At 40.5% G+C, this 1,076,262-nt stretch overlaps 6 protein-coding genes, 2 long non-coding RNA genes, 4 other non-coding genes and 4 pseudogenes across 16 annotated transcripts; 6 read left to right on the top strand and 10 right to left on the bottom strand.

The window, feature by feature from the left end:
* The first annotated feature begins 13,584 nt into the window (after nucleotides 1-13,584).
* LOC128598231 (uncharacterized) lies at nucleotides 13,585-20,788 on the top strand. Its single transcript, XR_008383601.1, has 3 exons — nucleotides 13,585-13,722; nucleotides 15,285-15,378; nucleotides 20,612-20,788. It is a non-coding gene; the product is annotated as an uncharacterized LOC128598231 (long non-coding RNA).
* A 23,503-nt stretch (nucleotides 20,789-44,291) lies between these two features.
* EVX1 (even-skipped homeobox 1) lies at nucleotides 44,292-48,047 on the top strand. Its single transcript, XM_053553693.1, has 3 exons — nucleotides 44,292-44,950; nucleotides 46,547-46,797; nucleotides 47,391-48,047. The coding sequence occupies exons 1-3, from the start codon at nucleotides 44,524-44,526 to the stop codon at nucleotides 47,928-47,930; spliced, it is 1,218 nt and encodes a 405-aa protein (XP_053409668.1). The 5' UTR covers nucleotides 44,292-44,523; the 3' UTR covers nucleotides 47,931-48,047.
* Nucleotides 48,048-73,887: 25,840 nt separating this feature from the next.
* Nucleotides 73,888-74,420, bottom strand: LOC128560160 (proteasome maturation protein-like). Its single transcript, XM_053553713.1, has one exon. The coding sequence runs from the start codon at nucleotides 74,374-74,376 to the stop codon at nucleotides 73,888-73,890; it is 489 nt and encodes a 162-aa protein (XP_053409688.1). The 5' UTR covers nucleotides 74,377-74,420.
* An 11,796-nt stretch (nucleotides 74,421-86,216) lies between these two features.
* Nucleotides 86,217-86,324, bottom strand: LOC128560549 (U6 spliceosomal RNA). The gene has a single exon (XR_008373044.1). It is a non-coding gene; the product is annotated as a U6 spliceosomal RNA (small nuclear RNA).
* Nucleotides 86,325-102,160: 15,836 nt separating this feature from the next.
* Nucleotides 102,161-103,053, bottom strand: LOC128598289 (gap junction alpha-4 protein-like; annotated as a pseudogene).
* A 1,846-nt stretch (nucleotides 103,054-104,899) lies between these two features.
* Nucleotides 104,900-105,510, bottom strand: LOC128560203 (60S ribosomal protein L36-like). Its single transcript, XM_053553784.1, has 2 exons — nucleotides 105,278-105,510; nucleotides 104,900-104,990 (listed from the first exon to the last, which is right to left on the bottom strand). Exons 1-2 carry the CDS (start codon nucleotides 105,508-105,510, stop codon nucleotides 104,900-104,902), a joined length of 324 nt encoding a protein of 107 aa, XP_053409759.1.
* Nucleotides 105,511-267,191: 161,681 nt separating this feature from the next.
* Nucleotides 267,192-267,298, top strand: LOC128560478 (U6 spliceosomal RNA). The gene has a single exon (XR_008372976.1). It is a non-coding gene; the product is annotated as a U6 spliceosomal RNA (small nuclear RNA).
* A 92,872-nt stretch (nucleotides 267,299-360,170) lies between these two features.
* HIBADH (3-hydroxyisobutyrate dehydrogenase) lies at nucleotides 360,171-501,758 on the bottom strand. Of its 2 annotated transcripts, XM_053609268.1 has the most exons (8): nucleotides 501,446-501,758; nucleotides 486,765-486,925; nucleotides 471,203-471,312; nucleotides 468,404-468,525; nucleotides 378,390-378,523; nucleotides 373,428-373,504; nucleotides 365,852-366,008; nucleotides 360,171-361,099 (listed from the first exon to the last, which is right to left on the bottom strand). In XM_053609268.1, the coding sequence occupies exons 1-8, from the start codon at nucleotides 501,741-501,743 to the stop codon at nucleotides 360,941-360,943; spliced, it is 1,218 nt and encodes a 405-aa protein (XP_053465243.1). In that variant the 5' UTR covers nucleotides 501,744-501,758; the 3' UTR covers nucleotides 360,171-360,940. The 2 variants fall into 2 exon arrangements, with proteins under 2 accessions (XP_053465243.1, XP_053465244.1); XM_053609269.1 differs by lacking the exon at nucleotides 486,765-486,925 and having other exon boundaries at nucleotides 501,446-501,567.
* A 1,853-nt stretch (nucleotides 501,759-503,611) lies between these two features.
* LOC128598705 (tropomyosin alpha-3 chain-like) lies at nucleotides 503,612-504,460 on the top strand (annotated as a pseudogene).
* Nucleotides 504,461-573,625: 69,165 nt separating this feature from the next.
* On the bottom strand, nucleotides 573,626-574,846 carry LOC128598164 (protein LSM14 homolog A-like; annotated as a pseudogene).
* Nucleotides 574,847-576,971: 2,125 nt separating this feature from the next.
* Nucleotides 576,972-693,934, top strand: TAX1BP1 (Tax1 binding protein 1). Of its 2 annotated transcripts, none has more exons than XM_053608444.1 (18): nucleotides 576,972-577,138; nucleotides 588,116-588,284; nucleotides 608,043-608,145; nucleotides 623,088-623,275; nucleotides 627,223-627,381; nucleotides 638,017-638,165; nucleotides 638,246-638,336; nucleotides 640,174-640,359; nucleotides 647,040-647,264; nucleotides 648,097-648,243; nucleotides 649,335-649,458; nucleotides 651,275-651,378; nucleotides 654,723-654,848; nucleotides 657,634-657,705; nucleotides 674,524-674,707; nucleotides 675,052-675,200; nucleotides 692,880-692,962; nucleotides 693,542-693,934. In XM_053608444.1, exons 2-18 carry the CDS (start codon nucleotides 588,123-588,125, stop codon nucleotides 693,741-693,743), a joined length of 2,454 nt encoding a protein of 817 aa, XP_053464419.1. In that variant the 5' UTR covers nucleotides 576,972-577,138; nucleotides 588,116-588,122; the 3' UTR covers nucleotides 693,744-693,934. The 2 variants fall into 2 exon arrangements, with proteins under 2 accessions (XP_053464419.1, XP_053464420.1); XM_053608445.1 differs by having other exon boundaries at nucleotides 577,033-577,138; nucleotides 651,278-651,378.
* LOC128560593 (small nucleolar RNA SNORA70) lies at nucleotides 667,009-667,138 on the bottom strand. Its single transcript, XR_008373075.1, has one exon. It is a non-coding gene; the product is annotated as a small nucleolar RNA SNORA70 (small nucleolar RNA).
* A 2,209-nt stretch (nucleotides 693,935-696,143) lies between the features above and the next one.
* JAZF1 (JAZF zinc finger 1) lies at nucleotides 696,144-1,075,604 on the bottom strand. Of its 2 annotated transcripts, XM_053608443.1 has the most exons (6): nucleotides 1,075,542-1,075,604; nucleotides 1,075,103-1,075,250; nucleotides 875,078-875,150; nucleotides 767,099-767,295; nucleotides 716,811-716,980; nucleotides 696,144-698,536 (listed from the first exon to the last, which is right to left on the bottom strand). In XM_053608443.1, the coding sequence occupies exons 2-6, from the start codon at nucleotides 1,075,215-1,075,217 to the stop codon at nucleotides 698,360-698,362; spliced, it is 732 nt and encodes a 243-aa protein (XP_053464418.1). In that variant the 5' UTR covers nucleotides 1,075,218-1,075,250; nucleotides 1,075,542-1,075,604; the 3' UTR covers nucleotides 696,144-698,359. The 2 variants fall into 2 exon arrangements, with proteins under 2 accessions (XP_053464418.1, XP_053464417.1); XM_053608442.1 differs by lacking the exon at nucleotides 1,075,542-1,075,604 and having other exon boundaries at nucleotides 1,075,103-1,075,444.
* LOC128560584 (U7 small nuclear RNA) lies at nucleotides 864,945-865,004 on the bottom strand. The gene has a single exon (XR_008373069.1). It is a non-coding gene; the product is annotated as a U7 small nuclear RNA (small nuclear RNA).
* On the top strand, nucleotides 951,598-961,428 carry LOC128598162 (uncharacterized). 2 transcript variants are annotated; one of them, XR_008383592.1, is made up of 4 exons: nucleotides 951,598-951,803; nucleotides 953,601-953,708; nucleotides 957,706-957,777; nucleotides 958,267-961,428. It is a non-coding gene; the product is annotated as an uncharacterized LOC128598162 (long non-coding RNA). The 2 variants fall into 2 exon arrangements; XR_008383593.1 differs by lacking the exon at nucleotides 957,706-957,777.
* Nucleotides 1,011,205-1,011,304, bottom strand: LOC128560576 (uncharacterized; annotated as a pseudogene).
* Nucleotides 1,075,605-1,076,262: the final 658 nt, after the last annotated feature.

Genomic DNA, 1,076,262 nt, shown 5'->3' with positions numbered 1-1,076,262 from the left:
AGGGGCGTGGGGCGGAGGACAATGCGGGTGGGGCACGGAGAGAAGGGCATTCCCCTCGCGGTCCTCCTTCCCTTCCCGTATCCCAGTGGGGGCCAGACCCGCTCAAGGAGGCTGGGAAAGGGAGGTGGTGCGTGGTTGCATTGAGACCTAAGGCGGTAGGGTCAGGTCAGGGAAATCTGCTGGCGGCCAGAGATAGGAGGGTGGCGAGGACAGAGCCAGTCTAGCTGATGCTGGGTGTTTATTGGGATCTTTGGGGCTGTTTTCTTTCAAGGAATCCACGCGTCTTTCTGCAGCCAGACCCTAGGGCGGACATCGGTGCTTTCGGATTCAACAGCGTCGCGATTTGGCTCTCTTTCCTGGGGAACAGTGGCAGGGCGTTTGCTGCTGTGGGTTTTTGCGGATACGCCTAGCTTATGGGTTCCAGGATATTCCAATAGAAAGCCTGAACTGCATTTATGAGTCCCCTTCCTTTCCCTGTCCAAGGGTTAGTGGCCAATTTCATATACTTGCATTTAGGCCCACAGACTTAGAACAACTTATCGCACCCCACAATCACACACACCCACTGAATGTACACTGGTGCACTCAAATGCACACACTTATGTATACAGCCTGTTCCTCACTCTTCCTCAAGGCTCCAGAGACTTTGAGATGGAGACAGCGGTCTTTGTGCACCATTCACCCGCTCCCACATCGACAGTCTGGCTTAAGATGAACAGGCTCCAGCTGGGCTATTGACTGGTGGTACTGGAACCCCCCTTCTGGGGCCTAACAACCTCCGCTTTATAGAGCAAAAATGGGATCTGATTCCTACTATTTTACTTCATTTTGGCAGGAGAGAAGGAGCTCTTTGGGACTACTTCCTGCCTTTCCTTCAAGTAGGATCTCCAGCCTGAAGAGAGCGGCCAGTCCTCCTTTGCCCAAGAACCAGCCCAAGAAGCCTCTCCTTTGTGCCTGGGAAATGCGACACTTTTTTGGAGCATGGTGGAGTATTGGTGCTGAAAGAGCCAAGTAGTGCTCCCCTTTTGCAGTGCCATGTTTTGGGGAGGGATTTTCGGGGTTCTCCTGCCTTGGGGTGATATACTGATAGACTCCCACTTTCAATTTTGATGCCTGTGAGTTAGTCTGATGCCTGGAAGGAGAAGCAGCATTCAAAGTGAAAGTGGGTATGTTACAGGCACATCAGAGCTGAGAGAGTGCTGGACTTCCTTACACCCCAGGCAGACTGGACTGATGAGCAGCCAGGCTTGGACCTGCCCTCTGGTCCCAGCTTGCAGACTGAGGCCTAAGCTCAAGGCACTAAACATATCACTTCTCCCCTCCCATATACTCTCTAAGCCCCTGTAGGAAGCCTACAGGGGCTTAGAGAGTATATGTGGCTGGGCTAGGGCTTTTATCTGCCCTGATCCCAGGTTTGCCCTGACCAATGTAAGTGTCGCCCAATAAAGCCTTCTAGACACCCCCCCCCAGCCCTTCAACCAAGCCAGTGTGCCTTTCCTTCTTGACTTTTTAGCAGTTCTGAGTAAATATTGATTTGCCCCCAGTTTACCTTCTCTCTGGGCATTTGCAGACTAAGGAACAGGTCTCTTAGGGATTTGATTTTTGTGTTACTTACCGGCCCTTTTGCTGTCCTCCCCTCCTCCCTCCAAGTGGCATTGTAAAATTCACAGTGACAAAGAGACAGAGTAGGGTTTGAGGCCCCAGTTCCTGGGGACTCAAGGCAGTTTTACATACGGGTCAGACACGGCTGGAGGCCAAGGTCAAGTTGAAAGTTGCAGTCTAGCCAGTTATGAGAACAGCGAGGCAAGCTTGGAGACCCAGGCAGCTGTAAAGGCCCACTGCCCACCTCCTCTCACTCTTAATTCTCTTTTCCTTTTGTATTCTCCTTTCCGGGTCTGTTTGGCTACCCAGCATTTTTTCGTTGCCTTCGCTGCCTTTGTGGAGTTTTGGGGGCGGCGTTTACCGGCTCTTCTTCTCTGCCTCCGCCTTGCTCTTGGCTGGGGCTTTAAGGCTCTTCTGTTTTCCAGCCAGACCCAGAAAAAAACGAAAACACAGTTTGGGGAGCCCCCACTAGCTGGCGCCTGTGCCAGATCATCTCTGGCCATGGCGCAGCTGCGGGTGCACACAGGGGCCAAGGCCAGCTCCGCATTCTTCCCCCCCCCCCACTTCTCTGGAGCCCCGAGCCCTGCAGAAGAAGAGCCTCAGCTCCATAGGCTGCCAAAGTCGACTGGGTCCCTCCTCACCAAAAATGGTGAGATGAAACTTCGTCTTGTCCGCTGAGGAACCACACGCAGGTTTGTCTGGGAGGGATGATGTGGGGTAGGGGTTGGGGCTGGGTGAAGGTTTGGGATTGAATCTAGAATTCAGACTTGCTCCCTAAACATGGTGCCCCTGCTATGAATGGTCTTGGTACCTGAATTATTTCAGATAAATGGTGCGCCTTTAATGATAAATTATCTGGATATTTTCTTAGTTCTCCTTGTATCCACTGATTTTTTTTTTTTAACTTTCAGGACATAGTCGGTAAGAGGAAGGCACCCTGCGTGTTCTTTTCTTGTTTTGAATCTCAATGTATAGGATGTGATTTTTCTATCAGGCACCTCAATGGTGTCCTTCAATGCCTCTAATGTTTTTAAATGTCTACATGTCCTGTTAGATGTTGAAACATAGCTGTCAATCAGTGGAAGCAAACGAGCTTCGTGAATAATTTTGGGTCTGGGTTTCTAGAATTTCTACTCACTTTGAAGCAAAAATAACCCCCCTCCCCATTTTTCTGCTGAGGGAGCTGCGATATTTATTTATTTTTATTTATTTATTTATTTATTTATTTTTGTCCCTTGGTAGAGTGCCGTAGCATCACACAGCTCACAGCAACCTCCAGCTCCTGGGCTTAAGCGATTCTCTTGCCTCAGCCTCCCGAGTAGCTGGGACTACAGGCGCCTGCCACAGCACTCGGCTATTTTTTTGTTGCAGTTTGGCCGGGGCTCGGTTTGAACCCGCCACCCTCGGCATATGGGGCCAGCGCCCTACTCACTGAGCCACAGGCGCCGCCCGAGATGCGATATTTATTAATGGTTCCCAATAAGGTTTCTTTTCCCACCAGGCAGCCACCAGACTGGCTTGCTGTGGAAAAAGAAGGGCAACAAAGGTGGAGGGTACTCTCAGAAGCAAGCACAGATACTCCCAGCATTCTTTTTTTGGCCGGGGCTGGGTTTGCACCCACCACCTTCTTCTTTTCCCAATGGCAAGGTCAAGATTTGCTTGCCTCACCAGCTAGTGGGACCTGACCTTCCAAGTTGTCTGTCCCTCTGATGTTTTGTCCAGAATTCCTATAGGATTGTAGGGAGGCACCATCAACTTGTTAGTTTTATCCTCAGACTCCTTGTAGGTTAGGCTGGGGAGCCAGTAGGATCTGTGGGCAGCAGGGGCCCTTTGAGCAAGAGAGCCAAACAGAAAGCTTAAAGGTGGAAGACTCAGTGGTCACTTTCCAAACTCTGTCTTGTGTGCCCAGATTTCTTTGGAGGACCCCTGAGAGGGCAGTGCTGGCAGGACTAGAGGGCGGTAGTGGCTGTAGCACAATCTTTGTTCAAGGAGTTGCCAGAGCTTTTCTCTCATGCTCCAAAACATTTTGTCTAACAAGGCTTCTTACCTCCTGGAGTGGACCAGGGCATCCTGCAGGGCCTGGCTGCCCTGAAGCCTCCTACTGAAGAAAGCACTTGTCGAGGCTTTTCTAAGTAGGAGACCCAATGCCAGCCTGGTTCATAGGGCCTTGGCTTCCCCAGGTTGGAAGAGAAAAGGACAAAGGGAAAACAAGTTTTAATCAAGTTTGATTTTCATTAGCAAATGAAATTTACCTGCTCTCACTTTAACTGGAAGGAGGCTGTCAGCACTGTTCCCTGGCACTATTTCTTTGCATCCATCCAGCATTAAGATAAACATTCCTTGGTTGATTCTAAAGACACTTTGTATTTCAGGATATTCATGTGTTTCCAATGTATCCAAGCCGCTTTACAAGCCACATTTACAGAAATCTTAACCCTCTCCCTCCCATCCCAGGCCAGCCAGGGGGTGCAAAGATAATAGCATAAAAGACCCAAAGAGAAAAATAGGCTTAGAGGTTGAGGACAGAGAAAGAGAAAAGAAGAAATAGACAAACAGGATAGCAGTTCTGAATCCACACTTGAGCAGACCTTTTGGGAAAGGAGCAAGTGGGGGGTCTAATCTGTTCACAGTAGGCTTTTTGAATGCCCCGCGGGGTGGAGGATATACCCTCTTTCATCAGGAGAAAGAGTAGTTCACAGTCTCTGGGCTGAGGCAGGCCACTGAGCAGGGAAACGGTGCATCTTGAGTCACTCAATCTTTCATTCCAGATTTTTGTGAATTTGAAACAGTAATGAGACAGTGAAAGGCTCAAGGCTGTGGGAACAGTTTTGAAGCCTGGGGAATCACTTAGCAACGTGTTGACCAAATGCTAACATGGTGAAAATGTATGTGCAAGGTCCTGAAAGACCCACATAGATTCTCACCTTTGCCTTTTAGATCCCCTCATGGGGCGGACTTTGAGGACAGCAAGATTGTGGAGAACAGCTGTTCTGCTGCCTGCGCGGGGTTCTTCCTGTACTAAGTGTAGGATGCCTTAGAAAGGACCTCCAAAGCCCAGTTCCAGAGCGGCCCTGCCATGTTTCCCTCACACAGTCCCTGAGAAAGGACATGGCCCTCCTGTTTTAGAACCAGACCCAGGTCCCAGGCTCCCATCAGGAGCAGCACAGGGCAGCGGCTCTGGGCTGGCTCCCCAGGGTTGGTAGAAACTTGGACCGAAGAGCTCGCTCTGGCCTTCAAGGTCTGGCTGTGGGAAGCCCGAGTTATTCCGAAGCCCGCGGTGGTGGGAGAGACCCTACTCCTACAAGTGCCATAGTCCGCTCTTATCCCGACCTGGGAACGGCCTTCCCGGAAAGGACCTGAGCGATCGTTAAAAGCAGTGAGACTTTGGAGAAGGGCTCTGCCGGAAGAAGGAAACGCCTTCTCGCTGTACGTGGCCGACTGGAACACGGGCCTGGGGACTGCAGGACCCCACGCCAGTCAGAGGGTGAGCCGCCCGTCACTCCGCCAGGGCTCTGGGGGAGCGCGGGACGGCCTGGGGAATTCCGTGCGACAGCGACGTGAAAAGGACGAGGTCTCAGTGCCTGACGCTTTCTGTCCTTGCCACTCACTGCCCCAAAGGACTCCTACCCGCCGAAACCCACCCCCACCCTAGCTTGATGCTCACGCCCGCAACAAAACAGGAAACCAGCGCTGGGCTGCGAATTCTTTAAGTAAACAAATAAACTTGAAGACATTCGATCGAAGGAAATGGGGGCTTTGCACGAAAGCCTGGCCCCGCCGGGCTCCGGGCTTTTCGCGAAAAAACCCGGGCAGGCAGCCTAGCGGCCTGGGCCCGCGGGAGTCCGTCTCTCTCCAGCACCCCAAGAACTCCCATGCCCCAGCTCTGGGCTGCGAATTCTCATCGCTCAAAGTAACCGAGGAAAGGAGAGTCACCAGCACAGCTGAGAGGAGAGACCTCTGGAAATACACAGAGGTGTGACCAAACTTTTACCGGCACGTTATATGCTATAATCATAACGATGTGTGTGCCTTGATAGGCAAACACAGATTCAGACGTCAAGCATGCACATACATACACACAGAATGAATGTGCACATCCAGTGCCATGTGGGTGAAATGGAAGCGTCATACAAAGAAAGTCCTAAGGAAAAACAACTCACCCAGTTGGACTAGCCTGGTGACATACCTTTTCTGGAGTATCTCGCTACTCGTACCGATTTTCCCCAGCCACTCATCATTCCCCCGCCGCCCCCATAGACTTTGTAAATACACCTGTCCTCAGTAGAGGGTGAACCCCCGGCTGGCTGGCATTTACCTATTTCAGATGTCCTCCCCGGGACCTCTGGCTGGTTTTGGGGACTCTCGCTGAGCCGGTCTGGAGCGCCCAATGCTGCTCCAGAGAGCGGCCGCCGCTCTCTTTGTCCGGCGCTCCAGCTCGGCCCAACGCTCAGAGAAACGAAGCAGCTCAATAAAAACTTTTGATATTAGTTTTTATGGGTATTTACACTCTAGTGAGGGGAGCTGAGTACGGAAGCTCCATTAATCAGCCCCCAACTTGGGGTTTGCATACTGAGTTTATGGGATGGGAGAGAAATCTTGCCGGAAAGAAAGAGTCAGGGATGGTTGCGGAAAAATGCAAAGGGAGCAAGGTCATTTTCTGTTCTGGAAACAGAAGAGTGAATGGGCAACCACAGGTGCTAACCAATGGACCTTCTCTGTTTTTTCTTTTAGCCCTTTGACAAGGTAATTTCCCCCCCTTTGACCAACACAATTAAAAAATAAATTTTTTATCATGGAATTTAAACACACCTGAGCTTAAGAAACCCCTATGTACCTACCTCTTAGTTTCAAGCTTTATTATAATTTTATTCTTCACATATTATTATACATTTACTCTTTTCAGAGGGAGTATTTTAAAGTAAATCCCAAAAGATGCATCATTCTATTTCCAACGTAGGATTTGAAAATACATTATATTTCAAGATTGAGCAAAAGAACTTGAACTTGAGTTATTGGAATAACAATCTAGAAAGAACTCAAAGGTTGACCCAGGAGAAATACAGACCAAAAGGGGTCTTGGGAAGTGGTTGTGGTCCCATGTTGCCTAAAGTTTTTTGTCTCCTTTTTATAAAAAATACGTATGTATGAGGGAGATTTATGTTACCCTTTTCTATCAGTGAGTAACATTTCATTCAAAGATTTCTGGTGCTATATCAAGATTTGCGGGGGACACAATAAACATGCCTCAGTCCTTAGTATGTACTAAATTGACATATATTCACTTATTAGTGAGCAAATGACCATTTCCCATTTCAACATACCCCTCCCTGAGTAATAATCCAAAAGAGATTTCTGCTGATTTAGCTAGGAAAGTTTGCTATTGGATTTTTGTTGGTGTGTTTCACTACACCAACCACCGTTTTCAAGGAAAAAAATGAAATTGCAATTCCATGTATATAAAAAATTCTCCTAGCAGTAAGAGATTTTAAAAAAGAATTAGTGACAGCATTGAAGTTTCTTTTGTTTTAATTCAGTGGCCTAAATGAAAATGAGCATATTCCTCCACAGTGAACTCTGAATGTGATTTAACTGAAAGTCATGGTGACATTAGAAAGGAAAAAGGTAAAAACAGCAAACAATTTAATTTGACACTCAGCTGCTTAATAAATTCTAACCCCACTTGTCTGAGTGGATACTGGTTCTTCCTTTCTATGGCAGAATATTGAGTTATATACATTTCCTTAATTAATTTTGGAGGAGAATTGTTATATATCTGGGAATATAACACTAAACATATACCCATTCATGATATTAGAAAAAAAACTATCTGACCAAAGTCATAAGGTCTGTAAATTAAACAAGAGAAGAAATTATGCATTCATATTTTATATCAATCTGTAACAACTCCAACTGCTGCGGAAGTGTGGGAGGAAATGTTGGCCAGGAGTCTCTGACCATAATCTGTGAGGGTATCAGCAAAATCAGTCCCTACTGAACCTTGGGTACACTGGCTGGTTCAGGGGTCACAGGTCTCCTGATCCTAGAATGAGTTCATTATGGGGGTGAAGGCTCTGATGAAGGTCAAATGCGGGCTGCAGAAGCAAGAAGATTCAGAAGAAGAGGGAGACGGGAAGAGAGAAACCACAGGCACACAGGAAGGGAGATACGGGAGAGAGAAGAATATGAAGCAAGGAAACTATAGAAATTATAATTCCCAACAAAAAGTTAAGCCACAGTCGCCCAAAGAAGGCTTGTGTTTCTAATGTGCAGCAGAAGCCCATTCTCCGCAGAAGCCTGTTCTTTCCTAAGGGCTATCTGTCTTGCCTCCCCAATGAGTCTCACTTGCAGGCTAGGCTGCAAACCTCCCCGTGCTTTCTGTAACTACGCAGAAATAATCTGGGCTTTGAAAACCTGATTGTTTTGCAGAGTTAAACGTAGGCTGGAACTTGTGCCCATAGAGAGCCTAAACATGTGAATTTCTACCTACCGGGTATTGGCTTTAGAGACATGGGTCAGCTGGGAACCCAACTCAGGACAATCTCTCAAGCCCGCTAACAATTATGAGTGCCCAGACCCCAATTTAGCCACTTTTAAAAAGGCCATATTTCTTTACATTTCTAGGATCTAATTTGAGGTTATGTCAGGTCATGGAACTCTTGGTTGGTGCAAAGTAATTTGATGTCATCAAGAGCAAGCAGACTCATTTGTCACCCTGAGGAATAAAAGTCCTAGAGACTTGTGTTGGGAGCAGAACAGGGTGGGGTTGGCTAGGATTTGGGGAGCCAGTCAAGGGTCCAGTGTGAGCTGAGAGGGGGCTTTCCTGGTGTGTGTATGCGAGGGAGAGAAAGAGAGAGAGAAAGAGAGAGAGAGAGAGAGAGAGAGAGAGAGAGAGAGAGTGCTTGCTTAGTTCTACACCATCTGAGCTTAGTTGTGGGACCTAAACTACTTGTTCCCAAATGCTCCATGTTTATTTGTGACAGGCTCCAGGTCTCAGTTTTTCATTCTCTGAAGTCTGGTTAACTCACCTGCAATCCTTCCCCCATATCCCCACTGGTGCTTCAACAGCTTGCTTAAATATAGTTTAAGGGAGTCTTCCTACCTGAGGGGATAAGGGTCATTCAGCCATTAAGTGATTGAAGGTGGGTAGAAGGAGCCATAGCCCTTGTATCCCTTTGGTGATGCACTTTGGTGCCTGACAAGGTTGGCTAATGTCTCAGTGAAGGGCTTCAAGATATTTGGCTAGAATGTTCTCATTCACCATTTCCAGTCATTTTCCAAGGATTTTTTTGGGGGGGTGGTGGTGGTAACAATGCCAAAGAACAAGACCCCCCCCCCAGGCACTCATTTGAGAACCAGCAATGTCAAAGACCTGGAGAAGTATGGATAGGCAATTTCATGGGCAAAATGGGGAGAGAGGAGGCCACTTTCCACAGCCTTGGCCGGTGCTAACCCCTGTGGCTTAAGCACACCAGGGCAGGGAATCGTTTTGCAGAGCAGCAGGTCCCTGCTACAGGGGCTCCACCATGTCCTGGGATTCATACATGGAAACGTAGGACAGTGTCCCTTGCCATTCTGTATCATTTGGAAAAAGACAATCTGACTCCACTCTTCTGTCAGTTTTAAGATGATATACTGCTATGACAAGTAGACTGTGAGGGGAGAGGAGAACTTAGACTCAGCCAAAGTGGTCAGCCAGACCTCCCCCCACTTGAACAGGTGAAGCCAGTGGAAAGATGAGCTGCGTCAGCATCTCTGAGGCACATGGAGGCCCACCAGTGTCTTCATCTTTCAGTGGTGATGGGGCTGGGAGAGCTAAATGACCACTTTCCATATGTGGAGCTCATTTCCACAGGGTTGTGAGGAAGTCTAGTCCTCCACGGAAATTAGAATCTGAGTGTGAGGAGGCAGTCAGGATCAGGGGTGGCCCCAAGGCCACCCGATGGAGATGGGGAAAAAAGTACTGCCTGCCCATCCTGGGAAGCTAGGGTTTTGAACTCCTCTAAAGTGCTGGCAGACACTAGACCCAAGTTTGAGAGATTTACGTTTGGGCCTCTGGCCTCACCTCAATTCTGGGGTGATCTTTTGATTCCCAGAACCACTCAGGACCCCCCAGGGGAACCCACATATGGGTGCTCCAGGGCTCTACCACTTTATTTATTTGCAGTTTTTGGCCAGGGCCGGGTTTGAACCTTCCACCTCTGGTATATGGGGCCGCTGCCCTAGTCCTTGAGCCACAGGCACCACCCTCTACGCAATTTAAATCAGAAACGCCAGGAGAGATTGGATGAAAATCCAGGGGTCCTGGGTTTCCGTGCGTTTAGCCTTCTGCTGGGACCCCCAACCTGCAGAGAGGAACCTTTCCTTTCAAGGCTGAAATGGAGCTTCCTCCCTGAGTAGGAGCCCAGCCCCGGCTCTACAATCTTGGAGACAGTCGACTAGGCTCTCCACCAAAGGGGTGGCCAAGGAGATAGCGGCTTTCTTCTCTTCGCAGCCTGACCCCTCTCCCCCACAATCCAGCCATTGTTGCAGTCGCGGTGGGCTTTGGCGAGGATGCTTGCCGGACGCCGTTGCAGTTGCGACCTCTTCCCACTAGATGTCTTCCCAGTTAATCGAAATTGAAAGGTGCTGTCTACTCCTGGTGCCTGAGACTCGGTTTCCCCCGCCGCTTTTTGAAGTCTGGCATTCCGTTATGAAAGCAAAAACCTTTTTCTTTCTCTTTCTCCCCTCCTCTCCGTGAACTCCATATCCCGACTCTGGAAATCCACCATAATCAAATGCTGGCTCCCTGCGGTCCTGAGTCGGAGTGGCTCACGCCATTGGAATCTTTTTTATGACCTTTGATGTGTTTAAATAACATGGCAAGGCTGAGCACACACCTCGGATTAAACTTTAATCGGCTGCAGTCAAGGTCGTCCAGGTGGTAAATGCGTTTCCTCCGACATCTTCTGGCAGACACTGCTGGGTCCAAGGTCTGGGGGGCACAGTACTAAGCCCCCACTGTGCCCTTCCGACTATGCGCAGGCTTGGGTGGGGACCAGACTCAGGGCACCCCATTGAGCTCCAAAGAAAACTGAGGAAATGGGATTGGAGGTGGATACCCAGGGTGGGCTAATGACCCAAGCGCAGTTTTATAGCTACTAGACTGAATAGTTAAAAATTTCAAGAGGCATTTCCAATTTCCCCTGACTCCAGAAAATAGTTGAAAGCCCAAAGTCATGGTCAATGTCTTGATTACTTCCCTGCAATGTCACTGCTCCCCCAGGGAGAAAGATGGTGTTGGGAATGATGCCACAACCAAGTTAGTGGGTTGTTTTGAAAGTTGCCAAATCCAATAGCTGTAGGTCAGGATCTAGATCCCAGGCTAGCAGCCCTTCTGTGTGCCAGGCTGTAGGAGGTAAGGTTAGCTTTGATTTCATCCAGGCTGAGTCTCCAGGTCTGAACATCCTTTGCTTAACCAATACACCTGGCCATGGAAAATTGTCTTGGGCAGTACTTAGGAAAAGACAAAGGAAAGGGCAGCATGTATAGTGAGAGCTATCACTGTGCTTTTTTTTTTTTAAGGGGGTGTACATAAGGGCTGGGAAGACAGACAAGTCATCAGTAACAATGGCTTCCTCTGTTGATTAGAAGGTCTGAGTGATGAATCCCTTTTTTTTCTTTCCTGTAAATTATTTTGTGTTGTTTGTGAAGTACACATATTGCATGTATTGCTATCTGGGTTACACGTGTCAGAAAATGGGATATCCTGTATATCTCATAGCCAAATATCTCTGGGGAATTTCCTACGTACATCAAACCAGACTTGGATTGAGGGAAGAATGCTGAAATAAGTTACCCCAAGGTTTGGACCTCAGTCTTATGGGCATCAACTCAGATTCTCTCCTCTGGGAGACTTTCTCAGGCTTCTCTCTCTAGGCTTGCCCTGAACATATTACCCAAAGACATAAAGCCCCAGACACTTACAGCAACAGAACTAACTCCATTGTCTCAAAACAAATTAAAGACTGATTTTCAATTTCCCCCCAAATCCTGAGTGCTCAAGCAATTGAAGACAAGTGCCCCACATGTCTAGAGATTTCCACAGCTCCCAGCTATGGTGGGAGCAGTAAACATTGATTTGATAGATCAATTCTTGCATTCAAATGTCAAGAAAGTTCCACATTCTAGACTGGGTTGTTGACCTCTTAAGTTAGAGATAATATTATCACTGAATAAAGTTAGTTCTAAAAATGCTTCTTCACAGAGCTTTCTGAGGGCTCTGGTAATACTCTTTGATTTTTTTTAGTAGTTACACAAGTATATACATATATAAAAATTCAGCTACCTAGGTGCTTAAGATTTGTATGCTTTTCTATATGTAAGTTATATGGCAATAAAAGATTTTTTTAAGTGCTTCCTCATAACAACCTGTGAAGTAGGTCCCGAGGTTATTATAATCATCTCTATTTTGCAGACAAGGCAACTAAGACTCCAGGGAAGCTACAGAGTCCCAGGCCTACATGGGAGAAAATAACCAGCCATGCTTCCTCCTTCCAGCATAGCCACCTCTTTCTTTTCCAAAGATTTCTTAGCCAACAGATAAACAGCAGATTTCTCAGGTGGCAGGAACTAGCTGTCTAGAGATGGCTCTTTTCAGAGTGGTTGTGAGGTGGAAACATGTGGTCTGTACCTTCTTCAAATTGTTCAGTCTTAGGGTAGGGAGAAAGTTAGGGTGGGGCCAGTGCCTACAGGCTGTGAGGCCTGAAGGGCTCCCACTTGTTCCCCTCTCCCTGGCCCTCTGGAACATATTTTCTTCTTATCCCAGTCCTCCCAGCCCACGCTTATCCTGCCTAGAGCCTGAGGTCCGGGAGACCTCTCCAGGAGGCTGCAACCCTCCCCCATATGTCCCCCTTTCCTCAAAAGCAAGGACAAGGTGGGTGGGGGTGTTCTGAAATAATGGTGGCTGCAGTTAGATGGCTGAGGACATAGAAAGCTGTTGTCATTTATTCCAGGCACAGTCGCAAAAGGCTTCCAAAAATATCTATTGAGCTGAGATATTTTATTGTCCAGCCTGTCTGCAGCCTGTAATTATGCGTTCAAGATGTTTAATGTGTGCAAATGCATTAGACGCTTTCGCTGGTGAAAACCCTAGCTGGGGGCGGGGGAGAGGCAAGTCTGGAGATAATTATATCGTACAGTCCCAAACATTATTCTGCTCTTAACTGTAAATGGCCTGGCCACCTTTAAGAGAAGCCAGGAAAACTCTCAGCGTATACACGGACAAACTGGTTCGTTTTTTTGTTCTTTTCCCGGATTGTTCGAAGTGTCTTTCAGCGGCTTTTACGCCAAGTTCAAGGGCGCTCAACAAAGAGGGCGTCCCACAAAGGAGCGCAGCGGAGCCCTCAGGGCCCTGCGTCCTGGCTGGGCACTGGGTGGAAGCTGGGGATGGTTAGTGGTGTTGAGCCCTAGCGGCCGCCTGCAGGTTCCTTCTTAGGCAGCGTCGGGCACTCCTGTGGTTCAGGGCTGTTTAAACTTTTCCTGCAACCTTCCAATCAGGTTCCGCTCCAAGGCTGCTCCGGGTTGAAATGCGACTCTAGGCTGAGGCCCTGGGTCCGCGAACAGTTCTCAGTGAAATGAGCCCTCGCTGGGCGGGGGTGCAGCGCTGGAGCTTGCAAGGGTGCCCCAGACTGAACTTGCTATTTTGGGTCCCGGGTGTTGCGGGGCCAGTAGAACAGCTGGGATGGGGACACCCCCGCCTCCACCCCTAAGCCAGCACGGTCTGCGGCTTGGCAGGTCCATCTCTCCTCCCACCCCACCAGTGGCCAAGGCGTGCGTGCGCCAGGTCTATCCCGGGAACCTTGTAAGGACTTGGGCTGGCACTTCCCCCAAACCAGCAGGACACACAAACCTCAAGGCCTGTAGGCGTGCTGAAGCCCCACCCGACAAGGGAGTGTGACCTGTGCAGGGACAGAAGGCCAGTCACCTTAATAAAGGCTTGCCTTCCCAAGCCAACATCAACCCCTTTCTTCCTCCCCAAATTTCCATTTCAGCTAAGGCTTTTAGGACAAACGCATCAAGACTGTGGGGAGCAGCTCTCAGCCAGGGTGCTAGCCCAGGGTGCCTGTGATTCAGCGACCACTGGTGAGAAACTCATGCGCAACCCTAGGGAGGCAGATGGGAGGCTATAGCGGGTGCCCGCCCCAGGGCTTTGCGGGAGCCCAGCAGACTCCCTTCCGGAATCCTTAGACCTCCCCCCAACCCTTGGGTGCTGTTGCCTTAGCTCAGCTTCTGCCTCAGACCTGTGTCCTCTCAGCTTCTCCTTAGAAAAGAAAATGGGGTTTTGAAGCTCATTTTAGGACGCTGATTTAAAATAAAATAGCCATTGGGCGTCTGTTGCGCGGTGTGGGCACGTAAGAAAAGATCTCTGCATGATCCAGGGCGCATTTTCAGAGACCTGGCGGTGCTGTTGCAGCCGCAGGGCATGGAGAATAGGCGGGTGTGGAAGGATCTGGGAGGATGATGAAATCCCAGGGAGGGGAATGCTCACACAAAGAAAGAAAACAAAACCCACTAGACTTGATTTGTTCCTGCTTCAAATGAATCATCAGAAGAGATAGGGCTACAGTTCCTGGGGAATGGGGTCTGGGGCACTCAGAACCACCAGTGGTGGGGAGGGTCCCTGAGGTGTGGGCTCCCAATGGCTCACTTGAGGATGCAAGCTCTAACTACGAAGAGGAAAAGGCTAGTGGTGGTCCTGGGTGGCTGCAGATTTGAGCTCCTCTGCATAATGAGGTTTCCAAGGCTCCCCTAGCCCAGAGGGGGCAGTTATTTATGCCCCAGTTACACACACATTAGAAGGCAACAAGACCCTGGCAGGTGATTCAGTTTAACGTTCCACATTCTCTGCTCTTTCCTACCCTCTGTGTCTCTCTTTCTCTCTTCCACCTTTCAAGGGAGTCAGGCCTTCATGTAGAAGTGGCTTTGCTCCCAGGCCCCACGAGGATGGGATGGAGGGACTGGAAAGTTTGTGGAAGCATCTCAATAATGGTTTAGATTTCCGAGTCCCCCAGAGGTGGCCACCGCCTAAAACCTATAAAATAAACTGTAACCACATTTAGAGTCCCACAGCCTGTGGCTTGGAGAGACTAAAGTATGCCATCTTCTAACCCACAGGTTCCTGGTTGCCTGAGAAGCAAAACAGAATTTTCTAAGCAGAAGGGGGTAAGGGGGGAAAGCCAATGTTTTTGTAGATCTCTTGGCTTAGTTCAAAATAAGAGTTCTGTTACTGCTCTCCAGAGTAATTTTTCTGTCTCTCTCATATAAAATTTCAGGGTTTTTTTTTTTTTTGAGACAGAGTCTCACTATGTCACCCTCGGTATAGTGCCATGGTGTCACAGCTCACAGCAACCTCGAACTCTTAGACTTAAGTGATTCTCTTGCTCAAGTAGTTGGGACTACAGTCACCTGCCACAACGCCTGGCTACTTTTTGGTTGTAGTTGTTATTGTTGTTTTGGCAGGTCTGGGTTGGGTTCAAACCTGCCAGCTCCGGTGTATGTGGCTGGTGCCCTAGCTGCTGAGCTGCAGGCGTCGAGCCAAATTTCAGGTTCTTAAATACCCTCATGGCAATCCAATATTTGCTTCTCCCTATGGGAAGTAAATGTGATCAGAATCTTCCTTGCTTTCTTCCTCTTCTGTTCTCCAGCCCCCTCAAAAGAGTCCTCAGGAACACAGAAAGACCCATGGAACATCTCCTGCCACTGGAAATGAAGCTGCCTGGGACCCAGAAACCAGAAATGGTGAGTAGTTTTTCTTTAAAGGCTTCCTGGATCCTGGAGCTGGGTTGCCTGAGCAGCTGGAAGATCCCTCCCTTGCAGCTGCACCCATTCAAAGAAAGGAGTGGAAAGAGTTTTGAAAAGGAAAATGGGTGAATAGGGCGATCAGGGCCACCTGGAAGAACTAGATTTCTCAGCCCTCCAGATCTCCCAGAGGAGGGCTTCTTTGGGAGTGATCTTTGCCAATTCCAGTTTCCGGATTTGGTTTTTCTGCCCAGGAAAATTGGAGCCCTGTTTAAATCTTTTTCCTAGAAGTCATATGCTCATTCTTTGGCTTTCTGTTTTCTATTAGCCAGAGACTTCATGTAAGATAATCTGGGTTTCTCCTTCCGACCTCTGAAACATGTAATTTGGGGGAGATACAGTATTTAAAATGCCAGTCCCAGTAATGAGCCCAGCTTAGCTGTGTGAGCTCCCACCCTCCCCTTAATGAACAGAGCTGTTGAGAAATAATTTCACTTTGATCTAGTTTGTGACCTGAGTTTTTGGCTTAAAGAAGACTGGGCAGCTAATTGGATTCTTCAGTTGCCTTTAATCTCCACCTCAACACTTGGAACCTGACCAAGCTGAATTAAAACATGTCTGATAAACAAGATGTAGCTGGCTCTCAGGTTAACAGCAGAAGAAAATCCCCACCACCACTGTGGGTTTTAATGATCACAGCGTGGTTGGCACCTCACAAAAAACATGAGGCTGTAGGCCCACAGAATCTGCAGCACGGAAGTCTTCAGAATCCTTTCCCCCTCCCTCTCAACACCCTGGATGTAGCTTAATTAGAAAGAGAAGGAGGGGTAAAGGAAGATGGTGAAGAAAAACTTACAGTTGGTGAAGGAGGCAGGGTTGGGAATTCATCTCAAAAGGAGGCAGGACATTGAGGAGACTTTGTCCCTGGGAGAGGAAGCAGGCTGAGCCTTTGAGGGCTGGACAGTAAAGATTGCAATTCAAATTTCCAACTGTGCTCCAAAAGTGAGGGTATGCAAGAGGGAAATAGGATATGAGGGGCAGGGTTATGCAGCCTGAGGGGCTGGGAATCATGGATTTTATTTAATCTTTTCCGATGCCAGGATTTTGTGTTCTAGAGGCAAAGCAGAAGCAGGAAGGAATCTGCTAGGACCTCCCCATTCTTAGTTTGGGGCTTGAGAAAGCCTGTTTGGGGCTCTCTTCCTGGTGCTCTATACTGTTTCCTGCTTAACCACTTGGAGGAATTCTAAGGAAATGATTCCTCCAAGGGAGTAGTGGTTTCTTCTAGGCCAGGATTTCACAAACCTCCATTGTATTGACATTTAGGGCCAAATAATGGATTCTTTGCTGTGGAGGCTACCCTGTGCATTGTAAGACATTTACCAATATTTCTGACCTCTACTGACTAGATGCCAGTAGCACTTACTCCAGTAGTGACAAGCAAAAATGATTCCAGACATTGCCAAATGTCCCCTGGGGAGCAAAATTGCCCCTCCTTTGAGAATCACCACTTCAGGCCTCTATGAGGCAGGCATTTCTAGAAGAAAAAGTGGAGTGATTTGCTTGGTATCATTTTTGTAGGGTTTCAGAGAACTAGGGGAGCAGGATGGTACTTCTTCTCCTGTGGGCCTCTGCAGCCAGACAGATCATGAATGTCTTCTCAGGCTTGTCTTGAATATTCATTGCAACAACTTTATTAAGTTCTTGAGCAAGCACATAGCTTGCTCATATAATCTAAATCTTTAGACACATTATCTAGGATAATAAATGTGTGTGTGTGTGTTGGCTTAGGATAAATACTGGGGGAGGGAGGAAGATCCAGATCTCATCTTTTCTTGCAGCTTTGAAGATGCTTTCTTTGGCATGCTTGGCCTTGCAGTGGGAAATAGCAGGCCTTTATAAAACCCCTAGTGTTGGACGGTGCCTGTGGCTCAGTGAGTAGGGCGCCGGCCCCATATGCCGAGGGTGGCAGGTTCAAACCCAGCCCCGGCCAAATTGCAACAAAAAAATAGCCGGGCGTTGTGGCGGGCGCCTGTAGTCCCAGCTGCTCGGGAGGCTGAGGCAAGAGAATCGCGGAAGCCCAAGAGTTAGAGGTTGCTGTGAGCCGTGTGACACCACGGCACTCTACTCGACCGAGGGCGGTACAATGAGACTCTGTCTCTACAAAAAAAAAAAAAAAAAAACCCTGGTGTTAAGGTTATCTGGGAATGGGAAGCCTATGAGATGTATGAGGGCAGAGAGGTAGTCTCTAGGATGCTGTTAGACAAATTCTTGCCCAGGAAGTAGCCATATAGTTCTGCACTCATGACTTCACTCCAGCTCTGAGACCTAGCCAACCTGAGTCTGAGCCACCTCTTCTCACCTAGGCTTTCTGGAAAACTGTTAAGGTGTTAAGGTTCAGGAAGGTATGAGCTTGACATAATTTATTGAACACTTGGCATTAAATTATTTTATTTTTTTGAGACAGGGTCTCACTATGTCACCCTCAGTAGAGTGCTGTGGTGTCACAGATCACAGCAACTTCAAACTCTTGGGTTTAAGTGATTCTCTTGCCTCAGCCTCCCAAGTAGCTGGGGCTACAGATGCCTGCCAAAACACTTGGCTATTTTTTTGTTGTAATGGTCATTGTTGCTTAGCAGGCCCAGGCCAGGTTCAAACCCGCCAGTCCCAGTGTATGTGGCCAGCACCCTAACCACTAGGCTATAGGCACTGAGCCTGTTTTTGCTTTTTTTTTTCTTTCCAGAATGTATCCACCTATAACACAAATAAAGAATGGTAAAGATTAAGAGAAATTGATTAATCACAAGGACAATTCTATCAGACTTGACCATCAATAATACATGTAACAATAAGGTTAAGTTGTGGAATCTTTATATGTATTTTTCACCTTTAGAATGGGTTATAGCCATTTAAAGGGTAGGCATATTTGGGAGTAACAGCCTCCAGATGCATTAAGCTTTGAGTATTTGACAAAAATCACTGGTTGAATGTTACAGAGCCTTAGTCATTTTACAAATATCAACTCATTTAATCTACCCAACAATTGTAGTGGCTATTATATTCATCTGCATTTCACAGATGTAGAAACAGAGGACTAAACTGGTTAAGTAACTTGCCCAAGGACAACTGGCTAGTAACACTAGGATAGAACCCAGGCATAGGATCCAGGGTCTATATTTTCAGCCACTAATTTCTGCTGACTTTTGTTAATGTGCTGGGAGGGGACAGTGGCCCAGAAAACAGCTGTTGGGGAGGTGGGCATCTCTGTGCTAAGCATGCAGCTGCTGCTCTTGGAGCCTCACTCTGAGCCAGGTTCCCCACCAACAGTAGGTCTATTAATAGAAGCATTTCTGATCATTGAAAGTAAGTTATGGGAAAATGTAATGCATTTCCTGGGTGTTTACTACCTCAGGAACACAAGAAATGTAATGAAGGAGGGAGGGAAGGTTGTAATTGTAGAAAAACATCAGTTCTAGAAAACAGAAATCAGTGGCAGCCAGAGACTTTCTCTCCAGATTTCCGGCCCTGCTGGTGGTCCCTCCACCAGGCTCCTACAGGCAGGAACCCTCCAGAAGAGGAAAGGGCCCTGTTATAGGAGTCATCAACCTGTCACCACAGCTAGGGTGAATATGGCCTCTGAGTTGGGGAAGGGAGAGAGAGGCTTGCTCTTTAGCACCACCAGCTGCAGGAATGGGGGAGGGGGAAGGGGTGGAGCTGGCCTTCTCTGTCCACAGCCCACAGCTACAGGGCAGATATTTATTCAGTCAGCAAGGCCTGTGCTAGTCCTTACCCTCATGTAGCCTTAGCAGTCTGTACATGTGTGCATATTTGGTTTTATGTTTGAGAAAGGTAGGGTCACACAGTTACAAAAATGACAACACTGAGGACTGAAATAAGAGCCCAGGGATGGAGCAGGATGCTCCTTGCTAACTGAGGTGCTGACCTGGGCAGGCAGAAGGGGGTTGTCCCAGGTGGGATGCAAGGAGGATGTTGGGAATAAGCACTGGGAGTTTGGCTAGAGATGAAGGGAGGTTGTCTGGCATCTACTATGTGCCAGATGCTGTATTTTGTTGGGATGATGTCATCGAAACTTCACAATATCCTTGTCTATTGAGTACTGGTGTTTTCTCAGGTCCCAGGGCTGGGTGGGAGAGAGCCCCAGTCTCAGCTACTCAGAACCGGTTGAGAGGCGGACCCCAAGAAGCTGTAGTTTACTCCAAGTACAAGGGAGCCCTACTGGGAGGCTTTGGTTTGTGACTTTGCTGGGTTTGTAAGGTCTGAGTAAGAAAAAGCTGTACTGTTCTTACATTTCTGTATTTCCCCTCTGCTACCCTCAGTCCCGTCGTAGAGGATATCCAAAGTGTGGAGAAAAAAATCCCACCCCCCCACTCCCACCCCGCGAGTAAGAGGGCACAGTTGCTCAGGGCGCCAAGGCGGGGAAGGCGCCTAGTGGCCCGCTGGAGGCCAGGACGCAGCCAGGCGGTAGAGGCTCCGTAAGCCACCGCGAGAAACGGAAGCCCCAAGAAGCCACCGCCTCGGGTTTGGCTGGGACCACGCGGGCCCTGCCTAGGCACGGAGAGGCCTCCTGCCGACCTGGCGGCGTCCTGTAACCTCGCTCTGAATTGCGGGTTTGCAGAGCTTCCTGAGGCTGGCCGCCTCTCCGCCCTGTTCACCTGGGCATGCGACAAAGCTGCGGTGGCTGAAGCAGCAGCAGCGGAGTGGAAATTGTGACATTCCCCCTTCCTGCCTAGTGTACGCGAGGGCTTTTCCCCAGAGCTCCCTGGCTTCCCACCCAGCGATTTGGTGTGACCCGGGGCTTCTAATCTGAGAAGGAAGTTTATAATGACAACAGGGATAATAGTACATATACGTGCTATCCGCAGAGGACAAGATCAAATGGGGTCATCTATTCGATGCACACATATTTAATGTCCACCTACTGTATGACAGGCACTGTGCTAGACACTTTCTATTTTAAAATACAGTATTACTTTTTAACCGTCTTTTTGTATAATTTTACTGAAATACTATAAGCAAAAGTCATAAGACCATCTAACATCAGCAAATATTTATTTTCATTGAACAGATAAGTGATGCTGGGAAATTTATTGGCAGTGTATGAGGGCAGTGCATACTGCCCATAAACATTAATAAGAGGCCTTGTTCTCTGTATATTACCTGCTGTTGAGCTGGGATGGGATTTATCTGAGTACTTTCTTCTCCTGGTCTTTTTCAGGGACTAAAGTCTTGAATTCTCACCTCCACCCTGTCACTGAACACCTAGGCAACCTCTTGTGAGCCCTCTGGACTTCCTCCATGGAATAAGAGAAAAGGCCTTCACGATGACCACCCTTCCTCCTGTGATTAATGAGGGTGTCTTGGGTGTATTTCAGAAATAATAGAACACATTAGAATGTGGCTTGTTGTATTTATAATGACTAAAACTAATGAACATTATTCATACATTCATAATAATAGACATGCTTGAAGGTGAATGTCTCTGAAAGACCTGTTGAAATAAATGTGAAGCCTGTGACTTATTATAAAAAACCAAGAAGTTTTCCCTACTTTAAATAACTGGAGAGTTCTTATGGGTGGCATTAGAGAAGAGTGTTTCTTTCTGCCTGTGCAAACAAAATTTTTCCTAAAGTGCCATTGGGTGGTAGGTTGAAAGGATCCAGACTAATTGTTATAATGTGCTGTCATGAGATCTAACCTAAAAATTAATAGTAAGAGGCGTAGATCCCTAAGGAGTTTCCCTACACATTTATCTCTTTTTAGGGCAACTGGGTAAAGGTCCAGCCTCTCTTCCTAGACTTCACCAAGACAGTTCCCAGGGCAACCTCTTCAGAAATCAGAATCCTAATCCATCAGTTTACCAGGGTAATACAAAAACTTCCCTGGTTTTTGTTTTTGTGATGATGGAATGGTACTGAATTCAAGGAACCTTTGTTAACTTAGAAGTGTAAGTTGTCTCTAACTTTGGCTCTGGTGTCATATGGAGTTACATTTAAGTCCCTACTCTGCCACCTACTAGCTTTGTGATCTTAACCAAGCCTGTTTATATTTCTAAACTTTAGTTTTCTCAACTTGAAAATGGATGTAACAATATCAGTTAATTAGCCCATAAGGCTGTTGTGAAGTGTAAGTTCTATGATGCAAACAAAACCCTTAGTTCCACACCTAAAGTAATGTAGATACAATAAATTAGCTTTAATTATATGTTATCAATATTGTTGTATAACACGATTCTCCTAGACATGACAGAAAAAAATTATTCTCATTTTACATGTGAGAAAACATTATTGAACTACTGACACGTTATATCGTGGATGAACCTCAAAAAATATTATGCTAAGTAAAAAAGTCAGACAAAAGAGACCATCTGTTGTGTGATTCCATCTATCTAAAGGTCCTGAAAAAGTAAATTTATACAGACAGAAAGTACATTAGTGGTTGTCTCTAGTTGGGGGTGGGAGGGGAAATTAACTATAAAAGGGCCTGAGGATCTTATGGGGTGGGGGATGAACATGTTCTAAAATGAATTTATTGTGTACCACTTGGTAAAGCTAGTAAAAATTGTTTTCTACACCTGAAATGGGTAAAAGCTATGATACATGAAATATACATCAATAACGTTGTTTATAAAACTAGAAAGTATAACAAGATAAGGGAAAGAATAAAATCTAGGTTTCCCATTAGGTATTTTCAATTCCCAGTGGGTAGGAGAGAGAAGCAAAGTGCGGTGGCACCCTGCAGCAATGAATGGAAACAGATAAATGGGAAAGTGAGGAGCTACCACTAGAATCTCCATTAAATAAGGGAATGGAAGGAAGGCAATTTGGAAAAAGTAAGGGTAGTAGTTTCTTAAGGAGAGAAGAATGAGGAAGAAAAAATTTTTGGAGGTGGCGTAAAGGAGTAAGTAATAATTCTGGCTAATTTTTATTAAACTTTTAGTATATGCCAGGCACTATTATAAAAGCTTTCTCACAACACAATGTAAAATAAATAATGTTATTACCTTCATTTTTGAGATGATGAACTTGAAGCACAGATAGTTTAAATATACCTTGGCCACAGTCATAAGCTAATATATGGCAGAGTCAAGATTTGAACCCAAATAGTTTGTTCCAGATCACCTGCATTTTATCCCAATACTATTAATACATATGAAAAGGAGGAGAGAGATGTCTGGGTCTGGGGCAAATATCTGGAGGTATGTTTTCTGGGTGTGTGACCCTGCATCATTCTGAGTTGTTGCTCTAAAAAAAAATATGCTCTTGTTTTATGTGTAAATAAGAACCATACTAGATATCTTGATGGAGGGTAGATTGTTTCCATTTATTGCTGCTGGGTGCCGTTTTTATATATGAATATTTTAAAATGCCAGATCATTTCTGCCCCATCATTTCTGTACAGCTTTGTTCATTTCCCAGATTATGAACTGTGTTCAAATTTTGGGGACAAAATTTAGACTGATTTAAACAATCTCAGAATCACAGACCACATTCCAAGTCACATTCCCTCTCCTCCAACCTTATTCCCAGTGTCTCTTCAGCCAAGAGTGCCCTTCCCATCTCCTTTCCTGTGTCTCTTCACCTTTCCAATGCTATCTTTTATGAAGTATGAAATCTTCCTGCATTGAATGGAAAAATTATATTATAAAGACCCACTCTTTTGGTTTGCTGCATTGAGAGAGGATACAAGTGCAGCAAGAGGGAAGAACAGGCTGTATCCACATAGAACTTAAGAAGTAATATGTTTTAAATTGCAATGTTTCCAAGGGCCAAAAAAATATTGTACCAATCTTTTCATTTAAATTGTTGGAATAGTTTAAATGGAAATAATGTTTTCACTTCTTTCATCATTTTCATTTAAAGGATTTGAAGCTATTTGCGTGTATAAAACATAACTTTTGAGAAATGTAGATCTGTTGAATACTGTATGGGGTGGGTAGAGGTTTAAGGGAAAATTAACACACTAATGAAAGGATCAGAGGAAAGTGCACAAGTGATAACACCCTGATAACAATCTTGTGTACTTGGGACCAGGAAGCAGTATGATTTTCAAAACTCTTTATTGTTTTGTGTGGTCAAAAATAGAAAACTGGCTAGCCCTAGTGGTTTATGCACTTTGGGAGGCTAAGGGAAGAGGGCTGCTTGAGCCCAGTTTGAGGCTGCAGTGAGCTATGATGATGCCACTGCACTTTAGTCTGGCAGACAGTGAGACTCTGTCTCAAAGGAAAAAAAAAATTGCATGCTCATTTTAAAAAGATCAAGTTTTGAAAAAATACAGTGTGACAAGTTAACTCCCCATATCCTCCTATCATCCCAAAATAACAGCTAGATGTATATTCCTCCAGAAATATTCACATATTGTGTGTATATGTATATATATATTGCTTACACAATCACCCATGAAATGAAGTCACTAATCATATCTGATTAGCTGTGGTAAACATCCTTTCCTCCTGCAGCTTTACAAATGTGGAATCATTATACAAACTATTTCTTTTCTGCAACTTACTCTTTTTCACTTAATATAAACTTAGACTTGTTTTCCCATATACACACAAATCTTCTTTGTATATAGAGTATTATTTTATAAGTATGCACATAATTTTATTTAACCATTGTTTTATTTATAAATTGATGGACTGTCAGGCTATGTCCACATTTTCATTATCACTAAAATGATACACTTAATATTCTTGAATGCATTGTGTAGAAAAAATTTCCAGAGGTGACATTTCGAGGACAAATTGAACAATAACTATAAATTACTGAATGTCAAAATTGCCTCCATAAAAATGTTTTGTCTGTTTCTTAACGTTTCACCAACGGTTTGAGGGTGACCAAAGTTCTTTTACACAAAGTGGATTATGTTGAAAATGGGTTTCTTTAACTGAACTTAACGGAGCTTTGCCTCCGTGGAGGGCAGCCTGGGATAGGTGAAGGGCGCTGCAAAGGAACCCCAGGTCCGGGAGCACTGGGGTGTGTCCGAGCGGAGGGCTGGTTGTGGAGAGGATCCCTGCGGGTCGGGGTGTGTGCAGGGCTCCCCACGACTTAACGGGGCGCGACACCGGGAGCGAGAACCTTTCTCAACGGACATCTTTCTCAGCCGAAGGAGAATCCATTTTTAACCGCGGGTAAGCATGGATTCAGACACCAACCCACCGCTCCTACAGGGTCGGATTTCCTCTCCTGGCTACGTAAGAACCATTCGCTTTAGGGAGTCCCCCCTGCGACGCCAGCGGCCCGCCCGCTGCCTGGAAGCCGCCCTCCGCCGGTGTCCCCGGGCCAGGCGCAGCCCTAGTTGCCGGCACCGCGTCACCCGCATCTGCCGGCGGCCTTGAGTTTGCAACTGACAGACACTGTGGCTGTCGCCGCCAAGAGTGCGCCCTCAGAATCCCTCTGGGGCCTCAGATTTGCGTCCTATCTTAGCCGCGCTGCGTCCCTAGACTGAGGCCACGGCAGAAACTGCCGACCGCTAAGAGCGTCCGTTCGCGCTGCCCCAGCCCCGACCGCGAGCGACGGGCGCTGCTGTGCATCCTGGGTTCTGCGAGACCCAAGGAGGACCGGTCCCCATCTGCGCTTTTTTTTTTTTTTTTTTTTGTAGAGACAGAGTCTCACTTTATGGCCCTCGGTAGAGTGCCGTGGCCTCACACAGCTCACAGCAACCTCCAACTCCTGGGCCTAAGCGATTCTCCTGCCTCAGCCTCCCGAGCAGCTGGGACCACAGGCGCCTGCCACAACGCCCGGCTATTTTTTTGTTGCAGTTTGGCCGGGGCTGGGTTTGAACCCGCCACCCTCGGTATATGGCGCCGGCGCCCTACCAACTGAGCCACAGGCGCCGCCCCCAACCTGCCCTTTTAGAATAGGCCCAGTCTGACCCAAATCACCTCAGAAACAGCAAAGCAGAGGAAGCTGGAGAGAATGAGGTCAGATGATGGCAGTGGGGCTGAGGATCTCACATCATCATTGAGGCCTAGAGCCCTGGCCAGGAGCCTTGACCTCCCCTTGGGGAACGCTGCTCCTCAGGTTTCCACTTCAGTCCATCTCTTCCTTGCGTCTGAGACTACAGACGTCTCCTACTGAACCACTTCAGGCTTAGAGTGATGGTTTAGCCAGTACAGAATTTCATAACAATTGGAACGAGTTACAAACATGTAAAACACTTGAAAATGAAATACTTGCAACGCCATTAGCTGCAGCTGACATTCTGCTGTCCCAGTCTTTTCAATTGCCACATGTAACCAAAGCCATTTTTCTTGTTTCTATTACCAGCTACTCCTGTAGACATTGGTGTGTGTCCCCTGTTGGAGCCACAGAATGCCATGTGAATTGTCCAGGGTTACCTAGTGCGTGGCAGAGTTGAGGTTGGTACTCAATTCACTGATGAAAGAACAGAGGAGGGTAGTGACTTCTGCAGGGTCCCCCAGCCAGAGAGTGGCAGGGGAAGGCCTAGAGCCCACTTTTCTGACCATTGGCCCAGTCTCCTGACTGTGCTGGGGGCTCTATAAAACACATTCAGCAACCAAAGACATTGCACATGACCCCAACTTGAGTTCCTGGGCTTTGACCCAACACTTAGTCATTGGTTAGACTGACTAAGCTCCCCTTGCCTTTAGACCTATGGAAGGGAGAGAGTTCATGAGGGTTGCCGTGTGTCTTGCTTTCAGCTTTCAGACGCTGGGGTCTTGTCTAAGAAACAACTGCATCAAGCTGTGGTCAGCTATTCCTCAGCCTCATCCGTAGTCTAAAAAGAGACCTGGGCAGTATTATAGCAGTTGTATTTAAAAGTACTAATCTGATGCCATTGGGAATCAACTTCCACCTCCAGAGTACGTGAAGACCAAAAAAGTAATAGCCATATCACTTGGCCAGACTTGTTACAATTCTGAGCCTGGGACTCCCTTTCTCACTTAGGAGCCATGAAGAACTGGCTAGACTAGCAAAGGGCTCACAGAGGTATAGTCTCCCTGCCTTAAAAACAATACAGAGCTGGGTGTAATCCTAGCACTCAGGGAGGCCAAGGCAGGTGGATTCAGGAGTTTAAGACCAGCCTGAGCAAGAGTGAGACTTTGTCTCTAAAAAAAAAAAAAAGCCGGGTGTTGTGGCGGGCTCCTGTAGTCTCAGCTACTTGGGAGGCTGAGGCAAGAGAATCACTTGAATCTAAGAGTTTGAGGTTGCTGTGAGCTATGATGTCACTGCACTCTACCAAGAGTGACAAAGAGAGACTCTGTCTCAAAAAATATAGAGAACGACAGTGGATGGAAAATGAGTTGCTGGGGGCGGCGCCTGTGGCTCAAGGAGTAGGGTGTCAGTCCCATATGCCGGAGGTGGCGGGTTCAAACCCAGCCCCGGCCAAAAAAAAGAAAAATAATAAATAAATAAAAAATAAAAAAGCAGCTATTAAAAAAAAAAAAGAAAATGAGTTGCTGGACTAGACAACTGGTATGGGAAAGGAGAAGTACTTCTGAAATAACTTCTTATTTTCACTTAGGAGATTCCTCACCCAAGACTAAGTATGTAAGAGAGGCTTAGAGTCCTTGGTATTTCTCCAGGTAGGTCAGGAAATGAAGGTTTGAGGCATTTATGCTAAGTTAGCACGTGGAATATCTACCTGCAACTGCATGCTCTCCTTACCTCCCTAGCAGCAAGCAAACAGCTTACAAAGGCTACAGTTTCTGTGGGAGAGGCTCAGTTGGATTTGAGATCAAGAAAGCTTAACAATACCCACTCTATATGAAATTACCACCTCATTTAAATAAGGTTCAAGATGTTTAATAGCTCACTTAAGGTCTTACAGCAAATTGAGAGCAGAAATAGAAGAATTGGCTGTTTTTCTCAATTGGTTTCCTGAGAAAGGCTTGTTCATTCTCATTCTATCTCCAGAAAAACCTTTCATTTCTCTTCTTCACAATTCCTTCCCAATATCTTACTCAAGTGTTATCACTGTGCAGGTAAAATTCTTTCTTCTTTTAATGTATCATATACATGAAAATAATTGGGCTGCTGGATGTGCTTTGGCAACTCTCTTACTATAGCCTATGGCCTAAAGTTCTATGAAGATATATAATTTTTCAGGGAAAACTATTATATATAAACACACACATCTTTAGCACCACTCAGAAGGACTTAGGAAATTCACATTTTCATCTCTGTCTCCATTTGGAAAACATGGCTCCTTCATTTCCCATTTTCTTATAGGACTTGAGTCTTTCTGCTTTGTTCTCTTTACCTCTTTGTTTACAAGGCAAGTATAGCACAGACATACTATATTCTCATCACCCAAAGGCCAAGAATTTGGCCTTAGGTATTGTGCTAGTGAGGAATAGCTCTGGCTTCCGGCCTTAGAAAACCTAAAGTAACCAAGGCTTAAACATGATAAAAGTTTACCATTTCTCACCTAAAAGTCTGGGTAGGGGGTCCAGGGTTGGTATGGTGCTTACTGATGTCAGAGAGCCATGCTGCTTTGTTGTGCCTTATGTGGGTCCAGATTGTCAGGACAAGCTCCAGGCAGAAGGACAGACGAGTGGCAAAGAAAACCATGCAGGGACATTTTTGTCTTTTTTCTTTTTTGAGACAGAGTCTCACTGTGTCACCCTGGGTAGAGTGCCGTGGTGTCATAGCTCACAGCAACCTCAAACTCCTGGGTTCAAGAGGGCCTCTTGCCTTAGTCTTCTGAGTAGCTGGGACTATAGGTGCCTGCCACAATGCCCAGCTAGTTTTTCTATTTTCTGTAGAGAAGGAGTTTCCCTCTTGCTCAGACTCCTGACCTCAGATAATCTACCTGCTTGGCCTCCCAGAGTGCTAGGATCACAGGTGTGAGCCACCATGTCTGGTCCACAGATGAGGATTACAAGTTCTTTTATTGTAATAGAAAGGAGACACCTGTTTGTCACAGTTAACTCTGCAATTAAGTAACTAGCACAATGTGGAACACATAATAAGGCCTCAGTAAATTTAATTAATTTATGTATTTATTTTGAGACAGGGTCTAGCTCTGTCACCCAGACTAGACAGCAGTAGCAATCACAGTTTACTGCAACCTCCAAATCCTGGGCTTAAGCAATCCTCTGTCTCAGCCTACCAAGTATCTGGGACTACCGATGTGTGCCACCATGCACAGCTAACAGTTTTTATATTTTGTAGAGATACGAGTCTCGTGAAGTGCCCAGGCTAGTGTCAAACTCCTGGTCTTGAGTGATCATCCTGCCTTAGCCTCCCAAAGTATTGGGATTACAAGCATGAGCCATCATGCCTGGACTTACATGTTATTTACATTGAGTTGAAGTAAAGAGTTGTTTGATGATTTCACCGGGAAGATTAACATTCTGCTGGGCATAGGGACAAGAAGCTGAGAGTGGAATCTGGTGAGAGGAGATGAAAGAGAAATTTGCTTCCTAAATTTATTCAGAAAGGAGAAATCTTCATAATGTATTCATTCCCTCCATCTCCTAACATTCCACTGAAAACAATGCCCAACATGGCTTCCCTTTTTCATTTCTTACACATGCACCTCTCACAGATACTAAAGAAAGTCCCACACCACAAAATTTTATCTCCTGTATCAAAATGAAAACTAGACTGGCAGGAATAGAGAAGGAGAGCTGCAGAATGGCCTCTGGCAGCAAAGTGAAGGAGTGGTCTTGCAAGTCCACCCATTTCTTGCTTTCCTCATCTCTTCCACATCTGTACTCCAGGCTTCTTCTCACCCATTCCCATAGTACTGGTAAAGTGTTAATGAATCACTAAGTCCCAAGCAGATAACGACTTAAAATGGGCCTCCTCCCAGAAGGTGTACTCCTTCCTCAGAAGAAGAAAACCTTCACAAGTCCAAAGATTAAAAGCTGAAGTGGGCTCAGCGCCTGTAGCTCAAGTGGCTAAGGCACCAGCCACATACACCAGAGCTGGTGGGTTTGAATCCAGCCTGGGCCTGCCAAACAAAAATGAGAACTACAACCAAAAAATAGCAGGGCATTGTGGTGGGTACCAGGAATCCCAGCTACTTGGGAGGCTGAGGCAAGAGAATCAACTAAGCCCAGGAGTTGGAGTTTGCTGTGAGCTGTGATGCCACAGCACTCTACCCAGGGCGACAGCTTGAGTCTCTGTCTAAAAAAAAAATAGGGCAGTGCCTGTGGCTCAAGAAGTGGGGTGCTGGCTCCATATACCAGAGGTGGTGGGTTCAAACCCAGCCCTGGCCAAAAACTGCAAATAAATAAATAAATAAATAAGCTGAAATGACAAGCAGTAGTGCTCTATTCGGGCCAATAACTATGTGAAGAAGACAAGGCAGCTACTATTCACCTCCACTTTATAGGGGAGGAAATTGAAGTTCCTGAGGGCCAAACTACTTGTCTAAGCTCACTAGCGGTAAAGCCAGTATTGAAATTCAGGTCTGTTTTGCTCTAAATATAAGTGGCTGCCCACTGGTGTATTTGCTCGAGGCAAGAGGTTCTTGCTTCTCATCTTTCCTTCATTCCATGACATCAGTCTAAGGGAACTTACTTTCAGGGAAGTAACACACCACAGAGTAACATTTACTGAGGCTTATTGCATACTAGATATTCTCCTAAATGCTTTATTTTCTAACTTATTTTATCCTCCAATGGTCCATTTTACAGATGAGGAGATAGAGGCTTGAAGAATTTAAGTAACTTGCCAAACATCACACAGCTAGTATAGTGGGTAGCAGAGGTGAAATTAGAGCCAAAACAGTCTAATTTTGAGTCTGTGCACTTAATAGACCATTGTTCTAAATTGCCACCACAGTTAAGAGGGCAACAATTTTACCCTGTTTTTATTATTAGTATTTTGAGGCAGAGTCTCATTCTGTCACTCAGCCTAGAGTGAAGTGGTGTCATTATAGCTCACTATAACCTCAAACTCCTGGGCTCTAGTGATTTTCTTGCCTCAGGCCCCTGAGCAACTGGGATTACAGGTGTGTGCCACCACACCCAACTCTTGCTCAGGCTCATCTCAAACTCCTGGCCTCAAGCATTCCTCTGCCTTGGCTGCCCAAAGTGCTAGGATTACAGGAATGAGCCACGGGAACCCAGTTGTACCATATTATTATTTATGGATTATCTGCCTATACCTTTATTTTACCATAAAGGGAACATCCTTTTATCATACTAGGCACGTTTTGATTTTCTTCTCACTATTCCATATCTTAGTGAATGTCATTTGCAAAAAGGACACAGGATCCTGGATGCCAATGTGTTATAGTACTTCTAAGATGGCAGTCAGATAATTATTTCTTTCAATTTCACACTTATCATCTCCACTTTTTTTTTTTTTTTTTTTGTAGAGACAGAGTCTCACTGTACCACCCTCGGGTAGAGTGCCATGACTTCACACGGCTCACAGCAACCTCTAACTCTTGGGCTTATGCGATTCTCTTGCCTCAGCCTCCCAAGCAGCTGGGACTACAGGCGCCCGCCACAACACCCGGCTATTTTTTTGTTGCAGGTTGGCCAGGGCTGGGTTTGAACCTGCCACCCTTGGCATATGGGGCCGGTGCCCTACTCACTGAGCCACAGGCATCGCCCCTTTTTTTTTTTTTCTTTGAGACAGAGTCTTACTCTATTACCCTGGCTGAAGTGCTGTGGTGTCATCATAGCTCACGTCCACCTCAAACTCTTGAACAATCCTCTTACCTCAGCTTCCCCACTAGCTGGGACAACAGGGATGTGCCACTACACCTGGCTAGTTTTTCTATTTTTAGTAGAGAAGGGGTCTCAACAATAGGATAATTAGGAAAACATTTAAAGTTGACATACTTCCAATAAAAGAAGTTATAAGACAACTTTAAGTCCATTATTATAAAAACTTGCATCAACAGTACATTATATTATGTATAATTATACATTTTTGATAGCATTTCACAACTTTCTGCTCTCAAATGCCTGAGTTTAAGTAATCCACCTGTCTCAGCCTCCCAGAGTGCTAGGATTACAGGCCCAAGCAACTGCACCTGGCCTTCATCTCCACATTTGTTGGTGGTCAACAAATGCATGAATGTACCTTAGTAGTTGTCTCTTCTGGGCATATGTGAGCCACCATGTAGGGAGAAGGGGTGCAAACATATGATATGGTTCTCTAAGCATTATTCACCCTCACTTCACCTACACTGCTGCTTCTCACTCACTGAGTGCAATGTTCAGAAAGAGAATCACAGACGTAGTACAGTAAGTAGGGGCACTGCCAAGGTGGGAGAGGGAGACCAGCAGGAACTTGCATGAATGGAGTACACACTGCAGGCCTAATGCCATGCCTTTCCATTCAGCATCTCATTAAATCTTCAGAACAGCTACAAGTGTCAGGACTTGTATTATCCTCTGACAGCTGCATCTTAGAGCTTGACATCCTGCAGCTTTGGTGTGCCCAAGGTCACCGAGAGTAAGTACCAGAGCTGGGGTTCAAGCTGAGGTCCGTTTGTCTTCCAAGTGTATGCTCTTGCCATGTCATCAGCTCTCTTTGAAGTACCAGAAATTGTGGCTGGGCAAGTTTGAGACCACTGGTCCACCATCGACTTCGTTCTCATTACAGATCAGCTGCCATCATCCTAAAGGTTTCTGGGATCTGTCTCTCACCTTCCTGGACTCCATCAAAGCCTCACTCCATGTCACACCAGCTCCTTGCTACTCCTGTCCTGCAGGATCAGATCTCACAAACTATATCCATAGAGGAAGAGGATTCATGGCTATTGAAAGTAAAATCTCAATTTTCCCTTGGCTCTCCCATTTATTATCTGTCTGAACAAAGGCAAAATTTTTAACTTATTTATGTTTAAGTTTCTTCATTTGTAAAATGGAGAAACTCAGACCTCCTTCTGAGAGTTGTTGTGATGCTTACACGAGGGTGCGCAAATCATGCTCATAGCTTAGAGCCAGAGCACCTGGGCTTTTACTTTTTCCATTGCTTTCATTTATAAGAGCCATACCTAGGGTTAAATTCATGACCTGACTGTTGTCACTTGTAAAAGTGCTTGAACCTCTTTCTCCTCCTTAAGGCCTAAGACCAGAACAGAGTTAAATCCTGGATTTTGGTATCTATGGCCTTTTCCATGACTATTTTTGAAACAGTGACCTTTCTTTCCTCCTCTAATTCTTTCCAAAAACAGTAAGGCTGACTCCAGAATAATTAGGGAAACATTCAAAGTTGACATACTTCCAATAAAAGAAGTTATAAGACAATTTTAAGCCCATTATCATAAAAACTTGCATCAACAGTACATTAATATTATGTATAATTTTACGTTTTTGATAGCGTTTCATAACTTTCTGCCTTTTCTTTGTGCGTGTCAGTATTGCCAGGCTTTAAGGATGTGGCAGGGATAGAATAATTCATTCATTCTGTAGAATTCTCTACAAAATTAGGCATCTGGAGAGGAACAAACAAAATGCTGGAAAGGGAAGTCCTCCTGAACAATCTAAGCTAAAAGGTGATATTAAAGATTAATGTGATAATGGATTTATGCTATACTGAAGTGAGAATGAAAGAAAAATAAGAAACAAAGACAAGTCACAAGGAGTAGTAATGTTCCTTTTTTTTTTGAGACAGAGTCTCGCTCTGTTGCCCCAGGCTAGAGTGCCAAGTGGAGTCATAGCTCACAGCAACTTCAAACTCCTAGATTCAGGCAAATCTCCTGCCTCAGCCTCCCAATTAGCTGGTGTTATAGACACCTGCTATATATAAATCCCAGCTAATTTTTTTATTTTGAGTAGAAACATGGTATCACTCTTGCTCAGGCTGTTCTCATACTACTGAACTCAAGCAATCCAGACCTCATGAACCTCAGCCTCCCAGAGCGCTAGGATTACAGCCATGAGCCACGGATCCTGGCAATGATGTTCCTTAATTTCCCACTTATCAGAGTTATCTCAGGGGAGGCACTTAATCTCTCTGATCCTCAGTTTCCTCATCTGAAAAGTGAGAATTGGTAATAGTAGCTGCTCTGTTTCACAAGACCTTTGCATTTAAGGGAACAGTGAAAAGTTACCTGAACAAGAAAAGGCTACCTTCCTGTTAATTATTAATACTACTACCCTGTTTCCCCGAAAATAAGACATCCTCCAAAAATAAGATCTACTTACAGGAAAGATAAGACGTCCCCTGAAAATAAGACCTAGCACATCTTTGGGAGCACACCTTAAAATAAGACACTGTCTTATTTTTGGAGAAACAGTGTAGTAGTAATCCTGCTGACATTCTAGTATTCTTCCAGGCCTCCAACTAGTTTAGCCACCTGTGCAAATGACCTCTAGCCTTAGTTTCTCTTTTTGTGGAATGAGGAATGATAATTATAATTATTTACATCTTGGTGTTGTGAGAAATAAATGACATTATAATATATGCAAAGCATTTAGTATAGGACCCAGTATGCAGAAGATATTTATAGGTATCTTTATCCTTCGGTACTGGGTATTATTCTTGGGTATTTTTGGTGGCACCTTGGCCTCATCTGCTTAATTTATAACATATGCTATACTATTAATTTATTAAATAGGATCCCAGAATATGTCTGATACTAGAAAAAATCAACTGAATAAAAAAGCATCTATGTCTACAGGTACACAGCTCAGGCCTTTTTGGCTCCTACTAAAGCTATTTGCTTTTAACTGGCCATAGTGCATGCCTAAATCACTATCTTAAGATAGCTCCACAAAAAGTTCTTATAGAATTCCGACCTGACATGGTACAGGCAGGAGGTGCTGGTAGAACCCCTCTGGGTACTTGCTCATAGTCCTTGAGGGTCCCTAGAAAACCTATGTCTATGCCTCACCTTTCCTGTCCCAAGGCCCATTCTATTTGTTCTCTAATTTCTCTCTAATGTGAGAGAGAAATACCCACATGTGGCATCCAGACACACAAGCTCTGCTTTTCTTCTCCACTCTAAAGCCGGCAAGCCAATCACATCTCAAGGTCCCTAGTCTCCTTTCTGAGAGAGATCTCTGGGTAGGACAAGGTTTCCACAGCTGCTGCAGTTCTAATCTGCCATGAAGTGAGGAGGATTTCCAAGTCCTTAGGCAGTGGATAAATGAGAGGATGAGTGAGGAGGTAAATTAAATAATAGCATCACTAGGTAATAAGGTAGTGCACAAAGAGATATATGGAGGTGATAAAGTGAGAAGAATAGGAGTGAATATGGGTAACAGATGCATAAAATCTGCACTAGAGATTTTACAAAAAGGTGTACTTACAAAAAACTGTTCCAGGCAGAATAGAGAATCAGAGAAACTTAAAAATCTGTGGCATAGGGCGGCGCCTGTGGCTCAGTGAGTAGGGCGCCGGCCCCATATGCCGAGGGTGGCGGGTTCAAACCCGGCCCCGGCCAAACTGCAACCAAAAAGTAGCCGGGCGTTGTGGCGGGCGCCTGTAGTCCCAGCTGCTCGGGAGGCTGAGGCAAGAGAATCGCATAAGCCCAAGAGTTAGAGGTTGCTGTGAGCCGTGTGACGCCATGGCACTCTACCCGAGGGCGGTACAGTGAGACTCTGTCTCTACAAAAAAAAAAAAAAAAAAAAAAAAAAAAATCTGTGGCATATTAGTTCTTAAACTTGAGTGTGTGTCAGTATCACTTGAAGGGCTTGCTAAAACACATTTCTGGACCAGTCCCCTGAGATTCTGATTCAATGGATCCCAAAAAGTGTCCAGATCCTATGACAGTGGCTCTCGAAGTATGGTCCCCATAACACAAATTCAGGAGATGTGGGGACCGCATTTTAACTATCAGTGTCATACTGAATTTGAGAAAAGTTGCTTGGGAGGCTGTCTTATAACTGGACCTCAGAAGTAAGTAAATCCCAATAAAGCATCCCCCTACAGTTGCGGAGACTGGGGACTCCCCAATGCCTGGGATTCATGAGCCACAACAAATAGGGTAGTTGGTGTGCTGGTAACATGATTATACATACTGGCTTGCCTGGGGGATCTCTATAAGGGTCTCTCACCCACCTCATCCAGACCTTGAGTAGGGTCTGCGTGTATGGGTGTGCAGGTGTCCGCGTGGGGTGAAGGAGACAGAGGGTAGCATCGCTGTCAGGAAGCTGCTAATACCTCCTGCCTGCACCCGCGGTTAATTACCACCTCGGGAAGCTGTGGCTCAGAGGCTGCCACCTGGGGGTCCAGCTCTTAGGGCATGCACATAGAGTGGGGTGGAACTCCACACCGAGTCGAGGTCCGGTGGACTGGGAGATAAAAGATTTGGGCCTCTGTTCTGGCAGAGTTGCGGGATCGGAGTCAGCCAGGATGCAGGCACGCGCCGCGACTTCCGCCTCTGGCGACCGGCAGTGGGGGGCGCACCAAGACAGCAGTTCGGGAGCTGAGCTTTGTCACCACGGCGACGAGGGGCGGAGGGCGCAGAAAAAGACCGTGGGGACAGGACGGGCGGTCAACCGGCTCCCAGGCCAGAAAGAGACGCTTAGGGGGCTCTGGGCCGTACCTGGCGTGGCTCCGGAAGGCAGCATAAGGGACCTGCTGCGGCACCCAGCCTGGGCGCGCTCCCTTGTCCTGCTGGGGCCTGCGTCGCCCTGCGTTCTGGGCTGACACCCCTTTTGCACTCACTCCGGGCATGAAGCCGCTGACGGCTAGTACCCCGCTTAGGGCTGTAGGGCCCGGAGCTCACGCTCTCTCCACGTCGCGGCGCCCTGCAGCCCTTCCTTAGAAGAGAAGTTAGCCACTCTCTCCGTAAGGCTTAGCTCTTCAGGATACCAGCAACAACCAGCGAGGGCCGGCTTCTGCCGGTCATTCCCGCCAGCGGGGACCGCTCCAGCACTGGTGCAACCAACTGGGGAAGAGTGGCTCCTGTCAGGGTCTTTCAATAATAGCCAAGGCATGGCAGTTGTCTGGATGTTAGGGAACATGGTCTTTGGTCCCTGGGGCTCAACGCTAACCTCGGAGGGGGAATCTGCCCTTTGGGCTATATGCTAGACGACTTGGATTACAACCCAGTTCAGCCACTTCCCAGCTGTGTGACTCTGAGCAAGTTCCTTAATCTCTCTGAGGGTCAGTGTAACCGCTGCATAACGGGAGGGACTGTATCTCATCAGGCTCTCTGAAGTTCGATCCTGGGTGGTGGTGGTAGTATTAGTCTCGATCCGGATGGGGCTCTGAGTTCAGTACCCAAAACTCTTCACACCAGGGTTTTTCCATCCACAAGGGGGGGCGGATGGGCATGCCCAACAAGTTGGACTTTCTTGCTAGGGTCAGAGAAGGGGAGTTGGGGCCATTCTCCCTACCCCACACCCTCCTTGATGTCACCCCTCTTCTTGGCACCACCTCATCTCCTGGCTGGTGAGACTAGACAAGGAGAGGGGAAGATGCTGTGGCCTCCTCCTCTGGGGAACCAAGAGAGACAAGGTCAGAGAGCACCACAGAAATCCACACCCAGAAAGGAAAGTTTAAGACTGGTTGAGACTTAAGAAGACAGATCCCACCCGCTAATGACACCACTCAAACTGGGAGTCTCAGATTGCTGTGGCTGGGCCACCCAGGAAGCTGCAGTGAGTGTTAGGGTTCTCTCTTACAGTGTGGGGAAGAGGGTAACGCCCCATAGGAGGGTTGAGGGGTGGGAGGAGTGGGGAGTACAAAGTTTTCAGGCGACTCTGGACCTTGAATAGTCCTGCCCTTAGAAAGGATTTGTGTCCAGACAAAACCTATGAAAACAGCCCTAAAACAGATCCCTCCCTCTCTTCTCAGGCAGGAAAAGGAACCCATGGTGTAATGTAGTGACAATAACCAGGCAGTTAGTTCCTTGTACTTTGAAAGTCCCTTTTATCCCAAGGGAAGGTCACCCCAAACCAAGTCCTGACTTTTACCTAAGAAGCCACAGTGGGACCATTCTCTCCCTCAGACGGAAGGAGGACTAGAGGCTTTTCATTGTTGTCATTGTTGTTTAGCTGGCCTGGGCCGGTTGGAACCTGCCAGCCCTCGGTGCATGTAGCTGGCTCCTAACCACTGCGCTACAGGAGAGCTAGGACTGGAGGTTTTGAGTGGAAGCATATGCAGAGCACAGAGGATGTCCTCAGGCCAGATTGCAAATGATCAGACCCTCACCTTTTGTCCCTTGGGCCAATCAATTCTGGAAGGCAGTTTCAGGGAGGTACTGCCTTATGAGGGAAATATCCTAGTAAAGCTATACCCTCTAACAAATGGATCAGGTAATTGTGCCTGGAGTATGGTGGTTCTAGAGAGGATGCAGGGGGGAGGGGGATCTCAGGAACTAAAGGCCAACTCTGCATTTTTCTGGAGAGAAGGCTCCCTGATATGTGTAAAGGCCATAATCCCTAAGAGGTTAAAACTGACTGAGTGACCCTAGTGAGTCCTGGTCCTTTTTTCAGAAAGGATCTCAGGGCCTCTGTGGATGTAATGGTCAAAGAGGGACCAGATTTTGTCTTAGTCTCCGGGATTAGCTTCTGCACAGATGTTCCTGGTATTTTTAGACTCACACCTTGAAGACCCTTCCCATCTGTTTGGGCAGAGCAGTTAGTTTCTCCTACCCCATATCCCAGAGAGTGGCTTCAGCTTCCCTGTAGGCTCTCCTCCCTTCCATCCCTGCTGAGTCCCCACCCAGCCTTTGATCCCAATCCCAATAGATGGCAAGGCATGGAGGGCTATTTTTTTTTTCTTTACTCTCTTTCATGGGAAAGGGAGTGGTTAGCAGTTAGTTGTGGCCCCTTATCCCCCAGTGAGGATAGAGGATAGGGTGTGAGGTAGAGGCGAAAGAGCCTTAGTCAAAATGCCACAATTTGAAATTTTGGGGAGGGAAGTCTCAGGACCCAAACCTGGCACTTTTCTTTTTTTGGAGACAGAGTCTCACTTTATCACGCTCGCATGCCATCACAGCTCACAGCAACATCCAGCTCTTAGGCTTAGACAATTCTCTTGCCTCAGCCTCCCAAGTAGCTGGGACTACAGGCGCCTGCCACAAGGCCCAGCTATTTTTTGTTGCAGTTTGGCCAGGGCTGGGTTTAAACCTGACACCCTTAGTATATGGGGCCAGTGCCCTACTCACTGAGCCACAGGCGCCGCCTACCTGGCACTTTTCTTTCTTTTTTTTTTTTTGGCCGGGGCTGGGTTTGAACCCTCCACCTCCGGCATATGGGACCGGCACCCTACTCCTTGAGCCACAGGCGCCGCCCTACCTGGCACTTTTCTAACAGCTCAAATTATTTTGAATGTTTAGCAGGGGTCCTCAAACTTTTTAAACAGGGGACCAGTTCACTGTCCCTCAGACTGTTGGAGGGTCGGACTATAGTTTAAAAAAAAAAAAAAAACCTATGAACAAATTCCTATGCACACTGCACATACCTTATTTTGAAGTAAAAAACAAAATGGGAACAAATACAGTCACACCACCTGATGTGGGTGGCCTGGGCCATAGTTTGAGGACCCTGGTTTTGAGCTTTGAGCCAGAGGAAGGGTGCTGCCCTTAATACATGAGATTTCTCTCTGTGCATCAGATTTCCCAGCTGCAAAGTAGGGATGATTTGTATCTTCCTCAGAGCCTTTTTTAAGAATGGAGGGCGGCGCCTGTGGCTCAAAGGAGTAGGGCACCAGCCCCATATGCTGGAGGTGGCAGGTTCAAACCCAGCCCTGGCCAAAAACTGCAAAAAAGAAAGAAAGAAGGAAGGAAGGAAGGAAGGAAGGAAGGAAGGAAGGAAGGAAGGAAGGAAGGAAGAGAGAGAGAGAGAGAGAGAGAGAGAGAGAGAGAGAGAGAGAGAGAGAGAAAGAAAGAAAGAAAGAAAGAAAGAAAGAAAGAAAGAAAGAAAGAAAGAAAGAAAGAAAGAAAGAAAGAAAGAAAGAAAGAAGAAAGAAAGAAAGAGAAGGAAAGAAAGGAAGGAAGGAAGGAAAGAGCTGGCTTGCGCCTGTAGCTCAGTGGCCAGGGCCCCAGCAACATACACTGGAGTGAGTGGATTCAGACCTGGCCCAGGCCTGCCAAACAACAATGAAAACAGCAACAACAAAAAATAGCTGGGCACTGTGGCAGGTGCCTGTAGTCCCAGCTACTTGGGAGACTGAGGCAAGAGAATCGCTTAAACCCAAGAGTTTGAGGGGTTGCTGTGAGCTGTGATGCCATAGCACTCTACCAAGGGTGACATAATGAGACTCTGTCTCAAAAAAAAAAAAAAAAGCGAGAGAATGGAAAGAACTAATATATGTGAAATACTTAGAATAGTGATTGCTCTTATCAGGTGGGGTTCCCAGACTTCAGGTGCAGTTTTCCTTGCCCTCATGGGAAGCATGAGTGTGTGGGATGGGGGTGGCAGTATAAGCACCAGTACAGTTGTATGGACCCTGAGCCTTGCAGCCATGTAAATGCTTCTGAGAGCAGGTGGAACACTTTCTGAGAGGGCCTGAACCTGCTAGATCCCAGCAAAGGCTGAGGCTGTGTGAAGCAATAGCTTTACGGAGAGTTATAGTATTGTTGGGGTTGAGGCAACCCTGAAGGTTGAGGGGGCTGGGCCTTGAAAGGGAGCTGTGCCTGGCCTGACACTCAGCCATGACATGGCCATTTGAGTCAAGACCACTGGCCTTCATACACTGTGGGAGAAAAAGTGCTGTGCCCTGTTGAGGACTTTTCAAGGACTGGTAAATAGATTACTACATAGATTAAGTGAGAAATGGATATCAATGCACTTTGTAATGAAAGTAGACTTCAGAACAGTAATGGTGAAGGAAGAATTCCTACACTATTCTCTACTAGGATGGAGGAGGGAGATGTCTGGGTTTTGGGTTGCTTCAGTGTTGGAGAATTTGCTCTTGTATAGAAACAAACTGTATTGGACCCTTCCAGTCAGTGGCTTGAGGTGGGACAAGCCTCCAGCTTGGGAGGTCCTCATGGTGTGGGGTCCTGGCTGGGTCCTCCAGTTCCCAGATGGGGCAGTGGTGCCTGAGGTGCCAGGCGCAGGGCTTCAGCATGCAGCCAAGCTGCCACGCTCTGCCTTCAGGAACCCAGGCAGGCAGGTGCAGGGCAGCAGGCCTAGATGCCTCTGGGGACCTGAAGAGCAGCAGCCACTATGGAGAGTGGGGTGGGGTGGTGGTGGCAGAAACATTCAGCTTCCTTTCCAGGAACCTGGCCCTTCTTTCCAGGAGGCACGGAGAGGAGGCTATGCTTGTCCAAACCAGAGTTTCAGAAGCCACAAGTTCAGAAGATGCTGTCAGAAAGAGAAACTGTTCTGCGATGCCTGCTGCAGCTTCGCACTACCACCAACTCCGTGGGCAGACTCTGCAGCTCAATGCAGCGTGGATGAGGCTGTGGGTGAAGTGGTCCAGCCGTGATCTCCTTGCCCCATGGAAGCCCAACCTCCTGGCCTGTAGGGAGGGAGGCACCCGGTGGATTTCCAGAGGAACGTTGGCAGCTGTCACAGGACGAAGCAGTGACCGAGCACCAGAACCGCCATCTCCGGCTATTTTAGCGGAGAGGACGCACCAGCGCGGAAACTTCGAAGGCAACCGCTGAGCTACAGCCTAGAAGATTACCAAAAACCTAAGATCAATATCCACAATAGCCGGAAAACGCTTATTGCTGAAAAGGAATCTCCTTTGGTTTTTTTAACCAAAGAGAGAAGCAAAACCATTTTTTAAAATCTGATCATATTTTTGCAGAGATATCTAAGCAGCCAAACCAACTCGCCCCGCGGACTGGGGAAGTACCTCTGGGCTGCAGACCGCTGAGGCTGCCCCCACCCTGTCGTTGTCTCCTCCCCACCTGCTGCTGCTCTCCCAAGAGGGGTTTTGTAGGAAGCGAAGCTGTTCCAGCAGCGGCCTAGCTTCGGATTCTGTTTTTAAAAACCGGTGCATCTTATCTCTGCGTGGCCTCCCTGGGGTTTCCACTCATCCCTGGCCCAGCCTACCCCTGGCCCACCTCTGCCCTGGCGGAAGCAGAGCCCAGAGCTTTTGAAGTGCCCTGAATTTCAATCCCAGAGGAGCGGGCTGGATCTGAGCTGGTCGCCTCAGCGGGGGAAGGGACTGTGGACCTGCAGAGTGGGGGGATGGGTGTCTCCCCTCTGCAGGAAATGAGAAGCCATAGCGGCCCAGGCTGGACTCCACTTGGGCTGCTGTCATCCCTCTCCGCTTTATGGGGTTGTGCAGCGCTCCCTGAATTTACTTCCTTCATATATATATATATATATATATATATATATATATAGTGTATAACCTTCATGATACAGTGATAAGGACTTGACTAATATACCCCATATCCCCCTCCTCAAAAAAAAACTCAAAACAGTGTTCTCATCTGGTCTCTTTTTCTCTTCTTGCAGTTAAAAATCCCAACTTCTTTTAATGTGATATCTATGACAGGATGCTTTGGGAATAAGTGATACCAGAGAAACTGAGGCTGCTTTGAAAGGGTGGAGCAGAAGTCCAGAGGGAGGGGACAGGAGTTGAGCTGAGGGGATATATCTCGCAAGCTTCAGATCTGGAGCCCAACGGAGGCAGCCTCCCTCCAGAGAAGCTTGATTTCTGCCTTCTCTTGAGGGTGCAGGGGGGAAGGCTTGCTCAGTTGGGGAGGATCCAGGAAGGAGACTAAGTGGCATCCCTTGATCTCCCAGTCCCACTCTGCTTTCATCTCACAGGGAAAACCCAGAAGAAAAGAGGATCAAACGCAGAGCATTCTCATTGAATGCAAAGCTGGGGGCGGGGCAGGAGAGCCTGGGAGTCCCTCGGAGACTTGGCCACAAGGAGTTGGAGGTAGCAAGCTGTGAGAAGTATCATGGGGAAAGGGAGGGTGGGCGCCACCCAGGCTCATTGCTGGAAGGGCCCTACCAAGAGTGGGTAACCCTGACGGCTTTAAGACAGATGGAGGGAGAAGGCAAACCTGGTGGTCCCTCAGGCTCTGGCTGTTGGGGGGAAAGGCGGGGCAGGGCGTTCTAGAATCCTTGGCCAACTCTGAAGAGCAGCAAAAGGCTTTGGGATTTGATCTGCCCACTCTCAATTGCTCTTTTCTCAACTCTAAAAATTTCTCCCAGGTTTTAGGCTTAGTAGTGCTCAGTAGATGGTGGCTTTAGAGTCCCAGGCAGTGGAGTTATCTATGTGGGCCCTCTGGATTCCACTGTCCTCTGTCCCCCAGGTGAGGTTAATTAATTAGCATTTTCTTATTGAATTGGGAGAGGTGTGGAAAGCAAGAAAGGGGAGAGAACTTCATTCTTCCTTGGACTCCTTGTTTCCTCCACCATTTCCATAATCCCATGGATGGGAAGACTTGGGGGGAGAGTAGAGAAAACAAAAAAGGAGTGGAGAAAAGTGGGAGGTAGAAGACAAAAGGGTAGTGGTAGAGGGACTTTTCTTTAAAAGGTGAGACTTGGTGGAGGAACATGGATGAGAAGGGAGGTGCGGGAGCTGCCCTTTGCAGCTGGCTATGTAAGAGGCTATAAGCTCTAGGGCAGGAAGCACAGAAAGGGGAGTTGAGCATAAAAGGTGCTCACCTCCTGCCTTCAGCAAAGTGTGGAAAGACCCAGACCACCTGGCAGGTCTCAGAACACTTGCTGAATTTGAAAGGGTTCTATTCCACTTTCCCCCTGAAGACCTGAAAGAGGTCTGTGGCAGCCCTCCAAAAGTCAGGTCCACACCCCCTAGACCTGCAATAGGCGTTTGACTTCCATTCCTAATTTTTTTTCAGAGCCCCTGGTCACTTGTGCTTTTAGGGCATTTTCAGTGACTTTTCTATCGTCTACTCCTAGCACCATCCACTCTTGGAGCCAGGGACCACAGCCCCTGGACAGGGCCTGAGGGAGGACACTGTGAGTCAAACCGCTATGAGCCCCACCCTTCTAAGTGCTGGAGTGCTCCCAATCCCTGCCCTAAATCTTTGGGTGAAAGCTAGCACCTCTTCCTCATAGGGGCCTCCAGTGCTGCCATAGTAAGGACTAAATTTACCAGTATCTCTTCACTTCAAAAATCTCTTTTGGAGAGAATTCGTTGACTCTAAACAAATACCTTAAAATATGGGCAAGAAAAGAAAAAATATTACCATTCTTAGAACCTCTCCCCACCCAACATACCTGAAGTGCAGGCAAGGCCCAAGCAAATGGGATAGCGATCTCTTCTATGAACAGCCACCTTGAGGTCAAGCCAGGCTGTGGAAAGCTGAAGACCATCTAGATGGGGAAGGGGAATAAAAAAATCAGCGAACACTGACTCAGCAGCCCAGGCAGGTCGTTAGAGAAAAAAAAAAATAATAATAAGGTATTTATCTCTTGCCCTTTGGAGAAGAAAACCCGCAAAGTTTGGTTCCCTGAAGGAAGAAGGCAGATGGGGTGAGAGGAAGGAGGTGAAGAAAGGACAGCCCAGGCTCGAGCTCTCCAAAAACCTGGAGAGGTGGGATATGTGTTTTTGTTGGGTTTTTTTTTCCCCCCTTCGGTAGCTTGTAAAAAAGACTTTGGAGCGGTCTGAGGTCAGCTTCCAGGGGCAGTTATAATAATGCAGAGAGAATCGAGGCTTGCAAGCTGGCCTTCACACTTCTGAAATGCAGTTATGGATTCTTTCATCAGTGTTAGATCAACGCCAAGTTAAGAAAACAAAAATCAAAATCAAAATCAAATGAAAGAAAAAATAAAAAAACCGAATTTAATTACCGAGTCCCTGCTGTCCGTGCGGAACTCGCCGAGAGCGTTAAGCTCTCTTTTCTTTCTGCGGAATTCCATTTGCATCCCCTCTGCCTGGGTGTCTCCCTCTCTCAGTGTGTGTGTCTCTCTGTTTTCACACTCTCCTCCCCATTCGAGCGAGGCCCACACCTGGCGCATCACTGCCGAGCCATTAGCTGCGGGTCTCCTTTCATCTTCGCTGTGGCAGACGTTTCTATTTATCCACTTGCGCTGACCGAGTGGCGTCACCAGCGGTACTGTAATGACGATTGCAGCAGGAGGATGACAGCTTAGAAAGAAGAGGGCAATGGGGCTTCCTCCCAGAGGCGGTGCGGCACAGAGGAGCGCTCACATCACAAGGTGACCCTAGCTCCCCAACGCCACCGCCGCCGCCACCGTCGACAACGCACTCTGGCCACTCAGCACCCGCCCAGTCGCAGGGCCTCTTTTTTCCCCTCTCTCAGCCAAGATCTATCCGGCCGCTGGGGACTCGGGGATCAGGGGGTTAGGAGCTCATTTGGGGCTTTTCCCCGCCCCCACCGGAGAGCCCTGAGATGGAGAGCCGAAAGGACATGGTCATGTTTCTGGATGGGGGTCAGCTTAGCACTCTGATTGGCAAGAGGGTCTCCAATTTGTCCGAAGCCATCGGTAGCCCGTTGTCCGAACAGCCAGAGAAGATGGTACCCCGTGGTTGCCTGAGCCCGCGGGCCGGTCCTCCGGCCTCCCGGGAGCGCGGCGGGGGAGGCCCGGAGGAGGAGCCGGTCGATGGACTAGCGGGCAGCGCGGCAGGGCCGGGCACAGAGCCACGGGTAGCCGGAGCAGCCATGCTCTGCCCGGGACCCCCAGCCCCCTCCGCCGACAGCCTCTCTGGCCAGGGGCAACCCAGTAGCTCGGACACCGAGTCGGATTTCTATGAAGAAATCGAGGTGAGCTGCACCCCGGACTGCGCCACTGCGAACGCCGAGTACCAGCACAGCAAAGGTAGCCACCGCACCCCTCCGCTCCCGGGGCCTCCCACTGCGCCCAGCCTTCGTTTTGGCGCAGGCGGGGAGGAAGACATCCTTTTCCCCAGGGCAGGATGGCTGGGGGGACCCACCTGAACAACTCTCCCCTGCTATCAGCGCCCTGGGAAGGGTTTCCTACTGTGTGCTGGCATTGGCGGGACTGAGGGTGACAGCTGTGCCTTGGGGGTGTGAGATGCAAGTCTTGGGCTCCAGGGAGTCAACGCGTACCCCATTCCCCCAGTGTTTTGTGGGAATGCTTCAACTGCAGGGGGAAGACACCTTCCCCAGGCTAGGGCAAGATCAAACGCCAGTCACGGCAGTTTGTGGCTGGCCGGGTGTAAGACGCATCTAGGGGCGGAAGCCAGGAGTCCATAAAGGACCGTAAAATCTCGGCCCACTCGGAAAGCCCGAGTGCTGCAGCCCTCCGACCAGTTTGCACGTCGGTCAGAGGTCCAAATTACCTTGTCACTTCCCGGGCTTGGCGGCGCCAGGTCGGAAATGGTCCTAATGGTCTAATTGGCCTTTGGTCTCCGGTTGCATTTGAAAAGGCAGAGATGGGGTCCTCCCCCTTTCCCCTTCCCTTCCTAGTCCCACTTCTCCACCCAAAGGAAAAGGAGCTGCAGGGGGCTGGAGCTCCACCTTTCTCAGAGGTAGGCCCAAAGCAATGGAGCTTTAACTAGGGAACCCCTCCCAGACCAAAGGCAAATGAGAGAGGGGGATGGATGGCTCAGAAGGAGAGCCAACAATCCTACCACCAGAGAGGGGTGAAAAACTGTGAGGAAGATCGCACTAGTAGACACTCCTCCATAAAGCTGTGGAAGTGAGTGGAAAGAGCCTGGGAGGGAAGAAAGACCACCCGTTGTCCTTGGCAGCCAATGCCATATAGAGTACCTATACCCACCTCTTACCATCTTATCGCCCACTCCACCCATACTCCCTAACATAACATACCCTCAGAACAGCCTATGCTTCGCTCAAACACACAAAGGTAATAGGATATTCAAATACGAATTCCCATGCCACCCCTGCAATACATGCAACCTAGTACACCTTCCCACACCTGTGCTGGCAGCCTGGCATACAACAGCAAGGAAACTATCTAAAATGCTCAGCATCACAGTGCTCTAAGACCCGGAGATTACAGCTGCTCCAGAATGAGGATGCATCTTAAGTAACGTGTGGGTCAAAAGTGCATATCCTTGCCCACCCCTGCCAATGGTAAGCAGAAAGCTCAGAAAGGCGGCACTTCACCTGGGCCCCAGGGCATGTAGGGAGGGTAGCTGGGAGTCTTTGTGCCCATTTTGCCTTAGATGGACACCTCTCAAACAGCAGCCAGGCCAGACCTCCCCCAAAACACCCATGTACCCATCCCATGGGCAAGCCCTTATCTTCCTTCTTGGGTTCCTCGGAGGCTGCAGCGCCCCCGAGAGGCAGTTACTGAGGTGGCTAAGGGAGATGGGCGTCTCTTTCCAACCTTCCCTATCCTGGGCCTATAGCTCCAAGTCAGCTGTTGTGTGTGTATCTGTTGTGTGTCTGTGTATGTGCACGTGTTTGCTCTGGGCTCACTGAGCAGGGCTCGGCTCTGAGGCACTGGTCAGCAGCCCGAACGGCAGCAGCGAGGCCCCGAAGAGCAACGGTGGCGGCGGCGGCTCCCAAGGCACCCTGGCCTGTAGCGCCAGTGACCAGATGCGCCGTTACCGAACCGCCTTCACCCGGGAGCAGATTGCGCGGCTGGAGAAAGAATTCTACCGAGAGAACTACGTATCCAGGCCGCGGAGATGCGAGCTGGCGGCCGCTCTAAACCTCCCGGAAACTACCATCAAGGTATAGGCGGTTGGGACCGGGCAGTCAGGTGTGCACCCATTTAGCAGGAAGTAAATACCAACTGCCCTCCCCCCCACTCCCTAAATCAGTGCCAGGAATATGAACCTGGGCTTTTCCTGTTTAGTGCGTGCAGATTTACCCTCCCAATAGTACCCTAGGCGGGCACTGCGGCCATGTGGTTGACTACCTTCCTTGGATGGGAATAGGGTGCCTGTGTTTGTAACAAGGGGTGACCCAAAAGAGAAGAAGAAAAGGGGTTACCTTTTTCAGTAAACACTGCCTGCAGTCTCAAACCCATGCAGTCCTAGTCCTTCTATTACTTGTAAACCCACAGAGTGTTCTGGCAGCTCTCTGGGTCATAGCCACGTGGGAAGAGGGAAGGAAGGACCAAGACTGGAGTGATTCCCCAATCTCTCTCGGAGGGATTCCAGCTCCAGGTGGTGGTGGTGAGGCCTGCTTCCGCCCCAGTGGTGTCCGCTTTGGGTATTCTGTGCGCCACCAACATTGTCCCCTGCAGTGAGTGAGAGAGGACTCCTGGGCGCTGGAAACCTGGCTTAGAACAGCTACGGATCCTGCCCCGCTCCTTTCCCCAGGTGTGGTTCCAGAACCGGCGCATGAAGGACAAGCGGCAGCGGCTGGCCATGACGTGGCCTCACCCGGCGGACCCCGCCTTCTACACCTACATGCTGAGCCACGCGGCGGCCGCCGGCGGCCTGCCCTATCCCTTCCCATCGCATCTGCCCCTACCCTACTACTCGCCTGTGGGCCTGGGCGCCGCGTCCGCCGCATCCGCCACCGCCTCGCCCTTCAGCGGCTCCCTGCGCCCTCTCGACACATTCCGGGTGCTCTCGCAGCCCTACCCGCGCCCCGAACTGCTGTGCGCCTTCCGCCATCCGCCGCTGTACCCCGGCCCGGCGCACGGACTGGGCGCCTCAGCCGGCGGCCCCTGCTCCTGCCTCGCCTGCCACAGCGGCCCGGCCAACGGGCTGGCGCCCCGCGCCGCCGCCACCTCGGACTTCACCTGTGCCTCCACCTCCCGCTCGGACTCCTTCCTCACCTTCGCACCCTCTGTGCTTAGCAAGGCCTCCTCCGTCTCGCTGGACCAGAGGGAGGAGGTGCCCCTCACCAGATAAGTGGCTGCACGCGGGCTGTCGGCTCCAGGACGCCCGTGGTTCCCCCCAAGACTCAGCCAGAGCTCCTACTCAACCCCCAGGACACTGAGGAGAAAGGGGAGGGCCGAATAGGACCAGGGACTCGGCCTCAAGGATCGGACGCCGGGAAGCAGCCTTGGCTGGCGCGTTTGGGGGCCAAGAATAGGGTTGGGGGAACAGAGGGTGAACCACCTTCCTCTGGTGTAGCCTCTCTTCATTACAGGACCCACCGCCCCTCGACTGGGTTGAGGCTGTGGCTCCAAAGCTAAACAAAAATTAGCAACAGCAACCAATATCTACAGCCCCCCAGTCCTCTACCACCCCCACCTCACACTGCTTCCTGGACCTGCCCCCTCCCTTGCCAAGGCCAAGCCCAAGCACTGGAAAGGAAAACTGCTGTCTCTCTGAACAATATGCTGTGTATGCAGAGCAAGTAGAGATTAATCTTTGCCAGCTTTTACAAAGCATGGCAAGGGGGTGGCAGCACCAGCCATTTCGGGAGAGAGTGAGAGATGATTTACTACTAGGGAAAATCCTGCCCCTTGGTGTGGAAGCTGGGGGCTCTCTCGCCTTCCTGGAGCATCAAGTACACAGCATCTTCTGGTTCAGAGATCTCCTAGCACCTATCTCTTTCCTCATTCCCAGCTTTATGACACCTCACAACTTGTGGCTCCATCCTTATCCCCACCCTTCCACCCACACCCCCTTTTCTGTTAAGTTCTGGCTGCAGGGGCTTCAGGCACCTCAGGGCCCCTTGGCAGCTTCTCTGAGGCCAGGCTGCTTTTCTCTGTGCCCAGCACACACCCTGATTAGCAAGTGTGTGAGGAGGGTTTTTGAATGTTGAATGTATAATAACCGCCTTTGGAGCCCAGAGCTGAGCTGTTAACAAGGCACTCAGGGAAGAGCTTAGGGAGAGGGAGCTTCACCTTCCTCTCTCCCTTCCTCCCTCAGTATCTGGCAGCAAATTAGAAGCTGTTTTCATCCATTGCCTGTTCACCTTCACTTTGTCAGGAACTTTCTAGCCCTGCCCTTTGCTCTGGGCATTTTCCCTCTTTCGTTTTTTCTCCCAAGCTGCCCCTGGGGCTTGACTTTCACATGCCAGTGGGAGTCTTCTACCCCCTGAGAACACTGTCTTTGCCCTTCACCAGGGTTTGGGAGCCACTCCCACATTCTTGTAGACAGTTTTTGAGGAAGCGGAGAACTTGTAACTCCCAATGCAAGCTTCACAGAGAGAGACAGAGAGGGGGAGAGAGAGAGAGAGAGAGAGAGAGAGAGAGAGAGAGAGAGAGAGAGAGAGAGATATTCTTCCCAAAGGGAATAAATTTGGTTTGGTTTATGATTTTCCTTTAAAGCCCAAAGAATTTGCTGTTACAATTTGTTAACCATATTGCAATAAAAGCTGGACGTAATTCTCACTTTAGCATTTTAATTTTTTGAAAGCAGGTAGTACATTGACTCTATCTGAATTGCTAGTTCAGTCATCATGGGCTTGTTAGGGGAAGAACCAAAAGATGGACCCAAGACAGGCTCCCAAGCCCTGACTGCTATGTTGGGCATTGGTAGGCTCCAAACAGATACTGCCCAGAGATGGAGAAGACAGGCTCCCAGCTGCCCTGGGTGCATGTTTTCTTAATTCTGGGCATGCTGGGAGGCCTCCGTGAGTAAACTGTCCCTTCAGAGTGCTGACCCTACTTGGGCCCACCCTTGTAACGAATGGTTACTTCTCAGGCTGCTCTAGTCATTTGTAGAAGGGGACTGGACTATAGTCTCTGTGTGGCCTTCTTCCACCCCAACCTAAGGTGGAGGCAAACAGAGCAGACGTGGAGCTTGAGCTCTGCAGAGAGCTGGGTTTGCTCATCAAGCTGGTCTGCATCTGAGGGTAGAGGAAGAGAGTGAAGAATTCCTGGGTTAGGATCATCTTGGTCTGAGTTGTCCTCAGACTAGAAGTCATTTTGAGGATGGGACTCTGGGCATTCATGGCAAGGGGACAGGTGGGCAGTGCTCAGCAACAGGAGAATCAAGCACGGCTGGGAGTCCTGCGCAAGCAGGGGAGAGATGGATGCTTTCAGGGAGGCTAGGAGGCTCTGGATTGCATGGACACCCGGAGTCCTCTGCTGGTGCCAGCATGTGGGGACTCCTTAACCAGCCTCTCCATCCCCCCACTTCACAGCACACCCTCACACAATGGATGGTCTCCTCCCAAGCAAAGCCTGGAGGTGAGGTTTCCAGCATTCTCCTCGCTCCCTCCCCCCAGGCCAGCAGAGTTCTTTCAGCAACCAGGAGCTCCCGAGTGCCAAATCTGGGCAAATTTTGCCGTTGCTCCACATCGGGCAGAGATTGCTTGCGACAGGTAAATAGGCTGCGGGTTGCCTTAATGCCAGGCGTATTTTCAGTTAATAGGGAGGGAAAATGAGGTGTCTGCAGCAATATTGGAAAGTACAAGATCGATGATCTGGCCTTGTGTCCAATCAGCAGCCTTTAATTGACTGTATTTTCTGGGTAATTGAGCTTCTCTTCCTCAAAATTGAAGTGGAAGATATAACAATACATCTTGCCAGGGGGAATTACTCATTACTTCATAATGAAATTTCCCTTTTGCCAAGGTTTTTGGTTTGGCACTGGGGACCACGTCTCCCCCCACCCTCCTCACTTAGCCCACCTGCATCTCGCAACCCTACTGGCTAGACATGCCCCCTTTGGGTGGGTAGGAGAGAGCAGGAGGCCACTGTGATGAAACACTGCCACTCCACAGCCCCAACCACTATCTGTAAAACAAGAAAGCTAGTCCAGGCCATGGGCCTAATAGGGTGTTTCATTTTTCAGCTTTCTGAACACCTCCACTTAGCTTTGCCTCATCTCTCTTCCATTTTGGAGGTAGGAAAACAGAGGCTCCGAGTCTCACCCAGCTGCATAGTGTTAGTGGTCCAGGTAGCTATGAGTGACAGGCTCCTACTTCCTCCTCCTCAGCACAGTTTTGGGGCCCAGAGTCCATGGTCACTATCAGCAAAGTCTGACACCTCACTCCCAACTCACACTTTCTCACCCGTTGCCAGTCCAGTGCCGGTCTAGCACCCAGCCTGGGTTCAAGTTCGCCCAGCTAAGCAAGGTTGCCGCCCCACAGCCCAAGTGCAGGCCAGGCCCCCAGCCGTCCCCGGCTTGTTAGCATATGATTGATTGCCTTATTAAAGCATGTTCTTGTAAGTGTGACCAAACTGATTGCATTGCATATGTTTGGGATAATGCTCATTTTAAACAACAGGATAAAGAGGATGAGCTCAGCAGAGCCTCAAAGATGAAAATGATTCTGGCCAATAGCTTCTTAACTCTGGCATTAAATCGCCCAGTTACAAAGCAAATCATTTGGGTTCCTCCATCGTTGTTGCCATTTCTTCTCCATGGCCTACACAGTTTGATCCTGTCTTCCAACATGGTTTCTCTGGTGATGATATCTGCCCCCACCTTCGTAGTCTCTAACCCTGCACTCCCACACATACCCATATGATGTCCTCCCTCAGCCTAGGCTGAGGGGAAGGAGATTCAGAATGCACCCTCTCACACTTGGCCTGCTAGGGGGACATGGCCCTAGACAGTCACCTCAAATGGGTGCTTAGATCCTTGCTATAAGTCCTGTTTTCCCTCCACCCCACCTCTAGCCCTTTTGCTGAAGTTTAAAAGATTCTTTTGTTCCCACACTTCTCCTGCTCAGTTGCTTCCATTATTCCCCAGTGGAGGAAACATCAGCCACCATATGTCTGCTGGAGAGCATGAGTGTCACGGTGGACAGTTGTTGAAGGTGTCTGGATGTAAGACATTCTCAAAGTGGGAAGAGTTTTGCCTTCTTAGCATCCTCTCTGTATATGGTCATCCTGGACTGGGATAGGGAGGAGTAGGAGTCACTGGGGGAGGAGGGAAGGAAAGGAGGTTGGAGTAAAAATTGGCATTTCTTCTAATTATCTTCCCTTGCCCCCCTCCCCCCTTCATTCGTTGTGTCAGTTCTTTCTGTATCAGTTCCCTAACAAAGAAATCCTCATCCAACCTCCACCTACTTCTGTCAATATGCACAAGAGCCAAACTGCTCGCAGATTGAATTTCCTAAAGGACACCTTTGGGATATGCTGGAATTCTGATTTGTTCAACATGATGACAGTCATCAGGACAAATCAGAAACGATGCCACTCTTCAGGGTGTCATTTGTAAGTGCAGTCATACGGATTCGTTAGCAAGACCCAGCTAAAACTTGCAGGGCTAAGTGACTAGATTCAAACGACAAATTTCTTCCATCGCTCAGCTCCTCCCAAGCTCTGCAGGGGCAGACATGTCAGACTGCATTAAGGTGAAACTAAGGCCCAGTTCACCATTTGTGCAAACTTGAGGGATCCCCGAAATATTGGCCCTGAGGAAAAAACTCAATCACAAAACGCACCCTACTGTCTATTAATACGAAGCAAACAGAAACAAAGTCATTTGTAAAATCAGCTTCTCAGCAAATAAGTATGTAATATTTGGAGCAGGAGAGAAAGATTGCCACTTAAAAATAACATGAAAGCATTAAGTAATTATTTAAAACAAGGCTGTTTAGAAAAATATTTGTATTTATTGCAGCTGCTCAATTGGCCTCGTTAAAGTCAGCAAGCATTTAAATTGTGTTACAATCTCATTTAAATCCTGCTCCGTTCCAGCAGGCTGAAGAGCTTGAATAGACCAATCACTTCATAATGATGATGAATGAGAAATTAATTCAGATACAAGCAAGACAATTTAGGCCTTCATCTGTTTAAATAGCCTTCCAATATTATTCGCGATCGCGGGTCACAGATTGAATCAATTGTCCAATCTTGTGAAAGTCATATCCTTGCATCTTCATCGAGATTATTTATAGCGCAGTGAGGGCTGCTGAAAGGTATACGCTGTTAACAGGGACAATTACTTAAAGGGAAGCGTTTATAGAATGGAAAACAAATGCCGAGGTTGGTAACAAATGGGATCAAAAGCAGCCATTCCAATCTGGCTTCTTCGGGGAAAAGAGCGGCGCAGCCTCAGTACGAGGGGCTCTTCTGGCTTCCTCAGGGCCCAGGGGAAGCCGAGTCTCCAGGGCGCATGAAGTCTTGCTCAGTGGCTGTGACTGCAGCGGCAACCCGGCGGGCCTCGCCCTCGCGGGCTTCAGGTTCCCATCTACCCCGCTCAGGCATCAGCCTGGTGTGGCCGGGATGGACATCCAGAGGAGCAGTGGCCTGCAGACGCCAATCCCCAGGGGGTCCCAGTTTGTGCCCTGGTCTCCATCCCTCTCTGGGGCCCGACTTACACTCCCAGGTGACAACAGGGCTCTGGGGCACTGTTGGGGAGCTCTGTGGGCCTCGTTGTGCGCTCAGGGCAGAGGTTGTTGGAGGCTTCTGGACTCTGAAGTTTCCGCCTCTTCTTAAATTTGGCCTCCTAAGCAGATGACAGGGCAGGCGCCCATTTCCATAGGTCCCCTCGCCCGAGTCTTTTTAATGGCTGGCTTTTCTGGGTGCCCTCGGGCCTGTGAGCAGCGTCATTTTCTCGCAAAGAAGAATCCTTTCTTTCCCCCGTCGAAGTGTCCCTTTTGTATTCAGAAATAACTTCTCCCGGGTGAGGTCCTCTTCCCTTCCCAGGCCTCTCCAGGACCCAGTACAATTGAGTTAACCACTAGGACTTTAAGGCGACAGGTGCCTCTCTGAGGTGTTTATTTCCCTTCCCTCGGAGGGTTTAGGGAAAGACCAGAACCTGAGCGAAGGGAGATCGGGCAGTTTCTCCCGAAACGGGCGCGCTTGGGTTCAACTGTGTGCCGCGTCTACACGGACTCTGTACGCGCGGGTGCCCTGAGAGAGAGGTTTGAGGCGGCGATCTTCCGAGAAGTAAGGGAGGTGAACTCAGAACAGAGGAGTGGGAAAGATCGTTTCATAGCCGCGCCTGGAAAAAACAGTTGAGAGAGGCGGACACGGAGGTAGAGGAGTTTACGCGGTACAGCACATGGTCTACTCCTGTCCGCATTGAGGTGCTTTTTTCATTTTTCCTCTGTGTTTCTGTGTATGTAACAAAAGCCCAACCAACGGATTCCTGGTGCTCTGAGGACACACTCCCGGGAGCGACTTTGATGTATTGCTGTCCAATTAGTGCCTTTAATTGGTGTCCTCGGGGACGGGCAAGCCGGGAGCTGGGACACAGCCTCCTCTCGCCTCTCCTGCACACTGGAAAGGTAAAATTTATAACGCACTGTAGTAACCCCTTGGGAGAGCGAGCGAGAGAGGGAAGCAGGGAAGAAAGGGAGAGATGCAGCTCCGCCTCGCAGAGGACGAATCCTGCAGCCTCAGGGGTCGTGGGTGAGGGTCCAGACCACCCGGGTTATGCTCAGTGTCTGCGCAGGAGGGTTCTGGGCGGCTGAGTCGCTGAGGATTATGAATTTGCTCACAGAAAGGCCAAGGGAGCTCACATTGTCTGTACAAACCCACCCGATGTGGTCTACCACCTCGTTAATAATGGCTGTTTGTTAACATGGATGCGGAGGTTAAATAACCCGGGTGGAATATTAAATACGTCTTATCCAGGAGCTACTAGCCGCGCGGCGCTGAGACCTGCGCTAGAACCGCCTGGCTCCCTGGAGCCTGGAAGAAGGTGGGAATAAACAGCTTGCAAGGAGCCCTGGGGAAGAGGAGGGAAGGGCTAGGTCCTCTCTTCAGGGTGTTCTGCCCTTAAGTCAGCACCGGTCCAGCTCCTTGACATGTTAAACGGAAAATCCATACAGAAGGCAGCTCCAATGAGTTGTGGATGTCAAATCCTAGAAGCAGCATCCGGGGTCTGGATTAAAAGCCTCCTTTTGAGGAGGGGTTGCCCTCTGCTGCCTCCCATGCCTTACAAGTCACAGATTTGTAAGTAAGGGGCATTTTTGGAAAACAGAAGTTGTGGCTTCTACCTTAGGCTCTCTCCCTTTATTACATTATTACTTTATTTTCCCAGCTTCATTTTTCTTCATTGTGTAAGATAGGCAATGAGGCTTGATGTAGGTGATGTATAGTGTTTCTTTTTTCTTTCCTCCAGCTTCTCACCAGAGTTAGGGAACTGAGCACACGGTCAGGTCATTGTCAGATGCAGTGTCTCCATCCAACCTTGCAGAGGTCAGTCAGGGAGGGCCTTATTTAGCAAATATTTAAGGGTGCCTCTCTGTTGTGTTGTGTGGCCAATAACATGATTTGCCAGTCATTGGCCAGTGTGTTATTTTTTAACCATGAGAGGAGACTGTTTTGTCTTTCCCTGTCATTTCCACATGTAATGTTTTGTAAAGGAAGACAAGGGAGAAAGAACTCCAGGGAAAGAGTAGAATAGGATGTGTGTGTGTGTAAAAAAAGAAGGGTAAAGTAATCAGTAAAAGCAGCAAAGAATTTATTGAGATGGCAAGGAAGTCAGTGAGGATAAATAATGCAAAAGGAGCTTCTTAGTAGAGAGATTGTACCTGAGAGCAGAGAGAAGGTCCCCTCCTGAAGTCCTGGTGCTCTGACAGTGAACAAATGGGTAAGGGTCCCAGAATTCGACTAGGAGTTCCATGCTTCTTGTGTCTAAAATTGCCCATTTTATATCTGTATATTGATTCAGTGTTGGAATGTCCCTCTTTAGCTAATTTCAAAACACATCATTTTGTGAATCTACCAAACTGTAAACTTAGCTGCAAAGCTGGGTCTCTTCAAGCTTGGGCTGGTGGGCATCTGGCCTCAGGGAAGGGAGTAATAGGGAACTCCACTGAGCTTTCCTTCAGATTGGCAGTAGCTATGGCTCCTACATTTCTCTGCCTTGCAGACACCAGATTTGTAGTGCTGGGTAGTAAGATTGAACAGCTAACAGTTACTGAATGCTTGCCACATACCACTTACTGTTCTGTGTGCTTTCCATGCATTATTTCATTTAATTCTCACAATAACCCATTAACCTGAGTACTATTATAATTGTCACCTTACAGATGAGGAAACTGAAACACAGAGAGTTAGAACTTGGTCTGTGTCACACAGTAGAATAATAGAGATAGTTTGACTTCAGAGTTTACACTTATCATTCTGCTGAAGTTGAATTTATGGTGTAGTGTTGTGGCTAAAAGCAGACTGAGAATATGTTTCTCCATGAGTTGCTAGTATCAAAAGCGGGTTCTAGGGCCTGGACATGGTGGCTCACGCCTGTAATCCTAGCATTCTGAGAGGCCAAGATGGGTGGATTGCCTGAACTCACAGGTTCAAGACCATACTGAGCCAGAGTGAGACTTTGTCTCTAATTAGCCAGGTGTTATGGCAGGCACCTGTAGTCCCTCCCAGCTACTTGGGAGTCTGAGGCAAGAGAATCGCTTGAGCCCAAGAGTTTGAGGTTGCTGTGAACTATGACATCATAGCACTCTACAGAGGGTGACAAAGTGAGACACTGTCTCGAACAAAACAAAACAAAACAAAACTGGGGTTTAGGTAAAGGCTAGTGTAGGAGGCAGGATGTGTCTATTTTTTTTTTCTTTTTTTTTTTTTTTTGGCCGGGGCTGGGCTTGAACCCACCACCTCCGGCATATGGGACCGGCGCCCTACCCGTTGAGCCACAGGTGCCACCCATGGATGTGTCTATTTTTAAAGGACTCTATTCTGCTTTCCAAAAATACAGTAAACTTTCTTTGGTGGATGTTCAAAGATCAGTTTAGCCCAATGGATGAACCAACAAATATTTTTTTAGCAACTACTATATGGCTAATACCAGCCATAGGTTTACAAAATCTTTTTTCTCCTCCAATTTGGAGTTGGTGTGGCTTTGATTGTGTTTGGATCTTCTTACAACTAATGCTTTGGTTTAAAAGAACTCATTACTGGTAATAGCTGTGGTCAGGGCAATACTATGGTAGGAAATAAGCTTGCTTTGGCAGGGAACCTGCTAAAAGAGTATTTGAAGCCACATCTTCTGTTTTCAAAACATTCTATTTGGCCAGGAGTGGTGGCTCATGTCTGTAATCCTAGTACTTTAGGAGGCTGAGACAGGATGATCACTTGAGGCCAGGAGTTTGAGACTAGCCCGAGAAAGAGAGACACCATCTTTACAAAAAAATTTAAAAAATCAGCCAGATGTGGTGGCATGCACCTATAGTTTCAGCTACTTGGGAGGCTAACGCAGGAGGGCTGTTTGAGCTCAGGTGTTGGAGGTTGCAGTGATACTGTTATGTCACTATACTCCAGCCTGGGCAACAGAAGGGGAACCTGTCTCAGAGAAAAAAAGTTAAAAAGATCCAATTCACCTGTTATCTGATTTAAAGCTTGTATGTCTTTACTATCAGAAGCTTTATCTTTTACAAAATACAAAATGTAAATATATTACTTCCTTATTAAACCATAAGCCACCAGAGCAACATAAAAGCACAGATTGTGGAACCAGAGTTCTTACGTTTGAACCTCCACTATGACATTTATAAGCTGTGTAAACCAGAACATTTCTTAACTTTGCTGAGCCTCAGTTTCTTCATATGCAAATGGCGATGGTAACAATGGGTCTATCTAGTGATGTAATTCCAGAATTAAGCTACTTAAATCAATAAATACTGTCTCAGTTTCTGGAGGTCAGGAATCTGGGGAGCTTAGCTGGGTGTTTCTTTTTTTTTTTGTAGAGACAGAGTCTCACTTTATGGCCCCCAGTAGAGTGCCGTGGCCTCACACAGCTCACAGCAACCTCCAACTCCTGGGCTTAGGCGATTCTCCTGCCTCAGCCTCCTGAGCAGCTGGGACTACAGGCGCCCGCCACAACGCCCGGCTATTTTTTGGTTGCAGTTTGGCCAGGGCTGGGTTTGAACCCGCCACCCTTGGTATATGGGGCCGGCGCCTTACCGACTGAGCCACAGGCGCCGCCCTTGGGTGTTTCTGACTTAAGGCTTGTCCACTGGTTATCTAAAACCTCAGTTGGGTGGGATGTGGTTCTAGGCTCACTCACATGGCTGTTAGCAGGATTAAGTTCCTTGTTGGTGGGCTGTTTGGCTGAAGGCTGTTGGTTGGAGGCTTCTCTTAGTTCCTTGACATATGAGCCTGTCCATGTTGTAACTTATACCATGGCAGCTGTCTTCCTTCAGAATGAGTAAGAAGAGAGAAGAGTTGGGGGAGAGAGCACCTAAGACAGAGGTTATCTAATCTTGGAAGCAACATTCTATCACTTGTGCCATATTGTGTTTGTTAGAAGTGAGTCACTAGATCCAGCCCACACTCAAGGGAAGGGGGTTATACAGGGCGCCAAATTCTCAAGGCAGGGATCACTGGTAGCTATCTTAGAGGGTGACTCCCGCAAACCTTGTCATGTATGGTTGTTGGGAAGGCTACATGGCTTTATAGTTATAAACTGCTTAGAAGAGCACCTGTTTGCTCTCATTGTCATAGTCATTCCTCTGATCCAATAGAGTACCCATTTCTTCATCTACATCCTCCTATTTCAACTATTCTCTTTTCTTGTGAAGCTCTATAAAAGACTGTAGGAAGGGCAGGACAGAGTGACTGTTGTGAGGAAAAGGGAAGAGGAAGCAGAGTAGGAAGAGAATAGGATGGAATATTCTGGAAAACTCTGGGGAAGGTGCCACACATAAGAGGTAAAATAGGAGATTATTATCTCTACAGTGGGCTTTATACTTTTTGAAGCATTTGTACATATATTATCTGGGGCTGTGGTCTTATCTAAAACCTCAATTAGGTGGGATGTGGCCATGTGAAACAAAAATTATTATTATTTCTATTTTAGAGATAAGAGAAAATCTTAGAAAATCACATAGCTAGTAAATGGGAGGGAGTCTGAGGACTCAAACCCAAGTTGTCTCATTCCATATCCGTGGCTCTTTCTGCTACAGGATACCCTATCTGCCCAACTTCTTTTTTTCTTTTTTTTTTTTTTTGTCTGAGACAGAGCCTCAAGCTGTGGACCTGAGTAGAGAGCTATGGCATCACAGTTCACAGCAACCTCCAAATCCTGGGCTCAAGCGATTCTCCTGCCTCTGCTTCCCAAGCTGTTGGGACTACAGGCGCCCGCCACACCGCCCGGCTATTTTTTGGTTGCAGCCGTCATTGTTGTTTGGCAGGCCCGGGCTGGATTCGAACCCGCCAGCTCAGGTGTATGTGGCTGGTGCCTTAGTCACTTGAGCCACAGGCACCGAGCCTATCTGCCCAACTTTTAACCATGAAGTTATAGATGATATGGCAGGAATGTAGTGCTGGGGAGGTCAGTATGTCAGATACCAGGTTAGGGCTCCCAGCCCTACTAACAAAGTCAACTTGGCTAAAAGTTGACTTGAAAATAGGTAGCCAGGAGATCAAAGCACCACATCCAAAGGGACTCAGTCCAGATTCCATAAGCTTTTGGTACCAGGTTTCTCAATTAGGAAGGTAGAACCCAGTAGCAAAAGGTGCAGAAGTTGATGATGCATTGTTACCTAGAAGTCGGAGGTAAAAGGTGTGGGACTGGCAAGAGAAATTGGTACAAAGAGAGCAGGGGAAAGAAGGCTCCTAGACTTTTAAGACTGATGATGTCTGCATTAAGACTGCAGTCCTAAAGGGGAAATCTGGAGTGCCAGGCAGGAAAACATACTGAGACTTAACTGACCATGTTCTGCCCTGTCCTTTAGTAAAAGAACCTCCTCTGCTTTAGCTGAGCAAATGGCTGCCTGCAATAAAAACTACATTTCCCACCCAGCTAGATGTGATTAATTTCTGGCCAATGGATGTAAACAGAACTGGTGAGTGTGGCTTATGGAAATGGACACAGTGTTTTCAACCTTTTAAAATCTCATGGCACATTTGAACCTATAATTAAACTTCCATGGCACACTTAAATTATGATGATCAAGGCTGGGCACCTATAGTTCAGTGGTTAGGGCGCTGGCCACATGCTCTGGGGCTGGTGGGTTCTAACCCAGCCCGGATCTGCTTAACAACAACAACAACAAAAATAGCTGGGCAGCTCAGCACCTGTAGCACAGTGGTTACAGTGACAGCCACATACACCCAGGCTGGTGAGTTTGAACCCAACCCAAGCCGGCTAAACAATAATGACAACTACAACAAAAAATAGCCGGGCATTGTGGTGGGTTCCTGTAGTCCCAGCTACTCGGGAGGCTGAGGCAAGAGAATCTCTTAAGCCCAAGAGTTTGAGGTTGCTGTCAGCTGTGACGTCATAGCACTCTATGTAGGGTGACATAGTGAGACTCTGTCTCAGAAAAAAAAAAAAAAGAAGTTCAAAGCACAGTAAGTATATTCTCTTTTCTTTTTAACTCTTTTTTTATCATCATAATTTTTGTTTTATTGAGACAGAGTCTCACCTTGTTGCCCCCAGTAGAGTGCTGTGGCACAATAGCTCACAGCAACTTCAAACTCTTGAGCACAAGTGATCCTCTTGCCTCAGCCTCCTGACTAGCTGGGACTATAGGCGCCTGCCACAAGGCCAAGCTATTTTTAGAGACAGGGTCTCGCTCTGATTCAGGCTGGACTCAAACCTGTGAACTCAGGCAATCCACCTGAGTGGTGGATTCACCTGCCAGGTGAGTCACCTGCCTCAGGCCCCCAAAGTGTTAGGATTACGGGTGTGAGCCACTGTGCCTGGCCTATGTTTGAACTTCTTTAGAAAATAATTTAATTAATGATCTTTAAAAATTTCCATGTCACAGGGCGGCACCTGTGGCTCAGTGAGTAGGGCGCTGGCCCCACATACCAAGAGTGGTGGGTTCAAACCTGGCCCCTGCCAAACTACAACGAAAGAAAAAAATAGGCAGGCGCTGTGGTGGGCGCTTGTAGTCCCAGCTACATGGGAGGCTTCAGCAGGTGACTCACCTAAGCCCAAGAGTTGGAAGTTGCTGTGAGCTGTGTAATGCTATGGCCCTCTACCAAGGGTGACAAAGTAAGACTGTCTTTACAATAAAAAAAAAAATCGTGTCACACCTAAGATCCTCTCATAGCACACCCGTGTGCTGCAGCGCACTAATTAAAAATCACTGCCTTGGGCGGCACCTGTGGCTCAAAGGAGTAGGGCGCTGGCCCCATATGCCGCAGGTGGCAGGTTCAAATCCAGCCCCAGCCAGAAACTGCAAAAAAAAAAAAAATCACTGCCTTAAAAGAACAGGATGTTCTCTGCTTTCTTTCAGCAGAAATTTGACAGAATGGATAGAGTCAAGAAGCTGCTGGCTCACTCCTGTAATCCTAGCACTCTGGGAAGCAGAAGGATCCTAAAGCTCATGAGTTTGAGAACAGTGAAAGCCCTCACTACAATAAAATAGAAAAGTTAGTAAGTGAGATTGACATTAATAGAGAAAGGTTCTGGGTCTCTTTTTAATCTTTCTTTATTTACTTTCAAGACAAGGTTTCCCTCTGTTGCCTGGGCTAGAGTGCAGTGGCATCATCATAGCTCACTGCAACCTCAAACACCTTGGCTCAAGTGATCTTCCTGTTTGAGCCTCCTAAGTAGCTGGGACTACAGGTGCATACCACCACACATGGCTAGATTATCTATTTTTTGTAGAGTCAGAGTCTTGCTATGTTGCTCAGTCTCGTCTTGAACTCCTGGCTTCACATGATCCTCCTGCCTTGGCCTTCCAAAGTGCAGGAATTATAGGCATGACCCATCATGTTTGGCTTTGTTATCTTTAAATACACATAGTTCACTCAGATTATCTGCTGAGTAACCCAAGTTTTAGTGGTTTGGAAATGCTACATAACTGGAGGCATGCTAACATTTTAGAGCCAGGAGCACCCTTCAAGATGGTTCGGCCCAAATACTTCATTTTATTGGTTTTTCAGTTTTCTGTGGGTAAAATGGACCTTCTATGGCTACCATGGATTTAGAGAAGACGCAAAATGTTATGCAGGAAATATGCCACTTCTGTTGTCTTACTTTGAAGGCAAGGCCAGATAACCTTACATGCCTTTCATAGTTCACTTGGTCCACACTGACATATCCAGATCTAAGGGCCAAAGCTGCATTTCTTAATGGACATTCTAGGAACTTCCGTATAAGTGGACATTCCAGTTGTACATCTCTGGAGTCAGCAATTGCAGTTAGTGGAATGCAAATGTTAAAAAAAAAAAAGGGCAATAGGGTATACTTCCACCTAGATGTAACCCCACTAAACTACCAGGAAGTGCAAAGGAAGAATTACAAGCTCAGGTTGCAGACTCCAGAAAATAAACTTGAATGTTGACTTAAGTGTGCTTAGGGGGAAAAGCATTTGGAAAGCCCCACCAGTTTCTGTTATCTAGATGATTAGAACTGGCCAGGTGCCTTTGGTAATTAGGATCAAGATTAGAGATAGGCTTTGGGTGTGGAGGTGATTCTGAAAGGAATATGTGTAAAAATAGTCCTGCACCTCCAAAGAGTAGTTCTTAAATTCCAGTAAAGTATTGTTAGTTAGCTCTGCCTAAATAGATCTGCTTCTAAGCTCTCATGATATTCCTGCAAAAGGGCCAACAATTCTACTTTCCGAAAGGGGAAAAAAAAAGGTTATTTTTGTTACTACTTTTTAAAGAAATAGGCTTAGTTCCATGCATACATAGGGACATCTTGTTGAGGATGTCTCCTCCCTGACTCCATAGGCATAGGCTGGCATTTGCTTGGAGGTCTGTATCAAATAAAGGAGATAAAGAGGAAAGAAAAGAAGGAGAGACTTGACTATAGCCACAAATCTTGGCCAACTCCTCGAGTCATAAGCCAGCTAGTGGAAACAGCAAACATCACTTGGGTCATGAAGACCCACACTTAGATTTGAGGTCATGCTACAATGTATACAAACTCCCAGTCACTTGGAGGTGACCTACCTGAATGTCAATAATCATACCCCTAGACTAAACAAAGATTCTACTCCAGATCGGCTAGACTTGTAAGAAACCAGTAAATTAGAATTACCATTTTGATCTGGTGAAAATTTCACTCTTATTTTATCTTACTTTAAGTCACATTTCAGCAAGATGTGACAAGGCATGTGACATAAGAGGGAACACCACAGAAGCTTAAATGACTTCAGATGACTATTTACTTCAGGATAGACATTAAATGGAACATTCCATGTTGTATGTTACAAGGTGGTCTCTCTTTGGTCTGAAAGGATAAAGTAAGAGGTTAATGTAGACTCTAGGAAAATACAGAGGGGATTTTTGGGTTTTGTTTGTTGGATGGTTTCTCATACTATTTGTGGGAAAGTATGTGTCACCCACACCCTAGAACTTTTACTGTCTAAAATTTTGCATTCTGTTTAACCTTCCTTCCATGAGATTCAGGTTCCTTTTCCACAAACCCTCTCTCCAAAATACTACCCAGGAACATTCTTCAAATCAGATTCTCCATCTTATTAGGATGAGTTTCATGATTTTTTAAAAATGTCATTAGAAGCCTTTTTTTCCTTCCTTTTTTCTTCTTTCTTTCTTTTTCTTTCCCTTTTCCCTTCCTTCCTCCTTCCCTCCTTCCTTCCTTTCTTTTTTTGTGACAGAGTCTAATTCTATTTTTTTTTTTGGTAGAGACAGAGTTTCCATCTAATGCCTTTGGTAGAGTGCTGTGGCATCACACAGCTCACGGCAACCTCCAACTCCTGGGCTTAGGCGATTAACCTCCAACTCTCTTGCCTCGACCCGGTGAGTAGCTGGGACTACAGACGCCTGCCACAAAACCCGGCTATTTTTTGGTTGCAGTTCAACCGGGGCCAAGTTTGAACCCACACCTTTGGTATATGTGGCTGGTGCCCTGCTCACTGAGTCACAGACACTGCCCTACTCTGCTGTCTTTATTAAAGCCTTTCAAAGGCAGTTTCAGCAGATAGATAGTTGAGACTTTGGTTAGGAAGTGATTTTTGTGAATTTAACTGAATGCTATTTTAACATAGTATTTTTTTTTTTTTTTTTTTGAGACAGAGTTGTTGTGCCCAGATCTTGAAATGCCCCACAAAGACCACCAGGGAGCCAAGTCCGATGCAAACGCAAAAGGGCCATTTATTGAACTTGGGCTCCCGGGGTCTCTGCTACAAGGGATCCAAGCCAGGAGCCCCGAGCTTTGGAGCAGGGGGGTTTTATGGTCCCGCGCAGCGGGTGGGTGTGCACAGCTTGAAACAAAGGGGGCGCTTCTGGATTGGTCAGGTGGAGGGGGTCCCTGATTGTTGGGCATTTGTCTCATGATTTTGGGGAATTGCCTGGGCTTGCCTGGAAAGTTAAACTTACTGAGTGAAATGGTGGGGGGGGAGCAAAACTTAACTCCTAAGATGGTGCTGGTCTGGTTCTTTCAGTGTCTCAAGCTGTCACCCTGGGTAGAATACCATGGCATCATAACTCACAGCAACCTCAAACTCTTGGGCTCAAGCAATTTTCTTGCCTCAGCCTCCCAAGTAGCTGGGACTACAGGTACCTACCACCACGCCTGGCTATTTTGTTGTTGTTTTTGTTGTTGTTGTTGTTGCAGTTGTCCTTGTTGTTTTAGCTGGCCGGGCCAACATAGTATATTTTTGAATGTGTGCTATAAGTTTGCCTAGTTGTGGAACGGCATTTTATATCAGTGTTTATTTTGAGAAGATTCCTTTTTCCAGTGACCAACTGTCGACCTCTTAATTTTATTCCTTACCTGTGGAGTTAAGTCCCAGTGACATAAACAGTTAGTTTGGCACTTTTCTACAATGTAATTTTTAGACAAAGTAACAGTGTTTGAATGTTTTCTGGAATGCTGCTGTTGATGGACAACCTCATTGGTTAAAGAGAGTTGCCATGGTTATAAGCTAATGTATATGGCTTGGGAATAAGTTCTGTGCCTTGTTCCTTCCTTCCTTCAAAGTCAATTATCCCAATTTCAGGACAAAGCAATAAATTCTTAGCAGAAGGGCCATGTGAAATACACTCATTCAGGCTGTGTCTCTTTTCCCACCACAGTGAGTCATGACACACACAGTGAATGGCATAGACACCTGACCAGGCTGTCATGGACAGGATGAGGATAACTAATTTCCAAAATTTTAGTCATCAGTTACTCAGCACCGTAGTTCAGTATATACATATAGATTTTGTGAAAGGTGAAACATTGAGTTTTTTGAGTCTAGCTTATCTCAGAGGAAAAAATGTGCTTTCAACAGCCAAACATAAGCGAAATTAAAATGAATATTCATGTAAGAGTACTAATGGCTTTCAGAGAGTAGGATCGTAAAAGAATATCTTTTCATTTCCAACATTTTATAAATACTCATTATAAATATATGAAGGGTTGATATAAGTTAATTTAATTTTCTGTCCTTAATGGACAAATGAAAGAGCTTTATTAAACCAATTGTGTATTTTGAATCATACTCTGCTAATGATTTTTGTTATAACTTTGGAAACATATATGAGATATATATATATATTTTGGAGATAGAGTCTCTCTTTGTTGCCCTTGGTAGAGTGCTATGGAGCAATAGCTCACAGCAACCTCAAACTCTTGGGCTCAAGCAATTCTCTTGCTTCAGCCTCCCAAGTAGCTGGGACTACAAGTGCCCGCCATAACGCCTGGCTACTTTTAGAGATGCAGGTCCTGCTCTGGTTCAGGCTAATCTCAAACCTGTGAGCTCACAGAATCCACCCACCTTGGCCTCCCAGAATGCTAGGATTACCGGTGTGAGCCACCACGCCCAGCCTGGAAATATGCTCTTATACAGGCTATTTTTATCTAACATGTATTCAGCTGCACATGGTGGCTCAAGCCTGCCTGTAATCCTAGTACTCTGGGAGGCTGAGGCAGGAGAATTGCTTGAGTTGGAGTTCAAGACTAGCCTGAGCAAGATTGAGACCCTGTCTCTACTAAAAATAGAAAAATTAGCTGGGTTTGTGGCAGGCACCTGTAGTCCTAGCTACTTAGGAGGAAGATCGCTTGAACCCAGGAGTCTGAGGTTGCTGAGAATGAGGCTGACCATCAGGGCACTCTACCCTGGTGCAACAAAGAGAAACTCTGTCTTAAAAAAAAAAAAAAGATTTTCAGTATTGATGTGAAGCAAAAATCTTTATGTTCAGTCTCTGTGCATTTAATTCTCCTACTGTTTCATCAAAGAAGCTACTCAAACAATCATCCTATAGTATTCTTAGACCCCATTTAAAACAACACTCACCAATAATTACAGGAAATTCTGTGACATCTGAAACACTGGTTTTTGCTACTGTTCCAGAGAGTAATTTGAATTCTTCAGCCAGGAGAGCATTTTAAAAAACAAGTAAAAAGGAAATAGATCCAACTTCACAGTAACTGGGGTTGCTTACTTAGTAATAAAAGAGGCAACCTGATGTAGTAGAAAAGGTTTAGACTTTGAAACCAAGCAAGTCAGAGTTCAAATCCCCTTTCACTATTTATTGGCTTTGTGTGAAAATTAACCTTCTAAACCCAAACTTCCTCTTCTTTGAGCAAGAATACTCACCTAGTTCCTGTGCAGTAATAAATGTAAAGCTGATAGTAATGCTGCAGACCTCTTCCTGCCTTCCCAAAGACTGAGTAATTACTAACACACAATCCTTCTAACAATTCCTTTACCTGAAGATAAGGTAGGAAGCTTTAAAGTGCAGACTGTCTCAGGGATTATCCCCCCTGTGGCGATGTATACTTAAAATCTACTTGGAATGGGAATTGCAAATTCTGTCACTGAAACTTTTCGATCCCCTGGAATCTTGGAAATATCAAGGCTATGTGAGGCACATTGGCTGGCACCAAGACTTTAGAAGCCCTTGTTGGTTCTATAAGGTGAGATGAGTTGTTTAGTTAAAAACAGAGAAAAGCCAAACCACTGGCTTGGCCAGGGTCCAGAGTGCTCAGGGAGCAAGTCAGGGCCATTTTCTGGATATAAGAGGCCTTCTAAAGAACTTTATTATTTTTCAAAAATTCTGAGATCATTTTCAGAGGGTCAGGTTGGGGATCTGGGGCCTGAGATCACTTCCAATCCAGCTCTGTTCCTCACTTTCTCTCGGGGCTGTTTTTGGCTCCTCTTTCCACATCCTCCTAGATCAGTGTTTTTCCAACTCGTATTCTCACAAGAAAGATATTTTACATCACAACATATAGAGCTCTGAAACAAAAGTTTATTAAATATTTACACTTACTCACTCTGATGGTTTCTTTCACATTCCATTTAATTCCACTCATTCCAAAATGAGCTAGTTGTAATCCATTAAGCACTATCTTTAGATGACTTCTCAGGGACACGAGAACTTTAGAGAAGATTTGAACTCTAGAAAGTGGCCCTAGACACCCTTCCTACCCTCACACCTTATCCACACTGTACCTTGCAACAGGAAGTCTGGTTTGAACTTGACTAGGCATTTGAGGGTCGTTCATAAACTTTCTCCAGTTTTGGGAGACCCAGAAGATTCCAGACTGGACTTCCAGCTACCTTCTCTTTTTATTTATCATTATTATTATTATTATTTTCTGAGACAGAGCTGTGGACCTGGGTAGAGAGCTATGGACCTGGGTAGAGAGCTATGGCATCACAGCTCACAGCAACCTCCAATTCCTGGGCTCAAGCGATTCTCCTGCCTCCGCCTCCCAAGTAGCTGGGACTATAGGCGCCTGCCACAATGCCCGGCTATTTTTTGGTTGCAGCCATCATTGTTGTTTGGTGGGCCCAGGCTGGATTCAAACCCGCCAGCTCAGGTGTATGTGGCTGGCACCTTAGCCGCTTGAGCCACAGGCACCGAGCCCCAGCTCCCTTCTCCTGGCACAGCTCATTTGAATCATAAGTCTGTGGACCTAATGACCAGAAGGGGCCTCCTTGAGGTCTGCATTTTTATAGAGGAGGTAACTGAGACCAGGAAAGGGCAAGTTAATGACTTTGAAGCACAGAAAGGAAAGTAAGCATCACGCATATTCACATTAAAGTTAAATGCGGTTTCCTTATGCCTGTCTTAATCCTAAAGCAAGTCCTACAACTGACATAAGTGGGCTTTCTCAGCTTCTGTGGGCTAGTAAATAATTGGCCTAGTGAGGTCCAAAAATTTAGGCTTGAAGGGAGTGCATTTTCCATTTAAAACTCAAGACAATAGTTCTCTTTGAAAATTGGACAGATGCCTGCATCTAGCTTGTGACGAACGATTCCCACCAGGTCCCCTCCACCTGGTGAAGAGTAGGATAAGGCAGAGACGACGAAGAATTTAGTGATTTGCAAGGGTGCTTGGAAATACATCTCAGAGCAGGGCTTCTCAAATTCAAATGTGTTTTAAAACCACCTGGGGAGCTTGTTACAATGCAGATTCCAGGCTTATCTCCAAAGATTCTCATTCAGATCAGGGGTGGAGCCTAGAAGTTTGCTTTTTGGTTTTGTATTTTTTAAAATTGTGGTAAAAAGCACAATAGACAAAATTTACCGCCTTAACCACTTTAAAAAGTTAGGTCAGGAGTGTTTAAGTAGTTCAATAGGGCTAATTACATTTGCGTTGTTGTGTAACAAAGTTCCAAAACATTTTCATTTTGTAAAACCATTGAAGCTGCAAGACTGAAATTGTGACCCAAAAGAACTGTGAATGCACAAAATAAAGCTTATGCAAAGCCTGCTGGGACAGATAGGGTTTGTGATGGTGGGTTATTCCGTACTGTTGACACACTAACTTGTGTGCTGGGAGACAAGCCCCCACGTGGAATGCCTGACATGTACTTGCTCCAGAGGAGTCTGACTTAGAAGCACCAGAGTAAGGGATTTAATGAAAAGAAGCAGTTGTTCCAGGAGAATCAGGTGTAGCAGGATCAGGTCATTTTTTTTTTTTTTTTTTGACCCATCAATATTTAACATGGATACAGGACAGAGCCAGTCTTTCTAAGATGTATTCTTCTGTCATCATTAGCTAAACCTATTGGCCTCTTGGGCCACTGAGATTCAGAATGATCCCATTCAGTGGCTTGAGGTAGGACCTAGTGCTGCAGATTATTCTGGGAAGTTGGCATAGATGATGATTTGCAAGATGAAATCTCTAATAAACTGCTGCTGAAGTCCAGTCTCTGCCCTTCTTTTTGAGCTCTGTGCTCCAGAAACATTTCTTTAAAAGCCAGAGCATCATACATGTGAGCAGCACGTCAAATACATTCCCAGCCGCTTCATTCTTATGGTGCTGTGACATTGTTGTGAAAGCTGCCATGTTAAATCCAGGAATTTGTTCTAGCTCCTATTCTTCAATATACTTTTCCACCAAAGAGATATATTCTTTAAATAGGTGTGTATGTAAGTTTATTGTCTTTGATATCTTCAAATTCCTGGTAGTATTCGTCCATGAAATTTCTCTGTAACTTGACATCTATGATGGTGTCCTCTAAACATCCAATCACAGCAGCAAATTCTGCATCAGAGTCAAAGGGGAAGAGTACAGAGCTGTCTTCTGCTAAAGGTGTCCATCGTCACTGCTGCCACACCCAATGCACCCATGCCCCAACAATGCCCCGACCCACAAGGAAGCTTGCTCACTGCCCAGCCTGGTTGGAGCCTGAGTGAGAAGCCTGACCTCAGTCTCCCCATTTTTCTTCTTTAGACTATGAATATGGTAGATTACATGTTCTTTTTTTTTATAGTATCAGCCGTGCATTACTGAGACAAACTCCACTTGTTCATGACATATTATTCTTTTTGTATATTGCTGAATTTGATTTGCTGATATTTTGTTGAGGATTTTTGCATTTATGTTGGTGAGAAACATTGGTCTATAATTTTCTTGTACAGTAATCTTTGTATGATTTTGTTAACAAAATCACAAAGTGCATTGGGAAGTGTTCCTCCTCTTCTGTTTTCTGGAAAAGATTGTTTATAATTTGTATAATTTTTTCTTTAAGTATTTGGCAGTGAATACATACTGACATGGGAATTTCTTTTTTCTTTAGTAATTATAAGTCTAGTCAGGTTACCTGTTTTATCTTGGACGAATTTCATTATTTTTGGTTTGAGGAACTGGGCATGGGCAGGGGGCATGTGGCACATTTGGTGTGACCGGGGTGACGATGGGTGCCTTTAGCAGAAGACAGTTTTGTATTCTTCTCTGCCTCTGATGCAGAATTTGCTGCTGTATTCTATTTCATCTAAGTTGTAGAATTTATGTGTATTGAGTCATTCATAACATTCTCTTATTGTCTATTTTATCCTGCAGACTCTGTAGTGACAGCTCCTCTTTCATTTTTTTTACTTCTTTTGGGGTTTGTTTTGTTTGTTTGTTTGTTTGTTTTTATTGTTGGGGATTCATTGAGGGTACAATAAGCCAGGTTACACTGATGTTTTGTTTGTTTGTTTTGAAACAGAGTCTCTGTCTGTTGCCCTGGGTTGAGTGCCATGATGTCATCAAAGCTCACGGAAACCTCAAACTCTTGGGCTCAAGCAATCCTCATGCCTTAGCTTCCCAAGTAGCTGGGACTATAGGTGCTCACCTCTATTTTTAGTAGATAGGGGTCTTGAACTTCTGAGCTCAAGTGATTATCCTGCCTCAGCTTCTCAGAGTGCTAGGATTACAGGTGTGAGCCACTGGCCCCTCTTTCATTCTTGTTATTAGTAATCTGCATCTTCTTCTCCCCCCCCCCTTTTTTTGTCAGTCTTGCTAGAGGCTTATCATTTTTATTGATCTTTTCAAAGAAATGGCTTTTGGACTAATGATTTTCTCTATTTTTCTGATTTGAATTTTATTTATGTGTGCTCTTATTTGTATTATTTTATTTATTTTTGTATTGGGTTTATTTTACTTTTATTTTTCTAGTATCTTTGGATAGAAGAATTGGAGTCTTTTTTCTTTTTCTAATGTAAGCATTTAAAATATATAGTTTTTTTTTAAAGCACTACTTTACCTGCATCCCACAAATGTTGGTTTGTTATATTTTTATTATTATTGTTATTGTTATTATTACTTTCTTGGGACAGAGTCTCACTTTGTCGCCCTCAGTAGAGTGCTGTGGCACCATAGCTCACAGCAATCTCAAACTCTTGGGCTTAAGCAATTCTCTTGCCTCAGCCTCCCAAGTAGCTGGGACTATAGGCACCTGCCACAATGCCTGACTATTTTTAGAGATGGGTCACTCTTGCTCAGGCTGGTCTCAAATCTGCGAGCTCACACAATCCATCCACCTCACCCTTCCAAAGTGCTAGGGTTACAGGCATGAGCCACCATGCCAGACCTATATTTTTCTTTTTGTTTATTTCAAACTATTTTCTAATGTATCTCGAAACTTCTTTTTTTTTTAATTATTAAATCATAGCTGTGTACATTAATGTGATCATGGGGCACCATACACTGGTTTTATAGACCGTTGGACACATTTTCATCACATTGGTTAACATAGCCTTCCTGGCATTTTCTTAGTTATTGTGTTAAGACATTTATATTCTACATTTACTAAGTTTCACATATACCCTTGTAAGATGCACTGCAGGTGTAATCCCACCAATCACCCTCCCTCTGCCCATCCTCACCCCTTCCTCCTCTCCCTCTCCCCCTTCCCCATATTCTTAGGTTATAACTGGGTTATAGCTTTCATGTGAAAGCCATAAATTAGTTTCATAGTAGGGCTGAGTACATTGGATACTTTTTCTTCCATTCTTGAGATACTTTACTAAGAAGAAAACTTCTTTGCTTCATGGATGATGTAGAAGTGTTTTGCTTAACTTTCTAATATTTGGTGATTTTTCCGTTATCTTTGTACTTTTGATTTCCAGTTAAATTCCAGTTTCATTAGAAATCATACTTTGTATGGTTTTAGTTCTTTTAAATATGTTAAGGTTTGCTTTATGACCCAAGATATGGGTCCAAAGACTATTCCATGTGCATTTGAAAACAACATTAATTCTGCAGTTGTTGGTGGAAATTTCTGTAAGTGTCGAAAGTATTCAATTGGTTAATGGTGTTATTTATGTCCTTTTTATCTTTGCTGACTTTCTGTCTACTTATTTGATCAATTCTTGAGAGCAGTACTAAAGCCTCCAACTATAATTGTGAATTCGACTATTTCTTCTGTTCTGTTAGTTTTTGGTTCATGTATTTTGCTTCCATGCTTCCTGTAAAGAAATCTACAATCATTTGAATTATTATTTCTCTATAAATAGTGTGCTATTTTTCTTCTACTGCTTTCAAGGTATTTTCTTAGTCTTTCACTTTTTTGCAGTTTGATTATGATAGATGTGGTTGTGGATTTTCTTGGTTTTATCCCATATGAAGTTAGTTGTATTGCACCTTTTTTTATTTTTTTTTGTGGGTACAGAGTCTTCCCCTTTACGTAGAGGAGAGAGTCTGACCCAGTTCAGATTTGCATTTGTAAATATTCTGAATATTACATGGAGAAACAGTCAGAATAGAATAGTAGTGGATGTGAAAGGATCAATTAGGAGATTAATTTGGTGGGCCAGACAAGAGGGGAAATGTTTGAGGTTTGGGAAAGCTTCTCAGAAAGTTGGCATTTCAGCTGGGTTTTGAAGGATGAGTAGGCATTTCCCAGTATATTGAGAGGAAGAAGAATCTAAGCTTTAGGGGAAATCTTAAAATGGTCTGTGAGTCTTGGCTTTAGTGTGTTATCCTGTGTGTGTGTGTATGTAGAAGTCAAGAAGCTGGGAATATACATTGGGACCAGACTGTGAGAAGAATATATGACCTTTTACAGAATATACAATAACTTGTAATTTTCTACATTTTTAATCAGGTAACGAGATCATCTGATCTGTATTTTAGAACAATTTGCGGTCTAAGGGAATAGAGAGAAATCAGTTGGGGAGTTATTGTAGTTATTCGGGAGAGATGAGAAAGGCAGAAACAAAGGGACCAAGAGGAGGGAATCGATTCAAGGTATATTTAGCAGGTAGAATATTCATCATTTACTAGCATAAGAAATGGGTGGGTAAGAAAAAGGGAGAATCGGGGATGACTTTGAAGGTCTAACTTGGATGACTGAGCTGTTAACCATGACTAAGACTACACAGGAAGGAGAACAGGTTAGAAGGGAGAGAAGGGGGAAGGAAGAGAACAGTAAGTTTGGCAGGGGGAATATTCAATTTAAGGTGCTCAAAAGATGTACTGGTAGGATGTCCACTGACCAAGGATAACTAAGGCCATGATTTGTTTAAGAAATACCTACCATGGGTCAGGTAGTGGCCTGAGGAGTTTCCATAGATGACCTCATTTAACAGCCCTATGAGGTAGAAGCTATTGGCTCCATTTTTTTTTTTTCTTTTTTTTTTTGCAGAGACAGAGTCTCACCTTATGGTCCTCGGTAGAGTGCCATGGCATCACATAGCTCACAGCAACCTCCAACTCCTGGGCCCAAGCGATTCTCTTGTCTCAGCCTCCTGAGCAGCTGGGACTACAGGCGCCTGCCACAACGCCCGGCTATTTCTTGGTTGCAGTTCAGCTGGGCCGGGCCTGAACCCGCCACCCTCGGCACATGGGGCCAGCACCCCACCGACTGAGCCACAGGCGCCGCCCTTGGCTCCATTTTTGTATAAGAAAACCAAAGTCTTGGCTCGGTGCCCATTACGTCACCAGCCACATACACCAAGGCTGGCGGGTTCAAACCCAGCCTGGGCCAGCTAAACAACAATGACAATTGTAACAAAAAATAGCCGAGCATTGTGGCGAGTGCCTGTAGTCCCAGCTACTTGGGAGGCTGAGGCAAGAGAATCGCTTAAGCCCAAGAGTTTAAGGTTGCTGTGAGCTGTGACACCATGGTTCTCTACCGAGGGCGACATAATGAGACTCTGTCTCAAAAAAAAAAAAAAAAGAAAGAAAGAAAACCGAAGTGCTGAGAGTTTTGAAACTCTAATGTACTTAGTTGATTACTACATTATTTAGTCCTTCAACAAATCCCTTATCTACCATATCACTTTCTGACTGTAAACTTTCCACCTAGAGGTCCTTTACCCTTTCCCATTCCCCTTCCTTCTCCTGATTTGCCTAATGTTGTCGTAGAAAAAATTCTGCCAATTTTTTTTCACATCAGCACTTTTAATGTCATAGACAGCAAATCACAGTAAAAAGACAGCCATAAAGAAGATGCAGCCCCTCTGTTTCACAAACAGCCCAATGTATTCCAGTAAACCAAGTTTATACTCCACCATTAGGTGTGGTTCTCCCATTACTTCACTTTGTGATGGATCCCTAAGAGTATCTTCAAATCCAATAGTCTCATTGTTACCTCTCAAAATATCCAGTGAAAGGTTTGAGCTCGAAAGAAATGGAAGATGCTGAACCTGCTGCACTACCTTGAATTCCATCTGTAGTTTTAGTGGAGCAAATAGACCTTGGATGTTTCTCAGTATGGAAAAATTCATTTTATCTTGGTTGAGCTGAAAATTTTTTTCTGATAATTCAAGAGGATGACTAGACAAAAATTCATTTTTCACACAAGAAAAACCTTTCTGAAGAAGATCATGACTTTCAAAGGGTCCACTTGCTGAAAGTTCAGTAACTGGAATACTATCCTCTAGCTGTGATCCAAGTCCTCTGGCATTCATCTTCACAGACTCTGCGAACAGTCTCTCAGCCCCGTTACCTACAGTCAACCTCACCGCTTACCTCGATGCTGCCAATTTTGAATGAGATGTGTGTTAGAACTCAGCTCTTCTACTCAATAGCTGTGCAGCCCTCACTTATAAAATGGTTCCTCATTTGTACAACAAAGAACATATAATGCCTAACTCTTTTTTTTTTAAAGACAGAGTCTGACTTTATCACCCTTGTTAGAGTGAAATGACATCACAGCTCACAGCAACCTCCAACTCCTGGGTTTAGGCGATTCTCTTGCCTCAGCCTCCTGAGTAGCTGGGACTACAGGTGCCTGCCGTAATGCCTAACCCTTTACTTCTCTTTACTAACCAGAAATGTTCTAACATTTATTTTGTTACAAAATTTAGGAATAATAACTTTGAATCAATAAGCAGTCTAGTCTATCCTATTGTCTAGATTGTGAAATTTGCATGATTTTAAAAGTGAACTGTAAGAATACAAGCACTTCAAAGAAATTTCATGGCTTTGTTGAACTATTTTGAGCTACTTCCTCAGACTTTCATGGATCAAAGTTCAGCCTCCACCAGCAGGAATGGGGAAGGCTGAAAATTGCCATGTGTTCTATTCATATCTAGAAGGATTATAGTTAGGACCAAACGATCCATGAGATACCCTAAATATCATTAGGAAAAAAACTTTGTAATAAAACTCGAGACAAATAGTACTTATGTTCATTCTGGTTGTTGTTTTACTAGAACTTTCCCTGCCTGTCCTTCATTCCAGCAGCTGATTTACAGATCGACCTTTTACCTGGGCTAGTCCCCAATCATTGGTGCTGTCACAAGGTGGTGAATACTATGAGTAAATGCATGTTCTGATTTGCTTTGCTCTCAAAGGCCAACCTGACCTTCTCATTGTCTTTCTGGCTGGTTATGACTCACAGCCCTGCTGAACTTCTTGGGATCCCAGGCTGGGCAGAGTGCTTTCTGTTCCCTGCCCATACAGACTTTCCCAGTGCCAACTGGTTCAGACCTGGGATGGTGCTGGGAAGATCAGGCTCCATTGCCATGGTTACACTTACCATGGATACAAATTAGCAGGGACCCTCCATCCTCACGGACCCAAGTCCTACCTCTTCCAGAAGTTCTCTTCTACCATATAAAAATAAATGTTGAACTCTTCACCCACTTCTTAGAAATGTCTCTTAAGGGTGGCACCTGTGGCTTAGTGGGTAGGGTGCCGGCCCCATACACCAAGGGTGGTGGGTTCAAACCCAGCCCCGGCCAAACTGCAACAAAAAAATAGCCGGGCATTGTGGTGGCCTCCTGTAGTCCCAGCTACTAAGGAGGCTGAAACAAGAGAATCACCTAAGCCCAGGAGTTGGAGGTTGCTGTCAGCTGTGTGACACTATGGCACTCTACCAAGGGTGATAAAGTGAGACTCTGTCTCTACAAAAAAATAAAAAATAAAAAAATAACTAAATGAACACATAAAATATCTCTTAAATTTCATCCTATCTGTATCAACAAACTCACCTACATATTTCCAAATATTAAATAGGATTTTTTTTTTTTTTTGAGAGAGAGTCTTACTCTGTCACCCTGGATAGAGTGCTGTGGCGTCATCATAGATCACAGCAACTTCAGCCTCTTGGGCTCAGGTGGCTCTCTGAACTTGTTCGGTGTTGTACTATGTGAATATTAATGTAAATCAATTTAAAAAAAATCATAAAAGTAATATAAACTCATCAGAGGAAACCATGAAAACAGACAAAAAGAAGTAAATTCCCAGAATTAATTTTTGGCATCCTCCTTCTCGGATATAAACTTTTTTTGTATCTATTGATCTTTAAAAATTTTGTCCTTTATTACATGCATAATTATATTTTAGGCTGAGGTTAATTATGAATGGGCTTCAGGGAGCAACTGAACTTCCTGAAATTTTATGTACAATACAATGGGCAATACATATGGGCATATGAATTTTTTTCTGGGAGGAGGGGCATAATTTCTCAGATATCTTAAAGAATTTGTGATTTTACACATTAAAAAATTGCAGTAAATTTGTACTACTACACATATATATATATATATTTTTTTTTTTTTTTTTGAAACAGAGTCTCACTTTGTCACCCCTGGTAGAGTGCCATGGCACAGAGCTCACAGCAACCTCAGATTCCTGGGCTTAAGTGATTCTCTTGCCTCAGCCTCCCTAGAAGCTGGGATTTACAGGTGCCCACTACGCACCCAGCTATTTTTAGAGGCAGGGTCTCACTCTAGCTCAGGCTGTTCTCGAACTCATGAACTCAGGTGATCCACTCACCTCAGTCTCCCAGTTGTTAGGATTACAAGCATGAGACACCATGCCAGACCCATACATATTTTTTAATTGAGACAGAGTCTTGCTCAGTTGCCCCAAGCAGAGGTATCATCATAGACCACAGCAACCTCAAATTTCTGGGCTCAAGTGATCCTCCTGCTCAGCCTCCCAAGTAGCTGGGACTACAGGCACATGCTACCACGTCCAGCTAATTTTCTTCTCTTTTCTTTCTTTCTTTCTTTTCTTTTCTTTTTTTTTTTTTTTTGAGATAGAGTCTCACTATGTCGCCTTCAGTAGAGTGCCATGGCGTCATAGCTCACAGCAACCTCAAACTCTTGGGCAACTCTCCTGCCTCAGCCTCCCAAGTAGCTGGGACTATAGGCGCCCGCCACAACACCCGGCTATTTTTTGTTGCAGTTGTCATTGTTGGTTAGCTGGCCCAGGCCAGGTTTGAACCTACCAGCTTTGGTGTATGTGGCTGGCGCCATAACCACTGTGCTACGAGCACTGAGCCCCAGCTAATTTTTTCTATGTTTTGTAAAAATGGTATCTCACTCTTGTTCAGGCTGGTTTTGAACTCCCGAGCTTACGCAATCCACCCGAGTCACCCTCCCAACATTCTAGGGTTCTAGGCATGAGCCACTAGGCCTGGTTTGCACTATATATTTTTTCCCACTGCTCCAGAAAAACACTTTACCTGGAGGTGTAGGAGATACTGGTATGTAACACGAACAATGCCAGGCCTCAGCATTTTGATTTCTCTGCAATTATTTGGCTGTCCTCATAAAGGGTTATGTCATAATGTCTCCTAGGGTATGTAGCTTTTGGAAAAGCATGTTGCATTTTAATTTCCATATTTCCATGATTCTGTTAGAGGTACATAGAAGGAGGAGGCATGGAATTGTTGCTCAAGGAGACAAACTGTGGGGCATATGGACCATCAGCAATTCTGTATCCTACAAGGGAAGGTCTGATCTGTGCTGGGATTAGAGTTCATCCTCAATATCACACCTACTGCAAGTATATAATTTCATCTATTTCTCCATCTAATCTTGCTGTTATAGAACGAATAGTTACTGCATGCTTCTGATGGGAGATAGGCACAATCATCATTTCTCTTTGGCAAACTGAGAAAATCAGAAAAATCCCTGTGGTTTTCTTAATTTCCCAGTGGCAGAAAATGAGAAAACTGAAATTGGAGCCCAGGTTTGGTGACTCCAATGCAGCAAGCTTGCCCCCAAATTATGGCTTACCGTAGCCACCTGGGTTTTTATTTTGAGGAGCAGTTTCTGTGTGGAAAGACTTTGATGGCTAATTGATTTCTGTAGGCACTTGGCGGTGTCCAATGATAGCAAATAAAACTAGATACTAGATTTGGTTTGATCATTAACTCCTCACTTATGAGAGCAAGAAACAGGTACGTAAGTGAAAAGAAAGAAAGCAGTTTCTTTACTTGCTCTGTATGTGTGATATCATAAAAATACTCCTAGAGGGCAGCGCCTGTGGCTCAGTCGGTAAGGCGCCAGCCCCATATACCGAGGGTGGCAGGTTCAAACCCGGCCCCGGTTTAACTGCAACCAAAAAATAGCCGGGCGTTGTGGCGGGCGCCTGTAGTCCCAGCTACTTGGGAGGCTGAGGCAGGAGAATCACTGAAGCCCAGGAGTTGGAGGTTGCTGTGAGCTGTGTGAGGCCACGGCACTCTACCGAGGGCTATAAAGTGAGACTCTGTCTCTATAAAAAAAAGAAAAAATACTCCTAGAAAACTAATTAGATGAGAGGGCTTAATTTTCTAAAGATTTATTTCTTTTCTGAATGTTATGCTTAATATAGCATTATAGGACTCTTCCATTTCTGCATTCAGAACATTTTCCTTTAATATATTTCTTTTTGTTTAATATTTATGACATTTGCCCCTTATCTGAAGAAATGTGTCCTGTTGGACAGAGAATGGGCAGATTTGTGGACCCTAACAAACTTGCAAAAGAGAATTGAAGCAAATATATATATATATATTTTTTGCAGTTTTTGGCCAGGGCTGGGTTTGAACCTGCCACCTCCGGTATATGGGGCTGGCACCCTACTCCTTTGAGCCACAGGTGCCACCCAATGAGGCATATATTTTATAATAGAATGACACTAAGGAATTAAATTCTTTAATATGCCGGCAATATTGCTAGAATAGCAGGTGTTTGTCCACCTTTTAAATAAAAATGTGCTTCTAACAGACCCAATGAGATTTTATAATTATCCTTATCATTCAAAGATTTGATTTACATCAATACAGTTGATGAAATGGTTTAACAATAGATTCTCAAAATACTGTACTTTACAAATAGCATATTAAATTGATTTTATCATTTTTATTTATTACAATTTATTATTATTAATTTTTTTTTGTAGAGACAGAGTTTCACTTTATTGCCCTCGGTAGAATGCTGTGGCGTCACACAGCTCACAGCAACCTCCAACTCCCGGGCTTAGGCGATTCTCCTGCCTCAGCCTCCCGAGTAGCTGGGACTACAGGCGCCCGCCACAACACCCGGCTTTTTTTTTGTTGCAGTTTGGCCAGGGCTGGGTTTGAACCCGCCACCCTCGGTATATGGGGCAGGCACCCTGCTCACTGAGCCACAGGCACCGCCCTATTTATTACAATTTAAATGTTTCTCAAATGCTTTGTAGAATATTGAATATCAGAAAACAGAGATTTTACCCAGTGCAATGCACGTGCCCTGCAGTCAGGCTTCCTCATAGGGCCATACATTTTCTGGGAGAAAAAATTGGTGTTAAGTAATTAGTTATAGAAGGCACAAAAAGGTATTCAAAAATACCAGGTAAAAATGCTTGAAAATTAAATCCAAATTATTTAATGAAAATGCCATGTAGTAATATATTTTTGTGATCAGCATTAGAACTGTGTTTTTCTTTTGTTTTTTTTTTTTTTTTTTGAGACAAGAGTCTCACTTTGTCACCCTCGATAGAGTGCCTTGGCATCATAGCTCACAGCAACCTCCAACTCTTGGGCTCAAGGGACTCTCTTGCCTCAACCTCCTAAGTAGCTAGGACTACAGGTGCCCACCACAACACCTGGATATTTTTCTCTTAGAAATGGGGGGGGTCTCACTCTTCCTTAGGCTGGTCTCAAACCTGTGAGCTCAGGGCAACCCACCTGCCTTGGCTTCCCAGGGTGCTAGGATTATAGCAGTGAGCCACCATGCTCGGCCTAGCATTAGAAGTTTTATACCAGGTGTGGTGGCTCATGCCTGCAATTCTAGCACTTCAGATTGCCTGAGCTCACAGATTGGAGACCAGCCTGTGCCAGAGCAAGACCTCATCTCTAAAAATAGCCAAGGGTTATGGCAGGTGCCTGTAGTCCCAGCTACTTGGGAGGCTGAGGCAAGAGAATCGCTTGAGCCCAAGAGTTTGAGGTTTCTGTGCACTATGATGCCACAGCACTTTACCGAGGGCAACAAAGTGAGACTCTGTCTCAAAAAAAAAAAAAATTTTTTTTTTAAAGTTTTATACCATTTGCTATTTTTAATGTACCAGTGTACCAGGTACAATTGCATATACACATGTACACAAATACGCACATAGACACAGACCCATATTATTATAATTAAAAATTTAATTGATATTTTAGGGTGGCGCCTGTGGCTCAAAGGAGTAGGGTGCCAGCCCCATATGCTGGAGGTGGCAGGTTCAAACCCAGCCTCAGCCAAAAACTGCAAAATAAATAAATAAATAATAAAAATTTAACTCATATTTTAAATTATAAAGTTTTATATGTTTGTGGGAAAAAATTAAAACTATACAAAAGATAGACATATATAGAGGACAGAAAAAGTTCACCCCCTTATTTCTGAACCCTCAATTCTACTACCGAGAGGTAAAGATGGTTAAAATTTCCCACCTGCAAGGTTCACTGTCATGGTACATCTGTCTTTTAAAAAGCTCCGCAAATGTGATTATAATGCTGTTCAGCACCTTGCTTTTTCAGCAAACAATGTTTTGAACGTCAACCTTCTATATCTGTATGCTTTCCTTCTTTTTAGTGGCTGCATTATACGCCACTGTAGAAATGTATCAATATTTACTTTACCAGTTCCCTATCAATGGCTATTTTGGTGGTTTCTACTTTTTTTCCCTGTTGTAAACATATGTACAAGGACACTCATTGCACCAATATCTTTCCACACGTGAGTGGGTATAGTGTTAGATGCTGGGTAACTTCCTAGAAATGGAATCTCTAAGTGGGCGGAGCTGTGGCTCAAAGGAGTAGGGGACCAGCCCCATATGCCGGAGGTGGCGGGTTCAAACCCAGCCCTGGCCAAAAACTGCAAAAAAAAAAAAAAGAAAAAGAAATGGAATTTCTAAGTGGACATGTGCATTTTAAATTATCTAGTTTTTATTTTTTATTTTTTGTTTATTTATTTATTTTTTTTGAGACAGTCTCAGTGTATTGTCCTCAGTCGAGTGCCATGGAGTCATACTTCACAAAATCCTCAAACTCTTGGGCTCAAGCAATTCCCTTGCCTCAGCCTCCTAAGTAGCTGGGACTACAGGTGCCCACCACAATGCTTGGCTATGATTATCTAATTTTTATCTAATTTTTTACCTTTAAGAAAATATGTGCTGAGGGACTTTTTTTTTTTTTTCAGTTTTTGGCCGCGGCTGGGTTTGAACCCAGCACCTCCAGTATATGGGGCCGGCACTGAGGGACTTTATCTAACAAATACAATCAGTGAAACCTAATTCTTTGTACCCTCAATGAATCCCAAAGAATAAAAACATTAAAATTAAAAAAAAAATGCTTGTAGTAAAGAGATTAATCAACACAGAAAATGAAAAGCAAAAGTTTCTTTCTCAAGCTCTGAGCTTCCCCTGTAACCATATTTAAGAGTTTCTTTGAGGGCGGCGCCTGTGGCTCAAAGGAGTAGGGTGCCGGCCCCATATGCCAGAGGTTGCAGGTTCAAACCCAGCCCTGGCCAATAACTGCAAAAAAAAAAAAAAAGTTTCTTCGACCTAGGCATGGTGGCTCATACCTGTAATCCTAGGACTCTGGGAAGCTGAGGCAGGTAGATTGCTTGAGCTCAGGAGTTTTTAAGACCAGCCTGACCAAGAGCAAGACCCCTATCTCTACTAAAGAAAAAGAAAAAAAAAAAACTAGCCCGGCATCTTGGTTGGTGCCTGTAGTCCTCCCTACTCAGGAGGCTGAGGCATAAGGATTGCTTGAGCCCAAGAGTTTAAGATTCTGTACTCAGGGCAACAGAGTAAGACTATCTCAAAAAAAAAAAAAAATCTTCATATCCTATTCTAACATGAATATAATACATATTTTATATGTCTATATGCATTTAAAAAATACAAGTGGGATGATTCAATATGGGATATGTTCACCTTACATGTGACAAGTACTGCTTTTCAAAAAGATTGGAACAGTTATTATATTCTCATCAAAATTGTAGGTGAGTACCATGCACCCACCATCCTTGATGGCACCTCTGGATATGATCAAACCTTTTACACTTTGCCAATCTGTTGGATGAAAATGGCATCTTTTAAAGACTTTAGATTGGCATTTCTTTATTTGACTGAATTCCTTACTGGTTTCTACCTCTCTTGGTATGCTTCAATCATACATAAATATTTCTACTGTTACTCGAAACAAGAAGCCTCCTCTGTCCCTTGATAAAATGTTGTATTTCCTCCCCCTCCACCAATTTCCTTTAACTCCAAACATTTGACCTTTAGAGTACTTTCATATCCCCCTTTCTCGGTCTCCTCCCTCTTCCAGGTGAGACCTTTGAAATCTTTTCCTTCCCTTCTCTTCCCATTCATCCTCTGCTTTCATTTTCTAGGTTAGGCTGAGATATTAACTTTAATAGTAATCTAGATTATTATTTTCTCAGATGGAATCCATGGTGAGAGATTCTTTGAATCCGTTGATATCTGTGTACGCTATCCTTTCACCTCTATATGTAAATAATACCTTGAAAGCCTCTGGCCTTCTTGATTTGCAGCTTCCTTTTTCTCAAAAAACTGGGATGTTATTTCAGCTTCTGGTGTTGAGGATAAGTCCAGGGTCAGTCTGCCTCCTTTGTGTTATGCCTGAAAACTTTTCTTTTCATCCTTGGAGTTCAGGAGTTTTATAATGGTATTCCCAAGAGTGTGTCTTCTGTCATTGAACTTGCCAGTAACTTGGTGTGCCCTTTCAAGCTCCAGACTAAGGAACATTTCTTCCATTTGTTTAACTATTTCCTCTCCCTAATCTGTTCTTCCCCCCCTCCCTTTAGAATTCCTAATAGAAATCCTTTAATCTCTCATCTCTTTTCCTCATAATTTCTATCTCTTTGTATTTTTGGTCTTGAGACATTTCTTCCTTTTGGCCTCTAATTGACGCCTCCACAGTGACCAGCCATTCTCTTCTTTAATTCATGTACTAAATTTTTTTTTTTTTTTTTTGGCCGGGGCTGGGTTTGAACCTGCCACCTTCGGCATATGGGACTGGCACTCTACCCCTTTGAGCCACAGGCGCCGCCCATGTACTAAATTTTTTAATGAAAAAAATCATGCTTTTAATTCCATGAAGTCATTTTGTAGCATAATTAAATTTTCTTTTCTTTTCTTTTTTTTTTTTTTGTAGAGACAGAGTCTCACTTTATGGCCCTCGGTAGAGTGCCATGGCATCACACAGCTCACAGCAACCTCCAACTCCTGGGCTTAAGCGATTCTCTTGCCTCAGCTTCCCGAGTAGCTGGGACTACAGGCGCCCGCCACAACGCCCAGCTATTTTTTGGTTGCAGTTCAGCCAGGGCTGGGTTTGAACCCACCACCCTCAGTATATGGGGCCCGCGCCTTACCGACTGAGCCACAGGCGCCACCCGCATAATTAAATGTTCTTAAGTGCTCTTATTAATTTTTAGATAGAGGGGTGGTGCCCATGGTTCAGTGGGTAGGGCACCAACCCCATATACTGAGGGTGGCAGGTTCAAACTCAGTCCCAGCCAAACTGCAACAAAAAAACAGCCAGGTGTTGTGGCAGGCACCTGTAGTCCCAGCTACTCGGGAGGCTGAGGCAAGAGAATCACCTAAGCCCAGGAGTTGGAGGTTGCTGTGAGCTGTGTGACTCCATGGCACTCTATCAAGAGCGATAGAGTGAGACTCTGTCTCTACAAAAAAAACATTTTTTTTTTTTTTTGTAGAATTAAATAAGGGACCATCTACATAGATCTTTAGTTTCTATTGAGACGCAGTGGAGTTCTTAGATTTTCTCACAGTTAGCAACATAGACAAAATCTTGGCTGCCTAAACTCTGATACATTTTTTTCCCTTCTTTACTGGGCTATTCATAAGAGTCAATTTTGATGATGTCCAAATGAATCCTACTCTGAAGATCTGAAGTCAAGGCTTTCATTTTTTTTTCTTGTCTTTTTTTTTTTTTCAGAGACAAAGTCTTATTTTGTCGCCCTCGGCAGAGTGCTGTGTGGCATCACAGCTCACAGCAACCTCCAGCTCTTGGGCTTAGGTGATTCTCTTGCCTCAGCCTTCCGAGTAGTTGGGACTACAGGTGCCCACCACAACAGGCGAACCCATCTCTCTTGGTATATGGGGTTGGCGCCCTACTCACTGTGCCACAGGCGCCGCCCAAGGCTTTAATTTCTATTGACATTTCTTAAAGCAAGGAGAGTAAAATTTTAAAGTTTCATGGATATGTAACAGAAATAGTCACATGAATTTGTGCTGTGAGAATAACTCTGGAAAGACTCTGATCAGGAAGTTTCTTTCCTATATTTCACCAAGGTCTATTCTAACATGATTCATAGACTGTGTTTCAGAATTGTCTCTGCTCTCTCTAGTAATGGCTCGAATCATATCACGTGATAGTTAAATGAAAAAGATAAAAGTTTATGGGGAGATTATTCTCAAAGTCTCCTCACTCAAAACTAGTTTGTGTGTCTTTTTTACCAGCCTACTACTAATAATTATGTGTGATAGTTATATTAGGCACAGTAGATTTAGGATGTGGTAAAAATTATTGAACAATAAAGATAAACTGGGCAGCGCCTGTAGGGCACCAGGCACATAGGCTGGAGGGTTTGAACCCGGACCAGGCCAGCTAAACAACAATGAGAACGAACAAAAATATAGCCGGGCGTTGTGGCCGGTGCCTGTAGTCCCAGCTACTGAGAGGCTGAGGCAAGAGGATAGCTTAAGCCCAAGAGTTTGAGGTTTATATGAGCTGCTGACACCACGGCACTCTACCAAAGGTGACATAGTGAGACTCTGTCTCAAAAAACAAAACAAAAAATAAATAAATAAAGAGAAACTAGATAATTCAATGGAGAAGAGTGAACATGCTTATTTTGGTTCCTTTTCCACTTACGCATCTTTCTCTGGATTACTACTAAATCCAGTAATCTGGATTACTATTAAAATATTGTTTTTTTAGCACTGTGAGTGCTTAAGTTATTTTGTATCTATTATTTGACATTCAAACTATCCTACCAAAGTAGGGAGGAAGATTTAAGATTTATCACTTGATTGTTTATGATTGGAAAATTGAAATGTAAAAAAGGTAGAATATAATGTCTCTTGGAACAAGAAGGAAAGCAAACCACTTGTTTTCAGGGATTTTACATCCTCTGTTTGATTTCGAAGCTCTTTTGTCAAGAAATAGAACATGCATTCTTTTTATTGTTTGTTTTTGAAACAGTGTCTTGCTCTTTTGCTCTATTGCCTTGTCTAGAGTACAGTGGCATCATCATGGCTCATTGATGCAGCCTCTAACTCCTGGCTCAAGCCTCCCAAGTAGCTGGGACTACAAGCATACACCACTCTGCCTGGATAAGTTAAAAATTTTTTTTAGAGATTGGGTCTCACTATTGTCCAGGCTGGTCTCAAACTCCAGGCCTCAAGCAGCCCTCCCAGGTTGAGATTTCAGGCATGAGCTACTGTACTTGGCCCATACACTTCTTATGTAACTTTTAGACCTAAGTCACAACTGGTCCCCTCCTATGTAAATCCACTGATATATATATATATATATAATATATATATTATTTCAGATTAATGATTAGGTTATATTGTTTGCATTTGTTACATAAAGTACAAGTTATAGTTGAGTCCATCACCCTGCCAGGGTGCCATATACCCCTTACATTATGCCCATTAGGTGAGAGTTTACCAATCCTCCTTTCTTTTCCCCTCCCCCAACCTTTTCCCCCCCTTGAGTTCAAGTTAGTTTTTCTCTCATGTGGGCATGTAGTTGTTCATCTACTAGTTTCATGTAAGTATTGAGTACATCAGAATTTCCATTCTTGTGATATTTTACTAAGGAGAATATTCTTTAATCCATCCAGTTAAAGATTTGTGGTTTTTTCTTTTTTTTTGTGAGATGTATGGTCTTCATCTTTTTTTTATAGCTGAATAGTATTTCATGGTATACATATAATAATAATAATCCATTTATGGGTTGATGGGCACTTGGGTTGGTTCCACATCTTTGTGATTGTGATTTGAGCTGTGATAAACAAATATGGAATGCTTTAAGAATTTACATGTCATCCTTGTGCAAGGAACATGTTAATCTTCTCTGTTATCATTCCAATTTTAGTATATGTGCTGCCAAAGTGAGGCCTCAAATCCACAGGTATTTTCAGTTCTTTTATTCTTGATTATTTTTATGTCATCTAATGTTGGGAATCCTACCCTCACCTTCCTAAAGCCCTTTCTTCCCTGGCCTTCATGATATTACACACCTTTGAGTTTTCTCTTATCCCCCTGATTGCTCTTTTTCTGTCTCTTTCACTGTTTCTTCTTCCTCCTCTCATTGTCTAAGACCCAGTTCTTGATGATATGTGTATTTATTCATTCAGCAAATACTTATTGAGCACTTATGATGTACCAGACACTGTACTAAGGAGTGGTCATAAAAGGATGAACAGGAACTTATATTCTCAGTTTGGCATCCATAGCACAGTGCTTACAGCATCAGCCACATACACCCAGGCTGGTGGGTTCGAACCTGGCCCGGGCCAGCTAAACTATGATGACAACCTCAGAAACAACAACAAAAAATAGCTGGGCATTGTGGTGGCTGAAGCCCTAGCTACTTGAGAGGCTGAGGCAAGAGAATTGCTTAAGCCCAAGAGTTTGAGGTTTCCGTGAGCTGTGGCGCTACAGCACTCTATGGAGGGTGACGTAGTGAGACTCTGTCTCAAAAAAAAAAAAGAACTTATATTCTAGCAGGGAGACAGACAATAAGAATACAAACAAATAAACTAATGATATGTAATAAGTGAAATTAAAGATTGTGATAAGTGCAACAAAGGAAATAAACAAGGTTTTGTGAAAGAGAATAATAATGTTTGAGTCCATGAGCTCTGCTTTAAATCGTGTAGTCTGAGAAGACTTCTCTGGGGAGATGAGACCTGCAGTAGAGAGCTGAGAGCTGCTGGGTGAGATATGGGAGGGGGAGTCATCCCCAGAGAGAGAACAGGTGCAGCGCCCCTGCAGAGGAGCTGACAGAATGTCATCATGGCTGTGAAATAGGGAGTTAGCAGTAAGTGGACATGAGAAGTAGTCACAGGAATAGATAGAACTGAGATCATGAAGGGCATGGTAGGCTAAGTAAGGAGTTTAGACATAACCTAAATAAATAGGAAACCTTTGAATAATGTTAAGTAGGGGCACAGTAAGGTTAGAGTCCATTTTTATTTTATTTTATTTTTTATTAAATCATAAACACGTAGATCATGTATACATTAATGCATTTATGGGGTACAATGTGCTGATTTCATATAGAATTAGGAGCATTTACATCACACTGGTTAATATATACCTCATCTCGTTTATTTAATTATTGTGTTAAGACATTTATACTCTATACTTCATAGATCTGACATGTACCCTTGCATTATGCACCATAAGTGTGATCCCACCATTCACCCTCCCTCGATCTCCCCTCTTCCCTCCCATCCCCTGCTCCTCCCTCCTTCATTCTAGGCCATAGTTACAGTCCATTTTTAAAAGAATGTTTCGGTTGCTGTGTAGAGAAGAAACTACTATAAGGGTGTCAATCTGGACTCAAAGAACTATAGTCAGGAAACTATGAAGGTTCTGCTTAGCTACCTCTCTTTGCTCTTATTCCCATACTGTCTGGAAGCCTAAGTGTTACTTTTCCAACCTTCTTGGGAGCTGGAGTTCACTATGTGACCCAGATCTGACCTCTGAATTATAAAACAAGCTTGGTAGAAGGCTTCTAGAAAAGATAATTGTGTTTCTTTCTTTTCTTTTCTTTCCTTTTTTTTTGGAGATAGAGCCTCACTCTATTGCTCCAGGCTAGAATGCCGTAGCATCAGCCTAGCTTGCAGCAACCTTACCTCCTATCTCAGCCTGCAGAGTAGCAGGAACTACAGGTGCCAAGTCATTTTGGGACAATAATGAAATGGCTGCAAAAGTGACAGCGAAACAGATATGGAACCACTAAGAAAACCCTGGAGTCATCCTGTCCAGATTTCTCGATCTAGGAACAATTTAATGCCTTTATTATTTAGACTACTAATAATCAGTTAAATTGCTACCTGTAGCATTTCTAACTAACTTGGAGGCTCTTGAGGAGTCAAGGTAAGGGGCTGGTGGCTTGGACTAGGGTGATAGTGCTGAGTACTAACTTTATGCAGAATACTACCATGCTCCATCTTCAGTCTTCTCTCTCTTTTTTTTATTAGTAACAATATTTGCTTGAAATTGATCTCATATCTCAACACTCTAAGAGTGTTTCAGGTTCCCAGTGCCTGGTCGATCCTTTCTCCATCTAATTTTCTCCTCACTGTGAAGACAATGTCAGGGCAACCTTCCTATATTCCTCTTCAAGAACCCACGATGGATCCTGGCCAAACCTGTGATTCAGCCTTGTATTCAAGGCATTCTATCAGATGAACTAACTCTGTTTGTACAACCTCATGGACTTGTCTTCAAAACACACTCTCTACTTCAACTTTTGGTAACCAACTTTGTTCTTATTTATCCAAAACGCATCTAGATGCTTTCTTTGTCGAACAGTTTATTAAACACAATGCTGTCACCTGTGTTCACTAATCTTTACAACCAACCCATGAGATAGGTTTTGTTATCCTCATTTCATTCATGTGAAGACTAAGTTAGAGGGGCTGCCATGTTCAAGGTCAAAAAACCTGTAAGAGAGAGAGCCAGGATTTGAACTCAAGTTCTCTGATTCTAAGCCCAGTTGTCTGTCTGTTTTTGAGATTTTGTGTGACAGACACTTAGTTGTCTGGCTCAGTGCTGCTCTCTCTCTCTGGCTTTCTGTCAATGCCCATTTACCTCTACCCTCAACGCCTTTCAAGAATTGTCTGGAACTTTGCCTTGTCTGAGAGCCTTTGTCATTTCCTCAGTGCTCTGAATATAGTTGGTCATTAGAGACTGTTTTTTATGATGGCCATATTTGTCGCAATTGTTTCATTAGCTGTTGGTAATTCCCTATCTCTATGGTCTAGCTCGTCAACCAGATTTTAGGCTTCCCAAAGGCAGAAGAGAGTCACATCTGCTTTCCTAATTTTTTGGTATTAGCTTTTAGTAATTAGAAAGATTAAGTAGGCGATTAATTGATGCTTGCCTAATAAATGGGTAAATGGATAAATAAAACAATAAGAACCTTGCCTTAAATCTATGTACTGGCTCCAGATAATTCTCTACATCCTTTGATTTAATTCTCCCTGATCTTCACAGAATCTAAGTCCTAATAAGCACCATTTCCTTGTTTTTTTACAAGAAAAATTCCAACATGTTCACTGTTGTGGTATCTTACTTCATAACCTTTCTAATTAGCATTACATTTTAAATGCTTTTAAAATGTCCCATTACATATTTGTCTAATAGTCCATGACAGTTCAGACATGTAATTGCTATTATGGATTACCTGGTGACCATCATTAAGTAATTAGAGAGACTTAAACATGTGTAATGCTAATTAGGGAAGTTATCAACTATGGGCAGTTAAGATAATAGGGAACATGATGATGATTTTGTTTTGGAACCTTGGTAAAAACATGGCTACAGGGAAATGGATGAATCTTTTGTGAATTTAGTGCTCCAGGAAGTAAGGAATTATTTTAACAATGGAGAATTTGACACAGCACAAAGTGAAGATGTGAAGCAAACCCTCTTTTTGTCACTCCATTACTAACTGACGATGACCGCCAGAATATTTTCCAGGCTGTACTAGGGAAGGAAAAAGGGTCAGGCCCAGAGCAAAATACATCCAGAGAGGGCCCCTTATCGGTTCCCTTGAGGCATACCCCAAATCAATATCACTGTATTTTCAGCCTTGCTTTCATGGCCCTGTGATCTATTAAGTCTTTACTCACCATGTTCTAAGTGGTTTGGTTTTTTCTCCCCTAAAAAAATGATGACTGCTTTATTAAGAATCATTCAAGATTGCCTAAAATTCTTACAAAGGCCGCTTTTTTTTGTAACTCCCAAAGTTACAATTTTTTGTTTTTTTGTTTTTTTTTTTTTTATATAGACAGAGTCTCACTGTACCGCCCTCGGGTAGAGTGCTGTGGCATCACACGGCTCACAGCAACCTCTAACTCTTGGGCTTACGCGATTCTCTTGCCTCAGTCTCCCGAGCAGCTGGGACTACAGGCACCCGCCACAACGCCCGGCTATTTTTTTGTTGTTGCAGTTTGGCCGGGGCTGGGTTTGAACCCACCACCCTCAGCATATGGGGCCGGTGCCCTACCCACTGAGCCACAGGCGCCGCCCCAAGTTACAATTTTTTGTAACTCCCAAAGCAGTTCTTGGGATGTTGGAGAATGGTTAGAGCATAAAAGCAAGGTCCAGGATGCGTTCTCTAAAGGAACATTATGGATTTTGGAACATTTCATTTTTTAAAGAAATACTGTTTCTAAATGGTAAGAAATGTAGGGGGATATTGCATGCCTTTTGTGTGTGGGACACAACTACAAAAGGGACTTTACCTAACAAACTCAAATATTGTGACCTGGTTGTTTGGTCCCTCACATTAATCTGACATAAAAATAAACAAATAGATGGTAAGACTTAGGTTTGGTAAGAGTGTGAGGGAGTCGTTGAGATGTCATTCTGGAAACATATATGAAATGATAAGTGAAATTTTGCAAGAGCATGTGCATTTTTCTTAGGAGAAGGACTACACATTCATCAGATTCTGCCCTTAAGCCATTTGGTAAGCTGAGAGATAGATGCACGCTATATGCCACTCTCAGAAGAACAGTACCATGTAAGAGACTTGGAGTGTTCTGTTGTTAACATTAGTAAGAACTAATGGTGCCTAAAGTCCAAATGATGAGGCAAGCATTCTAGTATCTCAGAGTTCTCCCTCATAATTATATGGCCAAGAGCTATGGAGACTTCAGGGTTAACTTAAGGTCATCATGGTCCATCCAGGTGCTGTTAGCTGCCTGGAGATCTCTCTGGGATCTCAAGAGAAAAGAGAAGAGGGTGACTCAGACAGTGACCTTGTGACTCAGACAGTTATGACTCCTTTCATAGAGCCAACTTTTAGGTAGGTTTGAGGCTCTTCTTCCTGGAACAGGAGTAGCTGTTCTCTGAAATGATTATGGGGCCAAAGTCGTATCTGTGGTTCATGTGGATGATTTATCTTTAGCATATGCTTTGGTATATGTGCTACTGTATACAGTATATATCCATCCCCTTTATAGTATATATCCCCTTTTCCCTCTCTAACCAGAGCTGGTGAACACAAATTGTGTGTTCAGACAGTTGAGCTTATCACTTGATTTTATTCGATCTTGTCCATGAACACAGGGCCTGGGACATTTCTGACTTCTTCATTCAGGAAATTTAGAATGAGATTGGTAAAGTCAAGATGACTATTTTGGCAGATATTTTCTCTTCCAGGTGAAATAAAAGCATCTTCATTATTCCTTTTCCCCAAATTGAGAGTCTCTTTAGGTTCTGCCCTCCTCAATTTGAGTTAGAAGCTATATTTTCTGGTTCATTCTTGCATTCTCTTAAGTTGGCAAACACTGGTGGTGTGCTGCTGTGCTCCTGGTGCAGACTCTGCTGTGAGAGATGCAGGGAGGGCTGGGCCCTGCCATGGCTGTTGGAGAAGTAACTCGTGGGAAGTTTAATAATGTAAGCACCGAACAGCAACTCAAAGCAGTGATAAGGGAGGCATGACAAGGCTGTTTACAGCAATATTTCCTTGTAAGAAATGAGAGCTGAACTGAGTTTTGAAGGATGGCAGAGAAAAGGCAAGGAGGACATCCAAGTGGGGAAATTAATGTAAGCCAAGAAATGTTGTTAAGGGATGCAGTTTGCATGTGCAAAGCCGAGGAAGGAGATAAGACCAGAAAGAAAGGAAGACTAGGAATAGGTCATGGGAGACCTAGAATTTTATGTGTACTTAAAACTTGATCCACTAGATAATGGAAATTATTAGAGAGGTTACTGATGAATGGTGGGAAGAAATCTGACATTTGCAAAGCACTTACAAAGTGCCAAGTTCTGTAGCTGGTCCTTTACTTATGAAATTACTGGGAGAGGTAATGTCATATTTACCTTTTCAGGAAGCATCCCCATTTTTCAGTTGAGAAAACTAACTAACTTTTAAAAACCTTTCTATTATGTGCTATTATGACTATTATGTGCTACCTGATGAAAGTATAAAATCACCTACAAACTATTTTTGCCAAAAATAGAACTTCTATGGCACCAAGTCTCTAGACAGTACTAACAGTTTCCAGGACATCAGAGAACAGGGGAACATGTTAAATAATAAATGAAATGCAAACAGGATTCAGAATGTGGGAAGTTATGGGATTAAAAATAAAAAAAGTTTATTTTGAGAACATTGGATACTTTCAAACATATAAAAAAGAGGAGAAAACAGTGTAATGAAGCCTCTATCTATCTGCCCCTCAGCTTTAGCAATTGTCAACTTACGACCTATCTTGTTTCACCAGTACCCCCCACTTGTGACCACTCCACTTTACCTTCAAGGAAGTCCCAGTTGTCACTTTTCTCCAACTGAAAATATTTCAATGTGTAACTTTAAAAGGTAAGGACCCTTTAAAAAATGGCCTTATTATAAACATAGTATTACTACATCACATCTAAATTAATAATAATTCTTTAACATCAGTATCATCAAATATCCAGTCATTGTTTATACTCTCTTGATGGTCACTGATTGTCACATACATTTAAAATAATTTCTTTTGCTTCGATCACAATCCAAATAAAGTGTATAGATTGAAATGGGTTGCTATGTCTCTTATTTCTTTTTGAATTTTGAATAGCTCCTCCTTCCTTCCCTTTTCTCCTTAGAAATTACTTGTTGAAGAAGCTAGGTTTTGTCTTTAGCGTTCTCCACTTTCTAAACTTTGCTTCTCTTATTTGGTGAAAGTGTGCATTCTCCTTAGCCTTCCTGTGAACTGGGAGTGACAGTTGGCTCCATCAGATTCCACTTTTTTGGAGAGGATGCTGTGGGTAAAGGTCATGGTGGGTACTTTCACAAGGAGGCACAGAAGGTCTGGTTGTCACTTGTTTTACTGCTTTTCTAATGTAAGAGACTCTGCAGCCAGAAGTGGAGAGGCACTTGAGCTGATACAGGGTGTCTCTGGTCCCAAACCCATGCTCTGGCCATCTCTTCCCATTGCCCTCTAAGATGCATCTGGCAGGGAAGTAGGAAAAGAATTGACTGGGATGGAGGTTAGGAACAATGATGTGCTGGATGCTTACTGGGCAGCAGGACAGCAGGCAGTTGTGATGATCTAGGAAGGCAGAGATGAGGGTCGGGGGAAGGGCAACAGCAGGGACTGTCACCTCTCTGAGGAGCAAGGTGCAAACCACAGGGTCTGGCAATAGTTTGATTCCTGAAATTATGTTCAAAGGAGTCTGAGACACTGACTATGTAGAAACTGTAGGTTTCTGTGATTTTTTTTAATACCCAGCTGAACTCTTGAGAATAATAAATAATATTGATGACTTAAAATGCTTTCATTACTTTCTACTGTCCCTTTTTCCAAAAAGGATTTGAGATGAAAATGTTTTCTTTCTAAATTGCGTACTTTACCTTCCAGATAACAGCATCACGTATTTATTAAAATACATACACATACACACACACACACATTCTATCTCAGAAATGCTTAACAATCAAATCCCACGTGACAGATAAAATCTGGAAGAAAATCTGCTAAACTGTTAACTCTAGTTATCTCTATTAGTGGTAAGAGAGGGGATTATAAAAGCTGACATTTAGTGCTAACCCCTATGTTTGAATTTTTTCAAGCACATATTCTATTTGTGATTGGGGGGAAAAATAACCCATACAGATGTGATTTAAAATAATTATGATAAAATGGCACCATATTAGACATTGTTTTACAAATTGCTTTTTCATTTAACAGTGTATCTAGGGAGATAGAATAGCTATTATACAGGCAGTTATAATAGTTCTTACAACTATAGTTATTGTATAGGCATTGCTTAGAAATTACAATCATGGAGGTAAAAAATTGAAATCATACTTATTCATTTATCAGTGGTAGACCTGTATAATCTAGTAGTACAAATAATTGATATGCTAATTAGTTTGGGGAACCCAAAAGATCTAATTCTGCTATAAATTTGTCCTCCCTGTAGTCACTACCTGGATTTAGCTTACTAGGCCAAAGTCCTGGAGGCCCTGTGGCAAGTGGACTTTTTCAGGAAATTTATTTGTCTCTTGGGCAGAATGTTTGGCAGTCATTTCCTTCCCTCCCTCCTTTCTTCCCTTCCTTCTTTCTTTTCTCCCTCATCTTTTGCTTCCATAGACTAGTAGATAGAATCTTCTTTCCAAATACCTAAAAACACACAAAACAACAACTATTAAAAAACCCGCTCCCCCACAGAATGTCAAGGAGAGCTGTTATGACAAATGTATTTTCTTATTAATTGTGTGCTCAGGACTTGAAGCAGGCACTGTGGTTCAAGCAAACGTAAAAAGCAGAGCCCTTGGTTTGAAGTTCCTAAATATTAATTTTCCTAAGTAACCTAGGGCTGAGAAGAAGCTGTCTTAATTTTGATGGTATTTCTGGGGACTGTGAATCTGTCTCCCCTCTCGGTATTGCCGCATTGCCAAGTTGTGGGATGGGTTTGGAAGTGAAGCTGCAGCCAGGGATTGATCATAGGGTTTCTGCATGCATCTGCATATTTCCTTAAAGGCGGTGCATAGGTCACAATGCAATTAAACACCCAAACTGCCAAGTTTCCTTGCTGAATCCAGTACATCTCCCTAGGCCTGACTTGCATATTAAAGACATCCGCTAAACACATTATATTGATGTATACCCTGTTTACTTGTTATATGCACCCCTCCCAAGTATATCTTATTTTCAAATAATTATTTTAAAGACTGGACATAATAGATATGAAACTTAGAATATAATCATCAAAAATCTTACTAATAATTAGCAAAACAAAAGCCACCCCGGAAACTGAGTGCAAGCATATTTCTGCCAGCTTGGATTTTACACGAACACATTATCTGGTATAGTTTTCTCAAATGGAGTGCCATTTGCAGATATCTGCCAAGCCTCATCAAGACAAGCCGCCAGAATCAGAGTTAGCATATAAAGTGAGGGTGGACAGAGCAACAATGTTTTCCCCAGGGCTCTCTTTTATCAACTGGCCCTGCCCAAAGAATACAGCCCAGTGTTTTATGTTTCAAGTGTACCATATGGCATGATATGAGGGCCCTTTAATGACTTATTAGCATATTCTTCCAACTAGGCTTTCCTAGTTAAACCAGCCTGACAAAATCTGAATTTTAAAATATTTGCATTAAACCGCCTGGAATAAACAAGGCTTGGTCATTTGTTTGCTTTTGCTAGTAGATGGAAGAGACGCCATTGATCCTTCATGACAAAGCTCATGGAAAACATTGGGGTGGCCACCTCCTCCCTAGCTCTTAGGAGCTAAAGATTTTTGGAATGTCTGCAGCATTATGTTTTATCTCCCCACCGATTCCCTATTCTGCCTCAAGTCTATGCTTTACATAATGCTGACTCTGCCTTCTGTGACCTTGATCCTTCCATAATGAGGGATGAGATTCTCTGGCTAAAATCTAGTCACCTGCTTGCCTCATTAAAAAGCCTTTTAGCCTTTGGGAGAGGATCAGCCACCAGATCAGGGCTTGGGGCTTGGGAGTTCTGATTGAGGCTTGGCTAGAGAATGATAAGAACCTGAGGGTGAGTCATGTTTCTGTTGTGACTGCTCAGATTGTCCCTGTGAAAAGGGGGTTACAAGGAGGTAGGCAGGCAGAATGGAGATGTCTGTGCTACCCAGTCAGGGGACGCTAGCCTCTCTGTGTGCTGTTGCACATGTTAGAGTGTTTGTGTTTCTTTTCAAATCTGTGTGCATAGAAGTGTCTCTTTTTCTCTTTCACAAGTCAATTCTTGGTACTTTTACAGATCAGGATGGAGGTTGCCTGTGGTCACGTATGATGAAAATGGCTGTCTTTGGTGACCCCACAGTAAGTCTTCCTTGTCACATCTAGTACACAAATAACACGGGTATGTAAATATTGGTTTTATTTTATTTTATTTATTTTTTGGAGATAGGGGTCTTGCTCTGTTGTCCACACAGGGATATAGTGGCATGATCATAGCTCACTGCAGCCTCGAACTGCAGCCTCGAACTGCTGGGCTCAAGGGATCCTCCTGCCTCAGCCTCCCAAGTAGTTGGAACTGCAAGTATATGCCACCACACCTGGCAATTAAAAAAAATTTTTTTAGAGATGGGGTTTTGCTATGTTGCCCAGGCTGATATTGAACTCCTGGCCTCAAGCGATCCTCCTGCCTTGGCCTTCCAAAGTGCTGGGATTAGGTATGAGTCACCACACTTGGCCCCTTGATTTTACTTCAGAAAATCTCTTTACTTTATGGAAGGCATTGCCACAACCCCCTTCTCCCTGGTTATTTTCCACTTAAAGGTAGCTTTGTGGTATTATTATGGCTAAGGAGATATAGTTGGAAGTCTGTTTAACACAATTTCTAGTAAAGCTTTTATTTTCCTGGTAAAAAAGACCAAACTCTTCTGGCCTGTACTTTGCTTGTACTTTCATCTTCTTGTGTGGAATACAGATGAAATGGCTGGAGGTGCTGCAGCTATCTTGCAATCATGAGACAACACCTAGTAGGATAGAAACCAACACACAGAATGAAATAAATAAACCCCATATGTTAAGGGCATTGCTAGTTAGGTTTTTCACCATTTCATTTCTTGGATTAGGAAACTAATCTGTGGCTGAATGATTTACTCAAGATCAAATAAATTTTCTGACTTCCAAGGACTATGTTCTTTCTATATATTTTGTAAACAAGTCAAAAGCAATACTTCTTACTTTGTTGTGCTCTTACTAAATGCTAGACCCTAAGCTCATCTTTTTTACTTGTATTACTTTATTTAATCCTTACAAAAACCGTGTGAAGTAGTGTTATAGACTGAATTGTATCCCCCCAAGATTCATATATTGAACCTTAAGCTCCAGTGTGACTGTATTTGGAGATAGGGCCTTTAGGAGGTATTAAGGTTAAATGACAAAAAAGGGTGTGGCCATAATTCAATAGGATTAGTGTCTTTATAAGAACAGAAACTAGAGAGCAACCTCCCCACATCCCAATGCCTACCACATAAGGTGGCCATCTCTAAGCCAGGAAGAGAGCGAGCCCTCACCAGGACCTGAATTGGCTGGTTACCTTGATTAGGATTTCTCAGCGTCCAGAACTGTGAGAAGTAAAGCTCTGTTGTTTCTAAGCCATCCAGTCTGTGTTACTTTGTTATGGCAGCTCAAGTAGACTGAGGCGAGTAGGTAGTATATTCTGCCCCTTTTGCAGATGAAGGAACTGAAGCACAGAAAAATTAAGTATTTTCAAGGTCACCTAGCAAGTAAATGGCATTGTTCCTTTTTTTAAGAAATGATATCCCTGTGGCCAGTATGTGGTCAGTCTTGTTAGTGAGTTTGTACCAGAGTGTTTCAATTTCTAAACATAAAACAATGATATTTCAGAACAGAGGCTAGCACACTTCTTTTTTTTTTTTTTCTCCTCACAGCAGACTAACTCTTGAGCTTAAGTGATTCTCTTGCCTCAGCCTCCCAGTAGCTAGGACTACAGGTGCCTGCCACAAAGCCTGGCTATTTTTTTGTTATTATTGTCATTGTTGTTTAGCAGATCCAGTCCGGGTTCAAACCCACCAGCCCCAGTGTATGTGTCCAGTGCCCTAATCACTGAGCCAGCGCACTTTTTCTGTAGAGCTCTAGATAGGAAATAGTTTAGGCTTTATGGACCATATGGTCTCTGTTGGAACTTCTAGACACTGAGCTATCAAAGCAGCTGTGGCCAATATCTGAATCAGTAGGTCTGGCTGTGTTCAGATAAAGTTTTATTTACAAAAACAGGTAGTGGGCTGGATTTGGCCCATGGCTCAAGATACAGTTGCTTTAAAATAATACTAAAATGACAATGCTTTCTAATGGGATGTGCTGGGTTTGAATTCTGTGTAACTTTGGGCAGATCCTATAATCTGTGCCTCATTTTCCAAGTTATAATGGTAATACCACTTTGCCATCCTCCAGGGTCATTGTCAGGATCCTGAAAGACAATAGATGTGTAAGAGCTCTGAAGAAGAGAAAATGCTTATGCAGATACAATTTGATTCCCATATAATTTGATGCTGATGTAGTTCAGAGTGCACCCCACAGCCTACGCAGATCGTCTTTGGTTTGAAGACTGGAGTCAGCCAAGGCTATCTGGCTTGTTCCAGGGGAGGAAGCTCTTCCTTTCACCAGGGGCCTTTGGGTGCCCATCAGATTATAATCTGCAGGGAGATCTGGAGTGGAGGCAGCCCTTGGGTAGAGTCCAGGCTCCCTGACATGAACAGCTTTCCTTGGCTTTGAGCCTGTGTCTTCAGAGACTGGGTAGTTTATCTTAGCCAGAGAGGGGTACCATGGGCAGTGATACTCCAGGTAAGGAAGAAATGAGTCAGCCTGCGTCTTTGCCAAGCACAAGTCTAAAAATGAAAAAGGATTCTGCCTCCTTGCCTGTGCCTTAAGAAACCAGGCTGAGAGCCAGGTGCAGTGGCTCACACCTGTAATTCTAGTACTCTAGGAGGCCAAGGCCAGTGGAGCTGCGTGAGCTCCAGTGTTCAAGACCAGCCTGAGCAAGAGCAAGACCCCATTTCTACTAAACGTAAAAAAACTAGCCGGCTGTTGTTACGGGCACCTGTAGTCCCAGCTACTTGGAAGGCTGAGGCGGAAGGATCACTTGAGCCCAAGAGTTTGAGGTTGCTGTGAGCTATGATGATACCATGGCACTCTCACCAGGGCAACAGAGTGAGAATCTGTCTGAAAAAAAAAAATCCCCAAACACATCTTATTTGCAAAAACATGGATATATCTAGAGTCTAATAAGCTAAGTGAAATAAACCAGGCACAGAAAAACAAACACCATATGATCTCTCACTTATATGTCGACTCTATGGAGTTCTCTCTCTCTTTTCTTCTTCTTTTTTTTTTTTCAAATGAGACCGAGTTTCACTATGTCGCCCAGGCTAGAGTTCTGTAGTGTCATCATAGCTCACAGCAACCTCAAACTCCTGAGCTCAAGTGATCCTCCTGCCTCAGTCTCCTGAGTAGCTGGGACTACCAGGTGTGTGCCACAACACCAGCTAGTTTTTTCTATTTTAGTAGATATGGGTCTCACTCTTGCTCAGGCTGGTTTTGAATTTCTGAGCTCAAGCAATCCACCCACCTGAGCCTCCCAAAGTGCTGGGATTACAGGCATGAACTACCAAGCCCAGCCCCATATGTGGAATTTACAGAAGTCAAACTCAGAAGAAGCAAGTAGAATGGTGGTTACCAGAGGCTGGGAATTCAGCCAGTACTTAGGAAAGGGAAGAGTTTAGTCAAAGGGTACAAAGTTTCAGTTGGGGTAGTAAGTGCTGGTGACCCATTTTAAGTGTTCTCATCACAAAGAAAGGATAAGTATGTGAGGTGATAGGTCTGTTAATCAGCCTGACTTAATCAGTCTACAATGTATATATGTTTCATAAGACCACAGGTACCTCATAAATATAAACAATTATTCTTTGTTGACTGAAAATCAACTTAAAAAACAAAAAATCCCCACAAACATATCTTAGGGGGGCAGAAAGGACTTCTCATAGTTGTTTTTCTTCTAAGCTGTTGAATTTGTCATTCTAAACTTGTTAGAATGGCACACTAACTACTCTTTTATGCTTCCCCCCCTCCCACATTCCCCATCTGCCCCACATCCAGTCACACTGGGTTTCTCCATCCCAGCGGTATCATGCGGTCTGAGTGTGTGCCTTTGCTTACGGTTCCACTTCCTGGAATGTTCTCCTATTTTCACCTCCCCTGCTTGCAACGTACCCTTCCCTCCTGCCAGCTCTGCTGGGGCAGCTCTTCCCTGAGGAAGGGCTCCAAATAGAGGGCCATTCCTTCCCTCTACTTTCTCCCTCCCAGGCTTCCTGTACATCTCTAGTTTAACCTTGAAGTTGTACTGTCTTCCTCATCTCTGTATTCTTCAGAGTTTCTGATACACAGTAGGTACTTAATAAATACTCACTGAATACAGAATGAAAGCAGCCATGAGTAGTGGACATCAGTAACTTTGGAGTGGGGAAACTCTGATTCTCATCTCTTCATTGAGAGTGAAACAAGGTATTATGTGTGTGAGAAAAGTGCTTTTAAACGGTCACACGCCACACGTCTCCGAAGGTCGTTTGTTTTTAGGTCAGTTGTGCTGATAGGATTCATTCTGCTTATCTTTAATTCCTCCTGTATGTTTCCTAAAGACATAGATCTCATGAAATAATGTAATGATCTGAGAACAAATTAGTTCCAGTTCTGCTCTTCTATCTCCCAAGAGAACTGAACCTTCTCTGAGATTCAGGGGATTTTATTTCTGGCTGTGTCTTCATGTATCTCTATTTTCATGTTCTAGCCTAAGACAAAGGCTCAGTTGGCATGTCAGATTGAGGAGGGTCCGATCTCTGAAATCTGATCCTGACCAGCCACGTCTCTTGCTCTGGAGCACCCACACTGAATTTTCTGGAGCCCTCCTCCCCAGTGGTTACCCGGTCGGAACCTCAGTCTGCTACATACCATCATCTTCTTAGCCTTTTCTATGGCCACAAAGTCAAGGGACAGCAATGCTGGCAAATCCTGAAGTTTAATGTGCCTAATTAACTCCCATAGCCACAGACAGAAGCCTGCACTATTTATGGTATTGAGAAGTGAGAAAATGTCCCCTACCATGGGTATCAGGTAACTAACACAGTTCGGCCAAAGTTTGGTTGTGAAACACGAAGCCTCTGAAACCCATTGGTGTTAAGTGCACACCAAATATTCAATCCAGACATGTTGTGCTTAAACTATTCCGGGGCTCATAAACCTTTCATCAGAATCAGAGGTGAAATATTTGGCTTTATTTGTAAGTCCCTTATTTCTAAAGACCTTGGGGGCTCATTTAGTATTCCCAGCAGAAGGTCACAGGGTTGGTTTTCAGGAGTCTTGCTTTAGTGGAACTGATGATTGTAAGCAGGAGATACTTTCATGATTTTCCAGAAACCAGTACTTCACTTCTCTTGCATGCTGTCCACTCTGTCCCCTTCCCTCTCCCTAACTGCACCCCCCACCCCTGCCAAAGGTGGGGGGGAACAAACGCTAAATGTAAGCACTGTTATATAGCTGGCCATATAGAGCCCTTACATTTTCTGACCAAAACACTCAACTTCTTATTTAACAGTAATATTAGGGAAGGAGCCTACTCCTTTTTAGGCACACTGTCTTACAGAGAGCTTTTTTTTTTTTTGAAAGCTGTGGTTTTATTATTGGTGGAGAGAGGTAACTTAATTTCACAGAAACATAAAATCTAAGTGATAGCAGAGTCTGTTGACATCATCTAGTCCACCCTTCATTTTATAGATGAAGCCACAGAGATCCAGAGAGGTGAGGTGACCAGCTTAAGACCACACAGCTGGGTTGTGGCAGGTGAGTGCTATGTTATGTATTAGCTCTCAGATCCCAGGCAATTTACCTAATTGTTCATTGCCTCAGTTTCCTCATGGAGATTCTGAGGATTGAATGTGATAATTCGTCCAAAAGTAATTAGCACAGTTTCTGGAGCAGAGTGAATATTAGCTGCTGATATTGCTGACACCGCTATTATTTCCCAAGTCGCTTGTTCCTGAGTTTCACTTCTCATTGGGCCCAGCTTTGTCTTCACGTCACCAACAGCACACCCAAATTTGGCCTCAGTGGCTGCCTTATGATGGGATGCTATGATGAAAGTTTAGAGGACGTGATTATCTGACTATCCCAAATATTGAAAGTGTCCAGAGGATCAGAAACTCATGATCAAAATATCATAACAGGTTGCTCTAGATTCCTGTTATCAGGTAAGTTAAGAGCTGAATTTTTTTTTTTTTAAGGTTCAGCACCAGGGAGACGAGTCCAACCACGATGGAAGATGGTCTTCTCCGTGGGGTGAGAGACAAAGCAGTCCACGAGGTAGGGACAGGGTGCTCGCTGGCACACAAACACAGGCTCCACGATCCAGCCGTAGAGGCGCCACTGGCGGTAGAGGAAGCCCGCCTCTAGCACACTCTTGCAGAGCACACTGGCCACCTAAGTGCCCATCAGTGCTCCACGGATCCGCAGGCGACCACCCTCTGCCACTGAGATCTTAACCATCTGACGCTCAATGGGCACCAGCGCGCGCTCCACCCGTGGGTCCCGGTAGCTCTCCCTCCTTCTGCCGCAGCTGGTCCTCCCGCCGAGACAGGTACACGATGAGGCGCAGGTAGACCGGGGTAGGTGTGCTGATGAAGAGGTATGGCAGCACCCGGGAGCAGATGTGGGCGATGGGGAAGGCCTGGTCATTGCAGACGTTGGAGCAGCCTGGCTGGGCCGTGTTACACTCGGAATCCGACTGCTGGTCACCCCACACAGACTCGCTGGCCAGGCCGAGGATGAGGATGCGGAAGATGAAGAGCACTGTCAGCACAGTGGAGTGCTCCTGGACCCGGTCCAGCAGCTTCTCGAGGAAGCCCCAGTCACCCCTGGCTCCCGGCGCCTGCCTGCCTGGCGGCCCAGGTACCAGTGGGGACCATGCCGGAGCGGGGCCCGCCCGAACGTGGCTGAACCTCAAGAGTTGAGTTTTTAAAACAGAGGTAAGACTCCCCACGGAGAAGCTATTTGATGGTCTGTTTCTGATGATGTATTGGAGGCTGGGACAACGTGGAGCCGTTATCCACACGTGTGGTCTTCTCATTTGCTGACTTCCCTGCCTGGAATGGCCTTTCCTAAGACAGCCTTCCTTGAACGTGGCACTACATCAGGCCCCTTGAGGGTATCTGTGCTTTCTCTCAGGGGAGGTCACTGTCCAACACACAGTCCTTTAGGGCCCTTTCTTAGGAAATGTGGTGTGGCTCTCTCTACCAGGAAGGAGGTGGGCAGGAAGGAACCTGAGTTCTAGGTTTGGCCTAGAACTGACTAACAATAATAGCTAATGTTTCCTGAGCACATTTTATGGGCCAGGCTTTGCTTTGAGCACTTTACATTTATTTTCTCCTTGAATCTTCAGAACAACCCCGTGAGTTAGGTACTTTTACCAGTTTCATTTTGCAGATGGAGGGATCGCGGCACCCAGAGGTTAGATAACAGAGAGCTCTCCCAAGTGTCCAAGCCGGGTTCTGATACCTAGAACTGTGTCCTGCAGTGTACTACGCTGTCTCATCCCCAAATCACTCATCTGCTGCTGGGCACATCAGCCAGGTGTTCACTCAAAACAGGGTTCAAAGGTATGAATGATCTTTCCTGCCCAATCTCACAGATTCTGGTTGAAGAAGGATTACAGACAACTTTACAGACAAAGTTAACCCCCACTGGTACCTCCCCACAATCTATTCCCTCCCTGTCCCACCCCCTTAGGTAGCTGCTGCCACTGTGGGGATGAAGATGTATTTTTCCCTTGAATGTTTCCAGATTTTAGCTATAAGTGTGTGTACCAGCATATGATACATAGAGTTGTTTGGAATGTTTCTGTGTTATATGATATATAAATAGCATTATACTCAATGGGTTATTTTACAACTTAGAAAAATTCAACATTATGTTTCTGAGTATAACTCACATTGATATATTAAAATCTAGTTCATTTTAACTGCTATATAGTATTTCAATACGTAATCATACTATAGGCTATTTTTTTCATTTTTCCTATTGATGAACAATACTATTATTTGTTCACATATCCAAAATTTCTTTAGATAAATGTCAAAGAGTGAAATTATAAACTGGTGGGGTGACTCACGCCTGTAATCCAGCACTTTGGCAGGTTTAGGCAGGAGGCTTGATTGATGCCAGCCGTTCAAGAACAGCCTCAGCAACATACCAAGACCCCATCTCTAAAAAATTACAAAAATAACCTGAGTGTCATGGCACAGGCCTGTAGTCACTGCTACTTAGAAGAATGAGGCAGGAATATCACTTGAGCTCAGGAGTCCAAGACCAGCCTGAACAAGAGTGAGATCCCATTTCTACTAAAAATAGAAAAATTAGCTGGGTATCATAGCTTCTGTAGTCCTACCTACTCAGGAGGCTGAGGCAAGAGGATCACTTGAGGCCAGGAATTTGAAGTTGCTGTGAGCTATGAGGATGGCACTGTACTCTAACCCTGTCTTGGAAAGAGATAGAGAGAAAGAAAGAAAGAAGGAGGGAGGAGAAAAATTGTAAGGTGTGCACATTATTAACTTTACTAAATACTGCCCCTAAATTCTCTTTAAAAGGGGCATGCCAGTTTGTACTTGCAGAAGAAAAGGGTAAGAGCTTGTATTTCTCCAATGCTTGCCAACCCTGGCATTCTCACGTTCAATGCCTGAACATTTTGCATTTAGAGACTGAGATTATTTTGTCCATGAAATTTAGTCATTTTTTGGTTTATAATTTAAAAAATTATTTTTGATAAAAGTAGTAAAGTACATAATTGAAAAATTGAGAGCAGAAAAGCACATACAATGAAAAGCGAGTCCATTCCCCATTTCTGACCTTATCCCTCAGTTTTTCTTTTCTTTTTTTTAATCTATAAAGGTTTTATTGTGCACAGAGGGAAGGGGGTTTCAGTCCTTCTTGGCAACTGCTTTCCTCATGGCGGCCAGGACGTTGCTCAGCTCCTCCCGCTTCCTTTTAGCACAGATGTGTTTCCCCACTCTTTTCTTTTTTCTTTTTTTTTTTTTTTTTTTTTTTTTTTGTAGAGACAGAGTCTCACCTTGTCGCCCTTGGTAGAGTACTGTGGCTTCACACAGCTCACAGCAACCTCCAAATCCTTGGGCTTAGGCGATTCTCTTGACTCAGCCTCCCAAGTAGCTGGGACTACAGGCGCCTGCCACAACGCCCGGCTATTTTTTTGTTGCAGTTTGGCCGGGGCTGGGTTTGAACCCGCCACCCTCGGCATATGGGGCTGGCGCCCTACCCGCTGAGCCACAGGCGCCGCCCACCCCACTCTTTTCTTGATGAACTTGAGGGCCCATTTGTCCTTGAAGACCTTGTGCAGCTCCATGGCACGCCGCTCATACTGGGCAAAGCCACACACTTCTCGGATCATGTCCCGCAAGAACTTTGTGTGTTTGGTTAGGCGCCCGCAGCGGAGGCTGTGCCTCGGTTTGCTCACGTTCTTGGTCACCTTGTGGCCCTTGTTGAGACCCACGGCCATGGGGTAGCGCAGAGCCATGGTTGCAACAACAGCGGGAAACTCCAATGGCTGCTGCCCATCCCTCGGTTTTTCTTTCCAGAGGGTAAGGAAACTATTTTCTATGTGTCCTTCCAGAGTTATTCCATGCATTTACAAACATATAGTCATGGTGTGTATATATTGTATATGTTATAACTGTATATGTTATATATATGCTAACCTATATACTGTATTTATTGTAACATACATATAAATATCATATCTGCATGGTACCATGCCTTGCTTTTTTCATTTAACACAAGATCTTAGAGACTTTTTTTTTTTTTTTGTAGAGACAGAGTCTCACTTTATGGCCCTTGGTAGAGTGCCGTGCTCACAGCAACTTCCAACTCCTGGGCTTAAGCGATTCTCTTGCCTCAGCCTCTGGAGTAGCTGGGACTACAGGCGCCTGCCACAATGCCCGGCTATTTTTTGGTTGCAGTTTGGCCGGGGCTGGGTTTGGACCCGCCACCCTCGGCATATGGGGCCGGCGCCCTACTGACTGAGCCACAGGCGCCGCCCGATCTTAGAGACTTTTGATTTGGTATTCTTAATATTTACTTCATTTTAAAATCACCAATTAAAAATCTATTTCCCATTTACTTAAGTCTTTGGGAAAAGAAAACTTCCATTTTCTAGCATTATGCCTAATCTGGATGCTCACTTTTGTTTTTTGTTTTTGTGTTTTTGAGACAAGGTCTTGTTCTGCTGCCTGGGCTAGAGTATAGTGGTGTCATCATAGTTCACTGCAACCTGAAAGTCTTATGCTCAAGTGATCCTCCAGCCTCAGCCTCCCAAGTAGCTGGGACTACAGGCCTGTACTACTGTGCTTGGGTAATTTTTAAATTTTTTTGTAGAGGGGAGGTCTCATACTTTGTTGCCTGGACTAATCTTGAACTCTTGACCTCAAGTGATCCTCCCGCCTCCTAAAGTACAGGGATTGTAGGTGTGAACCACCTTGAGCGACCAGGATGCTCTTGTTTATTAATCCTGTCTTGAGGTGACCCATAGTGAGGTCACCTAACCTTTCTTTTTGGCCAGACCTTTCTAGCTAAAGCCAAACAGTTATCCAGATGATTCAGACAGGAAGTCCTTACTTGGATAATCATTGTAAAAATTAATGTTGGTGATAATGATGGCATTGACAAAATTATGGGAAATAACTGAGATGTCTATTATCTTGTTGGTATAAAAGAATGCAAAATAATTATTTTGATGTGTATAATATTGCAACTATTGAGTTCCCACTCCTGCCAGGCCTTTTACATAAATTATACTTTTAATCCACTCAGCATTTCTATGAGGTTGATATTGTTGAGGTGATATTATTGTTATCACCCCTATATTATAGCTGTAGAAATTGGGGTTTGGCGCACTTAAACAACTGGCCCAAGGCCTCAAAACTGGTAAGACTTAGTGCAGCCAGAAAATGCTCGTTGTTTCTGATTATCAAAGAAATGCAAATCAAAACCACCCTGAGATATCACCTAACCCCAGTGAAAATGGCCCACATCACAAAGTCTCAAAGCAGTAGATGCTGACAGGGATGTGGAGAGAAGAGAACACTTTTACAGTGCTGGTGGGACTGCAAACTAACACATCCTTTTTGGCCAGGGCTGGGTTTGAACCCGCCACCTCCGGCATATGGGGCCGGCACCCTACTCCTTTGAGCCACAGGTGCTGCCCTTAACACATCCTTTTTGGAAGGAAGTATGGAGAATCCTCAAAGAACTCAAATTAGACCTTCCATTTAATCCTGTAATCCCATTACTGGGCATCAACCCAGAAGAAAAAAAATGCTTTTATCATAAGGACATTTGCATAGGACTGTTTATTGCTGCTCAATTTACAATTGCCAAATTGTGGAAACAACCTTATTAACCCAGGAATGGATTAATAAGCTGTGGTATATGTATACCATGGAATTCAGCCACAAAAAAGATGGTGACTTTACATCTTTTGTATTAACCTAGATGGAGGTGAAACACATTCTTCTAAGTAAAGCATCACAATAATGGAGAAGCAAGAATCCAATGTACTCAATTCTGATATGAGGACAATTGATGCTGGTATATGGTGGGGGGAAGAGGGATGGAGGAGCAGACAGAGGGAAGGAAGGGTCACGGTGTGTGACACACCTCTTGGGGGCAGGACACAATTATAAGAGGGACTTTATCTAACAAATGCAAGCAGTGTAACTTGGTTCTTTGTACCCTCAATGAGTCCCCAATTAAAAAAAAAAAAAAAAACAGAAAATAAGAGCTAATAGCCTTTCATTCTTTTCATCAATAATGCTATGTATTATTTTAACTAATTATTGAGTTTTTAGATGAATTTCTTTGAAAAATAATTTAAAAGCTGTATTATCAGAACATAGTCAATAGTCGGCAGAAATTTAATAAATTATATACTAATTTTTTTTTTTTCTCTTTGAGCACTTTTAATTTTTTTTTTCTTTTTTTTTTTTATTGTTGGGGATTCATTGAGGGTACAATAAGCCAGGTTACACTGATTGCAATTGTTAGGTAAAGTCCCTCTTGCAATCATGTCTTGCCCCCATAAAGTGTGACACACACCAAGGCCCCACCCCCCTCCCTCCTTCCCTCTTTCTGTTCCACCCCCATAACCATAATTGTCATTAATTGTCCTCATATCAAAATTGAGTACATAGGATTCATGCTTCTCCATTCTTGTGATGCTTTACTAAGAATAATGTCTTCCACGTCCATCCAGGTTAATACGAAGGATGTAAAGTCTCCATTTTTTTTAATAGCTGAATAGTATTCCATGGTATACATATACCACAGCTTGTTAATCCATTCCTGGGTTGGTGGGCATTTAGGCTGTTTCCACATTTTGGCGATTGTAAATTGAGCTGCAATAAACAGTCTAGTACAAGTGTCCTTATGATAAAAGGATTTCTTTCCTTCTGGGTAGATGCCCAGTAATGGGATTGCAGAATCAAATGGGAGGTCTAGGTTGAGTGCTTTGAGGTTTCTCCATACTTCCTTCCAGAAAGGTTGTACTAGTTTGCAGTCCCACCAGCAGTGTAAAAGTGTTCCCTTCTCTCCACATCCACGCCAGCATCTGCAGTTTTGAGATTTTGTGATGTGGGCCATTCTCACTGGGGTTAGATGATATCTCAGGGTTGTTTTGATTTGCATTTCTCTAATATATAGAGATGATGAACATTTTTTCATGTGTTTGTTAGCCATTCGTCTGTCGTCTTTAGAGAAAGTTCTATTCATGTCTCTTGCCCATTGATATAAGGGATTGTTGGCTTTTTTCATGTGGATTAATTTGAGTTCTCTATAGATCCTAGTTATCAAGCTTTTGTCTGATTGAAAATATGCAAATATCCTTTCCCATTGTGTAGGTTGTCTCTTTGCTTTGGTTATTCTCTCCTTAGCTGTACAGAAGCTTTTCAGTTTAATGAAGTCCCATTTGTTTATTTTTGTTGTTGTTGCAATTGCCATGGCAGTCTTCTTCATGAAGTCTTTCCCCAGGCCAATATCTTCCAGTGTTTTTCCTATGCTTTCTTGGAGGATTTTTATTGTTTCATGCCTTAAATTTAAGTCCTTTATCCATCTTGAATCAATTTTTGTGAGTGGGGAAAGATGTGGGTCCAGTTTCAGTCTTTTACATGTAGACAACCAGTTCTCCCAACACCATTTGTTGAATAGGGAGTCTTTCCCCCAAGGTATGTTCTTGTTTGGTTTATCGAAGATTAGGTGGTTGTAAAATGTTAGTTTCATTTCTTGGTTTTCAATTCGATTCCAAGTGTCTATGTCTCTGTTTTTGTGCCAGTACCATGCTGTCTTGAGCACTATGGCTTTGTAGTACAGACTAACTTCTGGTATGCTGATGCCCCCAGCTTTATTTTTGTTACAGAGAACTGCCTTAGCTATACGGGTTTTTTTCCGGTTCCATACAAAACGCAGAATCATTTTTTCCAAATCTTGAAAGTACGATGTTGGTATTTTGATAGGAATGGCATTGAATAGGTAGATTGCTTTGGGAAGTATAGACATTTTAACAATGTTGATTCTTCCCATCCATGAGCATGGTATGTTCTTCCATTTGTTAATATCCTCTGCTATTTCCTTTCTGAGGAGTTCATAGTTTTCTTTATAGAGGTCCTTCACCTCCTTCGTTAGGTATATTCCTAGGTATTTCATTTTCTTTGAGACTATGGTGAAGGGAGTTGTGTCCTTAATTAGCTTCTCATCTTGACTGTTATTGGTGTACACAAAGGCTACTGACTTGTGGACATTGATTTTATATCCTGAAACCTTACTATATTTTTTGATGACTTCTAGGAGTCTTGTGGTTGAGTCTTTGGGGTTCTCTAAGTATAAGATCATGTCGTCAGCAAAGAGGGAGAGTTTGACCTCCTCTGTTCCCATTTGGATTCCCTTTATTTCCTTGTCTTGCCTAATTCTATTGGCTAGAACTTCCAGCACTACGTTGAATAGTAAAGGTGACAGAGGACAACCTTGTCTGGTTCCAGTTCTCAGAGGAAAAGCTTTGAGTTTTACTCCATTCAGTAAAATATTGGCTGTGGGTTTGTCATAGACAGCTTCAATCAGTTTTAAAAATGTGCCACCTATGCCTATACTCTTCAGTGTTCTAATTAGAAAAGGATGCTGGATTTTATCAAATGCTTTTTCTGCATCTATTGAGAGGATCATGTGATCTTTATTTTTTCCTCTGTTAATATGGTGGATAACGTTTATAGACTTGCGTATGTTAAACCAGCCTTGCATCCCTGGGATGAAGCCTACTTGATCATGATGAATGACTTTTTTAATGATAAGCTGTAATCTATTGGCTAGGATTTTGTTGAGAATTTTCGCATCTATATTCATGAGTGAGATTGGTCTGAAATTCTCCTTTTTGGTTGGGTCTTTTCCTGGTTTTGGTATCAGGGTGATGTTTGCTTCATAGAATGTGTTGGGGAAGATTCCTTCTTCCTCAATTTTTTGGAATAATTTCTGCAGTACAGGAATAAGCTCTTCCTTGAAGGTTTGATAGAATTCTGGAGTGAAGCCATCTGGACCAGGGCATTTTTTGGTTGGAAGCTTTTTTATTGTTTCTTTGATCTCAGTGCTTGAAATTGGGCTGTTCAGGAGCTCTATTTCTTCCTGGCTGAGTCTAGGGAGAGGGTGTGATTCCAAATATTGATCCATTTCTTTCACATTGTCAAATTTCTGGGCATAGAGTTTCTGGTAGTATTCAGAGATGATCTCTTGTATCTCTGTGGGATCAGTTGTTATTTCCCCTTTATCATTTCTGATTGAAGTTACTAGAGATTTTACTTTTCTATTCCTCGTTAGTCTGGCCAATGGTTTATCTATTTTATTTATTTTTTCAAAAAACCAACTCCTTGTTTCATTAATTTTCTGAATGATTCTTTTGTTTTCAATTTCATTGATCTCTGATTTGATTTTGGATATTTCTTTTCTTCTACTGAGTTTAGGCTTAGATTGTTCTTCTTTTTCCAATTCCATAAGATCTCTTGTGAGATTGTTGATGCGCTCTCTTTCTGTTTTTCGAATGTAGGCATCTAAAGCGATGAATTTTCCTCTCAAAACTGCTTTTGCAGTATCCCACAGGTTTTGGTAGCTTGTGTCTTCATTGTTGTTATGTTCAAGGAAGTTAATGATTTCCTGTTTTATTTCTTCCTGCACCCATCTGTTATTTAACAGAAGATTGTTTAATTTCCATGCCTTTGGGTGGGGTCGAGCGTTTTTGTTAGAGTTGAGTTCCACCTTTAGTTCCTTATGGTCTGAGAAGATACAAGGTAAAATTTCAATTCTTTTGATTCTATTGATATTTGTTTTGTGTCCCAGGATATGATCAATTTTGGCGAATGTTCCATGGGGTGATGAGAAGAATGTATATTCTTTATCTTTGGGATGGAGTGTTCTATATGCGTCTATCAAGCACAGTTGTTCTAGGGTCTCATTTAAATCTCTTATATCCTTGTTTAATTTCTTTTTAGAGGATCTGTCCAGCTCTGTAAGAGGAGTGTTAAGGTCCCCTGTTATTATGGTATTATCAGATATCATATTGCTCAGACTGAGTAAGGTCTGTTTCAAGAACCTGGGAGCATTTAAATTGGGTGCATAAATATTTAGAATTGAAATGTCTTCTTGTTGTATTTTTCTCTTGACCAATATAAAGTGACCATCTTTGTCTTTTTTGACTTTAGTTGCTTTAAATCCACATGTATCTGAAAATAAGATTGCAACTCCTCTTTTCTTCTGAATTCCATTTGCCCGAAAAATTGTCTTCCAACCCTTGACTCGGAGCTTTAATTTGTCTTTTGAAACCAGGTGTGTTTCTTGCAGACAGCAAATGGATGGCTTGTGTTTTTTAATCCAGTCAACCAATCTATGTCTCTTCAGTGGGGAATTCAAGCCATCAACATTTATTGAGATAATTGATAAGTGTGGTAGTATTCTATTCGTCTTATTTGGTGAGAGTCCATTGCTTAGTTTTATCTTTTGCATCAGTGTGGAGGTTAGGTTCTGTCCTTTAATTTCTGAGTTCTTACTTTGCTGCTGATCCATTGTGGTGGTCAGTGTGCAGAAGAGGTTGAAGTATTTCCTGTAGAGCTGGTCTTGTTGTGGCGAATTTCCTCAATGTTTGTATATCCGTAAATGATTTGATTTCTCCGTCAATTTTGAAGCTTAGCTTAGCAGGGTACAGAATTCTGGGCTGGAAATTGTTCTGTTTAAGTAGATTAAAGGTAGATGACCATGGTCTTCTTGCTTGGAAAGTTTCATTAGAGAAGTCTGCGGTCACTCTGATGGATTTGCCCCTGTAGGTCAACTGGCGCTTACTCCTGGCAGCTTGCAGAATCTTTTCTTTTGTCTTGACTTTGGACAGGTTCATCACAATGTGTCTTGGAGAAGCTCGGTTAGAGTTGAGGTGACCTGGGGTCTGATAGCCCTCTGAAAGCAGTGTGTCAGAATCTTTGGTGATATTTGGGAAGTTTTCTTTTATAATATTCTCTAGTATGGCTTCCATTCCTCTGGGGCATTCTTCTTCCCCTTCTGGAATTCCTATAACTCATATGTTGGAACGCTTCATAAAGTCCCATAATTCTGACAGTGAACGTTCTGCTTTCTCTCTCTTCTTTTCTGCCTCTTTTACTATCTGAATTATCTCAAAAACTTTGTCTTCTACCTCTGAAATTCTTTCTTCTGCATGGTCTAACCTGTTGCTGATACTTTCCATTGCATCTTTAAGTTCCCTAATTGACTGTTCCAGTTTCTTCAGCTCTGCTATATCCTTTTTATATTCTTCATATCGTTCATCTCTTATTTGATTCTGTTTTTGAATTTCCTTTTGGTTAGTTTCCACTTTATTAGCAGTTTCCTTCATTGTTTCCATCATTTCTTTCATTGTTTTCAACATGTGTATTCTAAATTCCCTTTCTGTCATTCCTAACATGTCTTTATAGGTGGAATCCTCTGCAGTAGCTACCTCATGGTCCCTTGGCGGGGTTGTTCTGTACTGGTTCTTCATGTTGCCTGGAGTTTTCTGCTGATTCTTCCTCATGAGTGATTTCTTTTATCTGTTTCCTTGCCCTAATTTTCCTTTCACTTCCTCTTGCTCTCGTGCCTGTGGAAGTTGCGGGCGGGTTTAGACGGATTGAACACACGCAACCACTTGCCGGTTTTCCACTGTTTTAGTCCTCCTCTTGGGGTTCAGAAGTCTCTCGCTGACTCCCTGTATCCTCTCAGGGGTGATGATGGGCAGATCCCACCAGCCAGAGATGCCTGGAGTCCTATCTCCCCAGATTCCTATCTCCCCAGTCCTATCTCCCCAGACTCTTCCTTGCCAAGATGCAAGGAAGCTGTTACTCGGCTGCCATCTTGCTCCGCCCCCTATATACTAATTTTTAATAATACGTTGGATAAGAATTTTGACTTTTGAATCTCTTAATATAAAAAGTTTACTATTTTAAGAAGCATTTAGTGTTCTCCAACTTGAAGTGGAAAAATCATTTTAAAAATAAACTATTTTGACTGAGAAAAAAAAAAAAGAGTGCAACCAGGATTCAAATACAGGTTCATATGACATCAAAGTTTATACTCTTAACAAACACACAGATCTAATTTAGTTAGTGATTATAAGGGGGTATAGTTTTAGTGTCTGAAATATGTTGATTTTTATATTCTTTTTTGTAACCACACTGGTTATTAAATATTTTAATATCACTCCAGCTTACTCCCAATTTTATTGTTCACAGCTCCCTCAAACCTGACTGATATTCTAGTTAAATCTAGTCCCTCTTAGCCATATATGCCTTGTGTTCTCCTGCCTACTAGTATATATACTGTGATTCTAGAAATGCTGAGAAAGGTCCCAGTGTCATTCAGCTCTATTTGCAGAGGTTCACTCCAACACACATTCACAGAGCACTTACTAATAAGCAACTAGCAAGATGGGGAATTTCAGGATTTGTCTAGAGTCTCTGTTCACTGGCTGGGTCAACAGAGATAGACAACATGAGGTCTCCTTTCCACTTTGTACCCTCTTCACCTTAATGCCTCCTTCTCTTTGGAGAGGAAAGAAAACCATCTCCTCCTCCATTATTTTGACTTGCTTCCATCTTTCCCGTTTCTTTGTTTGTTTGTTTTCTTGTTGTTGTTTGTTTGTTTTGAGACAGAGTTTCACTTTGTCACCCTTGGTAGAGTGCCATGGTGTCATATCTCACAGCAATCTCAAACTCTTGGGCTCAAGTGATTCTCTTGCCTCAACCCAGTAGCTGGGACTACAGGCATCTGGTTGGTTTTTTGTTGTTGTTGTTTTGTTTTGTTTTTTTAGATGTGGGGTTTCACTCTTGCTCAGCCTGATCTGGAACTTGTGAGCTCAAGCGATCTACCTGCCTTAGCCTCCCAGAGTGCTGGGATTATAGGCATGAGCCACCTCACCCGGCCTTTCCCATTTCTTTGACTTCTTCCCCAGCCCCAAAGTATGTTATTGACGGGGTAATATTCTCTTCTTGAATTTTTCTCCATCCTTAACTAAGAATAGAATAGAGTCCTGAGCACTTAGTTGCTTCAGTCTTCCTCATGAAACTGTGCTTTGCAATGGGGCTAATGATGGTGGAATAGAGGAATGAAGGAAAGAACAGATATTGCTGTGCACCATAACAGGAAGCATGAATACTATTGCAAAGAGGCAGCCTTGTGACCTGTCAGTCTAGGTAACAAACAGAGAAAGAATCTCTGAAAGAAAAAGACATTTATTCGAGAGTAGGGCATTGCAAAAGGAATGCATGGCCATTGTAAACTATGTGTGTATTCAAGGAGGTAAAAGAAGACAGAGATTTTTAAAGAAAGAATGAAGAGGATTGCATAATTTCTTTGAAATCATTACCCTTGGCTAACAAAGGTAATGCCAGCCCAAGGCTGGACAGGCATTTCCTGGGCAGATATCCTGAAACACCTATTTTTTGTGTAAGGTCGTGATGGCCTTGTGGGAGGTTGTGGTTTTTGCCGTCTTTGTCAGTTTATGGCTTTGTTATCAGCCATGTGAGAATGAGAACTCCATCCTCACAGCCTTCCCTGGCTCTAGTCATCGGATTGTTTTGTTGTTGTTTATGTGTGTGTATGTGTGTTTTTGTTTGTTTTAAGAGAAAGTTTTTTCCCCAAATACCATGTGCACGGGGAAAGCATAAGAATGATTACCCAATGTCTCATTGATGGTCACAGACCTTTATAGATGTCTTTTATTTTTTATTATTTTATTTTATTTTATTTTTTTGAGACAAAGTCTCATTTGTTGCCCTTTTTTACAGTACCATGGTGGCACAGCTCATAGCAACCTCAAACTCTTGGGGTCAAGTGATTCTCTTGTCTCAACCTCCTGAGTAGCTAGGACTACAGGCACCAGCCACAACACCCAGCTGTTTTTACAGATGGGGTCTCGCTCTTGCTCAGGCTGGTCTTGAACCTGTGAGCTCAGGCAATCCCCCCACCTGGGCCTCCCTGTGTGTTTGTTTTTAAACACAAATGACTCTATTTTTTGATTTTGACAATTTTCGCACATTTATGGGACTGTTAGGAAAATGTTGCTCCTTATTCATATGCATTTGGAGGGCACTACTATTGAGAATTAATGTTTGCTCAGCAAGGCCGTGTGAGTGTGTGATCAACTGTAGCTTGCTGAACAATCTTAACAGCTTCCTTCTCTGAAAACCTCCTTATTACTTGAGCCTTATAGACTCCCGTCTCAGGCCTTTGTTCTAGTTCAAGGTTTCTTCACATGGCACTTACTGACCTTTTGCGCTGGATAATCCTTTGTCATGGAAACAATACTGAGGGTTGTAGGATACCAAGCAGCCTCTTGGCCTCTACCCTGTATGCCAGTATCATCCACTGCAGTCCTGGCAATCAAACAGTGTCCAGATATTGTGGATATCCCTTGGGGGACATAACCATCCTCTGCTGAGACCTCCGCTGTAGCTATTCCCTCTGCTCCAAAGATCCATATTTCTGCCCCCTCACCTTCTATAATCTCAGATCTAACCCTGGTGAGCTTCCTCTGACCATCTTATTTAATACGCAAACCATTTGTTTCTTAACTCTCTTCGGTCCCTTACTCTTCTCTACTTTTTGATTTTCATGACAACTTAATGTATCATCGAATATACTTCTTTTCATGGGTTTATATTTTGCCTTTTCTCTCTAGAATGTAAGCCCTCGAGGAACCGATTTTCTTTCATGGTATTTTTAAGCACCTAAAGAATCCTCATACATGGTTAAAAATAATAAAAAGCAAATATGCAAAAGCTATAAAGTGCAAAGTCCAGTTCTCGCTTTTGTCCTTCTAATTCTCCACTCCCAAACCAAGTAACCATTTATTATTATTATTTTTTGAGACAGAGTCTCACTATGTCATCCTCGGTAAAGAGCTATGGCGTCACAGCTCACAGCAACTTGAAACTCTTGGGCTTAAGAGATTCTCTTGTCTTAGCCTCCCAAGTACCTGGGACTACAGGAGCCCACCACAACACCCAGATATTGTTGTTGTTGTTGTTGTTGTTGTTGTTGTTGTTGTTGTCATTGTTGTTTGGCAGGCTTGGGCTGGGTTTGAATCCGCCAGCCCCAGTGTACGTGGCTGGTGCCCTAACTGCTGAGCTACAGGCACCGAGCCCAAGTAACCATTTTTATCAGCTACTCGTATAACTTTCCAGAGTTTCTTTACACAAAATCAAGCAAGTAGGAACCTATATTTCTTTTTTTTTTTTAATTGTTAAATCATAGCTGTGTACGTTAGTGCAATCAAGGGGTACAGTGTGCTGGTTTCATATACAATCTGAAATATTCTCATCAAACTGTTCAACGTAACCTTCATGGCATTTTCTAAGTTATTGTATGTAGACATTTGTATTCCGCATTTAGTAAGTTTCGCCCATACCCATTCTAAGATGCACCGTAGGTGTGGCCCCATCCTTTTCCCTCCCTCTACCCTAACCTCACCCCTCCCTTCCCCTTCCTTGGCCCTTTCCCCATAGTCTTGTGCTATAGTTGGATTATAGCCTTCATGTGAAAGCTATAAATTAGCTTTATAGTAGGGCTGAGTACATTGGATACGTTTTCTTCCATTCCTGAGATACTTTGCCAAGAAGAGTATGTTCCAGCTCCATCCATGTAAACATGAAAGAGGTAAAGTCTCCATCTTTCTTTAAGGCTGCATAATATTCCATGGTATACATATACCACAATTTGCTAGTCCATTCGAGGGTCGATGGGCACTTAGGCTTCTTCCATGACTTAGCAATTATGAATTGGGCTGCAATAAACATTCTGCTATAGATGTCTTTGTTATGTTGTGATTTTTGGTCTTCTTGGGTATAAACCTAGTAAAGGAATTATAGGATTGAATGGAAGATCTATTTTTAGGTCTCTAAGTATTCTCCAAACATCCTTCCAGAAGGAACATATTAGTGTGATTCCCACCAGCAGTGTAGAAGTGTGCCCTTTTCTCCACATCCACGCCAACATCTCTGGTTTGGGGATTTTGTTATGTGGGCTACTCTTTCTGGGGTTAGGTGATATCTCAAAGTAGTTTTGATTTGCATTTCTCTGATGATTAAGGATGATGAGCTTTTTTTCATGTGTTTGTAGATCTGTCTTCTTTAAAGGAGTGTCTCTTCAAGTCCCTTGCCCACCCTGAGATGGGATCACTTGTTCTTTTCTTGCTAATACATTTGAGTTCTCTGTGGATTCTGGTTATTAGACCTTTATCGGAGGTATAACGTGCAAATATTTTCTCCCATTCTGAGCGCTGTCTGCTTGCTTTACTTACTATGTTCTTGGCTGTGCAGAAGCTTTTTAGTTTGATCAGGTCCCAGTAGTGTATTTTTGATACTGCTTCAATTGCCTGTGGAATCCTTCTCATAAAATATTCACCCAGGCCGATTCCTTCAAGAGTTTTCCCTGCACTTTCTTCAAGTATTTTTATAGTTTCATGTCTTAAGTTTGAGTCTTTTATCCAGTGAGAGTCTATCTTAGTTAATGGTGAAAGGTGTGGGTCCAGTTTCAATCTTCTACAGGTTGCCAGTTTATCCAGCACCATTTGTTAAATAGGGAATCTTTTCCCCACTGAATGCTTTTAATTGGCTGTCAAAGATCAAATAATGGTAAGTAGCTGAATTCATCTCTTGGTTCTCTATTCTGTTCTAGACATCTACTTCTCTGCTTTTGTGCCAGTACCATGCTGTTTTGATCACTATCGATTTATAGTACAGTCTCAGGTCTGGTAGTGTGATTCCTCCTGCTTTGTTTTTATTGCTGAGTAATGTTTTGGCTATTCGAGGTTTTTTTCTGATTCCATATAAAACGAAGTATTATTTTTTCAAGATCTTTAAAGTATGGCAATGGAGTTTTAATCGGAATTGCATTAAAATTATATATTGCTTTGGGTAGTATAGACATTTTAACAATGTTGATTCTTCCCAGCCATGAGCATGGTATGTTTTTCCATTTGTTGACATCTTCAGCTATTTCTTTTCTTAAAGTTTCATAGTTCTCTTTGTAGAGGTCTTTCACGTCCTTTGTTAGGTATACTCCCAAATATTTCATCTTCTTTGGCACTACTGTGAAAGGACTAGAGTCCTTGACTGTTTGTTCAGCTTGGTTATTTATTGTTGGTATATATAAAGGCTACAGATTTATGGGTGTTGATTTTGTAGCCTGAGACTTTGCTGTATTCCTTGATCACTTCTAAAAGTTTTGGAGTAGAATCCCTAGTGTTTTCCAGATATACGATCATATCGTCTGTGAAGAGTGAAAGTTTGATCTCTTCTGACCCTATGTGGATACCCTTGATCGCCTTTTCTTCCCTTATTGCAATGGCTAAAACTTCCATTACAATGTTAAAGAGCAATGGAGACAAATTGGCAACCTTGCCTGGTTCCTGATCTAAATGGAAATGATTTCAATTTAACTCCATTCAATATTCATACAATTTTGGCTGTGGGTTTGCTGTAGATGGCCTCTATCAGTTTAAAAAATGTCCCTTCTATACCAATTTTCTTAAGTGTTCTGATCATGAAGGGATGCTGGATATTATCAAAAGCTTTTTCTGCATCAATTGAAAGAATCATATAGTCCTTATTTTTTAGTTTGTTTATGTGCTGAATTACATTTATAGATTTACGTATATTGAACCAGCCTTGAGACCCTGGGATAAATCCCACTTGGTCGTGGTGTATAATTTTTTTGATGTGTTGTTGGATTCTGTTTTTTAGGATCTTATTGAGTATTTTAGCATCAATATTCATTAGTGAGATTGGTCTATAATTTTCTTTTCTTGTTGGGTCTTTCCCTGATTTGGCAATCAAGGTGATGTTTGCTTTGTAGAATGTGTTGGGTAATATTCCTTCTTTTTCTATTTTTTGGAAGAGGTTTAGTAATATAGGTACTAGTTCTTCTTTAAATGTTTGGTAGAATTCTGACATAAAGCCATCAGGTACTGGGCTTTTCTTTTTAGGGAGATTTTGTATAGTTGATGTTATTTCTGAACTTGATATAGGCCTGTTCAACATTTCCACTTTGTTCTGGCTAAGTCTTGGTAGGTGGTGTACTTACAGGTATTGATCAATTTCTTTCAGATTTTCATATTTCTGAGAGTAGAGTTTCTTGTAGTATTCGTTAAGGGTTTTTTGAATTTCTAAGGGGTCTGTTGTTATTTCATCGTTACCATTTCTGATTGATGAAATTAGAGATTTTACTCTTTTCTTCCTGGTTAGGTTGGCCAAAGGTTTATCTATTTTATTGATTTTTTCAAAAAACTAACTTTTGGATTTATTTATCTGTTGTATAATTCTTTTGTTTTCAATTTCGTTTAATTCTGCTCTAATTTTGGTTATTTCTTTTCTTCTGCTGGGTTTGGGGTTTGAGTGGTCCTCTTTCTCCAGTTGCTTGAGATGTCCCATTAAGTTATTAACTTCCTCTCTTTCCGTTTTCTTGAGGAAGGCTTGCAGTGCTATAAATTTCCCTCTTAGGACTGCCTTTGCGATATCCCAGAAGTTCTGATAATTCGTGTCTTCATTGTCGTTTTATTCCAAAAATTGGGTGATATCCTTCTTAATCTCATCTATAACCCATCTATCCTTCAGCATAAGGTTGTTTAGCTTCCTTGTTTTTGTATGGGTATGCAGGTTCCTGTTGTTATTAAGTTCAACTTTTATTCCATGATGGTCTGAGAAGATGCAAGGAATAATTTCTATTTTTTTAAATTTGCTGAGGTTAGATTTGTGGCCTAGGATGTGGTCGATTTTGGAGTATGTTCCGTGGTCTGATGAGAAGAATGTGTAGTCAGTTTTGTTGGGATGAAATGTTCTGTAGATTTCTGTTAAGTCCAGATGTTGAATGGTTAAGTTTAAATCTTAAATCTCTTTGCTTAGCTTCTTTTTGGAGGATCTATCCAGCCCTGCTAAAAGGGTGTTAAAATCTCCAACTACTATGCAACTGGAGGAAATCAAGTTGCTCATGTCTGTTAGAGTTTCTCTTATAAATTGAGGTGTGTTCTGGTTGGGTGCATAGATATTAATAATTGAGATCTCATCATATTGAGTATTACCTTTAACAAATATGAAGTGTCTATCCTTATCCTTCCTTATTTCGGTTGGTTTAAAGCCTTTGGCGTCCGCAAATAGGATAGCAACACCTGCTGTTTTCTGCTTTCCATTTGCCTGGAGTATAGATGACCATTCCTTCACCTTGAGTCTATATTTGTCTTTTAATGTACGATGCGATTCTTGTATGTGCAGATATGTGGCTTGAGTTTTTGTATCCAGTCAGCCAACCTATGCATCTTTAGAGGACAATTTAAACCATTCACATTAATTGAGAATATTGATAAGCCATTCGAGAGTCCAGTGGACATTTTTAATCCTTTTGCGACTGTGGAAGTTGGAATTTGATCAAAATTTTCTGGGTGGGTTTACTTTTGTGGTGGAGGATTACGCTGGTCTTTATGGAGGATAGGTCTGCGCATATCCTGGAGAGCTGGTTTAGTTACGGCAAATTTCTTCAACATGTGAATGTCACTGAAGTATTTAATTTCTCCATCATAAATGAAACTCAGTTTAGCTGGGTACAGGATCCTGGGTTGAAAGTTATTTTGTTTTAGGAGATTAAAAGTCAATGACCATCCTTTTCTAGCTTGAAAGTTTTCAGCCGAGAGATCTGCAGTTATTCTAATATTCTTGCCCTTGTAGGTGATGGTTTTCTTTTGTCTGGCTGCTTTCAGAATTCTCTCCTTCATATTAACTTCAGTGAAATTGATTATGATGTGTCTGGGGGATGTCTTATTTGGGTTGAGTTGTGCTGGAGTTCTGAAACTGTCTGCTATCTGAATTTCAGAATCTCTTGGCATGTCTGGAAAGTTCTCCTTCATAATCTCATGGAGAAGAGACTCTGTGCCTCGTGAAGTCACTTCGTCACTTATGGGGATCCCAATAAGACGAATATTGGTTTTGTTTGAATTGTCTCAGATCTCTCTGAGAGAGTGATCTGTTTTTGTTCTCCATTTCTCTTCCTCTTTGAGAGTTTGGGAATGTTCGAAAGCTTTGTCTTCAATGTCAGAAATCCTTTCTTCTGCTTGCTCCATTCTGTTGCTGCGTGATTCTACTATGTTTCTCAGATCTTTGAGGGCTGCAACTTCTTGTCTCAATGTGTCAATATCTTTGGTCATTTGGTCTTTGAATTCGTTGAATTCTTGAGATATCTTTTGGGTTACTGCTTGGAATTCTAATTCGATTTTATTTGCTATTCAGATTCTGAATTCAATTTCTGACATGTCAGCTATTTGTTTGTGCATGGGATCTTGTGCTGTGTCTGCCCCATTGATCCTTGGGGGAGTTGATCTACTCTGATTATTCATATTCCCAGAGTTTTTCTGTTGATTTTGCCTTATGATTATTTTTCACTGTTGCCTCTGGCCGTCCTCAGAGTTGGGGAGGTGTCTCTCCAAGTTTAGACCCCAGCGGGATCACTCTATTGTTGCTGGATCTTTGTAGGGAGTGACCCTGTGTAGTTCCTCTGTGGTTGCCCCAGCTAGGGAGTTCTGGTTGTGGAAGCAGCTCCGGAGTATGACACACCCAGATCCAGCAACAGGGCAGGAGATGGTGCACATGGTTCTGGGAGTGCCTGGCACCCAGTGAATTTGGCACAGAGACCCCAAGGCTCCAGCAGTCTCTGGCCAGGAGAAGGGCTCTGCGCAGAGGCAGGGAGGGCTCTGGAGGGCACGCGGCTACCAGTGTCCCTAGCCATATGAGTGGGCTGTTGTGGAGACAGGGAAGGTACTGGAGGGAGGGGGGATGCAGCGTTGTGCAGTTCCTGCAGTTCCTGGTCAGGGCATGTGGAGGCCCAGCGGGAGCAGATCTTATGGAGGTCCGGGCGGTCCCAAGCCCAGGAGTTTGAGGTTGCTATGAGCTGTGATGCCACGGCACTCTACCCAGGGCAACAGCCCAAGGCTCCAGTGTGCCAAAAATGGTCTCACTCTGCCCCTGAGGGTAAAGGCTGTAAGGCAGCTCAGTCCCCGCTTTTAGGCTGTTCAGTCACTAGGTTACTAGCTCCCGCTGATCCTTGCTCTGCGACCCTGAGGGCAGAGCTTGCCAGGGCAGTTCTCTCACAAAGGGTCCCTGGGGCCCACAGCTGAATACTATTAGCTCCATCCAGCTCAGCGGCTCAGTCTGGGGCTCTAGACAATGCCCAGAGTTCTCCGCACTCCTGCTCAAGCTCTCCCCAAGGCAGTTCAACTGAGTGCCAAGTCCAGAAACACCGAAACAGTTCACAGGTAAGGCCTTTCCTGCTTGCAGTCTCACTGCTACTTGTACTTACGGTTGCCGGCGGGATTAGGTCGATCAAACACACACAACCACTTGCCAGTTTTCCACTGTTTTTGTCCTCTTGGAGTCCAGAAGACCCTTGCTCACTCCCTGTGTCCTCAAAGGGATGATTATAGGCAGATCTCACCAGCCAGAGATGCCTGGAGTCTTATCTCCACAGACTCACCATGCCCAGTTGTGGGGAAGCTGTTATTCGGCCCCCATCTTGCTACACCAGCCCGGAACCTATATTTCTTATCCGAACTTCTTTTTAAATAAAAAATTGGCATACTTAGGTCCCCACTGAGCACCTTCCTCTTTTCTTTTGTGTTTACATGCATTATACCAAGTTTTTTTGTTTGTTTGTTTTGTTTTGTTTTGTTTTGTTGTCTAGGAAGATTTTTGCTTTCCTGTTTGAACTTCTCCTCTTTATGGTTGAAACTTGGAGATCAGCAGTTTAGTAAATACTGACCTGACTTCACTGTCCTTTAACCAACAGAAAACTTGATTTTCCTGTTAAACTTTCATTCAGATTTCAGCCAGACCCCAGACAGCTCTCAGCCAGTCAGCAGGTCTGGCTACCTTGTTTCCTGCAGGACCACTATTCATTGACTCAAATCTATATGTCATTTAATTATTTTGGATTATGTGGCAAGCTTCTTTTCTTTCCTTTTTGATACAAGTTAAGTTAGTTCCCTCTAAGACAGGGCTGAGCATTGGTACTTCTTGGAAACTGGCCAGCCTATGAGTGTGGGGGGATCCTAGGGATGCAGATGTTGTTGACCTGGACCTTTGGATAAGAGTCTCCTGGAGTTTTCCTTGGTGATGGTGGGAGCTGCAGGAAGAACCTGGCCAGGAGAAGTACCTCACACAGCCTCAACTTCCCTGGAGGTGACCTAGACATTCACTGAAAATGGCTCTTCTGGAATTCTCTGCAGAGGGAGGAAGCCATCCTCTCTGCCCCATTTTTACATATGGTGGGGGACTCCAAGCAACCCTGAAAGACAGAAACTGGGAGGCCCAAGGAGACAGCCAGTTGCCTTAGGAGTCCATATGTACGGAGGACCCAACATAAAAAAAATCTGGCCCAGTTCCAGCGATGAGACTCTGTGATGGGCACTTCATCCTGTGGATGCAAATGATGGTGTATGTTTTAAAATTAAGCACTTAGTGATTATTGCTTTAGAGGTCTTAAAATGTTTAGCTCTCAACTTATCAGACCTCAGTGTATGACATTTCATTTTACCCAAAATGGCTGGATTTTTAAAAGACCTAAAAGATAAAAGATAAACACCAACGCTTGAAACTGTAAACAGAGGATTCATATGACAGATCACTACTCGTTAAAAGAAGCTATTATCTTGGGTGTACGTACAAAAGACCCTCTTCTCATTTGGGAGGGACACATAAGGGTCACTATAATTAAACATCATTTTTCTCTTCTTAGTTCCAGAAAGTTTACCAAGAAGTTGTGACAGACAAAAAGAACAGCTAGATCATCCATCTTTCTTTTTTTTTTGTAGAGACAGGGTCTCACTTTATGGCCCTCGGTAGAGTGCCGCGGCCTCACACAGCTCACAGCAACCTCCAACTCCTGGGCTTAAGCGATTCTCTTGCCTCAGCCTCCCGAGTAGCTGGGACTACAGGCGCCTGCCACAGCGCCCGGCTAGATCATCCATCTTTCAAATGGGAAAAACTTGTACCTTTAATCATGGATGAACCCACGAAGAAATACTTTAGAAAAGACTGAACTCATCCTGTCATTAGAATGTGTAATCTAATCAGAACTCTGAGAAAAGCAAAGGGGAAGGATTCGAAATAATAGTGTATGGTTATTTTTGTCTGGGGTCTATGGAAATGAAGGTTTATGACTTGACTTGAGGTCTCACAGTTAAAATATGGCAGATAGGATAGCACTTTCTGTGAGGCCCAGTCCTGGCCTCATTGCATTTCACTGGTAAAGCCATAGGCCATGGGTCCACTAGAGTTAGTTATGGTTTGCTGGGAAGAGAGATGTCTTTTAGTTTAGGTCTTTTTAGATTTTTTATTTTTCATATACATTACACACATTTTAATATACATTTCAAAAATACACATGAAATAAGCTAATAATGTTTATTTCAAACTTGAAAACAATATTCTAGTTCTTTTTTGCAATTTGATCTCAGTTCTTTGATCTGTAATTTTTTGGGGGGGGACCTAAGTACTTTTTTAAAAAACAGGTTCTTGAGATATATGAATCACATACTGTATAGTTCATCTATTTAAAGATCAGACATACTAAAAAGCCAGCACCCAAATCTAACTTTAGGACATGTTGATCACCCCAAAAGAAAACTCCACATCTATTTAGCTGTTGGTCCCTATTTCTTCCACACCTCCCCTGCTATCAGTCCTTGGCAACCACTGATTTACTTTCTATCTTTATAGATTTGCCTACTCTGGAAATTTCATATACTATGTGAATGGAATCATGCAATTTATGGTCTTTTGTGTCTGTCTTCTTTTGCTAAACATAGTGTTTTCAAGCTTCATTCATGTTGTAATATGCATCAGTATTTCATTCCTTTTTCTTTTCTTTTCTTTTTTTGCAGTTTTTGGCTGGGGCTGGGCTTGAACCCACCACCTCCAGTATATGGGGCTGGCGCCCTACTCCTTTGAGCCACAGGGACTGCCCTCATTCCTTTTTCTGGTTGTATAATATTTCATTATGTTATAATAAACCACATTTTGTTCATTTGTTCATCAATGGATGAACATCTGGGTTGTTTACACTTTTTGGCTATTGGAAAAAATACTGCTGTGAACATTTGTGTCCAAGTTTTTGTGTGGATGTACGTTGTCACATGTTTGGGCATATCTCTTAGGAGCAAAATTACTTGGTTATATGGCAACTTTATGCAAATTTAACATTTTGAGAAATTGCCAAATTTCACTTCTTTACAGTTATCACTCCATTACTTTAACCAGGGGTCTCTGTCAGAATTTTGGTAAAGAGTACATACTTGAAGCAGTTGGGTTACAGTTGTATTTTTTTCCTCTCCACTCCTGTTCCTAATTATTTCATTTTCTCATCAATGTTTGTGGAGGATCACAGAAAGAGGAAAACCAGATAAACAGTTATGAAGGCTCTCTGGGACATAGAAACTCACTCTGGGACATATTGGGCTATGTTTCACCTTGTTTTCTCCTGGTGATAAATATCAAACATGCATTCGTAACTTTCTTTTGCTAGCAAAGTCTAAGGACAATCAATATTTTTAGTCATCTCCTAAATAAGAAACTAGACATACTTAAACTTCCTTCTGCACTCCCCTCTTCAATTTTCTACATTTTAATTGTTTTATTTCTCCTTTGTTATTATGAGTCAATATTTCTTTAGCTTTAGTAACACAACTGATATCTTTGCTCACTATTGCTACTGGCTTCCTATACCTTTGATCTGGATTCAATTTCTTTTTCCTGAGATATATGCACTAGTAATTCTTTCAGAAAGGATCTGGCTATGTTTTACTTTTATTCTCGAATAATTGTTTACCTGGCATATTAAGATAAATGGCACTCTCTAGCTTCTGTCTCAAGTTCAGATCAGCCTGCATAGTGATCAAAACCTGTGCCCAATTCCTGCTTTTTCTTCTCCTTCATTGTTAAATCTTTGTGGTTTAATGTAATGAAATGAAATTCTCATTTGTGTCTCAGTCTAATATGTGTTGGGTGACTCTACTGAGTGGTTTCCAACCTGCAACTCCAGGATTCATTTTATGATTCTGACCTTCTGAATCCTTTACAGGGAGATCATTGCTATTTAGCATGTTTGTGGTTTTTGTTTGTGTTTTTCTTTTTCCAGACAAATGTAAAAGTGGCTCGCATCACTTCATATTGGTCAGAAATACAATTGCACATTGCAATGGGTCCAAGGTAAGTTGGGAAATATAATGATCTCTTATGCCCAGCAAGAATGTTTAGAGAAGCCACAACACTGTCTCTGCCACATCAGGGCATAAAATTCTTCTTTTCTTAGATAGTGTTTCATTCTGTTGGCCTGGCTAGAGTGCCATGGTGTCAGCCTAGCTTATAACAACCTCAGACTGCTGGGTTCAAGTGATCCTCCTACTTTAGCCTCCCAGGTAGTGAAGACTACTGGTGCCTGCCTGGCTAATTTTCCTATTTTGGGTGGAGATAAGGTCTTTCTCTCACTCAGGCTGGTCTCAAACTCTTCAGCTCAAGTGATCCTCCTGCCTTGGCCTCCCAGAGTGCTGGGATTACAAGGTATAGCATTCTTGATTGGCAGTTATTTTTTCTTAGTACTTTAAAGACTTTTATTCCATTTTCTTCTGGCACCTATTGGTGTTCATGAGAAAATCCTGGTCAGTCTGAATTGTTCTTCTGTTGATAATTGTTTTTTTCTCTTTGGCATAATTTAAGATTCTTCTATTTGTCTTTGATGGTCTATAGTGTTGCTCACATGGGTTCCTTTGTAGGTTGTTTATATTTATCCTTATGAGAAATCAACATACTTTTTCAATAGCAAAAAACTTTTTTTAATAATCTCAAAATTCTGAGTCAGCATATCTTTGAATATTGATTTTCTGTCATTCTCTCCAAGAACTTTTCTTTTTTTTAATTTTCCTTTTTTATATTGTTTGGGATTCATTGAGGGTATAAAGAATTAGTTTACACTGATTGCATTTGTTAGTAAAGTCCCTCTTATAATTGTGTCCTGCCCCCAAGAGGTGTGCCATACATCATGACCCTCCCATGCTCCTCCCTTCTCATTCCCTCATTCCCCTACCCCCCACCATGTTTTAGGTCATCTATTGCCTTCATATTAAAATTGAGTACATTAGATTCTTGCTTCTCCATTCTTGTGATGCTTTATTAAGAAGAATGTGTTCCACCTCAATCCAAGTTAATACAAAAGATGTAAAGTCTCCATCTATTTTAATGGCTGAATAGTATTTCATGGTATACATATACCACAGCTTATTAATCCATTCCTGGGTTGGTAGGCATTTAGATTGTTTCCATATTTTGGTAATTGTAAATTGAACTGTGATAAACAGTCTAGTGCAAATGTCCTTATGATAAAAGGATTTTTTTTTCTTCTGGGTAGATGCCCAGTAATGGGATTACAGGATCAAATGGGAGGTCTAATTTGAGTTCTTTGAGGATTCTCCATACTTCCTTGCAAGAAGGTTGTTTTAGTTTGTAGTTCCACCAGCAGTGTGAAAGTGTCCCCTTCTCTCCACAACCACACCAGCATCTGCAGCTTGATTATTTTTGTTGTCATTGCAATTGCCACAGAAGTCTTCTTCATAAAACCTTTCCCCGGGCCAATATCTTCAAGTGTTTTTCCCACACTTTATTCAAGGATTTTTGTTGTTTCATTCCTTAGATTTAAATCTTTTATCCATCTTGAATCAATTTTCATAAGTGGTAAAAGGTATGGGTCCACTTTCAGTCTTTTATGTGTGGTTATCCAGTTCTCCCAGCACCATTTATTGAATAGGGGTTCTTTTCCCCAGTGTGTGTTCTTCTTTGGTTTATCAAATATCAGGTGGCTGTAAGATGTTAGTTTAATCTCATGGTTTTCTATTCAGGTCCAAATGTCTATGTCTCTATTTCTGTGCCAATACCATGCTGTTTTGATCACTATGGCCTTGTAGTATAGCCTAAAGTCTAGTAGGGTGATGCCCTCAGCTTTGTTTTTATTACTAAGAATTGCTTTGGCTATTCTGTTTTTTTTTTTTCTGGTTCCATACAAAATGAAGAATTATTTTTTCCAAATCTTGAAAGTATGATGTTGGTATTTTAATGGAGATTGCACTGAATCTGCTTTGGGTTGTATAGGCATTTTGACAATGTTGATTCTTCCCAGCCATGAGCATGGTATGTTTTTCCATTTGTTAATATCTTCTGTTATTTCTTTTCTTAGGGTTTCATAATTTTTTTTATAGAGGTCCTTCACCTCTTTTGTTAGGTATATTCCTAGGCATTTTATTATTTACTTATTTATTTATTTTTTTGAAGCTACTATGAAGGGAATTTTGTCCTTGATTAGCTTCTCAACTTGGCTGTTATCTTCAGGAACTTTTCAATCTATTTTCTATGTTTCTTAAATTCTCATTCATGTTTTCCATGTTTAACCTACTGTTTAACCTGTCAATTGAGTTTTTTACTTTAGTGAAAACATTTATTTTGGGGATATCTACTTTGTTTTTTCTTTTCCAGATCACCCTGTTCTTTTGTTCTTGTTTTATGAACTATATTTCTTCAAGTCTTTGAACATTTTAAACTTTTTTTTAAGGCCCTCAGATTCATTTTCAAGTAGTATCTGTAGTTTAGTGGGTGTGAATTATCTTATTTGTTAAGTGTGTGGACTAGCTTCTTTGAATCTCTTTTTCCATGGGAGCCACATGGATGATTTAGAGTTATTTCATCACTTTCTTTGCTGAGACCTATGTTTTTAATTTTTCTTTTTTTAATGTTGCCCAGCCTGGACTTTGAATTCCTGGGGTCAAGAGATCTCCTGCCTCAGCGTCCTGTACTTGTGCCACTGCACTCAGCCTGAACCAGTTTTTATGTTACCTTTTGGCTTGGGGTTCCTTTTTTGTCCCTCTGCTTAATTTATTTATTTATTTATATTTTGGATTAACATAAGGGTAAATATAATTAGGTTACATTGTTGTGTCCATTAGGTAAAGTTCAAGTTGTAGTTTAGCTCTTCACCCCAGAGTTGTGCTACATACCCTTATACTATACCCGTTAGATGAGCACTTACCAAGCTCTCATCCTTTTTGGCCTCTCCCTTTCTCACTTCTTAAATTTAATTGTGTTTTTTCTCCTGTGGGCCTATAGTTGTTCATCTACTAGTTTCATATTAATATTGAGTACTTTGGATAGTTACTTTTCCATTCCTGTGAAATTTTACTTAGGAGGATGTTCTCCAAATCCATCCAGGTAAATACAAAATATGTAGAAGTCTCCATCTTTCTTTGTGCTGCATAGTATTCCATGGTATACATATGCCACAGCTTGGGGTTTCTTTTTTTTCTTTCTTTCTTTTCTTTTGCTGTTTTTGGCGGGGCCAGGTTTGAACCTGCCACCTCCGTATATGGGGTCAGCACCCTACTCCTTTGAGCCACAGGCACTGCCCCAGCTTGGAGTTTCTTTTCTTTTTTTTCTTTTTTTTTATTTTTTGAGACAGAGCCTCAAGCTGTCACCCTGGGTAGAGTGCTGTTGCATCACAGCTCACAGCAACCTCCAACTCCTGGGCTCAAGCGATTTTCCTGCCTCTGCCTCCCAAGTAGCTGGGACTACAGGCACCCGCCACAGTGCCCGGCTATTTTTTTTGGTTGCAGCCATCATTGTTGTTTGGCGGGCCCAGGCTGGATTCGAACCTGCCAGCTCAAGTATATGTGGCTGGTGCCTTAGCCACTTGAGCCACAGGTGATGAGCCTCCAGCTTGGGGTTTCTTAATGGCAAAGACAGTATACAATTTAAAGCTCATTCTCAGAAAGGCTTGGAGCGTTAGTTTCTTGAGAACGACTTACCTATAATTAGGGAGAATTTAGCTAGAGGAATAGAGCATAAAAGTTAAGAACAGATTCTCAGGCTCAGCGCCCATAGCACAGTGATTAGGACGCCAGCCACATAAACTGAGGGTGGCGGGTTTGAACCCAGGCCAGGCTAGCTAAACAACTGCAACAAAAAAATAGCTGGGCATTGTGGCGGGCACCTGTAGTCCCACCTACTTGGGAGGCTGAGGCAAGAGAATCACTTAAGTTCAAGACGCTACACTCTACCAAGGGCAATACCATGAGACTCTGTCTCCAAAAAAAAAAAAGAACAGATTCTCAAGTCAGACTGACTTGAGTTCAAGTTTTGACTTCATCAGTCATAGCTGTATGACTTCATTAAAGCTATCTAACTCCTCTGAACTTGTATTTCCTCATTGTAAAGTGGAATAATATTTACTTCTTAGCTTATGGATGTTAACTATTATTAGCTTTAATGTCTAGCTGCAGATCAGGAATAAAAAAATTTTTTCTTTGTTCCAAGCACTCTAGGTGAAGGAGGCCACAGAGTCCTTCAGGGAGACCTACTGAATGAGTTGGTCAAGAGAAGTATCTGCAAAAGTTGGAGAAATGCCTTCATTGGTCAGCCTCTAGGGACACTTCATACAAGGCTGCCTCCCCAGCTGTGCCACTGCTACTTCTCACCATCTTCCCCTGGCTAAGCAGTCAATAGGAACCCTGTGGTCCATGGCGTCAGCTTCTGAGGAGTCCAGCTTCATGATGACTAGTGTAATCTGCCTGAGGGCAGAGAAAAGTCTTATTTCCAGACTTTAAAAAGGTTCTAAATAAGTACTATAATCATTTAAGTATGACTTTTGAAGATTATTGAGTTAAAAATATGAAGTGGAAATAAAGTTCATCATGTTTATTATTTGAACCTTAAAGTTTTTTATTTAATTAAAGTTTATCTCATCATTAAAGTGACTTCATTGGGAATCTATAATTAGCCTTATTTTTTATTTCTATTTTATTTTTCTCCTGTATTTCCATCTCTATAGCAATGCAGCTTTTCCCTAAGCATCTCTGTGCCATGTTTGACAGTATAGAGGAAGAGTTAGTCAATTTACTAAAGAAGGAAGAAGGAAGGAAGGAAAGAAGGCAGGCAGGTGGGAAGGAAGGAAAGAAAGGCACAGAGGGTTGTTTTTTTTTTTTTTTTTGAGACAAAGTCTCACTATGTCACCCGTGGTAGAGTGCTGTGGCATCACAGCTCACGGCAACCTCAAACTCTTGGGCTTAAGTATTCTCTTGCCTCAGCCTCCCAAGTAGCTGGAAGTACAGACACCTGCTACAAAGCCCAGGTATTTTTTGTTATAGTTGTCATTGTTGTTTAGCAGGCCCAGGCCGAGTTTGAACCCGCCAGCCCCAGTGTATGTGGCTGGTGCCCTAACCTCTGAGATAGGGGTGACAAGCAGACACAGTGATTTTACATAAGCATTAATGCATGTTTTACATGCTAATAAAGTACAGCATTTCACTAATCTATTCTTAGTTATCTGCCACTTGGAATTATCCTTCAACTCCAGGTGACTGACTCATCTAACTTTCCTGTAAGGTGAAAATCCTCACTCCTATTCAACTTTTTAAGGTGGAATCTAGGCACTAACCAAGCAACTCTGGCATTCTGTGATCAGGAGACGACTCAGCCCTCAACCAGCTTTGTCCCAATAGTCCTTGCCACCCCCTGGCATAAAGAAAAGCACAAGTCTGACAAATTAAGCTCTAACTTCTAAGTATTTGAAAAGATCTATAGAAATAATTTCCTTTCCTATTTTTAATGCTTCATAGCTCTACTTGATGTCTAATGGGGCTAACATCACATACGATGGCACTTCACATGAAAAGGCATAAAAAAAGAGCAAGAAATCATTACCAAGAATGCAAAGCAAATTTGAAAAATCAGCAAAGTTTAAAATGAGATATTCCTAGTTGGTTGCACTTGCTACTTGCCTAACACTACTGTAACATATGATTATAACTACCAGCAGACAGAGCCCTTCTTTCAACTCCTCTTATGGTCCAGCGAGTCTCAGGATAACATCTCAGCATCTACCTCAGCACATCTACTGCTCAGGAAACTCTTACTTCCCATAAGGTCGTGGGCACCTGCTGTTTTTGTCTGCCTAGCATCCATTCCCCTCTCTTTGGTCACAGAACTAGATTCTCTTTGGAGAATTCCCTCTCAGTGGGCCTGGGACTGCCATGTCCTAGTTAAGCGACCACCATATGCCTTAAGCCTGGACAATCAGGCGTTCTATCTTGGGAATTTGAATCTTGAGAAGTCTGTAAAACAAAGATGGCTGTTTTCAATTCCTCTGGGCAGCCCTGAAGAGGCTGTCTTTAGAGCATGGAGCTACTCCAGTGTGGTCTTTTAGCCTTTCTAGACCTTTTTTCCATTAAATTCCTTTACCCCAATTGTTTATTTTGCCAATTCACTTCTGTTGCTTGCAACAAAAATCCAGATTGGCACACTGATACCCACTAGTGCACGCTATCTTTGGCCCCTGGTGTGGCAGGATGGCACTCACTCACCAACCCCTCCATCCCCTCCTACACCACCTCAGCAAAACTTCTGAAAGGAAACTCTGACTTGGAACAACCAATCGTAGAAAAGATAGAGTTGCTTCTCTGACAACTTGACGTTTGCTTTTAACAGATGGGGGAGGCATGCCCCTCACAGAGCACCCGAGCACCATGCTTCAGATTTCAGTGGTGGTGCATGTTCTTCTTCAGGAGGTGGCACAGAGCTGGGGAGGACAGCCCATGCTCTGGAGTCACACTGCTTGTGCTCAAACCCTGGCTTTGTTACTTAATTCAACCTCGGTTTCTTTATCTGTTAAAAGAGAATAGTAGTATCTTCTATTTAGGGTAGTTGAGAAAAATAAGATATTCACATAAAATGCTTAACACAGTACCTGGCACATAACAGATCCTCAACGATGATGCTTATTGTGACAATATACTTAAAATACACATTTCTCGGGCAGCGCCTATGGCTCAGTCGGTAAGGCGCCGGCCCCATATACCGAGGGTGGCGGGTTCAAACCCAGCCCTGGCCAAACTGCAACCAAAAAATAGCCGGGCGTTGTGGCAGGCGCCTGTAGTCCCAGCTACTTGGGAGGCTGAGGCAAGAGAATCGCTTAAGCCCAGGAGTTGGAGGTTGCTGTGAGCTGTGTGAGGTCACGGCACTCTACCGAGGGCCATAAAGTGAGACTCTGTCTCTTATAAAAAAAAAAAAAATACACATTTCTCTGGATTTCCTTTCATTTGGTCTATGTGGCATCATTTTTGGATAATAGAATCAAGTAAATATGATGTTCTTCAGATACAAAAATAAAGTGTGACCCACCACCAATTGCACATGCATTTAGAGTTATTTAGCAAGTAGTGATTGTAAGAACCTTGGGTCAGAAACTGTTGAAATAAGTTTTGAGGTAGAGTTTTCCATATTTAATGACTAGCTGTTACAGTCGCCCCTCCCTACCTGTGCACCCAAGGATTCAATCATCCACAGCTCAAAAATTCAGGGAGGCTGGGCTCAGTGGCTCACGCCTGTAGTCCTAACACCCTGGGAGGCCGAGGCAGGTGGATTGACTGAGCTCCATGAGCTCACCAGCCTGAGCCAGAGTGAGACCTCGTCTCTAAAAATAGCTGAGCATTGTGGTGGGCGCGTGTAGTCCCAGCTACTTGGGAGGCTGAGGCAAGAGAATCACTTAAATCTAAGAGTTTGAGGTTGCTATGAGCTGTGATGCCACGGCACTCTACCAAGGATGTCAAAGTGAGATCCTGTCTCAAAAAAAAAAGTAAAAAAATTTTTTTTCAGGGAAAAAAAATACAACATTAAAAAAATAAGACAAATAAAAAACCAATACAGTGCAACAATGTAGCATTTACATTGCATTAGGAATTATAAGTAATCTAGAGATAATTTAAATAATTTGGGATGTATGCAGATAATACGCAAATACTATGCCATTTTATATCAGAGGCTTGAACATCTGCAGATTTTGGTATTGGGGGCTGGTGGGTTTTGGAACAAATTCCTTATGGATACTGAGGATCCATATTCTCTCTCTCTCTAGCTTTTTTACATTGTCTCTTTGATTCTCCTTCCTTCCTTATTTCTTTATGATCAAATCTTATAGCTGAACAGCCACTCTGATGAAGAAAATAGTTGAGAGCCTGGCCCTGTCCATATAGATGGATTAGGAGGCTTCCTGTCCTCAGGGCCTCGGGCTGGTCCTCATCTTCATTTCTGTTACTTTCCCTGACATTTAGCCTCTCAGAAACTTTCATCTAAATGGCTAAAAGCACTTCCTAACTGATCTTTCACCTTTCATCCCCACTCTTCCCTCCACCCCCAAATCTCTCTGCTAGATTAATCTCCCTAAAATCCAGCTCTGACTACATCCTTCTGCAAAACCCTCCTTTGCTCCCCACTATCCATCAAATAAAGCCAACAGTCTTCTCTCAGGTGTGTGGGGCCCTCCCCAATATGGTGTCACCTTTCTACTCTCCTCCCCACTGTTCACCATTGCTCTGGCCCTCATTCTGTTCTTCCCCAGAAGTCTCCACACTCCTCTTACCAGCCTTTGACCCATTGCAATCCCCTCCTCAGGTGGGGCAAAACCCCACCTGTTCTTTGAGGCCAGGAATAGAGGCCACTTGTCTAAGAAGTTTTTCCTGGTTTCCCAAAGCATGGAACAGCTCTTCCTCTTTGTTTCAGCTCTGAGAACTCTGCCTTGTTTCATAGATATTTAGGTAAGATTAGGAGAGATTCCCTTACTGTAAAAACATGACTCTAAATGTAAAACATGACTCTAAATGTACTTCCAAGGAGGGAGGGTGGAATTTAGCCTACTCTGGAAATTTTGAGGAAAGATGTGTCTTTCAGGGAAATTTTACATGCAGTCTTATCTGGAGGTCAATGAACTGATGACTGCCAAAGGGTCTGGGTGATTAAAATCCTAGTAAATTTCTTGAGACAGATTTAATTCCTTGAGTTAACACATGTAAGTAGATGAGAAAGGAAACCACTAGAACAGACTCTAATGAAGGAAATTAAGGATTTACATGGAGCAGTTTTCACTTAGTTAAAGGAAACTATAGCCAGGAGAAGCCCCTCCCTGAGAGGCTAGATTGTTTTGAGGTTCTCTGTACCTTCTTACTAGGTCAGTTATTTTTCCTTCTCCCACAATGATTTGGGTCCTAGGATCCCTGTCCATTTCATTTCCTGTCTTTTTGCAGAAACCTTTAATAAATGGGTCACTATCAGGAAAGAGTGTGAAAGGGGGAGATAGTGTATTTGCCAGCACTTTCCAGGCTTTTTGTTTGTTTGTTTGTTTTATTTTTTTCTGAGACAGCGTCTCACTCTGTTGCCCTGGATAGAGTGTCAGGGCATCATAGCTCGCAGGAATCTCAAACTCTTGGGCTAAAGCTATCCTCTTGCCTCAGTGTCCTGAGTACTTGGTACAATAGTGTGTGCCATGATGTCTGGCTTTTAGTAGAGATGGGGTCTCACTCTTGCTCAAATTCCTGAGCTAAAGCAATCCACCTACCTGGCCTCCCAAAGTGCTACTTCACAGTGCTTAACTTCCATATCATCTTATAAGGCAAATGTAATTTTCTCAAAATTTTTTTCTTTTTTTTGAGACACAGTCTCACTATGTCACCCTTGGTAGAGTGCCGTGGCGTCACAGCTCACAGCAACCTCCAACTCTTGAGCTTAAGCAATTCTCTTGCCTCAGCCTCCCAAGTAGCTGGGACTACAGGCGCCCGCCACAACGCCTGGCTATTTTTGTTGTTGTTGTTGTTATTATTGTTGTTGCAGTTGTCATTGCTGTTTAGCTGGCCCAGGCTGGGTTTGAACCTACCAGTCTGGGTGTATGTAGCCAGCACCCTACCCACTGAGCTACTGGTACCACCCTCTCAATTTTTTTTTAACATGTCAGAATATTAGAGATGTTTAGCGACTTGTCGAGGATTATTCAATAAGTGTTGAAATGAGTATTCCAACTGAGGTCATATTCTTTCTTATTCTGCTTGAATCTTCCCACCACCCTCTTCTTGTTATCAGTTCTCCTTTTTCATTTTCTCTCCCATGTGGTCCCAGAACTACCCTGTCGCCCCAACTCCCACCAGCCTTCCCCACTGCCATATTGATCTAAACCCTGTCATTTGCCTTCTCCCAAAATATGAAAGGACTTTCCTTGTGTCCTATTCCTTTAGGGATAGGTTATAAGCCATCCCAGAAATGATTATGAGCTAAACGATCAGTGATATATCATGACTCAAAGACTGTTGTCCACCATCACTGTAATTTATTTATTTCTCCTGTAGTTCTATCAGTTTTGCTTAATGTATTTTGAAGTTTATAGTAATTGGTATATACAAATTTAGAATTGTAATGTCTTTCTTTTTTTTTTTTTTCTTGGTAGAGTGCCATGGCATCATAGCTCACAGCAACCTCAAACTCTTGGGCTCAAGTCTCCCAAGTAGGTGGGACTACGGACACTCGCCCAGCTATTTTTAGAGATGGGGGTCTCACTTTTGCCCCGGCTGGTATTGAACTCCTATTCTCAAGCAGTCCACCAGCCTCAGCATCTCAGAGTGCTAGGATTATAGTCATGAGCCTGGCCTCTTTTCTTTTTTAAATTTATAATGTCTTCCTGATGAAATAACTCCTTTATCATTATGTCTAATAACATAGACATACCAACTTTATTATGATTAGAATTTGCGTAACATCCTTTTTCCATACTTTTACTTTCATCTCTTCTGAGTCCTTATATTTAAGCATGTAAATAGGGTACAATTGACTTGAATCTTTTAAAAATATATATAATCTCAAATGTTCTAATGTGGTATCTATGTATACAGCAAATTATGTATTTTTTAATAATCACATATAGTTTAAACATAAAAATAAAATAAATTAATAAAGTAAAAATTTCAAGTTATATGGAAAAAGCAAAGAATGTGTGTGATAGCCTATGACAATGTCTAACTCATGCTTTTTGAGTTGTGTTTGGGTATGATTATTTTTACTAAGAGAAATACAATATATTTATCTTATATATTGAGAAATCATAACACTAGTAGTTATCAAATAAAAAATAAAATCTAATAGCCTCTGTCTATTAAATGGAGTGTTTAGTTCATTAACATTTTTACTGTATAAATTCAATGTGTACAACATAATGTTTTGTTGTACATGCCACTCATTAACATTTAATGGAATTACTGACATAGATGGAGTATGTCTTTCCTTTTGCTATTTTAGGGTTTTTCTTTTTTCAAAAAAATGCATTTGATTAGGAAATGCCTAGTTACAATGCATTTAATCTTACTTGGTAATATTTTAGACTCTCATAGCAGATAAAGTAGGGGGGTTTTCTAACATCTCTCAAGGGTTGTCAGGGAAGCACTAAATTTCATTTCCAGTTTTTACTTCCATAAATACTACCTTAAAGAATAATACAGAAGATTTTCCCCTGTTTGGGGGTTGATATAATAGGATAGAGTTTCACAAAGAAGATCATTGGGTCAAAGAATATTAAACATTTGTATAGTTAATGATAGACATTACTGTACTGTTTTTCCAAGTGGGTAGTACCAATTTGCCCTGCAACCAGCAGTGCATGAGGGTACAGATTCTGCTACTCTTCTACCAGCATTGGATACTCTCAGTTAATTAAAATGTATTTTATTTATAAATTTAATTAAACCATAACTTCAAGGATTACATTTAGTATCTCTTAAATTTTTGATGGGCTATGATAACCTGGGAGCAGTAGAGAAAAATACCAAATATCTTGTTTACTATGCTGAGAATTCTAAAGAATATTTTTATGGAGGCAGAATGAAAAATTGTGGAGTGGATCTGGTGAGACTAAAGAACTCCCTAGTTGGTTCCTGTAGAACACAATTGCCACTTAACAGATCTGTCTATCCTTTCCCCTTCAAACCCTCATGCCAAATATCTATTCTGTTTCATTCTAAGCCATCGTCTCAAAATGGATTTGCACAATGCAAATTTTGATGTACCGAAGGGGTAGCTATATGCTTAGAATAGTGATTGACCCCTCCTGACATCAAAGAAAATGAAAATCTTTGCTAATTAGGCACCTTTATAATAAGGAAACATAACGATTTCTATTTTGCAATCAAGTATGAGCATTTCTTTCTTTGTTATGTGAGAGCAAGAAGTAATTTTATTTTCATATCAATAGTTGGTGTGCTGAGTTAATAGATGTGAAATGTTAATATAGTATAAAATAGCAAATCAGCTGCTTGTATTTGTATCTTTTTAATCAGACCACACAGCTATGGCCAAGTTGCATGAATCACAGCAACTTGCTAATCTGGAGTGATCTGGAGTTTTCTGGATTATAGAGGTCTTTCTGATTGAAGCAGCCCTCCAGAAAAATCACATTGGGACTTTGAATAAATAATTTCATCTCTTATGATCATGTCATAAAATAGATATGGTTATGAAATATGTTTTTTCAAGGAGCATAATATGTATTTGCTTTTGGAGGGCAAGCTACAAAGATTAGGGAAGACCCAAACTCATTTCTACCTTGCCAACACCTGAGAGAATGCGTGCCCACACAGGCAGCTCCCAACACCTGCACCTCAGCTATCACAGGGACTGGGTGACACAGATTTTTAATCCCAGCTTTATTCTTTTTCTTTACCTGTCTTTTCTCTCTAAAACCTACACTCCCATACAGCTGCCACCTATAAATAGGAGATAATTAGTTTTGATAGTATCTTAAGCTCTAGCCTTCTTTATGAAGCTTTATCATCAAACATTTCTAAACGATTTTTGAGTTGTATTAATGCTTTGGATCTATTATTTCACTTAAGTTTTACCAGGTTATTTTTAGGTGATTGTTATTTATTTATTTATTTTATAGAGAATGAAATTGAAACTCAGCAAAGTTAAAAAAAAAAACTTCCCATACTTGCACAACTAGTATGTGGCAGGTGGGGGGATATTGAACCCAGGTCTTGACTTTAAACTCCATAATTTTTCCAGATACCACTTTGGCTTCCAGGTAGAACTAAGTAATTCAACACTTAACTTTACCCTTGGCTGGCCCTGTGTATAGGTAAATGGTTCATACCCTACTTGTTCAAATGAAGAGTTGAGGATAGACACACTTTATAAATGTAAAATGCACAAAAGAACAATGTAAGTAGATACTTACACTAATACAAGATATGATTATTTGTCATTTGTTTGAATGTTAACAAAAACTTCTGAAAAGCCCTAATATCTTCCAGAAGCCTCTAGAATTTTTTTTTGAGACAGAGTCTCACTTTATCACCCTTGGAAGAGTGCCATGGCATCACAGCTCACAGCAACCTCAAACTCTTGGGCTCAAATGATCCTCTCGCCTCAGCCTCCTGAGTAGCTGGGATTATAGGCACCTGCCACAAGGCCGGGCTACTTTTAGAGACTAAGCTCTGGCTCAGGCTAGTCTTGAATTCCTGAGATTAGGCGATCTACCCACCTCAGCCTCCCAGAGTGCGAGGATTACAAGTGTGAGCCACTGCACCCAGTCTAGAAATTTCTTTATACTCACTCTTTTGGGTTGGTGGGTCAGGTCCACCTTGTACTCTATTTTCACCTTCCTGACTCAGGACTGATTTGTGTATCTATCAGGTGTAGTAAGCACAGTCCCTAGGGCCCAGGGTACTTCTTGAGGTCCAGAAAAATGTTTTATTACTTTTAAAATCAGAAGAAAAAAGTGAACATGTATGAACTCAGTTATAAAATATAATTAAACTTTTTTTAAATGGAGGAAGACAGAAGTGCCTGGTGTCTACAAAAGTCATCATGGGCTCTGACCACAGTTCCTCCCGGCTGGGCCATCCTGCGCTCACCTGGAGGGCTTCGTGCTAGGTCAGCTCTCTGCGACTCAAAGTTGGGTGGCTAGTCTGTCATAGCTCATTTGTGAGCTCTTGTGTTTTCAGGTCCTGAGACTTCATTCTGAAGCTGCTTTCTCTGTCTGGAACACTTTCCGCCTCAATCTTTACCTACCTAATCCCTATTCAGGCTTTGGGTCTTAGCTGATACTTCCTTAGAAAAGTCTCCCTTGATTACCCATTCCCAACTAGACTTTGTATTCTTGGTGTACTCTAGGGCAGCGGTGCCAACCTTTTGGACACCAGGGAGCAGTTTTGTGGAAGACAATTTTCCATGGACGGGTCGTGGGGGTAGGAGTGGGAGATGGGATAGGAGTCACAGCTCGGGCTGTGATGTGACAGTAAGGGGAGTGGCTGTAAGTACAACCGAATCTTCCCTTGCTCAGCCATAGCTCACCTCCTATTGTCTTTCTGTGCTTCCTGGTTCCCAACAGTCTGTTGTTATATGTTTATTTGTGTAATGCTTGTTAGTAGCTTGATAAATGCTTGTTAGTTGAATGAGTGATTGAATAAATGTTTTCATAGCCAGCTAAGTTCAGTGTCCAATGGTCCAGGGCAAGCTCTGGGTACCACCACATTCCACACATCCTTCCCTTTTTTCCCTGCCCACATGATGGGCTTCTATAGGTGAAAAGCCTATAAGTAAACCTTTAAATGGTTCCATTTTGTGAAGGCAAGTTTAAAGTCTTTTGTGAGTTAGAAAGGAAAAAATCCTGGATAGAACTCCATATGTGGCTTAGAACCTAATCATGTAAAAGTGATTTAGGGTGGAGCTTCGTGGAGGCAGGGCTGCAGAGAGTCACCTGTATATCTCGGGATTTTCCAGACTACTCCCTAAAGATAATTAACAGCCTCCAGATGGTCAAGCATTCAAACAGCTTATTTCCCCAGAATCCTGTTTTGTGGTTTTGTTTTTGATTACTTAGTGTAAGAATAACTTTAGTGAAGTAGTTATCAGTTAAACCTGTTAAACCTTAGCCCATAAGGATAGCTCTAGATAATGTTAGTAAAATGGTTATCAGTTAATCTGGTTTATCTGTAGGCCCATAAGTACCAGGCAGTAAAAGGCCTAGGGCCAAGGTTTAAGTCATGGGTTTATTGATTAAGTTATGTGCCTAAATAAGCTTTGGTGGAAGAAATAAAGATTGCCACTTGCCATGAGAGTGTAAGTGACCCTCCTTATTACTCAGACTACTTCACTGCAGGACTCATTTCTCGGCATCACCGATCAATTGGGAGACTCATTGTGCTCCGACTTGCTTGGGTACCTTGTACAGCACCCCAGATATGCTAGGCAAACTTGCCACTGTGCACTTACGTTGGCAGCACTGTACAAACAACTCAGTAAGGTTTCATAACCTTGTTATATCCACAGTGTTTTCCAGCTGTGTTTGGGTCAATATGTGACAGTGTCTTACTGAGTGGTGTTGACTATTGTTGCATGTTTTGTGGGCTGTCTCAAGAATGTTGGGACTTGAAATAGAGTAACAAATATTCAGTTTCTTGTTAAACTTGGCAAGAGTCAAAGTGAAATAAGGGACATGTTAATCCAAGTTTATGGGGATAATTCCATTAAGAAAATGGCAGGCTCGGCACCCATAGTGCAGTGGTTACGGAGCCAGCCACATGCACCAAGGCTGGCAAGTTCAAACCCAGCCAGGGCCAGCCAGACAACAATAATAGCTACAACAAAAAATAGCCAGGTGTTGTGGTGGGCTCCTGTAGTCCCAGCTACTTGGGAGGCTGAGGTAAGAGTATCGCTTAAGCCCAAGAGTTTGAGGTTGCTGTGAGCTGTGACACTATGGCACTGTACCAAAGGTGACATAGTGAGACTCTGTCTCAAAAAAAAAAAAAAAGAAGAAAAGGAAAATGGCAGTGTACAAATGGATTAAATATTTTTCTGACCGGAGAGAAAGTGTCACTGATGAATATAGGACAGGCAGCCAGTAACAAGCAGAACTGATGAAAACATTGCAAAAATTCATCAAATTGTACACCAAATTGTTGGCTGACTGTGAAAAGCATAGCATACTAAGTAAATATCAATAGAGAAACAGGAAAATCTTAACTGAAAATCTTGGCCAACAACTTACGTCTCTTGCATCATAATAATGCACCAGCTCACTGTTGATGAGGGAATTTTTAGCCAGTAAACAAATAACTGTATTGGAACACCCTCCCTGTTCACCTGATCTGACCTCCAATGACTTTTTTTCTTTACCCAAAGACAAAGAAAACATTGAAAGGAAGACATTTTGATGATATTCAGCTTTGATGGCTATTCCAGAAAAAGAGTTTCAAAATTGCTTTGAAGTGTGGACTAGGCACTGGCATCAGTGCATAGCTGATGCAACATGAGTTGGTGAACTTAGTTGTCAGATCTCTTTTTTTTTTTTTTGAGCTGGCCTGGGCCGGGATGGAACTCCTAGGCCTTGGTGTATATGGTCAGCGCCCTACCCATTTAGCTACGGGCGCCACCTAGACCTCATATTTTTATTTTTATTTATTTTTAACTTTTAAAAATTTCAGAAAAACATGCTCCAAAATATTAATAGTTTTTTTCCCCTAATTAAGATCATAATTAATTTAAAATTTCTTTTTTGGACTTCTTTCCCCAACCCCTCATTTTTATTTATTTTTTTATTTTTTTATTTTTTTTTGTAGAGACAGAGTCTCACTTTATGGCCCTTGGTAGAGTGCCATGGCATCACACAGCTCACAGCAACCTCCAACTCCTGGGCTTAAGCGATTCTCCTGCCTCAGCCTCCCTAGTAGCTGGGACTACAGGCGCCCACCACAACGCCCGGCTATTTTTTTGTTGCAGTTTGGCAGGGGCCGGGTATGAACCCGCCACTCTCGGCATTTGGGGCCGGCGCCTTACTGACTGAGCCACAGGTGCCACCCTCAAACCCCTCATTTTTATATAATAATAACTATTTCACTTTTGCAAGAAGAAAAAAATGTCATAATAAATGTTATTAAAAATTAATTATACCACTCAGAAAGAAGTATTGCTAATATTTTGGTGCATATTGTTCAAGTCTTCTTTCCTATGAGCTAGGGAGAATTTTTAAAAATGTTTATAGTCCTACTGTTTAATAACCTTATTTTAAAATTTACCCTAACATCTTAAGCATCTTTCTACATCATTAAGATTTTGTCCATGTAACAATTTTATTTACTTTTAATTTTTAATTAAAAAAATTTTTTTGAGGGAAGGAGGGAGGGGGGTGGGGCCTTGGTGCATGCCACACCTTCTGGGGGCAAGACATGATTGCAAGAGGGACTTTACCTAACAAATGCAATCAGTGTAACCTGGCTTATTGTACCCTCAATGAATCCCCAACAATAAAAAAAAAAAAAAGAAAAAAAATTTTTTTTTTGAGACAGAGTCTCACTTTGTCACACTTGGTAGAGTGTGGCATCATAGCTCACAGCATCCTTAAAATCTTGGGTTCAAGCAATTCTCTTGCCTCAGCCTCCCAAGTAGCTGGGACTACAGGCGACCTCCACAACACCCGGTTATTTTTGGAGACAAAGTTCTCTCTCTGGCTCAGGCTGGTCTCAAATCTGTGAGCTCAGGCAATTCACCCGCCTCAGCCTCCCACGTGCTGGGATTACAGGCGTGAGCCACCACACCAGGACAGTTATTTTAAATAACTGTCTAGTCCTCTGTTATACAACTATAGCATAGTTCATATAAATAATTTGCTATTTTCAGATGTTTATTTTGGTTCATGTTACATTGTTATTAATAATACTAATGATTATTTCCTTTGAGAAAATTCTTAGAAGCAGAATTGTGTGGTTTTTTATTCGCTTTTACACATATCAAGGATATTTTTATTTTAGTAAGAATCAAACTGTTAAGCCAAAGGGTGGAATATTTCAGAAATCCACTAGTAAGCAGGGCAGCTGTAAAAGGTAAACAGGATTCTTCTTTGCATGCCTGAAATCTCTCCATTTGTCACATTTTTCTCTGGACATGTTGTCTGATATTAGGCATAACACACTCAAGTGCCTAAATATTAATGCTGAGAGATAGTGTAAATAAGAAGACACTGAATATAAGAACGTGCAAGAAGCGCCAAAGCGATCTACAATGGAGTGCCCATTTCCAGCTCACCTTCCAAGTAGGAACAACCTTTCCCATAAAATAGATTTCCAGTGTTCTCCTTATTACTACAGCCCAGGCAACAGGAATCCTGAAGAGAAAATCCACTAATAGACAGACTTTTAGAATGTAATGAAACTGTTGCCTAACAGGAAGAAGTAGAACATGGTGGAAAAAGCACAGGTCACACACACACACAAGACTTGAGTCCCTGAATGGTCACATAACATGTTTAAACTTCAGTTTTCTCATCTGACATTGGGGCTACTCAGCTTTGCCTCCTTACCTCACAAGCACGTTGCGAGAATGATGTTAATTAAAGGATGAGAATGTAAACATATTATCTGTATATGTAAGTTATCATAAACAGAATGTATTTGTCTTATTTTCTGAAAACAAACTTTTTTTTGAGACAGAGGCTGGCTCTATTGCCCAGGCTAGAGTGCCGTGGCTTCAGCTTAACTCACAGCAACCTCAAACTCCTGGGCTCAAGCAATCTTCTTACCTCACTTTGCCAAGTAGCTGGGTCTTTAGTAGAGGCATGGTATCACTTTGCTTTGGCTGGTATCAAACTCCTAGCCTTAAGTGATCCTCCCACCTCGGCTTCCCAGAGTACTAGGATTACAGTGGTGAGCCACCACACCAGACCTGAAAACAAGCTAGTAGGAGTTTGTCTTGGCAAAAAAATAATTAATATCCCTTGGAAGTGCTGATTGGTAAAGATGCAAAATTCTGGAGTAGATATGCAACAGGATAATTCCATTATTTGTTAATACAAAAGTAATTAAGTCATATAAACAAATGTTACACATCTCTTTATAACATCTCTTCTTTAGTATTGCTGTAAATTTGATTAGTACTTACTTAATTAAAAAAAAATAACTTCTCAGTCAATTAGGAAACTCATTTTCCTAAGGCTGCACCTTTAATTAATTAATTAATTTTTAAACATTTTAAAAATTATTATGGGTACATAATAGTTGCATATATTTATAGGATACATGTGATTTTTTTAAAAAAATTTCGAAATATTAAGGAGGTACGAATGTTTTTGTTACAAGGATGTACTGTATAACATTGAAGTCAGGGCTTTCAGTGTCCCTGTCACCAGGACAGCGTTCATTGCCCATGATAGGTAAGTTTTCATTCCCTCCCCCTCTTTGGTTTTCAATATCTTTTCCGTTTCATTGTGCTTATGTTTAGCACTCACTGATTAGTGAGAACATGTGATATTTGTTTTTCCATTCCTGAGCTACTTCACTTAAGATAATGGACATCACTTCCATCCAAGTTGCTGTGAAAGACATTATTTCTTTCCTTTTTCTGGCTGAGTATATGTGTATACACATATGTGTGTGTGCGTGCACGCCCATTATAAATTGATGGGCACTGAGTTTGATTCTATATCTTTGCAATTGTGAATTGTGCTGCAATAAACATTCAAGTGCAAATTTCTTTTCTTTTTTTTTTTTTAATTAAATCATAGCTGTGTACATTAATGCAATCATGGGGCACCATACACTGGTTTTATAGACCGTTTGACACATTTTCATCACACTGGTTAACATAGCCTTCCTGGCATTTTCTTAGTTATTGTGTTAAGACATTCACATTGTACATTTACTAAGTTTCACATATACCCTTGTAAGATGCACTGCAGGTGTAATCCCACCAATCACCCTTCCTCCGCCCACCTCCCCCCTCCCTCCCCGTCCTTTCCCCCTTCACCGTATTCTTGGGTTATAACTGGGTTATAGCTTTCATGTGAAAGCCGTAAATTAGTTTCATAGTAGGTCTGAGTACATTGGATACTTTTTCTTCCATTCTTGAGATACTTTACTAAGAAGAATATGTTCCAGCTCCATCCATGTAAACATGAAAGAGGTAAAGTCTCCATCTTTCTTTAAGGCTGCATAATATTCCATGGTGTACATATACCACAATTTATTAAGCCATTCGTGGATCGATGGGCACTTGGGCTTTTTCCATGACTTAGCAATTATGAATTGGGCTGCAATAAACATTCTGGTACAAATATCGTTGTTATGATGTGATTTTTGGTCTTCTGGATATATGCCTAGTAGAGGAATTATAGGATTGAATGGCAGATCTGTTTTTAGATCTCTAAGTGTTCTCCAAACATCTTTCCAAAAGGAATATATTAATTTGCATTCCCACCAGCAGTGTAGAAGTGTTCCCTTTTCTCCACATCCACGCCAACATCTCTGGTCTTGGGATTTTGGGATATAGGCTAATCTTACTGGAGTCAGATGATATCTCAAAGTAGTTTTGATTTGCGTTTCTCTGATGATTAAAGATGATGAGCATTTTTTCATATGCATATGTCTGTAGGCCGTGTGCCTGTCTTCTTCAGAGAAGTTTCTCTTCAAGTCCCTTGCCCAACCTGTGATGGGATCACTTGTTCTTTTCCTGCTTATACATTTGAGTTCTCTGTGGATTCTGGTTATTAAACCTTTGTTGGAGACATAACCTGCAAATACCTTCTCCCATTCGGATGGCTGTTTGCTTGCTTTACTTACTGTGTTCTTGGCTGTGCAGAAGCTTTTTAGTTTGATCAGGTCCCAGTAGTGTATTTTTGAAGCTGCTTCAATTGCCCAGGGTGTCCTCCTCATAAAATACTGGCCCAGACCGATTTCTTCAAGGGTTTTCCCTGCACTCTCTTCTAGTATTTTTATAGTTTCATGCCTTAAGTCTAAATCTTTAATCCTGTGAGACTCTATCTTAGTTAATGGTGAAAGGTGTGGGTCCAGTTTCAGTCTTCTGCAGGTTGCCAGCCAGTTCATCCAGCACCATTTCTTTTTTTTTTTTTTTTTTTGTGGTTTTTGGCCGGGGCTGGGTTTGAACCCAGCACCTCCGGCATATGGGACCGGCGCCCTACTCCTTGAGCTACAGGCGCTGCCCTTCCAGCACCATTTCTTAAACAGGGAATCTTTTCCCCACTGAATGTTTTCTTTTTCTTTCTTTCTTTCTTTCTTTCTTTTTTTTTTTTTTTTTTTTTTTTGTGGTTGTTGTTGGGGATTCATTCAGGGTACAATAAGCCAGGTTACACTGATTGCATTTGTTAGGTAGAGTCCCTCTTGCAATCATGTCTTGCCCCCAGAAGTTGTGGCACGCACCAAGGCCCCACCCCCTCCCTCCTTCCCTCTCTCTGCTTTTCCTTCCCCCCAACCTTAATTGTCATTAATTGTCCTCATATCAATCAAAATTGAGTACATAGGATTCATGCTTCTCCATTCTTGTGATGTTTTACTAAGAATAATGTCTTCCACTTCCATCCAGGTTAATACGAAGGATGTAAAGACTCCATTTTTTTAAATAGCTGAATAGAATTCCATGGTATACATATACCACAGCTTGTTAATCCATTCCTGGGTTGGTGGGCATTTAGGTTGTTTCCACATTTTGGCGATTGTAAATTGAGCTGCAATAAACAGTCTAGTACAAGTGTCTTTATAATAAAAAGGATTTTTTTCATTCTGTGTAGATGCCCAGTAATGGGATTGCAGGATCAAATGGGAGGTCTAGCTTGAGTGCTTTGAGGTTTCTCCATACTTCCTTCCAGAAAGGTTGTATTAGTTTGCAGTCCCACCAGCAGTGTAAAAGTGTTCCCTTCTCTCCACATCCATGCCAGCATCTGCAGTTTTGAAATTTTGTGATGTGGGCCATTCTCACTGGGGTTAAATGGTATCTCAGGGTGGTTTTGTTTTGCATTTCTCTAATATATAGGGATGATGAGCATTTTTTCATGTTTGTTAGCCATTCATCTGTCTTCTTTAGAGAAGGTTCTATTCATGTCTCTTGCCCATTGATATATGGGATTGTTGGCTTTTTTCATGTGGATTAATTTGAGTTCTCTATAGATCCTAGTTATCAAGCTTTTGTCTGATTGAAAATATGCAAATATCCTTTCCCGTTGTGTAGGTTGTCTCTTTGCTTTGGTTGTTGTCTCCTTGACTGTACAGAAGCTTTTCACTTTAATGAAGTCCCATTTGTTTATTTTTGTTGTTGTTGCAATTGCCATGGCAGTCCTCTTCATGAAGTCTTTCCCCATGCCAATATCTTCCAGTGTTTTTCCTATGCTTTCTTTGAGGATTTTTATTGTTTCATGCCTTAAATTTAAGTCCTTTATCCATCTTGAATCAATTTTTGTGAGTGGGGAAAGGTGTGGGTCGAGTTTCAGTCTTTTACATATAGATATCCAGTTCTCCCAACACCATTTATTGAATAGAAAGTCTTTCCCCCAAGGTATGTTCTTGTTTGGTTTATCGAAGATTAGGTGGTTGTAAGATGTTAGTTTCATTTCTTTGTTTTCAATTCAATTCCCAGTGTCTATGTCTCTATTTTTGTGCCAGTACCATGCTGTCTTGACCACTATGTCTTTGTAGTACAGACAAAAATCTGGTATGCTGATGCCCCCAGCTTTATTTTTATTACTAAGAACTGCCTTAGCTATATGGGGTTTTTTCTGGTTCCATACAAAACACCGAATCATTTTTTCCAAATCTTGAAAGTACGATGTTGGTATTTTGATAGGAATGGCATTGTATAGGTAGATTGCTTTGGGAAGTATAGACATTTTAACAATGTTGATTATTCCCATCCATGAGCCTGGTGTGTTCTTCCATTTGTTAACATCCTCTGCTATTTCCTTTGTGAGGATTTCATAATTTTCTTTACAGAGGTCCTTCACCTCCTTCATTAGGTATATTCCTAGGTATTTCATTTTCTTTGAAACTATGGTGAAGGGAGTTGTGTCCTTAATTAGCTTCTCATCTTCACTGTTATTGGCGTATACTAAAGCTACTGACTTGTGTACATTGATTTTATATCCTGAAACATTACTGCATTTTTGATGACTTCTAGGAGTCTTGTGGTTGAATTTTTGGGATTCTCTAAGTATAGGATCATGTCATCAGCAAAGAGGGGGAGTTGAACCTCCTCTGCTCCCATTTGGATTCCCTTTATTTTCTTTGTCTTGCCTAATTGTATTGGCTAGAACTTCCAGCACTATGTTGAATAGTAAAGGTGACAGAGGACAACCTTCTCTCATTCCAGTTCTAAGAGGAAAAGCTTTCAGTTTTACTTCATTTAGTAAAATATTAGCTGTGGGTTTGTGATAGATAGCTTCAATCAGTTTTAGAAATGTGCCACCTATGCCTATACTCTTCAGTGTTCTAATTAGAAAAGGATGCTGGAATTTATCAAACGCTTTTTCTGCATCTATTGAGAGGATCATATGATCTTTATTTTTGCCTCTGTTAATATGGTGGATAACGTTCATGGACTTGTGTATGTTAAACCAGCCTTGCATCCCTGGGATGAAACCTACTTGATCATGATGTATGACTTTTTTGATGATAAACTGTAATCTATTGGCTAGGATTTTTTGAGAATTTTTGCATCTATGTTCATGAGTGAGATTGGTTTGAAATTCTCTTTTTTTGGTTGGGTCTTTTCCTGGTTTTGGTATCAGGGTGATGTTTGCTTCATAGAATGTGTTGGGGAAGATTCCTTCTTCCTCGATTTTTTGAAATCATTTCTACAGTACAGGAATAAGCTCTTCCTTGAAGGTTTGATAGAATACTGGTGTGAAGCCATCTGGACCAGGGCATTTTTTGGTTGGAAGATTTTTTATTGTTTCTTTAATCTCAGTGTTTGAAATCGGTCTGTTCAGGAGCTCTATTTCTTCCTGGCTAAGTCTAGGGAGAGGGTGTGATTCCAAATATTTATCCATTTCCTTCCTATTGTCAAATTTCTGGGCATACAGTTTCTGGTAGTATTCAGAGATGATCTCTTGTATCTCTGTGGGATAAGTTGTTTTTTCCCCTTTATCATTTCTGATTGAGGTTACTAGAGATTTTACTTTTCTATTTCTCATTAGTCTGGCCAATGGCTTATCTATTTTATTTATTTTTTCAAAAAACCAACTCCTTGTTTCATTAATTTTCTGAATGATTCTTTTGTTTTCAATTTCATTGATCTCTGATTTGATTTTGGATATTTCTTTTATTCTACTGAGTTTATGCTTAGATTGTTCTTCTTTTTCCAATTGCATAAGATGGCTTGTGAGACTGTTGATGCGCTCCCTTTCTGTTTTTCGAATGTAGGCATCTAAAGCGATAAATTTTCCTCTCAAAACTGCTTTTGCATTATCCCACAGGTGTTGGTAGGGATACTGTCTTCATTGTTGTTATGCTCAAGGAAGTTAATGATTTCCTGTTTTATTTCTTCCTGCACCCATCTGTTATTCAACAGAAGATTGTTTAATTTCCATGCCTATGTGTGGGATTGAATGTTTTTGTTAGAGTTGAGTTCCACCTTTAGTTCCTTATGGTCTGAGAAGATACGAGGTAAAATTTCAATTCTTTGGATTCTGTTGATATTTGTTTTGTGTCCCAGGATATGATCAATTTTGGAGAATGTTCCATGGGGTGATGAGAAGAATGTATATTGTTTATCTTTGGGATGGAGTGTTCTATATGCGACTATGAAGCACAGTTGTTCTAGGGTCTCATTTAAATCTCTTATATCTTTGTATAATTTCTGTTTAGAGGATCTGTCCAGCTCTGTAAGAGGAGTGTTAAAGTCCCCTGTTATTATGGTATTATCAGATATCATATTGCTCAGACTGAGTAAGGTCTGTTTCAAGAACCTGGGAGCATTTAAATTGGGTGCATAAATATTTAGAATTGAAACGTCTTCTTGTATTTTTCCCTTGACCAATATAAAGTGACCATCTTTGTCTTTTTTGACTTTAGTTGCTTTAAATCCACATGTATCTGAAGAAAAGAAAGCAATTCCTCTTTTCGTCTGTATTTCAGTTGCCTGAAAATTTGTCTTCCAACCCTTGACTCGGAGTTTTAATTTGTCTTTTGAAGCCAGGCGTGTTTCTTGCAGACAGCAAATGGATGGCTTGTGTTTTTTAATCCAGTCAGCCAATCTATGTCTCTTCAGTGGGGAATTGAAGCCATTAGCATTTATTGAGATAATTAATAAGTGTGGTAGTGTTCTATTCATCTTATTTTGTGAGAGTCCATCGCTTAGTTTTATCTTTTTCATCCGTGTGGAGGTTAGGTTCTGTCCTTTAATTTCTGAGTTCTTACTTTGCTGCTTATCTATTGTGGTGGTCAGTGTGCAGAACAGGTTGAAGTATTTCCTGTAGAGCTGGCCTTGTTGTGACAAATTTCCTCAATGTTTGTATATCCATAAATGATTTGATTTCTCCATCAATTTTAAAGCTTAGCATAGCAGGATACAGAATTCTGGGCTGAAAATTGTTCTGTTTAAGTAGATTAAAGGTAGATGACCATTGTCTTCTTGCTTGGAAAGTTTCATTAGAGAAGTCTGCGGTCACTCTTATGGATTTGCCCCTGTAGGTCAACTGGCGCTTACTCCTGGCAGCTTGCAGAATCTTTTCTTTTGTCTTGACTTTGGACAGGTTCATCACAATGTGTCTTGGAGAAGCTTGGTTAGAATTGAAGTGACTGGGGTCCGATATCCCTCTGAAGGCAGTGTGTTAGAATCTTTGGTGATATTTGGGAAATTTTCTTTTATAATATTCTCTAGTATGGCTTCCATTCCTCTGGGGCATTCTTCTTCCCCTTCTGGGATTCCTATAACTCATATGTTGGAACACTTCATAAGGTCCCATATTTCTGACAGTGAATGTTCTGCTTTCTCTCTCTTCTTTTCTGCCTCTTTTATTATCTGAGTTATCTCAAGAACTTTGGCTTCTACCTCTGAAATTCTTTCTTCTGCATGTTCTAACCTATTGCTGATACTTTCCATTGCATCTTTAAATTCCCTAATTGACTGCTTCAGTTCCTTCAGCTCTGCTATATCCTTTCTATATTCTTCATATCGTTCATCTCTTTTTTGATTCTCTTTTTGGATTTCCTTTTGGTTATTTTCCACCTTATTAGCAGTTTCCTTTACTGTTTCCATCATTTCCTCTATTATTTTCATCATGAGTATTCTAAATTACCTTTCTGTCATTGCTAACATGTCTTTATAGGTGGAATCCTCTGCAGTAGCTACCTCATGGTCCCTTGGAGGAATTGTTCTGGACTGGTTCTTCATGTTGCCTGGAGTTTTCTGCTGATACTTCCTCAAGAGTGATTTATTTTATCTGTTTCCTTGCCCTAATTTTTTTTTCACTTCCTCTTGCTCTTTAAGTTCCCGTGCCCATTCACTAAGGTTTTGATGAGTCCTTTTGGTACAGGATCAGAAGGTTAAGAAATTTGAAGAGCAAGAAGGGATGAAAAAAAGAAGGAAATAACAAAAAGAAAATAGAGAAAGGAGAGGGGTTGGGTAAAAGGAATATTGACAAAAAGAAGAGAGGCACAGAAAGAGGGAGACAGAGCAATATAGGTGTGCAGTAGGGTACTTTGACAGAAGCTTTAAAAAACCCCAACCTCTGGGGGTGCCTGGTTGGCTGGTTCCCTTGAAGTTATCAGCTCTTTGCTAACCTGATCAGACACAGTACCCGACCTCCACTAAGTAGAAAGGAAAGACAAAAATGCTATAAATCAAACCAAAACAAGTAAACAGAAAACTTTACAGGATAAAATTGGGTGAAAAAGCAAATAATAGGAGTAGAAACACTAGCAAAAATGAAGTTCTAGGTATTGAAAAAGGCAGCAATGGGAAATCGTATTTAAACTAGAAAAATTGAGAAAGAAAAAATCTGTACAGAAAAGGTTGAAATTAAAAAAAGAAACAACAACATCAAAACAAACAAAAACAAACAAACAGAAAAAAAACAACCGAAAACAGAGCAATATATATATCTTGTTGAATATTGTCTGGGCAACAGGTTGTCTTCTGGGGTATGAGTTGTTAATCACAATGCTGATACGACTGGAGGCCTCCGCTGATTTCTCAAACCCCACAGGGTAGACACCGTAAATCTCTCTTCAGCCCTCTTAAAAGGCACTTTAATCTTCTAAACTTGCTAAGCAGAAGCTTTCCCAGGAAAGTGCTTGTCACTGGAATCACTGCTGAAGTGGCTATCCACTTACCCAGTGTGCTAAAACCGGTCTCAGTCTGCCCCTGAGGGTTAGGGCTGTAAGGCGGCTCAGACCCCACCTTTAGGCTGCTCAGTAAATAGGTTACTAGCTCCTGCCCCATCCTTGCTCTGCAACCCTGAGGGCGGACCTTGCTGGGGCAGTTCTCTCCCAGTGGCTCCCTGCGACCCACAGCTAAACACTATTAGCTCCATCCGGCTCAGCGGCTCAGTCTGGGGCCCTAGAAAATGCTCAAAGTTCTCCGCACTCCTGCTCAAGCTCTCCCCAAGGCAGTTCAACTGAGTGCCAAGTCCAAAAAACCAAAACAGTTCATAGGTTAGGACTTTCCGGTTTGCAGTCTTGCTGCTACTATATTTACAGCTGTCAGCAGGATTAGGCCTATTGAACACACACAACCACTTGCCAGTTTTCCACTGTTTTTGTCCTCCTCTTGGGGTCCAGAAGTCTCTTGCTGACTCCCTGTATCCTCAAAGGGATGATTATAGGCAGATCCCACCAGCCAGAGATGCGTGGAGTCTTATCTCCCAAGACTCATGGTGCCCAGATGCAAGGAAGCTGTTACTTGGCCGCCATCTTGCTCTCTCTCCCCCACTGAATGTTTTTAATTGGCTTGTCAAAGATCAAATAATGGTAAGTAGCTGGCTTCATCACTTGGTTCTCTATTCTGTTCCAGACATCTGCTTCTCTGTTTTTGTGCCAATACCATGCTGTTTTGATCGCTATCAATTTGTAGTATAGTCTGAGGTTTGGTAGCATGATTCCTCCTGCTTTGTTTTTATTTCTGAGTAATGTCTTGGCTATTCGAGTTTTTTTCTGATTCCATATAAAATGAAGTATTGTTTTTTCAAGATCTTTAAAGTATGACAGTGGAGCTTTAATAGGGATTGCATTAAAATTGTATATTGCTTTGGGTAGTATGGACACTTTAACAATGTTGATTCTTCGCAGCCATGAGCATGGTATGTTTTTCCATTTGTTAACATTTTCAGCTATTTCTTTTCTTAGAGTTTCATAGTTCTCCTTATAGAGATCTTTCACGTCCTTTGTTAGATAAATTCCCAAATATTTCATCTTCTTTGGCAGTACTGTGAATGGAATAGAGTCCTTAACTGTTTTTTCAGTTTGACTATTGTTGGTATATATAAAGGCTACCGATTTATGAATGTTGATTTTGTAACCTGAGATGCTGCTGTATTCCTTGATCACTTCTAAGAGTTTTTTAGTAGAATCCCTGGTGTTTTCCAGCTATACAATCCTATCATCTGTGAAGAACAAAGTTTGATCTCTTCTGACCCTGTATGGATACCCTTGATCACCTTTTCTTCCCTAATTGAGGTGGCTAAAACTTCCATTATAATGTTAAAGAGAAGTGGAGACAATGGGCAGTCTTGTCCGTTTCCTGATCTAAGTGGAAATGACTTCAATTTAGCTCCATTCAATACGATATTGGCTGTGGGTTTGCTGTAGATGGCCTCTATCAGTTTAAGAAATGTCCCTTCTGTAGCAATTTCCTTAAGTGTTCTGATCATGAAGAGATGCTGTATATTATCAAAAGCTTTTTCTGCATCAATTGAGAGAATCATATGGTCTTTGTTTTTCAATTTGTTTATATGCTGAATTATACTTATGGATTTATGGATATTGAACCAGCCTTGAGACCCTGGGATAAAACCAACTTGGTTATGATGTATAATTTGTTTGATGTGTTGCTGGATTCCTTTTGTTAGGCTCTTGTTGAATATTTTTGCATCTATATTCATTAGTGATATTGGTCTATAATTTTCTTTTCTTGTTGTGTCTTTTCCTGGTTTGGGGATCAGGGTGATGTTTGCTTCATAGAACGTGTTGGGTAGTCTTCCTTCTTTTTCTACCATTTGGAACAGGTTGAGTAATATAGGTACTAATTCCACTTTAAAGGTTTGGTAGAAATCTGATGTGAAGCCATCTGGTCTCGGGCTTTTCTTTTTAGGGTGATTTTGTATGGTTGATGCTATTTCAGAACTTGATATGGGCCTGTTCAACATTTCCGCTTGATTCTGGCTAAATCTTGGAAGGTGACGTGCTTCCAAGTATCCGTCAATTTCCTTCAGATTTTCATATTTCTGAGAATGAAGTTTCTTGTAATATTAATTAAGGATTTTTTGAATTTCTGAGGAGTCTGTTGTTATTTTGTCTTTGTTGTTTCTGATTGATGAGATTAGAGATTTTACTCTTTTTTTCCTGGTTAGATTAGCCACAGGTTTATCTATTTTATTGACCTTTCCAAGAAACCAACTTCTTGACTTATTGGTCTGTTGTGTAATTCTTTTGTTTTCAATTTCATTTAATTCTGCTCTAATTTTGGTTATTTCTTTTCTTCTACTTCGTTTGGGGTTGGAATGTTCTTCCTTTTTCAGTTTCTTGAGATGTCCCATTAAGTTGTTAACTTCCTCTCTTTCTGTTCTCTTGAGGAAGGCTTGAAGTGCTATAAATTTCCCTCCCAGGACTGCCTTTGCGCTGTCCCAGATTTTCTGATAATTCATGTCTTCATTATCATTTTCTTCCAAAAATTTGGCAATTCTTTCTTAATCTCATCTCTGACCCAGCTATCATTCAGATATTGTTACTGAGCTCAACTTTTATTCCATGGTGGTACAAGAAGATGCAAGGAATAATTTCTATTCCTTTAAATTTACTGAGGTTAGTAAACTCAGTTACATCTCTTGTGACCTGAGATGTGATTGCTGTTGGAGTATGTTCCGTGGGCTGATGAGAAGTATGTGTATTTAGTTTTGTTGGGATGAAATGTACTGTAGATGTCTGCTATATCCAAATGTTGGATGGTTAGGTTTACGTCTAAAATTTCTTTGCTAAGCTTCTTATTGGAGGGTTGATCCAACACTGCCAAAGGAGTGTTGAAATCTCAAACTATTATGGAGCTAGAGGAAATCAAGTTGCTCATGTCTGTTAGAGTTTCTCTTATAAATTGAGGTGCATTCTGGTTGGGTGCATAGATATTAATAATTGAAATTTCATCATATTGAGTATTACCCTTAACAAATATGAAGTGACCATTCTTATCCTTCCTTACTTTTGTTGGTTTAAAGACTATTGTATCTGCAAAATAAATTGCAACAATGCTTTTTTTCTGATTACCATTTGCCTGAAATATGGATGACCATCCTTTCACCCTGAGTCTATATTTATCTTTTAAGGTAAGGTGTGACTCTTGTAGGCACCAAATATGTGGCCTGAGTTTTTGTATCCACTCAGGTAACCTGTGCCTCTTTAGAGGACAGTTTAAGCCATTTACATTAATGGAGAATATGTATAAGTCTGGTAAAATTTGGGGTATCGAGTTTTTCGAAAGTCCAGGGGACATTTTTAATCCTTTCACCACTGTGGAAGTTGGAGTTTGATCTAAAGCTTTTGATTGCGTTTACTTTTGTGGTAGAGGATTGGGCTGGTCATTATGGAGGATAGGTCTGAGAATATCCTGAAGAGCTGGTTTGGTTATGGCAAATTTCTTCAACATATAAATGTCATTAAAATATTTAATTTCTCCATCATAAACGAAACTCAGTTTAGCTGGATACAAGATCTGGGGTTGAAAGTTATTTTGCTTTAGGAGATTAAAAGTCGATGATCACCCTCTTCTGGCTTGAAAAGTTTCAGCAGAGAGATCTGCAGTCATTCTAATATCTTCCCTTTGTGGGTAATGGATTTCTTACGTCTGGCTGCTTTCAGAATTTTCTCCTTCATATTAACTTTAGTGAAGTTAATTATGATATGGGGGATGTCTTATTGGGATTGAGTCATGCTGGGGTTCTGAAACTGTCTGCTATCTGAATTTCAGAGTCTCTTGGCATGTCTGGAAAATTCCCTTTCATAATTTCATGGAGAAGGGCCTCTGTGCCTAGCAAGGCCACTTCATCAGTTTCAGGGATTCCAATGAGTCGGATATTAGCCTTCTTTGAATTATCCCAGAGCTCTCTGAGAGAATGATCCATTTTTTTTCTCTCCATTTATCTTCCTCTTTGAGAGTTTGGGAACGCTCAAAGTCTTTGTCTTCAATGTCAGAAATCCTTTCTTCTGCTTGCTCCACTCTGTTACTGAGGGATTCTACTGTATTTTTCGATCTTTGAGGGCTGTAAATTCTTGCTTCAGTGCATCAAAATCTTTGGTGGTTTTGTCTTTAAATTCGTTCAATTCTTGAGACAACTTTTGAATTTCTCCTCGAATTTCTAATTCTGAGTTTTGAATTGCTGCTCAAATTTCTAATTCCAAATTTTCCTCCATTTTATTAATCTTGTTTGCAATCCAAATTCTGAATTTGATTTCTGACATCTTGGCCAGCTGTTTATGAATGGGATCTTCAGTTACATTTGCCACGTCTTTCCTTGGGGGGGGTTGATCTATTCTGGTTATTCATATTACCAGAGTTTTTTTGCTGATTCTGTCCCATGATTGTTTTACACCGTTTGATTTTTTGCCCTAGAGCTTTGTTGAGCACCCGTACAGTGCTATGGCCTGAGACACTGGGGCCCTGTTTGGTGTGGTGGGGCTAAGTGGTTCCGTCTTGTTTTCAAGATTAAAAGTTGTTTAATGCTAGTGAAACAGTTACTCTGGGTTGAAGTCTCAGCTATGGAGAAATACCAGCAATTAAGTCACCCTGCCCCCCACAGGCAACAATTGGAAAAGGAAAATCAAACCTTCCTACAACCACACACCCAGGCACCACCTGAATTGTCCTCCGGTGATTAGCTCAGTTCAAAAGGTCCAAATCAATTGTCTCAGTCAGCACCTATCTCAGGTGGGGGAGTTTAAAAGGTCTCTGGCAACTGGATCGCAGGAGTCTGTTGACTACTCTGATATGGCTTGCTCCAGTGCTCTGTGGAGTCATGAGGAGCCACCCAGCAAATAGATCAGCCTGGGAAGGTTGATGCCTCCTTCCCCACCTTGCACCTCTGTCACACCCAGTCACTGATAGCCCCACAGTTGGCTGACTCAGTTGCCTGTAGTGAACAGATACTCCAGGGGTTTGCACCTGCCTGAATCACAAGGAAATCTATTTCTGCTCAGCCAGGCTGCTGCACTCTGCCTCTATCTAGCAGGGGGAGGTGAGGCCTGACAACCTCAGGCGCTTGATGGAGGCTGGGGGGTGTTCACTCAGTTCCAGCCCCAACCCTGATTGATGTTACTGACAGAACAGAACAGAACAACTTTGCGGGAATTTGTTTCTGTCCCTGCTAAATTCCCCTGCAGAAGAGAAGCTGTTTTGAGTTTCCAGAGCCTTCGCCTCAGACCCTGTCTTCACTCCTGCAGGTTTGTATTCAGTTATAGGCAGTTCTACCCTTCTGTCTAGATGATCCCCTGAGGGCCAGGTGTGTCTTAGGCTCAGTAAAGCGGTCCTCTGGGTCAGCCCTGCCCTGGGAACTTCCTGGGTCTCCGAGTGCGTTTCTAGTCCCTGCACTCCACCCAGGTCTGTACTGCCTCAGGCAAACCCTTTACTCATGGGGCCTGCATTTCCATCCCAGATTTGTTCCATGGTGGTTGCCACCTGAGTAGATGCCCTGTCTCCTCTGGTTGCCCAGGGAGACCGGAGGTGTGGCTTCAGAATATCCGGGAGTGAGCCCTATTGTTGCTAAAAGATGGCTGCCCTTCTGCACCTCAGGGCACTGCTGCTCTGGTATGGTTCCCTCTCAGCCGACTGTCCTCTCCTCACTCCCATTCCCCAGAGTCAGCACTGACCAGCTGCAGTTTAGGCACTGTCCACACCCCTTGAGAAATCACCCAAGAATCTGGACTCCTGTGGGACAGGCCTCCAGACCTCAGAGTGAGAGTGGAGGGGAGTGTTGGGAGCTCAGAGTTGCAGATAGAGAATATATACAGTTTTATACAGTTTTATGCCTGGCAGGAGAATGCCGTGGCACCCTAGTAGGGGACGTAGGTCCAGTTTTTAGAGGATCTCTCCCGTGGAGTGTAGTGGGAGGGCTTAGAACTCTGCTCGTTTGTTTGTGGGGCATGCTGAGCCATTCTCATGGGGGAGGGAACTCCTGTCCACTTGGTGATGGATTTTGTACCTTTTTTTTGTATCCTTGGGGTCACAGCTCACCTTTGCGGTGTTGATGTGCATTCTTCAACCTTCTCCCTTGATGCAGCCAAAATCCACCAGGTTACTTGCTAAATTTCTGTCCTTTAACTCTCCTTCTGGACGGGAGCCTCTGTGGAAAGCTGGCTTCAGTCAGCCATGTTGTCTCTGCCCCCCATGCAAAAGATTTTTAATTTAATGATGTCTCATTTATTTAGTTTTGTTGTTGCTATATTTGCTTTGGGGCCTTATTCATATATTCTTTGCCTAGGCCTATGTCTATAAGAGTTTTGCACATGTGATGTTTTGTTACATGCATACAATGTGTATTAATCAAATTTGGGGTTTGGGGGACATCCATCACCTCAAGGACTTATCATTTCTTTGTGTCAGGAGAATTCCAATTCCACTCTTTTAGTTATTTTAAAGTATACCCTAACTTATTGTTGATTCTTTCTTTCTTTCTTTTCATACCCACACTATGCCTTGAAAGTTTGCATAGCTTCCAAAATTCATGCTGAAATTTAATCTGCAAGGTAACAGTATTAAGAGGTGGAGTCTGTAGGAGGTGATTAAATCATGAAGGTAGAGCCTTCATAAATAAGATCAGAGATCTTATAAAAGGGCTAGAGGAAACTAGCTAGACCCTTTTTGCCCTTCTATCCCTTCCATGATCTGAGAACACTACATTTCTCCTCTCTAGGGGAAACAATATTCATGGTCCCATCTTGAAAGTAGAGACTGGACCCTCACCAGACACTGAACCTACCAGTGTCTTGATCTTGGACTTCTCAGCCTCCAGAACTGTGAGAAATAAATTTCTATTATTAACAAATCACCTAGTTTCGGGTACTTTGTTATAGGAACACAAACTGACTAAGACATGTACTTTTAAGGCTTTATATTTATACTTGAGGCCTAAAGTATGGGATGCTGTTGGCAGAGTCATTCTAGTGGGGTCCTGAAAGGGAACAGGAGGAAAATAATATGGTTATCATTTTCAGGCATTACAGGTCTGAGTTGGGTAATAAGGATGATGGAAATGATACCAAAGTAAACACATGACAGGCTAGGATGAGGCAGTTATCTTATGGATGCCAGTCTCCATCAACCAAAATCCAAAATTTATTCTTGGCTTTGACTCTTTTGCCCAGGTTCTTTGCTTGAGTTCCTGATTCTATGCTCAATGACATCATTGTGTTTTTATTTTAATTTTTTTTGAGACAGAGTTTCACCTTGTCACCCTTGGTAGAGTACCATGGCATTACATATCTCATAGCAACCTCGACCTCTTGGGCTTAAGTGATCCTGTCACCTCAGATTCCCAAGTAGCTAGGACTAGAGGTACCCACCACAATGCCTGGCTATTTACTTTTAGAGACGGTGTCTCACTCTAGTTAAGGCTGGTCTCAAACTCATGAGCTCAAGCAATCCACCTGCCTCAGCCTCCTAAAGTGCTAGGATTATAGGTGTGAGCCACTGCACCTGGCCTACATTGCTGTTTTTAATTTCTGTTTTACTTTAGCTTAGGGATGCCATAATTTGTGCAGGCTGTGTACAGTGTGTTCTAGGGATGCCATTCACGGTAGTTTGTGATGTGCATGCACAGCCTACACAACTCTTTGCAGTGGCCTTGTTCCTACCAATGTCTTTGTTGTGATCCAGCTCTTCTGTCATTTAGGAGAGCCCTTAGTTTTCAATCTTTTGTTTAAATCCTAAATTAGCCTTTCACACAAATCCCAAATACTATTCTCATACATTTGAGAAGGTTGGCACTAAAAATACAATAGAGGAGATTTATATTGTGAATGGCAGTTGGATAAAATAGGTTTGTGAAACTCAAACTATCTAGGCTTCCTGCAAGTCTCTCCCCAACCCCAACCTGGAATCAGAATCAGTAAATATAACTGATCTTAGAATATTTTAAAGATTAAAAAAAAAAATCCAACTACCTGGTGAGCAATCCAACCATTCAAAATACTAAAACTTTATGTTCAGTCATAATATTTTCCTCTGTGAATAAAAACATCTGAGTACAATAGTAAAGCAGCAGGGACTCACCAAAGAGGGAAGTTATCACCTGCCTGCAAAAGAGTAGACATGTAAAAGCACTCTATTCCTTGTGGCCCTCTCTATTATAAAAGTTTCATGAAAAATCTGTCCCCAGCTAATGCCTAGGGTAATTTTAATATATGGCAGCCGAGTCTCCAGTGGTCAATTGAGGGATAATGAGTTGTAGAATAACCAAAATGAACAGAAAATCATCTCCATTCAAGTTTTTTTTTTTTTTCTTTTTGAAGTGATGCACACATCAGTTGCAATGGAGAATATATGAAGAGGAATGGGTAGCTGAGAGGGTAAGGAAAAGACAGTCTGGGCTTTGGTGCTTACATAATCCAAATGTATACCAAGTAGCACGCTGAAAATTCCCTCTCAACGGGGAGCACACTTCATGCTGGACATCCAGGTGGAGCATTTCTAACGTCTTTGCAGTGTTGTTCATAAAGAGGTATATTTGGTATAAACAAATCTCTGGATATGGTTTGTGAAGTGGCTGATGATAGAAGAGTTGATTCTAAAATCTCTTCCACCTGAGATTGGATTAAAGATGGCGACCGAGTAACAGCTTCCCTGCAACTGGGCACGGTGAGTCTGGGAAGATAAGACTCCAGACATCTCTGGCTGGTGATATCTGCCTATAATCATCCCTTTGAGGATACAGGGAGTCAGCAAGGGACTTCTGGACCCCAAGAGGAGGACAAAAGCAGTGGGAAACCGGCAAGTGGTTGCGTGTGTTTGATCGACCTAAACATGCCGGCAACGGTGAGTACAAGCAGCAGTGAGACTGCAAACCGGAAAAGCCTTACCTGTGAACTGTTTTGGTGTTTTTGGACTTGGCACTCAGTTGAAATGCCTTGGGGAGAGCTTAGGCAGGAGTGTGGAGAACTTTGGGCATTGCCTGGGGCCCCAGACAGAGCCACTGAGCTGGTCTGCAGGGATCCATTCTGTGAGAGAACTGCCCTGGCAAGCTCCGCCCTCTGGGTCCCAGAGCAAAGAGCAGGCGGGACCTGGTAACCTAGCAACTGAGCAGCCTAAGGCGGGGACTGAGCTGCCTTATAGCTTTAATCTTTAGGGGCAGAGTGAGATGGTTTTGGCACACTGGAGGCTCGGGCTGTTGCCCTGGGTAGAGTGGCATGGTGTCACAGCCCATAGCAACTTCAAATTCCTGGGCTTGGTGCTGCCTGGACCTCCATAATATCTGTGCCATGACCCCGCACCAACCGGGCCACTGCATGCCCTGACCAGGAACTGCGGGAGCCGTGCAACCCTGCGTCCTCCCTCCTGTGTCCTCCCAGCCTCCATACTGGCCTGCTTGTCTGGCCAGGGATACTGGTAGCTGCGTGCCCTCTGGAGCCCTCCCTGCCTCTATGCAGAGCCCTTCTCCTGGCCAGAGACTGCTGGAGCCTTGAGCTCTCTGTGCCAAAGTCACTGGGTACCAGGCACTCCCAGAACCATGCAAACCACCTTCCGCCCTGTTGCTGGATCCGGGTGTGTCACATGCCGGAGCTGCTTCCACAACCAGAACTCCCTAGCTGGAGCAGCCCCAGAGGAACTACACAGGGTCACTCCGTACAAAGATCCAGCAACAACAGAGTGATCCTGCTGGGATCTAATCTTGGAGAGACACCTCCCCAACTCTGAGGACCGCCAGAGGCAACGGTGAAAAACAATCATGAGGTGAAATCAACAGAAAAATTCTGGCAATGTGAATAATCAGAGTAGATCAACTCCCCCAAGGATCAATGGGGCAGACACAGCACAAGATCCCATGCACAAACAAATAGCTGACATGTCAGAAATCGAATTCGGAATCTGGATAGCAAATAAGATTGAATTAGAACTCCAAGCACTAACCCAAAAGATATCTCAAGAATTCAACAAATTCAAAGACCAAATGACCAAAGATTTTGACACATTGAGACCAGAAGTTGCATCCCTCAAAGATCTGAGAAACACAGTAGAATCCCTCAGTAACAGAATGGAGAAAGCAGAAGAAAGGATTTCTGACCTTGAAGACAAAGTTTTCAAATGCTCCCAAACTCTCAAAGAGGATGAGAAATGGAGGGCAAAAACAGATCACTCTCTCAGAGAGCTCTGGCATAATTCAAAGAAAACCAATATTCCTCTTATAGGGATCCCCAAAAGTGATGAAGTGACTTCACAAGGCACAGAGTCTCTTCTCCATGAGATTATGAAGGAGAACTTTCCAGACATGCCAAGAGATTCTGAAATTCAGATAGCAGACAGTTTCAGAACTCCAGCACAACTCAACCCAAATAAGACATCCCCCAGACACATCATAATCAATTTCACTAAAGTTAATAGGAAGGAGAAAATTCTGAAAGCTGCCAGATGAAAGAAAACCATTACCTACCAGGGCAAGAATTTTAGAATAACTGCAGATCTCTCTGCTGAAACCCTTCAAGCTAGAAGAGGATGGTCATCGACTTTTAATCTCCTAAAACAAAATAACTTTCAACCCAGGATCCTATACCCAGCTAAACTGAGTTTCATTTATGATGGAGAAATTAAATACTTCAATGACATTCACATGTTGAAGAAATTTGCAATAACTAAACCAGCTTTCCAGGATATTCTCAGACCTATCCTCCATAAAGACCAGCGTAATCCTCCACCACAAAAGTAAACCCACCCAGAAAATTTTGATCAAATTCCAACTTCCACAGTCGCAAAAGGATTAAAAATGTCCACTGGACTCTTGAAAGGCTTATCAATATTCTCAATTAATGTGAATGGTTTAACCCTTCTAAAGAGGCATAGGTTGGCTGACTGGATACAAAAACTCAAGCCAGATATCTGCTGCATACAAGAATCGCATCTTACACTAAAAGACAAATATAGACTCAAGGTGAAGGGATGGTCATCTATATTCCAGGCAAATGGAAAGCAGAAAAAAGCAGGCATTGCAATACTGTTCACAGACACAATAGGCTTTAAACCAAAAAAAATAATTCAGGATAAAGATGGACACTTCATATTTGTTAAAGGTAATACTCAATATGATGAGATTATTAATATTTATGCACCCAACCACAACACACCTCAATTTATAAGAGAAACTCTAACAGACATGAGCAAGTCAATTTCCTCCATTTCCATAGTAGTTGGAGATTTTAACACTCCTTTAGCAGTGCTGGATAGATCCTCCAAAAAGAAGCTAAGCAAAGAAATTTTAGATTTAAACTCAACCATTCAACATCTGGACTTAACAGAAATCTACAGAACATTTCATCCCAACAAAACTGAATACACATTGTTCTCATCAGCCCACGGAACATACTCCAAAATCGACCACATCCTAGGCCACAAATCTAACCTCAGCAAATTTTAAAAAATAGAAATTATTCCTTGTATCTTCACAGACCATCATGGAATAAAAGTTGAACTCAGTAACAACAGGAACCTGAATACCCATACAAGAACATGGAAGCTAAACAACCTCATGCTGAAGGATAGATGGGTTATAGACAAGATTAAGAAGGCAATCACCAAATTTATGGAACTAAACAACAATCAAGACACAAATTACTAGAACCTCTGGGATACTGCAAAGTTAGTCCTAAGAGAGAAATTTATAGCACTGCAAGCCTTCCTCAAGAAAACAGAAAGAGAGGAAGTTAATAACTTAATGGGAAATCTCAAGCAACTGGAGAAGGAAGAACATTCCAACCCCAAACCCAGCAGAAGAAAAGACATAACCAAAATCAAAGCAGAGCTAAATGAATTTGAAAACAAAAGAATTATACAACAGATAAATAAATCCAAAAGTTGGTTTTCTGAAAACATCAATAAAATAGATAAACCTTTGGCCAACCTAACCAGGAAAAAAAGAGTAAAATCTCTAATTTCATCAATCAGAAATGGTAATGATGAAATAACAACAGACCCCTCAGAAATTCAAAAAATTCTTAACAAATACTACAAGAAACTCTACTCTCAGAAATATGAAAATCTGAAAGAAATCAACCAATATCTGGAAGTATGCCATCTCCCAAGACTTAGCCAGAATGAAGTGGAAATGTTGAACATGCCTATATCAAGTTCAGAAATAGCATCAACTATACAAAATCTCCCTAAAAGGAAAAGCCCAGGACCAGATGGCTTTATGTCAGAATTCTACCAAACCTTTAAAGAAGAACTAGAACCTATACTACTAAACCTCTTCCAAAATATAGAAAAAGAAGGGATATTACCCAACACATTCTACAAAGCAAACATCACCTTGATCCCCAAACCAGGGAAAGACCCAACAAGAAAAGAAAATTATAGACCAATATCACTAATGAATATAGATGCAAAAATACTCAATAAGATCCTAACAAACAGAATCCAACAGCACATAAAAAAAATTATACACCATGACCAAGTGGGATTTATCCCAGGGTCTCAAGGCTGGTTCAATATACGTAAATCTATAAATGTAATTCAACACATAAACAAACTAAAAAATAAGGACCATATGATTCTTTCAATTGATGCAGAAAAAGCTTTGATAATATCCAGCATCCCTTCATGATCAGAACACTTAAGGAAATTGCTACAGAAGGGACATTTCTTAAACTAATAGAGGCCATCTACAGCAAACCCACAGCCAATATCGTATTGAATGGAGTTAAATTGAAGTCATTTCCACTTAGAACAGGAACCAGGCAAGGTTGCCCATTGTCTCCATTGCTCTTTAACATTGTAATGGAAGTTTTAGCCATTGCAATAAGGGAAGAAAAGGCAATCAAGGGTATCCACATAGGGTCAGAAGAGATCAAACTTTCACTCTTCGCAGGAAAACACTAGGGATTCTACTACAAAACTCTTAGAAGTGATCAAGGAATACAGCAATGTCTGTACAAAATCAACACCCATAAATCTGTAGCCTTTATATATACCAACAATAACCAAGCCGAACAAACAGTCAAGGACTCTATTCCTTTCACAGTAGTGCCAAAGAATATGAAATATTTGGGAGTATACCTAACAAAGGATGTGAAAGATCTATACAAAGAGAACTATGAAACCTTAAGAAAAGAAATAGCTGAAGATGTTAACAGATGGAAAAACATACCATGCTCATGGCTGGGAAGAATCAACATTGTTAAAATGTCCATACTACCCAAAGCAATATACAATTTTAATGCAATTCCTAATAAAGCTCCATTGTCATATTTTAAAGATCTTGAAAAACTAATACTTTGTTATATGGAATCAGAAAAAACCTCGAATAGCCAAAACATTACTCAGCAATAAAAACAAAGCAGGAGGAATCACACTACCAGACCTGAGACTGTACTATAAATCAATAGTGATCAAAACAGCATGGTACTGGCACAAAAGCAGAGAAGTAGATGTCTGGAATAGAATAGAGAATCAAGAGATGAATCCAGCTACTTACTGTTATTTGATCTTTGACAAGGCAATTAAAAACATTCAGTGGGGAAAATATTCCCTATTTAACAAATGGTGCTAGGTAAACTGGCTGGTAACCTGTAGAAGATTGAAACTGGACCCACACCTTTCACCATTAACTAAGATAGACTCTCACTGGATAAAAGATTTAAACTTAAGACATGAAACTATAAAAATACTTGAAGAAAGTGCAAGGAAAACTCTTGAAGGAATCGGCCTGGGTGAATATTTTATGAGTAAGACTCCCCAGGCAATTGAAGCAGGGTCAAAAATACACTACTGGGACCTGATCAAACTAAAAAGCTTCTGCACAGCTAAGAACATAGTAAGTAAAGCAAGCAGACAGCCCTCAGAATGGGAGAAAATATTTGCAGGTTATACCTCTGATAAAGGTCTAATAACCAGAATCCATAGAGAACTCAAATGTATTAGCAAGAAAAGAACACTTGATCCCATCTCAGGGTGGGAAAGTGACTTGAAGAGAAACTTCTCTAAAGAAGACAGATGCACAATCTACAAACATATGAAAAAAAGCTCATCATCCTTAATCATCAGAGAAATGCAAATCAAAAGTACTTTGAGATACCACCTAACCCCAGTAAGAGTAGCCCACATAACAAAATCCCAAAACCAGAGATGTTGGCATGGATGTGGAGAAAAGGGCACACTTCTACACTGCTGGTGGGAAGGCCCACTAATACGTTCCTTCTGAAAGGATGTTTGGAGAATACTTAGAGACCTAAAAATAGACCTGCGATTCGATCCTATAATTCCTTTACTAGGTTTATACCCAGAAGACCAAAAATCACAATATAACAAAGATATTTGTACCACAATGTTTATTGCAGCCCAATTCATAATTGCTAAGTCATGGAAGAAGCCCAAGTGTCCATCGACCCACGAATGGACTAGCAAATTGTGGTACATGTATACCATGGAATATTATGCAGCCTTAAAGAAAGATGGAGACTTTACCGCTTTCATGTTTACATGGATGGAGCTGGAACATATTCTTCTTAGCAAAGTGTCTCAGGCATGGAAGAAAAAGTATCCTTTGTACTCAGCTCTGCTATGAAGCTAAATTATAGCTTTCACATGAAGGCTATAACCCAACTATAGCACAAGACTATGGGGAAAGGGCCAAGGAAGGGGAAGGGAGGCGGGAGGTGAGCAAAATAGTGAGACTCTGTCTCAAAAAAAAAAATTTGTTTCAAATTGTTGAAACCAAAATATTGTTCAGTGTAGTTAGTGTTCTCTTTCTATACTTAAAAGCACTCACAAATAATCATGGTAGAAGGATAAGTAACAACAGGATTTGCACTCTCAAAAATAACTTTTTTCTGAATGTAAGGACCTGTCAGTATCATTGACCAGATATGAACTTCATTGGCTTTCTTGGGGAATCAAACGTTGCACTGTTACCTGGGTAAGTGGGTAAGTAAACCCAAATAGAATAAATGAACAGATCAATAGAAAAGTCTTTTATGTTTATGTGTTTTAAAATCTAATAGTGATTCTAAAAAGAGAATGGTAAACGATGTGCATTTTGCTCTAAAATTTCAAAAGGTTTCTGTCTTTATGAGTGATGCTTAAGAGTACAGTCTGTTATGAAGCACATTATTTGTGTGTTAACTTCTGTAATTCCTGTGAGATCTGATCTAAGAACAACAATGAAGTTTCATAGCTCTTTTAAGAGTTGTGGTGTGAATAAATGTACTTTGGATATAGGATTTTACTACTTTGAATGAAAAGTAACCTTAACAAAAAGATGAAGTTCCCTCCCCCCAGCATACCTTCACAGATGGGGAAGTTGAGATACAGAACTAGGAAAGACTTTTCATGTCCCCCAGCTGATAATCTGGGGCTTTTCACTCTGGTCCCACATTTCGGACCCTAGCTATGCTGGGCCATTGCTCTCCAGAGGTTGTCAGTGTATTGACTTCTTTTTTATTTATTTATTTATTTTTTTTTTATTAAATCATAGCTGTGTACATTAATGTGATTATGGGGCACCATACACTGATTTTATAGACCATTGACACGTTTTTATCACATTGGTTAATATAGCCTTCCTGGCATTTTCTTAGTTATTGTATTAAGACATTTATATTCTACATTTACTAAGTTTCACATGTACCCTTATAAGATGCACCGCAGGTGTAATCCCACCAATAACCTTCCCTCCACCCATCGTCCCCGCTCCCTAGTGTATTAACTTCTAATTTACACATCCTTAGTAAAGAAACCACTGACATTAAAGCATCATCTCATTCACCTCAATAGTTGAGGTTATTCTAATTGATTTCAGTGAGTTTCTGCTTCGGTATCCATTTATTTTTATTTTTTATTTCAATATATTAAGGAGGTGCAAATGCTTTGTATTACATGGATCATTTTTGTAATGCTCAAATCCTGATGATAGGTGTGCCCATCACCCAAATAGTGTTCATAGTACCTGTTAGGTTGGTGCATTCCCCTTCCTTCTCCCTCCCCCCAGTTACTTTCCATTGAGTTTTATTTCCCTCTGTGCATTTGTGTGCTCAAGGGTTAGTTCCCATTTAATAGTGAATATAAATGGTGTTTATTTTTCTATTCTTTCAATACTTTTAGGAGAATGGTCTCCAGCTCCAATTCAGATTGTTGCAAAGGTATTAATTCATCCTTCTTTATGACTGAGGAGTACCATTGTGTACACATGTCATATTTTAGTTACCCACCAATGAATCTGTAGCCACTGGGGTTGATTCCACATCTTTGGGTTATAACATATATTTAAAATTCATCAATCCAGGCTCACACCCATAGCACAATGGTTACGGCGCCAGCTGCATACACCAAGGGTGGTGGGTTTGAACCTGGCCCCGGGCCAGCTAAAACAACTGCAACCAAAAAACAGCCAGGCATTGTGGTGGGCACCAGTAGTCCCAGCTACTTGGGAGGCTGAGGCAAGAGAATCACTTAAGCCCAAGAGTTTGAGGTTGCTGTGAGCTGTGATGCCATAGCACTCTACTGAGGGTGACATAATGAGACTCTGTCTCAAAAAAAAAAATTCATTGATCCAACCAACATGTCTGGGAGGAACCAGATCAAGGGCCTGCCTTCAGGGAGTGCAGTCGAGAAGAGAAGACAATAGTGGGGGAAAGTGTGATAATTGAGGCAAGTTAAGGAGGGACCCTTACCCCTAACCTGAGAAGGGGATGGTGAAGGTTGGGGAGGAGAAAAGTACCTCCAGGACTGAGGAGAGCCTGACATGACCAACAGCCACACCCATGAATCTATGCATGAGATAATGCAGACTTCCCACTGACTTCCTTTCCTTATTTAAAAAGGAATAAACATTTAACCTTGATTGCATTCAAGCATTTAATTTAGCTGTATAATAACACTATAAAGTAATTATTGCTCTTCTCATTTACAAAGGAGGGAACAGGGGGCCTACAGATTTAAGTAATTTGTCCTCCTGGCACACATTGAAAGTAGTGGTGCTTGTATTTGAACCTGAGTCTATAGTGGGCCAAAACTTGACTTCTTTCCACTATGGCACCTCAAAGCAAATTTCTGTTAGAATCCCCAGCATGCAGGAAGACATACTGTGAAGTTGACTTCCACTTAGGCAAAGGCCCTCACAGGTCAGCTTTCACATCCACCACCAAGCCCACCTCATTGTATGTGGGGTTACTCCCAGTTTAGTACCCTAAACCACTCCATTTTCCACTGCAGGAGTCTAAGCTCAGGTTGTTGGGTGAAAAGAGGAAAATCAGAGAGGAGGGCTAGAAGCGTGGGTAGTTTAGATAAGAGTCTAGTCTGTCAACCAGAATGTCTTCACTTTTATCCAGAACTAGGGTGGAAACTTCCCACTACTCAGACTAGAAGCAGAAATTCTACCCTGTTTAATGAGATTTTAACAGGAACCCCCACTCAGTATGACTTTCTCATGTCTATTTTTTCTTCCTGATGTGTCGAAGCCCTTCTCTTGGTCACAGACATTGCTTGACAGTTTGACCTGTTAGCAGGCCCTAATTTAAATCCCCAATTTATTAAACTTGTCCAGTTGCAAGCAACACTGATCTATTCAAGTTCAAGAAAGAGTTTATGTAAGGATTAACCAAGAACATAGCTGAAACAGCGCAGAACCTCACCAAGTCCAGAGCTGGAGGGCATGCCTGGATCTAAGGTGGTCCTAATGGAGCAAGGACTGGGGGTTTTGGATCTTCAGCAAGACCAGGGGTCCAACCAGTGATATGAATATGACTTAGCCATCTGGGTATCTGTTGTTTGTCCCTGACTGCAACTAGCTCAAATGTACTTAGTCTTTAAAAAAAAAAAAAAATAGTTCTTATTCTTTTTTTGAAAAAATTCATAGTTTTTGCTTTCTTGTAGTTTTTGTTTTATCATAATTTCAGCTTGCCAAGATCCTTCGCAGCCCATACAGTGCCTCCTTCTCATAACCCCAACACCACCTTGTGGCTTCTCTTTATATATAATTTAAGTTTCCATTCCTCCTGTAATTCCCTATATTTCTCCATGTTTCCCCATGGAACTGTCAGTTCCCAAAACATTCCCATTTGTCAATTCCCAAAGAACTGTCCCAGCTCATCTTTCGTGTGAACATTGTTAATCTCCCCCAAATCTCCAAGTACACCCAAGGGTGGACACCTGACTCAGAGTGGATGATTCTTTGGCTAACCAGTGACTAATGACATAACCCGCAATGAAAATATGAGCTGGGGTATGAGCAGAGGAAGACGTGGTTCCACTTAGAAAAGTATAGGCATCACAATCAACCTACTTTGAATGACTTCTATTGATCCATCTGGAGCAGCTCTGCCCAAAGTAAAACATGCTGATCCAGAGTTCTACTCGATGAAAATCTGAAGTCCTATTTGGCATTGATCCAACCTGTACAAGTTTCTTAGGTATTCTTGGATCCTTCAGTATGATAAAATATATTCTAAATTACTAAGGGGGGATAAGGAATGTAGTGTGTTTTACTCAGTGTAGCAGATGCTGCCTGCACCATACACACACGTTCTCAGTACTTATACTTCTACACCTTGAAGGCTGCTTTCTAAGAACAACTACAGTTTTTTGTCTGAAGGTTTTTTTTTGCTTTTTGGTGGTGGTGGTGGTGTGGGCCTCTGGGAACACACTTATGCTGTTAGTAGGCAAGCTGAAAGAACAAGGGAGTTAATGCCCCACAAGGCAATGCTCAATCAAAGATGGATGGGGAGCTGGCAGGTATGTTTCTCTGTTGCCCCTCAGGAAATGGAGGCATGTTCCACGATGCTTCCCAGAGTTCCCCAGTAGGACTGACCTCCAGCAGCTGAGATTGATAACTGACTTCTTTTACTGGATCCCTTTCTTTCCCTACCTCACTTCCTCATTCCTCTACTAGTGCTACCAGGGTCACCTCCTAAGTAAACAATTTCAAATTCTTGACTCAGCCCCTATTTCAGGGAACGCAAACCTAGACTGTCCTTTTATTGTGGGGGTAAGGAGGAATCATATCTATTAATATCTAACAGGTTTTGAGAAATATTGAAATACATAGCAGCTAGGCAAAATGACCTTTATCTCAAACTAATTAAATTCCCTGAGACTCGTTGATAGCAATATGAATAGCACGAGCATTTCTGATTCAAGGTGTTCATGAAGAACAGCAATGGAGATGGCTGACTGGTTGCAACCCTCATCAGAGACTCCTGAGCAGCAGAAGAAAACTGGATGGAATCAGAGTCTACAAAGCTAAAGATGGGGAGCTGAGCCAAGAAAAAAGTTAGGCAAGTTGTAACTCCAAGGAAGAGCATTCAAGAAAACAAATTACAGGTACAAAGGCTATTGACTAGAGGATGGGAGACCCCTCCCCCAAGCAGGAGGCCTGCTGCAGGCTATCTGCAAACAAGCAGGTAACAAAAGACCTCTCATTTTACCTCACTGGAGAGAGCTGCTAAACTCCAGGTCTCTTTCTCCAGGGAGGTCCCTCTTCTGAACCTAGACACCACCCCACCAGGCATATAATTGAACAGATGTTTTTCCCCACAAGTCCAAACTCCCAGTTCACCCCTTCTCCCTTGCATGGTGGTCTGAAGTTCTGCCCCCTGCAGAGTATAGAGTGTTTGGTCTTGTGCTGAGAGACCTGGGCATGGTGTGGACCACCAACCATCAGGACGGAATCTGACAGGAAGAAAGAGGCTGTGGGAAGAAAGGGACACTTGGCGGGAGGAGGAGCAGTCCTCTGGTTATGACTATGCCTGGCCAGTGGTAGTGTTGACCCTCCATTTGGGCTGTGTCTGGTGGGATAGGGTACAGAACTCCAGGCTCTGATGGCACCCATAGCAGGAGAGTGGTTGCCCCAGGTGGACTGAGTTTGGCAGACAGGGCTGGTCCCTGCTGGGCCTACAAGCAGAGGCTTGATAGGTGTGGACTGTGACCTGAGAGCAAGGGCATGGTCCCCTCATTCCAACAGAATCCTCAAGCAGTGGCTTAATGGGTATGAACCAAGCCCTGAGGGTTAGGGCATGCTTCACTGCCTCCAGTGGGGCTGATAAGCAGAGGCTTACCAGGTGAGGACTGAGACCTGTGGGCGGAGTGTGGTGCCCTGACTCTAATGGAGCCTGTGAACAGAGGCTTTCTAGGCAGTGGACTGAGACTGGCAGGTGGGGCATGGTCCCCTGACTCCAAATGGTCTGGCAAGCAGAGGCTAGCTGTGTGTAGACTGAGACCAGAGGGCAGGCCCGGTGCCCTGACTCTAAAAGAGCCTGCAAACAGAGGCTTGCTTGGCAGTGGACTGAGACTGGCAAGGGGCAGGGTGTGGTCCTCTGACTCCAACTGGTCTGGTAAGCACTACTCAAGACCCTACTCCAGAGGCTAGGTGTGTGTGGACTGAGACCAGTGGGCAGGGGCATTGCCCCTGGCTCCAGCTGTGCCTCTGAGCAGAGAAGCAGACAATAGTGTGGACTGAGTCTGGCGGGTGGGAGTGTGGATCCCTGGCTCCAATTGTGCTTTGAATCCCTTTGCTTTGAATTGTCCTTGAATCCCTCTCTGTTGGGCAGGGTTTGCACTGCCAGAGACAATGTGGTTGGAACCCATGTTTGGGGCTGTCCACTCTGGGACATTCTGAGGTTGACCTTTGAAGTTCTGTAGTGGAAAAGAACTGAAGTGTGGGGGCTGGGATCACAGCTATTTGTATCTCTTCACAGTCAAGATTTAAATCTAAGAGTTTGGTCTCTTAGGACAGGGTAGAGGATGGCTGATATCAAAACAGAGCAAGCCTGCACTATCTCACCAAGTAGGTCCTCAGAGTCTCTGGCCAAAACTCTGAAAGGGGCCTTTGTAAAGTTATAGGCGATAAGCCACAATTACAAAGCATAGCACTTTGGCAAGGGGCTGTCTCTACTACCTGGGAACCCCAATTCAATCTCACCCTACCAGTTCTAATAACCAAACAGTGGAAAATAAACATGATGTGGACCCAACAGAAGAACTCTGACAACATGAATAAACAGAGTAGATCAACGCCTCCCCCTCCAAGAAATGACAAAGGAGATACAACTGAATATACCATGCATAGACAAATGGCAGCAATGTCAGAAACTGAATTCAGAATATGGATTGCAAATAAGATAAATAGAATGGAAGAACAGATGGAAATTGAATTCCAAAGAGTAGTTCTAAAGTTGTCTCAAGAAATTAATGAATTCAAAGCCCAAGTCACCAAAGATATGGACATAATGAGAAAAGAGATAGCAGAGCTCAAGGAAACAAAAAAGGTAGTTGAGGAGCTCCAAAATACAGTAGAATCCCTCAGTAACAGAGTTGACCAGGCAGAAGAAAGGATCTGTGAAACTGAGGACAAAGCTTCTGAATGTTCCCAAACACTCAAAGAGGCAGACAAATGGAAAGTAAAAACTGATCATTCCCTGAGAGAGTTGTGGGATAACTCCAAAAGATCAAACATTCATTTTACAGGAATTTCCAAAGGAGAAGAGGATGGTCCTAAAGGTACAGATGCTCTACTCCAAGAGATTTTGGAGGAGAATTTCCCAAATATTGCAACAGATACAGAACTTCAGATAGCAGACAGTTTCAGAACCCCAGCAAGACTCAATCCAAATGAACCATCTCCTAGACACATTGTGATTACCTTTGCCAAAGTTAAGTTGAAGGACAACATTCTGCAAGCAGCCAGACATAAGAAAAGCATCACCTACAAAGGGATAAATATCAGAATAATTGCAGATCTCCCAGCCAAAACATTTCAAGCCAGAAGAAGATGGTCATCAACCTTTAATCTCTTAAAACAAAACAACTTCCAGCCAGAATCCTCTATCCAGCTAAAGTGAGTTTCATTTGTGATGGAGAAATCAAATACTTTAATGACATAGACAAGTTGAAGAAATTTGCCATAACTAAACCAGCTCTCCTGGATATTCTTAGACCCATTCTCCACAAGGATCAGTGCAATGCTTTATCTCCAAAGTAAACTCACCCAGAATTTGTTGAACAAAACCCAACTTCCACAGTGGTGCAAGGATTAAAATTGTCCACCGGACATCCGAAAATCATGACACCCAAAACACAACCAGGCTTATCAATTCTCTCAATTAATGTGAATGGTTTAAATTGTCCTCTAAAGAGGCACAGGCCGGCTGACTGGATACATAAACTCAGACCGGACATCTGCTATAGACAAGAATATCACCTTAGGTTAAAGGATAAAAATTACACTTGGGGTGAAGGGATGGACTTGTATAATACAGGCAAATGGAAAACAGAAAAAAGCAGGGATTGCAATTTTAGCAGCAGATACAATTGGCTTTAAAACAACAAAGATAAAGAAAGATAAGGAAGGTCACTACATATTTGTCAAGGGAAACACCCAACATGAAGAGATTTCAATAATTAACATTTGTGCACCCTACCAGAATGCTCCTCAATTCATAAAGCAGACCCTAATGGATATGAGGGATATGAACAACTTGATACCTTCCTGCACTATAATAGTTGGAGATTTTAACACCCCTTTGACTGTTTGAATAGATCCTCCAAGAAGAAACTAAACAAAGAAATATTAGACTTAAATCTGACCCTAGAACAAACGGACTTTACAGACCTCTACAGAACATTTCACCCTAATAAAACTGAATATACATTCTTCTCATCAGCCCATGGGTCATTCTCCAAAATAGATCATATCCTAGGACACAAGTCTAACCTCGGAAAATTTAAAAGTATAGAAATTATTCCTGTATCTTCTCGGACCACCATGGAATAAAAATTGAACTCAACAACAATGGGAATCTCCATACTCAAACAAAGTCATGGAAGCTAAATAATCTTAGACTGACTGATAGCTGGGTCAAAGATGAGATTAAGAAGGAAATCACCAAATTTTTGGAACAAAATGATAGTGAAGACACAAATTATCAAAACCTGTGGGATACTGTAAAGGCAGTCCTAAGAGGGAAATTTATAGCATTGGAAGCCTTCATCAAGAAAATAGAAAGAGAGGAAGCCAACAACTTAATGGATCATCTCAAGCAACTGGAAAAGGAAGAATATTCCAACCCTAAACCCAGCAGAAGAAAAGGAATAACCAAAATTAGGGCAGAATTAAATGAAATTGAAAACAAAAGGATCGTTCAGAAGATCAACAAAACAAAAAGTTGGTTTTTTGAAAAAATTAACAAAATTGATGATTGGCCAACCTAACCAGAAATAGAAAAGTAAAATCTCTAATATTGCCCATCAGAAATGATAAAGGAGAAATAACAACAGACCCTTCAGAAATTCAAAAAAATCCTCAATTATTACTACAAAAACTCTATTCCCATAAATATGAAAATCTGAAAGAAATGGACCAATACCTGGACCAATACCAGACGCCACCTTCCTAGACTCAATCAGAAAGAATTAGAAATCTTGAATAGACCTATATCAACCACTGAAATAGCATCATCAATACAAAATCTCCCTAAAAAGAAAAGTCCAGGACCAGATGCTTCAATCCGAATTCTATCAAACATTTCAAGAGGAACTAGTACCCTTATTATATAACCTTTTCCAAAGCATAGAAAAAGAAGGAATACTTCCCAGCACATTCTATGAAGCAAATATCACCCTGATACCCAAACCAGGAAAGGATCCAACAAAGAAAGAAAATTACAGACCAATATCATTAATGAATATCGATGCAAAAATATTTAATAATATCTTAGCAAACAGGATTCAACAATACATCAAAAAAATTATACACCATGATCAAGTTGGTTTTATTCCAGGGTTACAGGGTTGGTTCAACATATGCAAATCTATAAATATAATACATCACATCAATAAAATAAAAAACAAAGACCATATGATTCTCTCAATTGATGCAGAAAAAGCCTTTGATAATATCCAGCATCCTTTCATGATCAGAAAACTTAAGAAAAAAGGCATAGAAGGGACATTTCTTAAACTGATATAGGCCATCTATAGCAAACCCACAGGCAATATCATATTGAATGGTGTAAAATTGAAAACATTTCCACTCAGATCAGGAATGAGGCAAGGATGCCCACAGTCTCCACTGCTATTTAACATAGTAATGGGAGTCTTAGCTATCGCAATCAGGCAAGAGAAGTGATCAAGGGTATCCAAATAGGGTCAGAGGAGATTAAGCTCTCACTCTTTGCTGATGACATGATCCTATACCTGGAAAATCCCAGGGACTCAACTTTAAAACTCTTAGAGGTATCAAGGAATATAGCAGTGTCTCAGGATGCAAAATCAATACTTATAAGTCAGTACCTTTTATATACACCAACAATAGTCAAGCTGAAAAAACAATCAAGGACTCTATTCCTTTTACAATAGTGCCAACAAAGATGAAATACCTAGGAATTTACCTAACAAAGGATGTGAAAGATCTATATAAAGAGAACTACGAAACTCTGAGAAAAGAAATAGCTGAAGACGTTAACAAATGGAAAAACATACCATGCTCATGGCTGGGTAGAATCAACATTGTTAAAATGTCCATACTACCCAAAGCAATCTACAGATTTAATGCAATATCTATTAAAGCACCATTATCATACTTTAAAGAACTTGAAAAAATAGTACTTTGTTTTATATGGAATCAGAATACATTACTCAGAAATAAGAACATATCAGGAGGTATCACATTACCAGACTTCAGGCTATACTATAAATTGATAGTGATCAAAACAGCATGGTACTGGCACAAAAGCAGAGAAGTAGATTTATGCAACAGAACAGAGAACCAAGAGATGAACCCAGCTGCTTATCGTCATTTGATCTTCGACAAGCCTATCAAAAATATTCAGAGAGGGAAAGACTCCCTATTTAACAAATGGTGCTGGGTGAACTGGCTGGTGACCTGTAGAAGACTGAAACTGGACCCCCACCTTTCACAATTAACAAAAATTGATTCTCACTGGATGAAAGATTTTAACTTAAGACATGAAACTATGAAAATACTAGAAGAAAGTGCAGGGAAAACACTTGAAGAAATTGGCCTGGGAAAATATTTTATGAGGAGGATCCCCCGGGCAATTGAAGCAACACCAAAAATCCATTACTGGGATCTGATCAAACTAAAAAGCTTTTGCACAGCCAATAGCACAGTAAGTAAAGCAAACAGACAACCTTCAGAATGGGAGAATATTTTTGTAAGTTATGCTTCTGACAAAGGTCTGATAACTAGAATCTACAGAGAACTCAAACTAATCAATAAGAAAAGAATAAATAACCCCATTTCTATGTGGGCAAGAAACTTGAACAGAAACTTCTCTGATGAAGACATGTGCAAGGTCTACAAACACATGAATAAATGCTCATCATCCTTAATCATCAGAGAAATGCAAATCAAAACCACTTTGAGATATCATCTAACTCCAGTAAGATTAGCCCACATCACAAAATCCCAAAACTACAGATGTTGGCCTGCAGAGAGAAGGGAATGCTTCTACACTGCTGGTGGGAATGCAAGCTAATACAACCTTTTTGGAAAGAAGTTTGGAGAACATCAAGGAACTAAAAGTAGACCTACTGTTAGATCTTGCAATTCCTCTACTAGGTATATATTCAGATGATCAAAAATTATTTCACAACAAAGACATTCACACCAGAATGTTTATTGCAGTCCAATTCGTAATAGCCAAGACATGGAAACAGCCCAAGTGCCCATTGACCCATGAATGGATTAACAAATTGTGGTATATGTACACCAGGGAATACTATGCAGCCATAAAAGATGGAGACTTCACATCTTTTATGTTTAACTGGATGGAGCTGGAACATATTCTTCTTGTAAAGTATCTCAAGAATGGAAAAAAAAAGTATCCAATGTACTCAATACTACTATGAAATCATTATATAACCACCTACACACTCATATAAATGGCAAAACATAACTATAGTCCAGAAAGTAGAAGGGAAAAGGGGAGAGAGGGAAGGGGAGAGGGGATATGGGAGGAAGGAGGGTATTTGGGGGGACCTCACCTAATGTGTATGATGCAATGGTACATTTTAAAACTATTAAGAAATGAGTATAATTGTGATGGATGTGTTACTTAGTTCAATGTAAGCATTTCACATTGTACATTGAAGCAGTACCCTGAACCCCATAAATGCATCAATGTACAAAGTTATGATTTAATAAAAAATAATTAATTAAAAAAATATATAGCCAGGCATTGTGGCAGGTGCCTGTAGTCCCAGCTACTTGGGAGGCTGAGGCAAGAGAATTGCTTAAGCCCAAGAGTTGGAGGTTGCTGTGATCTGTGATGCTATGGCACTGTACGGGGGGCTACATCATGAAACTCTGCCTCAAAAAAGAAAAGAGAGTTCTAGAGATGGACGGTGATGATGGTTGCACAACAATGTGAACGTACTTAATACCACTGATCCAAATAGGGTCAGAGGAGATCAAACTCTCACTCTTTGCTGATGACATGATCCTATACCTGGAAAATCCCAGGGACTCAACTTCAAAACTACTTGATCTGTACACTTGAAAATCTGTACACTCAAGTGATCTGTACACTTGAAAATTGTTAAGACCTCAAAATAGCTGGAAGAATGGACTTGAAATGTTCCCAACACATAGAAATGATGAATGCTCATGGTGATGGACATCCCAAGTGCTCTGATTTGATCATTACTCATTCTGTGCACACAACAAAAAATCATGTGTACTCCATAAATATGTCCAAACACTATGTTTCAATAAAAAGTGGCAAAGATGGTTAAAAAAAAAAAGAACAGCAGTGAATGATAATATCATAACAAATGTAAGGATTCATGGATCTTAGATGTGTAACCACTCCATTTTTGCTTGTCTCTCCTCCAAATGTGGTTTATGTTGCATTCTTTTGTATTAGTTTCTCTCACAAGGAAGACACAGCAGAGCATTTTTCTCAGCATGCTTGTCAATCTTGATTGTGTTTTTGAGCCTGGCTCGTCTGACAGGTGTCATTGTGGGGATGACCACAACTATCTTTGTGATGTTAACAGATGATATGGGTTGATTTGTCAATATAATAATAAGAATCATAATTGTTTTCCAAGACTACATATATTATCCAAAGCTTTCAACCAATACATTTCTAATCATTGATTATGCTGATCTCCAGATTTAAAGTCACATGCTGTTATTAACATATTGAGGTGATTTTATAATGGATACTTCAGGTACTTTCAGAAAGCACAGAATCTTAGACAATAGTGTGGAACATTCCTTTAGGGACTCTCAGATCTAGATAGAAGAGGATTCTTATTTGTGAAAATATAGTATATTTTTAAGGAAGCTGGACACCTCGTAAATATAATAGTACCCTATAGTTGTTAGGCAATTTAAGATACATTCAACTGGTTGTAGCATAACTTGAATTGAGATATACATCCAACCTGTTCACATGGATAAAATCTTCTGTTAGATATTTGGCTGCAAGTAGCAAGAAATCCAACTCAACTGTCCTGAACAATAAAGAGAATTTTATCTTCTTATGTAACAAGAAGCCCTAAGACATGACAGCTCTAGGATGGATGAATCTCTCAACTCAGTTATCCACGACCCAGCTTCTTACCATCTTTCTGTCATTCTCAGTGTGTTGGCTTCTTCCCAAGGCTGCTTATCTCATGGTCATGAGATAATGCTATCCATTAAAGAAAAAAAGAGGGAATGTCTTCTTTTTAATGTGCTTCTCTTTAAAACCAAGAAAACCTCCCTGAGAAGGTCCCTGGTAGACTTTTCCTTGAGTTTCATTAGCCAGAATTGTGTTACATGCCCCTTCCTACACCAGTCACTGGCAGAAAATGGCATTACCTTGATTGGTTTTGTCTAATCAGGCTTCACTCATGTATTGCACAGAGGAAGGAAGGTCTCTAAACAAAATCAGGGTTCTTTTAACAAGGAAACGTACAGGAGATAACTATTGGGCAGACAATAAGCCAGGGCTGCCTTCATACCCTACACTGTTTGTCTTGGGATGACCAGAGCAAATAAGCAGCAGCTTTTAAAGCACTTTCTTCTGCAATGTCTAAAAGACATAGCTCATAAAAGGATTAGCAATGATGAAGGATTATGTTGTGACTTGAAGAGGGCTACTGGACATCAATGTGACTTGAAGAGGGCTACTGGACATCACGTGGTGTTCAATATTCCTGATGTGAAGTTTGGCATGATAAGGAGAGGAGTGGGTTTGAAGATAGAAGTCCTAATTTGTTCCTTGACTTCAACAATTATCAGTTTGACCTTAGGTCAGTGCTTCTGAGTAGCTTTATGATCTGTAAAACAGAGCTTTGTCTCCCTCAAAGTTTGCTGGGAGGAGCAAATAAAACTTGATGCAGGGGAAAGTCCTTTGGAAAATACTAAGTGGTTCATACATTAGGAAAGGATAAATTTAATTGATTAATTAAATTGACAAATAAAAATTATGCTTATTTATGGTGTGTGACCTGGATGTTTCACTACATGTATACATTGAGGAATGGATGAATGAAACCAAGTAACATATCCATTACCTCACATACTTATTATTTTTGTGGTGATAATACTTAAAATCTTCTATCAATTTTCAATTACATAATACATTGTTAACCTTATTTATTTATTTATTTTTTTTTTTTGGCCAGAGCCAAGTTTGAACCCACCACCTCCAGTATATGGGGCCGGTGCCCTACTCCTTTGAGCCACAGGCACCACCCCTGTTAACTTTAGTCTTACTAAATTGTAGAGATATATTTTAAAGGAGGAACAATAATTTGTCATTCACATAAGCAAAAATATCCACATCAATCTTGGCACTAGATTGTCAGAGGCTCAGTCTAAGGGAACACAGCTCAAAAGAGTACAGCTAATGAACAGGTTTTTCGATGAAACCATGCTGATTTAGTAACTCAAACCAAGTTAGTCTCTTCAACCTTTTTTTTTTTTTTTAAGTTATTAAGTTCGGGAGGGCAAAAGACATGAAAAGAAACTTTTCAAAGGAAGATAGTCTAATGGCCAACAAACACATAAAAGAAATGCTTAATATCTCTAATTATTATGAAAATGCAAGTCAAAACAGCAATGAGATGTCATCTAACTCCAGGGAGAATGGCTGTCATCAAAAAGTCCCCAAACAACAAGTGCTGGCACAGATGCAGAGAGAAAGGAACTATTTATACACTGTTGGTGGGGCTGCATGCTAGTACCACTTCTATGGAAAGGAGTATGGAGATACCTCAAAGAACTAAAAATAGACCTAACATTCCATTCAGCAATCCCACTACACTAGGTATTTGCCCAAAAGAAAAGAGGGTATTCTATCATAAAGACACTTCAATGTTTATAGCAGCACAATTCACAATTGCAAGGATGTGGAAACAACCCAAATGATTGTCAACAGGTGAGCAGATTAATAGAATGTGGTATTTGTATACCATGGAGTACTACTTAGCCACAAAAAATGGTATCCTAGTATCTTTTGTAAGAACTCAGATGGACCTGGAAACTATTCTTCCATGTGAAGTATCACAAGAATGGAAAAATGAACACCACATGTACTCAATACTAAATTGGAACTAGTCAACCAACACTTATGTGCACATATGGAAGTAAAACTTAACAGTAACCAAGTAGGTTGGAGAGGGGAGGAAGGGTTGGGTTAGTTCACACCTAATGGGTAAAATGCACACAGTCTGGGTGAAGGGCACACTTAAATCTTTGGCCCGATATGCACAAAACAAACTATGTAATCAAAATGTGTTCACCTCTATAATATTCCGAAATTTTAAAAAAAGTTCAGGAGGGAGTTTGCATGTATAAGTGTGTGCCCTGTCCCTCAACTTCTGGGCTTAAAGGTGATTAGGTGAACAGGAACACATTGGTTCTAATTAAGGAGCACGTTGTCTTCTATCTAACATTGTTAAAGCTGAAAACCAAAGCTCTTCACCTCCACAGCAGGTTTGCACCCTTCATTACGGCAAAGTTCTTGCTCAGCCTCATTAGAAAGCTTAGTCACTTGTACAAAGTTCTAATTCACTCACACCTGCACATTTCCTATATTTCCAAATGGCCCACCAGAAAAATCTTTTTTCCTAATTAATAAGTTACTGTGATCTCAGTTTCTCTCCTGTGCCCTAAGCACTTCAGAGCCTGAATTATTCATGTCCAGTCTCAGTGCTAGACACCAGCTGCTCATATGGAAGCAAGCTCTGTTGACCTTGAGCTCAAGAATTTGTATGTATTATAATACGGATATCATTAAAATATAACATTTACTTGCTGAGAACAACATTATACTATTTATGAAACCATATAATTTCAGTAACTAAACTCAGCAAGATTTTATTGCTCTTTCCACCTGTAATCACAGAAGTGCTGACTCATCACTTGAGAACCACTGTGGCCAATGTGCGGCTTCACTAAAAATCTGCAATGAGTCTTATTTTGTCCCATCATTTTTATGTAGTCTTTTTTCTATTTTCCTTCTTTTTTTTTCTTTTGTCAGTTAAACAGCCCCCCTTTAAAAGGTTATAATTGATTAAAGGCTCAAGTTAACATCAGAAAAACTTTTTTTTTTGAGACAGAGTCTCACTACGTCACCTTCAGTAGAGTGCTGTGGCATGTCACAGCTCACAGCAACCTCAAACCCCTGGGCTTAAGTAATTTTTTTGCCTCAGCTTCCCAAGTAGCTGGGACTATAGATGTCCACCACAATGCCTGGCTATTTTTTTTGTTGCAGTTGTCATTGTTGTTTAGCAGGCCCAGGCCAGGCTCAAACCCACTAGCTTCTGTGTATGGGGCCAGCACCCTAACCACTGAGCTACGGGCATCAACCCCCCAAAAACTTTCATGTTGCAAAATCCTCAATGCTGGGCGGCGCCTGTGGCTCAGTCAGTAAGGCACCGGCCCCATATACCGAGGGTGGCGGGTTCAAATCCGGCCCCGGCTGAACTGCAACCAAAAAATAGCTGGGCGTTGTGGCGGGCGCCTGTAGTCCCAGCTGCTCAGGAGGCTGAGGCAAGAGAATCACTTAAGCCCAGGAGTTGGAGGTTGCTGTGAGTTGTGTGATGCCATAGCACTCTACCAAGGGCCATAAAGTGAGACTCTGTCTCTACAAAAAAAAAAAAAAAAAGCCTCAATGCTTCCATGCTTAGGAAAGGCTATATTTTTATTTTTATTTATTTTTTCTTTTTTTTTAAATTTATTTATTTTCATTGTTAAATCATAGCTGTGTACATTAGTGCAATCAAGGGGTACAATGTGTGGGTTTCATATACAATCTGAAATATTCTCATCAAACTGTTCGACGTAGCCTTCATGGCATTTTCTTAGTTACTGTATGTAGGCATTTGTATTCTGCATTTAGTAAGTTTTGCCTGTACTCATTCTAAGATTCACCGTAGATGAGGCCCCACCCATTACCCTCCCTCCACCAATACCTCCCCACTCCCTTCCCCTTCCTTGGCCCTTTCCCCATAGTCTTGTGCTATAGTTGGGTTATAGCCTTCATGTGAAAGCTATAATTTAGCTTCATAGTAGAGCTGAGTACATTGGATACTTTTTCTTCCATTCCTGAGATACTTTGCTAAGAAGAATATGTTCCAGCTCCATCCATGAAAACATGAAAGAGGTAAAGTCTCCATCTTTCTTTAAGGCTGCATAATATTCCATGGTATACATGTACCACAATTTGCTAGTCCATTTGTGGGTCGATGGACACTTGGGCTTCTTCCATGACTTAGCAATTATGAATTGGGCTGCAATAAACATTGTGGTACAAATATCTTTTTTATATTGTGATTTTTGGTCTTCTGGGTATAAACCTAGTAAAGGAATTACAGGATCGAATCGCAGGTCTATTTTTAGGTCTCTAAGTATTCTCCAAACATCCTTCCAGAAGGAATGTATTAGTGGGCATTCCCACCAGCAGTGTAGAAATGTGCCCTTTTCTCCACATCCATGCCAACATCTCTGGTTTTGGGATTTTGTTATGTGGGCTACTCTTACTGGGGTTAGGTGATATCTCAAAGTAGTTTTGATTTGCATTTCTATGATGATTAAGGATGATGAGCTTTTTCTCATGTGTTTGTAGATTGTGCGTCTGTCTTCTTTAGAGAAGTTTCTCTTCAAGTCACATGTTCTTTTCTTGCTAATACATTTGAGTTCTCTATGGATTCTGGTTATTAGACCTTTATCGGAGGTATAACCTGCAAATATCTTCTCCCATTCTGAGGGCTGTCTGCTTGTTTTACTTACAATGTTCTTGGCTGTGCAGAAGCTTTTTAGTTTGATCAGGTCCCAGTAGTGTATTTTTGATACTGCTTCAATTGCCTGGGGAGTCCTCCTCATAAAATATTCACCCAGCCTTGGTGTGTGTCACACTTTATGGGGGCAAGACATGATTGCAAGAGGGACTTTACTTAACAATTGCAATCAGTGTAACCTGGCTTATTGTACCCTCAATGAATCCCCAACAATAAAAAAATATATATATATATATATTCACCCAGGCCGATTCCTTCAAGAGTTTTCCCTGTACTTTCTTCAAGTATTTTTATAGTTTCATGTCTTAAGTTTAAATCTTTTATCCAGTGAGAGTCTATCTTAGTTAATAGTGAAAGATGTTGGTCCAGTTTCAATCTTCTACAGGTTGCCAGTCAGTTTACCCAGCACCATTTGTTAAATAGGGAATCTTTTCCCCACTGGATGTTTTTAATTGGCTTGTCAAAGATCAAATAACAGTAAGTAGTTGGATTCATCTCTTGGTTCTCTATTCTGTTCCAGACATCTACTTCTCTGCTTTTGTACCAGTACCATGCTGTTTTGATCACTATGGATTTATAGTACAGTCTCAGGTCTGGTAGCGTGATTCCTCCTGCTTTGTTTTTATTGCTGAGTAATGTTTTGGCTATTCGAGGTTAAGGCTATATTTTTAGCACCATGATGATAAATTAAAATTGATGAATGTCTTTAAAATATTTTATAGGTATTTTAACAGTCGATTTCAGTTTCTGTGAAGATTTACTAAAAGAAGCCTTCTTTAATGTACTAAAGTGATTTCTTCCTCATTTCCTTATCCCCTACTCTGGCTTATTTATTCACTTTATATTTTATAAATATACACACACACAACTGTCTTCTAAATATTAGTCCTCTTTTGAATGCTCAAGTAATTTCATAATTTTCTTAGGATCTTTTAGACATAGCTGAATGGCCATTTATACCACATTACATCTTGGCACCACCACCATCAGCCCCCCCCCCCAAAAAAGGAGGGAAAATCGAGACTTGCCGCATGGAAATGGACAGTTGAATTCCATATAGTTAAAGTGAGATGAGGGTACGAGAACAGCAGAAAAGGGTTCGGACACCACTCTGTTTAATTCTCACCAACTGAATGTAAGTGTGGTGAGGACATGGGAAATGTCCTCCTGATTTCAGCAGTGATATAAGTGTATGAACAGAAATGTAAGGATATTGATAGAGGTCACTGTTGCTAATGCCATTCTTAGCTGTAGAAGTATTGCATCACTTAAAAATTTTTACTAAGATGTTAGCCTCAATCATACCTTGAAGCAGTTATTTCTACAGGTTAATGGTGTGTTATATAAAGAACAATTTCCTTTTCATTCTTAGTGAATTTGCCTTTTAATTTCATTTAGCAACTGTTTTTTTCTTACATGATAGAATGTTGTAGATGTGAATTAACTCTCCAAAGGCTGATAGAAATCGATGTCTGTTAACTGCATTTTGAACTATACTTCAACCTTACAAATGGAATCTGCTGTTTCCTTTGAAAAGGGAGGATCACAAAGAATATTTGATTATTTTGGTAAAGACGAGCTTTACTTAATAAAAGAGACGGTTATGTTATGAATGACATTTATAACCTAATGTTATTTAAAGTGAAAAACAACAACCTAAAACCCAGCAAGACCTCAATGAGAGAAGCAAATCTGGAAAATCTGGAAATCTGATAAAACACAAGGCAACTATTTTCACCTTGTGTGAGGCCTTGTCCTTACCTGCGGGAGAATGCTGGCAGGTTCAGTTAGAGGCAGCTGAAGAAGACTGGCAAATGGGTTTATTAATCATTTCAGGAAAAATGAAGAACGCCTTCAAAGACAACACCCTTTCCTTGGCTTCACAGAATCTTTTTAGGTTTTACTGTTAATAAGATTAAATAGGAGATGAACAGTAAAGATACTGGAGCAGAGTTTATTGTAAGAAAAAGTACACATTAAGAGTAGGGCTCTCCTACCACTTAGCTAAGCACTCTGTGTACACATTCTTTCATTCAGACTTTTTTATTGCTGTTTGCTTAGGGGGAAAAAGTCCCTGTTGAAAGAATGTGGACAGGAATACATTAGTCACCTTTCCAGTGCTCTTTCTACGGGACCGGGCCATGTACCCCTCCCAAACTTACAGTTCTTTGCTAGTCAGGACTGGAGCTAGTCAGGGCTGGAGGCGGCTGCTGGCCCAAACCCAATCTTCTCCTTGCAAATAAAGGGGTCATCTGACAACATTGTTATTTTTTAGGACGACTTCTGAGCCAATCAGAGATGGCCCTTGACCGGAGGGAGGAGGAGAAGTTTATAATAGGATCAGTTTTGTTTGCGATTTGTTTCTAATAGATGCCAATAAGCCAGTTAACTAGGCTCCAGTTAATGGACATTTTATTACCCCCTGCCTCCTGCCATGCACATGACCTTTCCTTAGAAGCATTTGTGATGCCTGAAAATGTGTTATCTGCCTGGTAACTGGAGGACTCTCTTCTGCTCTAGAAAACTTGTTCCCCAGCCCAGAGCTGCAGACCAAACCCAGATGCTTTGATCATCCTGTCAGTGAGAAATTTACAGCAACATTCGGGCTTTTGTTCCATGTGTATTTCTCCAAATATAATATCTCCCTCAAGAAATCAATGATAAGCTGTTAAACTAAAGAGCATGGTAACATCCACAGAGCAGTAAATTAATGGTATTTTGTGGATAGATGGTTACAGATTTCATCATAAAAAATGGATAAAAGATTACATATCACACAGAGCGAAACTTTTAATAACTCAACATGACTTGTCTTAATGGGTTTTATTCTTTTTAATCATTATAGTGTCAATGATGATTATAGCCTTATTAGATTGTAGTGATTGAGGGGCCTGTTTATGAGATATTGAAAATCTCAGGCTGCTCAGAACAGCCTGGCGGCCTGTGTGGGTTTGATATGCAACTTTATCTGAAGGAGTAGGGCTTGTCAGGAGAGTTACAATTAATACTTTTACTAAATTGCTGCTGTCTTTGGTGACCTAGGTCACAGATGACTTAAGGATTCCACAACATCAGGTTTTCAAAACAGTTGAAGCGCAGCATTGTAAATCAAAGGACACTGTGAGTCCATGTGTGTAGGCACATCTTTGTGTGTATGTGTGTGTGTTTAAATTAAGATAGTGCCAGGAAAGACCTCGGGCAAACTGGCACAAGTCCTTCCACCTCACTGTGCAGCTGGTACAGTCTCTTTCTGTCTTCATGGTTCCTCCCCAGAAATAAGTTATTTTCATTAATGGTGTAAAAATTTGGCTATGAGAATCTGGCAGAATCTGCTCCCATGTCTGAGCACAGGATTAAAATAAAAGGCACAACTCCATTAGTAATTAATAAAGTGCTATTCCAGAGAAATGCCCTAAGACACAGACATCCTAAAGAATTATTATAATAAAAGTGTCAACAATGTTCCTAATTTGAAAATAATAATAATAAACAAGCCTGCAAAAGGATACCTTCAGTGGTACCAAGATTATAATACTATTCAGCTGCTATTCTTGATTTAGTATTGATTCTTCAGAATTTCTATTTCCTTTATAAATAATTCTGCCACCTGAAAATTATTCCAAATGTTTCACTATAATGAAAGTCATTTATAACAGGCCTATGGGAGGCAGTATGTCATGGTGTCACAGGAGACCTGGGTTTGAATTTGGGCTTCTTCCTTTACTAGTGGTGTGTTTTGAACTGGTGACTTGAATTGTCCCAGCCTCCATTTCTTCATCAGTAGAAATCTGAATAATAATAATACCTGTTTTGTCTGTCTCCTTCATAGGATTACTAGCAGAATAAAATGAGCCCACCCTTGTGCTGAAGAAACTCTGTTTTCAAGTTAATCTTTAGATATTCACTAAGCTCAAGGGGCCAGGTGACATGACTTTTATGTAGGATTCAATATTATATCAAGAAATTTGATGATGATCTGGAAAAGTCGATTTGATCTGAGTATAAGTGATTCAGCTCAAACATTTGAGAAAAGAACAATAAAAGTCAAAAGGAATCTAGGAGAGCTTCCCTTTCCTTTTTGGAGGGAAGGAAAAGTGGATACCAGAATTTAAAAGGATAGTGCAAGCCAATAACAATGGCTTAGGAAATTCAAGCTGACTTTTCAGTGGATTGTTTCTACCTTTCAGAGGGGCTCAGCTGACCATCAGTCTCAGTTTAGAGGTTAGCACAGGAGAGAGGACATGCATACATACATGGAGGTAGCAAATCCCAGGAATTTAAAATAAAGAAAAAGAGAGGAAAAAAGGATGATGTATGCCAGAGCTGGAGAAAACCCACAAAATTAAAGAAACCAAGGGTTGGAGACGTGGGCAGGTGACAAGTGGCAACTGTGTGCAGATTGTTGAATGTATTTATGAAAAGGCAAAGATACACAGCAAAGAGAGAGTATTGCAGGGGAAATATCATGGGCCTTGGGATGAGACATCCCTGGTCCAATCCTTCTCCACCACCATTATGATGGGCCCAGTCACCAGCCCAACTCAACGTCTGCTCACCTACCAAGGATATGCCCTTTGGAGTCAGTCCCATTTACATCCTCCTGGAGATAGATACAATTCTGAAGTGGTTGGGGACCCTCAAATGACCTCAAAATTTCATTCCCTCTGTCCGTAGATTTCTATTCTTGATCTACGCATTCTCCTTGGGAAGTCTCATTCAAGCCTAAGCTTATTGTACACCAGTGACTCTCAGATTTCTGTCTAGTCCTGACTTTCTCCTGGGGTCCAGACATAACTTTCAATCTGCCTTACTGGCCATCATTGACATATCCTAAATTCCCCTTGTTCTCACCAAATTTCTCCTGAATTCTGTTCCTTGGTCAATAATACTTCCACTGACCAAGCAACAATTTTTGAGTCATCTTCTACTCCATAGCCCTATTTCCCACACTCTTCTATTGATAAGTGGGTCTGTGCCTCTTCCCCTGGAAACTACACTTCTGTGACTGTTTTAACTAATAGAATTTGGTTAAATGACACCATGTGACTTCTGAAGATAACCCATAAAATGTGATTTGGCTCCACGGAGCAGTTGTTCTCAGGTCTCTGAGCCATGTGAAGTAAGTCCTGAGGCTGCCATGTTGTGGGGAAGCCCAAACTAGCACATGTCCACCCCACCACAAAGAGAGGGCCTGAGACTACAGGAAGTGAGAGAGAAGCTCTATTAGCTCCCAGCAGTATAATTCCAATGCTGTTCTGGCTCTAATTGTCATCTAACTACAACCATGATAGACCTTGCCTACCCAACCCCTACTCAAATTCCTGACCCACAGAAACCATGACATACAATAAAATAATTTTTTTGTCTTAACTCACCAAGTTCTGGGCCAAATGTAACACTCCTCCCTTTCTACAACTCCACCTCATCACCTTGCCTGGCCCCCCTAGGAGGCCTAATCAACAACATTTTGGCTGAATGAAATCAACTCTATGATGACAAGCTTTGCAGGTGAAATTAGAATTTTATATCTAGTTAGAAATTGGGGGCAATAGCTTTCTCTCTCCTGTTGTAAAACTGCTGATGTATGAGCCAGAGAAATCCAAGAACTAGCACAAGACACATGCCTCCTTCAGAGATGAAGCAATGAAAGGGAAGAAAGAGAAAAGGTTAAAAAATAAGCATTACCAAGCCCTATATGGGTGAATGGCTTAAAGTTGGTTCAGATCTTTTTTTTTTTTTTTGACCCACATTTATTTATTTATTTATTTTGTCCTACTAGTTAAAATCTGCCTAGCCACTTGAGGATTGTCTTATGTTTTTCTTTTCATGCCAGCTGGTGCTACCCAGTGGCAGTTTGAGCAGATTGAAACGTTTAGATTTTAACTTCTATTAATCCTTGGACAACACTAAAAGGATCCAAAGAGCTTCTGATTTATATATTCAGTGAGAAACAGCCTCCAATTCTTATGGCCTTTTACACATTCCATTTTTCAATTTTATCTATTGGAATGTAAAATTTCAGCCCTTTTATAAATTGCCTATTAATATTTAATTTCTTACATCATTGTATTGTTACCAGATGACCACCAATGCTACATGGAACAATAACAGAAGGTGCATTCAATACCAATAGAGGAGGGCAAAAACAGATAGCAAAGGTAACATACATGAAAAATAGTCTGCCAAGCTATGGCAGCCTCAATGAGTATGAATTTACAGTCACGGACAGTAGCCACAATGGTTCTCATTGTTGATTTGTCCTCTGATGACTCTGTCTGCACTGCAGACAAAATAGTCTAAATGAACACTAGGATAATAAGTGAACTACCTATCATCTCTTTTATTTTTATTCTAAGCTAGGAGAATTGGCAGGGAGAGAACAGTAAATGGAGATTCCTGCTGGTTCTGTGTCATAAGATCCTTTTAAAACACTGAAGGTGCAGTAAATTATTTAAGACAGAAAATAGAAAGTGGGACTTTGCAATTTTACTGAAGCTTTATGTCATGTTCCTTACCTGCACTTCAGCCACAGTAACCTCAGACTATAGGGTGGTGGTGGTGGTTGTTCAGAACTATCCATATAAAAGCCATTCAGTTAAACACAGAATGGCTGAGTCAGGATTAGCAAAAGAGGCAAGAATTGATGCAAATTGAGAACTCCGAAGAATGGTTTTCATATCGGAGAATCACACACCGACCCCTTTAAGTAATTTTGCCAGTTTGACATCTCTGTTGAAAGTCCCACAGGCATCTTAAACTCCCTATAGAAGAATAGACTTCCTATTTATTCTTTCCTAACCATAATATAGCAAAGCAAAATTAACCCTGTTTCTTTGCATCTTGATTTTCTTTGTCACATAAATGGCACCATAATTTTCTCCCTTACTGGGGCTCAAAACCTGACTTAACTGTTTCTCTGCCCACTTACCACACCCAATCATTGCAAAAAAGAGACAAATATACCAAGAAGCAGATGAAGCTTAAGTTTTGGGTTCCCTCTTGTGCATAGGTCTTTTCCAGAGTTCTGGCAGCAGGATAGGGTGGGGAGGTTGCACAGGGGAGGCTGCAATGTATCACAGGCCATAGGTTTTGTAAAATCCAGAAAAGTAAGATATGTTAGCTGATGTCTCTTTCTACTCCAACGCTTCCTCACTCACACTCTACTTCTTGTCAAATGCCAGTTTGGAGGTTGAGCTAAGGGAATGTCGAATTCTGGGATGTATTCATTTGGATTGAATGTGACACACATTTTTGTGTTTGGGAGGCTCTTCTCTGTATATTTAATTATTGCTAATTGCCCCAGCATTGGGGGCAGTTTCCAGTGTCCTCCCACTGTACTGACTTGCCTGGCACCACACCTCAAAGAAACAAGGCTAAAAGAGTGTCATTTTGTGCAGGTATCAAAGAAGAACAAGACAGGAACGGGTGGAGCAGTGGTTTGTGGAAAGTTCTTTCACTCGGCAGGCATGTAAATTTGTAAACCAAAGATTCACTTCTCATTGACACCTGGTCAACATACCAGTTCTGTCATATCAGAAAAACGTATATACTCTGAAATTCATTTTATACAATTTTAAATATACTATACTTTTTTGATGAGAATAATGAAAAAGATTTATTGGTGTCTGTAGGGTACAAACCAGTAGCAGGATGATAATTAATAAGTATTTCTGTAACAACTCGCACATAAAAGAAACAACACTAAAACAATCCTAAAAATGTGCATGACTTCCTCAATAGTGAGTTGTGAGCCAAAATGCTATGGCACTCTACCAAGGGCAACATAGTGAGACTCTGTCCCCCCAAAAGAGAAACTTTTCTAAACTACCAATAATAGAAAACAAATTTTGATCAACTATGCCAGAGGAAAGACTGAATTACCTTTCTATTCTCCCTACAGAAAATAGAAGTATAAAATATTTGTCATGTGAAGAAGCAAACAAAAAGCATATGGCCAAAAGTGAGCAAAAATGAGAATATAGCAGTTTGTTAAAAAATATGGGCTTGTTTGTGATGCTAGTGGTATTTCTCAGGTTTCTCAAACTTGGAAATTCCTACGATTTCCTTTCTCTTTCTAAATAAATATTCGCTTTTAACAGTTTATTCTTTTTCTTTAAAGAGAGGCCCCCAATTATATAAGCTTCTGACCTCAGCAAACCTGGGCCCACCCTGGGTTAGCCCTGTGGATTCTTCCTACATGGGGATTCTCCGAGGCAACTTTCTGATTGCTGCTGTCACTTTTCTTCAGACTCCATTCATTTTCATGTGCTCCAGCAGAGCAAATACTCAAGTGGGTTTCACTGCACCATCCTCTCCTCTTTGCCCTAATCCATCCTATTCCTAGATAGCAGATTACTCTCAGTCATAACAAAAATAAGATCAACTGATGTGGTACCCGTTAGGTGCCATGTACTGTATTATACATATTATCTTTAATTCCCACAACCACTCTGGGATGTGTTATTACTACCACTGTATAGATGAGGAAACCAGGACTCAGTGCTTAAGTAACTTATTCAAGGTCAAACACCACCAAATGACAGAAGCAAGTTTCAAACTTAGGTCCTCTGGCTCTCATTCTGCTTCCAGTGTGTGGCCCCTTTCTATTCTAAAACAGGTTCTCTCATTGATTCTGGAAAGGCAGTTTAAAAGCTTTAAACCCTTCTCTAGTAAGATGCTGGCCTTTTTTTCCCGGGTGACCTCATGACCTTTCCTGTGTATATGCCCTACAATCCAGCCATGCCCAACCTCTTTTTTTTGAGACTCACTTTGTGGTCCTCTATAGAATGTGGTGGCATCATGGCTCACAGCAACCTCTAACTCTTGGTCTCAAGTGATCCTCTTGCCTCAGCTTCTTCACTACAGGTGCCTGCCACAATGACCGGCTATTTTTTTTTTTTTTAGAGATGGGGTCTTCCTCTTGCTCAGGCTGGTCTCAAACTCCTGAACTCAAGCAATCCACCTGCCTCAGCCTCCCAGAGTGCCATGCCCAACCTCTTGATGGTTGCCTGCACATGGCATGTTTTTTCCTTGGTGCAGACCCTTACCCCCCTCTATTAGTAATCTCCTCTCTGCTTTCTGGAACCCTTCAATGCCAATTTCATAAGCTACCTCCACAGTTCCCCAAATGGATGTGATATCTCCCCTCTAGCTCCCAAAGCATGTCAATTTTGCTATAAGAGATTATAGCACTTACTGAACTTCCCTTTACTGAAGAACATGGGACTCACCTTTACATTGTTGTGATCGTATCATTATATATGTGGTTTATTATGGTAAACATCATGGACTTTTTCCATATTTCTGCAGAGTCAATCATTTCCATGATATTTTGTGTTACGGACAAAGCTTATTTATTTCTCTATTAGAAATGTTTCTAGTTAGACATTTTTTGTTTAGTTTGTGTTTTTATTGCTGTTCATTGCTATTAAATTCGGTATTTGAAAGGACATCTTTGGAATATAGATTTCTTTCCTCCATGGAATTATTTCCTAAAGACAAAATTCTAGTAGATCAAAGTACATGGACCTTTTGTGACTTACATGGCTCTGCTGCTTTCCAAAGGGCTTGCATAATTTACATTGTAATTAGTGCTACATGATTGTACAAGTTTCACTGGATGGTATTATTTAATTTTTCTGTTTTTGTCGTCCAGTGACTTGTCCCCTTGGATTTCTTTTTCTTTTTCTTTTTTCTTTGAATTTATGGTTGGGGATTCATTGAGGGTACAATAAGCCAGGTTACACTGATTGCAATTGTTAGGCAAAGTCCCTCTTGCAATCATGTCTTGCTCCCATAAAGTGTGACACACACCAAGGCCCCACCCCCCTCCCTCTTTCTGTTTTTTCTCCCCCCCCATAAACTTAATTGTCATTAGTTGTCCTCATATCAAAATTGAGTACATAGAATTCATACTTCTCCATTCTTGTGATGCTTTACTAAGAATAATGTCTTCCACTTCCATCCAGGTTAATACAAAGGATATAAAGACTCCATTTTTTTTTAATAGCTGAATAGTATTCCATGGTGTACATATACCACAGCTTGTTAATCCATTCCTGGGTTGGTGGGCATTTAGGCTGTTTCCACATTTTGGTGATTGTAAATTGAGCTGCAATAAACAGTCTAGTACAAGTGTCCTTATGATAAAAGGATTTTTTTCCTTCTGGGTAGATGCCCAGTAATGGGATTGCAGGATCAAATGGGAGTTCTAGCTTGAGTGCTTTGAGGTTTCTCCATACTTCCTTCCAGAAAGGTTGTACTAGTTTGCAGTCCCACCAGCAGTGTAAAAGTGTTCCCTTCTCTCCACATCCATGCCAGCATCTGCAGTTTTGAGATTTTGTGATGTGGGCCATTCTCACTGGGATTAGATGATATCTCAGGGTTGTTTTGATTTGCATTTCTCTAATATATAGGGATGATGAACATTTTTTCGTATGTTTGTTAGCCATTCGTCTGTCTTCTCTAGAGAAGGTTCTATTCATGTCTCTTGCCCATTGATATATGGGACTGTTGGCTTTTTTCATGTGGATTAATTGAGTTCTCTATAGATCCTAGTTATCAAGCTTTTGTCTGATTGAAAATATGTAAATATCCTTTCCCGTTGTGTAGGTTGTCTCTTTGCTTTGGTTGTTGTCTCCTTGGCTGTACAGAAGCTTTTCAGTTTAATGAAGTCCCATTTGTTTATTTTTGTTGTTGTTGCAATTGCCATGGCAGTCTTCTTCATGAAGTCTTTCCCCAGGCCAATATCTTCCAGTGTTTTTCCTATGCTTTCTTGGAGGATTTTTATTATTTCATGCCTTAAATTTAAGTCCTTTATCCATCTTGAATCAATTTTTGTGAGTGGGGAAAGGTGTGGGTCCAGTTTCAGTCTTTTACATGTAGACATCCAGTTCTCCCAACACCATTTATTGAATAGAAAGTCGTTCCCCCAAGATATGTTCTTGTTTGGTTTATCGAAGATTAGGTGTTTGTTAGATGCTAGTTTCATTTCTTGGTTTTCAATTCGATTCCAAGTGTCTATGTCTCTGTTTTTGTGTCAGTACCATGCTGTCTTGACCACTATGGCTTGTAGTACAGACTAAAATCTGGTATGCTGATTCCCCCAGCTTTATTTTTATTACTAAGAACTGCCTTAGCTATACGGTTTTTTTTCTGGTTCCATACAAAACGCAGAATCATTTTTTCCAAATCTTGAAAGTACGATGTTGGTATTTTGATAGGAATGGCATTGAATAGGTAGATTGCTTTGGGAAGTATAGACTTTTTTTTTTTTTAGTTTTTTGTTTTTGTTTTTTTTTTTGTAGAGACAGAGTCTCACTGTCGGTAGAGTGCCGTGGCGTCACACAGCTCACAGCAACCTCCAACTCCTGGGCTTAAGCGATTCTCTTGCCTCAGCCTCCCGAGTAGCTGGGACTACAGGCGCCCGCCACAATGCCTGGCTATTTTTTGTTGCAGTTTGGCCGGGGCTGGGTTTGAACCTGCCACCCTCGGCATATGGGGCCGGCGCCCTACTCACTGAGCCACAGGCGCCGCCCGGAAGTATAGACATTTTAACAGTGTTGATTCTTCCCATCCATGAGCATGGTATGTTCTTCCATTTGTTAATATCCTCTGCTATTTCCTTTCTGAGGATTTCATAGTTTTCTTTATAGAGGTCCTTCACCTCCTCCATTAGGTATATTCCTAGGTATTTCATTTTCTTTGAAACTACGGTGAAGGGAGTTGTGTCCTTAATTAGCTTCTCATCTTGACTGTTATTGGTGTATACAAAGGCTACTGACTTGTGGACATTGATTTTATATCCTGAAACATTACTGTATTTTTCGATGACTTCTAGGAGTCTTGTGGTTGAGTCTTTGGGGTTCTCTAAGTATAAGATCATGTCGTCAGCAAAGAGGGACAGTTTGACCTCCTCTGCTCCCATTTGGATTCCCTTTATTTCCTTGTCTTGCCTAATTGTATTGGCTAGAACTTCCAGCACTATGTTGAATAGTAAAGGTGACAGAGGACAACCTTGTCTGGTTCCAGTTCTCAGAGGAAAAGCTTTGAGTTTTACTCCATTCAGTAAAATATTGGCTGTGGGTTTGTCATAGATAGCTTCAATCAGTTTTAGAAATGTTCCACCTATGCCTATACTCTTCAGTGTTCTAATTAGAAAAGGATGCTGGATTTTATCAAATGCTTTTTCTGCATCTATTGAGAGGATCATATGATCTTTATTTTTGCCTCTGTTAATATGGTGGATAACGTTTATGGACTTGCATATGTTTAACCAGCCTTGCATCCCTGGGATGAAGCCTACTTGATCATGATGAATGACTTTTTTGATCTCAAGCTGTAATCTAATGACCAGGATTTTGTTGAGAATTTTTGCATCTGTATTCATGAGTGAGATTGTTCTGAAATTCTCCTTTTTGGTTGGGTCTTTTCCTGGTTTTGGTATCAGGGTGATGTTTGCTTCATAGAATGTGTTGGGGAAGATTCCTTCTTCCTCAATTTTTTGGAATAATTTCTACAGTACAGGAATAAGCTCTTCCTTGAAGATTTGATAGAATTCTGGTGTGAAGCCCTCTGGACCAGGGCATTTTTTGGTTGGAAGATTTTTTATTGTTTCTTTAATCTCAGTGCTTGAAATCGGTCTGTTCAGGAGCTCTATTTCTTCCTGGCTAAGTCTAGGGAGAGGGTGTGATTCTAAATATTGATCCATTTCCTTCCTATTGTCAAATTTCTGGGCATTGAGTTTCTGGTAGTATTCAGAGATGATCTCTTGTATCTGTGTGGGATCAGTTGTTATTTCCCCTTTATCATTTCTGATTGAGGTTACTAGAGATTTTACTTTTCTATTTCTCGTTAGTCTGGCCAATGGCTTATCTATTTTATTTATTTTTTCAAAAAACCAACTCCTTGTTTCATTAATTTTGTGAATGATTCTTTTGTTTTCAATTTCATTGATCTCTGATTTGATTTTGGATATTTCTTTTCTTCTACTGAGTTTAGGCTTAGATTGTTCTTCTTTTTCCAATTCCATAAGATCTCTTGTGAGATTGTTGATGTGCTCTCGTTCTGTTTTTCGAATGTAGGCATCTAAAGCGATGAATTTTCCTCTCAAAACTGCTTTTGCAGTATCCCAGAGGTTTTGGTAGCTTGTGTCTTCATTGTTGTTATGCTCAAGGAAGTTAATGATTTCCTGTTTTATTTCTTCCTGCACCCATCTGTTTTTCAACAGAAGATTGTTTAATTTCCATGCCTTTGGGTGGGGTCGAGCATTTTTGTTAGAGTTGAGTTCTACCTTTAGTGCCTTATGGTCTGAGAAGATACAAGGTAAAATTTCAATTCTTTGGATTCTGTTGATATTTGTTTTGTGTCCCAGGATATGATCAATTTTGGAGAATGTTCCATGGGGTGATGAGAAGAATGTACATTCTTTATCTTTGGGATGGAGTGTTCTATATGCGTCTATGAAGCACAGTTGTTCTAGGGTCTCATTTAAATCTCTTATATCTTTGTTTAGTTTCTGTTTAGAGGATCTGCCCAGCTCTGTAAGAGGAGTGTTAAGGTCCCCTGTTATTGTGGTATTATCAGATATCATATTGCTCAGCCTGAGTAAGGTCTGTTTCAAGAATCTGGGAGCATTTAAATTGGGTGCATAAATATTTAGAATTGAAACATCTTCTTGTTGTATTTTGTCTTTTTTGACTTTAGTTGCTTTAAATCCACATGTATCTGAAAATAAGATTGCAACTCCTTTTTTCTTCTGAATTCTATTTGCCTGAAAAATTGTCTTCCAACCCTTGACTCGGAGTTTTAATTTGTCTTTTGACGCGAGGTGTGTTTCTTGCACACAGCAAATGGATGGCTGTTTTTTAATCCAGTCGGCCAATCTATGTCTCTTCAGTGGGGAATTCAAGACATTAACATTTATTGAGATAATTGATAAGTGTGGTAATTCTATTCATCTTATTTTGTGAGAGTCCATTGCTTAGTTTTGACTTTTGCATCAGTGTGGAAGTTGGGTTTTGTCCTTTAATTTCTGAGTTCTCACTTTGCTGCTGATCCATTGTGATGGTCAGTGTGTAGAACAGGTTGAAGTATTTCCTGTAGAGCTGGTCTTGTTGTGGTGAATTTCCTCAATGTTTGTATATCCATAAATGATTTGATTTCTCCGTCAATTCTAAAGCTTAGCTTAGCAAGGTACAAAATTCTGGGCTGGAAATTGTTCTGTTTAAGTAGATTAAAGGTAGATGACCATTGTCTTCTTGCTTGGAAAATTTCATTAGAGAAGTCTGCGGTCACTCTGATGGATTTGCCCCTGTAGGTCAACTGGCGCTTACTCCTGGCAGCTTGCAGAATCTTTTCTTTTGTCTTATCTTTGGACAGGTTCATCACAATGTGTCTTGGAGCAGCTTGGTTAGAGTTGAAGCGACTGGGGTCCGATATCCCTCTGAAGGTAGTGTGTCAGAATCTTTGGTGATATTTGGGAAATTTTCTTTTATAATATTCTCTAGTATGGCTTCCATTCTTCTGGGGCATTCTTCTTCCCCTTCTGGGATTCCTATAACTCGTATGTTGGAACGCTTCATAAAGTCCCATAATTCTGACAGTGAATGTTCTGCTTTCTCGCTCTTCTTTTCTGCCTCTTTTACTATCTGAGTTATCTCAAGAATATTGTCCTCTACCTCTGAAATTCTTTCTTCTGCATGGTCTAACCTGTTGCTGATACTTTCCATTGCATCTTTAAGTTCCCTAATTGACTGTTTCAGTTCCTTCAGCTCTGCTATATCCTTTCTATATTCTTCATGTCATTCATCTCTTATTTGATTCTGTTTTTGGATTTCCTTTTGGTTATTTTCCACTTTATTAGCAGTTTCCTTCATTGTTTCCATCATTTCTTTCATTGTTTTCATCATGTGTATTCTAAATTCCCTTTCTGTCATTCCTAACATTTCTTTATAGGTGGAATCCTCTGCAGTAGCTACCTCATCGTCCCTTGGCGGGGGTTATTCTGGACTAGTTCTTCATGTTGCCTGGAGTTTTCTGCTGATTCTTCGTCATGAGTGATTTCTTTTATCTGTTTCCTTGCCCTAATTTTCCTTTCACTTCCTCTTGTTCTTTAAGTTCTTGTGCCTGTGGACTAAGGTTTCGAAGAGTCCTTTTGGTACAGGATCAGAAGGATGAGAAGGTTGGAGAGCAAGAAAGGGATGAAAGAAAGGAGGAGTGAACAAAAAGAAGAAAAAAAATAGAGAAGGAGAGGGAGTGGGTAAAAGGAATATTGACAAAAAGAAGAGAGGCACAGAAAGAGGGAGACAGAGCAATATAGGTGTACAGTAGGGTACTTTGACACAACCTTAAAAAAACCCAACTGCCGCACCCACGGCATATAGCCGTAGTGAGGCAGTGCTGTCCGCGTTATAGAACGACGGGAAGGTGGTTTGTGCTCCCCGGAGCTTTGCCCCCAGCGCCCCCAGTATGCACAGCATCAGAAATGTTGCCTAGCATACTCAGTTACCCGCTTAAGTTTAAAGATTGTGGCGTCTACTCATGTGTTTGTCATCCTGTACCAGAAGTCTGTTTGTTCTGATAAATTGTCAATATGTACTTTCCTAAGAATGAGCACAATGCACTACTAATCCAGATAGAGCACAGCCTTGTGAGCTACTAGACTCAGTAGCACCAACAATGAGCACATAAAGATGTTTTCCCACCAGTGAGCTAAGACGATAAGCCCAAGGACATGAAATACAAATTATCTACATAAGTTACAAAGTCACTGAAACACATCCACCCACCATAAAGTCCTGTTCAGAACATCTTGTTTCACCAATTGTCACGCATAATAAAAATCAATAGGAAAAATAATACTTGTCAAGGAATTTACTCTAAATCAAAATTATAATTATCAATAACAATAAAATCAAATAGTAAATGTAAAATTAGTCAAGCATTAACATAAAGAAGATGTCAAGCTGTTCTAAAAAGATAATAAGAAACTGAGATAGGAGAAAGCGGGCAGAGTTGACTAATAACCGACACCCTCCGGAAGCGGAACGTTAAAACATAACAATGCATGATAAATCACACTTGTAAACGCAAAGATAACCCACACACGTAAGCAAAAAGATTGCATTATGTAAGCTCTGTAAAAATGTATAAATACCAACATGTGTACCCAATAAATTCACAGCTGCTTCCTTCATCACATACTGTGTGGCAGTCTGTCATTTTTCCTGCGCCGACCTCTCAACTTTCCTCGTTCCTTCTCCCTGCACTCCCTCGGACTGAAGGCCACCGACAGGGCGGTCCGTAGCACCCAACCTCTGGAGGTGCCCAGTTGGGGGGTTCCCTTGAGGTCAGCAGCTCTTTGCTAACCTGATCAGACACAGTACCCCACCTCCACCAAGTAGAGAGCAAAGACGAAAATGCTATAAATCAAACCAAAACAAGCAAACAGAAAACTTTACGGGATAAAATTGGGTGAAAAACCAAATAATAGCGGTAGAAACACTAGCAAAAATGAAGTTCTAGTTATTGAAAAAGGCAGCAATGGGAAATTATTATTAAACTAGGAAAATTGAGAAAGAAGAAAAGTATGTATGGAAAAGGTTGAAATTAAAAAACAAAACAACATCAACAACACCAAAATAAACAATAAAACAACCAAACCAAAACACACACACACACACACACACAACCAAAACAAAGCAGTATGTATGTTGTTGAATAGTGTCTGGGCAACACGTGGTCTTCTGGGGTATGAGATGTTAATCAGAGTGCTGATACAACTGGAGGCTGCTGATTTCTCAAACCCCAGCAGGTAGACACCCTAAATCTCTCTTCAGCCCTCTTAAAAGGCACTTTGAACTTGTAAACTTGCTGAGCAGAAGCTTTCCCAGGAAAGTGCTTGTCGCTGGAATCACTGCTGAAGTGGCTATCCACTTACCCAGTGTGCCAAAACCGGTCTCACTCTGCCCCTGAGGTTTAGGGCTGTAAGGCGGCTCAGACCCTGCCCTTAGGCTACTCAGTCGCTAGGTTACCAGCTCCCGCCCGATTCTTGCTCTGCGACCCTGAGGGTGGAGCTTGCTGGGGCAGATCACTCACAATGGCTCCTTGTGGCCCACAGCCAAACACTATTAGCTCCGTCTGGTTCAGCAGCTCAGAATGGGGCCCTAGACAATGGCCACAGTTCTCCACACTCCCGCTCAGGCTCTCCCCAAGGCAGTTTAACTGAGTGCCAAGTCCAAAAAACCAAAATAGTTCACAGGTAAGGCCTTTCCAGTTTGCAGTCTCACTGCTACTGTACTTACAGTTGCGGGCAGGTTTAGACGGATTGAACACACGCGACCACTTGCGGGTTTTCCACTGTTTTAGTCCTCCTCTTGGGGTCCAGAAGTCTCTCGCTGACTCCCTGTATCCTCACAGGGATGATTATAGGCAGATCCCACCAGCCAGAGATGCCTGGAGTCCTATCTCCCCAGACTCACAGTGCCCAGATGCAAGGAAGCTGTTACTCGGCCGCCATCTTGCTCTCTCCCCCCGGATTTCCTTTTCTTTTTGAGACTGAGTGTCTTTTGAAATTGGGGCCAAGGGAAAGGATGGGATCAGATGAATGATGTGAATAAAATTGCTTCTAGACATTTTAATTTTAAGATGAATGATAGAGGAAGAATACATGAGAAAAGTCTGTGAATAATTTGATGCAAATGGTGAAAATAATTTGGTACCTAAATGTATCCAAGTCTTGAAACCCACATAACAGTTACCTGACAACAAGGTTCGGTTGGCTGATTGGCTGAAGATTTGCAGATACAAATATGCCAGATGTGTAATTGGACAGTCACTGCCAATTAATAGAGGCAGGAAATTAAAATGGTCTGGGAGATAATTGATTCTCCAAATTAGTAACTCAATTGGTCAAAATTACAATACCTGTTGAAGTTACTTTAAATTATGCCCACATAGTAATTAGAGTCTTTGCCTCACGTTCTATGAAATATTTCCCTTTGCCAATGAAGTACTAAGGGACTGGTAATTTAGTCAAATAAATGATGATTGCCTGATCAAAGTCATTAAATTAATATAAAATGTAATGGTAGTAAATTCTCTGATAAAAGAAAATGGTTTAAAATCTCTATAGGGAAGTAGCCAAAAAATACATTCTGCAAATATTTTGGATACATTTTCATAAGGTCCAGCAGCCCATTCCATTTTGCAGATTGGCTTGATAGGTTCATAGACCCATCTTTTTTCTTTTATCTTAGCAATAAGTAATGGTGTCTATTCCATGCCTTTGTCATACCTAATTGCCACTTTATTGTTCCCAAAGGGCAACTGGGGGAAGACTTTTAAAAAGCTAAATTTAAAATGACTAATAAGGATTAAAAGATGGAACCAGAGGTTGCAGAGCCTGTTGAAGCCCAATGCTATTTTCTACAGTTGTATTTTAAGATAATTAAAAGTAGGTCTCATAATGACACACATTGTGCTTTCTCCAGATCTAAACTTTAAGAACCATGTATTCACGCTTATTGTGATATAGACAGCATGTTCAGAGTCTCAGATATCTTCAACCAAACTTTCATACTCAACACTGTCACTCATTAGAAAAAAATTATCCAATGCAGGGCAGGATTCACAAAGGAAAATGAGTCTGAAATAGGAACAGTTCCTTCTGACACTGGGAATTCCACTTAATATGCAGCACTTAGAATATGATAGAATTTCTGGCATCTTCTTAATAGTGACTCCTGGTTGCTTTATAGGAAAGAAGATTATGTCTCAGTCTATGCTCCCTGGAACAGAGGTGTCTGGAGAGCACTCATATTTTCATTAAAAAAAAAATTTAAGTACTTACTAATTGCAAGATCTAGTTCTGTGCCAATGATGCTTTGGCACAGATGAATAATTCAGCTGCCTTGAACAAAAGTTATAATCAGAATTGGTCCTGGAACTCTGGAACATGTAAACATTGCCTAAAATGTATTGCTAAAAAAGCAATGTAAAAGTGAGACATGAATTTTGGAATTTTATTTTAACAAAACAAAGTTTCTCCAGGATTCTAAGTTAGAGCACCTAGGAAGGAGGCTGCACATTTCTGGGTTTAGAACTTGTGAAAAGTTAGTGAATCTGTACCTTAACTCATTGCAATTCCAGTTGGTGTGCCCCAAGTCAAACACAAAAATCATATTTTAAAGAGGTGAGTAGATGCTTTAGAAATGTTTTCAAAATAAACTTCTGAATGTCAGTTTGGTTTCTGAGTTAAATTGCTTCTAAATGACCCAGTTCTAAACTCACATTTCAAAGCTTTGGGAAACACTGTCTGGGATCTGTCTAGACCTCAGAATTGGCCTGGTTTGTTTTAAGGTTTCAGCAAGTGCTGGGTGAGTGGATTGACAGGGAGGGCAGAGGCATGTGTGAGACATGATGCAGATTTCTAAGCCACTGTTTTGTTTTGCTTTGTTTTTTCATTATACTCTGGGTGGAAAAATAATGTAAAAAATGATATCATGGTATATTTCTGAGATTGCATCATTCCGTGGCTTTGGTGTTTTCAAAGTGGTGAATCTCCACCAATGGTCCAGTGGCATCAGAGACCTGAATTCTAGTGTGACGCCATAATTAACCTACTGTGGATCTTTGAGGAAGTCACTCAGCCTCTCTGGGCTTCATTTCTAAAATGAGGTATTTGGAATACAAAATCTCTACAGTCTCTTTGGTCTATGTTTCTCTGATACTATAGAAAGTGCTAATAGGTTTTCTAAATTTTATTGTATTAGCTGGAAAATAGACCAACAATTCAGCAGTAGTTACATACTGGGCGAAGCTGAAACTTAGAATGGACTTATTAGCTGTCCAGGCACAAGTTGGCAAATAAGGGTTTATGGAGACTCATAAGCGCATGCAACTAGGCAGTCAGTTGGGGTTACACATCTGTCACAGCTATTGTGTTGAAAGATTCAAATTAAATATACACTTTGAAAACACAGACATGCTTTTTTTTTTAATAAAGTTTTGGAAAGTACAAGAGACATTGATCAAATCAATTAGCTCATACCTTAGCAGTTCTGTAGTGCATGCATTTGACAGGGTGGCGCATTCATAAATGGGTATATTAAGCCCTCATCAGGACTGGATTGTGTAATGGTCTGGCAAGTGTGACTTCCATGTTTCCTTAATGACTTTTTCATGCAGCACCTGCAGCACAAGTGGGGCACTGTGGGCCTAGTGAGTCTACCCCACATGAAAAGGATGGAGGGTATCGCTCATGTCTGTTGCCTGATCTTTTCAAGTTGAACAAAGCAAGGGGGTCAGTCATTGGAAGGTTGTAGCACTGGACATCATACTGGCATGACCATACCATGTCATTCCAGCCAACAAAGGTGTCCCCTCAAGAGCAAAAGCCATTCACCCAGCAGCTGAGAGCAAGAGGCTCACAGCATACCGCGCTGCTGCTGCTTCTGGCATCTCCGTGCTAACATAAGAGGTTCTCGCTCTGTGTAGATGCAAGCTCACCGAGGCAGATATACTTACAATCTTTACTTAGGGAAGATGAGAAGAAGTTTATTCAGGTAACTGAGAAAGCCACTCTTTCATCTTGAATATTGAACTGACTCATTGGCTAATTGTTAAAAATGTATCCCTGAAATTCTGTCTTATAAAAGAATCAACTACAAAATGAAAAGTGAATGAAATATGTGAGAATGGTGTTTTATTTATTTATTGACAGAGTTTCACTCTGCTGCCAGGCTACAGTGTTGTGGTCTCAGCCTAGCTCACGGCAACCTCAAATTCCTGAGTTCAAGTGATCCTCTCATCTCAGCCTCCTGAGTAGCTTGGGACTACATTGGTGCACCACCACACCTGGCTAATTTTTCTATTTTTAGTAGAGACCAGGTATCGCTCTTGCTGAGGCTTGTCTGGAACTTCTGAGCTCATGTGATCCTCCTGCCTCAGCCTCCGGGAGTGTCAGGATTACAGGGGTGAGCCACCTCGCCCAGCCATGTTTCACTTTTTTAAAAAATTGAGGTGAAAGGCATGTAACATAGCAATTAATCATTTTAAAGTGTACAATTCAGTAGCATTTAGTGAGTTCCCAATATTGTGCATCACCACCTCTCCCTAGTTTCAAAACTTTGCCATTACCCCAGAAGAACACCCCATACCCATTGATTAGTCACACCCCATTGGCCCTGTGCCCCATTTCCTGCCAGCTGCTAGCCTACTTTCTGTCTTTGTGGATATATTTTATGCTTTGAGAAGTGACTTTTACTCCAAAGTAGTGAAAGGGGTAGGTGGTGTACTCAGAGATGAGACCAGGAGAGGCTCAGGCCAAGTTTAATGAAAGGGAACTGAAACCCACCTGGGCAAAGATGGGGGCTGCACTGAGAGTGGTTTTGGGCTTTCTTTTATACTGGGTGTAGTGGGTGGGTGGGTGGGGAGGTTCCACAGGTTGTTGGAAGGCTTTGGCAGGCTAGGCTCTTTTGAAACTCCTGAGGTGGAGCCAGATAGGCCTTTTGTTCTGAGACGGGAGGTGGGGGAAAGGTTTGGGCATCTAACAGGTACCCAGCTCCCAAAGGATGGGAAGGAAAAGAGCATGTATCTGTGGGCCCAGGACTGCGGAATGTTTACCTATCAGGACCTCTGCTTCCTTCCCCCAAGTAGGACACAACCGCCTTCAGACTGCCGCAGGCTCCGGGAAGTCTGCTTAGCAGCCCAGTCCAGGAGGGAAGAATGATGTCCGTTTAGAGTTCCAGGAAAGGTGTAAGGAGGGCTGAATAAAATAATTTTAGGTGGAATTTGGCCACATTTGAGGGCTAATTAATGGACACTCTGAACAAAGTGAGAAATGTGCTCTTGGCTGCTGAGTTATCAGTGCAGTAAAGTAGGGCCCTCGAGTTTTCTAACCTCTGTAGAAGATGCCCTTGTGCTCCATCCAACATATTGAATCTGTTAAGTGCTGAAGAAAACTGGTCTTGGAAAAGTATGTGGAGTCTTTTATTCACTCGCTGAGAGGCTGGTGCTTAAACCTGCTGGAAATTAGACAAGACTCTTTTGATCTTAAATCTTGGAGGGAAGTGGCTCTGTTAGCAGGCTCTATTAGGATGCCATCCTGAGGCTTCGAAAAGCAAAAGAGGATTGTTACCTGTTCCTCATCCTCTTAACTTGGACAGTTACCAGTTCTCAGAACTGAATTGAAAATATTTCTTGACATGAGCAAAATGAGAAAGAAAATATTCACAGTACAGCGGGAGCAGCTCTGCAGGCTTCTTTCCTCTTTAGGTATTTGACGAACATGAGAGTTCTAACGAGCTACTTAGGAAAATGAGGAAAATAACCCCAAAGGTCTATTTTCCTTTGGGCATCATTTTTCAGTGAGTTTTAGAAAAAAGTTTCTAAATATCTGTCTGTGTTTCAGGATCACTTAAGCAATCTTAATAAACTCACCTCTGTTTCCTTATTATTCCAGAGCCTAGTCATTTTTTCCCACCCAGAGTTAAGCAGCAAGTTGCATTGCATATGAAAGAGCCTGGATTTTATCCAAAGCCTGTGGTTTTTCTTAGGTATGCTCTTCTTTTACTCACATGGAGTAGCATTTTACATACAAATTTAAAAATTGACAACTCATACGTTTTTAAAAAGTAACTTGTCTTCTCCCCTAAAGCTATGCTCAGGTAATACAATAAATAAAAACTCTATTCTTTGCTATCAAGCTTTAAAAACCGGGCAATGGTAAGCATTTACTGAACTTTGCTGTGTTGCATGGGGCATAAATACTGTTTTGAGAGGAAAAGGGAAAAGTCAAAATGGGAATATAATCTGTTTTCCTACTCTTGTGTTGGAGGAGGAGCTATTTTGCATTTCCTCAAAGTCTAGAAATAACTGGGACAGGGTAGGATGGGTATGTGTGGGACAAGAAGCTGAGGAGGAGGAGAAAGGAAAAAGCAATGAAAGAGAAGAAAAGGGATGAGGATGGAGTTGGCTGTCTGCAGGGATTCCCCTAAGCAAAGCTTAGGCAGTAGAAGCAATAAGTGCCTGAGAAAAACTTACTAGAGGTTTGTGACCGTTTCCCACATTGGGCATCCTCCAGGTAAGGATCTGGTGGAAGGAAGAGTTTCATGGATGTATGACCAGTACAGTGCCCTGGGGCCTGTGCTCAGAAGACCCACACGTGGTTTAGGACTCTGTTACATCATTTCGGGAAAAAAAAAATTTTTTTGAGAGGGTCTTGCTCACTTTTTTCTCAGGCAAGAATACAGTGGCATTGTCACTGCTCACTGCAAGTTCAAACTCCGGAGCTTAAGTGATCTTCCTGCTTCAGCCTGTAACAGAGACTACAGGCATGTGCCTGGCTAATTTTTGTATTTTTTTGTAGAGATGGGGGTCTCACTATGTTGCTCAGGTTGATCTCAAATGCCTGGCCTCAAGTGATCCTTCTGCCTTGATCTCTCAAAGGGGCAGGATTACAGCTGTGATTATATCTGGCATGGAAATTCTTTTTTTTTTTTGGCCGGGGACAGGTTTGAACCCGCCACCTCCGGCATATGGGACCAGCGCCCTACTCCTTGAGCCACAGGCGCCGCCCTGGCATGGAAATTCTTGATGATCTCATTGTTGAACTTGTGCTTTGTGCATAAAGTCTCATGGGATACAGAACATGTGCATGAGCAGAGGAGACAGGTGCAAGGTTAGTGTCTGTTGTTACTTATCACCTCATTTGTGTATAGAACTCATGATAACTCAAAAGCACAAAATTCCAGTGGACCAGTGAATGCATGGGAATTCAACAAGACTCAAAATGAGTACAAGGTAAACACGTTGTGCCTACAACTGAGTGAGCAGAGGAGCTGAAAGCCCTAAGAGGCCATGTTTTGCATTCAAAAACTTGCTTTCCAGAATTTGCAGAAAGATGTACAGGAGTTCTAAAAAACACAAAGGACCAAGGGTCCCTGCCACATCCTTAGTCATTCATGTTATGTCCCTGTAATAGTCACCACTTATATTGAAAACGATGACATGAAAGGAAAGGAAAAGATAGAGCAAACCACATTTCCTTTTCTTTCTCATCTGTAAGCCAAGGTAGTGTGTTGGTAGAACATGAATTATCAAGAAGTAAAGGAAAACCAGCTGAGTTCATTTTATGCAACATTTTCACTATTCTGGTGAAAACGAAATACATATGCATGTGTAAGGTGGAAAATATAAATTATATAATTTTGTGATTCCATGTATGAATTAAATGCTCCTATATTTGCATTTGAAACTGACCTTGCACAATATAAACATGAATCATTAAATTTATCCTGAAATTTCAATTTTCTTTATTCAGTACAACATCATATAGCAAATAAGAACACACCACAGCCAGGTACTGTGGCTCTCACCTGTAATCCTAGCACTCTGGGAGGCTGAGGTGGGTGGATTGCTTAAGCTCAGGAGTTTGAGACCAGCCTGAGCAAGAGAGAGACCCCATCTCTAAAACTAGCCAGGTATTGTGGTAGGCACCTGTAGTCCTAGGTACTTGGGAGGCTGAGGCCAGAGAATCATGTGAACCCAGGAATTTGAGGTTTTTGTAAGCTATGACGCCGTGGCACTCTACCAGGGGTGACAAAGTGAAGACTCTTGGTCAAAAAAAAAAAAAAAAAAATACCATGACAAATCACAAAACAAGGAATAATTTACCTTTAATGGCATTTCCCTCCACTTTTTCAATAAGGGCTCCACATTTTCATTTTGTACTGGGCACTGCAAATTATGTAGCTAGATTAGGAGAAGATGAGCTGGTGTGGTACTAAGGCCCAAGGGAGTGTAGCTAGAACTGTAAAGCTGATCTAATTATATTTTTAAAAACAATTCTAGCTTCCTTGATAAGATACTTCTTTATTTTTTTTTTCTAAATAATTTACCTTAATACCAAATACCATGCTTTTTCTTCAAAGCACTTTGCCTCTGGCATATTTCCATGAGATGGGCCTATTTCTTTCTTTTTTTTTTAACCTTTGGAGTCACTGGTAAGCTTTCTAGTACCCACAGTAGTTACATTTTGCTTTGTTTTCTTTTGATTTTTTTGAGGGTTTATGTTGAGAGGACATTTCTTTTTCTGAATAGATAACCTTATTTTACTTTGCAAAGCATATATATATATATTTTTTTTTTTTTGGTTTGTATTTCTGTTTTTATTTCAAAGATAGTACATACTAATTAAAGAAGATTCAAACAAAACCCCCCTTAGGGCCTATTTCTTGTACAAGAACAGTGAGCTCCAAGGATTGGCTTGTCCTTGGCTTCTGCTCCCAGGGCCAGTGCAAGGGCTGAGTTCTTATGTCCCTTAGTTATTTCCATAGAGTTTGGCTGGTTCCTATGAACCTTAGATTGAAGTTTGTTATTTTATGGTACATTAAATAATCTTTCATAAAAATCTTTAAAAACTATAATGTAAATGTAAACAAAAAGGTAATGTAAATAGGTAAAAATAAAATTATTTTAGTGACTTTTTTTCCAAAAGCCTAAAACCACTATCAGATATTAGAATTTTGAGAGTCCTTAGTCATATCTTACATCTGTTTTCATATTTATAACTCTGTAGGATTTACTAATCTCAGAGCTATAACACTTTTTATGATGTGAATGGAAACTGTTTCCTAGGTTTGATTTATTAGTCTTCTCCTTCACCATTAATTTATTGGTTTGCTCTACGTGTTTTGCAAAATCCAAATCTTGAAAAACAAGGCTTGACAATTTAGCTCCATACACACTTTAAGACTTAAGAAATGGTTAGATGTCTTTCATTTATATTCTTTATTATTCATTTGACTTACAAAGTATATAGGCATGGAAATTGCCTGTCAGTTTTACTATTGAAAGCTCCAGCTACTCTTACTTAAGAATAAGGTCATTCTTTTTATAATCACTCACTTTCTTCCAAGAAAATTCTCCATGTAGGGGGAAATCTTTGGTGGAGAAGGATTCTGTATGGATTTCCAACCCTTTAACCTAGATTACAGTAGGATGTTAAGTCAGGAAATGACATATCGGGGCAGGAATCAGTTGCGCTCCCTCCCAAGTCTATTTTAAAGCACTTTCCATTTTAAATATAGCAATAAAATATCAGCCTCAAAATGTCTGATAAGGATAAAGCAATAGATTCAAATCCAATCTAAATCTGACAGTACCAGGAACAAGAATTCACATTGGTAAGTCAAGATTCATTTATGGGGCCATAAATGGGTGGGCCAGCTATAATTTGGGTATTAAACTTGTAAAATATATTGATGATATGGAAGAGCTAAATAAATAATTTACTACAAGAAAATTGGAAATCTTTACATGGTACTTAATTGACTACTTGTTCTCCCGGATTCTCGGTGCTTTTGGCTTTTTTGCATTTATGTGTTTTTCACGGGCAGGCTGGATTTCCTTTTGCTCACTTGAGTTTAATTTCCCTCTGCAATGAATGATCACAAGTTAGTGCATTTCTGAAAACACACACAGTTTCCATTTAAAATTTTGTCAATTCATTACATGCCTTTAACAATTTCATTTACCTGTTAGGAGGATAAATTTACCTCCACATTTTATCTGTTCCAGGATTAGACACATTTCTTCCTGGTCCAAAAAACTTTCAGTACCACCTCTCACTACCACATTCTGTTATGAACACAGAATGGGAAGGGCTTCAAGGAGATGCATTAAAAATTTACTGAATCTTTTTGTTTGGTATTTTGGGAATCTACTGAATTGGAAGAAAAATGATTTTAGAAAGCTTTGTCGCTGTCTGCCACATATCTGTGAGGTGCTAAGTATAATTGGGCAAGGAAAATGGTGAAAATTAATCTAAGGCAGTGTTATTTATGTACATGTATCCAAGAAAACAAGTAGATTTCTTGGATAAGTTTTAAATTTATTTAATCTAATAGTAACAGCATCTCATATGTGAGTACCAAATACATTTTCAAAGGGCTTTCATACCTTTTATTTTTTCAACCCTGTGATATTCCCCCAAAGTAAACAGGCCAGGTACTATAATGGCTAGTTTGGGTAGATGAGAAAACGGAGGTTTGGGGAAGTTAAGACTTGCACAAAGTAATTCATACAGTTTATCATAAGCCTGGAGCCCAATTCTTTTTTTTTTTTTGGCCGGGGCTAGGTTTGAACCCGCCACCTCCGGCATATGGGACCGGCACCCTACTACTTGAGCCACAGGCGCCGCCCATGGAGCCCAATTCTTTATAATCTCATACTGACCTGAGTATTTTGTGCTTTCAGTTGCGGGTAATAGAAGGGCCCAATGTACTACATACTGGGCCCAATGTACTACATACTAATATGAAACCAACATATAAACAATTACATGCTCATATGAACAATCAAACATAAATATAGTCTAGTATAGAGGTAGAGAGAGGTGGGGGTCAAGAGCGGGGAGGACAATTGGCAGAAGGAGGGAGGGCTTGAGACAGGATCTCACATAATGTACACATAGTGAGGGTGTATAACATGACCTGGGTGGGGGGCTCTTTTACAACTGTAATTTTATCCTGAAGTGAGAATAATGTAACCTAAAAATTTGTACCCTCATATTAATTTGAAATAAATTTTTTTTTAAATACCAAAAAAAGACAAAAGAAAAGAAGAAAAAGCCCACTTAAGCTTAAACTCTAAAGAGTTGCATTGTCTTTTTCATGAGAAGACCAGAGGCAGTGGGCTTCAAGCTTAGTTCCATCAAGGTTTTGACTCTGTTTCTCTGCGGTTCTTTCTGCTCTGTGCTCTTCTGGGAGCTGACTTTGGCTTCAGTCTGGCTTTCCTCATGGCCGTAAAATGGCAGTCAGTAACAAAATGGCAACCAGTACATTTCCTAGTTCACCCCAGAAGATTTTGAGGATCTGATTTCCCCATTGTTATTTTTTAAAAGCAAGGTAGAGCTTTTCTAGAAACTTCTAGCAACCTTTTTCTTTCTCCAGAGTTGAAACAAGTGACATCCTCAGTCAGTGACTAGCAAGGACGATAGGTTTACTTTGATTAGCTTAGTCACCATCATTCAAAAGAGGGAAACTACAAAATCAAGGTTCTTGTAGGACTGAAGAAGTGAGATTGGGTGATGGGTACACAATCAGCAGAATCCTCCACAGTTACTTGTGTAATTTTTGCAGACATGAACCTGAGGAAATCCAGAGGAAATCCATGTTTATCATGGAACAAGATCAAAAAAGAAACTTTTTGGTTTGGTCAAAAGGACTGAATAAACAATTATACATTTTTGTTGTTTCACTGTGTCTTCTGGCCCTCCTTTCTTTATTTCCCCAGCAACATCTCTGCTTTTCCACATGACTGGGCTGTGTCTCTACCCTGGACTTCTTACAAGCACATTGGCTGTGGAAACTCAGGGATTTTTCCAGAAGCATGTGGGTATTTCCTGGAGTTCCTGACTTCATTTTATGCTAGACCCCATTTCTAAAGTGAAAGTACATAAAGGAGCCAGTCGTTTAGGTGCTGTGCAGTTCCAAGAGGGAAGGTAAGGGTTCCTTGTTTTCCCTGAAGCAAGGCTCAGCAGTCCAAAGTAGTCTCAGATATGTTGAAGGTTAATTTACCAACAATGTGTTTTTTGCCTACTAAACTACTGTCCCAGCCACTCCCTTACTGGTAGCTAGTGCAGTTCTCTCTTGACTACTTGACAATGGCTTTATTGAACAGCATGCACATACTAGTGAGCTTTTATTTTTTTGTCTCAAGAACCCGTTATGTTCTAAATATGTAAAGCCTTAATCCAAGCAGGCACCTGCCTCTCACCCCGCGGGCCAGCAACACTCTGGCCATTAAGCCAGGCCTGGCCATACACAGCGGGGGCCTGATGAACAGACCCCACAGTACAGAGAACGCCAGCTCAGAGGGCAGCATTGAAAAGGGCACTCACTGGAAATGCTGAGGAGGAGAGTACTCATCTTCCTTTAATATCATTGTATATTTTTCATATGCAATGAAATGTGGAGGATTCATTTAATCAAAGGAAGATACTTTCTCTATAGGCATTGGACTCAGAGAAGTAAGAAAAAGCAAAAAACACACCTCCATATCCCAAACACTGTGTCCTTTTAAGTGAGGTTTGAGGCTTAGTGTTACTCACGTGTGATGCACAGGACTGGGGTCATAATTTTCAGGGTTCTCTGCAAAATGAAAATGTAGACTCCTTGTTGAAAAAATATTAAAAATTATAAGCCAGTAACAGCAAAGCATTAAATCAATCATGCTGCCCTTTTAAGCCTGGAGCCCTATGCGACTGTACCCATTTCATGCCCGTGAAGCTGAATTTGGTGATCATGCTCTTTAAAGAGACAGAACAAATTTTTCATCACTAATCACTGAATCTATTTCTTAGCTCTAGTGATTTCCTTCCAAAGAGCTCCAAATTTGGAACACTAAATTGTTTAGATATTAAGACTTGTTTTAATTGAAGGGGCAGAGCCTGAGAGGTAGATTTAAGAGAAGCTGAGATCGCATAAATAATACTGTGCATTAGTTTTTGCTCTGCAGTGAGGCTTGGTTTATGAAATCAAAGCTGGTTTGATTGTGCTTTCATCTCTGAATGGCCTTATGTAAATAACTAAAGTTTGAAAGTCAGAGTCTCATTTTCTCTAAAGTGGGGATAAATTTAGTTTCTACCTTATTGAGCTTCTGTAGAGATTAAATACAATATTGAATGTAAAGTGCATAGTATAATACCTGGTTCATAGTCATTGCTTAATAAATATTAGCAATTGCCATGATAATTATCAACAGTTTCCAGGGAAAAGGGATGGTTGAGGACTGGGATTCCTCCCAGGATGCCTCATGGTTAGCAAGCTCAAGCTGTGTTATCTTTTCCTGAGCCTAGCTGCCAGTAGAAATTTTTTTAATGTTTTTTTTTTTTTTCCCTGATAGCATGTTCTTTATTTGTAGAAAATTTTAGGAAAAAAAATTTAAGTGAAATACACTTTATGGGGGCAAGACATGATTGCAAGAGGGACTTTACCTAACAATTGCAATCAGTGTAACCTGGCTTATTGTACCCTCAATGAATCCCCAACAATAAAAAAAAAAAAAAATTTAAGTGAAATATACACATGGATTAATCATTCAGAGATAATAACTCCTGGTATTTTATTTTCTTTTTTAAGAACGATGACTTTATTTTTTTAACAAATTTTCAAGATTTATTAATCTTTTTCAAGATTATAAGTTTTTTTATTGTTTGGGATTCATTGATGGTACAAAGAATTAGGTTATACTGATAATGATTGGTTATACTGATTAGGTTTTAAGAGGGTAAAGTCCCTCTTATAATTGTGTTCTGCCCCCAAGAGAGACCGTGATCCCTCCTCCCCCTCCCTCCTCCACTCTTCTGGCTTCCTCATCCTCTACCCCCCACCTTGAATTAAGTAACTCTGAGTATTTTTTTTTTTTTTTTTTTTTCAGTTTTTGGCCAGGGCTCGGTTTGAACCCACCACCTTCGGTATATGGGGCCAGCGCCCTACTCCTTTGAGCCATAGGTGTTGCCCGCCAGTATTTTAATGTATTTCCCTCAAAATTTGTTTTTGCACATATGTGTGGCAATTGTATGCTAGTGTGTCTGCAGTTCTCTATCCTGCTTCCTCCCCTTCCTAAGAATATCATCTGATGTCAATAAATGGCCTTCCAAAATTTTTTAGATGACTTAAGTCCATTTTGGCAGATGTTCCGTAATTTCTTTGCTTCCTTATCTCTTGGGCTTTTAAGTTGTTTCCAGTTTTTCAGCATATTATAAATTATGCTGCTATGAAATGACCATGTGCGTGTATTTCTGAACACCTCTGACTATTTTTTCCTTACAGAAGAACTCTCTCTTTAAAGAAGGGTAAGGAGCAGGAACTCTTGACATGTCCTTCCAAAAAGATTGCACCGGTTTCTCTCTCATGGAGGGTGGATAGGAAAATCCTTTTTCCTGAAATTCTCTCTAACATCAAGTTGGTTGCAGAGCTTTGATTATGTGATTGGCACAAAATCGTCATGTCTATAATACTTTGGTCAGTAGTGAAATTGGACATGTTTCAATGTTTACTGAGTATGTTTATTGCTTACTGAGTGTTTGCATGACTCCATGAATCCTAAGTTCATGGCTTTTGTCAGTGTTTCTATTCAGAAATTGGATTTCTGCCTTACATTATTGTTAATGATGTACCCTAAATTCTGCATCTCCTAATAATATATATCATATACATCAAATAGTTTTCTGCAATAATGTATTTTTACTTCTAAAACATATAGGACCAGAGTATGAAGTGGGAAGATGATATTTGATGAATATAAACAGCTTCTTTCACCATCATAGTCACGTTAGGTAAAACTTGTCTTTTAACAAAAATTATGGCAGCCAGGTGCGGTGGCTCATACCTGTAATTCCAGCACTCTGGGAGGCTGAGACAGGTGGGTTGCCTGAGCTCACATATTTGAGACCAGCCTGAGCTACAGCAAGAACTTGCCTCTAAAAATAGCCAGGTGTTGTGGCAGGTGCCTGCAGTCCCAGCTTGTTGGGAGGCTGAAGCAAAAGAATCACTTAAGCCCAAGAGTTTGAGGTTGCTGTGAGATGACGCCATGGCACTCTACCAGGGAGCGATACAGTGAGACCCTATCTCCAAAAAAAAAGAAGAAGAAGAAGAAAGAAAGAAGAAAAAAAGAAAAAGGAAAATTATGGCAATATTAATAGAGAGCCATTCTTCCATATTTCACATGCTTTTGAAAAGCCAGGGGATTATTTTCAAATGTTCATAGTAATTTTTTTTCTGTGTGATTTTGTTTATTCCTTATACTTTCCAAAATTTTTATCCTGAACACATATTACCTTATATTATCTCTTTTATAGTTAAACAAGGAAAACAAATCCGAAGACTACTGATCATTAGAATAATCCTGTAATATTTTTGTTCCACATTATTTACCAAAACTGAAGTTACATGTCAGATTAATTATTTGACAAATTATAAATGAGCTTCTCGGGCCTATTACCTTTTAAGTCTTTCTACGATTAGGTTTTGTAGTTGCCTGAATACCCCTGGACAGGTATGATGTTGTGGGTACAACTATAGGATTTTGTGTCAACTAGACCTGAGGTCAAATTCACATGGCCTCATATTTGTTGCATTAGCTTGGACTTTAATTGGCCTCAATTTCGTGTCTTTAAAATAGGGACAATAATATCTTCCTAATAAGGTTGTTGCGAGAAATGGATGAAAGAGAGTATTTAACACAGCCATAACCACACAATAAGTACTTACCACAAGGACATTATTATTATTATGCTGAGCCGTGTCAATGAATAAATCAGGTTGAGTGATAGCGCTGAAAGTCAAGTCTATAGAAGTCTTATTTTACACCTCTTGTGCCTTCACCCTGAACGAATAATGTAAAGGGACAAAGTTCAGTGTGGTCACACTTTCCTGCTTAGTCAGGTCTCTTGGAGGCTGGGGATGGGACAGATCCCTGTCCTCAGAGGACAGGCTCGTGCAGCTGTGGGCATATACGCCTCTCTCTCTGTCCCGAGTCTCTCCCCGGCCCACCTTCTTGCTGTCTCTGTCTCTCTCACACATCACACACTCACACACTCTCCAATCTCATCAAGTTGTTGTATGTCAGAGAAGAAAAATATCTTTTCCTTCTGCTCATCTTAAGTTAATTGGCCAGGGGATGCTGTAATGAAAGACAGAAAAAAGCATCCACAATTTATTTAATGTAAGTTTTATATCATGTGGGAACCTTAATTAGGAAAGAAGGACCTAAAGAAGTTGTTAAACTTGGGTGTTTCTATGCAAGGTGTGATGAGAGCAGGTAGTTGTGGAGAAATACAACAGGACAAAGGGATCATGAAGTAAATGTAACAAAGTGGGGGAAATTTAGCAAGGGCTATTCATTCCGACTCCTCTCCACACGCCTGTGTCTTTGGCAATGAGTCTGCTCCTTTTCTCTGAGTGTAAGGAGGGTACTTCTCACACAGAGGTCTTGTGAACTGCTTCTGGGGAAAGTTAGAAGGTCCTTCCTGTATGTACATTTTCTCAGATCCCTTCAGCTTAAAATATTCAATATGCCCAGGTGCCATATTTGGTGATGGCATCAAACCTGAACCCTATCACATGTGGGATGCAAGTTATACATTGGTTGATTGCTTTCAACTGATTTTTTTTTTTTTTTACTCATGGTTGTATCCACAAATGTGGTATCAGTCAGTGAGAAGTTTAAATGAAAGAATGTGTTCCCTTTAAATGCAAACAGGCATCATGACTGGAATTAAGCATTAGAAAGCGGATGTCCTATCAGGCCTGCTTGAACCAATAGACAGACCAACTGTGGTTGTACCCAGGAGGTGATGTCCTGCAATCAGCTCTCTTGCCGAAGTAGATGGGCAGGCCCTAGTAATCTTAAACTAAGTGTTGTCTAGAAAATTGGCAAAGAATTATAATGATGTCAATACTGGTAGGGGAAACAAGCATTCTAACATCCTCCCAGTGCAGAATAACTGGAGACTATCATCTGGAGGCCAATACAAATTTGATCATCAAACCCACTGTATAGCATCAGTGAGGATGTTTGTAGATGCAAGTAATGGAAAACCTAGACAAAAACAACTCAGACAAAGAAGAAATTCATTATTTTACATAACAAGAAGTCCAGAGGTAAGGGAGATCCAGGGCTTGTTAACTCAGGGGCTCTGTGGTCATCCCATGTCCTTTCTGCCTTTTGACTCTGCCATCCCCAACATGTTGGGATTGGCCTCATGATTAATTCTTCATGGTAATAGTGTAGCTGCAGCAGTTCCAAACATCACAGACTCATTTGACAATGTCCAAAGGCTGGCATGAAGAATGTCTCTTTCTTGTGTCCCTATTTAAAAGGAAGAAAACTTTCTCTCTGTCTGCCCCACTCTAAAATTTTCCATCACATGGCTTATTGACTAGAATCATCTCACATACCTATTTTAAACCTCATTATTGGCAAGGAGAATGAAATCACACAATTGGCTTGGGGCTGGGGAGAGACTTAGCTTCTGTTAAAGCATAGATCTGTATATCTGAGCAAGACGTGAGTTCAATTCAGAAGCTGGTGAATTCTTATTATCTAGGCAGTATTTCAGAGAGTTTTCCTCAACATGGCACACGTAGAAAATTCTAATATAGTATTGGCATGTTACTCTGGAGTAAATTAGAGGGGAGTAGGGAGCTTCAATATGGGGTTTGGTGAAAATAATCACCATATTTTCCTTTATGTTATATAATTATGATAAGAAAATATAAAGTACTAAGGAAAATATTAAATATGGAGTTGGTATAAAACTCTCAAAACTTTTCCAAGTTTTAAGATGAGAAACTTGAGCTTGCTTCTATAGGCATGAATTTTTCTATTTCAGGTTTTGTGTTAAAATGGCTATACTCAACTCCTGATCAAGACTTCTCCTGAAGGATGATCTCTTCAAACTCCTTATTGTCACCAGAGAAAAACTTGGTTCTCAAAATATGTGATAAAAAAGAAATTGTAAACCATTTTTTTGCAACTATTCCAACATTTTTTACAGTTGCAAATGTACTAAAAAATTTAGTAGGTCTTCCTTTTCTTTCACTGAAAAATATAACATTGAAATTGGGTTTCAAACTCATTTGAACTTTTTTATAGCAGGATTTTAAAAATAATGACCATGCTCTAACATATTTTGAAATGTTAGATATGTATCATTACCTTGCCTAGAAGCTGCTAGCACTCAGGTCACGTGGTATAGGGGGAATATGAAGGAAACAGCTCCCAGGTTCACCCTTTTGGAGCCCTGTTCGGTCTCCATGTTGCCTCTCTGCCCAAGAACTGCACTTGAGGCAAGATCCCCTCCCACAGCAACTTGGGTCCTTGTCTACCAAGGGCATGGAATGAATGATTTGCAGCTGCTTGCTTGGGGAGACAGAGCAGTAATTCTGACTGTCGTCACCAGACTACCAGCAAGAGCATCACTTGGAACTAGTTAGAGGTGCAACTTCTGGAGCCACACTGCAAACTTCCCGAATCAGAAATTCTGGGGATATGCCCAGTTTTCTGTGCTTTCAAGCCCTCCACGTAATCCTAACACATGCTCATGTTTGAGGACACAGTTCCCAGCACTGAAGACCAATCAATATTGCTCGTCTCCCCTGTCTGTGGAGACTGTGGGTGCCCTGTTAGTCCCTGTGAAGAATGGGCTCTGACAAGATTGGTATCCTGCGGTCACTGTGAACCATCCAAGGCACACAGAGCCTCTGCTCCAGAGCAGTGGAATGTCTGCAGATCCACTTGCCTCTGGCTAACATGCATGTTAGCCACAGACAGGGGAGAAGGCCTAGGCAATCCCCAAATGGGTTGGTCAGGGACCCTGGTTTGTTTGAGTGGCTTTGTAAGTCACATTACCCTTCACTTCACTTGAAGTTTTGCAGGATCAACAATGGTGACAAGCCTGCCACTGTCCCATCACAACTCCAGAGAGCAGAAATAGCCCATCAGCTACTGGTGTTGCCCACACTGAGAAGGACAGTGTTTCCCGTTTCACACACATACGCTTTATCAGCAGTTGGCATTCCTGGTTGTCACTGGGCACTGTTCCACAAGGGTCTGTCTCACAAGGGTCTCACCTCTTATGGGCTTGTCCCTTTGTTCACGAGGAGAGACAGGGGACTAATATGTTGTGTGATTCAAACTCACTTCATTTGATGACAGGGTGCCTGGAAAGTAAGGTTAGATTTTCAACCTTAAGGAGAAGGCCTAGAAGACACTTAACCACTTCCTCCATCCCTGAGTCTTCTGCTCAAATTCAGGACATTCCTTCAAGGGCAACACTTCCCAGTATTCAGAAAAGTGCATGAGACCAGAGGGTGGTCACGCCCTAAGGACGAGTTTTACACTGGGCTCTCCTCCAGTGTGTTTTTTGGAGGACAACTTCCTCAGGATCAAAAGCTGAGGGGTACCCAATGCACCAAGTGGCTTTGTTCTTGGCTCCAGCCATGACTGGCTGAAGAAAACAGCACTATACAGACACTGTAGTTCTCAGTAAACCAGCCCTGGATGCTTAAGAAGGCGTCTTCATGCACTGGCTCTTTGGATTCTTTATAGGAGAGTGATTTGAAGGAGAATGTGAATCTCTGAGAGCAGAATTTGAATCTGCTCAGGGGTTTATTTGATTTGTGGTGAAGTGGGGACTTGAACACAAAGCATCTGTCCAAGGCTGCCCTCTTCTTGCCTCAACATGAGATTTCCTTGTCACTTCACCTTACTCATCCTCCGCAGGGTCAGGGTCAATTTCCTTCCTACAGACTTCAATGGTAGAACTTTCTGAGACTTGCTTTTTCTAAGAAAATTACTCCCATGTTGTTAAACATACTCACGCTTGGGAAAGTCTTTCTTATATCAGGCTAATATGCTTTTTTGTAAGGCAATCCATTTTTTTCTTATGCTTTTCTGGTAGAAAGTGGAAGGGAGAATAATAACCATAAATTTACTGAGACTTCATTACGTTCTAGGCATGGTTTTACATGCCTGTTATCATCTAATCCTCACCTCAATTTCATTAGTACTGTTATAAGCCCATTTTGCAGATAAGGAAAATTGAGGCACAAAGTGTTAAGTAACTGGCCCAAGATGAAGAAAATGGAAGCATAGGGCCCAAAATAGAATGGCTAACAAGTAGGGATTTGAGCCCTGTGATTTGACTCCAGAATCTATGTGACTACCTCTAGGGCCATGTTAACTTTAGGGACAAAGATCCCTGACAACTTTGTTTTTGTATCTTGTATAATTTCCTTATTTTATCTCCAAATAAATCTTTCTCCTACCACTTAGTTAATCCCTTTGTTTCCTCCTGTTAGCTGAACTTAAGCAGTAAACACATTTGTGAGCCTGTTCTAACATTCTTTTTACTTCTGGGTTATTACTTCCACTGTGACAAAACTGTTAAACTGAATTTATGTAGACCTCCCTCTGGAAGATTTTCCAGGTCCTACCCTTACACACCCAGCACGAATATCTACTCCTATTCCCTCTAGGCCAGTGATCCCCAACTTTTTGGCTCCAGGGACCGGTTTCACAGAAGACAATTTTTCCATGGATAGGGAGCAGGTGGTGGTGGTGGTTTTGATTTGAGTCTGCAAGCAATTTGTTTATTATGGTCTCTGTGTAGTCAAACCTTTCTGCTGATATAATCTGTATTTGTAGCCACTCCCTGGTGCTAGCATCACCCCCTCAGTTCCACCTCAGATCATCAGGCATTAGATGGTCATAGGAGAGAGTAACCTAGATCCCTCACAGGCATAGTTTTACAGTAAGGTTCACACCCCTATGAGAATTGAAAGCTGCTGCTGGTCTAACAGGAGGTGGAGCTCAGGTGGTGATGTGAGCTATGGGGAGAGGCTGTAAATACAGATGAAGCTTCCCTCCCTGGCTGCTCACCTCCTACTATATGGGTGGGTTCCTAAAAGGCCACAGTCTGCAACCTGGGGACTGGGGACTATAGCTTTGGGCAACACACATCTACTCACAAGTTCACATTAGATAAAAACTCAGCCAACCAACCATTAATCTTGATTTGAGGTTGCTATAAAATTTCCCAATGTAATCAGCACAAGAGATTTTCTATTAGTTTAAATAATTTTCAGTTTAATTTGCATGAACTATTTAAACTAAAGTCAAACTAAAGTCAAACTGAATGTGTTTTAAAAGCTTGTAATTCAGAAACGTTGAAACAAATAGGATTAAGCATAGGCTATAAAGCAAAGAAGAAGTGCTTTTATTGTTACTTCTAAAAATTGGGAGCTTCTCTGGGCATCAGATTGGGGAGTAGAGACAGCGATCCCCATCAAACTGGCCACCAGCTGTTCCCTTGATTGGAAACATTGTCTTTCTTTGTCCTGGACCACCCCTGACTATCCTTACAGGCAGATGTCCACCTAGAAATCTCCTCTCTGGGGAGCCTTCTCTGACTCTCTCAAACCCTTCACCGAGTGAGGTGTCCCCCTCCTGAGCTCTCTCAGCATCTTGGACAAACCCATTCTGCTGAATGGCCTGGCCTCATCCTGCCCAGGTGGCAGGGCCTTGTTGGAGATGACCTTGCCTTGCCCTTCAGTGCCTCCTACTTGTACCTAATAAAGTGACTGCTTCATAGATACTCAAAATAAATACTTAGTAAGTGAATGAAGGCGATCCTGTTGGTGCACTTTGTTTGTTTACTTTTTCATTGCTATAAAAGAGGCAACCTGACTTTTCTAACTCTGTTGGTGAACATAATTAGTCTTTCCCCCTGACTTCTCTCCTTTAATTAGGTGGATAGTGAAAAATCACAAAGTCCTTTAAAAAATGAACATCCCTCCCAATTACTAGCAGCTCCCAAGGATTCTACAGGCGCTTTTTATGGTGCCCTCTTTTCCTCACTGATGTTTCCAGAGCCCACTAGCTCAGAAAGAATGTCTAAGAAGGGAAAAAGAGGTGTGCTTTAGAGGCTGGCTTTTCAACCCCAGTTCCCAGCCAGGTCTTTTTCTTCTACAGTTTCTCAGAGATCAAGCCAGTGGCTGCTTCCTGCCCCCTGCTGAGCTGGACCTGGGGGCTGAGGGTTTTACTGTTCTTCAGAAAACATGCAGATTCCGAGCTGCAAGTTCAGTAGCTGGAGGCCTCCCTTAAAGCGACAGATTGGAGCCACACATTCCTCAAGCAGTTGGAAACCTCTCGGCCTTCCGTGCCTTATTATGAGAAGGTTCCTGTGACTCTGAGCTACACAATGAATGTAGCAATGGTTTTGATGTCTTTTGTTTCAAGCAGCCCATAAAAAAGCAGCCTGGCACTCCTACCCCACCCCCACCGGTGCACTTAGTTTGGGCAGATGGACCCTCTACCTTGACAGCCTTTAACTTTCACTCTCACCTGCCCTCATTAAGTTACATACACTGGGCCTATAGCATTTCATTTTATAGCTGCCTGTAGCACCCTCAGGATGCCCATCCCACCTACTCGCTTTGAGATCCTGACTCAGGAAGCTAACTCAGACATGGTTCACTGTAGTTCACTGGCCTGCTACTGTCTCCCCCATTAAGTATCTGCAACTGAATTTTGTGATAGCTTTTTCTTTTTTGCCTCTGAGGTGATTTTAGGGTATACGTGGAAAACTAAATCTCCTGCTGGTTGAAAGGCAAGAGCTGGGTACCAGAGGCGGAGGAGTTGATGGCCTATTTGATTCTTTTTCATTCTGATTAAGCCTCTGGGGACGCATAGTCTAAACATGAAGGACAAATGGATTTTAAATTAGTTCTTAGGATCTCAAAACTCTGGCTGCAAGTACAAAGAGTTTAATGGTCCTGCAGGCATTTTTACTTGCGTCTCAGGATCCTTATGTGGGCCAGGGATGTTAAAGAAAAAAAACCCAGGAATAATAGAAATAGTGTCAGGAAAGATAGATAACCTGTAGAAAGACAATAAGGGCTGTTTCGACTTCTCTCAACCAGTGTAAGGTTGCCATCAGGAGGGCGGGGGTAGACAGGCAAACGTCCCACCTCTGCCCACGACAGCGCGGGTAGTGTACAGGGCGGATGCCAAGCTCCCCTTCACATGTACCACCCACAAGGCATGGCCCTGTTGCTTGTTGTAGTTTATGTTTTTCTGAACAGTGGACATTTGTTAAATGAGGAAAAAGTTCTTTTGCAGATCTTGCGCAGTATGTAATTTATTCATTTATTATCCAAAATATTGGTGTACAGTCAGATACTAATAGGTAAGCATGAGCTACATATGATTTCCTCAACTGGTACCAAAGAAAGTGATGAAATATCAGATATTTGATTCAGACAAGAGAAGTAACTGCAGCAGAAGTTGTAATAGTCTTTGACCATGTAGCTTATCATCTGTCTTTCAGCCCAAAAGAAGGTTTGAACACACCACTACCAGAAGTATTTCCCTATTCAAAATTTGAAAGCAAAATTTGAAGTTCCAGAATGACATCTACTGCAACAATATAAAATGTAATAGCTCCATTTATTGCGACAGAGATGATCCAAGAACTGTTTGCTGTTTTCAACTCAGGGTGCTTTAAGGGCAATGTGTTTCATTTCTCTAGTGGAATAAAAATTTGTGCTCCACTAAGCACATTTCACACCTCTGCACGAGGTACTTGGGATTTTCAGGGGAAGAGTCGATTTGCTTGGGTTTGAAGGAGGCTTGATTTGGAAAGGGGGAAGGTTGCTGAAGCAGAAGGTGCTTCCATCTAACTAAAGACACAAATGGCTGGTGTCCCTCTGCCACTTCCTTGGGCCTGGAGGTGTCAGTGGGTGTGAGGGTGCTACTGAGTCTGTGAAGGTAAGGAAAACATAAAGTACATGAAGCCAAAGATTGGCCGGGGTGGGCGGGGTGGGAGTCTTACTGCCAATCAGGGAACTTGTATCTAGGCACCAGGGGATGAGATGCCTACACATGGCAAGGGATGAAGGGAGAAATGGGGCGGATGCTTCAGAGCCCAACACTGCAAACTGTGTCTGTGCTGTATTAGAAACACAAAGTCTCTGAGTGCTACCAGCGGGCTGGTGATGGATGTGTGAGGTGGGACACATGTGTGTCTGGGGATATGGTTACATGGGGTCTGCTGCCCACCTGCCCCTGCTAGTCACATGATTTTCAGAGTTGTGCAGGTTATTTGGCCTGGTCCACTCTGCCCCATATCCACAGGTGTGTAGCCAGGTCGGAGTTTTATCAGTGGTCAAAGTGGTGGGAGAAGAAGACAGGGTCCTTCCCATCTATTCCTTTTGGTTATTGTTCTCCTCTGGCCATTTCTATGCTCAGTCGCCACCAATAGTCTGCTATTTGATCCTGGGCAATTTACTCAGCCTCTCTGTGTCTCATCCTGCTCCCCTCTGAGGAGAGGAGATGAATGCCTAGCCCAGACTGAGCCTGACCTCAGGGGTCCTGAGCCTGCAGCCTCCCAATGTGAGTTCTTACTCTGTGTCCTTTCCCAGGTACTATCAACTCATGCTGAATTGCTCATTAAACGGACATGTGTGTCTAATTGAAAAGGTGATCAACTGAAAAGCAGTGGTGTGGATTATGGAGCCAGGCCCACCTATGGCCCACTACCATTGTTGGTGTCTTCACATTGGAAAGCAAGCCATTTGATCCCTTTCAGCAGAAGAATAAAAATGCTTTAAACTTTGTGACCAAGAATATTTATGAGCCATCTGATCCCAAATCTCAATACCCGTTGAAAATGACATCTAAATTTCACAGCACCCTGAGATTCTGCCAACACCAGTGAGGAATAGAGCTAAGAGATTGTGTTATGTCTTTGACCCGGGCCTTTTATTTTTTTTTCTTTTAAATATGCTCTTGATAAATGATTTCCCCATTTACCTATTTCCTTTCTCTATTGCCTGTAATCTTGAAACTTGATTTGCTATTCACCAAGCAACACTGATTTTCAACTTGACTAGATGGGATGGAGGAAAGGGGACTTGTAGCCTCAAAACAACACTTCTTTTCCTACCACAGGGGCCATAGGGAGTGGAGCTCACTGTGGGGCCTTGCGGGATGCTGTTCAAGGTAAGAGTGTCACAGATGACACCCCCAGTTCCCATAAATTATCCCAGTGTACTTTAGGCTGCAAAATTCTGATGCAAAAAGGTGGTATTTGCTCTGCAGAGCTATGATCTTACTCTCACAAAGTTTGGTCACAAAGTTGCCAAATCTCTCTGTGCCTCATTTTCCCTGTACATGTAAAGATGATAATCCTTGCTGTATCGATAGGGTGTTTCAGCAATAAATAACAGAATACCCAAGTCAAATTGGCTTTACCAATAAGAGTATTTACTGATTCCCAGAACAGGAAGAGCAGCAGTGGGGTAGAATTAGCCCTGTAGCTCGGGCTTCCTCTCCCAGCATCTCCTGGCCTCTTTCTCACATCATCCACATCCTTGGGTTGATAGGGAAGTGAAGGCAGCAATTTGCCAACTGACATGGGGCTAAGCTTTCAAAGATTTTGTTTAAGGTCACACTCATCTTAATAGATTTTTGACCCATAAAGGGTTCCATTCTTTACTGGTGAGATTTAGTGTCCTGTGGTCACTAGGTTATACTTGGGAGACTAGGTATACTTCCAATATGTGGTCAGCGTGGCTGGCAAAAGAACCCAGGGCCAACCTTGCTTCCCTTGACATTCTGGAATGTGTTCTCACCAGACAGAGAAGTGGGAATGGCTGTGCCTTTTGAGGGGTAACCAACATCATCAGGTAATCCTTCTTTGGGGGGGAAGCAGGTATTCAGTTAACAGACAGAGCTGAATATACACTTTGAAGCTGAAACTTAAAGACTTGTCCAGAGACAAGCCTTTGATTGCCTTGGAGGGAAGGATACACAGGCCAGCCAGTGTTCACTCCTGTTGGTGGTCTTCTTCTAAGAAGCCAAAAGCACTGGTTCTCAAACCTGAGCATATGTGAATCCCCTTGAGAACTTGCCACAGTGCAGATTGCCAGGCCACACCTCAGGAGCATCTGATTCAGCAGTTCTGGGTAGGGCTTGATTGCATTACTAGCAAGTTTCCAGGGTCCAGAATATGAGAACCACTGACATAGAGGATGAATGATGAACTGTGCTCTGCAGCAGAGAGAAAGCAGCTGTGACCCAAACTCGGTTGACTTCCTCCCTACTCTGGCCTAGTTTATTTATTCTCAATATACTCCCTCTCATTCATTTCTGGAGGGAACCCTATTTTTTCTCTGTGGGCTGGAGCTCCCTGTGGAGAGTAATGGGAGTTTAGAGTTTGTTAACTGCTGAAGGTTTTGTCCCTGCGGCTGTTTAGCATGTAAAGGAGAAAATTCAAGCCCCCAGGGGTGCTGTCTCTTTGCTCTGGATGTCCAACACTGGAAGCATAAGGAAACCCAAACAGAAACCCTCCACATGCCCAGTCCACTGTGGCTCTAACTAATAGGCACTTGTCAATCTAGAAGGATTTCTCCCTGGCATAAATACCTCAAGTAAAATGCTCATCTGCTATTTTCTCTTGTTGGAGAATATCACTTCTATAAAAATTGAGACTGGCCAGCCACTGTCCATGGTAGAATAGTTCTTTTTATATACTTAAAGTTCCTTATGAAATTGCTTCTGAGTCTTTGGTTTTTTTTCCCCCTCTAATTTCAACATTAAAAAATTAATATTTAGTAATACTAAATATTTACAAATAACATTTACACACAGTAAGAAAAATTGCATAGCACATAAAGGTATATAATGAAAAACAAGTCTCCTTCCCATCTCAGGCCCCCGGGCTGCTATCCTAGAATTAACCTCCAACAATAGTTTTATGTGTACCTTTCAGAAATTTTCCAAATATATTTGTATATGCATGCACACCTTTTTTTTTTTAACTTAATGACCCATTTGGGGGGAGGGGTCTCTTCATATCGTACTTATACTTCTTTATAGGAATATTGTATAAATTACTTAATCAGTTCTCTATGGTTTTGAAATTTTGGACAGTGTTACAGAAACATCTTTGCTTATTTTGGCAAATATAAGATTTCCTAGAAATGAAGTTTCTGAGCCAAAGTTTTCTGTATTTTTAATTTTGGTAGATTGCATTCTAGAGGTTGCATCAGATTTCATTCCCTTCAACAATGTCCAATAGTGCCAATATGCTCAACTGAAAAATGCTGTTTCAGACCTATAATTCACATCTCTCTTCTTATGAGTGTTACTAAGCACCTTTTCATATGTGTAAATACCATTTGTATTTCTTTCAAGTCTTCTTATATTGGTTGTTGAATTTTTTCCTATAATTTTGAGGGCTATTTTTACATACCAGGCATTAACTTTTGTTTGTCACACATGTTGTATATTCTGTTGTAGGAATTTTAAGTATGTTTCTCCATTTTGCCATTTGATTTGGTTTAAAGTGTTTTACAGCTGAAACATGATGGCTCATCCCTGTAATACTGGCAAGCACTCTAGGGGAAGGATCACGGTGGAGGATGGCTTAGCCCAGGAGTTTGAGGTTGCAGTGAGCTACGATGACACCATTGCACTCTAGCCCAGGTGACAAAGCAAGACCTGAATCAAAAATAAAGTAAAAAATATGTTACATGCCATCGAGCAGTTTATAACTTTTATGTAGTTAATCATGCTTTTCTTAGTGACTTCTGGGCTTTATGTCAAAGGGCTTCCCCAATCCAAGACTATTAAAAATAAAATAAGCTTTTCGTTGCTTTCTCCTACAACTTTTGCAGCTTATAGTTTTGTGGTTATGGGGTAGAACCTCCATAGCTGACCATCTCCTTACATTGACCACCTCCTTAAGTTAATTTAATTGTCACAGACTGGACATGCACCACATGTACGTGTTAATACCGCAGGCCTAGTTCCCTATGTTGAACACCTCCGTATGGTGACTGGTTTGTTAACAGTCTCTTGAGTGGTCAACTCACAGAGGTTCTGCTGGATTTACTTTGGTGTAAGGAGAGAGAAAATGATACAACTTTACTCTGACAGTGGCTCCCCACTTGTCCCAATGCTACTTACTAAATAAGCCATTTTTTTCTTTCTACAAATTGTGTTTTTTATTGAATAAGTATAGTTTTTTTTTGTTTGTTTGGTTTTTTTTTGCAGTTTCTGGCCAGGGCTGGGTTTGAACCCGCCACCTCCAACATATGGGGCCAGTGCCCTACTCCTTTGAGCCACAGGCACCACCCACTACAGATATTTTTCGATACTATTTCCTAAACGGTGCAATCTATTATTTACAGAGAATTTATATTGCATTTGGTATTAAACACAACAGAGAGATGATTTAAAGTATACTGTAGGATGTGCACAGGTGATATGCAAATTTTATATCAGGGATTTGAGCATCATTGGAGTTTGGGATACATGGGATGTCCCGGAACAAACCCCCCATAGATAACAGGGGACGACTTTATTATACATTTTCAGAACAACTCGAGAGTAAATTTCAAATGTCTCACCATAAAAAAATGATAGGCAGGTGAGGAATGCTGAGATATGCTAGTTAGCATTATTTAATCATGCATATTGTGTGCGTATATCAAAACATTGCACCTCATAAATCTAAACAACACCAATTTATCAATCAAAGTTTTAAAAATTTATCAAAATTTTTAAAAACATATTAGAAGTATAGTGTTTCACTGCCAAAAATATACATAGAATTAAAGAAAAAAGACAGGATGAAATCATTTTAGAAATACGTATACAATAATGCTTTTGTGGTTATTGAACAGGATTTATTGTTGGAATAGAATAGAGATGCCTCAACTCCTGATACAGTAGATGCCAACAGTGAAGAAAACCAAGGGGATTCAAGGGAAGGCAACGGAATATGAGGTTTGTAAACCATTTTTTTCTTTATGGATATGCAATGTCATTGTTATAATAAACAAAATTCTCATTTGAACTTGAGCATATTATTTGTGGAATCCGTATCCATTCCAAGGATCAGTTTATTGCCAGGATCTCATTATAATAAGTAGCATAACTTTAATGCATATCTGGGAGGACTAGTAGTGTCCATTACTATTATCTTCCAGAATTTTCTAGACATACTTGTATGGTTACTCTTTCATAGAAACTTGAAAATCAGACTGTCTGGAATTGAAAGTTGCCATGTTGATATTTCTATTGAGACTGCATTAAATTTTTTTTAGCCAAACATTATCAACTAAGAAACTGCATTACATTAATAAATTAATTCAGGGAAAGTGTATATTTTTATGATTATTAAGTCTTCCTATCCAATAGCAAAGTTGACATTTCCATTTCTTCAAGCTTTCTTTTGTGTCTTTTAGTAGTATTTTAAAGTTTTCTTCATATGTAACTTGAACATCTCTTGTTAAATTCATTACTAGTTTTCAGTTTATTATATGTGCAGAAGTGAGTATTTTCATTTTGTTTTCTGATGTCTTTTGAATTTTATTTTTATATTCACCAATTTTCTGAATTCTTTTACCATCCATTTATCATACCATTTCAGATTATTATTGTTATTATTATTATTTGAGATAAAGTCTCACTCTGTTGCCCAGGTTAGAGTGCAGTGGGGTCAGCCTAACTCACAGCTACCTCAAACTCCTGCCTTAGCCTCTTGAGTAGATGGAGCTATAGGCATCTGTGCCACCACGCCCAGCTAATTTTTTCTTTTTAGTGGAAGTGAACTCTTGAGCTCAAAGGATCCTCCCTCCTGGACGTCCCAGGATTATAGGCGTGAGCCACCATGCCCCTGCCAATTTATTATCTTTTGTATAATCTGCAAATAATTTTTCCCATCCTCTCCCCATGTTTTCGTTTTTCATTTATTTCTTTTACCTGTTCTATTATAATGATTAGTACATCCAGAATATTGTCAAATAATAGAGTTAATATTCTGGTCTTGCTCCTGATTTGAACAGGAAGGCTTCTAAGTTTTCCCTGTTCCATATGATTCAGGATTTGACTAATGATTGTATTATTTTATTGAGCTAATATAATATTGAAAGCATCCACCAATAACATTTTGTTAAAAGTTGTATAAAATTTTTAAAATTAATATCAAATAATTAAATGACCTTTCAGCATCTATAGAATGACAATGATTTTTCTCTTTTTATCTGTTAATATGGTAAACTATAGTAATAGCTTTTTTCCAATATTGAAAAATAAATAGCTAGTATTGATTTTCTGTTTACTTTGTGCCAAGCACTGTTCTAAACACTTTACATGTGTTGATTCATTGAATACTCTCAATACGTTGTAATTAACCCTATTTTACAAGTGAGAAAAATGGAGCACAGAGAAGTTAAATAATTTTGTGTCCAAGGTCCTATACCTGGTAAGTACCAGAGCTGGGATTTGAACACAGGCAGTTTGGCTCTGGGATCTGTGCTCTCGCCAGTTACACTCAGCAGCTGTCTTTGATTTCCATCAGGAGGTAGCATTCTCTTAATGCACTGCTGGGTTCTATCTGCTAACATTTAATTGTTTGCCTTTTGTATGTGTGTATTATCAATTTTAGAAATGATATCTTGCTTAGCTTCAAAAACTAATTTGAAAGTTTTTCTTCTTTTGCTATAGGCTGGAACAGTTTAAGTAATCCTCAAATTATCTTTTCTGTAAAGATTTGGTAGAATAGTCTTTGCACGGATGAAAGCATCTGATTCTGGTGCTTTTGAAGGGGTTGGATTTTTGATAATATATGCTGAGTTTTTCTGATAATTCATCATTTAGATTTTCTGTAACTTCCATGGGTAGATTTAGTAACTTATGTTTTTCTAGAAAACCTTCCATTTTATCCAGGTTTTCAGTTTTATTTCAATAGAGCTGAGCAAAGAAGTACCTCAAAACTCTTAAAATCCCTAGGTACTATTTTCATTTTGTATTAATGTATATTCATATTTTTTCTTAATTATGTTAGCCAGTGGTTTTATTGTTTTGTTCTGTTCTCAGAGAACTAATTTATGGATTTATTTGTTGGTTCTCAGTTCTATTATAACATTTTCCTCTTTATCTGTGGTTACTGCCTCTATCTATTTCTAATTTTGTTTTGTTTTTTTTTTACAGCTTTGTCAGGGCCTGGGTTTGAACCCACCACCTCTGGCATATGGGGCCAGCGCCCTACTCCTTTGAGCCACAGGCGCTGCCCAATATAATTTTTTTTTTTTGGTTTTTGGCTGGGGCTAGGTTTGAACCCGCCACCTCCGGCATATGGGACCGGCGCACTACTCCTTGAGCCATAGGCGCCACCCCTAATTTTGTATATTTTGTTTCATCTTTTCCCTTTTGTGCCATCTTTTCCCTTGATTAGGTTGGCTGATGGTTTCTTATCTATTTCATTGTTTTCTTTGTTTATTTCTCCCAAAGACCATCTTTTGGATCTTGTTATTAGTTTCACTTTTCAAAAATTAATTCCTTTTTTCCTCTTTAGGTATATTTTATTTTTTTTATAACTTGCCCAATTGCTCATATTAATTAGTTTCATTCTTTTCAATTAGCAATGCTAGTTAGTAGAATTATGCTATAAGAAGTAATATCCCAATGATTGTGATACATAGTTTTTGTTATGTTTTCTAGGTACTGTATTTTCAATTTTGTTTTAATTTCCTATGTGGACCAAGAATTAAGAGAGAGCTTCTCAATTTCCAGGTGGTTGAAATCTTTTGTCTTTGATTAAAAAATTAATTTCTATTCATTGAGACACAGAGATATTAAATTTTAAATGCATTGAGACAAGAGATTGTGATATATATTTCTACTTTTTTGAAATATATTGAGATTTCTCTTTCTGATCTAACTTTTTTGTTTTTGTAGAGACAGAGTCTCACTTTATGGCCCTCGGTAGAGTGCTGTGGCCTCACACAGCTCACAGCAACCTCCAACTCCTGGGCTTAAGCGATTCTCTTGCCTCAGCCTCCCGAGTAGCTGGGACTACAGGCGCCCACCACAACGCCCGGCTTTTTTTTGTTTGCAGTTTGGCCGGGGCCGGGTTTGAACCCGCCACCCTCGGTATATGGGGCCGGCGCCTTACTGACTGAGCACAGGCGCCGCCCTCTGATCTAACTTTTATAGATATGGTTATTTTACTAGCATTTCTAGGAAAACTAAATAATGGAAATATTCTTTGTATTTGGGGCTTAGAGGTATAAATAGCTATTATATGTACATACACACATATAGAACATATTTGAGTGTGTATGCACATATGCTCTGCCATATTAACGGCAGGATTTAGATTTTTTTTTTTGAGACAGAGTCTCAAGCTGTTGCCCTGGATAGAGAGCCATGGTGTATAGCTCACAGCACCTCCAACTCCTTCGGTCAAGCAATCCTCTTGCCTCAGTATTTCTTTTTTTTTTTTTTTTCTATTTTCAGTAGAGACAGTGGTCTCGCTTTTGCTCAGGCTGGTCTTGAACTCATGAGTTCAAGCTATCCACTCTTCTTGGCCTCCCAGAGTGCTAAGATTACAAGCATGAGCCACCACACCAGGCCCAGATTTAGATTTTTAATAATGTTATTTTTTGTATACTTGATTTGTCATGAGTTGACAAAAGTGATTTAAAATTTCTCACCACTACTGCCTTTTTGTATATTTCTCTTTATAATTATTGCAGTTTTTCTCATATGCTTTTTTTTTTTTTTTTTTTTTTTGAGACAGACTTTCACTCTGTTGCCCTGGGTAGAATGCGGTGGAGTCCTAGTTCACAGTAACCTCAAACTCTTGGGTTCAAGTGATTCTGTTGTCTATGCCTCCCTAAGTAGCTGGGACTTCAGGGGACTGCCACAATGCACAGCTAGCTTTTCTATTTTTAGTAGAGATGAGGTCTCACTCTTGCTCAGGCTGGTCTTGAACTTCTAAAGTCCTGCTTTGGCCTCCCAGAGTGCTAGGATTATAGGTGTGAGCCACCGTGCCTGGCCCTTTTATGCATTTTGAAGTAAGTTATCTATTGCATTAAAACTGACTAAATTGTGTGTCCATCATTACAAAGTGTTTGTCTTTGTTTTCATAGCATTTTTTTATTTTGGATTTAACTTTGGCTGATATTAATATAAGGCTCCTGCCTGTTTTTTTGCTTGCATTTAATTTCCACATCTTTGCTCATCCTTTTACTTGCAACCTTTCCAAGTAATTTTATTGTAGATGTATTTCTCTAATGTGTTATATGGTTAAATTTTAATTTTAAAAATAAATTTAAGAGTATTCGTCTTTTAAATAGGAGGGTTTTCTCATTTACATGTACTGATAAACTATTATCTTATTTTTTGATTTATTATTTATTCTTCCTTTTTATCTTTCACTGTAAAGATATGGCTTAGGTTTTCTTGCTTTATGTTCTGTGCTGAGTGAATATACTTACCTTCTACTAATTTTTAAGGTTGACATTCTGGTTTTTGTTATTCTAATGATACTCCAGTAGCTTTTAATAATGCATTGAACTCCTCTTTGTCAGTTTCAAGCACTGTATGTTACACCCCTCCATGGAAGATGAGGCAAATTAGCAGGACTTCTTACTCTCTGCACCTTGCTGCTCCTTTATACTCTATCCCTACCATCGCTTCAGTTCTTCATGGCACTGATCACAATATGTAATGATGGTATTTATTTGTATACTTGTTTGCTCTTTAACTCCTCCACTGGACTAGAAAATACCTGAGGCCTAGGGCTTTGTATGCTTTTGTATGATCAGAAAGAGGTGACATAATTACAGAGTAAGAGCTAGCTTATAAGAGACTTTGGAGATCATTTCACCTAAAGTCTCACTTTACATGTGAAGAAACCAACCTTCAAGCGGTAGAGACAATGGCCCTATTTCACAGAACTAGTGAGTAACATCACAGAGCTAATGAATTATATCAATTCACCCAAGTTTGTTCCAAAACTCCAGGCTCCCTCAAAATGCTTACATCTCAGTACCAAGGGAGGCTTCACACTTAACCAAGAACCAATGTGGACAATATTTTCTTGGTAATTTCGATTGCTATCACTCAGCACCTTTTAAATGACACAATATTTCAAAGTAGCTCCACTATAATGTACAATATAAAAGAATCATCATTTCATATGTCCACAGTCATCTTTTTACTCTTTACAGATATATTATGAATCTCTTGATGTTTCTTAGTGGAGGAAGGCTGAGAGGAAGAATATTCCATTGTAAGTTGAGAACCAAGAGTCTAACAAGTGACATACTCAAAGTCACTTAGAATGGCAAGAATTGATTCCAGAAAAGAATCTCTGTTTCCTGGCAACCAGCTCAGTACTCCCTGAAGGGCACTTTGAAGGAAAGTTCAATCAATGGAAGGGTCAAATGTTTTCTTTTCCAAACATCCATTTCACATGTAATGGTTGCTATGCACAGACATTGTGAGGTGTTCTCTTCTTCTGTGCAAATCCAGGTGCTATAGATAAGAAATTACTTCAACAGAGTTTATTGGTATTTCTTAGAGTAGTTGAGTTCAAAGAAAATTATTATGTGTTAGAGTTCTGTTCATTAAAACACCACAGTAGAGGTTACATAGTGATATATATAGTCAGAGAGAAATCCAAGAAAAGTTCAGGACAGATCTTGCCAATTCCAAAGATCAAACTTTACAGTGGATCGGTAAATCTTCCTTCTGCCCCAAAAGCCACCTGCTTGATTCAGACATCTTTCCAATTCTCACCAGTGGAGATGTATGGGGTAGAGAAAGGCTGCCAGATTCAGAACTCTTGGTTTTATCTTACATGGCCTTGAAAAAGTTTCTTAACATGACCAAGCCTTGATTCTTTTAGATGTAGACAGAGGGTAATAATATTGTGAAGGTTGCTGTGATCCTTCGATAGGACTGTATGCAGAATCTGCTGCTTGGTAAATATGTAAGTCTCTGCCTGACCACATCACTTACTAGTTATTAAAGATTGGCATGGAGGTCTGGACCAAACCGAAAACAGTACTAACCCATGGTATCATCATCTGTGCTCGGTTAGAAATGTAAGGCAGTTTCTCTATCAGCTCTCAAAACTCTATATTAATTACATATAATAATTCCTTAGAACATAGATACATGGATTTCTAGGTAACGGAGGAAATCCGGAGTTGTTGAGAAGACAATAAATCTCAAGCTACATGTGCCACTGGTCAACTCTGGGGATGAGCAACTGTCAGGAGGGGCACTGTGGTACCTGGTGGGCCACCTGTGGAGGGCAGCAGGGGTGACACAGATCTCTGGTGCTCTGTTCCTGACTGATACGAGATTGATGAGTTCCTTGAATTTCCAGTTGTCACATTGCAGATACTCATTCCTCTATTCATAATCATTATTAATATTACTTTTTGTGCTAGAAATAATGAGTCAGAAGGAAAAGGGCAGTCTTTTGTGAGGAGTGAGGAGTAACCCCAAATAGAAACAGTAAGTTGCCATTTCATACTTACTCAACACATATATTATTGAGCACTTCCAGCCCTCTGGACTGCATGAGCGCTAGATAGTAAGGATGCCCTTAGTGAGACAGACCCACCCTGTCCAGTGAGAGAGCGGCAAATCACTGGAAAAGACTTTGTGGCATTAACCTTGGACAAGTTAACCTGGGCCTCAGTTTCCTAATGTGTAAAACAAGGAGTCCTGGGCTAGGTGATTTCCCAAAGTCTATTTTAACTCTCTGGTTCATATTCCTATGAAACTTTACCCTGAGTTTCTAAAAAAAAAAAAAAAAACCTAAAGGATAGAGGGATATAATAAGAAACATTTAAAATGATTTTTATAACATCTTAATTTCCTCTGTAAAAAGGTTTAGACTGAGCTATGGCTTCATCCAAGAAGTCAATTTTAGCTCAACATATAGGAGTCATTGTGGTAGAGTCCCAAGAGCCTCAGCTGTTCTCTCTGCCTCTGCCCTCTTTGCTCCTTCTGGCCTGCTGCTGCTCAAAGAGTTTTCCACGTCACTGCTTTTCCTTCTCTTACTGCCTGCTGCTTCCTCCATACTGTTTACTGCCTGTGTTAATTCATTTTTATTTGATCCTTAGTGTCATCCATCGAATTCTTACGTGTCCATTGGCATATCATTGTTTTAGCAGGGGGTCAGCAGCTTCCATCCATCTCTGCCCAAAATTCCTGTAATTCTGCTGTTTCTCTCTACTCCTTATCTGGCTCTAGCCAAAAATGGGTAATATTAGCATTTAGAAGTCTTCTCCATTTTTCTCCCCCAAATCTTATCTTTCAAGACTGAACAAAGTGATAATCCAGTAGATACTGTTGTGTAAACAAAGTTGGGACCTTGCTTGTTAAAGACGTGGAGTTTTAAATCATAATGAATTGGAATTTTTCTTTTGAAAGCTTATTACATTCAATTAAGTCATATGTAAGCGAGGCTTGCAGTCTATAGTTTGTGTTGCTATGATTAGCAGATGAAATAAAGATTATAAAACATACTGAAGAGGGAAATGCAACATGAGACTATGTGACAAGTGCCCCTTCTCAGCATTTCAATGTTTATTTCCCCATCAGCTTCTTCGTAATTAAAATCACAAGTTAAGTGAATCTAAAGAATAGGGTAAAAGTTGAGGATATTTTAAAACACCCAATTTGAGGTAATTGTTAGACATTCCCAGGTTTTCCCAAAGCTATACGATACATTTGTTCATCTATCCATTCAACAGCTGGGTACTGGAGGGAAATAAAAATATGAGAACAAAACTATAAAACAAGTAAATATGTAAATGAACACAATAATTTCAAAGTGTGGGCTCGGCACCTGTAGGTCAGTGGTTATGGCACTGGCCATGTACACCAGGGCTGGCAGGTTTAAACCCAGCCCGGGCCAGCTAAACAACAATGACAACTACAACAAAAAAATAGCCAGGCATTATAGTCCCAGCTACTTGGGAGACTGATGCAAGAGAATCGCTTAAGCCCAAGAGTTTGAGGTTGCTGTGAGCTGTGACATCACAGCACTCTACCGAGGGCGACATAGTGAGCCTCTATTTCAAATAATAATAATAATAATTTCAAAGTGTGCTAAGTGCTATGAAGAATGGTGCCTTGGGAATAATGGTGGCATGTCAAGGCCCTGATATTAATGTCAGAGGAGGTGAACTTGGGGAGGAAATCTAGTGAGGAGGAGAGCCTGGTCATTCAGATACTGAACAAAGAGTGTTCTAAGGTGGACATATTAATGTTCCTTAAAGGGAAAAGAATCTTACTCCAGAAGCATGTTTTCTAAGAGGGCTTTAAGAGGATGAGGAGAGAAATGACCGGTCAGAAGACAATTCCGCAAACCAAACTCTACCTGAGGGAATATCAGTCCTTATAGCAATGGCCTCTAAAGCCAGAGATGACTCTGATCTCTCCTCCTTGCTTGCTCTACTCAGCTGCACTGACCTCCTTGCTCTTTCTGGAACTTTCCAGGCATTCACGCACCACAGGGCCATCATATGTACCTCTGTCTGGAATGCGCTCTCACTTTTTTTGGTTCTTGGTTAAACACCACCTTTTCACTGAGGCCTCCCATTCCAATGTGAACACCCTGCTCCCGTCTGGTTTTATCTGTTCCCCACTAAAACTCATCATCACCTTACATGATACATGTTTTAGTCATCCTGTTTAGTGTCCATCCCTCCCTCCCTCCTTTAGAATGTAAGCTCCATGAGGGTAGGGAATTCTCATATTTTTAGAGCTGTATCTCTAGGGTATAGAAAAATGACTAGCATACAATGCTAGTGCTCTCTCTCTAAACTGATGGATAAACAAATAGTCATATTTGCAGGACTATGTCACTGGTGTTATAAAAGGAAATTATTATACTTCAGGCTAAATATGGGAAATGGAACATATGTGTTTAATCTCTGTTCCTTTCAGAAACCCCTATAAAAGGATGAAAAAGGCAAAAACTCACAAGGACTATGAGAACAAGGGAAGAGATAGCAGCAAACAAGAGATTTTAACAAAATTTTGATAGCTGGTAGTCTTAACTATTTGTCAAGCTGGGAAAAGCTGAAACAGGTCCACAGGGGAGAAGCCCATTAGAAACAAGCTGTCTGTGCTGCAGATTCCTAGAAATACTTAGGAGACATCTAGTACCTTCCACACACCTTTCTCAGGAAGCTACTAGAGGATGTACTCCACCACAACAGAGGCGGTATGAAAAAGAAAAAGACCTAAGATTGTGGAAACAGGGACCCAACACAGGAGAGGGGCAAAGGAAATTTCCAGGATGAGAGTGAAGGGAAGTCCCAGCCTGACGAATGGTTAGCAGGCCTAGGGAGCAACCAGTCCAGATGGTAGCAGGGGAACAAAAGACTCTAAAGTTGACATTTTTCAAGAAGTAGAAGCAGCAGCAACAAGTGGAACACAGCTGGTATATTTGAGCACACTGAGAGGACATTTCGTAGTTCTGTCAGAGGATTTAGGGTTCAATTATTTATACAAATGAGAAAACAAAGCAATTAGTACCTCCGGAGGTGGGGAAAGGCTATACACATAAAGGGAAATAGAATTATAGTCTACCCTCTAGCTTCGCTATGAATATTTACTTACTCCTCCTAATACCATATTGGGAGGTTGAGGGGGAGGGCAAGTGTTTTCTCTGTGTGAGGAGGTGATAGTACAAGAAAATTAAACCAGTGTCTTGCACTGCTGGGAGTCAATAGACACTATCTAAAACTGCAACATTAAAAAAAAAGTAGTAGAAACATATTATTCAGAACTATGAAGGTGAAAAAAAAAGAAATGGCTAAAAATGGAAAGTGGGGGCCTTTGGAAAGCTGAATTAAGGTAGGGAAGAGTATGGCAGGGGCTGTAGTCTGTCGCTGTAAGCTCTACAAGCTGCAACTTTCTAAAATATATGCATGTGCTATTTTGATAAAAATATAATTAACAAGACGAATTTATGCTTTTGTTACTTCCCTGACAGAAGGATCTGAAAGATGTGTTCATTTTAATCCTCATACACAGGAGATATTTGATAGATGATGAATGAATGTATCAATGAATCAGAGCTGTCGTGGACTTATTTCAAGTTCATAACCTATCCCAGGTACCTGGTGGAATGATGAGAAATCCTGCAACAGAAAACGATTTAAGGAAGCCTGGAAAAGACATGCAATTGTGTACCCCTCTACAATGGAGCCCAGGGGTTTCTGCTCAGTTTAACCTATTATATAGTGTAAGGCTGGCAAAATTTGCTTATTTCCATAGAGCCGACTCTGCAGATTTAAAAAGTCCTGAATGGGAAATAAATATGCTGCTCTTAATAAATGTCTAGTTAAGGTATAGTTAATATAGTTAAATGTGAAAGTGTATAAATGATATATTTTAATAGCATTCAGAGCACATTTCAGGTTTGAGATAAATGCAAACTTTAAAAAAATTCTAACACCCTCTAAACACCTTGCTTTATCATAGTAAATGATAAATTACCAAAGAAAAATGTTATTCTGCAATGTTTTGAAGATTAAGTACAGTACGAGTGAAATTAACATTGTGTGTAAGTGAAGCTGTGACTATATCATGTCAGGGTGGTAATAAAATTGCAAAGGGGAAAGAATTAGAGTTTTATGCCACAGAATGGAAGTAGTTTTCATTTTAATTGTTTTTCTTTAAATGGATTGTTTCTGTAATATACTATATTCTTTCCAGTTCGCAGATGTTCAGGAGGGATAAAAGAGTTATAAAATATTCTAATGTGAGCTTTTAAAATAGCCTTTTTGGAACAGAAAAAGAACAGTCTAAAGAATTCAGAATTTTTAGAGTGCAATAAAGCATTCATATTGCAAATTTAGTGATTCTCATTTTGTGATATGGAAAAACAAATGACCTTTAAACATTTATGCCACTCCCTGCCTGTTAGTCAAGTTAATCAGTTTCACTTATGATTTTCATTTTTTTTTTTTTTTAAGTCAGGTATCTCCAATTTGCTTTGTCCTTTCCAGCTAGTAGTTCTTTATTCCCGGCAATAGAAAAGTCCTCCTATCATCCAAACCTGGCTCTGGGCTTCATCTGAGCTGGCCTGGGTGGCTGAATTGTGCCAGCATCAGAGGCTCCCAGCTTGTCCCTCTGCCACTGGTCAGAGTCCCCCCACCCCACCCCACTCTCCAGCAGCAGCTACCCAGGGGCTACTCAGAAGCTCAGCTCCCACAAGAGCTGAGGGCACTGGGTTCCTTGTACCTTCTGCATTTGCTATTTCTTTGTCTCCTCCCCTTCTTCATAGTTTTCTTTAGGAGGCCATGCTTTTCCCACAATTCTTTCTGTAGTTACTTTTGTCCTTTGTGCTGTGTTCATCCCCACAGCTCTGCTCTCTGATCACTGGGGCTTTTTTCCTCCTGTGCCTGTGGTGGGAGCTCAGTAGACAGCCCTGAGAAATGCAAACCACTGCCCGCGTAGGTCAGCATTCTGCCGGATACTAGCATGGGGACTAAAATGCTACTGGATTCATTCACTACTCAAATACAGCAACAGCAAGAAATATTTACTGAGTGCCTACTATATGATGGGAGCTCTGCTGAGTTTGCCATGTTGAGCAAGATAAATACGGGCTCTGCCCTTAGGATGTTTATAATCTGTTGAGCAAAGCATCCATTAAACAAACCATTGAAATGAATTTGTCAATGAATCTTTTAAGTTCGAGTGTTCTAAGTGCTGGGAAAAAGACGTCCAGGGTGACATATGAGTAGAGAACTGGGGTATCCACCCTAATTTGATGAGTTAGGAAAAGCTTCCTTGAGGATGTTACTCTTAACTAAAGAGCTGAAGAAGTAGGTGTCATCCAGGGGAAGAGTAGAGTATTGTCCACAGTGGGAGCCCCAGGTGCCAAGGAGCCTAAGGCTGGAGAGAGTGCTGAGTGTTTGAGAGACTGAGAGAAGGCTGAAGAGGCAGGAGTGTCAACCAGCAGACATTCAAGGCTGAGGCAGGAGCCAGCAGAAGGAGACCGATTATGGAGGTTGGTACATGAGGGGCGTTGGGGCCTTACACATGGCAGGATGGCGTCAGGTTTGCATTCTGACAAGGCTGATGCTGTACATGAGTGTGCGTGGAGGAACCCACTCCAGTTCTCTCCCACATCTGAAGTAAACCTATACTCCCAGATTCCCTGAGTTACCCTATGGTTTCACATGATCCTGCCACAGTGTCACACGGTCGGGCTGGGGGAGTTGGAGGGAGAGGAGTGGCACATACACCCCTTGAGAGCACAGAGGTGACAGATGCATGCTGCCTTGATTAGAAGATTTTCTGGATTTTTCTTTGGGTGTTTCTCTCATTTTTCGATGTCCAATCAATGCTCGTTTAACCTTGCCTCTGCTTCCCCGAAGAGCCGGACCCTCCTGGAAGTGGAGCAGGAAACAGTGGCGTTTAACAGAGCAAGACATGTGGGAGCTCACTCTTGTTTGGTGTGAAGGTCACGTCATTGACTGAGAAAGAAAGGAACACTGGAAGTAGCGAATTTGCATGGAAAACCCAGTCACTCACTACACTTTAAAATTATCAGCAAGAAAAAGCAAATGAACAAATGAGACACTGAGGGAAAACACAGAGTTTCCCTTTCCCACACTGGAAAGCTGTATTTTCTTTGGTTTTCAAATTCCTAAGTCAAGCCAGAAGGTTAGGATGACCCTGCCCTCCTAGGGTTCTCCCCACAAACTAATAAAAGGGTGTGTGTGTGTGTGTGTGTGTGTGCGTGCGTGTGTGTGTGTGTAGCAATACCATTTGGTGATATTTTATTTTGTATTAGCTATTCAGATTAATAAGTTATTCTACTTATCATTCTACATCTAGTTTTCAGCCTCAGGATATTTTCTAATTCTTCCCTTGTAATTTAGCACTGGATTTCATTAAACAAAAATGCTTTCTGAGTGTAAGAGCAAACTTTTTCCTCCCTGCCCCTCTCCCACCCTGATTTTCTTCCTTCCTTCCTTCCTTCCTCCTTTTACTCCTTCCCTCCCTTTTTCTTCCTTCCCTCTTTCCCTCCATCCACCAATCAGTATTGTTTATGACACTCAAAGCATTAACTTCAAAGTCAAATTTGTGTGAAAGAAACAATTTTGATAATAAACTTAGTGTTGCTCCAAATGTCCTCCTATTTCCTGGTGACCCAATTCTGCCTGATCAAGTCAGATGAAATCTTGGTTACATAGATTTTGAGGCCACAAATCCTGTATAGTATATTTACTTTGATTCACCGGGGTCTTCCCTACTTGAGTGCCTTCTTTGCAGAGGCATGAGGAAAGACTGAACATTCATGGAATGGAGAGTATCTAATATTTTCTTCAAAAAAGGTGACAACATAACTGTATGCATAGAACTCGAAGAAAACCTAGTTGCTTGAGTCAGAGCTGACAAGCACTACAGAGAGTGGGGGTGCACACCCCCAAGTCAGTGAGGGGGAGTCAACAAGAAGAAAAGGAAGGGACCCACAGGAGCCTGGGAGATTGGCTTACCTGGCCCTCAAGGGTGCTTGATTGAGCAGTGTGACCTCCCTGACCCAGCGGCAGAAGTGCTGAGGACATCACACATCTCTCTCGGGCCCCATTCATAACACCTGGCCATCCATTCCACACTTAGCAAACATTTATTGAACACATCATGTGGACACAAAATTGAGATGATTGTACATTGTTTCACTCCTCAAGGAGCATAAAGTCTAGTGGGAGGGAAATAGAGCACTAGACACAATCCATGGCAAAGTGAATAAAAAAGGTACTCAAACTGGGGACACTTACAAACTCATGGAGAGAAAGGAAAAATTAATTCTGGTTGAGTTTGACATTCAAATACTCGACTTCAAGAACTTGATAAATAGTCATATGACAAGTCATGTAATGTACATGTGTGGTGTTTGATAACCTTTCACATCAAAGAAGCCTAATATATGAAAATTTAATCTCAGAAAAATTAGGTAGGATTATTACATTAGAGTCAGGCGCCTTACTTTATAAAAAAAAGATTCTTATATTAACAAGTGTGTCTTATGTTAATATATCATAACAATATTAATTAACAAGGCACAGACTTAGATGAAGGACTTTCAAAATATTAACGTGAAAATATGGCTCAAGCTATAAACAAGCCTTTGCACACTACTTTTCATAAATACTTCTGTTGAATAAGACAAAATACACCTGTAATTGTGATTGTAAAGGCAAACATATTAATTCAAATATGTTCAATACACTGAAAATAGGTAGAGAGGTGGGTAGCTGAGTGTGCATGCATTGGCCAAGAGGAATCCACTGCAGGATATTTGGCAAAAAAGCCACTGGCACTTTGTCTGAAATTGGAGGATGTTTGAGGGTAGGTGCTGGAGACCAACCTGGGTAACATAGCAAGACCCCAACTCTACAAAAATAAATAAATAAGAGTAGCTGAGCATGGTGGCATACATCTGTAGCTCCAGCTACTTGGAAGGTTGAAGTGGAAGGATTGCTTGAGCCCAGCACTTCAAGGCTGTAGTGAACTCTGACCATGTCACTTCATTCCAGCCTGGGCAACAGAACAAGACCCCATCTCTTTAGAAAGGTCATTGGAGTAGTTCTTTCTCTGGTTCTCTTTCCTGACTGCACATTTAAAATCATATGGAAAGCATAAATCCTGAAGCCCAGGCCATACCATCAGAACCTCTAGGAATAGGGCCCAAGCATGAGTAGTTTTTAAGGCTTCATAAATTATTCTACTGTGTGGCTGAGAGTGAGAACCCCCACTATGGAAGGAGGCTTCTTGGACTTGAATGTAGGTGAGAATCCCAGGGTATCTTAAGTGCAGGTTCTGATTCAGCAGGTTGGGGCAGGGGGCCTCATGAAAGCTTGAGTCATGGTGGTGACACTGCCAACCCATGCATCTGGTTGTACAGTTGGAACTTGCCTTCTCCAGGGCGCCTTGTCCTGGAGTACAAATAGAGCTATGAAACAATAATAATGCGAATGCCACTATCTCTCACACATGCCAGTTCTCACAGGTGCACCCCACTTAGACACCTGCAATTAACTAGCACATGATTATTCCCCCCTCTTCTTGTGATGAGGTTTGTTAGTTTTTATTGAGACCCCATTGCCTGTCCCCAACTACCAGGCCCACAAGGATTCCAGTGGGGGATCTAGTCAGAACACAATTCTAGCTAAAGGATGCTGCCCTGTCCTCAGAATCACTGGTCCCAAACAACTCGGTATAGCTCAAGGTGTTAGGTTTCATTTTCTCTTATAATGAGTCCTCTCTCCAGCGGATCCCTACTGCCCACAGCAGAAAGGAATTCAGGGAGCCCACCCCAACAGAGTGACAGGTGAGTCCCTGCTCATTTTCAGACAGGAACCACAACTACACCAACCTTCATGTTGTTGTTAGAAAGAATAAAACAAGCTTGAAAAAGAATGCATGGAGACAAGAGGGAAAAAGTTCTTAGAAGCAGTTAATGCCACTATTTCCACAGTAGCAGGGAAACCGATGATCCCTGACCAATGGGCTATGCCTATACATGGAGGGATAGACACCTTGCAGTGTGTTGGTGCACGGACTTAAGACCATCTCAGATGGCTTCCAAGACTGACTGTCTCATCCTATCCTACAGTGGACCTTATGTGGGGTGAGGATGGAGTTTTGCATCTGTAAAGATTTCTGTGGTTAGGGAAGCATCCCCACTCCTTCTATTGAACCAATCTCTCTCTGATCCATTCTCATCATTTTCCAAAGTTCTGTTTTTTCCTTTTTCCATTTGCTCTGTTCCCATCATAGGTGTGTATACGTATACCTAGATATGACATGTGTCTACACCCTATGCTACAGTTAAACTCACAATCATCTTTTCCTCTGGCAAAATGCACTTTTTGTTATTGTTATTTCAGAAGCTACACAACAGTCACAGTGGCCCTCATAATGATTTAAAATGTCCATAGGCAATGCGAATATACAGCCTTTAGGAAACACCAGCACAGGGTCTACTAACGTATGACACCATACAAATAAATTCTAGGAAAATTTAAATGAGGCCAGATTTCCAAACCATTCTGCTGACATTTATAATAAATAGGCCTGTAACATATATTTTACACTTTTATGTGTATTTCTATTGTTTCATAAATATAACTCCCTGGACTAAGCATCATGCACGTTCTAAGCAGAAAGGAGATATCACGTTGCTCACATCCACTGAAGTTCTGCCTCAGAGACCAGAGGCTTGTGCAACTGTGTTTGATTATCCTAGCACAATTCAGAGGTGAGAAGGCAGAGACACGCCTCTCTGCTGCAGATCACCACCTCCATGCTGCTAACGTGCAAAAACCCAAACTCTCCAAATATGCAAATTAAATTAATACTGGCACTTTCATTTTACCAAATTTTCATTACATAATGGGTTCCTAGAATGCATTCACACTTGAAGGCAGCTCTTTGGATGTTAATCTCCTGCACGGTATGAGGCATGCAAACCCCTCCTTCTGAATAACATTCCAACTATTTTTGAATCATGAGGTCTGGATTAAACTGCTTTCTGGGAAGAAAAAACCCCCCACATTTTTACATTTGTAATCAGAGGATAGAGCAAGGCCAAAACTCATCTTTGAAAAGCCAAGAAAATTTAGTCCTAGAGATCAAAGTGAACAATGATTCCCAACATTAAAGCAGCCATGGACAAAGAAAAGCCAAGAAGTCTGAGTTTAGGTTATAGCCTGGGGCTGTCTCACAGGGCTCACTATGCCTGCTGCTTCCTGCAGAAGCCTGAGGGAGTCACTGGCTCCTGTCCACAGTGTGAATGAACATCATTAGGCAATGGCCCCTCATCTACCAGGGTTTGCCCTAGACCTGGTGGATTTGTCCAAAGCCTAACCAGGTTATTGACAAAGCATTTCTGGACCAGAGGGGTCTTAGAAAACCACATATGTCAACCCCTTGTTTATCATGGATGGAAAGGCAAAAACTTGCCCAGAATCAGAACACAAATGGAGGTTAGCTTAGCATTGATACTATAGTTGAGTGCTCTTGTCTTCCAGTTCAGGACTATTTCTATACCTGTTACCATCACTCTTCATCCTCCAACCTCCTAAGCAGAGCAATGCATATGGTAGGTTATGGTTAACCTACCAGTCAACTTGTTCACTACTGAATCAACCTGTTCACCTGTGCCCACTGTGAAACTCTGGGCACTGGGCTTGCAGCAGCTTGACATAACAAACCCTGGACTTCTATATACTCACCAGCTCCCAAGCCTAGCTCTGTCTTTTCAACAACCTCCTGGCAGAGGCCTCAGCCCTTTCTGATTCTCTCCTGGTGGAAACCTTAGGACCTAATATCTTCAGCTCCTGCACACAGCTATGCCGGGGCATTAATGATGGCTTGATTTTCTCCAGAAATGAGCAATAGGTCATTGAGCATTTTCTATCAGCTCCACAAGGCTCCAAATCACAGCCCATGGCCATGAGAACTGCCAGCTCCCTCAACAAAAATGGGAACTTTGTGGACCCCACGAGAGGCCTTATTTATTACCTCTCTCAGAGAAAGCAGACTGGGGCAATAATCATCAAAGTAATATTTACCCCTTAATAACTGCCTATTTTTATACCAGTGTTAGAGGTTAATAGCAGTGTTATTTACTCCTCTGCCAAAAAGAACTGAAGGATGTGAAATGTAGCAGTCAATAAAGCTGAACAGTCAGATAAATAACATTCATATTATTTCCTGACAAATCCTTCTGCAATCCAGGGAGATAAATAACCCTAAGAAAGTAGTTCCTGCATTACAAGTTTACTGATGTGTAAAATGTAATTTTAAAAAGAGCTCTGGAGCCTGGAAGCAGTGGATTCTGTGGCTGTGTGCGTGGACAGTGTGTCCCATGATGGCACACACACCGTGTGGAGGCCGTCTGTTCTCAGACACGCTGGTTGTCATGTGCACGCATGAACATAAAGCCTGTGCGTGTAGTTAGTACTTTCCATTTCCTCTTGACTTTTGGGATGTGCACTTCTTTGCTTTTCTTCCTACCTCATTGATGGCTCTTTCTTACACTGCTTCTCTCACTCTCTTAAGCTGGAGCACATGAGGGCTGTCCCCAGACCCAGACTTTCTGTTCTGACACCTTCCTTGGTGGTCCTCCCATCCCCACAGCTGACTCACAAATAGGTAGCCCCACCCTCCACCTCCCTGAACTCTAAGTCCTGTATTGACAGCCTCCTAGACATTCCGCGTCTATGGACAAGAGCATCTCAGACTCAGTCTGGCCACAATGCACCTCCAATTCCACCCCAGACCAACCCCCCACACACACACCTCATCCCCTACTGTCTTTCCCAAATCAGCAAGTGGCATTACCTTCCGTACAGTTATTACAAGAAAACACTTAGCACTTTAGCACATTTTTAATCCCTCTCTGATATTCTCCTGCCCTCTCCTTGTGTCTAAGTCACAAGCAAGTCCAGCAAACTTCTCCCTTAGACTGTGTCGGGCATCCATCCATCTCCTTACCACCTCACCCTCTCTCCCAGTATGAGTTCACCTTCTTACTGACCGTGTTCTCAGCTGCCACTCCAGCCCCTCATGCATCATAGTGGGCTTCTCATACATGAAGCCAATGTCTTTCCTTGACCTACAAACCCTGTTCCTCCCTGGTTTCCCTCCAGCCACAAGGGCCACCTCTTTGCTCCTCAAACAGATGAAGCACTAGTAAGCACTCCATCTGCCTAGAGTGCCCTGGGTCCAGGGCTCTAGTGCTAGATTCTTCATGTCACTTTTGAGGAGGCCTTCCTGGTCATCCCACCATTCAGTCTAAGGACATGCTATCCCAGTCACATCACTGTTACTCTGTCACTGTTTTCTTTCCTTCCTTCCTTCCTTTCTTTCTTTTTCTTTCTTGACAGCATCTCAGTCACCCTGGGTAGAGTGCTGTGGCATCATCATAAGCCCTGAGTAGCTGGGACTACAGGCATTTACCATAACAGCCAGCTTGGTTTCTATTTTCAGTCTCACTCTTGCTCAGATCGGTCTCAAACTCCTAAGCTCAAGCAATCCACCTGCCTTAGCCTCCCAGAGTGCTAGGATTCCAGGCATGAGCCATTGCACCCGGCCTATTACGGTTTTCTTCATAGCACCTCTCTGTTCTTGAAATTACATTGTTCATAGATATGTTTATACATTAATTATTTATCTCTGCCAGACTATAACCTCCATATAAGCAGGGCCCTTGTCTGCCATCTTCACCACTGTCCATCCCATGTCTGGGACATAGTCAGGCACATAGAAGGCATCTGTGTTAGTTTGCTATGTGGCTTGAACAACAGAAATGTATTTTCTTTAGAGTCTTATGAACAAGGTGTTGTCAGGGTTGTTTTCGAGGCCTCTCTTCTTGGCTTGTAGATGGCTGTCTTCTCTCTGTGTCCTTTTTTTTTTTGAGACCGAGTATCATTTTGTTGCCCTCAGTAGAGTGCTGTTGTGTCATAGTTCACAGCAATCTCAAACTCTTGGGCTCAAGTGATTCTCTTGCCTCAGCCTCCCCAGTAGCTGGAACTAAAGGTGCCTGCCACAATGCCCGGCTATTTTCTAAAAGACGGGGTCTTGCTCTTGCTCAGGCTGGACTAGAATCCATGAGCTCAGGCAAGCCACCCACCTCCGCCTCCCAGAGTGCTGGGATTACAGCAGTGAGCCACCGCGCCCAGCCATTCTCCATGTGTCTTCACATGTTCTTCCCTCTTTGTGTGTCTGTCTCCTAATCTCCTCTCCTTATAAGGACACCAGTCATATTGGATGAGAGCCCACTCTAGTGACCTCATTTTAACTGAATCACTTCTTTAAAGACTCTTATCTACAATTACAGACATATTCTGAGGTCCTTGGGGTTAGGGCTTCAACATAGGAATTTTGAAGGGACACAATTCAGTCCATACCAGCATCTAAAAATAGTGATGATAACAAAAGCTAACATCATACAATCTTATTATGTGCTAGATGTTGTTTCAAGTACTTTTCCTGTGTTTTACTTAATCCCCACAAATACCCTACAAGAATGTGACTATTATCAGTTGCATTCTCCAGAAAATTGAGGCACAGAGAAATTAGGTGACCTGTCTGAGGTCCTATAAGCAGTGGATCCTATTTGATTCTAGGGTCTGTGTCCTTTACCACCAACCCAGCCTGTGTCCCTGTATTTACAAATCTCTGTTGAATACTGGGTGAAGGGGAAGAACACCCAGGATCCAGCATGCTGTATGTTCACAGGCCGCAAAGGCCACATGCATCTAATGCTATACGCATCATCCAAGGATACCTCACTTATATCTTACGCTCCCTTTAAAAGATGATTTGAAGCAAAATATATCTATACATCATTGGAAAAATGGAAATTAAAATAGAAAATCAGGAGGAAGAAAGGGGAAAAAAAAGAAACTTGCAAATCTTAAATGTGAATAAAGGTGCTGAGATTTAACACCAGCTTTAGCTCCAAGTTTCTCTAGTTCTGTTATTGAGAAAGAAAGTATATCAATTTCTTAGAAAGACAGAAATGATCCTGCTGATAAATTCTGCATACATGTCTCACATGGGCTCCTACATAATAGCAATCGTTAAGTGACACAATGGAGAGTGTCCTGGAGAATCATTCAGCAAACTTAGGGAAATTGAATCAATTATCCCAAAAGGATCCACATCCTTCCTTCCTTTCCTTCCTTCCCTCTTGCCTTCCTTCCTTCCTTCTTTCTTTTTCTTTTCTGGCTATCAGTGAAATTTATTCTCAGTTCAGTGATCTATTCCAGGTTATGCCCAGCAATTCCACAAAGTCCTTGCTGACTTTTTAACCTTCCTACCAATTAGGTGGGAAAACTTGGCTGGTCTTCCCAAGACTACTCCATCACTCACCAGAAAGCCCCAGAGGGAGTTTACCACGGTGCTAAAATGTCAACCACTGGGAAAGAAGCCCAATTTCTAAAGAGGAGGGCTGGACATATGCAAAGTAGTGAACTCATCTTTTTTTTTTTTTTTTTTTAGGTAGAGCTTGTTATGTCACCCTCGGTAGAGTGCTATGGCGTCACAGCTCACAGCAGCCTCAAACTCTTGGGCCTAAGCGATTCCCTTGCCTCAGCCTCCCAGGCAGCTGGGACTACAGGTGCCCGTCACAATGCTTGACTATTTTCTGGTTGTAGTTGTCATTGCTTGACAGGCCCGGGCTAGATTCGATCCCGCCAGCTCCGGTGTATGTGGCTGGTGCCCCTAGCTGCTAAGCTACAGGCGCCCAGCCATTAAGTTCTTTTTAAAACTTGGTGCTGTAATGGAGAATTCAGAGATCAAGGAAATTAGCTTCTCTTTTAAAATCAGTTTCTCGGGCAGCGCCTGTGGCTCAAAGGAGTAGGGTGCCGGCCCCATATGCCGGAGGTGGCAAGTTCAAACCCAGCCCCGGCCAAAAACTGCAAAAATAAAATAAAATAAAAAGTTGAAAATAAGTTTCTCAAAGAAATAACTCAGATTAACTCACAACCTCCAGTAGTAGGTCAGAACTTGGCAATACAGTGTGGCCTGTAGAAGACCCAGAACAGGGCCTGACAGATCGCAGCTCTCAATAAGGATTAGTTATTATACAAGGTGTCCATAAAGTTCCATTAAGTTGCACACAAACTTTATGCATAGCCTATATTAGTGGCTTCAGAATTCCTGGTAGGGAATTCTGCTAAAGTGCTCTCCCCTAGTATTTTTAATAGTATGGACATAGAACAGATGCTTATTAAATTGTGGAATATAATAAATTGTGGAATTTCTGGTAAAAGACATGTTAGAAGAACATTTTTAGAAAGTAACATTTTATGTATGAGTAGTCCTAACATCATCATAAGCCCCAATTCTAAGCATCTATGATTTTGCTCTGAAATAATAGTGAGAGACATGCAAATGTCTGTGAACAAAGGTGCGAGTTACAGAATGATTTATAACAATGAAAATAAGGAAGTAGAGGGTTGAATTTAAGGAAGGCCATGATGAATGATAGATCAAAGATCAGAAAACTTTGAATAATACTGTATACGTGCTTCTGTGACTTTCCCCCCAATTAATCTATCATGGTCAGTTTCCACAACAGCATTTATAAGTCTACTATCTTATTATATTAAATACAGGGTGTCCATAAATTTCCCCAGTTCTAAGCATCTATGCCCAACATTTTAATTTTTAAAAGTCCCCCTATTGCCCAACTTTTTAATCATGAAAAATTTTCAACAAACAGAAAAATGTAAAGAATCATACAATGAACATCTATATTTTTATCTTTTCAGTGCAACAATTACCACATTTTTAAAAAGGCTATGGAGTAGCCTATTTAAAGACAAACTATATACTAGCTCCTTACTGGAGTACATTTATGTTTCTTCCAGTTTCTGGGGTTGTTACACAGCACATCACTAATCATCCTTGTACATACTTTAATGTACAAGATGTACAAGAACAGCATAAATTCTTGGAGTTAGAAACTGCCAACTCAAAGATGTGTGCATTCTAGAAGTTGATGCATATGGCCGTGTGGTTTACCAAAATGGTCACAACAGAAGAGTAGGAAAACTCCTATTTCACCTCACATTTGTCAACACTGGGTATATTAAACATTGTAAATAGTTTAGAATCTAACAGATGAAATTGTTATCTGTCTTATTCTGTTTGAGCTGCCATAACAAAATACCACAGACTAGGGGACTTCAACAACAGAAATTTATTTTCTTACAGATCTGGAGCCTAAAAGTCATAGATTGGGGCGGTCAAGTTCTGGTGTGGGCTCTCTTTATGGCTTGCAGATAATGCCTTCTCTGTGTGTCCTTACATTTTACAGAGAAAGGGAAAGGGGGGAGAGAGAGGAAAAAGTGTAGAGACGAGAGAAAAGAAGCACACTCTCTGGTTTCCAGTATCTCTTCTTACAAATGCACTAATCCCATTGTGGGGGCCCCACCCTCATGACCTCATCTAACCCTAATTACCTCCCAAAGGCCCCATGTCCAAATATCATCACATTGGGGATTAGCACTTCAACATATGAATTTTGGGTAATACATTCAGTCCATAACAAGATCTCACTGTTGTTTTTGTTTGTGTTAATTCATGAATCTTTATGTGTTTATTTGCCATTATGTTTATTTTTTTCATTACCTGCCTGATTAACTGCTTTATTCATTTTCCTACCCTATTGATTAGTATGAAGTTTTTAAATTTTAAAGAAATGATCCCTTCTCATATATCTTGCAAACATTTTTCTGAATCGGTCATTTGTCTTCTGATTTAGTTTATATGGCTTTTAGCAGAGAAATTTAAAATTTTTATATAATTAAATTTATCAATCATTTTCATTACTGCTTCCTTTATAGCTGTTACTATAGGCCTTACTTAGGTCTTTCTTTCTCTAAGACTTACGAATTCGTAGCCAGGCATGGTGCTCACGCCTGTAATCCTAACACTTTGGGAGGCTGAGGAGAAGATTGCTTGAAGCCAGGAGTTTGAGATCAGCCTGCGGAGAGAACCCCATCTCTACCAAATAAATTTTAAAAAGAATTAGCCAGACATGGTGGTGGGCACCTATAGTCCCAACTACTCAGCAACTGAGGCAGGAGGATCACTCAAGTCTGGGAGTTCAAGGTTCCAGTGAGCTATAATCCCATGACTGTACTCCATCCTAGGATGACAGCTCTGATCCTGTCTCGGAAAAAAAAAAAAATTACATACTTGGGAATAGGTTTCTCCCCGTAACCTTGAGACATTGAATTGGTACTTAAGTCAGTTATGAGAGTAATTCTTTTTAGGATGACTTAACCAATGTTTTCCTTAATCTATAAAACCAGAACTTTTGGTCTTCAATATAACTGTGATGGAGACTTGAACATTTATTCTTTCTAAACCTTCATCAGAACATCTCCCCCACAAATCTCTATTCTCCTGTCCTGTTAGACATGTGATAAGTGACACCTACATTTTTCTAAGTCAGAAGCCCCCAAACCTTTTCTTGATGATAGCTACTTTCGATTTCTCTGAAGTCCTCAGAAAAAGCAGGGTAGGGGTGTGTGTGTGTGTGTGTGTGTGTGAAGGTGTTTGAGAGAGCAATGTGTGTGCATGTTTGAGAGAGAGAGCAAGCACGCACACATGGGCAAGAGAGACCAGACAGGAGTCGAGGTGGTACTTACGGACATATGACTACACCCCTCTCCCCAGAGTCCCTAAACACCATGGCAGATAGAATGGAAGGAGAGGCCTTGCAGGAATGAGGTTAGAGAAAGAGAGGGAGGAAAGTACAAGATGCTACAAGAAAATACTGTGACTGCACTGACATGGAGCTTGACCCAATAAAACTTGGAACTCTATTAGCTGTAAATATCTTAGTCTTTAAAAAACAAATATTGCCTCAATAATCTTAGTATGGTGTGTTCCATTCTGAAAACTTCAGGCTGTTGAAATCTAGTATCCTGTGGTACATTAACACTATCTCTTCTGCAGATTTCTGAGAATAAAAAGAATTAGTTGAAAAACCACCTACCATCTCCATCCGTTTGTAATCAGTGACTACAGTAAGCACAGGGAGTCAAAGACTGCTTGCAGAGTGCATTATTTTATATATCTTGTGGGAGAGGGTGAGAGGATTCTGTTTAAAAAGACTGCCCTAATAAATGATTTACCAGGGCAGCCAGAGATCAAAGAAATTGCTTAGAAATTGCATCTCAGGGCACCTAAAATCCAAAGTTTATGGAAGTCCTCAGAACCCCAAACCTTTTATGACTTTTATATTAGCTAACCACTAAATTTTCAAAGCAGTATGACTGCCATGGATTTTAATAAGAGCTGCACAGCTCGATCCCGCCTCTCTTTAATAAATGTAAGGGTGGTGCCAACAGAGAGTCGTTTTGAAAATACTGGACATGTCATGGAAGATTGAACATGGAACAAGGCTCAGGCTGGATGGTGGAAATTTTAAATTCTGATGAGAAAAAAATAATTGACTCAAAAGAATTTCCACATACTTTGTAACAAAATGACAGGACTTTTGCCTTGGACCTCGTGTTTTTGCTGGAGTCTGCATGTAGGAGTGCTGTGAAGAGGCTAAATAGCTCCAGAGATTGGATATTGAATTTTGTGCTCACCATGGCAAGCCGGGCACTGACTTACTCTTGATCACTGTTTGGCAATAATAAAAGTTCCCCAGCACCCTCAGGACTTTATAGAGTCTCCCTAGGACTAGCTGGTGTCTATCCTCCTGAACAAGCCACAGTCCAACCTCAAAATGGGGAAACAAAAATAGGCAGGACAGTGGTTCTTTTTTTTTTTTTTTTGTAGAGACAGAGTTTTACTTTATCGCCCTCGGTAGAGTGCCATGGCGTCACACAGCTCACAGCAACCTCCAACTCCTGAACCTAAGCGATTCTCCTGCCTCAGCCTCCTGAGTAGCTGGGACTACAGGCGCCTGCCACAACGCCCAGCTTTTTTTTTGTTGCAGTTTGGCCGGGGCCGGGTTTGAACCCGCCACCCTCGGTATATGGGGCCGGCACCCTGCTCACTGAGCCACAGGGGCCACCCAGGACAGTGGTTCTTAAACTGTGTTCCAGAGGCCCCTGCAGGGCTAGTCACCAAGGCCCTTTTAGGTGATTTGTAAGGTCAAGACTTTTCATAGTAACACCAAAATACTCTGTCTTTCTCATTCTTATTCTCACACGAGTGACCACCAATAGGACTGAGAGGAGAACTACCCAACTGAACTCTGCTCAGATTGCAGAACCATGAGCAAATAAAATGGTTGTCCACTGATCTTTGGGGTGGTTTGTTTCCCAGCCATACATAATTGGAACATGGTTGTCAGGGACGTACACTGAGGGTGGCAGTGTCAGGGGTCTTGACGGGGGACTACTTTAATTTTTTTCTACCATCTCAGGACTGAGTCTGGGCATCACCAGGGAGAAGAGGTAAAGGAGTCTTCACAGAGACGGAGATCAGAATGACTGATTTCTTGACATGTTGACAGTTTGAATCAGAAAGTGAGGACATGCCAGTCATCGTTTCCCCTCATGGACAGAGCTGAAGGTGGTCACCAACAGTTGAAGGAGACTTCCAGAGAGGAATAACTCTGAGGACATTCACAGAGATGGTGATGACAGTCATGACAATGATGATGGTGGTTGTACAGTGAGGATGGAACTTGCTCCAGAGAGCCCAGAGCAACAGGGAGAGTATAGGCCTTGATGTTGGAAGACCCGGTCCAAGTCCTGACTTCATAATCTGCAACAGTTCATGCCTCCCATCTCAAGTTCAGTTTCCTAACTGCTGAATGGGGACCATGTGCTCCCTGCCTCTCCCCCTCACAGACTTCTGAAGGTCAGGGGAGAGGATGTGAAAGTGCTCTACAAAGTGCTGTGCAAAGGGGAAGAGTAGTGAGATAAGACACATAAGTTGTTGGCAGAAGGAACCTTTCCCAATACTTAAGCAGTTATGAGGAAAAAAAGAAAAACCACAGGGCAGGTAATTAAAGACCATTTTGTAAGAAGTTTTTGAGTTTCTTGGAGTTACTGGGCTTGTTGCTTCCTACAGCTTCTAGCCAGGGAAAAGTGATGTGGCTTAGAAATAAATGCAGGCTCTCTGATGTCTGGACAGAGTCGCGTTTTCTGTTCTGCTTACCACAATCAGACATAAACCAGTCAACACGGTTCTGAACACCGGGGATGGGGCTGAAGAAGGAAAAACAGCTCTTTCTAGTCTGCCTGTGGTGGGCAGAATAATCCTTCCCTACAGCAGCTGCATTTTAATCCCTGCAACCTGTGACTATGTTGTGCACATGACAAAGTGTAATTAAGTTGCAAATTAGAATTATGGTTGCCATCAGATGACCTTAAAAAGGGGCGAGTGGTCTGAGTTATCCAGCTGGGCCCAGTATAATCACTAGGGTCCTTAAAAGTGGAAGAGGGGAGCAGAGGGGTGCAAAACAGAGAGGAAGCAATGTGAGGAGGGTGCAGGTGGATGCTGCTGGTGTTCAAGATGGAGGAAGGGCCCAGGAGGTAAGGAATGTGGCAACCTCCAGAAGCTGGAAAGGAAAGGCATTCTCCAAAAGGAACAAGTCTGGCCAATCCCTTGATTTTGGCCCCACGAGATTTAATTTATACTTCTGACCTCCAGAACGATAAGATAATAAAGTTAAGCCACCAATTTTGTAGTTAATTGTTAGCGATGGAAAATGAATATGTTGCCTGATATCTTAGGCAAGCATCTTTTGTGGGAGTCTGGGCAATAGAAAAGGAAGGTGTGACCCATGCTACACATGATGTTGTGGAATTTTAGTTCCATTTGCCATGAGTTCAAAGACAGAAACCAGCAGGCAACAAGCAAGGTCTGCATGTCTTCCCATTTGTGCAGCTATAGCAGGAAGTGGGATCAGCACTGGTGACCAAGCTGTGGACAGTTTACCACCTGAGGTTTACTTGGCTTATGTCCATCTTCCTTTTGCTAGAATGAAACTTTGTCAGGTTCTCCGCTAGCGCCTCAATGCTTGAAAGAATTCCTGGGTCACACTAAGTGCTCAATAATTGCTTGTTGACAAATTCATTTATTCAACAAATTTTTGATAAGAGTAACTTAGAAAATAAGTTGGGAAGAAATTTTGATCTGTTTTGTGAGCTGCTGTGCTTCTGTGCATGGAGCCATCCATACCTGGCACTCTGTACACACTTACCGGAGGAATGATTTAAAGAATAAAACACAAAAGGCCCTGCTCTTGAGTTCAAAATCTAGTGGATTTTAGTTTTTAGATGTATCAATATAGACACTTGTGCTAAAATTAAATTTTCTTTCTTCCCCTCAAATTTTCAGTAACTGAGAATGACTTGGCAAGTCAGTACATTGCAGGGTGGAAAGGGGTAGGCGTGAAGAAGGGCTGGGGGAATGAGATGGAGTTCCTAAGTGCATTGTATTTTTTACAGATAATATGAGCATTTCACCTAGTCAAACAGTATTTCTGAACCAATTTTTATTTTTTATTTTATACATAAGTATATATTGTAGTATACGTGCAGTAATTTGACTACACTGCATGCTCATTGTAAGTGTTCAGAAGCAACAGATCTCTCATCTCCCTAGTTACACTCCAACCACTGCTAACAGTTGGGTCTCTATTTCCCTCTTATCAAATATCCTAGGAGATGCCTCGTTTTCAGAACTGCTTACAATAAGTATAGGCCTAGACCTTGATATGATTCAAAATCATTGAGAAAACAGCTTACAAACACATACTAAAAATAACATGGAAGACAACTGTGTAACAGAAATCCCGAGATGGGAAAGATTGTTTTGTAAATTGCTACAATTTGCACAATAGCTAGTTTTCCCAGGCTCTATGTTTTTGTCCCTTTACATTTTTTTTTTTTTTTTTTTTTTTGTAGAGACAGAGTCTCACTTTATGGCCCTCGGTAGAGTGCCGTGGCCTCACACAGCTCACAGCAATCTCCAACTCCTGGGCTTAAGCGATTCTCTTGCCTCAGCCTCCCGAGTAGCTGGGACTGCAGGCGCCCGCCACAACGCCCGGCTATTTTTTGGTTGCAGTTTGGCCGGGGCCGGGCTTGAACCCGCCACCCTCGGCATATGGGGCCGGCGCCCAGGAGCCTCGAGTCCATTTGCTTGGGAATTAACAAGCTTCTATTACTGTCAACAATCAAAAAACATAAACCTTTTCTGACATTTGTGGAAATGATATTTTTGTGAAAAGTTGAATAGAGTACTTCAGAAAACTCTGGGTTTGTAGCAATATAGGGCATTGAGGTTATCAGTTATTACCAATCATCTTAATAACTCTCACTCATGATTGACATCAGACCCTTCCAGAAGGAAGACATGTCCACACATCAGGGCTGAAGCCCCGTCAATGATCTGATGGCTGTCCTGGGACTTCTCTCTCACTCTTACATTCCCTTCTAATTTTTTCTTGGCCTGACATTTAAAGGTAGGTTTATACTATAATAATATTTCATATTTATATATCTCTTTACAGTTTACAAAGCAATTTCCCACCAATTTTCTTATTGATCTATGAACTTTTTTCAAGAGATGTGCTACTGCTGTTGTACTGTCTATTGGCTCCCATTTCTTAGATGAGGAAACTGAGGCTCAGTTATGCTCAAGATCATATGGTCAGTTAATAGCAGGACTTCTGCCTTGACATCTCTTGCCTTTACCTCAAAGCAATATTGACTCCAAGATAAGAAACATCAGCTGGTAACTTCCTATCATTGTCATCAAAACCTTCATCAACTTACTGGGAAAAAAAAGATGCTTTTTTTCATTGCATTTTGTTCATGCAACAAATACGAAGTGTAAAATGTGCCTGTGAAGCATCCCCTAAGATGGAAAATGGAACTTCTGGGGGAGGGGGAGTCACTAAGATGCACTAAGATGCTCATGGGGAATCTCTGACTTTTCAACTGCACTGGTGGGGGTCCTGGCTCGCAACTCCCACGTGAATCCAGGGCAAGGAATTCCAATTTTTCTCAACAAAGCACAGAGGCCTCCACGGCATGTTCACCAACACCCCTCGCCTCAGTTTCACTCCTCCCCTAGCCTGCTGTCTCATTTCCATACCTCCCTTGCAGCAGGCAAGGACAGCAGACGGTAGGATTGACGGTATTGGAGCCTTCCAAGACTTTATGGAGTCTGCCCATAAAAATTCCACAGTAAAGGGACATTAACAAAGTTAACAGCAGGTATAGGAAGTTGGGAAATCCAAGGGTAGGACTCTCAGGACTTCCTGCCAGATGGGCCAGGCTACCAGTGGTCTGGCCCATTAGCTCCCTTCTTGCACCTGATCGGAAGCAGAGCATTATGGGAAAGCCCTTCATTGAACAAACATAAGATGCATGTTGGGGATGGGGGCTGAGTTTGAATCCTGCCTCTGCCACCTAATAGCTACAAGTCTCCTAACCTCTGAGAGTCTTTCTTATCATGGAAGTGAAATGGAATACAAGTATCTGCCATTCCTGGTATACACACATATAAGGTTGTTATAACAACTCATTGAGAAAAAGATCATGAAAACATTATAAAAACTACAAAACGTGAAAAAATCCACATACATCTGTTGGTTTTTCTTCTTGTTGTTGGTTTGCCTTCCAGAAGGAATTCTCTGCCTGTAAAAATTCCACAGTAAAGGGACACATTGCTTGACCTTATCGTCCATGTGTCACTTTCATTCGCTTTCCAGTGAATTTCTTTCACCTCTCTTTCCTCTGTGCTTACTTGATTCCTCTCTTGGATGACTTATCTTAGTACCAAGCTTTTGTCCTCTTTCCCAAGTAGTCCAGTTTAAAGAGAACTTGAGAGAGACCCATGTAGTGGATGGGAAAGTACCTACAGGATGAAAATGAAGTTTTCCTTCTGTTCCTACCAACCGTAGCAGCTCTGCTCAGACAAATACTCTGAGAGTTAACAAAGTTGGGGTTCTATGTCAGCAACTGGGAGGTTATGCTCTAATATATACCTTCTCTTCTATGGTAACAAAAAGATAAACAACCCAATTAAAAAGCAGGCAAAAAGAATTTGAATAGACATTTATTTCTTCAAAGAAGTTATGCGAATGGCCAACAAACACACAAAAAGATGGTCAACATCATTAGTCTTTAGGTAAATGCAGATCAAAACCACAGTGAGATGCCATTTCACACCCACTAGGATGGCTATAATTATGAAAAGCAAGGACAGTAGCAGCTCTTAGCTACAGGATATAGAGAAATCAGAATCCTTTTATAGTTATGATAGGAATATAAATGACTCAGCTGCTGTGGAAAACATTTGATACTTTCTCAAAAAGTTAAACATGCAATCACCACGTGATCCAGCAATTCCACTCCTGGGGATATATCCAGAAGAATTGAAAACAAGTACTCAAACAAATGCATTCATTCACCACAGCATTATTCACAATTGCCAAAAGCTGGAAACAATTCAAATGACCATCAATGGATGAATGGATAAAGACATGGTGATATCTACATGTGATAGAATATTACTCAGCAATAAAAAGGATCGAAATACTGATTCTGCTTTCACATGGCCAAGCCTCAAGAGCATTATGCTGGCTGGGCACCAGGCTCACATCTGTAATTCCAGCACTTTGGGAGGCTGAGGTGGGAGGATTTCTTGAGACAAGCCTTAGCAAGATAGTGAGACCTCCTTCTCTTAAAAAAATTATCCGGACATAGTACCAGGCACCTGTAGTCTCAGCTACTTAGGAGGCTGAGGCAGGAGGATCACCTGAGCTCAGGAGTTTGAGGCTGCAATGAGCCTCCGGCTGGGTGACAATATGAGACATCTCAAGAAAAGAAAAGAAAAAAACAGAAAAAGGAAAAGAAAAAAAAAAAGAAATATCCAAAATAAGTAAATCCATAGGGGCAGAAAGTAGGTCAGTGGTTGCCAGGAACTAGGGGGAGATAGAGATGGGGAGTAACTGCTTAATGAGTATCACATTTCCTTTTGAGTTGATTAAAATGTTTGGAACTAGGTAAGTTGTGGCTGCACAACATTTCAAATGTACTAAATGCCACTGAATGGTTCACCTTAAAATTAAAATGGTTAGGCTCAGCTCCCGTAGCATAGTGGTTATGGCACCAGTCACATACACCAAGGCTGATGGGTTCAAAACCAGCCCGGACCACCGAAAACAGCAATGACAACTGCAACAAAAAATAGCCAGGCATCGTGGCAGCTGAGGCAAGAGAAATACTTAAGCCCAAGAGTTTGAGGTTACTGTGAGCTGTGACACCATGGCACTCTACTGAGGGTGACATAGTGAGAAAAATTAATTTAAAAAATATATCAAAAAATAAAATAAATAAATATATATAATTAAAATGGTTAATTTTATGTTATATGAATTTCACCTCAGTTTAAAAAAACAAAAACAAAAATCCATGGATCCCCAAAACAACAGTGGTGTTATTTGTTTCCAGAAAAATGCCCAGCAGTGCAGGGGTTTGCTAGAAACAAACCTGAGCCACCTGAGCAGCTAGGCCACTAATGAGTTCCTCTCCTCCCCTGGAAGCAAATGTTCTCCTCCTCCTCCTCCTCCTCCTCCTCCTCCTCCCAGCCATTCATTAGGCTTCACCTGCTACGAGTCCGGTACCATTTGTTGTACCAGTATCCAGGGGACTGGAGCACCCTTGCTCTTCCTGATTCCTTATTTACTATGTTAATGAGAACATAACCAAGGTTGTGAGGCAGGGACTCTGGGGTGGATATTTGGGCTGTCTGTATTCCTTGGCAGGTGGTCTCCACCAGGTGTGGTGGAGGGGCCCCCACCAAGAGGTCTAATTTCAAACCAAACTTTGTTCCACACTCCTGCTTTATATTCTTGAGAAAGTCAGTTATCCAGAGGCTGAGTTTTCTCACCTTAAAATGGGACTAAATAATATTTTCTCTAATTAGTTTCAATATCCAGAAACTGCTTTGTAACATCTCTCTCACTTGCAACCACTGAGCCGCTTGTCATCTTTCCTTGATAAATGTAATCAGTGGCTTCTGGACTGGCGCCCTCCTCCCAGCCTACTGTGACACTGCCATAACACTGACCCTTCAAATGTAAGTCAGATTATATAATTCCTCTGTTTAAAACCCTCCAGAGATCTCATCTCATTCAGGGTAAAAGCCCAGGCCTTACAGAGGTCTTCAAGTTTCTATGTAACAGGCTGTTCGCCACTGTTCTGATCTCTCCTCCTACCACCAGCCCCCTCACTCATGCCACTCTCGGCCCCCGGCTCTCCTTTCTGTTCAGGGTCTTTGCACTTGCTGCTCCTCCAACACGAGCTACTTTCCCTGCCCTTACTTCCTCCAGGTCTCTACTCAAATATCATCTTACCGCGAGGTCTTCTTCCCCTGGCATTCTTTGTTGCCATTCCTTGCTTAGTTTCTGTCGTCCATTGCATTGTGGTTAATACTATTCAACATTCGACACCAAGCAAACAGAGTTTTATTTATTTATGCGTTTATTATCTATCTCCCCCTAAAATGTAAGTTCCACAGATTTTTTTTTCAATGCTATCTTCTTCCTGGTACACAGTAAGTGGTCTACAAATAATAACCAAATGAATAAATTAGTTGCTTTGAAGATCCAAGACGATGGATGTGAAAGTGCTGTACAAACTTACAGTGCTTTATTCTTCATACCAAAACTAAGTTTACCTCAATACACTAAGGCCTACTCTGGTAGAATTGACGATATTTGGGGAAAATAAATATCAAAAATTTAAAATTTTCCCTCTTTGGAAAATTGCCCTAAGCCCCCAAAGGACATTTTAGGATCTGACAGAGCCTCTGTTTTCAAACTCTCATCCCCAAAGGCTGCTGTTTAGCAATCTTCCCAGGACTCATTTCAACAACCTTAGCAGAAGGGACTTCAGATGAACAGGTTCCTGATGTGTGTGAGTCCAAAGTGCTTGAGTATTTCATAGCTGGTGTGGGATTTTATGGACATATCAAATTGGCTTTTTATTTGCTCCCACTAAATTAAATTAGGAATGAAAGTAATTTGGTTCAATGAAAATAATAAAAACTAAACTCAAAGTTGGGGGTGGGGAAAGGCCAAATCACATAGAGGTCAGGACTGCCAGGAAGGTTCCTTCTTAAAGCTTATAAATAGAAGGTAATTTCTAAATGCCAAGGGTTTCTCGGCTCAATTAAAATTATTTGTAGCATAAATGGTTGAGACCAGGGAGTGCTTTAAGCCATGGAAATGCAGTAACAAGAATAATAAGCAAGTAGGTTATTGTTGTTCAGGAGAAGCCTTATTTAAATTTGAAGAATTTCACTCACGTCAGATGCCAGAAAGAGCAGGTTACAGAGGAAGTAAAGCTATTGTCCTTCTGACTTATTTTCTCCTGCTTCCACTTAGAAATAGGAAACAGCCAAGAACCGTTTTGCAATCGAAACAACTTCATTTCCCATGTCCATTTGGAAGAAAGAGCCATAACTCAACTAATGCACGTTTAGGACAGATTGGGGAATGGCTTTGATGCTGCAGCCCTGAGCTAAGAACATATAACTTCTTTCTAAATGTGTTTTGGATTCTGTGGCTGTCATCTACTAAAGGATGAATTCTGCAAATATTATGAACTTATCCATTTGGGAAGCAAAAACAAATATCCGATAGACTCGGCTTTTGTCATAGACAAATAGTCCTTTACATAGCAAGCCCAGAAGTTTTTGGTACAAGCTCATGATGTCCGATGAAGTGTCAATTCAAGCCAGAGGCATTATCATTTACTGTCAACATAGACTGTCATCATTTAGGGCCATAATCAGAAAAATCACTGATGATTGATACTGACAGCAATGATGATTACTCTTGCAATAAGCTTAATTAAAATAATTAAGTGCTACCAAGTGTGACTTAGTTGTGGCACGGGCAGGGCAGGGTAGCGTGTCCACACTGCAAGGAAGTCACCAGGCAGCATGGGGTTCATATTTCACTCCTGACACACCTGGGGAGCCCCAGAGGTACTGTGTGTGATTCTCACAGTCCCCTCCCTTCTCTCTAAGGTCCACAGTTCCTCATTCCTCCTGCACACATAATTGCTATGGTCAGTGCAATGACCGGAGTTCAGCTGTTAACTGGTTTCAGCTGTAAATCCTGCCTAGCACATGGTTGGGACCATCTCCTGGTCAGCCTTCCTGTGGAGCTTCTTACTAAACTCCTAGCCATGGCCATTTAAGCTAGGTGCTTCCCCTCTACTAGTACCCTACCCGGTCAAAGGGGAGGGAAACCCCAGAGGGGGAAACACATCTGACCTCCTGGAGTACCAGCTTAGAAATCTGACCCTCAGTTGGCCTGTATAACATGGGTTCATTTTCCTTCCCAGACCTTTTCCTCTGTTCCCTCAGCACCTGGGGTGTAGGGCAGAGCAGAGGAGAAAAAATAAAAAGCTTTGAGGGATTTTTAAACCACCCAGAAAGCCAGCCCTAAACTCAGCCCTGCGACCACTTCACATAATTGGTGAGAGCCTTAAAAACACAAACAGCCCTCATCCACCACAGGAAGATCAAAGGAAGATTTGCCCACTTACTTAACTTAGAAAAAATAAAACACCCAGCACAAATTGTGGGCTTTTAACTATCTTGTGGGACCAAGAACCTAATCAGAGTGCAGAGGACTATAAACATCTAGGAAGGGAAGCAGACAGTCATTAAAATTTGATTATGAGACTAGCAGCTCTGATAGGGCTTTGTGGGCTCATAGAAGAAAAATCTTGGACTGACAGACCACCTCCCCTGCAGAGGGTCCTAGGTGAGAGAGTGAAGAGAGTGAGCAAAAGCAGCCTGGAACATCTTTCCTTCACATATGCAATAACATGGAACTACACAGGCCACTGCAACTTGCCTCCAGTCAAAAGAAAAGTTGGCCTCAGCAGTTCATGCATATCCTCCCTCCTGCTTGCTCACAGAGCTCTCATTGTGTGCTCCTCTTAGAAAAATGCACTTAGCTTTTCATAGCAACATCTCTGGCTACAAAGAACAGGGGTTTGTTTCACCTGTTTTATTCATTCATTCACTCATTCACTCACCAAATAGTTATTGAGCATCTGCTAGCCCAGACTCTGTTCAGCGTGTGACAAAAAGCACAACAAAGCTCCTTGACCTGACAGACCCAAGGAAGTGCTTCTTGGGAAAAACTAGGATTGGAATCATGAAGAAATATCAGGACAGGTTATAACAAGGAGAGAGGGGCAGGACAAGCATTTTTGGAATGCCACCATGTGACAGGCACAGGGTGGGCTACTTCCCCAGTGTCCTCTCTTTAAATAGCCCCTTCTATTGACATTCATCTGATTGTACCAAGTTATGAAATCAAAGTCACATTTTCCGAGGCCACTACCTCTGATGTTTCTCAGACACCTGTTTAAAGATAGAAATCTAAGGTAGAGTGCTCGCTTCGGCAGCACATATACTAAAATTGGAACGATACAGAGAAGATTAGCATGGCCCCTGCTCAAGGATGACACGCAAATTTGTGAAGCGTTCCATATTTAAAAAAAAAAAAAAGAAAGCTAAGGTAGAAATCTGAAGTCCTCTCCAGAACCTAACTGACTCAAAGGACTTTCTCTTAGATTAAGGTCTTGTCTAAAGCAAAACAAAAACACATTTCATAGGCCTCCACCTCTAGTTTATTAATTATTATATTAACTTTATTATCCTTGACACTATTAACATTTTGGGTTGCCCAATTCTCTGTTGTGGGGTCTGTCCTATGTGGTGTAGGCTGTTTGGTGGCAGCACCCCTGGCCTCTACTCACTAGATGCCAGTATCCTCCCCAGTTGAGATAACCAAAAGTCTCCAGATTTTGCCCTATGGACTGCTGAGAACCAGTGACCTAATGTGAACTGAATTAATTTGGAAAATACATGTATTTAAGAGAAACTGAGCAAAGCCTCAGCACTGACCCAGTACTGCTTATTCAGCCACTCTGTGGGAGGCCCTCCCATGTGCCAGGAGCTGAAAGATGAGACCCAGGCTGAGATCTGTGACAAGACCTCCTCTTTGGCCTCCCTACCACCAGCCTGCCCCTGCTTCAGCCTGTCCAACCCCTGTACAGCTTCCATAGAGAGCTGATGCTGCTATCACTGCTCTCTTTAAAAGCCCTCAATAAAATCCGAATGCCCGTGATGACAGCCCAGACCTTTCACAGTTTGGCCTCAGCTACCTGGTTGGCCCCGTCTCCCACAGTGCCACTAACCTGATAGTCTAGCCCCCTCCCCCTTTGGTTTGTGTCCCAAACAGGATTATGGCCCCCTCTTGCCCTGATCACCAACCCTGCTCTGGCTCTAGTTCCTCACTTTTAAGTAGAAAAGTCTCACTTAGCCTTTAGAACCTGTCCAACACCATCTCTTCAGTTGTCTTTCCCAACATTCCGCTCAACACTTTCAAAACAAATGGCTTCTGGAACCGTCTCATAGCCCTGTATCACTCGTTTATTACTGCACTGTGTCTCAGCTCATTTGAACTTCCATCCAACAGTGTTTGTTGAGCAACTTCTATATGCATGGCATTCTACTAGACCTGGGGAGGGAGATGTGAACAAACCTGACAAAAAGATTTGCCTTCCCTGAGCCTACAATCTAGACAGGGAGCTGGAAAATAATGAAATGTATTCCTGGTGGTCATGGTCCCAGGGGTTACACTAGATAGGGGACTAGAAATGAGCTAGGTCCAGTCCTTGCTTTCAAGAAACTTATGGCTATGGGGACATGGTGAAGTGAGGGGTATGAAAGGAGAGGATAGAAGTGGGGCTGCAGGAAAATGAGCATTGAAATACCACACCTAAGTGTTAGGAGCCCAAGTGTTGGGAGCAGCATGAAACCCTGCTACTTCCTGAAATCCTATGCTCCTCAGGTGGACTTCCTCTTGGAGAGAGAGCTAAAGAAACTAAAAAACACCCTCATCCTTACTAGGATAGATCTCATTTGCACATAAGGTCAGACAAATTTGCATAATGCAACCTGCTATGAACCAAATGTTTGTGTCCACCTCTCACAAGTTTATCTGTTGAAATACTAACCCCTAATGTGATGGTAATAGGAGGCAGGGCTTTTGAGAGGTAATTAGGTCATGAGAGTGGAGTCTTCATGGATGACATTGGCATTCTTACAAGAGTTCTCCCCTTGCACCATGTGAGCACACATCAAGAACATGCCACCCAAGAACCAGTGATCAGGCCCTCACCCAGACCCTGACTCTGCCTTGATCTTGGACTTCCCAGTCTCCAGAACTGTGAGAAATAAATTTCTGTTGTTTATAAGCTCAGTTTATAGAATTTTATTCCACCCTCAAGGGAATACCCAGGAGTAATAAGGCTGTCTCTCATGCCCTGCTCCAAAACAAGAGATAACACGTAAAAAGCCAGAAATCATCCCAAGAAGTCAACATCAAATTGACACAAAGACCACGTGGATCTTTACTTGCCCTATTTTCTATGGTTTGTCTGCATTTTCTCCCACCTCTCGACCCCGCCAGGACTGTAGGGATGGTAGTCTTTCATTTCCTTGAAATAGTTAAATCTTTGCAACCAAGGTTCAAAACAGGAGGTTTAAACTGGGGATCAGCTCACTCTGCATGTAGGTCATTTAAAAGTTCAATCTCATCTTTGAAATATAGATTAACCAGGAGAGTATGAGTTCAGCATTTCTATATAATGTTGTTTCATTGATCCTGCAGACCAACTGGACATGGCTTCAGACAGATACCTAAAAATTAGTTTTAAAACTTTTCCATCTTTTAATATTTTATAACCTGTCAGAAAATCAATTATGGACTCTGCCCCCTTTCAAGGCTTGGTTTCACAGGAGCTGATGTTTAACCAAAGCAAGGTTCCTCCTCTCCTTTACAAAAAGCAATGGACAAGTTCAGAGTAAATAATGACTTCCGGGAAATTCTTGGATTTGTAAAGATTTAGGGATGAATTGAATAGTTTTGACCTGCCAAGCTCATAGCTTGGGTTTCTCTCTTTTCTGTGCAACAGCTCCCCTAAACCTTTGGAAAGATCAGGAGTCCAGAGTTTACCCCTGTGGGAACCCAACCATAATTTGAACTTGTCAAATATCTTGATATATTTCTTTGAGCCCAGTGAATCACAAAGAGCTTTCTCTAAACCCTACCCTTCCTTTTATGCACACACATACACATGGAGCATAATCTTTCAGGTTAAAAAAATATTTCTTTACTTTTTGGGAGGCAGTAGAGGAGTATTTAAAGGGAAAAAAAGATTAGAAGATGTGCCAGAGTGATTATTTTCTTTGTTTTTTCCGTATTTTCTAAAATTTCTAATATGAACTTACATTAATTTTGTAAGAAAAAATAAAGTTGTTTTTTTTTTAAATAAGAACTTAGATAAAGTCACACTTCTATAACACTAAGAATCTATGGTGGAGGTGGAGTTAATTTCAACATCAAGTTAACAGTAGTAATTGCAACTTCCATAGCATGCATGCACCAATCCCTTCTGAATGGCCATGTTCATCAAAATGAACTATATAGTTTGTCCCACAAAAATAGGTAGATGAAACATTCCTGCAATGTTGTAAGGAAAAATGAAGGGGAGAAGAGGAAAGGAGGAGAAGGAGGAGAAAGAGATAAATCCTGGGCCAGGATAAAAGGGGAAACGCAGAGTCAAGAAAAGAAAGTGGATCAAGTTAGTTGGCTGTTGAACTGATGAAGTGCCCAGTTCAGTGTGGGAAGATTCCGGCTGCCTCGCCCCATGTTTATTGCAGTCAGTAGCAGCAGTAGCATACCTCTCACCCCTAGTCATATCCACTCCAGGATTGCCCTTTAAATGGAAGTAAAACACTTGCTATCTTTATTATGCTGACATTTGATAACCAGAAGAGGCTCAGGAGAAAGACATCCACAAGTAGCTGCCTTTGGTATTTAGGCCGCAGCTTCTAGACTAGAGACACCAATTACCTGCCTCTCTTTATGCTTTTGAATAAATTGGTAGCCTGAAAACCAGCAGTCTAGCCTCCAGCTGGCTTCCCAGGCTTCTCAGGGGCTAGAGAGCTGGGGGATGTCTTGGGAAGAAGGTGATGTGTTTTGCCTGGGGCACCGGGAAAGTCAAGCCACTGTCACAGGCACAGTGGTACAGGATGCCCTGCACAAATCAAATGAACTCAGAAACTCAGTACGATTAAGTTTACCAAACAGATTTACAAAGAATATGCCTAATTTCTGCTTTCTGCCTACTTGCCTGGTTGTTTCTGAGGACTCAAGTTATTTCTTCCTTATTGCATTTGCCAAATTTGCCAAGCCCCTGAAATGCATCACTAGACAAATTAACCCAGTCTGTGTTTTCCACCAAATGGAAGGACCAAATTATTATACTTTGGATAGTGGGAAATGTCTAAACATCCTTCTACTTACTATTTACAAAGGTGTCGATCTCAAATCCACCTCTCACTAGCAGTGGTACCTTGGACAAGTTCATTTCCTTCTTAGTATCTCAGTTTCCTAACTCTAAAATGCAGAAGGTAGTCTAGTACCTCTCTCCTGGAGTTGCCTGGAGGATCGTCCATGTTAATAAACACAAAGCATTTAAAACAGTACCAGCGGGAGTTCAGCACTCTTTGTTCACTATTGTTATTTCAATCATGCACATGTATTTGAGTCCTTGTTATATGCCGAGTACTGTGAACACCAGGAAGAGAAAAGTGAGGATGTCTTTGGAGCTTATATTCCCGTGAAATAAAAAAGTCATTACGGAAATAACAACAGCTAATATTTATTGGGGTTATAATATGCATAGCCTTATTTGATCTTCATACTAATTAATCCTAAGATGTAGGTAAGAGTATTATTTCCTAGGAGAGGAATCCACAGACTTAAAGGGGTTAGATAACTTAATCATGCAACACATCGTGAGTCGCTAGGGCTGGAATGAGCCAACATGGCCCCTGCGTTCTTAGTTTCAACTGTGTCTTTCACTTTAGTAGGATATGAGCTATATTTAAATAACCACTCTGGTTCTAGAGAACAACACATCCACCTTCTCCCTCCACAACATTCTCAAAGAATCATTAGCCTGCCTCCCATTTCTTTTATGCCAGGCACTGAGATTTTTGATAGCTATTCATTGACCATGATAAACTCAACCACCCAGTGTAAAACATTTTACCCGCTAGTGGGAGGAACAACTCAACATTTGGAAAAGCATTTAACATTGTGCGGTGTTGGCCTTCATGCTGGGAAACAAGCGCATATCTCGGGGCTCATCCTGAGCCAATCACTGGAGAATGGTTTAATTGGTTAATAATATAAATTACAATCACTTAATCATTTTAAGCACCATCAGCCAATTAGCTCAGAGTTATGGGCTCTGAGGTAACAGTTATGCAAATGTTTGTTCCACTGCAGGCTATTAACAGCCATATTTTCTCTATCAAGATGACAGAGACTGATAGGGGAAAGAAAAGGAAAGAGGGCATTTGTTTAATTTAAACTTCTTTCCTATTGAGTTATAAAGAAGCATTCAATGGGGAGAAGCATCACTACGTGATTTCTTTATCTTGCTCAATGTGAGTCTGTGAGTGGATTAGAGAGACGGCCCTAGGGAGTGCAGGAAGGACCAGCGAAGAAACTGCAGAGGTGGGACCACACCTATGGAGCATATTGCAAGGGTACATGTCAAATCGACTAAGTATAGAGTATAAATGTCTTAACACAATGATTAAGCAAATGAGGTGAAACCCTTTATTAACTAATTTGATCTAAGCATTCCAAATTATATATAAAATCAGCACATGGTACCCCATAAATGCATTAATGTAGACATGGATCTCTGTATATAAGACTTAATAAAAAAAGAAAGAAAAGGAAACTGCAGAGGGGACCTACCGTGTGGGGACTCAGCCTGCTCCTGCTGAAAGTGCCGGCTCTGCTGACCACCCGGTGTGCTCAGTCACGTTGCAGATAAGGAAACTGAGGACATGACTTTACTGCCTTTTCTCCACTAAGCAACAGAATGTCCACTAACAATTCAGGAGGATTAGATCAAGTTCAGACAGAGTATCTCCATGAACAATAATAATTGTTCCTACATAATAACAATGAAGAATGTACAACAACTCTGGAAAGCAAGAAAGGCCAGGATGAGTGTCCCAGAAACCATTGGTAACGCGAGAGTGGATGTGATCCAGGAGCTGTCAGTGGTGTATGGCCAGGCACGTGATAGCTGTTCAACAAACACTTAGGAATGAATGAGTGATTAGTAGCCAAATATGAACCCAGGAACCAGGAAAATGGAAGAAATCCAGTCTGTTTAACATAACTGTCTCTGCAAACACACGTGTGCTCATACACACGAGGTAGTTGGCCCTTGCAGGGCAACCTTCCATGGGCTCCGATTGCCCATAGCATCTAGTACCATAGAACTTTCTGTCAGGCTGTCTGCTGAGTAGATGGGCTCATTTGCTAGCTGTCAGCTGTAATGTTTGCCAGGGCTCTGATGGTAAAGAACAGCCAGAATTTCAAAAATAGAATTAATTTTGTCAGGCATTTGGTCTTATGGTCCCCCGATGCTTTCTGACTATTGAGGTCTTTCTCTGAGGAATACCTTAACTTTCCTTGAGACCTCACCTGCCTTGTCTGCTTAGTTAAACCTAATGGATGCTCCCTCCCATTTCCTGAACACAGAACATGAGCATGTACAGAAACACGTGAAATTTGTTCCCACATTTTATTCATCTATTCAGTAACACACATTGGACTTTTCTCATGTGCCAGAAGTCACACAAGGGACTAGGAGAACAGCACAGAATCCAGCATGATACTTGTCATCAGATGACAAAGTATTGTTGAAGGCACAGAGGAAAGAGAGATTCTTGAAGGCTGACATAACCATGAAGAACTTCCTGAAAGAGGAGGGGTTTGATCTAGGGCTGTGGTTCTCAACCTTTCTAATGCCGCGGCCCTTTAATACAGTTCCTCATGTTGTGGTGACCCTCAAGCATAAAATTATTTTCGTTGCTACTTCATAACTGTAATTTTGCTACGGTTATGAATCGTAATGTAAATATCTGATATGCAGGATATATTTTCATTGTCACAAAGGGGTTGCAACCCACAGGTTGAGAACTGCTGATCTAGGGAGAAATCAGATAAACAAAGAGAGGAAGGTAGGGAACGTCAAGGAGAAAAATTGATTTGGCATCACAATTTGTGCTCTAAATACATCTAGAATAATCCACATTAGTAGTGGAGTGACAGCTATTTTTTTAAGGCTTTCTATTTCCCAATTTAGGAGTTTTAATTGTCTTGAAGAAGTAACAAGCCTTATTTTATCTTGTTTACATATGGCCCAGAGGGGCCACACCCACAGGCTGTGGGAAGAGTCCAGGGGAGCTTCCTTTGACCTGCGCCAAGGCTAGTTCCCCTCTCCCTGGCCTTGTACTTTCTTCCTCAAACAGGGAAAATGATATTGACTTAACCCCACCACTGTGGTGAGGAAAAACTGATTAAAAAAAAAATACGGTAACACACTTCAGAGAGTGAGGAGCTGCCGGGGGAAAGCCTAACAGTTAAGTATGCTGAGACACAGAAGACAATGGGTGGAAATAGAAAATTGGACCAAAGTCATAGAAAGAGGTTTTAATGATTTCTTCCTTCAGCATTTACAACACTCTCTTATTGACTTTAGACTTTTTCCCCTTGCACTTAATTAGTCAAAAACCAGGCTAACACTCTTTAAAATCCTTTTACAGGTCAGACACTAGCCAGAGTCCACAGTCCTGAAGACAGAGCTGCTGGACCACTCCCGTGTTTGATTTTTTTTCTCTTTTAGTTTTCACACATACTCAGTCTTCCACTGTACTTATTTTCCCTGGTAAATAAAAGGTCATTTTGTTTGTGGATTTTTCCCCCACCTTCCACGACATCTCTTATCCTCAGAAGAATAGCAAGTTCAAAACTGCATTTGACTCCGGCACCTACCAGATGTGGTCAGTCTCTATGCCCAGTTGGTTCAAATTCCTCTCATCTTTCATGGTTCAAAACAGACTTGAACCTTTCCCTGGGCATTCCCTATACTCTGAGTCTGGCGTGATTTATATAACATACAACAGTTTGTGTCTTTCAGTTTCCCCAGAAGTAGACACAGAGGCATGGATTCAAATGCAAATAATTTATTTGAGAGAGGAAGAGAAACTGGGAAGGCAGCCAGTGCAGGGTGCATAGTAAGCCAGCTGTCATGGCGGTTGACTAGAGCTGAGTCTAGGAAGTGGAGAAGGGCATAACTTGTAATTAGCCCACCAGAGGGGCAAGCTTGTGAACTGGAGTATTTGGACACCAACTCCTGTCTGTCATTGGTTGAAGGCCTTTGGAGGAGGGAGTGTTAATTCTGTGCTGAGAACTTTCTACAGGTCCTGGCTGTTGGAAGTCGTCTGTGTTCCTGGGAACATACTGAAATGGCAGGGTCTGAGGGATATGGATGGGACAGGCAGAGTATCTGCTACAGTTAGCATCATAATGTTTGCTTACTCTTGTCCCACGGTGCAAGTTAAAAGGTACTTCTGGAACATAGTGGCAGGTGTGGGCTGAGATCAGGAGATTTCCTCCTTCCTCTAGCAGGTCAAGGTCATTTGGACTCACGATTGGCAATGTGCTTTGAGTAATGCTGTAACCATAGCTCAAACATCTGAAAGGGCCTGGGAGTGCAGACTTATAGCATGATTACAAACTGTTATAACATGATCACATCTATTATTCATAATTTAAAAATGAATGTTTCACTAACATTTTGTTTTAGAAACTAGTAATTATAAAAATAAATTATTTATGTTGATATGACATAGGCTTAATATTGCTATTTTAAAATGATTCAGCATCATTTCAGTAAAATGGGTTCCATGCCTTCTTACAGAGTTCTCTTCCAAAACAGCCTCGTGAAGGGACTGACTCCCAACCAGGAAGGGCACATGCTCAGAGCTCATGACTCTAGCTGCAAGTGAGATTGGAAAAAGTGAGTTTCAATTGTTACCTGGGGGAGATGGGACTTAATGCGTCACATTCTCCAAACACAGGAAGGTTATGGTACTAAACATCTGCAAATGTCCACCAAAGTAATTATTAGTATTCTCATTTTTTTTAGGGTCAAAACTGGTTGAGGCCAGAGCTATCAGTGAGAAGCCATAACTCAAACTCAATGACTCTGACACAAGACTTCACTTCTGAACCAACATGTGGAGCCCAGAAATTCTTTACACTCCATGACATTTTCACTGTAGTTTGGCTCACAGAGGTCTCAGAGATCCCAGGACTCAGAGGGAGAGGAAGTGTACTTTTTAAAAATATATTTTTTATTTTCCTTACATAACAAAAGTGAATGTGCTCATTAGAGAAAATTTGAAAGCTATGGAAAACCACAAAAATAAAAATAGCTCTCTATGCCCCATTATGCACAAATAAACATTATTAACATTTTAATATATTTCCCTCCAGACATTTTAAATCAGTTTTTCAAAACAAAAAATGGGTTTATGCTATACATGCTATTTTTTTTTTCTTAATTGAGACAGAGTCTCACTATGCCTCCCTTGGCAAAGTGCCATGGCGTCACAGCTCACAACAACCTCAAACTCTTGGGCTTAAGCAATTCTTTTGCCTCAGCCTCCCAAGTAGCTGGGACTACAGGCGTCCCACCACAACACCTGGCTATTTTTTTGTTGTAAGTTGTCATTGTTGTTTTAGCAGGCCCAGGCTGAGTTTGAACCCACCAGCCCTGGTGTATGTGGCTGGCACCCTAACCCCTGAGCTAAGGGCGCTGAGCCTGTCCATGCTATTTTTAACCTTTGAAGCTTATATTTCAGGATTGTCTTTGCATGTTATTAAATACTTTCATTTTATTTTTAATTATAATAGGTACATAATAGTTGTATATATTTTAATGTTTAATATTTTTAATTTAGTGGCTACATAGTATTTCACTGAATGGAGGAAAATCATTTATTAAATGATGATACAATGCTTTAAAAATACATCCCATAAGACTTCCACTTCGATGGCCCTCTGCCCCCAAACTAAAGACATCAAAGTCAATTTCTGCTACATTTCTATAGAATATTCCTTCTTGATATCCACAGTGTAGACACATAGTAGACAATCCCAAAGTACTTGATTTGTGATGAAAAAAGTGAAATATTGTCAACATTAAAAATATATTAGTCCAACTCAAGTGTCCCAAGATTTGGAAGGTAATGTGAAAAAAAGAAAAGGACATTTTGAAGTAAATTTCTGGGGGTTTGTGTTTGTCAGCCATTCAGCTGATTCCACCCCATGATTATTTTTCACTGTTTGGCTAAATGTGCAGGTAAGGTGAAATTGGACTGGGGGCTCCTGGAGTAGTGATTAACCAGTCCTTTGCCCAAGAGCTGGTGACTGCAGCTTTTCCCGTATAGCTTTGGAAAGGACCTGTACAGTACTACAGCCTGAGACACTGGGGACCTGCTAGGTGTGGTGGGACTAGGTGGCTCTGTCTTGTTTTCAGCTGGTCTCTGTCCAATCCTAGTGAATCAGTAACTCTGGGTTGAAGTCTCAGCCATGAAGAAATGCAACTAAGATACCCTGTCCCCCACAGGCAACAACTGGAAAAGGAAAATGAAACATTCCCACAACAACACAACCAGGGTACCACCTTGAATTGTACTCGGGTGATTGGCCCAGGTCAAGTGTCCCAAATCAATCATCCCAGTCAGCACCAAGGCTCAAGTTGGAGAATTCAAAAGGTCTCCAGCAATTATATAGCAGGGGTCTGCTGGCAGCTAGAGAGTAGCTTGCTCCTGTGCTCCATGAAGTCAGAAGGGCCCACTCAGCAAATGAGTTAGTCCGGGGAGGTTGATGCGCACCCTTCCCCACCTTGTCACACCCAGTCACTGGTAACCCTGCAGGGCTGTGGCCCAGTTCCCTTCAATAAGCAGATACACCAGGGATTTGCACCTGCCTGAGTCACAGAGAGATCTATGTTTTCTCAGCCAGGACACTGCACTCTGTCCCAGCTGGCAGGGGGACCTGAAGCCTGACTAACTCAGGTGCTTAATGGAAGCTGAGGAGTGGCTCACTCAGCTCACTCAGTTCCAGCCCCACCCCAGATTGATGTTGCTGCCACTTATATTCTAGTGGAATTTGCATTTCTGTCCCAGCAATATTCCACTGTGGGCCAGGAACTATTTGAGTTCACAGAAACTGCGACTCAGCCCGGCCCTGTGCTGCTGCCACTGCGCCAATTCTCACAGAGCTGGCATCTCTGTCTCTGCTGCACTCTGTATTAGGGCCAGTGTGGTTAGAGCTCACAAAGGGCTCTCAGTTCCTGCCCCTCCCTGGGCTGATGCTGTTGCCATGCCTGCTTTTGTCCCAGCTATGCTCTGCTGGGGGCTGGGTGCATCTTGGGCTCACAAAAGCAGCAATTCTGACTCATCTGCACCCTGGGAGTACGCCACATCTGTGCGTGCATATACTAGTCTCTGCCCCCACTGTGCTCCACCCGAGCTGGTACTGCCTCAGGCATACTCTTTGCCCATGGGGCCTAAGTTTCTGTCCCAAATCTGTTCCATCTGTGGCTGCCACTGGACTAGAGGCCCGGCTCCCTCTGCTTGCTAAGGGAGACAGGGAAGTGTTTCTCCAGAATCTCACCAGGGGTGTGAGCCCTATTGTTCCCGCTGCCACCACCTGCTATGCTGTGCCCTGGGGCACCATTTCTCCCTCTCATATGGCTCCCTCTCACCACAGTCCCCTCTTTACATCCCTGCTACTGATTCAGCACAGACTTGTAACAGCCCATGCCTTTTCTACACCTCTTCGGAAAATGCCCAAGAATCTGAACTCCATGGGGGACAGGCTTCCAGACCTCAGGGTAGGAGTGGAGGAGAGTGCTGGCAGTTCAGAATTGTGGGTAGAGTATATGTTCAGTTTTATGCCTGGCAGGAGAGTGCCATGGCACACTAGGGTGTCCTCTTTGGGGAAGGAGATCTGGTTTTTAGTGGCTCTCTCCCATGGGATAGAATGAGAAGAGATATGAACTCTGCTCACTTGTTTGTAGAAAGTACACTGCGAGCTGTTCTCATGGGGGAGGAGACTCCCATCCACTTGGCGATGGGTTTTGTATCTATTGTTCGTTTCCTTGGGGTCATAGCTCACCTCAGCAGGGGTGATGTGTGCTCTTCAGTCTTCTCCCTTGGCTCAGCTCCAAACCATCAGCTTACTTGATAAACTTCTGTCCATTACCTCTCCTTCTGGGTGGGAGCCTCTGTGGAAAGGTGGCTCCAGTCAGCCATCTTGTCTCCTCCCCTGAGATTACAGTCTTATGAACACCAAAAGACCAAATAAGAAAACAGAATTCACCAGTGGTGTTTCAGGGGAGCCATCAGATAATGATGTGATGATAACAGGTTGGCCATTTCATGGAGTCACGTTGAATACAACTTTTCGTGTCCACCTTCTTAACACATAACCCAACAACATGGGTTTCCATCCCTTAAACTACTCTCCTTCCAAGACTCGGAATTTGGATGCAGTTCCCCATTGTATCCTTGTTACACTCCACTTTTTTTGTAACCACTCCCGTAAGCATCACCAGCACTCTGTGATGAGCCACATAGGGACACAAACTCTGGAACCCAACTGTCTGGATTTATGTGCCCTTGGGCAAATCATCAAATTACTCAGATTCCTCATCTTAAAAACAGGGATGACAATAGCACTGGTTCATAAGGTCATTTTATGGATCGAGTTTAGTAATGCACACAAAGCACTTAGAACACAGCTGACTCTCAGGCACTGTGTTTGCTGTACTTCCAATCACTGCTCCTGTGCTCAAAGTCATCTTCAGCCATGTGCCCTCCCTTGACTCCTGACTAATGACAGTTGGTCAGCCATGCCGGTCTTCAGAAGGTACAGCCAAGGAGACCCCAGGAGTCAGTCTTTTCCACTCCCCCTGCTGGGATGGCCAGTGTTACTAGAGAAAGGTGAGCCCTTCTTGGTGTGTTGGTCAGGCTCACTCTGACCCTTGTTCTTGGAAACTGTACCCATGCACAAAGAAGCACTAGCCCTCATGAGCCCTTGTTCCCTGGCTGTAGCTGATTGTCTAGGAGCAAACACCTAGCCCCAGCTGGGCCCATCATGTTCTGTCCCAGGAATTTGACATTTGGAATGGAGCCCTTGACTTGAGCCCTGTCAATGATGGAACTTTAGAGAGCGAGTCCTTGACCTCTGGAAGCTGAGGCCCCTGGCACTGCCAAGACCCTTCAGTTGTCTTGACTTCGAGACACCCCCATGTCTTTCCAATAAATTCCTCCTTCCTCATATGCTGGTCAGAGTGCTTTTCTACCTTTCATGAACCAAAAGGACCTCATCTGAGGCTGCCAAGAAACTATTACAATGAGGTCTTCCATACAGCCATGCTGCTGACTCAGATGTGCTGTGGCTACAGCTTGACACTTATCTATTCATCTCTGTTTTGACTCCCCGGGTTCCTCACCATAGCAGCAGTTGGAAATATTCTCCACTAAGGACTCACCCACTCTCCTCCAGCTCTCTTTCACTCTTAGTGCCGTGGTTCTCAATCCTGGAATAACCCCTGGGGAACCCCAAAATTCCTAATGCTGGGTCTCAGTGGGCCCCCATGGGATGGAGAATGGCCTAGTTATGCCAACGTGCATCTAGGGAGCCTGGTCAGACCAAGACCCTCCCACACACAAGCTCCTTCCTCTTCCTCCAACAGTTTTTACTTTCTCAAATCCTTTTTTACTTCCATCCAGGAAGGAAAATTTTCCTTCCATCCTTGACAATGATATGCACCTGCCCTTTGCTAAGACTGAGGCCTAAACTGGTGAAGGTGGCCAATCCCACCTATCTTCAGTTACACTCCTCTTCCTTGCCACATGTCCCTGCCCTCCCCTCCCTCGTGTCCCTCTAGCCACATTCCTCAGAGAGGCTGTCTGTAGCCTGAAGGTTCTGCTATGAGCCAAACCAGATTAGGAAGAACTAAAGAATGTATTTATCCTCCTGGGAAGCACATGACTTAATTATTGTGATTAAGAGTTTTTAATGAGTGGAAATGTACAATAATAACAAATGTATAGTAAAGCACTTACTACCTGCCAGGTTCCATACTATGCACTTTTCATATATATTTTCTCTAATTCTTACAACCAACCTTTGAGATAAGAGCTGATATTGCCACCTGAGAGATTTTTACAAGGACATAGACATCCGGAGTGCCATGGAGCTGGATCCAAGAAGATTAATCATAAACATTCAGTAACTGGTGTTGGAGTCTATTTAAGAAACATATACATATATGTTTCGTTTCAACTTAAATAGTTCTTTACATATGGTTAACTCTGAGTTTGTTTTTTTAAGTGACAGTGTGACCAGAATTTTTAAATAAAAACAAAAATTAAACAGCTGCTCCCCCTTAGCCTATAATCACTTATTCTCTACTAATAGCCTTTTTCTAACTGAGAGAGAATGTAAGAGGGTAATTAACAGCATTTTATAGTCTGCATGAAGGCTACCAATTGTCTAATCTAGCCATGTCATATGCTAATGCACACCCTTAGCATTCAAGTTAATGCTGAGATTTTGCAGCGAATGAAAAAAAAAAATTCAATCTATTCGTATCAGCCTAAGAGGGAACCTTTATGGAATTCTCACTGTTTGTAATTTACTGCTGTTAGAGCAGGTACTATATAACGCAGTTACCCTCCATGATTATTTTCTGCTTTCCCTGATAAATTACAAGTTACAGTGGCGCTCACTAAGAGCTGTCTGCTGCCACACTCTAGACAGGCAGTTAAAGGAACCACGAGATGACCGCCACTGATGATGGCCAGAGGAGGCCACTGCGTTCCCACCATCATAACTTGTTCATCCAAGTGACAAACAAGTCAGTGAGCGCTACCACCTTGGTTACAAAAAGGAATTGACTGCTGCTCAATTAAGCAGAAATGAGACTGTCACTCACTGCAGTGGACACTGAGAGTAGTGCTCAATAGCAATTTGGGGTTTTGGAAGTTATTTTACAGTTGTAATTACAAAGGGAAATGAAGTCTGCTTTTGCAGTGTTACCGGGTGCTCCTCCTTCCATTGCAACCTTGATGAATAGCCCCCCAGAGCAAACACACTGGCTGCTCTGCTAACTGGTTTTATTATGGAAATGCAGGAATGAAATAAACACCATTCAATTGAGGTAGCATCTTAAGAACTGTCCCCATGTAAACCTTTTGGAAAATAATATAAACTTTATTAAGTCAACAAAGTACTTTTAAGCCAAGAAGAACCATATTCTAATTTAGACTTTTTATTTAAAACTTAGGTTTCATGAAATAGGATAAGCATATTTTCATTAGCTGCTTTGATGGACTGTTTCAAGTCCCATGGAATCAAGTGAGGTGCTCCTGGTCCTCAGCTGGTATTAGGAGGGCAGAGCTTCTCCAGGCTCTGCTTCTAACTTTATATGGTCAGACCTCACCTTACATCCCTTCACTTTTCTAGGGTCCACTTTTCCTTTCTGTTAAACAGAGTTTTCTTCATCTTCTTCTTCTTCTTCTTTTTGAGTCTCACTTTGTGACCCTGGGTTGAGCACTGTGATGTCATCAGAGCTCACAGCAACCTCAAACTCTTGAGATCGTCTTGCCTCAGCATCCTGGGTAGCTGGGACTATAGGCACCCACTATCATGCCCAGCTACTTTTTCTATTTTTAATAGAAATGGAGTCTCACTCTTGCTCAGGCTGGTCTTGAACTCCTGTTCCAGCCTCTCAGAGTGCTAGGATTACAGGCATGAACCACTGCACTGGCCTTAAGTGGAGTTTTCTAAATGGAATTATTTTTGAGAGAGATGCTATAGAAACAGACCAGAGCAGAGTCATGGCTCTGAGGATGTTGGCAGGGCCTTGAGTGACCATCCTGTCAAGTACCTTCTTTGACAGTGTCAAGAACTGAGAGCCAGGGAGGCAAAGTGACTGCCTGAAGCTACACACCTACCTTGTTTCAGGACCAGAGAGAGCAGCAAATCTAAGTCACAGGCCAATCCTCAAAAAACAAAAACAAAAACCCTTAACACTGAATGGAATACAAAGCAAAAATCATAGCTTCCATCTTAAGTTTGATGAGCACTGGATTGCATAGCATTCCCCACCTCTATCTCAGGAAAAGTATTACCTGTTGGTCAAACGATCAGGCTATTCTCTCTTGAAATGGTCATCATTGCTGTATCAATCATTGCCCTATGTTAAAGAGGACACCATGGTAGGGCAGTTATTAAGCATGTACCGTCTGTCAGGTGTTGCCCTGATTAGTAACCTTGCAGATGGGATGTTCGTCTTCCCAAATAAATGAGGAGAATGGGATCCTCTTATACCCTTCTGCCTAAAGTTTCCTCTAAAGCTCAGACACAACAGTGGAACTAACCAATGAATCTATGTCTTCCAAGTATTTCAGAAACTCTACACCTCTGGTGGCCTGAGCAGGGAAATCACTTCCAAGAGTTGGGTTGGTGAGCTAAGAGCTAACCTTCTGACCCTTGCAATAAACAAATAGTAAAGTTGTCTTTCGCTAGTCAGTACAAAACTCCCTCTCACTACTCTAAAAACCATTTGGAATTGGTCCAACTTTACATATCTGTTGGATGTTTAAGAAATAGATTAAGAGGTCAACAGAGAAAACGAGACATTGCCAGATGGTTGTCTGAATGGACAATGGGAAGAAGAGAGGAGTGAGGTGGGGGAAGTGAGTTGCGGTGAGACAAAAAGGGGCCAATCGAGACTACCAAACCAGGGGAGCCTGGAGTCACCAGTGGAGGGAGTCTATGATGTTTAGGATCTGTTAAATTGAGAGTTGCAGAGAACCCAAGTCAATGAGATTAAACTATATTTGGCAGTGCTTCTTAAACTTTAAAGTGCATGTTAATTACATGGGGATCTTATTTAAATACAGATTCTGATTCAGTAAGTCTGGGGTGGGTCCTTAGCTCTGGAAGGAAGTAAAAAATTAAGAGTGGAGGAAGGAGATAGTTTCAGTTTTCTTTCTTCAAAATGGACAGTACTGTATTGGAAAAAAGATTGATCCCATGATTTCTTAGAACCCCAGTGTGAGTGTCAGTTCTGGGTCTTCAGCTTCTGACCTGGGGGACAGAGGACCTGGAGCAGTGGGCTAAGGGAAGCCCACTGGAGGGCTATCTTCAAAGGAAGCAGTGAGGATGGGGACTTGATCTTCATGGAGTGCTTAGAACTTTCTGGCTGTAATTACAATTGTACACAAGAGAAAAGCATCACATATAACTTCCTATGAAAACTTAAAAAGAAGAGAAAGAAAAAATATTTAAACTTAAGAGCTAGGAAATGAACCCCATATTGTTCCTGGATGCACACTTTAAACACTTGCTTTCAGAAAACCACATTCTAAAATGGCATTTAATAAGGGAAGAGAGCCACTTTAGAGAGCCAGAAACTTGAGCTTTAGTGCCATTTCTGCTATTTACTGCTGTGGAAAAGCCACTTGACCCAGTATGGTGACCAAGTAATCCTGATTTTAGTGCTGAAAATCTCATGTGCTTGGAAACTCTTCAGACCCAGGCAAATCGGGGTGGTTGCTCACCCTTCACACCCATGCTGGGTTTCCCTTTACTCATTGGTAAGATAATGGAGTTGGGTTAGATTATTGCTTAAGCCCAATTTAACTCTAGAAAAAAAAAAAAAAATTGGTTGCCTCAGGTTGTTCTGTTACTTTGTTTATTTACAAATACTGAACTATTTTTACCAAAGGATTTGAGGTAGCTTATAAAGAACGAACAATATAAAGTAGAATATATAGACATAGGTTTAAAAACCAGCATAAAAAAACCCCACCTAGAATAGAAGAACAAGGCCAATGTAAAGTTGAAACAGAACTATGCTGGCAATTTGATATAATAACTACTAGATTGAGTGGCAAATCTGACTGTGAGCTTCCTAACTATTAAAGCAAAAAAAGAAAACCTAATCTATGATGTGATTCATTGTCCATAAGGGAAGGTATTAATTTCTCAGTGGAATAAAAGATTTTCCTGAGATTTGGTCTGAAAGAAATTTCACATATGCATCTTTACATAGGGAACACTGAAATGTATTAGAAACACTGCACTTAACAATATCCTAATGGTAAATGCAATAATTACTCTCAGGCGGCTGTTTAGTGACTGTCCTTCGACGTAAGCAGAGGGCATCACACCAGAACAAACTCAGTGGGAATAATCCTAGCATCTGACGAAATAATACAGTCGGAGATGATAGATTTGGCTTGAAGAAGAGAAGATCTGCATAATCTAGAACACTTGCTACGTTGCCATCAAACAATCCTCTACAAATTAGTATCTTTCCACCAGTATTCTTGATTGTACAAGGCTTACAAGGCAGAGCTTAAAATTGCATCTCAGACAGAAACACTATGAGCCCATTGGCAATTACCCTTCACCGGAGGCCCCCATGGATCTCTCTCCCGATACCTCCAGCCCCACCCAACCCCACCAACTGGTCCTCTTACTTCTCGTAGATGGAGCTTCCAGGACTAGCGTCCTTCCTCTTTTTAACAGATAGAATAAATTTCAACCTGTTATATATGCATACTTCTTCATATTACTGTCCAAAGCTATTTATTATGAAACTTAAAATTCATGATTTGATTTGAGTTTGTCTTCATATAACAAATATTTATTGAAATGTTTCATTTTTACTGAGATCTCAAACTTCCAAGACTCAATTCAGATCTTTACCTTGAACTGCAGAAAGAATTTTAAGGCCTTGTGCAATGCTCCGGAGTCTAGACCAAAGTCTTTGAAGTGGAAATATTTTCCCTCAAGTGCTTATGGGACCCACCATTCTTTGGGGAATATGGCTGAGGTTTCTGGAAGAGAATTTCTTTTCTTTTCCATAGCAAAAGCCAAAGACTCTGAACTTTTCTTTATTATACCATACCACAGATGTAAAGACAGAAGGAAATAAAGAAATTAGATCAAGGCAAAAGTAAATCAACATCTTGCAGAAGTGGGCGGTGCCTGCGGCTCAAAGGGGTAGGGCGCCAGCCCCATATGCCAGAGGTGGCAGGTTCAAACCCAGCCCTGGCCAAAAACTGAAGAAAAAAAAAAACATCTTGCAGAAGTAAGATCCTTTTTAAAAATTAACTCTTTTTGCTTTTTTTTTTTTTTTTTGCAGTTTTTGGCCAGGGCTGGGTTTGAACCCATCACCTCTAGCATATGGGGCCAGCGCCCTACTCCTTTGAGCCACAGGCACCACCCTCTTTTTGCTTCTATTACTGTTGTTATCAAAGCAATAAAGCTTACAATAAAAATCCAAACAAAAAGAGAGATACAAAGGAATATTTATTTTTCCTCTAGACCTACTCACCAAAGGAGATATACAAGATATGGTTCTTGCATATTTTTCTAGATCTGTTCTATTGAGCCATATTTCTGATCAATATAGTCTGTCAAGGATCTGAAAACTGACTTAACAAATATTATTCTTTTTTCAAAAAATAAATATAAGGTACTGATTGAGTATAAAACTCATGGTTCTTAATTGAACCTCAAATCAAAGCAAGCACTTTATCATCTGGTCAGTGTTTTCATGACCAAGACCCTTATTTACCTAAGATAGGCTACCTAATAAGCATGACAGCAGGAAAAATATCCCAGAGAAAAGAAACGTGTCTTCTGCAGTTAGCTAGCAAACACTAAGGTCTAGTAGGGATCCTATGAAACCCAGAAGCCTATATTATCTTTTATTTTTTCTTCTCTTTTATTCTTTTTTATTCTTTACAGAGTCTTGCTCTGTCACCTAGGCTTGATCATAAGCTCACTGCAACCTCAAACTCTTGGGCTCAAGCAATCCTCCTGCCCCATCCTCCCCAGTATCTTGGCGGTGCAAGCCACCATGCCAAGCTAATTCTTTTATTTTTTGTTGAAACAGGGTCTCACTATGCTGCCCAGGCTGCTCTCAATGATCCTGCTGTCTTGACCTCCCAAAGTGCTAGGATTACAGGTATGAGCCACTATATCTGGCCAGAAGCCTGTATTAGCTCAAGCTATATAAATTTAGATATTCTAAGATACAATTTGAGTTGTCTCTACTTGAGATGGTAGATTTATTAGATTCAGATTCTTTAAGATGGTGGGATTCTGCAGATGGCTATCTAGTAGTTCTAAAACTGATTCACCATGAAGGTTGTTAAGTATTAGAAACTACAGCATAAATGGCACCAAATTTAGAAAGAAGAAAGAGAATAATTTGTCTGACCTCCTTGACCCTTGCCTCATTTTTTATCTTTATGAGTTCTGAGTTCTTTTCAGAGAATCAAACTTTCCCTTTCTAATGAAACCTGATTATGATGGGTAATCCCAGGTTAACAGCAATGAGGGAAAACTAAATAATGGAGCTTGAAATCTTTGGCATATGTACATACACAATCAAAAACTCAGTCGACCTACTGGGAACATGTCCCTGCCTTTCAATTTCTTTTTCTATAAAATGGAAAGAACTTTGTTCATGAGGTTTTCATGAACTAAGGAATTGTGGGAAAAGTTTGAACACACCATTGTATTAGTTATCTATTGCTGCATAACAAAGTAACATCCACAATGTAGTGACTCACAACAACCATCCTTATCTGTGCAGTTTCTATGGGTCAGACCCTGCAGGGAGTCTTTTCTATGCACCTCATTGCTGATGGCTTCAGCTGGAAAACTCAAAGCCTGAGGCTGGAAGCTTCTTGCAAGGCTCTTCACTCACGTGTCTGTCAGTTGATGCTGACTGTTGGCTGAAGGTCTGGCTGGGGCTGTGGGTGAGAACACCCATGTATGGCTTCTCCATGTGGCCTGGGCTTCTCATTGGTAGCTGGATTCTAAAGGCAAGTATCCTGAGAGAGAACCAAATGGAAGCTTTAATGACCTAGCCTCAGATGTCACATAGCATCACCTCTACACATGATGTTGGTTGAGGTAGTCATAGCAAGATTCAAAGGGAAGTGACATAGGTACTCATCTCTTGGTGAACAAGTGCCAGGCACATTGTAAAAAGAGTATGTGGGTTAGAATAACTGTATAGATGTTGCCATTCTGGAAAATACAATCTGCCACACTGTCCAAGGGCGTAGAGGGTAGGGTTAAAAATAACATTAATGGGCTCGGTGCCTGAAGCACAGTGGTTATAGTGCCAGCCATATACACAGAGGATGGCAGGTTCAAACCTGGCCTGAGCCAGCTAAACAACAATGACAACTGCAACAAAAAATATCCAGGTGTTTTGGCAGGCACTTGTAGTCCTGGCTACTTGGAAAGCTGAGGCAAGAGAATTGCTTAAGCCCAAGAGTTTGAGGTTGCTGTGAGCTGTGACACAAGGGCACTCTACCAAGGGTGACATAGTGACTCAAAAAAAAAAAAAAAGAAAGAAAGAAAAGAAATAACATTAATGATAAGAAGGTCTACTAGACATGATTATTGACATGTGTCTTTTGTCAGATCCAGGATTAGCCCTGTGCAAAACCAGTCATATAGGTAAGGCTTGTCTTTAAAGATGGGCCCCTACCCAAGCCTTCTATTCTAGTCTTCTATTTTTTTTTTTTTTCTTCCTTTCTCCTAAGGGCTCATCTTTCCACACTGTCATCCAGATGCCCCTGGCTCCAAACTTTCCTAATCCTCTTCCTCCTGTGCAAACTCATGTTTGGCTGTTCCAGTCTACCAGAGTCCCCAAGAGATCTCATGTTCAGTCTCACTTGCTGAAGTGAAAATGGCTTATTAGGCATCTCAGAGAAAGAGCTTATTTCCACAGTATTGGGGCTTTGTAAAAAGCAATGTCATATGGCAACACATGTTTGGGGGGACAGGTAAAGCCAATGAAGTTCTTGAGAGTTTATACTGTAAAGGAATCTACTCCTTTCTTCAGGAGAGCAGAAGTGTGTCTTTGATAGACACTAGACGCTCTTGTTATCTGTGGAATTATGGGTGACTTATTTTATCCTTTTGTATAATATTTTCAATCTTTATGATTTTTCCACAAAGAGTGTGTATTGATTTTGTAATTTGGCAACAATACTATTTTTAACAGTTTTATGGAGATATAATTCACATATCATACAATTCACCCAAAGTGTGCAATTCAACAGTTTTGAGTGTATTTACAGAGTTGTACATCCACCACCACAATCAACTTTAGAACAATTTTATTATCCCCAAAAGGATAATAAAAAAACTCACACCCCTTTAGCTGTCACCACCAACTCCTCATCCCCCATTTTCTATCTCTATGAATTTGTCTATTCTGGACCTTTCATATAAATGGAATCATCTAACCCATAGTCTTTTGAGACTGACTTCTTTGGCATAGCATGTTTTTCAAGGTTCATACAGGTTATAGCATATATCAGTACTTCTTTTCTTTTCATTGGTGAGTAGTATTTTATTTATAGATATATCACATTGTATTTCCTTGCTCATCAGTTGAGGGACATTGGGGCTAAGGACATGATACTGGACAGTATGGTACTTTGGCATGCTGAGTACTTTGAACTGAAGGAAATTGGAAAGACCTCAGAAACAAAGTTGTTGTTTTTTTTTTTAAAGAAAAGAAACAAAGTTTTTCTGACTTTCTCCAGTCCTCCTGTCTCACGCTCCCCCTTCAGCCCCTGAAATAAGCCATAAAAACCAGAATTCCTCTTCCTCAAGCTGAGTCATAGAACCTAGAACTCCTCTTACCCAAAGCAAGACATAATACCTACAAAGGTCCCTGTTTCCCTTCTCCCTTCTTCCTTGAAGACCCTCATTCTACAAGGGACCAGTCCCAACCCAAAAGTAAGAATGCTCCACAAAGAGGCCAAGAAGAATCTGAACAGAGAAGCCTTGCTGGGTTCCCCCTCAGCCTATAACCATTAGATCAGTGGTTCTCAACTTTCTAATGCCTCCTAATGCTGTGACCCTTTAATACAGTTCTTCGTGTTGTGGTGACCCCCAACCATAAAATTATTTTCGTTGCTACTTCATAACTGTAATTTTTCTACCGTTATGAATGGTAATGTAATATCTGATATGCAGAATGTATTTTCATAGTTACAACGGGGTCGCGACCCACAGGTTGAGAACCGCTGCATTAGATCATCCCTTTTCTATCCAATTACATTTCTACATGGCTGTCCATTCTTCAGTCAGCATAAAAATAGACAATTTTCCCTGATCTTTGAGTCTTCATTTTTCAAGGCTATGATGTTGTATAAAACTTTGATTAAATAAGCTTGTTTTGCTTTTCTCTTGTTAATCTGTCTCTTATTATAAGAATATCAGTCTTATCATGGGGGAGGAAAGGTACCATACCTTTCCAGTCCTACAGGAACATTTAAGTTGTTTCTCTTTTTTGGCTATTATACAACATGGTCCTATGGACATTTCATTTACAATTCTGTGAATGGACACATATTTTCATTTCTCTCAGGAGTGGCATTATGAGATCACATGGTAACTCTGTTTAACAACTTGAGGAACTGCCAGACTGTTTTCCAAAGTGGATGTGCCATTCTGCATCCCCACCAGGAATGTTTAGTGTTCGTTTCTCTACACCCTTGCCAACGCCAATTGTTGTCAGTCTTTGATTCTAGCCATCCTACTGGTTAGAATTTGGTTTTGATTTGTAATTCCCTAAAGGATAGTGATATTGAGCATCTTTTCATGTGTTTGCTGGCCACTTGTATATCCTTTTAGAAGTAATGTCTATTCAAATCCATTGCCAGTTTTTCAATTGGCTTTACTGTCCTTTTATTATACTAGTCTCCCCTTATCCACAGGGGATGCTTTCAAGACCCCCCAGTGGAACCCTGAAAACTCAGACAATACTGAATCCTAACTATCCTGTTTTTTTCCTATATATACATACCTACAATAAAGTTCAATTTATAAATAGGCACAGTAAGAGATTGACAAAAACTAAAAATAAAACAAACAATTATGATAATATGCTAGCATCACTACTCTTGGACTTTAGGGTCACTGTTCAAGGGTTACTTGAACACAGGCACTGCAATAAGGCGACAAGCTGATCTGATAACGGAGATGGCTAAGTGACTAACAGGCAGGTAGTGGATACAGTGTGGAGACATGGGATGCAGGGACGATTTCCCTCCCAAGCAGGATGAAGCAGGATGGTGCAGGATTTCATCATGCTACTCAGAATGGCATGCAATTAAAAATTTATGAATTGTTTATTTCTGGGATTTTCCACTTACTATTTTCAGCCCATGGTTGACCACAGGAAAACCAAAACCACGAAAAGTGAAACTATGGACAAGGAAGGACGACTGTATAGAATAGTAATAGATCATTATATATTCTTGATATGAATCTCTTATCAGATATATGGTTTGCCCAATTTTTCTCCCATTTTCTTAGTTGTCTCTTAACTTTCTTGATGAAGTCTTTTGAAGCATAAAATTTTTAAATGTTGATGAATCTAGTTCACCTATTGTTTTCTTCTGTCACTTGTGCTTCTATGTCATATAGAAGAAACCATTGCCTAATCCAAGGTCAAAGAGGTTTCCTCCTATGTTTTCTACTAAGTGTTTTATAGTTTTGGTTCTTATATTTAGGTCATTGATCCATTTTGAGTCAAGTTTTGTATATGCTGTAAGGTAGGGGTCCAACTTTATTCTTTTGCATCTGGATATCTAAATCTCCCAGCATTATTTGTTGAAGAGATGATTCTTTACCCCCACAGAATTGTTTTGGCACCCTAGTGAAACTATCAATTAACCAGAAATACAGGGTATTATGTCTGGTTTCTCAATTTTATTTACTGTTCTATATATCTTTCCTTATGAGAATAACTCACTTACTTGATTTCTGGAGCTCTATAGTAAGTTTTGAAATTAAAATATGTGAGTCCTACAACTTTTTCATTACTTTCAAGATTGTTTTGACTGAAGACATACAAATGGTCAGCAGATACATGAATAAAATGTTCAACATCACTAATCTTCAGAAAAAATGCAAATCAAAACTACAGTGAGATATCACCCCGGGTAGAATGACTACTATCAAAAAGACAAAAAGTTACAAATTTGCTGGTGAGGATGTGAAGGAAAAAGAAAGAAACTATTATAGCCTTTTGGAGGAACTATAAATTAGTTTTTCATAACTTCCATTATGAAAAACAGTATAGAAGTTTCTCAAAAAATTAAAAATAGAGCTACCATGTGATCTTCCAACCCCATTATTAGGTATCTACCCAAAGAAAAGAACATCAGTATGTCAAAGAGACATATTGTCTGCACTCCTGTGTGTATTGCAGGCTATTCTCAATAGCCAAGATATGGACTCAGCCTAAAGGTCCATCTACAGATGAATGAATAAAGGGAAAAAAGAAAAAAAATGTATATATATATATACACACACACAGTGAAATTCTATTCAGCCATAAAATAGAATGAAATGCTATGGAATAGAATATCGCCTTCCAGACAATATTATATCTTGGGATCCATGAACATGTGATGTCTTTCCATCTATTTGGGTCTTACTTAATTTCTTTCAGCAATGTTTTGTAGTTTTCAGAGTATCTGTTTTGCTGTCATTTGCAGTGACATGAATAAACCTAGAAGATATTATGTTAAGTGAAATAGGCCAGCTATAGAAAGACAAACACTGCATGCTCTCACTCATTTGTATAAACTAAAAAGTTCATCTTATAGAATTAGACATCTTATATAAAAGACATCTTATAGAAGGCTGGGGGCAGGGGGAGTGGGTAGAGGTTGCTCAACAAGTGAAAGTTACAGTTAGACAGTTAGATGGGAAGAAAAAGTTCTGGTGTTCTATTACACAGGAGAGCAACTATAGCCAATAACCATGTATTGACAATTTCAAGGTATCTAGACTAGAAGTTTGTTTGTTTGTGTTTGTTTGTTTGTTTTTGTAGTTTTTGGCTGGGGCTGGATTTGAATCCACCACCTTCAGCATATGGGGCCAGCGCCCTACTCCTTTGAGCCACAGGCACTGCCCCTAGCATAGAAGATTTTTTCTATTACCACCATAAAACAATTATAAGTATTTAAAGTGATAGACATGATAATTACCCTGATTTGATCATTATATAATACATGTGTTGAAAATCACATTGTACCCCATAAATATGCATGCACAATTATTATGCGTCAATTATAAACTTGAAAAAAAATTTTAAAAGAAATTGTTTTGACTATTAAAATGTGTCTTTTGTATTTTCTACAAATTTTAGGATCAGCTTATCAATTTCTGCAAAGAAGTCAACTGGGATCTTAAAATAAATTGTGTTGAATCAGTAGGTCACTTTGGGGGACAACACCTTCCTGACAACATTATGTCTTCCAATCCAGGGACATGTGACATCTTTCCATCTATTTAGATATTTCATTTCTTTCAACAATGTTTTGGACTTTTCAGAGTATGAGTTTTGTTCCTTTTTAATTTTGTATATCTCACTTACTGTGTTAAGGTGCTTATCTTCCTTCATCTTAAACGCTTTCCTTGTGCTTACTTTCTTTATATTGTAAGACAAAAATTTTCTTTAATAATAGGTCAATAACAGAGTTTAACTTTTTCTTTGCTCTGGACTGCAGACACCTTGGCAAATAACACAATTAGAGTTCCCAAGTGCTGTAAGACTTTAAAATCTGCTGTTCCTGCCCCATCAATCCCATAATGCTGAACACAATGCTCATACAATGAAAAGCCGCAGCTAACACCGCTGTAGCTGCCCCCTAGGAATTCATTGTAAAAGGGTTTCACTGTACTTTGTAAAGCAATTTGGAATCCTTCATGATGAAAGGTTCCATATAAAGAAGGTAATATAATGGACTTGGCTTTCAACTTATTTCATTTAAGCCTTAACAGAAACATGAATCTACTGTATTAGCATCATAAACCAATAGGTACTACATAAATGCTGAATAGAAATATTCTAGGTGACTTAAATTGCAAATATAGCTATGGATTAGCTAAGTGCTTAACCAAGTAGTATGCAAATGTTGATTAATAAGGCAATTATACTCAATTAAAATAACAATAATGCTACATTTTTCTACATTTTTCCCAATTCTCCAGGCACCCATTGACTTTGTTATTTGGTGTGAGTCAACCACCTAATCTCAAGCCTAAATGCAAACGCACATGAGATGTCTCTTTAGAAAGAAACAACCTTCCCTCTGGGTTGGTATCAAACCAAGACTCCAGCAAGAGTGAGGGAGATGGTTGGGAGGATAAAGGAAGTCTCTCTAATACGTGTGATTAACTTGATGCTTTTAAAAAGTCCATGATACTAGCTCAGCACCTGTGGCTCAAGCGACTAAGATGCCAGCCACATACACCTGAGCTAGCGGGTTCAAATCCAACCTGGGCTCGCCAAACAACAATGACGGCTGCAACCAAAAAATAGCCAGGCATTGTGGTGGGCGCCTATAGTCCCAGTTACTTGGGAGGCGGAGGCAGGAGAATCGCTTGAGCGCAGGAGTTGGAGGTTGCTGTTGAGTTGTGATGCCACAGCACTCTACCCAGGGCAACAGCTTGAGGCTCTGTCTCAAAAAAAAAAAAAAAAAAGTAAAAAATACTCACATGTCCTAGAGTTACTTTCACGCTTTTTAGAGTTTCTTTGGAGACCAGATTTGCAATGCTTCCCAAGGTCACGATCCCTAGGCATTATCCATGTCACTAGACAGTAGCTGTACTTCACCCCCAGACAGTGATAACCAGAAACACTTAGATAGTTATTAGAATGCTTTTGATGAAAGGTGTGTTAACATGAATCATTGTCAACATCATTTTTAAAATATCATTTTGGGGGAACAAGAGGTGATTCCCACTTCTATAGAAGCTGCATTCCAAAAAATATGTATTTTTGGTATCTGTGAGTCCTTATTTACAGATAAAATGCATTTACAGGGAAATACATTAAATCTAAACTATTAGGTTTACACGTATGTTAGATGAAGTACTCAACTTGATGGGTGAAAAATGGCATTTCTATTTCAACTTCTCATTTCCTGTGCCTTCCACAGCCTTAGTGTGATGGGACAGAGCATGGTAAGGCTCTTACTAGAAATCAATTTTCATGCAGCCCTAGCCCTCTGTACAAAATAATATAAATCACCAATCCCATTGCAGAAAGTTTCAAACTTCACTTTGGATGGGCACACATTTGAAAATGTGAGGAGGAGGGAACTCCAGACTAGTGAGGCTGCTGAAGAGAGGGAGGTGACCAGCAGCTCACAGTCACACTGAAGATGGGCCCTGGCTTAACTGAAACAGAAAGGGTGGGGGTTGACATCCCTGCAAGAAGCTGCAGTGAAATGTGCAAGGACTTCCCCCCTGCCCCCAGGATAGCATGGTGTGCACCTTACCCTTGTCTCTATTTTTCATTGCAACATCACAGCTATTCTATGCAAGAAGATTCTTATCTTAAGAGTAGGGCAGAGAGTTTCAAAGCTTTCTTAACTATGGAACAGTTTGTTCAAGAAAACCTTAATATGAAACCTCAAATAGAAAACAAATGAAAGCCCCAGGATTCTTTCCAGGTCTCCTCTCCTCCTCCAGCCCTCCAAGAAGGGACCTCTTAGTCTGTTATAACTATTTCACTCTAGTGAAACAAAAATCCACAAGGTAAGGTCACTGTTAGACCCCAAAATCTTCATGAAGCTTCATGAAGAAGATGGGACTTAAACAGGCTTTGCATGGTCATGGATTTTGCATGGGGGATGTAGCTCTCAGAGTTCCGTGCAGTGGAATGGGGTGGGAGGGGTAAGCACTCCAGGCACAACAGACAGAAAGGAATGAAACACGGGGAATGAGCTACCTGCTGAGCCATTGGAAGAGCTAGAGGAATAAGCCAGGGGGTTGCCAGGCTGATTGGGTTCAAGGTCACATCACAGCAGCTGTGATGCAGAGGTCAGGAGACTGCCAGAAACTAAATTGCCTCCATTCTGGCTATTGCCACCATCACCCAACACTGGAGCAGCTGGTGGGGCCCAGTTGCTTACTTTATAGGCAGCACCCTCTGCAGGAGGATGCCTCTGATCCTCATGCAAGGGCATCTCACGGCACAACCTAAATCGCACCCAGAACCATGGCCTCAGAGGAGTCTGATGATACAGTGGTTAGCCCTGCAGCTCCCTGACATGAGAAGGAACTAGAAGGATCTCACTGAACAGAAAAATTGGGGGAAAGGCTGAGCAAAGGTGGGGCCAATGCAAACTGGAAGATGAACTCTGGAGGTGGACAGCTGTGGTCCTGCTGTGAAGCCAACCAACGACAAGCTCCGGTAGCCTCGAATGGATAAATGGAGGGCATGGAATTTCCTTCCACAGAAATGTTAAAGAATATCTCAGGAAATCTCTTTTAGGATGACTTGAGATCAGTCTTTTATTTCTTTGCTATTTTTGTTAACACAAGAAATGTATGTTTGTTGTAAAAATTTAACAAAATGCATTCATACAAAAAAATAATAATAAAAGCTGCCTATAATACCACCATCCAGAGATAATCTATATTGGTGAATCTACTTCCAGACATTCCAGGGTCATTTTACTATGATATCATGGTTTTTAACTTTTTCTTTACTTATGGACAACTTTCCTAATTATTACATGGCTTTACAGGGACATCAGCAATAATAGCCATGTTGTTGATAGTATTCTATATACTAGCATCTCACACTGTATTTAATAAATACTTAAAATCTCCCTCTTTGTTTGACATATAATTTTAGATTAATAATGATGGGCTAGGATGGGATAAATAGAAAAGCCAATATTGCAGAGAAGGTTGGAATTGGGAAGTGCTTAAAGCAAAAGTATCAAAGAGTGAATCTTTTGAATGATGAGTTTGTCGGAGCTGGAAGGAGCTTAGAATCATCCTGGTCCAACTTCCTCGTATAACATGGTGGTGATGGAGGCCATTTTGCACTCTCTTTATCCCCAACTTTCCAGCCCTCATTCTCTGTTTCTTTACCCTGTCCTAAGTCATGCAATCTAAACAGCAACCCCCAGAAAATATGATTTAAATAAGTAGGACAACAAAAATCCAAGTTATAATAACTCCATTCCATTCACCTAGCATTCACTAAGAGTACTCCATGGTGAAATCAGTGCTATGAGGGAGTGGTTAAAAAACCAGTAAAGACTCTCCCCTCAATACAGTTACTGTCTTACGAAGAAAATAAGAAGGAACCTCTCAGTCATGTTGAGGCACCTGCTCGTCCTGTACGTGGGAACGGCTCTGGGTCCCAGACAATTCTTTCTTCCACACTTTCTCACCTCTTGGATTTGGTTGTAGAAAAAAATCAGGAAAGTGAGGAAAAAAATGTACATGGTTTTATACCACGCAGAACAAGAACATTTAAGATCTGATCACTCGTATTTTTCTTTTTTAGACATCTCCATCTTTTTTTATTTTTTAATAAAACAAAAGGCAGTTATCCCTAGTGGTTTGCAGTGAGAGTTCATTATCACAGAAACGCTTGGCTTTTAAATGCCGTTAACGCTGAAATCCTCTTGTCTTTTTCTAGTTAAGATTTCCTCATCTTGATCCTCTCTCCTCACCTATCCATCACACTCTGCATGCTTCCAGGTGTTCAGTTAATCATTCCACTCTGGGTTTCCTATTACACTTCCCTTGCCTTTAAAATATCTTAAAAGAGGAAATCTGCCAATAAAGAAACCACCCAGACCAAAAAGCCTTTGCAGAAATTCTCCCCAGTGGAGCTGGACTGTAAGTGAAGAAGAAGTAGCCATAATATCTTGGAACAGAGGTGACATTTCCGCCCACCACGCCCTCTCACATGACTCACAGGTTCTGAGGTCTCCAGCCACATGCATCTGAAGCTGTTTGGGGATTGTGAATTCCGAGCATGGTTTAAGATCTGATCATGTTGCTTTGTTGTTCTTGTATTTCCTCTGTTTGACAATTTGAGGCTTTTAATTTGGGGGTTGGGGGGACAGAGTACTAGCTCTTAAGCAGATGGTCATAATTGGTCCCCAGAGGTGAAATTTGGGAGGGAGTTTGGATGAGTCTCTCGCAGAGACTCTCTAGGAGTCTCTGACTCACTCAGCTTGACTCAAGGCCAGGAGGGAGGTTGCTGATTGCTTCCAACCTGTTCTTCAGCAAGTAATAAATGTCAGTTGGTCTTTCTTCATATTGTAGAAACCATATCCATATAAGAGAACATGGAAAACCGTATGTACTAAAAATGCATTCACAGGAGCCAAACTCATGCGTGCTTAGAATTAAGTTGTTCATCTAGCCCATTTGTCATTCTTTTTATGTCCAAGTTTTAGTAACAGGATGTTTTCAAATAGTTTACATTTCTCTTGGGACATTTTCCCAAACCAAATGTCATATGAGTGTTAGCCAGGCGTGATTTGGATTTGCTCAATTCTTGTTGTTTCCAACAAGATTTAGGCCATTTCTGCAAGCAGAATTTTGCGTTGAAGATAATGGGATTTTCTTGCCTGTCCATAAGGAGAAAAATTATTAGATCAGTGGGAATATTACAGAGTACTTTATTAAATTCTTGGACATTAAAAACTTCAGTTACTTGGAATGCCCACAAGATAGAAGCAAATTGCAACTGACATTTAAAAGCATATTTAATGAAAATGTTAAAGTTGATTTTATTTTTATTAATATTATTTTATGTGATGTTTAGTGTTCTCTAAGAAAATTATGCTTAGTAGACTTTTCTCTTTTTTTTCTAAAATATTGTACTCAAAAATATTCTTTTTTTAAATTGGTTACAGGGTAGTAGATCTTTGTGTTAGAAAATTTGGAAAAATACAGAAAAGTGTAAACAAAATTTAAAAGTACGTATGACTCTTCAATCTTGGGGGTCTTCCTTTTTCAAAGATAGTCAACAGTGAACATCATTTGAAATCTTATCAAATTTTATTTTTTTCTGAATTCATTATTTCCTGATTTAAACCTTTATTCATTCTTTTGACAGGAATTTTGCTTTAGCTCTGAGGCTCCCAACATCACACTTCAAATGACTCCTTGTCAGATGAGTGGATGTGAAGAAAAGTCTGGCTCATCTCATGGGTCTTAGTCAAACTACCATTTCCTTATTAATGTAATATTCTGTGAATAAAATAAAGATTAGAACCATGCATGGAGTTGCAGGAATTCTTAGTAGTAATAAGAGAATATATTCAACAAATTAGAAAATGAAATATCAGCCCTGGCTGGGAGAGTCTGGGGGAAACAACAAGAATTGAGCAAGAATACATTGGTGCTCTGGGTCAAATGATGTTTCTGAAATAAGGCACAAGAAGGAAGTGAGTGACCAGTAGGTAGCTACCTGTCTTTCCTGGAGATACAGAGCCACTCGGGGCAAACCTGGGACACTAAGCGAGGGCCTATAACCACACATCCCATGAGCTTTGAGCTGCAGAAGAGTTATTATACCCACTTTTCCATATTAAGCCTGAAATCGTGTAAGATAAAGTCATCTTCTAACAGGATATGTGGAGGTTTTACTAAATCAAATCATGTAGATGTATTTATGGCCAAATTCACCTTCTATCTCCAGCGGAATCTCACTCTTAATCTTAGCCAAAAGGCCAAGAAATGATCCCAGTAGAATCTTAAAAGCCAAGTCTCTAGAAGCAAATTCTTTCCCAATACAACTATCCTAAGACCCATGTCAAGCAATGTTTGTTCTAGAACCAGTAGTTTTTTCATACAAGCAATTGCCAAGCTGAAACATATATCTAGGCTAACATCAGGTAGAAAGAAAAACCTATTTGTTTAATTCAACAGGTGTTTGTTTTGGTGTAACTTAGTGCCGTAGGATTGTGTGTGTAGATATGACTTTAATCTTCTAGAACATACTTCAAATATATCTTAATTTTAAAAGTCTCTTTAAAGCCAAATTTCTATGATGACATTTTCTTAGGCATAAGACTTCCCATCCAGGTTTGAAAGCAAAGGCATTTTCCAGCTAATACCCACAACCTTGAACCAACTCTAAGCTGAGAACATATTAATTCTTCATCATCTTTCCATTCTTCACCTTCTTTCCCCAATTTATCATCTCTATTCACTCACTCTAGCCTATAGATTGGTGGAGTTTGGAAACATAAAGGAGGTATTATTTGAAACAACATTGTCACAATGAGGTTCTGTTTTACTGCAGCCTTGCCCTGCCTTGTTATTTTCTGTAAGCGGCTAATTCCCCAGAACTTCTAAGATCTATGTTTAAAACTCCACTGTCTGGAGGCTGTGCCTATTATTGAATGAGATAACTGCCCTTGGCAGAGGTGCATACAGCTGTTTTGATGGCAGAGCACTGCTGCACAGAATGAAGGAAATGTAACTGCTGTCCTCCTGGGAGCAGCCACTTAGGCAGGAAAATAAATAAGAGATTTTGATTATATTTGGAACTCTTAGGCTTGTGCCCAGGGAAGCTCCATCTTTAAACTCTTGTCATTTCATGTTTACACAGAAATTATAATGGAAAAGAAAGGCTCATAGTTCTCTGTACAAGCATTTCATGTGTTATAAAATGTATCCATGTTCTTTGTGGGGTAATTTGAGCCACAATTTGCATTTGTTCATTATTTCACCTCATTATATGAGATAACGAATGTGAAGGGCCCGGCATGGTCTCTGGCACACATAGTAGGCCACCTAGAATGTCTTTTTCTTGTGTTCTCCCTTTTTCACCTGTTATCTTGTTGCTCCTGCTTCTTATTAGAAGTCATTCTGAAGAGAACCTGTGATTCCAATGTGACTGTACCCCAGTCCGTCAGAGCCAGAGGACGTAACGCCCTGCCATTTGATGAGTTCTCCTAGCTCCTGGTGTTTTTGTGCACATCGTGTCTCTTCATTAGTCAGTGCAAAGAATCCATATTCAGGCTGTTTGCTCTTCCTCCACCTGCCACAATTAATTCAAAAAACCAAGTGTTGGTCTAGGTGGGGAAGATACGCATATAACAATAACATTATCAAATAATAACTTATATTATTTAATGATAATAGTATGTGCAGAACACTAGAGCAGTAACTTTTATTGCTGTAGATAATATTTATTGAGCACTTATTATATGCCAAATGCTGTGCTAAATTCTTTTTGTACTAAATGTTTTTACATCCTATATATAATTACTTACTGAATGAGCCCAAGGAAGTAGACTTTCATCTAAAAACATCTTAATTTATCTCCTTCAGTCATAGTCTGTTGGAGATTGGACAATATCAGACACCGATCTCTCCAGGTCATTTTCAATTTTTAAAACAAGGCTGGGTGCAGTGTCTCACACCTGTAATCCCAGCACTCTGAGAGGCCAAGCTGGGTGGATTGTTTGAGCTCAGGAGTTCAAGACCAGCCTGAGCAAGACTGAGACCCCATCTCTACTAAAATGGAAAAAAAATAGCCAGGCATGGTGGTGCACACCTGTAGTCCCAACTACTTGGAGGCTGAGGCAAGAGGATCACTTGAGCCCAAGAGTTTGAGGTGGTTGTGAGCTATGATGCCACGGTACTCTACACAGGGTGAATGAGTGAGATTCTGTCTCAAAAAAAAAAAAAAATTATCAAAACAGTCCTAATTTCAACATGATGAAGTCTAATCAAGACTAAAACAAAACTTCAGACTTATATCTAGTTTAAATCTGCCTGCCCTGATGACTTCCCACTTGCCATCTGCAATCCCCATGAAGATCGGCTACACCTGACTTCCACGAGCTGCCCCTGTCATTTTTCAGTAGCTTCCTCTCTGTATTTGAGCGAGCTGGCAACCCTACAACTAACCTTCCATGACTAAAAGAAGGTGGGCAATAAATTCTCAGTGGAGGTTCTGAGAAAGACAACTTGGCTGTGGCACCCTTCTCCACATTGGCCCCTGAGAGCTCACAACTTGGGCTAACCTCCTTATTTGATGAAAGGACGTTGAGCCTGAAGTTTTGATTAGGTGCTGAGAGAGGTGGAGTGGGGATTTTTGCAGGAGGGGATTTTGGGGGAAGGCTTCACCCTCAATTGTGAGGGAGGGTCCTGCCTTCTCACCTCCAATGAGGCGCGGCCACCTACTGTAACACTACTTGGCAAACTGAATACGTAAGCCCCATGAAATGCGGTGAATCTCTAACCTTCTCCTGCATAGTCAATTGGGGCAGTGATTGTAGGACCTCTTAGGCCCCTCTTTGTAAATCTTGAGGGGGTGTGTCCTGTTCCACTCTTTTTTTTTATTTTTTATTTATTTTTTTATTTATTTATTTATTTTTATTAAATCATAGCTGTGTACATTAGTATGATCATGGGGCACCACTCTTTTGAATGTGGAATCCACTCACTGAATGCAGAATTACTTTTTTCCTAATGTGCAGGTGCAGTCAAAAACCGAGGCAATGGGGTAAGTTCTCCACTCCATTCTGTTACACAGACAAAAATAGAATTTAATTCTCACAACTGTCTAATGAGGGAGATAGTAAGATTCCTGCTTTACAAATGACAAATTGTAAATATCTTGTCCTAGATCACATATTTAGTGATGTTAATACCAGGTTAAAACCCAGGTAGGTCTGATTTCATAGCCCAATCTTTCCAACACACCCTGGAGAAGAAGGCAGGAGGGGTGAGCTGGTGATGTCTCTACTCTGCTAGCAGGTGCTTCTGGCCAGCTGGATGCAAGAAGCACATGGGGGATGGTGGGAGACGGGTCCACAGAGGTAAGGTCGGACCAGACCATGGAGGACCACGGTTGTAAGAGGTGCGTGTAAAAATGATGGGAGAGTTTGGAGTCTGCCAGAGGCAATTGGGAGTGTCATTCACGTTTTGAGCAGGTAAGGGGTTCCCTCATATCTCTGCTTCTGGGATTGTCCAGGTAGTTGGGTGAAAGCAGGTAGGAGGGGTGTGAGGTTGCAGGTAGAGGCATATGGCAAGTCTGAGTGCAGGCAGCAAGAACCCAAGTCCCCAGCAAGGCAGTGCTGTTGGAATGAAGAAGGGCTGGGCCAGGAGAAAAAACAGCGCAACCTGCAGTGCCCGCTAGCTCTTGACAAAAAAAATGGAGGTGGGAACAGGAATCAACTGTGGATGCTAAGAGTGTGTGTGCTACTCGGGGTGGTGCCCCAGGAGAAGAGCCTTAAGGGCTTCCCCAGAGAGCCCGGCCCAGCAGACCCACACCATGACATAGAGGTGCTGAGCTCTGCAAAGGCAGTGCACACACTCAGCCAAATGCATTCCTGCAGCTTTAGATGTCAGAGGCACTGGACATGTGTTTTTAATGGATTCCCAGGCTGCTAAAGTTAACGTTGTTAATGACCTACGAGAGTTCAGATCCCTGGGATAAGGGCTACCTACAAATCTTCCTTAAAGTATGGTAAGTGAGCTTGGACTGCTTCTTTTCTTTTCTTCTTCTTTTTATAAAATGTAGATTCTCTCTCTGAGCCGGGTCACCTTGCTAAGGCTGGGAAACTTCATGTCAAGCATGAAGTTTTTCACTCTAAATCAGTTTTGACTTTTAAATTAGCTCCATAAAAAAATCATCCATTAGTCAATACCCTGTTTAACCATGAATCTTTTCAGCTGGGGTAGACTGAGAGCAAGTGTCTGACCAGCTCTGAGCCCTTGAGGCCCATCTTGACCTGCACCTTCTCCTCTTCCAGCCTCACCTCTTCCCCTCAAGGGCTCCCTGTTTCTCAGCCTTTTGAACTTGCAGTTCATCCAACACACTTCTTCCCACACCAGGGCCACAGCACATTTCATTCCTTGGGCTTGTGCCTTTCAAGTACAGCACCATGCGCACTTCCTGGCCTACCCCCAGCAAGCCTTTAATTCCTGGTGGAGGAGACACCTCTTCCAGGAAGCTCTGTCACCATTGCTCTGAGTTTTTATCTTCTGTGTTCGCACAGCTTCGTCACACACTTTCACACTGCATTTCAAAAGTAGGTATTTTTCCCCTGATTATAAAAATCATTCTCACTTGGGCAGTGACTGTGGCTCAAAGGGGTAGGGTGCTGGCCCCATATGCTGGAGGTGGCGGGTTCAAACCCAGCCCCGGCCAAAAACCACAAAAAAAAAAACACAAACAAACAAACATTCACACTTAATGTAGAAAAGTTGGGAAACGCACATAAAATAACTTGAAGGAGGAAAAAATTGCACATACACTAACAGCATAACCACAGGTAACTTTTTCTTTTGCTTTCCTCCCTTCCATCCTTCCTCCCTCCCTTCCTCCCTTCCTTCCTTTTCAGAGTCTCACTTTGACCCCACTGGTAGAGTGCCATGGCATCATAGCTTATAGCAACCTCAAATTCTTGGGCTCAAGCGATCCTCCTGTCTCAGCCTCCTCAACAGCTGGAACTACAGGCACCATCCCTATGCCTGGCTAGTTTTATGGATGGCATTTTGATGAATTTCTTTCTAGTACTTTTTCCATGTGTTTGTTTATAAAACTCTCATATTCAGAAAAGGAAAAAAATTAAATGCTGCCAGAAGACAAGAAGAATATTGACTGAAAAATCTTCAGTGCATTTAGTGAGTTTAGGTGCCTGGTAACTTTAAAAAATAGTTTAGAAATTTTTAAAATCAAATTGCAAGGGAATTTTTTTCTTTAGTACCAGTTTAACAAAAATATGTACTAGAAAATTAAAGCTTGAACAAACCTATTTAAGTCCCATGTATTCTCTTTTTTTTCATTTAGCATTTTGTCATGTCCTAAAACTTCTTTTAAAATGCATTTGTACTCCATAATACTGCGTTTCATGTTTTTCATTGTGTTGTAGGGTTTGCTTACTTTGGGGGGAGCCTCTAGCAGGCTACAAGCTTCTTTCAGGCAGGGCCTATGATTTTACCATTTTTTATACAATCCTGGGCCTGACCATGTCACAAACGGAATGAATGAAGTTCAATTACCTCAGTTTTCCTCAATTTTTCATTCAGCCTCTTTGTTATACTGCTCAGGTGTCCAAGACTATGCTATAGCCCACAGGGATGAAAGACCAACTCACTAGCTGCGGGGACTGCTGCTGGCACAAAATCCTTGAGTATTGCCTCACCTGCTGCACACTGCTTCATCCAAGGTCACTCCCTTTCCCCAGGTAGCCCCCACCCAGTGACTGGCCCATGGAGGTATAAAGGCCTGGCTTCTGTGTCCCAGTTGGGGATAACTCCGAAAAGTCCTGCTTTAGAACTCTCCTATTATCTGGGGAGGTTGCTATTAAGACCACATCACAGCAGAACTCCTCCCCTTGCCCAGTCCTACTTCCAAGCATTATCCCAATCACATTCCTCCAATAAACCTCCTCAAAGTTTATCTCTGCCTCAGGTCCTGCTTCCTGGGGAAAGCAGCCTGCAGCACTAGGGATCCAGACAGTGCATAGCTACAGATACTCCACAGGTTCTTTCTATTTACACATATATGTGTGAAGGTTGAGAACTATTTGTCATTCTTATCTCATATATCTATGGAGACACAGAGAGATAGATGTACATGTATGCTGGAAGTTATTTACAAAGACATATAAGGAATAGTTGTCTATATAAATTATATAGATAAGTAACTTGTCTGTATAAATTGTATAAATAATTCACCTCTATATTTATCTCCATATAGATAAAGGGATATATGTATATATTATATCATCTATATATTAAACAAGGTATCCATAAAGTTTGTGTGCAATTTAAAATAGCTATTTCTTTGACGATTCCTTTGTCCATTTTGTCTGTCCTGTCTTTCAAAACTTCATGTGAAATTTAAATTTAAACTATTTCAAATTGCACACGAACATTATGGACACCCTGTCGTACACATGCATACACATAAAACCAATAGGATATGGCTATAACCTTGACTAATACAGATTTTGATTAAAATTTGATTAATATAGACACTTGTTTGGGAAAAAGAAGAGACACTGAAGTCAAATGTATTATGAGGAGATTCAAGATGGCGCAGTGTCTATAGAGGCAAGAAGAAGAAAGTTTTAGTCGAGAGTTCCTTGTGTTCATTTGGCTCCAGGTGCACGCATCCTCTGTCCCCATAGTGCACTTATTGCGGAGAACGCAGAACGAAAGCAAGGAGCAGGGCAAAACTTCAGGGAATAGAGAATGGTATCTTCAGAGAGTAAGAAAATATACTAGAAGAAGAAATATCCAGCACACAAGACAAAGCTTTTGGAAATTAAGTACAAGAAATTTTAAATATAATAAATTATTTAGAAGGTAAATGACTAATTCTCCCAGGAAATTAGTAAAGAGGCAAAGACATGGAGGAAAAAAATGGAGAATCAATTCAGGAGGTTGAATTTTTAAAAGACAGGATAGACAAGATGGACAAAAGAATTATCAAAGAAATGACACACAAAAAAAATTCCCCAAAGTATGTGAATTTTCAGATTGAATGCATAATGAATGAAAATGATCCACAGCAAAACATGTCTTCATATTTCAGAGTTCTGGGAATAAAGAAAAGATACCAAAGACTCTGAGAGGGAGAGAAAGAACAGGTCACACGCAGAATCAATACCATTCCAGACTTCTCAGTAGTGATACCAAACAGTAGAAGACAGTGGAATAATGCCTTTGAGGTCTTAGGGGAAAATAATTTCCAAACTATAATCTCATACCCAGCTGAACTTTCAATCTAGTATGATGGGGAAAGGAAAACAAGGTCTCAAAATGTATCTTCTATGTAGCACCTTTCAGGAAGTTACTAGAGGATATGCACCACATAAACAAGACTGTTAATCAAAAAAGAGGAAGACAGGAGATGAACAACAACAACTACAAGCAAACAAAAGCCAGAGATTTTACACAGAAGAGAGGGAAACAAAGTCAAGATGGGGCCAAGGAGTGCAAGAGAGCTGAACTGTGATAGAGGGAAGTTAGAGGGAGATATTTAAAACTGAAAAATAAAGAAATAGCAATATAAAATTGTTATTTAGAAATATGAAGGTATATAACAGAAGTAATGGCTAGAGAGATTAAAGGAATTTCCATTGGGAAGCAAGAATTGGAGGAAGGGATTGAGTGGGAAAAGGATTACTGTTTTTCTTTATAAGTCTTGTGGTAGTATTTGACTTTTAAACTACACAGATTTATTGCCTTTATATAAATTAGATTTAAATAGGTGGAAAGTCTATTAATATGCCAAAAATAATTTGTAAATTGAGGGTGAAAAATAACTCCCTTCCCCCATACTATTAGAAGTAGTCTTCCAGGAGAGAAAGCATGCCCTTCTGATTTGTTGTCTGTCTTCCTCTGCAAATGGTTTTTAAGCAAAGTCTTAGGAACTCATCAATCTGCCAATTAGAAGAAAATGCAAGAGTAACAGCAGGAATCGTGAGTACAAGGAAACAGTTACCATGCCATAAAATTATTGCCTCTACCAAATTAGAATAAACCTGTCAAGACAATGTTTAACTATCTTTATGTAAAAATCAAAATGGTTTGCCTTCAACTGTCAGACTCCTCCAACTTGTCCGTAACAAAGTGCTCCTGTCCTAAGTCATATACTTCCAGTTGCCTTCACAGTCTGGGAAATGTAGCTGCTTGGCCAGTGAACCCAGGGAGCTGGGCTACTCCATGGGGGCCTCCAGTGCACTGAGTGGCTGCTCATTCAGTCAGCCTGGCTTCTGCAGTAGGCTGGGTGGATGTTGATCCTGCAGGAAAACTATGAGGTATCACTGCACCCACCTCACTGATGAATAACGTAAAATATAAAATCTACCTCCTCTATTTGGATGAGAGGCAATTTTCTGTGGCTTCTCACATTTGCTAGTACTTTACAAATATGTATCCCCCACCACCACCAGATGAGACTGTAGGATAATATTTAGAAATAAACATATCCTACATCAAGCACACAAAGTGAATTCAGCGTGAGTTTAAAATGACTTGCTTTTCTTCCAGAGGCTTAAGGGACTTTGACCCCCCTGGGTTACACACAGAGTTAGGCTTTTTTGGAGTTGTAAAATTCCTTAGGCCTTTTCTCTGAAGCTGTACACCCCGTGAAGCCTGAGATCCAAGGGCATGCCGCCCTTCCTCAGAGATACGGGCCAGAGGGTTGACATATGCTAACAACATATTGTCAGAGGTCTATAGGTGCTCTGCCCTGAGGGAAGGACACAGTCATTACTTCATACTGAGTAAACTGAGTGAATGCTTGAAGATATTCTTCTATTAACTCTGTTCCCCTGTGGCTACTTTCTTCTTTGTGATCTTCCTTTAGATACCTGCTCAGAAATTAGTCAATGTTTAGAAGAAGAGGTTTACTACAAAGTTGATTGTATTGATATGATAACAAAATATTTCCTTTCAAGTTAAATTTCAGATAGGTAAAATAAGATAATGAGGAAACTAATAGATAATAGATTAAGTGTGTACATGACTGGAAAAGTATAAAACCAAAACTTGGAATAAAGATTTTCGCTACATGCCATTTCATCTCATCTAAGTGCGTGTAGTCCATTTCTTGACTTAATAATTACAGGAGCGAGTTTGCACCCACAGCAAAGCTGCTGTTCGTTCACGTCTCCAGTCACACAACATGAGACAGATTGGTACAATACTAGTTATTTTTATGTTCTGCCTCATCCTTTATACAAAGTATCTCAGATCACTTTAAAGTGAGAGGGCAGAATGGAAAGCATGATTTATAGAGCCCACAGGACCAGGGCTAATTCTGCGGCCGCAGGGAATAGCCCACTAAGAATTCTGGGAAAGGAAGGCCAGCTAGAACTCGGATGCAAACCGCACTTCGCAGCCCCTTGCAGGGATAGGGGAGAAGTGTGCAGGTGCACAGACCCCAACTTCAGTTTGCAGTTGAGGAGCTCATTATGAAGGGATGCTCAAACTGGAAGATAAATGAACAACAGTAACCAAAGTTGAAATGCTTCTAAGTTTCTCACTTGATGGTTTCTCTTCTTAAAACAGCTTTACTGAGTTCTAATTTATATACCATAAAACTCACACGCTTAAAGTGTAAAATTCAGTGTTTTTAGTATATTTACAGAGTTATGCAATCACCACGATCAATTGTAGAACATTTTTATCACCCCTCCCCAAGCCCACACCCCTTAACAATCACACTCCATTCTCCCTCTACACTCTCCTCTTCCCTACACACACACACAGTCCCAGGGAACCCACTATTGTACCTTCTATCTTTGAACTTTTCATATAAACAAAATCATGCAAGATGTGGTCTTCCATGACTGGCTTCTTTTATATGTTTCCAAGGTCCATCAAATTGTAAGATTATCAGTACTTCATCCCTTTTCATGGCAGAACAACATTTCATTGTATGTGTATACTACATTTTGTTTACCTAATTATCAGTTGATAGACAACTTGGGTTGTTCCTGCTTTTGAGCTATTATCAACAAGGCTGCCATAAATATTTGTGTACAAGTTTTTGTGCAGATATGTTTTCAATTCCCCTGGATATAGACCTAGGAGAGGAATTGCTGGGTCATAGGATAAATCTGTTCTCAACATTTTGAGAAACTGCCATGTATCTACAAGTGATTGCACCATTTTACATTTCCATCATTGGCGTACAACAGTTCTGATTATTCTATATCCTTATCAATGTGTTATTATCCAACTTTTCAATTATAGTCATCCTGGCTGGTGTTAGTTGTTATCTCATTGTCTCAATCATTTTTCATCTTTAATTTGGTTCCCATACCATCATAATATGTGAGATTTAATGTCCAACAACTGTTTTATTAAGATCCAAAAATGGAAAGAAAAGATCAACAAAGAACTCTTGAACTTTGGCGCACCCTCTAAAGTTGTCCACAGACCCCAATGCTTGGAAGAAAAATCATTTGAAGGAGTCACCACTGAATTAACTGTACATTATTACTATGCCGTGGCAGCTACTGAGGACATAAAGCCACCAAATAGCTATTCCAAGTGCCTTAGAGGAAATTGGAAACACACAGGCTCCTTACCACCAAGCACTTGCAGAATTCTGGTGCTCATAATGATGGCAATAATACTGTTTACACACAGATTTACAGATTTTAAAGGGTTTTGAGATTTTAATTTTGATTTTTTCACCCAGGGGGGCTGATAGTTCCAGCAGCATGTCATTCAGCTCAGAGAACTGCTGTGTTCTTTGTGTTCTCTGTGGTTGGGATAGTGTGGCAGGCTGAAAAAAGGTGATCCCATCCAGGACCACTGACTGCCCTGACCTGTTCACAGAATCCAGTCCTCAGCTTTATTTTCAAAGAGGTGCTAGGACTCAGAGGCCTCCATCCTTGTTAAACTCCCCAGACACCAACCCCAGTAAACCAGGCTGGTGATGTACTAGCACACTCTACCAGGAAAATCAGGAGAGTCTGGCAGCGTTCTGTGCTTTCTATTCCCAGAGAAACCCTGATGGACACATGTCCATTCTAAGGCTGAAACCTCCAACCTGAGGTGGGGGACATTGGCACTCCTCTCTCCACATAACAGTGCTAAAATTCTTTGACAAATCCTTCTTGTCACCCTTTCAAAATTCTGAATTGGTCACCACAGCCTCTACTACTGCTTCCCCTAATGATCAGCTCAGAGCCCAATACCTGGTAAGTACTCAACCAAAAAATGAATGAGAGGGTGAATTAGGTTCTGAAAACTCATCTTCATTTGCTTCACACTTAGATGAGATTCTGCAGCCATTCTCATCTCAGGAGTCAGTCTCACATTGTTTCTTGGGATGAATTATCTCCTGGGAAGATTAGTGAAAAGTCATCCATTCACTCACCTTCTTGTAATAAACATTTCCTTAGGGCCTACTACATACAAGGCTGGTAGGGCTTTAAAAAAATTACATGGATAGGAGCAAGATGGCAGCCGGGTAACAGCTTCCTTGCATCTGGGCACCGTGAGTCTGGGGAGATAGGACTCCAGGCATCTCTGGCTGGTGGGATCTGCCTATCATCACCCCTGAGAGGATACAGGGAGTCAGCGAGAGACTTCTGGACCCCAAGAGGAGGACTAAAACAGTGGAAAAGCTGCAAGTGGTCGCGTGTGTTCAATCCGTCGAAACCCGCCCGCAACTGTAAGTTCAGTAGCAGCGAGACTGCAAACCAGAAAGGCCTTACCTCTGAACTGTTTTGGTGTCTTTGGACTTGGCACTCAGCTGAACTGCCTTGGGGAGAGCCTGAGCGGGAGTGCGGAGAACTTTGGCCTTTGTCTGGGGCCCCAGTCTGAGCCGCTGAGCCAGACAGAGCTAATAGTGTTTGGCTCTGGGTCACAGGCAGCCATTGTGAGCGATCTGCCCCGGCAAGCTCCGCCCTCAGGGTCACAGAGCTGGAATTGGGTGGGAGCTGGTAACCCAGTGACCAAGTAGCCTAAGGGTGGGGTCTGAGCCACCTTGCAGCCCTAAACCTCGGGGGCAGAGGGAGACCAGTTTTGGCACACAGGGTAAGTGGATAGCCACTTCAGCAGTGATTCCAGCGACAAGCGCTTCCCTGGGAAAGCTTCTGCTCGGCAAGTGAACAAGCGCAAAGTGCCTTTTAAATGGGCTGAAGAGAGATTTAGGGTGTCTACCTGCTGGGGTTTGAAAAACTAGCAGCCTCCAGTCATATCAGAACTGTGATTAACATCTCATACCCCAGAAGATCACGTGTTGCCCAGACAATATTCAATAACATATACATACTGCTTTGTTTTTGGTTGTGTTTTTTTTTTTTTTTTTTGGTTTGGTTGTGTTTTTTTTGTTTATTTTGATGTTGTTGATTGTTGTTTTGTTTTTTAAGTTCAACCTTTTCCATACAGATCCTTTTTCTTTCTCAATTTTTCTAGTTTAATTATAATTTCCCATTGCTGCCTATTTCAATAATTAGAACTTCATTTTTGTTAGTGTTTCTACCGCTATTATTTGGTTTTTCCAGCCAATTTTATCCCGTAAAGTTTTCTGTTTGCTTGTTTTGGATTGCTTTATAGCATTTTTGTCTTTCCTCTCTACTTGGTGGAGGTGGGGTACTGTGTCTGAGCAGGTTAGCAAAGAGCTGCTGACCTCAAGGGAACCACCCAACCGGGCACCCCCAGAAGGTGGTTTTTTTTTAAGGTTGTATCAAAGTACCCTACTGTACACCTATATTGCTCTGTCTCCCTCTTTCTGTGCCTCTCTTCTTTTTGTCAATATTCCTTTTACCCACCCCCTCTCCTTTCTCTATTTTTCTTTTTTTATTTTCTTATCACTCGGTCCTCCTTTCTTTCATCCCTTTTTTGCTCTTCAACCTTCTCACCCTTTTGGTCCTGTAATGCTTAGTCCACAGGCACGAGAACTTAAAGAGCAAGAGGAAGTGAAAGGAAAATTAGGGCAAGGAAACAGATAAAAGAAATCACTCATGAGGAAGAATCAGCAGAAAACTCCAGGCAACATGAAGAACCAGTCCAGAACAACCCCGCCAAGGGACCGTGAGGTAGCTACTGCGGAGGATTCCACCTATACAGAAATGTTAGGAATGACAGAAAAGGAATTTAGAATATACATGTTGAAAACAATGAAAGAAATGATGGAAACAATGAAGGAAACTGCTAATAAAGTGGAAAATAACCAAAAGGAAATTCAAAAACAGAATCAAATAAGAGATGAACGATATGAAGAATATAAAAAGGATATAGCAGAGCTGAAGGAACTGAAATAGTCAATTACGGAACTTAAAGATGCAATGGAAAGTATCAGCAACAGGTTAGACCATGCAGAAGAAAGAATTTCAGAGGTAGAAGACAAAGTTTTTGAGATAACTCAGATAGTAAAAGAGGCAGAAAAGAAGAGAGAGAAAGCAGAACGTTCACTGTCAAAATTATGGGACTTTATGAAGCATTCCAACATACAAGTTATAGGAATTCCAGAAGGGGAAGAAGAATGCCCCAGAGGAATGGAAGCCATACTAGAGAATATTATAAAAGAAAATTTCCCAAATATCACCAAAGATTCTGACACAATGCTTTCAGAGGGCTATCGGTCCCCAGGTCGCCTCAACTCTAACTGAGCTTCTCCAAGACACATTGTGATGAACCTGTCCAAAGTCAAGACCAAAGAAAAGATTCTGCAAGCTGCAGGAGTAAGCGCCAGTTGACCTACAGGGGCAAATCCATCAGAGTGACCGCAGACTTCTCTAATGAAACTTTCCAAGCAAGAAGACAATGGTCATCTACCTTTAATCTACTTAAACAGAACAATTTCCAGCCCAGAATTCTGTACCCTGCTAAGCTAAGCTTCAAAATTGACGGAGAAATCAAATCATTTACGGATATACAAACATTGAGGAAATTCGCCACAACAAGACCAGCTCTACAGGAAATACTTCAACCTGTTCTGCACACTGACCACCACAATGGATCAGCAGCAAAGTAAGAACTCAGAAATTAAAGGCCAGAACCTAACCTCCACACTGATGCAAAAGATAAAACTAAGCAATGGACTCTCACCTAATAAGACAAATAGAATACTACCACACTTATCAATTATCTCAATAAATGTTAATGTCTTGAATTCCCCACTGAAGAGACATAGATTGGTTGACTGGATTAAAAAACACAAGCCATCCATTTGCTGTCTGCAAGAAACACACCTGGCTTCAAAAGACAAATTAAAGCTCCGAGTCAAGGGTTGGAAGACAATTTTTCAGGCAAATGGAATTCAGAAGAAAAGAGGAGTTGCAATCTTATTTTCAGATACATGTGGATTTAAAGCAACTAAAGTCAAAAAAGACAAAGATGGTCACTTTATATTGGTCAAGGGAAAAATACAACAAGAAGACATTTCAATTCTAAATATCTATGCACCCAATTTAAATGCTCCCCGATTCTTGAAACAGACCTTACTCAGGCTGAGCAATATGATATTTGATAATACCATAATAACAGGGGACCTTAACACTCCTCTTACAGAGCTGGACAGATCCTCTAAACAGAAGTTAAACAAGGATATAAGAGATTTAAATGAGACCCTAGAACAACTGTGCTTGATAGATGCATATAGAACACTCCATCCCAAAGATAAAGAATATACATTCTTCTCATCACCCCATGGAACATTCTCCAAAATTGATCATATCCTGGGACACAAAACAAATATCAACAGAATCAAAAGAATTGAAATTTTACCTTGTATCTTCTCAGACCATAAGGCACTAAAGGTGGAACTCAATTCTAACAAAAATGCTTGACCCCACCCAAAGGCATGGAAATTAAACAATCTTCTGTTGAATAACAGATGGGTGCAGGAAGAAATAAAACAGGAAATCATTAACTTCCTTGAGCATAACAACAATGAAGATACAAGCTACCAAAACCTCTGGGATACTGCAAAAGCAGTTTTGAGAGGAAAATTCATCGCTTTAGATGCCTACATTCGAAAAACAGAAAGAGAGCACATCAACAATCTCACAAGAGATCTTACAGAATTGGAAAAAGAAGAACAATCTAAGCCTAAACTCAGTAGAAGAAAAGAAATATCCAAAATCAAATCAGAGATCAATGAAATTGAAAACAAAAGAATCATTCAGAAAATTAATGAAACAAGGAGTTGGTTTTTTGAAAAAATGAATAAAATAGAGAAACCATTGGCCAGACTAACGAGGAATAGAAAAGTAAAATCTCTAGTAACCTCAATCAGAAATGATAAAGGGGAAATAACAACTGATCCCACAGAGATACAAGAGATCATCTCTGAATACTACTAGAAACTCTATGCCCAGAAATTTGACAATGTGAAAGAAATGGATCAATATTTGGAATCACACCCTCTCCCTAGACTCAGCCAGGAAGAAATAGAGCTCCTGAACAGACCAATTTCAAGCACTGAGATCAAAGAAACAATAAAAAAGCTTCCAACTAAAAAATGCCCTGGTCCAGATGGCTTCACTCCAGAATTCTATCAAACCTTCAAGGAAGACCTTACTCCTGTACTGCAGAAATTATTCCAAAAAATTGAGGAAGAAGGAATCTTCCCCAACACATTCTATGAAGCAAACATCAACCTGATACCAAAACCAGGAAAAGACCCAAACAAAAAGGAGAATTTCAGACCAATCTCACTCATGAATATAGACGCAAAAATTCTCAACAAAATCCTAGCCAATAGATTACAGCTTATCATCAAAAAAGTCATTCATCATGATCAAGTAGGCTTCATCCCAAGGATGCAAGGCTGGTTTAACATACGCAAGTCTATAAACGTTATCCACCATATTAACAGAGGCAAAAATAAAGATCACATGATCCTCTCAATAGATGCAGAAAAAGCATTTGATAAAATCCAGCATCCTTTTCTAATTAGAACACTGAAGAGTATAGGCATAGGTGGCACATTTCTAAAACTGATTGAAGCTATCTATGACAAACCCACAGCCAATATTTTACTGAATGGAGTAAAACTCAAAGCTTTTCCTCTGAGAACTGGAACCAGACAAGGTTGTCCTCTGTCACCTTTACTATTCAACGTAGTGCTGGAAGTTCTAGCCAATACAATTAGGCAAGACAAGGAAATAAAGGGAATCCAAATGGGAGCAGAGGAGGTCAAACTCTCCCTCTTTGCTGACGACATGATCTTATACTTAGAGAACCCCGAAGACTCAACCACAAGACTCCTAGAAGTCATCAAAAAATACAGTAATGTTTCAGGATATAAAATCAATGTCCACAAGTCAGTAGCCTTTGTGTACACCAATAACAGTCAAGATGAGAAGCTAATTAAGGACACAACTCCCTTCACCATAGTTTCAAAGAAAATGAAATACCTAGGAGTATACCTAACGAAGGAGGTGAAGGACCTCTACAAAGAAAACTATGAAATCCTCAGAAAGGAAATAGCAGAGGATATTAACAAATGGAAGAACATACCATGCTCATGGCTTGGAAGAATCAACATTGTTAAAATGTCTATACTTCCCAAAGCAATCTACCTATTCAATGCCATCCCTATCAAAATACCAACATCGTACTTTCAAGATTTGCAAAAAATGATTCTGCATTTTGTATGGAACCAGAAAAAACCCCATATAGCTAAGGCAGTTCTCTGTAACAAACATAAAGCTGGGGGCATCAGCATACCAGATTTTAGTCTGTACTACAAAGCCATAGTGCTCAAGACAGCATGGTACTGACACAAAAACAGAGACATAGACACTTGGAATCGAATTGAAAACCAAGAAATGAAACTAACATCTTACAACCACCTAATCTTTGATAAACCAAACAAGAACATACCTTGGGGGAAAGACTCCCTATTCAATAAATGGTGTTGGGAGAACTGGATGTCTACATGTAAAAGACTGAAACTGGACCCACACCTTTCCACACTCACAAAAATTGATTCAAGATGGATAAAGGACTTAAATTTAAGGCATGAAACAATAAAAATCCTCCAAGGAAGCATAGGAAAAACACTGGAAGATATTGGCCTGGGGAAAGACTTCATGAAGAAGACTGCCATGGCAATTGCAACAACAACAAAAATAAATAAATGGGACTTCATTCAACTGAAAAGCTTCTGTACAGCTAAGGAGACAATAACCAAAGCAAAGAGACAACCTACACAATGGGAAAGGATATTTGCATATTTTCAATCAGACAAAAGCTTGATAACTAGGATCTATAGAGAACTCAAGTTAATCCACATGAAAAAAGCCAACAATCCCTTATATCAATGGGCAAGAGACATGAATAGAACCTTCTCTAAAGACGACAGACGAATGGCTAACAAACACATGAAAAAATGTTCATCATCTCTATATATTAGAGAAATGCAAATCAAAACAACCCTGAGATATCATCTAACCCCAGTGAGAATGGCCCATATCACAAAATCTCAAAACTGCAGATGCTGGCATGGATGTGGAGAGAAGGGAACACTTTTACACTGCTGGTGGGACTGCAAACTAGTACAACCTTTCTGGAAGGAAGTATGGAGAAACCTCAAAGCACTCAAGCTAGACCTCCCATTTGATCCTGTAATCCCATTACTGGGCATCTACCCAAAAGGAAAGAAATCCTTTTATCATAAGGAGACTTGTACTAGACTGTTTATTGCAGCTCAATTTACAATCGCCAAAATGTGGAAACAGCCTAAATGCCCACCGACCCAGGAATGGATTAAGAAGCTGTGGTATATGTATACCATGGAATACTATTGGAATAGTATTGGAATACTAGCCATTAAAAAAAATGGAGACTTTACATCCTTCGTATTAACCTGGATGGAAGTGGAAGACATTATTCTTAGTAAAGCATCACAAGAATGGAGAAGCATGAATCCTATGTACTCAATTTTGATATGAGGACAATTAATGACAATTATGGTTATGGGGGGGGAAACAGAAAGAGGGAAGGAGGGAGGTGGGTGGGGCCTTGGTGTGTGTTACACTTTATGGGGGCAAGACATGATTGCAAGAGGGACTTTACCTAACAATTGCAATCAGTGTAACCTGGCTTATTGTACCCTCAATGAATCCCCCAACAATAAAAAAAACAAACAAAAAAAAACACCACTCTTTAGGAGTGTTTTATATTGTAAAAAATACTGAGACAGTAGTATAGAGTTCTCATATATCCTTAATTTATTTATTCTATTATTAATATTTTATTACACTAGATTTGTTTAAATTAATGAACCACTGTTGATAAATTATTATTAAAGTCCATAGTGCAATCTGAAAAAAAAAATTACATGGATAAATATACAAAGAAAAAAGATCAAAATAAAGAACAAAACACACATCAAATGCTAACAGTGGTGGGTTTATCATTTTCATTTTTGTTTATTTGCATTTTCCATAGTGTCCTGGTCTTGTGTCTATTGGAAGTGTTTTAAAAAGCATTCATGATAAATGCTGCTCCCAGGGAAGGAGTAGAGTGGGAAGGAAATGGGATAAGGTGAACTAAAACATGAGAACGCTAACATAAGTGCAGACCATGATCATTTCCTTAAAAGGCTTAAACGCCGTCAGGGTTGAGAGGAGATTATGATGATCCCAGCAGATCAAAGACGGTGTCACAGAAACACCATACTTGAAAGACAAGGAGGGTTTCTCCAGGCAGCAGGGCCTCAGAGATGGGGTGCATGAAGGTGGGAAAACAGCAAAGAAGCCACACATTCTCTATTTTCTCTACATAGAGACCATTCCAGTGACCTTACTTGTGTGAGGTCAAGTAAGCTCTCTGACCCCTACCTCTGCCTCAACAAGCAAGGGCTCAGAGTTCACAAGGAGGTGGTGAAGGTGGCCTGGGGAACATCTCTGAGGGACACCCCGGGGGAGCCCTCCAATGCAGGAGCACAGAGATGAGAGCCTAGAAGCCCAAGACGGAAGTGCAACGCAATCATGTCCCATAGGTCGGAGAAGAGGCTGGATACAGTGACATGAACCAGAGGGCACAGTGCCCAGACAGACTGTGGAAGACTGGAACCAGGTGGGAGGCCACCATCATGTGTCTCTAGCAGTTTCGAACCATTGTCAGTTTCTGAAATGTGCTGCCCATTGTTACATCCGTGTGCTTTCTCTATAAGTTCTTTTCTGAAATGCTCTCCTCCAATTCACACATCACACTGCCAAAAATGTGATGAGACAGTGTCACTTGCTTATTAAAAATATTTGCCCTTTCACCACTGCTTAAAGGAAGGCAGGCAAAGCGCACCATTCTCTACTGATCATGGCCCAGCCTTGGGCCTCTGTGCCCAGCCCCGCTGCTGCCTTCCTCCCGGCATTTGACCTGACCCTGCTGGGTAGAACGGACTCATCCTTTTGCCTATGTTTCCTCACTCCTTGCTTTTTACTATTATTGCCATCATTATTGTTGAGTGTGCTATATGTAAAATTATGCACATTTTAGTTCCTACAGTTGTGAGGTCATCCAAGGCAGGGTCTTTGCCCATCTGTGTGTCAACAGCGCAAAAGTGGGGTGATCCAAGTCAAAACATCTGAAAGGCCATGAATGAATGAATTTGTGAGTAAATGAATTTAAAGGAAATCCCCAAACAAATTCAGTGTTTAGAAAGATTTTTTTTAGAAAAATATTTCTTTAGGGCTAGCCATGGAGGCTCACACCTGTAATCCTAGCATTCTGAGAGGTGGGTGGATTGCTTGAGCTCAGAAGTTTAAGACCAGCTTGAGCAAGAGCAAGACCCTGTCTCCACTGAAAAAAAAAAAAGAAAGAAAAGAAAAGGAAAAAAATTAGTTGGGCATTTTGGCAGGCACCTGTAAACCCAGCTACTTGTGAGACTAAGGCAAAAAGATTGCTTGAGCCCAAGAGTTTGCGGTTGCTGTGAGCTATGATAATGCCACAACACTCTACTCAGGGTGACAGAGTGAGACTCTGTCTCCAAAATAAATAAATAAATAAACAAAAATAAATAATGTGTGTGTATGCGTGTGTATATACACACATATATACATACACATATATATTCAATTATATATACACATATATACACACACACATATATATATATACAATTTCTTTGGCTAAATGTCACGGCTAAGAATTAATGTCAACATCAGGTCAGCATAATTAGCAAATTGTGCTTAAGTTTAACTTCTTTGTTCTCAAGAGAAGCTATTTAAATAGGCACTTCCGCTTTGATTGAAGTTCTTTTTTGATAAAGGCTATATGTGCATAGAAGTATTATTCAACAATAAATGCAATAATGGCAAAATAGAAATGAAATGCTTTTATTTATCAATGATCATCAGCAATAGTGAGCTAAAGGTGTAAACAGAAGCATAGTTCCTGAATCTAACTACTCTCCAGAGTAGTAAGACATATTAAAAGGAGGATGGAGGCTCAGCACCCATACTCAGTGGTTAGGGCGCCAGCCACATACACTGGGGCTGGCAGGTTTGAACCCAGCCCAGGCCTGCCAAACAACAATGACAACTACAACAACAACAAAATAACCGTCCACTGTGGTGGGAGCCTATAGTTCCAGCTACTTGGGAGGCTGAGGCACTCTCGCTTAAGCCCAAGAGTTTGAGGTTGTGAGCTGTGATGCCATGGCACTCTGCCAAGGGTGACATAGTGAGAAAAAAAAAAAAAAAAGGAGGATGGAGAGGACTAGGGCATTAGCTGATTTTCTTTTTTGTTTTTTAGAGGCAGTGGCTTTGGCCCTGCACAGAGGCTGCTTCCTGGTGCCACACCCCTACCCCTACCACTCCATTAGCTGATTTTCTAAGACACACAGGGCACTAGCACATTTGTGACATAGTGGGCAATGCCAGAGATACAGTTTGTGGTACATTATGTTCCCAGAAGGAAATTGATCTCTAGTGAATGCCCAGTGAATTAAAGATGTCTGCAAATTCTCTGAGAGGCAGAGACTGTATTTTTTCACTTCTATTCTGGGCTGACCTGTCACTTGTTTCACCCAATAAAAGTAGCAGAAGTGGCACTGTGTGACTTCAGAGGCTAAGTCTTGAAAGATCTGCAGTCTCTGCTTTCATGTGCTGGAAATGCTCTCTCGGAATCCAGACACCATGCTATGAGAGGCTGGATGGAAGAGAACTAAATTGCTCTGGTCAACAGCTTCAGCTAAGCTTTCAGTCAATAGCCAGCACCACCCATGTCAATTAGCCAACTTAGAAGTTCCAGCCCATCAAAACCTACAAATAACTGTAGCTGCAGCCAATACCATTGGAGCAGAAGAACATCTGGTTGAGCCCAGTCAACCCCCGGATTTGTAAGGTTCAACAAATGAATGTCGTTATTTTAAGTCACTATGTTTTGGGGTGGTTTGTTATGCAACAACAGATAACTGAAACTGCCCCTGATTTATATTTACTGGAAGTTGAGACCAATTCAAAATTCTGCTCATCTCTAGGAATAGCAAAGTAGGACAGAAATAAGGCTTTCCACCTCCCAGGCAGTTCCCAGGAGAAACAGCTTAGTTGGCTATAGAAAAATTAATAAGAACAATGCAGTAAAGTAAGTGAGACGAACCGTGCTAAGTCAGCAGCATCACTGGCAAAGTGTGCAAAACTTATTGTGCCATTAAGGCACGCAATCCAATTACTACATGTACAGACTGAAATAATAAACTTGTCATTTGATGAGAAGGGTATATAAAATCAGTGGCTATAAAAAACACAGTGGAATCAATAAAGTTTATGAAAATGAAATTAGTTGTGCATGAATGTGGGTAGAAAATGGACAACATGTTTCATGTTTAGGAAATAGGAATAGAGCTCTCTGTGGTCTGAGGCAACATTCAGAATAAAGGGTTAACAAATCCTCATCCACTTCCTTATTTATTTTGATTATAAAGGACTGTTAGGTTTATTCTAATTTTTAGGCTCCACTTTAGCCCACACATTTGTCGCCTGCCCTTTTGCCTCTAACCCAGTGGACTCCTACTTATCAAGGTCTAGTTAGCACCACCTCTGTGAAGCCTTCTTTGATTTCTCCTGCCAATAATTGGTCATTTCCCTCAGTGTGGTTCAAGTACCCTTTACAAGATGTTATAATGGCACTTATCACCCCTTTTCAGTGTCTGGGTACATGAGTACATTAAGGACAAGACTGGCCTTATTCACTCTGGTGTCCCTTCTCATGGGTAAAATATGATTCTAGGCATATGGAAAAGGCTGCAGAGTAGGTGTCCAGCATTCAAATGGATAGACAAATGGATAAATGGGCAGAAGACTAAATGATCAGTGAGTGAATTCCCAATAAAACTGTGACTTATGGAATATTCTAAGGGTTGGCGAGATAGGGAAGGAAGAGTTAGGTGGTGTCTTGACTATTCCTCTTTAGGATTAGCAACCATTCATTGCTCTAAAAGCTTTCATTCTCATCCAGACACAAAGGCAAGGACCACAGTGTGTATAGGACACTCTGGCAGCAGAATAAAAACATTGTCAGCAGATGAAGAGAGCCACCTTGTCTATACATTAACTCAGTTGACATTTATTGAGTGCCTATGATGTGCTAGGCTCGATGCCAGGGGCTGGGATACAGTGATGTGCAGCTCTCTTACAGTTTATGTAAGCTTAATTAGGGTATTAGGCATTAAATAATAAACACATCTATAATTACAAATTACGGCAAGATGCTATGATACAGTTAGGTGGTGTGGGGGCAGAAAAGGAAGGCAAAGAGCAAGTAGCATTTAGGTTAGGAGTTAAGAGTATAATTCAATGGTACATGTATTTGAGGAATTGGAGTCTACTATTAGATTGAAGCACAAGAAATTGTTGGTATTTATGCATTTATGACCCACAAAATGGCAATAGGTGTAAACTTGTATTCCAGGCAGGAGCAGGGACACAGAGGTCATAGGCTTTCCACTTTCATCAGAGCAGGGACAGATGGCTGTGACATTGAGGGAACTGTAGCAACTGGAAAAAAATTTGCAACCCCACATTATAAAAGTAGCTCCAGAATTTTAGTAGTAATTTCATGTTTACAGCATCCTTTTGATTTCAGATAGCTCTGCATATCCTCAAATCACTGAATAGATGACTAGAGAAAAATCTGAACTTCTGGGGCGGCGCCTGTGGCTCAGTTGGTGGGGTGCAGGCCCCATATACCGAGGGTGGTGGGTTCAAACCCGACCCCGGCTGAACTGCAACCAAAAAAAAAATAGCCGGGCCTTGTGGTGGGCGCCTGTAGTCCCAGCTACTCGGGAGGCTGAGGCAAGAGAATCGCTTAAGCCCAGGAGTTGGAGGTTGCTGTGAGCTGTGTGATGCCATGACACTCTACCAAGGGCCATAAAGTGAGACTCTGTCTCTACAAAAAAAAAAAAAAAAAAAAAATCTGAACTTCTATTATTGCCCCTCCTTCTAAAGCAAAGGTGGAGAAGGATGTTGTTTGAGTCTTGGGGGTTGTGTGTTTCTAAATGAATCGGCCAGCACATTCACTACATAATTGCACAGCATTGGCTGTAAAATGTGCTTGTGTTCAAGCTACTGGCCTGCATAACAGGCCACCCCAAACTTAGGAGTGTAAAACAACCATTTAGCATGTTTATGGATTTCAGGGGTATTGGAAAGGACATGGTGGGGATGGCTCTTCTGGACTGTAAAGGGCTGGAATACAGATGCTCTTCAATTTACATCCTGATAAACCCACTGTAAGAAGAGAATATCATTAAAAGGAAAATTCGTTTAATACATATAACCCACTGAGAATCGTACTTTAACCTTGCCTACCTTAAACGTGCTCAGCACACTTACATTGGCCTAGACACAGATGGGTGTTTTGTATACATGAGATGCATACAAAATGCAAAACCCAATATCTAAAAATCAAGCTGGCAACATAGTCCACTGTCAAGGTTACTTACTCTCCTCCTGGTGTAGCTGACTAGGAGCTGTGGCTCATTGCTGATGCCCACCTTCAACAGAATTTAGGGCATATTGCTAGCCCCCCAAAAGATCAACATTCAAAATGCAAAGTATGATTTCAACTGTATATAGTTTTGCACTATCTCAAAGTTGAAAATCATGAAGTCAAGCCATTGTAAGTCGGGGCATCTAAGGAGGGAACTGGAGGACCCACTTCCCGGGTGGGTTCTTCACTCACTGTCCTGTACCTGAGCTGGGAGGTGCAGAAGCTGGTTCAGCTGGGACTGCGGTGCTCAGCACGCCCCATGGCTTGGGCATGGCACCGCCTGGAGGCTCAGTTCTGAGACGGAAGGTCTCCAGGGAGGGGCCTTTAGACACTGAGCATTCCAAGACCAGGCCAAAGCTCTACATCCTTTTCTGACCTAGTTTCAGAAGTCACATCACATTCCTTCTGCTGTACTTTATGGTGGAAGCAGTCACAAGCTCACAAAAAAAGTCAAGATCATATTGTAGAAGAGCATGGGGGATAGGAGAGATTACTGCATCCATCTTTGAAAATACAATCTGCTATGAAGTGATTAGAGAGGTGGAGAAGGACGGAGGGTGATTCTGGTGCATAAGCCCTAAAAACATCCCCAGACACTATAGATACCTGAATCAGGTAGGATCAAACCAATTACATCTAAGAGTCTGTGGCACTCTTTTTCCGGCTGGAACCATGGCGGCCATTGAAGAGAAGAAGAAGAAGGTTCCTGCTGTGCCAGAAACCCTTAAGAAAAAGCGAAAGAATTTCGCAGAGCTGAAGATCAAGCATCTGAGAAAGAAGTGTGCCCAAAAGATGCTTTGAAAGGCAAGGAGGAAGCTTATCTATGAAAAAGCTAAGCAGTATCATAAAGAATATAGGCAGATGTACAGAACTGAGATTCGGATGGCTAGGATGGCAAGAAAAGCTGGCAACTTCTATGTACCTGCAGAACCAAAATTGGCATTTGTCATCAGGATCAGAGGTATCAATGGTGTGAGTCCAAAGGTCTAAAAAGTGTTGCAGCTTCTTCGCCTTCAGCAGATCTTCGATGGAACTTTTGTTAAGCTCAACAAGGCTTCCATTAATATGCTGAACCGCGATTGTAGAACATGATTATAGAACGTATATTGCATGGGGGTACCCAAATCTGAAGTCAGTAAATGAGCTAATCTACAAGCGTGGTTATGGCAAAATCAATAAGAAACGAATTGCGTTGACTGATAACAGTTTGATTGCATGATCTCTTGGTAAATATGGCATCATCTGCATGGAGGATCTGATTCATGAGATCTATACTGTTGGAAAACGCTTCAAAGAAGCAAATAACTTCTTTTGGCCCTTTAAGTTATCATCTCCATGGGGAGGGATGAAGAAAAAAACAACCCACTTTGTAGAAGGTGGAGATGCTGGTAACAGGGAAGATCAAATCAATAGGCTTATTAGAAGAATGAACTAAGGTATCTGCCCTGATTGTTTTTGTAATCTGGTCAGTTAATAAACAGTGACTGCTTTCAAATTGAAAAAAAAAAAAAGAAAAAGTCTGTGGCCTAGAATGAGCAATATTGTCTCTGTTCTGTGTTATTGAGGCCTGTTTCTGTCTGTGTATGCTAATGTTCTGAATACCTCAAGACATTAGTATTTCTGTGTCCTATATTAATTAAATCCTGGCTATGCTACATATTCTTTGTGTGGCCTTAGGTGAGTTACTTAACTTCTCTGTGCTTTCACTTCCCTCACTCAGAAATTAGAGATGAATATTATACCTGTGTGGTGTGCTAAAGACAAAATGAGATTGTGTGTATAAAGCACAATGCCTGACGTGTAATAAGGGTTGGGTAAATGCTATTATTGTTTTTGTGCAACAGAAGCTTTCAAAGGATGGTTCATATGTGGAAAGCATTATACTTTCAGTATAGTGTAAAGTTGCTTAAAACATATTTTTTAATGCTTTTTTTTCTTTAGAGATAGAGTTTCCCTCTGTCACCCAGGTTGGAATGCGACAGCACATTATAGCTTACTATAGCATCTGACTCCTGGCCTCAAGCAATCCTCTCACCTTGGCCTCCCAGAGTGCTGAGACTACAGGAGTGAGCCCCTGCATCCAGCTATAATGCTATTTTGATAACATACTTCTTTACCCCTTGAATACTTTTCAGACAAAAACATTATCAGTCAAATCTAAAATGTGTATGCACGTATATGCCCTTTGACCTAGCAATTCTAAGAACAGAATTTTTTTTAAAAATAGACTTTCTTTTTTAGAGCTATTATAGATTCAGAGCAAAATTGAGAAGACACGGAGAGTAGTCCTTGCCCCCACACATGCATAGCTGCTCCCCATGATTCACATCCCCACCACAGTGGTACACTTACCACTTGGACACATCACCAAGGCCACAGTTTACATTAGGGATCACTCTTGGTGTGGTACATCCTATACAGGTGGGCAGATGTAGAATGACATGTACTCTCCCTTATAGCACCATACAGAATCATTTCCCTGCTCTAAAAATCCTCTGTGCTACGATGTTTCATCCTCCTCCCCACCTTTAATCCTGGGAACTGCTGATCTTTTACTGTCTCTACAGTTTGCCTTTTCCAGAATGTTAGGTCCAGTCATACAGTACAAGCTACACACTGGAAGAAAATATTTGTAAAAGACATATCTGATACAGGACTGTTGTCTAAAACATACGAAGAACTCTAAAAATTCAGCAATAAGAAAACAACCAAATCTAAAAATGAACAAAAAACCTTAATAGACATTTTACAAAAGAAGATACAGAAATTAAAAATTAGCCTATAAAAAACACTCTACATCATATGGTATCAGGGAAATACAAATTAAGATAACAGTGGGATACTATGTAGCCCTAGGTACCTATTAGAATGACCCAAATCCAGGACATGGACAACATCAAATGCTGGTGAGGATGTGGAACAAGAGAAACCCTCATTCATTATTGGTGGGAATGCAAAATGATACGGCTACTTTGGAAGACAAGTTCATCAGCTTCTTACAAAAACTAAACATCTTTTTACCATGCAATTTAGCAATTGTGCTCCTTGGTGTTTACCCAAATAGATTAAAAACTCATTTCCACACTAATACCTGCACATAAATGTCTAGAGGGACTTAATTCATAATTGCCTGAACTTGGATGTAACTAAGGTGTCCTTCAGTAGGCAAACAGTTAAATAAACTATGGGACATCCAGACAATGAAATATTATTCGGCATTAAAAAGAAATGCACGGGGAGGAGACAAGATGGCTGACTGAAGCCAGCTTTCCCCAGAGGCTCCTGTCCAGTAGGAGAGTTAAAGGACAAAAATTCAGCAAGTAACCTGGTGGATTTGAGCTGCACTAAGAGAGGAGGTTGAAGAACACACGTCAACCCCACTGAGGCGAGCTGTGACCACAAGGATACAAACAAAAGAGACAAAATCCATCACCAAGAGGACGGGAGTCCCCTCTCCCATGAGAACGGCTCAGAGTGCCCCACAAACAACCGGGCAGAGTTCAAAGGTCCTCCCACTACACTCCATGGGAGAGACCCTCTAAAAACTGGACCTACCTCCCCTACTAGGGTGCCACAGCGTCCTCCCACCAGGCATAAAACTGTATAAACTGTATATAGTCTCTACCTGGAATTTTGAGTTCCCAGCGCTCCCCTTCACTCACACTGAGGTCTGGAGGTCAGTCCCAGTCAGCGGAGAGGGGACCGCACTGGAGTGGCAGTTCCCTGAAGCACAGTGCGACAGCCATCTTTTGGTGACAATACGGCCAGGCATAAAACTGTGTAAAGCTGTGTGTGTTCTCTGCCTGCAACCCCAGGCTCCCAGTGCTCCCTGCGCTCCCCTCTGCTCTCGCTCCAAGGTCTGGAGGCCTGTCCCCCAGGGGTCCAGACTCTTGGGCGATTGCTCGAGGGGTGTAGACAGTGCTGGGCTGCAGCCGGTCAGTGCAGACTCTGGGGTACGGGAGCAGAGAGAGAACGGTTGACCAGAAGGGAGCTACACTGGAGCAGCGGTTGCCTGAGCCATAAAACAGCAGCCCTCTTTTGCTAGCAATACGGCTCACTACCAAATATTCTGAAGCCACACCCCCGTCTCCCTGGGCAACCAAAGACTCTGAGTATAGGATTTGCCTGAGGCAACTCCAACTTGCAAACCGGGGAAACTCCCAGGGCGGGGCTGACCCAGAGGTCCACTTTACTAAACCTAAGATGCACCTGGCCCTCAGGGGATCGTCAGCCTATAGACAATACAAGAGCAAAGACAAGCTGATTTGGAACTCAATTCAGCTTCTCTTCTGCAGGGGAACTGCAGAGTTGTTCTGTTCTGTTCTGTCAGTAACATTAATCAGGGGTGAGACTGGACCTAAGTGAAAACCCCCCAACCTTCATGAAGCACCCGAGGTTGTCAGGCCTCACCTCCTCCTGCTAGAGAGAGGCAGAGCGCAGCGGCCTGGCAGACTTCCTTGTGATTCAGGCAGGTGCAAACTCCTGGAGTACCGATTCACTACAGGCAACTGGGTCAGCCAACTGCAGGGCTATCAGTGACTGGGTGTGACAGTGGTGCAAGGTAGGGAAGGAGGCAGCAACCTTCCCAGACTGATCTATTGGCTGGGTGTCTCCTCCTGACTCTATGCAGCACTGGAGCAAGCCACACCAGAGTAGTCACCAGACCCCTGTGATCCAGTTCCCAGAGACCTCTTAAACTCTCTCACCCGAGACAGGTGCAGACTGAGACAATTGATTTGGACCTTTTGAACTGAACCAATCACCTGAGGACAAATCAGGTGGTGCCCTGGGTGCACAGTGGTAGGAAGGTTTGATTTTTCTTTTCCAATTGTTTGCCAGTGGGGGGTGGGGTGACTTAATTGCTGATATTTCTCCACAGCTGAGACTTCAATCCAGAGTATCTGTTTCACTAGGGTGGAACAGAAACCAGCTGAAAACAAGACAGAACCACTTAGCCCCACCACACCAGACAGGGCCCCAGTTTCTCAGGTCACAACACTGTACAGGCGCTTGACAAAGCCCCAGGGGAAAAAATCAAAGGGAGTAAAACAACCATGGGGCGGAATCAGCGGAAAAACTCTGGAAACATGAATAACCAGAATAGATCAACACCCCCCCCAAGGAAAGATACGGCAGATGTAATTGAAGATCCTATTCATAAACAACTGGCTGAGATGTCAGAAATCGAATTCAGAATTTGGATTGCAGACAAGATTAACAAAGTGGAATTACGAATTCGAGGAGAAATTCAAAAGTTGTCTCAAGAATTTAACGAATTTAAAGACAAAACCACCAAAGACTTAGACACACTGAAGCAAGAATTTGCAGTCCTCAAAGATATGAAAAATACAGTAGAATCCCTCAGCAACAGAATGGAGCAAGCAGAAGAAAGGATTTCTGACATTGAAGATAAAGCCTTTGAACGCTCCCAAACTCTCAAAGAGGAAGAGAAATGGAGAGCAAAAACGGATCATTCTCTCCGAGAGCTCTGGGATAATTCGAAGAAGGCGAATATCCAAATAATTGGAGTTCCAGAAACAGATGAAGTGGCTTCGCTGGGCACAGAGGCCTTCTGCATGAAATTATGAAAGAGAATTTTCCAGACATGCCTAGAGATTCTGAAATTCAGATAGCGAACAGCTTCAGAACCCCAGCATGACTCAACCCCAATAAGACATGCCCCAGGCATATCATAATTAACTTCACTAAAATTAATATGAAGGAGAAAATCCTCAAAGCTGCCAGGAGAAAGAAAACCATTACCTTCAAAGGGAAGAATATTAGAATGACTGCAGATCTCTCTGCTGAAACTTTTCAAGCCAGAAGAGGTTGGTCACCAACTTTTAATCTCCTAAAGCAAAATAACTTTAGGGTGGTGCCTGTGGCTCAGTGAGTAGGGCGCCGGCCCCATATGCCGAGGGTGGCGGGTTCAAACCCAGCCTCGGCCAAACTGCAACAAAAAATAGCCGGGCGTTGTGGCGGGCGCCTGTAGTCCCAGCTGCTCGGGAGGCTGAGGCAAGAGAATCACGTAAGCCCAAGAGTTAGAGGTTGCTGTGAGCCTGTGATACCACGGCACTCTACCCAAGGGTGGTACAGTGAGACTCTGTCTCTACAAAAAAAAATAATAATAAAATAACTTTCAACCCCGGATCTTGTATCCAGCTAAACTGAGTTTCATTTATGATGGAGAAATTAAATACTTCAATGACATTCATATGTTGAAAAAAATTGCCATAACCAAACCAGCTCTTCAGGATATTCTCAGACCTATCCTCCATAATGACCCAAACCCAATCCTATACCACAAAAGTAAACTCACTCAGAAACTTTGGATCAAACTCCAATTTCCACACTGGCGAAAGGATTAAAAATGCCCACTGGACTTTTGAAAAACTCGATACTCAAAACTTCACCAGACTTATCAATATTCTCCATTAATGTGAACGGCTTAAACTGTCCTCTAAAGAGGCATAGGTTAGCTGACTGGATACAAAAACTCAGGCCAGATATTTGTTGCATACAAGAGTCACATCTTAACTTAAAAGACAAACACAGATTCAGGGTGAAAGGATGGTCATCCATATTTCAGGCAAATGGTAATCAGAAAAAAGCAGGTGTTGCAATTTTATTTGCAGATACAATAGGCTTTAAACCAACAAAAGTAAGGAAGGACAAGAATGGTCACTTCATATTTGTTAAGGGTAATACTCAATATGATGAGATCTCAATTATTAATGTCTATGCACCCAACCAGAATGCACCTCAATTAATAAGAGAAACTCTAACAGACATAAGCAACTTGATTTCCTCCAGCTCCACAATAGCCGGAGATTTCAACACTCCTTTGGCAGTATTGGATTGATCCTCCAACAAGAAGCTGAGCAAAGAAATCTTAGATTTAAACCTAACCATCCAACATTTGGATTTAGCAGACATCTACAGAACATTTCATCCCAACAAAACTGAATACACGTACTTCTCATCAGCCCATGGAACTTACTCCAAAATCGATCACATCTTAGGTCACAAGTCTAACCTCAATAAATTTAAAGGAATAGAAATTATTCCTTGCATCTTCTCGGACCACCATGGAATAAAACTTGAGCTGAGTAACAATAGGAATCTGCACACTCATACAAAAACATGGAAGTTAAATAACCTTATGCTGAATGATAGCTGGGTCAGAGATGAGATTAAGAAAGAAATCGCCAATTTTTTGGAACAAAACAACAATGAAGACACAAACTATCAGAACCTCTGGGACACTGCAAAGGCAGTTCTAAGAGGGAAATTTATAGCACTGCAAGCCTTCCTCAAGAGAACGGAAAGAGAGGAAGTTAACAACTTAATGGGACATCTTAAGCAACTGGAAAAGGAAGAACATTCCAACCCCAAACCCAGTAGAAGAAAAGAAATAACCAAAATTAGAGCAGAATTAAATGAAATTGAAAACAAAAGAATAATACAACAGATAAATAAATCAAAAAGCTGGTTTTTTGAAAAGGTCAATAAAATAGATAAACCTTTAGCCAACCTAATCAGGAAAAAAAGAGTAAAATCTCTAATATCATCAATCAGAAACAACAAAGACGAAATAACAGACTCCTCAGAAATCCAAAAAATCCTTAATGAATATTACAAGAAACTGTATGCCCAGAAATATGAAAATCTGAAGGAAATTGACGGATACTTGGAAGCATGTCACCTTCCAAGACTTAGTCAGAATCAAGTGGAAATGTTGAACAGGCCCATATCAAAACAGCATCAACCATACAAAACCTCCCTAAAAAGAAAAGCCCGGGACCAGATGGTTTCACGTAAGAATTCTACCAAACTTTTAAAGAGGAATTAGCACCTATATTACTCAACCTGTTCCAAAAGGTAGAAAAAGAAGGAAGACTACCTAACACGTTCTATGAAGCAAACATTACCCTGATCCCAACCAGGAAAAGACCCAACAAGAAAAGAAAATTGTAGACCAATATCACTAATGAATATAGATGCAAAAATATTCAACAAGATCCTAACAAACAGAATCCAGAAACACATCAAACAAATTATACATCATGACCAAGTTGGTTTTATCCCAGGGTCTCAAGGCTGGTTCAATATACGTAAATCTATAAATGTAATCCAGCACATAAACAAATTAAAAAACAAAGACCATATGATTCAATTGATGCAGAAAAAGCTTTTGATAATATCCAGCATCCCTTCATGATCAGAACACTTAAGAAAAATCGGTATAGAAGGGACATTTCTTAAACTGATAGAGAACATCTACAGCAAACCCACAGCCAATATCATATTGAATGGAGTTAAATTGGAATCATTTCCACTCAGATCAGGAACCAGACAAGGCTGCCCATTGTCTCCATTGCTTTTTAACATTGTAATGGAAGTTTTAGGCACCGCAATTAGGGAAGAAAAGGTGATCAAGGGTATCCACATAGGGTCAGAAGAGATCAAACTTTCGCTCTTCACAGATGATATGATTGTATATCTGGAAAACACTAGGGACTCTACTACAAAACTCTTAGAAGTGATCAAGGAATACAGCAGTGTCTCAGGTTACAAAATCAACATTCATAAATCGGTAGCCTTTATATATACCAACAACAGTCAAGTTGAAAAAACAGTTAAGGACTCTATCCCATTCACAGTAGTGCCAAAGAAGATGAAATATTTGGGAATTTATCTGACAAAGGACGTGAAAGATCTCTATAAAGAGAACTATGAAACTCTAAGAAAAGAAATAGCTGAAAATATTAACAAATGGAAAAACATACCTTGCTCATGGCTGGGAAGAACCAACATTGTTAAAATGTCCATACTACCCAAAGCAATATATAATTTCAATGCAATCCCTATTAAAGCTCCACTGTCATACTTCAAAGATCTTGAAAAAACAATACTTCATTTTATACGGAATCAGAAAAAAACCTCGAATAGCCAAGACATTACTCAGAAATAAAAACAAAGCAGGAGGAATTACGCTACCAGACCTCAGACTATACTACAAATCGATAGTGATCAAAACAGCATGGAATTGGCACAAAAACAGAGAAGTAGATGTCTGGAACAGAATAGAGAACAGAACAAACTTACTACTTACTGTTATTTAATCTTTGACAAGCCAGTTAAAAACGTTCAGTGGGGTAAACGGTCTATAAAGCTAGTGAATGATGCCCCATGATCATATCAATGTACACAGCTATGATTTAATAAAAAATAAAAAAACGTTCAGTGGGGAAAAGATTCCCTATTTAACAAATGGTGCTGGGTGAACTGGCTCTCAACCTGTAGAAGACTGAAACTGGACCCACACCTTTCACCATTAACTAAGATAGACTCTCACTGGATCAAAGATTTAAACTTAAGACATGAAACTATAAAAATACTAGAGGAGAGTGCAGGGAAAACCCTTGAAGAAATCTGGTCTGGGCAAGTATTTTATGAGGAGGACCCCCCAGGCAATTGAAGCAGCTTCAAAAATACACTACTGGGACTTGATCAAACTAAAAAGCTTCTGCACAGCCAAGAACACAGTAAGTAAAGCAAGCAAACAGCCCTCAGAATGGGAGAAGATATTTGCAGGTTATGTCTCCGACAAAGGTTTAACAACCAGAATCCACAGAGAACTCAAACGCATTAGCAAGAATAGAACAAGGGATCCCATCGCAGGCTGGGCAAGGGCGTTGAAGAGAACCTTCTCTGAAGAAGACAGGCGCGCAGCCTTCAGACATATGAAAAAATGCTCATCATCTTTAATCATCAGAGAAATGCAAATCAAAACTACTTTGAGTTACCATCTAAGTCCAGTGAGACAAGCCTATATCAAAAAATCCCAAGACCAGAGATGTTGGCGCAGATGTGGAGAAAAGGGAACACTTTTGCACTGCTGGTGGGAATGCAAATTAATACATTCCTTTTGGAAAGAGATACGGAGAACACTTAGAGATCTAAAAATAGATCTGCCATTCAATCCTGTAATCCCTCTACTGGGCATATACCCAGAAGACCAAAAATCTCATCATAACAAAGATATTTGTACCAGAATGTTTATTGCAGCCCAGTTCATAATTGCTAAGTCATGGAAGAAGCCCAAGTGCCCATCGATCCACGAATGGATTAATAAATTGTGGTATATGTACACCATGGAATATTATGCAGCCTTAAAGAAAGATGGAGACTTTACCTCTTTCATGTTTACATGGATGGAGCTGGAACATATTCTTCTTAGTAAAGTATCTCAAGAATGGAAGAAAAAGTACCCAATGTAGTCAGCTCTACTATGAAACTAATTTAGGGTTTTCACACGAAAGCTATAACCCAGTTACAACCTAAGAATAGGAGGAAGGCGGAAAGGGAGGGGAGGGAGGGAGGGAGGAGGTGGGTAGAGGGAAGGGGATTGGTATTACACCAGTGGTGCATCTTACAAGGGTATATGTGAAACTTGGTAAACGGTCTGTGAAGCTAGTGAATGATGCCCCATGATTATATCAATGTACACAGCTATGATTTAATAAAAAAAAAAAAAAAAGAAATGCGCTGTCAAGCCATAAAAAGATATGAGGGAAACTTAAATGCAAATTACTACCCCTTGTTATACCTTATGGGCTTTTAGTGGTTTAATCAACAACATGCTCAAAAATTAAAAATCCAAGATTCCATTTCTTGACACCTGCCCCTCCGATCCTACATTTGAATTCAGTGACGTCGTCCCACAGTCCATTTGGGATGGAGGAAACGGGGTCCAAGTCTGCCAGCAGTGCCTGGGACCTTGGCCCAAGCAGGAGAGGAGACTCCTGCCCACTGCTGGCCCATGGATGGCCCTTCTCCTTACCTTTCCTGTAGAGAAGATATGCAGTTACAGGTGACAACAGGCAGACTGTGACTGTGGAACCTTGGGTTAATTAGACCTACTTGCCCCTAGAGGTGGAAGTCTGCCCCACCAACCATCCCCTAGTGTCCACTCCTGGCTCAGGACTCCTGCTCCTCCCAGTTCCTGGCATCTCCTCCCTTGGCAGGACCTCCAGGGGGATCATCCTTGCAGGAAGCCCACCACAGCTCAGGCTTCTCCCAGCTGGGAGATTGTCTGCTTTCATCAAGATGACTTAACAAAATGCCAGTGCAATCTTTAGTATTCCTGAGTCTTTGCAAATCTTTGCTTTGAAATCTCTGGAGAAAAAGAAAGATTCTGTCAACTTCTTTCTTCCTCACCTTTAAAGGGGTTGCCACCCAACATCTTCTCTGCTCCTTCTTTCCTAAACAAAAGACATTCTTTATGATCCGTCCCCCTAATTAACAATTTGTTTTTATTTTTCAATATTTGGTGGTTGATTTAGTTTAAGGTCCTTGAGGGATTTAGACTACATGGATTAAATAAGAGCAGCTGGAAGGTGGAGAATGTTTTAGCACAGTGTCTTTTCTCTCTCTTTTTAATTGGTAGCAGCACAATCTGTAACAAGGAGAGTCTAATTCCATTCTGCTTGAGAGAGGAAGAGTTTTATTTTTGTTATCCTTCCAAGACTACCTAGCAAGTTGTCAAAATTTTTTCCTAACATAATAAAAAGCAGAAAAGCCCCAATCTCTTCCCATTTCTGTCATCCTGCCTTTGCCTTGCTCCAGAGTCCATCCTGCTGCCAGGCCCCATTTGATCCAGTCCAGTTGGGGTTGGGTGCCCTGTCCCCAGCCAGCCAGAAGCCAGCCTGGTTCAGTTTACTTCTGGTTCATCTTTACTTCCAGGATATAGATATTCAGGAGCACCACCCAAATTATGGAAGATTTACCAGGCTTCTTCACATTAAGAAGCCCCAGACTCCAGTTTTTATTCCCCATGGCCTGTAAGGTTATCAAAGCCCAGTGTAGGTTCTTCTCAGTCATCTGGAATTAGCAAAATTGATCCTACATGCCACTGCGTTCCCATTGCTCTTGGTTTATCTTCTCCCAAATCTCAACCTGGTAATTCTTTTCTGACTTATTAGCTCTCTAATGCCTTCAAGAAGATTTTTACTACCTACCTACCTCAGCATGTAGGTAGGTTGATTCAAAGTTCCTAAGTCTCCCACTACTGAAAGTAGGAGTTTGTCATCTATTATGAAATTCCATTTTGAAAGTCTCCTATAACTATTTTTTGCCTTCATTATTGAATAATTTACCATTATTTGCCTTTTTTTCCCTCTGAATATCAGAAGGAACTCAAAACTACAGAAAATTCCTTCTGCCTGCGACTGTCCAAGAATTCTTTCACTTATGGTTCATCTACTTATCAGAAACCGATCCATGATATTACCTGGCCAATGGGAGCCCAAGATGAGAGTGCCTCGATGTCTGCCTGAGGGCAGACTAACCTGCCTTCTCCTCCCCAGAGTCTAATTCTGACCAAAGTCTATAGTGGCCCCAGTTTACGGTCCTAATTCCAATGCACTGGGGCTGTGGAGAAGAAGGAAAATCCAGTTTACAATTTCATGCACCAAAGCCCTAGAAAGCACAGCTGAAGTATACGCAACATCTCAACATTGTATTTTAATCTGCTTTTTGCCAGCCTCTCATCTGTATTGGTGAGAGTTAAGGCTCCTAGCCCTTTTCCTGTCAGTGACTCACAATTTTGTTGCTAGTGCTGAATTTCCCAGCTACCAGAAAAAAGAGCTAATGTTTCTTTTTCAAAGGTCAAGTCTATCACAGTTAACTATTTTCCTGTTTGAGCTGATTTTAAGAATAGTCTTTGGATGGGGATGGGGAGTGTGAGGGTGAGGGGCAGCTTCCCTCTCCAGGGCTCCTGACTAAAAGGAAGTGTGTCCCAGCAGAAGGTGGACAAAGTGGTATCAGTGACTTCAATGTCCTGCTCCTTGGTGGGTGAGCCTTCAGAGGCTCTGAAGTCTTGGGAAAACATCAGAGGCAATGGGCTTTCTGTGCCCCATAAAGCCCATTTGAGTTAGTGACATTTGGACATCCAATTGACTAGTAAAACCCATAGAACCAGGGATTTCCCTGTCTGACGGGTAGGGCTCCATCTTTCCGTGAGAGGAGGATCTGCCAGACTCCACGCGCTCATGGATACACATTCTGAGCCCTCTCTTCCCTCCATGGCTTGTGCTGCCCTCTCTCCCTCAGGCAAGAAGCTCTTAATAGCTCTAGGCCCCATCTTCACTCCCAGACACCCTCACCCCAAGCCAGTTTCCAACCCCAGGGATCTAAAGTAAAGGCTCTAGGGAAGAAAACTTCAGCAATTTATTTCAATCCAAATCACCTTTTCTGAATTCTTGGGACTGAGGTTATAGGATATGACTAGGACATTTTCTAAATGAAAAATAGTCTCTAATAGACTAAGCCCCAAGATGTGTATCATATACTTTGTAAGGGAAAAAATCTATATATGATAATACCATTTTAGGTAAATAACTAAACATTTACATACAGATAAATGATGGCATATAGATTTTTTTAAATCTAAAAGGACATAGAACATGCTGTTAATGTAATTAGAAAGAGAAGACAGTCAACCTTATACACTCTGTTTCTAAATATTATTATGAGCAAGAATTATTTTCGAGTAAAGATTTTTAAGTGCTGGGCATGGTGACTTATGCTTTTAATCCTAGCACTTCAGAAGGCTGGGGTAGGAGGATTGCTGGAAGTCAGAAGTTTGAGACCAGCCTGGGCAACATAGCAAGCACCCATCTCTACAAAAACTAAAAAAAAAATTAAAACTTAGCTATTAGCTGGGTGTGGTGGTACATGACTGTAGTCCCAGCTACTCAGAAGGCTGAGACAGGAGGATGCCTTGAGCCCAGGGCTTGAGGTTGCAGTGAGGTATGATTGAGCCATTGCACTCCAGCCTAGGCAACAGAGTAAGACCCTGTCTCTTAAAACAAATAAAATAAAAATGTTTTATAGAGATACTTTGAAAGAGTTCATGAAAAATATTATAATAAGATATACTAGACTATTCATAAATTTAAGTTATTCATTCCAAATATATTTTTGAACATCTCTGTTCTTAGCATGTTATTACTAGGTGATTTTTATGCTTAAAATGGATTGATATGGGAGGATATAGGGGGAGTAGAAAGAACCATGGATGGAAGACCAATGAGCTAGAAAACCAGGTCCTAATACTTAAATTTTCATAACTCATCCATTCATCCACCCAGTCACTGTCTCATTTCTGGGCACTATAACAAAGTATACTAGATTAGGTGGCTTATAAACAACAGGAATTTATTTCTCACAATCTGGAGTCTCAGAGTCTGAGATCGGAGTGCCAGCCTGGTCAGGTTCTGGTGAGGGTCTTCTTCTGGGTTGCAGACTGTCCTCACATGGATAAAAGAGGGCAAGAAAGCTTTCCAGGATTTATTTCACAAGCGCACTAATCCCATTCATGAGGGTTCCATCCTCATGGACTAATTATCCCCCCCCCCACCAGGGCCTTATCTCCTAATACCATCACACTGGAAATTAGATAATTTAGAGAGAAAACACAAACGTTTAGCCCTTAAAATTCATTCATCCCTTATTGAAAATATACTCCTTAGACACTTTTTACTTCTAGGACCTTATTTAAGTATAATACTTCAGGGAATAAAAAGATTAGAAAAAATCATTTCTACATATAAAGAGTTCATAATTTAGTGGAGTCCACTGTCACAGCCCTAAATGTTTGCACTATGTGGTGAACATTGCAATGCACCTCTCAAATCCCCTCTTTAATAAAAGACCAGTTGTCACTGCTCCTGGGAATGTGGGCAGAGAGCCTTCAGCTCTCTGACCCTTCAGGGATTGCTTGTGCTCCAGAGAGCCACCTAAGCCAATGTCTGGGCCTTTCCCAGCTGGCTTACATCCAACTGAGGCAGGAGGATCAAGACCTGGGCATCTCAGCCCAGCTTGGTATCACTGAGAGGATATTCCAAGTTCAGGGCTCCCTGTCGACTGGCTGAGTCTGTTGCTACATGGCTTGGCTTCTCCCTCTATCTTCCACAGGTATCAATAACAAAGGAACTCCTTAATAAATATCTGCACATTAAACACCATCTCAGAGTCTGCTTCCTGGAAACTTGACCTGCAGTATGCTAGTCCTAGAATATCTAACGGTTATAGAAACAGCTAGGATAAGTCAGGTTCGTCTACTTCTTGGCATTAGTCTATCCAGGGCACAGAAGTGGTATTATACAGTGCAGGAGTTGGAAAAACTTTTTTTGTAAAGGGCCAGACAGTAAATATGTTGTTAGGCTTTGCGGCCACAGGAGTTTCTTATTGTATATTCTTCTTCTCTGTGTGTGTGTGTGTGTGTGTGTGTGTGTTTTATAGCCCAGTACAAATGTAAGCAATTCTTAGCTAACTGGAAAACCAGGTTGCAGGCCAATAGGCTATAGGTGACTGACCCCTGGTAGGGTATTAAGAGTATAAATTTCTTGAGAGACAATTCTCCTTGGGTTGCTCGTGTTTTTGTACATCTACCAAAGAAGAGATACCAAATGACATTGTTCCAAATTATCTTTTTAAGAATTGTGTAGAGCATTCAGCCTCGGAAGAGAAAGTGTTTCCCACCACAGAAGAAGCCACTCACGCCCTCATTGTAAAAGATTCAGATTCCCCAACCTTAGAGTTCCTTTCTTAGGCTTAAAATGGATTGGTATGGGGGATATGGGAAGAGTATAAGGTATCAACTAGCTCTCTTCAGGTTGCCTTCTGGAAATTGAGGCTAATGAAACTGGCCCAAGAAAATGCTGATACTCTAGTACTGCTATTACCGTGAGCAATAAACTGTTCTTTGTCTTTGATCCAGGAATATTTTGTCTACAGCCAGCATCCATGAAATTTTAGCAGACTAATTTCTTAGATTACAAGTAGAGTAAAACCTCAGACTCTTCACAATTATTGATTTGCTGGGTTCACATTCTGGTTCTACCAATGATAGTTGGTTAAGTGGCCTAATTCCCAGAAGACCCAGAGATAGAGATAGTTAGGAACAATACCCAGGGGCTACCCACGAACTTCACCAGCTGCTTACATGCTGGGATTGCCAAACAGAACTCAGACTGGGCCCAACTGAACTTGTTTGGGCTACTTGCTGCCCTCTTCATGTTAGAGCAGTGGTTCTCAAAATGTGGCCACTTGAGAATAAAGTAGAAACACAAATTCTCTCAACCTAGATCTACTTAACTGGAAATTCTAGGGGGCTTGAATTCGACAATCTGGCGTAACAAGCCCTCCAGGTGACTCTGATATACTCCCAAACTTAAGCGTCATTGCCTTAGAGCAGTTTTTTTCATCCTTTTTTAGCTCACGGCACACTTGAACCTATAAACTTGCGCGGCACACTTACTTTAATCAAAACAAAAAGAGTAAAAAAAATGAATATACTTACTGTACTTTGAACTTCTTTCAAAAATAATTGCACTAATGATCTTTAAAACTGTTTGCAGCATGCCTAAGATCCTCAGAGGGCACACCGATGTGTCATGGCACACTGGTTGAAAATCACTGCCTTGGAGTATCCTGCTTTGGCTTTTCATCCTGAGAAGTATCTTCTGTTTCACAGCCTCAGCTTATTCTCACCTATCAGAACCCAAAGATGCCAGGGTTTCCAACGAGCTACTAGACTGTTCTGGTGAACTAAATTCTTTCTCTGTAACTTTGGCCCCCATCCAATGACATGTCCTAAGCACAAAATTAAAGAATCAAGAAACTTCCTTGCAGTCGTGGGCTCCCATGAGAAGACAACAAAGTCAAGCCTGACTGTGCAAACCTCTCTAGATGCACATTTCTTCCCACCTGAAAACTCACTACCAAACTTTTCCTACTTGTCATATTTGTTTTCTTACATCTCTTTGATAAATATTAAAACCTCAATATTTTCTTTAAAATTTTGAATTTTAAATATCCTGACTTTAAAAAAAATCAATGTGTGGCCAGGGGCGGTGGCTCATGCCTATAATCTTGCACTCTGGGGGAGGCTGAGGCAGAACTTTCCTGCCTGTTCGCACCTCTTACTAAAGTTGTAACAGACAATAATGTAGTAGGCTAACCCCAAAACTGCCAGCATCCCCCTCCGGCGGTTGCACAGTGGCTGGGGCGTTTACCAAGCACCTACTCGAATCACTAGGGCAGCAACTGATGTTTCCAAACATATGGCTCCAGATGACCTGCACAAGCTTTTGGGATCAGCATACTCCTTACTTTACAGATGTGGAAGCTGAGGCTGGGGAAGGCAAGTGACTTGTTCAGAATCACACAAACCACAGCAACTACCCCCACCAAGAATATGAATTCTGATAGAGATCCAAGCCCAGATTCATTGGCTCTATTTTTCTTGTGTGAGGTTTCCAAGATCCTGTTTTGAAGGGACTTCTAACCTCATCGGGAGGAATAGCATCTACGAGCAGAAGAAAAAAAACTAACTCCCAAAACCCAACAACCAAAAGGAGAATGGTATGAGAGCCACAGATGCTGTGAGGAAGATGGAACCCCAACCAACCAGGCAGAATAAGGAGGGGGAGCTTGAAGGCGGTACAAGAGACACACTTGGAAAGGGGCAACCAACTATCATTGGGGCAGTTGGAGACCAGTGGAGTTTCTATTATCAGGATGGGAAAGCTGGGGAAGTGAGTGGAGGAGGGGACAGGGCGAGCACTCCTGGGGTAGCAAGCCCTGCAGAATGACAGGAGGGAACGGGGCAGCGAGGGTGTGGTGGGAGACACAGCCAGCCGTGATGCAGAGTGCTGACTCAGGTTTCCATTGCAATCTCTGAAGGCCTTTGAGCAGGTCAGATTTGTGGTTGGAACTGTGCTCTAGGAAGGCCAAAGTGGCAACTGCTGCAAGATAGGCCAGCAGGAGAGAGTAGAGGCTGTGGGGAGGAAAGGGCCTGAGCAGTAGAGAGACATTGTGCAAATCATCCCTATTTATAGCAGTGTAACAAGCCCCGGCAGTGCCTTGAAAGCCAGGCTATGGGGCCTCCATAATCCTGTTATAGCATCAGAGTTTAGTTTTTGGTCCCCAGGTGACTGATATATCTGCTCCAGGATTTATAATTTTTCTAGAAATATTCAAATTTCTGGAATTCTTGATTGAAGATTCAAATCCATCAGTAATAATTTTTAAGTACTAAAATATTCTCTAATAATTTTTTCCAGGCTTCATAAACTCAGCCATGCTATTAGGCTCTTTGAAGAGATGTAAGGAAGTGTTCCATCTTTTAAATAATACCGCAGAGAATTTCAGCCAGTTAGGCCTTCTCTCACCAGGCTCCCACATATATAGTTTTGTGTCACACTGCAAGTCCTAAAATTAGCCAGACAAAATGTCTTTAAAATCAGTGTTCAGTTCCCCATACACACCATTTTCACTTTCATGCCCTAGAGTAGGGCTGGCAACAAACCAACATAGAAACTTTATTTCCTTGGCTCAAACTGACATTTGGGGGAGCAGGTGAGAGTTTTTCCCAAGTTGCTTTCAGAATCTCATGCTGTGGCTCCTACAATGTGTGATTAAATTATGGGTGCTCAGGGCCTCCTCCCCTGTTGAGGGGTAGACTTCCAGATCATTTGCCTCTGGCTCCCAGCTGCTCCAACATTGTCCAGTTCTAAGCTTGCTGAGGACCTGTGGGTGGCTGGAAGCAAAACATCAAATTAGGCCAGTCAGATTCTAGCTCTTGAGAATTTAATTGGGCAAACATGGAGGAAATCAGGCATCAATATAAGCTGAGGCTGAAAGGAGAGGATGACAGGAAAAGGGGGTTGTAGTGCCAGTGCTTGAGGCCCAGGTTCATACTGAATTGGGTCAGACCAAAGAAAAACCAAGGAGTCAAAGGTAGCTGTGACATGCCCTTTATTCAGCTTGCGGTGGCCAGTGAGCAAGAATGGTGACATCCCCTTCATCCAGCTATGGGAGTAGGTGAGCTAACTCAAGAAGCCTCCCTGAGCCCACAGGAAGTCCACTCAGGCGGAAGCCTGGGAGCCTTATACAGCAGCCAGAGCAACAGTGGCTCTGAATTAATCAATAAGAAGGGTGCCATGTTGCTTAATCACGATTATTGAAGGTAACATGGCACCTGCCGGCTTAATTGTGGTTTCTCAAAATAATCTGGCACCTTCTGGCCTTCAGGTGAGAAAGCCTAATTAATTCATCTTCCCCCCAGGGATGGAGGGGCCTTGATGGAGCACATGGAAGCCAAAGTTATGGGGCAGCAAAAGCCATGAGGAAGCACGGAGATGTGGTCCATGGATGGAGGAGAACAGAGCAGACACCTGGAACAGAGCCAGGAACAGAGGGCAGCTTGCCTTCCATATCTTGCTTCCAGACTCCAGTTCAGGTCTACATAAATCCCATCAGTAAACCTTCTGCTTCTTGGTGTGCTCTAGGTGTCTCTTCCTGTGCTCCCAGAGGACAGCCCTTCAAATGAAAAAGCTGCCAACACCTCTAAATACGTGTGCCACCATCTCTAAGCATGAGCCCAGCAATCCTAAGATAATCAGCTCTTCTGAGAGCTGAGGTGAAAAGGAATCACCTGGGGATGGTCTCACACATTGAGTCAGCAGGACTGGCTGGCGGCTGAGGCTCTGCCTTTCTCCCATTCTCCCAGGTAATGCCATCCTGCTATTCCCTAGCCCAAGAACAAGAGGATGGGTGACTCACATAAGCAACCCTATCGCTCACTGAGAGAGAGAGAGAGAAAATCAAAACCAGGCAAAACTAGGTTTCTAAATTGTCCAAAATATAGAATGAAAAGAGGCAGAATAGGTGAGAATTTCCTAGCTTTTCCCCTTTCTATAGCATTTAGAAAGAGAGAAGACATAGTTGCTCAAAACTGATGTGACTATGGGCCTCTGATGTTTCAGGGTCTTGTAGTGTCTTCAGGTGGCAAACTTTTTGTCTTTGTTTAAGAACAGAACTCTTGGGTTTTCAAAAAATCTGTTCTGTCAATAAATTCACCCAAAGAGAATTTTTTGGCTAACCAGGTTGGTTTTGAATAATTTCTATGATTCTAAAGAGAAACTATTAGATTTTCCCTAGAAAGGGTGATCTGACAATTACTCTAAATTCAGCAGTATGCTTCCTACAGTTTGGTGAAGCCTATTGAAGCTCTTGATGCATATCTTGCATTAAAATGAGAAGGCTGACTCTTGACCAAGTGAGGGCAAATGTTAATATCATTGTCCTTGCACTTATTTTCCTGTTCTAACTGTGGGATAATGCAAAGTGCATACCGTCTTCAAACACTGGAACAGTCCTGCTGGGGCCAGGCATGGTAGCTCACATCTGTAATCCTAGCCCTCTGGGAGGCCGGTGGATTGCCTGAGCTTAGGAGTTCGAGACCAGCCTGAGCAAGAGCGAGGCCTCATCTCTACTAAAACTAGAAAAACTAGCTGGGTGTTGTGGCGGGTGCCTTAAGTCCCAGCTACTTGGGAGGCTGAGGCAAGAGCATTGCTTGAGCCCAAGAGTTGAATGGTGTGAGCTACGATTTTATTGCACTCTACCCAGGGTGACAGAGTGAGACTCTATCTCAAAAAAAAAAAAAAAAAAGAAAGAAAGAAAGAAAAAGGAAAACCCCACTGGGACAGAGGTAAGTAACAGTGAGGTGGGAAATAGGGAAATAAAGAGAAGACCAAAGGTTCATTACCACAAATACCAAAGAAATCGAAAGGTATAAAAATGTAAGCTCTAAAAATATCCAATAGATGAAATACTCACTCCTTTTGAAAACAAAGCATTTTCCTTAGTACTACTGTCTTAGTGGTATCTTCTGAGTTAAACTCCTAGGGAATGGCTTTCAGTACAGTATAATTTGAGAACATTTATTGCCAGTGATAAATTAGGAGTACCTACCATGAGCTTTTTACTGCTTCAGGTGGGGTGATCACAGCTTCCAAATTATAAATTACTTTAGCAACCCCTTGGGACAGAAGGAAGTAAAACAGAAGACTCAAGCTTAGAGGACTCTACCCTGGTGTCATATTTATGGGGCACTTAGGTAAAAGCAGGCTTTATAACAAACCTCCATCCCTTACTTGACCAGCCTTTCTAGTTACTTGTTTGTTCATTTGTTTTGATATAGGGTCTTGCTCTGTCACCCATGCCAGAGTGCAGTGGTGCAATCTTAGCTCAGGGCAGATTATCCAAGTAATCTTTCTACTTTAGCCTCCTGAGCAGGTGGGACTCAGGCACACACATGGCTAAATTTTGTAGAGATGATGCCCAAGCTGGTCTTGAACTCCTGATATCAAGTGATCCTCCCACAGTACCAGGTTTACAGGTGAGGCGTGAGCCACCGTGCACTCAGCCTTTAGTTGTCTTTTCAGGGAACTTCAAAGCCATCTGTTAGTTATTCAAAAGATGTAAAAACAACTTCATGGATGTTAAACACAAGTGCTTATTGTAGGGCAAAACACCACATTTTAGATAATCGTATCTTAAGAATGCTTCTATTGGACTTACTAATCCATTTCTTCATTATTTAACCAACAACAGTGTTTCTTAGCCAACAACAGTGTTTAATCAAAAGGTCAATACTTGGGTAAAAACCTTAAAATCCCACTAAGATAGTGAAAATGATACAAATTATATAAATCAGACCATTCATATCTGGGATATAAAATAGTTTTAGAGATGTCACATTGATCATATTTTCTAAATCTGAAGTCAACACATATTATACAACACACAGGTTTCTTACAGAGACAATAGAACAAAATATTTGAAAATCAAACTCACTTTTATGGAGTACCTTCCATAGATCAGATACTTCATATATACTCTTTCATCTCATTTAATTCTCCCAATAGCTTTATTAATTGCTTCTCCATTTTATAAATAAGAAAACTAAGCTTCAGACATGTTAAGTGGTTTTATTGGTATTTAGTATTTATTGGCAATGCTGGTATCCAGCTGTAAGTCTGCTTTATTCCAATGACCTTATTCCCTTCCCTGTCTCTTAAGATACCCTCCCAGATAATGGCAGTTCTCTTTTTAATCATCTCTCTTTTCCCATTCCCACCTCCTGTCTTCTCCTGGCTGATCAAAGTAGCTGTATTTTACTTTCTGTGACTCTATTATGCTAGGACCATGTTTGGCTACCTGTTCACCATCATTTACATTCCCTGTCTAGTAACTAGGAGAGCTGTAGGTGGCTAGAAGTGAGGATGGATAGATAATTTTCACCAGCCATGCCATGCCCCATTGACAAAGTGACAGATGTTCCAAGGTTCCTATAGTTCTGTGATGGCTCTTCCCACCTCACTGCCATATCCAAAACTAAATATCTTCACCAACTGCTGCTGGACCTGGCACATGACCCTAATAAGGAGACCAAGGCAGGAAAAGGATCTGAATCACTTATCAATACTATAAAACAAGCTAAGATGAATGAATATACTTGTAAATATATCTGTGTTTAATTACAAAATGAGTATTTCTTTAATGTATTGGCAAATTGCCCTCCAGCAAGGTTTTATTAATCTACACTCCCATCAGCATTGTACCAGCTGAGTTCTGGGGTTTGCAAGTAATCCCCAGCCTGGTGTAGGGTGATGTCTGCTTGGGCAGCTCCAGAATTTCTAATGGGAAACAATCTCATTGAGAGGAGGTGGGAGTCTGCTTTGAAACCACATTTGCATAGCACTTTAATAAGATTGAGGAAATCTCCCTCTTCTACATCAAAGAATGGGGACGGGGAGGACTGTGCAGGAGAGAAGGACTTAGAGCCACCATTTGCCCCGCTGCACTGACCTCTCACAGCCGGGGTCTAGGCCAAAGCCCCAGCTCTGAGGTTGGACTTCATTCAGCAAGATCTCTCTACCAGGGCATGACCTTGCAGACCTCTGCTTTTGTCTTAGCAGATGTAGCCAGTGCATCCCGCACACCCCTGACTTCTCTTCTGCCACGTTTGAGAGGGCCAGGCTCCTCATATTTACTCTCTCCACAAGCAGATTTGAATGCCTTCTTGCTAGCTGACCAGAAATCATTTGAGGCAGAAGATGGCTTATTGAAGTCTTGTGTTTATCAAATTTGTTTTTTACCAACTTGCTTCTTGGTTAACAGTAGCTCATAAGAGCTCGTATGTTTTACTGAGCATTTACTATGTGGCAGATATTGCCTGGCACTGAACACATCGGTTTTATTTAAGACTTTCAACTGTCCCCATGAGGTTGGTACTGTTATCTTCTCTATATTAAGATGAGAAAACTGACACCAAGGGAGGCTAAGCCACTTGCTCCAGGACCACACTAAGAAATGGTGTAGCTGGGATTACAATTCAGGCCCAACCTCTCCACGGCCTGACTTTTAAAACTGTCTCAATGTTTCCATGTTGAAAGATGTAGGAGGCGAGTGGGGGCAGTAAAGGATGGCTCTCACTGTTATTTTCAAAAGTGTGACTACAAGTTTGTAAAATAAAGGAGAGTTTCAAAACATATCTCATATATATTAAGCCAGGAACACAAGATTAAGCCAAGCTTCTGGCCTTCTGCCACAGCCAGCGTCTATGTTCTCTAAGTTTGGTCAGCAGAGCAGCATCTCAGTATGACAGGTTTGTGCTGCTGATCAAAGGTCCTATTGCGAGGACTCAGATGCAAACACTCTCAGAGTAGAGACATTTACTGAGCCTCTGCTACAGGTCAGAGGCTGTGCTGGTGGCTTTACATGCATGAGTAAATGTTTAGAGGGACTTTTCCTGATGCCCTGAAATTGGCCTTGGGGTCCATAAAAAGAGAGGGTAGATGTTCATGTTTCTAACTCAAGGAGAGGTTTGAAATGTTGGGCAGTGACTGTGGCTCAAAGGGGTAGGGCACCGGCCCCATATGCCAGAGGTGGTGGGTTCAAACTCAGCCCAACCCAGAAACTGCAAAAAAAAAAAAAAAAAAAGACTTGGCAAACCTGCCTCACCAGAATCAGTCCCCTTTTGCTCTAGTCCTTCTGCTCTGGAGCCCCCAGACGCAGGGGCCATGAGAGCTTTGGCTCTGCCTCTCTTTTTGGTGAGTCAAAGAAAGGGGAGTGTCAAGAGAATTACTAATAACAATTGGGATGCTTATCAGAGAAAACTGGTATCTCCTTCACATGTATATTTCTTCATTCATCCACCCAACCATGCAATAGTTGATGAATCCATTTACCTGTCACAGGCACCATACTGGGTGTTCGTGATACCTCAGTGACAAAACCATGATCCCTGCCCTTCCAGAACTCACATTTGGACATCTCTTTAGGCAGTGGACTTGCTAATCTGCCTCAGGCCAGCCTGTGGCAAAAACGCAGGCACTGCCATGTGTCAAGGGGACTCCTGATGAGGCAGGTGGACTGGAGCCTTCTTGCTGGTGCTCATCTAGAGAGCTCCTTTCTGGCAAGGAGAACCTGCTTGCAAGAGGCAATTCTTGTGCCTACATGGAAGTAGAGGGAGATGTGGAAAGAGGCAAGCTGGGGCAGGGTGTGGTGACGCATGTGCAATTTTCGCACTTTGGGAGGCTGAGATAGGAGGATTGCTTAGAGGTCAGGAGTTTGAGACCAGCCTGGGCAATAGTAAGATCCCAGCTCTACCAGAATAGAAAACAAATTATCCAGGTGTGATCTCATGTGCCTATAGTCCCAGCTACTTGGGAAACTGGAGCAAGAGGATCACTTGAGTTCAGAAATTTGAGGTTGCTATGGTGATGCCACTGCACTCTCCCTGGTCAACAGAGCAAGACCCTAACTCAAAAAGGTGAGCCAGAGGAGATCTCCCCATTAGGAAATAGCCTGGCTAGGGAAGGAGCTAGAAAGAGGAACTACAAGGCCCTTAGAAGCCTCACACATGTTCCCTTGGGAGATACAGAAATCCCATGACCCAGTTTGCCTAAGAGGGGTACAGGTGTCTTACTCGGTCTCCAGTGGATTTTCCTAGAATGCTCTCCCTAGCCATCTTCACACACAGGCAACCTGAATAGGCCTTCTTTTCCTCCTTAGCCTAATCAAATACATCTGGAGAAGCAGAGGGCATGGCCTCCCTTTACACCCCCTATCCATCTGAATTACCTGGACAGGACCTGGAGTCCTGCTTCAGTCATTGTGAAATTGTCCCCAGCCTCTCTTTTAACACTTCCCAGAGCTGCACCGTTTTTTTTTTTTGTTTGTTTGTTTTTTGAGTGGAATGTATCCAGGATGACATTTATAGCAGAGTGCTGATTTGATTTGATTCTAGGAAGCAGGTAAAGCCAAGGTCCTTGGCCTTGACAAGCAGCCCACAAAAGCCAAAGGTTGCTATTTAAACCCAGGTTCCCAACTGAGCATGTTAGTGTCACCAACGTTTGCAATATTTAATAACATGTCTCAAAAGCAGGACAATGTAGCTGCAAATGGAACCATTATCCACTGTCAGCTGACTGCACTTTGGGCAGGTCAGGGTTAAAAACTTCAGATATCATTTCATTTTACTTAGAAACTGTTTGTTTTCCGAAGTTACCTTTTGTTTCTATTTGCTATCTATGAAGTGATCAGAATAGGCAAAGTTTACTTTTGACAATTTTTTCACTCCAAAATTTAAAGAGGAAATACTCTTAATTACTGACAGGTGATTACTAATTATACTGAACATCAAAACTAAAAGTACAATAAGCTGATCAGAGAATCTGTTCTCTCTGGAAATAGTGCTCCTGCTCTGTCTCAGGCAAATGGCTGCTGTCTGGTAGAAATGTCAGAACCTGTGCTTAGCCTGCTAAATTCCTTTCCTCTACTGTTCCCATTTTTCTGTAATAGAAGATGCTGGAAGGAAGGCTCCATGTGAACGGAGGCTTGAGCACCAAAGAATGCCTGGCCCTTAGACACAGCCTGGCCTCAAGGAGGTCCTGGATAAATGTTTGTGGGCAAATATTTGCGGTCTGTATCTGTAGTCCATTTATATTGTCTATTATAATTCCCATTGATCCTCTTTTATTTCTCAAACAACAGAGAAAGTGAGGAAAACCTTTTTTGTAACCTACTTTTAAATCCATCCCCTGTTTCCTTTTCATCATGTCCTTCCCCATTTAGAATAAGCACAAGTCTTAGGTCATCATTTTCCCATTAGCTGAGGACAGCAAGGATTCATATGAATATTCTTTCCCTTTCCCACAAAGTAATTATCTACGACTTCTAGCTAGGGAGGAAAAAAAAAAAATAGCTGTTCTTCCCAACCTGGAAATGGCATTGCTCATTAAGCTGAATCCTATGCAAATCAGTCCTGATGAGCCCCTAACTAATCTGTTTACAAACCAGACCTGCTAGACAGGCCTCAGTGGTTTTCTATCAAAGCAAAGCTCTGCTCTTTATGGGCATCTGGCTGGCCCTGAATGGGTAGTTTAAACTAGATGCTTTCCTTCAAAGTAAGATCAAAGGCTTTATTACTCCTAAATGAGCGCATTATTTCCACTTACTACCTTCTTGTTTGCAATTTGTGTTTATTAACAGCACTGTCTCAGGTTTACTTTGTGAATTACTAGTTTCTGAAAACAGTATGGCAGTTTTATGGACCACACTATACATTTGTGGAGATTATGTAGCATATAATACATAGAATGGCCCATCAGCTAGGACATTAGGCAAAGAAAATTCTCTGCAAACATGACAATACCTTACCATGCAGAATTCATTTATGATTTTTCTTTCTTTCTTTTTTTTTTTTTTTTAAGGAAACCATCTGGTATAACAGGGCTAACACAAGAAAAGATTCCCTAGCCCTGAAGAGCTGGAGATGCCTTGGAAGAATTTTCTTTGAAGTTTTAATTTTATTTCTTCGAAAGAGCGTTAAGTATGTAAAGCTGTACCAGAGATGGGGGAAGCCATCAGTACTTTTCAAGGACAATCATAACCAGGTACTTTCAGACAGACAATAAGTAGATTATTTAAAGTAAAAACCAGACTCCAGAGTGTGACTAATACTACTTACTGAGTCCTTTCACAGTCCTCCAGCCAGCACCTTCCTTGTGTGAAGACACCAGCCCCCGCCCTCCTGGTCCTAACACCAGATTAGAACCCTGTCCTTCACTCCCACCCTCCAATTCATCTTAGGAGGATGAAGCTGCCAAGAAAATTGCATATTTTAAGATTTGTGGTGACTCAGGTATACAAGCTTCAGGGTGTCACTGACCTATAACAGGAGTTAGACGGAACTGCGATGAGTACCACGCAACGCAGGGAAAATCCAGCCTCGAAGGGGCAGCTTTTACTGTCGCTAGATGGTCCAGCCAGAAAGTAAACGGGATGGCCAAGAAAGACTATAATCAGGGATCAAGCCACTGTTCAAAGTCATATCAGTTTTTAATAGATTTTTCTTTTTTGGACACTGAAGCAAGCATAAATTCATAAGGATAAAAACGCATTTGTCAGAACCCGTGGACAGACCCCTACCAATCCAAAATGAATTGGGCTGAAAGTGGCAAGCTGGACAACAAGAAAGCTAAACTTCTCGTAAATTTTCTCTTTTAAATGTCTCTTCCTGGTTATTACCTTCTAAGAGTCCTTGATGGCTCAGTTCTGCCATTTGCAACTTTTTTTATTTTATTTTATTTTATTTTTATTGTTGGGGATTCATTGAGGGTACAATAAGCCAGGTTACACTGATTGCAATTGTTAGGTAAAGTCCCTCTTGCAATCATGTCTTGCCCCCATAAAGTGTGACACACACCAAGGCCCCACCCCCCTCCCTCCGTCCCTCGCCATTTGCAACTTTAAAAAAAAAAAAAAATCAGATACTACAGATTAAACCCAAGTCACAAAAGCATTATTGTACTCACAAACAGGCTCGGAAGTTACTGTATGAAGGCTGGAAAAATAAGACATTTAGACCACAAAGTGATTAACACAAAAACTTTTAACTTGGCAGTATAATGACTCCTAGAACTCACAGGAGGAAATGGTTGGAGCAGGAGCGCATTAGGCTGTAATTGCAAAATAAAACACGTTGTTAATGAACATTTCTTTATTCTGTATCTACAATATGGCAGCAGAGGTCCAGAATATATGGATACTCCCCCCTTCCCGAGCAGTTTATCTTCCATTCCAGTGTAGAAGTCTGTCTCTTGACTCTCTCCTTTATATTAAACTGTTTGCATCTCTTTGTCTGAAACACGCCTTTTCTTCCATTCTTGAGATACTTTACTAAGAAGAATATGTTCCAGCTCCATCCATGTAAACATGAAAGAGGTAAAGTCTCCATCTTTCTTTAAGGCTGCATAATATTCCATGGTGTACATATACCACAATTTATTAATCCATTTGTGGATCGATGGGCACTTGGGCTTTTTCCATGACCCAGTTACAACCTAAGAATAGGGGGAAGGGGGAAAGGGAGGGGAGGGAGGAGGGATGTGGGCAGAGGGAGGGGGACCAGTGGGATTACACCTGCGGTGCATCTTACAAGGATATATGTGAAACTTAGTAAATGTAGAATGTAAGTGTCTTAGCCCAATAACTGAAAAACGACAGGAAGGCTATGTCAACCAGTGTAATGAAAATGTGTCAAACAGTTTATGAAGCTAGTGTGTGATGCCCCATGATCATATCAATGTACACAGCTATGATTTAATAAAGAAGAAAAAAAAAAGAAAAGAAGAACTTAAGGAAGGATTTAAAAAAAAAAAAAAGAAACACATCTTTTCATCTCTGAGACAAAGGGGTCAATTCCAGGCAAAAGTAAAAGCCAAATACATGAGTTAAGAGTTAACTAGTAGAGCATACTTACATCACTGCAAATAAGCTATCAGGACTCCATGGTCATCTTGGCTCATTAAAGGGACAAAACTAAACCAAGCAAGGAGAATGAATCATGTTTGGCACTTATAGAGAGCAGGACTCGGGTCAGGGTTAAGGTCATTAAGAGGAAAGAGAGAGACACGAGATTAAAGCTACATTTGCTCTTAGAGTCTCAGAGATTGAAACTCTAAGGTAAAATTCCTGGAAAAGGTCTCAAATAGTCTAATATGACTATAGGATATCTCAAATCCTGTCCATAAATGGAATAAAAATGAAGTTCAAGAGGCATAAACAAATGCAAAAGAATTGTGAACTTGATATCTATCATGTGCAGTCTGCACAGAAGGGCTGAAAAGCTCCATGCGGAAGTGAATTAACTCATTCAGGGCACAAGGCTATCTCCTAATGGTGTTAGGAGGAGTAAATTCATTTCAAAAAGGCCCAGACCATCATTTTTATAAGGAGAACTGCAAAAATTATGCCCAATTTCATATGATTAAAGGACAAATAGAGAAAAGATTTAAATTTTTCTGATTTAACAATGTCAGTGAGAAGTTTTCCACTCTGAAATACTGTTTAGTATTGAAACAATATTTATTCTAACCTACAATAATCCAAACTTTCGAGTCTTTTAGGCATTTATCATTTTTAATGACTATGGCAAATGCCAAATTTTGTCCTTTTGAAGATAAAATGCTATACTCAAAAAGTCATGGGATTTGCATATCCAGCCAAGATTGAGAAACACACCACAAACCTGCCTTTAGGTTTTCTGAGTCTGGCTGTGAAGAGGTTTCCATCGTCTTTCCCTCTGCCAACGTCATTATTTTACAGAGAGACCTGCCAAAATGCAGCTCGTAGCTAAGCTCATGTGTCGGGTTTATTCAAGTGGCTCATTCTAGATGAGCTTTCTTGCCATCTCTTTACCAGGCACAACAGACTATCATTAATAAAAATGTATTGATCTCTGAATCTATTCCTGGCTATTAAAAAACCCTAATAAATGAGATGGCTATATGAGCAATAAATAATACCTAACCAGAGAGAGTCCAAAACTGTCAGGAGCACATGCCTCATGTTTTCTTAAAACCCTAACTAAGAGAAATCAGAATTTTAGAGCTAAAACAAACCTTGAAGATCAATGTAATGCTGTCTTTTTAAAGAGGGGGAAACAGATCCACAGTACTGTATACCTCCTTATGACCTAGGGCTAGAATTCAGGTCTCCTGTCCCCCAGCCCAAGGATGGTTCTTATAACCAAGACAACTGAAATCACTCTCTGCAGATTGGTTGCAAAGGGCTTTGGCTTTACTGTTTTTTCTCTTTTTTTTTAAAAAATTATTATAATATTCTAAAAGAGTCTAAATATAGTCTGAATAAAGTAGTCTTCATCCCTTTCAGGTATTCTTGAATTATTAAGTGATGAATACAATTAAATAGCAAAAGGTCATTTTCAATCTGTCTGCCACCAATAAGAGATGATGCCACGAGAGCATCAGAGTGATGGACATGCTAGTTTATGGGTCTGACACCTTGCATGGAATGTTACAAATCCCTATGATGTTCTTAAGCTCTTTCTCCATTTGAACTGAAAGATGGCTAAAAACCCCAGTCGGGCAGATGACTCCCCATTGGCTGGCCATTTGAGAAAGCTCCAGGGAGTAGTTACTGCAGCTGAGGCTGGTAGCAGCGGTCACTGTTTCCCTGAGCAGCAGCAGGCCTCTGACAATAGCCTGGGCAGGATTTATGCCCATGGATGATGTTGCTCCATTCTCTACTCAGATTTGCCTTTCTCCCCCATATGATGTGGAGAGATTACACACGTTTCTGAATGCTTAGAAAACAAGTCAAGATCAAAATTTGTGCAATGACAAGAATGGCCAAAGAGTAGGCCCAGTCTGTTTGGTGTTCACTTAAATTCAGACCCAGCTGTGGCTGGGCATATGCTTCATTAGAATGGTGTCAGGTTAGTCTCAAATACCTGTTTACAGACTCCCTTGAATAAATACAACCTGTGTTACAAGGAGATTCATTTTATGCCTCAAGGTCTATGTAGCATGTTATAAAAGGTTATACTAGGTACTACTGTGCTCCATAAAGGGAGATAGGTATACACGCTTTATCTGCATGCAGGTTGATTTGTAAAGTACATACAAGGTTGGACTACGCATGCCTGTGACCAAAAATGCATACTTTCCTTATTCCGGAAGTTTCTCTAGTCAGTTTTAACAGCGTAAGATAAACTTTTGAGAAAGAAAACTTTATAAAAGATCCACATTCTGCAAGACTTCCTAGGCAATTGTGGGTAACGAACTGCGTCCACTTACAACCCAAAGTAAAACTCAGCCTGCTAAGCAAGAATCTTTTAACAAAAAGTTCACGTAGTTAGTAGTTCACCTAAATAAATGTAATGCCACAGCTTCCACTCACTCACTCACACATTTAAACATTTATTGTGCTCTTACTTAATGCCAGGTGCTGAACTCAACACAACCTCAGAGCCCCTATGAATGTGTTCTGGACCTCAAAGAGCTGACAGTCTGATGTGAAAGACCAATGAGCAAAGCAGCAAGTAACAGGGTAAGTCCTGTGATAAGAAAGATACCAGTCTACAGCCATTCCAGCCTGCACATGCCCAATCTCATCTGATCACAGAAGCTAAGCAGGGTCAGGCCTGGTTAGTACTTGGATGGGAAAGCTACCAACCTCCAGGTGTGGTGGCACACAGGTCCAGTCCCAGCTACTTTGGAGGATGAAGAGAGAGGGTCAGCCTATTTACAGATTCCTTAGAGCCCAAGAGTTGTAGACTAGCCTAAACAGTGAGACCCTGTCTCCAAAAAAAGAAAAAAGCATTATCAACAAGGAGCTCTGCAAACAGAGGGAAATTAATTGGTGTGAAGTAGTTAAGGAAGGCCATTTAGAAGATAATGAATGGTATCTGAGCTGGCCACCCAGAGGGGGAGGTGAAGGACATTTTGTATGAAGAAAGGGTGTGCAAAGGTTCTGAGGCATGAGAAGTGTGGCATGTTTGGAAAGTAGCAAGCACTGTGGGCAATGGAGCTGGTGAAGTGAACCAGCACCCACAGCAAGAAGGGCCTTGAACGCCGTGCTTAGGGAGTTCAGACTGCATCCTCGGCTAAAGGATTCTAAGCAAGGGAATGATGACTCCATTGAATTTCAGTCTTAGAAAGACCTCTTTTGCACTGTGATGGGTGAACTGGGAAAGACCTAGGCTGGTGGCCAAGCAGCAGCTTTGAATCTAGAGAGAGGAAGATTAGTGCTTGCCTACAGATGGGGCCGGGGGCTGGTTGGGGGAGGGGAGGAGAGCAGGAAGGGAGAGTGACTAAAAAGCCATCCAAGGGATTCTGCAGGGGTGATGGAAAGTTCTAAAAGAGGATTGTTATGATGGTTGTACAACTCTAAATATATGAAAAGCCATTGAATTGTATAAAAGGAGCAAAGTTCATTGTATATAAACTACACCTCAATAAAGCTGTTGGGGGCAAAAAAGCAACAATTGCAAAGATGCTGCAGAGCCTGAGAGAAGAACAGGGGAGGGCTGTAACCAGCACTAGAGATTTAGGATTAGCTCTGGAGAAAGGAAAGTGGGAGTAAGGGGTGGCTTCTGGAAGCCTGCATGGGGCAGGACCTGGAGGAGATGCAGGTCTGCTGGGGAGAACAGGGAGCTCAGGTCTGATAGGCTGAGTTTAGGTCCCTGAGGAACACACACCCCAAGCTGAGCCTCTTGTGCTCCACATTATTGGCATTTTGGGCAGGATAATTCCTGTAGTGGGAGCTGTCCTAAGGGCATTGTGAGATGTTAAGGAGCACCTCTGGCCTTACCTGCTAAATATCAGGAGAGTGTGACAACCAAAAATGTCTTCTGGGCTGGGCGCAGTGGCTCACATCTATAATCCTAGCACTATGGGAGGCCGAGGTGGGTGGATTGCCTGAGCTCACGGTTCGAGACCAGCCTGAGCCAGAGGGAGGCATTGTGGTGGGCGCCTGTAGTTCCAGCTACTCGGGAGGCTGTGGCAAGAGAATTGCTTGAGCCCAAGAGTTTGAGGTTGCTGTGAACTGTGATGCCACAGCACTATACCAAGGGCGACTAAGTGAGAGTCTGTCTCAAAAAACAAAACAGTCTCCAGCACAATGTCCCCTGCAAAACTGCCCCAGGTGAACCACTTATCAAAAGGAAAGATCTTAATTCATGATTTTTTTCCTGTTTTTTTTTTGTTGTTGTTGTTGTTGTCTAAATAGAGATAGAATTCACCATTTAAGAGTGTACAACTCAGTGTTTTTTAATATATTCACAAAGGTGTGCTGCCATCACCACTAATTCCAGAATATTTTCATCCCCTCAAAAGAAACTCCCTTCCCATTAACAGAAACTGTCCATTTCCACTCTCCCCTGTTCCTGGAAACCACAAATCAACTTTGTCTCTCTGGATTTGCCTATCCCTGACATTTCATTTGAGCAAAATCATACAACATACAACCTTCTGTTTGTACCTGGTTTCTTTCACATGGCACATTTCAAGGTCCTCCATGTTGTAACATGTCTCAGTACCTCATTCCTTTTGATGGTCAAATCACCTTCCACTGTGTGGATAAACCACCACTTGGTTATTGATCAGCAGTTGGTGGATATTTGGGTTGTTTCCACTTTTTAGCTGTCATCAATAATGCTGCTACGAACATTGTGTACAAGTTTTTGTGTGGACATATTTTTTCTTGAGTATATATACACTTAGGAGTGGAAGTGCTGGATCATCTTAAGTTTAACCTTTTGAAGAATTGCCAGACTATTTTCCAAAGTGGCTGCACCAGTTTATATTCCAAGAAGCAATGCATGAGGGTTCCGATTTCACTACTTGCTGTACATCACTTGTGATTGTCCTTAATGAATGTTTTCTGTTTTAAAGTTTCCAGAAAAACATTTAATATTAGACTACATTGTGTATGACAACTTTGTGGATGACAAAACTAATGGTCAGAGGAGAGTGACTGGCATGAGGTCACACTTAGAAGTTAGTAAAGATGGCCCATAGCACAGTGGTTACGGCACTGGCCATATGCACCGAGGATAGCGGGTTCGAACCTGGCCCAGGCCAGCTAAATAATGACAACTACAACAAAAAAACTGCTGGGCATTGTGGCAGGCATCTGTAGTCCCAGTTACTTGGGAAGCTGAGGCAAGAGAATCTCTTAATCCTAAGAGTTGGAGGTTGCTGTGAGCTGTGACGCCACATCATTCTACTGAGGGCAACGTAATGAGACTCTGTCTCAAAAAAAAAAAAAGAAGTTAGTAAAGACCTTTTGAGCACTAATATTTATCATTCTATGTTAAAAAAATAATATAATTATTGCACATAATAATTAAGGCCTTACAAGCACTAATATTTATTATTCTATGTTAAAAACCATGTAATAATAATTCTATCGTATCCTTCATGTAAGATGCTGCAGTCTGATCTGATTTTGCTGGGTTTTTTTTTTTGAGACAGAGGCTCACTATGTTGCCCTCCATAGAGTGCCGTGGAGTCATAGCTAATAGTAACCTCAAACTCTAGGGCTCAAGCAAGCAATTCTCTTGCCTCAGCCTCCCAAGTAGCTGGGACTACGGGTAACCACCACAATACCCGGCTGTTGTTTTTTTTTTTTTTGGTTGGAGTTTTCATTGTTGTTTGGCAGGCCTGGGCTGGGTTCAAAGCCTCCAGCTGCGGTGTATGTGGCTGGCGCCCTAGCCGCTTGAGCTACAGGTGCCGAGTCATTTTGCTTGTTTTTTAATTTGTAGGGATCCATCCACACTTATATCCCTCCCTCCTCAACTCCGCAAAGATACCACTCAGTGTCCTCTCTCTTATCATTACTTTCCCCCTCTTTATTATTCCACTTCCATCAGTATGATCCCATGTTTCCCATCTTGAAAATATGATAAAACCTCTCAACCCTATATTCCCTGCCAATGTCTATCCCGTTCGTCATTTTTCTTTTGCAGCAAAGGTCCTCAAAAGTTGTCTCCTCTCATTCTCTCATTCTCAATTGGGCTCTCACTTCCAACACTCCACCCAGACTCTTGAAAAAGTCACCAATTACCTCTATTTTGCCAAATTTAGATGATGAATTCTCAGCCCTATTACTCATCTGATAATCATTTCCTCCTTAAATACTGTTTTCATTTGGTGTCCAGGACACTGCCCTGTCCCCCCACTTTACTGGTCATTCCTCCTCACTCTTATTCTCAAGAGTGACACAGGTGTGGTCCTTGGACCTTGTTCTCCTTTACTCAGGTGTCTACTAGGCATCTGAAGTAAACTGGGATTTTTCTCTTAAAATATCCTACAATCCTCCCCAAATATTCTTCCCTCAATCTTCCCCACATAGTAAACAGGAGTTTCTTTCTGCTACTTGCAGGCCACCACCCTGTGTGTCATCCTTGCATCCTTGACTGACTCTGTCCTCTTTCACCCCATCCATTAACAGCTCTTTCATGTTCAGAATCTGACCACTTTTTGCCTCCTCCATCATTTTAACATTTTGGTCCCAGCCACCACCATCTCTCAACTGAATTATTACTATCACCTCCAAACTGGTCCCCTGGCTTCCAAGCCTTGCCCCTACAGTCTATTCTCCATACAGCATCTGAAGTGAGCCCTTTAAAAGGTCAGATCCTATCATTCCTCTAAACCAAATCCTTCACAGGTCCTCATAGGAGGCTGTTTGCAAAAAGGCCACGATAATGCCCCCTTTGTCTCTACTCTTACGCAGTCCCCCCTGGACTGTTTCCTGCGGACAAAGTGACACTACAAACACAAATTGAGCAGAGGCTGGAGATGTACTTGTTCACTGTGGACTGTCTCACACTGCTGCTAGGAACACTTCCACCACTGCATGAATAAGACTTGGTGCCTGCTGTGGTCCCAGCTGCTTGGGAGGCTGAGGCAGGAGAATCGCGTAAGCCCAAGAGTTAGAGGTTGCTGTGAGCCGTGTGACGCCACGGCACTCTACCCGAGGGCGGTACAGTGAGACTCTGTCTCTACAAAAAAAGAAAAAAAAAAAAAGACTTGGTGCCTGGAGGGCAGTGACCAGGTGAAAGACGCCTCCATTCCCATTGTTGCAGCTGAGCAAGGCCAAACTAGACCCTTTAGCTCCAAACGAGCTGACCCACCAGTCCAGAAGAATAATATGACTAATCTACAGAATCATGAAAAATATTTGATCATGTAAGCCACTAAAATTTAGAGTGGATTTTTACCCAGGAAAAACCCATTTTACCCAGAATAAACCCCAATGTCCTAACACAGCCTATGGGACCCTGCACAACCGAGCCACCCTCTGATTATCTGTCATATCCAGTACTGTCCTACCTCAGAGCCTTTGTATTTTCGGTTCCCTGGACCTGGAATGCTCTTTCCTTAGATACCCTCATGGCTTGCCCCTTTTCTTCCTTCTTATCTGTGCTTACATGCCACTTTATCAGAGCGACCCTGCCTTACCATCCTAGTAAAATACCCCCTGGTACTCTGAATCCATCCTCTTTATCCTGCTTTATCTTTCTCTTTAGTTCTTATTATCTGGCAAATACTGTGTATATTAAATATTTATTTCTTGTCTATCACACACAAAAGACACCAGAATTTATGCTCTACAAGGGCAGGAACTTTGTCTGTCTTGTCTGTCCATCACCATATCCCAAACATTTATATTAGTGCCTACAATTTTTTATCTCCAGGAAAATGACGAAGTATTATTATTTCTGCCAAATTTGATGTTGTCTATCCCTTGGAATATTTCTGGAGGTCAAGGTGGAAAAAGTGGTGACTGTCTCCATTATGAGACATGTTACAGTTAATTCAGGCTGAATTCCTATAGCACTGATGACCTAGAAAATATTCACACATGGCCAGGCACAGTGGCTCACGCCTGTAAACCTAACACCCTGGGAGGCCGAGGCTGGTGGACTGCTTGAGTTCCTGAGCTCGAGACCAGGCTGAGCAAAAGTGAGAACCCATCTCTACTAAATACAGAAAAACTGAGGCAAGAGGATCGCTTGAGCGTAAGTTGGAGGTTGCTGTGGGCTATTATGCCACAGCTTTCTACTCAGGGTGACAGCTTGAGACTCTGTCTCAAAAAAAAAAAAGAAAGAACAAAAGAAAATTTTCACACAAATGCCCATTAAGGATTCAGGTATAGCAGCAGAATGCTGGCCTGCCACCGGCTAGCTCAGAGCTCTGTTCCTTTGGACTTCCCCTCCTTTCCCTTTTGTCCCATCCTTTCCCCATTAGTCCAAACACCAGCTTGTCACAGCATTAGTTTGTTCACCAAATGAATAGAAGGAGATAAAAAAAAAAAACACCAAGAAAGTATTATCAGCATAGAAATTTATTTGAATTGAAAATAATATGGTTATATTTAGAATAATGTAATAATTTTCTACAGCATATATCACCATTGGCTCTGGAACAGGTCTAAAGATGTCATTTATTTAAAGTCAAAAAAATATGTAGTAAGAATGTACAAGGAAGCAAAAAATATATATAAAAACGACTCTGCTGAGTCCTGGGAGTTGCAGAGGAACATACTAAGATACTGTAAAGTCCAAATTATGAAACATGCAGCAACAGGTTCTCTGGCCTTATCACCTCCCTAGAGAGTAAGGCAGTAAGCTCCGTAACACAGTAACCACACAGCACAAACTTCCTGAGGGACACAGGTGGTAATTCACTATACTTCTCTTCTCCTCATACTGAGTTCTTTTCTTCCCTTTAAGATGGGTTTCATCCTATTGACAAAATATTTAGTTTTGTTTGTAAGGTAGAGTAAATAATATCCTGATTGAAGTATCCAACAATTTATCTCAAGGATCAAACTTTTTAAAAAGGCCCCATTCAGCTACTTAGCAGAGACCATCAGTGTCTTGTAGGAAATTTTTTTTCAGATAATGTACGTTTGCTAAAAAGACAAAAAAAATAAGCAGTTAAAAATAAGTGAAAAGTCCTAGGAACTAGTGTGACCTAAATAATCAAAAGTAGACAGGTGACCTTTGATTAAATCCATTTACTTGTGAAGTGAGCTAGAAGGAGGTGCCAAGATAGAGTTTGGTTCTCAACAGTGTCCATGGCCAAACGGCACACTCAGAAGGTCTCCTCCTCCCGTAGAAACTGGAACACAGACGAGAAGTCTTTCTTTGAGTAACCCTTTGCACACATCATCCTGTAGATCTGATGGGCCAAACTGCCAAGAAGGATTGGGCTCTTTGTGCTGGTAGCAGAGTCTTGTGCCAACCCCAGATCCTGTATCAAACAAAGGCAGGAGGGAACACGCTGAGAGCAGCGGTAAAGCCTCCCTTTGGAACTGTGGTTCTTAATGTTTTGATTTCAAAGGAGAAATGAAATCTGAAAAAGGTAAGATGCTTATAAACACACTGGTAAATTATGTCCTTTTAAATAAATGCCTTCGTATAGCTGCAAAATGGCTCTAAACAGAAACTCTAGTTTCTGAGTGTCTCCTTCACTCTCTCACTCTCCACAAGACCTATTTGTTTTGTTTTTGAATAGGGGTTAATTTACAGGTGGGATTACAGGAAAATGTTTTTTTAAATCTGTAGAAGTCTGCAAGACTGACATAAAATGCAAAATTTTTTCTTAAATGAAACAAGAGGGGAAATAAAACTGCAAAATTGAAAACAGTTTCAAATATTACTTCATCTAATAATTAAAGTTGTGCTGACCAAGTGCCAGAAACTGGGATACAATGCAAACAAGATAGCTGCAGCCCACACGAACTCATAGCCCACTGAGGACGAAAGATGATTAAACAAGCATTTATATAATTGGATGAGTACTGTCATGAGAGTGAGGGAAGGACAGTCTGGGGACTTGGGAGGCTTCCACAACAGGAGACAGATAGGCACAGATCTGGGAGGTCAGTGGGCATTAGCTGGGCAAAAGCATGAGGGTGGCGGGGGGGTGGAGAGCAAGGAAGACTGACGCTGGCAAAGGGGACAGCAAACATGGAAAGACTGCGAGAGAGAGAGAGAACAAGAGACAAAAGTTCAGCGCGACGAAAGCAAAGAGATGAGAATAGGGATTGTCTGGTAAGGCAAGCAAAGGCCATCTAAGGGCCTTGTAAAACAAAATACAAAGATAGACTTTAATCTCCAAGTAACTGGAATGATTAAAGAAACTTAACAGAAGAAGTGACATGATCAGGTTTTTACATTTTAGAAACCCCGTTCTCACCATGGGGTAGAAAATAAATTGGAAGGAATCAGGATGAAAGGCAAGGAGACCAGGTAAGGGCTGCTGTGATAATAATACAAACAGCCATGGTACTGGTAGTGGGGAAAAGAGGACTAGAGGAATTCAGGGAGATGAAGAAGCAGAAGGGATGACTGTCAGAGGAATAGGGACAGTGAGCTTATTATGCTTCATGCAGCAGTTTAGTGTTTGTCTGTTTTGGTTTTTTTTCCTTTACAAATTAAAGGTTTGTGACAACACTGCGTTGAACCTATCAGCACCATTTTTCCAACAGCACGTGCTCAGTTCATGGATATGTATTGGTAAAGTCTCACAATATTTCAAACTTTTTATTACTATTATATCTATTATGGTGAACTGTGATCAGTGATCTTTGATTGATCACAATTATTACTGGAATTGTTCTGGGTGCCATAAATTGCACCCATACAAGGTGGTGAACTTGATAAATGCTATGTGTGTTCTGACTGCTCCACTGACAGGCCAATCTCTCTCTCTCCCTCTCTTCTGGCCTCTCTACTCCCTGAGACAGGACAACACTGAGATTGGAATAATGAATAGGGCGGCACCTGTAGCTCAGTGAGTAAAGCACCGGCCCCATATACCGAGGGTGGAGGGTTCAAACCCAGCCCCGGCCAAACTGCAACAAAAAATAGCCAGGTGTTGTGACGGGTGCCTGTAGTCCCAGCTACTCAAGAGGCTGAGGCAAGAGAATCACCTAAGCCCAGGAGGTGGAGGTTGCTGTGAACTGTGATGCTATGGCACTCTACCAAGGGCAACAAAGTGAGACTGTCTCTAAAAAAAAAAGAAAGAAATAAGAAAAAGAAATAATGAATAACCCTACAATGTCCTCTAAGTGTTTAAGTGAAAGGAAGAGGCGCATGTCTCTCACTTTAAATCAAAAGGGAGAAATGATTAAGCTTAATGGGAAGACATGTTGAAAGCTGAGATGGGCTGAAAGCTAGGCCTCTATGCCAAACAGTAACCAAGTTGTAAATGCAAAGGAAAAGTTCTTATAGGAAATGACAAGTGCTACTTCAGTGAACACAAGAATAGAAGAACTAAAAAAGCCTTATTGCTGATATGGAGACAGTTTTGGTGGTCTGGATGAAAGATCAAACTTGTCACAACATTCCCTTTATGGTGAAACCTAGTGGAGCAAGGCCCCACTCTCTTCTCTGGTGGCTGACAGAGTAAGGAAGCAGAAAGAGAAAAGATGGAAGCTAGCAGAAGCTGGCTCAAGAGATCTAACCTAAAAGTGCAAAGTGAAACAAAAAGTGCTGATGGAGAAGCTTCAGCAAGTAATCCAGAAGATCTAGTTAGCTAAGATCACTGGTGAAGGTGGCTACACTAAACAACAGATTTTCAATGTAGATGAAACAGCCTTACCGTAGAAGAAGATGCCATTGAGGACTTCCATAGGTAGAGAAGAGAAGTCAAGGCCTGGCTTCAAAGGACAGCTGACTCTCCTATCATGGACTAACGGAGCTGGTGATTTTAAGTTGAAGCCAATACTCATTTGTCCTTCCAAAAATCCTAGGCCAGCGGTTCTCAACCCATGGGTCACGACCCCTTTGTAACAATGAAAATACATCCTGCGTATCAGATATTTACATTATGGTTCATAACGGTAGCAAAATTACAGTTATTACGTAGCAACAAAAATAATTTTATGGTTGGGGGTCACCACAACATGAAGAACTGTATTAAAGAGTTGCAGCATTAGGAAGGTTGAGAACCACTGTCCTACCCTTAAGAATTATGCTAAATCTACTTTCTGCCAAGCAGAACAACAAAAGCCTGCATGGCAGCACATCTGTTTATAGCATGGTTTACTAAATATTTTAAGCCCATCGTTGAGACTTACTGCTCTGAAAAAGTTTCCTTTCAAAATATTACTACTTGTTGACAACATATAATATCTGGTCACCCAAGAGCTCTGATGAAGACGTATAAGGAGCTTAATGTGGTTTTCATGTCTGCTAACACAACATCCATTTTACGGCCCGTGGATTAAGAAGTGATTTTTAACTTTACATCTTATAATAATATATACATTTCATAAGGCTGTAGCTGCAATAGAAATGACTCATCTGCTGGATCTGGACAAAATCAACCAACCTTCTGGAAAGAATTCACCATTCTGGATGCCATTAAAACATTGTGATTCATGGGAGGAGATTAAAATACCAAGATTAACAGGAGTGTGGAAGAAGTTGACTCTAACCCTCATTGATGACTTTGAGGGGTTCAAGACTTCAGTGTAGGAAATAACTGCAGAATTAGAAGAGGAGCCTGAAAATGCGACTTGAATGGGTGACGAGTTGAGCAAAGAAAGGGATGAGCAAAGAAAGTGGTTTCTTGAGATGGAATCTACTCCTAGTAAAGATGCCGTGATCACTGGGGAAGTAACAACAAAGGATTTAGAATAATAAAGTTAGTTGATAAAGCAGCAGTGGCAGGGCTTGAAAAGAAAATTGACTTCAGTTTTGAAAGAAGTTCTAAGGGTAAAACACTATCCAACAGCATTGCATGCTACAGAGAAATCTTTCGTGAAACAAAGAATCAATTGATGTGGTAAATTTCATGTTGTAACAAAGAAAATACATCCTGCATATCAGAGATGTTGTCTTTTAAGAAATTGCCAGAGCCACTATGACCTTGAGCAACCATCACCCTAATTGGTCAGCAGCCATCAACATGAAGCCAAGACTTTCCATGAGCTAAAAAGATTATACAACTTGCTAAAGGCTCAGATGGTTCCTACCATTTTTTAGTAATTAAGTATTTTTTAGTTAAAGTATGTACCTTTTTTATTCCTTTTTTTTTTTTTTTGGCAGTTTTGGCCTGGGCAGGGTTTTAACCCGCCACCTCCAGCATATGGGTCCAGCACCCTACTCCTTTGAGCCACAGGTGCCACCCTTGTACTTTTTTTTAGATATTAATGCTATTGTACACTTAGTAACAGTGTAATTTAAATATAATTTTTTTTTAATATAATTTTATATATACGGGAAACCAAAACATTTTTGTGACTTGCTTTATTGTAGGGGTCTGGAACCAAGCCCACAATATCTCTGAGGTATGCCTGTATAGTCTCCAGGTGTATATATTCTTACCTTGTAAGGAGGAAAAAACCTCAACTGGGGGGAAATAAGCACTATGCAGAAATCCAAAAGTCTATTGGTCAAAAAAGTATTTTCTATATTTGAGATCACAGATTTTCTAAAATTGAGATCACAAATGAGAAGAGGCCAACAATTTGCTTTTCAAATGACTTAAATAACTTACCCATAAATCCACATTAACATATTCTTGTTAAAGCAAGAATATACATTTCAAAATCGAATATCATGGGAAAGAACCTCTTTTCCATTATGAGGTATATATGCAATGTTAATAGATGACTTACAATCAGAAAAGATTCTTACTGTTCCCATTCTAAGAAGTTGGTAAATTAATAAAAATTTTTATGAACAAAATTTTACCAGCTCACATAAACAAACCCAAGGGCATGCGCGCGCGCGCGCACACACACACACACACAGACACACATCCTGGCTCATTTTTCTCATTCAAAAGGCCAGGAGAAAAAATGAACAAGGATTTTCATCTAAGATTTTACTCATTTCCAGCATCAGAGTGAATCACTATCTAGTAATTTTGCCTTCTAGGATAGACAAATGCTTTGTTAAAAGGAGAGAGGGAAGGATTAGGGAGAGAAGAGGGGGGTGGGAAAGAGAGAAGAAAAGAGAGAGAGTGCTATTAGACCACTATTTACTGTACCTTAGCCATGAGTGTTGTTCCAAATCCACCCTGATAATTATTAGCTGAGGGAACTCCATCCATCACTCCAGGTACAGGATTGTAAGTGTCACTTGACCAACACCGTCCCGAGCTCATATTTAGGATTTTAGCCAGTAGTTTTGGGTCAAGCCCTAACCTGTCAAAGGTCAAAAGAAAGAAATGTCAAATGTCAAAATGTTCAAGTTGTGAGTGACTTATTTATGTATGAAGACACTCCATCTTCTCTCTCCATTTATTTTATGTCTTCTAAAATCAAAGCAGATAGATATGAGAGAGAAGAATCCAGTCTTGAATTATATGGCCAAAAGCTATAGATTAAACAAGAACATTTCTAGGCTAAAAATTCAGAGAAGAAATTCTGTCCTATCCTTTAGAAGAAATAATACATAATTGCACAACAGCATCATTGGTGTATCACTCCCATGGGTTTTCTAGTCTTTTGGACATTGCTGGATTTATGTGACACATAAGAACCTTAAACCAGTATGATAATCTAAATTCTACATTCTTTATTCACAAATGATATATTTCAGACCGACATATTGACAGGTAAATGATGCATCATGGGAGTCTGTGTGGATGCATTTATATGTATGTTTATTCCTTGAGCTTTTATGAGAATAAATGCAAGAGATGAGCTATAAGCAATAAAGGCGCTTAAGAGAAGTTATCATTATAAAGGAAAACATAGCTTGCTGCAAAATTTTCCTTATTTATTCAATCTCCATTAGACAATCTTGCTTATGAAGCAAGTCTGCACAGAGTTGTGACATATGCTATCTATTCAGAGACATGCATTATAGTTCTGGGTCAACTGCTGATAAGGTTACTGATCCTGATAAAACAAAGCTTGCCCAAGCGGAAACATCATTTGTTCTACCACTGGGCTGATGGCATAAATGGCTGTTCTGTGTGGACCCCAGAAAAAAATAGAATCCATTACTTTGATTCTAAAGATGTAATGCAGTTTGGGGATGCACAGTTTCGCTAAGTATCAGTGAATAAAGTTTCGAGTGAAAGCTTATACCTAGGAATTTATTTGGTTTCTTTCACACAAAGAGTCATGATAAAACAACTGTCATAAGGCTTTCTGCTTTTTCTTAAAAATAACCTCTTCCAGAAAATAGAAAAAAATTGAAAAGACACATTCATCTGATAAATGTTAAACAAATTGTGTTTTTTGGCATGGTTAAATTTTTTTTACTTTGCATGTTCAAAATATATGTCTTTTTACTTCAAGATCTGAGTATCATGACCAATAAAATATTTTTCCAATGCTATAGCAAGGGCCTAGGGCAAATAGCCAAGGATATGTATGAAATCACCACATAATACTACTGTTATGTAATCAGACTTTCAAGGGGTAGCTGTGGTCCACAAAATGCTATGTGCCATGTATCTGAATTCATATGGTGGCCCAATTATAACAATGGGTGTTTACTAAGGATTGTAACAGATACCAAAAATTTGATCTAAATCAGCTATTATACACTCTGTTTATGTGTGTATTACCAGAGAGAAATCTAACAGTCTCATTCATTCTCTCCTAAAGATCCAAGTCTGTTGCATGTGTAATTTGCTACCAAGGCTTTCTTTCTCCTTTTAAATAAAATTAGGCTATCAATATGGTGGTGTGGCATATGACTTGGTAAAATATAAAATCACTGGGCTTAGGGAATAATTGTGAAAAGTAAAATTGCAAATTAACAATTAGTTAATTTGCTGTATCTGCAAATATATTCTCCAAACACACATGTTCAAAAATATATACGTGAATATGCTCCATAAGGAGAAAATATTTTTAGAGACTCCAAAACATCACTTTCCCCCTCAATATGCAATATAATTTAAGGGCTTTCTAATTCAGATTTTCCTTTAAGATGGCTTCATCCCATTTAAAGCAGCAGAGTTCCTCTCCATAATCTACCAGGTTATGCTCAGTATGAGCTTACAAGTCTTTATTGCGAAGAAAATTCACACTCTGATCTATAATACTCACCAAAATGGTGGGCAAAGCTTATTATCTTAACTTTGTAAAACCCTACATTTTTCTTGAACGTTCAAGGAAAAATACTGGCACTGATTGATGGAAACCCTTTCTGGTGAACATATTACTATTTAGAAGCATCCTGAGGGACACACACACAAAAATCAGGTGGCACTTGTTCTGTGCTCACTTTTCAAATCTGACGCTTCCCCACTGCGCCAGCTCCCTTCCTGAGACGGCTACTCCCTCTCTGCTTTGCTCCCTCCACCCCCACCTGCAGCAAAGTGTATCATTAAAAAGAGCAAGTTAGAAGTGTTTTGCATTTCATCTTTCTGAAGATTCTTTCCCTGGCACATATATAACTGACAGTTAAAATTAGACATGATATTAAAATCAGTTACTGAAGTCCTCTGTCTTCGCTGTGCTCAAGGTTTGTAATGGTCTGAAACCAGCTAGAATACACAGTAATTGTCATTCAGAGAGTCTATCCTAGAACGTCATGCTTCACTGGAGAAGACTGAGTTTCCATTCGAAATCAACAAATTAATCCAAGACAGGTATCTGAAAGGGCAAGTTTAATAGGAAGCAGCTACTGGGCTCTCAACCATGATAAAATGTTATTGCTGTTTCCCTGTAAATTGGCTGGGAACATATGATACTTTCTGCATAAGAGCCCCATTGCTGTTCAGGAAATATACAGCTCAAGCTATCAAAAGGATGACAGTCTGTCAGTCCCCATAATAACTTGCCACTGTATGTGGTTCGCAAGTGCAAGCGTGCATGCATGTGGCTTTACAATTGCTGGAATGTTCTCTGATATAAACAGAGAATGAATTCATTGCTCTGTCTGCATATATAATATATCTCAAATAGACGTCACTGTGTCAAATCTACTCATCTCTAAAACACAGAATTTTAAATGAAGTTTTGAGAGAAGTAAAAATGACATATAAACTGTAAAAAAATAAAAAAAGAGAGAGAAGCCAAACATTTGCCTTCACTATAACCAAGACCATAACAGCCAAAAAAGTTTGTTCACAAGTATCTATACTGTCTGGTTTTACGTAAGAACAAAACAAAGTATGTCATAAAACTAGGATGTTTATATCACAAGGACAGACCTGGAAATGAAACATCTGAAACTATGTCAATCTTAAATCATTCACTCCTCCCTCAGTGTTTACTCAGATCAGCTACCTTCAGTTGCTAAGTGTGGAGTGAAAGAGACAATGATAAGGAAGCTAAGAGGAGGCTGTGCCCGCCCACCAGGAGGACTGAGTTAAGACCTGAGGCAAGAAAACTGCCACATCCTACTCATTCCCTGGCTCACACCCTCCCTCTCTCCTCATTCGTTTGACAAATCTTCACTGTCTACTATCTGTCAGATATGTTTTTAGGATACAGCAATGAGTAGACAAAGCCTTTCTCCTTCAAAGAGTTTACATTTCAGATGGGAAGACATGTAATAAACAAATAAATGCATAATTCCATCTAGTGAGACATGGTATAAGAATAAACATTAAAGTGCAATTCAATTCAAATACAAATCACCTCACCACAATCACAAATATTAATAATTACCAAGTATTGAGTCCCTTTTATGTGCCTGGAACTGCTTTAAAAGATTTACATAATTTAGCAAATAAATACTATTATTTTTATTATTTCATAAATGAGAAAAGCTTCAGTCTTAGCATAGCTGGGATGTTGACCTGTTAAGAGTTAGGTAGACAACAAACTCTAACAGTCTTCAGTCTCACGTGGTCATGTGCGTGGTGAACTTAATAGTCAACTAGCCAATTTGATGGCACTTTATAAATTTATTAAGACATTTGGTCAAACTTTTATCACAAACCTTTTGCAATTTGTTATATGTATTAGGGTACATAAATCAGAAGCTTCAGTCATTATGTGAATGAAAAGATAACATGATCAATGTACACAGCTATGATTTAATAAAAAAAAAAAAAAAGAAAAGATAACATGTAAGGGGAGTAATCAAGAAACTAAAACTGTGTCTGTGGGAAAGTCCTCATCTTGAAAAGCTTTCTGGAAGTTCAAATGTTTTAAGCTTCTTTTGGTGGAAGACAATATGGTGGTTACTGGAGGGCCCTTGAGCCTTGGCTGGTAATGCAGGTAACTTGTTATTCCAGTAATATTAAAGAAAAAAATCAATTACCAATAGAGTAAAAATAAAAACAGAATAACAAATCTCACATTTTCAACGTTGTTTCTACGTGATACATAGGAACAAATCCTCTCCAGTGTGAGTAGGGTAGTTTCAGAGCCATAAAACTGTGTTTCTAGGACCTAAGTAGAAACCCAATTAGACAGCAGAAAGGTCTAATAAAAAAGAATCTCAAAATATATTGTATACCAGTATTTTTTACTCTTTACTTTTTTACATTTAAAAATTTCACTAACTTCCATAAAGACTCACTGTAAAAGAGCATGGTGTCAATAAGAATCTTAAACCGTAAGATTTTATTCTTCTATTTGAAGAAAAGGGGAAACTCAGAAAAACCACTGACCTATGAGAATAAAATTTATCTGATCATAAATGATCACTTCATAGGAATAGGTGACTCAATCTGTAAATGTTGATATTAATACTCTGAAAAACTTTCACTTCAGAGTGAACAGAATATAAATGTGCTAAACCACTTTGATGCTAGACTACTTTGTGGGAATTTACTACTTGGGAATTTACGCTTGCTGATGCCAATTTTCTCTTGTACCTTGCAAAGTTCAATAAATCGTGGCCGCTCTCTATATTCCATTAGAGAACAATCCTGTCATTTTAAACTGCGCCTGTAAACCATAGAAAAGGCAATAACAGAAGCCTTCATTTTTAGGGCTTTCAAATCACTGAGAATCTTGGTAAGATAAAGTGATAAAATCCTAATGTTATGAAAATAAGCAATTCTTTACTACAATCTGGAAACTTACAAATTATTTTAATGATTAAGTAAATCTAGTGAGTTTCTGCCTTGTGTTCAGACCTTTAAAACATATTTTATATCATATACATATACATATATCAGTACACATGTAGAGTTTGGGAAAATTAAACATTTAAAAGTTTCACATTTCCAAATATCATTTGGTAGTAGTGGATCAAGGCCAAAATAAGGGAAATTTTATTTATTGCTTCTACTCTTAACACCCTTGTTTGGAATTTCATCACTTTTTATTTTCTCCTTGAAAACAAATCCAATAGAATAGCCAGTGGAGAGGGCGGCACCTGTGGCTCAGTCAGTAAGGCGCCGGCCCCATATACCGAGGGTGGCGGGTTCAAACCTGGCCCTGGCCAAACTGCAACCAAAAAATAGCCGGGCGTTGTGGCAGGCGCCTGTAGTCCCAGCTGCTCGGGAGGCTGAGGCAAGAGAATCGCTTAAGCCCAGGAGTTGGAGGTTGCTGTGAGCTGTGTGATGCCACGGCACTCTACCCAGGGCCATAAAGTGAGACTCTGTCTCCACAAAAAAAAAAAAAGAATAGCCAGTGGTTTTCAGTTTGTTTATACACAGTTTTTTCACTTGATTCACCTACTACCCTGTTTCCCCGAAAATAAGACAGTGTCTTATTTTAAGGTGTGCTCCCAAAGATGCTCTAGGTCTTATTTTCAGGGGACGTCTTATCTTTCCTATAAGTAGGTCTTATTTTCGGGGAAACAGGGTATTCTTCATTAGCTGTGGTTTAGAGTAGAACTTTCACAAGAACTTATCCTATATAAAACTTCATTTTAGAAGGGCAAATGATCACCTAATAAGAATTTCAACAGGAAAATTATTCAAGAAATGCAGAGGATGCATCGCTACACCTAAGGAACATGCTGATACAGACAGGTTCAAGGTGAGAAGTTGAGTACATAATAAACTGGCAGAGATAAGGGGGTAAATTTTAGTATACTATGACCTATGTTCATCGATGCTTTTATTTTTATGATATATTCATTTACATCCAAAAAATGAAGAGAAAACTTTAAAGATGCATAGCCATACTAATTCTGTTGTCAACACCAATTAATTTTGTATGTAATTTGTTTTCCAGAAGTTTACATTTTCCTTTTCCATGAAATTAGTCGAAAAGATGAACATGAAAACAAGTTATTAGTAACCAGTTTTTCAGTTAGGATTAAGTGACCCATAGCCAAAAATTGGCCACAATATGAACATAACACTCTAAAAAACTCCCTATCTCTACCCATTTTAGTAAGGCTTTGTACAGACATGCCTTACCATCTTATAGACATTCAATTTTAAAATGTAAATGGTACAGGATATTGATAAACCAATTAGCACTGATGCAAAGCAAATTCTTCTTTTATCTCAATTACAACATGACAACTTAATAGGTCAAGATAGTTTAACATCTGAGACAGGGCAATTCAATAAAACAACAGCATCTTGATATGGTAATTAAAAGGAAATGTGAATCCATTACCATGTTTTTAAAAATATCTCAAGCACTTTAGTTCTTTTTATTACTTTTAACAAAAGCTGTGATATGAAACACTATTCTGTTTTGTGATATATCTGGTAAGTAGTTTTAGGGAATATGAAGAAAGCATCTGAATAATGCTTCTTGCTCATTCACTATTTTCTAAAGTGAGAAATATATACCACATACATATTTATTATTTTCATGAAATATAAAACATTCAAAAAATTAATTAGGTTATTAATCATATGTAGCATTCCTAACCCAAAAGATTAAATGCTAAAAAAAATTTTTTATTAAGTCAAATACACATAGATCATGAATACATTTATGCATATGTGGGGTATAAAGGCTAAAATTAAGACATTAAGCATTCTTAAGGATGATCATCTATAGGAAAAATACAATTCCTGGATCATCTATAGGAAAAATACACATAGATCATGAATACACTTATGCATATGTGGGGTATAAAGGCTAAAATTAAGACTTAAGCATTCTTAAAGATGATCATCTATCGGAAAAATATAATTCCTGAATCACTTTAAGCAAAGTACAAATAACCATCTTATCCTATTGCAATATATCCTATTGCAAACCACAGGCAGATTAAAAGCAAAGAGTTATACATGTGAACTGCAGCTTTACAAATACTATCCAGTTTTTATACTGAGAATGAACCACTAAGAACAATTTTAGTGTAGATTTGAGGGACTATATTAAAAATAGATACTTAAAACTAGTCACATGGTAGCATAACACTTGAATTCAGTAAACATTAAAATTATGTTTTATACAAATTTATACCAATACTGCCAAAGTATGTTTTAATTTTATAGTAAAAGTGTTTCGCGCATTTCAACATAATGGAAGAAACAGGGCTTCCATATCAAAAGGATACTATAACTTCAAGAGCACAGGCAATACATTTTATGATTATGGCAAAGAGTATTTGTGCTCTCCAGGGTCTTATTGCTCATCCAACAAACAAAGTCTATTAAAGTTCAGTAATAAAGTACTTTAAAAATGTTCCTGGATCAACTCATTTATCACTCTTGAACTTCATTTTTTTAACGTAGGAAAATCCATAAAAATTGTTAGTATATGAAAATATACTATTTAACAAACCTGATTCCAAGATTCATAGCTTCAGCGGTTCCAATCATACTAATTGCTAACAGCATATTGTTGCAAATCTTTGCAGCCTGAAAATAAATTAAGTACATATTAAATATTTATTTTCAAGCTATAATTCACAGGAAGTTTTTCCTTGCCCAATTCCATAGGCTTCCTTCTAAAAGAGCGAGCATTCAACTGTTTATTATCTCAGGTGGGAAAGGGAACAAGTGTAGCATTCCTCCCTTTGAGCCTTGTGCACTACCCCAGAGCAGTTCTGAGGTCTCTTTTGCTATGTAATAAACCCATAGTGGTGACCAAGCTCCCACAGTGGACTTGGCACCGTAAGACATGACTGTTCTTCAAGAGATTGGAAAATGGGAGTAATATGTTGCATGAAAGACAACAAACAAAAACAATTAAGTGGTAAGCTGTATGGTGCAGGCTAAAAGATAGAGACAGTATAAGTTCAGAGAAATAAGATCACTGAAGGCAGTAGCAGAGAAGAGGTAGAATCTGAAACCATCTCTGGGAGGCCCGGACAGAATTTAAGTACACAAGAAAGAGATGAGGTTGGGGAAAAGGTAAAAATCTAAGAAGGATTAAAAACATAAATAAGGGCACAGCATATTCCCAAGGACAAAATGGTAACTGACTCAGGATACTCAGTCCCCTTGTCGTGTAATACCCCCCTGGACTCTACAGAGAGTACCACAAGCAAGAGGACCCTGACCAGATGTGACCTCTCAACCTTGGACTTCTCAGCCTCCATAACTGTAAGAAATAATTTCCTTTTCTTTACAAATTAAAAAAAAGGACTCATATGCATATATTTTAAAGAATGGTGAAAAATTTGATAGTTAAAGAGCTAGTTAAGAGTTACAAAAGTTAAGGATAGAGAGTTAAAATTTGATATGTTAGGAAACAGGGTTTCCAAGTTGCAGAATAGGGGAAGTATCATGATGGTGCAAGGATCTTGACGGAGTTGGTTTGGATTACAGTGTGGAACAAAGTGGTAAATTCGGCTTCAGAGACCCATTAGGCTCTCTGAACAGTAAAGCAGGTGTGAAATAATGAAAGAAAGGATCGGACCAATTAATGTGTGGAATGGACACAATGGTCAACAATGAGAGTCACTGAAGCAAAAGTCAACAGAACGTGGAGATCAACAGGCCTAGAGTAGGGAGACAATAAATACCCCTAATGCAACACCAAGTCTTGAGAGAGACAAAGAGGGTCCGAGGGACTAGGATAAAAGCATTAAGAGGAGGAATGAGGGAGTGTGTGTGTTGAAAAGTGGGAGGGAGACCACTAGTTTGACTTCAGAGTTCAGAATTGTTGATTACCATTATCTGCCACAATCATCTCCTATTTTTTTTTCTTTTTCTTTCTTTTTTTTTTTTTTTTGCAGTCTCTGGCCGAGGCTGGGTTTGAATGCCACCTCCAGCATATGGGGCCTGTGCCCTACTCCTCTGAGCCACAGGTGCCACCCATCTCATATTTCTTCTTTTTTTGAGACAGAGTCTCACTATGTCGCCCTCTATAGAGTGCCATAGAGTCACAGCTCACAGCAACCTCAAACTCTTGGGTTTAGCAATTTTTTTGCCTCAGCTTCCTGAGTAGCTAGGACTACAGGCACTCGCCACAATGCCCGGCTATTTTTTTGGTTGCAGTTGTCATTGTTGTTTAGTAGGCCTGGGCCGGGCTTGAACCTGCCAGCCTCAGTGCATATGGCTGGCGCCCTACTCACTAAGCTCCGGGCGCCAAGCCCATCTCATATTTCTAAATGCAAATTATTTGCTTTTCAAGAAAAAGATTAAAGTCCATAGTTTTCTTCTACCTTACTGCACTACAAATAAAGCTATAGCAAATACAGTTGACCCCTGAACAACAAGGGGTATAGGGGACCAACCCCCTGCAATAAAAAATCCACATATAACTTTTGACTCTCCTAAACTAATAGCCCACTATTAACTGGAAGCCTCACCAAGAACATAAACAGGCAATTAACACATATTTTTGTACACTTTATATATTATATACTGTATTTTTATAATAAAGTAAGCAAAGAAAACAAAATGTTGGGCGGTGCCTGTGGCTCAAGGAGTAGAGCGCCGGTCCCATATGCCGGAGGTGGTGGGTTCAAACCCAGACCCGGCCAAAAACCACAAAAAAAAAAAAAAAAAAAAAAGAACAAAATGTTATTAATAAACTCCTTACTATTGGTTAAGTGGAAGTAGACCATCATAACGATCTTTATTCTTAATGTCCTCATGTTGTGTAATCTGAGGAAGATGAAAGAAAGGATCACTTGGTCTTGCTGTTGCGGGGGTGGCAGAAGAGGAAGAGGTGGAAGCGGTAAAGTGAGGCAGGGGAAGCAGGCACACTTGTCCTAACTTTATGGAAATATATCGTAATTTCTGCCTAACATTTTTGCTTTTTCATTTCTCTAAAATGAAGCTTCTGTATGGTACCAATCCTTCTTCCACCACTTGCTGTAATTTCAGTGCCCATATTATACACGGCTCCATGTCATGAAAGAAGTTCAAAGAAGTCCCAAATAATCAAAACCCTTCTGCCAGATTATCTAAAGTCAATATGTTTTCTGGCACTGCTTCTTCAACATCCTCTTCCTCATCATCTGGTGCTGGTTTGGAGCACTTATCCCCATCAAACCATCTTCTGTTAATTCCTCTGCTGTGGTGTCTATTAGCTCTTGAATTTCTCCAAGATCCCTATCTTGTGACCCTTCACCCCCACCTTTTTTGTTATACCCACAGAATCTTTTGTGATTTTCTTGATTGGCTCTGTCACAAATCCTGTGGAGTCATGCACAACATCTGGACATAGTTTTCTCCAGCAGGAATTTATTGTTTAGGCTTGATGACTTTCATGGCTTTTCTATAACAATCTTGGCATCTTCAATGGTATGATCCTTTCAGACTTTCAAGATGTTCTATCAGGGTTCTCTTCCCCAAGGTTCACTATCCTTTCCATACAGTACAGTCCATATAGTATCCTTTCCATACAGTACAGTATCCTTTCCATACCAGTTAATGTGCGGAATGGACACAATGGACACATAAGGAGATTTACAGGTCCTAAGACCCCCTGATCTAGAGGCTGAATTAGAGAAGGAGGGTTTGGGGGCAAGAATACTTTGACTCCTTCAGTGTTGAATTTATGAGGCTCTGGGTGATTAGGTGCATTGTCCAAGAGCAAAAGAACTTTAAAAGGCTGTCTCTTACTGCTGGCAAGATGCTTCCCAACTTTAGGGACAATGCATTGATGGACCTAATGCAGAAAAAAACGTTCTCATTGTCCAGGCCTTCTTGTTGTACAACCAAAAGACTGACAGATGGTGTTTATCCTTTTAAAGCTCAAGGGCCAGCTGCTTTATAGTTAAGGGCGGTCTTGATCATCATCTTGACTGCATTTGTGTAATACAAAACAGCAGTTAGCCGAAGCCTTTCTACCTTAAGCCCTCGTACTCACTACTCTATTTTTAAAAAATGTCCTTTAGGCATTTTTTCCAGAATAGGGCACATTCATCTGCAGAGATCCTTTCTCATCAGCGATTTTCTTAATACCAACAGGAAACTCACTGCTGCCTCTTGGTCATCAGAGGCTGCTTCTCCTATTATCCTGACTTGTTTTTATAAGTCAAACCTCTTTCTAAAATTATCAAACCATCCTTTGCTGACATTATATTCTCCAGCTTTAGAACCTTTACCTTCTTTTGCTTTAAGCTGTCATATAATGACTTCTCTTTTTCTTGAATCATACCAGATACAGGTATGCCTTTCTTATAGCACCCACATAAAAGCCACCTTTTCAATATGAGATAACAAAGGTATTTTGCAAAAAGGTCACACTTGCTGTAGCAATGGCTTCACTATTATTATTATTTTTTACAATGGTCCCTACACTGCATTCATTTATCTTGAAATGGTGGGGCAGACCCCAATCTGCAGTACATATCAAGTGATTCAACTTTTTCTTATAATGTCATGACTTTTCTCTACTTCTTGGGAGCACTTCCAGTACCACTAGTGGTGTTTGTATGGGTTCTGCAGTGTTATTCAAGGTTATGGTATTACACTAAACATGATGAAAAATAAGAACAAGAGATCAATTTTTACTGAGCTATGTAATTTACTGGAGAGATGCACCACTCACACAGAGATAATCAGCATCATGGTACACTATGTTTTAAGTGGATACTGGCAACACTTGAGCTCACTGCAACAGCAACAAGAGGTGGCTACAAAATTATTACAGTAGTACAGAATGTACTAGATTTCATTTTATGCAGTTATGATTTAATACTGCATCTTTATATTCTTACATTTCTCTTGACTGCAAATGAGGCGTGTATTACCTGTGTTTGTAGGTTTTGATAAACTAATACATTTGTGTATATTTTAAGGTAGTGATAAAGCAGACTAATATCTATACATACTTTATGCATTCATAAATAACTTTTTAATACATAACCTTTTCTTAATTTTCAAAATGTTTCTAGGCCTTAAAAATTTTTTCTAATTGTTGCAAGTATTCAAAAAATTTTCCAGCAAATTTATTGAAAATAATCTGCATATAAGTAGACCCACATAGTTCAAACCAGTGTTGTTCAAAGGTCAACCATAATTACAAATTAGATGGAGAAGAGCAACTCAGACAACATGTGTCCTTCAAACAGAAGCAGTTTTAAGCATGATTTCAGTGGTCCCACGATGACAAGTCAAGACCTTAATAATCAAACTTCTAATATCTTTTTTTAATAAGTAAATTGGCTGATACCTGCTTAAGTCCACCAGGAATAATGAAAAACCACCCTATTTCAAATTGAAGAAAATCTGAGCAAAGAAAGTCCATAGGTTAAAGACAGTAAAGAAGAATAAAGTATAGTCAAGAAAGAGAAACTCAAGACAATTTTACGCTGAGTCAAGGTCATTAACGTGAAAATGTTACCTGCCCAGTCCCAACAGCTCCACAATACACCACATTGGAGCCCATGCACCCCAGCAACTCTTGAGCAGCAGCAAATTCATCTTCAACTCCTCCCACCATAAAAGTGAGGTTCCCCGACTGAGCTGCTCCTACACCTGAATCATTGGGGGATAAAGAGATAGAAACAAAAGGATACATTTCTTAAAATATTTAAGTAGATAATAAAAATTAGAGACAATTCCCAAACCAAATGAAATCATCCAAATTGTATCTATGCTAGGCATGTGTGAGACACTAAATCTTTACAGAAATATTTCAGTAATCAAGTTATCATTCATGTTAATCACAAACCAAAAGAGATACACAGATTCAGTTGTACTCACATTCTCAATTCATCTTAATCATCGTGGCACAATCGTGGCAAACAAATACGAGAATTTGAAATGTATATTTTATTATTCCCATGCATCTATTATTCTAAGAAACCTATTCAGTAATACAAAACACATTATTTCGTATAATAGAAAACATACAAACAAGTTTACCTGGGCCTGCCCAGCACAGGAGCAGCCAGAGGGATCCACCGCCCACACTGGGATTTGGGAGTCTCTGGCTCACTTGCTAACTCTCCAAATACTGTCTACAGATGTGATTTACAAAGAGAGACCCGGCTCTTTGTCACATAAACAAGTAGGCATTTCAGATGGTAAGATTCTGATTTCTAAGGTAAAGAAAACTGTGGTTTATTTAGTCTGATTATTCTCACGTGCACTTTCCTACATTATTTGATTTTTCTTTTCCTTCCTGCTGTATACATTTTGGGCAATATCTAGTAATATGAGCAGGAAGAAGAAATAGAACAATGGTTTGGCTACTCCTTAGTAGCTTTTATCAAAGGCCTAATATATGTTCATTGAATCAAATGTTTAGGAAACAACTTCTAGATGAGCACAGAAAACATGGCCTGGACTTGTCCTAAAAAAGGGAAAGAGAAGTTTCATTCATCTAAATTTTTATTAACTATAACGTAAAATCAAAAGTATTGTTACCATTTTTATTAATCACAGAAATCTTAATTCATAATTTTCAAGTTAAGTTTTGTTGTTTAAAACTTCCCAGGAAAGTATGTGAGAGACTTGTATTAGTATAATATTTGACTTTATAGCTTATTTTACAGTATAGCTGGAGATAAAGAAACTGTAATATTCTATACTAAGGTTCTATAAAGTTTCTGAATCAAACCTAGCCATTAGCATTGACAGCTGCAGGCCTGGTCGGGTGGTTCATGCCTGTAATCCCAGCACTTCAGGAGGCCAAGAAAGGAAGACTATTTGAAGATAGGAGTTCAACTCCAGTCTGAGGAAGAATGAGACCCAGTCTATAAAACGTGGTGGCATGTCCCTGTAGTCCCAGCTACTCAGGAGTTTGAGGCAGGAGGACTGCTTGAGCCAGGTGTTCAAGGCTGCAGTGAACTACAATGAGGCCACTACACTCCAGCCTTCTCTTAAAAAAGAAAAAAGGATAGTTCCAAGTAATGAGCTGCTTTTGAATTTAATTTATTCAATGAAATATAGTTTTTATACACTGGAAAAAGCCCAAGTGAAGAGATCTCTCTTTCATTCAAATTATGAATATTTTGCTATTGCCAAGTAAAGCAGCTTTCTATTTTATGATTTATATGATTTTTAACCAATTATTAAGAGCAAGAGAAGTCAGCATTATGTTAACCAAACAATCTTGGAAAACTGAGTGCCCACATGTTCAGATTGTTAAATTATGTTATTTCACAGTATCTTCAGACATACTTTGGAATGGATTCTGTACAAAAACCCAATTCTAAAAAACGCTTTTCAATAAGCCAATTTTTGTCATTTGAACATTTTGGTAATGCTAGCATTTAAATGACTGTCATTTTGTTAAACTGTTATTTCTAATTTACTTCACTAAGACCTGTGATGTGAACCATTAATGTTTTATAATTATTTTGCTCAGTTCCAAAGGCCATATTTTATTCAAACCATGTAACAACCCTTATTCCTAATCTTGTTTATCTTACCTAGAGAAATTAAGTCAAAGCTTACAAACAAATCTAACACTATCCATCACACAGTTTCAGAGAGTCTTTTATTAAAGAAAAATTAATGCTGACAATGGTTTTCAAGCTGGTTAGTCTTTTGACAAGTGTACTTTTTCACTTGTTCAAACACGTATTTTAAAAATAAAAAAAAGTTACTTAAGCAAGTGAAGACCGCAAAAGAAAAAATAATTTCTCTTTTAATTAAGAGGTTCCTAGTAGTTCTACTCTTTTCTCCTGTCAATGTGATATAATTATTTATGATTTTATCAGAACCTTTATCCCAATATAAAGATCTGACTAAAATGGGTAATTCTGAAGTTTTGGTATTCCTTGGAACCAAATCCTAACTTTCTACACATATTCTTTAAGCAAAAACACTATCAAGCCTACTCCCATTGCAAAGGTACATCTAAGTTGTACTCAAGTAAATGTAAGTATTCTGAACTGAAGAAGGAACATCAAGAAGGCTGGAACTCTGAAGTTATGTAAGACATTTTATGGATTTCAGAAGACATTGTATAGATTTAATTGCTACCAATACTCAACAAATTTATTAAATTGCCATGCCATTTTAATTCTAATCCATTTGCTAAAATAGGAAAACACAGAATGCACTCAGGTAGCTGCTAGAATACTAGGGAAAATACTCTATTTTATCTCATATTATAGTAATTATTTACACAAAACCAGAATATATCCTGCGTTAAATTCTATTATGCATTTATCACATCTTATTAAAATAGTTGATTTTCTTACCTAATTCCTTCATTAGACTGTAAGCTCCTACAAGGTCAGTATTCCTATTATCTACACAGTAAATACATGATATATTTAACAGAGTTGTTTAGTAACCAAATTGATAAGAATGGTAGAAAGAATAAAAGATCTGGAGATGTACCAGGTTTGGAAGATGTGTTACTTGTTGGTTGTGTTTTATATATATATATATATTTTTTTTTTTTAATCTTTTTTTATTGTTAAATCGTAGCTGTGTACATTAGTGCAATCAAGGGGTACAATGTGCTGGTTTCATATACAATCTGAAATATTCTCATCAAACTATTCAACATAGCCTTTGTGGCATTTTCTTACTTATTGTATGTAGACATTTGTATTCTGCCTTTAGTAAGTTTTGCCTGTACCCATTCTAAGATGTGCCGTAGGTGTGGCCCCACCCATTGCCCTCCGTCCACCCTAACCTCCCCCCTCCCTTCCCCTTCCTTGGCCCTTTCCTCATAGTCTTGTGCTAAAATTGGGTTATAGCCTTCATGTGAAAGCTATAATTTAGCTTCATAGTAGGCCTGAGTACATTGGATACTTTTTCTTCAATTCCTGAGATACTTTGCTAAGAAGAATTATGTTCCAGCTCCATCCATGTAAACATGAAAGAGGTAAAGTCTCCATCTTTCTTTAAGGCTGCATAATATTCCATGGGATACATGTACCACAATTTGCTAGTCCATTTGTGGGTCGATGGGCACTTGGGCTTCTTCCATGACTTAGCGATTATGAATTGGGCTGCAATAAACATTCTGGTACAGATGTCTTTGTTATATTGTGATTTTTGGTCTTCTGGGTATAAACCTAGTGAAGAAATTATAGGATTGAATGGCAGGTCTATTTTTAGGTCTCTAAGTATTCTCCAAACATCCTTCCAGAAGGAACGTATTAGTGTGCATTCCCACCAGCAGTGTAGAAGTGTGCCCTTTTCTCCACATCCATGCCAACATCTCTGGTTTTGGGATTTTGTTACGTAGGCTACTCTTACTGGGGTTAGGTGATATCTCAAAGCAGTTTTGATCTGCATTTCTCTGGTGATTAAGGATGATGAGCTTTTTTTCATGTGTTTGTAGATCGTGCATCTGTCTTCCTTAGAGAATTTTCTCTTCAAGTCCCTTGTCCACCCTGAGATGGGATCACGTGTTTCTCTTCTTCCTAATATGTTTGAGTTAATATGTTTGGATTCCTAATATGTTTGAGTTAATATGTTTGGATTCTGGTTATTAGACCTTTATCGGAGGAATAACCTGCAAATATTTTCTCCCATTCTGAGGGCTGTCAGCATGCTTTACTTACTATGTTCTTGGCTGTGCAGAAGTTTTTTAGTTTGATCAGGTCCCAGTAGTGTATTTTTGATACTGTTTCAATTGCCTGGGGAGTCCTCCTCATAAAATATTCACCCAGGCCGATTCCTTCAAGAGTTTTCCCTGTACTTTCTTCAAGTATTTTTATAGTTTTATGTCTTAAGTTTAAATCTTTGATCCAGTGAGAGTCTATCTTAGTTAATGGTGAAAAGTGTGGGTCCAGTTTCAATCTTCTACAGGTTGCCAGCCAGTTCACCCAGCACCATTTGTTAAATAGGGAATCTTTTCCCCACTGAATGTTTTTAATTGGCTTGTCAAAGATCAAGTAATGGTAAGTAGCTGGATTCATCTCTTGGTTCTCTATTCTGTTCCAGACATCTACTTCTCTGTTTTTGTGCCAGTACCATGCTGTTTTCATCACTATTTCTTGTACTATCGATTTATAGTACAGTCTCAGGGCTGGTAGTGTGATTCCTCCTGCTGTGTTTTCATTGCTGAGTAATGCTTTGGCTATTTGAGATTTTTCTGATTCCACATAAAATGAAGTATTATCTTTTCAAGATCTTTAAAATATGACAATGGAGCTTTAATAGGAATTGTATTAAAATTATATATTGCTATGGGTAGTATAGACATTTTAACAATGTTGATTCTTCCCAGCCATGAGCATGGCATGTTTTTCCATTTGTTGACATCTTCAGCTATTTCTTTTCTTCAAGTTTCATAGTTCTCTTTGTAGAGATCTATCACGTCCTTTGTTAGGTACACTCCCAAATATTTCATCATCTTTGGTGCTACTGTGAAAGGAATAGAGTCCTTGATTGTTCTTTTGGCTTGGTTATTGTTGGTATATATAAAGGCTACAGATTTATGGGTGTTGATTTGGTAGCCTGAGACATTGCTGTATTCCTTGATCACTTCTAAAAGTTTTGTAGTCGAATCCCTAGTGTTTTCCAGATATACGATCATATCATCTGAGAAGAGTGAAAGTTTGATCTCTTCTGACCCTATGTGGATACCCTTGATTGCCTTTTCTTCCCTAATTGCAATGGCTAAAAATTCCATTATAATGTCAAAGAGCAATGGAGACAATGGGCAACCTTGCCTGATTCCTGATCTAAGTGGAAATTATTTCAATTTAACTCCATTCAATATGATATTGGCTGTGGGTTTGCTGTAGATGGCCTCTATCAGTTTAAGAAATGTCCCTTCTATATTAATTTTCTTAAGTGTTCTGATCATGAAGGAATGCTGGATATTATCAAAAACTTTTTCTGCATCAATTGAAAGAATCATATGGTCCTTATTTTTTAGTTTGTTAAAATGCTGAATTACATTTATAGATTTACCTATATTGACCCAGCCTTGAGACCCTGGGATAAATCCCACTTGGTCATGGTGTATAATTTTTTTGATGTGTTGTTGGATTCTGTTTGTTAGGATCTTATTGAGTATTTTTGCATCAATATTCATTATTGATATTGGTCTATAATTTTCTTTTCTTGTTGGGTCTTTCCCTGGTTTGGGGATCAAGGTGAGGTTTGCTTCGTAGAATGTGTTCGGTAATATTCCTTCTTTTTCTATATTTTGGAAAAGGTTTAGTAGTATAGGTACTAGTTCTTCTTTAAAGGTTTGGTACAATTCTGATGAAAAGCCGTCTGGTCCTGGGCTTTTCTTTTTAGGGAGATTTTGTATAGTTAATGCTATTTCAGAACTTGATATAGGCCTGTTCAACATTTCCACCTCATTCTGGCTAAGTCTTGGTAGGTGGCATACTTCCAGGTATTGGTCGATTTCTTTCAGATTTTCATATTTCTGAGAGTAGAGTTTCTTGTAGTATTCGTTAAGGATTTTTTGAATTTCTGAGGGGTCTGTTGTTATTTCATGGTTACCATTTCTGATTGATGAAATTAGAGATTTTACTCTTTTTTTCCTGGTTAGGTTGGCCAAAGGTTTATCTATTTTATTGATCTTTTCAAAAAACCAACTTTTGGATTTATTGATCTGTTGTATAATTCTTTTGTTTTCAATTTCATTTAATTCTGCTCTGATTTTAGTTACTTCTTTTCTTCTGCTGGGTTTGGGTTTGGAATGTTATTCCTTCTCCAGTTCCTTGAGATGTCCCATTAAGTTATTAACTTCCTCTCTTTCCGTTTTCTTAAGGAAGGCTCACAGTGCTATATATTTCCCTCTTAGGACTGCCTTTGCAGTATCCCAGAGGTTCTGGTAATTTGTGTCTTGATTGTTGTTTTGTTCCAAAAATTTGGTGATTTCCTTCTTAATCTCATCTATAACCCATTATCCTTCAGCATGAGGTTGTTTAGCTTCCATGTTTTTGTATGGGTATGCAGGTTCCTGTTGTTATTGAGTTCAACTTTTATTCCATGATGGTCTGAGACGATGCGAGGAATAATTTCTATTTTTTGAAAATTGCTGCGGTTAGATTTGTGGCCTAGGATGTGGTCGATTTTGGAGTTATGTTCCGTGGGCTGATGAGAAGAATGTGTATTCAGTTTTGTTTGGATGAAATGTTCTGTAGATGTGTGTTAGGTCCAGATGTTAAATGGTTAATTTTAAATCTAAAATTTCTTTGCTTAGCTTCTTTTTGGAGGATCTATCCAGCACTGCTAAAGGGGTGTTAAAATCTCCAACTACTATGGAACTGGAGCAATCAAGTGGCTCATGTCTGTTAGAGTTTCTCTTATAAATTGAGGTGCGTTCTGGTTGGGTGCATAAATATTAATAATTGGGATCTCATCATATTGAGTATTACCTTTAACAAATATGAAGTTTCCATCCTTATCCTTATTTTGGTTAGTTTAAAGCCTATTGCGTCTGCGAATAGGAATGCAACGCCTGCTTTTTTCTGCTTTCCATTTGCCTAGAATATAGATGTCCATCCCTTCACCTTGAGTCTAAATTTGTCTTTTAATGTACAATGTGATTCTTGGATGCAGCAGATATCTGGCTTGAGTTTTTGTATCCAGTCAGCCAACCTGTTCCTCTTTAGAGGACAATTTAAACCATTCACATTAATTGAGAATATTGATAAGCCCTTCAAGAGTCCAGTGGACATTTTTAATCCTTTGGCGACTGTGGAAGTTGCAACTTGATCAAAATTTTCTCGGTGGGTTTACTTTTGTGATGGAGGATTACTCTGGTCTTTATGGAGGATAGGTCTGAGAATATCCTGGAGAGCTGGTTTAGTTATGGCAAATTTCTTCAAAATGTGAATGTCATTGAAGTATTTAATTTCTCTGTCATAAATGAAACTCAGTTTAACTGGGTACAGGATCCTGGGTTGGAAGTTATTTTGTTTTAGGCAATTAAAAGTAGATGACCATCCTCTTCTAGCTTGAAAGGTTTCAGCTGAGAGATCTGCAGTTATTCTAATATTCTCCCCCTTGTAGGTGATGGTTTTCTTTTGTCTGGCTACTTTCAGAATCTTCTCCTTCATATTAACTTTAGTGAAGTTGATTATGATGTGTCTGTGGGATGTCTTATTTGGGTTGAGTCGTGCTGGAGTTCTGAAAGTGTCTGCTATCTGAATTTCAGAATCTCTTGGCATGTCTGGAAAGTTCTCCTTCATAATCTCATGGAGAAGAGACTCCGTGCCTTGTGAAGCCACTTCATCGCTTTCGGGGATCCCTATAAGACGAATATTGGTTTTCTTTAATTGTCCCAGAGCTCTCTGAGAGAGTGATCTATTTTTTGCTCTCCATTTCTCTTCCTCTTTGAGAGTTTGGGAGCGTTTGAAAACTTTGTCTTCAATGTCAGAAATCCTTTCTTCTGCTTGCTCCATTCTGTTACTGAGGGATTCTACTGTGTTTCTCAGATCTTTGAGGGCTACAACTTCTTGTCTCAATGTGTCAAAATCTTTGGTCATTTGGTCTTTGAATTCGTTGAATTCTTGAGATATCTTTTGGGTTACTGCTTGGAATTCTAATTCGATCTTATTTGCTATTCAGATTCTGAATTCGATTTCTGACATCTCAGGTATTTGTTTGTGCATGGGATCTTGTGCTGTGTCTGCCCCATTGATACTTTGGGGAGTTGATCTACTCTGACTATTCATATTGCCAGTTTTTCTGTTGATTTTGCCTCAAGATTGTTTTTCACCATTGCCTCTGGCCATCCTCAGAGTTGGGGAGGTTTTTCTCCAAGATTAGATCCCAGCGGGATCACTCTATTGTTGCTGGATCTTTGTAGGGAGTGGCTCTGTTTAGTTCTTCTGGGGCTGCTCCAGCCAGGGACTTCTGGTTGTGGATGCAGCTCCAGAGTGTGCTACACCCAGATCCAGCAACAGGGCGGGAGGTGGTGCGCACGGTTCTGGGAGTGCTTGGCACCCAGTGACTTTGGCACAGAGAGCTCACGGCTCCAGCAGTCTCTGGCCAGGAGAAGGGCTCTGTGCAGAGGCAGGGAGGTCTCCAGAGGGCACACGGCTACTAGAGTCCCTGGTCAGACGAGCGGGCCGGTGTGGAGGCAGGGAGGGTACAGGAGGGAGGACGCAGGGTTGCACGGCTCCCACAGTTCCTGGTCAGAATATGCGGAGGCCTGGCAGGCGTGGGGCACAGGTCGGGGGTCGTGGCACAGCTCTTACTGGGGTCTGAGCAGCACCAAGCCCAGGAGTTTGAGGTTGCTATGAGCTGTGACGCCATGGCACTCTACCCAGGGCAACAGCCCAAGGCTCCAGTGTGCCAAAACCAGTCTCACTCTGCCCCTGAGGGTTAAGGTTGTAAGGCAGCTCAGTCCCCGCCTTTAGGCTGTTCAGTCACTAAGTTACTAGCTCCTGCCCGATCCTTGCTCTGCAACCTTGAGGATGGAGCTTGCCAGGGCAGTTCTCTCACAATGGCTCCTTGCAGCCCACAGCCTAACACTATTCACTCCTTCCGGCTCAGCAGCTCAGTCTGGGGCCCTAGACAATGCCCAAAGTTCTCCGCACTCCTGCTCAAGCTTTCCCCAAAGGCAGTTCAACTGAGTGCCAAGTCCAAAAACACCGAAACAGTTCACAGGTAAGGCCTTTCCGGTTTGCAGTCTTACTGCTGCTTGTACTTACAGCTGCCGGGGGGATTAGGTCAATCAGACACACGCAACCACTTGCCAGTTTTCCACTGTTTTTGTCCTCCTCTTGGGGTCCAGAAGTCCCTTTCTGACTCCCTGTGTCCTCAAAGGGATGATTATAGGCAGATCCCACGAGCCAGAGATGCCTGGAGTCTTATCTCCACAGACTCACCCTGCCCTGTTGCAGGGAGGCTGTTACTTGGCCGCCATCTTGGATTCAATCCCCTCTCCCTTTTTTTTTGAGATACAGTCTCATTCTGTCACCCTGGTTAAAGTGTCGTGACATCATCAGCTCACAGCAGCCTCAAACTCTTAGGCTCAAAAGATCTTCTTTCAACCTCAGCCCCGCCAAGTAGCTGGTACAACAGGCACCCATCACAGTGCCCAGATAGTTACTTTTTTTCTATTTTTAGTAGAGATGGGCTCTTGCTCTTGCTCAGGCTGGTCTTGACTCCTGAGCTCAATCACTCCACCAGCCTCAGCCTCCCAGAGTGCTAGGCTACAGGTGTGAGCCACCACACCTAGCAGGCTATGTGATTATAAATAAATTACTTAACTTCTGAGTCTCGACATATGAAATCAGAAAAGCATTAATAACTTCTTCACAGATTTGCTGTGAACACATGAATGTATCCTGAAAAATAAAAATGCTACTTAAGTGTAATGGCTTACTACATTACAACTTGAGTTTGTAAAGTGGATGATACTTTGTCATTGTCTTCCCTAAAATAATTTTAACCTCTCTTGCTAAGTATTAGGTGGTTTGGGCTGAAAGCAAAAAAGCAGATTGGCCCAGGTTGAAAAATACTATGGTGGTCCATGGCTAGTGATGTTTGAAGACCTCTTGCAAAATCTTTTAATGACACCCTAGTATACGAGAAAGAAAGAAGAAATCTGTGTTTATCTTATCAACACAATTAAATGGGTACCCACTAAGTATCAGACCTTGTAGCAAGCCTTGGTATAAAGAATGAATCACATGTGTCCCTGATCCTAAGAAGCCATACACTTGTAATCCAGCCATTTCTCTCCTTGTCTGTCACTACCACCACTTCTTACTTGCATTGCTGTAATAGCCTGTGACTTCATCTCCCTTTAGCTCTTGCCTCCATAGTCTACTATCCATAAAACAGCCATAAGAATTCTCTTAAAACACTAATCTATTTCACTTAGTCCACATTTCTTCTCTAGTCCTAACCCTCCAAAGGCTTCCCATCACTCTAAAGTCCAAAGTCTTGCAAATCCCTATATAATGGCTACCTCTCCTATTTCATTTCATACTATTCTGTCCGTCCCTCGCTGCTTTCCAGCCACCTTGGCCTCTCTGCTATTCCTGAACAGGTAAAGTACATTCCTATCTCAAATGCATCTGCTATTCCTTTTGCCTTCCTATGTTCTTCCCCCAGATACTTATATCCTTCACTTCATTCGGGTCTTTGCTCAAAATTCACGTCTTCAGAGAGGACTTCCCTGACCACTCAATCTAACAATCTAAAATAGCACCTCCTACTATCTCTTTTCGTGGTTTAATTTTATTCACAGCATTTATTACCACTTGTTTATTGGAAAACTTCTCGATAGTCTGCTTTGATTTCAAACACCCTTCCAGTGGTGGAGGGGGGTAAACCACACTTTTAAATATAATCACAAAGTCTCTAAGTCAGCCTCACTTAAAAATATATTAACTAAACTATGTTCTTTCTTTCTTTCCTTCCACTCATACTTGTAGTTGACACCAAAAATTTGATTACTGGAGAACCATTCTCCAGTGGTTCTCAACCCTGAGAATGAGAAACAGTCCTTGTCTTCAAGGAGTCTGAAATCCCATGCTTTTGATTTTTAGAGGAGTGAGGATTGGAGGTGGGAGAAGGGATAAGGAATATACATATAGATAATAAAAGACATAGTTAGATGCATGCAACTGAAAAGGTATAAATAAATATAGTTCATATAGAGATTCAAAAAGAAAAATATCATCACCAACTACTCATTCGGTGCATTTAACAACCTGGCAGACCTTTGTGCTAGGTGCAAAGTTGATGAGTAAGCATATTTTCCAAATCAAAAATCAGGACCTATTTTGTGTTATATTTGGAGAAAATCTGACATATGACTACTTCAGAAAGTCTAAAATGTAAGGTCATGGAAGATATAAAACATAGTCTTTGGCCTCAAAAAGTCTAAAACATAATTAGGGAAAAGAGATGTACAACCAGAAGAAAATCCCAAAAGGTAACATCATATGCCAAATTTCAGATGAATGAGAACAATGACCACCAAATCCTGATTACCTCTTTCCTTCCATTTTTAGACCTCCATGTTGAAAGAATAATGAATTCTCAGAAAGAGAAAGAGTGAAAATGGAAACAAGAAACTGTTCTCAAAGAGTAATGATCTTGTTAACTGTGAGTAGGCTTTTAAGACCTCTGAATTCTCTAAGACCCCTGTATTCTGAATCTGTTTGCACATCTGTTTCAGAGCAGTTTAAACCATCGTGAACTGAAAAGTAGTTTGGTATGTCTTGCATATAGATACTGAGTTCTGCCTGTTATCTACTAAATGTACATAATACTCTACGTCCCTTCACAATCAATTTGAGTTTGCTTATCAGAATAAAATAGAAAACAGAAAATCAGAAATAAGGAGGAATAAGTTCAAGAGATCTATTGTACAACATAGTGACTACAGTTAATGACTATTTACTGTACTCTTGAAAATTTCTAAGTGAGTAGATTTCTCTCACCACAAAAAAAATGTGAAGTATGTCAGGTAATGCATACGTTAATTAGCTCGTTTTATAATGTATTATAAATATTTCAAAATACCATGTTGTATATAATACATATATTTTTTGTTAATTAAAATATAAATTTAAAAAAGGAAAGAAAAAAAGAAAAAAATCAGAATTAAGAACAAATGAAAAAATGAAAGGATCAGGTCTCACCATGAATTTCAAATACAAAGCTGAGCATCTTAGGAGTCTCGGCAAACCCTATTTGGGAGAACAATAAAGCAGCCTCAAAAAAGTATATCTTTGCCTTGAACTGAGTTACATATTTTAAAAAATTCTAATTGGAATTTATGCAGGGGACAGTAAATGAAGTAATGTGCAACGTTTTTCATATTTTTACATCTAAACCAGTAACACTTTTTTCAAGGTGAACTGAATTAAAACTCAATTCTTGCTATAGCCTTTTCTGACTAATCATGGCTCTAAAGATTCAGGGCTATGATTTATTTTTAATAAAATTTAAAAATTAACATAAGTCACCTCATTGTAATATTTGTGCTTGTCTGTCTCCCAATATTTAGGAAGGTTTAATTGATTTAATAACTAGAACTAGACTTAAGTCTCAAATTATGAATTAATATGCGTAAACAGGAGGTGAAAACATTAGTCACTGTTAGTTCCTCCTCTTTCCTAGTTCTCCTTAAAAAAAGGAGAACTACATAACTCACTGTATTTCCTTTTGTCTACAGTTGTAGCAAGCAATGAATTTTCTCTTCTCCTTCTGATTTTCTGAATTTTTAATCTGTATTTTTGGATTTTTTTAATCTTTATTTTCATCAGTACCCCAATTATTTCTCCGGTTTCCTCTACACCCTGCAACAAAAACTGCCGTTCTATGCATACTGAAAATCATGCAAAGATTTTGCATGCTAGAATATGCAAAGATTTTTTATGCATCTCTTTCTATCCTGGTCTGTTCCCTCACAGGAAATCTCCCTCCCAACTTTCTTTGCCTGGCTCCTGCTGGTATTTCAAGACTCAACTTGCTGGCACCATGGCTCCCACCTGTAATCCTAGCACTCTGGGAGGCTGAGGCAGGTGGACTGCCTGAGCTCAGGAGTTCCAGACCAGCCTGAGCAAGAGTGAGACCCCATCTCTACAAAATATAGAAAAACCACCCCGTGTTATGGTGGGCGCCTGTAGTCCTAGATACATGGGAGGCTGAGGTAGGGGGCTCATTTGAGCCCAGGAGTTTGAGGTTGCTATGAGCTTTGATGCCAAAGCACTGTGTCTCAAAAAAAAATTCAACCTTTGTCAACTCTGAGGAGTAGTTCATGACCATCTTCCCCTATCTTTACTCTTCGACTATTCCTGGGATACCTTTAATAAAGCAAACTTAACACCATGCTAATGAATGGTATGTTTGGTATGTCTTGTTAAGATTCTTATATGCATGCGCTGTTGGAATCTTACCACCCAGTACACAGCATGTGTCTGATAAATGGTAATTTTCTTCTAAGAAGGTAGGCAGAGAAGAAATAAATTACTAATAAAATAACCAAGGATACTAATTAAGACAATATTTTCTATGTTATCAAAAAAAGCTCAACTTTTTAATAACAATGTTGAAAATTGCTAAGAGTAGATTTTAAGTGCCCTCACCACCAAAATAGTAAGTCTGTGAGGCTCAGCGCCCGTAGCACAGTGGTTACGGTGCTGGCCACATGCACTAAGGCTGGAGGGTTCAAACCCAGCCCGGGCCAGCTAAACAACGACAACTGCAACAACAAAAAAAATAGTTGGGTGTTGTGGCAGGCACCTGTAGTCTCAGCTACTTGGGAGGCTGAGGCAAGAGACCTTCTTTAGCCCAAGAGCTTGAGGTTGCTGTGGGCTGTGATGCCACAGCACTCTACCAACGGTGATATAGTAAGACTCTGTCTCAAAAAAAAAAAAAAAACAACAAAAAACAGCTCTGTGAGGTAATGCACATGTTAACTAACTTCATTTGGCCAATCCACAATGTGCACATATTTCAAAACAGCATGTTATATGTCTATAATAAATGTATATAATTGGGCGGCACTTGTGGCTCCAAGGAATAGGGCACTGGTCCCATAAACCAGAGGTGGCAGGTTCAAACCTGGCCCTGGCCCCCCCCCCCCAAAAAAAAGTATGTAATATTTATTTATCAGTTATAAAAGAAAAAAGGCTCGACTTTGGAGTAGCATGTTTCTCTACATGTGGTAATGGGATTTTTACCTACTGCTGCATGAACACACATGAACATAAATGTACACATATGGAGAGATTAAGAGTTAAAAAATGCAAAGTATGAACAGAATAAGAGATTTGAGTTACAATTCAGTTCAAAGTCACACCCCTCGGACAAGCTATAATACCTCTCAATCTTGGTATCTCCATTTGAAAATGGTAATTAAAACACTCGCCATATTTACTTACTCTGAAGCTCAAATGAAGAATTTATTGGAAGGATATTTCATACAGTTATTACACAAATGTTGTAAGAAATTAAAATATGACAAGTAAATCTACTCAGCTTACACTATTTGACTGAACAGTAGCAAAGAGGTGAAACTGGAAATCAGCCTTACTGAAAAGCTGAACCACAAAATTATGGTAGATAAACCATGACTCAAGTACTGATAACTTAGAATAACCACTTACAAATCAAAAATAAATTATTTTCAACTCTATGACTATTGGAAAGAAGGCTTCAAATCCAAAGAGGGAAGAGAGAGAAAGCTAAAAAGTACAATCCAATTATATTTGTCTTTAATACTGTAAAAATCCTGCCACCGAAGCACTTCCACTGATATACAGCAAAACTCAGTAAATCACTTAATTTACTCAAAAGAACTTAAATGTTTTAACCAGTCTGCCATCAAAAGAGATCAAGAAGAGGACCAATGGGACTTGGGCTGCAATGTGAGCTGTCTTTAAAATGCAATTGTTCTAATCATTTTCTACAGATGCAGCCTCACAAGGGGCTGCTGTCACAGGGACCATTTACGACTTGTTATGGTGTCTCTATTGTTTACCAGCGACATTCGCTGAAAGGCGACAGCTGGGACAGAAAGCTGCTACTCAATGAACAATATAATCCTGTGAAAGTAATCAACAAATTTAAGGGTGTTAATTAACTTTACACTTTATCATGTTCAATTAGTTGTCCTTTCTAGAAAAGATTGCCGTGCACAATCAGTTTAGAGCGTGCCATGTTTGATTTGTAAGTGATCACTGTTTCTGTTTCAGAGTCCACGTCAGATGTTCTCTTGGGTTTTGGTGACACAGATGAATGGCTCTGCACATGTTAGGGGTGATCTGGTTTAACATAAGCCAGCATAACATAACCCCTTGTTAACACTATTTCTGGCATTATCCAAGCTGGAATCAGAAAAGCGAAAACAGTCACAGCACTATTCTGGAATCAGATAAACAAAGTTTAGGTAGCTTTCCTTGAAATAAACACAGACACAAATGCATGCAGAAATAAGCAATTTTTCATCATTATTTTTCAAAGTAAGACTCGTCTTTCAGGGGCATGTTTGGGATCATTTCCTCCCAGCAAGATCTCGAAGCTCTGCTGCATTATGCACAAAGCACCACTGTGTCCTCAGACTTTACATAATGCAGACAGTCTTTTCCATGGCAGTTAAATAAATGCGAGGGATGTGTTGTTAAGTACTGGCTGTGTTAAATTCTAGAATATGACTTTTAAATCCAGACACTGTATTTTATTAGTGTGGGAAATCTGTAGGGAAGTATATTATTCTACGAATGCAATTTGCCTTCTTTCTTACCTTAATGCACCTGTTCCTACTTGCTAATAGGACAAGGAAAAGCTTGTGATGGAGCGACAATACATTCAGTATTGCATTTTAATGAAAGTCACTGCAGTTCCTCTGAATTGATAAATAAGAGTTTTGCATCAAAATATTTCATAAGCCATTGACTAAGTGAACAAAACCCAAAACTGAGATTTGGTAGGAGGTGTCTATCTTTAAGGAAACAAAAGCAAGGGACAGGCATCTATCACTTTTTTTAAAAAGGCCTCCACATAGGAATGTGAAACATCTTCTTAAAGCTATACCTTACTCTTACAGACTAGCTGTTTTCTGCATAATACAAAAATTAAATGCATATAAATAAACTATAGCTAGTTACAGCATATATAAGGACAAAGCTGAACTTCCTCAAAATAAAAAAGTTGTTAACTTTGAAAGCTAATAATGTCCAAAGTTAAATATTAAAGAAGGAAATTATAGGCTATATCTGAAACAGCTGAAACCACAATACACAGCAGCAGAAAACATTAGTTTTCTGCAGAAGATCTGCAGGGAGAAGAAAAGCGGTCGATAGATCCTTAAATTGGAAGCAATAGCCATTCCTCTATCCCAAGTTGGCAGCTGCTACATCTGCAGACCTGGTTCATTATTTACCCATAATGATCGTCAAGCTGCAGTCAAAGTCAGATCACAACAACTGTCAGCAGCTCTTTTAATTAGCCTTGTTTGAATTCAGATAAATATCACAATAGACCTGCTTAGGCTGAAAGAGCAACAGAATGATCCGCATGGAGCTGGGCTGGCTTGAGAAGGACCAGCCTGGTACAGAAGGCTTCAGAAAAAAATGCAGAGTAGGGTGTTTTGAGGGAGGGGTAAATCAGAGAACGAAAAGGTTTGCTTTCACAGTGGCAATCACTTTAAAAAGCAATTTCTTAACATTCACCCCAGAGTAAGATGGTGCACAATGTTGATTTGCAATAAAACTCTGGGTTCCTGAAAGCCAAACATCTGGAGCCCAAGAAGAGTCAACTTTATGTCTTTGATTGTTAAAATTCCACCTTGTAAATAATGTATCTTTCAGCTTTAAAAATCTTAAAAAAAAAAAAAAAAAGCCAAATAAGCTTACAATCTTATGTCCTTCTATCTTATTTTCTTTAGGAGTTGTATACTTTGCAATACTTTCTGTGACAGGACTCGGATATTTCCTAGAAATGTCATAAACATTCCTTTCCTTCAGCATCAACAATTACAAAGTAAAAAAAGCTAATAACCAAGTTCTCAGTGATCCTATTACCACCATATTCCATACCCTTCTGGGTTTCCCACACGTGTTTGCTTCAGAAGAAAAACAGACACAAAATCATCTGCCTTCTCTTTTACAGAGAATTGACTGTTCACAGGAGTTTGAAGCTTGGTGATAGCTGGACAAAAGAAAGGGTGGAGAGTAAGAAGGAGCAAAAGGCAAGATGATCACCTGGCAGCAAATAGGAGTAAACGGGGGAGAGCAAGAAACTACACATTAAGGGAAGCTATGCATGGCTAATCAGGAAACTCCATCTCTGAAACCCACTCAGATATCCCTTGAGAATGTGAACTCTCATCCTTTGGGGTGGAGGCATAGTTGAAGAGGTGGCCACTTCAACATATGAGTTCAAAGTGGCCCACTCTGCTATTCTTGCTAGCCCCTCAGCCAACACATAACTTCTGCAACCATTTCTGATGGTGCACAGCACTAAGGAAGAGTAGCCAGTCAGGTTAGCATGAGGACAAAAGACACATTACTGTTTAGCTAGGATTTGGATTCCACTTGACTGTTTTCCTTATTGAGTAGAAAAACACTCCTATGAGGAGTAATTTTAAAATATTTTATTTTTACAGAATGCTCTGAGATCATATTTGTAATAAAGACAACCAATGCTGAATGGTAATGATATAAATGAACTCTTCATCTGGTTTCATGAAAATTAATCACAGCAGAAAGGAACACTTCTTGCCCTATTTAAAGTAAAGAATAAAACATACACACTAACCTATCATGCATGATGACCTTCTCCTGCCTCACCCCTTAACACAACATGACTGTCTTATGACTACATGCACAGCAAATAATTGCAACTTGTATACTCAGTTACAAAAAGTCAACTTGTTAGTTTCAAGTCTAGCATCAAGTCAAAATTCTAACTATCTATTAACTATTCTTAGTGTTGGCCCTCAGAAGCACAATAAATTCAACATGCTCAACAACTTTTATCTTTCTACCCTCCCTTCAAACAGACTTTCTATATGGTTGTCCTCCTATATGTCCACAATCCCCAACAATAAATATTAAAAAAAAATATTACCATTACCCGTGTATGATAGAAACCCTAGGGCAGTGTTTCCCAAGGTTTCTTAGAATACTAGTTCTGTAGAATATTATTGAGTATTTACAGTGATATAAATTTATAGCTATGCTTGCTGTGTTTCTGGCAAGGTCCCCATCCTCTTCCTGCTAACAAATCCTGCCCCCTCGGGCCAAAAGGCTGTTCTCATGGACAATAAAGGCACCCCATTCACATGGCATGAGTCCACACCAAGCAAATAGAACAAAGTCATGTTCTGCCATGGGGCTGCTAAGCTAAGGTTGCTGAAGACTTACGTGAAGAGTGTCAACAGTAAAAAGTAATGCAATTGGCACTGTAAGCACAGCACAAAGAAAAGTGGAAAGCAGTCACTGAAACCCTGGTTTCTTTTCAATTTGAGAGTTACTAATTTCCTAGCTATGTAAGTCACCCCACACACTAAAAAATCCCTCAAATTGATTAAACGTTTTGTGATCAAACACCACAAAATTTGTGGTCTAATAAAGTTCAGATGTCTAAACACTTAACGGCATATTTTAATATGCAAATATGCACTGTGAGTATTTCCAAGGGGAGACAGAGAATGCACCATTTCTCTTTTTTCACTAAATTCTTTTTTTCAAGGAACCCCTTCAGAATTAGTTTTCTCAGGGGTTATACTTGGGGAAATGATAGTTCAGAGTCATCTGACTTCCTCTTTATCTTTCTATATCTAGCTACTAATATCAGTTAATTCTGATGTAAAACTTTCTTCTTTTAGTATTTTCTCAGTGAATCATTTTTCTCCTTTATGTTTAATTTTTTGGTTCTTTTTTTTTGTAAGATGTCTCTTAGTATGTCTCTCATAATAAGTAGACAGCTGGGTTTTCAAAATACAATCTGATGAAAAGTGAATTTAATCTATTTAAATTTGTTATGATTAGATTTATTTCAAATATATTATTTTTGTCTTTCCTATTCACTTTCATTTTTTCCCTGAATTTTTTTTCCCTTCCCTCCTGCCTTCTGTCAGACTGATAAAAATTTTTTAAGTTCCTTCCTCTCCCACCCCAAGGGGGCTTTGGAAGCTATGGATTACTTTTCTATTCTTCTAACGGTAATCCTTAAAACTCTAGAACATAATAATGTTTTATTAGTAACATCTGAAGTTTATCAGTATTTCTATCCTCTTCTCAAACATGGTGTGAACTTCTGCATGTTCAAAACCAGGCGATGCCATTTTATTACCCCATAAACAACTCAAATCTTCTTGTCCACGGTTTTACCTTTTTATTTATTTATTTATTTATTTTTTGAGACAAGAGTCTCACTATTTTGCCCTCCGTAGAGCACGATAACATCACGGCTCACAGCAACTTCAAACTCTTGGGCTTAAGCAATTCTCTTGCCTCAGCCTCCCAAGCAGCTGTGACTACAGGTGCCCGCCACAACGTCCAGCTATTTTTTGGTTGCAGTTGTCATTGTTGTTTATCTGGCTCCGGGCCGGGTTCGAATCCACCAGCCTCAGTGCATGTGGCCAACAGCCTACCCACTGAGCTACGGAGGCCAAGCCACCTTTTTATTTTTTAAATACATATTAAAATCAGATTTTTATAACTCAATCCTTAATGTTTATGATTGATTTTTAAAATCATCTTGTGTTCATGGCTATTTCTTATATTCTATGCCTTTCTTCCCAGATTTACTTTTCTTCTTACTGAAATATATCACTTACTCATTCTTTAGGAAAGGTTATTTAGTTGAGTATCTTTTTTTCTTTTTTATGTGTTTAAAATTCTGATCTTCAGGCTCTTGAACAGGAAACCTTTTGTTTCTCACCCCTCGCCTCCCATCCTGGCTATCTGTGCACACCTCTCCCTGTATACGATTTTATAGTTGTCCCTTTGGCCTTCCCAAAGCTCCCACTTTAGGACCAATTCTTACACTAGTGGACTGGAGCTCTTGCTTTATGGGGATATTATAGATTATCGTGAAGCCAGCAAGTGGGGGGCTCAGTTCCTGCTCTTACCACTGTAATTGTGAGTTCTCATGTTCAAGATGCAAAGTTGCCTGAAAAATGTAACCCAAGGCACTGGTCAACAGTAGGTTTTAGCATACTGTCTTCAGGTTATGGGGCTGGAACCCACCCACAACTGCTCATGTGAAGTACTTTTAGTTCTTTTTTCCCAGCCACTACTGCCCAGTTCTGGAGCCAGAGCTCAGTTGTCAGATGGCATCAGTGCCACACAATGTGCTATATTTCTACTCTATTTCAGGTTCATGAAGACATGTTATCTTTGAGTACAACTGTCCTGCTGATTTTCTCTTATATTCTATTATTTTCATGTGCTTAGAACAGAGGAGGTATATAAAAACATAAATTTTTATTTATGACAAAAACTAATTTTTGACAAAAATCCACATTTTATTTTTATGATAAATTTTTATTTATGACAAAAAGTATTTTATTTATTTTTTTTTTTTTTTTGAGACAGAGTCTCACTTATTAACCCTAGGTAGAGTGCCATGGTGTCACAGCTTACAGCAACTTCCAAATCCTTGGGCTTAGGTGATTCTCTTGCCTCAGCCTTCCGAGTAGATGGGATCACAGGCGCCCGCCAAGACGCCTGGCTATTTTTTTGTTGCAGTTTGGCTGGCGCTGGGTTTGAACCCACCACCCTTGGTACATGGGGCCGGCACCACACCCACCAAACCACAGGTACCGCCCTATTTTTATTTTTATGATCAATTTTTATTTATGACAAAAATAATTTTTTTGACAAAAATCCACATTTTATTTTTCTCCAAATGTTCTTTTCTCTATATTCCCATAGTTACTTCCCTGTTTTGGCTCTGTTCATCACTCACCTAAAACAATTTAGCTGGTTTTCCTCTGCTTACACACTCTTTGAATCCAATTTTCATCAACGCCATGACAATGTTCATCTTATTTCTCTGCTTGAAAATATCCACATTGCAAATTTACTTAAAAGAGATTCCTTAGCAGAGCACATAAGGTCCGGCAAAGAACAGTCTTAGCTCACCTTTCTAGACTAACTTTTTGGTTCCTGATATCCAATAATTTACACTCTTGCCAAATAAGATTACTACTTCCTTTTCTCATATAGAAAAGATGAATTTCCATCTGTCTTGCCTTCCTATACCCTGCTGTCTCCCCTTCCTGGTATGTTGTATACACATTCCCTTTCTACTCCAATTATCCACCTTTGGCTCTGCTTCACTGGCAGAAATCCACATATTCTTCAAGTTTCAGCTCAAGTGTTATTTTCAGCCCCACCCCCTTAAAGAACTCAATGAGCTCATCTGTGCACCCTTAAGTACTTGATTCATACTCCTATTATCAATCACATAACATTCTATTACAGTTGTTTACCTGTTTGCTTTCCCTGGACCATGAACTATTTGCATAATAGCTCTTTAACAAATTGATAGTGAAATTGCAAGAAAAAAAAGAGGTGGAGTGATCCTATGTAGAAAATAATGACTCTGAAATAATAAATGGCATTTTATTAAAAAACTTTTTCTTGATTGGTTAAAGTTGAAGAAAGTCATGGAAATTTGTATGATGTGACTTCTTACATATGACTGAGTTCTGGTCACTTAATATCAGCACAAAAGCCATTACAGTACTTAAAAAGATAAAACAAAAGAAGGTCAAAAGGATTAAAAAGTATAGATCTTGCAGAGTGAGAGCAAGATGGCGGCCGAGTAACAGCTTCCCTGCAACTGGGCACCATGAGTCTGGGGAGATAAGACTCCAGGCATCTCTAGCTGGTGGGATCTGCCTATAATCATCCCTTTGAGGACACAGGGAGTCAGTGAAAGACTTCTGGACCCCAAGAGGAGGATAAAAACAGTGGAAAACTGGCAAGTCGTTGCATGTGTTCGATTGGTCTAAACAGTGAGACTATAAGTTATTAGTTAACACCAATAAGTTATTAGTTCTAAGACTTAATCTTCTTGTTAAATGAACTCACTTCGTGCACTGAAAAATTAAGTAAGCAATGTTTGACACACAGTAATTATTCTCTGTCCTCTAGCAAAGTACAGTATCTCTTCACATAAGTCACTGGGTTTCTCCATTAGTAAATTGCTTATCACATATTTCTATATATTTCTCCTGATTTCTTGGTATTTTCCTTATTAATGTACAATGAACATTTATGTTTACTCTGTTATATATTTAGCAAATATTTTTCCTTGGTCTATTATCACTTTTTTAACTTTGTTATCTTGTTACAGATTTTTTTTAAAAATTCTTGGCTCTGTCACATTTTTTTCTTTATAGTTTTTTATTATTTATCTTGTTCAGAAAGCTTTCCTCATGCCAAAATTATGAAAATATTCTTATACTTTTCTCTGGTTTTCTTGCAGTTCTTGTTTAGTAACAGGATTCTGTTCCTTAATCCATGTACTATTTATTTTGTTTATGGTATTAAGTAGGGATATGCTGCCCATAATGAATAGTCAATTGCCCCTAACATAACTTATTAAATAATTCATCTTGTTCCCACTGATCTGATAGCCTTACTCAGATTCTAAGGCTCCATACATATACATATATGTGTGTGTGTGTGTGTGTGTGTGTGTGTGTGTCTGGGGACTCAATTCTATACCCGTAAACTACTGTTTATTCTTAAACAAATACTGTGCTGTTTAGTCATTATAACTTTATCTATGTTCTGGAATTTAGCAGGGTCTTAACTGCCTTATTAAAAACCTTTTTTGGCATTTTTTACTGACTTTTTCTTCCAGATGGTTACACTAATTGCTTTTGTGCAGTCTGAGTCAAAGTTTTAAGTGTGCCCTTTACCCGGATAGTGTGCATTGTGCCTGCTAGGTATGAATTTGCCCCCACCACGTTGGGACAAATATTATAAACTTCTAACATAATTGTGGTTTTAAATCAAACACTTAAATATCTAAGTTTAAATAAAAGAAACATACACTTTTTCTTTTCTTTTATTGTTGGATATTCATTGAGGGTACAAAAAGCCAGGTTACACTGATTGCATTTGTTAGGTGAAGTCCCTCTTACAATCCTGTCTTGCCCCCAAAAAGGTGTGGCACACACCAAGACTCCACCCCCCTCCCTCCTTCCTTCTCTCTGCTCTTCCTTTCCCCACCCCACGCCTCCTTCTTTCTCTCTCTGCTCTCCCCTTCCCCCAACCCCACCGTGACCTTCATTGCCATTAATTGTCCTCATATCAAAATTGAGTACATAGGATTCATGCTTCTCCATTCTTGTGATGCTCTACTAAGAATAATGTCTTCCACTTCCGTTCAGGTTAATACAAAGGATGTAAAGTCTCCATTTTTTTAATGGCAGAATAAGTATTCCATGTTGTACATATACTACAGCTTGTTAATCCATTCCTGGGTCGGTGGGCATTTAGGATGTGTCCACATTTTGGCGATTGTAAATTGAGCTATAATGAACAGTCTAGTGCAAGTGTCCTTATGATAAAAGGATTTTTTTCCTTCTGGGTAGATGCCCAGTAATGGGATTGCAGGATCAAATGGGAGGTCTAGCTTGAGCGCTTTGAGGTTTCTCCATACTTCCTTCCAGAAAGGTTGTACTAGTTTGCAGTCCCACCAGCAGTGTAAAAGCGTTCCCTTCTCCCCACATCCACGCCATCATCTGCAGTTTTGAGATTTTGTGATGTGGGCCATTCTTGCTGGGGTTAGATGGCTCAGGGTGGTTTTGATTTGCATTTCTCTAATAGATAGGGGTGATGAACACTTTTTCATATGTTTGTTAGCCATTCGTCTGTCTTCTTTAGAGAAGGTTCTATTCATGTCTCTTGCCCTTTGATATACTGGATTGTTGGCTTTTTTCATGTGGATTAGGTTGAGTTCTCTGTAGATCCTAGTTATCAAGCTTTTGTCTGATTGAAAATATGCAAATATCCTTTCCCATTGTGTAGGTTGTCTCTTTGCTTTGGTTGTTGGCTCCTTAGCTGTACAGAAGCTTTTCACTTTCATGAAGTCCCATTTGTTTATTTTTGTTGTTGTTGCACTTGCTGTGGCAGTCTTCTTCATGAAGTCATTCCCCAGGCCAATATCTTCCACTGTTTTTCCTATGCTTTCTTTGATGATTTCTATTGTTTTATGCCTTAAATTTAAGTCCTTTATCCATCTTGAATCAATTTTTGTGAGTGGCGAAAGGTGTGGGTTCAGTTTCAGTCTTTTACATGGGGATATCCAGTTCTCCCAACACCATTTATTGAATAGGGAGTCTCTGTTTGATTTATCAAAGATTGGGTGGATGTAAGACGTTAGTTTCATTTGCTGGTTTTCTATTCGATTCGAAGTGTCTATGTCTCTATTTTTGTGCCAGTACCATGCTGTCTTGACCACTATGGCTTTGTAGTACAGCCTAAAATCTGGTATGGTGATGCCCCCAACTTTATTTTTATTTCTAAGAACTGCCTTAGCTATATGGGGTTTTTTCTGGTTCCATACAAAATGCAGAATCATTTTTTCTAAATCTTGAAAGTATGATGTTGGTATTTTAATGGGAATGTCACTGAATAGGTAGATTGCTTTGGGAAGTATAGACATTTTAACAATGTTGATTCTTCCCATCCATGAGCATGGTATGTTCTTCCATTTGTTAATATCCTCTGCTATTTCCTTTCTGAGGATTTCATAATTTTCTTCATAGAGGTCCTTCACCTCCTTCGTTAGGTATATTCCTAGGTATTTCATTTTCTTTGAAACTATGGTGAAGGGAGTTGTGTCCTTAATTAGCTTCTCATCTTGACTGTTATTGGTGTATACAAAGGCTACTGACTTGTAGACATTGATTTTATATCCTAAAACATTACTGTATTTTTTGATGACTTCTAGGAATCTTGTCGTTGAGTCTTTGGGATTCTCTTAAGTACAAGATCATGTCGTCAGCAAAGAGGGAGAGTTCAACCTCTTCTGCTCCCATTTGGATTCCCTTTATTTCCTGGTCTTGCCAAATTGTATTGGCTAGAACTTCCAGCACTATGTTTAATAGTAAAGGTGACAGAGGACAACCTTGTCTGGTTCCAGTTCTAAGAGGAAAAGCTTTCAGTTTTACTCCATTCAGTAAAATATTAGCTGTGGGTTTGTCATAGATAGCTTCAGACACCTATGCCTAAACTCTTCAGTGTTCTAATTAGAAATGGATGCTGGATTTTATGGAATGCTTTTTCTGCATCTACTGAGAGGATCATATGATCTTTATTTTTGCCTCTGTTAATACGGTGGATAACGTCTATGGACTTGCGTACGTTAAACCAGCCTTGCATCCCTGGGATGAGACCTACCTGATCATGACGTATCACTTTTTGATGATAAGCTGTAATCTATTAGCTAGGATTTTGTTGAGAATTTTTGCATCAAAATTTATGAGTGAAATTGGTCTGAAATTCCCCCCTTTAGTAGGGTCTTTAAATGGTTTTGGTATCAGGGTGATGTTTGCTTCATAGAATGTGTTGGGGAAGATTCCTTCCTCCTCAATTTTTTGGAATAATTTCTGCAGTACAGGAATAAGCTCTTCCTTGAAGGTTTGATAGAATTCTGGTATGAAGCCTCTGGACCAGGGCATTTTTTGGTTGGAAGCTTTTTTATTGTTTCTTTAATCTCAGTGCTTGAAATTGGTCTGTTCAGGAGCTCTGTTTCTTCCCGGCTAAGTCTAGGGAGAGGGTATGATTCCAAATATTGATCCATTTCCTTCACATGGTCAAATTTCTGGGCATAGAGTTTCTGGTAGTATTCAGCGATGATCTCTTGTATCTTTGTGGGATCAGTTGTTATTTCCCCTTTATCATTTCTGATTGAGGTTACTAGAGGTTTTACTTTTCTATTTGTAGTTAGTCTGGCCAATGGTTTATCTATTTTATTTATTTGTTCAAAAAACCAACTCCTTGTTTCATTAATTTTCTGAATGATTCTTTTGTTTTCAATTTCATTGATCTGATTTGATTTTGGATATTTCTTTTCCTCTACTGGGTTTAGTCTTAGATTCTTCTTCGTTTTCCAATTCCATAAGATGGCTTGTGAGTTTGTTGATGCGCTCTCTTTCTGTTTTTCGAATGTAGGCATCTAAAGCGATAAATTCTCCTCTCAGAACTGTTTTTGCAGTATTCCACACGTTTTGGTAGCTTGTATCTTCATTGTTGTTATGCTCAAGGAAGTTAATGATTTCCTGTTTTATTTCTTCCTGCACCCATCTGTTATTCAACAGAAGGTTGTTTAATTTCCATGCCTTTGGGTGGGGTTGAACGTTTTTGTGAAGAGTTGAGTTCCACCTTTAGTGCCTTATGGTCTGAGAAGATACAAGGTAAAATTTCAATTCTTTTCATTCTGTTGATATTTGTTTTGTGTCCCAGGATATGATCAATTTTGGAGAATGTTCCATGGGGTGATAAGAAGAATGTATATTCTTTATCTTTGGGATGGAGTGTTCTATATGCGTCTATCAAGCACAGTTGTTCTAGGGTCTCATTTAAATCTCTTATATCTTTGTTTAATTTCTGTTTAGAGGATCTGTCCAGCTCTGTAAGAGGAGTGTTAAAGTCCCCGGTTATTATGGTATTATCAGATGTCATATTGCTCAGATTGAGTAAGGTCTGTTTCAAGAATCTGGTAGCATTTAAATTGGGTGCATAAATATTTAGAATTGAAACGTCTTCTTGTATTTTTCCCTTGACCAATATAAAGTGACCATCTTTGTTTTTTTTTTACTTTAGTTGCTTTAAATCCACATGTATCTGAAAATAAAATCGCAACTCCTCTTTTCTTCAGAATTCCATTTGCTTGCAAAATTGTCTTCCAACCCTTGACTCAGAGTCTTAATTTGTCTTTTGAAGCCAGGTATGTTTCCTGCAGGCAGGAAACAGATGGCTTGTGTTTTTTTAATCCATACAGCCAATCTGTGTCTCTTCAGTGGAGAATTCAAGCCATTAACACTTACTGAGATAACTGATAAGTGTGGTACTATTCTATTCATCTTATTTCGTAAGAGTCCATTGCTTAGTTTTATCTTTTGCCATCAGTGTGGAAGTTAGGTTCTGTCCTTGAATTTCTGAGTTCTTACTTTGCTGCTGATCCATTGTGATGGTCAGTGTGTAGAACAGGTTGAAGTATTTCCTGTAGAGCTGGTCTTGTTGTGGTGAATTTCCTCAATGTTTGTATAACCGTAAATGATTGGATTTTTCCGTCAATTTTAAAGCTTAGCTTAGCAGGGTACAGAATTCTGGGCTGGAAATTGTTCTGTTTAAGTAGATTAAAGGTAGATTACCATTGTCTTCTTGCTTGGAAAGTTTCATTAGAGAAGTCTGCAGTCACTCTGATGGATTTGCCCCTGTAGGTCCACTGGCGCTTACTCCTGGCAGCTTGCAGAATCTTTTGTCTTGACTTTGGACACGTTCATCACAATGTGTCTTGGAGTAGCTCTATTAGAGTTGAGGTGACCCGAGGTCCGATATCCTTTTGAATGGAGTGTGTCATAATCTTTGGTGATGTTTGGGAAATTTTCATTTATAATATTCTCTAGTATGGCTTCCATTCCTCTGGAGCATTCTTATTCCCCTTCTGGGATTCCTATAACTCGTACGTTGGAACACTTCATAAAAAGTCCCATAATTCTGACAGTGAACATTCTGCTTTCTGTCTCTTCTTTTCTGCCTCTTTAACTGAGTTATCTCAAGAACTTTGTCCTCTACCTCCAAAATTCTTTCTTCTGCATGGTCTAATCTGTTGCTGATACTTTCCATTGCATCTTTAAGTTCCCTAACTGACTGCTTCAGTTCCTTCAGCTCCGCTATATCCTTTGTATATTCTTCATATCATTCATCTCTTATTTGATTCTGTTTTTGGATTTCCTTTTGGTTATTTTCCACTTTATTAGCAGTTTCCTTCATTGTTTCCATCATTTCCTTCATTGTTTTCATCATGAGTATTCTAAATTCCCTTTCTGTCATCGCTAACATTTCTTTATAGGTGGAATCATCTGCAGTAGCTACCTCATGGTCCCTTGCAGGGGTTGCTCTGGACTGGTTCTTCATGTTGCCAGGAGTTTTCTGTTGATTCTTCCTAATGAGTGATTTCTTTCTTTTATCAGTTTCCTTGCCCTAATTTTACTTTCACTTCCTCTTGCTCTTTAAGTTCCTGTGCCTGTGGAAGCTGCCGGCAAGATTAGACCAATCGAACACACGCAACCACTTGCCAGTTTTCCACTGTTTTTGTCCACCTCTTGGGGTCCAGAAGTCTCTCGCTGACTTCCTGTATCCTCAAAGGTATGATTATAGGCAGATCCCACCAGCCAGATATGCCTGGAGTCTTATCTCCCCAGACTCACGGTGCCCAGTTGCAGGGAAGCTGCTACTCAGCCGCCATCTTGCTCTCAAAGCCGATAAAGTCCGAAACATACAGTTTTTCATTGAAATTAATATATTATCTCAAGAGAATGGGTATCTTTATATGTATTTTAAGGCAGATTAAGTGGCGTGCCCATTTATTTATACCCTATTTTGCCTTCATAAAATTTTGTCATCTTTCTCATATAGGTCTTGCATATTTCTTGTTAAATCTATGTAGTATTATTCTAGAGTTTAGGATCTAGAATATTATTTTTAAACTATATCATATATTTACATAATTGTTTTACACAATTTTGTGCTGCTATATCAGAATAGCAGAGACTGGGTAATTTAAAAAAACAGAAATTTGTTTTCTCATAGTTTTGGAAGCTGAGTGTAAGATCAAGATACCAGCAGGTTCAGTGGTATGGAGAGGGCTTCTCTCTGCTTCCAAGATGGTGCCTTGTTCTTATACCCACTCTGGAGGGGAGTAATACTGAGTTCGTACATGGCAGAAGACAGAAGGCCAAGCAGAACTAACTCCCTCCAGCAAGACAATTCATTAGAGCACCTAATAATCTCACTCAGGAAAAGAGAAGACCTCATGAGCTGATCATCTCTTAAAGGCCCTAACCCTCTCTGTATGGTCACAGTGGCCATTAAGTTTAAACACCTGAATTCTGAAGGGGACACATTCAAACCATAGCATATAAATATGGATTATATATTATTTGAAGATCACATAAAATTTTTCTTTACAAACTACCTTTACTTTGTTCCTTTTAGTAATGCCTGTTTCAACATCTTTAGTCATTATAAGTCATATAGTTTCTATTTTTCCTAGAAAACTGGTCATTTCCTTTGGACTTTCCAATTTTCTGGCCTAAAATTTAAAATTCCTTTATTTCATCCATGTCTGTGTTCAGTCTTCATTGTCTCATTCCTGATGTTCACATTTTCTCTATTTTTCTTGGCCAGATTTCTTAAAGATGTCTTTTTGAAAGACCAACTCTTTCTATTTTTCAGCTCAGTGCCCATAGCTCAGTGGGTAGGGCACCAGCCACATACAATGGAGCTGGCGGGTTCAAACTCAGCCAGGGCCTGCCAAACAACAATGACAACTACATCAGAAAAGTAGCCAGGCATTGTGGCAGGTGCCTGTAGTCCCAGCTACTTGGGAGGCTAAGGCAAGAAAATCACTTAAGCCCCAGAGTTTGAGGTTGCTGAGAGCTGTGATACCACGACAGTCTACCAAGGATGACATAGTGAGACTCTGTCTCAAGAAAAAAAAAAAAAACAACTGTTTTTCTTGTTGTTAATTTCATTTCCTCATTTACAATTTTCTTTTTACTTACATTGGTTTATAATTGTTTTCTTCTAGTTTCTTGAATTTTAAAGGCTCAGTTTATTTTCGATCCTTTTTTAACTATAAAATGCCTTTAAAATCTGTAAAACCTCTTCCACAGCTTTAACTTTATTTAATATATATTTTAAAACAAAATGTTCTCATTTTCATTCATTTTGGCTTAATATTTCCCTCATCTCAAAACTATTTAGAAGAATATTTTCAATTTCCAAATGGTAGCTGTATTAGTTTAATAGGGTGTCATAACAGTATTGCATACTAGGTGGCTTAAACAGAAATTTACTTTTTACAGTTCTGGAAGCCAGAAGTCTAAGATCAAGGCATTAGCAGAACTGGTTCCTTTGGAGGGCTGAGACGAATCTGTTCCAGGACTTTCTCTTTGGCTTGTATTAATAGACGGCTGTTTTCTCTGTGTCTTCACAATATCTTTCTTTTGTGTCTGCTGTCTAAATTTCACCTTTTTATAAAGACACCAAACATATTAAATTAGGGCCTACCTTAAGGACCTCACTTTAACTTGATTACCTCTGTGAAGACCCTATCTCCGGCTCAGAGCCAAAAGCACAGTGGTTATGGCACCAGCCACGTATACCGAGGCTGGCGGGTTCCAATGTGGCCTGGGACAGCTAAATAACAATGGCAGCTGCAACCAAAAATAGCTGGGTGTTGTGGCAGGGACCTGTAGTCCCAGCTACTTGGAAGGCTGAAGCAAGACAATCACTTGAGCCCAGGAGTTTGAGATTGCTGTGAACTGTGACACTACAGCACTCTACTGAGGGCAACATGTGAGACTCTGTCTTAAAAAAAAAAGATCCTCTCTCCAAAGAAGGTCATCTGATACTTAGGTTTAGGGCTTCAACATATGATGAACTTTGGGAACCTGTCATTCAATTGAAACCAATAGCTTGAAACTGTATTTACTGCTTTATGTCCTTAGGATTAGGGAACATGACATAAATTCTATTTTTGACATCTTTAAAGGTTTTGTTTGTGGGCAGGTTTAGAATGAATTTTGTAAACAGTCCATGGAAATGTGATAAGACAACATATTCTAGCTCGGCACCTGTAGCTCAGCGGCTAGGGTGCCAGCCACATACACCGGGGCTGGTGGGGTAGAAGCCAGCCCAGGCCTGCCGAACAACGACAACTACAACAACAACAAAAAATACCTGGGCATTGTGGCGGGTGCCTGTGGTCCCAGCTACGTGGGAGGCTGAGGCAAGAGAATAGCTTGAGCCCACGAGTTTGAGGTTGCTGTATTTGTATTTGTAGTATACTATACGTACCTATTAAACTAAGCTTGTTATGTGTTAATCAACTACTTTTTTATATGGTGTCATCTTGACCTGTCAAATGCATGGAGTGTTTTTTTGTTTGTTTTTTTTTTCTTGAGACAGAGTCTCACTATGTCGTCACAGCTCACAGCAACCTCCTACTCCTGAGGCAATTCTCTTGCCTCAGCCTCCCAAGTAGCTAGGACTACAGGCACCCACCACAATGCCCAGCTATTTTTTGTTGCAGTTGTCATTGTTGTTTAGCTGGCCTGGGCCGGGTTTGAAACTGCCAGCCTGGGTGTATGTGACTGGCACTGTAACCACTGAGCTACAGGTGCCGAGCCAGATATTTTTATTTCAGAATATTATGGGGGTACAAATGTTTCGGTTAAATGCTTTCATACAGTTTGAGTCAAAATTGTAAGTGCGCCCCTCACCCGGATAGTGTGTGTTGTGCCCATTAGGTGTGAATTTACCCCTCTCTTCTTGCCTCCTCCCACCTTGAGAGATATATTATAAATTTCCAATATAATTGTCATTGTAAATCAAATTCTTAAATTTCTAAAGTATTGATATAATACTGTATACATAAAAGGACATATATAGTGTTTCCTTTTCATAAGTTGTGCCTGTTTCCATCCTTGTTCATCCCAAATATTGCCTTCAAGTTTACTTGTAATGTGATGTTCTCATCACACCTTCTGTGTATTTTCATCTTTTGTTTTTGTTTTTGAGACAAAGTTTTACTTTGTTGCCCTGCGTCATGTGTCATAGCGTCATAACTCACAGCAACCTCAAACTCTTGGTCTCAAGAGATCCTCTGTCTCAGCTACCCAAGTAGCTGGGACCACAAGCGTCCATCACAATGCCTGGCTACTTTTTCTATTTGTAGTAGATACAAGGGTGATCTTGAACTCCTCAGCTCAAGCAATCTGCCTGCCTTGGCCTCCCAGAGTGCTTATATTTCTATCTTTAAATGTATCTTTGTTCCTTTACTGATACCCTTTTAATATAATTTTGTTTTAGATATTCATTTAAAAATTCCATCACCCCAGAAACTTCCCTCATGCTGTTCTTTTGCTGTCAAACCCTCTTGGCTACCCCAACTCCTGAAACTACTGATCTGTCGTACCTTCCTATAGTTTTGACTTTCCAAAATGTTAGATAAATGTGATTTAAAAAAAAGAAAGAAAAGAAAATCGTTACTAATTCTCACATAAATTGGATTTAACTTTGACCAAAGTATATTACTTCAACATTAATTTTTAATTCAACTTGTTAATATGTTGTTTAGGATATTGCATCCTCATTTATAAGTGAAATATGTTTGTAATTTCCCTTTATAATAATATATTTTTTCCAGTTTTAATATCAGGTATATCCAGATGAAGTAGAATGATTTTGAAGTATTTCTTCCTTTCTTGTTTTCTAAATTGATTCAATCTTTGTTACTGTCTTCCTTTTTATTTTCTTCCTTTACTGGTTTAGAAATAATATACTTTGTTTTTACTGTTTAGAAATAATATACACCACCCTCTTTTCTTGCTTTTAACAGTATCTTTAGCACAGCAAAAAAATTTTAATTTCCATAAAGTCCAATTTATCAATATTTTCTTTTATGAACTGTGTTTTGGGTGCTTTATCAAAGAATTCTTTCTCAAGTCAGCTCACAGAGATTTTTTCATATAATTTCTTGTAAAAGTTTTGTTTTACATTTACCTCTATGATCCATTTGAGCTAATTTTTATGTAAGATATGACATATAGATCAAGAATCTTTTTTGGGGGGGGGCATATAATGTAGAACACTTTCATCCCTACTGTCAAAAAGACTTATCTTTTGTCCTGGAATTGCGTTTGCACCTATGTCAAAAATTACAAAAGAATTCATGTAGTTCTAATTTTGGACTCTCTTCTGTTATATTGATCTCTCTGTTCTTTCACAAATATCACACTGTAATAATTAATATAGCTTTTAAGTAAGTGCAAAATTGGGTAATGTGAGTCCTCCAAGTTTATTAATCATTTTCAAAGTTGCTTTGACTATTTTACTCCTTGCTTTTCCATATAAAATTAATGCCAGTTTCACCACAGCTACAACAACAAAAATAGTTCTAAACTGGGGTAGACATTTTAACTACACAAAGTCTTCAAATCCATGAAATCATGAACACAATACACCTCTCTCTCCTTTATTTAGGTCTTTCTAAATTTCTTTCATCAAATTTTGTAGTTTGTAGCACACACATCCTGCACATTTAATTAGATTCATAGTAAATAACTGATCTTTTTTTAACTGTAAACAATATTTAAAATTTCAGTTCCAGTTACATTATCATGCATTTTTATTCTCCGTATTTCTGATCTGGGGCCTGGCTGAACCTCACAGGTTCACTAATAGGGCTAATCCACTCCTAAAGATAGTAAAAGACTAAACTTTACGTGTACCTTTCATATGCAAACCAACCAATCTAATGTTCACATATCCTCAACCACCACTTATCTAGAGCTCTCAAACTCCAGGCCACTATTTATATTCCACTGCACTCACCCCAGGACCAGTACCAGACAACTAGGAACAGTCCCTATTCCCCACACTAGAAATTATTCAAACTAGACAAGCATAAGCTTGTTTACCTTGCCGCTCCCTCTTTCTCCTGATAGAGCTGGGTGCTTCCCTGTGTGGCCTTACATGGTGTTCCATGCCCTCCTCCTCTTAAAATCTGTGAGCAATAAACTATTTTTTCAGTGATAGTGGCTTAACAATAAATCCTATGTTTAAAATAACCAATTGTTGATGGCTAGTATATAGAAATACGCTGGATTTCCAAATGTTGACTTTGTATACTAATTGCATTTATTATTTACAGGCACTTACTTGTAGATTACTTGAACTTTTCTACATAGACAATCATGTCATTTATAAATATGGTCAGTTTTTTTTTTGTTTTTCTTACCTTATTGTACTGGATAAGATTTCTAGTATGATACTAAGTGTTAAGGGCAGATACCCTATGTTGTCTGATCTCAAGGGAAAGCAATTCACCATAAGGTATGAAGTTAAATACAGCGCTTACCTTTAACAGTTTATAGAAGTTTCCTTCTATTCCCACTTTGCTGAGAACGTTTACCACAAATGGATATTCAATTCTGACAAATATAAGGGTTTAGGGGGCAACAATTCTTCTGTAGACTTAATATTACACAGACTGATTATAGATGAACACACTTTACATTCTAAGATCAATACCACATGGCTGTGATACCTTGTTCTGAGGACTGAATTTGTTAACATGCTGCTGAGGATTTTGTGTCGGTAGACATGGAAGATACTGATCTGTACTATTCTTATATTTCCGTTGGTTTTATTATCAATGTAATGCTAGTTTCAAAAAATGATTTGGGAAATATTTCCAACTCTTCCATTTTTTCTAGAAGAAACTATTTAGAATAAATTTAAAGAATTTTCCAGAAAAAAACATCTGGCTTATGGGTTTTGCTTTTGTTTTTTCAGAAAGACTTTAACTACAAATTCTTTAATTTCTTCAGTAAATTTTAGTAGTTGTGACTCTCAAAAAAAAATTGCTCCAGGCTCAGCACCCATAGCCCAGTGGTTAGGGCAGCAGCCACATACACTGGGGCTGGTGGGTTCAAATCCAGCCCGGGCCTGCTAAACATCAATGATGACAACAACAACAACAACAAAAAACAGCCGGGTGTTGTGGCAGGTGCCTGTAGTCCCAGCTACTTGGGAGGCTGAGGCAAGAGACGTGGTTAAGCCCAAGAGTTTGAGGCTGCTGTAAGCTGTGATGCCATGGCACTCTACCGAGGGTGACAGAGTAAAACTCTGTCTAAAAAAAAAAAAAATTAGTTTAATTAAAAAATTGGTTCATTTTATTTACATTGCAAAATGTATGTGAATATACTTGCTTATAGTACTCCTTTAATATCTTTTCAATGGCCATAGTTATGTCCCCTCCTTCATTCTTGACACTGCTCGTTCTCCCTTTATTTTTTGGTTAGTCTGGCTGCTTTTCAAAGAACCAGTTTTTGGTTTTATTGATTTTCTTCAATATTTTACTATTTTCAATTTCATTAATTCTGCCTTTATAATTTGCCTTTTTCTGTTTGCTGTGGTTTTACCCTTTTTCTAGATTTAGAACCTAAATTACTGATATATCCTTTTCTAATACAAGCATTTAAAGTTATAAGTTTCCTTCTATGCACAGCTTTAGAGGCATACCATACATTTTGATATACTATACCTACATTTTTGTTCAATTCAAAAAATGTTGTGGTATCCCTTGAGACTTCTTCTTTGACCAACGGATTATTTGAGAGTATTTTAATTTCCAAGTTTTAGGGATAATTTTCCATATATATTTGTTATTGATGTCTATTTTAAAACCATTATGAAAGACGTATATTATATAATTCCAGTTCTTTTAAACTTGTTATGGTTGTTTTTGACCCAGGATAACATCCATCTTGGTAAATGTGCACTTGAAAAATATATGTATTTTGTAGTTGTTGGATAGAATGTTCTGAGGATGTCAATTAGGTTCAGGTGATTGATGGTGATCCACTTGCATCCATTACTGAAAGAGAAATGTTGAAGTCGCCAACAACAATTACGGATTTTTCCATTTCTCCTTTCAGTTCCGTCAGTTTTTACTTCATGTATTTTGAAGCTCTGTTATTAGGTACATACATATTTAGGACTCAATTCTTTCCTTTCATCATTATGAGTTTACTACCAAGTACATGATAGGAAACCTGCAAGGTACCAAGGACAAGGAAAAATATTTAAAGAAGTTAAGAAGAAGGGTGGCGCCTGTGGCTCAGTGGGTAAGGCGCCAGCCCCATATACCGAGGGTGGCGGGTTCAAACCCGGCCCCGGCCAAATTGCAACCAAAAAATAGCCGGACGTTGTGGCAGGCGCCTGTAGTCCCAGCTACTCGGGAGGCTGAGGCAGGAGAATCGCTTAAGCCCAGGAGTTGGAGGTTGCTGTGAGCTGTGTGATGCCACGGCACTCTACCGAGGGCCATAAAGTGAGACTTGGTCTCTACAAAAAAAAAAAAAAAAAAGTTAAGAAGAAAAGACACATCACCTACAAAAGAACTTTGGTGAACTTATCCTTTCATCATTATGATTTATACATTTACGTATATTAAACCAGCCTTGAGACTCTGGGATAAATCCTACTTGGTCATGGTGTATAATTTTTTGATGTGTTGTTGGATTCTGTTTGTTAGGATCTTATTGAGTATTTTTGCATCAATATTCATTATTGATATTGGTCTATAATTTTCTTTTCTTGTTGGGTCTTTCCCTGGTTTGGGGATCAAGGTGAGGTTTGCTTCGTAGAATGTGTTCGGTAATATTCCTTCTTTTTCTATATTTTGGAAAAGGTTTAGTAGTATAGGTACTAGTTCTTCTTTAAAGGTTTGGTACAATTCTGATGAAAAGCCGTCTGGTCCTGGGCTTTTCTTTTTAGGGAGATTTTGTATAGTTAATGCTATTTCAGAACTTGATATAGGCCTGTTCAACATTTCCACCTCATTCTGGCTAAGTCTTGGTAGGTGGCATACTTCCAGGTATTGGTTGATTTCTTTCAGATTTTCATATTGCTGAGAGTAGAGTTTCTTGTAGTATTCGTTAAGGATTTTTTGAATTTGAGGTGTCTGTTGTTATTTCATCTTTACTATTAATGATTGATAAAATTAGAGATTTTACTTTTTTTCCTGGTTAGGTTGGCCAAAGGTTTATCTATTTTACTGATCTTTTCAAAAAACCAACTTTTGGATTTATTGATCTCTTGTATAATTCTTTTGTTTTCAATTTCATTTAGTTCTGCTCTGATTTTGGTTATTTCTTTTCTTCTGCTGGGTTTGGGGTTGGAGTGTTCTTCCTTCTCCAGTTGCTTGAGATGTCCCATTAAGTTATTAACTTCCTCTCTTTCCGTTTTCTTGAGGAAGGTTTGCAGTGCTATAAATTTCCCTCTTAGGACTGCCTTTGCAGTATCACAGAGGTTCTGATAATTTGTGTCTTGATTGTTGTTTTGTTCCAAAAATTTGGTGATTTCCTTCTTAATCTCATCTATAACCCATCTATCCTTCAGCATAAGGTTGTTTAGCTTCCATGTTTTTGTATGGGTATGCAGGTTGTTGCTGAGTTCAACTTTTATTCCATGATGGTCTGTGAAGATACAAGGAATAATTTATATTTTTTTTAAATTGCTGAGGTTAGATTTGTGGCCTAGGATGTGGTCGATTTTGGAGTATGTTCTGTGGGCTGATGAGAAGAATGTGTATTCAGTTTTGTTTGGATGAAATGTTCTGTAGGTGTCTGTTAAGTCCAGATGTTGAATGGTTAAGTTTAGATCTAAGATTTCTTTGCTTAGCTTCTTTCTGGAGGATCTATCTAGCACTGCTAAAGGGGTGTTAAAATCTCCAACTACTATGGAACTGGAGGAAATCGAGTTGCTCACGTCTGTTAGATTTTCTCTTATAAATTGAGGAGCGTTGTGGTTGGGTGCATAAATATTAATAATTGATATCTCGTCATATTGAGTATTACCTTTAACAAATATGAAGTGTCCATCGTTATCCTTAATTATTTTGGTTGGTTTAAAGCCTATTGTGTCTGTGAACAGGATTGCAATGCCTGCTTTTTTCTGCTTTCCATTTGCCTGGAATATAGATGACCATCCCTTGACCTTGAGTCTATATTTGTCTTTTAATATAAGATGCGATTCTGGTATGCAGCAGATATCTGGCTTGAGTTTTTGTATCCAGTCAGCCAACCTGTGCCTCTTTAGAGGACAGTTTAAACCATTCACATTAATTGAGAACACTGATAAGCCTTTCGAGAGTCCGGTGGACATTTTTAATCCTTTTGCGACTGTGGAAGTTGGAATTTGATCAAAATTTTCTGGGTGAGTTTACTTTTGTGGTGGAGGATTACGCTGGTCTTTACGAAGAATACGTCTGAGAATATCCTGGAGAGCTGGTTTAGTTATGGCAAATTTCTTCAACATGTGAATTGTCATTGAAGTATTTAATTTCTCCATCATAAATGAAACTCAGTTTAGCTGGGTACAGGATCCTGGGTTGAAAGTTATTTTGTTTTAGGAGATTAAAAGTCGATGACCATCCTCTTCTAGCTTGAAAGCTTTCAGCAGACAGATCTGCAGTTATTCTAATATTCTTCCCCTTGTAGATATGGTTTTCTTTCGTCTGGCAGCTTTCAGAATTTTCTCCTTCTTATTAACTTTAGTGAAATTGATTATGATGTGTCTGGGGAATGTCTTATTCGGGTTGAGTTGTGCTGAAGTTCTGAACTGTCTGCTATCTGAATTTCAGAATCTCTTGGCATGTCTGGAAAGTTCTCCTTCATAATCTCATGGAGAAGAGACTGTGTGCCTTGTGAAGCCACCTTGTCGTTTTCTGGGATCCCTATAAGACGAATATTAGTTTTCTTCAAATTATCCCAGAGCTCTCTGAGAGAGTGATCTGTTTTTGCCCTCCATTTCTCATCCTCTTTGAGAATTTGGGAGCGTTCAAAAACTTTGTCTTCAAGGTCAGAAATCCTTTCTTCTGCTTGCTCCATTCTGTTACTGAGGGATTCTACTGTGTTTCTCAGATCTTTGAAGGCTACAACTTCTTGTCTCAATGTGTCAAAATCTTTGATCATTTGGTCTTTGAATTCGTTGAATTCTTGAGGTATCTTTTGGGTTACTGCTTGGAGTTCTAATTCAATCTTATTCGCTATCCAGATTCTGAATTCAATTTCTGACATCTCAGCTATTTGTTTGTACAGGGATCTTGTGCTGTGTCTGCCCCCCATTGATCCTTGGGGAAGTTGATGTACTCTGATTATTCATATTGCCAGAGTTTTTCTGTTGATATCTCCTCATGATTGTTTTTCACCATTGCCTCTGGCCGTCCTCAGAGTTGGGGAGGTGTCTCTCCCAGATTAGACCCCACCAGGATCAGCTGGATCTTTGTAGGGAGTGACCCTGTGTAGTTCCTCTGGGGCTGCTCCAGCTAGGGAGTTCTGGTTGTGGAAGCAGCTCTGGGGTGTGACACACCCAGATCTAGCAACAGGGCGGGAGGTGGTGTGCATGGTTCTGGGAGTGCCTGTCGCCCAGTGACTTTGGCACAGAGAGCCCAAGGCTAACAGCAGTCTCTGGCCAGGAGAAGGGCTCTGCGCCGAGGTAGGGAGGGCCCCAGAGGGCATGCAGCTACCAGTATCCTTGGCCAGATGAGTGGGCCAGTGTGGAGGCTGGGAGGACACAGGAGGGAGGACGCAGGGTTGCCCTGCAGTTCCTGGTCAGGGCATGTGGAGGCCTGGTTGGTGCGGGGTTGTGGTGCAGATCTTGTGGAGGTCGGACGGCGCCAAGCCCAGGGGTTTGAGGTTGGTATGAGCTGTGACACCACAGCACTCTACCCAGGGCAACAGCCCAAGCCTCCAGTGTGCCAAAACCGTCTCACTCTGCCTCTGAGGGTTAAGGCTGTAAGGCAGCTCAGTCCCTGCCTTTAGGCTGCTCAGTCACTAGGGTTACTGGGTCCCGCCTGATCCTTGCTCTGGGCCCCTGAGGGTGGAGCTTGCCGGGGCAGTTCTCTCACAATGGCTGCCTGCAGCCCAGCTCAGCGGCTCTGTCTGGGACCCCAGACAATGCCCAAAGTTCTCCGCACTCCTGCTCAAGCTCTCCCCAAAGGCAGTTCAACTGAGTGCCAAGTCCAAAAACACCGAAACAGTTCACAGGTAAGGCCTTTCTGGTTTGCGGTCTCACTGCTGCTTGTACTTACGGTTGCCAGCGTGATTAGGTTGATCGAACACACGAACCACTTGCCAGTTTCCCACTGTTTTTGTCCTCCTCTTGGGGTCCAGAAGTCCCTTGCTGACTCCCTGTATCCTCAAAGGGATGATTATAGGCAGATCCCACCAGCCAGAGATGCCTGGAGTCTTATCTCCCCAGACTCACCGTGCCCAGTTGCAGGGAAGCTGTTACTCGGCCGCCATCTTTAATCTCTCTCCCTCGCATTTAATTCTTTATACCTCTCATACTGTTTAATAATTCTCTCTTCAGCTCCTATATGCCATTTAATTTACCTATTAACTTTTACATTTCAATTGATTTTTCCAAATTTGGTCATCTCTGATATTTTCTTGTTCCTTATTCATTTTCAATTCCATCTTTCATTTCTTTAAATTTTTTATGCTTATATTTGTATTTTATAGCCAGACTAACTTGTCTATATAGATAGCAAGACACAAAGAAACATATTTTACATATTGTCATTTCATATTCTGTTTTGGGAAGTTCTGTATCTATAATTCATAGAGATTGAAATCTGTTCTTATTGACTTGTCTTCTTATATGTCTGGAAATTTTTCTTTTTACTATGAGTTTATATTTACTGTAGTTGATATTTATGAATTAAAAGAATCCTAGATTGAGGACGATTTTCTTCAGAAAGAATTTTATCTTTTCTGTGGATGACAGACCCTGCTTAGCCCACCAACTTCGAAGACCTAAAATTTAATTTACTGGTTGAGTGCTTTCCCAACTGAGTGAGTAATTTAAATTTGAAGTTCAAAGCTACTGTTACAAAGATTCAAATGAAATTAATATATTTTATTTCTCAACCTATAACCAGAGTAGACAAACAGATTTCCTAGTTAAGATTACTTAATCAATAAGCAGATTATCAATAGACCACCCTTTCTAACTCAGGGTATATCCTCTTCGGGTATTTTGGCTTTGGTGGGAGGTTAAGGGTCACCTTCCTCACTTTGTGTGAGCACAAGGCCTAGGTTCCTATTACCCCAAGGATTTTTCACTCATGAATATTAATCCCCAAAGCTCCTGATTCCTAGAATCAGCATTTCTTCCAGGGTAGCCAGAGCTTCTGGGTTTATTACCATTCTTATTTCAGGTTACTACTCAATTATTTATCTTAGAAATTTCTCTTATCTTTTGAGGAATGTGAAATGCAGTTAAAAGTAAGTTGACTGTAATGTATCAAGCATGTGGACATTTTACAGCAGGAGAGGATTTTAAAATACCTAGTTTAACATACTGCCAGGAGTAGATGGCTAGGTAAAAAACAAAATAGATCCTTAAATGTCAAAGGTAAGGGCGGCGCCTGTGGCTCAAGGAGTAGGGCGCCGGTCCCATATGCTGGAGGTGGCGGGTTCAAACCCAGCCCCGGCCAAAAAAAAAAAATGTCAAAGGTAAAATTAATTTCCATCTTACTTTTATGCCAAGATACCTTTACTGTTATCTTATAATAAAACAGGCTTCATCTTTCCCATTAGCACCTTTACACTAAAAATTTACAATAGAATATTGCTTTTATGGCATCTACTTTTACCAGTGAAATCAAGAAATTTCATCCAGCTAGATACAGCAGTCAATCAATTTAATAAGAGTAATCTAAAAGAAACATTGGGTACTTGGAATCTCTAGATCACTTCAATTTTGTGCTTTTTTTGTTTGTTTGTTTTAAACATCTCATAAAAATATTTACTATCCACAAATTGAGTATTTAATGAATACTTCTGTATTAAGGAACCTATCATAGCTCTTCAGGGAATACAAAAGACCCATTTCTTGCTCAAATTAAGTTTTATGATCCAGAGAAGAACTATTGCACTATGAAATTAACTTTGATACAAAAAAATATGAATTGCCATACAAAAGTTAAAACATTCAAAATATAAAGGAAGGAAACATCACTTTCATTAGGGGCATACAATTGAAAATGAGATCAATATGGGCCATGGAAAATGGTTAAGATTATGATAATGCTGGCACAAAATTACTTGGGTAAGAGAAAAATTCTAGGTAAAGTGAACTACAAAAGCAAATGCAGAAAGGTGTTAAGCATGGAATTTGTTCAGGAAACAGCAAGTAGCTGAATTTGGAATAAAAAAAACAATTAAAACTCCATGTATATTGATTCTCACAATCTTATTCACATATGCCATGTCCTTTTCCAATTTTCAACCTTGAAAACTATCTCTCTTCTTAAAACATCCTTACTCAACTCTACAATACATGGTAAACATCTATCAGTTCATCAGGAAAGCGATCTAGTACATGTGGATGACCCTAACTAACATCATCAACTTATCATGGAGCTTGTTTATACCTCTGTTATGGCAATTATTAATCTACACTGTAATGCAGTATCCCTTTCCATGCTCTAGCTGTCCTGGGCTGGGTTCGAACCTGCCTCCCTTAGTGTTGTATGTGGCAGGAGCCGTAAACAGTGTGCAACAGGTGCGCAAGCCAAAATTCCTTTTCCACTTTAATGTGAATCAGCTGCTGTATTTCATGAGTGACTGTTACCTCAAGCTTTCTAGCCTTGATTCCATGAGTAGTAGAATGTGACTTTTATTGCATATGTTAAAGCAATCCCAGTGTGGGCAACTTGAGCTGAGCCAACCAGCAAAGGAAAGACTGTATGCATGCAAACAAACATACTACTACTGCTGCTGCTGCTGGGAGTAGATGGTCCTCCTCAAAGTGTCCAGTCTAGAACCCATCCAGGAAAAGGCAAATTTCTCTACTCATGTGAAGAAAATTGTTTTCTTCATTACAGGCTAGGCTGGTTGCCCAAGATCATAGGAAAAAAAACTGAATATGTGCACATGTATTTTTCCCCTTGAAAACAGCTCTGTGCATCATGCTCAGAAAGCAGGTGTTCTGTACGCTGCTGCTCAGATCCCTCTGCTTCTTGTTGTCTTTCCCACCCTGCCACTGTGCCACCTCCATAGGGTTATGTCCACTTCACTCTCTGGAGGTTTGTGTTAGTCTGCCCAGGATAACACTTCTGATACAGTCACTGCTCAGGAGCCTTATCTGCTTCCTTATGCTTACCCAGTCCAGCCCCATTTTCTTAGCCTCCAGATCAGGCCCACCACAGCCTGGATCAGACTCACTTTTCCATTGTTGCTTCTCACATGCCTTAAATTCAAGCCAAATTGTGCCGCTCACCACTTCTTAAAATGTGCACCTCATTTACTCAAGTCACTGGTTGGTTTTATGTTTTCTTTTACTAAGATTTTAATCTCTGTTGTTTGTGTGTCATACCCTAACCCCAATCTAGATGCCGTTTCCCGTGAAATGCCCCTGAGGTAGCGATGACCCTCCCTGTGAGGTGCCACGTGAAGGTCTCAGCATCTCACTTCCCTTTGTCATTACTGTGTATTATTGTTCTCTCCTCAGCTATACTGTGAATCCATTGAGTCCAGGGACTCTTGGCAAATAAATTAAGAGTGCCAAAATTTCTAATAAAGAACCTATTTGGCAGGGTGCCTGGCTTTATAATTTTATTCTGGGAAAATAAATTAAAATGATCTTATAACACTAAGGTTTGTGATATTAGGGAAGGTTGTGGGATATTCTTAGCTAGAACTCTTTTTTACAAAAGAGACTTTTGTCTAAAAAAGTTGAGTTCTGTCTGACCATGTGAGATAATAGTCAACTCGCTCTTCATAATTACTTATCTTGTGTTGTCACTGGGAATACAAATAGTTCTCTAAGTGAGAGGAAAATGTATTTTTTATAATTAATATGTGTGTAGCTTTATTTTAATGAAATTAAGATTTTAATTGAAATAATGTTTTGCTTATAATAGCTTCAAATTTCTTGTGTTTTGCTGAAAATACATATGGGAGATTATGTACATTTTAAGCTTGAACTTTATTTTTCAGTCCTTTTCAAATACTATTTCTAGTGGCTGAGTACAGTATGCTAATTCCATTTTACTAAGTACAGATGTGTGTATAACTAGTTCTTTTTCTTTCCTAGCACAGCAATAACTGAAATGTTTTGCATGCCTAAATCTATGTGCAGCTTTGTTATGATAAAAGCTAACTTGCAGGGTTTTTTGTTTATAAACAAAAATGTAAAAAATTACTCATTTGAAGTTTAGAATGTGCCTTTCCTTGGAAACAAAGTTGTCTAATATATGTAGGTCCCTATTTTGACCTCAAAGATATTCAGCCCAGAATATCCCTAAATTGTAATACTTAGTAGCATGCTTTTCTGAGAAATGATTTCTAAGATCCAGCTTGGGATGCCAGCCCCTACTATCCTGTGAGAAAATCTACCTGCTAATAGTAGCTTCTTTCTCCTCTTTTTTAAGCAATAGGATCTAAATTTTTTTGTAGGGATTCACCTACTCTTCCAAAATGTCAACTACTGTATTTCCATAGTTTTTCTAATTCCATATTTCATCACAGACTTTTCTGATTTCCAGACCTGCATTTTTATCTCTTGGACTCCTCAAGTCAAAGTCATTTTCAAAGTCAAGCTCGTCTTCTTTTCAAAAGAACCAGCTCTTTCTGTCAATTCCCTACTTATAGTGTATTACAATTTCAGTTTTTCTAATCTTTTAGGCTCAAATCTGACAGCAGCACTGTTTAGTAGAAGTACAATGCATGCCACAAATGTGATTTAAAAATTTCTAGTTGTTTTCCTACAGCCACATACACTGGAGCTGGTGGTTCGAATCCAACTCAGGCCTGCCAAACAACGATGACAACTACAACCAAAAAATAGCCGGGTGTTGTGGCGGGCACCTGTAGTCCCAGCTACCTAGGAGGCTGAGGCAAGAGAATCGCTGAAGCCCAAGAGTTGGAGGTTGCTGTGAACTGTGACGCCACAGTACTTTACCCAGGGCGACATAGGGAGACTGTCTCAAAAAAAAAAAAAAAGTAGAAAAGGAATTTAAAGAAGAAAGGGAAAAAAACAGACAAGATAGAGTAGAAAACAGGTATGGAAGCAAGAGAAAACAAAGAAGTGAAACATGAAAACAAGGGGAAGAGGAATGAATTGATCATATAACCTTTGCACCCACATCCACTTAAATGTATTTTATTTACCGTGAAACTTTATTTTCAAAAGAACTTTTGCCACACAAAAGGGGTGGAGGTGGCAACCAAGTTAATTACGTCTCATAATTAGTAATTAAGATTAGATAACGAAGCCTTTGGCAACGTACTACTCTAATGATGAAGGACCAACATAGGAGAAATATAACATTGTATTAGCATAACCACATATGCAAAGTACATAGAACCATTTCCATAGTTAACTTGTCATTGAATGATTAAATATGAATTCATAATTAGAAAAATCCACACTGTAATTTCTTGGCTTTTCTGACTGTTCTGGTTCATTAAAAGTTGATTACTAAACAGTGACCTCTAGTGGCCCATAATTTTCTAATGCTATATTGTTTCTTGTGAAAAGTCAGCATGATTCAAAGAACCTATTTACCCTAAATAAGTCAATTACTTTGAAGATATTAATATTCCTTTTCCCTATAAAGGGAGATATTCATTTTTCCTATTCCCTCTTTAAAATACATTTTGTGTAACAAATACAAAGTGCTAAAAATCTGTCCTGCTTCTGCCTAGTCTTGTACATTAACAAATTGTGACCTAGTACCTATTTGTGACATCCAAGGCTGGGTGTTTGGGGTTAAATTGTTAACTCTTAGCAACTGACTTCACTAATTCTATACTATCTAATGAGAAAATAAATCAACATTAATATACTTGTTGTGCTGCTATCCACTGTTAATACACACATAAGACATTCTGAAAAAAACATGAAATTTAAAATCCAGATACCAGTAATTTTTAATTTACTGCATTTCACTGACTACTGAAATTTATTATTCAAGCCAATGGATTAGCAACTGTAAAAAGATCTAATTCTTTTCTTAATTTTTTCCTAAAGAAGAAACTTTTATAACAATGACAAGAAATTTTGATTAAAAATTTTCCGTTTTTTGAGACAGTCTCACTCTGTTGCACCAAGTTAGAGTGCCATGGCAGCAGCCTAGCTTGCAGCAACCTCAAACTCCTGGGTTCAAGCAGTCTTCCTGCCTCAATCTCCCAAGTAGGTGGGAGGGACTACCAGCATCCACCACAGTCCCTCAATAATTTTCCTATTTTTAGTAAGGACAGGGTCTCACTCTTGCTCAGGGTCTCACTCATCTGCTCATCTAGTCAATGGTCCTGAACTCCTGAGCTCAAGGGATCCTCCTGCCTTGGCCTCCCAGAGTGCTAGGATTACAGGCATGAGCCACAGTGCCTGGCCTAGAAATTTATTTCTAAGCATAAATGTGTATTTTCCAACCATCATCTCTTCCCTAAAATGAATACAGATCTTAGTATATCCCTATGGTAGTAATTTAAACTAAAATTAAACCCATTTCACAAATCCATAAATATATTTGCTTTTGCTACTTGCAACCCAGGTACACTCATTATAAAAACAAGTTTTTAGACAGATTCAAGATAAGAAGAGAAGACTGGGCATTTCATGTCATTATCCCTTCAACCCCTAAATCAGTGAAGGTACTAATCCTTGTTCTCTTCCTTTGAAAATGTGACTAACCCTTCAATGAATTTAAGATATAAACAAAAGAAACATATGTACTTCTCTCATGTAATACTGTCACAGAACACACGGGTGTGGTGTGCCCGTTGTTTTCTGTGATGATTTAATATCGTAGCTGGATAATGAGTTGTACCTTCTGCAACAACTGAATCACCATTTAATGCTATTACCAACAGTTCATGACCCACCAGCAAGAAATGTCAACCTGATTAATCTAAATGCTGCTGGCCTAAAAACAAACAAAAAAATACCTACCTTATTCCTCACAGAATACTGTAATTAACATCTACTGTTCTTTAGTTTGAATATTTATTTATATATATATATATATATATATATTAAACAAAAACAGTATTTCAGAGAGTTCAGTTTTGCAAAATAAGTGGTAACAGGGTTCTGAAAAGGTCGGGCTGAAGACCTTAGACATGAACATCTTGTACAATTAAGAGAAACATTTTTTGAAGATAAAATATTTTATAAGTTCATATGTCATTTAAAATATTTATTTTCTACAGACCGGGACTGAGTCGCAATTTCTGTGAACTCAAACAGCATCTGATCCACAAGGGAATATAGTCAAGACAGAAACAAATTCTGTGAAGTTGTTCTGTTCTGTCAGCAACATCAATCAGGGGCGGGGCTGGAACTGAGTGAAGTCCACCAGCCTCCATTAAGCACCCAAGGTTGTCAAGCCTCACCTCCTGCTGTTGGATAGTGGCAGAGAGCAGCGGCCTGGCTGAGGAGACATAGATCTCCCCGTGACTCAGGCAGACACAAACCCCTGGAGCATCTCCTCATTGGAGGGAACTGGATCACAGCTTTGCAGGGTTACCAGTGACTGGGTGTGACAGCGGTGCAAAGTGGGGAAGGAAGCATGAACCTTCCTAGACTAATTTACTTGCTGGGTGGGTCCTTCTGACCTCATGGAGCATTGGAGAAAGTCATACTTTAGCTGCCAGCAGACATCTGCTATCTAGTTGCTGGAGACCTTTTGAACTCTCCCATCTGAGACCGTTGCTGACTGAGACAATTGGTTTGGACCTCTTCGACTGGGCCAATCACCCAAGGACTATCCAAGTGGTACCCTGGGTGTATGGTTGTGGGAAGGTTTGATTTTCCTTTTCCAATTGTTGCCTGTGGGGAGCGGGGTGACTTAATTGCTGGTATTTCTCCACAGCTGAGACTTCAACCCAGTGTAACTGATTCACTAGGGTAGGACAGAGACCAGCTGAAAACAAGACAGAACCACTTAGGCCCACCACACCAAGCAGGTGCCCAATTTCTCAGGCCATAACACTGTACAGGTCCTTGGCAAACCTCTAAGGAAAAAGGTACAGGCACCAGTCCCAGCTTTTCGGGAAAGGGCTAGTTAAGCACTACTCCTGTAGCCCCCAACCCAACTTCTCTTTATCTGCTCATCTAGTCAAATGGTGTAAAATAATCATGGGGCAGAACCAGCGGGAAAACTTCAGTAACATGAATAACCAGAGTAGCTATCCCCCAAAGGAAAGATGTGGTGTACACAACTGAAGATCCCATTCATAAACAGATGGCTGAGATGTCAGAAATCGAATTCAGAATTTGGATCACAAACAAGATTAATACAATAGAGGAAAAGTTGTAAGTAGAAATGCAATGTGCATTTCAAAAGTTGTCTCAAGAATTCAATGAATTCAAAGACAAAATTTTGACACATTCAGACAAATATTTGCAGCCCTCAAAGATACAGTAGAATCCTACAGTCCTGAAAAATACAGTAGACTCCCTCAGTAACAGAGTGGAGCAAGCAGAAGAAAGGATTTCTGACACTGAAGACAGCTTTTGAACGCTCCCAAACTCTCGAAGAGGAAGAGCAATGGAGAGCAAAAACAGATCATTCTCTCAGAGAGCTCTGGCATAATGCGAAGAAAGTTAATATTCGCCTTATAGGAATCCCTGAAGGTGACAAAGTGGCTTAGCAAGGCACACAGGCTCTTCTCCATGAGATTATGAAGGAGAACTTTCCAGACATGCCAAGAAATTCTGAAATTTAGATAACAGACAGTTTCAGTACCCCAGTATGACTCAACTCGAATAAGACATCCCCCAGGCATATCATAATTAACTTCATTAAAGTTAATATAAAGGAGAAAATTCTGAAAGCAGCCAGACATAAGAAAACCATAACCTACAAGGGGAAGAATATTAGAATTATTATTGCAGATCTTTCTGCTGAAACCTTTCAGGCTAGAAGAGGGTGGTCACCGACTTTTAATCTCCTAAAACAAAGTAACTTTCAACCCAGGATCATGTATCCAGCTAAACTGAGTTTCATTTATGATGGAGAAATTAAATACTTTAATGATATTCACATGTTGAAGAAATTTGCCATAACTAAACCAGCTGTCCATGATATTCTCAGACCTACCCTCCATAATGTACAGCGCAATCCTCCACCACAGTAAGTAAGTAAACTCACTCAGAAGTTCCAACTTCCACAGTAACAAAAGGATTAAAAATGTCCACTGGACTTCTGCAAAACTCGATGCCCAAAATTCTACCAGGCTTATCAATATTCTCAATTACTGTGTATGGCTTAAATTGTCCTCTGAAAAGGCACATGTTGACTGACTGGATACAAAAACTCAGGCCAGATATCTGCTCCATACAAAAATCTTATCTTACCTGAAAAGATATAGACTCAGGGTGAAGGGATGGTCATCTATATTTCACGCAAATGGAAATCAGAAAAAAGCAAGTGTTGCAATTCTATTCACAGATACAATAGGCTTTAAACCAACAAAAGTAAAGAAGGATAAGGATGGTCATTTCATATTTGTTAAGGGTAATACTCAATATGATGAGAGTTCAATTATTAATATTTATGTACCCAACAGGAATGTGCCTCAATTTATAAGAGAAACTCTAACAGAATGAGCAACTTGATTTCCTCCAGGTCCATAATAGTCGGAGATTTTAACACTCCTTTGTCAGGGTTAGACAGATCCTCCAATAAGAAGCTGAGCAAAGAAACTAGATTTAAACTTGACCATTCAACATTTGGATTTAACAGACATCTACAGAACATTTCATCCCAACAAAACTGAATACACATTCTTCTCATCAGCCCACGGAACACACTCCAAAATCAATCACATCTTAGGTCATAAGTCTAACCTCAGTAAATTTAAAAGAATAGAAATTATTCCGTGCATCCTCTTGGACACCATGGAATAAAAGTTGAACACAGCAACAATAGGAATCTGCATACTCATATAAAAACATGGAAGATAAATAACCTTATGTCGAATTATAGCTGGGTCATAGACGAGATTAAGAAGAAAATTACCAAATTTTTGGAACAAAACGATAATGAAGACACGAATTATCAGAACCTCTGGGATACCACAAAGGCAGTCCTAAGAGGGAAATTTATAGCACTGCAAGCCTTCCTCAAGAGAACAGAAAGAGAGGAAGTTAACAACTTAATGGGACATTTCAAGCAACTGGAAAAGGAAGAACATTCCAACCCCAAATCCAGCAGAAGAAAGGAATAACCAACATTAGCACAGAATTATATGAAATTGAAAACAAAAGGATTATACAACAGATCAATAAATCAAAAAGTTGTTCTTTTGAAAAGGTTAATAAAATAGATTAACCTTTGGCTAACCTAACCAGGAATAAAAGAGTAAAATCTCTAATTTCATCAATCAGAAATGACAAAGACGAAATAACAGACTCCTCAGAAATTCAAAAAATCCTTAATGAGTATTACAAGAAACTCTATTCTCAGAAATATGAAAATATGAAGGAAACAGACCAATACTTGGAAGCACGCTATCTTCCTAGACTTAGCCAGAATGAAGTGGAAATGTTAAACAGGCCTATATCAAGTTCTGAAATAGCATCAATTATACAAAACCTCCTTGAAAAGAAAAGCCCGGGACCAGATGACTTCATGTCAGAATTCTATCAACCCTTCAAAGAGGAACTAGTAGATACTACTTAGCCTTTTCCAAAATATAGAAAAAGATGTAATACTACCCAACACATTTCTATGAAGCAAACATCACCTTGATCCCCAAACCAGGAAAAGACCCAACAAGAAATGAAAATTATAGACCAATATCACTAATAAATATTGATGCAAAAATATTCAACAAGATCCTAGCAAACAGAATCCAGCAACATACCAAACAAATTATACACCATGACCAAGTGGGTTTTATCCCAGGGTTGCAAGGCTGGTCCAATATATATAAATCTATGAATATAATTCAGCACATAAACAAATTAAAAAACAAAGACCATACAATTCTCTCAATTGATGCAGAAAAAGCTTTTGCGAATATCCAGCATCCCTTCATGATCAGAACACTTAAGAAAACTGATATAGAAGGGACATTTCTTAAACTGATAGAGGCCATCTACAGCATAGCCACAGCCAATATCGTATTGAATGGAGTATAATTGAAACCATTTCCACTCAGATCAGGTACCAGACAATGTTGCCCATTGTCTCTACTGCTCTTTAACATTGTAATGGAAGTTTTAGCCACTGCAATTAGGGAAGAAGAGGCAATCAAGGGTATCCATATAGGGTCCGAAGAGATCAAACTTTCACTCTTCGCAGACGACATGACTGCATATCTGGAAAACACCAGGGATTCTACTACAAAACTCTTAGAAGTGATCGAGGAATACAGCAGTGCCTCAGGTTACAAAATCAACATTCATAAATCGGTAGCCTTTATATATACCAGCAATAGTCAAGCTGAAAAAATAGTCAAGGACTCTATTTCATTCACAGTAGTGCCAAAGAAGATGAAATATTTGGGAGTTTATCTAACAAAGGACGTGAAAGATCTCTATAAAGAGAACTATGAAAGTCTAAGAAAAGAAATAACTAAAGATGTTAACAAATGGAAAAACATACCATGCTCATGGCTGGGAAGAATCAACATTGTTAAAATGTCCATACTATCCAAAGCAATATACAATTTTAATGCAATCCCTATTAAAGCTCCACTGTCATACTTTAAAGATCTTGAAAAAATAATACTTCGTTTTATATGGAATCAGAAAAAAACCTCGAATAGCCAAGACATTACTCAGAAATAAAAACGAATCAGGAGGAATTACACTACCAGACCTCAGACTATACTACAAATCAATAGTGATCAAAACAGCATAGTAGATGCTCAAAAACAGAGAGGTAGATGTATGAAACAGAATAGAGAACCAAGAGATGAACCCAGCTACTTACTGTTACTTGATCTTTGACAAACCAATTAAAAACTTTCAGTGGGGAAAAGATTCCCTATTTAACAAATGGTGCTGGGTGACTGGCTGGTGACCTGTAGAAGACTGAAACTGGACCCACACCTCTCACCATTAACTCAGATAGTCTCTCACTGGATTAAAGATTTAAACTTAAGACATGAAACTATAAAAATACTAGAAGAAAGTGCAGGGAAAACTCTTGAAGAAATCGGTCTAGGTGAATATTTTATAAGGAGGACAACCCCCGCACCGCCAGGCATTTGAAGCAGCATCAAAAATACACTACTGGGACCTGATCAAACTAAAAAGCTTCTGCACAGCCAAGAACACAGTAAGTAAAGCAAGTAGACAGCCCTCAGAATGGGAGAACATATTTGCAGGTTATGTCTCCGACAAAGGTTTAATAACCAGAATCCACAGAGAACTCAAACATATTAGTAAGAAAAGAACAGATGATCCCATCTCAGGCTGGGCAAGGGACTTGAAGAGAAACTTCTCTGAAGAAGACAGGCACACGACCTACAGACATATGAAAAAATGCTCATCATCCTTAATCATCAGAGAAATGCAAATCAAAACTACTTTGAGATATCTAACTCCAGTAAGATTAGCCTATATCACAAAATCCCAAGACCAGAGATGTTGGCATGGATGCGGAGAAAAGGGAACACTTCTACACTGCTGTTGGGAATGCAAACTAATATGTTCCTTTTGGAAAGATGTTTGGAGAACACTTAGAGATCTAAAAATAGACCTACCATTCAATCCTACAATTCCCCTACTAGGTATATACCCAGAAGACCAAAAATCACATTATAACAAAGATATTTGTACCAGAATGTTTATTGCAGCCCAATTCATAATTGCTAAATCATGGAAGAAGCCCAACTGCCCATCAACCCATGAATGGATTAATAAATTGTGGTATATGTACATCATGGAATATTATGCAGCCTTAAAGATGGAGACTTTACCTCTTTCATGTTTACATGGATGGAGCCGGAACATATTCTTCTTAGCAAAGTATCTCAAGAATGGAAGAAAAAGTATCCAATGTACTCAGACCTACTATGAAACTAATTTATAACTTTCATGTGAAAGCTATAACCCAATTATATAGCCTAAGAATAGAGGAAAAGGGAGGGAAGTGGAGAGAAGGGGGGATGATGGGTGGAGGGAGGGTAATTGGTGGAACCACACCCACGGTGCATCTTACAAGGATACATGTGAAACTTACTAAATGTAGAATATAAATGTTTTAACACAATTTAACTACGAAAAAGCCAGAAAGGCTATGTTAACCAGTGTGACGAAAATATTTCCAACTGTATATAAAACCAGCGCATGGTACCCCATGATTGCATTAATGTACACAGCTATGATTTAATTAAAAATAAATAAATAAAAACAAAAAAATATTTATTTTCTTAGTAGTGTAAATTAGGGTTATGTATGATAAGGTATCATTTTGGTAGTAAAGATCACTATTAAAGTCTTCTTAACATAAATTTCAAAAATAACCAAACTAGATCAGAAGGATCTACACACAGATTTCATAATTTCATATTTCCTTCTACGAGCACAAGCATAAGACAGACTGCTAGTAAGAAATATTTCAATTTTTAGTGCAATTTTGTGTATATTCTCTTACAGTTCACTCTGTTTTTGTTTTACACAAGGGGCCACTTTTGAGGAAATATAAACCTGAAAAATTGGCATTTCAAAAGAGATTATTTAATGCTGCTATTTTAAAATTTCTATGAGGTAACAGAAAAGCATACATGCTACCATCAGATTTCAGAAAGGCTTATTCCAGTAAAAACTGGACACTTGATTTTTACTAAAAACAGAACTAAATTTTCTTCATTACAATAAGCTGAGTTTTTAAGATCTACAAAAAGTAAATTCATCTCTGCTTTCCTGCCCCTGGGTTGAGAGGGTGGTACTCTAAGAAAAACATCTGAGAATAGGCAGGTAGAACAAGTCAAGACTCTCTACAACTGGATGCTAACCTTAAAAAAAAATAGGCTACCTATGGTAATCAAAAGATTTAACTTGAAATTAATAATAAGAAAATAATCAGACAAGTTCAGAATAAGAAACATTTCATAAGACAACTGGTCTAGATTCCAAAAATACCATTATCATGAAAGTGTGTTTATTTTTTAGATTTGTATTTTTTTTAAAGGGAGAGCATGGAACTGTTCTAAGATAACTATTTTCTAAAAGGGAAGAAGAAAAAATTCTAACTCAAAGAACAACGGAGGCAAATAGTTACCTTTTGATTTATAAAACAGATATTTCTTGAAACATCTCAAATCTCTGAATAATCATTCATTAACTTGCATTATTACATTGCTCAAAGACTTTGTATCTCCATTTTTAAAAAGCAGGTTTGCTGGCAGGCACCTGTAGTCCCAGCTACCCGGGAGGCTGAGACAAGAGAATCACCTGAGCCCAAGAGCTGGAGGTTGCTGTGAGCGATAAAGTATCTACTGTGGGCGATAAAGTAAGACTCTGTCTCTAAAAACAAAAAAGCAGGTTTGCATAGATACTTTCTGTAGCCCTAGTAGCCCTGACTTTGCCCTGGTAATAACTTCTCAAGCAAATGACTAACCACACTAATGGTGTTTGTTCTAGGGTATCTAGCAGAACATTATGTATAGAAATGACATAGCTGAGCTCCATTTTTAGGTTTGTCTTACAAATAAAGACTCAACCACCAAAAAAGGAGCTAGGTATATTTACCATAATACTATCTAACTCACATCAGTAAGAAAAGCAGGATTTATGGACTGGTTCTGTAATATACTTCTATGCTACTGAGTCACAGCTCATGAAAATCCATAATGCTTACTCCCATACTAAAACTGCATTGCACATATAATAAATGTACATTTTCAAAACACACAGGAGTTGGTGTGAATAGTCACACTTCTGCAAATCAGGATTGAGGAAAAAAGATATCAAACATTAAAATACATGTATCTGTTTTTCTTATGACTTTTCTTAAAACAGTGGTATGACGAAAACAAACATGCTTCCCCTGATTTTAAGGAAAGAAATGCAATTAATTATAGAAAGACTGTAATAGGCGTTTTTCAATAAAAATCATGTTCTGCCTCATTTCACAGATGAGAAAAAGTGATGGAGCAAGCAGGTGAACCCACATATCCTGAGTAGCAGTGATGAGTAAAAACAACGACTTCAGATTTGTACAGATCCACAGGTCAAACTGCCACCAAAAAAATCCATTTGAAAAGCAAAGCTTTACTACTTAGAAATCAGAAAAATCCAGTTCTTAGTAACCAAAATATAACTAGGACTATTTGCATAAAAATTCTAAAAAAAAAATTCAGATGGGGATATTTGTAGTAATTCAGTAGAAAATTCTTTAATTGTGAGATAAACAGATTTTAGCTTCCAACATGATCATAAATACGGAGAAAGAAAAAAAATACAGGGAAAATTTTATTTGGTATATTTTATGTTCTCCAGAACTTATACTGCAATTTAAATTTTTTCTTGCTAGAAAGATTCATTCATTCATCTAACCATTCAACACGTCACAGTGTCTACTATGCATTATTATTACAAGCACAAAGAATATAGCAGTGAGCAAAACAAAACCAGCCCTTGGTCTTGTGGAGCTTATATTCTAAAAGAATGGTTCTCAATTACAACTGCATATTTAGAACATCTCCTAGAAATTCTGATTTAACTGGGGAGAAGGCAAGACAGGTAGCAAAGTGGAGAGGTTAACTTCAGGGAGACCACTGATAGTTAAAATCTTAACAGGAGGGAAGGCAGAGAATATGCATACAAATGCATGCAGGTTAGCAGACAGGGTGGGAGGATCACGTGGAAGTTTTTTCATGACTGTGTATACTTGCTCAGTGACTTGCTCGGGTCACCAGCTGATGTCATGGAAGGGTACTAAAGTACAGTAGAGAAGTTATGAAATAATTGTTCAGATGATGGAAAAAGTAGATAGTGGCTCACGCATGTAATCCCAAGACTTTGGGAGGCCAAGGCAAAGAGGATCGCTTAAGGCCAGGAGTTCAAAACCAACCTAAGAAACATAATGAGACCCAGTTCTACATAAAAAGTTTTTAATTAGTAAGAATAATGTCTTCCACGTCCATCCAGGTTAATACGAAAGATGTAAAGTCTCCATTTTTTTTAATGGCTGAATAGTATTCCATGGTATACATATACCACAGCTTGTTAATCCATTCCTGGGTTGGTGGGCATTTAGGCTGTTTCCACATTTTGGCGATTGTAAATTGAGCTGCAATAAAAAGTCTAGTACAAGTGTCCTTATGATAAAAGGATTTCTTTCCTTCTGGGTAGATGCCCAGTAATGGGATTGCAGGATCAAATGGGAGGTCTAGCTTGAGTGCTTTGAGGTTTCTCCATACTTCCTTCCAGAAAGGTTGTACTAGTTTGCAGTCCCACCAGCAGTGTAAAAGTGTCCCCTTCTCTCCACATCCACGCCAGCATCTGCAGTTTTGAGATTTTGTGATGTGGGCCATTCTCACTGGGGTTAGATGATATCTCAGTAAAGCATCACAAGAATGGAGAAGCATGAATCCTATGTACTCAATTTTGATATGAGGACAATTAATGACAATTATGGTTATGGGGGGGAACAGAAAGAGGGAAGGAGGGAGGTGGGTGGGGCCTTGGTGTGTGTCACACTTTATGGGGGCAAGACATGATTGCAAGAGGGACTTTACCTAACAATTGCAATCAGTGTAACCTGGCTTATTGTACCCTCAATGAATCCCCAACAATAAAAAAAAAAAAAAAGTTTTTAATTAGCCAGGCATGAGGGCATGTGACTATAGTTCCAGCTATTCAGGAAGCTGAGGCAGGAGGACTACTTGAACTCATAAGTTTGAGGTTGCAATGAGCTATCATAATGCCACTGAATACTGGAAGAAAGTAAGACCTTTTTGCCAAAAAAATAAATAAATCTGTTGGTCTACTTTGTACTTGGCATCTTTTTTTTTTTTTTTTTTTTTTTTTTTTTAATTTGGCCAGGGCTGGGTTTGAACCCGCCACCTCCGGCATGTGGGACCGGCGCTCTACCCGCTGAGCCACAGGCGCCGCCCTTGGCATCTTTTATGTAGGCATAATTTGTTAACATCATGCAATGGTCACTTGGAAAACATCGGTAAAATGAATTATGCATATCTTCCCAATTCCCCACATACAAGATTGGATATTTACATTCTTTAATAGCACCATCAATCTCATCACAAAAGCCTTTTTAAGTATTAGGAAGCTGTTAAGTTCATACAGTCATAAGTTTTTCAAAATTCTAATTTTTACTTGAAAGATCCATTTTATCATTGGCAACAAACACTGCCAATTGCTGTCCTTGAAGCAGCAGGCTCATTTTTCTCCTTCTTCTATAAACTGTCTTGTCAGTCATTCTTTCAAATAAAAATGGTGTTCTACCAAAAAAACCCAGATAGTTCTTCTAGCCTGGAACAACAATGTGAGACCCTGTGTTTGGGGGTTGGGGGAAAACAGATGGTTCAGCAGGGAACTCAAACTATTATTTAAGCAGTTTTTCTCAAGACAACTATAGTATCAAATGTAGAAAGTTTTTATACCCGTTTCCCATTTTGTCAAATAGAATATTTTAAAAAATACATTCAAATCAAGATTTAATAAAATTAACAATTTTTAATGTTTTATCAAGGGAATTATTAACGGAAGCTGCATACTATGGCTGTTCAGAATAAAAGGCCACTGTCTTGTGCTAAGGGACAGCAGTTTTAACCACCATTCCTCTTGCACCATAAGTATTACTCTATTATTAGAAAAATAATTTTGACCCTAGGAATCCAAGAAGGTCATACAGAGAACTAGTGATCTTAACAATGCTAAGAGTGCATTCTTATAGCTAAATCTTTACATGCATTCCTAATTTGTGGGGGTGGATTTTTGGAAGTGGAATTACTAAGTAAATTTAGACATATATGTATGCATATATATTTTTAAACTTCTCATGAATTGCTTGAAATGATTTACATCACCAAAGCAGTCTATGAGACTGCACATTTTTGCCACCTATACTAAGAATAGACTTTTGTATCTTTGCCAATTTGAAGGTTAAAAATGTTAACTTTCTTAGACCATCCTTACTGCCACAAAGTCCAGACTGACACACAATTAGCCAAGGTGACAGTGCACATATGTGCCTTCTGTGTGGCCCACGTTTCATTTCATTAGAATGAAAATATTATCTACCTTATTAAAATGGAAATATTACCTACCTTAATTCACTGGAATGATATAAGGAATAAATAAAATATTGGGGAAAGAATGAAAAGTTAAAAAGCACTAGATTAAGACAATTCAAAGAGAAACAGATGAAATGTCAATGACACAGACTCAAAGTATATGAATTTTTTCACTAGAATTTAACTGTACTAAAAGTGAGTTTGAGACTTGTAACATTAAAGTTTTTTCATTTTACTGGAAAATGTATCAAGTAGAGTTTCCCTACTCTTAAAAATAAAAGTTGTAGGCTCGGTGCCTGTGGCTCAAACGGCTAAGGCGCCAGCCACATACACCTGAGCTGGCAGGTTCGAATCCAGCCTGGGCCGCCAAACAACAATGACGGCTACAACCAAAAAATAGGAGTGTGTTGTCGGGGGTCCCTGTGGTCCCAGCTACTTGGGAGACGGGAGGCAAGAGAATCACTTGAGCCCAGGAGTTGGAGGTTGCTGTGATGTCACGGCACTCTACCCAGGGTGACAGCTTGAGGCTCTGTCTTAAAAAAAAAAAAAAAGCTGTATTATCTAGTTACATGATGTTTTAGAGTGGAAATGTTATCTGATGACAAAATTCTCAACTTAAGAGCACAGATTTATTAATAGTAGGCAGATAGCTGGCTTTCTTTCATGATTATTCTGAGAAGATGGGTGGTTATGAACGCAGTCCACCTGGATGTGGAGGGGTGCAGGTGACCTGAACAAACTGATTTCACATCACTTCACGCTAATTTTTCTCTGTTTATTCCTCGAACATGTTTTTTTTTTCTGTGAATAATAAGCCCAAGATAACTTACTGAATTATCACCAATTTCTAAAACAACAAATATGCCCCCCTGCAAACATGCAAAGACAGAAAACATGAAAAGGAACATTCTTTTCTATCCCAACCAATGGTCTACATGGGCTCTCAGGAAAGTTGGCAACTTGGTGTCAAGGTTTTAATGAATACTGCAATAACCCAGAAGTCTAGAGCAAATGTGTGTTCTATGGAATTTTTTTGTTTCTTTTTAAAAAGCCTATCTTCTTTCAAAAGAAGGGGAATCACTCTAGGTGGTGTTAGTTTTGTGGCTGCAACAGTGACCACTCCTACTCCCCCTCCCCCTCTTAACAGATTTCTTCAGCTTAACAACCCTCACTGGTGACTTGTGACATTCTCCTGCCAGTCCCTGCAGGTCCTGTACCCTGACAGGCCATTATGAAAAGGCTCTCTAAGAGGGCCACTGGCTGTCAGAAGCCACCAGCTGGCCTGCCATAGCCCTGCAGTCGCCAGGGTCCAGCTGCCAGTCTGGGTGGTGCTGTCCATGCTGAGCAACGTGCCACCCAGCTGCTGCGTGGTCACATCCATCTGGAGCTCTCTAGCTAGACAAATCTCTATGCCTGTCAGATCTCTTCAGCAAGCCTTGTTATGCAAATTCAATTACTCAAGTGTGCCCTATTACTGCCGGCTAACTGCTCCTAGAACCGATCTCACACTGACAGTCAGTTCACATTTTCTGCTCACCAAAAAGTACCTCATTTATTCTCGCTTTGCTATCCCCTTATATCATTAAAGCTGAACAGCTAAAGTCCACGGTATTCTAACCTCTCTGCAGTGGGCTACTGTTCTCCTCAAAGAGCTCAGAGGAAAATTAATTACAAAAGAAAACCTTCTAATCAGACACGAAGTGGTGTTAAGGCTGCAAATTCCCCACACTTGACAGAGATAATTTTACTACTAGAAACATAAAATTTAAATCTTAATGACTGAAAGGAAAATGTGGTATAACAAATTCAAAAAATGAATTATTAGAAGTAAAATGCTGTAGCAGTACTTTTACTAATACTTCTTTTTAAATAAAAAGAAGAGCAGTGACAAGAAATCTCAGCAGATAAAGTTCATGTTGATGGCTCACTGGATTGTCTACCTTCTCCCCTCCACCGCACCCTCCCCCCACGCCATCACCCCCCTCATGCTCTCCTCTCCCTGCACCCTCTTCCCCTGCCCCCCACAGTTAGGAGCCTTCTTTCTTTTTCAATAATTCATTTTGACCAAGCACTGATTTGAAAATTATTTGGGATATGAGTATTCAAGGGCATTTAACTATTTCAATCCCTTCAAAAGACAAGTAAGGAAAGATTCCAAGGTAAAGTTGTATTTTAAAGTTTCTCACCCGAGTAATGTCATTATAAAATTAGACATTTGGGCTCGGTGCCTATAGCTCAGCGGTTAAGGTGCTGGCCACATACGCTGGGGCTGGCAGGTCTGAACCCAGCCCTGGCCTGCCAAACAACCGTGACAACTACAATAACAACAACAACAAAAATAGCTGGGCATTGTGGTGGTTGCCGGTAGTTCCAGCTACTTGGGAGGCTGAGGCAAGAGAATCGCTTAAGCCCAAAAGTGTGCAGCTGCTGTAACCTGTGACAACACAGAACTCTACCAAGGGCAACATAATGAGACTTTGTCTCAAAATAAATAAATAAAAATAACAATAAAATAAAATAAGATACTTGAATCAACTGAGAAGGTAAGAAAAAAAGATGAATGTATCAGTAGTGACACGTTCAAACCAAAAGTTTCCACAATATGAATACAGCAGTTTGAGAGGGAAAGGGTCTGGTAAATACTTGTTTATGAATTATGAAATGATACAAATATTAATAGAAATTTAGCTGAAATAGGTAATATAGACAGCAAGAGTAGTATATGGACACCAGTCCCCATAGGATGTTTCTAGTACAGGAATGTTTAGGATCTTTACTCTGAAAATAACAATTCGCTGCGAATTACAAAAGTGAAAGAATGAAAAAACCGCTGGCCAGGCACAAGTCAAGTGCAAACTATTTCAGGTTTAAGGCTAATCCAAAAGGGAGGGTTGTTGGCTTATTTGAGTTTGCTTGTTTTCTAAGTGACCTTAGAAAATGGGTAAAGAAAGGAAGTCCAGGATAAATACAAGTCAAGAAATTTCAGTAAATCAGTATATATTTTAAAATATAAAATGAAATCATCATGTAATATGCTAAGCTGATTTTACTAGTAATTCTACAATTTTGCTTCTAGAAATTATATAAATTATTTCTGAGAAATCAACACTAAAAAAGATGTTAAATTCTCTAATGGTTTTTACTGTTTTATCCGTTCTCTATCAAATGTGAAACATACCTACATGCTTAGCCTGAAACCCCTAAAATCTAATTGTTTAAGAATTACTTTTCACATGCTTCATTTGTAATCATTTTAAAAATCAAAATCTTTTAACTTTTGAAAGAGTAAAGTCTTTAGAAAATTACACAAATTAAAAATGAAATTAAAATATTATTTTACTCAAGTATGGAAAGTATGGTATGTGTACAAATTAGAAACCATTTGTGGGTGGTGCCTGTAGCTCAAGTGGCTAAGGTGCCAACCACATACACCAGAGCTGGTGGGTTCGAATCCAGCCCGGGCCTGCCAAACAATGACAACTACAACCAAAAAATAGCCAGGTATTGTGGCGGGCAGCTGTAGGCCCAGCTACTTGGGAGGCTGAGGCAAGAGAATCCCTTAAGCCCAGTAGTTGGAAGTTAATAAGCTATGACGCCACAGCACTAAAGCACAAGCCTTAAACATGGCATTACAGAAAGAAATATGCTTACTTGGGGAAATCTAACAGTTATATTTCTACAGACAAATAAGAGTTTACATCTTACACATTATTTAAGTCTCAATGCCTATATTAAATAGATCCAGTACTAACATACCCCGCATTTCAAATCTGTCTTCAGATTCCTAATACAAGAGTTCTTTTCAGGCTAGGCGTGGTGGCTCATGCTTATAATCCTAGCATTCCAGGAGGCTGAGCCCAGAGGATCTTGAGCCCAGGAGTTTGAGGTTGCTGTCAGCTAGGCTAATGTGACAGCATTCTAGCCTGGGCAACAGAATGACACTTCATCACCAAAAAAAAAGTGTTCTTTTCACTATACCAAATTTACTTCTATACTGTAATTAAATACTCTACTGCCCAATAATCAGTAATTTCCTGCCTATGCAAATCTGTTCACTTTATAAAGTAACCTACGAGTTTTTGAACCATCTGAATAGTTTATTCTTGATTGTCTCACAAGACACAAAGTCTTCTAATAGTACTAATTCAGCAACAAACGAGCATTTTGTGCTTAATAGACCTCTTTGGTTTGCAGATTTTAAAAGGAACACCTATTACTTAATCACCACCCATTTGATCCTGTAGAGTTATACAGCTGTCTACACCTCAGTTGTATAGTGTTCAAAGGCACCTGTTAATTCCTACACAGTCCCCGATAAGGATCTCACTTAATTCTGTAAGCTAGAAATGTCACTTTCTTTAAAGTCTGGTCATAACACAAGCAAATCTTATTTGAATTAGAAAAGCACTTTTTAAAAATCATATTTAAGAAGATGCTACAAGGTGATAAAGTGAAATCATATTTCCGACTTTTCAATAAGGCACTCTGCTGGTTCCAATCCCTGACTATTTCCCTCAAAGAACTGAGCTCAGAAAAAAATGCTAACACTGCAAGAGAACAATCTTAATTTTTCTAAAGGACAACTGAAAACATCGTATTTTGGTACCAAATGGTCTCACCTAAGTCTTAAATTTTTTTTTTTTTTTTTTTGAGACAGAGTCTTACTATGTCACCCTCAGTAGAGTACTGTGCCATCACAGCTCACAGCAACCTCAAACTCTTGGGCTTCAGCAATTCTCTTGCCTCAGTCTCCCAAGTAGCTGGGACTACAGGTGCCCACCACAACTCCCAGCTACTTTTTGCTATAGTTGTCATTGTTCTTTAGCTGGCCCAGGACGAGTTTGAACCCGCTTGCCTTGGTGTATATGGCTGGCACCATAACCACTATGCTACAGGCACAGAGCAGTTTTAAATTTTTTAATTTTAAGCTTAACTTTCAGCTTTTCTAAATGAAGGTATTATATAAATACAATTAATTGAGTAAAATCAAACTTATCATTTAAAAAATTCTCTATAGATCTCAAGTCTCTCTCTAGAAGTAAATTATTAAGTGTGGTAAGGACCTAAGCCCTCTCAGCTGGTTTAGATTATCACTGAACCTACTGTAAATTCTGACTGCCTTCAGCAAACGACATCAGGACTTTCATTATTGGGGTTTTTTAAAACTTTTTTGTTTTGTTTTGTTTTCTGAGTCTTGCTCTGTCACTCAGACTGGAGTGCAGTGGTATCATCATGGCTCACAGCAACCTCACCCTCCTGGCTCAATTAATCCTCTTGCCTCAGCTTCCCAAGTAGCTGAGACTACAGACAGGAACATGCCACCATACCCAGTTAATTTTTGTCATCTGCAAGCTTATACACATACATAAAATATAAGGCATTTATAAAGATGATATTTTCTAAAAACCACAACTAAATCTGTCCTCCTGTAATTTATGTCGAGTCTAGTAATTTATTCTAAAATCTAAATACATTGCTGCTTATTTCTCAGCTTAGCCTTCTCTACAATCAACGTAAATGCTCTTCTGAATACAATGACTCTAGAATAATCTTAATGATGAATTTGCCCAGCAGGCCAATCTCATGTCTTGCCACTTCTCTCTCCATTCACAACCAGAAGTGTCAAAATCCAGACACACTGAATGCTCATATTTCAGCAAAAAAACATTATGCTATTCCATGTTTGTCTTTTCACCTGCTATAATCCCTTTATCTGAAAACGGTCTTGCCCTTCCCACTTGACAAATCTCTATTAATCTTTTAAAATGCAATTTAGACCTCACCTATTTCAGGAAGCCTTTCATGTGATGCCCCAAAGGGACCAACACCTTCACTGTGTATGTTACATTTAGTACAATATGTTGTTTTATGAATATTCATCTGCTTTACCTAATATATTACCACGATCTGGAGGTCCTTGAGGGTTCATCTCTTTGATCAGCACTCAGCAGCATGTGTAACACAAAAGAGATAATGGATAAATTCTTTGCTGAATGAAAGGATGTTTAAGAAAGAAAGAGAGTCTAAGAATGTTAATTAAAGGAGACTGGGTTTTCAGGTCAGAAAATAAAAAGAGAGGAAACAGAGACAAGGATGCAAACAATAAAGTACAGGAACAAACTTAGATTTTTGATCTCAAAAGCTACCCCTCCACCTGGCTCCACTCATTCCATGAATTATTCTTAGTGAATTTTATAGGCTGATGTCTTGTAATGCCTAAATCTAAGGTTCCTTTTGGAAAAAGGAATTTTTTTCCTTTTCAAAAAATCATGTTATTACTTTTCTCTATTTCCACAACTCCAGCTCAAGCTACCATCCTTGTGTACCTAGACCATTACCGTAGCCTCCCAATTAGTTTCCCAGGTCTTATTCTCACCTCTCTCAACATCCTTGATACTGTTCTCCACACTGTAGCTGCGGTGGTCTTTTAGAAATCCTAATCTGATCATGCTATCTCCTTAATTAAAACTTTTGATGGCTTCCCAGTGTTCCCAGTTTGTATAAGAACAAAATAACATGACTAAAAGGATCTTCATAGGCCAACCTGTCCTCTCTCTTCAGCCTCATCAACATCACATGTCCCTTCAAATGTACTACCGAGTACTTGGCACATTCTTCCCATGTCTAATTAATTCATACTCTCCATTATGATTACATCAATGGTTACTTGAAGGAAAGGAAGGAAGAAAGAAAAGCATAATTTACGGGGAAAAAAAAAGGCACAATGACCATTTTTTAGATATGGAAAATCAAAGAGAACCAACTGAAAAACTGTTAGAAACAGTAAGAGAATTCAAAGAGGACGTGGGGTTCAAATCAATACATAGAAAAAAAAAATTAAGGGATAGAAATCAATACCTTATATTTATAAACATCAATAGAAATATTTTTTTTTAAGGACTCAGTTTATAATACCAGCAATAACAACAAACATAAAAAGACTTTGGAACAAATTGTTCACAAAATGTTTAAGAAATACACAAAGAAAACTTTAAAATCCTAGTAAAATCCTAGTAAGAAACATAAAAAAACTAACGAGGCCAGCCCCATATGCCGGAGGTGGCAGGTTCAAACCCAGCCCCGGCCAAAAACTGCAAAAAAAAAAAAAAAAAAAATTAAGGAGTATATTTTACTCTTAAGATAGAAAGACTTAGCATTTGTAAATACATCAATTTTCCATAAATTAATCTACGAATTCAGTACAATCTAATGGAAACAGTAACAAAATATTTAGGAAGGAACATGATAAAATTACTCTCATGTCTCTTTGCAACAATAAACAAACAAGCATAGCTTGGAAAATTATGAGGGAGGAACAAAGAGCAATGGAAGAAATATAAAAAAGCAACAGAGTTAAAATGTCCTACTTAGGGAAGAATCAACAATGAGATATCAATAGATCGCTCAGAAATAGACCCAAATACCTATGGGAATTGAGTATATGAAATTAATGGGGTATCTGAAATTAGTAAATGGATAAAGATATTTTCATTAAATGAATTTTAAAAAGTAATCTAGATCTTTATCCTTATTCCCTCCATCAAAATAAAATGCAAATGAGTCAAATCTTTAAAATTTTAAAAATGAAAACATAAAATAACTAAAGAAAATGTATATAGGCTTGGCGCCTATAGCTCAGGCCAGCCACATGCCCCGGGGCTGGTGGGTTTGAACCCAGCCAGGGCCTGCTAAAACAACAATGACAACAATAACAAACAAACAACAAAAAAATAGCCAGGCGTTGTGGTGGGTGCCTATAGTCCCAGCTACTTGGGAGGCTGAGGCAAGAGAATCGCTTAAGCCCAAGGAGTTTGAGGTTGCTGTGAGCCGTGACCACCACAGCACTCTACCCAGAGTAACAAAGTGAGACTCTGTCTCAAAAAAAAAAAAAAATAAAAAATAAATACAGGGTAAGACTGATATACTGACATATACTGCATAATAATTCAAAACTTCAGTATTTCAAAAAGCACCACAAACTGAATAAAGGACAAACTACTGAAAAATATTTGCAACATTTATATCTCCCCACACATACTCACACTCATTAAAATGTACCCTCCATAAGAGCGGAAGCGTGCATGTTCGCTGCTATATTCTGCTATATTCTGAGGTCTACAATAGTACTTGGCACATGGTAGATTCCCAGTAAGTATTTCCCGAATAAATGAATGAACATTTGATACTCGTCATATAAATTAGGAAAGATCAATTTCTATAAGTTGAGTAGAAGTTTGCCTGGAGCATTGTTAAGTACTCAACAAACAGGGGTTGCGTGAATGAATCTCATAAAAACATGCCCAAAAGACAGGAATAAGCAATCACTAGAAAAAAATAATAAAATGCAAATAAATTACCAATAAACATTCTTAAAATGCTCACATAACCTGGAGAAAAAAGAAAGCAAAGCCCCACTATACCATTTTTTAATTATCGGGCTAGAAAAAAATACGAAGATAATGTTGGCAAAGTGTGAATAAATACACTCTTAGTCCTTTCATGCTTCTGTAATAAATACCTTACTGGGTACTTAATAAAGAAATACATTTCCAACAGATCGGGGGCCAGAAGTCCAAGATCAAGGTTTGTTGTCTGGTAAGGGTCCAGTCTCTGCTTCCAGGATGGTGCCTAAATGCTATGTCCTCTGGAAGAAGGAACACTGTCCTGACATGGCAGGAGGCAGAGAGGCAAAAAGGGACCCAAGGACCAGACTCCTTCCAGCATGCCCTTTTATAACATTATGAATCCATTCATGAAGCCAGAGCCCTCCTGACCAAAACACCTCTCAAGAGGGCCCACTTCCCAACACTGGTATGTTGGGGATTAAGCTCCTAACACATGAATTTTGGGAAACATATACAGATCACAGCATTCTTTTACACTACTGGTAGAAGTATATAAACTTTGAGGAAAACATTGGCAACACCAACAAAAATTTAAAGTACACATACTCTTTGACCTAACAATTCCATTTCTTATTTCTTCTGATAAATTTGTGTATGTATAAAAAGAGATCTATGCTTAAGAATATTCAGTGTAGGCTGGGTACAGTGGCTCAGGCCTATAATCCTAGCACTCTGGAAAGCCAAGGCGAATGGATCACCTGAGCTCAGCAATTTAAGACCAGTCTGAAAAAAGCAAGACTCCGACTCTACTAAAAACAGAAAAACTGAGGTTGGGCGCCATGACTACTGCCTGTAATCCCAGCACTCTGGGAGGCCAAGGAGGATCACCTGAGCTCACTAGTATGAGACCAGCCTGAGCTAAAGCAAGATGCCAACTCTAAAAATAACCGGGCATGTGGCAGGTGCCTATAATCCCAGCTACTTGGGAGGCTGAGGCAACAGAATCGCTTGAGCCCACGAGTCTGAGGTTGCTGTGATCGATGACACCATAGCACTCTACTGGGGGTGACAAAGTAAGATTCTGTCTCAAAAAAATATATATAGAAAAACTAGTAGGGTTTGGAGGCACGTGCCTATAATCCCAGCTACTCACAAAGCTTAGGCAAGAGGATGGCTTGAGCCCAAGAGTTTGAGGTTGCTATAAGCTATGATGATGCCAGGGCACTCTACCCGGGTGACAGAAGAGTCTCTCTCTCTCTCACACACACACAAAAGAATACTCAGAACAACTTCTTTGTAATAGCAGAAGTTTGTCTACATAATAGAATACTTTGCAGTAAATAAAAAGTACAAAGTAAATATACTAAAGGTTGAGTCTGCTTACCCAAAATGCTTGGGACAAGAAATGTTTTAGATTTTTTGGCATTTTGGAACATTTACATTATAATTACTATCTGAGCATCCCAAATCCAAAATGCTCTCTGAGCATGGTATTCGTGTTCAAAAAGGTCCAGATTTTGGAGGATTTCAGAGTTTCAGATTTAGGATGCTCAAACTAGTATAGACTAAAAGATACATTACCTCTTCTAAAAAGTTGTGAAACAGAATCTCATTTTTGTTTTAAAAGTGTGTATGTGCTATATATGCAACAAAATATTTGTTTAATATTAAGACAATCTTCAATTATTATAGAAGCTTAAAAAAGAAAGTATGGTAGGGAATATTCACTGCATTAAAAAATGGAAAAAATAAACAAAGAAAATGAAAATAAAGCCAAGAATAAAAGTATATAGAGGAAAATTAGAAAGAGACTGAAAAGTACAAAAACCTAATGATCCTTTAATTTGTAAGGATTTGGAGATAGTTTGTAAGATGACACAAACACATGGACCACAAGCTCTGAGAGGAAGCAAAGCTTCTCATGCTTACCACTATACTCCCGGTACCCAGCAGGGAGTAGGGACAGCACACAAAAAGAAAGGGCCACGGAAAAATGAGGTTATTATTGAGTACCAAAATGTAGCCCTGGGCTTCCCAGTAGTAAAATGAAAAAGCATAATGCTGGAGTCAATAATCTTCCAACAGGTACAAAGGCTACAGCACCATGGGAGGCACTGCCAGAAGCCCCAAACCAGACTCCTTTTCATCCTATACTTCAGGGGGTATACCCACAGTCAAAGCCAAGGGTAGACACTAGACACCACTAATCCCGCTACTCTGATCACAATTCACCATTTCCCCAACATCAGGACAAAGAAGGGCTTAGATTATGGATGCTGCTACTATCCTTTCTTATGTTGCTCCTAAATATTAAAGGTAAGAACACAAAAAAGCTAGAACATAAAATACAAAGTAGCCTGAAGAGGGAGTTACAGATATAAGAAATATCATCGGTCCTTCTTTGCATTCATACTTCCTCATCTGTATTAATGTATTAAAGTGAGGAGGTATGAATGTATATAACTGAAACTTAGGATAATAAAAATTTGCAAACCACCCCAGAGACCCAGTTCAGGATATAAATTGGCTCCCAATTGTATTAGAGCACGTCTGCAGTAGAATCACCCAAAAAAAGAAAAGTATGTTCAAATGCCAGGTAGTTTGACTAGAACCTCCTACTTATTTTTAGTGACAAGCTTATTTGTTGAAAGAATTCAATCAAAAATGTATGTGAATCCTGTAGCTGGCTAGGTGGTAGCTAACATCGTTCAACATCAGTATAGATAAACCATAGATGGCATAAAAGCTGTTAGAAATATGCAATTATCTAAAAATACTATTAGTCAAATTAATTGAACTAATTCAAAATAAGCAAGGCCAAAGAAGAAAACACCTCCTAAAATATAAGAAATATACACAAAGAAGTCTTTTTAGAAATAAAACTGCTGAGTGTGGAAATCCCAGCACTCTGGGAGGCTGAGATGGGAGGACTGCTTGAGGTCAGCAATTTGAGACAAGTCTGAACAAGAGCAACACCCTGTCTTTACTAAAAACAGAAAAATTAGCCAGGTATTGTGGTGGGCACCTGTAGTCCCAGCTAAATGGGAAGCTGAGGTAAGAGAATGGCTGAGCCCAAGAGTTTGAGGTTGTTGTGAGCTATGATACCAGGGCATTCAACCCCACAGCAACAGGGAGAGACTCTGTCTCAAATAAATAAATAAATAAAAATAAAAACAAGGATAGCTGTGCTATATGGGTGGAAGACTTGAAGGTTTTGTGCCTGAAATATCAAAGAACACAAGAGAACCACTAACTGCTTTGCTTTCATTTGCCTTTTATAAAATAAGGACAATCCTCCATTATCTAGACATTTCTCCCTAGAAGCTCTGAAGAAAAATGTTTGACTATTTCTACCACTTATATTATTTCAGACAAAACTGGTCATCATTTCTGGTTTTTATTCCTAAACCTCTTTAAAAGGAGGAAAGAATTACAAGCATCAATGAGAAGTACACATTATTATTGCTGATAGGCTTGTTTGCGCAATAACTTGAATACTATAATCCCATTTTCTTCAGGAAACTAAAAGAAACAGTAATCTTTCCAGATCAAACTTCCACCAAGCAGTTTTAGTACAAACATTTATCATACCTTGCAAAAACACCAGAGGACAACTCCAACTGCTACAACAAAACAGAGAAAGATAAAGGTCTCCAAACACTTAATAGCACTTTCCCAAAAAAGGGCCATAAACCTAACACCACTGAAAGAGAAATGCAATCTGCACTTTGCAGACCTAGACAGGAATTGCTTCAATACTATCTTTTTCCCTCTTCCTTACCATAAAAACTACTCACCCCAGTCATGATGTACAAATCTACATCCCAAGACTCTCAGAAGATTAGGAACCCGCAAATACTAACAAAGACAGGAAACAAGGACTTCTTTCCCACACAACCTTTATCACCATTTCAATAGTTATGTTGAAATGGAGAAGAAAAGCAAAAAATATGTCCACCCAGAGCACAACCAAGACATAGTAGGTACAACTCAAACTAGACATACAGTAACATAATCACCTCTGCCAAACAAAGGTTAAACACTGAACACCCAAGAGGTTACGTGATTGATCCCATCTATCCATTTTAGATCATTACTGAGAGGGAATAATTAAGGAATCCTTCAGAAAGCAAATACCATATCAAAGACATGTGTTCACATAATGAGATATAAACTAATAATATTCCATCAAAGTTGTGGTTTGGGGTCCAATCAAAAAGTTTATTGAATGTTTTCCTTGGATCCAATTTAAAGAAAAGTTAAAAAGAAAGAACATTTATTTTGAGAATTTCAGTAGAAAATAAAGAAAAAAGCAGATGAAACTGAATCAATTTTCTACCCTAAATTTTAGGCAAAACTCCTGCTACATTGCACATAATGTATAAAATCATGTCTCTTATCTCCTCTACCCTAAATTTTATTCTGAACCCTTTATATTTAAACTTTTGTTTTTAAAATTGATTGAGTTCAACAAAGTAAAATAATATAACTAAAAGTAACTATTCAAAAGATTAGGATTTTTTATGGAAAGGTCTTTTTTCTAATTACAAGTAGATATTTGTTGGTCTTTTATAATTGTGTCTATTGTTGTATAATCACATAAAATTCAAGAACATTTAGAAGTCAGAGAAGTAAAAGGAAGATATGCCACCTTCATTTTTCCTGCTAACAGAAAAAAAAAAAAATCAGAGTTTAAGTTACAATGGGATGTGGAGGAAATACCAGAGATAAGTGACCTCTTATTTCTTAGATACTCAAATTTTACTTTGATGGGGCTGGGGAAAAAAGCCAGGTGAAGATGAGTATCCACACAGATGCACATGAAGGAGTCTCAATGGGAAGTGGGAAATAGTAAATGGTCAGGGCCAGAAACCACAAATAGCTCATTCCCACAGTACCTTTTCCCAAAACTCATTCCCAAGCTTCTACCTTCATATCCATATCACACATACACAAATTAAAATAAGTATGAGCAAGGTTTATTTTGGTGTTGCAAAGATAAGGGATGCTCAGTCCAGACACAGAAATTACCATTCTAAAGCAGTTTTTTTCCTATTCTTTTTTCTTAATTTCTCATCTGCATATAAATGATAACATTAAAAAAAAATCCCCTAGTTGTTTCCCTTAAACAACAAAAACAGAATGAATATTCTTTTAGGTTCCTTATTTTTCGTCCCCCTCATGACTACAGCTTTCCCATATCATCTCCCCTTCATGAAAATACTGTCATATGTTCACATTAGCATACTTACTGAAATATCACAATTTACCCTTTTAAAGTCACAACCTCTATCATCAAAAAAAAATCACTTGAAACTGAAGCATAAAAAACCAAGAACTGTTAGATTTTTTATAATGAAAAATCTCATCATAATAGAGCATTCTGGTTAGAAAAGATAAAATCACTGAAGTCAGGCAAGCTACTAAACTTGACCTTGGGTCCTGCCATAAGGAGATGACTCACTGAAGGTGCCTCCAACCAACAACAGACAAAGAGTGACTAAAACCACACAAAAATAAGACTTGGCTAAACTCCAAATTTTCATCACTATCCAGTTGGGCAATTTCCTAACTAGCAATAATCACAATTCTCTTGGAACATTTCACCAATACTTTCAAAAATAATCTTCTCTACTTACCATTTTCTACCCTTTCCTTTTACAGCAATCTGTCTAGTAAGAATTTCTGTGAATAATCTTATACATTGACAAGCTGGAAATCTTTACAAAAGGAGAACAAATAGAAATGAAAGGAGCTTTACACATGACTTCCAAAACAACCAGGGAACCAATAGTAAGAACCAGTAGCAGAACACTCTTCTCAAGTGCTTTGACCTACAGTAACAAGAATATTGGTTATTTTTCTTCTACACACACCAATATAAGAGGAAGAAGGGTTTCTCTTCCTTCTTTGCAAATTGCTGCCAATCATGGTGGGAGCTAGAAATCCATGAATCATGAAACCAGACATATCAGGCTATTTAAATACTTGAAATTCTCACACTTAGGATACATAAAATGTATGGGGAGTGGTAATTCTGAAAATACACTAGCATTTTCTATTTTGGCATACTTAACTGATCCTTGAAAATTTCAGAGAAATACTGAATTTCTGAAAATGCTAAAAAAAAAAAAAAGTCATAAACACCAGATTTTCCTCCAATGAAATCTATGCTTTTTAATTAATCCATGATAAATATGGGTAGGTTGATTTTTTTTAACATAATCAGAACTGAGTATAGAAAGTTTCTTTCACTGAGTTCTCTCCAAGATAAGACTATGAAAGCACACACAGGCACGCATGCACGCACACACATACAAACACCCAATAGTCTTAAAAATCCTCTGTAAAAGCTGCTGAGACAGATTTTTTTTAGTAATACCACTAAAGATTGTACATATTGAGAGGATTAAAAATATTGACAAGATGAAAATCCTCAATTCCCAGCATATTATAATTCTCAGTAAAACACAAAATTAGAGTTGCAATGTCAAATCAGAACTGAATGGTGTGCTTTACTATTACTACTGAGGCCTGATACACTGTTAGTCATAAGTCTTAACACTAAGTACCTGTACTACAAATGTACTTTAAAAAAAGTATACCACTGATCAACCATGCACCTTGAAATTCTCACTGATATTTTGAAAAGTCTAATTTTTGGTATTTAAAAAGTTAATTGAATAATTTTGGGAAATTAAAAATTTTAAATACAAGTTAAAAGGGAAAACATATGAAACTGTCCTTTGCACTTATATTATGACTAATAGCTAACTAAGATACTCCTGCTCTTTTTAAGACTCCAACTGCTAAAAGATCTATGAAGGAAGTTATTTTAGAAAATTAAAACTTCTGGTTCCATATCTTTTTTACTCCTTTTGTTCCTCTTACACTAGATTCAAACACTTAAAACCAAAAATGAAACTGCTTTAAATTACCAAAGTGGACTTTCTTTAGTTGACTAATAATTCTTTCTGTATTTTGACCATGGGTATGTGTGCACGGTGTCACTAAATAGTAGTAAGATTAATAGAGCATGAAAAAGCATTTCTGTTGATTTTGATTTTAAATAAAATCCAAAGACTTATTGTTACTGTAGCAACCAATAGAAATTCAAACTTGAAAGTACTAAGTCTTACCTATTTGAAAATCTTGCACCTATGTCTTCTTTTTGCTAGATAAAGCTAATTCTTATAATAACTACCTGGCATCCTATTCTCCCTTCCTAAGCCTTGACTTCTTCACTAAAAAAATGGTTAATAGTCTGCATTCCATGGAGAGGCTGAAAGGATTAAATGTTTTAAAATACACAAACCACTCAAAATGATAGCCTGACCAAAAAAATGTACTTAATAAATATTAGTTGTCTCCTTCTAGAAAGTCCCACATTATGAAATGTTTTAAAGATCATTAAAGATATTTTGAATCTATTTATTGTTAAGGCTATGTGATTTTTATGCTTTCAACTCTGTTAACACTGTCAGATTTTTTTTCCCAAGGAAGAGTAGGGGAAAGAAAAAGCAGCAGGCAAAAACTGAAACAGAAAAACAGCACGGACCTTCTTGTTCTTACTTTCATTCTCTTAACTATTCTTCAAAATATAAACTTGGCATTTTATCCTTCTTGTTACATATTTTTCCACAAAATACAATTTTCCATTGTCTTTTTTTTTTTTAAGCCATGTCTAGAACTAAAGATATACTAGCCAGAAGTACACTTAAAACTACGTGTCTTCTTTGCTGAACATTTTGTTTTACACCATGAAGCAGTAGTCTCTTAAAAAAAAAAAGACCTGAAAATTACTGACAACAAACATTCTCTAACAATTACAAATTCTTTCACACACTTTAAGGTTTCACTTGATCAATTTTATATACAAAAACATTTTCTCATTCTTTACTCTCATTCCTATTATCTTTCTATGCCCCAAACTCCACTGATGACTAAACTGTGCCTGCCAGTTCAATTCTCAACAATGCCTGCCTATCCATCCCAGCACCCACCCACCCACCCCAAAGAGATACCCAGCATTGTTTATGCAGAGTTGGAAACAATACACTCTCCCTGCTGTCGGTTAATTTACTTCAGATATAGCCAGGCTGGGGAAGCAGTGTGTTTGTCTTTTTCCCCCTCTTTCTTCTTCCTTGCTTGTGTCCCCCTCACCCTTTTTAATTTTCTCTTTTTAATTTAAAAACTTTTGGATGTTTTATTGCCTTGTCAGCTTTTTCTGTGGATTGATTAAAAAGGTAAGTATGTCAGATTAATGTCTTCTCTTTTTTCAAATGTTTATCTGACAACCAGAATTCATAGTGTTAAAACTGTGATGATGATGATGATGTTGCATTTTACCATGCTAACTAGCGGTGAGCACAATTTCACTGTATTTTGGGAAACCTAATTATACAAAAAATAAAAATGTTATTTTGCATGATGATGTTGCATTTTACCATGCTAACTAGCAGTGAGCACAATTTCATTGTATTTGGGGAACCTAATTATACAGAAAATAAAAATGTTATTTTGCATACAGTTTAAACTGGTTGTTCTCTATAATCATCTTTATCAGTAGTTATACATGTGCTTCTGAAATACATAAGAAGATTTGAGGCTTGGTTTTGTTGTTGTTTTCATTATTTTTTTAAACCATACAGTATTATACACATAGATACAGTAAGTCTATTTCCTTGTCTAAAGATTTATAGAAAATGAATAAAAATATTTTAATTTTTAAAAATTGAATATTAAAATATTACAAAGCCTAATGCCAGCTATTCTTTAAAAATCACATTAACTGATACCTAGTCAGTTTAGTCTTTAATTTTAGGTATTTGAAAAAGAATTAAGTGTAATAACCATCTTTAATAAAATTTATAATTAAAGTCATCTCAAAGACCTAAGTCTTAACTTTAAAACAAATTTCACTGAATTAAATTTTACCTAAAAATCAAATAATGATTGATTATTTAATCAAAAAATCAATTCCATCAATGTAGTTTAAAAATAAGATATGGGAAGTCTTCCCAATATGTGCAAATGTTATCATTCGTTAGAATGACATTTCAAATTGTAAAACTCTTCCACGAATGAAAATCCAAAAACTGCATAAATGGGTTAAGTGGTAACATTTTCTTTCTGCACTAGTTTCTCTTCCCTTCTCATCCTTGCTTCCCACCCACCAGCACGAACATAAAACATATCATTTAGGCCAGTAATCTTTTAATACATTGCCCCACCTCCTCCACTTAGACAGTCTTGTCTTTTATATCTATGTGGAGGTTCCCATGGCAACACTTACACCAATACTATTTCCAAAATCTAAATGCTTCATTACTAAATTATACACATCCTAATGAGTAAGGATTATTTTTCTAATGACTACTACTTTTTAACAAAAAGAACTGATTTCTGGAATTTCAGCAAAAACAGGCATTTAATATTATAGAAATAACTAGAAAAATATAGCTATTATAAGCAATTGTGCATATGTACGCATATTATTACAGGAGAAATGTATGTGCTTATTCTTACCGCACACAACTGATAGGTGGCGAAGAAGTTTACCTCAATTACGAATAGTAAGTATAATTTTTACTAATTGAGTTTACTCTGTTTTTTTAAAAATGTTGGCTACACAGCTCATAAAAACCCTGGTGAGAAATTCTAACACAACAAGCCAAGAAGCAGTTCATGGACAGCAGGAGGCAATTCCACAATATAGGCATAATCTATAAAGAGAAACCACTACAGCTTTTTGATGTTAAATTAGTAGAAATATTAGCATACAACAAAGCTAAGAAACAGACTGTTGTATCAAGTTTAAAAGTAAAATATCCGAGGTCAAATGTCATGAGTATCTTTGTCAAGACTACTTTCAAATGTGTAATTTTCAAAAACCTTTAAAACAAAAAAAGGTCTCTTTTTTAAATACTAAAGGGTGTGCACATGTAGTTTTAGTACAATACACATTTCATTCAAATTATTCAAAATATAAGGGCGAGTAGAGTTTAGTTTCATACTGAAGTGGGAACATCAAGGTGGGAGGTCAAACATTTACTTTGAAAACATATACATTTCTTAAACAGGTTGTGCACATTAAGAAGCCTCCAAGAAGAGGCAAGAGTATAAAATGAGTAGCATTTCATAAAGCTTTTTGATAAATGATCAAAGCTAAGCATTAAACATCTCTCTGCATGGTGAATATATTTTTTAAAAAGAATAAAAATCAATAGAAAGTACACTGAAGGTTATTTATTCTGACAACATAACCTAGCACCTGGATAGTTATATTAAATAATTTAATTGTTACTGCTATAGTTTATTAACTTATATTTATGGGTTCATAAAAATAAAACATGAATACGTATTTTATTGAAAAAAACTCACTTTTATAAAATTTATAATGGGCCTTTATTTATTGTGCTTTTACATTATCACTGTTTTAAAATGAGCTGATTCAAAAGACTATAAAGATACCCTGAAAACCAGTACAGGAAACTCAAGAATTTACTTTCCCCCAATACAGCTTTTAAGACATGAACATGCCTAATGAATCTCATAGGTAGGCTTGTGAAAAGGACCAACTTGAACCTTTAAGAAGTTTCACCCTCTTTTTAAAAATTCTCAAACAGTGAAACCTGCTGACACTTTGTTTTAACAATGGCTAGGGAGGGTGTGTGTTAGGGAAGGGGGTGCCATACCAGCAAGGGGTTCAAAATATCTGTGAGAATTTTTATAGCCAAGATCCCCTCTCCAGTGTTTAGGTAAGTAAAAAATAAATAAATGACCAAATACTCAATGTTCATTTTAGTAAAAGAAAAATGGCAATGCCCTACAAATGTTTTGTTTTAATCTCCTTTCATTTCAGTATCAACAACCTAGAAACAAACATTTGCAGAGTTTAGAAATCTTTTCAGATTTTTGCAAACATTTAATCAACCTTGATATCGAATGTAATTTTAAGCCAACTTCAAAAGCAAAATCTAGGAAAAGTATTATATCCTCCCTGAAACAAAAAAATAGTCTATTTTAAGATCCTTTTTATCACAAGCAGGTTTGGATGCAATGCCACCTGGTGGCACAGATAAACTCTTAACTGGGCTTAAGTTTTACAAACTAAGCCATTCTATGAAATACTAACCATCCCTTATGACTATTCTATCTTCCTCCCAAATAATTTATTCATCCCATAGTGTAACAATAATTTTTATTTAAAAAACTTTTAAATTTTTTTAAATTACTTTACATATGCATATGACAATTTCCTCAGTGTTTAAATGACATTAAAAAAATCAAAATATATCATAAGCCAAAATTGTACCAAGGCCTTAATTTTTAAAAGCTAAAATGTTTAAGAATGAAGTGGGATGGAGTAACCGAATTGCTTTGTAAAATTACACTGTATAATTAATTCCATGTAAGAATGTTTTTATGGTGTGTTTTGGTGACCTTTTATTACCATCAAGTTCACAATGCCGGTGGGCTGCCTTTTAATCCCTCCGCAGACAAAGGCCCTAAATAAACACAGATCCCTTCCTGGGAAAAAGTCCACTCTGGTTAAATGGTAAGGAAATGAGTAAATCATTAGTAATCTTTAAAGCCAAAGCTATAAACTCAAGTTACCTTAAGTTGAAATGAAAGTGTCCTGCAAGAGTTTCAAAGTTCTGTCACAGATAGAAATCTCCAGCTCTTGACTCCAGACTAGGCGCCAGCTGATAAACAAACAATTTAAGTCAAGAGCTGGAGAATTCCCAGCTTTTTCATTTAATGGCTTTGACCAAGAGTATTTATTGCCTCCAGTTTTATTCTCACTTAGCTCTAAGAGGAAATTTAAACTCATCATTATCTTAAAGCCCCATATGGGTAGCAGTCAGCTCACCTGATAATAGTTCCTCTTAACTCTGTACTAGTTTGAGTCTCTACCAGAAGTGATGTAATAATATAAACTAATTAACTATAGTTTTAGGTTGACTTTTCAACAGGCTAAATAAATTTTGTTCAATATAGTTTATATTCTCACTCAGGGTAGGAACAATTCCAAAAAGTTTAACTTTCCAGTTTTTAGGACAAACTACCAGCTAAAATAGAAAAGGACAATGTAAGCTCTCATTCTCGCGCATGCTCATGATCGCATTCCAGCCCTCTCGCTCATCCCCTCCATGACCAACATGTCAGTCCTTGAATATTACATAATGTAACTTTTCTGTGTCAAATGTAGACTTTTCCTATTAACTTCGAAATATCCATTGTTGCTAAGACTATTTCTCAAGAGAGCAGAGTGCAAGATTTCAGATGTAAATGACCAATCATGAAAAGTTGTTGACTTTATACACATACTAGTAAGAATATGAAAGCTCAGTCCAATTGAGGACTGTGAGATATCATCAAATATTCTAAAAGCTGCTTTTAAATCCTATTAAAGACTATCGGTCTTAAAGTCAGAATTATAATGTTGCTTATTCCTTTCTCAAAATGATCATTTATTTTTAGAAAAAGTCTCATCTCTACCCAGGATTTTATGTCAAAACAATTATTTTAACTATCTGCATGTTTGCAGATATTTGACAATTACAGGAAATTAACTACCCTTCCTCTAGCTGCTTATCTAATGAAACAATGCTGCCAGAACACTTTTATAGCCTAAAGGGTTAATAAAATATGTCATTAGTACAAAGAAAAATTCTTTTCCTTCCATTTCTTAATTTTCACAAAGTTTTACAAACCTATCTTGGCTGGAAAAGCCAATTAACTATTTCAGTGTCTGCCAAGACTATTTTTCTACCCTTTTAATAAATGGACATAGTGTATTAAAAATGCTGGCCACTTGAGAACAAGTATTAATCTCACACATAAGAAGAATCAAGGGGAATGATATGTAATTAATGATAAAATTATTTGTAGGCCTGGCCTTACATTAAGTTTCCTTTTTTTTTGTTTTTTTGAGACAGAGCCTCAAGCTGTCACTGTGGGTAGAGTGCCGTAGCATCACAGCTCACAGCAACCTCCAACTCCTGGGTTCAAGCGATTCTCCTGCCCCCACTTCCCAAGCTGCTGGGACCACAGGTGCCCACCACAACGCCCAGCTATATTTTTTTTTGGTTGCAGCCGTCATTGTTATTTGGCGGGCCCAGGCTGGATTCGAATCCACCAGCTCAGGTGTATGTGGTTGGTGCCAAACCTAAGTTTCGTTTTCCTTAATTCTCTAAGAATAAAGCCCTCTTGGAGGCTGCAATGTATAAATAATTATGATGTCTACAAGTAACAGGAAATAACTTAGTTTAAAAAAGATATCAAGTACTAATCTTAAAATTCTCAACACTCTTTTGAAAGAAATCATCTCTCTCATATCCCTTGAGCCAAATACAAAACAACGCTCTCCACCTTTATATCAGGTATAAGTCTCTCCAAAGCAGAAGACAGAAGTTGTGTTTGCTGATAACTTCCTTGGCTACAAAGGAAACATGGACCACTATGAAATCTGCATGTATATGTGCTGCCGAAGCGAGCACTGAAATCTGCATGTAAATTTAAAATGTTCACAACTAAAACACCCAAAGCAATGCCAAACAAAATAGGATTATACGGCAAATATATAGAGAAACAAATTTAAACTAAACTTCATACACTTTTCATCTGCTAAGACTATCAAACTTTGAGAAAATCAGACTTCTAGAAAACTGCAAATACATCTGATAAGGTTTGGGTTTTGACAACAGTTAAGAAGGCCCTTGTCAAATTCTCAATTCCATCTCCTCCTCCCACCTCACTTCTAATGCTCACCAAGAATCACAAGCACAACAAAATAAAGACAAATAATATATAAAGTATAACAGAACTAATTTCATCTGCTTAGGAATCAATAGATGTTAAGAAAAATAAATTACACATAGTACATAATTATCTTCAGATTTGTTTGCTAATATTTCACCTTTATATGAACACTGCTAGGAAGTCCTAAACTGTCACCAGCCCCAATTGTGTTTGGTCTGACTTATATTCTGAATGGCAATTAAAAGACATTAAAAATACCCTGGGATTACTTCAGGTAGGACCCCCCTGCCTTATCCATACACTATCCAGCAAAATCATGTAAAGAGAACACAGGTTCCCTCCACCACAGGGCAAAGCTTGGCAAGAGCAGACCTTATAAGGATTACTTGACTGGAAATTACAATGCAATTAAAATTTAGCCTTTAGATTTGGAGATGAATACATTTCAAAGTACAAGAGTAAATGTTTAGAAATAAAGGTTGTTGACGGTAATTGTTACTAGCAACAAATGATGGTAGCAATAATACAAATACTGTGAAGTGATCACCTTGCCTTCTCTAACCCATTCTTCCACAGCGCTCTTAGGAGACAAGCTATTAGAGCTACCTCAACTATGTTATCTTGGGCAATGAGTCAGCAGTCTTCTTTCAATGTGTTAAGAACTTAACACCTTATATAGGAATTCTTGTCTATGAGAACTGTTTTAAGGGAGTCTGAGGCATGCCAAAGAACATAAAAGGAGACTTTTATGAGCATCTCTTCTTCAAGGCTAATTTCAAAGAAACTCTTGGAATTTATTTACCAAACATTTCTGAACTACTTGTGCAAACTGTTAGAAAATCCCAGGTAAAAGATACCCTACAGAGACAAAAAGGTTACTTATGGAAACAGGATAAGTATATTATGGGAAAATGTAAATGACTAACATTAATTCACCCAGTTCTATGTACTTGTATTGAGGAATCTTAAGTCATTTCTGAGGAAACAGATTTGTCTGTCAAAGTTAATTTTAGTTATCTGAATTACTAAACTTTTAAATCATAGCAAATCAGACCAAAGAGAATCTTATTTTGTTTAATATTTTTCAAGATAGTATAATGCAAGTCTTTCATACTAAAGCCAATGCCACAAAGTACTTTTAAATTTTATAACAAAAAATAAAAATTGCTAATTAAAAAGTAATTTTAAAAAACATAATAGTACTATAACTTCTTAAAGACACCCACCAAAATCAACTATTTTACCAACTTATTTCAAAACATTTTTAAAAATTCTTTTTTAACAGCCCTATTGAGATATAATTGATACACAAAAAACAGCACATTAACCTACACAATTTGATGAGTCTGGACATCTGCATACACTCATGAAACTACCACCACAATCAAGGTAATAAACATTTCCATCAACTCAAAAGTTGACAAATACCCCATTATTTTTGTTGTTTTGGGGTAAGAATACTTAACATCAGACTCTACCCCTTAGCAAATTTCCAAACGTACAAACAGTATTTTTAACTACAAATACTATGTTACACAGCAGATATTTGAACTGATTCATTTTGCATAACAAAAATCAATTCTTAGGTAAGAATGAACTATAAGAATAAGCATCACACACGACACTACTGAGTTGTCAAAGAGCTTTCCAGAGCACCAAACACCTACTACGATAGCCCTTCCCTGTCTACACGTTATACAGCAAGGCAACTTCAGTTATATGAAATTTGATAAAAGAATTTGCTTTTGGACAAAAATAGCAATGTTTCAACCCCAAAGCCAAGTAAAACTGCCAAGTTATAAAGCTAAGAAAACATTTTAATGGAAATGCCAACAGACCCTTAACTATATATCAACATTAGGTGCCAAAATGTAATTTTTGTTTTTGTGGTCTCTCTTCTATAAATTAGATATAGATCTAGTAGAAAACCAGTAGGTACGCAGTTCAGTGAGCAGTAAAGCCAACACTACACACTTGATTTTAAAAACAATAATGGAGCCTATATGAAACTTTCATTGAGATTTAGCAAGCAAATCTAGCAACCAAAGAGAAATTTCTTAATAGGCTTTGTGCTTACTACCGCATATTTTAAGAATGCCTCAAACAAATTACTAAAACTGAGCCAGCCAAGCAGAGTATAAAATTTGGTTTCCTGGTAGGGAACTGTTATACAAACACATACACACAAGTTCAATTATTTAATTTTGACATTAATTCCTACCTGGAACAATATAGTTTAGCTAATCAATGAGCCTTGCCAACACAAAGTGCCTGGGGCTAACTAAAAATGCCCCTTTAGAGTCACTTCAACTTGAAGCCTCTGTAAATCTACAGACATACCAAGCAATCAGTGAGTTTATTCAACAATTATTCAAGCATAGTTCAGTGCTATAATGATGCCCTTGGAACACACTGAACAGTACTTGGTCATTAGTTATAAACAATAGTTTTTAATTTGCTTTGTGTCTAGTATTCATTATAGAAGAGAGCTGATCAAAATGGAATCAACTCTGGCAGCAGACCCACACCCCACACATATCTACAAAGTGCATGTGTCCAAAATGGTATGACTAAATATTTGACATTAAATAAGGATTACAACTTTCATAAATATGATTTGTACAAGATAATAGATTATGAAACCAGTATTATGGAGTAGTTTACAGAAAGCCCAGTAGGCTTTACTTTGAAAACCACAAACTGTTAAACAAAGGCAGGGTACTAGACATATAGGGAGTCAAGTATAGGTTATTCAATTTAATAAATTTCAAATCAAACTACCTGCTAAACCCTTATAATAAAAAGATAAAGGTTCCATGAACATACAACGTTTATTCATGCCCCGAAGCCCTTAAAGTGCAGGTCCTTATACTAAAACTCTTTTTTTAATTTTTTTATTTTGAGTCAAAAGTCTCACTCTGTCACCCTGGGTAGAGTACTGTGTCATAGCTCACAGCAACTTCAAACTCCTGGGCTCAAGAGATCGTCATGCCTCAGTTTTTCTATTTTTAGTGGAGCTGGGGTCTCACTCTTGCTGAGGCAATCCACCTACCCCCCCATCCCAGCCTCCCAGAGTGCTAGGATTATAGGCATGAGCCACCTGCCCAGTTTAAAACTCTCTTGCACTGTTAATAGTTCTGCATTTAGATCTCTTCTTAAATATCCCTTCCCCAGAAAGGGCATCCCATTCATTCTATGTAAAAGAGCCACCCCATCACTCTCTATCTCCTAAATTATTACTCCGCTTTTTTTCCCCTTTCTAGTATGTATCACTGAAAGTGTTAACTCTGCTGTATTCCTCCATAAGCTCGGAATATCTTTAAAGCCCCTAACCCTATGATACCCAGTATCAGAGGGATTTTATCCTATGATGAAAACATTTTATCATTTTATCCACTCAAACGTTTATAGCAGCTCAATTCACAATTGCAAAGATGTGGAAGCAATCCAAGTGTCCTCGAAAATAACTAAACAAAAGTACTCAGTAAGTATTTATTGTATGAAATGGAGAATAAGGCTTATCATCCCTGTGGTCGAGGTGCTATCAGCATAGTACAGAAGATAAGACAAGAGTGTATAATCAGAAAAAGTATATAATCTTGTAAGAATTATTTGTTTGCTACACAGCTAAGGACACAATCAACAAAGTAAACAGACAACCTTCAAAATGGGAGAAGACATTCACACGTTACAAATCTAACAAAGGGCTAATAACCAGAATCTACAAAAAAAACAAATCAACAAAAAAAGAGCAAACAACCCCAAGGATCATTGAGCAAGAGACTTGAACAGAATCTTTTCACAAGAGGACAGAAGAATGGTCAACACATGAAAAAATGCACATCATCCCTAATCATCAGAGACATGCAAATCAAAACCACTGAGATATCACCTAACCTCAGTGAGAATAACCCACATCCCAAGGTTCATAAGCTGCAGATGCTGGCATGGGTGTGGAGAGAAGGAAACTCTTCTATACAGTTGGTGGAAATGGAAATGAATATAGCCCTTTTGGAAAAAAGTATGGAAAATCCTCAAAGAGCTAAAAGTAAACCTTCCGTTTGATCCTTTTGGGTAGATCCTATTACTGGGTATCTACCCAGAAGGAAAAAAAAACATTTCATTGTAAGGACATTTGCACTCAAATGTTATAGCTGCTCCATTCACAATTGGATGTGGAAAAAATCCAAGTGCCCATAAACATATGAATAAATTAATAATACCATGGAACACTATTCATCCATAAAAAAAGATGGAGACATTGCATCTTTATATTTACCTAGATGGATTTGGAGAACATTCTCTTTAGTTAGGGTATCACAAGAATGGAAAAGCAAGCATCCCATGTACTTAATACTATGTTGAAACTAGTAGATCAAAAACTACACATCCACACTAGAGAAAAACACAAGTCACAATGGACTGCGTATACAACAGTGGTCCCATCAAATTACAGTGAAGCTTGGTTTGGTGCCCATAGCACAGTGGTTACGGTGCCAGCCACATACACCGAGGGTGGCGGGTTCAAACCCGGCCCGGGCCAGCTAAACTGCAACAACAATACAAAAAAAAAATAGCCAGGTGTTGTGGTGGGCACATGTAGTCCCAGCTTCTTGGGAGTCTGAGGCAAGAGAATCACTTAAGCCCAAGAGTTTGAGGTTGCTGTGAGCTGTGACAGCACAGCACTCTACCGAGGGTGACATAGTAAGACTCTGTCTCAAAAAAAAAAAAAAAAGTTATAGTGAAGCTGAACAATTCCTATTGCCTAGAGATGTCATAGCCATCGTAATGTCATAACACAATGCATTAATCACGTTTATGGTGATGCTAGTATAAACAAACTTATTGTACTACTAGTCACATAAAAGTACAGCACACACAATTATGTGCAATACATAAAACTTGATAATGAACTATGTAAGCTACATAGAGTATACTTACTATGATGTATCTGCAATGATAAAACTGCTTAATGATATATTTGTCAGAGTGTATCCCCAACAAGTGACACATGACTATATTTAACCTCAGCAGTCCTAAGAACATCATAATAACTTTTATTAAATTTTCACCCACTTACTTTTCCAGATCTTACTAAATGTGGGTATTTCATATCAGCTCACCAGGGTAGCTGCTCAGGTAACATTTGACCAAATATGGAGACATAAGTCAGGGAACTGTTTGTAGCTAACAAATAATTCTTTTATGGATTGGCTTAATAATAAAACTTCAGCAACTTAACTCTGGCATTACAGTAGGCCTTCATGCTAAAACTACATTATAGTAACTCTTTAGAAAGAACTTGTTAACACTTATACTAAATAAGCACACACAGCACAATGATACTATAAGTAACATTAAACACTTCCATGTAATTATGGAAATACCAACTACATTGGCTGTATCAGTTATGTGTTGCTGCATAACACCAACCCCAAAACATAGTGGCTTTACTTGCTGACTGTTCTGAATAAGAGCTCTTCAGACTGAGGGAAAGTTCATCTGCTGCTCAGGGCTGAGGTCAATAATGGGGTTGCAGTCATCTGACAGCTCGACCAGGGCAGGATTGTCAAGATGTCCTCAATCACATGCTTCATGATTTGGCATACATATCTCCAGCAGACTAACCCAGATTTCTCTATGTAGTAGAAGACTTCCAAGCAGCAAAAGAGGGCAAGCTTTAATGTACAAAGTGCTTTCCAAGTCTTCCCTTGTGTAACATCTGCTAACACACCACTGGCCAAAGAAGTCATACGGCTAAGCCGAGGGTCACTGTAGGGAGTGGGTACAGAGTATGGCTACTGGGAAATGTGAGTCATTAGAGATCATTACTGAACAGTGAACCACATCAGCTGCCACCTATTTTAGCCAAGTAATGAGAATTTACTTAAATGGACATTCTTCAATTTAGCGATTTTTTTTTTAAGACAGAGCCTCAAGCTGTCGCCCTGGGTACTGGGTAGAGTGCCGTGGCCTCACAGCAACCTCCAACTCCTGGGCTCAAGCGATTCTCCTGCCTCCGCCTCCCAAGTAGCTGGGACTACAGGAGCCCACTACAATGCCTGGCTATTTTTTAGTTGCAGCCGTCATTGTTGTTTGGCGGCCCGGGCTGGATTCGAACCCACCAGCTCAGGTGTATGTGGCTGGCGCCTTAGCTGCTTGAGCCACAGGCACCGAGCCTTAGCAATCTTTTTTTTAAGCAATCATTATTTCCTCTTTCGGAATAAATTAGAATTGCTTAGATAAGAGTATTTCCTAATGTAGTGGAATATGAATCAAAGAACATTATACTTGTCATTCAACTCTGCCACTGGCCAGAAGTAGGATATTAAGGTAAGTTAGGTAACATCTCTAGGTGTTACTTCCATCCTTGGTAAAATGGGAATATCATTGTTTGTCCTATTTCACATGGTTATTTTCCAGTTGAACTCAACCCAAGTTTTTAAACGTTTAGTGAAGACCAACGATATTCCAAGTATTATGTTGGAAAAACAGAGACTAAAAACATACCCTTCCATAATGTAAAATAATGTGAAAAATCTTTAAAAACTGAAAATAATCCAAATGAACCAATTTTAACTAGAAAGGATAAAGTGTAATATTGATCTAGCACGGCTGTTAAAATTAATGAACTACACGTAACAACCATATCATGGAGACACATTTTATGTACTGCATGTGGGTATCCAGCAAAGGGAGTGAGCAGGGGCTGACAGTCAATCCACATGCAATTTGCCAAACTATATGCCCTGACAAGGGTTTATACCTGTCCAGAGAAAGGAGCACCTTTTTCTTTGTACAGAGATGCCTTCTGCTCTTCTGAGGGGCTATTTCAGTGCAAAGACAGTGCCTCCTTCTAATGCTCACAAAGGCACTGAGTAAGACAGTGGCTCTACTAACACCACAGACGAAACTTAGAAACATAATGTAAAGTGAAAAAGCAAATGACAGAATATACTTTCATTTCTATACTGTTCCAAATCATGGAAAATAAACAACAGGGGTCCTCAAACTACGGCCCGCGGGCCACATGAGGTGGTGTGACTGTATTTGTTCCTGTTTTGTTTTTTTACTTCAAAATAAGATATGTGCAGTGTGCATAGAAAACTGTTGTTTTTTGTTTTTTTTTTTAACTACAGTCCGGCCCTCCAATGGTCTGAGGGACAGTGAACTGGCCCCCTGTTTAAAAAATTTGAGGATCCCTGATTTAGAAGATAAAAACATGTCAGAGGAAGTCTCCTTTATTTTAACGAGGAAAATAGCCATTTTTTAACCCACCCTATTAAAAGTACAAACATAATAACAATGAGAAGACCAATACAAATAAGCTGCTACTATATACTGTTAGTCTCATAATGATCATATGTCAACCAATAAATTATCACAAATCATCCCTACACACACACACAAAAAAAAAAATCATCCCTACACAACGCTTATAGTGCAGATTCAGGTATATTCATAGTTGTAACATTAGCATTTTTGTACCCTAAAACTACAAACCAAGGCTTAAAAATAACTTGATAAGAACAAAAGAGTAATTTCAAAGTTTTCTCACAAATAAGACTGTATTTTAAAAGTTAAAATAACATTTAAATTAGGAAGGCACAGTGGTGCACATTTATAGTCCAGCCACTCAAGCAGGAGAATTACTTGAAGTCAGGCCAGCCTGGGAAACAAAGGGAGACCCCTATCTCTTAAAAAAAAAAAAAGTTACAGCTGGGCACTGTGGTGGGCACCTGCAGTCCCAGCTACTCAGGAGACTGAGGCAAGAGAATCACTTGAGCCCAAGAGTTTGATACTGCCATGAACTATGATGCCAAGGCACTCTACTGTGGGCAACAAATTAAGACTCTGTCTCAAAAAATAAAATTAAATTAAATTTAAAAGTTTGAAAATCAGGTAGCACCTGTAGCTCAAGTGGCTAAGGTGCCAGCCACAGTGCCTATTTGAAGCAGGTGGGTTCAAATCCAGCCCGGAACCGCCAAACAACAATGACAACTATAACCAAAAAATAGCCAGGCATTGTGGCACCTATAGTCCCAGCTACTTGGGAGGCTGAGGCAAGAGGGTTGCTTAAGCCCAAGAGTTTGGGGTTGCTGTGAGCAGTGATGCCACAGCACTCTACCCAGGGCAACAGCTTGAGATTCTGTCTCAAAGAAAAACAAACAAACAAAAAGTTTAAAAATCAAATCAGTATTTTTTTTAATTATCAAATGATAATTTCAGGCTGTACCTTTCAAGCAAAAGAAAATCAATCAATAACAAGATCATGTATGCCATACTAATTTTCAAGTCCAACCACAGAACCACTCAAAGAAAGAATTGTTCAGTTTATTAATTCCATCCCATAAAAAGCTGCACAAACACCAAGTTATTCTGCTTACTAGTATCTTATGATCAAAGAGACTAGCCTACATTGTAAATCTTTATACCTAAATACTATATAACCAAGTCAAGATAACATTCAGAAGAGCTAACAATTATTTCTCCACCTATATTCAAAGCAGTTTGAGATAGAAGATATTTTACAAGATCGCAAGTTCTTCATGAAAAAATAGAAATTAGGGCGGCACCTGTGGCTCAAGGAGTAGGGTGCCAGCCCAATATACCGGAAGTGGCAGGTTCAAACCTTGCCCCAGCCAAAAACTGCAGAAAAAAAAAAAAAGAAAGAAAGAAAAAATAGAAATTGATGTAAATTATATTTTATTTTTTAATTCTAAAGTTCACAATCAAGTTTTTTTTCTGGAGACAGAATCTCACTTTATTGCCCTCGGTAGAGTGCGTGGCATCACAGCTCACAGCAACCTCCAACTCCTGGACTTAGGCGATTCTCTTGCCTCAGCCTCCTGAGTAGCTGAAATCAAGTTTAATATAATTTGAAAATTCCTATTCTGCTGTCTACTGCTATAAATACATATGTAGACAGTAATTTGATTATTCTGTAATTTTGAAAAATTTGGAAATCACAGAAAAGCCATACGTAAAATCATACTCAGATACTCGCTATTAATATTTGATAAAGTAAGTTTTTAGAATTTCATTAGTGGTCTCCTCTTATTGATATGATCATATGACTTTCGGATATGTGGCATATTCTATTTTCAGATTTTCTATTATCTCTGCAGATATAGGCTACACCAAACTGATTATAATATTTGATCGTTTTATACATGGTTGGAATAGTTTGCTAACATACTTTTTAAAAATTTTTACTTCTATATTTATGACTGAAATAGAACTATATATTGTTTTTGTCTAGTTTAAGTACAGAATTACATAGGTCTTATACAATGAGCTGGGAAATATTTCATTTTTTTCTATTGTTTTGAAAAGTTTTTATAAAATTCAGATAATCTGTTCACTGAAATTTTGTTAATACTCATCTGTAAAATCAGCTGAGCCTAATAATATTTCCCTTGTGAAATGATTTTTTTTTCTTTTATATCATTTGTTCAATTTCTTTAACAGTTACAAGATTCAGGGCAATGCCTGTGGCTCAAAGGAGTAGGGCACCGGCCCCATATGCCGGAGGTGGCGGGTTCAAGCCTGGCCCCGGCCAAAAAAAAAAAAAACAGTTACAAGATTCAAACTAATTATTTAATTAATTCTGAAAAGTTACATTTTCTAGAAATTAATCTACCGTATCCACAGTAATTAGAGCAAAAATTCATAGTACTTCAAAGCTGTGACATCCTTTTATCTGAATTTAGAACCATCAATATATATCTTAAGTACCAAATAACATGTCAGTTTGTGTTGTTTATTTTTAATACGAGAATAAGAATCCAGTAACAGGCCCCAAAATAACTAAACACATCTAGGGTACCACAAAACCATAATTGCTACTTTTGACAGAGAAACAAGTATGCACTTATTTTAGCTATCACTTACCACCAGAAACAGGGGCATCCATGAAAACTGCTCCCATTTTCTCAACTTCTTTGGCCAATTCCTTTGAAACTGCAGGATCTATAGTACTGGAATCTATTAATAATGAGCCTTTCTTCACTTTTCTAAGTAAATAAATAAAAATATTTATCATTTACAACTCTGAGTAAACATTTCATCTAACTACATATTGAATCAGAATCTGCTAAAACTGCCGAAATTGAGGAGGTCTTTGATTTAGTATTAAAAATATTATTAATTAGAACAAATTCAGAAATCTCTTATTTTCAGATCAATTATACTTCAAAGTAAACTCAAATTCCCAAAACAAACCAAAAAAATCTAATAAACACATGGCATAAATTTGGTTTTAGGTGAAGTACACACTAACCATAATAACACAGGTGAAACTAAGATGTAAGCAATTTAAAACACCTATTAACTTTAAAAGGGTACTTGACAGGATTTAAATTTTTGTTTGTAAAGTAGTTGGGTCTTAAGTAATTTATTTGTCTTTCACAAGACATATTACAAATTTCACATATCCACATCATTTCCACTAGGTAGAATAAACACAAGCAATTGAAATCTAGCCATTTGCTTCAAAATGCCTATTATTTTATAACCATAACTTTTTAATGAAATACAAAATAAAACAAAATAAAAATACGTAGAAAGAAAAATACATGAATGAATGTCAAAATCTCACAAAGGCTTTTGTTCTTTATGGTAAATTCATATATATATGCTGGTAAAGGGGAAAGCAGTCTTTTCACATACATTTTACATGAAAATTTAAATGGCATTCTTGTAGTAAAATATTTTTGTTTATGCTGTAGGTGTACAATATATATTTACATAGTTCCCTTATTATCTATAAGGAAGTGTCTATTTTCATGGGCTAGGAAACCCTGACCTAAATTCTAACTTATTTATAGGGCTATGACTAACCTTTAATTCAAACTTCCAAAGTTCTTACTACTGATATATTAGCCCAGAAGACAGAGAAGTATGGTTGGAAAATCAGAACTGAATAAATTAATTACATATTGAAGGAGAAAACAGAAAAATCATTGATTAAAAAAACTACTGAAATATCTTTCAGATATATAGAAAAAATGGTTTAAACAATATTATTAGACATAAAAATTTTATAATTCGAACACAATGCTTGGGTATATTTCACAGAAGAGAAATACCATACTCTATTAAAGATGATCTCAGTGCGTTAAGTTTCACTTTACGTAAACTAGAAAGAATTAAGTTTATCTTTCTTCTGTCACCTTAATATTTTTAACATCTTAAATTTTTTAATAAATAGGAAATCACTTCAAAAATTATAAAAGCACTGGGTGTCAGAAATGATCCTGACCCAGAAAAAAATAAAGAACCACCCATGAGAAACAAATCATAGTTCAATGTAAAGCCAAACTTTTCAAAACGTTCCTAAGACAAAATTGTTCTGGTAGTTGGTCACCATATTCCCTAGCAAAGCATATTAACAAATGTAGGGCTGTCTCCACAGAGAGTTTTTACTAACTCTTCTTTGAGAGGTAAAGCAGAGACGTAACTGGAACAGGCTAAGTTATGAGACAACTAGGATGCCTGAGGACCACACATACTGTGGGCCTGACAATGAATGTCTTTCAACCCTCCCTGAAATGTAAACATTTATCTTACCAGTTTTCTGCCTAATATCCAAGTGTCTTTCGCTTCCAAGTGTGTTGGCTTTCCAAACAATTCATTTCCAAAAACCTCAAATTTCATGTATTACACTTTCCAGAAATTAAATCTTTTGTCTTATCCAGCCCTTCATCTGTCTGCAGGGCATATAAGTTTGTTCTCCCTCTGGTGAAATTCGACAAAGTTACTTAGGAATAAAAACTAATAAATCCAGAAAACTAAGTTGGGAATTCAATCACTGTCATCCTAACATAACCACAAGGGTTTGGCAATAAGCAGCAATTAACCAAAAGGTTCTGAGAGCCAGGGAAGACAGGCACTGGCTAGCAAACTCTGACCTAAATTACATTTTATTTAAAGACCTACTGCTGGCTGGGTGCATGTGGCTCAAGCGGCTAAGGCGCCAGCCACATACACAAGAGCTGGTGGGTTCGAATCCAGCCCAGGGCCCGCCAAACAACAATGACAACTACAACCAAAAGTAGTCGGCATAATGGTGGACACCTATAGTCCCTCTGCTTGAGAGGCTGAGGCAAGAGAATTGCTTAAGCCCAGAAGTTGGAGGTTGCTGTGAGCTGTGAGGCCATGGCGCTCTACCAGGGCGACAGCTTGAGGCTCTGTTTCAAAAAAATTAAAAAAAGAGCTACTGCTAACCTTTAATTCCAACTTTCCAAAGTTCTTACTACAGATGTACTAACCCAAAGGACATACAATAACTTTTTATTACATAAATGGGGTGTTCTTTCCAATGTTTGGCTTTATTTTTCATAAAAACCTTTTCCTAAAATTCTGTAAGGTGTAAGAAAATGTTTGTGATAGCTGTATAGTTTAAAATGCAAGCTTTAAACGTCTCTTAAATATGTTACCAATGAAAGGGTAAGTTTAATGCAAGAGTTAAAGGAAATAAACAGAACGAAGAAAAAAAAATTTATTCCCAAAAGTCACATATTTGATTTCAGTTAAAAAAGAAAAATCCTTTACAATAAGAAACCATATTCATTGAAATAAGTAAACAGTATAGAAAGGTTAATGAACATAATTACAATTTCCTAATAGCTCTAAAAACCATGAAATTAATGAACTATCACAAGAAAATATTCACAGTTGAGAAGTACATACTTTAGAATTCCATTTGCTCCAGTATAAGCTTCTACTGCATTGATACTGGTGGGCAGCATTGTAATAATTCTGTCAGCTCTTTCAGCAACATCTGCTGGGGAAGATACTACCTTTAAAAGAAAATGCAAAGGCACATTATTTAAATTAAAATGTAAGCAATTTCTAGAGCACAAACAGAATCCACTTTCATGCAAGCCTATTAACAGTGACTACATAAAAAACAATCTTTGTTTCCAAATGACCAAAAAAAAAAAAAAACCAGCTTACTGACTAAAATAAAGGGTCCATTCCTTACATACATACAGATGCAGTTTCTATGGAATTAAATTTACTGTTTATCTAAAAAGTGTGAAAGGAGTTGAGGGGGAAAATGCAAACCCCAACAGTCCCAGAAACAGATATACTTCACACCGATTGTTCCAACCTGGATTCTTTTTTTTTTTTTTCTTTTAAGACTAGTCAAGTGCAGTAGTGAGAAAGGGGAAAGAGTAGAACAAGGAGTTCAATCTAACTGTGAGCAATCAAGGGAGATCACTCACTACCTTTGGACCAGCCCCAACCTGTATTCTTAAACAGCACACTTTTTGGCATACAGTCTGATGAAAAAAAAACATTCTAGTACAACAGTGCTGGTAGTTCAACTATAAGATTCACTAGTGATCTGTTGGACAGAAAAATCCCCTAGCAAAATCTCTAGCCCTAGTCACAACCATCTTCCTGTCTCCATTTTCAAGCAAAAAAAAAAAAATTAAGCCTGTTTCAGAAAAGATCAGGATGAGAACACGAGCACTGCCACAGGAACTGAGAAGGTACATACTACTCAGAAGACTAACAGTACTGAGCAACCAGAACTCACACAAGAGACACAGACAGGCATCAAGGCAGCTCTCAGCCCTCCTCTAATAATGACTATGAGCATACTGTGAACAGGCCAGTTGCTCTGTCCGCTCTCCATGTGTGTGCACATGTGGATAAACACACTCGTGCCCCCACCCCAGCTCCCTGGCTCTTACCTTATACACCTTGACACTCCTAGCCAGCCAGTTAGCAACAAAAGAAGTCAGAAGAGAGCAGGAACTCACTCCTTGACTCACTGTTCTTTCATAGAAAGAATACACTCAATTGTAACCAAAGCTTCTCTAAAGCCTTTTTCCTCTTCATTTAAAAAAAGACAAAGGACAATAAGGCAGATAATTGATGATTTCTCTCCAGAATGATTTATGTATATATGTATTATGTAGAAAGTGACATTTTCTACTAGAAAATGTGAAGTGGCATTTTGGGAGTTCAAGCTAGGAGGATTGCTTAAGGCTAGGGGTTTGAGACCAGCCTGGACAATGTAGTAAGACCCCTATCTCTATGTAAAAATGTAAAAATTGGCTGGATATGGCAATGCACACCTCTATTCCCAGCTATTTGGGGGAGCTGAGGTGAGAGGATTGCTTGAGCCTAGGAATTCAAAGTTGCAACGAGTTTCAGCCTAGGCAACAAAGTGAGCTCCTGTCACCCACAAAAAAAAAGAGGTGGCATGTAATAAGCATCTCAGAATGGGAATGCCTCTGCTTTTCATATACTAGAAGTTTACATAACATTTTCCTTCTAACTTTTATGTACAATTGAGGAAAGTGAAAGAATAGGAAGCCAAACACAGTATGTAATATAAGTATGATAAACTAGAAGTAATTACACTTCAATTTTCCAAAATAGACTATCAGCTCCTAAATCAAATTCAGGTTAAATGCAATTGTAACAAAAAGCAATTTCATAAGTCATTCTTTAAAATTTAAGACAATCAAGTATCCTAGCATATCATATATTAACAGTAAGAAATGATATAAAGCAGCTCAGATCCTAAAATTTAAAAAAAACAAAATCTTTCAGTTTCATTTTAAAGAAAATGAAGCATCTCAGAGTCTATGCTAGTGTACATTCATGTATATTTTGATATATAATGAGCATTTGCCACAGTTAATTCTGAAAAATAAAAAATTTTTCCATAAATTACAGAGAAATGCTTTAAGTTATATAAAAATCTTGGGTGGCGCCTGTGGCTCAATGAGTAGGGCGCCGGCCCATATGCTGAGAGTGGTGGGTTCAAACCCAGCCCCGGCCAAACTGCAACAACAAAAAAATAGCCAGGCGTTGTGGCGGGCGCCTGTAGTCCCAGCTGCTCGGGAGGCTGAGGCAAGAGAATCACATAAGCCCAAGAGCTGGAGGTTGCTGTGAGCCGTGTGACGCCATGGCACTCTACCGAGGGCAGTAAAGTGAGACTCTGTCTCTACAAAAAAATATATATATATATTTTCTACACACAAAAAACAACTGAAATTCAAAAAGAGGCAATTATTTCCTGGCAAACAGTTCAAGTTTACTCAAGATAAATACAGCTCAGTAAAAAGAAGAGAAGAGAAGAAAAAGTTCTAGGCATCATAAATCTCTACTCCTGGACTGCATCAAGAATATGGATTACTTAAAGAGCCCCATTTGCTCATCCCTTCTCTAATGAAGTAAACTACATACAACACAAAACAATGGTATAACTTTCAGTGGCCTTTTCTTCTATTACGCTCCATCTTTCTAGATCATTCAAGGACATAAGTAAGGCCTGAAGTCGAAGAGTTCATTTCGCACTACCTCTTAGGAACTGAAAGAATTCTCTTCCATTGAAAGAAATTCAATTCCATCTACCTAACTCCTTAAGAGGTACCTAGGAAGTAGTCACCAACAATTAGCTCCCAGATCTAAGGGTGCATCACACCTGCAAGTTTCACAAGCCCATGAACTGGCAGTGCCAATTCCTGTAACTGCCAAGTGCATGGGGTGACCAATCAGCCCCCCGCATGCTTAGCATCTGCTTCTTGGGATGACTGGGTTGCCAGAGTACTGCTAACCCCTCAATTATATAGGAAAATAATGTCAAAACTCACCACCATACTAGCCACAACTGCTCCATATATTTGGTACATTATAATAATAGTCTCTAATGTGCAATACAAAGGCATGTTATTTTACAGATACACAGATACTCAATTACTCTTGCCATAGATGTGATGACTTCAACACTCTATGAAATAACTGACAAAATTTGGCCATGACTCAAAAACTGGAGGGGGAGGAACCCCAACCTTGTTGCCAATCTGACAACCATCACAAAAGCCTTTAGGAGCCAAATAATTAGAGTCCCTTCAATTACAATTCGCTAATTGAATGGATGGGCAAAGACAGCATGGATCAGTGAAAGGAACACTAATTTGGGAAGCCAGAGACCCAGGTTTAGATGTAGCTCAGCCAAGAAGCCATGTCTGATTTTGTGTAAATCACTGAACTCCAGCTTCGGTTTCTAAATCTATAAAATAAAAATAGTGATATAGGTTCTCTTTCAGGGTTTTTATCTCCTAGGTACAAAGGAAACTTAAGCAGAGGTATTTTTCATATTTAGTAACCCGAAGTTCTAGGACGGTCTGGACCAGAAGCATGTGCTGGGTACAAGTGGACTTGTACATCAGCCAGACTCAAACTGTGCAGGTCTTCAACACCTCCACACCTGTGCGTCGTCACTGGCTTGGCTGACTCTGGGTCAATGCTCTGCTCTGACTGCCAAAAATGTCTCAGACAGATCTCCTGGTAATTCCAGTTGTCTTGTTCTTATACCACTGTGTATTAAGACAACTCCACTTTTCTATTATCTCAATTTTGACTAGAGGGGATTGAGTACATATCACAACATCTACAGTCCAGTCCTTAAGAATTCTTATAGCCGATTTCTCTAAATTTAATTTTGATTTACCTGTATGCTAGCACGCATCAACAACAGATGTGTAATATAGAGGAGAGGACTGGACAGATAAAAGATAAAATGTGCTTTGCTAGATGAGGAGCAGGGAGAGGGGCCAAGAATAATTTGAAGGAACTATACCTCCTGTTTAAACATTCATTGGATGGAGACAAGTGTTACCTAACTGCTTTATATGAAGAGAAAAATCTCGCTATTCTTCTAGACAAAACAGTCACATAAGTCAAATTCAGCATTGCTTCCAAGTAAACCAGAAACATAGAAACAAGATGAATGTGACCTTCTTAAAACTTGCCATTCTTATGTTTTTTAATCATTTAAAGTAGAAAAGCACACTGTTACTGCAAAATTACAATGCACTTGAAAAAAATGACAAAAACGGTTTGTGCCTACTTCTTGAAACATTTGGTCAACAATGATGGAGCCTACTCAGCAAGAGGCTTTTAAAGTTCTCATTTAATAAGACCTAAGTGGATGCCAGATTAGATCCCAAGAGATTTACTTAACCAAACATGTTCAGCCTTACAACCCAGGAACAACAAAATGGTTTCCAAGTTTTTAAAGAGAAAATAGAATCTAATTAAGCTAATGCAGTCAGAAAACTCACACAGAAGTGGTGCATACATCCCAGATTTTTAGCATACACCAGCAGCATCTCCAACGAAAACCCTAGAAAACAAAGCACAAGTCGCATGCCTTTGATACAAAGGCTTAAATTAAAAAGAGAAACCAGCATCTCCCACAAATACAAGTGGGACAAAAGGGACAGTGCAAAATAGATTCTTAAACAGGGATGCTACCAACTCTGTTCATCTTCTAGTTTGGTTTTAATTTTTATCCTTACTCTTTCACTTAAAATACATCTACATACTGCTTCTCAGTGTTCTAAGATCAAATATAAAATGTATAATTCATGGCTCGGCGCCTGTGGCTCAAGAGCTAAGGTGCCAGCCACATACACCTGAGCTGGCGGGTTCGAGTCCAGCCTGGGCCCACCAAACAACAATGACGGCTGCAACCAAAAAAAAATATCCGAGCGTTGTGGTGGGTGCCTATAGTCCCAGCTACTTGGGAGGTGGAGGCAGGAGAATCACTTGAAGCCAGGAATTGAAGGTTGCTGTAAGCAGTGATGCCATGGCTCTATCCAGGGCAACAGCTTGAGGCTCTTTCTCAAAAAAAAAAAAAAAAAAAAAAATGTACAATTCACTTCCAATGCACTCCAGACTAAGAGACTCAGGTAAGAGAGTGGTGGAGAATAAACATTTTGGAGAAATACAGTACAGATACAATAACAGTAGCAGCAGCAGCAATAGCACTATGTGCCAGCTTCTCTAGGATTAAAAGGAAGCTACTGCTATTATTCCCGTATCATAAGATGAGGAAATTTATGCATAGAGAATCTAAGTTATCTGTCTAAAGTCACATAGCTACCACCTGATGGAGTGCAGATTTGAACTAGGCAGTCTGCTTCTAGGGTTTACTTTTTAAACCACTACATTCACAACTTATTGACTCATGATTTCTTTTTTCTGCAGAGACAGTCTCACTTTTATTGCCCTTGGTATAGTACCATGGTATCACACAGCTCACAGCAACCTCCAACTCCTGGGCTTAGGCGATTCTCCTGCCTCAGCCTCCCGAGTAGTTGAGACTACAGGGGCCTGCCACAACACCCAGCTATTTTTTTGTTGCAGTTTGGCCGGGGCCAGGTTTGAGCCCACTACTCTCGGTTTATGGGGCCGGCACCCTACCCACTGAGCCACAGGCACTGCTCCCATGATTTCTAATATATGAAGGCCTGATAATTATTATCAGTTAAATTTTGGAAAAGATGCTAAAAGTTGAAATGATGCATTTATGCTTCCAATACAAAGAGGGCCAGGCACTGGGATTCACACCTGTAATCTAAGCACTCTGGGAAGTTGAGGTGGGCGGATTGCTTGAACTCAGGAGTTAGAGACCAGCCTGGGCAAAAGTGAGACCCTGTCTCTAAAAAATAACTAGGCATTGTGGCAGCTACCTATAGTCCCAGCTACTTGGGAGGCTGAAGCAAGAGGATCACTTGAGCCCCAGAGTTTGAGTTTGCTGTGAGATATGACACCATGGCACTCTGCTGGGGAGAAGAAAGCGAGACTCTATCTCAAAAAAAAAAAAAAGAAAAAGAAAAAAACTTTTAGCCAGGCATTGTGGCGGGCTCCTGTAGTCCCAGCTTCTTGGGAGGTTGAGGCAAGAGAATCACTTAAGCCCATGAAGTTGAGGTTGCCTTGAGCTATGATGCTACAGCACTCTTCCAAAGGCAACAAAAATGGGAGACTCTGTCTCCAAAAATAAACAAATAGAGGCGGAGCAAGATGGCGGCCGAGTAACAGCTTCCTTGCATCTGGGCACCGTGAGTCTGGGGAGATAGGACTCCAGGCATCTCTGGCTGGTGGGATCTGCCTATCATCACTCCTATGAGGATACAGGGAGTCAGCAAGAGACTTCTGGACCCCAAGAGGAGGACTAAAACAGTGGAAAACCGGCAAGTGGTCGCGTGTGTTCAATTCGTCTAAACCCGCCCACAACTCTAACTTCAGTAGCAGCGAGACTGCAAACCAGAAAGGCCTTACCTGTGAACTGTTTTGGTGTCCTTGGACTTGGCACTGAGTTGAACTGCCTTGGGGAGGGCCTGAGCGGGAGTATGGAGAACTTTGGCTGTTGCCTAGGGCCCCAGTCTGAGCCACTGAGCCAGACGGAGCTAATAGTATTTGGCAGTGGGTCACACGAAACCATTGTCAGTGATCTGCCCCGGCAAGCTCCACCCTCAGGGTCGCAGAGCGAGAAATGGGTGGGAGCTGGTAACCCAGCAACCAAGTACCTAAGGGTGGGGTCTGAGCCGCCTTGCAGCCCTAAGCCTCAGGGGCAGAGTGAGACCGGTTTTGGCACACTGGGTAAGTGGATAGCCACTTCAGCAGTGATTCCAGCCAGAAAGCTGGGAAAGCTTCTGCTCAGCAAGTTTACAAGTTCAAAGTGGGCTGAAGAGAGATTTAGGGTGTCTACCTACTGGGGTTTGAGAAATCAGCAGCCTCCAGTCGTATCAGAACTGTGACTAACATCCCATACCCAAGAAGACCACGTGTTGCCCAGACAATATTCAATAACATATACAAACTGCTTTGTTTTTGCTTGTGTATTTTTTTCTTTTTTTTTCTGTTTGGTTGTATTTTTGTTTTGTTTATTTTGACGTTGTTGATGTTCTTTTGTTTTTTAATTTCAATCTTTTCCATACAGCTCCCTTTTTCTTTCTCATTTTTTCTAGTTTAATTATAATTTTCCATTGCTGCCTTTTTTAATAACTAGAACTTCATTTTTGCTAGTGTTTCAACCGCTATCATTTGGTTTTTCACCCAATTTTATCCCCATAAAGTTTTCTGTTTGCTTGTTTTGGTTTGATTTATAGCATTTTTGTCTTTCCTCTCTACTGGATGGAGGTGGGGTACTGTGTCTATCAGATTAGCAAAGAGCTGCTGACCTCAAGGGAACCACCCAACTGGGCACCCCCAGAAGGTGGGGTTTTTTAAGGTTGTGTCAAAGTACCCTACTGTACACCTATATTGCCCTGTCTCCCTCTTTCTGTGCCTCTCTTCTTTTTGTCAATATTGCTTATACCCACCCCCTCTCCTTTCTCTATCTTTCTTTTTTTTCTTATCACTCGGTCCTCCTTTCTTTCATCCCTTTTTTGCGCTTCAACCTTCTCACCCTTCTGGTCCCGTAACCCTTAGTCCACAGGCACAAGAACTTAAAGAGCAAGAGGAAGTGAAAGGAAAATTAGGGCAAGGAAACAGATAAAAGAAATCACTAATGAGGAAGAATCAGCAGAAAACTCCAGGCAACATGAAGAACCAGTCTAGAACAACCCCAGCAAGGGACCATGAGGTAGCTACTGCAGATGATTCCACCTGTAAAGAAATGTTAGGAATGACAGAAAGGGAATTTAGAATACACATGTTGAAAACAATGAAAGAAATGATGGAAACAATGAAGGAAATTGCTAATAAAGTAGAAAATAACCAAAAGGAAATCCAAAAACAGAATCAAATAAGAGATGAACGATATGAAGAATATAAAAAGGATATAGCAGACCTGAAGGAACTGAAACAGTCAATTAGGGAACTTAAAGATGCAATGGAAAGTATCAGCAACAGGTTAGACCATGCAGAAGAAAGAACTTCAGAGGTAGAAGACAAAGTTCTTGAGATAACTCAGACAGTAAAAGAGGCAGAAAAGAAGAGAGAGAAAGCGGAACGTTCACTGTCAGAATTATGGGACTTTATGAAGCGTTCCAACATACGAGTTATAGGAATTCCAGAAGGAGAAGAAGAATGCCCCAGAGGAATGGAAGCCATACTAGAGAATATTATAAAAGAAAATTTCCCAAACATCACCAAAGATTCTGACACACTGCTTTCAGAGGGCTATCGGACCCCAGGTCGCCTCAACTCTAACCGAGCTTCTCCAAGACACATTGTGATGAACCTGTCCAAAGTCAAGACAAAAGAAAAGATTCTGCAAGCTGCCAGGAGTAAGCGCCAGTTGACCTACAGGGGCAAATCCATCAGAGTGACCGCAGACTTCTCTAATGAAACTTTCCAAGCAAGAAGACAACAGTCATCTACCTTTAATCTACTTAAACAGAAAAATTTTCAGCCCAGAATTCTGTACCCTGCTAAGCTAAGCTTCAAAATTGACGGAGAAATCAAATCATTTACGGATATACAAACATTGAGGAAATTCGCCACAAGACCAGCTCTACAGGAAATACTTCAACCTGTTCTGCACACTGACCACCACAATGGATCAGCAGCAAAGTAAGAACTCAGAAATCAAAGGACAGAACCTAACCTCCACAATGATGCAAAAGATAAAACTAAGCAATGGACTCTCACAAAATAAGACAAATAGAATACTACCACACTTATCAATTATCTCAATAAATGTTAATGGCTTGAATTCCCCACTGAAGAGACATAGATTGGCTGACTGGATTAAAAAACACAAGTCATCCATTTGCTGTCTGCAAGAAACACACCTGGCTTCAAAAGACAAATTAAAGCTCCGAGTCAAGGGTTGGAAGACAATTTTTCAGGCAAATGGAATTCAGAAGAAAAGAGGAGTTGCAATTTTATTTTCAGATACATGTGGATTTAAAGCAACTAAAGTCAAAAAAGACAAAGATGGTCACTTTATATTGGTCAAGGGAAAACTACAACAAGAAGACATTTCAATTCTAAATATTTATGCACCCAATTTAAATGCTCCCAGATTCTTGAAGCAGACCTTACTCAGTCTGAGCAATATGATATCTGATAATACCATCATAACAGGGGACTTTAACACTCCTCTTACAGAGCTGGACAGATCCTCTAAACAGAAATTAAACAAAGATATAAGAGATTTAAATGAGACCCTAGAACAACTATGCTTAATAGACGCATATAGAACACTCCACCCCAAAGATAAAGAATATACATTCTTCACATCACCCCATGGAACATTCTCCAAAATTGATCATATCCTGGGACACAAAATAAATATCAACAGAATCAAAAGAAGTGAAATTTTACCTTGTATCTTTTCAGACCATAAGGCACTAAAGGTAGAACTCAACTCTAACAAAAATGCTCAACCCCACCCAAAGGCATGGAAGTTAAACAATCTTCTGTTGAATAACAGATGGGTGCAGGAAGAAATAAAACAGGAAATTTTTAACTTCCTTGAGCATAACAACAATGAAGACACAAGCTACCAAAACCTGTGGGATACTGCAAAAGCAGTTTTGAGAGGAAAATTCATCGCTTTAGATGCCTACATTCGAAAAACAGAAAGAGAGCGCATCAACAATCTCACAAGAGTTCTTATGGAATTGGAAAAAGAAGAACAATCTAAGCCTAAACTCAGTAGAAGAAAAGAAATATCCAAAATCAAATCAGAGATCAATGAAATTGAAAACAAAAGAATCATTCAGAAAATTAATGAAACAAGGAGTTGGTTTTTTGAAAAAATAAATAAAATAGATAAACCATTGGCCAGACTAACTAGAAATAGAAAAGTAGGGCGGCGCCTGTGGTTCAGTGAGTAGGGCGCTGGCCCCATATGCCGAGGGTGGCAGGTTCAAACCCAGCCCCGGCCAAACTGCAACAGAAAAATAGCCGGGCGTTGTGGCAGGCGCCTGTAGTCCCAGCTGCTCGGGAGGCTGAGGCAAGAGAATTGCGTAAGCCCAAGAGTTAGAGGTTGCTGTGAGCCGTATGACGCCATGGCACTCTACCCGAGGGCAGTACAGTGAGACTCTGTCTCTACAAAAAAAAAAAAAAGAAAGAAATAGAAAAGTAAAATCTCTAGTAACCTCAATCAGAAATGATAAAGGGGAAATAACAACTGATCCCACAGAGATACAAGAGATCATCTCTGAATACTACCAGAAACTCTATGCCCAGAAATTTGACAATGTGAAGGAAATGGATCAATATTTGGAATCACACCCTCTCCCTAGACTTAGCCAGGAAGAAACAGACCTCCTGAACAGACCAATTTCAAGCACTGAGATCAAAGAAACAATAAAAAAGCTTCCAACTAAAAAATGCCCTGGTCCAGATGGCTTCACTCCAGAATTCTATCAAACCTTCAAGGAAGAGCTTATTCCTGTACTGCAGAAATTATTCCAAAAAACTGAGGAAGAAGGAATCTTCCCCAACACATTCTATGAAGCAAACATCACCCTGATACCAAAACCAGGAAAAGACCCAAACAAAAAGGAGAATTTCAGACCAATCTCACTCATGAATATAGATGGAAAAATTCCCAACAAAATCCTAGCCAATAGATTACAGCTTATCATCAAAAAAGTCATTCATCATGATCAAGTAGGCTTCATTCCAGGGATGCAAGGCTGGTTTAACATACGCAAGTCCATAAACGTTATCCACCATATTAACAGAGGCAACAATAAAGATCACATGATCCTCTCAATAGATGCAGAAAAAGCATTTGATAAAATCCAGCATCCTTTTCTAATTAGAACACTGAAGAGTATACGCATAGGTGGCACATTTCTAAAACTGATTGAAGCTATCTATGACAAACCCACAGCCAATATTTTACTGAATGGAGTAAAACTCAAAGCTTTTCCTCTTAGAACTGGAACCAGACAAGGTTGTCCTCTGTCACCTTTACTATTCAACATAGTGCTGGAAGTTCTAGCCAATACAATTAGGCAAGACAAGGAAATAAAGGGAATCCAAATGGGAGCAGAGGAGGTCAAACTCTCCCTCTTTGCTGACAACATGATCTTATACTTAGAGAACCCCAAAGACTCAACCACAAGACTCCTAGAAGTCATCAAAAAATACAGTAATGTTTCAGGATATAAAATCAATGTCCACAAGTCAGTAGCCTTTGTATACACCAATAACAGTCAAGATGAGAATCTAATTAAGGACACAACTCCCTTCACCATAGTTTCAAAGAAAATGAAATACCTAGGAATATACCTAATGAAGGAGGTGAAGGACCTCTACAAAGAAAACTATGAAATCCTCAGAAAGGAAATAGCAGAGGATATTAACAAATGGAAGAACATACCATGCTCATGGATGGGAAGAATCAACACTGTTAAAATGTCTATACTTCCCAAAGCAATCTACCTATTCAATGCCATTCCTATCAAAGTACCAACATTGTACTTTCAAGATTTGGAAAAAATGATTCTGCGTTTTGTATGGAACCAGAAAAAAACCCGTATAGCTAAGGCAGTTCTTAGTAATAAAAATAAAGCTGGGGGCATCAGCATACCAGATTTTAGTCTGTACTACAAAGCCATAGTGCTCAAGACAGCATGGTACTGGCACAAAAATAGAGATATAGACACTTGGAATCGAATTGAAAACCAAGAAATGAAACTAACATCTTACAACCACCTAATCTTTGATAAACCAAACAAAAACTTACCTTGGGGGAAAGACTCCCTATTCAATAAATGGTGTTGGGAGAACTGGATGTCTACATGTAAAAGACTGAAACTGGACCCACACCTTTCCACACTCACAAAAATTGATTCAAGATGGATAAAGGACTTAAATTTAAGGCATGAAACAATAAAAATCCTCCAAGAAAGCATAGGAAAAACACTGGAAGATATTGGCCTGGGGAAAGACTTCATGAAGAAGACTGCCATGGCAATTGCAACAACACCAAAAATAAACAAATGGGACTTCATTAAACTGAAAAGCTTCTGTACAGCTAAGGAGACAATAACCAAAGCAAAGAGACAACCTACACAATGGGAAAGGATATTTGCATATTTTCAATTAGACAAAAGCTTGATAACTAGGATCTATAGAGAACTCAAATTAATCCACATGAAAAAAGCCAACAATCCCTTATATCAATGGGCAAGAGACATGAATAGAACTTTCTCTAAAGACGACAGACGAATGGCTAACAAACACATGAAAAAATGTTCATCATCTCTATATATTAGAGAAATGCAAATCAAAACAACCCTGAGATATCATCTAACCCCAGTGAGAATGGCCCACATCTCAAAATCTCAAAACTGCAGATGCTGGCGTGGATGTGGAGAGAAGGGAACACTTTTACACTGCTGGTGGGACTGCAAACTAGTACAACCTTTCTGGAAGGAAGTATGGAGAAACCTCAAAGCACTCAAGCTAGACCTCCCATTTGATCCTGCAATCCCATTACTGGGCATCTACCCAGAAGGAAAAAAATCCTTTTATCATAAGGACACTTGTACTAGACTGTTTATTGCAGCTCAATTTACAATTGCCAAAATGTGGAAACAGCCTAAATGCCCACCAACCCAGGAATGGATTAACAAGCTGTGGTATATGTATACGATGGAATACTATTCAGCCATTAAAAAAAATGGAGACTTGGGCGGCGCCTGTGGCTCAAAGGGGTAGAGCACCTGTCCCATATGCCAAAGGTGGCGGGTTCAAACCCAGCCCCGGCCAAAAAGAAAAATGGAGACTTTACATCCTTCGTATTAACCTGGATGGAAGTGGAAGACATTATTCTTAGTAAAGCATCACAAGAATGGAGAAGCATGAATCCTATGTACTCAATCTTGATATGAGGACAATTAATGACAATTAAGGTTATGGGGGGGGAGCAGAAAGAGGGATGGAGGGAGGGGGGTGGGGCCTTAGTGTGTGTCACACTTTATGGGGGCAAGACATGATTGCAAGAGGGACTTTACCTAACAATTGCAATCAATGTAACTGGCTTATTGTACCCTCAATGAATCCCCAACAATAAAAAATAAATAAATAAATAAACGAATAGGCTTGGCACCCATAGCTCAGTGGCTAGGGTACCAGCCATATACACTGAGGCTGGCGGGTTCCAACCCAGCCCAGGGCCTGCTAAACAACAATGACAACTACAACAAAAAAATAGCCGGGCATTGTGGTGGGTGCCTGTAGTCCCAGCTACTTGGGAAGCTGAGGCAAAAGAATTTCTTAAGCCCAAGAGTTTGAGTTTGCTATGAGCTGTGATATAACAGCACTCTATCGAGGGTGACATAATAAGACTCTGTCTCAAAATAAATAAATAAACTCTGATTTAAAAAAAATAAAAACAAAAGGAAATATCTCCTTTATGATAGGATAAGCCTTGTTCTTAAGGTAGCCTTCCTCACATCTACCTGAAATTAACAACACTAAAGAAATAAGGATTTTGGTGGGAAATGGAGGCAAGAGGGACAACTTCAGAGTACAAGGTAATTCAGACAAAGCATAGAAAACTCTGAAATTCTAAGATACAGCTGAAGAAAGAGTCACCAGGCAGTGACGGTCATTTTGGTTGTTCCAGAGGTGAGTGTAAGGACTACAGACATATAGGGAAGAGTAAAGACATGGGCAAGAATGTAAAAAGCCATAAGTTTCTGCTTTGCCAATCCAGGGTCAATTATATTCATTCAATTCCTACCTTCTTCTTTGGTTAAACTCTATATTTAAGTGAAGATACTTCCTCTGTTTAGAGACTGCCACTGTTACTAACAAATATATAAACAACTGTAAAATGACAACACCAAACAAATGTGTTATCCCAAAGAGTAACATCCAGCTCCCGAAAATATTAATTGATTTGGCCCACACTAAATATCAACTTGAATTACTTAACATCTCTAAAGATGGTAAAAAACCACTTTCCCAGATTTTCTACTGAAAGAACTAATTGATCAAATCTCTCCAACAAGGCTAAGTCCCTACATTACTTAAGGCCACGCATAAGCCTCCTGTACTGGAATACAGTTTCAGTATTCAGAGACTGCATAGGCATAAGGAGCCACAATACTACTACAAAAAGTTCCAAGATCATACTCAGATCCTCACACAACACTGCTGCCATTTCCATATCACACACAAAACATGAAAGGAAGATGTGAATATCTAGTTCTGCAAATAGCCTCAAAGTTACTTAAGCCTGTTCTTTACTCAAATTTCTCAGTATTTACTTTACGTCCAATATCCAGACTTGATATAGAAGTATATCTCTCATCATTTCCTATACTTCAAAAGAATTTGTTAGTATTCTCTCAGTTCAAGGGATAACATTCTACCCTCAGTTGCCACTCTACAACTTATATAAGAATTTCCCTCATAGCTAGAAGGAACAAAATGCTATATTCAGGTATTAATACATAGTTTCTTGTTGTCTGAGCTAATAGAAAAGTGTAACAAATCCAAACAACAATACAAGACTTACCCAGCACCTAATAACACAGTATAACATAATTAAACTCTAGTCCCAAAATTCTTGAAACATGAAGGGTAGTCTAAAACAAAACACTAGAAATCCATAACTCAACTCTTCATTATACCACACAATATTTTATAATCTCCTGATTCATGGCTAAAAACTAATACTTATTCACAGCGTACTACCTTCCAATATTTACGAAGTACATGCACATATATCCTCTCATTTGAACTTCACAATCTAATGGCTTAGGTTGTTATCATTCAGGTTTTACAGAGAAACTGCCCCCAGGAAAACAAAATGTAAGTATCTGAGCTGGGACTCAAGGTATCTCTAAGCCCAATCTTATTCTAAGACAACTATGCCTTTCCATAATATAAGAAGCTATTTCCACCAAACTAATTGCTTAAACAGGACAATCAGTAAAGTTGCTATTACAGAAAAGAGATATAGAGCCAACTCAAGGTCCTCTGATGAAACTTGGGAAATGCTCTAAGTCACCTGCCAAAGAACAGATCTCCCCAAATGTCTGATGAGAACTCTCCTTTGTTACACATCTGAAAGTTGGATGAATGTTTAAAAAAATGATGGGCGGTGCCTGTGGCTCAGTGGATGGAGCGGTGGCCCCATATACTGAGGGTGGTGAGTTTGAACCGAGCCCCGGCCAAACTGCAACAAAAAAATAGCCGGGTATTGTGGCGGGCACCTGTAGTCCCAGCTACTCAGGAGGCTGAGGCAGGAGAATCGCCTAAGCCCAGGAGTTGGAGGTTGCTATGAGCTGTGTGACACCACAGCACTCTACCGAGGGCAATAAAGTGAGACTCTGTCTCTACCAAAAAAAAAAAAAAGTATACACATATACACATATGGGTGGATGTGCATGTATAATTTACAATGAATTAGGTTTACAACTCCACTGGGTATACTTCTAAGAAGCTGTCACTTATTTAAACATGTATTCATTTCTAAACATCCAAATCTAAAACAAATCTAAAGAAAAGGCCTTACCTGTTCACCTGAGTCTTGAAACTCTTTGCATGCATCAGGGAACACATCATAAATAATAAGCGGATAGCCATGTTTCATGAGATTTTTTGCCATTGGATTTCCCATGTTGCCCAGTCCAATAAATCCAACTGGAGTCTTAGAAGCCATTGACCTAGAACACACTGATTTCGATACATTACTTACTTTTAGGTAAAATTTTTTATTGTAAACATTCCTTTAATACTGGTAAGTCAATTGTTTTTAAATGTTTTCAATAAAGGAAACTTTTAAAAGACTAAACTAATGACCTAATCACATTTAAAGATATTAATTAAGCACAGGCAGACTCTTATTATTTTTTGAGACAGAGTTTCACTATGTCGCCCTCAGTACAGTGCCATTGCATCACAGCTCACAGCAACCTCAAACTCCTGGGCTCAAGCAATTCTCTTGCCTCAGCCTCCCAAGTAGCTGGGACTACAGGCGCCCGCCACAGTGCCTGGCTGTTTTTTTGTTGCAGTTGTCATTGTTGTTTAGCTGGCCCTGGGCCAGGTTCGAACCTGCCAGCCTGGGTATATGTGGCTGGCGCCATAACCACTGTGCTACAGTTGCTGAGCCAAGGCAGACTGATTTCTAATTAGTTAGTTCTCCAGGAAACATTCATATTTTAAGCAATTTTTCCTAATTCCTACCTTTGTAACATTACCATTTTTAACAATAAATTCAATAATATTATCATTTATAAAACACCTACTATGTACTTATCCTATAATATAAAGTATCCCAGATACCTCGTATCTATATTATCTCCCCTAATAATGAATATAAAGATAAAAGAATAGGTGTTTGAGGTACACATTCAGGGGGAAAAACCCACCAAGACTGAAAGCATTGAGTAAAACCAATATCTTGGACATCTTGCACAGGGTCCAAGAATCAAAAAGCTTTTTACTTTCTTCTATAATTATAGAAACCAACCCTTCTGATGGTATTAAAAAACTTAATAAAATGTTAAACCCAAGAAAATGTATTTAAATCAAAAGTCACCAGTTTATAAAGATGGTCCTGGGAGAAGGAATAGGAACACTTCCAGGCTTTAAATGGCAACAGTAACAATAGTTTCAGAACACAGGTCTAAAAACACTGAACTTTGAGAAAAGAGAGACTTTCATTTCCAAAATGTTTTTTAAAAGCACTTAAGTTTTATTTACGTATTATTTCATAAAAGACTTTTCAAAATTACATTGGGGGGCACACAATTGAAAGTAATCCTTTACAGAATGGAAGGATATTATTATTACCATGTAAATAACATTAAATGCGATTTTTCAGTTTCTAGATTGAGAATTCAACATATATTCACTGCTTGAAGCACCATGACAGAGAACAGAGATAAAAACACAAGACAAGGTCCCTGCCCTCAAAAAGCCCCATCTAATGAGGGAAGAAAGAGAAATAACTCTATCTACTCTTTAATTTCTCAGATTTATTTTTCCTTTTTCTTTCAAGGACTCCAGTTTTAAAATAAAAGTGCACAGAGGGTTGCATGTACTGTATGTAGAGCAGTGTACAGTGAAGCAGAGGCAGAGCGGCTCTGCAAGCTCCTCTCCAATTTCCCAAACAGAAACCCTGACTGGCTGCTGAGGGCGAGCGACACACACACGCCCTCATGCCTGGCAAGCCCGCGAGGTCACCATCATATGACAAAAGCTTTGCTGGAGTTCATCTTCCTCCCTGTGTACTTTCCATTTGCCTTCCTGGAGAATCCCGTCTAGAAAGAGAGTTAAAGGACAGAAATTTAGCAAGTAACCTGGTGGATTAGAGCTGCGCCAAGAGAGAAGGTTGAAGAACACACATCAACCCCACTGAGGTGAGCTGTGACCCCAAGTATAAAAACAAAAGAAATTAACCCCATCAAGAAATTAAAAGTGGGCTGCGCCACCCGGAGTGTGCCGTGACCGCAATCAGCGCCTGCCCGGACCTCTGTAAGAGCTGTGCCCGCCTGGACCTCCATAAGAGCTGCGCTGGACCTCAATCAGCACCGGCTTGGACCTCAGTGGGAGCTGCACCGCAACTCGCACCGCCGGGCCTCCGCATGCCCTGACCAGGAACCGCAGGAGCCGCGCAACCCCGCGTTCGCCCTCCTGTAACCTCCCTGCCTCCACATTGGCCCGCTTGTCTGGCCAGGGACTCTGGTAGCTGCGTGCCCTCCGAAGCCCTCCCTGCCTCTGCACAGAGACCTTCTCCTGGCCAGAAACTGCTGGAGCCTTGGGCTCTCTGTGCCAAAGTCACTGGGTGCCAGGCACTCCCAGAACTGTGTGCACGACCCCCCCCACCCTGTTGTTGGATCCAGTTGTGTCACACTCTGGACCAGCTCCCGCAACCAGAACTCCCTGGCTGGGGCAGCCCCAGAGGAGCTACACAGAGTCACTCCCTACAAAGATCCAGCAACAATAGAGTTATCCCACCGGGATCTGATCTTGGAGAGACACCTCCCCAACTCTGAGAACAGACAAGAGGCAAAGGTGAAAAACAATCATGAGGTGAAATCAACAGAAAAACTCTGGCAATATGAATAATCAGAGTAGATCAACTCCCCCAAGGATCAATGGGGCAGACACAGCACAAGATCCCATGCACAAATAGCTGAGATGTCAGAAATTGAATTCAGAATCTGGATACCAAATAAGATTGAATTAGAACTCCAAGCAGTAACCCAAAAGATATCTCAAGAATTCAACGAATTCAAACACCAAATTACCAAAGATTTCAACACATTGAGACAAGAAGTTGCAGCCCATCAAAGATCTGAGAAACACAGCAGAATCCCTCAGTAACAGAATGGAGCAAGCAGAAGAAAGGATTTATGACAATGAAGACAAAGCTTTTGAACGTTCCCAAACTCTCTAAGAGGGCAAAAACAGATCACTCTCTCAGAGAGCTCTGGCATAATTCGAAGAAAACCAAACTTCGTCTTATAGGGATCCCGGAAAGCGACGAAGTGGCATCACAAGGCACAGAGTCTCTTCTCCATGAGATTATGAAGGAGAACTTTACAGACATGCCAAGAGATTCTGAAATTCACATAGCAGACAGTTTCAGAACTCCAGCAGGACTCAACCCAAACAGACACATAATAATCAATTTCACTAAAGTTAATATGAAGGAGAAAATTCTGAAGGCAGCCAGACGAAAGAAAACCATCACCTACAAGGGCAAGAATATTAGAATAACTGCAGATCTCTCTGCTGAAACCTTTCAAGCTAGAAGAGGATGGTCATCGACTTTTAATCTCCTAAAACAAAATAACTTTCAACCCAGGATCCAGTACCCAGCTAAACTTAGTTTCATTTATGACAGAGAAATTAAATACTTCAATGACATTCACATGTTGAAGAAATTTGCCATAACTAAACCAGCTCTCCAGGATATTCTCAGACCTATTCTCAATAAAGACCAGCGTAATCCTCCACCACAAAAGTAAACCCACGCAGAAAACTTTGATCAAATTCCAACTTCCACAGTCGCAAAAGGATTAAAAATGTCCACCAGACTCTCGAAATCAATATTCTCAATTAATGTGAATGATTTAAATTGTCCTCTAAAGAGGCACAGGTTGGCTGACTGGATACAAAACCCCAAACCAGATATCTGCTGCATACAAGAATCTCATCTTACGTTAAAAGACAAATATAGACTCAAGGTAAGGGGATGGTCATCTATATTCCAGGCAAATGGAAAGCAGAAAAAAGCAGGCGTTGCAATCCTATTCGCAGATGCAATAGGCTTTAAACCAACCAAAATAAGGAAGGATAAGGATGGACACTTCATATTTGTTAAAGGTAATATTCAATATGAGATTTCAATTATTAATATTTATGCACCCAACCAGAATGCGCCTCAATTTATAAGAAACTCTAACAGACATGAGCAATTTGATTTCCTCTAGTTCCATAGTAGTTGGAGATTTTAACACCCCTTTAGCAGTGCTGGATAGATCCTCCAAAAAGAAGCTAAGCAAAGAAATTTTAAATTTCAACTTGACCATTCAAAATATGGACTTAACAGACATCTACAGAACATTTCATCCAAACAAAACTGAATACACATTTTTCTCATCACCCCACGGAACATACTCCAAAATCAACCACATCCTAGGCCACAAATCTAATCTCAGCAAATTTTAAAACATAGAAATTATTCCTTGCATCTTCTCAGACCATCATGAAATAAAAGTTGAATTCAATAACAACAGGAATCTGCATACCCATACAAAAACATGGAAGCTAAACTTTATGCTGAAGGATAGATGGGTTATAGATGAGATTAAGAAGGAAATCATCAAATTTTTGGAACAAAACAACAATGAAGACACGAATTATCAGAATCTCTGGGATACTGCAAAGGCAGTCCCAAGAGGGAAATTTATAGCACTACAACTCTTCCTCAAGAAAACGGAAAGAGAGGAAGTTAATAATTTAATGGGACATCTCAAGCACCTGGAGAAGGAAGAACATTCCAACCCTAAACCCAGCAGAAGAAAAGAAGTAACCAAAATCAGAGCAGAATTACATGAAATTGAAAACAAAAGAATTATACAACAGATCAATAAATCCAAAAGTTGGTTTTTTGAAAAGATCAATAAAATAGATAAACTTTTGGCCAACCTAACCAGGAAAGAGTAAAATCTCTAATTTCATCAATCAGAAATGGTAATGATGAAATGACAACAGACCCCTCAGAAATTCAAAAAATCCTTAACAAATATTACAAGAAACTCTACTCTCAGAAACATAAAAATCTGAAAGAAATCAACCAATACCTGGAAGCACGCCACCTACCAAGACTTAGCCAGAACGAAGTGGAAATGTTGAACAGGCCTATATCAAGTTCTGAAATAGCATCAACTATACAAAATCTCCCTAAAAAGAAAAGCCCAGGACCAGATGGCTTTACGTCAGAATTCTCTACCAAACCTTTAAAGAAGAACTAGTACCTATATTACTAAACCTCTTCCAAAATACAGAAAAAGAAGAAATATTACCCAACACATTCTATGAAGCAAACAGCACCTTGATCCCCAAACCAGGGAAAGAGCCAACAAGAAAAGAAAATTGTAGACCAGGGCGGCACCTGTCGCTCAGTCGGTGGGGCGCCGGCCCCATATACCGAGGGTGGCGGGTTCAAACCCGGCCCCGGCCAAACTGCAACCAAAAAATAGCTGGGTGTTGTGGCAGGCACCTGTAGTCCCAGCTACTAGGGAGGCTGAGGCAAGAGAATCGCTTAAGCCCAGGAGTTGGAGGTTGCTGTGAGCTGTGTGAGGCCACGGCACTCTACCGAGGGCCATAAAGTGAGACTCTGTCTCTACAAAAAAAAAAAATAAAGAATGAAAAAAAAAATATATATATATATATAAAAAAAGAAAATTGTAGACCAATATCACTAATGAATATTGATGCTAAAATACTCAATAAGATCCTAACAGAATCCAACAACACATCAAAAAAATTATACACCACGACCAAGTGGGATTTATCCCAGGGTCTCAAGGCTGGTTCAATATACGTAAATCAATAAATGTAATTCAGCACATCAACAAACTAAAAAATAAAGACCATATGATTCTCTCAATTGATGCAGAAAAAGTTTTTGGTAATATCCAGCATCCCTTCCTGATCAGAACACTGAAGAAAATTGGTACAGAAGGGACATTTCTTAAACTAATAGAGGCCGTCTACAGCAAACCCACAGCCAATATCATATTGAATGGAGTTAAATTGAAATCATTTCCACTTAGATCAGGAATCAGGCATGATTGCCCATTGTCTCCATTGCTCTTTAACATTGTAATGGAAGTTTTAGCCATTGCAATTAGGGAAGAAAAAGTGATCAAGGGTATCCACATAGGGTCAGAAGAGATCAAACTTTCACTCTTCGCAGATGGTATAATCGTATATCTGGAAAACACTAGGGATTCTACTACAAAACTTTTAGAAGTGATCAAGGAATACAGCAATGTCTCAGGCTACAAAATCAACACCCATAAATCTATAGCCTTTATATATACCAACAATAACCAAGCCGAAAAACCAGTCAAGGACTCTTCCTTTCACAGTAGTGCTAAAGAAGATGAAATATTTGGGAGTATACCTAACAAAGGACGTGAAAGATCTCTACAAAGAGAACTATGAAACTTTAAGAAAAGAAGTAGTTGATGATGTCAACAAATGGAAAAACATACCATGCTCATGGCTGAGAAGAATCAACATTGTTAAAATGTCTATACTATCCAAAGCAATATATAATTTTAATACAATTCCTATTAAAGCTCCACTGTCATATTTTAAAGATCTTGAAAAAATAAAACTTTGTTTTAAATGGAATCAGAAAAAAACTCAAAAAAGCCAAAACATTACTCGGCAATAAAAACAAACCAGGAGGAATCATGCTACCAGACCTGAGACTGTACTATAAATCGATAGTGATCAAAATAGCATGGTACTGGCACAAAAACAGAAGTAGATGTCTGGAACAGAATAGAGGACCAAGAGATGAATCCAGCTACTTACTGTTATTTGATCTGTGACAAGCCAATTAAAAAACATTCAGTGGGGAAAAGATTCCCTGTTTAACAAATGGTGCTGGGTGAACTGGCTGGCAATCTGTAAAAGACTGAAACTGGACCCACACCTTTCACCATTAACTAAGATGGACTCTCACTGGATAAAAGATTTAAACTTAAGACATGAAACTATAAAAATACTTGAAGAAAGTACAGGGAAAACTGTTGAAGGAATTGACCTGGGTGAATATTTTATGAGCAGGACTCCCCAGGCAATTTGAAACAGTATCAAGGACCTGATCAAACTAAAAAGCTTCTGCACAGCCAAGAACATAGTAAAGCAAGCAGACAGCCCTCAGAAGGGGAGAAAATATTTGCAGGTTATACCTCTGATAAATGTTTAATAACTAGAATCCACAGAGAACTCAAACATATTAGCAAGAAAAGAACAAGTGATCCCATCTCAGGGTGGGCAAAGGACTTGAAGAGAAACTTCTCTAAAGAAGACAGACGCACGATCTACAGACATATGAAAAAAAGCTCATCATCCTTAATCATCAGAGAAATGCAAATCAAAACTACTTTGAGATATCACCTAACCCCAGTAAGAGTAGCTCACATAACAAAATCCCAAAACCAGAGATGTTGGCATGGATGTGGAGAAAAGGGAACACTTCTACGCTGCTAGTGGGAATACACACTAATACATTCCTTCTGGAAGGATGTTTGGAGAATACTTAGAGACCTAAAAATAGACCTGCCAATCGATCCTATAATTCCTTTACTAGGTTTATACCCCAAAGACCAAAAATCACAATATAATAAAGACATCTGTACCAGAATGTTTACTGCAGCCCAATTCATAATCGCTAAGTCATGGAAGAAGCCCAAGTGCCCATCAACCCTCGAATGGACTAGCAAATTGTAGTACATGTATACCATGGAATATTATGCAGCCTTAAAGAAAGATGGAGACTTTACCTCTTTCATGTTTACATGGATGGAGCTGGAACATATTCTTCTTAGCAAAGTATCTCAGGAATGGAAGAAAAAGTATCCAATGTACTCAGCCCTACTATGAAGCTAATTGATAGCTTTCACATGAAGGCTATAACCCAACTATAGCACAAGAATATGGGGAAAGGACCAAGGAAGGGGAAGGGAGGAGGGAGGTTACGGTGGAAGGAGGGTTCTGGGTGGGGCCACACCTATGGCACATCTTAGAATGGGTACAGGCGAAACTTACTAAAGGCAGAATACAAATGTCTACATACAATAACTAAGAAAATGCCAAGAAGGCTACGTTGAACAGTTTGATGAGAATATTTCAGACTGTATATGAAACCAGCACATTGTAGCCCTTGATTGCACTAAGGTACATAGCTATGATTTAACAATAAAAAATAAATAAATAAAAAAGTGCACAGAGCAACAACTAATCAAAGTGAACCTTTTTTTTGTTTGTTTATTTGTTTTTTGAGACAGAGTCTCACTATGTCACCCTCAGTAGGGTGCTATGGCATCACAGCTCACAGCAACCTCCAATCTTGGGCTTAAGCAATTCTCTTGCCTCAGCCTCCCAAGTAGCTGGGACTACAGGTGCCACAACACCCAGTTATTTTTTGGTTGTAGTTGTCATTGTTGTTTGGCAGGCCCGGGCTGGGTTCGAACCTGCCAGCCCCAGTGTGTGTGGCCGGCATCCTAGCCACTGATCTACGAGCACCGAGCCCAGAGTCAACCTTTTAATTTTCAGCTGCTCTCAAGTGAACTTAAGCTGGTCTTTTTAATCTAAATGATGAGATTTCTCAAAAGTCAATCAACACGGTTAAAATGTCTATGCTACCCAAAGTCATCTACAGAAACACCAACATCAATTTTTGCAGATCTAAAAAAAATGCTACACTTTCTACAAAACCAGAAAAGAACCTGAATAGCCAAAACAACCTTAAGCCAAAACGAGAAATTGGAAAGCATCACTTTACTGGATTTCAAGCTATATAAGGCTGTAATAAGCAAAACATGTTTTGGCACAAGAACAGAGAGTCAGGCCAGTGGACCAGAAAAGAGAACCCAATCATTTTGTCCTTTTTTTGTTTGTTTGTTTCTTTTTGAGACACAGTCTCACTACTGTCACCCTGGGTGGAGTACAGAGGCAACACTGTAGCTCATTGCAACCTCCAATTCCTAGGCTCAACCAATCCTCCTGCCTTAGCCTCCTGAGGAGCTGGAACTACAGGTTTGTGCCACTATGCCCAGCTCATTTTTTCCTTTTTTGTAGAGACAGGATCTTGTTCTCGGTCAGACAGATCTCGAACTCCTGAGCTCAAGCAATACTCCTGCCATCAGCCTCCTAGAGTGCCAGGATTACAGGTGTGAGCCAACATGCCTGGCCAGAAAACCCAGATACAAAACCATCCTTATATTGCCATCTGATCATTGACAAAGTAGACAATAACATACACTGAGAAAAAGAACCCCTATTCAATAAATGGTACTGGGAAAATTGGACAGCCACCTGAGGAAGATTAATGTAGGACCTACACTTCTCACCACTCACAAAAATTAACTCATAATGGATAACAGACTTAAACCTAAGGCATGAAACTATAGGAATTTTAGAATAAAATGTTGGAAAAACTCTTACAGACATTGGCCTAGGAAAAGAACTTATGAAGAACTTATAAAGAAGATCCCAAAGGCCATCACAGCCAACAACAAAAATTAACAAATGGAGGCTGATTGAATTAAAAAGATTCTGCACAGGGCAGCGCCTATGGCTCAGTGGGGAGGGCACCTGCCCTATATACCAAGGGTGGTAGGTTCAAACCTGGCCCTGGCCAAACTCGACAAAAAAATAGCCAGGCATTATGGTGGGCGCCTATAGTCCCAGCTAATCAGGAGGCTGAGGGAAGAGGTTCACCTAAGCCCAAGAGTTGGAGGTTGCTGTGAGCTGTGACACCACAACACTCTAATGAGGGCAACAAAGGGAGACTCTTGTCGTAAAAAAATAAATAAATAAAAAGAGCTTTTACATAGCCAAGGAAGCAGTCAACAAAACAGACAACTTACAAAATGACAGAAAATAGTTGCATACTATACATCTAATAAAGAGCTGATAACCAGAATCTACAAAGAACTCAAGCAATCAGCAGGAAAACAAAATCAAACAACTCCATTAAAAAATGGGCAAAATATATGAACAGAAGCTTTTCAAATAGACTAATGACCAAAAAAATATGAAAAAATGCTCAGTGTCTCTAATCATCAGGGAAATGCAAATCAAAACCACAATGAATCTAACTCTAGTGAGAATGGCTTTCATCAAAAAAATCCCCCAACAACAAAGTGCTGGCCTGGGATGCTTAGAGAAAGGAACTTTATAAACTGCAGATGGGACTGCAAACCAGCATAGCCTCTATGTTGTATGGAGATACCTCAAAGAACTACTAATAGACCTGTCATTTGGTCCAGGAATCCAGGAATCCCACTATTGGGTTTTTACCCTATGAAAAAAGTCATTTTATCAGAAAGATACAAGTACTCAAATGTTTATTTCAGCACAATTTACAATCACAAAGATGTGGAACCAACCCAAGTACCCAAGTGCCCATCAATACGTGAGTGGAGGCAGCACCCGTACCTCAGTGGGTAGGGCGCTGGCCACATACAACAGGGCTGGTGGGTTCGAGCCCAACCCAGGCCAGCTAAAATAACAATGACAACTGCAACCAAAAAGTACCTGGGAATTGTAGCGGATGCCAGTAGTCCCAGCTACTTGGGAGGCTGAGGCAAGAGAATCACTTAAGCCCAAGAGTTTGAGGTTGCTGTGAGCTGTGACACCACTGTATTCTACCAAGGGTGACATAGTGAGACTCTTGTCTCAAAAAAAAAAAAAAAATACATGAGTGGATTATTAAATGTGGTACATGTGTAGCATGGAGTACTACTCAGCCACAGGAAAAAATGGTGAACTAATACCTCTGCAACAACCTAGACCATTCTTCAAAGTAAAATTTCACAAGAATGGAAAAACAAACAGCACATGCACTATTAAATTGGAACTAATCAATTAAAAGCAATGTGCACATTTGGAAATAAAACTCAACTCAATGGAAAGCAAGCAGGTGGGAGGGGGAAGAAAGGGAGGAGTAAATTCAAAACTAATAATCACAGTGCACACTACCCAGGTGAGGGGCACATTATAACTTTGATGCGAAGTGTACATAAGCAATTCATGTACCTAAAACATTTGTTCCCTCATAGTATTCTGAAATTTAAAAAAATGTTTCAGCTGCTCTCAACTGAATCTGTTCTTCCTTGAAATTAATCTGAATGACGCGAGATTTCTTTCTTTTTTTTTTTTTTTAGAGACAGAGTCTCACTGTGTCGCCCTTGGTAAAGTGCTGTGGCGTCACAGCTCACGGGCTTAGATGATTCTCTTGCCTCAACCCCCCAAGTAGCTGAGACTACAGGCATCCGCCACAACATTATTTATTTATTTTTTTTAGAGAGTCTCACTTTATTGACCTCGGTAGAGTGCCGTAGCATCACAGCTCACAGCAATCTCCAACTCCTGGGCTTAGGCGATATGCTTGCCTCAGCCTCCCAAGTAGGTGTGACTACAGGTGCCCACTACAACACCCAGCTATTTTTTGTTGCAGTTTGGCTGGGACCAGGTTTGAACCTGCCACCCTAAGTATATGGGGCCGGCGCCCTACCCACAGGTGCAGCCCCGACAGGAGATTTCTTTTTTTAGACAGAGCCTCAAGCTACTGCCCTGGGTAGAGTACCGTGGCATCACAGCTCACAGCAACCTCCAACTCCTGGGCTCAAGCAATTCTCTTGCCTCGGCTTCCCAAGTGGCTAGGACTACAGGAGCCTGCCACAACGCCAGGCTATTTTTTTTTTTTTTTGGTTGCAGCCGTCATTGTTGCTTGGCAGGCCCGGGCTGGATTCGAACCCACCAGCTCAGGTACATGTGGCTGGCGCCTTAGCTACTTGAGCTACAGGTGCTGAGCCAGGAGATTTCTTAAAAGTAAATTATTTGAAGTCCTAATGACTAAGAAACACGTCTTATTGGCCTACAAGAATATTTAATCCCTTTTAACTTAAAGATTGACACTTTCGTTAAGTGTGAGTGTATTCCTGGGCAATATCATTTTACAGGTCCTTTAGTTTAATACACTGGCCAGAATCTTTTGTCTTTCTGGCCTACAAGGGGTTCAATGACAGAAAAATGACACCTAACTGAAATTTTGATATTAAACACAATGGGAATTATATTTTGTCAAAGAACTCTAATTAATGCTCATAAGCAAACTAACAGTAACTAGAGAGAAAATATAGCACTACTGTGTTGGTTGGAAAGGTATAAACTTAACAATCTAAAAACATTAGAAACCCAGGAAGTTTGTAACTTAAAGGCAATACACTCTTTGTCAAACATCTAAGTATGGCAAGGTAAAACAATTCATTCAAAAATTTCAACAAATATTAAGTAATTATCATATATATGGTGCCAGAAACCATGGAAGACACAAATGAGAAATAATCCTTGCCTTCAACAAGCTTAAAATCTAAAAGGATAAACAATGCATTTAAACACTGAAAAAAAGACAGTTAAGAGTAAGGTATAAAAAACAATGCTGAGGCGGTGCCAGCCAAACTGCAACCAAAAATAGCTGGGCATTGTGGGGGGCGCCTGTAGTCCCAGCTAATCAGGAGGCTGAGGCAAGAGAATCACCTAAACCCAAGAGCTGGAGGTTGCTGTGAGCTATGATGCCACAACACTCTACTGAGGGCGACAGAGTGAGACTCTGTCTCTAAAAAAAATAAATAAATAAATAATAATAATAATAATAATATAAAGGTATTTGGGCTGACCGGTACAGAAACTAGAAAAATTGGCAAAGTTTGTTTCCTAAATTTATCAATGTGAATTTATAGATCTCTTTCTTCAATATAATAACCGGTAAAGTTATCCAAATCATGGTAACCTAAAGTGCTACTAAAATCAGGCTACTTTGAATTTCAAAATGCAAAAATTAGTAATAGTTTATTTTTATTTTTCAAAGTTATTTTTTTCTTTCTAATCCAAGTAACACATGTTCATTGTAGAAAACTGGAAAGTGTGAAAAAAATCTAAAGTCACAGGGAAAAACATTAATTTCACTACTCAAAAATAGTAACATTTTGGCTCGGTGCCTGCAGCTCAGTAGCTAGGGTGCCAGCCATATACACCAGGCACTGGTAGGTTTGAACCCGGCCCAGGCCTGCTAAACAACAATGACAACAACAACAAAAATAGCCAGGCTTTGTGGCAGGTGCTTGTAGTCCCAGCTACTTGGGAGGCTGAGGAAAGAGAATCGCTTAAGCCCAAGAGTTTGAGGTTGCTGTGAGCTGACACCATAGCACTCTACCAAGGTCAAAATAGTAAGACTCAGTCTCAAAAAAAAAAAATGTTTTTTCATCACAAGAAGATTATTTAAAATTTATCATAAATCGGGCGGTGCCTGTGGCTCAAGGAGTAGGGTGCCGGTCCCATATGCGGGAGGTGGCAGGTTCAAACCCAGCCCCGGCCAAAAACCACAAAAAAAAAAAAAAAAAAAAGAATAAAATTTATCATAAATCTATATTCTTACATCTTTGGGCCAAAGAACCCAAAATACAACATGATAAGCAAAGTTGTCTAATCAGCATTGTGAGGTAGGCTCTCCCTTACAGAGGCAATAGTCTCAGGCCTCAGGCTCTTTTATCATGAATCTTGAAAACTTTCCTAACTCTAAAAGGGTTCATGAAAATATCATTAGAACACTTTGTAAAACCATTAAACAGCTAGTATGTCTTCCTCAGGTAATCAAAACTGAAAGAATTGTGCATTCATGTGAAAACTGGTGCTACCTTTAGAACTATGGAAAAGTAATCAATTTTTCTAAGTATCTCCAAAGTGGGTGACATTTTTTGGTAGTTCACGTATGTGGTTCAAATAGTAGCCACACTCAAATTTGGCAGATTCTGTGTTTGTATCTCGCGTGATTCTACATCATCTGTTCTCTTGCATCACAGGGAACCTGCCCTTCTCAAATTGTAATTTATAGGTTTTACTGAGAGAGAGAATAGGGAGTTTATAGAATATTCAATTCCCACCTTGCTATTTTTTAAAGCAAAGATTGGAAAAAACTAGTACCAAGGCTTTTTTTGTTAATCCCAAGTATGATCTTGCTAAATGGCATACTGTTAAAACTCTCATACTTTTACAGAAAGATAATCAGCGTGTCTCAACAAATCAACCAATTCTTCAATTACGAAGGAATCTTGGTATGGTAGAAAGTGCATAATTGAAAAATCAAGGACTACTTTCTAGATCCTGCTGGGATATCCTAATTCACCTACCCAAAAGGCTCCAAGTTCCTTGTGAAAAATAACTGTGTTAGATCTCCGTGGATTTACTTCTAGCTCTAAACACTGCCTCTTCCTAAGTCCAAAGTTAGCTTCCATAACTTACAATGGTATAAAAGGAGGAAAGCAGGATAGGTTCTGGCCACAATTTTGAGGATGCTGAAAATGGTTTGGTTAATAATTTGACAGAAGGGCCATTTTCAGGTAGCACATTTACAGAAAAGGGGGTAAGCCTGCCTTGCTGGTCAAGGGTGACTCAAACTTGTCTGGAAGGATTTTGCCTGGCTTGTAAACACTCCTCTAGCGTTAAGACCATCCCATCTGATTAAGATGTTTTAAACCAGGTCCCGCTGCCCAAGGATGAACCCAACCAGGATGCACCCTGCGGACACTGGAAGGCCTCGGATCTCTTGGGTGAGAGCGGGATTGCCCGAGGCTGTGCCCTCCAACTGTCTTAGGAGTCCTAACTCCAAAAAGCATGCCTGGGACCCAAATACACCCTTCGCCCTGACTCAAAACCTGCCCACGGAGTGGAGTAGAGGAAAGAAAAGGCAATGAGAAGAAGTAGCGGCGTTGGCTGGCAGCCACAGAAGAGGCCAGGCCATTGGGACCAGCCGAAATTGTGGTTTTTAAGCCCTAACCCAACCGCAGCGCCTCCCATGAAAAAACCTCTTCGGCCATCCGGGCGCGAGAAGCGGGTGGCCGGAGTAAGGACAAGGGGGAGGAGGCACGAGGTCCTTACCCGCTGTGGCTGCCGGCTGCAGCCGGCGGCTCCAGTACCGGCGGCCAAAGGTGGCCCCTCGGAACCACAAGGAGGATGCCATACTGCCTCCGCTCTGCCTCTGCCCCGCCTCCCGGCGACAACCTGCGCCGCCTCCCTGCGGGCCCACAGACTGGGAGTATGCGCAACGGAGCCAGCGTGCAGGGCCGCAGCGTGGGACCGCGCGCGCACGCGCTCTCGCCGCTTGGGGGGTTGGGCACTCACCCGCGAGGGGAGGGGCGAAGCGCTGAGAGGCGCGGCCCGGCAGGACACGTCCCATCAATCCCCTTAATCCGTTTACTGACGGGAAAGCAGACCAATCAGAATTCCAAGATCCTCAGCCCTGCCCCCACCCCCACCCCCCAAAGCTGTCCGGTACTTTAAAGCCGGCGGGCTGGAGTCTCCTTGTTTACCAAACCGCAGAGGGTGTGTGGGGGACGGCGGCTGTCGCTAGCTACCGCCTCCTTGGCGCAATCATACCCCCAGAACCGCCCCTTCAGAGGCGTGTTTCCTCCTTGCTGTGAAGGACCCTACTGACACACAGCTTGAAAAACAGTTACAGAAATTTACAATGTGTGTAATAACTTAAAATCATTTGATTTTAACCCACAGTTTCTTAACACATTTGAAAATTAGTAGGAAAGCAAGTTGATAACATTATCTTTAAAGGGTAGAATCACTAGGAACTTGCACTTTTTAATTCCAGGATGTATTTCTCTAATGTTTCAAAATTAGACAGCCTGAATCTATTTTGTAGCAAAAACTAAAGGTAAATTAAAATTCGAAGAGTAGTACATAATGTTTGTATGTGTTAGAGAACCACACATCTTATTTATTCATTCTTCTGTGGGTGCTTGGTGTATTTATTTGACCCTTTGAAGCCCTTGGGGATAATTGTAGGGCTTCCCATCTCCACTGTACCAAAAGGTTGAGAGCCGTGAGCATACCAAAGCAGGACTTCCAACCTTAGGAGAAAGGAAATATAAGAGGAAAGAGAGAGAGAATAGCAAGGGGAAATATGAACCCCGGAGTTCATATCCACCACCCATCCCCCAAATTTTGTTTATTCATTTGCCTAGAGTTGTACTCTCCCAACCTTTTGATCTAACTAGAGGAATCAACAGATTTGACTTTGACCTTTCCTTTTTTTACTCTTCCTCAGTAACCCATAGAGTTGGAAGTGGATAACGGGAAAGCACCGAAATTGGATAATTTTTAAGTGGGCTATGTCAGTGGTTTGGGGCAAACTAGCAGCGTTTGCAAGAACCAGTATAAAGTGCAAGGCCCCCATTTGTAAGTGACAGAAAAATAATTATCTTGTCCTTCCACCCTACCCTCCACCCGACGGCAAGTCCCCGCCCGCCCCCCCCCCCCAAGAAAAGGAAAGGGAAGGAGGGAGGTCGGAAAAACTCACTTCAGCTATTGGACAGGCTCCTAGATTTCGGTCCCTCTACCTAAAAGGACTGTTAATTGGCTCTGGAGCATTTCCTACCTGTCCTCTTTTCTTGGTTTCATTAGGTTTTAGCTGGAATAGACCTCCTGCAACCAATAAATGTGGTCTTACAGCTTTTTATAATTACATGCTGAAGTGCAGTCTGCCTTTTAACTATGTCAACCTATAAAGTAGAGCTATCATATTTACAACACAGGACAACCTATCAATTGATCTCCCCAGCTCTTAAGAGAGTTTATATCCAAGTCATCTTGAGATTTTATATACAGTCAGATTGCTTTTGTCATTTTTATTGTAAGATACTGTTTTTGTTTGTCTATGTTGTTTGTGGGGCTCTTTCTTTGAAATTAAGTATTTATTTACAAAAGGTGCCTCCTGACCCCGTGCGATGGCTTGCGCCTGTAATCCTAGCATTCTGGAAGGCTGAGGCAGGTGAATTGCTTGAGCTCAGGAGTAACAGACCAGCCTGAGCAAGAGTAAGACCCCATCATTACTGAAAATAGAAAAAATTAGCCAGGCATTGTGGCTGGCACCTGTAGTCCCAGCTACTCAGGAGGCTAAGGCAAGACAATCGCTTGAGCCCAAGCCAGAGCACTCTACCCAGGGAAACAGAGTGAGACTCTGTCTCAAAAACAAAAAGGGAGGCAGCAGCCCAGGCGCGGGCGGGATCAGTGTAGGCATCACGGCTGGGATCACCACCATGGAGGCGGTGAAGCGCAAGATCCAAGTTCTGTAGCAGCCGGCAGATGATGCTGAGGAGAGAGCCGAGCGCCTCCAGCGGGAAGTGGAGGGAGAAAGGCGAGCCCAGGAGCAGACCAAGGCTGTGGTGGCCTCCTGGAACAGCATGATCCTGCGGGTTGAAGAGGAGCTGGATCGTGCCCAAGAGCGCCTAGCCCCTGCCCTGCAAAAGTTGGAGGAAGCGGAAAAAGCTGCTGAGGAGAGTGAGAGAGGTATGAAGGTTATCAAAAACCGGGCCTTAAAAGATGAAGAAAAGATGGCACTGCAGGAAATCCAGCTCGAAGAAGCGAAACATATTGCGGAAGAGGCAGATAGGAAATATGAAGAGGTGGTTCGTCCGTAGTTGGTGATTATTGAAGGAGACTTAGAACGCACAGAGGAATGATCCGAGCAGGCGGAGTCCCGGTGGCGAGAGATGGATGAACAGATCAGACTGATGGACCAGAACCTGAAGTGTCCGAGCGCTGCTGAAGAAAAGTATTCTCAAAAAGAAGACAAATGGGGCGGCGTCTGTGGCTTAGACGAGTAGGGCGCCAGCCCCATATGCCGGAGGTGGCGGGTTCAAACCCAGCACCGGCCAAAAACCGCAAAAAAAAAAAAAAAAAGACAAATGTGAGGAAGAGATAAAGATTCTTACTGATAAACTCAAGGAGGTAGAGACCCGTGCTGAGTGTGCTGAGAGATCGGTAGCCAAGCTGGAAAAGACAATTGGTGATTAGGAAGATAAACTGAAATGTATCAAAGAGGAGCAGCTCTGTACACAAAGGATGCTGGACCAGACTCTGCTTGACCCGAGTGATATGTAGAGCACCCCAGTCCCCCTGCTGCCGCTTCTCCCCCTGACCCTGACTCCACCTGAGGCCCGTCTGCATGAAGCTGACCTTTAAACTGAGGGCTGATCTTTAACTGGAAAGCTGCTTTCTCCTTTCGCCGCCCCCTCCATCCCCTACCCACCCTACCGCCATGTCTTTTTCGCCAAACTATCTGTCTCTTCCCAGAAATTCCAGCTGGGCTAGAGGTTGAACATCTTTGGGAACAACATTTAAGGGAATGTGAGCACAGTGCAAAATGTCTTTTAAAGCATGTTGTGATGTACACATTTTTGTAACTACCTTTTTTGTTGTGTGGCAACCATTTGTAAAACATTCCAAATACTTCCCCAGCTCTTGAAGCAGCAACCTAATCCCTTTCTCACTTTTGGAAGATGACTTTTCAGCTTAATGCATATTGCCTTCTTCTTAGAAGAGGGGGAAAAGGTATGGGCCTGCCTTACTGAGAACCAAACAGAGCCCAGGGAGAGACTCCTCTATGGACAACCTCACTGCTCTGTACAAAGTACCAGCCAAACCAGCAAGGTGATCCCAGGAGGAGTTAGCCAAAAAAAAAGAAAGAAAGGAAACAACAACAAAAACATGCTGTTGAGTTTTTCAGCTTTAAAATATCTTTGGACAACTTTTATTTTTCATTAGAAGTGACCAAATTAAGATGGTAAGACCTCTGAGACCAGATTTTTATCCTGTCTCTACCCCCTTGCCAAGGACTCAGAGAATGGATCATGTGCTCCTTATGTTGAGTGGACCACATAATTGCTCTCCTGCCTTCTTAAAGAAAATTATGTTTTTTGGGCGGCGCCTGTGGCTCAGTCGGTAAGGCACCAGCCCCATATACCAAGGGTGGTGGGTTCAAACCTGGCCCCGGCTGAACTGCAACCAAAAAAAAAAATAGCCAGGCGTTGTAGCAGGTGCCTGTAGTCCCAGCTACTTGGGAGGCTGAGGCAAGAGAATCGCTTAAGCCCAGGAGTTGGAGTTTGCTGTGAGCTGTGTGATGCCATGGCACTCTACCAAAGGCCATAAAGTGAGACTCTGTCTCTACAAAAAAAAAAAAAAGAAAGAAAATTATGTTTTTGCCACTCATTTAGTGATATGAAACTCATCTCATTACCCTTTTCTGGGTCCGAAGCTGCTATGTCTAAAAGTGCCATCTCCTTGTACTTTGCAACAGTCTGTGCTGGAGAAATCTTGAATAGCTTATGTACAAGACTCTGAAAATTTTATATTATTTGAAACCTTGCTTTGTTTGGTTTGGGGCACCCTGGGCACCCCATCTGGCTGTGAGAGCTCTCTACAGTCTTTGAGCTGGCAGTGTATTGAAAACCTTTTAAAGTTTCTTTCCCTGCCCAGTCCCCACTTTTTGGTGAGGTTTCTCTGAGTAAGGCCTATTAAGTGTACGTCCTGGAGCTTATTGGCTTAAAATGTACTCTCCTTTGGTGTGGTCTATTTGGGGCCAATGGGGAGAAAGAGAAAACCAGTAGTGCAACTGTTTTGATACTGTATATTGATATGTGTCTTTTTGAAATAAAGAACCAGTCCCTCCAACTTTCAGACCTATTTGACTTTTATTTATTAAACCAAATGTGCTTTCTCCAAAACAAGCAAACAAACAAACAAACAAAAAGAAAATGCTGCCTCCTGTGAACAGCATTCTCCTAGGACCAGAAGGGAAGAAAAAGGAAAGGGTTTCAAAAAGAGAAGGCAGAGCAAAAGCTAGGCATGAGATTTTTTTGTTTTAATTTCTTTTTAATGATAATGCTATGTTTGAAAAGGAAGTGGTATGGAAAGTCTGATTTCTTTTGCTCAACCATGACCAGGACATAAGTCATAATTTCTTCATATCTCCATATCATGTAAACTATTGTCTCCTCCTAGAAGCACCATCTTGATTCACAAATTAAGAGATTTTCATAGAAGGTTTCTCATAAGCATGATTTTTTTTTTGCAGTTTTTGGCCGGGGCTGGGTTTGAACCCGCCACCTCCGGCATATGGGGCTGGCGCCCTATTCTGTTGAGCCACAGGCAGCGCCCCATGATGATTTTTTTTAGTAATTCTTACTGTTTGAAAGTACTTGTAAGTATATTATTGCATTGGCAAAGGCAGTGACTGCCTATGACTAGCTTCTTTTACTTAATTTCCTTCCTGATAGTTTTGCCTTAAAGGCACTACAACTGCTGCCTACATCTCTGCCACACACATTTATTTGAAATTTTCAATGCCTTATAGTGGTCCATGATGTCTCCTTCCAGGAAGATGCAGTAGACATAGTTTTTATTCTTCCCACCAAGTCCAACTGAAAACTCTGGACATTATTTGTAAAACAAACATAAAAAGACACTGTATGGGCTCAGCGCCTGTAGCTTAAGTGGCTAAGGCACCAGCCACATGCACCAGGGATGGTGGGCTTGAATCTAGCCCAGGCCTGCCCAACAGCAATGACAACTATAACCAAAAAAAAAAAAAAAAAAATAGCCGGACATTGTGGCGGGCCCCAGGTAGTCCCAACCTCTTGGGAGGCTGAGGCAAGAGAATTGCTTAAGCCCAGGAGTTGGAAGTTGCTGTGAGCTGTGATGCCACGCCACTCTATCCAGGGCAACAGCTTGAGGCTCTGTCAAAAAAAAAAAAAGACACTGAACAGTGGAGCAAAGAAGTCATACCAGCTTCCGGACTTCAAGACCCAACAAGCAACACAGTAGTTAAGTACCCTGGGTTTTCTTTTAGCCTTATATGTCCCTAAGGGTTGGAGGAACCAAAACCCAGAAACCAAAAAATGTCAAGAGGCATAGACAAAAAAATGCCACAATAAAAGGCTGCTCTCTCTGGCTGAAGGATCAAAAAGGAAAAGCCTAGCAAGACAACTACTCTACTATAGATAAACAATACGCACACACACACACACACACACAAACTGTGGCCCTATCACCACAAAGCAAAGGCCAAGTAGGAAGCCTAGAATTCCACACACAATCAAAAATCACTGATTACACCAAAAACCCAGGAAGACCTCAAACTGAAAGAAAAAAGACAATAGATTGATGCCAACACTAATATGACAAGTTAAAATTATCTGACAAACATGTGAAAACAGCCATCAGAAAAATGTTTCAATTAAAATATGCTTGAAATAAATGAAAAAATAATCTCAGCACGTAAATAGAAAGTCTTGGCAAAAACAAGCAGAAAATATAAAGAAGAAATAAATGGATATTATAGCACTAAAAAAATGCAAGAAATGAAAATTTAGAACTCTTGAGTAAAACAGAACAGAAAAAAGAATCAGTGAACAGAACAATAGCAATTACCCATTCTAAACTTCAGAGAGGAAATAGACTGTGTGGAGGAAACCACAAAGCTGGGGGTTTGTGTTGTGACTCTAACAAAAGATCTACCATTCCTGTTATCAGAATCTGGGAAGAAGAAAAAAAAGATATTCTCAATAAGGCACGGACTACCTAATCATTTTAATACCTGTTCCCAAGATACTACTCTTATTTACTCACTTCCCATATAATGTGATACTTATCTCCCTTGCCTCGATTACTCTAAATTCCACAGGTTCTCTCTCTCTTTTTCTTCCTTCCTTCCTTCTTTCTTTCTTGTTTTCTTTTCCACAGTTTCTAATATCCCTTCTCTACTCCCCACTTTTTAGGACTCAACTCAAATGACCTTTCCCAAAAAGTATTTTTCTGGGTAATATGTAAGCAGTCATGATAATAATTGTTCAGTTTGATTAGAAAACTGTATCTAAGTCTCTTCCAAAAACTGTATCAGTTAGCATCAAGTTTGGCTGAATGAAACAGAAAATCCAATTAAAGTAATTTATTTTTTCCTTATAGAAGAGAAGTCTGGATGTAGGCAGACCTGGTCCAGTATGGCAGCACTGAGCTTTTAAAAATCCAGGCTTCTGTTTTTGTTTTTGTGTTTTTCTAGCACTGTTTTCTAGCTTCATTATTACTTCGTGATCACATATGGCTGGTAGTGGTCTTGTCTGAGGCCCAGAAGAGAAGATAGAATGGGGTAAAGCTAAAAGAAAGGGACGTGCTGGCAGACTGTTCTCATTTTCAGAAACCTTTCTGTAAGTCACACGTTACAACTGCCATTCCTACTATCTAGAACTTAAGTCATTTACCTATATCCAGCTGTAAAAAAAAAAAAAGATTAGAAATATAGATGGAAGATGGGGGAAGCAGAATGGATTTGGATAGGCTGGTTTTTGCCCTAGGTGGTTTCAAAAATGTTTGGAAGCATAAAACATTGATAATTAAATTTTGTCTCAAGTTGAGAATGTATCTATGTACATATTATTACATTTACTTAAATGGATTAGAGTTGGAGATACTAGTATGAACTCATGCTTAATATAGATATAGATGGTTACATATATTATTATTTACCAATATGTATGTATTTACAGGTTAATATACACACATTTATCTCCTTGCTCTATCCTATGAGGGAGCCTAAAAGCAATGATGATCCAGTAGCAACAAGCAAACCTAGTATTATGTTTCCCACTTCTATATGTCTACCTTTGACTATGGTAGTCAACAATTATCTACCCTTATAAATATGGATTGCAAAAGCTTATTAAATAAGTCTGTTGATTCTGCCAATAATTACGATTATACAAACTAATTTATACCCATATTTATTTTATTTACTATATTGTCCTCAATGTGCATATTCAATATAAACATTTAATCAAGTTAATTAATTATATTCCTTTGTTTACATTTTATAAAACTTATCTAAACAAGTTAACGCTCATAAACATGATAGAGCAGCATACTACCTAGTTCCTAACATGGCATGGCAATAACAAGACTGAGTCTTACCCCTTTCAATGATGTCTATAGTGTAAAAGTGTTATAAATTTACAAAAAAAAAGTCCATAAAATTTCATCTTGATAATTTTGTTCCTCAGTCCTGGACCTGAATTCCCATAACCTCTGAGAAAGGAAAAATTCAGAATCATGTTTACTTTTGTGCTAGCTACTTAACATAGTAGGAAGAACTAACAACATTAGAAAGAAATGCATACAGGAGCAGCGCCTGTGGCTCAGTGAGTAGGGTGCCGGCCCCATATACTGAGGGTGGACGGTTCAAACCTGGCCCCAGCCAAACTGCAACAAAAAATAGAAACTGCAACAACAAAAAAAAAGAAATGTATTGGTCCTGATTACTGAAAAGTTTATCACATGCTTGGCTTTAAGAAAGACTTGCTCTCTGTGTCTCCACTCTGCCCGTGTGATGCTGGTTTCATCCTTAAGCATCATGGCTTTTCTAGCTGCTTCCTTGGCAGTTACCTGTGTCTACTTATATTCTCATATCAAACCACTGTGGGCTGGATAAGACCTTCCTTATGGAAGAGAGAAGAAACTTTCTTCCTCACAGAAACTCCAGTCCTTATCAGATTCTACTTTTCTCTTAAACAGTTACTCTAGCCAAAACAATGAAATCGGCTCAGCACCTGTAGCTCAGCGGCTAGGGCACCAGACACATACAATGGAGCTGGTGGTTTGAATCCAGCTCAGGCCTGCCAAACAACAATGACAACTACAACCAAAAAATAGCCGGGCGTTGTAGTGGGTGCCTGAGGTCCCAGCTACTTGGGAGGCTGAGGCAAGAGAATCGCTTAAGCCTAAGAGTTTGAGGTTGATGTGAGCTGTCACACCACAGCCCTCTACCCAGGACGACAGCTTGAGACTTTGTCTCAAAAACAAAAAAGAAAAAAAAGTTAAATAAACCAAAACATTGAAATCAGACCCCACTCTTGAGCTAAGCTGAGGGCATTCACACACTCAAATCAAATGGCTTGAGCATGGGAGGTGAGGAAAAGATACGTATTGTTTTTGTCAATCAAAAGAGGGTGAAGGGCTACAGGATAACTGAGCAAATTTATCCATAGACATATCTTTAAACAGGTTTTTAAACTGGAAGATCCAGGTAAAATCTCTTCCCCCAAATATGCTATCATGCTTTTAAGAGTTGGAATCAGAAAGCTATTGGCCAAGTCATGCAGTCTCCAATGTTGATGTCATCTGTTTACATAACCTACTGGCCCCTTTGTGATTAAGCAGTGCATCAACTTTGTTCAATATCTCATATGTCATTATAACAAAAATAGATGAAGTATGTGGTTTTGTTGTTGTTTATTTGGTTTGGTTTAAAGGTATAATTACCAGAGGCTCATGACATTATTTTGCTAGTCTTGGATCACTCTGATACTTCCTACTCAGATTAGTTCTGCTTCTGGCCCAACTCATCTGTACAGAATATAAAGCAGAAAATTGTAATCCTGAATGCACATTAGAATTTCTCAAAATACGAAGGTCTCTTCCCCATCCGAAAGTAATCTGTGAGGTGAGTCGTAGGCTATAGAAACTAAACATAAATGATTCTGCTGTACAGTGAGTATTGAGAGCCACTGCCCTAGGAGGTAAAGTATCTAAGACAAAAAGGATACCCAGCAGTGAGTCATGCTGGCAACGATGGTGTGCATAGAAAGAGACAGGTATGAGAAATGTCTAGGAGGCAAAATTGATATTACCAGTTATCTCCATGAGATAAAGGAGACTTGAAGGTAAAGGAGTAATCTAACTGGATTCCCAGGCTTCTGGTTTGGAGGGGACTGGATAGATACAGTGCCATTCCTCAAGACAGGGAACTGGATATTGTTGTGTTGGAAGTGAACATGCCCAGGGCAGTTGGCCATATGGAGAGTCTAAGTTACAGACATATGCTATTTGGGAACCTGGGCTAATAGATGACAAATGAATGGACATGGGATCACTCCAACATTTCTAAGATGAAAAGAGAACAAGGTTACTGATAAAACCCCAGAGAATATGACTCAGGAGGTAGGAGGGGGGTGAAGAAATTAGCTTATGAATGCTGAGAAGGAAGGCTCAGAGAGGAGGAAAACAAGGACAAAATGATATCAGAAAGTTGAAGCAGGAGAAAAGTTCAAAGAGGAAATATTTCATAGTGCTGGTTATAATCCACTGATTGGTAAAATAAGCACAGAGAAGTTTACATAGACTTTTACAACTAAGAGTTATTGTTGACTTTAATAAGGAAGAGCAGGGTCAGTAAAATAGTGGGGTCAGATCACAATAGGTGAAGGAGACAATGAGAAATGGAGATGTTGACATAGTGAATCTGTTTTTTCAAGAAATTTGCCTTGTGCAAGAAAGGAGAAATTAGAAGAAAGCAAGTTCAAGGGAAGTTTTTATTTGTTGTTTGTTTCTGTTTTAAAGAGGAAAGAGACTTGAGTATGTTTAAGTGCTAAGGGGGAAAAGTCAGTAGAGAGACTAAAGTTGAAGAAGGAAGTCAATGGAAGATAGTTTGGGGGTTATTATTTTACAATTCCCGGGAATTTTTCCCTTTAATTTGCTTTAGCTTTAAAAAAAAAAATTGCCTCCATTTAGATGTTTATACATATGGCAAAGAAGTCGGCTTAATTGTGTCCATGTTCTAGTGTTTTGTGGAAAGTAAAACTTGAAGTAATGAAATTTGATATTTACCTTTATCTAAGCATAGCTAAAAGAGAGACTTGGTTTCTCCTATCTGTTTACAGTAAAATGCAAGAGGAAAGAAATGAATTGAAGATGGAATTCTTCAGCAAAAAGGAACCAGAAGTTAAAGTAATGTGGAGCAAGCTCCAAAAAAAAAAAATGCATTTATATAGTGCTTGAAACCAGAAGAACAAAAATATTTGTTGTAATAAATACATGTGGGTGTAATGAAACTATTTTTTTTTATGTAGCAAAATGGTTAACACAGATTTTAGGTATAGGTTACCTCTGATTGGGAGAAAGGGAAGGCAGGTTTATTATTATTCTTTAATAAACCATGAGATCAGAAAACATTTACCAGGAATCATTCGGAAGCCTGGACCAATTATTTCAGAGAAATGTTGCTCACAGGACATGACACTGAGCAGAACATTTCCATTCTCTCATGCAGCTCCCTTGTGATATGTGGCTAAATTTGGGCCAACAGAATATAAGCAGCAGTGATATGTGTGTTTTATATATCTTTTCTTAAAGCCGGAATCCTTTGCCCTGGATATTTTCTTTCCCATCCCCACAGACCAAAATATAAACCTGGAGAGAGCCAGTTTCAACCACATGGATGAAGACAATACCCAGGGACGTGATAAAGCAAAGAGATGGAAAAAACCTGGATTCTGAATGAAACCTGGGCCTCCGCTTTCATGGAGCAGAGCCCCTAAGCCTGCTGCCCTGGACCTCTTACCCTAGACATAATGAAAGAGAAAGAAACTTCTTTTTTTTTTTTTTTTTTTTGACACAGAGTCTCAAGCTTTGCCCTGGGTAGAGTGCCATGGCATCATAGCTCACAACAATCTCCAACTTTTGAGCTCAAGGGATCCCCTTGCCTCAGTTTTTCTATTTTTAGTAGAGACGAGGATCTCGCTTTTTGCTCAGGCTGGTCTCGAACTCATGAGCTCAAGCAATCCACCCTCTTCAGCCTCCCAAAGTGCTAGGATTATAGGTTTGAGCCACCACACGCGGCCAGAAAGAAACCTCTTTTTTTTTTTTTTTTTAAATACCAATAACGATGTTTAAGATAAGGACTAGAAACATAAACCTCATAAAGAACAAACAAAGACAAATACATTCGGAAAAGAACTCAGATGATTGCTGCAATGAAATATTGAGCAATAATAATAATAATAATGCAAAAAGAAAGTAACATTCACATTGTCAGATAAAAGTATGTCTATCATAGAATGCTTTCACTCTAAGGTTCAGTATGGAGTCATTAACTTCTTTTACTTTTTTTTCCCAAAGTCTCAAAAAATAGACGACTAATATTTATAAATAAAAATAGGAGATAATTTCAAAAAATAGATCATGCCAAATCTTATAGACAATGGAAAAAGAAGAAATACTTCAAAATCATTCTACTTCATCTGAATATACTTTAATATATCTGATATTAAAATTGGAAAAAATATATTATTATAAAGGGAAATTACAAACATATTTCACTTATAAATGAGGATTCAATATCCTAAATAATCTATTAACAAGTTGAATTAAAAATTATTGTTCAAATAATGTACTTGGTCAAAATTAAATCCAATTTATGTGAGAATTAGTCACTATTTTCTTTTCTTTTCCTTTTCCTTACCCCCTCCCAGCTTCTCTCTGTCTGCTCTCCCCTTCCTCACACCTTGTCATTAATTATCATTAATTGTCCTCATATCAAAGTTGGATATATAGGATTCATGCTTCTCCATTCCTGTGATACTTTACTAAGAAGAATGTGTTCCACCTCCATCCAGATAATACAAATGCTGCAAAATCTATATTTTTTTCAAAAATCTATATTTTTTAAATGGCTGAATAGTATTCTGTGGTATACATATACCACAGCTTGCCAATTGATTCCTGGGTTGAGGGGCATTTAGGCTGTTTCCACATTTCAGCAATTGTAAATTGAGCTGTGATAAACAGTCTAGTACAAGTGTCTTTATAATAAAAGGTTTTTATTCCTTCTGGATAGATGCCCAGTAATGGGATTGCAGGATCAAACTGGAGGTCTAGTTTGAGTGCTTTGAAGTTTCTCCATACTTCCTTCCAAAAAGATTGTACTAGTTTGCAGTCTCACCAGCAGTGTACTCTCGACATCCATGCCAGTATCTGAAGTTTTGAGATTTTGTGATATAGGCCATTCTTGTTGGGGTTAGATGGTATCTCAGGGTGGTTTTGATTTGCATTTCTCTAATAATTAGGGATGATGAGCATGGTTCAAAAAGTGTATGCATTTAGCATTTTAATAGCTGCCATCAAAATTCCTTCTAAACAGGTTCTACCAATTTGCTATCATGGATAGGAAAGTTTTAGATAATAGAAAAAAATCCTATCAACCTCCACAAATTTCTAAAAGCCATTGCCTTTGGAAGAAAGTATGGAGAATTCTCAAAGAACTCAAATTAGACCTCTCTTTTGACCCTGCAATCCCATTACTAGGCATCTACCCAGAAGAAAAGAAATCCTTTTGTCATAAAGACATTTGCACTAGACTGTTTATCCCAGTTCAATTTATAATCGCCAATATGTGGAAACAGCTTAAATGCCCACCAACCCAGGAACGGATTAACAAGTTGTGGTATATGTATACCATGGAATACTATTCAGCCATTAAAAAGATGAAGACTTTAAATCTTTTGTATTAACCTAGATTTGGGTAGAACACATTCTTCTTAGTAAAGTATCACAAGAATGGAGAAGTAAGAATCCAATATACTCAATTTTTTTTTTTTTGAGACAGAGTCTCACTATGTTGCCCTTGGTAGAGTGCTGTGGCATCACAGCTCACAGCAACCTCCAACTCTTGGGCTTAAGCGACTCTCTTGTCTCAGGCTCCCAAGTAGCTGGGACTACAGGCACCTGCCACAACGCCTGGCTACTTTTTGTTGTTGTTGCAGTTGTCATTGCTGTTTAGCTGGCCTGGGCAGGGTTTGAACCTGCCACCCTCGGTGTATGTGGTTAGCACCATAACCACTGTGCTACTTAAAAAAGAGGGGAGGGTGGTTTCAGTTCTTACAATATTTTTATTTTGTTCTCACACTTATCTGGTGGTTTGATATCAGGATCTCCAACTTCAGAACTTCTCTGAAGTTCTAGTGATCAAATTCACTCCTACTGCCACTGTAACCCTCTTGGCCATACCCGGGCTTGGGTTGTGGCTCCCTCTCTTCTTTTTACTCCATCACATGGTTCCACCTTTTTTCTTACTTTTATAAATTAAACAAAATTTATAATTTCATAAATTCTATAAATTAAGAAAACTCACTATTGGTGATTCTCATTCTTTCTTTTTGACTCAGCCTCCCAAGTAGCTGAGATTAAAGGCAACAGCCACAGTGCCTGGCTATTTTTTCTTTTTTAGAGTTTTAGTATGTCACCCTTGGTAGAGTGCTGTGGCATCACAGCTCACAGCAACCTCAAACTCTTGGGCTTAAGCAATTCTCTTGCCTCAGCCTCCCAAGTAGCTGGGACTACAGGTGCCCACCACAGTGCCCGGCTATTTTTTGTTGCAGTTGTCATCATTGTTAACTTTCCCAGGCTGGGTTCAAACCCACCAGCCTCAGCACAGGTGGCTGGCATTGTAACCACTGTGTTACGGCTGCCAAGCCAACGCCCGGCTATTTCTAGAGAAGGGATCTGGCTCTAGCTCAGGCTGGTCTCAAACTCATGAGCTGGGGCAATCCACCCACCTCAGCCTCTGGGAGTGCTAGGATTACAGGCATGAGCCACTGTGTCCAGCCCCGGTGATTCTCATTCTATTCTCATAGTTCTTGTGATTGTATTTCCTTTTCAATTTTTGTTCCTTTACTATCATTTTAATGGCATCCAGGTCAAATTCATGTGTATGGTTTGTCATTCAACATGGAAGCCTCCTCCTTGTTCTTATTTTTTCAAGTCTCAAAAGATTTTCTTGGTTGTCATCATGCATAAGAATCTACCTACCTAATTTTCCACTCAAAAGTAGATCATGGTGAGATCTAGCCTCTTATACAATTATAAAATAAAGTTGAACTACATGGGTAGGAATATTTCTGTCACCTTCCAGAAGTATTAGGTGCTTAGCACTTCAAGACGATTTTATTTTATTTATTTTTAATTTTTAGAGATAAGAGTCTCACTTTGACACCCTCGGTAGAGTGCAGTGGCATCACAGCTCACAGCAAACTCCAGCTCCTGGACTTAGGTGATTCTTTTGCCTCAACCTCCCCAGTAGCTGGGACTATAGGCGCCCGCCACAGTGCCTGCCTATTTTTTATTGTAGTTTGGCTGGGGCCGGGTTCAAACCCACCATCCTAGGTATATGGGGGCGGCGCCTGTGGCTCATTTTAAAGTATCCCCATAGCGCGGCACCTGTAGTTCAATCGGCAAGGGCACCAGCCACATACACCTGGAGTGGCAGTTCAAACCCGGCCCTGGCCGGCTAAGCAACAAAAAATATAGCCAGGCATTGTGGCAGGTGCCTGTAGTCCCAGCTACTTGGGAGGCTGAGGCAAGCGAATTGCTTAAGCCCAAGAGTTGGAGGTTGCTGTGAGCTGTGATGTCACAGCACTCTACCGAGGGTGACATAGCAAGACTCTGTATCAAAAAATAAAATAAAATAGGGTGGCGCCTGTGGCTCAAGGAGTAGGGCACTGGCTCCATATGCCAGAGGTGGCAGGTTCAAACCCAGCCCCTGCCAAAAAAAAAAAAAAAAAAAAAAATTAAAGGAAAACCAATATAAAAAGCATTTAATGAAAGAACTAAATGGGAATTTCTGTTAAACACTGGGAATAGCCTGACCTTTTGGTGGCACTGATGGAATATGACTCAGGATGAAGTCATACTAGTTTGGAAATAAGTGAGTGCGAGCAGAATGAAATAATGCATTATTCATATTTGGTTATTATTAGCAATTATTATAATTATAAGCATATTACCTAGGAGAAGTGGTGTGCTGGTAAATGTTTAACAACTGACTCTTCAGGGGAAAAAAGTGTGCATATGTGTTTTACATATGTGTGTGTATATGTTTATTATAAATTTCATTATATAAAAGATACAAGGCTTACAATTAGCAAATAATAGTAAAATATACAATACTCTTATTGTGACCTTCATATAGCCAATGTAGTCTTTTTTTTTTTTTTGAGACAGAGCTTTACTTTGTCACACTCGGTAGAGTACTGTGGCATCAAAGCTCACAGCAACTTCAAACACTTGGCTTAAACGATTCTCTTGCCTCAGCCTCCCGAGGAGCCATGACTACAGTCACCAGCCACAACCCTGCTACTTATTTATTTATTTTGCAGTTGACATGGTTGTTTTAGCTTGCCCAGACTGGGTTTGAATCTGCCAGCCTTGGTGTATGTGGGCGCCGCCCAAGCCACTGGATTCTTAAAGAATGCATCTGTTGATTTTAGCCAGACTTTGTTTTCTTTTTTTTTAAATTTCAGGTTAATGTGAGGATACAACTAGGTTACAATATTGCATGTTAGATAGAGTTCCTCTTGTAGTTGTGCCCTGCACCCAAAAGGTGTGCCTCAAAAGGTGAGCCCATATCCTTACAGTGTGTCCATGAAGTTAAACTTTTGTTTCTATAGCCAACACATGGTTATAATTGATCTATGACCTGACAAATCAGTGCATCCCAATTGACTCTTTTCCCAATAAATCTAATGTCATTATATCTAATACATATATTTTATTTTTTGCAATGGCTTTGCTTAACAATCAACTTGCGGCTCGGCACCTGTAGCTCAAGTAGCTAAGGCACCAGCTACATACACCAGAGCTGGCGGGTTTGAATCCAGCCCGGGCCTGCCAAACAACAAGGACAACTTCACCCAAAAAAATAGCTGGACGTTGTGGCGGGTGCCTGTAGTCCCAGCTACTTGGGAGGCTGAGACAAGAGAATCACTTAAGCCCAGGAGTTGGAGGTTGCTATAAGCTCTACCCAGAGCAAAAGCTTTAGGCTCTGTCTTAAAAAAAAAAAATCCGCTTGCAAAAAATCTGAAAATTTGATAATCAGCTCTTACAAACTGGTACAAGCTGACTCCAGAACATTATAAACTTGTTCTCCAACCTGGAGGACAAAATGAGAACCCATCTATTTTTGTTATCCAAATAATACTTCTCTGATGTGAAAATATCTTGTTTCTCTGTAATCCTCTCTCACTAATCATTCCCCATCTTCCACCATAAGAAAGTCATACACCTCAGGGAATGGGTAGTCAGATCTGCCTGGTCTCATCTCCAGAAGACAAAACCAGAAATTCCTCTCAGTCAACCAAAGTGGCACATTAGGGTTAGGCTATTGCTGGTGTCATAGCCACATGGTGGCACTATTGAAACACATGTATTATAGTTGCAGTTGCTTCAGTACCCCCCGCCCTCCCCACCATGCTCCCACTCCTAACTTGTCCTCAGTCATATAAAACATACACGTCTTCTAATAACCAAGCATCCCTGTCCCCTTTTGTACACAGTTCCTTTCAGTGCAGAAAATTCCATCAATGCACAAAGCCCCTAAAAGTTATATAACAGGAACTTCCTGTTGCATCTGTCCTGGCAACTTCTACTTTGTTGGGGTTTTTTTGTTGTTGTTGTTATTGTTTTGTTTTTTGAGGCAGTGTCTCACTCTGTCACCCTGGGTTGAGTGCTCTGGCATCATGGCTCACAGCAACCACAAACTCTTGGGCTCAAGTGATCCTCTTGCCTCAGCCTCCCAAGTAGCTGGGACTACAGAAGCCCGCCACAATACCAGGCTATTATTTTTTTGTTGTTGTGGCTATGTCATTGTTGTTTAGCTGGCCCAGGCCGGGTTCAAACCCACCAGCCTCAGTGTATGTGGCTTGCGCCATAACCACTGTACTAGAGGTGCCGAGCCTCAACTTCTTTTTGCCATCTAAATTTTAGGCTTGTCATCTATAAGTCTGTCTTTCAATGATGCAGATAAATCTGCCTGAACACGAGTTCAGAGCCTGGGCATGCTCAGCTCTTCTTCTAGTTTATGTACCGTTACTTCTGTGTGTCTGTCTCTCACTGCTGACCCTCTCTGCATTGCCTGCTAGGTTCTGTTTCACCTTACACCCCAATGGGAAAATTCCATTGTCATCTTCCATAAGAAATCCAACAAAACTCAGTCTTTCTATGTTTTGGCACCTTCACTGAAGTGCTCCCAACTCCATAAAAATAACCCAAGGATAGACTCTGATTGGCCAAGTTTGAATCATATGCCTACCACTGGACCAGAGTGCAGTCAAGAGGATGGCATGCTGTGAAGGATTAGACCTCTGTCACATGCCAGTTTCTAGGATGGGAGAAGTAGGAATGGCAGTCTAGAATTGCATGGAGTGAGGGAGGAGATATACCCCAGAGCAAGTGGGGAAATATTACCTAAAGACCTGATGGTGAGAGACAGAAATACTGAAAGAACAAATACAACAAACTTCCACTACTGGTAGAGATTTGACCCTTCCTTTTTTTTTTTTGAGACAGAGTCTCACTTGGTCACCCTTGGTAGAGTGCCGTGGTGTCTTAGCTCACAGCAACATCAAACTCATGGGTTCAAGTGATTCTCTTGCCTCAGTATCCCAAGAAGCTGAGACTATAGGCACCCACCACAGCACACAGCTATTTTTTAGAGATGAGGTCTCACTCTTGCTTAGACTCATGAGCTCAGGTAATCCACCCACCTCAGCCTCCCAAGTGCTGGGATTAAAGGTGTGAGCCACCGTGCCCGGCACTGTGCCCAGCCCCCTGCCCAGCACCGTGCCAGGCACCATGCCTGGCGATTTGATCTTTCCTTACTGAAAGCTCTCTCTTTTGAAATGTTTTACAATTCCTGGAGAAAACAAAGAATTGTGCTTTGTGGGAGACAATGATAAAATAAGGCTGGGCATGGTGGTGGTTCACATCTGTAATCCTAGCACTCTGGGAAGCAGAAGCAAGAGGATGGCTTGAGGCCAGACTTTCAAGACCAACCTGAGCAAGAGTGAGACCATGTCTCTACCAAAACTAGAAAAAATTAGCCAAGCATGGTGGTTTGTGCCTGTAGTCCCAGCTACGTGGGTGGCTGAGGCAGGAGGATTGCTTGAGCCCAGGAGTCTGAGGTTGCAATTAGCTATGATGATACCATTGCACTCTAGCCCAGGGTGATGGAGTAAGACTATGTCTCAAAAGAAAAAAAAAAAGCACAAAAAAACCCCCAAAAGTAAAATGAAAACATATTTAACACAAAGCAATGCCAAAGGATGTCCTTTGAAACATTCCTTTGAAATATTAGCTTATCTATTTTGAAGTTTGTATTTTCATACAATTGGTATTCTCAAAGTGGGAGCACAATTTTTTTTGTATGCCCTCAAACTTTTCAACGCGTGGCATTACTTTAAATTTTTGTTTAATGTGATATCACTAAAATTTAGGAGCTACAGTGGAAATGTTAAATCGGATACTGCCTTATATACTTAGGTAGAGCCAAAAATGCAAATGATATCACTGCTATTTATTTCATTATTATAACTTGATATTTTGTACCTCACAGGCTTTTTTATTTCTAAAAATTCAACATACATAGATCAAAATATAGGAAAGAATTAAGCTTTGGAATGAGAACTCTTTTGAGTGTGGGAAGTATTAACAAAGAGCTGCATTTGCTCTGCAGTTTCTAGAATGCCTGCTGCTGTTTGCCTGCATCACCACTGGAAGGCTATCTTGTATCTTGCATCTTTATAGCACATGCACGTCTAAAAAGAGTTCAGAGACTCAGAGGAGTAGACATCAAACTGAGTGCTCATATTCCTACCGCACATGAAGACTTTCCAAAAGCACATGGTAATTAATTTTGTTTTGTTTTGTTTTTGAGACAGTCTCACTCAGTCACTCTGGGTAGAGAGTGCCATGGAGTCATAGCTCACAACAACCTTAAACTCTTTGGCTCAAGAGATTATCTTGTCTCAGCCTCCATAGTAGCTGGGACTACAAGTGCCCACCACAACGCTTGGCTAGTTTTTCTAATTTTTTTTTTTTTACAGTTTTTGGCCAGGTCTGGGTTTGAACCCACTACCTCTGGTATATGGGGCTGGTGCCTTACTCCTTTGAGCCACAGGCACCACCCAGTTTTTCTAATTTTTTAGTAGAGATGGGATCTCACTTTGCTCAGGCTGGTCTCAAACTCTTGAGCTCAGGCAATCCACCAGCCTTGGCCTCCCAGAATGCTAGGATTACAGGCATGACTCACCTCACCTGGTAGACATGGTAATAGTTTTAATACAACCAGATTATTATTATTATTTCCAGATTATCATCATCATTATTAATATCATTATTATTATCATTATTGAGACAGAGCCTCAAGATGTCATCCTGGGTAGATTGCCGTGGCATCGCAGTTCACAGCAACCTCCAACTCCTGGGCTCAAGCGATTCTCCTGTCTCAGTTTTTCTATTTTTAATAGAGATGAGGTCTGGCTTTTGTTCAGGCTGGGCTCGAACTCATGAGCTCAAGTAATCCACTCACATTGGCCTCCCAGAGTGCTAGGATTATAGGTATGAGACACTGCACCCAGCCTATATATATATATTTTAGAGATAGGGTCTCACTGTGTTGCCCAGGTTGGCCATAACCCCCTCTGGCTCAAGCAATCCTCCCAGAGTCTATGGGAGTACTGAAGAGCAACACCACACTTGGCTCCTTTTGTTTAAATTTTAAAGTGATAGAAATGATAGGCAGTAAGTCTGATTTAGTTGATTAGTTTGACAGTGAAGACTGATTTCTCCAGTTATATATTTATGTAATGGACTTATTCCATTAACTAAATGAACTAAACCTACAGCTCCAATCTGTTAAAACAGTTAAAGTACATATTCAAATTATAATACACCAGGACACACATTCTTTGCAGTAATTTGAACTTAAAATAAAACATTTTTAGGTATCCATGTGAAATGTTCAAGGAATCTGACATTTTTCAAAATTCCTTGGGGATTACATCTGCAAAGAACTTTGAAGATACCTGGTCCAAAGAACCAGATAAAAGTTTAAGCAATTTAAACTCTTAATTAAGAAAATACAACTGTAGGCTCGGCGCATGTAGCTCAGTGGTTATGGCACCAGCCACATGCTCCCCAGCTGGGTTTGAACCCGCCCTGGGCCTGCTAAACAAACAAACAAGAAAATAGCGAGGGGTTGTGGCAGGTGCCTATAGTCCCAGCTACTACAGAGGCTGAGGCAAGAGAATCGCTTGAGCCCAAGAGTTTGAGGTTGCTGTGAGCTATGATGCCACAGCACTCCACTAAGGGTGACAAAGTGAAACTCTGTCTCAATTAAAAAACAAAAAGAAAATATAACTGTATAACTTACAGCTTATAATTAATTATGAAAAATGTCCCATTTAAGAGAGAAAGAAGTAAAAGAACATAATGATACTGGAATTTCTTCCTCAGTAGGTCCTTGGTCTCAGAGATTCAAAGAATGAACCCACAAACCACAGATAAGTGGTAAGACAGGATTTTATTAGACTGAAAGGAATACAGAAGCCGTAAAAAGCACTAGAGCTTCTAGCAAAGGAGAAGACCCGAGTCGGAAAATCTCTCTCAAGGGGCCTTTGTTTAGGGGTATATATTAGATTTTTGGCTAGAACTTGGTAGGTGGAAAAACATCTTTTCAAAGTTAATGAGTGCATTAACAAATGAATAAATTGGAGGGGGGGCAAAAATTAAATAAATAAATAAGAACAAATGAATAAATGCAGTCCCTCCTCTGCTAGGGCAAGGTTATTAGGTCCTTACAGTTTTTGTCTCCGAGAAGGGATTAGGGTGTGTGCTCCCTACTCAAGGTGGAACTACCCCAAAATGACTCAGGCTGCTTTGTTCATGACCTTCCTAAAGCCCAGAAGGTGTGGCCTGGAAAAGGCAGTCTGTTTGTGCCTGGAAATGGGGGTCTGATTTCTGAGCTCACCTGGGCCTAGGGAATGGGGGAGTCCCTGTCCATCCCTGAGTGGGGGAACCTGTATCAATAACATCTAAGCAAAAATTCATATTTAGCAAAGTTAATGTTTTTTCTTGTTTACTTAATTTTTTTACTCTTGAATCTAATCAAATGTGAGTTTTTCCCCATTGAATACAGAATTTGCCCAGAAGACACACTAAAGCTTTCAGTCCCACCATCTTCTAGCCTTTTTTTTTTTTTGCAGTTTTTGGCTGGGGCCAGGTTTGAACCTGCCACCTCTGGTATATGGGGCCAGTGCCCTACTCACTGAGCCACAGGCGCTGCCCCATCTTTTAGCCTATTTATTTATAGTGTAGGTGTAAAATGGTGCTTAAACTTTATTTTCCCAATATTTAAGCCTATTACACCTATATTTGAACATTCATAAGAGCAAAACTTTCTGATTACAGTTTTCCTGGGGGTGGTTTTCCCCTCCCGGCTAAATATCAAGGAAGAAGAAAATTGCAATGTTTCCTTAGTCTGGTAGATTCCAGGACTGTTTCTACTCTATGAAAAAGAAAATTATAAAAATCCTACTAACATTTATTTTCCCCCCTCCACCTCTGCTCCTTAGATACCTTAGAGTCATTTAACACAATTACAATGCAAAACTAATTACTAAGGTTTGATTATATTAAATTGCCAGATGGATTTACTGACCCAGAGCCAAACTGGCTTTTCTAACAGAATTTTCCTCCCTGTTTCTAATAACTGAAAAAATGTTGAAACATGTAAAGACATTGTAAATACTTAGCAGCACAATTTTCTCCACAAATATTACCCTCTCACCCATTAAGTAGCTGCCAACTAAGAGCAAATTTAGCCAGAGACAGGGAGACCCTTGAGAGTTGGAAAGAATGCAGGAGGGTACAGGGGCAGTGGCGGTGGAGAGATGGCTCCAAAGGACAAGGGAAGCTGTTTGGAGATGTGAGCATGCCAGACACAAACTTCCTATTGCACAAGGCTGCCTCTGGCCAGGCTGGGCCATGAGAACAAGGCCCTCTTTAATCACCACATTTAACCCTGGATGATGCTGGTTTGGGGAGAAATAATAATTCCTTGACATATATTTGGAGCATAAAGTTAATTTTAATTTAACATTTCTGCGTTTCATTTTTATTCTCTCTTTGTATTGTGGGCAGAGCCCTTCAAATAACAAAATGGGTTTGACTCTAGCTTTGGCATAAAAATCCAGCTTTTGAAAAGATACCATAATTATAGAATTTGAAGAGTTTTTCTTTTTTTTTCCTTTTCCTTTTCACAATACAATGTGATGACTGTTTCAGCTCTACTTTGCATTTGTATCCTGTAAAGATTTTTCTGTCAGCCCCTTTGGGGAGTAAAAACTCTTATGGCTCAGTGCCCATAGCTTAGTGGTTAGGGCGCCAGCCACATACACTGGGGCTGGGCAGGTTCCAACTCCGCCTGGGGCCTGCTAGAAACAACAATGACAACTACAACAACAAAGAAAAATAGCCGGGTGTTGTGGTGGGCACCTGTAGTCCCAGCTAATTGGGAGGCTGAGGCATGAGAATCACTTAAGCCCAAGAGTTGGAAGTTGCTGTGAGCTGTGACACTACAGCACTCTACCCAAGGTGACAAAGTGAGACTCTGTCTCTACAAAAAAAAAAAAAAAACCTTATCAATTTTTTGTTCAGGAAAATCATCCCAAAAGGGTAATTACGTATTTCCTGTGGTGATAGGAACATTTTCTACCCTGTTTCCCCGAAAATAAGACATCCTCCGAAAATAAGACCTACTTACAGGAAGGATAAGACATCCCCTGAAAATAAGACCTAGCACATCTTTGGGAGCACACCTTAAAATAAGACACTGTCTTATTTTCAGGGAAACAGGGTAGTCTCATCAGCAGAGACCAGAAAATGCAAAGCATGGTCAATGCACAGAGAATAATTGTTAGTGAGAAGAAAGCTGTAAAAAAGTAAAATTAAGGGCAGCAACTGTAGCTCAGTGGGTAGGGCACCGGCCACATACACCAAGACTGGTGGGTTCGAACCCGGCCCGGGCCAGTTAGGACAGCGATGACAGTGACAACAATAAAAAAAAGAAGTGAAATTAAGGTGTGATTTGTTATAAACAGATGATCCAGTGGTAGACAACGAAAAACAACTTAATCATGTAATATATTTTGAAATGATAAGAAAACCATTCATTTACAAACTAACTCTTCAGCAGCTCATTTAAGTGAGTTAAGCACACACACATACACTCAAGACTAGACAGAATCTTTTGCTGACAGCTTCATACTAACAGGCACACCAAGGTCACTGAGGAATTCACTGAGACTCCTGTAATCCCAGCACTCCGGGAAGCCAAGACAGGTGGATTGCTTGAGCTCACGGGTTTGAGACTAGACTAAGCCAGAGTGAGACCTCATCTCTAAAAATAGCCAGGTGTTGTGGCAGGTGCCTGTAGTCCCAGTTACGTGGGAGGCTGAGGCAAGAGAATCACTTGAGCCCAAGAGTTTGAGGTTGCTGTGAGCTGTGATGCCACAGCACTCTACCAAGGGTGACAAAGTAAGTCTCAAAAAAAAAAATTGATCTCTTTTGAGTATCATGTAGGAATCTGTTTTCAGCATCATTTAATCACAATTTTATAATGTCAACATGGTCTACCTGGTAACTTTTGCAGCTCAATAAGGATTCTGTCAATTCCTACAGTTCCTCAGCAGGTACTGCTACAGGCAAAGTCTCTATTCTCCCTGACTTCTAAGGTTAAACTATTAAAAATAAATATGAAGTGGCTCGGCACCTGTGGCTCAAGCAGCTAAGGCGCCAGCTGCATACACCTGAGCCGGTGGGTTCGAATCCAGCCTGGGCCCACCAAACAACAATAACGGCTGTAACCAAAAAAAATAATAATAACCGGGCATTGTGGCAGGCGCCTGTAGTCCCAGCTACTTAGGAGGCAGAGGCAGGAGAATCGCTTGAGCCCAGGAGTTGGAGGTTGCTGTGAGCTGTAATGCCACGGCACTCTACTCAGGGCGTCAGCTTGAGGCTCTGTCTCAAAATAAATAAACAAATATTAAGTTATATGTTGACTTACTTCTCCAAAGTACCAAATCTAGTTTCCCTCAAGAGAGCAGTGGAGGCTCAGTGTCTGTAGCACAGTCGTTACAGCGCCAGCTACATACACTGAGGCTGGCGCGTTCAAGCCCAGCTCAGGCCTGCTAAATAACGACAACTGCAACAAAAAACAGCTGGGTGCTGTGGTGGGCACCTATAGTCCCAGCTACTTGAGAGGCTGAGGCAAGAGAATCGCTTAAGCCCAGGAGTTTGAGGTTGCTGTGAGCTATGATGCCACAGCACTCTTCTGAGGGCTACATAGTGAGACTCTGTCTCAAATAAAAAAAAGAAAGAGAGAGCAGAGGATGATGTAGCTATCAAAGAGCATATTGCAGACAAGAGGACTGACTAGACCTGTTTGCATGATGTAAGATGAAATGTGGCATAAGATAGTACAGACAAGGATAAATCTACTTGCAGGAAATGTATCTTTTCTGGAACACAAATTTAAAGCATTTCCTTTGACATACTCTGATCAAGATGGCAGAGTGAGTTCACTGGGAAGCAATATCCCACCCACACAAACCCTACAAGCCACTCTCTGGCCTCCACAACATTACAGACAGAATATTTAATAAATGTATACTTAAAAGTGTTAAATAAAAATTACTCAACATTATTTGTGAAAGCATGGTAAAGAAGACTTTATTTAGGAACATCGTGATAGTTGTAGGGACCATGGAAAATGGGATTTTGCAATGGAAGAGACATTGAGCTCAACTCTGAATACAGGATGCGAAAGTGGAAATTTATAGCAAAGGAGCAGGGTGGGAGGTCATGGATAGAAAATTATAAAAGGAAACATCAGGGGTGATGGAGCTTCTGGTCAAATTGACCTAACAGGATTCTTGCAGGGTAGGCAGACATCATCACCTGGGATTGGTGGAATTTGAAGAACCTGATCAAGTTATTGTGAGTGATCAGATATGATGATAAACTGACTTAGCAGGGCTCTTGCTAAAACTGGATTTTACAAGGAAGTGCACAGATGAGCCTAAGAGAAGGTCCAGGAGCCTGACTAAAGTTTGATCAAGCAGAGAATCTTTTTTTTTGAGGCAGAGTCTCACTATGTCGCTCTCAGTAGAGTGCTGTGGAGTCACAGCTCACAGCAACCTCAAACTCTTGAACTTAAGCAATTCTCTTGCCTCAGCCTCCCAAGTAGCTGGGACCACAGGTGCCCACCACAATGCCTGGCTATTTTTTGGTTGCAGTTGTCATTGTTGCTTAGCTGGCCTAGGCTGGATTGGAACCCGCCAGCCTCTGGGTATGTGGCAGGTGCCATAACCACTGTGCTACAGGCGCCAAGCCAAGCAAAGAATCTTTGTCAAAAGACATCATGGAGTTTCAGAATAAGATGGATAAAATGGTACATAAAATTATATGTGTCTCGGGCGGCACCTGTGGCTCAGTCGGTAAGGCGCCGGCCCCATATACCGAGGGTGGCGAGTTCAAACCCGGCCCCAGCCAAACTGCAACCAAAAAAATAGCCGGGCGTTGTGGCAGGCACCTGTAGTCCCAACTACTCGGGAGGCTGAGGCAAGAGAATCGCCTAAGCCCAGGAGTTGGAGGTTTCTGTGAGCTGTGTGATGCCACGGCACTCTACTGAGGGCCATAAAGTGAGACTCTGTCTCAACAACAACAACAAAAAAAATTATATTTTTCTCTATATATGCTGGAGAAATTAGAAAAATGATAAAATTATGTATTGTCTTTTAGAGAAGTTTATGATATATTAAGCAACAATATTAAGTTGTGAATTAGCATGTACCATAGGGTACTATTTCACAGAAAACAAACTCAAAAATCTCTCCCCATTTTCTCTCTCTCTCCATATTTGTGCATATGATGAGCAAATTATATGGGCTAGATCATGTTATATAATTTGTTAAAAGATACACATGTTAACCTTAGATGGCAGAGAAAGAAGAGAGAGATAAAACTTACTGTAGTCTTAGGTAGTCTTACTGTGTTGCTCAGGTTGGACTAGAACTCTTGGGCTCAAATAGCCTCCAATCTCAACTCCTGGGAAGGTGCATACCACCACACCAAGCACAAGTAGGTTTTTTTGTTTGTTTTTTGAGACAGAGCCTCCAGCTGTCACCCTGGGTAGAGTGCTGTAGCATCACAGCTCACAGCAACCTCCAACTCCAGGGCTTAAGCAATTCTCTTGCCTCAGCCTCCCAAGTAGCTGGGACCGCAGGCATGCGCCACAACACCTGGTTGTAGTTGTCATTGTTGTTTGGCAGGCCCGGGCTGGATTCGAACCCACCAGCCCTGGTGTATGTGGCTGGCACCTTAGCCACTTGAGCTACAGGCACCGAGCCCACATTAGTTTTTTAACATAACTTTGTATTATTTCAGTTGTTATAATTAGCTTATATCATTTTTATAATTTAAAAAACTCAAATTAAGGAAACCATTAAAAAAATTACATGGGGCTATGTTTTACATAGCTTCTAGATTCAATAATAAATTTCATACTGGTTCAGGGTTCATTTGTACATTTTCCTAAATTTTATCTAATTATAAAGATAATAAATATTCATTCTAGGATAATTTGTAAAAGTCTCTCTCTCTCTCTCTCTCACACCACACACACACACATATAAAGAAAACAACACCAATAATTCTAACCCTAGAAGATAAACACTATGAATATTTTGGTGTAATGATTTCTAGTCCTTTTTTTCTTTGAGACATAGTCTCACTCTGTTGCCTCAGGATAAAGTGCCAGGGCATCAGCCTAGCTCACAGCAAACTTTAACTCCCAGGTTCAAGTGATCCTCCTGCCTCAGCTTCTGGGACTGAGGTGCACACCACAGCACTTGGATAATTTTTCTATTTTCCGTAGAGATGGGGTCTTGCTCTTGTTCTGGCTGGTCTTGAATTCCTGAGCTTAAGTGATCTACCCGCCTTGGAATCCCAGAGTGCTGGGATTACATGGGGTAAGCCACCACACCTGGCCCCCTGGTCTTTCTATTTTTTCTTAAGCTATGTGTGCTATGTGTTTGAATATTTTTTAAAAAGTAAACAACAAAAAAATATGGTTTATAGCCCACATTTGAAAAGACTCTAATCCTGTGAAAGATTAAGAGACCATTTTTTAAAAAGAGATTGAGATCCTATTTTTTAAAAAATCTAACAAAAGTTTTCCAAATTATCAAATATCTTTTCTTAGAAGCATTTAAGTGGCTATACTGTACATTTTAAGTGTCAGGATTACAGTAGGCTAAAACAAAATAGAAATTTAAACACAAAAATAGGCACTTGACATCAAAACCAGCTACAGGCTTGGAGCCTGTGGCTCAAGCAGCTAAGGCACCAGCCACATACATCTGAGCTGGTGGGTTTAAATCCAGCCTGGGCCCGCCAAACAACGATGATGGCTGCAACAAAAAAATAGCTGAGCATTGTGGCGGGTGCCTGTAATCCCAGCTACTTGGGAGGCAGAGGCAGGAGAATCACTTGAGCCCAGAAGTTGGAGGTTGCTGTTAGCTGTGACACCATGGCACTCTACCCAGGGCAATAGCTTGAGGCTCTGTCTCAAAAAAAAAAAAAAACCTAGCTACATATAATATTGGTATTATATATTATATTGTATATAGTATGGGTATCATTGTAGAATCCAGTGCAAAATGCAAATCAGGGGGCCCCTTTCAAAAAGTAGGAAAATTTTTTCATTGAAAGTCTGACTGGGTGCCGTGGCTCAGGCCTGTAACTCTTGGGAGGCTGAAGTAGGAGGATGGCACAAGAACCAGGAATTCGAGGCTGCAGTAAGCTGTGATCACTTCACTGCTCTCTAGTCAGCAACAGAGCAAGATACTATCTCAAAAAGCAAAAAAGCAAAGTACAAAAATGTAAATGTGAAAATTCTTTTTTCTTCCCAAATCTCTCTTTTGACTTACCATTATTTTTTTAATCTTCTATTTAGTGGTGTTCTTAGTAACAAAAACATAAAAATTTAAATTATTAGTATGGATTTTACCCTTCATCACATATTGAGCAGTAATAGTTTCAAATGGAAAATTAAAATAGTACCATTAATATGAAATATTAATATTAAAATATTATCATGTACCAAATATTAAAGGGCACATGAAATCACTTCCTTCATATCTTATAGTACATGCATACATATGTACCTTTTTTTTTTCCTGAGACAGAGTCTGACTCATTGCCACAGGCCAGAATGCTGTGGCATTATAGCTCACAGCAACCTCAAACTCCTGGGCTCAAGTGATCCTCTTACCTCAGCCTCCCAGGTAGCTGACACTATAGGCCACACCACCATGCCTGGCTAATTTTTCTATTTTTAGTAGAGATGGAGTCTCACTCTTGCTCAGGCTGGTCTTGAACTCCTGAGCTCAAGTAATCCTTCTGCCTCAGCCTCCCCCAAGTGCTAGTATCATAGTCAGGAGCCATAATGCCCAGATTCTGTATGAGATTCTGCATACATTTGTGCTTTTATTTTTCCCCAGAAGAGTGAAAACATTGCACCAAATGAAATCAGCTATTTTTATTTCACTTCTCGATATAAACACCTTCTACCAACACTGTCTCCCTTTGGCTTTAATGATGAGTAAGGAAGGACTAAAATTAAAAGGAACTATGGGACACCTAGCTTTCCTTTTTCTTCTATTTTGTGATTTTCAGGGTACATTGCTGAATACTATAGGGAGGTAACATAAGTGAGAAATGATACAACAGGATTCCTTGACTGTGTTTTAAGAAATACCATTGCCTTCTTTCTACTGAGCAAATTGTGGTTCAAATGGACAATGTAGCTTCTTGGGGCTGTCAGCTCCCCAGTTATTAATAATTAGTCATTGATGTGAATTGTTTTCCTTGTACTCTATAGAGTTCCACTGAGCTCATCCTGGGGCCTCTGGGATGCAAAGGTCTTGGGGCTATATGAAAATAGGGCAGCAAATAATAGCAAACCCACTGATTGCATTCCTTCTCACATACATATTTCATCATTCTATCAGACATAACTTTCAAAACACAACTTCAAAGATACCATTATTAAGAATTTCAAGATCGGGCAGCGCCTGTGGCTCAGTTGGTAAGGCGCCGGCCCCATATACCGAGGGTGGTGGGTTCAAACCCGGCCCCGGCCAAACTGCAACCAAAAAATAGCCGGGCGTTGTGGTGGGCGCCTGTACTCCCAGCTACTTGGGAGGCTGAGGCAAGAGAATCGCTTAAGCCCAGGAGTTGGAGGTTGCTGTGAGCTGTGTGAGGCCATGGCACTCTACTGAGGGCCATAAAGTGAGACTCTGTCTCTACAAAATAAATTAATAAATAAATTAAAATAAAATAAAATAAAATAAAAAGAATTTCAAGATCTTGGCTCGGTGCCTGTAGCTCAGCAGCTAGGGCACCAGCCACATACACCAGAGCTGTAGGGTTCAAACCCAGCTGGGGCCTGCCAAATAACAATGACGACTACAACAACAAAAATAGCAGGGCATTGTGGCAGGTTCCTCTAGTCCCAGCTACTTGGAAGGCTGAGGCAAGAGGATCACTTAAACCCAAGAGTTTGAGGTTGCTGTGAGCTGGGACGCGCAACAGCACTCTACCAAGGAAGACATAGTGAGATTCTGTCTCAAAAAAAAAAAAAAAAAAAGAATTTCAAGATCTTGACAATACAGAAATCACACGTGGGACCCTTCTGAGCACAGGTCATGTGTGACTGCACAGCTTACATGCTCTGGAAGCTAGCACACTCCAGTCTTCAAGAATTTGAACTCCTGGGGCGGCACCTGTGGCTCAGTCAGTAAGGTGCCGGCCCCATATACCAAGGGTGGTGGGTTCAAACCCAGCCCTGGCCAAACTGCAACCAAAAAAATAGCTGGGCGTTGTGGCGGGCGCCTGTAGTCCCAGCTACTCGGGAGGCTGAGGCAAGAGAATCACCTAAGCCCAGGAGTTGGAGGTTGCTGTGAGCTGTGTGAGGCCCTGGCACTCTACCGAGGGCCATAAAGTGAGACTCTGTCTCTACAAAAAAAAAAAAAGAATTTGAACTCCTTTTATCATTTTGCTCCTATGTATGGGGGCTTCCATCCTCAAGATTACTTCATGATCCAAGTTAACTGTTGGAATTCAACATCAGCAGAAAGGAGAAAGGGAGAGTGGTCTGAATCAGCTTCTTGGAGGGTGCCTTCTCAGAAGCCCAGCTCTTCTTCCCTCTCATTAGCCAGAATTTAGGCATGAGTTTCGCAAAGATGTGACACACTTAACTTGAAGGACAACTAGAAAATGTAGTCTTTTTGCCGTTTACATTGTCACCCTGAGTGAAATAAGATTATTTTATTTTATTTTGAGACAGAGCCTCAAGCTGTCTCCCTAGGTAGAGTGCTGTAGCATCACAGCTCACAGCAACCTCCAACTCCTGGGCTCAAGCTAATCTCCTGCCTCCGCCTCCCAAGTAGCTGGGACTACAGGTGCCCGCCCCAACACCCAGCTATGTTTTGGTTGCAGTTTGGCCATCATTGTTTGGCAGGCCTGGGCTGGATTTGAACCATCATTGTTTGGCAGGCCCAGGCTGGATTTGAACCCACCAGCTCAGGTGTATGTGGCTGGCACCTTAGCTGCTTAAGCCACAGGCACCAAGCAGAAATAAGGTTATTAGTAAGAAATAAAAGTGTAGGCAACTAACAGTCTCAGATATACCAACCCAAATAAATAATTTAATTGAGCACCTTAGTTTTTATTCATGGGGGTTGTATATGATTTTTCACCATTATCAACATAATTTGCAAACATTTCAATTGTGTTTTACTCTAAATTTAAAAAACTTATCCCTAAATAGCTAGTACATGCCTTCAGAAGAATTTTTCTATTTATTAAATCAAACCAAACAATGTGTACTTAATTGAACTTGTGAAGATAAAGGCATGTTAAATTATGTGGCCTTTATGATCTTCTGATACTGTACAATAGTGCTAATTTATGTATGACTAGATTACATAAAGCAAAAATGATGTAAGCAGCTTCTGAAGGTTGATGATTTTTGGGGGGGCTAGGGGAGACAGAGTCTCACTATGTCACCCTTGGTAGAGTGCTGTGGCGTCACAGCTCACAGCAACCTCAAACTCTTGGGCTTAAGCGATTCTCTTGCCTCAGCCTCCCGAGTAGCTGGGACTACAGGTGTCCACCACAACGCCTGGATATTTTTTTGTTGCAGTGGCCATTGTTGTTTAGCTGGCCTGGGCCAGGTTCAAACCCGCCAGCCTCGGTGTACGTGGCTGGTGCAGTAACCACTGTGCTACAGGTGCCGAGCCAAGGTTAATGATTTTTTAAAGATCATTTACATCAACCTGAATCAATCTACTGTACATTGTATTATCGTGCATTAATATCATCTATTTCTAATACTGACTACCTGGTGCCTTCTATAATCTTGATTTAATGTTATATATTTCTAATATTCAGTATCTAGATATGTTTGGTCATCTTGTGTTAATGCTATCTACTTAAAGCATGTCAGATTACAAAACTTACATGATAAGTATAGCTATTGTTCATTTTTGCATTAGCATTTGCATGGCATATAATCAAGCTGTTCTGTAATAGGTGAAAACTAGTTCTCTGTTTCGTGTTAGTAACTCAAGGCTAAAATTACTTGCATGCTCTTAGCTCATTTTTATGTTTGTCACATCTTTACCAAGCTTATCAAATTTTTTCCATATGAATTAAAAAAATACTTTACTAGCCTCCACAACATTTTTATTTCAAGTAAATAACTATGAAAGAATTTACTTATTCTAACTAGTTTTTTTAACCAATTTTTTAAATTACATAAACTTGTAATTTATTGAACAGAAGCATATATGCATATTCAGTTTCTAACATGAGATTTTTCTGAATGAATTTGGGCACAATTAGATTTCAAAAATGTAACCATTAAAATGTGGGTGTTATGAGCAGACTATTATTTATAGAGTACAGTTCTACATACTCTGACATTTTGTCTTTCACATATAAATATCTGGGTACATGCACCATCTGAGGGTATAAAATTAAACTACCAGAACAACTTTAAAAAATTGGAGTAAAACATAAAAATGTCTATAAAAAGAAATTCATTAGAGCTTTCAAAATATCCGTAAGTGCTAAATAAGATTTCCAGAAATCAGTGATTATGCTGAAACGTGTCACAAGGGGAACTGTTAACAAGTGTTACTTTGCCAATGGTAGGAAGAGTGCCAACCTTTAATTGGCTTTAAAGTTAGTGTTCTATCAATGGTGTATTGTAAAAGGTAATAATGCACACATTTATTATTTAAGCCTGAAATGAGAAATCTAGATTTGACTAAATGTGGCACTATGCACTGGTCCTTCTAATTAAAAATATTCAAATGCCAACCTTTTAAATTTGATCAGGATGTATATTATTGTGTTTTTATTAAAAACAACAAAACAAAAGCTTTTTGTCTACACTTTGCAATATCCAATGACTAGTGGACCCCCCTCTTGCTTTGCTGTGCATTAACTGTTTCGTTCTAAGAGAAATGCTGAAAAGAGCTCTTGGGAGGCTGCCAGAGAGGTGGAGTTCTCCTGAATGAAACCAAAATCTGGCATGGCCTCGTTGTTTGGATTCTGTAAAGGTGGGGGGAACTGTCTTCATTCATAAATGCAAATGAGAGATTACATTATTTTAAAGAAGCAGAGTGAACAATGTTAAATCCCTGGCTTCAGGATTTCTAACTGTGAATTCTTAGTGATCTAACAGCCCTAATCCTAGAGCAGTGCAACAGAGATCTTGAATAACAATTATGAACAAATCAGTGGGAGATAAATTTCCAGTCAAATCATCAAGAGGGAAAATTCCAACAGAAAGATCACTTTCAATGTGTGTGAGGTTTCAGAGAGTGAGAAAAAAAAATTCTTTGATGATTTCTGAGGGAACTCAACTGTATGTTGATGCGCGGCATTCAGCTGTGTGTTTTTCACCCTCTCTTCTTCCTCCCACCCTGTCTGAGCTTCACACCTTCTGTACTTTAGCGCACTGGCCCCAGGAAATGTGCAAGGCACATGCAGTGACTGTGGCTACAAGGCCTCTGCCGCAGGGGCTGCTGGCCACCTTCTCAGGGTCTTTCCCCACCCACTGCCTTCCTTGCTGGCAGGGCTATCTATATTCCACAGCAGAGAAAGAAAAATACCAAGTACTCCCTTTCCCAGCCTCCCTTGTGACCCTAGTTCTGCTCTATGATAAGGGAAGTCTACTGGGAAAAAGAAGAAAAAAAAGAAAAATTTCTGCTTACCCTCCCCCATCCCCCACCATCCCCAACCATTACATTTTTAACTTCATGCTAAAAGCCCAGGAGGCCATTTTGTGACAATAAGGATGAAAGTCAAAAATTGCAGGAAAGCCAACATAGAGCCTTCTAGATTTTTGTTGTATAATAAAAATAAACTATTTTTAAATGCCAGTTGCTAGTTGTTGTTGTTGTTGTTACTGGTACCCAAAATCATCTTAACTAATATTTACCCCTAAAAACAAAACAAAACAAAAATAAGCTGGGCATGGTGGCTCACGCCTGTAATCCCAGCACTTGGGAGGCCGAGGCGGGTGGATTGTCTGAGCTCATAGTTTCAAGACTAGCATGAGCCAGAGTGAGACCTCATCTCTAAAAAACAAAAAGAGTAATAAAAACAAAAAATAAGCAAAACAAAACGAAAAAAACTAATATTTACCCCTAAATCAACATAGGTTCCCAACACAAACAGATTGACTCTGTGTTGACGTTGACTCAAGTCGCTTTTCTGCCATTGTATAGTATTTACTTGGTCATTTCTCAATCCATTTCTTTGATGTATAAAAAAGAAGTTCTCAAAGGTATACATGTTATTTGTTGAGATTTAGGTATGATTTACATAGAATAAGGTTCTGTGAAAATGACTTATTTTCCATGACAAAATTCACCCACCTCAACACTAATACAATGTTTTTCTTAGATACTTCTATATACATAAGGCAAAATGTCTGGACATAAAAATGTCTTTCTCAGAAAAAATGCATTAAAAATTTTATTTTAATAATAATCATTTAAATTTTTATTTTAGGATCGGTACCTATGGCTCAAGCTGCTAAGGCACCAGCCACATAACACCTGAGCTGGCGGGTTTGAATCCAGGCCGGGCCCGCCAAACAACAATGACGGCTACAACCAAAAATTAAACAGGCGTTGTAGTCCCAGTTACTTTGAAGGCAGAGGCAAGAGAATCCCTTGAGCCCAGGAGCTGGAGGTTGCTATTGAGCTGTGATGCCATAGCACTTGACCCAGGGTGACAGCTTGAGGCTCTGTCTCAAAAAAAAAAAAAGAAAAAGAAAATATGGGCAATGTCTGTGGTTCAAAGGAGTAGGGCGCCGGCCCCATATGCTGGAGATGGCGGGTTCAAACCCAGCCCCCACCAGAAACTGCAGAAAAAAAAAGAAAAAAGAAAATATGAGAATCATAGCTATTAAAAGCTAAAAATAATGGCTCAGCATCTGTAGCTCAAGCAGCTAGGGTGCCAGCCACATACACGGGAGCTGACTTGTTCTAATCCAGTCTGGGCCTGCCAAACAACAATGACAACTATAACAAAAAAATGGCTGGGTGTTGTGGCGGGCACCTGTAGTCCCAGCTACTTGGGAGGCTGAGGCAAGAGAGTCATTTAAGCCTAAGAGTTTGAGGTTGCTGTGAGCTGTGACACTACAGCACTCTACTAAGGGCAACAGCTTGAGGCTCTGTCAAAAAAAAAAGAATTTGAAAAGAAAAACAAAATTGACTTCAATATTTTGTTTCCCCAACTCTCATATTCACAAACTATAAGAAATAAAAACATAAGGATTAAAACCTGGGGTTTTGAGGCCATCTCAGGAACATCAGCAAAAGGAATCTTTTGCATCTATTCTCAGCTAGAAAAATTGTCAAAAATCTGCTATCTGCTGTAAGGTTCATAATTATTCATCAGTCAGAGAAATGATTTTTTTTTTGAGACGGTCTCATTCTGTTCCCCAGGTTACAGTGCTATGGCCAGTCTAGCTCACAGCATCCTCTCCTGCTTCAGCCTCTGGAGTAGCTGGGACTACTGACAAAGGTGGGCACAGGCGCCCACCCCTACGCCTGGTTAATTTTTCTATTTTTTTAGTAGAAATAGGGTCTTGCTCTTGCTCAGGTTGGTCTCGATCTCCTGAGCTGAAGCAGTACTCCCACCTTGTCCTTCCAGAGAAGAATAAAATATTTAATGAAAGATATTAAATATGTTTGGGAATTGACTTCAAACAAAAGTCAAAAGTCAAATCTGTCTATCTTGGGACTGTCACTGAATTAATTGGAGCTCAAATATAAAATCTTCACTAAACACCTCACATGTAATCTCTACCTTCATAGCCTGTTGTGTAATATGGAGACGGTATTATAGACAGTTCCTGAATCTCCCCTGCAAACTTGAAAAATTTCTCTTCATGTACATTTGAGATTAACCCCTGGAATCTATAACCTGTATCAATCAAGATTAGGTTTAGTTGTTAGCAATGGAGATTCAAGTATAGTGGCTTAACCATTTTAATTGTTTATTCTCTCTCATAAAATAAGTCCCAACATGGCAGTCTGGAGCTGGTATAATCACTTCAGAAAGGCATCAAGGACCCAGCTGTCCTTGGTGCATGGCTTCCTTTCTTATTCCAGCATCATGTCAACATTCCAGCAGAAAGCAGAAGAAATGAAGGAGGGGAAAGGGCATGAGCCAGCTATTTGCCCCAATTTTAAGGTGCTTTATAGGAAGCCCCACCTAAGAATATCTACTTATATTTCATTGGCCAGCACTTTGACAAATGGCCATATCTAGCTACCAGGGAAGATGAGAAGCAAAGAATTTTAGGTGGGCCCATTGCCACCCCAAATTAAATCCGGGTTCCAGAATCAGACAGAAGAGAAGTATGAGAGATTGGGTACACAACTAGTGGTGACTGACCCAGTCTGTTCCTTTGATGATCCAATTTCTAAATACTCTTCTCCACACTTCTCCTCATGTGTAGATATACTCCCCCCTTTCCCAGTTAATGCATTCAGCAAAATTCCAGGATCTGTAGATGCAGTCCTCATCGTCATGTCTGGGTGTGGCCCTTTATGGTTTTAGAAATTAAAAGACGAAGCACACTGTATACAGTAGCTGGGGGAATGAATGGGGTGTTTACAATCAAAACACCTTTTCAGAAGAGAATGTGAAAGATACCGCGCTGAAGATATCTTTAGTTACTAGCGTTGTTCCAATGTTGATTTCTTGGTCTTGACAAATGTATCATGGGTAAGTAAGAAGTTAACATTAGGGAAAGTGGGTTGAAAGGTACATAGAAACTTTTCTTTACTGTTGTCAAATTCACATATGATAAAAACCCACCTTTTAAAGTGCGTGATTCAGTAATTCAGTGTAATTAGTGCATTTCCAATGTTCTGTACCATCATCACTGTCCGATTCCAGAATATTTTTATAACACCCAAAGAGAGCCCTATATGCATTACTCAGTCACTCTTCACTCCCCTGCCTCCCCAGTCCCTGGCAACCACTAATCCATTTTCTGTCTCTATGAATTTGCCTACTCTGGATATTTTATATAAACAAAATCATACAATAAATATGTGGCCTTTTATGATTGGTTTCTTTCACATAGCATAATGTTTTTAAGGCATGAGAACTCTTTGTACTATATCTTCACAACCTTTCTGTAAATCTAAAGTTATTTCAAAATAAAAAGTTTGCCTTAAAAAAAGTTAGTAGGTTTATGGTGTATTTTCTTCCAACATATTCTCTGTGCTAGTAACTGCAGTCTAAGGTCAGGCTGAGTTTGTGTACCCTAAGCAATCATGTCATGTTTTCAGACGGGAAGCAGGAGGAAGCGTTTCAGGACACATGGGATCATTCAACAACTTCTGCTTCTATCTCACTGGCCTGAATTTATTCTCTGGGGAATTGTAGCCTTCTAGCTGAGCACATTGCTGACTGAATAAAATAGTGATTCTGTTACTCACTGCAGAATAAAATAAGAATGGATATTGTGTAACCAACTAGCAGTCTGCCTCCAATAAAACTCTGGGCAGCAATGAAAATAGAGAGGAAGGAAGGACAGTCCTTGCTCTAAGTAGCAAGAACGTGAAACTTGAAATCTGTCTGAAACCTGACTTTGATATTGCATCTGCTACTTACTAGCTAGGTGGCCTTGGCCAGCTACTCTCTGGATCCTAATTTTCTCTTGAATAAATGGAGGGAATAAAATAGACTTAATACTTGACCTCGTACCTGGCCATCATTGTCATCATAACCTTTGTTGCCTTCTCTCTCAATCCAAGGAAATTTCCACTGCAATATTTTGCTTCTTATGAGATTCTTTTTTGTTTTTATTTTAAATAAATTCTAAAAATAAAAAGGAAATATGCTTTGAAATGTTGCTGAAAAGATTAACTGAGATAATAAGCAAGAGCTATTTTATGTTTATCTGATGAAAAGTGCTTTTCAAAGAGAAGATGGAGGGGCTTCTTGGGGCAGTAACCCTCATGCTGAGAGCAAGAGCTAATTAGTTTTCATGGATTTCAAAATTGTCTCTATTTCCTTATGGGAGGCCTCCAAAGCCTCTTCTGCCATGGTGGTCAGATTCTCCATTATGCTACAATTTAGCTGGGCTATTGTGCCCAGGTTATGTGATCAAACATTACTCTGGATGTTCCTATGAAGGTGTTTTTGAATGAGATTAATGTTTAAATTGGTAGACTTTGAATGAAACAGGTTCCCCTCTGTAATGTGAATGGGCCTCATCTAATTAGTTGAAGGCATGAACAAAACAAAAACTGACCTTCCCAGAGCAAGAAGGAATTCTGACTGGAGATGGCCTTCACAATTGAACAGCAGATTTTGGACTTGCCAGCCTCCATAGTTACTCGAGCCATTGGAGAACCCTGACTGATACATTCTCTGACAGAAAACCTGGGGATTGGGGACAGGCATGGTGGCTCATGTCTGTAATCCCAGCATTCTGGGAGGTCAAGGCGAGTGGATTGACTGAGCTCAGGAGTTCAAGACCAGCTTGAGATAGAGTAAGACTCTGTCTTTAAAAATAGCTGGGTGTTGGCAGTGCCCATAGCTCAGTGGGTAGGGCACTGGCCATGTAGACCGAGCCTGGCAGGTTGGATCCCAGCCTGGGCCAGCTAAACAACAATTGCAATAGAAAAATAGCCGGGCATTGTGGCAGGTGCCTGTAGTCCCAGCTACTTGGGAGGCTGAGGCAAGAGAATCGTTTGAGTCCAAGAGTTTGAAGTTGCTATGAGCTATGATGCCATGGCACTCTACCAAGGGCAACAAAATAAGACACTGTCTCAAAAAAAAAAAAAAAGAAAAGAAAACCTGGGGGTTAACTTCACTGTAGCCTCCTCTAACCTAGTCTCTCCCTTAGTAAAAATTTCCTTCTTAAGATTTGCCACACAGGATAATGACCCAATACCAGGAATAGTGGTTACAATGTGCCCCTGTTAGGATGATTAAGTGGGAAAAGAATTAAATCTTAGCTGGGTATAAATGTATATTGCCTATTCCAGCCATGTTTATGACAGACAACGCCTTCACACATAGAAGGGCTACAGGTAGGGGCTACATAAACATAATGTTAAATTGACTATGTGTTTTATTCACATTACTTTTCCATACTGAGCTGGTAATTTCCTGAAATGCTTATGAATGTGCATATTAATTGCATTTCTAAAAGTCTTTTGCAGCTTTTAAAACACAATTTACTAGCAAATATAGTTCACAACTATGAACACTTACTACTTTCCAACTGTGAATGCTTCAATTCATCATTCCTTGATACTTTTTCATCATACATTTCAAAAGTGCATTCTCAATATTTGGTTGGAAAAACTTCAAGTTGGCACTAAAAACCAATTATTGAGCATGAGTGTGATTTTTCTATTATAAAATATGAAATTCTATATATAATGATGACCCATTTATATGGGCAAACTAGAGTTTTATATAGGTAACTAAGAAAGAAGTGAAATCTACAGATTTCACTAACACTAGATTTCTCTAGTGTTAAATGAGAACTTTGTGACTTCATACAAGCCTCTTGAATAAAAGGTAGTAATTATTTTTCCACTAAAGACAATACACAGCTTGTGTATTCAGGTGTCTTTGATCACTTAAGGAATATTGCTTTATTTTTAGCTTTTGCATTCTAAAGAGCTAAAATGGTTTTTTTTTTTTCTTTTTCTTTTTTGTATAAACGGAGTCTCACTTTATTGCCCTCAGTAGAGTGCTGTGGCATCACACAGCTCACAGTAACCTCCAACTCCTGGACTTAGGCGATTCTTTTGCCTCGGCCTCCTGTAGCTGGGACTACAGGCACTGGCCACAATGCCCCACTATTTTTTGGTTGTAGTTGTCGTTGTTTGTTAGGCCTGGGCTGGACCTGCTCTTGGTGTATGTGGCTGGCACCCTACCTGCTGAGTTGCAGGCGCCAAGCCGTAAATGAAGAATTCTTAACTGAATATGCTTATTGAGGTTGATTTTCCTCTTTGCAAGATAGAATTGCAAACAGTATCTCCTGGCTCCCAATAATCCTGTTACCATTTTTAATCCTGACCACCCAGCACATAGTTAGATAGACTCTTCTCACCACAAAGGAAGAGGTGTTATGGAGATTTTTCTAAATGAGGCTCCCCCATACAGATATGATGGTTGAGAATTAGTAATTAACACGCATTCTTCAAAGTTTGTTTGTAATTTTCTCATGAATAATGATAATAATAACTGTTTAAATAGCAGTTATTTATTCAGTGCCTATTTTGTGCCCAGGACAAGGGTAAACACTGGATGTACAAAAAAAGCAATTGTGCTTTTAAGGAAAAATGGAAGGAATGGGAAGACATAAATTAAAGAATGGAAATATAGTGAGAAGAAAGGTAATAAGTCCAAGAGCTTAGGGAACACAGAGGACATGGTAACTAATGGTGCTGATGATTGAGGTAAGGAAGAAATTAGGGAAGACTTGTAGTAATATTTAAATGGATTCTTGAAGCAAGAGTAAGTGTGGGCTAGGCAAACAAGAAGAAAATGGGCATAACCAGGCAAAAGAAGTGTTAAATTCTCTAATGATTACTAGATGATCATTCGGAATACCTATAGGCCAGGCCCAGTGGCTCACACCTGTAATCCTAGCACTCTGGGAGGCTGAGCCAGGTAGATTGCTTGAGCTCAGGAGTTCCATCCTGAGCAAACATGAGACCTCGTCTCTAAAACTATAGCGAGGCATTGTGGCGGGTGCCTATAGTCCCAACTACTTGGGAGGCGGAGGCAAGAGAATCACTTGAGCCCAAGAATTTGAAGTTGCTGTGAGCTATGATGGTATGGCACTCTACTGAGAGTCACACAGTAAGATTTTGTCTAAAAAGAAAAAAAAAAATGGAATAATGGCTCGGCGCCTGTGGCTCAAGTGCCTAAGGCACCAGCCACATACACCTCAGCTGGCAGGTTCGAATCTAGCCCGGGCCCGCCAAACAACAATGATGGCTGCAACAAAAAAAAAAAAAAAAATAGCCAGGTGTTGTGGCAGGTGCCTGTAGTCCCAGCTACTTGGGAGGCAGAGGCAGGAGAATCGCTTGAGCCCAGGAGTCGGAGGTTGCTGTGAGCTGTGATGACACGGCACTCTACCCAGGGTGACAGCTTGAGGCTCTGTCTCAAAAAAAAAAAAGAAAAAGAAAATATGGGCAATGCCTGTGGCTCAAAGGAGTAGGGCGCCGGCCCCATATACCAAGGGTGGCCGGTTCAAACCCGGCCCTGGCCAAACTGCAACAAAAAAATAGCCAGGCGTTGTGGCAGGCGACTGTAGTCCCAGCTACTTGGGAGGCTGAGGCAGGAGAATCACCTAGGCCCAGGAGTTGGAGGTTGCTGTGAGCTGTGTGATGCCACGGCACTCTACCAAGGGCAATAAAGTGAAACTCTGTCTCTACAAAAAAAAAAAAAAAAAAAAAAGGAATACTGTGGATTAGCCAAAGCTGGATTTACTACACATATTGAGCAAGGCAGAGCACAATTGTGAGTGTGTCAATGAGGAGGCATTAGGAAAAGTTACTTAGGTAGGAGCTGCAGTTAATCATCAGAGGGGGTTAGTTGGCTGTTAGTAAGTGTGTCAGGGTAGGTGCCAGTCAGAATATGTACATGGAGGTGAGCTGTCAGAAGAGTCTGTGACCCTATCAGTAGATGACGCGAGTCTGCAAAGTTACAGTTAAACCAGTTTATCTATTGTCTTGGAAGATGTGAATCTGAAGGAGGTAGAGTTAAGTCAATTTGAAATCAGATTGTTATGGTTTGGTGCGATTTATCTGTTTTGTGAATCATGGTAAATTTTTCAGGTTGCATTTCTGTTTCACTTGTAGGACCCATTATGCAATGTATCTAAGGCCATGACCTGAGTAATGAGTTACATGAAAATAATTACTGAGAAGAATATGTTCCAGCTTCATCCAGGTAAACATAAAAGATGTGAAGTCTCCATCTTTTTTTATGGCTATGTAGTATTCTTCTTAGTAAAGTATCTCAAGAATGGAAAAAAAAGTATCCACCTGTACCCATTCTAAGAAGTGCCGTACCACCCATTACCCTCCCTCCACCAAAACCTCCCACCTCCCTTCCCCTTCCTCGGCCCTTCCCCCATAGTCTTGTGCTATAGTTGGGTTATAGCCTTCATGTGAAAGCTATAATTTAGCTTCGTAGCAGAACTGAGTACATAGGATACTTTTTCTTCCATTCCTGAGATACTTTGCTAAGAAGAATATGTTCCAGCTCCATCCATGTAAACATGAAAGAGGTAAAGTCTCCATCTTTCTTTAAGGCTGCATAATATTCCATGGTATGCATGTACCATAATTTGCTAGTCCATTCGTGGGTTGATGGACACTTGGGCTTCTTCCGTGACTTAGCAATTATGAATTGGGCTGCAATAAATATTCTGGTACAGATGTCTTTGTTATTTTGTGACTTTTGGTCTTTGGGGTATAAACTTAGTCAAGGAATTATAGGATCGAATGGCAGGTCTATTTTTAGGTCTCTAAGTATTCTCCAAACATCCCTCCAGAAGGAACGTATTAGTGTGCATTCCCACCAGCAGTGTAGAAGTGTGCCCTTTTCTCCACATCCACGCCAACATCTCTGGTTTTGGGATTTTGTTATGTGGGCTACTCTTACTGGGGTTAGGTGGTACCTCAAAGTAGTTTTGATCTGCATTTCTCTGATGATTAAGGATGATGAGCTTTTTTTCATGTGTTTGTAGATACAAATGCCTACATACAGTAACTAAGAAAATGCCATGAAGGCTACATTGAACAGTTTGATGAGAATATTTCAGATTGTATATGAAACCCGCACATTGTACCCCTTGATTGCACTAATGTACACAGCTACTCAATACTACTATGAAATCAGTATATAATCACCTACACATTCATAGGAATCATAAAACATAACTATAGTCCAGAAAGAAGGAGGGAAAAGGAAGGAGAAGGGAGGGAAAAAGGGGGTCAGGAAGAGGGAAGGTATTTGGGGAGACCTAATTAATGTGCATAATGCAATGATACATTTCTAAACTATTAAAGAATAGAGGCTCGGTGCCTCTGGCTCAGCAGCTAGGGTGTCAGCCACATACACCAGAGCTGGAGGGTTTGAACCTGGCTCAGGCCTGCCAAACAACAATTACAACTGTAACAAAAAAATAGCCATATGTTCTGGTGGGCTCCTGTGGTCCCAGCTACTTGGGAGGCTGAGGCAAGAGAATCACTTAAGCCCAAGAGTTTGAGGTTGCTGTGAGCTGTGATGTCACGGCACTCTACCAAGGGCAACAAAGTGAGACTCTGTCTCAAAAAAAACAAACAAAAAAAGAATAGAGTATGATTGTCTTACCACAACTAAGTAAGGGAGGAGATGGTTATATTAATCAGTTAGATGCAAGCATTGCACATTGTATATCAAATCAGCACATTGTACATTAATGTACACAATTAAGAAAAAAGAAAAGAAAAGAATTATGAGACTGGATGTCAGCCTCAGAGCCTGAGCAGTGATCCACCATATGGTTTTTTTGTTCCTACCAGATTCACAGGAGCCCCAGGACCAGCCTTAGCTTCGGTGTATGGCAGGAGGGCAAGAACAAATCTGTAACATACTGATTGCAGAGCTGAAGAAGTGAGTCCAAACAGGTTGTTGTAACAGGGAGAGTCTGAGATGAAGATCTTGAGCCAGAGTAAGAAAGAATAAAGAGTAGTGATTTATGGGCAGCGCCTGTGGCTCAAAGGAGTAGTGTGCCAGCCCTATATGTCGGAGGTGGCGGGTTCAAACCCAGCCCCAGTCAAAACTGCAAAAATAAAAAAAGAATAGTGATTTAGGCTGCAGTGGGATTTCTAATGATGTGTTTGTAAATAATACCAGAAACCAAGAAGACTGTCAGAAAATCCACACTCCAGATAAGAACTAGATAGTCTGTGAAGTCTCTTCCAAATCCGAGACTTGGAGTACCAAAAGGATGAAGGTAGAGAAGGACGAGGTAGACCACATGGACATCAGGACAAGCATATATGGTCATGAATTCATACAGTTGTACCAAGTGCAACTTCCTATCCCCTCAGGGCAAAATTCCCTAATGGGTGCGTGGTTATCTACCACAGACAACCTTACAATATGTCCATTAGGTATGTGTAAGTGTGTGTGTACAGTTTTAGTCATTGCTTGAGGTAAAACAGGTCATCTGTAACTTCTGATCATTATTTCTGCCTTGGGAACTACACTACTATTATAGCATATACCTTATCTTCCACACAAAAGAGACTTACAAATATTTTAAGAAAATAATTGATATTATTATCTCCCTATGTGTTCCTTATTCCTGGCTATTGTCCATTTAAAAAATTTCTTTCCACTTCTATTCTGATAATTTCTTATTATGTACATATGGAAATAAATTATAAATATACATGAAAAGTTGACTTTTTATAGTTTTGGTATTGATTTTTTTTTTTTTTTTTTGAGAGAGAGAGTCTCAACTCTGTCACCCTGGATAGAATGCCATGGCATCATCATAGTTCAAGGCAACCTCAAACTCTTGGGCTCAAGCGATCCTCTGGCCTCAGTTTTCCTTTTTTTTTGAGACAGAATCTGACTATGTCACCCTCAGTAGAGTGCTGTGGCAGCACAGCTCACAGCAGCCTCATACTCTTGGGCTTAAGTGATTCTCTTGCCTCAGCCTACAAATAGCTGGGACTACAGGCACCTGTCACAATGCCCGGCTATTTTGTTGTTGGTTGTTCTTGCAGTTGTCACTGTTGTTTAGCTGGCCTGGCCATGTACGAACCAGCCAGCCTGGGTGTATGTCACCAGCACCCTTCAAACTGAGCTACAGACACTACCCTCAGTTTTCCCTGTTTTTAGGAGAGACAGGGGATCTTACTTTTGTTGAGGCTGGTCTTAAACTCCTGAGCTCAAGCAATCTGCCTGCCTTGGCTTCTCAGAGTGCTAGGATTAGAGGCATGGGTCACTGTGTCCAGCAGATAGATATTTTTAAAAGTTAATAGACTTTTTATTTTAGATGGTATGAGATGGTAGAAAAGGTGCCAGAATATTAGCGTTCCTATATGCCCTATGCCTTGTTTCCTTTATTTTTTACATTATTATGGTACATTTGTCACAGTTAATGAACCAATATTATTAGCTGAAGTTCATACTTTATTTGTATTTCCTTAATTTTTACCTTATGTATAAAAGTCCATTTTTTACACAACAGTTTTCTGGCTGCAATAGCCCTAGTCAAAGCCCTTTTCAAATGTTCAGAATTAAAACATGATTGTCCAGATGTAATCTTGCTGGGGAAGATCCCTAGTCAGAAACTAGAAGATGAATAAAAATAAGAAAGAGACGATGGAGCAATCCTAAGAAAGGATATGAGGTCAACACCAAGGAAATCGTCTCTTAAAAAGCTGTGCTCTTCTAATTTATTGACTACTTTAATGTTCCCAGCCACTCAGCATAGGTGCTGTCATTAGTTTCATCTTTAGAGACTTAGAGAGGTTAATTGATCTGCCCAAGGTCACATAGAGCCAAAGCTCCAATCCTGGTGCGTCTGACTCAGAAACTCACTGCGCTGTCTCCCATTGGTATATTTCAAAGAAAATTTGCCATATCTCTTATGTCTGGATCACTCATTATTCATTCAAGATTGCAACATGAGGGGCATTTAGCCATTCTGTGCTTCTGGATTTATCTATTTAACAAATATTTTAGCTCCTGTTTTGGCGCCCGTAGCATAGTGGTTATGGTGCCTGCCATATACACCAAGGCTGGCAGGTTCGAACCCAGCCTAGGCCTGCTAAAACAACAATGACAACTGCAACAAAAAATAGCCAGGCCTTGTGGCTGGCACTTGTAATCCCAGCTACTTGAAGAGAGAATCACTTGAGAATCACTTGCACTTGAGAATCACTCAAGAGCAAGAGAATAATTTGAGCCTAAGAGTTTGAGGTTGCTGTGAACTGTGACACCACAGCACTCCACCAAAGGTGACATGGTAAGACTCTGTCTCAGAAAAAACAGACAACCAAAAAACACAAATACTTTAACTCCTATTATGGGGCAGAAATGGCTGTACTCTGCAGGAGAGACTTTGGATAAAAATAAAGGGCATAGCAGGGCGTGTGGCCTCAGCTAGTAAATGTGAGTATCAAATGTAAACACATTAGTATTAAGGTCAAATTCTTTACTTTTAATCTAAGACTTCCAAGAACAATAAAAGTAGCAAAGCTCTATTATATGATCATAGTTGGCCATAATACAGAAACCAATAAGAGGTCAGGTGCAGTGACTCACACCTGTAATCCTAGCACTCTCAGAGGCCAAGGCAGGTGGATTGTTTGAGCTCAGGAGTTCGAGACCAGCCTGAGTAAGAATGAGACCCTGATTCCACTAAAACAAAAACAGAAAAATTAGCCAGACATTGTGATGGGCACTGGTAGTCCCAGCTTCTCAGGAGGCTGAGGCAAGAGGATCATGTGAGCCCAGGAGTTTAAGGTTGCTGTGAACTATGATACCATAGCACTCTAGCCTAGGACAACAGTGAGACTCTGTCTCAAAAAAGAAAAGAGAAATAAAAAGAATCTGATAGTACCTGGGTCCATAAATATGCTAGTTGTACTTCTATTTTAGGTAGGTAGGACATCTATCATGGTTTAGCAATAAAAATGTGACTCATGTACCCAAGGCTGGCAATCACTGGTTTACGGAGTAGGTTCTGTGTTGGTGAGAGACTACGTAAAACATAGTCCCTTTTTCCTTTTGATATAAATTATTGTTTATTTAATTAAACTTAATTGTTCACATACAGTAATTATGATATTATTAACAAGGAGTAATGATGTTGGCCACCATTTATTGTGCCTGTGGTACTTTGGGCCAACCTCTGCATTAAGTGCTTAACATTCATTTTCTTTTTATTTATTTATTTATTTATTTTTGTGGGTTTTGGCCAGGGCTGGGTTTTAACCCACCACCTCTGGCTTATGGGGCTAGCACCCTACCCCTTTGAGCCACAGGAGTCACCCAACATTCATTTTCTTAATTAACCTATATAAACACTATGTTAGGGAGATACTGTATCACCATTTCATAAAGCGTGGACTAAAGCTTAGAAAGATTAAACACTTACTGTTAGTAATTTGGTACTGAGCCAAGGTCAAGCCTGGATTTGTCTGATGCCTGGATGGAGTTTAGGAAGCTTTGGTTTACCTGGCTCAAGCATATAAGTAGGGAAAAGTGTGATGAATGGGTGACCTTATGGAAGTTCACGATCTGAGTTTTGGAAATAAAGACATCTTTCAGAGATGAAACAGAAATGTTCCGCTAGTCCTGGGATGTACTACTGAGTCATTGTATTAAGGTTCAAATGCCAGACTAGAACTTTAGGTAAAGAAGCCAACTTTTTCCTGCGAATGGATGGGATGAGCTTGATAAGGTTTATTCCAACATATGTATAAAGTGGTTTAGTCATATCAATAGGTTAATTAGTTAGATACATTCAGGTGTAAGGAAACATTACTTTTACCTACCCACAAGAGTGGAAGAAGTGTAAGAAAAATGGGGAGACGGATACATGAATATAGGCGGAAGAAGGAAGATAGAACAGGTAGCTTCTGCCTGTACAGACATCAGTAACAACAATAATGATGGTGAGGATGATAGTGTCTTAGACAGTTAGGGCTGCTGCAGCAAAATATCAATGATCACTTATTTCTTACAATTTGGGGGGCTGGAAGTCTGAGATCAGGGTGGCCATGTGGTCAATTCTGGTGAAGGGTCTTTTCCTTGTTGTGGGCAGCCAACTTATCACTATACTGTCACATGGAGGAAATAGGATGAGAGAGCTGTCTAGGGTCCCTCTTATGATGTCATTAACCCCATTTATGAGGGAACTCCACCCTCGTGACCTGTTATCCCCCCAACGTCTCACCCCCTTATACCATCACATGGGGGGTTAGGGTTTAAATATGTGAATTGGTGGGGGGAGGGTGTTACAAGCATTTGGTTCATTGCACATAGGAAACATTTTTGAGTCCTTACCATAGGCAGATACTTATGGAGCACTTCATAACTCTATGTAATAGGTGCTGCGTAAAAGAGAAAATTTAAGCCTCAAAGACGATAAACGACTTTCATAAAGTCAGGTCTGTTTGACTCAAAAGTTAAAAACATATACTGTTTCTTTGCCCAATCTGTATCACCTATTGTCCAGCCAGGATGTCGCTCAAACCTCCCTCTAAGACAACGGTTCTCAACCTCTTGTGAGTCGACCCCTTTGGAGATCGACTGACCCTTTCACAGGGGTCGCCTAAGACCATCCTGCATATCAGATATTTACATTACGATTCATAACAGTAGCGAAATTACAGTTAAGAGGAGTCAATGAAAATAATTTTATGGTTGGGGGTCACCACAACATAAAGGGGCACGGCATTAGGAAGGTTGAGAACCACTGCTCTAAGAATACAAGGAGGGCTGTGGGTGATCTGAAATAGTTTCATTGTCTAGGATTCCCAAGGAGGACGTGAACACCGCAATCAAGAGCCTGGTGTGGTTTAGCTATTGTAGGGTTGGAAACCTGTATTGTGTCAGCTTCACTGTGCTTGGGCGTTTTGTTTTCTTTGTTCATGTCTCTTGGACTTTAGTCAAGTTCCTCTGGAAACTTCTAGCTTGCTTTGCTGTGCCAAAGGAAACAATGTTCTTTTGTTCACATTTGAACCAGAGAAGAACCAGAATTTCTCTGTGCAGGATGGAGGAAAAGGGATGATGGGATGAGAGGTGGGTGTGGGGGTAACTGTGGCTATCAAAGTGAGAGAGGATATCCAGGAAGGGTAAAGTCTAGGAGAACAGGGGTCTTCTCAAGGAGACCCCAAGGATACACCTGCAGGGTTCTCTCCATGGTGACTCAGCTCTTAGGAATTTGTAGAAACTTAACTTCCTAGGACCTGGAAATTTCCACTTCTGTGAAATCCTGTAGTTCTGTGGGGGCTGGAACAACTTCTCCAACTTGATTCAAACTGACCTATGAGAAAGGTACCTGTGGATTGGAACTTTTTGATTGGAGGTAAAAAGGGAAAGACCAAGCCAGGCAGGGAGTGTGGCCATTTTGAGATTTTTAGATTTGCCATAGCTCCATCGGTTGAATAAAGCCTTTTTCCTCTTAAATAGGGTGTTTGGGTGTTTGTTCTCTCCATTGAGCCTTGTCTTCCCACAACAAAAGTGAGAGAAGTGTAAAGCGTGACCCATTTGCACACACACTTCTGGGTCCTTTTCTCCTCTGTGTGTTGCAGCAAGGGGAAGGAAGGGCAATGAAAAGGAGCAACCATTTTTTACGTTTTACTCACCTGCTGATGTTGTCCTTTCTTGGCTGCAGATGTTCTCCGAGACTCTTCAGGGACATTTACAGGGCATTATCTCCCCACTGTTAGTTCTCTGACCAGAGAGAAGCTAGCTTGACCTCTTTTGAAATTCATCTGCTCCCTCCCCTTTCCTTTGCACTGTCCTGCAGCCCCTTGATCTTGAGACCTCTTGCCCACAAACAGCCCTATTGGGTGGTGCACCCTCAAGATGGCTCGAGCTTATGTATCTTCCTCAGTGTCCCCTTGCCACACCCAACAGAAGTCTGACCAACAAAACATACAAAACAAAAACGAGGCTCAGCTTTGACGCACAGTGGTTACGCAGCACCAGCCACATACGCTGAAGTTGGCAGGTTCGAACCCGACTCTGTCTCAAAAAAAACCAAAACCAAAACCAAAAATCTAAGATGCAGAAATATGCTTACCTCAATTGTAGGGTCAATATGAGAATACAAGAAGTTAACCAACAATGACAACCTCAACAAAAAATAGCCGGGCTTTGTGGTGGGCACCTGTAGTCCCAGCTACTGGGAGGCTGAGGCAAGAGAATTGCTTGAGCCTGAGTTTGAGGTTGCTGTGAACTGTGACACCATGGCACTCTACCAAGGGGGACATAGTGAGATTCTGTCTTAAAAAAAAAAAAAAAGAAAAAGAAACACACAGCTGTATTTTAATGGACCCCGTTGTGTTTCACCAGCTAAGTGCAAAATGGTGCCACCTCCTGTGCAACTGTTCTACCATCTCAGCGGCAGCTACTTGACTGTTCCTTCTCTCCTCCTTATTGTCACCCTCCCACCCCCATTCCTTTTCCTTCTGTTCAAATGGGCACAAAGGATAAATCGCAATTTCAGAGAATCATAGCTAGAGAAATCTCTCTTCTTATAGGCTCTTTTCAAATTCACAGATTTACCAACGATTTTTTTAGTGCCCTCCTCACTTGTTGAGGGAGAAAGTGCAAAAAAAACCAAGGTGGTAGAAGAGAACTTACAGCCCTGATCTTTCTTTTAGAATTTTTGGTCTTCGTTATGGAAGTTGTTGGTGATGGGTTGATGGTTGGGAAAGACAAATCTAGCTTTGCTTTTGGCAAGTCTGAGGGCATATATATCTGAAAGCTTTCTTGAAGATTTAGTGTGGAAAGCATCTATTTTCCTCAGTTTTAGCATTTAATATTTGCAGCTTTGAGGGTTTTCCCGGAAAATCAAAGGCAAAAGGAAAGATCTTATTCAACAACATTCAATTATACGCATATACATTAATACAAAAGCGAAGGTGCAGGCTGGGCGTGGTGGCTCACGCCTGTAATCCCAGCACTCTGGGAGGCTGAGGCTGCTGGATTGCCTGAGCTCCAGATTCAAGACTAGCCTGAGTTAGAGAGAGACCCCATCTCTAAAAATAACCTGGTGTTGAGGCGGGCGCCTATAGTCCCAGCTACTTGGGAGGCTGAGACAAGAGAATCGCATGAGCCCAAGAGTTTGAGGTTGCTGTGAGCTGTGATGCCACAGCACTCTACCAAGGGCAACAAAGTGCGACTCTGTCTCAAAAAAAACCAAAACCAAAACCAAAAATCTAAGATGCAGAAATATGCTTACCTCAATTGTAGGGTCAATATGAGAATACAAGAAGATAGTGAAAGGGCTAACAGTCCCAGCTCATGATTATCTTCTTAAATCAGTGGTAGCCATCTTAATTTCACAATCCCTAATTTAAATAGGACCAATTATACTCTAAAATTCAGGAGTTTTTGCATTTTTGAATGGTAATTCTATGTGTTGTATAGCACCCCCGGGGGTCTGAAGCAAAACCTTCTAATCAAATGTATTAATTTTCTTCAGTGAAACATATAAATAGTCACAGTAAAATGGTTTAGATTTTAAACAGCCTGATGTCAGTTCAGGTAATAATTTGCCACTAAAAGAATTCAAACCAGTACAAAGTTTTGGTATTTTGAGTTGTGAACAAATTGCCAAGTTTTGGAATCCTTTAGATTTCAGAATTTCAGATAAAAGATTGTGTTCTTGTATTAATAATACAAGGCCTTTTTTTGTCCTAGGAACTAAAAACCAATGTATAAAGTGCTAGACAGCAGCTATCTTCAGTGATGGTTTCCAACAATGCCTCATTGATGTGGCCCTTCACAAAATACACTGTGCTTCATTTGACCCATTCATGTATTCTTGAACCAGTCTAAAGCAACACCCTGGAAAAAGGAGTTAGTGTCGGTAGAGAAGGTCTCTTGGGCGAGTATAACAGTACAGAGATTGATTAAATGGTGCCCTGCTGGTTAACAGGCATTCACACAACTCTGAAACATGCCTAAATTATAACCAGGGAAGTTCAGGCACCAAGGCTGAGTTCATTGGGAATTTTGCCCACCTTAAACAGTATAGAGTACGCTTCTTAGTTATTAGCCCCTTTAAAGTGTTTCATTCCAGCTACTGTCAGCTGATTAGAGATACCATGAGCATTGGACAAGTTCCAGTTAATCAAAGTTCCTTCTACTTTCGAGTGGCTAATTTTTTTTTTGGTTTAAAATAGGAAGAATAAAAACTATAAATTTAATCTATAGAGCCCCCATTTTACATGTAATTATAATTTAACTTGGGATATTTACTACCAATTAGTTGACTCACTTAAAATAATATATTGTGGAAACCTTCATGTTATGTTAAAAATGTTTATATTAACTTATTAGAGCAATGAGAGTTATTTTTAACACAATTTAAAAAGTGCCCTCGAGCTTTAGCATTGAAACAGTATGTTCAAAACCTCTACAGGGTTGGCATGAAATATCATTTTCAAGAAATACATGGGCTGAGAAACCCTAAGTTCAGAATAGTAATTGCTTTATGGAGGGGACTGCAATCTCTGAGCATACAGAGAGGCTTTCCACTGTATTGATAAAGTTTTATTCTTTAAGCTAGATTAAGAGTACATGGGCATTTATTATTTTCATACTTTTTTGAAAGTCTGAAATGTGTCATGATAAATTAAATATATACACACAATTTTCATGAATACATCTAAGCTAGGGCAAATGAAGCACAAAATAGCCCTCTCTGGCAGATATCTTGAAAAGGATGAATACTTACTAGGCCATCCTTCCAGGCATTTGCTTCTGTGTCCTCCAGCATGTCTTGTACAATGGCTGCCCCACCTCAGAATTCTTGTAGGAAGTAGTTGCTAGACAAAGAGAAAGGCCTTTCCACACAAAGTCTATGAAAACTGATTTTATTTTAATGTGAGGTGGGATATTTTATTCTTAGAAGTCTCTCGAAGGCACTGTAGGGACTCCTGGCTGCTCCCAAGCTGCCTTTTCGGTCAGGTATTGCGTATCTCTCTTACTCTTATCTTTGCATGAAGAAAAAGTTGGTCATGCTATCTGGATGTTTTTGTTCTGTGCCTCCTTTCTATGGAAGCAATTGAAAATAGGACATCATGATTATATGGGAGTGGCCCTTCCCAGAATCCCAGGCTGGAAAAAAGATCTAGCGTCAGTCCACATCAGTCAGACTTTACAAGATCCGGGAATCTAATCATGGGCCTCTTTGCTGTTTTCTCTAAGCAGACCAATCAATCTCCTTGAAGACAAATGTCAAAGCAAACAATTCGAAAACGCTGATTTTGTACTACTTACACAAGTTTTAGTACATTTTAACAGTTTCTCATATTAACGTTTTATTGTCCTTTTACATACTACTGTAATTATGTAATAATTCATATGATATAGTTCAGACAAGAAAGGTCTTCTCCTGTATTTACATATGTGTTATGTACATGTAATATTGTGTATAATGCTTGCAATTTGCTTGTTCATATAATTTCAGAGAGGTACGTTTATTTCTTTTAAGTAAAATATGCTAAATTTGAAATCCTTAAATAAACTCATAATTTTCAAAATTTGTTGCTTTAAGAAAAGAACATTGAAATGTTGCTGGAGTTGTTTACCCTCTGCCTGTGGGCTAGTCTTTGTGGAATGGGCAGCTCTCAGGCTTTCTGGCTCTGTAGACATCTCTATTATTAATTCCCAGAAGAGGTGTGGGGACCATTAAGAGCAGAACCAAGATACAGGAAGTCAAAGTCTGACAAGGTGTCCAGAAATCACTATTGTCACATTGAGCAGGGTAAGGAAGATAAGGAAGGAGAACCAGGAGCACGTGTCCTTCAAAGCCCTGTGATTTGCTGAATGAAACCAGGACTCTCTTGCTCGGTGCCCATAGCACAGTGGTTATGGCACTGGCCACATACACTGAGACTGGTGGGTTTGAACCCAGCCTGGGCCAACTAAACAACAGTGACAACTGTAACAAAAAAATAGCAGGCGTTGTGGGAGGTGCCTGTAGTCCCAGCTACTTGGGAGGTTGAGACAAGGGAATCACCTAAGCCCAAGAGCTAGAGGTTGCTGTGAGCTGTGTTACCATGGCACTCTACCCAGGGCAACATAGTAAGACTCTGTCTCAAAAAAAAAAGAAAAGAAAGAAAGAAAAGAAAAGAAACAAAAAGAAACCAGGACTCAGCTTTTCTTGTTTTCAAGTTTTTCTTGTTTAGTGTGTTTGTTTGTTTGTTTGTTTGTTTGTTTTTGTAGAGACAGAGTCTCACTGTACCGCCCTCGGGTAGAGTGCTGTGGCATCACACGGCACACAACAATCTCTAACTCTTGAGCTTACGTGATTCTCCTGCCTCAGCCTCCTGAGTAGCTGGGACTACAGGCGCCTGCCACAACGCCCGGCTATTTTTTTGTTTTTGTTGCCGTTTGGCCGGGGGTGGGTTTGAACCCGCCACCTTCGGCATATGGGGCCGGCGCCCTGCTCACTGAGCCACAGGCGCCGCCCATGTGTTGTTTTAGTGTTAATGTGCGTGACTGGTCCAGAAAAGGATCTGTCTACAGGTGTAAGGAGACCTGAGTAAATAAATTCCCTACTATCAGAAAAGCGATCCAAAATTATGTTCTTCAAAGGGTGGGGTGAGTACATTACGTTCAGGAAAAGGAGAAGCCTAAGTTCAGTTGTGCAATAACTTTCTGGTTCATATTTCTAAAGGTTAAATTAGCCAGAGTACATTTATTTCTAGGCAATGGCCTTGAAAAGAGCTGACTCTAAATTGGAAGCTTTCCTAGGACATTACAGTTCTGGTAACCTCAGTGTGATAATCTGACAATTGGTTTTTGTTTTTTTTGTGTGAGTCTCACTATGTTGTCCTCGGTAGAGTGCTGTGGCATCACAGCTCACAGTAACATCAAACTGTTGGGTGGAAGCAATTCTCTTGTCTCAGCCTCTCAGGTAGCTGGGATGACAGGCGCCTGCCACAACGCCTGGCTATTTTTTGCTGTTGTTGTTGTTGTCATTGTTGTTTGGCAGGCCCAGGCTGGGTTCGAACCCACCAGCCCCAGTGTATGTGGCCAGTGCCCCAGCCACTGAGCTGTAGACACTGAGCCTCACTGGATAGTTTTAAAGCAAATTAAGACATTATATAATTTCATCCAAAAATATTCAGTATGTATTTCTAAAAATAACACTTTTCTCTGACATGTTACAATATAACTATCACACTTCAAAAATTATCAATAATTTCTTTAGAGCATCCAATATTTGTTAGTGTTCGATTTTCCCAGATTGATTCATATATATTTTTACTAATTGGTTTGTTAAAAATCAATATTTAAACAAGGTTATCTGCAACATTTGAAAAATAACAAAGAGAATAGTGTGGCTGGAAAGAACAGAGGTCAATACCAAGGCTTACAGCCTCACAGGAAAGGGACAAAAGCAAGATCAGAGTCAAGACGTCAGTTAAAGTAAATGGGAGAAGGTGAGCAATGGTTGTCAGGATACAATGAACAGGTCAGCACTGCCTGGCAGAGGTGCGCAGGCTTCTGTCTCTATGAGAAGTGGTGCCCTGTGAGTTAGCACCAGGAAGAGCAATCTAGGACATGAGATTGCCCCATCCTTGAGATCCTTGAATCCTCTTGCCCCAGACACTCTTCGAAGTGGCTAGACAGGAGAGAATACCAATCTTTATATACCAGCTCCTATTTCTCACAATAATCTTGCAAGATAATAATTGTCACTTATAAAAGATGAACCAGGCCCAGAGAAGTTAAGTGTCTGGTATGGTGTGGAGAATGGATTTAAGCATTGGTCTACTTGGCTCCAAAACTGGCCTTTATTTTCTGATATTATAATCTACATTTCTTTCTTTTCTTTTTTTTTTTTTTTTTGTAGACAGAGTCTCACTTTACTGCCCTTGGTAGAGTGCCGTGGCGTCACACAGCTCACAGCAACCTCCAGCTCTACTCCCCCAAGTAGCTGGGACTACAGGCGCCCGCCACAACACCCGGCTATACATTTATTTCTTTATTGTCTGTTTCTACCCTTACCAAGAGGTCAAGAACCTTGTTTGTTTCATTCACTGTGATATTTTTTGGGCTTAGAAAAGTACCTGGCATATAGGAGAAACTGAAAATATATTAATTTAAGGAATGAATATACATGTTGTATAATCTTGAGTTTCACAGGAAATGCTTTTGTGGTATGAACTTGATTTCAAATCATTTTCAGGATCTTCTTGGCTTAATAGGATACTTTCTATTCCCTCTCTCTCCTTCACTCCCTTCTAGATCCATAGGTATGGGATGGCTTGGAATGTGGTCAGGGCTGAGAAGAAGAAGATAGCTCAGAAATGACCCAGATAAAATATTATTTTACACCTAGTAGATTAATAAATAGTTAAGGTCTGATAATATCAAGTATAGGTGAGGATGTGGACTAACAGGATTTCTGACATACCACTGGTGATACTGTGAATTAACACAATTGTTTTGGAAAAGTTTGGCACTATCTTTTAAGATTGAGCCTCCACATCCTCTATGCTATGGTTTGGTTATGATTTGTTTGGCCCCACCAGGTCTCATGTTGAAATTTCATCCCCATTGTTGGAGGTGGGGCCTGGTGGGAGGTGTTTAGGTCGTGGGGGTAGATTCCTCATGCCATTCTCATGAGAAATTATAAAGAAAACCTAGCCTTGTATTCCTTTATAGCAATGCAAATGGACTAAAAAACACTCTAAACTACAACAGTTTTCCACTCCTACCCCTTTCTCTTAGAGAACTCTTAACACCATTTCATCAGGAGACTCTTTCACAGCATCATTATTCACGATACAAAAACTAACTGTAAGTAGCCAAAATGTCCAGATATAGATAGTACAATGAATTATCATGCCATTGTCACTCAATGAAATTTTATACAGCAGAAAAATGTGTGACAACAACATAGATTAATCTTTAAAACAACCTTTGGGAGAAACAAAATCAGCTTACAGAAGACTACATTAAATGATTTTTTTTTTTTTTGAGACAGAGTTTCACTATGTTGCCCAGCACCCAGTGCTGTGGTGTCCCAGCTCACAGCAACCTCAAACTTAAGTGATTCTCTTGCCTCCACCTCCCAAGTAGCTGGGACTATAGGTGCCCGCCATAACACCTGGATATTTTTTGTTGCAGTTGTCATTGTTGGTTACCTGGCCTAGGCTGGGTTTGAAGCCACCAGCCTCAGTGTATGTGGCTGGCACTGTAACCGCTGTGCTATGGGTGTAGGGCCTAAATATGACACTTTTATAAAGCACAAAACAAGGAAAATAAAATGATGTCAAGTTTACATATCTACTAAAACTATCTTTTTTTTTTTTTTGAGACAGTCTTACTCTATTGCCCTAGATAGAATGTGCTGTGGCATCATAGCTCACAGAAACCTCAAACTCTTGGGCTCAAGTGATCCTCTTGCCTCAGCCTCGAGAGTAGCTGGGACTATAGGCGCCCACCATAATGCCAAGCTAGTTTTTCTATTTTCCTTTTTTTTTTTTTTTGAGACAGAGTCTCACTATGCCACCCTTGGTAAAGTGCTGTGGCATCACAGCTTACAACCTCAAACACGTGGGCTTAAGCAATTGTCTTGCCTCAGCCTCCTGAGTAGCTGGGACTACAGGTGCCTGCCACAATGCCTGGCTATTTTTTGGTTGTAGTTGTCATTGTTGTTTAGCAGGCCCCAGCCAGGCTCGAACCCTCCAGCCTTGGTGTATGTGGCCAGCTTCCTACTCACTGTGCTATGGGCACCAAGCTTAGGTTTCCTATTTTTAGTAGAGATGGGGTCTCACTCTTGCTCAGGCTGGTCTTAAACTCCTGAGCTCAAGCAATCCACCAACCTCAGCCTTCCAAAATGCAGGGATTATAGGCATGAGCTGGCCTAAAACCACTTTTTTAAGTATAGAAAAAAATAAATACAAAAAAAAAATTAAGACTTCAGTTACCCTTGAAGAGAAAATGGAGAAATGAGGTACAAGAGTAACATATATTCAGGTAGATGAAAAAAATTGATAATGTTCCAGTTCTCCTTAAGTTTGTGTGGTGTGTTCATGGCTGTTTATTTTATTATACATGGTAACACTCAAGATATGAACTATTTGACTTCCTTTGCCTATATCAAATATCAAATAAATAAATAAAACAAGTCAGCCAGCCCAGGATGGAGTGGTGAGTGAAGACATCCTGTCTGCCATCCACATAGCCATCTGCTGGCTGCTGGCAGGAATGTACTTTTGGCATCTGGAAGCTGTTATTTACCGCATCGTGGGTGCCAAGAGATGTGCTAAATCCCATAAGTGAGAAGTGAAACACTCAGACTTGAAACTCCTAAGTGCACATCTAGTAATCACGCAGCAGAGAATAGACTTCATTCAGGGTATGCATAATTTATTTGTATTTAAACATTCCTTTGCTGTTTGACAATGCAGAAATTCCATAGAGAGGTACCAGGGATTTGAATGCACTCTTTTATAAACATTTTTCTTCATGCCCGTTACACTGCATAAAGTTGACAAAGATCACACCTTAAGTTCACTTAGCCTCTTTGCCACAGACAAAGGCACACAAATTCTCAGCTACACATGTAGAATTAATGTGTCGTATCTCATTTGATCTCATGTAAGAAAAGTCACAAACTTCATCCATCTTTTTAGTTCAGTTTCAGGAGTCCTGGTAGCTCTTGCAACCTGTAAATGAAGGTAACTTAATCGTAATTGTCAGAAATGAAAATCGAAAACATACAGAGATTTTTTTCCTTAACAAGAAATGTTAACACCTTGTGATCTCAGCTTGTGTAAAGACAGTGTTTGGAGTCTAAGGTACCAGACTGTCTTGGAGTGTATTAAAAGTACTCTGAAAAGGAATTCTTTCTTTCTTTCTTTCTTTTGAGACAGAGTCTTACTATGTCACTCTTGGTAGAGTGATGTGGCATCACAGCTCACAACAACCTCCAACTCTTGGGCTTAAGCGATTCTCTTGCCTCAGCCTCCCAAGCAGCTGGGGCTACAGGCACCTGCCACAACGCCTGGCTATTTTTTGGTTGTAGTTGTCATTGTTTGGCAGGCCCGGGCTGGATTTGAACCCGCCAGCTCTGATGTATGTGGCTGGCACCTTAGCTGCTTGAGCTACAGGAACCGAGCAATTATTTATTTTTTAATGATAAATTTTAGACAATAAAAATCTATGGGGTTCAGTGCCTGTGGCTCAAGGGGCAGAGGCAGGACAATTGCTTGAGCCCAGGAGTTTGAGGTTGCTGTAAGCTGTGATGCCACAGCATTCTACCCAGGGTGACAGCTTGAGGCTCTGTCTCAAAAAAAAAAAAAAGAGAGTAGGGATGGACTCCATAAAAAAACAGTGGTTCTCAACCTTCCTAATGCTGCAACCCTTAAAAAAAAAAACAAAAAAACCTATGCTTATTCTCCTCCCAATGAAAATGAATATTTAAAAACCACATCTCAAAGCTGCAGATGCTGGTGTAGACGTAGAGAGAAGGGGACACTTTTACACTGCTGGTGGGACTGCAAACTAATACAACTTTTTATGAAGGAAGTATGGAGAATCCTCAAAGAACTCACATTAGACCTCCCATTTGATCCTGCAATCCCATTACTAGTCATTTACCCAGAAGAAAAAAAATCCTTTTATCATAAGGACATTTGCACTAGACTGTTTATTACCGCTCAATTTACAATCACCAAAATGTGGAAACAACCTAAATGCCCAACAACCCAGGAATGGATTAATAAACTGTGTTATATGTACACCATGGAATACTATTCAGCCACTAAAAAAGATGGAGATTTTACATCTTTTGTATTAACCTGGATTGAGGTGGAACACATTCTTCTTAGTAAAGCATCATAAGAATGGAGAACCAAGAATCCAATGTACTTGGTGGTACCCATAGCTTAGTCGGTAGGGTGCCAGCCACATACACCAAAGCTGCCAGGTTCGAATCTGGCTTGAGCCAGCTAAAACAATAATGACAACTGCAACAACAAAAATATAGCCAGGTGTTGTGGTGGGCGTCTGTGGTCCCAGCTACTTGGGAGGCTGAGGCAAGAGAATTGCTTAAGCCCAAGATTTGAGGTTGCTGTGAGCTGTGATACCATGGCATTCTACCCAGGGTGACAGCTTGAGACTCTGTCTCAAAAAAAAAAAGAATTCAATGTACTCTGTTATAATATGAAGGCAGTAGATGAGCTAATACAATGGGGAGGATAGGGGAATGAGCAAGTGGGGAGGGGGAGATGGGACAGGGTGGGGGGGTCACAGTGTATGGCACACCTCTTACAAGGAGGACACAATTATAAATGGGACTTTAGCTAACAAATGCAATCCGTGTAACCTAACTTTGTATCCTCAATGAATCCCAAACAATAAAACATATATATACATAAAAAATAAAAATAAATCCATAAAATTCATGATCAGTGTAAATAGGCTGGCAATTTAGACACCCTTAGTTTTTGGTTTATATTGTCAATTGAATGTCTTTATCACAGGGATCAGATAGCAGCTATTATCTCTATTTTACTTTTTTCAGACAAGACATAGTGTTAATTGATCTAAGCTACAAGATAATTTTCATGCAAATTAAAAGTAACATTTAGTAAATGAATTAAAGAAGTTTATGAAGTCTGTGTGTATATATTATGTAAACGTGTGTATTCACTTGCGTATATATGTGTAATGCATTTTTTTTTTGAGACAGAGTTTCATTATGTCACTCTCGGTAGAGTGCTGTGGAGTCACAGCTCACAGCAACCTCAAACTCTTGGGCTTAAGTGATTCTCTGGCCTCAGCCTCCCAAGTAGCTGGGACTACAGGCATATGCCACAACGCCTGGCTATATTTTGTAATTGTTGTTGTAGTTGTCATTTTTGCTTGGCAGGCATGGGCCAGGTTCAAGCCTGCCAGTCCCAGTGCATGTGGCCGGTGCCCTAGCCATTTAGCTATAGGCGCTGAGCTAGGAAATGTATTTTTTAAAACTGCCTACTCTTCTTAGACTATGTGGCTATGGGTTTATAAAAATAGGCTTATCGGGGTGGTGCCTGTGGCTTAGTTGGTAGGGCGTCAGCCCCATATACCAAGGGTGGCCAGTTCAAACCCGGTCCAGGCCAAACTGCAACAACAAAATAGGCATTGTGTCAGGCGCCTGTAGTCCCAGCTACTCAGGAGGCTGAGGCAAGAGAATCGCCTAAGCCCAGGAGTTAGAGGTTGCTGTGAGCTGTGACGCCACAGCACTCTACTGAGAGTGATAAAGTTGATACTCTATCTCTACAAAAAAAAAACAAAAAAAAACCCAAAAACAAAAATTGGCTTATCAAAATGATTTTCCATTAGGTTAACTCATGTCATTTTAATGATCATCAGTAAAGCATGGCCCACTGCACACAGCATGAAGTGCCTATTTCATTTTGTAGCTTAGGGGCCTGGTTACTCTTCTGGGACTCTTTCTTAGGTAGTTATTAGTATTTCCCTTTATAAACTTTTGATTCTTAGACACCATGATAATACAACATGCATTCATTTATTCTACAAATATTTATAAAATACCTACAAGATGCTAGTCATTTTGGTGCTGGGCTGTGATGATGGACAAAACCACCTTCACCTCACAGAATCTTTTATCTAGTAATAAAGATATTTGTGAAATAATCACAAAAATAAATTTATAATTATAAACTGTGAATAAAGAAAAGGTACATGGAAAACTGTAATGAGGGAAATATGCTTAGTTAGAGAAGATCTCAGAAGGCTTCCTAGAGCAAGTGATGTTTGATGTGAAGAAGGCCAGGCACACAGACTCAACCATTCGAATCTCATTTTCACTAGAATTCCTTTTTAACGCCTGATACTTTACTAATGTTACTTTCCACTCTCAAAGCAATATGATTAATTATAATCAATTCACAAAAATTAAATACCTAACATGTGATGGGTAGCATGGGAAAGTACTGAAATTAAGTGTTTGCCTTCAATGGATTTACGTAGGAGAAAAGCACAAGACAATAATACAAAATTAAACTTGATAAGCAAAATAACAGAGGGCACCATAGAGATGTGAAATTCACAGAAAAAGATTTCTCACAAAATGATTAGGATGTAAAGAAGTAAAAAAATTATTTTCTTTTCTAAGAAAGAAATAGAGAGATAGGAAGAGAAAGAAAAGTGATAGTATAATCACAGTTTTTAAAAAAGCATTTTTAAATGGCTTTCTTTTTTTCTCTTCATTTTAGCAGACTGATAACAGAAGTGGCTGGGAAGCTGTTGCATTTGCTTTTTCAAATTTTTTCTTTAGTCTGTGAGGCTTGTTGGTTAGGGTCTTTAGAATCTGGTTGCTTTTGGCAGAGAGGAACTGAGGCAGAGAGCTGGAGTAGGGAGCTCCCACCCGCTGCTTACAAAAAAAAAAAAAAAAAAAGAAAGAAAGAAAGAAAAAAAAATTAGCCAGGTGTGACAGCAGGCACCTGTAATCCCTGCTGCTAGGGAGGCCAAGGCAGGAGGATCACTTGAGCCCAGGAGTTTGAGGTAGGAGCGCACTATAATTGCACCACTGTACTTAGCTTGGGCAGCAGAGCAAGACACTGTCTCAAGAAAAAAAAAAAAGGCAATGGAAGTGTGTGAGTGTGTGTGTGAGTGCATGTGCATTTGTGTTCACATTTCTGTGTGATTAAACAGTCAATCTGGGCTGGGCACCGCAAGCTGGCAGGTTCAAATCCAGCCTGGGCCTGCCAAACAATACTGACAAAGTCCCAAATACTTTGGAGGCTGAGGCAAGAGAATTGCTTAAGCCCAGGAGTTGGAGGTTGCTGTGAGCTGTGATGCCATAGCACTCTACACATTGCAAAAGCTTGAGGCTCTGTCTCAAAAAAAAAAAAAAGTCCATCTGGGTGAGATCTGAACAAGGTTTATAGTCTAGTTAGTACAGTACAATATTGTACTGGCCAGGCATGGTGGTTCATGCCTGTAATCCTAGCCATCTAGGAGGCTGAGGCAGGTGGATCACCTGAACTTAGGAGTTTGGAGCTACTTGGGACACTGAGGCAAGAGAATCACTTAAGCCCAAGAGTTTGAGGTTGCTGAGAGCTGTGATGCCATGGCACTCTACCCAGGGCGACATAGTGAAACTCTGTCACAAAACAAAGCAAAACAAAACAAACAAAAATAACATGCACAGGATTTGGTGACTAAGTATAGTGGAAGAAGGAAAAGAGAGGTGCTGGGAAAAATTCCCAGGATCCTTGGTGTTGCCATTAACTTTGGCGATAGATTGGTGATTTTCCATTTGCTCCACCCTCCCCCTCAACTGCTTTCTTCCTTAGGAAGCTGACCTCTGTGGACTGAGTCCCTGGGTTCCTTTGATCCCTGGCTTCAGATTGAGTGTGGCCAATTAATGGTATCAACAAGAGATCATGGACAGAGGTCACAGTTTGGTCAGAGAGCACTTCCTTCACATGCAGGTTTCAAGTCTTTCTCTGACCCTTTTAGGCCCAGCAGGGATAACAGCTTTCCCTCTTTCCTGGCCCCTCTGTTTCTAGAAAGAATTTTTATTGGATCTCTTAAAGTCTCATCACTAAACTTTCTTCAGTGACTTCTTGAGTGTCATCTCTTTCCTGCCAGGACCTTAATTGTTACAGAAAAGGAATACAGGTCAAGGGTGTGAGGTGAGGGAAGGATGGCAAATTTACGTTAAGAAAGGCTGTGTTTAAGATGTTTGTATGACATAAAGGGGTGTCTATACAGGGCTAGTGTCATGGGGAAAGACAGGACTGGAAATATAGCTCTGGTAGTCATTTTTATTTTTGTATTTTGGGTTAGTGCAAGGGTACTATGATTGAGTTACTTATTAGTGTTTGTAAGGTAAAGCCAAAGTTCCTATTGCAGTTGTGTCCTTTGCCTAGGAAGTGTGCTACATGCCCCTACCTTGTACCCGATAGGTGGTAACTTACTAATAATGAGTTATTAACAAATATTGGTATAGCTGACAGTTGAAAATATGTAATAATAAGAGGAAGTACATATTATAATTGAAACCTAAAGGAACTGAAGACCAGGCTCTGAGGAAGATCAGTACTTATGGGGCAACTGCAAAATGAAAAGCTGCAAATGGAATTGAGTATTCAGTGAAACAAAAGACGAGGTGCAATTGTGTCACAGAGGAAAGGTAGGAAAAAGTGTTAAACTGGAGAATGGACATTTCTGTCAATCTCTTGGCTTAAAAGTTGGTGGCATAAGGTCTGAGAATTGGAAACTAGGTTGGAGAACAGGAAGATCATTGATGACCTTACCACACAAACTTTCAGTGGACTGCTGAGGGTTGAGCACTTTGCATGGGGTGAGGAACAAATGAATGGTTAGTAGTTAGGGATACCAGGTTAATGAACATGTAGCAGTGAGTTTAGCCCACAACACAAGCTTTTAAATAAATATAAGTTTCAGTATATTCTACCAATTCATTTTCTATTTTGTAGAAAATAGTGTATTTACCCATTTCATTTCCCATTCTAGTTTTGTCAGGATGTTGGAATATTACTTGGTACTAAGAGTAGGGGATGTTTGGAGACCCAAGAAGGTTAGATGTGCTATGTGGTTTCATCCACCTAGATGGACTCTCCACTATCCCACCCTCTCCAGCCCAAGGAAATCTATTTCTAGAGTCTGGGGTGAGGGGATGAGGCTGCGACATGTTCTCCTTCCATGTACATAACCCTGCCCTTGGCTTCTCCTCAAGTCATTTTCTCAGTGGCCTGAATCCTCTCCCCACTTTGAGTCTTCAGAGTTTGGAAACAAAAATCCAGAAAGATTTTCCTTTCATATCCCTTCCCCAAGGCAACAAATCTAAATCAAACCCTTAAGTTTGATAAGTGAGGAGAGCTGGGAAAGTGGCAAGTTACAGAAGGGAAAAAATACCAAGAAAAAATAGGTTAATATCTCAAATATATCATCACATACACTGGTCTTTAAAAAAGTTCGCTGGAAGGAAAAAAAGAAAAATAAGATGCTAATTGGAAGAGGATATGAGTTAAAAGAAACTTCTGGATGATAACAACTGTGCCTTAAGACATAAATAAATAAACAAGAAGCATAAGAACAGTCTCTTACCTGAAGAGATCCAATGCCTCGAGGCATGGGAACCTCACATGAGGAACTCACGGCTGCATTCATGCCCACAAGTCTTAGTTTTGAGATGCTCAGACATAACAATAAATCCCTCACAGTCACAGAGATTACTACTGAGGATAAGTTTCCTTTTTTCCCCAGATAAGATTGCTTGGCACCTGAGGGGTAGAGGGTGTTGAACCTATGAAGGGTACCTGAAAAACAGAGAAAAGTGTAGGAAAGGAAAAGATTCAAAGAAGGAGAATTTTGTGTTCTGACAGCTTATCTTAGAACTTGCCATATCACACTACACAATTTCAAAAGCCAATTTTCACAATTAATTAATAAAATAAAATATATTATAAGTCACTTTCTAAAAATGCTTAGCAAAAGTATGTAGAAATAATTTCCTTTTTCCTTTTGTTCTCATGCCAGGATTAGCATAGACATGGTCTCTTCTCTTCTAGGAATAAAAGCATTTCTTTCATCTACTAAACCCAATGTTAAAAGCAATAAATCATCATTCATTGAATTCTACAGCCTAAACTATATGTCACTGAAGAAATTTTAGTCCCCATGCATCATAATTAACATCAAATAGCAGTACAAAATTGCAGTACAACAAAGAGCTATAAGGCGATAACTCTAGCTGGTCAGAACTGAATGAATTTGCTGAGAAATCACTTGAGGAAAAGAAAGAGAAATAAACAAGACACGTTCTATTTATTAAACTAAAGGAAGGTTGTATCGGTCTGGGTCCAATTAGTAGAGAGAAACCACACAGTGATTTGAACAAGTTAAGTTTAACATAAATAATTATTAATTCTAACGGGATTTATAACAAGGCTAAAAGAAGTGACGGGAACTCTAAAGACTGTAAGAATGGCAGATATAAGCTAGAAAGCCTCCACAAGAGAATCTCCCAGGGCTGAGATCCAGGACTTGGAGAGAGCATGGCTGTGGTTCAAGGAATGAAGAAGTCCCATAGGGAAGTTCCTTTGTCCCTCAGCTGTTGAGAGTTGCTAGAAATTCACCTTCTGGAACTTGTTGGACATACACTATCTGGAAGTCACTAGAAATCTGCCCTCTGCATCTTGCTGGAAATATGCCTTCTAGAATTTGCTAGAAATATGTTCTTTAGGGTTCTGGGAAGCTGTTCATGGAGAGGTATCTCAGTGGAGGTATGCCATCACAAAACTGCCCAGAGGGGCATGCAGGTGGTGAAGGTATCTGGAGGGAGTGGAGCCTGGTGAGAGTGAGTCGCTGGGTGCTGGGTGTTGCTAGCTGTGTGCACCATAGGCATTGGAAGAAGCTCCCTGCACTGCAGAAGCCGGATACTGGGAAAGCTGGGTGGGCCACCGTAGCATACTGGAGAAACCACATGTGCTATAGCAGTGTGTTGAGTAAGCACTGGGAATCAGGAAGCAGAATCTTTTCCTCTTGCAATGTCTCTTTGGTTCTTTCCACCAACAAAGCACAACAATATACCAGCTGGCAGAGGAAAAACATTTACAGGATCCAAATGAATTTTTATAGAACAGGCAAAAAAGTTGAATTTAGAACTGAGAGGCATCACATTGATAACTGGTATGATAATAATACCCAAATTCCCTTCCCCTCTCCCCAGTTTTAGGGCTTCTCAGGAATGTTTTAACATTTTATGAGGTAGGCTAGGTATCAATCAAGTAAATGACTAAACTTTCTGATAATGGCTAAAGTTCAAATTCCTTTTCATGGGCGGCGCCTGTGGCTCAGTGAGTAGGGCGCCGGCCCCATATGCCGAGGGTGGCGGGTTCAGGCCCAGCCCCGGCCAAACTGCAACAAAAAAAATAGCCGGGCGTTGTGGCAGGCGCCTGTAGTCCCAGCTGCTCGGGAGGCTGAGGCAAGAGAATCGCTTAAGCCCAAGAGTTGGAGGTTGCTGTGAGCCGTGTGACGCCACGGCACTCTACCCGAGGGCGGTACAGTGAGACTCTGTCTCTACAAAAAAAAAACCAAATTCCTTTTCATGGTCCACTTGAGTCCTAGGAAAATCACAGGACGTGGTCAGATATCAGGTTAGTATCCATGGGAAGTGCATGAATATTGTATTAACCTATCTAGAGCACATTATGATCCTAATGGTGTGAACAAGCCAGCATCCAGAATGAAGTGGGGTGAAAGGGTAGGAGATGAGTGAGTACAACGTAGATAATTCTTGCTGGAAGTGAGAAGTTTGGTTGTGAGGGTGAAGACGAGACAACAATAGAAGCTGGAGAGAAATATGGAGCTGGAGAAGTTTTTTTTTTTCTTTTTTTTGAGACAGAGTCTCACTATACCGCCCTGGGTAGAGTGCTGTGACATCACAGCTCACAGCAACCTCAAACTCTTGGCCTTAAGCAATTCTCTTGCCTCAGCCTTCCAAGTAACTGGGACTATAGGCGCCCTCCATAATGCCCGGTTATTATAATTTTTTTTTGGTTGCTATTGTCATTGTTGTTTGGCTGGCCCAGGCTGGGTTCGAACCTGCCAACCTTGGTGCATGTGGCCAGTGCAATAACCATTGTGCTATGGGGCGCCGAGCTGAGCTGGGGAAGTTTTTAAAAATTAAATAAAAGAACCAGGATCTATACAGAACTTCAATTTATCCACAAGATAAAAAACAACAATCCCATACATCAATGGGGAAAAGAGATGAATCTTCTCTAAAGAAGACAGACGAATGGCTACCAAGCACATGAAAAAATGTTCATCATCCCTTATTATTAGAGAAATGCAAATTAAAACCACCCTGAGATATCATCTAATCCCAGCAAGAATGGCCTGTATCACAAATTCTCAAAACTGCAGATGCTGGCGCAGATATGGAGGGAAAGGAATACTTTTACACTGCTGGTGGGACTGCAAACTAATACAACCTTTTTGGAAGGAAGTATGGAGAAACCTTAAAGAACTCAACCTAGACCTCCCATTTGATTCTGCAATCCCATTACTGGGCATCTACCCAGAAGGAAAAAAAAAAAACTTTTATTATAAAGACACTTGTACTAGGCTGTTTATTGCAGCCCAATTTACAATTGCTAAAATGTAGAAACAGCCTAAATGTGCTTCAACCCAGGAATGGATTGGTAAGCTATGGTATATGTGTACCATGGAATATTATTCAGCCATCAAAAAATGGAGATTTTGCAGCATTTATACTAACCTGGATGGAGGTGGAACACATTATTCTTAGTGAAGCATCACAGGAATGGAGAAGTATGAATCCTATGTATTCAACTTTGGTATGAGGACAATTAATGACAATTAATGACACGGTGGGTCATGGTGGAAGGGGAGACCAGACAGAGAAGGAGGGAGGGAGTATGGGCAAGGAAAAGAAAAAAAAAAAGAAAGAAAAGAAAAGAAAGTAGTGACTAATTCTCACATAAATTGGATTTAATTTTGACCAAAGTACATTACTTAAACATTAATTTTTAATTCAACTTGTTAATATGTTATTTAGTATATTGCATCCTCATTTATAAGTGAAATATGTTTGTAATTTCCCCTTTATAATAATGTATTTACTCCAATTTTAATATCAGGTGTATCCAGATTAAGTAGAATGATTTTGAAGTATTTCTTCTTTCTCTATTGTCTATAACATTTGGCATGATCTGTTTTTTGAAATTATTTTTAAATTTTATTTATAAATATTAGTTGTCTATTTTTTGAACTTTGGGAAAAATAAATAAGAAGAAGTTAACTGATGACTCCATACTGAACCTCAGAGTCAAAGCATTCTATAATAGACATACTCTTATCTGACAATGTGAATGTTACCTACTTTGCATTATTATTATTATTATTGCTTAATATTTGATGTAGCAATTGTCTGAATGTATTTATTGTCGTTCGTTCTTTACGAGGTTTTTGTTTCTAGTCCTTATCTTAATATTGTTATTGTTATTAAATTTTAAGCCTTTTTAATTCTGCGAAGGCAAAAGTGGAAACCTAATGAACACATGTACATGTAAAAGACAATAATAATAAATAAAAAATTAAATAAAAGAGACTTGAGTATTTTAAAAACACAATGGAAAGGATCCAGTAGAGATGAGGTGCTTTAATATAAAAAAGAGATCATGTAGGGTGGTGCCTGTGGCTCAGGTAGTGGGGCACCAGCCCCGTGTACTGAGGGTGGTGGGTTCGAACCTGGCACCAGCCAAACTGCAACAAAAAAATAGCCAGGCATTGTGGCAGGTGCCTGTAGTCCCAGCTAACTGAGGTTGCTGTGAGCTATGATGCCATAGCACTCTACTCAGGGTGACAAAGTGAGGTTCTGTCTCTAAAAAAAAAAAAAAAAAAAGAAAAGAAAAGGAGATCATGATGTAGCAGGAGTCCTCAAACCTCAAACTTTTTAAACAGGGGGCCAGTTCACTGTCCCTCAGACTGTTGGAGGGCTGGACTATAGTTTAAAAAAAGAACTATGAACAAATTCCTATGCACACTGCACATATCTTATTTTGAAGTAAAAAAAACAAAATGGGAACAAATACAATCACACCGTCTCATGTGGCCCACGAGCCACAGTTTGAGGACCCCTGATGTAGAGTTTCTGAGAATGTGGGAAAGACTGGGATCTATAAAAATAGAAACACATTTCATCCTAAAACTTTGATTCAGCCTTTGTTAAAATTAAACCTTTGAAGATTATTTTAAAGTTTTCTCAAAACAATTTTTATTAACTTTACTTTTGATATGCAAGTGACTCACAAAGGTATTAATAAACATAGAGAGGGAAGAATTTGTTGACATAAATACCTTAAGAATTTAAACAACTACACTGGCTATTAACTCTTCTCTGTTAGATAAGGAACACAGGTTAGAGAATATTTACATTCTAGTGACCCTGCAGTTGCACAAGGAACAAAAAACACTGTTAGGAGTTAGGTGGGCCAAATGTCTTACTAAAGCATAAACCTCTGCAGACTCTGGTTCTCAATATCATAAATTATAGTTTGTCTTTTTTTGATAGTGTAAGAAACTTCTCAGGACACTCAATTTTAACTTTGAAGTTTTTGTTTAGTATTACCAGACATAACATTTAGTGTCAAAGCATATGATGATCACAGAGTCTGAACAGAAAGGAAGGAAAACAAGAGAATTTAGGATGTTGGAAGTATTGTCAATGAAATGATCATCCATGGACTCTAAGTTTGATACTGAGGGAAGTATTGAAAGAAGACTCAATGGATTAGAGATCCTGATGAGTTCGAAAATAGTCATCCTGGGCATATTTCAATAAGTTAGAAGAATACGAGGCTGTGATCAAAAGGGTAGGATGCTGGATTTTGAAAGTGATAACAAGGCTCACCTGTAATCCCAGCATTTTAGGAGTCTGAGGTACGTGGGTTGCTTGAGGACAGGAGTTCAAAACCAGCCTTGGCAACATGGCCACACCCTGGGCAACAAAGTGAGACTGTCTCAAAAAAAAAAAAAAAAAAGTCTCTTAGATATAGTCAGTAGTGAGCATAATTTCCTAATTAAACACAGGACATAGGGCAGGTAGTATGTGATAGGGCAGGATAACTGCCTAGAAACTACTTGCGATTGTATTTGCTCCAGAAAAAATCATGGGTCACTCAGTGATTTATTTCCCAGTAATTTTTTGAATAGGTTACAATCCCTTACTCAACATTTTGAAAGTCAAAAAGCTCTGAAAATCAAACGTTTTCTTTTTTTTTTTTTTTTTTTTTTCTTTTAACGTTTTCTTAACATTTGGTGGCAAAACCTGTTTTGACTTGTCTTTTACACTTGGCTTAACCTGAACCCAGGAGCAAAGTGGCAAAACCTGATCTGAGAAACTTGATCTGAACTAGAGACTATTCATACACTTTATTTGTCCAACTTAGTGAGATACTCATAATTGTTCCTGGAAAAATGTTAACTTGTTTATGAGGTGCTACCCAAGACTTCATGGGATGTCACATTAACATAAAGTACACTCTTTTAAAAAGTCTGAAAATTTCCGAATTCTAAAATCTATCTGCCAGAAAGATTTCTTAATAAGAGAAGTGGATCCATATCTCTTATAGCCATAATATGCTACCTTACATATAATGAAAGGTATTTCATATATTTAGAAAATTTGGTTAAATACTGAGAGGATATACATTTATGTTGGTGGAGGTTCATGGTCTTAATATTTGAAAGTTATTATTAAAATGAATAAAATAGATTAGAATTCTAAAACAAATCCTTCATGAGGAAAATAAAGTCTAAAAATTCAAGAAGTTATTCAAAACAAACAAAAATACCTATACAAAATGTTTTTTAATTATGGTTTTTATTATGTATATTGTGTTCCTGATTTCATTAACTGAAAATTGGTAGCAATTAGAAATTTATTTTTCTTTTTCTTTTTTTGCAGTTTTTGGCCGGGGTTCGGTTTGAATCTGCCACCTCCGATATGTGGGGCCGATGCCCTATTCCTTTGAGCCACAGGCACTGCCCAGCAATTAGAAATTTATTATATGTAAATACGTAATATAATTAAAACAAAGACTGACCTTCCTAAAAAATTGTGCTTATAAAGTTTACTGCCACATTTACATTTCTTTTCTTTCTTTTTTGCTGACTTTAAAATGTTTATTCTTCAGAAAATTAGTTGCTTTTTATACAGCTATACAAAGTTCTTAATGTTTCTTTGGCAATGGAATATAATGGAATTTTACAACTATATAAAAAAGTTACCTTTGCCTAAGAAACAGTATTTACTGTGTGTACATAGTTGACTGACAAAATTATCTACCATCCAGCACCCTAATTGACGAAATAAGCTATCTCAAATTACAAGATTTCCAAAAGGAGAGATAGAGATACACACACAACCTTCTGTGGCTCAAAACACAGTATCACGCAGGCAACTTGCAATCATTGCCAAATACAATTTAGTGATTAAAAAAATCCTTTCAGTGATGAAAAAAATACTTATAAGTCCCTTTGAAGTACTGCTTCAGTTTATACATAAGAAATTACTTAACCTGCTGGTATTCCAAATATATTTAATGCTCATTTTTTAAGATGAGCCTTCCTCCCCCCAAAAGTAACTATATATTATCTTTGAAAGTAAGCAGGGAAACAAACAAACAAAACCCCAGTGCTGGTGACAAATACATAGCGAATTTACTTCTTCATTCTTCACAAAGACTGAAACCAATTTTCAGGACCATGAAGAGCTAGAAATTCACCTATTTTCAAAGACTTGTTTGTAGACTGTGCAGCAACTTTGTTGTCTTTCCTATATTCAAAATCTGCAAACTCTCTGCCCCCCACGACCTCCTCTGAATCCTCCCCGAAATCCTCGAGGGGTGGTGAAGGTACCACCTCTGCCACCACCGCACCCTTTGCCACCGTGGAAACAGAGACCTCCTCTGCCTCTGTACCCACCACGGCCACGGTTTGCACAAAGTGGGATTCCAAATGTTTCTGCATTTAATCTCCTTTCTTCAGCCCATGTTGATCTGCGTTCTCTATTATAATCACAGGAAATATTATCAAAGAAGGACTTAGTTTTGCATAGTAGCAGTTCGGTCCCAGTGGATCTTCTTCATCGCCATTTCCTTCACTGTTCTGGATATCAACTCCTGAGTCTCCTTTATCTTCACCATTTACAGGCTTGTCTTGTTTCTCAAGTTTATCTTCTTTTAATTTAAGTTTATTATGAAACTCTCTGTCAATCTCCTCCCTGTTAAATTGTGCGTTTGCACTTTCAAAGTCAAAGTCTTTCTCAAATTTCATTGCACCATCTCCCAGAATACCAAATCTTCCCCTGCCACCTCCATGACCCCCACGCCCTCTACTTGGAGCTGAAGGAGCACCTGGAGGTCTTGTCTCTTGCTATCATTTCTGAGTTGCTCATTTTCTGGTCTTGATACTTTATGTACTTCAGCTCGCCTGTGCTCTTGATTCTCTACTGCTTTTGGTAGATGGCAAAGGCCTGGTTGATACAGGGCTCCTTCTCCCAACGGGTGCTGGAGCAAGTAAGTGGGCCTAGGCGGTCTATACTGCTTGTTCCATGGTTGGGCTTTTTCTCAAAGGGTCTAACTGAGGGCTTGAACGACCTTGAGATAACTGTGTTTTTAGAGATCTCATATCCTGTGTAAAGGCGGAGCCCACCGCACTGCTTTGGGATAAGGTCCCACTTTTTGATGTTTCTGTTCCAAAGGAGGTCAAGGAGCTTCCAGCAAAACCAACAGCACCAAACTGCTGCCCAACTAATGAACTTGGACTGAATTGGCTGTATGTTGGCATCCTGCCGAAAGGTCCCTAAGAACCCACTGATTGGAATGAAGGAGCAGATGAGCCTAGGGAAGACTGAACGATAGCAGGGTAAGGGACACAGCTATTTCTATTACTAGAAGGTCACTACCAGTAACACTAGTGATTACTTACGTTGATTATTCACAGTTTTCTTCACCTGCAAAATAAGGAGGTTGGTACTGTGAACAAACACGAACCTGAAAGAGCCAATCCTTCAAGATGGAGCCCAAGTAACTCAGCTTACATTGCAAATAGAGGCAAACGGCCATTTTCTGACTAGGGATCAAACACGTACTCTGAATCTCCCAGCCAGCACTTTTTCATCACCCGGACTTTCAGTGCTCACCTGAACCAACTAATCAGAGCTCTTCTTCCTCAACTAATCAGGGCTTAGCTGAATCAGCCAATCAGAACTAAACAAGTTTCAATCCTTTATTTACACAAACAAATCTGATTGGGCATGAACTTTTCCTATAAAACTTGACCCTTCTCTGTTTTGTGGAACCACATCTTGTTTTATGCTGAAGGTGGTTTGTTCTCTGGTTTGTAAACTGTTCTCTGTAATAGTTTTTCTCTAAATTCCTCCCCAGAGAATTGCTGTTCACAGGATTAAGTGATTCTTCTTAATTCTATAATCATGTGCATATGTTGTACAAGAACAAGTTAAAAAATGTCAACGTATAAGAAATGAACCAGTACACGTCGAGAACCTGTATTATCAAACTAACGTTATCTTACAAAGCACTTGGAAGTGACGATTAAAATATATGAAAGAGGATTTTGAATGTTCTGTATTTGGAAAGTGCTTCAACCTTAATACAATGTAATTTGTCCTTTCTTCACTGGTGACACTGCAGATTTTAGCAGGGTTTTATGGCAGCACAGGAATATGAAGTGGGATAAAACACATCCATGTTTCCCTTCGTATTAACCTGGATGGACGTGGAAGACATTATTCTTAGTGAAGCATCAGGAGAATGGAGAAGCATGAATCCTATGTACTCAATTTTGATATGAGGACAATTAATGACAATTATGGTTATGGGGGGGAACAGAAAGAGGGAAGGAGGGAGGTGGGTGGGGCCTTGGTGTGTGTCACACTTTATGGGGGCAAGACATGATTGCAAGAGGGACTTTACCTAACAATTGCAATCAGTGTAACCTGGCTTATTGTACCCTCAATGAATCCCCAACAATAAAAAAAAGAAAAACACATCCATGTTTCCCTGGAGGTAGGACTCAAACTGAATGCCTAATATAGGCAGGTAAGATTTAACAGTCAAAGTGATTTTAGAAATTATAATTTAGTAACACGGGACAAAACTCATGCATACAAAATAATACGGACAACAAAAGTCGTTAACTCCCTGGAGTGCCGGTACAAAAAGCCACTACTGGAAGGAGATTAAATAAAATGAGGGAACATTGGAACTGAAAAGCTCCTAGGCTCCGAGGTTTTACAGTCAACAGTAGTTTAAAAAACTACGTGACTAGACCAGGAGTTGAGAACCCTGAAATTTAGAGGTTGCAGCCCCAACCCTGGGTTCTCTTCCCTTATTTCTCTGGTTCTTTATTTTCTTTTTTTTTTTTTTAGAGACAGAGTCTCACTGTACCGCCCTTGGTAGAGTGCCGTGGTGTCACACGGCTCACAGCAACCTCTAACTCTTGGGCTTAAGCGATTCTCTTGCCTCAGCCTCCCGAGTAGCTGGGACTACAGGCGCCCGCCACAACGCCCGGCTATTTTTTTTTTTGTTGTTGTTGTCGTTGCAGTTTGGCCGGGGCCGGGTTTGAACCCGCCACCCTCGGCATGTGGGGCCGGCGCCCTACTCACTGAGCCACAGGCGCCGCCCGGTTCTTTATTTTCTTATGTATAAAATAGGTGGATTAGTTTGGACTCTTTTAAGATCTAGGCAGTGACACAGTAATGTTTCAGAGTTACTCTTTGCACATCGCTGGTAAATTACTTGACTCTCCGGCGCGTTTCTTATTTTGTGTGTCGAAATAAGATAAACAAAAAATGTAACTCTAAACGGATTCTTTTGTTGTGATTAGGTCGCTGAGCGAAAACGCCAAGGCAGAAGACAGAAGACACAGTAGACGCAGCGGCCCGCTCGCATTGGGGCCGCAAGAACCCCCAGCTAGGGGATGGGGGAGGGGGCGTGGCGGGGACCCGCCGGACAGCGGAAGGGAACGCCCGTGGGCGGAAGTGACGTACGCCGGCTCTAGGCTCTGAGGGGAGGTGTAGCGGGTGTGAGAAGGGAGGGGTAGTGGCGGAAGAGGTTCAGCCGCTGATGGCGGATCAACATCAGTAGACTGTAATGCTCTGCCTTGGTCTGGGAGCCCCTGCACTGGGTAAGGCGCCTCCCCGTCCGCCCCAGCTGGAGCTTTTTCGGGGCTCGTGCTAAGTCCGTTCGCCCTGTAGTCTAGGGGCCCGGCCAGTCTCGGGAATGGTCTCCGTGGTGACGATGTTTTCCTTCCCGAGGACAGACCTTCCCTTCGGACTGCGATTGTGATGGGGGTGTGGGAAACTCGGGTCGTGCAGTTGTGGAAAAGCAACGGGTGGCCGCCCCCTACAGTGGGGGCGGCTTGCGGGATAGGCCTTGGTGATTTGGGGGAGGTGTGAGGTACTGGGGACTCATTGGCGGAGGGGTGCGTGACATGGGTGACCCCTGGGGAAAAAAACCTTCTGGTGCCCAATGCTCAGCTCTAGGGAGACCGTTTTGAGGGCGGTGTGTGTGCTGCTGGAGTAGGTAGGCTTGAGACCACACGCAGGTCGAGTTCCGGAAGGACGCCGGGTTTGCCTCGGTGCAGAGAAACCCAGCTGTTTTCGTTTGAGTCGCCGGTGGCGAAGGAGGCGGGGACTCCCTGCGTTGCCTACGTTTGAGGGCCTCAGGCCGAGTTAGCTGTTCTGGCAACTTCTCTGACTTTAGTTGGGCTGTGGAATTAGAGCTTGATTTCATATCAAAGAATCCTTCCCCGTTGCCATCCAAACACCCTTCAGATGTGCAAGTTGTGGACAAGTCCCGACCGGTGATCGTCGCTTGGGGAATGTACAGATAGAGTTTAGATGGTGTGTCTCTGTTAGCCTCTTGAGAAGTATTACATCTTATTGAAAAAAGTTTTGTTAGAAAACGTTACGTTGGCTCGGCCCTGTAGATTAGCGGCTAGGGTGCTGGCCACCCATCAGAGCTGCGGGTTCGAACCCAGACCACGCCTGCCAAACAACCACAGCTACAACCCACCCTACTCCCCGGGGCCCCCCTCCCCCCAAAAAATAGCCAGGCGGGCTCCGCGCCTGTAGCACGGTGGTTACGGCGCCAGCCACATACACCGAAGGTGGCGGGTTCGGGCCCGGCCCAGCCTGCTAGACAACCATGACAACTACAACAACAACAACGAAAAAATAGCCGGGCATAGTGGCAGGTGCCTGTAGCCTCAGCTGCTTGAGAGGCTGAGGCAAGAGAATCACTTAAGCCCAAGAGTTTGAGGTTGCTGTGAGCTGTGATGCACGGCACTCTACTAAGGCGACATAGTGAGACTGTCCCCCTCTCCCCTCCTCCAAAGGTTGCATTTGACTCTGTACGTGTAAGGATATAAGGTATTAGATTTGTGGTTTCATAAAGTAGCTTCGAATTGCTATTAAGGTAGATTTAGATAGGAAAATACTAACTTTTCAGCTCTGCTTTGTGCTAATGGTAAAATTTCTACTAACTGTGTGAACAATTACTAATTATAATATTGGTACTCAATTCCAAAAGCATTTAAAGAGCTCGTTTGAATAACCTTTATCTAAAAGTGGGCTTATTGTCCTCAAAGGGCTGGGCTATAGGGAAGGATCTGAGGTCAGGCTTTCTCTTCTGTTTTGTTCTTTTCTAGGGTGCTCTAGATTTCTGCAAGGATTATTTGATTATGCTAGGAATGACGTCTACCCTGTTTCCCCGAAAATAAGACAGTGTCTTATTTTAAGGTGTGCTCCCAAAGATGCGCTAAGTCTTATTTTCAGGGGACGTCTTATCTTTCCTGTAAGTAGGTCTTATTTTCGGAGGATGTCTTATTTTCGGGGAAACGGGGTAGGAAGGTTTTTTTTTTTTTTTTTTGGCAACTCTCACTGTCAAACTTCACAGAACATCTTATTGTCATCTTTTGTTTTTAGTCATCACATTCAATAATTATGATTGCAGCTTTGTAGATTAACCAGTAAATACTTTTTCCCATAAAACAACATTTTGGAATTCTAGCTTTTCTGGGGGAATTATCTCTCACGTGAAGCTTTTTTGATTGTGTTTTGGAAAGGATATGTAAAATTATGTACCTCTGGGTTTTAAACTTTATTTTGCTCCGGACAGACCTTTAAAAGAAAATGAATTTCCGGGCGGCACCTGTGGCTCAGTCGGTAAGGCGCCGGCCCCATATACCGAGGGTGGCGGGTTCAAACCCGGCCCCAGCCAAACTGCAACAACAACAAAAAAAATAGCCGGGTGCTGTGGTGGGCACCTGTAGTCCCAGCTACTCGGGAGGCTGAGGCAAGAGAATCGCTTAAGCCCAGGAGTTGGAGGTAGCTGTGAGCTGTGTGAGGCCACGGCACTCTACCAAGGGCCATAAAGTGAGACTCTGTCTCTACAAAAAAAAAAAAAAAGAAAATGAATTTCCTTGGGGGATGTTGCCTATGGCTCAAAGGAGTAGGGCGCCTGCCCATATGCCAGAGTTGGTGGGTTCAAACCCAGCCCTGGCCAAAAACTGCAACCCCCCCCCCCAAAAAAAAACAACAGAAGAAAATAAATTCCTTTTCTTCTAATATATATGGGCCAAGAATCATAGCATTTAAAAAACTTACAAAAAATGTGAAGTAGATCGGTGATGTGGGTGACATTTGGACAGAGTGAAGTGGCACTCAGGTGGAAAGGATTTTGGAGATAAGGATATCTGCGAGAGTGCAAATTGGTAGACTGAGGGCTTTCCTTCTGCCTCCCAGAAAGATTGATGGTAACACTTTTCTGGAGTAGAAGTCTGTGCATAGTTAGTCTTGAATGCCAGACATTTTTTTTCTTACAGGTGTGTGTGTATACGGTGTGTCTGTACTGATGTTTGGAGATAATTTTACAGATTTATACTTTCTTAGCTGAAAACTTTTGAAACTTTAACTCTATCAAGCACTACCTGCATTATAATACTTACATGAGTACAAAGTGTTCATACTCTAAAATGCAGTGCCCTCTTATTGTAGATCACCTGTGGACTTTTGTTTCATTTCTTTGTTTTACTGACTTTTTATTGTGGGACTTTTCAAACATGCAGAAAAGGAGAAGGCACAGCAAAGTGAACCAACATTGTGCTAAATTTTTTTTTTTTTTTTTGGAGACAGTCTTAAGCTGTCACCCTGGGTAGAATGAGGAGGAGTCACAACTCACAGCAACCTCAAACCCTTGGGCTCAAGTGATTGTCTTGCCTTGGCCTCCCAAGTAGCTGGGACCACTGGCGTCTGCCAGAACGCCTGGCTGTTTTTTGTTGTAGCAGTTGTCATTGTTTTAGCTGGCCTGGGCGGGGTTCGAACCCACCACCTTGTGCATGTGGCGGGCATCCTACCCATTGAGCTATGGGCACTGCCAGCCTTATTACTCCCACTGGCAACTTGTTTTTTTTCCTGTGGAGTTTTTTTTTTTTTTTTAAAGAGTTCACTGCTATTTATTTATTTTTTATTTATTTGCGCAGTTTTTTTTTTTGGCCGGGGCTGGGTTTGAACCCGCCACCTCCAGCATATGGGACCGGCGCTCTAACCCTTTGAGCCACAGGCACCGCCCTTTCCTGTGGAGTTTTTAAAGTATGAGCCTTCAAGATATTTCACTTATAATTAGTATCTATATGTGTTAAGGACTTAAATGTATAATCACTATAGCCGTATTATCATATGTAACAAAATAACCTTATTTCTTCTAGGATTCTAATTATTAGGCCTGGCAAACACAATGTTTATCTAAATTAAAAGCTTAATTTGACTTTACATGTTTATTTTTATTTTATTATTATTATTATTATTTTTTTTGTAGAGACAGAGTCTCACTTTATTGCCCTCTGTAGAGTGCTGTGGCGTCACATAGCTCACAGCAACCTCCAACTCCTGGGCTTAGGCGATTCTCTTGCCTCAGCCTCCTGAGTAGCTGAGACTACAGGCACTGGCCAGAACGCCTGGCTACTTTTTTGTTAAAGTTTGGCCAGGCAGGTTTGGGGCAGGCGCTCTACCCACTGATCCACAGGTGCTGCCTGACTTTACATGTTTAATGCACAGTAGTTCTTCCTATGGTTTGTTTTCTGCTAAGTTGTCTAAGGTTTACATTTTTTGGATAACTAGTAAAATAAGTGTCAGGAGCCACTGGAAAAATACCATCACGAAAGCCAGCACTGTTCTGGCTTTTTGTTTTTGAAAAAGTTCCAGGAGGAGGAAGTAAATCAAGATAACACTGAAATATTGCCCCCCACATGTTTATTTTAGATATGTATTATCTTTTTTTAGACCTTAATACATTGCCAAAATAACAAAATTGGATTTTAGGCCAACAACTTTATATAGTTTACAATATAACACACATAAAGGAATTCTCAGCTTACAACTTTAGAGTAGAAAACCTGAAAGAGGGCACTGTAGCTAGCTTGTTATATGCATTTCAGACTTTCTTTCCCAGCCAAATGTATCTGGCTCCTTAATAGTTGACTGGAAAATTACTTGTTCTTGGATTGTCTTGACTTACATAGTTCTGTTTCTGGAGATGTACTTTAGAGAATAGGAAGCCAAATTTGGCATGGTAAAACTTCTTGCCCCTATTTCCCTTTCTGTCTAGGGGCTATATTTCTTCTCTCCAGCTGAGGTGAAGTTTGCACTTTTTTCTTTAGGATGGTAGTGAAGCTACACTTCCCAGGCATTACCACAAGGTGATGCAGTGACTTTGCATTTAATTCTCTACTCCCACGAGACCTTGACATTCTCATTGAATTCCAGTCTTTTTATAAACTTGTCTATCTCGTCACTTCATTTGTAGGAGGAGTGGGAATTAGACATTTTATTTTCCTATTTAAACTGATTGATGATGTAGTTATATTCCAATGCATTCATCCATATTAACTTTATTTTTTTTTTTAAATTTTAGACAGAGTCTCACTGTGTCGCCCTTGGTAGAGTGCTGTGGTGTCACAGCTCTGGTGTCACAGCTCACAGCAACCTCCAACTCTTGAGCTTCAGTGATACTCTTGCCTCAGCCTCCTGAATAGCTGGGACTACAGGTGCCTGCCCCAGTGCCCGGCTGTTCTTTTGTTGCAGTTGTCATTGTTTATCTGGCCTGGGCAGGGTTTGAACCCAACATCCTTGGTATATGTTGCTGCCACTGTAACCACTGTGCTATGGGTGTCGAGCCCATATTAACTTTTTTATGACTAGTACTTACATTGTAATTTAGTAAGTAAAAAAACAAAGAATAACAACACTGGATGATTTCTGTAAAATATTTCTATAATTAGCATCAAAATTTTTAAAAACATTGAGAGAGATTAATGAAGGCTATTCATAGCATGATAACATTATCTTTTTTTTTAAAGAGACTTAGCGTTTCACTCTGTTGCCCTCCGTAGAGTGCTGTGGCATCACAGCTCACAGCAACCTCCAGTTCTTGGGCTTAGGCAACTCTCTTGCCTCAGCCTCCCAGTAGTTGGGACTACAGGCGCCCACCACAACACCTGGTTATTTTTTGTTGCAGTTTGGCCGGGGCTGGGTTTGAACCCGCCACCCTCGATATATGGGGCTGGCGCCCTACTCACTGAGCCACAGGTTCCGCCCATGTTAACATTATCTTACTCTTATTGCTGCCCAACCAGGTTCATCTGCCCACTGCCCAAGAGGAAGCCAGTGTCTAGAGATAGCAGGGTTTACAGCAGAGAAAGGGTTTATTTCACAGAATGCTAAGTGAGGAGATAGAAGAATTCGCTCAAATCTGCCTCCTGAGAATTGGGGGTGGCGGCAGGGTTTTTAAAGATAGTTTGGTGGGCAGAGGGTTAGGCAGTCAGGGTCTGCTGATTGCTGGTTTCAGGGCACAACCATTAGTTGTGCCACTGTCAAGGTAGGTCAGTTACAGGAAGGTAGAGCTTTGGGTGGAGGCTCCAAGACTCAGTTGAGTCAGTTTCTTGGTCTGAGCGGGTTAGTCAATCCACTGGAATGCAGGACCTGCAAAACATCTCAGCAAACTACACCCTAGGTTCTGAACAGGTGATGTTATTTACAGAGAAAAGTTAAAAATCTTGACAGCTACCATCTATGTCCTCTAGAGAAGCAAACAAGGGGATAAAAGGAGTTTGGTGGTGTACCCAGAGAGGAAAACAGAGAATGGAGAGGTTCAGGCTAGGTTAAATGAAAGGGACAGACACCTGCCTGGGCAGGGCAAAGTTGATATCTTTACTGAGGGCTGTTGGAGGCCCGAGGCAACAGAGTGAGGTGTTATATCAAAGAAAACAAAGTTGAAGTCTTTTTTTTTTGGAGACAGTCTCAAGTGATCACCTGGGTAGAGTGCCATAGTATCATAGCTCACAGCAATCTCAAACTCTTGGGTTTAAGCCAGGCGTCCTCAAACTGTGGCCCATGGGTCACGTGAAGCGGTGTGATTGTATTTGTTCCCGTTTTGTTTTTTTACTTCAAAATAAGATACATCCAGTGTGCATAGGAATTTGTTCATAGTTTGTTTTTTTTTTAAACTATAGCCTGGTCTGAGGGACAGTGAATTGGCCCCCTGTTTAAAAAGTTTGAGGACGCCTGGTTTAAGTGATTCTCTTGCCTCAGCCTTCCAAGTAGCTGGGATTATAGGTGCCCGTCACAATGCCTGGCTATTTTTTGGTTGCAGTTGTCGTTTATCAGGCCCAGGCCAGGTTCTTTTATTTATTTATTTATTTTGAGACAGTGTCTCAAGCTCTTGCTCTGGGTAGAGTGCTATGGCATCACTGCTCACAGCAACCTCAAACTCTTGGGCTTAAGCGATCCTCTTGCTCAGCCCCCAAGTAGCTGGGACTACAGGCGCCTGCCACAATGCCCCGCTGTTTTTTGGTTATTGTTGTTTGGTGGGCCTGGGCTGGATTTGAACCTGCCAGTTCCGGTGTACGTGGCTGTTGCCTTAGCCACTTGAGCTACAGGTGCCAAGCCTCCAGCCTTGGTGTATGTGACCAGCACCCTGCTGACTGAGCTATGGTTGCCGCCAAAGTTAAAGTCCTCGTTTCACATCCTTCATCAGTAAAGACTACTAATTCTGTGGTGCATATTTTTAAGGGTTCCTTTTGATGCATTTATAAACATATGTACACATATGTTTGCCTACATACTATTTTATACCTAAACTTTTCAATGAAGTGAAAGTGTAAGGTTAGTTGATGAGTTCTTATTTATTTATTATTACAGTAAAAACTATGTATTTAGAATTAGCCAGCTGGACTTGGTTTAGATGATCCCAGTTTTGTTGGTAACATCCAAAGCATCATAATCAGGAGCCAGTCGAACATATGCCTTCTTCTTGCCATTAGGCCTAATCAAGGTGTTGACCTTGGCCACATCAATGTCACAGAACTTCTTCACAGCCTGTTTGATCTGGTGCTTGTTGGCTTTGACATCCACAGTGAACACAAGTGTGTTGTTGTCTTCTATCTTCTTCATGGCAGACTCAGTGGTCAGGGAGAACTTGATGATGGTATGGTGGTCAAGCTTGTTTCTCCTGTGGGCGTTAGGATATTTGGGCTGCCTCCCGAGCCTCAGAGTCTTTGGTTGCGGGAAGGTGGGTAGTGTATGGATTTTTTTTTTTTTTTGTATTTGTGGATGCCTTTTAGCACTGCTTTCTTTGCCTTCAATACCTTTGCTTTGGCTTTGGCTTTGGCTTTGGGAGGTGCAGGAGCTTCCTTCTTCACTTCCAGTGCCATCTTGTGAAAAACACCAGATGATGAGCTTTTAAAAAGCTATTGGAATTGAAGTTCATTACCTTGTTTTATAAAAAGATAATTGCAGCTTTGTTATTTTACTTCAGGAAATGACATGTTCAATTTTAAGAATAAAGTTTTATCTTTAAATAGCTCTGAGTTAAAACTTAAAAACATGGAAAGCTTGTTCTAAATTAGCTTATTCCCTCCTCACTGTATATCTGTGTCAAAGAAACCTATAGAAAAATATTATTAATGTTCTTAACTCAGTTTTTTTTTTTCTTTTCTTTTTGAGACAGAGCCTCGAGCTATAGCCCTGGGTAGAGTGCTGTGGCGTCAAAGCTTATAGCAACTTCAAACAAACTCCTGGGCTTAAGCAATTCTCTAGCCTCAGCCTCCCAAGTAGCTGAGACTATAGGCGCCCGCCACAATGCTCAGCTATTTTTTGGTTGTAGTTGTCAGTTTTTGGCAGGCCTGGGCTGGATTCAAACCTGCCAGCTCTGGTGTGTGTGGCTGGCACCTTAGCTGCTTGAGCTACAGGCACTACCCTTAACTCAGTTTTGGTAGTTATATCTAGTATAGGTTGTTTCAGTTGATCTAGGTATAGCTTTTTGTTTTTTATTGGTTTTTATCTTATAACCAGTAGTGAATATGTGTAATTTTTTTTTTTTTTTTGAGACCGAGTCTCACTGTGTTGCCCTTGGTAGAGTACTGTGGCGTCACAGCTTACAGCAACCTCGAACTCTTGGGCTTAAGCCATTCTCTTGTCTCAGCCTCCCAAGTAGGTGGACAGCAGGCGCCTGCCGCAACACCTGGCTATTTTTTGGTTGTAATTGTCATTGTTGTTTGGCAGGCCTGGGCTGGTTTCCAACCCATCAGCTCTGGCTGGCGCCCTAGCTACTGAACTACAGGTGCCCAGCCTTTTTTTGTGTGTGTGAAGCCACATATTTGAAAAGAAATTATTATTAGTGATTTCATTTATTGTCATGACCTTCCCCAGAGCCTAGTTAAGCTCAGACAGCTACTCATTTTAGGCAAAGTTATCCAGTGTTTGTAAATGCTACGTTTTCATTTTTCTGGGGGTGTTAGGTTACCAGGTGGAGAGTATTGACAGTTAAGTACTTCCCTGAAATAGGATTTCGTTAACTCTTGGGCTCAAGCTCATAGGAAAGCCCTTTTGTTAGTGCAGAGATGAAGGAGGATTGCTAGGAAATGTACTCTTTACCTTGGAATCCTTGCAAACTTCAGACCTAGAGAGCCTAACAGACAGACAGCTTGGTGTTTTATTTACCACAGTGGTTTCCAGGTTCATGATTGACTAGTATATTGTTCAGAAAAGCAGGAGTTTGCCCATAACAGAAGCAGAGAGGACCCAAGAGAAATTGGTGTTTTCTAAAATGCTTACTATTTCTAAATCCTAAAGATTTGCTTTAGTATTTCAAACAAGTCAGCAAAAGAAACAGTTGTAAAAGCAGACTGTCTTAGGTCATCTTAGCTTATAAGCTTTCTTAATAATGGCTAAAGTATGTGTGTTATTGCTGTGCTTGCTTGCAGAAAACTTAGATTTGTGAAGTAAATTAGATTAATTTGGTTAGCAAAAATCTTGCCCCAGTTTTCCCCAGTATTACAGAGATTCCTGTTTTAATGATAATGACTCAGAAGCAGGTCTTGTAAGATCAGTCATATTTTCTTATGTATGCTGTAGATGCATTTTTTGTTTTTTTTTTTTTTGTAAATCCTGTTATTTCCTCTCTAATAGATTTTCAATGGTATGTATTTCTTTGAAATATAAATTTCTTTTATTGACTCTCTAATAGATTTTCAATGGTATGTATTTCTTTGACCCTCTACTTTTATTTTTTAATATAAGTTTTTTTTTTTTTTTTCCTTTTTAAAGAGGGCTCTCTGCCCTGCCTAGAGTGCGGTGGCATAATCATGGATTGCTGGAACTTCAAACTCCTGGACTCAAGTGACCCTCTTGTCTCTGCCACCCAAGTAACTAGGACTACAGGTGCACACCATCATGCCTGGCTAAGTTTTCCATGTTTTGTAGAGACAGGAGGTGTCCTGCTTGCTCAGGCTGGTCTTGAACTGTCCTGACTTGGCCTCCTAGTGTGGTAGGGTTATAGGTGTCAGCCACCATGCCTGGCCAATATAAGTTTTTTTTAATCAGTAAATATATGGAAAGGGTACATGAGACCAGAAGTCAAGGTATGATCATTGAAGAATGAAATGCTAGATTGTTATAGGTAGAGACAAACAAATAGGCTGGGATATTTCAAGTAGACTAGCAGAGACTTTGAATAATCTAAGGTATTTTAACAAGCTTGTACTAAGGAGATAAGTGCTTCTGCAGTCTGTGGAAATAAGTGAGAGGTGATAGTGAACGCTTAAGTTATTGGGTAGTGGTTCTCTATATTGTACAAAGATGTGCCCAGGCCTCACTCCCAGAGAGTAATCATCCTTTTTTTTTTTTTTTTTTTTTAGACAGAGTCTCACTTTGTCACCCTTGGTAGAGTGCTGTGCTTTCATAGCTCATAGCAACCTCAAATACTTAGGCTCAAGCAATTCTCTTGCCTCAGCTTCCTGAGTAGCTGGGACTTAACAGCTGTCTGCCACAAAACCTGGCTGTTTTTAGAGACAGGGTTTCACTCTTGCTTAGTCTGGTCTTGAACCTGTGAGCTCAGGCAATCACCCTTTTTGGCTTCCCAGAGTGCTTGGATTATAGGCGTGAGCCACCGTACCCGTCCCCCACCCCCCCCTTTTTTTATGCCCTTACTGATTCTAATGTGTAACTCAGTCTGAGAAATGCTTGTCCAAGGGATCATGACATGGGACAGGAACACAGGCACAGAGACACGTAATCAGCTTCAGTTATAGGATGCAAGAACTTCTCAAGAGGAGAAGTATGGGATGGAGTAGGAGGAAAATGGTGAAATTCAAGGGTTCTACATAGAAAGGAAAAGTTAATTGACCAGTAGCTAACATACTTTTTAACTGTCCTTGTTTCTGCTTTTTAGTGTCTGTTACTAGGGGCCAGCTGGTTTATATTGGCAGTGTGTATGCTAAAACATGTCTAATTCATTTGTTTTTGCTCAGTATAGAAGCAGAGAGCTAGGCTTTCCAGGAGAGTTGAATTTTGGTTTTGTTTTTTTAACTTTTTAGCCTCTGTGTAACTTTCTGAGCCATACTGGCTTTAGTTATTTCTCATTTGGTCTGTATTTTTTATATTTAATTACATATTTAAAGAGAAGTTCCAATGATTGAAAAGTATGCCTTTCCATAAGTATGACTTGCAAATACTTATGAAGTTTGCATTAAATGTATGTATTTTCTGAAAGTGTAAGTTTATTCTTAAGTTGGTATCATTTTACTTTTATAAATCACTTGTTTCAGATTTACAATGACATCCTTTCAAGAAGTCCCATTGCAGACCTCCAACTTTGCTCATGTCATCTTTCAGAATGTGGCCAAGACTTACCTTCCTAATGCACACCTGGAATTTCATTACACCTTAACTCCTTATATCCATCCACATCCAAAAGATTGGGTTGGTATATTCAAGGTAAGAAAACTTTCTGAGTGTATCTTCTGTAAGCACTTTTTATTTTCTTTTTAAACAAATTGATAAGTAGCTTATGCTAGCCTTAATCTATGTAAACATCATTGTGAAATAATTGACCAATAGTGGGCAGTAGTATGAAACAAATGTTGGAAACTTTATGAGATTTTCCTCTATCATCAAAGGGTTCAGCTTCACTCAAAGTTTTGTGGAAGTTTTTTTCAGAATTTTTTTTTCATATTCTCCATTCATTACTTGAAAGAAAGCAATTTTTTCATTTGAATTCCTGTATCATTTACTGTTTTTTTCCAGTCATTTGTAATTAATTTCATACAGCGATAAGCCATGTTATAATATCTCTGCTATTATTGTGCTCCATGGCTTAAATATTGCTCATGTTGTCTTACATTGTTTTATTTTATTTTTTGAGACAGAGCCTCAAGCTATTGCCCTGGGTAAAGTGCTGTGGCATCACAGCTCACAGCAACCTCAAACTCCTTGGCGCAACTGATTCTCTTACCTCAGCCTCCCAAATAGCTGAGACTTCAGGTGCCTGCCACAGCACCTGACTATTTTTTAGAGACGGGGTCTTGCTCTTGCTCATACTGGTCTCGTAACTTACCAGCTCAAGCAGGCCACCCATCTCGGCTTCCCAGAGTGATGGGACTACAGGTGTGAGTCAGCACACCTGGCCTATTTTGCCAGTTATTTTGTATAATATTTGCTTGAAAATTATGTTGATATAATCATTACAGTGTCATATCTCACTGTGCTGGAGGTTTTCTGATAATTTTAACTTTTCAGAATGCAATGGAAAACCAAAACATAGAAGTGTCCTCTGAGCAGTCAAAATAATGCCATGAATATACAAACAATAAAACTTAACTTTTCTACTGGATCACTCTATGATCTCCCTCAGAATCAGTTTTGTTATAGGTGTGATTTTCATGGGCTTGAAATTTTGATGTGGGTCTGTGTAAGCCAAATAACAAAGCAGAAAGAAATAAGAGTACTGTTAGAAATGAGGCATATTGACAGTGTCTAGGAGTGAAAGTCCAGTCTGATGAGTAAGGCAGGCAGAAAAACTGCTTGGACAAGACAAATTTTATTTGTAGCTTTTGTAAGTGGGATTACTTTGTTGGTATCTCTTTCAGATTGTTGTTGGCGTATAGAAATGCTCCTGATTTTTATGTTGATTTGGCAACTTTACAAAATTTATCAGTTGTAACAGTTTTTTTATGGAGTCTTGTGATTTTTGCAAATAAAAGATCTTACTGTCTGCAAACAAGGATAGTTTGACTTCTTCCTTTTTAGTTTGGATACCCTTTATTTCTGTCTCTTTGCTATAGGTATAGCTTCTGTTGTACCTATTGCCACCTGTAAGAAAAACTGGGACCCCACTTCAGGTATAAATCAGATGGTGATTTATTACACCTGTGCCAGGGGCCGCTGCCCTAAAGGGCAGGCAGCCGCAAAATGAGGAGCAGGCTGATTTTTATACCATTTTTGTGCTGTGTTGGCAGGTAAGCAAACAAGCACAGAAGCAGAGCATGGTGGTTAGCTCAGGGCGGGGTTACGGTGTGGTAGGTGGCTCAGGGGGCTACATCATGGCTGTTGGCAAGGGGACAAACTTAGGAGACTCAGTAGCTTGGGAAACTCTGCTTGAGTAAGCTTTCACCGTTGTTTTACCTGTCGCTAGGAGTCTTTGGGAACTCAGGGAACTTCCTTATTCTATTCTGAAACCTGTTCCCAGATTTTGCCGGGGGGTGCGGGGGGTTTGAGACGTGTGGGGACTCAGGCTGAGACAGTTAGGGGCCTTTAGGGGTCTTTTTGCTGAGTTGGTTATTACACTTCCAGTTCTGTATTTAGTAACAGTGGTGAAAGTGGACATCCTTGTCTTGTTTCAGATCTCAGAGGAAAACCTCTGAGTTTTTCCTCATTTAGGATGACACTTTTGTGTCTGTCCTGTATGGCTTTTACAATGTTACGTTCCTTCTATACCCAGGTTTTCGAGAGTTTTTATAAAGAAGGGGTGTTGAATTTTTTTTTTTTTTTCCGAGACATAGTCTAACTTTGTTGCCCTTGGTAGAGTGCCATGGTGTTGATACTTGAATTTCACTCTGCGGTAGGTCCTTGGTCTCTGGGATTCGAAGCATGAACCCACAGATCACAGATCAGTGGTAAGGTAGGACTTTTATTAGAAGTTACAGAAAAGCATCAGAGCTTCTAGTAGAGGAAAAGAACTGAAGAACTCTCTCGGGAGTCTCCACAGGGGCCCTTTTATCTAGGGGTCTTAGGTCTAGAGGATTACATGTGGTCAGCAGTTGGTAGATGGAAAAGCATCTCTTCAAAGTTAGTGAGTGCATTAATGAATGAATGAATGTAGTTCCTCCTCCACTAGGGTGAGGTTATCATGTTCTTTACAGTCTTTGTCCCTGACAAGGGATTAGGGTGTGTGCTCCTACCCAAGATGGAACCACCCAAAAAAACCATCACAGGCTGCTTTGTTCGTGATCTTATCAGAGCCGAGAGGGTGTGTCCCAAAAAAGGCAGTCTGCTTGTGCTTGGAAATGAGGGTCTGACCTCTTGAGCTCACCTGGGCCTAGAGAATAGGGGCTCCCTGTCTAACCCTGAGTGGTGGAATCCTGTATCAGTATCGTAGGTCACAGCAACTCTTGGGCTCAAGCAATTCTCTTGTCTCAGCCTCCCAAGTAGCTGGGACTGCAGGCACCTGCCACAATGGCTATTTTTTCGAGACGAGATCTTGCTCTGGCTCAGGCTGGTCTCGAACCAGAGAGCTCAGGCAATCCACACCCCCTTTGTCTTCCCATGTGCTAGGATTATAGGCGTGCCTGGCCAGGGGTGTTAAATTTTATCAAGTGCTTTTTTTGGCATCCAGTTGGTTTTTCTTTTTCTGTTGATACAATGTATTACGTTGGATTGCTTTGGATTTATTAAACCATCCCTGATCCCTGGGATGAATCCCACTTGATTATGATGAAAAGTCCTTGTTTAGGCCAGGCACAGTGGCTCCCTCCTGTAATCCTAGCACTCTGAGAGGTAGAGGTGGGTGGATTGCTTGAGCTCAGGAATTCGAGACCAGCCTGATTGAGCAAGAGCAAGACCAAGACCCCATTTCTAAAAATTGGAACTCTAGCTGGGCATAGTGGTGCATGCCTGTACTCCCAGCTACTCGGGAGCCTGAGGCAACAAGATTGCTCAAGCTCAGAAGTTTGAGGTTGCTGTGAACTATGGCAGCCTACCTAGGGCAACAGAGTGAGACTCTGTCTCAAAACTAAAAAGACAAAAAACCCAGAAAAATATTTTTCTATCCTGTTAACTGAATTGTTTGTGCTTACGTTTTGCTAAGGATTTTTGCTTCTATACTTACCAGAGATACTGGGCTAAAGTTTTCTTTTTTTGCTTTGTCTTTTAGTATCAAGTTGATACAGGTAATGTAGAATTAGTAGAAATGTTTCCTCTTTTTTTTTTTTTTTGAGACAGAGTCTCACTATGTCACCCTCAGTAGAGTGCTGTGGCATCACAACTCACAGCAACCTCAAACTCTTGGGCTTAAGTGATTCTCTTGCCTCAGCCTCTCAAGTAGCTGGGACTACAGGCGCCCGCCATAATGCCTGGCTATTTTTTTGTTGTTGTTGCAGTTGTCATTGTTGTTTAGCTGCTTGGGGCCAGGTTTGAACCCTCCCCATCCTTGGTGTCTGTGGCTGGTGCTATAACCACTGTGCTATGGGTGCTGAGCCTCCTTATTGATTTTTTGAATAATTTAAGTAGGATATTGGTATTAATTCTTTGAATTTCTGGTAGAATTTAGCAGTGAAGTCATAGGGTCCTTGGCTTTGTTTCACGGGAGACTCTTTATTACTGCTTCTACCTCATTACTTGTTATTGGTTTATTCAAGCTTTGGATTTCTTCCTGGTTCAATCTTGGCAAATTGTATGTATATCTAGCAATTTATTTCTTCAAGATTTCCAACTTACTGGCATGTAGTTACTAGTAGTCTTTAATGATTCTTTGAGTTTCTGCACTATCAGTTGTAAGGTCTCCATTTAGGTCTTCTCTTAATCTGGCTAAAGGTGTATCAGTTTTATTTATCTTTTCAAAAAAACTTCATTTTGGGCGGCGCCTGTGGCTCAGTCGGTAAGGCGCCGGCCCCATATACCGAGGGTGGTGGGTTCAAACCTGGCCCCGGCTGAACTGCAACCAAAAAATAGCCGGGCGTTGTGGCAGGCACCTGTAGTCCCAGCTACTCAGGAGGCTGAGGCAGGAGAATCGCTTGGGCCCAGGAGTTGGAGGTTGCTGTGAGCTGTATGATGCCATGGCACTCTACCAAGGGCCATAAAGTGAAACTCTGTCTCTAAAAAAAAAAACTTCATTTTGTTGATCTTTTGGAGTTTTTGGTTTCAATTTCATTTATTTCTGCTCTTGTTTTTCTAGTTCTTTGAGATGCTTTGTTAAGTTTATTTGAAGCTTTTGTATTTTTTTAATGCAGGAACTTGCTGCTATAAATTTTCCTCTTAATACTGCTTTTGCTGTATCCCACAAGTTTTGATAAGTCCTGTTTTCATTTTTCGTATCTTTTGAGAAATAATTAAAATTTCCTTTTTAATCTCTTCATTGGTCTACTGGTCATTCAGAAGCATGTTCAGTTTCCATATATTTGTATAATTTGCAATGTTCTTGTTCCTGATTTCTAGTTTTCCATGATGATCAGAGAAAATATTTCATTTTATTTGAGTTTTTAAAACCATTTTTTGTAGCCTAACATATTATTTATCCTTGAGAATGATCCATGAGGTGTGGAGAAGAACATGTGTTCTGCAGGTATTAGATGAAACATTCTATGAATATGTATTAGGTATATTAGGTAATAATGGTCTATAGAGCTGATAAAGTTTGATGTTTCTTTGTTGATTTTCTGTCTGGGTTATCTGTCCAATGCTAAAAGTAGAGTATTGAAGTCTCCAATGATTTATTGTATTTTGGTTTCTCCTCTGGGCGCTTCAGTGTTGGGTACGTATGCATAGAATTATTATATTCTCATGCTGAATTGACTGCTTTATCATTAGATGACTTTGTCTGTTATAATTTTTGTGTTGAAATCTAGTTTATCTGATAGAAGTATATCTATTTCTGCTCTTTTTGGTTTCCATTTGCATGGACTATCTTTTTCTGTCCCTTTATTTTCAGGCTGTGTATCTCTTTATAGGTGAAATGTGTTTTTTGCAAACAACATGTAGTTCTTTTTTTTTTTTAATCCATTCATCCACTCTGTCTTTTGATTAGAGAATTAGTCCATTCACATTCAGTGCTATTATTAATAGGGAAGTACTACTGCCATATTGTTTTGATTCCTGATTTTGTGGTCATTCCTTGTCTTTTGTTAAAGGTGATTCTCTGTGGTAATGTTTTAATGTCTTATTATTTTTTGTGTATCTTTTGTAGGGGTTTTGATTTGAGATTATGAAGCTTGCAAAAGCTATTTTATAACCAGTTATTTTAAATGTGACAACTCTGTTTACAAATAAGCAAACAAATCTAACAAATTTTACTTTTGAACTCAATCTCCTCCCCTTTAAGTTGCATTGTTTCTGTATGTATCTTTTTATACTATGTATAAAGAACTGTCATGGTTATTTTTGACAAGTTGGTTTTTTGGTATTCCATCTCAAGATATAATTGGTTGTACACTCCAGTTATCACAATAGAGTATTGTGTATTTGTGTACTTACTCTTAGCACTTAGTTCAGCGTTATTGGACCTTTTTATCTCATGGTATACTTGAAGCCCTAGTTAAACTTCCACAGTACACTTAAATTGTTTACCAAAAAAAGAGTTAAAAAAAAGAATATACTTACTGTGCTTTGAAGTTCTTTTAAAAGTAATTCGATGAATCTTTAAAAATTTTCACATCACACCCACAATCCTCTCATGGCACATAAGTTGAAAATCACTGACTTAGTTGTATACCTTCAGATGATTTCTTATTGTTCATCAATGTCCTTTTTAATTTTTAAAATTTTTTTAGAGACAGAGTCTCACTTTGTCGCCCTTGGTAGAGTGCTGTGGCATCACGGCTCACAGCAACCTCCAGCTCTTGGGCTTAGGCAATTCTCTTGCTTCAGCCTCCTGAGTTGCTGGTACCACAGGCGCCCACCACAACGAAATTCTCTTGCTTCAGCCTCCTGAGTTGCTGGTACCACAGGCACCCACCACAACGCCCAGCTATTTTTTTTGTTGCAGTTTGGCCGAGGCCGGGTTTGAACCCTTCACTCTTGGTATATGGGGCTGGTGCCCTACTCACTGAGCTACAGGTGCTGCCCCAATGTCCTTTTCTTTCAGATTGAAGAACTGCTATTGGCATTTCTTGTAGGACAGGTCTGGTATTGATGAACTCCTTCAGCTTTTGTTTGTCGGGAAAAGTGTTTATGTCTCCATTGTGATTGAAGGATATTTTTGCAGGGTATAATTCAGGGTTAAGGTTGTTCTCTTTCAGCACTTTGAATATTTCATGACACTGTCTTGGCCTGTAAAAATTTTCCACTGAGAAGTCTGCTGCCAGAAGTGATGGAGTTCCTTAATACATTGTTTCTTCTTCCTTTCCTTTAGGACCTTTTCTTTATCTGTGATCTTTGGGAGCTTGATTATTAAATGCCTTGAATTTGTCTTGTTTGGGTTAAATCTTCTTAGTGTTCTGCGACCTTCCTGAATATTGATATCTTTCTCCTGGTTTGGAAAGTTCTGTTATTTCTTGTAATACAATTTTTACTTCAGTACCTTTCTGTACCTCTTCTTTATGGCTAGTAACCCTTAGATTTGTCCTTTTGAGGCTTTTTTTGTTAGATCTTGTGGGTGTGCTTCATTCTTTTTTCTTCTGATTGTATTTTCAAATACTCTGTCATCAAACTCACTGATTTTTTTTTCTTCTGCTTATTCACTTCTGTTGAGAAACTGATAGATTTTTCAGTTTGCAATGAAATTTTTCAGCTCAGAATTTCTACTTGATTTTTTAAATATTATTTCCGTCTCTGTTAAATTTCTCTGATAGGCTTCTGAGTTCATTCTCTGTGTTGTTTTGAAGTCATTGAGTTTCTCAGGATAGCTATTTTGAATTCTTTGGAAAGTCACATTCTCTATCACTCTGGGATTGGTCATTGTATCTTATTTAGTTTATGTGACGAGGTCATATTTTCCTGTTTTTCTTTGATGCTTGTAGATGTTTGTTGATGTCTGGCCATGTCTGTTGTTAGGTATTTAAGCTTTGCAGTCTGAACTTACCTGCAGTCTGAACCTGTCCTTCTTGAGAAAGCTTTCTAGTTATTCAAAGAAAGCAAATTCAATGTTTTGCTCTAAGTCTTTGATCACTGCACCCTTTTCAACACTAGGGGCACCCCAAATCCGTTAATGCTGTGACTCTTGCAGACTCCTGCTGATACTGCCTTAGTGGACTTGGTAAGATATGGGTGAATTCCCTGGATTACCAGGGAAAGTCTTGCACTCTCTTCCCTTATACTGTGCTGGGCTGCTGAAGTTGGGGGAGAAGTACCAATGGGCACTCTCTTGTGGCCACCTGCATCAGTTCATGTCTGAAGCCTCTCCCAATGCCTGTGGTGAATGTTGCCTGACTACTTCTGATGTTTATTCGAAGCCCAAGAATTCTGTAATAAGTGGGTAGTGAATGCTCCCAGAACTGGATTCTTTAATGCAACAGATGTCCTCCTTCTAGGAACTAAGGTCTGGACTTAGGGGCTTCAGAAATCTGCTTAGTGCTTTATCTTACTCTGGCTGTGCTGGTACTTAAGTTGCAGAACAAAGTGCTCTGAACTTTTCCCTTCCCTTCACTTTCCCCAAGTGGGAGAAGACTCCCTGACTCGAATTGCCTGTAGTTGGGCGACGGGTGACATAGGGGTTGCTTTGCGTACCGCTGCTGATGTCTCACTGGGTCACTTGCACCCAGAGTCCCCTAGTTCTGAGCCAGCATAGGATTTTCCCAAGGGCTGAAGCCTTTGAGTCCTGTTTTTGGAATTTATGCTCCAGACTGCTTTTCATCAGCCAGTTAAGGGGGTAGCTGGAACTTGGGACACGGGATGGAAGATTTCTGTCTGGCTACCCTGGTTTAAATGTTCCCTATGTAGACACTGGCAGATTTTTGCCCTGTGCCGAGGTGGCCCTAGGTTTCAATCACTTCACTCTCTCTCTACATCTCATAGGTTTTCTTTCCACCTGGTGTCCTGAAGCCAGGATTGCCGAATGATACGGTAGGGTGTTGTATGCTATGCCAGATGGTTTTTTCTGCCCTCTTCAGTGCCTCTTTTCTTGCTATAATATTAAAGCCAGGTAGTATGATTGCTCACCTGATTTGTGGTTCTTCTGAATGTGTTTGCTTTTGGGCTTAGATCGTTGAATTTGGTGTTCATTTGGCGAGACAATTGCTGGAGGTATATATTTGGCTATTTTACTCTACCCACTCTGTGGAGTATTTGCATTTTGGATTTGTGATTTTCAACTGTTGGTATAATGCAAATATTCCTAAAATACAACAAAATTTGATATCCAAAACACTTTTGATCCCATGCAGTTCAGATAAGAGATATACTCAACTATATAACCAAAGACATAGATGTAGAATGTTACATTAAGACCATTTAATTAGAATGTAAACTTCATTTTATGTAAGTTTTGGGAGATGAGATTGGAGTTACATTTCAGTCTGTGGAAGACCTTCAGTGTTAGGCTAAACTAAACAATTTATAGACTGTTAAGGGCAGTGAGAAGTCTTTGTATATGTGTAGGTTGAAATTATATTTCAAGAACATGAATCTTTACCTTTTTTCTTCAGATTACTTGTTTAGTGTATTTTTTAATCTTTTGTTACTGGCTTTTCATCTAAGCCCGAAGTCTATAACTTCTTCCTTCAAGTCCAGGTACACACCAGTTCTGCCCATTGTACTGCTTTCATATTTCCAAGTCCTTAGTATTACTGTTGATGCCCTTCTTATTTCTTTTTAAGACCTATTGAGAATAGGTCACCTATATTCTCTGCTTTCTTTCTTGCCTCTGTACCTCTGTTTTTTAAACTATAATTTAAAATGACAGATTTGACCACTTTTTTTTTTTTTACTACTTATTTGAAACCCTCCATTGGTTCGATATCATTTATGGAGTAATGGCAAGACCAAATAACTTAGTGTGTCCTGTAAGGCTCCTGTGTAAGATTTAATTTCTGACATCATTTCTTGTCATTCCTGCTGCTTATTATTCACTTTCTTTCTTTTCTTTTTTTTTTTTTTTTGAGACAAAGTCTTACTATGTCACCCTTGGTAGAGTGCCGTAGTGTCACAGCTCACAGCAACCTCAAACCCTTGGGCTTAGGTGATTCTCTTGCCTCAGCCTCCCAAATATCTGGGACTACAGGTGCCTGCCACAATGCCCAGCTATTTTCTAGTTGTAGTTGTTCAGCTGGCCTGGGCTGGGGTCGAACCCTCCACCCTTGGTGTATGTGGCTGGCGCCGTAACCACTGTGCTACAGGTGCCGAGCCTATTATTTTGCTTTTATAATGCTAAATTATTCCTCTTTCCTTGTATACCCCAAGGACTTTAACTTTTCTCTAAGGAATAAATCTCATATAGAATACTTTGAATCTTTTTTTGCTGGGATAATACTTTAAAAAATAGGAAGATGAAGCATGGAGTAAATATTTCAGATAATTCAAGAAAGCTCCATGAAGAAAATAATTTATCCTTAACACTGTTACCTAGTGATAAGCACTATTAATATATTGATACATAGATAGAAATACAAACTGATATAGTAGAACCTACGTAAGTTGACAGCCCAAGAGACTATAATAAATTGGTCAACATATGGAGGTGGTTGACTTTAGGAAGTAGCCCTACTGTACTGATTTGTATATATGGTACATGTTTGGTCTATGAAACTTAGGTCAGTTTAGGGAGGTGATCAACTATAGCGGCTCTACATTATACACACATAGTATTGATACATTTTCATTGTTTTTGCTAAATGCTTACCATTAAATAATACCTATTATCTCTGTTATCTGTTTTTATCTACTTTTTTGCAGGGTAAGTTCTTGGAAGTGGAATCACCATGTTTATGGCATAGTATGTTTTTAAACATTTGTGTGTACTGCAAATTGCCCTGCAGAATAATTTGGATAGATATTATATTGAAAGGTGGCAGGCAAAGGAGAGTGTGCTTGTATGGTAATTGTAAGGGCAGGGAAATGAAGGTGGGAAAGCGTGTGGAGTGTTTGAGAAAGTGTTAAGGAATTTGATTTGCCTGGGAGAGGTATCAGTTTTAGAAGATGAATGGAAAAGGTCATTTTGGATCACATTGTGGGTTGTTTTGAGGAGTAGTTTTTAAATAAGGAGTAGTAAACTTTAATCTTCTAGTATTGAGAAAGATAAATTTGGATTTAAAGAGTATGGAGGTACAGAGATCTTTAGACTATCTTAATTTTCTGTATAGATAATGAAGACCTCAAGTGGAGAAGGAAATTAATTGTAGGTATTAATCCAGAAGTAGAATTCATAGGCTATGTCAACAGTTATTTGAGTTGGGACTGGAACTCATTCCATGGCACCTCAGTGCCATGATGTTGTGAATAATATCAAAGGGAATTAGGGTAGGTTAATCAAGAGATTACTAGGCAGCTGTTTTATGACTTTCTCCAGAAATGTTCAGCACCCAGAATTGTGGGTCTAGAGTGAAAAAAGTGGATATCCAGATTGAGTGTTGGAGAAGGGTGAAATTGGGAAGGGGAGTTAAGAGGATGAAGGATACTATTGGGTTATTGAAATGGCTGACTAGGGAAATGAAAGAAGCCAGATAAAGGATATAGATTGGGTTGAGGTTTTTTTTTTGGTTTTTTTTTTTTAACTCCATGTCCTCCAGTATTGATTAGTTTTCATTATAACTGAAATAAACTGATAACCATTTTTATTACCAGATGTGCATACGTTTTTCATTTTGAGCATTATACTCCCCATTTTACAGATGAGGAAACTGAGGTCCAGAGAGTAAAGTGACTTGTTCAAGGTTATCCATTAAATGCTGGAGCTGACATTTGAACATCATGTGAACTGGCATTCATGATTCGTTCTTTGGCTATTTGGCTAAGTGAGAGATCTGATTATTCAGAATTAGCAACAGAGTTGCTAGTAAGTTCAACATGCATTTCCTACAGTGACAGAGTTGAACTAAAATCACAGAAAAAAATTTAGAACTACATGTGATGCCATATTGTTGTTGTTGTTGTTATTTTTTGAGACAGAGTCCCACTATGTCACCCTCAGTAGAGTGCTGTGGTGTCACAGTTCACAGCAACCTCAAACTCTTGGGCTTAAGCAATCCTCTTGCTTCAGCCTCAAAGTAGCTGGGACTACAGGCGCCCACCACAATGCCCAGCTATTTTTTGTTGTTGTTGCAGTTGCCATTGTTGTTTTAGCTGCTTCAGGCTGGGTTCGAACCTGCCAACTTTGGTGTATGTGGCTGGTGCCCTATGTGTTATGGGCGCTGAGCCCATATTGTTATTATTAAACCCAACATTAGCTGCAATAAAATAATGTGGCACATTGTAGTGGAGTTTTATTTCTTTTATGTTTATGAATTTGGTCTAAGTATATAAGCATAAGGAAATTATTTACATTTAGATTAACGCGTAGTTACAAATTAAATTACTTGATGATTAAAGACCCCCAGTGGATGCTGGAAACTGCGAACAGTACCAAACCCCTGTGTGTTTGTGTGTATATATTAGTCACACTAAAAGATTAACAACAGTAACTAATGATAAAACAGTTACGACAGTATACCGTAGTAAGTTATGTGAATGCCGTTTCTCTCTCAGAGTATTTTATTATACTGTAGTTCCTTTCAGACCTTGGTTGATTGCAGGTAACTATTATCAAACCATGGAAGGTGAAACTTCGGCTAGAGGAGGACTACTGTAGTAATCTAAAGGTCCAGGAATTTTTTTTTTTTTTTTAAACTTTAGGAGTCTTAGAGTTTTCATGTTTCATACTAGTTAGTTGAGGAAATTGAGAGTACAGAGTAGTTATGTGATGTGTACAAAGTCACATAGCTGATTAATGGCAACATATCCTGGACTAGGCAAATAAAACCCTCCCCGTAAGGCACTGTTTTTATTGCATCATGCTGCCAACCACATCAAAACCTTAAGTTGGTTGGTATGGAAAGTGGACTAAACAATGATTTTTATGCTTGAATATCTTGTTTCAAACTTTTGTTTCTTTGTTCCTTGTTTCTCCTTTTTTTTTTTTTTTTGCTTTGGCTTCCAGTCCTGTCTCATTCCAGTCATTTTCTATTTTTAAAAAATGTTCTCTGGTTGTAAAAATAATTGTATGCTTAAAAAGTTTGGAAAATACAGAAAATATAAAAGATAAAATTAGCATGACCAACGGTCTCACTGTCCAAATATATCCTTATCTAAATAATAGTGGTTAGTACTTTTAATGTTTCAAGTGTTTCCTTCCAGTCTTGTTTTTTATTAATGGAAGGAGACTTCCCGTCTTTTTTCAAATGCATTTTTTTTAAGGGACAGAATCTCACTTTGTTGCCCTTGGTAGAGTGCTGTGGTGTCACAGCTCACCACAACCTCCAGCTCTTGGGCTTAGGCGATTCTCTTGTCTCAGCCTCCCGAGTAGCTGGGGCTACAGGTGCCCACCACAATGCCCAGCTATTTTTTTTTGCAGTTTGGCCGGGCCGGGTTCAAACCCGCCACCCATGGTATATGGGGCTGGTGTCCTACTCACTGAGCCACAGGTGCTGCCCCAAATGCATGTATTTTGAATGTAGCTGGCATATGGCATGTCTTTTTTTTTTTAATGAGACAGGATCTCACTCTTGTTGCCTAGGTTAGAATGCAACTAGGTTAGTGATGTGACCATAGCTCATAGCTCACTGTAACCTCCAACTCTTGGGTTCAAGCCATCCTCCTATCTCACCTTCTCAAGTAGCTGAGACTACAGGCATATACCACCATGCCCTGCTAATTTTTTTTTTTAATACAAAGGAAATTACTGATTTTATTTTTCAAGAGACAGGATCTTTGTTTTTCTTTTATTTCAGATTAATATTTGGGTACGAACAATTAGGTTACAGGTTTGGGTTTGTTAGGTAAGATCCCTGTTGTAGTTGTCCCCCTCACCCAGGAGATGTGCCGTATACCCTTACATTGTGCCCATTAGGTGAGAACACACCAATTCTCCTCCCTTCTTTTGAGTTTTTCTCTTGTGTGGGTGTAAGTTTTACTAAGGACTTCACATTAGTATTGAATACACTGGATACTTTTCCATTCTTGTGATACTTTACTAAAGAGAATGTTCTCCAAGTCTGTCCAGGGTTAATATAAAAGATGTAAAGTCTCCATTTTTTATGGCTGAATAATATTTCATGCTATCCATATACCGCATACTGTTTTGATTCTTAGAGCTTTATGTTGAGATCAGGAAGCTTGAGGTCTCCAGTTACCTTTTTCTTAAGATTGTTTTGGCTATTTAGGATCCTTTTAAATTCCATATAAATTTTAGGATTTTTTTCCTTTTTCTGAAAAAAGTGCCATTGGGAATTTAATAGGAATTGCATTGAATCTCTAGATCATTTTTGGATAGTATTGATATGTTAACAATATTTAGTCTTCTAATCCATGAATATGGGATGTCTTTCCTTTTATCGGTATCTTTGATTTCTTTTGAAGTGTTACGTAGTTTTCTGTGTGCAAGTCTCTTCTTTGGTTGACTTACACATGCAATTATTTTTCTTTGGATTGTTCATTGTTAGTGTATTAAAATGTAACTCATTTTTGCATGTCGATTATCCTGCAACTTTGCCGAACCCATTATTTATTTATTTTTTTGAGACAGATTCTCAATCTGTTGCCCTGAGTAGAGTGCTATGGCACCACAGCTCACAGCAACCTCAAACTCTTGGGTGTAAGTGATTCTCTTGCCTCAGCCTCTCAAGTAGCTGAGACTACAGGTGCCTGCCACAATGCCCAGCTATTTTTTGGTTGCAGTTGTCATTGTTGCTTTAGTTGGCCTGGGGCGGATTCGAACCCGCCACCCTGTGGCTGGTGCCCTACCCACAGAGCTATGGGTGCTGCCTGAACCCATTTATTCTAAACGTGTTTTTGTTTGTGTGTGGACAGGTAAATCTACTTCTTCATTTCCAGTTCTGATGTCTTGTCTTTTTCTTGCCTAATTGCTCTGCCCAGGACTACCAGTACTATATTGAATAGAAATGATGAGAGTAGCATTCTTGACTTGTTCCTGATCTTAGAGGGAAACTTTGTTTTTTATCATTTAGTATAATGTTAGCTGTGAACCCTTCATGTATGTCCTTTGTTATATTGAGGCAGTCTCCTCTATTCCTAATTTGTTGAGTGTTTATGTCATGAAAGGGTACTGAATTCTGTCAAATTCTTTTTCTGTATCAACTGAGATGATTGTGTGTTTTTTGTCCTTTTTTTCTGTTATTGTAATGTTATTAGACTTTTCATATGTTGAACTATCTTTTCATACCAGGAGTAGATCTTACTTGATCACTATATATATTTTAATGTGCTATTGTGTTTGGTTTGCTTGTATTTTGTTGAGAATTTCTGCATCAGTATTCATTAGGGATATTTATTGGTCTGTAGTTTTCACATAGCATCTATATTTCATTTGGTAATGAAGGTAATATTGGCCTCATAAAATGCATTTGGAAATGTTCCCCTCTTTTCAACTTGTTTGGACAGATGATGAAGGATTAGTATACCCAGGAGGTGTGCCATATACCCTTACATTGTGCCCATTAAGTGAGAGCACATCAATCCTCCTCCCTTCTTTTGAGTTTTTCTCTTGTGTGGGTGTAAGTTTTACTAAGGACTTCATATTAGTATTGAATAGTGTGTGTGTGTGGACAGATAAATCTACTTCTTCATTTCCAGTTTTGAATCCAGTTTAGAATTCCTTAGTGACATGATCTGGTCCTTGACTCTTGTTTGTTGGGAGCCTTTTTTTTGGTTTATTTTTTTTGAGACAGAATTTCACTCAAAATTCTGAGTGAAATTCTCACAGCTCATAGCAACCTCAAACTCTTGGGCTTAAGTGATTCTCTTACCTCAGCCTCCCAAGTAGCTGGGACTACCACAGTGCCTGCCACAACACCCGGCTATTTTTTTGTTGTTGCAGTCGTCACTGGTGTTTGGCAGCCCCCGGGCTGGATTCGAACCCACCACCTCCGGTGTATGTGGCTGATGCCCTAGACACTGAGCTATAGGCACTGAGCCTGTTGGGAAGTTTTTGATTACTGATTCAATCTCTTTAGTGGTTACACATTTCAGATTTTTCATTTCTTCATGAATGATTGTTGTTTGGTTCTAGAAATTTACTCTGTTATCCAATTGGCTGGTATAGCCTATTCAGAGTAGTCTCTGTTTTTTTTTTTTTTTTTTTTTGAGACAGAGACTTAAGCTGTCTCCCTGGATAGAGTACCATAGCGTCATAGCTCATAGCAACCTCCAACTTGGGCTCAAGCAATCCTCTTGCTCCAGTTTTTCTATTTTTAGTAGAGAGACGGGGTCTTGCTTTTTGCTCAGGCTTGTTTCTGAACTCGTGAGCTCAAATAATCCACCCGCCTCAGCCTCCCAGAGTGCTGGGATTAGAGACGTGAGCTGCTGTGCCCGGCTCATAGTAGTCTCTTATCCTTTTTGTTTCTCTGGCATTAAGTTTAAGGTCTGTTCTTTCATTTCTGATTTTTTTTTTTTTCCTGAGATTTAGTCTCTCACTATGTTACCCTCGGTAGAGTGCTATGGAATCACAGCTCATAGCAACCTCAAACTCCTGGGCTTAAGCGAGTCTCTTGCCTGAGCCTCCCAAGTAGCTGGGGCTACAGGTGCCCACCACAACACCCAGCTTTTTTTTTGGCAGTTGTCACTGTTGTTTAGCTGGCCCGGGGCCAGGTTTGAACCCACCAGCCTTGGTGTATGTGGCTGGTGCCATAACCACTGTGCTATGGGTGCCGAGCCTTATTTCTGATTTTCGATACTTGGGTCTTTTTTTCTTAGTTCATCTAGAAAAGGTTTACCAATTTGTTAAATTTTTTTCTTTTTTTGAGACACATTCTCACTTTCTCACCCTTGGTAGAGTGCAGTGGCATCATAGCTCACAGCAACCTCAAACTCTTGGGCTCAAGCTATCCTCTTGCCTCAGCCTCCAAAGTAGCTGGGACTATAGGCGCCCACTACAATGTCTGGCTATATTTTTTAAGAGACGGGTTTTGCTCTTGCTCAAGCTGGTCCAGAAGTCCTGAGCTCAAGCAATCTACCTGTTTTGGCCTCCCAGAGTGCTAGGCGTACAGGTGTGAGCCACTTTACCTGGCCTATAAGTAGTCCTGATGATCATCTAATAATCATCTAATTATTCTCTTGTCTTTTTTATGCCAGAATTAACAGGGACTTAAGTTACCTTAACTGACTGTAATGTTTATGCTAAGAGAGCTGCAGCTCTGTCCTGTGAGAGTTCTTTTTGGGTGATAAATCATTTTTCTTTTTCTTTTTCCAAGTTTTTCTCTTGACTTTTGATAGTTTGACTATAGTGTGTCTTGGCATGGGCTTCTTTGGGATAATACTAGTTGTAGTTTGAGCTTCTTTGTCCATTTCCTTTCTCAGATTAGGGAAGTTTTTGGCTGTTATTTCTACAAATAAGCTCTCTCCCTCTTTTTCTCTTTGTCATTATGCTTGTATTGTTGGGCTTGATGCTGTTCCACATGTTCCTTAAGCTTTACTTTGCTTCATTCTTTTTTTCTTTCTGTTCATCTGACTTGATAATTTCTTTTTTGTTTTTTTTTTTTTTTTGACTTGATAATTTCAAATAACCTGTCAGGCTTACTTATGTTTTATTCTATCTGACTAAGTCATCTGTTGAACCCCTTTTGTGAATTTTCAGTTCAGTTATTCTTCATCTCTATAATTTCTGTTTTTCTTTTTAAGTTTCTTTTTCTTGGTATCTTCATTTTTTCCATCTGTTTTCCTGATTTGGTTGGTTGGTTGGTTATCTGTGTTCTTTTGTAGTGCATGGAGCTTATTTCAGATAGTTGTTTTGAATTCTTTGTCAGGTAATTCATTGATCTCCGTTTCTTTAGGGCTGGTTTATCGACATTCATTTTGTTCCCTTCATTGGCCTGTATTTCTGTTTGTCTTTATTTTTTGCTGTTTTGTACATTGAACATAACAGCCACCTCTCTCAGCTTTTACAGACTGGCTGTGTATAAGGAAGAACTTCACCAGAAAGCCTGGCTGGAGATTCTGGGGGCCTCTTAATCTTTTATGAGAATTTTTTTATGTAATTTCCCAATTAGATTTACTAATTCTTCTTTCAGGAACTTGTTTTCTCTTACTCCCTCTGGTGTCTGTCTTTGGTACTGCAGGTTCTCTGGTGCTGCGGTTTGCTGTTGAACAGTCCTTTTTTTCTCCCCAGCCTTTAGGCAGCCAAAGTATGCTAGTTCTTTGTCAGCACGCCAAGACAGGTAAGGCAGAAATGTGCTTCTTGGGCAGTCCACTGAAAAGACTGAATAGAATGTTGGGTGTGCCAAAAAAAAAAAAAAAAAAAAAAATGTTGGGTGCAAGTCCTCTTCTCTTTCCTTTCAAGAGAGAAGGTGCAAACTGAACTCTTCCTCCTAATCCTGCTTAGTTGTGCTGGGTTCAGGGAAGGGTTGTTGTGGTTATTGCGAATGGCTTTTCTTACTCATTAGCCTGCCTGGAGTACTACAACTTAATTGTTTTTGGAGTTCTCACAAAGGCTTTTTAGACTGTATATTGTGGGTTGAGGTGGATGGTTAAGAACTTGAACTTTATGTTCAAAATTCTGACTGCTATCTATTAGCCTTTTGCCCGTTTCCTAATTTGTACAGCTCCCAGTGCTGTGTGAATCAGATACTTTCAATAATTGTGAAGTTAGCAGTTTTGTGCATTAGCTATCATAAATAAATGGCAACGTCAGCCCCTGTCTTGATCATCTGCTGCAGGGAGAGTTTTTTTTCCCCAAGAAAAATGTAACTCTAGGTAGCGTTTCAATAGGGACAAAGAGTACAGGATATGCTTCGTATTAGATATTTCTGTTAGGGGAAAACTTCAGATGAACCCTTCTTTGGGAAGTAATAGCATTAGGGGATATGAAGTGAGGGACGCTCATAAAGTCAAAACCAGTGTCTCTGTTAGACTGTGTGTCCTTGGGTGTGAATGAGTGGTAACATTCGACAAGCACATATATGATCAAGACTGTGCTAAATACTTTATAGGGATGATTTCATCTAATATAGATTTATAAGAACTTATACTTAGCATTTAAGAGAACTACCACTTCTGGAGTGCTTCACCATGGGTCAGGCACTTTAAGTGCTGCTTTTTGGTTCCTCAACTTCTAACAACTGTAAGAGAAAAAACTGAGGCTCAGACAAGTGAGGTAAATCACTTCACTGATTCCTCAAGCTTTTTTTCTGTAGAGATGAATAGTGTCAAGTGTTTTCGACCATAACTCACAAAAAGATAAATTATGTGATTCATGCTAGTAAAGTTGGATGCAAACGCACGAAATAAATTTGCATGAAACAACACTTAACCTTAATAATGTACTTTCACACTTTCTGTTTTTGAGACCGTGTCTTTGTTACCCTGGGTGGAATGTCATAGCGTCAGAGCTCATGGCAACCTCAAATTCTTGGGCTTAAGTGATCCTCTTGCCTCAGTTGCCTGAGTAGCTGGAACTATAGGCATGCGCCACCACCATGAGTAGCCTTTCATACTTTCTCTTGTGTATAATTAAAAAAAATATGTTAGTCATGAGCTACTGAATTTATTTTATTGCTTTCTATTGGGTTGTAGCCTGTAGTTTTATCCATTCCTTTAGAGACCAAAGGTAACTGAACTTCCAGCTTCAGTGTTCTGTTTTTTATAATCGTTCACCAGTCAGAATCATAAAACACATAATCTAACTTTGTAGCTGATGCATAATTTCTTGTTATATTACTAGCAAATGGATATCTTGGTACCTATTTTAAACATCTTTAATCTTCAATATTTAACATGGTACAATTCATCTGCAAAATACAGATTGAGATATGTAATGTATATGTTCATGTTGAGATATATATATATTCATGTTGAAATGTTTTAGCAGTAGGCGAGGCATAAGTGGTCCATTTGTGTATATACAAGAATCTTGATGCTACAGGCCTTTTTACAAAATTTACAACTTGGCTGTAATCTTAGCAAGACTTGCTAAGATGAGGGATTAATGAATTTAGTAAAATTTAGTGGATTTTCGGGTGTCTCAATAAAATAAAGCAAGCAACTTTAATTTTTGAGATATAAAATAATAAAATTAAAAAAAATCTATGTGTCGTGAAATCATTTTAAGCAAAACAGAAGATTTATATTTAATCATATACATTTTGTATTTAGTCAAGATTATCCTTGAGAAGATGAATAGCAAATTGTGTTTTAATGTACATTAGAAAAACTCTGGTATTTAATTTATGTAGATTTTTATAGCATTAGGCTATAGCTTAATAAATTGACATGGTGGTTAAAATGCTTGTAATTTGTAAACTTATGTAATTAATGTTTTAACTTTATTTAGGCTACTGTAGAAAACAATAGGCTGCATCAGCCTAATATTAAATTATTTACTTTCCTTTTTTGGTTATTTTCCTCTAGGTTGGGTGGAGTACTGCTCGTGATTATTACACGTTTTTATGGTCCCCTATGCCTGAACATTACGTAGAAGGATCAACAGTCAATTGTGTATTAGCATTTCAAGGTAAGCACCGGAAACTGCAGAACTTGATGAAACTAGATGCTTTATTTCCATTAAAAATGTTGTATTCCATTGTATGATCTGGCATGTTCAGGACACCAAGTTGAATTAGCATTTTTGTTTAGCAAAAATTATAAGAATATAAATACCTAGTACAGACCACATGGTATCATAAATCGTGATACGTGATTACATATATAGTAATTTAAAACTTTTTTATCTTTTTTTTTTTTTTTTTTTCTTTTTTTTGAGACAGAGTTTTATTATGTCACCCTCGGTAGAGTGCTGTGTTGTCACGGCAACCTCAAACTCTTGGGCTTAAGCCATTCTCTTGCCTCAGCCTCCTGAGTAGCTGGGACTAGTCACCCGCCACAATGCCTAGCTCTTTTTTTGTTGCAGTCATTGTTGTTTAGCTGGCCCGAGCTGGGTTTGAACCCACTAGCCTCTGTGCTTGTGGCCGGCGCCATAACCATTGTGCTACGGTCTTTGAACCTAAAACTTTATCTTAACTTTTACTGAAGACAATGGATTTCTTTCTAGATCTTTATTTTTGGTGATTTATTTATTTTTTTTCAAATGAGAAAATAGTGCTATTACTGATACTAGAACACTGTTACAAATAATATGTAAGGGAAATAATCTAGATGAAAAGGAAACTACAAAGGTGATTAATAGGATTTATAGTTACATTACTTTTGTCATATAAAAGCTTCTATAAAAATATAAAATTGTTGTCTTAGATTGGCATTATATACAGATTTTCAAAAATTACCTCTTATTCTGGTAATTCTGACACCTGCCTTAACATACTTGAGGACAGTATGCTAAGTCAAGCCAATCACAAAAAGAAATACTGTGTGATTCTACTTATATCAAGCATTTAGAGTAACAAACGGATAGCCACAGAAAGTAGAATTGTGGTTGCGAGGGCCTTCAGGTTCCCTGAATGGAGAAATGGGCAGTTATTGTTCAATAGGTATTAAGTTTCAGTTTTGCAAGATCAAAAGCGTTTTAGAGGAGGGGGTGGAGCAAGACGGCGGCTGAGTTACAGCTTCCCTGCAACTGGGCATGGTGAGTCTGGGGGAGATAAGACTCCAGGCATCTCTGGTTGGTGGGATCTGCCTAGAATCATCCCTTTGAGGATACAGGGAGTGGGTAAGGGACTTCTGGACCCCAAGAGGAGGACAAAAACAGTGGAAAACTGGCAAGTGGTTGCGTGTGTTCGATCGACCTAATCCCGCCAGCAACTGTAAGCACAAGCAGCAGTGAGACTGCAAACCGGAAAGGCCTTACCTGTGAACTGTTTCGGTGTTTTGGGACTTGGCCCTCAGTTGAACTGCCTTGGGGAGAGCTTGAGCAGGAGTGTGGAGAACTTGTCTAAGGCCCCAGCCTGAGCCGCTGAGCCGGATGGAGCTAATACTATTCGGCTTTGGGCAGCAGGGAGCCATTGTGAGAGAACTGCCCTGGCAAGCTCCGCCCTCAGGGTTGCAGAACAAGGATTGGGCGGGAGCTAGTAACCTAGTGACTGAGCAGCCTAAAGGCGGGGACTGAGCTGCCTTACAGCCTTAACCCTCAGGGGCAGAGCGAGACTGGTTTTGGCACACTGGAGCCTTGGGCTGTTGCCCTGGGTAGAGTGCCGTGGCGTCACAGCTCATAGCAATCTCAAACTCTTGGGTGTGGCACCGCCCGGACCTCCATAAGAGCTGCGCCCGCCTGGCCTCCGCATGCGCTGACCACGAACTACAAGAACTGCACAACCCCGTGTCCTTCCTCTCTCCTGTACCCTCCCTGTCTACACACCGGCCTACTCCTCTGGCCAGGGACACTGGTAGCTGCGTGCCCTCCAGAGACCTCCCTGCCTCTGCACAGAGCCCTTCTCCTGGCCAGAGACTGCTGGAGTCTTGGGCTCTCTGTTCCAAACTCACTGGGCGCCAGGCACTCCCAGAACCGTGCGTACCACCTCCCGCCCTCTTGCTGGATCTGGGTGTGTCACTCTCCGGAGCTGCTTCCACAACCAGAACTCCCTAGCTGGGGCAGCCACAGAGGAACTACACATGGTCATTCCCTACAAAGATCCAGTAAGAATAGAGTGATCCCGCTGGGGTCTAATTTTGGAGAGACACCTCCCCAACTCTGGGGACTGCCAGAGGCAACAGTGAAAAACAATCATGAGGTGAAATCAACAGAAAAACTCTGGCAATATGAATAATCAGAGTAGATCAATTCCCCCAAGGATCAATGGGGCAGACACAGCACAAGATCCCATGCACAAACAAATAGCAGAGATATCAGAAATCGAATTCAGAATCTGGATAGCAAATAAAATCGAATTAGAATTCCAAGCAGTAACCCAAAAGATATCTCAAGAATTCAACGAATTCAAAGACCAAATGACCAAAGATATTGACACATTGAGACAAGAAGTTGCAGCCCTCAAAGATCTGAGAAACACAGTAGAATCCCTCAGCAATAGAATGGAGCAAGCAGAAGAAAGTATTTCTGACATTGAAGGCAAAGCTTTTGAACGCTCCCAAACTCTCAAAGAGGAAGAGAAATGAAGAGCAAAAACATCACTCTCTCAGAGAGCTCTGGGATAATTCGAAGAAAACCAATATTCGTCTTACAGGGATCCCCGAAAGTGATGAAGTGACTTCACAAGGCACAGAGTCTCTTCTCCATGAGATTATGAAGGAGAACTTTCCACACATGCCAAGAGATTCTGAAATTCAGATAGCAGTTAGTTTCAGAACCCCAGCACAACTCAACAAAAATAAGACATCCCCCAGACACATCATAATCAATTTCACTAAAGTTAATATGAAGAAGAAAATTTCTGAAAGCAGCCAGACGAAAGAAAACCATCACCTACAAGGTTAAGAATATTAGAATAACTGCAGATCTCTCTGCTGAAACCTTTCAAGCTAGAAGAGGATGGTCATCGACTTTTAATCGCCTAAAACAAAATAACTTTCAATCTAGGATCCTGTACCCAGCTAAACTGAGTTTCATTTATGACGGAGAAATTAAGTACTTCAATGACATTCACATGTTGAAGAAATTTGCCATAACTAAACCAGTTCTCCAGGATATTCTCAGACCTATCCTCCATAAAGACCAGCGTAACCCTCCACCACAAGAGTAAACCCCCCAGAAAATTCTGATCAAATTCCAACTTCCACAGTTGTAAAAGGATTAAAAATGTCCACTGGACTCTCGAAAGGCTTATCAATATTCCCAATTAATGTGAATGGTTTAAATTATCCTCTAAAGAGGCACAAGTTGGCTGACTAGATACAAAAACTCAAGCCAGATATCTGCTGCTACAAGAATCAAATCTGACATTAAAAGACAAATATAGACTCAAGGCGAAGGGATGGTCATCTATACTCCAGGCAAATGGAAAGCAGAAAAAAGCAAGCATTGCTATCCTATTTGCAGACGCGATAGGCTTTAAACCAACTGAAATAAGGAAGGATAAGGATGGACACTTCATATTTGTTAAAGGTAATACTCAATATGATGAGATCTCAATTATTAATATTTATGCACCCAACCAGAACGCACCTCAATTTATAAGAGAAACTCTAACAGACGTGAGCAACTTGATTTCCTCCAGTTGCATAGTAGTTGGAGATTTTAACACCCCTTTAGCAGTGCTGGATAGATCCTCCAAAAAGAAAGCTAAGCAAAGAAATTTTAGATTTAAACTTAACCATTCAACATCTGACCTAACAGACATCTACAGAACATTTCATCCCAGCAAAACTGAATACACATTCTTCTCATCAGCCCACGGAACATACTCCAAATACGACCACATCCTAGGCCACAAATCTAACCTCAGCAAATTTAAAAAAATAGAAATTATTCCTTGCATCGTCTCAGACCATCATGGAATAAAAGTTGAACTCAATAAGAGGAACCTGCATACCCATACAAAAACATGGAAGCTAAACAACCTCATGCTGAAGGATAATGGGTTATACACGAGATTTTTTGGAACAAAACAATAATCAAGATACGAATTATCAGAACCTCTGGGATACTACAAAGGCAGTCCTAAGAGGGAAATTTATAGCACTACAACCCTTCCTCAAGAAAACGGAAAGAGAGGAAGTCAATAACTTAATGGAAAATCTCAAGCAATTGGAGAAGGAAGAACACTACAACCCCAAAGCCAGCAGAAGAAAAGAAATAATCAAAATCAGAGTAGAATTAAACGCAATTGAAAACAAAAGAATTATACAACAGACCAATAAATCCAAAAGTTGGTTTTTTGAAAAGATCAATAAAATAGATCATCCTTTGGCCAACCTAACCAGGAAAAAAAGAGTGAAATCTCTAATTTCATCAGAAACAGTAACGATGAAATAACAACAGACCCCTCAGAAATTAAAAAAATCCTTAATGAATACTACAAGAAACTCTACTCTCAAAAATATGAAAATCTGAAAGAAATTGACCAATACCTGGAAGTACGCCACCTACCAAGACTTAGCCAGAACAAGTGGAAATGTTGAACAGGCCTACATCAAGTTCAGAAATAGCATCAACTATACAAAATTTCCCTAAAAAGAAAAGCCCAGGACCAGATGACTTTACATCAGAATTCTACCAAACCTTTAAAGAAGAACTAGTACCTATATTACTAAACCTCTTCCAATATATAGAAAAAGAAGGAATATTACCCAACACATTCTATGAAGCAAACATCACCTTGATCCCCAAACCAGGGAAAGACCCAACAAGAAAAGAAAATTATAGACCAATATCACTAATGAATATTGATGCTAAAATACTCAATAAGATCCTAACAAACAGAATCCAACAACACATGAAGAAAAATTATACACCATGAACAAGCGGGGTTTATCCCAGGGTCTCAAGGCTGGTTCAATATATGTAAATCTATAAATTAATTCAGCACATCAACAAACTAAAAAATAAGGACCATATGATTCTTTCAGTTGATGCAGAAAAAGCTTTTGATTATATCCAGCATCCCTTCATGATCAGAACACTTAAGGAAATTGGTATAGAAGGCACATTTCTTAAACTAATAGAGGCCATCTACAGCAGACCCACAGCCAATATCATATTGAATGGAGTTAAATTGAAATCATTTCCACTTAGACCAGGAGCCAGGCAAGGTTGCCCATTGTCTCCATTGCTCTTTAACATTGTAATGGAAGTTTTAGCCATTGCAATTAGGGAAGAAAATGTGATCAAGGGTATCCACATAAAGTCAGACGTGATCAAACTTTAACTCTTCACAGATGACGTGATTGTATATCTGGAAAACACTAGGGATTCTACTACAAAACTTTTAGAAGTGATCAAGGAATACAGCAATGTCTCAGGCTACAAAATCAACACCCATAAATCTGTAGCCTTTATATATACCAACAATAACCAAGCTAAAAGAACAGTCAAGGACTCTATTCCTTTCACAGTAGCACCAAAGAAGATGAAATATTTGGGAGTATACCTAACAAAGGACGTGAAAGATCTCTACAAAGAGAACTATGAAACTTTAAGAAATAGCTGAAGATGTTAACAAATGGAAAAACATACCATGCTCATGGCTGGGAAGAATCAACATTTAAACATGTTAAAATGTCTATACTACCCAAAGCAATATATAATTTTAATGCAATTCCGATTAAAGCTCCATTGTCATCCTTCAAAGATGTTGAAAAAATAATACTTTGTTTTATATGGAATCAGATAAAACCTCAAATAACTAAAACATTACTCAGCAATAAAAACAAAGCAGGAGGAATCACGCTACCAGACCTGAGACTGTACTATAAATCCATAGTGATCAAAACAGCATGGTACTGGCACAAAAACAGAGAAGTAGATGTCTGGAACAGAATAGAGAACCAAGAGATGGATCCAGCTACTTACCGTTATTTGATCTTTGACAAGCCAATTAAAAACATTCAGTGGGGAAAAGATTCCCTATTTAACAAATGGTGCTGGGTAAACTGGATGGCAACCTGCAGACGATTGAAACTGGACCCACACCTTTCATCATTAACTAAGATGGACTCTCACTGGATAAAAGATTTAAACTTAAGACATGAAACTATAAAAATACTTGAAGAAAGTGCAGGGAAAACTGTTGAAGGAATCAGCCTGGGTGAATATTTTATGAGGAGGACTCCCCAGGCAATAGAAGCAGTATCAAAAACACACTACTGGGACCTGATCACACTAAAAAGCTTCTGCACAGCCAAGAACATCGTAAGTAAAGCAAGCAGACAGCCCTCAGAATGGGAGAAAATATTTGCAGGTTATGCCTTTCGTAAAGGTCTAATAACCATAATCCACAGAGAAGTCAAACGTATTAGGAAGAAAAGAACAAGTGATCCCATCTCAGGGTGTGCAAGGGACTTGAAGAGAAACTTCTCTAAAGAAGACAGACGCACGATCTACAGACATATGAAAAAAAGCTCATCATCCTTAATCATCAGAGAAATGCAAATCAAAACTACTTTGAGATATCACCTAACCCCAGTAAGAGTAGCCCACATAACAAAATTCCAAAACCAGAGATGCTGGCGTGGATGTGGAGAAAAGGGCACACTTGTACACTGCTGGTGGGAATGCACACTAATACGTTCCTTCTGGCAGGATGTTTGGAGAATACTTAAGAGACCTAAAAATAGACCTGCCATTCAATCCTATAATTCCTTTACTAGGTTTATACCCAGAAGACCAAAAATCACAACGTAACAAAGACATCTGTACCAGAATGTTTACTGCAGCCCAATTCATAATCGCTAAGTCATGGAAGAAGCCCAAGTGCCCATCAACCCACGAATGGACTAGCAAATTGTGTTACATGTATCCTATGGAATATTATGCAGCCTTAAAGAAAGATGGAGACTTTACCTCTTTCATGTTTACATGGATGGAGCTGGAACATATTCTCCTTAGCAAAGTATCTCAGGAATGGAAGAAAAAGTATCCAATGTGATCAGCCCTACTATGAAGCTAATTTATAGCTTTCACATGAAGACTATAACCCAACTATAGCACAAGACTATGGGGAAAGGGCCAAGGAAGGGGAAGGGAGGGGGGAGGTTAGGGTGGAGGGAGGGTAATAGGTGGGGCCACACCTTCGGTGCATCTTAGAATGGGTACAGGCGAAAGTTACTAAAGGCAGAATACAAATGTCTACATACAATAACTAAGAAAATGCCACGAAGGCTACGTTGAACAATTTGATGAGAATATTTTAGATTGTATATGAAACCATCACATTGTTCCCCTTGATTGCACTAATGTACATAGCTTAGATTTAACAATAAAAAAAAATAAGCGTTTTAGAGATGGATTGTGGTGACCATGGTTGCTTAACAGTATGAATGCACTTAATGACAGTGAACTGTATACTTTAAAATGGTTGAAATAGTAGACTTTGTCTTTTACCACAATAAAAAAAAAAAAATCTGGGCTCCTTGCCTGTGGCTCGAACGGCTGAGATGGCAGCTATATACACCTGAGCTGGCGGGTTCGAATCCAAGCCCAGGCCTGCCAAAGAACAATGACAGCTGCAACCAAAAAATGGCTGGGCATTATGGCGGGTGCCTGTAGTCCCAGCTGCTTGGGAGGCAGAGGCAAGAGAATCACTTCAGCCCAGGAGTTTGAGGTTGCCGTGAGCTGTGATGCCATGACACTCTACCCAGGGCGACAGCTTGATGCTCTGTCTCAAAAAAAAAAAAAAAAACAAAAAGAACAAAAAAAAGTCCCAAACTTTTTTTTTTTTTCATTGAGACAGTCTCATTTTGTCCCCCTCGGTAGACCTCAAACTCTTGGGCTTAAGCGATTCTCTTGCCTCAGTCTCCCAAATAGCTGGGTCTATAGGCACCTGCTACTTTTTTGTTGTAGTGTCTTTGTTGTTTGGCAGGCCCAGACTGAGTTTGAACCTGCCAGTCTTGGTGTATGTGGCCGGTGGCTGGCACCCTAGCCGCTGAGCTACAGGAACCGAGTCAGATTTTGGAATGTTTTAAAGATCAACAGGTGCTTCTGATACGTAGAAGTTTGGAAGCCACTGGCATAGTAGATAGATTCCAAAAACTATTGTTAAGTTTATGTAATTGATATGGTCTTGTCTAAATTAAAATGTGTTTTGCATCATGTGGCGTCTGTCTTGGATTTTGGTGACATGTACAAAGCAGACTTTTAAAATAACTAATATCAGATTAATAGGCTTTAGGTGGCTTAAATTTTTTTAATTAATAGACTTTTTTTCTTCTTTTTAATTTTTATTAAATCATAGCTGTGTACATTAATATGATCATGGGGCACCATATACTTGGTTCATAGATCGTTTGACACATTTTCATCACACTAGTTAACATAGCTTTCATAGCATTTTCTTAGTTATTTTGCTAAGACCTTTACATTCCACATTTACTAGGATTCACATATACCCTTGTAAGATGCACCACAGGTGTAATCCCATTAATCCCCCTCCCTCCACCTACTTTCCCCCTCCCTCCCCTCCCTTTCCCCCTTCTGCCTATTCTTAGGTTGTAACTGGGTTATAGCTTTCATGTGAAGGTCCTACATTAGTTTCATAATAAGGGTGAGTACATTGGGTACTTTTTCTTCCATTCTTGAGAGACTTTACTAAGAAGAATATGATCCAGCTCCTTCCATGTAAACATGAAAGAGGTAAAGTCTCCATCTTTCTTTAAGGCTGCATAATATTCCATGGTGTACGTATACCACAATTTATTAATCCATTCGTGGATCGATGGGCACTTGGGCTTTTTCCATGACTTAGCAATTATGAATTGGGCTGCAATAAACATTCTGGTACAAATATCTTTGTTATGGTGTGATTTTTGGTGTTCTGGGTATATGCCCAGTAGAGGGATTACAGGATTGAATGGCAGATCTAAGAAGACAGGCACACGGCCTTCAGACATATGAAAAAATGCTCATCATCTTTAATCATCAGAGAAATGCAAATCAAAACTACTTTGAGATATCATCTAACTCCAGTGAGACTAGCCTATATCACAAAATCCCAAGACCAGAGATGTTGGCGTGGATGTGGAGAAAAGGGAACACTTTTGCATTGCTGGTGGGAATGCAAATTAATACATTCCTTTTGGAAAGAGAAATAGACTTTTTTTTTTGAGACAGAGTCTCACTCTGTCACCCTCGTAGAGTGCTGTGATGTCACAACTCAACAGCAACCTCCAACTCTTGGGCTTAAGCAATTCTCTTGCCACAGCCTCCCAAGTAGTTGGACTACAGGTGCCTGCCATAATGCCTGGCTATTTTTTTGTTGAAGTTGTCATTGTTTTTAGCAGGCCCCGAGCCAGGTTTGAACCCATCAGCCTCTGTGGCTGGCACCCTAACCACTGAGCAACTGGCACTGAGCCTAATCATTTATTTATTTATTTATTCGTTTTATTAAATCATAGCTGTGTACATTAGTGCGATCATGGGGTACTATACACTGGTTGTATAGACCATTTGACATATTTTCATCACACTGGTTAACATAGCCTTCCTGGCATTTTCTTAGTTATTGTGTTAAGACATTTATATTCTACATTTACTAAGTTTCACATGTACCCTTGTAAGATGCACTGTAGGTGTAATCCTACCAATCACCCTCCCCCCTCTCTCTCTCCCCTCCACCTCCCCTCCCTTTCCCCCTTCCTCTTTCCCGTATTCTGAGCCTAATTAGTAAACATTTTGGGGGGCAGTTTTAAGTTTACAGAAAAGTGCAGAGTTCCTCAAGTTTCCCTTACTTTGAACACCTTATTTTAGTGTGATACATTTGTTATAATTGATGAACCAGTAATGATACCTTATTATCATCTAAGTTAGGGTTCACTCTTTGTGAAGTATGTTCTATGGATTTTGACATGTATGAAGACATGTATCTACTATTGTAGTATTTTACAGAATAGTTTTGTTCTCCTAAAGATTCCCTGAGCTCCACCTATCCATTTCTCCTTCCCTTCTCACTGATGTTTTTACTGTCTCTGTGGTTCTGCCATTTCCAAAATACCATATAACTGTAATCATCCAGTGTATATAGCCTTTTCACATTAGCTTCTTTAGGTTAGCAATATACAGTTAAGGTTCTTCTCATGCTTTTTTGTGGCTTTGAAGGCTCATTTCGTTTTATTGGTGAATAATACTCTTGTATCATGGTTTATTCATTTATCTATTAAAGGACATTTTCATTGCTTCTGAGTTTTGGGAGTTATGAACAAACTGTTATTCACGTGCAGGTTTGGGGGGGAATATGAGTTTTCAGCTCATTTGGGCAAATACCAGGGAGTGTAACTGCTGGATTGTTTGGTAAGAGTAAAGTTCAGTTTTGTAAGAAACTGCCAAACTATCTTCCGAAATGACCATACCATTTTGTATTCCTACCAGCAGTGAATGGGAGTTCCTGTTGCTCTACCTCTTTAGCAGTGTTTAGTATCATCAGTATTTTGGGTTTTGGTGATCTATGTGTTTTCAAAAAAGCTTTTTCATTTTATTCTGAATTTTTGGTATTAACATTAATTTGCAATGTGACTGCATGGAACTTGGCATATATAAAAAATTTCCTATGTTCTATGTCAAGAAACAAATATTTTAGAGGATAAAACTTACTATAGGTGAAGATTTAGGTCCTCATGTGTTTATGGGTAAAGAAATAGTATAAATTACATGTGTAGTTTGTCTTTTATACTTAGCCTATTTATGGACAATCAAATTTAAGTATGTGCATTAGAATTGATTTTGTTGTATTTAAATTTTTTTTCCACTTAAAAGTTGTGGGTTTAGGGCGGCGCCTGTGGCTCAGCGGGTAGGGTGCCGGTCCCATATGCCGGAGGTGGCGGGTTCAAACCCAGCCCCGGCCAAAAAAAAAAAAAAAGTTGTGGGTTTATTTCTAGTCATTTTTATTGTGATTGGTTTTCTCTTAAAAAAGCAAGTTAATGAAATTTATGACTAATCCATTTGTTTATTAGTGACTAGCAAAACTTGAAATGTGGTAAAAAGGGCGGCGTCTGTGGCTCAGTGGGCAGGGTGCTGATCCCATATACCAATGGTGGCGGGTTCAAACCCAGCCCAGGCCAAACTGCAACAACAAAATATCCGGGCGTTGTGGCGGGTGCCTGTAGTCCTAGCTACTTGGGAGTCTGAGGCAAGAGAATCACCTAAGTCCAGGAGTTGGAGGTTGCTATGAGCAGTGTTATGCCACGGCACTCTACTGAGGGCGATAAAGTGAAACTCTGTCTCTACAAAAAAAAAAAAAAAAAAAAAGAAATGTGGTAAAAAAAGAAATGCTTTCAGTTTATCTCTGTTTATACTTTAAAAATGTTTTCACAGGAGCTGAGCATAAGCTATAAGTGTTACAAGTTATTGAAAATTCAGTCATACTAATTTTTATTTTGAATTTTGTAATCCAGAAATAAAAGCTTCTGCCTGGCTAAAACTTTTTTGTTTGTTATATAAGGAAGTCAGGTTACAGTCATGGAAAACTTAGTCATGGAGTATTAGAACTTTTAAGTACAGGGCTTTTAAGTACAATCCCAGATCACTTTGCTCATTTTTTGGATGAGCCGTGAAAATCCTGAAATCCAAAATCGAAAACAACTAACAAAAATACATAAATATGGTTGTTTTCCTAAATGGACCCTTACGTTATTTATTATAATCTGAGTGTTTATGTCATGGGTTATAAAATTTGATACAGGGTTTGCTTTTTACTTTTTCCTAGTTTATTTTCAGTGTTATTCATCTTACAAAATTTTTTTTCTGGACAGATAGCTTTAAATTGCAGTTCTGAAGAATTATATCTTTCTCAAATGGAATTTGAACTGTATTTTTTAGTAGATTATTTTATTTTTTTGTTTTTATTTTTGGAGACAGAGCCTCAAGCTGTAGCCCTGGGTAGAGTGCTGTGGCATCACAGCTCACAGCAACCTCCAAATCCTGAGCTTAAGCGATTACTTTGCCTCAGCCTCCCAAATAACTGGAACTATAGGTGCTTGCCACAACGCCCGGCTACTTTTTGGTTGTGGTTGTCGTTGTTTGGCAAGCCCGGGCTGGATTCAAACCTACCAGCTGTGGTGTATGTGGCTGGTGCTCTAGGTACTTGAGCTACAGGGTCCGAGCTTAGTAGATTGTTTTAGTGAGATTTTTGTTTTTTAAGGACTCAGACCCTGAATATCTAGTTTGTAGAATTTCTAATGTGAGGGTAGAGCTAATTGGTTAATCAGACTGTATTTGTGTTTTTCTCTTTAAACTTTTAAAGTAAATCTTGAGACCATTTGGAAAGTTACTCTGCTAGGGATTAATTTGTAGTAGATATTAGGAAAATAGATTTTTTTTTTTTTTTTCCAGACAGAGTTTCACTATGTAGCCCTTGGTAGAATGCCGTGGAGTCACAGCTAACAGTAACCTCAATCTCTTGGGCTCAAGCGATTCTCTTGCCTTAGCCTCCCAAGTAGCTGGGACTACTGGCGCCTGCCACAAGGCCTGGCTATTATTTGTTGCAGTTGTCGTTGTTGGTTAGCTTGCCCATGCTGGGTTTGAACCTGCCAACTTCAGTGTACGTAGCTGGCGCCATAACCACTACGGGCGCTGAGCCAGAAAGTGGATTTTTAGATTTAAATCTTTAAAAGATGCATATCTATAATACTTTTAAAAAAAATTTATTTTGAAAGTTAGATGTAAAGAAAACTTGCAGAAGTAATATGCAGAATTTTCATAGATCCTTTGCCTAGTTTCTCTTCATGTTAATTTGTACGACCATGTTACATTTATTTAAAAAATGAATAACTTATGTTGACTAGGTAGGAACCTTACTCAAATTTCACCAGAGTTTCTACTAATATTCTTTTTCTGTTCCTGGATCTAGTACCTAATTCCACATTGCATTTAGTTGTCATATCTTTGTCCTTTAGTCTCTCCTTTTGTAAACTTTACTTTTTTTTTAAAGAGTACTGTTGTACTGTTGGTGGGTATTTTTTGGCAACATGTCTCTTATCTTGGGTTTGTTTGATGTTTTCTCATGATGAAATTGAGGTTATACATTTTTGGGAAGAATGCCATAGACGTAATGTTTTACCTTTCTCGTTGCATTGTATCAGGGAGTATTTGATGTTCATACCCCTTATTATGCAGTTATCAGTCTTTATCATTTGGTTAAGGTAGTGTCATCTGTGTTTTCTCTACTGTAAATAAAGTTAGTATTTTTCCATTTGTAATTAATGAGAATTATCGGGGAGCTACTCTGAGACTCTGTAAATAATCTTGTTTCTCCTCAAATTGTCAGCCACTGATTTCAGTATCCCTCAGCATGTCTTGTGTTCTACCCATTATGTTATTGTGTTTGCCTAATTAATGTTCATTACTTGTACATTTATTAGTTGGAATTATTATGTTAAGAAGAGTTGTCCTCTTTTCCTTGGATGCATTAATTTCTTCATTGGAATAAAGCCTAATACTAAAAATTCTTTCATTGCTGAAGTTGTTTTGGCTTTGGCCATTCAGAAATCTTTCAGTGGGCTCCTGTATTTTTGATAGTCTCTTGTACCTCTTTTGATTATTTTTGTTGTTGTTGTTGTTTTTTTAGGACCTGTTCCTTGCTTTCAAGCACCACAAAAATTTCTTGGCTTATCTTGTATATTATGTCTCTCTTCCCTGTTTTTAAGGAAAAAAACAGCTATTTTTAAAAGAATGAAATCAGGTGTAGTGGGTATCATAATACTGAGACTGAAAATTTCAAAACATTAAAGAATACAAGCATAGTGATTACAGGTTTGGGGTGGGTATTAATAAAATGAATACATTCATCTTTATTTCACAACTGAATGACTCCTTTTGTAAGTAATTTCGGAGAAATCAGAATTTTTTTTATATGTATCTGTTCTCTGTGTGTATATCTGTCTACATCTACCCTTGGTATTCTTAAGGTCTGATATATATGTGCATAATGAATAGCAATGTAAAGTATACTGTGGAGGTATTTGGTTTTTTAATGTAAAAAATGCTAAGTGAGCTTTGGAGAAGAGGCAAAGATTAATTCTGACTTAAAATACAGCAAAATCGAGAAGAGAGGGTAATAGTAGAAATAAAGAAGGAGGGAAACAAATATTGAATACATTATTTTGTCAGATAGTGGGCATAGATGATATAAATATTATCTGTAGATATTTGGGAACTCTGAGATGGCCTTATTTATTTATTTTTAACAGATAAAAACCTGTGGCTCACGGAAGTTAGATAAATAGTAATGGTTGTAGGTCTGGAATTATGAATAGATGTTTGGTTCCAAAGCTTATTTCTATTGTACTGTGCCAGTTATTTTGTCACCGTTGGTAGAGTCCTGGCGTCATAGCTCATAGCTACCTCAAACTCTTGGGTTCAAGCGATTCTCTTGCCTCAGCTTCCCAAGTTGCCGGGACTACAGGTGCCCCCCACAATGCCTGGCTATTTTTATGACAAGGTCTCGCTCTTATGAACCCCTGAGCTCAGGCAGTCCATCCGCATTAGCCTTCCAGAGTGCTGGGATTATAGGCATGAGCTACCACGCCTGGCTCTGGAGAGCTACCAGTCCTCCTGAGATTTTTATACTAGTTCTTCTCTTGCTCCTCCTCCAGCTTCTTTCTCATGGCAGAGTACATACTTGCCTTTACCACCTGAGTTGTTTTTCCCTTAGTGAAGTTTAGGGGAAAATGATATTCTTAGAACATAAGCCTAGGCCTAAGAAAAAGGAAATTTGGGTATGTTTGAGGTGGGAAGGGAATAGTCTGGTTTTGGTAGATAATTTGTGACAGATAGGAGGAAAGACATATCTCAGATATGTGCCAGGAGCAGTGTGAGGAATGAGAGATAAGTATTGTTAAATTGAAATAATATTCATTTTATAATAGGAAGTTTAATAATTTTGTTTAACTTCCTCTTAGGATATTACCTTCCAAATGATGATGGAGAATTTTATCAGTTCTGTTACGTTACCCACAAGGGTGAAATTCGTGGAGCAAGTACACCTTTCCAGTTTCGAGCTGCTTCTCCAGTTGAAGAGTTGCTTACAATGGAAGATGAAGGAAATTCTGACATGTTGGTGGTGACCACAAAAGCTGGCCTTCTGGAGGTTGGTATCATAGTGAGCTAGATTCGTTGATAATTTTAAGAATTGAGCTTATGGGCTCGGTGCCTATGGCTCAAGTGGCTAAGGCGCCAGCCACATACACCTGAGCTGGCGGGTTCAAATCCAGCCCGGGCCCGCCAAACAACAATGACGGCTGCAACCAAAAAATAGCCGGGTGTTGTACACCGGGCGCCTGTGGTCCCAGCTACTTGGGAGGCTGAGGCAAGAGAATTGCCTGAGCCCAGGAGTTGGAGGTTGCTGTGAGCTGTGAAGTCATGGCACTCTACCCAGGGCAACAGCTTGAGGCTCTTGTCTCAAAAAAAAAAAAAGAATTGAGCTTATGTTGGTAGGCATTTTAAAAAATTTCAAGTTATGCAAGAGTAACTACAAAAATAAAATGTTTTTTAACTAAAATAATACATTCAGAGTGTCTTTTTTGAAATACTTAAAAATTCTTTTGGTCACAGTATGTTATTGATGCCTTTGTGGCAGTGTCTTATGCAGAGTAGTTAATGCAGAAAATACCTATTGAGTGAGTTCAATTGAGTGAGGCCTAATGCTTTTCTTATGTTCCCTTGCGTTAATCTTTCTTCTTTTGTGGTGGCCACATCTGTTCATTGTAGATAGAATATTACAGATTTGGGGGAATGAAGCTGATTGGGAGAGTGGTGGAAAACAATAAATCTAACTGTAATTATATAATTCAGTTTGTTTCACTATACCATTAGCATGTTATATTTAAAATTAGACATTGAATCAGGGACACGTCCCAGTATCTTAATTTAGGTTGAGCATTTTTACACATAGAATGATTCTTTTTTCATTGCTGATCTGATCACATAAGTAAGCATAAATTAACCATAATTTAAAAGAAAAGGTGAAAGGTTTATTTTTTAAATTGAATATTGTGGATTCATGGCAATGGCTCCAATATAAATTTACTATGTAGATGGTCTAATAATGTCTTATGTATTAATTTTTAATAGAAAAAATAGAACCTTCTTTTCTCACTTTAAGATGATTTTTCTCAGTATCTTTATACCTAAAAAAATAATATTACTATACTATAATATAGTTATTTGAGTTACTCTGATTAATTGCTTATAGTACCCTCTGTTATAATAAAATATACTTTTTGGTAAATTTACATGTTTTATCTGTTGTAGGGCATAACTTTTACTTTATGGTTATGTGGATTTTTAAACATATAAATATTTTATGCCTTTGATTTTACTTTGTTTACCTTCAAGAACTGAGACTAGAGGAAAAAAGACGAGAGGTTATAGACATAATACTTTCATTACAGTCACACTAGATTGTTAGAAGGAACAATTTTTTACTGTGAATTCTTCCATATCTTTCCTTCCCCTTTCCAGAAATTCCTCCCTTATCTTAAATAGAGAAATGTAAGTTTTATAGGGTGACTAAAACATTTTGTGGTGACAACTGCCTGATGATCAAGGTTTTTAGCCTGGTATTTGAATGCTAGTCAGAGAAACAAGCCTGCTCTTAAGACTGCACTTATATTGTAGCATTTCGAATACTTGGTAGACCACCCTGATTTTAGGGCCTCTGACAGAAAAATGATGGGCATTGGCATCCACATGTCTCTTGTATTTTTAAGTAAATGGAGACATAGCACATTCTGTTTTACTTCTTTGTATTCTTCAAAGGGTACATTTTAAAGAAAATCTAAATTGCTGTCTCATAGGTAGGTAAATATTTCTGAGATAAAATGTTATCTTCTGACTTTTTTTTGATAAATGTAAGTTTTTGCATTTATTAGAATCTTTAATGATTTTTTTATCTAAAACTGCACAAAATTAGTACAAATGTTAGACATCTGGGGCCCTGCTGACATTAAAGATAATTGAGACATAACCCTGCAACTTTGATTGAATCCTAGATTTTAAAAAAAGAGACATTTTGGGGATGGTAGGGAATATTTGACTATGGCCTATTTATTGGATGATAGAGAATTATTAATTTTCTTAGCTATGATAAGAATAGTGGTTGAAAAAAGGAGACTGCCTGGTCTGAAGTACCAAGGGATAGAGTATCTGGAATTAAACCAAAGAAGGCATAAAAAAGTATATAGAGGGAGATAAACTTGTTAGGATATTAATAATCAGTGAATTTAGGTGATGGGTATTCATTATAAAATGAATGTGTGCTTGAAATATCTATTCACCAATTTTTAGATAAGTATTTTTATCTAAATTATTTTTAAGAATTTCTACTTAGGCTTCAGTAAACTCTTTAGAAAATATATGTGAATTAAATAATAGGTAAAAGGTGATTCTTTTATAATGTTTCTATTGCACTAAGATTTGTCTTCATTCTTAAGCTGTCAGAAGGTTTTCAGCCAGATTTCTTACTAAATTAATAATTTAATCTTTACTTGCTTGAATCTAATTTTCTCTTGACGTTTATTGAATGCCATTCATTTCAATCTACCAATCATTATTTAAAAACAGGTAGGATATAAATTAAATTCAATGACTAAATAAACTACTCCTGGCAATTTGATTTGATCTGTAGAGGCAGGTAGAATGCTCAGTCTAAAAGTTATTAGCTATTTAACTTTTATAAGAGCCATTTTATAGCTTAATCAGTTTGATTCCATGATTCTGTGACTATGGAAAACTAATTTGGAGTGTTTGTGGGAAAAACTTACTTTTACTAGCTAAGTGTACAGTCCCCCTTTGTTAAGTCTTTGCTGTGAGCATTCATTCTTCCCTGGTTAAAATCAAAGATTTCTTGCTGTAAGAAAAACATTAACTTTTATTCACTATTATTTTATGTCCCTTAAATTAGTAAGTTTTTAGAATATTGGAGTTTAGGTTTCCCTGAACTGATTAACTATCAGTATTAGCATAAGAATTAATTGCAGTAGAAACTCTGTAAGTTGATCACCCAAAGGACTGTAATAAACTGGTCAACATGGAGGTAGTCAACGTAAAAAACTAGGCCTACTGTACTGATAACATAACATGTGGGGCATATCTAGTCTGTGAAAATTGTTGTGGGTGATGTAGGGAGGTGGTCAACTATGGAGGTTCTATGGTATATTGCTAATATACTTTAGTCTGCAGGTTTGTCCTAAAATTTGCATTTTTGCTTATAAAGATTGTTTTACTTTATCCAAGTAGAGGCCATTGTATATAGCAACTATGTATTCCTTGCTATCTTACCTAAAGAACCAAATCTTTTAATTAGTCAACCTGTAGATGAAGGCCTTATATGAAATATAAGTAAGTTTATAATAGATGCAAAGATCTCCCATAGGCTTGCATTTAAGAAAAGGTACAATTTTATCTTTTTTTTTGAGACAGTCTCACTCTGTCACCCTTAGTAGCGTGCTGTGGTGTCACAGCTCACAGCAACCTCAAATTCTTAGGCTTAAGTCTCTTGCCTCAGCCTCCCAAGTAGCTGGGACTACAGGCACCCCCAACACTTGGCTATTTTTTAGAGATAGGGTCTCACTCTTGCTCAGGCTGGTCTCGAATGTGTTGAGTGCAGTCCACCTGCCTCAGCCTCCCTTGTGCTGGGATTACAGGCATGAGCCACTGCGCCTGGCTACAATTTTACCTCTTAAAGTGTCTGAGTATTACTCTAGATAAAAAAATCCAGTGTAAAGTCACTCAGAAAACTTAACATGCCTTCTTTTCAGGCATATTTGAGAAGCTTTTTGCAGGCAACTTCGTAACAGATTTCTCTCATTTTATACCTTCCTTTGATATTTTCTCCTTGGCTCAACCAAAAGGTTTAAGTTTAGGAATCTGAATTTTTCTAACTGAAGGCTAAAAGAAGCTGATTGATACGAAGTAGGTAGAATGTAAAAGTTCTTTATATTTCTTCACTATTTTTATTTTTTGAAATGGAAACCTAAATTTGTAGTATCGTATCTTAAGATTAAGAAGAACTAATTTGAGTTTTTTGCTTTATAGTTGAAAATTGAGAAAACCATGAAAGAAAAAGAAGAACTGTTAAAGTTAGTTGCCGTTCTGGAGAAAGAAACAGCCCAACTTCAAGAACAAGTTGGAAGACTGGAAGGGGAACTTAACAATGAGAAAGAAAGATGTGACCAGCTGCAAGGAGAGCAAAAGGTTAGTTGTGTCTTATGTAACTGATTGGAATTGTTAGCATGTTCCTTAAAACTCATCTTTTTTGAGAACTGAACCAATTAAAGTTAGTGAAAATAAGGTATTGAAAAAAGTAGCCTTTTAGATAGACATTTATACAAGAATAGGTCAGTTCCTATTAACTTTCTGCCACAGCTGCTTTTATGCTGTAAGGTGGTTAAAATACTTCTAGACATTTGGTGCTAGGCTTGATGAGTTAGTCCCTGACAACTACTTCCAGATGTTTTTCATCTAATTGTAGACTATTTGATTATTTTTTGGTTTGGTTTGGTAATACAATTAAAAATGATGAACATTGAATAAAGGGAAATAGGATCAAGAATTAAAATTACTTTTCAAAAAAGCAGAATTCCATGAAATAAGATGTAGCATTAGACAAAATTTTGAAATTCTTGATGTGAGAGATGCTCTAAGTTATCCTAAAAAACATCTAGTTAAAATTGGCACAATTTTGGCTCAGTGCCTGTAGTACAGTGGTTATGGCACCAGCCACATATACCGAAGTTGGTGGGTTTGAACCCAGCCTGGGCCAGCTAAAACAACAGTGACAGCTGCAACAACAATAACAAAAATAGCTGGGCCTTGTGGTGGGTGCCTGTAGTCCCAGCTATTTGGGAGGCTGCGGCAAGAGAATTGCTTAAGCCCAAGAATTTGAGGTTGCTGTGAGCTGTGACTCCACGGCACTCTATCAAGGGCGACATAGTGGTACTCTGTCTCTCCCCCTCCCCCCCAAAAAAGGTACAATTTCTTGAGCTAAGAAAAAGAGAAGTGCAATGTAAGCAGAAAACAATGTGGTTTCATTAGAGATACAGATAAATTTAGAAGTCAAAGAGAATGAAAAAGAAGTGCCGCAGTCACTGACTTCTTTATTAATGTTTTCATAAAAAAGTGATTTGTTAATTAATTTTGACAGAATTTACACAGATTAAAATTATCCATGTTACAATCTTATAGCTCTTTAGATATCCATTGAAAGGATTAAGCTAGTGTTCTCTGAAAGTGGAATCTGTTCTATGCCTTTGTCTTGAAGGCCTGGAATAATTAATTAATTGATAATTGTTAATTGAATAGTACAGTGATTTTCAAACATTTTTATACTTCAGTGGAGTGGTTATATTGCACACTTAGCAGAGGTAGTATACACCGAGGGCTTAAATTCTGAAAAGATCTATCTTGCTTTGTTCTATTTGTTTGAGGATTGTTTTTTTGAATTAGTGGATAAATATAATAAGTATGCTGTACATTTATAAATCTTATAAATAACTATAAAGTCTTCATTATCTTTAGCCTTTGTAGTTAAAAAATATGTATATAGTCTACCAACTTTACTCTTGAGGAACCCTCCATTAAACTGTAAGGTAGGGCTTTCTGGTTAAGGAACCACATTTTTTCATTTGAACTTTTAAAGTTGGTATACCTGTTATTAAAATATAGTGAAGGCTCATAATGTGTGCCTACCATGACTGTTAGGACATTTGGCTATTTTTTTTTTACTTATTTATTGTAACTCCCTTGCTATTTTGTATAGTTGCTACTTTTTTCTTCATGTTTGCATAATTCTTCCATTAGTTGTGCCTGCATTTGGCAGTTTTCCTAAGTGGAATGAATGCCAATCTCTTCTTTCACTCTGTTACAAGCCAGAGGAGTGGAGGTGAGATAGAAGATGAGTTTTAAGAAAGGCCCATTTCAGCATGTCCTAAGTTCGTTAGATCAAGAATACCCTGAACTATGCCCTTTGATGTTGTGATTCCTAACTATCTTGAAATAAAGAGGAGAATAGAAATGGCAGAATGATGAGGCTCTTTTAATTTGTGTGAAATTACTCACATGTATCAGCCTATGCCTCTGCTTCAGTTGAGAATTAGCTGAGATTTAAAACAGTCTCAGATTTTCTCTGCTGTCCAGGTGATAAGGGGTTAAGCACTCCAAGGCTAAAGCTTATTCTTTTTTTTTTTAGAGAAAGTCTCACTTTGTTGCCCTTGGTAGAGTATTGTGTCCTCAGTGCTCACAGCAACCTAAAACTGTCAGCCTTCCCAAAAGGCGGGACTACTGGTGCCCACTGCAACGCCTGGCTATTTTTAGACATGGGTCTTACTCTTGCTCAGGCTGATCTTGAACTCCTGAGCTCCAGTGATCCACCTGCTCAGCCTCCCAGAGTGGTGGGATTACAGGCCTGAGCCAGTGTGCTAGGCCTCTGGTTAAAGTTTATTCTAATAGACTGAGATTGAGAAAGTGGTAGACAGGTCAGGAGATAAATGAAGCAAAACTTAGAGGAGCCGGTGGATTTGGTGCTCAGAAGAGGTCTTCAGCAGAGGTTTTTATGGCAACTCTTTAGTCTTGATGACAGTCAACTAATCTTGGAGGAGACTATTTCTCTGCTGTTGTTCTTGTACTGGGACATACATCTCTGAGAAGTACTTGGAAGTGATTTTTAAAATGATACCCTGTATTATAAAAAATGATAAAAGGACCTAGAATGGTACTTGCTACATAGTAGAGTCTCTCAAAATGTAACTATTATTGTTTTACTATTTTCATAATGATGAAGCAGTGAATCATCAAAGGGAACTAAAATATGATAGTGTTAACCAGCAGGAACGGAAATTCATAACATTGCCTCCAGATTGTAGAAGTGTAATACATGCGCAATATTAACTTATAGAAATAGATGTATTGATAATTGCTTATGTCTGGTGATAAAATTATGTGTTTTCCACTAGAGAGTTTCTCTTTAATGCTAGTCAGAGGGCTTCTAGTTTTTTTATGAATTTGCTTGTTGCCTCCAAATTTTTCATCTCCATTTTAATCAAGCAGGTCTGCTGAGTAGCTGTAACACCTCAGAAGCTTTCAAACTGGTCTTAAGTTGGTTGGGTGGCACATTTTCTTAACACTTGTTTTAAATTCATTCCATGGTGTGAATTCTAAAAACAATCTTAATATAATACAGAATGGTTCCAGAGATCATCTCTGAGGTACTGGGTATATAGACCATAGAACATCTGAAAGATTGTCATGATGTGTCATCTACAATTTTGTTTAAAATTTTACAACTGATAACTATACTAGATCAGTAAGGGACCTTCATTATCTTCATAATAGAAGAAATTTATTGCATTTTCATTAAATATGATTGACTGTGCAGGCCACATTTTTTTTTTTTTTTTTATTGTTGGGGATTCATTGAGGGTACAATAAGCCAGGTTACATGATTGCAATTGTTAGGTAAAGTCCCTCTTGCAATCATGGTCTTGCCCCCATAAAGTGTGACACACACCAAGGCCCCACCCACCTCCCTCCTTCCCTCTTTCTGTTTCCCCCCCCATAATCATAATTGTCATTAATTGTCCTCATATCAAAATTGAGTACATAGGATTCATGCTTCTCCATTCTTGTGATGCTTTACTAAGAATAATGTCTTCCACTTCCTTCCAGGTTAATACGAAGGATGTAAAGTCTCCATTTTTTTTAATGGCTGAATAGTATTCCATGGTATACATATACCACAGCTTGTTAATCCATTCCTGGGTCGGTGGGCATTTAGGCTGTTTCCACATTTTGGCGATTGTAAATTGAGCTGCAATAAACAGTCTAGTACAAGTGTCCTTATGATAAAAGGATTTCTTTCCTTCTGGGTAGATGCCCAGTAATGGGATTGCAGGATCAAATGGGAGGTCTAGCTTGAGTGCTTTGAGGTTTCTCCATACTTCCTTCCAGAAAGGTTGTACTAGTTTGCAGTCCCACCAGCAGTGTAAAAGTGTTCCCTTCTCTCCACATCCACGCCAGCATCTGCAGTTTTGAGATTTTGTGATGTGGGCCATTCTCACTGGGGTTAGATGATATCTCAGGGTTGTTTTGATTTGCATTTCTCTAATATATAGAGATGATGAACATTTTTTCATGTGTTTGTTAGCCGTTCGTCTGTCGTCTTTAGAGAAAGTTCTATTCATGTCTCTTGCCCATTGATATAAGGGATTGTTGGCTTTTTTCATGTGGATTAATTTGAGTTCTCTATAGATCCTAGTTATCAAGCTTTTGTCTGATTGAAAATATGCAAATATCCTTTCCCATTGTGTAGGTTGTCTCTTTGCTTTGGTTCAGGCCACTTTTTTTTAAAATTTGGATCATTGGTTGATGGGCACTTCGGTTGATTCCATGACTTAGCTATTGTGAATTGTGCTGCAATAATAATCATACAAGTGCAATTACCCATTCAGTAATTGACAAATATCAAAACTGAATTAAATGTTTATAATAATTATTTTTATAATAAAATATTTATAGATAAAATCTTTTCATCTTTTACCATTATAAAATGCCACTGGAGAAAAAGCTATAATAATTAAAACAGGGCTAGGTGAAGGTTGTGGCAGGAGGATCACTTGAAGCCAGGAGTTTGAGATTAGCCTGAGCAACATGGTAAGACCTCATTTGTACAAAAAAATTTTTAAATTAGCCAGATGTGCTGCATACCTATAGTCCTAGTTACTTAAGAGGCAGAGGCTGTAGCATCACTTGAGCCCCACAGTTTGAGATCATAGTGAACACTGATGGCAGCCCTGCACTCCCTGTTCCCTTTGTGTTCTGCTTGTCTGATTGAGTGCTGACTGATAAATTTACCATGATGCATAATTCACGGATGATCCTGTGCGATGTCAAATTTGAAATGCTAGTAATGTAAATTAACATTTAAGAAATTGAATTAAAATTTCCTCCTCAAAATGGTTGCAATATGCTTTTGAAGTATTTAAGTACTCTTTAGTGTATCATAAGTAATTTCAAGTATTCTTATAAAAAAATGAACAAGGTAAAGTGCATGGACCTTGGTTACCAGCTGTATCATTTTCCTTCTGGCTGAAAGGACTTTCTTTAACATTTTTGTAGCTTAGGTCTTCTGGTGAATTCTTTTAGGTTTTGTATGTCAGGAAAATTCTTTCCTTTCCTTTGAATTTTTGAAGATATTTTTGTTTGGAATAGAGTTCCAGATTCGCAGTTTAATTGTACTTGAGTATTTTAAAAATGTGGCTCTTCTCAAATTTGTTTTTGAGAAATTCAATGTCATTGGTATTTTTTTCCCTCTGTCTTTAATGTGTGTTTTTTTCCCCCTTTTACTATAATATTTTTAAGGTTTTATCATTGCATTTAATGAATTAATTATGTTGTATCTTCCTGTTATTTTCTTTTCTTTTTTGTTGTTGTTGTTATGCTTGGGGTTCATCAATTTTTTATTATCTGTGGGTTTTTAACAAACTATGAAGAATTTTGGCTGTTATTTCTTCAGCTATTTTTTCTTCTTCAGGAACCCCAGCTACAGATATGTTTTGTTGCTGGAAGTTGTCCCATAGCTCACTGATGCTCTTCATTTTTTTTTTCAGTCCTGTTGTTTATTTGGGTAGTTAATTTTACTGTGTCTCAAGTTCACTGATGTTTTTCTTCTGCATTGTTTAGTCTCATCCATTGTACTTTTTATCTGAGATGTTGTTTTTCATTTCTAGAAGTTTGTGTCTTTTTCATATCTTCCATGTCTGTGTATACTATAATTCAGTCTTTCCTATAGCTTCTTGAACATATGGAATATTTAAATGTCTTTTGTTTACTAACTTGATCATCTGGGTCATTTCTGGATCAGTTCTGCATTATTTTCTCTTCATCATGGGTTGTATTTGTCTGACGCTGTGCGTGCCTAGGAATTTTTTATTGAATGCCAGATACTGTGATTTTTACCTTGATTGTTGGTGTTTTTTGTAGTCTTAAAAATATTCTTGAGCTGGGCGGCACCTGTGGCTCAAGGAGTGGGGCGCCGGTCCCATATGCTGGAGGTGGCGGGTTCAAACCCAGCCCCGGCCAAAAAAAAAAAAAAAAAAACCACAAAAAAAAAATATATATTCTTGAGCTTTGTTCTGGGATGCGGTTTGTTTACTTGGCAACACTTTGATCTTTGGTGGTACCAGAGCAGCATTTAGTTTCCATTTAGTATCTATCTCCCTATTGCTTTCCCTTGACTTAGGAAGTTTTCCACTCTGCCTGGTGGGGACAGGGTATTGTTCTTGGCCCTTTCTGAGTTTCAGGCACTGTTCCCTTAAAATTGTCTTTGGGTGATTCTGCAGTTGGGGTTAATTTTCTCACATGCATATGCTGATCAGTAATCAATTCAAGACTTGAAGGGGACTCCTGGCAGATCTTTGGAGTTCTTTTTTCTTTTTATATCTGTCTTTTCTGTGTTACTGTGTCCTGCAAACCCTGTTCTCCCTGGCTTCATAATCTTTATCTGGTTATTCATATTTGAGAGTTGTGATTTGTGGGAATTTGTAATAGTGGCTCTTGATAACAGTAATTTTCCCACTTTGAGTGGGAGAAAAACAGTCTCCTGCATGAATCCAAAATGCCTACATCTCTTTATCTCCTTTTGCCCCAAATTTTGTGATTGTTCTTGTCTTGATGTACAATGTAGTGAATTTAATCATGTGTAGATCTCTGTTTTAATATCACAAATACTGTGATGGTTTCTCACCAGTTTTTGTGTATCTAAAACTACGTAAAGAAATTATGTGAATTCGAATTCTCATAGCAATGCTTAGAGATTGATATTACTAGATAGAATTATTGTATTGATGGCCCTCAGTAATGGCCTCATCTGTGTTCTTTTTTGTTTTTTAAATAGAAATTTAGGGAGTATGAGTGCAGTTTTTTTTTTTTTTTTTTTTAGAGACAGAGTCTCACTTTATGGCCCTTGGTAGAGTGCCGTGGCATCACACAGCTCACAGCAACCTCCAGCTCCTGGGCTTAAGCGATTCTCTTGCCTCAGCCTCCCGAGTAACTGGGACTACAGGTGCCTGCCATAGCACCCGGCTATTTTTTTTGTTGCAGTTTGGCCGGGGCTGGGTTTGAACCCGCCACCCTCGGCATATGGGGCCAGCACCCTACTCACTGAGCCACAGGCGCCGCCCGAGTGCAGTTTTATATATACAGTATAACCTCTGTATGTTTACCATTCAAGGGACTTTTTACCAAACTGGTCAACATATGGAGGTGGTCAACATAAGGAACTGGGCCTTAGTACATGGTGGTTCATGTCTAGTCTATGGAAATTAAGTCAACTTAGGGAGGTGGTCAGCTGTACCCAGTAGGGAATTTTTCATCCTTCACCCCCCTTCCAACTTCCTACTTTCTCACCCTTCCAAATCTTCAGTGTCTATTATTCCACTCTCTATGTCAGTGAGTACACATTATTTAGTTCCCGCTTGCAAATGAGAACATGCAATATTTGACTGTTTCTGAGTTATTTCACTTAGGATAATGGTGTTCAGTTCCATTCAGAAAGAATTTTATTTTTTATTACTGGGTAGTATACACATACATGGGTGTGTGCAGGCCACATTTTTTAAAATTTGGATCATTGGTTGATGGGCACTTCGGTTGATTCCATGACTTAACTATTGTGAATTGTGCTGCAATAATAATCATACAAGTGCAAGTGTTTTTTAAATATAATGATTTCTTTTCCTTCAGGTAAATACCCAGTGGTGGGATTACGCAATCAAATGATATTTTTGTTTTTACTTTTATGTGAAATCTCTGAACTGTTTTCCATAGTGGTTGTACTAATTTACATTCCCACCAACAGTGTATAAGCATTCCCTTTTCTCTGCATCTTTGCCAACATTTCTTGTTTTTTGATTTTTTAATTATAGCCATTTTGACTGGTATAATGTATCTCATTGTGGTTTTAATTTGCATTTTTCTGATGATTAGTGATGTCGAGCATTTTTTATGTGCTTTTTAAAGGCTGCATCTTTGGAAAAATGTCTATTCTTTTGCCCATTTTTTAAAGGAGTTATTTGGTTTTCTCTTGCTGAGTTTCTTGGATTCTGGATATAAGCTCTTTGTTGGATGTGTAATTTTCAAATATTTTCTTCCATCCTGTGGGTTATCTGTTTATTGACTATATTGTTTTGGTATCAGAACTTTTAGTTTAATTAAGTCCCATTTGTCTATTGCTGTTTTTGTTTCGTTTGCTTTTGAGGACTTCATCGTAAATTGTTTGCCTAAGCCAATGTCCAGTTTTTCTTAGGTTTTCTTCTAGATGCAGGTCTTACATTTAAATGTTTAACATATCTTGTGTTAGTAGTTTTTGTATGTGATAAGAGATGTGAATCCAGTTTCATTCTTCTGCATATGGCTATCCGGTTTTCCTAACATCGTTTATTAGATATGATGTCCTTTCCTTGGTGTTTTTTTTGTTTTTTTGTTTTTTTGAGATAACAGTCTCAAGCTGTCACCCTGGGTAGAGTGCTGTGGTATCACAGCTCACAGCAACCTCAGACTCTTGAGATTAAGCGATTCTCTTGCCTAAGCCTCCCAAGAAGCTAGACTATAGGGGCCCACCACAACGCCCAGCTATTTTTTTGGTTGCAGTTGTAATTGTTGTTTTAGCTGGCCCGGACTGTGTTCGAACCTGCTACTCTTGGTGTATGTGGCTGGCATCCTACCCACAGAACTACAGGAGCTGCCCTTGGTGTACATTTTTGTTCAGGTTGTTAAAGACCAGTTGTTTGTAGGTGTGTAGTCTCATTTTTGGGTTCTGTACTCTGTTCTGTTGATACATGTGTTTATACCAGTACCATGCTGTTTTGGTTACTATATAGCCTTACAGTATAATTTGAAGTAAGATAATGTGATGCCCTCAGCTTTGTTCTTTTTGCTTACGATTGCTTTGGCTGTTCTGGTTCTCTTTGGTTCTGTATAAATTTCAGGACTTTTTTTTCTAATTCTTTGAAAAATGATGGGCGGTGCCTGTGGCTCAAGGAGTAGGGCGCCGGTCCCATATGCTGGAGGTGGTGGGTTCAAACACAGCCCCGGCCAAAAAAAAAAAAAAAAAAGAAAAATGACAATAATTTGGTAGGAATTAGGTTGAATCTGTAGATGGCTTTGGGCAATATGGCCATTTAAAAATTTTAATATTAGAGTTAGGATGTCCTTTTGGCATGATTTGTGAATAGTGACCAAATGAATATTTATTACAAAGCGAAAGTGTTTTTCAAAAACTGTATTGTAGATTTTGCTCTTTTAATGTTTTTGAAAGGAAACACAATTCTTAGTTGTTTGATATGGGATCAGAGCTCTTAGTCTTTTTATGATAAGAAAGACTTAGCTTGTTAAAGATGCTTCTGCTTAACTCAGACATGAAAACTAGAGGCCTGAAAATAGGCTTGGATGCTGAGAAGCTGTCAGATACCTTTATTGGTACCAGAGAAAGATTATGTGACTTAATTCATTTGTAATTCACTAGAAAGGTAACTAGCTCATAGATAAAGTGATTAGTTCATGTTTTGCATTTAGTAAATTATGAATTTTTTTCTTTTTCTTTTCTCTTTTTGAGATAGAATCTCATTTTGTTGCCCGTGGTAGAGTCCTGTGTTATCACAACACACAGCAACCTCAAATTCCTGGCCTCTTATGTCTGCCTTAAATAACTGGGGCTACTGGCACACGCCACTATGTCCAGCTAATTTTGCTATTTTTGTAGAGCTGGGTCTCACTGATTTTTACTCAGGCTGGTCTTGAACAGCTGACAAGTACCTGACCAGAAAGGTTTTTTTCTTTTTCTCAGATTTTAAGACAGAAGTTTAGACATTTGGTCATCTTCTCATGAGTTATTCAATTGTCTTGACTGATGTGATACTTCCTAAATATTTTAAAGTAAATAGAGTAGGATATTCTATTTTAAATAGAAATATGTTTATTTTATTGCATTTACTATCTTTTCTGTATTTGTTTATATCATTGAATATTAGTTTAGGCCTGATCACACTAACAAGAACATTTATTTTGGTACTTTGATGACACACACTGAAGAAGGCTAGAGGAAGTGGGTTTTAAACATTGATAGTAAATATGAGACCTGATTTGTTAGTGGGGTAATATTGAAAAGGGAAAAGTGACTAATAAAAAAGTTAATTTTTGTCACTGGCTTTCTGATGGAGAAGTTAACAAAATCAACAATCAGGGTACATACATGAAAAATCTGGGGGAGGGATGAGAAAATATATATAAATTAATAATTGATTAACTTAGCATGTGAAAACTCATTTTTTTGGATTAAAAGTTTGTTTTAATAAGTATGGATACAAATAGTTGTACATATTTATGGGGTTACATAACTGAAAATTTACATATTAGAATTTCAGATTTTTTTTTTTTTTTTGTAGAGACAGAGTCTCACTATACCGCCCTCGGTAGAGTGCCGTGGCGTCACACGGCTCACAGCAACCTCTAGCTCTTGGGCTTACGTGATTCTCTTGCCTCAGCCTCCCGAGCAGCTGGGACTACAGGCGCCCGCCACAACGCCCGGCTATTTTTTTGTTGCAGTTTGGCCGGGGCCGGGTTCGAACCCGCCACCCTCGGCATATGGGGTCGGCGCCCTACTCACTGAGCCACAGGCGCCGCCCTAGAATTTCAGATTTATTTTGTAGTCATAGCTTATAAATTTTGGAGGGGACAAATTTGGGAATAAAATTTTAAGAATACATAGTGTTAAAGATAGACGAATTTGCCTTAACTAATTACATTTTGATTTTTCTCAAAATACCTACTTGTTCTCAGGGTCTTATTGAAGCATCACAGTCCTTAAAAGTGGAAAATGAAGAGTGTAAGAAGAAATACAGTGAAGCTACATCCAAAGCTCTACAGCTTGAGGAAGATATTGTGTCAGTGACACATAAAGCAATTGAAAAGGAGACTGAATTAGACAGGTATTTCTGGTGCTTTTAAAAAATAATTTTAATGTTTAGAAGTTTTATGTCTGTGTTAATGTTATTTTATCTTAACTCAGTTTAAAAGACAAACTCAGGAAGGCACAACATGAAAGAGAACAACTTGAATGTCAGTTAAAGACGGAAAAGGATGAAAAGGAACTTTATAAGGTAATTTATTCTTTCCATTTTTATTAATTGTCTGTTGCTCCATAACAAATCACCCCAAAACTTAAGGGCTACTGCAGTGGTTCTCAACCTTCCTAATGCTGTGACCCTTTAGTACAGTTCCTGGGGGTTGCGACCCACAGGTTGAGGACTGCTGGGCTACAGGTTAGGAATTTGGGAGCAGCTTAGCTGAGTGGTTTTGGCTGCTGCTGTCTTTTGTAGTTATGGTCAGGATGTTGGCAAGGGCTGCAGTCACCTAAAGGCTTGATTGGAACTGGAGCATCTCCTTTCATGATGGCTCACTTACCTTTTGGCAGGAGACCTTTATCTCTTCTCTCATGGGCTCTCCTTATGCTACTTGATGTTCTCACTGCATGGCAGCCAACTTTTCTGACAGTGAGTGATCCATTAGAGAGCAAGGCAAAAGTCACAGTCACATTGTATGTTGCCCCTAAGAGTTACAGTTTTTAGGGTATTAATTTGCTGCTGTTTTAGATACATGGGTCACTATGAAAGTTTTGAGATAGACTGTGTTATGGTTCATTGTTTTACTTCCAAGAAACACAATCAACTGTCTCCTTTCTAATTCATTCATATAAGTTTCAACTTGCTTGGCTTATCAGTGCTGCTGAGAGGGCTTCATTTGTTTCTGTCTATGTGGATTTTTTTCTTGATTCTTAAGCATCTTAAAGCTTTCATAATGACCCATATACATAGGTATTGTGTAAGTCAGAGAGGTTTATCAGAATTTAAATAACCAAGTATTCGCTCCTTTTAAAAACATATATATGTGCCTTGGAGAAAACATTAACTTATTTTGATGATTATGTTTAGAGTTTGACTTTTGGAATAATCTTCAGAGAATGTCATTTTGCAAAAATATTTTCATAGCTTATAAGTCGTCTTGTTTTGAAATTTTTCTTTTTCAACCAATTTTGAAATATAAGGTGCTTAAGTGGCTAATAAGCATTTCCTGAAAACAGTTCCAGATAAGGAATTTTAAAAATATTGTGAAGTTAAGTCAGCTCATGTTAAGTCACTTTGATGATTATGAAAATTAGATACTCTTTTAAAAGCGATGTTACAGAGGTATTGGCTGTTGGCATCTTCAGAGAATTAGGAGTTAAGTTCCATCCTTGTGAACAGGATTAGTACTTCAGTATTTCATACATTTAAAGAGTAAAGTGGAAGAAGTATGGTTAATTCACTTCTCTCTAGTACTTCTAAGCAAAGGAAGATACGCTGATAGTAGACATTAGGTGTCTGTCCTCTTTATAATTCCAGTCAAAGGAATTTGATTTGTGTATCTGTTATGAGCAAATCAGGAGCTCCAGAATTCATGAGACAATCAACATGGTTGGCTTAGTCAACATACATATTTATATGCACATGGGAAGTGACAGTAGTTTTCACATGCAAAAACATGGAATTGCTTCAGATGTGGTTTTTGAATAAACCACTTCTAGTTTTCCAGAATCTGGTCATGCCCTCATTTAAATATGCCTGTAACATAATTTGTTTCCTCAAAAGAGCAACCAAATCCATTTATATTTTTAAAGAGAGCCTGAAACCATTAAGCTACAGAAAAAGACTGTAGAGATCAGGTAATATAGTTAGACCTTGGGATAATTTCTATGGAAAATAAAAATGCTTAGGAAAGCCATGTTCTGCTCTTTGATGATTACATAGTCATTTGGCAGAATCTGGGTCTCCTGACTCTTGGTGTAATATGTCTTTCCTTCCTTTGATTATTTTTGGGTTATAGATAATGGTATTTTAAATTTTGACTAATTTAGATTATGGAATTAGAATATTCTTGGCATTTTCAAACGCTTTTCAGGTACATTTGAAGAATACAGAAATAGAAAATACAAAGCTTATGTCAGAGGTCCAGACTTTAAAGAATTTAGATGGGAACAAAGAAAGCATGATTATTCATTTCAAGGAAGAGATTGGCAGACTGCAGTTCTGTTTGGCTGATAAAGAAAATCTACAAAGGACTTTAATGCTTACAACCCCCAGTAAAGTAAGTAGTTTTGCAATATGTATTTAAAGATTGTGAAACAGGTTCTGTTAAATGTGCACAATATGATTGTTTTTACTTTTAAGTCCCCTGAATATTTTGAGAAAGTACAAACCTACAAAAAAGTTGGAAAAACAGAACAATGAATATCTCTGCCCATTTATATGCCTCTCTTTCTGAGGCATTTGAAAGTCATTTGCAGGGCAGGCCTGGTGGCCCATGCCTATAATGCTACCACTCTGGGAGGCTGAGGCAGTTGGATTGCTTCAGCTCAGGAGTTTGACATCAGCCTGAGCAAGAGCAAGATCTGTCTGTACTAAAAATAGAAAAATTAGCTGGGTGTTGTGATGGGGGCCTGTGGTCCTAGAAGGTGGGTTAGAGCCCTGCCCAAGCCTGCTAAACAACAATGACAACTGCAACAAAAAAAATAGCCTGGTGTTGTGGCAGGCGCCTGGAGTCCCAGCTACTTGGGAGGCTGAGACAAGAGGTTTGCTTCAGCCCAAGAGTTTAAGGTTGCTGTGACCTCTATCCCGGGCGACAGAGCCTCATGGCAATAATTTCTCTAAGCATCTTCTTTCTTATTTAAGCAAAGACATCTGTAGGAAAAGGATAGTTATTAAAAAATGACTTCTAATAGCTAAAACTTTATAAAAGATTATAAAAGCATGCAAAGTTAGAGTTATAGAAAATTCAGACAGTACATGAGGACACAAAATAAAAGAACCCTCATCCTTTTTCATCTAAGTCATTGTAGAATTTTTTGTTTTTGTAGAAATCTTCTATGAGATTTTTTTTTTTTTTTTTGTAGAGACAGAGTTTCACTTTGTCACCCTTGGTAGAGTGCTGTGGCATCACAGCTCACAGCAACCTCCAGCTCTTGGACTTAGGTGATTCTCTTGCCTCAGCCTCCCAAGTAGCTGGGACTACAGGTGCCCACCACAATACCTGGCTATTTTTTTTTGTTGTTGCAGTTTGGCTTCTATGAGTATTGACATTTATTTATCTTATAACACAAATGAGAATATATATAGTGTTCTAAAACTTCTTTTTAAAAAATGCATAGTATGTCTGGATATCTTCCACTATGAGTAGCACATGTAGATCTTCCTTGTTCATTATTACAGCTGCATAGTATTCCTTCTTTTCATTTAATAGCTGTGTAGTATGTAACTGTTTTTAGTTGTTTATAATCTTTAGCTTTTATAAGCATGCTGCCATAAATGTCTTTAGACCGATATCTAGGCACATGTATAAATCTGTGGAATAAATTTCTCCAAGTGGAATTGCTTGGCCAATGGATTTTTAATAGTTACTAATATTTTCAATTTGCCTTTCAAAATGTGCTCTATTGGCTTTTATTCCCATCAAGAGTGTATGAGATATATTATTGTAATGACTGCATAGACTTTCATTATGTAGAAATAATATAGTTTCATAGCTTATTTAAATTATCATATTGTTAGATATTTTAGGTTCTTAATAATTTTTTTTTTTTTTTTTTGAAACAGAGTCTCACCTTGTCACCCTCCGTAGAATGCTGTGACATCACAGCTCTCAGCAACTACTAACTCTTGGTTTAAGTGATTGTCTTGCCTCAGCCTCCCAAGTAGCTGGGATTCCAGGTGCCCACCACAATGCCTGGCTATTTTTTTGGTTGCGGTTGTCGTTGTTTAGCAGGCCTCTGCTGGGTTCAAGCCCACCAGCCTCGGTGTATGTGGCCAGTGCCCTACTCACTGTGAGCTACGGGTGCCTAGTCTCTTAATAATTTTTTAATATTTTACTGAATTCCTATAAAGCTAAACCATTAACCATACCTTTTCATAATTTTCTTAGAAATTTGTGAAAATAAGATAACTAAAAAAAGAAAAAATTGTTAGATCAAAAGCCATGAGAATTTTGTTATAAAAATGTATGTTATGTTAAATTATGTTATATATATTATGTTAAATATAACATATAATAAAAATTATGTTATAAAAATGTAATAAGAAAGGTTATACTAGGATGGGCTGAGTGGCTCACACCTGTAATGCTAGCACTCTGGGAGGCTAAAGTGGGAGGATTGTTTGAGGCCATCTTGAACAAGAGCAAGACGTCATCTCTTCAAAAAATAGAAAGAAATTAGCCTGGCATAATGGCACACACCTGAAGTCCCAGCTAATTCAGTCCTGAGGAGGCTAGCCCCCAAGAGGTGTGTCATATACCAAGACCCTCCATCCACTCCCTCCTCCCCTCTTCCTGCTCCCTCATGCCTATACACCCCACCTTGTATTAGATTAGCTACTGCCTTCATATTAGAATTGGGCACATTGAATGCTTGCTTCTCTGTTCTTATGGATGTGTTACTAAGAAGAATGTGTTCTACTTCCATCCAGGTTAATATAAAAGATGTAAAGTCGGCTCGGCGCTGTAGCACAGTGGTTACAGCACCAGCTACATACACTGAGGCTGGCGGGTTTGAACCCAGCCCAGGCCAGCTAAACAATGACAACTGCAACAACAAAATAGCCGGGCCTTATGGCAGCTACTTGGGAGGCTGAGGCAAGAGAATTGCTTAAGCCCAAGAGTTGGAGGTTGCTGTGAGCTGTGACACCACGGCACTCTACCCAGGGTGACATAGTGAGAGAAAAAAAAAATCAAAAAAAAAGATGTAAAGTTGGGTGGCGCCTGTGGCTCAGTCGGTAGGGCGCCGGCCCCATATACCGAGGGTGGCGGGTTCAAACTCGGCCCCGGCTGAACTGCAACCAAAAAATAGCTGGGCGTTGTGGCGGGCGCCTGTAGTCCCAGCTGCTCGGGAGGCTGAGGCAGGAGAATCGCTTGGGCCCAGGAGTTGGAGGTTGCTGTGAGTTGTATGATGCCACGGCACTCTACCGAAGGCAATAAAGTGAGACTCTGTCTCTACAAAAAAAAAAAAAAAAGATGTAAAGTCTTCATCTTTTTTAATGACTGAATAGTATTCCATGGTATACATATACCACAGCTTGTTAATCCATTCCTGAGTTGGTGGGCATTTAGGTTGTTTCCACAATTTGGTTATTGTGAATTGAGCTGTAATAAATAGCCTAGTGAATTATTAAGAGGCTAATGTCCTTATGATAAAAGGATTTTTTTTTCCTTCTGGATAGATGACCAGTAATGGAATTGCAGGATCAAATGGGAGGTTTAATTTGAGTTCTTTGAGGATTCTTCATATTTCCTTCTAAAAAGGTTGTATTAGTTTGCTGTCCCACCAGCAGTGTTAAAGTGTTCTCTTCTCTCCACATCTATACCACCTTGCAGCCTTGACACTTTGTGATGTGGGCCATTCTCACAGGGGTTAGTTGATGTCTCAGGGTGGTTTTGATTTGCACTTCTCTGATGATTAGGGACAATGAGCATTTTTTTCATGTTTGTTAGCCATTAGTCTGTCTTTAGAGGAGGTTCTAATCTCTCATGCCCAGTGATGTATGGGATTGTTGGTTCTTTTTTTGTTGATTAATTTGAGTTCTCTATAGATCCTAGTTATTAAGCTTTTGTCCAACTTAATATGCAAATATCTTTTTCCATTCTGAAGGTTGTCTCTTTGCTTTGGTTGTTGTTTCCTTAGCTATATAGAAGCTTTTTAGTTAAAGTCCCTTTTGTTTATTTTTGTTGTTGTGATTGCCATGGAAGTCTTCTTCATAAAATCTTTCCCTAGGCTGATATCTTCAAGTGTTTTTTCCCATACAAAAAAAATCCCAATTTCAAGGATTTTTGTTTCATGCCTCAGATTTAAATCTTTTATCCATTGTGAGTCAATTTTTGTGAGTGGTGAAAGGTGCAGGTTGAGTTTCAGTCTTTTACCTGTGGTTATCCAGCTCTCCCAACACCATTTACTCAATATAGAAATATGGAGTCTTTTCCCTGGTTGTATGCTCTTGTTTGGTTTATCAAAGATCAGGTAACTGTAAGATACTAGTTTCATCTCACGGTTTTCTATTTGGTTCCAAATGTCTATGTCTCTATTTTTGTGCCAAGACCATGCTGTTTTGATCACTATAGTTTTGTAGTATAGCCTAAAGTCTGGTAGAGTGATAACCTCAGCTTTATTTTTATTATGAGGAATTGCCTTGGTTATACTCGTTTTTTTTTCCTAGTTCCATACAAAACGAAGAATCATTTTTTCCAAACCTTGAAAGTATGATGTTGTTATTTTAATTGGGATTGCATTGAATCTGTAGATTGCTTTGGGAAGTATAGACATTTTTACAAATGTTGATTCTTCTCAGCCCTGAGCATGGTATGTTCTTCCATTTTTTAATTATCTTCCATTTCTTTTCTTAGGGTTTTAGAATTTTATTTGTAGAGGTCTTTCACCTCTTTTGTTATGTATATCCCTAGGCATTTCTTTTTTTTTTTTTTTTTTGAAGGTAGTATGAGGGGAATTGTGTCTCTGATTAGTTTCTCAATTTAGCTGTTAATGGCATATACAAGGCTACTGATTTGTGGACATGGATTTTATATCCTGAGACATTTCTGTATTTTTGATTATTTCCAGGAGTCTTGGTGGTTGAGTCTTTGGGGTTCTCTTAAGTATAAGATCATGTCATCAACAAAGAGTTTGACCTCCTCTACCCCCATTTGGATGCCCTTTATTTCCTTCTCTTGCCTGATTGTATTTGGCTAGAACTTCCAGCACTATGTCGGATGCTAGTGGTGATGGCAGACAACCTTGTCTGGTTCCAGTTCTAAGTGGAAAAGCTTTCAATTTTATACCATTAAGTATAATATTAGCTGTGGGTTTCTTGTAGATGGTTTTGATCAGTTTAAAAAATGTGCCACCTAGGCCTATGTTTTTAAGCGTTCTAATTAGAAAAGGATACTGGATTTTATTGATTGCTTTTCCTGAATCTACTGAGAGGATCATATGGTCTTTGTTTTTGCTTCTGTTGATATGATGAATTATGTTTATGGACTTATGTATGTTAAACCAGCCTTGCATCCCTGGGATGAAACCTACTTGGTTGTGATGTATGATTTTTTTTTTTTTTTATGTGTAGCTGTAATCTCTTGGCTAGGATTTTATTGAGAATTTTTGCATCTATATTCATTAATGAAATTGGTCTGAAGTTGTTCTTTTTAAGTTGGGTCTTTTCCTGGTTTTGGTATCAGGGTGATGATTGCTTCATAGAACATGTTGGGGAGGATTCCTAGCTTCTCAACTTTTTGGAATGATTTCTGCAGTATGGGTATAAGCTCTTCTTTGAAGGTTTGATAGAATTCTGGTGTGAAGCAATCTGGACCAGGGTCAGTGATCAAAACAGCATGGTATTGGCACAAAAATAGAGACATAGACATTTGGAACTAAATAGGAAACCATGAGATGAAACTAACATCTTACAGCCACCTGATCTGTGATAAATCAAATAAGAACGTACACTGGGGGAAAAGAATCCTTATTCTATAAATGGTGTTGGTAGAGCTGGATAACCACATATGAAAGACTTAAAGTAGACCCTCACCTTTCACCACTCACATAAATTGATTCAAGATGGGTAAGTAAGTCATGAAACAACAAAAGTCCTTGAAGAAAGTGTGGGGGAAAACATTTGAAGCTAATCAACTGGGGAAAGATTTTATGAAGACTCCCGTGACAATTGCAACAACGACAAAAATAAACAGAACTTAAACGGAACATAAAAAAAAGCATGAACATAAAAAAATTCATGTTCATGCCTTTTGCCTTTTATTTTTTGGATTGAGTTTCTCTTATTGATTAGAAAAGTTGCTTATATCAGAGTAGTAATATGTCTTTTTTTGAATACATTACAAATAATTTCTTCTAGTTCCTTTTTTCCTTGACGTAATAGAAATCGACAGTATCTATATAGTTAGATCTATTAGTGTTTTGTCTGTATCTATTAGTGTTTTGTCAGTATTAAATAATTATTTTCATTTCTTTTTGCAGGGCTAACAGTTTAATAACCAAGATTGGGGTGTAATTTTTCTGATTTTACATTATATTTGGTACCCTAATTAGAATTGGGAAACTTGAATAAACTGTATTTATTGTGCTTATAATGTCTAGTTAATATTAAAGGAAATAATTCCATCATGGTGATTTTAACTTTTTAAAGATACTATACTTTTAGATTTATTAAGAGATGCTAATTTTCATTTTCCTAGTACTTGATCTTTAATACTGGCATATCAATTTCTTTTGAAACTAATGCCTAAATCTATCTTTTCATAATCATCTGAAATGTTAGCTTAATATTGTATTGGATGTCTTTTAGGTTAAAAAGTGAGAAGCCTCTTTGAATCAAACTTTGCAGTGTTATGGAGAGGTTTTTGCAATTATTTTTACTGGTCTTTATAAACGATGAGGGTCTATAGTTTTAGCTGGAGGGATTCTAGGAGACAAGGTCTTTCATTTGAGCCTTTTAGCTAGATCTTTTAAGGGTTGGATATTTCCTATACTTCTATTTACTCATGTATATAAAGTAAGAGCAGTGATACCCAGTACCTGCATACTTCGTACCTGTATACATGGGGAATCTTAAAAAGTCACATGTTGAATTTCTTACGGACATACACACCATTTAAAGTCATGAGTACAAAAGCAATATTTAAACTTTTCTGTTGAAATATATGTAGAAATTGTTTCTGCTTTTGTTTTTCACTTGCATGGTTTAATTACAAGTATATTTACCTGCTTTCTCCAGGAAGATACATTTTTTCTAAAAGAGCAACTTCGTAAAGCAGAGGAACAGGTTCAGGCAACTCGTCAAAAAGTTATCTTTCTGACTAAAGAACTAAGTGATGCTGTAAATGTGCGGGACAGAACGATGGCAGATCTACACAGTGCACGCTTAGAAAATGAGAAAGTGAAAAAGCAGTTAGCTAATGCAGTTGCAGAACTTAAACTGAATTCTGTGAAAAAAGATCAGGTAAAATAAGTTAATTTTTAATTTCCATGTTGATTAAAAAAAACACTGTAAGCTCACAAAAAGAGTAAATTGTGTTAAAATGGGTCAGGTCAGATCCTTATAGAGAATTTAAATTTCCGTTCATTTTGTCTAGCCATTGTAATTTATTGTGTTGAAATTAATGTATGCTTTAAGAAAATCTATAAATAAAATTCCCAATAGTAAGAGTTTCTGTATTATTAATTAGCTGTTAATTGCTTTGTTTAAAATTTATTTGCTAGTTATATAAAATGGTATGATGGTTATTTAAGAGAGTAATAATTACTCTTTAGGAGGTGGCTTTTTTCCCCCTCTATCCTTACTCCCAAGAATATAAATTTGGATTTTTAGGAGAGCTAATGTTGCTCTGTGGCCACAATCCTGAAACAAATAAATATTAACACATTGTTGACCAGCAAGTTTATGCAGAAGTTATCCCATGTCATTTCTATCAAGAAAGCTTTTACAATACTGTATATCACCCCGTGTTTTTTCTTTCTTTCTGTTTTTTTTTTTTTTTGCAGTTTTTGGCCAGCGCTGGGTTTGAATCCACCACCTCCGGTATATGGGGCCAGCGCCCTACTCCTTTGAGCCACAGGCGCTGCCCATCACCCTGTGTTTTATTTAAAATTGTAGTAGCTAATGCAAGTACAAATACAAGTTAACTTGTGATCCTCTGGGCATGAAAACACAAGTTAACTTGCGACCACATCAACAATATAGTAAATCAGAAAAAAATAAAGTTGGGATTTACTACAATATTACAAGGTATCAGATTTTTATTTTTCTCTTAGAGTATTTGTTTCTTTCTTAGGAAAAGACTGATACACTGGAACATGAATTGAGAAGAGAAGTTGAAGATCTGAGACTACGCCTTCAGATGGCTGCAGATCACTACAAGGAAAAATTTAAGGAATGCCAGCGACTCCAAAAACAAATAAACAAACTTTCAGACCAGTCAGTAAGTATTATTGAATTCATATGAAGTGATATGTTTTCTTTATCAATATTTTTGTTTGTAAATCAAATTTATAATATTTTGTCAGTCTTTTGAATATAATTCATTTCTGTTTGATTTCAAGTCATTGGCCTAATATTATAATGGCAACTCTTTAAAAAAAAAATCTAGAATTCTTATTTACTAGATAACCAGCAAAGGAAGCAATGGCAGTAGCAAGTTAAAAAAATTTTAAAAAGGAGAAAGAGCCCTAGTTTTCATCAGCCCATTTTCCTCTAAGTTCTTGATGAATATCTTTGCACTTAAAATTCAATACATATTATTGAATCACTCATGACAGGGATACCTGTCCTCATTGGAGTAGTTCACCAGTGAACTATGTTATTAGATGGTTTCTGAGTTGTTATTGGTAAATTCTTGTGTCTTGCTTATGTCCTAGATTAGAAGGAGTTAAAGAGTGTTAGCTAATTCTTTTGTATTGCATTTGAGATTAAGTAGGCAGATTTGTAATAAAGCAAAGAAAATGGTTTTGTTTCGAGTTATATGTATGTTAATGTGGGTTTTTGAATTGTACTTAAAATATAAGGCTTGCTATATGAAGAACTCTTGGAAATGTAGAAGAAACATTTAAAACTTGGAATGGAAAGTATTACCACAGTTTTCTTATACCGTATGATTCAGATTATAATTTTTCCTGGTCTTCCTGTTTGAAATCTGAAAGGAGACAAAGAAGCAAGGAGTATATTTGGTAAAGGAGGAAGGCTTTGTGAAAGAAACAAAAATCATATTTTAAATTTGACTCACATGTATAGATTTTGGTTTGTAGTAGAAAACTTGTGAGATTTTGAGATTACTGTGTATGACTGGTTTGGGTGTTGTTTTGATGATTTCATAAGAAAAAGCAAAATAAAATATTTTTATTCTGCAACATTTAGGTCAGGAAAATGATGTGTGTAACTTTAGGCTTTGTTTCATTTTAAGACGAGCATTTTCAGTGGATTTTTCGGAATTTCTTTTTATGATTATTTACATTGCTATTATAAGAAAGCATAGGACTCATTCAGTGAACAATTTATTGTTAATGTTTTTCATAGACCAATAATAATGGTGTCTTCACAAAGAAAATTGGGAATCAGCAGAAAGTGAATGATGCTTCAGTAAACACAGACCCTGCCACTTCTGCCTCTGTGACAGATAGAAAGCCATCACTTTCTGCAGGTAAAAATCTTTTAGAGTTTTGTGTAGTGTCTTTCCTTAAAGATGTTTATTTATAATGCCTTCTTTAGTGTGTAAGAATTTCAGGGCACTTATCAAAAAATACTTCTTATGAGTGAGGGAAGGAGGCAAAGGGAAAATAGAGAATAAATGTAAAATAAAGTCATACACAAAATAAAGTGATATACAAAATGTGAGTGTAAATTAATACGTATCTTCATGAGAATATTCAAAGTGTTAGAAATGAGCTAGTGCTTTTGAGTGCTTGCTTAGGTTATACTTGTATTATCAAATTTGCATAAAAGTGAAAAAAATTAGTACAGGTGAAAATCTAGAATTAATTCAAATTTCATGTTGAAGTATTCAACTATGTGTCTCTCTCTGATCTGTTCTATAAATTAATTAAAAAAAATCAAAAATTTAACTTATCAGCCAATAAGTAAAACTTAATAAGGGGAGAAATACCCTACTGATGCAAAGCAGCCAAATAAACACAACAGTAAAAAAACATGAGAGAAACATGAGAACAGGATTCCCCCCATTATAAAATTAAAATGCCAGAAATAAAATGCTTACAAATTCTATAGATTTAATGAAATAAAAAATAAAAATTCAGTTTTTGGCTTTTGTCCTATACAAAGTGCTAAGAGGAAGTATATTTCCTTGATTAGTATGTAGGGTAATTGATGCTTTATTGTCTTTAAACATCCTGGACTGTTTTTTTTTAAATTGTTGGGGATTCATTGAGGGTGCAAGAAACCAGGTTACACTGATTGCATTTGTTAGGTAAAGTCCCTCTTACAATCCTGTCTTGCCCCCAAAAGGTGTGACACACACCAAGGGCCCCCCCCCTTCCCTCTCTCAACATCCTAGACTGTTAAATATTTAATTTAGGTTCAGACTCTGTAGGATAGTATCTAGCTTTCCATTTCTGTGTATCCTCCATAGTGCCTAGTATGGTGTTAGAGAATATTTACTTAATGAACAACTTAGTGAATTGTAATGAAGGACTAGGCCTGTTTAGCTCTCAGATGTGTGAAAAGTATGCACGGACCTGTTTTTGTTTTTCACAGACAGCTTTCCTTAGTGTTTGTATATTTAATGGGTGGCCTAAGGCAACTCTTATTCTTCTAAATTGAGGGGGAAGCAAAAAAGGTTGGACACCTTGATTTAACAGGTATTCTCAGCCAGTGAAGGAGTTCAGAAGCCTCCCTGGACAACATAGTGAAACTTTGTCTCCGGTGGCTCACGCCTGTAATCCTAGCACTCTGGGAGGCCAAGGCGGGTAGATTGCCAGAGCTGATAGGTTTGAGACCAATCTGAGCCAGAGTGAGACCTCCACTCAATAGCCAGGCACTGTGGCTGGTGCCTGTAGTCCCAGCTATTGGGAGGCTGAGGCAAGAGGATCACTTGAGCCCAAGAGTTTGAGAAGCTATGATGCCACAGCATTCTACCAAGGGCGACAAAGTGAGACTCTGTCTCAAAAAAAAAGTAATGTATTCTCAAAGAATATGGCTTTGCTACTTCTCCTGTCTATTTAGTTAATAAGAATAATTTTTGTGCCATTTTAGAACTATTTTTAGCCTATTAAAAAGTTAGAATGAGCCTTTCGTTATTGAATGTGAACTTAGTTCTGGACAAACTGACATTTAAAAATCTTCACCTAGAGTTTATAGATCCTTTTTTGTTTATTTAGGATATGAATAAATGTTTCTCTCCTTCAGTATGCAATATACTGACCTTTAACTTATTTTGAACTGGAAGATAATATAAAGGGCAAACTACTTTTTTAACAGTCTTACTTTCTGCCTTGTTACAGCAGAAGCAGAGTTTGATGTGGTAACAAAGGGGCGAGTCTATGAAATGACCAAAGAAATTGCTGACAAAACGGAAAAGTATAACAAGTGTAAACAACTCTTGCAGGTAGGTTAGCTCTCTTGTAAGTGAAAAATAGACTTATCAAACGTAAATGTCTTGGCTTGTCTTTATTGTTTTGATTGGGATCCTGGGGTTTCTTTTTCATCTGCATGTAGTGTTATTTAGTTTTTTTTTTGCTTTGGGATGATTGGGGTTGGGGGTTGTTTACCTGTTCATATAGGCTGGTTTGTAAAACCGTGATCCTAAAGTCTTTCTTTTCAGTTAATAAAATATTCTTGTTTGGATAATGGACAAGTAGTTAATTGAAGTTGGGAATTACTGTATCATTTTATTACAAAAATTCATGGAAATATTTGAACTTCATAAAGAAATATTCTTTTAATTTTATTTATTGTTGATTGGAGACAGAGTATTGTTCTTTTTCTTGGGTTGGATTGCAGTGGCATCATATCTTACTGCAACCGCTGGGGGTGTCAAGTGATCCTCCTGTGTCAGCTTCTGATACCAAGCCTGACTAATTTTTTCTGGTTTTGGTAGAGACAGGGTCTTGCTGTTGCTCACGCTGGTCTCAAGCTCTTAGTTACAAGCAATCCTTCTGCCTTGGCCTCCCAAAGTGAAAATGTTGTTCCCGTCTGGGTTCATCTGCCTGCTGCCCAAGAGAAAACTAAGGTCCAGAGATAGCAGGGTTTACAGCAGAGTGGGAAGTTCTGGCATAGAACCAGGGTGAGAGTCTGCAAGAAAGGAGAGGAGGCCAATCCAGTGACAAGGAAAGACTTTAATAGAGGGGAAAGGAGAAATGGAGACTGACCAGATGTCAGCTCACTTCTTTTTGTTTACTGTAATAATAGCAAAGAATTTACCCCATCTTAAAGTAGCCAGATTTGCACAGTGGAAAAAGAGAATGCTAACCAAATGAGTTGTCTTTTATGATCTTATTTATTTTGATTATTTTAAACAGTATCATTCAGACTTCAGTTTTGCAACCTTTTTGTGGTAGCATTCACTCCTAGAATACTTAAAGGACAAGGGAAAATGTTTCTCATCTATACTTAACTTGGAGTATAGAGGAAAAGATGCTTTGTGTTTGTATATGTGAGTTTTGTTTAATTAAATGGTTTGGTGTATGTATGTCTGTGTGCATGTGGCATGTGTGTATGTGGGTGTTTCAGAGCTATAGAATAAAGTTTACACTTTATTAATTATAATTACTATGGTAATTAATTTAAAATATTTTATTAATCCCTTATAAATAATGAAATCTTTTAAACTTTATAAAGTGAACTTTTTTGTATTTGAGAGAATCCTTCTGTAGAAGGATTGATTTAGAATACTTTTACCCTTGAGTTCAAAGTAGTTGTTTATTAAGGATGAAATAATTCTAGATGAATATTTTTAAAAATACTATTACTGTGTATAGAAAAATTATTAAAAAGAAGTAGAATAATGTTCTCTCTAGCAAAAACTTCATAAAGGTATGTTTTTTAACAACTGTATTGCGATAGTTGAAATCTGTAGAACTGCACATTATTTGAAGTGTGCAATTTCATCTTTTTTTACACAGTCATGAAACTTTCACATTGTCAAGATAACATTTTCATCACTTCCTAATAGTTTTTTTGTACTCATTTGCGCCACATCTCTTCCTTTGTTCCCGTCTCTAGGATGCCATTGTCCTGTTTTCTGCCACTACTTGTTAGCTTACCTTTTGTAAAATTTTATGGAATGGAGTCATACACTTTTTCCTGTCCTCTTTGAGCATAATTATTTTGAGATTTATCCATATTGTTGCTTATATTGTTCATTCCTTTTTATTGCTGAGGTTGTAACCCATCATATGGATATATCATTTGTTTATCTAGTAAGCAGTTGATGGATATATATATATATTTTTTTTTTTTTAATTTACAAATAAAGCTGTCAAGAACATTTATATACAAGTCTTTTATGGACATAATGGTTTCTTGTTTCTCTTGGATAAATATCTAAGTGAAATGCCTGGGAGGTATGGTAGGTAATGTGCGACTATGGAACTTTTTAGTAAGGTAGCCGTAGTGAGTGTGTAGTGATACTTCATTGTGGTTTTAATTTGCATTTCCATAATGACTTGATGTTGAACATATTTCCTTTTATGCATATTGGACATTTGTTTATCTTTTTGTGTGTGAAGTAAAATCTTTTGCCATTAAAAAATGTTGCATCTTTAGTTGTTTTTATTCTGGATACAAGTCTTTTTTTTTTATATTTTTGAGACAGTCTTACTCTGTCACTCTGGGTAGGTGCCATGGCATCATAGTTCACAGCAACCTCCATCTCTTGGGCTCAAGAGATTCTTTCCTCAGTTTTTCTATTTTTAGTAGAGATGGGGTCTTGCTCTTGCTCAAGCAATCCTCCCTCCTTGGCCTCGCAGAGTACTAGGATTACAGGCTTGAGCCACCATACTTAGCCATTTTGTGTCTTTTATGTTCTGAGAAACATTTGCCTAATCCAAGATGATAAATATTTTCTTCTATTTTGTCTACATTTAGGCCTATGAACCATTTTGAATTAATTTTTGTGTATGGTGTGACGTATGGAATGTATTGTATGGATATTCAGTTGATGTAGCAATATTTGTTTAAAAGACTTTCCCTTCAATGAATTGCTTAAGCACCTTAAACAAAAATGTTTCAAATGAAATTGACCTATTTACCTTTTTGTCATAATTTGTAATTCCTTCATCATGATCTGGGTTGTAGAGAAGAGCTCTGTATAAGTCAACCCAGAAATTATCTGGGTCAGGAAATTCCAGAGTTTTATTTATCAGTATCTGGAAGCAAGAGCAATATACACGTATGATTTTTATTTTCTTCCTTTGCGAATGTGATATATACTTACTGTGAAAGTTTATGGCTTATAGAAATAAGGAATAGAGATGGTACAAAGTTCCTCCTTGTTCCTAGTCCCAGACATAAGAGCTTTTAGTGTTTTGGTTTATATTTTTCACTTGATCTTAGCCAAAAGGCCGAGAAGCGATGGTTTATATTTTTCTACACAAACTGACATAGACACTATATGTAATGGCACAAAACAACTTACAAACAAAAATAGGATTATACTATATATTCTGTTTTTGTAATTTGCTGTTTTTAATTAATGTATCTTGGCATTTTTCCTTGTTAACTTGTACATTTATCATTAAAAAATAGATAATTACTATTTTATTATGTGGATATGAAATAATTTATCCAATTTTCTATTGATAGACATTTGGTTATTTCAGTTTTTATACTGTTAAAACTTTGTTAAGAGTGAGTATTCAACATATAGCTAAGTATGTCTGTGTAGATGTTTTCTCTGTATCAATTTTTGGTAATGTATTATCTTTTGGTAATTATGCTAATTTCATTTAGGATGAGAAAACAAAATGCAATAAATATGCTGATGAACTTGCAAAAATGGAGCTGAAATGGAAAGAACAGGTGAAAATTGCTGAAAATATAAAACTTGAACTAGTTGAAGTAGAAGACAATTATAAAGTAAGTTTCCTCATTATATAAAAACTTGAGACATAGTAGCTGGTACTTTTGAAAGTGTGTTGTTACCTATAATTTCTATTACTCTAATGTACATTTTAAACTAGATAATTGAGATGATATTTTTATTAAATTGAGAGAATGGATCCCCGTATGCATTGCTGTCATGTCTTTAATTCTGTTAAGATGGCTATTATATCTTTTAATTGTGCTTACTTTTAATGATGAAAACTTGCCATTTCATTATTGCTCTGTTCATTTGGAAGTATACAATAGTATGTATGTAAAAAGGCCTTGACCTTTTTTTTTTGAGTATTATAATACATACCATATCCTTGATAATTCTTTTTAAGTAAATTTATTTCAGGTTAATGTGAGGTATCCTCAATAATTTTAAGAAACTTTTGCTGGAGTTTTAAAATTTATAACCCAAGTGTATTACTGTGATCTCAAATGAAACACTGCAAAGTAAGTGATAAAATCTTAATGAAAAGTATTTCTGTCAATATAACATAAGGTAGCAAACCCAAATGATAAATGGTATCTGTAAGAATGTTAGAGAAAGAAATTAACAAGGTGTCTAGCTAATTGGCAAGTGGAAATATATTTTCTTCTAAAGAATAAGGTATAATTTGATCTATTTAAGGCTAGAGGGGGTGGCACGTAATAGGCTAGGATAATTTTATTGATAGTCCTTTTTAAACCTCATCTACTGTCAGGATGATGTCTTGAAACTTTTATTTTACAAGCTTATTTCTGGGATCTCTATGGATATTGTTTTCAATAACTGTCAATTTCCTTTATTATTTATCCAGTGTGACTCATAAATTTATATGTAAAAGGTTCCTTTGCACACTAACCAGAAATATTTAGTGAATATTTATTGAAGCCTATTATATATAAAGCACTTGTGTGAGCTATTAGTGGATGAGCATATGAGGGACAGTGCTATGGTTAAAGAATTTATAATCTAGTAGGGATTACAAGAAGTATAATGGTAATATTCACAAGCTTTCTCGTTCTCCACCATACGCAATCATGTCAAATCATGGGAAGTTAAATAGATAGTATTTTTACTTCATTAACAAAGTGACCATTGAGAGTAAACAATGTATTTAAGATTATGTGGCTGATAAATGTGCTTGGCTTTGTATTAATATTTAGTGTCTTTTTACCTAATTTATATGTTTTGATACAGACTAACACTGACCAGGTAAGGCAAAATGTGACAAAGCTTCACATGGTTGATAAGTTTGAGTTCCTGAGGGTTGTATATTTAGGCAGAAGATTTTATGGGGAAGCTAGACCATTGAAAGACCAAACTGGAGGGGAGGAGAAATGGAACTTGGAAAAGAAAGTAGCAGCATTCTAAGGTTTGAAGGTCTGAAGATCAAAAGTGGAAAGCATAGGCTGGGAATTGTGAGCAATCTTGAGTGACAACACTTTAATATTTATGATGGAGTAGATTAGACTTGAATGAGTTTGAAGCGTGATTTTGTAAAGCCTAAAATGGAATTTGGGTGCTACCTATTGTTAAGAAATTCCCTAGGATAAAAAAAGACCCAGCTAGAATGAGTCTCTTTGAACATAATTCATAACATTAAGGGGGATTTGTCAGTGAGAAGGGTTTGAAGGGGAGGAAATCAGGTGGAAATAGTCTTAGAATGAATTGGTAACAGTTACCTCCTTTTGGGTACCTTCTCTGGTCACCTATCATTGAATAGGAGTTTCTTTCTTACAAAAGAAACTTTGCAAGACATCTTTAGGGAGCAGCCACTGAAGAATGGTTTATTTGTATTTGTATCCTTTCATGTGTATGCTGTAATAGGTGATCAGTGAGTGGCTGTTGAATGAATTAATGGCTTAGAGATTGAAAGTGCTGGGGAGTAAAAGAAGAGAAGGGAAGTAGTGCTCTGACATCATTTCTGAACTTTAATCACAGCATGCTCCAAGATTGATAACTGTTAACAGAAAGAGGAAAGTAGTCTTGGAGGTTTTGCTTTTATAATGCAAGAAAGACTACAGTGAAAATATGTGTAACTATTAATTTTAAAAGGCAGATTTGGAACTTGGGAAGGAGAGAAATTGGTAAATGAGTAAATATTTCAGATTTATTCCCATGGGGATGATAGTTGAAAGCATGGCAGACAATGAATTTTCAGAGATAATATAGAGAGAAGAGGCTAAAGAAGAAACTTGGGAGAATACCCTTATTTGTTATTGAGAAGGAAAAACAGACACAGGAAAAAGGACATAGAAGGATGAGAATATTGATGCAATTTCATATACGTGCAGGAGAAATAGTTGTAAGAATGAGGGAAGTTGGTTTATAATAATGAGTAATTCAGAGACGTCAGAGAATAAGAACTGAGGAAAATAAATGTATTTTAAGGCTGGGCATTGTGGCTCATGCCTATAGTCCTAGCACTTTGGGAGGCTGATGTAGGTGGATCTCCTGAGCTCAGGAGTTCAGAGACTAACCTGAGCCAGAGTGAGACCTCATGTCTAAAATTAGCTGGGTGTTGTGGTTGGTGCATGTAGTCCCAGTTACTTGAGAGGCTGAGGCAAGAGAATCCCTTGAGCCCAAGAGTTTGAGGTTGCTGTGAACTGTGATGCTATGGCACTCTGCCGAGGGTGACAAAGCAAGACTCTGTCTCAACGAAGAAAGAAAATGCATAGATTTAATAGGAATTATTTTTATAGAATAATGTAGATCTCAAAGTAGGAGGAAGGAAGAGGAAGGAATAGATAATGGAAAAAATTAATGATAATTTCTTTCTCTGTGCAGCTTCAATTGGCAGAGAAAGACAAAGAAATAAGTGGTCTGACTTCACATTTGGAAAACCTCTCCAGGGAGAAGGTATTTAGCAATGTACTTTTAAAAATCTGTCATGGCACTGCATGGTATACAGCTTTATAGAGAGACACATTTTATAGTTCATGTGAAGGTGGTCTTTTTATAAAAAGTTAAATAACTGAAGAAAAGACTGAAACAGGTATTAAGACTCCCAGTGAAAAATGGTAGGTCTTTGTTATATATTATTTATCAGTAAACAAATTTTATAACGTTCAAATTTAGGAAAACAGTGAAATTTTTTAAAGTTACTATACTGTTGTGTTTATCTGGTTTTCTTCTGTAATAGCAAATGTTTTCAAAGTTGTTCTGTGAGTTGTAGCATAACCTGATATTGACAGAACTATACGTTGGTAATGTAAGAGACATTACCAATTGTTGCAGCATTTCTCAAAGTGTGCTGTATGGTCCTTTGGGGGTCCCCAATTCCCTTTCCAGGGTCTACAAAAATAAAACTATTTTCATAATAATATTACAACATTTGACTTTTTCCTCACTCTGTTACATTTGCACTATTCGTGTGAAAGCAATGGAGGGAAAACTGCTGGCATATACCAAACTGCTTTAGTAGTTATCATAGTCATCACCACCATGTGCTCACAGTAAAGAATAAAAAAGGTAGTTTCACTAAAGATAATAATGAAATAGTAAAAAAGTGTTAATTTTATTGAAGCTTGACCCTTGGGTATATTAAATGTCTAATATTCTGTGTGAAAAATATAAGGTACTTCTAAAGCTTTTCTGCCTCATGAAGTGTGATAATTATCTAAAGGTAAAGCACTTGTCTGGTTGCATTGTTAGCTGAACTATCCTCTTTTTTTCATGGAACACTATTTTTACTTTAAAGAACAAAATTTGGTTATTCAGACTCAAATATTTGGGAGATACTTTCCTGAAAAGAAATGAAGTTATCTTTAAGGAAAAACAATTGATAATTTGTTGTACTGAAATTTAACCCTAATTTTAAGCAATATTTAAATATACAAATAGCTTGATGCTTCTCAGGGTTGAGAAACTTTTCTGATGAGGGAGGTGGTAATATTTAGACTGTGAGTTTTTTTTTATCATATAGCAAACTGTGCCAGCATTTAACAGGTCTAACTGCAGCGGAACCAGTGGTTTTCCAAATGATTGATGATGATATTACAAAATCATGCATAGTAAAACAGCCATTCTAAGAGCAAGGTAGATCTTAAGATTGGACTGTTTACTGTGATAGTTGTGGAATTCTGATAGTTCAACTCTATCATTTCTTCTACATTTGTCTTTTGACATCTACTATAAGGAAGAACCTTTACACACATCTGTGTTGTGGTCTTCCAGTCACAGTTCTCTGGTACCTACTAGCATCCTGCAGTTCAGTTCAATTTCTGATGCTAATAACAGAGTGAGTATAGACTCCAGAGGTTAAAGGCTCAGTCCCACCAGCTGGCTCTCATTTAGATGTCAGTTACAAGTGGGGTCTCCAGGATACCCACACCTCTTTCCACCTGATCACAAATTCAGGAGTCTCTCCTACCCCATTAGATATTTTGCTAGAATGATTCGCAATTCATGAAATCACTTATGATTATAGTTTTATTATTAAGGATACAACTCAGGAACAGCCAAGTGGAAGAGGTACATAGGGCAGGGTGGGGGTGGTAAAATAGCTTCCATGTCCTTTCTAGGTGTGTCACCTTTCTAGAACATCTGTGTATTCATTAACCAGGAAGTCTCTCAAGCGTCATTGTTGGAGTTTTTATCTGGGGCTTTATTAAATGGGCATGATTGATCAGATCATCATTGGTCACATGATTAATTCAATTTCCAGCTACCCTCTTCTCCTTGGAGGCAGGGGTGGTGGCTGGAATTCCCAGCCCTCTAATCAGATGCTTGATCCTTCTGGTGGCTAGGACCGCCTTCGGAACTACTTGAGGACCTACCATGAGTTTGTTTGTCAGCAGTGTGGGCTACAGGATTTTTTTTTTTTTTTTTGAGATAGAGTCTCATTATGTCGCCCTCGGTAGAGTACTGTGGCCTTACAGCTCATAGCAACTTCAAAGTCCTGGGCTTAAGCGATTCTCTTGCCTCAGCCTTCCAAGTAGCCTCCAAAATAGCCGCAACACCTGGCTATTTTCTGTTGCAGTTGTCATTGTTGATTAGCTGACTGGGGCTGGATTCGAACTCGCCACCCTCAAGTATGTGGCTGGCGCTGTAACCTCTGTGCTACGAAGCCTAAAGGGCTTGTTATTGAATGACAAAAGATGCCTTTTTTCCCCCCCATCTCCTGCTAGAATGCAATGGTTCACTGCACCCTGGCATCTTGAGTAGCTAGGAGTACAGGTACCCACCACCAAGCCCAGCTAACTTTTTCTATTTTTGTTAGAAATGGAGTTTCACTCTTGGCTCGGTCTGGTCTCCAGCTTCTGAGCTCAAATGATCCTCCTGCCTTAGTCTCCTAGAGTGCTAGTATTGTAGGCATGAGCCACCACACCCCGCCAAAAGATACTTTTATCACTCAAATTCCAAGGATTTTAGGAACTCTCTGCCAAAAACCAGGGACAAAGACCAAATACATATATATGTGTGTGTACATGTATGATGTGTACACACACATACACTACACGCATGTATCATAGTATGGGCTGTATAATGATGCATATGTGGTAGTTGTCCCATAAGATCGTAATATCATACTTTTACTGTACCTTTTTTATGTTTCGATATGTTTGGGTACACAAATAACTTAGTTCCCTATAGTACTCAGTATAGTAATAGGCTGTGCAGATTTGTAGCCTCAGAGTATTAGGCTGTATCATCTAGGTTTGTGTAAGTATACTTTATGACATTCCCACAATGATGAAACCAACTAATGACAACATTTCTAAGAATGTATCCCTGTCGTTAAGTGATATGTAACTGCTTAGGTATGTATTATATTTTAAAATTTATGTTTCAGTGTCTGTATTTTTTTTTATCCGTGTGTCATCCATCCTTCTGTGTGTGTCTCTGTTACCTGTCAGTCATCTCTTTTCCTGCCTGACAGTCATCAGTATGAACTCTGTTTAGTTAGTGGATTATAGTTTATTACTGTTCTTAACGAACTTCATATAGTTCCAGATTTGGTCACTGGGAGCACCTTTAAGCTGGTGAAAACCTAACATTAAAAAGATGTTGATTTTGAGCATTTAATTTTTTTCTGGTATTTAAAGATGTTATAAGCTCATCTTTCTTATCCCATCTTTAGAATCAACTCTTTATATAAGAAAGAGACTTTTATCCAACTCTGGAATTAGTTGACTATTATTAGTGGGGAATGGTATTTAGAAACTGGAGTAATGGGTCCTAGTTGTGTTTAGTATGATGCTGCTTGTTGAGTGTTGACCCTTTCAGTGGTTAGATCTAATAAACATTTATATTCTAGGTACTGGTTAAAGTTCAACTCCATAAGATTTTTCCTTGCTTCCCTCATTTGCCTTTTGTATACTCCTTCTACAGTAAGAATCCTGGAGCCCAATATTATCAACATGTTTGTTAAATCCAAATCCACATAAAGCACTTTCAGACTTGGTAATCATATCACTATTAAGAGAGTTTAAAAAAAAAAAGCAGAGTTCAGTATTTGCAATATATATATTGTTTTGCCTCTTAGGGTGTCAGTATTCTGTGTTCAGACGTTACTTGCATTATCTTGTCCTTGTCTTTCTTTGTCTCATTCTCTTTTGAAATATATATTCTGGGTACGTTTGTGTTTGAGTTCAGGTTGAGATTTTTCCTCTCATCCTTGATGATTTTTATTTGTTGGAGATGTAGAACATTAACATGTTTTTCCAAAGTCCAAAATACACAAAAAAAATTTACTCAGAGAAATACCACTTTTCCCCTTACCTCCTTTCACTTCATTCTTTCTCCATTCAGTTTTTACTTTCTTTTTCAAAAATAAGTGCATAAATGTTTTCCTATTTCCCTTTCTTTTTTCCTGGGAAGCTAACATCAGTTGAGTATTCCTTATCTAAAAATTCTTGGGACTGGAAGTGTTTCAGATTTCAGACTTTCTTGGATTTTAGATTATTTGCACATACATGAGATATCTTAGAGAATGGGACTCAAATCTAAACATAAAGTTCATTTGTTTCATCGCTTTTACACAGTAGCCTACAGGTAATTTCATACAGTATTGTTAATAATTTTGTTCATGAAACAAAGTTATTGAGCCGTCAGACAGCAAAGATGTCATTTTCTTGGCTATCCATGTGGACAGTCTTGTGATTGGCGTTACCATCTTTCCTGACTGCATTTATACGCAGCAAGTAGCAGTTACTTTATTACACTTATTCACATGTATATACTTTTTTATTTTTGAGACAGAGTCTCACTGTGTCACTCTTGGTAGAGTGCTGTGGAGTCACAGCTCACAGCAACCTCAAACTCCTGGGCTGAAGTGTTTCTCTTGTCTCAGCCTCCCGAGTAACTGGGACTACAGGTGCCTGCCTCAACGCCTGGCTATTTTTTTGTTGCAGTTGTTATTGTTTTGAACCCAGGCTGGGTTCAAACCCTCTAGTGAACCCGTCAGCCTTGGTGTATGTGGCTGGCCCCATAACCACTGTGCTATGGGTGCCAAGATGTGCATGTATGTACTTCTTAACAGTATTTTTCACATGTATGAATAGTAAAAGTATGACATATCACTAATGTGGCAGGTGAAAAAAATAACACTTCAAGTATAGAATTTTCCACTACTGTTGGCATTCAAAAATTCTGAATTTTGGAGCATTTTGTATTTTGGAGTTTTGAAATACAGATGCTCGACCTATATATGCTTTTTTAACTTAACAATATATTCTAAAAATTCCCTCACAAATGAAATTCATAGAAATCCTCAGTCTGTTTTTAAAAAACAGCTGTATAGTAACTCTATGGTATGCATTATTTGCACATACCATAATTTATTCAACCAAACTCCTATGCTTGAGCATTTCAGTAGCTTTTACACATAATGCTTCAATGGCTGTTTTTATGCATTTTTACTTTTTTGTTGTTGGAGGGGTGTGATCAGGATAAATTCCTAGAAGTATGACTTTTGTAGGGTAAATACTTGTATAGTTTTGTTAGATATTGACCAATTCGAAATCTCTGTGTTTGTACTATTTTGCATTTCCTCTAACAATGTGTGAGAAGTGGACCTGTTTTCCTATAGAAATTGTAATCAGGCTGTCTAAATTTTGCATATGTGATAGATGAGGAATGTTATCTTAATAGGCTGGTCTAAATGCTCCCACGGTGGTCACTGTCAGGATTCTGTCCTGTGCAATGTTCTGTGCCAGGGAGGCCCTGAGTTTCAATGGGTAGTCCCACAATCACTTCACTCTCCTTCCCCTGGGCACACAGATTCTCCCTCCCTTGGGCTTGGCACTGTAGTGGGATGGGGGAACAGTGGCATTGTCCTTTCTGCCCTCTTCAGTGTCTCTTGATACAATGTTAAAACCAGGTAGTATATTGTTTACCTTATTTTTGGTTCTTTTGAAGGTGCATCCTTATGTGGATAGTTGTTCAATATATTTATTTGGATGGACAATTGCTGAATGTTTCTACTTGGCCATCTTGCTCTGCTCTCTTGCCCAAATGCCCATATTTCTATCAGTGATTTGAGATAGAGTGCCACATGCAATTGGGTCTCTTTTTCTATTTTGAGTACTGTTTCATTAGCATAGCTTTCATGTGGTAATGCCATGCTGTTTTAATGATAGGAGATTTGTAGTCTATTTTAATTTGTAGAACGTCCATAGTTGACCACCTCCCTACATTGATTGCCTCCTTAAGTTGACCTAATTTTCTTTCTTTTTTTTTTTTTTGTAGAGACAGAGTCTCACTTTATGGCCCTCGGTAGAGTGCCGTGGCCTCACACAACTCACAGCAACCTCCAACTCCTGGGCTTAAGCGATTCTCTTGCCTCAGCCTCCCGAGTAGCTGGGACTACAGGTGCCCGCCACAACGCCCGGCTATTTTTTGGTTGCAGTTTGGCCGGGGCTGGGTTTGAACCCGCCACCCTCGGTATATGGGGCCAGCGCCCTACCGACTGAGCCACAGGCGCCGCCCAAGTTGACCTAATTTTCATAGATAAGACATGCACCGCATGTACTCAGTCGAAGTTTCTTATGTTGACTACCTCTGTTATGTTGACCAGTTTGTTGTCCCTTGGGTAGTGTTATTTTTACAGAGTTTATACTGTATTTGGTAAGGTTAATCCTATAACTTTCTTTTCAGTGTTTTTGAAGCTTTTCTTGCATGTTTATTTTTCCATTATCGATTTTACTATCAACTCTTCTTAGTTACAGAAAAAGTTGTTACTACTTTTATTGATATTAAATATATACATTCAGGATAACTAAAATCTGGGCACTGTTTCTACCTTGTGTTTTTTTTTTTTTTTTTAATTATCTTCATACGCATTTGAAACAATTCTTTTTAAAATTTATTCTGCAATATTTTTGTTCCTCTTGAAAAGAGGGTTTTTCTCTATTATATCTAGTTATTTTTGAATATGGAGGTCTTTGGATTTTTTGTAGCTTTTAATTTTCATGTAATTTCAAACTGAAGTTGAAAAAAATAGTATAGTGAACTCTCATATACCACCCATTTTTTAAATATATATACACACGTATACACATACGTATTTTTCCTCAACCATTTGACAATAACTGGAAGTTAAGGACATCGTACTACATTGTATCCTAAGGACCAAGGACCTTCTCTCTGATAGCCATGTTACATAGTACCAAATTTTGGAAATTTAACACTGGTGGAGTATTATCATCTAACACACAATTCATATTCAAATTTATCCTTAATACCTTGTTTATCCTTATACCCCTTTTCTCTCTGGTCTAATCTATGATTATATATTGTGTTAGTTATGTTTTTAGTTTTTCTTAATCTGCAACAATTTTATAGCCTTTCTTTTTATTTTTTTTTTTCTGAGATAGAGTCCCACTTTATCACCTGTGGTAGAGTACTGAGGTGTCACAGGTCACAGCAACCTCCAACTCCTGGGCTTAGGCATTTCTCTTGCTTCAGTCTCCTGCGTAGCTGGGACTACAGGTGCCCTTCACAACGTCTGGTTATTTTTGTTGTTGTTGCAGTTTGGCCGGGGCCAGGTTCAAACCCGCCACCCTCGGTATGTGTGGCTGGTGCCCTACCCACTGAGTTACAGGCACCGTCCTTTATAGCCTTTTTTAACCTTGACATTTTTTGAAGAATATAAGGCTAATTATTTCATAAACTAGTAATTTTGGTTTGTTTGATATTTCATCCTGATGACATTTAGGTTATGCATTTGTGGCAGGAATACTACAGAATTTAAGTGTCCTTCTCAATGTTAGTGATTTTAACTTTGATTACTTGGTTATGGTAGTGTCTGCCAGTTTTTGTTAGTGAAAAATTAATATTTTTCCTTTTGCATTTAGGAAGTTATTGGCAGGGAGATATTTTGAGACCGTGTAAAATTCTTGGTCTTTATCAAACTATCGGCTAGTATATTTAGCACCTGTTGGTTACTACCTCCATATTTAGAACCTAGGTATTAGGTGAACACTTACTTCTTCTAAGTCCTTAGCAGACAGAGCTAGAAAATATGTATGTTTTTTCCTCTCTCCTTAAAAAAAAAAAAAAAAAAAAAAAAGAAATGAATAAACACTGATACCTCCAACTCCAGCCTAAAATTATGATGTAAATCTAGTTTTCTTCCTTTACATAACATAATTCCTTTATCTAATTAGGAACCTGGTCACAGTTTCCTTGTTGTATTTACTCATTTATTCAAGTGTTGGATACACAGCAAATAATTTCAGAATTGCTAACATATACCACTGTGAAAAATAAATGTAAGTAGAGCCCAACATTTTAGGGTTTTTGGGGCTTCGGGGCTCCTGGGAAGTGTAAAATTTACATATTTAGTTGTTTCATAGTGTGCTAGTCCTCTTTTTTAAAAAAGAAAGAATCCCAATTTGTAGTATTTACTGATTTCTGTAGCATACTGTGGTCAATTCAAGCTTCTAATATGGCCTGTAAATTTCCTGAGGAAAAAATGAGAATCTCAAAATAAGGGGTGGTGATATTGACATTATACCCTCACCTTTTTTTTTTTTTTTTGCAGTTTTTGGACAGGGCTGGATTTGAACCCATATGGGGCCAGCGCCCTACTCTTTTGAGCCACAGGCACCGCCCCCTCACTTGTTTTTATCAGTGGCTTGAAATGTATTGCTGCTTATATGTGCCCAATTCAGTGATTTACAAATTCTTTTGTCAATAATTTTAATTAAACTATCATTTACAAAATGACAAGTGGCTTAAAAAGATAGCTTATAAAGAAACAGTGGATTCAGTAGCACAGATGAAGTGATTTTTAAATTTCTAATACAACCTTTTGTTGGGACATTGTAAAATTAAAACAATGATGAACTAACCAGATTGGATAAAAGGTTGCCTCCCCTAAAAAAAAATTCTTCTTAAGACAATATTTTTGTTTGTTTTTTTGGAGACAGATTCTCAAGCTGCCACCCTGAGTAGAGTGCTGTGGCATCACAGCTCACAGTAACCTCCAACTCTTGGGCTTAAGTGATTCTCTCTTGCCTCAGCCTACCAAGTAGCTGGGACTACAGGCACCTGCCACTTTTTGTTGCATTTGTCATTGTTGTTCCTGGGCCAAGTTTGAACCCGCCAGCCTCGGTGCATGTTACTGGCGCTGTAACCACTGGGCTATGGGTGCCAAGCTAGAATCACTAGTCCACTTTAAAAAAAAAAAAATCAAATTACATTTTAAAAATGCTAGGGAGCTGGAATGAGTCCTTTTATTCACTCATTTATTGAATGAATACTGAGTATCTACTATGTGACAGGTACTAGTACTAAGTACTAGGAATTGAAGTGGACAGGAAGTAGGATTTATTACTGGTAGGTGCAAATGAGAGGCAGCACAGTCCTTCATGAGTGAAGCTGCCACTTGTCCGGGGGTCACAATTGGGAATGTATTTGACCCCACAGCCATCTGGGATGAGCCGCTTTTCAACCACCATGTCTTTAAATTCATCTGAGTTAAACTTGGTAAAGCCCCACTTCTTGGAGATGTGAATCTTGACAGGGAACTTGAACTTGGCTCTGTGAAGGGCCTCAATTGCATGCTCCTTGTTCTGTAGTTTGGTATGGATGGACATGATGACTTGGCCAATGTGAGCCCTGGCCATAGTGCCCTGAGGCTTTTCAAAGGCATACCTGTCTGGAGCCTAGACTGGGGATAGCACAAGGTCTAACACATGAACATGTACTGGAAAGGAATGTCTCCAAAGTCCCTTAGAGCAACCCATACAAGCAACAGACTGCACACACTACCAAGGAGGCTGCTGTTTGCAGCCATTGCACACCTTTTCCTCGTGAGGAAAGGAGAATGGTCTTGTAATTTCATTTTTAATAATTTTTAGTAGTGTAGATTAATTTAGTATATCTCTTATGATTAATAGTCCTAGCTATTTAAATTTCTTTAGAAACTTGACAACTTGGTATTTGTGAAAAAACGTATTTTCTTATCTTTGTATTAATTCCGATATTCTCCATAAACCCCCTTAGTAGAAATTTGAAAATGGAAGAGTGGGCGGCGCCTGTGGCTCAAGGAGTAAGGTGCCGGTCCCATATGCTGGAGGTGGTGGGTTCAAACCTAGCCCCGGCCAAAAACCAAAAAAAAAGAAAATGGAAGAGTAAAGAAAATAATAAAGCAAAAGCAACATAGTAAATAATGGTATAAAAAACAAAATTATAAGAAATACTTCTAAGTATGAGAGAAAATTAAAACTATTTTAAAAAGTTTTTAAAAATCAGATACTTTTGCATATGGGCAAGGTAAACTGATTAGATACCTATCTGAATCATCATTGTATATTTATTTCCTGGTGATGTGCTTTCCATCCAAGAATGCAGACATTGCATATATACTTACAAATGACTAATGGAGATATTTTCCAGTGAACTGCTATAATAGTAGCATAATTAAATGATGACCCATGAGAGCTGATTTTATAAAAGTTGTTTAGACAGCTATCAAAACTCAGAGGCTGTCTGGAAGTGAAGAAAGGATAATAATTATGAGAATTACTATCTCAAACAGCTTGTTGATACTGCTTTATTTTTAAGCAATTTTAAACATTTAATATCTGTGCTCCTTTACTTTCACAGCATCCCCATGTGGCAGATAAGAGTAATATGTCATTCCTCTTATATAATATTTGGGAATATCAGAGACAACCTTAATTTGTCAAGTAATTTATAAAACCAGAGTCACTGCAAACCATTTTGGGTACTGAAGAAAAAATTTAGGAACCTAGCAGAGGTAACCAGCTGAATTTTTGTGCCCTGGAGCTCAAATTGTAAAAGATGACTCCTCCTAATAAAATCTGTTTAAGTTGCAGTGGGTTTTTACTTTAGGCCTTTATTTTTTTAATTAAGGAGATATGGTCTTGCTTTTTTGCCCAGGCTGGAGTACAGTGGTATAAATACCACTTAAAAGTCTTAAAAGACTCTTAAAAGACTGCAGTCTTAAATTCCTGGGCTTAAGCAATCCTTCCACCTCAGCCTCCTGATCAGTTGAGACTACAGGCACATGCCTCACACTTGGCTAATTTTTTTAATGTTTTATAGCGATGAGATCTTGCTATGTTGCCCAGACTGGTCTTGAACCTCTGGCCTCAAATTATCCTTCCACCTCAACATCCAGAAATGCTGGCATTATAGGCATAAACCACCATGCCTGACTATTTTAGGAAACTTATGAGTTAGTGGTTAATATTGTTATGCTCAGGTGAGATAGCTTCACTGATGTCATGCATGTTTTTGTAAGTAGAAGAGATCCCTCCGCACCCAGAGATTCTTGACAAATTTTGTGCCTAGGACCTTTTGACAGTCGGGTGAAGTCTATTTTTGGAAAATGTTTTAAAATGAATATATCACAAAGAAATTATTACAGTTACCAAATAACTAAGACATATTTATGATACATGACAGTAGTATATGTGCATATTCCTTAACATGTCATTACCAGTAGCATGTCTTATTACTGTAATTTTGAAGCAGTGATGAATATAAAGGCTATTTTGAGATTCCTGCAGCAAATGTAATATGAAACAAATCTGTGATTTCTGTAGATGACCCAAGTTACAGGTACTACAACCATTACTATGGCTTTTTGCTTAACGTTTTAAATGGAAAAAAAAACCTAAATTTCAATTAGAAGTTAGTGAACAAGGCCAGGGCAGTGGCTCTGCCTTAATCCTAGCACTCTGGGAGGCTGACGTTGGATAATCCATTGAGCTCAGGAACTGGGGACTAGCCTGAGCAAAGTGAGACTCTGTCTACTAAAAATAGAAAAAAAAAAGCTGGGTGTTGTGGCAGGCGCTTGTAGTCCCAGCTATTTGGGAGGCTGAAGCAAGAGGAGCCCTTGACAAGCCTAAGAGTTTGAAGTTGCTGTCAGCTATGATGACACCACGACATTCTCCTCAGGGTGACAGAGTGAAACTGTCTCAAAAAAAGTGAAGAGAGAAAAATTTGTTTCTTCGTGTAAGTTCATGGACCTCCTGAATTCTGAACGTGGGTTCTTGAGGGGCTTTCTGAATGCAAGTTTAACCTTCTGGAAGTTCAAATATTATATTTATGTTTTGGAGAGGAGAGAGCTCCTGATTTGCAAAAGAGCCTAAGGACCTTACCTCCATGTTCTTAGACTCTTTTTTCCTCACGAGCAATCAAAACTACTTTTTACTGGTCCTTTTCTTACTCTGCATCTTATTTGCAAAGGATTTATTGTATCTTTGATGGTAGGGGAAGAGTATTAGGTTGAAATCCCTACAAAGTTGCTTGACTGTATCAGTGCTAGCATAAATCTTTTGATGAAATCCTTGACTTCATTTTGATACTTGTTTGCTGACAGAAGAATTTAACCATACTTTTTCAAAATCAGTTTAATCTTCTGTAGAAGTTTATCATCTCTCTTTCACTCCTTTTCTGTCCTTTTTCTCTTGAATCATGTTTGAATTGTTTTTTTTGTATTTAACTTTTCTGTATTCACATGCTGCTTTCATAATCTTGAATTACTATAGCAGCTCCTTGGGTTTCTGAGTCCTGGCAAGAGATAAGGTAACATGTTTTATGGACCTTTCGAGTTCTAAACATTTCTCTTATTTCTTAATATTCCTATAAGGCTTAGGAAAGGTAAATTCCTGAGGCTTATTAGTGCTGATGATCTGATGATCAAATGTAGCAACAGCCTTGCTCTGTTCTTCCATGCTGTGCTGCCCCCTACTTACTTGTTTTTAGCATGCCCACTTTTGTTTTCCTAGATTAACCTTACCAAGGACCATTTTTATCATGATATTATTCAGAAACCCAAAGGACCATTGTAATAAATTGTATAACAGATTTTTCAACTACATCTCTTGCTACTCTTACTATGCATCTTTTGCTATAGCCATATCGTCCATTTACCAAACCTGAAATATTATTTTTCATATCTTACGTATTCTTTTTATATGCATTATATGTATAATGCTTTCATCATCTTGAAGAAAATTTAAGATCCTACTCAAATAGCTCTTGTCTATAGTCTGTTCCTAGTATACAGTGTTCTCATTTTATTTTAATACATTGCATTTTACATTCATCTCTCTACCAGTTTACTTATCAAAATTGTTACTTACCTAGAGTTCTGTCTTCTATTAGACTGAAATCCTTATAGGCAAAATCCTTGCCAAGTTAATCTTTGTGTCTCTAGTTCCCAGTACAGTGCCTGCTACATACATAGTAGATGGTATGTGGTATATCTTGAAGAAGTATTTTCTTTTTTCCCTAAAATTTCCCAAGTCCTATGTTTGCAATAAAAGTATTGAATGATTCTAAGGTAGGAATGCCACTTTATTTTTAGATGGGGTCTCGCTCTTGCTCAGGCTGGTCTCGAACACCTGAGCTCAAGCAATTCACCTGCCTCTGCCTCCCACGGTGCTGGGATTACAGGCATGAGCCACCATGCCCAGCCAGAGGAAGAACTTTTAATTCACATATATGTTCTCAAACCTAAATTGACTTTCGATTTTCATAATGTTTACCATTTATGCACTTAACTGGTAATGAATCATACCACTTAATACAATTTTGGCCATTTATATAGGTAAAAATCTGGTTAACATAGATTCTCATCTCTATTCCACACGTATGTTAATCAGCAAAACCAACTAACTTTATGAACTAAATTTTTCATTCTCATATCCTTTGGTAATATGGTTGATTTTTAAATAGCTGTATTGAGGTACAGTTTATTTCACATGTAATAAAATCCACTCATTTTAAATGCAATTTGATGGATTTTGGCAAATACATATAGTTCTGTAATTACCGTTACTCTCAAGCTACAGAACATTTCCATCATTGCATAAAGTTCCCTCATACTTATTTGCAGTCATCCCGTTCTGCTACCCTAGTCCTAGAAAACCACTGATCTATGCTCTATCACTATATAGTTTTACCACTTCTAGCATTTGATATAATTGTAATCATGCAGAATTTATCCATTCACTGGTTGATGGACATTAATCAATCCTTTTACCAGCTGATGGACATTTAGATGATTTCTGATATTTTGCTATTATGAATAATGCTGCTATGAACATTTTCATGCAAGTCTTTTTGTGGTCATGCGTTTCCATTTTTTTTAGGTAGATATGTAGGAGTGGAATTGCTGGCTTATATGTTAAGTGTATGTTTTTACAAAACAGCCAAATTGTTTTTCCAAAGTGGCTGTGCCATTTTTCATTCTTACCAGCAGTATACAAACATTCCAGTTGCTCCATATCCTCACAGCAGTTGGAATTATCATCAGTCTTTAATTTTAGTCATTCTAGTAGGTGTGTAGTATTACCTCATCGTAGTTTTAGTTTTATTTTCCCTGAAACTAGTGATGTTGAGCATCTTTTCATGTGCTTAAAGGCCCTTTGTATATATTCCTTTGTGAAGTTTTCAGATCTTTTACCTATTTTTTTTTAAATTGTCATCTTTGGTTGCATTTGATTATAAAAGTTCTTTATATATCCCAGATACAACTCCCTTATCAGATATTTTGGAAGTATTTTCTCTTAATCTGTTGCTTATGTTTTCATTTTTAAAAATATTACCATTTAAGAGCAAAATGATTTAGTTTTGAAGTAGTTCACTTTATATTTGTCTTAATCTTTCATGACGTGTTATTTTAGCTCCTATTTTAGATTTATGATCAATTTAATTTTTTGTATGGTGTGACACATAGTCAAGGTTTATTTATTTGTATATAAATAGAATCTATCCTTTTCTTCTCTTGAATTACCTCTCCATCTTGAGACATTTTCAGTATTGAAAATTGACTCTTTAAGTATGAGTCTATTTTTGGACTCTCTTCTGTTTATTGATTTTTATCAAGGGTCAGTAAATTAAGTTCTATATGCTATGTCTGGCTTGAGGACTTTATTTGTTGTAAATGAAGCTGTATTAGCACATGGCCATGCCCATTCATGTAGGTATTGTCTGTGGCTGCAACAGCAGAGACAGTAGTTAGGAGAGATTTCTATGGCCTACAAAGGTGAAAATAAGTACTGACTGGAACTTTTCAGAAAGTTTGCCAACCTCTTATAGTTTATCCTTATGCTAATGCTATTTGGTATTGATTACTCTAGCTTTATAGTAAATCTTGAAATCAGTATGTTTAAGTCCTTCAATTTTGTTCTGCTTTTTAAATATGGGCTATTCCAGGATCTTTGTATTTCCATGTACATATTAGAATTATTTTGCCAGTTTATAGAAACAGGGATTTTGATTTGGGTTGCATCAAATCTATAATTAATTAGAATTAATAGCATAAAAATGCTAAGTTTTCTAGTGCATGCACGTGGTATATATCTCCATTTGTTTATACTCTTTAATTTCTCTCAGCATTATTTGTGACTTTGTACATCATAATTGTTAAATTTATCCCTAAATATTTTATTGATTTTACTTTAAATAGAATTATTATAAATTTTGCTTTCCAAGTTTTTGTTGCTAATATGTAAAAATATAATTGATTTTACATATTGACCTGGTATCTGCAACCTTGCTAAATTCTCTAATTTTCCTAGTTTTTATAGATTGCTTAGGATTTTTACATATATGATATTGTGAATAAAGACAGTTTGCTTCTTCCTTTTCAATCTGTTTGCCTATATATATATACATATATACACACACACACACACACACACTTTTTTTGGAGATATATATGTATTTTTTTTTTTTTTAAGACAGCCTTACTCTATCACTCTTACTAGAACGCTATGGCGGCATCATAGCTCACAGCAGCCTCAACTCTTGGGCTCAGGTGACTCTCATGCCTCAGCCTCCCGAGTAGCTAGCTCTACCACTGCATGTAAACAGAGATGGAGTCTCACTCTTGCTCAGGCTGGACTTGAACTCCTGAGCTCAAGCAGTCCACCCATCTTGACCTGTCAGGGTGCTAGGATTACAGGTTTGAGCCACTGTACCCCCCAACCATGTTTGCCATAATCTTCGTTTTGCCTTAATCCACTAATATTTTGAACATAAGGGGTGAGAGCATACCTTCCTGCCTTCTTATTGATCTTACTGTGACTTTCAGTAGAATCATTTAGTTTTTCACCATTAAGGTTCATTGTAGGTTTTTTACGCCTTGTATCAAGTTAAGGAACTCCCACTCTTTGGTTGCAGAGATTTAAAAAACGTTTTGACTTGTAAAAAAATCTTTTTTTTTGGCATCTCTTAAAATGATCAGTTTCCCCCCTTTTTCTTTTAACTTGTTGGATTACATTGATTAGTTTTAGGATGTTAAACTCACTTTGTATTCTTGTGATAAAATGCATATGGGGGTCATGATTTTTTAAAATTATGTTGGGTTCGATTTTTTTTTTTTTTTAAACAGAGTCTCACTATGTCACCCTCAGTAACATGCCACGGCGTTGCTCACAGCAACCTCAAACTCTCGACTTAAGTGATTCTCTTGCCTCAGCCTCCCAAATAGCTGGGATTATAGATGCCTGCCACAACACCCAGCTATTTTTTATTTTGTTGCAGTTGTTATTGTTGTTTAGCTGGCCTGGGCCGGGTTTGAACCCGCCAGCCTTGCTATATGTGGCTGGTGCCCTACCTACTGAGCTACAGGCATTGCTCAGTTGGGTTTGATGTACTAGTAAGTTATTTTTGCATTGATATTTATGAGGGAAGAGGTTTACAGTTGTCTTGTGATGTCCTTGTTTGGTTTTGGTATCAGAATAATACTAGCCTTATAAAACAAGTTGGGAATTATTTCTTCGTCTATATTTTGAAAAAGATTATACAGATGAGTTTTTTTTTTGGTTGTTTTAATGTTAAGTATTAGAATTCACTAGGGAAACAATCTGTTGTTCTTTTTTTAAGAATTTAAAATTGTATTAATAGCCAAGGTGTAAGAGAGTCAGTTTCCCATAAATTAACTTAATCTAAAGGGTGCTTTCTCATCAGTAAACTTGAAAATACATTGGACTTTATCCTGCTTTCTAATTTTGTTATATGTGGAAAGTACATTTATGAGAAGTTGAATCACATCTTGGCCTTTTGACTGAGAGCAAGTATAGTATGAGAAGTAGAGAGCCAGCCTCTCCAGCTGGCTTCTAGCTGCATTCCAGCTGTGTAATAGGGAAATAATTTTATTATATTTTGGCTAAATGTTTAATATTGCCTTTCTTATGAAGTGATTGGTTGCTTTGCTTATTTATCTGTGTTTTTTGTTAATTTTAGGAACTAAAAAGGAGTGTAGAAAATCAAGCTGAAAGGAAAATGGAAGGTCAGCATTCCCAGAGTCCTCAGCAGGTCTTGCAGTATCTTAGCACGTGCTCAGAACAAAATGGTCACATTCCTGCACTGCCAAATGCACAGCCAATTCTGCAATATGGTAATCCTTACGTGACACAGGAAACAAGAGGTCATTAAAGTATTTTTGATTTGGGGTTAGCTAAATCTGGAGGGGGATATGTTAGTTTATATGTTCATAGAGAACTGTTAGTATAATCAACTGTGAGAGAAACTTTGTGTAATTAGCAGTTTTCATGTTTAACACTGTAACTGGCCTCTCCTAGAGGTGATGCACATGAAATTAGTCTGTTTGCTTATTACATACAGTTCATAGTTTTAAAAATCAACTGAGTTCAAAACATTCTTTTTTGATGCACCAAAGTAGTTGTTTTTATTTTGCTTGTCATATCTATACATAGTGATGCTAATGGTAGTAATTGGTTTAACCCTATTCTTCCAAAATTTTTATTACAGATGGAGCAGATGGTGCTTTTTACCCAGATGAAATCCAAAGGCCGCCTCTGAGAGTCCCCTCTTGGGGACTGGAAGACAATGTTGTCTGCAGCCAGCCTGCTCGAAACCTTAGTCGTCCTGATGGCTTAGAAGACCCTGAGGATAGCAAAGTAAATTGAATTTACCTTGTGTCCTGTCCCCCTTTTTTTTTTTCTTCCTTACATAGAGAGTTAAGGCTGTGGCCATGTGAGTGGAAGGAGTGTCTGCACACTGTGGCCTACTTGATTTTTGGAAAAGCCTGCTTATATTTAAGTTTGAAAAATCTACCAATATGCTTCAGGCTTATACTTTAGGATTTATATATTAAAGTAAAAGATAAAGTTCAGAGAATGATATCAGAATATTATAGTTGCCAGATAGTTAAATCTTCATTATCACTTATTAAGTAACTTACTATATTCTTTTGATTGTAGATGTAATAGGCTAGAAGCAGCAAAGTGTTAATGATAGTATTATGCTTCAGTATACATTTTTTCAGTTTAGCATTTATATTCTACTTTAGATACTAAGTGGGAGTCTTTATTATCTTTGCCAGAAAAAGAAGCGTATGTGTTATATAGTAGTTTTCTTTTTTGGATAAGTGCTCTTTTAGACATCTTTAGTATTTATGTAGTAATTCTTATTCTCAGGCAGCAACACAAATCTGATGATCGTTTGTGTAGCATGTCATTATTTTTTAAATTTCATTTAAGAGATTTCTTCACTATTTAATAGGTAAGTTTGTTTCCTTAGAGTGGCTCTTTTTGGATAATAGGTTCTTTTCTTCATAGCAGCTCTTTTTGGATTTCCTTGCATTGAAATGAACTTAAAGGAAATGTTTTATTGTGCTCTTTGCAAGTACAGTGGTATCATGACCTGTTTCTCATTTAATCTAGTTTGCTGCATTTAATTGCTATTAACCTTTGCAGAAACTGATTAGTGTTCAGACAGGCATGATTTTAGCCTTAGGGCTCAACACCCATAATGGAGAAAAATGTATTTCTCCCTCCTGCCTTTTGGCCTCCCATGTCCATTACTGGAAATAATTAGGAAAACTGTCAGAACTTTCGTAGCCTATTTAAGGTCTAGAGTATCATCTTACAGCTTTTTCACACCTACTTCACATTTTGCATATTTAATCTCATCATTCTTGGCACAGATGTTACATGTGACAAGCCCTTCTCTTCCCTAGTCATCTGCTTCAGTTTAATTAGCAGAATGTTCTTTCTGGTCGTGTTCTCTGCCCTCCGGCAAACCCATGAGAAGTAGTGTTAGAGTCTTGTGCTTATTTGCTGACGTGCTTAGATTTAGTAATGAGATGGACACCTTTTGAGTAATTTTATTTTGTTATCAGGTGGTTTTTTACTGTAGGCAGTAATTTTAATGTATATTCAGAACTTAAATTCTTGTTGTTGCAACAATAAAAATCAACTTGTAAATAAAGTGTTTTAATCAGTAATTTTAGTAAGAATTAGGAAAGCAAACTGGAGTTGACCTGTTCTTTCAAATCTTTCTTTGCCCTAAGAGTGATTAACAGCTACAGGCCCCAGAACCTTTGAGTCAGGGTTAAGATGGCCTATTCTTTCAGCTTAGCCCATGCCTACACTTGCCAAATCTCCTCCCTTCTGCACCAGAAACTATGGTCAACTATCAGATCAAAAGTCTTTTATGACTCCCATTTAGTTAATAATTGCAGTAACTTAGCATATCATAATTATGATGATGGTGATGGCAGCAAACATTTATCTCTGTCAACTAACTTCTTTAGTATAGTAACTACTTGTTCTTCACAGTAGTCCTATGAGGTAGGAACTATCACTATTGCTATTTTATAGTGGAGGAAACCAAAATGACATTAAGTAGCTTTTCCCAAATCAGACAGCTAGTAAGGGGAAAGGTAGGACGGGAACATCAGATTGGGGCTGTAGAAGCTGTGGTCTTAACCACCTGTCAAACACTAAACCAGAGACTCCCATACTTTCTCAGTTCTTGGCATCCTTAGGATGTATGATTAGTTATTTTTTTCACAGTACCCCCTAAGCTAAAAGAATTATAGTAAGTCCTCATTTAATGTTGTATATAAGTTCCTAGACATGCATATGTTTAATTGAAATGACCTCTTAATGAAACTAATTCTTTCCCCTTCATCAGTGTCTTGAGACAATGTTGAAAGAAATGATATTATTTGAGAACTGCTATAAGCTGTTTTGCTTAAAGTTGCAGTTTCCAAGATATTTTCTATGATGTGATGTTAAGTGAGGACTTACAATAGCTATCAATTATTCTCTTGCATCAAACAAATTTAGTAACCATTTGAAAAATAGTACATATAAATTGAAAGAAAAGTTAATCTTTTTATTTCATCCTTAAATAACCACAATTATTAGTGGAATGTGCCTGATCATTGGCCACTATAACTTCTCAAGCCTTGGGATCAGATTGGACAAACCACCCTCATTATGTGTTTCACAGTGATTTTCACATGGCACTTGCTTTATATCATAGCAGCCTCCAAAAACTGAGCTTCTCAAAGACATTGAAAAGGAATGTAGCACTATTGTTGACTACTGCCTAATAGACCCAGTTGAGAGACTATTTTCAATTTATGATTAGTTATTGAGACATAACCCTGTTATAAATTGAGGAGTGTACTTAATGTGTGTATTGCTTTTGCACTATCATAAGTCAAACCATCTTAAGTTGGAGAACATCTTTGTTTCTGTGTACTTCTGCAGATATGATGTCCTTAGAAAATTAAAATTATGTACTACCCTAGGCGCTTTCAAAGCCAGTTTTTTGGAACCATGGTCTAAATCCTTGCTACTCAAAAAAAAAAAAAAAGGTGGTTTGTAGACTAGTAGTAGTGGTGTCTCCTAGAAGTTTGTTGGAAATGCACAATCTCCAACCCTACTCCAGACCTACTTGAGTATCAGACTATGGTTAGCAAAGTCTTTAGGTCATCATATGCTGATTAGAATGCACTGCTCTAAACTTCCTAACCTCACCATTCAAGCCTAGATTGTCCTCCCCTAATGCATAACCTACTTTCCAATTGTTCTCATGTCTTAGTTAAGTGTTTTCCTTCAACCATCACCCCCCCCCCATCTCTGAAAGACTAAGATTCAGATGTTTTATTAGGATGTGGTTATGTTTGCAGCTTTCCACATGAGTCCTTCACTATTAACCCCCAAGCTGAAGACCATTTTTGTTGATATACATTTTTTTTATTACCGTTGAGTTTTTACCTTTTATTCTCAGAAGTGTCTGTGATTCTGAATAGTTCTGTGAGGTTGGGCGTGGTGGCTCATACCTGTAATCCTAGCATTCTGGGAGGCCGAGGTAGGCAGATTGCAAGCTCATGAGTTGGAGACCATCCTGAGCAAGAGCAAGACTTCGTCTCTAAAAATACCCTGTTTCCCCAAAAATAAGAAAATAGGACAGTGTCTTATTTTAAGGTGTGCTCCCAAAGATGTGCTAGGTCTTATTTTCAGGGGACGCCTTATCTTTCCTGCAAGTAGGTCTTACTTTCGGAGGATGTCTTATTTTCAGGGAAACGGGGTAGATGGGTGTTGTGGCAGGCACCTGTAATCCCAGCTACAAGGGAGGCTGAGGCAAGAGAATTGCTTGAGCCCAAGAGTTTGAGGTTGCTGTGAGCTGTGACGCCACGGCAGTCTACCAAGGGTGATAAATTGAGACTGTCTCAAAAAAAAAAAAAAATAAATAAATAATAAAAAGTTCTGTGATGCTAAAATTTTTGAGAACCACTGCTTGTGAGAGTCGAGTCCTGTTTCCTATTTGTCATGGTATATCATTTACATTTTTTGTCTTTTTCATATTTGTCATTTTTTATTTATTATTTATTTATTTTGAGACATTGTATCACTATGTCACCCTCAGTAGAGTGCTGTAGCGTCACAGCTCATAGCAATCTCAGACTCTTGGGCTTTAGTGATTCTCTTGCCTCAGCCTCTCAAGTAGCTGGAATTACAGGCATCCGCCACGCCTGGCTATTTTTTTGTTGTAGTTGTCATTGTTGTTAGGAGGTCTGGGCTGGGTTCGAACCCTTCAGCCCCAGGGCATGTGGGTTAGGGCACCCTAACTATTGAGCTATGGGCACTGAGCTTCATATATTGTCTTTTTAAAGTTTTACTTTAATATGTTTTCTGTTTATAAAAGTAATATATGATTACAGTCGGTTTATTTTTATCAAGAATGTCAGGACAAATCAATGGGAAAAGAATCATCTTTGTAACAAATAGTGCTGGGAAAATTGTATATCCAACCTGCTGAAAGAATGAAATTAGACCCCTGCCTCATACTATAATACAAATATTAAATTGGACCTAAATGTAAGGGCTAACCTATAAAACTCAAAATGTAAGTAAGTCTTTGTGATCTTAGATTACACAGTGCTTTCTTAGATATGATACCAAAAGAGACAGATACTGGTTGAGTATTCCTTATCCAAAATTCTCAGGGCCAGAAGTATTTTGGATTTCAGATTTTAGAATATTTGCATTATACATACTGGTTGAGCTGTCCCTAAACTGAACATGTGCCATGCTTCAGTGAATATTTTCTTTGAGTCCCCATGCTAGCACTCAAAAAGTTTTGGGCTTCGGACTGGGTGTTGTAATCCTAGCACTCTGGGATGCTGGGGCACATGGACTACTACTTGAGCTCAGGAGTTCAAGGCCTGCCTGAGTAAACGTGAGACCCTGTCTCCATTAAAAATGGAAAAACTAGCTGGGCTTTGTGGTGGGGGCCTATAGCTCCAGCTAGTTGGGAGGCTGAGGCAGGAGAATCTCTTGAACCTAGGGGTTTGAGGTTGCTGTGAGCTAGGCTGATGCCATAGCATTCTAGCCTTGGGTTAACAGAGTGTGAGTCTGTAAATAAAAAAAATTTTGCTATTAAATCCTTCTGGGTTTGTAGCTTTTAGTGCTGAAACTGATAATTTTTGAGTGTAACTCTTTCTAAAATAAAATCAATAACAGTGTAACATAATAATAGGGCTGGGCTTTGTGGTGGGGGCCTATAGCTCCAGCTAGTTGGGAGGCTGAGGCAGGAGAATCTCTTGAACCTAGGAGTTTGAGGTTGCTGTGAGCTAGGCTGATGCCATAGCATTCTAACCTTGGGTTAACAGAGTGTGAGTCTGTAAATAAAAAAAATTTTTGCTATTAAATCCTTCTGGGTTTGCAGCTTTTAGTGCTGAAACTGATAATTTTTGAGTGTAACTCTTTCTAAAATAAAATCAGTAACAGTGTAACATAATAATAGGGTTATCTCTGCCAAATTATATATGGCTTAGAAAATAAAAATTGCATTTGCTTTTTTTTTCACTTTAGGTATCAGCAGGGTTAACATGTCTGAAAGGTTGAGTTTGGCACCTTGGCTGCGAACTCTACTGTTAGCTTACTCATGAAAGAGTAAATTGATTTAAATTTTATAAAACAGGGGAAGGGGGTTATGAGATACTTCTATTTTGGGCTCCTAAAAAGTTGTATTTTATTTTAAATATTTGTTATCAAGAATTTTAAAATGCAGAACATCAAGACCTGCCCTATTTTGTCTCTTCTAATTAATTTCTGCAACATTTCAGTTTTGATTTTTTTTTTTTTCAAGTCATGATTTGGTGGTTTATTGTAGAATTTGTTTTAAGCTTTCTAATTTATTTTGCCAATAAACGTATTAATTGAGGGAAGGACGTCCTTGCTATTAACTAGGGTATAGCCTGTAAATTATGCATCCATCTGGAAAATTCCATCTTTCCTACAAACTCTGCAGCACCCTTGGGCACTGCTGCCAATACAAAACTATGCAAGGAGGACCTTAAACAGTAGGGCCACTGGCCACACTGAGTCTGGGCCAACAGTGGCTTCCTGACAAAGTCAGATAAGCCTAGAGGAGCCTTGTGGGTTCTCCAACCTCTGCACAATCTCCAGAGTCTCCCTTACACAAACACATATGACCATTTACCATTTGCAGCTTCTCAAAGGAAGCATGCAGAGTCCTATCTTCCCTCCCATGAGTTCCATCCTACCCTGATGAAATCCTTTCTTTTCTCTTCTGTGGTGGTATTGTCTCCCTTCTGTCTTCTTTTATGCCCCAAGACCATCATTCCTCGGAGTATTCTTTTTTTTTTTTTTTTACTGTTATGAATATTCTTTATTTATTTATTTTTTTTATTGTTGGGGATTCATTGAGGGTACAATAAGCCAGGTTACATTGATTGCAGTTGTTAGGTAAAGTCCCTCTTGCAATCATGTCTTGCCCCCATAAAGTGTGACACACACCAAGGCCCCACCCCCCTCCCTCCTTCCCTCTTTCTGTCCCCCCCCCATAACCATAATTGTCATTAATTGTCCTCATATCAAAATGGAGTACATAGGATTCATGCTTCTCCATTCTTGTGATGCTTTACTAAGAATAATGTCTTCCACTTCCATCCAGGTTAATACGAAGGATGTAAAGTCTCCCATTTTTTTTAATGGCTGAATAGTATTCCATGGTATACATATACCACAGCTTGTTAATCCATTCCTGGGTCGGTGGGCATTTAGGCTGTTTCCACATTTTGGCGATTGTAAATTGAGCTGCAATAAACAGTCTAGTACAAGTGTCCTTATGATAAAAGGATTTCTTTCCTTCTGGGTAGATGCTCACTTATGGGATTGCAGGATCAAATGGGAGGTCTAGCTTGAGTGCTTTGAGGTTTCTCCATACTTCCTTCCAGAAAGGTTGTACTAGTTTGCAGTCCCACCAGCAGTGTAAAAGTGTTCCCTTCTCTCCACATCCACGCCAGCATCTGCAGTTTTGAGATTTTGTGATGTGGGCCATTCTCACTGGGGTTAGATGATATCTCAGGGTTGTTTTGATTTGCATTTCTCTAATATATAGAGATGATGAACATTTTTTCATGTGTTTGTTAGCCGTTCGTCTGTCGTCTTTAGAGAAAGTTCTATTCATGTCTCTTGCCCATTGATATAAGGGATTGTTGGCTTTTTTCATGTGGATTAATTTGAGTTCTCTATAGATCCTAGTTATCAAGCTTTTGTCTGATTGAAAATATGCAAATATCCTTTCCCATTGTGTAGGTTGTCTCTTTGCTTTGGTTATTGTCTCCTTAGCTGTACAGAAGCTTTTCAGTTGAATGAAGTCCCATTTGTTTATTTTTGTTGTTGTTGCAATTGCCATGGCAGTCTTCTTCATGAAGTCTTTCCCCAGGCCAATATCTTCCAGTGTTTTTCCTATGCTTTCTTGGAGGATTTTTATTGTTTCATGCCTTAAATTTAAGTCCTTTATCCATCTTGAATCAATTTTTGTGAGTGGGGAAAGGTGTGGGTCCAGTTTCAGTCTTTTACATGTAGACATCCAGTTCTCCCAACCCCATTTATTGAATAGGGAGTCTTTCCCCCAAGGTATGTTCTTGTTTGGTTTATCGAAGATTAGGTGGTTGTAAAATGTTAGTTTCATTTCTTGGTTTTCAATTCGATTCCAAGTGTCTATGTCTCTGTTTTTGTGCCAGTAGCATGCTGTCTTGAGCACTATGGCTTTGTAGTACAGACTAAAATCTGGTATGCTGATGCCCCCAGCTTTATTTTTGTTACAGAGAACTGCCTTAGCTATATGGGGTTTTTTCTGGTTCCATACAAAATGCAGAATCATTTTTTGCAAATCTTGGAAGTACGATGTTGGTATTTTGATAGGAATGGCATTGAATAGGTAGATTGCTTTGGGAAGTATAGACATTTTAACAATGTTGATTCTTCCCATCCATGAGCATGGTATGTTCTTCCATTTGTTAATATCCTCTGCTATTTCCTTTCTGAGGATTTCATAGTTTTCTTTATAGAGGTCCTTCACCTCCTTCGTTAGGTATACTTCTAGGTATTTCATTTTCTTTGAAACTATGGTGAAGGGAGTTGTGTCCTTAATTAGCTTCTCATCTTGACTGTTATTGGTGTACACAAAGGCTACTGAGTTGTGGACATTGATTTTATATCCTGAAACCTTACTGTATTTTTTGATGACTTCTAGGAGTCTTGTGGTTGAGTCTTTGGGGTTCTCTAAGTATAAGATCATGTCGTCAGCAAAGAGGGAGAGTTTGACCTCCTCTGCTCCCATTTGGATTCCCTTTATTTCCTTGTCTTGCCTAATTGTATCGGCTAGAACTTCCAGCACTACGTTGAATAGTAAAGGTGACAGAGGACAACCTTGTCTGGTTCCAGTTCTAAGAGGAAAAGCTTTGAGTTTTACTCCATTCAGTAAAATATTGGCTGTGGGTTTGTGATAGATAGCTTCAATCAGTTTTAGAAATGTGCCACCTATGCCTATACTCTTCAGTGTTCTAATTAGAAAAGGATGCTGGATTTTATCAAATGCTTTCTATTGAGAGGATCATGTGATCTTTATTTTTGCCTCTGTTAATATGGTGGATAACGTTTATAGACTTGCGTATGTTAAACCAGCCTTGCATCCCTGGGATGAAGCCTACTTGATCATGATGAATGACTTTTTTGATCATAAGCTGTAATCTATTGGTTAGGATTTTGTTGAGAATTTTTCCATCTATATTCATGAGTGAGATTGGTCTGAAATTCTCCTTTTTGTTTGGGTCTTTTCCTGGTTTTGGTATCAGGGTGATGTTTGCTTCATAGAATGTGTTGGGGAAGATTCCTTCTTCCTCAATTTTTTGGAATAATTTCTGCAGTACAGGAATAAGCTCTTCCTTGAAGGTTTGATAGAATTCTGGAGTGAAGCCATCTGGACCAGGGCATTTTTCGGTTGGAAGATTTTGTATTGTTTCTTTGATCTCAGTACTGGAAATTGGTCTGTTCAGGAGCTCTATTTCTTCCTGGCTGAGTCTAGGGAGAGGGTGTGATTCCAAATATTGATCCATTTCTTTCACATTGTCAAATTTCTGGGCATAGAGTTTCTGGTAGTATTCAGAGATGATCTCTTGTATCTCTGTGGGATCAGTTGTTATTTCCCCTTTATCATTTCTGATTGAGTTTACTAGAGATTTTACTTTTCTATTCCTCGTTAGTCTGGCCAATGGTTTCTCTATTTTATTTATTTTTTCAAAAAACCAACTTCTTGTTTCATTAATTTTCTGAATGATTCTTTTGTTTTCAATTTCATTGATCTCTGATTTGATTTTGGATATTTCTTTTCTTCTACTGAGTTTAGGCTTAGATTGTTCTTCTTTTTCCAATTCCATAAGATCTCTTGTGAGATTGTTGATGTGCTCTCTTTCTGTTTTTCGAATGTAAGCATCTAAAGCGATGAATTTTCCTCTCAAAACTGCTTTTGCAGTATCCCACAGGTTTTGGTAGCTTTTGTCTTCATTGTTGTTATGCTCAAGGAAGTTAATGATTTCCTGTTTTATTTCTTCCTGCACCCATCTGTTATTCAACAGAAGATTGTTTAATTTCCATGCCTTTGGGTGGGGTTGAGCATTTTTGTTAGAGTTGAGTTCCACCTTTAGTACCTTATGGTCTGAGAAGATACAAGGTAAAATTTCAATTCTTTTGATTCTGTTGATATTTATTTTGTGTCCCAGGATATGATCAATTTTGGAGAATGTTCCATGGGGTGATGAGAAGAATGTATATTGTTTATCTTTGGGATGGAGTGTTCTATATGCGTCTATCAAGCACAGTTGTTCTAGGGTCTCATTTAAATCTCTTACATCCTTGTTTAATTTCTGTTTAGAGGATCTGTCCAGCTCTGTAAGAGGAGTGTTAAGGTCCCCTGTTATTATGGTATTATCAAATATCATATTGCTCAGACTGAGAATGGTGTGTTTCAAGAAACTGGGATCATTTAAATTGGGTGCATAGATATTTAGAATTGAAATGTCTTCTTGTTGTATTTTTCCCTTGACCAATATAAAGTGACCATCTTTGTCTTTTTTGACTTTAGTTGGTTTAAATCCACATGTATCTGAAAATAAGATTGCAACTCCTCTTTTCTTCTGAATTCCATTTGCCTGAAAAATTGTCTTCCAACCCTTGACTCGGAGCTTTAATTTGTCTTTTGAAGCCAGGTGTATTTCTTGCAGACAGGAAATAGATGGCTTGTGTTTTTGAATCCAGTCAACCATCTGTGTCTCTTCAGTGGGGAATTCAAGCCATTAACATTTATTGAGACAATTGATAAGTGTGGTAGTATTCTATTCGTCTTAGTTTGTGAGAGTCCATTGCTTAGTTTTATCTTTTGCATCAGTGTGGAGGTTAGGTTCTGTCCTTTAATTTCTGAGTTCTTACTTTGCTGCTGATCCATTGTGGTGGTCAGTGTGCAGAACAGGTTGAAGTATTTCCTGTAGAGCTGGTCTTGTTGTGGCGAATTTCCTCAATGTTTGTATATCCGTAAATGATTTGATTTCTCCGTCAATTTTGAAGCTTAGCTTAGCAGGGTACAGAATTCTGGGCTGGAAATTGTTCTGTTTAAGTAGATTAAAGGTAGATGACCATTGTCTTCTTGCTTGGAAAGTTTCATTAGAGAAGTCTGCGGTCACTCTGATGGATTTGCCCCTGTAGGTCAACTGGCACTTACTCCTGGCAGCTTGCAGAATATTTTCTTTTGTCTTGACTTTGGACAGGTTCATCACAATGTGTCTTGGAGAAGCTCGGTTAGAGTTGAGGCGACCTGGGGACCGATATCCCTCTGAAAGCAGTGTGTCAGAATCTTTGGTGATAAATGGGAAATTTTCTCTTATAATATTCTCTAGTATGGCTTCCATTCCTCTGGGGCATTCTTCTTCCCCTTCTGGAATTCCTATAACTCGTATGTTGGAACGCTTCATAAAGTCCCATATTTCTGACAGTGAACGTTCTGCTTTCTCTCTCTTCTTTTCTGCCTCTTTTACTATCTGAGTTATCTCAAAAACTTTGTCTTCTACCTCTGAAATTCTTTCTTCTGCATGGTCTATCCTGTTGCTTATACTTTCCATTGCATCTTTAATTTCCCTGATTGACTGTTTCATTTCCTTCAGCTCTGCAATATCCTTTTTATATTCTTCATATTGTTCATCTCTTATTTGATTCTGTTTTTGAATTTCCTTTTGGTTCTTTTCCACTTTATTAGCAGTTTCCTTCATTGTTTCCATCATTTCTTTCATTGTTTTCAACATGTGTATTCTAAATTCCCTTTCTGTCATTCCTAACATTTCTGTATAAGTGGAATCCTCTGCAGTAGCTACCTCATGGTCCCTTGGCGGGGTTGTCCTGGACTGGTTCTTCATGTTGCCTGGAGTTTTCTGCTGATTCTTCCTCATGGGTGATTTCTTTTATCTGTTTCCTTGCCCTAATTTTCCTTTCACTTCCTCTTGCTCTTTAAGTTCTCGTGCCTGTGGACTAAGGGTTACAGGACCAGAAGGGTAAGAAGGTTGACGAGCAAAAAAGGGATGAAAGAAAGGAGGACCGAGTGATAAGATAAAAAAAAAAGAAAAATAGAGAAAGGAGAGGGGGTGGGTAAAAGGGATATTGACAAACAGAAGAGAGGCACAGAAAGAGGGAGACAGAGCAATATATGTGTACAGTAGGGTACTTTGATACAACCTTAAAAAAAAACCCACCTTCTGGGGGTGCCCAGTTGTGTGGTTCCCTTGAGGTCAGCAGCTGTTTGCTAACCTGATCAGACACAGTACCCCACCTCCACAAAGTAGAGAGGAAAGACAAAAATGCTATAAATCAAACCAAAACAAGGAAACAGAAAACTTTACGGGATAAAATTGGCTGGAAAAACCAAATAGTAGCGGTAGAAACACTAACAAAAATGAAGTTATAATTATTGAAATAGGCAGCAATGGGAAATTATAATTAAACTCGAAAAATTGAGAGAGAAACAGGATCTGTATGGAAAAGGTTGAACTTAAAAAACAAAACAACAATCAACAACATCAAAATAAACAAAAAAAACCAACCAAACCAAAAAAAAAAAAAAAACACACAACCAAAAACAAAGCAGTATGTATATGTTATCGAATATTGTCTGGGCAACACGTGGTCTTCTGGGGTATGAGATCTTAATCACAGTTCTGATATGACTGGAGGCTGCTAGTTTCTCAAACCCCAGCAGGTAGACACCCTAAATCTCTCTTCAGCCCACTTAAAAGGCACTTTGAGCTTGTTCACTTGCTGAGCAGAAGCTTGCCCAGGGAAGTGCTTGTGCTGGAATCACTGCTGAAGTGGCTATCCACTTACCCTGTGTGCCAAAACTGGTCTCCCTCTGTCCCCGAGGGTTAGGGCTGCAAGGCCGCTCAGACCCCGCCCTTCGGCTACTTGGTCGCTGGGTTACCAGCTCCCACCCAATTCCAGCTCTGCGACCCTGAGGGCGGAGCTTGCCAGGGCAGATCGCTCAGAATGGCTGCCTGTGACCCAGAGCCAAACACTATTAGCTCCGTCTGGCTCCGCAGCTCAGACTGGGGCCCTAGACAAAGGCCAAAGTTCTTTGCACTCCTGCTCAGGCTCTCCCCAAGGCAGTTCAGCTGAGTGCCAAGTCCAAAGACACCAAAACAGTTCACAGGTAAGGCCTTTCTGGTTTGCAGTCTCGCTGCTACTGAACTTACAGTTGCGGGCGGATTTAGACAGATTGAACACACGTGACCACTTGCCAGTTTTCCACTGTTTTAGTCCTCCTCTTGGGGTCCAGAAGTCTCTCGCTGACTCCCTGTATCCTCTCAGGGGTGATGATAGGCAGATCCCACCAGCCAGAGATGCCTGGAGTCCTATCTCCCCAGACTCACGGTGCCCAGATGCAAGGAAGCTGTTACTCGGCTGCCATATTGCTCCGCCTCCCCCTTTGTTTTTTTTTTAAATAACAAATTTCGCTCATTATCACTGCTACTATTTTATAGTCATTAAAGTTCAGTGTTTTAAATAGTATTGTTGGAAGGCCTAAATCTGAGATCTAAAATAACCTGGTACAGAATCAATTTACTGTCACATGTAATGAGCTTAGCGTATTCAACTACTGTATCATCTCCTTTCTTTGTACAGATTTAAAAACTGTCTGGAGTTTAGTTTTTAAATATTTAATTTTTGAAGTAGGTAATGGATATTTGTGTTTTATCCTCCAGTCTCAGCCCTACATTAGGTTATCTGTCCTGTTTCTTTTTGCTAACTTATATCTTATAGGATTCATATGTTAAAAAAAATTTTCTCAAAAAGTTAAAAGAAAAACATTTTCTCATGTGATGAACGTGGAGGAAAAAAACCTCTTAACTCCTTTTACCTTTCATGGGGAGAAAATTGATAGGCAATAGGTAGTTTGTTTGCTCACTTTGCATTTTACACCATATACACTTTTTGGGTACCTCTTCTTGTGACACTAGACTAGCTCACTAATAGAGCTCTGTAGCAAGCAAGCATAACCACCCAGCAACATAAGGATTTTCATCAGTGCCTGCTATACCTTCCTTATACCTGCTTCTGTGCTATTAGATCATTGCATGCAAGCAGCTAAAAGCTAGGAGGAAAGCAGATGGGCAATTTAGATGATGTGGCTGAATTCAGTGTTTAGATCCTGTGTTGGCTGTTGATGTAGAATAGAGGTATGGGATTCTCAGTCATTAAGATGATTTCTTTCTGATTAAATCTTAGATTTACAAATTTGTAGAAGTCTCATTTGACAACCTATAATTCAAATAATTGAATTTTTTTCCTCTAGGGTAGCGGTTCTCAACCTGTGGGTCACAACCCCTTTGTAACAATGAAAATAGATCCTGCATATAAGATACTTACATTATGATTCATAACAGTAACAAAATTATAGTTATGAAGTAGCAACGAAAATAATTTTATGGTTGGGGGTCACCACAACATGAACTGTATTAAAGGGTCATGGCATTAGGAAGGTTGAGAACCACTGCTCTAGGGTTGTATTCATTGTTTGCTTTACTGTTTTGCTTCAACATATGTTTTTTAGTTGAATTTGCTGGTGTGTGTCCAAGAACATACACATACAAACTCTGACATAACTTTATTTTCCTTTAATTAGGATTTCTGTATATCATGTTGTGGATGTATCTTGTAAAGAGACTTGTCTTTTCTTGCAAATTAACAGTTACATGTATTCTTTATTTAGGTCATTAAATATGAAATGTCCACTTTTAAATAAAACATTTATTATATCTCAAGCAGTACAGTTAATCAAAGTATGCACCTAAACTATTGACAGCTTTGATTTTTTCTTTTTGGAGACAGAATCTCACTCTGGCGCCCTGACTAGAGTGTTGTAGCAGTATAGCTCATGGCAATCTCAAGTTCTTGGGTTCAAGCAGTCCTCTTGCCTCAGGTTTTCTTCTTTGTGAAGCCTGGAGAGCAAGTGGCAATGAGAGGGAGGGGGTGGGGCCTTGGTGTGTGTCACATTTTATGGGGGCAAGACATGATTGCAAGAGGGACTTTACCTAACAATTGCAATCAGTGTAACCTGGCTTATTGTACCCTCAATGAATCCCCAACAATAAAAAAAAAAAAAAAAAGTGACAGAGCTGAGTACGGAACCCATGCCTACCAACAATGGACTCCGGCCTTTCTACGGCATCCACATGTGCATACGCAACAGTGCACCCAGTAAGACTACAGCTGAGGTGAAAATCATCAACAGGGTATACAAAGAAAAGAGTTGCTGTGTAAGAGCCATTTTTTTCTTGACGTTCCTTTCATATTGCTCTAAAGTTTATTTAATGGTTGCAAAGTTGAATGCATATGTATATATCTATAAATTCACTGCTGTGAGGGGATGGGGCACAAATTAGTTATGTTGTCATTTTATCAGAGAAGTCAAAAAGGGGGAAATCTAAAGTCTACCTGGTCATGGCCTCCTACTTCTGGGACTTCTGGGTACTTGGATTATAAATCCGAGTGACTCTGAGCCATCCTGTGTAACAATTCCATATAACTCAGGCATGCTGGAAGCTCCCTCCTTGACTCCAGCTTACCTTCTTGCAGGACTGTTCCCCTAATTATCCATCCCTGCTTGCCTGACAGCACTGCTCAGTTCTGCAAGGCTTCCTCCCACTGCGCCCTTCCCATCAGTACCACTTTCGATATTTCTGAAGGACCCAGAAGATCCATGGTGCAGTATTTCATGATTTATCTGACACACAAATGAATTTGACTCAGGTCTGGACACACTAATCAAACAACACAAGACCTTTCAAATAGCATAACATTTTTTGTCCTCCAGATTTAATGAGGTATAAATGACAAATAAAAATTGCATTTTTTCAAGGTACACAACATGCTATTTTGATGTACATGTATGTTGTGAAATGACAACCACAATCCAGCTAATTAAGATACCACCTCACATTGTGACCTTTTTTTTTTTTTTGCAGTGAGAATACTGAGGGTCACTTGCTTAGCAAATTTCAAGTATGTAATACGTTATTAACTACAGTCACCATGCTTCACCTCAGGTCCCTGGAACGTTTTCATCTTATTACTACAAATATATACCCTTTGACTATCCACATAGTGCAGTATTTTTAAACAATGTTTTCATTTTGATTTTGTATTCTAGACCATTGTGGTAGTTATCCATGTGCTATGTATTCTTTACCTTGAAAAATAACTTGTTATAAAAGTATTGTTTGTAATAAAAATGTTATACCTGAAACTACGGGTAAGATAAAAAGTAGAAAATAAAAATCAGCCAGAATACCTTAAAAAAAAAAAAAAAAAAAAGAAATTGCACAAGGTGTTTTCTAAAGCTTGTTGAGAATTAAAGATTTTTCCTTTTAAGAAGTGGTCCAAAGCCTGGAAGTGGTAGTCATTTGGCACAAGGTGTGGTGAATATTGTGGGTGACAGAGTTTCCAAGTCCTACTTCTGTAGTTAGAGCAGTGTCGTTTCTGCAGTGTGGTTGAAGGTTGTCCTTTTAAGAAGTGGTCCAAAGCCTGGAAGTGGTAGTCATTTGGCACAAGGTGTGGTGAATATTGTGGGTGACAGAGTTTCCAAGTCCTACTTCTGTAGTTAGAGCAGTGTCGTTTCTGCAGCGTGGTTGAAGGTTGTCCTACAGAAGGATTGGCCTGGTCTATTGACCAATCTTGGCTGCTTAATCGCAAGCATCTTCATCATGCCATCCAGTTAGTTGCAGTAGACATATGCTGTAACTGACTGACCAGGTTTCATGAAGCTGGTCCACCAAATAGACACCATTAGCTTTTTTTGATGTATTTTCAATTATCCATCCATTGTGCCAAGTGCTTGTGATTGTCAAAAAGAATCAGTTTTCATCACACATAACAATATAGTGTAGAAATGGTTTGACTTTATGTCATGACAGCAAAGAGAGGCAAACTTCGAGATAATTTCTCTTCTGATGCTCATTTAATTAATGCAGAATCCAGCTATCCAGCTTCTTTGCCAATTTGTTTCAGATAGTCCAATGTTACTGGAATAGTAAGGTTGAACCTACTTGCTAATTCACCCATATGTCCAACTGCAGCTTTCAACTCATCATTATCCACCTTGGTCTCAGGTACCCATGCAACTCATTTTCAAGATTAAAATCACCAGAAAGGAGCTTCTCAAACCATCAGTGTGCTGTACATTCATTAGCTTTATCCTTCCCAAACATTTCCTTGATATTTTGAGCTGTTGGCTTCCTTGGTCCCATGACATAACTCATATTTGAAAGTAACAACAAACTTTTCACTTATCCATGATTTCATAAAAATTGCTCTAAGAAAAATTAGATAATCACAACTCAAAAATGTGCATTTGAAAGAATGAGGACATACTTTTCACAATAAAAATGTCAAAATGAAATGTCAGAGGTATCACAGCTGTAAAACTTAGTACTTAGGGAAATTGGACATTTCATACTTAAGTTAAATGAGAATAATTGGAACAATAATGCAGTCTTCGTGTTTGTAAAAGTGGTCTTAGTCTATAGAATGATTTTTTTTTTTAATTTTTTTTTTGTAGAGACAGAGTCTCACTTTACCGCCTTCGGTAGAGTGCCATGATGTCACAGGACTCACAGCAACCTCTAGCTCTTGGGCTTCTGCGATTCTCCTGTCTCAGCCTCCCGAGCAGCTGGTACTACAGGCACCCGCCACAACACCCGGCTATTTTTTGTTTGCAGTTCAGCCAGGGCTGGGTTTGAACCTGCCACCCTGGGTATATAGGGCCGGTGCCCTACTCACTGAGCCACAGGCACCACCCAGAATGATTTTTTTTTTTAAAGTCAGTTAAGTTACCTATTATACGTATGTAGATTTGAAACGTTCTGCTCTCTGCTTCATTTATACACAAAGGTGTGGTGTATGTGTATTCCAGTCAACAGTGCTTTTTATTTCAAGGCCAGACTGTTAGTCTGTAGCAAATTACTCTGCGAAGTTCACTTTCAAACATACATACTTAAAAATCTAATTAAATGACAGTTGAGATAAAAGTGTCTGGGCATGCTGCCTCATGCCTATAATTCTAGCACTCTGGGAAGCTGAGGTGGATGAATTGCCTGAGCTCAGGAGTTTGAGACCAGCCTAAGCCAGAGTGAGACACTCCCAATCTCTAAAAGTAGCCAGGTGTGGCGGGTACCTCTAGTCCTAGCTACTTGGGAGGCTGAGGCAAGAGGATTGCTTGAGCCCAAGAGTGTGAGGTTGCTGTGAGCTATGTGTCATGGCACTCTTCAAAGGGTGACTGAGACTGTCTCAAAAAAAAAAAAAAAAAAAAAAAACAAAAAAAAATTTTTTTTCCTTTAAGTATAATCTTCCTCTATAATGTCAATATATGCTTGCTTGAATTAAGCAATTTATATTTGGTTTTATTTAAAAGTTGCAAAATTGTTTTTTCCCTAGGAAGATGAAAATGTGCCCACTGCTCCTGATCTTCCAAGTCAGCATTTACTTGGGCATGGGACAGGCTTTTGCTTTGATTCCAGGTAATTTTTCTGTTTTAGAATTTGGATTATATAGTCCAGTGGTTCTCAAAGTGTAGTCCCTGGGAACTTGTTAGGAATGCATATGTTTAGGGCTTGGCTTCCTGAACCAGAAACCCCAGGTGTAGGGACCAGTAATACACAGATGTGTTTTATTAGCTTGTCCTTGGCTGATACTGATATATGAAATCCTTTGAGATCTTTTGTTTTAGCACTGGCAGGAACATGAGTTGTATTTATTATTATTTTACAAAAAAACATTTTCTGTTAACAATTGAAGAACTCTTGACACTAAGACTTATTTCACAATAATGCAGTTGGATTAGGGGATTTTAATGGGGGAAAAGTTTTTTATTGTCAACCTAATTATAAAACTAAATTTAGAGCTTTACAAATGGGCTTGTCAGTTGTTTACAGCAAGCATTTAGAAGTAGAAAAAGAGGTTATTGGAGTAACTATAGATTGAAGGTAAATTGTTTAGTATCAATATCAGCTAACTAGATAAATGTAACCTTGTTTATATACTGAGAATTAGTTAAAAATTTGATAGATGTAATTCTTTCATTTCCCTTTTTCCTCAAGCTTTGATGTTCGCAAGAAGTGTCCCCTCTGTGAATTAATGTTCCCTCCCAACTATGATCAGAGCAAATTTGAAGAACATGTTGAAAGTCACTGGAAGGTGTGCCCAATGTGCAGCGAGCAGTTCCCTCCTGATTATGACCAGCAGGGGTTTGAAAGGCATGTTCAGACCCATTTTGATCAGAATGTTCTAAATTTTGACTAGTTACTTTTTATTTTCAATTAATATAGTTTAGCAGTTAAAAAAAAAAATCTCAAATAGACCACTGAGGAGACCACAGCGTGTCACTTTCATGTACCCTCTATTGTATTTTCTGACCAAGAACTACTTTTGAGTTTGTTAACTAGAGTCAGGGTTAATCTTTGGCTTATCAATAAATATAATTTTAACCTGTGTTACCTGCTTTAAGAAAAGTTCTTTGTGTTTATATCTTTATTCCCATGTTTGCAAAATTGTATGAATAAGGGATACAGGAATTATTTTAATTAGTGCTGTGAAAATATGTATTAGTATACTAGATTCTTCAGAATATTCACAAGTTTCTGTTTACTTTGAGCATGACTACTAAGTATTATGTAATAAAAAGCAACTATCATTAATCAGCTGTGTGAAGTAATTCTTTGAGTATAGAAAGTTCCATTATAACTCATGAATGATAGTTTTTTAATCTTTAGAAATGGAACTGCATGGGCTCATTGCCCATAGCTCAGTGGCTAGGGCACTGACCACATACACCCGCGCTGGTGGGTTCAAACCCTGCCCAGGACTGCTAACCAACAATGATGACTACAACAAGAATAAAATAAAAAAAAAATAGCTGGGTGGTGGCAGTTGCCTTGTAGTCCCAGTTACTTGGGAGGCTGAGGCAAGAGAATTGCTTAAGGCCAAGAATTTGAGGTTGCTGTGAGCTGTGATGCCATGACACTCTACCGAGGGTGACATGAGAGACTGTCTCAAAAAAAAAAAAAAAATTAAGAAAAAGAAATGGAACTGACATTTAGTATAGAGTGGAATCACATGCTTGCAAATATCCTTTTTATATGTGAACTGTTGCCTTTAGAATTTAATAGAAAACATTTCGTTAATTTCAGAGCAAAAAATTTAAGGTAACCTAAATGATTATTTTTAAACCATCTTCAACTTATATTTATACCTAACAGGAAAGTGGAACATGGTAAATTCAGTATAATTATTTTCATACTAAATCATTTCATTAACAGTGGTGTTTGTGGCATTAAATCGTGGTGTATATATTAGTATCTTTCACATTATCCTGATGAGTATATACATTTGAAATATTCTCAGTGATTAAAAATATAATGCATAAGCCCCAAAGTAATGTTTCTTGAGTTATGTCTCTGCTGTATAGTACTCTCAATTAACATTAAAGAAGACACATTTTCAGAGGTCTGTAATTTCACTGTTGTCAAATTTATTTGCCATAGTTTTTCATTAACCTAGACTCTTGAGCATATTTTCTTTGGATTGAGCCTTTAAAAATACTTCTATATTCCCTTCTTTTTATAAAAGTGTATGTATAAAGAATTAAATCAACTTTTGATTTTGCTGCTTTTATAGATGTATTTTGATTCTGAGGAAACTAGCTATTTAAGATGATCTAATACTTAGACCTGGTGGTATTTTGGGATGCCATATGTGAACTACATACAGGGGCTGACAATTTAAGATCATGAACTCATCCTAGAAAAGTTCTATATACCTCATTGCTGACTATTGCTATAGGCACCTTTGATGACCAGCTGTTGTCATATGAAGTCTGACAGTTCATGGACTTGCCACTGTGCCCTTAAGTTGGTAAGATTCATAGCTTATTATCAGTGTCTCAGCTGTGTTCATATTGACATGTGGTAGTGTCTTGCTAGAGTGTTAGTCATTGTTGCTTGTTTTGTGTGCCATAGCACAACAGCTCTGATGGTCATTCCAGAAAAAAAAGAGTTCCAAAATTGCTCTGAAAGATGGACTAGGCACTAGTGTTGGTGCTTGGCTTTCCCAAGGGAAGCACTTCAAAGGTGACCATAGTGATATGCAGCAGTGAGGTATGTAGCACTTTTTCTAGGGTGAGTATGTCATGAACTTGTCAGGCCTCATACATATCATGTCATATTTGTAGAAGCAGAATTTGTGTATTTTGGAATCTGTTAAAAAGGTTTTTGAGTCTGAGACATTCAGATGCTAGCTCTTAGCACGTGGCAGTCCTAGGAGGCAGCAGCACTGATGACTCCATGTTTCAGCTTCCTGGTAGGCTGTATCCCAGAATACATTCAAGTAAGATATGAACATTTTTTTTTGTTGTTGCAGTTAATAACTATGGACCGTGTTAATCTAAAGGTATCTCTTGAATATTACTATTATTAGAGAAGTGAGACTGTTGTCTTACCAGCATAGAACTTTTTTTATAGTTGTCAGGGATAAGGAAACTGTTACTGATAGAAAAGTAATGCAGTCTAAGTAAAAGTTTAAGGGAACAAAATCTAATACAGTCCAAGAACAAAGCACTGAATGGAGATCTTATTAAATAGTTTCCATGGTAAAGTTAATGCTGTTCTCATAATGGACAATAATGAAAATAAAGAGCCATGTTTATTTTGGGTCAGAGGCAGTTTATTTTAAATGTGATTTCATTACATTCATAAGCAGCTTTTCTTGACAGAAATTTTGATAAAGTTGCCTTCAGTTCTAAAACAAACCTCTGTTGCTTTCAAACTTAATGTGCTCTGTCCCCAACAAAACATATGAAAATATAATTTAAAGCACAGTTTTCACAGACACAGTACAATACATTCACTATACACGGTATAATAAAATATTCCCATCCTTACCTGTTTAGTAATACTGTCACAATGAATAAGTAAATAGAAATTGGAATTTGCTTTATTATTGAAAGAAATTTAACATGCACAATGACTATTTTATGACTGTTTAGCTGATGAACTACTGATCCAGCCTGCAGTTTCTTACACTAGAGGGAGCGAAGCTAAATAATTGCTGGCCTAAAATTTTTTTTTATCAATTGTAGGTAGATAAGAAATAGCCAAGTAGGGCCTTCTTATGCACCAACTAGTTGCTTTTCATGTCTGGATCACCTTTTTAAACATAGGATAACACTGTATATTCAGGACCAAGACCATATTCTTCAGAGATCTGAGGAAATATTTAGAGGGCAGTGTCTTTATAAAATACTTTAATATCCCTCATTATGAGGGATTCATAACTTATGAATATTAGAAGCTTACTCATCTGGCTAACACAATTGTCATCCTTTGAAAATGTCTGAAAACTGAGGAGAGACCCTTGCTTCCCAGCTAATGTAACTTAGGACATTTCATCAAATGGGAACATGGGAAGAAACTTATTTTATGAGCAATTCGAGTTGCTTTTCACCAGGTGTTCTGTGGGCAGTTAGCTGTCTCAAAGCAATTTTTATTGCATAATTAGGCAACTGGTAAACTCTTGTGTTCAAGGAATAGCACTTGGGAGAAAAGAACACTCAAGGCATGATGGTACTGTTGGTGAGGAAAAACCTCAGGAATGGTCCAGATGTCGGTTACTCTAACGGTCTTATTAGTCACTCTTTTCTTTGACCACCTGCTGCAAGAAGCACTTAATTGTCAATAAGGCTCATTTTCATATTTCAGCAAAATGTTTATAAAGCTAAACAGACATTTCTGGTAAGAATGCAGATGTCTACAGTGTGATGAGGAAAGTGCCTTTTTAAAAAGTCTCAAACACAATGAGCACGAAGAGGCAACTGGGAATCTTAACAGAAATATTCCTCTTTGAAACCTGCTTAGAATTTTCATTCTGATTCGCAACCCACAGGTTTGGTAGGGCAGCAGCTACAAGAATTGGCAACACATAAACATCAACTTGTTGGCAATAGAGAACTACAAAGTGCTTTAAAACCTCATCTGAAGGTAAAGATATAACTAAATTTCACACACACAGACTTTGCACTTAAAAGTATATTTCAATGTGTTTTAACAGATTTCAGGGAAATGCATTTTACTAAACTGGTATCTTGGTCCACAAATATCAACAGGCATAAATTGAATCCCTTGCACCCAACAGGCACTCCAACAAATGTGTGTTAATGAATGAAAAGACTATTTTGTACAAAAATGCCATTTAAAACAGTGAAATGATGGGTAAGTCAGACGGCAAGATTTTCAACTTTTTAAAGGGCAAAAGGATTTGCAAGATAATATAAAGCACAGAAAGCACACCTTTCATGTATGTTATTTAAATATGAAAATATTTTTAGCATATTATGTTAAACATTTTTTCTTATTTATATTTCCATTACCTAAAGTCTTTCTACTCACAAATACTAACTCCATTATGTAAGGCATGGTAACCAGTTTGATAATGAAGGTATTTTGGTTTTGAACAAATGTGAGTTGTGTTGAAAAACTTCAATCACATTACAATCTTGAAAAAAAAAAATCTCAGTGCCAGCCCCCCCACCCCCCAGTTGATACCACTGCAGTACAACTAAACAATATGCAACATGCCCTCAATTTTATTTTGTTTTTGGGGAAATGTGCTGAAAAACCTAGAGCTTTTTTTTGTTTAGCACCTTATATCAAAGTAATGAAAATAGGTATGATGATTACATGTGCAAATGTACAAAATCATTAACTCTACAAAGATACATCATTCCAAAATTACAGAAAAAATTTAAAGCATGCATTTTAATTCTTTTTCTTTAAAGGGTTGCTAAATGCTTCCCCTGAAAAAAGGTGGCTGTTTTCAAAATCAACTGCTGGTGAGGATTTCTTGGCACAGTTACGACCAGCATGTTATTGCTGCATCTTCCTGATAATCTCAGCCGACACCGGGGGATGGAAATTGATTGTGTGGTGCCGCAGGCCCTGAGCTGTCTTGTAACTCTTCCCACATCGGCATTTGAATGGTTTGCGGACACGAATCTGTGTTCTGTGGCCATTCTTAGCGTGGTACTTTATGCCATTCACATTCTGTGGAGAAGACAAAGTATTGTTAGACTGCGTGAAAGAGTGTGTCAAACTTGGGGAAATGTCAGTATGGGCCCAGGTTGCAGGTATATGGATGGTAGCTGTTTACAGGGAGTCAAGCTTTTGCATGGATTCTATTGTGGCCTTTCAAGGGCTATCCAATGAGTCACAAACACAGCTGACAAGGAAATTCAAACATACCTCAATTATTATGAAAATGTTGATTTCAAATTTTACATAACATATTTATGACTTAGACTATATTAAGAAAATTAAATAGGCATAGTTCCCTCTGCCTAGAACTTTGTTTCCTCTCTGAATCTTTTTCCCACTCTGTGGAAAGTTAACAGCAAACAATTCTATGAAAATATCCTTAGGATAACTACCCTGTTTCCCCGAAAATAAGACATCCTCTGAAAATAAGACCTACTTACAGGAAAGATAAGACGTCCCCTAAAAATAAGACCTACCGCACTGTCTTATTTTCGGGGAAACAGGGTAACAAAACTTCTAAAGAAAAAATGAGGGCAAATTTCAATTTCAGACTAATATTAAATTTATTTGGAACTTCTCACAGTTGTCTGGAAGCAAAATATAACAGTTCCTTACCCTACTTTACCCAGAATTTTTGTCCATTTTTTTCCTCTGCATTAAGCCACAATCTCTGATGCATTAGGCCCTCTTTTTTTTTCCTTTTTTTTTTTTGTAGAGACAGAGTCTCACTTTATGGCCCTCGGTAGAGTGCTGTGGCTTCTAACAGCTCACAGCAACCTCCAACTCCTGGGCTTAAGCGATTCTCTTGCCTCAGCCTCCTGAGTAGCTGTCATTAGGCCCTCTTAAGTATTGCAATCAAATTTGAGGTTATTTATAAAATGTTAGTCTTAACAACAAAATGCTAAGACTGGGTTTCCTTAGCATCTAGATGCTTAAGTTGTCAAAATGCTTTCTGGATTTCTGTGAATTGGTTTTGCTACCTCAGTAGCATATTCTACGTAAGACTCTATTCTTAGATTTATTCTACAGATTTAAACAGTATCGCTCATCCCAATTCCATGGTGAGGAAACAGGTTCAGGGTATCAAGTAAGTGGTGGAAGAGCACAGGTCTTAATTTCCAAGTCAGCTTGGAAATGCCAGACTGAAAGGGAACAGAGAAGAAACATGCAGTAGTTGAACACAGATTACCAGAATAAACTGTTTTCTGAAATATTACCTAAATCTAATACTGGGTCCAGCCCCCTGCCCAACTAAGGGAGTTCCAGCACAGTCTTGTTCTCACACTTCATCAAATACCCTTAAAAGAGCTTTCAGGAGGGCACATAGTAGGAGATTCTCAATGAATTTTTGTGAATGAATGAATTCGTTAGATCAGTTTTCCAAGCACATGCCTGACTACTTGGGCAGAAGTTGGGAGGTTTGCTATCAAAAACTGGGTTTGGGATGGCACCTGTGGCTCAAAGGAGTAGGGCGCTGGCCCCATATGCCTGAGGTGGCAGGTTCAAGCCCAGCCCTGGCCAAAAACAACAACAAAAACTGGGTTTGGTGATTATTACTATACCATTTCTCCCTTAGAGATCTGCAGTGTACATTTAACAGTCTTTTGGTAGAGAACCCTGCTTGACTTGGTTGAATGCAGGGGAGCCCAGTAGCCACCAGAAGGCTCTGGGCCTTCTGCACCTGCAGCCTTGTGCTTCCAGCATCATGTGGGGCAAGGAAGCACCTTGCTGCTCTTGAGAGGCATGTTCAGAGCTTGCTGAAGAAGGGTATGGGGAGACAGTGGCAGTGGCACAATCAGACCCACTGAGCTGTTAGGTAGACATTCCACATCAGTCCCCTGGCTGGCCCAAGCCATCAGCTGAACCCCAGGCACAGGTGTGAAGAAGCCAACTTGTGTATCTAGCCCAAGTGAGCCTTCAGATGCCTCTGGCCATGGCTGGCGTCTTAAAGCAACTGCACCACCTTGCTGAGCCAGGCAAACCACACAACTGGGAAATATAATTGTTTTAAGCTGTGTATGTGAGAGAAATAGTTTTTTGACTGTTAGACTTCCAACTTCAATATGGTAGAAAGTCCCCTGGCTCACAAATGCTAGCAATGGTCACCTGTCTGCTTGATAATACTCCATTTATTAGCTCAGTGAATATTCAGTGAGCGCTTAGGGCCTTTTCTGCAGAGGAAGTTACTAAAACATTTCATGTCCTTGTTTTCACAGAGAACTTGCTGTAAGATGGATCATTAAGAATCCAGCTACCCCTAAGCCCCAGAACCATTCACACCTTCTCTGAAAATAGGGGAGACTAAAAATAAAAACCAGTAACCAAGAAGCACAAAGCAATTCGGGCAGCATCAGGGCTTAGACACTTCATCTAGGCCTAAATTTTTTTTAACTAATTAGTTTAAAACAGGTTTGAAACCAGATTATTGCTAAAGACACAAGAAGCCAGTCCAATGTAAAACCTGACCTGTTGTTGACGAGGAGGACAAGCCAAAGTTGAGGGGATTCCAGCAGGCGCTAAGGCCTGTTCCAGATTCAATGTAAACATCATGCTGTGTGTTTGGCTGTGAGACCATGAGGAAAACACAGCCAACTCCATACACACAAACAGCTTAATTACTCTGGAAAAATTAGAAAGCTAGTCACACATTTAGAAACACAGTATTTCCAGAGTCAGCCAAAGAACCTCTTGTACCATCACTCTTTCTCTGTTGTGACAAATGTCAATGGGGTATCCTTATCACATCTGTTAATACAAGGTCAAATCAGACTCTATTAAAAGATTTCCTCAAGCTATCCATTCAGTTATAGGTAATGCAACTACTTCTTTTTTTTTTTTTTTTTAATTTGGCCGGGGCTGGGTTTGAACCCACCACCTCCGGCATATGGGACCGGTGCCCTACCCGCTGAGCCACAGGCGCCGCCCATGCAACTACTTCTTTAAAAGAGTAGAGAAGTTCTATAAAGATCCACTGAACTTTCTTTTTTATAGAGACAGAGTCTTCGTCACCCTCAGTAGAGTTCTATGGCATCACAGCTCACAGAAACCTCCAGCTCCTGGGCTTAGGCGATTCTCTTGCCTCAGTCTCCTGCCACAATGCCCATCTATTTTTTTGTTGCAGTTTGGCGGAGGCTGGGTTTGAACCCGCCATCCTTGGTATATGGGGCTGGCGCCCTATTAAATGAGCCACAGGCACCACCTCTTTCTTTTTTTTTTTTTTTTTTTGAGAAAGACTCAAGCTGCTGCCCTCAAGCTCATAGCAACCTCAAACTCTTGGGCTTAAGCGATTGTCTTGCCTCAGCCTCCCAAGTAGCTGGGACTACAGGTGCCCACCACAATGCCTGGCTAGGAAGTTTCTTTTATTATTTTATTTTTTTGAGACAGAGTTTCACTATGTCACCCTCGGTAGAGTGCTGTGCTGTGGTGTCATAGTTCAGAGCAACCTCAAACTCTTGGTCTCAAGTGATTCTCTTGCCTCAGCCTCCCTTGTATCTGGGACTACAGGTGCCTACCACAATGCCTGGCTACTTTTTATTGTTGTTTGTTTAGTAGGTTTAAGTTAGGTTCAAAGCCTCCATCCAACCCTGGTGCATGTGGTCAGTGCTCTAACTGCTGAGCTATAAGTGCCGAGCCTCCACTAATTGTATCAAAATATTAATAACATAAATAATGGCAGGCAACCTGAAAATGACATGCTCAAATTCTCTGGTCTTAGAAAAGAGAAATGAAATTAAGATTCAAAAGGGCAAAGAATGTCACCAACATTGAGTAAGAATTTATCATGTTGGTAATTGATGTCAACTGCCTTATTCAATGCTTATCTTTAGATGAGGGAACTGACACCCAGAGAAGGTGAGTGACTTGCCCAAGATCACATGGCTGGTAAATGACAGAACTGGAATGGGAACCCCAAGATACCTGATTCCACAGTCTCTATTTCCTCATTTAGCCTCATAAAGTGTTAGGTACATGTTAGTTAGAACCACCAGCTGGTGGTTTTTGAAAAATCTTACCAGTTAGGAAGGACTGGGATACTTACAGCAGAAATTTTCAACTGGTATGTCATAGAGTTTTAAAGATCATTCAGTAATGATTTTCAAAAGGGGCTCAAACACATTAAGTATATTTTCTTCTTTTTTTTTTTTTTTTGAGACAAGAGTCTTAAGCTGCCAGCCTGGGTAGACTGCCATGCCGTCATAGCTCACAATAACAACCAACTTGGGCTCAAGCGATCCTCTTGCCTCAGTGTTCCTATCTTTGGTAGAAACGGGGTCTCACTTTGCTCAGGCTGGTCTCCAACTCGTGAGCTCAAGCAATCCACCTGCCTTGGCCTCCCAGAGCGCTAGGATAACCAACGTGAGCTACCGTGCCCCCCCGTCCTTTATACTTTATTTTGATCAACATAATTTAAGTGTAACGCAGAAGTTTAACTCTAGGTTCCAGTGTGCCATGAGATTTCTAAAAAGGTTGAAAAACACTGCCCTAGAGAGAAGTATCTTATCAACAGTGAGGCCCTCACATCAGGCAAATATGTGGAGAAAGCAAGGAGGACTGGGGAGGTTTATCATCAGGAACTACCTATCCCTATGACAGAATTAAAGATTTCAGTCCACGTCAAACAATGAAACTGAAAGCCTGGATGCCAAGGAGGTGATCCTGTCCTTAACTGTATTTGTCTTAACTGTCAGTAGTGGGCCTTAATGTGCCTTTTATGTGACATGTGCTCTAGATACAAAAACCCTAACTTTCCATTTTTGTGGGCTTTGATGTTCTACATAATTGAGAGGAGGAAGCTGCTTGGGGATTTGATGAAGAAAAGCGAAAAAACAGTAATTTGGGGTGGGGTGGGGTGGTAATGGTTTAAAGTGAAAACACTTGGATCAGCGTGGACACCCCACCAGCCCCAGAAAGCAGGTGGCCTGAGGTGCATGTCACCCTCCACTGGTCGCAGCACACAGAATGTCCAGGGCCAGTCAGGTGAGATCTTTAGGAAAAAAAGAATCCCTCTTTTCTTCCACCAATCATTCAAGTAACATGTTCATTGTAGATAATTGCAGAAATCTAAAAACTATAGAGCATAAAAAAGCAGAACAGATACATAATCACAAACATCTAAAGTATTTCCTGAATTGAGACAAGATGGCTGACTGAAGCCAGCTTTCCACAGAGGCTCCTGTCCAGAAGGAGAGTTAAAAGACGGAAATTTGGCAAGTAACCAGGTGGATTAGAGCTGCACCAAGAGAGAAGGTTGAAGAAAGCACATCAACCCCGCTGAGGCGAGCTACGACCCCAAGGATACAAACAAAAGGCACAAAATCCATCACCAAGCAGATAGGAGTCCCCTCCCCCATAAGAACAGCTCTGAGTGCACCACAAACAAACGAGCAGAGTTCAAAGGTCCTCCCACTACACTCCACGGGAGAGACCCTCTAAAACTGGACCTACCTCCCCTACTAGGGTGCCACAGCATTCTCCTGCCAGGCGTAAAACTGCATAAAACTATATATATTCTCTACCTGCAATTCTGAACTCCCAGCACTACCCTCCACTCTAATTCTGAGGGCTGGAGGCCTGTCCCCTAGGAGTCCAGATTCTTGGGTGATTTCTCAAGGGGTGTGGACAGGGCCTGGAATGCAGCTGGTCAGTGCTGATTCTGCGGCACGGGAGTGAGGAGAGGATGGTCGGCCGAGAGGGAACCACGCTGGAGCGGCGGTGCCCCAAGGCGCAGAGCAGCAGCCGTTTTTGGCAACAATAGGGCTCACCCCTGGATATTCTGAAGCCACATCCCCCCGTCTCTCTGGGCAACCAGAGGAGGCTGGGCATCTTCTCAGGTGGCAACCACTGCGGAACAGATCTGGGACGGAAACGCAGGCCCCGTGAGTAAAGGCTTTGCCTGAGACGGTACTGGCCTACGTGGAGCGCGGGGACGAGAAAACACACGCGCAGTGCCGGCTGACTCCCAAGGTGGGGCTGACCCAGAGGACTGCTTTACTTAGCCTAAGATGCACAGGGCCCTCAGGGGATCGTCAGCCTATAGACAAAGGAGTGCAGGAGGCTAGAACTGACAGCTAACTGAGCTGCAAATACAAACCTTTGTAGCGGCAAAGACAGGGCCTGAGGCACAGGTTCTGTGAACTCAAAACAGCTTCTCTTCTGCAGGGGAATTTAGCCAGGACAGAAACAAATTCCGCAAAGTTGTTCTGTTGGGTCAGTAACATCAATCAGAGGAGGGGCTAGAACTGAGTGAACACCCGCCAGCCTCCATCAAGCGTCTGAGGTTGTCAGGCCTCACCTCCCCCTGCTGGATAGAGGCAGAGAGCAGCGGCCTGGCTGAGCAGGTATAGATTTCCTTGTGATTCAGGGAGGTGCAAACCCCTGGAGTATCTGCTCATTGGAGGCAACTGGGTAGTTGCCTGTGGGGCTATCAGTGACTGAGTGTGACAGAGGTGCAGGATGGGGAAGGAGGCATCAACCTTCCCATACTAATCTATTTGCTAAGTGGGTCCTCCTGACTTCACGGAGCACCTGAGCAAGTCATATTTGAGTTGTCAGCAGACCCCTGCGATCTAGTTGCCAGAGACCTTTTCAACTCTCCCACCTGAGACAGGTGCTGACTGAGACAATTGATTTGGACCTTCTGAACTGAACCAATCGACCGAGGACTATCCAAGTGGTGCCCTGGGTGTGTAGTTGTAGGAAGGTTTGATTTTCCTTTTCCAATTGTTACCTGTGGGGGGCAGGGTGACTTAATAGCTGGTATTTCTCCACACCTGAGATCAACCCAGAGTAACTGTTTCACTACAGTCAGACAGAGACCAGCTGAAAACGAGACAACCACTTAGCCCCACCACACCAAATAGGTCCCGAGTTTCTCAGGCCATAGCACTGTACAGGTCCTCGACAAATCTCCAGAGGAAATGTCAAATGATGTAAAATAATCATGGGAATGAGCGGAAAAACTCTGGTAACATGAATAACCAGAATAGAGCAACCCCCCGAAGGAAAGATATGGCAGATGTAACTGAAGATCACATTCATAAACAGCTGGCCGAGATGTCAGAAACCGAATTCAGAATTTGGATCGCAAACAAGATTACAGAATGGAGGAAAATTTAGAATTAGAAATTCATGCAGCAATTAAAAAGTTGGAATTAGAAATTCGAGGAGAAATTCAAAAGTCGTCTCAAGAATTTAACAAATTTAAAGACAAAAACCACCAAAGATTTTGACACACTAAAGCAAGAATATGCAGCCCTCAAAGATCTGTAAAATACGGCAGAATTCCGCAGTAACAGAGTAGAGCAAGCAGAAGAAAGGATTTCTGACATTGAAGACAAAGCTTTTGAATGCTCCCAATCTCTCAAAGAGGAAGAGAAATGGAGAGCAAAAACAGATCATTCTTTCAGAGAGGTCTGGGATAATTCGAAGAAGGCTAATATCAGCCTCACTGGAATCCCTGAAAGTGATGAAGTGGCCTTGCAAGGCACAGAGGTTCTTCTCCATGAAATTATGAAAGAGAATTTTCCAGACATGCCATGAAATTCTGAAATTCAGATAGCAGACAGTTTCAGAACCCCAGCACGACTCAATCCGAATAAGACATCCCCCAGGCATATCATAATTAACTTCACTAAAGTTAATATGAAGGATAAAATTCTGAAAGCAGCCAGACGTAAGAAATACATTACCAACAAAGGGAAGAATATTAGAATGACTACAGAACTCTCTGCTGAAACTTTTCAAGCCAGAAGATGGTGGGCATTGACTTTTAATCTCCTAAAGCAAAATAAGTTTCAACCCTGGGTCCTGTATCCAGCTAAACTAAGTTTCATTTATGATGGAGAAATTAAATACATTAATGACATTCATATGTTGAAGAAATGTGCCATAATCAAACCAGCTCTTCAGGATATTCTCAGACCTATCCTACTTAAAGACCAGCTCAATCCTCTACCACAAAAGTAAACTCACTCAGAAACTTTTGATCAAACTCCAACTTCCACAGTGGCTAAAGGATTAAAAATGTGCACTGGACTTTCAAAAAACATGATATCCAAAATTTTACCACACTTATTGATATTGTCCATTAATGGGAACAGCTTAACCTGTCCTCTAAAGAGGAATAGGTTAGCTGACTGGATACAAAACCTCAAGCCAGATATTTGCTACATACAAGAGTCACACCTTAACTTAAAAGATAAATATAGACACAGGGTGAAAGGATGGTCATCCACATTTCAGACAAATGGTAACCAGAAAAAAAGCAGGTGTTGCAATTCTATTTGCAGACACAATAGGCTTTAAACCAACAAAAGTAAGGAAGGATAAGAATGGTCACATCATATTTGTTAAGGGTAATACTCAATATGATGAGATTTCAATTATTAATATCTATGCACCCAACCAGAATGCGCCTCAATTTATAAGAGAAACTCTAACAGACATTAGCAACTTCACTTCCTCCAGCTCCATAATAGTCGGAGATTTGTACACTTCTTTGGCAGTGTTGGATCCATCGTCCAAGAAGAAGATGAACAAAGAAATTTTAGATTTAAACCTAACCATCCAACATTTGGATTTAGCAGACATCTACAGAACATTTCATCCCAACAAAACTGAATACACATACTTCTCCTCAGCCCACGGAACATACTCCAAAATCGATCACATCTTAGGTCACAAGTCTAACCTCAGTAAATTTAAAGGAATAGAAATTATTCCTTGCATCTTCTCAGACAACCATGGAATAAAAGTTGAACTCAGTAACAACAGGAATTTGCATACTCATACAAAAGCATAGAAGTTAAATAACCTTATGCTGAATGATAGCTGGGTCATAGATTCATCAAGAAGGAAATTGCCAAATTTTTGGAACTAAACAACAATGAAGACACGAATTATCAGAACCTCTGGGATACCGCAAAGGCAGTCCTAACAGGGAAATTTATAGCACCTCAAGCCTTCCTCAGGAGAACGAAAAGAGAGGAAGTTAACAACTTAATGGGACATCTCAAGCAACTGGAAAAGGAAGAACATTCCAACCCCAAACCCAGTAGAAGAAAAGAAATAACCAAAATTAGAGCAGAATTAAATGAAATTGAAAACAAAAGAATTATACAACAGATCAATAAATCAAAAAGTTGGCTTTTTGAAAAGATCAACAAAATAGATAAACCTTTGGCTAACCTAACCAGGAAAAAGAGTAAAACCTCTAATCTCATCAATCAGAAATGACAAAGACAAAATAACAACAGACCCCTCAGAAATTCAAAAAATCCTTAATGAATATTACAAGAAACTTTATTCTCAGAAATATGAAAATCTGAAGGAAATTGACCAATACTTGGAAGCACGTCACCTTCCAAGACGTAGCCAGAATCAAGTGGAAATGTTGAACAGGCCTATATCAAGTTCTAAAATAGCATCAACCATACAAAATCTCCCTAAAAAGAAAAGCCCAGGACCAGATGGCTTCACATCAGAATTCTACCAAACTTTTAAAGAGGAACTAGTACCTATACTACTCAACCTGTTCCAAAATATAGAAAAAGAAGGAAGACTACCCAACACATTCTATGAAGCAAACATCACCCTGATCCCCAACCAGGAAAAGACCCAACAAGAAAAGAAAATTATAGACCAATATCACTAATGAATATAGATGCAAAAATATTCTACAAGATCCTAACAAACAGAATCCAGAAACACATCAAACAAATTATACATCATGACCAAGTTGGTTTAATCCCAGGGTCTCAAGGCTGGTTCAATATACATAAATCTATAAATATAATTGAGCACATAAACAAATTAAAAAACAAAGACCATATGATTCTCTCAATTGATGCAGAAAAAGCTTTTGATAATATCCAGCATCCCTTCATGATCAGAACACTTAAGAAAATTGGTATAGAAGAGACATTCCTTAAACTGATAGAGGCCATCTACAGCAAACCCACAGCCAAAATCGTATTGAATGAAGTTAAACTGAAATCATTTCCACTCATATCAGGAACCAGACAAGGTTGCCCATTGTCTCCACTGCTCTTTAACATTGTAATGGAAGTCTTAGCCATTGCAATTAGGGAAGAAAAGGCGATCAAGGGTATACATATAGGGTCAGAAGGTATCAAACTTTCGCTCTTCGCAGATGATATGATTGTATATCTGGAAAACACCAGGGATTCTACTACAAAACTCTTAGAAGTGATCAAGGAATACAGCAGAGTTTCAGGTTACAAATCAACATTCATAAATCGGTAGCCTTTATTTCTTTTTTTTTTGGTTATTGGCTGGGACTGGGTTTGAACCCGCCACCTCTGGCATATGGGACCGGCGCCCTACTCCTTGAGCCACAGGTGCTGCCCCGGTAGCCTTTATATATAAAAACAATAGTCAAGCTGAAAAAAACAGTTAAGGACTCTATGCCGTTCACAGTAGTGCCAAAGAAGATGAAATATTTAGTTTATCTAACAAAGGACGTGAAAGATCTTTATAAAGAGAACTATGAAACTCTAAGAAAAGATTCTGCATTTTGTATGGAACTGGAAAAAACCCCATATAGCTAAGGCAGTTCTTAGTAATAAAAATAAAGCAGGGGGCATCAGCATACCAGATTTTAGTCTGTATTGCATAGCCAAAGTGGTCAAGACAGCATGGTACTGGCACAAAAATAAGAGACATAGACACTTGGAATCGAATTGAAAACCAAGAAATGAAACTAACATCTTACAACCACCTAATCTTCGATAAACCAAACAAGAACATACCTTGGGGGAAAGACTCCCTGTTCAATAAATGGTATTGGGAGAACTGGATATCCACATGTAAAAGACTGAAACTGGACCCACACCTTTCCCCACTCACAAAAATTGATTCAAAATGGATAAAGGACTTAAATTTAAGGCATGAAACAATAAAAATCCTCCAAGAAAGCATAGGAAAAACACTGGAAGATATTGGCCTGGGGAAAGACTTCATGAAGAAGACTGCCATGGCAATTGCAACAACAACAAAAATAAACAAATGGGACTTCATTCAACTGAAAAGCTTCTGTACAGCCAAGGAGACAACCAAAGCAAAGAGACAATCTACGCAATGGGAAAGGATATTTGCATATTTTCAATCAGACAAAAGCTTGATAACTAGGATCTATAGAGAACTCAAATTAATCCACATGAAAAAAGCCAACAATCCCATATATCAATGGGCAAGAGACATGAATAGAACCTTCTCTAAAGATGACAGATGAATGGCTAACAAACACATGAAAAAATGTACATCATCTCTATATATTAGAGAAATGCAAATCAAAACAACCCTGAGATATCATCTAACCCCAGTGAGAATGGCCCACATCACAAAATCTCAAAACTGCAGATGCTGGCGTGGATGTGGAGAGAAGGGAACACTTTTACACTGCTGGTGGGACTGCAAACTAGTACAACCTTTCTGGAAGGAAGTATGGAGAAACCTCAAAGCACTCAAGCTAGACCTCCCATTTGATCCTGCAATCCCATTACTGGGCATCTACCCAGAAGGAAAGAAATCCTTTTATCATAAGGACACTTGTACTAGACTGTTTATTGCAGCTCAATTTACAATCGCCAAAATGTGGAAACAGCCTAAATGCCCACCGACCCAGGAATGGATTAACAAGCTGTGGTATATGTATACCATGGAATACTATTCAGCTATTAAAAAAAATGGAGACTTTACATCCTTCGTATTAACCTGGATGGAAGTGGAAGCCATTATTCTTAGTAAAGCATCACAAGAATGGAGAAGCATGAATCCTATGTATTCAATTTTGATATGAGGACAATTAATGACAATTAAGGTTATGGGGGGGGAGGAAAAGCAGAAAGAGGGACGGAGGGAGGGGGGTGGGGCCTTGGTGTTTGTCACACTTTATTGGGGCAGACATGATTGCAAGAGGGACTTTACCTAACAATTACAATCAGTGTAACCTGGCTTATTGTACCCTCAATGAATCCCCAACAATAAAAAATAAAAGAAAAGAAAAGAAAATAAATAAATAAATAAAACTGAAAAGAAAAAAAAAAGAAATAGCTGAAAATGTTAACAAATGGAAAAACATACTATGCTCATGGCTGGGACGAATCAACATTGTTAAAATGTCCATACTACCCCAAAGCAATATACAATTTTAATGCAATCCCTATTAAAGCTCCCCTGTCATTCTTTAAAGATCTTGAAAAAATAATACTTCGTTTTATATGGAATCAGAAAAAACCTTGAATAGCCAAGACATTACTCTGATATAAAAACAAAGCAGGAGGAATCACGCTACTGGACCTCAGACTATACTATAAATTGATAGTGATCAAAACAGCATGGTACTGGCACAAAAACAGAGAGGTAGATGTATGGAACAGAATAGAGAATCAAGAGATGAACCCAGCTACTTACCGTTATTTGATCTTTGACAAGCCAATTAAAAACATTCAGTGGGGAAAAGATTCCCTATTTAACAAATGGTGCTGGGTGAACTGGGTGGCAACCTGTAGAAGACTGAAACTGGATCCACACCTTTCACCATTAACTAAGATAGACTCTTACTGGATTAAAGATTTAAACTTAAGACATGAAACTATAAAAATACTAGAAGAGAGTGCAGGGAAAACCCTTGAAGAAATCGGTCTGGGCGAGTATTTTATGAGGAGGACCCCCGGGCAATTGAAGCAGCTTCAAAAATACACTACTGGGACATGATCAAATCTTCTGCACAGCCAAGAACACAGTAAGTAAAGTAAGCACTCTCTCTCAGAATGGGAGAAGATATTTGCAGGTCATGTCTCCGACAAAGGTTTAATAAGCAGAATCCACAGAGAACTCAAATGTATAAGCAAGAAAAGAACAATTGATCCCATTGCAGGCTGGGCAAGGGACTTGAAGAGAAACTTCTCTGAAGAAGACAGGTGCACGGCCTACAGACATATGAAAAAATGCTGATCATCCTTAATCAACAGAGAAATGCAAATCAAAACTACTTTGAGATATCATCTAACTCCAGTAAGATTAGCCCATATCACAAAATCCCAAGACCAGAGATGTTGGCGTGGATGTGGAGAAAAGGGAACATTTCTACACTGCTGGTGGGAATGTAAATTAATATGTTCCTTTTGGAAAGATCTTTGGAGAATACTTAGAGATCTAAAAGTAGATCTGCCATTCAATCCTATAATTCCTCTAGTAGGCCTATACCTAGAAGACCAAAAATCACATCATAACAAAGATATTTGTACCAGAATGTTTATTGCAGCCCAATTCATAATTGCTAAGTCATGGAAAAAGCCCAAGTGCCCACTGATCCATGAATGGATTAATAAATTGTGGTATATGTACACCATGGAATATTATGCAGCCTTAAAGAAAGATGGAGACTTTACCTCTTTCATGTTTACGTGGATAGAGCTGGAACATGTTCTTCTTAGTAAAGTATCTCAAGAATGAAAGAAAAAGTATCCAATGTATTCAGCCCTACTGTGAAACTAATTTATGGCTTTCACATGAAATCTATAACCCAGTTACAACCTAAGAATAGGGAGAAGGGGGAAAGAGAGGGGAGGGAGGGGGGAGGTGAGCGGAGGGAGGATGATTGGTGGGATTACACCTGTGGTGCATCTTACAAGGGTACATGTGAAACTTAGTAAATGTAGAATATAAATGCCTTAACACAATGACTAAGAAAATTCCAGGAAGGCTATGTTAACCAGTGTGATGAAAATGTGTCAAACGGTCTATAAAACCACTGTATGGTGTCCCATGATCGCATTAGTGTACACAGCTATGATTTAATAAAAAGAAAGAAAAAAAATTAAAAAAAAAAAGAAGTATTTCCTTTCAGTTTTTCTAATTTATATACATGTATATAAAGTTTAGCACCTTTTTTCCCTACTTAATGTCATTTTGCTAACATCTCCTTTACATATTTAATTTTTTTGAAAAGCGGATATTGTGTCTAGTTATCAGAGGTCAGTCTGTTGCTGAAAGAACGTCTTCTATGCAGCAGAGGACTAAACTTGGAGGTGGCAGGGTGTTCTGTTTTACATTTCTTGAAAGCTATGAAATGTCTAATCCTTACCATTCTAATGAAAAAAAAAAATCTCAAAGCACTTCACCCCACCTTTTCAATTTATTGAAATTGGGGTTGGGGAACCCTCCCTCTCTCACCTGGAGTCATGCACTAAGGCCACGTGATCCAGGGGAGCCAAAGCAGTGCGTGCTGGGAGTTAGTGGGGAACCACATTTCTTTCTTTCCTGTCATTGTGCCTTTGCCCCATCATTGCATCTTGCCTTTATTCCTTTGTCCTTGGGAACCTACCAAGACCTGCACTGGGTGCTGAGGAGGGGATAGCAAGCTGTAGGATCATAGGGGTAACAAGGGAGATGGTGCCTCAATGTGGAGGGTGCTGGACATGGAAAGGACATTTAGGAGGTCAGAGAAAGAAACTTCACCTGCAAGGGCAGAGTTGGTCTGGGAGGTTGGTAAGGGCTCCTAGAGGAGGTGGCACTAGAGCTATTGGAATTTAAATGAAAGATGTCGATGGAGAGAGGAAGGTGTGGGAGATGAGGCTATGCCACCCTAAAATATATGTCTCTGTGCTGCAGGATTGTTTAGCTGAAGGCCGTAAGACAGAATATCCTACTGCCCCTTAGGGAGAACACGGGTGAAACACAGAAGAGAATCTTAGACCCTTATTGGCCAGAGATGGTACCAGAGGAATCCACATGAGCAAGCTTTAAAGCCTGTATCTGCCTTCCTACAAGTTGCTGCCCCTGCAGACTCAAAGTCCTTTTTCTTTGTCTCATCACTTCTCTAAAAGAGGATGCTGTGTAAACTGGAAGTCAAAGCTACCACTTCCAGAACTACCCATTCTCCACGTGTCTGTCTCTCATTATATTATGAAATACAAGTGTTGATAAACTTCTGTTTTTCTCTTGTTAATTTCTCTTTTGTTACAGGGGTCTGTTACAACTAAAAACTAATGATGGTTGAAAAAAAAAAAAAATCCTTCTCCTACAAAGGGAAAGAGTCCTTGGCCAAGGAATTACATGGGGAAAATGTGGAGACTTAGCTCTACTGCTGGGTCCCTCTCCAGCTCCTCACTCAGCGTGAAGTTGGGAAGTTAGATATGTCATCTTCTCTCAGCTCTGTAAATGCCACAGAAATGGTGAGAAGAGCTGATCCTGAGTCTGTGACCAAGAGACATAGAGATTCCTGGAAACAGGGCAGGAAATAAAAGTCTGACTTGCCTTAATAATCAGTAAGAGGGCAGAACTTCAGAATTCTGCCTGACTCCACAGTATACCAGCTCCCAACAATTATGTAATAAGATGAAATAACTAATAGTTAACATTAGAGAACAGCACTGCCCTATAGCCTATAACTTCTGAATAGAAAAAGTCAAACTGAAGCTTTAATGACCATGTTCATCTCAAGCACTTGGTTAGAAGGAGTAGAATTATGTGTCTGTTCCTGTCCCAAGTATCGTTACTTGGCCTTCTGGCCCCCAGAAAGGAAACTCACACTTCCCTCATGGAGATCAGGCCCACTGATGGCTACCCATGTCACCTGTAGTTAACGGAGCCTCTCGGCTTTAGATGGAGAGAGAACACTCAAAAAAGCCCCATCTGCTTAGACATAGACAACTGAGGGGGAAAATTGCTAGAAATCCAAGAAAAATAAACCCAAAGGAATAATAATAATAAGATGGAGGCCAGGCGTGGTGGCTCACACCTATAATCCTAGCACTATGTGAGGCCAAGGAGAATGTGATGGCTTGGGCTCAGGAGGTTGAGACCAACCTGAGCAAGGCTGAGACCCTGTCTCTACTAAAAGAAACCCAACAAAATAGTTAGGTGTTGTGGCGGCTGCCTGTAGTCTCAACTACTAGGGAGGCTGAGGCAAGAGGATCATTTGAGCATAAGAGTTTGAGGTTGCTGTGAGCCATGACGCCATGACACTCTACCCAGGGTGACACAGTGAGACTCTGTCTCATTTAAAAAGAAATAAGGGGGTGGCGCCTGTGGCTCAGTCGGTAAGGCGCCGGCCCCATATACCGGGGGTGGCGGGTTCAAACCCGGCCCCGGCCTAACTGCAACCAAGGAATAGCCGGGTGTTGTGGCGGGCGCCTGTAGTCCCAGCTGCTCAGGAGGCTGAGGCAGGAGAATCACTTAAGCCCAGGAGTTGGAGGTTGCTGTGAGCTGCGTGAGGCCACGGCACTCTACCGAGGGCCATAAAGTGAGACCCTGTCTCTACAAAAAAAAAAAAAAAAAAAAAAAAAAAGAAATAAGGAGGAAAGGATGAAAACAGGAAAGGCAGGTAGGGGAAGAGAGAGATTACTCCCCGTTCTCTGCCCAGAATAAAAGGTGCAGCTTGTACTTCCTTTTTGGGGGGTGTCCAGCCGCTGTGCAAGACACCCCTTGAACAGTGCTGGAGCCCTGTGAGAAGGCAGCACAATGGCAGCAGCATGGGGAAGACATGGGGAGAATGAGCACCCAGGGCAGGCAGGGTGTAAGTGTAGCCCTCTCTGTCTCACTTTTCCTTCTGTGACATTCTTTTAAAACAGGAAAAAAATCTTTCTGCAGTGCAGATCTGCCTTCTGGAAAAATGAGCTTGTGTACCAATCCTGCTGGCATCATGTATCCTGAGGTAACTGTTGCCCCTCTTTCCCAGCTCCATGCCTCTGACACACAAAAAACACACAGATGTGCTCTCAGACCTGCTCTGACCTGCCCTCATCAGCTCAGCGGAGTCCCTGATAGGATCTCACACCTCCAGCCTGGAGGTGCATTTTAAACAAAGAGCATCTGGACTTTGCATGATAGAATTTTAACAGTACATAGTGCAGGTGAAACCTTGGAACACCACCTTTGTGATACATTCGTGTTTCATGTTTTTATATCAATGACAGATGTAAAAAGTACAGAAATAGACTTGTTTTCATGTTAAGAGACAAATATAGTAGATCCTCTGTAAGTTGACCACCCAAGAGACTCTAACAAACTGGTCAACTTATGGAGGTGGTCAACAGAAGGAACTAGGCGTGCTGCACTGACACGTACATGTGGTGCATGTCCGGTCCATGAAAATTAGGTGAACTTAAGGAGGTAGTCAGCTGTGGAGGTTGTACTGTATTTAAGAAGGGGCTTATAGAAGAAGTGTGATTATGCAATCACACGTTTTTCAAGCCTTAAAAAAAAAACAGTCTGGGGCGGTGCCTGTGGCTCCGTGAGTAGGTGCTGGCCCCATATGCCGAGGGTGGCGGGTTCAAACCCAGCCCCGGCCAAACCGCAATAAAAAAATAGCTGGGTGTTGTGGCGGGCGCCTGTAGTCCCTGCTGCTTGGGAGGCTGAGGCAAGAGAATTGCGTAAGCCCAAGAGTTAGAGGTTGCTGTGAGCCGTGTGATGTCATGACACTTTACCTGAGGGCAGTACAGTGAGACTCTGTCTCTACAAAAAAAAAAAAAAAACAGTCTGCTCAGCTATGAGTAAAGTAGCATATTGTCAAATGCACCAAGTGTGTTTCTGATTTTTGTACTTGTATCTCACATTTGGATTTTAGAGAGCTGCTAACACCTCACAAGGTAAATTTGCAACGCCCTCTGGACCCATACTTAAATATTCTGGTATTTCTTCTTGTTTTATCTCTTTGAGTTTCCTTAGAAAACTTAGCACCCCTGGCTGCCCATGGCACCCAGAATCAGGCCCTGAGAGACACGGCTCAACAGAGAGGAGGCTAAAGCTGCAGTGAGTGGTTTGGTGAGAGAAATATCAAAGCTCCTTTCTCTCCTGATTGCCTTTCATACCAGTGGGCGGAAGGGAGTAAGAACTTCCTCAGCTGGAAGCTAAATACCCTACCACATTTCCCATAACAGCTCTGTGAGCCATCTGGGACTTTTATGACTTCTGAGTGGTCTTCTGTGAACCACCCGTGTAGCGCCATGCATTGGGGAAGGTGTTTGGCAAATAAATAGGTTGACTCATTTGACAATCTGACAGCCCCTCCCCCCATATGATAAACATCTGAAAAAAAACCCAAAGACACAGAAGTCTTGCAAAAGATCTCTTTTGACCTCTAAGCTCCCACCGAGGTCAGCAAAAGATAATCCCCCACCAAGCACCCAGCATCCGTAGGCCGGCACCCACCTGAGGGCACCCTGCACATGTACCAGTGTGAGGATGATGAACCCAACCAACACTGCGGGGAAGCATCTCTCCCTGGCCCACATGCCATGCAAGGTGACACCTCTGTTACCTTGTATCTCTTTTTACATCCAGGAACCGGGCAGGCAAAAGGCTTCTCTTCCCCTCCATTCATGCACATGGAGCTAAGGATGGCTTCAGAGCTGATGGCGCTCTCTGTGGTCCAGGACTCATCACTGTCCGACTCCTCATAGTCCACTTCCTCCTCGTCATACTCGCTGCCTGTCGGGACAGGAGAGAAGTGCAGGGACTGTCAGAGTTGGTCACCTTCCCACAGGGTCCCCCAGCCACCACCAGGCCAGGAGAAGTAGCCACAGCAGGGCATGCCAAGCCCCCTGGGACCATGTGCCCACCGTTCTCCAGATGGCTCTGGGAGGAAGAGACCTGCATTCCTACTTGAGGACAGGAAGGGCTTCCTAGCAATCCACAGCTAGGAGTGAGCTAAATAAGAACCTGAATTCAGGGCGGCGCCTGTGGCTCAGTTGGTACGGCGCCGGCCCCATATACAGAGGGTGGCGGGTTCAAACCCGGCCCCATCTGAACTGCAACCAAAAAATAGCTGGCCGTTGTGGCGGGCGCCTGTAGTCCCAGCTACTTGGGAGGCTGAGGCAAGAGAATCGCTTAAGCCCAGGAGTTGGAGGTTGCTGTGAGCTGTGTGATGCCATGGCACTCTACCCAGGGCCATAAAGTGAGACTCTGTCTCTACAAAAAAAAAAAAAAAAGAAAGAAAAAAAAATAAGAACCTGAACTCAATGATATGGCAGGCACAAAGGAATAGGGAAGGCTCCAAGGCCAAAACCAAAAATAATAATGACAGACCCCCACCTCCCATCCCCAAGCTGGTGCCTGACTTTCTGATGGACAGAACTCTATCCTATAGTTTTATGATTTATTTGCTTCGTAAATGCAAAAATCTGTGGGAAAGGTTATGATTTATAATTATTAGGTATTTCCACTTCATTAAGAGGGGTTTTAGATCTTTTTCTTTATAGATTTGGGCTGTGAAGATCATGAGTATATTTAGAAGTAAAAAGGGGTCACCCCAAGATAGGGAGCAGGGGGAGCAGAGACACCAGGAGCTCAGAAGGCATGTAGGCTGCATGAGAGCACAGGGTGGGTCCTGAAGACAAAACAACTCCCTCACACATGGCACCACCTTTCAGCTCCACACACATCCTATGGGGGCTCACCCTGTCACCCAGCTCGGGTAGGAAGAGGGGTGCTCTTGAGGGCTCTGCTACAAACTGAATTAAAAATCTACCTTGCTGACTTGTGTGCAGGATGGCAGGGATGGAGAACCACTTCAGCAAGCAGCCTCTTTTTGCTCTTTTTAATGAGGCCCACCGCCATTTATTTTGAGCTTTTGCACAATACAATCCTGAAGAACATAATTCTACAGATCATAAACAGTGTAAAATAATATGTTGACAAGTCCTAATGCATTTACAAGCCTGATGGAATAAATAGGAATTATAGCACAACGTTAATAAGAATTATATGGTAGCAATTACAGTTGTGAAATTCATCCCCCAGGTGTGAGGCTAAATTGCACTGGGGGCCTGCCTGGGAGCTTCACGGGCTCACTCTGCTACATCAATTATTTCAACACCAAATATTGGCACTTTTATTGGGTTTCATTTTAATAGGCATTAATAAGACTGTTTGAAGAGCCAGTTGAGCCAGAAACAGGGATGCTGGCATATAGGCTAAAAGTTGAAAGGATCGGGAAGGAAGAAAGGACCTCAAGTTTACCGAGTTCCTATTGTGTTTCAGAGCATTACATGCATTATCTCATTTAATTCCCCAGGAATCCTCTAGAGGTGGGGATTACTGTCACTCTCATACACAGGTGGAAGAAACTGGACCCGGGCAGGTTAAAATGCTTATGCATCCTCAATTAGTTACTGAGGGACAGTGCTTTCTCCCACATTTCTCCCAGGTTCCCTTTCAATTTCCTTCAAGTTGCTGGTTCTTCACCATCTACCACTCAGGTGGAATTCAAAGCTCTCTTTTGAAGTCTGTTAGAAACTCTTGGGCGGCGCAGAAAAAAATAATTTGGCAAAAATAAGGCTTTGGACTGAAATCCAAAGTAATTGGGATCAAGTAAACCCTAGTGAACTTGGCCACAGCTCCCCAAAATACAAGAGCCAGCTTGGAAATACTTGCACAAGACAACACAGGGCACCACTCCCGCTGTCTATAGCAAATCTGTTTTTAAGTAGGGCATTGTTTAAGACTTTACTTTTAAACAAATGCCACATGCTGGTGTCCTTTAAATTGCTTGTTAGAAAACTATAAATGCTATTTCCCAAAGCTCTTCCAGCGGGACTTCAGAAAGTTAGAATGACTAATTTATCCACCTAATTGGGCTAATTTGTTAACCTGAATACCAAGAACCATGCAGTATTTACAATTGGGGTGGCAGGGGTGTGGGGAACCTCAGACCAACTGGGGGCCTAATGAAGCCCAGCAGAAGATAAAACTTCAAAACTCCACTGGATCAAAAGGGACCAGACCCTGAGGGGTTGATGCTGCGAACACAGTGGCCTGGAAACCACATGGCATCGAGCCCCAGGCAGCCCCAACTCACCATCTAAGTGGGAATGCATTTGAGAGTGAGAGGTAGTGTTGGGCTGAGTAACTTCTGACTATCCTAGGCAAAGTGAGACCCTCCCCACCCCCAATCAGGTGTCACCAGGTCCTTTGGGTAGTTGATGAAACTAATCATCTCTCTTGGTGGGGCAAGATGGACCTGTTTATACTTATCTCTGTCTTATAACAAATAAGCTACTTGGCCTTCATTTTCTCTTCTTGGCTGCAAGCCCCCCCCCACTGGCCCCCCTTCTCCAGCTTGCAGGTTGAATTTAAAGATTAGAAGTATCATCCTGAGAATGTCTGGTATAGAAGGACTGCCACACAGTAAGCACTCAAAAAATGGAAGACAGCGTAACTAACATCACTTTTGTAATATCACATATAAAATAATATTATTTTTAGAAAGACCTGTTGTGAAATTAAACAAGAAATAAGATAATTCTGAAAGGGATGAGAATCCCTGGTAGAAAATATGCAAACAGGATCCTGCCACCAGCAGAGCTCTTCTGCCTTGGGCCCTTCAGGGCCAGCAGAGCCAATTGCAGGAATGCTGCAGAGCTGGGCTGGGGGCCCAGGTGCCTGCACTGGCCCTGGTGGTAGTGCTGACAAGCTGTGTGACCCCAGGCAAGTGATAACACCTCTCTGAGCTTCAGAAAAGTTACTGAGTTATTACTTTTCGAAGTTCTTTGAGCAGTTCCTAGAATGTGATAAGCTTTAAAGGAGTATTTGGTATAGAAAAAAACTGTGACAGGAGCAACTTTTTCTCTCATCTGTTGTTCCCTTGTTCTCTTCTGAGAATAGTCTTTTACTTATTTTATTTTATTTTTTTGAGACAGAGCCTCAAGCTGTTGCCCTGGATACAGTGCAGTGGCATAACAGCTCACAGCAACCTCCAACTCCTGGGCTCAAGTGAGCCTCCTGCCTCTGCATCCCAAGTAGCTGAGACAACGGGGGCCTGCCCGCAACGCTGGCTATTTTTTGGTTGAAGCCATCGTTGTTGTTTGATGGGCCTGGGCTGGATTTGAACCCGCCAGCTCAGGTGTATGTGGCTGGTGCCTTAGCTGCTTGAGCCACAGGCGCCAAGCCTATTTATTTTATTTTCTGAGACAGAGTCTCACTATGTCGCCCTGGGTAGACTCATAGCAAACTCAAACTCCTGGGCTTAAGCAATTCTCCTGCCTCAGCCTCCCAAGTAGCTGGGACTACAGGCGCCCGCCACAATGCCTAGCTTTTTTTTTTTTTATTTAGTTGCCATTGTTCTCTGGCAGGCCTGGCCTGGGTTTGAACCTGCCAGCCCCGGTGTATGTGGCTGGTGCCCTAGCTGCTGAGCTATAGGCGCTGAGCCCAGTCTCCCTTTTAAACTAGAGGAACATTTTGGGGTTCTCCTACTGCTTGCCTTGCTGTACCCCAAATTCCACCTTTACATCAAAGAGGAGAATGTCAATAGCACAGCTACAGGGCCTGCTGCAGGTAGTAGAGAGGCTGCGGGGCCCCAAGCCACACCTGTGCTCTGCAGAAAAGATGGGAGGCAAGAAAGCAACTGCTCTTACTCACTTTCCCACACTTTAGATCTCTAGACAGAGAGAACCTGAAACTAAAGTTACATACTGAGTAACAAAACATCTGGGCCAACCCTCTCTTCTTTGCTTCATTAAATTTCCTCATGTCATTCCAAAACTGAAACATACATTCCAGCCTTGTTCATTTTCAATTTCTGTTTTATCTGCTACCTCAAAACTAACTTCAGAATGAACAAATTCCCAGCAGTCTCTAGACCTTAGTGAGTGAAGTCCTTTTACGAGCTCAGAGAATGCAGGATGCAGGAGGGCGCCAGGTTACTACTTCTCTCAGCCATGGCCTCCACCTCTCTTACTTACACCGCAAGCAAGAAAAACTCATGAGCACTGCTCCGAGTATGAGTGTGCATGAAGATTTCTTTTTTTTTGAGACAGAGTTTTAAGCTGTTGCTCTGGGTAGAGTGCCGTGGCGTCACAGCTCACAGCAACCTCAAACTCTTGGGCATAAGTGATTCTCTTGCCTCAGCTTCCAAAGTAGCTGGGACTACAGGCACTGCCACAACGCCTGGCTATTTTTTTTGTTGTTGTTGCAGTTGTCATTGTTGCTTTAGCAGGCCCAGGCTGGGTTTGAACCCGTCAGCCTCAGTGTACGTGGCCGGCACCCTACCCACTGAGCTATGGGTGCTGCCCTGCATAAAGATTCTTATTATAAATGCCATACATGCACTAATATATTGCAGTATAAAACATACATGCAAAGAAGTAAAAAGGGTAAGCATAATTATAAATATCTTAATAAATAAATGAATATATTAAATAAGCATAGCCAGATGTGGTGGCTCACACCTATAATCCTAGAACTCTGGGAGGCCTATGTGGGTAGATTGCTTGAGCTCAGGAGTTCGAGACTAGCCTGAGCTAGAGCAAGACCCCATCTCTACTAAAAATAGAAAAACTACCCAGGTGTTGTGATGGGCGCCTGTAGTCCCAGCTACTCAGGAGGCTGAGGCAAAAGGATTGCTTAAGCCCAAGAGTTTGAGGTGCTGTGAGCTATGATGACACCATGGCACTCTACCCAGGGTGATAGAATGAGACACTCAAAAAAAAAAAAAAGTGCTGGGAAGAAAAGACAAGAATACATCATATGGAGTTGTTCAAAAACATACATGGCATGTAGCATATGAATATGTGGGGAAACAGAAAGCTATGCCTTGGGACAGCTGGTGATAGGATTCTGCCATCCTGGGGTAGCTATCGTCCAATCTTTCAAAGGAGAACAGCATGAATTTTTTTTTTTTTTTTGTAGAGACAGAGTCTCACTTTATCGCCCTCGGTAGAGTGCCATGGCCTCACACAGCTCACAGCAACCTCCAACTCCTGGGCTGAAGCGATTCTCTTGCCTCAGCCTTCCGAGTAGCTGGGACTACAGGCGTCCGCCACAATGCCCGGCTATTTTTTGGTTTGCAGTTCAGCTGGGGCCGGGTTTGAACCCGCCACCCTTGGTATATGGGGCCGGCGCCTTACGGACTGAGCCACAGGTGCCGCCCATGAATTGGTTTTTTAAAAGGCTCTTACTAGCCTTAGATAGGATGATCAATTTTAAAATGGCATTTACTTTATCAGTTTCTACAAGAAAATGCAATTTAACCTGGCAGTGTCAAACATAAAAATTGGCTAATCTTTCTTGGGTTGAATTTTCCATTTTCCTATTCCAAGGTTGCATAACCCTCACTGTGGGGGCCTGAGGTGGGCAGGATAATAGCTGAGAGAGGTACCTTCAGGAAGCCCCAAAGGCTCATGTCAGCATTTCAGTCTGAGAAAATGAGCAAAACTTGCAGACACTACTCTGTCATCAGATGATGACATTTCATAGGACTGCCGAGAACTTCCATGGGTTTTCAGCAAGTCAAAAATCAGTGTTGGTTTCATGAACCCAATGACAGAAACAAAGCATTCTGTACACACTTGCTGTCCACCTGGCCAAGCCTGCATCACCACCCAGGGGACAAGCTGGGTGCTTCTGCCACACTGGCTCCCTCGCTCACCACAAGAGTGGCTAATCTTGCCTACTCTCCTTACTCCTCTGCCCACACGTCCCCAGGATGACCCCTTCACTTTGAGAGATGGCCCAATCATTTCGGCACCTACAAAAGTGCTCACTCTTTGTTAGTTGTACACATAAAATAGTGACATACAGATAAAAATAAGTCAACCTTTTCCAGAAACTCTATACGTCTTTTTTTTCTAACACAGATCATTAATATTCATATAAAAGCAATAACTGCAGTGACAGCAAATTAAAACTCTGTTGGGGTATCAAATTCTGGCAAATACATTAGCACAGAGTTGCCTTTCTGCATTATAGATTTATCATTATAAATTAGCGTTAATTGGTATTGCCCCACTTTATAGAAACCGAAGCAACAACAGTCTAAATGAAATAACAATTCATTCATGGTGAAAGACTCATTAATACTCTGGGGACCATGCACCATGCCTGGAAAATTCTTGGCCTCCTTGTTCCTGGGCCTCAGCTCATTACTGGAATGTCATCCTCCCTGATCTCTGCCTTAAGGAAGGGTTCTCCAAACCAGAAGTTAATATCTCTATAAAACTTAACAGTTTCTGAAGATGGCAGCGGAGTAACAGCTTCCTTGCATCTGGGCACCGTAAGTCTGGGGAGATAGGTCTCCAGGCATCTCTGGCTGGTGGGATCTGCCTATCATCACCCCTGAGAGGATACAGGGAGTCAGCGAGAGACTTCTGGACCCCAAGAGGAGGACTAAAACAGTGGAAAACTGGCAAGTGGTCACGTGTGTTCAATCCATCTAAACCCACCCGCAACTTCCACAGGCACGAGAACTTAAAGAGCAAGAGGAAGTGAAAGGAAAATTAGGGCAAGGAAACAGATAAAAGAAATCACCCATGAGGAAGAATCAGCAGAAAACTCCAGGCAACATGAAGAACCAGTCCAGAACAACCCTGCCAAGGGACCATGAGGTAGCTACTGCAGATGATTCCACCTATAAAGAAATGTTAGGAATGACAGAAAGGGAATTTAGAATACACATGTTGAAAACAATGAAAGAAATGATGGAAACAATGAAGGAAACTGCTAATAAAGTGGAAAAGAACCAAAAGGAAATTCAAAAACAGAATCAAATAAGAGATGAACGATATGAAGAATATAAAAAGGATAAAGCAGAGCTGAAGGAACTGAAACAGTTAATCAGGGAACTTAAAGATGCAATGGAAAGTATCAGCAACAGGTTAGACAATGCAAAAGAATTTCAGAGGTAGAAGACAAAGTTTTTGAGATAACTCAGATAGTAAAAGAGGCAGAAAAGAAGAGAGAGAAAGCAGAACGTTCACTGTCAGAATTATGGGACTTTATGAAGCGTTCCAACATACGAGTTATAGGAATTCCAGAAGGGGAAGAAGAATGCCCCAGAGGAATGGAAGCCATACTAGAGAATATTATAAATGAAAATTTCCCAAATATCACCAAAGATTCTGACACCCTGCTTTCAGAGGGCTATCGGACCCCAGGTCGCCTCAACTCTAACCGAGCTTCTCCAAGACACATTATGATGAACCTGTCCAAAGTCAAGACAAAAGAAAATATTCTGCAAGCTGCCAGGAGTAAGCGCCAGTTGACCTACAGGGGCAAATCCATCAGAGTGACCGCAGACTTCTCTAATGAAACTTTCCAAGCAAGAAGACAATGGTGGGCGGCGCCTGTGGCTCAGTGAGGAGGGTGCCGGCCCCATATGCCGAGGGTGGCGGGTTCAAACCCAGCCCCGGCCAAACTGCAACCAAAAAATAGCCGGGCGTTGTGGCAGGCGCCTGTAGTCCCAGCTGCTCGGGAGGCTGAGGCAAGAGAATCGCCTAAGCCCAAGAGTTAGAGGTTGCTGTGAGCCGTGTGACGCCACGGCACTCTACCCGAGGGCGGTACAGTGAGACTGTGTCTCTACAAAAAAAAAAAAAAAAAAAAAAAAAAAGAAGACAATGGTCATCTACCTTTAATCTACTTAAACAGAACAATTTCCAGCCCAGAATTCTGTACCCTGCTAAGCTAAGCTTCAAAATTGACGGAGAAATCAAATCATTTACGGATATACAAACATTGAGGAAATTCGCCACAACAAGACCAGCTCTACAGGAAATACTTCAACCTGTTCTGCACACTGACCACCACAATGGATCAGCAGCAAAGTAAGAACTCAGAAATTAAAGGACAGAACCTAACCTCCACACTGATGCAAAAGATAAAACTAAGCAATGGACTCTCACAAACTAAGACGAATAGAATACTACCACACTTATCAATTATCTCAATAAATGTTAATGGCTTGAATTCCCCACTAAAGAGACATAGATTGGTTGACTGGATTAAAAAACAGAAGCCATCCATTTCCTGTCTGCAAGAAGCACACCTGGCTTCAAAAGACAAATTAAAGCTCCGAGTCAAGGGTTGGAAGACAATTTTTCAGGCAAATGGAATTCAGAAGAAAAGAGGAGTTGCAATCTTATTTTCAGATACATGTGGATTTAAAGCAACTAAAGTCAAAAAAGACAAAGATGGTCACTTTATATTGGTCGAGGGAAAAATACAACAGGAAGACATTTCAATTCTAAATATTTATGCACCCAATTTAAACGCTCCCAGATTCTTGAAACAGACCTTACTCAGTCTGAGCAATATGATATCTGATAATACCATAATAACAGGGGACCTTAACATTCCTCTTACAGAGCTGGACAGATCCTCTAAACAGAAATTAAACAAGGATATAAGAGATTTAAATGAGACCCTAGAACAACTGTGCTTGATAGACGCATATGGAACACTCCATCCCAAAGATAAACAATATACATTCTTCTCATCACCCCATGGAATATTCTCCAAAATTGATCATATCCTGGGACACAAAACAAATATCAACAGAATCAAAAGAATTGAAATTTTACCTTGTATCTTCTCAGACCATAAGGCACTAAAGGTGGAACTCAACTCTAACAAAAATGCTCAAGCCCACCCAAAGGCATGGAAATTAAACAATCTTCTGTTGAATAACAGATGGGTGCAGGAAGAAATAAAACAGGAAATCATTAACTTCCTTGAGCATAACAACAATGAAGACACAAGCTACCAAAACCTCTGGGATACTGCAAAAGCAGTTTTGAGAGGAAAATTCATCGCTTTAGATGCCTACATTCGAAAAACAGAAAGAGAGCACATCAACAATCTCACAAGAGATCTTATGGAATTGGAAAAAGAAGAACAATCTAAGCCTAAACTCAGTAGAAGAAAAGAAATATCCAAAATCAAATCAGAGATCAATGAAATTGAAAACAAAAGAATCATTCAGAAAATTAATGAAACAAGGAGTTGGTTTTTTGAAAAAATAAATAAAATAAGAAACCATTGGCCAGACTAATGAGGAATAGAAAAGTAAAATCTCTAGTAACCTCAATCAGAAATGATAAAGGAGAAATAACAACTGATCCCACAGAGATACAAGAGATCATCCCTGAATACTACCAGAAACTCTATGCCCAGAAATTTGACAATGTGAAAGAAATGGATCAATATTTGGAATCACACCCTCTCCCTAGACTCAACCAGGAAGAAGTGGAGCTCCTGAACAGACCAATTTCAAGCACTGAGATCAAAGAAACAATAAAAAATCTTCCAACCAAAAAATGCCCTGGTCCAGATGGCTTCACACCAGAATTCTATCAAACCTTCAAGGAAGAGCTTATTCCTGTACTGCAGAAATTATTCCAAACAATTGAGGAAGAAGGAATCTTCCCCAACACATTCTATGAAGCAAACATCACCCTGATACCAAAACCAGGAAAAGACCCAAACAAAAAGGAGAATTTCAGACCAATCTCACTCAAGAATATAGATGCGAAAATTCTCAACAAAATCCTAGCCAATACATTGCAGCTTATTATCAAAACAGTCATTCATCATGATCAAGTAGGCTTCATCCCAGGGATGCAAGGCTGGTTTAACATACGCAAGTCTATAAACATTATCCACCATATTAACAGAGGCAAAAATAAAGATCACATGATCCTCTCAATAGATGCAGAAAAAGCATTTGATAAAATCCAGCATCCTTTTCTAATTAGAACACTGAAGAGTATAGGCATAGGTGGCACATTTCTAAAACTGATTGAAGCTATCTATGACAAACCCACAGCCAATATTTTACTGAATGGAGTAAAACTCAAAGCTTTTCCTCTTAGAACTGGAACCAGACAAGGTTGTCCTCTGTCACCTTTACTATTCAACGTATTGCTGGAAGTTCTAGCCAATACAATTAGGCAAGACAAGGAAATAAAGGGAATCCAAACGGGAGCAGAGGAGGTCAAACTCTCCCTCTTTGCTGACGACACGATCTTATACTTAGAGAACCCCAAAGACTCAACCACAAGACTCCTAGAAGTCATCAAAAAATATAGTAAGGTTTCAGGATATAAAATCAATGTCCACAAGTCAGTAGCCTTTGTGTACACCAATAACAGTCAAGATGAGAAGCTAATTAAGGACACAACTCCCTTCACCATAGTCTCAAAGAAAATGAAATACCTAGGAATATACCTAATGAAGGAGGTGAAGGACCTCTACAAAGAAAACTATGAAATCCTCAGAAAGGAAATAGCAGAGGATATTAACAAATGGAAGAACATACCATGCTCATGGATGGGAAGAATCAACATTGTTAAAATGTCTATACTTCCCAAAGCAATCTACCTATTCAATGCCATTCCTATCAAACCAACATCGTACTTCCAAGATTTGCAAAAAATGATTCTGCATTTTGTATGGAACTGGAAAAAACCCCGTATAGCTAAGGCAGTTCTCTGTAACAAAAATAAAGCTGGGGGCATCAGCATACCAGATTTTAGTCTGTACTACAAAGCCATAGTGCTCAAGACAGCATGGTACTGGCACAAAAACAGAGACATAGACACTTGGAATCGAATTGAAAACCAAGAAATGAAACTAACATCTTACAAGCACCTAATCTTTGATAAACCAAACAAGAACATACCTTGGGGGAAAGACTCCCTATTCAATAAATCGTGTTGGGAGAACTGGATGTCTACATGTAAAAGACTGAAACTGGACCCACACCTTTCCCCACTCACAAAAATTGATTCAAGATGGATAAAGGACTTAAATTTAAGGCATGAAACAATAAAAATCCTCCAAGAAAGCATAGGAAAAACACTGGAAGATATTGGCCTGGGGAAAGACTTCATGAAGAAGACTGCCATGGCAATTGCAACAACAACAAAAATAAACAAATGGGACTTCATTCAACTGAAAAGCTTCTGTACAGCTAAGGAGACAATAACCAAAGCAAAGAGACAACCTACACAATGGGAAAGGATATTTGCATATTTTCAATCAGACAAAAGCTTGATAACTAGGATCTATAGAGAACTCAAATTAATCCACATGAAAAAAGCCAACAATCCCTTATATCAATGGGCAAGAGACATGAATAGAACTTTCTCTAAAGACGACAGACGAATGGCTAACAAACACATGAAAAAATGTTCATCATCTCTATATATTAGAGAAATGCAAATCAAAACAACCCTGAGATATCATCTAACCCCAGTGAGAATGGCCCACATCACAAAATCTCAAAACTGCAGATGCTGGCGTGGATGTGGAGAGAAGGGAACACTTTTACACTGCTGGTGGGACTGCAAACTAGTACAACCTTTCTGGAAGGAAGTATGGAGAAACCTCAAAGCACTCAAGCTAGACCTCCCATTTGATCCTGCAATCCCATTACTGAGCATCTACCCAGAAGGAAAGAAATCCTTTTATCATAAGGACACTTGTACTGGACTGTTTATTGCAGCTCAATTTACAATCGCCAAAATGTGGAAACAGCCTAAATGCTCACCGACCCAGGAATGGATTAACAAGCTGTGGTATATGTATACCATGGAATACTATTCAGCTATTAAAAAAAATGGAGACTTTACATCCTTCGTATTAACCTGGATGGATGTGGAAGACATTATTCTTAGTAAAGCATCACAAGAATGGAGAAGCATGAATCCTATGTACTAAATTTTGATATGAGGACAATTAATGACAATTAAGGTTATGGGGGGAAACAGAAAGAGGGACGGAGGGAGGGGTGTGGGGCCTTGGTGTGTGTCACACTTTATGGGGGCAAGACATGATTGCAAGAGGGACTTTACCTAACAATTGCAATCAGTATAACCTGGCTTATTGTACCCTCAATGAATCCCCAACAATAAAAAAATAAATAAATAAAAAAAAAAAGAAAAAAAGAAAAAAAACTTAACAGTTTCTAATAAGTTGCTGGGCCTGTTGGTTTCATTTCTGGTACATGAGAGTGCTTGATCATTACCTTTGATGACCTCACAGTGCCCAGGAAAGTGCCTGCACCTAAGGAGACTCAAGACTTTTTTTTTGTTGAATGAATGTGTTGATATATTTCATAGACCTTTATAGATGAAAGGAGACCCAAATCATACAACTTTTGAAGCCAGGTGCAGTGGCTCAGGCCTGTAATCCCAGCACTCTGGGAGGTCAAGGCGGTGGATTGCCTGAGCTCATGAGCTTGATACCAGCCTGAGAAAGAGCGAGACTCCTATCTCTAAAAAACTAGCTAGGCGTGTGGCAGAAGCCTGTAGTCTTAGCTATGCAAGAGGATCACTTAAGCCCTAGAGTTTGAGGTTGCTGTGAGCTATGACACCGTAGCACTCTACTCCTGAGGACATAGTGAAACTCTGTCTCAAATAAACAAATAACAAATCCGACAGCTTCTGCTCTTGACCCCTACAATCTCTCTAAAAAAAAAATAGATTATTTCACTTGTGTGGTGAAAAAGTTCTTGTGGCTTCTTATACCTTTCTCTTTTTATCACAGTTGCCTGCATCTTTCACATCTGAAGAACTATTTTTCTTTCTTTTTTTTTTTTTTTATAGAGATAAGAGTCTTATTTTGTCGCCCTCAGTAGAGTGCCGTGGCATTACAGCTCACAGTAACCTCCAACTCCTGGGCTTAGGTGATTCTCTTGCCTCAGACTCCCAAGTAGCTGGGACTACAGGCGCCTGCCACAACGCTCGGCTATTTTTTTGTTGCATTTTGGCGGAGGCTGGGTTTGAACCTGCTGCCCTTGGTATATGGGGCTGGCACCCTAATCACTGAGCCACATCGCCCAAGAACTATTTTTCTTAATAAGAAAAAAAACTATTTGTACTTGGTTAATGCTAAATTTTTATATCTATAAATCTATTTAAATATTTATGAATATTCATTCAGATACTATTAAACTAATCTAAATGTAATTTTTTGAAAAAACACTCATATATTTAAGTGATTGTTATGAACTTAGTCAAATTCTGCATATTTCAACAAAATTATGCCAACCTTACCATTTAAGTAGTTGTTTAAAACATCTTAAAAATCAACATCACACCAATCATCACAATAACTATAAAACCTATAGTTTAACCTACTACGCAAGGTGGTTGTAAAGATCTGATTTATTTTTTCATTATTTCCACACTTAGCTTTGACCTTCCTGGGGTTACAAGAATCTGGCCAGACCTAAAAGAAAGAGGAGCTGATCTTGGGTCAGTAGAAAGTAGAAGTTGTGAGTTATTGCCTGACTGCTTCTTTGCTCAGGACATAATCAGGACAAAATAATTCAGAATGAGCCTGCATTTCCTGGGACAGACTCCTGGGGGTCTGGGGTCTAGGTTTGCTTGCTCCATAAGTTGAACTTTTATTTCTTTTTAAGATAGAATCTGAATTTGTCACCCTTGGTAGAGTGCTGTGGTATCATAGCTGACGCCAACCTGAAACACTTGGGCTCAAGAGATTCTCTTGCCTCAGTCTCCCGAGTAGCTGGACTACAGGCGCCCACCACACCACCCACCACAACACCGGGCTAGTTTTAGAGATGGGGTTTTGCTCTTGCTCAGGTTGGTCTCTAACTCATGAGCTCAGGCAATCTGCCTGCCTCGGCCTCCCAGAGTGCTAGGATGAACTGGACTTTTAAAGCCCAAGTCTTTCTTGCCATTTGGATTTGAGATTGCATCTCCTGAGACACAAGATGTTCCTTTGTTACAGCTGGGCCTCCTCTCGGGGCACATTGCCCCACAGCCCCACCCTCACCTGCAACACCTCCAGTCTTCTTCCCACCTGTTTGTGAGGGAAGGTGTTGGATAGTCTTTCCTACTTTTCCTGGAACCATGGGGCTCACTCCCAAGTCCTGGCCTGTTGGACGGAGATGGAGAAAATAACACCCAGGCTTTATGAACAGAAATCCACTGTAGAGAACGCTACCCTCACTGTGCCAGTGGCACAGAGCAGGATTTTCACATTCTTACAGCTTTCTGGTCTGGGTGCACTTTGTACTCCCTTCCCCATTTCCAGTATCATTCTGCACTCACTATTTTCAAAGACTGAGTCAATTACCAGCCATTATCATGCTCTTTGTTCCTCAACTTGGTGGGTGAAAGCCCCTTGAAGGGGCCTCCTTGCTCTTTCAATATTTCCTCATTACTAACGTGGAAATTTTATTTATATATATATATATAAATTTTGCAGTTTTTTTGGCTGGGGCTGTGTTTGAACCTGCCACCTCCGGCATATGGGGCCAGCGTCCTACCCCTTTGAGCCACAGGCACTGCCCTAATGTGGAAATTTTAATTAATTCTCTTTAATAAAAGTTAGAGTTCTATGCAGTTAAAAGTCAGACAGTCCTGCGAGCCTCACAGTGAATGGAGCAGTCCCCGTGCTGTCCTCCCTGCTCCCGATGGCCACAGCTCACCTGGCATTTCTGGCATTCTTTCTACACAGTGTGCCTCGACTGCTGTGTTTTGGTCTTTGGTTTGTATATTATCGATTTCCTACTATGCAAGTATGGGTTTTGATCTTTTATATCCTTCCAACCATCTTCTCCTCCTCCCCAAAGAATCTCTTGTAACATCACAGGTCTTTGTTTGGCGCATTGTTTCATTATAATATTGACAAGAAAAAAAATCAATTCCGGGCGGCGCCTGTGGCTCAGTCGGTAGGGCGCTGGCCCCATATACCGAGGGTGGCGGGTTCAAACCCGGCCCCGGCCAAACTGCAACCAAAAAATAGCCGGGCGTTGTGGCGGCCGCCTGTAGTCCCAGCTACTCGGGAGGCTGAGGCAAGAGAATCGCTTAAGCCCAGGAGTTGGAGGTTGCTGTGAGCTGTGTGAGGCCACGGCACTCTACCGAGGGCCATAAAGTGAGACTCTGCCTCTACAAAAAAAAAAGAAAAAAAATCAATTCCTGCAGAGGCCTCCCCCGTGTGGAGTTTGTGTGTCTCCCCATGTCTGCGTCGGGTACCTCAGGTCCTCTGGTTTCCTCCCACTGCCCAAAGCTGTGCACATTTGGCTCACTGGTGTTTCTACACGGCCCTCACCCAACTGTGGGGGTGTGTGTGCCCCACTGTGGGATGGTGTCCTTACTAGCACTGGTGCCTGCTCTGGCCCTGAGCTGCCCAGAGAGGCTCTGGCCACATGATCCTGAACTAGAACAGTAGGTTGGAAGTAAATAAATGAATATAAATTATTCAAATATTTTATAAATTACACGACCATACAAATGCATGATGGTGAATAGCATGATGCAAACGCATTAGTCTTGCCACATTTGCTTCTGGACTGTGCAGCGGCAGCAGCTGCTCCTCACAATTCTTGTTTTACTAATATTTGTCCCTTGATTTCATCTGCCACCAGTAGGACCGCTGTCATTCACTGACTCATCAAAAACTGGGTAAATAAGTATTTTACCTGTTTTCATTAATTTTCTTAATAAAATTGATACATAATAAATTATGTATCGCTCATATAATTTCAATGTTTAATATTAGAAGTTTTCTGGGTCTTTATTTAGAAATGTGGTCATATTTTTGTGACCAGAATATGCTGAAGGAATTTAACTCTTGTTTGTATCAATTAGCCTGCGTAACATTAGATTCCTTATATGACATTTCCAAGTTGAAGTTTCCATGAACCTACGGATGACATTAAGTGAGGACTTAACTGTATTTAGTTTTGTTAGTATGCACTGTTTGCATTCCACTGACGTTGAACCATGTCATGAACTATACTCCTATCTTTCTTTTCCTTGGAGTTAACAATCACCATCTCTACAGCCTATTTTCCTCTTTCTCCTTTTCCTCCCCACCACCATCACTGACCCATGAGCAGCTAAATGGGGCTATGTGCCAGGCACAGTTCCAAGCACTGTACACCTCCCAGCTCCTTTACACCTTGCAGCAACCTATGAGGTAGGCCCTATGACTATCTTCATTTTCTATAGAACGGAGGCTCCAGAGAGGCAGAGTAATTTGTCTGATGTCACGAAGCTCCTCCCAGGTGGAACAAGGGTTCCTAGCTGGCCGTCCTGGGACTCACCTCACCACTGGCCCAGGGGCTCCTTCTACCTCTCTCACATGGGGCTGACCCCCTCTCCAAAATTCTGTATCTTCCTCTTTCCTCATTTGCCTGTTGCTTAGGTGATGGGAGGTGAAACTGGGAGTCTCTAGATGACATTCTCTTTTTTGTTTTGAGACAGAGTCTTACTCTGTCACCCTGGGCAGAGAGTTGTGGCTTTATCATAGCTCACAGCAGAAATGGGGTCTAGCTCTTGCTTAGGGAGGTCTTGAACTACAGAGCTCAGGTGATCCACCTGCCTCAGCCACCCAGAATGTTAGGATTACAGGCGTGAGCCACCGTGCCAACCTACTTCTATTTTTAAATCTCTGATTTTTTTTTTGCTTTTTACTTTCTGGGAGATTTTCTAAATCTCTTTCTGACCTTTTTCCATAAAGATTTTCATTCCTGCTATCTTATGTTTTCATTTCTAAAGATTCCTTTTTATCCTCTTCTCATGTGTAAACCTTTCTTAACCCTCTGAGGGAAGGTTATGGTTTTTTTTTTTTTTTTTTGCAGTTTTTGGCTGGGGCTGGGTTTGAACCCATCACCTCCGGCATATGGGGCTGGCACCCTACTCCTTTGAGCCCCAGGTGCCTCCCAGGAAGGTTATGGTTTATTTGTATTTTCTCCTATCCACTATCCCTGTGGTTTCCATGGTCCTTTTATCTTGAGTCTGGTCTCTGATATTGTTCATCCTAGAAAATATCTCAAACCTTAAGGATCCTTGACTGTCTACTCACTGTTTTTTTGAGGCAGAATCTCACTCTGTTGCCCTGGGTAGACTGCTATGGTGTCACAGCAAACTCAAATTCTTGGGCTCAAGGGATTTTTTTTTTTTTTTTGAGACAGTCTCATTACATCACCCTTGGTAGAGTGCCATGGCAGAGTCTCACTGTGTTACCCTCAGTAGAGTGCCGTAGCGCCACAGCTCACAGCAACCTCATACTCTTGGTCTGAAGTGATTCTCTTGCTTCAGCCTCCCAAGTAGCTGGGACTACAGTTACCCTCCACAATGCCCCACCTATTCTTTTGTTGCAGTTGTTTAGCTCACCCAGGCTGGGTTTGAACCCGCCACCCTTGGTGTATGTGGCTGGCCCCATAACCACTGTGCTATGGGCACTGAGCCTCAAGTGATTCTCTTGCCTCAGCATCTCCAGTAGCTTGGACTACAGGCACCCACCACAACACTCAGCTAGTTTTTCTATTTTTAGTAGAGACAGGGTCTCAATCCTGGCCAGCCTCAAACTCCTGGGCTCAAACGATCCACCAACCTCAGCCTCTCAGAGTGCTAGGATTACAGGTGTGAGCCACCGCACCCAGCCCTCTGCTCATGTTTAAGAGTGAAGTGTACAAAGCCAACTGATGCCTAGCACAGGGGCTAATCTGTCAAGTGGAGAATGTCTCCAGGAATGTCACTTTGGACTAGTGATCCTGGATGGGGAGCCTGGCTCCAGGATTCCCAGAACTGGCAGGAAATAGTGGCTGTGGTTTTGCCACTGAGGATGGAGTCTCAGTCTCCCGGTTCTCAAAACCACAACTCCACAGGCACAGATATCTATTGATCTAATCCTTTTTTGTTTTTTAAAAATACATAACAGCTTTATGGAGATATAACTCATATACTGTACAATCCACACATGTACATCAAACAGCACATTGTACTTATACCATATTCAAATAGTTGTTCAGGCACTCTGTACCTTGTACCGTATTCAGAGTACCTCCCAGAGGCCTGCTCTGATCACTTACCTGCTGAAGTAGCTCGTTTGACTCCTGGAACAATGTCCTTGAATATGGCTTGTACCATACTCAGAGTAGGATGGCCATTGGCACAATTAATTTTAGACCATTTCCATTTCCCCAAAGAGATACCATACAGGGTTATCGGGTCAGCTTGCTCCTCCCCTTCGCCAGCTTAAGTTCCAGCTCTTTCTAGTGAGCTGTGTCAGTGTCCTCATCTCCTTCTGCTTTCCACTTTCCACGCTGTGTGCTGTTTGTAGGTTACGACTTTAAAACCTCACGTCTGTCATTTCAGGGGCATGTGTATGCTCAAATCACCATCTTTAACTAGAGGCTGGCTTCTGGCAACAGAAAAAATTCTAGTCCTGTCCTGTATTACTCCTGCCCCAAGACAAGGGGTCAGCTGCTTTCTTTTCAAAGAGGCACGGCATTGAGAGCAGGGTCTGGGTGTTGGCAGGAGGGTCCAATGGTCCCATGTGAGGGCTGCTGTTGGGAGGCCGTTGCCCTGAGCTGCCTGAGGGGCAGGCTGGATGGACTTCTCTTTATGACATTTCCAATTTAATATTCACCTTAACAAATACTTGGAAATGTTATTCCAAAAATTTATTTTCTCTGCCTTATGGCTACTAAAATTTTTATTCCCTTCCTTATCCATTATTATATTTCCCTCTCTTTTATGATGTTTGTATGTCTCCTTATCCACCCTGCTGGGGTCACTCTGATGACATTGTTCTCCCCACCCTGAATTAGAGGCCAGTGTCTGCAGGGCCCTGTCCCTTTGGCTCCCTTGTGTTGGGGCTGGCTGCTCAGCATTCAGGGAGGCTCTGCTCAAACATCATCTCCTCCCAGAGGCCTGCTCTGATATACCTGCTGAAGTAGCTCATCTGATTTCTGGAACCATGTCTTGACCCCAGTATCTCCCTGACAGTGCAACTAACTTTCTAAATGACCTCGTCTTTGTCTTTGCTGTCTTCCTCCACTAGAATGTAAGCTGCACATCACTGAATTTCTGGTGCTTCTAAAAGCAGCTGGTGCATACGGAACACTTGATATGTATTTGTTGAATCAACAAATGAGAGACAGAGGCAGAGTGGAAAGCAGGGCCTGTGGGCTGAGACCCGCCTATTACCCTCCAACTATGTGACGTGCTTACTTGGGACAGAAACCCCAATGTGAGGGTTTCATCCAAGAGATGAGACGCAAACAGTGAAGACACACACCAAGTTAGGTGTCTACAATACAGCCTCTGCCACTTAATGGCAAATGAGACACATAAATCCAAATCCCTGTCACCTCCTTCAGTTTCTACCAAAGAAGTAAATGTCACATGAAATGGTAATAGGCACAGGAACCTCCCCGAGTCCACGGACAAAGAGCAGAGTGCCCAAGGATGCTGAGGCTGCCACCCACCTGCACCCCATAGCTGCCAGGCTGGTGAGGTCTCAGCCAGGAGCACACAGCCATGACTGGCCACTGTGATGTGACTGCTGTCATCCTAAGGGTTAAGGTTGTACGAAGGAGGCTGTCACTGCCCTCCTGGCTTCCTCATCCTCCATCAGGGAAGTGATGAGGATGTCACCGTAACTCCAGGGCCCATGATTTAATTTGAGGCCAAGTTAAGGTTATTCAAATCAACATCTAAAAATTGGAAATTCAGATTTTAAAACAATTCCATGAAGCCATAATAAGAAATGTGGGTCATTTCTGTGTGGGCCAGAGGTGGTGGCTCACACTTGTAATCCTAGCACTCTTGGAGGCTGAGGCTGGTGGATTGCCTGAGCTCATGAGGAGTTGAGACCAGCCTGAGCAACAGCGAGACCCTGTCTCTAAAAAACTAGCTGGGTGTGTGGCAGGCACCTGTAGTCTCAGCTATACAAGTGGATCACTTGAGCCCAAGAGTTTGAGTGCTAGGATACCATAGCATTCTACTCAGGGCAACAAAGTGAGACTCTGTCTCAAAAAAGAAAAGAACAATAAAAAGAAACTGTATTTAAATAGACACTTAGAAAAAGATGGAAAGAGGTGCGGCACCTGTGGCTCAAGTGGCTAAGGTGCCAGCCACATACACCTGAGCTGGTGGGTTGGAATCCAGCCCGCGCCCGCCAAACAACAATGACGGCTGCAACCAAAAAATAGCCAGGTGTTGTGGCGGGTGCCTGTAATCCCAGCTACTTGGGAGGCGGAGGCTTGAGCCTAGGAGTTGGGAGGTTGCTGTGAGCTGTGATGCCACGACACTCTACCCAGGGAGACAGCTTGAGGCTCTGTCTCAAAAAAAAAAAAAAAAAAAGAAAAAGATGAAAAGAAATTCCTAGAAAAACTGGTCTCTCCTTAATCCTTTGTTAACAGTCAGGTCCTTGTTTCCTCTGGGAGATTCACAGCAGACCTCTGCATCTTTCCCTCACCTCCTCAGCGTGGAAACAAAACCCTTGGTTCACTGGGCTTGAAGTTTTTCTTCTATTACTGCTCCTTGGCAGGAGTCCCTTCACCATTCTCAGTAACAAGTTCCCAGCTCTCCATCTTTGTTAGAGGAGAAAGAAACTGCCCAAGAAGGCACTTTCTCCTTTATTTTTCTGACATTCTGTTCATGTCCTTTATTATTTTTTTCCTTTTTTGCAGTTTTTGGACGGGGATGTGTTTGAACCCACCACCTCCCGCATATGGGGCTGGCGCCCTACTCCTTTGAGCCACAGGCACCGCCCTTCATGTCCTTTATTTTTAAAATCCAATATTTTTAGGAAAACTGAGCTATGAGAAATGCCAGTGTCTCTTCAGGACAGCAGCACCTTCACCCAAGCCTCACCCCTGTCATGAGACTAGTCATTCCTGTCCAACTTTCTCCCTGGACTTTCTAGCAACTGCTAAGGACACAGGGAGATTTAGCATGAAGGTTTCCTGTAGAATGGGCCCCCAGTAGGACCTACTTAAAAGCACTGCTTTTTTTTTTTTTTTTTGCAGTTTTTGGCCAGGGCAGGGTTTGAACCCGCCATCTCTGGCATATGGGGCTGGCGCCCTACTCCTTTGAGCCACAGGTGCCGCCCCCAAAAGAGGACACTACAGGTCCTCTTTTAAAAAGACCTATGCAGGCTAGGGCAGTGCTTTTAAATGGCATACTATGATCTAGAAATAGGTCACGAAATCAATTTAGGGGGCACGACAACAGTGGTTTCAAAGGGGAAAGAATGAAATAGAAAGGGTTGAGCACAGATGTGTTCATGTGACTTGTTTCAGGGCTGTGTGTGAGCCCATTCCGTCTCCCACTGTAAAATACAGTTCTTATTGCGTAGAATAGTAAAAACCTTAAAGGCACTTTTGATCCATCGGCATCTCAGTTTATAAAATTTCTTTCCGGGCTTTGCCTGTGGCTCAGTGGGTAGGGTGCCGGCCCCATATACTGAGAGTGGTGGGTTTGAACCCGGCCCCTGCCAAACTGCAAGAAAAAATATCTGGGCATTGTGGCGGGCGCCTGTGGTCCCAGCTACTCGGGAGGCTGAGGCAAGAGAATCGCCTAAGCCCAGGAGTTGGAGGTTGCTGTGAGCTGTGACACCATGGCACTCTACCAAGAGTGATAAAATGAGACTCTGTCTCAAAAAAAAAAAAAAATCTCTTTCCTAGAGCAGAGAGAGGGAAGGAGGGAGGGGAGTGGGGTCTCCGTGTGTTACACGTCTTTTGGGGGCAAGGCACAATTCTAAGAGGGATTTTACCTAACAAATGCAATCAGTGTAACTTGGTATCTCGTACCTTCAATGAATCCCCAACAATAAAAAAAAAAAAATTCTTTCCAGAAGGTTCTTCTGGAAAGTTACCAGCCAATATTGTATCTGACATTTAAACAGGATGGAAGGAGGTAACAGAAGGACTTCTGGGTTCGCACGGATGAGGTGCTGTGTAACGAGCAGGAGTGCAGTACCACACACCAGCCCTGTCTGCCAGGGAGGGCTTTAGAAGCTTCAGAAGGGCCCCCATGGAAGGGAGCGACAGAGACCTGGACACGAAAGTGACAGGTGTGTATGATGGACAGAATGCATGGAAAAAGTTCTTGGTTGATTCAGTGTCCTTGAGAGAGTGGGTCACGTTCTTTATTGATCTTCCCAGGGACAGTCTGTTTGTGTCTTCTGAGCAGGCACATCTGTCTTCAGGAAGGGCCACATGTCATCAGAGCCCAGGACTCCTTGCCCAAGCTGTGCTCAGAGTAATGCCAAGAAGGGGTCCCAGACAGCCTCGAGTCCTGTAGCCAAAGCGAAGGGGGGACTGGCCAGTGAGCACTTGCCCAGGAGCGGCATTCTTGGAGGCAGGCCCTGTGAAGGAGCTGCAGGCGTCACAGAAGGAGAGTCTGAGCGAGTCCCAGGGTGGCTGGCAGATTCCTCTCCTCTATCACCCTCATGTGTTCATCTAGGAATCGCTGTCAGAAGGCAGGTGCCCCAGGGAAGGGCTCTTCCTTGTTTCCCATGGCACCCCCAGCACCCTGCACAGTGCCTGGCTGGAGCAGGCCCTTAGCTAACCTTGTGGAATGAAGGCAGAGCTCCCAGCACCAGGGTGGTGCTCTGCAACATAGAACGGGTAGGTATTGGTATCTAATTATATATTTGTACTTAGTACTTTGGCTTATTTCACAGATGCTACAATTTGAGCAATGATGATGATGGTGGTGCTGCTGCTGCTGCCAGGAATCACAGCCATCAAGCTGCACACATAACCATTCACCCTCCCATTAAACCTGATTAACACAACTCCAAGAACCAACCCCATGTGCTGAGGCACATGGAAGGCAGGGGCTGGGCAGCAGGCAGCCTGCGCCAGGGTCTGGCTCGGCGCTGACTGTCTGCTGACCTCAGACCGGACACTTCACCTCCTCATACTTCCCTTCGCCTCATCTGTAAAGTGGAGGAGTGCCTGAGCAAACCTCGCAGGGCTACGGTAAGGATGAGATAGTTTAATATACATAAAGTATCTGGATTGACTTCTGGCACACAGTTATGCAATAGCATTCGTTGGTATCATTGTTCAGATCAGCATTTAAAATTGTCTAGACTTGAAAGAGATGACTAAGGGTCCATAGGCCTAATTAGAAATAGTGTAAGAATTATCTCGCTAAAATGGACAGACTAAAATACCTAAAATGTAGTTCACATTTTTTTTTAGAATATGAAAGTGTAAGTTTATTTTATATTAGAGAAAGGGAAGAGAGTGAGGGGATGAGATGAGAAAGAGGGAAAGCATGGAGTGAGAGAAGGGAAGATGGGGAGGAGGGGGGAAGAGAGAGTTTTCCAAAGGAAGAAAGGAAAGGTTCACGTTTCTATTGCTGTCAGAAAAATGTATCAATGCTGAACTGATTTTCATTACATCATTTGTAGTGTAAGAGTCCTGGAGATAAACAACACAGCCTGTCTCTGACAGTTTTGTTACCTGACACCGAAGAATGCAAGCTCAGAGGGGCCCAGACTTTAGGATAGTGTCCCACATTCTATGATCTGACTTCTGAAAACAATGGAAGCAGACAGACTTGTTCTCTGTTGACCAAATGCTGCTTTTCTCTCTAATCCTGAAACACTTGCTGGGGCCTGTAACTGGGGTGCTTTTCTCCTTCCTAACTATGAAATAAAATGTGTTATATTTATAGAGTGCACACCTACAGAAAGGGGGGATATTTTCATGGCGAGGGAAAACCCAAAGAGAAAGCTGGGGAGGGAAGGATGATGGATTTCAAGAAAAATGCTGCAATGATCAAGATAAGAAATAATTAGGGTCTGCTAGCAAAAAAATAGTTTCTACTACATCAGAATAATTGTCTCTTCCCAGATGGAGCATATGACATGAAACCGCACCAATAGAAAATGAGTTGTTTCTCTGGGGAATAATGTCGTGAGTGTCACTGAAAGTTCATGTAAATCTCAGAGACCACCCATAAAAGCTTGGTTTTGCATTTGGTCACATGTGGAAACTACAGCCCATGCCACTTGAAAAACGAGTTTTATGAGAGTACTTCTGATTTTTAAGAAGGCTATTTGGCTTCATAACAGGGCAGCTTCCTAAAAGCACCAGCAATGTCACTTACATACCACACACACCAGGCAGTCTCCTACTCACCAGGGTTGAGCCTCAAGCTTGTAGAACAGTAGGCAGGCAACAAACTTTGATAAAAGTGGTTGGGAGAAACTGCGGAGGCAAGAATTTCCCACTCTAAGCGACCATTTTATGCATATTCTAAAAATGAGTCATTCTTTTACGCACCAGGCATGACATAAAAGGCTGAGTGAGGGGTGGACGACGGGGCCTTCCTGGCTCACCACGGCCATTCATGCCCCACACATTGATGCTTGCGGGTGCTACAGCTTCAGAAGGCCGAAATCGCAGGGTGAGTACCCAGGGCCCCTGGCGGTGTTTTTCCTTTCCTTTCTATTTCTTTGCCAGAATCTCGTCGTTGAGAGTTAACTGCCACCCAGCAGCCTGGTTCCAGTGAAGGCTCTTTCCCTGACATGCTTGGTGGCTTCAGGAAGCTTGTTTTCTTCTCTTTGCCATGGAACCCACAGCAGAGGAGTCAGTGAGTCAACATGCACTGCCTCGCAATCAGTGGGGTTACCGTCTCACTGGCTGAGCAGACACACATCATTGTACAACTTGCTTAATGCCTTTTTAATGATCTGGAGTTGCTTGGGTGCAGTGGCTCACTTCTGTAATCCTAGCTATTTGGAAGGCTGAGGCAAGAGAGTCACTTGAGCCCAAGAGTCTGAGGTTCCTGTGAGCTATGAAGCCTTGGCACTCTACGGGGGGAGACAAAACAAGACTCTGTCTCAAAACAACAACAACCAGATCTAGGGTCAGTGATAGAACCCCAGCAGCCGTGGGGTTACTACAAATGACTGATTTCCCTGCCTACTGTAACCTGCTCCTGAGGCTGCTCTACCCAGTCCTTATGGCAGCTAGCTCCACGTGGGGTGGGCTCCCACCTGGGCCCCCATTCCCTTGAGACTTGCTCTGGCTGTGTTTTGCCTAAGATGGAAACTTTCCCCATGCCACCTGGCCACTAGGTCCAGACTCATCTGTTTCCACATGATGTTCTCGGTTAACCTCACTGGGGTTTCTGGCCATCCACTCTGAATAAGCCATAAGCTCAGGCCAGCCCAACAGCCCCCTCCACTGCCTGACCCAGCCCTGCGTTTGTTTTGTGACAAAGGCCTGAGACCACTTCCTCTGAAGACTAGATTATTCATAAACTTGGGTGCAGCTGATTTCACAAATGGCTCTGAGATTTCCTTCTTGCCATGACTTACAAGCATCAACTTCACAGAGAGAGGCTGCCTTGTGATAACAGCACTGGCCCTGGGTGCCTGTCGTCCCAGCTACTTGGGAGGCTGAGGCCAAAGGACCTCTTGAGCCCAAGTTTGAAGTTGCTGTGAGCTATGGTGCCACGGCACTCTACCCAGGGCAAAGAAGTGAGACTCTATCTCTAAATAAATAAATAAATAAATAAAGCAAGCAAGCAAGCATGGGTCCTGGAGTCAAACTGCCAAAACTAAAACCCTATTTGTGGGACTCAGGGAACTTACTTTACTTTCTTCAAACCCCAGTGTGAAGTTATCCCACTTGCAGAAAGGAAACTCACAACAGTGTCTAGCCATGGCAAGGACGGAACCATACATGCAAAAGGCTTTTCATGATGCCTGGCAGAGAGCAAGGACCCAGTACAGAAGTGGGTCAAACACGCCACTAGCACAATGTCCTTCTTTCTTCCCCAGAACAGAGGGGGCTGGGCTCTTTCCTCTCTTCCACCATTGTGCTCCCATGTAACTTCAGGGTCTCTCTGAACACTGAACACGAGCACTGTTAGCTGCACATCCTGAATTCCCAGGCTGCAAACTCCTCAGTGTGTTCACAAAACGTCTTGCTGAACTGAATAATGCCACGTAATGCCATGTGGTAATAAGAGGTTTTTCTATGGTTTAAGAATAAGACTATTTGTCATTAGACATCTATTCAAAGCTAAAAAACAGGAATAGTCATGGCCTAATAGACCACACCTCCTGGTTCCGAGGCAAGCAGCAAGAGCAATAAGGAAAGCCACGTCACTCTGCCCAGAGTCTCACGTGGAAATGTGATGATGGCATATTTACAAGGAGGATTTGAAACATGAGATACTTAAAATTCTGTTGTGTCTGAACTGCCTGTGGCTAGTTTGGGGGGCAATTGTTATTATAATGGATTAGGACATACATTTCTGGGACACTTGACAGCAGTGTCTGGATGGCACCAAATGGAGGGGCAAACATCCGCAGGGACAGTTCCGCTGCCCCCAGTGCCCGCCCTCCCTTGTGTTCCCAAGACAGATTATCAAACCTACCAGGGCCTTCCATTTGAGTCACTTCCTTATGTGATAATCCCATGGAAGACCTGGCTGCCTCTGGCCTGTTTTGTGGAAAACAATCATATCCAGGAAAACGCCCCACCCGCCATTTTCAATGTGCAGTAGGAAGTAGGCTTTGTCCATCAAACACAAAAACAGAAACACAGTGACAAACGATACCATCTCACTGTCCTTTTGCCATGCCTGCCTTCCAGAGTTTGGAAATGGTATTTCTACCAAGCCCTGACTTGCCTTACAAAGTAAAGGAAGACTCTGAATTTCTGTGTCTCATCTTCCTAACCCTCCACTACCAGGCCCTGACTCTCTAACCACACTTCACACCCCACCAGCTCCCCACTCTGGGCTCAAGGGAGGTGTTGGCACGGCTCTCCCTGCGCCCCTCGCTGCGCTTGCTCACCTCCTGGCTCCTGCTTCCTCTTCTAACTTTGCTTCAGACACAGGCTGCCCTGTCATGTGTGTCCTCCTGATCTGTTTAAAGTTCCAAGAGGGCCTGGACCCTGTTTCATGACTCTTCCCTTTTCTCTCCCGTAGGCCCTCATACGGGTTTGAGGTTGCTGTGAGCTATGATGCCACAGCACTCTAGCTTGGGTGATACAGTGAGACTCTAAATAAACAAATAAATAAACCTAAACTTGACCTCTATGTAATAGCATCACTGGGTCATAGCATGATAACATGACCAAGGACTGGGGAGGTGACTGCCCCTGGTCACATACTCAGCAAAGGCCCAGGCAGGGGTGGAAGTTCAGCACCCAGATACCTAGCACCACCTTGAAAGACCTGCCAGTGGCTGCCCAGGTCAAATAAATGAGAAACCAGTATTTGCAAGCCATGTGACAGAACCCTCCTAGGTCACAAACAGCTTAAAATGCATTGTTTTCAAGGGTTTGCTCAGCGAATGCACTCAGTCCTCCAGACTGCGTCTATCCATATGAGTTGCTTATTTACTTTTCTGAATGTGAAGTTCACATAGTAAGTACTTTTTTTTTGAGACAGAGCCTCAAGCTGTCACCCTGGGTAGAGTGCCGTGGCATCACAGCTCACAGCAACCTCAAACTCCTGGGCTTAAGCGATTCTCCTGCCTCCGCCTCCCAAACAGCTGGGACTACCAGTGCCCACCACAATGCCCGGCTATTTTTTGGTTGCAGCTGTCGTTGTTGTTTGGCAGGCCTGGGCTGGATTCGAACCCGCCAGCTCAGGTTAGCCCTTAAGCCACAGGCGCTGAGCCCACATAGTAATGAAAACTAATGCTTACTAGACAGTTTTGACTAAGTTCATGGGTCCCCCAGCCATGATGTGTCCACGTAGATGAGGCTTTGAGATTGTACAAAGAATAAGAGGTTTAAACACGTCTCTTAAATCATCACTCTAAGGTGAAGGTGGGAGCTTGGTCCTGAAGGAAATAAAAAGGTAAGAATTTCCAATTCTAAATTCTCACATCACAGAATAACTTTACTCCTCCATCTTCCTTCTCAACTGGTTTACAGTTTGCTTTGTAACCAGCATTAAATCTAAACAGCTCATTTTTCAAATCCACCTTGGCCCAGAGACATATGGGTGGACCTTGGGGAAGCAATGTTAGCCCCCTTCCCACTGGTCAAGTGTACCAACTATTTCTTCCCTCACTTTGTTTTGCTCTGTAACAATAATGCTCTTTTTTATCTGAAGACAAACCAATGATATATCATCCATAGATTTCCTAATTCCTGTGCCATAGACTATAAAGGAAGTACTTTCCAGTCATCTAAATGAGAATGAATGAATAATTTCAGTGAGTCTTTGGGAAGACACGAGACAGCCTCTGGAATGGGCAGTGTCATCAAAGTCCCCGCAGCCTGCACGGTGTGCATTCACAAATGGCCATTTTAAAGTACTTCGAGGGCATAATTTTTGAGTTTTAGCATCCAAGAGAAATGTTTTATATGACTATATTTTTCTAAAAAAGGGAACATTTAGAAAGCCAAACCCCAAATGTTAATTATATGGTGGTCTAAGCCTCTTGGGGGAGGGTTCTACGATTACAAGTATGGGAAGGTGATGTGGTTCAAGCAGGCAGGATTTCTTCAGCCTTCGCCAGCCACCACGCGGGAACTGGTCACGGACACAGGGTAGGGAGAAGGAAGGGTTTGCCAGTGCTATCTATCACGTGTGCCCTGTCCAGCCAACTCACTTCAGAAAATGCAGCTGTAATACTTCTGAGGTGCTAAATCAGATTGTTACAATGTCGCTGCCTATGGTGGCACGGAAACTTTATAGCCACAGAGTGCCCCTTGTCTCTGGAAGCCATTCTACATTCTTACATAACTCTTCCCCCCAAACCTCATTCTCCACAGAAAAAGGCCTTTCAATAATGAACAGCTGTCTGTTCCCCAGAGCACAGGAAAAACATGATAAACCAAGTCACACAGCCTTGGCTTTAAACATATTCTTACACAAGATTTCTACAGTTCCATATAAACAACAACAACAACAAAAAAACAAGCTATTAACCACTTGCAGGACAAAAAAAAAAAATGCATTGGGTTTCCTGCAATTAAGTTGCAATGTTTTTTACAGTGCAATATCATTCCTAACTGAAAAAGAGTAAATAAGTAAATATATAAAATGTCAAACAGAGCCCTCCCGCCAAAGGCTTTTTCTGCAAATTAACTGGGCAGTAATGCATGCTGTGGCAACTGGACCCTCTCCCCTGCGCTGTGGCATGAGCAACCCAAGCACGTAAATGGCTAAGAAAAAACAAAGCAGGGCATTTTCTACCTTCAGCCAGGGGATGTTAATTGAACTTTGGCAAATGTTTGAAGATTTCTCTCTCCGTGTTCAAGAAAGAATTAAAAACAGTTGAGCTGGGGAAAATGAACATCTGTTCCTGACTTACACTCACAACCACAATGAAAAACACTCACAATTAAAATGATTTTGCATCCTTACTAGTTAGATCTGGAATTTCGGGTTAAAAATATCAGTGCAGAGGTTCCTTACTGTCTTTTGGGCTTTCTTCTTAGGGCTGCTTGTAAAAAAGGTAGTTTACTCGGAGTTGGATTTTTTTCTGTTGGAATAACAATATCAGGAAACAGATCTGTGTAAAAAGATAGGATGACAACAAAAGGTACCTACGTAATTGAGCTTTGTTTAATGAAGCTATGAAACAGTAGTCAAGAAGTGTTTTATATTTGGGAGTTAAATACACTTTACAGCTGTGTAAAAAGCCAGAGCCATTTTGGGCCAAACATAAACATTCCAACGTCTACAAGGTTTACTTATATTGAGTGAATAGGCAGGTTTCTATCAACTGGGAGGGATTTGTGTGTTATGCATTACAGCACTGAAAAGCCTTCTACATCAAGTCATTTCCTGTCCAGTGTGCAGAAATTTCATCAAAGAAAATCAAATCTATTTCCTACAAGGTCTTCATACTTTTGCCCTGGCTAATGAAAAACCTCCTGACTGATAGGCCGGATTCCAGTCCCTTTGCCTTCCAATCCATCCTCTTTCCAGTTGCCACATTAACATTCCCCCAAATAGCTGCAATCCACAATATCACGCTGCTTCTTCTAACTGCATTAGTTGCTTTACCTACTAAAAATGGCTCCCCACTGCCAACTCTACTAAACACAAACCCTTTAGGGTTCTTCTATCTGTTTGTATGCCTTGTGAATCTAATGCACCAATTTGCTGGTGTGTACACTACCACGGGTCCCCCAACCATCTCTCTGTGCCATCTGGCTACGTTTTCTGGCTTGGCATATACAACACCCAGCCTATCCTCTGTCCATATTACCTGCACTCTTCCTTGAAAATCTCTCTCAAATGATCCTTTCCCCAGGTGACTGTTAATGGTTTGTTTCTTGCTAAATGTGACTTTTAACCATGAAAGCACATCACTAAAGGCTCTCAGAGTCTTGGGAGCTTTACCCCTCCACCCCACACCTGACTGTTCTGCAATGACAGTCCCGGCTCTGCAGGCAGCAGTCCTATGCATTTGCCACAGCACTCAGCACTAGGTCCTCCAGTCACAGCCACCAGACCCAGCTGCCTAATTTTCTCTCTTCTAGAGTTGGTGTAACATTTTCTGACTGTGATCTCATCTGCTGCTGATAAGGTAGATGCAGATGCTTTTTTTTTGGCCAAAAACTGCCAAAAAAAAAAAAAAAAGGGTAAATGAGTTCATGACATGGGGCCTCGTGCTGAAGATCGAAGGTCGCTACCCAAGGAGGCTGGTCTGCCTTGAACTATGTCCATGAGCTCCAGCCAGCTCTGAGCCTCTTCCCACACCACAGAATTTACTGTGGTGTAGGAGCTGAGGCTGGCAAAATTCCCCAGGAGGGACGAGGAGAGGACAGAAGACTGATATACTCCTAGCAGAACATGAGGCTTTTTCTGAGGTTTTGGAAAATAAGTCTGAAAAGTTCCCCTTCAAAGTGGTATTGGTTCGGCACCCCTCACCCGGCTCTTGCCAACCCCTCAGGAACAAACCCAGAAGTGTGGAGGGAACTGTGATGTTATTCCTGGCCTTGACTGAATGGGAAGGAAGTGCCATAAATCTCTCAAGAAGGCCCAGGCTCATGGGATTTCCAGAACCAATCTGATTTATGAGTATCAGATCATTGACAAGACATCTGAGCCTCAGGTCCCTATGAAAAACGTTAATATATGGGATTGTTCTTGTCACTTAGGGAACTGCTATTCTTTCAAGGTCCCTACTTACAAGGGTAGACTTTGCGTCTTGGTTAAAACATCAAAGAACCACTGCCTGAATCAGGCCAGAAAACTTTTGCTCTAATTTCAGAAGGACTTGCCTGGGAAAACTGCTGGTGTTTTGCTGGGGCAGTGGTAAATGAGAAGGGTGGCTGGTATTGACAATGGCTCTGCTCTGGGTCACCTTGCCTGGCCTTGGCAAACATGAAACAGAGCAGCAGCTTACAAATGCTGCCCAGGGACCAGTGCTGGCCAGCAGCACAGGGGCACCTAGGAGCTGCGGGAAGGACCCAAGGCCAAGGTGCGACCCCAGGAATGCGACTCATTAGATAGGGGTCTAGGGAGCCATATTTCATAGATGTTCCCAGGTCTTTGGGAAAAGTTTGGGAACTACTGAAATACTGTATAATGTGACAGAGGTAGCTGGTGATTTAAGACCATGTCTCAGCTCTAAAAGAGTCCTTGGCTATATGCTGCCCCGAAAACCTGCTCTTCTCTCCCCTGCTCAGGAAATGACCAGCCACTCAGCTGCTCTAGCACAGAGCCTGGGAGCCGGTCCTCTCCATCCATCCAGCCTCATCCCATCCCCACCCTGTCCTCCGAGTGCCAGCACCTCAGCATTCTCCTCTACCTACTGCAGGCTGCAGGACGTCCCCCCTTTCTTATTGCTCCAACCCATCCCTACATTCATTCACCAGTCAGAATAAACTCTAAAAATGTAAAACAAACCATGATAGCCATTTCTTTTTTTGTTTTTGAGACAGAGTCTCACTATGTCACCCTGGATAGAGTGCCGTGATGTCACAGCTCACAGCAACCTCAAACTCTTTGGGCTTATGTGATTCTCTTGCCTCAGCCTCCTGAGTAGCTGGGACTATAGGTGCCCGCCACAATACCCGGCTATATTTTTGGTTATAGTTGTCATTGTTGTTTGGCAGCTCCAGGCTGCACGTGAACCCACCAGCTCCAGTGTATGTGGCTGGCACCCTAGCCCCTGAGCTACAGGCACCAAGCCGATATCGCCCTTTTTAAAACTCTCCACTGGCTTCCCATCATGCATATAAAAAAGTGCAAACTCTTATCACCTGGGAATTTTCCTCCCAGCTCACCAGTCTGAATCAGCCAGCCTCACACACCCTCCTTTTCCCCCTTCATTTAAGAAGTACTCATTTTTGGCTCAGTGCCTGTAGCTGAGTGAGTAGGGCATCACCCACTTACACTGAAGCTGGCAGGTTCAAGCCTGGGGCCTACTATACAATAATGACAGCTACAACCAAAAAATAGCCTGGCGTTGTGGTAGGCGCCTGTAGTCCCAGCTACTTAGGAGGCTGAGGCAAGAGAATCACTTTAGCCTCAGAGTTTGAGGTTGCTGTCAGCTGTGATGCCACAGCACTCTACCCAGGGTGACATAGTGAGACTGTCTCAAAAAAAAAAAAGATGTACTCATTTTAATACTGAGACTGGCTATTACTGCTTCCAGGGAAGTCTTCTGTGACTCCTCCCCACAAGGCTGTGTGAGGGTCTGTCCTGCCTACATGCCCAGACCCTATCAGAGAACCTGGCACCCGCCTGGCTCTTACCATCTGCATCCTCCCACTTAGCGAGTCTCTGGGGTTATGTTTTTATCTCAGTACACATGTTGGGAACATGGGGGGCACTCTGATGTTTGTTCAGTATATTAGCAAGAATACCTCTCCTTGATATGCCTGGAAAATAATTATCCCAGGAATACAGGATAAACTGAGAGCCTAGAAGAAAAGTCTCAGGAGCAAGGCAGCCCTGGGTTAGGAACCAGGCACCAAGGCTACTGGCAGTGTGACCCAGTGCAAGTTACTTAACTTACCTCTGGCCTGCATTTACATATAAAATAACATGCTCGAGTCAAGTGTCCAGCACATTCTGGCCATCTCTCCCAACATGGTAAATAACATTGGTATTCTTCTTCTGCTGGTGGGCTAACCCTCTAATGCCCTTTGCCCAGGGTGGGCGGGGGGGGGGGTGGAATGGAGAAGGGCCAGAGAATCTTTCTTCAATCTACTTCCATAAAGGTTATATTCAATACATCATAATTCCTGACCTGTTTTCCTCATTAAGTAATCTTGATTTTTAACATTTTTGAAAAGCCAACTCTGCTAGACTCTATGATGGCCCTCGGCATCTATCTCACAGCACCTCTCTCTCTTGGGAGAGAATCTACTGGGTCCCTGAGGGACACAGCCTCCCTCCATCCGTCTCCCTCCAGAACGCACATGTTTCTATTTTCCAGTCCCATTAACACTGCTGTCGTTACAATTGTCAGGGTTTTGCTAAGTACTTAAAGTGGAAAGAGGACTGGACTAGAATTTTGAATCCTTTAAATCTCTCTCTGGGTAAGTTTTGCAAGTCTAGTTTCTGAAAATGTCAAGTATTAAACTGCTTTAATCTCACTGATTAATAATTAGCTTTGGCAAGGAAGAAAGTAAAAAGCATGGCTAGATCTTTCTCAAAAATTACTTGTTAAAATAAACCAATCCCAGATAGCAGACTAGGTTTAAAATGCAAGGCAATGGTAAGGCTGTTTAGGTTCAAAAAAAGCAGAAATCTTGAGCTGGGTGCTTTTCCTTGGATGAGGGCGTCGAGTGGGAGAGTTTCCATCACTCTCTCTCGAGGTGTGCACTGGTGGGAAGGGAAGGTTTCCACAAAGAGTGCTCTATACTTCAGCACCCTCGAGGACTAGGGGGCAGGCTTTTCTATCGCTGCTTTGTAGCTTGGAAATCCCAGCTAGTGATGACTTTATGGGTTTGTATGGTCTAGACAAGAGGGTTACTCTTTGGTGAAATTGCTCCTTGGGGAGGTTACTGTGAAAATTCCCATACAGCTAATTACCATGCAAAGGACAAGCTACCGAGAGGGCGCTGGGCCTCGGCAGAGGCTGCGGCTGGAGGGCCAGCACTCCCAGCTTGATCCCCAACTATGTTTATTTTCTGCCCTGTCAAAACAAGAACAGGAAAGGGGAACAAGGGCATGAGCATGAAAATACAACTCAAGAGAATAAGGGAAACTGAAAAATGCAGCTGGCCCATAGCTCTGATGGAGAGGACCGAGCCTTCTCTGAGAAACATGGAAGACTGGACATTTTTCTGCCATATATTTCCTACATAGAACATTTCAGCTTTCCCAGCACCTTCAAATTTTTAGAAGGTAGTATGTAAAGACACCATGGTCTGAACTGAGTATGGGGCAAAATGCTCTCCCAAATGTCAACAGCTGTGGTGCTAACCCCCAGAGGCACTCACAACTATTTCCAGCTCAGGTTTTATGGGACCCACAGAGGTAGGCGGCTGTGTTTGCCTTTAATACTTGGAATAACTTTCACCTACCCCAGGACCAAGACCAGAGAAAACACCTGTTTTCCAAATGCCTTGGATTCTGTTCAGCTGACAAAAGGCCTCTGTGAAGTCGAGGCCTTGACCTCACAAGTCTCATGTCTAAATACAAGTTGAGTTCTGGCAGGAGAGCATCTTCTCCAAGAAGCCCTTAGAGGCTAGCCCCGCCTCACACCGCGGGTTTCCTTGCCATATGTGTCCTGAGATAATCTCACACTCACACAGACACAGCTTTCCCACCTGTCTGTTACTTCCCTTTCCCACCGAGCTCTCAGGGTGTTCACTCTTGCAGCCCCCACGCTGGACCCGCATGTTATGACCAAGCAGACAAAGGGGAATTTCTACCCCCAAAAAAGCCATAGAGAAAATAAGCACTTTCTTCCTCCTCTTTGTGCTTAGTCTCTAGTGAGGGACTTTGTATTCAATCTGGGGCTGGTGAATCTGGGGCTCTCCGGGCTCCTCAGGCCGGGAAGGAATCATACCACCATGGGCCGCTCCTGGGGCTCTCATGAGTGGGAAGCTGCAAGTGCGACACAGCCTGGTTATGGAAACATGCTGGCGGCAGGTGGGGTGTCCAGCCAGCAGGCTGCATGCTGATTATTTGAGGCCTGTTTTGCTTATCTGCGGTGTCAGCTATCGCAAAAATTAAGCACAGACCATTTTTTTGCTTATCAACTTTCATTAGTGTTTGGGTATTTAATATGTAGCCCAAGACATATTTTCTTTTTCCAATGTGCAGCACCCCACCAAAAGGTTGGACACCCTGAAGGCTAGATTGTGACTAGAGTGGGAAGCAGGAGGCGGGGACTTGGTACTGATTTTACCAAATTGAGCCACATGCTAGTTGAGCTTGACACTGACTGCACTTGTACAAAAGGATGAACTAGCTCACTTGTTGGCTTTCACATTTTCTGACCAAGATGCAGTGAAAAATACACAAGGGAAGTATGTCATGACTCAGAAAACGCACACACACACACACACACACACAAAACAGAATCAGTTCTGTTTCCGGGGACTATTGCTCTTTACTGTGAAGCACTATTTCCCCTGCTTCTTTTTTTTCTTTTTTTAAATTGCTGGTCATAACTTACAAATTAATTTCATGACTTACCAGTGATATGTGACTTCAGTGGAAAACAGTACCCAAGACAGGTTTCTGGTCTTAAAATTCCATACGTGTAAAGGACTGATGCTATTGTTTTTCCTTCTTGCTTTCTCTCATTGGGAGGAGTTTGGGGCACCACCGTACCTTGTAAATTCAGGAGTGTTAAAGAATAAAGCTCATTCTAAAAGCCACTGCATCACCTGCCATTCTCGCAACAATTCTCATCATCACTGAGGAGTCGGCAAAGAGTTGCCCTCTTTGACCATCATTTAAAAGAGAGCGACAGGTAGAAGGGGCCCTTTCACCATGTCACCAGAATTGCTGTCCTTTGCAGGAAACAAATACACGTGCATTTTGAGTTGTTTTCTTCATAACCATGATATTTTCATACTGACCTTGATCCCTTCAGGCCAAACTAGAGGATAAGGCAAATCTTTGAGTACCTGATTTGCCTGGTGTAAGTTTACCATTTCTTCATCTTAATAAGCATCATCTCTTTCCTGAGAGGCAAGGGACCACATTACCTGTTGTTTGACATTTAACTAGCATCAAGGGCACAGTTCAAGGATGTAGCCAAAGTAACTGGTGCACATAAGACTTCAGACCCGTGACTTCAGACTTCCTGACAGCATGCTCTGGTCACCTGAGCTGCCTTTTAAGTCACAGAGCTCTAGTGTGCCGGCATCATGAATAGAAAGGGAAGAGGACTTATTACAAGACTGGAGAGAACTGGGATGCAGAACCGATTCTGTTTAGTATCTCTGTGAATGAAAAGAATCAATGACAAACATTGAGCATCTACATAACAGTATGGTTCATCAGGTTAATGAATGCAGAACACTAAAAACCTCAGCAGACAACAGCCTGATGTCACTCTGAAGGAGCCACAAATTTCCATCTTCCAGAAGACAACAGCAAAATGTACTGCAAAGGGTGGCGCCTGTGGCTCAGTCGATAAGGCGCCGGCCCCATATACCAAGGGTGGCGGGTTCAAACCCGGCCCCGGCCGAACTGCAACCAAAAAATGGCCGGGCGTTGTGGCGGGCGCCTGTGGTCCCAGCTACTCGGGAGGCTGAGACAGGAGAATCGCTTAAGCCCAGGAGTTGGAGGTTGCTGTGAGCTGTGTGAGGCCACGGCACTCTACCGAGGGTGGTACAGTGAGACTCTGTCTCTACAAAAAAAAAAAATAAATAAATAAAAAAAAATGTACTGCAAAGAATCCATTCACTTATCAATCCTACCATCTTTCCAAAATTTACAATTCTATAATAGAAGTTACAAAGTAAACAGAAATTCTAGGAGGCCCTGAGATGCTGTTTTTAAGGGGTATGGCTACCAGGAAGATGAAGCTACTTTCAAGTTTATATATAGGATAATTCATTTTCCAGTTTACCTTGCCTGACAGAATTAAATCGACAATGTTGATCAGTGTGCCACATTTATAGCTTTAGTTAAAGGCCTCTCACATGGCAAAGGACAAACTTTTCAGTCTTGGCAAACCTTCTTCTTTGATGATGCCAGGAAATAGATCTTTGTTGGAAAGTAAAGAAATGGGGAAAAAAATCCTTTTTGGAATATTTATTACTTATTCATTTTAGGAAACAGGGCCCTGTATTTTATTTATAAATGTGTTAAATAGATTCTATTAAACTTTTAATTTACTATTTACTTATCAAGTGCCACGTATTAGATACCATAGGTATATTTATGTTTCTGTAATGCATATTATACAGTTATTCCAGAAACTGTTTCATTTTCCTTTGATTAAAACCCCCCAATTTTTATATTTGCTATTAGTTCATAATTTTAATTTTATGGTTTTCACTTCCAAAAGGGGCTTATTCATCTCCTTTGGAAATCCCCCTCCCTGCCTAGGCTGAGGTGCATTTCCCACAGGTGGTGGCTGCGGTCCATTGAGCCCTTCATAAGCAGCTCTGGGCCAGGTCTCCTTGGCAGCTCACTTGCAACCGAGTTGTGACACTTTAATTTATGCTTTTAAATATTAACTATTTGTCAAATTTTGTTAGTCTTAAGAAAATAATTTTCCTTTATGCAAAACATAGCATATTCTAAATTATATACACTGATATTACAGAAACCAAGTGACTTTAATTAAACACTTTTTCAAAGACTGTTTACTTTTTAACAGCAGTAAAATACTGTTCATAGCATCTAAGTGCCCTGCCAAAACTAACTTCATCAAGGTGAATTTTAGGGAGACTTTCAACACAATAATGCTCTAGAACTTGATGGAATGTTAGAAAGTATTTAAGGGGGTGGGAACCTGCTCAAGATATGGGTCATGTCCCACTGGCCACCTGACATCAGTCTTCCTAAGGGTTATTACTCTGAAGTTCAGCCCAGGGAACATGGGACACTTCTGTTTGGAGGCAGAGGGCCAAGGATGTGCCCCTAGAAATGTATATTGAGGGCATTTTTACTCCTGAATTTAAAAGTCTATATAAGGCCAGGCACGGTGGCTCAAGCCTGTAATCCTAGCACTCTGGGAGCCCAAGGCAGGTGGATTGCCTGAGCTCAGGAGTTTGAGAACAGCCTGAGCAAGAACAAGACCCCATCTCTAAAAACTAGCCAGGTACAGTGGTGGGAGCCTATAGTCTCAGCTAATCAGGAGGCTGAGGCAGGAGGATTGCTTGGGCCCAAGAGTTTGAGGTTGCTATGAGCTGTGACACCATGGCACTCTACTGAGGGCCACAAAGTGAGCCAATGTCTCAAAAAAAAAAAAAAAAAAAAAAAAACAACAAAAGTCTATGCAGTTGCTCACATGTCAAAAATTCTAACAAGAATTTTTTTTTTGTGTGTGGTTTTTGGCCGGGGCTGGGTTTGAACCTGCCACCTCCGGCATATGGGACCGGCGCCCTACTCCTTGAGCCACAGGCACCGCCCCTGACAAGAATTTTAACTACACACTTACACAGCTTGTCTTAGCCCATAATAGATCACGTGGAAAGGACAATTTCACTACTTGCCGGAACAGCAATCTGCTTTACTCTTATTTGAAAACTGAAAATGCACCCAGACTCAATCCCCAGAGAGACAGCTTAGCTGGCAGACAGCACAAGGAACGGGTTAGCTATTTGATTCAAAATTCTTCAGTTTCCTTCAGGGTGATTTATCCTTGGGCCCATAAACTATTTAAAAAGTTTTGGCTACCTTCAAAAAGGAAAAAAACTGAATAATTGGGGTATGGAGGTAGAAAAGACGGTGTATCACCCCATGAACCGACGCCAAGTTCATAAATAGTTGGCCCCCAACCAATGTTAGTTTCTCATGTTTGATTTTACCTGTGTAAAGTTTCCATACCAAATGAAGTCTAAGGTTGCTTGGATTATGAAAAACATTTATTTGGCTCAGTGTTGTGTAAAACAAGTCTTTCATCTGATAAGATCATCAACCCATCTTGTTAATGATGAATATAAATTAGCACCAGTACCCAGTTTTCTAAGGAGGAACCGTGTAACTTAAGTAGCAAGCACTACAAATACACAACCAGCAACCCTTTCATCCCTGGCTGCACGAAGGTTCTAGCAACCTAAGCTTCTCCCTTCCTGTCAAATACCACTTCATTTAGTGCATTTCCCAAAAGCCTGAACAAAGTCCTGGGACAGGAGCAGTGAGATTCTGTATATTAATTGACATTTTAGCAAACACAAACAAGCTGGTTGAAGCTTTCTTATTTTTCTGCAGGTTCTTTCTTTAACATGGCACTGGGTGTGCCTGCAGATCATTTTATTGTTAAAACTTGAGCCACATGGAAAAGACATTAAAATGAATTTGCTGCCATGATACTGAGAAAGATGAAAGAGCTTCTCTGATTTTAATATGCCATGTTTTAGACTGTCAGAGGGGCAGGGGGCAGGGAGAAGTCACTTTGAAATACACAGGTTTGTCTCTAGAACATGAATTTTTCAAGTGTTAAATCTTGAAGAAGGCATATGAGAGTCCTGAGCGTGCTTGTTTATTCATGTTTTCAGGAGAATCTACACCATTTTCCAGGCTTTAGCACTAATATTTCAGTTCTGGTTCTTGCTTCCAAAGGAAAATTACTGAGAAGTGTGTACTGATGGATGTTGGCAAATGAGTGCGCTCTGGACCTTGGCTTAAAAAGATGGCATTCTTTCCTAATAGCAGGGGGAGTGAGCAACACAGTCTCCATGTGTGCCCTTTAAAACAGCTTTACCTTGTGATCCTTCTTGATACTTTTTTGGCCAGTGCAGAGACCCCCGCTGTGACAATGAAAAGGCAGCTAGGATCTAGGGCCAAAGCCTCACCACCTCACAGTGTTTCCAGTATGGGGTGAGACACTGCTATGAAGGTCTTCAAGATTTTGAGTGGTAATTCTTAAGAGCAGATAAACTATTTTTACTGAGTTTGATTAAACAACATAGTTAATTAGTGGAATTCAGGTTTATGACTAAATGTAAGTGAAGTGTGGTACAGAATCACTTGAAAGAAAAATTATAAACAAAAGTATTGTTAAAATGGTAGACCTTATACTTTTATACTTTGAAATCTTGAATTGCACTGTATTCCAAGTTAAAGATTGGGTTGGGCGCGGTGGCTCATGCCTATAATCTTAGCATTCTGGGAGCCTGAGGCAGGTGGATTGCCTGAGCTCGTGAGTTTGAGACCAGCTTGAGCCGGAGCAAGATACCGTCTCTAAAAATAGCCAGGTGTTGTGGTGGGCACCTGTAGTCCTATCTACTCGGACAGCAGGAGGGACTGAGGCAAGAGGATCACTTGAGCCTGAGAGTTTGAGGTTGCTGTGGGTTATGATACCATGGCACTCTACCAATGGTGACAAAGTGAGACTCTGTCTCAAAAAAAAAAAAAAAAAAGTTAAATGATTGGCCAGGAACAGTGGCTCACCTATAATCCTAGCACTCTGGGAAACCGAGATGGGTAGATTGCTTGAACTCAGGAGTGTCAGACCAGCCTGAGCAAGAGCAAGACTCCCCCTCACCCCCATCTCTACTAAATAAATCAGTAAATAAATAGAAATAATTAGCCAGGGGGGCACCTGTAGTCCCAGTTACTCAGGAGGCTAAGGCAGGAGGATCTCTTCAATGCATTTTTTTTTGGTTGAGGTAAAATTATATGCAATGAAATAAACAGATCTCAAGTGTATAATTTGATGAGCTTGATACATGTATACATTTGTGTAACCAAGATCCCAATCAAGATGCAGAAAACATCCACCATTCTATGAAGTTCTCGTCTCCCCAACCTGGCTCCACTGAGTTGCCTACTGTCATCACAGATTGGCTTGCCTGCACTTGAACGTCATAGATAACCCTTTTCTGTTTGGTTTCCCTTGCTCAACTTAAAGTTTTTGAGATTCATCCATGCCTTTTGTGTATCAGTACTTTGCTTTATTTTCGTTGTTTTGAGACAGGGTCTTACTCTGTCGCCTAGGCTACAGTGCACTGTGTAACTATAGTGTACCATAGCTCATTGCAACCTCAGATTCCTGGGCTCAATCAAGAGATCCTCCTGCCTCAGCCTCCCCAGTAGCTGAAGACAGGGCCTTGCTATGTTGCCCAGGCTGCTCTTACAGGCATGAGCTACCAGGCCCAGTTCTCAATTTCTTCATAGTGTTCACTTTTTTTTTTCTAAGACATAGTCTCACTTTGTCTCCCTTGGTACAGTGCTGTGGAATCATAGTCCACAGGAACCTCAAACTCCTGTGCTCAAAAGTGATCTTCCTGCCTTAGCCTCCCAAGAAGTTGGGACTATAGGTGCCTACTACAACGCCCAACTATTTTTTCTATTTTAAGTAGAGACCGAGTGTTACGCTTGCTCAGGATACTCTAGCCTAGGCAACAGAGTGAGACTGTGTCTCAAAAAAAAAAAAAAAACAACAAAGCTCGGTGCCTGTAGCCCAGTGGCTAGGACTCCGGCCACACACACCAGGGCTGGCAGGTTTGAACCTGGCCTGGGCTTGCCAAATAACAATAACATGTACACCCAAAAAAAAGCCATGCATTGTGGCGGACACCTGTAGTCCCAGCTACTTGGAGGCTAAGGCAAGAGAATTGCTTAAGCCCAAGAGTTTGAGGTTGCTGTGAGCTGTGATGCCACCACACTCTATCAAGGGCAACATAATGAGACACTGTCTCAAAAAAAAAAAAAGACATTTTATGGGAGTGGAAATATAGCTTATGACCTTACCAAAACAACACAAGGAATAACACTGTGTGTATGTCCATCTTGTCTTACTAATCCCAGCCGATAGTGAATACGATATATATACACAGGGGCTGTCTGTCCTACATGTGCACAACCTGCTTCTATTGAGGATATAAGTTCTAACCCAAATGGCCTACGTTCTATGCCCCGCAGCCCCGACCCTGGCACAGTGCCTATGACAAAATAGATGCTGATTATATTACGTCAAACAAACAGATCCCGATGCTGTGGAAGACAGCGTTTACTCTCACTTGGGAAACATCTGAACTTGGGCAAGATGTTTAAGTGAGCCTCAATTTCTTTCTCTTTGAAGTAGGGTTAATAATATTTGCCCTGTGTCCCACTGAGTATTAACAAGGACAAGATTAGATGATGAATGTGTATGTTTTTGTAAACTGTCAAGTGCTATAAAGACATAATCTATTATTATTACAAATTACCATTGGTTAGTTTTCATCAAATCAAGAAAAAGTTTTGTTTGGGAAGCTTTCTTCTAGGTGGTATAGTTGTAGAAAAACAAATGAAACACTATTTCCTTGATGCCATCCTCACCCCACCAATATTTTTAGCAGCATGAGAAAATTAAAAGTAAGAAGCCACAGGAGACGCTGGGGAAGCAAAATTAGCCCTAAGATTCGACCATGATATTCAGGCAGCAGAATAAAAGTTCTACTAGTCAATTGGAAGATGAAAAACAAGGATTAGAACAAAGTGTATATATAAAAAAACAAGCACACAAAACACAGGCCAGGATAATGACCCTGACAATAACACAGGCCAGATAACAGAGCAACATCTCCTCCTTCTCCACTATAAAATAGAGCGTTTATATGAAAAAAGAAATAGAAATCAAGACCATTTTCTTAATAGGAATGTTTCTTACACATTTTCCAGACATTCAACTCTTTAGCACAGAATCTGTTAAAGAAAAAAACAAAAAACGAATTACAAAAAAACCCCCACAGCTTCAGGAATTCATAAAGTATATCATAAAATTTGGTCAGGCTGAAATATTTCACTATTTTTCCCCCCTAAGATCCCACCTTTAAACAGAGTAAGATTTCTTTTCTGAGGCTCTTCCCTCCATTTTGTTCTCTTCTTTTGAGTGGAGGTCGGGGGAGGACTGATAGGTTAGAATTTATTTTGGTTGCTTTTTTTTCCCTGAGATTTTCTGTCCTTATTAAGTGTATTTTATATTGTTTTCTAAAAATAAAGGCACAGGGGAAGGGTTCACTTCCGCTCCATTTAGACGGAACTTTTAAATACCAAACAAAATTCTTTCAGTTCTGTAAATTTGCATTACAGAGTAATTTCCAGCCTGAGGGAAAAATTAACACTTTACTTTTGAAAATGATTTGCTATGTATTGGTAATTTCTAAAATGTTCAAAATATTTATAATTTGAAGAATTTATCATACAAGCTATAAAGAAATATTAAGAGTCTAGTATAAGGCAGGAGTCACAGGAATATGAAGTAATTAATATAAAAACTTAACTTTTACATTAATAGTCTAAATAAGAAAACAAAAAATGATTTAATTTTCTTGAGTGCCTTTCTCTGGCTTGATATGTAAACATTTCCCCCCAAAGTGGGCCAAATATATACACAAACATTTTCCAGGAGAGACTATGCAATGCTATTAGAACCAGAAATCCAGCCAACTCTTTCTGTGGCTTTTGCATTAAGACTCAGGTGAGAGTCTTTTTAGCCCCTTTGCATGCGTATCTGCAGCCCCTGCACACAGACACCCTGGTAACTTCTCCAATGTGGAAATACGGTAACCTAACCTAGAAAACACATAGATATTACATCTAGATGGGTCATGTTTTAAAATGGTTTCTCAGCTTGGGCGGCAGGTTAGAATTCCCTATGCAAGAGCTGTTAAAAACTGCTACTGCCGACTTCTTGAGTAATATCTCCATAACACAGGTAACATGGGATCACATCAAGCTGAAAAGCTTTTACATAGCAAAGGAAACAATTAACAAGTGAAGAGACAACTCACAGAATGGGAGAAAATATTTACAAATATCTGTCTGACAAAGGATTAATAACTGCAATATATAATGAGCTCCAACAACTCCATAAGGAAAAAAAATCAAGTCATCTGATTTAAAAAATGGGTAAAGGATCTGAAGAGACATTTCTCAGAAGACGTACAGATGACCAACAGGTAAATGAAAAAGTACTCAACATCATTAGTCATCAGAGAAACACACATCAAAACTACAATGAGGTATCACTTTATTCCAGTTAAAATGGCTTTCATCAAAACCACAGACAATAACGACTGCTGTCAGGGGTGTGGAGAAGGGGAACCCTCAGACACTGCTGGTGAGAATGTAAACGACCACAACCACCATGGAGAATAGGGTGGCAGCTCCTCAGAAAACTGAAATACAGCCTGTGACCTGGCAATCCCACTACTGGGTATATATCCAAAGGAGGGGAATTCAGTATATGGAAGAGATATTTGCGCTCCCACGTTGAATGCAGCACCATTCAAAACAGCCAAGATACAGAGTCAACATAAGCGCCCATCATGGATGAATGAATAAAGAAATCATCCTTCATATACATACAGTATGTGTAGCCACAAAAAAGAAACCCTGCCATTTGCAACAACATAGATGGAACTAGAGAAAATTGTAGTACATAAAAAAAAAGCCAAGCACAGAAAGGTAAGTCCCCCATGTTCTCACTCATACATGAGGGCTTAATATTAAAAACAATCAGTCCCGGCTCAGTGCCCGTAGCACAGTGGTTATGGCACCAGCCACATGCACCAAGGCTGACAGGTTGGAACTCAGCCTGGGCCAGCTAAACAACAGTGCCAACTACAACCAAAACAAAACAAAACAAAATATCTGGGTGATGTGGCAGGCATCTATAGTCCCAGCTACTTGGAAGGCTAAGGCAAGAAAATAGTTTAAGCCCAAGAATTTGAGGTTGCTGTTAGCCATGACACCATAGCACTCTACCAAGGGTGACATAGTGAGACACTGTCTCAAAAAAACCCCAAACCAATGGGTCTCACAAAGACAGAGAGTAGAGTTATGGTTATCAGAGGCTAGACAGAGTAGCAAGAAGAGGCAGATAAAGTGTGGATAGTTAATGCAGGCAAAAGTATAGTTGATAGAATAATATTTGATAGCACACAAAGTGACTACATCAGTAACAAGTTAGAGTATATTTTAAAATAACTAAAAAGGTGGAATTGGAATATTCCTAATACAAAGAAAAGTTAAATATCTGAGGTGATGGATTCCCAATTACCTGATTTGATTAATTGTATGCCTTGTATGCCTATTCCAAAACATCACATTGTATGCTACAAAGACATATAACTAATATTAATCATAATAATTAAAATTAAAAAAAAAAACAACACACCCCAAACCCTGCCAATGCCCAAGCTCTATCTAGCAATTGAATCAGAATTTGGAGAGGGGTATGGATACCAGGCAGAGGTAGTTTAAAAAATCTTACTATTGGGCGGCGCCTGAGGCTCAGTCGGTAAGGCGCAGGCCCCATATACCGAAGGTGGCGGGTTCAAACCCGGCCCCGGCCAAACTGCAACCAAAAAATAGCCGGGCGTTGTGGCGGGCGCCTGTAGTCCCAGCTATTGGGGAGGCTGAGGCAAGAGAATCGCTTAAGCCCAGGAGTTGGAGGTTGCTGTGAGCTGTGTGAGGCCACGGCACTCTACCGAGGGCCATAAAGTGAGACTCTGTCTCTACAAAAAAAAAAAATCTTACTATTTAGGGTGGGTGCAGTAGCTCACATCTATAACCCTAGCATTCTGGGAGGCAGGAGGATTGCCTAAGCTCAGGAGTTTGAAAACAGCCTGAGCAAAGTGAGACCCTGTCTTTACTAAAAAGGAAATAATTAGCTGGGAGTTGTGGCGAGTTCCTATAGTCCCAGGTACTCCAGAGGCTAAGGCAAGAGGATCGCTTGAGCCTAGGAATTTGAGGTTGTTGTCTCTGAAAGAAAGGGGGGGGGGGAGGGAGGGTAGGGGGGAAGGGCAGGAAGGAAGGAATCAACATTTAGCCTGACTTTCAACGGGCAAATATGAATGGGAGGGAGAAAGAAATTATTTTCTTAACTAAGCAATACATACCAACAACCAAGGCAACTTGGCTTCTAATGATGGGTACAAATGTTAACCTAGGTTCTTCCTATAGGATACCCCTATAGGGTTTCCCTCTAAAAGGTCAATTAAATTAATTTGATGGGAATAAAATCCACTAAATTCTTCTTACTGGTTAGTAATTCTCTATCTTCTGATTATTATGTACTAAGCTATTTTAATTATAAAGTAATATATGTACATTTTAGAAAATTGGAAAAAAGACAATAATATTCATTTTCATATCATTTTAAGGTAACCATGATTAACTTTGTGGGAGTAAAAAATAAAACTGAGATCATTTTGCACACAGTTTTATAACCTGATTTTTTTTACTTAACAATATAATGTGTAAACTTTCCCATGATACTACGTAGTTAACTATGACATTGTTCTGAGTGGCAACAAAGCAATCTATTACTTAAAATGGTCATTATTTATTTACTGATGACTGAGTTTTGTTTTAGGCTTATTCACAGACATAATTTGAACCATGATCAACTGAACTACAAACTAAGATTAATCTGATAAAAACTGAAAGGATAAAACAATGTTATAATAGTAGAGTAGGGAAGGGAGAAGTCCTGATATGTAGCATTTGCTAATTTCTTGGGTTTAAATATTTCTACCAAGTCCAATTTCGAGATAACAGTTCCATGAACTGGCTGTCTGGGGTCAGCTTCTCCCTTAGAGAAAACTGTGGCTAATCTAAACTGGTAGGTCCTTCAGTTCTGCCATGCTGTCTGAATGTCATAAAACTGAGAGTTACCATGAATAAAGGTGAACCATGGTTCCGGGGACTTACTGTTTTGTATTTTCAGTTTTTTTTCCCCAGGGTTCCCCAAGCCCCATAGTAATGTTCTCCCTTTTTTACTTCAAAGCAAAGGAATGAGGTGATGAAACAAAGAAGAAAAGGAAATAAGAAAGGGTTTGGGGCAGTTTCCATTGCTTTTCCCAGCAAGGCTCCTTACTGAAAATTTCCATTGCCCTCTTAGTAGCCCCAAACCACAGAGACTGGAGGAAGCTTGGGCCTGTATTTTCAGTTTTGAGGTGTTAACAATAATTGTGCAGCAGGATGGCAGAAGGTCTAATAAGCGTTTTTAAGGCTGGGTGCAGTGGCTCATGCCTGTAATCCTAGCACGTTGGAAGGCCAAGGCAGGTGGACTGCTTGAGCTCAGGAGTTCAAGACCAGCCTGAGTAAGAGTGAGACCCTGTCTCTACTAAAAATAGAAAAACTAGCCAGGAGTTGTGGCAGGTGCCTATAGTCCCAGGTACTGGGGAGGCTGAGACAAGGGATCACTCAAACCTAGGAGTTTGAGGATGCTGTGAGCTGTGACTCCACAGATTCTACATAGGGCAACGGAGTAAGACTCTCTCTCTCAAAAAAAAAAAAAAAAAAGAGTCTTTAAAAAGGTTATTAATAATAATTAATGTAGAGAAAGTATGGATGGATACACTAGAAAGACCACTTTCCCAAATACTGAAGAAATACTTGAAACTTAGGGTGAAACTGAGTACTGCAAAGAAAATATATCTTAAAGAATATTTTATAAATGAAGTTCCTACAAGATGACTATTACTTCTGACCAGGAATGCACCTTGAATATGGAACTTGGAAGAATGAATTAGGAGGGAGAAATGTGGAATTTTATAACCTGGCAATGAAAGTGACTGAAACCACATTAGTCAGGCAAAATGAGCTAATCTCTCTAACTACAGGTAAAATAACATTCCAAACGTTGAAAAATGTACACAATCAAAATTATAAGGGGTAGGGGGTTTAAGAAACCATTTCCCCTGCTAATTTTTGATGTTTACACGAAACGTTCTTCAAGCAACAAATAATTTACCAATGATCTTGACAGATCGAAAATGATACATCTTTACCACAACATATATTAATTCTCTCAGTGGGAAATTGCTAAAATAAGTAAGGTGACAGAAAGATTTCTTTATGTCTGAACGAAAGGAAATGATTCCATTTCTTCCAAACATTCTTATGTGAAAAATAATAAACTCTCACTTTCAAATGGTCTTTATTTTCACGGGGTCCTAAGACACCTGCTACTAATTGGGGCAGTCATAGTTATCTGGTGTTGGACATGAGTCAGTCTCTATTACCTCAGGTATAAAACATACCCTGTTGGAGACTGCCCTCATAATTTATATTATATATGAATATAAATATTAGAGAAATACCCAGAAAGAGGATCTCAGAATTATACCACACGTTCTTTCATTCCTTAGATTTACAACATAAATGTGACACAAAGATCCTGGAAAGTTAATCTTCACAAAATAAAATATAAGGACACATGGCAGTCTATCTGAGGGAATGCACGAATGCCCAACACAAATGTCCAATTCATCTTCTGGAATAATGACGCTGACTCTGTTCCAGAAGCACCTAGTTGAAAACCACAGACCACAGAGATGAATATTTACTGAATGCTGTGTCACATACATAGCATTTGACTATTACGTAAATCTATAAAATGGGTATTAGTGACTTGCTCAAGGAAACACTATTTGTAAAGGAAGAAGTTCAAGTAGGAACTATGGCCCACCTGCCTCCCGCATCTGTCCCGTCTTCAAAATGCTCTATCGTTGACAGTCCTGAGATTCCCCAAAGAAAAAGAGAGCTTTAATCAGAGGAACTAAACTTGGAAAACTTACTAAATCCTTCCCTTGGAGAATAACAACATTTATTAAAGCCGTGCTTTAAAGAAATCTGCTTAACTTTTTCCCAATCTTATTAGGGAGTCCTTCTGCCCCAACTAATGTTTCATGAAATGAATATTCTGAAACGTGCTTTGAGAAGTACCACTATAGTCGCCTTGTGCGATAGCAATGGATGAAGGAGAAATACATAAACTGTAAGAGGAAAACAGCCCTGTCCTCCACACACCGGGCCACGCGGCCTGCTTTCAGTACCAGAGCCTGCCCTGCCTGTCCCTGCCACGAAGCCTTTGCAAAATGTTCCCCCTAGACATTGTTCCCCCTTGTCCTCTTTACTTACTGGACTCTGTTACCTTCTAAGGGAAATCTTTTCTGGGTCACAAAAGCAAGCAAACCTTCTCCCCGCTGCTCTCATATAATGGAGCTCTTTTATACAGCATTCATCCTGATTATGGTGTTATATTTATCTCTGCATTTATTTGATAAATGACTATGTATACTCCTACTGGGGGAAGGGAAATATATTCCCTGGTTTTCAGACAGGAAAAAAAAAAGAGAAACATTTCCAGCCTCTTCTACCATCTGTCCTCACTCCTGCCATGGAGGGGCAGTGAGACCAGGTCTTGCTCTTAGTCAGGCTGGTCTTGAACTCCTGAACTCCAAGGAATCCACCTGCTTTGGCCTCCCAGAGTGCTAGGATTACAGGTATGAGCCACTGTTCCTGGCACTTAAGACCGTATCTTTAAAAGGAAAGAATGCCTCTTTGAGGGGAGGAGCCAGGAGGACTGGAGGGATAGAAGTCTGCACGTGTGCCAGGGAGCCTGGGTGAGAGAGAGGAAGCAGATGGGAAAGGTGGGTTGGAAGAAATAAAACGGATCATTTGACTGATGATTAGGTGGGTGCAGAGAAGCGAAAAGGCTAAAGTTAAGGGCAAGTTTCTATCACCTGCAGACAGGTATATGAGACAATGACTCCCCTTTATTCTCAAGGCATTGTAAAAAAAAGTCATCTTAGGAAAAAATTGTATCTAAATTTACCCAATACGATTGCTTCATAACTTGTTTTCTCCAAAACTATGCAATTATTTTAACTGTTGTAGAAGAAAAGAGAAAATGTTGACAATGTATTTAGTTGTAAACCAGGAGATAAAATTATGTATTTATATAAAGGCCATTTTGAAAATACATTGTGTATATGTGTATGCACGGGAAAAATATTGACCAAAAAACCCTACAAAACCATTATCACATACATATTAATGGCAATCTATAAGTATTTCTTCAAAAATAAATAGATGAATGAATTCAGACACTCCACAAAGACCAGTAAATGGTCAAAGAAGTGATGGGCGTGAGACATCATCATCAGTCTCCGACCCCGTCCTGCCCCCAGCATGTCACACGCAGGCCCACATTCTCTCTCCACCACCACCAATGTGGCAGGGCCAGGGCACTCACCTGTTGGAGTACTGCTGCGGAATGAAGAGGAGGGGGTGATGGGTGGGGTCACAGGAGGAGTAAGGCTGCCACTGCTGTGGCGTGGTGGAGTGGACACATTCCCTCGAGACACTGAGCTAGACAGGGTCAGCGAGAGCTTTGGCTGAATTTTCTTCTTTAAGGACTCCTGCTCTCGGCGGGCAGCATCTGTCATGAATCTGAAACAACAATGGAAGGTAAGTGACCTGGGCCATTTGTAGAACATGAGGACTTAAGACAGTTAACCTGAGTTTGACAGATGCTTGACCCTGGAAAAGGAACTTGGTCACAGGTCAGTCCCAATCACAAAAACTCACAATATCTTGCCTTGTTGTATGTAATGAAAAGGTCTTCTAGCTTGTGACTTCTAAGGTGGGTTTCCCCAAGGAAATCCTTCTTGCCAAGAAACTTATAGCTGTACCCACTGTGATGCTTTAAGTTAAAAGATTTCCTCTGTTTCTTTCCATTCCTACAAAGCCCACCCCTCCTCAAAGTTCCCGAACTGCTCCTAAGTAGACAGTACTTCCCTTACCACTTAACTGCAATGTTAAGGCCTCATAAAAACTCTTATTCTAATTTTTTTATTACTCCAGATTCTCATATTGTTTAGGTTTTAACATTTTCTTTTCTTTTTTTTTGTAGAGACAGAGTCTCACTGTACCGCCCTCCGGTAGAGTGCCGTGGCGTCACACGGCTCACAGCAACCTCTAACTCTTGGGTTTCCGTGATTCTCTTGCCTCAGCCTCCCGAGTAGCTGGGACTACAGGCGCCCGCCACACGCCCAGCTATTTTTTTGTTGCAGTTTGGCCGGGGCTGGGTTTGAACCCGCCACCCTCGGCATATGGGGCCTGCGCCCTACTCACCGAGCCACAGGCGACACCCTAGATTTTAACATTTTCTTTGTTGATTCATGTCCTGCCTCCCTCGCCATGACGGCAAGGACTCTAGTCCCTACAACTGTTGCTAGCACACTGCCAAGCCCACCTCAGTAAACATGGACAGATAACAACATAAATCTGCCCATGCAGACTCAAGAAGAGGGAAAAAGAGATCACCATTGAAGATCTGTTTATATTCTGATTTTATTATTCATAAAAAGAAAGGCGACTTTTCCTGATAATTTCACTTTGCAAACTTCAAAGTTATTCTTCTAACACTTCTCTTCTGTTACTAATATTCAAACTTTGTTCTTTTCTCACTGTATAATCTAACATTTCATAAATTCATGTAATATGAGACTTAAAACAATCTATGAAATGGTATCTCTTACCTAAATAGCATATGTCTTTTCATATTAGTGGCAGGCACTTTGTTGGCTGTGTTTTTGAAAATCACAAGGAAAAGCTCAGTGAACAGGGTGCATGAAAGCGTTTAGGTAATAAAGTGAACACTTGTGCCCGCTGCCAAGGTTAAGGGACAGAACATTATTACCACACCCCTCAGGCATTCTCTCTACCCACCCCCCCCAATCAATTGTTTTTGAGTATTTCACTGCAATTCAACATAAACTCGTTCCGTATTTACCCATTTCACATTCTGCCTAAAATATTCCTTCGTATTTTTCTTCACTATATAATGAAGTTTTGGAAGTCAACAGATAGTTCTAATAACTGCTAAGCTTAGAGGTGATTAAACACTCAATGAAACAACAGTAATATTGTTATGGTGTCTTAAAACTTCTACTTTTATACTTGGAACACGGATGGCACATTTCTTGAATGGCTCCTGCAGTATAATCCAGATATATAAACTGGTTTTTATATGCTGAATTGAACTGCAATAAAGCTACATGCTTTGTTTTGAGCTCCTAGGTTCTGTGCTACAAGATGATGATGATTTAAAAAGAAGGAACATCAACACAAAAGAGAATTGTCCGCACCTCTGGTTAAGTACTCCCATTTATTCTCAGATACAAAATAGGTTCTACCACCCTCAACATTCCCTTTTTCTCTCCTCATAAGTCTCTACTAAAAATAAAGACTCACACAAAAAAGGAAAGCATGTCTGTTTTCTTTTATTATTCTAAGTAGAACTGCTAACTGGCATAGTGCTAAGCTTCTCAAGTTGGGGTATGCAGTGTGCTGGGGACTGGCCAAGACCACAGGATAAACAAGCTGCTTCTTCCAGGAAGACCAACTCTTCTCAGTGTTGGAGAAGAGTTGGAAAACTATCAAACTAGTTTTCTAAATAGTAGAATAAACTCAGATATGCTATAGTATAGAAAAAAATTACTTTCAATTCCAAGTTGGTTATTTATGATGTAGTTTGAGATCAATTGATAACCTCTTTAAACCACAGTTTTATTCTCTGTAGTAAAATGTAAATAATAACCGCAGGTGAATATTAACACATATCTTTTCCCTTTCTGTATGAGAATTTGATCTTTCGTTAAATTTGGTACCTGCTAAAATGGTTATTTCAACTATGTTACTCAGCAAAACTATTTCTGTAAGAATGACCTCTGAGAGGTAAGCTGCACAGAAATCAACAGAAAGTTCTAACACCTGCTAAGCTTACAAGTGGGAACTGGGGAGCTATGCCCGTAGAGTGTTATGAGAGCTTCGACTCCCTTGGGTTCGAGGCCTCTTCTGCCAGGATAGCTTCCACCCTCACCTCTCTGCATCTAAACAGACTGCCCTGTGTCCTGCTGCAAGGACTCCTTCAGAAGGCAGCCTGACCCTCGCTGCTGTGGCTCTGTTTTGTGCCCTTCTGAGTGGACCCAGTGTCCTGTACAGCCCCTGGCCATCTGGTGTGCCTGGGTGTTCACAATCTAAGAGGACCTGCTGGTGGACGGGGCAATAATAGTGTATGGTTTAAAGGACTGCTGTGAGGATTCAGTGAGTAACTGACCTTCCACACAGCAAGCAGCTCAAAAAAGCAGAAGCTGTTATTATTATATAAACGATTAAGATGTAGTTAAGTGTCTTTTTTTGGAGACAGATTCTGACTGTCACCCTGGGGTTGACTGCTGTGGTGTTGTCATAGCTCATAGCAACCTCAAACTGTTAGGCTCAAGAGATCCTCACGCTTCAGCTTCCAGAGTAGCTGGGACTTAGAGGCGCCTGTCACGACGCCTGACTACTACTTCTGTTTTTAGTAGAGATGGGGTCTCACTTTTGGTCAGGCTGGTCTCGAACTCCTAAGCTCAAGCAATCTGCCCAGCTCAGTCTCCTAGAATGCTGGGTTACAGGTATAAGCCACCATGCCTGGCCCTACGTCTCTGTATTTTGCCTACTGTTAGATCAACTCCAAGTTTCCTGAGGATGCCCTGCATGTTCATGGCTCTCAGAGCACCGGTATGTACCCTGAGGAGAACAGAAACTCTGGAATGCCTGACTTGGAATCAGCACGCAGTGTGTGAATCTAGTGTCTGATAGAAACTCCTGTCCAGTATTAGAAAGAGAGGGGAGCTGGTGGGAGAGAGAAAGTAAGGCTTGTTCCTGCCTTCTCTTTGGTTAAAAAGTATCAATAACTCATGTTTCTTATTGTAAACTGAATATTGTCCTATAGTTCTGGATATAAAACAACTACAAACAACCATAAAACATACACACACCCCTCTTTTTTTTTTTTTTTTTTTTTGGCCGGGGCTGGGTTTGAACCCACCACCTCCAACATATGGGGCCAGTGCTCTATCCCTTTGAGCCACAGGCGCTGCCCAATACATGCGTTTGGTCAGCAACAAATGCCAATTTATTTTTGGCTCATATTTTCTAAGTGCTTTTTAGATTGAGAATGAAGCACCCACGTCAAAAGCATTAAACATGAAAAACACTCATATAGCATTGTTGCCAACCCTTCTCTTCTCCAGGCCTCCCCTCACTCTTGGACTGGTGATTGTGAACGTAGACATATAACACATAAATCACAGCAACCTCACCACAGCACACAGCTGCACAGTGAATTCCTGGTAACAAAACACACGCAGGGGCCAGTGTCTCCCCTGCACTGCTGTCCTTCCTCTCTCCCTTATTAACCATGGCTTAACCCATTTTTTTTGACACTTAACTAAACTCTAAGGTTTTTAAGCAACATTCCATTAATACAGCTGTTTGTCAAAAGGTCAGCAAAGATTCCCAAAAGCAAAGAATCATTTGGGAAACTAGCACAAGCCGATGAGGCCCAGCAAAGGCTGTGGTTTTAGCCAAACGCTGAAGACTCAAGTAACCTGGACCTGACTGCACAACGAGACAGAAGCCTTTCCATCTCCAGGACAACTAACTGCACTTTGATACATTCTTGAAGGTCCAAAAATCTTTCCATCATCAGCTGGAAATGTTCCCACTGTATTTCCATGGCTGGGGGCAGGGGAGTTCAGTATTAGGAAGTCATGTCATGTTATGGTCTGAGTTTTCCTTCATGGGTTTTAATACCTTTGGTGACTTTTGCTGAAGCCCTCAGTAGTCACACCTTCTGGGTTTCAGATTAGGAAGACACGCTGGCTGAGTCAGATCACCCAGTTCACCCCTCATTTTTCATAGTAACTATGAACTGCAGTTGCATCACTTGTTGGAGGTCACTTGGCAGAGCTGCCCTCAGAGACCCATCAGTTTCTCTGGATTCTACACCAAATGCTCCTAAGCAGAGCCCTGAACTCCTTGCTGTCCCTTCAGAGTCACAGTTTTCAAAGTTGAAAGGGTTGGGCCAGGCACCGTGGCTCATGCCTGTAATCCTACCACTCTGGGAGGCCGAGACTTGAGTTCACAATTTAAGACCAGCCTGAGCAAGAGTGAGATCCTGTTTCTGATAAAAAATAGAAAAGAGTCTGGTTGCGGTAGCTCACACCTGTAATATAGCACTCTGGGAGGCTCAGGTGGGTGGATTGACTGAGCTCACAGGTACAAGACAAGCCTAAGCAAAAAGCGAGACCCTTATCTCTACTAAAAATAGAAAAACTGAGACAAGAGGATTGCTTATACCCGAGATAGAGGTTGCTGTGAGCTATGATGTCACTGCACTCTACCCAGGGTGACAGCTTGAGACTCTATCTCCAAAAATAAAATAGAATAAAAATAAAAAATAGATGGGCGGCGCCTGTGGCTCAGTGAGTTGGGCGCCGGCCCCATATGCCAAGGGTGGTGGGTTCAAACCCAGCCCTGGCCAAACTGCAACAAAAAAATAGCCAGGCGTTGTGGCGGGCGCCTGTAGTCCCAGCTGCTCGGGAGGCTGAGGCAAGAGAATCGCGTAAGCCCAAGAGTTAGAGGTTGCTGTGAGCCGTGTGACCCCACGGCACTCTACCAAGGGTGGTACAGTGAGACTCTGTCTCTACAAAAAAAAAATAATAATAAAAAATAGAAAAGTAAAACAAACTAGCCAGGAATGGTGGTGTACAACTGCAGTCCCAGCTACTTTGGAGGCTGAAGGGAGAGTATCATTTAAACCCAGGAGACTAAAGCTGCTTGAGCTTTGAAGATGATAACCACTGGCAAAGTGAGACCCCACCCCCGGAAAAAAAAAAGCTTCAAAGCGTTCATTGAGCTGGAGCTTACTTAGGGCCTGGGGAATGCAGAGAATGTCTCTAGTAATTTACATACCACCTATGGGCCTCATCCTCTGTATGCGGCTGTGGGGCTCCTGGGGTCTCATCTGGTTGGTCTCTGGATTTGCAGCCCCATTGGGCTGTGATCTGGAAAGGCTGCCTTGCCTGCCTCCCCAGATATCCTCTGCTTTGCCATAGTAATGGCTCTAACTTGGCCTGCTTGTCCTGCTTGTGAAAGTGACCATTAAATTTTCAGGGATTTTGTCAGCTAATTGCTCAACATGGCCACTATTAAAAATTAAATTATGTAGACTGAGGCAAGAGAATTGCCTAAGTCCAGGACTTGGAGATTGCTGTGAACTGTGATGCTATAGCACTGTACCAAGGGTGATAAGGTGAGACTCTGCCTTAAAAAAAAAAAAAAAAAAATTAAATTATGCAAAGTTATAATTAAATCAAGTACATTTAAAACAAAGATATTTAACTTAAAGTTGATCATTTATTATACCGCATTTATTATTATCTAAGAATATGTTCTTGAGGTTATGTATATCAATATTATCATACCTGGTAGGATTACTATACAACTACACTTGGCATCACGCAGAGTCATCCCGAGAACGTGAAACTAGCCATGGAGGGAATATATACACCATGGAAACTGGTAAATACCACAAATCAGGACTTCTCTACTCCCTACCCTGCAGAGTCAGCTGTTAAACACTTGCCAGTACACCTTATAGTTATGACTTTTTTAATGGGGGAAAGAGCAAAGCATGTGAAGCAGGCTTTTTGTCTACTAACTAAAGGAATTAATCAGGAAAGGAATAAGAAAGGATAAGAAACCATCATTTTCCTTTTTAAAATTATAAGTAATATGTCTCACTAAATAACACTTAGAGAAAGTTTTTTATGGGTTTGTGATTGCTGTTTCAAAATATTTTAGGCTGGGTGCAGTGGCTCATGCCTGTAATCCCAGTACTCTGGGAGGCCGGGGTGGTTGGATTACCTGAGCTCACAAATTTGAGCCAGCCTGAGCCAGACCTAGTTTCTAAAAATAGCCGGGCATTATGGCGGGCACCTGTAGTCCCAGATACGAGGGAGGCTGAGGCAAGAGAATCGCTTGAGCCCAAGAGTTTGAGGTTGCTGTGAGCTGTGATGACACAACACTCTACCCAGGGTGACAAGTGAGACTCTGCCTCAAAAAAAAAAAAAAAAAAAGAAAAAGAACTTAGCCAAAGAAGTGCAATATCTGTATAATAAAAACTATACAACACTGTTGAGGGCGGCGCCTGTGGCTCAGTGAGTAGGGCGCCAGTCCCATATGCCGAGGGTGGTGGGTTCAGGCCCAGCCCCGGCCAAACTGCAACAAAAAAAAAAATAGCTGGGCTTTGTAGGGGGCACCTATAGTCCCAGCTGCTTGGGAGGCTGAGGCAAGAGAATCGCGTAAGCCCAAGAGTTAGAGGTTGCTGTGAGCTGTGATGACACAACACTCTACCCAGGGTGACAAGTGAGACTCTGCCTCAAAAAAAAAAAAAAAAAAAAAAAAGAAAAAGAACTTAGCCAAAGAAGTGCAATATCTGTATAATAAAAACTATACAACACTGTTGAGGGCGGCGCCTGTGGTTCAGTGAGTAGGGCGCCAGCCCCATATGCCGAGGGTGGTGGGTTCAGGCCCAGCCCCGGCCAAACTGCAACAAAAAAAAAAATAGCTGGGCTTTGTAGGGGGCACCTATAGTCCCAGCTGCTTGGGAGGCTGAGGCAAGAGAATCGCGTAAGCCCAAGAGTTAGAGGTTGCTGTGAGCTGTGTGACGCCACAGCAGCACCCGCGGGCAGTACAGTGAGACTCTGTCTCTACAAAAACAAAACTATACAACACTGTTGAAAGAAATTGAAGAGGATATAAAAAATATGGAAAGATAGTCCATGCTCATGGATTAGAAGGATCAATATTGTTAAAATGTCCATATTATAGAAAGCAGTCTATAGATTCAATGCAATTCCCATCAAAATACCAATGACATTTTTCACAGAAATAAAAAAAAAACCCTAAAATTTATATGGAATCACTAAAGGCCTAGAATAGCTAAAGCCATCCTGAGCAAAAAGAACAAAACTAGAAGAATCACATTACCTGACAAATTGAGACTCTGTCTCAAAAAACAATTTTTTTAAATTATGAAATATATGTAAATGAGCATATATATTTACATGTGGAATTTAAAGAATAATAAAATGGCGATCCATGAACCCACTATTCAGCTTATGAAAAAATATCACCAGACTTTTGATGTTTCCCGTGTAAAAAAATTTTTTTTCTAAGAGAAATAGTACCCAGAAAAAACTATGGTTGATTTTTTAGCGTTTTTCTTCCTAACATTATTTTTCTACACATAGAGAAAACCGAGTATTTCTTGAAGAAAAAAAGTCACTTGAGACTTCCTTCACTCACTGTTGACTAACAGCCTGGAAATCTGTGGTCAGGCAAACCAATGTTTTCATTTTAAAATGGGAACTGCCGTAAGATTAAGTTCAACTTTCCTACAAATCAGAAATGCCTAAGTTACTTTAATTTAATATGGTCATTTGTAGCAATATTTGTTATTGCTAGGGGAAGTACATATTCCTTAAGTAAATTTTCAAGACTCCATTATAAATCTTTTAAATCCTTAGACCACAATGTCCATTCAGTCTGACATGTTAAATGTGGAAACATGAATATAACACCACAGGGGGAAAATGTCAACTGCCGGTCCAGGGAGACTAGTTTCAACCACAAACTTAGGAAATGTACAATCTTTGCTGGAACCTGGGGAAAGACTCCAAATGCCACTTCACTCTACAGCCAACTCACCTGAGTCTAAGTGTCCTGCTAGGGAAAATCTCTTAGCTTTCACCAGTCCTGGAGAACTCAGAAATGGAGGCAACCACTTGAAACTTAAGTTTCTCTTGGAACAAAAGTGAAAAGAATCTAAACTTCAAGATGCGTGATATGAATTGATTGTTGTAACCTAACTCTGGAGAGAGTACGTGGTCCAGTGCTCTGAGCTGTGTGTGGTCAGAGGCTTGTTCTGGGGCAAAGAAACTGGTGGCCTCCAAAAGTCGCAACACTTTCATTTGTGGTCCTGGCTTTTCTATTTGTTAAAATTGAGGAATTTGGATTATATGGATGTACGGACTGTATGACTAGGGTCCGTCTCAACTCTAATAGTGAATTATTCCAATAATAAGCATTGTGTAGTATTTTTCAAACTTTATTTTGACTTCGACCCATTATAAGAAATATATCATACCGTGACCCAGTATATTCATATGTATATTTGCAAAATTCTGAAATCTCCAAAGCTCTGAAAACTGGAAGAATGGTTTCAGTAAGTTTGGCACCAAAACTCATTAGAAGACAAACCTAACCTTTCCTGATCTGAATGGGGGAAAGAGTACTACACTTGTTACTGTACTCAGTGTCAATGTCCAAATGCTTACCTGTGCCTGGGGCTGCCCTAGACCCTGCTTTTTTTTTTTTTTTTTTTTTTTGTGCGAAGGAGGGAGACAGAGTCTTACTTTGTTGCCCTTCGTAGAGTGCCTTGGCATCATAGCTCACAACCTCAAACTCTTAGGCTAATGCAATTCTCTTGCTTCAGCCTCTAGGGTAGCTGGGACTATAGGCACCCACCACAACGCCTAGCTAGTTTTTTTCTTTTTAAAGATAGGTTCTCGCTCTTGCTCAGGCTGGTCTTGAACCTGTGAGCTCAGGCAATCCAACCACCTTGGCCTCCCTGAGCCCAGCCCCCAGCCCCTACTTTGAGTAATACGTAATATGCATTTTTGCACTGTACAATGGAATCTGAAAAATTATGAGTTATAAAACGTGCCTAGACTCAAGAAATTTTTATTTAAACATCTGAAACAAAAATTTCATGAAACCTTCTTTACCACTCTGATATTTTTATATTCTATTTGAACAGAAAATGCTGGTCATGACCACCACATTGATTTCTTGACTCACTAACAGTTCGTTCATGGCCTAGAGGTTGAAAATAACAGTATAACTGTTGAGAGGATGGGCTTTGGAGATAGATTATTTAGACCATAATCCCTGATTTACACCCTCTTAGCTGGGTGTCCTTAGGCAGATCACCTAACCTCTCTGTGTCTCATTTTGTCATCTGTGAATGGTGATAATAACAGGGCCTATACCTCACAAGTTATTGTAAGGATTAAATGAAGCAATCTATGTAAAGTAGGCAGAATAGGGCCTAACCCTGTATGCTCAACAAGTGTCAATTTTCTGGTTCATAACAGATGTGAACAACACTCACACCGGAAATCTCAACTCACAAATCTTTCATGTTCTTGCATCTACACCAGCAATTTGCTTACTTCTGAGCTGAGGTGACAGATATTAGCATAAGTATTGCCATTATGAGTTCTGCTGATTGTGATACCTTTACTGATTCTGCAGGCCTTTATTAACCTGCTGGAATCACAGGCAAATTCAAGAAGAAAGTTATAGTAACTAGAAAATAAAAAGAAGGGTCCTCTCAATATGCTGGGGTACATCTCCTGGAGAAGCAGCAGTTTGTAGAGGGTCTTTCTATCAGGACAGATGACAGGAGAGCTTCTTTGCAGCTAGCTGCCATACAGACGTTTTTCTACCCAGCCAGAGGCTCCTGTCCACTTGGGAGATTCATAAAGTTGCTCCAGCTCTGAGGCAGCAGGCCAAGGGAGCCTCCGTAGAAAGCACCACAACCACCCAGGCTTCATTTGAAGTTTCAAAAGCTTTGTTCTGCCTTTTCCCTGACCCTCTGGGCACTGCCATGTTTTACGAAAAACAAGTTTGTGAAATCCACAAAGCCTTTGAGAAAGCTGCAGAGAGCTGGCAGGTGGCCCTGAGATTCCCACTACTCCCAAATCTGGTAATTCATCTCTCCAGACAATGGGATTTCTGACATGACAAACTAACTCTCCGTGGGAGAGTAACAAGCTGGGGTTTACAGATTTTTCTTTCCTTAGGCTACTACTATGTACCATCCAGGATGAGAGTGGACAAGGAGCCAATAAGTAAGCATAATAGCACCTGGGACATTCAAATTGAGGCCATGGGCAATGACAATGGGAGTGATGGGTGCATTTTAGCACGCCATCAGTGTGGTCCCCATGGCAAAGGGCCTGGCCCTGCCAGGGCTCAGTGCAATGATAGGTTTGAAACACAAATTTGCTGATTAATTCATGGGGTGGATCTTCTCTTTTTAGCAGTTAACTTAAATCCACACTGAAGCTGAAGGAGTATTTAGTGAAGACAGATGGCCAGTGGAGCATGACCCAGAAACGAGTGGAGTAATCACTTGTCAGCGTCCCTTCATTAATACGATGACCTTTTCTGATGACCTGGGTATTCAATAAATGTTATTTTCAGCAGAGAAAAGAAAACTTGGATTCCCAAATAACATTAATTTTACAAAGTTTCAAGCAATGTTTCAAATAATCATGTATTACACTTCTTATCCCAGAGTAATTTTTGACTCTACAATCTGAGGCCCATGGGTGGATTTTGAACTTCATAAAACTTTTTGCAGAATCACCAAAACTCAAGCTATTAAACATGTTGCTATTAAAATTTTAATGTAAAGGGCAGCACCTGTGGCTCAGTGAGCAGGGCGCCGGCCCCATATACCAAGGGTGGCGGGTTCAAACCCGGCCCCAGCCAAACTGCAACAAAAAAAATAGCCGGGCGTTGTGGTGGGCGCCTGTAGTCCCAGCTACTCGGGAGGCTGAGGCAGGAGAATCGCCTAAGCCCAGGAGTTGGGGGTTGCTGTGAGCTGTGTGACGCCACAGCACTCTAACGAGGGCAATAAAGTGAAACTCTGTCTCTACAAAAAAAAAAAAAATTTAATGTAAAATAATAAAACTAAAAGCAGCACCAGGAAAAACCTACTCCATCTGATCAGATCAGCACTTTACTTGTGAGGTATTTTTGTGTGATTTTTACCTGACACTCACCCTGGTTGTGGGCATACAATTTGTAAAGTACCGGGCCAGTGAATCAGATTCTGTTCTTTGGCACCAAACCCAAGATGACAGACTCGCTGCATTAAGAGAGACATTATTTTTGTTCTCTTTTCTTTCTTTGAGACAGAAAGGGGTCTAGCTTTGTAAGAAAATCTGTAAAGGGTCTTGCTCTGTCACCTGGGCTAGAGTGCAGTAGTGTCATTACAGCTCACTGCACCCTCTCAGACTCCTGGGCTCAATGATCCTACTGCCTCAGCCTCCCAAGTAACTGAGACGATGGGAAGGCACCATGATGCCCCACTCCCCACTAATTTTCTATTTTTAGTAGACACGAGATCTTGCTCTTGTTCAGGTTCGTCTCAAACTCCTGAGCTCAAGCAATCCTCCTGCCTTGGCCTTCCAGAGTGTTAGGATTATAGCACTCTGAGCCTCTGCATCTGGCCCTGCTTGCTTTTCTTTAGGAAGTTTTAAATCTGACATATATGAGAGGATATAGTTTCTAGTGTTTGAGAAATTCTAATCAGCATAAAATAAATGAACATGAGGACAAGTCAGTTTTGTATTAGACCTTGTAGCTAATTTTGCTTATAAATGTTTGCTTTTGGGGGAGGGGAGAAAGGAAGAGTAAAGATAAAAAGGCAAGAAATGTCTTAATAATCTTTTTATTTCTGTACTTGTTTTTCTTTTTAAAGGCAGCGATCATTAGCTTATATTCTCTATGGTACACTCTAGCTCAGATATTCTACAAAATTTATAGATATTTAATAACTAACATAGGTTTGCCAATTTTTGTATCGCCGCATTTGCCTTATCTAACTACCAGTTATCATCACCAGTCTATCGTGAAAAAGAAAACACCATTTTAACATAAAATATATAGTTCTGGAATAAAACAATCCTTTGAGAAAGACTCTTTATTGTAAGATTATAATGATAGGATATAGAAAAACTGCACTTAAGTTTTTTTTTTTTTTTAGAACAGAGTCTCATTCTCTTGCACTGGGTTGAATGCCACAGCATCACAGCTCACAGCAACCTCAAACTCTGTGGGCTCAAGAGAGTCTCCTTCCTTAGCCTTCTGAAAGCTGGAACTACAGGTGCATAACACCACATCCAGCTACTTTTTCTATTTTTAATAGAGATGGAGTCTCACCCTTGCTCAGGCTAGTCTTGAACTCCTGGGCTTAAGCAATCTACCTGCTTGGGCCTCCCAGAGTGCTAGGATTATAGGCCTGAGCCAGTGTACCAGATGCTGAAGAATTTTTTTGATTCAGAAAAGCTACAAAACTACTAATTTAATTTTATCATTTTATAATTGCATCATTTATTGTGTATACACTGTAATATGCTGTTTATAACATTATTTAGAATTATTCTCTGGGGTGGTGCCTGTGGCTCAAAGGAGTAGGGTGCTGGCCCCATATGCCGGACGTGGTGTTTTCAAACCCAGCCCCGGCCAGAAACTGCAAAAAAAAAGAATTATTCTCTGGATATAAGCAATCAAACATATTTAAATCTATCATTGTCACTGATAAAAATTGGGGTTGGGGTGGTGCCTGTGGCTCAGTGAGTAGGGCACTGGCCCCATATACCAAGGGTGGCAGGTTTGAACCTGGCCCCAGCTGAATTGCAACAGAAAAATAGCCGGGCGCTGTGGCAGGCGCCTGTAGTCTCAGATACTCGGGAGGCTGAGGCAAGAGAATCACCTAAGCCCAGAAGTTGGAGGTTGCTGTGAGCTGTGTGATGCCACGGCTCTCTACCCAGGGCAACAGAGTGAGACTCTGTCTCTAAACAAACAAACAAAAAAAATTGGGGTTGAAGAAATACCGAACAAACAGCACTCTTACTTGAGCAGATGCTTGAACTATGCTGGGTAAACTGAAACAAGGCAAATACAAGAGCACCCAAATCCAGTAGCTTCTCCTTTTCTTTAGAGCTGGGAGAAAGGTGAGAAAGAGCTGAATGTCTTCCTATGGCCAGACACCTCCCAAGGCAGACAGGTTGGAAGCCCCATTAACTCCTACACTGCAGAGGACAGAAACAGCCTTCTGAACAGCAGCACTCACAGACATATCAGCTGTTCTGTGGACAATACTTAGTAATGACTTTTTCGTAAAACCAATATATCTTTTCCTGAATTTTAGCACTCAAATGAAATTCATGTACCCAAACTGAGTAATTAAAATAACAAATCTCATTCCTAAATACAGTTTCTTTGTATGTACCCAACAAATATTAGGTATTTTCTTCATTACTATGGGATAATGTAGCTGACCTACCTTAATGAAAGCTCTGGATCAAGGTCCAGCAACCACTCTTTTAAGGCACAGGTCAGCATAAATTATCAGTGAAGCAATTAATTTTGATTTACGTTAGCCTGAATACAGTAAACCATGGTCTTTTTATTTTTTTTAATCATCAATGCCAAGAATAAAAACACTTCTGAAAACATCAGAAGGTTTCTGTTTGGAGGCCAACTGGAAGATTCTTCTCTTGGCAACCATCTACCATCCTTTCCATTCCTTTTCTACCCCCACTGAATTGCAGATTCTATTTGTTAATTTGACATTCGTGTAAAGAACAATGAACAAAGAAGTTGAACTTTATGAGGTTTTGTGGTATAAAACTGCAAATAGCTTTTGAGTTTTCTTGATTCGCCTCTTCTGGAAGTAAATTAAATGAGTCCTTGAGGTTTCTATGTAAGCTGCTAATGAGATGATGCCTAATTCTCCCCACAAACTGGAAGAAGTTTAAAAACTGTAGGAAAAACCTAGATTTAGGGTCTCTCTCTCTTTTTTTTTTTTTTTTGCAGTTTTTGGCCAGGGCCAGGTTTGAACCTGCCACCTCTGGTATAGGGGGCCAGCCCCCTACTCCTCTGAGCCACAGGCGCCGCCCGATTTAGGGTCTCTTAAAGTTTGAGTTTGGGAACACAGCCTGGTAGTTGAAAAATCTACATTCTGGAGGTAAACTCTTAATCTGATTTACTGGGCGTTCAAGCTTGGGTAAATTACCCTTTCAAGTCTTAGTGTCCTCATCATAAAACAGAAGTAATTCTAACACCTACCTACGGCGGTTACTGCTAAAATCCCATTAGACAAATGTGCAATAAGTGTAAGCCCAACATAACCCTGGAGAGACGTTACAAGGCCACTCAGAGTCTTGGCATTTCCACAGGTGTTGGCCCTGCGCTCCTGGAGAAACTGCTTAGTCAGAAATTGCTTAACAGAAATCTGATCGGATAATTCCTACATAAGAGGTCAGTCTACAGAAGGGCTTTATATCTAAGTCTGGGACCAAAATCTCTGTTTCCAAACAAAAGGGCTTCTCTGTTGTTGCATCACCTTATGCTCAGGTGAGCCCTTCAGACAAGGTGGGAGGGGTGACTATTAACATCCAGCTAAGAATAAGAGGCCCCCTAGGCAACACAGCACCAGGGGTGGGGTGCACTGGAGGTCTCTGGATAATTCAACACTGGGTTGAAAAAGGGGAGCGGAAGCAAATAAGCCAGTAGAGGGCTCTCAGTGTAAGAGAGGTCTCAAATAGGCAGGGCTTGTCTAGGCCAGGGATGGTGCACACCAGGCTCTGGTGCCATTTATAATGAATGCATTTTGCTCAAGTGAGGCATTACTACTAGATCACAGCACTCTTGCCTGTGCTGTGCTGGATTCAGCCTTAGAATCCTCCACAGCACCAAGCCCTTTGCAGCCACTACAAACCAATAGTGACCCACAAGCTGGAAGTTTGTACCATTGGTGTATGTATAAATTCATTTGCTTCATACTTTATACCTCTTCCCAAAGACCATAAACATAACATTCTAGAGAGAAAGCTGCGTATGTGTAAATAAGAGCTGTCCTCAAGGTGAAACAAGGATATTAAGAACATATTCAGATAATATTAATAGCATGTATTCATGAAAGCAATTTTAAGGCCAACTGCTAAAATTTATTTTTTGTGTATATGATTAGCATGGTTTAGAAATAGAGTGGAATTATCTTAAATGGATTAATTCATTTCGGCAGTGAATTAACTTGGGAGCAAAATCAGTTCTATACATGGACTGTCCTGCAAAACACAGCATGTGGACATCTCAGGCTTACGGACCTCAAGTTTCATGTGGGGGAACGGGGTATATTTTTCAAAGTGATTTTTTCCCCATTTGTCACAAAAGTTCAGTTAAACTGCTTCTGGGCTATGGAATGTTAACTAAAATTCATGGAGTGTGTTTGTTTTAGATTAGACTCTTGACCAGGGCCCCCACCGACAAAATCAAATCAGAATGAGTCACTCACACTAGATGCTGCTTAATCATACTGAACTTTCCAACAGGCCAGTGTTCCAAAAACAAGAGATTCACAGCAAGTCTTTGAAAGGAGCCCAGTTTACCAGAGCTGGCATAAGTTAGTCCCTCTGTTTTAACCCTAATAAAGTAATTTTGAAACAACTGATCTACTTCTTTTTACCTGTTACTGCTTTCTTTAGCTCTTTTCTAACTTCAAAAGCCAGACTCATTCACTCAGCTCATGGAAACACACATTCTATTTTACAGAATGAGATAGCCTGATTCTTGAATTGAAAATAAAAGCCAGTTGAGATATTTAAACTAAATTTGTTAAAATTTTCTCTTACGACAAGAGTTTGGTTTTCCCTGTTTTCCAGGAGCCTAGTATTGGATAAATATGTTTGGGTATTTAGTTATTCAGGTAAGTATACAGTTGAATAATCCTTTGAGGGGGAGGGAAGATAGGGTTTTGCTATGTTGCCCAGGCCATATGTAGTATAGTGACTTTTTATAGGTGCAATCATAATGCACTTCAGCTATGAATTCTTGGCTTCAAGAAATCCTCTTAGCCTCTCCAGTAGCTGGGACTACAGGTGCTGCTTAAGTAAGTTCACCATAATGAGTTCGTGAGTGCCAAAAATACTAACTTATAAACTATTTGTAAATGTTGGCTATGGATAAGATGAGAGTGTTGCTGATGGTGATGATATAAACTTTCTATTAGGCAGAGATTAATATGATGAACTGCCCCATTATCAGCATCTTGCCATCTTATTTAAACTTTCTCCCTTCCTCTTCCCTTTTTAGGCCACGATTATCGACAATTCACATATTTTTCATCCTGCATTCACACAATCACTTGAAAAATATACAAGGAAGAAAGGGGAAGGAAAAAGAGAACAAAGGGAGAAGAAAGGAAAATTTCCAAACATAGTCCCTGAAAAATACCTAAAATTGATTCCACACTGAATAAGATGGTCAGAATAACTGCAGGAACACACACATAACATTCACACACACAGCTAAACTACAATGCTTGCAAAGTTTGAGCACTGTTATATTGAGTATATACTGTTGACTGATACTGAAAGTTTATTAATTTGGGAGGCATAAGCCTATGTTTCCCAACTCTTTCTGGTATGAGAACCCTATTATAACGTCAAATGGAACACTGCTTTGCATATCATAGTGGTACTTGTGGTGGCCTTTAAGTTTTGGGGAAAAAGGAACAAAACCACTGTTCGGGGATGCTTTGAAATGAGTTTGTGTTTTACAAGATTCCCCTGGCCACCAGTCCCCAGCATGCTCCTCAGCTCCATGCACAGTCCCACAAATATGGAGGTTATTTGGGAAAGAAATTCAGCATGTTTGTTTAAATTTTTCAAGAATGTCACCTTACTTAATTGCAGATGAAGTATTTCCCAGAGAGGACTCCAGCCTTTTTAGCAGATTCAGGAAAGCAGTCTTCATTTGCATGGTAAAGGCATGCACTAATCCGTAGGTTAGGCTGCTGTCCAGAAAAGCTGCTGCCCCACAATCCTCTTCATCCTGCTGTTTTATTTAGCAAGGCTTTTCTTCACAGAGCATGCAGGCCCCCAATGTAGACCAGCCAAACTGAGAATTCCAAATCCCTAATTGTGCAGTTAAAGCTTTAATGGATTGCAGCCAGGACATAAACCATGTAAACGCCCCCTTCCTTAAAACACGTTGCTTGTTCAATATACAAGAATGGTCAACACGAGATGGTTTCTTCTTCTTTTTTTTTTTTTTTTGTAGAGACAGAGTCTCACTTTATGGCCCTCGGTAGAGTGCCGTGGCCTCACACAGCTCACAGCAACCTCCAACTCCTGGGCTTAAGCGATTCTCTTGCCTCAGCCTCCCAAGTAGCTGGGACTACAGGCAACCGCCACAACGCCCAGCTATTTTTTGGTTGCAGTTTGGCAGGGGCCGGGTTCGCCACCCTTGGTATATGGGGCCGGCGCCTTACTGGCTGAGCCACAGGCGCCACCCAGATGGCTTCTTCTTGAGTGACTGAAAGTGCTGTCACCTCTGCACCCAATACTCACACCTTTCTGGTGACCAGGGAGCCTCTTTCATCAGGTTCATTCATGCAAACCAAGTTGTCTTCTCCTCTCCCCTCCCTGCACCCGCCACACCCACCCTGCCCAAGTCTGCAGAAGTAATGGGCATTTTCAGATGGAGAGGCCTCTCAGTAAATACTGAGACGCTAGCCTCACAGGTGTTTTTCCTTCTGCCATTATGCCCTAGGAAACAAGACAAATACCCTAACTAAAATAATTCCTTACATTCTAGTAGAATCTTGTTCTAAGATTCTACAAGGCAGTCTTTTATTAACCCTGATGCAGAAAATCTCTGAGGACTTTCCTTGTAACATCTACAGGTTAAATCCATAGTTTTCTTAGATGTTACCTACAATGTGCAAACTTACCTATTTAGATAGCAGAAGGAGGAGGTATTGAGGAATAGAGTTCTTATACTATTTTCAGACTTAACTTCCATTTTCGTATGAGCATTTGGGAAGCAAACATTGTTTAAGATTAAAGATCTGCCTTTGGTAATGAAAAAGTACACTGGTTATTTGGTTATTTGGCTGTTTTTTTTTTTTTTTTTTTTTGTAGAGACAGAGTTTCACTTTATTGCCCTCGGTAGAGTGCCGTGGCGTCACACAGCTCACAGCAACCTCCAACTCCTTGGCTTAGGCGATTCTCCTGCCTCAGCCTCCCGAGTAGCTGGGACTACAGGCGCGTGCCACAACGCCCAGCTATTTTTTTGTAGCAGTTTGGCCGGGGCTGGGTTTGAACCCGCCACCCTCGGCATATGGGGCCAGCACCCTGCTCACTGAGCCACAGGCGCCGCCCTATTTGGGTGTTTTGTGCAAAGGCTTCTAGCTGTTAGCCAGGGAACACTGGGTGCAGAAAAATGTTAATAGAGGACACAGCATCATGTGGTTTTGATGCAGTTAGCAGGAAGTAGCTCAAATTCCAAACTGTCCACAAACCCCCGTTAAATAATGTGATCCCAACAATTGGCTGATATAAAACTCTAACATAGGTCCCTGCTGTGAAGGGTACTTTACAATAATTTTCACTTACACCTCCCTGTCAGTTGCCTAGAGGATTTTTTTGGATGTTATCTGACGCTGAATTTCTTACTGTGTAACCAAAGCCACCCAGAGAAAAAGTTCCACCCTTTTCATTATTTGGAATAAAATCTTTGCTCACGATGCCTTTGCACTAAGAAATTTTACTTTGGTAAGATCTAAGGCCAAACTCTTAGAGAAAGGTCTTGGATGACTTTACCTCCATCCTTCATGTGTCCCATGAAATGACAAGAGTCTGGAACTCACAATGACTTTGAAAGGGCACTTCTCTCCTGCCCTTGGAAATGGAGGTGAGTGATGGAGAGGAAGGAAGGAAGGAAGGAAGAAAGAAAGAAAAAGGGAGCAGTGAGAAAGGTATTAGCAAAATGTTAAGCAGGCTGCTAAGGTTAAAGTTGAGACAAAAAGCTTGAAATAGAGTTCTGAAAAGCCATTTAAGACATTTCCAACTCCCCTCTACCTCTCCAGAATGTACAATGGGGCTGTGGTGACTATTTGCAGTTCATGTGGCTCTAAAATGTACAATGCAGAATTTGGAAAAGAGGAATTCTTGGAATTAAGACGCATGAATCATGTGAACAGCTTAGTCAGCATCTCTGACTAAAACTGGGGGAGACTGGAGAATGCCAGGTAAGCCCCCCATCCTCGCCTGAACCGTGGCTGGTATTGTTTCCAATCTTGGTGCTGAATTACACAGCTGGCTTTGGCCTCCTTTATGCAATTAACCACATATTCTCTGAGGCTGCATCACTCCCTGGGAGAACATGAGGAATGTGTGAGGAGACAGTATATCTTTGAGTCTACCTGGGAGCCAATTAGTGGGTAAATCACTGAATAGAACCCCAGTGACTTTGGAAGAGTTAATTCACCACTGGAGGGCCCCTACAATCTGCTTCTCCATCAGGCCCTATGGCACCAAAGGGAGGTCATCAGAGAACAGTTTATACAATCTTTTCTTTTGCAACCAAATTGACTTTTACTAATTATGCAATATGTTTTTGAGAAAAGGAAAGACGGGCACGCACACACAAAAAAATCTCAAACATAGAAGGCCATGTTTCCAGATAAGTAGGATGGTGAAAAGGGAAGTCTTCCCCAAGGCCTGACTTATCTCTGCTCTTTGTAGGCAGGAGAGTAGAGAACAGAGGCTGGTGGGCTGGGCCCAGGCAACCGCTCAGGGAGGGGCACGCTGAGCTGGTGACCATCTCACTCACTGCACTACACTCAGGACAGAAGCCATGCTCTCCTTCATGCCAGGCCAGAGCTCATCTCTTCCGTTCTTCCCTGCCATCTCTTGCCTCATAAACATTTCCAGAAGGAATTCTAGCCTCCTTGTGGGAGCCCTTCCAGGTACCTCATTTCTCCTCTATGCAAGTGAACATACTTTGACCATTTTGTTTCTGACCTACCCTCCTCCTGCTAACTGAAACCTGAATTCTCTCATCAGTTCTCTGTGGGTTACTATGTAGCAGTGAGTCTGATACTGAGAAGCAGCAGCACCTGTAGGCGAGGCCTTTGCCCAACTCTACCACAGACTACTCCCATGCCTGGGATCGATTTTTAATCTCTTTGAGCTTCAGTTCTCTTAATCTGTAAAATGAGGGTTTTATTTATTCATTCTTTTATTTCCACCAGTTGTGAAAGGATGTTTAAGGTGGCTCTCAGGATACATAAAGGACAGTAAAAGTGACTGAATGATAAGAGGGGTAGGAAAAGACAGAAAACAAAGCTGGGGACAGAGCATAGGGGGCAGGAATGGGGCTGAAAGTTCCTGAATGCTATAAATCAGAAAGTTCAACTTACTTTTTTTTTTTTTTTTTTAAGGAATGGCTTCCAGCTGGGCATGGTGGCCCACACCTGTTATCCTAGCACTCTGGGAGGCCGAGGTAGGTGGATTGCTTGAGCTCATGAGTTCGAGACCAGCCTGGGCAAAAGCAAGACCCTGTCTCTACTAAAAAAAAATAAAATAAATAAATAGAAAAACTGAGGCAAGGGGATTGCCTTTGCCCAAGTTGGAGGTTGCTGTGAGCTATGATGCCACAACACTCTACCCAGGGTGACAACTTGAGACTGTCACAGGCAGCACCTGTGGCTCAGTCGGTAAGGTGACAGCCCCATATACCGAGGGTGGCGGGTTCACACCCGGCCCCGGCCGAACTGCAACAAAAAAATAGCCGGGCGTTGTGGCGGGTGCCTGTAGTCCCAGCTGCTTGGGAGGCTGAGGCAAGAGAATCGCTTAAGCCCAGGAGTTGGGGGTTGCTATGAGCTGTGTGATGCCACGGCACTCTACCCAGGGCCATAAAGTGAAACTCTGTCTCTACAAAAAAAAAAAATAATAAATAAATAAATAAAAAAGAACAGTTACCAGTATTCTCAGAAGCTACTGAGTTGCTACTGAGCACAGCCCAATGTGAACGGTAATCCAAGCTTTCAAGTATTCATGTGAACCGTAATCCAAGCTTTCAAGTATTCATGGAGACACCTGCCCTATACACATGCTGGCTGAGGAGACAAGGAGGGGCTGGGGGTGGCTGCTCTCCAAGTGCAAACAGACTAGTAACAGGATTCTTCAGGAGGGCACAAATACCCTGGAAGCAGATTATGGGGGAGTGTGTTATGAACCAGACAAGCCCCAAAGCAGAAGACAACTGTCTGCGGTTGGGCCAGGCTGGCCGGGATGTTAAGAACTGCGTGTGCACATCACCCCCAGTTTCCCTTATGTTTCCATCTGTACGAATTCTATGTGCTTTCTGTTGCTAGACTGCATTTCTGACTCAGCAGGACTGCTGGAAAAGCCACCCTCCCATCTCTTACTAAAACTGGAAAATCCTCGCAGGGCATGGTGGTACACTTGCAGTACCAGCTACTCAGGATGCTGAGGCAGGAAGATTGCTGGAGCCCAGGAATTCGAGACCCACCTAGACAATATAATGAGATCCTGTCTCTAAAAAAATTAAACTAATAATAATAGATAAGAGTGGACAATCCTGCTCATGAGCCAAGGATGAGAGAGCTGCGTGGTAACCTTTACCTTGCCATTCTCGCTCTCCCACACGGATGTGGCACTTCTTAGATCCAAGCAAACATACATGAAGAATAATACCTTTCCTTTTCACATGGAATCCTCTCAGAGTCTTATAGCTCGGTTCATCCTTGACTGCATCTCACACTCAGCATGCCTCCAGAAAGGGGTTTCTGAGTCTCCCTCGAAAAGCCTCAAGCTCCTGTCTTTTAGAATGCCCTCTCCAGTGTGCCAAATGGAAGCAATTTTATTTGTGGCAGTAACTAGGCACCATTAACTTTCCTTGAAGAACTTTTCCTTATGAGGAAATGGGCCCTAGCCCTTACGCAAGGATTAGACCTAGTCTCAGTACCCAGTAAGACGGCAACTATCAGCCATTTTAGCTGCCAATTACTGTCAAGAGTTTACTATCAGGAAGACTCCTTGAAGCAGACCCTATTAAAAAAATAATTACCATCTGCTATACTCCCTCCTTTTTTATTAAACTTGTCATTAATTACTGGTAACAACTAATTTTGTCTAGATTTTATTGAGTAATTATAAAATAAACAGGGAGGATGTCAAGCTTTCTGCCTTGCTGAAGGGGAATTCTTTATAATGTTATGTTTCAAAAGGGGGCTGTAATAATCCACCAATTTCCATTTAATACGGTAATTATAATTCACAAAATCCATCCTTCCTGTGGTTAATGAGTACCTTCTTTCAGCTTAGCTCAGCCTGATTTCAGCTTGGATCATTAAATACCAAGCTAGTCTTCACCCCCTGGTAACAATAGATCGCTCATGGATTACTGCCTAATTAATTGAGGTGCATGATTTGATCACTAGCACTTTTTAAAATAGTTCATATCCCAGGTATAACAATATGATGTCACTGTAGAGTAATTAGAAATGGAATAAGTTTTAATGCTCTGATTAGAGCAACTTTATTATCCTGGATAAGGTGAAGTACAAAGTTTTACTGATGTTTTTCAACTACAACATTTAGGTTAAAACATTTGCAACAAGCCATTAATTTAATAACATGCTCATCCAAAACAAATCATAATTCATTTCTTTTTACTGCAAAAGTAATTGAGTAATGAATAATGAAAATCAGACCATTGAAAAAGGCAGTAAATATGTTGACTTTATTATTAATACTCAATTTTGGTTAATAAGGTCACTATTAAATTTCAAACATGATGGACCTGATTTATTGACTTATTCAAGCTAACAGTGAAATACTACTTAGCAAATACTGGGGTTCTTTTTTTTTTTTTTTTTGGAGACAGAGTCTCACTTTATTGCCCTCAGTAGAGTGCCGTGGCATCACACAGCTCACAGCAACCTCCAACTCCTGGGCTTAAGCGATTCTCTTGCCTCAGCCTCCCAAGCAGCTGGGACTACAGGCGCCCGCCACAACGCCCGGCTATTTTTTGGTTGCAATTTGGCCGGGGCTGGGTTTGAACCCACCACCCTCGGTATATGGGGCCGGCACCCTACTCACCGAGCCACAGGCGCCACCCAATACTGGGGTTCTTACAAGAGAAGATTTTATTCTGAAAAATGGAGTGCAATTGAACTGAAATTTCAGTTCACATTTAACACTCGTTGATCTTAAACCTCTTATCTCTGTATCTAACACATGCCTTAAGGGGATTTAAACTATGTAAACGTGTGCTCCTTTGTGTGTGCTGGGAGGTACCTAGGAGAGCCTTACACCACAGTGTACTGGAATCTCTAATGAATCAGTAAAATACCAAAAGGATATTAGTTATACCCTAAAAGATGGTCTGCAGCCCAAACCTCAAATACACATAATAGTGAGGGATCAGAGAAAAGAAAAAAAATGTAAAAGGGATCATCAACATTTAAAAAAATTTTTTCCCCTTCAAATAGGATTACAATTGATTCTTGTTACAGTAGTAAGTTTCCATACACACTGAACCACTGCTCTAGGAGAAATCCAAGGCTGCATTCCTGTGAGCCCCTGGTCACTACATTTTTTCAATCAACTGATACATAGCCTTGTTTTCTGTGTGTTTCTGTTTAGGAATAACTTATATAATATATATTGTTGACTCAGTGAACTCAAGGTCAACAGTACCTCTACTCATGCCTGGTAATGAGCCCTGATCTTGGGGCATTTTAAACATCAAAATCACCAACAAAAAGCACAAAATGCAAAAAACATTGCACTAAATACACTGAACAAAGGATATATTTACAGTAGATGACCTGAAAGAAGAAAGCAGAGCATTGCCTTGTGTGACGTCAGCTGGGAATGTATGCACTGGGGGATTCAGAATTTTCACTGCCCTGCCCGTGTCTGTAAATGACTGTGAAAGCAACACAAGTATGAATTTGGGGGTTACAAATAAATTTTAGTGAGAAGGCAAATTCACAAGTAACTAATCTCAAAATAATGGGGATTGACTGTACCTTATGCAAGAGGCTCTTACCACTAATTTGTCCATGTATTATATTTACTTATCCACTGTAATTCTTTTTAACTTATAATCTCAGCCCTCTTAGAGGCCCTTCATGTAATGTTAAGGATTTAAACATACATAATTTAGTAAAGCCTAAAATTCATTTCAGGAATGACGAACTTCTTAAAGAATCTCAAATGCAATTGAAGTTTTCAGTAATACATATTTTGGGGACATTTTAAGTTATTGTCACACATTTTCTTACTTGCATATTTCAGAGAAGGGTTTTATTTTACTAAAGGGCCATTAGGTAACATCCTGGGCTTGCTTATTCATCAACAATTGAGCTTGCTTAACCAAATCAACCATGACATTTGTGACATAAAAGATTTCTTGGCTGCTCCTTCATGGGAAGGACATTCATAACCTAATCTTAATCTGAAATTCAATTAAAATTATTTAGTGGCTATAGTAGGAGCTGAGCCAGAGATCACAACTGACAGCCCACAGAATGCTGACTCAAGATTGACAAAATGAGATTCATATGACAATCAGATTTCTGGATTCTCTTGGAAAATCAGCAGTCTGGTGCTCTGGGTCCAAATACCTACTTAGCAACAATGAACTAAACAATAACAGGGAAGCAGGAACCTTCCTCTCACAAAAAGGCTCTGGGATCTCAACCTCACTCCCTATTTTTCTAGGACCCAGCTAGGTTCATTCAGTTTCGAAACTTGCTGGACACTCTGTTTTTTTTTTTTTTTTTTTTGTAGAGACAGAGTCTCACTGTACCACCCTCGGGTAGAATGCCGTGGTGTCACACGGCTCACAGCAACCTCCAACTCTTGGGCTTTATGCGATTCTCCTGACTCAGCCTCCGGAGCAGCTGGGACCACAGGCTCCCGCCACAATGCCCGGCTATGTTTTAGTTGCAGTTTGGCCGGGGCTGGGTTTGAACCCATCACCCTCGGCATATGGGGCCGGCACCCTACTCACTGAGCCACAGGCGCCGCCCATTGCTTGACACTCTTAACCACTTAATATTTTTCAACCCTTGGTCTAGGCATACACAACCTTAACACTTACACAACAGTATTACATGTTTACTATGAGGCAGACGGTCTAGCTCTCTGAGTATAGCCATATAGGCCTCTATGCAACTTGAAGAACTTGAATTTAGCAGAAAAACCAAAAACATAACCAAGAGATTCCTGATCCTCAACCAGGAAAGGAAAGGAATGAGGTTTTAAAACATACTAAAAGAATTTTGGTTGGCAAGAGAGAATACAAATTAGATTTTCCTGTAAGGGAGTTGAACAATAAAGAAATTGAGTGTGTTGGGGCCTATAAAAGCCTCAGAGTTATGATATTAGTGGTACTTTTAGGATGCGTTGGCTATGAGAATTTCACTTTACTTGGATAGGCAGAAGCATATTCATTATGGGAAAGGCTTTTCAGGCATTGTTATTTTAAGTTGGACATAGAGGGATGCTTGCTTTGCTAAATGCTTTCTTTCAAAATGTACTAAGATCCTGTGTTAGGTTCTGAAAGGCCTTAAATAATCTGTACAGGATCATCTGCCCTTGAAACATAGATATATCTACAAGGGTGTGATGTGGGAACTAACTAATGACTGTGCCATTATTCTAGGTCCCACAGGCAGCTCCACTGATTGCGAGCCAAAGGTAGTTTAACACATTCTTTTTTTTTATTGTTGGGGATTCATTGAGGGTACAATAAGCCAGGTTACACTGATTGCAATTGTTAGGTAAAGTCCCTCTTGCAATCATGTCTTGCCCCCAACACATTCTTAAGGCTGGTTCAAAGAGGGAGCCAGTGCACAGGTTTGTGACAGAGACCCATCCCCTGATGCTCTGGGCTTTTATCATAGGGTCCAGATAACAAATTTGTGTTTAATATCCTCTTTTAAGAATGGAGTTCTCCCTAACACTAGGTGACTACATAGAGTACAAAGGAGACAAAATGTCAAGGGCAACTTGCACAGCCAAAGGGGATTTTGGAAGGTAACAAACTGGCCGGGGCTGTGATTCAGGCCTCCTTGATCCCAAGAGGACAATGCCTCTCCTAAGAGCTGTGGCAAAACAGGAGGATAAAAGTGGCCCTTTAGTTCCACAGCTGGGATGCTTTTTGCTGCAAGTTACCTCATTAATACAAAATTTATTACCTACAAAAATGTTGGATAAGTGTAGTTCCAGGATGGTTAGTTCAGAAGCACCTAGGACCAGGGTTCCTTCTCCCTTCCCCAGCATGCTGGATGCTCACTCCTGGTTACAGGAAGGCTCCAGCAGCTCCAGCTATCATGTCTTTTCATATGATATGAATCACAGTCTCTTTATTTTAAAGACAATGAGGACCTTTTCCAGAGTGTCTCTCCTCCCTCTCCACCCTAGCACATTTCCCCTCATGTTTTATTGGCTAGAACTATGCCATATTACATTTACAGAATAAATATGTAAATATGTATAGATACAATATCACATCAATCAGGGGTGGGGAGAATGAACCACCACCATTAGCCTGGACCAGAGTTCTGATTCAGCAGGTCTAGAATATACCTAAGAATGTACCTTTTTAACAAGTTCCCAGGTGATGCTTATGGTCTGAGTACCACTGAGCTTAGACTATTCAAGACTTACAACCTTGTAGTCCATCCAACAAATGAGATGGGGAACAGAGCTGCTAACACATGCCCTTTACAGACATATGACCTCTGTGGAGATCCATGCTAAAATAAATTTACATAAGGATAGTTTTATTTACTGAGTATTTCAAGCATTATTATTATTATTTTTTAAAGAGGGTCTTGCTCTGTTTACCAGGCTGATCTTGATCTCCTGGGCTCAAGCAACCCTCCTTCCTCAGCCTCCTCAGAGCTGGGACTACAGGCAGGCACCACAGCACCTGGTTTATATTCTTTCCTATCACTGATGCTGGTCCTCAGGTATTCTCCACTTCTTGGGACCATGACAGCGCTATAGTTCTTTGTTCCCCATGACTTGACTTGGCCAATGAAGTATGTGAGGCAAAGTGATGCATCACAGTGGCACTTCCGCCTGCTGTAGTGATTGGAAGATGTGGGTGAGGACAAAGCCTCTATCAGACCTGAACAGAGCATACCTAACGAGCCACAGTGGACATGCAGAGTGAGTAAAAAAATAAATTCATGCTGTGTTAAGTCATTAGGATTTGGAGATTGTCATTGCATTATAATCAAACCCATCCTGATTAAAGGTTATAAAAATTTTATATTGTATTTTAATTTTTTTTTCTTTTAGCTCAAACACCCCCTTAAAAAAACAAAAACAAACTAATGACCCCTTGGCTTAAATTATATCTTCATCATCATTCCTGCCACCATTTCTCACTTTGTGACACCAATTTCAACCTCAAGAAAATCACAAGGTTCAGCCCATATGTATTCATAGGGAAGTTAGCAACTCACTGATAAAATCTAGCTGAAGAATGTATCTGTCATTTTTTGGAGTATTTGTACGTTTCCATGTATTATTTGCACATAGTGAAGAAGTTGTCAAGCATGTATGGCCCGTACTGAGTTATACTGGAAACCTGAGAGCAGAGTTGCAAGTGGCCATATGGTTGCTCCATTAACTGTGGTTGTGGCGATTTTTTTTTTTTTGGCTTCTGGCCAGGGCTAGGTTTGAACCTGCCACCCTCGGCATATGGGATTGGCGCCCTACTCCTTGAGCCGCAGGCGCCGCCCTGTGGCGATTTTTACCACACATGCAAACTTCCATTTTTCTGAACAAAGTGACTGTACATAACATGGCTTGTTCACTCCTTCTTTCCAAAAGGAATTAAGGAGTGGAAGAGAAAAGAGTGGTGACAATCTAGGAGGAAAAAGAAGTTAGCTAGAAAGATTTACAATGAAATGTGGTGAGGCTACTTTAAATTGATGCTTAAGTGAGGTAAATTATATTGATTATTGAAAAGGAATATTGAGGGAGGCGCCTGTGGCTCAGTCGGTAAGGCGCCGGCCCCATATACTGAGGGTGGCGGGTTCAAACCCGGCCCCGGCTGGATTGCAACCAAAAAAATAGCCGGGCGTTGTGGCGGGCGCCTGTAGTCCCAGCTACTCGGGAGGCTAAGGCAAGAGAATCGCTTAAGCCCAGGAGTTGGAGGTTGCTGTGACCTGTGTGATGCCACGGCACTCTACCAAGGGCCATAAAGTGAGACTGTCTCTACAAAAAAAAAAAAAAAAGAAAGAAAGAAAAGGAATATTGAAACCTGTTCCAAGTTTTTTATTATCAATAATCTGAATGTGGAACTTCGTAAAGTCATTCTGGCACTGTAAGCATAATGGTTCTTAAAAGTAGAAGAGGCTGACTGAAGATCACCTGCTTAGTGATGGAGGCAGCACTGAAACGCAGGCAAATTTCAACGCTCAGCCTAGGTGGATGAATTATCTTGATTGGGACATAAAATTATATTTTACAAAATACAATATTTGAGCTCTCAAAAGAGGGAAATATTTTGGACCTATTCCCAAGTTTTGAATAGGAAGTAAAGTGGGAAAATTTAAGGAGATAAACTAATAAAGAATAAAAAACATAAATCACTCATGCTCAAACCTGTGATGAGAAAGAGTGGGGGGGAAAAAAACTTATCGGAGACAGTGGCTCACATCTGCAATCCTAGCACTCTGGGAGGCCCAATCAGGATGTTCCCTTGGACTCAGGAGTTCAAGACCAACCTGAGCAGGAGTGAGACTTTGGGCATCATAGCAGGAGTCTGTAGTCCCAGCTACTCAGGAGGCTCAGACAAGAGGATTGCTTGAGCCCAAGAGACTGAGGTTGCTGTGAACAAGGTTAACAATAGTATGGCCCTCTAGCCTGGGCAACAGAGTGAGACTCTGTCTCGAAACAAACCAAACCAAAAAATCAACTTTCATTTAATCTTTTGAAGGTAAACGGAACATGCAAGCTTGTCAATAAAGCCTCAAAGCATGGTTGCAGCATATTTTGTCAAAACGTAACTCTCAGAGCTAGATAAAGTACAGAAGTATGAGGATGCATCTATGATGACAAGGCAACAACATAACTACAGAAATGCCAAATTTGCTTGGTTGAAATTTTAGAAAAGAGGAATGATGTAGGGTTACAAAAGGAACCAGTGGGCTGGATGGTGTGTGTTGACTCCAAGAGTGGCCATGAAGACTGTGGACTCTCCAGAGTCCAAGGAAGACTGAGACTGGGTGAAAATAAGTTCTAACCAAATACCAATGACAGCATTATGTAGCATTAGTCCTCATTTACAAAGAATTTAAAAATAAACAACTTGTAGAGTTGACCCTGTTGAAAGCTGTATAACTGCTTACACCTTGGAATCTTCCTCGACTGCCCCCCTTACATCCAAGCAATGGGACCCTCTTACAGGAGTGACTACCTGAAGGGAAAGGCCTTTGATGTTGGAGGGACCAAAAGCGCTCCTGGCCCTGACCAAAGACTAACCACATCATTATAAATTACATCCAATAGTCAAGACCTTTTTTTCCCCCTTGGGACGGAGTCTATGTCACACTTGGTAGAGTGCCATAGCATCACAGCTCACAGCAACCTCCAACTCTTGGGCTTAAGCGATTCTCTTGCCTCAGCCGTCTAAGTAGCTGGGACTACAGGCACCTGCCACAACACCTAGCTATTTTTTGTTGCAGTTGTCATTGTTGTTTTAGCTGGCCCAGGACGGGTTTGAACTCGCCACCCTCAGTGTATGTGGCTGGTGCCATAACCACTGTGCTTGCAGCGCCGAGCCCAATAGTCAAGACCTTACAGTAACGTTTTAGTACACTGAGTCCTTAGCTTATTTTCAAAACTTCAGCCTCATTTGGCAACTGATGTCTCTTGGGGAGCAAAATTACTTATGTCTTTTTTTTTTTTTTTTCTGTAGAGACAGAGTCTCACTGTACCGCCCTCGGGTAGAGTGCCGTGGCGTCACACAGCTCACAGCAACCTCCAACTCCTGGGCTTCCGCAATTCTCTTGCCTCAGCCTCCCTAGTAGCTGGGACTACAGGCGCCCGCCACAACGCCCGGCTATATTTTTTTGTTGTTGCAGTTTGACCGGGGCTGGGTTTGAACCCGCCACCCTCGGCATGTGGGGCCGGCGCCCTACTCGCTGAGCCACAGGCGCCACCCTACTTATGTCTTTAAAACTTAATCAAGTCATAATTTTATTATAATTGTTAACAAATAACTACAGTAAATAAGTACAGAGAGATCGATTTGCTCCTAATATCTCAAGGGAGTCTTTATTTAGCTTTGATATATAAAATCAGGACATTATTTGTACTGCAACACTGCATCCTACCAACACATTTCCTTGGACATGTTTCCATCTGCTTTAGGGTTAGCACATGCTACAACTGAACTATGGAAGCAGGTTGGCTCCAAAACTAAGGTCTCACATAACAGCTAAGTGTGAATGACGATGTGTCACATGGCGTGTCAAATATTTTTCTGCTTTCCTCTGTTTCCTTTCCTGACACCAGAAACAAACTTTGTTCTAGTGAAATAGAAAATGAAATCCTGCTAAGAAAGGATAAAAGGAGGGGGCATGTGAGTAAACACGCAGGCCTCCCTCTTGAGCAGCCAGCCTGCAGCCCAGTTTAATCTGACTCAGTAGCACAGGACAAATCTTTCATTTGACTAATGTTCCTCCCCTACCCTTCCACCAACAACAGAGTAAGATATTGCCTGTGAAGATAAATTACCACAATATAATGACTGAAGGGAAAATATATGGTACAATACAGAGAGGTCTAAATACCTGTAAGTGGAAAAAAGAATAAATGACCATTTTAATTAATTTCCTAATGTAAAACACAGCTGTAGTAATGTTGGCAAGTCTCACCTGCCCATTTTAAATCTGTGACATGAAATCATGCCACTAAATTCTTAATGCATAAAAATATATTTTATTTACTTTTTATGGAATACTAGCATTTAAAGCTTTCTATTTATGTGTGTAAGCGCTTTATAAATTACTTGAAATACTGAAAAAAATCTGACTACTACTAATCGGCAGTTACAAGTACCAGTTTTAGTTTCAATAATTAAATGCCTTTTTGGTGGACTCCTGCTGCTATGTGAACTAGCTCTAGGCTATTAAAGTAATGAGTCCGGACAGAGTCATCTGATCTCATGCTTAGTGCAAAACTCAAGGAAAAGGACTTTGCCCACAATTCCTAGTCTGTTTACCAGACTGCAACCAGACTGGCTGCTGGAAGCATTATAAAACCTCTGGGTTTCCCCTTCCCCCTTTCTAGCAAGTACCCGGTTTTGCCTTTTTTAATAACTGTTATCTAGGAAAATATGGTATTATAGAGCCCTCTGCAGGCCAGAAGTTTTGTAGTAGCTTACTAGTGGCAGTAAGTGGGTGTAATCATAATTATGAAAACTGCATAAATCAGATCTCATCAGAAAGATATCTATTGTCTACGGCCATACCACCCTGAACGCGCCCGATCTCATCTGATCTCGGAAGCTAAGCAGGGTCGGGCCTGGTTAGTACTTGGATGGCAGAAAGATACCTATCATACAGCAGGCTGGTATCGATTCTTCCAAAAGACTCACTACAAAAGAACATTTTTATTAATTTGTTTAGGGCATGCTGCCTTGACAACAAAAATTCTGTAGGCGCCTAGTAGCTTTTCATAACACACTGAGTGTTAGGGACGGTATCATCTTCATGTCATGGTTTTAAAATAATCCATGGGGCTATGAATCACTCACTTAAAAATACAATTTGTACCACATCTGGCCTGTACAGGTCTGAATATGGAGAAGAAACTAGAAATGAATTATACATAGAGAAATTCCATGATTTCTTCAGCCAAGTTTTCAGTCTAATGAATAAAATATATGCCTGGCAAAATTCAATGAATTTCTCAAGTGTTTTAAGGAACTTAGTATAAATTTTTACAGGGCATTTTATGTTGGGTTTTAAATCTTTGATGAAATGGATATACATCATCACTGAAGCAAATCTATACGTAAAGATAAAAATGAAAAAGTACATCAAGGATGAACAAAACAAAGTCTCGTTTTGATTTAGACGGTACTTTTCAAACCACATTTTTATGATGGTTATAAAATATTCGTAAAGTCAGCAAAAGTACTAACAACTGTTAATAGTGGATTTTTCTTCATAATAGTCAAGAGACTATTAATTTAAGAAAGGAAACATTTGACCAAAATATTTCCCTTTATTGAGTTTAATCTGTACCAAGTAACTCATTAACCTCCCGGAGCACACAGAGATGCATGCTTCTCACAACTCACAAAGGTCCCGGGGCTGTCTCCTCAAAGATCTCACCCTGCCAGTAAAACACTGTGGTCAACACTGGCTTGGCAACCAGGCCAAGTAGGATAAGTGTGAACTGATAGGATGATAAAAAAGAATCTAATGTTGTATATGTTAAAATGTCGTTCTACCGCATTTTAATCATATAAAGGGAGTTAACAGGAGGCAGTGGTCTGGGGCTACAGTTTTTTCCAGAAATTTCTGGATGATTGTCAGCAGTAAAGTTCCGGGGACTCTGGTGACATTCTAACTCACCATGGGTTCTGTGGCTGTTTGGCATATCTGACCGCTGCTTTTTCTAAGAACAGCCATTTGGTGTTGGAGGTTTTACTAGTCTTTTCTACTCAGGGTGTAGACAAGATCAGCATGTCCTCAGGGTAATGTTCAGAAAGGTTTGGGTTCCGGTAAAATGACTCTGCCATATGAAAATCCAAAATTAAACTGTCGAGTTTCCAGATTTGTTGAATACAGAAACAAGTGCTCTCAGCATGAACTATCAACAGCTCACGTTAAAACAGGGCAGCTGCTGGCTCCTGTGGGATTGTCTCCACACACCCCATCCCAACCTTCCAGAGTTGAAAGTCAGACATTATTCTAGCAGGCCTGGAATCCGGCTGCCAGCCGGCTACTCAGCCTCCTGAATTCGGCTTATCTCCTACTGGGAGGCTGTGGCCCACTGGTGGAACTGCACGCTTTTCAGCAGATGCTGGGCTGCCAACAAATGGGAGCATGGCCGGCCGGGCTGGCGCCGCCAATATTTACGGCCATTTCTCCCACTCAGGGTCCCTCTGGGGCCCTCAAGTCCCCCTCCCACCAACTCCTGCTTGCAGACTTGGCCCACTAGGAGAAGACAGGTGATGAGGATTAGGCCAAACGTATTTGCATATCCTCAGCGCAGGGAAGGAAATTAACACCACAGTGACATGATTTAGTAGCTAAACTTAAACTTGAGGAAGCCCTGAACCAATTTTTTGAGCACCAGGATACTGAGGGAGATGTAAAATGCAACACATCTCGCAGGGATGGGCTAGCACAGGGTTAATGGAAGAAACAGAAAGAAACAAATCAATTTGGTACAAGTTATTTAAAATTCACCCACAAATTATGAATGGGCCTTATTCTTGGGCATAAGAAATGCCACTTTCACCTTGTTCTTGTTGGATGGGGGCTGGGAATAAGGGACTGTTCTGGGTCATTATCACTCCTCTAGTAACAACATCACAGCCCCAGCTGGCCCTCAATATACATGCTGACCACTCTCCAGCAGCCAGATTCAGAAATGGTGTGACAATTACTTATGTCAGAAACTGAAACTTTTAAAGATTTTTTTCACTATAAATAACAGCATAAAGACATTTTCAAAATTTCTCATAAAAGCGAATGAAGAAAGAATGAACTAACATTCTTCTGTGAAGTGTATTTTCCTCTTCCTAAAGCCGCTCCTTTTGGGAAAGCCAGGAAGGAGTTAATTTCTCCCAGGAGTCCTCAAACTACAGCCCAGCAGGCCACATGAGGCGGTCTGATTGTATTTGTTCCCGTTTTGTTTTTTTACTTCAAAATAAGATATGTGCAGTGTGCACAGGAATTTGTTCATAGTTTTTTGATATTTTTTAATTATAGTCCGGCCCTCCAACGGTCTGAAGGACAGTGAACTGGCCCCCTGTTTAAAAAGTTTGAGGACTCCTGATATAGACAACTGTGTCAGCCTATAACTTGAGGCAGGCAAATGTTTCTACTTGCTATCATACAAAGATACCTAGAGAAAGGGAATGCCACTAAATGTTTCTCCTTGTTTTTATGACTACAGTAGGGTACTAGTCTTGTTTTCTGGACAAATCTGCATAAGCGGCTGTAATTTGTTTTTTTGCTAAAACAATGATGGGTTCATCTGTAGGAAAGCACAGACTAGAATCCCTTAGAACGCAAGCACTAATGTCTATCACAAACGCAGTACTTCACAACACAGGATGTGCACTACCAGTAATCAAACTAATTTAAAGACAAATGCCAGACATATAAAAAAAAGTGTTGTCCTCTTTGATGCTGCTAGCTTGGGAGGATGCAGGCACTTACTCTACCCTGCTTCCATTTTTTTTGTTTTGCCCCTTCTGCCTGGAGCTGGGTTTGAACCCACTACCTCCGGCACATGGGGCTGGCGCCCCACTCCTTTGAGCCACGGGTGCCGCCCCACCCTGCTTCCATTTCATTACTCAAAAATATTTTACACTTCCTCATGAAAACAACTTCAGAAAATGCCTAGAATTTGATGTGGACTATCGTTCTTTATTACTGAGCAGCGAAGGCCATTTGTAATAAAGCTGGGAGAAGGTGGATAATTTAGCCCCTAGGGCCTCTCACGATACAAAGCACATAGCAAAATTCACTCAAAACAAATAAAGCTAAATAGAGTCTCGGTGTTTCACATGGATTGGAGATTATCTTTGAAGGCCATTGCAAAAGAGTAGCTAAAAATATGTTTTTGTGTAATAGCAGAACCATGAAACTACTATTCACCTGTGAACATCTCCCAATGTGACCCTTCTAAAGGACAATATTCAGTTGGCTGTATACATTCTGGTATGTGTGCATATTATATGCCTTTGCAGAGTGTAAGCAAGATAGCTATCAGAGGAGTCCTTGATAGTCACAATCTCCACTGAGGTCCCCTTGTTGCAGATCATCTTTCTTCTTCTGGGCAGATACATGTGTGATAACACCATAGATATGACAAAGGGTGTACTAAAATCCACAGAAACTTCAGCCTGGACAGTCCTCAGACCTGGCAGGACATACCTTCCACAGCGGTGCTATGCAGGGCAGATGATGGAAGAGGACCGACCATTCAGCCTGCTCTTTTCCATGGATGTCTAGGAAGGGAGACTACCTTTGGCTGACCACTGGGTTCTTAGATAATTCATGTGTGTTGAGAAGGTGTGATTTTCTGGTAAGAAGACATGGGCACTCTCCTAAGTGGGAAAGTCTTCACCAGCACTCAGCCTCACTACTTTACTGTCATTCATTACCCAGCATGCACATGAATATGCTCTATTTATACAAACACTTGTCCATACAGAGAAAGACTGTGTGACCCTCACAACAAAGCTCAGTATGCAGACAGGAAGAGTGCTCCAGTGCCCACTTTACAGACAAGGACATAGAGACACTGAGATACTGACAGGCTAAGAAGCAGCAGGTCTGGACAAGGAGTTCAGGAATCCTTTGGGTGGTACTCTCCCCAGGCCCTTCCTTGGTGGAGATGGAAGATTCAGCAGTCTAAGCTTAGCAGCGGGAGGCAACAGAGCGGCATGATTTCTAGAAAGGGATGCTATGTCAACAGCAGTCACCGCTTTAGGATTAATAGCCTTGTCTTTTTCTGAGGGGATGAGACCACATCATTGCAAGTTCTCACTTCTCTTCATCTTCATGGCGTTGCCAGTGGCAAAGACTCTGGTAAATTTTTCTGTGACCTAATTCGGATAATGCCTTCTAGAAGTTGGGGGTGGTGGGAAGGGAGTAAATAGGAGGTCCTCCTGGCACAAAGCGTAGGGGTCTCTGGTGAGTAGCCCAGGATGCACAGGAGACCCAGGTTGCTCTGCCTCCTCCTCAGAGTTTCCTGAGATTCCTAGTGGTAGTGGCTGCAGTCTTCTCCTGCTCAGGTCAGAATCTCCCGTGGAAACCCCATTCAATTACTTCCCGAACATCTGTTTATAGTATTTACTACAGAAATCAAAAAAGAGACTCTCTTTTCAAGTCCTTTAAATAGCTCTGGAAACAAGCTGTTCAGTTTTGAATCCCAGCTTGATCATCTACTCTCTGGGTGACCATGGACAAGTTTCTCAACATCTCTGTGCCTTATTATTATCATGAATAAAAGGAGGATAATAGCATCTTTCTTACAGAATTATGGTACATATTAAATGATAAAGTACTTGTAATAGTGTCTGATATATACTACTCAACAAATACATTACAGATTATTATTATTACAGAATGATATACTGCCTTTTACAAATAGTGACATTTCTTAAGGTCTTTTATCCTTTTTGAAAAAAATAAACTACAAGCCCTCTGTGGGCAAGGACCTGATAGAGCCACTGATGGATTGTTTACTGTTTGAATAATACTCCCACAAGAATATCTGCATTTTAAAAGACAACTGACAAAAAGAAGTAGTTCATAATGGGGATTTGGGAACGCTATTTGGCTAAGGGGTTCTCAGCACCCTTTAAATCATTCCAAATGCTAATTAATATTCTACAAGGTCAGAAGCCCATTCTGGAAGCAAGAGTTTCTTCCCTAGAATCAATTTTCAGGGATTTTACAATGGAAACTTCTCATGTTACATGTACTTGATAAAATGAAATAAGAATTGAATCTACAAGGCCCACATGCAACATGAGGTCATATAACTTTGTGTCAACATGTTCCCGTACCATTTCAATAGTTCATTTGTATTTAATTAATAATATATATTTACTGAAAAGCAATGAAGACGTACACTAAATTGTGCCAAAAGGTATGCGATTGCTATACTTAAAATGCTCACATTATTCTAAACACAGGGACTTATTTTCTTCTCATAGCTTTTAGAAGTCTGCACCTATCTGGTTTCAGTTAGGCAGCAGTCTTTAGCCAGCATTTCCCGGTACGTTTGAAACTATTGAACAATGGAAAGTAAAAACTTTTCATTGCTAGTGCACCTTAAGCCTAATGCAGATATAAATACATTTAATAGCACTTTATTTAGGTTCACCTTTATTATTCTTAACTTTCATACTAATTTTGAATCACATTGCATTAACAAATTTTTATTAGGTTTCCCAATGGAAAGCCAGTTGCAGGCAAGACCCTTTTATGACTTTCATTTAAGAACATCTCAGTCAATCTTAGATTTACCTTCCAATGAAGAAGAAAACAACTGTTAAAAGCTTGCTTTTGTTAAATTCTAATTTAGGTTGGTCAAAAGGACACTCCCTCTTTACTCTTTGCTAGTGCCCTTCACAGGCATTGTATAGCCACCCTTCTTAACTATCTTTGAGCACAGAGCAGTTAGCACCAGGAAGGGACCATGACCATCCGCAGGCTCAAAGTCTACCTAGGGACAAGAGTGGCATGTTCAAGATCTGACTTAAACTGGTAAGGTTTATTTGGTAACTAAAAGTATTCTAAGCAACTTATCCCTCTGAACTCCTCTTTAAAACTTATAAATAAAGCAGTTTTCTAGGAGCTGACTGCTTTAGAGGGGCTGCTATATTCTGGTTTATGATTTATTTAGTGGTTAAAAATATTTCCCTGTGATTTATGGTAGGGTGGCTCCAGTGGGCAGCAGGGGTAGAGACAAGAAACGGTGGCCACCCTGGAATCTCTGGTGGCCAGCAGGCCAGGGAGTGTGTCCAGCAGCCTTGTGGGGAAGATCCAGGCTCCCAGAAGGAAGAGAGGGTCAGTCTGGAATCTTCGATGAAAACCCTCACTCCAGGTACAATGCAGAAGACCCACTTGTGCTCAGCTAAATAGTGAATTAACCACAAAGAAGTTATTTAGTTTGCCAGTTTCAAATACGTTACCTTATTGACTATAAGCAACAGTTTGTACTGCCTAACACTATTTGTTTAGGCAAGAGCTATGTGATCTTGAACAAATGATTTCAGCTCTTGTTTCTTAGTTTTTCATGAGAAAATGGGGTTTATAACATCTGCACATGAGGGATGCTGTAAGGTTTAAATGAGAGTATGCATAGAAAGCTGTTAACAAAGTACAGAGTCAAACCAAACATTCAATAAATGGCAGCATTATTATTCCTGAGAAACTATAATAGCAATTTTAAAGTGAGAATTATATATATATGAAAAAAGGCTGGAAAGATATACACCAAAATATCAACAGTGGTTATCTCTAGGTGGAGAGATTAGAGATTTTTTCTTTCTCTGTGCTTGTTTCTGTATTTTCTATATTATCTGCATTTCCTTTTAAGAATATATTACTTTGACTGGGCATGAAGGCTCATGCTTGCAATTCTAGCACTCTGGGAGGCAGAAGCAGGTGGATTGCTTGAGCTCAGGAATTAAAGACCAGCCTAAACAAGAGCAAGACCCAGTCTATAAAAATAGCCAGGCATTGTGGCAGATGCTATACTCCCAGCTACTTGGGAGACTGAGACAAGAAAATCTCTTGAGCCCAAGAGTTGGAGGTTGTAGTCAGCTTCAACGCCACAGCACTCTACCGACAGTGACAGAATGAGAAACTGTCTCAAAATAAATAAATAATACAGAGGCAGAGCAAGATGGCAGCCGAGTAACAGCTTCCTTGCATCTGGGCACCGTGAGTCTGGGGATATAGGACTCCAGGCATCTCTGGCTGGTGGGATCTGCCTATCATCACCCCTGAGAGGATACAGGGAGTCAGCGAGAGACTTCTGCACCCCAAAAGGAGGACTAAAACAGTGGAAAACGGGCAAGTGGTCGCGTGTGTTCAATCCGTCTAAACCCGCCTGCAACTGTAAGTTCAGTAGCAGCGAGACTGCAAACCAGAAAGGCCTTACCTGTGAACTGTTTTGGTGTCTTTGGACTTGGCACTCAGCTGAACTGCCTTGGGGAGAGCCTGAGCGGGAGTGCGGAGAACTTTGGCCTTTGTCTAGGGCCCCAGTCTGAGCCGCTGAGCCAGACGGAGCTAATAGTGTTTGGCTCTGGGTCACAGGCAGACATTGTGAGCGATCTGCCCCGGCAAGCTCCAACCTCAGGGTCGCAGAGCTGGAATTGGGTGGGAGCTGGTAACCCAGCGACCAAGTAGCATAAGGGCGGGGTCTGAGACGCCTTGCAGCCCTAACCCTCGGGGGAAGAGGGAGACCAGTTTTGACACACAGGGTAAGTGGATAGCCACTTCAGCAGTGATTCCAGCGACAAGTATTTCCCTGAGAAAGCTTCTGCTCAGTAAGTAAACAAGGTCAAAGTGCCTTTTAAGTGGGCTGAAGAGAGATTTAGGGTGTCTACCTGCTGGAGTTTGAGAAACTAGCAGCCTCCAGCCGTATCAGAACTGTGATTAACATCTCATACCCCAGAAGACCACGTGTTGCCCAGACAATATTCAATAACATATACATACTGCTTTGTTTTTGGTTGTGGTTTTTTTTTTTTTTTTTTGGTTTGGTTGTTTTTTTTTTTTGTTTATTTTGATGTTGTTGATTGTTGTTTTGTTTTTTAAGTTCAACCTTTTCCATACAGATCCTTTTTCTTTCTCAATTTTTCTAGTTTAATTATAATTTCCCATTGCTGCCTACTTCAATAATTAGAACTTCATTTTTGTTAGGGTTTCTACCATTATTATATGGTTTTTCCAGCCAATTTTATCCCATAAAGTTTTCTGATTGCTTGTTTTGGTTTCATTTATAGCATTTTTGTCTTTCCTCTCTACTTGGTGGAGGTGGAGTACTGTGTCTGATCAGGTTAGCAAAGAGCTGCTGACCTCAAGGGAACCACCCAACTGGGCACCCCCAGAAGGTGGTTTTTTTTTTAAGGTTGTATCAAAGTACCCAACTGTACACCTATATTGCTCTGTCTCCCTCTTTCTGTGCCTCTCTTCTTTTTGTCAATATTCCTTTTACCCACCCCCTCTCCTTTCTCTATTTTTCTTTTTTTTTCCTTATCACTCGGTCCTCCTTTCTTTCATCCCTTTTTTGCTCTTACACCTTCTCACCCTTCTGGTCCTGTAACCCTTAGTCCACAGGCACGAGAACTTAAAGAGCAAGAGGAAGTGAAAGGAAAATTAGGGCAAGGAAACAGATAAAAGAAATCACCCATGAGGAAGAATCAGCAGAAAACTCCAGGCAACATGAAGAACCAGTCCAGAACAACACCGCCAAGGGACCATGAGGTAGCTACTGCAGAGGATTCCACCTATACAGAAATGTTAGGAATGACAGAAAGGGAATTTAGAATACACATGTTGAAAACAATGAAAGAAATGATGGCAACAATGAAGGAAACTGCTAATAAAGTGGAAAATAATCAAAAGGAAATCCAAAAACAGAAACAAATCAGAGATGAACAATATGAAGAATATAAAAAGGATATAGCAGAGCTGAAGGAAATGAAACAGTCAATCAGGGAACTTAAAGATGCAATGGAAAGTATCAGCAACAGGTTAGACCATGCAGAAGAAAGAATTTCAGAGGTAGAAGACAAAGTTTTTGAGATAACTCAGATAGTAAAAGAGGCAGAAAAGAAGAGAGAGAAAGCAGAACGTTCACTGTCAGAATTATGGGACTTTATGAAGCATTCCAACATACGAGTTATAGGAATTCCAGAAGGGGAAGAAGAATGCCCCAGAGGAATGGAAGCCATAATAGAGAATATTATAAAAGAAAATTTCCCAAATATCACCAAAGATTCTGACACACTGCTTTCAGAGGGATATCGGACCCCAGGTCGCCTCAACTCTAACAGAGCTTCTGCAGGACACATTGTGATGAACCTGTCCAAAGTCAAGACAAAAGAAAAGATTCTGCAAGCTGCCAGGAGTAAGCGCCAGTTGACCTACAGGGGCAAATCCATCAGAGTGACCGCAGACTTCTCTGATGAAATTTTCCAAGCAAGAAGACAATGGTAATCTACCTTTAATCTACTTAAACAGAACAATTTCCAGCCCAGAATTCTGTACCCTGCTAAGCTAAGCTTCAAAATTGACGGAGAAATCAAATCATTTACGGATATACAAACATTGAGGAAATTCGCCACAACAAGACCAGCTCTACAGGAAATACTACAACCTGTTCTGCACACTGACCACCACAATGGATCAGCAGCAAAGTAAGAACTCAGAAATTAAAGGACAGAACCAAACCTCCACACTGATGGAAAAGATAAAACTAAGCAATGGACGCTCACAAAATAAGACGAATAGAATACTACCACACTTATCAATTATCTCAATAAATGTTAATGGCTTGAATTCCCCACTGAAGAGACACAGATTGGTTGACTGGATTAAAAAACAGAAGCCATCCATTTGCTGTCTGCAAGAAACACACCTGGCTTCAAGAGACAAATTAAAGCTCCGAGTCAAGGGTTGGAAGACAATTTTTCAGGCAAATGGAATTCAGAAGAAAAGAGGAGTTGCAATCTTATTTTCAGATACATGTAGCTTTAAAGCAGCTAAAGTCAAAAAAGACAAAGATGGTCACTTTATATTGGTCAAGGGAAAAATACAACAAGAAGACATTTCAATTCAAAATATCTATGCATCCAATTTAAATGCTCCCAGATTCTTGAAACAGACCTTACTCAGTCTGAGCAACATGATATCTGATAATACCATAATAACAGGGGAACTTAACACTCCTCTTACGGAGCTGGACAGATCCTCTAAACAGAAATTAAACAAGGATATAAGAGACTTAAATGAGACCCTAGAACAACTGAGCTTGATAGACGCATATAGAACACTCCATCCCAAAGATAAAGAATAAATATTCTTCTCATCACAACATGGAACATTCTCCAAAATTGATCATATCCTGGGACACAAAACAAATATCAACAGAATCAAAAGAATTCAAATTTTACCTTGTATCTTCTCAGACCATAAGGCACTAAAGGTGGAACTCAACTCTAACAAAAATGCTCGACCCCACCCAAAGGCATGGAAACTAAACAATCTTCTGTTGAATAACAGATGGGTGAAGGAAGAAATAAAACGGGAAATCATTAACTTCCTTGAGCATAACAACAAAGAAGACAGAAGCTACCAAAACCTGTGGGATACTGTAAAAGCAGTTTTGAGAGGAAAATTCATCGCTTTAGATGCCTACATTCGAAAAACAGAAAGAGAGCACATCAACAATCTCACAAGAGATCTTATGGAATTGGAACAAGAAGAACAATCTAAGCCTAAACTCAGTAGAAGAAAAGAAATATCCAAAATCAAATCAGAGATCAATGAAATTAAAAACAAAAGAATCATTCAGAAAATTAATGAAACAAGGAGCTGGTTTTTTGAAAAAATAAATAAAATAGGGCGGCGCCTGTGGCTCAGCGAGTAGGGCGCCGGCCCCACATGCCGAGGGTGGCGGGTTCAAACCCAGCCCCGGTCAAACTGCAACAACAACAAAAAAAAAAAAAATAGCCGGGCGTTGTGGCGGGCGCCTGTAGTCCCAGCTACTAGGGAGGCTGAGGCAAGGGAATCGCGGAAGCCCAGGAGTTAGAGGTTGCTGTGAACCGTGTGACGCCACAGCACTCTACCTGAGGGCGGTACAGTGAGACTCTGTCTCTACAAAAAAAAAAAAAAAAAAAAAGAAAAAATAAATAAAATAGAGAAACCATTGGCCAGACTAACGAGGAATAGAAAAGTAAAATCTCTAGTAACCTCAATCAGAAATGATAAAGGGGAAATAACAACTGATCCCACAGAGATATAAGAGATCATCTCTGAATACTACCAGAAACTCTATGCCCAGAAATTTGACAATGTGAAAGAAATGGATCAATATTTGGAATCACACCCTCTCCCTAGACTCAACCAGGAAGAAATAGAGCTCCTGAACAGACCAATTTCAAGCACTGAGATCAAAGAAACAATACAAAATCTTCCAACCAAAAAAATGCCCTGGTCCAGATGGCTTCACTCCAGAATTCTATCAAACCTTCAAGGAAGAGCTTATTCCTGTACTGCAGAAATTATTCCAAAAAATTGAGGAAGAAGGAATCTTCCCCAACACATTCTATGAAGCAAACATCACCCTGATACCAAAACCAGGAAAAGACCCAAACAAAATGGAGAATTTCAGACCAATCTCACTCATGAACATAGACGCAAAAATTCTCAACAAAATCCTAGCCAATAGATTACAGCTTATCATCAAAAAAGTCATTCATCATGATCAAGTAGGCTTCATCCCAGGGATGCAAGGCTGGTTTAACATAGGCAAGTCTATAAACGATATCCACCATATTAATAGAGGCAAAAATAAAGATCACATGATCCTCTCAATAGATGCAGAAAAAGCATTTGATAAAATCCAGCATCCTTTTCTAATGAGAACACTGAAGAGTATAGGCATAGGTGGCACATTTCTAAAACTGATTGAAGCTATCTATGACAAACCCACAGCCAATATTTTACTGAATGGAGTAAAACTGAAAGCTTTTCCTCTTAGAACTGGAACCAGACAAGGTTGTCCTCTGTCACCTTTACTATTCAATGTAGTGCTGGAAGTTCTAGCCAATACAATTAGGCAAGACAAGGAAATAAAGGGAATCCAAATGGGAGCAGAGGAGGTCAAACTCTCCCTCTTTGCTGACGACATGATCTTATACTTAGAGAACCCCAAAGACTCAACCACAAGACTCCTAGAAGTCATCAAAAAATACAGTAATGTTTCAGGATATAAAATCAATGTCCACAAGTCAGTAGCCTTTGTGTACACCAATAACAGTCAAGATGAGAAGCTAATTAAGGACACAACTCCCTTCACCATAGTCTCAAAGAAAATGAAATACCTAGGACTATACCTAACGAAGGAGGTGAAGGACCTCTATAAAGAAAATGACGAAATCCTCAGAAAGGAAATAGCAGAGGATATTAACAAATGGAAGAACATACCATGCTCATGGATGGGAAGAATCAACATTGTTAAAATGTCTATACTTCCCAAAGCAATCTACCTATCAATGCCATTCCTATCAAAATACCAACATCGTACTTTCAAGATTTGGAAAAAATGATTCTGCGTTTTGTATGGAACTGGAAAAACCCCGTATAGCTAAGGCAGTTCTCTGTAACAAAAATAAAGCTGGGGGCATCAGCATACCAGATTTTAGTCTGTACTACAAAGCCATAGTGCTCAAGACAGCATGGTACTGGCACAAAAACAGAGACATAGACACTTGGAATCGAATTGAAAACCAAGAAATGAAACTAACATTTTACAACCACCTAATCTTTGATAAACCAAACAAGAACATACCTTGGGGGAAAGACTCCCTATTCAATAAATGGTGTTGGGAGAACTGGATGTCTACATGTAAAAGACTGAAACTCGACCCACACCTTTCCACACTCACAAAAATTGATTCAAAATGGATAAAGGAGTTAAACTTAAGGCATGAAACAATAAAAATCCTCCAAGAAAGCATAGGAAAAACACTGGAAGATATTGGCCTGGGGAAAGACTTCATGAAGAAGACTGCCATGGCAATTGCAACAACAACAAAAATAAACAAATGGGACTTCATTAAACTGAAAAACTTCTGTACAGCTAAGGAGACAATAACCAAAGCAAAGAGACAACCTACACAATGGGAAAGGATATTTGCATATTTTCAATCAGACAAAAGCTTGATAACTAGGATCTATAGAGAACTCAAATTAATCCACAAGAAAAAAGCCAACAATCCCTTATATTAATGGGCAAGAGACATGAATAGAACTTTCTCTAAAGATGACAGATGAATGGCTAACAAACACATGAAAAAATGTACATCATCTCTATATATTAGAGAAATGCAAATCAAAACAACCCTGAGATATCATCTAACCCCAGTGAGAATGGCCTACATCACAAAATCTCAAAACTGCAGATGCTGGCGTGGATGTGGAGAGAAGGGAACACTTTTACACTGCTGGTGGGACTGCAAACTAGTACAACCTTTCTGGAAGGAAGTATGGAGAAACCTCAAAGCACTCAAGCTAGACCTCCCACTTGATCCTGCAATCCCTTTACTGGGCATCTACCCAGAAGGAAAGAAATCCTTTTATCATAAGGACACTTGTACTAGACTGTTTATTGCAGCTCAATTTACAATCGCCAAAATGTGGAAACAGCCTAAATGCCCACCGACCCAGGAATGGATTAACAAGCAGTGGTATATGTATACCATGGAATACTATTCAGCCATTAAAAAAAATGGAGACTTTACATCCTTCGTATTAACCTGGATGGACGTGGAAGACATTATTCTTAGTAAAGCATCACAAGAATGGAGAAGCATGAATCCTATGTACTGAATTTTGATATGAGGACAATTAATGAGAATTATGGTTATTGGGGGGGAACAGAAAGAGGGAAGGAGGGAGGTGGGTGGGGCCTTGGCGTGTGTCACACTTTATGGGGGCAAGACATGATTGCATGAGGGACTTTACCTAACAATTGCAATCAGTGTAACCTGGCTTATTGTACCCTCAATGAATCCCCAACAATAAAAAAAAAAATAATACAAAACTAAAAAAGAACAAAGTTATTATAATATAAAATGTTATTTTATGTGAAAATACGAAGAAAATGACTATGAAAAACAAGATGAGATGATGTTATTGTGAGCCTGCCCATTTGTACTCCCTAGCAGCACCTCTGTATTCCAACTTTGTCTTCCTTTCACCCGAGAAGAACACAGGGCAAGTGGTCACACTGATGTTAATGAAAAAAGGTACATTTATGACAATATAAAAGTGTCAATACAACATAAAGCTTCACTTTTTTATAATTCTGTTCACTTTGAGGTATATTTTTTTAAAAGTGAAAGATCAAATGTCCTTTCATGAAGAAAGAAATGGTTTAAATAGTTATTTCCTGATATTTTTGTAAGAACTCAAAATTTTAGATATTTGCTCTACCACTACGAAAACAAATGTTCATATAATTTATGTCTTGCATTTCTTCTTTCAAGAAAATGTATTTACATCTTATCACTGAGACACAAATATACTATTTGCTATAAACTGACAGCAAAGTGTTTTAAAAGAGGAAAAGCTAAGTGTTGAAAAAAGAACATGGTAAATATGAACAAAGTCATAACCAGGGCAACAGTAGTGTATGAACCTTAATTGGATGTTTGTCATCACTCGGCTCTCATAAAAACACAGTAGGTGTTAATAATGTGAAACCAGACGTGTCCAAGTCCCTTCTGTAAGTTTGTGGAAAAAGAAGCTTTCTTATTGCAGTTCTATACTTTTGTCTTCTGGAAGGCTATCTATAGAGATTAGACAGAAAACACAGACTGGCAAACATTTTCTGTAAAGAGTCAGACAGTAAATATCTTAGGTTTGTGGGCTGAAGTCTCCGTTGCAATGAGTTCACTCTGTATAACAGCATGAAAGGAGTAGACGATTCATAAATGAATGGGTCTGGCCAAGAGAATCCTCTTGCAAGACAAGGCTCGATCACATGATGCAGAAATTACTCAACCTACAGACGGTGGACTTGGAAACCCTCTGTCATCCACTGTAGTCAGCAGACCTTGTACCGACTTATTGCTACTTCCTCCAGGCCTTGGACCACTTCTCGCAAGGAACAACATTTAATTCTCAACAAACTGTGGAAAATGCCTTTCAAGATTTCTTTGCCACTTGCTTTCCAGGCATCTTTGTTGGTGGCATAAACAAGCTACTGTTAAGATGACAAAACTGTGTTAATAGTGTAGATGCATACTTTGATTAACGGTACTGCTTCTTTTGGGGAGAGAATAAACTGAACTTTTGTTTTGAAAAAATAAATAAATAAATGGGTCTGGCTACATTCAAATACAAAAATAGGTGGAGGGCCAGATCTGGCTAACAAGTCATAATTTGCCAGTTGCTCATGTACAAGAACCAAAATGCCAAATTACACAACTATTCTTCAAAATGTATATACTAAAAAAAGTGAAACAAACGACTATCATGTTAGGAGAGTGAACTCTGCATGTGGGGGTTTGGGATACTCTTGTGCAGCAAATGTGTTTGCACATGATGGTGAAGATCAGGCTTGCATGACTTCTTGGACAGAATGTGCTTGGAAAGAATTCTCCCTGGCTCATGGACTCATGGGCTGAGTGCTAAGCAAAAACCCATTTAATAAACAAATAGCATAGGCTATTGTGATGGTTTTATTTCTTATTATTTATTTATTTATTTATTATTTTTTGAGACAGTCTCATTCCATCACCCTGGGTAGAGTTCTGTGGTGTCATCATAGTTCACAGCAACCTCAAATTCTTGGGCTCTAGTGACCTTCTTGCTTCAGCCTCCTGAGTAGCTGGAACTACCAGAACCTAACACAATGCCTGACTAGTTTTTCTATTTTTAGTAGAGATGGGGTCTCGTTCTTGCTCAACTAGTCTCAAACTCCTGACCTCGAGCAATCTATCTGCCTTGTCTTCCCAGAGGGATAGGATTATAGGCGTGAGCCACTGTGCCTGGCTATTGTGTTTTTCTTTTAAATAACTACAACTACAGACAACATGGCTGACTGAAGCCAGCTTTCCAGAAGCTCCCATCCAGAACGAGAGTTAAAGGACAGAAATTTAGCAAGTGGATTTAACCTGGTGGATTAGAGCTGCACCAAGAGAGAAGGTTGAAGAACGCACATCAACCCTGCTGAGGCGAGCTGTGAGCCAAGGATACAAACAAAAGGTACAAAATCCATCACTAAGCGGATGGGATTCCCATCCCCCATGAGAATGGCTCGGAGTGCCCCACAAACAAACGAGCAGAGTTCAAAGGTCCTCCCGCTACACTCCACGGGAGAGACCCTCTAAAAACTGGACCTACCTCCCCTAATAGGGTGCCATGGTGTTCTCTTGCCATGCATAAAACTATATAAAACTGTATATATCCTCTACCTCCAAATCTGAGCTCCCAGCACTCCCCTCCACTCTCACTCTGAGGTCTGGAGGCTTGTCCCCCAGGAGACCAGATTCTTGGGTGATTTCTCGAGGGGGGTGGACAGGGCCTGAACTGCAGCTAGTCAGTGCTCGCTCTGGGGCATGGAAGTGAGGAGAGGATGGTCGGCTGAGAGGGAACCACACCGGAGTGGCGGTGCCCCGAGGTGCAGAGCAGCAGCTGTCTTTCAGCAACAATAGGGCTCACTCCCGGATATTCTAAAGCCACACCCCCTGTCTCCCTGGGCAACCAGAGGAGGCCGGGCATCTGCTCAGGTGGGAACCACCATGGAACAGATCTGGGATGCGGTGCTTGTGGCTCAAAGGAGTAGGGCACCGGCCCCATATGCTGGAGGTGGTGGGTTCAAGCCCAGCCCCGGCCAAAAAGAAAAAAAAAAAAAGAATTGTCTAGTTGCCACATTATAAAGGTAAAAAGAAAGAAGGGAACAGATCTGGGATGGAAACATAGGCCCCGAGAGTAAAGGGTTTGCCTGAGGCGGTACCGGCCTGGGTGGAGCGCGGGAACTAGAAACACACGCGCAAGCAGGGAAGTTCCCAGGGTGGGGCTCACCCAGAGGACCACTTTACTGAGCCTCAGACACATCCGGCCCTCAGGGGATCATCAGCCTATAGGCAAAGGAAGACAGGAAGCTAGAACTGACAGGTAACCGAATACAAACCTGCAAGAGCAAAGACAGGGCCTGAGGCGCAGGCTCTGGGAACTCAAAACAGCTTCTTTTCTGCAGAGGAATTTAGCAGGGACAGAAACAAATTCCCACAAAGTTGTTCTGTTCTGTTCTGTCAGTAACATAAATCAGGGGTGGGGCTGGAACTGAGTGAACACCCCCCCAGCTTCCATCAAGCGCCCAAAGTTATCAGATCTCACCTCTCCCTACTAGACAGAGGCAGAATGCAGCGGCCTGGCTGAGTAGAAATAGATTTCCTTGTGATTCAGGCAGGTGCAAACCCCTGACGTATCTGCTCACTACAGGCAACTAAGTCAAAGCCCTGCAGGACTATCAGTCACTGGGTGTGACAGAGATAGAAGGTGGGGAAGGAGGCATCAACCTTCCCAGACTGATATATTTGCTGGGTGGGTCCTCCTGACTCCACAGAGCACTGGAGCAAGCCATATCAGAGTAGTCACCAACCCCTGGAATCCAGTTGCCAGAGACCTTTTAAACTCTCCCGCCTGAGACAGGTGCTGACTAAGACAATTGATTTGGACCTTTTGAACTGAGCAAATTGCCTGAGGACTATTCAGGTGGTGCCCTGGGTGTGTGGTTGTAGGAAAGTTTGATTTTCCTTTTCCAATTGTTGCCTGCGGGGGGGGCAGGGTGACTTAACTGCTGGTATTTCACCACAGCTGTGACTTCAACCCAGAGTAACTGTTTCACTAGGGTCAAACAGAGACCACCTGAAAATAAGACAGAATCACTTAGCACCACCGCACCAAACAGGTCCCCAGTTTCTCAGGCCATAGCACTGTACAGTTCCTCGACAAAGCTCCAGGGGAAAACTCAAAATGGTGTAAAACAATTATGGGGCGGAATCAGTGGAAAAACTCCGGTAACTTGAATAACCAGAATAGATCAAACCCACCCCCAGCCCCCAAGGAAAGATAAGGCAGATGTAACTGAAGATCCCATTAATAAACAGCTGGCCAAGATGTCAGAAATCTAATTCAGTTTAGATTGCAAACAAGATTAATAAAATGGAGGAAAATTTGGAATTACAAATTCAAGCAGGAATTAAAAAGTCGGAATTAGAAATTTGAGGAGAAATTCAAAAGTTGTCTCAAGAATTTAACGAATTTAAAGACAAAATCACCAAAGATTTTGATGCTGAAGCAAGAATTTGCAGCCCTCAAAGATCTGAAAAATACAGTAGAATCCCTCAGTAACAGAGTGGAGCAAGCAGAAGAAAGGATTTCTGATATTGAAGACAGACCTTTTGAACACTCCCAAACTCTCAAAGAGGAAGAGAAATGGAGAGCAAAAACAGATCATTCTCTCAAAGAGCTCTGGGATAATTCGAAGAAGGCTAATATCCGCCTCATTGGAATCCCTGAAAGTGATGAAGTGGCCTCGCAAGGCACAGAGGCCCTTCTCCATGAAATTATGAAAGAGAATTTTCCAGAGAGGCCAAGAGATTCTGAAATTCAGGTAGCAGACAGTTTCAGAACCCCAGCACGACTCAATCCGAATAAGACATCCCAGGCATATCATAATTAACTTCACTAAAGTTAATATGAAGGAGAAAATTCTGAAAGCAGCCAGATGTAACAAATCCATTACCTACAAAGGGAAGAATATTAGAATGACTGCAGAACTCTCTGCTGAAACTTTTCAAGCCAGAATACGGTGGTCATCAACTTTTAATTTCCTAAAGCAAAATTACTTTCAACCCTGGATCCTGTATCCAGCTAAACTGACTTTCATTTATGATGGAGAAAATAATACTTTAATGACATTCATATGTTGAAGAAATTTGCCATAACCAAACCAGCTCTTCAGGATATTCAGACCTATCCTCCATAATGACCAGCCCAATCCTCTACCACAAAAGTAAACTCACTCAGAAACTTTTCATCATACTAAAGGATTAAAAATATCCCCTGGACTCTTGAAAAACTTGATACCCAAAATGTTACCAGACTTATCAATGTTCTCCCTTAATGTGAATGGCTTAAACTGTCCTCTAAAGAGGCACGGGTTAGCTGACTGGACACAAAAACTCAGGCCAGATATTTGCTGCATATAAGAGTCACATCTTACCTTAAATGATAAATATAGACTCAGGGTGAAAGGATGGTCATCCATATTTCAGGCAAGGGTAATCAGAAAAAAGCAGGTGTTGCAATTTCATTTGCAGATACAATAGGCTTTAAACCAACAAAACTAAGGAAGGATAAGAATGGTCACTTCATATTTGTTAAGGGTAATACTCAATATGATGAGATTTCAATTATTAATACCTATGCACCCAACCAGAATTCACATCAATTTATAAGAGAAACTCAAACAGACATGAGCAACTTCATTTCCTCCAGGTCCATAATAGTTGGAGATTTCAACAACTCCTTTGGCAGTGTTGGATCGATCCTCCAAGAAGAAGCTGAGCAAAGAAATTTTAGATTTAAACTTAACCATCCAACATTCGGATTTAGCAGACATCTATAGAACATTTCATCCCAAAAAAACTTGAATACATATACTTCTCCTCAGCCCATGGAACATACTCCAAAATCGATCACATCTTAGGTCACAAGTCTAACCTCAGTAAATTTAAAGGAATAGAAATTATTCCTTGCATCTTCTCAGACCACCATGGAATAAAAGTTGAACTCAGTAACAACAGGAATCTGCATACTCATACAAAAACATACAAGTTAAATAACCTTATGCTGAATAATAGCTGAGTCAGAGATGAGATTAAGAAGGAAATTACCAAATTTTTGGAACTAAACAACAATGAAGACACGAATTATCAGAACCTCTGGGATACTGCAAAGGCAGTCCTAAAAGGGAAATTTATAGCACTGCAAGCTTTCCTCAAGAGAACGGAAAGAGAGGAAGTTAACAACTTAATGGGACATCTCAAGCAACTGAAAAAGGAAGAACATTTCAACCCCAAACCAAGTAGAAGAAAGGAAATAACCAAAATTAGAGCAGAATTAAATGAAATTGAAAACAAAAGAATTATACAACAGATCAATAAATCAAAAAGTTGGTTTTTTGAAAAGGTCAATAAAATAGATAAACCTTTGGCTAACCTAACCAGGAAAAAAAGAGAAAAATTTCTAATCTCATCAATCAGAAACAACAAAGACAGAATAACAACAGACTCCTCAGAAATTCAAAAAATCCTTAATGAATATTATAAGAAAATTTATTCTCAGAAATATGAAAATCTGAAGGAAATTGACCAATACTTGGAAGCACATCACTTCCAAGACATAGCCAGAATCAAGTGGAAATGTTGAACAGGCCCACATCAAGTTCTGAAATAGCATCAACCATACAAAACCTCCCTTAAAAGAAAAGCCCGGGACCAGATGGCTTCACGTCAGAATTCTACCAAAACTTTAAAGAGGAATTAGTACCTATATTACTCAGCCTGTTCCAAAAGTTAGAAAAAGAAGGAAGACTACCCAACACATTCTATGAAGCAAACATCACCCTGATCCCCAAACCAGGAAAAGAACCAATAGGAAAAGAAAATTATAGACCAATATGACTAATGAATACAGATGCAAAAATATTCAACAAGATCCTAACAAACAGAATCCAGAAACACATCAAACAAATTATACATCATGACCAAGTTGGTTTTATCCCAGGGTCTCAAGGCTGGTTCAATATCCGTAAATCTGTAAGTATAATTGAGCACATAAACAAATTAAAAAACAAAGACCATATGATTCTCTCAATTGATGCAAAAAAAGCTTTTGATGATATACAGCATCCCTTCTTGATCAGAACACTTAAGAAAATTGGTATAGAAGGGACATTTCTTAAACTAATAGAGGCCATCTACAGCAAACCCACAGCCAATATCGTACTGGAGTTAAATTGAAATCATTTCCATTCAGATCAGGAACCAGACAAGGCTGCCCATTGTCTCCACCGCTCTTTGACATTGTAATGGAAGTTTTAGCCACCGCAATTAGGGAAGAAAAGGTGATCAAGGGTATCCATATAGGGTCAGAAGAGATCAAACTTTCGCTGCTTGCAGATGATATGATTGTATACCTGGAAAACACCAAAAATTCTACAAAACTCTTAGAAGTGATCGAGGAATACAGCAGTGTCTCAGGTTATCAAAACAACTTTCATAAATCGGTAGCCTTTATATATACCAACAATAGTCAAGCTGAAAAACCAGTTAAGGACTCTATTCCATTCACAGCAGTGCCAAAGAAGATGAAATATTTGGGAGTTTATCTAACAAAGGACGTGAAAGATCTCTATAAAGAGAACTATGAAACTCTAAGAAAAGAAACAGCTGAAAATGTTAACAAATGGAAAAACATACCATGCTCATGGCTGGGAAGAATCAACATTGTTAAAATGTCCATACTACCCAAAGAAATATACAATTTTAATGCAATCCCTATTAAATCTCCATTGTCATACTTTAAAGATCTTGAAAAAATAATACTTCGTTTTATATGGAATCAGAAAAAACCTTGAATAGCCAAGACATTACTCAGAAATAAAAACAAAGCAGGAGGAATTACGCTACCAGACCTCAGACTATACTATAAATGGATAGTGATCAAAACAGCATGGTACTGGCACAAAAACAGAGAAGTAGATGTCTGGAACAGAATAGAGAACCAAGAGATGAATCCACCTACTTACCGCTATTTGATCTTTGACAAGCCAATTAAAAACATTCAATAGGGAAAAGATTCCCTATTTAACAAATGGTGCTGGGTGAACTGGCTGGCAACCTGCAGAAGACTGAAAGTGGACCCTCACCTTTCACCATTAATTAAGACAGACTCTCACTGGATTAAAGATTTAAACTTAAGACATGAAACTATAAAAATACTAGAAAAGAGTGCAGGGAAAACACTTGAAGAAATTGGTCTGGGCGAGTATTTTATGAGGAGGACCCCTGGGCAATTGAAGCAGCTTCAAAAATACACTACTGGGACATGATCAAACTAAAAATCTTCTGCACAGCCAAGAACACAGTAAGTAAAGCAAGCAGACAGCCCTCAGAATGGGAGAAGATATTTGCAGGTTATGTCTCCGACAAAGGTTTAATAACCAGAATCCACAGAGAACTCAAACGTATAAGCAAGAAAAGAACAAGTGATCCCATCGCAGGCTGGGCAAGGGACTTGAAGAGAAACTTCTCTGAAGAAGACAGGCGCACGGCCTACAGACATATGAAAAAATGCTCATCAGCATTTAATCAGCAGAGAAATGCAAATCAAAACTACTTTGAGATATCATCTAACTCCAGTAAGATTAGCCCATATCACAAAATCCCAAGACCAGAGATGTTGGCGCGGATGTGGAGAAAAGGAAACAGTTTTGCACTGCCAGTGGGAATGCAAATTAATACATTCCTTTTGGAAAGAGATATGGAGAACACTTAGAGATCTAAAAATAGATCTGCCATTCAATCCTGTAATCCCTCTACTGGGCATATACCCAGAAGACCAAAAATCACATCATAACAAAGATATTTGTACCAGAATGTTTATTGCAGCCCAATTCATAATTGCTAAGTCATGGAAAAAGCCCAAGTGCCCATTGATCCATGAATGGATTAATAAATTGTGGTATATGTACACCCTGGAATATTATGCAGCCTTAAAGAAAGATGGAGACTTTACCTCTTTCACGTTTACATGGATGGAGCTGGAACATATTCTTCTTAGTAAAGTATCTCAAGAATGGAAGTAAAAGTATCCAATGTACTCAGTCCTACTATGAAACTAATTTATGGCTTTCACATGAAAGCTATAACACACTTACAAGCTAAGAATAGGCGGAAGGGTGGGGGAGGTGAGAGGATGGAGGGTGATTGGTGGGATTACACCTGTGGTGCATCTTACAAGGGTACATGTGAAACTTAGTAAATGTAGAATGTAAATGCCTTAACACAATAACTAAGAAAATGCCAGGAAGGCTATGTTAACCAGTGTGATGAAAATGTGTGAAACGGTCTATAAAACCAGTGTATGGTGCCCCATGATCGCAAATAAAAAAAAAAAAAAAAAAAAAGGAACTACAGCTAGAATAAATCAAGGCAAATGGCAAAAAAAACCAACAAAAAAATAAAAAATAAAAAAATAAAAAAAGCCTTCCAAGATGTGGAAATGATGTGATGATGTGGTCAACAGTCTCTTCACTCACCCTCCATCTAACATATAAACTGAATGGTTTTAGAACAATTTAAATGTGTGGTGAGTAAGTTACTGAAAAATAATGGTTCTTTTAAATTTAAGGTCTACACTCATATACATTAAAAATTTATTATGCTTCTTTGTGCTGATGATGTTTTTGATATCCCGTACAAATAAGAAGGGGCTGTAAAAGGCATGTGCAGATCTGCTCTGTAAGATCTGGTAATGGGGGTTGTCAATCACTCAGCATATTGCCAGACAGGCCAGGAGAATCTTCACAAATGTTGTCAGGATGGATACTTGTCAACAACCCTGGGTCTAAAGGGAAGTGGATACAGTGACGTCAAGACGTGGTAAAAGTAGGCAAAAGAGAATGAAATACTTTTTGGCAGTGCTCTGGAATCAGTGGTTGTGGGGTTAATAAAGGTAACCTAAATAGACATGGGATGTGGCATAATAACTTGGAATGCAGACTAAGAATGCAAAAAATAGGAAACAATCATTAGCTGGCAAGGAATTATGAAGCAGAGATTTTTTTTTTTTTCCAAATTAATACTCCAAGCACCAAGAAAGTCAGAACCAACTGAAATGTAAGCTCCAGAGAACCAGCAGAGCTCCTTCTACAGTAGGAAACAGTCTTCAGTAAAGGCCTTCCTGGACTCTCCTTTGGGATGCCCCAGTTTATAAATAAAACACACATGAACATTATAATGTTTTGTGTTTCAGGAAAAGTACAAATAAAAACAGGTAGTCTGGCTATTATTTTCTTGCATAGATTTAAAAGTTTTGATCTCCCAATCGTATTTACAACAATGGTGTCATTATGGTAAGCCATATTTAGCTAAATATTCTTTATGGCTTTGATGTTTGTGGATATACTCTATTTCTGCACACTTGTGGACAAGATGTTGGCTTCATTTTACAACCAACATCTTGTCCACATCAGGGAAGCTTTCTCACACAGATACACACACCATGTGGGCTACCTGCTGAGTTCTGGCAAGCTTGGCAGACTGCAGAACACAATGGGAAGGCGGTTAGAGTGGAAAAAAACCTTCCTGGGAATTTTTAAGTTGTAAAAAAAAAAAAAAAAAAAGGCATACCATTTCCTAATGTCCCACACTGTGAGCTGGCACAGGAAGGATTATCCAGGAAATGAGATGTAAAAACTGTACACAGGTTTCTTAACACAAGAAGCATTTTGCAAACATCTAACATAAAGAATGCACTTCTATTTAGGAAATCAACCACTTGAAAGTTTTACTTTTTAATTAGTTTCATGAAAATTGAAAGAGTATGAGCTGGGAATGATCATTAATTCCACATGGAGCTCTTACCAGTTGAGCAACCAGTTCATAAAGCCGGCATACTCATTTGATAGTCAAGGATCACATTCAAAATAACCCAGCTGGAGAAGTATACTCACTGGGTAATGTCTTCAGAATTTCAGCGGGATGAGGCATAGCAGGTAAGATCATGTTATTTAAATGTGATGTTTTAGTTTTCTACTTTGGTGCAAGGCTTTCCTTTAGTAAATTTTGTGGCTTACCAAGCAGTATGTAAATCCTCTAATTCTTAAAGACAAAAGGATTAAAAAAAGAGAAAATGCAATAGCACCACCTAAAGGGCATTTCAATAGTAATAAAAACTAAACCGGGGTTTAAAACACAGTAAGGAGTCTGTCTTCATTTTGCCCCAAGTATACATAAACTCACACACATCCATGCCACACATATAAAGTATACATAACAGTGTACCAGATTGTTATGATAAATGTAATTTGACAGATGGTACCCTGAGGAGCAGTTATATTCTGGCTCCACATCCTGTCTGGAAAAAAAAATCAAAATCAATCCAATCTACAGAAAAGATCATTCTGCAAAGTTCAAACTTCACTTAAATGAACTCAAACACCAAGGCTATGTCAGACCTACATGTAAGACACAAAACTACAAAACACTCTTAGATGAAAACACAGAAGTAAATCCTTGTGATCTTGGGTTAGACAACAGTTCTTTAGATAAGACACCAAAAGCACAAGTGACCAAAAAAAAAAGATAATTGGACTTCATTAATACTAAAAATTCTGTGGTGCAGATGATCCCATCAAATAAGTAAAGACAACCATCAGTAAAAGAGAAAATATTTGCAAATCATGTGTCTAGTAAGGGACCTGTATCCAGAACATATAAAGAACCCTTACAACTCAATAATAAAAGGATAAATAGCCCACTTAAACAATGGAAGGCATTTGAATAGACATTTCTCCAAGAAGCTATCCCAATGACCAATAAGCATTTAAAAATATCTTTATCATCATTAGTCCTTAGGGAAATGCAATGAGATACCACTTCATACCTTCTAGGATGTTTATAACCAAACAGACAGTAATAAATGTTGGTGAGGAATAAGTGGAGAAATTGGAATCCTCATACATTGCTGCTGGGAATGTTAAATGGTGCAGCTGCTTTGGGAAACAGTTTGCAGATCCTCAAAATGGAAAGGCACCTCAATTGATGAATGGACAGATAAAATATATTATTATAACCATACTCTAGAACATTATTTGGCAATAAAAACAAAGTGTTCACATATGCTATATAATATGAATCGACCTTGAAAACATCATGCTAAGTGAAAGCAGCCAGACATAAAAGGCCACATAATATATGTTCCATTTATATGAAATGTCCACAACAGGCAAATCTACAGAGGCAGAAAGATTAGTGGTCGCCAGGGAATGGCGAAGTGGGGAAATAGGCAATGACAACAACTGTGTGTGTGGTATTTTTGAGGGATGACAAAAATATTCTAAAATTAGATATTGGTGATAGCCACATAACTCTGTGAATATACTAAAACCATTGAAAAAAAAATATATTTTGGAGACAGAATCAATCTATTGCCCACACTAGGTTGTCATGGTGTAATCATTCACAGTAACGTCAAACTGCTGGACTCAAGTGATCCTTCTTTCTCAGCCTCCAGAGTAGCTGGGACTACAGGCACCCACCACAACACTTGGCTAGTTTTTCTATTTTTAGTAGAGATTGGGTCTCGCTCTTGCTCAGATCAGCCTTGAACTGCTGAGCTCAAGCAGTCCACCCACCTGGTCTTCCCAGAGGGCTAGGATTACAAGTGTGAGAGCCACCATGCATGGCCTATTAAAGCTCTTAAAAAATTCAGTTGAATAGTTTTCAACTCCCCTCAACCCCAGCAAAAAGGTATCATTTACATAAAAAAGTAAAATTTCCATGGCCTTTCCCATCCTGCGGTTTCTGAGCCCTTTCTACTATGTCATGAAGGAGGAAACAGTTGCGTGGTGAGGTCATACCCCAGAAGAGGACCCATAACTTGGGCGGGGACTGGGCGAGGGGGAGAGGCCCAGAGCACCCCTGAGGGAAGTACTTGCTCTCAGCACATTCGTTGGAGTTGCCCTGGCCCAGCCCTGGTTCCTCCTCTTTCCACATTACCTCCCTGGGTAGCTCAAAATAAGAACATCTGCAAGGAGGAACACTATTGTTAAAGCTTCAATCATTATCCCTCATTTATTTTTCCTATAAATATCATTAAAGAATAACAACAGTTTTTTTCTTCCTTTTTACTTTAGGGAATAGAATGGTAACCCAAGAACAAGAAATTAGGCAGAACTTGGAAGGAAAATCAAGTGAGAAAAAAATACATGCTTGCCAAGAGGACTTGATTTCTCTAACTGCCAGAAGTAACACCACCATTTATTTTAACTGTTTCATCTAACGGGTAACATGTCCAAAGCAACTGCTTACTCAATCAATGTTTGCCAACACCCTAACCCGACTTGTTTATGCCAACATGCTTCACTGTTTTAGTGAGTTTGTGAGTACAGTGAACCTAAATGTTGACTGCTACTCAACTTTTTTTTTTTTTTTTTTAATTTACACATCTCTGTAAATTGGTTACTTCTGCACATTACTTGGTTATATCCAATGCTCAAACTCAGGGACAAAGTATTTCTGAAAGAGTATGCAAGTCTTCAGCTTTATTTTGTCCATTTGTTTACTCCTACCGTGATTTTGATATAGATGATGGTAAGGATTAAAATGCTCTCCAGTGTCTATCCCGATTACCTATCCTGCTGGCCAATGGTATAAAATGGTTCATAAGGCCAGCCAGCCTATTTACCCATTCTGATTTATTTGCTGTTGTCAAAGATTCCCTGTTTATATCCCCTCCAGAATGAACCTCATGCTCCAGCTAAGCATATTTTAATAACATTCCCTGCCCTAATTATAGCCAAATATTTGAAATCACAGACATGCTTGGTAACTCCAAGTTTAAGTATCCCATTACCCAGCAAGTTAAATAGGTGCTTGGGCTTTATAGTTCTAACATTTAGTTTTGTTCTATTTGTTTCCCCAGATGAGCATTTCACTCATTCCTAAATTTCCAGGTGAGATTTGCCAACCGTGTTAGTTGTTTTCACACACTTATCTTGCTTGGTGTCAATTAGAGTTATCAAAGCCTTGCTAACTTTACTTTCGGGTATACCTTAGAGACCAAAGAGAGATCTGTGCATCAGGAAGAATGCTCTTATATCCAAGCCACTTACTGCAGAGAGGAGCAGATAAGCTTAATGGTTAACAAGGACTCCATAAGCGTAACTCCCCGACAAGGCTTGAAACTCCACTCCACCACATACTACCTCTGTGCCATATTCTTTATCATAGCTCCATTCTCCTTAACTAGAAAATGGCAGCCAAAAGAATAGCTCCTCTATTGGGCTGCTGTGAGGATTAAATGAAGTACACAGCACTTACCCAATAAAGGTGGCTGCTGCTGCTTTATTATTGTTGAACTTTTGCCTTTAGGATGTACCAATGACATCATCTTATTCTGGTTTGCACGGAGGTAACCAAAATATGATCCTTCTCCTCCAAGAGCGTATGTACTAGTTAGAAAATAAATCTATTATTGGCTCTAAAACACTCAAAAATCTGCAGAATAGTTTTACCGCTTATAAACAAGAAAAAAAATTAAGCAATCAGTATTGTCTCTTGGTTTTATGGATATATAACAATAGAATCAATATGCTATGAAAAAGCTTTCTATTCCATTAGGAAATCTCATATACCAGCCTGAGTGGGATTATCCATTAAAACTTGTTCTCTGTCTCTTTGTTTCTTTGGAGTTTGAAAGCAATGTATCTTTCCATAAAAATGCAAACATTGTGGAATTATTTATAATGTAAGAAGGGAAAATTCTTGCAATTCCATCTCCTTACCATCGGTTAACGTGAAATACTCTAGATTGCAATTTTCTGTGCATTTTCTTTACTTTTTTTAATTGCTTTTTTATCTTCTTAAATTTAGCAATAAGTCTTCAGCACCTTTTTAGGTCAGTACATACAGCTCTACCTCATGGTTTTAAATAGGATGGATAAACTTAATTTACTGAACCCATTTCAAATTGAAGAACATTTTGGATATTTCCTTTCTCTTTTCTTTCTTTCTTTCTTTTTTTTTTTTTTTTGAGATATAGTCTTATAATGTCTCCCTCGGTAGAGTGCCATGGTGTCACAGCTCATAGCAACCTCAAACTCTTAGGCTTAAGTGATTCTCTTGCTTTGGCCTCTCAAGAAGCTGGGACTATAGGCGCCCACCACAATGCCCAGCTATTTTTTGGTTGTAGATGTCATTATTGTTTGGCAGGCCGGGCTGGGTTCAAACCCGCCAGCTCAGGTGTATGTGGCTGGCACCCTAGCTGCTGAGCTACAGGCGCTGAGCCCCAGTTCTACTCTTTTAGTTATTTTAAAGTATACCCTATTTTCTTATGAATTATAATCCCTTTATGTTCTATCAAATATTGTTCATTCTATCTAACTATACTTCCGCACCCATAATTGTTATATGGATTAAGGGTTATGTCAACTATTATTTATTATGGGTCACGGCAATTGCTGTTAAGGTAAGGGTCAGTATACTTCTTGCTTTTAACTTTTATGTATAAAACTATGATTTTAGAAATGGAAGAACAGAAAGAGGCTACTCTCACTGTTGTCCAGACTTGCTGGCCTTCTGATAAAGTTTAGTGGACCTATCCCTGTCTCTGCATACTGGCTGACAGTCACAGGTGGCCGGCCGTTACTTTTCATCCGGTAACAAGAAGATAATACACTTGTCTTGATTAAATGAATTAATATGATGTAAAGAGCTTCTAACAGTCCCTGGCAATAGCAAGTGCTCAATAAATGGTGGCCCTTACTGTCCAGAGTTGTGTGGTTGCTTCTAAGGATTCTTTTTTTTTTAAGATTGAAAATGCTGATTTCTGTCCCCTCTGTGGAGAGTGGCTCTCACTCTTGTTTCTGTACCTACATGCAGCCTCTTCTGCTGCCATCACCATTTAGTTCACAGCCAGAAGCTTGAGCACGTCTCTCAAACACCCTTAGTGTTGTTGCAGAGCCAAGGAGCAGCTGGCCATGTGGCTTGGAGAGCACAGAGCAGACCTTTCCTCTCCAACATTTGTACGCTAACAAAATGCTACAGTTAGAGTTTCAGGACTTAGGGCCTTGGGAGCTATTTGCTTATCAGGAATTCAATGCTTAAAATTTCACGATTCCTGGGAAGAAACCTTTAGTTTAGAGATCAGCTCACAGCTTAGCAAGGATGAATTACCAGCTAAGCCAAAATAGGTGGAAATAATGGCTTGGTGGCAGAGAGACGGAGTAGCAGGGTGAGAAACAGCACTGGGGTGGGGGTGGGGGGACAGGAGGAGAGAAGCCTCACTGATCTTCCGGGGTGCAGTTCACAGGCTCTAACAAGGTCTGGATCTGGAGAGAAAGGGATGGGGTGTGTGTGTGTGTGTGTGTGCACATGTGTGCACGTGCGTGTGTGTGCCTCGTGTCCTTGTGCCCTGAACCATCTGCCAGTTAAAAATGGCCTCAGGCTCATTTCCTCCTCCACATCTCTCTTAAGAAAACCACCACTGAACAGGTTTAGGCAAGAAATAACTATGGCCTCTTAGAAGTGGCATGGCTCTGTGTGTAAGGCCACAGGCCAAATGCCACCTTGCCACCAGCAACCGTCATGAGTTGCTTTTCTTACCTTCAGCACCCACTTGGGAAGATTGTTTTTATAGTTTACGCACTTACTGGTCTGTGTTCCCACTTCACATGAAACCCCTTGGAGATTATTAGGCTCAGTTTTCGTCACTGGGCTTCTATCATGGAGTCTATACATTATGTTTATTTGGGATGAGTATGTGGAATTTGGGGCTCTGCTTCCCCATTTGGATGTAATTAGCCCCACTACTTCCTAAGTACGGCTGAAAACTTGGTCCGCAACCCATGTGGTTCTCAGGACTGGGGCAAGCAGTGGGGAGACTGCAGGTGTGGGCCAGAAGCACCTGGGCACCAGCAGCAAGCAGCTCCCTGGCTCCCAGGAAAAAGAACCCTGGTTCCTGTCACCTGCCTTCCCTGCTGAGTATCAGCCCTGAGCATGCCCCCTGTGTCTTTCACAATGACCCCAGATCATAAAAGTCTCTTCGTCTTTATTTTTAATAAGTTCTTTGGAAAGGCTGGTGAAAAGGCACCCCCTCTCTGCTGTGGCTAAGAACACTGTGAAATCTCCTGCCACCCAGTCCTGGTGCATGGCTACGTGGGATGCTCTCTGCCTCCAACAGCAGCAGCCTCCTGACCTCGCATGCCCTTTCTGTGACCAACACCCACCTCCATCTGTCTCAGTATAATGCACCTTATTTCTACAGCCTGCCTTTCTCACACGTAGGACATGCATACTCAGATGGCCTTTCCTTCTTAGGAGTTAGCCTACATCAGTTTACAGAGAATGACCACAAAGACAATCAGGCATTTAATGGAAGCTCTCTGATGATGCCACTGAGTTGCCTAAAATCCCTCAAATCTGACCACAGTGCTGAGGTGTCCAGAGTAATCCCTGAGAGCCACCTGATTGCTGGATGTTGAATGGGTATGGATGCTTGGGGAGAGTCTGCCTGGGTTTCGGGTGTTCAGAAGGGTTTTGCAGGGGTCCTCAAACTTTTTAAACAGGGGGCCAGCTCACTGTCCCAGACCGTTGGAAGGCCAGACTATAGTTTTAAAAAAAAAAACTATGAACAAATTCCTATGCACACTGCACATATCTTATTTTGAAGTAAAAAAACAAAATGGGAACAAATACAATCACACTGCCTCATATGGCCTGCAGGCCGTAGTTTGAGGACCCCTGGTTTAGAGCAACACAGCAGTTCTTGGAATTAATTTTCTATTAAAATCTAAGCTTCTCAGTCTCATAAACAAACTGCACATTTACTGTGGATTCTGCATCTGACCTTTTACCCTGATTTTGTCAACAGAATTTACTGTATTTCATAAATACTAATGCTCTCATTTGGTTCCCTACATTTAGTATACTGTAAATTATAAGCAAGTACATAAATGTCTTGGCCTGGTAATACAGTGGCCTGAAATGACTTCCTTTTTCCTTAGGAGATGGTGCATGTTTTAATGGTAGGTGTTTTTAATTAACTTGAAGTGCCATAAACTGCCCATGTATGAACAAAGACAAGTGAGTTGCATTAAATTAAAAGTGGAGTATCTGACTAATGTTAACAAATTAGGCACCTCCTTCAAGATGCACAATTTCACTGTTTGGAGACACTAAGGCTCCTGTAACAGCCACACCAAATGAGCCTTTCAAAATTAATATTTTTGGCAATCAATTAGGAAAAATATTTCAAACTTTAAAAAGATTCCTACTCAAGCCTCTCAACATAGCATCCTTTCTCTTTTTCCTTCATAAATGAGCTCAATTTGGGGATCTGATCTTTTTGCCAATATCAGTCCAAATTAGCACTGTAAATATTGAAATCAAATGTTACTACTTGGCCTAATTTTCTTTCAGCCTGCAGTTAATCTTTATTCAGCCTTAATGAGTATTTATTGTGTGACCCTGACAGCTTGCTACTGCTATGATAAATTATCTGACTCAAGTCCGATTAAAAATGCAACCCTGAGTGCTAATTATCTCAACAGACCTGCTTAATAATATCATTTCTTGTCAATTATGGAATCTCAGCATGGGTGTCAATAGCAACAAATGCACAGGCCTACCTTGGATGCTGACTTCCCATAATGCTCTTTTACTTGCCATATGTAAATCAGAGTGCTTCTGTACCTGTGGTGACCTTTTATTAGCAAACTGTCAAAATGATAAAACTAGCCATAGCAAAACCCCCACCACCATACAATTAGGGGCTACAGCTTAGGACAACAGGAGGGCAAACAGACATGGCTAATTATGATGCATCTTACTTATGGCCTGTCCAGCAGGAAGTATTAGCTGTTTTTGAAATTTATGCCCATTGAAGCATGGCCCACAACAGGGACACTCCTGCAAGTGGGGTATGGGGGGGTGGAGGCAAAAAATTGCATATTTCTAGTTTTTCAGGGAATGTGAAATCAGATCTGACTTCAAATTTCAGCTCAATCCCTCATTTACTGTGTGACTTTGAATAAATCACTTCATCTGAAAAAGGGAGGCAACACCTCCCACCTCACAGTTTATAGGCTGGGTGAGCATGGGCCACAAGGTAACCAGCACAGAAACACCCCACAGGCTGCCAACCCACAGAAGGTGCTGAGTATCTGTTTACTTTTTCACCATTCACACATCCTTTCCCTTCCCAACAACGAAAAGAACAGAAAATAACAGCAGCTACAAGTGCCATTTATGAAGCTCTTGCATCTTCCCTGCCCAATGTCTTGACCACGGTCACAACTGAAGACAACAGGCTGAACTCAAATGGGCCACTCAGTGCAGTCTCCTCTACGTAGGCACACGTGTCTTAAAGCAAAGACGACTCTTCTTCTCAAAGGGTTCTCAGAGTCAAACATTTTGCAAGCTACCTCGTAATAGCTAAAGAAGTAGTATGTAATGAACTAAGAATTTATAACGCACAGTCACCACAGGGAGAGCTTTACTTTGTTTAATCTACACAACATCCCTGTGAGGTGCTCTTCCCTCTGGAGATGAGGGGAGAGGTAAATGACCTGCCTGACATCCACAACTTCTAAGTTTCTTTTTAAAATTTTCTCAGACAATCTCAGTCTGTTGCTCTGGGTAGAGTGCTGTGGCATTGCAGCTCACAGCAACCTCCAACTCTTGGGCTTAAGTAATTTTCTTGCCTCAGGCTCCCAAGTAGCTGGGACTACAGGCACCTGCCACAATGCCTGGCTATTTTTTGGTTGCAGTTGTCATTGTTGTTTAGCAGGCCTGGGTGGGCTTGAACCCACCAGCTGTGGTGTATGTGACAGCGCCCTACTCACTGAGCTACGGGCGCTGCCAATGTCTGGTTATTTTTAAAGACGAGGTCTTACTCTGGCTCAGACTGGTCTGGAACCTGTGAGCTCAGGCAATTCACCAACTCGGCCTCCCAGAGTGCTGGGATTACAGGTGTGAGCCACCACCCTTGGTCTCATAACTTCTAAGCTTCACAGCAAGGCCTGAGTTGAGAGCCAAAGCACCCACTTCCCCAAACAGGAGGGGCATACCGATATATTTTATTTGCCTCCACAACTGCTTTTAGTAGAAAGGGAGAGGGTGACTGTGACCTGAGAATGTTACCCGACACTTTATTACATGGCATTCTGTTTACGAGGAACAGTGAGTGATATGTGCTTTTTGGGTCTCTGCTGCCATGAACCACAAGGCAGCCGGGCAGGGGGCACCTCAACCCTCCCTCTTTCCTGGGGCAGGGGGTGGGGGCCGTGGGGGGGGGTGGTTAGGAATGAAGTGAGGTCACAAGACCTCAGGCCTGGTCAGCCTCCAGTGGTATTATTTAGGGCACAAACTTCCTCAGCTTTTATGCCTTCAGAGAGGCTTTCCTCTTCAGGTTGAAACTGTTCAATTCTGTCACACCCCCACGGAATTTCCTCACCTGCCTGCCATTCCCAGGCCAACCTGACGAGGACCCAGAGAAGAGGAGGAGCATGAATGTAATCTGAGGGACCCTCCTCAGACACAGTCCTGACTTTTCCCACTTCAGAGGCCACTGCCTCAAGTGAACACCTATGGAAATACATCCCTACATCCGGCCTGCCTGACCCGCACAGAGAGAACAGAGACTCCAAACTGTTCTGAGGGGCCCAGTGGCCATTCTCTGGTGGCCACACCCATGATGACTTGGGATAGGATCAGGGCTACGGGAAACAATGCAGGGAAAGGAGGGCTGTGTGGATGCCTCCACTCCCTCCCAGAGGCCCAGATGCGGGTCTCACAGAGACAGATCTAGGGAGATGTAAGAAAGAAATGCGATCATTTCCACCTGAAGTAATGCACTCCCTCTTCCACGAAACCTTGGGCCTACTTCATTACTTCCTCCACATGTGATCTCAAATTAGGAAGCCAATCTTTCCTCTCGATATGATGCCAATCAAGTTAGTGCCAGAGGGTGTAAATCAAGTGCTTCATAAACACTGTGGTCTGATATTCTTCCCAGGGGTACTCGAGTCACTCATCTCTCCCTCGGGAGCATCGTTGCTTCCCATAAAGCAAGTGTGCCTGCCTTTCCTCTGAGTGCTGCTGATTATCTTTCGGGGTGAGCCTCAAAGCTCATTCTCCAGGAGTTAATTCAGTCCACGGACATTGGGGGGCGGGCGGTGGCAGTTTTCAACATCCTGAAGCTTCTCATCACCTTGTTCTGTCAAGGTTTACCCAGATTTCAGTTGGGAACAAAACCTTATGGGTTTACATCTCCTGATTTCGATACTTTGACTCCTATGACATAATGCAGAGTTCCTGTGGAAATTACTTTGTATCAGTTAACTCCTTGGCATGTCCTTAAACATTCATTCAAATTCCACTTAAGGTTTCCCAGGAACTATGGAAACACATCTTCTGGCCAATTGAGTATGAAAGTTATTACCCCAGTGGGGAGAGCCCAGTGGTCTGATACCTTTTAACTGTCTCTGAACACTACAAGAAGGACTAAATCTTTCCAAACACATTAGCAGTAAGGCACATGATACATGTGCCCAGGGTGCTATTGGAGTTATACTTGAATCCCTGTATTCCCAATTGCTCTATGCAGAAGTCCAGTGCAACAGAAAGTATAACTCAAAGGTTGTGTCCACAGCGCATATGGGCTTAAGGGCCCTTTGCTTGCTTGCAGACCAATTTTTTCATTCTCTGTTTATCCAACCATCTCCCATTTGGCTTCCTATTTTGAAGAATATGCCTATTGGCACATTTCTACCGAAACAGCAATCTGAAATACAAACTGGGACTTAAGCGCTGGACTGTAATTTGTTTTGTATATGGGTATCAGAGCTGAGCAACTATTATCTGTATTTTTTCACTTTATAATGTTGACTACATCTTAAAAAACTAATTTTACTTGCTATTTATTTCACAGTCCAGGTCTTAGGCCAACAAAATAGTTCCTAGAACTTGACTGAAACATATGGATTTGGGATTTTGTTCATTGTTTTTGGTGGTCAGCATTCTTCCAGAAATCGTGTAGGGGTCAGTTGAGAACCTTGGGTGCTGCCACTTGCCTAAAACTGTTTCCATTAGCAACATATTCGTAAAAACACATGTCAGAGTTAGTGCTCCAGTAGTGTGACTGAAGCCAGCCCTAGGGAGCTTCATTTCTACTTTAGGGCCTCACTGGCCTTCCAACGGTCAGAAAAAGAATTTAGATCATTTGGCTCTGCAGAAAAACCCCTGCCTAATTTCTATTTCTACAAACCACGCCATTTTTGGAACCCTTTCATCAACTATGGTATGACTGTTAATACATTTTGGATTTTGAAAAATAAAGTTAGACACCTCTCTCCTATGTATTATCTATCATCTTAAAACTATCACAAGACCTATAGTCTTTCCAACTAGCATCTTTGGAAAAGTGGTTGAGGGGCGGCACCTGTGGCTCAAGGACTAGGGCGCTGGTCCCATATGCCGGAGGTGGTGGGTTCAAATCCAGTCCCGACCAAAAACCACAAAAAAAAAAAAGTGGTTGAAAACCCACTTTGGTACTTTCTTGGGAATAATGAATTAGAATGAAAAATGTTTAAAAATTTTTGTTTTAGGGTCATAGCTTAAACACACAGCTGTCAGGCACACCATTAGAAAAGAAAGCAAAACCAGAGGCCATGATTTCAAACAGACCTGAGTGTTGCTTCTGGCTTCATGCAGGTTTATGATAGCATTAGTATGTAAGATGTCCAGGGAAGTCCAGCGAGGTGAGCTATGCCCAGCACTTATTTCTGGGACTCGCTCCCTACTCCTGACCTTGGGGTAGAGTGGTGGGTCGTCTGTGCCTCCTCTCTCAGCCCCAGGCCTCGTGGTTCCCTGGCAGTAAGATCTTTTCAGCTTTCTCTTCCTCTTTGAAACTTACCACCATTTTCCCCACCTAGGTCTGGTCTCACCTACTGGCTTCTTTTTGTGTTTATTCAATTCCATCCAGACCAGCACCCAACATACATCGGGGCTTGTGGTTTACCACCACACTCAGAGGCAGCAGCACCAGGACTGTCTGGGCACTTGTTAGAAATGCAGAATCCTAAACTCTACCCAGACCTATGGGATTTACAGGTACTTGAAGTTGGAGAAGCACTTGTTGGGAACTGATATGCCTTTCTTGAAAGTAAGTTTTGAGAATTCATGAGTGATCTAGGATTCTGGGTCACTCCTCAGAACATTAACTAGCACAGCCACCTTCCAAAATCTCAGAGGTGGAGTATTCATTCTGTAGACAATCCCTCACTTATCATAATTTAACTTATGATTCTTTTTCTTTTGAGACAAGAGTTTCACTTTGTCGCCCCCACTAGAATGCCGTGGCATCATAGCTCACAGCAACCTCTAAATCTCGGGCTCAAAGAGATTCTTTTGACTCAGCCTCCCAAGGAGCTGAAACTACAGGTGCCTGCCACAACGCCTGTCTATTTCTAGAGATGGGGATCTTGCTTTAGCTCAGGCTGGTCTTGAACTCATGAGCTCAGGCAATCCGCCCCTTGGTCTCTAAAAGTGCTGGAATTACAGGTGTGAGTCACGGAGCCCAGCCTATGACTTATGATTCTTCAACTTTTAAGGTGGTGCAAAAGTGACACATGTTCAACAGAAAGCATATTACCTATACACACAGTGTTTCACTTTCAGTGCTGTATTCAATAAATTACACGAGATATTTAATACTTTATTATAAATTTTACCCAACTGTGAAGCAAATGTGAGTGTTCTGAGCATGGTTAAGGCAGGCTAGACCAAGCTATGATGTTCGGTAGGATGGGTGTTTTAAAACCATTTTCAACTTAATGATATTTTCAGCTTATCAGGATGTAACCCAATTGGAAGTCAAGGCGCATCTGTATTTGAATACCCGGGAGATATGTCTAAATACGTAGTATATTTGTTTAGTCTAAAAAGGAAATTAAATATCTGGTTACCACACACACCAAATAAAGATATACAATTACTCAATTAACCTAAAGAAGATCCACCTTATAGGCCATTCTGAAGGCACTTTGGGATCTTGCACTGTTCAAGTTTAGTACCAGCTAATGAGGTGATAAAGCAGCTGGATTAACTGAATATAAATAGATTTCTGGGCTGTATGTCATCCCTAACAGATCAGAATCTCTAGATGTTGGGGTTAGGTATTTGTGGGTTTGTTTTGTTGAGACAGAGTCTCACTCTTTCACCCTCAGTAGAGTGCTGTGACTTCATAGCTCACAGCAATCTCAAACTCTTGGCTTGAGGAATCCTCTTGCCTCAACCTCCTGTGTAGCTAAAACTACAGGTACCCATCATAATGCCCAGCTATTTTTTCTAGGTTTAATAAATACGGGGTCTCTCTCTTGCTCATGCTAGTCTCCAACTCCTAGGCACAGGCAATCCATCCACCTTGACCTCCCGGAGTGCTGAGATTACAGGCATGAGCCACTTCCCACCTTGGATTTTATGGGTTTAAGATCTCCTTAGGTGACTCTGTAGAAGGGACATAAATGGCAGCCATTCTTCGCTGCTGCTAAGTGATTCCAAAGGTGGTTTGATTCTATGCTGTTGCTATTTAACCTCAATCACAACACAGATTTACACACAGATTAAGTAGAGTTGTGAATTCAAAGATGAAGATGGATTTTGTTGCCTATAGTCAGTCTTTGGAGATTGTGCCTATTTATTTAGTGAACTATGTGGTTTATTCTTCACTTGCGTAAGGACAGAGTATCACTTTAATTCCTAAAAATGTGCTATCAACAAATGACACTACCCTATGGAGAAAAAGCAATTCAAAATGATCTGAGTAGTGCTGGACAAGGTGACTCACACCTGTAATCCCAGCTACTTAGGAGGCTGAGGTGGGAGGATTCCTTTAGGCCAAGACCAATCTGGATCCCATCTCTAAAAAAAAAGAAAAACAGCTTGGAGGGGTGACTCACGCTATTAATCCTAGCCCTCTGGGAGGCCAAGGCAGGTGGACTGCCTGAGCTCAGAAGTTGGAGACCAACCTGAGCAAGCGTTAAGACTTTGTCTCTTAAAAAAAAAAAAAAAAAAAAAAAAAGCCAGGTGTTGTGGTGGGTATCTGTAGTCCCAGCTACAAGGGAGGCTGAGGCAAGGAATCACTTGAGCCCAAGAGTTTGAGGTTGCTGTGCACTATATGATGCCACACACTCTGCTTAGGGTGACAGAGTGAGACTCTGTCTCAAAAAAAATTAAATAAATAAATAAAATAAATAAAAATTTAAAAATGAGAAACAGAAAACCCCCAATAACCAACAATGTTCTGAGTAGCTATGCTATGCCCATGGCACTCAGTCAGACATGGCTCTATACTCTTTGTTTTCAAGCAAACTTAACATTTTAGAGTGAAGTCATGAAGCTCTCCTGGACGTGAAAATAAAAAAAGAAAAAAGGCTTATGTATGTTATATATGCCATTTACCTAATAAAGCAGGTGTGCCACGCATTTTGATGATCTTCACAGAGTTCATGTGTTGTTTTCTATTAGGGTACCTTATTTAATTACTCTGCCTAAGGATGATCATAGTGTTATATGTTTGCAAAACAGTTTTAAATACCTTCGAATAGTTCAAAGATTAAAATAACTGTGGAATTATTTTGCTGTTTGTGGACAGCTCATTTCATTTCATCTTTGGATGTACTCTTTCTCTGATGAATTTATAACCACAACATAACAGTAGCCATCCATACAGAACAATATAATAGGAACAACTAATTGAGAACTGCTCACAGTCATTCTGTTTTCTCGTTTTGGTACTGGAGGCTCACAAGAGCTTCTGCTAACCCTTTCCAATGAGTCTGCTATTTTACAACTTTTATTTCTTGACATTTCATATAATTTAGTTAACACTCCTTAATTTTTTCCCTTTGATCCATGACAATTTGTGAGCCAACCAACAAAAAAATGATAAAACTCTAAATGTAGCAAATTGACTCTTTTTTCCCTCTCCTCTCTTCTATTTGGTTATTTACATCACTAATGGCATATGGTAATAAACTGCCACCACCATCCACTCCTCACTATGGATCAAAGCTTTGGAATGCTTGATGGAAATTTACAGGCCTCTGCCCACTGATTCGCACCTGGCTGCTCACAGTACACTCAGCCAGCACTGTCTCGAGCAGCTGGAGATGGACACTCTGATGACTAACAGCTGGGGGTCTCAGACAGACGCTCTGCCTTCAGGGGTGGACTCCACTTGCCTTCCTACTTTCTTTGCTCATCTTACCCAGGTCTTGGGTCAACTTCTAGCAGAGGTTGCCAAGGATGTCAAAAAGCCCAAGAGGATGTGGGGTGGAGGGGTAAGTGTGGCCTGCAGATGGACGGTTTGCTGCGCCAGGCCATGCACAGTGCTGCTTAGTCAGTGATACTCACATTGCTCACATGTGGCAGTCGGCTGCTGAGGGGACCCCAGAGGCTGAAAATCAGAGGGTGGGTAGAGAAACATTCTCCAAGGGACGTTGCTCTGGGAGATTTATAAGACACAGGGGTGTTTACATCTGTGCTCAGTTTTGAGCATTTTCCTGAATGTCTCATGCCATGGTGTTCCAGATTATCACACAAAGAGGATCAAATAAAAACTACATGCTGGTATTTGATAAAATTTATTCAGAGGCGCAGCTGTTTTATCCACCCTCCCCAGTTTCATCTAATCAAACAAATCTGGCTATAAATATCAACAGACTTTAAGGTCCAAATGAAGGATTGTTTTTTCATACATTACACTCCCTTTTCCCACTATACCACAATGCCTATGGAAAAAGAAACTAATGTTAAACCTCAGTAATAGTCTCTAACTTGACAATAACTACTCATCATTTGCACACCCTTGTATTTTCAAGAGGTTGTAATAATCCCATTAGTCCCATATTCTGAAAGTTAACTTCATGTATATATGGTACAAGTACTTACAGTCTAGGTGTCTGGAATGGGAATACAGTGATTGTGTTGTATGTGGATAATTGGTAAGAGCTTTCAGATAGATTTCAGATAGTCTACCTTTCTGGTCATTAAAAAGAGAATGGAGACCTGGATTTAAAATATCATAATTGAAAGCAGCGGTTGAGCTCTGGAGCTTGCTCACCTAGACCCAGTATTCAGCCCTGTGTGAGCAATTAGAAAACATCAGTTTCTACCTGCCCCTAGAAGGCATTCACTTTTTGAATGCCACGAGGTCCCAACATACGCTAAAAGGTACACCACACACTTACAAGGCTGCATACAAGGTGGAGTTTACCAGCCCTTGCTGTCTGTCAGCCACATAAGTACCCACAGAAGCTGCTCCCTCATCACTGACACCCTTTGCGCCAATATCTAGATGTTATTTTCTGGAATCCTCCAACTCAATAGTCATTCAGATAATACAGAACAAGTATTACTCATGCCCGAATTTTGGGAAGAGGTAGGGAGAGAAAAGGGAACTGGGAATGGAAAGGGCTTGTGGCCAATTCTCTCCCCAAGCTTACTTGCTGATTCTCCTGCCCCTTTGGCGCCAAGTGACTTCCGCCATCCTCTCCGTAGTCGTGCCCTCCTGCCACTGCCCAGCACATTCTTTCCTGTGGTGCCTGAGGCCTCCTCACCACCAGCATCCGATACATGTGTAGCCCAGAACCCGAACTACACAAAGGGAAGTGCTGCCATGCTCACGAAGTGACACCCACTTTCACCTTGTGGGTCTAGGGCATAAAATGGGCTGTTGAGGTCGTTTAAAATTCTACCGCCCAGTTCATGCTGATCTTTCAGAAGCTGCCTCTCAAGAGTTTGGCAGCCCCACAGAATACATGTTAGGTGTCTCAAGTTTACTCCCAGACTAAGTCATCTCTTCATTGTGTCTAATGACCCCCAACTTCTCAGGATTCCCTTCCCTTTAGTGGACACGCAACTTCAGACCTACCTTAGAGAGAGTTTTTCCTGCCCCACACTCCACTCTTCTTTGTTAGACAGGGGCATCCACTTGAGCTTCACGTCTGTTAACATTTTTGAGGCTTGAGCCTTGGCAAGACCATCATAAGCTTATCTAATGAGCTCATTATATCAAAATACTTTACAGGTTTTGTAATCTGTAAAGTACTATAGAAGTGTTTACTAGGGTCAACCAGAGGTTAGAGTATAAGACCTTTTTTTTCCTTTGCACAGTTGTTGAGGCTATTCCATCTGAAATCATAGTAGGACTCCCAGCTGCCACCCCAGAAAGCTGACAGTGAACCATTTGAGGGACTAAATGTGCCAAGGTGCTTCGTGCCCAAATGGCCCTGTGTCCTTTGGCATATCTGTATCCACCCAGGACGGTAACCCTAAAGGGATCCATCCTATCGTGCCCGTGTGACTTTTGCCTTAGTCCAAGTAGGCACACATACTGGGTTTTCATGACACTGGCCCTAACAATCTTCAACCCACACTAACTGAAAAAGCAAAGATTAAACATAGAGGTGGTATTTATGAAACCATATTAACTTTGAACCAAACTCAGTTAACAAAGCTTGAATTCTGTATTGTTCAAGAGACCTCCTGAATACATGTTATGTGCTATGAGCTAGGTATTTTATTTAATTCTATACTTTCCCTGCACAGTGCTACATAAGACTACACCACATAGTCATCTCAAGGCCAACTATTGGGCACAAAATAATTACAAATTAGGGTAACAAACTTTTATTAGAAATGGACAACTGATGGCTCAATCCAAACTTCAATGGTACAAAGACACAAGCCTTACCTAGAAGATAATTTACCATTTGTCTTCTAAATTTCTGCAAATACAAAATAAGAAAACTATGGTTTCCATTTTAAACGGTATTTAAATAAATGTTGGTATGGGTTTCATAGCCTTGCCCATTCTTTTATACTGACAAACCCACCTACACTAGCTTTAAGAACATCTATTCCCTTAACTTACCCATGAGGCTTAGCTCAGTACCTGGCACATGGTAAAGACTCAATAAACAGTTATATTATTATTAAGCCCATCTCCCCTATTTAAATAGGCTCTTCCATTTTCATCAGGATGTGATAATTTTCCTGAGGGAATACTATTCTGGTTCATAAATACCTAAAATCCTTTTGATGTTGAATGGTCTTTATCCTGGCATTCCTTGACGCATTAGCCCTCTTAAGCCAAAAGACTAGTACGACTGCCTTAATAAAATACACAGGTCTCTGAGTATTAATAATGCAATTTCCCACAAGGTTCTACAGTATTTGCTACTGCAGTATATGTAAATAAAAAGTAAAAGCATACATTTTAGATGTCCAGGTATAAGCCTTAGGCTTTCTCTTCTGATTCTGGTCATCCTTCCTAGGCAACCACACTTTCTTTACACCTGCAAGAATCCACATGTCCATGCTCGTGAAGTGAATTAACTCATTCAGCAAACATTTGGGATTCTGAATGCTTCACAAGTTAATCATTAGCATAGCTATGCCCTAATGTTGGTGCCTACATTTGACAATTCTTCCTAAAGGCAGATAACAAGTGAAGGAGAAGAACCGAACATTGGTCCCACATTGTTGGAGGAAGAAAAAAAAGATACTGCTAGGGAATTTCCTAGGTTTAGAATCAACACACCAGGAAAGCTCTCTGGGAAAGGGGGAAAAGATGGAAGGTTCAGTGATTCCCACTACTGATATTCTACAGCCTCCCTCCTTTGCTGCTTCGGCAGTCTTTCTCTGATTGAATTACTGCACTGGGCAGCAGGTTCTGTCTCCTTCCAGGCTAACTCCCATTTCTCCTATACAGAAACCACAAAAACCTACTCTTTGGGGAAGCAACCCAACACAGAATGCTCCTTGTGTATAATAGATCTTCAATAAATACTTATAGAATGAGAAGCTAGTTATTGATGGGGTGCTGTGGGATGGGTATCAGAGCAATCATCTTACCAGCAATTCAGTGTAACAGTGAATTTGTATCAGTTGCAGGGATATATGTTTGAGTAAGAAACAGACCCTGACCTTGTGGGGCCCATATTCAGGGCTCCTCAAACTACGGCCTGCGGGCCACATGAGGCAGTGTGATTGTATTTGTTCCCGTTTTTTTACTTCAAAATAAGCTATGTGCAATGTGCATAGGAATTTGTTCATAGTTTTTTTTTAAACTATAGTCCGACCCTCCAACGGTCTGAGGGACAGTGAACTGGCCCCTGGTTTAAAAAGTTTGGGGACCTCTGGTCTAGAAGGAAAGGCAGGTGGGCAGACAGAGAAACCTAACCAATCTGTGTGAGGCAGAGGAAACATTTAGCACCAGGAGGAATAAACAACAAAGAGCAGAGAGGGGTCAGAGAAGACCTTTTGGAAGAGGTAGATTTTGAGGGATCATCTAGAATTTATCAGCCTGAAAAAGAGATTTCGGGGCTGATTCTGGCAGTAAAGTGGTTGCTATGCTTTGCCTGTGTTGCCAATCCCAGAATCCCAGTTGGGGCCTTTTCCGACTTTCCACAAAGGCTTGCCAAGGCAGACATGAGCACAACACTCCACTGTAATCCACCAATTCTCCACTACCTTCTTGGTAGGTCTCACAAGTAAACATCAGATGAAATACAAATTTGGCTAAAAGCAGTCAAATCCCTTAGGCCTTTCCAAAGTGGCTGAGCTTAGCTGGGAGTGCAGTTGTCCCTCTGGGCTGTGAATCACTGAAGGAGAAGGGACTGCAGCAGACTGTAATCCAACTATAGGGCTGGCAGAGCAGAATGACAAACGCATTCCTTTTTTAATTAAAATCAGATGTTATCAACTTGAGTCCGTTTTCTTCTCTTTGTAAGCACAGACACAGAAATGCATTTAAAACATGTTTGAGGGTGGCGCCTGTGGCTCAAAGGAATAGGGCGCTAGCTCCATATGCCGGAGGTGGCGGGTTCAAACCCAGCCCCGGCCAAAACTGCAAAAAAAAAAAAAAACATGTTTGAAACATGTTCAGGAAAAACACATTAAGATGTTTTTATTCATATGAAAGTACTAGCAGGGCTGAGATTTGAAGGCACCTGCTATCAATATTCAAGTCTTACCTATTTGATCCTTAAATGGAACCACATCCGGATCAACTAAGAGCTTCATCATATTAAACAAAATCATTTTTAGCATGGAGAGAAAAATGTAGTTTCCTCTTGTTGCTCTAAAGGCAATAGCTTAGGGTAATATTGGTTACAGCATTAACATAACCTTGAGCTTACTTTATTTTAAAAGTGTGGAACAAATATTTGATGATGCCTCAGATTTTTCTCACTGGCTAACCACAGGTTGAAAAGTTAAGTCATAGGGCTTTATAGCCCTGTACTGAAAATATTTTCAGTCAAAGGTTAATTTTTCAAGATGCCCTAATCCTACCTGTAAGTGGATAAATTTTAAGCTCAAACAACATTTTAAGGTGTGGGTCTTTTGTTAACTATGGCCAAGAGGTAAAAACTATCCAAACCTAATTCTGGCATTGATTTGGAAGGTAACAGTAACATTTAAGATTAAAATTTATGTGCTTAAAAAAGATTTGCAAACTTAATGCTGAACCCAAAATGTGCTTGTTTTAGTCACCACACCAGATGACAAATCCAGCCCTTTAACATGGCACTTAGCTGAAGTGCTTGCAAGCTCAGCTCTGAAGAGATGAGAGGGAAGCAGGCTTTAAAAGGTCCTGTGGTTTGACTGGAGCTCCTGACCTCAGAATCCACCTACTCAGAAAGGTCCAGATCCTGGGAACTTTTAAACAGGGCTCCAATTAGTGGAATGTACCCACCCATATTCTTTGGGGGTGAGGAGTTATGAAGGACAAAGAAGGTAAATTCAACTAGAACAACAGGAAAGTAAACTGATGTTTAAACAGCTGGATGGAGCACGCTGAAGTCCAGTGTGATATCTATCGTTTGTAAGTGATGGGCTGTGCCTGTAGGAAGAAATGCTGCCTCAACAATCCGGGAAAAGATGAGCTGTTTATCATGGATAATTGTAACATAGTCAGCTTCTCACTAGAGAGCTCATCAGAGAAGCCACAGTGATGGCATTAACATTATCCCAGCATGGCAAATAAAGGCATACGCCCTGGAATGGATGCTGGAGCCAGTGACTCACCAGACATCCAACCCTCTTCCCACCCTGGTGTCCTGCAATGTGCACACCAGTCCCTCAGCCAACCATCCCCAGTCAGTCCAGGAACCAGCAAAAAGGCAGCTTTAAATGCCTAACTGCAAACACCCCGGAGGCTTCCACCAGATATCACTTGTCCCCCATCATAGCTAATCTTAGGGATCCAACCCAGCACAGCTCTCACAGGCGAACACTTTGGTTAGTGGGGGCTACAGTTTCCCTTCACTGGATTTCCTCCACTACTCTGCCTAGGGCCAGGTGAGGTCCCTAATGATTAAAGCACTGTTGACAAAGATGGTCTTCAGGAAGCCCAGTGCCTGTCTTCCATTTACAGGGGGACGCTGAGTGTGAAACAGAGTGTGGTGGACAGCAAGAGTTAGAATTAGGAACACTAATTCAGGGTGATGGCTTTGGTGAAGCCTCCTTGTCCACTTGTAATGGCAATCCTGTCCTCTACCCTCAAAAAAAGAAATCCAGCGTTGTGCTCCAGCAATTTTTCAGTATTATGACTGGTCAGACCATATATGAAGGCCAAATCCAGCAACTCAAAGACAGATGGCTTAGGGTACTGACTGGTAATGTGTATAAGTGGTTACTCTGTGACAATGAAACGTATGAAGGTCAAGGTCCATGGATAGAGAACAAGGCAATACTCGCTCTAATCTATGAACAAAATCGCTCTTTAAGCACTGCACTTGACTTTCTGGGCTGCCAACAGGGCTTCTAATTGACTTCTTCTAACTAATGACAATTAAGGGGCCTGGCCAATAAATTCCTGAGGCTTGGTCTTAACATATATTATTAGTCTTTTACATATTCAACATTGGAGGGCGGCACTCATGGCTCAAGCAGTAGGGTGCCGGCCCCATATGCCGTAGGTAGCGGGTTCAAACTCAGCCCTGGCCCAAAACTGCAACAACAACAACAACAAAACCAACAAACAAACACTCATTCCATATTCAGCATCGGTTTCTGCCAGATTTGTGAAGTAATAGAAAAAAGTGGTCATAAGTGAAACACATCCTTTGTAACTCATATGAAAAGGATGCTAGCATGTGATCCCTGAAATCAGCGTGTTTTAGAAAAACAGATGTAATTTATATTGTTTCATTTATAATGGTGCTAAGTTAATGCTCTTAGCTACTTTTGACAGAGGCCTTTCCAATCTGACTGCAATGATTTGTTTCTCTGAAACACTTTCCATTCTCAAGGACTTTTAATTAGCTTTCTAGAGAATGCTTTCTTGATGGACGTAACCTCCCTAAAGCCTTGTGAGTTTCCTGGCTTCTAAAAAAAAGGAACAAGAAGTTAACGGGGAGTCTTTGAGTTTCAGACTTTCTGTGGGTCAAGAACACATCTTTGTTTTGTGAAATGAGTGCAATGGCTTATTGGAGATCAGAGAGACAAACTTCCTCCTCTACCCGCTCAGCCCAGTCTCCCAACACATCAGCAATTTGACTGCATTTTTTATTTTATGACTACCTGTGAGGGTGTTGCTAAATGGCATGTTTTACACAGAAAAGTCACCCAGGAGTGGCACTAACATACCAGGCCACGGTGAGGCATGATCTTGACTTAATGTAGCATAGCACTCCCTGAAGGGTGCTGGAGAAACCCCAACACTCAACAATGTTAACCAGATTATCTTTAGTGAAAAAAAAAATCTCGGCGTCTTGGAGTTGCACTGTTAAGTCTTTTTATTTGCATCATGAAAGGTTTCTGTAACATACAGCAGTTCCCAAACTTGACTACAGGATCCTTCTTCTGAAGAGCATCTCACGGGGCACGCTGACTTCACTCATTCAATCAGCAGAGCATTAGAGGAAGGAGATGGCCTTGCTGTTTCCTGATGAAACTAGAGAGCTCAACAGAGAAGCCACAGTGACGGCATTAATATCATCCCAGCTCTAGGAGGTGAGCAGGGGGAGTAAGACTGAAGTTGTGGAGGGGGGTGTTGAGGGATCCTTGAGTAGGGTACAGCAGATCTTCGCAAGGATCGGACCTTTATTCAGCTCTGAGAACTACTGTGAAGGACAGAGCAGAGAGTTGTGCGATGGGCTGCCAGGGTGCCTGGGAAGTGGCACCTGCTTCTTCATGCTGCCAAAGGAGCAGGTGACCATACAGTTATATAAAACAGGGGTCATCTAACTCAATTACTTCTCTCACTAATTATGCCATGTGTCCAAAACTACTGAGATCATGCTTTTTGGAGTTGTGAACCAAACATTCATAAAAAAAAGATGTTGAAATGGGAGCGCTATCAGGGAGAGGAAAGTGGTTATTAGGCAATGCCCTTAAACCTTATGTACAACTCATTGTTATTCCCTAATGCTCCTCATTCTCCACCTCAAACCAGGGCTCTCAAAACTACTGAGGAGAAAGTCTTTTTTTTCCCTCATAAAAATGCCAAGGACTATTTTTCTGGAGCAAAGGGCCCTCCAGAGCACAAGGCTAGGGAATGCCAGAATAGTCACACAATGGCCATCAAAGAAGATGGGGAGAAATGCAGTGATGCCAAACTCTCCCTGTTTTGGTTAAGGCAGTAGGGACAGCTGCCTCTGTGGAGGGTGCAAGAAGAACATTTGCAAACTGTCAATTCAACCTCTTGGGGACTGGGAGGCTGGAGCCACAGTAAACTGTTAACAGTGCTGCTGCGGAAAGAAGGATCTGAGATCACACTGAGGGGCCACATGAATAAAGGCAAATCTTGCTTTTGAGTTTTAGTAGAAAATGAGGCGCAGTAACTCAAAGTTATTTGTTGATGGAAAGTTTGTGTTGTTGATTCAGTTCTGCTCTGCTCTGAGTCTGAGTCTCCCATCCTTTCCCTGTGAGAGGCCTATTTAGAGCTGACATAGGAATCTCCTTTGGTTCTCTCCCAAGTAACTGAATTGTATTTAAATCCTCAAAAAACTCCTTCTCCTGCAACCTTCAGGAATAGCAGCTAGACCTCAACATCATTTGCCAAACTTAGACCTGAAATTCCTAGTTTTGGGATCCTAGATATTAAGGTTCATATAGAAGTGACTTTCGGTGCTTAATGATTTCATTTATAAAGTAAATAAAGCTATTTTTGTGCTTTTTATTGTCTAGGATATAGACAATATATTTTTTGTCTATGATGGCATAAAGGATGATGTTCAAGGCACCCTTAGAGGAAATTATACCTTGAGCTGGTTGATCTTACTGGGGACATTTCCATGGGATTTCAAATGATGCAGCTGGCATGAAGCATTGTAAAATTTCAAGAACACCAGACACAGGTGAATAAAACAGTGGATGAATAAAAGCAGACTCAAAAATAAACCCAAATGGGGGTGCTCTGTAATGCTATATCTTCTTCCCTAGCTCAGCTTCACTATTGTAACATGCAACCATCTACAAAACCCTCATATTTTAAGGTACTACCTTACAAATGCCCCTGGCTCCATACCCAGACTACTGCAATTACACAGTAAGGTTAATGAATTCACAGGCTGTTTCTCAGGATTTAATGACTTCTTAACAGAACAGGTTACATACACAGCAAGACTACTATGACAAATCATAACAGCATTTTAATAAGAAACTCCAATTAGTTAATTAAAATTTGCTAATTGAAATTCTAAGAATAGCATGTAAAATATTCTAGACCTTGAGATACAGCAATAAAAAATACCTATCTAACACACTCACCAGACAAGTTCTCCACACCTATGAAATAGGAGACCAGGGTGAGTGAAATAAGAAATGAGGGAGTAAGTCACACAGAAACCTTGAAAAGTAGTCTAATATATTAGGAGTGAGAATTGGAAATTATTATTATTTATCACACAGAGAACAGGTACAAGGAAGGGGTCACCTTTATGAATTTACTCATACATTTCTCACCCCACTATGCCTTTATAGATTCATGGCTTCATAATGGCATAAAGACATATTTAAGAAACATTGCCTGGGTCTTACCAATTTTGAATTATTTAATTATCTTTTCCTGATCTTAAAAGACATACTTGATACTCCAGGTAGCTCTACAAGAAAATGTCACAAATATGCATCATAAAGGTTGTCCTTGGAAGTTTCTACTAAAGAACGGGTCAACCAGCAGTGTAGAAGTATCTCAAGAATGGAAGAAAAAGTATCCAATATACTCAGCCCTACTATGAAACTAATTTATGGCTTTCACATGAAAGCTATAACCCAGTTATAACCCAAGAACAGGGGAAAGGGGGAAAGGGGAGGGAGGGGGTTGGGTGATTGGTGGGAGTACACCTGTGGTGCATCTTACAAGGGTACATGTGAAACTTAGTAAATGTAGAATGTAAATGTCTTAGAACAATAACTAAGAAAATGCCAGGAAGGCTATGTTAACCAGTGTGATGAAAATACGTCAAATGGTCTATAAAACCAGTGTATGGTGCCCCATGATCGCATTAATGTACACAGCTATGAATTAATAAAAAAAATTAATAATTGTAAAAACAAAAAAAAAAAATAAAGAACAGGTCAAATGTTGTAAGGGAAGGAATGCTTTCTTTCTAAAGCAAGTAGACACCCTTTTTGAAAAATGCCACACAACCAGCTTGATGGAGAGAAAAGGGAAAACAAATAATTTGGCTTTGACTTCAGTCCCTAAATTTTATTTTACAGTCCAGACCACCCCACACCCACCTTACAAAGAATTTTGGAAAAGAAGGGATGATGATGGTGTAGGTGGAAGGGGACAATGAGGAAAGAGCTGGGATGTAACCTGCTAATAGAAATTAAGATTAGTAAGAATAGAAGTAACAGTGCTTGTAATAGTCACAGCAGAAGTATAGGAGTAACGGTGTTGGAAGAGGATACCCAGAAAAAATAAGATCTAAAAAAGGCTTCTCAGAGACGCCCCACGGATACACCTACAAAGTCCTCACAGTGGTGAGTTAGCTGTTAGGAATTTGTAGAAACTTAACTTCCTGGGACCTTGAAACTAACGCTTGCTTCCACTTCTGCAAAAGCCCACTCCTGCCTTCTCCAGCTCCATTCAAACTGACCAATGAGAAGGGTGCAGGGTGCCTGTGGACAAGGAGCCCTTGGCTGGTGGAAAAGACAAAGCCAGTTGGGGAGTGTGGCTGTTAGTCTGCTGTTGGCTCCACCAGCTGAAATAAAGCCCTTCATCCGTATCTCGGTGTTTGGGTGATTCTCTGTCTCCACGGGGGCCTCCTCTTCCTGCAACAGGAAGATTAGCAATGACAGTGGTGGTGGCAAAATAGGGGCAGTCATAGGAGTAACATTAACTGCAGCAACTATTTACATCAGTATTTTCAACCTTTTTTTATCACACAGCATAGTTGAACCTATAGTTAAACTTCCACGGCACACTTAAATTATGTTGATTAAAAAAAAAAAAAAAAAGAGTAAGTAACGCCCGGCACAGTGGCTCATGCCTATAATCCCAGCACTTGGGAAGCTGAGGCGGGTAGATTGCCTGAGCTCAGGAGTTCAAGACCAGCCTGAGCAAGAGCAAAACCCCATCTTTAAAAAATAGCTGGGTGTTGTGGCGGTGCCTGTAGTCCCAGCTTCTTGGGAGGCTGAGGCAAGAGAACTGCTTAAGCCCAACAGTTGGAGGTTGCTGTGAGACTCTGTCTCAAAAATAAAATAAAATAAAGTAGAAAAAGAATCTGCTTACTGTGCTTTGAACTTCTCTCAAAAATAATTTAATTAATGATCTTTAAAAATTTTCACGGTACACTTAATATCCTCTCATGGCACACCAGTTAAAAATCACTGATTTAGAGAAATGCCTACTGAGTGGTATGAACTGTGCAGATTTGTTACTAGTTTCTTCACTATAAATGAGAAAATTGTAGTTCTGAGGTTAGGCAATCTGCCCAAACACACAAAAAGAGCAAACAGCAGACCTACAATTTGAAATCAGATGCTCCCAGTGCCTTCCAGTCATACTCAGCATCCTCTGGACAAATCTAAGGGAACACCGCTAGGCCATTCATTTTGCCATTCCTTCTACATGAAATGTCATTCTCCTTCCTTTTTAGCCAGCCAACTCCTCTTTATACTACAAAGCCCAATTCACTTTCTCTCTCTCCTCCATGAAGCTTCTCTGATTTCAACTCCTAAAAAGTCATAGCACTGACCATTTGAGCTATTAACTTGGCACAATGATATAGTTTGGCCTTGTAACGCACTTTGCACTGTTCTTTAAGTCTATACATGTGTCACCTTCCATGAATGTATAGATCACCTTTTATGTGTCTTTGTCTTTATTACCTTAAAGTACCTGGCACCTGTGAATATATAGTATAGTACTGAGGGCGTTCTATAAAGGAAAGAAAGGATGCATTTCTTAAGCTAATGGGCATAACTGATGCCCAGATGATGAGGCTGGATGATACCAATCACTGCAGCAATGAACAGAGGGGCTAACATGAAATACTGCAACCTCAAAACTAATGCTCTCAGCATGAAAATCCCAACTCTTCTCTTTGGAAAAGGCATACACCTGTGAGCAAGTCCCTATGAGAAAAAGACAAATTTTAGAATGTGAAATCTTCCCAGTGAATGGCTTGTGGTTATTTAACTGAACAGCCTTTTCACTGGAAAATTTCGTACAGTTCCCTAATTCACGTGTCTCTTTTAAACCACAAGATGGAAAGGATCCAAGAAATCTAGTACTGAGAATTCACTCTTTTGGGGATTGTTTCTTTTTCTTTTTGAGACAGTCTTTCTCTGTTGCCCTGGGTAGAGTGTGATGGTGTCATAGCTCACAGCAACTCTGAACTCTTGAGCTTGAGCAATCTTCTTGCCTCAGCCTCCTGAGTAGCTGAGACTGCAGGTGCCCACCACAACATCCGGCTAGTTTTTCTATTTTTAGTAGAGACGGGATCTCATTCTAGCTCAAGCTCATCTCAAACTCCTTAGCTCAGACAATCCACCCACCTCAGCCTCCCAGAGGGCTAGGATTATAGGCGTGAGCCACCACACCCAGCCTAAAACCTCTGGTTTCTAAGTCCTAATTTTTTAACCTGCGTATCTTTCTTCCTGAGGGTACGACATTCATCTTGCATACTTCCTTGGGTTACAGTGAGTTTGGAGTAACTCATGCTAAATGAACCTAGCAGGAAGACTTGGAAGAGACATTATGTCAAAATGTGACAAGGATCAACCAGCTGTAACAATTTCTGACAGTCTGTGCTGGAATAATTGTCAATGTTCAACAGGGTACGATGCTGAGGCCTGAGGTGGAATTTCAGCCTGGCTGTGGACATACTTTGGACTGCAGAGAAAGCTGAGGCTGCTGTGGCTACCCTAACAATTGCAAGGTTGGCCTATTAGCAGAATGAGAACTGGAAAAGTCTTGCAAAAAGTAAATCCACAGGAGGGAGAAACCTGGAGGAAGAAAGCTCAGTTTCCTGCTGGTTTCTATTTGTCACCACACATATGCCTGAGAACTCTGGTGAAGACATTAAAAACTTTATTTTGGGGGAAAATACTCTCCTCAAAGAAAGCTTACTGCAAGAGCCAGTCATGGCAAGAAAGAAGGAAAAAGCAATAGGTTTAGCCAGATTATAGAAGAATTCATTTTTAGATAAATTGCAGAACAGAATGTTAACTTTGATGCTAGTTGAGCTTGTCCGTTAGACATCCTATATTAAACAAGGAAACGTCATCATTAAAACAGTTTTAGTAGGGGCTCCAGCCAGGGAAACACCGTATTTTAAGAGGGAAATGGTATATGCCCATGTGCTGGTATTTGAGAATCTAGGGATTCAGCTTTCTCTAGGATGTTTCTATCATGGGTGTGAAGGGTTCACAGTCATAACAGTGGTTTGGAATTGGGAAGGTTCCAGCTCTACTATTGGTGAGTAACATCTTTTAGCTTCCATTTTCCTCATATGTAAAATGAAGATGGCATTCCAGCCAAAAAGTAACTGTAAACCCTCTTACTTTCTTCCTATCAACTTCTGGTTGATATGAATTCCTGATAATGCTAATGTGCAGTACCCACAAATGGATATTCTCACTGAATTCATTGAAAATTTACCAGATACCAGACCAGCTGTACAGAAAAGGAAATGCATGTGGGTAAGACGCATCAAATAATTTTTCTGATTGTAGATTTGCCTAACTTTGTTGACCTAAAGTTAGAAAAAGATAAAAGTGACCATGGCAATATTTTGGAAATTACTCGGAGGTTCACAGCCTTGAGTGTTTGGAAGGCAACACCTCACAGTTATAGGCATCACTTAGAAAAGTTTATCCAACTGGCTGTAATGATTGGATGATTCACAGTCCTTCCCAATCCACAAAGAGGCAAGGCTTGCTCTTCTAAAAACAGAAGGCTTTCATGCTAATCCTACAATCTCTGAGGGATAAAAGAAGCCACAGGGATCAGATCCTTGTACTTTATAAATGGTGGATACAAGTTATATTTGGAATCCCAGATTGAATGCAGAACTAACAAATCCATAGAGGAAAGGTAAGGGCTCTGCCAGACCGTAAATTAATTACCTTTAATGGCCAGGCTTAGGGCAAAAGCAAGAAGACAGCCAAGGGCTCCCCTGTCTGCTGCTTTTATTTTGGTATTTAGCCCTAAAGTTAAAATCACTTTTAATCAGTAAGAGAGGCAGTTGTTTTTAAAACAGTGACATGCTGAAGGGAGAATTTCCCCTGACATTCTGGGGAATGTGAACCTTGGCTCTTGCTGTGGAATAATCCTCCATACCCTCATCTGAAATAAACTGCAAATATTTTTCACCGCCTTTAAGTCAAAGTTCTCTAAAGGTTAACAAAAATGAGCTACCCACTATCCTTTCTCTTAAAATTTTCCTGCATGGGGTTAGCCTTCACCTCTTTAATACACCAAGCAAAGTGAACATGGCAGGGCTTTAGAACTAGGGAATCCAAATTCCAAATTATATTGTGCTAGAAAGTGGAATTCTTTGGGGTAGCTTTTCTGTGAATAAGAGTAAAGACAAATAAGACTTTTCTAGAAAATATGTTGTTGTGTATATTATGTTACAGTTTGGCATACAACATTCTGTGAACTTATTTTCTACTTAAGTCAATGACAATTTTAGATAATCGTCTTCATTCATATCACAGTTAAATTGTAATTATTTTAAATTAGACACAACATAGCTTTGGGACTCTCTTTCCACCTGTTAAGAGGATCAGAGGTAATTTTTTGAAGAAGGAAAAAACCTAACTCTTTATTTCATTCCAAATTTATGATTCCCCTGCATATTCTCTGTGATTACTCATATTAAGTTAAAATGGTGGTGTGGGGGCAGATGCCAATCCTAGGGTCTTGCACATTGCCGTGGTGTGTCACAAATGATATATAATTGCACAAATGATAGCAAATGGGTGAACGTTTGTAAATGGCTCTATTTTTAACAAACATAAATAAACTAAAGATTAACTAGAGGTAAGAAGCACTTGCTCTTATTTTAACAATTTCTTAAATGGAGAATGATGTCAACATCTGAGCCCATTACTTAAATATCAGTAATACAGTGATGGCAACTGTGAATTTCTCTAATGCTCCACCTACATTGCCCTCCCTCAAATGTTTTTAGATTTCTTAAGTTTTCCTGTGAGAAAGTTTAATGAATATCGTCATACAAAATGCACATTGTGGCATAAGTTGGAGATTCACTGATAAATAGCGTTAAAACATCTATAGAAATGCTTTTTGCAAAAAGATCCTCTGAAAATAATCTAAGTGGAAAAAATTGTTGGCACAATGAAAGATGTTTGCTTCAGTGTAATTTATAATAATCAAAGCATGTAAGCAGCTGTCATGACAAAATCAAGGGCATATTGCAGTGAACTCTATCTTGTGGAAAATTATATGGCCATTAAAAACAGTAATTTTGAAGATGTAGGAACATGGAAAATATTTGCAAAATAACAGTTAAATGTATGTCCCAATTGCAACCTTGCATAAATGCTTCTTGGAATGAGATTCAAAAAAACCTGAAGGGAACACACATAAAATATTGTGCAGGAACAGTACAATATAAATGACCCACCACCACTCAATCATTTTCAAAGTTTACTTTACTATTTCCTAGTGATTCAGAAAAACTTTTTTTTTAGTGGCCTACATAATCTATTTTGTTATTTAAAGAAGCCAAACAGGAGATGTCCAAGGAAACCAGAGGAAAAAGTAACCAACATATTCTAGTAGTCATGAATCTTACTGAAGCTTGGCCGGGTTATCTGAGATGTCAGTGATAGTAACTCATGAAATGGTTAGATTGTTAGTTTTTAAAATATTGGCTAAAATTGGTCAAGCTGATCTCAAGAAAAGTCATTTTAAAAAGTGAGAGAGCTAGAAAGAAGCTTTCCCAGTATACCTTGTGGTCTGAAATTTATCCTGGTGTTTGTGTGTGTGTGTTTGCATATGTTTCTTCCTTTCTTTCTTTTTTTCTTTTTTAAACGTTATCAGCATGAGAACAACTAGAAATGTGCTGTAGGTTTTTCAGAAGTCCAGACAGCTGTGACAGCTACAGGGTTTCACTTACAGACACTGACACTGCACATTTCAGTACGTAACAGACACAAAGGTTAAAATATGTACATGTTGTTCTTCCATATAACGTCTAAGCAAAAACTCTAACTCTTGACAACACCAAAATGTTGCTTGTCTTATTTTTTCAAGTTGTACACCCAATAAACTTTGTTTTCTGCTATTATTTATTAAGCAAATAAGCAACTAAAAAATTAGGCATCTATTCAAAATGCATCCATTCTGTGGGCAAAGACTAAGGAAAAGTAGAACTGGTGACAAGAATGAAAGCTCTGAACACGTGTATAAATGAGCACATTTATACATCTGTCTGACAAAGCATAAATACACGTTTTCCTTTACAGCTCATATTAACACATATGCACACCTATCGCTCAAGTCCTCTGATATCCCAAAATTATTGCTCAAGATGAGTAAGGGCTGTGGTACACAACATCCTTTAATTCAAAGGAGGTGGCAAATGTCTCTTTCATGACGAAGACTGGCAAATGTGTCCCTGTTTAACATACATTCTATTTCTGTGTGAGACACCTTTTTGGAATATATTTGGGTGTATTCAGTAAAGTGCTGATTAGCTTTTCCTGATCTTTACTCCTGACAAGGAAAGACGGATCCTTGTATTTTATAAATCTGAAGCACATTAGATTTTGGTAATTTAAAGACTAATGAAAAATGAAAAAGCAAAACAAAGCCAAAAACCATAAATCCTTTCTGATTAGAAGGCATTCCTCCCTTATCCCTAAAAGAAATTCATTCCTGCACATCTTGTTTGGATTTAACTTCTGAAGTTTGCCTTGTTCCATCTCGAGGACGCGTCGTGCGGCAGGGTGCAGATATGACTACATGAATGAAAACACATGAGCTGTGCAGCCCCTGCACACACAAGAACAAGACGAGACAGAAAACATTAACTGTCCAGTGACATGCCACTTGGATACACATGTTTTCACATTTTGTCATGAATGTTCACTACAAAGGCTACTGGAAGTATCTAAATTCTTCTCCTGATACTTATGTATTGCAAAACATAGTAACATAATCAGGGAAAGCTCATGCTTTATGAGGAGCAGGCTGGCATCCCTTTTCAGTTCAAGAGGATTCACTAAAAAACAGGACTCAACACATGAACACTGTACGATACATTCCATAATTCTACCACAAGGGGCGAGACTATTATGCTAACACACACCAGGCTCTTCTGAGAAGGCGCCTTGCACAGATGCCGAGTTTGAATTTTACTTGGGAAAAGAGTACTGTTTTTCTTTTATCCCCACCCACTGTTTTTTACACTAGCCTTACATGATTTATAGTATTTTTATTACACATATAGTAATGAAACCTCACTATGTGCAGACTGCAGTGGTGATGAGGGAATTGGGGTTGGTTGGCAAGGGATGTAGGTGGAGAGTGAGATACAAAATTCTATTCCTGTCACAAGTGAGAAAAACACAGTTAGTTCAAGGTTGACCCTGGATAGTCAGGTTCACAGGGGTGCTCCTGGAAGGGGAAGGGTACTGACGGTATATGTAGCCGTGCCTGTGAGGAGATGAAGTCCATAAACTATGTTTCTCCTTTTCTGAGTTTCCAAAAATGCAAAGGAGAAGCAGGGTAAGAGTCTGCAATGCTAGTTACTGGTGGCCAATTTCTCTGGTGGGAAAACCAGGTTTATTTTAATGCTTTTACATTAGTTGAAGACCTTGAATAAACAAAATTCTTAGGAAACTCTCAAGGGATGATCCTGCCTGTCTGACCTTCCTGTAGTACCCTGCCTGGAAGGAAAGTTCTTCCCAGTTTTTTCTTAATTCCTTTAGAGACCTGGGACTCTGATCTGATAACTTGCACTGAAGCAGTGTAGGCATGCAAAGAGCAGGTAGAGACTGAACTTTCCAGCTGCTCGAGTTTACACAAGAAAACTGACTGGGACATTCTCGTTAAGTAGCAAGATGGTACAAATTTAATAGGTCTAGGGAATTGAGCTAGTTAGGGTCTACTTCAATTATAAGCCAAGAGATTTGATAAGGCCCAACTACTGTCTCTCATTATGGTTTCTTACCTAAGACATCTGCTCATTTTGGGAGAATGGGAGCAAAGTGAGAAAGGGCTATTGAAGATGGAGGAACAGAAATCAGCTGACATACTCATCTCCACCTCCTCCCCAGGGACCCTGCTCTTCTAGGACCTCCCTCATTTTCACAGACTGATCACAAATGGTCAGGAACAAATCTGAACACAAAACGATTTTTATGCTTCAAGAATCACACGAACGTTCAACTAACTAACATTCAGTTTCAAACAAGACTCTAATTTTATAAATGAATGATGGAATATTGTGCTTAGGGAACTGGGCCTACAAACCTTCGCTTCAATCTGGATTTCACATTCAGTACCCTTTGGAAGGAATTCCAGAAGACAGCCTGGAAATGATACCCTTCCTTCACATGTTGAAAAGACCTAGCACCTTTCTGATTATATCACAGCTCTGCTACATACATAACTGAGGTTATTCACACTTGTCATTCAGAAATGCAATGTGCTGATGCTTTGTTTAATGCTGGCAAAGATTTTTTTTTTTTTTTGCCAGTATATGGGGCCAGTGCCCTACTCCTTTGAGCCAAAGGCACCGCCCTGGCAAAGATTTTTTTAAATAGCACTCCTCAATGCCAGCAATAGTGAAACACCATTCTTGTTTACCACTGGTAAGAATAAAAATGACTATATGAATGAATCAGACAAAAATGACAAGAATTGCATATATTTTTTGCTTAAGGCTTTCAAACTGGGAAAGATACAAAAATGTCTTAATTCCCACTGTGGGTAAGGCAGAGTAAAAACAGACACTCACATATCCTACACTGGAAACTGTTTCTATAGGAGACTGTCGTGAAACACATCAAACTTTCCATTGAATACATGTTTAAACAGCATTTCCCATGACAAAACATTATCCTTATGAAATAACTGGAGCAGGGTACAAAAGATATAAATACTAGTTGTTCTTTTCTTATTTTTTATACATTAATGATTCAAAGAAATGAAATTAGCTAAATGTTCATCAAGAAAGGGCCAGCCACATGAGTTTTTAGTCAACTCATCTATAGGCTAATACTAATATATATACCCACAAAAATGATAATATATAAATGTATTTAGTAATGTACATATTTCAATATTTCCATAATGAAATTTGCCATATACACAAATTTTTTATTTTATTTTATTTTAATTTTTTTGAGACAGAGTGTCACTATGTCGCCCTGGGTAGAGTGCCATGGCATCACAGCTCATAGCAACCTCAAACTCTTGGGCTTATGCAATTTTCTTACCTCAGCTTCTCAAGTAGCTGTGACTACAGGCGCCTGCCACAATGCCTGGCTACTTTTGTTGCAGTTGGCATTGTTGTTTTAGCTGGCCCAGGCCGGGTTCAAACCCACCAGCCTCGGTGTATACAGCCAGCACCCTGCCCACTGAGCTATGGGTGCCACCTACACAAATTTTTAAAATATGCATATGCAAAATCCTGGAAGGATAGACAGAAACATAGCAGTAGTATCTCCTGCACATGGTATTGGAGATAGAAGGGATTTATATTTCTGTGTTAAATCTTTAATTGATACATGGATCATTAATAATGAGAAGGCATTGTTAGCAACAGGGAAGACTTTTTAAATGGTTTACAAAACACTGTAACAAAAACTGTAAACCCATGACCAGCTTAACAAATAAAATGCTGTCAGTACAGATAACCCCCTCTAATGCCTTTCCCATGGCATGCCCACCCCAAGCACAATCCCAATCCTGGATTTCTAGCTCTCTATTACAATGCACATCTTTACACTTTTGTTATACACATTAAGTATCCCTAGTATTCCTCCTCCAAAATAACAAAGCTGTCCTCATTTGGGGGAGAAAGAAATTTACTGAGCTGTAGCCCCCCCGCCCCCAGATAGCTTTGGGCATTGGGTCAAAGCCACCAGCAGACCACAAAGCATTAGACAGATCAGTGGGGCAGGCGCCAGAGTCCCTCCTGCACAGTGCTGTGCCACATCCCCACCTGAGACAGGGTAGTAATAGCTCAGGGACCTGTGTGGTCCTCTCTAATTGGGCATGGGAGGAGGAAGGAGAATATGGGGCATCCCACAGCTTTTTGAATGCCTCTATTTTTTTTTTTAAATAAAAAAAATGTATTTACTTAGAAGCATTCAGAATGTCAACAAAACAGCTGCAACTATTTTTGCAATTTTTTTTGCAATTACATAGTATTCAGTTAATAGAACAACAATTATTTTGTATAAGCTGCATCAGAGACAACTGAAGATGAAAAAACTACCATCCCGGGCAGCGCCTGTGGCTCAAGGAGTAGGGCGCTGGTCCCATATACCAGAGGTGGCGGGTTCAAACCTAGCCCTGGCCAAAAACCAAAAAAAAAAAAAAATGTAGGAAAAAAAAAAAACTACCATCCCTATATATAACTAATTTGTGCTGTGCACCAACAAGAACCTGCTTTAAATTTCCATGCCAATTTACAACCCCCAGATTGTACCAGGCAAGGTTAGTGGCTGTTGAAAATACAACCAGGACAGGGCTATCTAAAGACACATTCGGTAGTGTGTTAACTATACAAAAAAAGACACTGTACAGTTTAAAAACAAATCTTACACAGCCTTACATTTCAATTTTTTTTTAAAGGAGTGAGTTGTGTACAGGGGGGTTAAATGCTTTATAGACAAGAAACAAAACTGCGCTAGAACCAACTTATTCATCATCATCTTCATCTTCCTCCTCCTCTTCATCCTCTTCATCTTCCTCATCTTCCTCCTTCCTTCTTTTTCTTGCTTTTTTCCGCCTTGATGACTCCCTTTATCGCTGCATCAGGCTTTCCTTGAGCTCGGTATGCAGCAATATCCTTTTTGTATTTTTGCCTTAGCTTTGCAGCCTTCTTTTCATCAGGCTTCTTGTCATCCGCAGCAGTGTTACTCCACATCTCTCCCAGCTTCTTTGCAACATCACCAATGGATAGGCCAGGATGTTCTCCTTTGATTTTTGGGCGATACTCAGAACAGAACAAGAAAAAGGCCGAAGGAGGCCTCTTGGGTGCATTGGGATCCTTGAACTTCTTTTTTGTTTCCCCTTTAGGAGGGATGTAGGTTTTCATTTCTCTTTCATAGCGGGCCTTGTCCGCCTTTGCCGTATCTTCAGATTTTCCTTTCTCTTTAGCAGACATGGTCTTCCGCCTCTCTGAGCACTTCTTAGAAAACTCTGAGAAGTTGACTGAAGCATCTGGGTGCTTCTTCTTGTGCTCCTCCGGACAACTTTGCACAAAGAATGCATAGGATGACATTTTGCCTCTCGGCTTCTTAGGATCTGCTTTGCCCATGTTTAGTTATTTTTCCTCAGCGAGGCACAGAGTCGCCCAGTGCCCGTCCGGCTCTCACCTGCCCCAGCACTGTCTCTATGGAGCTCAACGTACTGCAATGGCTGTGAGAGTGGGAGCCAGCTCCCCACCACGCCCTTTTTTATTCATGGTGGTAAAAGAAGGAATTCAATAGACTCACACTTTGATTTTAAAAAGATGGAATAATGTCTTCCAGCCAGCCATATCTCTTAATTCAAATGGGTCAGGATTATGAGAAACTATGTATTACTGAATAGAAATTCAGAGATTTAGAAAGTATATACTGAATAAAAATATAAAATGTTGAAAAAGGTTCTCTATTGTAATTTTTGACCTGTGGATAAACACTTGAAAGGAATTACAAAAACATCTTACTTTTTGATGCAATCTTAATGCTATTTCTTTCTGTTTTTGTACCTATTATTGTTATTTTTAAATAGAAAAATTAAAGTAAGAAAGGTCAAAAATAAATTGCTCTATATACCACTGTACAACCAGAAGAATGACTGGAATTGAAATGACTGACAAATCCTTGGTGAGTACGCAAAACAACTGAAATCTCACACTTTACTAGTAGGAAAACAATTTGGTTCAACCACTTTACTTTTAAAACGTGACTGGTTAGCTGTTTCCAATAGCTAAACACACACCTATGTGATCCATCACTTCCAATTCCAGTAACGTATTAGAAAGTAGTGCTCCGTGCAGAAAAAGACTGGAATAGGAATGCTCATAGCTTTTCTCTTTATAGTAGCCAAAGATCTTCAACAGACAGTGGATAGATTGTGGTAATTCATATGACTGGATGCTATATAACAAACAAAGACAAAATATGTACTAATACATGCAATAATTTTTTTCATGAATCTCAAAAACATGTCGAGCAAAAGAAACCACACACAATTAAATAGAAATTAAACGGCAGATGACCTGAAATTCCAGATTAATTTTCTTTGCCATAACTAGTATTATTCTATACATAACAGAATTAATTCCACAATTCACAGTTCATATAATAGACTCAGATGGGAGAGGGAGAAGCAATGGGTGAAGCACTGTTATTTTAATTTATTTTTTAGAGACAAAGTCTCACTTTATCATCCTTGGTAGAGTGCCGTGGCGTTACAGTTCACAGCAACCTCCAATTCCTGGGCTTAGGCGCTCTTGCCTCAGCCTCCTGAGTAGCTGGGACTACAGGCGCCTACCACAACCGCCGGCTATTTTTTTGTTGCAGTTTGACCGGGGCCGGGTTCAAACCCGCCACCCTCAGTATATGGGGCCAGTGCCCTACCCACTGAGCACAGGCACCGCCCAAAGCACTGTTATTTTGAAGATAGAAAAAAAATGCTTATATTGGGTAGAATTTCTGAGCCTGAGTCTGGTTTTTTCGTATTCAGCATCTTTTAGTAGTTACCAGGGTGTTTTGTGTCTAGGGAATTAGAAATCACAGGGCTTACCATAGTTTTTCAATTGAATTAAGATTTCTCTGACTTTGATATTATATAGAAATATGCACGTCCCTTTAAAACTCTAGAAAATTAAGACTGCGACACCATGGCCCTTGGGATAAATCTATGCCAAAGACCAGAAAGTGCTATTTTCAAGAAAGGTAAATGAGCTAAGAGCATAATGTACCTTTATTATTAAAAGCATTCTGGCTGAGATTTCAAACATAAGTCTGCTTGTCCAGCAGAGATTAATGCAATATAGAAACCAGCTTTTCATCATACTTACTTGGCCCAGGAGAACTGTCATCACTGAATTGGGTTGGTGCTGAACACAGTGATAAAATATGCAGCAAAAGAAAGCAGGGATGCTTGTATGAGCACAGGAACAAACAAATCTAAGCAACTTCTCAGCCAATTTGCTCCAATGAATCCATCGCAATTAACGAAAATGGAAAAAAAAAAAAAACAATCAAGTTTGTACCAACAATGGATTCTATTTTTTTGTGGTAGTCCACAGTACTAAAGTAGATCTGTACATAGCTTCCACTGCCCAAGAGTACCAAAGTACAATTTCTCTGGGCATAGGGATGATGACTCCACTTATCCTTTTCTGTTGACTGTACACTGGGAAAAAAGCAAACTTGGGCAGTATCTTATACAAAGATAGAGAAGCCAAAGTGACACTATGCTTTCTGAGAACAACTACTGACCATTGCTAAATTCTGTCAACTTAGAATGAAAGACTGAGCTGGGCAAGCCTGGCATTGTCATAGACACTGCCAAGAAGGCAGGAACAACTCTAAAAGCCAGATGCAATTTCTGGTCTTGGCTTACTGAACCACGTCTCATTGAGAGGGAGAGGAGGTTAGTGAGAACTGATTGTACATTGACCCCACCATCTGTAAATTACATAGGGTCCTGGTTGTCACCAAAATCTGCAGAGAAATTTCGGTGGTCACAGAAAGTGGAAGCCGCTGGGAAGGCTTCTCTGTAAATCCTTCTGCTTATACCACCTTGGCAAAGATGCAGAGTGAACTGATTGTCAAGGAAAATGTACTAACTCGCATCAAACAAGGGGTAAAAAGCTCTTGGGACAAGGCTGAAAGAGTACAAAGACCAGAGACTAAACGGCCACCTGCTTTGGGTGGAATTAAAAAATCCTTCTCACTCACTGATTTTAGCAGCCACTGGAGACAATGACATAAAGTATAAACTGGCACTGAAATTACGCAAGTCTGGTGATTCCATGAGGTCTTCATGTCCGATGAGACAACTATGTACGTATAAGATCTGAGCTGCAGGCTTCCTGAGGGAACATGAGGTAAGACAAGGGAGATGGAGACTGGCGCACAGAGACTGGCTCTTATCCCGACCCTGCCTCAATTCCATGTGGAATTCATTTGACATCTTTTCACTCTAGTATCTGAGCAATGCAGAATAATGAAAAGAACAGGGATGTACAACAAAAAACATCCTGGAGTTCAAATCTCTCCTGTCATTTACTAGCTGTGTGAACTTGGGCAAGTCACTGACTCTGGTCTTTGTAAAGAATGGGGTAAGAGCAAACTTTTAAAGTAAAATCGTGGCTCTCACTGGAGAAAACACATGACTTCATAAGAAACCAGATACCTGGAATATCTGTGAAAGTTCTCTGTAAATCAGCAAGGGTTATACACATTGTAGTTATTATTGCTTCTGCTAAGATGTAACCCCTATTTTACTTAAAATAGGTAAAAAATCTTTTAGAAATCAAGGTATTAGTCTGAGAAGGCACTACAACAGCCAAGAAAAAGCAAAGCCTTTGGAATCACATAAATTTGAGTCAGAACCACCCACTTCTAAAAGCTTGACTACTTAAAAACTGTAACACCTAACTCAAGTGTTCATTACCTGAAGTCTGTGGACCTAAAGGGGGTATGGGGGCAACTCAAGAGATAAGTGAACTAAGACAAAAACAATTTTCATCATTATTTTCACTAACTTCTAAGTGAAGTAGAACATTTCTTTCGAGTATATGCAATGAATCACAGTATTTTCACAGCATCTATGACTTAGCACCTGTAGAAGTCACAGATATTTTGATATCACAATATGATTGTGGCAGGCATATCTCAACTATTTCAGTACATTCTTTACACTCATCACTAACTGAAATGATGAAAGACACTAACCCAGTATTGAAGCTTTCTCTTTTAAGACCTTCATAAAGAAGCACCTGTGTTACTACATCTAATATTTAAAATCTAAACATTTTGACAACTGCATTTTAATGTAATTGGTTTTCTTTGTAATCCTTTATATTGTAGTTTATGAATTTAAGAACATTATTTTGGGGAATAGTTCATAAACTTCACTAGCTTGCCCAAAAGTGTTCACAGTACAAGAAAGGACAAGAGCTCCTCCACCCTACCTGGGAATCCACTTCCTTAAGTGTCAGGGGGAGGTAAGAGCTATGACTAAAGGTCACAGTGAGGACTACAGGACACTGCCTAATGTCCCAACATACATAACAGGTGTTCGACTACCAGAAGCTAATCGGTGTTGAAAATGATGAGACAAAATAATTAATTTTCTACCTTAAGTATTTCATTCTTCTTAACATAATTTCAACAAAGTTTATCTTTGGTAAAATTTAAATTAATACTTTCTTTGACATGACTCTTCATTAGTTGGATGGCCTTTTGTGTTGTTTGTAATGATAAGGCTATGTGGATCCCCCCATTTTTTTTCATGGCGTGGTAGGGGTCTTCTGGCAGAGATAAGAAAATCTGCTGGACAAATTCTAAAAGAGCTGACACTTCTGGATGCCCTTTTTAAGTCTAAACTGCTTTGCTTGGAAGGACCCAGCACAGGCTAGGGAAGGCAACTCCAGGGAAGAGTCTACCCTATGGCTGAGGATGGGGAGGTCTTTCAAGGGACGTGGAACTAACATAGCCGCAATGATCTGAGCCATGGGGCAAGGTCTTGGAGGAAATGAGAACAAGTTATTTAGAACCTGGAAACACAGAGTTATTTTAAAGGTTGCCAATGAGAGGGCCTTCTAAGGCTGGAATAGTCTTTAGGCTCAGCATAATGAACCTCAATGTGAGAAAATTAAGTAATGTTTCAACTTGAGTCCCAAATCAACAGTCTCAGCAATATGAGCGTATTCTGCAAATGGGAATGCATTAGAGCTACTGAGAGAAGATTCATGGTCTTCTAAATTAACTCTGAGGTGCTGCACATAAGGGGAAAATGATAAATCAAGTAGATTACTGCCAGCAATCTGAATTTCCAAATGAAATAAGAGAGGGGTAGTGCCTTGAGTCATTTTGTAAATGTGTATGGTGGGGGTGGAGGAAGAAATCACCAAGGTCATCTCTTGAGTTATAATTTGCCACTTTATGATTTAATTTCATGTCACATGCAAAGTACTTGCCATATAGTTGGATATAGAAAGATTAGTAAGACATGTAAGTGGGGTGGGTAAGTGAACACACACAAACTGCAAATCATTCAAGCATTTATTAAAAATATATTTACTAAGCATCTACTGTGTACAGATAAGTAACAGGTAACATCTGACCAGGGACTGAAAGGAAAGGAAGATGTGAACTAAGCGAAGCTCTGACTGGAGTGAGAGTGTCCTAGCAGAGGGACAGACAAGCACGAGAACCTTGGAGCAGCCATGAGCTCCCTGTGCTCAAGAGGCAGGCACTGGAGGGAGAATAGTGGTAAGAGGTGAGCCCGAGAGATGGGGCACCTGGTCACAGAAGCCACATCAGCCCTGTGACAGGAAACCAATGGCAGCAGAGAGAGGTAATCTGATGTAGATCCCCCTGAACGTAGAAATATACAAGCAAAAACAAAGTCTGGGAATAAGGAATAAGGAAGGGTTAATTTGCACTGTGAGATTATTATTAGTGGTGAAAAATACAAACATATGCAAACAAACCCCCAGATAACCAGAGTATCTATCAATCAACAGGGAATGGTGGAATAAATCATTATACATCCTTGTCTTAGAATTTAATGTTGCTATTAAAAAGAATGACTTAGGCTGGGCATGGTGGCTCAAGCCTATAATCCTAGAACTCTGGAAGGCCAAGGCTTGTGGACTGCTTGAGTTAAGGAGTTTAAGACCAGCCTGAGCTAGAGCAAAATCCTGTTTCTACCAAAAATACAAAAAATTAGCCAGGCATTCTGGCAGGCGCCAAAGTTGCAGCTACTTGGAAGGCTGAGACAAGAGGAGCCCTTGTGCCCAGGAATTTGAGGTTGCAGTGAGCTACAATAACACAGCACTCTAGCCTGGGGGCAACAGAATGAGGCTCTTAAAAAAAAAAAAGGAAAAAAAGAATGACTTAGATCTGTCTCTACTGAACTGGAAGGATGTCAAATAAAAGACAAAAGAGAGGAACGTGTATATGCATATATATTATATACATATAAAATAACAGTTATTCCATTTTTATAAAAACAAATGCCACAACCAAACCCCCATGTACATGTCTGCACATAAGGAAGAACAGAGAGAGATACTTAACCAAAATGTGAACATTTGTTAACTTAGTGTAAGGGGCTAGGTAGAGGGTTGGGGAGAGAAGAGAGAAACTATTAATCTTAAATATATTTGTACACAATTTTAAGATTTATATTATTCACGGGTCTAGCAATATACATTAATGCTGTAATTTCAAAAAAAAAGTAAAGATTTGAACAATTTGATCTTAGAGGTTGTAGGACCTTCATAGCACAGGCAGTGTTAAAAGCTGATGTTGAAGAACAGGATTATCAGAGCCAGAAAAGAGGAAAGATAAGAGGCAGGACACTGTGAACTGAGGGCAAAACATGGTGCAGACAGAAGGGTGTTTTCAACAGACCTTCTGACGGCAGCTGGTAGAGGGCGTCTCAGTGGAGAAATGGAGGCAGGCAGGGAGATCAGTGAGCTCTTAGGACAATCCAAAATAGGAAGTTGAGGCTCAAGTAAGGGCATAGCAAGGACTCAAGAGGCAACGAGGAGGCAGATGTTACAGATATGGTGCTCAATTATTTGGAAATAGGGGTGAGGAAAGAGATGTTTGGAATATAATTAACATCAAGCTTCCTACACTAACAAATGGGTGGATATTATTAAACAACGGTATGAATCCAAAGAAGAGGAGCCCTTTTGGAGGGGGCTGGGAAATAATGGCCTGCCAATGGTCAAGTTGAGTCTGTGCTGATCATTCACATGCCCAGAGGTAGTGGGGAAGCTAGAAATGGGCATTGAAGGAAATACGGGATTAGGGGTCAACAGAGTCCTCCCTACAGAGGTAGCTGCTCAGGACATGCATTGGAGCGATACCCTAGAAACAAAACTTAGGGAGAAGCCATCTTGTTTTTTTGCCCTGGGTCAAGTGCTGTGGCATCACCGCTCACAGCAACCTCCAACTCCTGGGCTTAAGTGATTCTCTTGCCTCAGCCTCTCAAGTAGCTGGGACTACAGGCGCCCGCCACAATGCCCGGCTATGTTTTTGGTTGTAGTTGTCATTCTTGTTTGGCAGGCCTGGGCTGGATTCGAACCTGCCAGTTCTGGTGGATGTGGCTGGTGCCTTAGCCGCTTGACCTACAGGCGCCAAGTCGAGAAGCCATCATTTTTATGGCAACGGATGGAACAAGTTAATGGGCACCGGGGAAGGAAGGATTTCAGAACTGAGAATTTGCTGATGAGGGGATAGAGAATTCCGTTAGGAACTTAATTCCAGTATTAAGGCCTGAAACTGAACTGTAATAAATATAGCAATGTTTCACCCTGAGAAGGAATTATGGGACAACCTCCAGGGTCTGGCTGAGATTAGAAAGATTTTACGTGAAGTGAGACAAATCAGACTGGTTGCACGTTTTTGTAGTGACTTTCGGCCACTGCCGAGTAGCCATGTTAGGTTTATCTGAGGCTGAGGATTGGAGATAATGAGCGGTTAAGGTCATGGGGAAAAGGGAATCAATCTAATCTGTATCTTCAAAGTTGAATCCAGCAAGTAGCCTAGTATGGAGACAAACCAAGGCAGGAAGGGCTAAGACAAATGTGGTCCCAGGAGAAGATACTAGAAGAGGAAGCTTTTGGAGACACTGGTGAACAGAGAAACTTCATAATTTGAGATAATGAACCCATGGGACAAAGTCCAGGAAATGAGTTACCACATGTGATAATATAGAGGAAAAGCAAGTCTATTTCTAGAAGGCTTCTGCATCACCAAATTGCTATTAACCTGTGATAAGTTAGATTTTGAAAATGATAATGCAGCTTGAACTGAACCCAAAGATGCATAAAAGGAGACCAGTCAAATAGTGAAGAGTGGACAAAAGAAAGATTTAAAAAATGGTCTGATGTGAATTCAGTTGTATAACCAACCTGTTTAAAACACAGACTGCCCAAAGAACAAGCTGTAGATTACAAAGACTACTGGACACTCAGTTCCCAACAAGTGAATCATATCACCAAACTCTGCCAAGAGTCATCTTACCTCCATGTATTTTGTGACAGCAATGCAAACTAATTATGTTGGGGCTAGCCAAAATGTCACATAATGCTCTTTTCCATCTTCGTAGCGACCCTTGAGAGTATATACTCTTTATAGAACACAATGAATAGGCCAAATAAGGTTAGAGATAGTACAAGAAAAATCTGGCAGGCAGCCACCTCAGGTTTGTTTCAACTCATGTTCATAAAAACATAGGCTGAGAAAATGGTAGCATGATGTCTGGTGTTTGAGGCCTAATAGCATGCAACAAGTTTATGGTATACATTAAGGCCACAAAATTCGGTCTGGGGCACACAGCAGAACTTCAGATCTGGTAGACAATGGAGGAAAATAGGAAAGCACGTCTTGTATTGTAATAAATACCACTGCTCTCAGAAGACCATACACAGGTGGTTTTGTGGGGGAAAAAAAAAAAATCACTGCTTTTAGATTTAAGAAAATCAAATGCGTCAGGCATGTTTGAACAAAAAAAAAAAATAGAAGGCCAGTGCACACTTGGCTAATTACAACATCTTTTTATGAGACTATGTCTGACTATAATCTGGCAAAAATGAGTCCAACTGAAACAGCGAGAGTGAGGGTTTGGGAGGATTAGGTGAGGTTTTGGAGTGGGAAGAAAGTGAGAAAGAGGAAGAATGCTTTCATTAAACAGTTCACATTCTGGTAGAAGGAGGAAAAAAAGCATCCAGACTGATTTTATTTTCATTCAAAACAAGGTCCTTTTTGTACATTTTTGCCTGAAGGCTTTAAATATGTTTATAACAACTACTCTGAAGTCTTTCTCTCCTAAATATAGTATCTGGACCATCACAGGGAAGGTCTCTACTGGCTACTTCATTTTCCTTACCTAAGGGAAGATTTTCCTGCTTCTTTCATGTCTAGTAAATTTTTATTGTATAACAGACATTGTGGTATCTTATCTATTCCCATGAGAACTACTGAATTTTGTTCTATTCCAGGCTAATCATGTTGAGCTTATGTAAGCCTAGATTTATACTTTCTTAGGGTGTATCTCTGGAAAACCCAAAATGTTTTTCCAAGTTTCTCTAACCTGTCAGTACATACCTCCAAATTCAGTCTCCTCTGAGGATCTTACAGGAATTTGGTTTTAGGTGTTGTTGCAGTGGCTCTAGCACCATCTATACTGATAGCAAAGTCCTTACCACTTCTGTTTTTTTTTTTTTTTTTTTGAGACAGAGTCTTACTTTTTCGCCCTTGGTAGAGTGCCATGGCGTCACAGCTCACAGCAACCCAGCAACTTCCAACTTCTGGGCTTAGGCGATTCTCTTGCCTCAGACTCCAAAGCAGCTGGGAGTATAGGCACCCACCACAATGCCCAGCTATTTTTTTGTTGCAGTTTGGCTGGGGGTGAGTTTAAACCTGCCACTCTTGGGTGGGGCGGCACTCTACCCACTGAGCCACAGGCGCAGCCCAAAGTCCTTACTTCTAATCTGAAGTCTTTCTGCTATATCTGTTGGATAACTAAGGTGTTTCTATGCTGGGTGAGATGGAATGCAGAAAATGGTATGTCTGTTCCATTCTGATGCCTGTGGAAGGCTCTCTTTGATAAAATTCAATCTTACCCTAGACATGTGTAAACAACTCCCTGCAATGGCCTCATGGAGGGTTCCCATGAAGTCTGCAAAGCTCCCTCATCTCCGGGTACGCCCTCCACTCCTTCACACACATACACAGAGATTCTAGCAGCTTTAGTTGTCCCAGCTCTGACCTTGGCCTCTTTGGTTCAGTGGGATGGCTGTGCTCTCCTTGGCTGCAGCATCTTCCATTGCAGTAAAGACACTGTTCTCAGACAGTGACAGCCAGCTGATTACGAGGTTCACCTCTTAAGCTTCCTTTCCTTCAGGGATCACAGTCTTGCACTGCCCATCATCTAGACCAGTGGTTCTCAACCTTCCTAAGCTGTGACTCTTTAATACAGTTCCTCATGTTGTGGTGACCCCCAACCATAAAATTATTTTCATTGCTACTTCATAACTGTAATTTTGCTACTGTTATGAATCGTAATGTAAATATCTGATATGCAGGAGACCCCCAAAGGGGTTACAACCCACAGGTTGAGAACTGCTGGTCTAGAGCTTGAAAACCATGATCCTACACATCTATCCAGTTATTTATGGCAGGAAACCTAGGAAAGGTCATGATTTAGTATATTTTTATACTGCATGTCATATGAATGCTGAATAAAAGTTGTACAACATTCCATTTTTATCATGTAGCTCTCTCAATGCACATAGCCAGTAGAGGCTCCTGGTTTTTCACAAAAGTATCCCTATAGTTCTTAGAATCATCCAATCATCCACTCACTTACACCCTCATAAACAAACTCATTCGTTCAATAAATCTATGTTGAGGGTCTACCATGTTTTAGACACCATTCTGGGAGCAGAGACAGGACTCAACTTCTGCTCTCTGCTCTTAAACACTACATTGTTCTATTTGTCAAAGACAAAAAGGAAAGAAAAACATCGGACATGTGAGAAAAAACAGTGATAGCTTCTGAGCAATAAATAAATACTGGTATTTGAGCTGGTTATGAGAAGTAGATGGATCACCATGTTAAAAAGGGGTACAAGAGAAAAAGTTTACTGAGTTACCCTAACAGAGCAAAAGTTTCCCAGTTGATTGTGAGAAAAATGAGTGTTGTATGTTTTAAATCAGATGAAGAATAAACGCTTCAAGGTTCCGTAGAGGAGTTGAGGAAGCATGTGGAAGTGATGTTACTCTAGCAACCCCCAACACTTGTGCAGAACTCTTCTGTGATCAGGTAACTTAAAAACAACAACAACAACAAGAACAAAATCCTCTGGGATTGGGTAGATATGACAATTACATAATTCTCCTGGAAACTTACAATGCACATTTTAGAATTTGTTGTTTAATTTTAACAGAAAACACTAAGTTAAATCAAAACCAGTTTTAGAGGAGGCCAAACCACAAGCACTGTATTAAGCAGTGCAGGGAGTCCCAGCAAGAGAATTTGAGTAGAGCTATAGCTTAGTTAGAACAGAATATTACATTTTTGCCAAGCATGGTGCATTTTAAGAGACGCTGAGGTGGGAGGATTGCTGAGACCAGGAGTTTTAGATCAGCCTGGGCGATACAGTGAGACATTTCAAGGAAAAAAAAGAAAATATTATACTTTTTTAAGTAGTACAAGAAAAAGATCAAGACCAAATTGTACCAAATTTACCAAATTGTAAATAGCCATGACAATTCTTTACATCTTATACAAAATGCTATATATTTCCACATTAAAGTTAATTTGGAAACTCCATTCTATCTTATTTTAATAAAAACACATTTGCAGAGAATACAATTAACAGCCTTGCCATGTTCTTTATCATGTCTGCCAGTTATCCATTTCTTGCAAGTCACATGTTATTTATAAGCAACCTAGTTACCTCAAGACAGCTATCTCAACTGCTTAGAGAATAACCTGAAGGGAACTCCCTGAGGCAGGCCAGTGCTTTTCAGTAACCATTTTATGGAGAGTCACCTGACATTATCCTGAAGCTCACCTACTCCCTGCCTCCACTGGAGTGTCCATTGGTGGAGAATGATTTCCTGTGTGCCCACTGTACTCTGCTCTTTCTTTCTTATTGACTGGAGATGCTAAGGTGTCCTTTCCTATGTACTACAGTGGAGGCTTCCCATGCTAGTTGAATTTGCCTTGCACATTCAACCCAACCCAATGGTAGCAATATATCACATACGAATTACTGGTCACATCTTGCAAAGTGTTTTTAACTTCTGCTGTCTCCTACTGTTTCATCTTATTTGGTTGCTAATCTCCAATTATCTAGGGCATGGCAATTACTCTGTATTATTTTATGTCATATGTCCTCAGCTGTCCTGTCTTGTTTTTATTATATTAGAAAGTGTAACAAATTCTCCTCTTAACTTCTTAAAATTCTCTAATACTTAACTCTTAACTCTCTGATATCCCAACAAGTTGAGTGATGCAGTGGTTAGATTCTGGAGCCTAACTGCACATTTGAACCAATGCCTTGCTGTGGACTATTGCCTGCCTCTTCCACTCTGATTTTGTCACAAGTATATAGTGGCATTTTCCAGAGACTAGATGAGATACCCACTGCAGCTGAATGAATGTAAAAATCCCAACTCCTGTAATCCTATAACTCTGGGAGGCCAAGATGGATGGACTGCCTGAGCTCACGAGTTCAAGATCAGCCTGAGCCAGAGCGAGACCCCCGTCTCTAAAAATAGTCGGGTGTTATGGTGGGCACCTGCAGTCCCAGCTACTTGGGAGGTTGTGGCAAGAGAATCACTTGAGCCCAAGAGTTTGAGGTTGCTGTGAGCTGTGACACCACGGCAATCTACCTAGGGCAACAAAGTGAGACTCTGTCTCAAAAAAAAAAAAAAAAGAAAAGAAAGAAAAATAAAATAAAATAAAAGCAAAAACAGATTTAAGAGACAAAATATCCAGGTGCCTGTGATGTTTTTAGCTAGACAATGGAATAGATGAACCAGCTACAAAGGACATGTTTGGTCCACATGGGGAAACCTGAATATGATCTGGGTATCAGATAAGAATCAAAAGTACTGAAATGAAAAACAAAGAAATGAATGACTAAAATGAACAAACTGCAAGATGTGCCATGTGGCTCTTTGTTAAAATTATATAGCTATATGTGTATATGTATTTTTAGAAGTAATCTGAAAATTATGGGCTAAAGTATTGTTAGTAGTGATATCTGGGTGGTAGGAATATGATGTGTTAAGTGATGACTTAGCCAAGAAATTTCACACCCACTGATTATGGCCTTACTCTAAAGAATTCCAGCACATCCTACTGAACAGTTGATGCTAAACTATCACCCTTGACTCAATTTCTCTGGTGTTTTTCTGTGTGAAGCTCTTGTCCTTATTCTCTTACTCCTTTTGTAGTCCTAAGTTATGCCTGGCAGAGTATCAATCAGTGAGCAGAACACCTATCTAAGTAGTAGACACCTCCTGCCCAACATGACTTACTGTATACATATAAAGAATGAAGGTAAAAATTTCATAGACTTATGAGTCTATGAAAATAATAACGGTGTCTTATCATTATTAAAATAAGGGTATTGAACAAATTTGTATATACATAGGAGATATATTTTATCCAAAACACAACAGCCACACTATTAAACATTCTATTCAGTACAATTAACCTATATGCCTATCATCTTACTCTCAAATATTAATAGGTTAATATATATTACTTACATAACTCTAATGTATAATTAAAGATTTTCAAAACCCTTGCACATATGGGTTCTGTGGAAAAACCCAGGAAAGCATATACATCTTATTTGTACTTGATGTGGTTTTCAAGGTATCCTGCTTAATACATTTCAAAAATTATGGGTAAGGCAAAACTGCAGATATTCTACCTTACTTCTTGGGAAAGCTGACAAATAAAAAATCGCAGGGAGACATGCAAATAGATGTTTATGTTAATGGATTGTCTTTAAAACAAGCTTCATAAAAAAACTTGAAACTGAATACAGGTGACTCCAATTAACAGCACTATCTGGGCAAGAATTAAACATGTTTACTAAAAAGGCATTAAAATTAAACAGTACAGATAATTCATTGCCAGCTTTTCACTTCAGATCCTGGTACAGACTGGAAACACTCTTTGCCTTATATTAAAAGGGACCATCACAGAACTTCACTCCCTGAATTATGAGCAGAGAGTTTCTAATTCTCAATAAAAAGTAGTTTTGCTTTTACTTTGTCTTTTTTGCTTTGGGAGTGTGTTTTCTTAACCTAAGCTGATTTCAGGTTCTCTCCAAATATTACTGTCTCCTTAATTATTTTACTTGGCTAAAACACAAAGTCCTTTTTTAGACCTGATATATCAAGTTTGAAACAGTTCTCTAAAGTTGGGCTCACATGTTCAGTTTAACTAAAAACTCATGTTACTCCATATAGATAGGGTCGATTGCTGACAGTATTTTTACTAAAAGATGACCTGCTACTAAATAACTTTCTGATTTTTCAACAATGTTTTCAATTCATAAAGTACCTCTTCACCCCAGGATTTAAAGAGTTCCCTCAAACATAAATCTATTAATTTCCCAAACTGCCCTATGAAGTTTAAAGAGCATATTCTAACTCTGCATACAAAATACTTCCAGAAATGAGCTTATAAATCATCCTGCGTCACAGAGAACACAATTCTACATCTCCAGAGAAACATGAAAATTCCATACAGAGGTTTTTAAATAATCTCAAGCAAACATTTTAAAACTGAAAACATTATTTTTTCTACTGTTTAAAAAGATATGTTTTACATAGTAAATGAGTGGCAGATATGAGAATGCTATAAATTCTGAAAATGGCTTACCTATTTATGTAACTCAGGGCAACATAGGTTGGCTGCTGTAATTCTTGTTTTTCTAAAACACGTGGATCTGTATCTGCAATAAAAACACAATTATGATTTTTTCAGGTTTTGCATCAGAATATATGAGGCTACGTAACATAAAGTAACAGAGGTTAGAGAAAAAGATTAATTTAGTACACCTTTTTTTAAAGAAAACTCAGTAAGCAAAGCACAATTATGTGTTCATTCATTCATAAATAATGAGATTGCGTTACTTTTCAAGGGAATTCCAAACATCAACAGTGATAAAATGTCCATCTGTCACACAAACTCTTGCACAATCCCCCTCATAAATATTGGTTTTCACTGCTTACAGTTACAATGTTGGCATGGTTTTCGGTGGTGGTTAATCGGCCTAAGAAAGAAAGTCTCTGTTAATTATGCTCACTTCAATGCTGGAACAAATTAGTTTCCATTGGAAAGCTCCATCAATTTGAAAATCTACTGAGTATTGTTCTTGTTTACTGAATGTTGGATTCATATTCTAGAAAGCATCGCTTCTCCTTTTTAAATATATAATGAGTTTATTATAACTTTTGACTCCCAGTCAGAAATTGTGACACTCGTTCAGCATCAACAAACACCACATTCAACCAGAGGGCTTTCCCCTAAAAGAGACAGACTTCAACACCATAGCAATGCTCCATAATGTTGCTTCTCCAGCACAGCACCAAAATGTGCTTTTTACGACGAGAAACGTATTCTTAAACTTGTCACGTACAGAAAAGACAGCATACACCTTTGCACAAACAATGTGTATATAATAAAAACATAAAGGGAGGAAAGTAAGCATATACTTTGGTTTTCCTAGAAAAAGGTTCAACACATTTCACACCAATTTCTTTTCATTATAAACTTGTTTAAAATTATCTCATTATTAGAAATCTTCCAGCTGCATGTGGTAGGCATGCCTCCTTTGATGTAATGACAGATGTTGTTTTAAGCACCTCTGTGCAGGAAGTGTTTCCTGCACGTGGTGGATGTAAGACACACACACTAACTGGAGGGCACCTTAGCAGGTGAAGGGGGAGGGCAGGGAGCAGACACAGTGGCAGAGACCACTGTGGCAAAAAATGATAGCACAAAAATCAATTTACAATGCTTTCGACTCCCAGACTAAAACTGGACAGCAATGCCAGTTTTATTCCTGGTGTTAAAAGTTAAAAATCTCATGTTGTCTTTATCATTTTTCCAATGCCGAGAATTTCAGGGACACACTATTCAGAAATCCTGCTTCCTGGGTCTTTGCCAATGCAGATCTTTGAAAGCCAAATTCTGAAACAAGAGACAAAGATTCTCTGAATGGCTCCCTCAAGTTGGGTACTTGTTTGTTGTACTGCTTTGGCAGTACAAGTGAGAACAGAGCAGTAACTCAGCACTTCCTCCCACTCCTATGGTGATTATATATGCAGTTGAGGCTATTCCTCAATCACAGGCCTATAGATAAAATGGTTCTCTAAGTACAAAGAAACTACCCTTTAAAGAGAAACTTAGTTTTCAAACACAACCTTACTCAAACTCGTCTAAATTTGCTGTAATCCCAATGTATAGCTGCATGCTGAGAAAAAGGTACTCGCTGGGGAGGACTTAGGGGAACAATGCTCACCAAGGAAAGGTGTTCTGCCCAAAGAAACGGCAGGTTGGTATGCCCGGCAGGCTGTGTGTGCAAACAGTCAGGGACATACCAATCCTGCCAAGGTCTTTCGCAGTGTTTAACAAGGTTAAGAAACAAGATTAAAGATAAAAACCATGAAAATGAGAAGAATGGAAGAAGATAAGAAAGAACAAGGTAATGATTACACAGGTCTTTGTGGAAAATTTCTCAAGTGCTTACAAAACAGTTTCACCTTAGAATGATTGATGGGCTTCACATTTGAGATAGGGGCTTGAACTGAGCACTAAAAACCATTCCTTCTGCAATAAGGATTTCATATTTAAAAATACAAAAAAAAAAAATCCCATTCCTTCAAAGAACTATCCAGTGTATGATAACATAAGTTACCAACTTTTGAAAGAAAAGAACACAATTTTGAGTCTAGAATTTGTATATAAAGGAGGGGAAGTTAAGAAGTCAATAAACATTTTTACATCTTTTTGTTTTTGTCTTCATTCCTGTGACTGATCCCGAATCTAGCAGTATTCCTACGAAGCAGAGTTACATAATTTGTTAAATACTTTAAGCAGTCCTCTCCAAGCTACCTTTTTTATTTTTTTCCTTTTTATTAAGATGTGTATTAGATATACATAAACCCATTTAAATTGTTCTTTTCTTCATCAAGCTTTAGTATCTCTTTGAGGAAGGGAAGGGAAGGGAAGTATATTATATGGAATTCTACATTTCTACAAGGCTCACATAAATGTCGTTGGCCCCTGACAGTCACACAAAGTGCATCTCATACGCTTGTTGTTTCAGGAACAATCGAGAATGTTCAGCACTTACTTGCAAAGCAAGGTTTTACAATTTTTTTTTTCTTACTTTGCTTCACTACCTTTCATAACCTATGCCAGACTTATCTTCACATGCCCTCAAATTATAAGTGGAAAACAGACTTCTGGAATCTTCCAAATGCCACTCTGTCCATGACAAAAAAAACTAGAAGCATCCCAGTGCTAAAATGCAGACTTTGGTAACCAACAAAACAGTGGAACTTCCAGACAGAGTACACCGGGCCTAAAACCATTTTTTTCAGATTAAATGTTTCCTTGGGTAATCTAAAACATCCATAAAAACTGAATTCTTTTTTTTTTAATTAAGTCATTTGTAATAGATCATAAATACATTTATGCCATTATGGGATTCGATGTGTTGATTATTTATACAAATTGCAGTGCTTACATACTACTATTCAACATAGCTTTCACCTCATTTACCCAATTACAGCATTAAGACATTTGTGTTCTACACCTGATAGAACCAACTTGTACTTGCAATGTGCTCCATAGGTGTGGTCCCCCTACCAACCCACTCTCTATCAACCCACCCCCCTCCCTTCCCTTCCCTCCTTCATCCTAGGCTATAGTTGTGTTTCATTCTTCATATGCAAGGGTGAGTGATTCTAAATTGGTTTCACAGTAGTACTGAGTACATTGGATATATTTTTTTCCATTCCCGAGATACTTTACTAAGAAGAATATTTTCCAGCTCCATCCATGTAAACATAAAAGAGGTAAAGTCTCCATTTTTTTTAATGCTGCATAGTATTCCATGGTATACATAAACCACAATTTATTAATCCATTCATGGGTCTTGTTTAAAAGACCTTTTAAAAGGCTTCTTCCATGACTTGGCAATTATGAATTGAGCTGCAACGAACAATCTGGTACAAATATCTTTATTGCCAGATGATTTTTGGTCCTTTGGATATATACCTAGAAGAGGAATTGCAGAATCAAATGGCAGGCCTACTTTTAGATCTCTGTGTATTCTCCAAACTTGCGTCCAAAAGGAACACACTAGCTTGCATTCCCACCAGCAGTGCACAAGTATTCCCTTTTCTCCACATCCACACCAACATCTGTTGTTTTGGGATTTTGTGATGTGGGCTACACTTATTGGACTTAGATGGTATCTCAGAGTAGTTTTGGTTTGCATTTCTCTGATAATTAAAGATGATGAGCATTTTTTCATGTGTCTATAGACCATGCGCCTGTCTTCTTCAGAGAAGCTTCTGTTCATGTCTCTTGCCCACAATGAAATGGGATCACTTGTTTTTTGCTTAGTAATAAGTTTGAGTTCTCTGTGGATTCTGGTTATTAGACCTTTGTTGGTAGCATAACTTGCAAAAATCCTCCCCATTCTGAGGGCTGTCTATTTGCTTTACTTAGTGTGTTCTTGGCAGTGCAGAAGCTTTTTAATTTGATCCAATCCCAGTAATGTATTTTTGATGTTGCTTCAATTGCCAGAGTGTCCTCCTCATAAAGTATTCCCCTAGGCCAATTTTTTCAAGTGTTTCCCCTGCACTCTCTCTAAGAATTTTTATAGTTTCATGTCTTAAGTTTAAGTCCTTTAACCAGTAAGAGTCCATTTTCATTAGAGGAGAAAGGTGTGGGTCCAGTTTCAGTCTTTTACAGGTTGCCAGCCAATTCACCCAGCACCATTTATTGAATAGGGAATCTTTCCCCCAATTTATATTTTTGATAGGCTTATCAAAAATCAAATGATGATAAGGGTCACCTCTTGGTCTTCAATTCTGTTCCACACATCTACCTCTCTATTTTTGTGCCAGTACCATGCGGTTTTGTTCACTATCAATTTATAGTATAGTCTTAAGTCTGGAAGTGTGATTCCTCCCTATTTGTTTTTATTTCTGAGTAATCTCTTGGCTATGGAGATTTTTTCTGTTTCCATATAAAACAAAGTACTAATTTTTCTAGGTCTTTAAAGTATGACAGAGGTGCTTTAATAGGGATTGCATTAAATTTGTAAATTGCTTTAGGTAGTATAGACATTTTAACAATGTTGATTCTTCTCAGCCATGAGCATGGTATATTTTTCCATTTGTTAACATCTTCAGCTATTTATTTTCTCAGAGTTTCATAGTTCTCTTTTTAGAGATCTTTCACATCCTTAGTTAGATACACTCCCAGATATTTCATCTTCTTTGCCACTATTGTAAAGAGAATAGAGTCCTTGATTGTTTTTTCCCCTTAACTATTGTTGGTATTTATAAAGGTTACAGATTTGTGAGTGTTAATTTTGTATCCTGAGACGTTACTATATTCGTTGACCACTTCTAGGAGTTCTGTAGTTGATTCCCTGGGGTTTTCCAGATATATAATCATATCGTCTGCAAAGAGTGACAGTTTGATCTCCTCTGGTCCTATTTGGATCCCCTTGATTGCCTTCTCTTGCCTGATTGTGGTGGCTAAAACCTCCAATACAATGTTAAAAAACAGTGGAGGCAGTGGGAATCCTTGCCTGGTTCCAAATCTGAGTGGAAATGGTTTCAATTTTACTCCATTCAATATGATATTGGCTGTGAGTTTGCTGTAGATGGCCTCTATTAGTTTAAGAAATGTTCCTTCTATATCTATTTTCTTTTTTTGTTGTTGTTGTTGTTGTTGAAATTCATGCTATATACCATTATTTTATTTTTTTTAAATCACATTATATAATTAATTTATTACTCTAGAAATATACTTTTATCACATTTCTTTTTTTTTTTTATTGTTGGGGATTCATTGAGGGTACAATAAACCAGGTTACACTGATTGCAATTGTTAGGTAAAGTCCCTCTTGTCTATATCTATTTTCTTAAGTGTTCTGATTAGGAAAGGCTGGATATTGTCAAAAGCTTTTTCTGCATCAATTGAGAGAATCATATGGTCTTTGTTTTTTAATTTGTTTATGTGATGTATTATATTTATGGATTTATGTATATTGAACCATCCTTGGGACCCGGGATGAAACTCACCCAGTCATGATGTATAATTTGTTTGATGTGTTGTTGAATTCTGTTTGCTAGTATCTTATTGAATATTTTTGCATCAATATTCATTAGAGATATTGGTCTATAATTTTCCTTTCTTGTTGGGTATTTTCCTGGTTTTGATATCAGGGTGATGTTTGCTTCATAGAATGTGTTGAGAAGTATTCCTTCTTTTTCTATGTTTTGGAAAAGGTTGAGTAATATAGGCGCTATTTCCTCTTTAAAGGTTTGGTAGAATTCTGACATGAAGCCATCTGGTCCCAGGCTTTTCTTTTTGGGGAGATTTCTTATAGTTGATGCTATTTTAGAACTTGTTATAGGCTTGTTCAACATTTCCACTTCTTTCTGGCTAGTCTAGGAGGGTGGCATTTTTCCAAGTATTGATCTATTTCCTTTAGATTTTCATACTTCTGAGAGTAGAGTTTAATGTAGTATTCATTGGGAATTTGTTGAATTTCTGAGGAGTCTGTTGTTATTTGGCCTTTATCATTTCTGATTGATGAAATTAGGGATTTTACTCTTCTACTTCTGGTTAGGTTAGCCAAAGGTTTATCTATTTTATTGACCTTTTCAAAAAACCAACTCTTTGTTCGATCTGTTGTATGATTCTTTTGTTTTCAATTTCATTTAATTTTGCTCTAATTTTAGTTATTTCTTTTCTACTGCTGGGGTTAGGGTTGGAAAGTTCTTCCTTTTCCAGTTGCTTGCTATGTCCCATTAAGTTGTTGACTTCCTCTCTTTCTGTTCTCTTGAGGAAGGCTTGCAACGCTATAAATTTTCCTTGTAGGACTGCCTTTGCAATATCCCCGAGGTTCTGATAGTTCTTGTCTTCATTATTGATTTGTTCCAAAAATTTGCTAATTTCTTTCTTGATCTCATCTATGACCCACCTGTCATTCAGCATGAGGTTATTTAGTTTCCATGTTTTCATATGCATATGCAGATTCCTGTTGTTACTGAGTTCAACTTTTATTCCATGATGGTCCAAGAAAATACAAGGAATGATTTCTATTCTTTTAAATTTGCTGGGGTTAGACTTGTGACCTAATATGTGATCAATTTTGGAGGATGATCCATGGGCTGATGAGAAGAAAATGTATTCAGTTTTGTTAGGATGAAATGTTCTGTAGATGTCTGTTAGATGCAAATGTTGAATGGTGAAGTTTAAGTCTAAAATTTCTTTGTCTAGCTTCTTTTCAGAGGCTCTATCCAACACTGCCAAAGGAGTGTTAAAGTCTCCAACAATTATGGTGCTGGAGGAAATCAAGTTGCTCACGCCAGTTAGAGTTTCTCTTATAAATTGAGGCACATTCTGGTTGGGTGCATAAATGTTGATAACTGAAATCTCATCATGTTGAGTGTTGCCCTTAACAAATAAGACATGACCATCATTATCTTTCCTTACTTTTAGTGGTTTAAAGACTATTGTATCTGCTAATAAAATTGTAACACCTGTTTTTTTCTGATTTCCATTTGCCTGAATTATAGATGACTATCCCTTTGCCCTGAGTCTATGTTTATCTTTTAATGCAAGGTGAGATTCTTGATTGCAGCAGATGTCTGGCCTGAGTTTTTGTATCCAGTCAGCCAACTAGGGTCTCTTTAGAGGGCAATTTAAGCCATTCGCATTAATCGAGAGTACTGATAAGCCAGATAGACTTTGGGGTATTGAGTTTTTTGATAGTCCAGTGGACATTTTTCATCCTTTCACCACTATGGAAGTTGAAATTTGAGCAAAAGTTTCTGAGTGAGTTTACTTTGGTGGTGGAGGATTGTGTTGTTCATTATGGAGGATAGGTCTGAGAATATCCTGGAGAGCTGGTTTAGTTACGGCAAAATTTCTTCAACATGTGAATGTCTTTAAAGTATTTCATTTCTCCATCATAGATGAAACTCAGTTTAGCTGGATACAGGATCCTGGGTTGAAAGTTATTTTGTTTAATGAGATTAAAGGTCGATGACCACCCTCTTCTACCCTGAAAGGTTTCAGCCGAAAGAGCTGCAGTCATTCTAATTGTTCTTCCACTTGTAGGTTATGGTTTTCTTACGTCTTACATCTTGTAGAATTTTCTTCTTCATATTAACTTTGGCAAAGTTAATTATAATATGTCTACAAGAATTTTTATTTGGGTTGAGTCGTGCTGATGTTCTGAAACTGTCTGCTATCTGAATTTCAGAATCTCTTGGCATGTCTGGAAAATTCTCTTTGGTTATTTCATAAAGTAAAGCATCTGTATCCTTCACAGCAACCTCATCACCTTCAGGTATTCCTATAAGGCGAATATTAGATCTCTTTGAATTATCCCAGAGCTCTCTGAGAGAATGATCCGTTTTTGTTCTCCACCTTTTTTCCTCTTTGAGTGTTTGGGAGCATTCAAAAGCTTTGTCTTCAATGTCTGAGATCCCTTCTTCTGCCTGCTCCATTCTGTTATTGAGGGATTTTACTGTATTTTTCAGATCTTTGAGGGCTGAAAATTCTTGCTTCAATGTGTCAAAATCTTTGTTCATTTTATCTTTGAATTCTTGAGACATCTTTTGAATTACTGCTTTAAATTCTAATTCCATGTTTTCCTCCATTCTGTTGATCTTATTTGCTATCCAAATTCTGAACTTGATTTCTGACATCTCAGCCATTTGTCTATCAATGGAATCTTGTGCTGTGTCTGCTTTATCATTCCTTGGGGGAACTGACCTACTCTGATTACTCATGTTGCCAGAGTTTTCCCGCTAATTCTGCCTCATGATTGTTTTTCACCATTGGCTAGGTGGGCAGGTAAAGTGAAATTGGATTGGGAGTTCCTGGAGTTGTGGTTAACCAGCCCTTTCTAATGATCTGGGACTAATGGCTGTAGCTTTTCCCCCCCTTTAGCTTTGCAAAGGACCCGTACAGTATTACATTCTTGAGGCTGAGGAAACCTGCTTGGTGTGGTGGGATTAGGTGGCTCTGTCTGATCCTAGTGGATCAGTGACTCTGGTGAAGTCTTAGCTGAAGTTTGCTTTCTTGGAGTCGCAGCTTGCCTCAGCAGAGGTGACCTGCAGTTAACACTCTTCTCTCTCAGCTCAGCTCCCAGTCTTCTGCTTAACTGGGTACTTTCTGAACATTATCCTTCCCTCTGGACAGGAGCTTCTGTTGGAGGCTGCCTCCAGTCGGCCATCTTCAAAAACTTCGAATTCTTAAAATGAAGTTGGGCACAAGGCACCCACCAATCAGGAAAGGCCTGCACAAACGTAGCTGCAGCTGCTGAGCACAAGTGAACCTCGGTTCCCTCACTTGCTTCCTACCTGGCTAGAGTGTGGTCATCATGACTCACCATTTATTGGATTTAATTGTGCCTTTTTTTTTTTTTTTGCCATCAACAAGAAATTTACTTGTTTTTTAAAAATCCAAATGCTGTCATTGTCCAGAAAAATGTAACAGATTTATAACTGTTATAAAGTTGAACTGCTAAAACTTGTTCACTGGAACATTTTGACTCACATTAATGCTGCACATTCTGCATTTATATTAAAAATTTATACACAAATGTAAATGGAAAAACTGCTAATACCTGATTTCTGTATCCTATTTTTCTAGTTGCAATCATATACTTAAGTATCTTTTGACCTGATGGGGGGAAAAAAATCTAATGTTCAGAACTACCAATAATGGAGAGTATTTTTTGTTGTTGTTATAATGAAATGTTTTACCATCACAGTGGACTCTTAAGCACATTCTCCAAGTATACGGCATGCTGGCTGAATGTCTTTTGGCATAATTGTTACACATTTGGCATGCATAGCACACAGGTTGGTGTCTTCCAAAAGGCCAACCAGATAGGTCTCACCTGCCTCCTGCAAAGCACCAATAGCTGTGGCTCTGGAAGTGCAGGTCTGTCTTGAAGTCCTGAGCAATTTCTTGCACCAGATGCTGGAAAGGAAGTTTTGCAAATAAGAAGTTCAGTGAACTTCTGATAGTGTCTAATTTCACAAACTGCCACAGTACCAGGCCTGCAGTGATGAGGTTTCTTTACCACTACAGCAGAGGGCGCACTCTTGTGAGAAGCTTTTGTAGTCAGTTGCTTCCTGGGTATCTCAGCCCGGGTGGATTTGTGGGCAGTCTGCTTTGTAGGAGCCAGAGTATAAAGACCTCCTTACTTACCCCCACCACCCCCCTTCAGCTGGAACTCAGCGAGCTAGAGGTGGTGCTGGCGTTAATCAGGGATAGCTGTGCTCTGGAAGCGCAGGTCTGTCTTAAAGTCCTGAGCAATTTCTTGCACCAGATGCTGGAAAGGAAGTTATAAGAAGTTCAGTGAACTTCTGATAATGTCTAATTTCACAAACTGCCACAGCGATGGCTTCGAACACCTTAATTGTGCTCTAGAACACTTCACATTCAACACTTCACATAATAACTGCCTTCACCATTTCTTCCTATCTGACAGAAATGTAACCCTCTAGGGCTAAAAATTCTGGGAAAGAATTTCAGAGACAAGGCAACCATTATAGAAGGATTTCCCCAGGTACTGCCTAATGAGGTACTTTGTGAGGAGAGTATGAAGACAAAAAGAAAATTATCAGGATGAACTGGAGAGAGAGAACAACACTGTTTACTGGATATGACTGTGAGCCATACCATTTCTTACACCATGAACTACACCATTCAGAAATTCTTTACATGTGATTAGTTGCTACAATAAGGAATGTAGTATAAAATGAAACAGCCATAGCATCCAAGTTTCCAGATATCCCTCTGGCTTATTTGCTTATAGTTCCAATAAAAATGTGGAACTGGAACATTACCCAGAAATGTAATCTACCTCTAAAAATGGTCTCTGGAACAGAAACACTTGAATTTTTCATAGCCACATAATGTTCCTCAGCTGGCAATTTGGCAAGGCATTTCTATAATATGGCTGTCTCGTAACAACATTCAACCACTTTATTACATATCACTAAGTAGTGACAGGAAGACAAACTCAAACTTTTGCAGCAGGGGAAGGTTGAGCCAAGGACAGAACTGACAGAGATTACAACTGTTTTCTGCCTCAGACCATCCCTTGCACAGCTAAAGATTTCAAGCTGATGGAAGGCTACAAAAATTCAAGTATTAAAATGTATTTTAAAATACTCAAGAAGTAAAAACCTATCAGCTAACTCAAGGTTTCTAAGACATAGTATCCTCTAAAGTAGATGGGAACACATCTATCACTACTACCTCAGGGTAATATTTTGAACCCACAGCCCTATAATAACCACTTGGCCAGACCACTTGGAAAGTGGAAGCTTTCCGTAGCTCCTGTGGTCCTAGTGACTCATAGTTTTATAGACTCACATTGTAGAGTGCTCAAGGTCGTAGCACTCGCTCCCATTGGTCAAGTGGCTAAACAGCAAAGCAGATGGCAGAAATAAGGAAAGGACAGCATTCGGACCCTCCTCCAAAGGAACTGGATTTGCAATATGACCAAGGAAAGGCAAACGGCATAGACCACCTTGTTCAATCCGTAAGTGTCTCCAGCACTGAAAGCCAAGGACAACCCAGTGTTTGGATTCTGATAAATAGCCTTTGGTAGTGCTATCTGCAAGCCCAAATGAAAATTCTATCAGGATTATTTGCTGGGTCAACCAAGGCTAATTAATGAGCTTTGGTCATTGCCTATTCTTTACCTAGGCTATATTACCAGGATTTTATAGACCTGGAACTACTTACAATTTAAGGAAGTTGAAACCAGCCATAGTTGCTTTCAACAAAGCTAACAGGGCCTCTGTGGGCAAGAACTATTTGCAGGATGGAAGGCAGCACAGAGGCTAAGATATAGCATCACACCCCTTGGAGACTTCTTCAAATTCTATATCCTCCAAACGCCAGGTTCTTTTTTAAGTTATCATGGCAACAGTGGGAGGCCCAAGTGTACATATGGGAACGCAGGTGGATGCGCAGCACTGGAAGACCCTGGAGAGGCAAATACCCCCACCCCAGCCAAATGAACGATCCTTAAGATCTGAGCTGGATATACCACTTTGTGTGGGATCACCTGGTACTAACTAATGGGTGCACTCTCTCCTCGGCCTTCCCACAGCCATTGAACTTGTAAAGCCACATAACTTTACAGTTTCTTCAGTTAAGCCTTCCACAACACTCCAGGTGGATTTTGCCACATACTCCTCCTTCTCTCTGTGCGTGGCATTATCACTACGTTTGTGCCACTGGAAAGACCCTACCTGGATATATCCTCTCCCCCTTCCACACTCTTCAGAAGTGAAGAATTTGTCTCACCTTCTTTCTTCTCCCCAGCACTCAGCTCAGTGCCTGCATGTAGAAGATAAAGTAATGGGTGAAGGCATAGCTGACCAATTAACTTTATGGTGAGAAAATTGAAGGCTTCTGGTTAAAGGTGGCAGATTCACCAAAGGCACCTGCTTTCCTCACCAAGGCCCCACTAGAGGAAATAAAGGAATAAAAAACTCACCAAGGGTGAAAGAAAGGAAGAGGAGACATCAGGAGACAGGTTGTTTCAACAGTGTTTTTAAGGCAGAAAGGCCATACAGGAGTGGAAAGAGACCGAGAGAACAGATGAAGCCACAGCCCCAAGTGCCTGCAGGGGAGGAACCTGAGGGCCAGAAGCTGAACCTATGCAGAGCCCTCAAAGGCCTTGGACTGGGAGGTGTGGGGATGGCACAAGGCAAGGAGGGGCTGAAAATAGGAGGATGGTATAAAAGGTTGATTATCCAGGGACACGGAAAGAGGAGAGCACGCATGGCAGAGGGAGAAAGGGAAAGGGAGAGTACAGGGCTAAAACAAGAGGGGGGAGGATTAAAATGGAAATATGCCAGCTCTACTGCTCCCAAGAACACCAGCAGCCACTCAGAAGGATTATTCTCTGATTCACTTAAGTGGGTGCAGAGAAGAGCCTGCCAGATGCTGACATGTGGTGATACCCTCATTAAATGGTTTTCTTACAGTTAAGCCCATCCATGGTCCAGAAGCTCCATCCACAGCCTCCTAGCAGCCTTTCTTTGCCTTGGTTTTAAATATGAGCCTAAGAACAGTCAAGGAATGATCACTAGAACTGGCAGGAAAAGGCTTCAACATGAATGAGAAATACCAAAACAAACAAATGGGGAGGACAGAAAAGAGGAAGGAAAGGAGGGAAGAAGGCAGGCAGACACAAGCAAAGGAACAAATAAATAGAGATCTGGAAGGTTAAGTGACACATCTACTTATACAAACCCAGTACTCGCAAGGCTACCACCTTGCATCCCGAGTCCTACAGGGCCAGCACTCTGACCTCTAAAAAGGCTGCTTATTCCCTGAAGACAATTCATTACTACTATCCAGTTCTAACACTGGACTCCATATAAACAATCTTTATAGCTTTCTTAAAAGCCCAGCATAGTTCTGTTGCAACTTTCTCTCTACTTTTAAGACTGAATTTGTTGAACCAACAATTTACAAAGATCAACTTTCAATTCATGGCTAGTTTACTTCAGCTGGTGAGATAAATATGCCTTGCTGGCAATGGCCCTTTCAGAAAAAAAAAAAAAAAAGAAAGAAAATTCTACAATTGTGTGTAACCTGCCTTCGAATGGATCAACTTTTCCTTAGTTTACAGACATGTCATTTGAAACTTTTCCCAAGCCATAATTTCCATTACAGGGAAGTCACTGCAAATTTCAGTGAGATTCTTGCTTTCCCAAATTCAACATGAAATCCAGATGCAGTTAAGTGTTGCTGTAAACTTTATGAGTTAAACATCTAAAAGTCAGGGATGCTGTGCACCACAATAACACCATCTATTAAAACAAGCATTCATGTTCACATTTGTGGGTTTTCCTGCCACAAGTGAATGAATAAACATTATTCAACCAAGAACTGTTTAGACAACACTCCAGGAGGCTGATTTATAAACAAACAGCATGTTGCAGTCTTCTCTATTTCTGGCAGGCCAGTGGCTTAAAGTTATCGGAAATAGACAGTTCTGACTAGGGTACTTTGTATCCCTTTACCATCCCATCAAATTCCTAGCACCACTGATAACTTGTTGAATTTTCACCTGAGCATAAGATGTATACCCCTACCTATGAAAATGACACTCTCGGCACACTTTCTTCACTGGTGACGGGGTGTGATTTATCCACCCAAGCTCTCACCTTGTAACCTGTGATGAGAGGGCCTGCCAGAGGCCATTGTGGCTGCCAGGCACGCTTGTGAAGTGTCCAGCACACACATTTATATATTGCAGCTCAGTAAATTTTCTTCAAAATGGAGTAAGACCAAAACTTTGTCCCATTGAATCCTACAATTGTGTGTGTGCACACATGAACATACATGCCTGCTTTCCTCGGTAATACGCCTTGTGATGAAACCAAGCAGCACACGATACAGAGGAGCATAAAGGAGCTTCTACATCAGCCCTGACCACAAAGAGTCTGTACGGAGCTTTGGAAGGGAAGGTAACTGCTGGTGAGCGAGGCTAAGTGACAAAAGAAAAGGCAGGGAAATGAGGCTCTCAAATTCCTCTCCCAGGGCTGAAAGGGAAATATCTGTTTATGGAAAGGAGACCTTCCCCTTCTTCTGCCCAACATTGTTTGCCCAAGGAAATCTTACTCATCTTCCAAAGCTCTGCCCCATATATCACCTCTATCATGCATTGTACTTTACATATTTGCAAATCTCTTTTATCACCCCACTAAAATGCAAGCTCCTACAGGGACCAGGTCTTGGTGGCCATAAATCCTAAGCCCAGTGCTCTGTAGATAATCAGCACCCATTATGTTATACACTGAATAAACAAACGAATGCTCTGGACGGAGTAACACAAAGTGCACAAAAATAAGCAACCAACTCAAACAGTTCTGACCAGGAGAAACAGACAGATATGAGAGGAAAACAGATACAAGACTGTACCAGGATATGTGGTCATAAAACACACATCACCAAGCACAGATGTTCTGAGGGCCACAAAATTATGTGAAATTCAGAATAACGAGGGATGGTGGATAGAGTTAGTCTAAGAAGGTTTTAATGATTAATGGGAACCAAGCAAGGTTTTGAAAGGCGTGAGCATAAGGAGGAATTCATGGGCAAGGGCAGGAAATCTAAAAATGGCTTTATGTGTGAAGCACAAAGCACAAGGGAAAAGTCTGTGGGTACTACGGAGAAGCAGTAGGGTTGAAGAGACAAAATCCATCAGTTACAGAGATGCTTCAGTAGAGTGGTTCTCCAGACAAGGAGATTCATGCCTATAGTCCTGGCAGTTTCAGAGGCTAAGGTAGGAGGACTGCTTGAGGCCAAGAGTTCACTACCAGCACAAGTAAGAGCAAAACTTTGTTCTCTACTAAAAACTAGAAAAATTAGCTGGGTGTGGGTGCTGTGGTGCACAACTATTATCCCAGCTACTTGGGAGATTGAGCTAGGAAGATTGAGCCCAGGAGTTTGAGGTTGCTGTAAGCTATTATGAAGTCACTGTACTCCAGCCTGGGTGACAAAGGAAGAACCTGTCTCAAAAAAGAAAAAAAGACTTCAACAACATTCACATGTTAAAGAAATTTGCCACAACTAAACCAGCTCTCCAGGACATTCTTAGACCTATCCTCCATAAAGACCAGCCTAATTCTCCACCACAAAAGTAAACCCACCCAAAAAATTTTTTATCAAATTCCAACTTCCACAGTCGCAAAAGGATTAAAAATGTCCACCAGTCTCTTGAAAGGCTTATCAATACTCTCAATTAATGTGAATGGTTTAAATTGTCCTCTAAAGAGGCATAGGTTGGCGGACTGGATACAAAAACTCAAGCCAGATATCTGCTGCATCCAAGATTGCATCTTACATTAAAAGACAGATGGTCATCTATATGCCAGGCAAATAGAAAGCAGAAAAAAGCAGGCGTTGCAATCCTGTTCGCAGATGCAATAGGCTTTAAACCAACCAAAATAATTAAGAATAAGGATGGACACTTCATATTTGTTAAAGGTAATATTCAATATGATGAGATCTCAATTATTAATATTTATGCACCCAACCACAATGCACCTCAATTTATAAGAGAAACTCTAACAGACATGAGCAACTCAATTTCCTCCACTTTCATAGTAGTTGGAGATTTTAACACCCCTTTAGCAGTACTAGATAGATCCTCCAAAAAGAAGCTAAGTGAAGAAATTTTAGATTTAAACTCAACCATTCAACATCTGGACCTAACAGACATCTACAGAACATTTCATCCCCAAAAAACTGAATACACATTCTTCTCATCAGCCCATGGAACATACTCCAAAATCGACCACATCCTAGGCCACAAATCTAACCTCAGCAAATTTAAAAAAATAGAAATTATTCCTTGCATCTTTTCAGACCATCATGGAATAAAAGTTGAACTAAATAACAACAGGAACCTGCATACCCATACAAAAACATGGAAGCTAAACAACCTTATGCTGAAGGATACATGGGTTATAGACGAGATTAAGAAGGAAATCACCATATTTTTGGAACAAAACAACAATCAAGACACGAATTACCAGAACCACTGGGATACCGCAAAGGCAGTCCTAAGAGGGAAATTTATAGCACTGCCAACCTTCCTCAAGAAAACGGAAAGAGAGGAAGTCAATAACTTAATGGAACATCTCAAACAACTGGAGAAAGAAGAACACTTCAACCCCAAACGCAGCAGAAGAAAAGAAATAACCAAAATCAGAGCAGAATTAAATGAAATTGCAAACAAAAGAACTATACAACAGATCAATAAATCCAAAAGCTGGTTTTTTGAAAACATCAATAAAATAGATAAACCTTTGGCCAACCTAACCAGGAAAAAAAGAGTAAAAATCTCTAATTTCATCAATCAGAAAAGGTAATGATGAAATAACAACACCCCTCAGAAATTCAAAAAATCCTTAGCGAATACAACAAGAAACTCTACTCTCAGAAATATGAAAATCTGAAAGAAATCGACCAATACCTGGAAGCATGCCACCTACCAAGACTTAGCCAGAACGAAGCGGAAATGTTGAACAGGCCTATATCAAGTTCATAAATAGCATCAACTATACAAAATCTCCCTAAAAAGAAAAGTCCAGGACCAGATGGCTTTATGTCAGAATTCTACCAAACATTTAAAGAAGAACTAGTACCTATATTACTAAACCTCTTCCAAAATATAGAAAAAGAAGGAATATTACCCAGCACATTCTATGAAGCAAACATCACCTTGATCCCCAAACCAGGGAAAGACCCAACAAGAAAAGAAAATTATAGACCAAAATCATCTATATTCATCTATGAATATAGATGCTAAAATACTCAGTAAGATCCTAACAAACAGAATCCATCAACACATCAAAAAAATTATACACCATGACCAAGTGGGATTTATCCCAGGGTCTCAAGGCTGGTTCAATATACGTAAATCTATAAATGTAATTCAACACATAAACTTAAAAATAAAGACCATATGATTCCTTCAATTGATGCAGAAAAAGCTTCTGATAATATCCAGCATCCCTTCATGATCAGAGCACTTAAGAAAATTGGTATAGAAGGGACATTTCTTAAACTAATAGAGGCCATCTACAGCAAACCCACAGCCAATATCGTATTGAATGGAGTTAAATTGAAATCATTTCCACTTAGATCAGGAACCAGGCAAGGTTGCCCATTGTCTCCATTGCTCTTTAACATTGTAATGGAAGTTTTAGCCATTGTAATTAGGGAAGAAAAGGCGATCAAGGGTATCCACATAGGGTCAGAAGAGATCAAACTTTCACTCTTTGCAGATGATAGGATCGTATATCTGGAAAACACTAGGGATTCTACTACAAAACTTTTAGAGGTGATCAAGGAATATAGCAATGTCTCAGGCTACAAAATCAACACCCATAAATCTGTAGCCTTTATATATACCAACAATAACCAAGCCGAACAAACAGTCAAGGACTCTATTCCTTTCACAATAGTGCCAAAGAAGATGAAATATTTGGGAGTATACCTAACAAAGGACGTGAAAGATCTCTACAAAGAGAACTATGAAATTCTAAGAAAAGAAATAGCCGAAGATGTTAACAGATGGAAAAACATACCATGCTCATGGCTGGGAAGAATCAACATTGTTAAAATGTCCATACTGCCCAAAGCAATATATAATTTTAATGCAATTCCTATTAAAGCTCCATTGTCATACTTTAAAGATCTTGAAAAAATAATACTTCGTTTTATATGGAATCAGAAAAAACTTCGAATAGCCAAAACATTACTGAGCAATAAAAACGAACAGGAGGAATCACGCTACCAGACCTGAGACTGTACTATAAATCCATAGTGATCAAAATAGCATGGTACTGGCACAAAAGCAGAGAAGTAGATGTCTGGAACAGAATAGAGAACCAAGAGATGGATCCAGCTACTTACCATTATTTGATCTTTGACAAGCTAAGAAAAAACATTCAGTGGGGAAAAGATTCCCTATTTAACAAATGGTGCTGGGTAAACTGGCTGGCAATGTGTAGAAGATTGAAACTGGACCCACACCTTTCACCATTAACTAAGATAGACTCTCACTGGATAAAAGATTTAAACTTAAGACATGAAACTATAAAAATACTTGAAGAAAGTGCAGAGAAAACTCTTGAAGGAATCGGCCTGGGTGAATATTTTATGAGGAGGACTCCCCAGGCAATTGAAACAGTATCAAAAATACACTACTGGGACCTGATCAAACTAAAAAGCTTCTGCACAGCCAAGAACATAGTGAGTAAAGCAAGCAGACAGCCCTCAGAATGGGAGAAAATATTTGCAGGTTATACCTCCAATAAAGGTCTAATAACCAGAATCCACAGAGAACTCAAACGTATTAACAAGAAAAGAACACGTGACCCCATCTCAGGGTGGGCAAGGGACTTGAAGAGAAACTTCTCTAAAGAAGACAGACGCACGATCTACAAACACATGAAAAAAAGCTCTTCATCCTTAATCATCAGAAAAATACAAATCAAAACTACTTTGACATATCACCTAACCCCAGTAAGAGTAGCCCACATAACGAAATCCCAAAACCAGAAATGTTGGTGTGGATGTGGAGGAAAGGGCACACTTCTGCACTGCTGGTGGGAATGCAAACTAATACGTTCCTTCTGGAAGGATGTTTGGAGAACACTTAGAGACCTAAAAATAGACCTGCCATTCGATCCTATAATTCCTTTACTAGGTTTATACCCAGAAGACCAAAAGTCACAATATAACAAAGACATCTGTACCAGAATGTTTATTGCAGCCCGATTCATAATTGCTAAGTCATGGAAGAAGCCCAAGTGCCCATCGACCCACGAATGGACTAGCAAATCGTGGTACATGTATACCATGGAATACTATGCAGCCTTAAAGAAAGATGGAGACTTTACCTCTTTCATGTTTACATGGATGGAGCTGGAACATATTCTTCTTAGCAAAGTATCTCAGGAATGGAAGAAAAAGTATCCAATGTACTCAGCCCTACTATGAAGCTACATTCTAGCTTTCACATGAAGACTATAACCCAACTATAGCACAAGACTATGGGGAAAGGGCCAAGGAAGGGGAAGGGAGGGAGGAGGTTTTGGTAGAGGGAGGGTAATGGGTGGGGCCACATCTATGGTGCATCTTAGAATGGGAACAGGCGATTGCACTAATGCACACAGCTATGATTTAACAATAAAAAAAAATAAAAAACGAAAAAAGAAAAAAGGAAAAATATATAAGGAATGGGCAATTTTCTAAGTCATGGGCAATTGGGCGCACTCCTCTCCCCACACAGACATCTGGAGACACGATGGAGGGAGGGTGCACACGGTACCCAGTGTGCAGAGGCCAGGGAAGATTCCAAACATCCTGCAATACACACAGAGAACAACAACTACAACGAAGAATCACATCAATAGTGCCACGGTTGAGAAACCCTGCCTTAGAGCTATACCCATATCATGAAGAATGGAGCTGTTGCTCCTGAATTGCTGCTGGGTGATAATTTCTCCTGTTTTCTATGGTCTGAATCTTGAGGCCAGAGGCTGTTAAGGAGGCAAAAAAAAAAAAAAAAAAAAAAAAGCACAGAAGTTGTTTGAAGCTGGACAAAAACTCTGGCTTTTTTTTTTTTTTTTTTTTTTTTTTTGCAGCTTTTGCAGTTTTGGCTGGGGCTGGGTTTGACCCTGCCACCTCTGGCATATGGGGCTGGTGCCCTACTCCTTTGAGCCACAGGCACTACCCAACTCTGGCTTTCTTAAAGGAGCCAAAGAAATGGAATTCATTTCAAAAAAGGCATACTGAGGGTGGCGCCTGTGACTCAGTCAATAGGGTGCCGGCCCCACATACCAAGGGTGGTGGGTTTCAACCCAGCCGCGGGCAAACTGCAACAAAAAAATAGCCAGGTGGTATAGCGGGTGCCTATAGTCCCAGCTACTCAGGAGGCTGAGGCAAGAGAATCGCCTAAGCCCAAGAGCTGAAAGTTGCTGTGAGCTGTGACACCACAACACTCTACCAAGGGCAACAAAGTGAGACTCTGTTTCAAAAACAAAAAAATTAAGAAAAAAAGGCACACTGAATTCTTGCCATGTGCACGTTGGTCAGGGGAAGTACTACAAGAGTCGATTCACAACTGAGCAAGAAAGATGAACACATTTCACAGTTAACAATAATCCAGGACTGACCACGAGATATATCAAGATAGAGGCATACACTAACTGCTATAAAAACACATGATTCTCTGTAGGAATCAGGAAAACCTCTTGAAAGAAAAACTTACATAACTCTTGAACAATATCTATAGCCTCAAAAGGTGAGAAAAATGGTGAATCTTACTTAGAGAACAGTTTGAGCTGGTGAGCAGAAGTGGAAAAGAACGGGGAGTTCCAAGAAGTCTAATTTGGTTGGAAATCTGCAGGAGGCTTGAAATATTAAGTGCTTCCACTTATTTCTTCAGGCAATGCAGAGCCACTGAAGCCACATAAATGATATGGTCTGTATTTTAGGAAAAACAAGTGGTGGTATAGAGGATGGGGGGAAAACTGGGACACAGAAATGTAAGATTTGCCAAAAAAGAACTGGAAATAGAAGATTTTATGTTATAGGTCAGAGTGTCTCATCAAAAATAAAGAAATAACTAGAAAGTGAAAAAGGGTTTGGTAGATAAGAAAATGAAATCTGTTTCTGATGTGTAGTAAGATGTTTTGCAGAACCAAGAAGTCTGTGCCTCAAAGAAAGGAGAGATAAAGGACTCATGACACAGATAGAAACTGAAGTGCTGAACAATCCCACCATAACACCACAAATTCCAACAGGCAATTGAACCAGAGCATGCCCCTCAAAATAAAACAATCATATAATGTAAAAACCCAGCTACCCTGATTAAAAACTTGGTTATCATATAACTCAGCCAATTATTGACTGAACTTACTAGGCCTAGTAGAATTCCAGCAAGGATAAAGAAAAGCTAAGGTAGTAATTCATTTGAAATCAAGTGAATGGTTAATTTCACAAGGAAGTATATATAAAAGACTAGGGGGAAAAAAAGAACTGAGTTGATATTGGCCTAGTTAGTTGATCTGTGATCTGGACCTCCAAGGCTCACTATTATAATCGTCCTTTCCTTGGAAACCTCATTCTCACTTTTTTGGTGTGGCTTAGGATTACAGTGTAACTTCACACATGTCAAACTGCCTTGGTTCAATACCAGCTTTGTAACTTCTCTAAGCCTCAGTTTTTCTCAGTGGCAAGTGTTATTACGGACATTACTTTCACACTGGGGTTGAACTGAAGATTAAATTAGCAAGGTGTTAGGTGTAGCTATTGCTCAGGTCTTTGGTCTGTAAAGTGTTTTAAAACTGAAGTCTGCCCTGCTGAGGATTATTTCCATTTTATCCCCATTTTACCTGGTATGCATAGAAAATGTAAGAACTCATCACTCAACCTAAATGTGTCAGAGTTTGCTGGCTACAGCCCAATACTCATTTTCCCTTTTAAAATCATAATACTTAGGAACATGATGGCTGCCTTGCATAAAGACCATGCCTCCAGGCTGGGTACAGTGGTTCACGCCTGTAATCCTAGCCTTCTGTGAGACAGAGGTGGGAGGATCCCTTGAGCTCAGGAGTTTGAGACCAGCCTGAACAAGACTGAGACCCTGTCTCTATGAAAAAATAGAAAAAATTAGCCAAACGTTGTATAGGCACCTAAAGTCCCAGCTACTCAGGAGGCTGAGGCAGGAGGACTGCTGAAGCCCAGGAGTTTGAGGTTGCTGTGAGCTAGACTGAAGCCACAGCACTCTAGCCTGGGCAACAGAGTGAGGCTGTGTCTCCAAAAAAAGCAACAAACAAACAACAACAACAACCCCTCATGTTCCCAGCAGTCCTTGAGCCAGGTGCACCCATGTGACTAAGTCTTGGCCAATAGGACATAAGGCTTCAGGAAGCCTCCTGAAAAGCATGTGCCTTTCTTTGTGGTGGCTTTCCTTCAGGCTGATGGAAAAATGAATGACTAGAGCTCCTACGCATACTCTGGATATGAGATGCACTTGGGAAGAGAAATCATACATGTTGGAACAACACAGTAGGAGCCTGGATCTCTGACCAGGTCTCCACACTGTCCTGGACTGACCACCTCTATACTTCCTTAAAGTGAGAAAAATAAACGACTCTTCCACTTAAGTAAGCCATTGATATTTGGTAGTTTTTCATGAAAAACTAAATCTTAACCAAAAAACAAAATAATCAAAATGTTATTAGTTTTATTTTGTTGGGCTAGAAAGTCTGATCTAAAACATAGAACATAAAAACACAAAAAATTCTGATGTTTTGCCTTGTTTTTCTAGATTAAAAAAAGACTTCAAAAAAATCACTAAATTCACAGAAAGAAAAAGAAAATCAGAGTAAAATCACATCCACATCACCATAGTCCCTATGGTTAACTCTAGTTTGGGATGGTTAAAAATGGAGAAAGAGGAGAGAACCATGATGTCAAATTACTGCTCCTCTGGTTGCTGTAAGCCTCTCCAGAATTAGTTATTAGTGGGCAATAATGAAGCAAATTGCACATGCATTTTCCTTCTGAGTTATGAACAACACAACCAGAAATAACCTTTGCAGCTGTCAGGATCTTTTCAGGCAGGCAATTAAAGTGAAAAATGAGAGTTAGCACAACTTCCATCATCCAATACCACACGTAATAACACCACCTACAAACACTGACAAGGGAGTGGGACTTGATCTGAAGATTTATTAATAAATCTATTCACGTTTGTTCCTCTTCTTTTCCTTTAACCCATCCCACCCCCACCTGCCAAAAAAGTTTTTTTCCATTTAAAGAGCAGCTCTGACGTCTTGCATCGCACTTATCTGAAACCTGCGTACACTGTGACACGTCTCCTGTGTGCATGGAAAGAAATCTCCTTCCCTCTCCTTTGACTGAAATATAAATTTAGGATAAGCTTGGACTCTAGAGGAAAAAGATGATAAGGAAGTAAACTCAATTGAAAGTATTTTCAATTAGGAAAATACGAAATCATCAAGATGAAAATAATCAACAAGAAACCATATTTAGAGTGTCAAGTACACACATTAAGTATTAGGTACAAGGCATTGAAGGTCCCACACCCGCCCCCAACAAATAAAGCTCCCAGCTTGCAAGTGGACTAGACTCCAGAGGACATAACTTACACTGACCTAAGAATGATAGAGTAAAAAAATATCCACTGTTTTGTTAACGAATAGGAATCACTGCTGGCATGTTTTGTGATTTACTTGGAAGGACTTCAGAGAAATGGCAGGGATGACCACAGAGGGAGGAACCTGAGGAGCCTGTTGGAATAGGTCTTCCCACGCTGAGAAGAAACACCGTTTTAGAAGCCTAAGACCTGATACCTAAGTATCTCCAGGTCTATCTCCAGTGGTTTCAGCCATTTCTGTACCAAAAGTGCCTAGAGACCTATGGCACCTAGCTAGAACTGCAAGTTAGTATCTAGTAATGTTAAAAACATTCTGACGCCCAGGACCCATCCCCAAAGATTTCAAAACACAACTGAAGTTGAAAATTACTACTACACATTCTAAGGTGGCTTGAAAACCACAAAGGGGTTAGAGAACTGGGTAGGAAAGTTATTAAAACAAATAGCTTGCATGTTTTTCCAAACTAAAAAGGTAATTGTGAAACTGGAAATGAATTATTAAAAACGATTTAAAAGGTTTATGAACAAGTTCAGTTTCCAGTGGAACCTTAATTCAAACTTCACTTGGAACATAGGGTTATTTCCCCCTCTTCATTTTCTATATTAAAAATATTAAGGTTGGCAATTATGTAGACAAGTTAGCATTTTCATCTAGTCAGTAATGGTGATATGATAAGACCTATGACTGTGAACTATTTAGTTTTTGGTCATTGAGTTTCTTCACAGTAAATGACTAAAATTAATAAGGCGCTATCACTTCAGTTGTTCCGTGGCTCAGAATGTTCTGTAAGTCAGATTGGCCTGAGCCAGTGTGGTTTTCCTGTGCTGTTATGATTCACCTCAGTAACAAATCAGGCCACATCCAAGTATTTAGTTTTGTATTTTGGAAGCCAGTTTTGTCAAGTACTTGGCAAATGAAATCACCTTCATTATTTCCCATCTACCAGAGAAGCCAAATCAGTGCTTAAAAAAAAAAAAAAAAAAAGCCACAGAAAAAAAGAGCTGAACATCATCCCACAGAGTGACAGGATGGCTCTTCCTAAGAGTCATCAAACCCTAGTGCACATAGGGCATAACTTACGCCGGGTGACGTCTGACCCAAGGAGCTCCACCTGGCCGGCAAGATCGTGCACGCCGTCCCCATGCCCAGGTGGCAGCCAGGCACACAGCGTTTGGCTCCTGGGCCACAGAGGTTATGCTCTAGTTGGCAGTTTATTGCTCCCGAGTCTGTGTGGCCTCTGTGCTCATTCCACTCACTATTGAGTTGGGGGTGCATGCTGAGCTGTAACTCAGACTCCTCTCCCTGATCATGTGAATTTGGGCATCTGGGAAGTCCCTGGCCCTTCTCAGTTATCTAGCACCTGGCAGATGGCTGCTGACAATCTTGGCTTCTAGGGAAAGGCTTCTGGGAAGCAACTCTGGACTTTCTGTTACCCTTTTTATTTTCAAATAAGCCTTTCATTTCTTTAGACAGCTACAGAATATGGTAGTTACTGGCATAGTCTGCTATGTTCTAACTGTGTGACTTAAGCAAGTTTCTCATCCCACGTCTGAGTTTTCTGATAGGAGCTGTGACTCACTATCTTCCCTACACATTATGAGGTTAAGAGGATTAAAATAGAGAAGCCATATATAGCACAGACCACAGGGCTGGCACATGGTAAATACTCAATAAACTCAGCTATTACTAAATACTATTATTTTAAGTAGTCAGGTCTGAAAGAAGTCAGTGCTTACATTGTGGGACTACATTTGTAAACAATCAGTAGTTCTCAAGTAGCAATAGTAACTGATAATAAGGAAATTACTACTGTTGCTGAGTGCCTGCTTGGTGTCAATAGAGAAGAGTTGCTTTCTGGGTGCAGTCCTCAAGAAAATCCCACAAGGGAGATATCCCCTGCCCCATCTCTCTTCCCAAAGGAAAACAAGAGGTTCATAAAAGGCCCAAATCCCACAATGAGGAGATAAGGCCTTAAATCCAGATGGTCTAACTTCAAAGTGTGTGCTATGTGGCTATACGCACTGTGTTCCTCCACTAGAAATAACTTGCTTACTTTACAGGGATTCCTATTTAGTATAGTGCTCTCAAATTAAACTGCCAACTGGCCTTTTCTCTACTTTTTAAAAAGTAGTTTTATTATATCACTTCTATAAATGAACATATTTTATAACAAAATTAAGCATTATATAATAATTAATATAAAAAAATTATTCTTGTACAGCCCAACATCATTTCACACATTCTCAGAAGCATACTGAAAACCTTCTAGGCATTCTATGGCACACTTTCAGTCCTTAAGTGCTACTCAGCCATAGCCAGGGGATTTTAGCAATTCTATAGCTCAGGGGCAGATAAGAGAATAGGATTCCTAATCTTTCTAATAATGCTTTTTGATTGTCACTGTCTGAATCTAGGCATAGAATTATTTCCGGACTCTGAGGGTGCTCTTGGCACAGGCAGGCAGCTCTCTGAATTAAGGGCTTGGCTTCATAACTAAGGTTCACTTATCAGGAATCAGCACAAGTTGACCAGGTGACCAACTAGATGGGAAAATGCACTGGTGTGAGCCATTTCACTTCCCTTTTTATAAAAGATCTCCTTTTCAGGGTAATTTTAGGTTCACAGCAAAATACAAGCGATAACCCATATACTCTCCATCCCCAGGCACCAACGGCTGCCCCCATTATCAACACTGCCCAGCAGAGTGTTTTCCCCCAGGGCTAAGAAAGCACATCCTGGACAGAAGCCCTGGAGTGCTGCAGAAGCATTGGGAGGAAACATGTAGACGAATTATGACAAAAGTCAGAACCGGTGAAAGAGACTGAAACATAGTGCAGTCAAACAAACCTCATCTCCTCCTCCATTTCTCCTTTGGGGACTGATCTTAAAAATACCAGAGATTCCAGTCTGAGTTCTGACTAGTTCTACTTTATGGCTTTTTGAAAAGTCCGTTTCCTTACCTGTGAAATGGAGATAATGATATTGCAACCCTCCCCAACCCCCCCCCCCACCTCCCCACCCCGCCACACACACAAGCTTAAGGCAAGGCTCACAGATTTTAATTGAGGGATTCCAGAGTAAACCCTAAGGCCCCACCGCAACTCCCAAGGTAAGGTGGGCTCGGAGTTACTACTTCTCCAACAGAAATAACCCAATCAGCCACATATTTACCCATTATTTACCAGTCTCTCTGGCAAATAATCTGTGGGAAGAGAAAACTTAAACTATACACTAAAATAGTATCCTAAATTATTTAAAGAACTTAAGATTTTATGTTCCTTTGCTATCCCTGGACCCAAAGAGAGAGAGAGAGGGGCAGAGAGAGTGTACACATGAATTACAATTTTTCCCTTGGAAGAGTAAGACTTTCATCAGTAAGTTCTTCAAACATTCTTCCAAAGAGTTACACATCTTTTCAGCTGAGATAGAAATCCATTTGGCTAGCTTTCAGCTGAGTTTATTAAAAACCATTCTGACTCATAAGAAATGATGTGATCAACTAACTTGCTTTATGCGTAAAAGGAAGGCCTTTCAATTTATAAACCAAGGCACATTTAAATGATTTTATCACACATTCAACCCAAATGCACAGCTCTCCAGTGTGCTTAAGTAAAATAGACATTATCAAAGCTCTCCTGAGACATCAGATTCCTCACAGAGGTTCAGGACACTCTTGGGATTTGGTAAATGTTATCAGCTGAGTTTCAGAAAATGAAAGGCGGAGATTCTGATGGATTTTCTCAGCTTACTTGAGATGAAGTTTAATAATCCAGACATGGACTCAATGCCATTCAGATATTGAGTCTTCATTTCTTTGCAGCATGGCTTTAAAAAGGAATGCTGTGAGAACTTATACTTTAAAAAATATATTTGGCAGTGGCTGAATGTCTCCAGTCAGCCCAGCCATACCCCCCACCCTTTAAGTCGGCCCTCATACTGCAGCCAGTGATGTAACTCAGTGTTCTTCCAGCGTTTCCACTGTAACCCACACTGTGAAACACATTTTTTTTTTTTCAAACAGAGCCTTAAGGTGTCCCCCTGGGTAGAATGCCATGGCATCACAGCTCACAGCAACCTCCAACTTCTGGGCTCAAGCGATTCTCCTGCCTCCGTTTCCCAAGTAGCTGAGACTACAGGCGCCTGCCACAACACCCAGCTATTTTTTGCAGCCGTCATTGTTGTTTGGCGGGCCGGGCTGGATTTGAACCCGCCAGCTCAGGTGTATGTGGCTGGCGCCTTAGCGGCTTGAGTTACAGGCGCCGAGCCCGAAACACCTTTTCACTTGTGACCAGTATACCTTTCCACAGATACAAAAATGCAAAAGTTTCATAAGCTATTATTCAACTACATGCAACACATTCTGATAATACCATATCATTTTATAACTGGTTGGGACCACATATTAAATTGATTTTGTGACCCAATAATGAGTCTCAAATGATTATTAAAGAAAAATTTAAACTCACATTCAATTTGTAATTGCTAAATTACAAATCAACAAAGTCATGCATTTAGCCCAATTATTGCTTATATGATGAAGAGGTAGGTAAAATACAGGTTATTTATAATTTGGTTCCATCAACCAAATTCTACAAATGATCTTTCCCTAGTTCTTTATACACCCCCTACACTCCAGCAACTTCCAACTTCTTCCCATCCTCTGCGCCCATCTTATTTGTACCCTGAGCCTTTTTAATGTTGTTTATCCTTCTCTGCTCTATTCTGTGCCCTAAGCGCTGCTTTACAGAAACTCTTGGTTAGGTCATCCAATAGGAGGCACCAGCAGGAAATCAGAGGGCAAAAGGAGAGGGTGGTGGTCTGTTTGCTGTCCGCTCCCCCAACAAGGCATAGTTTTTTGTAAGTGGCTGCTACACTCTACTTGGGGCCACAGCTCCAGGAGGCAACCCCTCTTCCAAGGCTGCCACCCAGTCCACATCCTGGTAAAAGCATTGCCTCCCTGTCCCTTTGGCTTAACGCTGTGCTAGGTCCCGGTGCCTCATCATCTCTTACCCTGCCACACCCCTACAAATAGTCCCTGCATTTAACTAACTCTTTCCTCTCAGACCCATGACTAATACGCCCTTGTAACTATGTTGTTTCCATACATTTCTCTGTAGTCACCCTCAGATCTATTTTCCAAAGTCCACTACAAAGGTTCCCCCTCTCTAAGCTTTCATGAACCTACACGGTAGAATGTGCCTTAGTAGACAGGTCTATTAAAAGGGTGAACTACATTTTAAAGAGCTTATGTTCGTAACCAACTCAGCATCTCCAAGGCTGGCACTCTTGTTTCTCTTCTGTCCCCAAAGCTTAGCACAGAAGCTAGTGAGTAACTGTGATCACTGAAACAATCAATACATGAATGAAAGATAAAAGGACACTTAATTATTAAAGGACATCACAATTATGTGCCAGGTAGTATGATGTTTTTTTTTTTTTTTTTGGAGACAGAGTCTTACTCTGTCATCCTGGGTAGAATGCCATGGCATCATAGCTGCTCACAGCAACCTCAAACTCTTGGGCTCATGTGATCCTTCTGCCTTGGCCTCCAGAGTAGCTGGAACTACAGGTGTGTGCCACCACATCTGGCTAGTTTTTCTATTTTTAGTAGAGATGGGGTCTCCCTCTTGCTCAGGTTGTTCTCCAATTCCTGATCGCTCAAGCAATCCACCTTCCTCCACCACCCAGTGTGCTATTACAGGTGTGAGCCACCACCCCAGGCCCAGGCAGTATTTTCTGATAACAGTGTCTATAGAGCTGCCTCATCTGAATTCCCATTCTGGGGTAATCTAGTGAATATTCTCCACATGTAGCTGCTGGGATCCAACTAGAGATGACCATTGCTACTGCACTGTGAAACAGTTATCTCTGGCAGTAACTAGCTGGCTCCCCACAAGCCCACATCACCTGGCAGGCTGTTTTCTGCTTATTATGCTAATTAGATTTTACTTGAAAGATGTAATTATTGCTGCAACCCAAGGAAATAATTAATGGCCAATTTTAGTGGGCAAAATATTCATTAATCAAGTCAACAGACAAGAGATCTGCAGAGTTTAGAAAAAAGGTCCTTAGAGAGAAAGAAAAAAGATAATCACATGGAGATTTCTCCTTTTCATAAATATAGGTTAAATCTATTCAATTATCATCTCTAGAAAGTTTACATTTCAGATTTAGTCTAGCGATTCCTAACGAAGTGTAGGTTTAAACTTTGGAGCTTTAAAATGCATCATACCATTAATTATTTGATCATTTTAAGGCATAAAAGGGTAGTGAGAATGAGAAGATGCTAATTTCACACTTGGGCTCTTTAAAATACTTCCTCATGCAAGGATTTCTGAACACTACAATACATACAGCAGAGGCAGGAAGGGAGAAAGTCATTATGATGAGAACACCATTCCCCTCAGTGTGTGTCCCCTTCATCTTCGACCCTTATAAACACACAGCTTCCAAACTTGAGTATGAGAGGACATTTAAGTTCTACTAACACCTTGGTAACAGGAGCCCAGAGAAATATTTGCCCCAAAACAACACAGTGATACAGATACCATACCAGGTCAAACCTAAGAGCCTCTCATAAAAAATGATAAATATGGCTCGGCGCCCGAAACTCAGTAGTTAGGGTGCCAGCCACATACACAGAGGCAGGCGGGTTCAAACCTGACCCAGGCCTGCTAAACCACGACAATAAAAAAAATAGCCAGGTGTTGGGGCAGACGCCTATAGTTCCAGCTACTCAGGAGGCTGAGGAAAGAGAATCGCTTAAGCTCAAGAGTTTGAGGTTGCTGTGAGCTGTGATGCCACCGCACTCTACCAAGGGCGACATAGTAGAAGAAAAAAAAAAAAAATATATATATGTATATATAAACAAGCCCACCAGCCTCTCCCTCACGCAGTCCTCCTTCTTAATGCCCTTTTATAATACTCATGTCCTCAGATTTGTATTCACTATCTATTACCTAGACACGGCTCCCCTGACATCATAAGGGGCTTCGGGGGCAGGAGACGGCTCACAGAAGCAGGAAACAACTGACGGTAAAGTTCACTTTTTAAACCAAAAACGTTTCCACCTTTTCATTTAATTTTAAATGTGAACAACCATATTCTAGCCTTCACATGCCCATAAAGCTGTTTCATAGTCTAGAGAAAAAAAATTTTTATTTTACATAATGTTCACCATACACATCTTAACAGTCTGGATGCTGAAGCATTTTTCATTCAGAGTAATGATCTTCAGGAGTAAAAATAATACAATTATAACTTAACTACTTGGTCAGCTAAATCACAACCAGAAATGCGCTGGTCTGTATTTCATTCACTGTGTCAAAAAATCTTCGTTCTGGACTATCAGCATTTCACTAAATTTTGATCTGTCATTGAAAACAGGTCACTTTTATTTCTGGCTTATGACATGGTAACAGGGTACAGCAATTGGCAAAGACAGCTAATATTTCACATAAAATCTCCCCACCTGACCTTCTGAATCAAAAATGGAGGACTCATAAATAGGATTTATTATGTAAACACTCCCTTTACTTCTTAAAAAAAAAAAAAAAAGAAAGAAACAAAACCCCTCTTAATTAAAGCATATGAAGAAATAAACTAAAATTCCTAGTTAGAAAATTTGTTGCTGATAGGATGGCCACCAAAGGGTGTACGGTGCATCCTCTTAAAGATAGATGGGAGGGTATGTAAATGGTCCTTAGGACAAAGCCAGAATAGGCATTTCAAGGGGAAGGAGGACCACAAGACCAGGAGGCAAGCCAGCCACTCTGGGTGTGTCCTCAGCCGGCCCTCTAGCATCCTCTCCCACTAGGCTAGTGTTTCTCAAACTGGGGAGGGAACTTTATAAAGTAGTTAAATGGCCCCAGCAATTCTCATTTAATTGACGTCATATGAAAGTGAATTCACACCACTAGATTAGCAAGTGCTAAGAACCTTTGTGGTGTTAAGCCCCACCCCACACAATATCCTTATCTGTTCATCTTTTAACCATAGCCTAAGCACAGAGCCTGCTCAATATTTATTGATTGAACAGATAAAAGAATTTTGTTCAGTGCTTGAGAAAACTAGGGAAAAAGATAGGAAGACCATTCATGGTGGGTCATAAACTAAAGTAGTATTAAAGAGCTTCTCCGACTTGAGTGTGCAACAGCATCACAGGGAGGCTTTTCACAGCTCAGTATGTGGAGACTCTGCCCCCAGGGTTTCTGATTCAGCAGCTCTGGGGTTGGGTCTGAGAATTTGCATTTCTAGAAAGTTGCCACGTGATGCTGCAGCTCTCAAGACCACACTTTAAGAACCACAGCACTCAAATGACCAAAACAGTTTAGAAATCTGAAATTAGGTGACACGTGATAACCTGGAACTGGACTGGGTGACCAAGGATTGTAGTACTATCAAGGACAATCACAAAGAAGATCAGACAGGTCTTCTTTAATTTTCACAGCTTAAGTAACTGAATCATCAAGTATTATGTGTCTACACCATTCAGAATTAACGTGTGGCTAGCAAGAACAACAGGTTGCCATCAATATCTAAATAAAAATTACAGTACTCTTTCCTAGAATTAGGCCCAAGATCAAATTTTCTGAAACCAACCAATGGCAGGCCCAGGCCAGAAAACAAACCTTCAGCTGCTTGTTAAATCAGCTCAAGCACTAGATTCTACAGCTGTAAAAATACAGTGGTTTTAAATCCAAGATTCTAATAGCCACCCAAATAGATGCCATACTAAAATTACTTGGGGTAAGCGGGGGTGAGAACACACGTTTTCTTTATTGCCAGTCAAGACATTTCTTTCTTAGGAGACAAAAGCAAGGAACAAAGAAAATGCCAAGAGAACTGGCTGCTGGTTCCCACTAGCCCTCTAATTGCACAGGCCACTAAACATTGACACACAGGATACCATGACAGCAACTCAGGCAGAAGTTCTCTCTGTTTCTAGTGATCAGTCCTATGGATTCTAGCCAGCAGTGGTAATTCTGAGTGTCAGATAACTGAAAACTTTTGAGATAGTTTTCTAGGAGTTTCTGAGGCAGAAATAAACAGGAAATTGTGTGCTCTAGAAAAGTACTGTTACTAGGAAGACAGTGGCATAAAGATGGTGGCCTCACTCACACAACAATGATCAAAATCTTACTTGTACATACAGCAGTGGTTCTCACGTGTGGTACTTGTGTAGCAGCATCCCCTGGGAGCTTGTCAAATTCTCAAGCCCTTCTCCACTCCCAGACCTATTAAAAGCAGAGACTAGGCATGTGGTAGTCCGGGGTGAGGGGAGGTCACATTGTAACCTACATTTTACCAAGTCCCATGTTAAAAATTCTGATGTAGGTAAAGCTTGAGAGATACTGACATAGAGTTTTAGGGTCCTCAAAGCACCCTGCCTTACCTTTTCTTGGGACATTCCAACAACCACATGCGTAAGAAAGTATCATCCCATTTTAAAAATGAGGGACCTGAACTGAGAAAGCCAATAGAAGCCTAAGGAGACATAAATGTTAACAGCAGATCCTGGAACAGAAAAAGGACATTAGGGGAAAACTAAGGATATCTGAATGAAGTATAAACACTTCAGTTAATCAATTTGGTTCATTAACTATAACAAATATACTTCACTAATATATTAGGGAAAACTAGGCATAGGAGTGTGTCAAGATTGTATTATCTTTGTAATTTTTGTATAAATCAAAACCTATTCTAACCTATGATGAACCTATTCATCACAGTAGGAATGTGATGCTCTGAGACACTTATTAAAGATACACACAGGTGGTATCTGTTGCATTTTTTCTGTATGTTTAAAATACTTCTGAAATATTTTATAACATATTTTCTAATTTTAAACCATAAAAATTATTTATACTCATACTTTTTTCCTTTTCTTCCAGCAAAGGACTAGTGCTTCTTTAGATACGGATGCTGTGAGGCTTGACACAGGCCTGAGACACAGCCCCATCCACCCAGGTGCTACACATCCTCTCCGTGCGGCCTCCTCATACTGTAGCTCTGTCACCATAAAGGGGGCCTGCTCTGCTCTCAGGACGATCTCTGAAGGGTAGCTGTGATGGAGTGGAACTTGCCTAGTGCCCCTTCCTCCCCCTGGTTTTCCATTTCTGGTTCTCCTCTCCCTTCACACCCACAACCTTCTATGTTTCATACATCCAATCCCAAAGCACCCCACTCTCAGCTAGCCCTCTTCCAGTAGTGGCTGAGAGCTGCCTTTGAGGCTACTCCTCTAAACAGAATGCCAGTTAAAGGAAAGTATAGATCCTCTGAGCCCCACAGGCCTGAACTTCGGGGTGAGAAGACCGTCCACGCTTCATGTCCAGCTACCTGGCCGTTTACCTACGTTCTTCCTGGCTGCAGACTGGTTTGAGCAGAGGTAAAGCCCATCCCTCTTGCCCGTGCCCTCTGACTGAGCAATGCTTATGAGGGCAGGCTGGAGTTCTTGATGTCAACTATAATTTATTTACTGCTTTCTTATACTGTCTGACTTCCTAAAGAGTTAAAAACAGGTGGTGAAACCACTGGAATAGGGATTCTGGGGAAAGAGAGCTAAGAGGCACAGAAAACCCATAAACTGAATTTTAATCTCTGGAATAGTGGGACATTCACAGCTACCCACACACTCCTGAGGCTGGCTATTTTCACTCCACTGTTTTAATGCCAATACCGAGGAATGTGCGTGGCGGCCAGCCTTCCCCTGACACCTTTGCCTTGGATCTCACCCAGAACAAATGAGTGAGGATGCGGAGAGAGGGGCCAAGGGACATCATTTGTGAGGTCCAGAAACAACACTGGAAGCTTATTGGTTTGTTTCTAGACCAAACAGGTCAACATCATGTGCCTCCTGTCCCCTCCCTGCCCTCACCACGCTGTAATCTCATTCCCACTGCTCTCCCTCCACTCCACAGTGGATCAAACCCAAACCCTCCCTAAAGCACCCATTATCAGCGCAAATGCAGCCCAGGGAACACTGCAACATTCATTCTTTCACTCAACAAATATTTATTAAATACCTACTATGTGCCAGATACTGTTCTAGACACTAGAAATACAGACAGCAGTGAACAAAACAGAAAATCTCTTCTGTCATGGGGTTGACATTCTGGCAGGGGAAAGGGCCAAAAAGGACATAAGTACCCACGTGCTGCTATGATTACCTTGTCAGGTGGTAACTACTAGGAAGAAAAATAGATCAGGGGACAAGAGGCTGGAGAGTGACAACTGTCCTGGTCCCTCAATTGGCACTTAGCTTATGCTATTATTTAACTGGGTTGGTCAGCATTTCTACATTGCCTCTTCAGTTAGACACTCTATGTTCTCTAAGGACAGGGGCTGTTTTAGGCTTCCTTTAGCACAGGATTGTGCATGTAGTACATGTTCAACAAATTCTGCTGAATGAAGACTTATACAGGGTGTCCATAAAATTAATGTGCAATTTTAAGTTGAACACTATTTTAAATTGCACGCAAACTTTATGGCCACCCTGTATAATGCAGCTGATTCATATTTTAGAAGCTTACGCCTTTCGAGTACAAAGGAAAGATAGGAGATGGATGAGTCCACATGGAGCCAGATGTAGTGATTATTCATTCTGCGCCTAGTGATCAAGGGGTTGGGTTGGGCACTGCGTGCAGCCCTGGCCAGATACTTGTGAATACCTCAGACATCTTGCCCTTGTGATGTACATGCTAGTGAAAAAGAGCACTGGAAGAAGAGTGATCACTTCTAGGAAGGGAACAAGTAGGGAGATGAAAAGGAGAACAAGGTCGGAAAAGAAGCTGCTTGGCCAAGGGCCGGGCAGGGTGGGCCAGGCTAGGGGAGCCAGGCTCCCGGTGGAGCTGACCAAGGGCAGAGGCCTGGAGGTGGGAGCAGGTTGGGCAAGCTCCAAGGACTGTGTTAGTGTTGGATGAGGCAGGGGAAGGGCAAGAGCCAGCTCCCACAGGCACTCATGGGCCACTGTTGGGAGTATGGGTTTTATTCTAAGTGTAATAGGGAAGACTCTAAGCAGGAGAGAACATGAAATTTATATGTTAGGAAGATCACTCTGACAAGACAGCCCCAGAATCAGCATGACCACACGTCACAGTGGGCCAGGGACAATGTGTTTTATGCTTTTGCCCCAGTGTAATTATTACTAGCACCCTATTTTACTCTCCCATTCCACAATCTGACCACATCTGGCCTCAAAGGGATGTATGGGCGGCAACTTCTGTGGTGACCTTAGCAACACTTTCTTCTTGCAGAATAAAGAAACAATTACCAGGCCATCCTGTCCTGAACTCGTTACTGTAACTAATAGGATTCAGTCTTCTACAAAATCTGTTACTGTCCGGACAAATCTTGTCCTGATATGACATATTCTATAGTGAAAAATTAAGCCTCTCTTCTAGCATAATTATAAAAAGGTTCTACTGTATTCCATTTTTTTTAAAGACAGGAAGAAGAGAGAATTCTATAAACTTCTCTCCATGATGTATTTCACATTTCACAGCTGCTGTGAGGGGAAAACTTTTCCACAGATCAAATCTAAAATTTTCATGGCTCAGTTGGAGTCTGTCCTCACTTGATATGGACAAAAAGAGCCAGTCATTGCTCTCTGTGTGGAGATACTGAGAGTCCTGTTCTTGAAGAAGCCTGCCAAAGTCACCTCCGAGGAGCTCCAGGTTACATAACCCCTGTTTCTCTAACCTCTCCTCTCAGGTCTTATTTTTCAAATGTTCAGTCATCCTCGTGGCTCCTCTGTTTACCCTTGCCAAGTTCTTCACACTGGCACAGTACTTCTAAAGTTATATTCCAGAAGCCCTCTGCTATTTTCCTGACCAAATCTTTCCAGAAGCTTCAAATCTGTTCTCTGTCTTTGCAAACTGTACTACACATCCGGTCTTGCCTCCCCCTGTCCTCCTTGGACCAGACCACCTATAGAGAGGATTAAGCACAATCTTACCACATCTGGGCTACAAAGGCACGTACGGGTGGCGAATTCTATGGGCTTAGATTATACACCCTTCTCATGTTCCGTCTTAGAATCACACTGTCAAGGCAAGAGCGACCTTAGCAACATTCTTTTCATTTAGTAGATTTATTGAAGGCTGATCTCAGAAACAGCTCACAGAAGGGATGGAGCTAGCAGAAGGGTCTGCTTTGCTAGCCCTCCACCCACTTCAAGGTACTATCGCCATCCTCTAGCTGGTTTATATTGACCTGTACGTCCATCACTTTTTCTAGCCCCCTTCTTGACTTTATTTAGCTTACGGGCAGGGAATATATTGAACAGGCCTTTGTATTATTCACAACATGGAATCTTCCATGTAAACAGAAGACTCCTGTAGATATTGTTCAGGCTGAACAATTGTCTGAATGGATTCTCAAGGGTCCTCCTTGGTTTGTTTACGACACAGATATGCAAACAAGAGTGACCAGCCTTTGGGGGTAGGAGGATGTCACAGGCTCTGGGAACAAAGAGAAGCCACTCCAAACCCAGGCCATGCCACTAGTTTTATTGATTGTGGGAAAGGTATTTCATCTTGCTTCACCAGAAAAATATACCTACCTCTACCTAAGGGCTAAATCAGCTTATATATATATTGCACTTGAGGGCCTCAGCGGACACTGAGGGTTCTTCCCTGAGCACCATTTCCCTGTCTTGTGCTTGCTTTGCCTGATTAATACAAGTTCCAGCCTTTCCCCCCATAAGTCAAGTTTTTACATTAAAAAAAAAAAAGTACTGTACTTATCAGAGGCATCCTTTTTTTCTCATCCTGAACTACTTAAAACCCCCCTTCCATAAAAGATAAAACTATGCTGTAAGTTACATCCTTTTGAAAATTTTAAAGTGGATTGCTGAGATAACACCAAGAACGGGGGAATTCCCAAGATAATTTATGACATGAAGTTGAAGTTAGGAAAGTATTTAAATTTAGAGAGAGAACTAACAGCCTTCTGATGAGGTGTGAGTCAATGGAAAACTGCACAAGGAAAATTAATAGGAAATGCAGTCTGGGGGGTAACACTGCCGCAGAAGGAAATGGGCAAGGCAAGCAGCATCCTTCATGGAGTCGCCCTCTTATGATTCAGAAACTCGGGGAAGCACATTTTTAATTCTGTAAGACCACAACCAATACCATACTGACATCTTGTGGTTACAAGTATCATGACACGTAGGTGGCCCAAAGCAAACACTGACAAGCGTATTAATATTGCTGCCATCTAGGGCGGCGCCTGTGGCTCAAAGGAGTAGAGTGCTGGCCCCATATGCCAAGGTGGCAGGTTCAAACCCAGCCCTGGCCAAAAAAAAAAAAATATATATATATATTACTGCCATCTCTCCGCTTCACAGCATCTTCTTAATGACAAGCTCATTGTGCTGACACTGTGAAAGCACAAGTGAGGAGAGGAAGCTGCTGCCTAGCTGTGACACTAGCATTTGTGCTCCACTGCACCAGGGCCTGTGCCTCTAACACAGGTCGCTGTTTTCAAGCATTTGCAACTCTTGGCTAAGCCCTTCTACCTATCTGTTACCTGAGACATCTTTAGGAAAGTTACTAAAAGATATTGGTTGTTTAAAAATGAAATGAAAACTACAGCTGGAGCTTTCAAATACCAACCAAATCTCCTCCTCTTGAAGTCTAAGAGAGGAAAGCAGGAAATAGAAAAATAACCTGGTTCTCTGGAATTTCAAAATTAAATTTCTATTCACAACCATACCCTGGAGCTACTCAGTAATGGATGTACGCCAGAAATCCTCCATGTCAATGAGTCCCATGTGGCATAGAGTGTTGACTGCATTCAAATCACACGGAGGACACCAGTGTACTCCAGAGGACCCGTCGTCTAACAGGAGATGGACATGGCCCCAATCACCACGAAGCAAAGGAAAAGTGGAGGGTGGCCAACGGGAGCCAACAGAGTTCTGGTGTGGCAGACAGCAGGAAAGCTCCAGATGAGGGGAGCATTTTATCTGTTAGGACAAGTAGTGGGGGACAAATAAAGACACGTTTGAGGGCATTTACAGCAAGGTAGTAAAGTAACGAACATCCTAACAAATGAACAACTCTGCTATGATGAGCAGGGTCAGCCCCACGTCTATTCCTACCTGCCCTCAAGGTATGGCTCTGGCTCCTGACATCAAAAGGAGCACAAATTTATCTTATTTTTTTTAAAAAATATGCTTTTTATTAATAAAAGATGACCATAGAAAAAGTGGAAGAATTAAAAAATTATAGAAAATAAGTTACCCATAATAAACAATGTAAACACAGATCAGCTTGTGCATTTTGCTGTATTATCTTCTAGTCTTTTTTGCATTTGTGTTTAAAACCACAAAGTAGGACTTTAAGTCCTAGGCCCATTACTTCCTGACTATCTATCTGAACATATTCCGTGAACTAAAAAACTTCATTTCCTGGCTTGGTGCCTGTAGCACAGTGGTTACGGTGCCAGCCACATACACCAAGGGTGGTGGGTTCGAACGTGGCCCGGGCCAGCTAAAAAACAATGACAACTGCAATGAAAAATAGCCGGGCATTGTGGTGGGCGCCTATAGTCCCAGCTATTTGGGAGGTTAAGGTAAGACAATTGCTTAAGCCCAAGACTTTGAGGTTGCTGAGAGCTGTGACACCACAGCACACTATCCAGTGAGACTCTGTCTCAAAATAAAAAAAGATGAAGAAAACGTCATTTCCTTTATCTGAAAAGCAGGGATGATATTTCCTGCCTTGCACTGCAGTTTTGAGAAATAAATGAAATAGTGCATAAAAGTGATGACTTCTTGGCACACACAAATGAGAGTGACGACTGTCAACAGCTGCAGCAGGTGTGGAGTGACAGGTAGGAGGGGCCACCGCCACCTGCTGAAGGGGTGCACTGGTATCTCCATGGGCTTTGAATTCAGGAAGGTGAGACAGCATGGATGGAGAACAGACAAGGACACAGTGTCTGGGGATCAAGGTGGAAGGACTGGGAGGGATGGAGGCTGCTGGCTGGACACTCTGTGCTCCCAGCACATCACCTGACTATTTAATCACTTGGTTTTCTCACCTCTTTATATTCCCCCTTACCTAAGAGGCTAGCTCAGGTTCTTGAAGGCATGTGCCACATCTCATCACACGTGCAGTAGAGGGCCAAGGGTATCACAGATACTTGGTGAGCATTTGGCTTGGCCCCTTACTGTGCTGGGTCACTTTTGGAAAATTAATCACCCTCTCTGTTGGTTAGCAAGTTGCTCTTTGGTAAAATTCAAAAAGTAACAGTACCTGCCTCCTTTGGCTGCTGTGAAGACTAAATGCAAGTGAAATGACAAGTGACAGAGAAAAGATTCAATAAAGCGTTACTGCTATCAGAGCCGTGCCTGTAGCATCTTGTCTGGCCGACTTCATAGAAACCATCAAATTTATTTCTACAAGGTCCAGTTTCAAAGACCTGAGGATATGCTTATGATAAATCAGGGAGGATTGCATATTGCCACAAAAATATTTTTAAGGGGCTTTTTCAATAAATTGGTTTATTATCCTAATTTCTCAGCATTAGGTAACTCCCCACTTCTTAAGTGTAGCTTCCAAAAGTACACCATGGCAGCATGGTCCTTAACTGCTTTTCCAGAAAATTTTTTTCAAATTTCTACCAAAAAGAATGCAGTTGGCACCACCTCATCCCAAATGTCCTAACAAATGGACCAACTCTGCTACGATGAGCAGGGTCAGCACCACATCTGTTCCCACCTGCCCTTGAGGTGTGGCTCTGGCCTCTGACACCAAAAGGAGCACAAAACTACCTTCTTCTTTAAAAAAAAAAATAAGTACACTTTTCATTAATAATAGATGATCATAGAAAAATTGGAAGAATTAGAATATCACAGAAAATAAAAGTTACCCATGTAAATGATGTAAACATAGTTCAGCTTGTGCATTTTGCTATATTTCCTTCTAGTCTTTTTTGCTTTTTTGTTTTTTTTAAAAAATGGTATCAGTCTTTGCCTTTCACTTATTATAATCTAAAGATTTTATTTAATATTTCACTATGCCTAAAACTTACTAAACACCCATTTAGTACATAAAGCTGTGCTTGATGCTAAGAGGTACTGAAAGACACTTGGGATGAAGTTCCTGTCCTCCAGACGTCTGTGCTTTAGCTGAGGATACAGGACAAAATAAATAATGGTATACAGTAACGACTGAAGAAAGCCAAACAAAACAAAAAATGCCTGCAAGGTGTTCAAACCCAGACAAGATTACCTGGCCTAGAACAGGTTCTGTAGGGGACTTAATGAAGCAAGAAAGATAAGAGCCCAATCATGATAATTCTATAAATAATTTTTAATTGCTAATGGCTCTTTACCCTACTTTCCTCAATATACAGAGAATGACAGATTTACTGGAATTATTCCCATTGCTATGCCTTTGCTATTATGGACAAAGCTAAGCTCCTGCAAAAGCTCTTTTCAAAACACCACAAGTAAGCACAAAAGTATTTCAAAGCAATTTTTCAATTATATATTTATTCATGAGGAAAACCAGAGCTTTGAGTGAAAAATCAACAAGCTATTTGAAGAAACAAAAGTAATTCTGAATTCCAGGTTCCTGGTATTTAAATAATACCTAATATAAGAACAAACAAGAATCTATTCCACACATGATATTGAAATTTGGAACCATATGGCAACCAAGCTTAATTCCTGAGAAGAGAATTTCCCAATGTAGCCTGTTTTCACCTGCTTGTTTATTTAGGAAATACTGGTAAGTATTTTGGAGTTGTGTTAGAGAGGCCAGCATTGGGCCAGATGCTGGATACAGGGGTGAAATGAACCAGATGGACCAGTCCCTGCCCTCGTGGAGTGCATGGTTTAGAAGCAGTGGGGCTAACAAGCAGACAGACAATTATAACCCAGTGTGATAAGTGCTATTGATGAATTAAGTCACCTTAGGGACTGTAGAGGCCATGGATAAATGCTATGTTAAGGAATGAGCATCTGGAAGGAGCACTATACTAACCTAGGCTTAGAAATTAGAAAAGGCTTCTCAGAATACATATTAGGTTGAAGGAAGAATAGCATCAAGAGAGGCAGTCAAAGAAATGTTTAGGAAGAGGGAATAACATGTTAGAAGTTCTAGAGAAGGAAAAGAAAAGGCATATTCAGAATGGCAGGGTCAGAGAGTGGAGAAGGGAGTATTTGGAGAGAGATGTTTGCGTGCATCACATATGCATAGATGTAGGTGCATGCACACACACTCATTTCAACCGCAAGATGGTAATTGTTATCCTCGTATCACAGAGGAGGAAACAGGCATGCTGGAACAGTGGCTGGTGATAAACAGTAAGTAGTCAAAGGATCCTGAATAAAAAAAGGGACATGATGAATTTTCTGTGAATTTTCATCACAGGAAAAATACCATTGAAGCAATGGAACGAATACTTTAGAGGGGTCTGGGTGGAGTGAAAATAAAATCTAGAGAGATTAAAGGGCTCCCTTTCTATCACTTGACATGCAAGGCCCTGAGCCTGTAACTTGAGAGATCTCACCATGTGCAGGCAGAATCTTTGTCCTTGAGCAGGTTATATTCTACCAGGGGCAACAATCATACTGGACTTAGCAAAGAGCTTAGCAAAGACCCACAGGTCAACTACTTCCTAAAGCACCACGTCCCTCTGAATCATAGGTTAGAGTTCCTCCTTGGCAAGATGGCCATGCTTCTCCCAGGAAGAGAAAGCTTTGACCACAGGGAAACTGTGCCCACAACGGTAGCCCTGGTACTTCTCTGGGTCTAACAAACTCAGGACAAGGACAGGCTCATCCTCTTCCTACGAGCCACCGTCCTGACCTGGTGACTCAGGTCTGTGACATTCTCACAGGTCTGTAACTGTCCAAAGCTACTCCTCTCCTGGGGTTTAGCTTCTTTGTCACCTCCTCAATGTAGAAATGCCACTTACTGATGGTACTTTAAAAAAAATTCACCATGATTTTTAACATTAATTGCATCAACCTTCTGTTCTCTTTTCCTCAAAGCTCCGAGTAAGGAAGAGAAATTAAACTAACAGTTTATCTCACCAGCTCCAGACAGCACATCTAAATACTTATGACTTACTACCAACACAAGAAAATGTGAGGCTTGCCCCCTAGTACATATGAAAACACTAGAAAAGGTAATTTGACTTTGCCTTAGTCCATTTGCCCAAATACAGGTGCAAACAGACTTCACACCCAATTCTGATGCCAAGTCCAGCCCCGTTCTACTATATCATTTAATTTTTCAGAAATTAAAAAAAAAGGTCATGTGTAAACTTATCCTCTTTCTCAAGTTGGCAGGTTATATGTCTGCTACATAAGATTGGTCAAAAGACCAAACAGGGGTTTAAGTTTGTACTTTGAAATTATACCTTCAACTTGAACCTTCATTTCAGGTTTGGTGGTATAGTTGGTTTTGTCAGTTCAACCCTTGTAGCACCAGATGTTCAACTGATGTGAGATGGAAAGACTTTGGCCAAATTTCTGCAACCCTAAATTCTGGATCATAGTGACTACCAGGTTCATGATAGCTAGGGTGGAAATGAGGTTCTCCAGCTGAGCACACATGCTATTATTACAGAGCCTTGGCACCAAATTCTGCCAGTGAATCATAAGTAGGGTGACCACATAATTTAGTCCGAACCACTGGGACACCTTTGAGAGTGAAAGGAGGTCTTATTAATAATTACACCAGGACAAATGTATAAACCAGGTCTGGCCTGGACAATCCAGAACTTACGGTCACCTGGTTGTAAGGCACTCTTTCACCTTCCAGCTTAAGGCCTAGGTTATAGCAAGTGTACAGGCCTCACAGGGTCAGATCCCCTAGGCTGCTCACAACCTCATCCTGTCACTGATAATGAAAAGTCTAAGGAAAAATGCTCCATGGGAAGACAAAAAAAAAAAAAAGAAAAGAAAAATCACAAAAAGCATTCTTTTCTGGCTCAGTGCCTGTAGCTCAGTGAAGGGCGCCAGCCACATACGCTGAGGCTGGTGGGTTCGAGCCCGGCCTGGGCCTGCTAAACAACGACAACTGCAATCAAAAAATAGCTGGGTGTTGTGGCAGATACCTCTAGTCTGAGCTACTTGGGAGACTGAGGCAAGAGAATTGCTTAATCCCAAGAGATAGAGGTTGCTGTGAGCTGTGATGCCACAGCACTCTACCAAGGGTGACATAGTGAGACAGTGTCTCAAAAACAAAACAAAACAAAAAAAACCCCATTCTTCTCTAGAGCCCAGAACTATGCAGGTGGACAGCAGTGAGGATGCTGTTTATCTTACTACATCTAGGCCCGGGGCCTAGAGAATGTCCCCCCCAAAGGAGGAACATAAGAACAGGAGAAAGAGTATATAGTCAAGATGCAGAATTTTTAACCTTTAGGCACCAAACTGACAGTTCCTGGCACTTGTGGCCCAGTAATGGCCTAATTTTGTTTTTTTGTTGTTGTTGTTTTTTTCATTAATTACTTTTTATTAAATCATAACTTTGTACATTGATGCATTTATGGGGTTCAGGATACTGCTTCGATATACAATATGAATGTTTACAATGAACTAAGTAACACATCCATCATAATTAATGACCTAATTTTGAACCTATACCAGCTCCTCGCCCCTTTAAGGCCCAGGCTCCTCTCAGAGGAGGAATGCCTCCAACCTATGCATGGACACGTGGAATTTGTCTCCCTTGGAATGTGTGGGGCATGAGAGCTCCTCAGGGTGGGGGAATCTAACCAACAGGTATCATCAGTGTAATTACACTGTTTTCCAAATTTACAAACATAAATGGTCTTTATGATTTTTATGTTTATAAAAAGAGTTCATTCTCATGGAGACTGGCCAGAATTTAAAGAACCAGCATCTTGCCCCTAACACAAAACTCCATACCTAGTGGTCATTTACTAAATGTTCTTGCCACTATATAGAACCAAATTAAGGATTCTTCAAACCACCAGCCCCAGAGATGAGAAGCACCACCTCCCTCACAGTGAGATATGGGCAGAGCAGCTTGAGCCACAGAACTTATTACACCCCTTACCTCAGTTTTCCACTGCATCAGGTTAGAAACTGATTTGATTTGCTGCCCCATGTGGGCTTCACACCTTCCCTCCTATTTGCCAGTGTGTCTTTTTCCATTACCCGTGCTTAAAAACAGACTCTTTAATTTATGGGCATTTAGGGCTGGTGAAATTCTCCAAGCTCCAGGCTCACCACAGATGCAGGCCCCTAAATGGTAACAGCTGAGCCAGCTTGTCAGGATGGGCGAGGCCCTGTCTCCCATCCCTGGAGAAACGGTCTAGAAAGGAACAGGCCTACTGCCCCAACCTACGCCATTCTTAGGCTGCCCCCAAAGGCACTGACTCAAAGGGCAGAATGGCTGCTGCTTCCGAGGTGAAGAAGGCAATCATCTTTTTTTTTTTTTTGGTCTGGGCATTAGGAAAAAGTGGTTCCTAACGTCAGCTCCTGGCCTGTCCCTTAGTTCTAAAAAGAGGTGGAATGCTGGCAGGGATAGTCCTTACTTTCAGGTCATTTTCTCTTTGGATTATTAGAATATCTTTTCTTCTGTGAAATGATGTTTGACAGTGGGTGATAATTCTTTCAAGTCTTTAACTGGCAAAATGAAAAGTTAGCATCAGTATGTTAAAAGTATTTTGGAGGCCAGGTACTGTGGCTCATGCCTGTAATCGTAACACTCTGGGAGGCCAAGGCCAGCAACTTGCTTGAGCTCAGGATCTGGTAACAGCCCAAGCAAGAGTGAGAACCTAACTCTACTAAAAATAGACAAACTAGCCTGGCATCAAAGGGAAGTGCCTGTAGTCCCAGCTACTTGGAAGGCTGAGGCATCAGGATCACTTTAGCCCAGGAGTTTGAGGTTGCTGTGAGGAAGGCTGAGGTGTGGCACTATACCCAGGGTGACAGAGTGAGACTCTATCTCCAAACAAACAACAAGAGGAAAGTAAAAGAGGTTATTTTGGCAAAATTTTGATGGCCGTGAAATGCACAAGTCTGGGAAACATCTCCTTAGACCCCAGGCCAGGACTTCCAAAGAGCAGAGAAATGAGAGCGTGGGGTCGAGAGGTGGGAAAGCATCATCTGAGAACTCTGATCTATAGGGTGCAACAAAAACACCACATAACTACAGGGGAGGCAACAAGCTGTCTTCAGCACCCAGTCTGTGCCAGAGCTCCGTGCTTCTCATAAATATCCTGCAAAACAGATATTACAATTTTACAGCTACGGAAATAAAAGTGAGGCAAAGCAAATGACTCATCCAAGGTAACACAACTGGTTAGTGGAAGGCTGCCTGTTTTCTTTTTCTACAGTATAGATGAGGGAAGGCAAGTATTGGTCCTTCATTGCACAAGCACAGCAAAGTCTTTGAATTAATCAGAGTTTTTGTGGTGGCTTTTTCCTTGTTTGAAACAGTGTCTTGCTCTGTCACCCTCGGTAAAATGCTGTGGCATCATAGCTCACAACAACCTTGAACACTTGGGTTCAAGCTATCCTCTTACCTCAGTTTTTCATTTTTAATAGAGACAGTATCTCACTCTTGCTGGTCCCCTGAGCTCAAGCAATCCACCTGCCTCAGCCTCACAGAGTGCTAGGACTGCAGGTGTGAGCCACCATGCCTGCCTGGGGGCTTGTTTCTAAACTAAGCCTCCTGAAATATAAAACCCAGGTGATCACAAAGACATTACAATGGAATTTCGTTTACTTTCTATATTCTAATCAGTAATCTACTCTTTCTACAATCTAATCTCAAATTTATTTGAAAATTTTGGTAACTGGAATTGGAAAGTTTCTGGAAGTACCTTAATCAAAACAGGCCCAAATTCATGTGAAGCAACTGCTAATCTTCTGTCAAGCAACATTCTTCAGCCAAATCTAAATTACCTAAGTAGTCATCACCCCACTTTTCTTCACCTTGGGTTTTTATTTCCCTTTTTTTGTTTTTTTTTTTCTCCTGAGACAAGGTCTCGCTCCGTTGCCCAGCCTAGAGTGCAGAGATGTCATCCTAACTCACTGCAGACTCAAACTCATGGGCTCAAATCATCTTCCCATCTCAGAATTAAAGTGAATTAAAAATACAGACAAAAATCCTGCCCATTATGGATTTATTTTCCACTTGGGAGGAGACTTGATAATAAATAGTAGAAGCTTTACTTAATAAAATTAAAACAAAATTTAAATTGACAAAGAATAATTTGACTTTTGTACCATTTTCATTATATGCAGAAATCTGGAGTTCCTCAAATTTATTTGTTCATGCTAGGAGAAAAAAATCATTCTGCAAAAGACTTAACATAATATACCTGACATGAAGCAATATCAAGCAGGCACTATTTAGTTAAGGTCTACATTCCTGCCATACCTTCCTTATAATTTTTCACTTCTAAGGGCTGGGGTGATTCAAACTATTGTGAAGAATTCTTAGAGGAGGGTCCCAGGGAGGAAAATGACTCCCAGCACAGGACTCACTTTTGTGATATTCTGCCAAGTCAATGTTAATCCTAAAAAGCCAACAATTAATTTTTATGTGGAAACATTAACTAATATGGTGGTATTTTATTCAGAAAACTTGGGAAGAAGTTTATGAAATACCTTAAGAATGAAGGAGAAAGAGTGAGGGTCAGACAACGGAATCAAGAGTGAGCATCTGATATATCACACTTCATTTGTTGTAAAGAATTGATAACAGATGAAAAGTAGGTCCTCTAAAAGAATTCCCCTCTTGGATAATTAATTACCAGACACATGCAGCAGAACGCAATGCAATCATCTGGGAAGTTACTATAAAAGCAACTGCTAACTTTTTTAATCCTCAACACATGTATGGTAGATAAAAATCCCCACAGAACATAGTGAGACCTATGTGAAGAAGAAAAGGTTGCATACAGAAGACCTATGAATACTTAGGAAATAGTGTACTTTACAAACTGAGAATTGTTTTAAAAATTCGAGAAAACTAAGATATAAACAAATGGTTTTTTCAACTCACATTTAGATGTTTTCTTCCATATTATAAGCTAATCATAAAAAATACCTTGAAAAAAGAAAGCAATGCTATTTTTGTTATTTTCATTTGAAATAAGCAGAGCCAAGTTGGCTGGCAAGGTGAAGAATTACAGTCAGGACCCAGTACTGACTGCAGTACCCTCCAGGTGGAAAGCAAACCATGGATATGGGTGGAAGGTTCCCCAGGTCAGGTGAGATGAACGGCACACTGGCTTTAGGGATATCATGTTTAAAGCATCCTTACTTTCAAGATCCAAAAAATGGCAAGAATAGAGCTTGACTTAGTTATATTAGGTTGTAAAAGCAAGTAAGCTGATGAGACTTGGACGGTGCACTGCTGGGTGTAGACATCAGCAAACCAGGAGCAAGAGCCCTATGGGAAGCCGGCGCATGTGGAGAAAGTTTCTAAAGAATTGAAATGGAGTGCTCAGTTTAAACATAAAGATATAGAACACAGTCCCAGCTCCTACTACAGCATAGCAAAATTTTATGGGCTTGTGGAAGGCAGGCACAGAATACAAACAAATCAATGTGGACAGGAATAAGAGATAAACAGTTTTAAATGTCTTGTACAACTAAAATGTTTCTACAGCCAGGTTCACTGCCAAAAGGAGAGAGTTGGAAAATTTCAACCTGGCTATTCCAATTATAGGGCTTTGGGAAACTACACAAGATACAGCAGTGCCTCCTTAAGAAAAGCAAAGCCACCTTGTATACATACAGGTAAACCTCCAAGGTAAGTGTGACTTGTTACGGATCAAACAGATCTGCATGACTGAGGGCTATTCATCCTTTCAAGTTCTGGCTTCTGTCCTTTTGGAAGAGAGTAGGAAAGATCTTGTAAATTTTGCTTTATCTATTTGTCAGATTGAGACTTGCACCACTAAAAAAAAAGTATACGAGTCACTGTGAACTTTTCTACTATTTATAATGTGAAGTACAGGTCGTCAGTTACCAACTTGACTTTAAAATCATTTTTATTTATCTTTGTGTTGGTTTAAAACTTAAACTTTAACATCTCTCTCTTTCTCTTTTGGTTTAAGGGGAGAGAATAACATAAGTTTTGACTTCTATTTTGGTCTCAACCAAAAGTATTTCAGAAACATTTACTAAGAAAATCATCAAGCTTGACCTAACTGTCCCCAAGATGAAGATACAAACCTTCTTATGATATATTCAGGTGAATATATGCATCATTTTCATTCTTGCGTCATGACTCATACAAGGGTATGCTTGTCATTAAAAGTAACCACAGTTCACAGGGACCTCATCAATTACCTTAACTACCAATCCTTTGCAAAGCTTGCTATCTATACATGAAGTATATTCATATCTACTGAGTATAAACACTTCCTAAAATCCCTCCAGTGAGTGAGGTGTTGACCCTCTAAAGCAGAGGTTCTCAACCTGTGGGTCGCAACCCCTTTGAGGGTCAAACAACCCTTTCACAAGGGTCACCTAAATACATCCTGCATATCAGATATTTATATTACAATTCATAACAGTAGCAAAATTACAGTTATGAAGTAGCAACAAAATTAATTTTATGGTTGGGGGTCACAACATGAGGAACCATATTAAAGGATTGCGGAATTAGGAAGGTTGAGAACCAATGTTCTACAGCTATGAAGTCCCCCTCAGAAGGGGAATTGATCCCACCAGAGCCTATATCCCGGGTCCACCTCTCCTGTCCATCCTTTCTCTATCACTGGTGTCTTCATTCATTAGATCTTGGAAAAGAAGTCACCCTTAGGTCTTTTTAGACCTTAGGAAAGAGACTGGCCTTCAGAAATTCATATGGGGAAGAGGGGGCCAGGACGTATCTTGGTGAAAGTTCACATAAAGCAAACGTGGGCATGCACAGGAGGACAGATGTTGTATTGATGATGGGGAGAAGGCATTTTGTAGGAAGACTCTCCACTCCCAGTTCCCCACCCTCTGCCCCAGAATGCCTGAGGATGGGGAGCAGCGAGTGGGATGAACATAGCCAGTGACACGGAGATGCCCCCACTGTTACCAGCCCTGTCCTGCAGAGCCTATTTTTTATGCAAGTTACGTTTGTATGTAATTTTTTTTCCATAGAAAGTAGGTTTCTTTTTTCTGATAAACACTCTCTGGGGAGATGCAGGTATCTAAGCTTCCTCGTGGGCAAATCTGAAATGGGAATAAGGATTTTATTCTTTCTGCATGTGGGAGGTTTGGCTTTTCCAAGACGACTTTGGACTGTCTCACACATTCAGATGTGAAAATGGGGGCTGGTCTGGGCGGCGCCTATGGCTCAGTCGGTAAGGCGCCGGCCCCATATACTGAGGGTGGCGGGTTCAAACCTGGCCCCGGCCAAACTGCAACCAAAAAATAGCCGGGCGTTGTGGCGGGTGCCTGTAGTCCCAACTACTTGGGAGGCTGAGGCAAGAGAATCACCTTAAGCCCAGGAGTTGGAGGTTGCTGTGAGCTGTGTGAGGCCATGGCACTCTACCGAGGGCCATAAAGTGAGACTCTGTCTCTACAAAAAAAAAAGAAAAAGAAAATGGGGGCTGGTCTTCTTCCTAATTTTCACAAAGAATCTCCAAGTTCTAAAGGTGGTATGGCCTATGTTTGTACAAGGTCATCCTGGATATATAAAAATAATTTTCATAAAACACAAATTGTTCCTTTCATGTTTACACCGTCTCCTTCCTTCTTCAACTTGCAAGGTACTTCTGTAACATTTTTAGACAATAAAACATACACTGTGAATTCTTCATAAGGATCAACACACTCTCCACATTTTGTATATAAACCAAAGAAAAGAAAATATGTTCTCTCTGAAAGAAACTAGGTAAGGACTAAATAAACAGGCCTACTATTTGGAAATGAAGAATGAAAAAAGTTGCTAGGCATTCTTTGAATCACAGAAAATAAATACCTTTTGTAGTTCTGCAATTAAAGAAAGAGAAAGAAAAAATGAATCTCTCCTGTGCCCTGCTGGAAGCGCTCGGTGCCCTGGCACAGTCGCACACAGCGGGTGTCACGCTGTGAGCTTCAGAGTCAACCCCACCACCTGCGTTAGGTTGCTCCAGTAGGTTGCTATTCCATTTGTGGTAAGTGAAACCTTTAATGAGAATTGGGCCAATATGTTTAGAATATGAGGTAGGATTACCCCGGAAGCAAGCTAACTGCCTCTGTCCTTCATGCACTTTGAGTTAGGTCCAAGTGTCAACATGAGAAGAGTGGGAGATTTGAGTGTGTACAATTCCAGCCAAGGAGACCATAAGCAGGCAAATTATCATTATCTCATTGTCACGAGAGCTTGTACTTGGACCCTAATCTGTCCAGTACACACACAAATGTTGCTGCTTCCCTTCATTATCTCTGTGTCCTCCTATCCCAGGTACCCACAAAGATACTCAGGCATCCCAAGGTGTGTGCAGAAGCATCTCCCCTCTGTCCCCAACACCTTCACTTTTACTGTCTAAAAATGTTAAAGAAGTTCCTTGCAAGTTGAATTTAACAAAGGACTTGTGTTAAGTGTGGATTACATCACTTACATTAACAGGACGATGAGCTTCTCTTTTCTATCTTTACCTTTAGAACACAGCTAAGTACTTACTTAGTACTAGGTTGATACAACGGAGGACATTGGTAGGGAACATCTACTGTGAGATCAAAAGTTCACAGAAGTGAAAGTATTTCCAGAGTGGAAGAGGTAGACCAGAAATGTGGAGCCTGGTGTGTGGTGTGGCACAGTGATAGAGACAATGACCACAGGGCTGGGTGGCAGCAGACATGTCTCTGATTATCCGTGATGCTCCAGGACCCCAAACTGCTCAGGCCTGGGCACACTGGAGCTGCCCCTGGACACTCCCATAGGCTCCAGCATTATCTGGGGAACAGAACCCCAGGAATAGAGGACATCCCACTACTGGGTGTCAAGGGCTTAGAACGCTGAGATTAGGGAATTACTCTAATGTGACCACAGGGCACCTCCCAGCTGAGGAATGCAAGCACCCCAGCTACATATGTAAATCATGTTCTGAGGACTTGACAGACTCTCCTCTTTCTTTCAAATGTGATGCTGCCATGATTTACCTCTTTTCTTCCTGATTTCGAAGGAGCCCTGATTTCTGAACTTACAATTACAGTACTCTATGGTAAGTTAATCCTGATACATACAGAATAGCAATATCTTGCCAAAGAAAGATTTCCATTTATGTGACTTTCTGAAATAAAACATCACAATATTAATTTCAAATTGTTTTGTGTCCTTCTACTCCAAGCAACACACACACAAAGTTTATGTAGAACTTTATTTCAGTGATCTAACTTAAGGGATTGGAGAACATACAAGGTTAGGGTGGGCTTTTGTTCCCCTTGGCCAAGTCCTGGAAGACTCTGCCCACTGAGGATTCCACTGCCTTTAAGACAAAAATAGGGAGAGGAACAGTCTGAAGCACAAAGAAATCCTCTCAGTTTCCTTTGGAAAATTAGTATATCCCACTATTTGTTATTTTGAGTTTTAGTAGGCAGCTTTTGAGGGCAGTCAGTTAATTACAAATGAAATATGAAATTTGAGATAAATTGAAAGAAAACTATAATAATATATAATGAATATTTAATATTCAACATCCCTTTATAGAAAATATTCTCATTATACCTAATCCTGCCTCATTCCACAAAGGATTTACAAAAGAGACAGGCTTGTCTTTAACTCACAAATGAGAAAATAGAGGCTAACCCCACATAAATGACTTCCCTACACTCACACAGGCAGGGGTATAGCCAAGTTGGAATATGAACTCAACTCTTTTGAACTCAAATGCCACGAAAATACAAAAGACACCATCCTCCTCCTAAAGAGAAACAAGGAACCAGATGAAATATCAAAAGAGAAATCCTGCTTCCCTATCCACTCAGAAAGGAATTTGTTATTGAATAAAAGGTAAACATGCCATGGCCTCTGCAAACAAAGCATGCTTTTTTTACTATCCTGTATATTAATAAAATGTCATCACATCCAGTAAGACAAGAACTTACAACATGGAGCCAAGACACAGAGCCTGAACAGTTATGGTCCTCAAATTTTAATGATACATGTTACATATAATATGTACAAAAAAAGAGACAAGGTAACTTATTCGTTGAAAACTTGAAAAACATCAGGGTGGCGTTAATCTTAAATAAATGAAAAAACAGGAAAAAATGAGAAATTTAAGAAACTTAAAAAAGAGCACATTTGGGGCGGCGCCTGTGGTTCAAAGGGGTAGGGCACTGGCCCAATATGCCGGAGGTGGTGGGTTCAAACCCAGCCCCAGCCAGAAACCGCAAAAAAAAAAAAAAGCATAACCAAAAACAACTTCTTCAGAAAATATTTCCTACGGAAATATTCAACAGGCTTGGCGCCCATAGCACAGTGGTTATGGCGCCAGCCACATACACATACACTAAGGCTGGCAGGTTCAAACCTGGCCTGGGCCAGGTAAACAACAATGACAACTGCAACAAAAAAACAGCCGGGCACTGTGGCAGGCATCTGTAGTCCCAGCTACTTGGGAGGCTGAGGCCAGAGAATCACTTGAACCCAAGAGTTGGAGGTTGCTGTGAGCTGTGACGCCACAACACTCTACCCACTACTGAGGGCGACATAGTGAGACTCTGGCAAGAAAGAAAGAAAGGAAAGGAAAGAAAGGAAGAAAGAAAGAAAGAAAGAAAGAAATATTCGACAAACTCTTAAAGAGCAAATGAGACACTCACTTTACTTGAAGAGCCCCTTCCCCTAATCGTTGATTGCAGGAGGGGTATTTTCAGATCCTTGCCTCCTTTGGGGGAAGGGAGGGGCAGGAGTAAGCTGGAGGATAACGAGCAGGGAGAGAAACTATGTGTAACACGCTTGGACACACTCAGAAACAATCATGTACTCATTAGTGACCTCATACAATGACAAGACATAAAGCAGAAAATACATACCTGCTAAATTTTCCTTCTGTTTTTTTCAAGACCCACCAAAGCTTTCAACTATTGTCCTAAGCAATTCTCAGTAAACATGTTTGCCAGTAAGCACATGAAAATAAAGAAAAATTAAATGCAACTGCCAAACATAACATCTTTAATTAGGAGAGGTATATCTGTGTCAATTCAGTAGGCACACCATCTTTTCTTCTAACAATGTAACATATATGAAGTCAACTCCAGTAGCTTCAGCCTCTCTGTAAGTAAACGTATGTGAGATGATTGCCAAGGGCCCTTGCAGCTTTACTCAGTAAATTACAATCATTTGTCTTGATGCACTGGTGTGTAATAACGGGGTGGGGCGGGGGGGGTTGTGTGTGGGGTGAATAAAAGTAAATAACACCTTCCCATAAACCAGTCGTCTTAACATGAGGTTCTTTGCAATAATTACAATTCCATTACATAGTAAAGTCCACTGGGACAGCAGTCCTGCTTGGAATGAACTTCAAGTTAGAGTCAGCTTGATAAATATTTATTAACAAACCACTGACATGGTGACAAACTAAAATCTATCTGATTTCCACAGTGATTTTTTTAATGTTTCACACTGTTATTAGAATGTGCATATTATTTAGAAGTATCAGTAACATAGAGCTCTCTTCCCTGTTCATTCTTCACCTGATATCATAGTCCTCACTGGTTTGGAGGGAACAACCAGGATCCAAATACAAGTGGTAGGTTAATACAACCACCCACTACAGGCGGCTTTAGACAGACAGCATCTTGACAAAGGCTCATACTGTTTGGAGTAGGTGGGATCAACTCTCCAGGGCATTCAAGCTTTCTTATGGCTCTGGCACATGGATTGTTCTAGGGCCTGCCCCAAACACCCTGATACCTTGTGCCAAACACAGGGAAGGAGGGAAAGTTGACTTTTCACAGGAGACCAGTGGCCTCTCCCTTTATTAGACACCTATAATTCCATTGCTGTGTGTCACTCAGAGGTACGGGATGTTGGGAATGAAGCTATGTTCCTGGAAGTACCGGGCCAGGGATGGAAAGAAGCATCTGGGAGGAATATATACATAGCTACATGGAAGACAGTGAGCAAAACAACAACATAGGCATCTGCACAGCAAATTCCCTTTAGGTACAACAGATGCCAAAAGACCTCGTCCCTCCAGATCAGGTCTCACTCTATCACTCCGGCTAGACTGCAGTAGTGTAAACATAGCTCACTGCAGCCTAAAACTTCTGGGCTCAAGCAATTGTCTCACCTCAGCCTCTGGAGAAGCCGGGAACACAGGTACATACCCAGCTAATTTTTACCAATTTTTGTACAGGAGGGGTCTTGCTACATTTCCTAGGCTAATATTGAACTCCTGGCCTCAAGCAATCCTCCTGCCTCAGCCTCCCAAAGTGCTGGGATTACAGGTATGAGTCATTGAGCCTGACCCCAGAAGACATACTATAATGGCTACTTTTCAACACTCCAATGGGCACACTGACAATTCAGTGGCCCGGTTTACTTTAGGAGGGTTCCAGACCTGTGGGACAAGGGCAGACAGCAGAACAAACCCTTACTAGGGCACAGAGAGAATCAATCGACTTGGAGTTTATTTGGGTACATGCAGAACCTGTCCCCTTCTGGCTAACAATAAACAATTATGACTACAAGAAAAGAAAAAGCAGCAAGACAAGATGTACTCAAACACAATGAATATTATGCTTTCTTGCAAATGTCTTCAGTGAAGAGAGACAGAAGCAGAGGAATTTAAAGAACATATCCAAGAGATCTGAAGGCAGGAAAATCAGTTACTTTTATTTTTCACTTTTTTAGGCAGGGCCAAATAAATCTATCCTAATATAATCCTAAAGCAGTCTTTGAAGGACTGGTCTGTGCAATATTACAAGAGCTTAACAAGCCCCACTTTAACCTTGGTTGAGTTTTATGACTCACATAAAAAATTTTGAAAATTATTCAGGGAACAAGAAGGAATTCAGTAAGAATAGGTAAGTCCTGAAGTCCCAGTTCTTATTCCCAGATTCAGTAAACAAGTTGTGTGGCTTTGGATGGGTCACTTTATGTCTCAGAGCCTCAATTTCCTCTTTTATTTACACGAGTCTATCCCTTTTATCTCACAGGCCAGGGTCAAACACACTTGGTCAAAATAACCCTCTTTCTAAATTCTAAATCACAGAACCTAGAGTCGCGTAGATGGATATTTAGTCCAATCTTGTACATAAACTCCAAACCATCCAGGATACTTCTGGTGGCATGAGACGTATCACTGAGGTAGTTCCCTCCAGTTTTCAATAGCACCAATTGCCACAGATGTCTGCAGACAATATACCTCCTCACAACAGCGACCTAGAACTCAGCTTTCTCTCTTCCCATCACTGTACATATGAATTGTTTTACTAGAAACAGGCAGGCAGATTTTGGAATTTTTACCTTGAACATCACAATTTAAAATAGGAAAATTACAAAGTTCTCTTTTTCTGCCAGTAGAAAAAGGGATGAAACTCAGTTGATAACTAACTCTCACAAATAATACCAAAAAAGGAAGAAAGACTCCAAAACTGAACACCAAGTCAACACCATACAAACAACAGAGGAGAATGGGAATTTTCCACGCAGTGAAGATTATTCATGTACATGGTTCAAGGCCCCTCAAGTTTATATGTTGTATGTTTTCTTTCAACTGAATTACTCAAATAGTGTTTATGTCCGTGTTGCATTTACCTAGTCAAAAATAGGCTGACCTCAGAGTTTTGCCCTGTCCTTCCAGACTCAGCAAGCCTCATCTAATCTAAGTTAAGAACGCTACACATAACGCCTAGCAAATAGCTTCTTACTGTGCTTGTATTAACACAGCTAGTAGATGCAAGCTCCTTCTTTAGGAGTTTATGGTTCTGATACTATGAATCTAGGCTGGATCTTGTTAAGCAAACGATTCATATAATTTTGTTTACACGACTGGGCTAAAGGAAAGAAGAGAAGCTAAAAATTCTACTATGGAATTTGTTGTTTTCTTTCAAGGATTTATAAAACAAGGGAGAAAACTATTTTTAACAAAACTGTTTAACATCTGCTTTTTATAATATTCTTATTTCTTGTGAACACTCAGATTTGAAACTCTTGTTCCAAGGAATTACTTGCAAATATCACATAACTAAATTCCAAAAAACAGAAACACTCATCCATCCCATAAGTCCAGTAAGTCTTTAACTGAAAGCCAGAACCCAACCAAACAGAATCCCAGACTACCTAGAGCTCATGCTCCCATGTGACTCTCCGAAGAAAATAGAAAACTACCAAAAAGGAGACTTTTTTTTTTTTTTGGTGAGACAAAGTCTCAAGCTGTCGCCCTGGGTAGAGTGCTGTGCTATCATAGCTCACAGCAACCTCCAACTCATGGGCTCAAGCGATTCTTCTTGCCTCCGTTTTTTTATTTTAGTAGAGACAGGGTCTCGCTTTTGCTCAGGCTGGTCTCGAATTCCTGAGCTCAAGCAATCCACCCGCCTCAGCCTCCCAGAGTGCTAGGATTACAGGCGTGAGCCACTGCTCCTGGCCAACAGACATATTTATTTAAAGTAGACTTGTTGAACATATCCACAGGTCAATATATATACAGCCTAATTGCCTATACTTGGTATAATTAAAGTATTACACAAAAAAAAAACAAAAGTTTATGATGAGGGCAAGGACTGTACCTTTTATCTCTATGTTAAATTCTTCTGTGGAATAAAGCAGAATGTATCATTTACTTCCGCAACTTTACCACTTAGCATATCGATTAGACCTCCACACTGAAATATTTGCATTCAAAAAATTAATAGCTAGGTGCAGTGGCTCACGCCTATAATCCCAGCACTCTGGGAGCCTGAGGTGCGTGGATTGCCTGAGCACACAGGTTCAAGACCAGCCTGAGTCAGAGCAAGACCTGGTCTCTAAGAAAAGCTGGGCATTGTGATGGGTGACTGTAGTCCTAGCTACTTGGGAGGCTCAGGCAAGAGGATCACTTGAACTGAAGAGTTTGAGGTTGCTGTGAGTAAGATGCCAAGGATGACCAAGTAAGATTGTCTCAAAAACATAAAAAATAAAATGATTTGGTATCAGGAATTATATTGGGAACACACACAGTCATCTTATTATCTCATAGTAGTCCTATGAGACAGACATATTATTCATGCAATTGGGGGAAACTGAGGCTCAGAAAATGATACAGGGAAAAGGCAGAAGGAGGCGCAACAAATTTTTGCAAATTCTTTTCTATGGTCTAATATCCAAGGATAAGTAAGAAATTAGTCATATTCGGGCGCCTGTAGTCCCAGCCACTCGGGAAGCTGAGGCAGGAGAATCGCCTAAGCCCAGGAGTTGGAGGTTGCTGTGAGCTGTGTGACGCCACAGCACTCTACCGAGGGCAGTAAAGTGAGACTCCGTCTCTACGAAAAAAAAAAAAAAAAAAAAGGAAATTAGTCATATTTAGATGAAAATGTGCCTACCTCTCCTGTGCCTCCTGCACACACCAAAGTTCTATAACTGATTTACTGAGATGCATGCAATAAGGCAAGGCAGTCCTGGGGACATGCTATACGTAGGTCACTATGAAAGTGTTGAGACAGACTATGTCCATTATGTCACTTCCAAGAAGCACAGTCGACAACGTCCTTTCTGATTCATCTGTGAAATTTTCACCTTGCTCGGCTTATTGGTATTGCTGGGAGGGCTTCATTTGTTTCTGTCTGTGCAGATTTTACATTTCCTGATTTTTGTGTATCTCAAAATTTTCATTATGACCCACATACAACATAAACGTTAGCTTCCTTTCTTTTCAGTATGTTACAGCATCTTGGGGACAGGCAAAGATAATTAGAACTCACTCCAAACTCTGAATATTTGGAAATTATCATATAATTAAGAGTTCTGAGGAATGCTAAAACCCAATTCCCCTAAGAATAATCAGTGCAATTATGTTTTTTATTTTACTTTAAAATTCAATGGGTATATGCCCCTGCCCCAAGGAGATAAATAACTGGAATGGCTGACCACAACACAGACATGGGAAAGGGCGGCAGTTTTAACTTTGAAATTCACCATATTTGTCAGATAAAGTCAGACCTAAAACATTAATTTATTCTGAAACATTAATTAACTGGAGCTTTTTTGCATGTAATTTTCTCTGGCATTTTGGAATCTATTCTAAGCCCTGTGGAAATGGCAGGTCTGATGTTATTAAAGTTAGCCTTTCAGAAAGTCCTCAAAATGAAGACTCTAATACATTAAAAAATGCTAAGAGTCCAGATAGTACAAATCTAAAGTGTTATTAAAGGGTATTCTTTATACATGAAAGAAAAACCTTCACTTCATTAAAAATGGATTGAATTGTCAGAAGCCTTCAATTTCATATAATACTTGGGCCCTTCAAATTCTGCCTAAAAAAACGTTGTCTAAACCAGTTTTCTTTCTTTCATTCATTTGTTCATTCATTCACTCATTTCAGTATCTGTTGACTGTTGAGTACCAACTGCATGCCCGGCAAGTGCTGCTCTGTCCAAGGCAAGCCATTGGGCCATTTACAGTATAGATGGAAAAGTAAAAAATAAACAAGAAAACGTCTAAGAGGGATAAGCACAGTGAAGACAGTAAGAATAATGCGATCAAGAGTGAATGGGAAACCTCTGTGAGGAGGAAGAATTTACGGCAAATTCTAAATGAGAAGGAGTTGGCTGCACAAAGATCCCGGGTGAACATCTCAGGGAGAGGGACCTGAGACAGAGGGATCCACTGGCCACAATGCCGAGGCAGGAATGAGCTCAGTAGGTTTGAGAAGCAGGAAGGTGGGGGTACAAAGGCATGAGGGATTGTTTGGGGGTATCAAGAGCAGTATTTTGAACACGTGGAGCTTTAGATGCCCACTTTAAATTATAGCAATTGCATGATCACTCCAAGTGAAGAGAGGAATTCAGAATGGAATCCAGGAATGGATGCTGCTGAGTACAGCCACATTGGATAGAAGACTGCAGTTCTCTAACAAGCTTTGTTCTAGGAGTCACCTTAGGTATTCAGTTTAATCAAGTAATACTTAACTTAATATGCCCCAAATTAGATAGAGTAAACTTATCATTAAATATTCTACTAAAGAAGAAAATCCTTCTACAAACTACGTAGTCAAAGACACAGATTCTCTCACAGAATCCAAATAAGTAAGTGCCCTAGATACATGTGACAAATCCTTTTTTTGTTCTTGTCGAGACAGGGTCTGGCTCTGTTTCCCAACCTAGAGTGTAGTGGCACCATCTTAGGTCACATTAACCTCAAAGTCCTGGTCTCCAGCAATCCTCCTGCCTTGGCCTCCCTGAGTGCTAGAATTATAGGCATGAGCCATCGTATCCAGCTGATTTAAAAAAAAATTAAAATGTGTATAACAGAAGTTGGTATATGGAGAAATCGAAAGCAAAAGACTTTTAGAGGTGGCTCAAAACACAAAGAACTACTGCTTGGCTGGTGAAAGTCAGCGTGTAAGAGCATGTTGGCGTATGTGTCTACAGGAGTGTGATTGTGCAAGTGTGATAGCGGATGTTGGCTAATGATGGAGGGAAGAGAATTTACCTTTTTTCCAAGTCATACTGCCCACATAATTATATTTCCTTACTTGAGATTCTTGGAGTTTGGTATAAGCTATTTTTTTAAAGGTGACACAGATGTGGGAAAACAAAACTAGACATCTTAATAAAGTAGACATTTCTGAGGCATCTGCTTCCCAAGACAGAGCCCTCCAGAAGCCAATGAAATGTCACTGCTTCTGGTGCCTCTTCACTTTCTGAGACATTTTTGTGTTTGAGCTTCATCATTTTGGGTGCAAGACCTACATACCTCAGAGTATTTAAATTTATAGATCATGACTATAATGCATACCAGGGTCAACAATTTTAATTCCAAGTCTCCATGCCAACATTGGTCAAAGGCCACTTTACTTTCTAGTAACAAATCTTTGGAGGTGAGAATTCCCCTGTAGCAAAGCCATCTAAGCAGTAGAAATGGCCTAAAAACTCAAGACAGAGTTAGTATTCTCATACATACAAATGTTGCTAGTGACCATGCTCCTAAGAGACTGGAAGGATTCACTTTAACGACTGACTTTGAAGGAGCAGTTCCTCTCTAGTCCTATAGGAGAACTAAGATCACCCTTAAACATATTCCCAAGACAGTGGGGTCACCTCAAGAAAATTAGAGCCTGGATGCCTGAAAGAGATGGTCCTCTTGGGGCAGCAAGAAGCAATTACAGCCAAGAGGAACAACTCGATGAAAGCAAACCAGATAGAATGGAAGTTCATTAGCTTAAAAGGGCTGAGAGATGGAGATAAGCACTTCAGAAAAGGACCCAACTGTGACAGAAGGAGGCAAGGCGGACGGTGACATCTGGGAATAAAGAACACCATAGATTATTATAGTGCAGGGTGTGGGAAGGGACAACTCCATTCAGAAGAAGCTTGGAGTTCCAGCTGGAGACTGTGACAACTACCCTGAAGAAAATGAAGAAACACAGGAAAACCTTGAGTCCAGGGAAGGGAACAGGAAGGGAGCAGAGCTTAGCATTTTGGAAGGAGCACTGGAAATGGCAGCAGCTGGAAAATGTCCTGGGGAAAGGCTGGGGAGTTGCCAAGACAGGAACCAAATAGAAACACAAAGTAAATTTATTTATGTAAAAAACCAAAGTAACAACCATCTTTTAACCTGCTGCTTGGTAAGAGGGATTGTTTGTAAGATACTGTTTTCTTAGTTGTTTCCTGTAACTATAAATACACCCATACAAAGTTTTAGTCAACAATGGACCAGAATATACAATGGTGCCCTGGTAAGATTATAGTACTATATTTTTACTATAACTTATCTATGTTTAGATATGTTTAATACTCTCACCCCTGTGTTACAGCTGCCTATACTATTCAGTCAGTGACATGCTGTGCAGGTGTGTGGCCTGGGAGCAATAGGCTATGCCACAGATCATAGGTATATAGCAGGCTACACTGTTTAGGTGAGTGTAAGTATTTTCCATGATGTTTGCACAAAATGAAATCACCTAATGACAGGTGTCTCAGAACATATCCCCATTATTAAGCAGCACCTGACTGTATTCTACTATAAATGTGTGTGCTCCATATACCTAGCAGAGTCTTCTGGGGTATTATGATCCTGCAAAAATGAAAGATGCGTGTGAAAGGGCTACAGAACAGACAAATGATCTGGGTATCACCAGGAAATATACTGGAATATTGATTCACATTAACAGGTAAAGCTAAGTCAGTATTGAAGACAAAGAATAGTAGAATTAGGAAACCAACAAAATCGCTAGCGGATGGCCTGTATAAAAGATGCCTACAGGTAAATGGTAGCACATTAGCCCTCTGCACCCCAGAACATAAGCTCTTTGACTGCAAACATCCTAAGTTATGAGTCAGTCTCTTTCTGTACGATCTACCTACTCCAACTTTCAGCTTAAGTGCCACCTCCACCAAAAGCCAGAGCATGAACTGCACTCCCCTAAACCCTGCACCTCCCATTTCCCACTTTATCTTCAAGTCCCAACAATTCCTCCTATGTGAATGGGGGCTACTTGTTGTTTGCCATATGCTTTCATGGACTGGTCAAAAGGTTTGTGTATGACTGGGTGTTTGCTGTAAAAAACATTGTGACTTAAATTTGCTCTAAAAAGATCACACAGTCATTGTAGAAATAGTCTGGCAAATCCATATACATAGAATTACCATATGATCAGTAATTCCACTCCTTGGTGAATGCCCAAGAGAGTCAAAAACAATTTTTCAAAGACTTGAACACCAATATTCAAAGCAGCATTACTCAGAACAAGCTAAAGAGTGGAAACAACCCCAGTGTTCATCAACTGATAAATGAATAAACAAAATGTAGTACCTTCAGACAATGGAATATTACTTGGCCATGAAAAGACGTACTGATGCCTGCTTTAACATGGATGAACTCAGGAAGCATTAAGTGAAAGAAACAACACACAAGAGGCCAGATATATTAAAGTATAATCCCACTTGTATGAAAAATCCAGAATTAGCATATCTATGATGGCAGAAAGCAAATTAGAGGTCACCTGAAGCCAGGGAGAGGGCAGAATAGGGAGTGAATGTTTAATAGTGAATAGCCGGTGATGAAGATGTTCTGGAGTTAGATAGTAGTAATGGTTGTACAACCACTAAAAACCACTCAATTGTATTGAAAACCACTAAACTGTACACTTTAAAGTGTTAAAGTGAACAGTATGCTATATAAACTTATCTTCAATTAAAAAAATACATCTTTGAATGCCTAATCTCACTGAAAATTGAAAGTGAGCCTTCTGGGCTAGAGTGTGTGTTCATCTGTCCTCCCTCCTCTGCCAATACCCTGGGCTCCCTCCTTCTCACCTCCATTCTCAGTTGCTGAAACCAACAACATCCAACAAATGCTGCAGTCTTCAATTTCATCTGCAAAATGCAAATTACACTGAGACGATCATCATACATTTTTCCTGTCTATTATTTAATGGATAATTTATTTTAACACGGTAGGTCCTATGAGTAGGGTATCTCATAGCAGAGAAAGGGTGAAGGGATGAGTATTCCCTTTCCTCCAAAGTGCCTGCACCGTCCTAGCTGATGAGGTGATGTACCAATGAATTTTAAGAGTCTCTCCACATTCTCTGAAACTTCAGCATTATAGTGAGAGTTACAAAGAAAGCTAATAACCTTTTCGAAGGAGGGAAAAACTCCCACAAAATGTATTTTTCTTTAGTTTTTAATTAAAAATGACCTTTCTGAATCTATGGCTGGAGGCAGCCATGGTAATAAAAAACGATGTCATTTACTGGTGATACTAACAGTGTGACAGTACAATGGGAAAGGTTATAATCATCAGAGAATCCTACACCTCTGTGGACCACCTAATTGCTGGGATGGGTGGGAGGTGAGCAGAGATACAGATTAGGAGATATTATAATCACACTTGAGGAAGGACTGACCCAACCCTATTAGGAACCCATCTGGAATATGGTTCTCTTGGGAATTTATTCTCAGCTTTTCCTTTAATGCTTCCAGCAACCAGAAAAGCAAGTGGCAAGTTCAATCCTAAAAGAGATGAAATTTTGACACCAGGGGTCACCATCTCTTAAACTCTGAATGAGGTGAGACCAGTCGATAGCCTAAGGGGCAGGAAGGAAGGAAGGCAGGAAAAAGGCTGGGGGCACAAGTGAGGAGGAAGGTGAAAATTAGGGAAACATCAAAGAAATTCATTCGCTTCACTTCTTTAAAGAAGGTAAAGGGCAGGAGGTGGGGGTGGGGAAGGGGCACCAGGAGTGTGTCTACAGAAATGCAGCTAAGTGTCCTAAGCCCACTTTCCCCCAAATCCCACACATACTTCCTCTCTTCCTCAACCCAACTCATCCCATCTTGAATAGCAAACGAAGGATAAGCTGCCAGGAAAGGAATAACTTTCAAGGGACGGTTAAGGCAAACCTCCGCTAAACTAAAATTAAACTATTTCTCCATTCTTATTCCTGTATTCTGTTATCTTTAAAACCGATAACCGAGGGGCGGGGGTGGACGGGGGTGGAGAGTATAACATTCAGAAGAAGCACCTATGAGTCCAGTGGCGACAGCATAGATAGAATTGCTTACAACAGAATGAGCGCTGGATTAGAAACACTTCACAGGGCAGGTTTCAGGGCTTTTTAAAAGCACTTTATTAAAGTTTTTAAAATTGTAAAATACGATTTGCTAATTTTTAAAAGTGGAAAACCATTAAACAATTTAACAAAGTCATACAGAAGTATAAAATTAAAAAGTAAGCATCCCCTGTGTTAATTACTACAAGCACTATGATAGGTATTGTTCCCTTTCTCAGTGGCCAAGAAATATGTAAATACTTGTGCTACATTTTATACCTGTTTCATACTGAGTGCTTCCAACTGTACCCAGGATGAGATAGGAATTATTCCATTTAATCCTTACAAAATCCTACTTAGGAGGTCAGTATCATAAAAAGTCCATCATTTTTACAGACAGGCAAACAGATGCTTAGAGAAGAGAAGCCAAGCCTGCTTCCAGATTTGGTGACAAATGGCATCTGTCCATGTTGAACCAGGAAAAACGAGTTTGTTCCTTTTAATGGCTGTATGGTATTATACATAATGAATACTCCAAATTTTATTTACCTGTTCCCTTACTGAGGGACATTTAAGTTTATCTATTAATATTGCTGTGATGAATTTCTTTTTTTTTTTTTGAGACACAGTCTCACTTTGTCACTGGTGGCGTAGCTCACAGCAACCTCAAACTCTTAGGCTGTAGCGATCCTCTTGCCTCCGTTTTTCACTTTTAGTACAGACGGGGTCTCGCTCTTGCTCAGGCTGGTCTCCAATTCCTGAGCTCAAGAAATTCACCCGTCTCAGCCTCCCAGAGTGCTGGGATCACAGATGTAAGCCACCTTGCCCAGTCTTGCTGTGATGAATTTCCACGCGAAACAGAACTGTTAAGTCAAAACTAATATGCTTTAGGTGTTATTCTCCTAAATAGTCTAGGTAAATCTAAACTTCAGCAAGAGTGTCTAAGAGCTCCCTTTTCCACACACTTTCCCAAGTTCTGGACATTATCAATCGTTGTAAAGTTTGGCAAGCTGATAGGTAAAAATTGAATTCAATAGTTGCTTTCCCTGATTGTAACTGAAGTTGAAAGTATTTTGATATGTTAATAGGGCATCTGTATTTCTTATGTGGTTGTTCATATTCTCCCTACATTTTTCTCTTCCACTGTCTTTTCCTTACTGATTTGTGGAAACTGTCTATAAATTTGGAATATTAACCCTTTATCTGTTACATATGTTTCACATATTTTTTTCCCAGTTGGCTGTCCATACTTTAATGTTATTTATAGTTTCTTTCACAATAATTTCATGGAACAGAATTTGTAAAATATTTTAAGACTTCAGGGCCTCTTGTCATGCTTTTAAAGGCCTTCTGCATGAGTATAAAAATATATTGCTTTATTTTCTTCTAGAATTTTATACGTTTGAAATGTAGTATGTGGTATGAATTAGGGATCTAAATATATATTTTCCCAAAGAGATTGCCAGTTGACTCAACGCTATATATTAAATATCCCATCCTTTCCTACTGAGCTGAAAGTTACCTGTATCATATATTAAATACTCATGTACACATAGATCTATTTACGGATTTTCCATAGCATATTTTAAAATCTGGTAGAGGAAATTCTCCCTAATTTCTCTTCTTAAAAATGTTTGCTATTTTTGCTTATTTATTCTTCTGTATGAACTTTAGAAACAACTTCCTAAGCTTTAAAAAGAAATTCTATTAGAATTTTATTGGAATTACACAAAAGTGTTACATTAATTTAAAGATAACTTATATTACGATACTGAGTTCCCAGCCAGGAGTGGAATCTATCTCCATTTGTCAACATCTCTTTTTATGCACATCAGTAAATTTCTATTATTTGTCTCATAAATTTTTTTGTTAATTTTACTTTTATAATGTTAAGGGTTGTGATACAACTGTAAAAGGTATCCTTCTCCCCCATTACACTGCATAGATGGTTACTGGTATCATACTCATTTTTTTTTAAACCTTATTAAAGCTTTATTGCTTTTCATATTGAGCATATATAGAGATGATCATATGGGCTTTAGCCTTTTATATTATAAACTTACCAAGTCATACCAATTTGCTAATAGTGGAATATCCTTTCCTCCCTAGACTAAGTTTACAATATCATGGTGTATTATTTAGTGTTTTGCTGTACTTGGTTTGCACCTATTTTGTGAAATGGGATGTTTTCTTGGTCATATTCTTTCATGTCTGGTTTAGGTAACAAGATTTAAACTGGTCTACAGAATAAGCCTGGATGTTTCCTGTCTTTCTCTATGCTTTGTACAAATTGCCAGTAACCAAATCTGTGCCTGGTATCATCTAGGAGGGAAGAGTATGGCTACTTTTCAAAATAAGAATTAGGAGATTGGTTAAAATGAATGGATGGATGGAGAGTAACATTCTCCTAGTTATTTTCTATTTATTTTTCTCTTTGAGTCAACCTTGATAATTTACAATTGTTTAAAATGTTCAAATTCATTATTAATACAACAGATGCATAGAAAATTCTGTGACACTTTGGTTATATCTCTCTTCTCCTCAATGAAGCTGGCCAGAGGTGTTCCTATTTTACCAATGTTTTCAAAGAAATGTGTTTCTTTATTCTAGTTATCAATTGTTATCTATCTTTAATCTTGTTTTCTATAATTTCTGAGTTTATAATTATTACTTGTTTTAGTTGACTTTTTGGTTTATTTTATTGCCCTTTCTCAAATACTATTTGAATACTTAGTTCATTTATTTTCAGCAATTTTAAGTTCATTATAAATGTCTTTAAGACTTCAATTTGTTCTCTGAGGACAGATTTGGCTACACCTTATGGGTTTCTATATGAAGTGTTCTCATTCTTATTAACTTTTAAAGAGTCTGTCAACTTCTAAGAGTCATTTTCATTATGATTTGTTCTTTCATTCAAAAGTTATTAAAAAACAGTTCACACAAAATACTGTAAATGAACCATAGCAGCATTATTCATAATACCCAAAGGCAGAATCAACCCAAATGTTCATGAATGGATGAATGCATCACAAAATATAGTATAACCATGCTAGGAATGTTGAGCCATAAAGAAGGAAATACTGATACACGCTGCAACAGAAAGGAATCCTGAACACATGCTAAGAAGCCAGACACCAGAGGCCGCATGCTGCAAGCTTCTATTAGAAGGAAATGTCCACAATGTGCATGAGGAAACACTTTCCACTCCTCTACTGCTCAATACTTCACTTTCTACACCAGATGGGGAGTTGCCCCTATACCAAGCAGTTCCACAGTTCTCCGCAGAGAACCAACTGGGTATCCTATAACTCAAATTATGACACCAATCAGAGTTAGCATCACTTCCCACAGGTTAGGAGTTAAGACCTTTAAGAGTGATCCCACTTTCAATGCCAATTCAAAGTCACCTGTGCTTCTGACTATAAATCGGAAGTTCTCTTGCACCCACTCCCTGGCTTCAATTATTTGTTAGAATGCTTCATAGAACTCAGGGAAACATTTTACTCACATTTACCCTTTAACAGAAAGTACACAAATCAGGAAAGCCAAATGGAAGAGATGCACAGGGTAAGGGAAGGGACAGAACGTTCATGCCCTTTCCAGGCCCAAAACCCTCTGAGCACCTCCAGGTGCTCACCAAGCTGGAAGTTCTCTGAGCCCAATACATCAGGGATTTTTATGGAGGCTTTATCACATAAGCATGATTAACTTAATCTCCAGGTTCTCTCCCTGAAGAAGAGGGCTGGTCCTGAAAACACCAATATTCTAGCCATGGTCATTCTGGTGGCCTGTTTCATTCAGGCACCTGCCAAGAGGTGCTTCATCAGTGCAAGATGCTCCTTTCAGGCAGGAGATTCTGAGCTCTGTATCAGGAACTGAGGTCAAAGACCAAATATTAGAATAAAAGATATACTTAGTACCACTATTGCTCAGAAAAATACAAGAGTTTTAGCTCTGTGCCAGGTACCAGGAGCAGAGAGACCAATATATACATACATCTTTTTATTATGTCACCAAGCAAACCCAATGAGACAGAAAGTAGGTCAGCGGTTTCCATGGGCTAGAAGGAGAAGTGAATAGGGAATGACTGTTAATGGGTATCCAAGGTTTTTTTTGTTGGGGGGTGAGGGAATGAAAATGTCCTGAAATTAGATGGTTACACAACTCTATGAATATACTGAAAACTGCTGAATTGCGTATTTTAAAAGGGTCAGTTTTATGTTACATGAATTTTATTTCAAATAACAACAGCAACTGCGGTTACAAAGACTAATACTTTTAAATTTCCAAAGCTGTTAGACATGGGGAAGGCTGTCCTTTTTGCTGACACCTAGTATGATTGTATCTTACTTGATTGAAGAATTTGGACTTTGCATGGTTTCTTTTTGGTCTGGTCTATAATCACATTGTATAAATGTCAACTGAGTGTCTGAAAAACGTGTTCTCTTATTGTTGGATAAAAAAAAAAAAAATCCAAATATTCTAAAGTCATGCCAATTGAGTTATTAAGGTTTTTTATATGCTTTTCTTTGCTTATTGATTTTCCTGTCAATTTCTGCTAGAGGCAGAAATGATTGTTTTGTTTTTTTAAAAAACTTTATATATATATATATTTTTTTTTTTTTTTTTTTTTTTGGTAGAGACAGAGTCTCACTTTACCGCCCTCAGTAGAGTGCCATGATGTCACAGGACTCACAGCAACCTCCAGCTCTTGGGCTTCCGCAATTCTCCTGCCTCAGCCTCCCCAGCAGCTGGGATTACAGGCGCCTGCCACAAAGCCCGGCTAAAACTTTTTATATTTTTAAATGAGTACAGTATCCTTATTATGAACAATTTCTCAATCTAGTAAAATTCTGGATTGTCTCCTGCAGACTGCTCTCTGGAACCTAATTTTTCCTGCTCCTTTTGCATACTCTTCTTCAGCTTCACTTAGAACCAATGCACCACCCCCTACCTCCCTCACAAGCCTCCCCACCCCACTCCTCACTAACAAAATGTCCTGGAGCTCCATATGCAAACTCCCTACAAAGGTCAGTGCCACCAAAGTAGCACAGTCCATCAATATTTAAAGCCTGCAAATAAGAACAATTACAATCAACTAGTAACTTGGGGTAAAACAAAATTACAAGGAAAGAAATCACATCTAAAATTGATTTAGACGGGCATTAGAAATCTACCATGTGATTTACTGACAGAAACTAAACACTCCAGTGTGGCCTTGTGGAAAAGAAAAAAATACTGTCATTCCCCACCCCTTCTCCCCCCATTTAGAAGGCAATGCATTGAATCTGAAACTGAAGGTTCACTCTGAGGGCAGGCCTCATGTGAAGTTTAGAGGGGGAAAAAATTAACCTTATGTACACCTCCTATATTCAAGATCATTAATGAAAAGCCAAAATGCTTAATTTGCTCTCATGTTTCTGCTTTCTGTCATTTTTGTATAGTTAACAGGATCATAATTTAAGTAAGTCACACATTGTAAATAACCTGGCTATATTATTCTCTCCACCTTGGTAATTAGACCACCTTTTGTTACAAAGAATCCTATAAACCATTTAACCAGGAGTGGCTGTAAACTGCTCCTATTAAAAATTGGGTGCTCCCCTTCCTAAGCTGAATAGCACCAAGGAAACTAGCAAACTACACACATTTTCGTCTCTACTTTGCACTTTGAGCTTCCGGAATAAATCTGATAATTTGATAATGATATATAGGCATAAAAATCTACTATAAAAACTTCCAGAAGAAAGCAATCCCCACGGACCCTGTCATTTTACATCAGTACAGATGTGAATGCTGCATACAGCTTTATAATTCATATTCCAAGTCCTCACCTACAAGTGGTTTCTCCAGCCACACATAAAAAAGCCAAGGCCATTTTGGAATTGTAGAAGCACTTAAGAAATTAAAACAAACCAAATGAAAAAACCTTCCATTATTCTAGCTTCCTGAGCAGAGCAAAACAATATGCATTTTTGTGTTATGTGAGATTACGTGATATGATGATGAGCCAAGATGTAAAAATTAAACCTACAAAAATCATGTTAAGAATCCTAGTTTTAGAACATAGGATATTCGCAGAAATAATGAATCATTTTCCCCTAAAGAAACAGTGACAAGTATGGAGACTGGCTTTTTAAAAAATCATGGTAAAAAAACACGATGTTAAATTTACCATCTTAACCATTTTTAAGCACACAGTTCATCAGTGTTATATATATTCATATGGTTGTGCAAAAGCCTTGCAAAACTGAACCACTATATCATAAATACTAATTTCCCTCTCCACAGCCCGTTATCCACCTTTCTACCTTGTTGCTATGATTTTGACTACTTTAGATACTTCATATGATTAGACTCAGATGGGCCATGTCCATCTGTGAGTGGCTTATTTCACGCAACATAATGTCCCTGAGGTTTATCCACTGTTGTAACACGACAGGATTCCCTTCAAGTCTGCATAATATTCCATTGTACTTAATATACCACATCTTTTCTTCATTTTTCAGACTGCAACAGAAGCTGTGGTATGACACTGGTTTTACACTCATTTGTTGATGTATATTTGAGTTGTTTCTACCCCTTGGAGATTATGAATAATGCTATAAAGAACACAAGTGTGCAAATATCTCTTTGAGGTCCTGCTTTGAATTCTTTGGGTATATATTTAAAAGCAGAATTGCTAAGTCATATGGTAATTCTGTATTCCTTTTTTTTTTTTTGAGAAACCTGTTTTCCCTAATGTTTTCTGCTTTTTTTCACAATGGCCGTACCATATTTACTCCTACCAACAGTGTATAAGAATTCCAATTTCTCTGCATCCTCACAGATTCCTGCTATTTTCTTTTCAGTAGTGGCCATCCTTATGGGTGTAAAGTGGTTTTAACTTGCATTTTTTGATTAGTGATATTAAACATCTTTTCATGTACATGTTGGCAATTTTCATATCTGCTTGGGAGAATTATCTATTCATGTCCTTTGCTTTTTTCTTGTTTTTTTTTTTTTAAGATAAGAGTCTCACTCTATCACCCTGGATAGAGTGCTGGAAACACTTGGGCTCAAGCTTGCTTCCTGAGTAGCTGGATGCCTGGCTAGTTTTTCTATTTTCTATTTTCAGTAGAGACTGGGTCTTGCTCTTGCCAAGGCTGGTCTCTTAACTACTGAGCTCAGCTGACCTACCCGCCTCAGCCTCCCAGAGTGCTAGGAATACAGGCATGAGTCACCCCACCCGGTCTCTTTGATCATTTTTTAACTGGGTGGTTTTTTGGTTGTTGAACTGTATTAGCCAGTGCCTTATCTATCCTACATATTAGCCCCTTATCAGATACATGAATTTGCAAATATCTTCTCCTATTCCATAAGTTGCATTTCATTCTGTTGATTATTTCCTTGCATACAGTTTTTAAGTTTATTTATTTATTTTTTTAGTTTTTAAGTTTGATGTAGTAGTTCCATGTGTCCATTGTTTCTTCTGTTGTCTGTGCTTTTGGTGTCATATCCACAAAGGCACTGCGAAATCCCATATCCTGAATCTTTCCTCCTATATATTTTTTAGGAGTTTTACAGTTTTAGGTCTTATGTTTAAGATCTTCAACCCATTTTGCATTACTTTTTAAAAGGAGACAAAAAACTACAAATATTATCTGTTCAATCTCAGAACAACCGCTGAAAGAAGTCAAGTAACTGTCTATAACATTCATTATACTTTCAAATCTAGGTTTATAAATTAACTAAGTGGCTTCAAGTAAGACTATGACAATTACATTTAGGATGAAGAAATCTTTTTCAGGGGTACCTTTGTGAAATAACTGAAGAAATGTAATCTGCTAGATAGCAAAAGAAAACAGTACATAAAACAGTACGTTCATATCTCTCCTATTATGGCTAAAAGTATCCCAAGACCCAAAATATGTTGTGATCTCACTGACAGATTTCAGCTGACAAAACAATTGAAATGAAACAACTTTCTTCATGTCTATAACAACATCACTTGGCATTTAAGCAAAGAGCAGAAAGGCGTAGAAAGAAGGGGGGTGGATTAAGAAGACATGAACTGAATACATTCATACTGAGGAGATGTTTGAGACCTTTCGGGATCCTTCCATCCTCACTTTTCCCTCACTACCCAACAATCAGACCAGCTCTACATTAAATTTTTTGACAATCTGTTGGATAAAGCAAAAAAAAAAAGGAAAACCGCTAGTTCCTAATTCAGTGTCTTCAATTAGGGTAGGAGTCAATGTAATTCCTTCATTTCTGGCTTTGCACATATGCCCCCGCCAAGTGTACACTTCCCATCTTTCTCCTAAAAAGTCAATGTGCCACAAACCAATTAGTCCAGAAAAATGTAAGTCCTTGGTGTGATGGCTCCCAGCCTGTAATCCTAGTAGTCTGGCAGGCTGAGGTGGGAGGATTGTCTGCATTCAAGAATTCAAGACCAGCCTGAGCAAGAGAAGATCTCATCTCTACTAAAACCAGTAGAGATGGTGTGGTAGTAGGCACCTGTAGCCCCAGCTACTCAGGAGGCTGAGGAAGGAGGATTACTTGAGCCCAGGAGTCTGCAGTTGTTATAAGCTATGATGGTGCCCCAGCACTCTAGCCTAGGTGACAGAATTGAGTCTCATTCTGGAATGAGACTCCATTCCAAAAAAAAGAAGAAGAAAAAAGCTTCTATTTTCCACAGAAATTCTATATTCCTACATCTCTTTAAATACACAAAACAGTCATCTGCCTTGCTCAACCAATACCCTGTATCTAGAATGCCTTTCCCATTTATTCTGACATAAAACTGACCCTACGGTAGTTAAAGAAGTGGAAGAGATATAACTTAAAGAATTTGCTTCTAAATTTTGACCAACTCTGCTAGTCTTCTATAACAGTTGATACACAGATTCTTAAATAACGTATGGCAACACAGTTATCAGCAATGAAACAAAAATACATCCCCTCCTGTGGATGAAGACAACACTGCAGTCACTTTTGAGAGGGAGAAGCACAAAACGCACTGCCCTTCAGGCCCCTGCTCCCGGGTCTCTACTCGCTGTCTGTCAGGGTGTGCTCTGGCCACACTGACGCTACTTGTAAATCTCTCTACCGTTTCCCTTTAGGAAGCCCAGGGCTTGGTATAATACGTGATTCTCTCATGCTTGAAGCCACTGGGTAAATGTGCTTGGTGTATCCCACTTTAAAACCTAATGCAGGAAGAGGTGCACACTCTGGAAGACACAGTCTGTCTTTCTTCCTGCTGTCTGGTTAATGTAGTAACTAGCTGCTCAGGAAGGAAGGGGAGGATATGGGCAGGAGAGCTGAAAAGGTGGCTGGCACAAGGTGGGATTCACCTCATGGACTCACCCACCACCATTCCTTACACCAAGCTGCAGTGAACGGGGCTCACATTGCATTTTCAGTTAAAATCCCCAACACAGGTGCTGGCAATGTTTCTTATCTCAACCTGGATGGTGTTTACCCAGAGGTAAATATGAAATATAAAACTGTTAAAATCAGTCAAGCACACTTACAATTTGTATATTTTACATTAATAAAACTTTGAAATTTTTTTTGAAAAGTTTCCAATAGAGATTTACTAAATAACAATTACGGGCTCCAATTACCTTTGGGGTTTTCTTCACTAAACTTTTACAATGACCTGACCTCTCCAACTTCCAGTCTCTCTCCTCTCCATTCCACTTGCATCACTAACATGGTAAAATTTCTTAAGACCAGCTCTGATCAAGTCACATCCCAGGGTTAAAAATCCCTGAAGGCTCTCCATGGGTTTATCAGTCTATAAACTCCCCAGACTGGTACTCCCTCCCCCCACTGATACAGGACAGGTGGCACCCCAGCCTTGGCAGCCGGCAGAGGAACTAGCAGGCTGGGGGGGGGGGGAGGAGGGCTCCCACCCCCATGGGAGGCTCCAATAGCCAAAGGGGCCAGACAAATGGTGGGGAGACACCAGTGCTTCCTATCTCCTTCCCCTTGCACTTATGACTAAATACAAACCCCCATTTCCTATGCCTAGATCCATTTCATGTAAGTTTCCTAGGCCTCAATTCCATAGGCTCAATTCCACAAGTGGAATGCATTCATTCACCTTGCCCCAGCATAAAGGACTATATCCATTCATTTCCTGGCCTCATAAACAAAGAACCCATGCACCTAAATATACCCCTAGACAAAGAGCTTGGGGAAAGAGACAGAGAGAGAGCTTTTCTCTCCTGACTTGGGTTTTCTCTCCCTGCCTGGAGCTTTGGTGTTTTTGTATTCTTTTCTGTAAATAAATCCTGTCTTACCACTGATCTGTGGTCCGCGGATTTATTCTTCAAATCACCAAGATCAAGAACCTACTGAAGACAAAATGCCGGTATCACCACCAGGGTCAGCCATGTGCACTGGCCCTAAACATGCCTCAGCAACCACCACTGAGCCTGCCCTATGAAGCTTTCCCATCCCACTCAGTACTTATTATCTACTCTCTTCTACCTCCAGGCCTTCCCAAATTGCCATCCTGCACTGTTAAAACCTTACCTATCTCTTTCCAAATTTCTCCAAATGGACAATATAATAGTAACAGCAAGAAGTACTTGTCTACTATGAGTTTGTTAATCAGTAATGTTTTCATGCTATTTACTACATAGCCTGTAAGCTCCACAAAGACAGGGCTCTCTTGTTGTATAGGTGGGCATATAGTAGTTGCATGACAATTATTTGCTGATTTTATAACAGGGTTCATGAATAAGAGCCTATTTCCCACAAACTGTGCTTTATACAAATAGCTTCTATTCCTGAGAACACTGTTGCAATACATACAATACATATAAGTCCCACATTCCAGACGGGGCAACTGAAGTTCATGGATGTTAAGTAACTTGTTTATTTTTTTAAGTAACTTCTCTAAGGCTTCTCTATGATAGCTCAGCATAGTCAAGATTCAGTCTCCTCTTCCTTTGGAGTCTTAGACATTGTACAACTGTGGGGCTTATCTTTTGCCAGATACTGCAGTTTCATAGTAGCCTGTCCTCTCCTTCTGGTTTCTACTCTTTGTCAACAGAGACAGTGTCCAGGATCCAGCTTGGGGCTTCACAAAGTAGGGGCTCCATAAATATCTACTGAGTCACCGAAGGGTAGATTAAAAGGGGCTGGAGCAATATAATGCAGAGAGTATTTCTTTAAAAAAAAAAACACACACACAAAAAAAACCCCTAGAGTATGCAGTAAACTAAAGTACAAATGAGCACTAATTAGTAAAAGGAGGCAAGTTAATTAGTAAGAAGAGCAGTTCGCACCACATGTACATGACAGTAGAGAACAGCCCTGTGTCAGATGGGGCTCCTGGGAGTGCGAGTCTTTAACATATAAAAATTAATGGTAAGACTCAAAGGGCAATGCCACATTGGTGGCAGCATCATTTCTTGAACTCTTTTAGAAAAAAAAAAAAAAAAACTGTGTAGGCTGGACTGAATGTATTATCTGAATGTGAGCATGAAATTTCACAGAAGCAGAAATCATTCCAAACATTTTCTTCTGTAAGAATCACATCCACCATATCTCAAGCGTTAAAGGGGTGGATTAAATGAAAGGCAAATACAGCTCATGGAATCAGGAGAGTTCTCTAGCTTCGTCCTCGGATGAGGCCACAGCCCAAGTGGCTGAACACCAGCCTTCTGTTTGTCCTCCTCATCTTAACAATTCCTTGTGCATACTCTCAGCCCCTGCTCCAGAATCCCTTTCCCAAGTCTGTAGCTGCTTCTCTCCGTGACCCAAGAACGAGGACATTTCAGAATATATCTAAATTGGGGACAGCTTGTGCTATCCTTTATGAACACATACATGTCAAAATATTTTGAGCCATTAGGGGTAAGACTTTGAGCTGCCACAGCATGCTAAAATGTTAATTCACCAAATTTGTTCTGGAACACTTGAAAAATGACACCAGTTTGGCTATTTTTCTCCATTTCTCAATAATAGAAAGTCAGATTAAAGCAAGTTCCTAGTAAACCATCACTCTGTGACCCTCATCACTGAATAATACTAAGGTCCAACAATTAGGGGTTAGGTTAAATTTTACCTTTATCCCAGTCTTGGCAAAAAATTTGCTAAATAAATTAACTATTATAAGGAAGATTTCAGCCTGATTATTGTAAAAGCACATCAAACAAAAATGGTTTTCAGAAATTATTCCATTAAACTGCCTTTAGATTTCAGTTAGGCTAAAGAGAGAACGGATGAACAAGTCCAAGAAATGGTAATTTAATGATCACTTAACTATTATGCCAAGTACCCTCTAGATAAGTTATACATATTATCTCATTTAATGCTGACCATCCCATACAATAAAAACATCTGGGTCTGATGTTTTCTTTATGAAAACAGTCTTTAAATCTTTAACTTTTTATCACATAGATTTTCAAACATACGTAATAGTAGAGAGAATGTTATAATGAATCCTTACGGCCTATCACCCAATTTACAAGAAAATTTTTTTTCTTTTTTCCTTTTTGCATTTTTTGGCCAGGGCCGGGTTTGAACCCACCACCTCCAGTATATGGGGCTGGCGCCCTGCTCCTTTGAGCCACAGGTGCTGCCCAAACAAGAAAATTTTTAACTTCTGGTTTTAATGTTTATAGGCTAACTAGTCTTATGTAGCTTCTTGAATCAGTTTTAATAAGTTAGGGATTTATCCACTGTGCCTAAGATTAAAAACATATTGACCCGCCTGGTGCAGTGGCTCATATCTGTAATACTAGCACTCTGGGAGGACAAAACAGGTGAACTGCCTGAGCTCATAAGTTCAAGACAAGCTTAAGCAAGAGTGAGACCCCATCTCTAAAAATAGCTGGGTGTTGTAACAGGCACCTGTGGTCCCAGCTACTTGGGAGACTGAGGCAAGAGGATCGCTTGACTCCAAGACTTTGAGGTTACTGTGAGCTATGATGCCATAAGCACTCTACCCAGAGGATGATCAAGTGAGACTCAGTCTCTCTCTCTCCCTCTCTCTCTATATATATATACACACACATACACACACACACACACAGAGGATTGCACATGAACTTAAATTTGTTCAAAATATTCTATTAGTTATCTAACTGCAGATAGGCAGGCTTTTCTTTTCCAACATTGCTTATTTGTGACTTTTCTCTTTTTGTGTTCCTTGATCAACCTTGGGAGAGGGTTGCAAACTCTATTAATCTTTTCAAACAATCAAGTTTTGGCTTTCTTAATTCTATCTACAGTAAAACGTTAAATTTTTCCCTTAATTTCAACTCCTTTCGAAATGTTCCTTCTCTTCTCTGTGGGGTTATTATGTAGAGCTTTTGCTAGCTTAGGTTGGATGCTGTTTTAGAAACAGTGCTACCTATCAAGCTTTTAATTTAAATTCCTATTTTTCATACATTATACAGGGTGTCCACAAAGTTCGTGTGCAATTTACTATGTTAAACTATTTTAAATTGCATACGAACTTGATGTCCACCCAGTATTTGCTGTTTTCAAGTTTTCTTTGTAATTTTGATAGTCTTACTCCTCAAAGATATTGTCAATCTCCTCTTCCATTATTTAGACACAGCAAAGCTATTTATTATACGTATTATATCTGATGAATTCAGTGCCTAAAGATGTCGCAGGTTGATTCTGTTGACTTTTGGGATACTTTGTTTTCTTGTGTTTTGAGATATATTTTATAATATATAAACCTCTGTGAAGGTTCTGTATGGTCAAATTAAGGTGGGTTCCTCCACAAATGATTTGCATTTGCTTCCTGTTAGGTAATAAGAGACTATCAAGTTGGTACCACTTTAATTAGATTCTTACTAGAATGTTTTTCTGACCATTCAGCTAGTAAATCCACGAGCTGCTTTGAGGTTGCAAATGTTCTGCAGAGATTTATTTTTAGCTCCTCCACACAACTGTAAGGTTCAAAACAGAAAATTTTCCTTGTAGAAGCCTCAGGTTTTTTCTAACTTGCCACTACCAAGAGAACGTAGCTTAGAGGTACCGGTTCCGTGGTGGGAGGAGTCTGCAATAATTATACAGTTCAACTTGGGTGGGCCTAGGGTTTTGCCTGTATAGTTCTGGAGGCTATAAAAACCTAAGAGCAAGTTCAGGGTGAAAGTCAGCTTTCAGTGTTCAGTTTATCTTTCTGGGTTTCCAAATTTCACTTGGTATTTAGCACCTGAGCATGTCTTCCTGTCTTTTGAGATTGGCAGTATCTTGAAAAAAAAAAAATTCCATTGACCCTACAGGCAGTATGATTTACAGTGGTTCAGAAAGACAGCTTGGCAACCAAACCACCTAGGTTCAAATCCTTGCATAACAGTTATTAGCTAGGTAGCCCTGGGAAGTTATTTAAACTCTTCTTCAGTAATCCTACCTGTAAAAATGAGAGTAAGAATAGTGCTTGACTCATACATGGGTTTTTGTGAGGATTAAATGACATAGTGTACAGAAAGCACTCAGAATGTGACTAGTCATTGTCAGCCCTCAAAAAAATAACAAAGAACAAAAACCTTTTATTATTATCATTACTGTAAGATTGTGGCACCATAAAGAGACCTTACAATGCAGATACCAACTTCCTACTTCTTAATATTGCTCTTCTATTATCATATTGTGAAGTCAAGCTCTACAAAACATAATTGTACATTAACATTTCTTTTGATGAAGGCTCTATTTAACCAAATACATAAAACACATAAATACATGCATAATAATGAATGGCACACTCCCCTGAACACCCTTATTTATCCACTCTTATAATTTAGGACCAAGAAGGAGCACAATGAAATTAAGAGGTATAAACCAAAATAGCCCAAGGAGTAGTCTGAATGATGCCTAATGGAGGGAATCAGCTCTTGCCATCAAGTGTAAAGGTGAGTGTGTTAGTGGAAAAAAAAGGAGTGGGGTTTGTTAAATGTGGTATCCCTTGCTCTTACTATGCCTTATACACAAATAATAGGCAGAAAGGTTTTTAGGCCCAGAACAGCTACATTTACAGGCGTGAAAAGATATGTGCTATGCATGTGCTTTAGTAAGACGAGTTGAGTATTTTTTGATTTTAGTATATGCACGTTCTTAAAGTATCTAAATGCAGCTCATTATCAGAAAGACAGTTTGTTTTAAAAGATGGGATCTTAGTTAAGTGCCTGTAGCTCAAGCAGCTAAGGTGCCAGCCACATACACCAGAGCTGGGTGGGTTCGAATCCACACCAGGCCTGCCAAACAACAATGACAACTACAACCAAAAAAGAGCTGGGCGCTGTGGTGGGTGCTTGTAGTCCCAGCTACTTGGGAGGCTGAGGCAAGAGGATCACTTAAGCCCAAGAGTTGGAAGTTGCTGTGAGCTGTGATGTCACAGCACTCCACCCAGGGCAATAGCTTGAGGCTGTTGATTTTTAAATAATTGTTCTTAACCACAAAATAAAATGTCCTTGCCTAAACTGGGATTTGTGTTGGGCTGTTATCTTCGATAAACTCCAGTTGGAACCCCTACTTGCTGCTCTGTGGTAATACTGACAGACTGGACTCCAGGCATTTCTTTTTCAGTGAGCTCAAGGCTAGGCTTCGCCAGCAGAGGGCGACGTGGGGACACAGTCATGGTTCCAGTGGACTGTGTTTTTTACATTTTCTTGCTCTTGCTTCATGGTCCCTCGGTGGTGCATGTGTACGAGGACATCTGGTGATGCTCTGCTCCAGTCTTGTGCTCAGAGCACACAGTCCCTTCGTGAGCACACAGCCTGTCCTGGGCCGAGTAGCCACCTTTCTATAGGCCTTTCACACAGACCCTGAAAGCTGCAGGCCTGTGCCTACAGTAAGTACCCCAATTCCCACCAGCCTCAACTGCTTGCGCCCCAGGCAACCCAGCGAACATTCCAGCCATCCACAGGGAGTTACATCCATATCCTCTCCAAGGCAGTCTGGCCCTAGACCTGGGGAATGGCTTCCAAGTCTGTCCGTCCTTGGGTGTTCTTCAGCCCCAGGGTGACTTTTGAGTTAAAACCCTACTATATTCACTTAATAATTCTTTTGTTTTTTGGGGGACAGAGTCTTACTCTGTCACCTTGGTAGAGTGCCATGGTGTCATAGGTCATAGCTACCTCAAACTCCTGGGTTCAAGTGATCCTCTTGCCCCAGCCTCCCAGGTAGCTGGTGCTATAGGTGACCACCACAACATCCAGTTAGTTTTCTTATTTTCAGTAGAGATGGGGTTTCACTCTTGCTAAGGCTGGTCTCCAACTTGAGCTCAAGTAATCCACCCACCTCTGCCACCCAGAGTGCTAGAATTACAGGTGATTACGGGTGTGAGACACCCTGACATTAATAATTTCTTATATGAAAGGTCTCCTATTTAAATTCCTATGCCATTTCTGTCTCCTGGTTTGACCCAAACTAACACAGGAGTTCCCTGGGCATTTGTGAATTCACACAGCCATGGATTTTCTTCTTAATCAATCACACAATCAATTTTTAAAAATGGTGTCTTCTCATGCGCATTTCAATGAAAAGTTGGCCAACGTTCCTCATGTTTTCAAAAACTGTGAATGATGTCAGAAAGTATCTTTCAGGGTGGCGCCTGTGGCTCAAGGAGTAGGGCACCAGTCCCATATGCCGGAGGTGGTGGGTTCAAACCCAACACTGGCCAAAAAAAAAAAAGTATCTTTCAGACTATTTTACTCTTTTCTTACCTCATATGAAACAATTCTACGGTCAATACTTTGCCTACCAAGGATTTAAAGTCAAATTAAGTATTTCATCTTTTTTAAACACCCTGTTATCCCTCCATTCCACAAAGAAGGACTGGTCTACTGTTCATTATTTCAAAATAAGAAATAGAAGAGTTCATCATGCCTTACTCTAAACTATTTTGTAACAGGAATTTGGAGATCCTAATCACTTGGAAACCATTTTATTTTGACAGGAACATGCAGATCCTAATTATTTCCACGCTTAACACTTGCAACTAAGATAATAAAAGTACATTTAAAAATACAGATAATTTGTCCATTTATTCAGTGTTCCTTGAGGACCCAGCGGTACTGATTGTACACTACCTAGGAACTGGGGCATCAAAAGATAAACGAGGGACCCTGCCTTTTGCTATTGGGAATAGAATTAGAACACAGGTGAAGTAAGATAGGGGAAGGAGGAGACTTGGTACCAAAAGACAGCAAAATCTTCCCAAGTCACCCTTGTACTCACAGACCAGCATTATTAAACATTTCTTCTTAAGTATACACCCATATATTCGGGGTTGAAAAATAAGATCAAGTATCTTCAGGAATAAAGATATAAAAGCTTCATATCATGTCTACTTGGACTCGGGTTCTTAAATGTAAGAGCTGAATCAAAATATAAAACAAAACCACCTGTAACATAGCAATTACTAAAAAAAATTAGAAAAAAAGAAAGAAGAACATGCAATATGTTCTGTTTGTAGTGTTTTTTCCACAATCCTCGCTAATAGAAACAAGGAAATAGCCAGGATTACTAAAGTTTTTAGGATATCTAATTCATCAGCATGCAAATATTAATAACTTGACATTTTACAACTGTATTTTCAGTAACATTTGAGATTCCCTGAATAAATAGTTTCCAATCTATATGTGCCTCTTTGACATGTGAGGAAGGCCTCAAGAAATGCCACAGTTTTAAAGTTATCAAAATGGAATTTTAAAGGTAATGAGTTGCGCATCACATCTAAGTAGAGAGTTTCAATAGCACTGTAACAAATGCTCTAGTCTTTCTCCTCCAAAATTATTTTAAAAGGTCATGCCAGTCTAATAGTGATTGGTAACTGCCAACAGTTTTTTTAATGAGCATCTTATAAATTATGATTTATTAAATATAAATGCCTGAGGTAGGCAAATCTTATGTACATCAAGAAATACTCAAAATATGGAATTAGCATCCCTCAATGACTAGAAAAATATGACCCTATAGTTACTGAATTTTTGATTTTAATTTTAAGTAAGCTAATTTCCCACAAAGATAGAAACATATTTCAAATTTCAGCATTTTCTACTCTAACCAGCCGGCAGGAAACCAACATAAAATTTAAAAGAAGAAAACTATGTAAAAATCTTTTTTTTTTTTTTTTTTAATTGTTGGGGATTCATTGAGGGTACAATAAGTCAGGTTACACTGATTGCATTTAGGTAAAGTCCCTCTTGCAATCATGTCTTGCCCCCAGAAGGTGTGGCACGCACCAAGGCCCCACCCCCTCCCACCTTCTAAGCTAAAGCTTTTCAATTCTTATCCTACTATGGGAACAAAAAGCAAGATTTCTGGAAATAGATTATTAACTAGAAAAAGACAAACAGAGGTACAGTTCTAACATTAACCATTCAGCAAAGAACTTAAAAAATTAAACAGTGCATTCCAAGATGTGGCTGCAAGAAGTTGTATAAATTTTCAAGCTAATTTAATGACCTTTGAGAAACTTTTGATAACACTCAAATAGCTCTACAGAGCTTCCCTGTAATGCATGTTTGCCAATATCATTAATGTGGGATAAAGCAAAAAGAGAGCTTATCGTCCACAGATTAGAAAATTGAGGACCAGAAATTTCTTTTTCCTTTAAAAACTGCTCTGTTACTGATCTTATGGGCAGGTGGAATAAACAAGGTACAGTTTCAGAGGCACAAGGAGACACTCAGCCTTTAAAATAAATACTTTGACTAGCCCTAAGAGAGTATCTCATATTCCACCATCAGAGAATCTTTCTACTGGCTGTTGCATTATATCTAAGAATCCGAAAGTTAGAAGGACATTACAGCTCGTTAGTCCATACTCACTCAAGGACTGTATCTGAATTACATTTAGGTGACAAGTTCTTTAAGGGAAATGACTGCATCTCCTTCATCTCTATAGCTCGAAAGTCTGGCAGACAATAATCCAGAAAATAACTGTGGTGTTGGGGAAAATGACCTAAGAACCAGTCAGGTAACTTTCTCTTTGAATACTGATACGGAATCTTTTGGGAATAAAACTGATGAGTGCTGTGTTTTGAATTGGAAGAGAGGACAAGAGGGAGCCAGGCTAGGGTCAGAGTTTGGAGTTCTTGACAAATTTAAGCAAAGTGAAAATTCAGGGTAGTGGAGTGGATGAGAGAAGCAGGGGAAGTGCCTGAAGAGAAAATTCTGGAAGGCTAGGTGAAACAATGGAAAAAACACACTTTGTTTATTGCACAACGTTTTGCAGACTTCCCTCTGCCAGGGAGCCAACTGTAAATGTCACCATCCTATCCCAACATGTGTTAAGTCAGTGGAGGGTGACTTGGGAATTATGCAACCAATTTGAAAAATTACCAAAAACATTTTTAATTCTACCTATAACTGTGTCAGCTGGATAGTAAAATAACCAAGGTTAATGCCATAGGTAAAGAAAAGGAAAAATTGCCACACTATCTCATGCCTTTTCTTTCTTTCCTAGGAAACTGAAAGTTATATGGGCCCTGTATTTGTTCTTTTTAAATGGGAAAAAGAGAAAATGAAACTACAAAATGTTTTATTTGTGTGTTAGCTACACAGCCTGGGGCTATTTTTCCTTTTCCCAAACAGTGTACATTTTAGAGCTGACACAAAGAGGGGTGGCGTGTTGAGCTCCAACAAGCAAGCAAATTTTTACTTGCGACAAAAATACTGGACCAGATGGCTCACAAAACATGCCCAGAGCACAGTTAAATGTTCACAGGAGGACCACTAATGTAAGTGAGGAACTTGCTGGTTCTATCTCTGTTTTTGTTTGCATTCCACTTAGAACCAAGGTTTGGAAATGCTCAGCAAATCACCCCTGGGCAGAGTGACTCTTTGCTTAGCACTCTACCTAAGTGTTAACACCTGAGTGTGCTGAAGTCTAACAATTACAGAGACAAATCTCTAAGGCTATAGAATTTCACCAAAGGTATTTCAAAAATTGCTGGATGCTTTGTAGAGGAACACTAGGAAAGCACTGACACAGGCCAGGTCAAGGCTGGAGTTGGAAAGCATCAACAAGAAGTCATGGAAACCATCAGACCGCATAACCATGCACAGCTAGAGAACTGAGAGATTTCTGTTCACTCTGTTCAGAGGAGAAGTACCCATGCTTATTTCTGGCTTCACTATCACTATCCTCCAATGCTCTCCAGAGGACGGCTGCTGTTGCTTATGTGTCTATTGGTATTGTTGCTTTAAAACTCTGGGAAAATCAGTTTTTTATTTCATTTTATGACTTGTGAAGAGATACGTGGCCTTTTTTAAGAAAGTCTTTTCCCAAAAAACCAACTCTACAAAATCCATCCAAGGATTTCATCCACTCATTCAGGCAAAGAGAACTAGCAAATATCTACAGCACCCTGGCACGGCTGATCCCCCATTCTAGATGATGCTTCTACCAGTTAACTCCTTTTCACCTGCCTTAATCTTGAACACAAAGGTCTCTGACTAGCTACTGGCAAACATCTTTGGCTGTGAAACCACCTGGATAAAAAATAACGGAGAAAAGGGTGGAATCTCTGTCCACAAGTAAAGGTAGGAAAGGGTGGGTTTGAAAAAACTGAATTAGGTAGGATAAATACTATCCTCACTGAAAATGTTTCCTTGTTCTATTAGTGTTGCCAGTGAGATGATTTCAAAGACAAAGGCTTGGGCATCAGTGGGTGAATTCTATAATAATAGCTGTCAAAACCAAATTCAGTGCACCCTCCATAGATGACCAACTCCCTACATTGATCACACCCTTAAGTTGACATAATTTTCATAGACCAGAAATGCACCACATGTACTTGTCAGTACAGTAGGCCCCTTTCCTTATGTTGACCACCTCCGTATGGTGACCAGTTTGTCACAGTCCTTTGGGTAGTTGACATAACAGAGGTTGTACTGTAGTTGTTAAACTATTTCTCCCTAGGTTGGCAAATGTTATGGTGCCCACACCTCAAAGCAATCCCTTACTCCTACTGTCCTTTCCCTGGGGCCATCTCAGGCCTCCCCATAATCTAACACCTAAAGGCGTGACAAGGAGACTGTGAATATCAACACCGAGGCTTCAGGCAGCTTCCTCAGCAGCTGGTATGTCATGCCCAGGCATTACATGATCAGACCCCCACCCCTGGGAAGCTCTGCAGGACCAGTGAAATGGGTTGGGCAAGCTTTCTCTCATTTTCTGCCCAGTGTAACAAAATGAAAAACAAAAACAGGAGCTCAACTTGGACTTTACCTAACAAATGCAAACAAGGTACCTAATTGTATGTACCCTTATATTAATCTGAAATTTTTTTTAAAGGATGGGGGGAAGGAAGAAAATGGACTTTGGCCACTCAAAGAAACATAATTTATTTGAACCAAGGAAGGCCCTCAGTTTAAGTTAATGAAATCTCATGTCAAAATAGGTTGCCTGGGGCCTTTGGGTGCTCTAGCCAATCAGCTCACCTGCTGATCAGCACTAAGGCTGGAACCTAACTTCAGCCTCACTCTCAGCCTACTGTGCTTTCCCCGTCTCTCTCTGCCTGTCGTATTTTCAAATGTATGAAAAACTAGGAGGTGAACAATATGAGATGATCTTCCTTAAAATACAAGAAGGACTCCTAAGGGATGCACAGGTGACTGTTTATTGGAAGCTTTTAACATATGAATAAGGACTTCTTCCCTTAAGTTAAACCATCCTACTATCATATTGATTATACCACTCATCTCGTTAACAGAATCTTCCCTAACCTGTGCAAAGATGTGACTCTACTAATCAATTTTTAACCAGGGCCACATGAAAAATTTCATGAGCACGGAAAGTAGAGAAAATAAAGGTTAAAATTACAGGTTTCAAGATACCTCTACATACATGCAACACAGAACAAAGAAATGGCAGGCCTAGGAAATGTTATTTTTTTAAAACAAAGATGATGAAGAAGAGAGAAAAAGAATATGAGTAAGTGATAATCTATTGACAACTTTTCCAAACCATACAGGATCCTTGGGCTTTTAAAAATGACCCACATTTACCCTGGAACTGCAGAAAAGCTGGCTCTGCAAAGTCAGATGGTTCAGGCCACTGCGTCATCCCTGTATATGGTTTCAAAATGCTGCCTGATAGCATGGTAACCATACACCAATGAATGTCCTACAAAATGCCATCAAGGCCTCCCCTGGGAAAATCCCACGGAATTTAACTCTAATTCTAAGATGTTCCCAAGGCTCTGAAAATCAGGTCCTCAGTTGAAGGAGCCTCGGAGAAGGGGAAGACTTACAATCATCCACCCTGCCTGTTGACAAGACAGGGAAGGAAGAAAAGAAGAACCCAGGGACTTAAACAGGGTCACAGCTAGTGGCAGAGTGGGGATTAGTATCTGCTATGGGGACTCCCAGTTCAAGGGCTCTTTCCTCTTTATCTCACTGCCTCTTCTTTCCAGTCTTGATAAGAACTGAAATTTCTCACCAATCGGTTGTTTTCACAAGGAGAGTTATGCATAACAATTGTATTATGTTTTAATCTGGAGATCTGAGTACTGTACATAAATTAAAGATTTGAGTCCTGGGTTTTTCCTTGTTTTAAGCTGACATGGAAATTGGCAGTTCCTACACTTTGCACTTCAGCAAAGTGGTCTCAACTGCCTTCAGACTTTAGCTCCCTCCCAGCTTCACTAGCATTAAGAAACAAAAAAGCCTGGACCAGGCTCACAGCTGGAATGCCAGCTCTCTGAGAGTCTAAGCTAGGAGGATTGCTTGAGCTCAGGAGTTTGAGACCAGCCTGAACAAGGGCAAGACCCCAACTCTACATAAAACAGAAAAACTAGCCAGGCACTGTGGCGGGCACTTATAGTCCCACCTACTCAGGAGGCTGAGGCAGGAGAATCTTGCGGCCAAGAGTTTGAGTTTGCTGTGAGCTAGGATGCGACAGCAATCTATCCTGGGCAACAGACCAAGACTCTGCCTCAGAAAAAAAAAGAAAAAGAAAAGAAAGGAAAAGTTAGCTGATTTGCTGCATGAGCTTAAGCCATGTGCTCAGGGTAAGATGGATGGAAGGAGAAGATTTCCTGGCCTGTACCATGTTCAAAGGGGCTAGAAGAGCCTCTCTCCATCTCTATTTGGAACCCATGTAAGTATACAAACAGGAGAAAAATTAACTGATTTTCAACACCCCTGGCTCATAGAACACTGTGTGCAGAGGTCCTAGCGTGACTTTGGGGCACTTTTTCCTCCAGGAGGCAGCATAAGGGCTCAATTCATGGCACTCACCATTCTCAAACCTCACCCCTCCACCCAAGTTTGAACAAACTCACACTTGTCCCCAGAGACGTTGTCCTGTTGTCCCAGTCTGTCTGGCCACAAGCTCCTACACACCTGACCTTGAGGCCTCCAGGCTGGAATGGCACTAGAGCCAAGCTCTCACTTAGGGTCATCCTGTGCTTTCTCCGGATGTCTTTGTCTCCCTGATCACTGCAAAGTGCATTCTGTAAAAAGTCCCTTCAGATGTGGATACCTGAGTCATGGCTGGAATCCCAGAAAAGGGGAACTTTTTTGCTGCTCTGCCCTTGAGAGGTCCTCACTCTCAAACAGCTGTGAACCTATTTTCAAGCAATTAAAACTACAGCTTGATATCATTACTATAATCTCTCCCATTGTGTGCAGAAGAATTTTTTCTGCTTTAGGATTTCATGTGTCTCTCCCAGCAGACAGAACAGTCGAGAGGCACTATGCACCTCACAAAAGTGACCTGGGTGGTTTTCATGCCTGAAAAAGCCAAATACTTGGAAATGAGACGCAGAAAACATACATGTGGCCACATTTTCCTCTCCTTTGCTTCCATGTCCACATGGAAAAGAAGAAAACTTCTAGATATGTGCAAAGGCTTTGTAAAATATGAGCTTTGGCTAAGCAAATGTTTTTGAAAATATTTGGACCATCCAAATTTTTTTTTGCAAAATTTTCCATCATCCAGTCACTGCAGTCCCCTGGGTAATTCTGCCCAAAGTCCAGATCGCAGGCAGGCTGTCAGTGGCAGCTGGGCTGAAGAAAGTTCCCTAGATCCTCTAGCCCTTCTTACATTTTAGAACAAGCTCCTCCTCCTCCCCCACCCTCAGCGTTCCAAGCGGGTAGCAGGAAGATGGCATTTGGACAGCACTGAGAGCCAGGGGCAGAGCAGGAAGGCGACAGGAAGGTACCAAATTCTCTCCACAACATTCGTCAACAAAGCATAAAGTTTCACAAGTACAAGGCTTATTTCTTACTATGTCCTGAAGCGCTAAGGTCACCCAAAATCCCCTATTAAAACATGAGCTGCTTGAGGGCACAGACTGTGGTTTTATTCATCTCGGGACCCCCAGCACTAGCACAATGCAGACACTTAATAAGTTTGACCAACTGGAATGAAAGCTATGAGTACCTTGCTGGGGGCACCACGACCAGCAGGCACCTTAGCTAGCGCCAGCTGCCAGGTAAAGACAAGATAAACAAGAGTATTCCTAACATGGAATATGGTCTGCAGACCCAGCGACCCTGCACACCGTGAAAACGACGTGTCAGCACTGTGGTGCACCAGAGATATCCCGACTACACGCACCTGAGAAGCCTCTCACAGGAAACGGTGCAGCCCAGAAGAGACACTCAAGGTGTGTTACGAGTCACAGGCAAGACTCCAAAATACTACGTAGAGTTCAGATCCCAGCATATTTTTTTCTTTACTTTACCCACCAGGACAAAGATCTGATACATCTGGCGGATATACCTCTGGTCAATCCCAACACCAGTTGAGAGTCTACTGTTTCATGGCTACATTTAAATTCTTCTGAAATTCCTGCCTTAGGCTCGGTGCCCGTAGCTCAGTGGTGAGGGCTCCGGCCACATACTCCGGGGCTGGTGGGTCCGATCCCAGCCCAGGCCTGATAAACAGCAATGACAACTACAACAACAACAACAACAACAACAAAACAGCCGGGCCTTGTGGCAGGCGCCTGTAGTTCCAGCTACTTGGGAAGCTGAGACAAGAATATAGCTTAAGCTCAAGAGTTTGAGGTTGCTTTGAGCTGTGACGCCACAGCACTGTACCAAGGGCGAAATAGTGAGACTCTGTCTCAAAAAAAAAAAATCCTGCCTCAACTGTCTTCACAAAATCTTCAATCCTCCTCCCCAACTTCTTACAATGAAATTCTCATTTCTATTCCTTCCTCACAGAACCATTTGGAAAGATTTTGGTTTTTCAGTAAACACGTTAATACACAAAAGTGAATATGCTCCATGAAAGCATTTTTAACCCAGCTCCCAACCTAACAAGATTTCAGTGAAACTCTCACCGTTTACCACCCACATACAGACAGGCTGACCTTCCATGCAGCAACTACACACAGGACTGATTAAAGGGTTTGGAGGTGATGACACAAATATGCTTGGTAACGTAAGTAGGCAACACAGAGAGACACGTCTGTGATCAGGAACAGTGCACAAGGCAGAGGAGGAAGCTGCTCTCGATTTGCATTATTACTGCCGGGGTTAGGGAGAGGAGAGCTCCCTTCTAAGTGCTCAATTCTGAAGGATCACACAATTTAATAATAAAAATATGGAATAAAACCCATACCAATAAAAAGCAGCCGGTTTTAACTTGTTTCCTTGTCAAAAGATAGAAAATGTTAAAGAAGAAATTTGTGAGGCTCTGAGTTTACCCTCAGAGTCTGGAGTCAAGGAGAGAACAAAGCCCCTGAATTAAACACATCTTCCATGCTAGAATCTGTCAAAATGAAAAACTTCCAAGAAGATGAAGAAAATATTGTTTACACTGCTGGCATAAATTGGATCTCACTGCAAACCTGGTGGCGAGGCTTCACACACAGTCCGCACCTTAACCCTACAGCTGCTGTAACTGCCCCCAAACATTACCCCAGCTCTTTCATTTCAGTGAGAAAGTGTGATGATTTTGTCAACCCAAGGTGTAAACCTGACTTGAAACAAACTGCTATAATCAACTGCCCCCCAAGCCCCGAACTGTACGAAATAGCAGTGTTATAAATAATTAATGCAATTAAAGAAATGGCATGAGCCCACTACAGAATTTAATCTGCTCAAGCTGAAGACTAAAGTTCACTTAAAATAATTGTTACCATATTTACTTATGGATATGACTATCTGTAACTTCCATGTTTTAATAGCATAAAATAATTCCCAAAGTCAGGTCTTCAAGGCAAATTGGCATTGCTTCCCCTTTGAGACAAATATCTCCAGATATACAAATTCTTTTATAAAACTTTAAAAAAAGACTAGAAATAATTATAAAAATTAGAAAATATAAACAAAAAGAAAAGATACAAATCATTTATGATTCAGCTTCCTTGTGCCCTCTCCAAAACACCTACAGTAACATTTTAGAAATAAAGATATAAACACTTAATGATTCTTTCAAAAAGTTGGGACAGGGTGCGGATCAAGGAAGGATAAATTCACCTTTCTTTGTATCGTTTCAATTTTAGTTAACCTAGTTTGTAGACATATGCACACAGCCTCCAGATTTTCCCTTGGGTATGTATTTTTTAAAAACAAAAATTGTGACTACATTGTGTGAACAAAAAAATTATATTTAGGAAAAATACAAAGACAGTTCTGTATTTCTCGTCTCCATCTCCAACCTCGAAAAAGGAAATTCCAGGACTTCCATAATACAGGGGGACATAAAATTTATATGCAACTTAAACTAGTTTAACATAGTAAACTGACATATATATATATAACTATGTCCACCCTGTATAATTAGCACTATCTGTAGGCATGACCCATAATCTTTTCTGCACACAAAATATAACACTATTGTTCTCTAGATTTCATTCACTGAAGTTGGAAAGGACCCTGCCCAATCCCCTACAACCTGTTAATAAGCAACTAGATTCTAGAGTGGGTACTCAGTGCCCCAGAGTCAGCAGGGCTTGGCTGGAGACCTAGTCTTGGACTCCCCACCCAGGTCACCCAAGCAGCCCTATCGCTCTTTCATATCTGCAGTTTCCCTTCTATGAGGAAGGGCAGTCCTCAGATTTGCTCTGGAGTGTGGTGACTTGAGGCCACCTTCCCATCCCTGCCCCCTTCTCTCCGGAAAGAGAGCACCCAAGGCTCGAAAATCAAAGTCAGGACCACATTTCTCCCACACTGACTCACTGGACCTGAATCTTTGCATTTTGCTTTCTTTTCCCTTAAAATTGAAGTTCGTTGGGCTAAGACTCTCCAGGATTTGGCCTAAAGTATTCTCCCCTCAGACAATTTCTTAAGATGCACTTAAAATCACTGAGGCATACTCCCTTTGGAAGAATAAGAAATCCTCACACCTCATCAGGTTGAATATACCCGATTATGCCCCTGACTTCATGTCTGCATTATTCTCCCTGCCTGGGGAATGCTGGCTGGCAAATTCTGAAGGCAAAACTGCCCTGTTGTGGACTGTTTAAAAGAAACTAACCTCTGCATGCAAAAGTCTCTGGATATGTGAATTCTTCTTTGCAGCAAAGGGAGAAAAAATTTTCAATGACAGGCTCATGGTGATAAGAAGCAAAACATAATATTTATATGATTATTTTAATAATTGGGAAAAAATTATATAAGAAAAAAGAACTCAAAAGTTTCAAAAGAACTCAAAAGAACTCAAAGAACTTAAAACTCAATCATTTAAGTTGAAGTACACGACTGAAAAGAAAGTTTAGTTGAAAAAAAAAAAATCAGAAGTGAGGCTTTTCCCCTCAAATGTATTTACTTTCTTATGCTTCATTTAAAAATATAGGTAAATGGGGGCAGCGCCTGTAGCTCAAAGGGGTAGGGCGGGCCCCATATGCCGGAAGTGATGGGTTCAAACTCAGCTCTGGCCCCAAACTGCAAAAACAAACAAACAAATAAATAAATAAACAAACATGATTGTTAAAAAAATATATAGAGCGAGATATGTAAATGGGAGTACTACACAAGAATCTTGCAACATTTTCAAAATGTTTCATGTCTACCTATGTTCTGCAATTCTCCCAGGCTTCTGGGCAAGGAAGCTTAAATTTCAGTATTTGGTCTAAATAATTTATTTTGCTCCAAATAAGTTAACATGACAATGTTACCATGTCAAAAGGAGAACCATGAAAATGTTAGTTCAGGTCACTGGATGAGGCTCATCTGGAGAAGAATTTAGTAATTATTTCTGTAATAGCAATAATTCCAAAGCTCGAGTCATGAAATACAGCTGAAACCTGAGATGGGATTTTATTATTGTGTGTAACACCTTAAAAAGTCAATAGGAAAGGAGTATCCCATATGAAGCAGAAATCCAAGATAAAACGATGTGGAAAACAAAAAACAAAATCATGGAGAGTTTAAAAAAATAAGAGAAAGAGATACATATGTGTGTGCACATGCGTGTGCATCACGCGCACACACACAGACTCACACAGGGAGAATGGCCTAGCTGGTCTATGGAATAGACTTCTTTTTATGGAATAAAAAAGATTTGTGGCTTAATAAACATGTTAGAAGAAACAAGCTGCTTGAATAAGCTACTGCTCAGTATTCAGGAATTTATGAAAAAATACTTTTATAATTATTCCGATCTTAAATTCTGCATACTATTTCTCACTAATGAGGACAGCCCTGCCTTGCCCGAGGTGTGAAATTATTTATTTTTCAACTGCATTTCAAATGAAATGGGATGGACATTATTATACTCAGCCTCATGGTAGGACAAAGACTTCCAGTCACTAGAGAAGCCACTGTGAATCTCCTGGGCCCAGGATGAGACTTTTTGGTGACTAGTTCAAGCATTTCTAAAAAAAAAAAAAAGTCAACTATTAACAATGATAACAATTACTCCTGAATTATGCCCTCATTTTCTGGGAAGAAATGAAAAATGAAAGGATATGTGACCTTACAAATAAAATCTGCTTTTAAAGAACTCTCCTCAGAAACCACCAGGGAGAAGGGAAAAGTTAAGGGTATGGTCATTGGAGCCAAGCTGACCTGGGTTCAAATGCTGACACCTGACTTCAAACTGTGACCTGGCAAATTACCAAATCTCTCCAAACCTATGTGTCCTCAGGTGTGAGGAGAGTGTAACAGGATCTGTGCCATAAGGCTGTTTCTGAAATGGGGAATAAAAAGTTCTCCCTCGGTAAGATCCCTGTCATTACCACGCCTCTCCACCTCTGGTAGTAACAGCTTTTTCCTCACTCCTCTTGGTCCACAGAAGCTCAATTATTTACTTGAGATAAGTCATTTACCTGATAGGGAGCCAACCTACCCAAGAACATAAAAATTCTTTTAAATGAAAAAACAATTTCAAAATACATACATAGAGTCAAAACTTAACCCCTCATCCCTCCCCACTTCACCTTATTTTACATTAAAGATGGTATGCTTGCTTCCAAACCTTTTCTCTGTACAAATAAATGTATATTATAACTGGTTGGTATCCCCTCCAAAACGAACTGCCCTGTAAATCATTTGTTTTACTCAACATCATAAAACAGACAAGATTATTGTTTTTAATAGCTGCACAGTGTTTCCCATGGTGAATGTTCTTTTTTTAAACATTCCCACATTAATATTTAGATGAATCCAATTTTTTGCTATTTAAAAAATAAAAGATTGTGCAGCTATTTTTGTAGGGTGGATTTCTACAAATGGATTGCTAAGTCCTTGATTGATTTGATACTTAATTTGACATTACTTATCTTAATCACAGTGACATCAGATCATAAATAAGGTCATACTGACATCGTAACAGGAGAGGTAAGAGATACAGAACCTCCACTGGCATTCAAGCGTTTTTCCCTTCTTGGACTCAAAATGGATCCACTGTACAAGAACACCTTCTTCCCATTCTCACTGCAGAGACAAAGCTGACAAGCTTAAAAATCCATGTTTAGGATTCTATACTTTGTTTAACTCAAATGGTCTTGATTGGATGAGGTCCCTCTGCAGTATTAAAACTGCTCTAATTGCATTCTTCAAGCCAGCTGAAGGCTGACAGCTTCCTCTCCCGGCTCATTATCAGAGCACTTCAAGGGGCTCCATTATGAGCAGAGCACCTGGTTCGAATTTATTTCAACTGCCAAGAGCAAAATGGGAAGGTGCTTAATGTTCAACTACGATGGTGACATTTTTATGAGATATCCAAGGTTCAGAAACAAATAAATGAAAGGTTTGAAAGGAGCATGAACAGAAACTGTGACAATAAAAATACAACATTGATATATCAATTTAAAAACATATACCACCCATACACTTGGGTAAGGCCAAAGGTTCAATGCAGGCTAACTAGAAAGAAAAAGAAGGGGGAAAAAAAGCCCAATACCAACTCCCTCCATGACAGGCTTCACCACAAAGACTGATCAAATTCTAGAAATGTTTAAGGAAATCAGAATGAGATACAAATTCTAAATTCTGGTTAAGGTAACCATTATATTATCTATCTGGACCAACATGAGAATGAAAGACAGTACAACCAGAATTCAGAGTGTTAATTCTAAATGTATTCCATTCATACCTTTCCTCTGGTTTGCCTACATAATTGCTGTCTTTCTGTCTGTTAAACAAAAAAAAAACCCTTATGGAAATGAATAAGTTAATGATTCCTTACACAGATGTTTCCGTGGTTAAGAAAACATTGTGTAAATATGTATTTAGAACTTTTTAATAAATGTATAACAGGGAATTTTTCCCAGGTAGATCATGGCAGGTCCAAAGTAAACATTACACCCATTGCATAAATCCGCATCTAGAGACTTCTTGTCAAGTGGGACTTCACTTTATGCGGCTGAGTGTTTGCAGAGGACTTAGTATGCAGACGACAAACCCAGCTGCAGAGCATTAGAGAGCTCTACCCTCCTCTAAGAATCTGTTTAAAGAACATTTAAAATAAATATTTGTATTCTTTCACTAAACACAACAATGACACTTACATTGGAATCTAAGAAAATGATGAATGAAAAATTACAACACTGGCACTTTACAATGGGAATGCTGACTAAACTGGAACTGTATGGACTTGCAAATTTACTAAATTGTTTAGTCTCTTAAGAAAAAAACAGGAGGATAATTAATCAAGTGTGTACGGAAATTTTTTTCAGCTATTAGTTGCTTTCAGTCTTGTAATTTTATCTTTCTAAAGCATTTTCCTTATTAAACCAACCATACAGATGTGCAATACATTAATTGGCCAGACTATAAAGGCTTTAATTATTTTACTGATTTAAAAAGGCAATTAGGCAGCACCTATTTTTCACATATTGATTATACCTACTCTGGTTTTAGATCTGAATTCATGAATCATTGGGCAACTGGTACAACCACAGGCTGCAACTTGAGCCTTTTTCTTTTCTTCAACAAATAAATAAGACCACTTAAAATTAATTACCTGATACAATCATCTTAACTACAAAAAAATTGGCCAAATCCCATTAGGATACATTCTATATGTAAGTCATCCAGAAAAGTGGCCGTTTGTCTGACTGCCTACAGGCCACCAGTATTAGGTCTTGGAATTTGGGAACCTAGAAAAATCTTCACCTGGGTATTCAGTAATAGGCTGTATTGTTTAGTTCTGGTTTAGCCTTGCTTATTCCTTTACTATGTTCCACTGTCTCCTTTGAAACTCCTTGAAAAGCTGAAACTTGGGAGTCCATACCCATGGAAACCAGTCATCTAGATTACACACATCTGGGTGCTGGTTGTTCCTTCATTTTAACCTCTCTCATGCTCACCATGTTAATACTGCTCAAAAAACAACTGAGGCTGTAATGATGGCTGTGCATGGGACTTACGAGACAAATATTTCCCAGCCTTTCCCATCTTTCTAGAACAGAATAAAACATAGGAATCTTGAAAGTTTTCATAAGATGCTGTGTCAGATGAAAAAATTAGAACTGTTGCCATGCAACAGGTGATTTTCTAGCTTTGTAATGGCTCCCAGCTCTATCTTAGGACAGTGATTTTCCACTCGCGTGCTGCCGTGTATCACGAGAGGATCTTAAGTGTGCTGTGAAAAATTTTAAAGATGATTAAAGTATTTTCAAAACAAATTCAAGGCACAATAAATATATTCTTTTAACTCTTCTTTTGAGCAACATAATTTAAGTGTGTCTCGAGGTACAAAAGGATTGAAAAACATTGCTTTAGGAGGTCATGGGTAATGTCTCATTTATTCCAGCACTGGATGGTATTTGTTAGTTGTGCAACTGTATGCAAATCATCTTTAAGCCTTTCGGCATTAGTTTCTCCATTAGTTTCTCCATCTATAAAATGGGAGTAAGTATGCATGGTTTACCCATCACAGAGAACTGCTAAGACAATCACACATGCACGTGAAAACAATTCCCAATCAAAAAACTAGCAGTCCAAATGCTCGTCAGTATTTTTGCAGAAGCTACTTCCTTTGTGCAATCACCTGTGCTGCTCTCTTGTGGTAGAAAAGCTGCATTGCTACTCAAAAGGCAAAGAAAAATTATTTTGTGAAAACAAGATTACTACCAGCTTGTTTTTATGTAACCAACTTTTAAATGCTAGGCTAATAAAGGGACACTTGACATAAAATATAATTATAAATAATAATGCTGATCTGTCTACTTAGGCTTTTTTTCTCTTGATGCCACAGCAGAGACTGAATTTCAAAGACAGAATAAAAAAAAATTGTTAATCCAGACACTATATTCCTGTCCATTTTCTTGCACCACTAGGCAATGATAATAAATGTTGGAAAGTGGAAAATGCTAGACAAGAAGAGACACAGAAAATTAGTTGAGCACTGGTGACAAGTCTCCCCCTTCCTCCAAAAGATAGCCAAGCCAATAAAATGTTCATGAATTATAGGTACAAAAAGCCACCCACAGATTTGCCTCTACTCTAGAACTAGAATAATAGACTTTTAGAACTGGTAGGCACCTGAGATATCATGTTGTCCCACCACCTTTACTTACACATAAGAGAAACCCAAGATCCTGACAATTCTTAAAACTTGCCTAATTTGAACTCTAACCATCAAATCCCATCCCAATGCCCACCAGCATACAGAGCTGCCTCCTGCTTCTGTTTTTAATCACTCCTTCACCTAACTCAAATATTTCTTCAATCCCATTTCTCTCATACTGGTATAGAACAGTAAGAAATACTAGAGAACTAAGACATAAGGAGTGAAATCAAATATGAATTCTATCACTTAAAAGAATTCATTATGAGAAATCATGGAACTAACAAGTTTCCTAAATAAAAAATGAGAATGTGACCTAGGATTAGCAAATACTAAAATACCACCAAATCCTCTCTAGAGAAGGAGTTCCCGTTTTTAAGGTTCTCTCCTGTGGGATAAAATAGGAGGGGATCTGAACTCTGGCAGGGGTCCTCAAACTTTTTAAACAGGGGACTAGTTCACTGTCCCTCAGACCGTTGGAGGACTGGACTATAGTTCAAAAACAAACAAAAAAAACTATGAACAAATTCGTATGCACACTGCACATACCTTATTTTGAAGTAAAAAAACAAAACAAAACAAATACAATCACACCGCCTCATGTGGCCTGCGGGCCGTAGTTTGAGGACCCCTGCAAGCTGTTCTCATGGTTGAGGGGACTCCCATCCACTTGGCAATGGATTTTGTACTTATTGTTTCCTTGGGGTCGCAGCTTGCCTCAGCAGGGTTGATGTGCATTCTTCAACCTTCTCTCTTGGCTCAGCTCCAAACCACAGGTTACTTGCTAAACTTCTGTCCTTTAAGTCTCCTTCTGGATGGGAGCCTCTGTGGAAAGCTGGCTCCAGTCAGCCATCTTGCCTCTGCCCTGGTAGCCTTCGACTCAGTGGACAACCCAGCTGAGAAGGAAACAGTGGCTAGAAGACAGGGGCCCTCGCAATTCCAGACAGAAATGTCCTCAAGGTTTCTTTTCTAGGGCATCCTCGAGTCCCTGGAGTAGATGCAGAGTCTGTGGCAGCCTGGGGGGCTGAGACTAATCCAGCCTGTAACCCTCCAGTAAGATTAGGTCAAATCACAAAAATCCCAAAACCACAGATGTTGGCGTGGATGTGGAGAAAAGGGAACACTTCTACACTGCTGATGAGAATGCAAACTAATACGTTCCTTTAGGAAAGATGTTTGGAGAACACTTAGGGATCTAAAAATAGACCTGCAATTCAATCCTACAATTCCTGTACTAGGTATATATACAGAGACCAAAAATCACATTATAACAAAGATATTTGTACCAGAATGTTTATTGCTAAGTCATGGAAGAAGCCCAAGTGTCCATCAACCCATGAATGGATCAATAAATTGTGGTATATGTACACTATGGAATATTATGTAGCAGTAAAAAAGATGGAGATTTTACCTCTTTCATGTTTACATGGATGGAGCTGGAACAATGTCTTCTTGGCAAAGTATCTCAAGAATGGAAGCAAAAGTATCCAATGTACTCAGCCCTACTATGAAACTCCCCCCAATTATAGCCCAAGAATATGGGGAAAGGGGATAGGGAGGGGGGAGGAGGAGGGAGGATGGGTGGAGTGGGTGGACAGAGAGTAATTGGTGGGACCACACCTATGGTGCATCTTACAAGGGTCCATGTGAAATTTACTAGGTGTAGAATATAAATGTCTTCACACAATAAGAAAATACCATGAAGGCTACATTAACCAGTTTGATGAAAATATTTCAAATTGTATATAAAACCAGCACATTGTACCCCACGATTGCATTAATGTACACAGCTATGATTTAATAATAAAAAAAGAAATAAAATAAAATAATACCAAGGACAACCACAAGCAAATCAATAAATGCTGGTCAATGAACTCAAGAACTTGACTCCTCCCTAAAATTTTTAATTAAGAAATATTTAATTATATAGCAGGCCCTGTTTCAAATGCTTTGCTTCTGATAATGTCATCATAACACCCAACATGCTGTTAATAACCTTTACTGACAGCATGGCTCACCATGCTAATTGTTCAGTGCTCAACACGGATCAGAGAGTAATCTACATGAATAACTCAGATATTACCAGTTTGGTTCCAGACCATTACAATAAAGTCAATCACACAAACTTTTTGGTTTCTTGGTGCACATAAAAGTTAGGTTTACACAATAATATAGTCTATTAAGTATGCGACAGCATTATGTCTAAGAGAACAACATATATGTCTTAATTTTAAAATACAGGCACTTTATTACTAAAAATGCTGGTGATCATCTGAGCGTTGATTGACTTTAATCTTTTTGGTGATACAGAGTCTTGCCTCAGTGTTGATGGCTGCTGACTGATCAGGATGATGGCTGCTGAAAGTCAGGATGGCTCTGGCAATTTCTTCAGATAAGACCACAGTGAAGAAGTTTGCCACATGAACTTACTCTTCTTTCGTAAAGGAACTCTCCATAGCACGCTATGCCTTTTTTTTTTTTTTTTTTTGCGGTTTTTGGCCGGGGCTGGGTTTGAACCCGCCACCTCCGGCATATGGGGCTGGTGCCCTACCCCTATGAGCCACAGGCGCTGCCTGCACGCTATGCCTTTTGAAAGCATTTTACCCACAGTAGAACATCTTTCAGAACTGAAGCCAATCCTCTCAAATCCTGCCATTGTGTTATCAACTAAGTTGATGTAATACTCTAAATCCTTTGCGGTTACTTCAACAATGTTCACAGCATCTTCACCAAGAGTAGATTCCATGTCAAAAAAACACCTGTTTGCTCGTCTATGAGAAGCTACTCCTCATCCGTTCCAGTTGTATGAAGAGATTGCAACAGTTCAGTCACGGCTTCAGGCTCCACTTCTAATTCTGCTGTTTCTACCACATCTGCAGTGACTTCTTACGTCTTGAACTCTTCAAAGTCATCTATGAAGGCTGAAATCAACTTCTTCCAAACTCCTATGTATGTTGCCCTTTTGACCTTCTCCCACAAATTACAAATGTTTGTAGTGGCATCTAGAATAGCAAATCCTCTCCAAAAGGTTTTCAATTGACATTGCCCAGATCCATCAGAGGAATCATGTCCCACAGGTCACTAAAGGCTGGAAATCACCTGCTGAGATCACCAGAGGCCAACCCCAGACATAGTCACGGCAAGTGCAAGCTCCACAGACAGCGAAGGGTGGCTTCTCAGCAGCTCAGTGGATGCCTCCAGCTCACCGCCTCCGCCAGCACCAGCAGTGCATCAGCCCCTTCAGCCCCAGTAAAAGTACTTCAGTACTTTTTATCCCCTGCTTTCCCCTTGCTGTCACCCATATTAAAATGCTTTTTCCTATCCAAATCCCCTCCCCATGTCTGGGGCCATTTCACTGCCCCTTTTTGGCTTCTGGAAAGTTCTGCCTGAATGCTAAACTGAGATCAAGTGCCCTTGCCAGGTGCCTTCTTTGCTCCTCACGTCCCTCAGGCCAGCCCTCAAGTCCAGTCTGCAGCTCTGTTACTTCTTAGTGCCCTGGCCCCTCTCACCTATGGGTCCTTTAAGGCCGTCTTCTTCCAGTTCGAATTCCAGCATCCACACAAGGTCTGCCACATGATGGGTACTCAATATACATTGGCTGAAACATGTAATTTAACTAAAGTATGGATATTTTATTAAGAAGTGCTTCACCTCTGAGGTATTGATGTGAAGTGGGTACATCATGGGTTTTAGAATACAACAGACCTGATTTCCCATCCCTGTTCTGTGGCTCACAAGCTATGCGATCTTAAAAAACATGAAAATTTTCCAAGGCTCAGTTTCCAAAGCTGTAGGAGCAAAACTAACCACTTACCTCATAGTTTGCTGTGGAGACTAAAATACACGACATCTTAAAATGCCAAATGTGCTATATTATTTTATATTTTTCTATAAACTTGCCTATCACGATCAATTAATGCTATTGCTGCTGTAAACTTTAGGCCATCACAGACATTTTTGAAGTTTTTTATTTGAGCAGTTATTCAAAGAAAAGGCTTGTTCCCCACCTGGTTCACTGAAGGCCCCATGTTATTACTCAAGCAAACCGGTAGGTCTAACAATGCCTGTCAGCCTAGGAATTATGGGTATTGCTTCTACATTTCACATTTCATGATAGTTAAGTCTAACAATATAATGAAAATAGTTTGTTCCTTTCCAGGATTATTGAATGAGTACAGAAAATAGTTATGAGTATATTTTGATAGGTATTTGAGGTACCAGAAATAGTACTGGAAAATACACAAGTTTTATAACTACCACACTGTTCCAGCACTGTCTGCTAAAGATTCTCCTTGCTGTTGCGGTCTCCAAAGTATTTTTTCCCCTTTTAATGATTGGTTAAGGCTGCATTAAAGGAAATATCCTATTTTTCATAGAATTTCAGAAAGGAAGGAGGGACAGGGAAGGAAAACACAAAACATGTCCAGTATCATTGTGGATTTAACAGTCTTGTTTTGTTGATTTTATGGTACAACCCAATCTACTCACCCCATACTTCCAAAACAAAACAAAAACAAACTAATAAAGAAACCTCTTTTGATCAGGCCAACTAGTGACTTTGGAGCCAATTGCAAAGTACTAAAAGATGACCTTTTAAATTAAAACGCTCAAGCTATCCATCAAGTCAAGTAAATTGTGGGAGTTGAACACCCATTTCCAAAGTACGGGCTGACCATGGCCTCCGGTCCCACTCCCCTCGAATTCCAACAGAGTCAATCCTGGCTTATCTTGGCCCTCAGGAACTTGAAGTAGTGCCCATTAAAAACTGTGAGTGTTCCTTCAGCTCTTCCATGCACAATCAGGAAGGACCCTTATGAAATCTCAAACTTCTGAGGGTGATGTGTAGCTCCCAACTACAATGCCCTAGGAGGTGGAGGGAGCAGCTCTCACTTCGCAACAAGGCATTTTATATTCTAATTCAAAAACGATGTTTTTCATCTGCTATAGTTTGAATGTTTGTCTCCTCAAAAACTCACAATGAAATGTAATCACCAGTGTGGTAGTATTTAGAGATGGGGCTTTCAAAATGTGATGGATTAACGGGTTCCCATGAGGGTGGGAGTGGTGGCTTTTTTTTGTTGAGACAGTTTCACTTTGAGGCCCCCAGTAGAGTGCCATGGTACCATAGCCCACAGCAACCTTAGAATCTTGGGTTCAAGTGATCCTCTTGCCTCAGCCTCCCAAGTAGCTGGGACTACAGGCACCTGCTACAATGCCAGGCTATTTTTAGGGATGGGAGTCTCACTTTGCTCAGGCTGTTCTCGAACATGTGAGCTCAAGCAATCCACCTGCCTCAGTGTCCTACAGTGCTTGTATCACAGGCATGGGCCACTGCACTTTTTAAGAGGAAGAGATAACTGAGCTTACATGTCAATATGCTTGGCCCCATGCCAGGTGGTGCAGGGACCAGCAAGAAGGCCCTCACCAGTTTTGTCCTGGAATTTTTATTGATAAGGACCTAAAATATATGATTTTATGTGTTTAGCTGGCATGAAATCCCGCAGACATTAATACTGAATGATTTTATAAATGTCTCTAAACATGTTTAGAATGTGCCTTTCTGGTTTAAAATGAATGCTCTTACACCTAGCTACAGAGTATTTCCTTAGGAAAAACCAAACAGAATTAGTGTTAAGAAATGCTATTATTTAAAATGTTTTTCCTTAAAGCATATAAAACTTGAAATTTTTGGCTCGGTGCCTGTGGCTCAAGCGGCTAATTCCCACATACACCTGAGCTGCGGGTTCGAACCCAACCCAGGCCCGCCAAACAACAATGATGGCTGCAACCAAAAAATAGTGGGGCGTTGTGGCAGGCACTACGTAGTCCCACCTACTTGGGAGGTGGAGGCAGAAGAATCGCTTATGCCCAGGAGTTTGAGGTTGCTGTAAGCTGTGATGCCACAGCACTCAACCCAGGGCAATAGCTTGAGGCTCCGTCTCAAAAAAAAAAAAAAAAAACCTTGAAATTTTTATTTGCTGCTTAGGTCTTCATAAGCCTGTAAATAGGTAATTAGAACACTTAAATCTATTCCTTAAAATATATTTGTTCCCCCAGACCAAAACCTCATATTCAAAGTGTCATCCCAAGTGATTTTTTATGACCAAGTTATAAACCCCTCCTAAAATGGAAATGTTGACATTATGTTAACTATTGTTTTGCAAACTGAGCCCAGTAATCAAGGCCCATTATATTTATGAGGCAGGTAAAATCTGTTCTCGTTAATCATAGAGCCATGTTGGCAGATTCCAAATTCGAGGTCCAGCAAAACCAATGTGTCCCATTTCTTATATCACTGAGACCAACAAGAGCATCTGCAGGCATTTTTTAATTATAAGGCTTTGACATCTGTACAAAAATCTGGGAGTGGGCTTGCTAAAATGCTTCGTTTATTTACACCTGCTATGGTCAGTTTTTCACATCTGCAAAGTCCTAGAGACGACATTATTTCCTATAGATAATTCATAAAAATTATATGCATTTGTACAAACACAGACGTTAACAGAAGAGCATTACAATCATGAATTCTATGTTTCCATATGTCTAACCCACATTAAGGTTGTATCAGATTGTGATTAATAACCAAAAGAATATTCTGCATTTAAATTATAATTCAACATCCCCATATAAAACAATCTAAAACGTCAGCACTCTGTCTTCGTGACATCATACAATCCCAATAATTCTGTTTTATAAGTAAATTCCTATTATACATTAATAAGGGCTGTTGGTGGCAAAACATCTTGCCTCCCCAGTAATGACTAGGTTGAAGGCAATTAGGGCAGCCAGGTGCAGCTGAGCTGAGTACTCATAAAAGTTTTTAAATTTTACTATTTCCGTTTCATTTGGGGAGGTGCATTCCAATCTGTCCAAATTAAAAAGGAAGCAATGCCCATGTTTTCAGCTGTTGTGTGTTCTGACCATTACTGATAAACCCAACCCCTTTAATATTTCTTTGCTCCTTAGAAACGGATGATCTGAGGAGTTCAGGTTTCACTATGAGCAACTGTACTTCACAGCCCGTCACAGTGGTCACTCCAGACACACACATACACACACGTGGAGTCCCAGGGTAACTGCAGCACCTTCTTTTAAGACTTTCTGGGGCAGCCCTCAGTAGTAAAATTGATGCATGAAAGAAAGAACTTTACTCACTTTGTTAACATGTTTTTGTTGTAATTAGTTTGGGTCGGTGAAGGAGACATCAAATTAAAGTTTTATGTCATAATAGGAGCAATGATTTTCCCATTACAAGAAAATCAATTTCCTTCTACAAACTACAAACACTACATAAAAGAATTAATAAGTGTAAAGACTTAACACATCTGAAGGAAGAGAAAAGGTTACCTCTGATGATGACAAATATCCTTAGAAGTAGCATTTTAAAAAGAGTTAACAACTTCCCCACAGTAGTACATAAGGCTGATGGACCCTGGGAAATTTTGCTACTATTCAGAAAACACAGATCCCTTTATTTAACCTATTACATGTTTTTCTCCTCTTTATTGTATAACTTCCACTAATCAATTTGGTTTAATTCACTTTTTAAAGAATAGTTAAATGTTATAAACTATCAGTTTCATAATTCCAAATGACCGATTTAACTAGGCTTTGTTCTGCAGTAAGTTACATTGATAATCTATCCATTAATGATGAGAGGGATCCCAGGACCAACATCTTCCTTAAAAGTTAGGTGAATCGTGTCACCAACGAGACAGGGGCTCACTCTGATTTTAAGAGCTCACTTTAGAAGTGAAAAATCATATTAGATTTAACTTCAGAGAGCAAACCAGACATGACACCATCTGAAACAGCATCAGAAACAGCCCTCAAAGTGAGCTCTAGTTTCCTTTCTTGGCTATTTGGGAATGTCCCTTTGCTTGCTTTCATTTTTTGAGGAAACCATACGTCTGCCAGAATAGGGTTAAAAATGGATGCATGAAAGAACTTTCCTCCCTTTGTTAACATTTTTTTGTTGGCACTTACTTGTGTTATAACGCTACATGGTAACATGTTTTACGGCTCTACTTCAGAAAAGAGCATGGTTCCAAACTCAGTTAGTTTGTATTCATAGCCAACCACCCCCATTTTCTGAAGAAAAAGTCACATAAAATGAAGACCCTTTCCATACAGTTAATTATCTCTCGCTTCTAAGCAGAGAAAAATTCATCCCTGACTTAGAATAGCAAGCTTCAGAATATAACCATCTAACAAAAATCCCTAACAGCAGGGACACAGAAGTGGCCATTCGTCTACCTGAAACAGGAGCAGGAAACCTGCCCTCTCGCCTTTGTCCCCTTGCCTGGCTTTTGTTGTCTCTGATCAATGACTTCCAAGATGTCAGTTTTCAAAAGGAAGAAACAGTCACAAATCAGTATTCTTGTTTAATCCCTTTCTCCCTCCCACTTTTTTCCCAGTGGGAATTTGGGAGGCAACAGGAAGGGCTTGACACAGGGCCTTTATTTTCTTCAAGCCATTACCCACCTGCCTCCCTGCTGACCGGTGGATGTCTCCCTGTCGGCTTCAGAAGGACATTCGTAGACCCCTCAGATAAGACACCCTACACTGGCAGACAGAGCCCTGAAAACTGGGGAGGTCCGAAGACATACCCCTGAATGAAGCTTAGCAGCCACTCAAGGTTAAGATCCACACGGCTACAATTTGCTGTGAAAGAGCAATGCAGGGACACCATGGCAGCCGAGAGCAGTTCCAACTGCTATCATGTTCCAAAAGGTCCATCACATTTTAAACTCCAACGGCTACATTTTTTGCAGATCTCTCCTCCATATTGCTAAATCTTTTTTTGGATGCTGAAATATTTAGGTGCTAGCTTCCCTGGGCTCCCTGTGATTGGCTCCCTGTGACTTGTAAGTAAAGTCAGCAATACACTAATAAATGCTATTGGTGCCTCCCTCTGGCCATCCAGGTACAACTAGGTTGCAGGTAATGAGACCTGAAGACTCCATTGTCAAACACACGTTTCCTTTTCCTAATTACATGAGAAAAACTCAGAAGTCCTAACTTTAATAGTGGAGCTTCCTGCTGCAGGAATTGAAGTTGGAGGAGAGTGAGATAAAGTCTAGCCAGGTCTGTTTAAGGAATGCCTCTCCTTTTCCTAACATTTCCAAACCATGTCTTACCAACTCCCAAGGAAAAGGCCTACGTCTGCTTTTAGGGACTAGTCCTCTGTTTAAACTCTGTTTTTCACCCATAAGCCATCATTATTTTACTACACCACTACATGCATCCCGTGGCCTCACGTGTTTTCTTTTTTTTTTTTTTTTTGGTTAAGTATGACTGGGTGTTTCGGTGACTACATACAATATCTCTTAGGATAAACTTTTCCCCCATCCCAGCTATAATGCAGTGGCATCATTGTAGCTCACTGCAACCTCAAAAACTCCTAGCTCAAGTGATCCTCCTGCCTCAGTGTCCTTAGTAGCTGGGACTACAGGAGCCTGACACCATGCCTGGGTAGTTTTTCTATTTTTAGTAGTGATGGGGGTCTCGCTCTTGCTCAGGCTGATCTCAAACTCCTCAGCCTCTCACAGTGCTAGGATTACAGGTGTAAAATACCACACCAAGCCAAGAGGTTTAACTCTTAGGGTAGATTCCTTCCTGCTAAATAGTTTTATCAATAAATCCAAGCTAGGGGGACACTGGACAATTATTAGCACTGTACGTATTCATCACATATTCAAACCACCACCAATTTTCAACAAGAACAAAATGCTACCCATGGATGTACTTTATCATCAGATTACATTCCAGTGAGCAATACTGGGGCAAAACTCAAAACAGAGAATGAAGTAATGACAGTATTGAGTTATTTAAGGAAATCGAAAATAAACTTAAGCAGCTGTAGCCTCTTCCTCGTACCTATTACAAACAGTTTTTACAAAATGTGTAAAAAAAAGAGGTGTATTTTCAAAATTCAGATGTTGAAACCCTAATTCCCAATGCAATAATATTTGTAGACGAGGCAGTTGGGAGGTAACTGGGTCATAAGGGTGGATACCTCCCTCATGGTAGAACAGTGTTCTTCTAAGAACATGCCTGAGAGAGCTTGCTTCCTCTCCCTCTCCCCACCATGTGAGGGCACAGCAAAACTACAGCCTTCTCCAAATCAGGAAGAGGCCCCAGTAGACCTCTGGATCTTGGACTTCCCAGTCTTCCAGACCCATGACAAATAAATAAATTCCAGTCTATGGTATTCTATTATAACAGTCTGAAATAAGACAGAAATTGGTGCCGAGAAGTGGGGCGCCCTGACAATGAACAGCTGCTGGAAGACGCATGCTAGGAAAAGCCATGCTGCTAGAGACGGACTTCAAAAGGTGATTCTGTGAGGACTAAGAAAGAAAAGGAGAGAAATATAGAAAAAGCTCCCATCTTCTTAGGTGAGACATAAATAATCCTGTACAGAATATTAGTAGAAATAAGAATGGTAAATGCCCTTCTGATAAGGGCTTAGACAGAAATGAGTAACATTAGACAATGTAGAAAAAGCAATCCTTGTTATAAAGTGGCAGAAAACTCAGTTGAACTATGCTCATGTTCTAGTGTTAGCAGAAGATAGAATTGGGAAGTGATAAACTGGCTGCTTGGCTGTGGAGATTTCTAAGAAAACTGTTGAAGGAGTACCCTGGTTCTTCCTGACTGCACATAGCAAAATATAAGAAGAGGGGAGGAAATTGATTGAGACACGATGGGAATAAGAAACTCAATGGTGGAAATATATCATTTAGGCCCAAAGGTCCGTATTAGATCTGGGTCCCTATTAATCTAACCACAGTCACCCTCAAATCTGCATGGTGCCAATGTCAGTCATAAGTCAAGGTTTCAGAGGCAGTGTGCAAGGGTTTTAATCCCAGTATCAACTGTGGGTACTGGCAAATTACTTAACCTCTTTCCCCACAGTTTCCTCCACTTTATCAGTTCAATGACTGGACTTATCTGGCTGAAGTAAAGATTAAGGAAGAAAATGAGACACTAACTGTATAGTGCATACAGTGCCTAACACACCTTATGAACACAACAAATAACTCATCACCACACCATCATCTTCATCATGAACAGTAAGCATTTCTGTTTATTAAAGATGCTGCTGTCCAGTCAAAATGCAATTTTAATATTAGATTTCTAATTTCTTCATTAACTATTTACCTTGTCCATTCATCTTATTTTTCATACCTTTATTTATTTATTTTTGGAGACAGGGTCTTGTTCTGTTGCCCAGGCTGTAGTGCAGTGGTGTCATCACAGATTGCTGTAACCTTGAATCCCTCCTGCCTCAGCTTCCTGAGTAGTTAGGACTACAAGTGTGTGCCACCATGCCTGCCTATTATCTTTATTTTTGTACAGATGGGGCCTTGCTATGTTGCTCAGGCTGGTCTTGAATTCCTGGCCTGAAGCAATGCTCCCGGCCTCAGCCTCCCAAAGTGTTTGGATTACAGGCATGAGCCACCACGCTCAGCCTGTGTTTCACAACTTTAAACATTACTAAATCAAGGCATAAGAACATGTGGTTAACTTGTAATATAATTTTTGAGCCAGTTTCATGCCATAGGGAGATTATTTTAGTGCGACAATGCATTCTAACCATTGAACCTTTCCTTCTCTATCGACAGGAAGAGTTAAGAACTCACTGTGTGTTTGAAACATCTCATCTAAGCATCACAACATTCTCTAAAGCAGGTATGATCATCCATTATAATAGAGAAGAACTAGGCTTAGCTACTCACCACCCCAGGACCATGAGACCAGTTAGTGATGGAAGCCACGTGAGACTTCCGGCCATGCCTCTTCATCCCTATTGGTCTTCTGCTTTTCCCAGTCAAGTTCTTAATTTTTTCCATTTCAAAAAATGTTTTCTAGTAGTTTTATTTAGTTAATCTAATTATTTATTTAATTAAAATTTTAACTATTTTTCTAATTCTATCAGGCGGAATAACATTCTTAGTTTTACATACTTTTGAGAGATATACTTTATTCTTTCACCGTAACTTTAATTTTATTATGTCTCAACTAGAAGTCCATATTTTCATGAATATTTACTGTTTCCCTCTAACAGTCATGTTATTTCTCATGATTATTTAAAACCACAGTTGTTAAACTAGGTATTTATGAGGCATTTTCCCTTATTCCCAATGTGCTACCATAATAATTTTCACCACTAAAAACATTCTTAAAATAGTTTAGATTTTTTTATTTAGGTATTTCCCATTAAATCCACTTTTAGAGAAAAGGGAATATGGTTTTACTTTCTTTTATGCTCTTAAAACCAACCTGGAAAAACAGAATTCTAAATGAAGACTGAAATGTTAAGTTTAAATACATATATGATGAGATCAAAGGGAAATTTGCTTATTACTTTCGGTCTTCAAATTCAGGAATATACTTTAACATTCATCTCTCTGTTAGAGCAAGCAGTGTGTGTATGGCTGAACTGGAAAATATTCTCTTATATTAAGTTACAATGGATCGTTGACTCCATATTGATAGAACTTAAAGGACTTAACAGTTTTTATCTTATTATGCTAACAGGTCTAAACCTTATAAAATAAACACAGCAATAACATTTCCTGCAGTCCAAGTGTGTGACTGTGCTGTTACTAAGTAGCAATTTTTTTTTTTTAACTAAACAAGGAGGTACCATCATTCAAATTGCAGTTTAAAAATGGGTAAGATTTGGGGAATCTTTTCAATATTTCATTTCTCCTCTCATTGAGGGCATATTTGGGATATCACACATATTTGCTTTACTAAATATAAGCAAACACTGGGTTTACATATATTAATAAATATGAGAGGGAGCTCATTGCATAGGCGTATTATACTTAAGCTTTCAACTTTCAAATTACTTTTTTAAACCCGGAAGCAATATTCAAAGTTTTAACATCCCACTTCAGGAAAGAGAAGGCAAAGAATCATACCAACCAATGCCCAAGCAGAAAAAGCACAACATTGTCAGAAATACCATCTCCTTATTTTGGCTTCTACGTAGGTAAAATTCACAGCTTGTCTGAGCTTCACTATGACATTATTGGTTCTGAAAGCGGTAAGCAATTTTAAAAGTATGAAAAAATTACAAGGGGGAAGAAAAGGAGACTGCTTAAACTACTTTATAGAACTGCTTTCAGAAATTTCTATCTAGAAACTTCCATTCTTAGACAAATAATAATTACATTATTTCATATAATTTAAAATCTGTCCCTGGAAGAAATTTCTATAAAATATGTTTCCAGTTTCAGCCACCCTGTGCATTTGAAGGGCACACCTTTTTAAAAGCATTCTTTCATTTTGATGTTTAGTCTGACTTATTGACCCTCTATCTCCCAGGGTTAGTTAGAATCAGTGAATTTGGTGTTGCAAACGGACAAGAGAGAAGAATTCCTGACTGAGTAACTTTAAACTTAGTGCTCTGAAAAGCTGGATTTCTTGATCAGCTGTGACTTAGGTATCTTAGATCTGCTAAAAATTTCCCCTGGGATACGACCATTTCACGTCACTAAAATGCAGTCAGTTCTCCTAGGTAGTGTCTCTGAGTCTCTTCGCTATTGCTACTAAATAGCAGAGAGCAGCCCATTGCGGGAAATGAAGGGAGCAGCGGGGAAACGCCACTTTCGGCGCTTGAGTAGGCAGGTCCTGCCCCGTGCTGCCGCCGGGTTTCCCTTCTTTCCAAATGCTGAGGCGCCCCCGTGTGGCCGCGCCTACAAACAAGCCCAAACACAGAAGCCTTTTAGGACCGATCCTTGACAGCAGAGCCAGGGGACGGGGCAGCGCCAGGCGGGGGAGTCTGAGCCCAGTGCACAGCCCAACACGCTGCTCCCACTTCGGTATCACAGACATTCGTTTGCGAATCTTTATCAAGTGCTACCAGCACATCCTAAGTATGGAGAAACAGTAACGTAGATCAAGGTCCTGGCCCTAATGGGACTTACACTTTTGAGTGGCAAAAACAGGAGACAGTCACCATGTAAACCCATAAACAAGTCCATTTCAGAGCGTGATGAATGCACCCCTATCTCAGAGGTGAGAAGAAGTGTAAAATGTTGAAAACGTGCTAAGACTATGAAACATGATAATATACAAAAATTAGCCACACAATCCTTTGAAGAAGACAAGCTTCATCTGCTCTGTGGCAATATACATTTGTACTTTTTTTAATCAAGAAAAAAATCTAAAAACAAATAGCTGTCTGCATCCACAATATTCCATTTTTTCCCTTGTCCATCAATACAGATCTCTAATGTTTACCCAGGGTAAAGGCTACATTTGCCAGGCCCAAGGTCCCAACAGCTGGCAAGTGACAGGACGGAAGTCTTACAAAGTATCAGTGGTCACCACCCTCCCAAGCCCCATCAGGCTCTCAGGGCTGCTCCACTCTGCCTCTCATTCTCAAAACCACTGCCAGGCCTGGAGGGGCTCAGGCTGGCCTGGGTTCCTGTCCTGACACATCCAGCTAACTTCTTTGTGACTCTACACACAACAGTAAGTTTCCTGTGGATACTATCTGCTGTTAAGCTGCCACCTGTCTTATAGGATGCCACAAAGGAAGAATGAAACATTACATACACAGAATTTGGAATATCTAGAGTAAGGAAATTCAGGCAAACCCAAAGCCTTCCCCACTACACAAAGGGATACCAATTTTATCTCCACTTGGTTCATGCGTCTGCTCCTGGTCTTTTAAAGATGCCCTTTTTCCTCCACTGGCTTTGACTGTCCCATCAAAGCCCCCTTAGTAAGAGTGAGGAGAGTAAACCCACAGAAACATCTGAAGTCCCTTCAAGGAAGAAGCCAGAAAAACTGGCATCCCAGAGAGGGGCACAGTGTCCATTCCATGCTTAGGCTGACCCTTGATACCTGCATGTACCCAAAGGTTTGGCATCTCCCAATCTGAGATGTTTCAAGAGCATCAAAGCCCAAGGCTCCACCCAACCCATCCCATCTCATTCTTGCAATTCTTCAGTGCTATCCAGTCCCTCTTCCTTCTCCATCAAGCATACCCAGATCATTCTAAGTATCTGCTCATTCTCTCAGGTCTCTGAGGCCAGCCCCACCTGAAGAAGTCCCCGGGCTTTCTACTAATGCCTGGCCTGCCTGTCCTTCCAGCACAGCCTTTCCTATCTTACAAGGATATACAGCAAGGTAATAAGAGGTATCTTAGTCCGTCGAGGCTGCCATAGTCTGAGTGGCCTGAACAACAGAAACAGCTCCAGAGGCTAAAAAGTCCCAGAGGAAGAGGCCATCAGGGCTGATTTCTGGTAACCAAAGTCTTCTTGCCAGGGCCTCACGTGACTCACTAGTCCTATCAGATTAGGGCCCTACCCTTATGACCCCATTTAACCCTTACCACCTCTTCAAGGGCTCCATCTCCAAATACTCTGGGGGCTAGGGCTTCAGCCTATGAATTTTAGGGGACACAAACATTCAGTCCATAACACATAAGCAAGAACAGTGTGAGATGAAAGACACTAAAGGCAGAAAGGTGAGCAGAAGATACCGGAAGGCTGCTACAAAGGGCTTGTGTCTGCTCTTAGAGGTGGAGGAAACAGGAATGAAGGGACTAAGAGGGCCACGGTGGGGGGGCAAGGAGTTCTGTGGTGATGAAAAAGTATGAATAAAATGCAACACTGCTGATTATAAAGCACAACAGAACATGACAAGAATCCTTTGGTGTTGCTCTCTGAAGGTCATGGACACTTGGCTGGACTATACAACCTGGAAATGACCTTTCCTTTACCCCCTTGTCATAAAAATAAGTGAAACCCTCACATACATAATGAAAATTTACTATCCACTGCTGAGCTAAGGAAAAACATCATCAAATTAAATATTACACATTTTAAGAGCATTAGTAAAATGATTTACATAAGCACTATATCTTTCATATAGCCACTCACAAATATTTGTTGATAGAAGCAGGAAGAAAAAATAAATTCATAAAATAATACTGCAGCTTAAAGCTGGGCAATTTATTTTCTTATTAGAAGATGGCCAATATTTTAAACTTTGGTGATTATCAAATAATATTTTTTTAAATTCTCAAATCACATACTCTCCAACAAACGGATGAGAATATTCTAGCTCTCAGGTGCGGAAACGCCAGCAATAGGCTGACTGCAAATGAAACGCTGGCTTACACTGCCCTCTGCTGGTACACTGGGGCACACTTCGGGTTCCTTCGTTTACAAAGTTGCCAAAACACATCCAGTATCTTGAACCAGCAAATTCAAGCCCAATTACTGAAAACAGGTTGTGGAAAATATTACCAAGTTGCTTCAATACCATCTGCACCACATCAGGCACACATTCCTAATGAAAAGGGCCCATGTGTGGAAAGAAGTGTTGCCAAATCACATCTGCTAACCTATTATAAAGAGTTTTTAACTAACTCTTTAAAACATGCATTAAATGCACGATAACATCTTTAAATTGCCCCCCTTCCCCACCCAACCCCTTCCATGCCAACCAACTTTTCAGAAAACAAACAAGTATTACAAAAAAAGTCAAATCTTGGCTTCCACCACTGCATTTCAGACTCTGCTTAAATTGGCTCAGCAATAAATAACTGCATGTTACCACAGTTTACAAAATTCATTTTCTAAGTCTTTTTTTTTTTTTTTAATTTAGAAGCTGCTAATTTGCCACAACGTGGCTGAAAAACATGCTATTTGTTTAAACACATACAACATCAGCCTCCATTAAACTGATTACAGCATCATTCAAAAGTCTAAAGCATTTATTAGGTGTCTCTAATTCCACACAGCATTTTACTAAGCCCTGTATAAATGAGTGAAGACAAATCTCTGCCTCAGAGCTTGTTTCCTAAAATAGATGAAGTCACACACACATTGACACAATGGAACAAACAACACAGGCACGTTAACTTAAGTGAGTGTACCTAACATTGTGTCCTGAGGTAATAAAACAGGAGTGTTGGATGAACTGGATGTTTACACAGGGTGGGGCAAGAAAAAAATCAGACTCCTCTAATAACCTGCCAGGACTGCCTCTGAGGAGGTAGGATTTCAGGTAGCTGAAGGAAGAGAAGTTCAGGGAGCTGGAAACCAAGAGAGGAGCCCTGGCCTCACTTGAGCCCAAGAGGTCATGTGCACATAGGAGTGGGATGACAGAAGCAGGCCTGAGAAATTCTACTACTGCCTGTGCCTACACAACTTCCCTTACAGACCTTGACACTGCCTGGTTCTGCACAGGCGCACCTGATCCAGCATCCCAGCCAGCCCTTGCCAAGAAGGATTCGAAGAGTTTCAGATGAAGGTGGGAAGTTGGCCCCAGTCACCTGCTTGACAGACCTGATCTGTGGACTCACACCTTCCCACGTTCTCCACAGCCCTCTGACACATGTATTGATTCTGCTCAAGAGGCCCAAGCCTCTTTACAGACTTTTTTCTTTTTGTATTATACATTTTTTTAATTTAAAAATATTACAGGAGTACACATATTTTGGCTACATAGTTTGCTTTTGCATATTTCTTTTTTGTTCTTTTTTTAATTTTTGTTTGGAGACAGAGTCTGACTTTATTGCCCTGGGTAGAGTGCCATGGTGTCATCATAGCTCACAGCATCCTCAAACTCCTGGGCCTGAGCAATCCTCTTGCCTCAGCCTCCCGAGTAGCCAGGACTACAAGGTGTGCACCACTATGCCCAACAACAGTACCTGATAGAGGTAAGGTCAAGGGTATATGAGCAGCTGTGCTCCCCTCCTAGAACCTCCAAACAAGTTCTCAGGGTCTATGTTTTAAGTCAAGTTATTCATGTACCCTTCACCTAGAAAGCATGTGGGATGTGCCCATTAGGTGTGACTTTACCCATTCCTTCTTCCTTCCTTCCACCTATTTGAATTCCATTGAGTTTTGCTTCCATGTGTGCACATAAGTATTGATCAACCAGTTCTAATTTAGTATGGAGTGCATGTACAGATACCATCAACTCATTAAACTCTCAAGACCACTCCATAACATTAGTGCTATCATTAAATCCCCAGTGACACATGAGGAGACGAAAGCACACAGAAGAGGACACTTTGCCTAAGGTCACACAAGTAGAGCCAGGAATCAAACTCCAGTCTCTTAATCACTATGCTGCATCATGTCACAAAATGCACATTACGATCTCCAAGTCGAAAACAGTGTGCCGTAGGTCAGGACAGGCTACATTCTGCTGAGGAAACAGCAGCCCAAAGCCCAGAGGCTTAAGACAAAACTGGAGATTGGTAGGGTCAGGATATTTATTGTCATCATTTAGAGATCCAGGCCAACAGGTCATACATCAGAGTTGTCTGTCACCATCCCAGAGAGGCAAGGGGAACTCAGAGACCTCCAGCAAGCATATGCTCTGGCCCAGAGGTGGCATCTCCTACTCAGAACTTACTGGCCAGAACCAATTACATGGACCCAGCCCACCTGATATGACAATCAACAAACCAATCAAATGACCCAACTCCAGCCAACAGGCTGGTACATGTGCTCCATGTGTACCCAGGAGGACAGAATGGAAATATTGACACACCACTGTAAAAGACTACCACCAAAACACACAGAACCAGTTACAGTGATAATGCCATAATTTGGTAAACACTCTCCCACTGTGGAAGTATACATGTACTGAGTTACTGTTCCACTTGCAGCAAGGGGTCTGCAGGGAGCCAGGCATCCAATCAAGCCATGTGATCCTTCCCCCACGCAGCCTGCTCCCATCTCACAGCATTCACTGAGCACCACCTTCCCTCTGGCTGGGAAAGCCACACATATCCAGGCACAAAAACTTGATGGTGATGAGAAACAAATGCACAAGGGTGCAGACCAAATACCCAGTAGCAGCTCAGGTGGGGAAAGATTAGAATATGAAAAGTGGCACATGTCCTAAAGGAAATCCATCCTTACGTGACTTTTAACAAAGGGACAATCAAACAGGCTGAGCAGGAGGAGAGGGGTTGGTGGCTTAGAGCAGAGGGCGTTTTCCAGAAGAGAGCTGCACAGGAAAGGTGTCCAGTGTCTGGGAACATGAAGAAACCCACACGGAAGCTGGTCTCATGAATATGTCTCATCAACTCTAAGTCAGAAAACTCAGTGAGCAGAAGAGTTGGGTCTAACCCCCAGCCTTCTTGATTCTCATTAGCTATGTGTTGGCTGCAAATGAAACTTGCACAGTATAATTTTATTGATTCACAAAGAAGGCTGGGCACTTGAATATAAAAGGGCATTGTCAGAAAAGAGTCGTTTTTCCCTCTACTTTCGAAAGCTAAATGGAAATGTAGCTTTTAACTAGAAAAAGTTACTGGGAAAGAACATACACTGGAAGGTTCAGATTTTGAAAGAATAATTATATTTGAGCAATGTTAGGTTTTCAGACATTTCATAATTAAGTCCCTAAGCTCTTTTATAAATTAAAGAATCTGAATAATAAGAACACTACAAGCCAAAAATCTAGTCCAGGCATCTCATTTTACAGGAAGAATCTGAGACACAGAGAGATGACATGTACTTGTTCAAGGCCACGACCCATTCAGAAGCAGGCAGAACCCAGCTCCCCTGACCACACAACTGCTCCTCAGCACAACACAGGCCACAAGTGATCACGGGCGGCAGTGGTGTTCTCATCAATAAACATATGACCCAGCTCAACAAAAAAGTGTCGACCAACACTACAATTGACATTTGGGTGGGAATGGGGGCTGCTCTGTTTCTTCTATTTAAACCCCTTATCTAAAAATAGGCAGATTTTCTATTATATCATTTAACAATGAGGTTAAAAACCAAGTTTAAAGCAATGTTTTTGTACCTCGTTACCATGAAATCAAGTTAGCAGGTCACAAATGGTATTTTTTTTTTTTTTTTTTTCTGATCAAGCTCCGAAGAGTTTATTTTTCAGCTGCGGTATTTTTTTTTTTTTTAAATGAAACAGAATACGTATTTACTTAGGCTGTGTTTTCATTTGCTAAAAGAAAGACTAATTTTTCTTGATAGTGCCTTTGCCTAACATTCATAGGCCATTAACAATTTTTTAAGTAAAACACTGCTTTTATGAACAACTAACTTGTCAAAGGACTCACTTAAGAGAAGCCCATGAGAAGTACACATGGTGTTGGCTTCTCTCCTGGCAGAGGCTGGATCTTGAGACAGGGACAGATCAACAGCTCAGAAAGAAAGCTAGCCTGTAGAGTGGGATGCTACCTGGAAGGTGACTGGGGATGGCCAAAGACCAAGGTCAATGCAACTCATAATGCTACCGTAGGGGATCCTAGGGCAGGGAGGAAATATGGGAGGGAGGGCTGAAGATGGGGAAACCTTGTACTCCATAAACATTCAGCATGGCCCCTGCTGTGAACAGAATGTTTGTGTTCCCCCAGATTCATTAGGTTGAAGCTATAATCTTCAAAATTTGGAGTTGAGCCTTTAGGGAGTAGAAGCCATAGGTCAAAAGAATGGAGTTCTCAGGATGGATTAATGCCCTCAGTGAAGAGACCCCAGAGAGCTTTTCTTGTCCCCTCTGTTTCTGCCAAGGAAAGAGGGGGTGGCCCACTAGCTTCAATCCAGGAAGCGGGCCACCTTCACCAGGAACAGCATCGGCTGGCACCTTGGTCTTAGGCTCCTCAGCCTCTAGAACTGTGGCATTTTGTTGTAACAGCCTCTACTAAGACGCCCTGAGTACAGCGACTAGCCCCGCCCCTAGCCTACTGCCCGGCTGGTAGGAGGTGCTCAGAATCTACTGAAGTAACCCTGCTCAACTACAAGTATGTGTTAGAGTGTAAATTCTGTTTCAGAATAGAACAGCATCCACTTTTTATTTCAGAGTCTCTTTTAAACCAAAGTACACCTAAATCCTAGTTTCTCTCAACTCCAGAATGCCTCTGGGATGTCTTGTGCTCCACTGGGGATAAGGAAATACCGATTTCATGGTTAAGCATGTGATGGTAAACTGACACTCGTAAACTGACAAGGTGCGCAGGGCAGTACCTCTGCACAGAGCTTGACATGTGGTCATCAAGAAAGCACTCAGAAGAGAGAAGTAGTCCCATCCTCAGTGCAGCAAGCAAGTCCACAAAGGAAATCATGCCAAGCTCCTATTCTGGAATTATTCGCAAAACAAAGTGTTCTGAATTAAATGTCCCCTGGGGCCATGATAGGCAAGCATGAGCTCCCTACTTTTTCCTAATAAGCAATAGGGTGAAACTAGGATTAGGACTCAGGGCTGCCAACCCCACTCTCTTGGGACTTTGTTATTGCCAACATCTTGGCCAACATGGCTTATAATAATGTGTAGATTCTCTGTATTATGAAATGGAAACCTTCCTCTTCAAAGAGTGTAGCACACTCTGTCCAAATGTCTAACATCTTATTAATATTTCTTATCCTACAGTCAGTCACAGACCCATCCCCAAATGTCAATGCTCCCTAGCATTTGGGCCTTTTTTTCCAACTTGTCTTAAGGCTGCCTGAATAAAATTCTATGAAATTTTCACTGTCTATTCACAACTTCCAGCAAAACTAAAAAGCATTTTTTTACAGCTAATAAATTCCAGTTTAAAAGATTAAGTCTTCCAAGCTTTGGAACCTCACCAAAATGGGGGAGAGGGAGCATACAAAATGGAACAGCTTTTTAACGTATTTTTAAAAGCTACCCAGTGACAAAAAAAGAACTGATAAACAAGACAGGGTCCTCACTTTCCTACAAAAAGATATGGCCCTTTAGTCTCCAAGATTTTGGTGCCTCAATATTGGGTACAGCCAAGAGAAGTTTCTGTGCTCACGAACAGAGGAGACATGCACTAAACAGCATGTTCTTTTTAATGGCTCTGATGATATATGTCCAAGTACTTAAAGTCAAGTTTCTGAAAGATGCTTGCTTTATTCTGTTAATTAGTCTGAAATCCAATGTTGGAAGGAAGAGAAACAGACATTGTGTTCCATACTCCCAACTTATTAAAAAGGAGAAAGAATCAAGTTTGGAAGAGAGGATGGGTGGAGAAACCTATCAGTGTTATTAAATGAGAGTAATACTTCTGATCATAAATCAAGTTCAAAATAAACAATATTTTGAACTTGATTTGAATATTTTTCAAAATAAACTATAAACCAAGGTTTCTAAAACAATACATAAGAGCATTTTTACAAACCACAATCCTTCTATGAACTCTGTGTTTCAGATTAGCATCTCTGAGCCTGTCTAAAACTTCCATAAAATAAACCACTCTAAATCCACTTAAAAAAATGTTTTATTTCTAAAACTACTGTTTGTTCAGGTAGAACCTATGTATACATAATAACAAGATACAATCCTTATTTAATGAGGAGGTGTCTGCTATGAACAGGAATCAGTACTTCAGACACATGGAAATTATGTCTCGGACAACTCCTTATTCTAAGGAGATTCTGCAAGTTTACTTTAACTCACTGTCCCCTAGGTTGAGGCTCTATAAAGCAGCACAATCTGCTTTTTAGAGAAAGGCTCAGTTTAAGTCAAACCACCATTGAAGCGCCTTCATACTCTGATCACTGTAGGCACAAATGTAGGTATAGGAGTTAATAAAGGAAAAGAAAACGGAATCACAAACTGCCACCCGTACATACTGCTTTTAAAATCTACCAGTAATTCTGCGAAGCAAAGGTCTATCTAGAAAAGAAGAATAACAGCTAGATTGACTTTTTGGTAGATGGTCATGGGACCATTGAAAAACAAGTTTGAGCCATCTGTTTGTCAATGCTATGTTTTGTGTTGGGTTAAGAATTGGAGCAAACCTACCAAAATCTTACACGGAACTCACCTACTTTGGATAAAGCTCTCACTCACTTAATCTAACAGTGGGAGGAGTCATTTATAGATCCTGTAATCTAAGCGCCTGAAAAGATAACAATACCACAGTGATTGGTATGGAAGTTAGCGTTTTCAGTATTGTTTAGAAGCACGTTTAGTGACATAATTAAGTAATAACAACAGGGGTACTGGAAACATGAGAGGTTCTCTTTTCATCCTTACTATGCCATGTTAACTTTGCAAGTAACACTACAAAGGCGATTTCAGTCAATCTGCTGTTTTTGTCACTGCAGATTTTCAACATTTTGACTATTGCTGCATACCACATACTAAGTACACCTCTACCACAGACCCACAGTTACACTGTGTTATATATTACACTATTTATTGACATATTAAAATGCTATATATTGTGTTGACTCCACCACTAGAATATCCAACAAGATAAAGGTACACAAGAAGGTTTGAAAGGGAATTACAAAAGACACAAACATATTTAACGTTTAAGCCTACTTAAAGTGTGTGCCTGGTATCTTTGAAAAATCTGTAAAACACACACACACACAAATGTAACTGCTTGGGAAATGTCACTTTTTTTCCCTTAACGTAAAAGGGTCAATATAACCAGGGGCCTTTTCAGGTGGAGAACATTACATTTTCAATGGAGTACACCTACACCAGGGTTGGGGAACCTTTGCATGGTGGAAGGCTGTAATTTAATTTAGCTGTAATCTTTAATGTTGATTTTGCAATACCATCATAAACAAATCGTTTTAACTTTAGCAGAAACAAGATAACATTATAATTCCCAACCCTCTATCCTTCTATTTTCTTCCTTCAGTTTTCTCCTGGTCTTCTTTGACCTGATAGACTGTTAAGCAGAATTAAAAAATATTGTTGAGCTGCATAACTATTCACAAATTCCATTTCAAACAGAAACACAGTACACCACTGTGAAAAGCTGATCACAGACGATGTACTCGCCCCCATAAACTCTTTACAACTAGCCTCATGGGGTAGTGGTGTCAGTTAGGAGGGGAAGTTAGAACTAAATCATGAGCATAGCAGCCAGCAATTTAGCCCTTTTGGCTTACTAATATTCTATTTGTGCCAGTCAATCAAGGAGGATTACTTCATTGAAATTTATTTTATTCCTTGGTATTTTAATTGCATTCGTTCATAAAATAAAAATATAAAAGAATAAAAATGTATTATTTGAAGTCTGTGAAATTTGGATTCAGGCAAAAAGCTGCACTCAAGTCCCCAGAAGGCCACATACACCTCACTCCTGGCATAGAGGGATAATGGCCTAATAGTCTACATGTCGTCTTATGACCACAGATAAACAAATGGTTCCTTAGTGCTACGTCTCGTGCCAAGAGTGGGGAGTGCTGATGCCCAGGTTAGGAAGCAGGGTGCCCAGCACATGTCACCACCCTGCCTGCCCAGTGCCACCATCAGGGCAACGCAGAGGCAGGCAGCTGGCAGGACAGTAAGGTGGAGAAAGCGAAGTGCTGGGGTCCCCAGAGCAGCCTGACTGGGTTCAAATCCATCCCAGCTCCAACACTCGATGCCATGTAACCAGGAGCAAGTGTCTTCACCTCTTAGAATCTCAACTACAACACAGAGACAGTAACAGTATCTATCTTATAGGACTGCTGCAAATTTAAGGACAGGTTATGAATAAAGTACTTGGCAACAGCAGCTAGCACATGGGAAGGCTCAATGAATATCAACTATTCCCACTGTTATCACGCTCTTATTTCTGGACTGATTGATCTTTAGATTACTTATTATCACCATGTTCTTATTAAACTATCGTTTAGAATACACACCAAAAAAATGGAATGTATAACATGTTAGATACTCATAATATTAAAAAAAAAAAACAACTTACATAGTTGGGAAAAAGTCTAGGCGGATATATACTAATGTGTGAACAAGATCATTTCTGAGTGGTGCAATTATGATTAACAGCTTTTGTTCTTTTTTCCTTTTGCTCATCCATTTTTCTAATTTTTCTATAATGAACATACATTCCATAGTTACATCAAAGATATGGAAACCAAAATTCTCATACATACTAAACAAAAAGTACAGGATACTGCTGCTAAACAGTGGAACCAGTATAGTTACAGGACCACCTCCACAGCAAGACTCACAAGATAACATAAAACAGTGCGCAAAGGTCATGAACAGCCACGTGACTCCTACAGCCAAAAAGGAAGTGACCTTGACTTTGAGCCCAGTCTATCTATTTCCCAGCCATAATCTTTGGGCCTCAAAGTCATTTATCTCCAGCTTCAGCTTATGGCTGAATGATACAACTGTTTCTGACCCACTGGCAATACCTGGGCCTGACGATCACTCCCTCCCCTTCCCGCCTTCTCTACCTACTTTTTGGTCTCTTTTACTGGTTACTAGATCTCATCCAGGCTATCACTTTATTGCCAAACATTCCCAAAAGTCTACTTTCATTCCTGACCTCTCCCCTGAACTCTAGACTTGAATATCACAAATTGCCCACTGGAGAACAGCTCCCTGAAGTCTGCTAGGCAACTCAGATGTAACAAGGGTCACAACAGACCTTGCTCCTGCAGGTCACCCTCCCCACAGTGAACGATAATCAAATCCTTCCAGTTGCTCATGTCATATCCTCTGGAGTCATCCTTGACTCTCAGGCCCAAACCAAACCTGCTGACCCCATCTCTGAAATACACCCAGAACTCTACCACTTCCCACCACCTTCACAGTGGCCACCTGGCCCAGGGCATCATCTTTTTACTGGATCACTGCAATGCCCTCCTCACCACTCCCTGCTTCTGCCCTGCTCCCCCTTCCATCTCTTTTCAACACAGCACCAGAGTCAGACTATTAAAGTGCCCATGCATCGTGTCACTCCTCTGCCTGACCCCCAGTGGCTCCCCAGCTCCCACGGAGTAAACGTCCAGGTGCCTGCACTGGCCTGGGTGTGCACCCGTCCCACCTCCCCTCCCACTGCACTCCTTCTTCACTTGCTCCAGCCCCACTGGCCAACTTGTAGCTCCTCAAGTGCACCGGGCAGGCGCCCACCTCAGGGCCCCTGTCCTGTGACGGCCCCCCACATCCCCTCTCCCCTTTTTTTGTCTTACTCTTCTCCATAACAGCTTCACTTCCCAACGTAACTTGTTCATTTACTTCATTCATGGTCTTCCCATAGCTAATACATAAATCCCATGAAAACAAGTATGTTTTATTGTTTTGTTCCCTACTGTATCCCTGGTATTTAAGAACAAGCCTGGCTGACAGCAGGCACTGAATATTTACTGAATAAGTAAATAGGATTTAACAACCTGCCCTTACCTCTCTGTTATGCAAGGAGCACACAAAATAAGAAATGTGAAAATAATCAGGCACTTAGATAAATACATGGGTACCCCAATCCTGCCAGATGTGGCCTGAATTAGTCACAATTTGATTTCCACCTCCCTATCACTTTATCTGTGTTGGTACAAAGGTTGGTTGGTAACTGAGAATTCCTACAACATTAGAAAGGACGAGGTTCACAGACCCACTCAGTATCTAACCCTACACATAATTACTTTCACCACAACTTTCTTTTTTCTTCCCATGGGGAAGGATGAGGGGAGAAGGGTGGCGGAAATTACAAATTTAAGTGCAATTACTTAAGAATGCAAAGAGAGTACCTCATCTTCTTTCATTGTGCATCAGAATATGGCTTAACCTTAAGGCAGCTCAGGGGAGAGGACTTGGTCCTTGACTTTTGCTAGACCCTGATAACATATCCATGTCTCACCCAAGGTGGATTTCTGTATAAAGTCTCTGGAAACAGACATTAGCCTGGATTCAGCTCAATGATCTCCATCTGGAAACCAAGAGTATTTCAAATACACTATTAACTCTAGGAGATACAAAAAATAGCATGTTATATTATGACACAACCAGAATTACTTTTGGTGACACCAAAAATAAATGATACAGAGTTAGAAGACAAACAGAACTCTCATCTAAATGCAAGTCTCACAACCAGTAGAAAACTCATCTTGAAGACAAATTTACTAACCCATATTACATACTGGTTAGCAAGTTCAAAAGAAACCATAGCCCTTTAGAGGCCAATAATAGTATTTTTACTTGTGAAACTACCATTTAGTTACTGCAGATGAACCACAGAGCACTGTGAATCCTGGTGAGGAAGGTAATTAATCTAATTGAGCTGAACGTGTAAGGGTTTCCAAGTGAATAAAACTGCATCTGGGGACACCTGAGCCCAGTAGCAATGGCTGCCCCATCTAGGGAAGCAGAGTTGACAGGCAGACAGTTGTACTGAGCTCACCTGTCATTTTACAAAAGGATTTCCTTCATCATACTCTCAGGCTCCTTGAGAAAGAAGAAACGTATAAACTTATATCCTATTAAATACCCTACATCAAAGTTGGAAAACTGATGAATTTAAGACTTAATCAGCTTAATTGTTAAGATTTTGCCTGTCAGCGACATACCAAGCCTGACTTGCTCCTCTCACATCATTACCTTGAGTCTACATTACCCAAGAAGCAAAAGGAAGAAGAAAATCCATCAGAATTACCCAAGTTTCTACAGAAAAAGCTTTCATCTCTCATTTTGTGTAAGTAACTAGATGAGAATATAGCATCTCTTCTTCATTAAAAATAAGCCCAACAAACAAAAATGATTTTTGCAATGGATTCTTCTAGGAGTAACAACATATTTCCAAGAAAAACTGAGTGGAATGGTTTCAAGGATGACACACAGGCAGCTCAGGATCAATTCTGCCAGGACTCAATCCAAGCACATGGGCAGGTTTTTAGCAGGTATTAAGAACAATCTTTACTGTAGATGCTATTACACTTTACTTCAGCATATGAAATGCTTTATTTATCAGAGTGAAACTAAAGAAAATGGATGAATCCATCAGACCAAAGATTACAAATAAAAAAATTCCCTAGTATTGCTGACATGACATTTTTCCTTCCAAAAAACAATTTTTTCTCACTTGCTTTTTATATTGGTTTAATTCCACATTGGGTTTGATAGTTTCGTCACACAAAACTCAGGAAATCTGGAGTTAATGTTCCAATCAGCCATTCCTCCAACAACCTCTCTTGCAGATGTGCACCACCTGATGTGCACAGCAACGCCCCAATTACAGCAATAAATAGAACTCAAGTGTTGCAAGACAACACAAGTTAATGAGAGACACAGGACCCAACATATGTTAATACCTTAGCATACATATCCAGGCCTTCTGCCAAGCAGAAGGAACACAGGATCCCCTTTTAACATAAACATTACAGGCGTTCCTTGCTATGAGGATCAAATCCAGTCTATTTACTTCTTTCACCACATGGTCATTCCCCACCCCCACCACTGTCAAGGACATTCAGTGAACAAAAGCTATGTTAGTATAGCAATATGCTTGAGAATTTTAAACAAACCAGTGAGGCAAATCACTATGGTTTTCATACCAAGCATACCTCTGACAGGCTGCATGTAATAGTCCTTTCAGATCTAGTGGGCTAGCACAAAGCTGGGACTGGAGGAATCTGAGAAGTTACAGGACTTCTTCCTGAAAGATTTTGAGTTTAGTAAAGTTATGTAAACTACTACCTTGGTCACTTTATCTCTAGAAGAGGGAACAAAGGTGACTACAAATTTACAACTGCAACACAAACTCTGAACAGGTCCAAATAACTCAAGCTGCGAACATCAAATTCATCTGTCACCTCAAGCTCCAGACTTACAGGCGTGTTTTTTAATCTGTCCCTCAAATACCAACCAAATTACAGAATTCTCACTAAAGTAAGTTTCCAGCAGTTATTCTATGTCACTTGAGCGATGGATCTTGAGGAATTTCTCATCAACCATTCTCCTGAACCATTTTTGTGTCTCTTAAAAACCACATGTATAGGGTGGCACCTGTGGCTCAATGGAGTAGGGCGCTGGCCCCATAGGCTAGAGGTGGCAGGTTCAAATCCAGCCCCGGCCAAAAACTGCAAAAAAACAAACAAACAAACAAAAAAAAAAACCCTGTGTATACCATGCAAACATTAAACCATATTGTAGTTAAGCTAAGTCTCCACCCGTGGGGAACACAACCAGGAATGTGTTCATCCGGCTGGGTATTAGATAACCTAAAGTGCTTTGAAGGGCTGAGAATGTTCTGAGTATCTGTTGTCTCTGTCCTTCTCTCTCCAAATTGATGAAATCTAAACTGGAGATGTGTTCTGTGATGCACAGCATGGAATAGCCAGGAGTCTCAAGCCAAAAATTACACAGCAGCTGTCTAAGCCAGAGACCACCATGGTAGACCAACAAGACAAGTAAAATGTAGTTAACTCAAGATACACAAATAAATAAGGGACATGATGACCTCATAGGTTACAACATTATCAGAACAAAATGCCATTCTATACTGGTTCAAAGGAAAGAATTAACAGAGTCATCATTACCATTTCCAGACATACATATCTTATCAGTTTACTGCCAAAGAACACATACAGAGTGATCTATCTTTCAGATCCTAAGATAGAGCTAAAACATTTACATGGGGTAATTTATTAAATGAACAGTGGCCTACAAATAAAACCAAAGAGACATAAGAATAAGGACTTATAGGCAGGACACAGTGGCTCATGCCTGCAATCCTAGCAGTCTGGGAGACCAAGGCAGGTGGATTGCCTGAGCTCGCAGGTTTGAGACCAGCCTGAGCCAGAACAAGACCCATCTCTAAAAATAGCTGAGTGTTGTGGTGGGTGCCTGTATTCCCAGTTACTCAGGAGGCTGAGGCAAAAGAATCCCTTGAACCCAAGGGTTGGAGGTTGCTGTGAGCTATGATGCCATGGCACTCTACCGAGGGCGGTAAAGTGAGACTCCGTCTCAAAAAAAGAGAGAGAGACTAAAGACACATATGCAGTATCTTACCTAGACATGCCACACTGTTCTGAGCTAGGAAAGCATGTGCTCTGTAGGAATTAAAACAGTGACCTTCCAGCTTGCAGAGGTCCACCAAACAGACCTGGTAGGCAGGAATTCTCTCCCTCACAAGACTGGATTTTGCACAAGGCAAAATGACAGTCACCTCAGAATACAGCATTGCTCTGCAACCTGTGCCTCTACTCCATCTTTATACCCATTTTATTCATTCAGCAATTTACAACTGCCAAAGCATGGAAACAATCCAAGTGTTCATCAAAGGATGAATAGATAAAGGAATTGTGGTATACATACACAATGGAAATTATTTGGCCATTAAAAAGAAAGAAATCTTGCCATTTGCCACAACATGAATGAACCTTGAGGGCATGCATTATGCCAAATGAAGTAAGTCAGACAGAGAAAGACAAATACTATATGATCTCACTCATATGTGGAATGCAAGAAAGTTCAGCTTATGGAAACCCAGAGAATTAGGATGATGGCTGTGCCCAGGGCAGGGGCTGGGTGGTGGGGGTGAATGGAGGAGGAATGGGAAGCCATTGGTCAAAAAGTATAAATTTTCGCTTATAAAGTGAATAATTCTGGGGATCTAATTTACAGCATAGTGATCATAGTTAACAATATTATGTAACTTGTACCTGAAATCTATGAAGAGAGCTGATCTTCAGTTTTCACACCACACACACACACGGAACTATGTGAGGTGATAGGTTATTAGCTGCTTTGTGGTAATCATTTCACAATGTTTACACATATTTCAAAACATCACGTACGCAGCAAATTCATTCAATTTTAATTTGCCAAATATACCTCAATAAAGCTGGGGAAATTTTTTTAATTTTTAAATAATAACTAGAAGAAAGAATGGTTTATCCCTTTCCTCATTCAGGCAACTCTGATATTCTCCTTTTCCACATACGGTAGAACCTCCATAGTTGACCACCTCCCTACACTGAACACCTCAAGGTGACCTAATTTTCATAGATCAGACATGTGCCAGATGTACCAGTAGAATAGTCCCAGTTCCTATGCTGACCAGTTTGTTAGAGTTCTGTGGGTGGTCAACTTACAGAGGATTTACTGTACTTCATTTGGTAATAATATGCAGTCAGTCTCTGAGTTACAAACATGTGACTGATAACTCCACTCGCACTTATGAATGGAGGCTATTACAAGTAATAGGTAAATGTACCTGTTCCAGCTTACACACAAATTCAATTTAAGAATACACCTATAGGAGGCTGAGGCAAGAGGATCACTTGAGCTCAAGAGTCTGAAGTTGCTGTGAACTATGACACCATGGCACTCTATCCAGGGTAACAGGATAAGACTCTGTCTCCAAAAAAAAAGAAAGAAAAAAATACACCTACAGAGCCTATCTCATTTGTAACTTGGGGATTGCCTATAAACTCTCAATGTATAGCAACCACTTCCCTGTGTGAAAAAGTATCTAACAATAATAGCATTTAACACTATAAAGCATTTCCAATTATACCATCTCCATCAACACTGTGAAATGTCTATTATTTAACTCATTTTATGCACAAAGAAACCAAAGTTTGTACAAATTAACTAATTTTGCCTAGAAAACAGAGTGGGAGAGTGGCTAAAATTGGACTCAATCCCTGTCAATAGGCTCCTAAAAAATGAGCTTTTACATTCCCCTGGCTGCCAAACCCTGTTCAGAATTAGCTGTGATATAAAGAAAGATGGAGGGTGCTCACCTTGCCTCATCTGCAAAAGGTCAAATTGGGCCAAAAAGTGAAGAATCCGCCAAGCCAAAAGAGATGGGAATTTGAGGCCTGGAATCTCAAATGGTTTAAGTGAATTTAAAAGGGTAGTAGTATCCAGTGAAAAGTTATCAGGAAAGAACTGGTTAAATTACAAACTATCGGGGTGGCGCCTCTGGCTCAAAGGAGCAGGGCGCCAGCCCCATATGCCGGGGGTGGTGGGTTCAAACCCAGCCCTGGCCAAAAACTGCAAACAAACAAACTATCCCAGATATTGCTTATGGAACACCTGTGCATCACATACGTTAATCAATAAAAAGGAAACCATCCATTGGGCTTCTGAAGAGTTAAAATTGAAAAAGAAGCATAGGCTGGGCGCAGCAGCTCATGCCTGTAATCCTAGCACTCTGGGAGGCCAAGGCAGGTGGACTGCTTGAGCTTACCAGTTTGAGATCTGAGCAAGAGTGAGACCCCATCTCTAGAAACACCTGGGTGTTGTAGTGGGTCCCTGTAATCCCAGCTACTGGTGAGGCTCAGGCAAGAGGCTTGCTGGAGCCCAAGAGTTTGAGGTTGCTGTGAGCTATGACACCACAGCACTTTAGTGAGGGTGACAAAGTGAGACTCTGTCTCAAAATTAAATAGTAATCAAACAGAAGTATAGTCAGGAGGGAACAAAAATAATTGTTTAAAAAGATAATTAAGGCTCGGTGCCCATAGCTCAGTGAGTAGGGCACCAGCCACATACACTGAGGCTGACAGGTTCAACCCCAGCCCCAGCCTGATAAACAACAATGACAACTACAACCAAGAAATAGCCGGGAGTTGTGGCAGACTCCTGTAGTCCCAGCTATTTGAGAGGTTGAGGCAAGAGAATCTCTTAAGCCCAAGCGTTCAAGGTTGCTGTGAGCTGTGATCTCACAGCGCTCTACCGAGGGGGACACAGTGAGACTCTGTCTCAAATAAAAAAAAAAAAAAAAAAAAAGATAATTAAGAGACCAAAAACTCCAGGATTCTCAGACTCAGGGGGTTAAGTTCAGTTCACAAGGTAATAATGAAAGATGAGGATGTGGTGCTGAGCTCACACCGCTGGCCACAGGGTAGCATGGTACCTCTGTTACCTGAAACCACACTCTCAGCCCCCAGCCTTGCCTGGAAGAGGCTTTCAGTCCCATCCATGTTCTCTGTTTTCCTTTTACTTGTGAAGAGAAGAGTAAAAAATACAGTTGGCAATTAAAAAAAAATGGGGTGGGTTGGGGTGAAGTGAAATGCTCGCAATCTGGTCTACAAGATGCAAACCACCTGATTCTCTGGCCTCCTGTTTTGTAAAGACCCTACTGCAATGGACAGCTAGATCCAGCTGAAGGAAAGTTAGGAATTGACGTCACCATTGGCCTATTTTGTGTTTGACAGAAGCCCAGTATCAAAGTTCTCACAGATGAAAGGATATTCTGTCATTTCTCTATTTAGTGAATGCTAACCCAATTAAATTCAATAAAGATTTCCTGCACATGTACTATGATCCTGCCTACACCTTTGTCAAGTCACATTACTGGCCCTGAAGTAACAAGCAGAAAATACTCATTTGTTTCTTGACCACTGGAGACACTTCTCTTTAGGGTTTTGTTTGTTAGGGTTCTGTTTCATTTTATTTATTTCCTTGTTTATTTATTCATTCATTATGTTTTTATTGAGATATAATATGCAATAAAGGATTTCTCTTTAACTTTAAGATAAAATATAAAGCTAGGCCTTTATAAAATACTGTTGCTTTCTACCGCTCGACAGCAATGTCTTTAAGTCACAGTGCTCAGGTTCCTCAGGAGTAGAATCTACCCTACCCACCCTACAGCAGTTTTCTGAAAGCCAAGTCAAATGATGAATCCAAAAGAGCTTTGTAAGTATCAGAGGGCATTATCATTTATCACTGGCATGGATATCTATTGATCAAAAAACATAACAGCCAGAACAGAGACTTCCTAGGGGCATGTGTGTACATGTGATGTGCATGGGCACGTGTTGTCAGCAGGAGGTGTAGGAATGGTCCTGTGCCCCCCAGGTAATGTTATAATTACCCAGATACAACTATATTTCTTTTCTTTTCTTTTTTTAAGAGACAGTCTCACTTTGTTGCCCTCGGTAGAGTGCCATGGAGTCACAGCTCACAGCAATCTCCAACTCCTGGGCTTAGGCAATTCTCTTGCCTCAGCCTCCTGAGTAGCTGGGACTACAAGCACCTGCCACAATGCCTGGCTGTTTTTTTGTTGTAGTTTGGCCAGGACCGGGTTTGAACCTGCCACCCTTGGTATACGGGCCTGGCACCCTGCCTACTGAGCCACAGGCACCACCCTGTAACTGTATTTCTGCAAGCATCAGAGTTCAAAGTAGAAACAAAACTTGGGACAGCTGCCTGTATACCTGCCCCTGAACTATGTGGATATTATGGTGCTATGCCAGCGTCTAATTTTCAGTCACTACAACTCTAGAGCTCTCTTTTTTTTTTTTTACTTCGCTCTTGTTTCAAGAGTTTGACTGGGAGAGAAGAGTACTTGAACTGTCCCAAACCGATGATTGTATTAAATTGGGGTGTCTTCACCTCCTCTCCTGCTGGTGGCACATAGTGGCTGAAACATACTTAAAACAGGGACCACTAGGAAAAAACTCTCTGAAAGAAACCTCAGTGGCCTCCAAATTGGCAAGGAAGAGGAACAAATGTTAGTGCAGAGGAAGTCACCAATATTAATAGTAAAGGGCAGTTTCATTAGCTTCATTCACTGAAGCAGAACATGGACAAAAAAACTCATTATTCAAACCAGATGCTGATTTTATAACATCTACTTCTGTAATGAAGGGTTTCAATATTCTTTTATTTTGAATATGCAATATTATACAGCAGGCAAATCACCACATCAATAAAGGTGCACTTGAAGTTTTTTAAGTTGGTCTGAAAAAGAACTGAATACAGGAAAGCTGCTCTCAAAAGTTTACTGCCGGGCGGCGCCTGTGGCTCAGTCGGTAAGGCGCCGGCCCCATATACCGAGGGTGGTGGGTTCAAATCCGGCCCCGGCCAAACTGCAACCAAAAAAATAGTCGGGCGTTGTGGCGGGCGCCTGAAGTCCCAGCTACTCGGGAGGCTGAGGCAAGAGAATCGCCTAAGCCCAGGAGTTGGAGGTTGCTGTGAGCTGTGTGAGGCCACGGCACTGTACTGAGGGCCATAAAGTGAGACTCTGTCTCTACCAAAAAGAAAAAAAAAAAGTTTACTGCCAAGAGTATTTTTTTCCTTTTTAAATTACGTGACCAAAAAAAATGCAATAGTGGGTTAAAGACAAGATCAATTACGGACAGCAATGAGATTACATTTTAATGGTAATTAGTCCCAAATCTTGATTACTGCTAGCTCAAATTATCTGGTTATAGGCAAATAGGTGCTGTGTTCACCCATCTCCAACAAGAAGGACAGACGGACAGACCTCCCAGTTATTAGCAGTCAGAGGATGGGGGGGAGGTTAAGAAGGCAGAGATGCCAACCACACAGACCTCCATGCTTTCCAGAAGACAAATGTTCATACAGAACTAGATCAAGCACAAAACTCACTTTGTAAAAAAGCCTTCTGATAATCTCCCTCTTAAGAAATTATTCTTTATCTCTTCTATCAGAAAAATGAGGAGGAGCAGATCTCAATCCCACAAATGAGCATCTCCAGTGAGAAACAGAGCCAGGTCAGTCCCAGGAGAATATGACAGGAGAACACAGGGAATGGAGCCCTGAAAGATAACTTCAGCCTCTGGACATAATCCTGCGGTGTTAAGGAGTACTCTCTGTGGGGTCAGGGCCATTCAGGGGTGGCAGAGCCTTGCTGGGCAGTTTCCAGGTTCTCACGGAGTCTGGCCTATGAACTGTTATCCTATAAGCAATGCAGTGAGAACTGTTGGGGCTACTTCTGTTGCTTTATGGAGACAAACTACACCATTTCAGAAATGGAAAGGAAACCTCCATTTTACAAACAGGACCAAGCAAACACAGTCAGTCCTCACAGAACTAAAGGCAAAGCCAGTTCTCTAACCCACATGTCCTGACTCTTCATCCATCTGCTCCATCCATCCTTCCCTTCCTGCCTCCTTCCCTCCCTCTGTGGGACGCAGGTAAAGCTCTGAAGAAAAATCACTGCAGTCCAAGGTCACTTTGAAAGGACCATATAGCCTTGAGGGTGCTCAAAGTCTACTAGGGACCAAGTGCAGTGCTAGGCCCCTGAGCTCATTTACCTCTGATACTGTTTATAACCGAGAATGTATTCATAACCTTGTTTTCCTAAGTAATGAGGCTTAGAGAGGTAATGTAACTTGTCTATACTTGCAGCACAAAAGTTAGTGGCAGTCCCACCTTTAGGCCAGTTCTAGCCCCTAAAGATACTGCACTTTATACTACACAACTAGCTGTCAATTTTTTGCTAAAAGGAGAGCTCCTCATTCAGAGAGGTACACAAGAAGCTCTGCCTGGTGAAAGTGACTGGATCATTATATAATAAATAAATGAATTCTAAACAATGATGATAATGTTTCTAAAGTCCAGGTGTAAACATGAGCAGCACTCTCAGTTTACTTACCTAAGGAGAGAAGCTTCTTGTAAAATTCTACCTTGCTCTTCTCAAAATCTTTGTTCTACAAAAGCGTAAGTACCCACAGCCAGAAAAGAAGAACAAATGGAATACTAGCAGGTACAACTTTCCGCAGAGTCACCAGAGGAAGATTCCCCCAGACCAGACTGTGGGCAACTTCATCATTCCAGCTCCTCGCCTTCTTGTTGCTGGCTGGGCTCCGTCAATGTTTTCACCTTGTGGCAACCTTTACCTTCTGGAAACATAGGCACCCAACCAGCCTGTAGAATTCTGCTCTCTAAACCAAACACAATTACCCCTCATCTTCCAGTCTGAACAAGGCCCTGAAAACAAGAACTCAATGCAGAGTTGCTGCTACTGATGTCTCTTCAGTTTATAATCTTCTGCTTGTGGGAAAGCTGACCTGTTTAAACCTAGACCATTCCAAAGAAGCCTATTCTTAACTAAGGAACACCTATAAGTTTGAACCTGCTTTCCCAGATACATAGATGTATACATACATACATAGAGTACATGGTGTACTCTCAACAAAATATAACCAACTTTATTTGCCCAGTGACTTTTTAGAGTTTATTTACTGGCAGTAAATAAATTGTCTGGGAATAAGAAAATGAATACAACATGGTTTCAGCCCTTGAGGAGCTCCCAGTCTGGTGAGACAGACAGCACCTCCTCAAAGGTAATTGTGATGCTGGTGATAAGTGTGAGATCACAGAGGTTTACCAGAAGCTTTTAAGAGAGCTTACCAGATTTCTTATAAGAAAATAGGACAGGGGAACTAGGGAACGTTCATCAAAGAAGGGGCCTTAGGAACTGGGCTTATAAAATGACTAGAAGTTTTCTGGGTAACAAAATGGGGGTGAAGAGGCATTCCAAACAGAAAGGAGAATGTGTTCTAAGACTCAAATATGTGAAGCAGCCTGCAGTCCAGGAAGTAAAGAGAAACAGTATCTGCATGTGAGGGGAGGGAGCCTTGAGTGAAGGAAGGATCTCAAGGACATTACCAGAATTACTCCTATACGGGCATATAGGAGTCAAAAGAGGTTTTAAAGCAAGGAACTGAAAAAGTCTAAGTATTGTTTTTTTAAAGTAATTCTAGCAGACATGCTAAATGAGGGATAAGAGAAGTCCATATCAATACTGTACAAAAGAAATAAAATGCCAGCCACAGAGCCAAGCGACATGTGTAATTTTAAATTTCCTACTACCCACACTTAAGGTAAGAAAAAACAAATGAAATTAATAATATATTTTAACCCCAAAACCCAAATGATTATCATTCAACATGTAATCAACATTTTAAAAATTATGAATGAGATAGATTACATTCGTTTTTTGGTACTAAGTCTTCTAAGTCAGGTATGCTTACAAACATGTCATTTTAGACTAGCCACATTTCAAGTGCTCAAGAGCCAGAAGTGGCCAATGGTTACAGCACAGTGGTTAAACCAAATAGAAGACCCGTGTAGGCTGCTGTAGCCAACAGTCCAAACAGATGATAAAGCTCTGAGCAGATCTTTCTGGCCCTTTCACATATGTTAAACTGGCGCTGACATGCAATTCTTAAAACTAACTTTTTTTGGTCTGGAATAGATAATTCACAGGATACAAAAAAAAAAAAATAATAGAACAGAGTACACAGTGAGTGTGTCCACCCTATCCTGATCTATGCCACACCCCACCTACCCACTACACATAACCACTTTTATTGAGTTCCTTTTCTTTCTCCTTTCAATATTTCTTCATACAGAAACTAACAGATATGAATACTCTTATTTTGTCTCCTTTCTAGCATACTACATATTCTGCCCTATACCTTGTTTTTTTTCACTTAATATATCTATATAGTGTGTAATGAGTTTCAATGGTCTCTTTAAGAGGCTGCACTACATTCCATTGTATAGAGGGATCATGGTTTATTTAACAAGTCCTCTGCTAATGGATACTTGAATTACTTCCAAGCTTTTCTATTACAAACAATGGTTTCATGAAACAGCAACCACATACGTCATTTCATATGTATCTATTCAGATCTATCTACAGGAAAAAGTGCCAGAGCCAGATTGCTGGGTGGAAGGGTAACTGCATTTGTAATTTTGATAGAGTAAAACTGGCCAAACTGGCCTCCAGGAGGATTGTGCCATTTTGTACTCTGACAAGAAGTACAGCACCAATTTTTCCACAGCTGGTCAACGATACATAATTGTCACAGTAGAATTTTTGCTAATCTGATAAAGAGAAACCTGCTACTTCAGCACAGTTTAAATTTGCATCATGTCTCTTATTACGCATAAGGCTGAAGATCTTAAGTTTAAAGATAAGGTAGTTTGTATTCCAAGAATAATCTGCTTAAGTCATTCACCTATTTTTCTATTGGTCTACCAGTTCTTTTTCTTATTCATTTGTAGGAGTTCTTTAGCCTTTTGTTCATTGCAAATATTTTTTTTCCTCTAATAAGTAGTGTGTCTTTTGAATTTGCTTATGGCATATTATATCAGGTAAAAATGATTTATTTGAAGTTACTCAAGTTATCAATCTTTTATGAGTTCTAGGTTTTGAGTCATAGTTAAAATCTCTCTTACTTCAAGGTTATAGTTATAGAGTTAAGTTACAGAATTTAAGGTATGAATATATACTTATATTTAAAAATCTTTGTTAAAAACATCATTTTTTACTTTTTCCAACTGAGGCAGACAAGACATTTGCTGAATTGCCCTCCTGGTTTCTCCCTCCTTTCTTCCTTCTGACATAGTTTTCTCATAATTCTTTTGAGTATCTCACTGGTCATCAGATAAAGTTAATTGATCAAGGTGGAGTTGGTTTGAATGCTATGAGATAAGGAGCCAACCTCATTTTTCTCTTGACAGCTACCCACTTGGCCCAATACTATTTACTAAAAATTTCATCCATATCCCATTGAAAACAAAACTTTTGAATACTATTTGTGTAGACAGCAACATGGATTTGTTTAAACTCATTGTTCTAATTCTCTAGTCTAGATACTACAGAGATAAATACAATTTATGCTACTCAATTATTTATAGAAATTGCCAAGTTTTGTAAAACTGCATCGTATCATTGTGAACACCTTCTAAGCAGATGCTTGACTTGAAGCGACATACAGACACAAACTGCCATTCAGCAGCTTACAATTTGGAGATCACTAAACTGTTTTTCACAAATATTGCTTTATAACACAATTAAAGCCTGGGAAAACTCTCACCAATGACAGAATCCTGGTTTACTCAAGGTCACTTTACACATATAATCACCAGTGCTATGTTCAAAATAATTTTGACAAAGAAAGAACAGAGAAAGATAGGAAGGCATATCTGAAACAGTCTGGTCTATCTCAGTTGGAAAATTTTAAAATGATATTTTTTGAGTTCTTCGTAAAGATACATAAAAATATAAAATGCTTCACTAATTTGTGTGTTCTTGCACATGGGCCATGCCAATCTTTTGTCTTTCTGATTTTTATATATGTGCTGCCAAAAGGAGCATGAAAATGGTATTTTTTAACAAAGATTTAATATTCCCAATTATTTCTATTCAAAAGTTTCTCATACACTGGAATTTTTAAAGGAAAAATGTGGAAGCTATAGTATTCTATGGCACATGCCCTTGTACTCCGATACTAATTACTACATTCTATATTGGCATCCTTCAAGTTTCATTCAATCCATGATGTACATATTACTTGTCATATGAGGTTGTAAAATTAGTTATTAGAGATCCTGTTATGGAGATTCACACACACACACACACAGAGTTGTGAGCGGCAACAGCCTTCAAAAATCTTATAGCATGGGGATCAATTCCTACAAGGGGATGCTCATGTATTAGACACAGATTAGTAATTTTCACATAAGGGATAATAATACCAGACAATAGTAACTAGGTGATGCTTATGTATTGAAATTTGCCGGGGAAGAGGGCAGGGAGAATCCTATGAAATAAAGCTCTCCAAATATGAATAAAAAATAGCTTTTAAGACCTCTGTGATGTTTCTGAAAGAAACAGAGTTGGAGTAGAAGCCAACAGCCCTGTGAACTTCGAGGCCATGCTACTCCCGAGGCACCCGGCAATCCCATCTCCCTCCTAACTCTCACCCCCAGAAGCCGCTGCTGCCAAAGGCAACCTGCAGACAACCACCCACACACCTGAATCTCCACCCTTGAGAGGACTTTCCTACTTTGTTTCCCCTTTGTCAATAAAATTATCATTTTCCAGCTTACCTGGACTCTTTAATACCTTGGATCTTACGCATCTTCTGACTCAACCCTGCATGACAACAATCCCAAAACAACCACTCACCACATCCTCCATCCTGCCCTTCCCCACCTCGTGATCTCTTAACCTGTATCCTTTACCATCTATTTATAATTGATTCTACACGTGGCTGCCATGTACCTTTCCTAAAAGGTGGTTTCTCAAAACTGTCCATGCTTCCCCCTCATATTTACTAATTATGCCATTTATCACTTTATTCATTCAACAAATATTTATTGAGTACCCACTATGTGCCAGACACCACATTCAAGGCATTTGGGATGCAATGAACAGATTAAAAATTCTTGCTTCATCTTGATTTAACTTGTTTTCTCCTGCCCTTTGCCCCAACAGTCCCCTACATAATTGTGAATATTATCTACATATACATCTGTATTAGCAGTTATATCCTAGTGTACTTATGTATTCAGTGATGCGTAACAAGCTCCTACTATGTGTTGGATCTAGTAGTGAAGACAGATGTAGTCTTTTCTATTCCTGCCATCATGAAATACACATTCCAAACCCTCCAACCTCCACCAAGACTTCTCTGGGCACCTCAGCCCACAGAACTGGCCATCAGTCCCTTTCTGACTTGCAACAGTGCTTATCTTGTTTTTTATTTTTTTTTTTTTGCAGTTTCTGGCCGGGGCTGGGTTTGAACCCCCCACCTCCAGCATATGGGGCTGGTGCCCTACTCCTTGAGCCACACACACCACAACAGTGCTTATCTTGTAAAATTGTTTATGGCTTTTGTTGTTTGGTTGTTTTTTTAAAAAAAATTTTCATGGGTTTAACGAAACTCCCTAATTAAAATAGAGACCTTTGAGAACTGCTTGTTCTTTGCACTCCCTAGAATTCCATAATCAAACCTTTCTCATTGCTTGAAGAACCTGAAACACAGAGAAGCTAAAGTATAGTATCAAGTACTAAAAAGAAGTCAATAAAAATATGAATGGCAGACTGGCAGACATCTTTCCCTTTGTTCCTAGGGGTGAAAGAAGTGATCTGAATCACTGGTTGCATGACATTCTTTTCCCCTATAATTCATACATGTGATCTCAAGCTGTCAACCAATCGCTCAGAGCTACTGCCCAGCCAAGGCCTACCTGAACTGGGAAACCACCCTAAGTGGGGGATTTGCCCAGCTCTGCCCTGATGCCCTCTTTGCAAATCCCCACTTCCTGCAGTTGCCTGAGACTTCGATGTTGCTCACAAACTAACCCCCAAGACCATATGTCCTCCAGATGCCAGGATGCCCTACCCCAACAACTCCCCATGAAATCCAGGACTCTCCTTACTCTGATTTATTAATGCTTTAGCTTCCCCTCTGGCCAGGGAGCTACCCCTTTCTGGAAGCCAGAGAGCTGTCTGACAGAGATAGTGTAAATAAGTAGAGGTAAAGTGGAAATGCAATTAAAAGCACGTTCAAGCACAAAATACAAAAAACCCTATAGGAAGTATAATTTGCAAAGCTGTGAGATGAGGATGATGTATAAATGCCAAGATTTTTTTTTTACATCAGCTCCATTTCTGTATCCTTGTGGTTTCCTCACTACTATGCAGTGAAACTCAGCTGGATAGGGTGGGGGTGATCCTATTTTCATCCCACCCTTGGGCTCACTGAAATGGCAATTGGTGCTTAACAGTGTTTCCTGAATTTCCTAAAAGTGAAAGGCTAATTTACCCTTTTCTTGAGCTGAAAAAAGTCAAATATAACAGGTGTTTTTATATACGTATGACCAACAACGATAAGAATGTCTCGTGTTTGCACGTTTGTCTGTGGGGCCCAGAAGAACTGATAACAATTAACTAGGCAAAGATTATGAAGTCCATGTTCATTAAGTTAGACACTCTTTAGGTATTGTTTTAGGCAGCTGTTACATTATTTATCCGTAAATATATACCCTCAATTTAGATACTGTCGTCTTCTGAATCCCATAATCTTAGAGGCTGTCAAAAGCTCTCTCCCAGGCTACCTTCACACCTAAAGGGTAGTTTGGTGCCACTATTCACATGGGAAGAAGAGTATCCAAGATTAAAGAGTATTTCTCCCATTTATGAAAATCTTTGAAAAACAGAGACTGTCTACGTAGCAATAGTCAGCAAAGTGGCCTTGTTTACTTCTGTTTAATTAAATTTATTGTTTAAACCGGGGAAATAAAGCATTCTAAACTCTAATTTAGATTTAAAATTCTTATTTTAGCTTCTCTGGGGAAAAAAAAGAATCATGCCTTAGCCAAACCAAATGACACGAGTCCTTCCGTCAGAGGTACAGCGGCCAAAGTCTTCTATGTAGTACAAAGTGCTCCCAAGTTCCAGGTTTTCCTCTCCTTCTTCCCCTGCAGACAGAATGAACATTTTCTATCCAATCCATGCTGCCCACCATGTCCGGAACATGTTCAGCTTATGTGATTACTGACTGAACCTTTCTCACCAGAACTCGGCCACCATGACCTAGGTCAGCCTGACAGTAACTGCTGACCCAGACCAAAGAGCTGGAGCTCTTTTGGGACTCCACTGCCTCTTGGGATTGTTTCAAGCGACCAGGGTGAAGTTGGACAAGTGAGTAGGATTTAAGGGGCCCTCCCCACATCAGCAGGGGAGGAATAAACAGAGGCTGAGGACCCAGCTGCACCTGAGAAATCAATGCAACCTGCCCTCCATCAGTTCACCAGACCAGAACAGTAGAAACACCAATGTGTTGTTGCTTCTAGCTTAGGTCAATCCTTCCGTTCTAATCAACATCTCCCATGCAGTGAAGTAGCATTCTCTGTGTAACAAGCCCCTGCGTAGTTACAGGCAAATACATCTCAACTTAGCAAATCTGGTAAACTTATAGTTAGCTACAACTCAATGAAGTACAAACTTCCATCAACTGGAATGATGAATTTCTTCACGTGACATTTTAGCCAACCCAAACTTATTATTTCCTGAATATACCAAGTTGCTGACATTCTATCTAAAGATACCTCTTCTTTTCTACCAGAAGAAATCAGTTCTATTTATCCTTAACAACACATTTTCACTTCTCCTGGAATTCTTTCCCAAGCCCCCAGCCTTTCCAGAAGACTCTCCACTGCATCTCAGTATACACCTGCCTCTCGGTTCCATCCACATGCAGCTCTTTTCTGTCTCGGGGCCCTTGCACATATATATAGTCTACGCTCATGAAAAGTCCTAACCACACTCCAACCCTCAGCAACACAGCGCTACTGCTCAGCTTTTCATCAAAATAAGTCTCACCTTCTTCAGATCTCAGTCTAGCTGAGAAAATGTTCCCTGGTCCTCATTATTATTCACCCTCAGGACATCACATGCCTCTCCTTTCCGGCACTTACCAGAGTTGCGCAAGTAGAACCATGATATTATTTGATTAAAACCTATTTCCCCACTAGACTATGCCATAAGAACAAAGACCAGGACTATTTTTATCTATTACCGTAACCCCAATGACTAGCACAGTGGCACTCAGTCGGCCCTCAGTAAGTATATTATTAGCTGAATGAATGAATGACCTTGTGTACAGTATTTCTGTCACTACATTCTAATTGTATACTGGTCCCAAAGCCTGGTGCTGGCCAGTCATATAAGAGCCACTTTACATTCATTCATTCACTTATTTATGTATTTAATTATTTGGGACAGAGTCTCCTTCTTTCACCCTGGGTAGAGTGTCATGGTATTATCATAGCTCATAACAATCTCTTGGGCTCGGGCAATTCTCTTGTCTCAGCCTCCTAAGTAGCTGGGACTGTAGGCACCCTCCACAATGCCTGGCTAGTTTTTTGTTTGTTTGTTTGTTTTTGCTTTTTTAGTAGAGATGGGGGGGGTCTCACTCTTGCTCAGGCTGGTCTTGATCTCCTGAGCTCTAGCAATCCACCCAATCTCAGCCTCCCAGGGTGCTAAGATTATAGGTGTGAGCTACTGCACCTGGCCTTCCATCATATGTTTAAAAGGAAAATTAGCATATACCCATACCACCTGCACCTTGTATATCACATACACATCTAGTAATGACGGAGGGCAAAAACAAAGGTTTTAAGATCCTAAGACTGATGACCCTTATGAGAGTCAGGAAGAAGTAGCCTTATAATAGATGCAAAAAGGTAGAAATCACAGCTAAAAATAAAGGAGAGATAGTTTTAGTGCAGGGGTTCTCAACCTGTGGGTCGTGACCCACAGGAACTGTATTAAAGGGCCGTGGCATTAGGAAGATTGAGTGAGTATTTCTGATCAACTCTGACAAGGCAGAAAAGCCATAACTAAAACCCCCATTTCCTGACTCTTCTGTTGATGTTTTGACCACTTGAATAGGAACCAAATCAAGTGAACAAGAGTCAGCAATGTGGAACACGCAGCTTCTTGGTTAGCACCCATTTTAGGTTGAGTGGTGTCCTCCCAAAATTCATATATCAAAGTCTTAACCCTCAGGACCTCAGAAAGTAACTCTATTCAGAGATAAAGCTTTTAAAGAGAGAATTAAGTTAAAATGAGGCCATTGAGGTGGGCCCTCAGCTGATCTGGTTTATAACAAGAGAAAAGCAGAACACCCAGAGACCCTAGCAGTGTGCAGGCACAGAGAAAAGACCAAGTGAAGACACAGGAGGCGGCCACCCTCTGCCAGCCAAGGAGAGAGGCCTCAGGGAAACCAACCCTGCCAGCACCTGACCTTAGACTTCTAGTCTTCAAAACTGTGAGAAAAATGAATTTCTATTGTTTAAGCCAACCAATCCATGATACTGTGTTACGGCTGCCTGACCAGACTAACACAGTGCTGAAGCAATTATTGAGGGAGAAGGAAGATGTACTGAGTGTTCACTGCTCACCCCTCAACAATCCTGGACATCATCTTCTTCCATTTAAGGGCACTGAGGCACAGAACTAGCTGAGCCAGAAGCTGACTCCAGGAATATGTGTTTCCAATTTTCCATGTCCTTTGCACTTTACCTTCAGATCCTAAAGACCGAAGTATGAAATATGAAAGCAGATTCTATTTTGTTTTTCTTAGCCCTTAGGAAATGAGTGCAATACCATTTTAACTAAGGTGAAGACTTAGACACAATTGCATGTATCACCCAAATAAAGTGATTAAAATGCTGTGGAATAGATGCGAATAGAAACTAATTTTGCTTTTTAATCAAATCAATACTACAAAATGCTGATGGCGTTACTGCTTAAATGCAACTGCCTAGTTGATTGGCTCAGAGATGCACTATAGTAGCTAAAAATGTATTTTCTCTTAATAAGAGCAGGAGACTGCTATGCAAAATAAAGTCATAAAAATTTTAATCATATTGCTAAAAGGACAACCTGGTGTAGCCTATAAACCACGGAAAAGCAGAGAAAAGATCAAATGTAGCTGAATGCTTAATCAGTTGCCTGTCAGTTTCTGAATAGTGCCTAATATTCTAATTATTAGTCACTACACTGAAAAGGTGCAATTATGGAACAAGGAAGATTGCTTTATTTTTTTAAATTGTAACCCACACTTTGGAAGGCCTTCACAAAAATATTTAAAGCTCCATAAGCTATGAAGAAAAAAAGGATTAACAGTTAAAATTCAGTCTCCCCCCAAAGCATTAAAAGAAAAAAAAGCTTTCAAGTTGTATTGACAGATTTGACTAACAATTGTAATCACAGAAATAAATTTAGTAAAATGGCAATTTATCTGTCACAATTTACTGAGTAGAAAGTGCACTACAAGCTGAATTGTGAAGTTCATTGAAAGCAAAGATAGAACCCAGGTTTTAATGAAATGTGGAGCTTTATTAATTGGTTTCCTAGCAACAGCCAGGCTAAAAATTACTTAACATGTCTGCCAATCACATGCAAATTTGAGTGTTATCCCTTAAATGTTGATTATAGTTGGTCTTTTCAGATGCAAATCCAATGTGTAAAGTGAATGTAAGTGTTGACAATGCTGATACAAAAAAAAAAAATCCCCTGATTAACACCATTCTGATGTTCAAAGCACAGGAGTTGAGGATCTTCCCTTGGAAGGACTGCAAGCTGCCAGGTTTGCCCATCTTATCTGCCATCTTCCTTTACCTGTCCTCTCGGTCCTACCTCACCACCACCCTGGCCCCAGTGCAAGCATTAGAGCTAATAAAATGACACTGCTAGGCCTGCCTTACTTCTCAAACACCAACTTCTCATCAGCGCTAAATGATAGATGGATGATGCTTTTTTCATCCTAGAATTCAATCAGGTGTTGCAAGGGGCTTGCCAAACCAATACCAAGATTGGTCTCAAACATAGTTTTGCAGACAGAACCAGACCTTTAAGCTACTCCATCAGAAGGACGCCAAGTAGGCAAACTCTCTTTAAGACTGACAAATAAGGCAATCTCTGGGCAGCGCCTGTGGCTAAAGGAGTAGGGCACGGCCCCATATGCCGGAGGTGGTGGGTTCAAAGCCAGCCCTAACCAGAAACTGCAAAAAAAAAAAAAAAAAAAAAAAAAAAAGACTGACACAGCAATCTCCCTCAGCTACACTCTGGCTTTATCCTATGGTTCCAGTGTAGAGTGCTTCACAGTCACTGGAGGTGCCAGGAAAGGCTAAGGGTGGGAAGGATGTAGTCCCTTCATACTTGCCATCAGTCCCCAAAGCCACCCTAACAGCACACTATCCCAAACAAAAGCAAAGTGCTTGCTCAATCCTCCAACAAATATGTATTGCAATTACTATTTGCCAGGCAATGATATGGCTGATGGAAACATAGCAGTAATCAGAAAAAGTTCCTATTCTCACTTCTCCTAGTGCAGGGAAGGAACAAATAAATGAGCACATAAACAGTAATATTTCAGGCAGTATAAGAGCTGGGAAGGAAGAAAGTAGCCTGAAGAGTAGAGAAGGAAGGGCAGGCCAAGGCACCATTTTAGACAGAGCCTCTTGTGCACACCCCAGTGATTGAAAAGGAGCAAGCCAGGCAAAAGTCGGGGAAAGCAGGTCCACACTCAGTTCAGGAATAAGCCTGGAACAGCACAGAGGCTACAGGGCTGAGCATGATGAGGAACGGAAAGGAAGGAAGGAGATGATGAGAGAAGAGCAACTCTGAGCTTAGTTCCTATACCACCTTCTAACAAGGCTGTGTCCTGTGCCCTTAAGCCCCTACCTATGGATTTCAGGGACACTAATGTCCCTAAAGCCACCTTAGGGGTAGAGTACAGGACTACAAGATGAAGTAAAAGCCTGACATTTGAGAGAAGACAGAGGAGCAGACAGTCCACTGACCCCTAAAGGTCTTTTCCTCTTCAGGTAAAGGCTCAGTCCCCTATACTGCTATCCCAAGAAGCCTCCAAGCCAATTGGAAAGTACATTCTTGAACTGATCTCCCACAAAAAAAGTGGGATGGCCTTTCTGGCCAAAGCCCCCAAGCATGTGAGCCTCCAAAGGTTGAGGAATCAATGAATAGTTTGTTCCAGCCACTCAATCAAGGCTCTGGGATATCCCAGGCCATGATCAGCAGCTCAGGATGTAAATCCAGATTGTTGTGAAGCTTGCTTTTGACTAGAATTGATGAACAGTCTACGCACAGCTGCAAAGCAGGCACAAGGATCCTCAGACTAACCCAATGGCCAAGGGAAAATGGACAGATCCTTCCTCCAAAGGGTCAAGTCACGCCTTAAGTCTTTGAAGGCTTTGTGAGTTACTATTAAATGCAAATGGCCTTTCTTTTTTTTAATTTCAGATTAATACAAGGGTACAAATGATTAGGTTACAATATTTGCATTTGTTACGTAAGGTCCTCATGGTAATTGTGTCCTGCACCCACAGAGGTGTGCCCGTTAGGTGGGAGCACACCAATCCCCCTCCCACAAATGCCCTTCAGAGAAACAGAGTAACCTCAGGCACAGCTCACTCTGATGGGGGGGGTGGGGGGGCTGAGGGCTTAGTGTGGGGCATACGGATGCCAAAGGAACCTGTGGAATGGGATGGAAACCAGCCTATCCAGGGGGCTAGCATGGACGTAATTTGAGAATGATGACAATGGCAATGTATGCAAGGGGAGCTGTGACACCAGACAGCATGACACAAACATTCCACCAGGCTTGCCCTAATTCACGTTAACCCTAACAGACAAACACCAGTGACACTTCATCTTGCCTGGGAGGTCTAAAAAGAACCAAAAAAAGGTGTCAAAGAATTTATTTTATCAATGTGAAGGTAAATGTCAAAAAAGATAATGTGGCTAGCCCCTTGAGTAGTAAGAGGATAACACTCTCTTAGTAGCATCTAATTAAAGTTCTGAGAGGCCAAGTTAAATTTTGAGTTAAAAATCAAACAGGCTAGGGCGGCGCCTGTGGCTGAGTGAGCAGGGCACCAGCCCATATACTGAGGGTGGCGGGTTCGAACCTGGCCTCAGCCAAACTGCAACAAAAAAATAGCTGGGCATCATGGCAGGTGCCTGTAATCCCAGCTACTTGGGAAGCTGAGGCAACAGAATCGCCTAAGCCCAAAAGCTAGAGGTTGCTTGTGAGCTGTGATGCCATAGCATTCTACCCAGGGCAACAAAGTGAGACTCTGTCTCTAAAAAAAAACAGGCTATACACATGACTGTAGTCCTGATCTCAGAGTTATAGCTCCTAGGCCAGTAGTTCTCAAAGTACAGTCCCCAAATCAGCAGCATCCACAATACCTAAGAACTTAGTAGAAATGAATAATCACAGGCCCTGCCCCAGACTTAATGCAATATAAATCTGGCCACAGACCCAGCAATCTGTATTTAAACAAACCCTTCAGGTGCTTCTGAGAGTGGTAAATTTGAGAACTACCACTACAGGCCAATTCAGCAAGACGGTATGTCTTGCTGAATCTATCCTCCAGCACTGACTTGCTGCAAATTACTTCTATCAACGGGAAACCAAGGATAGCTGCACTGTAAGTTGTGCCTGATGGTGTGCATTCAAAATAAACATTCATTGTGTTAATTCTTTGACACTGGCTTTTTCAAAAGAATGCACAACTCAGAACACACGATGCTGATTTACTGATTTCTTAGGATAACCTATTGTTCTAAGGGAGAAGTAAAAAAAGAAAGATTATTCTTTAGGAAACTCAAGTTTGGGGTGGCCTTCTGAAAGAAACTCTGAGAATGACTGGGCTTGCTGTTCTTATGCTAGACTCTTCCCTGACCCTCCTTGGCCAATTGTCAAGGCTCCATCCTTAATCAGCAGGAGCTCACTAGGGGTGGACAGAGGGTCAGACTCATACACGAGGACTGTAAATGCCACCTAAACCCTTGCTTAATGGATGACCCTGTCTGATTCTCATATTTTAGAGAGAATTGTTTAATCTTTTCATGTTCCTAACAATAAAATGGATGTAATGCAGGTGTACGGTTATTTAAAACTTTGAAGAAACTGGAAATACTTTTTAACCATTATAATATAACTATACAGGAGAAAAATCTACAGTCATAAGGATGAACCTCAATCTTAACTGCACATCAGAATCATTTGCAAGGCCTAAAAAATGCAGATTTCTAGGCCCCATCACCAAACATTTTCATTCAGTTGGTGTTTAAAATAAGCATACCCAGGTGATTCTGGTGCGGGGATTTGTATTTAAATTACCAACATGGTTACTTCTCCAGTTTTCAAGGTCTATTAATAAGGGGTAACAAGAGAGTATATTTATTTACTCAGGAAAGTAAAGCAATACTATAATAAAGAACAAGTTCCTTTTTCTGTTAGATCTTGCTGAAGTAGTTGAGAAAATGTATGTATGTATGTTATACATTAGTATAACTTTCTAATAATTTTTATCGCAAAAGTTATACATGTTCATTAAAAAAATAGAAAAGCAAAAGAAAGTATAAAATACCTATAATCTTGCCCTCCAGAGATAAACTGACAAATTCATTCCTCCAGATAAGATGATGCTTCTTTCCACACACATTTTTTACAATAGTGAGATCTGAGTATATGTCGTTAATGTGTTGTGTGCTTTTTATATCTAACAGCATTGTCAACATCTTTCTATCATTCTTTCTTTTGGATACAAAATGGCAAAATGCCTAAACTGTACTGGTAAGAGGGTTTTTTTTCCCAAATCAAGAAATGAAAATTCAATTTATGTGGCCAGTACATGAATACAAATATACAAATATTTATGTCATTTGTACAAGTATGCTAAAAATCTTATTTTTTTCCTTTTAAAAACATAGTGTCTGGCTCAGTGCCTGTAGCTCAGCAGCTAGGGCACCAACCACATACACTGGAGCTGGCAGGTTTGAATCTAGCCCAGCCCTGCCAAACAACAATGACAACTACAACCAAAACAATAGCCGGGCATTGTAGCAGGCACCTATAGTCCCAGCTACTTGGGAGGCTAAGGCAAGAGAATCGCTTAAGCCCAGAAGTCTGAGGTTGCTGTGATCTGTGACACCATGACACTCTACCAAGGGTGACAGCTTGAGACTCTGTCTCAAAAAAAAAAAAAAAAAAAAAGAAAGAAAGAAACAGTCTCACTATCACCCTGGGTAGAGTGCCATGACATCATAGCTCACAGCAACCCCAAACTCTTAGGCTTGACCAATATTCTTGCCTCAGCCTCCCAAGTATCTGGGCTAGTTTTTCTATTGTTGATAGAGATGAAGTCTCACTCTTGCTCAGGTTGGTTTCAAAGTCCTGAGCTCAAGAAATCTGCCCACCTGGGCCTTCCAGAATGCTGAAATTACAGGCATAAACCACTGCATCTGGCCAAAATCTTACTGTTTTTACTAAAGTGATTTAGCACTGATTGAGCGTTTATTAGTAACTTTTACTAGCTCATTAGTTCATTTTAGTGACTATATGTACATTACTTGAGGCCTCTAAACATATCTACACTATGTTAAGACAATTAGTATCAACTTTAATTAAATGTTTCAGACCAAGGTTTTTCTCATTAAATCCAAAGAAAGCCAAAACACTGTATGGGAATGAAACTGAGACTGGAAAAAAAAAAAAAAAATTAACATGCCCCAAGAGTCTATAAACTAATTCTATTCAACTAGTAAGTGATCAAAAAAATAAATGCATTTTACAGAATACATTCATCATAACCTGAAAGCTACATTCTTGCATGTTTATAAACAAGGCACAAAGAATGTGAGTTTATATAACTACTCACATGCACACTCCCCTGGGAGGCCTGGTATCAGAAAGCCTGCAATGGCTTCAACTTTTAGTAGTCATGTGAATGTAAGCCAGCCACTTTACCTTCCAGGTTTCATTTTCCTCATCTGGAATATGAGTGCTAATGAACAGTATCTGTGCTAAGTTATTAAAGAGTTTTCTAAGGGCCAAGTGGGATAAGATATGAAGTTCTATGTAGATCCCAATGTTATCAAGAGTCTAGTGCTTTCTCTTCCTCCCCTCCCCCCTTTTCCCTTTCTGTCCCCCTCCCTCCCCTCTCCCCTTCCCTCTGAATATGGTCCTGCTCACTCATCACTTTTTAGTCTATTGTACCCCCCACAGTGCCCTATTTCCTGAGCACAGAGATTGGCTACAATATCAAATGTATGCACATTAGACCAAGGAACAGAGAATAACCTTTCAACAGTAGGCTTACAAAATGCTTCACAAGTGAATTTGACTCGCCATCATCATGCAAGTCAAGAGGCAAGAGAATCGCTTAAGCCCAAGAGTTGGAACTTGCTGTGAGCTGTGACGCCATGGCTACCGAGGGCAACATAGTGAGACAGGACAGGACAGGAAAGGAAAGAAAAGTTACATATTCTGTAAAATTCTTTGTGAAAAACAATTCTCTGAAAGTGACGGGACATGGTCCCAGACTGGGCTTAACACCACTACAGTGACCTTTTCAGAAAGAAAGATTCTCAGGCCCTGTATCAGAGATTCTAGTTAAGTTTTTAAACCACATATGAAATTTTCAGCTGCCCTAACCTATCACAGTAGTTTCTAGGCCAAATTATTTTTGATATGAAAGATCGTTCATTAGCTTCAGTGAGTGTGGGAGCCTTTGGTACAATCTGATTGAACTGCATATCAGTGATTCGTATATTCATGAAGTCAGGAAGTCCTTAATAACTGTTCTGAATGACTTTCACAAAAAACATCTATCTACATGAATCTGCCTGAATATACACACTAAACTTTCTCCCCACTAGTTGAGGTTGGGAAAATAAAAGATAACCAGTCCCATTCAAAACACCTTTTATTTCATTGCAGCCTTCTCTCCTTACATAAATAAAAACACAATATGCAACATATGATTGGAATCTTTAAAAATGCCCTTACAATCATAGGTATCATCTCTTTTTCTAATAAGCAACAAGGAAAACAGACAGACGTTTGGCCCCTACACTCTGGTCTTTGAACACATCGACAAAGCTCTTCACACAATATTCTTTTATTCATTCAAAACATAACCAAAATAAACATTTCTCAACACCAACCACAAATCTTTAAGGCTTATCCCAGAGCGGCATCCTACAATTTGCATAGAATCTGTTACCACTCTCTTAGTCAAGGATTGCCTGATTTTTCTAACCTCTTGGTTGGTAAACTGGGCTGTCACTTTGCCATGGGCATTCTTTCTCAGAAGTTTTCCTCTGCTATAGGAAAATCAACCAAACGTTTCTTTCAATGTACTGTTAGATGTGATTCTTGAAATTTAATAGACTGGAAATTTTCAATTCACAAATCTTCAAATTTATTGAATAAAACAATCTCACCTGGAACATATGAGACAGAGACTAACCACATAAAATACTGATTTAAAAAAAAAGAAAACCAACTCTTTGATCATACTGTCCCATGGTCAGATGCTTCTTGGCTAAAACACCTTACATGGAGAATATCATTATATGTAATTTTCTTACTACAACTGATGACATGGAATGTACTAAGTGCTCATTTTGAAACATGTGAGCTATTGGTCACTTGATTACCATTAGAGAAAACTAAGTAGGTAGGGTAAGCATTATGTGGCAGCCTTGGCCCCAGAGACAGCAATGAGCTCATTAAGGAAAACAAGACTCATCAAGGCTCAGCTAATTTACAATATTGACCACAACATGAAATCAAGTGTTCTCGAACCAGGACTCATTAAAAGTGCAGTGGGAGAAAAGGGAGCAAAGACTGTTTTGTTTAGAAGCTTTAAGACTTGAGGGAACAAAGTATCAAGATACCATAGCTTAGGGGAAACCAGGACTGCCCATAAAGATTTCAAAGGAGTCAACTTCAAGGACAGGGAAGGACTTTTAAGGGTGGTAAAGAGAGGATTAACTAGAAGTTATAAAGTGAAATTATTGCAAAAGCAATTTGAGCTACACATAAGGAAGCAATTTCCAGCCATAATGTTAATTAGAAGCACAGAATGATCCTCTGTGTAATGATGACCCTTCATCATTCTCATTATTCGGAATTACCCTGTGTCCACATGCATAAACATAAGAGTGGAAATTAAACATAGACATGGAAGAAAGGTCAACGATAATCGATTTTTTTCATTTTTCAACTGCAGGTGAAACTTTCCAAATAAAATACCAAAATTAGCCGGGCGCAGTAGTGCACATCTGTAGTGCTAGTTACTCAGAAGGGGGAGTTGGCCCCCCCCAACACTTGAGCCCAGGAGTTTGAGGGCTCTTGATTTATCGATATTCCATTTCCAAACAATTGATAAATTCAGAGTCACCATTAATTCCCACCACTACTCTTTACCGTGGAACTGCCTCCTGCTGCTGCAGTAGCAACAGAAGAACCTTTACGGGTAGACACAGAACTTTACAGTATGTGAATGAGGAAAGGAGAAAAGAGTAAAAGCAGACACTGTCTTACACAGAGGCAAACCATGCCCCATCAAGCAAGCACCCCTGAGGCTGCCCTTTCCAAAAAAGATCACTCTCCAAACCTTTCAAATGGTCTTCTCTTCTTTATTTTACCATCTTATTCATTGAAACAGAAGATTCATCCAGCTTAACAAACATCTTTATAAAAATGCAAATAATTTTATAAGTGGGCCAGACCAAATCAGTTATTAATATGAAGACTATTAATCAGATTTAGTTTCTACTACCAGCTATAATCAGATGCCTTAAGGAAATTAAGAGTTTTGATTAAAAAAGATTTTTAAAAGAAAGGTAAATTAAATTTTAGAACAGAGAATACTATAGGAATGTATGACAGGGAAGGACTAAGACTGGGGGGAGTGTAAGGAAATGAAAGCACTATAAGCCTCTCTGCTGCTGCCGAAGGGCGACAGACATAAAGAGACGGCACAAATTATGTACATTGTGTTTACTTTTTAAAATCTGCCAGGAGAAAGGAAAGAAAACAGATGCAGCAACTTGGTTTCAAGACCCAGAATTTAATCTCATATTAATACTAGTGTTTTGTGTACCAGCCTGTAGTTAGTTCTGTGTAGCCTCCTAGGACCACAGCTGCCTCACCAACCTCACCATGATCCTCGCTCACAATGTGCCAGCAGCCACATGGGTCTCCTTCTGCTCCTTGAACTGGCCAATGTGCTCCTACTTTAGGGACTTTGCACTAGCCACTTCCTCTGCCAAGAACACTCCATCACTCTGGTCTCAGAAAAAAACCCACCTCTTCAGATGGGCCTTCCCTGACCCTAAGAAGTGCTATCCCTCCTACTACTCGGCCTGTCTCTATAAGTCCTAGTAACCTATTTTATTTCCTTCTTGGCACTTAGGACTCTCACAAACATTATCTTACTCATTTATTTAATTGCTTGTATGCCATCTGTCTTCCTCGATAAAACTCAAATTTTGCAAAAGCAGGAGTGTAGTCTCTGGACCACTGCTGTCAACCCTGGGTACTGCACACTACCTGGTGGATACTGAGTGCTCCATGAACACTGGTTGTTCAAAAAAGAATTTTATACCACGTGCAGTGGCTCACGCCTATAATCAGAGCACTTCGGGAAGTTGAGGTGGGAGACTCCCTTAAACTCAGAAGTTTGTGACCAGCCTAAGCAAAAGTGAGACCCTGTCTCTACTGAAAATAGAAAACTTAGCTGGTCATTTTGGTGGGCACCTGTAATCCCAGCTACTCGGGAGGCTGAGGCAGGAGGATTGCTTAAACCCACAAGTTTGAGGTTGCAATAAGGAAGGCTGAACCTATGGCACTCTACCCAAGGTGACAGAGTATGACTCTGTCTCAAAAAAATAAATTAATTTTTTTTAACTACCATGTGGGACATTGCCTTTTTTTTTTTTTTTTTTGATTAGAGGATTGCTCCAATATGAAAGGCATCAAAGGCATAACTGATAGAAATCTCTAATATTTATGGATCAAATGCCTAAAGTTGGGTCACTATCATTATTTTAAATATAATAGAACTCTGGTTCCTAAAGAGCACCAATAAGAGCCCAGTCTAAGGGACTTATTTTTTCGTACACCCAAATTAGCTCAATTTTACTTAGTTTAAAAATAGGATTCAGGCCAGGTGGCTGGCAGATTGTTTGACCTCATGAGTTTGAGACCAGCCTAAAGAAGAGTGAGACCTTGTCTCCTACCAAAAATAAAAAAAACTAGTTGGGGGCAGTGCCTATGGCTCAAAGGAGTAGGTGCCAACCCCATATGCCAGAGGTGCCGGGTTCAAACCCAGCCCCGGCCAAAAACAAACAACAACAAAAAAAACTAGTTGGGCATTGTGGTACACACCTGTAGTCCCAGCTACTGGGGAGGCTGAGGCAGAAGGATTGGTCGAACCTGAGAGTTTGAGGTTGCTGTGAGTTATGATGCCATGGCACTCTACCCAGGGCAACAGAGTACGACTCTGTCTTTAAAAAATAAAAACAGAATCCAAAGTCAGACATAGTGGCTTGAGTCTATAATCCCAGCTACTTGGGGGCTGAGATTGGAGTATAATAATATCAGCCTGGGAAACAAGCAACAAAAAATTGCTCATATCAACAAAAAATTGTTTTAAAAATTAGCCAGGTACAGTGGTGTGTGCCTGTAGTACCAGCTACTTGAGAAATTAAAGCACGAGAATCACTTGAACCCTGGAGTTCTAGGCTGCAGTGAGCTATGACTGCACCAGTGCATTCAGACCTGGGCAATCCAGCAAGACCCCATTTCTTAAAAAAGAAGAGAAAAACAAACAGGATCATAGTGACAATACAAACTTCATGGTAGAGAGGATATAAGAAGAAAGGATTAAAAAATATGTATACATAGGTTTGTAACTCCTACAGTATACTGTGCAATCCTTTTTTTTGTACTATCATTTATAATCTGTATTACATACATATTCTCTCTCTTAGATTGTAAATTCCTTGGGTTATGGAATTCACGTCTGATTCCTCCTGTCTCCCAAATGCCTAGCATGCATTGTGCTTCATACACACAAGTGCTCAATAAGCTTCAAATGAATATGTGAACAATACTGCCACTGTTACTCAAACTGACTCAAACTATGAGCAATCTCGTCTGCAAGCAGCAATTTCCTAAGACAACTGCGTAAAACTCAGGGAGAGCAATGTTTTCCTTATGTAGTAGTCTATATTTCTCCATCATAATTTAAGATGCTATTTGAAACAAAAACATACATGGTACATTGTTTCCACAGAGACACACAAGTTTGGGAGAAAATTAAATGTGGAAATTTAAACATACAAAGTTCTAGTCCCAAAGTTCATGTTCTCCAAACTGGAGAGCCCTTCCTCTTCAACAAGCTCCATAGCTAACAACAGAGCTGTGTTGCTACTACAAACATGAACTAACAGGCAGATTATGAGACAGGTTCACCGTGAGCCCCCAAATACACTATTTAATACGTAGGGGTTGCTGCATGTTAGGAGTTTTACAATTGTTCTTTTGCCAGTTAATTGCTTGTAAGAGCAAACAGCACCCTGCCACATGCTCACAACCACATGTTCTTTGGCTATTTTAATAAGAACTCAGCTGGATTTATAGCAAAATAACTTTACTTAGGACTTTCTGCCAAAATTTTATCTGATAAACACCCCCCCTACATGGACATCTGGGGACAGCATTTTGAGGCACTGTTTTGAAAGAACACGGAGGAGATGTTTTCAAGGGCAGAAGAGACCTTCAAAAGAAGGAAATAGTTTTAAAGTCTGATCCCTAGTGAAGAGGAGAAACTATAAATTGTCTCTTAAAAACTCATTTCAGGGCAAGGTGCAATGACATATACAGCAACATCAAAAACAAAATACAAACAAGTTGGTGGTATTCTGGCTAAGTAGGTGGCACCAACATAAAACTCTGTTTGTATCTATGTATCTAGGTAGACGGAGTTATCAACCTCGTTATCTCCTGTTCTCTTCCCGTATTAACATCTTGTGTTATTGTACTGACACTTTTATTTTAGGGAACTCCATGCAATGGAGATTCTTCAAGCTGCTGAGATTGGCAGCTATTCAAAGACCTTTTCCCAACCTCCCTATTTCACCTCAGGAAAAAACTTCATTTTTTTGAAATGTATGGATAGCATGGCCAAACTATAAGGCTGCTATAGGAGCCCAAAACAACAAATCAACAACAATGGGCAGAATCACAGCAAGGAGTTACTGCTAAATGTTCACTGCGTCAGGTACTGTGCTGGGTGTCTGCTATTCATTATCTTGCATAAGCCTTACAACTCTTTGAGGAAAGTACTGTATATTCTCCCTATTTTACAGAGAATTTAAGTTACCTGTTTAAGGTAGTACAGCTAAAAATAAGTAGCAGGCCTAGGATTCAAACGTAGTTTTGTCTAACTGTAACCCAATGTTCTGCTCTACCATGCTGATGCCCTTGTCAGCTCTTAAGTGGGAGGTCAACCTCCCTCAAGAAAGAAAAGATAGGAATCATCTGCATATATACAGAAATATGGCCCGGTACCCCTCCAGCAAGGATGAGTCTAGACCAGGGTTGGGGAACCTGTGGCATTCAAAGTTCTTATTAAGTGCAGCCTTTTGACTAAATCCAAATTCAGAACAAGTCTTTTTATTTTTATTAATAGGTTTTTGTTCATCTTTCATATTCTTATTTTTTAAATGAACAGATTTAAAATACCAAAGAATAAAGTAAGTTTCAAAAAAATAATCCTCCCAGATTGACCAGCACAATTAGAACATTAGTAAGCCATAAGGGCTAAACTGACGGCTGCTACGCTCATGATTTAATTCTAACTTCCCCACCTGACCAGCACCACAACCACCTCAGGTAGCTGAGGTGCAGGGAGGCCAGGGACCTGCATGAAGTTATTCAGCAGTTAACCCTGGTGGGCTGGGACTCACAATCACAATATCCCATTCCCAAGCCCATAGCAAACCCCCGTGCCGTGTGATGTCCTGGGCTCAGTAAGCTCCTGCAGGCAAGAAGGAGCAACTCCTAAACAAGGAAGTGACAAGATTCAGTTTGTGTCTTAGAACACCACCCTCACAGCTGTATGAAGCAGTGGAGAGTGAACTAGAGGCACAGAGGCCAATCAACTGCAGAAATACAGCATCTTCTTTGTGGCAGAACTCCACCTTGTGGATAGATCCTCTCTCCTGCTGCCAGTCACCCTTCACTGTGTAGTTCCTAAAAGAGAAGGGAGGACTCCTTCTGGAGCAAGCTGGCTGCAGCACACCAGAATCCCTATTCCTTCTGGGTCTCCCTGCAGCCGTTAGCACAGCCCTCCCAAGTCCTTCCTTCCATACAAGTCCCTCTCTCCTCCCTCAGACGAGCCATGCATGGCTCATCTTTGTGCATCCCCAATACAGATGGCAATGCTCACTGATGGTGCCTCCTCCTCTCCAGATGCTGCTTCTCAGACACGTGTGTTGTCTGCTGTGCAGCCAGGAACTCAGCATGGCCAGCTTGGACCCTTTGACACCACCTCGCAGATGGGAGTGACTTGGCAACGAACAAGAGAATATTACATCAGCACCTTGGGAATGAAGAGCATCTGAGAGCCCCAGGGGATATATTAGTACTGTTAACCAACATTCTTTTGATACTTAAAATGTATTTGGCACTCTTCCAAGAACTCTCTACGCATTAATTAATTTAATTTTTGTAACAACTCTATGTGTAGGTAAATTACCCATTTTCTGGATGGGATGACTGAGGTACAGCCAAGTTACATATCTGGCCCAAAATCACACAGTGGGTAAGTGGTAGAGAGCCTGATTTCAAATCCAGGTAAGCTCACTCAGAGCTCACAATCTTCACTACTATCCTCTGCTGCTGCCTCTCAGAAGAAATCCACGTTGAAAAAGCACACCTGCTACCCACTACCAAGCAACTAGGTGTGACCTTTCTGTGGGGCTTATGTGTCTATTACCAGAAGGGAATAAAATGCAGATTAAAGAGTACACATTTTCAAAAGCCTGATGAAGATATAAGTCATGGAAGAAACAGGAGCCAAAAGTTACCCTCATTCCTACAATACTGTGAACACACCCAGCCAAGTAAGACAGGCTCACAGAACAAGTTAATAATGGCCTAAATATAAAGACAGAGCTTCAAATCCAACCTACTATTAATTAATTGATGTATTGCCACTAGGGAGGAGGCAGTTAGTATTAAGTTAGATTAAATTATGGAGAAGCTTCAGCATTGCTGTGACTATTTCAACAGTAATTATTAAGTTGCTATGCCTTTCATCCCTAATAAAAAACCCTTTATTCTCATTCTCAGAATACTTTGCCATTCACCTGTCACTAGTTTCTTTTGACAGGCATGACAAGCTTTTCAGATTAAAGACACTTTTCAAAGAGAAAAAGGAAATCTGATTTGTAAATCCTAGTAGGCTTCTGATCCCAACTTGGTCTCTGAAGAACACGTGCTTCCTGCCTTCTCTAAAGGGTCCTGGGTTTCATTGCTGTGCTGAGTGTACACTTGCGAAGACCGACAGGCCCTGAGAGAAACTGGAGATGCTGAGTACTGGGGCCCTGAATCTGCGGAACTCAGGCTTACCACTTGCAAGCTGTGTGAATGTGTCCTCGGTGTGCCCATCTATAAAGTAGAAGCGCCCTGCACTACCTACCTGCCAGAGTTGACTGGAGGCTCAAAGGAGGTACCAAGGAAGCCATCTAGAAACTGTACCAACACACAATGGGAAATGAATTAATTAACTGGTTGAATAAGATAACTGAGTTATGCTGCCACCAGCCAAGGACCTCAGTGCCATCAGAGGGAGCATGGTCCTGACAGCACGTGATGCTCATATTCCTAGACTCTTGCACTGTGAGGCAATAAAATTCTATTGTTTCATCACTCAGTTTATGGCACTTTATTATGGCAGCCACAGGAAATACACTTAGATTTGCTTTTCCTATTGCCCTACATTCAACAGTTCCATTCATTTAACCATATTTACTGAGGATCCACCAAATGACCAGGCCCTGCACACAAGGATAAAGAGGACAACATCTTAGGACCAGGCATGTGGCTCACACCTGTAATCCTCTGGAAGGCCAAAGCTCAAACTCCTGCTTGAGCTCAGGAGTTTGAGACCAACCTGAGCAAAAGGGAGACCCCATCTCTACTAAAAATAGCCAGGCATAGTAGTGTACTCGGGAGGCTGAGGCAAAAGGATCACTTGAGCCCAAGAATTTAAGGCTGTGGGCTATCATGATGCCATGGCACTCTACCCAGGGCGACAGAGTAAGACTATATTTCCAAAGAGGGGTGTGGGTGGGGGGAAGAAGACAACATCCTGCCCTCAAAGAACTTACAGTTGAATGGGAGGCAACCACCCTAAAGATAAAACGTGATGAAGTGACATGGAAGTATGAGTTTAGAGTTATACGTTGGGAGGAGGGCAATGGTGAGGGAGGGGGGCTCTTTCTGGAAAGAGGAAGAGGTGGGGCAAGGAAAGCAGAAGAGGTTGCAGAAAGAAATGCTTACTCTGTCAAGATAAGTCCTTCATGGACCCCAGCTCGTGTGAAGGTTGAATGAAATCACAAGACCTAATTGTCCAGAAAACAGATAGCAGAGTGACTGAGGTGTCAAATATGAGGGGAACCAACAGAGACAAAAACACTGATTATAGTACCCTTACTGCAGTCCAAGATATACACATCTGCTGCCCCTCACCCCAAGCCCCACTGAGATCTGACTAAGTACATCTGGGGTGGCAGAGATGACGTTTGCCCTCGGAACACTCCACAGAAATCTTAACGTCTTGCCTCCCCATGGACTGTGGGTGCTTCCCAACATTCTTCACATCATGGCACACCTAGCAAATGACACTATGTGTATAACACTGAATTAAAGCAGAGGTAATGTGGCAACATCTATGTGGAGACTGGAGAAAAACCTATTTTCATTTTTATATATTATTATTGCGAAAAAACCTATTTCATTTTATATGTTATTATGATAAGAAAAATAAAATACTATGAAAGATAGTAAGCAATACATTTTTATAAATATTCCAAGCACAATCTTTTGAAATTACTGCATTCAATAAGTTTACAAAGGGAGCCATACAAGTGATGTTCAACTATCATTTGAACTGTTAACTTCTTGAATGACTGTAAGAAATGTTAAATGCTTTAACACAGAAATTCAAAGCCATTAATATCTTTATGTGAAAGACACATGTGAAACTCATCCACAGCACATAGTTGAGGAAGCTCTCAGTTATGTTATACTATGCCAAAAACAACAACAACAACAACAAATCACAGGCTCAAAAGATGCAGCCACAGCTCATATCCTGTTTTAGTGAAATCCCAAGCCAAACATTAAATAGGCGAACTAGACACAACTCAGAGACACGTGACTTCTAGAAAGTTTAAGTTAACAAACAAAACAAACAAGTAGCTCCTACATGGAAAGCCTGACAACCAGAGAGAAGGTTTAAAAGGATTTTTCCAAGGCTCAGCTTTGGCACTATCATGATGGAGCCCAGGAACCTGCCCTCTGATCTAGAGGTGCACAGTGATGGAATGCCAGAAAATTCCTGTAAGGTGTTGATAAGAGGCCAATACTACTCAAAGCAGGCCAGTTGCCCCAGTAAAAACACTGTATTTAGAGCAATGTCAACTTAATTCCAATGAGACTGTCAACTCAACTTTTGTGTTAATACGTTACCTACAGTCTCCCACCTCCTTCTCTTTCTTGAGCTGTGGGACAATAATTGTCGCTTTGCCAATAAAACATGTTTTAAGAACAGAAAGTCTTCTTTATTATTAGGTAGATATCAAGCTTAAAGGAAAAACTAATCCTGGTTTATAGTATTCATATAAGTTTAGCTGTTACTATGACCTCACCTTCAGAAAGATAGCACAGGTTCCGACATGAGCTGCTTGACAGACAATTCTCTCAACTATGGCTTTCAGAATTTTCACCATAGCTTGCAATAAGAAATAATTTTTACTACTTCAACCAGTATACCTACATGTATAAAGCTGAAAAGTCTCACGAAACACTCTTTTCTAATTAGAAAAATTACATTTAAAAATTAATATTAGTCAATACACAAATTGGTAGATAACCTATTACCAGATTTGTAGTTAGAAAAAAGAAAGCAGTCAGAAAAATTCTAGTTAGCTAAAAAATCACATCTACAGAGTGAAATACTAGGTTGCCATTACAAAGAATACAGCAGCTCTACTCTTACTGATACAGAATAAAATGATTTTCAAGATAGATTATTAAATAAAAGAAAATTAATATTAAAATATTAGGGTTATCTTCTTAGTGATGTTCAAACATTTTTTGTTGTTCTTTGTCAACCTGACATGAAAAACCACAGAAACAGAATTTCGTAAATGTTACTCGCCATAGACATTTTCTGTGAAGCTCGGTGAAATTCCTGGTCTCGTCCCCAAAGATTCTGTTGCAGTAGGCTTAGAATGACATTCAAAACCTGGTACCTTTCATATGTACCCACTGCCCCACACACACGCAAAACGTCCAACACAGGTGGTCTAAGGACCACACTTTGAGGACCACTTGTAAAGCTTCAGGAACGGTCTCAGTCTTTCAGAGCTAGGTAGCATATTCCCTGAGGCTCATTGAGGGGTCTACACCTAAAATAAAAACTAAGAGAACACCATCCTCCCCAAGTCAGAAAGAAGCTCTAAGTGCAGTAGAGGAGGCGACTCCACGATTACTTCGCCAACAGGCCTTTCTTTCATTGTGGGCACCTTTCCTTTCACCCCACCATTTTTAGCTCCTAGAACCAGAGGACACTTCAGCAAGGTCATGAAGTTGGGCTTGGCACCGTAGCACAGTGGTTACAGCACCAACCACATGCACAGAAGTTGGCAGGTTCAAACCTGGTCTGGGCCAGCTAAACAACAATGACAACTGCAACAAGAAAATAGCAGGGCATTGTGGCGGGCACCTGTAGTCCTGGCTACTTGGGAGGCTGAGGCAAGAGAATCATTTAAGCCCAAGAGTTTGAGGTTGCTCTGAGCTGTGATGCCACAGCACTCTACTGAGAGTGATGTAGTGAGACTGTCTAAAAAAAAAAAAAAAAAAAGTCATGAAGTTGACCTTAAATGGCTCACTGTTTCTGCCCCTCGGGGTGAGGGCATGTCTCTGCAGGCCAGGTAGGGCCCTGCCAGCCCATACTGTCCTGTTTGAGACTTCAAATGAGGTACGTTCCTCTTCTAGTTAGGAAAGCAACCCATACAGATGCAGGGCATAGCCCCAGAAAGCAGGCTGGATCTCAGCACCCCTACCACCTCCAATCACTGACAATGACCCACATGCACAACCACGCCAGATATGATCCACCTCGCTGTATCGGTCAGCTCTGCCTAGGACTTATTCTGGGTGTAGGATGAACCCTCAAGCACTTTTGTTGGAGCAGGAGAAGCACGCACTGGGCATCAGGAAGGCTTTCAGTCTCAACCCTGCCACCTACCAGGATGGTCACTGGGCCACGCTGATCCACAGTCTTCTGAGAGACAGAGGTAGGAGTTTTGTCCAGCCCTAGGCCTAACCCTCTGGATCTAGACTCTTCTTACCCAACTCCACACCCCCTTCTCTACATCCCAGATGGGCTGAAACACTTCTGCTTCTGGAAGTCAAGCTTCCTCTGCAATGCCTCAGCCTTGATGTGTAATTCCCTACTTTCAAAGTCCCTCCTGACACTTGAGTGTTCATGTCAAGTTTCAGTGCAAGGCAATTTATCTCTGGTTAAGCCTTCCCTGGTTTTCTTGGGTACTGCTTCTACTACCACACTTTGAACACATATGTCCTCCTTAGACACAGTGTCACACTGCACTGTAGCTCCTGATCAGTATACTATCTCCGCATGCATAGGTACCAGAACCTTTGGAGATGACATTCCAGGTGTATAACATGCTTAGTATTCACGGAAGGAATCAATAAATGAGAGGACTGTTTTTCCTACACTCTAGCAGTACTTTTGATCAGTGTCCCTTTGATAAAGAAAGAATGCTACATAGCTGTGTCCAGCCTTTGGAACTATACACAGCTCTTATACTATCCATATAAGAAACTTAACAGCACATTCTCATCACTGCAGCCAGATTGACCTTTAAAAACACAAGGGAGGACATGTTCGTTCTTTTATTATCTGGAGCTTTCCCACTAAGCTCCAGAAAGGCAGAGTCAATTTCAGTCACTCCTGACTCTCCAGCATCTATAACAGTTCTGGAGGCTACAGGATGCTCTGGAATTTTTGTTGAATGAACTAGCAAATAAGCCTATGAAGATTACAGTTGCTGGGTGGGGGGATGAGGATGATGGAAAGAACTCAGAACAGGCTCTGCATTGGTAAGCGTGTTTACAAATTGCTTTATAATCACTGATTAGCTTCTCTAAACCTCAATCCCAGTGATGCAGACAGTACTATCCTTCCAATTTTAAGATAAGAGAACCCAAACCCAAGGTCACACAGCAAATCAGCTTCAAGTCCCATAAAAAGGAAAAAATTGAAGATACTGCTGATTTTCAAAAGGTTGAAATATTAGAGTAAATAAGAGTTGAAGGCATGAGACCAAGAATGATGTGCACATATTCTCAGCACAATGCATTGAAAGAAAAACAGACTGCGCTGTCTGGAATCCTAAATTCTTGGTGTGTATACACTGCATTATTCAGGCATCAATTTCCAAGGCCCTGAGCGGCAAACATTTGCAGGGAACAATGGGAACTGCAGCCTGGCCCCAGAGTCTCAGGACTTGCCTGCCAATCAGCAGTGATACCACTCTGTCACCAGGAGGCTCACTCACTGCCAGAGTCTGTGCAGGCTCTTTGCAGAGTGGTCAAAGGAAAAAGAGAAAAGAGAATAAACCTAACTACATCAAAAATAAATAGAAACCTATGAGGGTTAGTTATCCCCCTCTGAAAAATCTCAACTGAAGGGAAATAATCTATTTGAGGCTGAAAGGGAAAAAAAAAAAAAAAAACCAAATAGATAAATATAATCACAGTTTAATCACAGCATAATCATTTGGCATCAAATCTGCTCATTTATGTTACAAACAAGACTCTAATAGCTTTTTTTTTTTTTTTGTAGAGACAGAGTCTCACTGTACCGCCCTCAGGTAGAGTGCCATGATGTCACACGGCTCACAGCAACCTCTAACTCTTGGGCTTACGTGATTCTCTTGCCTCAGCCTCCCAAGCAGCTGGGACTACAGGGGCCCGCCACAACGCCCGGCTATTTTTTGTTGCAGTTTGGCCAGGGCTGGGTTTGAACCCGCCACCCTTGGCATATGGGGCCGGCGCCCTACTCACTGAGGCACAGGTGCCGCCCTCTAATAGCTTTTTTAAAAAGAAAAATGGACAGATGAATAAAGATTCCTATTTTTTTCTATCTCAGGGTTTTTAAATCAATGTTAAGTTTGCTGAAAATGATACTTGATATTATTGTTCATATTCCAAAAAGGGAAAGTAAAAATGTAAATTTTGATGAAACTTAAAATTTAATTTGTCTTTTTCAATTTACTTCTTACTTAGTTCCAAAATGGGATCAACGTCCTCTTCTGTTCTAAAAATTACTGTCATTTTGAAATTAAATGAGCACTTAAAAAGCATCAGTTTTGTTTGGCTTCAGGTTTTCTTTTTTCCTATCCTCTAAAATTCTTTTCTTGGCAGAATATTCAATTGAAAATTCAACAAGCCCACTGTTTGCTTCCCTCCTCCTTCAAAAAAGAAAAAAATATGAATGTCTCCACTAATGGAAAGGAGATGTTCCGCACAATCTGGTGGGGGGGGGGTTTAAAAAAAAATATTGTCCACTAACACATCAAAACACACTGAACACTGCTAGAAGGACAGAGTGTCATAGTGCATGTGTGGGGCTGAACAGGGAAAAAAGAACTTTGATCCCTTCTAAACCTGATCCCATTTCCAGCAGGCGGAAGCACCCAGGAAAAGGTAACTAAAATGCACACAGCCCCTAAAGGTCTGTGAGGCAAGGTTCACCCATATCATCTTTGCTTCTCTGGGTACTGAGGGCATGATACTAGGAGGTCATGCCTCCCAAAATATGGAGGTAATAAGAAAATACACCAGAGCACATACTGAAATGGAAAAGGGGAAAATCCAAAGCTGAGGATAAACAATACCCTGCAAGTTAATCGTCAATCACTTAATCTTACACCTAAGTAATGTTAGATAAAGCTTTTTCTTTTTTTTTTTTTTTTTTTGAGACAAGAGTCTCACTCTGCCACCCTGGGTTACCTCACAGCAACCTCAACCTCAAACTCTTGGCCTCAAGAGATCCTCTTGTTTCAGCCTCTCCAGTAGTGGGATTACAGGTTTTACCACAATGCCCAGCTAGCTTTTTCTATTTTTAGTAGAGATGGGGCCTTACTCTTGCTCAGGCTGGTCTGGAACTCTTGAGCCCAAGCAATCCACTTGCCTCATCCTCCCAGAGTGCTAGGATTATAGGCTTGAGTGACCAAGCCCAGCCTCAATCACAAGCAGTTTCTTATAGGCATCCAACAAATAATAAGACTGAAAATGGCTTGGTAGTAATTCACTTCAAAGGAATATAAAAAGAAATTAGAAGCTCTCACCACATAGACTTAACAGCTTTACTGAGAAAGAATTTATAGAAAATAAGATTTATCCATTTTTAAGTGTATAGTTTGATAAACTTTGGTAAATGTATATAGTTGGGTAACCACTACCACAGTTAAAAGATGAATAACATTTATACCACCTTTAAAAAGTTCCCTGTGTTTCTTTATAGTCACTCTCCCTCCCCCATCCTCCATCCCAGAACCTGGTAACCATTGATTTGTTTTCTGTTCCAATAGCCTTGCCTTTTCTAGAATTTCATGTATATCCATTCTGTATGAAGTCTTTGGGTCTGGCTTCTTTCACTCAGTGTGGTGGTTTTGAAATTCATGTATGCTTTGTGGATGAGGAGCTCATTCCTTTTTATTGATGAATAGAATTCTATTTCTCCATGTCTGTTTTATACCCTTCCTACAAGCCCTAACACCAGCCCTGTGCTAATTAATACCCTAGGTAATATTTCTTGACTTCCCTTGATTTCCTGCAGAAAGGGCAACACTGCTTTAGTCACTCAGCCAGATACAAAAATAACACCTGTCAAGAGGACCAAGCTAGGCTTGGTGCCCATAGCACAGTGGTTATAGCACCAGCCACATACACCGAGGCTGGCGGGTTCCAACCCAGCCCAGGCCAGCTAAGCAACAATGACAACTACAACAACAAAAAAAAATAAATAGCCGGGCTTTGTGGCGGGCGCCTGTAGTCCCAACTACTTGGGAGACTGAGCAAGAGAATCGCTTAAGCCTAAGAGTTGGAGGTGGCTGTGAGCTGTGATGCCACGGCATTCTACCAAGGGCGACATAGTGTGAATCTGTCTCAAAAAAAAAAAAAAAAAGACGACCAAGCTTAGGAAGCCAATAAAATTTAATTTAGCCAGGTGTGGTGGCTCATGCCTATAATCCCAGAACTTGGGAGGCTGAGGAGGGTAGATAGCCCTGAGGGTAGATTTGAGACCAGCCTGAGTCAGAGCAAGACCTCATCTCTAAAAATAGCCGGGCGTTGTAGTGGTCACCTGTAGTCCCAGTTATGTGGGAGGCTGAGGTAAGAGGATCACTTGAGCCCAAGAGTTTGAGGTTGCTGTGAGCTATGATTCCACAGCCCTCTACCAGGGGTGACAAAGTAAGACTCTGTCTCAAAAAAAAAAAAAAAAGGCATTTAATTTAAACAAAGAGTTGGAAATTAGTAGACATACTCAAGGAAAGAAGCCAGCAGATGAGTCCAAAATTTTAAAGAAAACTCTTAACCATACAAGATTATACGAACATTAAAGAAAGCCACTCCCCCATTAATCAGTTTGTCAGTAGGTATTTCTGTTATAGGGAACAGGGCTATACCCACTGGATTATCACTTGTCTCCCATGTGGAGGACAAGAGCTACCCCATAGCACTTGAAGATTCAGGATCTTCAGGTATTACACGAGTGAATTTTCAGATAACTGAAATACATCTTATTAAGTGCCTTAAGCACTAATTAAGTACTAAAAAGGCGCTTATGCTATCCCTTATAAAACAAAGCCTACCGAACATAATTAAATGTTTACTTGATGACATGGACTCATGGTTACAAACAGTCTGACTACTGTGCTAAGCTCTTAAACAGAGATGTCCTCAGGGGTCACCATGTTTGGCAGACGAGCATCTCCTTATTTTAAATGCCTCTCGACTACTGTCATTTTTAAATAGAAGTCCTACCTACTTCCTATGATGACATAGCAACTGTTCATCCTATTGCTATGCCCTTGCTTCTAACCTACCACAGGTTGAGTCTCCCTTATACAAAATGCTTAAGGACCAGAGGTGTTGTGGATTTCAGATTTTGGAATATTTGTATTATCTTTACTAGTTAAGCATCCCTAATCTGAAAAATCTGAAATCTGAAATGTACCAATGAGTATTTGCTTTGAGCATCAGCCCGTACTCAAAAAGTTTCTGATTTTTTCCCATCAAACAGAAAAATCCAAAGAATAATACATAAGTATTCACTCTCCGATTTAGCAACTGTACATATTTGACATACTTCTTTCAGGTTATCTTTTAGAGGTGGCACAAATGTTCTATTTTAAATTGTGGTAGTGGTTACCCAACTATACACATTAACCATTTTTTTTTAATTATGGAAGTTTAGCCACCTTTTAAGCAATTTGGAAATTAAGAGAAATCACTCACAACCACTCTTCCCATTTTGATGAAATTTCTTTCTTTTTTGCCCCATGCAACTGAGTTTCCCAAACTTCTATATATATATATAGAATGACACTTTAATAACACTTTATCGACTTTATCACATGTATTTCTTTAGGTTGATCAGCTTTTAGAGGCTGCATCGTAGACCAAGTGAATGCACTCATTATCTAACCATTCCCCTCTTCTTGTTACTCACTTAGGATATTTCTAATTTGTCGGGGCTGATCCGGACACGCCCCAGGGTGAGAGCCAGCATGGCGATGGGAGGAAGTCACCCTGAACCTTAAGCAGTAAACAACTTTAAGGAAGTCCTCCTGATTGGTCTGTGTAGGTGCGTGCTGTACTCGTGCTGTATGCCTGATTCCGCTTTCAGCTAAAGAATATGCATGCCTTACCTTTGATTCTTCGTTGGTGTCCTCATCTCTGCTGGTCGGCGGCGCTGCGACACCAACACCAATTGTTTGCTATTATATAATACATAGACTTCAAATTATATCTTTATGCATATAATATAAATTTCCTGATTTCTGATCAACTCAAAAGGCGCATCTGAGTATTATCTGGCTAGGATTGATTTGGTATCATCACGGTGAGGCCTAACAAAAGGTTGCATTCATTCATTCATTCAAAACACATATACCAAGTTCCCCCTTGATGTCAGAGATCTCTTTTAGTAAAATAAATTAAAAAGAAAGGTATGGTCTCTGCCCTCAATAAGCCCAGGAATTAGCTGTGTACAAAACCTCACTGCACAGTAAATAGACAGCAACCAGGGAACAGGGCAGGGATCACTGATTCACTCCTAAGCCACACTACACTGAGGATACTCCCAACTCCTCTTGTGGGTTATACAGGCAGAGATGGGAAGGTGAAGAAGTGTTAAGGACAGGTGAGGTTTGATACTGATTTTAACTATCTACTACCCTGTTTCCCCAAAAATAAGACAGTGTCGTATTTTAAGGTGTGCTCCCAAAGATGCGCTAGGTCTTATTTTCAAGGGACGTCTTATCTTTCCTGTAAGTAGGTCTTATTTTCAGAGGATGACTTATTTTCGGGGAAACAGGGTACATTGTTCTGACCTTAACAAAGAGATGGTACCCAAATCTTTTCTCCTAATCCAGTCAAGTATAGCAAAGTGATAACTTTTTCTTTCCTGCCATTAAGCATTAAAATCTGTTTTCAGTGAAGGAATCCAGGGTGGTGGCCCACCTTACTTGTGATACCAAGGAGCATTCACACATGAGCCAGGCTGCAGAGCCTCATCTCCTCAAGCAGCCAAGCTCTCATATCTTAGCAACTGAACCAGAGAACTATATCCCCTTTCTTGCTCTGTCAACAAATGCACGAAAAACCTTTTTTTCTTAATGCCTATCAGACTGGGGAAAAGTGCCAAAGTAGTATGCCACCAGTGTCAAGAAAGACGTCCGTGGAGAAAGAAAGGGCAGCAGTTCATCTACTTTTTTCCTCCGAAGATCAAAACATAAATAGGCATGCAAGGGCTGGCAAAGCAGAAAGGCCCAGGTCACACTCGAAGGTCCCTACCCCACTTCCCCACCCCCGTCTCTCAGCTATATGAGGTTTGTCTTTGGGGGCCACTACAAGTCCTCCTGGGCATGCCTCTCTTGCTGGGGAATTTCTAAGTTTAAGAAATAAGGAGAAGAATCTAGTTGGTAAAACAGCAGAAAAAAAGAGGAAAAGGGAAAATTTGAAGCCAGGGGTTCAAATAAATTCTCACAGAAGCACACATGTATCTTCAATTTGAATCAGTGAAGGACAAGTTCACTTATCTTTAAATCTGTGATTTGCCTAATATGAATGCATCTGCTGAAATATGTGATATGACAGGGGGCTAAATAATAACTCGCATGTTGCTAACAGTGATCTCCTTGTCCATCTTCTTATTCCGCTGTTTTCCCCACATTCTCTTCCCCAGATGGAATAAATATACTGATGAAATAAAATGTCTTACAATGTTGATTGGCAAAGTCCCTTCTGGCAGCAGCCTCCCCCATGACTGCTAGAGCAGACAGAGCACCAAGGGGCAGGTCACTGTGGAAGGTTTTATCTTTCTCTTGTACCCTTGCCAAGACAACCGTGAGAAGTGTTCCCTGGCTCCTTTGGGGAGATGGTCTTCTTTAAGGAACCTTCTATGTTCTTTAGGGCAGGCATTCAGAGAATTAATTAAATAAGTAGAATCAGTGTTATTCAAAGGAGAAAAAGATCATCCTACCTAGTGGGAAGGCAGGTTCAGAAAGCTTAGGGGTAGGGAGTGAGGGGTCAATGCTTCAGGGAATTTTGACAGAATCTGTCATTCACATTCTATCAAATGGTGGGTCAGGCATTCAAGGGAGTACCTACTGGCTGAGCAAAGATATGCTGGTGGGAACAGTCAGAATCTGCCAATAATTTGGCACATCTGGCTTGCAAAAGAGTTACTCTCAGACTTTTGGATTTCACAAAGCAGGATGTTTTTAAAAAAGTAATGCCCCATGGCTCGGTGCCTGTAGCTCAGCAGCTAGGGCACCAGCCACATACACTGGAGCTGGCAGGTTCAAATCCAGCCTGGGCCTGCCAAACAACAATGACAACTACAACCAAAAAATAGGCAGGCGTGGGAGGCGCTTGTAGTCCCAGCTACTTGGGAGGAAGAAGCAAGAGAATCACTTAAGCCCAAGAATTTGAGGTTGCTGTGAGCTGTGACGCCACAGCACTCTACTGAGGGCAACAGCTTGAGACTGTCTCAAAAAAAAAAAAAAAAAAAAAAGTAATGCCCCAAAAGAGACTCCAGAAAAAAAAAAATCTCCTATCATTATCTTCATTTCCTAATAGAACCAGAACACATACTCATCAAAAGGCATCATCTCCAAATAAAGGCCACAAGTAACATATGTAACATGAAGAGACACACACTATACTATGTCCACACTTCTTTCTCATCTTGCTGCAGACCAGTGGAAACGATGTCATGGGCCAGCTCTGCTCTGTGCTTTTGGACATGATTACCACAGAGCACAGGTCGGGGCTTTCCCTCTCCTAAGAAGCCAAGCAACTTGCCCAAGCTTCCATTAGGAGGGTAGTGACTAGGGAGCGTGCAGGTAGAGTCTGAAAGGAGACCTGTCTGGCTACAAAGTCCACACGCATCTTGTGCCACAGGCCACCTGGCCTCTGGGACCTGCAATGGCCTGACAACTAAAGGGGACCGGCACTTGAGGTCCAGCATTCCACCAATGAGGTGTCTGCAGGCTGAACATGAAGTATATTCATAAACTATTTTACATTAAACGGTGTTCTTCTAATACAAGGGAGCCATTAAAAATTTCACATACTAAGAATTTATACTTGACTGGGATATAGCTTTCATGTGAAGGTCCTACATTAGTTTCATAATAAGGGTGAGTACATTGGGTACTTTTTCTTCCATTCTTGAGACACTTTACTAAGAAGAATCCTAGTAAATGTGGAATGTAAAGGTCTTAGCAAAATAACTAAGAAAATGCTACAAAAGCTATGTTAACTAATGTGATGAAAATGTGTCAAACGATTTATGAACCAAGTGTATGGTGCCCCACAATCATACTAATGTACACAGCTATGGTTTAATAAAAAAAAAAAAAAAAAAAGAATTTATACTTGAAGTAAAAAAGTTTTAAGTTATAAGGTTAATGGAAAAAGCATAATACAAATCATATATAATAATTTAATGAGTAATGTAAAGAAAGAAAGACTGAAAGGAAATGCATTCAAATGTTAACAGCAGTAGTCCTTGGGAGGGGAGATTATGAATGTACTTTATTTGTTCCTGTATCATTTAAATTTTCTATCATTTATTTTCATGTTTTTCTGTATCTTCTACATTTAATATAATACTTTCAAAACCAGAGGATAGAATGTCTCCATTCTACTAAGTCTCAAAACTAAAAAAAGGCCAGGCATGATGGCTCATGCCTGTAATCCTAGCACTCTGGGATTGGGAGGCTGAGGCAACTGTATTGCTTCAGGAGTTGGAGACCAGCCTGAGCAAGAGCGAGACCCCTGTCTCTACAAATAGAAAAAGTAGCTGGCATGGTGGCAGGCACCTGTAGTCCCAGCTGCGTGGGAGGCTGAGGCAAAAGGATCATTTGAACCCAACACTTTGAGGTTGCTGTGAACTATGACGCCATAGTACTCTACAGATGGTGATAAGGTAAGATTGTCTCCAAAAAAAAGGTAAACATTTTTTTAAAACCTACATTTTGAAATTATAATAAATTGCCACAATTTAGCAAATGTTTCTAATAATACTCTTTACTAGTAAAAAAAAAAATAAAAATTTATGGCTCATGTTGACATATAGTGACTAACTACTTTCCTTTCTGTGTCAGTATTATCACATTATCATTTTTAGATTTCCCCAAACTGGCAGATTCATGTCCTTACACAGTTTTGTCCTTACACGATAAAGCGGGAGTTTCCATATGATTTAATTGTGTCATCATGCAGAGGGGATATTCAGCCAGATCTGTTGATAAACCAGATATTCTCTTACATTTCATGTTAAAAAAAAAAGGTACAGGTCAGCTCCTGATACAGATAGAGTTAAAAGGAAATTAATAGGATTTGGTTTTTTCATGACAGGGTGGCTAAATCTTTTCTCCCTAGAATTTTCCCATTTTTACTACATCTCTCCAACAATTTCACAAAGACTCATCTGAATAACTAAAAGTACAGTCCTAAAAGCATAATCCCAAAAGAAATTTAAAAATTAAGAAAGGCTTGATTTTATTACCTTGAGCATAGTTCCCAGTATAAGTTGCCTCCCAACTCAATGATACCCCATGCCCCGGTTACCCCCATGGTGCTGACTATACCACCACCGGTAACAGCATAAGCACTGTTAGCATATGCTTTTCTCTCCCCAGCTCACTGCATTTCTTCAAATATTTATTAAATGCTTCCTCTATGCCAGACGCTGACTGTACATTAGTTTTTTCTATCCCCTGTCAACTCAGGGGAAGGGGCAATCAAAGGCCACGTATGTAATAAATGAGACTTGATTTGCTGTTGTTTCATAAAGGAGAAAGATAAAAATAAAAAATTCTACTCAGGAAATGTAAGAATAATAAGATCGAATCTGGATAGTTAGTGAAGAACAAATAAAGGAATAATGATGGGGGAAATGGTTATTATAGATAGGAAAAGGGGAGGGTCATGGATACATATAGGAAAAAGGAAGATGATAGAGAAGGTTTGAAAAGGGGAGATATGAAAATGACAAAGTAAAAAGCACATAAAGACACACAGATAAACAAATGCAGATATGCAAAAATGTATTTAAATAAGAAAATTTCATAACTACTATGACTAAGTGTTTTCTAAATCTGTGTCCATGTGTGCGACATTTTCACAACAGACACAGAACAGTGTAAGACTGCTATCTATACATTATACTAAGGACCGCCACTGTGGCCCCTAAGAGCAGCAAGGGGCCACTAGTGTCCTCCAAGGGTACACTTCAGTATGCTCATCTTTACACACAGTTTCCAACCCTGACAGTCAGGAAGTAGGCTCTCAGAAAATGTTTGCTGAAATAAAATTAATTAAATGAAACATCTAGCTTTTTGCAAACAGTAAAAAGCACCATGTTTATTGCTAAGAAAAAGATAATGAAGTTTTTTATAAATATTTTTTGTAAATTTTCTTTTCCTGAAGTCTGTACCCCAAACATAATCTTTTTAAAAAACAACTAGCTTTTCCACTAGAGAAATTTTCATTATTAATAACCATATTTCAGCTTTTAAAAAATTTATTTAAAAAAGGCAAAGTCAGCAAAAAAGGGATTGGTCACTTCTAGATGGAGATACCAGGAAATCCTATCTGAGGTGAATCTGGCCCACTGCGATCTCCATTCTGACCCTGTCTTCACCATGTGCAGCCTCACTAAAGAAATCTGTTCCTCATATTTGCAACTGTGTTCTCTTCACCAAGCTAACAATTACCAGTCCCTCATTTCTTCCTTAGTCAAGGCTTCCAGAGCCTTCACTTCTTGACAGCCTTTCTCAAGAGACTTGTTTCATTAAATTTGACAATCAGAATTGACAAGGTCTGACAATGACCAGGGTGGGGCTACCACTCACCATACCCAGAAATCTAGACTTGCAACAAGGTGGGCTCATACTGAGTTTGTTAGGAACCAAACGCTCAGGTATTTTTGCAAAACGTACATCCTCTCCTGTCCTCCAACTGCCCGCCCCTCACTCCAGGACAATTACCATGAGAATGTAAAAATATGTCCCCATCAAAACATCACCAAGCAAAATGCAGGGAGAACACATTGGGAAATGCCAAAAATCCTTAGGCCCTGGGTCCTTTCATAATAAAAGGAAACACATACAAATCAGAGTCCCTAGTGCCGACCCCCTAAGGCAGCGGTTCTCAACCTAGGGGTCGTGATGCCTTTTTAACAATGAAAATACATTGTGGCATTAGGAAGGTTGAGAAACACTCCCCTAAGGTTTCTGACTTCCCCTCAACCCATGAGAATAACTGTCCTGTGTAAAAATAGCTGTATACAGGAGAGTCTGCAAAGTGCAAAATGAGTTCTTACTACAATCCCACTAACTAACCCCACAATCAGAGCTGTCCGACAACAGAATGGACCTGAGAAGAATAGATATACTTTTGGTCATGAGAATGTTCATGCACAGCAGAGAGCTATCTGTCAGGTCCCTACAGATGAAGTCTCAAGTGGGAGAGTAGATGGGGTTGAGACGAGACCACTGACAGGTTGACCCTTCCTTTACTCAAAATATGATTGTTATACAGCCCCTTCAAGAGTCTCTGTGCAGCCAAGCACAGTGGTGCACACCTATAGTCTGAGCTACTCAGGTGGCTGAGGCAGGAGGATCACTTGAGTCCAGAAGTTCAACATCAGCTTGGGTAACATAGCACAACTGTTTCTACACAACAACAATAGCAAAAAACACTAAAAATCGAAGTAAGATCCCCTGGGCAAACTTAACCTCATTTCCAATACTCTGGCACCCTGGAGTGAGTGCAGAACTCAAATATTCAATCAGCGATCAACCAACTAACCAAACCACACTTAGTGATTTCTCTTGAATGTCCACCACAGTGCCACACTGTGAAAAATAAACCCCAGTCACATTTCCCATCCCAGTGCATCCTCCAGTCTGCTTGCGTCTTATTACTGAGCAACATTAGGATGCTGCTAAAAATTAATATTAAACCTTGGTTTATGACTCCTTACACCCATCATTTATTAATTAAATAGTACTTAATTATTCAATTTCAAAATTTCTGTAACATCAATGACTAGTAGGGTGAAGTCTACCTATTGAAAAATAAAATAAAGTCCCTATATTAGAAGAAAGAGTAGTCATTTCTTCTCCAAAAAATTGTATTCAAAACAGACAAAACCTATGAGGGAGAACAAGAGGGAAACATTAGAAAAAGGTTAGAAGTAGATACAGTAATCTATTTGCAACTGCTATCCGCCCTTGTTCACTGAAACTAAAAATAAAAATGGCCTGTGGCTTACTAAATTTGGTTGCAAGTACTTTTCCCACCAAACCACTGGGTAATCACATCAATCGCTAATGAAAAACGATGGGGAGAATGGATGAGAAGGGGGCTGTAGTAAAAATATACGGTAGATTTTCTGGAATGTATGATGAAATAGAAGGTTTCACTTCTTGTTTCCACTATTTTAACACCACCTCCTTTCACTCAATTTCGAGTCTACTATAGAGACTGAGCAGCTAGGCAGAATACAAGGAGAACTTACTCAAAGAGAAGATTAAAACCTGGCGTAGTAATAAACTGTCCTCAGTTACTATACACATCAGTCAAACCAACTAATTCATTCTCAGTTTAACTTCTTGTTCTGCAGGGCTCTGAAATAATACAGCACTCTTCTGATAGAGTCACAAGTCCATTAATTACCAAAGTGTGCTGCCATGGAGTCAGACCGATGCCAGATTCCATTCTTCCCCTATAAAGCATGTTTTTAGGTTTGCTTTTTTTTTTTTTGCAGTTTTTGGCGAGGGCTGCGTTTGAACCCGCCACCTCCAGCATATGGGGCCAGCATCCTACTCCTTTGAGCCACAGGCGCCAGCGCCACCCAGCATGTTTTTAGTTTTTAAGACAAGAGAAGAAATTCAGATGGGAAATGAGTAATTTAGGAAACTTTTACAGCTCTCTGGCCTAAGTAATCCTTTCTTCCCCTTTCAGAGTTCATCAGCAAAGGTGCTGAACACAGAAAGCACAGCTTGGCAGCTCATGGCCTTGCAGAAAGTAAATCCTCCACCGAGGTCCTGAATCATCACACTATGCAGTGACCTGTGCAGAGGAACAACCACATTTAGGTTGTGACAGTCCAGAATGTGTGTCTGTGTATGTTTGTGTGTGTCTGTACAAGCATGGGAAGTATGGAAACCAACTAGCTGGGTTCAAATTCAAATCCTGCCTGTTCCTGGGTAGAAGGCCTTTTGCAGATTAACCTCCAATGCCTCAGTTTTCTGATCTAGAAAATGATAAGGGTACTTACTTCAAAGGTGGCTGCAAGATAACGGCCACAGCACAGGATCCGGTATGTACTGATATACATCTATTGATAGAGACAGTATTCATTCAATACAAATTGCTACTTGCTCTGGAACACTGGTGGTGTTGGCTGCCAAGAGCTATGCAACAATATACTTAAATACCAAATCACCTAAATCGCTAGGCCATCATCGATCTTCAACCAAAGCTTGTGAAATTTTCTCTTGGCTCTGTTTACTTTGGACAAGCATCAAGTGTCTGTTTTCCTCAGAATCTGAAAGTCAGCGGGTCAAGGCTGTTGAGGCCCCTTTCACACAGAGGAATCAGTCAAGGACTGAGGCTGCTCTGTGTGGTGGTCGCCTTGCCAATTTCATGGGCAGTCACTTCGTGGCTTTGGCAGAGTCTGCCACTGTCTGCTGAAATAAAGCTGGAGCCAAAATATGATTTGTCTATTTTGACTTGTGTACATTTTCTGAGTACAAGAGACTATTGATAGGGAGGTTAGGTAAGTGGAGAAAATGTTTATTTCCCAGAAAGCACAAAATGCTCATTCAGCGGAGGGAGGGGACCATTCATGCATTATAATCATGAATTAATGCTACATCTTCTATAGCAGTGGTTCCCAAGTATGTGTCAAAGTTGCCTTGGGCCCCTCCCATAGTTTCTGATTTTATACGCCTGAGACAAGACACAAGAGGATACAGTACTGAAAATCACAGTCCTAGGAGATGTGAATGCTGATGATCCAGAGAAACTGAGAAACACTGCTCTCTGAGTAGGAACTCCTCACTAGCTGTAATACAGTTAAATTCAGGTCCTACAGCTAGCACACCAGCAAGAAAAGACGGGGGAAACATTCTCATTAGATAAATCATTCTCATTAAATACTCACTGAGTGAACATATGAACAAGCAGGTAAATAACTCCTCCTTCAGCAATACCACGTTTCCCATATTTGTTTATATCTGCTTTTACGCTACATATAAATCAAGATGACCTCCAATATCCACCAAGATGGCCTTCAATAACCTTCACCCAACCACTAGGAATTTTAAAACATAAAATTAAGTAATTTTTTTTTTTTTTTTGAGATTGGGTATTGCTCTGCAAGCCAGGCTGCTATGCAGTGATGGGACCATAGGCTAGGAACTCCTGGGCTCAAGTCATCTTCCTTCCTCAAACTCCTAAGTAGCAGCACTGAGACTACAGGCACCTACCACCATGCCCGGCTAATTTTTGTTTCTGTTTTTTTGTACAGACAGTGTCTCACTTTATTGCCCTGGGTAGAGTGCTGTGGCCTCACATAGCTCACAGCAACCTTCAGCTCCTGGGCTTAGGCGATTCTCTTGCCTCAGCCTCCCGAGTAGCGGGGACTACAGGCGCCTGCCACAACGCTCAGCTATTTTTTTGTTGCAGTTTGGCTGGGGCCAGGTTTGAACCGGCCACTCTCGGTATATGGGGCTGGCGCCCTGCCCACTGAGCCACAGGCGCCGCCCCTAATTTTTGTTTTTTAATCCCCAATGTAAGCTAAATTCCATATGGTATCCTCATAACCTTTTCAGGAGGCAGAACTGATAGGAATAAATACCCATCTTGGTTGCTGCAGCAGAGATTGCCTGTATCCCTTCAGAATCAAGCCCTGGACAACAAGCCCTGGATAGCATGCCCTGGACAGCATGCCCTGTGTAGGAGAATTTCACAGCTCAGCTTCCCAGCCTGGCTGGGAGCAGTGAAGGACTGAGAGGAGGAGGCAAACAGCCTCTCATTCAGACAGGGTAGCCAGTGAGCAGTGGCCGTTGGGCAAGGCTTCCCAGAAAGCCCTTCTGCAAGCCTGGAAATCTGGAGTGCTACCTAGAATTCTTGGGACCATGAAGCAAAGATGAAGAGAATGGCAGAGATCGCAGTCTACACAAATGTCCACTGGGCCACTGAAGAGGGCAAGAGCCTAAATCCACAAGCCTGCACCTGAGCTACCGTATCAGGTGCTATTACTAGCAGCCAGTGCAATTCCAACTCACATAGGTCCTACATGAGATCCTATTTGAACAAACAACTGAGTAAAGATAATACCCACATCCATATAATACACAGCCCAAGGATGGAGAGAATTCTCTGATATAAAGGAGCAGTAATACACAGGGTCAAGATGATAGTCACATATGGTGATGCTGAGAAAGCCAGTTTGGGGCCTGATCCCAACCATCCCTTCCAACTGGCCCTCTGCAGATGCAGCCATTACCACTGACTGCATATGAGGATGCAGAATGATGCAGGCACAGCCTGGGCTTAAGGATGCCGAGAGCATTCGAATGTCAGCAAGACTAGCTCTGCATTTTGTTTCTCCCATAATGGCTCCAGGCCCTAGGCCAGCCTTCTCTGCATGAAAGCTGTCAGGAGGTTAGAATATCCCTGTGAGCCAGGCCCTGTCCTGGGCCCTGGGAAACAGCAGTGCACTTGGCTACGAATGCCTGACTTCTTGGAGCTCACAATATAAATAAATACACAACTAAGACAATTTAACAGAGTCCAAAAAGACATAACTGGGCAATGCAATAGGCAAAATAAGAAGGCAGGGCAGGGCTCCTAACTTGGCTGAGATGGACAGAGAAAACCCCCAAGTAGATGAGACGTAAGTGATGAGGGGACGACATTCACAGGAGAATCCAGAAAGTAATGGATGATGGGGTTGACGGGTTGATAGGAACTCTCTGTACTCCTTTGCAATTTTTCTCTAAATCCAAAACTCTTCTAAACATTAAAATTTGTTTTAAAAATAATCTAAAGTTGTCTCGGTGCCTGTAGCTCAGCAGTTAGGGTGCCGGCCACATGCACTGGGGCTTGTGGGTTCAAATCCAGCCTGGGCCTGCCAAACAATGACAACTGCAACAAAAAGATAGCCAGGCATTGTGGTGTGCGCCTGTGGTCCCAGCTTTTTGGGAGGCTGAGGCAAGAGAACTGCGTAAGCCCAAGGTTTGAGGTTGCTGTGAACTGTGACACCACAGCACTCAACCAAGGGTGACATGGTGAGACCTGTCTGGAAAAAAAAAAAAAAAATCTAAAGAGGGCCAGGTGTGGTGGCTCACGCCTGTAATCCTAACACTCTGGGAGGCCAAGGCAGTGGACTGCCTGAGCTTAAAAGTTCAAGACCAACCTGAGCCAAAGAGAGACCCCCGTCTCTACCAAAAACAGAAAAATGAGCAAGTCATTTTGGTGGGTATCTGTAGTCCCAGCTATTCAGCAGGCTGAGGCAAGATGATTCCTTGAGCCCAAGAGTTTGAGCTATGATGCCACAGCACTCTACCGAGGGTGACAAAGTGAGACTGTCTCAAAGAAACTGGCTGGGTACTTATAGCTCAGCAGCTAAGGCACAGGCCACATACACCGGGGCTGGCGGGTTTAAACCCATCCCAGGCCTGCCAAACCACAATGACGACAACAACAAAAATAGCTCAGCATTGTGGCAGGCGTCTGTACTCCCAGCTACTTGGGAAGCTGAAGCCAAGAGTTTGAGGTTGCTGTGAACTATGACTCCACGGCACTCTACCACGGATGACAAAGTGAAACTCTGTCTCCAAAAAAACAAACCACATAAAACCCCTATATGTAGAAGATAAAAACTACCAGGGAGTTCTACAGAAGCTCTAGAGCCCAACAACATTCCTAGAAAAACAGCAATTAAGCCTAATGAATATATTTTATTCCCAAAGAAATGCAGACTTCTCGTTGAAGTGACCAGTGAAGGTTACTGAGAGCTCCAGTCTCAACTACTGCCCCTCAACCACTGTCACCAGGTGCTTCTTCGTTATGGAGGAAGTAGAGAATGTGAGCTAAGAGCAGCCTGGCTGCTGTCATGGGAATCAGGGGTCATGGGTAACATTCAGAAGCTGAAGTGCATAAAGCAATGTATGTGACCTTCATAGAGAACCATAGAGATCACCATGGCCCAAGGTGCAAAGCAGGAAGCCCTTCCGTGTCAACCCTAACAGTCAGTTATACAGCCGCTGCTTGAGTATTTGCAGAAAACCCACTGCTTTTCCTCACAGCCTTTGCTGCCCACCAGTAATAAAAGCTGGAATTAGAGAGCAGGCACAGTGGCTCACACCTGTAATCCTAGCACTCTGGGAGGCTGAGGCAGGAGGACTGCCTGAGGTCAGGAGTTTGAGACCAGGCAGAGCAGGATAAGGCCCCATCTCTACTAAAAATAAAAAAACTGAGGCAAGAAGATCACTTGAGCCTAGGAGTCCGAGGTTGCTGTGAGCTATGACCCCAGGGCACTCTACTCAGGGCAACAAAGTGAGACTCTGTCTCAAAAATGAATGAATGAATGCCAGAACTAGAAACCATATATAACCACCCTTTAATGCCCTAGGAATCTCTCCATCCCCAGAGTGGAAGGATGGAGGCTCTGGAGTCAAGCTGGCCTTGCTGTGTGACGTTGAAGAGGTTCCCTACCCTCCTTAAGGTCTTGGCCCATAAAACACAAATAGTAGCTCCTTTGCAGTCTTTCTGAGAGGGTCAAACAAGATAACATTTTTTTATGTTTGGTAGACACTAGTCCTCAGTTGAAGCTCAACAAATTTTAACTGCTACTAATTATCCTTATAATCACACACTCTCTCCATTAACCCACTTAGTAATATGTCTACTATTCAAAAGAATGGCAAAGTTCTTGAACGCAGACTCACTTATTGGTCCAGGTCAGCCACCTGCTAGCTGTCCACCCAAATCAGGTGCTCCCTTCCTCCACAGTAATAGAATTGTACTTAGGCCCTGCTGGGGGCTCCATGGACCAGTGCCTTTGCAGCTACATGTAGCCACACAATTAAGTTCTCACTAATGAAACAGGAGTGGAAATGACAGTTACCATCGAAGGCCCTGGGCCATAACACATTGCATGTGCACTCTTCCATATTCTTTTCCTTTTCCTCCAAGATGAACACAAAGTTTCATCCTCAGGAAAGGACCTCAGGGAACCCAGCTTCTACCAGATAGAAGAATGAAAAGTCTGGGAGTGTAGAGAAATATAATAGGACTCCCAAATCTGTCAACAACCACATGGAGCTGAGATATATGAAAGCGATATACACTCCCTTGAACCTTTAATCCACATAAAGTTTGTCCCATTTGTTACAACAGCTGAGCCTTGTACCCTGGAGTGGTCACTCCTTGGAAACAGGAACTTAGCTGGTAAGTTACAAACCTTTAAATAAGATAAGTGGCAAAATCAGGACACAACCTGAAAAGCAGGACAAAAACCAGAAGATAGAAGAACATTAGAACAATATATTCTTTAAATCTTTTTTCCCCCTTTAAATCTTGTAGACACACCATGAAAATTAGTCTCCATACTTATTCCAGTTCTTCTGCTGTAACATACAGGCGGCAGGTCTTCCTTGGGTGTATAAAGTGCCTGATTAAAGGCAAAGCATAAAACTAACTCAAAGCCTTTAAATTCCTATGGCTTCAAAAGTTTTTATTTCAGGCAGAATATAAAAGTGAAAAAAAGAATGACTAAATCTATTTTTAGAAACAGTCTAATCTGGGCCTTGGAGCTGAAGCTACACGGTTGAGGGCATGTATCTGAATATAATTCAGTGGGTATCAGTTTAAGTTCCTACAGCAAAAACTTTGTGGGGCCAGAGTTAGGCCACAAAGATGAGATGCATGAATCCTGTGTTTGGGGGGCTCACAATCTGGTGGGGAGAAACTGAATACAGGACTGACAATAATAGAATGCTGTCTGTTGTGCCTATTGTACTAGATAATAATAAAATTATTGTCTACTCATATTCTCTAAATGTTTACCGTGTACTAGATGCTGCTAGGATCTGTCACATGCTAACCACTTACTCCCTGCATTAATCCTACATGGCAGATATTCTATTCCTCATTTTGTACAAGAGAAAATTATACATTAGTAAGTTGCCCAAGGTCACAAAGCAGTCCAACCAGAAGCTGAGGCATCTCTCAGCCACCAGACGGTATAATGTACAGCCAGAGAACAGGGAAGGGGGGTTCCTGAAAGGCTAGGCATCTCTTTTCCATCCTCTAGGGGAAAAGAAGGGATGCAGATCAGGCAGCAAAGCAGTCTATAGCTTCCCACTCTGTGTTGGGAGAGGGCGTCACAGGAAGCAGACCTTAATCTTCCCAGCCTTGCTGAGTAGCTCAGGAACCTAAGAGTACAAGCACAGAACACTGGGCACCCTAAGTTAAAGCCTCTGAATTCTTAAGTAGCCTGAGAATAGAAAAAGGGTCATCCCGAATCAGAGAAGCAGTTCCCCTATCTTACTGGTTCAGTTGAAATCATTTACTTGCTTTTTCCTCCCCCTTTAAAAGTCTCCATTTTCCTGTCTGAAATACATATTAATTCCTCCCTGAGAAGTCGCAATGTATGGCTCCACAATGTTGTAGAAACAGCAACCTCCCCTTTACAGAGTATTATTACCATTTCAGGGGAAAATTTTTATCCTATTAAATATCAAAATCCTTTTGGATTTTTTCTATTTCAGATAAAAGGCACTCACATTTCTCCCCGTCCCCTTGGACAGAAACATACTTCCATGAGCTATCAACTCTGAGCTTGGTCATGTGACTTGATTTGGCCAAAGGCATGTAATGGACATGACATGAATAGAGGTCCCAAACAAGCTTCTGTGGTTGGGCTTGGTGCTTGCACAATGGCGGTCCACAATGAGAGAAGCATGCCCCTACCCCCTGCTGCCCCTCAGCCTGGTCCCCAAAATGAACATGTGAGCAGATGTGAGCCCACCCCACAGCAAACCTGACATAGAGCTACCCAGCTGAACCCCACCTCCCTCAGCTGCACCACAGTCCCACTGCAGACCAGACAGCATTAGCGCTCATTGTTGAAAGCCATTGAGTCTGGGATAGTTTGTGACACTGCATTATTGTGGCAATAACTGACTAATCTATCATCCTTTGATGTTAATTGGAAAGGCTAAATTTCGGGTACATGTATCTCGGCTCTTATCACACTGATTTCTCCCTTGAATTCACCTACTGTGTAGGTACCCTGTCACCCAAAACACACCACTTCTCAATAACTTGAACAAAGAAGCTGACAGGTGAAAGGGAGCAGGTTCATAAGCCCTTAGTAAAACAACAGCTCCTTTGTCAGTAACATTTCTCCATAAGGTACAGATTTGGAAGGAAAAAACAGTACCTCTTTTTTCATAGAATAGCTACATAAAATACTATCTTTCAGAATAAAGATACAATAGTAGCCCCAGGCTCAAAGTCTACGTACTCTGAGTTTATGTACTCTGTACTTTTTCTGTCCCATCAATGTATTTTAAGTTACTGTTTTCTCTTCTCTTTCTTTTTTTTTTTTTTTTTTTGAGACAGAGGCTCAAGCTGTCGCCCTGGGTAGAGTGCTATGACATCACAGCTCACAGCAACCTCCAACTCCAGGGCTCAAGCGAGTCTCCTGTCTCCACCTCCCAAGTAGCTGGGACTACAGGCACCTGCCCCAACGTCTGGCTATTTTTTGGTTGCAGCTGTCATTGTTTGGCAGGCCTGGGCTGGATTTAAACTCGCCATTTCAGGTGTATGTGGCTGGCGCCTTAGCCGCCTGAGCCACAGGCGCTGAGCCTAAGATACTGTTTTCAAGACCATTCTCTCCTCTCTTCTCCCTCCCACCCCATGTTTCTGCCAACTCTTATAACCAGTAATTCTATGCAGGGTTTCCTAAAGCTACTGAAGAAAAAGTTTTAAAGAAATCTATAGGCACCCAAAGCTTAAAACCTGTACCAAATGTTATTTTTAATACATCACAATTACATATAATCTATATTTTTCACTCCTTCAAAATAAAATAGCAAACACTAAAGGAATTAAGTCAAAATTTTTATTTCAATATGAATTTCAAAAAATAAACAGAACTTTTACGATTGAAAAACAAGCAACCGGGGCAGCACCTGTGCTCAGAGGAGGGTGGGTTCAAACCCCCATATACTGGAGGTGGCGGGTTCAAACCTGGCCTTGACAAAAACTGCAAAAAAAAAAAAAAAGAAGAAAAAAAAAAGAAAAACAAGTAATCTAGATTTAAAGAGCACTACACTGCCAATTATGGTTTCCCAGATCCCTATAGGCCTTTGAAGGTGGCAACAGGTCTTTGAGCTACTTGAAGGTTATAAAAATGCATAATAGAAACCAACCATAATGAAGCCACACAGCATTCCACGTCATCCTCTGGGGCTGGAATTTGTTTCCTTCCATGCAATGACACACAGGTCTACCTGTGCAGGCCCTGGCAACCTCTCCAACCCCAACCTGGCCCTCTCTTCCTCCATCCCTCTGCTCCTCAAACATAGCAGACACTCCAGCCTCAGGCCCCTGCTTCCACTGCCTACAAATGCATAATAGAAACCAACCATAAGGAAGCCACACAGCATTCCACGTCATCCTCTGGGGCTGGAATTTGTTTCCTTCCATGCAATGACACACAGGTCTACCTGTGCAGGCCCTGGCAACCTCTCCAACCCCAACCTGGCCCTCTCCTCCTCCATCCCTCTGCTCCTCAAACATAGCAGACACTCCAGCCTCAGGCCCCTGCTTCCACTGCCTACAACAGTGATTCTGAACCTGTGCCATGAGAGGATTTTAAGCATGCCTTGATAATTTTTAAAGATCATTAATTATTTTCAGCTCGGCGTCCATAGCTCAGTGAGTAGGGCACCGGCCACATACACCAAGGCTGGCAGGTTTGAGCCTGGCTGGGCCAGCTAAACAATGACTACTACAACCAAAAAAAAAGCTGGGCGTTGTGGTGGGTGCGTGTAGTCCTAGCTACTCGGGAGACTGAGGCAAGAGAATAGCTTAAACCAGAGAGTTTGAGATTGCTGTGAGCTGTGACGCCACAGCACTCTATCAAGGGCGACATAGTGAGTCTGTCTCCAAAAAAAAAAAAAAAGATCATTAATTATTTTCGAATTAAGTTCAAAGCACAGTAAGTATATTCTTTATTTTACTTTTTTTTATGATCAACATAATTTAAGTGTGCCACAGAAGTTTAACCACAGATTCAAGTGTGTCCTGAGATAAAAAGATGGAAGAACACTAGCCTAGAACATCCTTCTCCAGACATCCAAAGGCTCATTCCTCCCCAGCTTCACTCAGGCCCCCTCTGAGACATCTCTCGTAAGGAGGTCACTCAACCTCTCTCCTAACTCACTCTATTTTCCTTCACAGGGTCATCATGACTGTCTGGACTTATCCTACCTACTGTGTTCTGTCTGCTTCTTTCATGAGTACAGGGCTTTTACTGTGCAACTACCATACCCCAATCACTGTGCAGCTCTTAGGGTCTACACAGTGTCTGCATAGTTGGCTCTTAATAGCCAGCTAAACAGATAAACTGGGAGTTCTAGATGCTGCTGTGTGAAAAATGGAAAAATAAAGCATTTAATTACTTAATAAATCAGCCTGTGTATTACAAAACCTTTCAAGACTCAGAATCCATGAGGAGGAAGAAGACAAAAGAGGCCCTCGATAGTAAAAAAAAGTAGGAAACCATTTTCCTTTTTTTTTGTAGAGACAGAGTCTCACTGTACCGCCCTCGGGGAGAGTGCCGTGGCGTCACATGGCTCACAGCAACCTCCAACTCCTGGGCTTAAGCGATTCTCTTGCCTCAGCCTCCCGAGTAGCTGGGACTACAGGCGCCCGCCACAACGCCCGGCTATTTTTTGGTTGCAGTTTGGCCGGGGCTGGGCTTGAACCCGCCACCCTCGGCATATGGGGCCGGCGCCCTACTCACTGAGCCACAGGCGGCGCCCAGGAAACCATTTTCTTATTCAACTACTGCTAAGCCTGAGTCAGCTGCTTCACCGTATCTGATACCAGCATGCTCTTCAAAGAGAACAGTGGCAATACATTCTAAGACCAAAAATGATTTCAAGTGATATTTTCAAATATTGTTTAGGAATAAAATATTTTAAATTTTCTCCACAATGAGTGAACAACTCAACAATTGCTACTGGAGGCGGCGCCTGTGGCTCAACGGGTAGGGCGCCGGTCCCATATGCCGGAGGTGGCGGGTTCAAGCCCAGCCCCGGCCAAAAATAAAAAAAAAAAAAAAAAAAACAATTGCTACTGGAGCTTCTAAAATATACCCTATCCTGGGATTTTCCTGAGAAGCTCCCAGCATTTGAGCCTGTGACATTTTAAGGACTATTATTAAAGAGATGCACAGCCACTTAAAGAGGAAGGCACGGCATTCTGAACAGTCTCATAGTCACGTTCTTGGATTTCTTCATAAAAGCCCTACAGACGCTTTTGAATGATTCACTTTAAACCTTTACAAACAACATACACACACAAAGTTATCTCCTGCTTTTTCCATTGTTCAGTTGTTGAAACATGAGAAAATTATGTTTACTGTTTATATAGTTCAATAAATCTCTTTAGACTCTTGAAATGCCTTTTCTCCTAAACAGAAAATGGTATTTTTCAAATATGGAAGTCATTTTACTAATCACATGATCTAAATCTCAAAAACTTAAATCCGGATAAACAATACTAAATTAAGGCTGGTATATTTTGAAACAGCAAGAATTTGTGTGTGGAATGTTTTAACAGCTCATGAATTCCTACGACCACTCAGTATGACTTATACAAACACAAACCAAAACTTACCAAGGAAATCAAATCTCAAATACTACCAAGTAAAAATGCTTAACAAAAAACAGAAATGTACAAGGTTATTTTGATCATTTTTCTTTCATCGTATTACAGAAGCATGAAGAAGACAGAAGAGTCTGAGGAGTGTCGGGCTTTGGGAACATCATAGTAGATACAAAAAAATGGTACAATCCTATCAGTATTAACATTCTGAGGTGATTCCTAGTCCCCAGGTCCTTCCATATGCTTTTATCTAATCTTCATAATACTCTGAGATAAGCATTACTGCCATCCCCCCATCAATAGGAGTCAGACCTAGAGGAATTCAATGTGTCCAAGGTCACGTAGCTTGCAGCACCCAATGACCACTCCACAGTACAGCTCCTGCAGAATATAGGAAAGAGAACTGCAGAACTTTCTTCCCTTCGGAATTTTACCAGCTAAGGGTGGGCCTGGTAGCTCACACCTGTAATCCCAGCACTTGGGAGGCTGAGGCAAGAGAATTGCTTAAGCCCAAGAGTTTGAGGTTGCTGTGAGCTATGACTCTACGGCACCTACCAAGGATGACAAAGTGAGAGACTCGGTCTCAAAAAAAAAAAAAAAAAATTGGCTTATTAAATGCAGTGATTGGGTGGAGAGTAGTAGTTGCCTTATACAACGTTGTAAAGCCATCTATATTAGGTGCCAACACTTAAAGATAGATTTCATATAAAAATCTTGATTCCTAGCTTCTTTCTTTAGAATAATAATAAATACAGGCGGCGCCTGTGGCTCAGTCGGTAAGGCGCCGGCCCCATATACGGAGGGTGGCGGGTTCAAACCCGGCCCCAGCCAAACTGCAATCAAAAAATAGCCGGGCGTTGTGGCGGGCGCCTGTAGTCCCAGCTACTCGGGAGGCTGAGGCAAGAGAATCGCTTAAGCCCAGGAGTTGGAGGTTGCTGTGAGCTGTGTGAGGCCATGGCACTCTACCGAGGGCCATAAAGTGAGACTCTGTCTCTACAAAAAAAAAAAAAAATAGAATAATAATAAATAAATATATCAGCCAAACCTGCATTCCAACGTGGCAATACTGCATAGCAGCTGCCTTTGAAAACAAAGCAAAGGCTCTCCACTTTGCCAGTCCCTACCACTCCAGATCACATTGAACTTGGCCACTTCTCTCATATATTGTGTCCAGACAGCACTTGCATCCCATTGGCTACAGACTCCCATTGAGATGGTATCACATCCTTAAACTTGTTGAAGAACTGAAACTCAAAAAGGTCATACTGAAAGGAGATGGGTAGTGAGAATAAGACAGAGTCTGTTAGGCTAGAGCCAAATGACACAGCTGATATGGTGAGTTTAGGTCCTAAGTGACCTTTATACCTCCTGTCTCCCATTCTTATTATTTTGTAAATTTAGTTCCCACCCTAAAGATGCCTATCTTGAGTAGTTTAGGTGGACTGATTTAGATTCATTTTTGAATCCTGTTGTAAGGGGTCACTGAGTTATGCTGATTATTTAAAATAAGGGTTAATGTGGTCTTTGAATTTTTATGTATAAAACTACAATTTTGGAAATAGAAGAACAGAATAGTCTGAGAGAGGCTATTCCCACTGTTCTCCAGAATCATAGGTTTACTGACAAAGTTTGGTGGACCAATTCCCATCTCTGCACATGCTGACAATGACAGGTGGCTGCACCCTCTTCATCCACTAATACTCCTTTAAAAGTTTCACTGCAGGCCGGACACAGCGGCTCAGTGACCCATTACAATAGGATTCAAAAGTTAACCTAGGACGCCCGTAGCTCAGTGGGTAGGACACTGGCCACATACACCAAGGCCGGTGGGTTCCAGGATTTGAACCCGCCCACACCAGCTAAACAACAATGACAACTACAACAACAACAAAAAATAGCTGGGCATTGTGGCAGGCACCTGTAGTCCCAGCTACTTGGGAGGCTGAGGCAAGAGAATCGCTTAAGCCCAAGAGTTTGAAGTTGCTGTAAGCTGTGATGCCACAGCACTCTACCCAGGGTGACAGCTTGAGACTGTCTCAAAAAAAAAAAAAGTTAATCTAAATCGATCCACCTAAACTACTCAAGATTGGCATCTTAGGGTGGGAGATAATCCCAGCACTCTGGGAGGCCAAGGCGATGGATTGCTTGAGCTCATGAGTTTAAGACCAGCCAGACCCCAGACCTCATCTGAGGTCTCTAAAAAATAGCTGGGGTTTTTGGCAGGCACCTGTAGTCCCAGCTACTTGGGAGGCTGAGACAAGAGGATCTCTTGAGCCCAAGAGTTTGAGGTTGCTGTGAGCTATTACACCACTGCACTCTATCAAGGGTGACAAACTATAACTCTGTCTCAAAAAAAGAAAAGAAAAGAGAAAGGCCTGGTAAAAGTTTAATCTGGAATTGTTGAGGCTTTCTATATGTATTTAGCCTGGGTTTACAAAGAAATTTCAAAAATCTCATTTTCTTCATTTGATGTTTGATACTGAGGAAGCATGGGCCTAATTTATGCTTATTTTCATAGCGTTTAATTCACTTAGCAGTAAGCCACACAAATATATCTCTACAGATTCTTTTGCTTTGCCACTACTTTCATAATTATCCATATACGGAAAATCAAGCAGCTAAATTACCATCTGAGAGGTTTTCACTGAACAAGTTAGGTAAGAAAAGGGGTACTTTCATTTTAAGCCCAAAAGTGCTCCCGCACCAGCTATTTAAGGTCTGGTGACGGAGAGATATAACCCAAAGTGTGCCGTCTCTTTGGATGGAGCCAGGGAAGGGTATGGTAGGGAGGGCTCTAAACATATGCCAAGAGCATCAAGGATTTCCAGTTCTTAATTCACAATATTTACAGCTGGGTCTCTTTATGTATTACTGAGCCAAATTGCTAAAATACATGAACATAATGGCATGATCTTAACTTTGAAAATATAAAGTAAAAGAGAAGTTTTGTGTTTGTGTATATATTGTTTGTCAAGAAAACTCATGCCTAAATATCAGTGATGGAGAGAAAACTAGTTAGCACTTTTGGACAACTCAAAAATTATAACCATTTTAGATTTGCCAAATTGTTTTTTCATCATTGTTATTGTGATGATGGGAAGCTTAAGAACCCTCCTATACTACCTAAGTATTTCTTCAGAAGCCTTGAAACATTCTGGGCGCGGTGGCTCATGCCTGTAATCCCAGCACTGTGGGAGGCTGAGGAGGGAGAATTGCTTGGAGTTCGAGACTCGCCTGAGCGACAGCAAGACCCCAACTCATAAAAAAAATGGAAAAACCCAGCAGGGCACCGCGGCGAGCACCTGTAATCCCAGCGGCTTCTGGAGGCTGAGGCAGCGGGGTGCCCGCAGCTGGAGTTTGAGGTTGCAGTGAGCTACCACGCCCACTGCACTCTGCCCAGGGGCATAGGGTGGGACCCTGTCTCAACATAAAAAAAAAAAAAAAAAACATTCTGAAACATTTCCATCGCTACCAAAAGGCCAGCTTCAAAATATTTCACCAACCATCCACACAGCTCCATATTGGAAATCCAGCCTCTCCAAAGATTAAGACTTTTAGGTGTAAAAGAACCTTCCATCAAAATGCAAACATGTTGTAAAAGATCACAATTAACACTGTAAAGAACAAGTACTAAGTATACGGGCATATTTAAAAACAGATCCTGACCCTGGCTCCCCTGGGTGTTCGACTGATTGTGTACATCAGTCCAGTCTTTTGGTCTAGGTCCTGGTTTCCTCCTGGGTCAAATAGGACCAATACTGAATAATGAATATTAAAGCAACCACCCAGTAGGAACTTAATCAAGAATACTTTACTATCTTATAGTAATAAGACTGTCAGGCCAGGGACAGTGCCTCATGCCAATAATTCTAGAACTCTGGAAAGCTGAGGCAGGTGGATTGCTTGAGCTCAGGATTTTGAGACTAGTGAGACCCTGCCTCTACTAAAAATAGAAAAAGTTAGCTAGGTGTCATGATGAGCATTTGTAGTCCTAGCCACTGGGGAGACTGAGGCAGGAGGATCACTTGAGCCCAACAGTTTGAGGTTGCTTTGAGCTATTATGATGCCATGGCACTCAACCCAGGGCCACAGAGTGAGACTGTGTCTAAAATAAAAAAAAAAAAAAAGACTGTCGGAGCTGCCCAAGTTTGAAAAGGTAAAGGCATAGGATCAGGAACCAAAATCCAGTTCCGTTTAACCCAGTGATTTTCAGTCAGGGTGCCATGAGCGAACCTTACGGTGTGCCTTGAAAAAAAAAAAAAAGATAGAGCCTCAAGCTGTCGCCCTGGGTAGAGTGCTGTAGCATCACCACTCACAGCAACCTCCAACTGTCTCTGCCTCCCAAGTAGCTGGGACTACAGGCACCTGCCACAACACCCAGCTATTTTTTGGTTGCAGCGGTCATTGTTGTTTGAAGGGCCAGGGCTGGATTCGAACCTACCAGCTCAGGTGTATGTGGCTGGCGCCTTAGCCGCTTGAGCCACAGGCACCGAGCCACCTTGAAAATTTTTTAAATCATTAATTACATTATTTTCAAAAGAAATCCAAAGCACAGTCAAGTACGTTCTTTTCTTTAATTCTCTCTTTTTTAAATCAACATAATTGAAGTGTGCTGTGAAATGAAAAAGGTTGGAAAACACTGGTCTAGCCTCACAGTCCAAGCTTCTCCCCACCCCAGGGCCCTGCCTCCTTACCAAACACCTCTGGCAAAGATGTGGGAGGAAACAAAATATACATTTGTCCTCCCATTGTTTAAATTGTTTAGACCCTGGAATGGAATGGATCCAAGTTTTGTAAAGCTTACAGCTTCAGACATTTTATGAAAATGTTCTAGGTAACCAAACAGGGCGCATAAAGCAGAAAATAATTCAAGTAAAGCTTCATAACATCCTCAACCTGTATTAAGTTCTATTTTCAAACACAAAAATAAAGAAATTCATTTCCTTTTAAATCTCCTTATCAAAAAAAAAGGTCACCTTCAAACACCTTCAAATTGGCTTAATATAAACTACTCTGAATTAACTGCATAACTGATTATTTGTGCATATGCCATAAACACATAAATATCTCTAATGAATGCACACCTCCGGAGATTAGTTTCAAAGTTGTTTCACAGCCCAAAGTACTTCTGGATTTTTATTTTCATCCCATTTCTGAAAATAATTATTGAGAAAGAGAAGAGGAAGATGACGAACCCTGTCGTCCAGGAAGGAGCTGAGTTTCTGGGGGAAAAGGTACAGCACACAGGTGGTAACTATACAGTTCAGTGCACGCCGACTCTGGTGCTATAGCACAAAGAGGGAAGGACCCATTATAAAAATATTTATTGTGGTAGATGAGGCTTTCAGTCCTGTTCTATAGAAAATATTCCTGTTCTATAATCTTATCAAGATAAACACACATTCTAGCTCACATTTCACTAGATGTAGCATTTAACTAATATGATAGCGTATTTAACTCCACATGAGAAGGTAGTACTTCTAAGATGGTAGTAATATCTACTTTATAGGCTTGCTATGAGGACAAATTAAAGCTGTATGAAAATTATTTAGCACATAGTAATAATTCCCTAATTGGGAGTTCAAGGAATGGATCCACGTTTTGTAAGGCTTACAGCTTCAGACTTTTTATGAAAAAAATATGTAATATTATAAAGTATTTATGAAAGCAATATTTAGATTAGGAAATCACAGCAAAAGACAAAATTTTTTAAGCTGACAATACCAAAACATCACTAAATCAAACTCCAGGAAAAGAACCTAGTATGTATATTAATTAACTTCCTGACCCACTGCTGTAACTATTTCTTTTGGGCTATAGCCTCTGATGAATTCTCATATGACAATGATTTATATTAATATTTTTTTCATAAGGCAAAAAGACAAATCAGTATTCCCTCAATCAGGGATGATCAAATTTTATTTTTAATTATTGATAACTTAGAAAAGTTACTTTTAGCCTCATAGCTCTTTATTGATAATGCCATATAAATCTTTAAGATTGCTGTCAAATTTATAAACACATCTATTAAATTTCTTTCATACAGGAGTCATAAAACCTCATGGAACTTCAAATTTTCTTATGTACTGACTAGCTTTAAATATTCTTTTATTGGTGACATTCACTAACTAGTTTCAGTATTTATCAACATTCATGTCAAATGAACAAGAAACACAGAATTCCCATTAAAAAAACAGTACATTTGTAATCATATATTTGTACTATTAAAAACATTCCTAACAGGGTGGGGCCTTGGTGTGTGTCACACTTTATGGGGGTAAGACATGATTGCAAAAGGGACTTTGCCTAACAATTGCAATCAATGTAACCTGGCTTATTGTACCCTCAATGAATCCCCAACAATAAAAAAAAAAAATTCCTAACAGAAGAGAACTTCCATACTGACTACACTTCAATACGAACTGAATCCTCCACTTAAAATTTTACACAACAACTGAATTTTCTAGCTAGCTAGCTTTCAAACCATATTCCCAGCAACAGATGTCTTGACATACATGAAAAGTTGCAATGTTAGTGACCCTCCCCTTTGTGTAAGGACCCACAGTGAGCTGGCACAGTGGGTGGTGTTCCAAGGAGCAATTCCCATGGTAGTCATGGCTAAGGATAACTGTTCTACTAGACACAGAAATGACTGTGAACTATATGGGTATTTACATCCCATTAAACCCAAACTAAAAGTGTCGCCAATTCAACTTCCCCTTGACTGTATCTCAAAAATACTTTCAACTCCAATGTCATCAAACTAAAAGAGAGAGAAATTTGACAGAAGAAAAGTCAGAGTAGAAAAGGGAAATATTAAGTGACTGCTCTTAAAATCTTTTTCAAATTTTACAAGTTATTATCCCATGAATGCATCACTACAAACACTGCCAGGGCCTTGGAAAGTGCTTGGGCAAGCCCTAGCAACATATTATAAAATGGTAAAAAAAAAAAAAAAAAAAAGAAGTGTTTAACAAGTGACGGGCTCAAGGTGAGGGGCCCTGGGGCTTGAGCTTCATTCACTTCACAATAAACGTGCCTCTGTCGTCCCTATTACTATTCTCATTTAGCTCAGTCTGTATCTGTCTAGTCTCTCCAAATAAGTTTAAACTCCTAGGAGACAGGAAGTACTGTCCATGAGAGCTAGCACAGAAATGTCTAGTAGTCCTCAGTATCCATGCCAACCCTAAGAGAGAAGATGTATAATATGTGTATATACACACATATAAATATATACACACACAGATATATGTACACACATATGTGGTATGTGTATACAGACATATTATTTTTATATGTATTATATTTATATATGTATCAATTAATATATATCTCTCAATTGTAAGACCAAAGAAATAGTTGAGTTTTTCAGTGTTAATAACATAGATCTGGATCTTGTTTCTTCAAGGTTTACATCAAGAGAAAGTCACGACTGTAGCCTGGTAGACAATAAACAGTGCTTCCTCTAGGTCAGTGGGTGAGCCAGGCAAGGGATACTGGCCATCAGCAGACTATCAGTGTTCTCCGGTGCTGGGTAGTGGGTCTATCATTAGTGACTGAAGAAGAATCCCTTTGACTCATGCCAAAGTGGAGAGAGAGTTATTGGAAAGACTTCACTCTTTAAGGAATATCCATTAATTTGGTTACTGCTTGCAGCTGGCCTTTTTTAAAAAAAAAAAAAAGGTGAAAACTACTGCAACATCCTAGTGCTTATTATTACAAGGGAAAAACACAATCTTCTTTAAACTAATTTAGCAAGTTAAATGAAAAGCATTTTTTAAAAACACATACATTAGGATGGCACCAGGTAAGGTGCCGGCCATATACTGAAGCTGGCAGGTTCGAACCCAGCCCAGGCCTATAAACAATGACACTGTGCCCATAGCACAGTGGTTATGGAGCCAGCCACATACACACCAAGGGTGGTAGGTGTAGTCCCAGCTACTTGGAAGGCTGAGGCAAGAGAATCACTAAAGCCCAAGAGTTTGAGGTTGATGTGAGCTATGACACCACAGCACTCTACCCAGGGCAACAGCTTGAGACTCTGTCTCAAAAAAAAAAAACCAAAAACACATACATAATAAATTTCTGACAGGGCGGCACCTGTGGCTCAAGGAGTAGGGCGCCGGTCCCATATGCTGGAGGTGGTGGGTTCAAACCCAGCCCCGGCCAAAAAAAAAAAAAAAAAGACATTTATAATAAATTTCTGACATTTGCCATTTCTGATATTCAGATTCTAAATTAAGGGCATTTTTAATTCAATACTTCAGCCACGTCAACATGGGATAAATTATCGCCTCATAAAACATAACGTGCATCTGTAATCCAACAAGTATTTCCTCAGCACCCAGGACATGTCTGCATGTCAAGATTGGAAGGTGGGGTGACAGGGTAAGAGAGAAAGATAAGGAAATGTGGGGTATGATTCTTGTCCTAGAAGCAAAAACTACAAAAAGGAGTATTTTTTAAGGGCTTCAGGAGCATCGTCTCCAGTCTCTCACACTCAGTCTAAAACACAAGGGCTCTGACTTCCACACAGTCCTAGGAAAGACCCTGTCATAAAACATCACCAGACTGCTCCAGCCTTAAGGCTTCTTCACTGTCATCAACTGCAAGAATCAGGTTTTCTAAAAACAGCTGTCAGTTTGCATTTTTAGAACTGTTGAGGTGAGAGATGTCTCTAAAATATATGAACTATAAAGGAAATGATTTGCTAAGGAATATGGAGGTTTTATAATATCAACCCAGTCGGTTACAGGCAGAGGTTTGGTGTCTCCCACTCATCAGAAAACCTGTAGTCAGGAAAACTATCAAAAACTTATAACACTGATGAGACAGGATACTCAATAGTGATGTTTCATAGACAGCAATCTGATTGTTTACAGGTATAAGTGGGCAAATGGAAAAACTACTGAAGATAGTGTTTTAGAGACAACTGTGAAATTCTGGATTTATGTTCCCTTTCACTGAGTATGGTGTGTATGCTGCACAGACATTTAAACCTGGCACTCCATATCCCAGGCTCTTGGGAACCATGGAAGGGAGTAACAGGGGAATCTCACTGCCACGCCTCAGGGTGCAGGCAGAGAGCACAGCAGGGAGCAACAAGACTTTCATTCATTCATTTATTCATTCAGTTATTCCTTCTCCCCACAGGAAATGTCCTCAAGGGAATGTGCTTACAGGCCCAAGGCACAGTGCCTCTTTCTAGTCCTAGGTTTTCTCAAATAAATTCAGGCCACAAGGAAAGGCCATGTTAGAAGCCGCTGACCTTGACACCAACTTTCCCAGTCCACAGTGGCAAATGCTTCTGCCAGCATCTGAAGTGCCCCTGGCCACACAGCAAAGAAAATGGCCAGAGGCTGCAACACCAATGTTGGGCTGCTGAGGAGGCTCCTATTTCCTATTCTCAATTTTTCCAGAAAGAGTCTGATGATTTTACATAGTTACAAAATGCCCAAAAGAGCACCGCAAGTGGATGGATGCAACTCATGTTCTATTAACCTCTAACGCAGACTTTCACAGTAGGATTACAAATATATTTATTTAGTAAATACAGAAATGACAGGAAATGTACTGACGTAGATAATTAAATATTGTACATGAGTATTTTATATAGATACATTATCTTGTGTATTTCCCATTAACACCTCCATGAGGTAGGCACTATTATTACCCTCATTTTCGGAGGAGACACAGTAATTTGTCCATGGGCATATGGCTAACAAGTGCCAGAAATGTTATGTTCAACTCCAAGCATGCCAGCTTCACTATGACCCTTCTCAGATAACCCTCATTTCAAGAGCTCAGAGCTACTTTCCAAAGGAGGAAACGCAGACCCAACTATGTGATGGAGGCAGAAAGGGTGCTGTCAAGTTCTTCACCTATGTGGCAGTCTGGCACAGTCTCAGCTCTCCACACCTGTTTGGAATTCCAATCCCAAATCATACTTACCAGCCATGGAAACTTACTTAACCTACCTGTACCTCAGTTTGCTCACCTGTGAAGTAGATTCAAATAATAAGACCCTACTACATATTGTATGACCTATCGATATAGTGTACTACGGTGCTTCTTTGAGAAGATATGGCAAATATTTACTGAACTATCTTTGGAACCTAATTCTATATTATTGCATAAGTATCCTTATTTTTCTTTCTAGAAACTTTGACCTTTAATCATTAGATGGTTTATAAATCCACCCAGTGAAATGAAGCCCGGTGGGTTTACTACCTGAATATTGGAGATAAGGAAATTAACAAGTAGAGATGCACAACAAGAAGCCTACTGACGTCTGAAGTCAAGACCACTGGGCGGAGCCTGTGGCTCAGTGGGTAGGGTGCTGGCCCCATACACCAAAGGTGGTGGGTTCAAACCCGGCCCGGGCCAAACTGCAACAAAAAATAGCCAGGTGTTGTGGTGGGCGCCTGTAGTTCCGGCTACTTTGGAGGCTAAGGCAAGAGAAGCGCCTAAGCCCAGGAGTTGGAGGTTGCTGTGAGCTGTGATGCCATAGCACTCTACTGAGGGCGATAAAGTGAGACTCTGTCTCTAATAAAAAAAAAAAAAAAAAAAGAAGGGGCGGTGCCTGTGGCTCAGTGAGTAGGGCGTGGGCCCCATATGCTGAGGCTGGCGGGTTCAGACTCAGCCCCGGCCAAACTGCAACAGAAAAATAGCCGGGCGTTGTGGCGGGCACCTGTAGTCCCAGCTGCTCGGGAGGCTGAGGCAAGAGAATCGCATAAGCCCAAGAGTTAGAGGTTGCTGTGAGCCGTGTGACGCCACGGCACTCTACCGAGGGCAGTACAGTGAGACTCTGTCTCTACAAAAAAAAAAAAAAAAAGAAAAAGAAAAAAAGAACCACTAAGTCCTAGCTGATGTAAGCCATTCTTAGTTAATGAAACTCTGTCTCTTAACAGGGCCCCTGTGAGAAAATGTGTGTCTTGTGGACGGTCCCTATAGTGCCAGCTAGTTGGGAGGCTGAGGCAATCACTTAAGCCCAAGAGTTGGAGGTTGCTGTGAGCTGTGATGCCATAGTGAGACTGTCTCAAAAAAAAAAAAAGGAAAAAGAAAATGTGTTGCAACAACAGCATAGCTGAGGCTCTTAATATCTTAATGTTCTTAAATGACCTGGTATATCGGCACTATCACAAGAATAGCTGAATTGGGTCAGATTCCCATGTTCCTGTTCCAGAGGCATAGTCCTGTCTGGGGCCTTTGCACTGTCTGCCCCTTGCCTAGACCTCACTGCTCCTTTGTCCTTATGGCAGGCTCTCCAAATTCTGTGAATGAACTGATAGCAAAGCTGATAGAAAATGACTTCACAGTTGCAAGCCTGTGGGACTTCTAGGCAATTACGTTGGGGTGAGAAAGAGTTTAACTGGGATACTCAGGTTGCACAACAAGACAGGTGCTCCAATACTGAACCAGCAGTGAAATACAAGGAAAACAAGAACACAGGTATAGCACTCCTCCACAAGGAATGAAAATAGGTAACAAAGGGGATGGTAAACTTCCCTTGGCTCTAAAGCCCCAAATCCTTGTTCCTTAAGGAAAAAAGAAAATGGTTAAAAACAAGAGTATACATGTATGACAGGGACAATTACACTGAACTTAATTCACTTAATCAACCTGAACATAATATACTTACAGTGAAAACAACGTCTTGAAAAAGTTGTCAAGAAACACATTCTCATAAATGTTCATATCATCATTGCTTAAGAGTGAGGTGATTAAATGGTAATAATTCAGACAGGTCCCCAAAATGGAACTTTCACCTAAGCATTTCTCTAACACTTATACATGCTAAATAACAAGACCTTTGACTAAATTAAAGGCAAAGTAATACATGACTCTTTATCTTTTCACAAATATTGAATATTTTTAATTTAACTACTTGCTAACAAAGACATATCATTAAAAAATAACCATCTAATTATCTCCAAAAATCTATAGACTGAATCACAAGTAATAAACATCCATAACAATACATGTATATTACTGTCACTAAATGCTTTGTCATCAAAGGTATGTTTATATGACACTACTAATCAAGACCAACTCTTATTTCTGGATATACTGCTGCCTTTGAATGTAAAAGGCTTCTCTCCAGTGGTATACAATTCCAGGGTTGGAATCTCTTCATCTTGGTAATTTCAAGTGGTTTTTTCTTTTCTTTTTTTTTATGAGACAAAGTTGTCCTTGGTAGAGGGCCGTGACGTCACCAGCTCTTGGGCTTAGGAGATCCTCTTGCCTCAGCCTCCCGAGTAACTGGGACTACAGTATAGAGGGCCGGTGCCCTACTCACTGAACAAGTGGCACTCGTGGTTTTTCATTTTAACATTTATTTTTCATGAAGTTTGCTGGTTTAAACTATTTCCTAAGTGGAATAAGTGCTAGCCCTGCCACTTTCCTTAAGTCATCACTAAAAGTATTAATTTTTCAGTATTTTCACTATTGGAAGAAAACCAATAGCCCTGTAGGGAGGAGACACAACAACAAAAGCTGGGTTTTTAAAAATTTATGAAACACTTAACCCTCTTTTCAAAAAAATGCACAATATTAAGACAATTTTTGAAAACTTTAAAAAATTCATGATTTATCAGTAGTCTGAAATCACCTATTTGATTGCAAACTAAATCTGCAAGGATAACTGTCTTTAACACATTTGAATAAATACAATTTATATTTTCTTTTAACCAGCTAGTCCAAGTAAGCCTGCACTATGGTAAAACTACTCAATTTATATAAATTATAACTTATTTTGAAATAATCATCAGAAAGAATGAATGGGATATGCAATGATAGCCTTCCCCACGTCAAGAGATATTATTTAGGGCGACCCCTGTAACTCAAGGAGTAGGGCACTGGCCCCATATACCAGGAGTGGCCGGTTCAAACCCAGCCCCGGCCAAAAACTGCAACAACAACAAAAGATATTATTTATGTATGTGTTTATGTTCATATGATACATATTTACTGATAGCACTATTTTTATTTATTATTTTCTATTTATTATTGAGAGTAAGAGGAGGTTCTTGAACCATCAAAATCACTGGCACTTTACAATACAACACTTTAAACTAGCCATCTAGAAAGCCCTGATTTATACTTTCAAGCTCTTTTGGTTATGACTACTCTATCATGATATGAATCAGCAAATTTGTTACTCAAACTGATTTTAAGACTACCGAAACTTGCCTAGCTCTTCTGTCACACCTTTATCATAGGAGATGGAAGAAGTTATTACTTGGACATTTTAAAAGTTTCAAGACCTAGACAATACTCATCAAAATTATCTTTTTAAAGACGTTTTGTAGACATTTTCTATTCCAGATGGCCCATCAAATTCCATTCTAAACATTCAACATTTATTAAGAACCCACTGTGTACAAAGAGTTACACTAAGCAAAAGAGCATAAGGCTCTGCCTCATTTTCTTCGTGCATAAATACACAGCAGTCGTGATTTATTCTCTAAACTTTACAGAAACGTGAGCTGCATCCACATGGCTGAATCCGTGGCATTCATTTTGACTTGCTGGGGCAATTTACAGGTTCTCCGGGTAAGACAGCCCCACCGAGCCATCACGCGGCCTCTTCACCTCCTAGCCAACACAAGACCACTTGTGGGCGCCGGCCACACCTTTCGCAGGTGGCTGGATCGCCTGAGCAGATGAACCCGACCCACCTCCCTGAGCAGGGATTCAGGACAGAAGTGTGTAAATGTGTGCAAGGATTTCTGCGAATTAGGGGACTGTTGAAAGGTGCCGAGATAGATCCTGGGCGTGAAGGGAAACCAGCCCTCCCGCTCGGAGCCCCATCCCTGCGTCCCCCACGCCCAGGGCGCAGCGCAGGCCTCGGCCGATCCCGGGGCGCAGCCGCCCCACCTCCGGCCTAGCACCATTTGAAAGGCAAACCGCCGAGCTGGGTGCATTTAAATGCGGGCCGCGGCCCTGGGGGACCGCTCTCCAACCAGCGCAGCCGCAGGGGCCTCCAGGGCGGCCGGGCCCCCGGGCGCTGGGCGCGGCCCGCAGGCGCACCCGGGACCTCAGCCCGCAGCGCCCAGACATCCGCACCAGGCCGGGGCAGGGGCAGGGGCGGGCGCCCGAGCCCAGACCCCGCGTCCCCGGCACGCCGGCTCCGCCACCGCCCGGGGAGAGGGCGAGCGCCCAGTCCTCCGCCCGCGGCCGCCGGCTCCGGCCCCCTCCCGACGCACCACACCTAGCAACCGGCGCTGACAGGACGCAGTGGCGGCGGCGGCGGCGGGAGGAGGAAGCGGAATGGCTGCCGCGGTGGAGCCACCCCCGCCCCCCCGCTCCCACCTCGCAGCGGCTGCAGCCGCCGAGCCCTGACAGCTCGAGCCGGGGCGGAAGCGGCAGGCGGCGTGCGGCGCCCCGACCACCCGGGCCAACTAACTCCGCACCCCCGCTCGGCGCTCGGCTCCGCAGCCGCGCACCCCCACTCCCTCCACTCGGCCGCCCGCCTGCAAGCCCTCGGAATCCCCCAGCCCGCCCGCCCGCCCGCGGCACCTCGGGGCGCCCGTCCCCTCCCCCACCCCGGCTCGCCGCCCTCCGGCACCTCGCGCCTCCGCATCCCGCCTCCCCCACGCCCGGGGCTCGCACACACCCTCCCCGCCCGGCCGCTGCCTCCCTCCCGGCCACCCCTGGCCATTCCGGGGCTTCTCACCCGAGCAGGAGTTTGCCGCGCGCCCGGCACCCCCGCCCACCCCCGTGCCATTTACCGATGTGGTTGTCCTCGATGTGTTCGATGAGGTCGGCCAGGGTGGGGAAGTGGAGTCCGCAGCCCCCGAATCGGCAGGTATTGGAGAAGAAGGAGGCGGCGGCGATGCCTGTCATGGTGCTACATCGAGAGCCCCCCTGGTGTCGGCTCTGCGAGCGCCGGGCGGGCAGAGAGAGGGAGTGAGGCCGGGTGGGGTGAGGAGAGGAGGGGCTGGGGGAGAGGGAGAGAGGCGGGGTGAGGGGAGCGGAGAGGACGGGACCGAGGGAGAGGGGGCGAGAGAGATGGAAGGAGCGCGAGGAGCCAACGGGAGGCAGAGGGGAGGCGGCGGCGGCGGCGGGGGGAGGGGAGCGGGGGTGAGGCCGCCGCAGCCGGGAGGAGGGACCAGGGCGCGCGGCTACAGCTGTGCGGCACCACCCTCCGCGCCGGGACCGAGGCCTCACCTGCGGGCCCCCGCAGCCAACTTTATTCGGTTCGGCCTGCCCTTCCCAGCCTGCAGTACAGGCGATCTGTTTGGAGGCTCCTGGGTTATGTAGATTTCATTCTCATTACCAGCACATCCGTTAATTACACGTACTTCCCTGCGTTGAGAACTCAGGGAGTTACCCAGGCCCCTCTCGGGAACATTTGTTTGCACTTGGCCACCTGTCTGGGTGTGACACTGGCATTCGCGGGAGACACAGGAAAGGTAATTGTGTGCACCTTATTCTTTAAAACTTCTTTTCAAAAATAGTCCATATTCTCTGGAGGTTTGTACTAATTGATTTTAATGAAGCTTCCCTCTAGGCCCGAAGAAAATCTTAGCTTTATTTAAATTTCAAAATGGGCTGCTTGGTTGTCAAGTGCATATGCCTATGTTTTACATGTGTACCACATTTGTTATACTCCCTACTCCATTCGGGAAAACAAAAACTAAAATAATTTTAACCCAAAGTACAGCACCCCACTTGGGCCTACTACAACCTCTCAAGTCTGGTAATTAACCCACCTGTGAGTTTCTGCCACAGCGGAAAGGACAGTGCTTTGTTTAAGGATAGAAGGAGTGCAAACAAGGTCAAGAGACATTTTACTCTTCATTTAAAAGTGAAGGGATTCCTCCAATCAATCAAGATTACACTGCCCTGTGACCATTTACACCACAATGGTGACCAGTGAAGCACTTAA

This window comes from Nycticebus coucang, chromosome 11, assembly GCF_027406575.1.
Source record: "Nycticebus coucang isolate mNycCou1 chromosome 11, mNycCou1.pri, whole genome shotgun sequence".
NCBI classification, from domain to species: Eukaryota; Metazoa; Chordata; class Mammalia; order Primates; family Lorisidae; genus Nycticebus; species Nycticebus coucang.
The sequence above is the reverse complement of the archived record's forward strand: the minus strand, read 5'-3'. Positions and strand labels throughout refer to the sequence as shown.

What these genes read in the sequence shown, in the direction of transcription:
- EVX1 (XM_053553693.1), top strand. Translation starts at nt 44,524, where the DNA reads ATGGAGAGCCGAAAGGACATGGTCATGTTTCTGGATGGGGGTCAGCTT. An exon ending in CGAGTACCAGCACAGCAAAG is followed by an intron (nt 44,951 to 46,546) that starts GTAGCCACCGCA and finishes CTCACTGAGCAG; the next exon opens with GGCTCGGCTCTGAGGCACTG. An exon ending in TCCCGGAAACTACCATCAAG is followed by an intron (nt 46,798 to 47,390) that starts GTATAGGCGGTT and finishes TCCTTTCCCCAG; the next exon opens with GTGTGGTTCCAGAACCGGCG.
- LOC128560160 (XM_053553713.1), bottom strand. Translation starts at nt 74,376, where the DNA reads ATGAATGCCAGAGGACTTGGATCACAGCTAGAGGATAGTATTCCAGTT.
- LOC128560203 (XM_053553784.1), bottom strand. Translation starts at nt 105,510, where the DNA reads ATGGCTCTGCGCTACCCCATGGCCGTGGGTCTCAACAAGGGCCACAAG. An exon ending in TTCATCAAGAAAAGAGTGGG is followed by an intron (nt 104,991 to 105,277) that starts GTGGGCGGCGCC and finishes AAAAAAGAAAAG; the next exon opens with AGTGGGGAAACACATCTGTG.
- HIBADH (XM_053609268.1), bottom strand. Translation starts at nt 501,743, where the DNA reads ATGGGACGTGTCCTGCCGGGCCGCGCCTCTCAGCGCTTCGCCCCTCCC. An exon ending in GCAGCCGGCAGCCACAGCGG is followed by an intron (nt 486,926 to 501,445) that starts GTAAGGACCTCG and finishes TATCGAAATCAG; the next exon opens with TGTGTTCTAGGTCAATGGCT. An exon ending in GGATGCCCCTGTTTCTGGTG is followed by an intron (nt 378,524 to 468,403) that starts GTAAGTGATAGC and finishes CCAATGATTCAG; the next exon opens with GTGTAGGAGCAGCTCAGTCG.
- TAX1BP1 (XM_053608444.1), top strand. Translation starts at nt 588,123, where the DNA reads ATGACATCCTTTCAAGAAGTCCCATTGCAGACCTCCAACTTTGCTCAT. An exon ending in ATGAAAAGGAACTTTATAAG is followed by an intron (nt 638,337 to 640,173) that starts GTAATTTATTCT and finishes AACGCTTTTCAG; the next exon opens with GTACATTTGAAGAATACAGA. An exon ending in ACAAACTTTCAGACCAGTCA is followed by an intron (nt 648,244 to 649,334) that starts GTAAGTATTATT and finishes TGTTTTTCATAG; the next exon opens with ACCAATAATAATGGTGTCTT.
- JAZF1 (XM_053608443.1), bottom strand. Translation starts at nt 1,075,217, where the DNA reads ATGACAGGCATCGCCGCCGCCTCCTTCTTCTCCAATACCTGCCGATTC. An exon ending in CATCGAGGACAACCACATCG is followed by an intron (nt 875,151 to 1,075,102) that starts GTAAATGGCACG and finishes TTTTTATTGCAG; the next exon opens with ATACAGATCCACGTGTTTTA. An exon ending in GATGTAAAAAGAGATACAAG is followed by an intron (nt 698,537 to 716,810) that starts GTAACAGAGGTG and finishes TCTTCTCCACAG; the next exon opens with AATGTGAATGGCATAAAGTA.